Source organism: Giraffa tippelskirchi, chromosome 4, assembly GCF_054371585.1.
Source record: "Giraffa tippelskirchi isolate mGirTip1 chromosome 4, T2T-mGirTip1v1.2.pri, whole genome shotgun sequence".
Classification (NCBI taxonomy): Eukaryota; Metazoa; Chordata; class Mammalia; order Artiodactyla; family Giraffidae; genus Giraffa; species Giraffa tippelskirchi.
Window position 1 is genome coordinate 185,805,714 of NC_137278.1, and position 1,153,433 is coordinate 186,959,146.

At 38.4% G+C, this 1,153,433-nt stretch overlaps 4 protein-coding genes, 1 long non-coding RNA gene and 4 pseudogenes across 55 annotated transcripts; 5 read left to right on the top strand and 4 right to left on the bottom strand.

The window, feature by feature from the left end:
• Positions 1–69,462: 69,462 nt before the first annotated feature.
• On the bottom strand, positions 69,463–70,227 carry LOC145545707 (MORF4 family-associated protein 1-like; annotated as a pseudogene).
• A 45,773-nt stretch (positions 70,228–116,000) lies between these two features.
• On the top strand, positions 116,001–463,938 carry PLCZ1 (phospholipase C zeta 1). Of its 46 annotated transcripts, none has more exons than XM_081592321.1 (16): positions 116,001–116,057; positions 152,404–152,491; positions 203,973–204,011; positions 224,415–224,468; positions 302,549–302,634; positions 421,187–421,421; positions 425,624–425,825; positions 428,641–428,785; positions 433,042–433,191; positions 433,749–433,985; positions 435,257–435,404; positions 441,153–441,269; positions 442,387–442,559; positions 446,242–446,365; positions 450,172–450,321; positions 451,478–451,624. In XM_081592321.1, exons 6-16 carry the CDS (start codon positions 421,343–421,345, stop codon positions 451,561–451,563), a joined length of 1,611 nt encoding a protein of 536 aa, XP_081448447.1. In that variant the 5' UTR covers positions 116,001–116,057; positions 152,404–152,491; positions 203,973–204,011; positions 224,415–224,468; positions 302,549–302,634; positions 421,187–421,342; the 3' UTR covers positions 451,564–451,624. The 46 variants fall into 46 exon arrangements, with proteins under 46 accessions (XP_081448447.1, XP_081448419.1, XP_081448421.1 ...); XM_081592293.1 differs by lacking the exon at positions 302,549–302,634 and adding an exon at positions 355,320–355,417 and having other exon boundaries at positions 421,190–421,421; XM_081592295.1 differs by lacking the exons at positions 152,404–152,491; positions 302,549–302,634 and adding exons at positions 239,586–239,656; positions 355,320–355,417 and having other exon boundaries at positions 421,190–421,421.
• Positions 156,860–162,253, top strand: LOC145546720 (uncharacterized). The gene is made up of 2 exons (XR_014083167.1): positions 156,860–157,304; positions 159,459–162,253. It is a non-coding gene; the product is annotated as an uncharacterized LOC145546720 (long non-coding RNA).
• On the bottom strand, positions 407,875–408,881 carry CAPZA3 (capping actin protein of muscle Z-line subunit alpha 3). Its single transcript, XM_081592335.1, has one exon. The coding sequence runs from the start codon at positions 408,789–408,791 to the stop codon at positions 407,892–407,894; it is 900 nt and encodes a 299-aa protein (XP_081448461.1). The 5' UTR covers positions 408,792–408,881; the 3' UTR covers positions 407,875–407,891.
• Positions 453,668–455,223, bottom strand: LOC145544591 (ADP-sugar pyrophosphatase pseudogene; annotated as a pseudogene).
• Positions 463,939–469,847: 5,909 nt separating the features above from the next.
• Positions 469,848–857,374, bottom strand: PIK3C2G (phosphatidylinositol-4-phosphate 3-kinase catalytic subunit type 2 gamma). 2 transcript variants are annotated; one of them, XM_081592336.1, is made up of 32 exons: positions 856,625–857,374; positions 852,246–852,328; positions 847,222–847,379; positions 841,601–841,715; positions 817,363–817,465; positions 812,460–812,530; positions 809,157–809,220; positions 796,429–796,551; positions 791,237–791,270; positions 784,276–784,474; positions 774,332–774,454; positions 766,621–766,749; positions 756,873–756,987; positions 746,872–747,002; positions 730,351–730,539; positions 708,607–708,700; positions 704,809–704,903; positions 635,262–635,442; positions 632,345–632,452; positions 617,802–617,894; positions 616,240–616,369; positions 612,141–612,277; positions 609,544–609,713; positions 581,042–581,198; positions 571,920–572,029; positions 551,885–552,074; positions 551,253–551,374; positions 546,554–546,662; positions 519,200–519,275; positions 502,205–502,299; positions 480,625–480,750; positions 469,848–470,249 (listed from the first exon to the last, which is right to left on the bottom strand). In XM_081592336.1, exons 1-32 carry the CDS (start codon positions 857,303–857,305, stop codon positions 470,097–470,099), a joined length of 4,464 nt encoding a protein of 1,487 aa, XP_081448462.1. In that variant the 5' UTR covers positions 857,306–857,374; the 3' UTR covers positions 469,848–470,096. The 2 variants fall into 2 exon arrangements, with proteins under 2 accessions (XP_081448462.1, XP_081448463.1); XM_081592337.1 differs by lacking the exon at positions 774,332–774,454.
• LOC145546195 (dnaJ homolog subfamily C member 21-like) lies at positions 511,852–513,481 on the top strand (annotated as a pseudogene).
• A 121,300-nt stretch (positions 857,375–978,674) lies between the features above and the next one.
• On the top strand, positions 978,675–1,023,579 carry RERGL (RERG like). 5 transcript variants are annotated; one of them, XM_081483344.1, is made up of 8 exons: positions 978,675–978,752; positions 994,865–994,994; positions 1,008,881–1,008,924; positions 1,013,848–1,013,946; positions 1,015,574–1,015,630; positions 1,018,140–1,018,213; positions 1,019,138–1,019,286; positions 1,022,032–1,023,579. In XM_081483344.1, the coding sequence occupies exons 4-8, from the start codon at positions 1,013,895–1,013,897 to the stop codon at positions 1,022,312–1,022,314; spliced, it is 615 nt and encodes a 204-aa protein (XP_081339470.1). In that variant the 5' UTR covers positions 978,675–978,752; positions 994,865–994,994; positions 1,008,881–1,008,924; positions 1,013,848–1,013,894; the 3' UTR covers positions 1,022,315–1,023,579. The 5 variants fall into 5 exon arrangements, with proteins under 5 accessions (XP_081339470.1, XP_081339469.1, XP_081339472.1 ...); XM_081483343.1 differs by lacking the exon at positions 1,008,881–1,008,924; XM_081483346.1 differs by lacking the exon at positions 1,008,881–1,008,924 and having other exon boundaries at positions 994,870–994,994.
• A 49,182-nt stretch (positions 1,023,580–1,072,761) lies between these two features.
• Positions 1,072,762–1,072,877, top strand: LOC145504096 (5S ribosomal RNA; annotated as a pseudogene).
• The last annotated feature ends 80,556 nt before the right edge of the window (positions 1,072,878–1,153,433 follow it).

The following is a 1,153,433-nucleotide window of genomic DNA, read 5'->3' on the forward strand; positions in this document are numbered from 1 at the left end:
GATTTACAAGATTCATGAATGCAAGGCATATTTCAGAAAGTGTTAGAGATTCACTTAATAAAAATGTGTATCTTACAAAATCGCATTTGCAGTGCTTAAATAGTAACCTAAAATGTTATGTACAATTCCCTATGTCTCAAAATTTAGGAAAGGCAGTAAATAAAGTTAGTGACAATATACAAAATGAGGCGTATACAAAATGCTCCTGATTTGGAAATGTAATAGTCCCCGTGGCTTCAGGGAAGCAATTAAAAGCGGCTTCGTACATTAGAATGTGAAGCACTCTGGATAATTTTCACCCTTAATGAGTAAAGCTATATTCTTTAAATTTTCCTTGAATGTCCTTTCTCTGCAGCTTTATTGCCTTACCCAGGTCTGCTTTACTTTCCAGTTGTGTGTACATGTAGGAAGCGAAGAATCATGTCTTCTCCATCACTGAATCCTTCCCAACCTTGAGTCAGTTCTCAGATGGTTATTGGATTTCATTTTCTTCTCAGTGCTTTGACCTCCCAGCAGAGTTAGTTTCCAGTAACACATCCCCTTTTTATCACTCTGTACCTCTTCAATAACTGACTCAGATCTAAATTCCTATCTAACCTCTGCTTTTTACTTTTTTTATACTTCCATCTTATGAAACCATTCCATTTCATACATTATGATCTACCTTTTTGAGGAGTATCAGCCTATGACTGTTGCAGCTTCTCTGGAAAAGAAGTTTAAAAGTGCTGAGCACTAAAAGTAAACATCACTCTGTCTATAAATAGAGGGCAATCCTTGTCCTAAAGAGCTTCCAGTTCAAATATAACAGAAAAATACACACTGTGACAAGAAAAATCAGAGGAAAGTTTCTTAAAATATTTAAAAGAGAACAAAGTGGCATCTTAGAAAACAGCAAATCAATTTTTCCCCCTTTTAATGGAAATGATAAAAGCATGAGCTCTGGAAAGTAGACAAAGAGGCTCTAGAGAGAGAAATTTCTTTTTTACTATCAAGAACCATCTCTTATTCATGCACATTGTTATTGTTCAGTCGCTCAGTCATGTCCAACTCTTTGCCACCCCATGGACTGCAGTACTCCAGGCTTCCCTGTCCTTCACTACCTCCACGAGGTTGCTGAAACTCATGTCCATTGAGTCAGTGATGCCATCCAACTATCTCATCCTCTGTCGCCCCCTTCTCCTCCTGCCCTCAATCTTTCCATTTACCAACAAAGTTTCGTGACTTTGATTAGGTTGTATTTCTAACTATGTTTGTGTTACCTTATATGTTTTGTTACTTTATTCATTCACAGAGTAAAGATTATTGTAAACAGTTTCTTTAATTACTCAACTATAGCATGTTTTGTTGTTGTTTAGTTGCTAAGTCATGTCCGACTCTTGTGACCTCATGGTCTGTAGCCCACCAAGCTCCTCTGTCCATATGATTTCCCAGGTATCAAACCCGTGTCTCCTGCCTTGGCAAGCAGATTCTTTACCACTGAGCAACCAGGGAAAGTGAAAGTGAAAGTTGCTCAGTTGTGTCTGACTCTGTGACCCCACGGTCTATAAAGTCCATGGAATTCTTCAGGCCAGAATACTAGAGTGGGTAGCCATTCCCTTCTCCAGGGGATCTTCCCAAACCAGGGATCAAACCCAGGTCTTCTGCACTGCAGGCAGATTCTTTACCAGCTGAGCAACCAGGGAAACCTCTATATATCAAGAAACGTTGTGAGGAGGGGCAAATGGAGGATGCAATTCGCTTATTGAAAATCCAGAGAGAAAAGGTGGAAATTTAGGATTTAAAAGAAGACAAATAATATTTCAAAGTCAATGTTTTAGAGATTCTTTTTCTGTTAAAGAATAAACTGATCAAAGAGTTATAGTTGAAATTATTTCCCTCATTCATTCAATGACCATATATAGAATCCCTACTGTATATGAGGTGCCCGCTGGGTGAGAGGAATCAGAAATCTTGGCCTTCTCTTGGAGGCTTAGAAAGAAAGAAGGAGATGTAAATATTGAAGTACAGTTTAGAAGAAGCATCTCTACCCTTCCCATAGAAATAAACCACAGCGGTTGCTTTCTAAGGGTGTCTTGTGAGCCCTCAAGGCTTATCTCAAACTACAGTCTTTTCATGTTGATGTTTTGGAGAGCTCTTCAATTCTAAATGGGGATAATCGAAAGAAATATGTAGTAGCACTAGTAACCCTACTACTGGCTGATCCATCTACCACAGCTGGGGTTCTAGGCTAAGTTGGCATCTGCTTGGAGGCTTGAAGACTCACAGGGATAGATATCAAAAATGTCTTCAAGGAACTTATCTGTGAATCTCTGAATTTGTTCAAATTAAACACCTCTTCCTTTATCCCAGTCATCAAAGCTTCAGTCATCTGCTTTTTTCTTTGCTGCAAAAGGACTTCCACCAGGGAAATCCTTACCACTTCTTTTAATTCTCCACCATTTGCATTTTGGTCTTTCTCTGGTGGCTCAGTCAGTAAACAGTCTACCTGCAATGCGGGAGACCTGGGTTCAATCCCAGGATGGGGAAGATCCCCTGGAAAAAGAAATGGCAACCCACTCCAGTATTTTTGCCTGGAGAATTCCATGGACAGAGGAGCATGGCGGGCTACAGTCCATAGGGTCACAAAGAGTCAGACGCGATTGAGTGACAGACACTTTCATTTTCACTTTTGGTGGTTAAGACTCCGTGCTTTCACTCCAAGGGGCACAAGTTCGATCTCTGGTTGAGGAAGATCCCACATGCTGCAACAAAAAAGAAGTATTCTATGATGCACGGGCAAGAGGCTGGATACAGTGAGTCATGAGTCTGGCTGAATTTCCTGACCTTGCCATGAATCAGCGTGTGACTTTGAACGAGTCATTTAACCTCCATTCCAGTCTCAGACCTCTGGATTCTCATCTGTCAAGTAAGGGCATTGGTCTATTTAGTACGTCACCCATGATTCTCTTTGGCTCTGAAGTTCTCTGCTTTCATGGGGTGAGCATTCCAGTAGCTGAAGCTGGGGATGTTTCGTCACTGTGAACAGACACCAGTAAGACACCTGCTGTATAAAACTGTTTAGGATTTTCTGCTGCTCAGATGGTTTATTATAGAAAACTTTGGAAGAGTAATTTAGAAAGTTCTTTCACATGCAGTGTCATATTTAACTTGTGCATAGGTATTATTAAGGTATTATTAATGTATTATAAACAAGAATATTGGCTCCACAAAGAGATTATGTAATCTAGCCAGTAAGTGGCAAACTTAGGGCCTGAGCCTGGTCGATTTCGATGAGCCTTAGGGTTTTGACGCTCGATTTCAAATTCTGTCCATAAGGGATTCCCCTCCTAGTCAAGCTCCATTCTTTCACACTCTTCCTTACCTGTAATCACTGTCTCCCTACTGAAGCCAGTGTCTGCTCTCACCACATCACTGCACCTGCTCTTCTGAGTCACCAGGTCCCTCCTGAAGGCTGCCGAGTCCAGTAGATGCTTTCAGCTCCAAGCGTTCTTGATCTCCCTTCTGTAATCCATATGTCACCACTTCCACTCCTTGAAACTTTCCATTTTGGAGCTTCTTGACATCACTTCCTTGTGGTTCTCCTCCTGCTCTTTGCTCTAAACCATCTGCAGCATAGTCACCTGGTAGCTTATCTCAGTGTTGATTCCTGGGTCTCCCCCAGATCCATTCAACCAGAACCTCTGAGGATTAGACCAAGGAATCCACATCTAACTATCACTTCAGTGATTTTTGTATACATTAATGTCTTAGAACCACCGCCCGATGTGATGATAATTCCTAGCTTATTTCCAGCCTAGACCTCTCTCCTGAGTTCTAGACCATATATCAAATTTCCTTCTAGACATATTTCTTTTGGAATATCCCTTCTGGGTGGTCCTCAAGAACTCAAATTCAGCATTCCCAAACAAGTCATTTTCCTCCAAATACTTGCTCCACCCTGTGTGCTCCCCTCTTATTGACTGATTTGTTGTTGTTGTTGTTGAGTCACTAAGTCATGTCCAACTCTTTGCAACCCCATGGACTGCAGCACACCAGGCTCCTCTGTCCTCCACTATCTCCTAGAGTTTGCTCAAATTCATGTCCATTGAGTCAGTGAATGGCACCAGCATCCAAACAAACATCCACACCAGAAACTTCAGAATCATCCTCCTATAACCAGTTAATGCATTGTATTAATTATTCATTAAATATATCACAAAGCTATCCCCTTCCTCACTTCTCAGGTCCTGATATGAGCATTTGTCACCACTACCAGAAGGATTATTTTTTAAAATGCAAATCTGATTATATTTCTTTCTTGCAGAAAATCTTCTCAAGTCTCAAAAAACAGAAGGCAAATCCTAAGCCCATTGCCTGGTATTCAAGACCCTTCTTGATCTGAGCCCTGCCCACCCACTGGTCACCATGAGTTCCCTGGGTGTGTGCTCAGTCACTTCAGCATCTCCAACTCTTTCCACCCTATAGACTACAGTCCACCAGGCTCCTCTGTCCATGGGATTCTCCAGGCAAGGATACTGAACTGGGTTGCCATACCCTCATCCAGGGAATCTTCCCAACCCAGGGATTGAACCTGCATCTCCTGTGTCTCCTGCATTGCAGGCAAATTCTTTACAGCTGAGCCACCAGGGAAGCCCAAGCTTACTGTTCTCTAATCGAGCCAGGCTCTTTCAGGTCACCATACATGCTCCTCTCTCTCCCTACAATGTCCTCTTCCCTGTTGACCTAACTAACTCCTCCTTATGTTTACATTCATAGCTCAAGACTTCCACTAAGAAACCATCTCTGGGGGACTTACCTGGTAGTCCAGTGGTTAAGACTCTGCACTCCACTGCAAGGGCACAGATTCGATTCCTGGTCAGGGAAGTAGGATCCTGCATGCCTGATGGGGTGGCCAAAGAGAGAAACCATCCTTGATTCCTTTGGGTCAACAAGCTACTCCTTCTGCCATATTCCCATACCTTCTCTACTGAATTGCTCTTATAGTCTACATCTCTTTCTCCATCCTAATTCCCTAAATGAAAACATTTTATTTACTTATCTTTATCACCTAACATTCAATAAACGTTGTTTATATGAATCAATAATAGTACTGATATTTACATACTGCACCGTATTTTATGAAGCACTTCTTATTTGATACTTATTTCTGTTTTTATTACTGCAAGTTGCCAGTGAGTCACGCTTTTTTCCTTTCTTAGATTTAACATTCTGTTTAGCTTTTTATAGAATATCCCATATAGAAGAGAAAAAAAAAAATGGCATGAGCCCAAGACCAGCATAGCAGTATATGAAAATAGCTGCTTTCTGTATAACTGTCTACCTGGCTTAAAGAATAGTAAGATTTGTAGTTCTATTGAGTGAGATATTGAAGGACAGAAAGGATTAAGCATTGTCTGTAATTTGCTAAAGGGCCTTATGGAGTCTTCTTTTGAATATAAGTTCTTCCTAGAAAAAGCAATATTGATAAAAATAATATGTAGTACCTAGAAAATCTGATACTATAGCTGAATGAACTGGAGGAAAAAACAAACTTACAATCACGAATTATGTGTGTAGCTGTAAGAGATAAAGGTTATCAGATCTCGTGCCCTAAGCCCAAGGAATAAATGAAAGAAAGAAAGGGAGTCATTTTCTCCCTCATTGTTAGTGTTTTGGGCATCCCAGGTGGCTCAGTGGGTAAAGAATCCACCTGCCAAAATTTAGGAGATGCAGGTTTGATCCCTGGGTCCGGAAGATCCCCTGGAGGAGGGCATGGCAACCCACTCCAGTATTTTTGCCTGGAGGATTTCATGGACAGAGGAGTCTGACGGGCTACAGTCCCCAGGGTCACAAAGAGTGGGACACGATTGAAGTGACTAAGCATGTATGTTACTGTTTTACTTTCTCAATAGATAATTTTTCTTTAATATTTTGAGTCACTATTTGCTGAAAGCAAGAGATTTTCCCAACTCATCTTATTATAGAAAACTATGCGCATGTACATGTATGCATATATTTCTAGTTTTGTCATTCTGAGCCCAACTTTATCATTTGTATAGAGTAGGTAGAAATAGCTCTTTATCTGGCTTTTTTGTTTGTTTTAGTATTTATTTATTTATTTGGCTACGTCAGTTCTTAGCTGTGGCATGCAGGATCTTTGTTACATCACGTGAGATCTTTCACTGTGGTGCATGGACTTCCTATTATTAGCTGTGGTCCACAGTACTCGGGCTTAGCTGGTCTGTGGCACATGGGATCTCAGTTCCCTGACCAGGGATCAAATCCACATCCTCTGCATTGCAAAGCAGATTCTTAACAACTGGACTGCAAGGGAAACCCCTGTGCATATTTTTTACTAGAGTATTTTAAGAAAGTTTCTTGGGTAAGCAATCTTCATAATAGGGTGATTTTAACATTTTTATAACTGTCATAACATTCATCATAAGCAAAATGTAATGAATTATGAATTTGTCAGCAATATTTATCATGTTCAGAAGATTAGATGATGTTCTAAATATTGATGAAAATAAAAGAATCCCTTCTGTTCATAAGTAAAAAGTTTGGTGCTAAGTATTTTGATAGCTGGAGAAATTATCTTTGTACTATTACCCTGTGGTAACTAGCTTTATTATGATTAGAGATTCTTTATCTGCAGTGTATTTATCCAATTTAAGTAATAAACACTTTTCATGAACCTAGGAATACGTTTCATCCTAGGCTAGGGAAACGGGATAAAAAGAAATACGAATGCAGGTTATGGCCCTCGAGGCATCGCAGTCCTCAAGTTGAGGTGGGAGGGAGTGGAGAAGAGATAAAAACTGTTATATTGGTAATAGACGATATGATAGATGGTGCACAAGGTGGAAGAAAGCTTGTAAAGAAGACATCCATCTTGCAACCATGGCAGGGGGAGGGTAGGGGGGTCTTTCTGGGAGAAAGCATTACCTGAGTTGTATCGTTAATCAACAGTATGTCTGCAAGGATTTATTTTTTTAAATCATTTATTTTATTAAAGTATAGCTCATTTACAATGTTGTATTAATTACTGCTGTACAGCAAAGTGAGTCGGTTTTTCATATACATATGAAAGTTGAAAGTGTTAGTAGCTCAGTCGTGTCTGACTCTTTGTGACCCTAAGGACTATAGCCTGCCAGGCTCTTCTGTCCATGGAATTCTCCAGACAAGAATACTGGAGTGGGTAGACATTCCCTTCTCCAGGAGACTTTCCTGACCCAAGGATTAAACCCAGGTCTCCTGCATTGCAAGCAGATCTTCACTGTCTGAACCACCAGGGAAGCCCATATACATATACTCTTTTCCATATTCTTTTCCATTATGATTTAGCAAAGGATTTGAATATGGTTCCCTGTGCTATATAATAGGGCCTTATTGTTTATCCATGCTGTTGCTAATCCCAAACTCCCAATCCATCCCTCTCCCATCCCCTTCTGTCTTGGCAACCTCCAGTCTATTCTCTATGTCCATGGTTCTGTTTATGTTTCATCACTGGGGTCATTTGTGTCACATTTTAGATTCCACATGTAAGTGGTATTTGTCTTTCTGACTTCTTCACTTAGGATGATAATTTCTCATTGCATCCATGTTGTGACAAATGGCATTATTTTGTTCTTTTCTATGGCTGAATAGTGTTCCATTGTATATATATATACCACATCTTCTTTATCCATTCATCTGTTGATAGACACTTAGGTTGTGTTCATGAATTGGTATTGTGAATAGTGCTACTATGAACAAAGGGATACATGTATCTTTCTTATTTATTATTTCGTTTGGATATATGCCAAGGAATGGGATGGCTGGATCATATGGTAATTATATTTTTTTGTTTTCTAAGGAATCTCTATACTGTTTTTCACTGTGGCTGCACTAAGTTATATACCTACATACATTCATGTACATACTACACACCTAGTATGTACATACTACATACAGTTACATACTAACTTACATATCTATATACATAACTTACACACCTAACTTACATTTCCTACAAAGTGTAGGAAATTTCCCTTTTCTCCAAACCTTCTCCAGCATTTGTTATTTGTAAATGTTTAATGATGGCCATTCTGATCAGCATGAGGTGGTACCTCACTGTAGTTTTCATTTGCATTTCTCTAAAAATTAGCAATGTTGAGCATCTTTTCATGTGCCTACTGGCCATCTGTATTTCTTCTTTGGAGAAATACCTCTTTAGGTCTTCTTCCCATTTTTCAACTGGGTTGTTTGTTTTTCTGGTGTTGAATTGTATGAGCTGTGGGTATATTTTGAAAATTAAGCCCTTGTCAGTTGCATTTTTTGCAAATTTTTCCTCCCTTTCTGTTGTTGTTATTGTTCAGTCACCCAGTCGTGTCTGACTCTTTGTGACCCCATGGATGGCAGCACGCCAGGCTTCCCTGTCCTTCACCATCTCCCGGAGTTTGCTCAAACTCATGTCTATTGAGTCAGTGATGCCATCCAACCATCTCTTCCTATGTCATCCCCTTTTCCTCCTGCCTGCAATCTTTCCCAGCATCAGGGTGTTTCCCAAGGTGTCAGTTCTTCACATCAGGTGGCCAAAGTATTGGAGTTTCAGCTTCAGCATCAGTCCTTCCAATGAATATTCAAGATTGATTTTCTTGAGGACTGACTGGTTTGAACTCCTTGCTGTCCAAGGGACTCTCAAGAGTCTTCTGCAACACCACAGTTCGAAAACATCAGTTCTTTGACACTCAGCCTTCTTTATGGTCCAGCTCTCATATCCATACATGACTACTGGAAAAACCAAGGTTTGACTCGATGGACTTTTGTTGACAAAGTAATGTCTCTGCTTTTTAATATGCTGTCTAGGTTTATCATAGCTTTTCTTCCAATGAGCAAGCTTTTTTTAATTTCATGGCTGCAGTCACCATCTGCAGTGATTTTAGAGCCCCCCAAAATAAAGTCTGTCACTGTTTTCATTGTTTCCCCATCTATTTGCCATGTTTGTTTTGCTTATGGTTTTCTTTGCTATGCAAAAGGCTTGTAAATTTGATGAGGTTCCATTTGTTTATTTTTGTTTTTATTTCTATTGCCTTGGGAGTATTTCTTGAAACTGGTAAATTGCAGCATCAGCAGATGCGTCCCCCATTCGTCCCTGCTATAGCTCTGTTAGAATATTAGGTAAGGGGTTTGGGGCCATGAGAGGCATAAACTGATGATTTACCCATCATATTCTCTTCCCTCTTAAAGCCCCCTTAGTTTTGTTGTTGTTGTTGCTGCTGTTGGATGCATGGATGCATGAACTAAAGACATATCTCCCAGGCATGCTTTAACTTAGATATTAGCTCTTCAATTGGGTTTTGCTGCGTGGGATGTAAACAGAGAAATGTATGGCAGATTATGGGACATTTCCTTAAAAGATGGTTAGCAAATATTTGGTTCTGCTTATTTCCTCTTCTTTGAATTGTTGCTTGAGATGTGAATTGGATGACTGTACCTCCTCCAATACTTGATGCCACCTGATGCGAAGAGCCAACTCATTGGAAAAGACCCTGATGTTGGGAAAGATTGAGGGCAGGAGGAGAAGGGGGTGACAGAGGACAAGATGGTTGGATGGCATCATTGATTCAATGGACATAAGATTGAGTAAATTCAGGGAGATAGTGACGGACAGAGAGGCCTGGCGTGCTGCAGTGCATGGGATCACAAAGAGTCAGACGTGACAGAGCGACTGAACAACAGCCACCACCTCCGTCTGGGCTGAAGAAGACAAAGACTGCACCCTAGGGATGCAGAGCAGACACCTGGTTACATCCTGGGTCTCTTAGGACTTCCGGCAGCAGCACCAACATAGCAACTCTAAAGTGCTTTCTTCAGAACTACAAGTGAGGGAGAAATTAAATTCCATCTTGATTAAGCTAATGCTGTTTGGGGAAATCAGGATGATCTTTTGCTGCTCTCAGCTCAACCTAATCTTATGTATCACATTGATCTTACTCCCCAGCACTCCACACACACATCAAAATTACTTAACCAAACTTTGCCTTATGCTTCAATAACTCCTAATTTTTTTTTGATTAATTCGGTAGTCTTATGGTGTACCGTGTTATTTCCTGCAGGTGGGGCAGGCTGCTTTAATACATTCTGGGAATTGGACAATTTCTTTGATATCTTAATTTGAACTATAGCAGGCAAAAGTTAGTTGACTGCCCAAATAGTCATACTACTTTATTGTGACTATACATTGCCAATGTGCTATCATATTATTGCAAACAAAAAGCAAAACAGACAGAAAACTTGGATCAAAATAGACATCTTTGCCAACTATGCACTATTGGATATGTGTTGTACTGTTCTTGTCTTCTGTCTACCCAGGTCTCAGAGAGAGGGTTTGAATACCAGGTATGCCAGTATCATCAACTTTCTCCCAACTACACGTTTTGTAGAAAAGCACTGCTTATTAGGGGCAAGACACAGTTTTCAAGAAGACTTATATTATCTTGTTTGTTCTATATACAATGAAGTCTAAAGAGTAAACATCTTAGAAAACATTAAAAAAAAAAAAACCTTCTAAATGGTTCCAGTTCATTCATAGGAGTGCATTTTATTAAACATTTTGAGATGCAGAAAAGAGCATTAGACTCAGAGAGCTCAGCCTCATGTCACTTTGGTGTCAGTTGTTTTCAATTTCCATCTCTGTAAAATGGCAGAATAGTTACCCAGCACGTTTCATTATGTGTGTTGAAACAGATAACATCTTGAAATAGCTTGAACTGCTCAGATATAAATGTTTTAAAGCAAACATGGCATTTGTCTAAAGTAGAGAAAAAAGGAAGGTCATTTAAATTAGTAGTAATTTGCATGCTCTCTCCATCTCTGGGCAGCTTGCTGTGATTTTTTTTCCTCTAAAGATCATCATTTATTTTCAAAATGACTACTCCAAAATAAAACTAGAACAGCAGCTTTTGTTTTGAAATAGTTGTAGAGGAGAATTTTCCTCCATGAAATTATACTTAATTCAGGGATGGAAACGAATTGCTTTTAGAAACAGAAGAGAGGATGGAAGGAAAGGAGGGAGGAGAGAAGAAAAGGAAGAAAGAAAGAAAAGAAGGCAGAGGGAAGAAAGAAAGAGAAAAGAACCATACTATTCCATGACTCTGATTGTCTACAAGTTAAAGCTTGTGCTTAGTTGCTCAGTCGTGTCTGACTCTTTGCGACTCCATGGATTGCAACCCGCCAGGCCCTTCTGTCCATGGGGATTCTCTAGGCAAGAATACCAGAGTGGGTTGCCATGCCTTCCTCCAGGGGATCTTCCCAACTCAGGGATCAAACCCAGGTCTCCCACATTGCAAGAGGTTTCTTTACTGTCTGAGCCACCAGGGAAGCCCAGGTTAAAGCTTAGAAGCTCAAATTGATTTTTCAAAATTTTTCTTTTTGTTTCTGCTCAATCCCCTCCTTATAGAAAATTATACTGGGTATTTCTTTCTTTTTGGACCATAAGAATTTATCATCATGAATAGCTTTCTCTTTTCCAGTTCCTTCATACCAAAAAATTAATGGTGGCAACACTGCAGGAGTAAATACAATCCAATCCAATGATGAAGCTAATTGAGAACGGAGAGGTTGGAGGAGACTATTTAAGGAGATGGGTTAGAGAAAAGGGCTGAGCAATTCACAGAATGGAGGCTCTCCATCAAACAATTAGAATGACTCTCAAAATTGTTTCAAGATATTTATGTACCAAACAGTAGCCTCATGTATTCAGGAAGAACTCGTTGAATCAAAATTGTTGTAACTTAAACAGGCCTAATTTTCTTTTATTATGTTTTACAGATGAGGAAGTAGAGTCAAAACCAGCTGTATAGTTTGCATAAATGAAAATGTCGGGCTCCTTGTTCAAAAATTATTAGGCAGGTCTTCCTTGGTGGTCCAGGTGTTAAGAATCTGCCTGCCAATGCAGGGGACACAAGTTCAATCCTTGGTCTGAGAAGATCCCACATGCCGTGGGGCAACTAAGTTGGTGCTCCACAACAAGAGAAGCCACCTCAAAGAGAAGCCCAAGCGCCACAGCTAGCAAGTCACCCTCACTTGTTGGAACTAGAGAAAGCCTGCATATAACAATGATGCAGCCGAGACAAAAATAATAAGTAAATAAACTGCTAAGAGTCAGACACGACTGAGTGACTGAACTGACTAACTGAAACTGCTAGTTGCTCAGTCTTTGAGATCCCATGGACTGTATGGAATTCTCCAGGCAAGAATACTGGAATGGGTTACCATTTCTTCTCCAGGGGATCTTCCCAACCCAGGGATCAAACCCACATCTCTTACGTTTCCTGCATTGGCAGGTGGGTTCTTTACCACCAGCGCTATCTGGGAAGCCCCAAAAGGAGGTCAGTTCAGTTCAGTCGCTCAGTTGTGTCCGACTCTCTGCTACCCCATGGACTGCAGCACGCCAGGCTTCCCTATCCATCACCAATTCCCTGAACTTACTCAAATTCATGTCCATTGAATCGGTGATGCCATCCAACCATCTCTTCCTCTGTTGTCCCCTTCTCCTCCTGCCTTCAATCTTCCCCAGCAACAGGGTCTCTTCAAATGAGTCAGTTCTTTGCATCAGGTGGCCAAAGTATTAGAGTTTCAGCTTCAGCATCAGTCCTTCCAATGAATATTCAGGACTGATTTCCTTTAGGATGGACTGGTTGGATCTTCTTGCAGTCCAAGGGACTCTCAAGAGTCGTCTCCAAACACTACAGTTCGAAAGCATCAATTCTTCAGCGTTCAGCTTTCTTTATAGTCCAACTCTCACATCCATACATGACTACTGGAAAAACCAAAGCTTTGACTAGATGGACCTTTGTTGGCAGCGTAATGTCTCTGCTTTTTAATACGCTGTCTAGGTTGGTCATAGTTTTTCTTCCAAGGAGCAAGCGTCTTTTAATTTCATGGCTGCAATCACCATCTGCAGTGATTTTGGAGCCTAAAAAAAATAAAGTCTGTCACTGTTTCCATTGTTTCCCCATCTATTTGCCATGAAGTGATGGGACCGGATGCCATGATCTTAGTTTTCTAAATGTTGAGTTTTAAGCCAACTTTTTCACTCTCCTTTTTCACTTTCAGAGAAGGCAATGGCACCCCACTCCAGTGTTCTTGCCTGGAAAATCCCATGGATGGAGGATTTTCTGTCCATGGGGTCGCTAAGGGTCGGACATGACTGAGCAACTTCACTTTCACTTTTCATTTTCATGCATTGTAGAAGGAAATGGCAACCCACTCCAGTGTTCTTGCCTGGAAAATCTCAGGGACAGGGGAGCCTTGTGGGCTTCTGTCTATGGGGTCGCACAGAGTCGGACACGGCTGAAGCGACTTGCCAGCAGCAGCAGCTTTCACTTTCATCAAGAGGCTCTTTAGTTCTTCTTCGAGTTCTGCCATAAGTGTGATGTTAACTGCATATCTGAAATTATTGATATTTCCCCTGGCAATCTTGATTCCAGCTTGTGCTTCATCCAGTCCAGCATTTCTCATGATGTACTCTGCATATAAGTTAAATAAGCAGGGTGACAATATACAGTCTTGATGTTCTCCTTTCCCGATTTGGAACCAGTCTGTTGTTCCATGTCCAGTTCTAACTGTTGCTTCTTGACCTACATACAGATTTCTGAGGAGGCAGGTCAGGTGATCTGATAGTCCCATCTCTTAAAGAATTTTCCACAGTTTATTGTGATCCACACAGTCAAAGGCTTTGGCATAGTCAATAAAGCAGAAGTAGATGGTTTTCTGGAACTCTCTCGCTTTTTCGATGATCCAATGGATGTTGGCAATTTAATCTCTGGTTCCTCTGCCTTTTCTAAATTCAGCTGGAACATCCGAAAGTTCATGGTTCACATAGTTTTGAAGCTGCCTTGGAGAATTTTGAGCATTACTTTGCTAGCGTGTGAAATGAGTGCAATTGTGCGGTAGTCAGACAGGTTAAATTACTTGCCTGATGTGATGAAACTGGTTAGGAGAGCTAGCCTCCTAATTCTTTGTCTGGTTTTTCTTTTTTTCTCCACATTCTATTATTTTTCCATATTCACCTGATGTTTCACTTGGAATAAGTATATATTCATTCATCTTTAATTTAATAAATAAATTTAATGAATACAGACTATATGGCAGGCACTATATTAAGAATCAAATAAATAAGACAATGCCTTTCCTTAAGTACTGTTTAACACTGGGTGCAGAAAAAAGATTTAAGGGGAGAAAATCCATTTCTACAGAGGTTATACGGAAGGTGAAACTCTTATATTCTACCACTGAGAGTTAAAGAGTGAAGTGAAAAAAAAAAAAAAAAGAAGTGAAAGTATTAGTTGTTAAGTCATGTCTGACTCTTTGTGACCCCAAGAATGTAGCCTGCAAGGCTCCTTTGTCTATGGGATTCTCCAGGCAAGAATACTAGAGTGGGTAGCCATTCCCTTCTCCAGGAGATCTTCCCTACCCAGGGATTGAATCCAGGTCTCCTGTACTGTAGGCAGATTCTTTACCATATGCACCATCAGGGAAGTCCCAGTTGAGAGTTAGATAGGTATTAATTTTCTGGAGGTCACCTTGGCCATATTTGATAAATGTTTTAAAATGGGTATACCCTTTGGCCCAGAAATAATACTTCTTGGAATTTATCCTAAGGCAATAATAAAAAACGTGGCAAAGTTATATGCAGAGTTGTTCATCACAGTGACTTTTTTTCTCATAAAGACTCAAGAATTTGGGTTTTTTAGGCACATTTTTGTATATCTATGCTTGTTAACACATGGCCATTAAAAATGTGGTTTTAGGAGACTATTAACAGGGGGAAATATAATTGGCTGCTTATGACTAGAAAAGCAGGGGAGGACACATACCTAAATCTTGCAGTGACTAACTTAGTTTTTTTATTTAGAAACTCATCATATTTTCTAATAGTTCTTTATGAAGTATATTTTATTTTCATTATAAAATAAATTTCATTTCACCTGTATTTAACTATGAAAATCTACATTTTCTAAAATTCCTAGAGAAGGTTAGCAATTCTATATTTTACCATTGGGAAAAATTAATAAAGTTTCATGTATAAAGCCTCATGATAGACTAAACTAAATGTCCATCATAAACTTGGGTGAATTGAAATATTTCCCTTATGGTTGAAAGAATTATACAGGTCATATAAGCTAAATCTCTGTAGAAATTGACTCTACAATACCCTTGATAAATTTTATCTAAACCTACTGAGTTTAGAGACAGATTCATTTTATTCATGAGAAGCTGAATTTTTAGATAAATTGTAACAAATAGAAGCCAATTTGGAATCAGAATACCAATATCCTGTAACTACCCTATAGATAATTGTGTTTGGTAAAAGAAAAAGGGAGTGGGTGTATTACTGGATAGATGTTTTTTAAAAAATTCATCCAAATTGAATAATTTACTTTTGGCTACTGTATATGATTTACTGTATGTTTAGCGTCACTATTCACCAGAGATTCTCTTTTTTAATGTCTGGATATGAAAGTCAGAAGCACTTCACCCAGAACACTCTCATAGGGACTGACCTACCAGACTCTATCCATAAAAATACCCAGGACAAGGGTTCATTTAGAACCTCACCCAGTAACATTTTATATTTGCAATTCTATAGGAAAAGCTGTTTTTATAATCATTACATTAATATTTTGTAAAGTGAAAAGGCAACTTTCAAAAATTATTATGAACTGATAGAAACCAGAAATGCATACACAATAATAATATAAACAAAAGTTGAACTCATAGAAACAGAGACTGAAAAGTGGTTGTAGGGGGCTGGGGTAAGGGAGAGGAAGGGATAGGAAGAAGCTGGTAAAAGGGCATAAACTTTCAGTTATAACACCAATGAATGAATAAGTTCTGAGGATCAAATATATTGCATAGTAACTATAATTGACAACACTGCACTGTATAGTTAAATTTGCTGAGAGTGAAACATATATGTTTTTACCAAAAAAAGAAAAAAAACAAAACCAGTGAGGTGATAGATGTGTTCATGAACCTGATGGGAGAATCTTTTCATAAGGTCTATTTTGGACCCTTTAAATATCTTACAGTTTTGATGATTTAATTCAATAAAGCTGAAAAAATAGTATTAATAGTCTGGTGCCATTTTAAAATCCAAATTTTATTAGGAAAAATACATGCAGAGAAAGATGTCTAGTGGATTAAAAGAAAATATTAATAGTAATTATTTTTGGGGAAAAGCTTATAATTTCAGAATAACAAAACTCTGAGAGGAAAATTCCTTTAGAACAATACTGGAGGCAACACACTACTGGAAAGAGTTGGGTAAGTCACAAGAATGTGCTGACTTAAAAGGCTATTGCATTGGATTCAATCATTCCTTTACTCTAAAATCCCATTTTCTATCTTTTTGGTTTTTGCTTGTAAATATCTAAATATTTTGTACTAGTGGATCTTAACAATTTTTTTTTTTACTTTCAAAAGTTGTCATTCATAATTTTCATACTTTTAGTGTCCACTGACTAGAGGGAAATATGTATATAATTCTTTTATCCCAGTTGTCATACCTTTTCTGTGCCCTAGATTTCTAAGGAAAATAGTTTAGGAACTACTATTCTATATCTTGGTATTTGATACATAAAGTTGGTCCAGCACACTCTTCAAAGAAAAAGATGATGGTAAAATTAATTTTCCTTAAGAATGACAATCACGAAAACAATCACAAAAGCCTATGCTCTATAGCTTAGAGCATGCTTTCTTATTCCAGAAAATATTTTAAAAAAATTTTGTTCAGTCCTAGTCTTCTGTGAATTCTTTGAAACCCACAACAATTCTTATAGCATTTGTTATAATCACTTACTTGACCAGTTTTGTTACAATGCAGTTAGGTTGAGTTTATGAGTTAAGAATTACAGCTATGATAGTTTCTCCTCTTAATTTTTCCTGCCTGCTTGGCAAAACACAAACCAAGGTGTTACTTAACACCTAAGATCCCTTTTTTAGTATCACTGCATCCTTCTTCTCTATCCACTTCACAGCTCTCAGAGCTCATGATCCTTTTTTACCTTAGTGTAGTTTTACCTCTTCTCCCAGCCTACCTCCTTCTGAGCTCCTCCTTGGCCCCCATGTAATCCAGAGGACTACTGGTGAATTTTGCCAAGTCTATCTTGTTAAAATATGAAAGTGGAGCACATGGGAGAAGCAAAGTTTGTTTTAAAACATGTTGCTTTTTGGTTTGGGGAATTGCAGCTTAGAGAATACCCATTAAAGTTAGTGTTATTTTTTTTCATCTTAAAAGAACAAATGCAAAGAGAAACTTTTCAGGGATAAATAATGGTATCATAAAGTAGGGGGAGATGGTAAGCAGAAAAAGAACTTGTTACATACAAGGAAACCCCCAGGAGACTATCAGCTGGCTTTTGAGCAGAAAGTTTGCAAATCAGAGTGGAATGCTATATTCAAAGTGCTAGAAGGAAAAACACACACAGGTAGAGACTGAACAACAGGCATACTGATTCACTGCATTCGCAAATTCCAATGGAACTTTTCAGAGAACTAGAACAAATGATTTAAAAATTTGTATGGAGAGACTTCCCTGATGGTCCAGTGGTTGAGAACCCGCCTGCCAATGCAGGGGACATGGGTTCAATCCCTGGTCTGGGAGGACCCCACATGCTGTGAAGCAACTTAGCCCATGTGCCACAACTACTGAAGCCCAAGTACCCCTGTGCACTGCAATGAATAGTAGCCCCCCCACACACACAATTAGAGAAAGCCCAAGCACAGCAACGAAGTCCCAGCCAAAAAAAAAAAAAAAATTATATGAAACCACAAAAGACCCCAAACAACCAAAGCAATCTTGAGAAAGACAAACAAAACAGTGGTTTTCGACTATATTGCAAACCTATAACCTATAACAATCAGTGCGTGCTCAGTCGTGTCTGACTCTTTGCGACCCCATGGAATGTAGCCCACCAGGCTCCTCTGTCCATGGAATCTTCCAGGCAAAAATGCTAGAGTGGGTTACCATTTCCTTCTCCAGGGGATGTTCCTGACTCAGGGATCAAACTCATCTCTCTGGCATCTCCTGCATTGGCAAGTGGATTCTCTACCATTGAGCCATTGGGGAAGGTATTAAATTATTTATCTGACTCCAGAGTAAAGGTAACAAAAGCAAAAACAGACAAATTGTACCACATCAAATTAAAAAGCTTTTGCACAGCAAAGGAAGCCATTAACAAAATGAAAAGGCAACCTACTAAATGAGAGAAAATATTTGAAATAAAATTTCCAATAAGGGGTTCATATCCAAATTACATACACAGAGCAAACAACTCAATAGCAAAAAAAACCAACACTTTCCCCCCCAACTGCCTACCCCCCCACCCCCCCCAGTTTGTGGGATCTTAGTTCCCTGACCAAGGATTGAATCTAGGCCCATGGCAGTTAGAGCTTGGAGTTCTAACCACTGGACTGCTGGGAAATTCTCCAAACAGGACAATTAAAACATGGACAGATAATCTAAACAGACATTTTTTCAAAGAAAATGTGCGCACATGCGTGCTAAGTCACTTCAGTCGTGTCCAATTCTTTGCAACCCCATGGAGTGTAGCCCGCCAGGCTCCTCTGTCCATGGAATTCTCCAGAAAACTGGGGTGGTTAGCCATTCCCTCTTCCAGGGGATCTTCCTGATCCAGGGGTCAAACCTGAGTCTCTTACATCTCCTGTGTTGACAGATGGGTTCTTTACCACTGGTGCCACTTAGGAAGCCCAATATAATGTTATATACAATGTTTATCTTTTTTAAAAGAACTAATCCAAGGAGAGATTTTTCATGAATAAATAATGTTCATAAAGTGGAGGAAGATGGTAAGCAGAAAAGGGTTGTATAGAGGGATGAAATCTGTCCAGTCATACCAAAAATTCTAGAAACTTTTATTTCAGATCTCATTATTATTTTTAAAAATATTTATTTGACTGCTCCAGGTCTTAGTTGTGGCCCATGGGATCTTACATCTTCGTTGCAGCATGCAAAATCTTTAGTTGCAGCATGTGGGATCTAGTTGCCTGACCAAGGATCCTGCCTGGGCCCCCTTCATTGGGAGCTCAAAGTCAGCCATTGGACCATCAGGACCTGAAATCTCATTGTTAATGGAAGGATGTGCAGGATTGAGAGGTGTCAGTAAGATTTTTAAGAAACAATTAGCTTATGTGGAAATGTTAACTAATGAAATAAAGACTATAACAACAATTTTTTGGGAGTGAGAGGATGAAACTTTGAAGATGTAAATATTCAAGGAAATGATTAGTTTTGCCTTATCCTTGGGTAGGTAAGAAGCAAGCAATAGTCATCAAAAGGGAAAAGGGAGGACATTTGGACCACATGGTTGCATGCCAAATTGAGACATAGACACTGAGGATTGGTTTTGCATTGACCCAATGGCTGAAGTTGGGAGAAAGTGGAGCAGAAGGAACAAATGTATTTTTGTTAATACTGTCCTTGTTACAGGGCTTCCCTGGTAGCTCAGCTGGTAAAGAATCCTCCTGCAATGTGAGAGACGTGGGTTCGATCCCTGAGTTGGAAAAGTCCCCTGGAGAAGGGAATGGCTACCCACTCCAGTATTCTGGCCTGGAGAATTCCATGGACTGTATAAGTCAGTACAAAGAGTCGAACGCGACTAATCGATATTCTGATTGTAATGCTACTTGATTAACCAGTTACCTTCTACCACATCTCAAGAATGTTCTTTAGCCCTAAATATTGTGAAGAATTGCTTTTTCCTGCATAATATTCCATAAAATATTATGATTAAAATTCCTACTAAGTATTATATTCTGATAGTATAAACTCCTGCATAACATAGCAAAATCTACACTTCATTAACTTAACAATTAAGAAAAATATTCAGTCACATAAAAAATAAAAACATGAGTTCCTCAAGAAGTTAAAAAATACTCTAGTTCCTCAAAAAGAATATCATATGATCCAGCAATTCCACTTCTATGTATATTACGAAAGAATTGAGACAGGGTCTCAAACAGATACCTATACACCAGTGTTCTTACCAGCATTATTTACAATAGCCAAAAGGTGGAAGTAATTCAAATGTCCATCAATGGGTGAATGGATAAACAAATGTGGTATAAACATACAATGGAATGTATGTATATTCAGTCTAAGAAAATAAAAGGAATGAAATTCTGATTCATCTTGCTACACAGGTGAACCTTGATAACATAAAGCTAAGTAAAATAAGCCAGACAAGAGAACATAAATTTTATGATTCATTTTAAATAAGGTACCTAGAATAGGCAAATTAATAGAGACAAAAAGCATAACAGAGTTTACCAGGGGCTGGAGGAAGAAGATAATGCAGCTATTGTTTAATGGGTATAAAGTTTCTGTTTGGGATGAGAATAAAGTTTTGGAAATGGATAATGATAAAGGTTGCATAACATAGCCACTGAATTGTAACTTGAAAATGGTTGAAATAGTAAACTTTATGCTATATATATTTTATCACAATCAAAATACATTAAAAATAAATATTTAAACAGCATTTAACTACCACAGAAACTTTGAGAAATGCCACAGCTTCATACCAGAAATGGCCCTTGTTTTTGAATGTGCATTGTATTTAATCTTTCAAGCATATAATTCAACTTTAATTTTATGTGTTTTTCAAACTTTGAGATTATTCATTTCTTCAAATTTCTCAGTCAGAGCCAGACGACTGAACACTCTACAGAGGAAAAACGTTCCGTGCTATTAACCAAACAAAGCTAAACAGAGTCCTTAATAAGCTAATGCTCATTTCTTAAAATCTCCATGGTCTAGTTTGCTGCCTTTTTCAAATGCAAATGATTACAAACCTTTCAACATGTCCCTGACCCAGGCTTCTCTGGGACATGATTTGGAGGATATTGATAACGTACTCTTGCCTGGAAAATCCCATGGACGGAGGAGCCTGGTGGGCTGCAGTCCATGGGGTCGCTAAGAGTCAGACACGACTGAGCAACTTCACTTTCACTTTTCACTTTCATGCAATGGAGAAGGAAATGGCAACCCACTCCAGTATTCTTGCCTGGAGAGTCCCAGGGACGGGGGAGCCTGGTGGGCTGCCATCTGTGGGGTCGCACAGAGTCGGACACGACTGAAGCAACTTAGCAGCAGCAGCAGCAGCAGATAACATATTACCTACATGGTGCAGTTTATGAACTGACTGACCGCCACAATTGATTGATCCATTTCCTTCCTTTTCATTCTTTCATTATTTTATTCTGTCATTCTTGGATCAATTCAACACTTATTAGAAGGATCCTTCACGCTACAGAGCAACTGAGACTGCTATCCACAACTACTGAGCCCACATGCTCTAGAGCCCGTGCTCTGCAACAAGAGGAGCCACTGCAATGAGAAGCCCACACGACCCTATAGAGCAGCTCCCACTTGCCAAGACTAGAGAAAGCCTGCGTGCACCAATGAAGACCCAGGGCAGCCAACAATACACACATACATACATACATTAATTAATTAAAAAAAAGAATTGCCCAGTTTCATGTGGACCCATCTCACTTTATTATATGGAAATGACAGAAGAGGAGCTTTGCATTGGAAATTGGCCACAGTTTAGGATATGAAAGGAGGATCTTCACCTCCTATCCAAGGATCTTTTCTCCTTTGCCCTCAAACTACAGTGGGTTTGCTTTCTCCTTCAACCCTGCAGGTTGACATCATCTGCCCATCTCCACTTCGGCATCTTTACTTTTCATGTAACTGGATCTGTGGTTCCCAGGCCAGAAACACAGGATTCAGTATCTTTTAGGACTCCTCTCCCTCTGCAATTCTGTTTTCCCAAAGGAGGAATCTCCTTGCCCTTCAAGTGCCAGAGGCTTGTTCATTTATTCATCAGAAATATACTGAGTATCTTCTTGCCTGTATTTTGCCAGGCACTATGGATCCAAAAATGAATAAAATTTGTGTCTTGACTAGAGAAACTGGACTCACGCAAATCTAACAAAATGTGATGGGCTAAGTGATATACTATCCTCCTTACAGAAATTCCAAATATCTACTGAATGCTCATTTCCTACGTAACATTGTTTTAAGTGTTTACTGTGTATTAACCTGCCATATATCCATAACAAACTTATGAGGTTGTTACTTACATTACTCTCATTTTATAGATAAAGGAACAGGCCCACAATTATGCAGATAAATCTGATAAATGGCAGATATGGAATTTGAACACTGCAGTTTGACTTCAGAGTTGGAACTGTTAGTCACTATTCTATGGTGCTTCTCTAAGTCTTATATAAGGAAGGAGACAAGAAGCCTCTCCTGGGAAAAAATCACAATGGAAGTACTAATGAGCTGGGTCTTGATGGATGAGTTGCATTTTACAGAGCACCACGTTGAAGTGTGTATGTGTGAAGGCGGGCAGGAGAGCAGGGTTAGAAGGACCACCCCAAAGATTGTAGCACTCCAGGCTCCTCTGTCCTTGGGATTATCCAGGCAAGAATACTGGAGTGGGTTGCCATTTCCTCCTCCAGGGGTCTTCCCAACCCAGGGATTGAACCTGCATCTCCTGCACTGACAGGTAGATTCTTTACCGAGTCACCTGAATCCACTTTTCACATTCCCCTAGGAAAGTCATCTCCAGCCCTAACTCAATCCCAGCTTGGCTAGATTGAAGCAGAGCACGATGTTTTTCTTGAACATTCAGTATGATCTGCCCCAATCCATTAACTAATATTATTTAACATAAACTCCACATTACGTAGAGTTGTCACTCTCAGCAAGCCCAGAAGTATTCCTGGCTTCCCTCTCTTAAGGTCTTTTTATCTTTAATGCAAATACTCCAAGTGTGAATAATGCTTTTGACTAATTTACACTGAGGTGTTAGGGATTTTTTTTTTTTTTTGATGGCCCTTTTTTCCTCAGTAGGGAGGGAAGTTAGAGAATAGGGGAGGGAGGATATACAAAGGAAAAGAGAAAAGGAAAGAGGCAAGAAAAGGGAAGAGGTGGAATAAGCATAATTGAAACTGATAATACCTGATGGCTTCATCATTTAACTACTTTACAGTTTTTACTTTTGGCACAATGATTTAGAAAAATATCTTAAGGAAGCACATCAAATGAGTTTATTGACACTTTTTTTAACACTTTTTTTTTTAACTTGATGTATAGTTGCTGTACAATATTGTATGTTACAGGTGTACAATATAGTGGTTTACAATTTTAAAAGTTATGTTCCATTTATGGGCATCCCAGGTGGCGCTCTTGGTGAAGAAGCCCCTGCCAATGCAATGCGGGTTCGATCCCTGGGTCAGGAAAATTTCCTGCAGGAGGACGTGGAAATCCACCCCAGTATTTTTGCCTGGAGAATCCCATGGACAGAGGAGCCTGATGTGCTACAGTCCACAGGGTCGCAGAATCAGATGCGACTGAAGTGACTTAACACACGCACACACGTACTCCATTTATAGTTATTGTAGAATATTGAGTGTATTCCTTGTATTGTATAATATATCCTTGTAGCTCATTTTATTTTTCATTTATTTTTAATTGGAGTATAATTGCTTCGCAGTGTGGTGTTAGTTCCACAACACCATGAATCAGCTATACGTATCCATATATCCCCTCCTCTTGAGCTCCCTCCCACCCGCTAACCCCACTTGGACTTCTAAGGAGCCCAAGAAGACCTCTTGTGAATAAGTTTCCAAATATAGAATTTTTTTAAGTATTGATTCAGACCTTTCATGATATATATTGCAGAGAGACAAGATTTCCTACTCTTGATAAATAAGAAACAAGTTTCCCTTTCACATATCTTATGGACCATGTGAATTCTTTGAAGTCTGTGAGAAAATAAAAACTTTCCCTCAAAGTGTGAGAACATTATATTACATGCCTTAGGACATATTTGATATAAGGAACAGATTTCCTCTGAGCTAATTAAAGAAAAGAAGAATCTTTTATAAAGAGGCAAGGTATCTCAGAGAACTCAAGGGCAAGAAATACAATCAGATCTCCTGAGGGAGTGGAGTTGAGGGCTGAAAAGTTGTCAGTGACCAAGGCAACATTTGGTGTGCTTCTTCTTTTCCCTCCTTATTCCCACCCCTACTGCACATTCACTCTAGTCTTTTTTAAAAAATTTCCTTTTATTTATGTATTTAGTCCTTTCGCTGAACTGCTTGGCGTGCAGAATCTTAGTCCCCGACCAGGGATTGAACCTGTGCCCCAGGCAGTGGAAGCGTGGAGTCCAAACCCCTGGGCCACCAGGGAAGTCCCTCACCATATTCTTTAACTTTGCTTATTGCTATGTTTTTACTCTCTTTTTACAGAGCAGCATTTTTCACTTTACATGGCATATGTGTTGAGTTGCCAGATTTAGCAAATTAAAATCTAAGATGCCTGTATTTTACCTGGCAACCCTAATATCATGCCTAGTCAATCCACTGCCCTCATTTACTGGGTGTCCCTGACCCGTGTGTGTGTGTGTGTGTGTGTGTGTGTGTGTGTTAGTCACTCAGGCGTGTCCGACTCTTTGCAACTCCATGGACTGTAGCCTATCCGACTCCTCTGACTGTGGGATTCTCCAGGCAAGAATACTGGAGTAGGTTGCCATGCCCTCCTCCAGGGGATCTTCCCAACCCAGGGACTGAACTCAGGTCTCTCACATTGCAGGCAGATTCTTTACCATCTGAGTCACCAGGAAAACCCATACCTGACCCATGCCAGAGAAAATTTTCAGGCCTCTGTGTCCTCATGCAAAATTCAGTAGGGAGAATTTAATTAATTCAACTTGGGCCAGTGACCAGTCCTGGTGGCTAAGGTAATCTTAGGGCCCTTCTCTATAGGTGGGAAGCATTGTCAGAAAAGGAGTAAGTGCTGATGAATCAGCCCAAAATATTACCTGCTAAATATCAACTGAGATTATGAGTAAATTTTGCTGCTCATCGGGAAGTCTCTCTTGCAAACTTCTTGAATTCATAGACTAAGTTCAACTGGTCTTTGTCTTTCCTGGTGTCTGGCTTCTGGTACTTCATACATACTGGTAAATTAAGTTAAACAAGAAAAATTTCAGAAATTATTCTATTTATCTATTATCTTGAATATCCAAAAATATGGGAAGAGGACTTCCCTAGTGGTTCAGTGGTTAAGACTGCATGCTTCCAATGCAAGGGATGTCGGTTTGATCCCTGGTTGGGGGAAGTTCATGTGAGGGACCGTGCAGCCAAAAAAATAAAATGTGGAGAGAAAACAAAATAACCATCCAGAAGTGGTGTTCTAAGTTACTACTGTGTTGCCTTTAAAGAATAGTATAATAAGGGATCAAATGGAAATCGATGTGGACCTAATGAAGACAAGAGTCACTGAAAGGCTCAGTGATTTAAAGATAGCTTAAATATTTTCTCTACAGCAAGTTTTATCATGTAGATTTTTTTTTAAGTACACAAATTACCCCAGGAAGACTAATATATTAACCAATCACTAAGAGGGGGATTTATTCTTTTGTAACGTTTAGATGAAATGCTCTTCTCCTAGTAAACAATTTTTAAAAAACCTGTTGTAATGGACCATTGCTCTTTTATTTTCTTGCTTCTTTTTTCGGTCATTCATAATACTCTTTCCATGATGATTTTTTAATTTAATTTAAAAAATTTTATTTATTTTTGGCTGTGCTGGGTCTTTGTTGCTGCGTGAGCTTTTCTCTAGTTGCAGCAAGCAGAGGGTACTCTTTATTGCATTGAGCAGGCAATGGCTACTCTTTATTGCAGTGGCTTCTTTTGTTGTGGAGCACAGGCCTGAGGGCACCAAGCTTCAGTAGTTGTGGCATGTGGGCTCTAGAGCACAGGCTCAATAGTTGTGGCCAACAGGCTGAGTTGCTCTAGGGCAGGTGGGGTCTTCTTGGATCAGGGATCGAACTTGAGTCTCCTGCATTGGTGGGCGGATTCTTTACCACTGAGCCACCAGGGAAGCCCCCCATGATGATTTAATATTATTTTTCATGTTCCTTTATGCACTGTGGGAGCTAGCGACTTTTAATTTATTACCTGTCTCTTTTATTATGCTAAGTAAACATGGGGTAAAATCATCTCTATTATCAACATCTACAACACTGGTGGCTAAAAGTCATGACACTGATCAATCCACTCGGAGTCATAAGACAGGAGGTAAAATTTGGAGGAGAGGAAATTGAACCTGGATTACATGACCTGGGTGTGAAGAAACGTGGTCTAGGTTTAAAACCTACTGCTCCCTACTATATACTATGATGCCTCAGGCGAATTTCATAACCTCTCAAAGTTTCAGTTTCTTTAGAGCAGGGATAAATGTGTCTGCCCTGGCCATCTGCCAGGTTGTTAATCAAATGAGATAATGTATGTGAAGGTATTTGTAAACTATAAAACACTTCACAAACATAAGATTCTTCTTATTTTTGTTATCTGGTAAAAGATGCTTATAAATCACATTCATAGTCTAAGAAAATACCAAAGAAAAATGTCATTGCTCTATTGATGCTTACTATGAGCTAGAAGTATAAGCTATAAAGATAGAATCAAAGAAAAATAATCATCCTGAAATGAATATTACTTTATGTGCCATCTTTAAGAACAAAGCTATTCTCAGTATTTATTATTATTGTTAATGTATAATTTAAGATGAATGGAAAACACAAGGCCTGGGAGAAATATGAGCCACAACCTAAAGTAACATGGATAACAAAGCATTCATGGTGACCACAATGTGCTTTTCTTTTATATGAAGTATTTTTGCTTATTTTTAAAAATAATTTTATTTGTTTATTGAGGCTACCCTGGGTTTTTGTTGCTTCCATGGGATTTCTCTCATTGCAGTGAGCAAGGGCTACTCTCCAGCTGAGGTGTTGGGGCTTCTCACTGCCAAGGCTTCTCTTATTGTGAGGCACTGGCTCTAGGCCACGCAGGCTCAGTAGTCGTGAGGAACCTGGCAAGTGGGATCTTAGCTCCCAGACCAGGGATCGAACCTTGGTCCGACACATTGCAGGGTGGATTCTTAAGCACTGGGCCACCCGGGAAGTCAGTCTGCCCACATTGTTAAAAGGTAGCATCTTTGAGGCTCCCCTGTTTGATTCCCATTCCATGCCACCATCTCCCTTGTCCTTATTTGGTTGGAATCCCCAGAGAGAAGGAAGACCCTAGCTGCCAGTAAATCCCCTGCCCCACAAAGAAACTTTAACATTGTATCTGTTCTCTTCTTGTTCTATTTTCCTCCATGATCTTAAGCCATGATACAGTAAAATGAGAAATGGCAAAAAGCAGACTTGTGTGAAAGCAAAGGTCTCTCTGCTGCAGTAAGCTCCTTTTTCCTTGTAATGAGTTTGGAACATATTGATCTTGTCTACGGTGATTTTCAATTCATCATTAGGGCTTCCCAGGTGGCTCAGTGGTCAAGAATCTGCTTGCCAATGCAGGAGTCTCAGGAGATGCAGGTTCAATCCCTCGGTCAGGAAGATCCCCTGAAGGAGGAAATGTCAGCCTACTCCTGTATTCTTGCCTGGAAAATCTCATGGACAGAGAAGCCTGGTAGGCTATAGTTCATGGGGCCACAAAGAGTTGGACACAACTGAGCAACTGAGTGCACGCACACGCACACACACACACACACAGGGATGATTTTCAGGCCCTAGCTGGGGGTTCCATATACATAGGTCCTCAATAAATGACTATCAAAAGGATTGATAGTAGCCTGGCTAAATGATTATTGTCTTTTAAAAGATTTATTTATTGATTTGGCCGAGCAGGGTCTTTGTTGCAGCACACGGGATCTTCATTATGTCATGCAGAATCCTGCAGCTCATGGGCTCTCTAGTTGTGGTGTGTGGGCTCAGTAGCTGTGTTGTGTGTGCTCCAGAGGTTCGGACTTCAGTAGTTGCAACACATGGGCTCTCTATTTGTGACACACGTGCTCCAGAGCTGGGGCTCAGTAGTTGGCTGTGTGTGCGCTTAGTTGCTCCAAGGCTTATGGAATCTTAGCTCCCTGAGCAGGGATCGAACCCGCAGCCCCTGCATTGCAAGATGGATTCTTAACCACTGGACCACTGGGGAAGTCCCTTGGCTAAATTATCATATTCTCAAGAAGGAAGATAAATATCTTTTTGTTAATTAATCCATTTAACTATATAAAAATATTACAAAATATTTGGCCCTGAGATTGTCTATGGATTTAATTCCCCAATATAAAGCAGCTGTAGAACAGATTGCTAAATCAAACTATTAAATACTGTTAAATCAAACCCTTGCAGCTTGTTTTATTAGGGAATAAACAAATTTGCAAAAATCCATTTTAAATGTTGATGAAACAGTCTGCCTATGTTCTTTTGTATTAATAATTTTTATTATTTCTTATCATTTAAAATTTTAAAGTCAACTGAATTCGTGTCTAACCAGACTGAACTGAATTTCAAGTTCATGTTGTTAACTTGGAAATGATTAACATTTACAAAGGAAAAACAAACAGGCTATTTCCAGGCAAATTTTATGTTTACAAGTTGTAGAAAGATTGCTTATTTTAACCAGTGAGATCGGTCTGGAGTGTCGAACTATTAAAACAGGATGGACTATGACCAATTTGACCTAGAGACATAGAAAATGAGTTATGAAAACAAAACAGGCAGGATAGAGTTACATTGAGGGGCTGTTTTTGATATGGGATTTAAGCACTGGTTATTATTCTATTTCTTTTGCTAGATTCATAAATCCCGATCATTGTAACATTTCAACTAGCTAATGTATCATGTTGCTCATGTGCTTACTGCAGAGTCAGTAACTGCTTGTCATATCATGATGTTTTATTTGTTTCATGCTGCTGTTCCCCATCAACATCCAGGCTCATCAAATTCTGCCCCTTGTTTACACTGTCAGTTTTCTGTCCTTATGCCCCGAAAAAATTATCTTCACTTTGTTGCTTTCCTTTGTGACTTGTCTCTTACTTAGGTCCCAAGTTTCTGCCTAACTGGTTGGAGAAATACTTCTGGGCTTGCCACTGTAATTTGTTTAATCAGGTCCAGGTCATGGGAACAGCGCAATGATTCTGAGAATGGTTTGCCCTCAGCTGAGGTCTGGCCACCCCAGAGAATAGAGTTAACATTATGGGAGCCACAGCATCCTGTCTCAAAGCAGGGGACAGCGAGCCCTGAGAAATCATTCTGGGGAAAAAATATTTGGAAATTAACCTGAAAATAGGAGAAACTAGTGGGTAGTCCAGGACAGAATATCTGTCATGCCTGTATGGCAGTTGCAGTGGTCATATACTTGGGCTCAACTGTTTTGTCTTTAGTTAAAATGAATGTAATATACTTTTTGCTTCTATTTCATAAGCAATCACATTTGTATATCAGTCAAAGCTATCCTTTTGCATACCACCAAACTTTTTCTGTAAAAATTTACCAAAGAGTTTTCAGTTGCAGTCATTAATTCATTGATCAAAGCAGTATTTTTCTAGGAAAGAAATAGATACAACCTTAAAAAAAAATCATACATGATAATAAAGGGAATATTTTTATATTCTCTAAAGATGATTCTGGATGTTGAAAATGAAGACAAAACTAATGTTATAGCAACAAAATAACTCTATCTTCATGATTGCACACATAAACAATAGACTTAGTAATTGCATAAATGTCTTTTGCCTCCCATACTTCAACACGCCACTGAGGTTATGTAAAATTGCATCTAAGAGCCACTTTTGTCCAATTTGAAGCAGAAAAAAAAATGTCCCATAGAGGGTAATTAAAGTTTTTCTTTTTTGCCCACAAACTTTTTCTTAGAAAATGACTTATTCACCCCAGAAGGACTGTGGGGGGACAATACAAGTTAATTGCTAATAACAGACACTATGGAGCTTGCAAATAAAACCAAACTGCTGAGGTCTGATTCACTTTTTTATTTTTCGCCACACTCTATGGCATGTGGGACCTTATTTCTCCAACCAGGGATTGAACCCATGCCTCCTGCAATGTAAGGTGGAGTCTTAACCACTAGATGACCAGGAAAGTCCTGAGATATGATTCTTTGGATATTATCATTTTAAATATGTTTGCTTATATTCAGTTCAAAATATTATGAAGACAAACCTTGCTATATGCACATGATTCCTAATGACTGATTTGTGATTGCTGTAAGCTCAGCTAAAACATAATATTTGGAAAATCTGGCCTTTATTGGGCAATACAGTCAACGGTTGGGGCTGGTGTGGTAAGACATGAAGTTCTCATAACATTCTCATGAAAGCTCAGTGGCCAGAGGGAAAAAAATAAGTCTTTTGTGTCCTTATCATGTTTGTGCAACATTAAAAAAAATTACTGCTTTAAAAATTGTGCAATAGAAAGTAGTCATACTTGGAGCTTTATAAGATTGCAATACACGGGCCACAGATGTCATTTAATTATGTACTGATTTACCTGTTTAAACATGTCTTTGCTGTCCCTGGGTATTCAGCAAAAGTTCAGGTACAATTATAATTAAGATTTTAAGCACTTAGTAATGTACATATATAGCATTTGTGTAATTACTGCTGTTTGGTAAAAACTAAACCATAAGTTTTGTTTTAAAGACATGAGTACAAAACATACCATTTCCCAAGGTTACACTTCCTCAGTGTTAATTTTTAGCTGAAAGAAAGAAATTAACTTTGCCAGTAAAAATTAATTTTTTCCTACTAGTACTGAAATTTAAAATATGTTATGGCATCAAATTTTCTCTGAAAATGTAGGCCTATCAATTTTGTTTAACTTAGTGTTACATATAAACTGTTAGGCAGAATTTTAAATATGATAAACTTGTTGACATGGTATGCAAACCTTTTTGCCTTCATTTGAAGATATTTCAAGAAACACCATATGTATATATCTGATATATATATATATATACATATATGTATGTGTATATATACATATATATATACATATTCAGTTTCTTCTCCTCTTTCAACTCTTATGAAATTAAAGTTCCTGATATTGGAGTAGTTACAGTACTCAAAAAAGGTAAACACAAAAATTGAATACTACCCCTGTACTGCAGAAACAACCAGAATTCAAGATAAGGGTAGTGAAACTGCCAGGAGCCTTCTTTCTAGCTAAACCGACCACACCCATCGCAATATGACAAAGTTCAGTGGGTGAAGTGTAAGCTTTCCTCAAAGCAGTGGGTCACAGATTTTTTTTTTCAAATGACACTTTCGTCAACAAAATGCCACATACTCTGTTCCCTTCTTCCTTGTAAAAAGTGCTTTTCTGAAGTTTACTTCTTAAGTGGTTCATAAGTCAGTCCCTTCCTAATTTAATACCTCCTAAAGCAAACAACACATTTGTGTGCTAAGAATACAAATATGAAGGTTCTTAGGAATTATCCAGTAAGTTTCATTGTGATAGGATAGTGCTTAAATATAAGAAAAGGAGGGGGTATGGATACAAATCTGTAAAGCTCTTCTGCATACACAAGGAAAAAATCATATAGAAATAACTAGACTTGGGACTTCCCTGGGGGTCCAGTGGTTAAGACTCCCTACTTCCACTGCAGGGGGCACAGGTTCGATCCCTGGTTGGGGAACTAAGATCCCACATGCCACATGGTCTGGCCAAAAAACAAATTAGAATATCAGTATATCATTAAAAAAAAAAAAAGAATGAAAAAAAAAAAAAAAAAAAAGAAAAGAAATAACTAGACTTAAGGAAAAAAAGAGTTCATAATACTATTGTGGCAGTAGTCTAGGACCATAGATCCTGATAGTTCTAAGTTGCTGATGGTTGGAAGAGGGAATAAAAAGTTTTATACCACCAAGCATTCTTACCTGCAGTTCCTTCATAAATGATAAAAAGTGGATTTGTTTTAGGGTATCATCCTCCTTTGTTTTGGAAGAACTCATACTTCACGAGTTAGATATTTTCAAATTAAGTAAATAATCTTTCTTTCAGTTGAGTATTTGTAAATGAAGTATCTGCCACTACCTTTCAGGAAGCCCATTGATATAGTCCTCCAAAAATAGATCTCTAAGTCTACTGACTTCTTTAGGGAGATATATACCTCTCACAGAAGAGATTTTTGATTATATGACCTGGCTCTTCTTCCTTCGGCTGAGTCTGAGACCGTGTTTAGGGATATGGTACTAGGGAAAGAAATGAGATCAAAAACAGAAGGCCAGAGGAGATGAAGTTGATTCTGTAAACACACAAGTAGACTGGGTCCCAAAGAGACAATCCACTAAGGGATTGCCTGTGAAGAGGCATGTTAATAAACTTTAGGCTTTAGGATGAACATCTCACATCAATGTTCAGATTTCTCTTTTCCTTTCTTTTTTGATTATTTTATTTTCTTTTTGTTAATTGTCATTGTTTTTTTCTTTATTATAATCTCTTAGATCATCTTCAAGCCCTAGTGAAATATCCTAAAATGTGTTAACTATGCTTTTTTTCTAAATTCAATGTGTATATGTGTCGGGGGGAATCCATTTCTGTACTTTGGGAGAAAAGTGTGTCTATACTTCGGGGATGTTAAGGAGCCTGGAGAGCTTCAGTCAGGTGAGAACAGTGGAGAAATCTGAAGCGGCAGCCCAGAGGGAGTTGACACAAAACACTCAGGTTGGATTTGTGAAACATGTGAGAGCTTCCTGTGTGACTTCACAAAGTCTGGGGGAGGGACTGGACTCTCTGCATTCCTTGGAGGGAGTCTCTGATCCTTTTTCTTCAGATGCCAAAGAGAAGAGTAATGTTGGGAAGCTAGAGAAGCTGTGTTAAAGAATTCATGCCACAAGAGTATGTGATGAAAACCCAGTCACACCGATACACTAGTATCTGGCAGTAAAGTAGCAAGATCGTGCCAGCTGTTGAAGAAAAATTAACCAGTCCATCTAAAAAAGGATTGGAAATTTTTATTTGAGCCAGATTTGACGATTATAGCTCAGAGTATCTCAGGAAGCTCTGAGAACTGCTCCATCCATTAGAAATCAAGGCACAGTTTATGTAAGTTTTTTGAAACAGAAGAGTGTACAGTAAATGACATATTATTGACAGTTAACATAATCCAGATTTAAGCGCCAACATGATGGGTCATGTGACCTATTACATGATCCAGAAAGAATGTTATCTTTTAAGGAGTTGTTTTATTGATGCTGGGAAATGTTGCTGTTTATGGTTAGTGGGTATTCCTGCTGATGGGGGGAGGTCTGGTTAATGCATAAAGTGGGTACACAACGCACAGTAGGGGGAAGCGGAGCAGTCAATAGGAGACGTTTTATGTTTAAATTTTTCTTTTCTTGCCGTACATATGAATTTTATTTTATAGAGGCAGTTTCAGAATAACTTGGAAGGTAAAGAGAGGAAGCTTTAAATAGAAAAATTTTTTACTTCTCTACTAAACATGACACCTCTACTGTTGCCTAAGGACATATAGGAAAAAATACATAGGCATGCAAAGAGAAGAATCTTAAATGTGGACTAACAAAAATTATAAAAGGTCTACTGTTCACTCATCGTGGTGAGAAACGCAAAAATGTTTGAAAACACATTCTTGCCTTTGAGAAGTTTCCCAATTTGCATACAAATAGAAAGATATATCCTAGAGACCAAAGAAAGCCTGTGCAGAAGCCCTCACCTCTCTTCCCAGACAGGACACGCCTCCCTAGACAACAATGTCTGGAAGACATAGGATGTGGTGGCTCCTCTTGGACCAGATTTGGGATGTGGGAACCAAGAGAGCTGTGGTACTTCTACCAAACAAGTGTCTAGAATCAGTGGGGTGCAACTGGCCATCTTGTTTGCCAGATTTCAGCAGAAGGGTGTCTCATTGCTACTCTTCAGCAAGGAGAGGAGTTGAGCAGTGCTATAAGAGAGGGCCCATGCAGTCCAGAAGTCCAGAGTAAGAATTCTAGAGTCACCTGAGTTCTAACTTAGACAATCCGCTTCTTTTTCTTGAGAAGTCACCTTGTTTTCAGCCCACAAGAATCAATTTAGATGAGTCACTAAAGAGGTAATGTTTTAAGACTTGATTTGAATATTTCCATCCAGGCTTAGATGAGGTCTTACATGATCATTCTGGATGACAATTGGTTTCTGCCTACTCTGGATTCCTTTTGGAAGTAAAAGTGATTCTTGGTTAAGAACAATGGAATTATGTCCAATGGATTCCTTCCCCTATAATCGAGGTTAGGTCTGTTACATTTTGGGGGGCTTCCAGGTGGCTCAGTGGTAAAGAATACGCCTGCAATGCCGGAGACATGGGTCTTTCCTGAGTCTGGAAGATCCCCTGGAGAAGGAAATTGCAACCCATTCCAGTGTTCTTGCCTGGGAAATCCCATGGACAGAGGAGCCAGGTGGGCTATAGTCCATGGGGATGTGAAGAGTCAGACACGACTTGATGACTAAAACAACAACTGTTACATTTTAAATTTAGGGTGCAGATGAGCTTGATGGGTTTTGGGCCATCTTTATGACAATTAGCAGTGAAAACATTGGTTATGGATTAGCAGTGGCATTAGAAGAGTTTCTGTAGTCATCATAGATTTTCTGCTACAGTCTACCACCTGGTGATATGGTAGTCTTATAGAGTAAAGGAAGCAATGATTGAAAAAAAAGTCAATAGATAGTTCTTTGCTGATAGGTATAATGCATAAACTGTGTTGTCTGGTTAGTTGAGAGGCTCTGTAGAAATATAATGGTGTAATAATACCCCTAACAGCAGTATTCTATAAAACTAAATAAATTCCTGTTTTATTAAAAAACTCCCTTTTTAGAACAGACTTTTGGACTCAGTGGGAGAAGGGGAGAGTAGGATGATATGAGAGAATAGCACTGAAACTTATACACTACCATAGGTAAAATAGATAGCCAGCGGGAGTTTGATGTATGATGCAGGGAACCCAAAGCCAGTACTCTGTGACAACCTGGAGGGGTAGGGTGGGAAGGGAGGTGTGAGAGGGGCTCAGGAGGGAGGGGACATATGTATGCTTATGGCCGATTCATGTTGAGGTACGACAAAAACCATCACAATATTGTAAAGTAATTGTCCCCCAATTAAAATTTTTAAAAAACTCCCTTTTAAAAAAAATGATGTTCTGTCAAAAATTGTAGCATTTACATTGCATTTAATGTCTTCCTTTAAAAAAGAAAAAGTGTTATGATGGTAAAATTTTTTTGTACTACACGTACTTAAACAATAGTTGGTTTTTTCCGTATGCACTGTACTACTCTGTGCTGGCATTAAAATATGAACTAAAGTTCAGGGAAAGAAAGCCAGGAGAACAACACTACAATCAGAAACAGACTACACTACACAGGAAGGGGCTACTTATAGGAAAAGCACATGTCACGAGATCTCCAAGTACCTTTTAAAAAATTATTTATTCATTTATTTTTAAACTTTTTATTTTGTAGTGAGGTGTAGCCAATTAACAATGTTGTGACAGTTTCAGGTGAACAGTAAAGGGACTCAGCCATACATATACATGTATCCATTCTCCTCCAAACTCCCCTGCCATCCAGGCTGACACATAACAGTGAGCAGAGTTTCCTGTGCTATACTGTAGGTAGATCCTCCAAGCACTTTTTTGAAAGTATAGTTCTTATACCGATACAGAGAGTTCAAGACCTACTATGGCTCAACTTTCAATTTTTTTGACTTGACCATGGGGCAGAAGTGACAAGCATTTGGTAGAAGCCATACTTTGAATTCGGATCTTTTCTGGGGCTACTGATGATGTAGTAAGACATTCTCTCATGACCCTGCGCAGTGGCAACCACGACAGCTCCCAGTCAGTCAGGAAGTCAGGAGGGTAAACAACTGATACACTTACAACCATTCTGCATCCAGACTAGCACTATCTTTTATTCACTTTCAGTATAGTCATCAATAAGCTACATAAGCTAGTCAATGTTTTATTATAAACAGGCTTTGTGTTAGATGATGCTGCCCAACTGTAGGCAAATGTGTTTTGAGCACATTTAAGGTAGACTAGGCTAAGCTACGATGTTTGGTAGATTGGGTGTGATAAATGCATTTGACATGACATTTTCCATTTTTGATGGGTTGATAAGAATGTAAGCCACTTGTAAGGCTTCTTGAGTGGTGCAGTGGTAAAGAATCCGCCTGCCAGTTCAGGAGACTCAGGAGATGCAGATTCAATCCCTGGGGTGGGAAGATCATCTGGAGAAGGAAATGATAACTCACTCCAGTATTTTTGCTGGGAAATCTCATGGACAGAGGAGCCTGGAGGGCTACAGTCCATGGAGTCGCAGAGAGTCAGACATGACTGAGCAACTAAGCACAACCCATTAGTACTTAGAATATTTCAGGTTAGAGTTCTAGGTAATGTCCAGCTACTGTACAAATCGTCAACTGCCATTGTTCAAATTTTCTTGAAGTTAAACCTATCCTTAGTTTTATAGATGGATAATATAAACCAAGAAGTAAGAAAAAAAAAAAAAAGCAAAGAAACACAGCCACATCTGCTAACTCTCAATTTCTGCTGGAGCCAAGAAGATATACTTCCACCATTCTTATCTAAAAAGTTTAAAATATCTGAAATGTTCATTCCAGAATCTTAATGGTGAGAAGCCTCTCCGAAGTTACTTTTAGCATTATGCATTTACCATGGCTAGGGTAAAAAACCTGCTTTTACATTCTGCCTTTTTTTTTCTTCTATTTGAGATCAGCAAGTAAGACATTGCAAAATTCAGAAATTTGCAGTTTCATCACCTGGTCTCATTTGAAGGGTCTTTCCTTCTCACACACTATACTCAAAACTTCTTAATTTTCATTTTTCCTTTGTGTTCATCAGAATAAAGAAATACGTCTGCTGAGAAGTTTCTCCCTCATACATAATTACCATGTCGAGAGTCAGCTTGAGGTCCTGCCGAGACTTAAACCCATGCCCAAGTCACATGAGATTAAGATCTGACTCTGCACTGCTCCCTCCCTCCACAGCCCCAGTGCTGAATGGACTCTGGAGCAGCAGGTTCCTAAATCTGGCAGCAAATCATTAATTTAGGGTCATCCTAATGCTCAGGGCACACAGAGTACTCCTCTGTCTAATTTAGTCTCAGACCTGGCTGGGAAACAAAGTAAAAACACCAAAACTTGTTACACCCCTTAATGTCTCAGAGGCTTGTGCACCCAGGCTCTTTCTCCTTAGATGTTTTCCTGGCCCGCATAAGGAAAGCTGTGTCTATGTAGTACATTGTAGCAGTCTGTATACTGTGGCTGCCATTATCCTTGCTAAAACCCACCTGCCTGGTTTACAAGACGAACATTCCTGGCTCCCATAAACTCCCATACACTTTCAAGCTGAATACAGGGTTCAGCAGTCCCTGCCTTTCGCTCTGTGGTCAAAGTGTCTAAGAGGTGTTTGCCTGGAAGCTGCACTTAAGTAGAGCGCCCTCTGCCCAGCAGCACCCCTCTCCACCGCCCACAAGCAGCCCTTGTCTCTTAGAAACAGCTGTTCATCCCTGGATAAAGCTGCCATAAATTGTAGTCACCATTCTGTATGACCCTAAACTCAAAGCTCACTCCCAGACTAGCCGTCTGCCCATCTGTTCGGTCAGCTTGGCTAATAGGTGCCTCCGCAAACCATTCAGGTCAAAATGTTCTGCCCGTACACTAAAGTCTAAAGCCCTTTGCCACCTGTTCTGACCCCATCAAAAGCCACTCTAGTGTATATATATTTTTTCTATCCCCTCATTCCACTTCCTTTGTTTTATTTCTCAATGTTAATAGCTCATCCAAATTAGGGGTCTTGGTGAAAAGTCACCAAATAGTGCCTTTCTTCCTCATCTGGATTCTGAACAGATTGGAAATATAAAGTAAAAGAATAAGACAGCTGGAACGTCCAAACAGCACCATTGCTACCAATAAAGGTTTTATTCAAGAGCCAAATGGACTTTTTCATACTGAATCCCATGATGAAAGTCACAGCTGGACCCCTACAAGAAGTGTTTTAATTTGCCACACTTAATCGAGGTGAAGAGAAGGCAGGGGAACCAGCTCTTCTCAGAAATGTCAGATTAGCTCTGTCATTTTACACTATCTCATAATTCAGAGAAGCCTCAGTTGGTCCAGTAATCTGTAATTTATCAGGAATTCGACAGTCCCACTTGTCTAGAAAAAGAAATAAATCTATGGAACCTGTCTTTTACCTTTCTTGTGAAGATTAGGGTGTAACAACTGCCTTCTATTCATTACAGCAGCTTTGTTTCATTTTTCCAGAAACACTGGTTAGGTCTGTTGTACATCAGCAGCCAATCAGCCTAGCTACTCCCGGTAAACAAGGACTTGTTCTGCTCTGGCTCTGCTTAGACTTCCAGAGGCTGTGGCGCAGCTTTTCAGCCTGGAAGATCTAGTTTTTATAGTTGCTGTTTTTGTTGTAGTTGTGGTGGTGGTGGTGGTGGTGGTGTGTGTGTGTGTAGGTGGGAGCGGTGAAGAGGGAAGACGTTTATGGGAAATATTCTTGTTTTAAAAAAATTAGTGAAAATATGTCATATGGAAATGTGCCTTTGGCTAGCAAACATGTGAGATAAAATTAAATGCACACTGGCTGAAGGTTTACCGGGGAAATGGAAAGAATAAGAATAATTGGAGGAAAATAATACACTGAAATAGAAAAATGAATATAGAAAAACAAATGTCCAACACTGAAAATTTGTGATTTGCTAAGAGAATGTGCCCTGATCTTTTCTAAACAGACAGAAAAGGAATTTAGAAAGAGCAGAGATTTAGAAGCATAGCATCACATTTAAGAAAAAAGTCTACAGATAGGGCATTAAAAGCAGTATTCATCTTACATAAATTCTGAATTAGATTTTTTTCTCATGATGAATGGCCTAAGGGATTTTTTTGTACAACCGTGTGATTTAAAAAGACAGCTTTTTTCTTTGACTTGCAAAAAAATTATGGTAGAGCATTTAAAGCTTGTTATTATTATTTTTATTTTCAAGAATGAAGATTTTTCTATCCAGATGGAAGACTTTATCTTAAGTGAAGTCACAGTCATTTGCAATAAATAATTATGCCTAATAATAGAAAAACATATGGACTAAATGCAGCTAACTTATAATATGTTCTTCTAAAAAGCTATTCTTTAAGTTGATTTTAGAATTAAAGGAAGATTATAGAGGAAAGGCAAAAAAAGAAAGAAAATTTCCAAGTTTGAAATCTATTGAAAGTTTTCACTTTCAATGATAACACTTTTACAAAGAACTATATTTAGAAAACTATTGGCAATTTGAACAAATATTTGATGTTGTGGTAATTCATTTAGTATGCAGTTTAACATTTTTGACTTTTCTAAAAACATGGTCACTATAGTCTGAAGTATCTGTGAGAAATAAATGATATTGATTGAAATTATAGGTTATCAAAACTAACAATTTTATTCTTCTTCCTTACAATATCTTTTAAAAAACAACAAAAAATTATTGTAATACCTTATTTCTCATTCTGTAGGATTGAAATGAAATTAAAAGAGATAATAATAGTTTTGGCCTGAGTGTTTTTTTCAAACTGATGGTGTTTTACTAAAAAAAAAAAATTAGGGTTAAATAAATTGAGGAAACTCTGAGTAAAATTAAACAGATTTTAAAATATTGTAGAGATTCTGATATGCTAATAAACATTAAATGAATATCCAAGTGAAAGTGAAACGTTAGTTTTTCAGTCATGTTCAACTCTGTGTGATCCCATGAACTGTAGCCTGCCAGACTTCACCACTGGAATTCTCCAGGCAAGAATGTTGGAGTGGGTTGCCATTCCCTTCTGTAGGGGATCTTCCCAAACCAGAGATCGAACCCACATCTCCTGCATTGCGGGCAGATTCTTTACCATCTGAGCGACCAGGGAATATCCAAGAAGTAAACCTATTTCTCAACAGGTTTTATGTTGATTACAGAATATTTATTCTTAGAATATCTGTCAAATCATGCTTTCAGTATGTAGCTGTTATGTTATTTTTATTTGGATGTCTGTGAAAAAGAAGAAAGGGACCCAGGTATCATGCAAGCTAAATAATCAGTGTCAAGAGTGGTAGTCCTTGGCGCCACTTACCAATATTTGGTTCTCCTCTCCTTTCTGGCTTCCCTGATAGCTCAGTTGGCAAAGAATCTTCCTGCGATGCAGGAGACCATGGTTCGATTCCTGGGTCGGGAAGATCCCCTGGAGAAGGGATAGGCTACCCACACCAGTATTCTTGGGCTTCCCTTGTGGCTCAGCTGATAAAGAATCTGCCTGCAATGCAGGAGACCTGGATTTGATCCCTGGGTTGGGAAGATTCCCTGGAGAAGGGAAAGGCTACCCACTCTAGTATTCTGGCCTGGAGAATTCCATGGGCTGTATAGTCCATGGTGTCACAAAGAGTCGGACATGACTGAGCAACTTTCACTCACTCACTCACTCCTTCCTGGCAAATCAAATACTGAGCTTTCCAGTCAATGAGTTTTGTGGAAGTGATGCAAGTCACTTCTAGTTTGAAGCATTCACATATCAAAGCAGGCTGCTGTCTTTCTCTTTATAACAGTAACTCTTGGCTATATTCCAGATGGTGCCTACATGTAGACCTGGATCCCAGAATAAGGAAAGCAGAAAGTACGACAGAAGACTGAGAGCAGACGACCTCCTGTCCCACCTGCCAACTGACTTTTAATGGACATACAGCAAAAGAAAGAAAATAAATCTTGGTTGTTTTAAGCTGTTAAGATTTGGAGTTGTTTGTTATCATCGCATAACTTAACTGACAGCTATGCCAAATAAGGAGACCCACATTTGATCTCTGGGTTTGAAAGACCACCTGGAGAAGGGAATGGAAATCCACTCGTGTTCTTGCCTGGAGAATCCCTTGGACAGAGAAGCCTGGCAGGCTATACTCCGTGGTGTCACAAAGAGTCGGACACGACTGAGCAACTAGCAACATGTCAAATGATCAAGAGTAAGTTGTATTTTTTAAAAATTTTATTTTAGTAGGGTATAGTTGATTTACAATGTTGTGTTAGTTTCAGGTGTACAGCAAAGTGAATCAGTTATACATATACATATATCTACACTTTTTAAAGATTATTTTCCCATATAGGTCATTACAGAGTATTGAGTAGAGTTCCCCCGGCTTCCCAGGTAGCTCAGTGGTAAAGAATCCGCCTGCCAGTGCAGGAGATGTGGGTTCAATCCCTGAGTTGGGAAGATCTCTTGGAGAAGGGAATAGCCACCCACTTCAGTATTCTTGCCTGGGAAATCCCATGGACAGAGGAACCTGGCAGGCTATAGTCCATGGAGTCGCAAAAGAGTCAGACACAACTTAGCATCTAAACAACAATAACCCTGTGATATCCAGTAGGTTCAAATAGATAATTGGTAAGCTGTATTTTTTTAAACTAGGAAATAAAATCTTCACCGTTTAGTGGAAAGAAAACTAGGTCAAAGCTTACTTAGTAAGTGGCTAGACAGGCCAGAGGAAACAGGGATCCAGAGAATGGCTAGATTCACCAAGTTGGAACAGACAATCAGGGGAGGTGCCATCTATAGAATGAACCACCCAGAAAGTCACGAAACAGTCTTAGTCAGAGAGACTTAAAGCTGCCAAAGAAGCCTAACGTGACCTGGCTTTGGGGGACAGGCCCCCAAACTGAGATTGGTCATAAAGAACAAAAAGAGAGCCTGTTTACTAGAACAATGCTTAACCATTTTCCAAGATGAGTAGATGATTAGCCTACTGTTATTAAATATCCTCTGACTAGGAATATCTTTAATTTCAGAGCCTGAGTGGGGCTGAGTCTACAGATGAAAAATGAATGACTTAAAATTAGAAGAAGAGCAGATAGAGTCAAGTGAGTTATTATAAGTGAAAGATTTTGTGAATGGCTCTAGGACATGGAAGAAAAGGATTCTTGAAGCAGATATTAGGAAAGTGACTATTTATTGATTTTCTACCTAACTCTCTAAGATGGAAAATATTTGGTGACGTGGTCATGGTGTTTTCTTAAATTTTAGGGTATCTGGTCGAATATTGTGGTTTGAGGGCCCCTCATGGACTTCTTAGGTGCACTTTTAGTACCTTGCATGAATTTGGACTGACTTGACAAAATGAAGCCATTTATTGGTTTGCTAGGTGTATACTTACAGCTCAGACTATAAAGAATCTGCCTACAATGTGGGAGACCTAGGTTCGATCCCTGGGTTGGGAAGATCCCCTAGAGGAGGGCATGGCAACCCACTCCAGTATTCTTGCTGGAGAATTTCATGGACAGAGGAGAGGAGCCTGGCGGGCTACAGTCCATGGGGTCACAAAGAGTCGGACACGACTGAGTGACTAAGCAGAGCAGAGGAGTGCCATACCAAGTACTATAAACTAAGTGGTTTAAACAACAGAAATGTACTATCTTAGTTTTGGAGGGCAGAAATTTGAGATCAAGGTGTTAGCAGGGTTGGTTCCTTCTGAGGTCTGTGAGAGAGTCTGTTCCATGCCTCTCCCCTACCTCCTGGTGGCAATCTTTGACATTCCTTGGCTTGTGGTGGTCGTTTAGTCACTAAGTCATGTCCGACTCTTTGCGACTCCATGGACTGTAGCCTGCCAGGCTCCTCTGTCCATGGAATTATCCAGGCAAGAATACTGGAGCGAGTTGCCATTTCCTTCTTCAGAGGATCTTCCGGACTCAGAGATCGAACCTATGTCTCTTAGGTCTCTTGCATTGGCAGCTGGGTTCTTTACCACTAGCGCCACCTGGGAAGCCCACACACTGAGGTACTGGGGGTGTCAGATGTTACCATATGAATTGTGGGAAGGACATAATTCAACTCAACAGTACATATCAAAGGAGAAGATTGTTTCTCCCATCACACCTGCTTGTCCCTGTTTTCCTGTCTTTTGTGTGGCCTTTTACAGAAGTGTTTACATGTCATCCACCCCCCACCAGACACTGAGCTTCTTAAGATCAGAGGCTACGACTTCCCTGGTGGTCCAGTGGTTAGGAATCTGCCTGGCAATGCAGGGGACATAGGTTCAATCCTTGGTCCTAGAAGATTCCACATGCTGCTGGGCAACTAAGCCCATGCACCACAACTACTGAGCCTTCACTCCAGAGCCTGTGCTCCACAATAAGAGAAGCCACCAGAACAAGAAGCCCATTCACCATGACTAGAGAGTAGCCACTGCTCATTGCAGCTGGAGAAAACTTGTGTCCTGCAACAAATAAAGTTTTAAATATATATATATATAAAGATCAGAGACTACATGATTTTAACCTGTTCAGCTTCTGGCACAGAACCTGTCATCAAGCAGAGTAGTCCTATCTCCCTTGAACTAATAACTGCAATAGCCTTCTAATTTTACTCCCTGCTTCCTCCACTTTTGGTTGAGCCATTCTGATTCATCTTGCACAAAGCTGCTCGCTCATTAAAGAATGCCCTTGGCCAAGTGGTCTATCTGGCAAACTCCCATTCACCCTGCATATCTCAGATCAAACACTCTCATCTCCAATACCTCTGTGACATTCCTGGGTGAAGTTAAGTAGTTAATTCCTCTTTACTTCCATAAAACATTGTGCATACCTATGGTGGGCATTTGATACTCAGTAAATGTTTGAATGTATATTTGAATTAACTAAATGAGTGATTTATAAAGCAAATCCTATAAAGTAGTTTCTATTCTAAAAATTTTAGGGAATATTTTCCTACTTCTGTTTGTACTCTCACACATGTATCATTAAAAACTTATTTTTAAAATTGACATCACTTTTTTGGTACACTTTATTTTTATTTTTATGAAAGTATAGTTGCTTCACAATGTTGTGTTAGTTTTTGCTGTACAGCAAAGTGAATAAGCTATATGTATACATATCCCCTCTTTTTTGTATTTCCCTCCCATTTAGATTACCACAGAGCATTGAGTAGAGTTCCCTGTGCTATACAATACGTTCTCTTTTGTTTTCTATTTTATACAGAGGAGTGTATATATGTCAATCCTAATCTCCCAGTTCATCCCACCCTCTTCCCCCCAACCGTGGTATCCATATGTCCGTTCTCTGCATCTGTGTCTCTATTTCTATTTTGCAAATAAGTCTATCTGTATCATTTTTCTAGATTCCACATATAAGCAATATTATACAACATTTGTTTTTCTTTTTCTGACTTACTTTGTATGACAGTCTCCAGGTTCATCCGTGTCTCTGCAAATTGCACAATTTTGTTCTCTTACATCATGTTTAACTCCAAAGAACTACCTATAAATATCACAAAGAATGTAGCTCAAAAACAACACAGTATCAATGTATGATTTACAACTTTTTATCCAAGTTAAAAAAAAGTCCCATAGGGCCCTCAAATCTTCTTTTGAATAAAGATCGATATTCATAAAAGAGCCCAAAGAATGGCATACCATTATTAAGGTAACTACCCAGAAATATCATTAACATCACTTGACAAATCAGAAAACTTCATCTGGAATAGAAAGCCCTGGCATGTATCACTCCTTAGCTATCTGGGCCACGAAGATCAGGTGCCAACTGTTTGGGTAGGGCACATGAAATAAATGACAAACAGGTTAACAAAGAGGGCTAAGACAGTAAGTGGAGTAATTCAAGCAAGTGCTGAAAGCAATTCGAAAAGCTCCATGTATCATCATTAGGGACAAATAGGAAGCTACTGTGGCTCTCAGAGCTAATTTGTATACCTTGGGTTTAAATTGCATGAAAAAGTAGACTATCTCACCCATAAGAAAATGCTCACAGCAAAATCCAGGGACTGCCAAACCATCCACCCTCCATCTGCCACCCAGTCTCTTGTCATCACTTCATATGGATCCTTCTCCAAAATGTCCTCTCCAATTTTGGTCCACATCTTCAATTCTCCTTCGTGTTCTCTCAGTGCACTTCAATCTGGTTTTTACCATTGGGCTTCCCTAGTGGCTCAGTGGTAAAGACTTTGCCTACAATGCAAGAGCCATAGGAGGCATGGGTTCGATCCCTGGGTTGGGAAGCGATATTCTTGCCTGGAGAATTCCATGGACAGAGGAGCCTGGTGGGCTACAGTCCATGGGGGTCACACAGAGTCCAGACATGACTGAAGTGACTTTGCATGCACTCAAGGGACATGAAGCTATTTTTCTTTTTTGAAATGTTGTTTTCTTATTGTTTGACTCTTTAGCTCTTGTATGAGTGCCTTTTTTTTTAATTGTAAAAAACATATAACATGAAAGCTACCCTCTGACACGGTTTCAAGTGTATAATACAGGATTATTAAGTGTATGCCCATTGTTGTACAGCAGATCTCTAGAATTTTTTCTTCTTTAAAAAAGTTTATTAGCACCTAGAATTTTTCATATTTATTAAGTGAGCTCTTTTTTTTTTTAATTTTTACTTTGGCCATACTGGCTCTTCACTGTGGCATGCAGGCTTCTCTAGTTGCAGCACACAGGCTCTAGTGTGTGTGGTCTTAGTAGCTGTGGCGCTGTGGACCTCTCTATTTGCAACGCCTGGGCTTAGTTGCCACGAAGCATGTGGGATCTTGGCTCCTGACCAAGGATTGAACTTGAGTCCCCTGAATTAGAAGGCAGATTCTTAACCGCTGGACCATCAGGGAAGTCCCTGTAGAACTTTTTCATCTTGCAGGACTGAAACTCTACACATTGAACAACAACTGCCCATTTCCTCCTCCTCCCAGCTCCTGGCAAACCATTTTACTTTCTGAAGCCATTTTTCTGGATTGCCAGTGACCTCTTAAGTGCAAAAACCTACCAAGCTTTTCTGTCTTTATCTCACTGGGTCTTCTACTGCATTCCACACTGATGAAAAAGCTTTTCTTCTTGAAACCTTTTTCCTTCCATTTTCCTTCTCAATTTTCCTTCCAGTTCTTTGTGTTAGTCACTCAGGCATGTCCGACCCTCCGTGACCCCAGGGACTGTAGCCCGCCAAGCTCCTCTGTCCATGGAAAGTTCCAGGCAAGAATACTGGAGTCTCCAGGGGGTTGCAGGCCATTTCCTGACCCAGGGTTCGAACCCAGGTCTGCTGCATTGCAGGCTGATTTTCTACCGTCTGAGCCACCAGGGAAGTCCATTTCTTTACCATGCTCTATTTCCATCAGTGACTCTTGCCCTTTCACCCACCCAGTAAATGCTGGTGGCCTCCAAAACCCAGTGGTCTTCTCACTCTCACTCTCCTAGAACTTCCCTAAGTGGTTATATCAGAACTGATTTCTGCTATTCTGTCTGCCCGTGTCTGCTCCAATCCTTGGCAATGTATATTCTAATGGCCATCTTTACCCAAAGATCCCACAGGCAATCCGTAACTACACTTGTTGAAAACGAAACTCTGTATTTTCGGCTATTATTTCCTTCAGCTGGTAACACTAAAAGTCTTACAATAACCCACAGCAAAGATGTCAGACTCATCTAGAACAACTCCTTTTTTCATGCTCTCTACATCATTCATTCATCAATTCAACCCATTTCAAACTTTCTTGCCTTTGTCCATCCCTCACTATGTCTGCCATCACTGACTCAGTTCAGGCCTTCATCCTTTCTGATCTGAAATTCCGAAAAGTCTTTTAATCTCTCTCCTTGTTTGTAGTGTTTTTAAAAATTTTTTAAAGATAAGCTTGGAAATTTTTGTTATATTTTCTTAAAATCCTTCTTTTCTTTGGAATTTAATATAGCTTCTACTTCACATTACGTGTCGATTTTAAGGATTTTTGTTTGTTTTATGTGGGCCATTTCTAAGTTTTTACTGAATTTGCTATACTCCTGCTTCTGTTTTACATTTTGGTTTAGAGGAGAGAACAGCAGACTTGAAATAAGGAGATCTAGGATCTATCCCAGGCTCACCAGTCATTGAGTTAAATTACTGATTTGTCTCTTTATGTCTTAAACCATAAATTGATCATCACTATAATACAATCCTACCCCCTCCAGTGTTGCTTTGAGAATTAAACAAGTGTGTACGTGCAAAGGCTTCCCAGGTGGCGCTGGTGGTAAAGAATCACCTGCCAAAGCAGGAGACACAAGAGACGCAGGTTTGATCCCTGGGTTGGGAAGATTCCCTGCAGTAGGAAATGGCAACTCAGTCCAGTACTACTGCCTGGAGAATTCAATGGACAGAGGAGTCTGGTGGGTTACTGTCCATGGGGCTGCAGAGAGTTGGACATGACTGGACGATTAAGCACACATGTGTGTGCGTGCACACACACACACACACACACACGAAAAGTGCATTGTAATTTGCAATACAAATGTTATTTCTTTAAAATTATGAACTCTTTGATGGTAAGAACGATATCTTATTTATTTCCGAGGTTCACCATCTCATCTCCTCATCACAATAGTGGGCAAGCAATGTGCGTTTATTAATAAAATAGAAAAAATTGTGGAGAAAGCAGAATAAAACCCTGCCTTATGCCCCTGGAAATTATTTGGCTATTCAAATTTTGTTAAATTACTAAAATATCAGGTTTCTGAGTATCCAAACAACTTGTCTGCCTGTAGTATCAAACAATAATAAAAAGTAAAAAAAAAACCCACAAAACTCTGTAACTTGTGTTACACTGAGGTTGGAAGATCCCTTCAGGGGTGACAGGGAGCAGTCCCAACCCAAGAAGGGACTTGCCCAGGCTGAGGTCAGCTTTCTCCTCCTGTAAAAATGGAAATGAGACAACTCAGTGTGCAGTTTAAGTAGTAAGATGATATAAAAGATTTCAAAATAGTGGCTTTTTTCCCCCCCTGAATATAAAATTAAAAATTTTTATTGTAGAAAATAAATATTGGATTATATAGAAAAGAAGAAAATTAAATTCATCCAGTATTTGGCTATTTAGAGATAGCAATTTTTAATATTTTGGTGATTGTCTTACAAGGGGGTTTTCTTCAGTGTAAGAATGAATTTGGCATCATAATACATATATACTATTTTATAACCCTTAGTCTCAGTTGATTAAAGGTTCTTCTGTAAAATGATGTTTAATGACTCCCAAACAATTCACTAAACCAATAATAATATTAGTTGCTATGATCTACTGAGCATGCACTATATACTACAGCTAGATATACTTTAAATACTTACTTAATCTTCACAAGAACTCTGCAAGGCTATTTCAACCGAGGAAGCTTAGCCTTAGAAAATTTAAATAACTTTCTCACTGTCACACTGGTAGGATGTGACTTGAACCCAGGTTTGTATCATTCCACATACTAAGATCTCAGTCACTGTTGACTACTGGCTCATTCATGGACGTAACACTTGATCAATTAACCAGTTTTGTATTATTTTGCATTTCCATATATATTTAATCAGTTTTATATTCTTGGTGTTTAGGTTATTGCTAATTTGATGATATGAAAAAACTGTGATTAGCATATTTATAGGAAAATTTATAAACATAGGGAGATTATTGCTTTGAGTTAAATTGCTAGAAGTAAAATTGCTCAAAGGGACTGCACAATTTTAAAGTGGCTTTTTAATACTTACTGCCCAATTGCCCTCTAGAAATACTGAAGGAATTTATAGTACCTAGTTTCCTAAAATCTTCTCAACACTAGGTATTGTCTTTTCTTCAGATGTTGGCATAAAATATTCAAGGAGTGCCCAGGAAATTAAAAATTCTATAGTTTTGAGGGAGTAGATGATTTTCTTTTTGGAAAATTTGGCAGGCTAGATTTCTGTCCTATTAAGATGATATTGTATCTGAGCAATTAAATCGATAAATAATTTGGTGAAGATTGGAGCCTTAAGATAATAATAGACTCCGACAGTTTATGTTAGCTGGAGCTCTTCACCCTGAGTTATTTAATTTAAGAACTTAAAGTAAATGGAAGCTAAAAAGAGGATTTATTTTGTCATGGCCTAAGGGGATCATTAAATGCTTCTTCTTTGTGATATATTACATTATATACATCTACACAAACTTGATAGGAAGAGTGATTTTTCAATGTCATTTTTAGTTCTTGGACATATGAATTATGGTGTTTTTGTGTGATCTGAACAAAACTTCTCTTTCCAAACTTCTTTAAATATTTGAGGTCAAAGCACATGGAAGAACCAATGTTAGATAAAAATCAGAGCTAAAGGCCAGTAGTGTAGTAAGATGGCGGACTGGGAGTCTCTTGACCTGGATTTTTGTCCTACTTCCTTTATCTGTGAGCAAGAGTCTTAACTTCTTTGGGCTATGTTTTATGTGTATTATGAAAATACTTTTCAACCAAATCAATGGTTTTCAAACTGCTACAGGCATTCTAAGAAATATGACTCAAGTTTCACTTTGAAGTGAAAGTCACTTGGTCGTGTCCAACTCTTTGTGACCCATGGACTGTACAGTCCATGGAATTCTCCAGGCCAGAATACTGGAATGGGTAGCCTTTCCCTTTTCCAGGGGATCTTCCCAACCCAGGAATCAAACCCTGGTCTCCTGCATTGCAAGCGGATCCTTTATCAGGTAAGCTATTAGGGAAGCCTTTAAAAGGTAATTTTTGACCATTAAAAAGTCAGTTAGTACAAACTGAAGGTTGTTAAGTCCCCAGTTTTAATGTATTTGAGACCACTTACACACTGGGCTTCCGGGGTGGCTTAGAGGGTAAAGAGTCTGCCTGCAATACCTGGGTTCCATCCCTGGGTTGGGAAGATCCCCTGGAGAAGGGAATGGCAACCCACTCCAGTATTCTTGCCTGGAGAACCCCATGGAGAGAGGAGATAATCCATGGGATTGCATAGAGTCGGACATGACTGAGCGACTAGCACTTTCCCACACTGTTGTATCAACCTCTTTTTTTGAGGTCAATCCTGGTGTAAGGATCCCTGTACTTATATTTGACTGCCATGAAAATGTGTCCTTGACCCAGATGGATACAGTTTTTCTAGGAAATTCTGCAAATTTCCTGTAAATTCAGGCCCAGGTGTTCTCAAATACAACTATACACGTGAATACTAAGTCAGGTGTCAAAGAAACGACAATGTAAGGACTTTCATGGCAGTCCAATGGTTAAGACTCTGAACTTCCACTACAGGGGGCACAGGTTCAATCCCTAGTTGGGGAACTAGGATCCCACGTGCTGTTTAGTGTGTCCAAAAAGAAAGAAAAGACAAGTCAGAAGCACATACATCTGCCTGGCCTCCTTCCACTCACCATCTAATCATTAGTGGGACAGTCCGGGGTGACTGCTTTCTATATCTTTGCTTGAGAATGCAACTGGCCGTGTGTTTAAATGCTTACTTTTCATTTTGGGCGCTTGCTATCTGATCTTAGTGCTAACGTAGTTACACGTTTTGAGTGTTTTGTGGATTTGTTTTTGTTTGTTTATTTTAAGTGAGGTGGAATAATTCCCCTGCAGCTAGAAACAGATTGCTGGTTAAAAGTAGGACATTTGAAAAGCAAATGTGATAAATGTTCATATCGACTAGGCTCACATTTTAGGATAGATATGCAATATTGATTAGGCTAAGAATAAAATAAGTCATACTGTTAAGAACTGAATGCATCTTACAGTTTTATCGACCAGACTGACAGCAGTATACAAAATGAAAGTGATATGCAGAGTACTCTCTTCAAAGTCACTGTGATACAAGTTTATATCTATTTGGCCGTTCGGGGTCTTAATGAACTATAGCTACAGATTGAAGTATCAGTAAAAAAAAAAGAAAGAAAATCTGAAAACACTATTTTTTTGTTTGTTTTTACCATTATTTATCACTGAGACTTCCCTCTGAGATAATATGCATGCCCGAAGCTTCAATATGAAGATTTGCAAGATATATAGTAAAGTTTTGCAAGATACTTTTATGTTCTAACAATCAAATTACATCATCATTCTGAAGTGCAATTTCGTGAAGTAAACATAAGGATTCAAAATCCTTTCAGAGGTGGAATCTATTTTTTGACCCCTTGAATCTAAACTTGCCTCTTGACTTGTTTTCTACTTTGGCTGTGCTGGGTCTTCACTGCAGTGAGTGGGTTTTCTCTAGTTGTGGTCTGTGAGCTCTGTTGCCCTGAGGCATGTGGGATCTTAGTTCCCTCACTGGGGATCGAACCCTCGTCCCCTGCACTGGAAGCTGGATTCTTAATGACTGGAGCACCAGGGAAGTCCCTTGACTAGCTTTTACTAATAGAATGTTGTTGAGGTTATACTGTGCAGAGGCTAGACCTCCAAAGCCTTGGAGCACTTGTCTCTCCCTCTTAGAATGCTCTGGTCATCTCATCAAGAAGTCTAGCGACTGACTGATGAGAAACCACACAGAAAGAGCGCTCTAGCTAATAGCCAGAACCAAGGCCCAGGACGTGAGTGGGATCATCTTGGACCCTCGGGCCCAAGGCAAGTCACATTATCAATACGACTGCAGGAGTGAACACAGGCAAGACTAGCAGAAGAGCCAACTAGTTAATTTATAGAATTGTGAAAAATAATATTGTTTTTTTAAGCCACTAATCTCTGGAGTGGTTTGTTACATAGCAACAAATAACTGATGCAACATAGTAACAAATACGGGAGCAGATCTGTAACATTATCTGATAACATATTCCAGAAAGGATTTCAGAGTGTATCTACTGAAGGTGAAACATTAGTAAGGAAGCTGAGATGATACAAATTCTTTACAGTTCAACTGACAATGCTGCAAACACTGTGAATTTTTCATTTTTGCTTGATTTATCATATGTCCTGGCATGCATATAAGAAGATGATTTAAGGCTCTGTCAAACACATGATTCATAGGAACCAGAAAGAAATGGTAAGAGTTAAAATCATTTTTCAAATATTGAATATTACTAATGTAGGAATGTTTTCAGTGAGTATGTAAGAGCAGTGGTGGGGGAAAACAGCACCAAGGGATTGGTGGCTCAGAGAAAATTTATTGCCAAAATGTACTTAGTCATCATATGTTACATAAGAGAAACACTAGCTATTAAGAGGATTCTAGCATCTTTGTATGCAGTGTCAGATAGTGCCATGTGCTCTGCTTTGTTGAGCAGTCATGTCCAACTCTTTGCAACCCCATGGACTGTAACCTGCCAGGCTCCTCTGTCCATGGGGATTCTCCAGGCAAGTATGCTGGAGTGGGTTGCCATGCCCTCCTCCAGGGGATCTTCCCAATCCAGGTATCAAACCCAGCTCTCCCTCATTGCAGGCAGATAATTTACCATCTGAGCCATGAGGGAAGCCCAAGAATACTAGAGTGGGTAGCCTATCCCTTCTCTAGGGGATCTTCCTGACTCACGAATCGAACCGGGGCCTCCTGCATTGCAGGTGGATTCTTTACCAGCTGAGCTACCAGGGAAGCCATAGATAGTGCCATACTAATTTCATCAACTCTTAAATTTTCAGCAGCAAGTTTTTCAGGATTATTTGCACCAATATGGGTAGTAAGTTATAAAACGTAAACAAGCTCATGTTTATTTGGCAATTCAAGATTCCCATGAGTTGCAGCTACAGATTAAAGTGTCAGTAAAGAAATGAAAAGACTTGATATACAAAATAACACAATCTGATTATTTTTCACATTTCAAGAAATAGCTGACAAAACTGTCCTAGTACCTGAAGTTTTAAAAGATACTACTGAACATGTCATAATTTAACAATATATGTTTGAAAATTATTTTTCCACCAATAACAGTCTGAAGAATGCATTCATTGATTCTCTCCACATTGAACATTTATCAGTTAAGAAATGTTTGTAGATATTGTTACTTTATTAGGGCTTCCCTGATAGCTCAGTTGGTAAAGAATCTGCCTGCATCGCAGGAGACCTGGATTCAATCCCTGGGTCAGGAAGATCCCCTGGAGAAGGGAAAAGCTACCCATTCCAGTATTCTGGCCTGGAGAATTCTATGGACTGAATAGTCCAGGGGGTTGCAAAGAGTTGGACATGACTGAGCAACTTTCACACACATTATTACTCAACAGATATTAAAATTTTGCTCTTAATTTAAATGCCTGGATTGGTGTTTCCTGAATGTGGTAGCTTGTTTCTAAAAGGGCCACCATCCATTCCTTCAGCTTTTTGAATGCATATGCCATTCCTCCATTAAGAGTCTATTCTTCCCTCCCCTTGAACTTGGGCAGGCCTTAGTGACTTGTTTGTTCAATAGAATGTATTGAAAAGGATGCTTTAAAATTCTGAAGTGAGCTCACAAGAAGACGTGCAACTTCTGCCCAAGCCTCTTGGAACTCTCACTCTTGGATCCCTAAGCTATCATGAAAGAAATCTGACGACCTAGCTGGAGTGCCACATGGAGAGGTCCTGAGTTTGCAGGGAGGCGTAAGGGCTCAACTGAGCCCTCCTATCAGCTGTGTCAACCAAAGAATCAGATGTGTGAGTGAAATAATTTTGATGATTCCAGAAGAGGTCATCTTTCAGCTGAGTACCATTGAAGAATGATCTCAGCTGAAACCACATGAAGCAGAAGAACCAACCATCTGAGTTCTGCCTAAATTCTGAAATTGCTATGATTTTCTAAGCCACTGCATTTTAGGATGGTTTATTACATGCAGTAGATAATTAGAATATTGAAGAATAATCTGATAACAAGATAAACTATTAGAAAGTTATGACCACTTCCACTTATTTATCTTGAGCAACAGAAATGGAAAATGCAAAATATAGAAATAAATTAGGACATCTTGTCTGATTTAAGACCACGTGTCTGATTTAAGGGACTTCCCTGGTAGCTCAGATGGTAAAGAATCTGCCTGCAATGCAGGAGACCTGGGTTTGATCCTTGGGTCGGGTTTGATCCCTGGGTCGGGAAATCCCCTGGAGAAGTGAATGGCTACCCACTCCAGTATTTTTGCCTGAGAAAAATCCCATGGACAGAGGAACCTGCCTGCCTACAATCCATGGGGGTCACAGTCTGATTTAAGACTACAGTTAACACCAGTAACCTTTAGTTTTCAATATCTTGGCATTTGCAAAACTGCTTTGCAATTTTCATTGGTTGCTCCTTTAAATAACAGCTTATTATAAATTTGAGTTAAAAATAAAATTTTGCTAGCATAATACCCCCTTTATCTCTTGGGGGTCTATTAATATTCTTTTTGGAATATTATACCTGGGAAATATTTTCTGAACTTAAAGCTGTTTGAAACCACTGGAGAAATGGTATCTCTTTCTAGTTCTAATATTTATAAAATGTGTCACAGTGGGCAATGGTGGATTTCAAATGGATTTTGATTTGAGTCACAATTTCACTTGGTCAGGGGTATTGAAAAATTCTTCTTGGTGCTTGGACAGGATATTTTTCTTTAAAAAAAGAACAACAGAGTCTCTTGAAAATAGCATCTGCCTTAATAGTGGTGAAATAACTTCCATTTTATGTGGTTATGTTCATGTTATAAATCTCAATGCACAGGTGAAAGTATGTAAAAATATACCTCTATTTTTCAAATTTAATTTCTCTTTGAACACCCATTCCTCTAGAATGGTAGAAACTTAATGGTGGTTAAAGTGGTCACTTTCCCTATACTTCTATTTCCCTTTTACTTAGGTTGCATTTAAGACCAGAAGAACTTACTTAGGTCTAAGCCCTTAGGGCTAAAGAGGATGTTTGATGCCACATGCATCCCTGAGACACCCCCGTGGCCCATCCTGTCCTCATATCTCATCATGCGTGCGTTCTTCATTTCTGTCTGGAAGAGGCCTTCGGTTCTGGCATTGGTCTCAGCTACATTCCCACCTTTCTAGGGCTTTTGAAAATCATATTACTACTCCAGGTCATACTGGCATTTGTAAAACTCTATGGGGGCTGGGAAGACCCTCTTTTGCCAATACTTAGAGGACTCGTCCTAAAATAGGGCTCATGTTTCCTCTCCTCTAAGATTCCAGAAAGTTATCTGGGAGTCCTACGACCTTACAGCAGTTTGGTTCTCGGACAGAAGTGCTGGGTCCTGATTACCCCCCCTCCCTGTACCAAGGAGACCTGTAATAGTCAGGGGCTTGCTCCTACTCTTTATGTTTTCTCCTAAATTGTTCCTATGCCACGAGCGCTTTCTAATCTACAGAAGTTCCCCACCTTCCTAGGTTTATGGTGTCCTTAGTGTGTTGATAGTTTTTTTCATGGCACCCGTAGGCCTAAACAAACAAACAAAATATAAACAATGAGCAAATGAACAAATCAAATACCAGAGTCTTAACAGTTTGATTCATTAAACAGTTAGGTCCAAACAACTTAATAGCAGTACTTCGTGCACAGACGGCTCAAAAATTTAAATATGCCACTGTGGCCCTATACATTCACGGTAAAACTATGGCTATTGAAACACAAAATCCAAGAAGACTCACTCTTTGATTTTATATGTTTTTGTATGCACAGGAGCTCAAAAAGGACAATTTGATCAACAGTAGTGAGCAGTGGGGTTCTGGCAAAGGAACAGGACATAAAAGAAAGGAATTGCTATAAAAACAAATGGGTTCCACAGTGATAAGAGAACAGAATCTGTATGATTTCAGTATCTTTAGATCATGAAATTTTTACACCTGTTTTATGTCCTGGATATGTTCCAATGTCTCCTAGTTTACAATCTATGGGAACTTGAATAGAATTTGTATCCTACTGTTATGTGAAAATTCTATAAATCTTAATTATGTTGAATAGATTTAGAGTGCTTTCAGGTCTACTATATCCTTCTACTTCTCCGTATATTCATTCTATCAATTTTTGGGAGTTTGATATTGAAGCTTCAACTAAAGATCTTAATTTACTTAAAAATAATTGTAATATATAGTAGAACTATATATAACCTTGTTCTGTATTTTCCAAGTCTCCTGTAAATGTGTTATCATACTTAATAATTAAAAAAAATAAAAATTAAAAAAAAAGCCAAATGAGTTTCTCCTACATTGTTGATGGAAATGTAAATTGGTGCTGCCATTACAGAGGACAGCATGGTGATTCCTCAAAAAACTAAAAATAGAGCTACCATATGATCCAGCAACCCCACTCCTGCACATATAATTTGAAAAGACACATACACCCAATGTTTACAATAGCCAAGACATGGAAGCCACCTAAATGTCCACCAACAGATGAATGGATAAAGAAGATGCGGTATATACAATGGAATACCACTCAATTTCTAAAAAGATTGAAATCATGCCCTTTGGAGCAACATGAATGAACCTATAGATTATCATAGAAAGTGAAGCAAGTCAGACAAAGGCAAATATATAACATCATTTATATGTGGAATAAAAAAAATGATACAAAGGAACTTATTCACAGAACAGAAATAAACTCACAGACGTGGAAAACAAACTTATGGTCACCAAAGGCGATAGAGAAGGGTGGGAGGGAAATAAATTAGGAGTTGGGGATTAACATATACACACTATTATATATTAATATAATATAGGTAAGCAGTAAAGACCTACTAGATAGCACAGGGAATTGTACTCAATATCTTGTAATAAGCTATAAGGGAAAAGATAGAAAAGATTCTGAAAAAGAATACATACGTATACCTGAATCACATCTGATTCACTTTGCTGTACACTTGAAACTAACACAGCATTGTAAAGTAACTATACTTCAATTGAAAAACAAATAAACAAACAAATCCCCCAAATGGGTTCAATCAGTAAATTCCTGACTACATGGACATGAGTTTGAGCAAACTCCGGGAGGAAGTGAAGGACAGAGAAACCTGGCATGCTGCAGTCCATGGGGTCACAAAGAGTCGGACACAGCTGAACAACAACCACATAAGTAGTATTCTAACAAGAGATTTATAACAGAAAAGGGAAGGAAGAAATGAGAGAAGAATCACTAACCAATTTATCATATGAGGGAAAAGTCAAGGACAGCAGGAAAACCCAAAGAAGCCAAGCATATAGATAACAAAGGATGAGCTCATAGGGAAGTTTGTGGAAAAACTGTTAGCCCTGTGGGTTCACAGTCAAGTGTCTGGAGTCACTGTTGGTAAATTGGGACTCTGGAGGGAAAAAAAATATCCACATGTATTCAGTGATGGTGGTCAGGGAGAACTAGGAGAGTTGAACAAATAAAGAAAAATTTTATTTAAGAAGATCAGGATTGGATAGCTTCCTCAGGTATCTGAGCAAATAGCCTCCCAAAGAGAAAAAAAGACCACATTAGATTCTGGGGGATGGAAAGTTTTACAGACGGATAATAAAACTAAATAAGCTCTCTTGAGCTGAATTACCTATCTTGCAATAATTTGCACTTTTCTTATTGTCATTAACTGTAGTAAAGTAGTTATTAATGTCCTCACCAAGAATGATTGTTGTGTCAGTTGCTAAGAATGAGAGAAATCAGAAAATAAATGGTGTGAGGTGATTTCAGTTTCCAAGTTTATAAATACAAGAGGAAACCTTCAAACGCTCTGGTGGTCACAGCAAAGGCAGTTGGTTACTAAACTGTCACATTTCCAGACAAACCTGGTCTGTGAGTTCTAGTTGAAACTGTCAGAGTTGTAAAAGCCAATGGGCATAGAAAGGACTTGCCATCCCATTGAACTCAATTCTGAATTTAATTATATGGGGGGAGGTCTATAGCGTAAATACGAATTAAATATTCATCTCTTTAAGTCACTTTACTGGTAATAAAAGGCTGGTAATCTGCTGGTCTAATGAATTGTAATGATGATTTTTGGGTGGTTGAAAACCAGAGTGCAGTTCTTAATGCATAAAATCCTGACAAATTTGAGCAGGAGAAGAAGTACATTAGTCCATTAATGCTGAGTGACAATCACAAAACTCAGGGGCATAAAAGAGCAAGCATTTATTTCTTGTTTACCCATTTGGTGTCATCTGGAGTTCAGCTGCTCCAAGCTTTAGCTGAGGGTTGGGCTTAGGTCTCTTACATGAGTATTCATTTTAAGACTGGGGTCAAAGGGGTAATGGCCATCCAGTGGAAATTCGTCCCGGGGCAGCGAGGAGTGCAAGAGGGCAAGTCCAACCACACAGGCACAGGTCAAGCCTTTACGAATCTTATCGCCCAAAGCAACTCACATGGTCAAATCCAACATCAATGGGATATGAAAGCGTATGCCTCCAATGGAAAAGGGAAGGGTGACTATTCCTTTAGAATTTACTATAAGTTGCTTTATGGGCTTCCCTGATGGCTCAGACGGTAAAGAATCTGTCTGCAATGCAGGAGACCTGGGTTCAATCCCTGGATCAGAAAAATCTCCTGAAGAAGGGAATGGCAACTCACTCCAGTATTCTTGACTGAAAAATCCCATGGACAGAGGAGCCTGGCAGGCTACAGTCCATAGTGTCGCAAAGAGTTGGACACAACTGAGCAACTAACATTGATTCTTAGTTGCTTATTAATAAGATGTTTTACATATTATTAATAAGATGATTAATTATTTTTGTTAATAAGATGCTTTATATATTGCTTTCTATTATACCTCAAATTTTAAATTACTCCAGTTCAGATTCAATTTTTTACATTTAAAATATTTACATATATACACGGGCTTCCCTGGTGGCTCAAACAGTAAAAAATCTGCCTGCAATGCAGGCAACCCAAGTTTGATCCCTGGGTTGGGAAGATCCCCTGGAGAAGAGAATGGCAACCCACTCCATATGTATATATATATATTTATGGCTGCACTGGGTCTTCGTTGCTGTGCACAGGCTTTCTCTGGTTGCGGACAGTGGGGGCTACTCTCTGTTGTGGTGCACTGGCTTCTTATTGCAGTGGTTTCTCTCATTGTGGAGCACGGGCTCTGGGCACTCTGGCTTTAGTAGTTGTGGACATGGGCTTAGTTGCTCTGAGACGTGGAGGATCTTCCTGGACCCGGGATGGAACCTGTATCGCCTTCATTACAGGGTGGATTCCTAATCACTGGACCATCAGGGTAGTCCCCAGATTAAATTTTTAGTGATAGAAACTGCTAGATAACAGTAGATTACAAATTGCTAGATAACAATATAGAATTTTTTTGTACCTGTAAATGAAGTTCACAGGAAAGCAATCCAAAGCGACACGGTATCTTCATAATCTTCTGGAGCCCAGTGCCTTCTCTTTAGATCTGTTACTGTTTCTAGGTCACTTCCTGGTCCAAGATGCTAATCAAACTGCTCAGCCATCAAGTCCACATTCCAGGCAGCAAGACCGGAAATGGGATGGAGAAAATCCCATCTCCTGTCTTCCCAGAGATTGCACACAATTTTTTGGCTTACATTTATTGGTCAGAAATTATTCACATAATTCTACAAGCAAGGGAAGATGAAAATTTACACTTTATTTTTGAAAGTCTCCAGGTGGCCATGCTTCCTGTGAAAAACAATAGGTTTTATGATGTTAATATACTATTAGCGAAGAATGGCTGTTAGTGTAAACAACTGGGTGAGTTTGCCACAAAATTACAAAGAAGCCATTTGTATTCTCACTCAGCATTGCTGAGGCTGTGTTCAGTTGCTCTTCAACTCTTTGCAACCCCATGGACTGCGGCCCGCCAGGCTCCTCTGCCCATTGGCTTCTCCAGGCAAGAATACTGGAGTGGGTTGCTACTTTCTCCTCCTGGTGATCTTCCCAACCCAGGGATCAAACCCACATCTCCTGAGTCGGCAGGTGGATTCTTTATATATATTCCCCACCACTGAGCCACTGGGGAAGTCCATCAGTACCAAGCTTTTACATCAGATATTTAATTTCTTCTAAATTTTTACAACAAAAATATGATTGTTAACAGTAAAGACACCATAGATAACATTCCTTAAATTAACTTTCTGAATTATTTTTAGTTATAGCTGGCAAACTGCTAAGAAAAAGGTGGAAGGAAGGAGGTTTCTAACATGCACGTTTGTTCTCAGTGGAGTTTATTCTCAGTGGTATCTCTACTATCTTTCATTCTGAAAATGAATTACAAGGAAAACCATACTTTATCTTTTCCACCATAATATGCTAATTTCAGTACATGAGTTCTTGAGAGATTTTGGAGGAGAAAACATTTCCTGTTATGAATAAATGGTTAAGATTTGAATTATCCCATAGACATTGATGGAACACTGCTTTTTATCATGATCGTTAGCCTCTAATCAATGTCATCCAAGATCTGTTCCCAATATACCTTTCTAGGTTTATCTCACACAACTCTTTTTCATGTATCTTTTAAAAATTTATGACATGTTGCAACATGTGAAGTATTATATGACTTTCTCAAACAAATTAGATCCGTTGTGCCACCCAAATATATCCTGCATCTTTGTTTCCCTATGCTTGAGCCATCTTAGTAGAGTAACTCCCATCACAGAACTATAAACTTATTGCAGATTATACCCTGGTGGTACAATGCTTAAGATTTTGCCTTTCAGGTGCAGGGGATTCATGTTCAATCCCTGGTCGGGGAACTAAGATCTCACATGCTGTGGGGCAACCAACCCCATGTGCTGCTAATTGAGAAGCACCCAGGCATCACAACTAGAGAAGCTCTCATACCACAACGAAGACCCAGTGTAGCCAAAAAACAAACAAAAAACTTATTCCTTCATTTAAGACTTAAAACAAAAATTTACTTCCTTACAAAAGCCTCTCTAGAATTCCCACAATCAGAAATGACTCCTTTCTATATCCAAATATAACTATTTTTGTGTGCTAAGTCACTTCAGTCGTGTTCGATTCTTTGCAAACCTGTGGACTGTAGCCTGCCAGGCTTCTCTGTCCATGGGATTCTCCAGGCAAGAATACTGGAGTGGGTTGCCATTTCCTTCTCCAGGGGATCTTCCCAACTCAGGGATCAAACCTGCATCTCTTATGTCTCCGGCATTGGCAGGTGGGTTCTTTACCACTAGTGACACCTGGGAAGTCCAAATATAACTATATTATATTCAATATTTCCTATACTATTTTACAGTTGATTTTATTGAACACCCACTGTGCAATCTCTGTGCTAGATTTCATTCATAGCATTTACAGTCTAGTGAGGGACATTAAACAAACAATATTTTCTTATGCACATTCTACAAACTGTCTCAGGTTTTACTTCTGTTCATCTTGCTTACCTCTACAAGGTAAAAAAAAAAAAAAAAGGAAAAACTGTCTCATCATCTGTATACCCTCTTGACATGTAGTACTGCGCCTTGCACTGTTGCTTACATATTCAGCAAAAATATATGATGAGTGAATATTCTTTGTTTGTTTCATTTACTGCTTTCCCCCAACTCCAGGAGAGGCAATAAAAAGTATGTTACCATTATGTTAACTGCTATAGAAAAATTCGTTTAAAATCAAAGCACACATTTAAAAAAATATATGTGTCAACTGAAAAACAGCATAATCTAAAAGTTGAGAATTATGCTTTATTTGGTGGACTTGCTGAGGACTTAAGTCTGGGAGGAAGCCTCGCAGATACCTCTGAGGGACTGCTTGGAAGAGTAAAGGAGGGGTCAGGATACATAGGAGTTTTGCAAAAACAAACCAGATAGTTGAGCATCAAAAGATTTCTTCTAATTAAAGGAAAAACAAAAATCGCAAATTAATGAACTTAGCATTTTTCTGTGTATGCGAAGATGCAAGAGTCCAGGCTCATTGAAATTATTCCTTTGTTTTGCATTAACTGTCCAGGGCCAGTATCCCATTTTTATCTATCCTGAATCCTCTCAGGGTGTACATTGTGGTGGGGATTTGATGGTCACAACATCCTTTGTTTATTGATATGGCAGGTGACATTGCCCATCCACATGCATGTATCTTCATTATAGGAATGGTGGAGATGGGGAAGAACCTACAAAATGAAAATTCAGCCTTTACCTTATTAGACTACAAAGTGTCCCCGTGTAAGATTACATGAATTTCAGGAGAAGACTACATATCAGATGTCCAGTGTCCAGACTTGCAAAAACCACACTGCTGAGTCACTTCAGTCGTGTCCGACTCTGTGTGACCCCATAGACGGCAGCCCACCAGGCTCCTCCATCCCTGGGATTCTCCAGGCAAGAACACTGGAGTGGGTTGCCATTTCCTTCTCCAATGCATGCATGCATGCTAAGTCGCTTCAGTCGTGTCCGACTCTGTGCGACCCCATGGACAGCAGCCCACCAGGCTCCTCCACCCACAGGATTCTCCAGGCAAGAATACTGGAGTGGGGTGCCATTTCCTTCTCCACAAAAACCACACAGATGAAAGTAAATTCTGTCTAATCTTTGTCTGCTTTCTGTGATTAAAAGACAGAAAGAACACACCATAAAGAAGTGATCTTCAGGCATTTTGGGGGATACTTACATCCTGCTAAAACTACTGTGTATCATGATGTTTTCTCAGCAGCATTTTCCTTGTTTTCTCTTTATCCAGTCTTCAGATCTGCGGAATGGATCACAATTAGGAATCCAGTCATTCTTTCGCCAGCTCAGATTCAATTAGCCATATGTTACAGGCAGCAAACACAGTGGCTGTCAGACTTCAGCAATTACCAAGGGGAAAGAAGGTTGTAGGGTCAAAATTGCGGACTTAAAAAAAACTCATAAAGTAGAGGCAAACTCCTAATTATAGAGCATTAATCAGAATTTTTGTCTGATCATTCATCAGTCATCTCCACGGACCAGCTCTATCCGCGTGGGACAGAGAGTGGAGCTCCTAGAGCAAAGGTATCAGAAAAGGAAATGAGTAAATATGCAATTCTGTTTACTTTCTCCATCTCAACAATGAGGAAAAATCAATAGGCTTACAGAATATGGCAATTGTATTTTCCAATGAAGGCTCTTTAGAAGGTAGGATTTTGTTGTTGTTGTTTGTTTTGTTGTTTTTTTTAACTTACAAAGGCTGATTCTAAACAAGTGGTTTTCTCACGGTGGGACACTTTATGCTTAATTAGGGCTGTGCTGGGTCAGCCCTGCTGTGGGAAGGGCTTAGCGTGGAGGATCACCATTAAATTCATTTTACTCAAAAAAGGTGAAGTTAAATTTAAAAATTTCACATTGAAAGCTGTGTGAGTTCTGAACTTGTCTTCTCTGTTACACGCTGATTTGTTAGAGAAAGGGAGTTGGAAGTCCTAAGGGGCACATAACATTAAAAAAAAAAATAGTTAAAAGAAAATGAGTATTGAGGCATGGAGTTCTTGAGGAAAAACACACATAATAGGAAGGTTTGGTGAAGAAATCTACCACTTTATAAAACCTATTAATTTTTGGCTAACCCACCCATTCATGTTCTTCTCCAAAGAAGGAATAGAGTTACAATACAGCCACACTCCATTAAAAATAAAATTTATTCCACAGCAGGTCTGCCTCCTGGGCTAGCTTCATCTTAGAAAAGGCCTATTATAAATCCCAGTAATTTCCCCATGAGTTCTACAAAGAGTGTTTCTTCGTGGTGGGTTTGAGTATTTTATCCACTATAATTTAAATGTCTCAAAGGATGTCACTTCAAGTCATTTCCCTCAGGAAAGTTGCTCCAGCCTGAAAAATATCTTCATTAAGAGATTTCTCTAGTATTTAACCTGGGAATTTTCCATTCTGTTTTATCTGGCATCAGAAGTATGTCCTTTTCTCCCTAGCTTGACCACTGAACTTTGTTTGAGGAGCCAGTATGCTGGCATGAGAAGGGTGGTTGCCTTTTCTTCATAAAATAAGTGACTTTGAGCTCAATTTTACTGAGCCCATGAAAATCCCCATTTGCTTTCATCCGCTCTACGTATGTATTGGAGATGCCAGTTTTGAGAATTTGGTCAAGGAGAAACTGAGCTTCGTTTAGAGGAGGATGAAGGCCAGTGGAGAGAATTTTTAAATGTAAATTTTAATTACTTCATACAAATAAAGCTTTTTTTTTTTTTTAAGAAAACATTGAGAAGTTAAACTTTAATCTGGCAAAATGGAAATTGAGGAAACCAAAGAAGTTACAAGACATATGTGTGAAGTTTCAGAACTGTTTCCTTTTGAGGTAAAAAACAAATAAATGAAAAACTGGGAAAGCATTTTGCTAAGTAGTCAAGGCACAGATTTCTGATCCCTTTATGAACTTCTACCAAAACTCTTTAGCTTTAAACAATTCTACTTTAATTTTAATAACTTAATTGAAATGACAAAGGAGGAAACGGTTGTGGAAGCCAATATATTAAAAGACTGTCAAGGAAGGCCTGAGAGCCCTATGGTACCGATAATTCACTCAGCTCTACGGGGATGTGGATTTTTGTCACTGGAGTTCTTGGACTTTTCAATATGTGTGCACGCTGACAGTTCTATAGGAAGCAGAGCACTTCAACGGAGATCCTAGAGGGTCCATAGATGGAATGGTGCAAGAAAATACACACACACACACACACACACACACATATAAGCTACACATAGTTCAAAATGGTTGCTTCTGACAACCTTGTAATTCAACTTTTGTAAAAAGAAAACTCTAGGGACTTCCCTGGTGGTCCAGGTGTTAAGAATCCACTTTGCAATGCAGGGGACATGGGTTTAATCCCTGATTGGGGAACTAAGATCCCATATGCAACTACTGAAGCCCGGGCCACAAGTAGAGAGTCCCTGTACTGCAGTGAAATATCCTGCATGATGCAGCTAAGACCCAAGATAGCCAAATAATAAATAAAAAGTAATATTTAAAACAAACAAAGAAAACTCCAAACTCCTTCATTTAAATCAGTGTCATGATGGCTTCAGTAAGGATTGCTGTGTTGGGCTGTCATATAGGATTATTCAAGTCACCATACAAAGGCCAGGCCTGAATTTAACAGGCCACTGGTTGCAACTAGCCAGTGTCATTGGACACCACCCACTGGTTTATGTTGAAGCTTTCCTTAAGCTTTTAAATTCTGAAATTAAGAGTTTAAGAAATACAAGGGTTTATTGCAGCAATGTTTACAATTGCCAACACATGGAAGCAACCTAACTTGCTTCTGCTGACAGATGAATGGATAAAGAAGATGTGGTATATATATACAATGGAATACCACTCAGCCATAAAAAGTAGGGAGTCATGTCACCTGCAGCAACATGGATGGAACTAGAGATGATCAGGCTAAATGAAGAAAGTCAAAGAGAAATATCATAACATATTGCTTACGTGTGAAATCTAAAAAACTAATACATATTAGCTTGCATACAAAACAGAAATAGACCCACAGAAAACAAACTTACGGTTACCAAAAGAGAATGGGGGGAGGGATAAATTAGGAGTTTAGGATTAACATATACACATTGCTATTTATAAAACAGAAAATCAACAAAGGTCTACCACATAGCACAGTGAACTATACTCAATATTTTGTAATAATCTATAAGGGAAAAGAATCTGAAAAAGAATGCCAAGAATATATGTATATATATAACTGAATCACTTTCCTGCACACCTGAAACTAACACAATATTATAAATCAATTAAACTTTGATTTAAAAAATTAAAAACGAGTACAAGGCGATCCTGCTATTTGCAACAACATGAATGGAACTTGAAGGCATTATGCTAAGTGGAATACAGCAGATCAGTCAGTCAGTCAGTCGGTTATGTCCAACTCTTTGCGACCACATGGATTGTAGCCCACCAGGCTCCTCTGTCCATGGGATTCTCCAAGCAAGAATACTGGAGTAGGTTGCCATTTCCTCCTCTCGGGGATCCTCCCAACCCAAGGATTGAATCCACCTCTCCTGCATTGGCAGGCTGATTCTTTACCACTGTGAAACTCTGAAATGCATCAGATAGGGAAGGACAAATACTGCATGATATTCACTTATATGTGAGTGAATTTTTTGAAAAAAGGCAAACTGGTAGATACAAAGGAAGATTGGTGGTGCCAGAGGTAGTGGTGGGTGGGTGGGTGGCTGAGGGATGGCGAAATTGGTAAAGGTGGTCCAAAGGTACAAGCTTCCAGTTTTAAGATAAATAAGTCCCAGGGATGTAATGTACAGTATAGTATCTTCCCAACCAAGAGATCCAACTCAGATCTCCTGCATTGCAGGCAGATTCTTTCTGTCTGAGCCACCAGGGAAGCCCAACTATGTGGGGTGATGGATGTTAACTAAATCTTGCTTGCAACATATACATGTATCATATCATTATCAGTACACCTAAAGCTAATACAATATTATATATCAGTTACATCTCAGTTAAAAAAAAACCCCATTATCACTAAATTGATTAAATTTCCAAAGACTATTTGAAGAAAAATAAATAAAGATATATAAAAAGGCATGAAATAAAAATGTGTGCCCTAATGATTTATCACAAAGCAAGTCTTCTTGCAACTACCACTCAGATCAAGAAATAGAATCTGGCCAGCGTTCCTAAAACCCGTGGCACATCCCCTTCACCTCCTCCTGGAAATTACGGTAATCACTTCCCGCTTGCTTTACAGTTCCAATGTATCCCAAACTCTATAGTCCTGCCTCTTTTAAATTTTATGGTAAATGGAATCCTACAGAATAAATGCTTTCATGACAGACTTTTTTTTCTCAATACATTTGTGAAATTTACCCAGGATCTGATCACAGCTGTAGTTAGTTCATTTTCACTCTTTTATAATCTTCAACTGTATATATATAAAATTTATCTATTTTACTCCCTTTTTTTCAGGAAAAGAAAAGATTTATTATTTGCAGCAAATAAGAACACTGGGGATCTTTCCCAAAATAGTGTCTCCTATTTATCTATTCTACTCATAATGTGCGTTTGGATATTTCCAATTTGAGATAAGAATAATACCATTAAGAGCGTTCTTCTGTCTCTTGGTGCACATGTATACACATTTCTCTCTCTTCCTAGGAGTGGAAATGCTGGGTCCTGGGGCATGCTTGTATTCAACTCTGCTGCTAGTGCCAATCTCTTTTCTAAGGAGGTTGTACTAATATACTTGCCAAGCAGCAGTGAGTAAGAGTTCCTGCTGCTCGCTACTTGCCTCAATGACTGGTATTATCAGTCTTTTAAATTTTGGCCATTTTGATGGGTTTTGTAGTCAAAGGAGAATTCACTCTCCACACAACTCTTCTGACAACAAATGTGTGGGCTTTTCAAACCAAGAAATTCTCTAATCCTCTGTTGGCACCCTCTGGATGTTACATGATTTTATTCAATTCTGACCCACTACCTCGAGTTAGTATAGACCCTACAGCTTAAAGGCTCAGTCCCACAACGCTGCCCCCACCTCAGATGCTAATTGCAAGTATTAACAGAAGGTTCCAGGTTACCCACACTTCTGTCTTACTCGACTAAAAATTGAGGGTTCTCTTAACCCCCTTAATGTGAGGTTTGAAAATTTGCTATAATGGTTCACAGAACCTAGGCAAACACTTTATTATCATCAGTTTATTTTAAAGAATGTTATTGTTGTTGTTGTTCAGTCACTCAGTCATGTCCAACTCTTTGAGAACCCATGGACTGCAGCACAGCAGGCTTCCCTGTCCTTCATCTCCTGGAGTTTGCTCAAACTCATGTCCACTGAGTCGGTGATGTTATCCAACCATCTCATCCTCTGCTGCCCCCTTCTTCTCTTGCCCTCAATCTTCCCAGCATCAGGGTCTTTTCCAATGAAAAGAATGTTATAGGGCTGCATTAAACAGCCAGATGAAGAGATACATGGTGCAAGGTGTGGGAAAGGGGTGTGGACCTTCCATGTATTCTCTGGTTGTGCCAACTTCTCAGCACCTCCATTTGTTCACTGACCTGCACTCTGCTCTTTAGGGTTTTTATGGAAGTTTACTATCAATACATAGGCATGGTTGATTAAATGACTAGCCATTGGTGATTAATGCAACTCTAGTCTCTCATGCTTTCCTGGACATTGGTGGACATGGGGCTGAAATTTCTAAGTTTCCGATTATGCCTTGATTTTTCTGGGAATTAGCCCTCATCATGAAACTATCCAGGGATCCTGGTGACCAGTCATCTCATCAGCTTGTGATGAAACACGCCTATCACTCTGGAGATCCCAAGCATCTCAGAAACTCTTATGTCAGGAACCAGGGACTTAGACTAAATATTATAACAAAAATGCTCCTGTTATTCCTGTCATTCAGGAAATTACAAGGGTTTTAGGAGTTCTGAGTCAGGAACTAAGGGCAGAGGCCAAATATAATATTTCTTGTCACAGCAGTGTTATCTCACTTAGTGTTTGTTTACATTTCCCCCGACTTTACATTAGTGAAAGTGAAGTTGCTCAGTTGTGTCCAACTGTTTGTGACCCCATGGACTGTAGACTACAAGGCTCCTCTGTCCATGGGACTTTCCAGGCAAGAGTACTGGAGTGGGTTGCCATTTCCTTCTCCAGGGGATCTTCCTAACCCAGGAATTGCACCCAGGTCTCCTACATTGCAGGCAGAGGCTTTACCGTCTGAGCTACCAAGGAAGAGTTATTCAACTCATATGCTCATATATTCACTGGCTATTAACTATCATATTTTGTGAAGTGGCTGTTCAAATTTCTTCCCCATCTTCCCTTTGATTGCTAGAATTTATTATTATTATTATTTTAAAATTTATTTTATTTTTGACGGTACCATATGGCACTTAAGATCTTAGTTCCCTGACCAGGGGTCAAACCTGTGCCCTCTGCATTGGAAGCACAGAGTCTTAACCAATGGATCACCAAGGAAGTCCCAGATTTTATTATTATTGTTATTGATTTGCAGAATTGTTTAGGTGATTCAAAATACTTTGTCTCTCACTCTTTGGCTTACTTTGTACTTACAGTGTCTTAATGAACTTGAAGTAGCAAAATTTATAAATCTTTCCTTTATGATGATACTTTTGGTGTCTTGTTATAAAGTCTTTGCCTACCCTAGATCATGAATATATTCATCTATCTTATCTTCTAAAAGCTTCAGAGTTCTGTATTTCACATTTAAATCTGCAATCCATCTGGAGCTGCTGTTTCTGAATTGTATGTAATTGAATTCAAGTCCATTTCCCCCTGCTTCCATCCCCAGCAACCCCCAAAGGGGATAACCAATATTCTTAACAACATTTATTGTAAAGTTTTGCTTTTCCTGAGGTTCAGAAGTGTTATCTTAGTCATTCAGGAATCTATAAATGCACAGTCTTGATTTTATCTCGTTATTTTGCCTATCCTTTCATTAATATGCTACTGTCTTCATTACAGCCACATGAGGAAAACTACCAGTGTCTTGTAGAGTAAGTTCTCCCACCATGAATTTCTTTAAGGGTACCCTCACTATTCTTAGTCCATTGGCTTTCCATTGATTGCCATTTTGTAATCTAGCTAGTCCACTGAATTTTAATATATTTTCTAGAATCTCTTCGAATTCTATAAAAGCAACAATAAACCAAGTACATAAACATAAACATCAACATACACTTAAAACAATCTGGTCACATGGGTGACAGCCACTGTTGGGCCTTGCCCAACATTTAAAAAACACAACAAAGTAACAAAATAAATCTGACCACTGAAACAGCTATTTATTAAGCCCCATATCCCCTACTAGAGTATTTCTCAAACAAAAGTTATTTTTTAAGAACCAAATGTATTTGACAATCTAAACCTCTAAGGAGGTCACCCACCACGGACCCTAAGGGAGACTGTTACATGGGGGGTGAAAAACATACAAAAACAAAATAGAGAAAATAACAAGCTGCGTCAGTTTCCTCGAGGTGTCAGCCCAATCTTACCAGTTGACCAGAGTCCATCACCTGTGAACCTGTGACCCTCCTTCCGGGTGATTCACTTTCCTCCATGCGCCAGACCAGTTCCGTTGACATCTCTGCCTCTTTCTCCATCTCCTTGGCTTTTCCCTTGGCTTTCTCGCACAACTCGGATACTCTGTCGTCAGCCTCCCCATAGGGAGGCCGAATGCGATTCAAGGTGCCCTGCTCCGAGGCCTCCACCTGCGTTTTCATCTGGATGAGCGGATGTTCCATCTCCCACCACTTGCTCCTGGTCCTCAGACATGCACTCCTGGGTTCTCAGGTGAGCGCTTTGATGTCCTCCCGCAGGCAGTTGATGCCTAGGGGCAGAAATTGCTCGAAATCTATCTAGGGCTCCAGCACACCCACCTCCTCCAGAGCTTCCATTTGGTCCAGGTCCGAGGTCCCCACTTTTTCTGCCGCTGCTTCAGATCCACAGCCCCGGGACTGTTACTGCTCAACAATCTCTGCGGCAGTCGATGTGACCCACACTCCAGGTCAACAGTATTCCCGAATTATCTTTTAAAAATTTCCCTTTACTCCTCCCACTTCCCAGCTGATCTGGAAAGAAACGCCTCACAGGCATACAGCGGAGCCCTCAACTCACTGGTGTTACCGATTCTTTCACAACACAGCCAGTCCTGTGTATCTTATGTTAGGTTAGATGTTCGCTAATTGGGTGTTTTTAGTTTTGTTGTATAAATGGTCTAAACTCTTTATTTTCTGACTGTTCATCGCTGATATACAGAAATACGTTTGTGTCTAGTTGAAGCCTCTAGAAGATAACAGAGGAGGAGACTTAAGACCTGTCATGCAAAAAGAAATGCTTTTGTGTATTTTATATAGCAACTCGTTGAACTCTCTTGTTAGTGCCAAATATCGGTAATTCTTATGGAGTTTCTTCTCCCTCACCCCAGCTTTACTGGGATATAATTGACATACAGTGTTGTGTAAATTTAAGGTGTACAATTTGATGATTATATATAGTAAAATAACTAGCACAAGTAGGTAACATAACCATCGGGCTTCCCTGGTGGCTCAGTGGTAAAGAACGTGCCTGCCAATGCAGGCAATGTGGGTTCAATCCCTGGCTGGCTAAGATCTCCTGGAGAAGGAAATGGCAACCTCTCTAGTAGTCTTCCCAGGGAAATGCCATGGACAAAGGAGCCTAACTAGTTATAGTTCATAGGGTTGCAAAGAGTTGGACATGACTGAGTGACTCACACTTACACTTTCATAATTAATATACAATATTATATTAGTTTCAGATAAAATAGATAACTAATAAAAACCTCAGGAAGCAACAGTTAGAACTGGACATGGAACAACAGACTGGTTCCAAATAGGAAAAGGAGTACATCAAGGCTGTATATTGTCACCCTGCTTATTTAACTTCTATGCAGAGTACATCATGAGAAACGCTGGGCTGGAAGAAACACAAGCTGGAATCAAGATTGCCGGGAGAAATATCAATAACCTCAGATATGCAGTGACACCACCCTTATGGCGGAAAGTGAAGAAGAACTAAAGAGCCTCTTAATGAAAGTGAAAGAGGAGAGTGAAGAAGTTGGCTTAAAGCTCAACGTTCAGAAAACTAAGATCATGGCATCTGGTCACATCACTTCATGGGAAATAGATGGGTAAACAGTGGAAACAGTGGCTGACTTTATTTTTTTGGGCTCCAAAATCACTGCTGATGGTGATTGCAGCCATGAAATTAAAAGACGCTTACTCCTTGGAAGGAAGGTTATGGCCAACCTAGATAGCATATTTAAAAGCAGAGACATTACTTTGCCAACAAAAGTCTGTCCAGTCGAGGCTATGGTTTTTCCAGTGGTCATGTATGGATGTGAGAGTTGGACGGTAAAGAAAGCTGAGCGCCGAAGAATTGATGCTTTTGAACTGTGGTGTTGGAGAAGACTCTTGAGAGTCCCTTGGACTGAAAGGAGATCCAATCAATCCATCTTAAAGGAGATCAATCCTGGGTGTTCATTGGAAGGACTGATGTTGAAGCTGAAACTCCAATACTTTGGCCACCTCATGTGAAGAGTTGACTCATTGGAAAAGACCCTAATGCTGGGAAGGATTGGGGGCAGGAGGAGAAGGGGACAACAGAGGATGAGATGGTTGGATGGCATAACTGACTCGATGGACATGGGTTTGGGTAGACTCCAGGAGTTGGTGATGGACAGAGAGGCCTGGCGTGCTGCAATTCATGGGGTCGCAAAGAGTCGGACACGACTGAGCGACTGAACTGAACTGAATAAAAACTTACTGTATAGCACAGGGAACTCAACTTACTATTCTGCAGGTATCTCTTTGAGATAGTTATTTAGTTTCCTTCAGATAAACACTCAGAACTGGAATTTGCTAGATGATATGGTAGTTCTATTGGTGTGTATTTAATTATTTTCCTCCATATTATTTTCCAAAATGGCTGCCCCATTTACATTCCTGCTTTGGAATGTCTGTGAACACACACATGTACCATCTGTGAATAATGAGAAAGTGTTATTTTTTATTTCTTCCATTCCAATTGTCTCTCTCTCTCCTATAATAGCTATGTTCCCTCTTTGCACTGTCTCGGACCTTCAGTTCAGTGTTGAATGGAATAGTGATAGCAGACATGCTTGTCTTGTTCCAGGTCTCAGTAGGAACGCTTTTATCATTTCACAACTAACCTTAATGCTTGCTGTGTATTTCTTGTTGATACTGTTTTTGAAATAGAGAAATTCCATTCTCTTCCTCTTTTGCTAAAAATATTATAAACAGTGAATTTTATCACAGTATTTTCTCCATTTATTAAGATATTCATGTGGTTTTTCTCTTCTTCCATTAATGTGATAAATTACATTGATTGATTTTTGGCTGTTCAATCAATTTTGTATTCCTGGAATAAACCCAAATTTTTATATTTTGCTAAATTTGATTTGTTAATATTTTACTTGGACTTTTCTCAATCTGTGAGTGACATTGGCTTGGAATTTTTCTTTCTCATGATGTTTTTGTCATGTTTTGATATCAAGGTTATTAAGCTCCCTTAAAAATGATGGGAAGTAGTCCCTGGTTTACTGTCCTCTAGAAAAGTCTGTTTAAATGTTTGATAGAATTCACCAGCAAAGCCATCTGGGCCTGTGGTTATTCTCTGTGGGAAGGAATTATATTACCAATCCAGTTTCTTCAATAGTTATAAAACAATTTAGGCTTTCTATTCTTGTATTCGTTTGTAGCTTGTGTTTTTGTCTGTGTTATCTGAATTTTTTAGTTTATTGGCATGAAGTTTTTCATAATATCTTCTTATGATCATTTTACTGTCTGTATGATCTATAGCAGGAGTCAGAAAACCAAAGCTCTCAGGCCAAATCTGACCCATGGCCTGTTTTGTTTGGCTCAGTGAGCTAAGAATAATTTTTATATTTTTAAAGGATTTTCAAAAGCAAATGAAAACAAAACAAGAGCAAACACACACACACAAGAATATGAACAGAGACCTTAATTCCTGTTCTTATCTTTATATTCTCTTCATTTTCTTTATTTTTAAAAATTTTATTGAGGTATATTTGATTACACTGTTGTGTTAATTTCTGCTATACAGCAAAATGATCCAGTTGTACATATATATTATTTTTCATATTTGTTTCCATTATGGTTTATCACAGGATATTGAATATAGTTCCTTGTACTGTACAATAGGGACTTGTTATTTATCCATTTAGTATATAATAGTTTGCATCTGTTAATCCCAAACTCCCAATCCTTCCTTCCCCCACCCAACCCCCTTGATGACCACAAATTTGTTCTCTATGTCTGTGAGACTGTTTCTATTTTGTAGATATATTCATTTGTGTCATATTTTAGAGTCCGTGTGTAAGTGATATCATATGGCATTTGTCTTTCTCTTTCTGACTTACTTTACTTAGTATGATAATCTCTAGATTCATCCATGTTTCTGGGAATGGCATTATTTAATCCTTTTTTATGACTGATTGACATTCCATTGTATATATTTGCCAAATCTTCTTTATTCATTCATCTGTCAATGGACACTTAGGTTGCTTACATGTCTTGGCTATTATAAATAGTGCTGCTTTGAACATCAGGGTGAATGCATCCTTTCAAATTATAGTTTTGTCTGAATATATGGCCAGGAATAGGATTGCTGGGTCATATGGCAACTCTATTTTTGGTTTTCTAAGGAACCTCCATACAGCTTTCTACAGTGGCTACACCAATTTATATTCCCACCAACCATGTAGGAGGGATCCCTTTTTTCCACACCCCCTCTAACATTCGTTATTTATCGACGTTTAAGTGACGGCCATTCTGACTGGTGTGAGGTGGTACCTCATTGCAGTTTTGATGTGCATTTCTTTAATAATTAGTGATAATGAACATCTTTTCATGTGCCTAATGGCCATCTGTATATCTTCTTTAGGTTGGTTTTTTTGTTGATGTTGCTCTTGAGTTGTGTGAGCTGTTTGTATATTTTGGAGATTAAGCCCTTATCAGTCATATCATTTGCAAATATTTTCTCTCAATCTGTAGGTTGTCTTTTCATTTTGTTTATATTTTCCTTTACTGTAACATTATAAGCAAACAAAAGCTTATAAGTTTGATTAGGTCCCATCTGTTTATTTTTTATTTTATTTCTAATGCCTTGGGAAACTGGCCTAAGAAAACATTGGTACGATTTATGTCAGAGAATGTTTTGTCTATGTTCTCTTCTAGGAGTTTTATGGTGTCCTATCTTATACTTAAGTCTTTAAGCCATATTGAGTTTATTTTTGTGTATTATATGAGGGTATGTTCTAACTTCATTGATTTGCATGCAGCTGTCCAGCTTTACTTCATTTTAAATTATTTTACTTAATTTCCTATTCTCAGCTGTATTCTTGAGAGACTAATTTTTGTAAACAATCCATGTGTATTTGAAAAATTCAAGTTTGCTATAATGTTATTTGATTCTTCTATATCCTTCCTGAATTCCTGTCTTCTTACTCTAGTAAGTTAGTGAGAGTTGCATAAAGAACTCTTTTATTGTGGATTTGAATACTTACCCTTGTAATTCTGATAAAGTTTTGCTATACATATTTTGAGATGATATTATTAGAATAATAATAAAATAAATAAGGAATAATAAAGGAATACTATGAACAACTTTATGTGCACATATTTGATAACCTGTTGAAACTAGCCAATTCTTTTAAAGATACAATTTGCCAAAACTCACACAAGAAGAAATAGGCCATCTGAATAGGTCTAAATATGTTAAAGGAATTGAATTAACTACTTTCTAAACAGTACGCCCCAAGTCCAAAGAGGTTCACTGGTGATTTCAATGAAACATCTTAGGAAGAAATTATACCAATTCTCTACAATGTCTTCCAGAAGATATAGACAGAGGAAAAACTTTATAATTCATTCTATGAAGTCAGCATTATCCTAATACCAAAACCAGACAAAGACATTGCAAGAAAACTACAGACATATCTCCCATGAAAATGATGTAAAAATCATAAACAAAATATTAGCAAATCAAATCCAACAATATATAAAAAGACTTATAAACCACAACCAAGTGCAACTTATCCTAGGTGTGCAAGACTGGTTCAATATTTTAAAATCAATTAATGTAATTCATTATAATATCAGGTTAAAATAAAAAAAACACATGATCTTATCATAGATGCAGGAAAGCATTTGATAAAATCCAAAACTCATTTTAATTAAAGACTCCTTTTTGATAGATGGGAACTTTTCCAACTTGATAAAGAAAAAAAACCCTCAAGCTAACACTATATTTAATAGTGAGAAACTTGAAGCTTTCCCAGTTATACCAAGTACAAGGAAAGGATGTCCCCTCTTACAACTCCTTTTCAGTATTATACTGGAAGTTACAGCTCAAGATGGATCATAGACCTAAATGTAAAACATAAAACTATGAAACTACTAGACGATAACATAGGAGAAAAACTAGATGACATTGATATGTGATGAATTTTTAGATACCCAGAGGAATGATCCATTAAAAAAATGATTGATAGGCTAGACTTCATTAAAATTAAAAATACGTCCCTGCAAAAGGCACTGTCAAGAGAATAAGAAGACAAGCCACAGACTGGGAGAAAATACCTGCAAACACATCTCATAAAGGACCGTTATCCAAAACATACAAAGAGCTTGTAAAAGTCAAAAATAAGAAAACAAACAACTAGATTTCAAAAAGGCCAAAGGCCTGAATAGAGACCTCACCAAAGAAGGTATATGGATGGCAAACAAGCAGAGGATAAGATGCTTGACATCATATGTTACTAGGGAACTTCAAACTAAAACAGTGAGCTTCCATCACCTAGCTATTAGGACAACCAAAACCTAAAGCACCGTCAACACCAACTGCTAACAAACATGTGGAAAAGTAGGAACTCTTGTTCATTGCTGGTGGGAACACAAAATGGTATAAGCACTTTAAAGCAGTTTCATGTTTATTTTTTTTAATGAAATCAAGCATTTTGATCATGTGATACAGCAATTGCACTCCTTGGTATTACCCAAAGGAGTGGGAAAATATGTCCACAAAAAACCTACACATGAATGTTTATAAAAGCTTTATTCAAGATTGTCAAAACTTGAAAGCAACCAAGATGTCTTTCAGTAGATGAAAGCATAAAAAAGCTCTGGTACATTTTGACAAGGGAGCATTATGCAGAACTAAAAAGAAAGTAGCTATCAAGCCATGAAAATACGTGGAGGAAACTTGAATGTGTATTGCTAAGTGAAAGAAGCCAATCTTAAAGTGTATGGTGTCCTGGAAAAGGAAAAACTATGGACCTAGTAAAATCAGTGATCAGCAATGAGTGTTTGCCAGGGTTGAGGAAGTGAATAGGCTGATTACAAAGGATATTTAGGGCAGTGAAAATACTCTATATGATACCATAATGAAAGATTGTTGTTGAATCACTAAGTCATGTCAGGCTCTTTGCAACCCCATGGACTGTTGCCAGCAAGGCTCCTCTGTCCATGGGGTTTTTCCAGACAAGAATATTGGAGTGGGTTGCCATTTCCTTCTCTAGGGGATATTCCAGACCCAAGGATCGAACCCCTGTCTCCTGGATTGGCAGGTGGGTTCTTTACCACTGAGCCACCAGGGAAGTCCTTAATGAAAGATACTGGTCATTATATATTTGTCTAAACCCATAGAATGAATACCACGAAGAGTGAACTGTAATGTAAGCTATGGACTTTGGGTGCTTATGATGTGCCAGTGTAGGTTCATCAGCTGTAACAAATGTACCACTCTGGTGAGGGATGTTGATAACAGGGGAGGCTACACATGTGTTGGAGCAGGGAATATATGGGAAATCTCTGTACCATTCCCCTAATTTTGCTGTAAAACTTTAACTGCCCTTAAAGAGCAGTTTTTAAAATAATAATAATAACAATAAAGAGTAAAATATGGGATGAGGAGAAATTGGCGGAGTGTGATCAAAAAGTGCAAACTTCTAATTAAGAGATTAAATAAGTACTAGAAATGTAATGTACAACATGATGACTCTGGTTAACACTGTTTTCCTATGATATATAGGAAAGTTGTTAACAGAGTGACTGTTAATAGAACTCCTAAGAGTTCTCATCACAAGGTGATTTTTTTTTCTTGTATCTATGTGAGAAGATGGGTATTAACTAAACCTATTGTGACAATCATTTCATAATATATGTAAATCAAGCCATCATGCTTTAAACATATACAGTGATATATGTCAATTATTTCCAAAAAAAGCCCAAAACTAGAAAAAATCGGTGGGGACTTTATTTTGGTTTTCTTTAAGTGTCAGGGGAAGGCGTTTGCAAATAAGCCATTGCAATTTTTTTTCTTGTTGTGCTTCCCAGAATGTGGGAGCCTTTTTCCCCAGCCGGAAATGGAACTCGAATGCCCTGCATTGAAAGTGTGGAGTCTTAACCACTGGACCACCGGGGAAGTCTTCCATACCAAATTTCTGAATGTCATTTTTCTGACCTAAATTCAAGCTGTTCATAATCATAAACAGTATGAAAGACTATGATTTAAAGCTTTAGACATCTTTTCATAACTTTACCCAGAATAAATGATCTTAATCATTTATTCTTAAACATTCAGTTTTAATAATTATTCTACCATCTCATTTCATTTTTCTCAAGAAACAAGCGAGGTAGATTTTTATAAGCAAAAAGAACAAATGAGTGCTCATTTGTTATCCCTATGTGAAAATACTCATGTTGAAAGTGAAAGTCGCTCAGTCGTTTCTGACTCTTTGTGACCCCATGGACTATACACAGTCCATGGAGTTCTCCAGGCCAGAATATTGGAGTGCATAGCCTTCCCCTTCTCCAGGGGATCTTCCCAACCCAGTGATCAAACCCAGGTCTCCCTCATTGCAGGCGGATTCTTTACCAGCTGAGCCACAAGGGAAGCCCAGGAATACTGGAGTGGGTAGTCTATCCCGCCTCCAGTGGATCTTTTCCACCCGGGAATAGAACCGGGGTCTCCTGCATCACAGGTGGATTCTTTAACAACTGAGCTATCAGGGAAGCCCACTCATGTTGGGTGTTCCTTTATTTTCCTTTGAATGGTGACCTTCGAGATAAAAATAACTGGAGAGACAAAGTGAAAGTCTGGCCTCGGAGTTGGCTCAGTGCCAGAGCTCTGTATGTGCCAAATTGTGCCTTGAAGACTGGCTGCCAGGTGATTCTGGTCTGGTGGCGGAGATGCACCAAGGTTAAGATTCAGGACCCATTCAACCGTGGCAGAGCTGCAGAGGGACTTACTCAACAAACACCAGGTTGAAGCCAGCACAAGGAGGATGTAATGGGAGGGGCAGCAGGGGAGAGCTCTCAGGGCTTTATAGAGACACTCATCTAATCAACAGAAAGCTGCTCTGAACTTTAGACCAGCCTCGATTCCCACCTTACCTAACAGCCACCAAATCTACAGCAACCATATCTTCAATGACTCGTTGTCTACTAAACTGTTCATTCTGATTTCCCTGAACCCCACTTTCCCATCTTTCCATCTGTTGACACTGAGGGTTCAGAAAAAGACAATTCTCTGCTGGCATGGGACTCTGGTACCCTTACCTGACAAGAGAGGTATCTAGTACACGACCAGTTCCATGCCTTACTTGACAATTCACAGGTGGTGAGACCATAGATAAATTGTTTTATCTGTCTCTGCTCTCTTTCCTGTATCTGTAACCTGAAGATAACAGAATTATACCTCCTCCTTACACACTTAACTGACACACCTGTAAAAATAAGTGGAGGCTGAATTGTAATGTAATAAACTCCCAAGCGTTCTACGAATAAGGACTATGTATAAATAAAAATGTATTAGGAATGAAGAGTGAAAGTGAAACTTGCTCAGTCATGTTCAACTTTTTGCAACCCCATGGACTATACAGTCCATGGAATTCTCTAGGCCAGAATACTGGAGTGGGTAGCCTTTCCCTTCTCCAGGGGATCTTCCCGACCTAGAGATCAAACCCAGGTCTCCTGCATTGTAGGTGAATTCTTTACCAGCTGAGCCACAAGGGAAGGAAGGCCAAGAATACTGGAGTGGGTAGCCTATCCCATCTCCAGCGGATCTTCCTGACCCAGGAATTGAACTGGGGTCTCCTGCATTGCAGGTGGATTCTTTACCAACTGAGCTAGCAGGGAAGCCCGCATTATGAATGTCTGCATATTAATCAAGACTTTTATATTTTACCCTCAAGGTACACTGGGAAGTCATAACTGTTGAATATCAAACAGATCTTTTCACCCCCCACCTCCCAATAACACTTCTAAACTCTCCAAGTTAGTCCCTGGAAAATAACCATAAAGAAGATAAAACTTGTCTCTGTACTCCCAGTTCCCCTTTTTCCTCTTACCCACACCACCACTGCAAATGGGTTCAGGGCTTGCATGGACTTTCCATTAAAACGCATTCAACACAGAGGAGTTCATAAATCTTCATAAGTTGAGGTAAGAATGACTGATGAAGCTATTATACTATCTTTTATAAAGTATTTTTAAAATTTTTAAATAGTACACAATCTTTGTGAATGTGTGTTCAGTCACTTAGTCTTGTGGACTGTAGCTCACCAGGCTCCTTTGTCCATCAGATTTCTCAGGCAAGAATACTGAAGTTGGTTGGCATTTCTTCCTCCAGGTGGTCTTCCTGACCCAGGGATGGAACCCACGTCTCCTGCATTGCAGGTAGATTCTTTACTACTGAACTATCAGGGAAGCCCACACAATCTTTAGTGAAATGATTTAATCTAAAAAGGGGTTTTCAGATTTTCTTTTGAGTATCAGTGAGGTTTTTTTTTCTCCCTTCTGGTGGTGGTAGAGTTGAGAAAAGAAGGGAAATAGCAAGTCGGAGCTTCTGAAATCTTACTACATATGTCCAGGTATTAAACAATAACTCTAGTATCAAACACTTTTTATATCACTGACTGTGAAGTGAAAGTCACTCAGTTGTGTCCAACTCTTTGTGACCCATGGACTGTAGCCTGCCAGGCTCCTCTGTCCACGGGTTTCTCCAGGCAAGAATACTGGAGTGGGTTGCCATTCCCTTCCCCAGATCACCGACTGTCCAATTCAACTAAACTGTCCAATTAAACGCTATCCAATTCAACCCTCACGGAAGGAGATCATACAGCATTTGTCTTTAAAAACAAAAAAAACAGATGAGAGTACTGAAGCTTGAAGAGACTGAATAACTGTCTGAGGTCACACACCCAGAAAAGAGCTGAGCTGAGCTCAAATTTGAACCCAAGTGTGTTTGTCTCCAAAGTGCTTTTCTTGCCATGTACAATAATTTAAAAAATCATAATTTGTAGATCTGCCCCTACAACTGACTTTGGATTTATCTCTTTTTGTTTCATTCTTGCTAGTCAAGCACACATCTTTTGTGTGTGTGTAATTTTTTATTTTATATTGGAGTATAGACAATTAATGACGTTCTGATAGTCTCAGGTGGACAGCAAAGGGACTCAGCCATACAAGTACATGTATCCATTCTCCTACAAACTCCCCTCCCATCCAGGCTACCACTTAACTATTGAGCAGAGTTCTCTGTGTGATATAGTAGGTCCTTGCTGGTTGTCTATTTTAAATGTAGCAGTGTGTGCATATCCATCCCAAACTCCCTATCTTCTCCCTCCTTTATCCTCGGTGCAAGCACACATATTCTGATGCTAATAGGGCTTCAAGTCCCTAGCTCTGTAATTGTAGCCACTGAAATAGACATGAATATATTCAGCCTGCTCTCTGAAATAATTACGTGGTGGTGAAACATCATCAATAGATCTACAGCATCTTCTAAATGCCCTTCAGTGTTTCATCAAATTTAACAATTGATGTATTTTCATTAAAAATCAGAAAAAAGAATGCCGTGCTAAAACACATATGGATGACCCAATCCAAAGACCTTTTCTTTATCAGCAATTTTCTTGACATAAGTATAGCATTTTTCTTGAATCTATTTGTACACTGTAGTACATGTAGTTCTCTTGCTCCTTCTTCAGTCAGTTCTGTTATTTTTTCCAGCTCTTCTTTCTCTTTAACAGAGCTCTTATATAAGTATTCTGTTACGTTTTTCTTTTCTATAACCCCTTAAGCATTTGCAATCTTCACGTTGGCTTTTATTTCTTTCCAGTATGAATCTTGATTCAGGCTTGAATTTTCCTCCGTTCTTCCCATCTTGCTTTTCTGTACACTTACGCTTGTATTCTTACCACACACACACACACACACACACACACACCAGCACTCCATTCACTGCAAGCTCTGTGTTGTCCACACTATGGTAAATCACTATGTCACAGAATTCACAATTTTTGAGGTTTTTCCAATAACATTCGAGAAAATTAGAGACAGATTATCAAGGTAAATTCCTAATAAAATTAGTGATCAATACTGAAGTTTCTCAGTAAAATTAATAACTAGTATTAACCAAGTGGAGCCATTATCACATTTTGTCTGAGGGTGTGAAATCTTTTGTTTTCTTATGTGATCTTTGCTTGTCCATAGGTTTCTCTCAACTCATTCACAGTTCTTTGCTCACTGTCATTTCATGACTCAGCTGCCTGTCAACATAAGTATTAATTGGGGCCCTTGATGACATATCCTCTTGTCACATCCACTCACTCCATTACCATTACACTGACCATTCAGGCTTTCATCTCGAACTCTCCCTAACCTAGAAAAACTTTAGAATGTGTCAGACTTCACAACAAGTCAAGTTAAAACCCCTATTTTTTTTTGTCTATGAATATCCTTCTCACTAACTCTTTCCTGAAGCACAGAAACACTCTCACGTCAATAACTGCTCCCCTTTCTCTTAAAATTTGGCTCATATTTCCCCAGAAAGGCCTGAAAGTATTTAAATATGAGAATAGTTTAAAAAATATGTTTTTAATTAGTCATGTGTTCTGTTTCTCCACGTGGCAGAGAAATACCCTTTTGAATTTTCCTCTCACATGCAGTTTCACTGAAATCAGAAAGAGCTTGTAAATTATTTTTTGAAGTTCCCTTTTATCTCTAGGGTAATCTATCAGTTTCTCTAATTATGATCAATACGAACTGACTGCTATTAACTTAAAAGAGAATTTACTTAAGACTATGATGGCGATGGATACGGTGTTTGTGTACGCAGGAATAACAGGTAAGGAGGCTGTGAGGATAAGCTTGGAACCAAAGAGAAGCAAAGAGAGCTTTAGAGGACCAGGAAGAACAACGACCACCCATGGCAAAAGACACCTCCTTAGCGGCCACTGAAATGAAATCTTCTCCTTAATGTTTGCTTCATTGTTGCATCACATTCTCAAGATTCCCAGTCCCAGGAGAGAAAAACTGGTTGGCTGAGGTTGTCAAATGTCTGACCCTTGGGTTTACCACATAAAGGACCTGGGTCCCTTGGTCTCCAAAGCCATATAATTACCTTTCCACCGTAACAACATACAATAGGGAAGAGGTAGTTTCTTGAAAGAAAATCAGGGAACGGTGAATAGACTGCAGCCAATAAAGACCAATATCTGTGAAAAAACAAACATTTTGGATTGAGCTGCTCATCAGCTATAGGGAAACTGAGTCTAAATACAACTTCATGAAACCATCAAATATTATCAGTTATGTACTTATCTATTATAGGAAATAGTCCTAGATAATACAAATGTATTTGCCTTCTAAGAACTTAGAATAGTATACACAAACAAGTAATTCCCAAATGGGCACAAGAGATGGTCTCTGTCTTTTCATTGTTTTTACATTATATGTTGTTGTTATTCAGATGCTAAGTTGTGTCCAACTCTTTGCAACCCCACGGGCTTCAGCACACCAGGTTTTCCTGTCTTGCACTATCTTCCTGAGTTTGCTCAAACTCATGTCCATTGAATTGGTGATGTCATCCAACCATCTCATCCTCTATCTGCCTTCTCCTTTTGCCCTCAACCTTTCCCAGCATCAGGGTCTTTTCAGTGAGTCAGCTCCTTGCATCAGGTGGCCAAAGTATTGGAGCTTTAGCTTCAGCATCAGTCCTTCCAATGAATGTTCAGGGTTGATTTCCCTTAGGATTGACTTGTTTGATTTCCTTGCTTTCCAAGGGACTCTCAAGAGTCTTCTCCCACATCACAATTCAAAAGCATCAATTTTTCAGTGCAATTTTCTTTATGGTCCAACTCTCACATCTGTACATGACTACTAGAAAAACCATAGCTTTGTCTATATGGACATTATCTGTTGGGCTTCTGCTGAAATGTTATAGAAAAGAAGGAGAGAAGAGAAAGAATAAATCTGAATGAAGGATAAAGACAAGAGAGGCTACATGGGGAATAGATATGAGTGGGTCAGCATTTTACATACATCATTTGCAGATCTACTTATTTGTGGAAACTTGGAACTGATTTTTCAAGATCTTGGGGAACCTGCTTTCCTTTTTTTTTCTATTCAACTTCTTCCATTCTAAAAGGTAGAGTTTTCTACACAGTGGATAAAGCATTTGAGCCACAGGTATTTATTATCCACTTTTCTCTGTGGCAATTTCTCTCCTGGTTTTATGCATGCTGCTTATGGTATAATAAGTAGTAATAAAGTTTCATTTTTCAGGAGGGAGCATAGATAGTAAAAGAATTGTAAAACCATTCAGCATCCTTCATTCTTCTTGTAATTAGCAAGGAATGGGTTGAAGGCAAGATAAAGTGGATATAGTTCTGACTTCCTTTTTGTTTTCCTTTTTTTTTTTTGGTAGATGACAAGGCAAATTGGGCTATTTCTTGTCTAATTTGACAACATGACTATTGTCAGCCAGATGTCTTCATTAAGTCTATGAAGGAAGAGAGAAGAGGATCAAAGAGAAAAAGTGTTGAGCTTTCTTTCTGATCCTCTGGATAGAGTATCTTATAAGAATAGGATGATCTAAGAGAATAAGAGTAGTTTATAGTATTTTGTGTAAAATGGTCATTTTTTTAGGATTAAGATCACCTGTAGCAAGCATTTGTTGGGTCCCAACACCCCATTTTATAGTTTTGGGATATTTGGTGTTATGACTCATTTCAGGGAACAATAACAATTGAAACAGACTTTCATTTTTAGGTATTTAGGTTATGAAGAGAAGTGTATGGCAACTAGGTGAGGTTAATCCAAGGTGGAGAAGACTGGAAATGAGCTGGATTAACATCCCCACCTATAGTGAAGCTTACCAGTAGAATCATTTTAAACAATAATTTTATTTATTTATGTATTGGCTGTGCTGGGTCTTTGTTGCTGTGTGCAGGCTTTTTCTAGTTTTGGCAAGTGGAAAGCTACTCCCTAGCTGTGGTGTGAGGGCTTCTCATTGGCCTGGCTTCTGGGCATGGGAGCTTCCGTAGTTGTGGCTCCCAGGCTCTAGAGCACAGGCTAAGTAGTTGTGGAGCTTGGGTTAAGTTGCTCCTTCACATGTGGGATCTTCCCGGATCAGGAATTGAACCCGTGTCTCCTGCACTGTCAGGCAGGTTCTTTACCACTGAGCCACCGGGGAAGCCCCCAGTTGAATCATTTTTGTCAGCAGTATCTATTTAATTTCATTCCTATACATCTCAAGTTAAGGAAATAACTACCCACATGTTAGTCCTTTTTCTAGTTCATAATCCTCATTTGCTTTCTTTTTCCTCCACTCCCAACTGGAGGATCAAAATAATCTACCCTCTAGAATTTCTTAGATTTTCTTCTTCTTTGACCCCAAAAGCGTGTCAAATACCCTTTCTCAGGATTTATCCTTGTTTTTAATTCTTTGACTCTTCAAGTTACCTTATGTTCTTCACAATGGTTATAGAATAATGTTTTTTGTAAGCAGCAAAGAGTCTCAACCATTCCTGAGGCAGCTTTCTTTTTGTAAGTAACGAGGTTACCTCAGCGGGACGGAGTAAGAAAATGGTGTCACAGCAAGAAGCTTGTATTGTGCTAGTTAAGTGTGGGGAGTGACCAGCGGTCTACAATCAGAGCCTGGAGACTAAACAACAGTGGCAGCCATCCTGGACAGATTCCTGCTCTATTAATTCAGTTATGCATTGTGATAACTACTATGCATCCTTAACAATAAACTGCAGGTGATCAAATTCTGCCTTTCAATCATCATGATAATGTAGAGGGGCATTATAAGAGCAGCAGCTCTCAAATGCTATGTACTTAGTAACCAAAAAACCAGGGTTAAGAAACAGTGCTGCCAGGAAGAGTCATTTTTCTTTTGTTTTCTCTTTTTCTCTACCTTTCAAAATTACTGGTTCCTTCCCAAACCACTAGGAAAATGTCAACCATACATTTTAGCACTAGGTCTTATCCTTCTTCCCCTTGTCAGCTAGTACAAATCTTGAGAAACAAAGTAGAGAAAAAAGTCTAATACTCTGGATGTATGATCAGGTAGTATTGTTTATGTTTGAAATTAAATGGACTAATGTGATAGCAATGAGGGAAGGAAAGAATGGATGATGACAAGTCACTTAAAAAAAATAGCCCATAACATATGGAACAAAGTAAGTTTAATGTAAAAGCTCTCACTTCAATTGCTTCTATTAGGTCAGAAACCTTTACCAATTTATAGATGTCAAGAATAAGATTAAAGACAATGTGATTATGATATTTATGCCCCCAATCAATAAGAATTTATTGCATGCCCAATTGCCAGGTACTGTTCCAATTGTTGAAGAATACAGAAGTGAACAAAGTCCTTGCTCTCATGGAGCTTAAATTCTAGTGGTGGTGAGAAAATAGGACAAAACTAAGCAAGTAAATATACAACATGGTGGATGGTGAAGAGTACCACAAAAAAGGATAGAGGAATGGGAGTAGTAGTGAAGAACTAGCTATTTTACGTGAGTTTATCCAATAGACTCTCCAATTAGAAGATGACATTTGAACGTAGACCTGTAGGAAGTAAGGAAGTCATCACTGTGGATATTTGAACAGAGTTTCCAGGTAGCAAGTGCAAAAATCTCTGAAGAAGGAGCATGCTTAATGTGTGTGAGGAAAAGCAAGGAAATAACATGATTGGAACTGAGGACTAACGACAGTAGTAGAAGATGAAGTTAGAGAGATAGGTGTGAGGGGTTGGGAACAGCAGGTCAGATTATGTAAGTACACCTGTAGGACTTAAAGCTTGGAAAGACATCTTGCTGTTATGTTGAGAATACATTGTTGGGGTTGGGCTCAGGGCAGCCACAGGGAGACCAGTTACGGCATGTCTTATAGTTTGTGTTGCTATTACAAAGCACCTTGGATTGGGTGGCTTATAAACAACAGAAAGAGGAAGGTTCTCATCAGACTCTGACCATGCTGGCACTGAGACCTCAGATCTCCAGACTTCCAGTCTCATTGTATCCTCAAAGGGCAGAAGGAGGGAGAGAGGGCTCTCTGGGGTCCTTTTTATAAAAGCACTAATCCCATTCACGAGGGTTCCATCCTTTTAACCTAATTGCCTTTCAAAGGTCCCACCTCTAAGTACCATCTGGGTACTAACTGGGTGTTAGGATTTCAACATATGAATTTTGGGCGACACAAACACTGAGTTATTACAGGGGTTATTACAGGGGTTATTACAATAATTAAAGCTAGAAATAATGTGACTTGGATTAGATTTTGTGTCAGTGGATGTAGTGGAAAGTGGTTGGCTATTACAAATGAAAGTTCTATGAACATTTATGTATGTACAAATCTTTGTTTGGATGTACGCTTACGTTTCTCTTGGGTAAATAAATACCTTGGAGTGGAATGACTTGGTCACACGATAAGTGTATGTTTAACATTCTGAGAAACTGCCAAACTGTCTTCCAAAGTGGTTGGTCCATTTTACATTCCCTCAGTACTGTTTGAGACCTCCAGGTGCTCCACGGTTTTGCTAACAATTTTTACACTCTTTAATTTAGCCGTTCTAATAGGTAGGTAGTGAGAGGTATCTCACAGTGATTTTCATAGGCATTTCTCTCATAACTAGTAATGGTGAGTGTCTTTTTCATGGTGCTTATTTGCCATCCATATATCTTTTTCCACGAAGTGTCAGTTCTAACCTTTTGCCAACTTTAAAAAACTGGACTGTTTGTTGTCTTACTAGCTTTTTAAAAATTTATTTCATTTTGTAATTTTGGCTGCGCTGGGTCTTTGTTGTGGTGCTTGGGCTTAGTTGCCCTGCAGCATGTGGGATCTTAGTTCCCCAACCAGGGACTGGACCCATGTCCCCTGTATTGGAAGGCAAATTCTTAACCACTGGATCACCAGATAATCCCTGTCATCTCATTGTTGAGTCTTGAGAGTTCTTCATATAACCTGGATGCAAGTTGTTTATCAAGTATGATTTCCCAGTGGAGAAAATATTTTCTTAACAATATCTTTTGAGGAACTGAAGTTCTTAATTTCAAAAGAAAAGAGTAAAAAGGAAAGGAAAAGAAAGAAATGAGGTCCGGTGTTTAATCCAACATCATTCGTTGCACTTGTCATATCTCTTCCGTCTCATTTAATCTGGAAAAGATCTTCAGACTGCTTTTGCTGATCATTTCCTTGAGATAATTGAAGAATGCAGATAATTGAATACAATACAGTTATTGTCATAGAATGTTTCTCAGTTTGGATTTTTCTGATGTTTCCTTGTGATTAGTTTGAGGTTATACATTTTGGGGGAGAAGGCAATGGCACCCCACTCCAGTACTCTTGCCTTGGAAACCCCATGGACGGAGGAGCCTGGTAGGCTGCAGCCCATGGGGTCGTGAAGAGTCGGTCGCGACTGAGCGACTTCACTTTCACTTTTCACTTTCATACATTGGAGAAGGGAATGGCAACCCACTCCAGTGTTCTTGCCTGGAGAATCCCAGGGACGGAGGAGCCTAGTGGGCTGCCGTCTATGGGGTCGCACAGAGTCGGACACGACTGACGCGACTTAGCAGCAGCAGCAGCAGCAGCATACATTTTAGGCAGGGATACCACAAAGGTGATGCTGTATGCTCCTCAGGGCCGTGTATCTGGGTCACATGTTGATTTGTCTTAATACTCGATGTGATGTTAACTTTGATCATTTGGTTAGTTTTCTCTGTTGTAAAGTTGCTACTTTTCTCCTTTCAATTAGCAAGTATTTTCTGGGAAGATAATATTTTGTAAGGTACACAGGTCTCTCGATTCATCACCAAATTTACACTCAGTAGTTTGATTGATGATTTTTGCCTAATTCAATTATATTTGTCATAGAAAAGCTTTTTATCTTTCCATTCATTTATTCATGTTTTCTTTTTTTCTGTTTCTGCTTTTAAATAAATTTTAATATCTTCCACTTAGTCTTTTTTCCTATTTCATTCATATGTTTTCTATATTAGCATAAATTCATGAATTCTCATTTCCTTGAATGGAATTTAATCTGTTAGTGTATATATTTTCCTAAAAATAATAATAATTATTTTAATCTGCTAATATAATAATTTTTACATTTGGCCAGGTAAGAACTTTTTCAAGATGATTCCTGTGTTTTATTGCCATCCCTAACATTTGTGAAACCTTTTCTTACATTTTGGCACAATAAGATATTCACAGTTCCTCTTATACTTTTTCTGCCCCAGGCTGGAATCAGCCGTTTCTCTAAAGAGACTTGATTCCTTTAGTACAAAATATATTTAGAAGTCAAAATTTGGTCATTAATTGTACTCTCTGCTATTGGGGAGTGATTACTTCAAACACATATAGACATTCATATACGCATATCCCTTAGCTATTTCTTGACCTCTTTCCTTCTTTTATGGGCTTCCCTGATGGCTCAGCAGGTAAAGAATCTGCCAGCAATGTGGGAGACCATGGTTTGATCCCTGGGTTGGGAAGATCCCCTGAAGAAGGGAACTGCTACCCACTCTCAAAAATCATATGTTTAATATCTACTAATGGTTCTTTCTCTTTAGAATGAAGATATAGTATTAAAATGCTGTGTTCAAATGTTACTTGAACCTGTAACTAGTATAAGGTTCTATGTCAATTAAATCTCAATTTCAAAAAAGTTACTTGAGGACTTCCCTGGTGGTCCAGTGGTTAAGAATCCGTCTGTCAGTGCAGGGGACACAGGTTGGATCCCTGGAGATCTTTGGTCTGGGAAGATCCCACATGCCCTGGAGCAACTAAGCCCATGTACCAAAACTACTGAGCCTGTGCTCTAGAGCCAGTGCTCTGCAACAAGAAAAGCCGCTGCAATAAATCCGGGCACCACAACCAAAGAGTAGCCACCCTTGCCACAGGTAGAGAAAGCCCACACACAGCAATGAAGACCCAGTGCAGTGCCCCCACCAAAAATAAATAAATAAACAATTTAAAAGTTACTTAAATAGCTTTTCTTGGTCCACCACCACCCCCAACTTCCCCACCTCAAGTATGGTTATATCATCCTTTTGGAATACAATAATGTTCATTTGCTTTATTTGTTTTTTCATTTGCTTTGTATTCCCTTTTAAGAATAAGATATATTCATTAATTACTCTATGAGTTAAAACATTAACATGGCTCAAAGTCAAAGTGATAAAAAAATGATATCATTAGAGAAGTATCACTCCTCCCAACTTTTCTATATTCTATCTCAGAATTATTATTATTTTTAAAATTTGACAGTGCTCTTTAAAACCTTTTAGTCACTTACTGTCCTATGTCTGGGAAGGCCCTTCATGATCCAGCTTTCTTCCTAATTTTTAGCTTCATCCTGTGATAATCCTTGCTTACTATGTTCCAGGCACAGGAGCTGTCTTTAGTCCTCTGAGTAATTATACTCCTTGGTTTCCTAAGACCCTCCCACACATCATGCCCTCTACTAGCAATACTCTTTTCTGTGTCTTTGCTGTTCAGCTGCTCAGTCCTGTCTGACTTTTTTCAACCCCCTGGACAGTAGCACGCCAGGCTTCTCTGTCCTTCACAATCTTGCAGATTTTGCTCAAACTCATGTGCATTGAGTTGATGATGCCATTCAACCATCTCATCCGTTGTCTCCCCCTTCTCCTCCTACACTTTCTGTCTCTTAAACTTGTTTATTAGTCTTTAAACTCCAAGCCTAAGCCGAATGCCATTTCCTCAGGGAAGCCTTCTCCATCCCCTATGCCACCTCCCCACCCTCTCCAAGATGTTAGTCAGATCTTCCTATTATTATATCCTCCTAACATTTCCTTTATGGCACTGATTGCTCAGTTCAGTTCAGTTCAGTCAATCAGTCGTGTCCCTCTGTGCGACCCCATGGACTGCAGCACACCAGGCTTCCCTATCCATCACCAACTCCTGGAGCTTGCTTAAACTCATGTCCATCAAGTCGGTGATGCCATCCAACCATCTCATCCTCTGTCGTCCCCTTCTCCTCCTGCCTTCAATCTTTCCCAGCATCAGGGGCTTTTTCAATGAGTCAGCTGTTCGCATCAGGTGGCCAAAGTATTAGAGCTTCAGCATTAGTCCTTCCAATGAATATTCAGGACTGATTTCCTTTAGGATGGACTGGTTGGATCTCCTTGCAGTCCAAGGGGCTCTCAAGAGTCTTCTCCAACACCACAGTTCAAAAGCATCAATTCTTTGGTGCTCAGCCTTCTTTATGGTGCAACTCTCACATCCATACACTACTGGAAAGACCATAGCTTTGACTAGACAGAACTTTTGGTGGTAAAATAATGTCTCTGCTTTTTAACATGCTGTCTAGGTTGGTCATAGTTTTTCTTCTAAGGAGCAAGTGTCTTTATATTCACGGCTGCAGGCACCATCTGCAGTGATTTTGGAGCCCAAGAAAATAAACTCTGTCACTGTTTGCATTGTTTCCCCATCTATTTGCCATGAAGTGATGAGACTGGATGCCATTATCTTCCTTTTTTGAATGTTGAGTTTTAAGCCAGATTTTTCACTCTCCTCTGTCACTTTCATCAAGAAGCTCTTTAGTTCCTCTTCGCTTTCTGCCTTAAGTGTGGTATCATCTGCATATCTGAGGTTATTGATATTTCTCCCTACAATCTTGATTCCAGCTTGTGCTGATCACTATTTGCTGTTAAAATAAATATTTAATTGTTTGCTTATTTGAACCTGTGGCCCACCATCCCCCAAGTTCCAAGGACAGAAATTCTTGTTGAATTAACTTAAAAAATGAAGTGTAAGTTGGTATGTAGTATCAAAATAAATGCCATCTTATATGTAACTATTTTAGCTGAGTCATAGTTATTTTAGTTTTGTTCACAAATTCTTGTTTATTTGCCCAACTAAAGTTAATGTAAAATATAGATCTGGCCATGGCTAATTGAAAGTAGTTCTTTTGGGAAATACAACCTCATACTTTTAAATAACTAAACTATAGAAAAGAAAGGATTTTAAGGAAAGGAGAGTGGATAAGTGAAATAACTGCTGTATTTCTTGTTGCTAAGTGTAGGAAGCAGATGGAGTGAAGAGGGAGATAAAGAGAGTCATTCTTCAACAAACAAAAGACAGCTATTTTGGTATCTGACTGAAAGCCCTTTTCATTATTTTTGTTATGTTTTCCGATATGATTGCAAATATGCTTACAGACCTTAATGCAGAGCAAATGCTTTCATTTTCCATGGTCGATAAATATAATTTTATCTACAACAATTGCAGGCAATTATTATTTTTTAAGACTATTAATTTTATATTTTTATTTTTAATAGACTTTATATTTCAGAGAAGTTTTAGACTTATAGCAAAACTGAGCAGAAGATACACAAATTTTCATGTGATGCCTTCTCCAGACATCCATAGTCTTTCCTCTTACCAACAATCTCTGATAGAGTAGATTATTCGTAACTACTTATGAACATACTTTGACATATCCTTATCATTGGAAATCTATTTTTTTTATATTAGGGTTAATTCTTAATGTTGTACGTTCAGTGGGTTTGGACAATTTCCTAATGGCATGTATGCATGATTTTGATATCACATAAAGCAGTTTCATTGCTCTTTCTCTAGCTGTTTACCTCTAAAAATTCTCCTTTCTCTAGCTGTTTATCTCTTCTTCTCACCAGTGCCCAGGTATCCACCGTCTGCATAGTTTTGCCTTTTCCTGACTGTCTTATAGTTGGAATCATACAGTATGTAGCATTTTTTGGTTGACATCTCTCATATAGTAACATGTATTTGAGGTTCCTCCACGTCTTTCCATGGACTGATAGCTCTTTTTTTTTAGCGTTGAAAAATATTCCCTCTTAGCATATCAATTATTCTTCTTTTAAAACTTTTTGTTTAGTGGTTGCCCTAGAGTTTGTAATACACATTTACAACTAATTCAAGACCATTTTCAAATAACCCTAAATGGGTAGTTCAAGTACCTTATAATAACAAAATATTCCTAGTAATATGAATGTGTCCTATAGAACCAGGCACTGAGGTATGTGGACAGTGAAAGAGAAAAAGGGTGTTTAAAAACAGGAAGCTAGTCTGTAGAAAATTCTTCTAAGCATTAGAAGTATAGAGCTGTAAGCAAAGCATCTCCTTCTCATTATCACCTAATTAAAATGATTGTTATCTCCTATCAGTAACACACAATAATGCAGAATGTACAATAATAAATGCACCATATTTTTTTTTTTTTTGGATGAGAATCACAAAAATAAAATTTATCCAATAACTCTTGTGTTTATAGGTCACAAACTTTAGGAATATTACAAACAGTGAATAAGTCTCTTGACAGGCTGTGCATTTCATTCTAATATGTCAGATCCCTTCTTGTAGTATCTGACATATTTTATCCTTGGAAAGTTGAGCAGTTCCTGATGAAATTGTACATGAAGAAATACAGACTGAAAAAATAAGTGCTCCAATGACAAGCTATCTATACACATTCATCAACTTAGTTAATGTATGTAGTGTAAGAATAATTTGATTACATATTGATGTAGCTCGATATAATGTAGCAACAATTTAAAACTATATTTTAATTCCACTTGTGTTGCTGTTCATTTTGTATATATATTTCAGAGTATGAAGCCAAAAAAATAGAACTATGGGGACTTGTCTGGCGGTTCAGTGGCTAAGACGCCACACTCCCAATGCAGGGGACTTGGGTTCAATCCCTGGCTGGGCAACTGGATCCCACGTGCTGCATCTTAGAGTTTAAACATCACAACTAAAGAATCTGAAAGCACAGCAAAGGTCTAAGATCCCATGTGACGCACCTAAGACCCGGCACAGCCAAATAAATAAATACTAAAAAATAGAAATGTGTATCAGAGAGTCTTATCAGGCAATTAATTAATAAAATAGCTGTTTTGTGTATTGTGTGATGCTTAATGTATTTGTCTAAGTTGTGTTTCATTGTGATTTATGTTTCCTTCCACACATATATTCACATTTGTTCCTAATATTTTATTTGTAGTTTTGTGTTCTTTTTCTTAAAGAGTAACCCCTTAAGCTGAAAGGACTTATGCAGACTTAATCTTCATTTGGTTAGATGAACTAAAGATGTTCGTGTCCTTTGAAAGTGTTTTTCTGTTAATCACGGAGATAATTAAACACATACACGTACTGCTCTTCCTCAACTATATTCTCCAACATTTATGAGATAATTGTTCAGCTTTCGTTTAAGTTATGTTTGGATTAGGAATTCACAGAAATTGGGTCCTTAGAGAACTTTTAACCCTTCCTCCTTCAGAGATGGGTCTATTTTTTCTTGGCAAAGACAGGCAGCATCTTACCAGGAAGATGAGTCAGCGGTTTGAGCCAGCACAGAATAACAGAGGGAGCTGGGGCTGGATGGAGAACTAATTAAAAAAATAAGTTCACATAGCTAAAATCTTACTGTTGGTGTTAAAAATATAGCCAGATGATATCAGATGCCTAGGAATAAGCTACTAAATGCAAAGAAACCAAAAAAGTCACTGAGTTGGAATCTGAAAAAAAAAAAAAGGTTATTATGGGATTGTGGGTTTCCCTCATAGCTCAGTTGGTAGAGAATCTGCTTGCAATGCAGGAGACCCGGGTTTGATTCCTGGGTCTGGAAGATTCTCTGGAGAAGGAAATGGCAACCCACTCCAGTATTCTAGCCTGGAGAATCACATGCACAGAGGAGCTTGGCAGACTATAGTCCACGGGCTTGCAAGAGCCAGACATGACTTAGCAACTAAACCACTGTCATGGGATTGCATGAAATCATGTATGTGAAACTTCAGAAAATTATAAAGCACTATAGAATCTAAAGAATCTTTCATTCAACTAAAAATAAGTAAACTGAAAAAACAATTTTACTATTTAATTCTTCTAGCTATAAAATATGGAAAAATGAAAATTATCAAATTTACATATAAGCTGTTTATTTTATAATTATGTATTATTTAAGATATAAATTATTTATTTATGATTATATATAAATATATACATAATTCCATCTGTATAGTTTTCCTTCAAGTTGAAAGACTTTTTTTCCATTTGTTATGGTTAGGTTTGTTTGTGCCAACTTTTTTGTTTTGTTTTCATTTATCTGAAATGGCTATAGTCACCTTTGTTCCTGAAGAATACTTATGCTGGATGCAGAATTTTGTCTTGGCAGAATTTTTTAAACCTCTTTGACGTTGTCTTTTCACCTCCATATTTTCTGATAGGAAATCAACAAGATTCAAACTGTGTGCTCCTTTATGTACAACTGCCATTTTTGTCTATCTGCTTTCAAGTTTTTTTTTCTCTTTGGTTTTTAGCCTATTATGTGCCTTTGGATGTTTCTGCTCATATTTATTCTTCTTGAGATTTATTTGTTGTTGTTGTTCAGTCACTAAGTTGTGTCTGACTCTTTGAGACCCCCATGCACTGTAACCCTCCAGCCTCCTCTGTCCTCCAGTATTTCCTGGAGTTTTCTCAAATTCATGCCTATTGAGTTGGTGATGCTATCTAATCATCTTATCCTATACTGCCCCCTTCTCATTTTGCCTTCAGTCTTTCCCAGCATCGGGATTTACCGGATTTTGTAAATCTGAAAATTAATTTCATTCATTAAATTGTGAAAGTCTTTGGTTAGTTAAAGAAAAGTCACTGAGTTGGAGTTTGAGAAATGTTGAAGCCAGAGGCTAAGCATCAATGTAAACAAAACAAAACAGGCCCCCAAAATATCCCAAAGGAAATAAAGGGAATGGAAGACAAAAGACTAACTGAATGGAGGGTGTGGTGCAAGCTAGGAAGATCTCTTGGAAGTTATTTGAAAAGAACTGCCTCTCTCCTGACCAATTTTGATATAAGTCAAAGCCTCTGCTTCTTGTTTTTGTCCAGCCTCAGATTTTGGTCTCCCTCGCACTGTGGTCACATATCTAGTGAGCAGAAATGACATTATTCTTCCATATTTCCCACAGAGGATTTGCCACTGGATCTTTCTGGCTCCTACTCACCTTTCCTTTGGGGCTTGTTTCTGCTTAGGTGGAGCTGGAAGTTGCAATTTCTAATTGGCAGCTCAAGTGGCTAACACTCTTTGATGTTTCATCATTGCAGAAAAAGTAAACTAACCTACAGGTTATAAAATATTTGCTAGCAGAGTACATGGGAGGAAGGATAAAGAAAATCCCAAGGGCTTTCCTGGTGGTCCAGTGGTTAAGACTTCACCTTCCCACGCAGCGTGTGTGAGTTCCATCGCTGGTGGGGGAACTAAGATCCCACCTGCTGTGAGGCCAAAAAACTAAAACGTAAAGCAGTAACAGTACTGTAACGAATTCAATAAAGACTTTAAAAAAATGGTTCACATTAAAGGAAAAATCTTAAAAAAAAAAAGAAAATCCCAAATTTGAGAACAGATCACAAAGTGTTGAATTAGATAAGTTAATAGTATGGTTGGGGAGTCTACAACCACACAAAAACCTATTAAGTCAAAACATCTGAAGCTTTGTCATTCATTCTTATACATTTTTTTTTTTTTTTTGGCCATTCCTTCTGTCTTAAAGTACAATAAGATTTGTTATAATTTTTGACAGTAATCTGCTTATCAGAAGAAAATGCAAAACATACATGTACAATTGTACAGACACAACTTAGTGACTGAACAACAATAACAAATAAATCTCAAGAAGAATAAATATGAGTAGAAACATCCAAAGGCACATAACAGGCTAAAAACCAAAGAAAAAAAAAAAACTTGAAAGCAGACAAAAAAATGGAGAATTCTGAGCTGCACTAAGAAAAAAAGGGTCAAATTTTAGCAAAACATCCTCAAGCCTCTGCACAACAAATTACCTCCTCTGGAGAGCTGTAATAATATGACTCAATCTGCTGAGTGTCACATGATGCTTGTTTTGAAAATACTTTGCATTTCTTAGCTGAAGGGCACGCTCTAACACTTCAGATCACAATACTGTGGACTTACATTTCAGCTACTTTAATTCACATCAATCTCACAATACAGCAGAAACATTTTTCACCCAGCCTGCATTTGAGAATGCAGAGAATTCTGTTTTTAGAACAAGGTGTTTAGTATGGAACCACAAGCACAGATGTAGAAAGATGTTATTCTGAAACTTATGGATATGTTTCCGATATCAGACTTAGGAAATGAGATACTAGTTAATTTCTATGGATGATCCTGTCTTGCCTGGACTGGAAAAGGAAAAGAGGAAACAAAAGAAAAAGAAATAAATCCTTAGCAAGCTCAGGGAAAACTTTCTGCCTCTAAAATTGTTTTCTTTCAAGGGTAGAGAAAGTGTAAGGGTAGAGAATCATTTGTCATATCCTGCTCTGATTATATTTCATGTTTTGGTTTAAATTTTGCTCATGTACTTCAAGGACTCTTCATGAAGAAGGAAAAAAAAAAAAAACCCTCCCAGAAATGCTTATTAAATCCAACAGCACACCTGCGACAGATTAAATGCCAGTCTCTCTTTGACTCTCTTCACATCTGGACATCTCTCTTCACTGAGTTGTATCATTTTTAACTGCAGAAAATTCTGAGAAACATGGGAGTTAGACATGCAAGCCAGTTAAAAAGGAATAGACCTAAACAATTAAACACATTTGAGGAAAAAATCTTCGTCCAAAGCGTATGATATTTACTACTGTAAAACATGTTCCTCATTCTTTTGATAAACATCAGTGCTTCATCCACAATGGAATGTTTCGTGGAACTGTTAACAAATAATTAATCTTACTTTGCTATCTCAGAAGGATAAGAAATAAGAAAGCTGTCTTCTAAAGGGAAGTCCTTCTAGATAGGTAATCCGCCGTTGTGTGTTATTTATTGTAGTTCATTTTTAATCATTTCACAAGTTTCACCTCAGAGGCACTTCAGGGGAGAGGAGGGGCCAGGTGAGGACCTTGACCTAAGGCAGAGCTGAAACCAGGGAGGGAATCAACAGCCGAGGTGGAAGCAGCTGGTAGAACAGATTTGTATCTGGAAGACAGTACTTTTCTAAGAGGCCAGCCCAACGTGTGATGAAAGACTGCAGAATGTAGGGACTGGTGAAGCCAGATAGTAGTTCAGGGGTGAAGAATCTGCCTGCCAATGCAGGAGACAAAGGAGATGTGGGTTCCACTTCTGGATCAGGAAGATCTCCTAGAGGAGGAAATGGCAACCCACTCCAGTATTCTTGCCTGGGAAATCCCATGGACAGTGGAGACTGGCAGGCCACAGTCCAGGATTCTTTTTTCTTGCAAAAGAATCGGACATGACTTAGTGACTGAGTGCGCATGAGCATAATTATCAGATTTTTTTTATTTTTATGGACTTCTCCAACTTTTTTGTTGAAAAATTGATTGGAATGAGACAGAAATGGATTTAGGGAGACCATGTAGGTGGCTCTTGTCAGAAACTTCACCAAATTTTTCAGCTTCAGACCCTGAATGCCAGCAACTTGAGTTCTGGGAATAATTTTAACCAGAGCAGCGTGTACATAGAGCTAGGTTCAGATACACTAGCTGCAGAATCTACCTGGTTGCTGAGTGTGATGTCTTGTTCCCAGCTTGTCCTATGCCATGAGGCTGCAGCCTCTGCCACTATAGCTCTATGGGCCTGGGTCACCTGCCAGCCACTGTTTCAGGTTTCCTTCTTCTTTCATTTGGTACATGTGGCTGAAACCTGTTCCTAAAACCTGCCCCTGACCTCTCCCTGGCTTCCCTCTGATCCCTGTGAGTGCGTGTTCAGTTGTATCTGACTCTTTGCAATCCCATGGACTGTAGCCCGCCAGCCTCCTTTGTCCTCTGTCCATGGGATATCCTGGGGAAGAATTCTGGAGTGCATTGCCATTTCCTTCTCCAGGGAATCTTCCCCACCCAGGGATCGAACCTGCATCTCCTGCATTGCAAGCGGATTCTTTACCGACTGAGTCACAAAGGAAGCCCATGATACTATGCCAAATAGTATAACATAACAATAACAATAAAATGAACCATATCTATGGCTTACTTTATTTACTACTAAGTCCACTTTTTTTCAAATTCCTTTTTTTGGGGCTGGAAAAACTTTACTTAGAGAAAATGAAAGAGAAGAAAAGAGACAACAAAATACCATAATCAGTATTCTGGAATGGATAAATCAAATAAACCCTCTGTATTGGTGACTTTTTCTGTTTGTCTGTAAACCAGTAAATGTACTATTGTTTTCCAAAGTCATATCAGTCTACAAACTGTAATACATTCAACACCCAGACTTTAGTGTGTTGCCAGAGGCTTTTATCTCACTGCCCTGTGTAATACATTGGAGTTGAAGTGAAACCTTGATATTACATCAGTTCACCACAGGAAAGGTAAAGTGTGTACCATTCCTGCCTGCTCGGTCCAAATACTGTCAAAATCTGCTCCATGTGTAATAGGACTTGTGAAAGGCTGTTCATTCAATTTCTAAAATGTCTCTAAAATCCGTTCCCTCTTCCTGTTTCTGTTCACACTTCTACTATTACTACAGTGATTTGGACCCTTTGTCATCCCTCGTACGAGTTATTTTTAACAGTCTCATGGTTTTTCTGCCACTTATATCTCCTTTCTCTACTCTTTCCTCCTGGCCTGCAACCAGAATTAGCTATCTGAAATGTAAATATGGTCATTTAACTTCCCTAATTAAAGATCTTTTGTGACTTTCATTTGCTTATATGAGCAATTTTATAACCTAAAAATAACAGCAGGGTTCTACTTCCAAATTAGAAATATAAAAGAGATATATTAAAAAGATATCAACTGGGGTGGGGTCGAGTGGTGGGGGTCAGAGCTTTGATCTGTTGTGCTCCCATTAGGGGACCTCTTTGGGACCTACGGGCTCATTGGATGACCGGGATGACCTCATCAAGGCCAGTCTCTTCAGAAAAGCATTCATCAGTCTTTACAACCTGAGCACTCTTTACCCTCTTTCATAGCCTTGCTAGTCCACCCACATACTTTCTAACCCCTGAACTTGTCACTGTTTCCAACACTTTCATTTTGCCTTGGCATCTTCTATTAGTGCTGATTAGAAAGGCTGCTGGTGAAATTTAGGACCCAGCTTGAATCTCACAACTTCTGAAAGGCTTTTCAGACGCTTACAATCAGAGCCAGGCTCTTTCCACCCCCAACACTGGTTTTGCACTCAACCCCATCACAGCACTTAGCACATTATATGATTTGTTTCCTTATTTGACATTAGAAAATATTTTGTTCATCTTGGTGAAACTAGTGCTTTCCTAACATTGATAGTTAGGTGTTTGCTGAATGCAAGATGGTTCTACTTCCCTCTGGAAGTAAAATTCCTGGGGTAGGGGGCGAATTCAACATAACTTTTGCATCATCACTACTTTCCTCCCTGCCACTGTATACCCTGCTATGGACTGAATGTTACCCTCTGCCCCCAACACACCGATTTATATCTTGGAGTCCTAATTCCCAATGCGATGCTATTTGGAGGTGGGACTTTTATGAGGTAATTAGGTCATGAGTGTTGAGCCCCAAACCTTGGGGTTAGTGCCATTATAAGAAGAGACGTGAGAAAGACACTCCCTCTCCGCCATATGAGGATAAAGTGAGAAGGTGGCTGTCTATGAGCCAAAAGCAGGCTCTTGTGAATCGAAAGTGAAAGCTCAGTCGTGTCCTACTCTGCGACCCCATGGACTGTAGCCTGCCAGTCTCCTCTGTCCATGGGATCTCCCAGGCAAGAATACTGGAGTGGGTTGCCATTTTCCTCCTGCAGGGGATCTTCCTAACCCAGGGATTGAACCACGTGTATCTCTTGAGTCTCTTGCATTAGCAGGTGGATTCTTCATCACTAGTAAAGAAGCCTAAGTGGGCTCTTGCCAGACACCAAGGTGTCTGCTAATACCTTGACCTTGGGCTTCCCAGCCTTCAGAACCATAAAAAATAAATGTCTGCTGTGTAGACCGTCTAATCTATGGTATTTGTTACAGAAGCACAAGTTGACTAAGACACATACCTACAGATTTAAGATGCTGACTTTCTCTTCTGCCTGATTTGAACAGACGTTTCAACAAGACATGACTATCCTTTTCTTGGGCTTTGAACCAGACTTTGGATTACAAAGAAGACTCCAAGAGGATCATAGGATCCCTCCTGAAGAGCTACTAGAGGAGAAAATGCAAGAGAGTTGCCAAGCCTTAAAATACAAGATCTTGGAGAGAAAAACTGAGAGAGCCCCAGAATTGTTTTTCCTTGTGTTGCAAATAGTGAGTATGAATTTCTCAAAATCCAAAATTCAGATGGGCAAGAAAAGAACATTTTTAGATTTTTTTTTCTTAATTTCAATGCAATATCTATTGAAAGACTCTATTCTTCCTGATGGCAGTAATCATAATTTTAGTCATTTCCTGGCAAATTCAGCCCCTTCAAGTTTTAATGCAGGCAATTCCCTGACTGCATTTGAGTAGCCTTTTGGCTCCAGGGAAGGAGGAAGTATCCGGTCCTTGGTAAGTAGTTGTCCCTGCTCTCATTTGTTGAGGTCATTGTGTATGGTTTCCAGATGTAGTAGTCACTATTCTATAGTAGCTTCTATTGAGATGTTCATGTTCCTTGTAATTCCTGGTGCTACCATCCAAGCTTCCAAAGAAAGCTACAGTGTTTTTTTGTTATGACTACAAATTTCATTCAGGGCTCTTCGCTGTCTGTCAACTAACTCTGTAAACCTAAGCCAGTTTGGTCATAACAACTTTAGGTTATTTTAGTAAATAATAGCAACCACCATAAAATTGACTTACTCCCCATAAACTATGCCACAAATACAGACTTTGTTAAAAAAAAAACCATTCACTGGCAAGCAGACTCAAAAACATATATGCAAACTGTTTTGTAAGATCGATGAAGTCCAGGTTCTCTATTCTTTTGAACAGCTCCAACTACCTCTTTACAGGAAATGTTTACTTGAAGCAGATGCAAAAATATCCAGAGGCAGACTCCTGTGCTGTTGAGTCACATGAAGCTACCAGAAGTCCTCTGACTCAACAATTGGACACAGGTTCACTTGTGGGTCAAGCCTTCGGCATTATCCTTAAGGGTACAGGCTACAGTCAATCCTGGGTGTGCCTGGTAGTTCAGACAGTAAAGCATCCACCTGCAATGCAGGAAACCCAGGTTTGATATTTGGGTTGGGAAGATCCCCTGGAGAAAGGAATGGCAACCCACTCCAGTATTCTTGCCTGGAGTATTCATGGACAGAGGAGCCTGGAGGGCTACAATCCACGGGGTCACAAAGAGTCAGACACAACTGAGTGACTTATACTCACTACAGTCAAAACAACAACAACAGCCTACAGGCCCCGGTGGACTTTCTGTTCATTGAACAACATACCTCAAATTCCACTCATTTCCACTATGAGACCTTGTTTCTAACATTCATGATGCTAATTAGAAAAGCTAGTATTGATGGAGATGCGGATAACAGAAGGCTTATATTCCTATCAGCTATCTCTGGAGTGTGAGTTCCTGATCTGCATGCCAGCTGGGCCCTCCTGGGAACTCAATTCCTGATTTGGGTAACAGTTCAGCCTGCAATCACAAAAATACCACAGGCTGGGTGATTGAAACAATGAATATTTATTTCTCTCAGTTTTAGAGGCTGGGAATTCCAATATCAAGGCATGAGCATATCCAGTGTCTGGTGAGAACCCTCTTCCTGGCTTGTAGATGGACATCTTATTTCCTCCAATGATGGAGAACAGAGAAAAAGGGAAGCTCTCTTTCTCTTTTTATAAGGACATTAATTCCATCATGGAGGCACCATCATCATGATCTAATTATCCCCCAGATGCCCCACCTTCAAATTTCATCAATTAGGTCTTCAACATATGAATTTTTTCTTGTTTAGTTGCTAAATCATGCCTGATTCTTTTGCAACCCCATGGACTGTAGCCTGCCAGGCTCCTCTGTCCATGGGAATTTCCCAGGCAAGAATACTGGAGTGGGTAGCCATTTCCTTCTCCAGGGGATCTTTCCAACCCAGGAATTGAACCTTCACATCTTTTGAGTCTCCTACATTGGCAGGTGTATTATTTAACACTGAGCCATCAGGGAAGGCCAATATGAAATTTGGAGGGACACAAACATTCAGTCGGTAACTGGAAACTAAACCTTGAAAATGAGGAGCCAGTGGCTGGCCGTCGGAAGTTGACAATGACCGACTGAGAGCATCACTGAAGCTGATCCTCTTACGACTACACAAGAAGTTGCCCAAGAACTCAGCATCAACCATTCCACAGTCGTTTGACATTTGAAGCAAATTGGAAAAATGAAAAAACTCAGTAAGTGGGTTTCTCGTGAGCTGACTGCAAATAAAAAAAAAATCATTGTTTTGAAGTGCCATCTTCTCATATTGTACACCACAACAATGAACCATTTCTCAATTGGATTGTGATGTATGATGAAAAGTGGATTTTATATGACAACCGATGATGACCAGCTCAGTTGTTGTTTAGTCGCTCAGTCGTGTCTGACTTTTTGCAACCCAGGGACTGTAGCCCACCAGGCTCCTCTGTCCATGGTATTCTCCAGGCAATGGAGTGGGTTGCCATTTCCTTCTCCAACCAGCTCAGTGGTTGGACCGAAAAGAAGCTCCAAAGCCCTTCCCAAAGCAAAACTTGCACCAAAAAAAGTCATGGTTACTGTTCAGTGATCTGCTGTTGGTCCGATCCACTACAGCTTTCAAATCGCGGCAAAACCGTTACATCTGAGAAGTATGCTCAGAAAATTGATCAGATGCACTGAAAACTGCAATGCCTGCAGCCAGCATTGGTCTACAGAAAGGGCCTAATTCTTCTGCATGACAATGTCTGACCACATGTCACTTCAAAAGTAGAACAAATCGGGCTACAAAGTTTTGCCTCATCTGCCACATTCACCTGACCTCTCTTGTCAACTGACTACCACTTCTTCAAGCATCTTGACAATTTTTTTGCAGGGAAAATGCTTCCACAATCTGCAGGAGGCAGAAAATGCTTTCCAAGAGATCACTGAACACTGGAGCATGGATTTTTATGCTACAGGAATAAACAAACTTATTTCTCGTTGGCAAAAATGTGTTGATTGTAATGGTTTCTATTTTGATTAATAAAGATGCGTTTGAGCATAGTTATAATAATTTAAAATTCATGATCTGAAACCGCAGTTACTTTTGTACCAACCTAATATTACTCTGGTTATGCTGACGGATTTTAAATTTGTCCTGTTTGCACTCTGGTTCTGCCATTATAACTATCTTTTTGGACAACAGTGGACTTATGTTAAATTGCCTGAATTTGAAGTGGGAGTGGAGTGGGATGAAGTCAGGATACATGGATCAGTACTTCAAAATACTATCCTACTCTGTAAATGTACTTTTCTCTTTTGAGAGGAAATGCAGAAGTCATTTGCTCATAAACCATCAGCAGGAAGTGGATAACCCTTTTAGATAAATGTTAACATTTTTATTTTTTTGTGACAACAGAGCCCACTGACATGTTGGGTAAGAGAAAATTTAAACTGACCTGATCTAAATTTAGAAAGTGAATCTTGGAGCTTTTCTTAAGACAATCCAGTTTATCTTTATTTTAATTAATCATTACATCACAGTAGGTTGCCTTTTGTAATTAATACACAGAAAGGCAGGGATTATAAAGAACCTTGAAATGTCTTAAATCCTTAAGTATGGAAACCATGCATAGAGGAAAAATAATTTTAAGAAACTTAATAGCAAGAATCTGTCACACAGTAAGGCCTCATTAAACACTTGTTTTTGAATGAATGAATGAAAACATGATACCAAGAAGTTCATGGGGATGTTATTTAAACATAGGCATTGGCATGGCAACCTTATGCCTGGTAGAAACTTCGAGATGATTGAGAGAGTTTGTTTCTGCAGACATGAGCATAGAAAAAAACAACACTGTCAGATTCTTGTGGGACAATTAGGGTGAGGAATCCCCAGTGACTTTGAACTTGAAGCTCAGAGTCTCAGAGTCTGAGGTTTTCTGACGGGGACAGAGAAGGATTATGGGAACAAGGAGGACGCCTCAAGAAGGCTTTTGTTCCTCTTTGAGTGTCAGAAAACAGAGCAGGGCAGAAATTACCTGTCAGAAGAAATTTAGAAACAGTCATTAAACTTTGACTCCTACACTGTAGGAAATTTATTTTCTTAACTTGATTTTATTTTTTATCAAATTATGCAGGAGTGATATAAAAGGTTAAATAGTTGTATAAGGTTTATAACAAAACAAGAAGTCTTCTTTCTTTTTTTTATTTCTACATCCCACTACTTAAAAAAAAATTTGTTTTGCCCTTGCTGAGCATTATGCAGCATCTTGGTTCCTTGCACTCTCGACCCCTGCATTGGAAGCGAGGAGTTTTAATCACTGAACCACCAGGGAAGTCCCCCCAAGTCTCCTCTCCTACCTCTCTTTACTCTTGATCCTTCTGCTAAAGTGGCAACTAATTTTAACTCTTTTAGTTATTATCATGTTTATACTTTTATCTTGTATTTTTTTTTCAGTTTTAGACATTAACTATTCACTTCCTACGGAGAAGGCAATGGCACCCCACTCCAGTACTCTTGCCTGGAAAATCCCATGGATGGAGGAGCCTGGTAGGAGCCTGGTAGGCTACAGTCCATGGGGTCGCTAAGAGTCAGACATGACTGAGCGACTTCACTTTCACTTTTCCCTTTCATGCACTGGAGAAGGAAATGGCAACCCACTCCAGTATTCTTGCCTGGAGAATCCTAGGGACAGGGGAGCCTGGTGGGCTGCCGTCCATGGGATCGCACAGAGTCGGACATGACTGAAGCGACTTAGCAGCAGCAGCAGCATTCACTTCCTAATACGGAGGATGAGAAGTTAGCTTGTGTACCCCCTCTGCGCCCTTCCCGTTTTGTCTTGGCCGAGACACCTGTAATAAGAGACCGATTGACAAGAGACAAGCCCGTGAGGTGTATACCTCACGAGTTCATGAGCGAGACCCAGGGGAAAACAGGTAACTCCCCCAGGTGGCACAGCATTCACACTTAAATTGCCTTCCTAATAGGGAAAAGGGGAGGGAGGACAGACACCTCTTAGGTAAATGATTGACAAATGGGCCCTTAGAAGGATAGGTGGGAGGGATGATAGTTTGTGACAAAGTTTGTCTGGGGAAGATGTCCATTTCTAGTCTCCTCTTCTGTAATAAGAATCAACCTTCCCTGATTATGAAACTCCTGGGAAGGGGTTTATGACCATTGAGTTCCTTACAGGGCACTGAATCTGTCTTCAGACAGATAACAGGAGCTCAGAGAAGGCCTCTTAATGTACCCAAACTGCATATTTTGGGGCGGCCGGTCCTGAATTTCTGTAGTCATATTTTGGGAGTGGCATAGTCTGCTACTGTCCACATTTTGCTACTTATACTCCTAATGTAATGAATCATAATTTTTGTTAAATCATCATTCAGTGTTTATTCTCATAGGACCACGTGAATATCCATCACGTAGCATGATTACATTTTCTTTCTGGTTCAATCCTTTTTTCCCTGGAATATTTGCCTCAGTGTTGTTTTTCAGGTTTCCTCTGTATCTATTTATCTTCAAAGTCTTCCACAGAGGTGTAGTATCTCAATATATTTAAAAACACCAGGCATTTCCTGGTTTTTATGGCTTGTGCAGCCTATGTTATAATTAAGAGTATTTGAAAGTGAAAAGTGTTCATTGCTCAGTTGTGTTCGACTCTTTGCAACCCCATGGATTATAACCCACTAGGCTCCTCTGTCCATGGGATTCTCCAGGCAAGAATACTGGAGTGGGATGCCATTCTCTTCTCCAGGGGATCCAGGGCTTGAACCCAGGTCTCCTGCATTGCGGGCAGATTGTTTACCATCTGAGCCACCAGGGAAGCCCAAGAATACTGAAGTGAGCAGCCTATCCCTTCTCCAGGGGATCTTCCCGACCCAGGAATTGAACTGGGGTCTCCTACATTGCCGGCAGATTCTTTACCATCTGAACCACTGTGTCCTGGATTTCGACTTCTTGGGATGAGATTCTTTGCTGGCTCAGAAGTAAAGAATGTGCCTGCACTGTAGGCAGACCGGGGTTTGATCCCTGGGTTGGGAAGATCCCCTGGAGAAGGGAATGGCTACCCATTCCAATGTTCTCATCTGGAGAATTCCATGGACAGAGGAGCCTGGTAGGCTACAGTCCATGGGGTCGCAAAGAGTCAGACATGACTGAGCTACTAACACTTTCACACTTTTCATAAGGCTTAAGAGGATGTTGGGATGATTTGAACATAAGAAATGGTTAACTTTTAGAACAATAACAGATGTATTGTAAACATTAATCTGTAATAGCCCTCCTGTAGCCTCTGTTCTTCTGCTCTGGAGTATTTGTGATGTGTGTCTTGGGGCTTAAGTTTCCTCTTCCTTGGTTCGTTCCTTATTTTGGAAGGAGTACATCCACTGGTAAAGTGCTTCTCAGGCTTTGGCTTGCAATCAAAGTTCGATAGGATACAGGTTGTAACCTCTCCTCTCCCACCCTTTCTTTCCTACCCCTCCACTCCCATGCCAGCCCCTGAGTTTCTACTTCAGTAGAGTTGGGGCGAAATCTCAGAACTTGTATTTCTAAACAAATCTCTAAAAGATGCTGATGTTGCTTTGGGGATCATAGCTTTAGAAGCTCCCTGAGAAAGAAATTTTAAGAAGGCAAACTTCTGAGACCTTGCTTTAATCTGTAATCATGCATGGTTGATAATGCGAATGGGTTAGGACTCCAAGGTGCAAATCCTTTTCCTCTATAATTTTGACTGTTTTGCAACTTCCAGGAATTCTTGAACAGCCAGTATAATTTTCATTCCTGATAACTTTGTATGTGATCTGCTTTTCTCTCTGAAAGTGAAAGTGTTAGTCACTTAGTCATGTTGGACTCTTTGTGACCCTATGGACTGTAGCCTGCCGGGCTCCTCTGTCCATAGGATTCTCCAGGCAGGAATGCTGAATGGGTTGCCATTCCCTTCTCTAACAGAAGTGTTTAGGGCTTTCTTATTCCTAATATCTTGAAGTTTTTCTATAATATTCTTGGTGTATATATGTATGCTTTAATCGGGCCAGTGCTCAGTGGGGCCCTCGGCTCCTTCTACCTTAAAACTCACCTCCTTAAGTTCTGGGAACTTTTCTTGGTGTTTTCTTCTCTTTTTTTTAATTAATTATTTTTTTAATTGAAGGATAATTGCTTTACAGAACTTTGTTGTTTTCTGTCAAACCTCAACATGAATCAGCCTTGGTGTTTTCTTTTTGACAATTTCTGCTTCTCCATTGCTCTGTTCTTTCATTCTGGAGCTTCTGCCACCTGAATGTTCAACTTTCTTGTTGGTTTTGTTTTTCTCAACTTCTTTTCATGCATATATTTTTTTACTTACAGATGGTTTTATTGCCTTTTGGACAGCTTCAACTTTATCTTCCAACACTTTTATTGACATGTTTATTTCTACTATTTTTTAGTTCTAAGAGTGCTTGTTCTCTAAGGATTTTTTTTTTTTTAAAGCGTCGTGTTTTTATTTAATGGATGTAACAGTTTCTTTTCTCTTCCTGGGAACACTGGGTTTGATTTCTCTTGCTTCTTGTGTTGTAGGTCATCTCTTTTCTTTTTACCTGTTTGCCTTCTACTTTCATATTAAAAGCTTTCTTCATGCTCAGTGATCCTTGGCAGTGCTTTTAGGTTTAACTGTAAGGCAGTAAAAAGCTGATTGAAATTTCTGTGTGCACCTGAGAGGCGTGTCAAATGTTGGCTTCATTGCTGGATAATTAGCCTGGAACCTGTGTCTTTCAGTGGGAATCTCCAGCTATCTGCCCCTGTGGGTCTTCTCCTGGGTTGATCAGAGTTTATCTCTTGCTTGAGGCTTATTGTTGAACCTGCTGCATCCTGGGAACAAATGGGGAAAAGGCATTGGAGACTTGACTATTCAGACTGCAGATTTTTCACTTAATCCTGGTTTTCATGATTACACACATCTTTTGCTCCCAGCTCTGTCTATTGTCCTCAAGTCCATATTCCTTTATTTAAAAAAAATATTTATTTATTTTTAATTGATTGATGATTGCTTTACAATATTGGTTTGATTTCTGTCATACATCAACATGAATTAACTATAGGTGTACATATATCCCCTCCCTCTTGAATCTCGCTCCCACCTCCTGCCCATTCCCACACCTCTAGGTTATTACAGAGCCCCAGTTTGAGTTCCCTGAGTCATTCAGCAAACTCCCATTGGCTATCTATTTACATATGTTAGTGTATATGCTTCCATGCTACTCTCTCCATTCATCTCACCCTCTCTCTCTTCTCCCCAACCCTTGTCCATAAGTCTGTTCTCCATGTCTGTGTCTCCATTGCTGCTCTGCAAACAGATTGGTCAGTACTATCTTTCTAGATTCCACATATATGTGTTAATATACAATATTAACTTACTTTATTCTGTATAATAGGCTCTAGGTTCATCCACCTCATTAGAACTGACTCAAATACATTTCTTTTTATGGCTGATTAGTATTCCATTGTATATATGTACCACAGCTTCTTTATCCAATCTGTCAATAAGTCCATATTCCTTTTGCTTCATTTTCTCCAAAGAGAAAACCTCTGGTCTTCTGCTGGAGTTTGTGACAGGTAGACACCTAGTTGCAGGGAGCTGGGGAGTTGATTTAAGTATTTAATTGATTTTTACTTTAGACTTTCTGCTCCCCTCGAACACCTCCCATCTCTTTTCAGAAGCATCTTATGTCACTAATTTCTGGGTTCTTCTGGGATTTTGTGGGGGTGAATTTAATTTCTTGATTTTCTGATTACCTGTGATTTGTCACTCAGCTACTTAATTTTGGTTTTCAAAATTTTGTCACTATTTCTCTCAGTTATAGTTTCTTTTTTTAAAAAATGGACTACAATGTTTATTTATTTTTATTAAACATTTTTTTTTTGGCTGCAATGCACGGCATGTGGGATCACAGTTCCCCAACCAGGGATCAACCTTGTGTCCCTACAATAGAAGTTCAGAGGTTTAAGCACTAGATCTCCAGGGAAGTCTTTGTTATGGTTTCTCATGTATTCTTGTTCTTATGTGTTTATACATTTTGTTTGGGTAAGTTAGGGGCAAAAAAGTGTATCCAAATTACCAGATTTCACCAGAAGTTAAGTAAATGCATTTTTCAAAGTACAGTGTGTATCCTCACACATGAAATTTGATTGATGAAATGTCTTTTGCAACTGTAATGATTCTTAGAGTAACTGATGATGCAGTTTGTAATAAGAAAAAAATGCAAATGGTAAATACAGGCATCAGGAGGCAGAAGAAACTTGTTCTTGCTATAGAAAAAGAAAAGAAACTAAAACAAAAATGTATTCTTGGAGATTACTAGCCATCTAATTTTTTTTTTTGTTTTTCTCTACATATTTGTTCAAAATAACAATCTTAATTTCATCCTTACAATGTGCTCTTTTACATCTTCATGTTCAATTTTCCCCTAAATTTTATTTTTCTCTGTCCCCATTACTCTGAGCTTAGTCCAGACAGTATACCATCTCTCATGCATACTACATAGCCTCTATGTACACTAATGGGCTTCCCAGGTGGCATTAGTGGTAAAGAACACACCTGCCAATGTAGGAGTAATAGGAGACACAGGTGTGATCCCTGGTTGGGAAGAACCCCTGGAGTAGAAAATGGCAACATACTTCAGTATTCTCGCCTGGAAAATTCCATGGACAGAGGAGACTGGTGGTCTATAGTCCATAGGGCTGCAAAGAGTCAGACACAACTGAGTGACTGAATACACATACACAAATAGCCTCTGTGATGCTTGATTTTATGTGTTAACTTGGCTGGGCCACTGGTACCCAAATATTTGGCCACACATTATTTTGAATGTTTCTGGGAGGGTGCTTTTTTAAAAAAAGTTATTTTATTTATTTTAATTGGAGGATAATTACAGTATTTCAATGGTTTTTGCTATACATCGACATGAATCAGCCACAGGTATACATGTGTCCCCCCCACTCTGAACCCCCCCTCCCACCTCCCTCCCCACCTAAAATTAACATTTAAATGAGCAGACTTTGAGTAAAGCAGATTGCTCTTTATAATTTGGTGGGCCTTGTCCAATCAGTTGAAGGCCTGAAGAGAACAAAGAGACTCACTTCCCCTGAACAAGACAGAATTCTCAGCACCCTGCCTTTGGACCTTCACCGCAACACTGAATGAGTCTTCTGAGTGCTAGAGCACACAGCCTTCAGCTAGAACTGTGGCATTGGCTCTCTCAGATCTCAGCCTACCAGCCCAACTGGCAGGTTTTAGATTTGCAATCTTCTATGAGTCAATTCCTTAAAAGAAACCTCTTTCTATATAAATACATATACACCTCCTTTTGGTTCTGTTTCTTTGAAGAACACTAAAACAGCTTCCTTACTTCAATTTCACTCTTACTCTGCTTTTGGCTGCACTTGCGGCATGTGGGATCTTAGTTCCCTGACCAGGGATCGTGACCAGGAATCGAATCTGCACCCCCTGCAGTGGCAGCACAGAATCTTTTATTTTTTTGTAATAAATTAATTTATTTTAATTGGAGGGTAATTACTTTATAACATTGTGGTGGTTTTTGCCATACACTGACATGAATCAGCCATAGGTGTACTCCCATCCTGAACCCCTCTCCAATTTCCCTCCCTACCCCATCCCTCTGGGTTGTCCTAGAGCATCGGCTTTGAGTGCCCTGCTTCATGCATCAAACTAGCACTGGTCATCTATTTTACATATGGTAATATACATGTTTCAACGCTATTCTCTCAAATCAGCCCACCCTCGCCTTCTCCCACAGAGTTCAAAAGGTCTGTTCTTTACTTCTGGGTAGCACAACATCTTAACCACTGGACCGCCCGGGAAGTCCTTCAGTCTTACTCCTATCCACTCTCCAAATTGCAATATGCAATTGTCTTCTAAAACTGAAATAGGAAAGTTTCACTTACTGGTTGAAAAGCTTTTCAGTGTCTTCTGTATAGTTGTTCGAGATTCCAGGCTATCTTTCCACTTTATCCCCAGGCCCCCAATTGTGAAAACTTTCTGAACACACTGTGATCTTTCCTCCTCCATCCACTCCTTCTTTGGGGACTGTCCTTCTTCCTCTTTTCCATTTGGAAAGCTGGTCTTCTTTTAAGTCCCTGTCAATATGTCACTCCTATGAAGTGCTGATAATACTTTTCCTGTCTTGCCCAACCAAGTGAAGGCTTCCTTTTCCTAGCCTCTCAAAACCTCTCCCATAGCCATATATGGAAAGAAACACAACCCAAACTGATCATACTACATGGAGATTATTTGGTTTTGTTTCTACTTCTCATTAGACTTCAAGACTCTTTAACGGATCTAGTACATAGGAGATATGTCATTAATATTTAATTACTATATCTGGGACTGTATTTAAAATTTTTTCATCATTTCTTATTGCAGCTGGAAAAGGACAGGAAAAAAATGAACCAAACTCACTGCAACTGAACTTAAATTTTACTTCTGTATGTCACAGCTGACACAGCAAAGAAGACTATTTCTATATTTTCTGGTACAAATTTTTCCCCCTCCCTGTCTGTGAGATCCTGCGGTCTTGTTCTTTGACTGCTGGTGTAATGCTCTAATTGTTTTCGTGTCTTCATAGTTTCTATTGTATGCATGCTTCAACCTTTTCTGTAGATTGACAGTCTAGAAATAATAAATAGCCTAAACCAGCATATTGCTTATTTTCCCAGGAGGCTTTCCTTGTAAATGCACAGTTGCCTTTTCTTTTGTGAACCTTTACAGATTGTTAAAAAAATAAAGGATGAGAAAAATATCTAAAATGAAGGAGATGTAAATAAGTTACTACCTTCTTCTATTTTTCCTGAACCCTACCTCTCTCCATGACAGAGACAGATTTTGAGGCAGATTCTAGAAGTGAGAAGAAGCACTATCAGGCAAGCTCTTTCTTGACATTATCCTTCACTTGGCCCCAGCTTTTCATAGCGAGAGCCAAACTGATCTCTAAATTCTGAACTCTGAATAAGTTGATTCCTTTTCTGTTCCACCATCTCGGGCAATGGGTTTCTCCCTGCTGTTGTGATCATCACTCTGATAAGTGGCAGTGTGGGGTTAGGAACTTCCAGAACTCAGTCTCTGGGCCTCTACCAGACTCAGGTTTCCTGTTTCCTTTGAGCTCCCAGGAAACTGACACTTTAGAAAATTCTTCTTACTGACCTCACGAAGTTCTTGTTTCTCTTGACTTCCCTGATATTTGTGCTTCTGTTCTGTCAGTTGATTTTTTTTTTCTTTCAAATTCAAGTTAAAGTTTCAGCCTTTTGTTCAGTTCTTTGGGCAACAGCTGCGCAAACGAGCCCTTTCCTTTGTTGCTAGTGGCTGAGCCTGGAAAAGAGGGAGAGAAGCTGTCAACTACTTTATTAAGGCAGATCCCTGTTTGTTTATTTTAGAAACCACTCTGTCTCTCTTAATGCTTGATTTTTTTCTTTCTTTTAAAGTTCTTCTTGGGTTATTGGATTCAGTGAGCTTTCAAATTCTTCTTTAATCCCATCATCTTTTTTTCTAATCGCTTCGAAAAGTTTGTTATAAGTGATAGGTCACCTGAGAAACCAAGAATGAATATAAACCTACGGCCTGCACCTCTACAGAATAATTCTTTTGTATAAGGATTCTAAGACCCTTTTCTTTGCTAATAGGTATGCAGGATAAAGCTCTTCTCTTAAGAACCTGACTGAAGGGAAGCAATACAAAGCATCTAGCACAGCAAAACTGCAGCAACAAAAGAGATTTCTTTTTATAGTTTCCAGAAAAAATGAAGTAGAAACTTCCAGAAGAATATGGGAGCCTGTTATTTTACATATGCTGTGGTTACTGTTGAGAGCAACCAGTTTCTCTCCCTAAAATGGGATGCTGTTGTTTGTTGTTGTTGTTATGCCAGGCTCCTCTGTCCATGGGATTTCCCAGGGAAGAATACTGCAGTGGGTTGCCATTTCCTTCTCCACGGAATTTTCTTGACCCAGAGATCAAGTCCGCATCTCCTGCATTGGCAGGTAGATTCTTTACCCCTGAGCCACCAGGGAAGCCCAGAGTGGATTGTACAATATCTCTATTCAGGATCACCCTAAGAAGCAATGAGAAGTGGCTTTGTGGCCAGGGAGAATAATAATCCAAGGAAACTTGATATTTACTGTTTTTTGATTAATTATTACTCTAAAATGAAACATGCAGTGACGGTTTCCATCTAAGTTTGGTTTTCCTCACCACCCTGCCTTGAACATTTCCCTGTCTGGTGCTGCTGGTATCATTTCATGGGAGGCTTCTCTCGGTATCAGTTTTTCCTGTGAGCTGAAATTTAAGTCTTTATTTACAGAGAAGAAAGCAATCAACTTCATGCAACACCCTGTAAATGGAAATTTTACTGGATGTAAGTGAAGTTGGTAAATAGTTTCATGCCCCTTTTATTGTTAGGTACTTAAAAAAAATGTTTTGGTTCAGACTCTGGAAATCTTTTCTTTCTTCTACTCAAAGGGAAACTCAATAGGTGGAGAAACAAAAGCCTTGCAGGTGGCTCCATGCAGGGCCAAGCCAAATGGAGATCAGCAGGCAGAAATCAGACAAAAGCAGTGGAGGTGGCAGTGATCTGAGAGCAAGGGGGGATCCTCGAAGGTCAGGTGAAAGGAGGCAGCTGTTTTCTAGTCAGGCATTTTGTTCCCTTCTATCTTATTCTTCTAAAAAAAAAAAAAAGAGGAGAGAGACTGCCACATGTATATGTAAAATGAAAAGTTCATGCATATTACAAAAACTCGTTACTTTCCCTCAGAATCAGAACAATGTCACCAGGTAGAATAAATTTTTCCTTTCACTCTTGTAAAATAAAATAATTATTACCATCGAATGGATATGTACTGCATGCCTGGTGCAATGCTGGGCATAGTGTGTGCAGTGTCTGATTTAATCACCATCATTAATATTAGTCCAATTTTCTTTTTATTTTTTCCAATCTGGTACTTTGATTTTTGTGTGTTGTCCATGCTAAGTTGCATCCGACTGTTTGTGTTCTGTGGACTGCAGCCCACCAGGCTCCTCTGTCCATGGGATTCTCCAGGCAAGAATATTGGAGTGGGTTGCCATGCCCTCCTCCAGATACCTTGAATGCAGCTCTGTGTTGCCATTATTACCTGTGCTTCCTCTTTCCCAGACACTAAAGTCAGGTACATGGTAAATGTCTTGTACACAAAATAAAAATTTCTGAATTAAAGAGACTTCATCAACGTTATGGGCTTCCCTGGTGGCTCAGTGGTAAAGAATCTGCCTACCAATGCAAGAGACTCAGGTTCAATCCCTGAGTTGGTAAGATCCCCTGGAGTAGGATATGGCAACCCACTCCAGTATACTTGCCTGAAAAATCCCATGGACAGAGAAGTCTGACAGGCTACAGTTCATGGGTTCACAAAAGAGTTGGATAGGACTTAGCAACTCGACAACAACATCAGTGTTATATATAATCTGGAGTCCTGAGAAAATCATTGTCACCAGGTAAAGGAGATAAAGTGACACTACACTTATTTGAAGATGACCATATTCATAGCAGAGGATCTCATACACTGTGTGTACATTGAAAATGGAGTAAAGATACATTGTGGTTCATGGATCCTGCTTAAACTGCTGGACGTTATTGACTTGATGCATACAGTACCAAAGCAACGGACCCAGCAACGGTCACGATCTTTTTGGCAGCAGGGGCAGATTTCCTGGAAGACAACTTTTTCAGGGACCTGAGGTGAAGGAAATGGTTTACGAGATGATTCAAGTGCATTTCATTTATTGTGCACTTTACTTATTTCTAGTCTAATACTGCCCCTGATCTGATAGGAGGTACTGAGATGCAGCCCTGAGGGTGGGGATCCTTGCAGCAGAGAATTCCTAGCATACATTTTACATCCGAGAGATTCAATTCGAGTGATGGTGGATCTTGGCCTTCTGACCATCACCGCATGTTTTAGTGGCATTGAGACCTGTGGCCTTTGATTCAGCAGCAGCGTTCCTTGACAATTGTGTAACAGTCATCCAATTTATCCCACAGGGTTTCATGATCAGGTCTCCGAACGTTAAAGCTTTCAAGAAGTTCACAGACTGCATCAAGTGAGCTGGCCACTTCAAATTGTTGACTCTCATCATAAGCCTCGCAGGCTAAACTGGAGAAATTTTCAAAACTGAGCGTTTGGTCAAGGCTCTTCACCCCAAGACTTTCCAACTCACTTCGGCCAGGAGCCTCGCCTTAGCGCATCAATTCCACCAGGCAAGCTCCACCCCTGGCCTTCCCTGGTGGCTCTAGTTTTAAAGAATCCGCGGATGCTAGAGATGAGGGTTCTCTTCCTGGGTCAGGAAGATCCCTTGGAGGAAGAGATGGCAACCCACTCTAGTATTCTTACCTGGAGAATTCCATGGACAGAAGAGACTGACGGGCTAGAGGCCCCTGACCGCAATGAGTCGGCAGGCCAGAGCGCAAGCACGCACACACACAAGCTCCGCCCCAGCCGGCCCAACTCCGCCAGCCCCGCCCTCTGCAGGCCCCGCCCCAAGCGGCAGTGCCGGGAGACACCCCTATCGGAAATTATCGCGAGGGCTGGCTGCGGCCTGCTGAGCATCCAGGAAGACAGTGAACTCCAAGAGGTAAGAAAACTTGTCCAATGGTTGCAGCTAATTAGAGGTGTCCACATCCCATTGACGTATTTTGTAGGTAGAAACACTCCTTTGTAGGAACTCAGTAATTTAAAAATCAATTTTGTATCCACTTTTTTTGAGAATCAGTTGTTTAAAAGAGCAGGTATTTTAAACCAAGGAATATATGCAAGCTTTGTTTCAGGTCAGCCATCCTTTCAATTCAGTAATTGTTCGTTGAGTATCTACTACGTCGTGCTCTGTTAAACAAGTGCTGGAGAGAATGCCGTTAACAATAGCCGAACAATTGTACAGTTTTGTCACGTAGAGCTACAAGATTATTATATTTTGAACAACACATAGAGAGGAACTTCCAAATGTCCTCGACTCAGTTTCATTTCTTATTACATACCGAATCCACAGTATTTAAGAAAGGACCCGGAACATCTGAGAAAAACGTTGGAATATGTCCAACTCAGGTTACGTCCTCATTTCCACAAGATTTCTTCTTGTGGACATTAGCATTAGCCCCTCAAAGTAAGAACATGTGAAATCGGTTTCTTTTAAAAAGTAAAAGCATGTATCAGTGTAATTATTGCCTTGTAGGAACTGCTTTTGTTAATCTTCTTTGTAAAGGATTTTCAAAAGCAGATGAGTACTTATTTATCAGCAAATTTAGTCTAATGACAGGTACATTTCTGTTTTGCCTTGTAATGATACATAAGGTTTTAAGCTTAAATGAAAAAAAAGTTGCAGTGAATTCTTTAGGGCTTAGTGCTCTTCTCCTTTGTTGGTACCACTATAACAAAAAAGATGACCTTTTCCCTTTTCTTGCATCAGCGAGAAACACCAAGGCTTCTGGAAGTGAGATTGTTTTTAATATGTAAAAGATTGTTGAATTACTTCAAAGTTAAAGGCCTGGAGCAGAGAGAAGTTCTTAATTGATAATGTCCCCAGTGGGGAGCTTGTGCATTTAAGTAGAACTTTTCAGAAGCCACTAGGGGAAGAGGTGATTTGGGAGAGGAAAGAATACTTTTGAAACTCTGAGTACTTAGGTGAAAAATGATGACATAAATTTGGCTGTATGTCTCATGTCTCTTCTTGGAACTTTTTAAAAAGGGAAGAATGTGAAATGTATATACCTGGAGTGGCTTAGCTTATGTAAGAATGTGGGAGAAGTGAAATCCCAGTAAACTTGACTTCTTGAAAAAAAAAAAAAAAGGGAAGAATGGACAGTAAAGATTTGGAATAATTTCACAACGTATTAAGTTTGCACATAAAATACAGAGGAGATGCAGGGAATTAAAACCATAAAGGCTCATTTTTTGCTAGGATAGGTAACTTCTCCAAAATGTATTTGAAAATCATTAAGAACTCAACTGAGACAGTGAATTCAATGATCCAGTGAATCAGAGAGCCTGAAGTGATTACTCTTAACTGATTCTTTATTTAGATTAAGTTGAACAAACAGCCTTCCTAGGCAGTTTGATATTGGACTATTTTTTCACTAGAGGAACCTAGACTAATCAGTAACTCTTGTTTATGTTATTAGGCCTACTTGAGAAATTTAAATAAGAAGAGAAAGACCTTTGGAATTTGAGGAGCTGTTTCACTAACAGCAGGCATACATGTAATTGTTCAGTTAGCAAAGCATATCACATGTCTGCTACCTTTGGGAACAACCTTTAAGGGGTAACTTACTATGTCTGACATAGAGTAGTATGTAGTTGATCGTGATTAGTTTGTTCTTTTAAACACTCTTGGTCAATCTTCCATATCTTCCTATGTCTGCTGCTGCTGCTGCTGCTGCTAAGTCGCTTTAGTCGTGTCCGACTCTGTGCGACCCCATAGACGGCAGCCCACCAGGCTCCGTCCATGGGGTTTCCCAGGCAAGAGTACTGGAGTGGGGTGCCATTGCCTTCTCCGTCTTCCTATGTCTACATTTCCAATAAAGGAGTGTATTACTGACTTAAAGGCCGTTTGAATCAAATGGTAGAACATTATATCATTTTAAGCTGCTTTCAAAAAGCCCCAGCAATACCACAAAAACTCATATATTGACATATATTATTTAGTCCAAAATAAGTGTGTCTTTTGTAATGTTCCATTGCTAGGTGAATAGAAAGTATTTTGTTCATTTCAGGAACTGAAACAGAATTCTTTTCCTGTATGACATAGAAAAAGAAGAGTAAAATTGAGCATTTGATGCTTCCGGCGTTCATAGATTAATGAGAATATGAATACTGGCAAGAGAGCTGTGTTTAATATTAACTCTGATATTTGAAGATGATGCTTACAGGGTGACTGTGATATAAAAAACTCAAAAATTTCTTGTTTGCAGGGGTTGTTTTTATTCATGAGAGTACTGACGAAATGGCTGTAAGTAGTAGACTTGAAAATAAAAGATGGCAAACTAGAAGGAAGCTTATTTCTCTCTTTCCTAATAGTCCAAAAGTAGGTGAGCTGACCAGGGCAAGTCGACAGCTTTGTTCCACAAAATCATGTAGGCACCCAGGTTCCTCCCATCTCAGCTTATACCTTCCCTGAGGGTGACTCATCACCACCACATTGAAGCTCCAACTCCTAACAGGCCAAAGAGGAAGTACAGATTCCTCTTAAGAGTATGACCATGTCAAACTTGACCAGAGCCCTGGGATTCTGGAAACCAGTGATGGTTAAAGAAATCCCTCCTTGTCTTTCTGTTCTGAGAAACAGCTTACTGCAAAGAAGCCCCCTTACCCATGGTTTAGGTAAGAACTCAAGGAGGCCTCTCTTGTTTGTGAGACACTGACTAGCCACATTTCCATTCTTTGCTTCCTAACTGATTAACTGAACTGTTTTGTCTCCACTGATCACTGGGAACAAAATATTTATTAACCAAGCTTTGGTTAAGATTTTCTCCTTTCCTTGTGCCCCTTGAAATTTGATCTGCCTTCAGCCTGAACTCGGGTACAATTCCTCCTTAAATGTTTCCCAAAAAACAGGCTGGACTCAGAGTGAAACATTCTTTGATCTACTGTCTGACTTTGCCAACCTTTCATCCACTATCCTATGCCTGGTTGTTTTTAGCCTAGATTTCCTTCTCTTGGTGGAAGAAACCTGTTTTGCTTGACACGTGCAGTTCATGCAGTCAGAATGCTCTCCCTGTTGTAGTAGTTCTCTTTCCTCCCGTTGCAGTCATCCCTCCCCAGCACTTTCGGAATAATCCTTTTGACTAAAATCCAGTTTGTTTTTAATTCGACAGATGTCAACTGAAAATTCCATTGTTTGGAAGCTAGCTGTTAAGGAGGCTGGGAAAGTATCTAGCCGAGCAGCCAAACCTAGCTAAAACTAGGGGGAGTTTGAGTTTGAGTGCCAGTCGCTTAGTCGTGTCTGACTCTTTGTGACCCCACGGACTGTAGCCTGCCAGGCTTCTCTGTCCATGGGATTGTACGGGCACGAGTACTGGAGTGTGTAGCCATTCCCTTCTCCAGGGGATCTACCCAATCCAGGGATTGAACCTGGGTCTCCTGCCTTGCTGGCAGATTCCTTACTGTCTGAGTCAACAATGAAGTCCCTAAAACTATGGGGTTCTGTTCCTGAAAGAAAGAAGTGGGATGGATATTAGAGGACCACTGACAGCATCTGGCACACTCTTCATAAAGCCAGCCACCATGTGTAGTTCTGCAGCCTCTTTTCTCTGTCTGGTCCTTTTGCTCAAAATAAATCACTCAAGGCTTCCCTCATGGCTCAGCGGTAAAGAATCTATTTGACAGTGCAGGAGACACGGGTTCAGTCCCTGATCCAGGAAGATCCCACGTGCGGCGAAGCAACTAAACCCGTGCGCCTGAGCCATGACTGTTGAGTCTGGCCTCTAGAGCCCTGGAACCACAACTACTGAGCCCATGTGCCACAACTATTGAAGCCTATGTGCCCTAGAGTCCGTGCTCCACAACAAGAGAAGTCGCAGCAGTGAGAAAGCCACGCACTGCAGCTACATAGTAGCCTCCCATTCACCACAAATAGAGAAAAGTCTGAACAGCAATGAAGATCCAGCATGGCCAAACTAAATAAGTAAATAAAAATTTTAATGTATCACCCAGAATCTAGACTATATATATATTTAAATCTATATTTTAAAAATATTTTTTAAATAAATATATTTAAATATTTTTTAAATCCCAGGGAGTCACCTTGGTCTCCCTGTCAAGGTTTCCCAGAACTACTCTGCCATATTTCTGAAAATGTGTCAGTATGGTCTTCCTTCCATGAAAATGCTTGCGTCTTCTCAAATTCACCTTAGGGCTTCAGCTTTGAGCTTAGGGCTCAGTGTTTAAAACTTAATCAAAGTCTTCCCTGGTGGCTCAGTGATAAAGAGTCCACCTGCTGGTGTAGGAGACACAGGTTCGATCCCTGATCCAGGAAGATCCCATATGCCATGGAGCAAATGAGCCTGTGCTCTAGAGCCAGGGAGCTGTAACTACTGAAGGTGGCGTGCCCTATAGCTTGTGTTCTAGCACAAGAGAAGCCACCACAACGGGAAGCCTGAGCACTGCAATGAAGAGTAGCCCCTACTTGCCGTAAGTAGATAAAAGCGTCCTTAGCACCAAAGACCCAGGACAGCCAAAAATAAATACATAAAATTATTAAGAAAAACTTAAACTTTTTGTGGAAAGAGTTGGGCTTTAACCGGGCCATTGTATACAGCTGTGTAGGTTGAACAAGCCTATCAGGCAGCCAGAGGGATAGGTGTAATATCAAGTCCTGGCACTGCAGGATTGTTAAGAAAGAAAGAAAGTAGAAGGAAAGAAAGTGAAATGGCTCAGTCGTGTCCAACTCTTTGCAACCCCATGGACTGTAGCCTACCAGGCTTCTCCATCCATGGGATTTTCCAGGCAAGGGTACTGGAGTGGGTTGCCATTTCCTTCTTCTGGAGATCTCCGTGACCCAGGAATCGAACCTGGGTCTCCTGTATTGCAGGCGGACGCTTTACCCTCTGAGCCACCAGGGAAGCCCTCAGGATTGTTAAGTGAAAGTGTTAGTTCCTTAGTTAAGTTAGTCCCTTAACTCCCTGAGATTTAAAAAATATTTAAATATATTAAAAAAAATATTCTCCAGGCAAGAATACTGGAGTATGTAGCCATTCCCTTCTCCAGGGGATCTTTCCGACCCAGGGATTCTTTACTATCAGCCACCAGGGAAACCCTTATAGGAATGTTAAGCCTGGTATATAGCCTTCTGAAGATTTGATTCCTTATCAAAAAATGAGAGACCTGCTTCGTAGCATTACTGCAAGAATTAGAGATAAGATTCATGAAGTGTCTAGTTCAGTGCCTGGCCCTTGGCATGTGCTCGATAACTGGTGGATGCCATTTTAATTATTAGATAAAACTTTTCTTTGGAATTCTGGAATTCTCCCATTCCGTCTTCTCTTCAAATGCTTCATCATTCTGTATTGCTGCCCTTAGTCTGGTTCCACACCCACATCTCATCTTTCCAGACAACACTCTGTGCTTTCTTCAGTGTTTTTATTTTCTCTTCTCTGCTATCAAAATTGCCTAATCTGGGCTGAATTACTTCAAGGCTCAGTTTTCTGATTTTAGATATAAAATTTTCTTCAAAAAGGTAATTCTGGGGCTATAACAGATAGGATGAATTGTCTCTTTGGTTGTTCCAAACTGCAACCTGCTGAGTGATGGGACATTGAAATGACCCTGTGATATTTTCTCAAGTATCCTCTTATTAAGGGCTTCCCAGATGGTGCCAGTGGTAAAGAATCCACCTGCCAGTGCAGGAGATGCAAGAGATGAAGGTTTGATCCCTGGGTTAGAAAGATCCCCTGGAGAAGGAAATGGCAACCCACTCTAATATTCTTGCCTGGAAAATTCCAAGGACAGAGGAGCCTGGTGCGCTACACTCCATTGTGCAGCAAAAAGTTGGATGTGACTGAACACACACAGAACACATCCTTCTGTTCACTGTTTTCTGGACATAGGAGGAGGAGTAGAATTGCCTTGCTCCCACTTGTTGAGAAAAGTCTCATTCAGTTCAGTTCAGTCCAGTCGCTCAGTCATGTCCGACTCTTTGTGACCCCATGGACTGCAGCACACCAGGCCTCCCTGTCCATTGCCAACTCCCAGAGTTTACTCAAACTCATGTCCATTGATTCGGTGATACCATCCAGCCATCTTGTCCTCTGTCGTCCCCTTCTCCTCCTGCCTTCAATCTTTCCCAGCATCACGGTCTTTTCAAACAAGTCAGTTCTTTGCATCAGGTAGCCAAAGTATTGGAGTTTCAGCTTCAGCATCAGTCCTTCCAATGAATATTCAGGACTGATTTCTTTTAGGACGGACTAGGTGGATCTCCTTGCAGTCCAAGGGACTCAAGAGTCTTTTCCAACACCACAGTTCAAAAGCATCACAGTTAAAAATCCCATTAGAATATTTCAATAGCCAGAAACATGTTACATAACTTGTCGGCCTGCATTTTGATGGAATATACATCCAATGGTGATTGAGATTAGTTTCAGAATCGAATCCCTGACAGGCAGAAAGATGAGGTCACTCACCTCTTTTATGGTGTCGAGATAGCGTTTGTGTGTGAATGTACGCGGGTTCTTGTTTCAGGTGTATATGGTTTTAAACTCAGATCTGCAAGTCACTTGGGGTGCTTCCTTAGGTGTTATTCTGATGTAAATCATTAAACGCTTTACAGTCCTGGCAGTGGATTGCTTGTTTTGCTAAGAATAACTTTAATCTTGGAGTTCTCACCAAATTCAGGCTTCATTATTCTGCAACCAAATATTCTATACCATCTGTTGGTGTTGTTTACAAGGGAATGAAAGTAGGCATGTATAAATTTGAAGCAAATTAAGTCATGTAGAGAATCCTTAAGGCTTCCAGGTAAACCAAAAAACAAAGTTCATATAGGGAAGGCTCAGTAATTTTTCTTGCATTAGATGATATGAAAACAATGCTTCACAGATTACCAGCATCTGAGCTTGGTGCTGTAAAGTTTTCATTGTGATGAAGCATTTTTACTCTTCCCTCAGTCTTACTGCAGGATTTGGAGAGTACTGATGTAAATGGGAAAATGTGTTGAGTAATCTTTTGACAACATTGCTAGAGAATAACTGAATAATTGTAAGAAAATATTTAATGTGCACATCTAAAATTATTATTCTGCAACCTCTCCTTTTGGAAGCCTAAAGGCTGGCTGGTGATAGTTATAGGACTAAAACAAACAAGAAGAAATTAAAGTCAGCCACAACACCTCCCTCCTCCAGTCAATATCATGGTGAGGTTTGATTTTACTGGCACTTTGGCACCTTATGCACCTAAGCCTAAGTCACCATCATCTCCTTCCTGGACTATTCCAACAGCTTCCTAACTTGTCCCCATCCACTTCGTTTGCATTTTTCCAAATGATCATATGATAACCAGTGTAATTTCCTAAAAACAGAAATCAGATCATGCCACTCTCCTCCTTAAAACTTCTCAGTGGTTGTTCATTTGCTATGTCGTGTCCAACTCTTTGCAACCCTATGAACTGTAGCCCGCCAGGCTCCTCTGTCGGTAGGATTTCCCAGGCAAGAATACTGGAGTGGGTTGCCATTTCCTTCTCCAGGGGATCTTCCCAACCCAGAGATTGAGCCTGTGTCTCCTGCATTGGCAGGCGAATTTCTTACCGCTTAGCCACCCAGGAATGCCTGTGGTTCAGTGGTTAAAAATCTGTCTTGCAATGCAGGGGACGCGGTTTTGATCTTTGGTCAGGAACTAAGATCCCACATGCCACAGGGCAACTAAGCCTTCTCACCACAACTGCTGAGCCAACAGGCAGCAGCTAGAGAGTCCGTGTGCTACAACAAACGATCCTGAGTGACCCAGTGAAGATTTCACGTGCTACAACTAATATCCAGTGCAGCCAAATAAATAATAAAAATAAAATTAAACTTTGTGTATTAAGTTAAAAAAAAAAAACCTTCTCAGTGTTTCCCATTGAACTTAGAGTAAAAGCCAAGTTTCTTCTAATGTCCTACAAGATTCTGCATTTTCTGGCTTCTAAAAATCTTTCAGTCTGGTCAGCACTTCTTAATAAACATGCTCGAGACCCACAGTCTACTTAATAGTGCTTTCCCACTCAGCCTCTTGTCTTCTGCCTTTTCCCACCCTTCACTGGGTATTTTCCTCATCTTTCAGGTCACAGTTTAACGATAACTTTATCCAGGAAGCCCTTCCTGATTACCCCCTCCCTCTTTCTCTGGTGACCTCTGTTACAGCACCTGTTTTCCTCTCAGGCCTTTGTTGTTTGTATTGAATAACTAGATACTGATTTGTTTATTGTGCTTCTCTCCCACTAACGTGTAAGTTGCATGGGGTACAAAGACCATGTCTCTTTTATTCACCACTCATTACTCAACCTTTGGAGGATGCCAGGAACATAGTAAGTACTCAGAAAATAGTTGATGAGTGAATGAAATGAACAGTGATTACAAAAACAAACATCTCTTAGACCCTTCCTTTGTGTTAGACAGCTGTCCTGCCATGATCCTAACAAGAAACATTTAAGATAGGTACTAACATCTCTGGCTTATGGATGAAGAACCCAAGGTTTAGAGTCTAAATAGCTTGTCCAAAGTTTGACAGCTAATAGATCATGAAGCTAGGACTCCGACTTAATTCAAACTTAAAGATCATGCTGTTAACCACTGTGCTGTATTGATGTCTATCTATTTATCCTGCAAATGTTCAGTAAGGATATAAAGTGAATAGAACTATTAGGAAACAAGGAGCAATAGTAGTAGTGGTGCTTTGTTTTGAATTTATAAACGACTGGCATTTGAAGCATATTTATGGATGAAATTACCAGATGATGTTTGTAAGGCAGACTGGAATCCAGCACAGTATTGAAGTGTCCTGTCCAGAGGGATTACAGGGCAGAGATAATTGAGAATGAGCAGTGATTGATGGGAGTTGGCTCTGCCGTGAGGAACGTGATGGGCGAGACTGGAAGAAGCCTCTGGTTGAGCTTGTTCTGCTACTAGAGAGGAGACCATGGAGATCGTAACAAATGACAAGGCTGTGTCTAGGGTGGTAGGAGCAGAGCCGAAGAAATCAGGTTTTCAGTCTGCTTTTGAGGAAACAAATGGTAATGTTTACTTTATAAATGTTTGTTGCCTCCATGGAGAAAATGCCCCTTCAAGCCATTTGAAAATGTTCCATAGTTTTGTGTTGTTATGGTGATGCGATAGAGCTGCTGTAGAATGAGATTTGTAAAGGAAAAAAAGAATCTTAAGCCTCAATGCTTATAGCCTGTCTTATCAGTCGAATTTATTTCTCTTTGAAAACATGGAGGGGTTCTTGGGGAGTTAGAAAGTGTGCAGCCATCAAGAGATTGTTCTAGCTTTTGGATATCCAGCAGGTTGAATATTCTAACACACAATTACATTAAAGCACGAAGGTCCCTTCTAGGTTTATCGGTATTAAAGTAGCAACTTTAGAGGTTGTCTTTAAAAAGGAATCATGAACTAATTAAACAGGAGGAGGTTTTACTTGAGCAAAAGGTCAAGATGCTTAAAATTATACATTCCCATATATTTTGAAAAATCTCAGAAAAAAATTATTATTGTTTTGTCAATCATTTGGTTATTTGCTTTTAAATTCCAATTATTACATTTATGCTGAGAAGTACTTTGTACAAAAGTGCATTTCAATTAAATATTTTAATACCTCCAGTTAGGTGTTTATTTGTAGACAGAAATACGACATTTCAGACACTGATTGGACTGATTAATGGTGCTCATCAGGAAGAACCAAGGGATCGTAATTAAACACCAAACCTACATGGTCTGTTGGTTTTATGTTATATAAATTATGTATGAGTTTGGCATTTATATTTCACGGAAAAATTACAGTGCTGTTTCCTCAATGCATTTTCTACATAAAGAATATTATATGTGTGTGAATGTGAATACGAATTTTCAGAACCTGATGTATTACCTTTTTTTTAATAAGCAAAAATTTCAAACAAAGATTCATGAGTTTCTGCTTGAGGATGCAGGAGGCTCTACTTCTGGTTGTTCTATACTATTGCCTCTTACAAAATAGTCAATTGTTTAAGGTAAAAAGCAATCTAGATGTTGTCACCTTTTGAGTCAGTTGTTCCTAGACTTGTATATTTCACAGAACATAAGAAGATACCCCAAAGTCAGATGAAAGTAGTTTCGGGGGTGCAGTAGAGTTGCTCCCTTTTGATTTTTCTAGGTAAAGACATTGAAAATAAAACCAACTACCATCACTATTATTTCACAAAAAACTAATAAGGACACAGTTATAAAATTCAAAATCAAATGAATTTATTAACAGTTCTCTACATTGTCCTGTTTTTCTTGACGCACCTCCAGGCACTAAAATTTATTATTCATGGCATGGCATGAACCTGCAGACCACATTTTGGAAATTATTTGCTTCATAGGTCATTAATTTGTATTTCCTAGGTAGTATTTGCACATTGTTGGCAATTGGTAACATTATGGCTATAGTAACGTATGCCTAGCCTCTCAGGATAGGCGTTCTATGCTAGCTATTCTAAAAAAGGCATATATCTTAGTCTCTTATTGTATGCCCCACCTGCTTGCTGATTAGACCACAGCAGCCTTCTTTCAGCTCTTAAGAATATACAAGTCTTCCCCTTCAGTCTCATACTGCTTTTCCTCCATCCATAACAATCTGTCGAGCATTCTTCACCTGCCTAATACCCCCTTGTTATGTTTTTTGGACTCAGTTTAAATGTTTATCAGAGAAACTCTCTCAGACCATGCATTCCAATAAGGTTTCCTTGATAGACCTGTGTGTTAAACTTGTGGGCTTCCCTGGTGGCTCAGATGGTAAAGAATCTGCCTGCAATTTGGGAGACCCAGGTTCTTTCTCTGGGTGGAGAAGATCCCCTGGAGAAGGGAATGGCAACCCACTCCAGGATTCTTGCCTGGAGAATCCCATGGACAGAGGAGCCTGGCTGGTTACAGTCCATGGGATTGCAAAGAGTCAGACACGACTGAGCAACTATCACTTTCACTTTCACTAAACCTGTAGCTTTCCTCTGATGAACTTAATGCAGTTAATAGAGCATAAGATCTCAGAAAGTACAGAGTAGGGATATGCTTATCTTTGTATTCTTGCCACCCATCATATGCTTGTTACATAGCTGATGCTCCAAAAACAGTTGAATGATTACTAATAATACAAAATGATAAAAACAGTATTACCATTTGTTGAGTGCAGACTTTGTTTCTGGTACTTTATGTGTAATAGTTGTCTCTGCTCTTCACAATGAACTTGGGAGGTAGTTCTTTCAGTGCTTGCTGTGTGAAAGAAGAAACTTAAGTTCACAGATTGGTTTTTTGGTCTATGATTATCTAGCTAGTAAATGACAGAGTCAAAGTTTTAATTCAAATGTGGCTTGTTTCAGAGCTTGTGATCTTGGCTCTGTAATGCTAAAGTTTTTTTTTTTTTTTTTTTTACTAAAGAACATGGAAATTACTAATATACAAAATAATTTCTTACTTTTAATTTTCAACTACCTCCCATATAAAAGCATTTATTGTTTCAATTATCACCCCAAACCCTTAGTGTCTTAAAACAACAAGAGTCATTTTATTTGCGTATAACTCTGAAATTTGAACAGGACCTGATGGGACAGTTCCTTTCTGCTTCACATGACATCAGTTCTGGCAGCTTAATTATGGCTGAAAGATCCAGTTCCAAGAATCCGCATTTGTATGCTGGCAAATTGATGCTTGCTAGGAACTCACTTGGAGCTATCAGCCAAGGTCTTGATGGCCCTCCACATGGCCTCTCCACAAGGCTAGGTTGGGCTTCTCACCACATGGTCACTGGGTTATGTGAGAGAGTCTCCTGAGGGCAAACACTCCAAGTGGACAGACTCCATGTGCAAACATGTGTTTTCATCATGCCCATTAGTGTGCGTGCGTGCTCAGTCATATCCGACTCTTTGCTACCCAATGGACTGTAGCCTGCAGGCGCCTCTGTCCATGGGATTTCCCAGGCAAGAATACTGAAGTGGGTTGCCGTTTTCTACTCTAGGGATCTTCCCAACCCAGGGATCAAACCCATGCTCTTGCGTTTCCTGCATTGGCAGGCAGATTCTTTAACATTAAGCCACCTGGAAGCCACCTGTTAGTATACTGTTGGCCAAAGCCCGTCAAATAGTGAATCCCAAAGTCAGGGTTGAAGCGGTCTACACCAGGCCTACCCAAGGAGGCATGGTTCACTGGAGGCCACCAAAGAAATCATCTGTTGACTTGCTGTTCAATGCAGAGTCCTAGGAGTAAGATTCTTGGTCTCATTTGTTTTTAGCCTTTTTTTTCTTAAAACTGTGAAGTGATGGCTGACTCATAGGTACTTGTTTTTCTGGTGACTACTCTTCTGAGAAAAAGTACAGTCATCTCTGTATTGGTCAGGATAAGCTAGGTTTCTAGCAGGAATAACAGACAACCCCCACATTTAATGAAGTCAGTGCAACAAAGCTTCCTTTTTTTTTTTCTTTTTAAAAATTTATTTTTAATTGGAGGATAATTGCTTTACGATGTTGTTTACAACAAAGTGAATCAGCCATAAATATACATATGTTGCCTCCCTCTTAAACCTCCCTCTCACCCCCCGCCCCCTCTAGGTTGTAAAGAGCTTTCTCCTGAGGGCAAAAGCTTATTTCTTGTTCTTGCTGCATTCCCAATGCCAGTCAGAAAGGAGGCTCTGCTTGTCACAGTTCTTCAGTGACATTGACTAGTGGAGGATTGATTTTGATATGTACCTTGACATGACCTGAGCCAGAGGGGAGACAATGCCCTGAATCACACACTGGCCTTTAAAACTTCATCTGGAAATGGCACACATCACTTTCATTCACATTTTATTGGCCAAAGCACAGCATATGGCCACACATAACTTCAAAGAGGCTGAAGAAATACAATTCTACATGGGCTCAGAAGGGAGCTGGCTGGAAGCATTTGGTGACCAGCACCGTTATGAGTTGTATTATGTGGTACCCGCAGATTCACGTGTCGAAGTCTTAACCCCTACTATCTCAGAAAATGACCTTATTTGGAAGTAGGGTCATTACAAAGATAATTAGTTTAGATGAGGTCATAGGATGAACCCCCTACTCCCACTTGACTGGTTTTCTTATGAAAATGGGGAATGTGGACATAGGCATGCACAAAGAGAGAACACTATATGAAGATAAAGGCAGAGATTGGCATGATGCAGCAGAAGCCAAAAGGAACACCAAAGGTTGCTGGTAAACCACTAGAAGCTGAGACAGAGGCATGGAACAAATGGTCGCTTATAGCCTGCAAGGGACCAACCCTGTGGACACTTTGAACTCAGACTGGTAGCCTTCATATCTCTGAGATGATGCTTCTGTGTTGTTCTAAGCCCCCCATTTTCTGATGCTTATGGCAACTTTAGCAAACTAATGCAAGCAGTAAGGACCACCACCATCTCTAACCCTGTCCTATTTTCCCTTTAAAATACTAACTTTCTCTTCTTAGTTTTCCTTTCTGTTCTCCTTCACATATTGTGCACTTGGGTGTTAGTATTAAAGAATAACCCATTTTTCCAATTTAAGACTTTGAAGTTATTTGCAACTCTTTTTTTTGTTTGTTTGTTTTTGTTTTTGCATCTAATTGGAGTCAGTTTCTGATCGACAGTACTTCTTGCATGTTTTTATCTTTCTTTTAGCCTAAACCTTGTTGCCTCTTGCATGTCAAGGTGATAGGTTTTCACCTCACTTCTTTGTCTCAAGTCATGCGCTACTTCTATTCACTTCATGTATAGTTTTCAGAATTGCCTACTTTCAACACTAAATGTCTATATTATTTCTCTAGTTGGTCTAATGTGTCCTGTTATTTCCTAGTCAAGTTTTTACATCTCTGGACTTATTACATCTCACTCTCTCTTCCTCCATAGCTTCTTTCTCAATTTTCATTATGAATAGGTATCACCTGTCTAACCCAGCAGAATAAACCTGCTTGTTACCCATTACTATATTCATCTTGGTAATTTTACCTCAGTGCTTTTGTCTGACATTTTTCCGTATGGAATGTTCTCCCTAATAACTCATGTCTTTCTTTAATGCTTTTCTCAGAAATCACCTCTCTAGGGAAACTTAATGGATAATACCATCAATACTACTCTTAACCTCCTCAACAGTTATTTAGGGTACATTATTATTATTACTTTGATCTGGGCATTGTGCTAAATGGTCTGTATGAATTATTTAATATAATTTTCTTGCCAGTACAGTAGATAGTATCATTCATATCTTCTAGACAAAGTTTCAATGAGGTTAAAACCCACTGAATCTTTTATAATAGTGAAAGTGGTCAGGATGAAAAAAAATCACTTTAGGCTCAGGTCTGATTTCTATCACTGTTGGCTAGTTTTGCTTTTTCTAGAACAGCGTGTAAATGGAAGCATGCTGTATATTAACTTTGGTTTTTGGCTTCTTTTGCTCAGCATTATGATTTTAAGATTCATTCATGTTGTGTGTGCATTAGTAGTTCTTTTCTTTTAATGCTGAGTAACATTCCATTATGGGCTTCACTGGTGGCTCAGTGGTAAAGAATCCACCTGCCAGTGCAGGAGGCATGGGTTGGATCCTTGGGTCGGGAAGATCCCCTGGAGAAAGAAATGGTAACCCACTCTAGTATTCTTGTCTGGGAAATCCCATGGACAGAGGAGACTGGTGGGTACAGTCCATGGATTTGCTACGACTAAACAACAACATTCCATTACACCACATGCCACAATTTCTTTACCCATTCATCAGTTGTTAGGCTTTGGTTTCCATTTTTGACTATTTTGAACATAGTTGCTATGAAAATTTTTGTTGAAGTTTCTGTGTTCACATATATTTTTCTTTTGGGGAAATATCTTTGAGTAGAAATGCTGGATCATATGATCAGTATACATTGAACTTGAGAAAGTACCAAACTCCTTTCAAAGTGGTTATAGCATTTCACATTCCCACCAACAATATATCAGAGTTGTAGTTGTTTTACATGCTCGTCAACACTTGGTATTGCCAGTATTTTGAATGTTCATCATCATGTAGTGAGTATGTAGTGATATCTCATTATAGTTTTATTTCTCATTTTCCTGCTGTCTAATGATGTAGGGAATATCTTTATGTGCTTCTTGACGATTTATCTTGTTTTGAGAAATTTCTGTTTAAATATTTGGCTTGTTAAAAACTAAGTTATTTGACTTCAAATAGTTGGAAGAGTTCTTTATATATTGTGGGTACAAGTGCTTTGTAAGACATATCAGTTATGAATATTTTCTCTCAGCCTGTGACTTACCTGTTCATTTTCTCCATATTTTTGAAGGAGCAAAAGCTTTAATTTTGTTCAAGTCTGATTTAATTATTGCCCTCTTATAGATGGTATTTTCAGTGTCCTGCCTAAGAAAAATATGCCTTCCCCAGTGTCATGAAGAGGTCTGGTAAATTGTGTCTCTCAAGAAATTTGTTGATTTCATCTAAGTTTGTTGGCGTAAGTTTGCTGAAAACACATTCTTAATATTTTTAAGAACTGTGAAAAGCTAAGATTTTACTCTATTTGTAAGTTATTGAGCTGCCAGCTACAGTTTCATGGATGCTGGTAGAAGACACAAGAGTCTTGGGTCAGAGGTGAAGGATAGTTTATTAGTTTATTACTCATAGCAATAACAGTAATTAGAGTGTTACTGTTTCTTTATCAGTTCCCAAAATCTAGTTCCCATAGGGTGGCATAAAGAAGGCCAGATGACACTTGCGCATGCAGTGAGTTGTATTATACGAATTGCACGCTAAGTTTAGGAAATCCAAAAACTTTTTCTTGAGTGGTAATCATGCCTGCCCTTTGTTATAGAGGGAATCATTCTATCTTCCAAGGCTGTAAGCAAGTCCTAACCCTTATGCTAACCCTTCATTAGAAAGTTCATTAATTAACCTAAAGATGCCAATTTAATATATTTAACAAGTATTCATCTGGCTCTTATTATTTGACAGTCATTGATCTTAGCACTTTGGAAACATCAACTCATTTAATTCTCTTAATGACCCTACAAGGTAGGCATAATTAGCACTCCTATTTTATAGACAAAGGATAAGAGGTACAGAGAACTTAAATAACTTGCTCAAGGTTATGTGGCTAGTAAATGGCAGAGCCAGATTTGAAACCAGGCAATCTGCCTCCAGAGCCTGCATCCTCTAAGATTATACTGTGCTGCCTGTTGGAAATAATTTTTTCTTGGTGAAATAAGTGGTATTTTAAGATATCGTTTGTTGACCAGAAGTAATATTCAGATACCTCTGTAAATGTTACATAATGATATTATATCATAATATTATGCATTAATAAGAATTAGGGAGCCCATCAGCCTAAAACTCTTTGAAAAAGGACTCAGTACATTTAGTTCAGCACTCTACCACTTAATCGAACATTCTGTTGTCTGCTCTAAGTAGAAGATTCATTGATTCTGTTGCTAAAATATTTTTATGTCTGCCATGCTTGTGAGATACATGTTTGAGTGTCTAAAGGACTTCCCCCAGGCTCTGAGATTGTGTGGCATTTTTAGTGCCTGCCTACTAATAAGTATTGTACATGTCACAATATTTGGCCTAGGGTTTGCTTTCCTGGTGGCTCAGATGGTTAGTATCCGCCTGCAATGCAGGAGACCTGGGTTTGATCCCTGGATCAGGAAGATCCCCTGGAGAAGGAAATGGCAACCCACTCCAGTATTCTTGCCTGGAGAATCCCATGGACAGAGGAGCCTGATGGGCTACAATCCATGGGTTCACAAAGAGTCAGACATAACTGAGAGACTAACACTTGCTTTCATTATAATATCCTACCTGTTCATAAGACTGTAGGTAGAGTTCTCTGTTGGAAAAAGACCTTGACACTGGGAAAGATTGAGGGCAAGAGGAGAAGGGAATGACAGATGAGATGCTTGGATGGCACCACTGATTCAATGGACATGAGTTTGAGCAAACTCCAGGAGATAGTGAAGGACAGGGAAGCCTGGCATGCTATAGTCCATGGGGGTCATGAAGAGCTGGACGTGGCTTAGTGACTGAACAACAACAGAATTCTCATCTACTATTAATTTCCAGAGATTGCAGACATCTACCAAGAAGAACCAGATAATTTGGAAAGTCTTTTTGGCTTAGATCTGTTAGCAATGCCAGGTTTGTCTGAGTCCAGAATGCTTTTGTACAGATTATAGCTAGCTTATAACCCTTCATTCTGTACTTCCTTTAGAAAAAGACAACTCATTTATTTTGTTTTTGAAAGGGTAATACAAACACATGGCAAAAAAAGTCAAAGTGTGTAAATAACTGAGAGCGAAGTGAAGCTGTCCCCACCATGGCTATCTTTCACTCCTCCTCTGCAGAGGAAACCACGGTGTTTGTGTATTGTCCAGAAGTATTCTGTGTGCATGTTAGAAGATATTCTTGATTGCTTCTTAGTTGTTCTTTATGTGTCATTTCATATCCCCAAATATCGTTCGTGTTCATTAATGGAAGACTATTTGTTAAAAAATTTTTTTCCACACTGCTCAATGTAGTTTCTTAAAAGAAAAAGAGAAACTCTCAATAAATACGTATTTTTGTTTTATATTTGGGTAAAATGAATAATCAAGAGAAAGGAGAATTGGATTAAGTTAAGGGGTATATTCTGGTATCCAAATAGCTGAAAACTTTAGACTCATAAGTGAAATAATACACACATACACGTGCGCCTACTAGAATGGTTAACTTTTTTTTTTGGCCTATCAGTTCAAGTAAAGAAAATCCTCTTTTTGTCTTATATTCCTCATACCAGGGAGGATCCATGGATACTGTAGGATACTGCTTTCTTTCCTTCTGTAAACACAGAATGGTTAACTTTGAATAAGAAGAATATCAATTTACACATTATGACTGTAGACCACATATTCCCAAACTTCAGTGGTTTTGGTTCCAAATGAGGCTGTGTTTGCTTGTATATTTATTTTGTTAGCCAGTTGACTCCCACCTGCACAACCTATGAAACTCCCCAGTCGTTCTCAGATTCCCATGTGTGCCTAGCATCCCTCTGGTGCTCTTCCATCTAACTCTTCCTGTTGAGATCTGCTGGCTGCAGGCTGCTTTTCAGCAGCCTCTGGGAAGTCTGCTTCTCTACCCACCATGCTTTCGTACAGAGCTCCCAAAGCTGCAGCCTCTCTAAACTGCCAAATGTGACTGAATTCCTCTCCAATTTCAGGGCCACATCAGAGCCATGCTGTGTTATTTACAGAAATGATAAAATGTCCTTTCCACAGCTCTGCCTGGGACATTGTTAACCTGGCACCAAGCTCATGACATGCCATCTGCAAACAGCCACTTCAACTTTTTTCTTCAGCCCTGTTCTCTAGGATAGTTCAGACCAAGTCTTGGGGGCAGGCTGTCAAAAGGACTAGATGTTATCCCTTGTCTTTGTTCCTCTCTGGACCCGGGAATCCACATATAAAACCATTCTTCTCTATCCCCATATTCCATCTGGCTCCCACAAGTGGATGCTGAAGCTGGGAGGCGTAGGGATGGGTGTTGCCAACCAGACACATCCGATCTCAGCTATGTTAACATTTATTCTAGTTATTCAGTGGAAATATGGAACGTGGTTTACCAAAATGTCTGTTGGCTTCACATCCTGTTTAATGACATTTAGAACTCTCTATTTTGGGATATCTCTCTAACATCAGTGTTTTTCTTATTTTTTTCAAGTGAAAGATCTTTGCACACTGGATTGTAAATAATGTGTTTGTGTAGTTCACATTTTAACTGTTGTGCTGAAATCAGTGGAGACATACTCTGAATACTGATTTGATAGAAATGCCTCACTGATTTTACTAGCACTGGGCCAAATTCATTAACAGTCTGGATTCATTAGGAAGGCACCATTAATTCAAGGAAAATTAAAAAAAAAGATTATATTCTTTTATTATATTTTATAAAGCATTACACATTAATCAGAATTTAGTACATTTGGTTTTAAGACTACCTCCATTTCATCTATGAATTTTTACAGAGAATACATTTATTAGTTTGCTTACCAAATATTTATTTGTGCTGGTCTCTATGTTGAGTTTTGTTGAGCTATGTGAATTGCAGGATGGGGTTTTAAAATCCTCACCCTTTCATAGGTTAAGTTCTTAATGTCCCCTCCTGGGGCTTCTGGCTTATGCAAAACTAGAATAATATGACTTGGTAAAAATGGGAAAAAAGACAGAAATTCTTTAGAATCAGAGCTATGCAGTGAGATGAAGATACTTCCTCTGGTTCTTAGAGAGAGGTACTTTCCCTTTGTTCCTTCTCTCTGCACATAAGACCAGGCTTAGGGGATGCAGTGAAATTAGAGAAGAGGCAGGTAAATAATCATGGGAGGAAGAAAGGAGGGGAGAAGGAGGCAAGTAAGAGAGACTTCCTGACATTCTTCTGAGCTGGACTCAGTAGGGACTGGCTCTGACTCCGGGGAAATGTAAAAGTCTCATTTCTCCATATCTAGAAGCTGGGTTTATTCCTCCTCGTTCCTTAGTACAGGGCTTCCCTTGTGGCTCAGCTGGTAAAGAATCCGCCTGCAATGTGGGAGACCTGGGTTTGATCCCTGAGTTGGGAAGATCCCCTGGAGAAGGGAAGAGCTAGCCACTCCAGTATTCTGGCCTGGAGAATTCCATGGACTGTATAGTCCATGGGGTTGCAAAGAGTCGGACACGACTGAGCGACTTGCACTGCACTGCACTGTACTTCCTTAGTACAGCTTATTTTGGGGCACTGTGCTTATCAGCTGAGGCAGTGCTAAGGGGATTTTAGGGGTCTTTAGAGCCATCAACATCTCCATCAGAATCCCAAAGCCACCTAAGCAGCCTAGGTGAAAACAGTTTGCTGACCAAGCAAATGCCTCTTCCAGCCAAGTCTCCCATGTCCTCCCTGCCTCCACAGCCAGATTTCTAAACCCCTTCTTGATAGGAATTCTGGAGCCTACTGATTCTTGTCCTTCCAAAATTTAATGGCATAGCTAAAGGATTCTTCTGTGTGAATAAAACACAGCCCCTTCCTTTCGGGAACAAACAATTTAGACGAAAGTAGTGACATTATACCAACAGCTGAAGTAAAATCAGAAAATAACCTGTGTTAACTTCTGTTATGTCCTTCCCAGGTGGCACAGTGGTAAAGAATCTGCCTGCCAATGCAGGAGACACTAGAGACGTGGGTTCGACCCCTGGGTCAGGAAGATCCCTCGGAGAATGAAATAGTATCCCACTCCAGTATTCTTACCTGGAAAATTCCATGGACAGGGTAGCCTGGCAGGCAGCAGTCCATGGGGTCGCAAAGAGTTAGGCATGACTAAGCACAGTTCATGTGCCTAACTTTTGTTACATGCTAGGAAGGGTGTTGACAAAGAAGGTAGAGATTTGAAAGATTTCAGCATGACTGATTTGAAGTATGGATCAAGGGGAAGCAAGGATTAAAGCAACTTTAAAGTTTTCTGTCAGGTTGATCTGAATGTTAGTGATGTTGTTAATAGTGAGTTGTCTCAGGGGAGGATAAGAGGATCTCCAGTAGAGAAATGTTGAGTTGAAGGAATGAAGAGATAGATTGGAGGAGATACAGGAGGACATCTAATGTTTGATTCTGGAGATCAAAAGAGTGTTCTGAACTAGAGGCATGGATTTGGTGTCACTGAATATGGTGAAACCTGAACTCTGATTAGGATAAAGTGGATGCTGTTCCTGCAGAGAAGAGGCTGACCATTAAAATGCATGTTTAGTAGCAGTTAGAGGAGGAAGAAAAGACAGAAATGAAACACAAAAAAACAAGTAACATTTTCCCAAATGCAAATGAGAAAAGAGAAAGAAGAGGGGAAAGAATCCATTGTGTGAACAGCTGAGAAGTAAAAGGGATGAGGGTTGAGGAAACTCCATTAGACTTGATGACAGCTTATTGGTTTGGAAGAGTGGGTTGGAAAATGGAACCAGAGTGGGTTGGAATAAGGAATGATGACTAGAGAGGAAGTAGGAGTGAGTGCAGATTTCACCACCACCACCACTGATGAGTACATGCAGAACATTAAAAAAAAATGAGGCAATGGTGTCTTGATTCCGTATGTACCTTATCTGAATTGCTCTGAGATCTCAAATGTATGTATTATATCTTTAGGGGAAAGTAATCTTATATTATAACAGGAATAAAAAGGTAGTTTTGATTTCCAGTTGCTTAATCTCAAATCAGCTAACTAAGTTATTCATTTTCCAGTATCATATTATAGAGAGTAGGTTTCCAAGGTTGTAACACTTATTAAGAAATAGATTTTGGTATAAATGAGATTTTTTTTTTCTAGCTACCTTAGATTTCTAGAAACAATTAGAAGACTAATGTAAAAGAAACTTAATTAGGAAAGAAGTCCTAAATGTTTAGCTGCTCTTCTGGGTCTTCCAGTTGAATTGCAGATATAACTTGATGAGAAGAATCTAATTTTTCATAATTAGTTATAAGACACTTAACATAGCTTTAGGAAAAATATAAACTAATTTAAAATGTAGGAACACCTATCAACCTCATGTATAGGGAATCTTGATTTTAGTGAACTAGTTTTGATGTCTTTAAAATCCTCCTTGGGAGTTCCAATACTTCAGTTTAGGAAGATGTCAACAGTTGCAGGGACAAGACTCTTTTTTTAAGACTGACATCACAAGGAGTGAGAACCTAGCTGGAAACAGTCTGACAATTCTTTAAGAACAATTTTAAAGCAAAATTAGTATCACCCTTGAACTTTGTTTAGCATGAAAGAAAGCTATAGTACTCATCTTAATCTTTTCTTATCTCTAAGGAGTAATTCAGAGTACTAAATAGGTATGAAAAGTGTCATTCTCCATGAATTTACAGTCTAAAATCTACAGGACTTTTGAGTATACTCAATTCAGAAACATTTGCATTGCTCTGTCACACATAGATGACAGATACCTTAAAATATCAATCACTTACTTATTTTTACAGGGAGGCAAGGATTGGGTTTCTCCTTCAGTACACTACACGGGGGCAGGAAATTGTCAGTGAGGTCACCAGGTGCCCTCTTTACCACCGTGTGACCTGGCAAGATTCTTTTTCGACCATGAGTTTCTGCCTGTAAAAAAAATGTGAAAGCATGCATCTCACAGAATGGTTGTGAAGATTGAATGAGACAACAGATGTGTGAGTCGTTACTCAAAGCACACCATTTTGTTGCTTTTCCATGCATTTATTTCCTTTTAAAGTGCATAACTGAAAACAGAAATGCTATATATAACTTCACTTAGAAGAAGTTTTAATTAAACAGTCTACTTGTTCATGGATTTCCGTTCCTGATGTGTCCCATTGCTACAGAGTCCAAACTTTGTTTTTCACATAAAAATAGAGACCTCCCAGCTATTAGGTTGAACAATATGAAATTGCTAATGTTGAACCCTTTTGACCTGTACAAACTCGACAGCTTCATGTGATTCATCTAATAATTTTACTCAAACTATAAAGTCCAGCTCAGATCCCAGCTTCTAGTTTGAGACTGGAGATGGAAATCCTCTGAAACACAGCATCCTTTCCTGCCACATTTCCTGTACCATTTATTTGGACACTTCTTGTGTACTGTTTTGTGTTGTTGGCAATACTTTCATATGAATGAGTCTTGCTTTCACAGCTGTTTTGTATATTCCTTGAAGGTGTTCACTGTCTCTATTATGGGAAAATTTTTTTATGATGTTAATAATAATATTTCATAACTATTGACCTGACTGCTCTGAGGATAAAAAATTCATCCTGTACTTTCTCCCAACATTTAACCTTTTCCTCCATGTGTCTCACATCCAAGAAGGAAAATTCTTTGGTTTGGAGGTGTCTTCTAGTGATAATATAGGTAATATAATGATAATGCTATCCCTGATACACAAAGATAACTGCTGCTGATCAGTTCAGCACAAGTCTTAGACTCTTTTCCCACTAAAGGTCTTGGAGTCCTGTTAATCATTATGGTTTCCCCATAGGTTCCACTTGGTTGGAGAGCTTGGAGAAGTAAGATGTTATCTAAGGTGATGAGGAGCCAAGTTAAATTAAGTGGTCCACGTGGGGACTGATCCCTTGTTCTTCTTATCTTATGAGTTATGTTGTACTTTAATCAACAGTCCACGCCAATATTCTTGCCTGGAGAATTCCATGGGTAGAGGAGCTTGGTGGGCTACAGTCCATTGGGGTCACAAAAAGTCAGACACAACTGAAGCAACTAACACTTTAACCAGTAAAGGTGAGCACCAAATAAAGCTTATTTTAGAAGCAGAAATGATGTATTTTTAGGGGGGATTCTAATCTCATATTTCCAGCAAGAAATAGGGAGGGAGAATTATGGTCGTGGTATATCCCATAGGACAGGAGCTGACAAAAGATTCTCCCTTATGTAGAGTTGGGTTTGATAAAAATGAGGAAGAAGGCTCAAAGCAAGAGCTGAGCTTCAAAGTTAAATAAAAAGGTCTAAGTGAGTCACCAGCATGAGGAGAAGGGCTTAAGCCAGGGCAGTGTTGAAGTTTGAGGGGGTCAGTGAATCACATACCTTTCTACTCTGGGTTCAGTTTTACTAGGAAATATGAACTTGAACGGCGCGTGTGCTCAAGGTCTAAGTAGCTTCCTGCTCTTTCTTCCAGTGAATCAGACTGGTTTGGCTTAGGGTGGACAGAGCAGCTGGGCACCAACCTGTCTTCGCGGCAGATTAGCAACCCCTGTGCTTCATGCCACCTGGGAACAGGCTGATTTATATGAGAGAACAAGAAGCACCGAGGGAGGATAGGCCGCCTACTTTCCTAGAACACTTCCTCTCGCAATCCGAGCCACTAGTCGCTTTTCTTCCTATGTGGAGAAGCTAATGAGAGCTAGAGAGAAGGAAAAAGTTTCTTCTTAAAATTCAGGCAATGTAACAGCTCCCAGTTTCAAGGCTGGCAAAATTTTTCAACTAGGGGGAGAAACTGCCTTCCCCTCCTCCTAATCCAGTAAGAATGAACTTGAAGGATTGAGGAGAGAGGTTAAATGTCAAACTGGCAGGCAGACTGGACAAATGCCAGAGTGAGGGGCTCAGCTGAAGCCAGCACTTATGGGCCTCCTGAGGAATGGATGTGGGTAGCTGGCCTCATCATAAGGGTCTGAGGCAAAGCAGATGTCAGAAGTGGATTGAATTTTCACTTTGTTGTTTCAGTATCCCCTTATGGCTAATGTCTTTAGTTTTCTGCTTCTGGCTGTGATGAAGTTGTTGGTACAAGGATAGCCTCATGCCACACACTGTCATGAAACTGGACAAGATGTACATGGCAATGCTTTTTAGCCTTTGGACAACAGGTTAGTGCAAGACCGTAATCGCTGAAAGAGGGGACACTCACAAGATGAGTCCCATGCTTGACCTGAATGTCAACCTGGGAAACATTTCCCAGTCACAGCAGAAGATGCTAAAGAGATAAAGATAAGAGTTCAAGATAGCATAGCAGGTAGAATATTTGGGTACTGGAGAGGAAAATATGAACCTCAGATATATGTATGGAAGTTCCCGATACCTACCTTGGCTGAGGAGTGGGCTTCATATGTCCCAGGTGAGACTACTCAAGCTTACCAGCTCAGACTTGCACCTGTGGGGCATGAGAGTGGAACAGAGATGCTGGAGGTTGAAAAGTGCTGCGGACATGGGCGTTCTAGCTCAGTAATAGAGAGAAATCTATTAATAGTTAACATCTCACGAATATTTATTATGATAAAATCCAGTTAAGACATCAGAAAGACTGCTAAGAACCACATCCTTAGTAAAACCTGGAGGAGAAAAAGTTTTGCAGGTGAATTTTGCCAATTTAGAGGAGCTTGGAAAACACCTTGTGCTTTCTACCAATCCTTCCTAATGAAGCATAAACCCAAGCACACCAGGTTTTCAGACAAGGTTCAAGACAATCGTTAAGTAATTGAGCTGCCTAAGAAAACAAGTCAACTCTTCAAGGGAAAGATAATAGAATTCAGAGTCTTTATAGTGATTTGTCCACAATATTGAGTGCAAAAAACCCTCCATTATTATAAATTTAAAAAAATACCCAGGAAAATATGGTCCATAACCAAGAAAAAAGTTTAATGAAAGCCAACTCTGAGATGACTCATGTATTGAATTTAATAGACAAAGACTTTGAATTGACTATTATGAATATATTCAAAGAAAAAAGGGGAAGTATTACCTTATTAAGGGCAGGTAGAAAATCTTAGGAGAGAATTTTAAACTTTAAAGAAGAACCAAAGCAACAGTTAGAACTGGGCATGGAACAACAGACTGGTTCCAAATAGGAAAAGGAGTACGTCAAGGCTGTATATTGTCACCCTGCTTATTTAACTTATATGCAGAGTACATCATGAGAACAGCTGGGCTGGAAGAAACACAAGCTGGAATCAAGATTGCCAGAAGAAATATCAATAACCTCAGATATGCAGATGACACCACCCTTATGGCAGAAAGTGAAGAACTAAAGAGCCTCTTGATGAAAGTGAAAGTGGAGAGTGAAAAAGTTGGCTTAAAGCTCAACATTCAGAAAACTAAGATCGTGGCATCTGGTCCCATCACTCCATGGGAAATAGATGGGGAAACAGTGAAAACAGTGTCAGACTTCATTTTTGGGGGCTCCAAAATCACTGCAGATGGTGATTGCAGCCATGAAATTAAAAGACACTTACTCCTTGGAAGGAAGGTTATGACCAACCTAGATAGCATATTTAAAAGCAGAGACATTACTTTGCCAACAAAGGTCCGTCTAGTCAAGGCTATGGTTTTTCCTGTGGTCATGTATGGATGTGAGAGTTGGACGGTGAAGAAAGCTGAGCGCCGAAGAATTGATGCTTTTGAACTGTGGTGTTGGAGAAGACTCTTGAGAGTCCCTTGGACTGCAAGAAAATCCAACCAGTCCATCCTAAAGGAGATCAGTCCTGGTTGTTCATTGGAAGGACTGATGTTGAAGCTGAAACTCCACTACTTTGGCCACCTCATGTGAAGGGTTGACTCATTGGAAAAGACCCTAATGCTGGGAAGGATTGTGGGCAGGAGGAGAAGGGGACGACAGAGGATGAGATGGTTGGATGGCATCACCGACTCGATGGACATCGGTTTGGGTACACTCTGGGAGTTGGTGATGGACAGGGAGGCCTGGCGTGCTGCGATTCATGGGGTCGCAAAGAGTCGGACACGACTGAGCTACTGAACTGAACTGAAATGGAAATTCTTGAACTGAAAATGAAATGTTCAGTGGAAAATTCATTGGGTGGTTTTAACAGCAGATTGGAAATGGCAGAAAAAAGTTTATAGAGTCTTCAGAATGAAAATTCACCCAAACCAGGCTTGGTCTAAATTTCCTCATTGATCTCTGCTGAAAGATTTGGAATCATTTTGGAGGTAATTTACTTGTTTTTATTTGTTGTGCTCAGTCAGTCTCTAGGGCCTGTTGATCTTATCTTTAAAATACTTTTCATATAGGAACTTTTTATTTCTATTTCTACTTCCCTGGTTCCAAGATGTCATTCTCTTGTGCCTTGATTACTGCTATAGCCAACATCCTGGTCTTTAATCCTTTTAGTCCAATTTTCATTCCATCTAGTCTTACTGCTTTAATTATTTATTCATTGAACAGATATTTATAAATCACCTAATCTGTTTCTGATACACATTGCTATTCTGTTTTGAAATCTTCAATTGTTCCGATTTTCCTTCAGTAGGACGCTAAATTCTTTTGTCTGACTTTCAAGTCCTCTATATTCACTTCTTCATCCTCCATTAATTATTCCAGTCATATTTCTACTTGTCATAAACACTATAGTAGACTTATGGCCAGCCACTAATGTAATGCCAACCACTAATGGAACCACTTAACTATGGGAATCCCCTGCCTTATGAAGCAGAACTACACCCCTATTGTAGAAACTGCAGATACCAGATAGTCACTTTTCCTGCCTCCCCTGTGGCATCATCATCTGTCATAGCATGTAATCTAGGTTCTCTCTTTTGGACATACTTCTCCTAGACTCTGAATCGTAAGATAGAGATACAGAGGGATACGGCCCTCACAGAATGCTCTGTAATATGCGGTGGTAGTGGCAACACCCATCCAGTTTCCAGAGGCATCAGTGATGGTATCTGGGGTCAACAGTGCATCCTAAGGTATCTGTGTCCATCAGTGGCTACATTAGAAATCTTCTAGGCCGGTCTTGCATTACATTTTTGGTCACTGACTCTGGCTGCTTAACCTCTAAACCTAGTTCTGTGTTTCTCCTGTGAGTTTTGTGATCTCTCTGAATCCTTAAATTAGCCAGAGTTGTTTTCTTATTGGGTGTGGCTAAGAATTTTGACTGAACACATGCACACACGTCCTACCCTAGACAGGTTAATCTTCTCATCCCAAGAGCATGCCAAACTCATCCTGGTCTGCGTGCTTGGCTGAGGTTGTTGTAAACACTAGGAATTCCTCCATTTTCTGTGTCTCTGTTTGAATCCTGCATACCTCCAAGCTCCAGTGCTTCAAAGAGATCTTTTTCCCTGACTGTTCCTAGACGTGAATAATCACTGTCTTCTCTGTCATTCACGTCTTAACCCTAAGTTACATACAATTTTCTGTTCTTCATGAATTTTAAATATATAATAATTTTCATTGTTTATAAAAGAGACTACAGTGCATGCCCTAGATGCTCATATCCCTCATCTTGCTTAGCACTGTGTTCAGAACATTACAGTCATTCACTGTGCCTTAAAAGGAGGATGAATTTTATGAAGGATTTTGCTTTTAGTAGTATTTTGTAAGTACCAATAATATCCAGGATGATGGTAAAACATGACAGCCTTTGTGTAGGAAGACGGCACTGTTGACTGGTTGAAACCATCTGACATGAGTGCATTCAGTTTCTTACATTCCCATCACAATATTTCCCAAGGGCCCTAATCTTTCTTTTTCTTCTTGTCTCAGAGGAAGAAGTACGACTGTTTATACCTTGACCCTCTTCCAACTCTTTTGATATATTATTCTGTTAATCTTTTCCCCATCCATATTCTTTCTTCCATGGGACTGCTTCCCTGTACTAAAACAACAACAAAAGCTCTCATAATCTAGTTCTCTTTTCTATTACCTTTCAAGTTGCTGAATCCTTTCCATCTTTTCATGACCATATTTACTGACACAATGATCTTGCTGAATATGTCACTTTTTCCCATCCTGTCACTTCTTGGCACCTCACAAGACAGATTTTTTTTCCTCACCACTTTGTGAAGCTGCTTTCTTGAGGGTTCCCCCAAATCCTGCGCTGTCAGTTACTTAAAACCACAAAGATTAGCCTCTCAACGTGTGTTACACAGATGACCGCCGCAATGTTGGGAGAGGCCTGGGGATGCTGCCTCATGACAGCATCACTCTCAGATCCAGGCTGATGCAGTAGCCCATATCTGGAATGTTGCAGGTTGCTTTGGCAAAAGAAAAGAGAATTCCTCAGGGTTTTGTACTCGCAAATTACATTTTTCTCACCTGGAAATGAGACATGTCACTTTTGCTAAAACTCATTGGCCAGAACTAGTCACATGGCCCCATCTAATTAAAGGGGTCCACTGAGGAAGTACAAGCTCTCTGTGCTCAGAAGGAAGAAAAATGGAAATATATTCAGGGAACCACCAGGTCTCCTTATTATCAAATAGATTTTTCTCTCTTCATTCTCCTTTATCTTCTGCAGCATTCGATATTATTGACTTACCCCTTCTTACAACTACAGATCTTCCTTGACTTATGAAGGGATTACCTCCCGATAAGTTCCTTGTAAATTGAAATTATCTTATGTTGAAGATGCTTTTTAATACTCTTAATCTACCGGGCATTATAACATAGCCAGCCTACCTTAAATGTGCTCAGCATTTATATTAGCCTACAGTTGGACAAAATCATCTAACAAAGCACATTTGATAATAAAGTGTTGGATATTTCGTGTAATTTATTGAGTACTGTACTAGAAGTGAAAAGCAAATTGAGCGGGTACAGAAGGGTTATAAGTGTATTGAGTGTTTACCCTTGTAGTCACGTGACTAACTGGGAGCTGTGGATTGCTGCCACTGCCCGACAACAGGAGACGGTATCACACTGCCTGTCGCTAGCCTGGGAAAAGATCAGTATTGAAAATTCAAAGTACTCTCTTTACTGATGCAAACTGCTTCTGCACCATCGTAAAGTAGAAAAAAAATCGTAAGTTGGGGGCATCTTTAAAGCCTGTTTGTGAATCCGGTTTGAGTATTTAGCCAGTACTTCAAACTCGCTGTATATAAACACAAATTCATCATCACCATTTACCTTTCTGACTCCTCCTGGCTCATTCCATCCCTTTTATTTCTAGTCTTCATTTCTGCTTATGGTACTACCATTACCCCTATCACTGGATTTTGAATCCTGATATATTTTTAATTTCCCTTCCTTCAATACTGTCTTCCACCTGATCCACTGCCAAATCTTGGCGATTTCCATTTTCCCAGTATTTTCTGAATCTGTTTCTGTTCGCATATCTTAGTGCGAACCTCCAGGATCTTACTTGGATATAGCTATTGGGAAGCCTCATTTTCTCTGCGTTTGTCCCGAGCCCCTCCCTCCATGGTGTGCCATGCCACAGTCAGTGTAGTCACTGAACTCTACTCAGGGTGTTGCTGTATTAAAAATTTCTACTAATTCTCTGTTTCCTTTTTTTTTGTAAGTTGTTTTTTTTTTTTTTTGATGTGGACCATTTTAAAAATCTTTTTTGTATTTGTTACATTATTGCTTCTGTTTTATGTTTCGGTATTTTGGCCATAAGGTGTGTGGGGTCTTCGCTCCCTGACCAGGAATCGAAGCTGCAGCTCCCACTTTGGAAGGTGAAGTGTTAACCCCTGGGCACCAGGGAAGTTCTTACTAATTCTCTGTTTCTTAAAAGATAAAGTTTATTTATTTAGTATTCAAGGCCTCCTGTTATTTAGTTTTTACCTATTTTCTAGAATTTTCTCTCAATTTTTCCCATAAGCCCCAGACCAAAATTCTTTTTTTCCATTAAGTCACTTTTGATCACACTAGCTGAATATGCACTCTCTGTCCTTTGTAAGACTGGAGCTTTTAAAATTTCATGGTTTATCATAAACCCTATTTTAGGACTTCCCTGGTGGTTCAGATGGTAAAGAATCCACCTGCAGTGCAAGAGACTGAGTTTGATTCCTGGGTTGGGCAGATGCCCTGGAGAAGTGAATGGCTGCCCACTCTTCTTCCATTCTTCTTGCCTGGAGAATTCCATGGACAGAGGAGCCTGGTGCACTGCAGTCCATGGGATTGAAGAGAGTCGGACACGACTAAGAAACTAACACTCACTTTTGCTTTTCATCATGCCTATTAATTTCTCCTGGCTTGTATTGTAGTTTCTTTTTTATATGTCTTGGCCTTAATATTTGACTTTAATTCTTTGTTGGACAAGACTGCTCCTGAAGTCAAATGGCAGATCGAAACTGCTCTGCTCACCTTAGTTTTCTTCCGATCTGCCACTGACCTGACGTATTACATTGCACGGGGCGGATGTGGGATATTAATTGCTGAGTGAATGACCCACTAATTTCCCTCCATTCTCTAAACAATGATGGAGACCTTCCTTGAGCTACCCACACTCTTTCTCTAAATATTCTCTTGAGCTCACTGGCATGTGTTTTTTCACATGGCTGACTGGGTTTAGAAGTTTAATCTGCATCTGTGGAATGATGGTTTTGTGTAAGTGAAGTTAATTGGCTCATGTGGAGATTGAATCCACAGCCTTGGCCTCATTAGCACCTTGTTCTAATCGGTTGAGCTTTCTGGCCTAGTGCTATAAAATATCCACAAAAGACATAAATATAGGTAAGTTTTAACTGGGCTCATGCTTTTCCCTGTGTACTGTGGCAGGGGTGAAAATTAGTTGCCTGTGAAGCTTAGACAATTGGTTTAAATTGAATCATGGAACTCAATTTTGAATGAATGAATGAATGAATTTAATTGAGTCCGAATAGGCTAATTAAAAGCGATGGAGCAGATTGAGCCTTTGAAATACAGAAGAAAGACACTTTTGTGTGATGTTTTGCACTTTGTGCACTTCAAAAATGCTAGACAACTACTCAGTGGGACTTGAAAATTTTTGAAGAAACTGCCTACATGCCCCAAAGTGGTCTGGCACCACAAGAAACTTCTCTAAAGCCCAAACTTGCAAGATTTTTTTGAACAAAACTTGAAAGCAGCTGCAGGTTGGTCATGTTGACTTGGGCGGAGTGGGGGGTGGGGGGTGGGGGCACAGTCTTGAGCCACAGCTGTGAAGAGCGGCTTTGATGAGGGGCTTTGGAACAGTGTTAACATGGCAGTGCTTTAAAGTTAACAGGCTCATGCTCTGGGCTAGGAAGGTACCTGATGGGGAGGGAGAGCCATGGCTGACTTGTCTATAATCTATTGCTTTGTCTAGTCATGGCAGACAGTCTAGGGCAGTCAAAGGGCCAGATCATAACTTACCTCCAAAACTCAGAGGGTAGAAACCGACATGAGGGACCTGGCACCTGGTCTGAGTTAAATGGATTTTAAGAAAGCCTACTGTTATTTATTTGTCTGCTGTGTAGGCAAATTTCAAACTATATTTATTTCATTGTCCTCATTAACTTACATCCTAAGTTGAAATTTTAAATATTTATCATGGATACATTAATTTGTTTGTTTATACGCCACCTCGTTACTGATTTAGTATGGAGCTGGAAATATATGTCTAAATTTGACATAGCTGTAATTTTGCTCCAGGATAATAATTGCCAATTTTTTCCCCCTCACATACTTGAAATATTGAGAACTGATGTATTTGAAGTAATTATGTTCTGAATGTGGCACTCCGAGGGCATCATCACTGTCTCTGAAAGGTGAACTTGTGTATTTGAGGGCCCTCTGAACAGGTCTGAGAAGTTTGTGATATGAAAATGTTCATTAAGCTCAGGCCTTGGGGAAAAAGGTCAGTCTAGGCTTTTGAGAGAAAAAATTTGAAAGGGTTGGGAGTTGGGTAATCTCCATGAAATAAAAATAATTGGCAGAAAGTATTCTTGAAAAGAAGTTTTGGTGAAAATTTTGAGATATAGCAAGGAAGATGAATTTCTTTGTTTCCTGTAAGGAGGAGTTTAACTGAGAAGAGTTTGATAACCACACTGCCTCAAATATAATTTCTTTGTTATTAGTTTATTTTTCCTGGTTATGAAAGTAATCAATGTTCATTGTGGAAAAATGAGAAGTTGCTAACCTAATTTCAAACAAAAGGCTGAAATAAGCTTAAGAGGAAAATGAAATCAGACAAAACTTAATAGCTTTTAATACTGTATCTTTTATACTAAGTGCATCAAAAGAGTATTAGAAAGAAAGCTTATGTTGATCAAAATTTGACCACAACAGACCTTCTTTCCTGAAATCTCTACTGGCTGGTATTGATTCTGTTTCTAAATGGGAGATGACAACCACAGGTAGGTGGGCTTGGGAACAAATTTGTGGACAGCAGCTTTCTGTCTGCATGTGATTCTGACAAGAACCTCTTCTTCCCCCTTTGATTGTCACTAGACTGTTCCTTCCAGGCAGAGACCACAGAACTCTGTTTTCACAGCAGAGCTCCCTGTTAAGAGACTGCAGAATCACCCATTCCGTGGGCACTTCAGTGTTCTCTCTCGAAAGGACCAAGCAGTCGTTACATTCACAGCCGGGCCTGTCGCTCTGTGAGCACAAAACAGGATGCTTTTCTTCTGAGCTGTGCTGTTTGAGTCACCAATTTTATTTTAAAATCTACCCAGTGGACTAGATGCTACAAAGAAGAAGCAAAGTGTTTTCTATCCAAGAAACTTATATATAAGTACATAGCAACAGATGAACAAAATTTACTTTCATTGAACTATATATATTTATATATACATACATATACACACACACATATATATATATGTATATATAGTAGTAAGTCTTGTGAAGGACTAGAACTAGGTGGAGGGTTTTATTTTTATTTTATTTTGATTGATTTATTTTTTATTGGAATATAATTGCTTTCCAGTGTTGTATTAGTTTCCGCTGTACAACAAAGTGAGTCAGCTATATGTACACATATATTCCCTCCGTTTTGGATCTCCTTCCCACCTTCCCCCATCTCACCTGTCTAGGTCATCACAGAGCACTGAGCTGAGCACCCTGTGATACCCAGCAGCTTGTCACTAGCTATCTGATTTACACATGGTAGTATATATATGTTAGCATTACTCTTCCAGTTCGTGCCACCTTCCCCCATCTCACCTCTCTAGGTCATCACAGAGCACTGAGCTGAGCACCCTGTGATACCCAGCAGCTTGTCACTAGCTATCTGATTTACACATGGTAGTATATATATATGTTAGCATTACTCTTCCAGTTCGTGCCACCCTCCCCTTATCCTTCTACGTCCCATGTCCATTCTCTACATCCATGTCTCTATTCCTGCTCTGCAAATAGGTTCATCAGTACCATTTTTCTAGATGGTGGAAGGTTTTTAAATGCTATCTATTTAAGACTGGTAGATATTTGGTTGAAGTCTTTCTCTCTGACACGTAATCTAATTATGAATTAATTGAAACAAATGATTTTCAGTCTAAAAGAGCTTGGAGTAAAAGCCTTTGACCAAACAGTAGTTTTCACTGAAAATAGTGAGGTCTTTGTCTTTCCTTAGAGCTCATTTCTCAATTGCAGTGAAACACTGCTAATACACCTGTATTTGCAGTGAGATGTTATAGCTCAGTGTCAGAAGAGTAAGATAAGAGAATAGTTCTTTGGGTAACGTGTGCAAATGAACGAGTTTATTACCTAATGAATGTTTTTTAAGAGAATGTCAGAAGTGGATTGTTTCTGTGACTTCAATGGTAATTCATCTTTGAGGTGCTTTCAAGTAGTGAAACTATGACTTCTTTGTTTTGTGATCAAAATAAAACCAAAATTTGCAGGTGCAATAGGGTATGTCATTAGACTTTGCTTCTGAGCATTTTCTCTTCTCCTTAAGGTAGCTCTTATATTGAAAGTTTAGAATAAAACAGTCTTGTGATAAAGTAGGAGCGATTTATATGAGGAAAATGTTGGTTCCCGAGTTCTTCTATTAGCAAGACTTTCACATAGTGAGAAACGCTTAAACTGGAGCCTGGGTCCTGCTGTGTCTAAACGTGATTAAAACTATCCCAGAATACACCTTAAAAGGCTGGCTCAGTTGTGGTTGATGATTTACCTTCTTTTAAATAAATGTTGAGCAAATATCATTTGATCTGAAGACCAAGACTGGTCAGATTCCCAGCATATAGCCAGATTGTAATCAATTTCCGGCTCTTGTGTTAAGGAAGAAGCTTTGATATTTTTGTTTACCTAAGTAGCTGCTTCCTGCTTATAGAAGTCAATTTTTTTTTAAGCCATAAATTGTATCTGGCTAAAATCTATTTGGGTGAAAAACAATGTGTGTACATAATGAGTAATCTGTATGACACAAACAAGATAATTGGTGTCAGATGATTAACCCCCAAATCGATTTTTATAAATGCAGTAACAGAGTAACTTTGGACTGCTGAGCATAAACAGGCACACAAAACAACAAAGATAAAAACAATTAAAAGCCTATAAAACAGAGAGCAAGCAGGTCCTGAGTGTAATAAGCTGCAGAGCGATGGCTTACGGCATAATTATCTGATGGTCATATTTGTCAAGTTTCTAGTGAGAAATATCTCACTCTAAAACAGCTTATACAATTTGGCTGAAATATACAGGAATTTCAGAAAAGGTTCAGTTCAGTTCAGTTCAGTTGCTCAGTCATATCTGATTCTTTGTGACCCCATGGACTGCAGCACACCAGGCTTCCCTGTCCTTCACCAACTCCCAGAGCTTACTCAAACTCATGTCCATGAAGTCACTGATGCCATACAACCATCTCATCCTCTGTCATCCCCTTCTCCTCCTGCTTTCAACCTTTCCTAGCATCAGGGTCTTTTCCAATGAGTTAGTTCTTCACATCAGGAGGCCAAAGTATTGGAGCATCAGCTTCAGCTTAAGCATCAGCCCTTCCAGCGAATATTCAGGACTGATTTCCTTTAGGATGGACTGGTTGGATCTCTTTGCAGTCCAAGGGATTCTCAAGACTCTTCTCCAACACCACAGTTCAAAAGCATCAATTCTTCTGCACTCAGCTTTCTTTATAGTCCAACTCTCACATCCATACGTGACTACTGGAAAAACCATAGCTTTGACCAGACAGACCTTTGTTGGCAAAGTAATGTCTCTGCTTTATAATATGCTGTCTAGGTTGGTCATAGATTTTCTTCCAAGGAGCAAGCATCTTTTGATTTCATGGCTGCAGTCACCATCTGCAGTGATTTTGGAGCCCCAAAAAACAGTCTGCCACTGTTTCCATTGTTTGCCCATCTATTTGCCGGGATGGGACCGGATGCCATGATCTATGTTTTCTGAATGTTGAGTTTTAAGCCAACTTTTTCACTCTCCTCTTTCACTTTCATCAAGAGGCTCTTTAGTTCTTCTTAACTTTCTGCCATAAGGGAGGTGTCATCTGCATATCTGAGGTTATTGATATTTCTTTTGGAAATCTTGATTCCAGCTTGTGCTTCATCCAGCCCAGCGTTTCTCATGATGTACTCTGCATCTAAGTTAAATAAGCAGGGTGACAATATACAGCCTTGACGTACTCCTTTTCTTATTTGGAACCAGTCAGTTGTTCCATGTCCAGTTCTAACTGTTGCTTCTTGACCTGTATATAGATTTCTCAGGAGGCAGGTAAGGTGGTCTGGTATGCCCATCTCCTTAAGAATTTTCCACAGTTTGTTTGATATGCATAGTCGAAGGCTTTGGCGTAATCAGTAAAGCATAAAAGGTGATACTATGCAATTAGCTCATTGTCCGCCCTGGTGATAAACTCTTCAAAATGGTCCCATGAGATCTACTCTGCTAGGATGAGGTTTTAAACTATTCTGCACAACCAAAAAGGCTCTGCATGACTTGGCCTCTGCCTTTTGATTCTGGCTGTGTTTTTTCAAGGGGCTTCCCCTAAGCTTGTTTCTTGGCCTAGGTAAGTCCTACATTTTGCTTAAGAATCATTTCAGAAACCTACTTCTCTGGGAAACTTCTCTTGCCTTTTTTTTGCCAACATGGCACCATTCAGCCATAGTGATTATTTCTGCAATTTCTGTATAGTAGGTACATTACGTTGGGGTCATAAACTGCTTATTTATTCCTTCCAGGGTGTGCATGTCAGCTGGAGAGTTAAGATTACAACTCTATACTCAGTTTTCTGGTATTTTTTCTCAGAAGAAAGACATTCGAGAGAGGGTAAGTGGAAGCAACATCTCATAAGCAGTCTTGTTGTCTGTGTAGCCCAAAGAAGGAGATTTTGGGAGAAGAGTAAAGACAAGCTAACCTTCATTTTAGAGTTTCTTTTAGAGTGGTATTTTAGACACTTTGTTGATCCAGCTTTTTCCCTTAGTAATATCAACAGCATTTAATGAAAACTTGACTAGGTGGTGAAAAACTGCTAGATGATGGTGTTTTTCCCCTAGGTACGGAGCATTTAACTTTGTGATCTCATTTTTTCCTTTCATTTCTTTGGAGAATTCATAGATTTCCGTAGGTCTTCTTAATGTTAAATCATTTTTCTAATACCGTAGAATTCTTCTTAAACCCTCCTGAGTACAGTTGCTTGCACTGTACCTGTTTGACCATTAGAGACTCACATAGGAAAAAGCCTCTGGATTAATACTTGAATATTCATTCAGTTAGTTCATGAGACAATATATGTCCATATCCTTCTTATCTGCATTTAGCTATTTAGCTGTAGTCTTGGCAGCATCAAAAAATGAAACACTGATTTCCCCCTCCCCCGTATTTTGGAAGGAGTTGGAGGTTGAAGGAGGGAGGAAGCAAGTAGAATTTTGGTACAGGTTCAATCAGTGAAGTCTTTCAGGGAGCAAGTCTTTTCCTATATGCTTGAAAGGCTTCTCGTATAATGTCCTAGTACTCCCTCTGAGAGGAGAGGAAAGAGATGATTTGAAATTCTGTTAAATTCTGCATGGAAGCTAGTGCTGCTGCTGCTGCTGCTGCTACTGCTGCTAAGTCGCTTCAGTCGTGTCTGACTCTGTGCGACCCCATAGATGGCAGCCCACCAGGCTCCGCTGTCCCTGGGATTTTCCAGGCAAGAATACTGGAGTGGGTTGCCATTTTCTTCTCCAGTGCATGAAAGGGAAAAGTAAAAGTGAAGTCGCTCAGTCATGTCCGACTCTTAGCGACCTCATGGACTATAGCCTACCAGGCTCCTCCATCCATGGGATTTTCCAGGCAAGAGTACTGGAGTGGGGGGCCATTGCCTTCTCCGATGGAAGCTAGTGGACAGGGCCAAAAAGAAAAAATGCAGGCTTCTTTTCTTTATGGTCTTTAACACTATAAAAAAATGACAACAATATCATATACTGTGTTTACAGGGCTGGTTTTTTACAAAGCACTTTGTCTCACCTTATCTCATCTGACAGGGAAGAGATGTCAGGTCTAAAAGTAAAGCTCTCAAAATGTTTATTTGTTTTTCATAAGAGTTTAAGAACTATTATGTAATTTGCCTCCCTAATGGCTCTGTAGATAAAGAATCTGCCTGCCAAGGCAGGAGACGCAGGAGATGCTGGTTCCTGGGTCAGGAAGATCCCTTGGAAGAGGAACTGGCAAACCGTTCCAGTATTCTTTCCTGGGAAATCCCATGGACAGAGGAGCCTGGCGGGCTACAGTCCAAAGGGTCATGAAGAATCAGGCATGACTGAGCAACTGAGCATATAGTTTGCAGTTATGAGAAAACACAGGTCACTTGTCCCAAAGTATGCATTCACTGGAAATAAGAAATATCCCCATGACAGTTTTTTCTTTTTTTTCTGTCTTCAAAGAACTTAAAATTCTAACAAATAATGACTTATATTCAAAGACTATTGTAGAAAGAAACTGAAGCAGTTGCTTTGTAGGGAAATTTGTAGGAAAGGTCAGCCACATAGGGTTGGATCCCTAGGTCAGAAGATCCCCTGGAGGAGGGCATAGCAACCCACTATAGTATTCTTGCTTGGAGATTCCTATGGAAAGAGGAACCTGGTAGGCTGTTTGGTCTGTAGGGCCGCAAAGAGTTGGACATGACTGAAGCGACTTAGCACACACACTCACGCACATAGTGGGAGCTAGACATCTTACTTTACTTCATTTATTCATTAGTTGCACGTGGACGGACTAGTGCTTTCTAAGCACTGTGTCACTAAGGCTTGAGACCCAGTTTTTGCTGTTAGGGATCTTAGAGGCTAACATGGAGAAACCAACAGACATCTGTGATGATGTTATTTTGAAATGTTTCATTACTGTTCTTTGCTGTGCATTATAAGGAGAAATTGTGAAAAACCTTTGCTGCTGCTGCTAAGTCGCTTCAGTTGTGTCCGACTCTGTGCAATCCCATAGACGGCAGCCCACCAGGCTCCCCTCTCCCTGAGATTCTCCAGGCAAGAACACTATGGGCAAATATTGTGTGTCTACTTGCTACAAAATGTGCTGTTATCTTCACATAGTCAATTTATTTAGAATTTGACAGTTTGCTCTTTAGAACTTCAGAATTTTCCATCCATCCATCCATTCATTTAATCAGCAAATATTTATTCAGTACCTGGCTAAGTCACTTCAGTCGTGTCCAACTCTGTGTGACCCCATAGACAGCAGCCCACCAGGCTCCCCTGTCCCTGGGATTCTCCAGGCAAGAACACTGGAGTGGGTTGCCATTTCCTTCTACAATGCATGAAAGTGAAAAGTGAAAGTGAAGTCGCTCAGTTGTGTCCGACTCCTAGCGACCCCATGGACTGCAGCCTACCAGGCTCCTCTGTTCATGGGATTTTCCAGGCAAGAGTACTGGAGTAGGTTGCCATTGCCTTCTCCGTTATTCAGTATCTTCCATGTACTAAATAATGTTCTGGGCCCTAATGATACAAGTAGTGAATAAAATAGAAAAAGCCCTGCTCCGGTGGTGCTCACGTTCTGGTGACTAAGTCCTTAAAAAAATGTGCATATGTAAAATATATAAATATTAGATAGTTATATATGTAAGGAGAAAAAAAACTTACAAGGAATGAGGTTAGGAAGTGTGTGTGTGTTTAGGTGGAGAGTGGTGGTTGAGATGTTTTGATAATGTGACTAGAAAAAGCCTCACCTAGAAGGTGATCTTGAATTACCTTTAGGTTTTAGATCCCTTCTGGTCCTCCCTCCTCTGTTTATCACTTCTGCACATCATACATATTCCTTTGGAGATAGTTCTTCTGTGGGTACTCATTTCATCAAATAGGGGCTCAGCTCAGAATTCTGCAGGAAATGACTTTCACATCTTTTAAAAAGATTTTGCTGTTTCACAATTCTTGTTGTGTGTTGAAATGTTGTTTTGACACCTTTGAAAGGGTACTAGTCATCTCTTAATGAAACCGGATCACTGTAGCTGGACCTCAACCTCAACTTTTTTTTTTTTTCTTGAGCTGAAAAAACCCTGCCAAACTCAAAGGCTCAGAGCTTTCTAGGGGCAATTTGAATTCAGCTTTGAGGGTAAACTGCTCTTTTGTTTTAAGAAAATGTCTCGACTAAGGCTTTTAGATATGCAAATGAAAGGCTTCTTTCAAGAACCTTTGTTTTTCCTCCCCCATTAGAGTTGGGGAAGGCCTGAAGGTGGTGCAGTAACTGGAAGCAGTTGTTTCAGAGGCAGATGCTGAGAGTTCTGTGTAGTCATAAAAATCAAAGAGTGTCCTTTATGTTTTCTTTGGAGAATTTTTTTCCCCCCTCTACATATAGACCCCCTAGTCTCTGAAAATTATTGTTTTTTCTTGTGGGGACTGAGTGTATATTATTACTTGTGGCTTTGTCTAAGCACTTGCCAATGATTGTGTGCTGAGTTGCTTCACTTGTGTCTGACTCTCTGTGACCCTATGAATTGTAGCCCTCCAGGCCCCTCTGTCCATGGGATTTTCCAGGTAAGAATACTGGGGTGCGTTGCCATATCCTCCTCCAGGGGATCTTCCCAAGCCAGGGATTGAACCCATGTATCTTGCATCTCTTGCATTGGCAGGCAGGTTCTTTTACCACTAGCACCATCTGCCAAAGATTAGAGGAAAGATATTATTACAGGAAAAAGGATGCAAATAGACACCACAAACTTGGGGGAGGGGTACCTTAAAAATGAATTGACTGAAGTTGTTGAAGCTTACTATTCTGGATTGTTCCGTTGAAGCCCCACAAAGGATGTTATTAAAAAATTTAACAGCTTTAGGGCTTCCCTGGTGACTCAGTGGTAAAGAATCCACCTGTCAATGCAGGAGACACAGGTTCCATCCCTGATCCAGGAAGATCCCACCCACATGCCTCCGAGCAGCTAAGCCCACGCATCACAGCTATTGAGCCTGTGCTCTGGAGACCGGGAACCGCAACTGCGGAAGCATGTGCACCCTAGAGCCCGTGTTCTGAAACAAGAGAAGCCACTGCAATGAAAAGCCTGCACACCGCGACTAGAGTAGCCCCCCACCCCCTCGCCGAAGTTAGAGAAAAGCCGGTACAGCAACAGAGGTCCAGCACAGCCAAAACTTAATAACATAAATTTAAAAATATATTTTGAACAGCTTTAGACTTTAGAAAATATGCAATTATTGAGTTGTCATGGATTGTTGTGTTACAACCCTTAGGGCAAGAATAACCCCCAGTGGGTTGAAAATGGTATGTGTGTGTGTGTTGTGTGTGTACTTGGTTGTATCTGACTCTTTGTGGTCGCATGGACTATAGCCCACCAGGCTCCTCTGCCCATGGAATTTTCTAGGCAAGAATACTGGAGTGGGGTGCCGTTTCCTTCTCTAGGGGATCTTCTTGACCCAGGGATCAAACATGTGTCTCTTAATGTCTACCTGCTTTAGACGTAAGTAGGTAGGTAGATTCTTTACAACTAGCACCACCTGGGAAGCCCTGGAGATGGTATATCCCTTATAATTTACTGTGGGAAGAGGCCAATTCTAGCGCAGAGAAATAAAAATTCTTGGAGTTAAATTTTAGATTCCTATTCTCTCTGAGTCAAGTAACAGTTTTGCTTGGACTGGGGGTTATCAGCAGAGTTCTTAAACCTCCCCCCTGGTGGAAGGGGTGAACTGACATCTGTTACCTGGAGAAATCATGTAGACTAGGCAAGAGGTTCTGAAAATGAATTTGTATTTTTAGTTTCAGAAGAAGAGTGGTTACTTCTGGTAGCATTTAAGCCACTCTTTGTTTTCTTAGTCCCTTAATTATTCTTTGCCTCCATTAAATATGTTGGGCTGATTCTGAGTTGTGGAGAACTGGGGACTGGACAGACTCTCCTGTTCTTAAGAAGCAGGGACAGCAGTGTCATGGCGGTCACCATGGGGTCAGGTGTGCCCAGCAGAGCAGCCTTGTCATGAAGGAATTGGCACCTACAGTTGAACCAAATGTGGTGAGAATTTAATTTCTGAAAATGAAACTGGTGGGAGCATGAGCTCTTATTACTTGACATTGAAAAACATGACCTGCTTTTGGTGTTCTGTGTCTCTGAGGCCTATGACATATTTACTTATTCAGCAAACATTTATTGAACTCCTGATCTGTGCCAGGTGCTGTTTATGTGCCTGAGATATACCCATGAAGAAAGCAGGCACAGTGACTGAGCTTATGAGACAGACAGTAAATAAGTAAATTATGTAGTAGAGTTGGAATGTAATGGATGCTACAAGAAAAAGGTAGAGTAGGTGAGGTAAGGTGGAGGTAAAGGGAATCAGGAATGCAGGGGTGAGGAGTTGTTAACTGTTTTATTTTTATTTTGTTTTATTTATCTTATTTTTTGGCCGTGCCATGCAGCTTGTGGGGTGTTAGTTCCTTGACAAGGGACCGAACCCAGGCCGTGGCAGTGAAAGCGTCAGTTTCTAACCACTGATGCGTGCATGGTAAGTCGCTTTAGTTGTGCCTGACTCTTTGTGACCCTGGACCGTAGCCCACCAGGCTCCTCTGTCCATGGGATTTTCCAGGCAAGAATACTGGAGTGGGTTGCCATTTCCTTCTTCAGGGGATCTTCCTGACCCAGGGATCGAACCCATGTCTCTTAGTCTCCTGCATTGGCAGGCAGGTTCTTTACCACTAGTGCCACCTGGGAAGCCCCTCTAACCTCTGGACCTCCAGGGAATTCCCTGTTTTATTTTAAGTAGGATATTCTTTGTTGGCTTTTTGAGAAGGTGGCACCTGAGAAGAAATATGAAGGGGATAATGGGATCAGCCAAGTAATTAATCTAGAAGAAGAGTGTTCCATGCAGGGACAGTAGCCAGAGCAAAAGCCCTGAGGTCAGTATGGTAGGCTGAATTATGTACCGCACACCCCAAATATGTTCATGTCATAATGCCCACAATCTGTGAATGCTATCTTATATGGCAAAAGGGACTTTGTGGATGTGATTAAATTAAGGATCATAAAATGGGGAACTTATCCAGATTATTAAAATGGACCAAGTGTAATCACAACCCTTCTTATAAGTAGCACACTGAGAAGTCTGAGTCAGAGGCGACATGATGATGGGAACAGAGGTTGGAGTGATGCATCTTAAAGTTGGAGAAAGGGCCACAAGCCAAGAAGCTCAAGTAGCCACTTAGAAGCTGAAAAAGGCAAGAAAATGCTTTTCCCTGAAAGCCTCTGGAAGGAACCAGGACTGCTGACCACTTGGCTTTAGCCCAGTGAAGCTGATTTCGAACTTTTGACCTCTAGACTGTCAGAGAATGAATTTGTATTGTTTCAAGCCACTGTGTTTGTGGTAATTTGTTGTAGTGGCAAGAGGAGATTAATATAGTCTGAGTGTGTCAAAGATTGTTCAAGCAACAGATAGGTCAGTGTGGAGGGAGAGAGGAAAGGCAAGAGAGATAGCAGTGGTGGGGCTGCTCTTATGAGTTTCCTTGAGGTTTTGTGCAGAGGAGTGAAGTGATATGACTTTTACAATAGACTCTGTGTGTCTGTGTGTTTTGGAAGAAGGCTGGGGAGCCTAAGGTGGTAGAAGCTTTGGTGGTGCAGTGGTAAAGAATTCACCTGCCAATGCAGGAGATGCAAGAGACGTGGGTTTGATTCCTGGGTCAGAAAGATCCCCTGGAGAAGAAAATGGCAGCCCACTCCAGTATTGTTGCCTGGAGAACCCTGTGAATAGAGGAGCCTGGCAGGCTACAGACCATGGGATTGCAGAGTCGGACACGACTTAGTGACTGACATACAAGGTGGTAGTTCAGTAATCAAACAGAGATGATGCTGGATCAGACCAGGGAGGTAGCAGTGGAAGTGGTGAGATTTGCTTTAAAGATAAATCCAACAATATGTCCTGACAGATTGGATGTGGGATATGAGTGAGAAGGGGGCGGGGCAGGTCAATGGTGGCTCCAAGAGATCTGGCCTGAGAAACTGGGATAGAATTACCAGTCAGCTATACAGAGGATGCCACAGGTAGAATATGGATCTAATGTTTGAAAGTTTGAGTTTGGATTAGACATCCAAGTGAAAATACTGAGTGGGCACTCAGTTAGACAAGTTTGGAGTTCAGAGGATGATCTGGGATGGAGTTACAAATTTGGGAGTTGTTGGAAATGTAAATACTATTTAAGTGATGGGATTAGATGAGATCACTGATGGGGTTATTGCAGACAGGGAAGAGAAGTGTTAAGGTCTGAAGCATGCCAATGTTCAGAGAAGAGGAGGGACAGGGAAGAAAAGGAAGAGCAGTGGGTGAGATAGGAGGAAAAGAAAACATTTTCTTATCCAAAAGACAATAAACTCTATTTATTAATTTTTTTTTTTTATGGCTGTGCTGGGTCTTCATTGTTGTCCACTTTCTCTAGTTGTGGCGAGTGGGGGCTACTCTCTAGTTGTGGTGCATGGACTTCTCATTGTGGTGGCTTCTCTCGTGGTTTGTGGGCTCTGGAGCATGCAGGCTCAGTAGTTGTGGTGCATGGGCTTATTTGTCCCATGGTTGTGGAATCTTCCTGGACCAGGGATTGAACCCATGTCCCCTGCATTGGCAGGAAGATTCTTAATCACTGGACCACCAGGGAAGTCCACCGTAAAGTCTTGTACTTAAAAGGAAAACACACATCACTCCAGAACCCAAGAAGAGAGGCTACTGTTGGGGATGTTTCTCCATAAGACTTTTGTTTCTGCACAGTTTGTCTTTAGTCCAGGCTGTCTTTGTAAAGATTTTTGTATAGTGAACAGCTTTGGAAGATAGAGATAATATCTCCCTCTAGAGCAGAGAACAGTTTTATTTACTGTCCAGCGTAACAAGGACGGGGCTGTGTCCCTTCCCTGTTGTTTGACCTGAGGCTAAACTATGGTAGAGGTAATGAAGATAATGGGTTTCCTTGGTGGTACAGAAGATAAAGCGTCTACTTGCAATGTGGGAGACCAGGGTTTGATCCCCGGGTCGGGAAGATCCCCTGGAGAAGGAAATGGCAACCCACTCCAGTCCTCTTGCCTGGAAAATTCCATGGACGGAGGAGCCTGGTAGGCTATACAGTCCATGGGATAGCAAAGAGTCGCACACGACTGAGCAACTTCACTTCCTTCAAAAGGTCCCATGCACACACTGCCTCACTCAGTGCCCCCAACCCTGCACCAGGCCACCGCCGACCCACACCTCCACCGGAGACTCCTGGACACTCATGGGCAAGTCTGGGTCAGTCTCCTGTGGGGTCACTGCTCCTTTCTCCTAGGTCCTGGTATGCACGAGGTTTTGTTTGTGCCCTCCAAGAGTCTGTTTCCCCACACTCATGATCATGGTGGAGACTTCTGACAAAACATGGACCACTGGAGAAGGGGATGGCAAACCAGTATTCTTGCCTTGAGAACCCCATGAGCAGTATGAAAAGCAAAAAGTTAGGACACTGAAAGATGAACTCCCCAGGTCGGTAGGTGCCCAATATGCTACTGGAGATCAGTGGAGAAATAACTCTAGAAAGAATGAAGAGACAGAGCCAAAGCAAAAACAACACCCAGTTATGGATGTGACTGGTGATGGAAGTAAAGTCTGATGCTGTAAAGAACAGTATTGGGTAGGAACCTGAAAGGTTAGATCTGTGAATCAAGGTAAATTGGAAGTGGTCAAACAGGAGATGGCAAGAGTGAATATCAACATTTTAGGAATCAGCAAACTGGAATGGGTGAATTTAACTCATGACCATTATATCTACTACTGTGGGCAAGAGTCCCTTAGAAGAAATGGAGTAGCCCTCATAGTCAACAAAAGAGTTCAAAATGCAGTTCTTGGGTGCAATCTCAAAAAACAACAGAATGATCTCTGTTCGTTTCCAAGGCAAACCATTCAATATCACAGTAATCCAAGTCTATGTCCTAACCAGTAATGCTGAAGAAGCTGAAATTGAGTGGTTCTATGAAGACCTACAAGATCTTCTAGAACTAACACCCAAAAAAAGATGTCCTTTTCATTATAGGGGACTGGAATGCAAAAGTAGGAAGTCAAGAGACACCTGGAGTAACAGGCAAATTTGGCCTTGGAGTGCAGAATGAAGTAGGGCAAAGGCTAACAGAGTTTTGCCAAGAGAACGCACTGGTCATAGCAAACACCCTCTTCCAACAACACAAGAGAAGACTATACACACAGACATTACCAGATGGTCAATACTGAAATCATATCGATTATATTCTTTGCAGCCAAAGATGGAAAAGCTCTATACAGTCAGCAAAAACAATACCAGGAACTGACTGTGGCTCAGATCATGAACTCCTTATTGCCAAATTCACACTTAAATTGAAGAAAGTAGGGAAAACCACTAGACCATTCAGGTATGACTTAAATCCCTTACAACTGTACAGTGGAAACGAGACATAGATTTAAGGGACTAGATCTGATAGACAGAGTGCCTGAAGAACTATGCACGGAGGTTCATGATATTGTACAGGAAGCAGTGATCAAGACCATCCCCAAGAAAAAGAAATTGAAAAAGGCAAAATGGTTGTCTGAGGAGGCCTTACATATAGATGAGAAGAGAAGCTAAAGGCAAAAGAGAAAAGGAAAGATATACCCATTTGAATGCAGAGTTCCAAAGAAAAGCAAGGAGAGATAGGAAAGCCTTCCTTAGTGATCAATGCAAGAAATAGAGGAAAACAATAGAATGGGAAAGACTAGGGATCTCTTCAAGAAAATTAAAGATACCAAGGGAACATTTCATGCAAAGATGGGCTTGATAAAGGACAGAAATGTTATGGACTTAACAGAAGCATAACATATTAAGAAGAGGTGGCAAGAATATACAGAAGAACTATACAAAAAAGATCTTCATGACCCAGATAATCACGATGGTGTGATCAGTCACCTAGAGCCAGACATCCTGGAATGCAAAATCAAGTGGGCCTTAGGAAGCATCACTACGAACAAAGCTAGTAGAGGTGATGGAATTCCAGTGGAGCTATTTCAAATCCGAAAAGATGATGCTGTGAAAGTACTGCACTCAGTTCAGTTAAATTGCTCAGTCATGTCCGACTCTTTGCGACCCCATGAACCGCAGCACGCCAGGCCTCCCTGTCCATCACCAACTCCCTGATCCACACAAAGCCATGTCCATCGAGTTGGTGATGCTGTCCAGCCATCTCATCCTCTGTCGTCCGCTTCTCCTCCTGCCCTCAATCTTTCCCAGCATCAGGGTCTTTTCCAGTGAGTCAGCTCTTTGCATCAGGTGGCCAAAGTTTTGGAGTTTCAACTTCAATATCAGTCCTTCCAATGGACACCCAGGACAGATATCCTTTAGGATGAACTGGTTGGATCTCCTTGCAGTCCAAGGGACTCTCAAGAGTCTTCTCCAATACCACAGTTCAAAAGCATCAATTCTTCGGCGCTCAGCTTTGTTTATAGTCCAACTCTCACATCCATACATGACCACTGGAAAAACCATAGCCTTGACTAGATGGACCTTTGTTGGCAAAGTAATGTCTCTGCTTTTTAATATGCTGTCTAGGTTGGTCATAACTTTCCTTCCAAGCAGTAAGCGTCATTTAATTTCATGGCTGCAGTCACCATCTGCAGTGATTTTGGAGCCCAGAAAAATAAAGTCAGCCACTGTTTCCACTGTGTCCCCATCTATCTGCCATGAAGTGATGGGACCGGATGCCATGATCTTAGTTTTCTGAATGTTGAGCTTTGAGCCAGCTTTTTCACTCTCCTCTTTCACGTTCATCAAGAGGCTCTTTAGTTCTTCTTCACTTTCTGCCATAAGGGTGGTGTCATGTGCATATCGAAGGTTATTGATATTTTTCCCAGCAATCTTGACTCCAGTTTGTGCTTCCTCCAGCCCAGCATTTCTCATGATGTGCTCTGCATATAAGTTAAATAAGCAGGGTGACAATATACAGCCTTGACATACTCCTTTTCCTATTTGGAACCAGTCTGTTGTTCCATGTCCAGTTCTAACTGTTGCTTCCTGACCTGCATACAGGTTTCTCAAGAGACAGTATGGTAGCAAATTTGGAAAACTCAGCAGTGGCCACAGGACTGGAAAAGGTCAGTTTTTATTCCAATCCCAAAGAAAGGTAGTGCCAAAGAATGCTCAAACTACTGCACAATTACACTCATCTCACATTCTGGAAAAGTAATGCTCAAAATTCTCCAAGCCAGGCTTCAACAGTACTTGAACCATGAACTTCCAGATGTTCAAGCTGGTTTTAGAAAAGGCAGAGGAATCAGAGATGAAGTTGCAAACATCCGTTGGATCATCAAAAAAGCAAGAGAGTTCCAGGAATACATCTACTTCTGCTTTATTGACTATGCCAAAGCCTTTGACTATGTGGATCACAATAAACTGTGGAAAATTCTTTAAGAGATGGGACTACCAGACCCCCTGACCTGCCTCCTGAGAAACCTGTATGCAGGTCAGGAAGCAATAGTTAGAACTGGACATGGAACAACAGACTGGTTCTAAATTGGGAAAGGAGTACGTCAGGGTGTATATTGTCACCTTGCTTATTTAACTTATATGCAGAGTACATCGTGTGACATGCCGGCTGGATGAAGCACAAGCTGGAATCAAGATTGCCGGGAGAAATATCAATAACCTCTGATATTCAGATGACACCACCCTCATGGCAGAAAGTGAATAAGAACTAAAGAGCCTCTTGATGAACGTGAAAGAGGAGAGTGAAAAAGCTGGCTCAAAGCTCAACATTCAGAAAACTAAGATAATGGCATCCGGTCCCATCACTTCATGGCAGATAGATGGGGATACAATGCAAACAGTGAGAGACTTTTTTTTGGCTCCAAAATCACTGCAGATAGCTGCAGCCATGAAATTAAAAGATGCTTACTCCTTGGAAGGAAAGTTATGACCAACCCAGACAGCATATAAAAAAGCAGAGACATTATGTTGCCAACAAAGGTCCATCTAGTCAAAGCTTTGGTTTTTTCAGTAGTCATGTATGGATGTGAGAATTGGACTATAAAGAAAGCTGAATGCTGAAGAATTGATGCTTTTGAACTGTGGTGTTGGAGAAGACTCTTGAGAGTCCCTTGGACTGCAAGGAGATCCAGCCAGTGCATCCTAAAGAAAATCAGTCCTGAATATTCACTGGAAGGACTGGTGCTGAAGCTGAAGATCCAATTCTTTGGCCCCGTGATGTGAAGAACTGACTCATTGGAAAAGACCCTGATGCTGGGAAAGGTTGAAGGCCGGAGCAGAAGGGGACAACAGAGGATGAGATGGTTGTATGGCATCACCGACTTGATGAACATGAGTTTGAGTAAGCCCCGGGAGTTGGTGAAGGACAGGGAAGCCTGGAGTTCTGCAATCTTTTGGGTCACGAAGAGTCAGACATGACTGAGTGACTGAACTTAACTGAAATGAACTGTAACATAGACCGTGTCTCCTCCTTCCAGAGCTAAATTCAGTTCAGTTTGCTAACTCTCCTTATAAAAGATTGGGGGTTCCTAGGCTTAACTTTGTTCAACAGTGGTAGAGACTCATCTTGGCTCCTCTGCCCAACCCTTGAGGAACTTGGGATGGAAGTAAGTTGCACAGATAAGAAGCTCATGCTTCCTGCTGTGCTGTGACTAACAAGTTCTTTTTCGCTGGCCCAGAAATCTCTGGTCTTCTGCCAGCATGAAATTGTAGCAGTTGCAACTAGGCTGAAAAGTCGGGCCCTCCACAGTTTGTGACAGTCACAGTTCTTCCATTATCTGGATGTCCTGATAGTTATCCTGTTGCACATTAAGATTACAAAAAATAAAAACTATTTTTATATTAACAGTTTTCAAGGATAACCATTCTCAAATTGATCACATCCTTTCCCACTTTCTAAAAGAGGAAGGTTCTGAAATCATCTTTGCCTTTTGGGGGCTTGGTGTGTGGTTCGGCCCTGAGGGCCTACTGAGTTATGTAGGGCTGTCTGCGTCTACATCTGTGATTCTCAAACTGCCCTTTAGGAAAGAATCACCCTGTACGCTTGTGAACATTGGACTTTCCCACACCCCCAAGGATACTAATACAGGGCTCAGTACCTTACTAGTTTAACAAATCCCCAGATGATTTTGATGTGCATGCTTTGCACTTTAAGAAACTTGTGAAATGACTCTGGATTAGCCAGGGTTTGACCTCTTAAGACAGCTTTTTATAGTTGTGTATCTTTCCCCCTTACTGTCATTGCAAATTATTGTTGTTAACAATGTGACTGCTTCTATTCTAGCAGCTTTTCACTCCTGCTTCATATCTTCTGTGCCCCAAGGAACGTGATAACCAAATTTGTTAGCATTGTGTCTACATGAATTAAAGCAAGCTTTAAGTGAAGGACAGAGTCATTCTTCTGGTGCAACCTGTATGGTCTTTGCTGCAGAGCTTTTGTAATGTTTAGAGTTGTTGGTTTTTTTTTTATTTTGTCTTTGATGATCAGAACTGTGTTTTATAGCAGCGTTCCCCAATCTTTTCGGCACTGGAAACTGGTTTCATGGAAACCAGTTTTTCCATGGACCTGGACAGGGGATGGTTTTGGGATGATTCAAGTGCATTACATTTATTGTGCTCTTTATTTGTAATCTAATGCAGCCACTGATCTGACAGGAGGTACCCATCCCTGGCCTAGAGGTTGGGAACCCCTGTTTGAGAGAGTCAGTGTTGCCATGTATGTACTCTCTGGATAATTTAATTTACTGATTCCAGTCTTTCCCCCCAAAGAATCTGAAGTGGCTTTTGCAATGTTAATAAAAAGATAATTAAATAGAAATTCAGAACTATGGAAAAATGGAGATTTCAAAATGATGCCCTATGGGAGTCTGGGATAGAGCACATTGCTCTATCTTAAATGGATAATGAGCAAGGACCTACTGTATAACAGAGGGAACTGTGCTCAATGTTATGTGGCAGCCTGGATGAGAGGAGAGTTTGGGGAGAACGGATACATGTATATGTATGGCTGTGTCCCTTCTCTGTTCACCTGAGGCTGTCACAGCATTGTTAAGCGACTAGACACCAATACAAAATAAAAAGCTTAAGAAAACCCCAAACAACAGAAAAACCAAAGTGATGCCCTATGGATTAACTTATTGCCATATTGAACTTCAAACTTACTTGTGGGATTCCTGGCAGTCAGTGTGAAAGGAGAAATAAAAGAAACTGCTTGTTTCTTCTTATTTAAAAGGAAGAAGCCCAGGTCTTAGAAAACATAAAGTTTTTCTGGCAGCAATTTCTGGAATAAATTTTGTCCAGGGACTTTTCTTTATAGAAGACATTGTGATAGGTTCAATAACCTACCCGATTATTTTTTTAAATAGCAGATGCAAAGACAGATTTCTTTTGAATGTTTCTTATAACAACATTTCATAGATGCTGAAGGCAGCATTAAAGCATATCTCAGTCAAAGCAGTGCTGGGAGGTGCTGAATTGCTGTGGCCCAAATATATATCTTTTTCGTAACGTGATAAAGTAAGGTATAACTAAGTTTAATTTTTCAGGAAAAAATGCTTGCAGAGAAAATGTGCCCATTCATCTTCTGGAATGAATGGCTGATGTGATATCTCTCAATGAGATCAGGGTTAAATTATCCCTGATCTGTAACTGCCCTGATCCACCCATTCATTTTATACATCCCATATTTTGTTGCCTTTCTTACCTAAAGCTCTGTAAAGACTGTATATGGATCCTGGCTGGTTGTGGCTTTTGATTTCTAGATTATTGTTCTGCTCACTACATGGATTAAATAGCCACCTACTTTTATCTCAAACCTTTGAAACTTTTGGGTACTCTTGCACTATGATCATTTGTGCTTGTGCTGTATGCTTTGAACACGTCATTCCTCACAGAGTTCTCTGGGGCACTGCATAAAAATTACCACCTTGACTCTAAGACATTATGTTACCCAACTGTGACTAAAAAAGATGTTTAGATACTAGCTGTCAGCGTGGTTGGAAACTCCCACCTAAAGATGGAAATTGTAGCAACAGCAAAAGATTCAACATGCCTCTAAACAGTGGCTGTCAATATTAGTTAGAACGACTTGAGAAGGGGAAGGACCAGTGAACAGAAATTTGCAGTTAAGTGAGACAAAAAGGTAGGCATTTGTCTTTGTAAGTATCCTGTTTAAGTTGGAAATAGACAACTGGTTGCATGGACTTTTATGACGTGTCACAGCAAGATCAAATTTCTGCTGTGGGTAGAGCTCAGTGCTTCTGCAAGTAGTAGACACTTTTGCTTTTGTTGTTCAATGCAGTATTCTTTATACTTTCCTATGGTTCTCTCAATTCGCATCAGTCAACGTCCTTCTTAGGATGTGGTGGAGGTGGTTTATTTGCTAAGTTGTGTCCGATTCTTGTGACCCCACGAACTATAGCTCGCCAGGCTCCTCTGTCCATAGGATTTTCCAAGCAAGGATACTGGAGTGGGTAACCATTTCCTTCTCCAGGGAATCCTCACCACCTAGGGATTGAACTCGGGTCTCCTGTACTGCAGGCAGATTCTTGACTGAGCTACCAGAGAAGCCTTCTTAGGGTATGGGGGATTTTTCCCAGCTAGAATAATATTTGTGTTTTTAATTGGAGGACTGGCATAAAATATCTAGCATTTCTACTCGAGCAAGGTTTTGATGTCATCTTGAGATGCTCTGTGCCATTCTCCAGCAAGAAGCATAGCAACCAAGATAATTATATAAACATTCCATGTAAAAATATTCTATCTAAATCTGTGTAATTATATAATAACATAATATGGTAAGCTATATATTCAGACCACCTTGCATGGAGAATTACAAAGCTCTCATACAGACATGCTCTGGGATATATAGGAGCCTGCAGGCAAGGAAGGATTTTAAAATGGGAAGCAAAGTGGAAAACAGTTTATGTTTCCAGGTTCCACAGTGCCTTGAATCTTAAAATGTTATAGCAATAAAAAATTATTTTCTACATCTCAAGAAAATTTTATCTATTTCCTCTAATGATAATCTGAATCAAATGGTTCAACATTCTGGTTGTAAACTGTTACCCTCTGAGTGAGCTGGTTAGATATTTTTCAGAATGCTTGATGGGGCATTGAAGAACCTTTCGGAGCTGTCATGGTGGGTAAATAGGGAGTCTACAGTGGTGGTGAGCTTGGATTCCAGTAGTTTAATGCATCTACTCCCCCTCCCCGCAGAGGAGTCCTTGCTACTTCTTGCAAGCCAGGACATTTGGAAAAGAGTCCAAGCAGGCTAGAGAAAACAGAAGGATGTGTGTGTTAGTCCCTCAGTTGTGTCTGACTCTTTGCCACTCCCTGGGCTGTAGCCCTCCATGCTCCTCTGTCCATGGAATTCTCTAGGCCGGAATACTGGAGTGGGTCGCCATTCCCTTCTCCAGGGGATCTTCCTGACCCAGGGATCGAACCTGAGTCTCCCTTATTGCAGGCAGATTCTTTACCATCTGAGCCACCAGGGAAGCCCACAGAAGGCAGTGCCCGTGCCGGCTAAGTCGCTCAGTCCTGTCCGACTCTTTGCAACCCTATGGACTGTAGCCCACCAGGCTCCTCTGTCCATAGGATTCTCCAGGCAAGAATACTGGAGTGGGTTGCCATGGCCTCCTCCAGGGAATCTTCCTGAGTCAGGGATCAAACCCTGAGTCTCTTATGTCTCCTGCATTGGCAGGTGAGTTCTTTACCAATGGTGCCACCTGGGAAGCCCCAGAGAAGGCAGAGGATCAAAGTAATTAGTAAGGTAAGCAAAATGGCTTTTAGGTGACTATGACTGAGTGATAAAAAGCAATACAGAAAAAGCCATGTGTTTTTCTCTCTTTAGTTTTGGGAATTTGTTGATCCTGTCATTAGTTTGTGATTTATGGACTAAGAAAAGAAGGAAATTTGGGCGGGGGGGAAGCCCTTACTATTTAAATAGGAGGTTAAATTAAGAAGAGTAATGACTCAGTGATTTTCCTTCCTTTGACAGCTTTGTTGTTAACTTTCTTTTTCCCTGTTGGTTTTGTATGAAAGTAAATAGGGTTCTTTAAAGCCAAATTGTATTTTAAAATAAGTAAAACTACTACTTATGAAGCATTACTGTATTTTTTTTGTTTTTAAGAATAAGACCTCTTTTTTGTTTTTTTTTAAGTCTATTGAATTTGTTACAGTATTGCCTGTGTTTTACTTTTTGGCTCTGGTCGCAGGCCTGTGGGATCTTAGCTCCCAGACCAGGTCTTGAACCTGCACCCCCTGCATTGGAAGGCGGAGTCCCAACCACTGAACCACCAAGGAAGCCCCTACTCTGTTTTTTAATGGGAGCAATGTCACACATTGTCTTGAAATTACACTTGAGCGATTTTTTTCTATGAAACCTGGATATGCTTTTCATCATTCATAAAAAGTAAAAATATTTTTAAAATGTCATATGAAAGTAAAGTACTAAGCAAAAGCATTCATTCTGCTCTGTATTCCATTATCAATCATTGTAGGGTGGGCATTATACTCTGTCCTGTTACAGATTTACAGGTTAACAAAATTGAGGATAAGTGGGTTTAAGGAATTCACTCAAGGTTATGTGGTTATTAAATGTATTGTGGGGATTATACCCATTTGTCTAAATGTGAATTTAAACCCAGGTTTATGTAATTCCAAGGCTGACATTCTTTCCATGAACTTCCTAAATAATAAGCTCACACAGCTTTAGCTTGATTGATTATATTGGTATCAGCTAAGCTGAATGACTTTTACTACAGAACACTTCTAAAAAGAAAAGTAATCCTAGAGACTTGCTTCATCAGAGGTGTTCAGAAGAAAGCAGGTTTACTCCAGGGAAAAGTTCAAAGGGTTCAAAAGTTCAAAGACCCATAGCTCGGAGGCTATCCTTCAAAAGGAAGGATTTACTTCGAGGACAAATGTTGCTGTAGGGCAATGTGGTCTAAACTTCCCTTATTAGAAGGCTCACTTGTGATGCTTGTTAAAAAGTATAGACTGTTAGCCCTCCCCTTTAGAGACTCTGATTCAGGAGGGTTTATGTGCTGGAACCCAGCAATCTGTATTTTAACAGATTTTAACTCCTCCCAAGAGTTTATGATTAGGGAAGTTTAGAAAACATTGCTTAAAAAGGATGGGTCATTATTCAGAACTCCCAGAATCTAACAGAGACATGTATTTTAAACAGATGTTAGAAAAAGAGTATCACAAAAAAATCGTCAAGGAGATTTTGTCTGAAGATAGCTGTAAATAGACTGTGTGAAAAAAATAAATCAGAGTAATTGAAGTTCAAATAAAATACAGTAAGGTCCCCTACATACCAGCCTTCAAGTTTTGAACTTTCAAAGTTGCACAGTGTGTTCGCACGTCCAGTCATGTGAGTTAGTTCCCGAGGCTGGCGTACACTGTCAGTGCGTGCCTCCTCTGCAAGTGGCTGTGCAGCTTGCCCTCCGTCTCCTGCTGCTCATGACCCTTTAGGTTTACCGTCTCCACCTCCTCTCCCTCCTCCAGTCAGTAATTCTTGCCTGTTTACTCAGTGGCAGCCCCTGTATGCCGGCTGTTGTACTGTATTACTGTACTGTACTTCAAGGTACTGTACTGTAAGATTTTGGTGCTGGAGAAGACTCTTGAGTATCCCTTGGACTGCAAGAAGATCAAACCAGTCAATCTTAAAGGAAATCAACTCTGAATACTCATTGGAAGGTGATGCTAAAGCTGAAGCTCTAATACTTTGGGCACCTGATGCAATCAGCCAACTCATTGGAAAAGATCCTGGTGCTGGGAAAGATTGAAGGCAGAAGGATGAGATAGTTGGATGGCATCACTGATTCAATGGACGTGAACTTGGGCAAACTCCGGGAGATGGTGAAGGACAGGGAAGCCTGGTGTGCTGCAGTCTGCGGGGTTGCAAAGAGTCAGACATGATTTGGCAGTTGAACAACACTGTAAGATTTAAAATGTTTTCTGTATTTTTTTTGTTTTTGCTTTCTTAATGTATTATTTGTGTGGAAAGTATTATAAGCCTATTACAGTACAGTACTACATAGCCAATTGTGTTAGGTGGGTAGGTGGGTACCTAGGCTAACTTTGTTGGACTTATGAACAAATTGGACTTTTGAACGTGCTCTCGGAACAGAACTTGTTTCTAAGTAGGGGACTTACTGTAAAGGATAGTGCACATACTATTTAGAACTTGTTCAGGAACATGTGACCAGCTCACACTAGTTTAAGCAAAATAGTTTGGGGACTGGGATCTACTGGTTTACAAATAGTGGAAAGATCCAAGGGTTTAAATAATGTGTGGGTTCTGCTTCCCTGATGCTGCTTCATTCTCAGGGAAAGCTGTGATTGGCCATGTGAGTCACATGCCTGCCCCTGTGGTGATAGTTTATGGTCAGTGATTGACAGTCACGTGTACCTCCTGAAGAGGAGAGGCAGGGTTCTACAAAGAAAAGCGTGGTGGTATAAGAGAAGGGCGTGGGGAGAGAGATCTAGGGTTGGGGAGAAAGTGATTTAGGTCAGTCATTATTCTACCATCACACACTTGTCATTATTATTTTCCCATTATTTTGTGCCATATGTAAGAATTTCCTTACATCATATAAGCTGCTTAAAGTATTACAAATAAAATTGAGTATTGTAATTAAAAACGTATACACAATCCTGGTGGTGAAGGTGGCATTTTCTTGGAAATTTCCTATAAACCAGCACCTTAAAATCAAAGCTCTAATTGATCATGCTGCTTATTTTTCACTGCAGTTGAACAGAAAAAGGACATGACTTCCAGGGCAGCTAACAAACCTCTTTTTTTTTTTTAATGTGAAGTATAGTTGACTAATAATATGTTAGTTTCAGGTGTACAGTATAGTGATTCAATATTTTATAGATTATGCACCATACAAAGTTATTATATTATTAACTATATTCCCTGTTGTACAGTACATCCCTGTAAATTCTTTATTTTATATCTGGTAGTCTAATGTGCCTGTTTAGGGCTTGCTCCACTCCCAAATAATGAGTACATCATTGTTCCATTTACTTCTATATCTAGTACTTCCTTAAAGTACCTATTTGAATTCATAAATTCTCTTCAGAAATTGATTGTTTTTCCAAAATTAAAAGCATCAATTTTACTAGAGTTTTCCAGAAATATTTACAGTAAAAATTCTGAGACTTTACTTTGTTGACTATGCATTAACCTTACGAAAAAAGGCTTTGTTCTCAGTAGTTGCAAAGATAGAGCGATAAGATAATATTTGAGTACCTTTTACTGAAAAGTTGTGAAGCTTTTAAAATATTTTTAGCAGACTAAAAATACTGGTTATATTAGCAACTTTTTAAAGCAGGATGTCCTTTAAGACCAAAAACAAAGTGACAATGAAAGAGAAGCTCTTCGTTCATTGAACAGATCTTAAATACAAAAGCTTACTGTGTGTCACGTCACAGTAAATAGTTTGGGAGTTTTGGTGTGGGTTATTTGTTATCTGGATAAGTGTTTCTAGAATATTAGTTCTTTAAGTCTCTCAGAAATCTGTTGCATAACAGCTTTTGCTCAATAAAAATTGGAAATTTGGGGCTTCCTTGGTAGCTCAGTGGTAAAGAATCCGCCTGCCAATGTGGGAGGTGTGGATTTGATCTTTGGTCCAGGAGGATCCCATCTGGCTTGGGGCAACTAAGCCCGTGTGCCAGAACTACTGAGCCTGTGTGCTCTGGAGCCCATATGTCCGAGAGCCTATGCTCCACAACAAGAGAAGCCACCGTAGTGAGAAACCCATGTACCGCAACTAGAGAGTAGCCCCCATTCACCCCAGCTAGAGAAAAGCCGGCACAGCAATGAAGACTCAGTACAACTACCATTCCCCATCCCCCCCAAAAAGAGGAGATTCATGGTTGTGGCCATCACCAGAAACACAGGGAGGCAGAGCTTGTCCTCACTACCTGCTTGGTTCCCTTCTGGGACTCCTCGCTTTCCTTCTGTTCCTTCTCCCTCTGGTCAAGTTTCTGCACAGCCCATTCCTGAGTGCTGACTCTCTGGGGCTCCAAAGGGTCTCATTACTGGCTCCCTGCCTAGCTCTCCTCTCTTACAGTGTGCCATCTTCCAGAATTACCGCTCGTACCAGTTATGATAAGTATTAGTTGGTGTTAAGATGATATTATGGTTGTTGGTGTTTAGTTGTGTCTGACTCTTTTATGACCCCATGGACTATAGCCCGCCAGACTCCTCTGCCCGTGGGATTTCCCAGGCAAGAATACTGGAGTGGGTTGCCATTTCCTTCTCCAGGGGATCTTCCTGACCCAGGGATTGAGTCTGTGTCTCTTGCATTGTCAGGCAGATTCTTGACTACTGAGCCACCTGGGAAGCCCAGTATTACAGTTCTTAGGAACACAGTAATACTTGAATCCTGCCAGTCTTTCAGGTACCCCCTTTCTCCAAGTTCCCAAGGGGGATGCAAGCATCTCAAAGTGAAGATGCTTTTCTCCTTGTATTGGGAGAGAAAACCTTGAATCTTCCTGCTATATGCCAAAGGCCCATCTGACATACTCACCAGCTCTGAGAGGATTAAGCCAGAAAGACAGAGCCTCATAGGAGGCTCCGGCCCTGCTGCCTTGTGGGGCAGCAAATCCTTCAATATGTCTTTAAGATCTGTCTTCCTTCCAAGAGCAGTTGTTTTAGAAATGGTTTTGAATAGTGAGCTTTTCCTAATGTTGAGTTGGTTTATTTTTCTCCCTCGGTTCTTGTCTCGTCATAACAAAGATTTGGAATGATGGTCTAATTACCACTCAAGCAGGTAGGATTTCTCAGCTCCTGTCTTGTTGTAGCAAGGATTCAAAACTGGTTACAGCTCAGTTACAGCTCAAGTAGACAGATCTTTTATTAAACAAACGGGATAGTACACTCCTGACACAAATGAGTGAGTCGACCCTGAAGGAGTGGCAGTGATCTCTCTTGGCTTCCCTTTTTATATTCCCTGTCTCCCCCTCTTGGTTCTGCCCTATGCAGAATAGGGCTTGTACCCATCACCAATCAGGAAAGGGAATGCAAATGGGCATATGCTCAAGTCTGATCGACAGCTGCAAGTTATATAACAACACATTGTGCACATCTTTCCCATAATTCAGTCTGTTATAATCAGATGTCTGTATGGATAGAAAATTTATGAACCCTTAATGAGCTCCTGATATGCAGATGATACCACCCTTATGGCAGAAAGTGAAGAACTCAAGAGCCTCTTGATGAAAGTGAAAGAGGAGAGTGAAAAAGTTGGCTTAAAGCTCAACATTCAGAAAACTAAGATCATGGCATCTGGTCCCATCACTTCATGGCAAATAGATGGGGAAACAGTGGCAGATTTTATTTTTTGGGCTCCAAAATCACTTTAGATGGTGACTGCAGCCATGAAATTAAAAGACGCTTACTCCTTGGAAGGATAGTTATGACCAACCTAGACAGCAAAATATTAAAAAGCAGAGACATTACTTTGCCAACAAAAGTCCATCTAGTCAAAGCTATGGTTTTTCCAGTAGTCATGTTTGGATGTGCGAGTTGGACTATAAAGAAAGCTGAGTGCCAAGGAATTGATGCTTTTGAACTGTGGACTCTTGAGATTCCCTTGGACTGCAAGGGGATCCAACCAGTTCATCCTAAAGGAGATCAGTCCTGAGTGTTCATTGGAAGGACTGATGTTGAAGCTGAAACTCCAATACTTTGGCCACCTGAAGCGAAGAGCTGACTCACTGGAAAAGACCCTGATGCTGGGAAAGATTGAGGGCAGGAGGAGAAGGGGATGACAGAGGATGAGATGGTTAGATGGCATCACTGACTCAATGGACATGAGTTTGAGTAAACTCTGGGAGTTGGTGATGGACAGGGAGGCCTGGCGTGCTGCAGTCCATGGGGTCGCAAAGAGTCAGACACGACTGAGCAACTGAACTGAACTGAATGAGCTCCTGAGAGTCCTTTGGATAGGAAGGAGCTCAAACCAGTCAATCCTAAAGGAAAGCAAATCAGAATATTCATTGGAAGGACTGATGCTGAAGATCCAATACTTTGGCCACTTGATGTGAACAACTAACTCACTGGAAAAAGACCCTGATGCTTGGAAAGATTGAAGGCAGAAGAAGAGGGAGACAGAAGATGAGATGGCTGGAGGGCATCACTGAGTCAATGGACATGATGAACTTGGGGTAAACTCCAGGAGATGGTGAGGGACAGGGAGACCTGGCATGCTGCAGCCCTTAGAGTTGCAAAGAGTCGGACACTACATGGCAACTGAACAACAACAACAACAACAACAACAACAACGGGCTCCTGGCTGCCTAAGTTTGCTTGAGGACACAGCTGAGCATCAAGGGCACGTGTGCTGGAGTTGGAGAATCCCCTGTGGTTGGTTTGTATCCACTGTGTACCTAGGGCACATGTGCAAGAGTTGAAAGAGTCTCTGGTTATTTTTGTAGCATATCTGTGGGCTCTCCTGGGTGTGTTTGGGAAGGGGTTTAGAGATCAGCTTGCATCCTTTTCGGCTAGGCCACCCCTCCTTGCTCATGCCTAACTTCCTGCTTAACACTGTGAATTGTTGTATACCAGCTTTTCCCTTACACTCTGCACAAAGTGGTATTAGTGGATTAGACCTTACTTCTGAAATGCTGGTTGTCGGTATTTATGTGACCTTCTTATCTAAGGCCCTAGGGTGACTGCAGAGAGGATGAAGCTGAAAAGCAGGCAACTTGCTCCCCTTCTGCTGCTTGCTGCCCCTCGACTTTAGGCAATTCACTTGACTTCTCTGAGCCTCAGTTGCCTGATCCATAATCTCGGATAATGACTGCCTTTGATATTTTTCTGAAGGCAAGATAAGCTCTTGACATATCTGCCACCTCCCAGTTCCTAAACCTCTTATTTAGGCTTTGGAGGGGCCCCAAAGTGTGAGGATTTTCTTTTTTTCATATTCATTTATTTACTTAAAAGGAAATGAAAATGAAGGTGGAAGCCTCAACTGCTTTTGTGATGTCAGAATAGGTTGTCCAAATGGCTTGCTTGCATCCAAGTCTCCAGGCCTCCTGGGAGAACAGATACAGAGAGCTGGGAGGCCTGATGGCCTGGTCTTGGGAGTAGCAGGATGGAAATGTTCTAGGAGAAGGAACTCCCCGTAGCCCCAGCATCTGGCAGTGCCTCCAGTGGCAGGACACTGCAAGGAGCCAGGTGCTCAGTGGCAGCCTCCAGTTCGTGACTGGCAAGAGTAGAGTTTCTGAGAACCATGAAGCGTTTCTCAGGAGATGAAAGGCAAACACATGAACAACAGTAGAATAAATTCCTTCCCGATTGAAAAGTCCACCTGACATAAAATTCTAGAATATGTAAACCCATTTCTGAATACCTTTCTGATAACCTTGGGGACTTGTTGGGAGCATGGAGAGTTGAAAACCCTAGCTCATAATGATCATCTAATATTTGGAGAAAAGGAGTATGCAGAAGAAAAAGTATGATCTAAAAATGAACTCTGGGTTTCTTTTTGGCTGTGCCACTTGGCATGGGGGATCTTAGTTCCTCGACCAGGAATTGAACCCACACCCCCTGCGGTAGAAGCACAGTCTTAACCACTGGACCCCAGGGAAGCCCTGAGAATGAGCTCTTACTTAGAGTCTCATTAGTTTCTTGGTTTTCTCTTTATATCTATTTTTATGATAATAATTTATATCCTTTCCCTCTTAAGCCTCCCTACCCCCTGCAATCCCATCATTCGTCATAGAGTGCCAGGCTGGGCTCCCTGTGTTATACAGCAGGTTTCTACTAATTATCTATTTTATACATGATAGTGTATATTTGCGGAGAAGGCAATGGCACCCCACTCCAGTACTCTTGCCTGGAAAACCCCATGGATGGAGGAGCCTGGTGGGCTGCAGTCTGTGGGGTCGCTAGGAGTCGGAGACGACTGAGCGACTTCACTTTCACTTTTCACTTTCATGCATTGGAGAAGGAAATGGCAACCCACTCCAGTGTTCTTGCCTGGAGAATCCCAGGGGCGGGGGAGCCTGTTGGGCTGCCGTCTATGGGGTCACGCAGAGTCGGACACGACTGAAGCGACTTAGCAGCAGTGTATATTTGTCCTACCCTCTCCTTCTCTTGCTGTGTTCACAAGAGCAGAGGGCAGCCAGCCCTGTCTTTACAGATGCACTGGACCTGTGTACCCTGGGCCTCTCCATCTGTGCACACGGATGGGCTCAGGCTGGTGGTCATGTCCGTGGTTCTCTGACTGTTGCCTTCACCTGGCCACAGCCAGCTCTCTGATGCTCCTCAACTTCTTGTCTACTTATTACTAGCCATATCTGGTATGTATCTGTTGTGCTTAGGAGCAATTCTGTTGGCTAAAGATGCTGCTAAATCTGCCATGTTCTTCTTTCTCTCTTTGGTCCTTTTGCTCTTTGTGACCACTCTCAGGGGTGGTCGCTGCTGCCTGCTGCTGTGGCTAGGATCAGCAGGGGTGCTCCAGGCATGGTCAGTGAGGGGCATTCAGTGCTCTCAGAGGACCACCTCTGAAGTCTCTCCAAGCAGCAAGGTGAGAAGCAAGGGGGAGGCTACTGTCCCCTCCTCTGAGTCACATTGTTACGCAGTGTTACCTATTACTTGGATACAAATGGAGCATCACCTCTACTGGGTGATTTGTAGAGTCTCTCATTCAGCCTGAGGCCCATTCAGTTCAGTTCAGTTCAGTTGCTCAGTCGTGTCCGACTCTTTGCGACCCCATGAATCGCAGCACGCCAGGCCTCCCTGTCCATCACCAACTCCTGTAGTTTACACAAACCCATGTCCATCGAGTCGGTGATGCCATCCAACCATCTCATCCTCTGTCATCCCCTTCTCCTCCTGCCCCCAATCCTTCCTAGCATCAGGGTCTTTTCCAATGAGTCAACTCTTCGCATGAGGTGGCCACAGTATTGGAGTTTCAGCTTCAACATCAGTCCTTCCAATGAACACCCAGGATTGATCTCCTTTAGGATGGACTGGTTGGATCTTCTTGCAGTCCAAGGGACTCTCGAGAGTCTTCTCCAACACCACAGTTCAAAAGCATCAATTCTTCGGCACTCAGCTTTCTTCACTGTCCAACTCTCGCATCCATACATGACTCCTGGCAAAACCATAGCCTTGACTAGATGGACCTTTGTTGGCAAAGTAATGTCTCTACTTTTAAATATGCTGTCTAGGTTGATCATAACCTTCCTTCCAAGGAGTAAGCGTCTTTTAATTTCATGGCTGAAATCACCATCTGCAGTGATTTTGGAGCCCCCCAAAATAAAGTCTGACACTGTTTCCACTGTTTCCCCATCTATTTCCCATGAAGTGATGGGACCAGATGCCATAATCTTAGTTTTCTGAACGTTGAGCTTTAAGCCAACTTTTTCACTCTCCTCTTTCACTTTCATCAAGAGGCTGTTTAATTCCTCTTCACTTTCTGCCATAAGGGTGGTGTCATCTGCATATCTGAGGTTATTGATATTTCTTCCGGCAATCTTGATTCCAGCTTGTGTTTCTTCCAGCCCAGTGTTTCTCATGATGTACTCTGCATAGAAGTTAAATAAGCAGGGTGACAATATACAGCCTTGACGTACTCCTTTTCCTATTTGGAACCAGTCTGTTGTTCCATGTCCAGTTCTAACTGTTGCTTCCTGACCTGCATACAGGTTTCTCAAGAGACAGGTCAGATGGTCTGGTATTCCCATCTCTTTCAGAATTTTCCACAGTTTATTGTGATCCACACAGTCAAAGGCTTTGGCATAGTCAATAAAGCAGAAATAGATGTTTTTCTGGAACTCTCTTGCCTTTACGATTATCCAGCAGATGTTGGCAATTTGATCTCTGATTCCTCTGCCTTTTCTAAAACCAGCTTGAACATCTGGAAGTTCACAGTTCACATATTGCTGAAGCCTGGTTTGGAGAATTTTGAACATTACTTTACTAGCATGTGAGATGAGTGCAATTGTGCGGTAGTTCGAGCATTCTTTGGCATTGCTTTTCTTTGGGATTGGAATAAAAACTGACCTTTTCCAGTCCTGTGGCCACTGCTGAGTTTTCCAGATTTGCTGGCATATTGAGTGCAGCACTTTCACAGCATCATCTTTCAGGATTTGAAATAGCTCAACTGGAATTCCATCACCTCCACTAGCTTTGTTCGTAGTGATGCTTTCTAAGGCCCACTTGACTTCACATTCCAGGATGTCTGGCTCTAGGTGAGCCCTGTAGTCAGTCTCTATAAAATGGCTCAGCATGAGTCTCTGGGCCCAGGCCTGGGAATCCCACAGGTGACAGGTGCTGTGTGTGTCTCCTTTCTCCCTCCCGCCTTCTCTTTTCTCCCTCCCTCCTTCTCCTTTCCCCATCTTCTTCTCCCTCTAAGCATGAAAATCAATGCTGAGCATTGATTTAAAGTATTCAAAGCATGTCTCTCCCCCTCATGTAAATCAGTTCTTGCAAATAGATGCTTGCTGACCACCTGCCTTTTTGTTTCATGTAGTATGTCTTGACCAGTAAAAGTTTAGCATTTGAGATCCTTACTATACTAACAATGTGTGTCATTGGTATGTTCATTCAAGTATGCTGTCTATATATAGAGTTCCAAATAAAATACAGGATGCCCAGTTAAATTAAAATGAATACTGAATAAAATTTAAAGTATAGGAGCTTCCCTGGTGGTCCAGTGGTTAAGACTTTGCCTTTTTCAATGCAGGGGGTGTAGGTTCGATCCCTGGTCAGGGAGGTAAGATCCCACATGTGTTGCTGCCAAAAAAACCAAAACATATAACAGAAGCAGTGTTGTAAAAAATTCAATGAAGACTTTAAAAATAGCCTACATTAAAAAAAAAAAACCTTAAAAAAATGTAAACTGTAAGTATGTTCCAGATATTGCATGGGACATTCTTATACTAAAAAAAGTATTTGTCGTCCATTTGAAATTCAGATTGAACTAGGTGTTCTGTATTTTTATTTGCTAGATCTGGCAACTCTAGTCTGTTACTTTATTTTTGTGATTATAAAATATTTAAGAAGCTTTTTATGATCATTCTGGATGTTAGTCCAGTTTTTTTCTTTGTAAGGTTTCCTTCAGCCAAAATCTCTTTACAGAAGTCTTTTAGAAACCCAAACTTCAGAAGTTGGAATGTTGGCTGTCATAATCAATTTCTTCCCTAAAGCTGAGAACCCAGCATTGGAAAGCAGAAATGAAGGAGACGGTAGGCTAGGGCTGGGAGACCTAACTTCAGCGGAAGGAGGGTGGTCTGGGGAGTTTGGAGATCTTGAACATTTTTCAATAGAACTTTGAGAACAGAGATCCCTGGGATATTGCTCATGAGCTTGGTTATTGCTCAAAACACGTGTGACCTGTTTAAGGAAGATTTACCCAAAGTTAGCACTAACAAAAAAGGAAATGTATGAGAGGAGCATCCAAGCAGTTCTGATGTTAACAGTTATGTCTCCTGAGTTCTCATATTCCATGTTGAAAAATTCCAAGCTAAGACTCTGTGGATTTATACAAAATGACAGAAAATATTTTTCCTGTAGATAGATATGAACATAGAAATAGTGCCTTGAAAACTTTAGCCTTAGAAATATAGTCTCTATCGATCTGAATTGCTAATGCAAAAATATTATGTTTTTATTTTTAAATCTATATGCCTCTGCCTTAAATTTTTCATAAATATTGTAGCAGAATATTAGCTTTCATTATTTATGAATCTGTTGAACTTTGCAAGGATTTGCTGACAGTTAAAAGATTACAGTTTTAAGGATAGTTCATTTTACATCATAAATAACCTGAAAGGTCATTCAGTATTTTACAGTAACATCCAAAGTGCAGATATTGAGAGTCTTAGAAGTAGAAACATTGATGATTACTTTTACAAAGATCCATTGATTAAAAGAATTTGGAAATAAAAAAAATAGAAGTTCAATGAGGGTTAATATATGTATTTGCAAAGTGATTGTTTTTGTTTATGTCTTTTCTGAAAGTCCTGTTACTTTGTTAGTGTTTTCCTATGTTTGAGCTTGTTGTTTTCTGGTTTGTGGGCATTAATTAAGCTATAGGCTAGGCTGCTCTAACAAATGGACACAAAATGAATGTGGCTTAAGCAAAATAAAGATCTCCCTCTTTCTCTCACACAGACATAGACACTGCAGACACACATAGACAATCATACATACTGACACACGTTTGCTTGCCGTGCGTGCTCAGTCGCTTCAGTTGTGTCCGACTCTGTGAGGCCTTATGGATTGTAACCCACCAACCTCTTCTGTCCATAGGATTCTCCAGGCAAGAATACTGGAGTGGGTTGCCAGGCCCTCTTCCTGGAGATCTTCCCAACCCAGGGATCGAACCCATAGCTTCTTCTGTGTCTTTTGCATCACAGGCAATTCTTCACTGCAGAGCTACCCAGGAATAGAGGCCTAAATGTTCTGGAACTAGCGAGCACTCTTCCTTTTCTCAACCTATAGCCTTCATGTTTGAGTCCAAGCTGGCTGTCTCTGTCAATAATGGAAAGGTGCAAAGGAACCAGGGGATTTATGTTCAAATGTGTTGAGACCAAGACCCAGAAGTAACACAAATTATTTTTGCTGACATTCCACTGAACAAAACAAGTAGCCACATGAAACAGTGGGAAGTATCTGGGGCCCTCTCCCAGTGCTATTTGCTGATTTATTTTGCTAACAGCTGTTGACAAAATAAGCAGTGAAATTTTTGTTAGACAGAAACTCTTTTTTTAAGTATGTCTTTTAGTTTCTAATAAAATAATCTTAGTTAACTTCCATTTAAGATAATAATAAGTTAATTCTTATTATGTAACTTTATAATAGTATCTGTTCATCACAATATTTTGTAATAATTATTAACTCCATGTAGGATGTGATTGTGTGAGTGTGTTAGTCACTCAGTCGTGTCTAACTCTGTTTTATTCTATTTTGTCCGCATGTCTATGCATATTTTTTTAAAAACTAATAATCCTTTTAAAAGATACTATTGTGTGGGTAGTGAGATATAGTACATTCAAAATGTAATAATATTTCCAAACTTGAAATGGAGTCAAACCTCTTTAATAACAAATTTGTTGCTTATACTTCTATTTTAATTCTTTAAGACTACTGTTGTTGTTAGTCACTCGGTCGTGTCTTGACTCTTTGCGACCCCATGGCCTGTAGCCCTCCAGGCGTCTCTATCCATGGAACTCTCCAGGCAAACATACTGGAGTGGGTTGCCATGCCCTCCTTCAGGGGATCTTCCTGACCGAGGGATCAAACCCATACCTCCTGTATAGCAGGCAGATTCTTTACTGTCTGAGCCATGAGGGAAGCCCAGGATGTGATTAATAAAGTATAATTGTTACCGTAAATGAAAAATAAGCTAATATCTAGATTTAATCCTAGATGGGGGTTTTACATGCTTATGTTTCTGTTGGATTTACAATTCAGTGTGGGATTTTTTGTTTTCAGAAGTCTGGTGTACTGAAAGTGGTTTTCAAATATTATGCCAACTAAAGCATTTGTTTTGATTTTCTACTCCAAAAACACTTTTGGAGACTTAATGGAAACAACTCTAATGGAACACGGTTCCCTTCTATGCTGCTTAATTGTATAATTTAGTTTAAATTGTAGATGTTCTGTTACTTGGTGACATGTAAGCTGTGCTGCTGAGAGTGGTGATGATATGAAGGGCTCTCAATGCTTTTAGAAGCTTGGTGACAAGGTACCACTCAGGCCAGTGCGTAGGACCTGCCACCCCATTGGTTAGAGCCCAAGAGGTTTGGAGAATTATGAAAAAGGACCTAAACTGTACTGTTTCCCTAGCCTCTTGGAAAATAAAACTCTCCTGAGGGCACTTATTCAATATTTAACTTTCCAGGCCCCTTACGTGGAGATTCTGATTCAGTGGTTCAAGGTAGGGCTTGGGTGTTTGTGTGTCTGTCAACTGCTTCCGGTAGTTCTTATCATCTGCTGTGCTGAAGGGCAAGGCAGCATCTTCCTTCAGGGGGTCTTGTGCTCCAAGTGCTAGGTGGGTGGCTGCCAGTCACCACCCAGTAGCTTCTTTGGCTCTTTCTCTGCCATGGAAAAGCCGAGATGACTGTGGCCACTGTCCACTGTTGGTACCTTGCGGTGCACACCTTTGTTATTTGACAGGGAGTCGAAAGATAGCATAAAATATTATCTCTCTGGTCCGAGACTCACTACCTGATGGCAACTACTTTTGTCACCAACAAGGGTTCTTGGACTTCCCACATCAATAGAAATTGACTTGAGACCGGACAAGAAATTCAGGCAAAGGCTTTACTGCGGCCCCTGCTGCAGCATGGGGGAGTGAGAACAAGCAACAGGTTCCCTTCCTCACTTGCTTCCCAAGGTGGGGCAAGCTTGTTCCTTATATGGGATGAGGGTAGGGGCGAGGGTTGGGCTGGAGGGGTGGCTTAGATGTTTTGCTCACCCTTTAGGTGGTGGTGTGTACAAGGGGGCATTCACAGTACCCAGCTTTTGTTCTAGGCTCTTCAGATGTGGCAGTTGGGTTTTTTGGTCTCTTTGTATCTTTTATCCAGAATTTGCCCCTAGTGCAAATGCATGTGGTTATTTTTAGTCCCATATAGTTTCTTTGTATTTTGTTGCTCAAGGAGAGGTGTGTCCAGGTGCAGGCATTGTAGCACTGCAGCAAGGGATCGGGGGTCCCAGCCTGTCTCACTTTCTACAGAGAGGAAATCCTTCTATGACTATGGACGCTGCCCTCGGTAGGTGTCCATCCTCATGCTCCAGTTCCGAAGCAGAGTTGACAGTGTATGTGCTTAGTCGCTCAGTCATGTCCAACTCGGCGACCCCATGGGGTATAACCCATAGACTCCTCTGTCCATGGAGATTCTCCAGGCAAGAATACTGGAGTGGGTTGTCATGCTCTCTTCCAGGGGATCTTCCTGACTCAGGGATTGAACCCCTGTCTCCTGTGTCTCTTGCAGTTTGGGCAGATTCTTTACCCAATGAGCCATCCGGGAATCTCACACTACCTCAGAATTGTGGATTCCTCAGTCTACCAACAATGGCTGTTTTACTTTTTACAATCCTTTCATCTCTAGATTCTTGGTGCCAGAACATTTTCCTCTTCTTTCTTTTTCACTCGTGGGAGCAGGAAAAGTAATGGTCTATGTACTGAAGCTCTCTAACCTTTCTCTGGCTTCGACTAGTTCAGGTTATGGCCAGAGTCCACAATAGGATAAAAATAGCCAGGGCCTATGCTTAGCAGACATGTGGAGACTTTCTTTATCAAACATCTGAACTGAAAACCTCTTCTTCTACGATTCGGTATCCTTGGTCCTCCAAATGGGGCACTATTTAGAATCTGATTCTAAGCAGGGGTTTTTACACAAGTGTTTCCATCTTTGCTCTCCAAGATCCAGTGCATCTGTGCTCCGCAGAGTGGGGTGACCATTGACTTTGAGTTAATTCTAAGTGAAATTGTGCTGCTGTACCATGAATAAAGAGCCTTGAGTCAATAGCGAGATTTTTTTTTTTTTAAAGCAGCATCCTTTAGTTCGGTATGCAGTTGTTTTGAATAGTTAGTAGGCAAGAACTTTTCTTTTCTGATGTGGGATGACAAGTGCTCTAAAAACACACCTCTATTTCTTAGAGTGTCTCCTTGAGGGAAACCAAATGGGGCAGTTTCCATTCTGTGTGGGTAAGTACTGTTTTGATGAGATGGCTCACTAAATTTTAGAAGGCACAGAAAGAATCATTTTGAAACCCTCTTACAGTCCTAAGCAGGCACTCATAGATAGTAAAATAGGGATGCACCAAGTATGTTTTTACAAACAGCATAATGAACAACCATAAGACGCACCTTCTGGAGCACTGAAAATTATCATCATTTGTGGTAATGCGGATGATATCTTTCTTTCTGGAGAAATAGTGGCCATTCAGTAAGCATGGAGCGGCAGTCTTTCTTTGTTTTTCTTTTCCTCTTTGACATTCCTCAAACGTGACTGTCTTCTCATTTTTATTGTAAACAAAGGGAAAGTGTTAGCAGAGAAGAGTCTGGAGGCCCCCTCCTCCTCTGGGCCTTGGTTCTTTGTAAGGATACCAAGAAGAATCTAAGGTCTTACCCACTGTGAGAAAGTTTATTGAAGACAATGAAAGAAAGAATATAGAGAACACTTCAAAAGAGAGGTGGGTCACACCAAGGGAGGCAATGGCCCAGGAAGGCTGGGGTGCAGAATTTTTAAGGCAAGGTCATAAGCTAGGAGGTCATTGATTGATAGTCTTGGTTGACAGCTGCCGGTTATATAACAAGATGCTCTGCTGTGCATGTCCTTCTCCTAATTCAGTCTGTTATAATCAGATGTAAGTATGGTCTTCCCAGGCTTCCTTGGTGGCTCAGATGGTAAAGAATCAACCTGCAGTGTGGGAGACCTGGGTTTTATCCCTGGGTTAAAGGCTCAAAGAATCTTCAAATTGTGGTGCTAGAGAAGACACCTGAAAGTCCCTTGGACAGCAAGGAGATCAAACCAGTGAATCTTAAGGGAAATCAATCCTGAATACGCATTGGAAGGATAAATGCTAAAACTGAAGCTCCAGTATTTTTGGTCATCTAATGTGAACAACTGACTTATTGGAAAAGTCCCTGATGTTGGGAAAGATTGAAGACAGAAGAGGAGAGGGCATCTCAGGATGAGATGGCTGAATGGCATCACTGATGCAATGGATATGAACTGGGGCAAACTTTGGGAGATGGTGAAGGACAGGGAGGCCTGGCATGCTGCAGTCCATGGGATTGCAAAGAGTTGGACAAGACTGGGCAACTGAACAACAACAACAACAACAACAACACGGGCTTCCCGGGTAGCGCTAGTGATAAAGAATGGCTTGCCAGTGCCATTCAGAAGGCCAATGCAGGAGGTGCCAAAGACTCAGGTTTGATCCCTGGGTGGGGAAGAGACCCTGGAGGAGGGCATGGCAACCCACTCCAGTATTCTTGCCTGGAGAATCCCATGGACAGAGGAGCCTGGTGGGCTGTTGTCCATAAGGTTGCAAAGAGTCAGACATGACTGAGTGACTAAGCACACACACAATGAGTCTGATGACCACCAAAGGTTACTTTAGTACATGTAGTGTGAGATCTGTGCATGTGCCAGAGTAGGGAAAGTTCCCCCAGTCAGCCGGTGGGGGATTTTTCTGACCGCCTGATTATTTTGGAGTACTGATGGGGGCATATTTGGGGCAGGGCTGGTAAATTGCTTGGTGGGATTAGGTGGCTATTGGATGGTTAGCTTTAAAGAAGGGACCACCTCTTTAAAGTTAGCCACCTCTCAGCTAACTTCCTGCCTAACAAAAGAAATAATAGAATCTAGGCTCTCATGGGCTTGAAAGAATATTAATGGTTGTTTAGTTGTCCAACCATCTCTTTAATGCTGGGGAAACTCTTGCATCTCACCAAACTGCCCTGTTCATTTTTATCTTGCTCCAGGGAACTAGAAGCAGCTTCCCATTCTTGAGACAATTCATTCTTCTTGTGAATGACTCAGACTGTTGATAGCTTTTCTCTCAACTGAGCTGAAAGCTGTTTCTAAGTTCTACCTATTCTTTCTCTCTCCCACGTGGCCACGCTTCACATGTTTGCTGCCACAATTGATAACTTCGCATGAGTCTTTCAATAATAATAATAACAACTGCCAGTTAGGGCCTTCCCTGGAGGTTCAGTGGTAAAGAATCTGCCTGCCAATGCAGGAGACATGGGTTCAATCCCTGGTTCAGGAAGATCCCCCAGGAAATGGCAATCCACTCAAGTATTTGTGTCTGGGAAATCCCATGGACAGAGGAGCCTGGTGGGCTACAGTCCATGGTGTCGCAAAAGTGTCAGACACGACTTAGCAACTAAACAACAACAACAAGAAGACTTTGTGGTTAGCACTTTATAGGCATCATCTTGCTTAACTATCACAATAAACCTGCGTGTCAGGTGCTGCTATGATCTTCATGTCATAGATAAAACCCTGAGGCTTAGAGTGTTTAAGTGATTAGAGTTAAGAAGCCACAGAACTGAGACTTGAACATGGCTATATTGGGGTTTGAATTTGGGTCAGCTTTACAGTGAATTTCCCATTATTTGTTTAAGAAGCTCAAGTTGCTCTCTGCTACTGGTGGCTACAATTGACCTAACAAATGTACTTGCTAGTCTGTTCTTTGCAGGATCCAGCTTAGATTTAGAAAAAATGTCAATTTTTGGTTTTCTGTCTCCAGTCTTACAGTCTTTCCTCCTCCTTCCTGGATTTGTCAAGATCACTGGATGTGCTTTGAACTGCTTCTAATAGGAATGAACTATGTCTACAGAGCCTGCCTGCCTATTAAGTTGCTTCAGTTGTGTCTGACTATGCGACCCTATGGACTGAAGCCCACCAGGTTCCTCTGTCCTTGGGATTCTGCAGGCAGGAATACTGGAGTGGTTTGCTGTGCCCTCCTTCAGGGGATCTTTCCAACCTAGAGATCTAACCTGCATCTCCTTACTTTGGCAGGCAGGTTCTTTACCACTAGTGCCACCTGGGAAGTCCTGTCTACAGAGCAGGACAAGTAGGTTCCCACTCTGCCAGGCTGCTGGGCACTGTTCATGGGTGGCCCACGTCTGCTACTCGACCTCCTCCTCCTTTCACTATGTGCAAAATGGGTATGTCACCCAGCAGGGAAAGGGAGAATGGTTGGAAAGTTGAGAAAAGGAATACATCTCTGTCTTGTTTTGTCCTCTCATTTGAATACATTCCCTGTGGTTTGTAAACAGAATAAGACTTATGAGATACTCAGTTTTCTGAGCAATTTTTAATATTTTTTAAAGCCATTGTTTGAGTATTTTACATCTCTGGGTTAACTTAATCTAGACAGATCACCCCAGCCTTTTATCAGAGAGAGCATTGTACCCCACCTGACTACTGATACATGAAGAGATTTCCTAAAAATATGGGAAGCATAAGTGACTGTAGAGGTAGGAAAGGGGCTTCCCTGGTGGCTCAGTCATAAAGAACCCGCCTGCCAATGCAGGAGATGAGGGTTCAGTCCCTGGGTCAGGAAGTTCTCCTAAAGGAGGGAATGGCAACCCACTTCAGTCTTCTTGCCTAGAGAATCCCATGGACTGAGGAGTCTGGTGGGCTACAGTCCATAGAGTCTCAAAGAGTCAGACATGACTGTGCACTAGAGGAGGGAAAAGAGGAAACACATTTGGCCATGAAAGTAAAAACGTCGAACACGTAGGTACACAATATCCGTAATTCCTCTTTCATACAATTTCTTGGGAGTAATATCTTTGAGTGATCTTAAGGGTAATTAATATTTCTGTGCTTCTTATCCACTCAGATCCACTCCTGGTGTGGCTCATGCATACTCCGGTTCAAGTCCTCTATGCTTTCATGTGCTGTGTAATCTGTTTCCTTAGTTTTTGCATTGGCTGCTGTCAGTAATGTAGGATGCAGAAGTCCTGGCTGCCCACCACGCTGGACGAGGTGCACTGGCCTTCGCTACTAGGGCCTGACATCCAGAGAACTAATACTGCTCTGGGCCCCCATGGTGGCTCTGCCACCCCCCAGGCAGGCCAAATGTTTGAATCCTATCATAAAACACGGCGTAGACTCAAGTTTGGAAAACGCCCTTCCCCACTGCAGAGCATTATTCATTTATTTTTTTATAAGTGCTAGTGAGATTTAGGCAGCTCTCGTTACAGCAGTGGAGAACAGTCTCATTTGTAACATGTTGATTTTGATCCTCTCATTACTGCCATTTTATCATTTATCTACTTAATATTTTATCATGTTCACCAACGAGTTAGCATGGTCAGGAGGGGAAATCAGAAATCCAGTTAATTTGATTAGCAAATTTTGTGGAATGTTTGGTGAAGTTCTGAAAAGGTAGTGCTAGCTACAAAGATTTTAGGATTATTCATGGGCTTTGCTTATCTATGCCCTTCCGGTCATGCACCACCGCAGATAATTGGAAAAGTGCCGTGTATGCGTTACCATGTCAGGACGCTGCGTGATGACACAGTGTGAAATGGCAGATTGGGTGATGACAGTAGCTTGGTCTAAAGCAGCATGATAAAATCAGCGAAAAACACATTTAGAAACAAAAAGACAAAGTTACTGAACAAAACAATGCAAAATTAGTTTGAAACTGTAACAGTTGAAAATCCATGTGTTTAATATTAAGTGTATGGACCCGTAAAAAGTCAATTAAAGGTTTAAAATTTCAGTGCCGATCCATATGTCACCGCATGTTTCCTTAAGCCCTGGTGCAGAAATGAATATTTCCAAGAATAATCCTTTCCTCATGAGGTCCTTTAGGCCTGCCGTGCTCACGAGTTGGAGTCTGTCGGTCTAGTGAGAAGAACTGTTTGTAAAATTATAATAGTCCTTCAGATCTGAGAAATGCAACAGGAAAATGTATTGTAGCCAGCACAGTTGATATTATTTTCAGCTTTAAACAATTATCGATTTTCTTTTTACCATCGTTTGTTTGTAGCCTCCTGAGATAGTAACCTGTAGTTTTATTCATTAGTTTTTACCCCTCCCAAAGGGAAAAAAAAAGAAGTTAACTGCCAGGGAGCTGATATGATAAAGATGGCAGGGAGGTAAGAGAGTTCTGAATTCAGAAAGTCTCTGCAGGAAGCAGTGCTTCATTAAGAAGGTACACACAAAATTATTTCCACTCTAATTTCAGATTCTGTCTTAAAAGAAAAAAGTAATTTGATTTTATTATTGCTTCCCTTCCCTTGGGGCTAGAGGTCTGATGACTTTAACACAGTGAAATCCATGCAATGAAAGTAGAGCTCAAAGTCTCTATACCCTACCCACCACCCACCCCTGCCACAGGGATGTGCCCAGGTAGGCAGGAACTGTCCTAAGAGCTGACACCCTTGAAAACTCACTTCTGCTGTCCCATTCTGTGCCTATCCTGGCTGTGTGTCAGGACAGAAGAGCCAGCAGGAGTGACTATGCTGTTACTTGATTCCTCAAAAATTCAAATGTGATTTCCAAGACACACAGGCCCCTGTCTTGACCCTGGCCCTTTGCCTTCTCAGCATGATAGAGGAGAAAGAGGAGAGGCAGCAATGCCACTTGAAGTCATCCCCTGATACTGGAATGTGGACAAGACGGAGAGAGGCTTCCGAGCATCAGTGATGGAGTCATCTCTTAGGAGATCTGCAGTCATTATTTTAATAAGGAGAGAAGGGTGGTAGGACTCAGAGGGAGACCTGCGTGGGATGCTGAGGGATGGAGGAAGCCAAGTGAAGTCAGCTCGAAGGATTATAGAATGATAGGGTTGGAAAGACGGGGGGAAACATCTCTATGATCTGTTTTTGACAGATGAAAGAACTGGGATGCATGGAGGCTGTGACTATTCCAAGGTTTCAGAAAAGTAAGATTGACTTTTTTATGGGTGGGTTTTGATGTTATGATAGCAGGTTCCAGCACTTCTGTCTCTAGTCTGTGCTGCAGACAGGTGTAAGCGCTGACAGGTGAAGGGGGGGAGCGGGTGTGTTGAGGGTCTTCATAAGAGACTCCACTCTTTTATTGTGTCTCCAGTCGGGGCATTGTTCTGAGCCTAGATCTTATCCAGACAATAAGCTCTCTGCTATTTTGAGCTTTAATTTCAGAACGGAGTAACAGGAAGCTATCTGAGCTTCTGTTTCAATTTGCATTAGTGCTACTGTAGATGCGAGTGACACGCATACCATGGAGAGCAGAGGCCGCCACCTCCCATACAGTAAGAAAACCCTTCTTCCCCAGGCACGGCTGGGAGTGGGGTGGTACTGAAGGTATTCAGCATCCATCTTTTCAAAATGCCAGTTTTCTCTTGGTCCCATGATTCTTCGTATAATTGGAAGAGTTCCTGGAGCAAACCAAAGCTGTGGTGGTAACTCAGTCATCCCTGAATTGGATTAGTCAGACCATTACCGATGTCTGTCGTGCTGAGATTACAAACCTCCAGGGCATAGGCTAGGTCTTCTCTTGTGTTTTATATTATTTCAAACTCAATATTGGCTCTTGAGAAACACTGATTGGTGATTTAGTATATGATTTAATATACAATATGATCTAATCTAGTATATGATTTAGTGTTTAGTGTTTAGTGTTTAGTCAACCACTGTATATAAAAAAGGAAAAATTTAAGAATTCTAGTTAACTCTGTGATTGAATGTCAAATCGAAACAGAAAACTAAAACCTCTTGTGAACCCCTTGTTTTAAATTAATGTGACATTCCAGTAGACTACTGCTTAGCTCAGTATAATATGTGACAGTAGCTTCTAGAATTGGACCAACACCTATCATTTGACACCTATGTCCAATTAGTTTTCAACACCTGAAGCTTCCTACATAGTATTGCTGGCATCTACTTCTTATCTATATGGGGTGATAAATGTTCACTAAACTTCTTGTGATTATCATTTCATGATATATGGAAGTTAAGCCATTATGCTGTTCATCTTAAACTTATACAGTGCTGTATGTCAATTATATTTCAATAAAACTGCAAGGAAAAAAATAACCAGTCATAATTACCTAGTTCTAGATTCTAGTATCTGGCAGTTACAGACTTTCATAACATCATTTAAAATTATACAGTAAATTAAAAGTTTTAATATTATATTGATTATGCTAAATAGAACTGACAACTGTCTTTATCATTCATTCACTTATCCTTTTCTATATGAAACTTGTGTTTTCTCTACATCACATTGTGATATGAAGTGTTTCCAGGAACACAGTGCTTTTTTTTTTTAAGTTGCTGCATGCAAACTCTTAGTTGTGGCATGTGGGATCTAGTTCCCTGACCAGGGATGAAACCTGGCCTTCCTCTGCATTGGGAGTGTAGACTATTAGCCATGGGACCATCAGGGAAGTCCCGAACATAACACTTTTAATTATAGTTAGAGGCAGTGTTAACCTTTATGCTTGCTTTTCAGGTTGTGTTGGAAGCTCTGAAGTTTCTTGTGACTTTAGGGAGATCCACTGGGCTCCAAAGCAACCAGATAGGAATGCTTGTCCATCACCATCCTTTGATCCTCACATTTCATTGTCTCCTTGTTCTTAGTCTTCCATAAAGACAATTAACCGCCCCTCCCCTACTCTCCTTAGCTACTTCCTCTTTCTTTCGCTTGACTCCTTTTCTTCCTGTGTCCAACTGGAGCCGTTCATTAACTCTTTTGTAAATGCTTCATTAACGACCATGCTTAATCACAGCAATTTCCCTCCATGATGCTAAACTTCCTCTGTCCTTGGACAGTGTGTGTGTCTTGACCCAATTCTTGATGAGCTTGGGACGCTATTCTTTTTTGAAGGTCTTGACTAGTTAATTCCAGTGTATGCCTCTGGTTTGGGCAAAGTCACAGCTGTCACAGTGTATATTTGTACAGAGCCAGGACCAGCACCTGGCGGGTAGTAAGTGCCGTGTAGTTTCTAAATGCATAAATAAATAAATCATGCCCTATATGGACTTGGTTTCCCAGCCCAGACGTTGGTTTGCTTCCATTCCTTTTCGCCCTCAGTAAGTTCCCTGTTGGGGGCTGTAGTCAGTGGTGTGCTAAAGCGGGCTTGCACTGGGTTACCAGTAATGTGTTACATTTTCAGTTTTGTGAACTGGTGGTTAAACAAGGACATAATTAAAAATTAACTTAAAATTAAATAATTTATTTTTACAACAGAGGTAATACACAAGACCCATCACTTCCTAGTGATATTTCTGCAATTTAATATCATCTGTATGTTGAGACTGGGCTTTCCTGGTGACTCAGTCAGTAAAGAATCCGCCTGCCAATGCAGGAGACCTGGGTTTGATCCCTGGGTTGGGAAGATCCCCTGAAGGAGGGCATAGCAACCCATTCTAGTATTCTTGCCTGGAAAATCCCATGGACAGAGGAGCCTGGCTACAGTCCACGGGGTCGCAAAATTGGGGCATGACTTAGTGACTAAACCACCACCACCGCTGCCATGTGTTGAGGTTATTTATGTCTGTCGTGTCTACCATAGGTAGCTCCCAGCCACGCGACAGCACATGGCCATGGTTGCTTTCTTCAGTGGCTGTTCTTTGTCAATGGATAGAAGGGCATGTCTTATACTTTTTCATACATCACTCTATACCAGAGATTGGCTTCCAGCCAATTCTAGTGAAATCTTTTTCTTTCAAAGAAAATATTTAATGTGATATACATTCCAGCAAGTACATAAACATAAATGTGTCATTTAATAATGAATTTGCAGGAAATACCCATGAAACCACTACCGAGGTCAAGAAATGGGACATGATCAGCACCTTAGAAACCCCTAGATGCCTCTCCACACATCGAGGACACCTCTCACCTGACTTGATAACTGTTTACTCACCTTTCTATAGAGTTTCACCATTTAATTCTGCATCACTGTTTGTTTCTGATTTAGAATTTTATATCACCGAAATCATGCAGGATGTATATGTTTGGGTTTTTCTTTTCAATATTATTGTTATGTGCTTCAGACATGCTGTCATGTTTGTTCAAAAAATTTTAATGCTTGTAACTCTTGTGACAAGTGGGCATTTGGTCCATTTTAATGGACTTACCCCACTAAATAAATAGATGGGGAGACAGTGGAAACAGTGATAGATTATTTTTGGGGGCTCCAAAATCACTGCAGATGGTGACTGCAGCCATGAAATTAAAAGATGCTTGCTCCTTGGAAGAAAAGTTATGACCAACCTATACAACTTATTAAAAAGCAGAGACATTACTTTGTCAACAAAGGTCCGTCTAGTCAAAGCTAGGGTTTTTCCAGTAGTCATGTATGGATGTGAGAGTTGGACTATGAAGAAAGCTGAGCACCAAAAAATTGATGCTTCTGAACTGTGGTGTTGGAGAAGACTTTTGAGAGTCCCTTGGACTGCATGGAGATCCAAATAGTCCATCCTAAAGGAGATCAGTCCTGAATATTCATTAGAAGGACTGATGCTGAAGCTGAAACTCCAATAATTTGGCCACCTGATGCAAAGAACTGACTCATTAGAAAAGACCCTGATGCTAGGAAAGATTGAAGGCGGGAGGAGAAGGGGATGACAGAGGATGAGATGGTTAGATGGCATCACTGACTCAATGGACATGAGTTTGAATAAACTCCAGGAGTTGGTGATGGACAGGGAGGCCTGGCGTGCTGCAGTACATGGGGTCTCAAAGAGTCGGACACGACTGAGCAACTGAACTGAACTGAACTGAACTGATACCACTAAATGAAGGTGAAATTTAACTGAGGTGCTGAAAAGGGGAACCTTCGTGCATTCCAAGTGTTTCCAAACTGCCCTTGGACTCCTTCCATTTAGGCCAGGCCATCAGAACCAAAGCACCTAGCCATTTTGTGCAAAATGGCCTCATTACCTACATTTTTCTCTCTCCTCCTCTCCCCCGTGCTCTCAGAACCAAAGTCTATAGAGGTGTAGACCCCATGACAGTCATCTAACGGCAACACCTGGCTGGTGGCAGTTGGTCATAACCTTGGAGGCCAAGGTGGGCACTTTTCATTTAACTAAAGGATGCCAGTATTGCTACCAAGGAAGCCTCCTTTCCACCCCGTTTTGGGGGGGGGGCGGGTCAGGTCTGCTCCAGTTGGAGCAAGTCAGAACCATAGTGAGTGGTGGCAGGTCAGCATGCTGGTCACTGCCAAAGTGCCTTTCTTGTGGTGCCAAGCTTGAACTCCTTGGGGCTGGGGAGAGGGCATGGTACAGCCAAAGTCAGGCTTCTGCAGTCCTTGGAAAGAATCTGTGTGCAGAAAGTGGAAATGTGGGGTGCCGATGTGCACAGGCACTCAGTAATCAAAAAGAAATTCTCTTTTAGCACTAGAATAGAGTTCTGGAGTCCCTCTGGAGTTCCAGAAATAACTCTTTTGCTTCTGAATTGAGAGAAGTCATGATATTCCTGGGGCAGCTTCAGGAATGCTGACATAATACATAACCCTCAAAGGAGTTGTGGCAGTGGTCTTTACCAGTGATTAAGGAGGTTACTTGGTCTTTTAATCGCTACAACCTTATTGGAGTGCAGTGGCCATAACAGCCCTGGGTATGTGTGCGGTAGGGAAAAGAATCTCTTCTCCAAGGACCCTTAATTCTTCCTGCTGGCTTTCAAAAAAATACATCTCTCCAGTTATGAAGCCAAAAATTCAAAACAAAACAAATTCTCTGGACTCTATTGTAGTCTCTAGCTACCATTGTTGTTTTCAACCAAGATTCACAGCAAAAGTCTCCAATGAAGGATCTGTACAGTAGCCTTAGCTTTCTTACCAATCTTCTTAGTCCCCTTTAATATGATTACTTCTCCAGAGACAATAAGACTCTGAAACTAAGAATAGCCTACTTTAGGAAAGGAACTGTTAAAGAAGGGAGTTTTTGGTAATTAAAAATATGGGTTTTGATTAGCAACAATTTAAGACAAATGAAGAATCTACCCATGAACTCCAACAAACATCTAATGAAAGTTTTAAAAATAGAAAATTGAGGGAAAAAAGGAAGAAATACAAAATAAGTATTTCTCAGGATAGATGAAATATATAAGTGATCAAATTGAAAGGCCTGTGAAATTCCATACTGAATAATACTTTGTAACATCTTATGTGAAGTGTATCCCTGATAAATTTCAGAAGACTAAATTTATTCAGATGAATAAAATGAAGACTGAAAATTGTTCAGAGGAAAAGCTACTTACCTACAAAAGAAAGGGAATTACATTGGCCTCAGACTTTTTATCAATAGCACTAGATGCAGGAAGATAACGGTTCAATAACTTTAAGTCTGAAGGGAGAGATTTTTATTCTAGAACTCTCAGTTCAGTTCAGTTGCTCAGTAGTGTCTGACTCTTTGCAACCCCATGAACCGCAGCACGCCAGGCTTCCCTGTCCATCACCAACTCCCGGAGTTCACCTAAACTCATGTCCATTGAGTTGGTGATGCCATCCAACCATCTCATCCTCTGTCGTCCCCTTCTCCTCCTGCCCTCAATCTTTCCCAGCATCAGGGTCTTTTCTAATGAGTCAGCTCTTCACATCAGGTGGCCAAAGTATTGGAGTTTCAGCTTCAACATCAGTCCTTCCAATGAACACCCAGGACTGATCTCCTTTAGGATGGACTGGTTGGATCTCCTTGCAGTCCAAGGGATTCTCAAGAGTCTTCTGCAACACCACAGTTCAAAAGCATCAGTTCTTCGGTGCTCAGCTTTCTTCACCGTCCAACTCTCACATCCATACATAACTACTGGAAAAACCACAGCCTTGACTAGACGGACCTTTGTTAGCAGAGTAATATCTCTGCTTTTAAATATGCTATCTAGGTTGGTCATAACCTTCCTTCCAAGGAGTAAGCATCTTTTAATTTCATGGCTGCAATCACCATCAGCAGTGATTTTATCAAGAGATTGTATCATTTTGTTGATAAGATTTTGATTTGTTTTACCAATCACAAGAAAGAAAGGCAGGACAATTAGGAACTCTGGGCAAAGGAAGTTTTTTTTTTTAATCGTAATCCAAATGTTGAGCAAACTAAAATGTGTCATGGCTTTGAGTAATTGATGAATTGTAAAAAAAAAAAAAAAAAAATCGTTACTTTATTTGACCCTAATATTTGGAATGTTTTCCTTCCACACAGGGTTAGCTGAGATTTGGGGTTTGTTGAGAAATTTAAATGTGATAACATTGGAATGTAACCATCATACAGTAATACACCCACTATGCAACATCTGTTGTATAGTAATTTCTCAAATATTACTTCCTTCATTATTCCTACCCCAACTTCTAGTATTTCTAACTGTGTATGCACAGTTGCTCACTTGTGTCTGACTCTTTGTGGCCCCATGGACTGTAGCCCACCAGGCTCCTCTGCCCATAGGATTTTCCAGGCAAGAATACTGGAATGGGATGTCATTTCCTACTCTAGGGGATCTTCCTGACCCAGGGATTGAACTCATGTCTGTTGCATCTCTTGCATTGGCAGGTGGATTCTTTATTACTAGCATATAACACTTCCCAGTTGTATAGATGAAATTTCAGTCATTTAAAAAAAATGTTAAATTTCCCTTTGGGAAGAAATGAAAGCAGCTTGACCAAATATGTAATCAAATGATTGCATTGGGTTGACTAGAAGGTTCTAAAGCAGAAATAATATTTAGAGAGAAGATTATTATTTTTTTTGATGTGGATTGTTAATGCTCTGAATACCTTAAAGGAATAATGTAGTAGCTGAAAAGACAATATTAGAACACAAGTACCTGTTCTCTCTAAAGGAAAAGCAGTATATCATGACAGACCAAAGTGATACATTTCTGATCGCTTTACTCTTTTTCTTTCTTTATAGCAAAGCATCTGTTCCCACTGCTCTGTAACTGTAGATCTTTCAAGGAGATTGGTGTGTTTCAATAGGTTTCCTGTCCTTCCTTCAAAAGAAACAGAGTGTATGAAAAATCCTAGGCAGATCATTAAAATTGTAATAATACCCCAGTGTGGAAGATGAAAGGGAAGAACTCTCCCTCATGCTGGATTTATTTTTAGTACTCAGTGGTGTGTTTTTTGTATGGTCCTTGGATCAGGTCATGCAGACGGAAAGGATCATATTAACATTGGTGTTTGCAGTGAGATAGAATATTATTTAGTAGGGCTGTAGCCTTTGAAACCCAGATGAAAATGAATGGAGATGATGCTGCATCCAGTCCCATTTATTGAAACCGGTTATTCTGGCCAGTGACATGCCTGACAATTCAATGTAAACTCATCTCTCTCTCTCTCTCTTTTTGACAATTTATTACCCAATTTCAGATAGCAATCTATTGCCTGATACATGGCAGACCACATTCAAAGTATCAGTCACGTTCGCCTGAGAGTCTTAGAGTCATAATTTATTTGCTTCCACATCAATAGAACCCTAATCACTCCTCAGAATTTTCTAAAAATGCATAGTCAATAGGGTTGGATATCCTATCCGCTGAGAAGAGGTGGCTCAGTTATTGATGGCTACTTGAGTTTAAGTGAATCCTGTAGCAACTGCCTTTCCTCTTTGTTTCTGCCTAACTTTTCTAGCTCTGCCCTTGCAGGAGGGCCTCAGTAGAGTGAGATCTGAGGAATACGAATCTGCCCGCAATGCAGAAGCCCGGGTTCGATCTCTGGGTTGGCAAGATTCCCCCGGGGAGGAAATGGCTACCCACTCCAGTATTTTTGCCCTGAGAATCTCATGGACAAAGGAGCCTGGTGGGCTACAGCCTGTGGGGTCGCAAAGAGTTGGACAAGATTGAGTGACTAACACTTTCACTTACACTTTCATAGGTAGCCAAAGGAAGGCAGGCTAATTTTATTATATGGGGAGTTTTGGAAAAAGTTGATGAAGAGGAGGTTTTAGAAATGATCTGGAGACGAGAAATTTACTTATGATTTGTCTACCATTAGCATTGCAGGATTAGCTTTGAATGTTCACTTAAGAACAGTATTTTTCAGAATGACACATTTAAAAAATCACATTACTCAAAAATGTTAATAGACAATGTTCTTTTTGCTAACTTTGTGATTCTGGCAAGATACTTAACTCACTCGGTTTTGTTGTTTAGTTGCTAAGTTGTGTCTGACTCTTTTGCAACCCCCATGGATTGTAGCCTGCCATGGTCTTCTGTCCATGGGATTTCCCAGGCTAGAATACTGGAGTGAGTTGCCATTTCCTACTCCAGGGAATCTTCCCAACCCAGGGATCGAACCTGGTTCTCCTGTATTGGCAGATGAATTCTTTACCACTCCTCATTTATAAATATAGCAAAAATAGCACATACTTCATAGGATGGTGGGGAAGATGAACTGGGCTATAAAACATGCTTCTGGTGGTACTTGTGCATATTAAATATAAATACAATTACATGATTAAAATATTTACAGGGTTAGATTAATAAAGTATGATCTTTAAAATAAATAAACATGTGCTGAATTTTTCTGCTGTTAGATTATAATTTACAGATTTGTTAAATGCTCCCAAGTTTCAGGTCTATATGTAATTTAAAATTTTAGTAGGAGACAGAGTTTCACCAGATTTCTTTCTAGGCATAAAAAAGTGCTAATTATGCTTCAATTTCATTTATTTTCCTTTCTCTTTCCTATAACCACAATAACCAATCTGCTCTCCTCTTCCTTTATTGATGGGGGTCCCCTGTAGATTTTGACTGAGAATTTGAAATCAATCACAAATTTACACAACTGATTTCTGCCCTCAGGAATGCCAATTTTATTTAATCTAAAAATACTAGAATTCTATTAGAAAAGCAGAAACTAAACATTGTAAAGCAACTATACTCCAATTAAAAAAATAGAATTCTATTAGATAATTTTTATATTCAACATTGTGAATCATAGAAAATGATATCTGAAAAAATGTAAAATGTTTCTCAGCTGAAGTATTGCATGCTTAAAGCTTTAAAGCATGTGACTGTGTATCAATATTAACACATTTTTTTCAAAGACTTTTATTTTTAGGGCCCATTTCACTAGATTGTTTTCTAGCTCAGTCACATTTTTTTCTTATTTCCTAGTCGCTTCTTCTGTAATTTTAATTAGAACTATGTTATTCCTTATTATTTGGTTTTCCATATGTCTAATATCTGCATGTTTTGCATCCTTCTGTCTTCTCTGCTTCATTCTGGGTAATTTCTTTGTGTGCGTACGTGCCTGTGTCTGTGTGTGTATTAGTCATTAATTCTCTTTTCAGCTGTGTTTTATTTTCAGTTTAGCCCATTGATTGAGATTTTTGACTTCAACAGTGTATGTTTCTGTACATTTTAATGCAAATGTATCTGTTGTTCTTAGTAATCTTGTTCTGGTAGTCGATCTCTGATTTTATCCTCTATTTCATTAATCATTTTGTATGTCATTCTTCTGTATCCTGTAGCAACAGCCCCTGGACCTGTTGTTTACCCTTTCTCTGAATGGTGGCTTTCTTTCAAGTATGTTTCACATCAAATATTGTGAGTTTGTTGTTTAATCCTTTATGCCTTAATTGAAAATTTGAGAAATTGCTTTGTAGCGAATTTTTTTTTTCCTGCTGACTATTTTTGTTCAGTTGCTCAGTCATGTCTGACTCTTTGAGACCCCAAGAACTGCAGCATGCCAGGCTGCCCTGTCCTTCTCCATCTCCCAGAGTTTGCTCAAATTCACGTCCGTTGAGTCAGTGGTGCCATTCAACAATCTGATCCTCTGCTGCTCCCTTCTCCTCCTACCTTCAGGCTTTCCCAGCATCAGAATCTTTTCCAATGAGTTGGCTCTTTGCATCAGGTGGACAAAGTATTGGGCCTTCAGCTTAAGCATCAGTCCTTCTGATGAATATTCAGGGTTGATTTCCTTTAGGATTGACTGGTTTGATCTTACTGTCCAAGGGACTCTCAAGAGTCTTCTCCAGCACCACAGATAGGAAGCATCAGTTCTGAAGCTACCTAAGCTCTGCATGTGAGATCCAGGTCCTTGTTCTGAAACTCATCCTGGCCCAAGGCTGGCTTGAGGCTGAACTTCCTGACAGTAGCTACTACAGTAGCTGCCTTCTGGGAACTCTGCTCCTCCTGGATGTCTACTACCAGTCTGGCCTGAGTGATGTCTTAAGAAAAAGAATATGTCCTTAGGAAGGACTTCCCTGGTAGCTCAGTGGTAAAGAACCTGCCTGCCAGTGGAGGAGACGCAGATTTGATCCCTGGATCTGGAAGATCCCTTGGAGAAGGAAATGGTAACCCACTTCGGTATTCTTGCTTGGGAAATCCCATGGATAGAGAAGCCTGGGAGGCTACAGTCCATGGGGTTGAAAAGAGTTGGACACAACTTAGCAACTAAACCACCATCACCATGTCTTTGGAAAGTGTTCCTGTTCTTTGAGGTTAGCAATAATTTTCATATATTTATTTGTTCACAAACTTCAATTGTTCAGTAGAGGGATGTTTCCTTGAATCTTCTAGTCAGGCATATTGTTGGAAGTAGAAATCTATCCTATGTCGTATATATACACACCTCACATGCAACCTGAGCATGTTTTGCCTTGTCATTCATATTTGTAGGTGTTTGAATGAGTATATGTTAAATAGATGACATCTCTATCTATCTATCACCTCTCTCACTGTTTTATTAAGCTTTTAAAAATCTTTTATTTGAATTTGTTTATATATTTGACTGCATGTGGTCTTAGTTGTGGCATGTGGAATCTTTTCTTTTTAGTTGCTTGTGGCATGAGGGATCTAGTTCCCTGACCAGTGATCCAGCCTGAGCCCCCTGCATAGCAGCGTCTTAGCCACCAAACCACCAGGGAAGTTCCTAACATTTTCAGTAATATTATCTGTTAAATTTGAAATAGTCAGGTTTTAAAAGTAAATATTCAATATTTGTTTTTGTTATTTTGTTTTATAACTTACTTATATTCTTTGGTATATAACAGATAGTTCATTTATCTAAAAAAATTGGGTATATAGGTTGGGTATGTTCTTGCCTGGAGAATCCCATGGATGGAGGGGTCTAGTGGGCTGTGGTCTATGGGGTTGCAAAGAGTCGGACACGACTAAGCAACTAACACACACAACACACACATATAGGATTGAAAGTAGATGTAGAAAGAATTATCAGTCACCTCACAGAAAATTTTAACATGCTCAGCCTGATTGTTCACAACTAGTTTGTGGTGGTTTGGGTGAGCACATAAAATGACACCAAGGGGGAAGAGAACATTTGGAAATAGGATGATAAGATTATTTGATAAAACTGAGAATTACACAAAGGCTTGGGTTACATCTATAAAAAGAAGAAAATGAAAAAAAGAAAACCAGCTATGTTTCCAAGGTATTGAGCCACCCAACAAACTGGGTAAGTTCAAGAATATAGATTAGCTCTGAGGCCAACTTGAGTGAATGGGCAGTGTCTTCAGAGATGATCCAGGGCTCACTTGACTGAATGAATACACAATAGACTTCTTTCCGGGAATCAAGCCAGCTCACATCAAATGGCAGACTTCAAACTTCAGTAGAAGTACTAAAGTATTTTATATTTGAATATTTACAGTATCATCAGTTCTTGTAAAAGAATCATCTCCATAAGGCTTTAAAATAAAAACTTTTTTCTACCGAAATTGACGTTCCTATTTTATTCCACAATTACTGTGCTTTGCTTCAGGGTGGCATAAGCTTATACTCTGAGAAACCTGACTTTTATTTTTCATTATGTAAAAATCCCAATGAAATCATGCATTTGTGTCAAAAGAGAAGGCTCATGATCTAGAAGTCTATCTTTCACCAAAAACAAAGTCTCAAACTATATTGAGGTCTTAGTTCATGGGAAGGATCATGGCACAGTTTGCCAGAAGTAGTCTTTCCAAAGTGCTGATCATCATTGTACAATTGGTTTTTAAATTTTAATGGGCCTGATTTTTATTTGACAGTAACAGTTGTATAACAACCCTGTTATAAGGTCCTGAGGAATGCCAAGGCAAATAAGACACAGGTTGTCTATGTTTTGTTTGCTTACAATTTGGCAAATTGCAAAGAAACATGTAAGCTGCAAATTTTATGACACATTAGGGGCAAGGAAAATGATTTGTGATTTGCATTTGTGAATTTGACACGGTAAGACCCAGTTAATAAACATATGTGTGGCATTAGAAAGCCTACATTTTAATAAAGTTGGAAAGAATGTAAAAAAATGTGAACTGATTATTTCTGGGTGGTGGAATTATCATGCATGAATTTTACTTTCTTTTGTCTCTTTAAAACAAATTTTCTGTAATGAACATAAATTACTGTTAATAATCATTGAAATGGATTATTATTATTTGCTGACTCATTGGAAAAGACCCTGATGCTGCGAAAGATTGAGGGCAAGAGGAAAAGGGGGCAACAGAGGATGAGATCGTTGAATGGAATCACTGACTCAATAGACAAGAGTTTGAGCAAACTCCGATAGATAGTGAAGGACAGGGAAGCCTAATGTGCTTCGGTTCATAGGGTCACAAAGAGTCAGACAGGACTTAGTGACTGAACAACAACAGCAACACCAACAAAGTATTCCACAAGCAGACAATGGGCTTTTTAGGTAGGGTTGTCTTTAAATTGTGGCCCTAAAACAGACCACATGCTGCTTGCTGTGGATACAAAGCTAGGTTCTACCTTCATGGGGTCTAAGGGTCCAGTGGACAAGGCAGTTAAATGGACAGTTCCAAATGTGGCAAGTACTGGACTGTAATAGGAAATGTACAGATTTTATGGAGTTAATGACAATGATAACAGCCATGTGCCAGGTATTTAAAGATGTAAACCCCTCAGTAACTCTATTAAGAGTGTCTAATTATCACTCCTTTTCCAGGTTTCACTTATGGAGGAACCAGAGCTTATGGAGGTTGAAGTAAGTTGCTCAAGATTACATAGTTTATGTGCCAAAGTGTCATGAGGTCTGCAGCCTCTTTTCAGATGGTTTGGCCGCAGGGCAGTGGGTGTCTGTGTGCATGTATCTGTATCCCTCTTTCTATACAGTAATAGTATGGCAGGCTATTAACTGTGCTGCTCATCGTACTTTTCTTTCAAATTTAAAGAAAGTATCGAAATAAAAAATTTCAAAATTAAAAGGAAGGTCATACAACTGAAAAGAGTTAGGAATCAAATACAACCCAAACTCATATACTTAAGCACTCAGCTACTGCCATCTTGTTGTATGTAATCTCTCCATTCTTGGGCTTATGTATCATTTTGTACGAGGAATCAGGAACGACATGTTATAATATGTAAACTGACTGAAAAGTCTGGATTCTCTTATAGTCTCAATTGAGTATTTTTAAAGATTATATTCAGTTTGGACATTGAAAGAGCTGAGTTGTAAACCTGTTTTGTACATGCTTTCCAATATGTGCTCAGTTTGACTGATTTGTCATTCAGTGAGTGTTTGTTAATCACCTAGTATATACTCAGCTCTGTGGTAGAGGTAGCTAGTACAGAAAAGTTCAAGAGTTCAAATTATCTATCTTTTAAAGAGTTTACAGTCTGGTTAGGGCTTCCCAGGTGGCGGTAGTGGTAAAGAACCCACCCACCAGTGCAGGAGATACAAGAGACGCGGGTTCATTCCCTGGGTTGGGAAGATCTCCTGGAGGAGGGTGTGGCAATCCAGTCCAGTATTCTTGCCTGGAGAATCCCATGGACAAAGGAGCCTGGTGGGCTATAGTCCATAGAGTCACACAGAGTTGGACATGACCGAAGTGGCTTTGCACGAACATGTGCAGAGTCTGGTTAAGTAGACATGATAATACATGCCAAACAAGAGTGACTGGCGCCAACACAAATATATCAGCAGGATTTTGATGCCGACCCTAAGTGCTCTAAAAAGTAAAAAGACAAAAATCAGTGTGATCTGGGATCACTAGGGAATGCTTCATGAAGAAGGCAATCTCACAATCTCTTTGAAAGATGGTTAAGATTAGAAGGTTTAGAAAAGAACTTTCCAGATGGAGACAATACAAGTATTGTACGCAAGTATTTTGTGTTGATGGAGCAATGATGCAGTGTGATAGAAAGGATTAATTAGTAGAGAGAGGGTATATAATGGTGGGGAAGGTGGATTGGAAGATAGTTTTCTAAGGTGAGTAGTTAATTCTTGTTATCACCAGAAAAAATAAACTATTAAATAAGGTTGTATTTTTCAGAGGTGCTCCTGTTGAAGCTTTCTTTTTGAAAATCTTTATGCTCTGCTTTTTTGGTTGTTGAGGCCTCTGTCAGAATGGCTTTCAGTGAACTGGGTTTTTTGTGTCACCATCAGTTTCCAGTAAGACATACCATATACAAATCAGTCTTAGAAGATGCTGTATATATATATATTTTTTTCTTGCTTGTTTTTGTACTGTATTCACTGCAGGGAAGTTGTCAAATGTCTTGTCTGCCACGTCCCTCAGGGACCCTGATTTTGGGGAACAAGAAACTTTTCTCCAATGTTCTCAATTCCACATGGAGGAAGCTGCAAACTCTGAATGTCTTTGCCCTTCATTTGCTCCTCCTTTGGGGAGGTGTGAACTAATGGGTGATTTTGGAAGAACTGGGTAAGGGTAGCTCATCCCTTCTCTCTGTTCTTTTTTGGTAGTGAGTCTGTCCACAGAGTGTGCCCTCGACTGCCCTCTGCTCTTCCGAAAGCTGCGTGGTAAAGCGATGGGGGGGGGGGGCGGTGCTGTCTCCAGGGGGCCATGGGCAGGGACTGGCAAGAGGGAGTTGACCTAATCCTTCGTTCAGTGTGTAAGAGTGTAAGCCCATTCGTCTGCAGATGCAAGTTGTATTCTCAAACTGCAGCTTTATCAGTGGTAATCTTGTTATTTCACTGCGTATTCCTTTCTTTTAATTTTTCAGTTAATAGAAAACCTGGGTAAGAGAGAGGGTTGCTATTTGTCAAGCTTTTTCCACACCCCAATAGCTTACAAAAGCAATATTCATTTTTGGACATTGAGAAACGATGAATGGATAATATTTCTTCATCAAATTGTTGAAAACTAACTTTTTACTGAATTAGAACACTTGTAAATGCCTTTATAATCTACATATCTATGCTTCATTTCTCTGATATTGTATTTGTATTCTAATTTATACTTTCTATAGTTCTGATTTTTTAAATTTATGATCAACTATTTTACGTGCTTTCTTTCTATATGCCACTTCAAATATTTCTGTGGAATTAGGCCAAGTTTAAATCATATAATACTTCCATGGTATATTGACAGACCTGAAAGATGGCTAGCTGTAGAAAATGAAGGAGAGAAATTAATTAGAAATGTGTCAAAGTCTCATCTAAATGACTCTAAGAAGGTGGCATCGCTCTGAGACGTCAGTGTCTCACAGATCGAAGGTGATGGTTTTCAAGTGAACAAGGGACATCTGAGTGAAATAACCAGAAGATGAGGCATTAGAGAGCAGCTCAGGTAAATGAAAGAATGAGAACAAATTGATAGAAGAGTGAATAGGGAGAGGGAGTGGGGGAGAGAGAAAATAACCGTATGCTTTGGAGGAATGTCCATAGTTGATGTAAATAAAGAGGAAGCATGACTAGAGAATAAAGTTAGCAGGACAGAGAAAGTTACATTTCTGAAACTTTGGGAGTGATCAGGTAATGTCAACTGCAAACGGAAGTTTTAGGAGAATGATGCTTGTAAGCCCATTGCTAGGCAACAGTCTCTTTGAGGGATTTATTTTATCTTTCATTAATTTGTTTATCCCATTTCAGAAATGTTTATACAGTACCCAGCATAATGCTATATCATTTGTGCTTGGATGGGATAAGAACTAACTACAGCATTCGATGAATGAATCTAGCTAGCTGGTGTGTTCTGTAGGGCGGTTCTTCCTACATGACTCTTCTCTTACATTGGATGGATGGCTGTGTGCATACAGTACGTGGGTACATACAGCTGGAGTGTGTGTATATAGCCAAAGAAGGAAGTATATAGCCAAGCTGGCCCCTCTCCTGGACGATTAAATAAGAAGCACCTCATTCTGTGGTATCTCATCCACACTAGGAACCCTGCCCTTTGCAGGCATATTGTGCAATTTGTTTAGAGACTGTTTCTTTGATTTTAGTCTATGGCAAAATATTGCTGCCACCAGTCACTTTGCACATGTGGGAGTGGTGGTGGGTGGTGGAGGATGGGCTGCTGGTACAGCTGTTCTAGATCCTGTACTTTGATTACCTGACTTCTGCCCCCTTCCCACTCTAATTCAAGCTTTGGGGCTTCTCTGGAGCCGACCTGGAAAGAATATCTTCTCCGTGTTTTTTTTTTTTTAATTTTATTATTGGAGTATACCTGCTTTACAATGTTGTTGGATTCTGCTGTACAACCAAGTGAATCAGCTGTATGTATACATATCCTCTGTTCTTTTCGTTTTGTTTTGTTTCCTCTGTATATTCTGGGCCACAGTCTGTCTGCCCCAGCTCCTTCTTTTCCATCTACATAATTCCACCTGCTTTCTATTTTTCAGAAATCATTCAAATCCATTAATGTCACACTCTTAGAGCTGCTATGAATTTGCTCTCTTTTTGGTATAAACTATCATTTCAATTAGATCTTTGCAGGAAGAGATGATAAATATATGATGTGTTCAATCTGCCATCTTGAACTGGCAGTCAGTTCTCAATTTAAAAATATATTGCCAAGACTCTCACTTTTTAAAAATTATTTTCCTTATGGACATTTGAAGGATCTTTATTTCTCAAATTGTGTTTATGATAATGAATTAATCGTGATGATAAAAACATATTCTTTTCCCTTAAAAATAATTATTTCTAAGGTCCAAACAGACCTTACAATCAGCAAATGTAAACTATGACATCAGACTGAATTGATGCAATTTCAGGCAAGAACAAGAAGTTTGATATTTCTGTTTTCTAATGTAGCTATTGTGATGGAAAATAAATTATTAATATCAAGAGCTGATTCAGATGTTCCAAACATTTATAAAAAAATAGTTACGTGTTAGGTCCTCTGCTAGACCCTGAGTGTATTGGTGAATAAAATAGACGTCTGCCCCAAGGCATTTGTGGACTAGTGATAGAGGAAGACATTAAATACACGCAAGTAGAAATAAAATTGTGTAAGTCTTTTAAAGGAAAAATGTAGTTTGCTATAAGGAAGTGTGTTAGGAGGAACCTAACTTAGTTTGGAGCCTCAGGAAAAATCCTCTTTGGAAAGTGACATTTAAGGAGAAGCCTAAGAATAGCATTTAAGCAGAATAGCATGGGGAAAACTGAAGGTGATGGGACAGATCAGATCCCCAGTGAGCTAGGAATGGGCCAAAATGGGGAAGAGAGGCCCAAGATAAGGCAGACAAGGAGAGAGACCCAAACAAAATCCTGCAAAGTCTTGGATTATATTGTAAAATCTGTCAAAAGATTCTACCCTTGGTATTGGCTTGATCTGGTCTGTACTTTTAAGGGTTTACTCTCTCTTAACCTTGTGAAGAGCAGTTTGGTAAGATGGTACTACCATTATAGTACAGATGAGAGATGATGGTGGCATGGCCAAAAAATGCCATGAAAGAGGTAGCTAAAATTGGAGACACACACATATACACAAATACACATGTGTTGAATTGATAGAACGTAGTGATGGTTGTGGTAATTTTAGGAATGAAAGTTGAATGATTTCTAGGTTTTTGATTTCGGCAACTGGTAAGGTTGAAGTTTACTGCGATGACAGGTATAGAATAAAGATGAATTTGGGGGACAAAAATGAAGAATTTAGCTTTTGATTTTTCCTTGGAAGGGAGACAGATCTAAGTAGAAATGCTAAGAAGGCAGTTGGGTATGTGAATCTGATCTCAGAAAAGAGATTTGGCTAGAGATATAAATTTGGGAATTATCATCACATCTATAATTATTTAATGCTGCAGGAATGGAAGATATCAGGGAGAAAGTGAAAATGAGAAACCACATGACTAAACCCCAAGGAGCGTCAACACTCAGAGGTTGGATAGAGAGGAGAAGCTGCTCTGAGAAGTTGAAAAGAGCCAGAGAAGTTGAAGAAAAACTAAATGAGTTGATGTCAAAGTTTCCAAGAGAATATTTTCAGAAGGAAGAAATACATGATAAACCCTTTAAAATACTGCTAACAGACCTTCTGTGTTCAAGGATCCATATTGTCTTTCTCCTATAAAAATTTCAGACTGAGATGAAACCATCTTCTTTTTCTTTTTAAATTTAAATTTATTTATTTAATTGGAGGATAATAGCTTTACAATATTGTGTTGGTTTCTGCCATATAGGAACATGAACCCACGTTCTAAAGTTAGGGAGAGATTCTGGGAGTGGAGCTGGGTAGGTGGTCTTGGTGGTGTGTGTCAGCGGTTAATGGGAGACCAAGCAAAGAGATGTGTGTCAGGGGTCTGGCTTATCTCGTGTCTCCCCTTCCTCCACCTGACTTCCCACCTCAAACATCTTTGCACCACAATCTCAACAACTAGTATGCTAACATAAAAATTGTTGTGAAGACAATACTACTAGAGAATTTCTCAAAGAGAGAGATTTCTGCTCCTATTACTGTCTAATATGGTGCTCTGCACCAAGTTGAGGACAACTGAAGTAGTTAATACAGGTGGTTTGGGGGAAAAGAACACTCATTTTTAACTCAGGTTTTCGGAAAGATTGCACTATGTGAACCAGGTAAGTCTTTGACCGTGTTCATCTGAACGCTGGCCTTCCTTGGTGGCTCAGCCAGTAAAGGATCCACCTGCAATGAAAGAGACCAGGATTTGATCACTGGTCAGGAAGATCCCCTGGAGAAGGAAATGGCTACCCACTCCAATATTCTTGCCTGGAGAATACCATGGACAGAGAAGCCTGGTGGGCTTTAGTCCATGGAATCGCAAAGTGTCAGACATGACTGAGTGACTAACACTTTCACTTTCTTTTCACTTTCATCTGAACATTAGTTGAAAGTTGAATATCAACTTCTGTTGAGTCCTTCTTCCCCTGGCTAGCTTACCATACTTTATGCAGATGAGATTATAAAGTATTGCATGTAGTTTTTTTTTGCATGTAGTTTTCCAAATCAGAATAATGACCAAATATTACCTTTCTGAGTGTTTTGTAGTTATGCAAATATAAGAGAAAATACTAGGTGAAATTATATGAAATTGTCATTTGATGAAAAAATGGCCAAATATGGGGAATTTTTTGTAGTTCAACCTAATACTTGACATGTGTCTAGCAGTTTATTCCAGAAATGACTCTTTGTTTTTGTTGTTCAAATAATTTCTCTTAGTTATGGTGAGCTATGGTAATTTAACTTGTGCTAAATTTAATTCTATTTTATAGTACTGGACATAATATTTTGAATTTTTATCTCCTTATATACTTTCTTTGTTAAGTGGTTTCAGGCAGCACTAAGGAAGGAACTTCATCCAGACTATAGTGAAAAGTTTTCAGGTTTACTCATTCTTTTCTAGTCCTTTCCTTATGTCTGTGATGTAAATGGATGAGATTTCATAGGAGCTCATCCTGTGCCTCACAGCTGTATTCTGGAATGTTCTTGAGGAGTAAAGGCAACAGCTCAGATAGATTCCTTTGGCTGTCTTGCAGGATAGTAGATATTTTATTGTTCTTCTCCTACAAGATGATCTTTAGCTATTTTATGAGAAATTTCATAAGAGAGCAAATTTCCGGTGCATAATCTTGTTCTACAATAGATGTTTCATTCTTGGCCAGAATCAGCTCTCATACCATTGAATTTATCTTTAAATTTTTTAATTTTTCAGTTTTTAAATCTTTTATTGAAGTATAGTTGATTTACAATATTGTGTTAATTTCTGCTGCACAGCAGACTGAGTCATTTGTACATATATGTGCTAAGTCACTTCAGTCATGTCCAACTCTTTGCAATGCTATGGACTGTAGAACACCAGACTCTTTTGTCCGTGGGATTTCCCAAGCAAGAATACTGGAGTGGGTTACCATGCCCTCCTCCAAGGGATTTTCCCAATCCAAAGATTGAACCTGTGTCTCTTAGGTCTCCTGCATTGGCAGGCAGGTTCTTTACTGCTAGTGCCACCTGGAAAGCCCTATACATACATATATAAATATATATATTCTTTTTCGTATTGTTTTCCTATATGGTTTATTACAGGATATTGAATACAGTTCCCTGTGCTATACGGAAGGACCTTGTTGTCTATCCATTCTGTGTGTAAAAGGTTACCTCTGCTAACCCCAAATTCCCAATCTGTCCCTCCCTACTCCCCCAGCAACCACAAGTCTGTGTTCTACCTCTGTGAGTCTGTTTTTGTTTTTTATGCTTTGTAGATTGGTTTATTTTTGTCATGTATTACAGTCCACCTATAAATTTAACTGAAGCTGGAATTGTTTTTTGGCTGCCAGATTAGTAATTTAAAAAATTGTGAATAGATTCAGTACTTGGTAAGATTGTACATTGATTTTATATATGAACCGAACACATAAATAAGGAATGTCAAGTTTTGTTATAGTTATAATGGGTAAGTAGTGTTCTAATTCACAGAGTTTGAGTTATATTTACTTGAGTGAACATGTTTTAAATTTGAAACACTGTCATTGGGAAATACATTGAAATTGAAGTTAGCAAGGACCTGTTAGTTCCTTGCTTCTAATATAGACAGATCATTTGAAAAAATGTAGAGTCCACAATCTGTGGACTCTAAAATGATACACACAGTTGCATTTTCTTGTGATATGTACATGTAGTATCTTTCAGAAGATTAGGAAAACAGAGAAATTTAATACTAAGAAATAAAACCTATTAATGTTGTGGTGTGTTTTGTTTACACATATGTAGCAGAATGTGACCACTTAGACTCTGCTAATGTATTTTTCTATACTGCAAATGAAAGATAGCATACAAATATTTCTTCTTATCTTTTGGAAGGAGTTAAAGATAAAACTTCCTCTACACTCAAGATAAGGGAAGCTACTATTAAATATTGTTAAATAACTTTTCAGTGTCCTACTGTTTCGCATTTTCATACTGTTCATGGGGTTCTCAAGGCAAGAATACTGAAATGGCTTGCCATTCGCTTCTCCAGTGGACCACATTTTGTCATCTCCACTTCAGTATTCTTGCCTTGAGAACCCCATGAACAGTATGAAAAGGCAAAAAGTTAGGACACTGAAAGATGAACTCCCCAGGTCGGTAGGTGCCCAATATGCTACTGGAGATCAGTGTAGACATAACTCCAGAAAGAATGAAGAGACAGAGCCAAAGCAAAAACGACATGCAGTTGTGGATGTGACTGGTGATGGAAGCAAGGTCCAATACTATAAAGAGCAATATTGCATAGGAACCTAGAATGAATCAAGGCAAATTGGAGGTGGTCAAATAGGAGATGGCAAGAGTGAACGTTGATGTTTTAGGAATCAGTGAACTAAAATGGACTGGAATGGGTGAATTTAACTCAGATGACCATTATATCTAGTACTGTGGGCAAGAATCCCTGAGAAGAAATGGAGTAGCCATTATAGTCAACAAAAGAGTCTGAAATGCAGTATTTGGGTGCAGTCTCATAAACGACAGAATGATCTCTGTTCGTTTCCAAGGCAAACCATTCAATATCACAGTAATCCAAGTCTGTGCCCCAACCAGTAATGTCGAAGAAGCTGAAGTTGAACAGTTCTGTGAAGACCTACAAGACCTTCTAGAACTAACACCCAAAAAAATATATCCTTTTCATTATAGGGGGCTGAATGCAAAAGTAGGGAGTCAAGAAACACCTGGAGTAACAGGGAAGTTTGGCCTTGGAGTACAGAATGAAGCAGGGCAAGGGCTAATAGAGTTTTGCCAAGAGAACTCACAGATCATAGCAAACACCCTCTTCCAACAACACAAGAGAAGACTCTACACATGGACATCACCAGATGGTCAATACTGAAATCAAATTGATTATATTCTTTGCAGCCAAAGATGGAGAAACTACACAGTCAGTAAAAACAAGACTGGGAGCGGACTGTGGCTCAGATCATGAACTCCTTATTGCCAAATTCAGACCTAAATTGAAGAAAGTAGGGAAAACCACTAGACCATTCAGGTATGACCTAAATCAAATCCCTTACGATTATACAGTGGAAGTGAGAAATAGATTTAAGGGACTAGATCTGATATATAGAGTGCCTGATAAACTATGGATGGAGGTTCATGACACTGTACAGGAGACAGGGATCAAGACCATCCTGAAGAAAAAAAAATGCAAAAAAGCAAAATGGCTGTCTGAGGAGGCCTTACAGATAGCTGTGAAAAGAAGAGAAGCAAAAAGCAAAGAAGAAAAGGAAAGATATACCCATTTGAATGCAGAGTTCCAAAGAATACCAAGGAGAGATAAGAAAGCCTTCCTCAGCAATCAATGCAAAGAAATAGAGGAAAACAACAGAATGGAAAGACTAGAGATGTCTTCAAGAAAATTAGAGCTCCCAAGGGAACATTTCATGCAAAGATGGGCTCAATAAAGGACAGAAATGGTATGGACCTAACAGAAGCAGAAGATATTAAGAAGAGGTGGCAAGAATACACAGAAGAACTGTACAGAAAAGATTTTCATGACCCAGATAATCACGCGGGTATGATCACTCACCTAGAGCCAAACATCCTGGCATATGAAGTCAAGTGGGCCTTAGGAAGTATCACTATGAACAAAGCTATTGGAGGTGATGGAATTCCAGTTGAGCTATTTCAAATCCTGAAAGATGATGCTGTGAAAGTGCTGCACTCAAGATGCCAGCAAATTTGGAAAACTCAGCAGTGGCCACAGGACTGGAAAAGGTTAGTTTTCATTCCAATCCCTAAGAAAGGCAATGCCAAAGAATGCTCAAACTACCACACAATTGCACTCATCTCACACACTAGTAAAGTAATGCTCAAAATTCTCCAAGCCAGGCTTCAGCAATACATGAACCATGAGCTTCCAGATGTTCAAGCTGGTTTTAGAAAAGGCAGAGGAGCCAGAGATCAAATTGCAATATCTGCTGGATCATCGAAAAAGGAAGAGAGTTCCAGAAAATCATCTATTTCTGCTTTATTGACTATGCCAAAACCTTTGACTGTTTGAATCACAATAAACTGTGGAAAATTCTGAAAGAGATGGGAATACCAGACCACCTGACCTGCCTCTTGAGAAACCTGTATGCAGGTCAGGAAGCAACAGTTAGAACTGGACATGGAACAACAGACTGGTTCCAAATAGGAAAAGGAGTACGTCAAGGCTGTAGATTGTCACCCTGCTTATTTAACTTATATGCAGAGTACATCATGTGAAATGCTGGGCTGGAGGAACCACAAGCTGGAATCAAGATTGCTGGGAGAAATATCAATAACCTTAGATATGCAGATGACACCACCATTATGGCAAAAAGCGAAGAAGAACTGAAGAGCCTCTTGATGAAAGTGAAAGAGGAGAGTGAAAAAGTTGGCTTAAAGCTCAACGTTCAGAAAACTAAGATTATGGCATCTGGTCCCATCAGTTCATGGCAACTTGATGGGGACACAGTGGAAACAGTGGCTGACTTTATTTTTTTGGGCCCCAAAATCACTGCAGATGTGAAATTAAAAGACACTTACTCCTTGGAAGGAAAGTTATGACCAACCTAGACAGCACATTAAAAAGCAGAGACATTACTTTGCCAACAAAGGTCCATCTAGTCAAGGCTGTGGTTTTTCCAGTGGTTATGTATGGATGTGAGAGTTGGACTATAAAGTAAGCTGAGTGCCGAAGAATTTGTGCTTTTGAACTGTGGTTTTGGAGAAGACTCTTGAGAGTCCCTTGGACTGCAAGGAGATACAACCAGTCCATCCTAAAGGAGATCAATCCTGAGTGTTCATTGGAAGGACTGATGTTGAAGCTGAAACTTCAAAACTTTCGCCACCTGATGTGAAGAGCTGACTCATTTGAAAAGACCCTGATGCTGGGAAAGATTGAAGGCAGAAGAAGGGGTCGACAGAGGGTGAGATGGTTGGATGGCATCACGGGCTCAATGGATGTGAGTTTGGGTAGACTCCGAGAGTTGGTGATGGACAGGGACGCCTGGCATGCTGTAGTCCATGGGGTCACAGAGAGTGAGAAACGACTGAGCGACTGAACTGAACTGAAATAACTTTTAATTGTTTAATTTTGTTTCATTTCTTGATAGTTAAAGGTATAGATGGAAGGTTTAATGGGGCTTCTGGGTCTGTTATAAAAGAGAAGAGGAGTGTAAGTTTTGAGGAGGGATGAAGTGTCACTCAAGGAAGCCTGAAGAGAGCCGGGCTGTAGGAGCACGTGGTATGGAATGGTAGTGGGACATGAAGAGTAATAGAGCGGTATCTGTTCAGGTGGGAAATTTTTTCCCAGGAACGAGAGGCCCTGATTTCTGGGAAGTCTCAGAGGAGTGAACCTGACAAATGAGGTGCTGTAAGTTATTGAAGCTTCCAGGACGTACATTGGACCTAAGTCCCTGCCCTCTAATAACTTAGCCTCTGGTGACATCCTGTAGCATCCCACTGTCCATGACAGGGGCTATTACCCTTTTACTCTTTCCAGCAGAACCAAAGAAGCATTTGTATTATGTTTGTAGCTAGTATTATCACTCACTGACTGCCCAGCAGAAGTCATCCTGTCCATGACAGAAGACTTTGCTCAGTCCCTGTTTGAGTATCCCATGTGGGCATCCCTCCATCATAGACTGGGGAGTCTTTATTAGTTCGGTTTCTTCTAGAAGTAAATCCTGAGATGAAGACTGGACTGCAAGTAATTTATATGAGGGTGATTCCAGGAAACCCTGGTAACAGAGTGGGAAGGTAAAGGGCTTCCCTGAGAGCTCAGTGGTACAGAATCTGCCTACCAATGCAGGAAACATGGGTTCAGTTCCTGGGCCGGGAAGATCCCCTGGAGAAGGAAATGGCAACCCACTCCAATATTCTTACCTGGGAAATCCTGGTGGGCTATAGTACATGGGATCACAAAGAGTCAAACACAACTGAGTGACTAAACACACACGCACAACAGCCAATAAAGAGATTGTAGTCAAGCAAGTTACCTGTAGATAACTGGAACTCACTGAGGAACTCTGGGAAACTGCAGAATGTGTGCTTGAATTATCCTCCCTTCACATGAAAGGAACCGTGGCATTTATACCCAGTTCCCTCCAGTCCCTGGTTGTATGCTGCTCCTGGTGTGTGTTAATTCTCTGACACTTCAGCCTGCCCTGTGTGTGGACAGTGAGGCTTTGACCACCGGACAGAGTCATTGCACAGTTGGAAGTCAGCTTTATGCCCTACAGTGGTACAGTTTGAGGGTGTATGATGGTACACAGACAATCTCTGCTACAGTCTGCCCCTTGCACTGCTCAGGTACACTCCTGCTTCATGATGAATTCATTCTGTTCTGTCATTCATTCTTCAAGATGGTGGCTAGTTACAAATTCTTAAGAGCTTTCTTTTTCAACAGGTGCCCTCTAAATCCCTTGAGTCTGAAACATACGTAAGCCCTTTGTCCATTTTGTAGAAGAAATTCTAGTTCCTCATGAGAGTTGGTCACTCTTGCTAGTATAATAACTCACTTTGTATGCTGACCTGATGTTGTTCAGTCACTCAGTTGTGTCCGACTCTTTGTGACCCCATAGACTGCAGCATGCCAGGCTTCCCTGTCCTTCACGATCTCCCAGAGTTTTCTCTAACTCATGTCCATTGAGTCAATGATGCCATCCAACCATCTCTTCTCCTCCTGCCCTCAATCTTTCCCAGCATCAGGGTCTTTTCTAGTGAGTCAGCTCTTCACACCAGGTGGCTATTAGCATGAACGATGAAAATGACTGTGAGGGAGTCATAACTTTAGGCTTAGTGGACCCTTACTTTGTCCTTGTATTTCCATTCACCCAGGAACCAGGATCTTCTGTCCAGTTGACCTTAAAGTTGGAGGAGCGGTAGGCACAAACTCCTTGGATAATTTACTGGGACTGATGGCGAGAAGGGCCACTCTTATTTTCATTCTTTGGTACCCATTTAAATTCTAGCTGTTGACACAGAGCAGCAGATGATGGCCATTGGTTCAAAATATGTACTGCATCCTAACCTCATGGGGTATCATCTTATAGTTGGCACTTCAGCTGTGCCTTTAAGATGCTGTTCAAACATCCTAAAAGACTAATAGCTTTTGGCATGAAAGCATATGATGGGAACGAATGTAAGCTGCTGTCTAATCCAAGCAAATGCAAACTACTTCAGATCCTCTTTCCTGGAGGGAATTGAAGAGAATTCCTTCAAATCTGTAGCTTCATTCTAGAGTCTGCTAATTTCTTCTAGTAAAGATACTATTTCTGGCACTGCTATAGTGATTAAGATTGCCCTTTAGTTCAGTTTGTGTATATGCTCAGTAGTGCCCAACTCTGCGACCCAATGAACTGCAGCTCACCAAGCTTCTCTGTCCATGGGAGTCTTTAGACAAGAATACTGACGTGGGTAAGCATTCCCTTCTCCAGGGGATCTTCCCAACCCAGTGATCGAACCTGGGTCCCTTGCATTGCAGGCATATTCCTTACCATTTGAGCCACCAAAGAAGGCCAGAAGATGTTCACTGTTGGTCATTTCCACCCTGTCCCAGGTGCAGGCAGAGCAGATTCTGAATGCCAGAGAAAACCCTAAGGCAGTTGGAAGCCAAGCAGGGTACCCTGCCTTGTAAGACCTGAGAAAAAGTGCTGGGGTGCTGACAGTGTCTACTCTGGGACCCAGAGACTCAGCAGAGAACCCTGGACACTTTGTGGGTCACATACATATTTCGAGGTGTCTGAACTCAGTAGGCTTGAGATCCCCAAGTTGGGGGGTGGCTAGATGCTGTCATATACATATACATGCTACATGTCCAATTTTATACCTTTTTATCACTTAACTTTGTATGATGAGTATGGTTGGGCTTCCCAGGTGGCATTAGTCTTAAAGAACCTGCCTGCCAATGCAGGAGACAGAAGAGACGCTGGTTCGATCCCTGGGTCAGAAAGATCCCTTGGAGGAGGGCATAGCAACCCACTCCAGTATTTTTGCCTGGAGAACCCATTGGCAATGGAGCCTGGCGGACTACAGTCCACGGGGTCTCAAAGAGTTGGACACAACTAAAGTGACTTAGCGTGCATACACACACACACACACACACACACACACACACACAATGAGTATGCTCATATTACCTGAAACATTATTAAAAAACCATTTTAGGTGCCATCAGGAGGAGTTTCATCTGCAAATGAGAAGGCAAGTTATACTCCTTTACTGATAATTCTTGGAATTTGAAAAGCATGACAGAATGTCAACAGACATCTATTTATGGCTATAGACAGGTAGAGTTTTGAATCTGTTAACTTAGAGTATGTCCCATATTTAAAAAACACAGCATGCACACCGAAGTCCAGATGTAGTTTGAGTTGTACTTCATCATGGGGAGGGTTACGTTCCCTTTCTGCCCGGGCTCCCTGCCCGCTCGCTCATGGCTGCAGAGGCGCCATCTGTGTGAGAGCTCCTGAGAGACAAATTGCTTCCTATCCTGGCCCTCCATCACTTGCCTGGAGTAGTGCTTAAGAAATAATTGCTTCAGGGATCTCAGAGTACTCTGACCTGATGAGTTCTTCTGGCAGCTTCTTGAGGAGTCACAGGACTTGCGACTGAGGCCCCCAAAGATTGATTTGAAACATAGCAAGCAAAGATGTGATGTCTAGGGTAGAAGACGTTTTGTGATGCCTATTCCAAAATACCGAGTTATATATGAATACTCCTCAGGTGTTGGAAGAGGAAATGGCAACCCACTCCACTTTTCTTACCTGGAGAATCCCATGGACAGAGGAGCCTGGCAGCCTATAATCCAGAGAGTTGCAAAGAGTCAGACATGACTGAGTGACTAACACACATGCACACACACTCCTCAGGTGTACAAGGCTAGGAGGTGCTAGTTTCCTGTAAGTGGAGCTGAGATGGGGTAGGGTGGCCAGATAGAGAAGAGCAAGGGGAGGGAGGGCTGTAGGGAAAACAGTGCATACCAGATGTGACAGGGAAGACCTTTAGAAACTTAATTCCCCTAAAGAGTAGGCCAAGGAAGAGGGCATTCCATAATACCCTCTTGAGGCAACATTGAGTTTATATAAGTTACCCGAGGGGATGAGCTGGATTCAGAGGAGCTGAAAAGCATAAGATAATTTTGACTTGTTTCAGAAATGCCTCTTACACAGGCTCGGTGACTCTTCCCTCTCCCTAGTTCTCGTATGACATTTCAAGCAGGTTTCATAGTTTTAAAACTACTTTGATTTGAATCAGTGATCCCCTTGTTTTAGTGTTAAAAGCCCAGATCGGTCTCATAATCAGATAATTCCTGTCTAGTCCACTGTTGTATAAAAAGAAAAAGTAAGTCCAGTGTAGTTCAAATTCACTTACTCAGCTCCAGCCTGCTTCAGGCTTGTCAGCCCGCCGTGGGAGAGTGGCTGTAATCATCTTCAGGCTCTTGATGCATTTTTTTCTCCCTGGAAAGTAACTGCTTGACCCCTTCCAGAGTTGGCCCAGCCAGAGAGTAGATAGGGAGCAAAGGGGGTGTTTCATGCAGAAACACAAATAGCTCTTCTTCAGAAAAACCTACCCCTTTGCTACATTAGTAGCAGAACAGTTCACTCCTGATACATCCCCCTTTCTTCAAGCCGCCATCTTTAGTTTTGCCCAGTGTGAATGAGTGTTTATTTTGCAAAGTTGAAGGGACACGCATCAGGCTTTTCCAGTGTCCTGTGATGTTCCTCTCTTTGGCTTGAGGCAATGGGGACTTGGGCTTCCCTGGTGGTTCAGTGGTAAAAAAAAATTTGCCTATAGTGCACGAGGCATGAGTTCGATTCCTAGGTCGGGAAGATTCCCTGGAGAAGGGAATGACTACTCACTCCAGTATTCTTTCCTGGGAAATCCTATGGACAGAGGAGCCTGGCAGGCTACAGTCCATGGGATCACAGAGTCAGATACAACTTAACGACTGAAAAACAACAACAAAATAGGGACTCATCCTCCTCCTCATTCCCAGGGTAAAGAGAGGAGAGGGACCATGGTAACCCAGCAAGTCTCTCTAAAAGAAGCATTTTCTTTAATGTCCTCACTCTTTAAACCCTCGAGGTATGAGGTAGGCTAAGGTTGACAGAACTGGTTTTCTACTTTCCCAGCATGCCGCACGCTTATTGGTGCTCTGGAATGTCACTTAAGGGTTGGGGCAGTGCTTGCCACTTGTATTATCCTTGGTCTTTGGAAACTCCACTGAAACAGTTGTTGTTTAGTTGCTCAGTTGTGTCCAACTCTTGTGACCCCATGGACAGTAGCCCACAGTCTCCTCTGTCTATGGGATTTCCCAGGCAAGAATGCTGGAGTGGGTAGCCATTTCCTTCTCCAAGGGATCTTCCTGACTCATGGATGAAACCCAAGTCTCTTGCATTGGCAGACGGATTCTTTACCACTGAGCCACCAGGGAAGCCAGCTGAAACTGAGACCTGTGTAATTTTACCACCCGTCTCCTGTGCTTTGGTGTCAGATGGGTGTAGGTTTGAGTGGGGGCTCTCCTGCTTGTAACTGAGTCACCTTGGGCAAGTCACTTAATTTCTTTCAGCTTCAGTTCTTACTTCTGTAAAAAGGGGAAGATAATATTTCTCAGCAATAGGTTTGTGATGAGGAATGTACATTTATGAACTGAGGATGTGGGGCTCCTCAGGTGATGAATGTAATGAAGGCATTGGCTGGGTTTCCTTAGGTTCTTGACTGTCTTCCCACCACCATCTACTAAAGAGAAAGCTGCAGCCAATGATGAGATGTCCTGCCTGTGATAATTCCCCCAGCCCTCTACTCTTAGAGTGGTGGAAATGCCTGGGTAGTGGCAGGGTGGCACTCCAGTAGAGTCTTGGAAAGAGATGAAAAGAAGTAAGAGATGGTCACAGTCCATTATTCTTTGCTCTTGTTATTCCTATCATGTACCCATGGGCAGTGTTGGTCGCCTCCCTGGACATTCTTTCTCTCACCAGCCTCCCTTACCAATCAGGAAGGGGATTCATGGAAACCCTGGCTGGTGGCAGGATGCCAGGCAGTCTCTGCTTGCTGGAAAATTTGATGTGGCAGCTGTAGCTTATTGTCCTTGTAGCTACCCTGCAAATGCCAGAGAAAAGAGTGTTGTAAATAAGTGCGAGGAGCTGATAGCAAAAATTTGAGCCTGCACTGCAGTGCTTCGAACACCATTACAGGGCACTGATTTAGTGCCAGCTCACAGAAGGGCAGGCTACCTTGAGTACTGAATTAGCATGTCCCCAGGGCGTTCTTTGGCATTCTACCCAGGCCGCTAACCAAGTCTTCCACGCTTCATTTATGGAATCTGACACTATCACAGACTCCAGCAGTATAGCTGCAGGCTCTAGTAAACTCCTAAATTAAAAGTCAGCCTAGTCAAGGATATTTTGATGTCCAGGGCTTTGTGTACAGCTCCTGTGAGGATTAGTGCCCAAGTAACTTCTGACTTATTGAAATAACTGCAGACCCTCCTATCCTCGCTTTATGTTTTTGCACAGGAATTTTTTAGGGCTGAGATGAAAATTTTCATGTAGGTCAATCACTTTAAGAATGCTTCGTTTGGGGACAGGAGGCATATTACATATGTAAGGCACTATTCTGCAGAAAGGATAAAAATACATTTCCTGAAAATAAACTCTTTCTTTAGTTTTTGGGTTTTATAGTCCACATTCTAATGAATTCCACCTAACGTAGAGCCATTGAGGAAAAGGGAGAGGGAAAAACCTGTTAATGGAACAATCTTGAATAGCGTGGAGGTTGCCAGAGAGAAGCTCTCTCAGCTTCTTAATTTGTGGATCTAGATGGTATATGGGCTTCTCAGGTGGCACTAGTGGTAAAGAACTCGCCTGCCAATGCAGGAGACATAAGAGATGCCAGTTTGATCCCTGGGTCTGGGAGATCCCCTGAAGCAGGGCATGGCAACCCACTCCAGTATTCTTGCCTGGAGAAGCCCACGGACAGAGAAGTCTGGCGGGCTACAGTCCATAGGGTCACAAAGATTCAAACACGACTGAAGTGACTTAGCACGCACAGGTGGTTCATAGATCAGGTGGTTCATCAGAAGCCACCAAACACTTAACTGCAGTACAACGTAAGTGTCACAGACTGATCCTGTGCCAGCTTGTTGGCAAGATAGAAAAAAAATAATGTACCTTTCAGAGCAATGCAGCCAACTAAAGTTTTTATTGCTTCCTTTTTTCACCCTCGTCCATGACACACAATTTAGAGTATTGTCCCAGTTACTCAGTGGTGATGTGTAATCAATGCACTCAGTGGCCATGCAGGCATGTGTGAGAGAACTGCATTTAGAGGCTTTGATTTTGCAGAGTCTGGTCAGCTAGCAATTTACAGATACAGTAAAAAGAAAAAGAGAAGCAAAAACAAAAATAGTAGCAGACCTTCTGAAGCTTTTGTTGTTTGTTGATACTTTTTGGGTGCCAGATCTTTCACTTATACTATGTTGGAAGCAGGAGATTTGGGTTCGATCCCTGGGTCAGGAAGATCCCCTGGAGGAGGAAGTGGCAACCCACTCCACTATTCTTGCCTGGAAAATTCCATGGACAGAGGAACCTGGTGGGCTACAGTCCATGGGGGTCGCAGAGAGTTGGACACGACTGAGTCATTAAACGCTCTGAGCTTGTTTCTGTCTCGGGGCTTCTTCATGTTGCATTTAGAAAAGTTAAATGGCTTAGAAAATAGGACTCCATGGAAATTCTGTTGTATAAATTTTGATCTGTAGGGGAAATAAGTGATTTCTTTTCGATCTTCTCCCCTACTGCAAATTAGGACAGATGATTCGAAAAATTCCATTGACCAAAGAGTTCATTTGGTTTTTTGTAAGATGGCACTAATAGCATCTAGTTGTCTTTTAACTTCATTTGAAACAATTTTGTTAGATTGTATTTTGACAGCTGTGCTATCAGCATGCATTAAAAAAAAAACGAAAATTGGTGAATTTTTGTGTAGATATTGAAGGTGAAATTGAAGGTGAAAAAAAGCAGCACTTTTGGCATATTATGCCTTATTATTACAAGAAAAGTAAAATTGCAACTGAAATGCAAATAAAGATTTGTGCAGTCTATGGAGAAGGTGCTGTGACTGATCAAATGCATCAAAAATGGCTTGTGAAGTTTCTAGATGGAGATTTCTCACTGGATGATGCTCCATGGTTGGTAGACCAGTTGAAGTTGATTGTACTCGAATTGAGACATTAACTGAGAACCATCAGCGTTTATAGCACATGAGAGATAGCTGACCTACTCAAAATATCCAAATCAAGTGTTGAAAATCATTTGCACCTCAGTTATGTTCATTCCTTTGATTTGGGGGTTCCACATAAGTTAAACCAAAAAAATCTTCCTGATCATATTTCTGCCTGCGATTCTTCACTTAAATGTAACAAAATTGTTCTCTTTTTAAAACATTGTGACAGACTATGAAAAGTGGATGCTGTGCAATCAAGTGGGGGTATGAAAAGTGGGTACTGTACAATCATGTGGAACAGAAGAGATCATGGGGCAGGTGAAATGAACCACTACCAACCACACCAAAGACCAGTCTTCATCCAAAGAAGGTGATGTTGTGTATATGGTGGGATTGGGAGTCCTCTATTATGAGCTTCTTCCAGAAAACTGAACAGTTAATTCCAACAAGTACTGCCCTCAGTTTGACCAACTGAAAGCAGCACTTGACAAAAAGCATCCAGAATTAGTCAATAGAAATAGCATAATTTTCCATCAGGATAACACAAGACTGCCTGTTTCTTTGATGACCAGGCAAAAACTATTACTGCTTGGTTGGGAAGTTCTGATTCATCTGCCATATTCACCAGACATTGCAACTTTAGATTTCCATTTACAAAATTCTCTCAATGGAAAAAAAAATTTCAATTCCCTGGAAGACTGTAAAAGACACCTAGAACAGTTCTTTGCTTAAAACGGTAAGTTTTGGGATGGTGGAATTACGAAGTTGCCTGAAAAATGGCAAAAGGTAGTGGAACAAAGGGGTGAATATGTTACTTAATAAAGTTCTTAGTGAAAATAAAAAATGTGTCTTTTATATTTATTTAAAAGCTGAAGGAACAAAGCAAGCGTTTTTATGAAAAATGAGCATACTGCTAATTAAAACACTCAAAAAGAGGTTTGATATTGAACTGAAAATTTTAGAACTGGAAGGTATCTTAGAGAACATGTATGTAAAACTTTTTCTCCTTATTTTTGTCCCCATTCTGTCAGGAAGAAAACTAAAACCCTAAGAGATGTGGTTGCTGTCCCAGTTCACAGCACAAGGTAAGAGACCATTGTCTGAGGCTTATGGCTTTCTGATTCATTATATCTAATCGGAGGATTTTAGGACTGTGATTAGACAAACCAGTATGGAAATATTTGGGAGGGGGGCAAGGTGGACAGAAGACTGTTTCTAAAGTTCTTCTGCAGCACCAAGTAGAATTGTCAAGAAAACGCTCTGAAAGAAGAACAGTGATGGGGGTGGAGAAAGATAGGGAAGAATTAACCCTGCCAAGATGTTAAAATATGTTATAAAGCTTTATTAATTAAAAGATTAGTTGCTTATTTGTGTCCGACTCTTCGCAACCCTATGGACTGTAGCCTGCCAGGCTTTTCTGTTCCTGGGATTCTCCAGGCTAGAATACTAGAGTGGATTGCCATGCCTTCCTCCAGACGATCTTCCCAACCCAGGGATCGAACCTAGGTCTTCCACATTGCAGGTGGATTCTTTGACGTCTGAGCCACCAGGGAAGCCCAATTAAAAGATGTGATACTGGTTCATAGAAATATAAACCAATGGAACACACTAAATCATATATATATAGAAATTCAGTATATGACAAAGGCATCTCTGGTAAGTAGGGAAAAAGTAGCCTAATTTAATATATAATCTTGTGACAGCTTGTCAGTCATCTGAAAAATAATAAAGAGTTAAATGTAAAAATGAGAAACCTTGAACATTCTATAGAAAAAAAATAGTGAATGCCTTTAGAACCTTGGTGTGGAGAAGGCCTTTTTGAGTATAACACAAAATATGGAGGCCATAAAAAGAAAAGACTGGTAAATCAAAATACATAAAAATAAATTCTTTATGGTGAGACCATCGAGAAGGCCAAAAGACAAAAAAGATGGTGAAAATATTAGCATTCCTGTATTATATATAGAGTAACCTCCTTAATATCTACGAACTCTTCGATGATACAAAAAGACCAACTTGACTGAAAACTAGTCCAAAGATATACACAGAGCTTATTTTTCTTTTTTAATAAATTTATTTATTTTAGTTGGGGGCTAATTATTTTACAATATTGTGGTGGTTTTTGCCATACATTGCCATGAATCAGCCATGGGTTTACATGTGTTCCCCATCCTGAACCCCCCTCCCTCCTCCTTCCCCATCCCATCCCTTTGGGTCATCCCATTGCCCCAGCCCTGAGCATTTGTCTCATGCATCAAACCTGAAATGGTGTTCTGTTTCACATATGATAATATACATGTTTGAATGCTATTCTCTCAGGACGTCCCTCACCTTCTCCCTCAGAGTCCATAAGACTGTTCTATGCATCTGTGTCTCTTATTCTGTCTCGAATATAGGGTTATCATTACCATCTTCCAAATTCCATACATATGCATTAGTATACTGTATTGGTGTTTTTCTTTCTGGCTTACTTCACTCTGTATAATGGGCTCCAGTTTCATCCATCTCAATAGAACTGATTCAAATGTATTCTTTTTAATGGCTGAGTAATATTCCATTGTGTATATGTACCACAGCTGCCTTATCCATACATCTGCTGATGGACATCTAGGTTGCTTCCATGTCCTGGCTATTATAAACAGTGCTGCGATGAACATTGGGGTACACGTGTCTCTTTCAATTCTGGTTTCCTTGGTGATACACAGAGCTTATACAGCAAAGGAAGTAAAAAGAACTCAAACATATAGCTCTTGTTTTTGCTACCCTTTGTTATACATTCTCTCCGTTGGCTATTAAGTTAATACTAAAAAGATATTCTATGTCACTCTGATTAAGAAATATAAATATATATCCACTAAAACATGCTTTTGTAATTTATTGAATTGGCACAAATGCCAAAGATAAATGACACACTTGTATAGCTGAGACTATGGAAAAACAAACACTTTCTAAAGAAATACTTTCTTCACCTATAGTAGGACATTTAGGACAATTTAGGAAAGTTTCTCAAAATTGAAAATGCACGTACTCTCTGACATTTTAAGTAATTCCCCTTGTATGTTGTTCTACTCTTGCTCAAAGTATGCAATGATTATACAGACATAAGTCATTATATACAGTTCTTTCTATCCATCTATTTATATTTTTAAATGTTTTAAAGGATATTCCCTTGTGAATAATAGCAAACATGTTGAAATAAGCTGAATGTTCACCAATAGGTGACTGGTTAAAGAAATCATGGTATGGACATGCAATAGAATATAAGTGAAAAAAGTATAAAGATGTTCTCTGCATACTGAAATGGAAAAAGCTTTCAGAAATATTAAGAAAAAAAGACAGAGTACAGGACATTGTAAAGAGTAAGCTACCTTTTTTTCTTTTTTTTTTGGCAAATTGGTGGGGATTAGAGGAGATGTATATCTGTATTTATTTGCTTATATATAAAAATATAGAATTATTCACAAAGAAAAATAATAGTGGTTACATGTGACAGATGGTAGGCTTAGAACTTGGAAGATGGGAAAGGGAGTTGGAAGAAATCTTATCACTGTGTACTTTTATATAAATAAAAGGAACAGAGGAATGTATTACCTTCTCAGTAAAGTAAACGTCAAAAAGAGAGAAAATATTGGAAGACAAAAATACTGCTGACCCCCTGTAGCAGTCAGAGTTCCAACAGAGAAATAGAACTATAGAATATTTATAGAAGATTTTATTGTAAGAAATTGGCTTTTGTGACTGAGAGCTGGTTAGGCAACTTCAAAATCCATACATCAGGCTGTCAGGAAGGACCAGCTGGAAACTCGGGTAGGATCTGATGCTGGGGAAGTTCTGCTTCCTCAAGGAAACGGGAGTTCTCTTCTCAAAACCTTTCAACTGATTGGATCAGGTCAACCCAGATTATGGAGGATAATCTCCTTAAAATCTGTTGATGGAGGATGTTAACCTCTTATCTAAAGAACACCTTTACAGCAATACCTGGATTAGTGTTTGAATAACTGGAAACTAGATTCCAGGCAACTTGACACAATAAAACTGACCATTACACTCTCCCTCTTAAATCCAGTTTGGGTTTAGAGAATTGCAAGGTTTGAACCTGCGTATTGAACATGACAGAAAATCAGATTGCTTTTCCTGAATTTTCTGGGATAATCCTGGGGTCAGATTGATCAAATCTAAGATGCTATTGATTGTAAGGCACACCGTTACTTTTTGTACCACAAATCAAGAAAAAAAGCGCTATTGGTTAAACCCACATGTTACTGATTACAAGACATATTCTTATCCTTATTTCGGTGATGTTAGAATAATAAAACTATGTGTCTATTAGCATTGATAAAAATATTCTGTGCTTTTTTTTCAAAATTTGTATTTTATTTGCTTTAACTTTAAGTTTTTTATTTTGTATTGGGGTATAGCTGATTAACCATGTTGTGGTAGTTTATTCTGCACTCTTGTTTGACTGTGCACTGCTTGACCAATGTGTCTGACCAGTATGTTTCCATTTTGATTCAGAAAATATAATTATATTATCCATAACTCATGTTTTTGAATTGTCTGCCCTGCTTTCTGGCTCAAGAACAGAAAATGAGCTCTGTCTAGAGTCTACAGATGTGTCTCCAAAGGTGGAGCAGTGTTGGGAAGATTTTTAGATGGAGTGTGAAGGATGGGAGAGAGTCCTTTGCAGATTCTTTCCTGTCCTCCTTTCTCCACCCCCATCCTAAGCTGGGAGGAGGACCACAGCAGTTTGGGGCACTGTTTGCCACATGCTGAGACTAGTTCTAGCTAATCACTGGTGTTTGGCTTGTCCCACTTTCTTTTCTTCCTCTCTGATAGCCAGAGAGTGCAGGGAGAGGCCAACCTGAGGTGTCTCACATTTGCTGCTGCTGTTGTTTAGTTGCTAAGTCATGTCCAACTCTTTGCAGCCTCATGGATTGTAGCCTCCCAGTGAACTGTCCATGGGATTTCCCAGTCAAGAATACTGGAGTGGGTTGCCATTTCCTCCTCCAGGGAATTTTCCCAACCCAGGGATTGAACTCACATCTCCTGCATTGCAGGCAGATTCTTTACCACTGAGCAATCAGGAAAGCCCAAATATTAAAACATTGCTCTAAATCATCATATAGATATTTGTTGTTACTCAGTCACTCAGTCGTGTCCAACGCTTTGCAACCCCATGAACTGCAGCACGCCAGGCTTCCCTGTCCTTCACTACTTCCCAGAGTTCGCTCAGAATCATGTCCATTGAGTCAGAGGTGCCATCCAACTATCTTATCCTCTGTCGCCCCCTTTTCCTCTTGCCTTCAGTCTTTCCCAGCATCAGGGTCTTTTCCAGGGAGTTGGCTCTTCGCATCAGGTGGCCAAAGTATTGGAGCTTCAACTTCAGCAAGAGTCCTTCCAAGGAATATTCAGGGTTGATTTCCTTTAGGATGGACTTGTTTGATCTCCTTGCTGTCCACGGGACTCTCAAGAGTCTTTTCCAGCACCACAGTTCGAAGGCATCAATTCTTTGGCGCTCAGCCTTCTTTATGGTCCAGCTGTCATATTTGTACATGATTACTGGAAAAACCATAGCTTTGATTAGATGGACCTTTGTTGGCAGAGTGATGTCTCTGCTTTTTAATACACTGTTTAGGTTTGTCATAGCTTTTCTCCAATGAGCAAATGTCTTTTAATTTCGTGGCTGCAGTCACCATCTGCAGTGATTTTGGAGCCCCCCAAAATAAAATCTGTCACTGTATCCACTTTTGCCTCATCTGTTTGCCATGAAGTGATAGGACTGGATGCCATGATTTTAGTTTTATGGATGCTGAGTTTTAAGCTAGCTTTTTCACTCTCCTCTTTTATTCTCATCAAGAGGTTCTTTAGTTCTTCTTCGCTTTCTGCCATTAGAGTGGTATTCTCTGCATATCTCTGTGTGTGTGTGTGTGTGTGTGTGTGTGTGTGTGTTAGTTGCTTAGTCGTGTTCACCTCTTTGCAACCCCCTAGACTGCAGCCCACCAGGCCCCTCCGTCCACGGGATTCTCCAGGCAAGAACACTGGAGTGGGTTACCATTTCCTTCTCCAAAAGGAACTATAGAAAGAAAGAAAGGAATGTCGCTCAGTCGTGTCTGACTCCTTGTGACCCCATGGACTGTAGCCTACCAGGCTCCTCCATCCATGGAATTTTCCAGGCAAGAGTACTAGAGTGGGTTGCCATTTCCTTCTCCATCTGCATATCTGAGGTTATTGCTATTTCTCCTGGCAATCCAGATTCCAGCTTATGAGTCTTCCAGCCCAGCACTTCGCATGATGTACTCTGCATGTAATTTAAATAAGCAGGGTGACAATATACAGTCTTGACGTACTCCTTTCCCAATTTGGAACCAGTCTGTTGTTCCACGTCCAGTTCTAACTCTTGCTTCTTGGCCTGCATACAGGTTTCTGAGGAGAAAGGTAAGGTGGTCTGGTATTCCCATCTCTTTAAGAATTTTCCACAGTTTGTTGTGATCTACACAGTCAAAGACTTTAGCATAGTCAATGAAGCAGAAGTAGATTTTTTAATTTTTTTGAATTCCCTTGCTTTTCCTATGGATCCAGTGAATGTTGGCAATTTGATCTCTGGTTCCTCTGCCTTTTCTAAATCCAGTTGTACATCTGGAAGTTCTCAGTTCATGTACAGTTGAAGCTAGCTTGAAAGATTTTGAGTATTACCTTGCTTGCTTGTGAAATGAGTACAATTATATGGTTGTTTGAACATTCTTTGGCATTGCCTTTCTTTCGGGTTGAAATGAAAACTGATCTTTTCCAGTCCTGTGGCCACAACTGTGTTTTCCTAATTTTTGCATTTTGTGTGCAGCACTTTCATAGCACCATCTTTTAGGATTTGAAATAGCTCAGCTGAAACTCCATTATCTCCACTCGCTTTGTTTGTAGTAAAACTTCCTTAGCTCACTTGACTTCATACTCCAGGATGTCTGGCTCTAGGTAAGTGATCACTCCTTTGTGGTTATCCAGGTCATTAAGACCTTTTAAATATAATTCTTCTGTCTATTCTTGCCACTTCTTCTTAATCTCTTCTGCTTCTATTAGGTCTTTGGCTTCTCTGTTCTTTATTGTGCCCATATTTGTGTGAATGTTCCTCTGGTATCTCCAGTTTTCTTGAAGAGGTCTCTAGTCTTTTCCATTCTATTGTTTTCCTCTATTTCTTTGCATTGTTCACTTAAGAAGGCTTCTTATCTCTCCTTGATATTCTCTGGAACTCTGCATTCAGTTGGGTATATCTTTCCCTTCTCCTTTACCTTTCACTTCTCTTCTTTTCTTAGATACTTGTAAGGCCTGCTCAGATAACCACTTTGCCTTCTTGCATTTATTTTTCTTGGGAATGGGTTTTGGTCACTGCCTCCATTACAGTGTTATGAACCTCTGTCCATAGTTCTTCAAGCACTCTGTCTACCAGACTTAGTCCCTTGAATTGATTTGTCACCTGTATTATATATAATCATAAGGGATATGATTTAGGTCATACTTGAATGGCCTAGTGGTTTTCCCTACTTTCTTCAATTTAAGCCTGAATTTTGCAACAAAAAGTTCACGATCTGAGCCATAGTCAACTACAGGTCTTGTTTTTGCTGACTGTATAGAGCTTCTCCATCTTTGGCTGCAAAAAATATTATCGATCTGATTTCGGTATTGAATATCTGGTAATGTCTGTGTGTTATATAAATATATATATTTATATCTCTTGTATGATATAAATATAGAAATGTGCAAATTTCACTTAATGGTTATGAAGTACATTAGCTCCTACTTGGGGCTGGGCAGAGGAGCCTGGAGGACTATAGTCTATGGGATCGCAAAAGTGTCAGACACAACTTAGTGACCAAACAACAACAACAGCAACAACAATAGCAAGCTCCTAATTAGTTTAACTTTAGAACAGAAGGGTGACGAAGGCCCCATGCAATTTAATTTAGAGTTATAGAAAAAAAAGTTGGGTGCCATGATTCTAGCCAGAGGGGAGAAATGACATCGGAAAGCCACCTGAGTGCTCATAATCAGTTACGGTGACCTACAAGCCCAAAGGAGTGGGTGGCTGGTCCTTCTATTTGCCAGGGCCAAATTTATCACCACTATGATGAATTGGAGCTCTTACATGTTGCAGATGTTTGAATATTATCTCATTGAGGATAGCCTACTGTTTGTAGAAAACTGGATCTGATTGCTAACTTCAAAAGGGCCAAAAAGATTGCTAACTTTAAAGGCATATCAGAATCATGCCTAGTTCAGCTTTACTCACCAACCTTCCTGTACCTCATTTTTACTCAGTTTTGTGGAGTCCACAAAGGCATGTTGTTTTTAACACAGTGGGTTCAACAAAGTAAGCCATGATACCGACTACTTTTAATGCTCAATTAGTAGGACTACAGAGCTCAAAAAAGATCAACTTACTTTTATTCAAACTGATAGTAAAAATACAATGAAGAGATAAAAACACAAAAACAGCTGAGTCACTTATAGACCCTTATTTCTGAAGAGCTCGGTAACAATTTAGGATGAACTTGTGCTGTTTAAAAAGGTGACATTGTAAGCTCTCTGTGTTTTGAAATGTGCTTCTTTTCTTTATTGGTTTTCTTCTTCTGAAAAACAAACTGACAATGATTTGAATGCTGAATTTCTTCCCTAACTTAACAACAACTGGAGGTATTATTGTAGATACAGCGTCAAAAGAAGAAAACAAAATCCTGTTAAGAAGTAGGAATAAGTACCCCTCAAACAATGAGTGCTTCTGAGAACCACTGTTAATATCTATTGTGTTGAAAATCTACTTAAAATGTACAGGTGTGTATAATAGTGTCATAGGAGCCTGGGGAGCTCTTTTGTGTCTAGCATATAAGTCTTCTGAATGCATCAGGAACAGTATTGTGCCTCAGAAGTATATTTTATATTAAAGGTATTTGAAGACAAAAAAGAAAAAAAATGACAGTGAAGGGCCAAGTCTCTCCTATACAAAACAGAAAAAAGTCATGAGAGGAGAGAACTGAGAAACTGATGACCTTTGGCACTTATTTTCATTATTTTTGACAATAGCCTCCCATTAAACTTCTGATTCTACTGTGAAATCTAATTTTTACCCATACCTTTGAACATGTGGTTCTGAAATGTGTTCAACATAAGAAATAAAATTTTGAGTAGGCTCGTTAAGTGAATCTTTTACCTGAAAAGGCAGAGTGTGTATTCATTGAAAACACTTACTGAGCATCTTCTATGTATAAGATCCTGATTCTGGGATGTGGAAGATGCAAAGATGAGTAAGACACAGTTGCTGCCTTTGTGAAGCTTGCAGAAGATGAAGGAGAGAAAACTGTAAAAATAATTACCTGTTGTGCTGAAAATAAGTCGTACAGATAAATGCAATGGGTATAGTACTTTCTTACAAATTCAGCCTCTGTTTAGACTTGAAAGCTGGTTGCAAATGTTATCTCCTCACTTTCCCTTCTTGTACTGTGAATGCAATGTTCTTCATTTTGTTGTTATTTAGTCGCTAGGTTGTGTCCGATTCTTTGCGACCTCGTGGACTGTAGCCCTGGCTGCTTTGTCCATAGTATTTTTCCAGGAAGAACACTGTAGTGGGTAGCCATTTCCTCCTCCAGGGGATTTTCCCAACCCAGGGATTGAGTCCACGTCTCCTGCATTGGCAGGTGGATTCTTTATCACTGAGCCACCAGGGGAGTCCCGTTCTTTGTTTTGGAGTCCTCCATTTGCAGAGTCTGAATTCTAAGTAACACTTGCTTGTTTCCCCCAGTTTCCAGCAGTGCTTTGAAAATGAATGCATGAACTTCTAACTAAATGACTGTGTAAGAAAGGATCTTTTTCTTTTCTTTCCATTTAAGTATGCTTTCCAACAAAAGCTAGCAGTGCTGTCTTCTTCTTTTCTATTCAGAATTGATGCCAATACATGGCATGAGTTGCAATTTGACTATTTTCTGCACTTGTAGAGGCCACATTAGGTTTTGATTCTAGGCATCCTTTAAAAATGGCTTCCCAGCTGGCACTAGTGGTAAAGAAACTGCCTGCCAGTACAGGAGATGTAAGAGACGAGGGTTCAATCCCTGGGTCGGGAAGATCTGCTGGAGGAGGGCGTGGCTACCCACTGAAGTATTCTTGCCTGGAGAATCCCATGGACAGAGGAGACTGGTGGGCTACAGACCATTGGATCACAGAGAGTCATATACGACTAAAGCGACTTATCACACACGCATCCTTTGAAAAAATAAAAATCCTGAAAAAGAGATGGGTAAATGATTTCTCAGAATTGCTAGTTTTCTTTTATTGGTTGATGGAATCAGACCTAAGATGGCTATGTTGATCTGAAAACTGGAGGAATGCTGCTACACTGAGAACAGGAGAGAGAGGAGTGCGGGATGGGGGAGGGAGGAGGGTAAGGATGAGGGAGAGGAAGGAGGGCAGGACTGGGAGGGAGGAGGGCCAGAAGGCATGGGGCAGCACAGGGTTCACTTTCCTGCAGGTTGCGTCATGGCATCGTGGGGAGAGTGCAGATTCTGGAGTCAGCACACTGAACTTGAGGCTTGAGTAATAGCTGTGCCTCCTTGAACACCTAGGTTCTTTAAGCCTCAGTTCCCTAATATGTAAAATTGGTATAGTACCTCATAGTTGTCTAGAGTGTTGAGACAGCAAGTGATTTAGCGTGGGTTACCTGTTTATTTCATGGTGTCTAGTGCATAGTGAGTACTCAGTAAATGTTTGTTTCTCTCCCAGGGCAGAGGGGAAATACTGGAAAGAAAAATGATGAAGGGAATGCTAAGAGAAAAGGGAAGAAAGGATTGGAAGATGAAGTTCATAAAGTAACTGGAGGTGGCATTAATTTTGAGTATCTGGTAACTATAGAAACCTGGGACTGTCTAGGAAAATACTTATCCTTTTTCCAGGCTCACAGGTAGATGGGTTGAAAGACCACTGGATTGGGGTTTAGGAGCCTTGGGTTTTATGATTGACTCTTCACTAAGTAGCATGGCCTTGGTCAAATCCCTGAACCCCACTGAGTCTCCGATCCACTGTTTATTAAGTGAAGAGTTTATTTAGATGATCTCTTCTGTTCCTAAAATTCTTAATGAAATATTTAAGATGAAAATAACTGAGAATCTACCTATGTTCTTCATCTCAATCTAAGTAGTGACGTTGTAAAAGTCAGGAATGAGTTTAAGTAGTTTTATTTATAAAGAAGCTATTTGCCACAGTGTAGTGCTCATACTGGGACTTCCCTGCTGGCTCAGGGGTAAAGAATCCACCTGCTAATGCAAGAGACTCAGGTTCAGTCCCTAGGTTGGGAAGATCCCCTGGAGAAGGAAATGGCAATCCACTCCCATATTCTTGCCTGGGAAATCCCATGGACAGAGGAGCCTAGCAGGCTTCAGTCCAGAGGGTCAGACACTGAGCACAAAAGCCCTGAAATGCTGGTAGTATTAAAGAGCTATGAAACATATGATCATTAGTCTGATCCAAGAGCCAATGATACATAAAATACATCTAGATGTTATATAAAGGATACAGATTCTACCTGTGTTGAAAGTTCCACTCAAATTGTCTTAGAGAGGGCAGATATTTTGCCTCTGGCAAAGTAAGTTTTATTTTGATGCTCCGTATCGTCAAGGCATTTTTGGTTATTTTCAGAGAAAATAAATAATTGCCAGTAATTGAGGGCTGTCTATGCACCAGACATTGTAAGTATACTTCACACATGAAGTGAGATAAAAATTATGCCAGTTTCTTCTAGATTCTAAGAGGGGTCTGGAAAGACTCTTTGGGCAGATTCTTCTTACTAAGTGAAACATTGGAAATATAAGACCTGTGCTGTCTCTAGCTATGGGAGGGAGAATAAAAGAAAAATTTACCTAGGGATCCCAGCGGACTTTCTTGGAAGAAGGTGTATGAGAACTCTTCTTTCAGAGATTTGAAATTTAGGAAATGGGTCTTCAAGCTTTGCTATCAAGAAGAATCTGTAGGGACTTTCCTGGTGGTACAGTGGGTGTGAGTCTGCCTGCCAATAAAGGAGGGACAGGTTCAATCCTTGATCCAGGAGGATTCCGGATGCTGTGGAGCAACCGAGCCTGGGCACCACAGCTACTGAAGCCCGTGCTCTAGAGCCCACGCTCTATGACAAAAGAAGTCACTGCGATGAGAAGTCTGTGCACCTCAACGAAATGTAGCCCCAGATCACTGAAACTAGAGAAAGCCCGTGTGCAGCCACGAAGAGACAGTGCAACTAAAAATAAGTAATTACGTAAATTATTTTTAAAAAAGGAGAATCTTGTAGTGGATTGAATAGTGTTCCCCCATATTCATGTCCACTGGAGCCCAAGAATGTGATCTTTGAAATAGAGTCTTTGCAGGTATCTGGATGCTTGAGTTATTAACTCTGAATGAAAAGAGACTTGGCTGTGTGTTTATCCTGAGTTGGTGGAGCTGACTATGCTGCTTATACCTTTATAACTTCTGGGATAGGTGAGATATATTTATCATGTTTAGATTGTTTTGGTGACTTGGAGAGATAAGGTAACTGGTTTACTGTCACGGAGTCTAGTTGTGAATTCAGATCTGAATTCAGGGCTTGAGATTTTAGTTACTGTATGTTCCTTCCCCCGAAACCCACTGGAATGCTACTGGTTCTCCACTGTCTTATATAGAAATATGTCTAGCCAACCAGTATTGGAATTGGGTGAGAGGGAGTGGTCTACACCTTAGCTTGAAGTAGGGTCCTGAATGTGGGCCTGAGTGTGGTGGAAGCTAAGAGGGGTTAAAGGGAACTGGGAAGCAGACTTGGGCTGGGCAGAATGGAATACTGCCTCAGAGATGGTGACACCACGAGGCGGGGTTTCCTGGGTAAATCCAGATGTAGCAGCCAGCTAGCAAACGTGGCTCCAACAGGACTGGGTTGTCATGGAAACAGAGAGAGATCCAAAGGCCAGAGCCTGGAACCCAGCCAGGTCAGAGTGAGATGGTAACTGAAGCCACAGCTGGAGCAGAAAGGGAGCACACACAGGCCGGGGCCCACAGATGTCCTCCATGTACCCGCCTGCTGCTCTGATGTCTCTGGTCCCTGCTTACTGCCCTGGAGAGTCCTCTGGCCCTGAGGTGCCTTAAAGGCATGCTCATACTTCTGGTAGTGCAGTAAAGAATCTACCTTCAACGCAGGAGACCCAGGTTCAATCCCTGTGTTGGGAAGATCCCCTGGAGAAGTCAGTGGCAACCCACTCCAGTACTGCCTGGAGAATCCCGTGGACAGAGGAGCCTGATGGGCTACAGTCCATGGGGTCACATGACTGAGTGACTAACATACCATGCTTCTGACAAACAAAAAACTCTCTATCACCTCTCTGTAACTGGTTTACTGGTTCTTGCTCAAATATATTCAGCAACAAGCTTCTGAGTTAATGGTTCTATCTTTAAACAGTTTGTGATACAGTTTTATTATGTGGCACTGAAATCTGCTCCTGAATCAACAGAGAGTATTTTCTTTTTCTCCTGGGGGCCAGCTCTTAAACTGTTAGTCACAGAGACTGGCTGGAGGAATCTTCAAATTCTCAAGGCTTAAGCAGCAGAAATTTGGATTCACAAAGTCAGAGACAGGGCCAGAGAGAGTCTGTGTTTTTGAAAAACTCCCAAGATGTCTGCCTTGTGCAACTAGAGTTGGAAACCACTCATGTAGTTTCCCTCATTAAAACCAACCAAGTAGTGAACATTACAAAAAAGAAGCAGACTAATGCGTGTAGAGAGCAAACTAGTGGTTACCAGTTGGGCAGGGAGGGGCAATTTTGGAGTCGGGGAGAGGAGGTACAAATGACTGGGTGTAAAATACAGCTCAGGATGTATTGTGCAACACTGGTAATACAGCCAATATTTTGTAATAATATACATGGGAAGTAACCTCTAAAAATTATATAAAAATTTTTAAAATCTTGTTAATTATACCTCCCAAATATTTCCACAAACAGCTGGCAAATCTTGCCCTCTTTACCGCGTGTGCCATGTTAGTGCCAGCTCTCATCACTGCCTACCTGTGTTACTACACAGACTTCTCACTGGTCTTCCCATTTCCTGTTTTTCATCCTAATTTTAATCCATCCTTCTCACAGTTGCCAAAGTGATCTCTTACAACTGCACATATGAGCATGACACTTCTAATCCTGTGCTCACTGACCATGGCAATGATGAGGGAAATAAAATGAGGTGGATGAACTTAGAACTTATTATACAGAGTGAAGTGAGTCAGAAAGATAAATACCACATTCTAACGCATATATATGGAATTTAGAAAAATGGTACTGAAAAAATTATTTATAGGGCAACAATGGAGAAACAGACATAGAGAACAGACTTAAAGACATGGGGAGAGGAAGGAGAGGGTGAGATGTATGGAGAGAGTAACATGGAAACTTACATTACCATATGTAAAATAGATAACCAACCAGAATTTGCTGTATGGCTCAGGAAACTCAAACAGGGGCTCTGTATCAACCTAGAGGGGTGGAATGGGGAGAGAGATGGGAGGGAGGTTCAAAAGGGAGGGGATATATGTATATCTACGGCTGATTCATGTTTTGTTTGACAGAGAACACCAAATTTTTTAACGCAATTATCCTTCAATAAAAAAATAAATTTTAAAAAAATAAATAAAAAGAAAAATAAGGAAAATAAATAGACAACCAATGACATATTAGACCTCTGTCTGTTTCCATTCACCTCTGCCACCCTGGTCATGCCATATCATTTAAAATACTCTGATGCTTCCTCCTTTGTCAGGATCATACCTTTGTGTTCTTGCTTCTGCCAAGAATGTTCCTTTCCTTGCCTAATTAACTTCCTATTTGTCCTTTTACATTTAGCTTTGGCATGGCCTTCATAAATAGGTTAATCCAAGACTCTTCCTGCACTACATCGTTTGTTGTGAGATATTTTGACTTGGCTATTTCGGTAAATTTTACCCTGAGGATACTTTGATTCCAGGAACATTTTTATATACCATCATTTGACTTGAGTTCACTTTGATGGAGCCTAAAAAAGGGAACCACTAAATTCTTGACTTCAAAAAATCCTGAGGAAAAACATTTATTCTTACCCTATTACTGACTTTTACAACATTGCTGACCCTCCACTCTGGGGGTGGGAGAGCGAGGGGATTTGATTTAGGGATGGTGTGAAGATGAGAGTGAGGACTGGAGTGGAGTCTGAGATGGAGGAAGGGTCCATGATGAAGGGAGGATTGGAGTCAGAGGTCCCTGCTAATGTGGGAGTATAACTTTTGTTACAGCTTCTGTTTGCTGCTGCTGCTGCTAAGTCACGTCAGTGGTTTCCGACTCTTCGCGACCCCATGGACTGTAGCCCACCAGGCTCCCCCATCCATGCGGTTTTCCAGGCAAGAGTACTGGAGTGGTTTGCCATTGCCTTCTCCCCAGGACTTGTGAATTTCACCTTATTTGGAAATAGAGTCTTTGCAGATGAGCAAGTCAAGATGGGGCTTCCCTGGTGACTCAGATGGTAGAGAATCTGCCTGCAATGCAGGAGACATGGGTTCAATCCCTGGGTTGAGAAGATCCGCTGGAGAAGGGAATGGCTACCCACTCCAGTATTTGTGCCTGTACAATCCCATGGACAGAGGAGCCTGGCGAGCTACAGTCCACGGGGTTGCAAAGAGTCAGATGTGACTGAGAAACTAACACACATATGCACAAGTCAAGATGAGGTCATTAGGGTGGGCCCAAATCCAAAATGACTGTGTCCTTATGAAAAAGGGAAATTTGGCTAAAGAGACATACATAAAGGAGAGACTACGTGAAGAGACACAGGGAGAACACCATGTGAAGATGAAAACAGAGATCAGGGTAATGTATTTACAAGCCAAGCAACACAGCTACTGCTAAGTCACTTCAGTCGTGTCCGACTCTGTGCGCCCCATAGACGGCAGCCCACCAGGCTCCACCGTCCCTGAGATTCTCCAGGCAAGAATACTGGAGTGGGGTGCCATTGCCTTCTCTGAATTGCCAGCAAATCACCAGCAGATAAGAGATTCATGGACCAGATTGTCCTTTTCATCCAGAGAATCAGTCCTATGGACATGTTGATCTTGGACATCTAGCTTCCAGAACTGTGAGACAAAAAATTCCTGTTGTTTTCACTGCCCAGTTTGTGGTTCTTCATTAAAACAGCTCCAGGAAACTTAATATAGCATGAAAAACAACCGTATCGAGAAGACCTGGTCAAAATGTCCTGTTTCAGGGTGAGTTGTCTGTCCTCTGAACTCTCAGAGGATCATTATTTTATATGTTAATGGACTGAAAATTGTCTATTTTGGGCACCAGACTGTTAGCTCTCTAAGATCAAAAGCTTGCTTTTATTCTGTTTTTGGTACCTGACTATTGAGCCTAGATAATTTAAGAATAAGCAGACCATATGAGCTGAGGATCCTGGGAGGTTGAGATGAAATGGTTGCCCTGGTTCTCAGAGTGTTAGGGCTAGGATAGAATTCTGACTTGGTCTCTAGACCGTGTACTTTCCATTATACCATGAAGAGTGCTAGCAAATTTACCTCTAGTGTTTTCCTCTTCAGACTAAATTTCCTGTTTCTCTAGCTTTACCTTATGTGCACAGATCTTCAAAGCCTTCATGTACTGGTTACTGTATTCCAGATAGACTTTAAAAAAATAATTTTAGACATAAAAGACATGGGTTCAATCCTTGGGTCAGGAAGATCCCCTGGAGAAGGAAATGGCAACCTACTCCAGTATTCTTGGCTGGAAAATCGCATGGACAGAGGAGCCTGGTGGGCTACAGCCCACAGGGTTGCACAGAATTGGACATGACTGAAGTGACTTAGCACTCACGCATATATTATTTTTGGTTCTGCTGGGTCTTCATTGTTGTGTGGGCTTCTCTCTAGTTGTGAACAGGGCTACTCTCTAGTTACGGTGTGCTGGCTTCTCGTTGAGGTGGCTTCCCTTATTACAGAGCACAGAGCACTGGCTCAGTAGTCATGGTGCTCGGGCTTAGTTGCGCCACAACATTTGGACCAGGGATCAAACCTGTGTCCCCCATATTGGCAGGCAGATTCTTTACCACTGAGCTGCCAGGGGAGTCCTGGATAGACTTGATTTTAAATAGTGGCATGTAAACTGAACACAACTTTCCATCTCCATTACCTCCTTTGATACAGACTCTGGGCTAGTCCTCATTTACTTAAGTCTGTTGGCTCATTCTGGCGTATTATGGGCTGCAGCCTACCTTCCTTGCAGTGCTTTTTCACATAGAAAGTTTATCTACGCCTTCCTCACTCTCTTTCCAACTTCTGCAAGTTTTGAACTCAAATACACAACTTTATAATTAACTCTGTTAAAGTTTGCTGTTTTTTCCTAGTGTTCTGATTTGTTAACATAATTTTACATCACAGTACAGTATCTTAATTATATTAGCTCTCTCGTTCAGTTTGGGCCATCTGAAAATACAGTAGGGATCTTATTTATTAATATGTTTTCAGATCACTGCTAAACATGGATGGTTGGATGTTTACCCACTACAGAATAGCTGGTTAATCGTCAACTCTCAGCTTTTTTTTTCCCTGTGTAGTCTGGGCTCAAATCAGCACAGAACTGGAAAGCAGAGCAAAGCCTTTTGGATATGATGTGAAGGAGGCAACTACACGCACGCAGTTGAGCAGTGGACAGTGAGATTTTGTGACCTACGGCTTTTTCTCTCATACAACTGTTCTTCCAGTCTCAGCTTGGATTGTCTGGTTCCAGCAGTCTGGCAAGAGCTCCCTCCATACCCAGCTGTGCCAGTACAACCTGGCAGAACGATGGCTCTCCATTCTCCAATTTTCCAGTTGTAGAAAATTTTGCCTGAACTTCCCATTTGCTTTCTTACCTTCGGTCAAAACTACGGTTGATGGGATCTTAAGTAGTAAATTGGTCAACTCTTTGCAAACTCTGTTATCATCGCAGGTGCCAACTAATTGGTAGGGTGTTTAGTTAACTTGAGATATAACATAATCTAATGAAGAGTGGGAATTACAGAATTTATTTGGGGTACAATTTCAGTTCTGCTAGTGAACTCTGTGGCCCTAGCTAAGTTATATAGCCTCTCAGTGCTTCTGTGTTCCCATCTGTGACAAGAGGCTATGAATATCTGTTAGTGTTAATGAGTTTTAAATTGAATTAGGTGGGGTAGGTAAGTGCTTATTGCAGGGGTTGGCACACAGGAGACATTTAATCATCATTATGAACATCATTATTATTTAAGCATAAAGCGTTTACATCTTTTAAAAACACTAAGACTGAGGGAACTATACATGAAATACTTAAATTTTCCTTTACCATTACTAACATAAGAGCTTAATGCCCCTGTTAATCTTTGCATAAACATTAGCTTATTGAAACTATTTCACACATTTAAGGAATGCCTTCAAATAAGTGAAATGGTTCACCTAATTACTGAAGCCCTTTCATTCTGAGCAGAACTGATTGACTCTTCTAGTATGCCTTGGAGGTCTGTGAAATCCAAAAAAAAAAAAAAAAGGGTGAGGTGGGGTGGGGTAGGCATTCTCAAAGCGGCCCAAACCTTCTAAGACAGAAACTAAAAAAAAAACTGTCTACAGAGTCCTGAAAAGAATGAAGACTGGCTCTGATGAGATCCATCATGCACTATTAACTAAATAGGAATGTTTCTTTAACATCTGTATTTTGTACCCGTGCACTTATTAAGGACAGTAAGAAAATTGTTCTTCCATAGAACTGACTTTTATAGTCCAGTTTTTTATTGTCTTACCTGCCTACTTGACTTTCCTTTTTTTTTTTTCTGCAAAATCTGAGTTTTATTGTCAGATTAAGAAAGAGTAGCAGTATAGGTTGGTAAACTCATATTTGCCCTATGATGTGAAGATCACTGTAATAATGGCTGAAGTCAGCAGTCAAAATTCAGTTTGAATGAGTGAGCATTTACCATATCCTTTTTTATATGCAGATGCCACATTAGAGCCTCGAGGAGGTACAGGGCTGACTAAGAGTTGGTTTCTGTCCTCAAAGCAATTACGAATGAAGAGGGACAATTCCAGGAGAAATTGCATGAGCAAAAGCATAAGGGAGGCAATGAGGATTTGCAAGATGTTCAGAGAATAGAGCTGGAGGAAATGATTTGTTTTGGGAAGAATGAAGTTGCAGAAGGAAGGCTGGGGACCTGACTGTGAGGGCTTGGCTATAATTATTTTGCATGCTATTTTCTATTTGATAATTGATCTAATACACCAAGTGTCAGTTTTCATTGAACAAAACACTGAAATAGTGGTGCTCAAATGAGATGAAGTTAGTGTTAAATAGCTTTTGGTATGTGTGTCTGTTAGTTATCTTGGTATTAAATTTACTTGTCTGACATATCATTATTTGTTAATTAGTGATGAAAGCATTCTAAAACTTCTAATGAAAAGCTTCACAGATTGACAATTCAAAACTCAGGCCTCTCTCTGTCTCTAAATTTAAACTGCTTTTCCCCCTTGTAACATTTGCTTCACATCTGTAAATCTTTAACCAACTCAAAGTAGATGGGTTACGTCATTGTATTTCCATTGCATAGGATTTGAAAGAAATGATTTTGACCACAGACAGTTTGTAAAGACAACATGGAGCTCTGGCTTTCAGGAATAATATTTAGCCTTTGATAGTTACTAAGAGGGCTTCCCTGGTGGCTCAGTTGTAAAGAAACTGCCTGCCAATGCAGGACATGTGGGTTTGGTCCCTGATGGGGAAGATCCCCTGGAGAAGGAAATGGCAACCCACTCCAGTATTCTTGCCTGGGAAGTCCCATGGACAGAGGAGCCTGGCGAGCTACAGTCCGTGAGGTTGCAAGAGAGTCGGACACAACTTAGTGACTAAACAGCAACAACAACAACAACAAATTACTAAGAATTTCTGAGATGACCAGTCCATAGGCAAAATAAAATCTTTATTAAAAAGGTAACATGAATGTTAAACTCCTAGAGAAAATGTGGTAGGTCACATACTGATTCCAAGGTCCAACCCAGGGCATCCTTTGTTATTCAACTGTTTGCTTTCCTGTCTTTGTTCTCCCTGAGATGGTGATCCCTGTTTTCTGGGCTCTCTAGTGATTTGGATCATCGAAAAAGCAAGAGAGTACCAGAAAAACAACTATTTCTGCTTTGTTGACTATGCCAAAGCCTTTGACTGTGTGGATCACAGTAAACTGTGGAAAATTCTGAAAGAGATGGGAATACCAGACCACCTGACCTGTCTCTTGAGAAACCTGTATGCAGGTCAGGAAGCAACAGTTAGAACTGGACATGGAACAACAGACTGGTTCCAAATAGGAAAAGGAGTACGTCAAGGCTGTATATTGTCACCCTGCTTATTTAACTTATATGCAGAGTACATCATGAGAAACGCTGGGCTGGAAGAAACACAAGCTGGAATCAAGATTGCCGGGAGAAATATCAATAACCTCAGATACGCAAATGACACCACCCTTATGGCAGAAAGTGAAGAAGAACTAAAGAGCCTCTTGATGAAAGTGAAAGAGGAGAGTGAAAAAGTTGGCTTAAAGCTCAACGTTCAGAAAACTAAGATCATGGCATCTGGTCCCATCACTCCATGGGAAATAGATGGGGAAACAGTGGAAACAGTGTCAGACTTTGTTTTTTTGGGCTCCAAGATCACTTCTGATGGTGATTGCAGCCATGAAATTAAAAGACGCTTACTCCTTGGAAGGAAGTTTATGGCCAACCTAGATAGCATATTTAAAAGCAGAGACATTACTTTGCCAACAAAGGTCCGTCTAGTAAAGGCTATGGTTTTTCCAGTGGTCATGTATGGATGTGAGAGTTGGACGGTGAAGAAAGCTGAGCGTGGCAGAATTGATGCTTTTGAACTGTGGTTTTGGAGAAGACTCTTGAGAGTCCCTTAGACTGCAAGGAGATCCAATCAATCCATCCTAAAGGAGATCAATCCTGGGTGTTCATTGGAAGGACTGATGTTGAAGCTGAAACTCCAATACTTTGGCCACCTCATGCGAAGAGTTGACTCATTGGAAAAGACCCTAATGCTGGGTAGGATTGGGGGCAGGAGGAGAAGGGGACGACAGAGGATGAGATGGTTGGATGGCATCACCAACTCGATGGACATGGGTTTGGGTAGACTCTGGGAGTTGGTGGTGGACAGAGAGGCCTGGCGTGCTGCACTTCATGGGGTCCCAAAGAGTCGGACATGACTGAGCGACTGAACTGAACTGAACTGAGTGATTTGGATAGAACCCCTGGCAGCTTTGGAGTTAGGTAGCCCTCAGGCTTTAGGTATTTTTTTAGACACTTATGCTAAGATCAGAACTAACATCATAATATCTATGAGAAGTCCCTGTTCACCATTAAAAAAAAAAAATCTCAAGTTAGGCAAAACTATATGGGGAGGAGTCGAATGAGCTCTCATTTGCTGATGGCTTCATAAATCTGGTCCAGGTCATAATCTGTCCTTTTAGAGTACAGGTTTTCATCTATATGCTCTACTGTATAAGAATGGACCCATTTCTTTCCCCCTTTTCTAAAAACTGTTTTTATTTATTTTTGGCTGTGCTGTGTCTTCATTGCAGCATGGGGGCTTTCTCTAGTTGCAGCAAGCAGGGGCTACTGTTCGTTGCAGTGCATGGGTTTCTCATTGAGGTGGCTTCTCTTGTGTACCACAGGCTCTGGGCACTTGGGCTTCAGTAGTTGCAGCACTCGGGCTCAGTAGTTGTGGCACATGGGCTTAGTTGCCCCTTGGCATGTGGAATCTTCCTGGCCTAGGGATCAAACCCATATCCCCTGCATTGGCAGGTAGATTCTTACTCACTGTACCACCAGTAACATTCTCTTTTACCCTTACATCAACTCAGATCTGCCTTTGAGCTCCCATCCTGTCGGGACTGGTGGCACATTTGATCTTTAGTGTTGTCTGCCCTCTACTCCACCAGATTGTACACAACTCCGGGGCATTTATGGCTTCACCAGAATGTCAGGGAAGCTCCTCCAGTCTCGCTGATAACCCCTGTGATGCCTGGTGTCCACGATCCTTCCAAGACGAACAACTGTGCTACTTTTGTTTCAAACCTGGGGACGTGAAAATCATTACTTTTGACTTAGGGCTCAGTGTCCTTGAGTGACTGCATAGCAGTGGCCTGAGTTTAGATGCCTTCTCCAGTCACTGCTGTAGAGCCAGCCTATCCCTTGTCCTCTTAAGACCCTGATGTGATATCTTCAATGAAGTCACTCCTTTGCTGTCTGCACAACAAAACACTTGAATTCAGCAATCTAAAGTAGGTGTCCCCAGTCCTTGGGCCATGGACTGGTATTGATCTGTGACTGGTTAGGAGCTGGGCCATACAGCAGGAGGTGAGCAGTGGGCGAGCGAGTGAAGTTTCATCTGTGTTTATAACTGCTCCCCATCGCTTGCATTTCCCCCATCCATGGAAAAATTGTCTTCCACAAAACTGGTCCCCTGGTGCCCAAAAGGTTAAGGCCTGCTGATCTAAAGGATCTGGCTACCTGCTTGGTAACATGGAAAGAAAATGGAAGGGAGGTGTGATATGGTTAAATATAGGTAAAATATCTTGCCTCATTGTCATTGAAGGAAGTAGGATTCTTAGTGAGACCCACTTTCTCTTCTAAATTCTTTCTTTACTAGGTTGCCTTACCTTCAGTGTTTTTATAGATCCTCAGTGTTTTCTACATCTTAAAGCTACTTCAGATCTCTACTAAAAACATTTGCCATTTCTTCCCCTTATTCTTTTTGAATAATGATAATCACTAATGGCACTATATTAGTTTAACTCTTCTGTTATGTGTATGCTCATGCAGTGTATTTCTAGAGAGGAAACAATTTTACAGTAGTTGGTCATAAACATATGTTTCCCAGATGAGGCGAGTGAGGGTGAGCAACCATTTTACTTCTTTGCTTTTCCTGTTGAGTTGCCACTTCTGAGTTAAAATTATTGCAGATTCTTTCTCCCTGTTCTCTTCTGTTCTACACAAGTCCCAGTGCTGCTGGCGCACAGAAAAACCAAGGTCATGATCACTTTTGTTTTGGACTGGAATATTTGCTGTCAATTCTTATGCTTGCTTGGTAGTCATTAGAGTTGTTTCATCTCAATACTGGCAGGTGGTAGGATTACACTATCTTGATTTTGTAGTTAGGCATGGCCATGACTTGTTTTGACTAATGAAATGTGAGCTAAAGTGATGTGTGTCACTTCCAGGGGTAACTTTACCAGCTGGTGCATGATAATTTTTGTTGCCCCACATCATTCTGTGGATCACCAAGGAAACCTGTATCAAGATGGATCTCCCTTTCATCTCATCCTTGAGTGATTAGAATGAGCAGAATTCCAATGTCAATTCACACTGGCCATGAAAGAGGGAGTGAGAAACAGATTTGTGCTGTGTTTAGTCACTGTGATTTTAGTGTATTAGTTGCTCAGTCATGTCTGACTCTTTGTGACCCCATGGACTGTAGCCTGCCAGGCTCCTTTGTCCATGAGATTCTCCAGGCAAGAATACTGGGGTGGATTGCCATTCCCTTCTCCAGGGGATCTTCCCCACCCACGAATCGAACCCACATCTCTTGCATCTCCTGCATTGGCAGGCAGTTTCTTTATCATCTGAATCAGCAGACAGTGAGATTTTGGGGTGGATTTTTACTGAAGCATAACCTGGCTCATACTGACTGACACAATCTTCTTTAACAGTGAATTAGCTGTCCTAGATTGTTTAGAGTGGAACATCTAAGAGAGATAAAATAACATCTTGTCTTACTAATATCCACACACTCTTCAGTTTGAAAGAAAACAAACAAAAAAAACTTACAGTGTCTTTGTCTCTTTCCTTGGTCTTTCAAAGATTCCCTTTCCATCTGAATGAGTGTGGATGGCATGAAAACAGATTGAGTGGGGTGGACTGTCCCTCTGTGCCACGATGGGTCTGGGTGCCCGTAGTCTCCATTTTCCCTGAAACTTCATATTTCTCAAATGATCCATAGACTTTAAACACATGTACTTTATTTCTCTCTTTTGATAAGTCTTTTGGTGATTCCAAGATTTTAATCTCAGGAATGCCAGTGATCTGAGATCAAAACCAAAGCATTTCGAACATGGGTGCTCTATCTGTGTTAAACAGAAACTTCAGGTATAGAATGGCACACACTGCATGCTCCTCACTCAGCCTTCAGTTCAATCAGTACAGTTGCTCAGTCGAGTCCGACTCTTTGTGACCCCATGGACCGCAGCATGCCAGGCCTCCCTGTCCATCACCAACTCCCAGAGCTTACTCAAACTCATGTCCATTGAGTCAGTGATGCCATCCAACCGTCTCATCCTCTGTTGTCCCCTTCTCTTCCTGCCTTCAATCTTTCCCAGCATCAGGGTCTTTTCAAATGAGTCAGTTCTTCACATCGGGTGGTGAAAGTATTGGAGTTTCAGCTTCAACGTCAGTCCTTCCAATGAATATTCAGGACTAATTTCCTTTAGGAGGGACTGGTTGGATCTCCTTGCAGTCCAAGGGACTCTCGAGAGTCTTCTCCAACACCACAGTTCACAAGCATCAATTCTTCGGCGCCCAGCTTTCTTATAGTCCAACTCACATCCATACATGACTACTGGAAAAACCATAGCTTCGACTAGATGGACCTTTGTTGGCAAAGTAATGTCTCTGCTTTTTAATAAGCTGTCTAGGTTGGTCATAACTTTCCTTCCAAGGAGCAAGTGTCTTTTAATTTCATGGCTGCAGTCACCATTTGCAGTGATTTTGGAGCCCCCCCAAATTAAGTCTGTCACTGTTTCCATTGTTCCCTATCTATTTGCCTTGAAGTGATGGGATCAGATGCCATGATCTTAGTTTTCTGAATGTAGAGCTTTAAGCCAACTTTTTCACTCTCCTCTTTCACTTTCCTCAAGAGGCTCTTTAGTTCTTCTTCACTTTCTGCCATAATGGTGGTGTCATCTGCATATCTGAGGTTATTGATATTTCTCCCAGCAATCTTGATTCTAGCTTATCCTCCATCCAGCCCAGCATTTCTCATGATGTACTCTGCATATAAGTTAAATAAGCAGGGTGACAATATACAGCCAATATACATTCAATCTTATAAACTTATTAATGGCCTAATATGTACTAGTGTCATGTGTGTGTGTGTGTGTGTGTGTGTGTGAAAGTCTCACACTTGTGTCCAACTCTTTGGACTGTAGCCCAGCAGGCTCTTCTGTCCATGGGATTCTCCAGGCAAGAATACTTCGGAGGGTAGCCATTCCCTTCTCCAAGGGATCTTCCCAATCCAGGAATTGAACTCAGTCCTCCCACACTGCAGGCAGATTCTTTACCATCTGAGCCACGCGGGAAGCCCTATAGCTGCTGAATCAGCTGGGGTTATCTTTATAGAAGCCAGAGAAAGGGCAGGGAAATTGTCTCCAATATGCTTAGTCGTCTGTGGCTTGCGTTGATGTGAAAGCAAAGTATTGGTCCTGGGATAGGTTTTGTGTTATCTGAATTTATTGGACCAAGGCTAAGACATATAATAGTAAACCTTGTCTTTTTAATATATTCCCCAGGGACAGGCTATAATCCTAAAATATTGATTCACTAACCAGACTAATCAGGGACTTTACATAGTTGCAAGCAGAAAATATGTTCAGATATGGATCAGTAGTACAGTTTCCAGAAGAAGGCCATAAGTTTATTTTTTCCAGCTTTATTGAGGTGTATTTGACACATAATATCATCTGACTTCTAAGGTGTATAATATAAGAATTTGATACATGTGTATATTGTGAAAGGGTCACCACAATAACTTATATCACCTCATATAGTTAACATATCACCACATATTGTTAGAATTTTTATTTTTGCTTATGATAAGAACTTTAAAGATATAGTCTTTTAGCAACTTTCAAATATACAATACCATATTGTTGTCTGAATCAGGCCACTACTTCATATTAAACTATATCGCCCAGGACGCATACAAACTCTCCTTGATGTTTTGGTAGCAGCTGAATCATAGTTTAAAATAGTCTGAACTTAACCTCTGAGCTTTTATGGTAGGAAGCAATTCAGCATTGGCAGGAAGCTGAATTGAATGCCCTATAGATCATTTCCACATACGAGTTTCCGTTGTTCCAAACAAATCCATATTCATTCCAATGATTTCCCCTTCATTCATTGCAAATTCCTGAGCAGAAAAGATTAGATTCAAGTTTCCTCTCATAAATTACACAGTTTTAACTCAGTAAATTTGCATAAGCCTCGAATACCAAAGTTCCTACTACTGGTTGAAAAAGACATAGATAGCATTTATGTATCGCATTATCTATTCATAGATTTTCAAATTATGAATTATCTGACTTTTGTAGAATATAACTATGAGGAAGGTCAGCTTCAATTCCCACAGCAGAGATAGAGCCAGAAGGGTTATTCTACTTAACGAGCCTGAGACTCATGAATTAGAGCCCAAAGAAGAACAAGGAGAGCCGAGGAACAGAACAGTATCCCGGTGGAGCCAAATTTAAAACAAAATAATCCTTTGGAGGAGTGTCTGGACATGAAGCCTTGTGTCAAGCACAGGATCCAAGCCATACACTCATGTTCACTTCATACCAAGCCTGATATTTGATATCCTGAATTGATGATAAATTCCTCTAGGGGACTCTGGGGAGCCTTGCCTGAAGATGGGCCAGACTCAGGGCACATGGTTGTGTGTGCCCGGCGGAGTGCTGACAGGCTTATAGTTCCCGTCCTCTTATCTTCACCTTACTGTGCTTCACTCTTGGTGCTTCTGCCCATCAGGTGTTCTCGTTCCTCTCTTCCTTGTGCCTCTCATTTCCCCCATCAAATGTAAATTAATGGCTTTCTTGTCTTTATTCCGTCAACTTCTGTCTTCTGAAATAATGTCTCTCATCTTCTAATCAGACCGTATCAATCCTTCTTAGACCTTCCTGAATTCTCTCTCCTTCAAAAAACCTATTATGACTGCCATTCAGCCTGCCCCTGCTTTCCCTTTTCTCTGAATATCTATTGTTCTTATAATCAAAGCACAAAACTTCCTGCCTAACTGTTCTGAATTTTTTATTTATTTATTTATTTATTTATTTATTTAACTTTACAATATTGTATTTGTTTTGCCATACATTGACATGAATCCACCATGGGTGTGCATGTAAAATGAGGTCTGTTGTATCTCTTAAACGAGCTATAAGCTTTCTTAAGACAGAGTCCTTGTCATAGACATTTTTCTCTTGTTGAGCAGACTTCAGGTGGGCATGAAACAGGTACTAAAAACCTATTGACTAATTGTATTGTTTTCTTTTCTTCTTGTCAGGATTGTGTTGTATGAGTTGAGGTTTTTAGTTCAGCTGCTTTTGGGAAAATTTTACTATTATAGCATGGGTCTTGACAAATGCATTAAAATAAAACACTGTGCAAATGAATTTTAGTAATAATGACAAGTGACTTTTTAGTTTTCTCCATCACCAGTTTCCTGAGTATTCATTGCACTTACGTTAAATCACACCATTTTCTAAAATAATAACTAATAATTATATATATTTCAGGGTACAGGTGATTTTCATGTCTATTTTAAAGTGCAGCTTAGGGTCACTTATGTAATCTATTCCAAGTGGAGGAATATCTTAGATTTACAAAAAATTTATCTTTAATAAAAAGAAGTTAAAGAAGATAAATCCTTAAATCTGTAACATATTTAGATTTTAGTGTATATCCACAGTGATTACTAAGTTAATAATTTCTATTAATCTGTTTCAACATTTATTCTCTCCAGCTCATATTGGTAATTTCCATGAATTATTGATTTGCTAGGCAAAATATTGCTCTGTTGACCATTGAGAGGAAAATTATATTTCTCTAAAATTCCTGATGAAATGAATTTAAGGATATGAAAAATGTGAAATTAATTTGGTCCTTTAAATAGGAAGACAGATGTTTGGTTACTTGGAATGCTCTAAAACTTATTTTCAAAGTAATGTGTGTTCATGTAGAAAATTTAAAAATATCCCCCCAAAAATGATCAATTCGCGTAATCTCTGAGATAACGATTATTAACATTTTAGTGTCCCTAGTTTTTTTAAACTAGCATTTTATCATAAAGTACAGTTGATATTTTTGTCCTTAGTATACATGGAAATAAAGATAAATGCAAATATTTATAAAATTTTTTAAGATTGTAAAAATATGAGCATATTTTATTAGCTTTTTAAGTTTTTACTCTGATGTGTTATAATACAAAGCATAGCTTCTTGAGTTGCAGAGTTTTAACTTTTACTATTATGTCTAGATGGAAAGTTGCTGATTCTGACCTTGAGGGCGATTAATTTTTTAAAAATATCTTGAAGCCTTCTGGTTAAATTAGCTAGAAAATATGCCGCAGTTAGAATTAGAGACACAGTGAATTTTCTCCTTCAAATTTTCAATGAATTTTAAGTGTTTGTAAAATATGCCAGATTGACAGATTATGTTAACTCAAAGATATCATAAACACTGATAAGTACAGAGGAAACCTCTCTGCTTTGAACACACCCAGAAATCACAGCAAGAACTTTTATAAAGCACAAGACACAAATGGGAGAAGTGTATGAGGAAAAGATATTGACAAACAACAAAGAATTAAGGTTAGTCAATTATATAAAAATTATGGTATAGCAGATTATCGGTAATTCTTGCTTTTGTTCTTGGAATGATCATGTGTACAGTTTTGAGGAATGCTTATTTCTGGAAATCCATGCATATGTTGGAGATGGTTTAGAAACAAATATTCACATCACCAGGAAAATTAGATGTAAGGCTCAAACTACAAATTCATTTAGATTGATGTGTACATGTCTACAGCATTTTGCCATGTAAGGAAACTGCATGAGTAAAGGTGACTCAAAATCCAAGCCATAGACTTTCTTGATGGCACAGTGGATAAGAATCCGCCTGCCAACGCAGGGAACTTGGGTTCGATCCTTGGTCTGGGAAGATCCCATGCGCAGTGAAGCAACTAAGCCTGTGCACCACAACTGCTGAACCCACACTTTAGAGCCTGTGTTCTGCAACAAGAGAAGCCACCACAATGAGAAGCCCATACATTGCAACTAGAGAGTAGCTGCCATTTGCTGCAACTAGAGAAAGCCCACATGTAGCAACAAAGACCCAGTGCTACCAAAAAGTTAATGAATTAAAAATATTTAAAAAACAAAATAAAAAAATTCAAATCATGTTGCTATTATAAAGTGAGTCTCCAGAATCATCTTTGTAGAACACCTCCTTCAACTATGTGCAACTAGTATATTATAATAAGACATTTTGCAGAAGTACATTTCTAAGGTTTTCTTGTTTCCTTGATGCTAGTTCTCTGTGATAGACCCAGTTGATAGATGCATGTTGGTTCCAGAACTAAGGGGAGAAATTTACCCTCTCACTCACCCCATATTTCTGAAACAATTTATTCAACAAGTATGACTGAATGAATGAATTAACAAGGAAAGTAAACCCTTTAGATTATGGCAGAATCACGCATGTGAAGGGGAAAGCTGTGTACAACCAGAAATGAAGCTTTGGTTGCAAAAGATATGGCTCTCCTTAAGAATTGTCCAAAAGTTATTCTTGAGAAAATTTTAAAGACACCTGGGCAGATTAGTCAGAAACACAATACAGAGAGCAGTTGTGTAGAGGGAAATGAGTGGGATAATTTGATAAGCTTTAATTATATCCCAGCTCAGAGAAAAAGGTCTTTCACAACACAGATTACAAGAAGAGCAGAGGCAGAGCGTAGAGTCTCATTTTTGCAACCCTGATGCAATTCACCCTTCATTTAGATCAAAATTTGCTTGCCCTCTACATAAAACCCAGCTGTGTCTCCACCCACTGGGGGAAGAGGGGAGTCAAGATAATTATGTTGCTAATCTCTCTAAAATGGACAAAATTGCAGAAATGGTTTTCTCATTTCCCCCTGAATTATCCAGATAGGGGGTCCAGCATAATTAAGTTTCTGAGGGCATCTCTCTCTCCTCTTCATGTTTGCCTCTGTACATGCAGGCTCTTTCCCCCATCTCTGCAACTGACATTTGCCAACTGCTAAATCCTTTGAATTCTGTACCCTCACAGTTTGGCCATGAGGTCACTGTATATATGTAGATCTGAGAAATTCCATAGCTCAAACACATGCACACACACACTCATGAATTGGAGATCCAGTCCCATCATAATTGTACTTTGATATACTCCATGTTGTAAAGGTGCCAGATGAAGAGCACAAGCTTATATAAAATAGCCCAAGGTTTAGCGGAAGCTTAATGTAATCTTGTTTTTCTAAGTACGTTCTCTGCTCTTTGACAGGAAGGACCATGTTGTATATTTCTCATTGTACCCTCCATTAACACTTAACACATATCTAGTCATATAGCTGTATTTTAATAAAGTAGTTTTGAAATTGAAATCTCAGTTTGAGTGCATGCTGAGTCACTTCATTCGTGTCTGACTCTTTGCAATCCTATTGACTATAGCCCACCAGGCCTCTCTGTTCATGGGATTCTCCAGGCAGAAAGCTGGAGTGAGTTGCCATCCTCTCCTCCAGGGGATCTTCCCAACCCAAGGATCAAACCCAGGTCTCCTATGTTGTAGGCAGATTCTTTACCCACTGAGCCAACTGGGAAGCCCAAAATCTCAGTTTTGTGCTTATTACTGTGGTATAAGTCTTTAAGCAGAATCTTTAACATGTTTTAAGCTCAGGTAAGAATGATCATATGCTGTCTTAGTCCATTTCACCTGCTATAATAAAATCTCAGGGCTTCCCTGGTGGCGCAAGAAATCTGCCTGCCATTTCAGGAGATGTGGGTTTGATCCCTAGGTCGGGAAGATCCTCTGAAGAAGGAAATGGCAACCCACTCCAGTATTCTTAACCTGGAGAACCCCATAAACAGAGGAACCTGGTGTGCCACAGTCCATGGAGTAGCAAAGAGTCAGACAAAACTCAGTGACTGAACAACCACCACCACCACCAAATACCACAGCCTGGGTGGCTTATGAACAGCAGAAATTTATTTCTCATAATTCCAGATGCTGAAAATCCAAGATCAGGGTGTCAGCATGGTAGGGTTCTGGTGAGAATCCCCTTCCTGGTTACAGACTGCCTACTTCTCACTGTGTTGTCACATGGTGGAAAGAGCAAGGAAGTTCTCAGGAGTTTCTCTTACAAGGGCACTAATCCCTTTACAGGGGCTACACCCTCTCCTAATGTCATCATTTTAGGGATTAGGCTTATGACATGTGAATTTTGGGGGAGTGCCCAAACATTGAATCTGTAGCACATGGTTTTTAGAGAACTACTTCAGTTCAGTTCAGTCACTCAGTCATGTCCGACTCTTTGCGACCCCATGAATCGCAGCACGCCAGGCCTCTCTGTCCATCACCAACTCCCAGAGTCTACCCAAACCCATGTCCATCGAGTTGGTGATGCCATCCAACCATCTCATCCTCTGTCGTCCCCTTCTCCTCCTGCCCCCAATCCTACCCAGCATTAGGGTCTTTTCCAATGAGTCAACTCTTCGCATGAGGTGGCCAAAGTATTGGAGTTTCAGCTTCAACATCAGTCCTTCCAATGAACACCCAGGATTGATCTCTTTTAGGATGGATTGATTGGATCTCCTTACAGTCCAAGGGACTCTCCAGAGTCTTCTCCAACACCACAGTTCAAAAGCATCAACTCTGCGGCGCTCAGCTTTCTTCACTGTCCAACTCTCACATCCATACATGACCACTGGAAAAACCACAGCCTTGACTAGACAGACTTTTGTTGGCAAAGTAATGTCTCTGCTTTTAAATATGCTATCTAGGTTGGCCATAACCTTCCTTCCAAGGAGTAAGCGTCTTTTAATTTCATGGCTGCAATCACCATCAGCAGTGATTTTGGAGCCCAGAAAAATAAAGTCTGACACTGTTTCCACTGTTTCCCCATCTATTTCCCATGAAGTGATGGGACCAGATGCCATGATCTTAGTTTTCTGAACGTTGAGCTTTAAGCCAACTTTTTCACTCTCCTCTTTCACTTTCATCAAGAGGCTCTTTAGTTCTTCTTCACTTTCTGCCAGAAGGGTGGTGTCATCTCCATATCTGAGGTTACTGATATTTCTCCCGGCAATCTTGATTCCAGCTTGTGTTTCTTCCAGCCCAGCGTTTCTCATGATGTACTCTGCATAGAAGTTAAATAAGCAGGGTGACAATATACAGCCTTGACGTACTCCTTTTCCTATTTGGAACCAGTCTGTTGTCCCATGTCCAGTTCTTAGCCTAGCTTAATCTCTTCATGCTGTGGGGAGGGCAGCAGAAGAGATTGGATGGTTGTAATAATGTAGTGATTTTTAAAATTACGATTCTGTGACTATTCCTTTAACTTTTATTTTGAGAAGTAACTGAATAAGATGTGAGAGGAGGATACAGAAAGAGAACCAGTTGTCGCAGTTCTCAGCTTTTCTAAAATAATCCCCAGAAAGTCAGTTTTGGCTTGAAACTCACATTCCCCTCTTAGCAAAAAAAAAAAAACAAAAAAAACCCAAACCTAAAAAACCCTGAGGTCAATCAGACGTAGTCTCCTTGGAAGGGAGGCAGGGTTAGCAGGCTGTTACGAATGTCTAACCTTCTCTAACCTCCCACCTTCTGAGTTTATTCTTTCTGTCTATAACCAGTTGGCTTTGAGAAGAGTCAAGATAAAAACAAATTTCCTCACCTCATTCCTGTCCAGTGACATGTAATGACTTCATAAGTGGTTACTATGTACAGTTGCCTGGCCTGGGAACCAGCTTAGGGCAAAATTTGTGATGTGAAAAGTTTGGATCAAGAGTTTGGCTTCAGGACATGGCTGAGCCACACACTACAGTGTAATTGAAATATCCTGGAATCTATCTCAGTCCCTTCTAACCTTTGCAGATGACTTTTTGAAGGCATCCAAGAGTACGTCAAGGCTGTATATTGTTACCCTGCTTATTTAACTTATATGCGGAGTACATCATGAGAAACGCTGGGCTGGAAGAAACACAAGCTGAAAAAAAAAAAAAAAAGAAACACAAGCTGGAATCAAGATTGCCGGGAGAAATATCAATAACTTCAGATATGCAAATGACACCACCCTTATGGCAGAAAGTGAAGAAGAACTAAAGAGTCTCTTGATGAAAGTGAAAGAGGAGAGTGAAAAAAGTTGGCTTAAAGCTCAACGTTCAGAAAACTAAGATCATGGCATCTGGTCCCATCACTTCATGGGAAATAGATGGGGAAACAGTGGAAACAGTGTCAGACTTTATTTTTTTGGGCTCCAAAATCACTTCTGATGGTGATTGCAGCCATGAAATTAAAAGACGCTTACTCCTTGGAAGGAAGGTTATGGCCAACCTAGATAGCATATTTAAAAGCAGAGACATTACTTTGCCAACAAAAGTCTGTCTAGTCAAGGCTGTGGTTTTTCCAGTGGTCATGTATGGATGTGAGAGTTGGTCGGTAAAGAAAGCTGAGCGCCGCAGAGTTGATGCTTTTGAACTGTGGTGTTGGAGAAGACTCTTTAGAGTCCCTTGGACTGCAAGGAGTTCCAATCAATCCATCCTAAAGGAGATCAATCCTGGGTGTTCATTGGAAGGACTGATGTTGAAGCTGAAACTCCAATACTTTGGCCACCTCATGCGAAGAGTTGACTCATTGGAAAAGACCCTAATGCTTGGTAGGATTGGGGGCAGGAGGAGAAGGGGATGACAGAGGATGAGATGGTTGGATGGCATCACCAATTCGATGGACATGGGTTTGGGTAGACTCCGGGAGTTGGTGATGGACAGAGAGGCCTGGCATGCTGCAATTCATGGGGTCGCAAAGAGTCGGACACGACTGAGCGGCTGAACTGAACTGAATTCAGAGATGAAAAAATCGAAACTGCTTGGATTGTAATTATTTTCTTCTTTCTTTCTGAGTTCTGCCTGAGAAAAGACAGACTTATAGATAGTTTGTATTCCAGACACTGTCCACAATGAATGTGGCTGAAGAAGCTGTGTCCTAGGACTTCTGAAGGTTAACTTCTCAGCAACAGGTAATCAGAAACTACCCAGCAAAAAGCCACAAAGTTGCACTCCCTGATGGCTCGGAGAGTCAAGAATCTGCCTGCAATGCAGGAGACCTGGGTTTGATCCTGAGTTGGGAATATCCCCTGAAGAAGGGAATGGCTACCCACTCCAGTATTCTTGTCTGGAGAATTCCATGGACAGAGGAGCCTGGTGGGCTACAGTCCATGGAGTTGCAAAGTCGGGCACGACTGAGCTACTACACTTTCTCTTTTCTTTCTTCTTTATAAAATTTTACCTTGTTAATCCTTAATCATAATTCTTCTATTAAAATGTATTGGTCTGAATCTACATTAGCCTCCCCTGGGACTTAGAAGCAATTACATTTAAAAATGGAATTTTAGTCCACACATAAACAGGAATGATCTTTAAAGCAAATTAAACAAAGGCTCTAATTACAAATCCATTTAATTTACAGACAGAGAGAATTAACCTTTGGTTCACTGGTGTAAACTGATATGCAGAGAAACAATAATCCACAATTTGATAACACAAACAAAGTATTTTTTATAAGCTGCAGGGCTGATATTTGATCATAGTTTTCCATATCATTTCACCTTTTGAATTTTGAAGAGAAATTAGTCTGAGGAGAGAAGAAAATGAGTTCTAAGTTAGTTTCTAGTTACTCTTCCTTTTTTTATTATGTCTGGAGATTATTTATATATAAAAGACCTCTTTATGATAAAGCATGTTTACAATGGGCCACCAGTCCTGACTTGTAACATTCATCCTATCTGGCTAAACTATGAAGCTGTTCACATGAAATAGGTTCTGTGGCCAAAGATTTTAAGAGTATATCAATCAGAATGTTGCTGGGAAAACAGAGTGACCAAAAGTGGTGTTATGGCCTAAATTGTGTTGCCCCCAGATTCATATGTTGAAGCTTGAACCCCCAGTACCTCAGAATGTGACTGTATTTAGAGATGCGTTTTTAAAGAGCTGGTTGTTTTTCAGTCACTAAGTCATGTCTAACTCTTTTTGATCCCACAGACTGCAGCATGCCAGGCTTCTGTGTCCTTTACTATCTCCCAGAGTTTGCTCAAACTCATGTCCATTGGTTCAGTAATGCTGTTTAACTATCGCATCCTCTGCTGCTCCCATTTTGTCTTGCCTTCAACCTTTCCCAGCTTCAGGGTCTTTTCCAATGAGTCAGGTCTGCATCAGGTGACCAAAGTGTTGGAATTTCAACTTCAGCATTAGTCCTTCCAACAAATATTCAGGCTTGACTTCCTTTAGGTTTGACTGGTTTGATCTCCTTGCTGTCGCAGGGACTTTCAAGAGTCTTCTCCAGCACCACAGTTTGAAAACATCAATTCTTCAGCACTCAGCCTTCCTTATGGTCCAACTCTCACATCTGAAGGTGTTATGGTGGGTTATGAATCCCATTGAATGAATCCAATATGCCTGGTGTTCTTAAAAAAAGAGAAAATTCGGACATACAGGGAAAACCTCAGAGACGTGCGTACACAGAGAGGCAGCAAAAGGGTGGCCATTTACAGGCCGAGGAGAGAAGGCTCAGAAGAAATGTGCCCTGCTGGCATCTTTGTTTTTTTGTTTTGGCTGTTCTGGGACTTTGTTGCTGTGCACAGCTTTCTCTAGTTGTGGCGAGGCGGTGCTACTCTCTAGTTGTGGAGCAGGGGCTTCTCACTGTGGTGGCTTCTCTTGTTGCAGAGCACGGGCTCTAGAGTGTGGGCTCAGTAGTTGTGGGGCACAGGCTTAGTTGCTCTGCTGTGTGTGGCATCTTCCAGGACCAGGGGTTGAGCCTGTGTGCCCTGCATTGGCAGATGGCTTCGTAACCACTGAACCACCAGGGAAATCCTACTACGAGTGTCTTGATCTTGGATTTCCAGCCTCCAAAACTGGGAGAAAATAAATTCTATTTAAGTCACCCCATCTGTGATATTTTGTTAAGGCAGCCCTAGCAAATTAGTTAAAGTATTAAGGGAAGAAAAAGTTTTCTGTATAAGTTGGAGCTTACACAAATGTGAGTCAGGGAGAGGAGTGAAGACCTGAAGAGAATCAGAGGATCAGGAAGTCACTAATCACAATGGCGCATAATGGGGGTTCTCAGAGTGCTGTCTGGGCACATGCTGGCAATCCCAAGACCTTCTCAGGGGTCTCAAAGACACCTTTCAAGAAGTCTGTGCATGCGTGCTCAGTCGCTTCAGTTGTGTCTGACTCTTTGTGACCCTATGGACTGTAGCCTGCCAGGCTCCTCTCTCCATGGGATTCTCTAGGCCAGAATACTGGAGTGGGTTGCCATGTCTTCCTCTAGGGGATCTTCTTGACCCAGGAATTGAACCTGCATCTGTCTCCTGTGTTGACAGGTGGATTCCTTACCACTAGTACCACGTGGGAAGACTCAGGAAGTCTACCAGATCAAAATATCTTCATAATGCTGCTGAGATATATTTTCCTTTTCCTCTTTCAAGTCTCTTGTGAGGGTATGGTAGGGAATTTCAGAGGTTATGTGACTTGAGATCATATTGACATGGAATGTGTGTGTGTGTGTGTGTTTTGTGTTTTATTAATAAAAATGCCTCTTTTTTTTAATATTTATAGATATATAACTCATGGATAGTAAAACTCTTTGGGGGTCTTCATTTGTTTTTAAGAGTATAAAAGAACAAAGTTCTGAGACCAAACAGTTTGGAACCTCAGACATTGAGCTTTGGTGAAAATGTGCAAGTTGGAGTTTGTAGGAGAATCCTAAAAGCTGTGTGTCAGGTTGTGCTTAGTCGTTCAGTTATGTCTGACTCTTTATGACCCCATAGACTGTAGCCCACCAGGCTCCTTTGTCCATGGGGATTCTCCAGGCAAGAATACTAGAGTGGGTTGCCATGCCCTCCTCCAGGGGATCTTCCCAACCCAGGGATCGAACTCTGGTCTCCCACATTGAAGGCAGATTCTTTACCGTCTGAGCCACCTCCGGTTACTGGAATGGAATTGCATTACTGGAAGGGGTGTTCATAGAGAAGGGCGTGGAAGCTGCTGCCTCACTGGGAATTGCAGTCAAGCATTTGGTGGTTGGCTTGGGACCCCCATCAGTGGGCAGGTCAGGAGCCAGGAAGACCAGAGAAATCTAGACCTCTCTGTACGTCTCCATGTCTCTCTGTCACTGTGTTTCACCCCCATCACTTGTTGAAAGTAATGGCCCCTGATTCACTTCTGCCTACTGAACTTCTTACAAATTTCCCTCTTGGTCAACTCCAATCCAGACCGTACTTAGTTTCAAGGCATAGACAGGAGATAAATAAACTAATAGACAAAACATGGTTTAGCATAGTCTTTGCCCACAAAGGTCCATATAGTCAAAGCTATGGTTTTGCCATTAGTCATGTATGAATGTGAGAGTTGGACCATAAAAAAGTCTGAGTGCTGAAGAATTGATGTTTTGAACTGTGGTGTTAAGAGAAGACTCGTGAGAGTTCCTTAGACTGCCAGGAGATCTAACCAGTCAATCCTAAAGAAAATCAACCCTGAATATTCATTGGAAGGACTGATGCTGAAGCTGAAGCTCCAATACTTTGGCCACCTGATGCGAAGAGCTGACTAATTAGAAAAGACCCTGATGCTGGGAAAGACTGAAGGCAGAAGGAAAAGGGGATGACAGAGGACGAGATGGTTGGATAGCATTACTGACTCAACAGACATGAGTTTGAGCAAGTTCCAGGAGATGGTGAAGGACAAGGAAGCCTGGCGTGCTGCAGTCCATGGGATTGCAAAGTGTTGGACATGACTGAGCGACTGAACAATAGCAAATTCCTTTTTCAATGTAGCATTCTGCATACATATTTAACTTCAAATAAAATAATTTTATTTTAGACGCGTAGAAGAATCATGCTTTTGTAGTATGTGATGAAACTATCCTTTGTACAAACAGAAACAAGCTAATGCTGCCCTCAAAAGAGAAAAGTCTCATATACTATTTTATCCATCTTTTGGGAATGTTAATTCCTCTTCTAGCTACGTCATACTTCCCATTTGACAGACTGTCATTAAATCCTGATACAGACGCAAGTCATTGTCAGTGCTTTGAATTAGCTAGTACATTAATGAGGGAGGAAAATCTTTGTTCATATTTATTTGAATATATTCATATGAAAGTAAGGAAGAAATATTTACAACCATTACAGTTCTAGTTTCTGCTACTAGTAACGTGGTGAAGCTGGTCTTTACTTTAAAAAAAATACTTATTTATTTATTTGGCTGCATTGGGTTTTAGTTGTGGCATGTGGGATCTTTTGTTGTAGAACACTAGCTCTTTAGTTTTGGCATGTGAGATTAGTTCTTCCACAGCATGTGGGATCCTAGCTCCCTAACCAGGTATCCAACCGGCATTCTCTGCGTTGCAAGGCAGATTCTTAAGCACTATAGCAACTGGGAAGCTGATATTTAAAAGTTCCCTCTTCTGCTCCTCATTTCATATTCTCTTTGCCTTAGAGAGAACCTGAACTGCTCATGTTTCTCCATGATCCAATGCATTAATCCCTAGTGGTCTCTGATGTCAACAGTCTTGCTTGTATAGGGTTATTGTGGACCTGGAACTTTTACCACAGCATGTGTGATGCTAAATGGCACTAGAGAGAATTTTCCAGGTCCCAAACATACTCCTCCTTGCCTACATAGTAGTAGGAGAAATCCATTTCCTCCTTAATAGTCAGAATCGACCACCCCAACCAGTGTGGTAAACATCCTCCTTTGCCTTTTATTTCAGTAGAATAAGGAGCCTATGGTATCCAGGCAGTTGTCACAACTTCCTGTTCAGGGGAGCTATGGCTGTGTCCCTGGACGGAAGCAATCCTTCCTTGGGAACTAAGACTTCTAAATCAGCATAGCCCAAAGTTGTAGTTCAGTTCAGTCACTCAGTCGTGTCTGACTCTTTGTGACCCCATGGACTGCAGCATGCCAGGCCTCCCTGTCCATCACCAACTCTCGGAGTTTACCCAAACTCATGTCCATTGAGTCAGTGATGCCTTCCAACCATCTCATTTTCTGTCGTCCTCTTCTCTTCCTGCATTCATTCTTTCCCAGCATCAGGGTCTTTTCAAATGAGTCAGTTCTTTGCATCAGGTGGCCAAACTATTGGAGTTTCAGCTTCAACATCAGTCCTTACAATGAATTTTCAGGACTGATCTCCTTTAGGATGGACTGGTTGTATCTCCTTGCAGTCCAAGGGACTCTCAAGAGTCTTCTCCAACACCACAGTTCAAAAGCATCAATTCTTCGGCACTCAGCTTTCTTTATAGTCCAACTCTCACATCCATACATGACTACTGGAAAAACCATAGCCTTGACTAGATGGACCTTTGTTGGCAAAGTAATGTCTCTGCTTTTTAATAATGCTGTCTAGGTTGGTCATAACTTTCCTTCCAAGGAATAAGCGTCTTTTAATTTCATGGTTGCAGTCACCATCAGCAGTGATTTTGGAGCCCCAAAAAATAAAGTCTGCCATTGTTTCCACTGTTTCCCCATCTGTTTGCCTTGAAGTGATGGGACTGGATGCCATGATCTTAGTTTTCTGAATGTTGAGCTTTAAGACAACTTTTTTACTCTCCTCTTTCACTTTCATCAAGAGACTCTTTAGTTCTTCTTCACTTTCTGCCATAAGGGTGGTGTCATCTGCATATCTGAGGTTATCGATATTTCTCCCGGCAATCTTGATTCCAGCTTGTGTTCCTCCAGCCGAGCATTTCTCATGATGTACTCTGCATATAAGTTAAATAAGCAGGGTGACAATATATAGCCTTGACGTATTCCTTTTCCTATTTGGAACCAGTCTGTTGTTCCATGTCCAGTTCTAACTGTTGCTTCTGGACCTGCATACAGGTTTCTCAAGAAGCAGGTCAGGTTGTTTGGTATTCCCATTTCTTTCAGAATTTTCCACAGTTTATTGTGATCCACACAGTCAAAGGCTTTGGTATAGTCAATAAAGCAGAAATAGATGTTTTTTCTGGTACTCTCTTGCTTTTTGGATGATCCAGCAGATGTTGGCAATTTGATCTCTGGTTCCTCTGTCTTTTCTAAAACCAGCTTGAATGTCTGGAAGTTCACGGTTCATGTATTATTGAAGCTTGGCTTGGAGAATTTTGAGCATTACTTTACTAGCTTATGAGATAGTTGTGCAGTAGTTTAAGCATTCCTTGGCATTGCCTTTCTTAGGGATTGGAATGAAAACAGCTTTTCCAGTCCCATGGCCACTGCTGAGTTTTTCAAATTTTCTGGCATATTTTGTGCAGCATTTTCACAGCATCATCTTTTGGGATTTGAAATAGCTCAACTGAAATTCCATTACTCCCACTAGCTTTGTTCATAGTTATGCTTCCTAAGGCCCACTTGACTTCACATTCCAGGATGTCTGGCTCTAGGTGAGTGATCACACTATGGTGATTATCTGGAATGTGAAGATCTTTTTTGTACAGTTCTTCTGTGTATTCTTGCCACCTCTTCTTAATATCTTCTGCTTTGTTAGGTCCATACCATTTCTGTCCTTTATTGTGCCCATCTTTGCATGAAATGTTCCCTTGGGAGCTCTAATTTTCTTGAAGAAATTTCTATTCCTTCCCATTCTGTTGTTTTCCTCTATTTGTTTGCATTGATCTCTGAGGAAGGCTTTCTTATCTCTCCTTGCTATTCTTTGAATCTCTACACTCAAATGGCTATATCTTTCCTTTTCTCCTTTGCTTTTGGCTTCTCTTCTTTTCACAGCTATTTGTACTCCACCTCTTTTGCCTTTTTGGCCTTTGTTTTTCTTGGGGATGGTCTTGATCCCTTTCTCCTGTACAGTGTCACGAACCTCTGTCCATAGTTCATCAGGCACTCTGTCTATCAGATCTAGTCCCTTAAATCTATTTCTCACTTCCACTGTATAATGGTAAGGGTTTTGATTTAGGTCATACCTGATGGTCTAGTGGTTTTCCCTACTTTCTTCAATTTAAGTCTGAATTTGGCAATAAGGAGTTCATATCTGAGCCATAGTCAGCTCCCGGTCTTGTTTTTGCTGACTATATAGAGCTTCTCCATCTTTGGCTTCAAAGAATATAATCAATCTGATTTCGGTATTGAGCATCTGGTGATGTCCATGTGTAGATTCTTCTCTTGTGTTGTTGGAAGAGAGTGTTTATTATGACCAGTGCATTCTCTTGGCAAAACTCTATTAGCCTTTGCCCTGCTTCATTCTGTACTCCAAGGCCAAATTTTCCTGTTACTCCAGGTGTTTCTTGAATTCCTACTTTTGCATTTCAGTGCCCTATAATGAAAAGGACATCTTTTTTGGGTGTTAGTTCTAGAAGGTCTTGTAGGTCTTCATAGAACCGTTCAACTTCAGCTTCTTCAGCATTACTGGTTGGGGCATATACTTGAATTACTGTGATATTGAATGGTTTGCCTTGGAAATGAACAGAGATCATTCTGTCATTTTTGAGATTGCATCCAAGTACTGCATTTTGGACTCTTGTTGATTATGATGACTACTCCTTTTCTTGTAAGGGATTCTTGCCCATAGTAGTAAATATAATGGTCATGTGAGTTAAATTCACCCATACCAGTCCACTTTAGTTTGCTGATTCCTGAAACATTGATGTTCACTCTTGCCATCTCCTTTTGATCACTTCCAATTTGTCTTTATTCATGGACCTAACATTCTAGGTTCCTATGCAATATTTCTCTTTATAGTATCGGACCTTGCTTCCATCACTAGTCACATCCACAACTGGGTGCTCTTTTTGTTTTGGCTCTGTCTCTTCATTTGTGAAGTTATTTCTACACTGATCTCCATGTGCCATGAGAAAGTAAAATTTTTGCTAATGGATCATTAAGCTGAGAGGAATCACTCACATTTGTGTTTCTTGATTCCAAGGCTTTGAATCCTGGCTATAGTAGAAATAGTATTGTATTTTGTTTGCTGAATCAGGGCATATATTGACTCCTGAAAGCAATATCCGAGCTCTAAAAGCTGGCATGATAACTGAGTCTTCAGGCCACTCCTCTATTCTATCAAGCCAATCTCTTCAGAGTGATGGAGAACATGATGAAAGCAGGGAATCCTCTGATCAGGAGCCTAATGCCACATTTCATTCACCTGATGGTAAGCTCTTTGGTCAGAAGTAATTTGGGTTGAAATACCGTGAGGGTGAATAAAAGATCTATAATAACCTGGAAACTAGTTTTGTCAGAAGTATGTAAGGCAAGGCAAATCCACATGAAGAAATGAAACAGATTGATGTTTCTTCTGTGATGGATCTCAATCAGTTAATCAGTGTACCTTCAGTTCTTCTTAGTTGCCACATTGGGAGCTCCGTGTTGGTTCCTGCTGATGACAGGTCGTGGTTGCAGGTTGACTTGACCTTTCTGAGCAAAAGCCCGTGTTGCTGAACTCTTATATAAATATCTCCGTTCCTGTTGCTCTTGTCATTCTGTGCAGGAGCCCATATGGCAATGACAGAAGTGGGTGGAGAATAAGTGACTGACCTTCCCAATTCAGTCGTGTTTTCTGTTTGATTCATAAGAGCCTTCTCTGCTCAAATTACAGTGAGCATTTACATGAGGGACAGATATCCTCACATGATTTGCCAATTCTGAGAGGTCTGTCCAGATAACTCTTCCCCTGACCTTGTCATTAGTGTTACAGTTGTGCTCTTTCCAAGTCTCCAATCACCTAGAGAAATGGTTAGCCACTGCTCGTGAATAAGTATAGATCTGTACCTCTGGAAATCATTCCTTCCAGTCAAAATGAATATATCCAGTTCTCTGCCCAAAGATGTGCCTGCTGGGATGGTTTCCTTTCACTACTGTCCATCCCTGAATGGACTACAGTGCCCCAACGAGCCACTTATAGGTTGTATCAGTATTTATACAAAACCATCTGTAGAACAGGCTCACATTTTTCATTTATCAGCTAACTGGCCCCTATTTTCACAAACTTGGTGGTTTAGAAAATACTAGCTCATGATTGGTGGCTCAGATAAATTGCTAGTTCATGTTCAAGCATTCAGTTTGTATTAGGTCCCATGAGCAAGCTAGGGAGGATAGTTAAATGGAGAATAATTGTATATAGAAGTTGAAGTAAAGATTAATGGCTTCAAAATACCAAAGGCCTATATTGTGATTCACCTTTAATGACCACAGGCTTCCTACTGCATCTCTTTAAGCACCCTTGGATCCCTGGGTCATATGGACCAAACAGTAGGGTAGCTTGCATGATAAGCTGCATCTGGTGCACAGCCTTCTCTTCCTGTGACTCTCACTCAAAACAGATAATTTTATAGATTACTTGGTGGATGGGTCAGAGCAGCCTGTGCAAGTGACATGTGTATTGTTGTATCTGTTTTTTAGTAACAGCAGGTACAAGGTCAGCAACACATCCATTTTAGAGGGGCTGTCTCAACGTGGCCCAGCCTTTGAACCCCTGGAAATAATAATAAGAATTCAGGTCTGTGTTTATTTGCTCCAGCTAGAAAAAAAAATACATCTGGACCAGCAGTTGCGATTGAAGCTGAAACCTGAATTATTGTTATTCCTTAAGAGCTATTTATTTTCTCACAGCCGAGAGAGGTGGATTAAATGGGGATTTGGTAGGAATTGGACTTCCCTGGTGGCTCAGATAGTAAAGAATCTACCTGCAATGCAGGAGACCTGGGTTTGATCCCTGGATTGGGAAGATCCCCCGGAGAAGGCAGTGGCTACCCACTCCAGTATTCTCACTGGGAGAATTCCGTGGACAGAGGAGCTGGTCAGACTACAGTTCATGGAGTTGCAGAGAGTTGGACTTGACTGAGTGACTAACACTTTCACTTTTCTTTTTCACTTGGTAGGAATAATAATACTTCATCTTTCAAGTCCTTTATGGTAGCACTAATTTTTGCAGTCCTTACAGAAATGTGCTTTACTCTTTTTGTAGGTAAAAGTTATAGAAGATTAAAAAAAAAAAATCCGTGTGTGCTTAATTGCTCAGTCATGTCCGACTCTTTGTGACCCATGGAGTGTAGCCCACCACCCTCTTCTGTTCATTGGGTTTCCCAGGCAAGAATACTGGAGTGGGTTGCCATGCCCTCCTCCATGGGATCTTGCTGACCCAGGGATCAAATGTGTCTCTTGTGTTTCCTGCATTGCAGGCAGATTCTTTATCCACTGAGCCATTGGGAAGTCCCTTTAAAAAAAATTTTTTTTTGTTTATTTATTTATTTCTTATTGTTAGTGGTACTGGGTTTTCATTGCTGTTCAGTCTTTCTCTAGTTGTGGTGAGTGGGGCTGTTCTTTGCTGTGGTGTGCAGGCTTCTCATTGTGGTGGCTTCTCTTGTTGTGGAGCATGGGCTTTAGGGCACTCAGGCTTCAGTAGTTGCTCCCATGCTCTGGAGCACAGGCTTGATAGTTGTGACACACAGCCTTAGTTGCTCTGAGGCATGTGAGAGTCTTCCCAGATCAGGGATTGAACCCTTGTCTTCTGCATTGGCAGGTGGATTCTCATCCACTGAGCCATCATGGAAAACATGTTACAGAAGTTTTTGCTTGCTCTTTTCCTTAATATTCCTTAGGGGATCATTTTGGTATTAGTCTATTAGACATACCATAACCTAATACCACAGACTAGGTGACTTAAACAGTAGGAATTTATTTTCTCACAGTTCTGGAGGCTGGATGTCCAATATCAAAGTGTTGGCTTTAGTTTCTTCTGAGGGCTCTCTCTTCTTGAGCTGAAGATGGCCCCTTTCTTACTCTGTCCTCACATAGCTTTTCTGTGTGCACATCATCTCTGCTGTCTCTCTGCATGTCCTAATCCCCTCTTCTTATAAAGATATCAGTCAGACTGGAGGAGGACCCTCTATAATGGCTTCATTTTAATCTAATCACCTCTTTAGAGGCCTGTCTCCAAATACAGTCACATTTTGAGATGCAGGGGCTTAGGGCTTCAATATAGGAATTTTGGGGAGATACAGTTCAGTTCATAAGATTAGTCTGTTAATTACATTCTGTGATTGGGGAAGTAGCCATGGAGAATCATTGAGATTCCTTTGGGAGGAATCCAAGCCAAAATTCCCACCTGATTTCTCTAATTCTGTGCTGACTAGTAGACCACGTTTGAGTTTGGGTCCCTAGGAATTCATGTTGGATGTGAGCTGCTAAACAGAAATCTCTGAAAAATGTGGGTAATTACTTTACCCAATGTTCAGTACTCTGGAAAATGGTTAATTGAGGAAATGGCTGTTGGTCACGTTGTTGTTATTTTAGTGTCTAAGTTGTGTCTGACTCTTTGTGACCCCATGGAGTGTAGCCTGCCAGGCTCCTCTGTCCGTGGGATTTCCTAGGCAAGAATACTGGAGGCAGTTGACATTTCCTTCTCCACGGAATCTTTCCAACCCAGGGATTGAACCCATGTCTCTTATATGTCTCCAGCAGTGGCAGGCAGATTCTTTACTACTGAGCCACTAGGGAAACCTGTTGGTCTCTTTAATAAAGTGTGAAAGGAAGATGTATAGTACACATTTTAAAAGGATAGCAAGGATCTTCTTCATGGGGACCTGGCCTTTTCTTCATCAGTGGACTCTGGGTCTGGGAACACTCTAAAGTCTGGAAATAAGTTGAGGACCCACAACTCTATGGAGGTTATTGAAATCACACTTTTGCTCATCAGAACAAGACAAATCAAATTAAACTTTTGTCATCTTCCCGTTCGTTCTCGTCCTAGTGACAGCATGATCCATTAGCCAACATGGAAAAACTCGGGGCTGGGGAGTACTTTCTGATGGCTTAGCTTTGCTGCCATTACAATAAAATTCATTTCCATACATATTTTTATTCCCCAGGTTTCCATCACTGTAAACTGGAAAAACCTGATATTTTGGCATGTGTGGGACCTCTTACTGGGCCATGCTTTGTCCTCAGTCCCATAGGTCCTACTAGGATCTGAGGCTAGTTATAAGTGTAGAAGCAATGAGAGGTCATGGAGATGGGTCTTGAAAGAGGATCGTCATTCCCCTGCAAGGTCACTTACATCAGCAAAGATCACTGCAGTATCTTCAGATAAGGGAAAGCTGCTCTCTTTGCTCTCTTTGGAGGGAAGATGAAGAGCTATTTCTGTTAGAAGAGAGAGTTCAGCAGAATTCAGGTGTCCAAGGCCCGCAGCTCCTTTCTATCTGCCCAAGTTTTCAGGACCCCATTATTTTCCCAGTCAATATCTTAACTTTAACATAAGAGATCTCTTAAAGCTATGAATTTAATTTGCATTGTAATTCAGTCACCTACAGATTCAGATTTGGGGTTTCGTTTTCAGAAATAAAAACCCTGCATGAAGAGGAGAGGAGGATTTCCTGCAGAAACATTATAAATGTGTTTTGCCTTCTTACCTGAGTCACGATGAGAATTTTAAACTCAGAGATGATCGTTTTCTTTCTCAGAGCTCCACTGGTAGACAAAGAACTCCATAGTCTTTATTCTCTTTCTTTCTGTGATGATGTTTGATGGATGGCAGCAATTTGGTCACCCAAGCCTTGACTTTGATAGGCCTGCAATTGTGGGTGACTGCAGGTGATAGTTTAAGTGACTTTTGCCATTGGATATCATGGAGTACTATTGTCTCGTTTACTAACAGCAACAAGGTCACTCATGCATTTCTTTATATCTAATCAAAATAGAGGGGATACACTTTAGATTAGTATATATCACTTGTATGTGGAATCTACAAAAATGGTACAGATGAACTTATTTGCAAAGCAAAAATACAAGCACAGACATAGAGAATAAACTTATGGTTACCCAGAGAGGAAGGTGGGATAGGATGAATTGAGAGATTGGCATTGACATATATACACTACTATGTATAAAATAGAGAACTCATGGTAATAGACTATATGGCACAGGGAACTCTGCTCCATGCTCTGTGGTGACCTAAATAGAAAGGAAATCCAAAGAACAGGGAATACATTTATACGTGTAACCGATTCACTTTGCTGCCCAGCAGAAACTAACACACCATTGTAAAGCAACCATAATCCAATAAATAGCTAATTAAAAAAAGTCAGAGTCCCCTCCCTATGATCTTGTTTTTCTGAAACCACATTCAGTACTAAACTGGAACCAGCAGTAGTCACTCAGTAAACCAGCCACTAAAATACCATGGGATTTACCATAGAAATTAGAGCTTACATACTTTCAGTAGGAACCAGGAAAGTGACGATCCAGATGAGCAGAATCAGAATCAGAAAAAAACCACTAACACAAAAGCCAGAAGCTTTAGTGTTAATGTGTGGGTCAAAACTCATGGGAAAAATCCCCCAAGTGGAAAATCCTCCAAAGTGTCTGTTTTAAGCAGCATTGCAAAGATGAATTACACTGAAAGGGAATGTGAAGGGGGAGCTGGTGGAGAGGTTTGTAGAAGCTGCCACCTCTGTGGGAAATGCAGTCTAGGATTTGGTGGTGGACTTGGGTTACTCTTGACTGACATAGCCAGAAGCTGGGAAAAGAGCATAAAGCTGAAGCCTTCAGGCACTTTTACCACCTCTGTCACTGTGGCTGGCTGGCTTTAACCCTAAAATTTATGGGAAGGATATCCTGGGAGATGTCATTCCCAGCCTCAGGGGAAGTGATAACACCACTTTGACAAAACACAAGCCAGCATTTAGGCAGTAGAATGTGGGTACTCTGTGTCATCTGTTTACAAATTAACAAGCAATTTAATATAATAGACACAGTGTAATATTTATTTTGTTCCCATTCATCAGAGTTGTCAAGAAGGGTGATACCAACTGCAATTTGGACTCCTCACTCCATTACAGGAACCTAGAGATTTTACTCAGTTCTAAGACACTTTACCCTGTTCTTGAAAAAGAGATACCCACTGTGGTCAGTTGTGTGGCTGCTCTCAGGGCAGGGTCTAGGTTTTTCAGAGACAGGCACCTCTCGGTGCGAAGTTTTACCATGGGGACATTCATCTTCCTGGTGGCTATATTTAGGAACCCTACACTTTTTTGATGAAAGTGAAAGAGGAGAGTGAAAAAGTTGGCTTAAAGCTCAACATTCAGAAAACTAAGATCATGGCATCTGGCCCCATCACTTCATGGCAAATAGATGGGAAACAGTGGAAACAGTGGCTGACTTTATTTTGTTGGGCTCCAAAGTCACTGCAGATGCTGACTGCAGCCATGAAATTAAAAGATGCTTATTCCTTGGAAGGAAAGTTATGACCAACCTAAACAGCATTATTAAAAAGCAGAGACATTACTTTGCCAACAAAGGTCCGTCTAGTCAAGGCTGTGGTTTTTCCAGTAGTCATGTATGGATGTGAGAGTTGGACTGTAAAGAAAGCTGAGCACTGCAGAATTGATGCTTTTGAACTGTGGTGTTGGAGAAGACTCTTGAGAGTCCCTTGGACTGCAAGGAGATCCAACCAGTCCATCCTAAAGGAGATCAGTCCTGGGTGTTCATTGGAAGGACTGATGTTGAAGCTGAAACTGCAATACTTTGGCCACCTCATGCGAAGAGCTGACTCATTTGAAAAGACCCTGATGCTGGGAAAGATTGAGGGCAGGAGGAGAAGGGGACGACAGAGGATGAGATGGCTGAATGGCATCACCAACTCAATGGACATGCGTTTGGGTGGACTCCGGCAGTTGGTGATGGACAGGGAAGCCTGGCGTGCTGCAGTCCATGGGGTTGCAAAGAGTTGGACACAACTGAGCGACTGAACTGAACTGAACTGAACACTTTTTTCCTACGTGAGTAACTGGGGCCATGCTTAGGAGGAGTTCTGTGCTTTCTGTTACAGGGAGTCTATACTTCTCTTCCCCAAACTTGTTTATGTCAAGAAGCTTCCTTCTTTAATCATAGAACTTTATAGCATCCAAAATGTCTTCTTTTCGGTGAAATTCAGCCTCATTCTTTTGAGAGACTTGACTTTCCAAAACCAAAGAATATATACAACTGTCTTTATAGTCATCCCCTCCTTCTGTCAACAACTCTCCTGATTCCCCATAATTGGAAGGTTATCTTTCTCATCTGTTATTTTTTTTTAAATAAAACATAAGTGAATTTCCTAATCACTCTTCTTTTAGTAGATGGAAATAAATATCTTATCTGTTGACTAAACTGAGAAGGTTATTGTTTCAGCTAGGTTTCTTAAGAGTTTCTGTATTTGTTTTTTTGCATACTAACCTCGGAAAAATTTGACGGACCTTGATAAAGTTTGGAACACTTTTAAAGGTTATAGGAAAAACATTTAAGTTTGATGTATGGTTTGATGGGTCTTCCCTGATGGCTCAGTGATAAAAGAATCTACCTGCTAACTCAGGAGACATGAGTTCAATTCCTGTGTTGGGAAGATCCCCTGGAGAAGGAAATGGCAACTGACTTCAGTATTCTCACTTGGGAAATCCCACGAACAGGGAAGCATGATGGGCTACAGTCCATGGGATCACAAAAGAATTGGACATGACTTAGTGACTAAACAATAAGCAACAAGCAGTGGTTTGATCTTTGAGGATGAATTTTCAAACTAGCTTATATTTTGTAATGTGAAATGGATTTCAAAGATACTTGATATGTAGGCAGATATTATGATATTAAATGATTGGGTTGTGAAGACTTCTAGTTTGTGATTTGAAATCATACAGACTCTTTTTTTTTTTTTTAGTTTTTAAGCTGTGATGAACTCTTCTTTTTTAAAAAAGTATTTATTTAATTTTGGCTGTGCTGGTTCTTCCTTGCTGTGTGTGGGTTTTCCTCTAGTTGCAGCAGGCAGGGCTTGCTTCACTGTGGTGAGTGGGCTTCTCATTGCAGTGGCTTCTCTTACTGCAGAGCATGGGCTCTAGGGTGTGCAAACATCAGTAGTCATCGTGCAGGGGTTTAGTTGTTCTGTTTATGTGAGATCTTCCTGGACCAGTGATCAAACCCGTGTCCTCTGCATTGGCAGGCGGATTCTTAACCCCTGGACAACCAGGGAAATCCAGACTCTTAGGAGATACTATGTATGTAATCGTGTGGTGTTTGTGTGTGTGTGTGTGTGTGTGTGTGTGTGTGTATTTACCTTGGTGGTTACTCATATCAGTATAAGGGAAATTACCTGTCATGATACAGCACTAAATCCACTCCTTACAGTCTGGTTCAGCACAGAGCAATCTTGTATTTTGTCAGTATTACCACAAAAGACTCTGCAGATTTGATGTCACCATTGGGGAGTTTTGTATCCTGAGGCTCTGAACAAAGTGATAAATAAAAGAAGAGAATGACAGATGGAGGACACAGTATCATCGTCAATATTGACAGTGGCTTAGAGGATGTGGCTCCAATTCTGGTTAGCAAAGTGACCTTACTAGTTCTGAACCCCAGAATTAGACAGGCTGATGCCAACAGAGTCATGCAGTGTTGGACCAAGCCAGACACATTGTCTCCACCCCTACCTACCTCCACCCCCACCATAAAGTACAGGACTCTAGACTATCTCAGGACAAGCTGTCTGCTAAAAAGGAAGAAAGAGAGAACTGGGCTTAGCATACCCAGATTATTACTCCCAAATTCACCAAGAAGTTGAAGCTTTCCAGCTCCCTTAAGGTGGAGTGATTATCAATGAAGCTAGCAGGAACACTGAGTTGTCCTCTTAGCCAAGAAACCTAAAGACCAGGGAATAAATTTTATCTCCTAATACTATCAGATTGAGAGGATTGTAAAGATAGTGAGAGACTTAATTCTTAGGTAGGTTGATAAGGGGTCAGGAGCCCTCAAAGAGGAAGGGGTCCAGGGCCCTTGAGAAGAAAGGGACAGACTTTTTTTTACATTGCTTTGTCTTAGTCATGTAAGACATTTTTCTTAAATTCTGAGTTGTTAGGACAACAGCAGTCTTTAAGACTAACTTTCTTTAAGCCCAGGGCTAATGATTACACAACAAAACAACTCATCTTGCTCAAGGGTATGTTTGTCCTTAAGCTCTGTAAAATTAGAGATACCAAGGGAACATTTCATGCAAAGATGGGCTCAGTAAAGGACAGAAATGGTAGGGACCTAATGGAAGCAGAAGATATTAAGAAGAAGTGGCAAGAATACACAGAAGAACTGTACAAAAAAGATCTTCACGACCCAGATAATCGCGATGGTATGATCACTCACCTAGAGCCAGACATCCTGGAATGTGAAGTCAAGTGGGCCTTAGGAAGCATCACTATGAACAAAACTAGTGGAGGTGATGGAATTCCAGTTGAACTATTTCAAATCCTAAAAGCTGATGCTGTGAAAGTGCTGCACTCAATATGCCAGGAAATGTGGAAAACTCAGCAGTGGCCACAGGACTGGAAAAGGTCAGTTTTCATTCCAATCCCTAAGAAAGGCAATTGCAAAGAGTGCTCAAACTACTGCACAGTCGCACTCATCTCACACACTAGTAAAGTAATACTCAAAATTCTCCAAGCCAGGCTTCAACAATACATGAACTGTGAACTTCCAGATCTTCAAGCTGGATTTAGAAAAAGCAGAGGAACCAGAGATCAAATTGCGAACATCCCCTGGATTATCGAAAAAGCAAGAGAGTTCCAGAAAACCATCTATTTCTGCTTTATTGACTATGCCAAAGCCTTTGACTGTGTGGATCAAAGTAAACTGTGGAAAATTCTGAAAGAGATGGGAATACCAGACCATCTGACCTGTGTCTTGAGAAACCTGTATGCAGGTCAGGAAGCAACAGTTAGAACAGGACATGGAACAACAGACTGGTTCCAAGGAGTATGTCAAGGCTGTATATTGTCATCCTGCTCATTTAACTTATATGCAGAGTACATCATGAGAAACACTGGGCTGGAAGAAGCACAAGCTGGAATCAAGATTGCCGAGAGAAATATCAATAACCTCAGATATGCAGATGATACCACCCTTATGGCAGAAAGCGAAGAACTAAAGAGCCTCTTGATGAAAGTGAAGAGGAGAGTGAAAGAGTTGGCTTAAAGCTCAGCATTCAGAAAACTAAGATCATGTCATCTGGTCCCATCACTTCATGGCAAATAGATGGGGAGACAGTGCAAACAGTGGCAGACTTTATTTTGGGGGGCTCCAAAATCACTGCAGAGGTGACTTCAGCCATGAAATTAAAAGATGCTTACTCCTTGGAGGAAAAGTTATGACCAACCTAAACAGCATATTAAAAAGCAGAGACATTACTTTGCCAACAAAAGTCCATCTAGTCAAGGCTATGGTTTTTCCAGTAGTCATGTATGGATGTGAGAGTTGGACTATAAAGAAAGCTGAGCAGGTGTGTATGCAGGTCAGGAAGCAACAGTTAGAACTGGACTTGGAACAACAGACTGGTTCCAAATCAGGAAAGGAGTACTTCAAGGCTGTATATTGTCACTGTGCTTATTTAACTTATATGCAGAGTACATCATGAGAAACACTGGACTGGATGAAGCAGAAGCTGGGATCAAGATTGCTGGGAGAAATATCAATAACCTCAGATATGCAGATGACACCATCCCTATGGCGGAAAGTGAAGAAGAACTAAAGAGAAGACCTTCCTATTGTTGATAACCAAATGAAAAGGTATATAAAGCCTTGATAAGACTAGTGAGTGGGGCACTCTCTGTCCCCCTTCTGACATTTATGTCAGAAGCTTTCTCTGTCCTTTTTAACTGTAATAAAACTTCTGCCATACAAAAGCTCTGAGTGATCAAGCCAGGTCCCTGATCCTGAAGCTAAATCTTCTTCAGAAATCACGAATCTGACATCATTCACTGTAAGCTATCAGTAGCTGGTTGTTATTCAGTTGCTAAGTTGTGTCCGACTCTTTGCAACCCCATGGACTGCAGCACGCCAGGCTTCCCTGTCCATCACTATCTCCCAGAGTTTGCTCAAATTCATGTCCATTGGGTCGATGATGCCATCCTACCATCTCATTCTTGGTCACCCCCTCCTCCTGCCCTCAATCTTTCTCATCATCAGGATCTTTTCCAATGAGTTGGCTCTTTGCATCAGGTGGCCAAAGTTTTGGAGCTGCAGCTTCAACATCAGTCCTTCCAATGAACATTCAGGGTTGATTTCCTTTACAATTGAATGATTTGGTCTCCTTGTTCTCCAAACATATCTTTGTTGTTGTTCAGTCGCTCGATTGTGTCCAATACTTTGCGATTCCATGGACTGCAACACGCCAGGCTTCCCTGTCCTTCACTATCTTCCAGAGTTTGCTCAAACTCATGTCCATTGAGTCAGTGATGCCATCCAACCATCTCGTCCTCGTCCAAAGGTAACCGTGACTCGTCAGATTGCTTCATTCTACTCTTTTGTCTGATTCTTTTAGTCCCTGAGACTCTATTGGCTGCTAACCTGTTACGAAAATTCAGTGGGGGTTGGGTGTAGTAGGCATGTGTGTGTTGGAAAAAGTGTCTGAATCTAAAATATTCCCTCATCTACGTTCTGTTACAAACTACTGAGTTAAATTGCAAATATGCCAGTTTATATTCCCCTATTGCTTTCATGAATCTTCAACTTCTGTTGCTCATCTGATTCTGACTCAGCTCTTCATGGACCCTGCAGGTTTGCATATGTTCTACTTTTCTGGTCCTGGAGTTTCACCCTGGCCTCAAGCACACTGCTGTCCCTATGACAACCAAGCCTGAGGAGGATGGACATGAGGCATGGACACACTTATGAGAGAGAGTCACTGCCTTCACGGCCGGCACTGATTGGAAACAGAACAGTTGGTGGCTATAACACTCCAACTTCAGGTCAGCACCTTGAAGCCCTGAGCTGCCACCAAACCAAAGGACCTATCTGGATGGGGTTGGAGGAAACCAAAGAGGAAAGGATGAGATATCACAGGACATATGGGAAGGACATCTGTTTAGTGAACGTTTGAATGTGTAGCAAAGAGTGTCTTGTTCAGGGCTCATGAACTGGCTGATGCATTGGGAAAAGAATCGAATTTGATGCCTTTTATGACTTAGACTCTCTAGTTTGGTCCTGTCACTCTCCTCCTTTTGCCGTTTCTTTTTAAACTAAGCTGCAGTCCATGGTAATGTTACCTGTTCTGACTAAAAACCATTTGAGTTTGTTGCCCCAGGTCTACTGTGAACTTGAGATTTTTTTAAATAATCCAAACTCTTGATCTCCATCTGCAGCCATCTTTGGCTTCCTTGGGGAAAGATCTTTAATTTCTCATTGCTTAGTTCCTCTCTAAACCTCAGTATAATCTTAAAATGCCTTGGCAGTGAGGAGTCAGTCAGTTACCAATTAGGATGACACTGCAGTTTTTATTTTATTTTTAAAATCTTCTTTCTTTATTGCTTTTAAAAATATTTATTTATTTTTGGTTGTATCAGGTCTTAGTTGTGGTGTGCAGGCTCTGTAGTTGTGATGCGTGGGCTTTTTTGCCCTGTAGCATGTGGATTCTTAGTTCGTCGACCAGGGATCAAACCTGTGTTGCCTGCATTGGAAGGCAGATTCTTAACCACTGGACCACCAGGGAAGTCCATGAAACCATGGTTTTTTAAATTCAAAGAACATAGTATGCTCTCATGTTATGGGCTGAACTGTGTGTGTTCCCTGCACCACCCCCCGCCCCCCTGTCCAAGCCCCCATCCCCTTGATCTGTCTATCAAAGTCCTAACCCTCAGTAACTCAGAATGTGAGTATATTTGGAGACTTTAAACAGGTCCTAAGTTAAAATGTGGCTGTTAGGCTGGGCCCTAATCCAATCTTACTGGTGTCCTTGTAAGAAGAGGAAATGTGGACGTGTGAAGCAGGGGCGGGGGCAGGAGCGAGGCGGTGCGTGGTGTTCCCAGGTGGCTCAGTGGTAAGAATCCACTTGCCAAAGCAGGAGACACAGGTTCAATTCCTAGGTTGAAAAGATCTCGTGGAGAGGGAAATGGCAACCCACTCCAGTATTCTTGCCTGGAAAATCCCATGAACAGAGGAGCCTAGTGGGCTATACAGTTCATGGAGTTGCAAAGAGTTGTACACGGTAAGAAGGCCACCATCTGCTAGCCAAGGGGAGAGGCCTCAGAAGAAACCAACAGGGCTGGCACTTTGACCTTGAACTTCTAGCACCAAGAATGTGAAAAAATAATTTTCTGTTGTTTAAATCACCCAGTCTGTGATATTTTGTTATAGCAGTCCTAGCATACTAATACAAACCATTTTATGTAGGAACATGCCATTCTGCTTGTATCCTAGTGGAAGGAGAAGAGGAAGATTCTAGAATTTTTTTTTTTCTTTTATCCACAAAAAGCCTTATGTAACAGTGTCGCCATTTGTGCCAAACATCCTGTCTTCTTTTTTTAGCACATGTCACTAAGCAGACCATATTCCAAGTCCCACTCTCCAGAGCCTCTTTTTTTGTTTTTTTTTAAAAGGACTATTTGCTATGATATATAACTGCTAGTTAAAAACAATCTAGTACATTCTTTGGTCTGCCTGTCACTCAAATTGAATGGCCCAGATACAGTGCAAGCCTGAGGGACCCCAGAGATAATCTAGGTAAAAAGTAATCTAGGTCATCCTGCCTCATGATTTTATTTCCCTTTTTCCCTATAGGTTCCTCTGCCCATATTGTATCCAAAATGAAGTAGAGGGATAAATATAGTCACATGGAATCTGTGGAAGCTAAGCATGTACAGGGAGATGCAGGAGGAAGCTGAGCAAACAGATAATAACTTTGATTGACTTGCACAGTTATCTGGGCACCTTGGGTAAAACACTTCTGTGTGCTGTTTACAGCATCCTGGTAGATTTTTAGTCAAAAATAATATAATTGTTGATTTCAAAAAGAAAACTGCATCTCCTATTCCAACATAACATTCATCTTCAGACATTCCTGTCATTAAGATTATTAATTTATTCCCTTAGCAAACACTTTGAAAGCCTTATGTGATTTTTGACATTGAAGATTAGAAAAATGTATGAGACCTATGACCTGCCCTCAAGAACTTACAGTCTGGACAGAGGAGACACATATATAAACAGATAACTGATGTGTGTAAGGTCGCTTCAGCATACACAGATGATTCTGCATTAGCAGCTGCCAAAGAAAAACCACGGGCATTCTTTGTAGAGAGTATTGTTGATATCCTCAATATAAAGATCATTCTAGATGAAGGAAATCATCCCTGAATATTCATTGGAAGGACTGATGATGAAGCTGAAGCTCCAATACTTTGGCCACCTTATCCAAAGAGCCGATTCGTTGGCAAAGACCCTGATGCTGGGAAAGATTGAAGGCAAGAGGAGAATGGGGTGACAGATGATGAGATGGTTGGATGGCATCACTGACTCAATGGATATGAGTTTGAGCAAGCTCTGGGAGATGGTGAAGGATGGGAAAGCCTGGCGTGCTGCAGTCCATGGGTTGCAGAGTTGGACATAACTGAGCAACTGAACAACAACTATATGAAGATCTAAGGAGACCTTCCTCTGACGAACCATGATGAGTTCAACTCCCTCTTTCACTTTGATGGAAAGGAAATCCAGAACAAAATTTGTAACGCAATTTTAGTAGATTTAGAGTGTGGATTGGTAGCTGAGAAACCCTCTCCCCTTTTCACCATCCCCCAAACACACACATACAGGCACTAGGAAGAAAGAACTTGGACTAGGCTTTCTTCATTGTGAGAACTGTGTGAGAGGACAAGATGTGTGGGATAGGATGGGAGAAGTAAGTGAGGAACACTGGGTGGAGAAGAGGTTGACGGGAGGGAGAGTTAAGGAGTTAGAACCTTGGAAAATCTGCTTTCTCATGTAGGATGAGAGAACTGGAAAGTTGGGCCAAGGGCTTAATTTCTGACTCAAGGGCTCGTCCCTTGCCGCTCACTCAGATACAGTCTCTAAAGCTTTGGGGGGTACTTCCCTGATGGCTCAGCAGTGAAAGAATGTACCTGTAATGCAGGAGACACAAGAGACACAGGTGTGATCCTTGGGTTGGGAAGATCCCTTGAAGAAGGAAATGACAACGCATTCCAGTCTTCTTCCCTGAAAAAATCCCATGGACAAGGTCGCAAAGAGTCAGACACAAATGAGTGCCTAAACAGACAGAAACAGAAGATTTGTGACCTTTGGAGTTCAGTTTAGTTCAGTGCAGTCGCTCAGTCGTGTCCAACTCTTTGCAACACCCCATGAACCGCAGCACGCCAGGCCTCCCTGTCCATCACCAACTGCCGGAGTCTACCCAAACCCATGTCCATTGAGTCCGTGATGCCATCCAACCATCTCATCCTCTGTCGTCCCCTTCTCCTCCTGCCCTCAATCTTTCCCAGCATCAGGGTCTTTTCAAATGATTCAGCTCTTCGCATCAGGTGGCCAAAGTATTGGGGTTTCAGCTTCGTCCTTCCAATGAACATCAAGGACTGATCTGCTTTAGAATGGACTGGTTGGATCTCCTTGCAGTCCAAGGGACTCTCAAGAGTCCTCCAACACCACAATTCAAAAGTATCAATTCTTCGGCGCTCACCTTTCTTTATAGTCCAACTCTCACATCCATACGTGACTACTGGAAAAACCATAGCCTTGACTAGACGGACTTTGAGGACAAAGTAATGTCTCTGCTTTTTAATATGCTATCTAGGTTGGTCATAACTTTCCTTCCAAGGAGTAAGCGTCTTTTAATTTCACCATCTGCAGTGATTTTGGAGCTCTCCAAAATAAAGTCTGCCACTTTTTGCATTGTTTCCCCATCTATTTGCCATGAAGAGATGGGACCGGATGCCATGATCTTAGTTTTCTGAATGTTGAGCTTTAAGCCAACTTTTTCACTCTCCTCTTTCATTTTCATCAAGAGGCTCTTTAGTTGTTCTTTGCTTTCTGCCATAAGGGCGGTGTCATCTGCATACCTGAGGAGGTTATTGATATTTCTCCCGGCAATCTTGATTCCAGCTTGTGCTTCTTCCAGCCCAGCATTTCTCATGATGTACTCTGCATATAAGTTAAATAAGCAGGGTGACAATATACAGCCTTGATGTACTCCTTTTCCTATTTGGAACCAGTCTGTTGTTCCATGTCCAGTTCTAGCTGTTGCTTCCTGACCTGCATACAAGTTTCTCAAGAGGCAGGTCAGGTGGTCTGGTATTCCCATCTCCTTCAGAATTTTCCACAGTTTATTGTGATCCAGACAGTCAAAGGCTTTGGCATATTCAGTAAAGCTGAAATAGATGTTTTTCTGAAACTCTCTCGCTTTTTCGATGATCCAGGGGATGTTCGCAATTTGATCTCTGGTTCCTCTGCCTTTTCTAAATCCAGCTTGAACATCTGGAAGTTCATGGTTCATGTATTGTTGAAGCCTGCCTTGGAGAATTTTGAGCATTACTTTACCTTTGCAGGGGCCCCTTCTATAAAGAGCTGTTTACGTTGGTGAGTCTAGAGTATTTCCTTTGGGAAAGACAAGAGCTGTGGCTTTCATTCTGGTGGAGAAGGGATATCCTTTCAGTTCAGTGATGAGTGGCAGCTTCCTCTTGGCGATTCGCAGGCCGAGAAGAACATCTTCCCAGAGTCCATACACAGCTGAGTAAACGAGGTCTGTCAATCCATAAAAATAGTTCTCAGCAAACTTTGTGGGATAGGAAAACCAAAGGTACTTCTTTCCTGGGCCAGGACCTTAGGGCTTGACTGGAAACAGAAATCTGCTCATGATACTAGCTTCTCGTTATGTGTCCCCCAAATCCATCTCCCATGTACCAGTTTCACATTTTTGCCCATTTTACATTGAATACTTGTGCTGTTGTTTTTTTTTTGAGCAGTGCAAGTATTCAATTTTTACATACTGTTTCTGTGAATAAACTCATTTTGAAATTCTAAAAAAAAATTAACTTTGTTCTAAGTAACTAGTACTTGTGAAACCATAGATTTTATGTGCTGTATTTTTTATTATTGTTTTATTATTATTTACTATTATTATTATATTATTACTACTATTAATATCTTACTATTAATAAAATACTTAAAATTATTATGCACAGGCCTTTCTCTAGTTGCAGCGAGCCGGGGCTACTCTTGCTTGTGGTGCTCATGTGGGCTTCAGTAGTTGCAGCTCCCAGGTTCTAGAGCATAGGCTCTGTAGCTGTGGTACACAAGCCCAGTTGCCCCAGGACATGTGGGATCCTCCCGGACCAGGGATTGAACCCACATCCCCGGCACTGGCAGGCAGACTCCTGTCCGCTGCACCACCAGGGAAGTCCTGTGCTGTATATTTTAAAAAGTACATAAAATATAAGTAAAATTTCAAAAAAACTGAATTTACATATCACTTAAAATCTCATGTACCAATTTGAGTAACACTATCATAATGTATTTATTTAAAATTTTTTTTGGTTATAAATTTAAGAAATGTATTTTAGTAAGCTACCTTAGTTCCTGTGTGGTGGGTGCTGATGAGAGTGCATATAGGAAGGAAATATGGGTACCAGTATGATGCTGTCAGGATGGCATTGGGGGTCTTGGGGTAAGTCTTGTTGTCTTCCCACCAATAGAAGCCGTTTCTGGAGTTGGAGGTCCAGTCTCATTTAATGATGACTCTTGTGCTCCTGATTCTCATGGCCACCCTCACCGCCCCCCCCAAGGTTATTTGGGGAATTCTGCCACAGTGGAACTTGTCCAAGGAGCTCATCTTTGATTTTTCTGACACTTAAGTGAAAACCCACAAATGTGTCACGTTATCTGGAAGAACACCCAGGTTGGCATTTCTAGGTACCAGGGCTGCCAGATTGCCAGGTTTACATTTTCTATATTTTTATGAAATTTTGGCCTACTTTTGACTATTATTATTTCAGGCCTGCCTAGCAGAACTCATGCATAAATAGACAGGCTTGTTTTTGCCCGAATCACTATGGTGATTGAAAAACCTTTTCTCAGCTTTGGCTGGAGACTCGGGGTAAGAAGGGGGAGGTTCAGAGTCTGCCTGAGTCAATCCCTGTACCTCTTTCCATCCCTCAGGCCCCCTCTGGCAGGACCCTCACCTTTGGTTTCTTTACCTGTGCCAGCCAACTTGCTTACAAAGTGACAGAGCGGCTTCTAGGAGTGAAGTTTTTTTCAAAAAGCTTTCAGAAGCAAAAATAGCCCATTTCTTTTCTGTGAGGACCCAGATTAATCGCCGATCTCTCTTTTTTTTCCATTTGCAAAGTTCAATTGCACCTTTCCTCGCAAATGTGGTCTGAACGTGCACAGCTTGGGGTGGCCTAGAATTGTCACATATGGAAAATAAACTTGAAAGGAAGTTGGTTTAAGAAATTGAGAAGAAGCAACGGGCAGTTCATTTTAGGACCATAATTGGAATGTTCCCTCCCAATGTGTAGCGGTGAGTTTTACTGTTGTACAGCAAAACCCACGGATACATTTCCCAGGCGATTTCTTAGAGATATTCCATGACCGCCTTGCCAGCTAAATATGATGCACACTGAGAGCTGGCTGTTTAAGAAAGCCCAAGATTTTGTACAGTAAGATTAAGAACTGTAACATTTTCTGTGAGCCAAACAATGGGAGGCTTTCCTTTTGGAGGAAGCACACTTTAATGGCAGAAGAGGAAGAATAACCCTGCATGTTTATTTTTTCAACAGTCAACCTGAACAGATTCAATTCAGCTAAAAAGCATTTGCCTTCCATTTGCATTAAGACTTTTCTGTTCTCCACTGTGAATTGGCCATACCCCTCTGCATCACTTTCTTAAACCGACTTCATCGGCTGATGCTCTGGGATATCACATGCTGTCAGAGAAGTAGAGAGATGGAGCTCTTAATTCTGTATACAGCTGGGGCCTAACTCAGAAGGGGATGATGCTTTCCCTGCACACCTTGACCTGCTGATCTCAGGGGAAATGAAGTTGGCATCCTCTGTGGTCTGGGTTAGAATTTTAGCCTCCATCTTGGAGTGCCTCTGCAGCAGCCTAGTGCTTGTTCTGTGGGTTCTGAATCATTGGGTCATGTAACACAGTCCCTAGAACAATCTGAAACAGTGAGCAGTATCATTCTTGGTTTTTTTTTTTCAGATTATGGTTAGCATTTTTAGCAATAAAGCATTTGTTAAAAATTCATTCTATTTATTTATTTATTCTCTTTGGCTGCGCTGGGTCTTTGTTGCTGTGTGCGGGCTTTCTCCAGTTGTGACGAGTTGAGTGAATGAAGTTGCTCAGTCGTTTCTGACTCTTTGTGACCCCATGGGCTGTAGCCTGCCAGGCTCCTCTGTCCATGGGATTTTCTAGGCAAGAATACTGGAGTGGTTTGCCATTTCCTTCTCCAGGGGATCTTCCTGAGCCAGAGAACAAACCCGGGGCTCCTGCACTGCAGGCAGACTCTTTACCGTCTGAGCAACCACGGAAACCCTGTGACAAGCAAGAGCTGCTCTCTAGTTGTGGTGCTTCTCGTTGCAGTAGCCTCTCTTGCTGTGAAGCACGGGCTCTGGGGGGGGCGCAGCTTCAGTAGTTGCAGCACGTGGGCTCAGTCGTTCTGTGGCATGCGGAAGCTTCTCAGACCAGGGATGGAACCCATATCCCCTGCGTTGGCAGGTGGATTCTTAACCCCTGGACCACCAGTGAAGTACTCATCCTTGTTTCTTTTCTAACAAGGAAAGCAAAGCATAGATAGGTTAAGCAACTTGCTCAAAGTATCACAGCTTAGAAATACCTGGCTCTGAAACCTGTTTTCCTTGCACACTGTTGCAAGCATTGGTGGAAGTAGATGGTAATTTCAAACATGGTGTTCAAAGTACCCCGGCCCCTAGATGTCTCTTCCTGTGCAAACTGACCAGAAACTCTCCTTTAATCAGAAGAAAGGCTTTGTCTAAAATGAAAATACATTCATAGATACAGAGAACAAATGAGTGGTTGCCGGAATGGAGGGGTGTGGGGGCCAAATAGGTTAAAAGATTAAGAAGTACACATCTCCAGTTATGAAATAAGTCACCAGTATGTAATATATAGAATAATACATATAATATTGTACATATAATAATACAATAATATTATAATAACTTTTTGTATGGGGACAGGTGGTTACTAGACTTACCATGATGATCCTTTCATAATGTATGCAGATGTCAAATTGTTGTGTAGTACAATTGAAATGAACATAGTATTGTACACAACTATATTTCAGTAGAAAAATAAAAGAAATTGTGGGAAGGAGAGAGGTATATGGAAACTTTCTGTGCTATCTACTCATGTTTTTCCTATAAATCTGAAACTGTTTCAAAAGATAAAGTATTTTTTATTGAAATATAGTTGACTGACAATGTGGTGTTAGTTTCAGGTGTACAGTAAAGTGATTCAGTTACACACACACACACACACACACACACACACACACACACACATTGTGTGTTAGTCACTTAGTCGTGTCCAACTCTTTGCGACCCCATTGTTTGTAACCCACCAGGCTCCTCTGTCCATGGGATTATCCAGGCAAGAATACTGGGTGGGTTGGGTTGCCATTCCCTTCTCTAGGGGATCTTCCCAACCCAGGGATCAAACCTGCATCTCCTGAATTGCAGGCAGATTACTTACCGTCTAAGCCACTAGGGAAGCCTATGTATGTATATATGTATATGTGTATATATATATATATACATATATATATATATACACACACATATATATATATTCTTTTTCAGATTCTTTTCCTTTATAGGTTATTACAAAATATTGAATATAGTTCCCTGTGCTTTACACTAGGTCCTTGCTGGTTATCTATTTTATATAAAGTAGTGAATATATGTTAACCCTAAACTCCGAATTTATCCCTCCTCCCTTTCCCCTTTGGTAACCATGAGTTTGTTTTCTATGTCTGTGAGTCTATTTCTGTTTTGTAGCTAAGTTCATTTGTATCTTTTTTTTTTCTTAGATTCCATGTATAAGTGATATCATATGATGTTTGTCTTTCTCTGACATACTTCACTTAGTATGCTCATCTCTAGGTGCCATCCATGTGGCTGCAAATGGCATTATTTCCTTCCTTTTTAGGGCTGAGTAATAGTCCTTTGAATGTATATTTATAAAACACATCTTTTTTTATCCGTTCATCTGTTAGTGGGCATTTAGATTGCTTCCATAGTTTGGCTGTTGTAAATAGTATTGCAGAGAGCACTGGAGTGCATGTATCTTTTCAAATTAAAGTTTTCTCTGGAAGTGTGTGCAGGAGTGGGATTGCAGGATCGTATGGTATTTCAAAAAATTAAAGTCGAATATTTTTTAAAAAGGGTTTGTCTTTAGCTGGTTCCTGAAGGCTGTCTGCTTTATTCACATCTACTTCTTCTTTATTGATTATGCCAAAGCCTTTGACTGTGTGGGTCACACGAACTGTGGAAAATTCTTCAAGAGATGAGAATACTAGACCACCTGACCTGCCTCCTGAGAAATCTATGTGCAGGTCAGGAAGCAACAGTTAGAACTGGACATGGAACAACAGACTGGTTCCAAATTGGGAAAGGAGTATGTCAAGGCTGTATATTGTCACTCTGCTTATTTAACTTAAATGCAGAGTACATCATGAGAAATGCTGGACTGGATGAAGCACAAGCTGGAATCAAGATTGCCGGGAGAAATATCAATAACCTCAGATATGCAGATGACACCACCCTTATGGCAGAAAGCGAAGAAGAACTAAAGAGCCTCTTGAGGAAAGTGAAAGAGGAGAGTGAAAAAGTTGGCTTAAGGCTCAACATTCAGAAAACAAAGATCATGGCATCGGGTCCTATCACTTCATGGGAAATAGATGGGGAAACAGCGGAAACAGTGTCAGACTGTATTTTTTGGGGCTCCAAAATCACTGCAGATGGTGACTGCAGCCATGAAATTAAAAGACGCTTGCTCCTTGGAAGAAAAGTTGTAACCAACCTAGACAACATATTAAAAAGTAGAGAAATTACTTTGCCAATAAAGGCCCAGCTAGTAAAAGCTGTGGTTTTTCCAGTAGTCATGTATGGATGTGAGAGTTGGACTATAAAGAAAGCTGAGCGCCGAAGAATTGATGCTTTGGAACTGTGGCGTTGGAGAAGACTCTTGAGAGTCCCTTGGATTGCAAGGAGATCCAACCAGTCCATCCTAAAGCAGATAAGTCCTGAATATTCATTGGAAGGACTGATGTTGAAGCTGAAACTCCAGTACTTTGGCCACCTGATGCGAAGAGCTGACTCATTTGAAAAGACCCTGATGCTGGGAAAGATTGAGGCAGGAAGAGAAGGGGATGACAGAGGATGAGATGGTTGGATGGCATCACGGACTCAATGGACATGTGTTTGGGTAAACTCTGGCAGTTGGTGGTGGACAGGGAGGCCTGGCATGCTGCACCTCATGGGGTCGCAAAGAGTCTGACATGACTGAGCAACTGAACTGACCTAAACTGAGCTGAAGGCTGTTGAAGACTCTTATTTATGCCCAATGTTTGTGGTTAGATTTATGATGGTTCTCAAGCTTGTTCTGGATGCAGACATCTAAAAGTCATGGTGCTTTTCTTGTGTAATACAATGAAATATGGTTATGTTAGTTTTCCAACTCTGAAATAATTAGTTTTTGAGAAATGAGGGAAATAGAAATTAAGTATTAATTACCAGTGTGGGAGGGAGGGAACTGTTTGGAAAACAGAGATGAAAATGTGACTTATCTGAACTTATTTTATGATTTTGTCTTTGAAAATATATATATATATATATTTTTACTATTCTTAAGTTATTTTAGTCTATACTTTTAAAAGAATGGTTGAAAAGTGAAAGTCACTCAGTCATGTCCAGCTCTTTGCGACCCCAAAGACTACACAGTCTGTGAAATTCTCCAGGCCAGAATACTGGAGTGGATAGCCTTTCCCTTCTCCAGGGGATCTTCCCCACCCAGGAATCAAACTGGGGTCTCCTGCATTGCAGGTGGATTCTTTACCATGTGAGCTATTATTATATATTAATTTAATTAATAAAATATAAGCCAAAAAACTTACAAGCTTTTACTAAAAAATATTCTTGATTTATAGGCAGCTCTAAGTATGTTTCCACTATCCTCTTGAGATGCATGTCAGTGTTAATGTCTTTGTACATTAAACCCCAGCAAGATGGAAGGTTTAATAAAGAAGTCCAGATACCTATTTTTGCCAAGTTTTCATGTCATACTGTCTTTGTCCCTTATGGTTTTTAAAAACAGCTTTGTTTAGATATAACTCATGCACCATATTTTCTACCCCCTTAAAGGGTACAATTGAATGATTTTTAATATATTCACAGGACTGTGCAGTCATGACCACAAAAATCTATATTAACTGTGTATAACACTTCTAGGATCATTTTTCTTGTTCACAAAATACATAACTTGAAAGTTCCTTTGGTGAAAGTCTGTTGGTGGTAAGCTTCCTCAGTTTTTGTTCCTTTGAAAATATCTTCATTTTACTCCCATTTTGAAGTGATAAGTTTGCTAGATTTACAATTTTGGATTGACAGGTATATTCTGTCAGGCTCTGAAGTTAGTAATGCTCAGTCTTTGGCTTCCACTGCTGCCAATGAGGGGTGGGTTATGGGTATAATTATCATTCCTGATAAATGACCTGTCTTTTCTCTCCATCTGCTTCCATGTTTCTTTACTTGTTTTCAGTATTCTGTAGCCTTTTAAAAAGTGCCCCAATGTGTATCTCACGGTCTCTCCTGTTTGGTTTATGTGCAACTTCCTATTCATGTGTGTGTGTGTGTTTGTGTGTGTGTGTGTATACAGTGTATATACACTTTATCAATTCTGAAAATTTTTACACTGATTGTATCTTCAAACCTATCCTTTCTGTGTTTTTTCCATTTTGTTTTTAAAAATCATTCAGAAGCATTGTTTAGTCATGTTCTCATCAAAACAAAACTTGCAGAAAAGTTCACAAATCATACATCTTGGCAAATTATCACTTTGTTATCCATTTTATTCATTTATTTATGTAAATTTTTTTAAATTTATTTTTAATTGGAGGATAATTGCTTTACAATATTGTGTTAGTTTCTGCCATACATTAACATGAGTCAGCCGTAGGTATACATATGTCCTTCCCCTCTTGAACCTCCTTCTCACCTCCCACCCCATCCCATGCCTCTAGATTGTTACAGAGTACCAGTTTTGAGCTCCCTGCATCATACAGCAGTCACACTGGCTGTCTATTTTATGTATGATGATGTGTATGTTTCCATGCTATTCTCAATTCGTCCTTCCCTCTCCTTCCCTTCCTGTGTCCACAAGTCTGTTCTCTATGTCTGTGTCTCCATTCCTGCCCTGCAAATAGGTTCATCAGTCCCTTTTGCATTTAAAATGTTCTCTTCTTCTGGGACTCAATTGGATGCATGATAGAATCTCTCATTTCTCTGTTCTTTCATACCGTTCTTGTTTTCTTTCTGTGCAGTACTCTAGGTAATGTTTTCATACCTTTATCCAGTTTACCAACTTGATCTGTTCTGATGCCTCACCCATTCACTGAGACTCCATCTTTACCCTGTTTGTATTTTATTTCTAAATGTTGATTCTCCCTTAATCCCTTGTAGTGTTTTCTGGTCATTACTTCCTTAATCGTATTTTGCCCCAAGTACTTTAAAAGATTGTAACGTTTTATACATGTTCATTTATGCTGTTGTTGTTTTTCAGTCATTGAGTCTTGTCCGACTCTTTGTGACCCCATGGACTGCAGCACCCCAGGCTTCCCTATCCTTCACCATCTTCCGGAGCTTGCTCAAACTCATGTGCATTGCGTCTGTGATGCCATCCAGCCATCTCATCCTCTGTCTCCCCCTTCTCTTACTATTCTAAATCTTCCCAGCATCAGGGCCTTTTCCAGTGAGTCAGCTGTTCTCATCTGGTGGCCAAAGTATTGTTTATGCTTTGTATCTAATAATTATAAAAGCCAAGTCTTTGATGTCCTAAAACCGTTGTCTGTCTTTTCTGCTCATACTCACAGTGGGTTGTATGGCCTCTATTTTGGCCATCTCTGATTCTGAAGTCTCATTAGTTTGAACTTAAATTAGATCCTAAATCAGGGATATATTTCTGGATTTTTTAAAATTTATGTGTCTTATAGCCTGTATTCCTTGACAGGAATATTAGCTCCCCAAGATCAGGAACCCTATCTTATTCACACTGTATTTTCAGTATCCTGAACAAGACCTGATAAATAGAAATTACTCCTTTGTGTATTTTCTCATCCCATCTCTCCCCCTACCCAACACACATACACATGCTCCTGCTTTGTCATGAGCTACCATTGATTCTGCTTCCCAGGTGGCTTAGTGGTAAAGAATCCGCTTGCCAATGCAGGAGATGCACGTTTAATCCCTGGGTTGGGAAGATCCCCTGGAGAAGGAAATGGCAACCTACTCCAGTATTCATTGTTCATGCCTAGGAAATCCCATGGACAGAGAGGCCTGGCAGGCTGCACTCCATGGGGTTGCAAAAGAGTTGGACACAACTTAGTGACTAAACAGCAGCAACCATTGATTGTAATTCAATAATGCTGCTCTAAATTCACTTGTTTGGTCGTATACATATAGTGCACTCAGCTTCTAAGATGGGAAAAAATGTGCCAAGTATTTTCAGGTCATATTTCCTTATATTTTTTCAATTTATGCCTCTGAGATGCGTGCTTTTAAACACAAGTTACTATTGATTTTGGATCAATAAGTGCTTGAAATTGCAAGCTAAAGACATTTGCCCTCATGGCTGAAAGGGTAAATATAGTTGAGAATTCCTTACTTAATCCTGAAAATAATTTCATGTGTTTTCTGGAGAGACTTTTCTAAGTCACAGTAAGTTGTTAAGATCCTCAGCGTAAATGAGGTAAGGAACAAACATTGCCTTATTAAGCTTGGAATAATTTAAAATATAAAGATTGAATCCTGCAGTCTTGAAAAAATGTTTGTGATTAAGTGGACTGCTTAAGGAGCACAGAGGATATATAACCAAATCAATAATGGATTTATGAAACTGATATTTACCCAGGAATTTTTGTATTTAATCTCTTAAATAAGAGATTTGAAACAGTCTTATCAGGCTCACGCTTAACTTGGAATTGAAAATTATAAACTATTTCTCATTCTGAAGTCTGAACTTTGTATGTTACATCTTCTTTAGGCATTTATAAAATGTCTATGCAGAGTAGTAAGTTCAGTTCAGTCACTCAGTTGTGTCCACAACTCTTTGCGAACCCATGGATTATAGCACACGAGGCTTCCCTGTCCATCACCAACACCAGGAGCTTGCTCAAACTCATGTCCATCGAGTCGGTGATATCATCCAACCATCTCATCCTCTGTTGTTCCCTTTTCCTCTTGCCTTATCTTTCCCAGCATCAGGGTCTTTTATAGTGAGTCGGCTCTTCGCATCAGGTTGCCAAAGTATTGGAGCTTCAGCTTCAGCACCAGTTCTTCCAACGAATATTCAAGACTGATTTCCTTTAGGATGGACTGGTTTGGTCTCCTTGCTGTCCAGGGGACTCTCAGTCTTCTCCAACACACAGTTCAAAAGCATCAATTCTTTGCTGCTTGGCTTTCTTTGTGGTCCAACTCTTACATCCATACATGACTACTGGGAAAACCATAGCTTTGACTATATAGACCTTTGTCGGCAAAGTAATAAGTTGAGTCTCAGAAATTAAGCATTTTTCTCAGTTTAATTGCTTGCATACATAGGGCACTTGACAATAACCTCCACACTATAAAGTAGGCACTAATATTCATTAAGGTCATAAAAGATAACAATAATAAGAACCCTGGAATGAATCCCTTAAGAAAAATCGTTAGGCCACTAGGGAAGTGGATTTAGGGAAATAATTTTGGGAACTAAGTGCTATGTGCGCTGTTAATGAGTTGTATGGTAGTGGTGGCAGTTTAGTCGCTCAATCGTATCCAACTCTTGTGACTCCATGGACTGTAGTTCACCAGGCTACTCTGCCCATGGGATTTCCCAGGCAAGAATACTGGAGTGGGTTGCCATTTGCTCCTCCAGATTATCTTCCTGAGCCAAGGGTCGAACCTGTGTCTCTTGCATTGGCAGGTGAATTCTTTACCACTGAGCCACCAGGGAAGCCCAGTGAATTGCATACTTACCTTCAAAGTATCACTCATGAACTTGTAACCTGTTATCAGAAGCAGTGTTTACTTGGAACATAAATAGGTTTATAAAACATTTTGAAGACCCTATGAAGATCACAAATGACTTAAGTGTTTCTACCTTTTTCTTCCCTGAAAAATGTAAGGCCATTGGAAATTCTACTTCTTCACTAACAACTGTGTGTTCTCTGCATTTCATCCAATGAGAATGATTTTATGCAACCACTTTTAAAACAAGAATTTTCAAGCCTTTGGAAAACTTCCAGATCCTTTGGGTACTTAACAGGAAGGGAGTCAGTGGCTGAATTATCTGTGTCAGTGCTTCAGTGCTCTCTCATCCTCATTTTTCAGTCTCAGCTTCTAACACCCTTTCTCCTGTTTCTTCCTTTGTGCTTTATTCTTCCTGACACCTAGAGGATACAGGTGATAAGGATAGATCGAAAGTTTCTTCAACTCACACCAGGTGAACAGTGTTTGAAGTAGTCTGCAAGAAGACGTTAGGCATTTCTGAAAATATCAAGATTCTTGGGAGAAGTTTCAGCCTTGGAATAGTAGAGTAGGGAATCATATTATGTTTGGTTTCATGAGTAATGACATGCTTAAGATACTAGTAAAAATTCAGGAAATGCTTATTGAATGAAAGACTTATTTTAAAAAATTTATTTATTTTTAATTGGAGGATGATTGCTTTATAATATTGTGTTTGTTTCTGCCATATATCAACATGAATCAGCCTGAAAAATGTATTGAACGAAGTTATTTCATGTGGAAAACAGGATGTGGATGTAACTGGCTACCTTGATGCCAGATATACAGTAAAGCAAGTGGTTTTTTTGCAGTTAAAGTACCTGAATTTTCTTCCAGAATTTTATTCAGAGATTAAATCTTTAAACCAGAAGTTGTAAATGAATGAAAAAAATTTTGCAAACTGAAACAAGGAGCCAGTGTAGGTTGGCTTAAAAAATAAATATACACCGAGTGAGTATCAAGTTTGTAGCTCTACAAATGACTAATGAAATCACTGCCACAATAACACAGAACTGAGCCTGGAGAATATCCAGGTAGACTTGATTACATTACATTTCCTTTATATAATTCTCCAAACCCAGCTTGGCTTCCTTTCTATTCAGATATTTCCCTCTGGATGGGATTCAGTTGTGCTTTTTTGAGTTGTCACATTTGCCTGTTAGAGTCCCTTAAAGGACCAAGGTCTCTTTCTTCAACATTTTCAGGCAAATGAACCTTTTATAAGTTATTAGACTGCTGATAAAGTCTCCTCTACCCCTCTTTCTTTTGTGTTGAATGTACTGAGGTTTTTCACTCTCTCCCTCTAAGTTCTTTCCCTTCCTTCTAAGGCACATAGAAATATGATATAGGCCTATTACCTTCCAGCCAAATGTACTGGAAGAAATTGTTCAAAGCAAAATGTGCATGAAAGGAAGGATCATTATGAGTACTGACATCTACCTCCCATGCTTGGTGAACAAAGAGATGGAATTCATAAGTAAAAAAAATAAAGTTTTTTGATGTGGCACTTCAGTGGCAGCTTCATTGGTAATTATGGGACATTAAAGGGTTCAATAATTATCACCATTATTAATAATAATGCCACCTGAACACCCAGTCACTCTAACCCAGTCATCTGGAAGAATCATGGCAGCCTCTTATCTAATTATCACTTCGAGCTTTTATCCACAATACACATTAATCTGAATTTATCGACTTTTTGGTTTTAGGGCATGCAAGATGGCAGCTTCAGCATCACAAATTTTGTAGAAGATTAAAACTGCTAAACCTTTTCCTCAATAACTAAAATAAAATTATTTTGTAACTAACGCTATATCTCCGTCATTAATGAAACATTGCTCAGAATTTGGGATGATAAAATAGTAATGATAACAACAACAACAATAATAGCAGCTCTGTTTGATGAATGCTTCATGTGTGTCAAGCACAAGGTTAAATGATTTACATGCATTGTCTCATTTGTTTTTCTACTTACAAGCCCTCAAAGTAGGTATTATCTCCATTTTACAGGTGAAAATTGAAGCTTAGTGAATTTAACTTGCCCAAGGCCACTTAGCTAATACATAGAAGAACAGAAACCTCAGTTTGGATCTGATGACACAGTCTAGTCTTTTGGCCACATTGGTGTTCTCTGTGTGTGTGTGTGTGTGTGTGTGCGCGCGCACATGTGTGTGTGCACACATGGAGGGATTGTCCATATACCCAACTCAACTGATCACGAAATACAATAAACATTTGTTACCATTGGGACACTTGCCATGGCTGGAACAGGTTTAAATCTAAAAGACACAGCTTTGGTTACTGTGTAATTTCTTACGGGCACCATGTCTCTGCTTTGGAAGATGTCATCAACCACTTGATGATGCTGACTGGGATAACCAGTTATCACTAATTAGGACCTTTCCTCAGGCATCCCTCTTTGAGAATTTTAGAGATACAGACATATAATTCAGCAGTTATGTTATAGAGGTATGAAGAAGCTTAACTCTTCCATCCGTATATTTATGGTTTGTCATTTTCTGTATGCAGGTGTTTCAGTTTCTAAGAACTATTGTTTTGTTTCACTGATGAAAAATCTGATGTATAGGCAGTTTAAGCAAGTTACCCTAAAGTGTACAGATTATAACTGGCAGAGCTGGGGTTGTAATCAGACCAGTATACCACAGAGCACATGACCTATTACGGGGGAATCAGTGGTGAGAAGAACTCTCTAACCCTTAGGAATGTAGAAGAGAAAGATATAAATAGCAGTTCTCCGCTTTAGTCCATAAATACGAGTGAATTAATTTTCCAAATCAGAGCTTCGTTGTGCAATAGAAACTTCTAATAGGTTTTGAGGAAACTTTGTTCCTTGTGATAATTTGCTTATTGGTAAAGTCTTGGGGCTTCCCAGGTGGCTCAGTGAGTAAAGAATCTGCTTGCAGCGCAGGAGACACAGGTTTCATCCCTGGGTTGGGAAGATCCCCAGGGTACTGCAACCCATTGTAGTATTCTTGCCTGGAGAATCCCATGGACAGAGGAGTCTGGCAGGCTATAGTCTATAGGGTCAAAAGAGCCAGACATGACTGAAATGGCTTAGCATACACGCAGAGTGTTGAACTACTAAAGGTGAGGCTGACAGTAGTGCCTGCTGAATTCCTACCTTTAAGCTTAACATAGCTTGAAATACTACACCTGGATAAATCGTGTCAAAACAAGTACTTTCAAGCCAGAATTTCCCAGATATTTAGCTTAGAGTAGTGGCCAATAAATATTTACTTTGTGCTGCTATTTTCCCAAATCCATTCTTCACTTATGTGAGTGTAGATGGTTTGCATAATCCTGATAAAACAAAGCTTGTATGTCTTCAAATGATATCTTTCAATCAAATACTCTCATGAGATATCTTAGTGTGTTTGGGCTGCTATAAAAAAGTGCCATAGACAAGGTGCTTATAAACAAGGGAAATTTATTTCTAATGGGTCTGGAGACTGAGAAGTCCAAGATCAAGGTGTTGACAGATCTGGTGTCTGATGAGAGCCTGCTTCCAGGTCCATGTGTCCTTACTTGGCAGAAGAGGTGAAGGATTCTCTGGACTCTCTTTACCAGGGCACTAACTCCATCATAAAGGCTCCATCCTCATGACCTCGTGACCTCCCAAAGGCCTTGCCTCCAAATACCATCACATTGTGAATTTTTTTCAACATACGAATTTTGAGGGGACACAAACATTCCGTTTACAATGTGAGGTCAAATTATAAATAAGGCACTGAAGATGAAAAAAAAAAAAACAAAAAAAACCCAAAAACCAGGAGTGAAAAGCCAGAATAGAGATCAAGACATATTAGTTTTGATAATTGGGTAAAGACAGAGTTTATTACTTCATTTATTTATTTCCAAACTCAAATTGTCCCACAAAGGATTTGAAGTGGCTTATACATGGAGAAGGCAATGGCACCCCACTCCAGTACTCTTGCCTGGAAAGTCCTATGGACGGAGGAGCCTGGTAGGCTCCAGTCCATGGGGTCGCTAAGAGTCTGACACGACTGAGCGACTTCACTTTCACTTTTCACTTTCATGCATTGGAGAAGGAAATGGCAACCCACTCCAGTGTTCTTGCCTGGAGAATCCCAGGGACAGGGGAGCCTGGTGGGCTTCCGTCTATGGGGTCGCACAGAGTCGGACACAACTGAGGTGACTTAGCAGCAGCAGCATGCAAAATGCATAAAAAACCATGTTAAAAACAACAAGAATTTTTAAATAAAAATATCAAGTAAATATACATTAGAAGATCAAGGCAAAATTATAGGCAGGATTAAGAGTTTGAGGTAATGATACATCTGAGTCAGTTTTTAAATTGCTATATATGAAAAGGTAAGAATTTACACTCCTGAATTAACTACATTAGGTATCTCTACCAGCTAATTTGTCTGGGTAGATGCAGGCTTCATTGGGCATTCCAGTATAATTTTTAGTACATGTGTGTGTTACAACATTGCTCTGAAAAGCACAAGCCTACTCATTCACAGAGCAAAAGCTGGACAGACATAAAATCAAGAGATGATGTCACAATCTTAGTTAAAACATCCATTCAGCCTTATTTATTTATTTATTTATTTTACTTTTGTTGACTGGGAATTTTCCATTGGAAACTGCATTGTGATTGAGAGTGCAGTAGCAACACGGACTTAATTAGCTACTGTGCATTTGCCTGCATTAGACATTGTCAGAAGGATTGGCAGTGGAATGATTCAAGCGGATGCTTCCTGGGAACCACCCACTCTCCCCCACCTACCTCACTGTGGCCATCAGTTCCACCACCAGGCTGGTGGGACTTGAGGAGCCACCAGTGATCACTAATGGAAAGTACTTTGTGTTCCTGCAGTACAGTCAGCAGACAACTGTTTATTACTGTTGTTGTTATCTTTATCATTATCATTATTTTTGAATGGAGTCAGGAAGGAGGAGGAGATGAGGAGGAGAACAGGGATAGGATGACGATGGTAGATGTCACACAGGAGAACAAAGAGGAGGAAAATAACAGCTCAAGGGAGGAAGCGCTGATCAAAGGAGAATAGAAAGGGAAAGAGAAAAACCAAGAATGAGATCGAAACTGATGGGAAAGAAACAGATTTGAGGGGGAGAACCAGAGACAGAATCAGTTTGACATGTCTATTTGTCCCGGTATGATCCTACTAATTCCTGTGGATGCCAGCTTGTTCATCTCTGGGATAATGGGGGAGGATAAGCAATGAGACCTCAGAGGTCACTGCCTCGGTCACTGTTCGGTAACTCCAGCCTCTAGGAACCTGTAGGCAGCTGTGACCACTGTGGGAACAGAGTGCGGGGGAGGAGGAAAAGTCTCAGTTTATTGGTGACTCATTCTGGCACCGACTTGGCCTTCTGAAAGTAATTTAACTCCACTGGGCTGAACCTCGTCATAATTAATAACAGGATACCTGTTTATAGAGCAGGTCCAGTATTATCAACAAAGCGCTGCCGCAGGCAGAGGCTGGCAAGAAGAAACAATGGCAGCAGAAAAAGAAGAAACGAGAAGGGAGAGAGGACAGCAATAGCTTCCAACATTCTTTGGGTTGTAGGGGCCTTGCAGGGGGGGAAGTTGTGGGTTCATATGTATAGTGCAGTTGAGATTTTATGGAATTAATACTTCACTGCCTGTTGGGTACCAGACAGAGTGCTGAATGCTTTTTCTATGTAACTTGTGTAATCTCTTTAACAGTCCTGGGCAGTCGCTGTTTTTATACTTCTTCAACTGAGGCTAGGAAAATAGCTTGCTTGATATAACAGGTTTGAACTCAGGTCTACAGGGCTTGCATAAATGCTTTGAACTTGAAAATAATTGTACAATCTAGACTATACTTAAAGAGACATAGCATATATATATATATATATATATATATATATATTTATTTATTTAAAAGCAAGCAGATTTTCTGCTGGAGTCATTGCCTCTTCTTTCTAGTGTCTAACTTTGTCTTAAAATCCCAGTGTGTCAATCTGTCCTTCAGCCTTAGAAAATACTCAAGGATTCTGGGGTGGGAAGAAAATGGAAGGAAATGAACTTTGAAGTTAGAAATCTGGCCTTGGATTTTATTCTCACAGTTAGGTGTCGTGTGTATGTGTGGGTGTGTACTTAGTCGTGTCTGACTCGGTGGCCCCATGGACTGTAGCCTGCCAGGCTCCTCTGTCCATGGAAATTTCCAGGCAAGAATACTGGAGTGGGTTGCCATTTCCTTCTCCAGGGGATTTTCCTAACCCAGGGATCGAACTTGTGTCTCTTGCATTGGCAGGTGGATTCTTAACCCTGCACCACTTGGGAAGCCCTAGGTGATCTTTGGAATCTATAAAATAGGATTACTATTAGGTTGTTTCTTCTAAGGATGAATGAGTTATGGGGACATACCTAGCATGGTGCTTTTCACTTATGGGGCACTAAATTATTGGCTTCCTTTCTTGAAATTTTAGATAGGATTCATTTGTTTCATGATTTCCCAAATTATGCTTTGCCAAAGGTTAGGAGTTGTGAGAGATGTTACTAATATTCATCATTAAACCATTTTTAATGGTCGGCTATTTGGCATTAAGTAAATTATTCTTTTTCCTTTATTCTTACCACCCCTCCCCCCAAATATTCTACCACGTAGGGCTCATTGTATTAAGAAGCTAAATGTAAAAACTAAAAAATAAAACCATTTAGAAAAAAACATATAAAAATATTTATATGATCTTTTGATAGGGAGGATTTCTTTAAAAAGACAAAACTCCAAAACGTGGAGGAGAGAATTTTGACTGTATTAAACTTCTGTATGACAAAAGACACTATTAAAATATATACCAGCGATAGACTGTAAGAAGACATTCAAATGTATTTTACCCACAAAGGATTAGTATCTGAACATATAAGCATTCTTAGGTATTAGTAAGAAAAAGGCAAACAATGTGATAGAAAAATAAGCAAAGGGTATAAATTGACAGTTCACAAAAGGATATGTCACATGGCCAAGAACGTAAAAAAAGAATAACTTCACTGATAATTGAGGAAGTGCCAACTAATATAAAAATACTTTACACTGATGAAATTCACAAAAATTGAAAAGATTGACAATACATACCTTTTTATTGTTAGTTATTAATATTATTTCTACTATATTTGTGTGTTTTACTAGCAGTATAGTAACATACCTCAACAGCATAGTAACATACCTTGACACACAAACACATGCAAATGAGATAGATTGCATAAGGATTGGGAAAGAAGACACAAAACTTATTATTTATAAAGAGTGGAATATCTACCAAGAAAATCCAACAGAAAGTCCAGACGAACTGTTAAAACCAATAAGATAGTTTAGCAAGTTGATAACGTTTAAGGTGAAGTTTTTTTTTTTTTTTAATTCGATTTTGGGGACTTCCCTGGCAGTCTACTGGTTATGACTCCAATGCAGTGGGCATGGGTTCGATCCCTGATTGGGGAACTAAAATCCCATGTGCCGAGTGGCGTGGCCGAAAAAAAGTTCAGTTTGTATAAACTGTACAGTAGTAACTACAAGAGCCTTTAATGCTGTTCAGTAAATAATTTTGGTTCTGTCTTAGCACATGGCAGGGTTTTACTTTTTTATCCCTTTAAAGTTAGCCTTGATCAGATGACTGTCTCTGACCAATGAAATGTAATCAGAAGTGACACCTGTCACTTCCAGGTGAAAGCATTGGGAACTAGTATTGATACATGACTGGCAGCACTTTTTCATTGTTTCTCAGAACATGGCAGTCTGCTGGCTAATAGCTATTTTGTCAGTTGGGCCCTGGGGTGAGAAAAAATAGAGCAGTGGCCCACCTAATGCATGTTAGACATGCAGCATAAACAAGAAGTAAACTTTGTTGCTTTCAGTCACTGAGATTTTAGAGTTAAAACTTCTGTGAGTCCATAAGAATGAAATCTGTGAGGGTTGACGCAGGAATAGATAAGCCAGTGGAATAGAAAAGGAAATTTAGAGCCAAATCTGTTTATTTGAGGAGTGTGGTAATAAAATTTGGCAGAAACAAGATGCATTATTCAATAAATGATATTATGACAAAAATTGATACAGAAAAAGTTTATATCTGTTCATTTATACAAAGTGAATTCCAGATGAACTAAAAGCCTAAATTTAAAAAGTAAAATAATAAAATATAGAGAAGAAACATGGGAAAATATAATTTTAGTTATATCAGGTCAAGATTCCTTAACGTAGAAGCACAGACTAATAAGGAAAATATTAATAAATCTAACTACATAATCACTTCTGTAATATACCATGAACAATGTGAAAAAAGAAGATAAAAACTGCCAGAAATTTTTAATGTATATAACCATTTAAGTATTAGTATCCAGAATATGTAAAGAGCTTCTGCAAATTAATGATAGAAAGCAAACCAACCCAATAGAAAGATAGGCAAAGGCCCTGATGGGCAATTCACAGAGGAAAGTGAATGCAAATGAAATTTTGAAAAGGTTTCAACATTGTTAGTATTCAATTAAAAGTCATGACATGCTATATCAAGCTTATATAATGAATACAATGTAATAACTCTGGTGACACCTGCTGGAGAGATTATGTATTAACAATGGTGTTATAAATGTGAAAAGAGATGGAGACAGCAGAGGATGAGATATTTGGATAGTATCACCAACTCAAAGGACATGAATTTGAGCGAACTCCGAGAGGTAGCGGAGGACAGAGGAGCCTGGCATGCTACAGTCTATGGGGTCCCAAAGAGTAAAACACGACTTAGCAACTGAACAACAACAAATAAATATGAGGGTACTTGTGTGCTGTGACCCAGCAATTATACATTTAGGGAGAAATTCATGTATATAAGCAGACACATTATATAATTATTTTTCAACACTGTGTTATAGAGCCAAACAAATAAACAAATTTGAACTGCAGGTGCCAGCATAGATCAATGTCAGAAATATGATTTTTAGGGACTCCCTTGATAGTCCAGTGACTGAGACTCCCCACTTCCAATGCAGGGGGCCTGGGTTCCATCCCTGGTCAGGGAACTATATCCCACAAGGAGAAACTAAAAAAAAGATCCAATGTGCCACCACTAACACCTGGCACACTCCAATAAATAAATAGATATTAAAAAAATAAATATACTTTAAAAAATAGATTTATCAGAGGGAAACGGTTAAAAGGGTATGTTTAGTATGTATGTAAAGTTTTAAAGTACACTAATATTAGTACATTTTGTTTATGTAGTTAAATGTCTCAAAACTTGTATGGAAAACATACACAACAATTTCAGCAAAGTGATTGTTTGAGAGGAAGAAGAGAGGAAAACAAGGGAGGTAGGTCTTTAACTTTAGCTGCAACATTTTATTTTTTCACAAGGAAAAGTTGGAACATATACTGGGAAACATTAACATCTGTTCATATTAGAGGTCTGTTAATAGGTCACTGTTACCGTATTTCTGCACTTTTCATGTTTGAAGTATTTCATGATTAAAATTTAAACTTGAAATATCCTTGGATGGTATATTTGTATTGTAAAACAATTGTTCTTAAATCTTACAGCTAAGCAAAGGAGGAGGAAATGGCAACCCACTCCAGTATTTTTGCCTAGAGAATCCCATGGGCAGAGCAGCCTGGCGGCTACAGTCCATGGAGTCACAAAAAGTCGGACACGACTGAGTGACTAATACTTTATAGTCGGTCCTTTGTTTATCATAAATAAGACAGTTTTTCCTCAGGTGTGTGTTTTTTTATCCATGTTTTAAAACAGGTGGCTTAATTATTTCTGGGATCTTTAGCAACAATTATGTATATTCTTAAACCCCACCCCCTGAGTTTATATGTCAAAGCCTGTTATCCCCATGTAATGGTCAGTTGGAGATTTGGCCTTTGAGAGAGAATTCAATTTAGATGAGGTCTTAAGGGTGAGAACCTTGTGATGGGTTAGTGTCCTTATAAGAAGAGAAAGAGATACAAGAGTTCTCTTTGTCATACAGGGGCACAAGAACATGGCCATCTGCAAGCCAGGAAGAGAACCTGACCATTCTAGCACTCTGATCTCAGCCTTTTAGCCTCCAGAACTGTAAGAAATAAATTTCTGTTGCTTATGTTAAAAAAAAAAATTGTAAGGTCCTCAAGCTTAATTTGAAGATGTTCGCTTGATTGTCACACATTCCTCAGGAAGTAGATGCTATAATCTCTTTTTATTTTAAAGATTTTTTTTTTTTTTGGATGTGGACCATTTAAAAAATCTGTATTGGATTTGTTACAATATTGCTTCTGTTTTATATTTTGGTTTTTTGGAGGCACGTGGGATCTTAGCTCCCTGACCAGGGATCAAACATGCAGCCCCTGTATTGGAAGGTGAAGTGTTAACCATTGGACCGCCAGGGACATCCCCACCAGAATCTGACATGAAGATCATGGGACTGGGACAGATTGCCTCCGGTCTTCTATTGAAAAGCAGCAAGGCTATTCCTTGTACTTGGGATTTCATCCCTTAAATCAAATCATTCTTTTCTGCCTTCAACTGTCATCATTTTTTTGTTTTCCTTTCGTGCACAGTGGGGTCCATACTGGGCAAAGGTGACCTAGAAATAACAACTCTTTGGCCGTGGTCTCAGCGATCTCCTTTTTGTTGCATATTCTAATTTGCCTTCAATGTATAGGACTGTTAATGATTTTAAGTCCTAGCATGAAAAAGCAGACTAGAAACATTTCAAAGGAAATTTTTTAGGCAAGCATTATGAATTCTGAGCGAATAAGATATCCTTAAGGTAACAGGTATCTGCAGGAAGAAATGAGAAAGTAAGAGTGAAATGAACCAGGGAGAGGAGGAGAGCAAGATGATGGAAGGAGAGAAAAGAGAGAGAAGAGGAACAGGATCTAGGATGATAAAGTGCTGCTGACAAGGGCCTCATGGGCTCTTCAGTGGCCCGCAGGCTCCTTCGCGTCTGCTGTCATCCATCCTTTCTGGTCATGCAGGGTTTTCCAGGTGGGAACCTGACATTTAGGAACGAGGCTTGCAATCCAGTCTGCTGCGGCCCATGCACTGACTTGTGTGTAATGCTGGCAATTGGCATTGTTGAAAGTGGAAGCAGACAAAATATTAAAGGGTGAGGAAAGGAGAAAAACTTGGACACATGGGAGCTGCAAGAGAAGAGTCACTGAAGGGTGTGACATGTAGGTCTTCTCTCTGCCAGGCAGAGTTCATTAAGTGGCCAGTGTCTGCCGCTTCCAGCTCACAAACAGAAAGATGGCAATGACAGCTCAGTTGTCACTAATAGATCAGACAACTCTTTCTTGACACTATTCCTCCAATTAAAGAGAGTATCAAATCCTACATTGGAAGTAATATAATTAACGTGTAAGATCAGCAAACTTTCTATGTAAATTGCACTTAAAAATATCAGACGTGAAGACCCTTTAGCTCGGTTCTAAGCTGAAATTTGTATAGAAAAAGGCAGAAACAAGCTTAGTGGGGGTATTTTTCATAAATTTGTGTGTATGGATGAAATTTTAAATACAGATAGATTTTTAAATACTGCACTGTTGAGCAATGCAGATTCTAAGAAAAGTAAGGAGAAATAAAATAAATATGAATGAAAGAATCCCTGTGGTATTGTTTACCAAAACACCTGTCTTGCTATATGAGAGAGGTGAATTTAATAATTGAATAATTTTTTTATTTGTTAAAATTTATGTATTAATCTCATCTATTGAGGGTCTGTTCTGTGCTTGGCATTGTTTTAGGTGTTTGGGATGTGTAAGTAAATCAAAGCCACAAAATCCCTGCTCATGTATGCCCTACATTTTACTAAAAGTAATAAATAAGCAAATTATATAATACTTTAGAAAGCAGTAAGTCATATAAAAATCCAGCCTAGAGGAGGCCAGGGAGCATGTGAGTTTGGGAGAAGGTCTGTGCTATACAGTTTTATACTAGGTAAGACCTCATGAGGAGCTGATACTTGAGCAAAGACATATAAGGAGGGGGAAAGGCTGTTTCACGCAGAGAGAACAGCTAGTACAGAGCCCTCAGGTTGGAGCATGCCTGGTGTGCTCAAGGACCAGCATGGAGGCCAGTGATGACTGGTACAGAGGGAGCAAGATGGCAGGTAGAGGATGGTATCATCAAGGTAGCAGGGGCTAGAGCACAGGGAACCCAGAGGCTGCTACGTTGCTTCAGTCGTGTCCGACTCTGGAACTCTGTGATCTGCAGCCCCTAAGGCTCCTCTGTCCATGTTATTCTCCAGGCAAGAATATTGGAGTGGGTTGCCATGCCCTCCTCCAGGGGATCTTCCCGACCCAGGGATTGAACCCGAGGAGTCTCCTATGTCTCCTGCATTAGCAGGTAAGGTTCTTTACCACTAGTGCCACCTGGGAAGCCCCATGTAGAAGCTAGCGTAAGGCTTTTGTCTTCAGGGGGCCTTTGGGGTATTTTGAGAAGAGTGACATGATCAAACTTTGATTTTAGAAGGATCACTGTTGAGAATCGACTGTGGAATGGTGAGTATGAAAGTACATGGATCAATAAGCATTCCAGTGCAGTAATCCAGGTCGAAGATGATGGTTGGAGCAAGGACAGCAGTGGATCTTGGAGCCAACACATTTCTCTGATAGAATGGATAGAAAGAATGTGGAGTGAAAGAGAAAGACAGAAAATCAGAATGACCCTTGAGGTTTTTGACAAAAGCACCTGCCAGGGTGGGATTATGGTCAGATGAGTTAGGAATCTACAGGTTTAGAGTGAAAGATTAGGAGTTTGCTTTTAGACTTGTTTAAATTTGAGACAGCTATTAAATATACGGGACTTCCCTTGTGGCTCAAGGGTAAAGAATCTGCCTGCCAGCGTGGGGGACACGAGTTTGATCCTTGGGTGGGGAAGATGCCCTGGAGGAGGAAATGGTGACCCTCTCTAGTATTCTTGCCTGGGAATTCCAATGAATGGAGGAGCCTGGCAGGCTACAGTCCATGGGGTCACTAAAGAGTCAGACACGACTGAGCAACTAAACAGTGAAAACATTAGGTACACAAATCGAGGTTGTATCAGTTCAGTTCAGTGGCTCAGTCATGTTTGACTCTTTGTGACCCCATGGACTGCAGCATGCCAGGCCTCCCTGTCCATCACCAACTCCTAGAGTCCACTCAAACTCATGTCCATCGAGTCGGTGATGCCATCCAACCATCTCATCCTCTGTCATCCCCTTCTCCTCCTGCCCTCAATCTTTCTCAGCATCAGGGTCTTTTCAAATGAGTAAGCTCTTTGCATCAGTTGGCCAAAATATTGGAGTTTCAGCTTCAACACCTGTCCTTCCAATGAACATTCAGGACTGATTTCCTTTAAGATGGATTGATTGGATCTCCTTGCAGTCCAACGGACTCTCAAGAGTCTTCTCCAACACCACAGTTCAAAAACGTCAATTCCTCGGCGCTCAGCTTTCTTTATTATCCAACTCTCACATCCATACATGACCACTGGAAAAACCATAGCCTTGACTAGACGGACTTTTGTTGGCAAAGTAATGTCTCTGCTTTTTAATATGCTATCTAGGTTGGTCATAACTTTTCTTCCAAGGAGTAAGCGTCTTTTAATTTCATGGCTGCAGTCAGCATCTGTAGTGATTTTGGAGCCCCCCAAAATAAAGTCTGCCACTGTTTCCACGGTTTTTCCATCTATTTGCCATGAAGTGATGGGACTGGATGCCATGCTCTTAGTTTTCTGAATGTTGAACTTTAAGCCAACTTTTTCACTCTCCTCTTTCACCTTCATCAAGAGGCTCTTTAGTTCTTCTTCACTTTCTGCCATAAGGGTGGTGTCATCTGCATATCTGAGGTTATTGATATTTCTCCCGGCAATCTTGATTCCAGCTTGTGTTTCATCCAAAATCACTGCAGATGGTGATTGCAGCCATGAAATTAAAAGACACTTACTCCTTGGAAGGAAAGTTATGACCAACCTAGATAGCATATTAAAAAACAGAGACATTACTTTGCCAACAAAGGTCCATCTAGTCAAGGCTATGGTTTTTCCAGTGGTCATGTATGGATGTGAGAGTTGGACGGTGAAGAAAGCTGAGCACCGAAGAATTGATGCTTTTGAACTGTGGTGTTGCAGAAGACTCTTGAGAGTCCCTTGGACTGCAAGGAGATCCAACCAGTCCATCCTAAAGGAGATCAGTCCTGGTTGTTCATTGGAAAGACTGATGCTGAAGCTGAAACTCCAGTACTTTGGCCCCCTCATGTGAAGAGTTGACTCACCGGGAGAGACCCTAATGCTGAGAAGGATTGGGGGCAGGAGGAGAAGGGGATGACAGAAGATGAGATGGCTAGGTGGCATCACCTACTCGATGGATATGAGTTTGGGTAAACTCCGGGAGTTGGTGATGGACAGGGAGGTGTGGCGTGCTGCATTCATGGGGTCGCAAAGAGTCGGACAGGACTGAGTGACTGAACTGAACTGAACCACTTGTACTTCATCCAGCCCAGCGTTTCTCATCATGTACTCTGCATATAAGTTAAATTAGCAGGGTGACATTATACACCCTTGACATCCTCCTTTCCCGATTTGGAACCAGTCTGTTGTTCCATGTCCAGTTCTAACTGTTGCTTCCTGACCTGCATATAGATTTCTAAGAGGTGGGTCAAGTGTTCTGGTATTCCCATTTCTTTCAGAATTTTCCAGTTTATTGTGATCCACAGAGTCAAAGGCTTTGGCATAGTCAATAAAGCAGAAGTAGGTATTTTTCTGAAACTGTCTTGCTTTTTCGATGATCCAGCAGATGTTGGACCGGAATCTGATCACATGGACCACAGCCTTGTCTAACTCAATGAAACTATGAGCCATGCCGTGTTGGGCCATCTAAGACGGATGGGTCATGGTGGAGAGTTCTGACAAAATGTGGTCCACCGGAGAAGGGAATGGCAAACCACTTCAGTATTCCTGGCTTGAGAACCCCATGAACAGTATGAAAAGGCAAAAAGAGGTTATATAGTTAGCACCTGCATAGAAGAAGCTGGATTTTAGAAGAGAAGTCTGGGTTGGAGACATAGAAATCATCCCATGATCCAAAGTGATAGGATGAGATAAGATTTCCTGGAAAATAAACATGGATGGATAAAGGAAAGAAGCCCAAGGACCAAGACCCAGGGTTCTCCAGTATTAAAAGGTGGAGAGAAGAGGAGAAACTAGCAGTAGAGACTGAGAAGGAAACCTTGGTAAATAGGAGGAAAATCAAGGAAATATAGTATTGGCAAAAGACATGGGAAGAAAGTGTGTTAAAGAGGAATGGGGGATCAGGTATGTTAAGTGCTGATGAAGTTTAGCAATGGGGAGGTCATTGGTGACATCACTGGTGACATTGTGGAGTCATGAGAGCAGAAGGCTTGTGGGAGCAGATTGTTAACAGCTCTTATATTTTGCAAACCGTTTTTCAAAGCTCTATTAAAAAATTACAAGCTTGTCATTTAAAGTCATTAGACTTTAAAACATGAACTTACATTCATTTGTCCAATCATCCCCTTTTTTCCTCTTACCACTTCGTTTTGTTTGTGATACAACCAGGAATACACAATACCCAGACTATGTCAGAATGATATTGTTTGTGATTGTACTGTATCGTTGAGTTATTTTCTTATTTGCATTTTTCTTCACAGCACTAACTATGGTAATTTGGGGACAATGTGTAATACTCAGAATTTTCCAACATAGATTGATACATTAATTGAAAAATTGTTGCTTTAACTACACCAAGCACCTTGGCTGGAAGCTTACTCCCAATATGAGAACATGTGTTGAAATACTTCATCCCAAGATGTTGGTTTACTGTGATGAAACAGTATCTATCTGTAACTTTATTTACTAGGGAAAAGTTCATTGACAGTGATCAGTTATTCACCCCTCCGTAAGTCTACATCTTTGCAGTGCCCTTCCACCATGGTTGGAGGGATCTGTCCCCCTCTTTGGCAACGGGTTCAGCCACGTGGCTTGCTTTGGTCAATGGATGTTCACAGATATAAGAAAAGGCTTGAAGTGGGCTTGTATGTTGGGGTTTGCTCTTCTTAGCCTCTGCCGTCACCACGGGAAGTTGTGGTGCTCAAGTTCCTCAAGTTTTCCTGCTAGGGCATGTTGAACCAAACCATGTCACCCCAGTAGTCATCACTGTCTGGGTGATCCAACTACCAGCTGGCTCCCAGACATGTCAGTGAGAAAAACTCACAAAAGCCACTGAAATTTTGGGGTAATAAATAACTGACGCTCTACCTTTTTCTACCCTTTTCTCAGTATACTCATGTCATTGAAAGTGGATAATTGACTTAGAGGCAATGCAGCTTAGAAAATTTTATATTTTTCTATATTGATACATTTCCAACTTAAGACCACTTACTTGTCTGTGAGCCTAGAGTTAAAACCCTGCTCGCATTCCAAGCAAGTGACTTCTACTTTTCTGAAAAAATTAAATTAATTTGCATGAGCTCTTTTAATTTCTTTCCTGACAATGCCTTAATTTGCCTTTCGACTATTATCTTTTTTTTATTTTTTGCCTTCTGTCAAGTTTGGCAGAAGAAACACATCCTTTTCATGGCTGCTGCTGCTGCTGCTAAGTTGCTTCAGTCATGTCCGACTCTGTGCGACCCCATAGACGGCAGCCCACCAGGCTCCCCCGTCCCTAGGATTCTCCAGGCAAGAACACTGGAGTGGGTTGCCATTTCCTTTTCCAATGCATGAAAGTGAAAAGTGAAAGTGAAGTTGCTCAGTCATGTCTGACTCTTAGCGACCCCATGGACTGCAGCCTACCAGGCTCCTCCGTCCATGGGATTTTCCAGGCAAGAGTACTGGAGTGGGGTGCCATTGCCTTCTCCTTTTCATGGCTAACCCTACCAAATTGTTCTCTTGACTCATCCCTTTACCCTCTCCCTGACTTTGCTCCATCAAGTATTCTTTTTACTTTCTTTTTTTGGCAGGGGTTGATTTTTTATGTTTATTTTTTTCATATATTTTTAATTAATTGTTATTGGAATATAGTTGCTTTATAATGTTGTGTTAGTTTCTGTTGTATAGCAAAGTGAATCAGCTGTATGTTTACATATATTCCCTTTTATACACTATTGATACTATGTATAAAATAGATACGTTTTATACATAGGTTTTCATTAGTTTTAATGAAAACCTACTGTATAGCACTGAGGACTCTACTCAATGCTCTCTGGAGACCTTTATGGGTCCAAGTGTTTGGGAAGTCCAAGTATTATTTTTATTTTCTATCCTCACTCTATTTTGCTCCATTTGCTCCTTCCCTTCAGCATAAAGATTAACTTATATTTCTTCTAAGAACAGAACCTCACGTTTTTCCATGTTACCCATGCCCTGAAGTTACCATTAGAACTCTCTGCATAATTTTACTTTTATCATGTCTACTTTCTCAGTTCTTACTTATTTTTTCACTTGGAGCTATGTAAATCCTGCCAACTGAAACTGCGCTTTTAAAGACCACCATTGATCCTCTCCAGCCTTATAATAGGTAGCTCCTTAAGATCATGTAATGCTATTGACCACTTTACTTCTTCTATGAAACTCTCTGTTATAGATTCTTGAGATACAGCACTCAGCCGTTTCTTTCCCCACCTTCTTTCTGGTTTTCTTTTCCTTTTCTAATCACTTACCTTTAAATACTCCCCAAAGCTCACCTTTTAGCTTTTCTCTTCTCTTCTCCTTCCCCTCCTTTCCTCTTGAGAAATCTCACAGGCTCTCGTGTTTCAACTATAATCTCTATGCCTAGGGCTTGTAAAACTACCTGATTCCAGATGTGTTCAGTAAGTCCCCTATAAATGAATGAGTTCTGTTCCAAGAGCATTTTCCTAGTCCAGTTTGTTTGTCAGTCCAACAAAGTTAGCCTAGCTACCCAACTAACACAATTGGCTATATAGTACTATACTATAATAGGTTTATAATAGTTTTCATGCAAATAATACATAAAAAGCAACCACAAAAAATAAAATATTTTTTATCGTACAGTATAGTACCTTAAAAATTGCAGTAGTACAGTACAACAGCTGGCATACAGGGACTGGCATCAGGTGAACAGGCAAGAAGAGTTACTGACTGGAGTGGGGAGAGGAGGAGGAAGATGGTAGAGCTGAAGGAGCGATAGCAACAGGAGAGAGAGGGCAAGCTGTAATGTCACTCACACCTGATGCTGATGGAATGCACGTTTGCATCTGAAAACTAGCAACTTGTAGGTTTGTATGTAGGGGATTTAACTGTATTCCCAGTTGCTCACAGGATAACTCTAGTATTTCAAACTCACGTGTTGATAATCAAATAAGTTATTTTCTCTATTTTCATGGGTTTGTGCTACAGTATTACAAACAGCATCATTATTTTCTTAAAATGGTAACTTCAGATACATCTTCAATTCTTCCATTTAGTTTATATTCAATCTCTAAGCTTTCACTGGATACTGTGTGTGTTAGTTGCTAAGTCATGTCCGACTCTTTCCGACCCTATGGATTGTAGCCCACCAGGCTCCTCTGTCCATGGGATTCTCCAGGCAAGAATACTGGAGTGGGTTGCCATTTCCTTCTCCAGAGGATCTTCCCCACCCAGGGATTGATTCAGCATCTCTCTTCCTTTTCTGACCTTCCAGCCATTATCTTGTTTTAACTCTCATTACCTTTCAACTGCATTATTGCAGTAATTCTCTAGTCTTTTCCTCATCTAATCTGCCTCGTTTAAATTCTAGAAGAATCTTTCTAAAGCAAAATTCTGATTAGATTATTCCTCTACTTCGAAACCTCTATTGTTTCCTCATCAGTTACACACTAGTGTTTACACACTAGGGTTTCTCAAAACATCCTAATACAGATATAGAACAGATTAAGCTGAAATAATTGTGGAAATGCAGATTTTGGGGCGCATCCTCAAGCCCCCTGAATCAGACTCTGGACACAGGGACCTGGAGTGGGCAACAGCCTGCTCTTTGAATGACTGAATATACTAAAGTTTGCAATTCTCTAGCTTAAATTTGCCTGCATGTTAAATTTGATACATGGATTAGTTCCTCAAATCAAGGTTGGTTTGTAATTCCACATGGACTTCTTGTTATTCAGATCTACTTGGATTTTTCATATATTTTGAAAAATAATAAAATTGTTCTTACTTTATATGTCAAATTTCTATTTATGTTTTTATATCTAAGATGATTATATTCAAGAATAAGCACTTTCTGTTATGTTTTTACAGAAGATGGTCCTTATTTTTTTTGCATCTGAGGGAGCAAAGTGTCCTCCAATGACTGGGACAAGCTGTGTCTTTCCGTCCTTTTTGGAGGGATGCTGCTCTTCTTTTGGGCTCTGGGTCATTTCTTTTTCACTCCCTCTTCAGTCTTCCAGGGAAAAAGAAGGACAGTAGCTATCTTAGACTAATAGCTGGTGGGCTGGCCTGAGTGAATGTCAGCATAGGCCAAGGTGTTCTTTAAGAGTGGATGGAAAGGGCTGAGATTCACATAAAGTGGTGGAGTAAGAGGACCTGAACCATCTTTCATTTCCAGGTATTAAAAATTCTTGATAAAACTTGACACGAAACTCTCTTAAGTACATAACTGAGTTCACAACATAGAGAGAACTTTACAAGTGATAGATACAAAACTGAAAATGGAAAGGAGCAAAGTGCCATGACTGCTAAAAAGTAGTCCAGTGGGGCAAGGACATTGCTTAAATTTGAATCTGTGCGAGTCTTTGCTTACAGTTTTCATTAAAGAAAGTGCCTTCTTCAGCATTTAATGACACAAAAGGAGATGATTTCCAAGTTATTTGATACTTAACCAGAAAGCTTTACTTGATTTACCAGAGAGTGTGACTTTTATGTGACAAAACCCACCATGAATGAAGTGAAAATATATACCACAATCAAGTAAAAAATAATTACAATGCATGTAAAGAACAAAGGGTTAGTGTCTAGAATATATAAAGATCTCAAACAAATCATCATAATAATCATCAACCTAACAGGAAAATGTACAAATTATATGAACAGGCAGTTCATAGAGGAGAAAACTACTAATAAAAAAACTAAAATATGCCAGCCTGCGTCGCCTGTATTTCCTACATTTCAGGTGGATTCTTGACCCACTGAGCCACCTGGGAAGCCCTATGCTCCACTTCACTAGTAATCTAAGAAATTCAGACTGAATAAGAGTCAGATACCACTTCACATCCATCTGCTTGACAAATGTTTGTAGGACTAATGTTAGTATGTATTTGTGAGAATGTACACAGAAATAAATTGCTGTGGGAGAGTAAAATTTGTTCAAAGTTCTTTGGAAAGCAGTTTCCAACACCTGATAAAGTTTAAGATGCTTATGCCGTGTGATGTAGCATTTCACTTCTGACTGTTTTAGAAAAACTCTTATGTAAATTTACAAAGAGTTAATTCAAGAGTATTCACTACAGAGAAATAATAGTGAAACATTAAAAACAAACTAAATTTTCCTTATTAGTAGAAGGGAGAAATAAACTAGTATTAATTTATTCAATGTAATACTATATAGCCATTGAAAAGGAGTGAACTGTATATATATATATATATATATATACACACATATATATATACACATACACACACACACCCCTGTATGAATAAACCTTAAAATATAATGTTAAAGATATGGTACTATTTATGTAAAATTTTAGGTATACATACTTAATTATCTACTTATCTACCTACCTATTTACCTGTCTTTCTCCTCTGCCTAATTACCTTTTTACATTACATTTGAACTAGAATCTGTTAGAAGCACCTGTCTTATAAAAAATTAAAGCATTTTTTCTGTCATTAGGTAAATCTAAACCCAAGGTGTCTGAATCTTCCTGAGGAGCAAGAGAAACTACTCTTATATATATATATGGTACTGGTTTAATAAATACAAAATATGTGAGGACATTTATAGCTTAGATGGCCAAATTTTAATTCTTATTACAAGTATATTGTTTGGTTGAACAGTTTCCTAAAACAAAATTTGGAGTTTTCATATGCCTTCACATTCTTTGAATTTTGTAGTTAAATGTTGGCTAATGTGGGGATTTACTTTCTCCTCACTGAGCACTGAAGAAAGTCATTTACTTTAGTGAAAATAATAAGCAAAATTTGCACAGGTTTAGATTTAAGTAATATTATTATCTCGCTTAGCCAGTGTCATAGCAATTTCTTCATTGGCTTCCAGGGGTTGTTGAATATTAATATTTTCTAATCATGTCCTTCTTTTCCTGAAGCAGGTAATGACCAGTACAATGGTTTGACTTTGCAAAGTACCTCTTTCAACAATGTTTGTTCAATCCAAGGTTTCTCTCAAATACCACTGTGACATAGATTTTTCTCTTAATTTTATCCAATGCTGAGTTAACATTTTTAGATTTACTAGATTTATTAGCATTTCCACCATTGTTGTTCAGATGCTCAGTCATGTCTGATTCTTTGCGACCCATGGACTGCAGCACACCAGGCTTCCCTGTCCTTCACCATTCCACCATAGTACAAGAAAGACAGGCGTGAGACTGAGACACCCTGACCTCACAGAGTGACGATCCTGGGGGAGTAGAGTTAAGAGAAAATGTTTGGAGGGTGTCTTTTGCTCATATGTACCAGTTTATCTCTTTAAAGAAGATCAGTCATCAGAGCAATTATAGCAAAATATTAACATCTGCTTAATCTCTGTAGAGGCTACACGTGATTGAATTATTTTCTGTTTGAAAAATTTTATAATTAGACATTCAAAAGGGAGGGAGTGGAGGAGGAGAAATTGCACTTAGATAGGATAATCCTGATTCCAGGATTATCTACCTACCTCAGAGTCTATCTACCTCAGATTAAGCACATATTAAATCCAAGATCTCTAGGTGATTAAACATTTTTTCTTTTCTTTTCTTTTTTTTTTTAGTTTTTATAGGTAAACTGATGGAACTTTGTACCCTCTTTAAGCTTGCTTGTCAGTGGGCAGGCTATATGCTTATTGCCTTAGGACCATGCTCCTGCATTTTGCCAGCACCTGGATCCATACACCTATAGCTCCCAATCTTATTCTTGGCCAAGCTCTTGCTTCAGCTCCTGCATCAGTCCAGGCCCACAGTGAGCTTTACAACCACTTGCTCATGACCCCAGATTGCTTGATATTAACATTGTCTCCAACTTTTAGGGTTTCTGGGTTGAATCAGTCTACTTAGTTACTAGCTCTATGTTACCTGGGTTGATGTCAGCTAGTTCTCAGCATGGCTCTTATATACACAGTCTTAGGCAGTTTGGTCAACACTTCCCCAGACTTTTTGTGAGTAGTTCCACTCACAGCCTTTTCTGCAGCTTCTGTCTCAAATTTGCCTAATCCTTAAAAGCAGCTCTTTGGTGAGCACTGGAGATTAGTGACCACAGTTTGTAAAAGACTGGGAATGGAAACAAAGACTTGAGAATTATCAAGATATAGCCAATGGAAAATGTAATGGGAATGAATGAAATTATCCTGGAAGAGAGCTTAGAAATGCAAAAAGAGAAAACAAAGACTGAACTCTGGAATAACTCAAAATGTATGGCCCAAGGCAGTGGGAGAGGATTCAGTGAAGAAAACAAACCAAGTCAAGTGAGAAGAAAGAACCTGGAGGGAATGCTACCTTGGAAGCCAAGAAATAGAAAGTTCTAAGAAAGAGTGGTAAAAATGGTCATTGTTTTAGGATAGTAAATTAGAATAATGGCATTGGAGCTGAAAATTAAGATGTCATTGGATATTTCAACAAGAGAAGAACAGATAGGGCAGTAGAAGCCAGATTGACATGAATCAAATATGAAGTGAGGAAGTGGAAGTGAGAATAGACCATACCACTAATGTTCTAATGTGCATCGAAATCATTTGGATGGCATGCTGAAGCTGTTAAAAAATGGAGATGTCAGGCTCTCACTCTCAGAAGTTTAATTTAGTCTTAGCAAGGGCCAGAAATTTGCCATTTTAAAAACTTCCCAGTTTTAATAAAGACTGGACTGTAGTTTTAAAAACTGGCAATGAAACAGAAGGATTATATGGGGAAGAAGTCTAAATGCTAGTGAGGGTGACGAATACCTTATAATTTTAAACTTGCTTCTCCCACCCCAAAAACTTTCCTCCAGGGCAATTATGTGTTGTCCAGCCAAGATAAAGAACAGCCAGCTTAACAGTTATGCTTTTCATGGTAAATTATTTAATTGATTTTTGGTTTGAATCAATTTGGGCATCATGACCTAATATATCCTAGGGCCTGATGGCCCTTGGATAAACTGAATGTTGGTTTTTTAAGCCTTCAAAAAACATTTATTGTTTGATTTTTAGCTCTGCAGTCCCGAGAAACCAAGTACTTGAGGATTAAAAAAAAATTCTGAATTCTTTCCCGACCATCATTTTTTCAGCCTCCATTCTTGTTTGCCAAGAACAAAGATTACTAGTGATAACCTTCCAGGCAATCTTTGCAAGAAAAGCCGTTTACTGTTTTCAATCTTTACAAAAAACCTTTTATTATTTTCAGAGTTCTCGAGAGCTTGCTCTTTTCAAACCCTTGCCATCTGAATTCTACCCTTCCTATTCTGCTTAAATTTTACCATTTAAAGTTACTCAGTGATGTAAAAATTCACATTAAATTTGTTTTGTTTTTAATTTTTGACTATTCTGAAGCATTAGAGATTGTTAATATGACTTTTCTAATATTAACCTATTCTTTGGATGTTTCTTATTCTCCATGCTGCTGCTGCTGCTGCTGCTAAGTCGCTTCAGTCGTGTCCAATTCTGTGTGATCCCATAGACGGTAGCCCACCAGGCTCCTCGGCCCATGGGATTCTCCAGGCAAGAGTACTGGACTGGGTTGCCGTTGCCTTCTCCCTTATTCTCCATATTGCAGCGTAATTGTGGATGGCCACAAAATACCTGATTTCCAACTTTTATGTAGTGGTCTCATCTACTCCTAAAAATACAAATGTAAATTATGTGCTGTTTATTTACAGAATTCTAATTTTCAGTCCTGCCTTTCTTTTTTAGTTACTTTCTTTCTCACTGCTTTTCAGGCTTTTAAACTTGATTGGCCTGACCACTGTTGTGTGTCTTAAATATAGTGGTCAATGTTGAAATAAACATTCATATCCTTTTAATTCTTTTCCAGATATTTTGTTGTCAGTGCAACTGATTTCTATGTGTTCATTTTGTCTTTCAACTTTACTAAATTTGTTTTAATTCTGACTTTTTTTTTTTTGGTGGAATTATTAGGATTTTTTTGTATGTAAGATCACATCATCTGCAAACAGAGACAATTTTACTTCTTCGCTTCCAAGTTGAATGGATTTTTCTTGCCTAATTGCTCTGGCTAGGACTACTATGTTGAATATGAGTCATGAGAGTGGGCACCTTGTCTTGTCCCTGATCTTAGAGGAAAAGCTTTCAGTCTTTCACCAAGTATGATGTTAACTGTAGGCTTATCATGTGCGCATATATGCTCAGTCATGTCTGACTCTTTGCATCCCCATGGACTGTAGCCCGCCAGGCTCCTCTGTCCATGGGATTTTCCAGGCAAAAATACTGGAGTGGGTCGCTATTTCCTTCTCCAGGGGATCTTCCTGACCCAGGGATTGAACCCTTGTCTCCTGCATTGGTAGATGATGCTTTACCACTGCACCACTTGGGAAGCCCAGGCTTGTCATATATGACCTTTATTATGTTGAAGTACATTCTTTTTATATCTACTTTGTGGAGAGTTTTTATCAGGAAGGAATGTTAAACTTTGTCAAATGCTTTTTCTGTGTATATTGAGATAATTATATGATTTTAATCTTTCATTCTATTAATGTGATATATCATATTTATTGATTTGTTTATGTTAAACTGTCCTTGCATGCTACAGATAAATCCCGCTTGATCATGGTGTATGAATTAACGTGTTGCTGAATTTGGTTTGCTATACTTTGTTGGGAGATTTTGTATCTATTCTCGTCAAGTATGTTGGCATTTAGTTTTCTTTTCTTGTAGTAACCTTTATCTGGCTTTGTTATCAGGGTAATTCTGGCGTTAAATGAATTTCCTGCTCTTCAGTTTTTTGAAGGAGTTTGAGAAGGATTGGCATGAGTTCTTCTTTACTTGTTTGGTAGAATTTGCCAGTGAAACTCTCCAGTTCTGGGCTCTTCTTTGTTAGGAGGTTTTCAGTTACTGGTTTGATCTCCTTATGTGTTATTGGTTTGTTCAGATTTTCTGTTTCTTCATAATTCAGTTGAAGTACATTGTGTGTTTCTAGGAGTTCATCCCTTTCTTCTAGGTTGTCCAATTTGTTGGAGTAACAACTGTTTGTAGTAGTCTCTTATGATCTTTTGTATTTTTGTGGTATCTTTTGTAATGTGTCTTTCATTTCTGACTTTATTTCAGTCTTGTCTCTTTTCTTAGTCTAGCTAAAGTTTTGTCAATTTTGTCTATCTTTTTAGAAAATCAGCTCTGAATTTTGTTGCCCATGTCTGTTTTTTCTGGTCTTTATTCCATTAATTTTCTTCTCATCTTTCTTATCTCCTTCCTTCTGGTAACCTCAGGCTCAGTGTGTTTTTCTTATTCTAGTTCCTGAAAAAGAAATAAGGAAAATAATCTAATTTACAATATCATTAAAAATGATACAATATTTGGAAATAAATGTAATCAAGGAGGTGAAAAGTTTGTACACTAAAAGCGATAATATTTTGATGAAAGAAATTGAAGAAGACACAAATAAATGGAAAGATATCCCATGTTCATGAATCAGAAGAACTGATATTTCTAGAATGCTCGTACTATCCAGAGCCATCTATAGGTTCAGTGCAATCTTCATTGAATTCCAATGACAGTTTTCATAATAATAAAAAGAAACCCTGAATAGCCCAGGCAATTTTGACAGAGCTGGAGGCATCACACTTCTTGATTTCAAACTATATTACAAAGCTATGGTAATCAAAATATTATGGTACTTTATGAATACTCAGTGGGAATAAAGGATAGACGCTTCAATAAATGGTGTTGGCAAAACTGGATGATCATATATAAAAGAATGAAAGTGAAAATAATTTATTACATCATTCACAGAAATTAGCTCAAATGAATTAAAAACTAAAATGTAAGACCTGAGAAGTGGGAATGTAATACTGGTATATCCACTATGGAAACCAGTATGGAAGTTTCTTAAAAAATTAAAAATAGAACTACCATATGCTGTTACTAGTCGCTCAGTCATGTCCGACTCTTTGCAACCCCAAGGACTGCAGCCCACCAGTCTCCTCTGTCCATGGGATTCTCTAGGGAAGAATACTACAGTGGGTTGCCATGCCTTCCTCCAGGGGATTTTCCCAGTCCAGGGATCAAACCAGGGTCTCCTGCATTGCAGGCCAATTCTTTACCAGCTGAGCTACCAGGGAAGCCCAAAGAACTACCATGTGATCTAGCAATTCCACTCCTGCATATTTATCCAAAGTAAACAAAATCCCTATCCCAAAGAGACATCTGCACGGTCATGTTCATTGCAGCATTATTTATAGTAATCAAGACATGGGAACAATCTTAGTTCATCCACTGTTGGATGAATGGATAAAGAAAGTGTGGTAGGTATATACAATGGAATATTATTCAGCCACAAAGAGAAGGAAATTCTGTTATTTGTGACAACATGGGTGGTCCTTGAAGACATTGTGACAACATGGGTGGGCCTTGAAGACATTGTGACAACATGGGTGGACCTTGAAGATATAGAAAATTACTGTAAAGTCTCACTTATATGTGGAATCTAAATAATTGAGGCTCACAGATACAGAGAGTAGAATGGGGTTACCAGAAGCTGAGGGTGTGGGAGAAATGAGACACTTGTCAAAGAAAATAAACTTTCAGATATAAGTTGAATAAATTTGGGGAATCTAATGAACAGCACTGTAGCTATAGTCAGTAACACCATATTATATATTTGAAAGTTGCGTAGAGAGTATATCTTAAATGTTTTCACAATAAAAGCAAAATGGTAATTATATGAGATAACGAAAATATTCACTAACCCTATGTGACATTTATTTTATAATATATACATATTCAGATCTTCATCTTGCACCTTCAACTTTATGTCAGTTACATCTTATTAATTCTGAAGATAAAAATCCCAAACCACTTCCTTTTCTTGGATTCTTTATTTATTTATTTATTTTTAGTGATTCCACCATGCTTTCAGAAGAAAGTTACTCCTTTGATTTTATATGCAGTTAGTTGCTGACATCTATCATTTATTCCTTTTTGATGTATTTAGAATCAGTCTCAATTTCTAGTCACACTACCATCAGATTTAATTTGGATATTTTTTATAGGGTTCAGTTCAGTTCAGTTCAGTTGCTCAGTTGTGTCCAACTCTTTGCAACCCCAAGAACTGCAGCACGCCAGGCCTCCCTGTCCATATAAGTTTATCTGAGTGTAATTACATATTATAAAATTCACTCTTTTTGAGTGTATATTTTAATAAATTTTGGCAAATGTATATAGTTGTGTAATCACTGCTACAATCAAGACATAGAACATTTGCATCATCCGAAAATGTGGCAATCAGCATGTAGAGTCAGTTCCTTCGCCACCCCCCTGATCTCTAGCCCTTGGCAACTGCTGATCTGTTTTTCTGTTCTTCTGATTTTGCCTTTTTTATAAAGTCACATGAATTAGTTATTCAGTATGTAAAATTTTTAATGAGGTTACTTGCACTTAGAATGCTTTTGGGATTAATTCATGTCACATGTATTATTGTAATTCTTTCCTTTTTTATTGCTGAATAATATTCCACATATGGTTGCCCTGCAATGTGTTTATTGACTAGTTGATGGTTACTTGGACATTTCAGTTTTCTGGCTATAATGAAAAAACCTGCTGCAAATATTTGCATGCAAATCTTTGTTTGGATATATGTTGTCATTGTAATAACACTTCAGTCATTTCCCAGCATATAGTTTCTTAAGTTCATGCTGCATGCATGCGTGTGTGCTAAGTCGCTTCAGTCACGTCTGACTCTTTGTGACCATATGGACTCAGTTCAGTTCAGTCGCTCAGTCGTGTTCGACTCTTTGCAACCCCATGGACTCTAGCACGCCAGGCCCCCCAGTCCATCACCAACTCCCGGAGTCTACCCAAACTCATGTCCATTGAGTCCGTGATGCCATCCAACCATCTCATCCTCTGTCGTCCCCTTCTCTTCCTGCTCTCAATCTTTCCTAGCATCAGGGTCTTTTCCAGTGAGTCAGTTCTTTGCATCAGGTGGCCAAAGCATTGGAGTTTCAGCTTCAGCATCAGTCCTTTCAATGAATATTCAGGACTGATTTCCTTTAGGATGGACTGGTTGGATCTCCTTGCAGTCCAACGGACTCTCAAGACTCTTCTCCAACACCACAGTTCAAAAGCATCGATTCTTTGGCTTTCGCTTTATCAATTCTTTATAGTCCAACTTTCACATCCATACATGACTACTGGAAAAACCATAGCTTTGACTAGATGGACCTTTGTTGGCAAAGTAATGTCTCTGCTTTATAATAATGCTGTCTAGGTTGATCATAACTTTTCTTCCAAAGAGCAGGCATCTTTTAATTTCATGGCTGCAGTCACCATCTACAGTGATTTTTGAGCTCCCCAAAATAAAGTTTGCCACTGTTTCCACTGTGTCCCCATCTGTTTGCCTTGAAGTGATGGGACCAGATGCCATGATCTTACTTTACTGAATGTTGAGCTTTAAGTCAGCTTTTTCACTCTCCTCTTTCATTTTCATCAAGAGGCTCTTTAGTTCTTCTTCACTTTCTGCCATAAGGGTGGTGTCATCTGCATATCTGAGGTTATTGATATTTCTCCTGGCAATCTTGATTCCAGCTTGTGCTTCCTCCAGCCCAGCATTTCTCATGATATACTCTGCATATAAGTTAAGTAAGCAGGGTGACAATATACAGCCTTGACATACTCCTTTTCCTATTTGGATCCAGTCTTTTGTTCCATGTCCAGTTCTAACTGTTGTTTCCTGACCTGCATACAGATTTCTAAGAGGCAGGTCAAGTGGTCTGGTATTCCCATCTCTTGAGGAATTTTCCACGGTTTGTTGTGATCCACACAGTCAAAGGCTTTGGCATAGTCAATAAAGCAGAAATAGATGTTTTTCTGGAACTCTCTTGCTTTTTCGATGATCCAGCAGATGGTGGCAATTTGATTTCTGGTTCCTCTGCCTTTTATAAATCCAACTTGAACATCTGGAGGTTCACAGTTCATGTATTGTTGAAGCCTGGCTTGTAGAATTTTGAGCATTACTTTGCTAGTGTGTGACATGAGTGCAATTGTGTGGTAGTTTGAGCATTCTTTCGCATTACTTTTCTTTGGGATTGGAATGAAAACTGACCTTTTCCAGTCCTGTGGCCACTGCTGAGTTTTCCAAATTTGCTGGCATATCGAGTGCAGCACTTTGACAGCATCATCTTTTAGGATTTGAAATAGCTCCACTGGAATTCCATCACCTCCACTAGCTTTATTCATACTGATGCTTCCTAAGGCCCACTTGACTTTGACATTCCAGGATGTCTGGCTCTAGGTGAGTGATCACACCATCGTGATTATCTGGGATGTGAAGATCTTTTTTGTATAGTTCTTCTGTGTATTTTTGCCACCTCTTAATATCTTCTGCTTCTGGTAGGTTCATACTATTTCTGTCCTTTATTGAGCCCACCTTTGCATGAAATGTTCCCTTAGTATCTCTAATTTTCTTGAAGAGATCTCTAGTCTTTCCCATTCTATTGTTTTCCACTATTTCTTTGTATTGATCGCTGAGGAAGGCTTTCTTATCTCTCCTTGCTCTTCCTTGGAACTCTGCATTCAAGTGGATATATCTTTCCTTTTCTCCTTTGCCTTTCATTTCTCTTGTTTTCACAGCTATTTGTAAGGCCTCCTCAGACAACCATTTTGCCTTTTTGCATTTCTTTTTCTTGGGGATGGTCTTGATCCCTGTGTCCTATACAGTGTCACGAACCTCCATCCATAGTTCATCAGGCACTCTGTCTATCAGATCTAATCCCTTGTATCTATTTGTCACTTCCACTGATCATAAGGGATTTGATTTAGGTCATACCTGAATGGTCTAGTGGTTTTCTGTACTTTCTTCAATTTAAGTCTGAATTTGGCAATAAGGAGTTCATGATCTGAGCCACAGTCAGTTCCCAGTATTGTTTTTGCTGACTGTATAGAGCTTCTCCATCTTTGGCTGCAAAGAATATAATCAATCTGATTTTGGTATTGATCATCTGGTGATGTCCATGTGTAGAGTCTTCTCTTGTGTTGTTGGAAGAGGGTGTTTGCTATGACCAGTGCATTCTCTTGGCAAAACTCTATTAGCCTTTGCCCTGCTTCATTCTGTATTCCAAGGCCAAATTTGCCTGTTACTCCAGGTGTTTCTTGACTTCTACTTTTGCATTCCAGTCCCCTATAATGAAAAGGACATCTTTTTTGGGTGTTAGTTCTAGAAGGTCTTGTAGGTCTTCATAGAACCATTCAACTTCAGCTTCTTCAGCTTTACTGGTCGGGGCATAGACTTGGATTACTGTGATATTGAATGGTTTGCCTTGGAAATGAACAGAAATCATTCTGTCGTTTTTGGGATTGCATCCATGTACTGCATTTCAGACTCTTTTGCTTACTGTGGACTGTAGGGTACCAACAGAAAAAGAGTAATAGCTGTGACTGTGCTTTGCATTTACACCAAAACTTTTAGTGGTTTTTCCATTACATTAGATTAGACAAAATTTATTCATTAGATAACATTATTAGATAAACATCAAACCACTTGTTTTTGCATTAAAGACTTCCATAGCTGATCTCAATCCACGTTTTCAGGTATATTACTTACTGTATGCTCCTCTGTGCTTCTGGATTATTTATCATTCCCAGCATGAGTTATTATTTAATACTTTCTCTGCTTCCACCATTAATTTAAATAGAATTTAGCTAAGTAAACATTCATTGATTACCTAGTATGTATAAGTTGAAATGTTTTGTAGATACTAGTATTCCTTGCTAGTCACGTCTTATCGGTTCTTGGGTTTCTGAGAGCAAATGATGAGAATTCAGCTAATGAAAGATACTGGCTCCATCTTAAACATTTGTGTATTTAAAGAAAAGCTTTTTATTTTGTATTGGGGTGTAGCAGACAGCAATATTGTGATAGTTTCAGGTGAACAGCAAAGGGATTCAGCCATACATATACATGTATTCATTCTTTACTAAACTCCCCTCCTATCCAGGCTGCCACATTACATTTAGCAGAGTTTCATGTTTTACAGTAGGACTTGTTGGTTATAAGACATACAAGGTTGAAATGTATAGGATTAGCATATGTGGATTTGGTCAGTAATTCCTGTCTTCATGATGGCAACAAAAAGCCTACGTGTGATATGCATGAGTGCTAAGTCATATGTTATATGACTTCAGTTTGGTCATATTTTATACAGCCATATGGTATACAGTAGGACTTGTTGGTTATTCAGTTAAAATATAGCAGTGTGTACATGTCCATCCCAAACTCCCTAACTATCCCTTTCCTCCATCCTTCCCCCCTTGCTGCCGGCAACTGTAAGTTTGTTCTCTAAGTCTGTAAGTCTCTTTCTGTTTTGTAAGTAAGTTCATTTTATCATTTCTTTTTAGATTCTGCATAAAAGGAATGTCATATGATATTTCTCCTTCTCTAACTTCACTCAGTTTGACAATCTCTAGGTCCATCTATTTGAGTATTTTTGAGTTCAGATAGTGACAGGAGAGTCTCTAGCCCATGGCAAGTCTCTTGTATACAATGGTTGTTTAGTAACTGCTTGTTGAATTAAATATTATTCATGTCAGTGGTATGAGCTTTGGAGTAGATTTCAGGTGAGTAGGGTGAGTTTATTTTTAGACACACTGAGACAGAGGCATCATGAAAACGTGGGATAGGACTAAAGAGAGATCTCATTTAAAGACATCGCTTGAAGCAGCAGTTACAAAGATGTAGTTGATGCTGAGGGAGTAAGGTCCCTGAGGGAAAAGGTAAAGGAAGAGGAAAGACAGAGCTGAGAAAGCTTTAGGGAATGCAGGCATTTCATGCCTGTTTGCTGGAGTGGGACTGAGATAATTAAAGAGTGAGTGAAACAGCAGCAGTGGAGTAGACACGCATATGCAGGAAATGGGCAAGGTGGTGGAGAAGGGAAGGCCTGGTGAAAGGCTTGAACATTTATTGAATGACTATTATATGTCTGATAACGATTAATTGGCAATTTACATAGCTTGCCTCATTTAACCATAATAATATTTCTCATGAAATAGTATTATTCTCCTTTTATTGGTGAGCAAGATTACACCCAGACAATTTAGTAGGTTTTCTCATGCTGATATGGCTGGGAAATGCTATAGCTGGGTTAAATATTAAGCACAGTGAGGGCATGGTGTTTCATGTCTGTCTTTACCATTGATCCCCCAGAACCTAGTTTAGTCCCTGGCACAGACTGTGCATTCTGTAAACACTTATTGATTGCATTAAATCAAATTTAGGTTCATTTGACTTCAAGGCCCATGGTCTTTGCACAGTACCTCGTTGAATGATCACAGAAACCAAGGAAAGTGAAAGTTTGAATATAAAAGCAAACATTAAATCATGTAGAAATGTTGAGTCATCACAAAGACTTAGAAAAGTGCGTTTAATTTTTCAGCATGGAAAGTAGTCATTGGCAGCTTTTAAAAGAGCATTATTCTATAGAGGAGACCTAGAAACCAGAAGATAATAGGCTGGAAAATGCCTTGCCCCAATAAACACTGGGATTTCACACTGATCCCTACATATAGCAACAGCACGCCAGTGCTCTTAAGATAACTGCAGCTTACCAGCCTATTTCTATCTCCTCATCTTGGTGGCAGTTAGATTCCAGCCAGCTGTGCTCCTCCCAGCTTCAGGGCTCACATGCTGAGTTTCAGGAGCAGACTCACTGATGCTCCCTCATGAGGCCTGAGAGCTTCCCCACCCCCATGGAAGTTGTGACTCCAAGCACAGTCTTAGAAACACTCAGAAAGTCCATCTCCTATCTCTATTTTTCATTTTTTAAAATACCCTTGATGTGGCAGAGGGATTCAGGCATTGTTTCTAATGAACTATTTTTAAGTTATTTTTAAATTAATTAATTTACTTTTAAAGCATTTTATTTTGTATTGGAGTGTAGCTGATTAATAGTGCTGTGATAGTTTCAGGTGGACAGCACAGTGACTCAGCCCTGCACATACATGTATCCATTCTCCCCCAAACTCCCCTTCCATTCAGGCTGCTGCATCACACTGAGCCGAGTTCCCTGTGCTGTATAGTAGGACTTTGTTGATTATCCATTTTAAATAAATCAGTGTGTACATGACGATCTCCAGTGAACTATTTTTAAAATTCTCTAAGTGGTCTGGGTAGATTCCCCGGTGGCTCTGTGGTAAAGAATTCACCTGCCACTGCAGGACATCAATCCCTGGGTCAGGAAGATCCCCTGGAGGAAGAAATGGCAACCTACTGCAGTATTCTTGCCTGAGAAATCCCATGGACAGGGGAGCCTGGCAGACTACAGTCCATGGAGTCACAAAAGAGTTGGACACAATTTAACGACTAAACAGCAATAACAACAAATAAATGGTCTAGTACTTCCTTTGGAATGTAACATCTATTGTGTTGGTGTCTCCATTGAAACTTACAATTTAACATCCTGTTATATCAGCAAATATTTGCAATACAGTGTAATGTGTATTATATAAGAGATATGAAAAGGCATGGGGCAAAGGAAAGAGTGTTCAAATCTCCCCTGGCGTGGGGATATGATCAGGCAGGACTTGACAGGAAATGTGATGTTTGACTTGGGTTTTGAAGGATGGCAGCATGTGGGTGGCATAGGGCTTTGACAGTGGATGGCAAATAGTGTTCTTCTTGTATCTTTCCCTCACTGGCCTCTTTCCAAACTCTTTTGGTTCAGGTGATAAACTACATGTGCATAGCGTTGCATTTTTTGAAATAATTTTGTCCTTTTTTTCCCCTTTAAGTTTATATAAGAAATGGTTCTGCTGCTGCTGGCATGCTCACATGCAATAGATGGAAAATAAAAAGAAAAATGACTTAAAACTCAGAGGAAGCAAAATTGGGTTTTTAAAAAAGGCTGGAGAAGCCAGAGAAGAAAGGTTTTTATGAACCAGTTATGGGAAGGGTGACGATTAAAGAAATGGGATGACTATCTTGAATGTCATTTTGCCTACTGAATTGCTTTATATAGGCAAGTTGAATCATAGACATAATTTAATGTGTTGAAATAAATTCTCACAGATTGAACCAAATAGATAGCATTAATATTAACGTGGTAATAGAATAATATATTAAGTCAAATATCAGGCCATGCAGATAGAAGGAAAGACCTCCCTGGTGACTCAGTGGTAAAGAATCTACCTGCAATGCAGGAGACCCCCTGCAATGCCAGAGATGTAGGTTCGACCCCTGGACCAGGAAGATCCCCTGGAGAAGGAAATGGCAAGCCACTTCAGTATTCTTGCCTGGGAAATCTTATGGACAAAGGAGCCTGGTGGGCTGAAGTCCACGGGGTCACAAGAGTCAGACATTACTTAGCGACTGAACCACCAGATAGAAGAAAAAGAGTATTGAGGATACTTGTCATTCAGTGATCACAAAGAAGTTCTTTCTGAAGTGATTGAGGGTGGGGAGAAAATCAGGGTCATGGAGTGTAGACCTGCATGCAAAGTCCAGTTGTGCTAATTTCTGTGTCTTGACTTCAGGAAAACTTCTCCTTTAAAACTTCAGTTTTCTCATGTCTAAAATGCAAATGATGACCTCTTTGATGTTAGTTATGTGCTCGATAAAGGACAGAAATGGTATGGACCTAACAGAAGCAGAAGATATTAAGAAGAGGTGGCAAGAATACACAGAAGAACTGTACAAAAAAGATCTTCACGACACAGATAATCACGATGGTGTGATCACTCACCTAGAGCCAGACATCTTGGAATGTGAAGTCAAGTGGGCCTTAGAAAGCATCACTACGAACAAAGCTAGTGGAGGTGATGGAATTCCAGTTGAGCTATTTCAAATCCTCAAAGGTGATGCTGTGAAAATGCTGCACTCGATAGGCCAGCAAATTTGGAAAACTCAGCAGTGGCCACAGGACTGGGAGAGGTCAGTCTTCGTTCCAATCCCAAAGAAAGGCAATGCCAAAGAATGCTCAAACTACCGCACAATTGCACTCATCTCACATGCTAGTAAAGTAATACTCAAAATTCTCCAAGCCAGGCTTCAGCAATACGTGAACCGTGAACTTCCACATGTTCAAGCTGGTTTTAGAAAAGGCAGAGGAACCAGAGATCAAATTGCCAATATCCGCTGGATCATCGAAAAAGCAAGAGAGTTCCAGAAAAACATCTATTTCTGCTTTATTGACTATGCCAAAGCCTTTGACTATGTGGATCACAATAAACTGTGGAAAATTCTGAAAGAGATGGGAATACCAGACCACCTGACCTGTCTCTTGAGAAACCTGTATGCAGGTCAGGAAGCAACAGTTAGAACTGGACATGGAACAACAGACTGGTTCCAAATAGAAAAAGGAGTACGTCAAGGCTGTATATTGACACCCTACTTATTTAACTTATATGCAGAGTACATCATGAGAAACGCTGGGCTGGAAGAAACACAAGCTGGAATCAAGATTGCTGGGAGAAATATCAATAACCTCAGATATACGGATGACACCACCCTTATGGCAGAAGGTGAAGAAGAACTAAAGAGCCTCTTGATGAAAGTGAAAGAGGAGAGTGAAAAAGTTGGCTTAAAGCTCAACATTCAGAAAACTAAGATCATGGCATCTGGTCCCATCACTTCATGGCAAATGGATGGGGAAACAATGGAAACAGTGAGAGACTTATTATGGGGGGCTCCAAAGTCACTGCAGATGGTGATTGCAACCATGAAATCAAAAGACGCTTACTCCTTGGACGGAAGGTTATGACCAACCTAGACAGCATATTAAAAAGCAGAGACATTACTTTGCTGACAAAGGTCCATCTAGTCAAGGCTATGGTTTTTCCAGTGGTCATGTATGGATGTGAGAGTTGGACAGTGAAGAAAGCTGAGCGCCGAAGAATTGATGTTTTTGAACTGTGGTGTTGGAGAAAACTCTTGAGAGTCCCTTGGACTGCAAGGAGATCCAAGCAGTCCATCCTAAAGGAGATCAATCCTGGGTGTTCATTGGAAGGTCTGATGTTGAAGCTGAAACTCCAATACTTTGGCCACCTTATGCAACGAACTGACTCATTTGAAAAGACCATGATGTTTGGAAAGATTGAAGGCAGGAGGAGAAGGGGACGACAGAGGATGAGATGATTGGATGGCATCACTGACTCAATGCACATGAGTTTGGATGGGCTCCGGGAGTTGCTGTTGGACAGGGAGGCCTGGTGTACTGCACCTCATGGGATTGCAAAGAGTCAGACATGACTGAGCGACTGACCTGAACTGAACTGAATTTCTCCCTTCTCTTGTTTTCTTTTCCATCCTTCCCCTGTTTATCTCCTCATGTTGTCCTTTCGTCTTCTCTTAAAAATGGGAATGAGAAGCTATGGTGTATTTAAGGAAAGTCTCGGTAATCATTAAAGAGTCAAGAATTGAGAGTCAGGACTTATATAAAAGAATGATGGCATGGTAGATGTCATGTTGAAGATTATCACTTTCATCTTACATATAAGGGAACTAAGCTTTGGAGAGATTAAGTAATTTGCCAAGCTTAGTCCACAATACAATTCAGATCTGGGACTTATCCTTCCACCTTTTTGACTCTAAAGAGCAAGTCCCTAATCACAGTTCACACTATTGACTGATGGTAAGCTCGCCATGAACTTGACTGAATTCTTCAGTTCTCATTTCACCTGCTGCCTTAAGCCACAACTCCCCCAGCCTGTGCTTGAATAGCAAGGCTCTTTTCTTTTCTTTTTCTTGTTGTTGTTGTATTGACCTTACATTTATTCTTATTAAATTCCATCTTGTCAGGTTTGGCCCATCTCTCTAGCCTGTCAAGATCTCTTTGGCTCATGATACTGGCATACTGTCATCCAACCTATTCCTTATCCTTCCAAGTTTTGTATCCTCTGCAAATATAATACACATATATTTTCTGTCTTCATTCAAATCATTGATAAAATCATTGAACAAGACAGGGCTGAAGGTAGAGGCCACAGACTGTGACATCATCTCATTAATCAGTATCCTCAAGAAATGACTTTCAATTTGTTTCAAGTCCGTCCAGTTGTATTAGCTTTCAATCACATTGTCTCTTTCACAAGGGTATTAAAAAAAGCTTTCTCAAGCCTTTTGGCCTTGATAGTCTAGATACATGATGTCTTCTGCATTTTCCTGATGTATAAGTGAAGTAACCCTGTCAAAAGGGGAACTCTTCAATTTTCAACATAGTATGCGTTACATATTGTTTGCTAAATATCTCCTTTCAAAAGAGGATCAAATTCTATTTAATATATATATTTTTTCAGCTACCTAGTTAAAATAGAGCTTAAATCTGCAGTCCTGATTGTAACTGTCTTTGTACAAAGGTTCTCACTTATGCCTTTTCTAAATACCATAGGCTCATAGTTCATTCTCTTCGGCATGAAGTTAAATATAAATATATATACCTTCTATTAATTTTTATAATTCACACATTCTCAATAGGGTGTACTTAAAGCTTCTTATTTTCCCTAGATAAAGAATTTGAAGGTCATTCCCAGGAAGCTGACAAAAATCACAGAATTCTGTATTAAAAGTAACTGACACAATGGTGCAAGGCAAAATCAAAAATATTTAAAATCTAAAGTCTATGTGATTGTATTTTCATTATACCAGGAATATTAAGAAGTGATGCCGTGATGATGGAGTAGGAGACTGTCCCACAAAGATCAATGTCCCCCCACCAAGACCAATCATTAGACAGTGATCTGCCAATCAAAACAGCTCTGGGTGATCTCAGGAGTTCACTTATGAAACTTCAGGAGCACAGTAGAACAAAACCCCTGGGAATAAGAACAAACAAAGGGAAGGAAGAGCAGCTTCAGTTTTGCACTGCACCATTCCATTCCCCAGATGCCAATGCTCCATGCAAAGAGGGAACTTCCAGTTAGAGAGAGTTCCCCTGGCCAGGAAAGAAAGAGTAGGGTGAGCCACTGGCTTCCCCAGCCTTTCAGGGACCACAAGAAAGACCTGCTTCAGTTTCATCTCAGCAGAGACCAGCTGAGCTGAGACGTAGTGACAACTAGGAGCAAGGAAGAAAGGCTGTTAGCCATGCAGCAGGAGTTCCTGGGGTTCCCAGTGACCTTCTCTGCAGAGGGAACCCCAGCAGCTTTAGCCACCAAAGAAACCAGCACAGCCACTGCAGACCCTTTGCAGATTTTATTGGGCTTTGTCCCACAGAGTTTTTTTGTGTGTTCACAGGTGCTAGCACAAGGTGTCAGCCTAGACCCCTGCAACTGACCCCCACACCCACCACGAGATATAACTGACATACAATATTGTGCCATTTTATCGTCTAAAATGTGATGATTTGATAAACATACGTATTGCAGAACAGTTAGCACAATTATGTTAGTTAACACTTCATCTCAAATGATTCCCTTTTTTTGGTTGCTGTCATGGGAAGAACATTTAAGATGTATTCTCGTAGCAACTTTTTTTTAAATGTGGACCATTTTTTAAGAAGTCTTAATTGACTTTATTACAATATTGCTTCTGTTTTAAGTTTTGGTTTTTTGGCTGCAAGGCATCTGGAATCTTAGCTCGCTGAACAGGGATTGATTTTGCACCCCCTTGCATTGGAAGGCAAAGTCTTTTTTTTTTTTTTGACTCCTACAATCTTTATTATTATTAATATTTTTAGCTCTTAACTTTTAAATAACTGTAGATTTAAAGAAAGTTCAAAATAGTACAGATAGGTCCTGAGTACCCTTCTGGGACATTAGTGGATTCTTACAACCATCACTGCAATCAAAATTCATAACTATTCCAGCACAGCCAGAAGCCCCTCCCCTCCATGTACACCCACTCCTGCCCGTCTCAACATTCTTTTTTTTTTTTTTTAATTTTAATTGGAGGCTAATTACTTTACAATATTGTAGTGGTTTTTGCCATACATTGACATGAATCAGCCATAGGTGTACCTGTGTTCCCCATCCTGAACCCCCCTCCCACCTCCCTCCCCATCCAGGGAAGTCCCTCTTAGCAACATTTAAATGTACAATGCAGTATTGTTAACTGTAGTCACCATAGTGTACATTAGATCCCCAGATTTTATCCTAGAGATGGAAGGTTGTATCATTTGACCTATGTCTCAACATTTCCCCAGCCTCTGTGTCGCCCCTGGTAATCACTACTCTCTGTTTCTATAAATTCAGCTTTTCTGGATTCCACAAATAAGTGAGATTATACAACCTTTGCCTTTCTTTGCTGATTTATTTCATGTACCATAATGCCCTCAAGGTCCATCTATGTTGTCACAAATAGCAGGGCTTCTTTCTTTTTATGGGTGAATAACGCTTTTAGAGTAATGGGGGCTTCCCTTGTGGCTCAGGCGGTAGAGCATCTGCCCACAATACAGGAGATCCAGGTTCAATTCCTGGGTTGGGAAGATCCCTTGGAGAAGGAAAGGGCAATCCATTCCAGTATTCTTGGCTAGAGAATTACATGGACAGAGGAGCCTAGCGGGCTGCATTCCATGGGGTCACAAAGAGTCAGACACGACTGAGTGACAACACTTTCACTTTCAGTGCTTAGAGGGATACCACCAAACTCAAGTTGTTTTAAGAGGCAAAGAAGATGAAAGAGATGCTTCTGCTGGTTAATCCAGGAAGATAGGCATGGCTTTTTAAAGAATTCTTTTAAAAGAATTTTTATGTGCAATACTTTGCTTGACTTTATCTGTTTCATAAAATATTTTTTTATAGCATTTTAAAGCAATATTAGCACCCAGGAAGATATGGAATAAGCACTTATGAAATTCTGAAATTTGCAGTAACCTATTGGGACTTCCCGGTGGCTTAGTGGTAAAGAATCTGCCTGCCAGTGCCAGAGATGTGGGCTCGATCCCTGGTTCAGGAAGATCCCTTGGAGAAGGAAATGGCACTCCAGTATTCTTGCCTGGGAAATCTCATGGACAGAAGAGCTTGGTGGACTACAATCCATGGGATCGTAAAAAATCATGGACATGATTTAGCGACTCAAAAACAACAGTATATACATACGCATATGTATATATGTATATATCACATTCATCTTATTCATTTATCCATAGATGGACATTTATGTTGTTTCCATGTCTTGGCTGTTATAAGTAATACTGCTGTGAATATGGGGTTCAGATATCTGGCCAACTTTTACTTAGGGAGTACTGTATGAGAAATCTCTGGCTCACTACATGAGGTAGAATCCTATGAATCTTCATTTTTAAAGTCAAATAGTTGAATATTGGCAATCTCATAGTTTTCACTAATAATTATTTGAAATTTGAGAGAGAAAATTGATTGAAGCAATGTCTTTGCAACTGGTTAATAGCAGGAAGCAACTAGTTTGTGGACGGATTTCTGAGGTAACAGAACCGTTACCATCTTGCAGCTTAATCTTCTAATTGACACTGAATAAATCTCCCATATTATGAAGAGGAATGAATGCTCATACGATGCCAGAGAAGAAAATATACAGCATTCAAATGCCAAAATAGAATCTTTATAGTGATGAAACAAACAATAAGTGAGGTGCTCGCCAAAGTGAATAATCGCTGTTGAAAAAAAAGTGAAGCCAGAGCAGTGTTTTGCTTCTGAAGACAATGAGCAGATGGCCTGTTCTCATGATTAGAATGATGCTGGATCACTTATTTGAGTTAGTGACTGTGATTCATTGGTCTTACATCACATGTTGGGAAACAAGATTAGTTATAGGAATGTTTGGATGGCTTTCCTTGTCAGCTTCTTTTGACTACACTTAAAATATTTAAAAACCTGACATAAAACAAGTGAGATGAAAATATTGGATGAATTATGTTGCATTCATTTATAGAACCTGATATTGATCCCAACCATGATTTCGTAGGCAACATAGAGTGAGACAGGCCGCATGGTTGTAAACCTTAGCATTAATCTATATTATAAAAAGTTGGTGCCTTTTCCAAAGTAGCACTTTGTCCTTGAAATTTCTTTTTGTACTTTCTTTTTCTTAACCTATTAAGTGGACCCTTTCTTTCAGTTAAATGCATCCTGAAATCTCATCTTTTTCTGTTTGGATTATAATGCTTTGCTCCATCTTTCTTCAGTTTTGAAATTCACTGGATTTCTACCTTGCTTTTCATGTGTGTCTTACTTAGAACTTTTTATTCTGTTGCTATTCATGGACCTTTGTCGCTTTAATGACAAAAGGCCTTCAATGAGCAGGCCATCTGCTCATTGTCTTCAGAAGCAAAACACTGCTCTGGCTTCACTTTTTTTTCAACAGTGATTATTCACTTTGGCGAGCACCTCACTTATTGTTTGTGAGATACATCCTATCTCTATATGCATAACTATAGCAGTGTACATAAACCAAATGAAATGTGTGTGAATCACTTTTTGAATTGTGAAATAACATGTAAATGATTATTGTTAGCCTATGTCTGTTGAATTATAAAATCCCACAGGGTGGCGTTAAGCTGTGTTTATGAAATTCTTTGTTTTATCACTATACAAGGCCAGTGATGGTGTTGACATGTGTTAGGATGTATTGATGGTGTTTTGAAAGGAGGAAGAATCAGAACCGGCCAAGCTTTTATGTGTTCTTGGTTCAGTCTGAGCACAAAAGATAAAAAGTAACAGTTATTGTACAGTTCTACAAACGGTTCTGTATCATTGGGTTAAGAGCTTTGTGTTGTTTGTCAGGGATCTCCCAGTGCTTAGTGCAATAGAAGTTAATGACTTTGTTAATGAATGAATGAAATGTAACTGTTTAGTAGATGAAGGTTATTTTTGAGTATTATCTATTTGTTACTTACTGGGTTTGGGTAAACTCAGGGAGTAGGTGATGGACAGGGAGGCCTGGCGTGCTGAGATTCATGGAGTTGCAAAGAGTTGGACACGACTGAGCAACTGAACTGAACTGAACTGAATAGCTTTTTTCTCTTTCTTTTCTTCCATGCTCTCCTTCCAAATACATATCTTGTCTATTTAGAATTTTAGTAGCTATTTAGAACCTTAATTTTTAGTACATTTTATCTTCTGATTTGATCTACTTGAGTTAGTGGTCAATTAAGAGTCAGGCACAACTGAGCGACTTCACTTTCACTTTTCACTTAAATGTATTGGAGAAGGAAATGGCAACTCACTCCAGTGTTCTTGCCTGGAGAATCCCAGGGATGGAGGAGCCCGGTGGGCTGCTGTCTCTGGGGTCGCACAGAGTCAGACAAGACTGAAGCGACTTAGCAGCAGCAGCAGCAGCAGCAACATAGACACATGAGAAGGTAACCATTTACTAATTGAAGAAACATAATGAGTTAACTCACCCCAAATTATAATTAACATCTGTGGCACTGTAAACCTCTCTTCTCTCTCTCTCTCTCTCTATATATATATATATATATGTGTGTGTGTGTGTGCATGTGCGTATACATACACACGTGTATATATATATGAACATGGTGAAGGAAATGACAACCCACCCCAGTATTCTTGCCTGGGAAATCCCATGGACAGAAGAGCCTGATGGGCTACAGTCCATGGGTTGCAAAGAGTCAGACACAACTTAGTGACTAAACCAGCATATATAAGAATGCTAGAAAATTTTGTTTCTTTATAGTGTTCAGGTCTTACTCATTCTTATTACCTACTGAACCAAACTTTTTCTACGTTTGCACTTCTCCAGTATTTAGCCTTTAAAGGAAGACTGTGTTGATGTATTTTTCAAGAATTTAGCTGTGAATATTTGAGAATATAGACTATATATGTATGTGGGCTTCAGTTATAATATTACACATATTTAAAGTAGTAACTAACAGTAATAGAGTCAAAATGGTTTTTTAGCCGTCATACCACTGTAAAATGAGAGGCAATAATTTCTAAAGCAGTTTGAGATGGCTCAGATTGGTAATTTTTCACAATAGTGCTATCATTTGTATTCTAGGAATAAATTTAATTTATTTTTATACTAAACTATAACAGTCACTTTCCCCTACATTTTATTTAAAATGCTTTTCTACTATAAATTCTCACAAATTATAGAAATAAAATGCAAACTGAAGTATAATCACACATCAAACTAAAATAGCACATCATGTTTTATTTATAACTAGCTACTAAGTATAATGCAGAGAATAAAAATAAAAGTAAAACTCATGTGCACCAAGCTCTGTAGCTATTGTGTGCAAAAGTCTTGTATCTGTGTCCTGGGAGATGAAAAAGATTTTGAATTTAACTACAATAGACTTAGAGCTTAATTCTTCCTTTCTTCTGCCAAAAACAATTTAAAGATCAAAGAATGTAATGACAAAACAAATGATTTCTCCTATATCCAATCCTGAAAACATTCGACCCTGGCCAGTTAGAAATAGGATCATATTTGCTTTAGCCTTAGGAATAAGACCCATTTATCTACATTTTTGCAACTCTAGTCCCTGTCATTAGGAAACTTATGTAGGACATTTGCACATGCTCATGTGTCTTTCCTTCTTTTTGTACTTGGGTAACTGCTAGTCATCCTTCTCATTTCAATACAAGAATGAGTTTCTTGGGAAAGCTGTTTCTGAGTATGTTACATTTCCTTATTATAAGCTCTTACATTACTATATCCTCATCTTACAGCAGTTATCATAAGTTGATAACTTCTATAACTTCTTTGTGGTTATTTGATTGTCTTTCCTGCCCCCATTCCACCTGTAATCTTTGAGATTAAGGACTGCTTTTGTTTTTGCTGATGATTTTTTTTTGTCCCTGAGTATAGAGGCCAATTCACTTTGGGGCATTAAATATATAGCAGTTGAATGAATGAATGAGTATGATAAATTGTACTCAATAAAGTTATAGGAGATAACATAAAAGAAGAAGAGAAAATAAGTGAAATAATGTTCACTTAATAGTAGGGAATGATGGGATGAGTGGTAAAATATTATCCTCAAGTTGAGGGTTAGTGCAAATAAATCTTTATGTCCCAATGCAGTTCACTACATTGCTTAATTTGAAGTAACCTGAATGATAACTGTAATGAGTGTAACAACATTCTAGCCAAGGTTGTTTTTTTTTTTAAATAGCCTTTGCAGGCCTAATTACAGCATAACGTTCTTTGTCATGGTTTTATGGAACCCAATTAAAGAAAGCTATTGGAATGACAACCATTACTAAGTTTTGTCTACTCTTAATTTCTTTAATCTGTTGTTTCTTAGCCAAAGAACATACAGGACATGAAGAAAAGAAACTATAGAAGAAGCTAGTTATTATACACTTCCACATTACATTCTTAGATAACTTAGGAAGCAATGATCTATCATTCTAATGACTTACCCAAAGAATTACTTACTTTATTTTTAAAAATTTTGTTTATCTATTTGGCTAAATCAGGTCCTAGTTGCAGCACATGGACTCTTCTTTGTGGCATGCAGGATTTTCCATGGTGGTGTAAGGGTTTCTCTTGTGGCTCGAGTGTTTAGCTGCCCCACAGCCTGTGGGACCTTAGTTCCCTGACCAGGGATCAAACCTGTGTCCCCTGTATTGAAAGATGATTCTTAACCTCTGGGCCACGAGGTAACTCCCCAAAGAATTCTTTGAAATACTTCAGCTAATATGGCAAGAGACAAGACATAAGAAAGTTCGAATTTGACATCTTAATTCTACTGCATAGAAATGGTCTTTGTTTTGGCTGTTTTATTAGAGGTCTTTGAAATGGTCAAACTTGACATAAGGCTGATCCCTGTAACAAGCAAGATATGTTCCTGATTCACCCTTGCTGTTTATTTTCATGTATGTTTTGTGTACAGGCAATTCCAATCCTGTTTTTCTCCCTAGAAGTTATTAGGAAAAACATTTGTATTGATAAGTGACACCAGTAATTCTGATGTAAAAATCTATGCTATGAAACACAAAAGTAGCCCCAAACAAATTCTGTTGGTGGTTTGTGCTGTTTGTTTTACTGCCTCCTGTGTTTCTATCTTTAAACAAATTTTTTTTTTCTTTTTTCATGAAGCAGGCTCAGAAACCAACTCCCTGGTGTTTTTACAACTATGGATAATGCAGACAGAATATCTCTCTAGAGAACCATCGAAATCTGCTAAGGTGCTGTTGACAGTCTCCTTTATCTGCTGCAACATAATAAGCTTTGTCCTTTAAGAAGGTTCTGCTTAGACGTAGTTAGCTCAGTTGGCTAGGTTACTAATGAGGCCAGGATCAAGGAACAGAACCTTAGCAAAGTTAATCAGCTTTGTATCATTCTGTAGTCATCCACTGTTCCTAATAGACCCTATACAGTTGTTTTATAAATTTATTCTGTCATTCACAACAGGAACCTGGCAAGAGAGAAAATGGATCAGGAACAGTTTACCACTACTGGTAAATAAACAGCCAAAAAAACCCCAGAAAACAAACAAACAAACAAAAAGTTAACTAATAATGATTTTGCATATGAAGTTCAACATATCATTACTATGGTAAATTATTTCTCCAAAAACTTGTGATTTTTCTCATGGATCATTTGTCTATTGACTTCTCCCACTCTCTGATTCTCTTTTACACACAGATGCTCAAACTTCACTCAGGAATGATTGCCACATTAACAAATGCAGAATAGTGCTCCACATACAATAGGCTGTTTGTGTTTCTTCAAGTTTCGAATGCCAGAAAGAACCAAAAGAAATTTGCTTGTTTTTAAACTTGCATTGTCTTCTGATTTTAAAAGCAAATAGTTTTTGGTCTTACATTTAGGTCTTTAATCCATTTTGAGTATATCTTTGTGTATGGTGTTAGGAAGTATTCTGATTTCATTCTTTTACATGTAGCTGTCCAGTTTTCCCAGCATCATTTATTGAAGAGGCTGTCTTTGCCCCATTGTATATTCTTGCCTCCTTTGTCAAAAATAAGGTACCCATAGGTGCATGGGTTTATTCTGGGCTTTCTATCCTGTTCCATTGGTCTATATTTCTGTTTTTGTGCCAGTGCCATACTGTCTTGATGACTATAGCTTTGTAGTATAATCTGAAGTCAAGAAGGTTGATTCCTCCAGCTCCATTCTTCTTTCTCAAGACTGCTTTGGCTATTCTGGTTCCTTTGTGTTTCCATATGAACTGTGAAATTTTTGTTATAAGTTCTGTGAAAAATGCCATTGGTAATTTGATTGGGATTGCATTGAATCTGTAGACTGTGTTGGTAGTATAGTCATTTTCACAATATTGATTCTTCCTACCTTGAAACATGGAATATTACTCCATTTGTTTATGTTGTCTTTGATTTTTTTCATCGGTGTCGTATAATTTTCTGTGTACAGTCCTTTTGTCTCCTTAGGTAAGTTTATTCCTAGATATTTAATTCTTTTTGTTGCAGTGGTGAATGGGGTTGATTCCTTAATTTCTCTTTCTGATTTTTCATTGTTAATATATAGAAATGCAAGTGATTTCTATATATTGATTTTGTCTCCTGCAACTTTGCTAAATTCACTGATTAGATCTAATAATTTTCTGTTACTATCTTTAGGGTTTTCTATGTACAGTATCATGTCATCTGCAAACAGTGAGCACTTTACTTCTTCTTTTCTTATCTGGATTCCTTTTATTTCTTTTTCTTCTCTGATTGCTGAGCTAGGACTTCCAGAACTATATTGAATAATAGTGGTGAAAGTGGATACCCTTTTCTTGTTCCTGATCTTAGGGTGAAAAATGGTACTGAAGAATTTATTTTCAGGGCAACAATGGAGAAACAGGCATAGAGAATAGACTTACGGACATGGGGAGAGGGGAGGAGAGGGTGTTATGTGTGGAAAGAGTAACATGGAAACTTACATTACCATATGTAAAATAGATAGCCAACGGGAATTTGCTGTATGGGTCAGGAAACTCAAACAGGGGCTCTGTATCAACCTAGAGGGGTGGGATGGGGAGGGAGATGGGAGGGAGGTTCCAAAAGGGAGAGGATACATGTATACCTATGGCTGATTCATGTTGAGGTTTGACAGAAAACAGCAAAATTCTTTAAAGCAATTATCCTTCAATAAAAAAATAAATTAATTAAAAAAAGCAGATAGTAATTATATTATTGAATTGCAACAGAATACATAGTTCCAGATATTTTATTAATTGTGGGTAGACACATAAACATTTTTCTTTGACTTTTCACTTGTCTTCTGAGCACTTGTGCTTTATTTTCAACTACCTCCTGGCTATTTCCAACTAGATGTCCTAATCATCAGTGAGAAGAGTGTTTGAGAAAGATGATGGACACAGGATCACAATGTGTAAAAATCCTATCTGGTCACTGCAGTATCTTGTGAAGTCTCCAAGAGAAATATGCACACAAAGAAAATGTCATACTCCTATCAGTAACTGGGGATCTGTATGAAATCCCAGTATAGTTCCCTGCTGGAAGTGGAGGATGCCTTTTACTTTTAAATAGCGGAGTTCATCCTGGCCCAAGGTGTGCATTGGTAGGTAGCCAAAAGTCATTTCCCAGATTGCATAGAAATATGGAGCTAAGTGAGTATCATAGAAACTGTTCTGAAACCAGTGAAATTTAAAGACTTCAGCAGCAGAAATTATAGAGTTGATCCATATGGGTAAAACTCTATAATCTAGGACACATGCGACTATATATGAAAATCATCATAAATAATGCAATGGGATAAAGCCAGCAGACAAAACAAATGTGAATATTGATACCTGAGGGGAATAAGACCTATCTAAGAAAAGCTCTGAAAGAAGTATGTCTAAAATGTTCAGTTATCTTTTGAGAAATAAAGTAATTGACAAAATAAGGATCCTGCATTGAATAACAACAGGCATATTGAAAATAACCCTCCAAACATTATAGAAATAGAAAATAAAGTTATTGAAATAAAATATTTACAGATGAATTAACAGTAGACTCAACAAAATTAAAGAGAGAATTATTTAATTGGACAACAGCTCTGAGGAAATCATCCAGAATATAGTATAGTGAGATAAAAATAGGAAATATTTAAGAGAAGTTTAAAGATGTGAAAGATAGATCTAAAAGCTCCAGCATGTGTTTGATGGGGAGGGAGGTGGGAGGGGGGTTCAGGATGGGGAACACATGTACACCCATGGCTGATTCATGTCAATGTATTTATTTAATATAATTTTAAAAAAAGAAATGCAATGCATAAGAGAAAATAAAGAAGTGAATTAAAAGACATAATAGCCAAAAATTCTTAAAATTGAAGAAAAATTTGAGCAGTCAGATAGAAAAAGCACACAGTTGTGAGAAAGGTAAAATAAATTCATAGTTAGTTTATTCTTTCATTCATTTAGCAAAAAAAAAATTTTTTTTAATACCTGTTATGTACCAGATACTGTTTGGGGCCCAGCGAATTGATCACAGCAGGCATACTTTATCCCTCATGGAGCTGACATTGTAGTGTGTGGCACTTGTATGCAAATCGCAAGTGAAGAAGAGAGGAGGTATCCAGCATAACTGGGGAACAGCAAGGGTCCATTGTGGCTGGAATGGAGAAATAACCTGAAGTCAGGGATTGATAAATCAAACTATGCTAATATTAAGTTCCCTTCCCCAGAAGATGTCATTTGGTGAATGAAAAGGCAAGGTGCAGAGTGGAGAACATATTTGCAATATGTTTTTCCAATGAAAAGACTGTTGTCCTATGTGTGTGTGTGTGTGTGTGTATGTGTGTGTAAGCTGGAAAAGGAAATGGCAACCTACTTCAGTATTTTTTGCCTGGGAAATCCCATGGGTAAAGAGCCTGGTGGGTTCACGAAGAGTCTGACATGACTGAGCAACCAAACAACAATATATATGTAAGCACAGTAGTAAGGAAAAAGCAGAAAACAATTGAAAAGGACAAAAATATTTGAACCAGCTTTCAGAAAGTAAACATTCAAAAGGCTTGTGAGCATATGAAAAGATGCTCAACTCAATCATTAGGGATTATATTAATCCTTAATTGCATATGCAATTTGAAACCACATTTGATGCCATATTACATCTAGAAGATGGAAAAAAAAAAAAAAGATAATACCATTTAGTGGTGACGATATGGAGCAATAGAATTCTCATACATTGCTGGTGGGAATGTACATTGGTAAAAAACCTCTTTGCAAAGCTGGGAGTACCTAATAAAGTTGTCATCATATTCCATGGCCCTGTAGGTATAGCTATATAATCAGCTGAAGTGCTTTTTGGCTGCTCTAACACAATACTACAGACTAGGTAGTTTGCAAAACAGAGAAATTTGTTTCTTATAGTTCCGGGCATTGAAAGTATGAGATAAGGGTGATAGCATGCCAGAATGAGGGCCCTTTTTGGGTCTCAGACTTGTCATTGGATCCCTATGTGGTGAAAGGGGCAAGGGACCTCTCTGGGGTCTTTTATAAAAGCACTAATCCCACTCACTAGAGTTTCACTTTCATGACACAGGCACCACACAAAGGCCCATCTTCTAATATTATCACACTGAGGATTTCAATATACAAACTGGGGGTAGGGGCATAAAAGTTCAGACCAGAGTGAATGTATACATTTGATTACCATATTTTATGTATAGGAATGTTCACGGTATCACTGTAGCAGCCAAAACCAAAAACTAACCAAGATGTGGTAGAATTGATAGAAATGTGTGCTTTGTTTATACAGTGGAATACTATACAGCAGTATAGTATTGGAAATGACTGAACTACTGCTACATGAAATAACACATGTGTATCTCACAACCATAATATTGAGCACCCTAAGCCAGATACAAAAGGGTACAATAGACACTACATAGAATACGTTCCTAACCATGTGTAGTTCAGCAAAATAATTCTGTTGTTTAAATCACTCTGTTAAGATCCGTGAAAACTGAAGTCTAATACAAGTTCTGGATCTCCTCTGTTTATAGCCCAATAAGAAAGGAAAAGCTTTTTGTTTTCCATGCTTAGTCTGCTCTAGAGAATTCTCACATAGCCAAAATGAATTTGAAATTTTAGTTTCTATCAGTACCAAAGCTTGCTTTTTAATCAATTCTTCATTTTTTCTTGGTTTTACTGGTCATCTTGAGAACTTTCAGGGGAAGTCATAAAGCTTGATGTATAAATGTGATGGGCTTATTTTGAGAGGAGAGATTTGTTTTTTTTTTAGACAGTAGAGATGCTTTAAACTGAAGGGAAACTAGTTTTCTTTCCATTTCCTTTCCTATGGTATATGCTTCCCTGGTGGCTCAGCTGGTAAAGAATCTGCCTGCAATGTGTGGGAGCTGGGTTCAATCCCTGGGTTGGGAAGATCCTATGGAGATGGGAATAGCTACCCACTCCAGTATTCTGGCCTGGAGAATTCCATGGACTATTCCATGGGGTTACGAAGAGTCGGACAAAAGAGTAGTTTTCTTTCCATTTCCTTTCCTATGGTATATAAGTCAGAGTAGCTTGTTGGCAAAACATGCTGTTCAGTGTGGAGGTAGGGGATGGAGAGTGAGATTTTCAATTTGATTATGAAAACACTCCCTTCTGAACAAGTTAGGATGTTTTCCTTTACAAGGGGAGGTAAAAAAATTTTTAATGAGCTGGTAAATTACTTCATACAGAACTGAAAACCAAGAAAATCGTTAGGCCAATCCCCAAATGCTCATGGTGGAGCAGTTATGGAGAATCTAAGGAGATTTGATGGTACTAATTATTTTTGAAATCATCAGAGACTTGGGGACTCTTTTGATTGGGGGGGGGACTTCTTGTCTTAATTTTAAAGTGTAATAATTTTATTTTATAAAAAAATTTAGTACCAACCCCCATAAATATAGTCATGTACTTAAAGGTGCTGTAAAAACCAACTGAATAATAATAATGTTTATTATTAATGTTATATTAATAATGTTATATTAATATATATTAATGTTATATTAATAATGTTCCCCACGTATTTCTGTTTGTTTGTGGGAAAGGTCAGGTAGGAGTGAGATTGAAGGGAAGTATGTGTTTAACCTTGTTTGGTGTCTTGTTTTATTCTTTGCTTTTCTACAAGCTGTGATCTGCAAGCTGGAGTTTTTAGCCTCCATAAAAGAAGTGGTAGGCTTGGTAGTAATATGACTGAAATATGAAATGAATCAGTGTACTGGAAACCACCTTAATTTGGTTTATGCTAACAGGGCATTCACTGGCAAGATACTTGGTTTTATTTGATGAGGGAACTTACAAGAGGAGCAAAGAGACATTGCTTTTCCCTGAATCTTTTAATTTTTAGTCTGTGTCTTCATGACAGTCAATATTGAATTATTTCAGCTTATCTGAGTATAGTGCTTATCAGTTCCGGATCATTAATTCAGTTCCCATATGGGCCAGTTTGGCTTTGTTCAGTTCCTTGGTCACACGTTAGCTCTGAACTGTCATCTCATAAGTGGGTGCTATTGATCACTGAAGATAGAACCAGAGATTATGAATGAATAAGCTCAAATCCATCACCATTGCCAGAAAGGAACTCAAAACACAAGCTCACCATGGCAAATTAGTGTCATCTTCTGTATACAAAAGGAAATAATGACTTTTGTTGATACTCAAGGTCTACACACCATCCGGCCGCATGGACTGTAGCCTATCAGGCTCCTCCGTCCATGGGATTTTCCAGGCAAGAGTACTGGACTGGGTTGCCATTTCCTTCTCCAGGGATCTTCCCCACCCAGGGATTGAACCTGGGTCTCCCGCATTGTAGGTAGACACTTTTACCGTCTGAGCCACTAGGGAAGCCTGTCCTGAAATTAAGCTCACAGCAACTCATTGAGGTAGACTTTTATCTCACTTATGGGAAAATGAGACTCAATGAGGTTAAATATGGCCAAAGGGGAAGATGGTATGCTTTGAATTCATATAAAGTTGAGTTTGGGCTTTCCAGGTGACTCAGTGGTTAATAATCTGCTTGTAACACAGGAGACGTGATAGGAGCCATGGGTTTGATCCCTGGGTCAGGAAGATACTCTGGAGGAGCAAATGGCAACACACTCCAGTATTCTTGTCTGGGAAATCCCATGGACAGAAGTGCCTGGTGGGCTACAGTCCATGGAGTCACAAAGAGTCAGACAAAACTTAGTGACTGAGCATGCAAAGTTGAGTTTGAAATCTAGCTTTGATAACATATAAATGTAAAGTGGGAAAACATATCTATTTTCTTACTAAGATAGGATTAAAAATATGTGCCTTGTATTATCAAGGTTAAAAGAAATGATGCATATAAATCACTTACCACTAAGCCTGGCATGCGTTATTTTTATGAAGGGATCTGCCTGGGATCATACAATTCATGGCAGAACTAGGGTTTGCTTGCACATGGATCCTCTGACTCTTAAGTTGAGTGCCCTTCCTTCTGTATGACAGCTGAGATTATGTGAAATGAAGGGTAGAGGTGGGAAGTCACCATCACTTTCCTCTATATAGCAGTTCCCAAACCTTCCTGTGCATTTAAAAGAGGGAATTGAGAAGTATGATTAAGTGCTTGGATTTCCACGTCATCCTAGACCCATGACTGTCCAGCTACAGACTGTGTTTCCCAATCAAATGACTAAGTTCTCATTGAGCAATTGAGAGACTTAGTGTTATGGGCAACTTCTACCCTGCTGCTGATAAAGAAATCATTTGGCTTGAATGTCTACTCTTTACCTTCCCAAAGTTGAAAAGTGAATTTGACAGTGACCTCACTTTGACCCAAGAGTCAAGGCAAGACTTCAGCCGTTAAGTTTGCAAAAAGTGTTGTTTAATACAGTTAATATAAATGGAATGTATCCTTTAAAAATTGTGAATCACTGTGTTGTGCAACTGAAGCTTACATAATATTGTACATCAACTCTACTTTGATAAAAAAAAATTACTTTTTGTTTGTAAGCTGGTTATATGGATGAGCAAGAAGGAAGAAAACTGGAGTCTTCAGTGATTAGATGGAGCCCAGCTACTCTGTCTATCTGGACTACTCATTGTCAGGACTGTTGAGAAAGAACTACATGTCTATCTTAAATTATGTTGCTGTGTTCTGGGGAGGGAGACGCTCTTTGCTTCAGAAGTTTAGTCTTTAAGCTACTTAGGAGGTCTTAAAAATGTAAACAGTCAAACTCTAGGAGACTTTAAAATTACAATCTTTGTGAGTGAGCTCAGGAGTCGACGTTAGTAGACTGTACTGATAGCTAGACTTGAGAACCACTGTTCTGTGTAACAAAAGTCCCTTTCTCTGAAAGTCTTCACTTTTTGTAGAACAAGAAAGATTAGGAGGAGAGGGAGGGAAAACTAGAGAGAAGAATAAAGCACATGAACAGAGAGAAGCTAAGACAAGACTGGAGTTTCCTAATGTTTCTCGTGGTTTTCATACTTTTGGATCCAATCCCTTTTCAAGACTGACTTAGCATTCCTGCTCTTGATATAGTTGTGTGTGTGTTCATTTGCTTAGTTGTGTCAGACTCCTTATGGCCCCATGGACTGTAGCCCACTAGGCTCCTCTGTCCATGAGATTCTCCAGGGAAGAATACTGGAGTGGGTTGACATGTCCTCCTCCAGGTGATCTTCCCAACCCAGGGATCGAACCTGTGTCTCTTGCATCTTGCATTGGGCAGGTGGATTCTTTACCACTAGTGCCATCTGGGAAGCCCCCTTGAGAGAGGTGCATATCCTTAAAGCTGTGAAAAGAAAAAGTATTTATTATTTAGAGTTTTCCCTTCCTTCCAAGGAGATGGGTACTTCACTGCATTGGTGAAACACAACAGGCTGGGGAGTTAAGAGACCTCAATTGTTCTGCATAAGAAAAGGGACTTAAGTTTCAGTCTTAGAGCTGTGTTGGAAATGCAGGCACTGCAGAACTTGTAGTTCAGAAGAGAGAGACTGCTGCATTGGGAGAGAATGTTTGGGGAGATGATGGAAGTTTGACCATGTAGTATGGAGTAGAAGCCCTCTTTTCCATCTCCCCACAAAACTTTCAACAACACATCTTTTTGTGTGTGTAGCTAGTATGTTGATGAGCTGGATATATATTTTTTTAAAAATTATTTATTTCTGATTTTTTTTTTTTTTTTTGGCTGCACTAGGTCTTCACTGCTGTACGTGAGCTTTCTCTAGTAGCAGCGAGCGGGGACTACTTTGTAGTTATGGTGTATGGGTTTCTCATTGCAGTGGCTTCTCTTGTTGAGGAGCATGGGGTCTGGGCATATGGGCTTCAGTAGTTATGTCATGTGGACTCAGTTGTAGCTCACGGGCCCTAGAGCACAGGCTATGTAGTTGTGGTACATGGGGTTCATTGCCCTGCAGCATGTGGGATCTTCCTGGACCAGGGATCAAACCTGTGTCCCCTGCAGTGGCCAGTAGATTCTTAACCACAGGACCACTGGGGAAGTCTGAGCTGGATATATCTTGATGTCCAGAGTTTTTCCAAGTACTAAATTCAGCTTCCAGGTTGATATGAAATGAGATGAGCATTCTTTCCATGGGATCTAACCAGTATCACTTAAAATAGTTGGTTTTTTGTAATTAACAACCAAAAAAAAATAACCCACCAGTTAGGACTATTTGTTCTGTGTGGACAGCTTCCCTGGTGGCTCAGATGGTGAAGTGTCTGCCTACAGTGCAGGAGACCTGGGTTCAGTCCCTGGGTCAGAAAGATCTCCTGGAGAAGGAAATGGCAACCCACTCCAGTATTCTTGCCTGGAGAATCCCATGGGCAGAGGAGCCTGGTCGGCTACAATCCATGGGGTCGCAGAGTCAGACACGACTGAACGACTTCACTTCAGAGGGCTTCCCAGGTGGTGCCAGTGGTAAAAGAATCTGCTGGCCAGTGTAGGTGATGCCAGAGACGCAGGTTTGATCCCTGAGTCAGGAAGATCCCCTGGAGTGGGAAATGGCAGCCCACTCCAGTGTTCTTACCTGGAGAACCCCGTGGACTGAGGAGCCTGGCGGGCTACAGCCTGTAGGGTTGCAAAGGGTCGGATATGAGAGCACACATGCACTGCACTGCACCATTCGGTATAGATGCAAACTTAGCCCTTCTGTATAATCCTGATGCTAACTTCTATATACCTATTCAATTTTTGACACCTTGTGCTTTTCAATAATGGCCCTTGAATGTTTATTCCCTCTATACCTGACACTTATATGTGAGATATCAAATTGAGTTTGGGAAGAGGAAAATGATGCCAGCACAGTCAGTAGTCATCTTTATCTTCCTGTTTTAGACTGCTGCTTGTATGATGAACAGCCTCGTTTCACTCCGTAACAGCTGCATTTTATTGATGTGCCTTGCTATGTTTGTAAAGAGTCCATAGGTTACAAGTCGGCTCAAGTGCAAAGTGTTCTGATTAATGATCATCTTCAAAATGACAAGTGATAAAGCACTTGAGGATTCTGGGAGTGAAGAGACAACCTTGCTGCGTTATTGGAGGCTCCTAAATTTCTAGTGACTGTAAAAATATCTCTTTAGAGATGGGCTAACACCCACATCCTCTAATAAATTAAAATTTTGGATACACACCTCTGTCTTTTTTTTGCCAAGTACTACTACGCTTTAGTCAGATAAAAGGCAGAGTGTGTGCTTGGTATTTGATCACTTTAGAAGACTTTATAGTGTAACACGGGCTTCTCAGGTGGTGCAGTGGTAAAGAATCTACCTGCCAATGTAGGAGATGCTGGAGACTTGGGTTCATTCCCTGGGTGAAGACGATTCCCCTGGAGAAGGAAATGGCAACCCACTCCAGTCTATGGGGTTGCAAAAAGTCAGACATGACTGACCACAACAACAGCAGCAACAGTAGTGTAACACACTACTGTTTTTATCCTTTGCATTTAGATTATAACCTAATAAAATCGAGGATTTCCTTTTATAATCAAAAGACAGGATGTTCAGAATTTCAGGACTATCCCAGAAATACCATTAGAGAGCCTGTGCTGGGAGGGTTGATTTATTTGTGATCTGTTTCGCTGTTCTTCTTTTGTTTGGCTTTGTTTTTATAACTTTTCAGAATAAGAGAGTGATTGCATCTACTGCTGTAGCATTTTCCCAGAACACCCATATGGGGCATATTTTAGATGAAACAGAGTCTCTGGTTGTCAGTAGCTCCCTTTCATTTCACTCTATTATTAAGAGTCATTTCTCAAACCGTTTTTTAAATTTACATCTGGAATAGAAAAATAGAGGACTCTAAAGATGTCTTTGAAAATTAATTCTGTAGTAAGTCTTCTCACCATCTAGAGAATTGAAACTTAGCTGCAGATTTTCTTTAAGTGGGCTCTCCGGATGCAGAGCAGGATTCAGTTAGTGGATAAGAGGAAGGGTGTATTGAAAACAAGGGAATGTTAGTGATGGCAATCAGCACACATTAAATGGTGCATTTTTTTTTTTAAATGAGCTCTGAATCAGAAGTCATAATCACTCAGTCACCTGCTAGGTTCATTTACCCTTCAGAAATGAGGACATCTCAAAGTGTAGAGCATTTTAATAGAATAGTGCCAGACAGGCTTGTTATATAGAATTTTATTTGACAGGCTGGAACTTGTTTCCAATATTCTTTTTTCCAAATTACATGAAAAACTGTATTCCACGGTGCATTGTGAAAGGATAAATGGTAGATGACATCAAAATAAAGCATAGTGATCTTTTTTCCTCCATTCCTTTACCAATATTGTATTCCTGTCGCTGTGACTACCAGATCCCACGATAAGGCAATTAAATAGTTCATGTAATAGTCTTACTCCAATGACAGCCTGGGACAGTAAAATAATGCAAATAGATGTACCATTTGAGCATGTAGTTCCATAAAATAAACTTGATAGAGGCATTACAGTGAAAATAGTAAGGCATTGCAACCAATTTTTTTTCCTTTGTAAACTCTTTGTAAAGACCTTCATACAAATTGGCTTTCCAGTCTTGTCTTCTACCAGCATTAATGTGGTTATTATTCATTTTTATCTTTGTTGAAGATTTTGGACACATTTACTATTTCTGATAAGAGAGGGTTCATGATCCTGCTGACTTTAAGTCCATGTTCATGAATATATAAAACTGACACTTCATACATACACGATTTGACCTACAGTTCACAAAAGCAAAGCAGACTGAATTGGATGGGAAATGATGAGGACCCCTCTTTCATAATCTATTCTTTGTCTAGTTGGCAATAGCGTGTATCATGATGATATCCAAATAGTCCATTTTAGGGGACCCTGGGTCCTCCAAACATTATCCAGCCTTGTTTCTCTGGCTGTGCATTCTCAACAGTATTTCCTCCATCCCTTTCATAAGTCTCACACATCAGATCTTACACTTTCGTAATTCTTACTGTATCACTTTGTTAATTGTAGAAAATTTTGAAAAGATGAAAATAAGAATCCCATGACTCTGTGTCCAGACATAACTAATATTAACATCTCAGTTTCTTTTCTTTTTTTCTACCCTCCACTCCTCTTCCTATTGTTTTCCCCTCCTTCCTACTTTCCCTGTCAGATTAAATCAAATTATAAAGAGGACAGTCTTCCTCATAATGCTTTAAAGCAGAAGCCCCTAACCTTTTTGTTACCAAGGGTCAGTTTCGTGGAAGACAATTTTTCCCTGCTCAGGTGGGGGATGGTTTCAAGACGATTCAAGCACATTGCATTTATTGTGCACTTTATTTCTATTATTATTACCACATCAGCTCCCCCCTCAGATCTTCAGGCATTAGGTCCTGGAGGTTGGGGACCCCTGCTTTAGAGAATTCATCATTTGTAAGTGGAATCTCTACCAGGCTATTTTGATCCATTAGTTCCTCAGGTAGGTAGTAGATGTGCACATACAAAAATACTTCCCCATGTTTAGGATCCTGCTTGCTTATGAGCCCTCTCATAAGAGAGAGCCTTTTCATAGAGTCTTATCTGTAACATGTAACATCAGCATTAGAGGCTGTATTGAAGTGACTGCTGTTATGAGAGAGTATGTTACCTGGCTTAAGTGAAGGCTCAGTGTATGGAGAGGAGAGTTGCAGTGTTTATTTTATTTTTTCATTTCCAGCCTCGTTAAGAGCCACACAAGGGGTATGAGCTAATTATAAATAATGTAATAATAAAATGCCAAGTTCTTAAGTCAGGCAGTCTTGGCCATGATGACCTTAGAGAAATCTTTCATATTATCCAAGCTTCTATGTCCTCATCTAAACAATATAGACAATAATAGGGTGTTGCTTATAGGGTTCTTGTGAGCACCCCTCTCTCTCTCATCTGCTCCCTTGTTATAATGTGTGTGTGTTCAGTTGTCTGACTCTTTGTGACCCCATGGACTGTAGCCCACCAGGCTTCTCTGTCCATGGGATTTCTCAGGCAACAATACTGGAGTAGATTGCCATTTCCTCTTCCAGGGATCTTCCCGACCTAAGGATCGAACCCACATCTCTTGTGTCTCCTGCACTGGCAGGCAAATTCTTTACCACTGTGCCACCTGGCAGTCCTCAGTAATTACAGGCCCCAATATTCATGTCCTTGTGTAATCTCTGCCTGCCCTGATCCTGGACTTGACTCTGTGATTTTTCTTTGACAATGAAACTTGCTTGGTTAATGGGACATTAGCAATCATGACACAAAGCACTGTCCAGTGAGACTTGGTTTCTTCTGCAAACCAATTACTATGAAGAATCCCAAATTACCCTATTGATGACATAGGGTCCAATCAACAGCCAACACCAACTGTCAGATACATATGTAAAGACATCTTAGATTATCTAGTCTCAGCTAAATTGTTAATTAAGTCCAGGAAAGATCTGCAGAAGAATCACACCAAATAGTAAATTAAGTGGTAATTGTTTTATGTTACTGAGTTTTGGGGTTGTTTTTAATGGAATGATAGACAACCAACATAACACCCTTTGTGATATGACTTTGTATTTTCTTTTACTAAAAGGCAGAGTTCATTTTACCATCTCTTGATTCTGAGTTTGGTCATAGGACTTGCTTTGAGCAATGGGATACTAAGCAGAAATGATACAGGTAGAAGCTTGTAAAAGCACTTTCCTTTTTTGTTTTCTCGCTTGCTCCTCTGCCTTTGCCTTGAGAAAGCCTGGCTTGGTAGAGAAGAGACTCAGTTCAGAACTGATCAGTTTTAACTGAGGCTGTTTAAGGTCAGTGACTGGGTGGCAACTGTCAGACGTGTGAGTGAGCGCAGCTAAGGCCAGAATTGTGAAGCCCAAATTGCCAGCCTTCATTGATGACTCACAGGCTTGTGACCAAAGGAATGCCTATTGTTTTAAGCTGCTAGTCTTAGGGTAATTTGTTGTGCAGCGTTATTGTGAATAGATAACTAATGCGTCCCCCTTGTCTAAATGTTGTGCATTCACAGCAGCTGCTAAAACATTGTCTTATCTGTCCAGATCTTTCCATGTGATTCTCTCAGTGCCCTAATTTTCTCAGTGTGGATTCTATCCTCTTGCGTCAAGCCCATCTTGTTGACTCAGGTCTGGACTTTATTTTTTGGTCCTGTTCCCAAAAGACCTCTTGTATCACCTCAGACCTGATGAGCCTCATAACTCTGAGAATATAATGCAGCCCCTACTTTTATGGTAAAACTCAGGATTCTTGAATACTTGATACATCAAAATCACATTCATCGAGACTGACCCAATCAATTCTGATGCTCAAGGCTTAGCTTTACTTTTCCTGGATAGCTGGTGCACTGCAGATGTCCCTCTAATAGAAACACAAAAATGGAACATTTCTGCCCATTTTGATGTTTGGTTATGAATTCCACATCCAAATCCTCACTACTTTTCAATCTGCTATAGAAACTTTCCAGGGCAGAGAAACAATCTACCAAGGACATGGAAAGCCCAGTGCTTTGGACTCCTGGAATAAACTCAGATACTGAGTCCTGTGCACGCTCAGGCTTCCCAGGTGGTGTGGTGGTAAAGAATCCACCTGCCAGTGCAGGAGACGCAGGTTTGATCCCTGGGTCAAGAAGATCCCCTGGAGAAGGAAATGGAAACCCACTCTACTATTCTTGCCCAGGAAATCACATGGACACAGGAGTCTGGCAGGCTACAGTCCGTGGGGTTGCAAAAGGGACATGACTGAGCACACCTGCACTCACGCACACTCTCACTTAATCCTTTAGCCATATCAGTCCCTCAGCACTTTCAGCGGCGTGTGCTAATCATGACTCAGAGGACTCCTGTTGAGATGGTGCTGTCTGGAAATTTCTCTACTCATGGTGTTGGTGTTGCCTGTATTGGTACAGAGGCCCCTTAGACCAATGGGAAGACCCACAGCTGCCTCCAAAGTCTCCAGGCGATCTAGTTATTAAAAAAGACACACAAATTTGAACTATTCCAAGCATGGCTGATCAGTCTCTTCTAAAAATTAATTCTTATTTCTAAAATATAATGGATATTCATTGAAATGCGGTTAAACACTAATACCCAGTGTGTAATTTTGTCAGTAAACTTTCTCTGCTTTCTCATTTTAGTAAATTCATATAATGCTATTTGATTCTGGTTTCCACTCAGAACATTCATTCTTGAACCACATTTTCAACTTAAGCTGTTGTTTCAATCTCAGCAAGATCTTTTCAATGCACACTCTGGTTTACCACTGTTATTCCAAGAATAACAATGACTCAGGTCTGCTTGAGTGTGAGACCTTTCATATACTTTTTCAGCAGACTATTAGGCATATTGAAAATGAGCTCATAAAAGTAAGATTTTGAAATGACTTCAGCAACCTAGGGAACTTTCCTAAGTCTCAATTTCTTCATCTCTAAAATGGGATTAGTAGTAAATTAGGAATACTATTATAATAGTAATGTACAATCACGATGTTATGAGAATTATATCATCTCTGTAAAGCACTTTAGGACCATGACTAGCATGTGATATCTCTATACATGTTCATTGTAATTATTAAAAGGACCTGTGAAAAAGTGTCTATTGTTTTAGCCATAGTTTATAGTTTAGGAGATGATGAACATGACCGAAAGCCATATTTAACCCAAATGACATGACAGATTCTCACTTAATTCATTTCTTGAATAGGTGTTTGTTGTGCACATACCATATATGGGGAACACTACATGAATCCTGCCCTCATCAAGCATATATTTAAAAGGATAGATAGGTACTAAACACATATTGTGTAATCTATTCGCTAAGTCATGTCCAACTCTTTTGTAATCCCATGAACTGTAGCCCACCAGGCTCCTCTGTCCATGGAATTCCCCAAGCAAGAATGCTGGAGTGGGTTGCCATTTCCATCTCCAGGGGATCTTTCCCACCAAGAGATTGAACCTGCATCCTTAATTCTTTAAGGTACAAGTAACATGTTATTAAAATAGGCACGATTATTATTCACTTGACAAAGAAATACTCTATTACAATTCTCTTAACAAAATATAAGATTGGTTCCGTCATAAACAGTATTGAAAGGGGCTGTAAGGTTAAAGTGTAGGACACTGATACTGCAGTGTCCTACAGACATTTTAAAGAATCTTGTTCTGATTCTTGCTAATGAAGTGTACTTTATGGGTGGTGTTTAATGACCCAGAAATAGCAGGATTTAAAAATATATATATTTATTATATATATATATATATATATTTATTTATATATTGGGCTTTCCTGTGTCTCAGCTGGTAAAGAATCTACCTGTAATGCGGGAGACCTGGGTTCAATCCCTGGGTTGGGAAGATCCTGTGGAGAAGGGAAAGGCTACCCATTCCAGTATTCTGGCCTGGAGAATTCCATGGACTGTATAGTTCATGGGGTCACAAAGAGTCGGACACGACTGAGCGACTTTCACTTTTGCTTTTCAGTGTGCCTTTCATTATTTAAGGTGAACTGAACTGTGATATCTTAGAAAAGGATATTTTGTTATGCCTAAATGGTGGGGTTTGTACTAAGTGCAATGTAACTGTAATTTTCTACTGATTATCACATGTTGTTCTAACTTCTTTGTCTCTTATGACTGACCTTAATTTGGCATTGCTGCTTAAGCCACTTCCCTTACAAGAAGTCTGTGTGTGTATGCGTGTGTGTGTGTGTGTGTGTCTGTTAGTTTCTCAGTCGTGTCTGACTCTTTGCCACCCCATTGACTGTAGCCCGCCTAGCTCCTCTGTCCATGGAATTCTCCTGGCGAGAATACTGGAGTGGGTTACCATTCCCTTCTCTAGGGGATCTTTCCAAGTCAGGGATCCAGCCTGGGTCTCCGCATTGTGGGCAAATTCTTTATCACTCTGAGCCACCAGAGTCTGAGGAATCAGTGAATAAACACTTAAATGGACTAAGGGAGTAGCTTTTTTAAAGAAGTCCTTTTGAAATTCAAATAATCACCCCCTAATGTTGTGTAAGGCTTTTTCACAGGGAAGCTTGTTCTTCTGCTAGCTGTACTCTGTTGCATGCGGTAAGATTTCTTTAAAAGATAATGTGAACATATGTTTTAAAGCATACTGCATGGTTTGAAGTAAATAGTATGTAGAGGGAAAAATAATAAAATCTGAAGAAGTGAACCCAGAGACTTTAATAATGCTGAAGGGTTTCTAATGAGATGTCAATTTATAGCATGTCAGTTTAACAAGAGGGAGAACAAGTCTGCGGGGGAGAAGAAAAAAATCAAATCGACGTAAACAAGAAGAAAGAGCACGATGTTCACCAACAGGGTGAGTTGAATATTTTTTAAAAATCAAGTAAAAGCAAGAAGGTAGGATTTCCTAAGGTATTCTTGAGTTTCTTTTCTTAATAACTTTGCCTCTCCTCTCCCAAGGGGGCTGCACCTTATACACTTATATTAAATGTCAAGTGTTGCAACAAACGGTGATGCTCTTTCATTACTCTCGTCACCGATTTCTGCTGAGCATATAGAAGGCTTCCCTGATTAGAAATCATTGACAGGGAAGCTCAACGGGGTTTCTTTTGAACAGAGTAGTTGAAGTAGTTGAAGACTTGTATGCATCACATTATAACTCCTAATAGTTGCCAAGCAGAAAAAACATCCTCTTCTGTAACTTAAAAATATACTTAGTCATGTATTCAAATATAACATATATTCAGATTCTGAGTGATCAGACTAAAATCTCTTTCAATGAATATTGTGTTTAATATTTAAACCCATTGGAACTTGAGTAGAATTTGTATCCTACTGTTGTATGAAGATTGTGTAAATCTTAATTATGTTGACTTGGTTCATAGTGCTTTTCAGGCCTACTATATTCTACTTTTCTGTATGTTCATTCTATTACTTTTTGAGAGTTTGATGTTGAAACTCTAACTAAAGATCTCAATTGATTTACTTAAAAAATATTTGTAATATATAATGGAACTATATGTAACTTTGTTCTGTATTTTCCAAGTCTCCTGTAAATGTGTTATCATATTTACATAATTAAAAAAATGTTAAAACCTATTAACTCAGATGCTTACAGGATCAAATGTCCTTTCTGGTTATCTTTGGAGGTGCCATTTCTTTCAGGTTACTTTAGAAGACTCACAGCATCATAACATCTCACAACTGGAAGGACCTCCAACTCTGTTTTGCTTTGCCCAAGTTAGTGGCAGAGCTCCTGCTAGAACTAAGTCTACCACATCCATCTCCCATGATCTTTCTGCAGTAATTCTACTCCATGTCCATGGATACTTATTTTAATACAAATATCCTCCAATGGAGATATAGACTATCATTTATTTTATTATTTTCTCAATGGATGCAAGGATTGAAGTTTTTTTGGCTCTGCCTTTTACCAGCTGTGAAACTTAATCAAGTTTTTAATCTTCAGTCGGCCTTAGTTTTTTTCATTAAAATGATCAAGAAATTAGATTAATTTCTAAGGTCTCTTCAAATATCCAGCTTCTGATTTTTTTTTAAAATTGAGGATAATTGCTTTACAATGTTGTCTTGGTTTCTGCCATACAACAATGTGAATCTGCCATAATTATATATCCTTCTTGAGTCTCCTTCCCCACTCCCTTCGCACCCCTCTAGGTTGTCACAGAGTGCCAGGCTGGGCTCTCTGTGTTATATAGCAGCTTCCTACTAGCTACCTGTTTTACACATGATAATGTATATACGTCAATGCTACCTTCTCAGTTTGTCCTATCCTCTCCTTCCTCCTCTATGTCCATAAGTCTGTTCTTTATGTCTGTATTTCCATTCCTTTCCTTCAAATAGGTTCATCAGTATTATTTTTCTAGATTCCATATATATATATATATATATATATATATATATATATATATATATATATATGTGGTAAGTAAGTAAAAGTTGCTCAGTTGTGTCCAACTCTTTGCGACCGCATGGACTATACAGTCAGAATTCTGGAGTGGGTTGCCTTTCCCTTCTCCAGGGGGATCTTCCCAGCCCAGGGATCGAACCCAGGTCTCCTGCATTGCAGGCATATTCTTTACCAGCTGAGCCACAAGGGAAACTGCAATGAACATTGAGACCAGATGCTGATTTTATGCTGTGCTTTCCACTACCAAACATTTCACAACAAATATGCTGCAGTCCATGGGGTCGTGAAGAGGTGACTGAACAACATGGATTTATCAGATTTATCAGACATATTAGTGTGTGATGAAGAAGTCAGTCTTCATAACTCACAGAGTGGGTCAAATCTCTAATGCCAAAACGATCCATAGTGATTCCTTTGGGCAAAAACCCTGGACGTTTATAGATGTTCAGTGTCTTTGGGGACAGTTAGGATAACCTCTTCTACCTATTTGCCGACATGTGACCAGTCTTTTCTCTTCTGTTCAGTAGCATTAGGATTTCTCCTGCTACCTGAATGTCACAAACACCCTATTGCCCAGTTGACATCATGACAGTGGGAGGGTGAAAGTTTGTGATTCAAATGCATTAAGGAACTGGGTTGAGTTGGTCCCCAGGCTCTAGTGTGTGTATACTTCGCTTCTCATTCTCTGACATTTATTTTTAATATGTGAGTCTTGATTGTAATTCTGAGTCTGTGGTCTTCCTCCCCGCCCCCAGCCAACATGTGTAAATGCTTTCAGAAAAGGAAAGGGATGATTTTTGTCTTTGAGAACCCCAAATCTAAATTATTATAGTTTGTAGAGAAGTACGATGTTGCAGTTTAACTCTTTTCGACAAAAGGAGAGGGACATTGACAACATTCAATCCCATAAAGGAGAGAAAGCCATCAAGTTCTGATATTTGGTGAGGACAGGGAGCAGATAAAAGGGAGTGAAATTTTAGGGAAAAATAATATGGGTTTTTTGAGCATTTAAAAAAATTTATTTTATTGAAGTACAGTTGCTTTAGTGGAAAATAATGTTGAAAAAGTGATTGCCTAAGTAGGCAACCATCCAAACATTTGTAGTGCTAGCTGATTTCTCCATTCTTATAAATGAAGAACCAGGTTCAAGGAAGTTAAGTAATTTATCCCAAGTCACATAATTAGTGATTAGCAGCAGATCCAGGTTTTAAATTCATGTCCACATAATTTCACAAGATGTTATTTTCTGATTCTTTATCCACATCCCTTGATGCCAGATGTATTTTGAATATCAGAATTTAGAAGGTAATACAGTGTAAATATCATGTGTTATATAAACAGTCCCAGCAAGGTCTAAGGCTCCCTGTAATCAAAACAGATTCATATGCTGGCAGAAAAGCATGAATATTCACCTACGATGTGATAAATGAAGTCTATAAATAGCCTCATACCAGTTCAGGTCAGATTTTGCAGCCAAATAATTCAGGTCAGTTCAGTTTTGTGGCCAGAAAAACTGGGCGTTAGAACTTTCTGAATATCACAGCTGGGAACTTAAGGATTGTGGACTTGATTACCAGCCTGCCTGAGTCTATTGAGGGAGTTCTGAGTGGGCCCTGGGTTTTCTGATTGAGGAAATAGTCTCTATGTCAGGCTTCTGAGCAGTCCTGTCAGAACTGGTGATCAGTGATCAGGGTCAGGGGCTGTGACTGTCTCTGTGGGGGGGTGCCAGACCCAGGGGTTCTGACTGAGCAGCCAAATCCAAGGGTAGTTAGAGCCAGGCAGTGCGCAATACCGAGGGGAACTGCTGTTGGCCATGTTTTTGCTGCCCCTTGAGCCCTTTTCCAGGTGGCTCAGTGGTACAGAATTCGCCTCCCAACACAGGAGACTTTGGTGTGATCCCTGGTTTGATCCCTTTGGGGATCCCTGGAAGATCCCCTGGAGAAGGAAATGGCAACCCCCTCCAGTGTTCTTGCCTGGGGAGTCCCATGGACAGAGGAGCCTGGCGGGCTATAGCCATGGGGTCTCAAAGAGTCAGACATGACTGAGCACGCACCCATTAAACTTTTTCATGCCAGAAGTTTCTAGAGTGAACTTTTTCAGTGATATCACATGTTCTATATTTGGGAAGTCATTGAAAAATAGAGGACTTGTTCTATATAGATTCACATTGCAGTCAAATTCAATGAAGCATAGACTATTTGAAAAGTGATGGATATCCATCATTAATGAGCTAAAGCTGTGTTATGGTAAGGTTATTTGAAAATAAAGGCAGATGAGAAGTGGAAGTGACAGTGTTTGTTTTCTCCACAGGTCAGGCTACTGAGACAGGGAAAAGCTAACATGTACCTGAAATCTTTCAAAAACTAATATATAATCATTTTTTTTTCCACATAGTATTTAAAATAGAACTGGCTTTGTTGTTGTTCTGTAGCCCTTCTTGGTTCCACATCTTAACATGAGATAATCATTAATAATTTCAAAATTGTGGTTGAATATGAAGTTACTGTTATGAGAACATTAAGAATTCATGCCATGCCAGTAGTCAGCATTGCGGAGGTATGTTGTGTTGTATCCAAAATAAATTTGACCTTGGTGCTCCACATGCATTAATCACTTTCTTCTGGGCACAATAGCAGAACACTAACTGGATATGAATAATGGATGCCAAAATTTGAGATTAATTTTTAGCATACTAGTCTTTGTATGAACGCAAAATGAGGTTAAATTAGGATTCTGGTTGTCTCTCAACTGTTCAAATTGCCAGATTTTTAAAATTTATTAAGCTTGAAGGTTTTTCCCCTGCCATTAACTAAGTAACTGCTACAATAAAGACAGACAGTGTCCTGTAGATGTAATGTCCTTCCCTTATCTCTATAATCAAATTCATATTGACCAGCTGAGATGATAAAAACTGCTCTGGATTCCAACAAAGCACCAAGGATAAAACAGTACATCCAGACAATGGTAGGTGATAGTAAATTTCTGTAGATAAGAATCATCAAAGACGTATCTAACCTGATTGTAAAGTTTTAAAATCAAATTAAGCCTTTCCCATAAATTGACTAAGAAGTATTAATGTATGTACTAAGTGTTAGTACTATCTTTTGGCTGAAAAAAGGTCTCTAACTTAAAAACTAGAAACCAAGACACTGGTCTTTACCTATTATGTTCTAAAACTTAGAACATACTCTGATTTAATTTAAACTTAGATGTACTCAAGATTAGTAAATTAATTTTGTTTAATAAACCTGTATAGTCCCAAATATAGAATCTAAACTACCTCGAAGTGAAAGTTGCTCAGTAATGTCTGACTCTTTGCAACCCCGTGGACTATACAGTCCATGGAATTCTCTAGGCCAGAATATTGGAGTGAGTAGCCTTTCCCTTCTCCAGGGGATCTTCCTAACCCAGGGATCAAACCCACGTCTCCCACATTGCAGGTGGATTCTTTACCAGCTGAGCCACCAGGGAAGTCCAAGATAATTCCCTTCTCCAGGGGATCTTCCTAACCCAGGGATTGAACCCAGGTCTCCCTGACTGCAGGTGGATTCTTTACCAGCTGAGCCACAAGGGAACCCCAAGAATACCAACTGAGCTATGAGAGAAGCCCAAATGTTCTATAAATTATATCCAGCAGTTTTTTCATCTGCCTGAAAATTGTAGAATGAGGTAGTGTTCGTTGCTCAGTCGTGTCCAACTCTTTGCCACTTCCTGGACTGTAGCGTGTCGACTCTTTGCCAATTACTGGACTGTAGCCTGCCAGGCTCTTCTGTCCAGAGAATTCTCCAGGCAAGAATACTGGAGTGGGTAGCCATTCCCTTTTCCAGGGGATCTTCCCAACCTGGGGGTCGAACCCAGGTCTCCTGCCTTGAAGGCAGATTCTTTACTGTCTGAGCCACCAGGGAAGTCCTGGCAAAGAGAGATGAGTATAAGTAAAGGAGTAAAAACCAAAGAGCTAAGTCTGTTTCTGTGACTAAAAACTAATGCATCCATATTTCTTTTGCATTTGGAATAATATTCAGGAGTTCAGTTATTATTGGGGCACAACTTTTACTACTGAAGAGAAGTTTGATTATGCAGACACATTCATAGGATGTTTACACATAAATATATTTTGTTCCTGTTACCAAGATATCTATTTTTAAAATCTTCTTAAAGTTCTTTTTGGCTGCATCTTTATTCTTTATGGGGGTTATTTCTGCTAAAATAAAATCATCATTAGATAAATCTTCAATAATAAATAAATAAGCAACTAAATATTGTATTTTGCTTTAAAATTAGAGCCTAGAGCTAGCTAAGAATTGTTTTTTAATTAGGTGATGTTTCAGTTTTCTCAAATACATTTAATCCTGGAGGAAGAGTATTCCCTGAGGATGGTTTCAGTATGGTGCTGTTAGCTAGTGTTTATGCAAGTCTAAACAGAAATTGTTTTTTCTTAATCATTGTGGAAAGAGAGTAGTATGTGTTCCAGTGTTGCTTTAAATTTGGGACTACACATCATGATTTTTGTGACATGCATTAAATTCCATGTAGTAAGTTAAATATTGATATTTCCTAATTTGATTATTCAAAAATAATAAAGGATATAGTACCTGATAACATTTCTGGTGAACACATTATTCTTTCCTGGAAGAGAATAGTTTTGGTAAGGGTATTTTATTGGTATCATTAGCAGATGAAACACAATTTTAATCCTTTCTTTGAGGTGATACACTATACAGAATGGGAAAATTAATGTAGCAGCAGAGGCTGAGCTATCAAGAGTAACTGATACATGGCTGTTTTATTTAGTTTTATTAAAATGTAGTTGATATACCATCTTATGCTAGTCTCAGGTGTACTACAGAGTGATTTGATATTTGCATGCATTATGAAAGGAACACCATGATAAGTATAGTACCCGTCTGTCCTTGGACAAAATTATTACAGTATTATTGCCCATATTCCTTATGTTGGATATTACATCTCCATGGCTTAATCTTCTTCACCTACTTCACATACCGCCTCCCAAATCCCCCTACCCTGTGGTAACTTTCTGTTTATTATCTCTGCCTATGTCTGTTTTCATTTTGTTTTGTTCTTTAGATTCCACGTATAAGTAAAATCATATGGTATTTGTCTCTTTCTGTCTGACTTATTTATCATAATACCCTCTGGTACTAATGCATTCTAACTACCTGGCATTTTTACTCCTCCCTCCAATATTTTTTTGACGTCATATTTTAATTTTTGTTTTGTGTGAATATAGATGATTTTACTACATTTGCTTTTACCTTTCCTTCTAGCTTTCAAAGTGGTTGATCACTACATTTATTATATATTTGCCTTTAAATGTGGCATTTTTCCTTTTTTGATTTTCATATTTATAGTTGTGACTTTTTCTTTTCCACTTCAAGGAGTCCCTTTAACATTTCTTTGTAAAGCTGGTTTAGTGGTGTTGAGCGTATTTTTTAGTTTTTGTTCCTCTGTAAAACTCATGATCTCTCCTTCAAATCTGAATGATAAGTTTGATGGGTAGAGTGTTTTTGCTTCTACATTTTCCCCTTCCATCAACCTGCATATACTGTGCCACCCTCTTCTGACCTGCAGAGTTTCACCTGAAAAGTCATTTGATAGTCCTATGGGAGTTCCCTTGTATGTAACTGTTGCTTATCTCTTGCTGCTTTTGAGATCCTATCTTTATATTTAATGTTTGCTATTTTAATGTTAATGTGTCTTGGTGTGAACCTCTTTGGATTCACCTTGTGCTTCTTGTGTGTAGTCACCTTGTGACTCTCTGTGCTTCTTGGACTTGGATGTCTGTTTCCTTCCCCAGGTTAGGGAAGTTTGCAGCTATTTATTTCTTCAAACAAGTTCTTTGACACTTTTTCTCTCTCTTCTTTTTCTAACACTCATATAATGCAAGTGTTATTACACTTCATGTTGCCTCAGAAGTCTCATAAACTATCCTCATTTTAAAAATTATTTTTTCTTTTTTCCGGTCAGCTCTGTTCAGACAGAGATTTCCACTTACTCTGTCTTCCAGATCACTGATCAGTTCCTCTGTATCATTAGTAATCTACTGTTGGTTCCTTCTAGTGTATCATTTATTTCAGTTATTTTATTATTCAGCTCAGTTTAGTTCTTCTTTATATTTTTCTAACTCTGTTGAAATTCTCACTGTGTATATCCATTCTTCTCCTGAGTTCCCCAATCATCTTTAGGATGATTGCCTTGAAACCTTTATTAGGTAGATTGGGTATCTTCACTTCATTTAACTTTTCTTCTCAAGTTTTGTTTTGTTCCACCATTTGGAACATATTATTCTCTCTCCAGATTTTGTCTAATTCTCTGTGGTTATGTCTCTGTATTAGGTAGATTGGTTACATGTCCTGATGGGGCTGAGCAGTATGCTCCCCTCTGGTCACCAGAGCTCCATGTTCTAGGGGTGCCCATATATGGGCTGTGTGCACCCCTCTCTTATGGTGGAACTGACTATTGTGGACATGCTGATAGATGGGGCTGGCCCCTGGCCAGGTTGGCTGTGATGCTGTGCCTCATGTGGTGAGCGCAGGCCTACTGGAAGGCAGGGTAGGCTTCCCACATGGGTGGCTGCACGTCCTGGGCTGGTGCTGGCTCACTGGAAGGTGGGAGATCACCTACTAAAAAATAGGATAAAGTACACTCTATATCCATCCAGATGAGACCAGAATACTACAGTCCTTGAGGGGAAGCAAACTGGTGTTTGCCAGAGTGGACCATCCACAGTTCTATCAGGAGAACCAAAGAATGAAAAAAATCTTTATTCAATGTAAGCTTCTCTGTCAGCTGAGCTTAAATAAAAGAATTGTCTGTGTTCAAGTAGAAAGAGATCTGGGGTTGGCTAGATTCAGGGAAGTATTCCTTGGGTCATTAAATTGAAAGCAGTAAATGGGCTCAGTTGTGACAATCATGCCATGGGTAAATACATTCCAGAATCTAGTCTCATTCCCAGTTATAATTGTCAAACCCAGATCCTTATAATAGAATGCTAAGAAGGTTGTAGCATGATTTAAATTACATAGAATTTAAGGTACTTTCTGAGTTTTTTTTTTTGACCACCCCGCATGGCGTGCAGGATCTCAGTTCCTGCTCAGGGATCGAACCTGTGCCCTCTGCAGTGGAAGTCTGCAGTCTTAAACTCTGGACAATTTGCTTTCCAATGTTCCTATCCAACTAACAGGGTGAGCCTCGTATATACTCAAACACGTTTATTTTTTCAATCAATACATACTTCTTAAACACAAACTATGTGTTCAGTTCTATTCTAGAAATAGTTCCCACCCTCATGGATCTTACATGAGCCATGGGGGAAAGGTCATATAAATAAAAAAAGTACATATATAGTATATTAAATTCTATGAAGGAAGTTCATAAAGAATATAAAGCAATTCTATGAAGGAATATAAAGTAAGTTCTGTGAAGGAATATAAAGCAGTATGGAGGACAGGGAATATACACAGGCATGGTGGTGGAAGAATTTTATATGAAGTGGCCAAGAAGGGTCTCTTTCATGGAGTAACCCCTGTGGCTATCTGGGGGAAGGGCAGCCAGCTAGCAGGGACAAGTGTATATTTTTAGTGTCTGAAACCAAAGACCAGTGTGGCAAATTGAAAACTGAGGAAGAATAGAGGGTATGAGTTCAGAGAGATAACAGAGCGCCAGATTATGTGGTTCATTGTAAGGATTTGGGAAGACATGTTGAATGATTTGGGAAACCGCTGGAGGACTTTGGGAAAAGGAGTGACCTCATCTAATTTGTGTCTCAGAATGATCAATTGTATATGTATGAAAAGCCTACAGCTAATATCATATTTAATTGTGAAGACTAAACGCTGTCCCCCTAAGCTCAAGAACAAGGCAAAGATGTCTGCTGTAGTTATTTCTATTTAACATTATACTGGAAGGCCACACTAAGACAGTAAGTTAAGGAAAAGAAATAGAAGGCTCAAGACTGGATCAAAAGATCAAAATTATTTATTTTCTGATGACTTTTTTTTAAATGGAGAAAATCCTAAGGAATCTAACAACTACTAGAATGAATAAGTAAATTTAGCAAAGCTAAATTGACCTAGTTTACTAGGTCAATATATGTAAATATATTATGGTTTTATATATTAGCAACAGAGAATTGGAAAGTGAAGTAAAATATAGTTTATAATAGTGTATTAAAATATAAAATATTTAGTGATAAATTTAATACAAGTTGTAAAACCTCTATGCAGAAAACTACAAAATGTTGTTTGACTGACATTAAAGAAGACCAATAAATTGGAGAGATATATCACGTTCAAGGATTATAAGACAATATTAACAAGGCAGGTCTCTGTGAAACAACAGCCAATTTGGTGAAATTAGGACTTGAACTCAGAAAAAACAAATCCCCATTTAGTAAGCCATGGCACTTGGGAAGTTTCCCTGGGATTTACAGATCCCTGGGTGATAGTCCTTAGTTAGAATTTTTCTTTCCAGAAAGAAAAACAAAAGGTTTACAATTGTTTATAGGGAGTGATAAGTTTTTACAAAACTCTAGTCTTTAGCAAACATACAATATTTAACTCCGTTACAAAGACCAGTACCTAGGAAGGTTTTCCTTTTGAAACTCAATCAATATATTTGAAGTAAAACCAAAAATAATTTTTTTTTTCTTTTATTGAAGCTGAACTTTAGAATACCTCATGTTAAAAAGGCAATTTGCTAGCTTCTTCAAATTATAGTTCTATTAATTTGTGGCATATTCCTTCTTAGTCTGCTACTTGCTTAAAAGTCTGGAATTCTTAGGTCAATAGTTAATGTAGCCGTTACATTTTATGTGTGGCTACTGCACACCTAGTAAATCAGGGACGATAATAGACAATTTGTGGCTTTTATTGGTTCTCATTTAGAATCATTATACATCTGTGGGATTTAGAGGGATCAGTGACCACTCCCGGATAGAGAAGCTAGAAACTGCTAACATGTGGTACCTTTGACCTGCTTCTCATTACTTCTCTGCATCCTCCCTGTTTCGATTTATAGTTTCATCTTCTAGTTCCACTTTTGGATGAGCGTGATGCCTATGCTTGCTAGGGGAGACAAAAAGATAATCTTTCAAAAATAACTATGTATTTATATTTGTCCGTACTGGGTCTTTGCTGCAGCACACGGGGCTCTTCAGTGCTGTGTGAGGGCTTTCTCTAGTTGCAGAGAGCAAGGGCTACTCTCTTGTGGTGGTGGCAGGCTTCTCATTATGGTGGCTTCTCTTGTGACAAAGCATCAGCTCTAGAGGGCACAGGCTCAGTAGTTGTGGTGCACAGGCTTAGTTACCCTGCGGCATGTGGGATCTTAGTTTCTGGACTAGGAACTGTGTCCTCTGCATTGGCAGGTGGATTTGTAACCACTGGGCCACCAGGGAAATTCCCCGAAAAGATAATTTTTGTTTAATGTGTGAACCGCATGAGTTTACTAGTTAATTATTGCCAAAATAAAATTTATTTCCTTTGCTAAAACTAAGGTTACTTATTTGTTTGTTTGGTATCTATTTCCTAACTTTCAACTGAGCAACAAATAGCAAATCGGCCGGCAGCGTGGGAGACCTGGGTTCAACCCCTGGGTTGGGCAGATTTCCTGGAGGAGGGCATGGCAACCCACTCCAGTATTCTTGCCTGGAGAATTCCCAAGGACAGAGGAATGTGTGGGCTGCAGATACGGTTGTAAAGAGTCAGACACGACTGAGCGATTAAGCACATACAACATAAAACCGACTGCTTACTCTGTTATATTTTGGCTAGTAGTTTATCCTGGAAGGAATCCGAGGAAATAGTGTCATTCAAATCTAAGCATTCTGAGATTGCCTGGTTGTGAGTTTGTTTTGTCAAGGCAGGATTCTGGTTTGAATTGCCTTTATGATTTTTCTGGCTGAAAGTATCTTGATCATACTCTTTAGAAGAGAACTTTAAAACTTCTTCATTTATTTTTGTCCTGGAGAACATTCAGAGTAATTTTCTGAGAAGAATTCCAGCTCTGCCCAAGGGTGTTCCCTCTGCTCAGAGCAAAGGTAATATAAGTCAGGCTTTTGATTCATATCTTTTTTTTTTCTTTGCAAGGAACAGAAACTCACTCAAATTAGGTAATGGCAAAGGGGTTTATTGTAAAGTTAGGGGCGTTATATTAGTTTGCCAGGGCTACCATAACAAAGGACCACAAACTGGGAGCTTTCCTGGTGATCCAATGGTTAAGACTCCACGCTTCCAATGCAGGGGGCACAGGTTTGATCCCTGAATGGGGAACTAAGATCCCACATGCCATGTAGCATGACCAAAAATAAAAAAAAATTAATTAAAATAATTTTTAAAAAGGTACCACAAGCTGAGGGCTTCCCTGGTAGCTCTGGTAAAGAATCCACTTGCAATACAGGAGCTGTAGGTGACATGGGTTTGGTCCCTGGGTTGGGAAGATCCCCTGGAGATGAGCATGGGAACCCACTCCAGTATTCTTGCCTGGAGAATCCCGTAGACAGAGGAACCTGGTGGGCTACAATCCATGGAGTCTCAAAGAGTCGGACATGACTGAAGCGACTTAGCACGTAACACAAGTTGAATGGCTGAAACAGTAAGAATTTGTGGCCGCATGGTTCTGGAAGCTAGAAATCTAAAGACAGGTTCTCTTCATGGTTGGCTCCTTCTGAAGGCTGTGAGGAAGAGATTTCTGTTCCCTGTCTCTTCCTTAACTTCTGGTGGTTTGCTGGCAAGCTTTGGTATTCTTGGTCTGTGGAAGCATCACCCACTGCTTTTATTTTCACATGATATTCTCCCTGTGTGTGTGTGTGTGTGTGTGTGTGTGTGTGTGTGTCCAGATTCTCTCATTTTATAATGACATGATCATATTGAAATAGGGGCCCGCTCTACTTCAGAGTGGGCTTCCCTGGTGGCTCAGAGGGTAAAGAATCCTCCTGCAATGCAGGAGACACAGGAGATGAGGTTTCGATCCCTGAGTTGGGAAGATCCCCTGGAGGAGGAAATGGCCACCCACTTATTCTTGCCTAGAGAGTCCCATGGACAGAGAAGCCTGGAGGGCTACAGTCCATTGGGTCACAAAGACTTGGATGTGACTGAGCGACTAAGAACACACACACACATTTGTCGCAAAGAGTTGGACACGACTGAGCGACTAAGTGCGCACACACACACACACGTTGACTATAGACAAATATTTCTTTTATCCTTGATTTCCTTGTCTGTAAAGAGATTAGAATAGATATATCTCATAGGATTAGCAATTAAGCAGAAACATGAAACAAAAGCCCTTTCTGTAATAACCACCACATAGTAAGCAATAAATGCTATTTATTACTGTTATTAATTTATTAAATATAATAGCTATGGAGTATTGACATCTTTTCTACATTAATACTCCCAACCAGTATCCTAATATATTGCTACAACTCTTCTTGTCTGTTTCTGTTACGCTATTTAAAAAAAAAACCCTTATGACCTAAATTAAATGAATTGTCTAGTCTTTAAATATGTTGACCTCTATTATCAGTGAAACTTATTCTGTTTCTGAATTATTCTAATCAGGTGTCATTTTTACAAAGAGATGCCATTAAGTTTAGTGGATTTATCCCGTAGTCTGGAGCCTTGCTGGGTTATTGTCTCCGGTAATAGTTTCATTCGTTTTTTTCCTTTTGGCTTTCTGGATATGTATTCATGCCATCTGCAAATGTGGTTCATTGATATCATCATTTTAACGTTTGTACCCTGATTTCTTTTCCTCCTTGGATAGTAATTGCCAATATTATTAATACATGAATTCCGAGTCTTATTGATATACTCAGTAGAAGTGCTAAAAGAAAGACATTCTCTGTCTTTTTACTTAAAGAAATAACTCCGATGAATTTGTATTAAATATATAAACACATTACTTGAAATGGACATACTCTTTGGTGGTTAAGAAATTCCCAATGACTTTAGCCTTAGACTTAAAATTTAGAACAAATACTGGATTTTGTCAAATGTATTCTTGGCATTTACTGAGAAACTTAGAAGATTTTAGTTTTTTCCTGCCTTGTTAATATGAAGAGCCAAGTTGATTATTTTATTTGTGGTCCGTCAGTTTAAAATCCCAGGATAAATCACTGAGAGTTTTTATAATACTTGAATATTTGTGTATCATTTAAGAGTTGAAATTGGCTTAGTAAACCTTTCTTTGGTATTTCCTTTTTGATTTTGGAATCCAACAGTTTTTGCCTGATAGAATTATTTGACCTAGTTTTAATTTTGAATATTTCTGAATAGTTATTGTTATCTATATTTATAGTTTTGAAAATTTTACATGTTTTATTAATACAGTGAGTTTGTCACTATGGGATACTCTTATATTTTTGTCTCATTGATTGTATTAATGTGGGTCTTTATTATGTTTCTCTGAATATGTTCTATTTTTGTAAATAGTTTTCAGTGCTATTTGTCCTCTAGTTGAATGTTTTAGTTGAGAATATTTGTCACAGGTTAAATAATCTTTTAATATAGAATTTATTAAAATTTTAAAAATGAAGCCCAGTGGTTGATCAGTGTTGTTAGGTTTTATTCTGTTGCTTAATGAGCTACCAACAAACAGGGTTGAATTGAAAAGTCAGACCCACATTGATCAGAAATCTTACCTCGTACCAAACTTCACAAATTAGATCAAGGCCATAGGCAGTTAAAAGACTCAGATGCCACAGAGAGAGATCCTTCCTGTGTCCAGCGTGCCCCTTTGACCAGGGGCAGATAGGTCTCTTTGTGATGTTGACAGGAGCACAGCACATGGTAGAAGCATTTCAATTATGAAACATCTCTATTTTTATACCCTGGGTGAATAGCCTGCATTGACATTCTCTAAGGAGCCATGCCCCTGTCATCTTTGATTCTATTTACTCTAGGTAGTCTTTAGCCAGAGATTTCCTCTTCAAGTCATTTCAGAAATAAGTTGTCTCCTTTCTAGCAGATATCTCTAGTCTATTTACTGGGAGATCCAGGTTGACAAGGGGGTCAACCTGCTTTTTCCCTTGGGGATCTCTTCACCCCATGAAAGAAAGCCAGTTGTCTTACCTACTCCTTCCCAGTTAATTATTGTTTCTAGTGATCGATTTTTACTGATTTTTGTCTTCCTTTTCCCAAGCACGCTTGTTTCTGCTGTTAGTTGCATCATTTCTCTTTCCCACTTTTATTTGGCTTACTAATCTGTTTCTTTTCCAAGTCTTAGGTGGCTGGTGTCCAATAACATTTAATTCAGAAAAATGTATTCTCTTTAAAGTATTAATTTGGTAATGTCTTATGAATTTGAATGTTTTTAACTGTTTTTATCATTCAAGTCTTTTGATACCTTATCTTTACCTTAAGTAAGATTTTGAAATATTGGGTTGACCAGAAAGTTCATTTGGGTTTTTCCTAAAAACCCAAATTAACTTTTTGTTTAACCCAATGGTATTTTTAATTTTTTTATTATTGGGTAACTTAATTTTTGTCTAATTTTGCTATGAATATTGCAAATGTAGCACAAGTTTCTGCCTTTTGATATCTTTCATGTAAATACTTGAGTTTCGGAATAACATGTCTTTAGAGTGTCTGCAAACATTTACAAGCTCTTCAAATGTGCCAAGTACTACTAAAATGGGAGAAGTATTCTTGAATGCTATTTTCTTTTATTTCTTAAGGATTTTGCTATCATATCATTTATCTGGCATCATCATCTTCCCTTTCTACTAGATTTACAGTATCTCTCATCTTAAAATGAGACAGAGGGAATTTGAGGGACTTGGTGTGTGTGTCTTAATTCCTAAAACCTGTGTATCTGTTACCTTACTTGACCAAAGGGACTTTGCAGATACTTATGTGTGCTCAGTCACTCCAGTTGTATCCAACTCTTTGTGACCCCATGGACTGTACCCCACCAAGTTCCTCTGTCCCTGGGATTCTCCAGGCAAGAATACTGGTGTGGGTTGCCTGGCCCTCCTCCAGGGAATCTTTCCTACCCAGGGATCAAACTCAGGTCTCCTGAATCTTCTGCATCACAGGCAGATTCTTTACCATTGAGCCACCAGGGAAGCCCCTTGCAGATGTGATGAAGTATCTAAAAGTGGAGAGATTATCCTGGGTTATCTGGTGGGCTCAGTGTAATCACAAGGGTCCTTACAAGAGGTAATTAGGAAGAGCCAAAGCCAGAGGAGCTATGATGATGGAGCAATGATGTGGATTCATGAGACAAGGAAAGCAGGTGGCCTCTGGAAAAGGCTAGGGAATAGGTTCTTTCATAGAGCCTTTAGAAGAAACCTTGTGAGCCTATTTTAGACATCTGACCTCCAGAACTGTAAGATAATAAATGTATGTTGTTTTATGGAAACAAGGTTGTGGTAATTCGTTACAGCAACAATAGGAAACTAATACACTTGGAATATTTTACTCCCAATTAGAGAGTGCTGTTTTATGTCCCATCTGGTAGCCATCTCTGTGCAATCAAGTTCCAATATCTTTGTCCTTGTAGCCACTTGATATAAGTTTAACTGTCTTCTGATATCTTTTTATCAATTACCATTCTGTTGTTACGCGTATGTAGATAAAATGTTAGGAAACTGCTCTGTAGTCACAAAGAAGTGATTCAGAGACTATAACCAAACATTCAGGTTGCTAATATTTTTGAATCTAGGTGTAACTTAGATAAGCAATGGCTTGTTGTCATTTTTAAATTTAATTAAGGTCAATTTTGCTTTACAGAAAAACAGCTTCCGTACTTATAATTTTTTGCTTCATTCAATTGTGTTATTCATCATCAGTTCATAAATATTTAATATGCCATATTTTGACTTCCTCTTTTTATTTACATAATACCTCAATGCACATTAAACTTCTCAAACACTGCATTTTGTTTTACACCATTTTTGGGAGACTTCAGGGTAAAACATTGATATTAGAATATACATCCTTATCTCCAAAATTCCCACTGCAATGATCATTTTAAAAAATTTCAGATTTCATATAAGGAGATAAAAATCAAATTGTCCTTAGAATATTTTTCCTATGGAAGTGACTATTATAAGATAATGGAGGAAACTTATAAACTTCTGGGTGAAAACTGTTTGAAATAGATAATATTATGACCAGGCAAATTTTTATTCATGGTGAAGACACAGAAAATCCTCCCTGCATATGCAAGGGAAAATAAGTCAAAGACAAGATCTTTGCTATGATGAAATAGCAATTGAAAAGAACTAGTGACCACTGAACCCAAATTATTTCTTCATCTACTCATTCACTTGACAGATATTTACTGAATAATTATTATGTCTTGATTACTATTCTAGATGCTAGAGAGACAGCTGTCAGCCAAACATGCCCTGGAGGTAGGACAGGAGTGAAGGGAGTATTATCATTCTAAATATGATAGTTAGGGCTGAGAAGATGACGTTTGCATAAAAGCATGAAGAAGGTGTAGACCAAGATAAGTTTCAATAATTATTTAAATACAATAAAAATCAGGAAATTCCCTGGCAGTCCAGTGGTTAGGATTTCACCTTCCATTGCAGGGTGTGTGGGTTCAATCCTTGATTGGGGAAACTAAGATCCCACATGCCTCAAGGCCAAAAAATCAGAACGTAAACAAGAGAACCAATATTGTAACAAATTCAATAAAGACTTTAAAATGGTCCACATCAAAAAAAATAATCTTTAAAAAAATCAGATCCACTGTTTCTCTTTTGAAGTTATAATTTATACAATTAGACAAAATATTAAATGTCAGAGAAATTTAATGTAGTAGCTAGATGTTTACGCTTTAACTCCAGAGTTTCTGAGTTCAAAGTCCAGATTCACCACACACACAAATTCTGTGACCTATGACCTTCTCAGCCACACAGTTTTCCTACCTGTAATTTTGGACAAGAGCAGTGTTCATAGGGTTGGAGTAAGGATGAAATGAATTAATATAAAAAGTGCTTAAAATAGTGACTGGCGCATGGTAAGTACTCAGTAAACATTAGCTATTATTACTGTGATCATTATTATTATTTCATCAAAACTACATGGGTTGGAAAGAGATGTAGATCAAGATTAGGACTTGTTATAATAGCTATAAATGGATTATAACCTTTAACAATTGCGAGTCACTATGTTGTACCCCTGAAATTTATGTTATACTGTGTATCAACTATACCCCAAGTTAAAAAACAGCAGGAACCCTTACTGTCCATAAAAGGAAGTAAAATAATATTGCGCTATTATTGAATTTAGTAGTTTATTTAATATGAAAGTAAAAGTGTTAGTTGCTCAGTTGTGTCCAACTCTTTGCACTCCCATGGGCTGTAGCCTCAGACTCCTCTGTTCATGGAATTCTCCAGGCAAGAATAATGGGATGGATAGCCTTTCCCTTCTCCAGGAGATCTTCCCAACCCAGGGATCAAATCTGGGTCTCCTACATTGTGAGCAGATTCTTTACTATCTAAGCTACCAGGGAAGCTCTAATTTAATATAGATCATTGCAAAACTTCCTGAGATTCACAAGTAGAACAAATGATTCTTTCTCTTTAGAATTTTTCGAGAGAATAATAACAAATATTAGCAGGATAATGAAGAAAATTATGAATAGAATGGATGGAATAAGTGTACTAAGCCAAAGCAAAGTTAACAATTATGACATTTAATGTAAATAGGTAAGATCTCATATTAATCAATAAATTCCATTAAATTCCATCTGATGGCTTTTTTTTTTTTTTTGCAAAGGGGAGGCTTTACATTATAGCATACTGTTATAAAATGAAACAGGATCAAAGAGATCTTTATTAGGCAAAAATGTTTAAAATTTTTAAAAAGGAGGGTGGCATTATTCATATCAAACAGAAATAAAGAGAAAACAGTTTAAACAAGACAATTATTTCTTAAAAAGTCAGCTACTTAATAATGTTCAAAGTTACAATACCAAATTGGGATAAAAAAATCTTGAAATAATAAGATTTTGTAATTTATAGACCAAGATCTATTAGAAGTATAAAATGAAATCTACAAAAATACAGTGGAAAATTTTAATACTTCTCCATATATTTATACTAGAGCAAGAAGACAGAAAACACATTATAATACTTGAACAATATGGTTAATAATTTTGAATTAATAGTTAAGTATCCTATTTTATAAGTGACAAACAGAAAATATTTTGAAATTTTCAAATGACAAGGGAGCATTTATTAACATTAGATCTTAACTAGCTCTATTCCCCGCCCACCCCTGGAAAAAAAACTCAATAAATTTTAAAAGTAGAAAGTATACAGAGATTGTTGCGATCAATTTGGAACATAATTTGGGATCTCTTTCTAGGTTGAAGATGTGCATAATCTGTCATTAGACAGTTACAGTCCTAAGTACCCTACAAAAATTCTTCCTCATGTGCGCAAAAAGATCCACACAAAAATGTTTCTGATACCAATTTTCATCCTCCCAAAAAACTGGAATGAATTTAACTGTCCATCTATAGAAGAAAAGATGCATGTACTGTGGATTATACATGCAATATAAAGTTCTATGAGGAGTTCAGATGAATAACCTATGAACCTAAGCAACCATGGGTGGATCTAAAAAACACAAAATTTAGCTAAAAAGGAATCTGTTTTAAAAGGATACAGTATGATACCTATTTGTATAAACTAAAAACATATAACAATATATTTTGTAAATGTGAACACAGAAAGTACGTCATAAAATTAAAAAAAATAGAAACAGCAAATATTAAGTGCAATATTAATGGTTACATTCTGTCTGGAAGGTAGGGACCGTGTGGACCACTTTCTTTGGTTACCTAAAATAAAATTTGAATTAATAACAGAATTTTGATAAAAATTCTTTGATCTCTTGAATATTTGAAACATTCTTAGAAATTACCATAGGATCAAAGAGCAAATTGGCTTCCCAGGTGGCTCAGTGGTAAAGAATCTTCCTCCCAATGCAGGAGACACCAGAGATGTGGGTTCAAGCCCTGCGTCGGAAGATCCCTGGAGGAGGAATTGGCAACCCATTCTGGTATTTTTTGCCTGGAGAATCCCAGCCAAAAACTCCTCTTCCATACAGAGGAGCCTGGCAGGCTACAGTCTGTAAGGTTGCAGAGTCAGACACCACTGAGCAACTGAGCACTCATGCAAAGAACAAATAAAAATTCAGCAGTTTAGCAAAGAAAAAGTAAAGTCATAAAAACTTTCATGATTTGGCCAAAAATATATTCAGAACTAAACACTTTGACATGTTTTGAAAATTTAAGAAAGAAAAGAAATGAATCAAGCATTCAATTCAAAAAGAGGGAAATAAAATAAAAATTAGTTTAAGGAATCCAAGTGGAAAGAGATTTATATGTTTGTTGTCGTTCAGTCACTCAGTTGTGTTGGACTCTGCAACCCCATGGACTGCAGCACACCAGGCTTCCCTGTCCTTCACTCTCTCCTGGAGTTTGCTCTAACTCATGTCCATTGAGTTGGTGATGCCATCTAACCATCTCACCTTCTATTGTCCCCTTCTCCTCCTGCCTTAAATTTTCCCCAGCATCAGGGTCTTTTCCAGTGAGTTGGCTCTTCACATTAGGTGGCCAAAATATTGGAACTTCAGCTTCAGCATCAGTCCTTCCAATGAATATTTAGGGTGATTTCCTTTAGGATTGACTGGTTTGATCTCCTTGCTGTCCAAGGGACGCTCAAGAGTCTTCTTGAGAACCACAGTTTGAAAGCATCAATTCTTTGGCACTTAGCCTTCTTTATGGTCCCAGCTGTTACATCCGTACATGACTAATGGAAAAATGGCAGCTTTGACTATATAAACCTTTGTCATCAAGGAGATGTCTCTGCGTTTTAATATGCTGTCTAGGTTTTTTTTTTCTATAAAATAGATAATTAAAAATAGGACAGAAATTGAAAAGGAATGACAACAACTGGTATTTTCAAATAAGTCAAGTCGGTGGAAAACCTAAAAAAAAAATATACAAATTCAGTTTGAAATGAGAGGATTTAATTATAAATGAAAAGGAGATAAAATCATAGGAGAATTTATGCTTATTAGAGCTTTTTAAAAAACTATTTAAATTAGTTATTTAAATTAACTCAAGATGTAGAAAACTTTTCTAGCATAATCATTAGAAAAAAGTTTAGAAACACTCCAATTATCTAAAATTATATACTCCAGAGTCACAGTCTTATAAATCATCTATTTAAAATTTCAAGGAAGAGTTCCTTTCAGAAGTCTATTTTTCACTCCAGAGCATTGAAAGCCTGTGCTGTGTGTCCTTCATATGCCTCTCTGGGTCAACTCTCCATCTCTACCCTACCCTCTGTAACATCCATGTCCTCTGCTTTTACACTGGGCTTAGCCAAACGGGAAAGCCAGCAGGAGACAGGAAGGAGGGAGGAAAGGGAGGGTGTAGTATTTATTCCCTTGACTCCCTTCCCAAGTAGTTACCTGTTTGAGCACCCAATTGAAGATCACAAGTTTTCTCAAGGTGACCGTTTTCAAGTTATTCTCTCATTTCAGGTCTGGTATCTACTTCTACCTGTGAACTAGGTGTGTTAGATCTGTTCCATCAGATCTAAGTGTTAGCAGCCCTAATGTACTGCAGTATAGTTTGTGGTTTCTCTACTCCCTGCTCACCTGTCTGTACATTGTAACTTTATTAATCTTTGGAATTATCTTAATTGTGCCATATGGTGTTTGTTTCTTCCTGGTACTCTGATTGAAACAATAAGTAAATCATTTAATAAAGTATCACATATTTTATTAAAACCTGAAAAAGAGACTGCACAACAGAATTACAAACTAATTTCACCCTTCATTAAGAAGGAAATTCTATTCAAATGTATTTTTTTAATGGCTGAGTAATATTCCATTGTGTATATGTACCACAGCTTCCTTATTGAGATGGATGAAACTGGAGCCCATTATACAGAGTGAAGTAAGCCAGAAAGAAAAACACCAATACAGTATACTAATGCATATATATGGAATTTGAAAAATGGTAACAATAACCCTATATGTGAGACAGAATAAGAGACACAGATGCATAGAACAGTCTTATGGACTCTGAGGGAGAAGGTGAGGGTGGAACGTTCTGGGACAATAGCATTGAAACATGTATATTATCATATGTGAAACAGAACACCATTCCATGTTCGATGCATGAGACAAATGCTCAGGGCTGGGGCAATGGGATGACCCAGAGGGATGGGATGGGGAGGGATGTGGGAGGGGGGTTCAGGATGGGGAACACATGTAAACCCATGGCTGATTCATGTCAACGTATGGCAAAAACCACTACAATATTTGAAAGTAATTAGCCCCCAACTAAAATAAATAAATTTATTTAAAAAAAAAAATAAATAAAAAAGAAGGAAATTCTAAATGAGATATTAATAAATTGAAATACTCTATAATGGCATAAAACACTTCACAATGAGTAAGTAGTTTGTATTTTAAAAATACAACGATGGTGTGATATTAATCCATTTATTTCATATAAATGGATTAAATAAGGAAAATAATATTGACAAATATTCAAAAAGTATTTGATAAAATCTAATGGAAGAAACACAAGCTGGAATCAAGATTGCTGGAGAAATATCAATAACCCCAGATATGCAGATGACACCACCCTTATGGCAGAAAGTGAAGAAGAACTAAAGAGCCTCTTGATGAAAGTGAAAGAGGAGAGTGAAAAAGTTGGCTTAAAGCTCAACGTTCAGAAAACTAAGATCATGGCATCTGGTCCCATCACTTCATGGGAAATAGATGGGGAAACAGTGGAAACAGTGTCAGACTTTATTTTGGGGGGCTCCAAAATCACTGCTGATGGTGATTGCAGCCGTGAAATTAAAAGACGCTTACTCCTTGGAAGGAAGGTTATGGCCAACCTAGATAGCATATTGTAAAGCGGAGACGTTACTTTGCCAACAAAAGTCCGTCTAGTCAAGGCTGTGGTTTTTCCAGTGGTCATGTATGGATGTGAGAGTTGGTCGGTAAAGAAAGCTGAGCGCCACAGAATTGATGCTTTTGAACTGTGGTGTTGGAGAAGACTCTTGAGAGTCCCTTGGACTGCGAGGAGATCCAATCAATCCATCCTAAAGAGATCAATCCTGGGTGTTCATTGGAAGGACTGATGTTGAAGCTGAAACTCCAATACTTTGGGCACCTCATGCGAAGGGTTGACTCATTGGAAAAGACCCTAATGCTGGGAAGGATTGGGGGCAGGAGGAGCAGGGGACGACAGAGGATGAGATGGTTGGATGGCATCACCAATTCGATGGACATGGGTTTGGGTAGACTCCGGGAGTTGGTGATGGACAGAGAGGCCTGGCGTGCTGCAATTCATGGGGTCGCAAAGAGTCAGACACGACTGAGCAACTGAATTGAACTGAATGTATTCATAATAAAAGTAATCAATACTTTAAAATTAATTAATAAAAAATTTTCTCAAACTAAGAGTTATATATAAAAAAAGACCTTTTCTTATCATTAAATTATTTTTTGCACCATATTATTTGACAGTATTACAGGTCAATGTAGTTAGACAAGAAACAGTAAAGACCAGAATATTTTGAAAGACTGGGACCAATTATCATTGTTTGCTGATGACATAATTTTTTAGAAGTTACCATCTCAGAATTAAGAAATCTCACTGAAGTGACTGGATTCAAGAACAGTGTACAAAACAATAATTGTTAATGATATAATGACCATTTAAATGAAACAGCAAGGAATTTCATTCACAATTGCAGTATAACAAATAATACTAGTAGGAATTAACTTAAGAAATGTAAAGAAATATAAAGAAAACCATCATATTTTACTGCTATATATGTAAGAATTCTTGAATAGATGGAGGGACATATAACACTCAATGAGAAAAGTATCATTTCAGTTCAGTCACTGTCATGTCCGACTCTTCGCAGCCCCATGGACTGCATCACGCCAGGTGTCCCTGTCCATCACCAACTCCCGGAGCTTATTCAGACTCATGTCCATCAAGTCGGTGATGCCGTCCAACCATCTCATACTCTGTCATCCCCTTCCCCTCCTGCCCTCAATCTTTCCCAGTATCAGTGTCTTTTCTAATGAGTCAGTTCTTTGCATCAGGTCGCCAAAGTATTGGAGCTTCAGCTTCAGCATCAATCCTTCCACTGAATATTCAGGACTGATTCCCTTTAGGATGGGCTGGTTTGATCTCACAAGAGTCTTCTCCAACACCACATTCAAAAGCATCAATTCTTCAGTGCTCAGCTTTCTTTATGGTCCAACTCTCACATCTGTACATGACTACTGGAAAAACCATAGCTTTGACTGCTGCTGCTAAGTTGCTTCAGTCGTGTCCAACTCTCTGCGACCCCATAGACGGCAGCCCACCAGGCTCCCCCGTCTCTGGGATTCTCCAGGCAAGAGTACTGGAGTGGGTTGCCATTGCCTTCTCCATAGCTTTGACTAGACAGACCTTTGTTGGCAAAGTAATGTCTCTGCTTTTTAATATGCTGTCTGGGTTTGTCATAGCTTTTCTTCCAAGGAGCAAGTGTCTTTTAATTTCATGACTGCAGTCCCCATCTGCAGTGTTTTTGGAGCCTAAGAAAATAAAGTCTCTCACTGTTTCCATTGTTTCTCCATCTATCTGCCATGAAGTGATGGGACCGGGTGCCATGATCTTCGTTTTTTGAATGTTGAGTTTGAAGCCAACTTTTTCACTCTCCTCTTTCATTTTCATCAAGAGGCTTTTCAGTTCGTCTTCACTTTCTGCCAAAAGGGTGGTGTCATCTGCGTATCTGAGGTTATTGATATTCTCCTAGCAATCTTGATTCCAGCTTGTGCGTCATCCAGCCTGGAATTTTGCATGGTATACTCTGCATATATTGTGATACAGTTATTGAGAAGAATGTATCTTGATACAGTTAACATCGTGGATTTGGATTCAAACTGGCCCAAGCTTGGATTCTGATTCCTCCACTTAGTAGCTGCCTAGAATTTCCAAGATTCAGTTACACTCGCTGTAATTTAGGAATAGCAATGATACTTCCTAAGGGTCTTATCAGTGTGTGCATTCATGCTCAGTCGCTTCAGTTGCGTTTGACTCTTTGCAACCCTATGGACTGTAGCCCCCAGGCTCCTCTTTCCATGAGATTCTCCGGGCAAGAATACTGGAGGAGGATCCCTCCTCCAAGGGATTGTCCCTACCCAAGGATTGAACTCGCATCTCCTGCGGCTCTTGCATTGCAGGTAGTTTCTTTACTGCTGAGCCATTGGGGAACCCCAGGTTTAACAGACTTACAGTTAAATTAGAGAGTAATTTTTTAGGAGCAACTTGACAAAAATTCTGATGTTAATCTAGAGGAAAAAATAATGAGGTAAGAATTGTCAAAACCCTTTTTGACAAAGAAGAGATATGTCCTAAAGTGACATGTTTAAAAATATGGAATAGAGGACTTAATGGGAAAAAAACAGAAAAATGGACACATGCATAAATACATGTGAGCATTTACTATCTCATAAAGGATGTCCACCAGTTAATGGAATAGAGAGGAATATTCATCCAAGTGGCATCAGCTGTTGGCAGAGAAAAAAAATCAGTTTAGTAATGATTTCACACAAACTGGCAAAACAAAATCCAGGTAGTTTTAAAAGTTTAAAGATGTATTGTCACACCATCAAATCATAGGGGAAAATATGTGTAATTTGAATTTAAATTCCTATTGAAGTGTATGCTGCTGCATGTTGAATAATAAGTGTACATTAACTTTATTGATGGATTATTTAGGTTCTCCAGGTCTTAAGAAAAAACCCTTCTTTATCTTTAGAAAGCAAATTTGTTTGCTTGGGCACTTCCTGTGATTCCTCATTCCATTTTCAAAGTTTAATTTAAATTTGGATACATTCCACTCCAAATTTTCTACAATAACTGCATATTCACATGTTAAGTCACTTTAGTATTTTGTGTTTTAGAGCAGTTACCCCCGTTTTTCCAGGCAGATAATAAGATCCGGCTGTGATTCACATATAAAATCTTTTCATTAGGACTTAAAAGTATGTACTCATGTAAAACACAAGTTTGGTTAATTAGAGGATTTTTTCCCATCTCTTTATCTCACAGACTTTAACATTGGACTTTGTAACTGTTTTTCTCCCATTCTTAGTCTACTTATTTAAGGATGGTCCCTTTTCTTCCCCATAAAGAGACTCTCTCATAAGCATTAAACAGGAGGTTTTTCCTCCCTTGAGGAAATGGTCTGCTGTTTCGTTCACACTTCGTAGATTGGGTGCATTTTCTGCAGAACAACTAGGTCTTCCTACAAAGCTTTGCTAGGATGCAACAGTCCATTTCTCTGTCTAGAATGCTCCATTTCCCTTTCACTAAGGCTTTCATTTTCCTGGTTCTGAGGTGAAATTTCATAGCCTTTGCCCTTTTAATTCTTAAAGGGGCAGAAGCTTGGGGATAAGCCAAAGAGTAGCATCTGACACTTTCATTTCTCCCATAAAATGATAATGAAATGCTTGACCAAAAATATAACTATAATACATGGGGCACTATATGGGGCATGGTCCTATTGAACTCAGTACTGGTCAAAATACATCAATCGTGTTTATGTGATATTTGACTTTGGTTACCTTTGGTTTGTAGGAAACTTAAAAAGTTGCAATGTCAGTGGAAGAAATGAGGATAATGAAATGTTTAAAGAGGATAGAACCCTAAGTAAAAAGGATAAAAACAGAGCTTCTGGGGTTTAATCAGAGACAAAGTCCTCGGGCCCTATCCCCAAGGTCTCCTTCCTCTCCACCTGGCAAAGTTTCCTCTTAAGTAGCAGTGTAGACACTTCCATGGACCTCCTTTATGGAGAACACAGAGTAAATCCACAGGAAAACTGGATTAAAGACGAACATCAACTTTGTAGGCTGAATTACTTGAAACTGCTGATTTTGCACCTCCCCAATGGTCAAATATTAACAATTTCATGTCATTCCTCCTGACAGAGAGATTGTGTGAGGTTAGAAGTGTCCTTTTTCTGATCTTTGTGTCTGTCCCTTAAATCTTGGGGCCTGCCTAGTTGCTTGTTGTAGGAAAAGAAGAATTGCAAAAACCTTTTATCCTTCATTAAAAAAATCTTATTCCCACTTAAGGTGGGAAAAATTCACCTTGTGATAGCAGTGGGGAAAATGTATATTTATAGTAGTGAGTCTGCTGTAATGTCCATGAGTATAACAAACTTTCTTTAATTGGCTTGTAATAAATTGAGAACTTTTCACAGTAGGAAATATTTTAAACCCTTAAGGAAAGTTTTTCATAGATTTCTGAATACAGAAACAGATCCTAATAATATTCAATACTAACAAAAATATCTGTATATATGCATTTTACTTTGTATATAATTTAATCAATTTCATAGCAGGACATTTACAATTAAGAAATATCCAAAGCATCTTCAAAAATACTGATGTTTATATTAATATCAATGGTTGGGTTCTTTCAAATCTGTCTCTTTAGGAATATTTTTGTTTTTTCTATTTTACTTTTTTTAAATTTAAGTATAATTGACTTACAATATTATGTTAGTTTCAGGTATACAACATAGTGATTCAGTATTTTTATAATCTTGAATTGAAATCTGTTTTAAATAGATTAAGTAATGCAAACTAAATTCCAGAGGATAAAGTAGCATCTTGTTTCATGAAAAGTCTACAGGTTAGAACAGTTAATATTGTTGATATGGCTTCAAACCAGCCTTCTGATGAAGAGAAAAATGTTGACAGAAATTGTAATATGCTTAAATGAAAATGAACTTTAAATAGAATCCTAATTATTAAAATAACTGGACTGAAAAAGACTGTTAGCTGAAACAGTAGTTAATTTTTCAGAAAGTACCATGGAATAAATTTACATTCACAAGTTAGGCAGACAAAATAATAGCACCAAATATATGAAGCCCTCTTGGTTTTAATGTATTACTTTCCGAACATGTAGATAGATGAGCAGGAAGGTGACTTTAATATAGATGCACTTGAAGCTTTAATTCATTAGTAATCCAAGAAGGAATTATAAATACTTCAAATAAGCTGTACTTTTCATATCTGCTCTCTAATGAAATTTTAATTAACTATAGAACCAATTATAAGATTTTGTATGAAATGTTGCAAGATTAATTTTTAAAATGGAAATTGAAGCACTGAAGCAGTTTTCCTACTAGGCCTCCTTTAGAAAGATGTTCCTTCCGTTTTATCATAATAAATATGAATATGTAAGTATTTAGGTTTGAAAAACAAGCCTCTTTTTTATTTGTATGATATATAAATATATAGTCTCTCTTTCTATATATATATAATAATCTGGGGGAACTCCCTTGTTAATTCATTGGTTGAGACTTTGATGGACCTAGAGATTATCATAGTGAAATAAGTCAGACAAATGTCTTGTGATATCACTTATATGTGAAATCTGAAAAAATGGTACAAATGAACCTATTTACAAAACAGAGATAGGGTCACAGATGTAGAAAACAAACATGATTACCAAGGAAGAAAGGAGAGAGGGATAACTTGGGAAATTGGGATTGACATTTGCACACTGCTATATATAAAATAAATAACTTATAAAAACCTACTGTATAGCACAGGGAACTCGACTCAGTACTCTGTAATGACCTATATGGGAATAGAATTGAAAAAAGAATGGATGTATGCATATGTATAACTGATTGACTTTGCTGTACAGCAGAAAATGACACATTGTAAATCAAGTGTACTCCAATAAAAATTAATTAAAAAAAAGAGAGTGAGAGAAGAGCATGGCTCCTTTATGAGCAGAGGTCTTGAACTGACAAATCTTTAAAATCCTCAAGATAATTTTGGGAAACTGTATATACTGTTGTACATTTACAAGTTATCCTTAAGATTTTTCATAAAATTTAAATTGTTCCTTGTAATTTCATTCATAAATATTTACATCTTGAAATAAAATATTCCACATCAAAAAATCTTTAAAAAGCATAAAATTATGTATCACATAATTTAGATAATTTAGATAAATTTTTAGCCAAAGAGGGACTTTCTTCTGCTTCGTAGGCCCTAACCAAATTAATGGCTTTGTTTATTTGGCAGTCAGTGAAATACTCAGAAGTTTAGGAAACAGTTGTTGTTCAGTCTCTCAATCATGTCTGATTCTTTGCAACCCCTTGAACTGTAGCATGCCAGGCTTCCCTGTCCTTCACCATCTCCCAGAATTTACTCACACTCATGTCCATTGAATTGGTGGTGCCATCCAACCATCTCATCCTGTCATCCCCTTCTTCTCTTGCCTTCAGTCCTTCCCAGCATCAGGGTCATTTCCATTGAGTCAGCTCTTCGGATCAGGTGGTCAAAGTATTGGAGCTTCAGCTTCAGCATCAGTCCTTCCAATGAATATTCAGGGTTGATTTCCTTTAGGATTGACTGGTTTGATCTCCTTGAAGCAGACAGCAACCTAAAGAATTTTTTAATAAAGTGCCTTTTACTCTCCTATCATAGATATTAAGTTATAAACAGCTACTGCTTGTACTGGCTTTTCAGTTCTTCAGTGGGGCAGTTTACTTTCCTGGAGCTCTCCCAAATGATTGAACAGTGAAGATACTCCCTCTGCTCTGCTCCTGTGGCCTCACCTTTATCCCATCCCCCACTCCATCACATCCCTATCTTAGGAAGCAACCTCTGTGAAATGGATTGGTCATTTCTTACCTGGAAGTGATGGGACCCTTTTTATTTACACCTGAGATGGTTGACAATAATGATGGCCCTCAATTACAACTTTTTTGTTGTTGTTTGTGACATAAAGAAGTGAACTCTTTCTATTCTTTCATAGAAATACTATGAAGAAGCAAGTGTGCAGAATCACTTGTGACACAGAGTAGGGCATGAACGCTTTGCAAGTTATCTCATGTTTTTTTTTATTTCCGTATTATTAGTTATCTATTTCTAGTAGTCTGAAACTAGATTGCACAAACCTCAGGATGACAGTCTTCCAACTGGGCTGTTCTTACCTTTGGGAGTTTGCAAAGAAAGTTAAGGGAATTATTTTCTGGATTCTCAATTTCCATATATACTTTTCCTAAAATGTATCTACTGAGAACTCTCCTGCATGATCAAGCAGATTCTCTGTTGCCGCCTGTCTTTTCTTAATAGTTTTACCTCTACTCTGTAAAACAAAGGCACATCCCTGGCTCAGATCTTGCTATGGGACATTTTCCCTGGGTATAAAAAGTTCTAGGACAATAAGCAGAAAGACATTTGAATATTGGTTGAGGGTTGTTATATTCTCAATTCAGGTACGTTGTGGAGCTGAATGATGGGAGTGACCTTGCCTCTTCTGTTGCCTCCAGTGTTGTAGGCATATGCATTTATCTGGAGAGAATGTCCTGAGAGCAGGTTTTCCACTTAAAGATAATTGATTCTTCTCAGCCATTTCTGATAGTCATCCTCAAGTCATGCCATTAGCTGAAAATGAAGAACCAAAGGATTAAAATTCTTTCACCTCTAACCGGAAATCATTTTAACATTATCAAATTTCTTAAGACATAGGATGATAACTGTAAATGGACATTTTATGTGATTTCTTTCAGATTGGAGTTCATTATTTGCTAATGTAGTTAAACTTACTTTCTCAAGTCATTTCCTAAAATATTTTTTCTGATTTCAATCAGCCTAATCTTTCTTATCTATAAAATATTTAATATTTTCTGCTTTCTATTAGCAAGAAATACAACTGTGTGCTTTGGACTAAGTAATTTTTAGCATTGCATATCATTTCTTTCACAAAATATATAGGGCATTTTTATTCTGGATTTATTATATTTTAAACACAGTTCTTATTTAATTCTATACTAAAGCTGGACATCAGAGTTTAAAACATACAAGTTACATGTTTACCGAAGGAGTACTGTGCTGATACACTCCACACTTCATAAATAACTTGTAATTTTACATACAACAGTCTTGCAAATGAAGAAATAAAGATGGCATTTTATTATGCTTTTGACTTTATTAGAATATGTATAAATTAGATAGTAAAAATTTTAGTCTTAATGACTGCCTTTAGTAATTTGTGCTACAAGGCCTGATTTCTGATTTGTTTCCCAGTGATTTTTATATTTCTGAAACTATGTATTAACACTTTTATTGAAAGTGAAAACTTGAAGTTCAGTGTTTTTCTGATGTGGGTTAGTTTTGCTAATTAGGTTGTATGGTGAAGGTTTTCCACTAATTACAGGAGTTAACTCTGAATATCCTAGACCTTCATAAGATAAAAACTGACAGGTGAAAAGATTTTTACCTTATCAAAGGTGTACTGAATTTAATACTTTGTTTTCCTTCTCCCTGTCTAAGAATATTGGATAAATAAAATGCCTCTAAGTGACAGAGTTGCAGGCACAAGGCAAGTCATTGGCTGAGTCTTGGTAAAGCCTTTGTGCTCTTCCAAGAAACTGAGAATGTCAGGGCCTAGTATAGTAAAGAGAAGGTGTTAGTCACTCAGTCGTGTCAGACTCTTTGTGACCCCATGGATTGTAGCCCACAAGGCCCCTCTGTCCATGGGATTATCTAGGCAAGAGTACTGGAGCAGGTTGCCATGCCCTCCTCCAAGGGATCTTCTCGACCCAGGGATCGAACCCTGATCTCCCCCATTGCAAGCCGACTCTTTACCATCTACGCCACCAGAGAAACCCATTATAATAAAGCCCTTTGCAAATAAGTTGGTTTCTAATTTTTTGCTTTCAATACAATAAAAGGCCTACCTAACAAGTTTGTGAATTGATACATCATTAGCAATAATTTTTGATAATAGATTATGGTGTGATTTTTAGTATACAATTCAGAAGAATTTAAAGAACAGAGTGACATTGCTATTAGAAAACTTTTTATTCCTGTCCACTTATTTATCAATGAGCAAATGAGTTTGCTCATTTCTTATATCTGTGAAATAAGAAGAAAAATATATTTGATGCTGAATCCTTTCTCTTCAGCAATTAATAATATTTATTCACAGATATATAAATTAAGTGAAAATCAGTTAGCTTGAGCCATACATTATAAGGTATATCTTCAATAAGTTTTATATTTAATAACCAGTCACCAAATTTTTAATGTATTTATGTTGTGCTGAATAAATGTTTATAGGAGAAAAACTACTTTTAAACTAAGCCTCTACAGACAATGGGAAAAAATCACATACAGATTTTTGAGCAAAGATGTATTATATTTTCTAGCATAAAAGACTTTTACTTCTAGTAAAAACCTTTCCAGCATAAAGATATATGACATTAGCATAAAATATGTTGGTGAAATGAAGTAGAAAAGTTCAAAGAGATAAAGGAACTATATAAAATAAAGTGTTCACTTATTTTTTATATAGATAAATCTAGGATATTTAGATTCTGTTGGCTGCTTTTTAAAACCTGATATAAAAAGAAAAAACTTGATATGTGTATTTTATTTCAAGATGTAAATATTTACAGTATTCCTGAATTACCTGAAATAATTTAAGCTTTTTATGAAAATCCTTAAGGGTAACTTATAAATGTACAAGTGTATGTATAGTTCCCAAAATTATTTTGAGGACTTTAAGGATGTGTCAGTTGAAGACCTCTGCTCATCAAGGGACCAGGCTCTGTCTCGCTTTCTCTTTTCTTTAAATTACTTTTTATTGGCATGCAGTTGATTTACAATGTTGTGTGATTTTCTGCTGTATGGCAAAATGAATCAGTTATGCATATACATATATCCATTCTTTTTCAGATTCTATTCTCATATAGGTCTTTGCAGAGTATTGAGTAGTATTGAGTTCCCTGTGCTACACAATAGGTTCTTATAAGTGATCTATTTTATATATAGTAGTATGTATATGGCAATCCCAATCTCCCCATTTATCCTTCTCCCTTTTCCCCCTTCACAATTCTAAGTTTGTTTTCTATATCTGTGACTCTATTTCTGTTTTGTAAATAGGTTTGTTTGTACCTTTTTTTTTTTTTTACATTTCACGTATAAACAATATCATATGAAATTTGTCTGACTTAGTATGACAATCTCTAGGTCCATCCAGGTCACTGCAAATGGCATTATTTCATTCTTTTTTATGGCTGAGTAATATTCCATTGTATATATGTGCCACATCTTTATCCATTCCTCTGTGGGTGGACATTTAGGATGCTTCTTTTTGTCCATTGCAGAATTTAGGCTCCCTTGGCTAGTCACCAAGCCCCTTTACCTCCATGAGGGGATTGTACAAAGGCCTCAGGAATTTTTCTGCAACAAGGATCCAGTGCTTGGTTTAACGTATGAGGTGATTCACTCTACCCTCACTGGCATTCACTCAGACTCCAGCCACAACTCTAGATTCCTGCCACATCAGACTTCCTCTTGTCTCTTTGACAATATCAGATCCTTTCATGCCTTAGTGCCTGTGTATATTATGTTTCTTTTGCCCATGGTCATCTCACTTTCAAAAGCAAAACACCCAGAACAGGTAATGAAATTGAATTTATTCCAAATATTGCAATAGGGGGAACAACCCAGATCGAGGATAGGAGTGTCTCAGCAGGGTGGTTTGCTAGGTTGTATAGGGAAGAATCTTGAAGCTGTAGGTGGAGTGATTTTACACTTGGGATTGGTTTTTGTCATCAGAGGGAGCCTCAGTCTGTTAGAAGAACAGGAACAGTTTATTTCCTTGTCTAGCTAGTTTTTGGGGGACAGATGGTTCAGCCAATCATTAATGAGACAAAGAATGGCAATTTTGAGGGGTGGTGTCTGGCCTTATATGTAAACAAGGGGGTCATCTAAGAGTCTCATGGGAGTTAGGAGAGAGTAGAGGGTGATCTGAGTTGTATGGGGAGATGGTTCTTCACAGGAAGCCCTTTCCTGGAACGCAATAGGGTGGGAGTTTTTGGAAAACTGGTTTGGAGCAGCAGTCGCCAACCTTTTTGGCACTAGGCATGAGTTTCATGGAAATCAATTTTTCCACGGACCAGGGCAGGGGATGGTTTTAGGATGATTCAAGCGCATTTATTGTGCACTTTATTTCTATTATTATTACATCAAGTCCACCTTAGATCATCAGGCATTAGATCTCAGAGGTTGCGGACCCCTGGTTTGGAGCATTAATTGTTTCTATTTTCTAGGACTATAGAGCTTGGGTAAAATCAATGTGTCACCACTTTTCCCAACAAATTCTTGTTAAACCTCTCAGTCTGAGTTCTCCCTTTGTTAAGCTGTCATAATCAGCTCTGAGACAAAGATTTGCTTGCAGTATTTTTGTTGGGGTGTCCTCTTGAAATTAACAGGAGCAGAAAAGGAAAGCAGTTATGGTTGGAGCAGTCTCTGCAAACCAAACTGGGCCCACAGCCTGTCTGTTTGTGGCCCCAAGATAAGTAAGAATTGTTCTTACATTTTTAAAGGGTTAAAAAAATATATAGATAGATAGAGGTTGACCTTCTATTACCTGCAAAGCCTAAAAAATATGTGATCCAACGTTTTCAGAAAAAGTTTGCCTACTCCTGGATTAGGAAGGGAAGTGGACTGCTGATGCTGTCACAACAAAGGCCCTACCTGGCCCATCTTACTCAGAAGCTGGAAGAGTGTGCACTTGTTTAGTTGCTAAGTCATTTCCTATTCTTTGCGACCCCATGGACTGCAGCACGCCAGACTTCCCTGTCCTTCACTGTCTCCCAGAGTTTGCTCAAATCATGTCCATTGAACTGATGATTCATTCAACCATCTCATCCTCTGTGGCCCCCTTCTCCTCCTGCCTTCAATCTTGCCTAATATCAGGGTCCTTTCCAGTGAATCGGCTTTTCGTATCAGGTGGCCAAAGTATGGAGCTTCAGCTTCAGCATCAGTCCTTCCAATGAATATTCAGGATTGATTTCCTTTAGGATTGACTAGTTTGATCTCCTTGCTGACCGAGGGACTCTCAAGAGTCTTCTCCAGTCTTCTCCACAATTTGAAAGCATCAATTCTTTGGCGCTCAGCCTTCTTTATCGTCCTGCTCTCACATCTGTTATGTGACTACTGGAAAAACCATAGCTTTGACTATACAGACTTTTGTTCTGTAGACCTTTGGAAAGAGTTTACTGTGGCATCATTAAAAGCTTCTCTATGATCACTTTCCCAGGAGAAATCTAATAGGGTGGGAATGCAGACAAAGGGGCATAGTTTTATTAGATGGATAGAATATTAGATGAATATTTAGATGGATATTTTATTAGATGAATAGAATTCTCAGGGTTGCCTGAGAATCTCTTGCTGATTCCATAAGGTATTGTCTCACTATATCCCTTCCAAACACCTTTTGGCATCTGTACATAATTTATAACCATATTTTAATAATGTAATTAAAAAGTTATTGTATATATTTTGAGTTGGGCTATAGGGATGCCCAAAATATTTTCCATAGCTACAGTGTTAACTGTAAAAATGCACTGTATTCCTCTGACTCTCATTTCCTGGGGTTGATATAAATTGACGGTCTAGTGTCAAGTCTTGTGCTATCTGTTCTTTGTGCCATAAATTCCAGGACATCTTGAGAATACATGTGATTGTATGGTGAGGGCATCAAAGCCCCTCTGGTACTTATTTGAAAAGTATCAACTCATTTTTCCCAGAAAAATATCACGAATAATTTTACAGCTAAATTCCTTCAAATGCAGTACTCTGCTTAAAGATAAATAGATTTTATCTTTTGTGTTTTTGCTTTTTCTGACACATGCACTGAATTCTAATAAGTAAAAATTTAAAAATGAATAGTTCCAGAAACTTCTCTCTGCTAATGTTCTTCACCATCAGGAAGCTAGCTGAGGCAACAAGATAGAGGAGAACAAAATTGAGGATCAGAAGGAGGGAAACTGGAGAAGCAGGTAATTTATGTCCTCAACAAAGCACTTTTATTACATGGAAAATTGTTACAATTTTGTGCCAGTCATAGTAAAGCTATGCTCTGTCTTTATGATCAGACTTTTATAATTTTTTGACCTGGCAAGAAATATGCTGCCTTTCCAATTTTCCACAAGTCCAGGTCTCTTTTGGTCTCTCCTAGACAGTGGTACCCGTGACAGTCTGTGGAGCCAAACTCACCCTTTCCAGTCACCCCCTTGAGAAAAATAGGGATGGACTTTCTTTTCCAGCCACAGTTCATGCTTATCTTGAGGAAGTCAACCTCAGACCCGTGAGTGACATTCCTGACTTCTTTCAGGGCACAGCCTTCTCTTGTCCTTGGCCTCAATCTCACTACTGCGGACTTTTCGCAGCTACAGGAGCTGGAGATGAAGTGTGGTGCCTTCTAAACCACGGGAAGTGAGGGATGGTGAGGGAAATGTTGGGGGGAGAGGTATTTCTGCTCATCTTTGGGGGCTTTAAGTTCACACTGCTTCTAACCAAGTAAAGCTCTTTTTTACTTCGTTTCTCTTTCCTTTATTCTTGTGCTTACAATTGTTTCTTTATTTTTTAAAGTTTCTTTTTTTGGGGGTAATTTTATTTATTTATTTATCCCTTTTTGACTGTGATGGATCTTTGCTGCTGTGTGGGCTTTCCTCTAGTTGTGGGGAGTGGGGGCTTCTCTCTAGTTGCAGTGTGCAGGCTCCTAATTGCAGTGGCTTCTCTTGTTGAGGAGCACAGGTTCTAGGGTCTGTATGCTTCAGTAGTTACGACCCTTGCGCTCTAGAGCTCATTATTTGTGCCACACGAGCTCAGTTGCTCCTCAGCATATGGGATCTTCCGGGATCAGGGATCGAATCCATATCTTCTAAACTGGAAGGTGAATTCTCTACTACTGAGTTGCCAGAGAAGCCTAAAATTTAATTTTAATTGGATGATAATTGCTTATACAATGTCGTGTCGCTTTCTGCCATACAACAGCATGAATCAGCCATAAGTATACGTATATCCCCTCCCTCCTGAACCTCCCTCCCACCCCCACCCACCATCTCACTCCTCTAGGTTGTCACAGAGCACTAGGTTGAGCTCCCTGTGTTATATAGCAACTTCCCACTAGCTATTTTACAGGTGTGTTAATTATTAGTACTTTTCAATTTGTTTATAGGAAACCATTCTAATGCATTTAATGTATGTTTTAAAATATACGTTCTTAAAACGTGTGCTTTATTTGGAGTATCTATGTTTAATCTCTGCATTTGTTTTCGTGATACAAATCATATTGTATCTTACTTGGTTTTATCCAGCAGTGTGCTTGTACCATCCACCAAGAAGGATATGGCAACCCACGCCAGTATTCTTGCCTGGAAAATCCCATGAACAGAGGAGCCTGGTGGGCTACAGTCCATGGGGTCGCAGAGTCAGAGATGACTGAAGTGATTTAGCTTACATATACTGTTCTGTGTACATTTGCTCTATTCTTCCAGCCATTCATGATATTCCTTGGTGTGCATTTACCGTGTTTAACATTTAAAAAACTTATTCTTTACTTTTTGGCTGCACCATGCAGCATGTGGTATCTTAGTTCCCTGACCAGGAATCAAACCCGTGTGCCCCCTGCAGCGGAAGCGTAGAGTTCCAACCGATAGACCGCCAGGAAAGTCCTACCATATTTGACTTTTAATCCATCATTGGTGAACTTCTAAACCGAGATTAGCTTCCTGCTGCAACAAACAACACTGCAATGAACATCCTTGTACATGGTTCCTTCCGGAGACATGTGAGAAGTTTGGAAGGAAATATACCCAGGAATGAAATTGCTAGGACATAGGATCTGCATACAGTTAATTTGACTAAATAGTGCCAGATTGCTCCTGAGAGCAGGAACTTTTGTTTAATTTCCCAGAAAGAATGTATGAGAGTTCACACACACACACACACACACACGCACGCACGCACGCACGCACATACACACACATGCAAGCATATGGAAACATGTACAGGGACTTGTACATATACACAAATACACGTTGTTACCATAATTTACTTAAGTCAGCTTCTAATTTTTTGCCTTTTTAAATTAAAACCACTAATGGTGGTTTTAATTTGCATTTCTTTGATTATTGCACATGTTTTTCTTAATTGTTTTGGATTATCTTGGTTCAGTCAGTAAAGAATCTACCTGGAAGGCAGGAGATGCAGGTTTGATTCTTAGGTGGGGAAGATCCCCTGGAGGAGGAGATGGCAACCCACTCCAGTATCCTTACCTGGGAAATCCCATGGACAGAGGAGCCTGGCAGGCTACAGTCCATGGAGTCACAAGAGTTGGACATGACTTAGCATCTAAACCACCACCAGATTGCCTGTTTCTATACTTCACCCATTTTAAAATTAGGATTGCTGTCTTCTTCTGTCTAATTTAAGCAGCTTCTTATGTCAAATTGAGTGTATTAACAGAAGAAGGATAAGATTTACTTCCCTTCTTTATAGCTTCCCGCTCAAGACCTGTGTAATTTCACCATTCATCAACCACATGAAGAGCATTTAAAAAAATCTGTTAAAATTATGAGCATTAGTGTTACCTCAATTTACTAAGAAATTGTAGAGTCTTTTTTCTTTTTTTTGAGGGGAGGAGTATAGTATCCACTTGTAGGCAAGTTGGTAGTATAAATGGGAATGGAGCTGTTAGGATTTTCTTTGTTAGGACAAGTTCCTCCAGTTATCAAAAGATAATTATCAAAAGGGGAAATAAATGAGTATCTGATTCTACTTAGGTCATAATGAACAGCTAGCTAATCAACTGCTGCACTGTAATAGAAATGGAAATGCATCTTTCCAGGCATCCTCTCTGAAATTAGGTGTTGCTCAACATTGTCCTTTGGATCCAGTCCCCCATACATGGGCTTCCCTGATGGCTCAGTGGTAAAGAATCAGCCTGCCAATCCAGGAGACGCAAGAGACATCCATTTGATCCCTGCGTGGGTCAGAAAGATTCCCTGGAGGAGGAAATGGCAGCCCACTCCAATATTCTTGCCTGGAAAATCTCATGGACAGAGGAGCCTGGCAGGCTACAGTCCATGGGGCCGCAGAGAGTTGGACATGACACACACCCCATATATACTCCTTCTAATTTCTGTCTTGTGAACTTAGAAATAATATGGAAAATAGAACAAAATGTGAAAATAACTTGGACCCAGGACTATAGTGTTAATTAAAGCTGCATGGTTTTGAAAAAAGTACTCAAATTTTCGGGGCCTTATTTCAATTTCCCAGTCTCTAAAAGAAGAAATAAAGCTGTATGATGGTTAGTCGTTTAGTCCAAAAAAGAACCAAAAATGCTATAAAACTCTTACTATTTCCAAACTTAGAAGGGTTTACCAGCAGAAGACTTTAACATCAATTTTTTAAGACAAGGATGGAATCAGTTATAAGGAAACATCCAAAGCAAGAGAGAATTATTTGTAGAAATTAGGACATATAATGGCTAATTAAAATGTATTAACACAGTAGATAAATAAAGGATTTCCCAGGTGTGTGTGTGTGTGTGTGTGTGTGTGTGTGTGTGTGTGTGTGTGCGCCTGTGCCTGCTCAGTCGTGTCCGATTCTTTTCAACTCCATGTACTGTAGCCCACCAGGCTCCTTTGTCCATGGGATTCTCCAGGCAAGAATACTGGAGTGGGTTGCCATGCCCTCCTCCAGGGGATCTTCCTGACCCAGGTACTGAACCCACATCTTTTGCATTGGCAAGTTGATTGTTTCTGCTGAGCAACCAGGGAAGAATCAACCTGCCAAAGCAGGAGACAAAAGAAGTGTGGGTTTGATCCTTGGCTTGGAAAGATCCCCTGGAGGAGGAAATGGCAACCCACTTCAGTATTCTTGCCTGGGAAATTCCATGGACAGAGGAACCTGGTGGCTAGAGTCCATGGGGTCAAAAAGAGTTGGCCATGGCTGAGCACACACTCCCACACATCTAATACATTTGAAATTAGCTGTAATGGATTTTTGAGCACATATATAATATTTTATGTCAGAATTATAAAGCTCATTATATATGAATAGAAATTCTTAACTCCTTGAAGATATGCCTCAACCTCTTATGTAAAGTGATAACTTTTCAGCCTATGCTCAACTTTCTGTGGTCTGTGGAACATTAGTAAGTTTTACTTCAAAGAGTATCCCCTAAATAAACATATTCAGTGAATATTTATTCCCTACCATGTGTCAGGTATTATTTAGGTGCTAAGGATATTCTGGTAAATAAACAAGGTTGCTACCCCCATAGGGTTGGTATTCTAATGTAAGAAATCAGAATTTAAAAAATTTTAGTGGTGATGAGTGCTTCCCAGGTGGTGCCAATGGTAAAGAACCCATCTGCCAATGCAAGAGACATAAAGAGACCCTAGTTGGATCCCTGGGTCAGGAAGATTCACTGGAGAAGGACATGGCAATCTACTCCAGTATTCTTGCCTGGAGAATCCCATGGACAGAGGAGCCTGGCGGGCTACAGTCCATGGGGTCACAAACAGTTGGACACAACTGAAGCAACTGGGCATACAAGCACGCACTATGATATAAATAAAGTTGGTGATGTGGGGAGAACTGGTAAGGGCCAGTGCTTTAGAGGAGGTTCAGGTAGAAGATGCTTGAGCTGAGGTTTAAAGAATGAAGAGAGTTAATCATAAGAAGAGCTGAAGGGTATGTTTTCAGGCAGAGGAAATTCCAAGTACAAAGTCCCTCATGTCGGAAGGGGTTTGGCAGGGAAAAGGCAGAGGACGGAGCCTAGTGGACAAAAGAGTGGTGGGCAAGGAATAGTGGTTGATAAGGTTTGAGAGTGAGGTTCTGGCTAAAGGTCAAAAGGCTCTGCAGGCCTATTTATGAAGATTGTACTTTAAGAACATTTAACTCGTTGATATGCAGGGAATCATATTTTTGAAAGCTTATTTTGGCTTCATTGTTGGAATGGTTATGGGTCTAAGAGTGGATGCAGAGATGTCAATTGGGAAGCAATTGCAGTACTCCTGAGAGACATGATGGGGCCATAGTCTACAGTAATAGCAGCTGTGGTAGAGAGAAGGAGACACATATTCTTTGAGAGGCCAAACTCATAGACCTTACAGATAGGTTAGATGTGGATGGTGAGGGGAAAAAGGAGGAAACAAAAATGATTCCGGAAAGTACTCAACTAAAAAAATTTTTTTAGTGGCAGACTACCTCTGAGCTTTCAATGTAGATCAAGACTCTCCAAGCAGGGGTATATGCTGCTTGGGATCTCAGGCACATCCTTTGTCCCTGCATTTTCAGCATCATCTCTTGATGCTTTGAAGATTAAAATATTTAGTAGAGAAGTTATCTATTTAAAGGAGACAGTGTTTATTTTCTCCCTTCAATGTATTCATTCATTTGACCATCCATCTACACATTCCACAAATATCTTAGGATGAATTGAGAAGTTAGCATTGACATACTTTACCCTATCATATGTAAAATAGATAATTATCAGGAAGCAGCTATATAATCCGGGAATCTGAGCCTGGTGCTCTGTGATAACCTAGAGGGATGGGATGGGATGGGAGAGGGAGGCTCATGAGGGAGAGAATATATGCATAAAATTCTGACTGGTTCACATTTTTGTATGGCAGAAACCAACACAACATTGTAAAGCAATTGTCCTCAAAAAAAAAAAAAAAATCTACTAAACACTCATTATATTCCACACTCTGTAATGGACTCATCAAAGTCAGTAAGTCCTTTTTCTTGAGGCATACATCTATAAAGGCCTATTTTTTTTTTTTTTTTAAATAAAGACCTATTTTTTGAAGATTAATTTAAAAGAAGGAATTGAGTGATGGGAATGTAAAAATGAAGCAGGGTTAGTAATAAGTCCATGAAAATATTTTGCAGAAGAATTTTGGAGTTAAATAAATTTGCAGTAACATAAGAGAGGATCTTGGGATTTTAGTCTCTTAAAAAGGAAGAAGATGAGACACATATGGATGAGTTGGGCCAGGTCAGATTGTTCTGCAAAGTCCAGAAGGGTTTGGTATGAGGTTTTCTTGGGTGAATGAATATAGTGTGACTATGGGTGTTGGTAGCTGGTTAGAAGTACATCCTGAAACCAACACAATATTGTAAAGCAGTTTTCCTCCAATTAAAAAATAAAAGTATACCCTAGGCCAAGCTAAGTCAATGCAGCTTAACTCAAATTTTCTAGTCAAATTCCCTATGAATAGATGTGTACTGAGAGTCAATGGCCAACAAAGTGTATTGAATGGTTCCATGCGACTATAAATAGCCACTGTCAACATATTTTCTTCTGTATCATGAGGTCTTGTCATTAGAAATCATGACACACTACAAGAATTTCTAGAAATTCTGAAGAGGTCAGTTTGACTAATGAATTTCAGTGCTAGACTTGGTGAATTTAATTCCAGACAAATACCTCAGACCCTTCTTGAACTTTGGGCATTTGTTATGCTATAATAATAGTCTGGCAAAAGAGTCTTGATTTTTCTTTTTTTTTTGTTATTTTCTAATAAATTTGAAAGCATTTGAGCTGTTGAAGATTGTTTAATCCAAGTATGAGGTATAAAAGGAAGTACTGAAGTGAACATAGTAAATATCTTTTAGAAACATTGGGATACTGTTCAGGTATCTCTACTAAAAAAATCTGATGTTTATGGAATCTTTGCCTTACTTCATTGTCTCTTGCCTTGACTATCTCTGAACTGAGGGCTGCGTTTGCATACTGTTAGGGTCACAGATCACATTCCTGGGGAATGAAAAAAAAGAATCTGTCCAATTAGTAAATCCTATCCACACCATGAATTCTTATTTATTCATATGAGTTTGGAGTGTAGACATGGTGCTTGCAAAGTGCAGGTACTTTTCTAAAGTAAGAATAAAATGTGACTAGGGAAGTAAGAATAGTATGATAAGCATTATATTTATGTAATAAAATTAATTCAGGAAAGCTGTTGCATTTATAACCTAGAAGAGGTTGTCCTTTTCAGGGGAGTTAAAATGGACTGAAGTATATAGAAAAATTATTTGAAATCCTTCCAAACACATCTTTTATGTAGCTTTACAAAATATATTTATTTGTTCAAAATAATGACATTTTTAAGTGAACAAAAGGATGAAATGTACTAAGAAAATGCCAGATGTTCGTCATGCTAAAACAAAAGACCTGCCTGGTATCAGAAATCATATTCAGATGAATGAATGTGTTTCTGGTATCTTCCATTTGCCCCTCCAAATCCATCTTCTTCCTTTCACCTCCCCTGCCCCCCCAACTATTGGCCTTGGAAGACAGATGTGCATGGACTGTTCATGGACTCCCTTGCCCTCTCATTTTTGATTGGGTTTGCCAAAGGGGACCTCTGACAGAAGCCAGAGAAGGGAGAAGTATACTGATGCCCTTGGCTGTCTTCCTGAAGGGTCTCCTTGAGCTGGAGTGTTCCTCCACAGACGGTTACAGCCCTTCTTCTGTTGACCCATTATATTGACTCCTTCCACATTCTACTGGTCACTCCCTGACCCTGATCTAAAGAGGTAAACTGCTCTCCCGTTATTCTGCTGTCCCTTGTGTTCCCACATCTTTGTGGATAATCCCTTCATTATACTTTCTTTGAAGTATCCTATCTGTATTTGTCATCTGTTTCCTATTGGGACATAGGTTGATGAATTTTTTATTATTCATTTGTTTATTTTTGGCTGTGCTGAGTCTTCAGTGCTGCTGTGCGGCCTTTTCTCTAGTTGCAGCAAGTGAGGGCTACTCTCTAGTTGCTATGCACGGGCTTCTCATTGCAGTGGCTTCTCTTGTGGAGCATAGGCTCTAGGGCTCGTGGGTTTCGATAGCTGTGACTTCCAGCTCGAGAGCACAAACTCCATAGTTGTGGCCCACAGCCTTCATTGTTCTGTGACATGTTGTATCTTCCTGAACCAGGGAAGATTGAACCCGTCTCCTGCATTGGCAGGTGGATTCTTTACCACTGAGCTGCCAGGGAAGCCTGATTGATTAAATTTGAAAGCAAATCTTATCCCTGGAGCTTCCTTAAGGGATCTATTTTCATTTGGCATATAATAAGATATGAAGAATTTATTGCCAGGAAAATATAGCATGGGAATTATATTTTTATCTTGTGCCAGACACTATGAAAGATCTTTAAAATATTAATCTGTATTTCCAAATCAGAGATACTGGTAGATAACAATTCCCAGAAGACAGAGAGCTTTGGTTGAATTGAGGAATGATGCTCTCAGATCCTTTCTTTTATCTTTAGGAAATACTGCTTGTGAAGCTCTGGCCAACCTGAGAGACTTACAGGAAGCTCTCCTATCTGGGACATTTACGCTAACCATTTATTGCTCACACATTGTATGTAAAACATCATGCATTTAACAAATGGAACAATTGGTATCAAAGAAATCATACATTTTAACCTTGTGTTTTGTCACAAAAGAGGTGATTGGTAGAATCAGAACTCAAATTTAGATATTCTGACTCAAAATTTCATAGATTTCCACTACATTGTGTATGAATGAAGCAAAATCCCTCCTTAGTGTATTAAGAGGAATAGGACAAACACAGATGTCTAATATTCAAATTAGGATGGGAAAGTTTCATGGCAAAATTAGAGAAAGAAGGTGTTTACATGTAGGAAATGAAGAGAGCATTTGTGATGAAGCTTCTCATAGGTTTTTTGGAAAAGGTGTTTAAGTCCAATCCTAAAGTCCAGTTTAGCCATATTAAATCCATGGAAGATACAGGGGCACTTGGGTCTTGGGGGACCTTGGAATGCTAAGCCAGGAAATTTAAAATGTAGCCCCTAGTCAGTAGATATCTTCTAAAAGTATTTGATTAAGATTGTAACACCAGTGAATAATCAGTTAATGTTTATGAAAATTAATTTGGCAGAGTCTCAGAGAAGAGATTTAAAAATGAAAATAAAAGAAGACTAGTTAGAAAACATGATATATGAGAAGTAACAAAATTTATTGATAGATGATAAAGGGGAAAAATAAGAAAAATACTTGAAAGAATAGAAATAAAAAGATACAATGACTAATTGGATTTTAGGAAATAGGAAGGAAGTTAAAGATGCCTGAAGTTTTGACCTTGAATTAATGGTGAGACAGAGATTCTAAAGCAGGAAAAAATCATATTCTTGAAGAGGAGAGAGGCAGGAAAGAATAAAAACTTAATTCTGAAATTGCTGGCTTTGACACATTAAAAGTAGGACTTCTAGGTAATACTGGAATGTAGAAGTGAGGCACAGTCAAGTTGATTGGGGTCATCTCTAAGATTATTTAGTAGATGTCTTGGTTTTGTTTGTAGAACATAGGTGGCCAGGGTTGGAGGGATGGTGGGATGGAGTGTGGGTCAAGGGGGAGCTGTGTCAAGACAGGATGTTCTTGAAGGTCAGGTCTAACTGGGAGATGTGTTCATGCGAAGCTACCCTGGCAGATGTGGTCATGGTTGTATCTTAGTGCTTAGCGACAAGTTCAATAATAAAATAAAACTGAAAAAATAAGCAACAAGTTTGAAAGCCAAGAGCAAAGAGAAGACACATATGCTATAAAAAATACTGTTTTGAAGAGCTACTTAATCATAGGTGTGGATAGTGAGTATCCAGTACTGTTGTAGCTGAATATTATGATGAATACTGTGAATAAAAGGGTGGTTGCTGAAAACCTTGGTGCGATAGGGTGATCATGTAAGAGGAAGAGAACAGAGAGCTAAAGTTTGGAGGATGTCTGTGTCTGATTGAGTGTGGGGTACAGTGGAAGAGGAAAAATGAAAAGGCTTAGAGGAGGAGGAGACTAGGATGCAGTTAGAACTGAGGAAAGAAAAGCTTTTCAGGATAAAGAAATAGTCAAGTTCCCATGATGATGACTGTGGGGAGATCATTGGAACGAAGAATGATGATATTGAAAACTTGCAAGAATAGATTTTCAGTATACTCCTGGACCAGAAGCCACAGAGTCAAGGGCAGGAGTTTTGAAGTGTGACATACCTAAATTGGAGTTCCAGTTCTGTCACTTACCAGCTGTGTCAATTTGGCTAAATTTCTTAAGAATATTCCTAGTTTTCTAAAGTGTAAAAAATAATTCCCTTTTGCATGATTCTTATACGAATTCAGTGAGGCAGGTGAAATTGCTTGGTAGAATGCCTAGAACATAGCACAGTCTTAATTAAACCTATTCCTTTAAGAAAATAATAAGTGGTAAGAAAACAGAAAAAAAGCTAAGAATTGGATAATCTTTTGAAAAGTTTCACAGTGAGAGGATCTGAGAAATTTATAGTGAAGATTTTTTTTTTTTTAGGATAATTGGAACTGAGTATGTTTGCTTATGGGCTTCCCTGGTGGCTCAGATGGTAAAGAATATGCCTGCAATGCAGGAGACCCAGGTTTAATCCCTGGGTCAGGAAGATCCCCTGGAGAAGGGATGGCTACCCACTCCAATATTCTTGTCTGGAGAATCCCATGGACAGAGGAGCCTGCTGAGCTACAGTCCATGGGGTCACAAAGAGTTGGACATGAATGAGCGACTAACACACACACACATTTGCTTATGGAGGAGAGAAGCTAAGAGAGGGTAGAGAACGTGAAGAGTCAAGAAAAAAAAATAACCGATGAATCAAGAGCCTGGATGACAAAAGGTCAAGAATTTAGGATCAGGTGCGCAAGAAGAATGGGCCTCAAAAGGAACATGCATGACTCTTAGGAAGGAGAAGGAAATAAGTATATTTTTAAGTGCAGAGGAGAGAAGCTGTTGGAGCTATTTTTGAAAGCATGTGTCTTGCTAGTAAAGGAACAAAGTTGTTTAGTTTAGGAATGATGTAACATTAGAAAAAAAATACTGTACATCATTTTTGGAGAACTTGATTTTCTTAAATATATTGGAGGAAACAATCTCTCTCCATTGGGAGTGGGAAAAGAGCAAACGTTTTCATCAGAGCTTGAGTCAGCTTCAGAAAGCAATCAACTGCCTTAGTATGAAGAGTCCCAGTGTCAGTCTTGGTAATAGGCAGAGGAATGCATGGCTCCTAAAGGGACAGCAGTGATTCACGGTTTACAAAATAAACCTCAAGCCTGATGAAGTCCACCATGCTTCCTGTGTCTGTTATCCTGCTTTGTTCATTCATTCATTCATTGAGTACCTATCTTAAGACAGACAATTATAAATTAGATACATGGGATAAACAAGGTCCATGTTCTTACAGAGCTAACAGTCCAGCTGGAAATAGGATTGAGAAGGAGAAAATACTAGAATATTAAGAAAAATACCACACTGAGTCTTCAGAATCTGAAGCATTTTGTGTGTCTGTGTGCATATGCCTGTGTGCATGCATGCTAAATTGCTTCAGTCAGTCATGTCTGACTCTTTGCGACCCTTTGACTTTAGCCCACCAGGCTCCTCTGTCCGTGGGATTCTCCAGGCAAGAATACTGGAGTGGTTTCCCATGCCCTCCTCCTGGGGATCTTCCCAACTTGGGGATCAAACCTGCATCTCTTACATCTCCTGCATTGACAGGCAATTTCTTTACTACTAGTGCCACCTGGGAAACCCATGTATATGCCTATGCATACGTACATGTGTATGTATCCATATCCAGCTTTAAATGTAAATGTATTTGTGTATGTGTGTGATAAATATTCAGAGAAGAGGTAGTAACTGTAGATTTTCCTGACTGTGCCAGCCTTCGTATAAAGAAACTAACTACTAAATAATATCACTGTGGGAATGCTTTTAGGTAGAGGGCAGCAAAAGTTAGAAGGAGTACAGAATGAAGCAGGGCAAAAGCTAATAGAGTTTTACCAAGAGAACACACTGGTCATAGCAAACACCCTCTTCCAACAACACAAGAGAAGACTCTACACATGGACATCACCAGATGGTTAATACTGAAATCAGATTGATTATATTCTTTGCAGCCAAAGATGGAGAAGCTCTATACAGTCAACAAAAACAAGACTGGGAGCTGACTTTGGCTCAGATCATGAACTCCTTATTGCCAAATTCAGACTTAAAAAGAAGAAAGTAGGGAAAACTGCTAGACCATTCAGGTATGACCCAAATCAAATCCCTTATGATTATACAGTGGAAGTGACAAACAGATTCAAGTGATTAGATCTGATAGAGTGCCTGAAGAACTTTGGATGGAGGTTCGTGACATTGTACAGAAGGCAGGGATCAAGACCATCCCCAAGAAAAAGAAATGCAAAAAGGCAAAACGGTTGTATGAGGAGGCCTTACAAATAGCTGCGAAAAGAAGAGAAGCCAAAAGCAAAGGAGGAAAGGAAAGATATACCCATTTGAATGCAGAGTTCCAAAGAATAGGAAGGAAAGATAAGAAAGCCTTCCTCAGTGATCAGTGCAAAGAAATAGAGGAAGACAATAGAACGGGAAAGACTAGAGATCTCTTCAAGAATATTAGAGATACCAAGGGAACATTTCATGCAAAGATGGGCCCGATAAAGGACAGAAATGGTATGGACCTAACAGAAGTAGAAGATATTAAGAAGAGGTGGCAAGAATACATGGAAGAACCATACAAAAAAGTTCTTCATGACCCAGATAATCATGATGGTGTGATCACCAACCTAGCGCCAGACATTTTGGAATGCGAAGTTAAGTGGGCCTTAGGAAGCATCACTATGAATAAAGCTAGTGGAGGTGATGGAATTCCAGTTGAGCTACTTCAAATCCTAAAAGATGATGCTGTGAAAGTGTTGCACTCAATATATCAGCAAATTTGGAAAACTCAGCAGTGGCCACAGGACTGGAAAACATCAGTTTTCATTCCAATCCCAAAGAAAGGTAAAGCCAAAGAATGCTCAAACTACCACACAATTGCACTCATCTCACACGTGAGTAAAGTAATGCCCAATATTCTCCAACTCAGTCTTCAACAGTATGTGAACTGTAAACTTCCAGATGTTCAAGCTGGATTTAGAAGAGGTAGAGGAACCAGAGATTCAACATCCGTTGGATCATCAAAAAAGCACGAGAGTTCCAGGAAAACATCTGCTTTATTGACTATGCCAAAGCCTTTGATTGTGTGGATCACAACAAACTGTGGAAAATTCTGAAAGAGATGGGAATACCAGACCACCTGACCTGCCTCTTGAGAAGTCTGTATGCAAGTCAGAAAGCAACAGTTAGAACTGGACATGGAACAACAGGCTGGTTCCAAATAGGAAAAGGAGTACGTCAAGGCTGTGTATTGTCACCCTGCTTTAACTTATATGCAGAGTACATCATGAGAAATGCTGGACTGGATGAAGCACAAGCTGGAATAAAGATTGCTGGGGGAAATATCAGTAACCTCAGATATGCAGATGACACCATACTTATGGCAGAAAGCGAAGAAGAACTAAAGAGCCTCTTGATGAACGTGAAAGAGGAGAGTGAAAAAGTTGGCTTAAAGCTCAACATTCTGAAAACGAAGATCATGGCATCTAGTCCCATCACTTCATGGCAAATAGATGGGGAAACAGTGAGAGACTTTATTTTCTTGGGCTCCAAAATCACTGCATATGGTGACTGCAGCCATGAAATTAAAAGTTGCTTGCTCCTTGGAAGAAAAGTTATGACCAACCTAGACAGTTATTAAAAAACAGAGACATTACTTTGCCAACAAAGGTCCATCTAGACAAACCTATGGTTTTTCCAGTTGTCATGTATGGATATGAGAGTTGGACTGTAAAGAATGCTGATCGCGGAAGAATTCATGCTTTTGAGCTGTGGTGTTGGAGAAGACTCTTAAGAGTCCCTTGGACTGCAAGGAGATCCAGCCAGTCTTTCCTAAAAGAAATAGTCCTGAATATTCATTGGAAGAACTAATGCTGAAGCTGAAACTCAATACCTTGGCCACCTAATGCGAAGAGCTGAGTCATTGGAAAAGACGCTGATGCTGGGAAAGATTGAAGGCTGGAGGAGAAGGGGCCAACAGAAGATGAGATGGTTGGATGGCATCACCGACTCAATGGACATGAGTTTGTGTAAACTCCAGGAGTTGGTGATGGACAGGGAGGCCTCGTGTGCTGCAGTCCATGGGGTGTTAAAAGAGTCGGACATGACTGAGCAACTGAACTGAACTAAACTGAGCATAAATTAGTGCAATATCTTTTATACTTGTTTTACTTTAAAGTATGTTGTCTTTCAAAGAAAAAATTTGAGATTCAGTATTGCCAAGATTTTAGCGAGGCACTCTTATGCTACTGATGGGAGTATAAATTGTTAAATCTGTCTGGAAAGCAATTTGGCAATATGTACTAAGAGCATTAATATGTTCATATCTTTTCCATATGTGATTTTAGGGAATTTATCTTAAGGGAAATAATGTAGAATGTGGGCAAAGCTCTATACACAGAGATACTATAGCCTAATTTATAACAGAAATAAAATGCTAAAAATTTAAATTATGTATCAATAGAGAAATGGTTGTCTTGTTATTGCACATGAAAATATGAATGTCATGTAAATAATTAAAATTATTTACTCAAGGAGTTTTAATGACATGGGACTATATGATACAGGAAATTATATAGAAAGAACAGGATGCAAATTTTTATATATTGTATATCGTTAATATTTAAAGCAATTCCATAAAATTGGATGCAAGGAAATAGGCCAATATGCTTTACACTTTAAGCATTTTTATGATTTGTACATGTGCCTTTTATATTCAGAAATAGCCATAAATATTATTTTAAATAGCGTGTTAATAGATAGCTAGTGGGAAGCTGCTGTATAGCACAGGGAGCTCAGCTTGGTGCTCTATCATGATCTGGGTGGGGGATGGGGGATGGGGAGAGGCTCAAGAGGGAGGGGATATGTGTATACATAAAATAAAAATAAAAACCCCTGTGTTAGAGTGGGCATTAAATGTTTCTGTGATTGTCCCATGAAACATTAAATCTTACGCTGGACCAATCTGGAATATCAATACTTCCATATATAACCATAATATCAATTCAGATTTTTGTGAAAGAATTTGTGAGATGGGTATATTTTAGTGCAATGAGAGAGTTTTCTTTGCTGCTTTTCTTTAGTTTTTTTCCTTAAATTTTTAACATGGCAAATGAAGGCAAACATGTCTTTGGTCTGTGTGTGGTGAATCCAGTGAAGGAGTAGAAGTAACCTTCAATGGACAGTAGTTTTATAGGAAATGATTTCAATTAAGTAAATGGAAAGCAGAGATGTATTACTTTAAGAGTAGAGCAATATATCTTAAAATGTGATCCTTATAGTCCCTTGTATGGGAATCATCACTATAATTGCTCAAGATGTAGATTTGCTGACCTACTAAGTCAGAATCTGAGGATGGGTACTGGGAAGTTGTTTTAAAGCTATATCCTGGATCACCCTCCTGAGATTCTCTAACGTCTACCACCAGTTAAGAGAGATATGAAATTTAGACATTTTTGCAGAGGAACCTTAAACATTGGCTCCAATGTTCATTAAACACAATTTGACCTTTTTTTTAAGTTGCGTGGATCCAAACTGTAAAGCACTTTGCTTACCACATAAGTTGGATGTGGGGCTGTGACCCAGCTACTGCTTGACTGCAATCTTAGTAGAGAGGTTTAGATTTGGAATTCTTGAAGAACAGACAAAGTGGTCAGTAACATTGCTGGGACAAGCGATAGGGGACTGCTTGGCTATAAAACAGCGACCCATCAGTTCTAGTTCCCTTGGGAGTGGTATCCTTTGGGTGGAATGCTTACCCGAGTCATTGCAGAGTAGAGTTCACAACTTTTAATGAAACTGGCTTCCGCGGAGAGCTGCAATGCTTTAGAGCAGCGGAGTCCAACCTTTTTGGCACCAGGCACCAGTTTCATGGAAGATTTTTTCCACAGATCAGGGATGGGAGGTGGTTTCAGGATGATTCGAGCACATTACATTTTTTATGCACTTTATTTCTATTGTTATTACATCAGCTCCACCTCAGATCATCAGAGATTAGATCCTGGAGACTGGGGACCCTGCCCTAGAGGTTAAGAGTGCTAGGGGTCAGTAACACTCATCACTCACCATGTGCCTGGATGAATTAAGTGACTCAATTTTTAGATTCTTCTCATATAAAATGGGGTTACCACTAGTAGCAGCCTAATGACAAAAAATTTGTTGTAAATCATCTAGCACAGGGTTTAGCATGAAATTCTTGTATAAACGACTTCACAAGAGCTAGACTATATAAGCTTGGGAGTCAAGATTTTCTACTTGATTCTTTGAAGAAAAGCCTGGAGATTAGAGTAATTCCAGATTCTTGTGAGGGGTTAGGGTACGAGGGGGAGTGGCCATGGGTCCAGTAGTCCTTCATATGAGATAGATTTTTGATATTTGTTGGTTTCATTGAACATCCAACCTTACTGTCACTGATTGAAATCTACCCCCTTGTTGGTGAGTTGACTTAGGTGAATTATCATTTGCAGAACGACTTTTGTTTGCATGCCTTCTCCAGTTACAAAGAAAGTCAAAAATAATTCCTACACATACTCACACAGCCTTAACCCTGGCCACCTATATTAATACTTCTGGGATGCCACGTTCTACAAAGTCATTTTAGGTTCTAATAAATGTTTCTGGCTTTATGATTGTCACTACCATGAAACACATTACCATCACACTTTCCTTAAGTTACTGGTAAATATTTCTTGAATAAAATGATTTGGAAGTCTTGTCCCTAATTTAAACTTGCATCTGAAATTCCTTGGCAGTCCAGTGGTCAAGACTGATTTCAACTGCTGAAGGCTTGGGTTCAGTCCTAGGCTGGGGAACCAAGTTCCTACAAACTGTGTGATGTGCCCTCCCCCCCAAGAAAAGTAAAACCAAAAATTGCCCCAAAATTTATATCTGCCAAGTGATGGACATGTCTAGTGGCTTCTCAACTTTAGGCGAATAACCTCAGCACCCGCCCCCCCCAGCCGCCCCCAGAAACACAGCTGAATCAGATCAAGACAGTTAGCAGGAGCAATCCTTTATATTATCCAGTTGCATAGCACACTTCTTGAATAAATGACATACCCTAACTTAGGATACATCACCAGATTCAAGTCAGAGAGTATCCTCTGCCAGTCAATATGAGTACGGGTCACTGGAAGATCTCTTCGTAGAATTCTTCTCAGAGCTTCATTCGATAACTCCTGTAGTTCTTCTAACACTGCAGCTTGAAATTTATTCTCTTGCTCTTCCACAAGCCTCGCGAAACTTAGAGCCAGTTGAGCTTGGTTCACCACCTCCAAGCTTTCTTTCAGGTCCTTGGAGATTTTGACATGTAGGTTGACACACCTGAAGTAGTGAGCTTGCACAAAAATTGTCCCTGTTACCTGGGTTAGAAATGGATTGACTTGGAAAATCCATTTTGATTTCCAAAGGCCATTCCAGTAGTCTGCTGTTTCATAGCTGTGGTCTTCGATGCAGGCGATCAAGAACTCCTTATTTTTCACTGTTTTTCTCAGCACATTGCAGTTTCCCTTTGGGTAGTGGTCATTCACATACAGCTTCAAGGCGCACAGAACTACAGTCCTCAGGTACTCCGTCTCATTCCGAATGATTCCATGACTCTGGATGTCTTTTAACTGATTTTGAAGCAGGTCAAATTTGAAAGAAAGTTTGCTCTGGTAGTCGAAAAACCTGTAGTCACCCACGACATTGTGGTGAGACAGGAGGACAGCATTCCCATCAATGCTGAGTGGGACAGAATATTTTTGGCAGTGTTGGTGGCCCGCACACTCCCCTTGATGGTGCATGAGTTTTTCATCACGGATAAGAAGACAGAGATCATCAAAGGCATTTACAAATTCCCCTGGAGGAGCCTGTATCAATAGTCTGCGAATTACTTTTTCTTTCTCTTTCCTACTCAGAGTGCTACGTGACATGTTTGGTTGCAGCAGAAGCAGAGCTTCTGGAATAAACAGTGTTCAGAGGATGAGAGAACATTCCATGGGGCACCTTTCCCATCAAGGTGTTAAACATTCAAGCTGAAGATTACCATGTCTGACCATACAAAAAACAGGTTGTCTGGCCAGCTCTGAGTCTCCTGATGAAGTCATAAAGGAGCTTGCTCTGTGAAGTATGGAACTTTCGATGAGATCACAACCGGCGTTCAGACCCAAAGGAAAACATGACAGTCACCTGACAGCGTGGTGCCCAGCCAACCAGCTATACGAATTTTGAAGATTTTTTTAAGAACTTAGCCTCCAGAACAGCCTTCTTCATAAAATGGTGTGTCTCTGTGTTTATCGCATAGGTGATCATAGATCTAAGAGAAGCAACCCAGAGTTTCTAGGGAGTATTTGGAAGCTCTTTGACCCTTTGGGGACCACACAATGGCAGTGATTTGTAATCAGGCCCTCAGAATAACTGTCCCCAACCCAGTGGAAGCATGTTATCCTGAAAGGTTTGAAGGGTTTAAACAAAAGAGTAAAAATAAAATGAGAGGCGATGGCTGTTCATGGGAAAATGCCAGACGGCAAGGGTTGCCTCTCTTATAAACATTGTGGGTTTGGAAATGGTCAGAACAGAAGCAAGAAGCCAGAAAAATTTTAAGGGCAGAGACCACAAACCTCCATACAGTCTCTGGGGGATTTAAGTGTTACGCTAAGTGCAAAGAACAAAGGCAACAAACCACTGTGTTTTCTCCTTCTCTCTAGAAAAGGGGCAGTGGCAACACTGGATGAGTTTCAAGGAATCCCTTTCTTGCCAAGGGGCAGAGTTAATTATATTTGGAACCTGTGACAGCTCATAATGGGGAGAAGCTTCTAAGTGAGGAGAAACGAAACTTCAGATCATGAAACTATGGAGAACAAATATCCACTCAGAAGTCCTTTCTGCTCCTCTCTGCTTTCTCTTGATTTATCCCCTTTGAAGACTCCTGAGCTTGTTTCTCTCATTTAAGTGTAAACTGCTTCCTTCTTTTTCCATCCTGAATTTTTTTTTTTTTTAATTTCCCTAGCTTCCTGTATCTTTTTCTTAAAACACGAGCTTTGCCATATTAAGTCACAGCCATTCAATTGAAGGGCTTCCCATTAGTTCTAACAATCTGAAATTGAGTGTATTGGTGAACAGTTTTTACTGGTACTTTTCATGATTTTACAGACTGTCATATTAATCCTTCTCAATCTAATTTTTTCAGTTTGAAGTGTCCTAAATTTTGTTGTTTCTCTGTAGATAAAGCAAGCTTGATTATTTTTGTTTTCTCCTTCATACTAATTAGACACTCATCATGGCATTTAAAAAAAAAAAAAACCTCTTTCTGATGGTCCTTAAAATGTTGCTTTTGGAGGCATGTGAGTAGCTGGACATTTGGCTAATATAATGGTAATCATATCAGACATGGTTACTATTTATTGAATTCTCAGTAACAGAAACTATGTTAAATGATATATTATGAGCTCATTTAATGCCCCTACCTTCCTGAAGTATTAATTTGACCACTTTTCAGAAAATAGACTGTATTTCCCAAGTAATAGCTGGATTTCTCAAATGTTAATTTTTTTTATTCATTTCCTATAATTCTTATTTTATTATGTCCTTTCACACCTTTAGCACTGAATAGTACCTACTTTGGAGAAGGCGATGGCACCCCACTCCAGTACTCTTGCCTGGAAAATCCCATGGACGGAGGAGCCTGGTAGGCTGCAGTCCATGCGGTTGCGAAGAATCAGACACAACTGAGCGACTTCACTTTCACTTTTCACTTTCATGCATTGGAGAAGGAAATGGCAACCCACTCTGGTGTTCTTGCCTGGAGAATCCCAGAAACGGGGGAGCCTGGTGGGCTGCTGTCTATGGGGTCGCACAGAGTCGGACACGACTGAAGTGACTTAGCAGCAGCAGCAGCAGCAGTACCTACTTAATTTTGTTTTAAATATTACTTATCATAAAATTATTTTCTTACTTAAGCATGAGATAGACTATCCTCTGAAAAGAAAAAGAAAAACATTGAATTGAAGAGAGACAAAATATTCTTTAGTCATTTTAAGTACTTAATGACTTTCTGTGAGAATTTCCTTAACTTCTTTTTTTGGTGTGTCTCCTACATGGTTTTTGTTGATGGTTCGCGATGACTTCAAAGGTGGAAAAATTACCCTAGAAAGAGCTCTGAAATTACTTCAAAAATTAGATATTCAGTGCAATGCTATTCATGTGAAGTATATTTTTAAGGTGAGATAATATCCATCCCCTGCATATCCCACCCTAGGAAGGACTTCATCCAATATAGGGAAATGTGGATAGCTACTTGTATGTTTTCTGCAGAAAATACATATGAAAGATTAGTCTCTTAGAAATTAAAGCATTAATTATGTTAGATATATTTATAATCAAAATGGAAAGAATTTAGGTAAGAGGAAAAATGAGTTGTTGATAAAATTTGAAATAATACCAGATTATCTGCTTAGAACAATCTGCTGAGAATGCACAGATGTTCACATCAGATTAGGATTAGTCATCTGATTAGATCAAATCATATAAATGATGAAATGGTAACTGGATTGGATGTTAGTGATTTATAGAAGGCATGGACAATCTTGAGAAAAATCGTATTTTACTCATCTTCAAGGAATTATACCGTAAGCTCCCCTGGAGAAGGGAAAGGGTGCTACCAACTCCAGTATTCTGGCCTGGAGAATTCCGTGGACTGTATAGTCCATGGGGTCGCAAAGAGTCAGACACGACAGAGTGACTTTCACTTCCCTTTGTTTAAAGAAGAATTAGTAGGAAGGGAACCTGGCTCAATTCTGTCACTAGAGGACAAAGGGAAAGATCATGAAAAAAAGAAAAAGCTGCTTGTTAGAGCTGAGTTTTTTTACTAGGAAGATGGCAGATTTCTTGGTGAATCAGGAAGGTAGACATCCTGAGTATGATTTTGTTTCTTGGAACTGGACAGCCAGATTACAATCTATGGTGAAATTGTTACCAACTAACCTAAACTGGGAAGCCTGTGTTACTTTGAAAGTGAAAGTGTTAGTCGCTCAGTCTTGTACAACTTTTTGCAACCCCATGGACTGTAATCCTCTAGTCTCCTCTGTCCGTGGGATTCTCCAGGCAAGAATTATGGAGTGGGTAGCCTTCTCCAGGGGATCTTCCTGACCCAGGGATCAAACCCAGGTCTTCTGCATTGCAGGCAGATTGTTTACCGTCTGAACCACCAGGGAAACCCCTGGTGTTACTTCACACGTGGTCTAACCAGTGAGCCTCATAGAGTTCCAGAAATGCTTGCAGAGGCAGGTTCCAGTTCAGAGAAAAAAGACAGCTTGGTACTCCCAAATATACCAGTTGCCAAGTTATCACCATTTTGCTGCCATTTCTCCTAGCCCTGTTCCCAAAGTGATATGAGGAGGGCCCACTGACATGTGCACATACAGTGGGTGTATTACCTGAGAGGGACCTCCAGCTTAAGAAACCCAGAGCTTTTATTACGGGCAATAAGCCTCTCTGATCTTTGCCCCAGAGGGTGTTGTTATTAATGTTATTATCCTGGACAGTAAACAAACCTGCTTTTTCCTCTGGAATGAAGTACTATCTCTTCATCATGTAAATATCCTTGAAGAGCTAGTCCTGAAGAAAGGCAGTTGGTGACTCTGCTTAGAAAATAAGCAGAAACACAGGAGCAAGCATTTCTCTCAGTCAGATTTAGTCCTCAGGTTTACTAACCAAAAGAGGAGGTTCAGAAAAGAAAAACTGAATTTCTCAGGAGACTGCTGTAAAAGACAAAGAATTCAGAGTTGCTTCTATGGATCCAAGTAGCTTGTGCTGCCATAAGCGATAAGAATTTTGATTAATTTCTAATAGCACACCTGAAAAACATAAATTTCTGTGAAAGGCCTTTACACACAGAATTTCCCCCCATGGTATTTCCCAAAGGGAGAAACAGCTGTGTGCTCTCTGGTTTAATAAAATTCACATTCAACACAATATAGAGGTAGTAATATGTTAAATCTGTATTTAATGTGAAATATTGTAAATCTCATTGATTTTCAAGTTGCTTTGAATTAGCTGCAAGGTAGAGATAGGTCTTTGAAATGCACTGGAGTAAAATGCATGCTGTATCAAAAAGCATTATGTAGAATGTTCAACAGGTATAACAAGTAAATAAATAGCTCATTAATTGGAATTTGTGATTATTTGGACATAGCTGGGCTGAAGGTCTATTTTGTTTAGCAAAACCTTTTTAAAGTAGCTATGAAAACAATGTTAATTATAAAAATTAGAGGAGCAGAGATTGCTTGGAATACTTAAAAAACCCCTTTAAAATGACCTCAGATACTTCAGAATCATGAATTATGTGTAAACAAGGATGATGATTGTGGTAAACCATTATCTTCTATTTAAATGATTCTCCTAATAGAAAATGCTTTGTTGCCTTAGGTGATATTGCTGTATATGGATTAAAATGTTGATTAAGTAGTATGCCTAGGGAAAGTATATTGGTTAACTGAATTTTCTAGATAGCTCAAGATTAAGCTTAAACATCCAGCTCTTTTGCTTTAGCTTATGTTGCTGATCTTTCCACTCGGCAATGATACACCTATTAGCCAGAGCAAATAAAATGAATCACGGTGAATCTTTTTTTTTTTTTGTTATCCACACAAACACAAAGACGCTCAGAGCTGTTATTGTTAGCAAGCTTATTGGGTGTAGAGATTCTTCAGTCTGTTAGAACCTAGTTGTGCAGTACTTGATTGACAAGTTAGAAATCTCTGAGCAAATGTCTTAATCTGCAGGATGGGGATACTAATATATTTATTTTGCAGGATGGTTCTAAATATTGAATGTTATCATTTGTGAATGTATCTAGTATCAGGCTCAGCATAAAGTAGGCACCAAGTAAATTTTAGTTGAAGCTCATCATGATTGCTCAAAAAAATAGAGAAAATTACATTATATTTGTTGATTTCCTAAGTGTTAATAGTTGACATAAATTCTGACATGAATTTACTTTTTGACAAGGTGAAATTTTATTATAAAATTTGAGTAAAGCATGTATAACTTCATGACCCTGGTAAAATATTCTAAACTTCTTTTTCCAAAATTAATTACTGAGTCTTGACTTGAGCAGTAGTTCTCTAAGTTTTTTTTAAATCCCTTTATTAAATTAAAAAAATTGTTTTTAATCATTATTTTTAATTTGGAGCAGGAAAGATCTCCTGGAGGAGGGTATGGCAACCCACTCCAATATTCTTGCCTGGAGAATCCCCATGGACAGATTAGCCTGGAGGGCTACAGTCCAGGGGGTCACAAAGAGTCTGACACAACTGATAGACTAAGCATAACATAACACAGCACAAGCTAATTTTAGGAAATATCACTTGTCATTTCAATACACATAGCTAGTCTTAGATTACAGTCTTGATTGTTGGCTGAATATGAAATAGTATCCTTTTCAATTTCAAGAACTTATATTTCTCTGTATTTGCCATGGTTCTGCCAAACCCAGAAACATAAGCCTCACTGTCTATCAGAGCCAGTGTGTCCTCTGGACAAGGAGTGTGTCCTCTGGACAAGAGGTGTAACCTCTGGAGAAGAAGTGTGTCCTCTGCACAGCAGCTTGTGTGTCCAAGCTCCCTTCTTCAGGCTAGACTCCAAGATATGCACAAAGGCCTTCTTCAGAAAAGACTGAGTCTTAAGTGGTTCTGATTACTGTATCTACATTAGGTCTTCCCAGGTGGTGCTAGTGGTAAAGAACCTGCCTGCCCGTGCTGGAGACCCAGCTTCAATCCCTGAAGATCCCCTGGAGGAGGGCATGGCATCCCACTCCAGTGTTATTGCCTGGAGAATCCCATGGACAGAGGAGCCTGGCAGGCTACAGTGCATGGGCTTGCAAAGAGTTGGACAAGACTGAAGTGACTTAGCACGCATAGCATGCATGCATGCATTAGGGACAGAAGGAAACAGAGAATAAGAAAAGGGGAAAGAACAAGTTGCCTGCTAGTTTAAACTAGTGTGTCAGTTCAGTTCAGTCGCTCAGTCGTTTCCAACTCTTTAAGAGCCCATGGAAGAAAAGTATGTCTGAGTTTGAGGAAAAAGTTGCAACTCATAAGATTTCCTAGACTATATTTTGAATGCATAGTTTTTAGGGTAATTTCAGAGAGAATTTAAAAATGCTACATTTTATGTTAGAAGTTCTGGCTTTGATAGCTCAGCTTTCTCATCAGATAGATCAGCTTTCTTATAATGTTGTTTATTAAGTAACATTTCATCGTTTTACTTGGAGAAGGCAATGGCACCCCACTCCAGTACTCTTGCCTGGAAAATCCCATGGACAGAGGAGCCTGGTAGGCTGCAGTCCATGGGGTCGCTAAGAGTTGGACACAACTGAGCAACTTCACTTTCACTTTTCACTTGCACGCATTGGAGAAGGAAATGGCAACCCACTCCAGTGTTCTTGCCTGGAGAATCCCAGGGATGGCGGAGCCTGGTGGGCTGCCGTCTATGGGGTCGCACAGAGTCGGACACAATTGAAGCGACTTAGCAGCAGCAGCAGCATCTTTTTACTAGCAAACTGAGCAATGGAAAATGGTAACAATGTGAAAAACCTTAATTCTGTTTTCTAAAGTGTACTATCAGAATGAGTAACAATAGAATTATTTTAATATGTTCTTTTATCTTCCTGGATTCAATCATTCATTTAAACATATGATCACTAGGCTCCTAATTTAGGGTGTGCTCAGTTGCTCAGTTATGTCTGACTCTTTGCAGCCCCATGTGGACCCTTGGACCATAGCCTGCCAGGCTCCCCTGTCCATGGAATTTCCCAGACAAGAATACTGGAGAGGGTTCCCATTTCCATCTTCCAGTAATAGGCTTTGGGAATAAAAAAAGAATAAAGTATCTACCTTCATGGGGGTCATAGGCTTAAGATAAAAGATATATTTTATTTTTTTCTTAAATTAAAAAAATTATTCAAACCTTTCATTTTTATTTATTTATTTAGTTATTATTGGCTGCACTGCATGACGTATGGGTTTAATTCTCTTACTAGGGATCAAACCCTGGCTGCCTGCATTGGAAGCATGGTGTCTTAGCCACTGGACTGCCATGGAAGTCCCCAAAAGATATATTTTAAAATTATACATAAATTGTTTGGGAAAGTTCTTTTAGTAATGCCTTGCAAAGAATAACCACTTAATGAGCTTTTATTTTTTTGTAAACTGGAGAAAGATGATTTCATTACTCTTTTTTTTTTTTAATGTTGTAAACTATAAATGATTAATATGTAACATTTTGAAAAGCTGTAGTATTCCCTGCAGTGGGCCCTGAGATTTTGCATATTTTCTGTAATATGTTTTAAAAGACATCTTTTCCTGCTCTCCCTAGTTTTAGGGAGATATTTAGTTCTTTTTTCCAATTAAATGAACATATTTCATCAGAATCAAGTTCTGAAGGCCTCAGTCAGACACTCTTATACGTAATAAGTGTTAGTCACTCAGTCATGTTTGATTCTTTGTGACCCCATGGGCTGTAGCCCGCCAAGCTCCTCTGTCCATGAAACTCTCCAGGAAAGAATACTGGAGTGGGTTGCCATTTCTTACTTCAGGGGATCTTCCCGACCTTGAGATCGAACCCAGGTCTCCTACATTACAGGGAAATTATTTACCATCTGAGCCAACAGGGAAGCCCTATATGTACTAAGGATATGGGAAACAAATGACAGACTTTGCATCTGAGACAATTCTAGAAGGGATGTGTAAAGGTTTTATTCCAGTATAATAAACCCCAGTAGAGAAGCAGGTATAGAATCTTCTAGGAATCCTAGGTAGGGCTCTCTAACATGACCTGGGGAGGAGACACAGAGGGACATAGGGAAGACTTCGAGGGAAGGACAGTTTTTTGAAGATTAGTAGAAATTCACGCTCATGCTCACTGGGTCACGTCTGACTCTTTATGACCCCATGGGCTGCAGTCCATTAGGCTCCTCTGTCCATGGAATTTTCCAGGCAAGAATACTGGAGTGTGTGGCCATTTCCTACTCCAGGGGCTCTTCCCAACCAACTTAAATAAAAAAGAAAACAATATTCCAGACAGAAGAAACAGCCTTTACAATAGCAAGAGGTAGCTTGGTATTTATATTGTAACTGATTCAGAGCACAGTACAGTGTGAAGTGCATGGAAGAGGTGGGGGGGGGGCAGAAACCATGTCTTTGAGGGTCTTGGATGCCAATAGTTTGGATTTTGTCTTGAAAACAGAGGAGAAACACTGAGAGATTTAAGAGAGTTAGAGAGATCAGACTTGTATTTGACATTAATTTATTTCTTCACATATACTCTTGTCAACTGAATCAATGCATACAACCTAAAAGTTGAGAGTTATGTTCTGTTTGATGGGAATTTTTAGGATTTTGACTCTGGGCAGTAGCATCTAAAGTAATCCTGGGAGAATTGCTCTGAGGAGGCAAGGGGGGACCCAGGTTACATAGAAATTTTACAAAGGGTAGGTAGTCTGAATGTCAAAAGATAATTGTAAATTAAAGAAAACCAGATATCTTAAGGAGTTTAGTGCTTTTCTAAGTATAGGAAGATGTCAGAGTCTGGGCTCACTGAAATCATTCCTTTGATATGCACCTCAGCTATCTGGGGTCATTATTCTGTGTTTTCATATCCTCCTCAGGGCTCAACATGGGGAGTGGCTGCAGTCTGATGGCAGGTCTTCTTTCCTTCCTGAGTTCCCTAGTGGTCACCAGCTCACATTGAAAGAAAATGAAAGTGACAGTCGTTCAGTCCTGTCCAACTCTTTGCGACCCCATGGACTTTGCAGTCCATGGGATTCTCCAGGCCAGAATACTGTAGTGAGTAGCCTTTCCCTTCTCCAGGGGATCTTCTCAACCCAGGGATCAAACCCCGGTCTCCCACATTGCAGGCAGATTCTTTACCAGCTGAGCCCCAAGGGAAGCCCAAGAATACTGGAGTGGGTAGCCTATCCCTTCTCCAGCAGATCTTCCTGACCCAGGAATTGAACTGGGGTCTCCTGGATTGCAGGTGATTCTTTACCAACTGAGCTATCAGGGAAGCCCCCCACCAGCTCACATTGGAGGGCTGCAATCACTGATGCTATGATATCCTTTGTTTATTGGTATGGCAGGAAATATTCCATGTCTCACTTTAAGTACAGGCAATAGTGTACTGTTTTTCTTTCCTTTCTTGGAGTTAGTTCAAGTCCTGGTCTACCATGGCTCTGGGACTGGTGACAGTTGACATGTAAGGCTTTTGATATTCAGTTTTATCCTACAGGGGAGATATTAATACATTGATACCCTATATTAATATTGAGGTGGCTGTTAAGAGGCTCAGAACTCAGATTTGAACCTTCCTTGCTTATCACTTTTCTTCTTCCCCCTTTTCTTCTGCTGACACTGTGTTCCCCAGGCCTCATCTTTCTTCTCCTTACTACTTACCCCTTTGTGCTTTCCTTTTCCTTCTCTACCAAAATTATAACTTCCCATCTTCAATGATAGGTTTCCCTGGTAGCTCAGCTGGTAAAATATCTGCCTGCAGTGTAGGAGACCCCAGTTCGATTCCTGAATCAGGAAGATCCCCTGCAGAAGGAAATGGCAACCCACTCCAGTATTCTTACCTTAAAAATCCCATGGATAGAGGAACTGGTGGGCGACAGTCTATGAGGTTGCAAAAAAGTTGGACATGACTGAGCACACATAAGTACCTCATGGGATGGTGTATGTCATCACCACAGTGAGGACAAGGTTTGAGGCAAATCCAGATGGTTCAGGGACATCCTCAGTCTTGAAGAATCTCTAGTATTAATACCTCAGCCTGAAGTTGGGCAAGTCTTTCTGGGAAGAGAGCTACTTTTGGGCTGCAATTCTCCTGAGGAACAGGGTTTGCCTCTTTACTTAAACTGGGCAGCCCAGGCCACCAGGTTTTTTTGGTTTTTTAAATTTGTATTGAGGTATGGTTGCTTTAAAATAGTGTATTAGTTTCTACTGTACAGCAAAGGGGATCAGCGATAAGTATACATATATCCCCTCTTTCAGATTTCCTTTTCACTTTAGGTTCACAGCAGAGCATTGAATAGAGTTCCCTGTGCTATACAGTATGTTCTCATTCAGTTCAGTCGCTCAGTTGTGTCTGACTCTTTAAGACCGCATGGACTGCAGCACACCAGGCCTCCCTGGCCATCACCAACTCCCGAAGTTTACTCAAACTCATGTCCATTGAGTCAGTGATGCCATCCAACCATCTCATCTTCTGTCGTCCCCTTCTCTTCCCACCTTCAATCTTTCCCAGCATCAGGGTCCTTTCCAGTGAGTCAGCTCTTCACATCAGGTGGCCAAAGTTTTGGAGATCCAGCTTCAGCATTAGTCCTTCCAGTGAATATTTAGGACTGATTTCCTTTAGGAGGGACTGGTTGGATCTCCTTGCAATCCAAGGAACTCTCAAGAGTCTTCTCCAACACCACAATTCAAAAGCATCAATTCTTTGGTGGTCAGCTTTCTTTATAGTCCAACTCTCACATCCATACATGACCACTGGGAAAACCATAGCTTTGACTAGATGGACCTTTGTTGGCAAAGTAACGTCTCTTCTTTTTAACATGGTGTTTAGGTTGGTCATAATTTTTCTTCCAAGGAGCAAGCGTCTTTTAATTTCATGACTACAATCACCATCTGCAGTGATTTTGGAGCCCCCCAAAATAGTCTGTCACTGTTTCCACTCTTTCTCCATCTATTTGCCATGAAGAGATGGGACCAGATGCCATGATCTTAGTTTTCTGAATGTTGAATTTTAAGCCAACTTTTTCACTCTCCTCTTTCACTTTCTTCAAGAGGCTCTTTAGTTCTTCTTCACTTTCTGCCGTAAGGGTGGTGTCATCCGCATATCTGAGATTATTGATATTTCTCCTGGCAATCTTGATCCCGGCTTGTGCTTCATCCAGCCCAGCATTTCTCATGATGTACTCTGCATATAAGTTAAATAAACAGGGTGACAGTATATAACCTTGACATACTCCTTTCCCTATTTGGAGCCAGTCTGTTGTTCCATGTTCATTTCTAACTGTTGCTTCCTGATCTGCATACAGATTTCTCAAGAGGCAGGTCAGGTGGTCTGGTATTCCCATTTCTTTAAGAATTTTCCACAGTTTGTTATGATCCACACAGTCAAAGGCTTTGGCATAGTCAATAAAGCAGAAATAGATGTTTTTCTGGAACTCTCTTGCTTTTTCGATGATCCAGCAGATGTTGGCAATTTGATCTCTGATTCCTCTGCCTTTTCTAAATTAAGCTTGAACATCTGGAAGTTCACAGTTCATGTACTGTTGAAACCTGGCTTGGAGAGTTTTGAGCATTACTTTACTAGCGTGTGAGATGAGTGCAATTGTGCAGTAGTTTGAGCATTCTTTAGCATTGCCTTTCTTTGGGAGTGGAATGAAAACTGACCTTTTCCAGTCCTGTGGCCACTGCTGAATTTTCCAAATTTTCTGGCATATTGAATGCAGCACTTTGACAGCATCATCTTTTAGGATTTGAAACAGTTCAACTGGAATTCCATCACCTCCACTAGCTTTGTTTTTAGTGATGCTTCCTAAGGCCCACTTAACTTCACACTCCAGGATGTCTGGCTCTAGGTGAGTGATCATATCATCATGATTATCTGGGTCGTGAAGATCTTTTTTGTATAGTTCTTCTGTGTATTCTTACCACTTCTTCTTAATATCTTCTGCTTCTGTTAGGTCCATACCCTTTCTGCCCTTTATTGTACCTATCTTTGCATGAAATTTTCCCTTGGTGTCTGAAATGTTCTTGAAGAGATCTCTAGTTTTTTGCTTTCTGTTGTTTTCCTCTATTTCTTTGCATTGATCACTGAGGAAAGCTTTCTTATCTGTCCTTGCTGTTCTTTGGAACTCTCCATTCAAATGGGTATATGTTCTTGTTAGTTACCTATTTTATACATTCAAAAGGAATGGAATTGGGTCATTTGTAGAGATGTGGTTGGACCTAGAGACTGTCATACAGAGTAAAGTAAGAAAGAGAAAAACAAATATCGTATATTAACACATATATGTGAAATCTAACCTGTTTGCAAAGCAGAAGTCATAATAGAGAAACGGGCCACCAGGTTTTAAGTGGTGATTATCCACTAGTCATTCCCAAACTTTGGCATCATTTAATGTAGTTTTATATATTTATCTAAAATAAGAATCCAATGTAACTTCTTTTCAGGATAAGTTGATATATATGTTATACAACTACTCTAACATTTTTGTTTTGTGTATTTTTTACATTTGAAATGTGAGCCCACCAGTAAATTTTTTTAGTAGGATAATGACAGGCTGCAACAAGGAAGAATCACCATAGAAGAATTTAGAGCAATTTATCGAATTATTACATACAGAGAAGAAATTATTGAGATTTTCAACACGTATTCTGAAAACCGGAAAATTCTTTTAGAAAAGAACCTGGTCGAATTTTTGATGCAAGAGCAGTATACACTTGACTTCAGTAAAAGTATTGCTTCTGAGATCATTCAGAAATATGAGCCTATTGAAGAAGGTATGCTTGTACTTCAAAGTTTTATCAAATATTTATGTGCAAACTTTTTTATTAATAGCAGTTATCAAATTCAAACTTGATTGGGTCAAATTTCTTCTGGGTAATATTACATATTGACAGTTTTAATTTTTTAACTTACAGACAGTGTACATATCTTTTAGAAAGCTATGTTGTATAACCACGACTTTCTTTCATTGTCTAGCTCCTTCCTTTTAAATGTTTCTGTATCTCTCAAGTGTTTAGAGATGAACTTAGGCAGGGAAAACAAGATGAAGATCGTATTATAATAAATACCATCATGGAAGAAAGGGTCCTGATATTCATTAATAAGATAAAAAGCCAGGTGTAGGCAGTTTTCCATTTTTATGTATTATTGACAAAGTATAGAATATTAAATTAGCTAAATGAAAACAGTTCTAGGGAAGAGATAAAACATTGTAAAATCACTCATTTCTCTGTTGTTTACACTTAATTGTCTACAACATTTCATAAACATTAAAACATTTTTGCTTTTCTTTCATTTTCCTATGCAATCATCTGGTTTAAGTCCAATGACCGTTTTGGCTAGTGATCTCTTGTATAGTTTTTAATCTTTGTCTCATCTTTAATGGGTAAAGCACTTCAATTTTTTCCATTTATACTTGTTTTTAAATAAAATAATAAAGACATAATATAAACAATATTCATATAGTTGCAGAAAAAGCGCTATTAAAGCATGCTATTTAACCCTCCAGAGATTAATAGAATAGCTCAGAATATTTATTTAACAAGGGATATATGAAAGCGCAGGGCTTCTCAGGAGGCACTACTAGTAAAGAACTCACCTGCCAATGCAGGAGACATGAGATGTGAGTTCAATCCCTGGGTCGGGAAGATCCCCTGGAGGAGAGCATGGCAACCCACCCCAGTATTCTTGCCTGGAGAATCCCATGGACAGTCTGGCAGTCTACAGTCCATGGGGTCACCCAGAGTCAAACAAGATGAAGCGACTTAGCAGGCATGCACGCATGTGAAAGCCTGAGTTCTGCCTTTGCAAACTGGTTTATGGCTACCAGTGCTTAACATATGATGATATGGGTTCTAACCACAGAAAGCATTCCTTCATGGACTTATACATTCCTGATTTACTGAAGTATTTATTGGTGGCAACCAAGCATGGTTCTAGGGGCTGAGGATATAGTGGAGAACAAGGCAAACTAGGTCTTATATTCCTGATAAGGGTTGGAATGAGACTGACAATAAATAATTAAACATACAAATAGATAGTTTCAGAGAGTACTATGTACTGTGAAAAAAAATAAAATAGAGAGTAGACAACCCACAAGGTCTAGCTCAGGTGAATGTTTAGGAGAGTCCTTCATGGGGAATGTAACATTTGAGCTGAGACAAAAATGATGAGAAAGAATTAGTCATGTGACAAAATGGGAGAAGGGTCTGAGGTCTAGGCAAGGGAAGTGTTGGCCCTGAGGTGGAGAAGCAAGGAACAGGAGGAAGACAGTGTGGTTCAAACCTGGAAAGACAGGCAGGGATCAGATCATGTTGGTCTCATTGGTCATAAGCTAGATTTTGACTCATGACTCAGTACCACATAAAGACTTTGGATGCTCCTAAGCATCGTTGTGGTAAGACTGAAGATAGTCCTAGTAAGAGTTTGATCTCCATTAAAACTTGCAAGTTTGCAGCAAGATAAAGAGCTTGTATCAGAACGTAAAACAAGTACATCTCTAAGCACATCTGACGAGTCCAGATGCTGAGTCTTTCCTTTCAATTGCAAAGACTTTCCCTAAGAAAGTAGTGAATTGATTTACGTTTTGGTTCAAGCTCTTTATATCATTGCCACCTGGAAACAACCAGTTTCACAGACATGCACTTTATGGCCCTGTTCCAGTGAAGATTTTTAAAACACTTACTTTGGAATTGTTACCTGCAGGTGGTAAATTAAATGATTGTTGTTTAGTCGCTAAATTGTGTCTGACTCTTTTGTGACCCCATGGACTATAGCCCACCAGGCACCTTTGTTCATGGGATTTCCCAGGCAAGAATACTGGAGTGGGTTGCCATTTCCTTCTCCAGGAGATCTTCCCAACCAGGGATCGAACCCATGTCTCCTGCACTGCAGGCGGATTCTTCACAGTTTAAGCCACCAGGGAAGCCCAACTTAAAAGGTACAAATGCATGGTGGGATGGTGCCACTGACATTTTGGAATTGTGTTTACATTTTAACTATAATATTATACTGTTTATCCATTTCATCTTTTGAGTCTTCCTCTGCTTCCATTCAGATAGTTTTACACACAGGCAAGACCACTCATTTCATTTACATGGCTACTGATCACTTTAGAGACTTATTGGGGCCAATTTGAATTATGGACTTATAGTCCCAAATGCTGCTAGGTTTCTCAAGCTTGTCCCATAGTTATATGTGACATGTACCAAATGAGGAGACTCTCATTTTATTTTAAATATAAAAATCCATCAGATTAACTATCATCTCAGTCTGGTAGTTTTTAAGGGCATAACATGAGTTTGTTTTCTAGTCCATTACCAAAGATATTTACTTAGTTAATAGTTCAAAGAGCTATAAGCCAATCACTGGTAATTGCACTGGGAAAGAGAATAAATTCATGCAAATCATGACAATTACTATATATGAAGCATTTGCCCCATACACTTGCATGTTTCTAATTTGCATAGCTTTGAAACAGAGAGTTTAGTTTGCATCACTATAAACATTTAATGTATTTTCTTCTAGCTTTCATTTTTTTAAAGTAAGATTGTAATAGCATTTTGAATGCTGGCTTTTTTGTTTTTATGATATCATAAACATTTACTCAATGTCACTATGTATTTTTTTCTGATACATTATTCGTAATGGCTGCTTAGTATTATATCATATTTTGAGATTTAATCTCTTTCCTCTACTCTCCCCATTTATTTCCTTTTATAAATAATGCTAGTGTGAGCATTCTTGCACATCAAGCTTTGTCTGAGTCTCAATTTCTGTAGTTTAAATTCCCAGAAATAAAATTCTTTGCCAAGGACCACTCTCTAAAGAGAATACTCACACCACCTTTTAACATGAGGCAACCTGAGTTATCAGCAACAAAAGCAACAGTAACTAACCTTTATAGATCTAATATACAGTGCTAGTATGCATGAATGAATGTTATGATTACCATCATTCCTAAGACAGGGAGAGGTTAACAGGCTCGTCATATAACAAATAAATGAATTTAACCCAAGCTGTCTTATTCCAGAGCCAGTATTCTGCTTAAATAGATAATTTTGGTATATATGATACTGAGCAAAAAATTTCACAGATCATTTGCTAAAAATAATAATATGCATGCAATAATAATAAATGACTCAATGATTCCATTCATAAGAATGCACGCAATAGAAACATGTACATATTTGCACCAAAAGATATATACTGGTTATTTATAGCAGTATAGTTTTGTAAATAGCCCCAAACTGGAAATTATCTAAATGCTCATCAAGAATAGAATTGATAAATTGTGGTATATTCACACAATGGAGAGCTATACAAAAATAGGAATAAAAAATATCTGTGTGCCACTATAAGAATAAATCTTATAAACAATGTTGAGCAAAACAAACCAGTCACAAAAAATACATATTGTGTGAGTTCATTTATGTAAAACACAAAAACTAAAGAAAACTAATCTATGCTTCTGGAAGCCATACCATTGAATATACTTGGCAGTTGGGGGTTGGGGTATGGAGGAAGACTAGAAAGTTAGCAGGCGGCAGTCTTCTGGGATGCTGTCATATTCTGTTCTTTGACCTTGGTGTTGGTTACATGGATGGTTAACTTGTGGAAATTCATGAATCTGTGACACATGTCCTTGTATGTATTTCTTGTATGTATTTTAATTATTTTAAAAAATGTTTTTAACAGTAGGTCCTAGTTGGTTATCTATTTTAAATATAGTAGTCTTGTATATATTTTTTAAACATTAAAAAACAGAGATGATTAAGTAATATTTAATCTCATTAAATGTTGATATGAAAGAACTAAAAATAAAAACCTTAGAAAAATTTGTTTCCAAAGAAACTTAGAATAGATTAGTGTTAATTCTAAATGAATACTTTAGAAACATGCTCTACTACTAAGTTTAAAGTGAAATGTAATTTTTATACTATTTATGGTATTTCTGCATTCTTTTTATTTTTTATAGTTAAACAAGCACACCAGATGTCATTTGAAGGTTTTAGAAGATTCATGGATTCATCTGAATGTCTGCTATTTAATAATAAGTGTGATTATGTTTACCAAGATATGACTCATCCATTGACTGATTATTTTATTTCAAGTTCACATAATACGTACTTGGTATCTGACCAGTTATGGGGACCAAGTGACCTTTGGGGATATGTAAGGTATTTCTTTTGATTTTTGAATCCATTACATTTTTAAAATGTTTGAAAGTTCTTAGTGGTTTCTACCCTAGTAGGCTGTAATTCCCAGTAAAGGAAGGCAATGCATGTTACAAAAACTGTAGGGTGGAGAAATTTTGATTGGTGCATATCTTGAATATCCAACCTTTGGGTGGTTGTATACTTTATTCAGTGTATGTTATCATGCATGTGTGCATGCATGCTAAGTTGCTTCAGTCATGTCTGACTTTGTGTGACGCTATCGACTGCAGCCCACCAGGCTCCTCTGTCCATGGGATTCTGCAGGCGAGAATACTGGAGTGCATTGCCTTGCCCTCCTCTAGGGGATCTTCCTGACTCAGGGATCAAACCTGTGTCTCTTACATCTCCTGCATTGGCAGGTGGGTTCTTCACCATCAGTGCCACCTGGGAAGCCCTTATCATGCACTGCCCTTCTAATCCTGTCTGCCAACCTCCTCTCCCTCGTTATTGGCCCTCTGAAATTTCCTGAACAATTTGGATATTTTGTGTGGGAAAAATGTGAAGAAGGCTTTTAAAATCTTATTTAGCTATTCAGAGCATCCTGTACTTTAAAGAAAAATATGGTCAAAATTAATTCTCAGCTATCTCCATGCCAAAAGAAAAAAAGTAGCATTTATAGATAATAGTACATATGTTTATGTGTCAGCCGACTTACATAGATTAAAGGCAGTCTATGCTGCACCTTTAATTTTGTTTTCTACAATGTATCATACTGTTCATACCAATTTAGCCTTCAGCTTTAGTTTAGTCAGTCAGCTGAAGATACAGTGGTGAGCAAGATTTTCAAAGTGGTTACACTCATTTGTTCATGAGAATAGATAGATAATAAAGAGGGAAACAAATCAGTATTTCCAGGGACTGAATCATATGAACTAGGGTAATGTGATAGAAGGTAATTGTGGGGTAAGGGATGCTTCTTTAATTGAAGGTTCAGGAAAGGCTTCTCAAGAGAGTATAGCTGTGGTCTGACTGAAAATAAAGAAGAAGTTTCAGATTAGTAGGAAGGGAAGAAGTAATAATGCTTGGCATGTTTACAAGAGAGAAAGACAGCAAGTATGGGTATAAATGAATGAATGGAGAAGGAAGAGAGGTGAATTAGAGGAAATAGACAAGTTTATGAGGATCTTGAAGACCATGGAAGGGAGAATGGATTTTTTCTGGTTGCATAGGGAAGTCATTGGAGGGGTTTTCCTTAGGAAAATATCATAATTTGATTTATTCTTTACTGTGGAGGAAAGACTGATGGTGAAAGAATGGGGGTAGAAGATGCTTTGGGAAAATATTGTAGCAGTCCAGGGATGATGGTGATCTAAATGGTTAATTCATGAGGCAGCATTTGAGATACATGGTTGAATTTGAAATATTTTAGGGAGACAGAGCCAACAAGGTGATTTACCAGGCAATTTGAAGAGAAGTATGAGGGAAAGGGGATATCAGGATTTTGGACCTGATAACCTAGAATGTGATGACATTATGGGCAGGGATGGGGAAGCCATTGTAGGGTGTGATTCAAAAGCAAAAGTTCCCTGTTGTCCATGTTCAGTTTGAGATATCAATTAGTTATCAAAGGGTTAGGCTAGATAGTCAGTTGGATATATGTGTCTGGGGTTTAGAAGAAGTATCCAGGTTGGAAAAATAAGCTTGGAAGCCCTTGGCATATAGATGGCATTCAAAGCTATGTGATTAGGTGATATTACTTAGGAAAAATCATAGAAAAGATATCTTATAATCCAATGATAACATCAAACTTACAAATTAATATTGCTTCTATAATTCAAAATCTAAGTAAATACATAAATCCACAAATTCAGAAATATACCCCCTTAAAATCCTGTAAGGATAAGCCCATTCATAGCTCTACAGAAATTTCTATTCATACCTCATTATATTTTTTTGAGAGAAAATGCACCTTTTCAACAGGTTGATTTAGAAATACAGAAAGTTAATTTTTAATTCTGAGAAAAGGTTCTACCCTTGTGAAAATTTAAAGTTAATTTAATTATATTTCTTCCTCTATTTCCTTACCCACTTATGAGAGATACAGTTTGATACAAGTCTTTCAAAATTCCTCTACTCGTGAGAGGTGGTGTAGAGTGATGTTTACCTATTAATATTTAAGTTTCTGATGCTGGTCTTTCCCCCCAGTCCCTCATTTGTTAATTACCTGATGGGTATAACATTTTTTATGTCTCAGTTTCCTCCTCTTTAAAAGAGAAAAGCCAATATTAACTGCATTAAAGATTTTAATTCATGAAACCCCCCTTAGATTTATTTAAGTGGAGAATTTCTTTATTGAGCGAGAAATTTTTCATGATTCATTCCCACATTTCATTATTCACTCATTTCACTCAGTGTGAAATAGTGAAAAGTGGCCTCCACACCGCCACTGAGAGATAGCAAGCTTTCTCTTACAAGCTTCTGAGTAAAGGGTTTGGCGTGACACAGTGCAAACCCCTCATTTTTTGCTGGGGACCAAAATAAGTAGCTAAAGATTGGCTTGATCATGGATAGAATTAAACCTATCTAGAGATGTAGCAAGAAGCAATATTTTTAAGGTTGTCCTCCATGAAAAAAATTTTTTCTATAAAACCACAGAGGGTTTTGATCTACTAGTAGGCAATAAAACCCAGGTAGTATATGGTTAAAAGTGAAAGTGAAAGTCACTCAGTTGTGTTCGACTCTTTGCTACCCCGTGGACTGTATAGTCCATGGAATATGGTTAAAGGTATAACCTATAATCCAGGAGTGACAATTTATTGTGTTTAAATTTTACTAGTGCCCTTGTGAAAGGATGCCGCTGTCTGGAAATTGACTGCTGGGATGGATCACAAAATGAACCTGTTGTGTATCATGGCTATACGTTCACCAGCAAGCTTCTGTTTAAAACTGTCATCCAAGCGATACACAAATACGCATTCCTAGTATGTGCATGCCTTTGTTAAATCACAGTTATTTAAACATAAGATAATTTAATTCTTTCAAAATCCTATAATGCTTGGCCTTAGTTTAGATCAGTGACATTTCAACTGTCAGTTATGATCCATTAGTTGGCAGCAAAATCCATGTAGTACGTATCATTATGTGTGTATGCTCAGTCATATCCGACTCTTTGTGACCCCATGGACTGTAGCCCATCAGGCTTCTCTGTTGATGGGATTTTTCAGGCAAGAATGCTGGAGTGGGTTACCATTCCCTTCTCCAGGGAGTATATCATTAAAAGTAGATTTATTAAAACAGATCTCAGGTAGGAAGGTACATGTAGTTTCATGGAACTTTTTGTTTAATTATGTAATTATATTACATGTGTGTATATGTATGCATGCATGTGTATTGTATCATAATGTAAATTATATTTCTTACCACGAGTTGTGGCCAAAAAGTTTGAGAAATACTATTCTATTTAATAGTAAATATTTTACCAACATTCAGATATTTTACTTTTAAGACACAAATGTCAAAAATATATTATCTCAACTTTTGGCATATTTTATGCTATGATGGCAGTTATTTATACAGAAAAGAATGTTGAACAGTTTACTTTGGATTTCAAAATTATTATTAAATTTATTAAGTTAAAGATTCAAAGATCTAATTCTTTCTTTCTAAAGCTTCTAATTCAGTTTAAAAATACTCATCTGTAAATTGAGCAGATTTTAATAGTCACTGAATTTTGAATAATACTTGATCCCATTGACAAGCTTGGTTAATTGAGTACCTTCAGACATTTTAAATTGTGTTTTTAAACTTAGTATAGTATATTTGATTTATTTCTTAAGTACTTCAATTGTAGTGTAATTGAAGAGATTTAACAAAATCTAAGTACTTAATGTCTATTTAATAAATTAAACTTACAAAGTTGAAAAACCTAAGGTTTTTTTAGCTTGGTCAATGTATTATATGTAAACAGAAGCCTAACTTAAAATCACATACTTAGATTAATTGTTCCATTATATATTAGAGTATAAAATACTAAATATTCATAAAATATTTTAAAATTTATCATAATATAAAACCTTAATATATGGCATTGATTCTCTTAGACATCTAATTTCTGATTTTTAAATTTATCCAAACTTCTCCTTTGAATTTTACACCAATGTAGACAACGTCCTACTTGACATTTCCACTTGTATGTTTAATAGCTACAGTTAACATATTTCAGCTTGAGCTCCAGATCATATCCCTCTTTTTCCTAGTCCCACTTTTCCTATGGCCTTTTCCATCTCAGTTAATGACAACTGTGTTTGGCCTAAATCATTATTGTCCACTTTAATGTTCCCTTCTTTTCTCTCTAAACCCTCTATATGTTCTACAGCAAATCCTCCTGGCTCTACTTTCAAAACATACACTGAATTTAATCCCTTTCCCCCATTCTCACTGTCACTCTCCTAGTCAAGCACCATCACCTCTGACTTGCATTATTGCAATGGCTTCTTATCAAGGGTCTCTGCTTGTCTCCCTCCTCTTCTGCAGTTTCATCTTAATATAGCAGAGTGACTTTTTGATAAGTCAAATCATGGCATTCCACTTTTCAAACTCTTTAATTCCACTCAAAATAAAAGTTAAGGTCTGTACCATGACTCCCAAGGCCCCACATGACCTGTTCACCATTACCTCCCTGACGTCTTCTACTCCTCTCTCCCCTGTTCATGTGGCCATTTTGGCCTCCTTACCTCTTTTCAGACCCATCTCAAAGCCTTTGCACTTGCTGTTCCCTTCATCTGAACTACTCTTCCCAAATGTTTTTGTATCAAACTCTCCCACTTCATTCAGGGTGGATAACTGAGGGAATAAAAGGAAATAGAGACAGTCTGAAAATTCAAAGGCCGTGCAAGGATGGACAGACATCTACAACTTCTAAGACTCCAAAGAGTATGTGATGGAATGAAAAAAAAAAGGCTTTGAAGAGACTCAATTAAACTTCTCAGTTGGACACAGTGACAGTTTTTCAGCAAAGATTAGACTGAAGTTTAGACTTTCTACTCAACATAGTTGCCATTAACTTGGGGATAAGAGAGTGATGAAATAAAATACACTTGATATCTATGGCCCAGAAAGAACTTTGAGTATAGGTACCAGCACATGTGATTTACTAGAAACAAGCATATATGAAATTGTGGTTTTTGAGGGCAATTGCTAAAAACAAAAGATAAGTCTGACTTGTTAGGGGAACCTTAAAACCACCCTTAGTCAGAAAGCGAGCTGCAAAAGTTGTTTGGCTTTAAGAAAAGCCGGCTCCTCGGTTCACACTTCAGATATGGCCAAGGAGGATAAAGACAAGATGATCTTTGCAGAGGATGGAACAAAAAGCACAGAAGACAATGAGCTCTTTCCAGTGAGTGAAGTCAGGGCCTAATTGAGAAATCCATTTGCTAGGCCTTCACTTTGCCTAAACTCAAAATCACTTATTATATTTGGGAAAAAATATTTACACTCTTCTCTTGATATTAGACTTAAGCTTATATATGTATAAATGAAAGTGAAAGTATTAGTTGCTTAGTTGTATCCAACTCTTTGTGACCCCATGGACTGTAGCCCAGCAGGCTCCTCTGTTCAAGGAATTCTCCAGGCAAGAATACTGGAATGAGTTGCCATTCCTTTCTCCAGGGAATCTTCCTGACCCAGGGATTGAACTTGGGTCTCCACAGGCAGATTCTTTACTGTCTGAGCCACCAGAGAATCCCTATATATATGTGGGCATTTACAAGAAGATCATTTTGTAGGCTGAATAAGCCCCAAAGATACTAGATTCTAATTCCTGGAACCTGTAACTGTTACTTTATTTCTTAAAAGGATCTTTGCAGATGTGATAAGTTAAGAATCTTGAGATGAGACACCACCCTGAATTATCTGGATGGGTCCTAAATGCCAGTATCATATCCTTATTCGTGGGAGGCAGAGGGAGATTTGACACACAACAGAGGAAGAGGCAGTGCGAAGACACTGGAGTGATATGAGCACAAGCCAAGAAATGTTGGCCACCACCAGAAGCTAGAAGAGGCAGGGACCAGAACCTGCTGTCCCTAGAACCTGCTGACATCTTCATTTTAGCCTGTGAAACTGATTTCAAAATCTCGGCCTCTGCAATTGTGAAAAGATAAATATCTGTTGTTTCATGAAACCTAATTTATGGTAATTTGTTACAGCAGCCGTAAGAAATTAATAGCCTCAGACTTAATATGGTATGTTATATGCAATATGACATATGACATATATATCAAAGGTCTATAATAATTCAGCAGACCTTGCAATTCCTTTTCTTGTTACTGTAAATTGGCAAATGTGCCCTGAAAAGTATATGTGGAAAGAAAGAAAATAATTTTGAATAAGATCTCCAAATGAGTGGTATTCACTATTTTGTGACAAATTTAAAAGTTACAGTGGTGACTAAAGGCAGAAAATACTTTTGTAGAGTCACTTTTAACCCACTCCAGTATTCTTGCCTAGAGATTCCCATGAACAGAGGAGCCTGGTGGGCTACAGTCCATAGGGTCACAAAGAGTAGACATGACTGAAGTGACTTAGCATACACACACACACACACACACACACACAGAAAGTTGCTTTTACTTACTAGATATTCTTTCTTATTAAAACCTGGAAATATCTTTGTTTCTAATTATAATGCAGTCAATTTTGATTATAGAGTTTAAAATAGAAAAAAGTAGAAAATTAACATTTTATCTAACATATCAGTGTTAAAGTTTTTCCTAAAAATATCAAAACATATATATGTACTTTATAAAGTAAAAATATAGAATCTTACTTTTTGGCAACTTGTTTTTCTTCATAAGACTAGATCATAGATACCTTATTTCTATAGCAGTATATATATAGCTCTACTTCCTTTGTGACAGATCTTTATCATTCCTTTATGTGAATATGCTATAATTTATTTTTTAAAAAATGGGAGTTTTAACAAATTTATTTAAACTGTTAGGAGTTTCAGTTTTTTCCCTATATTTTAAGTACAACTAGAACTAGTTTACCTTTTTATACAGATTTAATGTTCCTGTTTTGTCAGACTCAAAAGTATTTTCAGTTTAAAGAATAGGTAATTATTTTGCTAAGGTACTTAACATTAGAAGTTAGTTTTAAATCAGTTAAGTGCTTATATTAATTGCATTAAAGTTATTGAGCAGTTTTGATTAATTGTGGTAATGGTTAATTTTTTTAGGCATCTGAGTACCCAGTGGTGCTCTCTTTGGAAAATCACTGCTCCCCTTCCCAACAAGAAGTGATGGCCGACAGTTTGCTCGCTACTTTTGGGGATGCCTTGCTGTCATATACGCTTGATAAATTTTCAGACAGACTACCTTCACCAGAGGTAATATTTTGTCTGAGAAGCTCAGGCTAAGAAAAAGCCTGCTGCTATTATACTGGCCAATGAAACTGAGCTAGAGATCAATGAAAAATGCTTAGTTTTAATTATAGTGGTGTATCTTTGCAATGTGTTTCCTAGGAAATAGCCCGTGAGCATTTAGGTGAATATATTTTGATAAAAAGGATAGTCTAGTGTAGTGTTAGTTGCTCAGTTGTGTCTGACTCTTTGCAACCCTATGGACTGTAGCCCACCAGGCTCCTCTGTCCATGGGATTCTCCAGATAAGAATACTGGAGTGGATAGCCATTCCCTTCTGCAGGGAATCTGCCTGAACCAGAGTTCAAACCCAGGTCTCCTGCATTGCAGGCAGATTCTTTACCATCTGAGCTACCAGGTAGATCCCTTGGTTTCTATTAGGTTTTTAGGAATATGGAAAAAGGAGTTACATATATTACTACTGTGGGCAAATTGAAAATATGATGAAAGACTTTTCAATGACCATGACAAGTGCAAATTTACCTGTCCATGTATAATTGTATCTCTTTCAAATTGTTTCTGTAGGCATTAAAATTCAAAATATTAGTTAGAAACAAGAAAATAGGAACCTTACGTGAAACCCTTGAAAGGAGAGGTTCTGATGTGCATGGGCAGGTAGAGGAGTTTGAAGAAGAGGAGGAGGTAGAACAAGAGGAGGATGGAAGTGGTGCCAAACAACCAGTGAGTGTTTTTCGAGATGATTTGGAAGAGGAAGAACAGTCGAAACGGGTGGTTGGAATCCCACTCTTCAGGAAAAAGAAGGTGAGGCAATGTTTTGTGAAAATCTTACAAGTGATTGAAAAGTTGTTTTATTTTTTTGTTAGTTGAGAATTTTAAAAACTTTTTGGAGGAAAACATCTTTTTCCTACTTGTCATCACTTTAGTCTATCATTTAAAATTTATTTGGGAAAAATTAGCAGTGGAAAAGAAATTTTAGAAGTTGTTATCTCTTTCCCTGTGTTAGCTGTTCGTAAATTCTTTCTCTCTACAGCCAACAAATATTAGGCCTTCTTATATATTAGACATTGTGCAGTGTACATAAGATAGTGTCTCTGCCCTGAAGGAGAGCTTACTGTCAGAGACAAGAAAATCACTGTTTATATTATATAGTATTTTAAGTATACAAGTTAACATGACAAAGGAAGGTATACAAGGTGGCAAGCAATACAAAACTAATTCAGCTGGTTTAAGTAAAATATGAATTAATTCAGCTGGTCCATAGAACTGAAACATTCAGGAAAGGGAATCTAATTTCAGGAATGATTGGTTAAAGTGTATTAAGCAAAGTCCACAGAATTTTCTTTTTGCCAACTTTGGCCCCACCTTCCTGATATGGGTGCAAGCCTTTGCAAAGCTTCAGTTTTACATGCTTTCAGATTCATATCTGAAAGTTCTGTCTATCTTTCAGCTGACCAAGCCGACTCCTTTTGGATCACAGTACGCTGGCTGTGATCCAAGCATGCACACATGCCTAAGTTGGTTACTGTTGCCAGGGGAATGCACTCTGCTTAGCCATACCCACTCCACATGATCGACACTTAAGCACATGGATTGAGCATGGACGGGCAATGTTTTCCTGAAAAAAAAAAAACACTTTGGAAGAGGCTAACAGAAGTGCAGAGAATACAGATTCTGGGCTGGAAAAGTGTACAATAGTGTACTATACAGCAGAAGTTATTCCAAAATGTTAGATCACATTGGAAATAGTATAAAATTCCTGAGCTTGTAAAATTCATGAGACTAAACTAAGACCTTTGGGAAAAGGAAATAGAAATAATTGCCACCTTTAGTACTTACTTCATGAATTGGGATTTTAGGTTTAAATTGCCTGGTAAGTAACATCAAATGCTATTATAATAGAACATATTTACATCGACCCAATCCAAATAGTTTTTGAGGATATAATCTTATGAAAAAACTAAAATCATTGAATTGGAAGAGTATTTTCTTTATTGGAAAAAGAATTTTTCAAATGATTAGTGCAAAATTGTGAAATTATTGTTTTGTTTTGTTTTTTTTTTTGCACCACAAAGATAAAAATATCTATGGCCCTATCTGATCTTGTTATTTATACTAAAATTGAGAAGTTCAAAAGTTTTCATCATTCAAATCTATATCAACAATTTAATGAAAGCAACTCTATTGGGGAGTCCCAAGCCCGAAAACTTACAAAGCTGGCAGGTAAATTCTTATAATTCAAATAGATGAGGTGTTTAAACAAGTTATATTCACTTTTAAGATGTCAAAATTTGTCAATGATGTTCATAAAACTATGTTCCAATCCAATTTCAACATATTTAACAGATTTTAAAAAGGGTTATATGCCTCAGGTCACTTTACATTTTATTTCACAGAACTGAACCATTAATTTACTTCTCTAAGTCACGCAAGTTTGCTTGAGAATGTCCAGTATGGACACTTTGTTGGGAGGAGCTGTGGTGAGCAGTTTATATGAGAGAGTAGTGAGTGACAAGATTGCAGAGGTAGGCAAAGCTAAATTACAAGAAACTTGAACTTTGTAAGTGAGCAGAAGATTGAAATCTCAGGAGTTACATGATCCCTTGTATGTTTCTGAAAGATGCCTCTGTTAGCAGCATAAGAGTGATGCTGGCTGTAAGGAGGAGATGATAAATGCTTGTTGTTTTTCAGTCACCCATTTGTGTCGGACTCTTTTGAGACCTCATGAACTGCAGCATGCCAGGCCTCCCTGTCCTTCACCATCTCCCGAAGTTGGCCCAAGTTCATGTCCATTGCATTGGTGATGCCATCCAGCCATCTCATTCTCTGATGCCCTCTTCTCCTTCTGCCCTCAATCTTTCCCAGCATCAGGGGCTTTTCCAATGAGTCAGCTGTTCACGTCAGATGACCAAAATACTGGAGCTTCAGCTTCAGCATCAGTCCTTCCAGCGAGTAATCAGGGTTGATTTCCCTTAAGATTGATTGGCTTATGGCAGTGAAATTGAAGCCAGGGTGAACTTTGTGGACATCTATGAATGAATGAATGCCTAGTCACTCAGCCGTGTCTGACACTTTGCGACTGTAGCCTGCCAGGCTCCTCTTTCTGTGGAATTTTCCGGCCAAGAATACTGGAGCAGGATCCTACTCCAGGGGATCTTCCCAACCTAGGTATCAAACCCATGTCTCTTCGGTCTCCTGCGCTGGCAGGATTCTTTACCACTAGCAGAAGTGGGCATCTATGAAGTAGAGATAAATAGACTGGAAGCTGCATCTCTAAAGTGAAGAAGAAAGTAAAAATGGTACCCAGACCAGGCTGCCAGATGGCTGTGTACCTACAGAGGAACCATTTGTCTCTGAATCTTGCTTTCATTGTCTCCAGACTCTAAATCTGAGGTGGGTTACTCTACGTGGTACAGCCTGAGATACAACTGTTAGGCCTGGGAAAAAGAATGGGAAGTGGACTCTACCTTGTTCTCAGACTTACATAGTGGGGAACATCATCAACTTGGAGCTTCCTTGGTGGCTCAGTCGTAAAGAATACAGCTACCAAAGGAGGAGACTCAGGTTTGATCCCTGGGTCAGGAGAATCCCCTGGAGAAGAAAATGGCAACCTACTCCAGTTCTTTCCTGGAAAATCCCACAGACAGAGGAGCCTGGTGGCTACAGTCCATGGGGTCACAAAAGAATCGGACACGACTTAGTGACTAAACAACAGTTATCAACTTAAAAAGGAATGGTCTGTTGGTAGGGGAAATTTTTTCTCTCTTACCCCTCTTGAGTTCTTGTGACTGGACTAGTAATAAAAGTGATGCCAGACATATTGACAGGAGAAAAAGAAACAAAATTTAATTCATAGAAATGAGACCCTAAGAAGTGACCAAAGTAGGCAGCTTTTATGCTTTCCAGACAAAGAAACAAATGTGTGAGAAACTGACAGGAAATTAGTGAAGAATCTCAACAGTTTGAGTTTGGGGTAGTAATTAAACAAGGCACCAGGTTTATTTTTATAGGCTTCTCAGCTCTGAATTCCCTATCATTGGTGGAAAGGATGTCCTACCTTCAGATACAGGGAGTGTACCTTTCACATGAGAGATTTATTTACTGTTTTGAAAGAGAAAGAAAAGAGGGAGAGTGTCCCTCTTGCACCGGCCATTGCTTAACTTTAATCCAAAATAATCGATATGCCACTGAGGCACATTTTGAGGCAGCCTATGCTGGGCCTCCACAGTCAATGAGAATAAGGTGACTTGCCATATCCTTTTTAAAAACTACAATCTACTATCTCATGTAGAAGCAGAAAAATCAGCACCTGCAAATCTGCAAATGAAAACTTGAGAAAAGCTCCTGGCTATTTGGGAATGCAGATTCTAATATATATGGTGGTTAACCTCATTGGGCTGGCCACCGGTGCTTTAGGGTTTTGAGGATGCTTTAACTCATCTCCTCAAAATGCCTGTTAGAAACACGCTGGATATTTTAGGGCTTTTCGGTTTTTGTTCTAAACTGAGGCTTGTGACCAAAAATCAATTCAGTAGCTCTACATGGCAGTTAATAGAATAGAATAGAATGAAATGGAATGGAATAAAATGGAATGGAATAGAATTAAATAATAGAATAGAGAAGAGTATATTGTATGCAGGAAACACAAATATTATTTTATAAAACTCTTGTGTGTGTGTGTGGTGTTGGATTGTGATATAAAGTATATTTTTACTGTGAAATATTGTGAATGGAGTTTGCATTTGACCTACTTTACTGGAGTCCATCATTTCAAACTATTGGGTGGTTTTTGTTGTTGTTCATGTGGTTGGGACTTCTGGGCACAGAAAAAGTGGTTATAATTCTCTCATTCTCATCATATTAAACACTTGCTCAGCATTTGAAAAGGGACTGAGTAGAGTCATAAAAGGTAACATCACCATTTCTTTGGAAAGAGTATAGAAGACTTTTCTTGAACTAAAAGTCAGTTCAGTTCAGTTCAGCCACTCAGTCATGTCCGACTTTTGTGACCACCTGGACTGAAGCATGCCAGGCCTTCCTGTCCATCACCAACTCCCAGAGCTTGCTCAAACCCATATTCATCAAGTTGGTGAGGCCATCCAACCATCTTATCTTCTGTTGTCCCCTTCTCCTCCTGCCTTCAATCTTTCCCTGCATCAGGGTCTTTTCCAGTGAGTCAGTTCTTCACATCAGGTGGCCAAAGTATTGGAGTTTTAGCTTCAGCATCAGTCCTCCCAGTGAATATTCAGGGTTGATTTACTTAAGGATTGACTGGTTGGATCTCCTTGCTGTCCAAGGGACTCTCAAGGGTCTTCTCCAACACCACAGTTCAAAAGCATCAATTCTTTGGTGCTCAACTTTCTTTATAGTCCAACTCTCACATCCGTACATGACTACTGGAAAAACCATAGCTTTGTCCAGACAGACCTTTGTTGGCAAAGTGACGTCTCTGCTTTTTGATATGCTGTCTAGGTTGGTCATAGCTTTTCTTCTAAGGAGCAAGCGTCTTTTAATTTCATGGCTGCAGCCACCATCTGCAGTGATTTTGGAGCCCAAGAAAATAAAGTCTCTCACTGTTTCCACTGTTTCCCCATCTATTTGCCATGAAGTAATGAGACAAGATGCCATGATCTTCATTTTCTGAATGTTGAGTTTTAAGCCAACTTTTTCATTCTCCTCTTTCACTTTCATCAAGAGGCTCTTTAGTTCTTCTTCACTTTCTACCATAAGGGTGGTGTCATCTGCATATCTGAGGTTATTGATATTTCTCCTGGCAATCTTGATTCCAGCTTGTGCTTCATCCAGCCCAGTGTTTCTCATGATGTACTCTGCATATAAGTTAAATAAGCAGAGTGACAATATACAGCCTTGACGTACTCCTTTCCCGATTTGTAATCAGTCTGTTGTTCCATGTCTGGTTCTAACTGTTGCTTCTTGACCTGCATGCAGATTTCTCAGGAGACAGGTAAGGTGGTCTGGATTCCCATCTCTTTCAGAATTTGCCACAGTTTGTTGTGGTCCACACAGTCAGAGGCTCTGGCATAGTCAATAAAGCAGAAGTAGATGTTTTTCTGGTATTCTCTTGCTTTTATGATGATCCAGTAGATGTTGGCAATTTGATCTCTGGTTCCTCTGCCTTTTCTAAATCCAGCTTGAACATCCGGAAGTTCATGGTTCACATACTGTTGAAGCCTGGCTTGGAGAGTTTTGAGCATTACTTTGCTAATGTGTAAGATGAGTGCAATTGTATTGTAGTTTGAACATTCTTTGGCACTGCCTTTCTTTGGGATTGGAATGAAAACCGACCTTTTCCAGTCCTGTGGCCACTGCTGAGTTTTCCAGATTTTCTGGCATCTTGAGTGCAGCACTTTCACAGCATCATCTTTTAGGATTTGAAATAGCTCAACTGGAATTCTATCACCTCCACTAGCTTTGTTTGATGCTTCCTAAGGCCCACTCGATTTCACATTCCAGGATGCCTGGCTCTAGTATATAATTAATGATTGGTCAAAGATGTACTGCAAGGAGGTTCATCATTGTTAAAATATAATAAACATCATTAATTTTATTATAAGGAAAAATCAGAAACAAGTTTTTATGTATGTGAATGCTTTTCAGTCATCTAAAAATAATATCATAGGTGAATATTATTGAAATGGAATGATTTTCATATTATCTTAGTGTTGGGGTCCTTTAATGGACTGGGATCTGGTGGTCTGGAGTCGACGATAAAATGAAAGACAGAAAGAAAGAGAGAGAGAGAAAGAAAGACACGGGTACCCAAGCCTCTGGTGGAGGAAGGGAAGGGTACCTTAATGATCTTTCTATGATTATATATATGCTGTGGTACAAGAAATTTCTTTTGACATTGATAAAGGTTAGAAAACCAAACGTACAGCAACTGTTACCAGGGAACAAGGGAATAATAATAGTCACAAGGTCAGGAGACAAACCATATCTTAAGAAAGAGGATCGAGACTAACTAGCTTTGTTGTAAGGAGAATGTTTACTGAAGGAGACCCGAGCCTGTCTCATTCCATGACCTCAGCCCTGGGAGTGGTGTTCCGTTCCACTGATAAGGGACAGAGGTTTTATGAGAAGCAGCACGTAGGAATCCTCCTGTTAAACATTCCCTGACAATTTGAGGATTCGTGAGAAACAGCATGTAGAAATCCTCCTGTTAAACATCTCCTGATATCTTACTAAGTCAAAAATGGAAGTTTATAAAAGAGAGTAAACAATAAGATTCAACTGAAGCATAAGTATATACCTATGTCAGAAGAATGGAACTATATATCCCAAGAGGTTATCAGGGTTATTAATAGAGTGATGAGATTATATATTGTTTTCTTATATTTTCTATTTGATTTTCTCATTTATCTAAAATAAATGTAAATTGCATTTGTGAAAACATAGCATGTTTAACTTTTAAGTCTCAGAAGTAACAAAATCAGGTTGAGGATATTTAGTGATCATTCATGTTTATCACTTTGTAGATGAAAAAAATTAAGACCCTGAAGAGTCCATGTTTCATCAAAAGGTAGACATCTAATGTAGGACTAGATAAGGAATCGTAACAGTTGGACACACAAAACACATTTGTTTATTTATTCTATTTAAATCACTTAAGATTCAAAACTAATTTATACTATTTACCATTATGGATGGTATTTTATTTTGGAATTTTATATGCTCTATGTCAAAGTGAAATTAACTTGAATGTGAGAAAAAGAAACATGTTATTCAGTTGTTTCTTTCTTCAAGTGAATGATTACATAAAATTGTATAATAATTATTTTCAATAATAGTGAATTACACCGTGAAACAAAAGCATGAATTTATTTTGATTTCCATGAATTGCAAATACTTTTGCCAAGACAGTAGACATCAAAATTGTAGAATTAAATAAATATATAGACATAGTAGTTTATTTGAAATATTTTGCAGTATTTTAATAAATTTGTTTTTCAGCCAGGGAATTTATTCTTCACACCAGGAGGTTCATTACCAGAGTATATCCCAAAGCAACAAGAGCTGACTCTTCTAATTTTAATCCTCAAGAATTTTGGAATGTAGGTTGTCAAATGGGTATGTTATATAGAATATTGAGGTTTTGGGGTTTTTTGTTTGTTTGTTTTTTTGCAAAAATAAGACAAAATAAGGTCATTTTGTGAACTAATAAAATATTAATGAAAAGAGCTTCCTTTGAAAAATTTTTGACCCTGGATGTTTTGGAGTCAAGCAATGATGAATCATTGATTTCAAGAGTTGAGTTTATTCTTAAATGGGTTTCGTAGGATAAATCTAGGTGAGGGTATAGACATGGAGGTTAAATTCATGAAGAGTTTGCATGGGAAGTGTAGGAAGGGGAAAAAGAAACTGAAAATGAATGTAAGAGGACAGTGAAGATCAAGTGCTTTGCATGAAAGATTTGATAAGGGCCTCTTCAAACCAAGTGACCTGAGCTTTTTGTACTTTAATCACTTCTGAATTCATAGTATTGAAAAATAAGTAATGAACTCTGTTATTTATCCTTGTCAGACCCTCCTTATTCCAAACTGATCAACTGGTATACCACTGGGACTAACCAATGAGAAAGTGCCAAGTGTTAACTCTTCTGTTACTGAACTGTGGCAAGGCCCATAGGTTTGCAGAGAGGGAACAATTGGGACCAGGATGGTAGAGTGGGCAGTGGGGGTCAGATGGTGGTACTGAATACCACCGGTGTCTGTTTACCAGGCTATATGAAGTTGTCTTTATATTTTAACAACAATTATCGCTCTGCCTGTTCCCTGCTTTCTCAAACTCAAGTGATAACAGTACCCCTTTAGACTTGAAAGTTCATGATACATTGGTGTCAACCCTTCCAGCATTTAATGTAGTGATTTTCTTTCCTGAATGTCATCTGACATGTTATCTGACATGTACATTGCTATTCTATAATCTGTGCTATGTGCCATTTTGATTTTTTAACTTAAAAGCTATAGAATAATTTACAGATTAAGTTTTGAAACTCACCTTCATCTGTTAATGTAGGCATGGCAACAGCAAATGTTTAAACATCATGAGTCATTTGGTGAACACTTGCTCTTAAAATGTTCAAAGATATATAATCCACGATTAGGTTTCACTCAACTGTTTAACTATGTTTCTTTAGATATTCCCTCATTTCCTGACAAGGTCAAAATACTCTTTTCCCTTACAGTGGCCTTAAATTTCCAGACCCCTGGTCTCCCTATGGATCTTCAAAATGGGAAATTTTTGGATAATGGTTGTTCTGGATATGTTTTAAAACCAAGCTTCCTAAGAGATAAAAAAACAAAGTTTAATCCACATAAAGTACCAATAGACAGTAATCCGCTCACACTTACAATAAGGGTAAGATTACTTTTACTTTTTTTTTCAGTTATGATATAAGCTAGATAGTACCCATTAATATTTTTAGTTCCATTGATTTTCCTTAATACCTTTTAAATTTCTGTTACTCTTTTAAGGTACTGTAGGTGGATGGTATTGCAGCATCTTGCCATATCTTTTTGTTGCCTTTTTGCATAAATGAAAAAATTCAAAAAGTTGCATTGTTCTAATTAGAGGAACGTGTCTAGTTCTTCTAGGGAGTAGCTGGGATGAAGCAGCCACTTTTTCAGACCCCTTCCTAATCCACACAAATCTCATTGATGTGCTTCTGTGTGTTTCCTCTTTCCTTTTTCAATCTACCTCCAAGCAATTCTTTCTCACTTTCATTTGTGGGTTCCTCTTTTGTTGTTATTTAGTCACTAAATCATGTCTTAACTGTTTTGAAGCCCCATGGACTGTAGCCCACCAGGCTTCTCTGTCCATGGGATTTCCCAGATAAGAATACTGGGGTGGGTTTCCGTTACCTTCTCCAGGGGATCTTCCCAACCCAGGGATTGCACCCACAGCTCCTGATTGACAGGTGTTTTCTTTACTACTGAGCCACCTGAGAAGCCCCCGAATGCTTAGTCGCTCAGTCAGTCAGTTCAGTCGCTCAGTCGTGTCCAACTCTTTGCAACCCCATGAATTGCAGCACACCAGGCCTCTCTGTCCATCACCAACTCCTGGAGTCTACCCAAACCCATGTCCATTGAGTCAGTGATGCCATCCAACCATCTCTAATTCTTTTCGATCCCATGCACTGGAGCCTAGCAGGCTCCTCTGACTATGGGATTCTCCAGGCAAGGATACTGGAGTGGGTAGCCAGTCTCTTCTCCAGGGTAGCCCCTATCTGCCCATAAAATATTCATGTTGCCTAAGGCTTTTTGTTAATCCTCATCTCAAACTAAACATTCTCTTTGTGTTCTTTTATACGCTTTCATGGTTTCAACCACAAACATGCTCACATTGCTAATCTGACTTCATTTTTTGACTCTAAAGGCTTATTTTTAATAGCCCACCTAGCATCCCTACCAGTGTACTGTCAGACTTAAAATATTAAAGCTGAACATCCCTTCCTAGTTAAATCTCTTCTATTTTATTTAAATCTCAGTGAATTGAGTCAAATTCATTTATTCAGTTGACTCAGGCCAGAAAATTGGGAGCTATTCTTCTCTTCCACATCTCCTTTATGTCCCATGTCTTATCGGTCTCTAACTTCTGTAGATCTTAACTTTAACTGTCTTTCTTATTCATTCCCTTGATCTGATGTCATTTGCTACTGTCCTTTTTTTTTTTTTAAGGAATTTGTTACCTGTAATCACCTCTGTTCCTTTGGCTTCTTAAGGAGTTTTCAGGTAGCCTGTCTCAGTCATCCTGATCCATCTTCTACAAGTCAACAAGAGAGATTTTGCTGAGGCTAATCTGATCATATCTACTTAATTATTTGTGTCTCCTGATTGTTTTCTTAGTCTGGCTTTGTCCCACTCCTCTAGCCTCATCTCTCACCACTTCCAGCTTTTTCAATTCAGTTCAGTCACTCAGTCGTGTCCAACTCTTTGCGACCCCGTGAATCGCAGCACGCCAGGCCTCCCTGTCCATCACCAACTGCCGGAGTTTACCCAAACCCATGTCCATCGAGTCGGTGATGCCATCTAACCATCTCATCCTCTGTCGTCCCCTTCTCCTCCTGCCCCCAATCCTTCCCAGCATCAGGGCCTTTTCCAGTGAGTCAGCTCTTTGCATCAGGTGGCCAAATTATTGGAGTTTCAGCTTCAACATCAGTCCTTCCAATGAACACCCAGGACTGATCTCCTTTAGGATGGACTGGTTGGATCTCCTTGCAGTCCAAGGGACTCTAAAGAGTCTTCTCCAACACCACAATTCAAAAGCATCAATTCTTCCACGCTCAGCTTTCCTTATAGTCCAACTCTCACATCCATACATGACTACTGGAAAAAGCACAGCTTTGTCTAGATGGACCTTTGTTGGCAAAGTAATATCTCTGCTTTTTAATATGCTGTCTAGGTTTGTCATAACTTTTCTTCCAAGGAGTAAGCGTCTTTTAATTTCATGGCTGCAGTCACCGTCTGCAGTGATTTTGGAGTACAAGAAAATAAAGTCTCTCACTGTTTCCCCATCTATTTCCCATGAAGTGACAAGACCAGATGCCATGATCTTCGTTTTCTGAATGTTGAGTTTTAAGCCAACTTTTTCACTCTCCTCTTTCACTTTCATCAAGAGGCTCTTCAATACTTCTTCACTTTCTGCCATAAGCATTGTGTTATTTGCATATCTGAGGTTATTGATATTTCTCCCAGCAATCTTGATTTTAGCTTGTGCTTCATCCAGTCCAGCATTTCTCATGATGTAGTCTGCATATAAGGTAGATAAGCAGTGTGACAATATACAGCCTTGACGTACCCCTTTCCCTATTTGGAAAGAGTCTGTTGTTCCATGTCCAGTTCTAACTGTTGCTTCCTGACCTGCATACAGATTTCTCAAGAGGCAAGTCAGGTGGTCTGGTATTCCCATCTCTTTCAGAATTTTCCACAGTTTGTTGTGATCCACACAGTCAAAGGCTTTGGCATAGTCAATAAAGCAGAAATAAATGTTTCTCTGGAACTCTCTTGCTTTTTCGATGTTCCAACAGATGTTGGCAATTTGATCTCTGGTTCCTCTGCCTTTTCTAAATCCAGCTTGAACATCTCGAGATTCACGATTCACATACTATTGAAGCCTGGCTTGGAGAGTTTTGAGGACTACTTTGCTAGCATGTGAGATGTGTGCAGTTTTGCGGTAGTTTGAACATTCTTTGGCATTTCCTTTCTTTGGGATTGGAATGAAAACTGACCATTTGCAGTCCTGTGGCCACTGCTGAGTTTTCCAGATTTGCTGGCATATTGACTGCCGTGCTTTCACAGCATCATTTCCTTTGTTCCTTAAAGTAAAACAAATCTGTGCTTCTACAATTAGCTTGACTAATAGAAGGTGAAATAAAACTATTATTAATTACTTTGTTAAACATTTTTCTGCTATTTAATCCCGAGGATATGTATATATGAAATAATTGATTTTTCAAACTCAGGTGACTTATGATAATATAGGCAACAATGGATAAGGTAAAAGTTCATGATAATTTATCCAAACATATAAACTATATTGTCAGAAAATGCTATCATAGGAAATTATGTGGTGCTTTTTTGTACACTTCAGAAGTCATATTTATAGTTTCCATTTTTTCTGTTGTTTATATACTATATAGATTTGAAAATAGTTCAAGTTATCAGAGTGCTCAGTCTGTATTATAGCAGAAGGGGTGTCATAATATTTTTAAACATTGCTTTATAACAATCATAACAAATGCTGTTAGAATAAAATTATTTGTTGGAGCATAAATATTGGAGAATGTATATTTTACTATAATCACATCTGGGTCAAATGGAATAATTTGATAATCACCTTTTGATACTTAAGTTGAAATTTAACTCAAAAAGGAGGTAAAATTTAAAAGGGCTAAAATTTAAAATTTACACTCTTTTTTACTTTCAGTTTTTTGGTGGGACTTGACTTAGTTCATCATAATTTTTGGAGAACATTTTATTTTGAAAGTAAGCAGTGATACAGTTTGTTCTGCTAAATCTTGAATTTACTTATTTTTGTGTAGCTCATCAGTGGTATCCAGTTGCCTCCCAGTTATCAAAACAAAGCTGATACCCTAGTGATTGTAGAAATTTTTGGGGTTCCAAATGATCAAATGAAGCAGCAGAGTCGTGTAATTAAAAAAAATGGTGAGCCTCTAATATATTTTATTGATCAGTCTATTAGACTTCATGTTTGAAAGCTTCAAGATTATGTATTGATAGAGTTTTGATACATATTTATTTTTCATAAGGCAAAGCTTTTGCATTATGTTCAAGATGACCAAAGTATTATATGCAGCAAAAAATTTGATAATGACTTAATGTTGGTTAGATATCGTTTCAATTACAGATACAAAAATGTATCTTACCTGAAGAAGTAGTGTTTTTTCCATTTTTACTTCCTCTTTATGTTTCCTTGTTTGACTGATTAAGAGAGAGATTTTGATGGCCTCAAATCTATCTAGCTGCCAGCTTCTGTGTAAAATAAAGAGCTTAAGATTTCTCTAATACAGTGTGTTGCATAGTTTTACTTGACAGCTTGAATTATTTTAGATCAAAGTTCTGTGGCTTCTGACTCAGTATGCCATAGAAACATGCTCATAACAGTATTTGGATTCATAAATCAGTCATTTTTGCCAGAAGGGAAATGTAGGAATGAAAGAAGTGACTTTGGTGAGATTTTCAGTGTGCCAGCATCTCATGACAGTTTACATAATACAATACTAACACTATTATTTATTCTCTGAAGTTGAAATCATTAAGAACATTAGAAAAGTATAAATTCTTGGGGTTGACTGTTAAGTCAGATAGTCAGAATCACCCAGGAAGAGAACTTGCAGCTGATCCTTTGAGAGTAGAATCTTCTTTGAGTGAATATTCCCAAAGTATAGTGGACTTCATTTCAGAGTCTAGAAATATGCTCCAGGTTGAATGGCATGGGCAGAGAAGCAGGTGCAGTTTGAGCCATCTTTTTCTTCTTTTGTGATAATTCCCTCCAAATCCAATGTTTGCCTCCTCCCAAACCCCAAATATTCCTCCACCTCAGCCCCTAGGAACAAAGGAGAGAGAAAAGATTTGGAAAGTTTTATTACCTCATCCTGTGTTATCGTTGGGAAGGGATATTAGTAGTGACTCACTCACTGTCTTATGTGGCTCCCCTTAGAGTTGAAATGGCTGTGTCAGGAAATGGTAACTGCTAACATCAGGAAGCTTCTAGTAACCTATCCCTTGCTCTCTCCATTCCCCTTACTTGAGTCTTCATGACTAAATGCACAGAACATTAATTTATTCCATGCACCCCTTATGTAATACTGTGATTTTCGCTCCCATTAGAAATTTGATTGCATCCCTGGTTTTATGGGAATATACCTACAAAAATTCAGTGTGGTTCACCAGACATTACTGAGCCTGTCATGTTAAAAGCCTGATTCTAGTATCAAAAACCTTAAAACCTCTATTAACTGCATTCTTATATATGCCCCAACTAATTCTATTATAGATAGTTTATAGTTCAGTATGGAATATGAGATGTAAGTGAAACTGTTACGAAAGAGTCATTAGTGCTTTAAAGAAAGTACAAAGAATTGTGTGGAAGGGGCAAATTTGAAGATGGTTCTTGGCAAATGAGTAGGACTTTTTTAATAGAGATTGAGGATAAAGGAATTTTCTTTCTTTCTTTCTTTTTTCTCCATTTTTGGCCACACTTTGAGACTTGTGGGATCTTAGTTCTCTGACCAGGGATTGAACCCAGGCAATGGCAGAGAAAGTGCTGAATCCTAACCACTGTTCCTCTAGGGAATTCCCCAGGATAAGGGAATTTACGGCAAAAGTAGTAATATGTGTGCTAAAACATGGAGAAAACAAAATTCAAACATGTTAGCAGAAAGTACAATTGTTCAAGTACAGTATACTTAAGAAAGATTAGTTGTGAGATAAAATGAGAAATTTACTTTGGGGATGGCTATGGAAAATCGTGAAAGCCGTGACACAGTATTAGAAACTTTCTTTTCTGTATAAAATGAATAAAATTAAAACTTTTAAACAGGGCCATAAAGCACTAAGAACTGAGTCTTAACAGAGATCGTTTCTACAGAGTAGAGAGGGAAAAGTGTGAGAGAAAGAGATGAGAAATACAGGAGAGTCAGGATGTGGTTTCATAGTGATAGGATGCAGAAGTCAAGTCTTAAAGAAGGGCTGCACCATCAGAAAAGGAATGGAGGACGCACACGAGGAAGACCAGCAGGACTGAAAGTGTTGATAACCGGGCAAGAAGGGTGCTGAGATCGCTCAGCTACTAGGGTGATGGAAGTGCGTTGAAAGACATGAGAGTCTGGGAGGAAAACAATCACGTTTGTGTACAATAGGGAAGTGATTTTTTTAGAAACATTTATTCATTTGGTTGCATCAGGTATTAGTTGCAGCATGGAGTATCTTCCTTGCGTCATGTGGGATCTTCCCTTGTGGTGCTGGACTCTCTAGTCGTGGCACAGGCTCTGGGATGTACAGGCTGCAGTAGCTGCAGCACTTGGTGTTTCTAGCTGTGGTGGGTAGGCTTCGTTGCTCCAAAGCATGTGGGATCTTAGTACCCTGACCAGGGATTGAACCTGGGTCTCCTGTATTGTAAGGTAGATTCTTAACCACTGGACCACCAGGGAAGTCCTGTGATTTTTAACTATATTTGTAATTATCAAATTAGTTGTTTTTTTTTTATACTTTGACAACTGAAAGGACTTTCACATATATCTATGTATGATCTTGTGTGTGTATAAAGAGAGAGTATGGTCAAGCAGGGTTAGAAGACAGAGAATAAGTCAGTATAAGAATTTTGTGCAGGCATTTTGCAGTGTCTATAAAGATTTCACTCTTAAACTTGTTTCCTGTACTTCACTGAATTATTTCTCTGTTAGGGCAAGGTAAGATGATCATTATTGCAATGTGAGTCAATTCGTTTAATATTTTCACTAGCATTGACTGCATCCTGAATTCCTACCTAGTAAATGTGCGTTTGTGACCACAGATACATCATAGAAAACATAGATATGGTATAATTAGTCACAGATGCTTCAATATGTGCTGAAATATGACACAAAGGACAAATCTATTGAGGTAGTAGGTATAAGATTGCCTTTGTACATGAAAAACAATGCACTATTTTTCCCTGAACATTTTTTTATTAAAGTAAGAGCATTTATTTGATCTGGATGAGAATTACTTGGTTCCATAAAATTATGCTTAATTTTTATCTGATTTGGGTCACATTGTGATGCAATTTGGATTTCTTGTTTGGCAGGAGAGTATTTGGGATGATCTGTTTCGCTGGGGACATAGATTACTCATCAATTTTGGATTTGAAAATAAGCATTTAATCAAAAGAAGGATCAAGAGCTGACTTTAGAGCAAACATTAGTGAGCTCTCAGTCCAGCCACTGTCTGTAGAGTTCTTCCCAGATGTCCTGATCTAGAAAAATGATGTTATATAACTTCCTGTTGTTTCAAGTTCTTTGTTGATAAAATGCTTGAACATAGCAGTCATATTGTATAACAGTTACATGTTTCGGCTGTGAAATCAGACACCATTTGTTTGATTTCCTGCCCCACTACTTAATGGCTATTTCTGTGAAACCTTTTGGAGGTTATGAAACATCTTTGTGACTCAGTTTTCCCATCTGTAAATGTGGATAGAGATAACCCTGGTTGTGAGGATTAAGTGAGATTATCTCCTTAAAGTTTTTAGAATATTGCCCAGCACTTGTAAACACCTAATAAGTAGTATTATTGCCAGTATTATTTCTTTCTCATTGGGTACATTAAAGATTTAAGTCCTCTAAACCATCAGCTTTCATTATTACTATTAAAGTGTTAAAAATAAGAATTTTAGAGAACAGATATTAAGCATTTTCCCCTAGGAACAGTGTTTGATTTTTTTTTATTCTACCTTTTCCTTTATATTTCAGCTTTTAATCCAAGATGGAATGAAACATTCACATTTGTTATTCAGGTGCCAGAATTAGCATTGATTCGTTTTGTTGCTGCAAATCAAGGTTTAATAGCTGGAAATGAATTTCTTGGACAATATACTTTACCAGTTCTATGCATGAACAGAGGTAATATTCTGAAAAGTAAGATGACTGTGCTAATATTTATGTATAACTTGAGTTTAGCAAACAGACTCTTTGATATACCAAACAGCTCTCTTCATGACAGTCAGATATGTGAAGGGAAAAAAAAAATATATATATATATATTGATATAGTTCTTCCTAGTGGAATTATGGAAATATGTTCTGATACAGAAGGTGGGAATGGGGACTGGGAATGCTAGGAAGACTAATTAGACAAACTAAACTTATATGAAAGTTTCTCTGCGTGGGTTATAGCTCTTTTGTTTCAGTTAAGAGTAGGCATGACTACCATGAAGAAATGAAGGATGGGAACCATTCAGAAGGGAGAAGCAGTGACTCTTTTTTTCCACCTGAGAAGAGACAGGGAGCCCAAGACTCTTATCTTGACTCTTTTCAGAGCTGCCTTGCAGTCACCTCTCTGGGGTGATTTACAGTGTGCTCTCGATTTTACCTTATATTTACTTTTCTAGTACCATCTGAGATGTACCTAGGAAACAGCCTTTCTGAAGCAGAAGGGTGATGGCTAATTTTGGAGATGCTGCATTTTCAGGGAGGGGGGGAAGTATGAGCTGTGTGGTGCTTAGTATGAAGTTGGGGTAGAAACTTCAAGTATTTTATTTTGGAGGAAAATGAATATACATAATGAAATATAGCTGCATAGTCCTAGTTTTTATATGTACTTACTTTATTATTTCTTGCTGGGAAAGATTGAAGGCAAAAGGAGAAGGGGGACGCAGAGGATGAGATGGTTAGATAGCATCACCGACTCAATGGACATGAATTTCTGTCACAAACAACAGACACCACAAGACTTGACATGAGACAGTCAATTTATATCTACCCCAAGTATGAGATTCAGGAGAATACAGTGCATTTTTATAGTTAACACTGTAACAGTGGAAAATATTTTGGGCATCCCTATAGCCCAACTCATGGACATGAATTTGAGCAAACTCCAGGAGATAGTGGTGGACAAAGGAGCCTGGCATGCTGTATAGTCCATGGGGTTGCAAAGAGTCAGACACAAGTTAGCGACTGAACAACAAACAACAAAGTATGTTATTTCTCAGGAGCCCTATTGGGGCCCCTGCTGATGAATATATTTTTATTGTGTTAATCAGATGTGATTCCTTTTGCAGGTTACCGTCGTGTTCCTCTGTTGTCCAAAATGGGTGAGAGTCTTGAGCCCGCTTCCCTTTTTATTTATGTCTGGTACATCAGATAGCAACTCGTGGTACTTAACATAGCATTAGCTTACACATTGCAATAAAACAGTTTAGAATGAATGTCTAGATATTTTTTCTTTTAACATAAAGAAAAATAATTATTTTGAAGTACTGAGCAAATTCACTTTTAAATATGCAAACTAGAGCAGTGGAAACAAAACAGAAGCTTCAGCAGGTCCTGACTCAGTGTGACATCCTTGTCAGCCAATTTCTCTTGCCCCTCTGCTCCTGAGGCTGCTCTTTCAACTTGCTTGTATCATGTTTAATTAGTAGCATTTACACATTTCTAAAATATGTCTGAGTGAATAAGATACGTTGGCAAATATTTGGAGGTATAAAAGAAATGTGAAATCTAAGAGTGTTTTAACTTCTAGACACCCACTAGTGCATATTGTAGTGGGAAGGAATTGGATTCCAGGTGCTTAGTACCTTTTTACATCCTGGAGAGTAATTTGCCCTTACGCTCTCAGACTAGTTTGCGGATGCTGTGCATTGGGTACCCTGTGATTGGGTACCCTGTAATTATACAGACATTTTTATGAGTGCATATGATTTTGATTTGCATTCAAACTGCCTTCCAGACTCTGTATCTTTAAAAGTGATCTGCTACGGTGGCTATGGAGAAGGCAATGGCACCCCACTCCAGTACTCTTGCCTGGAAAATCCCATGGACGGAGGAGCCTGGTAGGCTGCAGTCCATGGGGTCGCTAAGAGTCGGACACGACTGAGCGACTTCACTTTCACTTTTCCCTTTCATGCACTGGAGAAAGAAATGGCAACTCACTCCAGTGTTCTTGCCTGGAGAATCCCAGGGACGGTGGAGCCTGGTGGGCTGCCGTCTATGGGGTCGCACAGAGTCGGACACAACTGAAGTGACTTGGCAGCTCGGTGGCTTACATGCTCAGATCTCGGAATGAATTTGCATTGTGTCTGAATCTGCTTCCCTTGTGGCTCAGCTGGTAAAGAATCTGCCTGCAATGTGGGAGACCTGGGTTTGATCCCTGGGTTGGGAAGATCCCCTGGAGAAGGAAAAGGCTACCCACTCCAGTATTCTGGCCTGGAGAATTTCATGGACCATATAGTCCCTGGGGTCGCAAAGAGTTGGATGCAACTGAGTGACTTTCACTTGCCTTCTGAATCTGCACTAAATGTACATTGAATTTCTTCTCTTGGTCAGATTTGAAATTCCTGTGCTATTTCATATACTGGGCTTCTCACCATCAGCATGGTTTTGCTTTACTAAATGTCATATGTAGAAGAATATGGTTCAATATTAACTGTTTTTCAAAAAACCAAGCATACTAATACTGATTCTACCACATTGTTGCATGGCAATGAGGTGAAATCACCCAGTAAAATTTTTGACAACACAGAGGGCCGTTATAGGTATTTGTTGAAATTAAATCTGACTTTATAATTAAAACAACAAAAATGCTCTTTGTTTATGATTGTTAATGCATTATCACTTGATAGCCAGAATAATACACAAAAAAGTCATCTACCATGTTTTCCTACTATCATGGTTTAGCCCCAGAACTAAATATTTAAAATAAACGTGCCACTGGGAATTGAAATACCCAGGCCCACAAGGAGTCGGGTATCCCAGATTGCTCAGTGTATAATCATCCAGATCCTCCTTCATGGGCTGTCAGGAGTTAAGACCAAGAGACAGTCTTCTCACTGGGCTTCCCCAGTGGAGCGGTGCCTGTAGTACAGGGGACTCCAGAGATGCGGGTTCGATCCTTGGATTGGGAAGATCCACTGGAGTAGGAAAGCACTGGAAAAAACTGATGGGCTGAGGAGCCTGGCAAGCTGTAGCCTATGGACTCACACCAGAGTTGGGCACAACTGAGCACATGAGCCCAGTGTTCCCAGGGGGAATATGAACAGCCAGTTCTCACAGGAATGCTTCTCTTTTGCCAGGTTACAGAAGGATTTTATATTTATTTATTTATTTATAATGCTTTTATTTTATGAAAAAGCTAATTTCAAATCTCCCTGAAAACTAAGCCGGATACAAAGTCTTAGTGAAGGAGGCCTGGTGGATCTGTGTGCAAAAACGTGGCTGCTGTCCTTTGGCATTCCAGATTCAGGAAGAGCCCTTCAGAAGGCCTCATGTGTGCATGTATTAGTAACCTGAGCACAGAAATAGACTCTGGCATCTACTCTCAGATACCCTTCAGCTACCAGAGCATCCTGTCTCTTCAGCAGGTCATTCTTTCGTAAGGAAATTACTTCCACAAATTCTCCATCTCCTGACTTTGGCTTAGGCCTTACATTTTCATTATCATCTCCACTGAGAGTTATGGTAGAGATGTGGGTGTTGCAACTAATTTGGCAAACCCAGATCCATACTATGGCTGAAGAACATGCAGCGTTACCCTTATAACCAGTTTTCTTCCTCAAGCTCCCGAAGAGCAGCTGCTTCTGGGCTTTCTCTGTCATCCATGAGACCCGGGGGAATTCTTGGCAGTAGCCTCCCATTGGTGGTTGGAACTGCTTCACTAGAATGATGCTTTCCTAACAAAGGGTTCTTTGAGGCTCTGGGGTAACTGCCACTTCCATCACCCGACTATCCTCTGGTTGTATACTTTTGCTGTTTCACAAGTTCTTGTGTGACCAGTAGGATCCCTGTAAGTTGTTTTTTCAAGCATGATCCATTCCAGAAGGATCTTATTTAAATCATTTACTATTCAACCTAATAGCAAGTGGCCTGTTTTGCCCATTAATGCAAGGCTTTCGCCTTCTGTAAACTCCTAAAGCCTTTTGAAGATTTGGAATTCCACGAGAGTTCAAAGGCTTTCATCAGGTGAATATTGTAAGAGTTCCTTAATTCTTGAAGCAGAAAGAACTTATTTCTCATTTATACTGAAAAGATTTAAAATAAGGAAGAAAAAAGGATCTTTCCTTTTCTCACTTTACTTCAGGTACCACTCAAACTCAGCTCACTAACTTTGAAGACAAAATCTTTAATATCCCACAGTACGTTAGAAATGCAATTTTGAAAGGAAAACATTAGATTATTTTATTTCCCTTCCAGTAATCTTGGAATGTCTTTAGGCATGTTTGTTTTCATTTTATGTGCATTATTTATCATTTATATTACCCTTTAAGTTAAACTGGTACCATTATTATTATTATTACTATAATTATTTTCTCACAAGAGCTTTTAACAGATACTACCCATAGAAACTCCACTGCCAGGGATGTTCTTACATTAGAGAAGACTGGAAATGGTGTGAAAAGCCAGCTTTGACTTATTTCTAAGCCTAAGTCACTTGTAGAAAAATAATAGTGTTGGTGAGGGGAAGGAAACAAGAAACAGCTAGAATGAACCTCTAGGCTGTGCTAACAGAAGATCTTTTAGCTTTTAAACTCTAGTTTAAGTGTCACTTCCTCAGGGTGGCCATCCGTGACCTCCTAGATTAGGTTACATTCCTCGGTTTATGTCTCTACGCACCTGAGTAAAGTGACAGCTAGGAAGTGACTGCTCTGTCAGAGAGGCCTCGGTGTTGCTAGGAGCTGGCCTGATACTCACAGTCAGGCTACGGTGTTCGTCTGCCAAACGTGAACAATTTCACATCAACACCCACCAGGGCCACTGTGTGACCACGATGGATAAGGAGAAAAACAAGACCAGTCTGTAAGTCTGTAACCATGGCGGAGCACCTGACAGAAGCATGAATACTGTCCAAACACAGAAGTGCCAAACACTCCTGGGGAAACGTAAATGACTCTTGGATTCTTCACCTCCTTCCTTGAGCCTTCTCTCAAATCATCTAACACAAGCCTGAATCCAATAGTAAGTCCTTTGCTGAGACACTCCATGGCTCTTCCTTTGTGTATCTCCCTTGTTGCAATGAGGAGTCAACCCACTGAATGTGTTTCTTGTGGTCTTTGGCTAGAGGTCATTCACATAAACCTGGGCTCTTCCTTTTGTTACTCTCATTACCTTGTAGTGATCAGCGACAGGAAAGTTTTGTTATGGCATTAATTTTGACCTTTATTTTTTTTCCCTTGCTTCTGGTTGTTTGGAACTTCAAATAGAAAACATGCAGATCACAGTCTAGACTTACCTTGACTTTTGTTTGGGGGATGGTGGCCACTGGAGGCCACTGATACTGGTTGCTCTTAAGTTGCCCTATTTTTGAAAGAAGTGTGGAAGAACTGCCTAGAGCTGTAAAAAGGAGGTCTTTACTTAAATTTTGGGTAGGGAGGAGTATATGGTGTCTTGAAGGATGCAGACACGTGAATCCCAGATTCCACTTGAAAACTTAATGCAAATTTCAGGGGTTATTTGGGAGCCACAAAGGCAGGAAGCTCATGTTGTGGACTAGGATTGAGAAAATGGATTTGCTTACTTTTAGTGAAGCCCTCCTGGGCTTGAACAATGAACATTTTATTGAGAGACTATATGAATTAGATTCTATTTTCAGGAGTTATTGAAATTCCTTGTTTTTTGGTAGTATCTAAACATTTGCTGAATTACATTTCTTTCAAGGTAACAACAACCCTCTAGAAATATTTGTACCAACAAAGCTTTCTTGTGATGCATTCTGGATTCTTAGGCCATAAAGTTTGAGTCCCCTGTAGTATTTGGAGGTAAGCTATTTTTACCAGCCACTAGAAATTTCCATTTAAAACATCAAAGGGGTGGATTAAAGTGGAATTTGAGCTTATGAGAGATTGGTCTTCTGTGTGTCTTGCATTCTTACACATCAGCTAAGCACGTGGTAGTGGTGGAAGTTGGTGTTAGATTCCTTAAAAACCTACATATTTGCAGGGACCAGTGCTCTCTGTCTATTTTCCATTTCATTTGTATACAATTTAACCCTTAAAAAAATTATTTGTTTATTTGACTGTGCCAGGTCTTGGTTGCGGCATATGGGAACTGGTTTCCTGACCAGGTATCAAACCTGAGGGCCCTGCATTGAGAGTGCACCGTCTTAGCCACTAAACCACCAGGGAACTCCCTACAATTTAACTTTCACACTTGGTGTCACTAATCCTATTATTCTCCCAGGACAACCCCTTTTCTAATGTGATAGTTACATCTCTGTGATATTAGCAGTGCCTACGATGTATCTGATATTAAATAGAAATTAGGGACTTCCCTGGTTGTCTAGTGGTTAGGACTCCCTACCTTCACTGCCAAGGGCCTGGATTCAATCCTGAGTCAGAGAACTAAAATCCCACAAGTCAGGTGATGCAGCCTAAATGAATAAATACAGAAACAAACAAACAGGAATTAACTTAAATCCTTGCAGCGATCTTAAATTTTGTTGTTAACAAAACAAGCTCAGAAACATTGAATTGCCTAAGGTCTATAGTGAATGACAGAACCACGGTAATTAATGCAAGGTAATCTGGAAAAAAAAGTTGTTAAGTCATACAGTATACAAAAATTAGCTCAAGTGGATATCAGACTTAAGATAGTTTTTTTACCAGTTTATTTGCCGTTTTTGTTTTTTTTTTTTTTTGTGGAAAAATGGATCTTTGGGGTTTCCTAGTCCATCATTTTTGCTGATGTCATTCTTCACCAGTAGTATTAACATATTCAATTGGTATAATGATTTTATTACAAGTTAATGAACCAATATTGGCACTAAGACATTATTGTTAACTGAAGTCCATATTTTATTCAAATTTCCTTAGTTTTTACCTAATACCACTTTTCTGTTTCTCGGTCCCATCTATGATTCACATTATATTTACTAGTCTTATTTCCTGAGGCTCCTCTCGGTTGTGACAGATTCTCAGTCTTCTGTTTGTAATGAACTTGCCTGTTTCAAGAATGACTAGTCATGTATTTGGTAGAATGTGTGTCAATTGGGTTTGAATAATGCTTTTTCATGATTAGATGGAGGCTACAATTTTTGGAAGGAAGACCTCAGAAGTAAAGTGCCTCTTTCATAAAATCTTATCAAAGGTACCTTCTCCACATGACTTTTCACTGTTGATATTGACCTTTATTACCTGATTGAAGTAGAGTTTGTCAGGTTCTCCTCTGTAAAGTTCTGTTTCCCCTGCTTTTCATGCCATAGTCTTTGGGAGGAAGTCACTGTGTACAGCCCACAACTAAAGAGTGGGAAGTTAGTTATGTTTCACTGTCTAGAAGGCAAAGTGTCTACATACATTGTTTGGAATTCTTCTACAGGGGAGATTCATTTCCCTCCTCCCGCAATTATTTATTTGTTCAGTCATTTATATCAGTATGGGCTCATGTTATTGTTGTTCAGTTACTAAGTCGTGTCCAACTCTTTGCAATCCCATGGACTGCAGCACCCCAGGACTCCCTGCCCCTCACTACCTCTTGGAATTTGCCCAAGTTCATGCCCATTGAGTCGGTGATGCCATTCAACCATCTTATCCTCTGCTGCCCCCTTCTCCTTTTGCCTTCAATCTCTCAGGGTCTTTTCCAATGAGTTGGCTCTTCACATCAGGTGGCCGAAGTATTGGAGCTTCAGCTTCAGCATCAGTCATTCCAATGAGTATTCAGTGTTGATTTCCTTTAGAATTGACTGGTTTGATCTCCTTGTAGTCTAAGGGTCTCTCAAGAGTCTTCTCTAGCACCACAGTTAGAAAACATCAGTTCTTTGGTGGCTCAGCCTTCCATATGGTCCAGCTCTCACATCCATGCATGACTACTGGAAAGACCATAGCTTTGACTACATGGACCTTCATCAGTAAAGGGATGTCTCTACTTTTTAATATGCTGTCTAGGTTTGTCATAGCTTTGTCATTGTATGGGCTCACTGTTAACTATTTTATACTTTGAATTATAATCTTAAATATCTTAAATATTACTTGCCCAACTTGGTCTAGTTTTGATCACTGAGAGCCCTTCACTTGGCACCTGTGTCCTAGGAAATATTTTTCACCCCCATCATTTCATTTGTTTTACCTGGGGGATCACTGGTAGCAGATTCCTTAACTGAAGTTGAAATAGATATATGTGAACAGTAAGAGTCTAATGATAATTAATATTTTTGCCATCTGATCTTCAAAACACTTTCATATCTCATTTTTAAAACTTCCCGTCTTGAGAAGTATTTTTTTCAGTAAAGTCCTTTTTTTTTTTAAGATTTCTTTTTTGATATGGACCATCTTTAAGATATTTATTGAATTTGTTCCAATATTGCTTTTGTTTTATGTTTTTGGTTTTTTGACCTAGAGGGATGTGGGATCTTACCTCCCCAACCAGGGATCAAATCCACACCCCCTGCATTGGATGGTGAAGTCTTAACCACTGTCCCTAAAGTTCTTTTTCTGATGACATGAGGAAAACTTGGTATTTTCCTCCTCTTATTGTTTTCATATTCTTTTCAGATAGTTTGAGCTGGATTTATAACATTTTTTTCAGCTTCATCTTTTGGTCTCTTTATTTCTGTAGTTCATATAAGGATAACAGTGTTTCCTGGACCCGAGTGCCGTGTTTACTTTTCCTATACCTTTGCTCTGTGGCCTAAGCATTTGTTTTTCTTTCTACTCTCAAAGTTTTATCTTGAGAGAGATGAAGTCAGTGAATTCCATCTTTGTTCCACATCCCTTGTTCACATGAGTCTTGACCATCTTGATCCTCTGGAGTAGGTTGTGTTGTCATTGTTTAGTTGCAAGTCATGTCTGACTCCTTTGTGACCCCATAGATTGTAGGCCGCCAGGCTCCTCTGTCCATGGAATTTTACAGGCAAGGATACTGGAGTGGGTTGCCATTTCCTTCTTCAGGGGATCTTCCTGACCCAGGGATCAAACTCTCATCTCCTGCACTGGCAGGCGATTCTTTACCACTGAGCCACCAAGGAAGTGGTTAGTCTCAACTAAAAGATACTGTTCCTTTCAGACCAACATCTGCTCCAGAGCAAGTCTTGATCTGTAACCATCCTGTCTGATTTCCCTTCAGTAAGTCCTCTGTTTGCTTCATTTTCCCTTAGAGTACCAGTTCTAGAGATTTTCCGAATATGTTCCCCTAGGCCAATAAATCCCCTTGCCAATAAATCTTTTCCTTTGAAAGTCACATAATAATTCTTGGAATCCTTTACACCTGTCTTCCTGGGTTTCCTCTCAAATATGACCAGATTTGCTTATCACTTAATTACTCTGTCTCAGCTTTTGAGGGATGGTTTCCCAGTTGTTCTTACAAAATGCTGCTGCTGCTTTATGAGAAATCTTTTTAAAGTTTTTCTAATTTTAGCTCTTTCTAGGATGTCATGATAGCTGCTCTCCAAGGCCTTTCCTCTTTTTATCTGATTGACTTTTTTTAGGTACTGTTCCTCCCTATTGAACCAGTAATGACTGAAATATATTGCCCTTTTCTGTTACTTTTTCAAGAGAAACTGGGTTTGAATCAGTCACCTTTTTCACTTTGTAGTTCTCTCTCCTGGCTCTTAGCATCTCATTTCCCGTTCATATCTGCACAGTTTATGTTTTTAAGACCCCAGTATTTCTTTCAAGGAATATCATTCTCATTACTACTCTGTTTGATGCCTTCTATTTTGTTTTCCTTCTATGTTTGTTCTGAAGGTAAGAAATTCCAGTTCCTTCTTGATTCCTGGGGTAAATCAGAATTTCAGAGCCAGAGGCTAACAGGCACAGACTTTTAAATTGCTTTTTCAGTTTTGGGGCATTTAATAATCTCAGTCAGTTATTTTTTGACCTCAGCCTAGGGAGAGGGCATATTCTCTTTATGAAAAGAATACCCATTCTTTCTGATTTAAATATTAATAAAATCTACTTCCCTTCTGTGATTGGAGACATGGTTGGAATCTCTGAACTCTAATAATTAGAGTTTCTTTAATTATCAAATGCAGTACCTCCTTGAGACTGTGTTGTTTCAGTGACTGAAGACTGTGGATATGACACACGAATTCAGGTTTGGTCTCATCTCTTCCACAGCTGTTATCCTAAAGTCACTTCAAAATAACACACACATGCACACACACACACACACAAAAGAACACAGTTTGGGGAAGTTGATACAGTAGGCAAACATATCTGTCTCTGGAGCTAAGAATTTTAAGCTCTAACTTTATTAGAGCTTGTAGCACACTTTAAATTCAGCTAATGTTCAAATTTCTGGCCTAGTTATTTTGAGATATGGCTGAGAAATCCATTAAAGAAAGTAGCTGATGTTCTTTTATCACCTAATGCTTAAAAAGCTTAAGAAAATTTTAAAAGGGTTATCTTTCTCTTATAGTCTATTTTGTTCTAAAGACTAAATCTTACATGGTCTGTACTCATTAATGCCTAAAGGTTTAATGCTACATCCCTTTAATGATAAAAACCAGTCATTTGATACAATCTAAGCCATTACAAACTACCAAGGTTAATAAATCCACATGGCCCGTGCTTACCAAAGCCTAAAGTCCAAGCAGTGTCTCTTGGTCCACTGAAACTTGTGCTGATGCTATGTTTACTCCAACATTAAAAAAAAAATTTTTTTTTAATTTATTTTGGCTATGTTGGGTCTTCATTCTTGTGTGGGCTTTTCTCTAGTTGCAGCGAGCAGGGTCTACAGTTCATTATAGTGCGTGGGCTTCTCATTGCAGTGGCTTCTCTTGTTGCTGAGCACAGGCTCTAGGGCTCATGGGTTTCAGGAGTTTCAGCATGTGAGTTTTAGTAGTTGTGGCTCCTGGGCTCTAAAGCACAGGCTCAGCATTGTGGTACATGGGCTTAGTTGATCTGCAGCATGTGGGATCTTTCCAGACCAAGGATCAAACCCATGTCTCTTGCATTGGCAGGTGGATTCTCCACCACTGAGCCAACAGGGAAGCCCTCCAATATTTTTTTTTTGAAGAAAAAGTGTTAGGTTTAATATGTTTATCTAAATTGTATTGAGAACATTCTGGATCCCGTGCTAAGAAATAAAGTATATCTTAATTTGTGACACTTGTGTTAACAATATGAGGGTTAAGGTTGCTGGGCAGTTTAGTTGCTAGAATTTCTCTCATGTGGTATTAAATCTTCACTTTGGGCCTAGATAATATGTCAATCATGATAGCTCTTCAATAATCCATTAATTTTTGGGAATCAAGTCCTGATCTTGAGCTGTATTTGCTAGAAATGAGTCTGTTACTATAACCGCTTAATTGTTTGATATCAGTAGCCATGGCATATCTGTGAGCCTCAGTTTCTTTTAGCCTGCTCATTTTGAGATGTCCTAGTTTTCTGGGGAAGTTTCTCAGGGATTTTGAAGATGAGAATGCAGGGGTCAGGGTTCATGGGATGGGCAGTCTTCCAGTGCTTCCAGTCCCTCACATCCAGGTAACTTAAAAATCCGCCCTTCCTCCATTGTGTATGTATACATTACATTCAAGAATTCATTTGAGTGGAAAGTTTACCCTATAAGACATTTGAATATTATTAGTTTCTAAAACTACAATAATCTCTTCCTTCCCCATCTCATTGGGCTTCCCTGGTAGCTCAGTTGGTAAAGAATCCACCTGCAATGCAGGAGACCTCAGTTTGATTCCTGGGTCAGGAAAATTCACTGGAAAAGGGATAGGCTACCCATGCCAGTATTCTTGGGCTTCCCTTTTGGATCAGCTGGTAAAGAATCCTCCTGCAATGTGTGAGACCTGGGTTTGATCCCTGGGTTGGAAAGATGCCCTGGAGAAGGGAAAGGCCACCCACTGCAGTATTCTGGCCTGGAGAATTCCATGGAGTGTATAGCCCATGAGGTCACGAAGAGTTGGACACAACTGAGCGGCTTTCACTTCCCCATCTCATTCAGTTCAGTTCAGTTCAGTTGCTCAGTCATGTCCGACTCTCTGCGACCCCATGAATTGCAGCACGCCAGGCCTCTCTGTCCATCACCAACTCCCGGAGTCCACCCAAAACCATGTTCATCGAGTCGGTGATGCCATCCAACCATCTCATCCTCTGTCGTCCCCTTCTCCTCCCGCCCCCAATCCTACCCAGCATTAGGGTCTTTTCCAATGAGTCAACCCTTCGCATGAGGTGGCCAAAGTATTGGAGCTTCAGCTTCAACATCAGACCTTCCAATGAACACCCAGGATTGATCTCTTTTAGGATGGATTGATTGGATCTCCTTGCAGTCCAAGGGACTCTCAAGAGTCTTCTCCAACACCACAGTTCAAAAGCATCAATTCTGCGGTGCTCAGCTTTCTTCACCGTCCAACTCTCACATCCATACATGACCACTGGAAAAACCATAGCCTTGACTAGACGGACTTTTGTTGGCAAAGTAATGTCTCTGCTTTTAAATATGCTATCTAGGTTGGCCATAACCTTCCTTCCAAGGAGTAAGCGTCTTTTAATTTTATGGCTGCAGTCACCATCAGCAGTGATTCTGGAGCCCAAAAAAGTAAAGTCTGACACTGTTTCCACTGTTTCCCCATCTATTTCCCATGGAGTGATGGGACCAGATGCCATGATCTTAGTTTTCTGAACGTTCGTTGAGCTTTAAGCCAACTTTTTCACTCTCCTCCTTCACCTTCATCAAGAGGCTCTTTAGTTCTTCTTCACTTTCTGCCATAAGGGTGGTGTCATCCGCATATCTGAGGTTATTGATATTTCTCCAGGCAATCTTGATTCCAGCTTGTGTTTCTTCCAGCCCAGCGTTTCTCATGATGTACTCTGCATAGAAGTTAAATAAGCAGGGGGACAATATACAGCCTTGACGTACTCCTTTTCCTATTTGGAACCAGTCTGTTGTTCCATGTCCAGTTCTAACTGTTGCTTCCTGACCTGCATACAGGTTTCTCAAGAGACAGGTCAGATGGTCTGGTATTCCCCATCTCATTAGACTTCTTGTAAGAGGCAAATAAAATACAGATATAAAAAGGCTAAAAGAGCTGTAAAGCATGATATGAATGAGACTTAAGATGAGGAACCTTGTTTTTCTCATTCCCTGGTGTGTCGTTCAGTCATTTGTTCTGGCATTTAATTTATAAAGACTTACTAAGCATCTACTACATGCCAGGTTTTTGTGGGGGCTAGAACAGCAAAACAAATGAAGACTCAATGTTAGATTCATTTGTTAGAGTTGCCATAAAAAATTATACCAACTTAGTGACTTAAACAACAGAAATGTTTTTGTCTCACACTTCTGGGAGATAGAAGCCTGAAGTTAAGGGGGTGGCAGGGTTGGTTCCTTCTGACAATCTGTTCCACATATCTCTCCTAGCTCAGGTAGTTTGTTGCTATTCCTTGGCTTATACATGCATCACTCCAGTCTCTACTTCGTGTTTTCATATGGCATTCTCTCTGGTTGCAGGTCCATGTCCAGATTTCCTCCTTTTGTAAGGACGCCAGTCTTATTGGATTACAGGCCCACTCTACTCTAGGATGACCTCTTCTTAGCTAGTTACATCTGCAGTGACCCCATTTCCAAATAAAATTGCATTTTGAGGTTACTGGTGGTTACTGTGCTTTGTCGTGCTCAGTTGTGTCCAAATCTTCTGTGACCCCACGGACTGTAACCCACCAGCCTCCTCTGTCTATGGGATTTCCCAGGCAAGAATACTGGAGTGGGTTGACATTTCCTTCTCTAAGAGATCTTCCCAAACCAGGGATTGAACCCACATTTCCTTTATTGGCAGGCAGGTTCTATATCATTGAGCCACCTGGGAAGCCCTTCTGGTGGTTAAGACATCAATTTTGAGGAGACACAATTCAGTTCATAACACCTACATACCATCTGTCTAAATATTCGAACCCAGCTCTCCCTCATTGCAGGCAGACGCTCTACCGTCTGAGCTACCAGGGAAGCCCTCACATACCATCTGTCTAAATATAAAAGTTATAAATAAAGCCAAGAAGCCATTAAGTACAACATGCTTTGTCCTCCTCTATAAACACCTGAAAAGACAGCTTTTAATTGGGAATTCTTGGATATCTTGGAGATCTGTGTTGGATTACGGTGACCTGAAGAGGTCTGGCTCATCTCCTAGAGCTGGCTCTCCTTCTGTATGTCCTGCTTTTGCCTCCTGGCTCCATCCTGTACTGTCAGTGGCCTCGTGCACATTTGTGGACACTCCAGCTGGTACATTTAAGCTGCATCCATATACATGGTAAGTAGCCTGCCCATGGCCACCACTGGAGCCTAGGCATTGCTCACCCTGATGGTGGTGTCTGACTTCGGGTGAATGGACCCTTAGAAGGCTGGCAAAGGCTGTTTGGGCAGGGAATTCTGGAGTCATGTGTATCTAGAATTTTGTCTAGAATGAGGCTTGTGGGTATAGTTGAGTCATGGTGAGGGCGCCAGAGCAAGGATTCTTCTTGCCTGGGTCTATAGCTGTACTGTCAGTGACCAAAACTTCTTGAGAGTCTTGTGTTTTAGTGAAAGGATACAAAACATAAATAATGAACAAAATAAATAAGTAAATTGTATAGAATGTTCAAAGGTGATAAGGATATAAGAAAAAAAGTTGAGCTGAGTGGGAGGGATCTGGTGTGTATTTGAGGACAGAGCAGGTTTCAGTACGACACAGACAGGTGGAGATGGAAACATATGACCAAGACTTGAAAGAGGTGAGAGAACAGGTGGGTGGATATATGGGACAAAAACACATTTTGGAGCAAAGGAGCTGCGTGATAAAGATTCCAGGGAAGAAGCATATGCCTAGAGCACTCAGGGAACAGAAAGGAGGCGTGTGTTTCGTGAGTGTGTTGAGGATAGGAGGATGTAATGGGAGTTAAAATCAGAGAGACGACCAATGGGAGGCCAGATCACTTTGGGCTTTTTAGGTGATTTTGAAGGTTTGTGCTTTTACTCTGAGATTAGAAGGCTACACAGGGTTTTGAGCAGAAGAACGACAGGAAGGCTCCGATTGCTGTGTTGAGAACACACTGTAAGGACTTCCCTGTAACTCAAACAGTAGAGAATCTGCTTGCTGCGCAGGAGACCTGGGTTTGATTCCTGGGTGGGGAAGATCCTCTGGAGAAGGAAATGGCAACCCACACCAGTATTCTTGCCTGGAGAATCCCATGGACAGAGGATCCTGGCAGGCTACAGTCTGTCGGGTCGCAAAGAGTCTGACATGACGGAGCGACTAAAACTATTACTATTACCATAAGGGCAGGCAGGGTAAACATAGAAACTAAGAAGACAGTTTAGAAGAAGGCAGTGGTAGTAATTTGGGACAAAGTTGATAGGATTGCCTTGAACAGGAGAGGAAACAGATGGAGAGGGGTAAGTGGTTGGATCTGGGAAAAGTTGCTTATACTTTGTGTGTCCATTCCTCCTATTTATCTTGTGTGATTCCTTCTTCTTATCTCCAGTTGTAGAAATTTTCTACTAGTCTTCAGATTATTCTCATTTACAGTTGCTCTGTTGTTCAGTAGCTAAGTTGTATCCGACATGGACTGCAGCACGCCAGGCTCCTCTCTCCTCCACTATTGCCCAGAGTTTGTGCAAATTCATGTCCACTGAGTGGCTGTCTCTACAAATAGCTGAGTTGCTTTGTAATTGGTTATTATTTTGGTGTGCCTGTGGGAGGAGGTGAATTCAGAGTCTTCCTGCTCCACCATCCTGGCCATTCTTTGGGCTAGAGTTGTAAAACTGGGAATACATAAGAGATGAGGGTTCAATTCCTGGGTTGGGAAGATCCCCTGGAGGAGGATGTGGCAACCCACTCCAGTATTCTTGCCTGAAGAATCCTATGGACAGAGGAGGCTGTTGGGCTACAGTTCATGGGTCACAAAGAGTCAGACATGACTGAAGCAACTTAGCACGCATGCAGCATATGATATTTAAAGCCATCAGAATAGATGAGATCACTAGGGAGTGGAAGTTGATGGAGAAGAGGACCAAGGACTGGGCCCTGGACACTTCAACACTGCAGACTGTGGAGATGCTCCTGCACGGAAGACTGAGAAGGAGGGACCAGTGTTAGAGAAGGAAAGCTCAAGGGGGTGTTGTGTTCTGGAAGCCAAAGGAAGAGCTTTGAGAAAGAGGGTTATTGACTGTATTTCAATGCTGCCAATAGGTAAGTTTGGATCAGGGCTGGAAACTGACCTTTGGATTTAGTTATGTGGAGGTCAGTAGGTTCCATGACAAAAGCAGTTTTGTTAAAGTGTTTGGGACAAACATCTCCTTGGAATGGTCTGAGAGAAAATGAGAAGAGAAAAAACTGGAGGCAGAGATTAGAGACAACCATTTTGAAAAGTTCTGCTGCAGAAAAAAGCCAGTCAATTAGGTGAATATTTGGAAGGAACACAGAAGTGCTGAGATATTTGTTTTTAGAATGGTTGTTCCATCATGTAACCATGTATGCTGAAGAGAATTATCGAGAAGAGAATAAAGAAATGATGCTTTTGCATAAAGGAGAATTCCAGGACTGTTTGTGAGCAGGTAAGAGGTTGTTGTTCAGTCGCTCAGTCATGTCCGACTCTTTGCGACCCCATGGACCGCATCACGCCAGGCTTCGCTGTCCATCATCATCTCCCAGCCTGCTCACACTCCCGTCCATCGAGTCGGTGATGCCATCCAGCCATCTTGTGCTCTGTCCTTCCCTTCTCCTCCTGCCTTCTATCTTTCCCAGCATCAGGGTCTTTTCCAGTGAGTTGGCACTCTGCATCAGGTGGCCAAAGTATTGGAGCTTCAGCTTCAGCATCTGTCTTCCAGTGAATATTCAGGGTTGATTCCTTTAGGACTGACTGGTTTGATCTCCTTGTAGTCCAAGGGACTCTCAAGAGTCTTCTCCAATACCACAATTCAAAAGCATCAGTTCTTTCGTGCTCAGCCTTCTTTATAGTCTAACTCTCACATCCACACATGACTACTGGAAAAACCATAGCTTTGACTAGATGGACTTTTGTTGGCAAAATAATGTCTTTGCTTTTTAATACACTGTCTAGGTTTTTCATAGCTTTTCTTCCAAGGAGCCAACATCTTTTAATTTCATGGCTGCAGTCACTGTCCACAGTGTTTTTGGAACCCAAGAAAACAAAGTCTTTCACTGTTTCCATTGTTTCCCCTTCTATATGCCATGAAGTGATGGGACCAGATGCCATGATCTTAGTTTTCTGAATGTTGAGTTTTAGGCCAGCTCTTTCACTCTCCTCTTCCACCTTTGTCAAGAGGCTCTTTGGTTCCTTTTCGCTTTCTGCCATTAGGATGGTGTCATCTGCATATCTGAGGTTATTGATATTTCTCCCAGCAGTCTTGATTCCAGCTTGTGATTCGTCCAGCCCAGCATTTCATGTGATGTACTCTGTATATAAGTTAAATAAGCAGGGTGAAAATACACAGCCTTGACATATTCCTCCCCAATTTGGAGCCAATGTGTTGTTCCAGATTTGGTCCTAACTGTTGCTTCTTGACGTGCATACAGGTTTCTCAGGAGGCAGATAAGGTAGTCTGGTATTCCCATCTCTTTAAGAATTTTCTACAGTTGTGATCCACGCAGTCAAGGGCTTTAGCATAGTCAGTGAAACAGAAGTATATGTTTTTCTGGAATTCTCTTGCTTTTTCTATGATCCAAGAGCTTCCCAGGTGGCACTATTGGTAAAGAACCACTTGCCAATGCATGAACTAAGAGGGCCTGGAGTCAAATGTACAAGCTGAGAGATTGGTTTTGGGTAGGAGCTGGGGTCGTTTTTCTATGATAATAGGTAGAAAGGTGGAATGTAGAATGTGCTGAGTGGGTAGATGTGCTAGTGGACTGATTCCAATTTCTAAGTGAAGTAGGAAACACAGTCATCAACTGAGAGTGAGGATTATGGTAGAGGGTTCTGGGGTTTCATCAGAGAAAAGGATATGGAATCACTCTATTAGAAAGGGAGAGGGAATGGACCTGAAACACACAGTCCCTGCCCAGAGCATTATGGCTGACTTGACTCACATGATCATGTGTTAAGAGCGAGACCATATCAGCCCACACTAGGCACACATATATTTTCAATGAATAAATGTACAGTCTTTTACATATTTATGCTGATGACTGTATAAAAAGAGCTTAAATTGCTTTTTTAATACATACACGGGAGAACACTGAGTAAAGCCAGGGTTTTAACAATTTAATTGGCAGGAATTTTTTAAAAACAATTTAATTCTCTTAAAAAATATGATAAAGTGCCTTGATTTATACCTACTTTGCAGGTAGAAATCTGCAGGATTTTTAAAAAATTAATTTATGGCTGCACTGGGTCTTTGTTGCTGTGTAAGGGCTTTCTCTATTTGCAGTAAGCAAGGGTTACTCTCTGGTGGTGGTGCATAGGTTTCTTATTGCGATGGCTTCTCTTGTGGAGCACAGCTCTAGGGCTCCCAGGCCCCATAGTAAGGCACTAGGGCTTAGTTGCCCTGTGGCACGTGGGATATTTGTTCCCTGACCAGGGATCGAACCTGTGTCCCCTGCATTGCAAGGTAGATTCTTAACCACTGAATCACCAAGGAAGTCCCTCCAGGATTGTTTACTCAGGTCATGATGGGTATGAAAGTAGGTTCAGAAGTAAGAAAACTTTTGTTGTACAGAGAAGAGGTTTTGATCAGAGGGGAGAGTTTCAGAGTTTGAGATCTTTGAATTAAGGTATAACAAAGTTTAAAATGTGATAATGCCTCTGATTGGGTGAAATCCAGTGATGATGAGTATTGAAAAGGGTGAAAAACTACAAAAATTCTTCCAAAAATTGGATTTAAGAATTTCAGGCATTTATGCTTGGTTTTTCTGTTAGAAAATAACTATAGTATTCTGCCAGAGCTTACTAAGGACTTCAATAAATATAAGATTATAAGTGGATGTGTAGGTATATATATTTAATTCAAATTTTAAAAACTTGTTTCAGATATACATAGGTCTTGAAGTGATGAGATTTATTTACTTGTCTTTTCTGAAAACTACATTAAAAGTATTGCTTTTAACTATAGGCACATAATTATAAAGTGAACACATGTTTTTCCAGTAGTCATGTATGGATGTGAGAGTTGGACTATAAAGAAAGCTGAGCGCCGAAGAAGTGATGCTTTTGAACTGTGGTATTGGAGAAGACTCTTGAGAGTCCCTTGGACTGCAAGGAGATCCAACCAGTTCATCCTAAAGGAGATCAGTCCTGGGTGTTCATTGGAAGGACTGATGTTGAAGCTGAAACTCCAATATTTTGGCCACCTGATGTGAAGAGCTGACTCATTTGAGAAGACCCTGATGCTGGGAAAGATTGAGGGCAGGAGGAGAAGGGGAAGACAGAGGATGAGATGGTTGGATGGCATCACTGACTCAATGGACATGGGTTTGGGTGGACTCTGGCAGTTGGTGATGGACAGGGAGGCCTGGCATGCTGCGGTTCATGGGGTCGCAAAGAGTCAGACACGACTGAGTGACTGAGCTGAACTGAAAATGTCCTTTTATTATTTTACATATTGAATTTACACAATCAATTGGAGAAATGGTTCTAAGAAAATAGTGAAATACACATAGAGAATAAATAGCTAAAAACATTGATTCTGATTTTTCTTCTATGTCCTTAGTATACCACACTACCTTTGATTTAAAAAATATCCTGATCTTGTGATAGAGAGGCCCCAAAGTGAAAAAAAATATGAGTAGTTAATGAATCTGTGTGTTTAAAGCAATGCTCAGATTATACTGTTACCTAGTGGATACCATTTTTCTTCATTGAGCGTGACACTGCTGAGTTGGATGTTAATTGCTCCTACAAATGTAGTTTTGCTCTTTACAATAAGCATTAAGACATGTCCTTGGAGTTCTGTGACTTCATCATATACTACCTGAAAAGGGAGAGAATTTTGAAAATATAAATCAGATATGCTTAAATGCATCTTTTAAAAATATTGCTTTTAACAAAATAGTTGCATCTCATATTTTGTACCTTGGAATGGACAGGTTAATGTTGTTAGAATCTTTCATTTCTAACTCTTAATTCTGAAGAGCTAAAGATTCTGCTAACATGAAGGAGTTTAATGACAAAGTATTTCTTAAGAACCTTAAAATTTACTCTGATTCCATTAATAATTGTCTACCCCAAATTTAATAAGACTGCAATCATTCTCTAGGAAGAAATTTAAATACTTACCACCTTTTAACTGTCCTTGAATTTATGTGCAGCATGGAGCCTTGAACACTATTTTTCTTTGTTGAAGGCTAATGAGGAAATCAGACCAACCTCCGTGATTTCCTTGTGTTAATTTAATGTAGTCCAACAATATTTCCTTCTCCATGTAAAGCAGTCATACTGTGGTTAATTTATTTAAAATTGTTTAATTTTTAGTTATGAAAATATATGCTCATTAAGTAAAATATGGGGATGAAACAGAAACAAATATAAAAGAAAGGACATTTTTATATTTCTACCATTAGGAGATAATTATAGTTAACATTTTGATGTGCTTTTTGTTTTCTATATATAATCACTTTTTAGACTCTGAGCTATAATTATGCTGTGTGTACAGTTTTGTGTCTTTCTTGTTTTCATTTACTAGTCATGTAACTATTTTTAAAGAGAGAGAGCTATTCAACTGCGATTTATAATATCCAAGAAGTAAGTCACAGGCATTATCACTGGGTGCCTGCAGTGGTAAAGAAACTTTAAAAAGTGCAGGATCAAGAAGTTAGTTGTACATCATAAAAGGAGGAGATTACAGTGTATAAACCCAATGTGGTTGCCAAGGAAACTCCTTATAACACATTTAGAGGAGTTTCATATGATGCTACAAATGTGCTTGCTTTTTATAGTGAAGCTACAACATAGAAAGAAGTGCTTTCTGTATATGCAAAGAAGAATCAGAGGAAACAAATTGAGAAGAAAGCCTTGAATCTTCTAGGAAGCCTGCTCAGCGTGTATGGATGTGATTTCTGGCCATCTTAAGTTATCAGTGAAATTCCACTAAAGATGAATCTGCTAGCTGCTCTGAACAGTTATTTACTTATCAAAAATAATAATAATAATTCAATTAAGGAACATGAGATACAATACAGGATATTGAGCCAGTCTATATTATTTCTTATGACAGCTCCTGGCTACCTACTCTTCTAGTATCTTGCTCCTATTCCAGGCAGAAGATTACCTTTTAAATGCTTGTGTGTGTGTGCTAAGTCACTTTAGCTGTGTCTGACTCTTTCTGACCCCATGGACTGTAGCCTGCCAGACTCCTCTGTCCATGGGATTCTCAGGGCAGAACTGCTTATTCAAGTTATTCCACTTAATTTCTTGAGTTCCCCTGGCTAGCAAAGAATTTTAAGGGATGCCTTAAAAATTTCAAAGTCTTACCAGGGTAATTCATCTTTAATGGCAAAGAGAAGTCTAACATGGACTCTGAATCACTCTTATCTCCTGAACACTTATCTTTCCAGGACTTCAGAGTAAGCTCCTTTTCCTCTTCTCTATGGTGGTTATTTTGAACTGTCTAAATTATCCTCCATTTTCCTCCCCACAACATATTCGGCAGATACACTCATCTCCTATTTTACAGAGGAAATAGACGAAGGGGCCTTCAAAGTGTATAAAGAAAAATGGAATAGCTCTGACCATTAGGCCTTTGGAAAATCTGGTTTCAGAACACTGGGAATCTTATAAATTAGTGCTAAAGATGTAAATTTCTAAGAAACATATCAATGATACATATTTATTTAGATCTGTTGTCAACTAGAGTTCTTCCTCCATTTACAATGGGGTTACATCCTGATGGGCTTATAAACCCATGGTAAACTGAACAGGTGGCGCTAGTGGTAGAACTTGCCTGCCCATGCAAGAGATGTAAGAGACCCGGGTTCGATCCCTGGGTTAGGAAGATCCCCTGGAGGAGGGCATGGCAACCCACTCCAGTATTCTTGCCTGGGGAAATTCCATGGACAGAGGAGCCTGGTGGGCTACAGTCCATGGGGTTGCAAAGAGTTGGAGACAACTGAGCAACTGAGCACACACATACTTAACCCATCGAACGTCATAGCTTAGCCTCATCTACCTTAAATTCATTCAGGATACTTACATCAGCCTACAGTTAAGCAAAATCATCTAACACAAAGCCTCTTCTATAACAAAGTGTGTATGTCTCATGTAATTTATTGAGTATAGTACTGAAAGTGAAAAGCGGAATGGCTGGCTGGGTACAAAATGATTGTGAGTGTATTGGTTTACTCTCATGATTGCATGACTGACTGAGAGCTGTGGCTCGCTGCCACTGCCCAGCATCAGGAGAGAATAACCTACCATGTACTGATAACCTGGGAGAAGATCAGAATTTGAAGTACAGGTTCTACTGAATGCATACTGCTTTTGCACCACTGTAAGTTCAAAAAATTTCAGGTTGAACCATCCCAAGTTGGGGGCCATCTGAATGCACTTTCTTATTTGAATATGGTGATAGTATTTACCTTTTAGCATTGTGAGAAAGAATAAAATGAGATAATGAATATAATAAGCCTTGGTGCAAAACCTGGTACATAGTAAACACTAATGAATTATAACCAAAAAAGATCCATCAAATACACAAAAAAAGAACACTCATTTCTTGGTATTTTTGCCTTGAAAAGTGAAACTGTTAGTTGCTCAGTCATGGTTGACTCTTTGTGACCCCATGGACTGTAGCCCACCAGGCTCCTCTGTCCATGGAATTCTCCAGGCAAGAATACTGGAGTGGGGGCCATTCCCTTCTCCAGGGGATCTTCCCAACCAGGGATCAAACCTGGGTCTCCCTCATTGCAGGCAGATTCTATACCAGCTGAGCCACCAGGGAAGCCCATTTTACCTTAGCTGACTGGAAATAACAGTGGGAGACAAAATTGAGTCTTCAGCTATTTAGCAAGCTGAATTTCTCTAATACACGATGCTAGAAATTAATTGCCTTCCTGGTTAACATACAAACATTTGAACTCCAAAGTTTATATTACTATGGATTTTCTCCCTGTGCTTCATTATGTAAAGGCTGTTTTTCTTGAAAGTGACTGTTTTATAACGTGTAATCATTGCACATCATAGATGATATGTACATATATTCTAATTGCTTTACTTCATCCATAACGTTATTTAAAAAATAAGCACTTTTTTCTTCAATGCAATGAATAATTAGTGTGTAATGCTAGAGATGTACACAGATGACTATATTGTTTGAGACTTTTCACCAAATGATTTAATATGTATTCTGCCTTAATATAAACAACCAAAAATGCACAGTTCTTTTAATTTCCCTTTGTAATACTTTTTACCCATAGGCATGTGTCAAGTCTTCACTGCCTTCTGACAAACACTGAATGTGTAAGTTTGAAACTGTTATATCAAGTGGAAGAACACTGTTTAGGGTAATTTAATATCTATTAACTTATAGGCAAGCATTCACTGTGCCATTTGACACCAAGTTCTAGTAAATAATTCTAACGAGTATTTGAATGATTGCAAGGGGAGGAAAATAGTATGGAAACTGAATTGTGCTTAGGGCTGGTGAGAGAAGGAGTGAAGAGGCAGCACTGTGAAAGGGAGAGTTCAAAGCCAGAACTCTGTGGGTAGAGCAAGGGAGGGACAGCACAGAAAGTCTAGTGGGGTCAGTCAGAGCTTTGGAATCAGGCACTTCTGGACTTGAAATTTAGTTAGCTAACTCTGATCAAAATATCTACCTCAGGGCCTCAGGGTCTTCCTCTACAAACAGAATTATCATTACTTTATGAGTATGGAATGAGAGGATGTTACAGACAACAATGACCATTGCTTACTGAGTGTACCATAGACCTCGTTCTATGCTAGATATTCATGCACATGCTGAATATTTTAAGGCACGTAAACTACATAGAACATTCTTATTCTGTCCTTTTTAATATCTCCTCTATAGTAGGATAATGTCTAAGAAAGGAATATAATGTCAGTTACTAGATACAGGGTGGATAAACCACAAGGCCTTACTGTATAGCATAGAGAACAATATTCAATATCCTGTCATAACCAGAATGAGAAAGACTATAAAAAAGAATATCTATGTATGTATAAATGAGTCACTTCAGAGATTGGCACAACACTGTAAATCAATTATACTTCAATTAAAAGGAATACAATGTGCAAAATACATGCACTATAACAATATAATTCATTTTTAAAATTGAATCTATTTCTAATGAGTCATTAAAAAAATGATGGTTCTTAACCAGATAACAAAGAGAGTAGAGTAGAAAGATCAGTGGCAGCGGAGTTAGCAGCCCACTCTGCTTCTGAAAGACTTGGAGGGCAGTTCTGGGGGCACTCAGACCACTAACCCCACCCCGGCCTGAGCCCAGTCATGTCCACCACGGGGCTCTGTATGTGAGAAGGGTTTTCAGGAAGGCTGCAGGCAGTCCTGTTGGGAACCACTCTGGAGAGCATCAAGGTGACAAAATTGGCCTTGTATCAGAGTTTTAGTATCTGAAGGGTAGATGCTGAAGGGACACTTGGCAGTGGTCCTTACCCAGCCTCTCTCAGGTCTGAGTGTTAGGGAGAAAGATGGTTGTGAATAACACCTGGAAGAACTATTTTCCTGAAAAGCTTTTTGAAGTGATGCAATATGATATTCCCTTTGAATTCCTCTAAGAGGTTTATATAAGAAGGGGAGTGAAGTCGTTCTCTCCCATTCCCGGGACCTCTGCCTGGCTTTGGCAGTTTGAGAAATCCCAAAGTCCCTGATGTAGCAGCCCTCAGGAAGCAAACGGGAGAAGTTAAGTACAAGGTAGATGCCATGTGATAATTACCAGGCTCCTCAGAAAACACATACGGTTGGCCCTCTGTAGCCATGAGCTCTGCAGTCATGGACTCAATCAACCACATATCAAAAATATTCCGGGAAATAAAATTCCGAAGTTCTAGAATGCAAATTTGAATCGGTTGCATACCAGCCACTATTTACATAGCATATACATTGTATCAACTGTTGTGTCACCTAGAGAGTTTAATGTAAATTGGAGGGTGTGTATAAGTTATATGCAAATATGCCATTTTATAGAAAGAACTTGGGCACCCAAGAATTTTGGTACGCTCGGGAGTCCTGGAGCTAACCTCCCCTGCAGATATGAAGGGATGAGGATGTAAGGTGTTGCTAAGAATGCACAGAAATAATAGAGGGGACTTGGCCCAGAGATGGGGGCCTATATCATAGCTGAAGGGGAGAGAAAGTAAAACCACAGTTGAAACCAGTGCCCTTTATGGGGGTATTTCTTAGAAATATTCTTGTATTGATACAGACACAGCATAATGGGAAAAAAAAATTAAAATACTGTAGTCTTACATGCTTACTGAATAAAGCAGGTAACAAATTAATAGGTACAGTATGATCCCATTTTTGTTAGAGAATGTGTCTGTTGAGAGAAAGAGACATAATTCAGAAAGAATACTTATTAAAATATTAACAAGGGCTCCTAAAAAAGATAGTCCGTTTCTTCTCATGGCTTTCTAAATTCAACCACTTCCCTGCCAAATTTGTTTATATGATGATCGTTACTATTAAGGCAGTCACTTACCCATACATGAATTCATCTTCCTGCTCATTTGGATTATGTATGAGTTGGAGTTTGCTATGCACAGACTTATGGGCTTCCCAGGTGGTGGTAGTGGTAAAGAAGCCACCTGCCAATGCAGGAGACTTAAGAGATGTGGGTTCGATCCCTGGGGTCAGGAAGATGCCCTGGAGGAGGGCATGGTAACCCTCTCCAGTATGCTTGCCTGGAGAATCCCATGGACAGAGGAGCCTGGCAGGCTACGGCCCATAGGGTTGCAGACAGTGGGACGCAATTGAGCATGTACACCTGTCTCTAGTGGTTGACATCATGGCAAAGAATAAAACGTCAAAGTATCTTTTCTTACTAAATTATACATATAGTTGAATATATGTAAATGTTTGCTAGTTTTACATTTTTCCACATACACAACAAGTGTCACTTATGGAATTACCCCAACTATTTAATTCCACAAATCTTTTTAGAAGTAGTTAAGTTTCAGAGATACTAAGAAAGATAAGACGTTTTCCTTGTCCTCAAGAAGTTTTCAGTGTACTAAAAGAAAACAATAACTGTGTAGGACTGAGCAAGAGATGGTAAGTGTGGTGTAAGAGTCAGGGAGGAAAGAATGGTTCACAGAGTCCATATTTGAGGGGAACCTCAAAGTTGGCAGGGAAGGGCATGAGGGTAAACAGCCTCATGAGCTCAGTCACAGAGGTCACAGATTATTCAGGGCATGACAAGCTGTCTGATGTGACTGGAGAATATGACCAAGCATGGGGCAATGGAAGGGCATGAGCAAGCAAATGTTCCTGACTTATTTCTGTCAAAGGTGAAAAAGACATTAAATGTAGGAAGAATTGCTTTTTCAATAGATGGTGCTGGAATAATTGGCATTCATAGGCAAAAAAAAGTGAGCCTTAACCTAAACCTCACACTTTATTCAAAAGTCAACTCAAAATGAATAATGGATTTAGATGTAAAATATAAAACTATAAAATATTTAGAAAAAATACAGGAGAAAATCTTTGGAAAGTGCTAGGTGAAGCGTTCTTAGACTTGCCACCAAATATGCAGTCTATAAAAGAAAAACAATTGATGAACCAGACCTCATCAAGATTAAAAACTTTTACTTGTGAAAGACCCTGAGAAAAGGATGGGAAGACAAGCTACAGACTGGGAGAAAATATTTGCACGTATCTGACAAACGTTATTAATAATATACAAAGAATCTCAAAAGTCAATAGTAAACATAAGTAAAAATGCAGACTCTCTAATTAGAAAATGAACAAAGACACAAAGACATATTTCACCAAAGAGGATATGCAAATGGTAAATAAGCACATGAAAAGAAATTTGCATCATTAGCTACTAGATACATGCAAATTAAAACCACAGTGAGCTATCCCTCATTACCTTTCAAATGAACTAAAATTAAAAATAGTGATATTTTTATTTGATAAAATAAAAATGATACCAAATGCTGACAGAATGCAGTGAAACTAGCACAAATATTGCATTGGGAGTGTAGAATGGTGTAGAAAAAGAGTATGACAATTTCTTGAAAAACTATATATGGCATTACCATAATACCCCAGTAATTATATCTTGAGCATCTCTCTTAGAGAAATTACAACTTATATTTACACAAAAATGTATACATCAGTGTTCAGAATAGCTTTGTATTGCAGTAACCCCCAGCCAGAAATAACCCAAATGTCCTTTAATTGGTAAATAGTTAAACTTTCGTACCTCCCTGCCATGACTACTACTCAGCAGTGAAAACAAACTATTGACACATGCAGCTACTTGGATGGATCCCTCGTGAGATGTATAGAAAAAGAAAAAAGCCAACCTCAAAATGTTACAAACTGTATGATTCCATTTATATGACATTTGAAATGACAAAATTATAGAGATAGTGAGTATATTAAGAGTTGCCAGAGTTGGGCGTGGAGTGTTAGAGTGGGAAGAGTGACTGTGGCTTTAATAGGAAAGCACCAGGAATCATTTTGATGGAATGGCCTATGCCTTGATTGATTGTGGTGATCACACAAACCTATACATGTGATATAAATGCACAGAACTAAATACACACTTACATAAGAACACAGGTAAAATGAGAAATCCTAATAAGGTCAGTAGATTGTACCAGTGTTAATTTCCTGATTATGATATTGTCAATAGGCAAAGTGTTACTATTTTAGGAAAAGTGGTTGAAAGGTATGTGAATTCTCTCTATATTATTTCTTCCAACTGCTTGTGAATCTACAATTATCTCAAAACAAATTTTTTTCAAAGGTATATAAGAATGATACTGCTCCAGAGACAACTTTCGAAAATTACTGAGTTAAATTTGAAGGGCTGTGAATGCCACACTTAGGATTTTGGATATTACCCAGTAGGCAGTAAGGAACATTTGAAAAAACGTTATGTAGGAGAGTAATAAAAATGAGTAGTTTTTGACACTTTAGATAGAAATTTGAATGATTTAATTGAAGAGCACAAGATAAGGGGCAGATAGGAAGCTATTATATTAGCCAAAGTTATGAGGCCTTTCACCAGAGAAACAGTGATGGGACACAGAGGAGAAGGTGGATTGAAGAGGCAGATGACTGCTCAAGTAAAACTGACAAAACTTGGGGATTAACTGGGCTTGTGAGTGAGGAAGACAGTGATATCATTAGTATCTTCCGAGATGACAGTGGAGGGAAACCTGGTTTAAAAGGGCCTAGGAGGCATCCTAAAGGGGGTCTTTCTTTTTTAATTGGAGTATAATTGCTTTGGGCTTCCCTGGTGGCTCAGAAAGTACTGTGGCATCTTTGTCTCTGTCTTGGGTCACTTGCTGTTAGGGAAGCCAGCACCGTGTGGTAAAGAACATCAACCACACATGTGGCTAACACCTGAGACCTCCTCCAACAGCCAGAGAAGAAGTGAGGCCAGGTGAGCATCTGAGTCAACTCAGAAAGGACTCTTGCAGCCCCAGTCAATCCCTGGGTCAGAAAGATCCTCTGGAGAAAGGAATGGCTATCCACTCCACTACTTTTGCCTGGAGAATTCCATGGACACAGGAGCCTGGTGGGCTACAGTCTATGGGGTTGCAAAGAGTCGGTCACAACTGAGTCACTAACTAACTTACTTTTGTAATTGCTTTACAATGTTGTGTTGATTTCTGCCATACAATGGGAATTCAGCTATAAGTATACATATATCCCCTTCATCTTCAGCTTCCCTCCCAACCTCCCTGACATCTCAGGGGCTCTTCAATAATCAGGTAAAAGTATGGGTTTAATGGTCTTCCCTGGTAGCTCAGTGATAAAGAATCTGCCTGCCATCTGGAGACCTGGGTTCAATCTCTGGGTTGGGAAGATCTCCTGTAGGAGAGCATGGCAAACCACTCCACTGTTCTTTCCTGGAGAATTCTCATGGACAGAACAGCCTGGTGGGCTACAGTCCAGGGGTCACAAAGAGTCGGACATGACTGAGCATGCATGCACAGGTTTAAAGCTTAGGAGAGAAGCCAGAGTTTGAGGAAATAATTGAGATGCAACCTTCAAGTAGGTGATAAATGAAAATCTGTAGATCCATAAGGTCATTTTGAGTGTATATATCAAGAAGAGACGAGGTCACATCATGATTCCAGTAAATAAATATTTTCAGGGGAAGAATAGCAATGAAGGAAAATGAGAGAGTGATTAGAGAAAACAGAAGGGAGTTAAGAAAGGGCAGAACTCAAGAAGCAAAAGGGAGGTGTCAAGAAAGAGGAAGCAGTTAAGTTAAATAGAGTTGCTGTCTAACTGCTCAGCAGAGGACAGCCCAGTGGATCACTGGACTGAACAATTAGGAGTCTTCTGGTGCCCTTTGAACAAAGCAGCATTGGTCAAGGTAGAATCCATATTGCAAAGGATTAAAGGGTGAGAAGGAAGTGATGAACAGAGAGCAGGAAATATGCCAAGTTTGCTGAAGTGTGGAGGTGATAGCAAGAGAAAAAAAAATTTGATGCTTTAGAAAGGCTGAGTTGAAGACTTTTTTTCTTTTTTTAAGATTTCAGAGTTGAGGATCCAGTGGGTAGGTAAGACAACTCACTGGAAAGGTAAGCAAAGAATCAAGTGAGCAAGGTACAGAGGAGATGGGAAAGAATGGAATCAAGAGAAAAATATAGGGTTTGCCTTAGAAAGAATGAGAGGATTGGATTGTATACTACAAAGGAATTAGAGAGCTATATATAATATAAATTAATATAATTTGTGCTTTGTACTTGTTTATTTTTTCATAATTTGTGCCTTGTTTATTTTTTCAGTTTTTCAAAGGAGATTTTATAACGTTTATTGCTGTACGAAAGATTAGACTATGATAACGTTATCAGGTAAGGAAAATGAGGGAAAGAAAAGCTTGTTAGAGAAAATAAGATAGAGTCAGGGATAATGTTAGGAGGTGAAACAAATGCCATAAAGTCTTGAGCTCTTGCTGTAAGCTAGCCACAATTTGAAAATTGGTTCGTAAGCACTTTGAAAGCTGTATTTTCCTATTCCTATAGCATTAAGTACAGTGAGTGGCACACAGTGGCTATTTTGGGAAACATCTTCCCTTTATGAAATAATGTTGCCAATTACTACAGATTTTCCATATCTCGTTGTGAAGCTGGAAAATGGTAAGAAAGAACACAAAGTGGCTGGACAAGAGATGAATCATACTTACAATCTCATTGTAAGTGGGGTCGGTACATTTTGGAACAGATTTTGTTTTCCTCCTCCGGGCTTCACTGGGATACGGTAAAAGATAAAATTCAACATGTGCACTGGGCACGGAGCCATCTGGGAGATGCTGCAAAGGAAAATGGTTATAAATATTAATGTGTGTGGCTATCAAAGAAAACAAATACATGGCTACTAAATATCTAGACCAAAGACAGGATCAAGATTTATTACAGTCACTGTTTACCAGAAAAGAAGAGAACAATCAAAAGAAATACATCATGGCTCAAAAGGAATCCCAAAATACAGTTTAAAGGAGTAAAACAGTCCATCTTAAATTAAGCACTGTGTCAGAGAGCTACATTTAAAACTCCAGCAAGTATGAGTTACTTTAGTTTTTTGTAGTAAAAACGAAATTTGCATTTTTGACAGAAATGGCCAAGAGATGAATATAAGCCACTGGCTGAGGCAGGATCTGAGTGCCTCAGGGGACTGTACACCACTTGAAAATAAAAAAAAAGAAAAAAATGCAAGTTTAACACCTAAAATAAGATGTAGCATTTAATGACATGTAAATGTATATTGCATAATATCACATTTTCAGATAAAATTTAATTAAAATATCAATTAGACCTATTTACAAGATTTTAAGGTAGTTATAAAAATTTTAGTATCTGAGTCAGGGGTCCCCAACCTCTGAGATCTAATGCCTGATGATCTGAGGTAGAGCTGATGTAATAATAATGGAAATAAAGTCCACAATAAATGTAATGTGCATGAATCATTCTGAAACCATCCCCCACTCCAGTTCGTGGAAAAATTGTCCTCCACAAAACCAGTCCTTGGTGCCAAAAATGTTGGGGAGCACTGATCTAAATTATCCTAAAATATATTAGATGATCCTTTTAAAATTGTGTTCTGTGGTGCTCCCAAAGTTGTGTGAGTTCTAGCCTATTAATTGGTGGATCAATGATGCTAAATCTATAGCTCTCTGGACCCCCTCTCTCTAGCTTAGCCTAACAGCTTTCCTCCCCCTGAACTTCCCCAACTGGTTTTAGAATGTCTCCCTTTTTCAACCTTTTTTCTTATGAATATTTTTATTTCTTAATAAATTTGAAGATAGAGTATACTCTTAAAAGTTTGGAAGCAACTGTACTTCAGAGAAATGGGTTCTATCTTTGTGACCAAATGGAAAGAAAATTGTACTAAAAGCTGTGCATATCTCACTTGATAAAATGAGAAATGTTTGTGTAATTTACATTTAAAGTGGATGATTTGAAAGTCACAATTGAGTTTAAATGCTTATCTTGGTGAATACATCCTAACTACTATATCAGTAGTTTTCAACAAATTCTGTGAATGACAGTGACATTCACACATGAACATCCAGTGCCATCCCCAAGGTCATTAGCTTGAATTTTACATCATTCTTTGGCAGTTAGAAAAGCATATTGGAAAGGAAGGAGAGTAAGGAAATGTGATATACATTATTATAGGACTAACTTCTGTTCTAATTTACATAGTAAAAATCATGTCATTAGGAGAATCTGGGTCTTTATTATTATTCACAAATTAGATAAAATACATCTGGACACGTGCACATATCAAAATGCTAAGATCATCAAAACGGCGGCTTTGGATGGTGCTCAAGATACCTTGCTCCACTCAAAACCCTCCCCCAGGAGGAGCTCTGAAATTTGTCAATGACACAATGGAATTTTCTGTGACACAGAAAAACATTGCTATTAATATTTGACATGGGCTCCAAAATTATTGCAGATGGTGACTGCAGCCATGAAATTAAAAGACGCTTACTCCTTGGAAGGAAAGTTATGACCAACTTAGATAGCATATTAAAAAGCAGAGACATTACTTTGCCAACAAAGGTCCATCTAGTCAAGATTATGGTTTTTCCAGTGGTCATGTATGAATGTGAGAGTTGGACTATAAAGAAAGCTGAGCACCGAAGAATTGATGCTTTTGAACTGTGGTGTTGGAGAAGATTCTTGAGAGTCCCCTGGACTGCAAGGAGATCCAACCAGTCCATCTAAAGGAGATCAGTCCTGGGTGTTCATTGGAAGGACTGATGTTGAAGCTGAAACTCCAATACTTTGGCCACCTGATGCAAAGAGCTGACTCATTGGAAAAGACCCTGATGCTGGGAAAGATTGAGGGCGGGAGGAGAAGGGGACAGCAGAGGATGAGATGGCTGGATGGCATCTCCAACTCGATGGACATGGGTTTGGGTGGACTCAGGGAGTTGGTGATGGACAGGGAGGCCTGGTGTGCTGCGATTCACGGGTTCGCAAAGAGCCGGACACAACTGAGCAATTGAACTGAATATTTGAGAGAGCTGATTTTGTGTGTGTGTGTGAGAGAGAGAGAGAGAAATGAAGGCAGTCAAGTGTTTCTGCTCTGTGTAATTGTCTCTCTTTTCTACCACTGGGCTTGAGCATTCCATATCTATAATCACTGTATGTGTTATCTTAGTGGTGACATCTTAGAATTGTGGTTCTGGGAGAGGCTTTTTGGTTGCAGTCTGGGCCCCCAAATTTCTCAGCCATGTGGCTTTTGGTAGATAACTTCTCTGTGGATCAGTTTCCTAACCTCTTAAATGGGGATAAAGGTGATGTCAATCTCAAAGCATTCAAAAGATTAAATAAAATAAACCATGTAATGTGAGTATAGTGCCTGAAATAGAGTAAGATCCAATAATTGCTTCCTACTATTTTTATTATCTATAAGTTGAATAAGAATACACTATATGCACTGATTGGACTAGATAGCCCTAATGTACTCTGACATTTGAGAGCAGAATTTCTCAACATTGGCACTATTGGCATTTGGGGCCAAGTGAGTCTTTGTTGTAGGGAGCTGTTCAGCAGCACTGACCTCTACCTACCAGGCTGCAGCAATACCATCCTCCTAGTTGTGACAGCAAAGATGTCCCCAGACATTGTTAAATGACCCCTGGGGGGCAAAGCTGACCCCAAGTGAGAACCACTGATATTGATGACTCCCAAATTGGAATCTGTAATTCAGCCCTCAGATTCCAGTTTAGTGACCTATGAAGAGCTCTACAAGTAGGTTACACGCTAACCAAAATCCATCTTCACTTTCCTTATTACTACTCCAAAACTGATTTTCTTTCAGCCTGTTGAAATTGTATTAAATGATATAGTTTTATTTCTCCAACATCTCCCTTGTCACTGATTTTCAAATCCAAGTATGTACCAAGATCAACATCCTCCCTTTTTGTCTTAGTTCATCTGCCACCATAGATCTTTAGTCCCTAACTTATAATTAGATTTTAATTACTTTTTTGTGTCCCAGTCTTCCCACTTCATTCCCTCATTTATTCTGTTTATCACTGTTGTATTTAACCTTCCTGGAAACTGTTTTGACTGTGTCACTTTCCTTCTCAGAACATTTCAAGGATTCCCCAGAGAGGGATAAGCTCCCGATCACAGAACAGAAAAAGTATTTTGTATACCAGCTTTCACCAGGCATTTAGTAATTAAAGGTTTGGGCTTCTGTTTCCAATTAGTGTCTTCGACAAGATCCTTGAATATCCTATTGTTTTCAGAATAATAGAACAATTTAAATCATGGATGCATTTGATCTGAGCAGCACAGTTAGTCTGTCCTTAGCAGCTGTAAATGCCAACATGGATTTCTCAAGTCTTTAAGAGAATCCTTTTTCCCCCTAAAGAATACGCCTAGAATGCAGCAGACCCTGGTTTGATTCCTGGATAGGGAAGATCTGCTCAAGAAGGGATAGGCCCCCCACTCCAGTATTTTTGGGCTTCCCTTGTGGCTCAGCTGGTAAAGAATCCACCTGCAATGTGGGAGACCTGGGTTCCATCCATGGGTTGGGAAGATCCTCTGGAGAAGGGAAAGGCTACTCACTCCAGTATTCTGGCCTGGAGAATTCCACGGACTGTATAGTCCATGGGGTTGCAAAAAGTCGGACATGACTGAGCGACTTTCACTTTTACTTTTTTTTCCCGTAGCAGCTGTCTTATCAACAATTTTCTCCTGCTCCTCTTACTGGGACTGTAATCTGCCCCTTAAAGATATCATCTGATATATTAAAGGAATCACTAGGTGTCTTTTCATCAACACTTCTCATTTCACCCTTATGTTTATGTGAACTAAATGTTTATTTTAAAATGACTAAATAACTCCTATTTGTCTAACTGTCTTACCCCAGGATTGTTACTCTGGTTGTGTTTTAGACCTTCACAAAGACTTAACACTTTGAAGAGTGATAAGGCTTGGGGTTACAGAGTTCTTAGTCTGAGGTTCAGTCTAAACAATGAGAAGTTTCCATGTATCACCCAGAGGACGTTCTTATTCATGATGGACTGAGGTCAAGGAGCACTACCACAGTCTTCTAGAATTCTGCCTGATGTTTTTACTGTGCTCAGAAGATGATGTGAAGTCATCCAAATTTCATTTTGTTGCCTAGACTAACTGTGAATTTTTTATAGTCTAGATTTCCTGTTAAACTGCTTATTATTTTTCAAAGTTGCAATAAATAGTTTTATAAGTGTGTTAGTTTCCCTATGAGATAAGAAATTATTTAAAAGGAAAATCCATGTCTTGTTGTTCCTCTCCTCCCCTACCCCTACATTTGCTTTGGGTTTTGCTCCATTGGTTCCTTTATCCTGCTAACCTAACCCCACCCTCATTTCCTTCTTGTAAGCATTCAGTATGTTTCTGAATCGCCAATTAAAAATTTTAAATCCTCACTTGAGATTGGGCTTTTCTTTACCTTATTCGTTTCTTTCTTTTCACAGCTGTCTTCCTCAATAGCATTCCTTTCCTTCATAGAAGCTCTAACCCTAACACAATACTTGGCATTTAGTGAATACTCAAGAAATGAAGCAAAGTGAAGTGAAAGTCACTCAGTCGTGTGTGATGCTTTGTGACCCCATGGACTCTACAGTCCACGTTATTCTACAGGCCAGAATACTGGAGTGGGTAGCTGTTCCTTTCTCCAGGGGATTTTCTGAACTCAGGGATCAAACCCAGGTCTCCCGCATTGCAGGCAGATTCTTTACCGGCTGAGCCGCCAAATACTCAAGAAGCAGCTATCAAATGACTGAATAAATGAGCTATATATTTATAGTGCTTAGTTCTTTGAAAGTACTTCATTAAGTATTTGCTGAATCATTATTTATAATGCAATATGAAAACCAGTTTGTTCCACAGTTTGTTGTGATCCACACAAAGGCTTTTGCGTAATCAAGGAAACAGAAATAGATTTTTTCTGGAATTCCTTTCTCTATGATCCAACGAATGTTGGCAATTTGCTCTCCGATTCCTCTGCCTTTTCTAAGCCCACCTTGTATATCTGGAAGCTCTTGACTCAAGTATTGCTGAAGCCTAGCTTGAAGGATTTGGAGCATAACCTTACTAGGATGGGAAGTGAGTACAACTGCCTGGTAGTTTGAACATTCTTTAGGACTGCCCTTTTTTGGAATTGGGATGAAAACTGACCTTTTCCAGAGGATGAGATCATTGGATAGCGTCAATGATTCAATGGACATGAACTTGGGTGAACTCCGGAAGATGGTGAGGAACAGGGAGGTCTGGCATGCTGCAGTCCAGGGAGTTGGACACGACTTAGCAACTGAACAACAACATAAAAACCAGAAGCGTTCCTAACTTCCTAAGATTTAAGTAGTTTCTGTTACCTATTGCAACATTTCTTACTGTAACCAAGCAATAAAAAGCCCACTGGATGGACTTAAGAGTCTGTCATGAACAGCGAAATAAGTCAGAAAAAGGAAAACAAATATTGTATATTAACATGTGTGCATGTGTGTGGAATCTAGAAAAATGGTATGGATGAACCTATTTGGAAGGCAGAGATAGAGACACAGACGTAGGGAATGGATATGTAGACACAAGGGACGAGGTGGTGGGATGAATTGGAAGACTGGGATTGACATAGGTGTGCTGCCAAGTGTGAAACAGATAGCTAGTGGGAAGCAGCTATATAGCATAGGGAGCTCCGCTCCACGCTCTGTGATGACCTAGAGGGGTGGGGTGGGGTGGGGGGTTGGGAGGGAGGGCCAATAGGGAGGGGATATGTGTGTATTTATAGCTTTCTTGAGAGTCCCTTGAACTGCAAGGAGATCAAACTAGTCAATCCTAAAGGAAATCAATCCTGAATATTCATTGGAGGGACTGATGGCTGAGGCTGAAGCTCCAATCTTTTGGCCACCTGATGTGAAGAGCCAACTCATTAGAAAAGACCTCGATGCTGAGAGAGACTGAAGGCGGGAGGAGAAGGGGCCGACAGAGGATGAGATGGTTGGACGGCATCACTGACTCAATGGGCATGAGTTTGAGCAAGCTCCAGGAAGCCTGGCACGCTGCCGTCCTTGGGGTCGCAAAGAGTTGGACATGACTGAGTGACTGAACAACATAGCTGATTCACTTGGTTGTTCAGAAACTAACACAACACTGTAAAGAAACTATATCCCAATTAAAATAAGAGAAAAAAAAGCCGACTGCAGGGTAAAATAGATGTATCTTGGGGTCTGCTTCCAAGGTCTGTCCTAGGTGTTTATCCTTAACACAAAGCTGTCTGAAGGCATCTCTCTGCTAGAGCTGATCTTTTCATGCACACCACTGCATCAGGAATGTACGTGTTAAGGTCTGTTTGTTATGTTCACTATCTTAATGTATCCGCTCAGTCGGCTACATCCTGACCCAGGGATGGAACCCAGGTCTCCCGCATTGCAGGCAGATTCTTTACCGTCTGAACAGTATCTTAATGCTTCACTTCAAAAACTTTGACTTTATCTCATCTCATCTCTCAGATCCTGTTAGGCAATTAGATCCTTACAACCCTGTCTTACTCCTTTGTTTGCTGCAACTGAAGCTAGACTGTACTTGTAACATAACTACTTGCGCTCTGTCTCAGAATGAATCCTTGGGCACCATTCTTCTCACCCGGAGACTTGATCTCTAATTGCTGTCCTTTTCCTGAGACCTTGTTTACTCTTCTGTGATTGTCCTCTCAAGCCTCTGGACTTCACTAACTCATTAAAAATCTCCTTGACAATAAGCACAGCAGGTTATTTAAGTCTGCTTCTAGGAGCTAATGATTATCTAACAATTTCTTGGGGGCCTAATAGATGGTGGAGTGTGAACTAAAGTCATATTTTTGCGCTACATTCCTATGCCCTCTCGCAACCACCAATAAGTTTTCCTCTCCATGTCCTGCTGTGTGGAGTACATGGAGGAAACAGAAAGAGGTATATTCAGTTTAACTGGAGAAGTGCCTTATGGGGGACTTTGTGTGGGGGCAGGGAGATGGCCCCACATTAGCAGCAAGCACTCCCTGCAGAGGAAATAAATATGTGTCACATGTATTTACTATTTTTTCAAATATATGTAGGTGCTTTTGTTAACACAATTTTATTATTTAAAAGCACTGCTGCATTTATAGTAGTTTTAAACATTTTTTTGTATTTCTTAGACAGCAAAAGGACTTCAATGGCATCTGAGAAATCAAGAACTGTTTTGCTTGTTTAAAAAGAGGCTCCTTTAGTTGAAAAGATGAGAAACAAAAGTCTTAGGATATTCTTAGCATTCACTGGTGGAAGAGACTTCCTTCTCAACTGAAGAGTGAAATATAGGGGATTCTTAGCTTGGTTATTATTTTAAATCAGAAAAATTAATATATATATATATATATATATAAACATATATATTGGTAAATCTTTATTCACAATGTGTGCTTAGTTGCTCAGTCATGTCCGACTCTTTGAAGCCCCATGGACAGAAGCCCGTCAGGCTTCTCTCTCCATGGGGATTCTCCAGGCAAGAATAGTGGAGTGGGTTGCCATGCCCTCCTCCAGGTAATCTTCCCAACCCAGGGATTGAACCCAGGTCTCCCACATTGCAGGCGGATTCTTTACCATCTGAGCCACCAGGGAAGCCCAGTGCCACTGGAGTAGCCCTGTTAATAGTTAAATATGCCAAATTTCTGTCTTCGTTTCTTGCCTCAGGTTGCACACACCCTTTCAAATGGTTTTCAATGTTACTTTTGTATTTTTTGTGATCAGTAGATGAAAGTATCTTGAAAATATAATTTGTCAAAATTGAAAAAATAGTAAGAAGTAGTATGTTGGTGTAAAAAGAAAACAAAATATAAACTGTTTGTAAAGTAAATAAAACCATCTTCACATTGTAGGGTGTGCCAGCAACTCTTCATATGAGTATATGAAAAAAGACTTTTATCTTTCATACACAGTAATAATAATAAGAGCTACCACATAGTGGATGTTTAATTTAAAGCACTCTCTTAAAATAATCCTTGAGCTGGTACTGTCTTTATTTTATTCAAGAGGTTTCAATGTAAAGCCTATGCTTTTATCCACTACCCTGTAAGGTCTCTCTACAAAGAATGCAAAGGAAACTGACAGATTCAAATTAAGAGCACTTCTAGATCAAATTTTCTTAGTTATGTGATGAAGGTACATGGTTTAAAAATATCAGACACTTTGGAAATGTCTGTAGATTAATTCAAAGTTTAATTGTATTTAATAGGTTATTATCTTTTTGATGAATAATTTATGAGAATTTTCCATCAAGTTTTTTTTTTTAACTTAAATGTTTCCAATCATAGGGTAATATAGGCGTTGGTAGAAATCAACTGACGATGATTAAAACAAGATAGGACTATCAAAACCTGAGGTCTATGCCAGAAACAAAACAATGTAATAAAAAAGCATTTCCCTCATTTATGTGCCTGCCAAATGGCAATTTTGAAACTCAGGCTGGCCACCATGAAGAGAGTGTTTTTATAAAATGACAGTGTACAATAAAAGTACAAGAGTACAATAAAATTGCTTGTGATGTATGGTTTGCTGTATGCCTCCAAGAAATGGTGGAGTGGTTTTTCCAGTCTTTGTGTTGATTTGTATAGAATGGGATGATTTCAGGTCTTTGTGAATTCAATTAGGATGGTCTTCTGCTTCATTTCACATCAATTTAAGCCTTTAATTGAACTTATCATCAATAGGTGATTTCCAATAATTTTTTTTAAAATCAAACTACCTTATGTCTAGCACTTTGGATGTTCTGAGAGAGGACACAGAAAAGTGATCAAAACAGTTTCTGCCTTCAAAGCAATAACAAACTCATTGGCATGATCATCTTGTATCATATATTTATTTATTTATTTATTTATGTATATATATATTTAAATTTTTAATCCTCTACTTAATATAGTTAGCAACCAGACAGAAGTCACCATATAGTAGAAAGAAATTCTTTTCTGACTCAGTACATATGGATTGAATTGCTTCTAAAAGTTCAGAATTCTAACTAGGGCTCCAGACTTTCACTGAAGTATCTTGTGAAGTTCGAAAAGTCTTTCCATTTCTCAGTCTTAATAACATGTAACAAGTAAGGCATTAAACCTCATTTACTTTTTACAATCTACTCAGTAGAAAATACTGAAGAACTGTTTGAGTTAACTGGTAATTAAAACAATTTTTTTGCAGTTGCATTGAACAACTGTAGATGATTTCCAGTTTCCAAAGCCTTAGCTTCTATCCACAGTGCTGAGAAAACTAAATACAAGTCAGAGACAGACTGTGTTTTGTTAGCGATTGCTGAGGAATTGTGATGGACAGATAAATACTGGAAGGTCAGCTTTATGATGTTATATTTGATGGGATGGGAATCAAAGATGAATTATAAAAAGCAGAAACTAGTAATTTAGAGGTAAAATGTGACAGTTCTTTTTAACCCATATACCTCAAATATTTGCCTTGATCATGCCCAACTAAACAGTTTTATCATGATTTGAATAAAGATAGAGATATATGATGTACAGGTGTCAATAATCTGAGTATTATGGCCAATATACTAGATCAGATTATCAGGACTGAGTTATGAGGGGCTGGAATGATGAACTATATCTAACAAAGTTAAAAACAATAGACTGAATGTCAAGTTCTTCTTTTAGGCCTGGAAAACTCATTCTGAAAATCCAGGGTATGAAATTCTTTTTGCTTTCCTTCATTGGAACAGGTATTTTTCTTTTGTTGCTTAAAGGTGTATGCCATCTGCAGGATTCTAAATTGACATTCTTTTTTATTTTCCAATTCTTTAACATGTTCCCCTGTTTTCTAGCTTTGGTTATTTCTTGCCTACATTGTTTCATTGTTCTCCTACATGCCCAGTGTTGTTTTTCTCTAGCTCTTTCACATTTTTTTTCCCACTGTCTTTGGTTTTTAGCAGTTTGAGAACAATATATAAATGCATGCTTTTGTTTGAGCTTTTCCTTTTGGTACTCAATAAGGTACTTAAATTTATAAATGTATGCCTTTCACTAAACTTTTTTTTCACTAAAGTTTTTGGCAATTATTTTTTCAAATATTTTTCTGCCTCAAACTTACTTCTGTCTTTGGAGTCCAGAAGCAAATGTGACCTAATGTTAGATCTTTGAGTATTTTCCCACAGACCTCTAAAATTCTATTCTTATTTTCTAATCTTTTTTCTCCATGTTCTTTAAATTGGATAATTTCCCTTGATCTATCTTCTGGTTCACTGACTCTCCCATCATCTCCATTCTTCTCTTGAGTGCAAGATTTTTGATTTTAGATATTTTATATTTAAGTCCTTAAATTTATACTATTACTTTAAAAATGAAGCTTATAATTAATAGACCAGTAATAGAACAATGTCAATATGACATTATATTAATTTTAGGAGTACAACATAATTTGATTATAAGGTCTAGTGTATACTCATCACCACACAGAGTTAAATATTTTTCTTATGATGGCAAGAACTTTTAAAATCTACTCTCACCAACTTTCAAATATACAATACAGTATTATTAACTATAGTCAGCATGCTGTACACTGTATCCTCAATGATTTATGTGTTTTATAAGTGATAGATTACCCTTTTTGATTCCCTTTATCCATTTCTACCCTTCCCTGACCTCTGGCAGTCACCAGTCTGTTCTCTGTATCTATAAGCTTGGTTTCATTTTGTCTAGATTCCACATACAAATGAAATGTGGTGGTATTTGTCTTTCTCTGCCTGACTTGTTTTGCTAAGCATGGTGCCCTTAAAGTCCATCCATGATGTCACCAAAGACAAGATTTTCTTCTTTTTGTGGGTGCATAATATTCCATTGTATGACTATACACATTCTTTATTCATTCATCCATTGATGGACACTTAGGTTGCCTCCACATCTTGTCTACAGCCAATAATGCTGCAATAAACATGGAGGTACACATATCGTTTTGAATTAGCATTTTCATTTTCTTTGAATAAATATTCAGAAGTAAAATTGCTAGATCATATAGTAGTTCTATTTTTAAGTTCTTCAGGAAACTTCATATATTTTTCATAATGGCAATAACAATTTACATTTCATGAGGGTCCCCTTTTCTCCACATCCTTGCCAACACCTGTTATTTCTTGTCTTTTTTTTTTTTTTTGATAATAGCCATTCTATATGTGAAGTGATATCTTACCATGGTTTTGATTAGTATTTTCCTGATGATTAGTGATGTGGAATACCTTTTCAAGTACCTATTGGCCATCTGTATGTTTTCTTTGGGAAAATGTCTTTTCAGATCATCTGTCCAGTTTTTAATTTGCTTGTTTGGTTTTCTCGCTGAATTATATGAGGTCTGTGTATATTTTAGATATTAGTCTTTTACTAGATATCTGGTTTGTTAATCATATATCTTACTCCCATTCAGTAAGCTGCCTTCTCGTTTTGTTGATGGTTTTCTTTGGTGTGTAGAAGCTTTGTAAATTGATATAGTCCCATTTGTTTATTTTTCCTTTTGTTGCCTTTATTTTTGGTGTCAAATCCAAAAATCATCACTAAGATCAATGTCAGGGAGCCTTTTTCCAGTGTTTTTCCCCCCCCTAGGTGTTTTATGGTTTCAAGCCTTACATTCAAGTCCTTAATCCATTTTGACTTAATATTTGTGTATGGCATAAGATGGGCTTCCCTCAGGTAAAGAATCCACCTGCCAACAGAGGAGACTCAGGTTTGATCCCTGGGTTGTGAAGATTCCCTGGAGAAGGAAATGGCAATCCACTCCACTATTCTTGCCTGCACAGAGGAGTCTGGCAGGCTCCGGCCCATGGGGTCACAGAAGAGTCAGACACAACTTAGCAACTAAATAACAACAACAAGTATAAGATAGTGAAGACAGCATTCAGCGTTTTTTGGAGGGCAACAATCTGTTAACAGCAGCAGTCTCATTGCTCAAGGTAGCATGAACCCTGAGCAGTAAGACTGCCGCTGCCAAGCTCGTTCCCCAGGAGCTACGCTCAGTGCTTCAGTGTCAGGCCGCCGGAGCTCTGAACCGGCTGTGAGCATGCGTGCTTTATCTTGATTTATTCTGTGAATTTGTTAGCAAGAGGCAGCCTGAGTTAATTGCTCTTTCATTTTCGCCATTTTGGCTTGCTAAAGATTTCATAGGAATGCCCTATTTTGGGATAGGGAGGGAAATGTAGTGTCGTATCCTGCAGTTTTACTGAATTCATTTATTCTAATAACTCTTTGAGAAGTGGTCAGGGTTTTCTATATGTAATATCATGTCATCTATAAACAGGGACGTTTTTACACCTTCCTTTCCAATGTGGATGCCTTTAATTTCTTTTTCTTACCTAACTGAATAAAAGTGGTGAGAGTGGGTATCCTTGTCTTGTTCCTGGTTTTTTGAGGAAAAGCTCTAAGATTTTTACCATTGAGTACAATGTTAGCCACCCTCCCCCCACCCCCACCCCCCACAGTCCCTTTCATGGATCACAGCCTTGTTGTGGTGAACGGGCTTGTGCAACTCAATGAAGCTATGAGCCACGCCGTGCAGAGCCACCCAAGATGGACAGGTCATAGTGAAGAATTCTGACAAAATGTGGTCCACTGGAGGAAGAAACGGTAAGCCACTCTCATATTCTTGCCATGAGAACCCTGTGAACAGTATGAAAAGGCAAAAAGATATGACACTGAAAATTGAGGCCCCAGGGTGGAAGGTGTCCAATATGCTACTGGGAAGGAACGGAGGGCAATTACTAATGAAGAGGCCGAGCCAAAGTGGAAACAAGGGCCAGCTGTGGATGTATCTCGTGGTGAAAATCAAGTCCAATGATGTTAAGAACTGTATTGCATAGAAACGTGGAATATTAGGTCCATGAATCAAGGTAAGTTGGATGTGGGAGATGGCAAGAGTGAATACTGACATCCTAGGAATCAGTAAACTTGAAGGGAAAGGAATGGGTGAATTTAATTCAGATGACCCTTATATCTACTACTGTGGGTAAGAATGCCTTAGAAGAAATGGAGTAGCCCTCAGTGTCAACAAAACAGCCCGAAATGCAGTACTTGGGTGCAATCTCAAAAACCACGGCATGATCTCAGTTCATTTCCAAGGCAAACCATTCAAAATCACAGTAGTCCAAGTCTATGACCCAACCACTGATGCTGAAGAAGCTGAAGTTGAATGGTTCTATGAAGACCTAAAAGGCTTTCTAGAAGTAACACCCAAAAAAGATGTCCTTTTCAGCATAGGGCATTGGAATGCAAAAGTCAAGAGATACCTGGAGTTATAAGCAAGTGGGCTTTGGGGTACAAAATGAAGCAGGGCAAAGGCTAACAGTTTTGTCAAGAGAATACACTGATCATAGCAAACACCCTTTTCCAACAACACAATAGACAACTCTACACATGGCCACCACCAAATGCTCAATACTGAAATCAGATTGATTATACTCTTTGCAGCCAAAGATGGAGAGGCTCTATACAGTCAGCAAAAACAAGCCCTGGAGCTGACTGTGGCTCAGATCATACACTCTGCACTGTAAAATTTAGGCTTAAATTGAAGAAAGTAGGGAAAACTATGAGGCCATTCAGGTATGAATGCCATTCAGCAAATTTGGAAAACTCAGCAGTGGTTACAGGACTGGAAAAGGTCAGTTTTCATTCCAATCTCAAAGAAGGGCAATGCCAAAGAATGTTCAGACTACCACAGAATTACACTCATTTCACATGCTAGCAAGGTAATGCTCAAAATCCTTCAAGCTAGGCTTCAACAGTATGTGAACTGAGAACTTCCAGATTTACAAGCTGGTTTCAGAAAAGGCAGAGGAACCAGAGATCAAATTGCCAACATCCACTGGATCATGGAAAAAGCAAGAGAGTTCCAGAAAAAAACATCTACTTCTGCTTCACTGATTATGCTACAGCCTTTGACTGTGTGGATCACAGCAAACTGAATAATTCTCAAAGAGAAGGGAATACCAGACCACCTTGCCTGTCTCCTGAGAAACCTGTAAGCAGGTCAAGAAGCAACAGTTATAACTGGACATGGAACAACAGACTGGTTCCAAATCGGGAAAGGAGTACATCAAGGCTGTATATTGTCAACCTGCTTATTTAACTTCTGTGCAGAGTACATCATGAGAAATGCCAGGCTGGATGAAGTGCAAGCTGGACTCAAGATTGCAGGGAGAAATATCAATAACCTCAGATATGCAGATGACACCACCCTTATGGCAGAAAGCAAAGAGAAACTAAAGAGCCTCTTGATGAAAGTGAAAGAGGAGAGTGAAAAAGCTGGCTTAAAACTCAACATTCAAAAAACTAAGATCATGGCATCCAATCCCATCTCTTCATAGCAAATAGATGGGGAAAAAAATGAAAACAGTGACAGACTTTATTTTCTTGGGCTCCAAAATCACTGTAGATGGTGACTGCAGCCATGAAATTAAAAGGCGCTTGCTCCTTAGAAGAAAAGCTATGACAAACCTAGACAGTGTATTAAAAAGCAGAGATATCACTTTGCAGAGAAAAGTCCATCTAGTCAAAGCTATGGTTTTTCCAGTAGTCATGTACAGATGTGAGAAGTGGACCATAAAGGAGGCTGAGCACTGAAGAATTGATGCTTTCAAACTGTGATGTTGGAGAAGACTCTTGAGAGTCCCTTGGACAATAAGGAGCTCAAAGGAGTCAATCCTAAAGGAAATCAACCCTGAATATTCATTGGAAGGACTGATTGTGAAGCTGAAACTCCATTACTTTGGCCACCTGTTTCAAAGAGTTGACTCATTGGAAAAGACTCTGATGCCACCAGAAAAGACTGAGGACAGGAGGAGTAGTGGGGGACAGAGGATGAAATGGTTGGATGGCATCATCAACTCAATAGATGTGAGTTTGAGCAAACTCAGGGAGATAGTGAAGGACAGGGAAGCCTGGCCTGCTGCATCCATGAGGTTGGAAAGAGTTGGCCATGTCTTAGCAACTAAACTACAACATAGTTTGTTTCCTTAAGAAACAATTGGTAATCTTTGAGGGTCAATTTTTTGGTTAAAAAGTCCTGAAACCCAGTAAGTTATGTATATCTGGGCTGGGTACTCTTCACTTCTCTCTCTTCTGTTGATTTCATAAAGTAAGGATTTTCTGCCATTTTGTGTCTTATGAAAGGACTAAAGGGCACTCCAGTTGAGATATACCCCATTTTCCCGGTCATTACTTGCTCTTCATATGAAATGACTTATTATTCTGTTACAGACTAAGGAGACTCTCCTAGTGTGAGCATATTCCGTATCAGAAGGGAGTTTGGCATCCTTACTGATTAAGAGGTTTCTGCAATGTGATTAGGAGAAGGCAATGGCACCCCACTCCAGTACTCTTGCCTAGAAAATCCCATGGATGGAGGAGCCTGGTAGGCTACAGTCCATGGGGTCGCTACGAGTCGGACACAACTGAGCAACTTCACTTTCACTTTTCCCTTTCATGCACTGGAGAAGGAGATGGCAACCCACTCCAGTATTCTTGCCTGGAGAATCCTAGGGATGGCGGAGCCTGGTGAGCTGCCGTCCATGGGGTCGCACAGAGTCAGACACGACTGAAGCGACTTAGCAGCAGCAGCAGCAGCAATGTGATTACTCAGGAGCAGATAGAAGAAAACAGTCTAGAAATGACACAAAACTAGAGGAATCCACAAGAACAGGAGACGCACAGCAATGCAAAGAGAGATTGCAGAATTCAATGGAATAGAGCATTTTAATGTGGGCTACATGGGAAAACACAAGAAAGATTTAAAAACATATTTCAAATCTAAATCATTTTTCTGTTTCTCAGTTATACAAACTGAACTATTATTTTTAAAAATCTTGGTCAGTTCTAAATAACTGCACTACTTTGTGAGTCTCTGTTCACTAGGATAAATCATATTGTGTGGCTTTGAAAGGGAAAATTTTTAGCAATTTTGTTTTAGCTTGTGAATTCACAGGAGGGAAGTAGTTCTGAGAGCAAAGCTTCAAAGATTTAATATAAGATAAACAATTCTTTTCATCATGCTTACTATCAAATATAACAGAACTGCAGGCAGAATAATTCATTTTAATATTAAAATAAAATCAAGCACAGCTTCTTTAGTCTGATTACTAAAGCATGTGAAAATACTGAAGGCTAAAAAAATAAGTAACAATTAGTTACAACTTGAAAAGAGCAAAGAAAATGTGTTGAGAATTTATAGATAGATTTTTCTGTCATTTACATTATAATGTTATCTCAGTCTTTGGATAAGTCAAAGAAATAAAATAGTCATTTAAAAGAAACTTTGAAAAATGCAAAGCATGAGAACTTTGTTATGATGATTTTGGGAAGGTGAGAAAGATCTTAGTTCTTAGTTGTCCACATTAGAAATAACTTAACATTCTTTCATTTAACAAAGTATTCATTGAGCACCTGATATACTTGACCCTGCTTTAGGCCCTGGAGTTATAGCACTGATACAGGGCAGTGGGGAAAGGAAGTTTGGAAGTGCCAACCAACAGGAGTGGTTTTGCAGTTTTATATATGGGAGTAGGAGAGGACCTCATGGGGAAAGGTGACAGTAAAGACATAGCTGTTTGGAATATGTGAGATTGAACCATTGGGGAATTTGAACCATGGGCCTGGGGAAGAGCAGTCCAGGTATGCTGAGTAGCAGGTACAAATGCCCTGGGGAAGAAACATGCTTCAGTATTCAAGGTATAGAAAGAAAATCATTGCAGCTGGAATGGAGTGATTTAGGGAGTCTGCCTGGGAAATCCCATGGACAGAGGAGCCTGGCAGGCTACAGTCCATAGGGTTGTAGAAGAGTCCAACACGACTTAGGGACTGATTACAACAGGCATGAGGTGAAGCTGGAGAGGTCAAGGGTGGTACTTGGCTATCATTGTAAGTAGAATGAGATTCCTTCTCCAGAGGGATATGAGAGAGGAATGATAGGATCTGACTTTTATTCTCAAAGGACTATTTTGGATGCCAGGTTAGAAAAAGACTAAAGAGATATAAAGCAGCAGTCCCCAACCTTTTTGGCACCAGTGTCTGGTTTCGTGAAGACAGTTTTTTCATGGATTAGGAGGTGAAGGGATGGTTTTGGAATGATTCAAGAACATTACATTTATTGTGCACTTTATTTCTATTATTATTACATCAGCTCCACTGCAGATTGTCAGGCATTGGATCCTGGAGGTTGGGGGCTCCTGATATAAAGGTAAAATGAAGGAGACCTACTGAGAGGCAACAGCAGAAATTCAAGTGAGAAAAGATGGTAGCTTGATCCAGTGGTGGTAGTGGTGGTGGTAAAACACAATGGGATCCTGGATTCATTTTGCAAGATGAAACTGACAGAATTTATTGATAAATTGGGATGTAGTTTGTGAGAGCAGTCAAAAGAACTCTAAAGATTTTAACCTGAGCAACTAATAGGATGCAGGTGTTATTTAGAGGTGAGACAGACTGCCAAAGAAGCAGGTTTAGGGGGACAATAATCAGAAGTTTGACTGGATGTATGTTAAGTCGTGATGCCTATTGAATTTCTACTAGAGTTGTTGAGTAATCAGTTGTACATATTACTGGATTTTAGGGAGACTTTCAAGTTGTATTATAAATACAGAAGGAAATGACATGTAAAGGGTATTTAAAGCTACAGGCCTGGCAATAAAAAGAGAAGAGGGACTGCCCTGGTGGTCCAGTGGTTAAGACTCTGTACTTCCAATGCAAGGGGCAAGGGTTTGAACCTGGGTTGGGGAGCTAAGATCCCACATCTGTGAGGTGAGGCAAAGAAAATATTCTTGAAAAAAGAGAAAGAGATGAGTTCCAGGGCAATGTTAAGAGATTAGGGGGCAGAGAACAACCAGGAGGAGACATGACTTCATTATTAACAACTTTCCTTTCAAGGGCATTGGCAACATACAGGCCCTAGTGGCCCTAACATGTAGTCACTCAATTGTGTCCGACTCTTTGTGACCCCAGGGACTGTAACCTGCCAGCCTCCTCTGTCCATGGAATTCTCCAGGCAAGAATACTGGAGTGGGTAGCCATTTCCTTCCAGGGGATCTTCCCCACCTAGGGATTGAACCCCGGTCTCCTGTGTTGCAGGCAGATTCTTTACTGTCTGAGCCACCGAGGAATTCCAAGCAGTTTTCAAATTTTGAAAGGATTCACTTTCTCATTTTCCATTTACTCATAACTTGGTCCAAATCTTCAACCCTTACTCTTACTCACTCCCCTGCTTTATGCTTTCATCACACTCATTTTGAATGTACTTATTGGTAGTACAACTTCATTGGAGTGTAAAATGCATTTTTGAAAACTGTCAAAAGTAATTTGGGGGTTTAGCTAATGAATAAAATGGGTGACCAGGTTGGTTAATACTGTTTTTGATCAAACATTAGGCATGACCGTTGAATAATATCAACAAGTTTATTGTGTGGTTTATCTGCAGATCTAAAAGCAGTGTCGACAGGCAAGTTCTTAAAATGTCTTCAGCAATGACGTTACTGAAATATATGTATAGTTTCCAAGAGGACTATTTCCAATTGTCCATTATATGTCATACATATATATAAATTCTGTTAAATTGATTAACATTTTTTCTTAAATACACTTTATCATGTATATTTATATAGATTCTTAAAGTCCATGAACACACATATCGCTATAAATAATATCTAACCTAATTTTCATTTCCCAGCCTAAGACTGTCTTAAACAACTGCTATTCTCAGTTAAGTGGATTAACTTACTAAAGCAATTGAAAATAATTATTTTTAATGAGTAAAAGTTCTACAAAGTGCATTTAATAATATTTGCCCAGTTCTTATAAAAATTGCTGATTGCAAACAACACAGATTTACAGACAAGCATCTTTGGATGTCTGGCTAATACTAAATTTATCAAGGATGTATTCCTTGAAAATTATGCCAAATATTTTTCAGTGAACAAATATTTATCAAATGCTAGTATGTTCCAGATGCACATCATGTTGAGAAGAGTTTGCTCCTTTTAGTCCTTCCAAGCGCATCCTTAGAGATTTATATGCACAAAGGAGAGAGCCGAAGTAGTGCTTCTGACTTTTGCCACTTCAGTGGATTCTCTGGGGAGTTTCGCCATGTGGAGGACTATTCATTTTACTAGGCTAGTGGAAGACCAGAGAAGCTAGTGAGGCTTAGTGTTACCCTTGCCACTTACTGCATCCAGATTCAGACCTTTAATCATTAAGGGTGACTCAGATATTCAAGCTGGATTTAGAAAAGTCAGAGGAACCAGAGATCAAATTGTCAACATCTGTTGGATCATAGAAAAAGCAAGAGAGTTCCAGAAGAACATCTACTTCTGCTTCATTGACTATGCTAAAGCCTTCGATTGTGTGGATCACAACAAACTGTGGGAAATTCTTAGAGATGGGAATACCAGACCACCTGACCTGCCTCCTGAGAAATCTGTAGGCAGGTCAGGAAGCAACAGTTAGAACCAGACATGAAACAATGGACTAGTTCTAAATTGGGAAAGGAGTACGTCAAAGTTGTATATTGTCACCCTGCTTATTTAACTTCTATGCAAAGTACATCATGAGAAATGCTGGGCTGGGATGAAGCACAAGCTGGAATCAAGATTGCTGGGAGAAATGTCAATAACCTCAGATATGCAGATGACACCACCCTTATGGCAGAAAGTGAAGAGGAACTAAATAGCTTCTTGATGAAAGTGAAAGAGGAGAGTGAAAAAGTTGACTTAAAATTCAACATTCAAAAAACTAAGATCATGACATCCAGTCCCATCACTTCATGGCAAATAGATGGGGAAACAATGGAAACAATGAGAAACTATTTTCTTGGGCTCCCATATCACTGCGGATGGTGACTGCAGCCATGAAATTAAAAAGTGCTTGCTCCTTGGAAGAAAAGCTATCACAAACCTAGACAGCATATTAAAAAGCAGAGACGTTACTTTGCCAACAAAGATCCATCTAGACAAACCTATGGTTTTTCCAGTAGTCATGTATGGGTGTGAGAGTTGGGTGATAAAGAAAGCTGAGCACCGAAGAATTGATGCTTTTGAACTGTGGTGTAGGAGAAGACTCTTGAGAGTCCCTTGAACTGCAAGGAAATCCAACCAGTCCATCCTAAAGGAGATCAGTCCTGAATATTCATTGGAAGGACTGATGGTAAATCTCCAATCCTTTGGCCACCTGATGCGAAGAACTGACTCACTGGAAAAGACCCTGCTGCTGGGAAAGATTGAAGGCAGGAGGAGAAGGGGATGACAGAGGATGAGATGGTTGGATGGCATCACTGACTCAATGGATATGAGTTTGAGCAAGCTCCAGGAGTTGGTAATGGACAGGGAAGCCTGGCGTGCTTCAGTCCATAGGGTTGCAAAGAGTCAGGCACGACTGAGAGAGTAAACTAACTGTGACACAGAAAGCTCCCTCTCCTAATGACATGGTCCAACTGCCATCCTTGGAGAAGGAAATAGCAACCCACTCCAGTATTCTTGCCTGGAATAATCCTGTGGACAGAGGAACCTGGTGGGCTGCCGTCCATGGGGTTGCACAGAGTCGGACACTACTGATGCGACTTAGCAGCAGCAGTTGCCATCCTCGTCTCTCTGATTTGACCCATCTTCAGGAAGTAACAGGGTATAAGAGAGCAGTTTTTGGTTTTCCTTAGAGGCTAACTACCATTCTTGGTTCTGGAGGTGCAAAGAGGGGATGTCCCTGTTATTGGAAAAATTATTACTTTTTGAGGGAAGAAAAGTATCTTTGAGCAATTACATCAGAATATGATAAGTGTTAAAAGTACTGAGTGGGAATCTGTGAGAAAATTACTTCTCTGGCTTCACAGAGAAGGTGTTGGCACTATTCAAAGAGATGAGTCAGCCTTCTACGAAGCTTAGCTTGATGAGACAGATGTAAACTGTTGGGACATAGCTTTTTTTTTTTTTTTTTTTGGTTCTCAATACTCTAGCTATGCCGGACTTGACTTGTCCTGACACTTCACTTTGAATATAGTCTGACTTTCATTCTAGGACTTTACCTGTGAAATATGTTCTAGCCTTTCCACCGAGGATCACCATTATACTGTACACTGAACATACTGAATACTGCAATTGGCTCATTGTTCCTCACTGATGCTTGGTGGCTGGCCCCATTCCTCTCACAAGTGTTGACATTAATTGCTTAAAGGAAGAAAGTTATTTCTAAATTTAGGTTTACATGTTTCTTATTAGATAAGAGAAACTCACGATGTTTTTCATGTGCTTCACAAGTATGGTCAGCTTCGTGTCTTCATAGGATATGACTAACTGCACTTTAGGCTTCTTGTCAGCAAACTTCTCACCTGATGAGACAATAGAATTTCAGTGAGTTAAATTGGAAGTGGCTGATCATGGGATGGGGGCTTCCCAGGTGGCTCAGTGGTAACGAATCCGCCTGCTTACACAGGAGACGTGGGTTTGATCCCTGGGTGGGGAAGATCCCCTGGAAGAGGAAATGGGAACCCACTCCAGTATTCTTGCCTGAGAAATCTCATGTACAGAGGAGCCTGGTGGTCTACAGTCCATGAGGTTGCAAAGAGTTGTACATGATTGAGCATGACCACATGATACACTGAACATTCAAAGACTAAAACTAAAATACACTCCATGTATTTACCTCATCTCTTCCTTTCCAGTTCCACGGCACCTAGTTCAGATGCATATGCATCTTTTGCCTAAATTGCTAGAACACTCTCTTCCCCATCCCCAGAAGCCAAATGTAACCCATATTGTACACAATTACCAGTATAATCTTCCTAGGGCAACTTTTATAAAATTACTCTTTCAATCAAAGTACTGTTCATAGCTTTCCATTGCTTATGAAAAAAATTCTGAATTTCCCGGCTTCATGTTATTGCTTCTTATTGAGTCCCTGTTTGTTTTATTTCCCGTTAATATTATTTCATACTGCAGTCCATATGCTCAATTCTAGAGACATGCTCTGCTATTTCCTTCCAGACAGCGCTCATATTATTCCCTTTATTTGAAATGATCTCTTTCCACTGTTTCTGCCTGTTGAATTTTTACCTTTCTATAAAGCCGAATTAAAATGCAAAATAGTTTCTGTGGTCACCTCCCTCTGAACTTCACTAGCACATCCCTTATCACTTATTATTTATATCTTAATTATTACCTTACCTGTCTCAATTTGCTTAGTGGATTACAATCTCCCTTAAGGCTTACTTTTTTCCCCTCTCTCCCCAAAGGATATGTAAATCAGTGCTTGCTCCATAATGTTGCACTAAACGTCTATTTAATGACAAAAGTAAACCTCAATTTTCTTTTCAAGTTATATAATAGCATTCCAACATTAAAATGAAGGCTTCAGTTTTTTAATTAAAAATTTCCAGTTTATAGCCCAAGGATTAAACATAATTCACAGTTTTCTAATATTTCCCTTGGTAATCGCTGGTTGTATGTTCTCTGAGGGAATTCAGAGAGAAGAAATTTATTAATAATAAGTAATTTGGCAGTGTCTTGTTGTGGGCTCATTGGGGTCTAGCCCTAACGTTTGAATATTAAAGCTAAGTGGTATGTTTCCTCTCCCAAAGCCTTTTACATGTTTATTAGAATCACTTACACATTGTAAACAGGTAATATTAATTATTAATAGTTTTCATGTTAATGTGGATTATTGACATTGAAATAATTAAAATTGACATCGAGTGTTTCTTACCACTAAGATGACAATTATGTAGATAAATAAAGAATTCTTCCTAAGAATATCTTGATTACAGTGGTTGAGTGACACGGTGAGTCTGCGATACTATGAGGTGATTCTGACTGTATTACCTGGGTAAACTGCATTTCATAATTAAAAAAGGTCGTTGAACTTTTGGTATGAGGACGCTAAAAAATGCTGATACTTTCTGATGAACAGTGAACATTATTTTTGAATTAAAGAGTGAAAGGATTATTAGACACATTAATTAGAAACTTAATGTGTTGAATTAGAGGAGCATTAATTCAATGATAGATTAGCATGAATTTATGGATGAGTGTCTAAATGATAACCATACAACTGTTACTTGAATTGACAAGAGGATCAGTTCAGTTCAGTTCAGTTGCTCAGTTATGCCTAACTCTGTGACTCCATGGACTGCAGCACGCCAGGTTTCCCTGTCCATCACCAACTCCCAGAATGTATTCAAATTTATGTCCATCGAGTTGGTGATGCCATCCAACCATCTCATGCAAGATTAGTAACCAGAGTATCCATCAAAACACGTCAGAGTTTAGAACCCACTGGAAATGCCAGCCACTAGGAAGTCACTGACTCAATGGACATGAGTTTGAGCAAACCCAAGAAGATAGTGAAGGACGGGGAAGCCTGGCGTGCAGCAGTCCGTGGGGTTGCAAAGAGTCAGATACGACTTAGCGACTAAACAACTGCAACACAGGAAGTCTCTGTAGTCAATGTAATAATAGTAGAGGTGCTTAGTATTTCTAGAATTCTTATCGTATGCCAATGTTGGGCTCAGAGTTTCACATACATAACTCACTAAATCCTCACAGCAAATCTCTAAAGTTTGTGTTTACTTCCATTTTACACATGAGGAAATTAAAGTGTTTGGTCCAAGCTTATGCAGACAATTAATGGTACCAGGTCAAATGATCTCTACAGCCTGTTTTTGAATATCATGCAGTAAAGGGTAGATGAAGAGTCTGTAACCTAAGGGGAAAGACTTTAAATGAAGAGCCCAAAGAGGGAGGTTTTTTTTTTTTTTTTCTTTTTATCTTTTTTTGACTACAGGGCATAGAAGATCTTAGTTCTCCTACCAGGGATCCAACCTGGGCCCCTGGCATTGGAAGCTCAGAGTCCTAACCACTGGACCATCAGGAATCCTGAGGGAGACTTGAGAATAGCTTCAGATGGACAAGAAGATGCCAGAATATTTTGATTTTTCTGTTTCAAGTTATTCTGGGGGAATCTCATCATGCTTAATCTAACCATTTATATTAACCCCAAGAACTGTTAAAATAATGTCGATCCAAAGAATGACCATGTTGAAATGCTTGAATACATGCCATACAGCAGATAATACAGGGCTTATTATGTGTAATGTGTCCATTAATGTTAAAAAATGGCGTTTTAAAATTTAACTTCCTTTCAGCTGATAATATATTCATATGATTCAAAAGTGAAAATACATTTTCAAAGTACACAGTAAAAAGTCTTCCTCGCATTCCTAATACCTATCCAGCCAGTTATCCCATTATTATTTTATTAGTTTTGCAAGTATTCCTCCAGAGGGACACATATTCTTCCAGAATTTCTCCATTTAAGTAAATATGAATAAGTATTTTTATTCTTCCCTCTTTTCCTCAGAAAGAATAGCATATTTACTATTCTGCACAACCATCTTGGAGATACTTTCATATTAATAATACAAAGCTTCTTTATTTTTTATATATACTTTCAGAATATTCCATCGTAAGGAAATACCATAATTTATTTAACAATTTACCCACTGATGGGCAAGTCGGTTGTTTCCAATGCTTTCCAGCTGTTACAAACCATGCTGCATTAAATAGCTTTGTGTGTGTCTCATTTTGTATCCCTGTACAAGTATTATAGGATAAATTTCAACAACAGAATTTCAGGGTCAACGGGTATTGGCATTTGTAATTTTGGTAAATATCGCCAAACTGCATTCCATGAAGTTTGTACCAATTTGCATTACCACCAACAGTGTATGAGTGCTTGCTGATTCATAACCAAGCTTGTTACTTAAATTTTTGAATTTTTGCTGACCTGATGAGTTAAAAAAGGATCACTGTAGTTGTAATTTGCATTTTTCTTATGAGTGACATTGAGGATTCTTTCATTTCGTTAAGAGCCACTTGCATTTTGTTTTTGTTTTCTGGAGGTTTAGATTTATTTATTTATTTGTTATTGTATTCTTTACACTGTTTTATATTTGGTCATTTTTTTAAACTAATTCATAGGAGATGGTAGCATGTTAAATACTTGCAAATATTTCACCCATTTTGTCACTTATCTTCACTTTTTTGAACTTTGCTACAGTGTTTTATATCATGCAGAATTGTTAATGGCTTCTGAACTTGTTGTTGTTCAGTTGCTCAGTCGTGTCTGACTCTTTGCGACCTCATGGACTGCAGTACGCTAGGCTTCCTGTCCTTCAGCATCTCCTGGAGCTTGCTCAAATCATGTCCATTGAGTTGGTGATGCCATCCAACCATCTCGTTCTCTATCATCCCCTTCTCCTCCTGCCTTCAATCTTTCCCCGTATCAGAGTCTTTTCTAATGAGTCGGCTCTTTGCATCAGGTAGCCAAAGTAATGGAGCTTCAGCTTCAGTATCAGTCCTTCCAATTAATATTCAGGATTGATTTCCTTCAGGATTGTCTGGTTTGATCTTTGTGCAGTCCAAGGGACTCTTAAGAGTCTTCTCCAACACCACAGTTCAAAAGCATCCATTCATTGGCACTCAGCTGTCATAGCTATAGCAGCTCATACCAAGATTAAAAAGAATTTTTTCATGTTTTCTTTGTCACATATATGATTTAATTATTTAAAAAAAATTTTTTTTAAATTTTTTTTTATTTTTTATAAATTTATTTATTTTAGTTGGGGGCTAATTACTTTGCAATATTGTAATAGTTTTTGCCATACATTGACATGAATCAGCCATGGGTTTACATGTGTTCCCCTTCCTGGATTTAAAGTCTTTCATTCACTTGGTATTTATCCTGGCATATGGTATGAAGTATACTATGCCAACATTCTTTGTTGTTTTCTCTTACTGGTTTGGGCACCTATTAAATTCCTGAATATATTTGACTCTATTTATGGACATTCTATTATGTTTTACTTGCTCCTGTACTTATGCACTGACATCACACCATTTTAATTATTGAGACTCTGTAATGTGTTTTTATATCAGATAAGGCAACCTTACCTCTTTGTTTTGCTAAGTTTTCCTGATTTTTCTTTGTTTATTTTTGTTTATAAACTATAGAATTAGCCCATGTTGTTAAAAATAAATCTTCTGGAGATCAATCAAGATGGTGGGGTAAGGGGATGTAGAGCTTACCTCCCCTCAAGAACATATCAGAAAATACATCTAAATGTGGAACAAATTTCACTAGAAATTGGCAGAAGGACTCCTATACAATCAAGGCTGTAAAAAAGATATACATGTAATCAGATAGGAAGGAAAGAAAAGAGATTGAGTTGGGATCTTTACTCCTGGGAGAGACTCAGAGGAAAAGGGAGAATTCATTGGCAGAGACCTGCCCTGGGAAGTGAGCAGTGAGAGCTATGGATTGGGCACCCCAGTCTTGGGAGAAGTACCCGCTTGGCTGGTTGGGGGACCACTGGCACTAACAGGGGGGCTGTGAGAAGCCTGGAGTCTGCTCCTGAGGAGCACATGCGCACTGGCTTGCCCCCAGGATGGGCAGAAGGAGGTGGTCAAGTGGCTGCTGGGTTTCCCACAGCCACCTCGGTGCATGTCCCAGCCCCAGTCGAGTGAATATTCCAGCCCCATTCACTCTTCACATCACGGTGTGGTGTTGGATCTAGGGCGGCTACTACTGAGGAGAAGACATAACTTAGGGATCCAGAGACTACCCAGACCCAGGGCAAGTCTGGTGGGGTGGCAGTGGCCATGGTTGGTGCTTACTCAAGCCGTGCATCAGAAGCAGCCCAGAGCTCTGAGAGCAGCACTTCCACCCCAGCTCACGCCCCAGTACATGCTGAGTGGCCATGTGGGGCCCTGCCTGCCCTGTGGTGTGGCTCCACAGTGGAAAGGAGGGTGGTGGAGGCTGGGGGCAGTGACTGACTGTGAAGGATGAAGAATACTTGGACCTCAGGCTGCAACTGAGCTAAGGGACACAATTGCAGGTGCTTGCACAGGCAGTGTGGTGCAGAAAGCTTGGACCTCTGCTATGGCTGACACAAGCTCATAGCTTGCATGGGTCCCCTTGCTTCAACACTCCCCAACTCTGGGGCAAAGGTTTCAGTGTGGGGATAGGGGAAAACCCACACTTAAAGGCACCTGTGGGTTTTCCTTGGTGGCTCAATGGTAAAGAATCTGCCTGCTAATGCAGCAGACACTGGTTTGATCTCTGATCCAGGAAGATCCCACATGCCTCGGAGCAACTAAGCCCATGCACAACTACTGAGCCTGTGTGCTGCAACTACTGAGGCCTTTGCACCCTAAAGCCTGTGCTCCACAAGAGAAGCCACTGCAAAGAGAAGCCCGCATGCCACAACAAGAGAGTAACCCTGCTTGCCGTGACTAGAGAAAAGCCTGAGTAGCAAGGAAGACCCAGAAAAGGCAAAAATAAATAAATAAGTAAAACTATTTTAAAAAGGCACCTGCCATTTTTTAGCACTTGACTCCAGCTCCAGCCCTTCCATTTCCAGTTTCACCCCCTACCAAGGGGGTGGCTGTCATCACACCCTGACTAAAGATGTGATTTGCACCCATGTCAAATCCAGCTCTCCCATTAAAGCACTGAGTGTGTGCAGTCTGAATAGGGATGTTCCCACATAAGAACACCCCTTCAAGACTGCAACAGGCAACTGTTTCACACTAAATTGCCTGCGAAAAATTTACAAAGAACTAGAAAATATAAAAAAGACTCAATCAGAAATGAAGAATTCAATAGCCTAAATTAAAAACACACTAGAAGGAATTGATAGCAGATTGATAACAGAAGAAAGCATGAGTGATCAATGAAACCAAGAGTTTTTTGAAAAAATAAAACTGATAAACATTTTTCCAGGTTCACCAAGAAGAAAAGAAAGAGGACCCAAATAAACAAAATAAGAACTGAAAGAGGAGATACCATAGAAATACATACTGATACCATAGAGATACAAAAAAATCATAAGAAAATACTACCAAGAGTCAGATGCCAATCAATTGAATAACTTAAAAGAAATGGACAATTTCTAGAAACATACAACATGTCAAGATTGAGTCAAGAAAAATAGATAATTTGAACAAACCAATCACCAGTGGTGAAACTGCATTTGTAATTTAAAAACTCCCAGCGAACAAAAGTCCAGGACCGGATGACTACATAGGGGAATTTTACAAAACATAAAAAGAAGGACTAATGCTTATCTTTCTCAAACTATTCCAAAAAATTGAAGAGGACAAAAAACTCCCAAGTTCATTCTACTAGGCCACCATTAACCCTGATACCAAAACCAGACAAACACACTACAATAAAAGAAAATTACAGGCTAATTTCTTTGATGACTATAGATGTAAAAATCCTTAATAACATACTAGAAAAGTGAATTCAACAATATATAAAAAGGATCATACACCACGATCAAGTTGAATTTATTCCAGGGACACAAGGATGGTTCAACATTGACAAATCCATCAGTGTGATATACCACATTAACAAAAGGAAGAAAGGATAATAATTACATGAGCATCTTAATAGATGCAGAAAAAACATTTCACAAAATTCAACATTTATTCATGATAAAAACTTTGATCAAAGTGAGTACACAGGGAACATATCTCAACATATCTTCTTGCTCAGTTGCTCAGTCGTGTTTGACTCTTCGAGACCCCGTGGACTGTAGCCTGCCAGGCTCCTCTGTCCATGGGATTTCCCAGACAAGAATACTGAAGTGGATTGCCATTTTCTTCTCCAGAGGATATTCCTGACCCAGGAAGTGAACCCTCTCTTGCATCTCCTGCATTGGCAGATGGATTCTTTACAAAGTGCACCACCTGGGAAGCCCACGTATCTTCTTAGACATAATAAAATTCATTTAGGACATGCTGACAACTAATATCATATTCAACGGTGAAAAGCTGTGTTCTAACTTCATGGCAAATAGATGGGGAAACAGTAGCTGACTTTACTTTTTTGGGCTCCAAAATCACTGCAGATGGCGATTGCAGCCATGAAATTAAAAAACGCTTACTCCTTGGAAGGAAAGTTATGACCAACCTAGACAGCATAATAAAAAGCAGAGACATTACTTTGCCAACAAAGGTCTGTCTAGTCAAGGATATGGTTTTCCCAGTAGTCATGTATGGATGTGAGAGTTGGACTATAAAGAAAGCTGAGCGCCATAGAATTGATGCTTTTGAATTGTGATGTTGGAGAAGACTCTTGAGAGTCCCTTGGACTGCAAGGAGATCCTACCAGTCCATCCTAAAGGAAATCAGTCCTGGGTGTTCATTGGAAGGACTGATGTTGAAGCTGAAACTCCAATACTTTGGCCACCTGATGTGAAGAGCTGACTCATTTGAAAAGACCCTGCTGCTGGGAAAGATTGAGGGCAGGAGGAGAAGGGGACGACAGAGGATGAGATGGTTGGATGGCATCACCGACTCAATGGACATGGGTTTGGGTGGACTCCGGCAGTTGGTGATGGACAGGGAGTCCTGGCATGCTGCGGTTCATGGAGTTGCAAAGAGTCGGACAGGACTGAGCGACTGAACTGAACTGAACTCATATATTTACTTTTACCTTTATCCATTTTTTTTTTCTTTTTGTCTTCCTTTGGTTTGTTTTGTGGCTCTTATTCTAATTATTCCAATTTCCCTCTGAGCATTGCTTTATCTTTCTCTTGTAGTTTTCTGAGATGTGCTTTTTCATTATTGCTATTCTTTGTAAGTTTTGTAAGTTTGATTTGTAAGTCCTTTTGACCCGAAAGTTGTTCAAGAGAACTTACTTTTTTAAACATTCAAACTTAAGTATCTTTTAGCTTTATGAATTTGTCCATGGGTGTCTCACTGTATTATCTCATGATTAAGGAATATGTCTTATGCGATTTCTACCTCTGAGCATTTATTGAAATTAATTTCCTTTGTGACCTAATATATAGTCTATTTTCATGAATATTCCATGGGCTCTTGAAAAGAAGATATATTCTCTATTTTCAGAATAAGAGTTTGATATAAATTACAGTTTGCCTCATTAATGTTACTATTTAGTTTTTCTATGTATTGCTTATTTTTTTCTACTCAATCTTTCAAAAATCAAGAGAAGTAAATTAGAATATCCTATTACCAGTTTGTTTTTGTGTGTTTTTCCTTGTATGTTCCATAATTTTTATTTTATACATGTTGCAGCAGTTGCTTATATCTTTATTGAGAATTATACTTGTTATAGTCTAAAGTTCCATTCCTGTTTAATTCAAGTTTTCTGGGACTAAATTGCATTTGTTTTTATATATTACTGTGACTTTTGATTTTCATGTTCTTTCATTGCTTAATATGTGTGTGCTCAGTTGCTCAGTTGTGTTCAATTCTTTGGTGACTCCATGGACTACAGCCCACCAGCTCCTCAGTCCATGGAATTTTCCAGGCAGGAAGACTGGAGTGCGTTGACATTTCCTACTCAGAGGATCTTCCTCACTCAGGGATTGAACCCATGTTTACTTGTCTCCTGTAGTGGCAGGAGGGTTCTTTACCACTGAGCCACCTAGGAAGCCCCATTGCCTAATATACCTATGCCTATATTTTAATTTTCAGTCTTCTAAAATCATTTTGCTTTAGGTGTATTTTTACATTAAACATAGTTAGAATTTTCCCTGTCACTCCTACAGGAATTTTCTTAATAGATGAGTTATATTTATTGATATAGTAGATATATGTATATTTATTGATATATATTTTTTCTCTTCATTTTTATTTTTATTTATTGATATAATAGATATATTTTCTCTTTGTTCTTATTAGATTATTAAAGAAATAGCCTGCGCCGCGGTCACCACCGCTGCTGCGCTTGCTGGCTGGCCCGGTGAGGGCGCCTGGCTCCCGCCGCAGGAGAGGACCACCAGGGCCACCACCACCACTTCGGCCCTGGCCCGGGCCACGGCCCCGGCCCAAGCCCCCTGCCCTGTCGGGCGATGAAGTATCACCACGAAGCGCTGGGGGTGCGGCGCGACGCCAGCGAGGAGGAGCTGCAGAAGGCCTTTCCAAAGCTGGCCCAGAAATGGCACCCGGGTAAAAATCTGGATAATGCCGCAGAAGCAGCTGAACAATTTAAACTAATCCAAGTGGCGTATGATGTGTTGAGTGACCCTCAGGAAAAAGCGTGGTATGATAATCATAGAGCAGCTCTGGTTAAAGGTGGACGTGATGGAGAATATCAAGATGACAGCTTAGATTTGCTTCACTATTTCACTGTGACCTGCTACTCTGGTTATGGCGATGATGAAAAGGGCTTTTATACGGTGTACTGTAATGTTTTTGAAATGATTGCAAAGGAAGAACTAGCATCTGCTTTAGAAGAGGACATGGAAGATTTCCCAACTTTTGGAGACTCCCAGAGTGACTATGATACGGTAGTCCACCACTCTACGCTTACCAGCAGAGCTTCTGCACTCAGAGAACTTTGCTTGGAAAGAAGAATATGATACACTGCAGGCTTCAACCCGCTGGGAGAAAGGAGCCATGGAAAAAGAAAACAGAAAGATTTGAGACAAAGCGAGGAAAGAGAATGAGCTTGTCCGTCAGCTGGTTGCTTTCATCCGTAAAAGGGATAGAAGAGTGCAGGCTCATCGAAAGCTTGTGGAAGAACAAAATGCAGAGAAAGCGAGGAAAGCCGAAGTGATGAGCCGGCGGCATAAGCTAAAACAGGCCAGGCTGGCAGAGCAGTACAGGAGCACAGCTGGATGGCAGTGGCTGACTTGAAGAAGGAGCTCAGGGAGATGGAGGCGCAGTATGAAAAGCAATTTGGAGATGGATCAGGAGGCGCAGTATGAAAAGCAATTTGGAGATGGATCAGGTGAAGATGAAGCGGAAGAACCTTAGTTCAGAGAAAGACAGGGTGGTAAAGACAGCGACGAGGCCGAGGAAGCAGAACTTTATGATGGCCTTTACTGCCCCGCGTGGGATGTCTTTCAAGACCGAAAAGGCTCCGAGGAATCATGAAAAATCAAAGAAGCATCAGGAAATGGCTGCCTTGTTAAAACAACAGTTGGAGGAGGAGGAAGCAAATTTTTCAGGACCTCAAACTGGTGAAAACAGTCTGAATGCCAATTCCGAGGAGGAAATGGAGGATGCGCCAAAACAAAAGCTTTCTAAAAAACAAAAGAAAAAGAATCAGAAGCCAGCACAGAACTGTGATGATAATTTCAATGAAAATGGAACTGGAGAAGGAGTAAAGGTTGACCCAGAAGATACCAACCTAAATGAAAACGGTGCCAAAGAATTGGAAGATAGTCTCCAAGAAAATGTTGGGGTCACAGAGACTGTGGAACTGTGCAATGACCCCAAATTGAAGCTAAAAGTGTTTCTAAACCCAAAGGAAAGAAAGCCAAAGATACTAAAATGTCTGTCAGAGTACCTGCTGAAGCACAGACAATGAGTGATGTGCTTATCAGCTGTACAACCTGCCACAGTGAATTTCCATCCCTGAATAAACTTTTTGATCATCTAAAGGCCACTGGTCATGCAAGAGCACCTTCATCCTTAACATCTTTAAACAGTGTAACAAATAGTTGAAACAAAAAAGAGAAACCTAAAAATAGATAGAAATTCTGCCAATACTTTTTCCTTTCAATTGTGTCTAGATTTTGAAACCAAAAACTGAAGTGAAATCATCTAAAGAGTTGAAATTTCAGTGATTTGCAATTTATTGTGTTGTGAAAGATTATTTTTTATCTTGTAAAAGCATTTTTTTTGTTTACTATATATATTTTTAAACATGTCATTAGTGACTGAATTCTACTTTTGCCATCTGAAATTGACTTGAATGTCTCAAAACAGGTAAATATTGTAAAGTATGCATTCTTGACTTTTGTTGGCTCATGGGGACAGAAATATACAAGGAGAATTAACTTATTTTAACACATAAAAAAAGAAATCTAACTTTTAATACTGATTTTAAAGAAAGTCTTTCACAAAGTAATTTGCTTTATGTACTTATGATATTTATAGAAGTTTTAATTTTTGTTCTAGTGGTTATTTTATTTAATATTCTTGGACTTTTATCTCTTTTGACAATATTTCTTTCCTAATAGGAGCAAAGATAAAATTAGTGTGATGATCTTTCTCATCTACTTTGATCTACCACCCAATTACATTCAATGTTGTGATCTTTCTCAGTGTTTTTCTAACACTAATATTACATAAGCTAAGATTTTTTATTGCTTGATTTGTTACACTTTAAGTGATATCTTTTGACACAGAGCTATTAGAAACGTGAGGTAATTAGAGAAAGTCTTTTCTCATCTTGTTTTCATCTTTTCCTTCCTATATCAGCCACAAGCAAGTCTAAAATAATCTTCTAATTACATGAGATTATATGAGATGCTATAGCAAAGTGTATATTTTAAAACTTTCCAACCCCATGAACTGTAGGTGGCCAAGCTCCTCTGTCCATGGGATTCTCCAGGCAAGAATACTGAAGTGGGTTGCCATTTCCTTCTGCAGGGGATCAAACCCAGGTCTCCCATACTATAGGCAGATTCTTGACTGAACCACCCTCCCACCAGGGAAGCCTAATCTAAAATAATCTTCTGATTAAAAACATGAGATTATATGATATATTGTAGCAAAATGTATATTTTAAAGCTTTCAGTGGAAAATTTCAAAAACAATACAAGTATTTATTTACAAGCAATCCTAACTCTTCACCTCTTGTCCTTCCACATCAATAAAATTTAAATTCAAAACCTGGGTAACATGGACTTCTCCAGTGGCTCAGTAGTAAAGAGTCCAGCTGCCAATAGTGTAGACTTGGGTTTGATCCCCAGGTTGAGATCTCCTGGAATAGGAAATGGCAAACCACTCCAGTATTCTTGCCTGGGAAACCCCACGGACTGAGGAGCCTGGCGGGCTACAGTCCAGGGAGGTCACAAAAAGTTGGCTGTGACTGACTGACTGAGCATACTTGCATGAGTAACATACTTCAACCTGTATACAATTGGTCTGGGCTTTGCCAGAAGGAGCAGCTAGAACATTAACCAGAGAGACCTTGCCATGGAGACTGTGTGGCTTCAAGCTTTCTTTTAAATTAACATCTCAAAGGAAAAGTAGTGATGTAAGGTAATGATTGAAAGTTCCTCTTTGTAATCATTTATAATTATCAATGGCATCTAAACATGCTCATTAATTCATCCTCTTAACTCTGGCAACTGTTGTCTTTGATCATGTTCTAGTCCATTACCTACATTGTTATTTCTGTATTGTGACAAAAATCTATCTTCTGTGTATCAGAGCTGTGTACTGGTGGAAGGTGGTTAATTTTTATTTTTGTAGAAGTATTATTTGGCATGGTGGCTGTATTAATTTGTGGAGAGTACAGAGAGTCTGTCATTAGAGAATTAAAGAATACACAAGATAAAATTCAGCAACTTTCTGGTTAGTGCCTTGGTTGAGTCTGGTATCTGTAATATTAAACATGATAATTTACAGATTTTTTTTTTCTCCCAGGTGATACTTCAAGAGAATTCTAGTGGTTGGGAAGCTTTGAATTCCCTGTGCTGGGATTTTTCCACAGAAAATGGTGAGTGTGAGAGAAGGAGCATAAATTTGGATTTTAGTTTCTTCTCTCTTGTCCTTTTTATAAAAATGGCAAGCTACCTTGGCACAGAATATTAACATAACTTTCATTATTTTTTTTATTGTCGGTTATGTATTCAGGAATTCTTTTTGGAGTATCTAGAGGAGGCTAGGCACTTTGCTCAGCACTGGGTTTACAATGGTAAGCCAGATACACATGGCTTATGTCTTCATGGATTTTTTGTCTACAAAGAAGCACATAGCATCGTTATCATTGCAATATGTGTTTTGAGGGAAAAAAACATTATATAGGACTATATAGTAAAGGCAACTGAGGTGAGATCTGAAAGATGCAAATAATGATGGGGAATGTGGAACAGGAATCAAGAAATCTAGGCGGAGAAAATTGCATCTATGAGGTACTGAGGGTCTTGTCTTAGTTGAAGAATTGGAAAAAGACAAGAGTCAAGATTGGGAAGGACCTGATATTCGGCTGGAAAGGGAAACTGGTGAGTACTAGATTTGCTGGGATGCAGCAGAAGAATTCTGGTCTTTTTCCAAAGAACTGGGCCAGCCACATACATAATTTGTGGGACTCAGTGGAATAAAAATGCAAGGTGAAAATTCACACTCCTTTTCTACAAAAAACTTTTTATTAAGAATTTCAAGACACTGACAACAGAATATTAAACCAAGTATAGGATTGTTCTAAGCACTGTGCTTTGTATGACTGCATAGGTTACAAACCCAGGAAGTTGGCTCTGCCTAAAGGCAATGAAAAACCAAGGAAAAGGGTTAAGTAGAGGAGAGAGATGCTTGGTTGGCACTTTCTGTTGTTCTACCAAGGCGTGTTTAGTTAGTGAGGAACTGCAGAGGTAGGACTACAAATGATTACTAATGTGATCTTTACAAGTCTTGTGCCTAGATACATAGGTGTCCAGATGTGCTGTGCTAAGTCACTTCAATCTACTCTCAATTCATTAGTAGGGGTAGTAAAATGGTAAAGTCTGGGATTTTTGCTTCAGGTCATCCTATTTAACCATTACTTCAATACACTGAATAAATTTATCCTCTAATTATTTAACAACTCAAAGTTTCAAATGACTACCAAGAAGTGTCCTTAATAGTGTGCTTCTTTTTTGGAATCAACTGATATTCTGTGACAAAAGTATTCAGAATTCAGAATAAGAAAGAGGAAATAATTTAAAGGATACAAAAAGGAACAACTTCCTGCAAATCCTTCTTTGTTTCAATTATTTGCATATCCTGCTTAGATTATGCAGTCCTGCTGCTGTAACATAATAGGCAGCTTGTCTTTAAAAATACTGAGAATCAAAACTTTTGTCCATTATCACTGACAAAACAAGTCTTGAGTATTATATGATGTAGTAAGAAGTAAGCAAACCAGAAAAAAAAAAAATTCTGAAACAACCATTTTAGTTTTTACAATAAGAACCCTAATTTTTTTGTGTGTATGTACTTTGCCAACAAAGGTCCGTCTATTCAAGGCTATGGTTTTTCCAGTGGTCATGTATGGATGTGAGAGTTGGATGGTGAAGAAAGCTGAGCGCCGAAGAATTGATGCTTTTGAACTGTGGTGTTGGAGAAGACTCTTGAGAGTCCCTTGGACTGCAAGGAGATCCAATCACTCCATCCTAAGGGAGATCAATCCTGGGTGTTCATTGAAAGGACTGATGTTGAAGCTGAAACTCCAATACTTTGGCCACCACATGCGAAGAGTTGACTCGTTGGAAAAGACCCTAATGCTGGGAAGGATTGGGGGCAGGAGGAGAAGGGGACGACAGAGGATGAGATGGCTGGATGGCATCACCGACTCGATGGACACGAGTTTGGGTAAACCCCGGGAGTTGGTGACGGACATGGAGGCCTGGCGTGCTGCGATTCATGGGGTCACAAAGAGTCGGACATGACTGAGCAACTGAACTGAACTGAACTGAAACTACGGTGGAGGTAATGAAGATAACGATGACCTCCTTCAAAAGATACCATGGAAGTACTGCTACACTCAGTGCTCCCAGCCCTGCAGCAGGCTACCACAGACCCACGCCACTACTGGACACTCCTGGACACTCACAGGCAAGTCTGGGTTAGTCTCTTGTGGTGTCACTGCTCCTTTCTCCTGCATCCTGGTGCACAAGCTTCTGTTTGTGCCCTCTATGAGTCTATTTCCCATTCCTGTGTAAGTTCTGGCAGTTCTGTGGTGGGGTTAATGGCGACTTCCTCCAAGAGGGATTATGCCATACCCAAGTCTTCTGTACCCAGAGCCTCTGTCCCAGTGGCAGTCCACTGCTGACCCACACCTCCACAGGAGATGCTCAAACACAGTTCTGCCTCAGTCTCTAAAAATATTTTATTTTGTGGACATCATTCTTCTTTAGATACATGCTATGAAATGTAAGAAATTACCGTATTCAATACTGTTTGTGGTTTGACTATAAAAGCAAAGCATCCTAGAGGGTAATGTTACTTACATGAGTAAAATGTGGGCCAATGAAAGTGATTTAATTATCATATATTAATTTAGGATTTGTTAGTGTAGAGCAGTGCATAATGGGGAAGTGAGTGCTTGAATGAAAGTTACTTTCAGTGTAACAAGAGAAACAAGGCAGACACAAAAATAAATATGTAATAGTAAACAGTCACACTATAAGACCTGATCTGGCTATAGAGAACTGTACACATGAGGGGTAAGTAACTAGGATATCAGATACAGAGAGAGGTGATGAGCAGATGGGCCTAATCTTAAAGGTAGAGAACACTAAGGTGGATGTGGACAAAAGGAAGACTGGGAGTTGCAAAGGAAAGTTTGGGGTGGGAGGTGAGGCCTAGCCAATTATGAATTTGTAAATCTTGTGTGAGATAAAAACCAGTATCAGTATTAGATGGCCACTGGCAATGGAATTACATTAAGGAATGCTTTAGATTGATAGGATATTTAAAAAGTCTGCCAATCTAGGTGAGATGACAGAAAAATTAATTAAAATTAACACACATTTGGCAGAGAATAGGGTAGATAATTGTGCTGGGCTAGTTTAGGATTCTGATAATAAAATAAGACTTCATGAAGGAGGTGGAATAATTATTGAGCTTTAAAAGATAAGTATGAAACTGCTAGATAATTCATAGTCATTATTATTGCCCAATATTTATTTTTGTTGCTTTCTAAGTTGTTGAGTAAACTGTAAGATTTATATGCAGGGGAAACCAGGACCTCTCTCTCTGAAATGCAATTCCACCTCAAAGCACAATTAACTGAAATGAGTTAATAGTGCGATAGCATGGAATTATTTAAGTTAGACAAACACACCTGGGTTTAATTTAACTTGATAAACATATTCTAAGGGGTTAAAAAGCTTTGAAAATGGCTTGAAAAGACTATGAAAGCCTTATTGTTAAAAATATTTTAATTTGAAAATTAAAAAAAATATAGTTCTGATTTTTTTATGCAATTGAAACTCAATAATTGTACATACATGCTCAGTTGTGTCTGACTCTGTGACCTCATGGACTGTAGCCCACCAGACTCCTCTGTCCATAGGGATTCTCCAGGCAAAAATACTGAAGTGGGTTGCCATTTCCTCCTCCAGGGGATCTTCCCAGTCCAGGAATTGAACCTGGGTCTCCTGTATTGGCAGGTAGATTCTTTACCACTGAGCCACTGGGGAAGCCTCACAATTATATTGAAACTCAATAATTGTACATGGTAATAATGATAAAATTACTTGCCTAGGTCCACAGCTGATGATTCTTTCACTGCTTGTTCCACAGGCTCAGAGAGGAAAAAGCTAAGTACACAATCACTCTGAAAAATAAGACAAAATATATTTTTTTCATTTCATACATTTATTTATCATTCCTGTTTCTTAGTCTCTGAAAACACTGACCCAAATATAGAATATTTATAGATACCTGTTTTATTTATAGATTTATCTATATTTATAGATTCCATAAATAGGCAAAATATACTAGGAAGTTTATTAAGGCAGTGCTATAATTTTTCACTAAATTAAGCTAATCTCTCACAAGATTAGAATCTGGCTATTTTATATTTCTGTAAGAGGCTCAGATGTACACTGCTTTTAGAGCTCACCACAATGTTTACATTCTTGAACTTTACAATTATGCATCAATCTCACATGTTCTTTTTCTAGAAAATGTGTACTGTTGGACAAAGCTTTTGGAGAAAAATTACTCTCAGTAGGACACAGACACTCAGTGAAAAACCATTGCTCTTCAGGGTTCAGTTCTAGAAATGCTCACTAAGCTCTAAGCATTTTGGAATGTTAGGGGATATTTAGAAAGAGAAAGATGCAAAAGGTGACCTCTGTATTAGAACACAATCTGATTAGTGGAGGAAACAGATTGTATTGAATGCTTCAGCAGAAATTCTACTTCTGTGTAATTTAACTATAAAGAAGTGAGTGTGCTTCTCTTTTAAACTGAGATGATCACAAACAAACTGACATTTAACCTGGACTCCAAATAAATGGGCTAACTGATGAATCAGAATAACTTGTCTTTAGTGACATTGACAGGCATTTTGTTTTAAGCCATTATATTGACACACATTTTGTTTTAAGCAAAGCAGCCTTTCCTAAATTTTTTATCTGAAGGGCACCACTACATAACTGATTATTGCTTTTGACTATCATAAGCTGATCCCATATTAGCTGCAAAGCTGCCTGACATTCTCCATTCTCCCCAGCTAGCTTTGTTCTGTGCAGCGGCTCTTTCAACCTTTTCCAGAAACTTAAACTTCCAACTCTAACTCCTTTCCTGATGATTTTGTCTCCACTCTAGAGAAAAACAAAAGGCAGATGGAGATTCCTGATTTCCCGCCGAAAAATGCACTAATCTACAGATGCACAAAGTCATGTTTTCTCTTTTCTTCCTTCTCCAAGGGAAGAACTGTCTCTCTTCCCATCTATTCTAAATTGAATTGCACTCTCCCCCAAAATGTTGAAATCCTAATCCACAGTAGCTCAGAATGTGAACTTCTTTGGAAATAGGGTAACTGTAGATATAATTAGTTAAGTTAGGATAAGGTCATATGGTGGAGGGTGGACCTCTCATCTGGTATGGTGTCTTTATAAAAAGGGGAAATTTAGACACATTTCATGCCACAAAGATGGTGTGGAGAGACAGGGAGGAGATGGCCATCTATCATCTACAATCCATGGTGAGAGCCTGGGATAGATTCTTCCTTCACACCTGTCAGAAGAAATCAACCCTGTGACACCTTGATTTCAGGTGTTCATTCACAGCTTCGAGAACTGTGATGCAATGCATTTCTGTTGTTTTAAGTCACCCAGTGTATGGTACTTTGTTATGGCAGCCCTTGCAAACTAAAACACTGTTGAATGCTGCTCATGTCCTTCAGTGTCCCAGATTCTATACCTTTCTTCTCAAGAACCTTGTAGAATATCCCAGTCTATAGTCTTTTTCTTCCTTCCTCACTTCCCTCCCTCCTTCCCTCTCATTCTTGCTTTCTTCCTTCCCCTTCCTTTCCTCCCTCTTTCTTTCTCTCCCTCAAGAATCAAGTATGGGCATTTCTCTTCACTTTACAACCATATTTCTTTTTTTATGATGTTTACATTTCTGTCCATTTTATTACTAGCATCTTATTTAAAAGTAACTGCAAGGGTAGCCACAGTATACATAAAGCATGAAAAGACTATAGCCCTAACAGTTATTGCTAGAGAATTTTTCCTTCACCATTTCCATTCTTTCCAAGTTTTATTCCAGAAAGAGAGAGAAGGACGATTAATATGTCCATAAGGAGTAATTGCCATCACAATATTAACTTGGACAGAAACAATAAGGACCTGATTTAGCTGGTACCATCTTATTTTTCCAGGGCTTCCCTTGTGGTTCAGCTGGTGAAGAATCCACCTGCAATGCAGGAGACCTGGGTTCAATCCCTGGGTTGGGAAGAACCCCTGGAGAAGGGAAAGGCTACCCACTCCAGTATTCTGTACTGGAGAATTCCATGGACTGTACAGTCCATGGGGTCACAAAGAGTCGGACACGACTGAGCGACTTTCAGTTTCAGTTTTCAGTATCCTGTTTTCCCACTAGACAAGTTTTAAAAAAAGTCAAAGTTTTCTCAGTGTGGAAGAGTAGGACAGCTTTTACACTGACAAGGTACCCCAGATGAGTAGTAAAATTCCTCCAACCTCGCAAAGTATACTCACACGAAAACAATGTCTTGTCATTAATGTCCCTTTCAAGTCCTGTTATTTTTCTTCTCTTTGACACAAACTTACAGGAAGAGCTGTCAGTACACTGATTCCACTTCTTCAATGTCCTCTCACTTTATGATCTACCTGCCACACTCAGGTTTCTGTCATTAATCGAACTTTGAAAATGCCCTTACCATCATTTCTCTTGTTTAAGGTCTTTCCCCCGCTAAATCCAATGGAGATTTTCTTGGCCTTTTATATATATAGCTACTCCATTTTTAGTGAAAAATTCTCTTTCACTTGCTTTCTTGTTCTCCCAGTTTTTCTTCCATTTGTTCTGCCATGTCTTCTTACACTTTTTTTCAGGCTCCTTTTCTTTTTGCTTATGACTTCAGTTCTAGTGTCCTTCACTTCTAGGCTCATTTTTCTCATTGTTCTACCGTGTTCTTTCTGGGTAGTGTTATCCCCTTTGGTGGCTTCTATGTTCCCTGGTGGTTTAGGGGTAAGACTCTGAACTCCCGATGCAGGGAATCCAGGTTTGATAACTGGTCAAGGAGCTAGATCCCACATGGTACAGCTGAGAGTTCACATGCCACAACTAAGACCCAGAGTAGCTAAATAAATAAATGAATAAATACATAAATATTTTTTTAAGATAGACATTATCATGATCACAAATCTACGGTTTTATCTCCATTCTATCTCTTGAGCCTCAGCCCTCTACTTCACTACACCAAAATATCTTTTTATCGGCTTCCTTGACTGTTCTAAAGATAATTAAAACCCCCAAAGTACACAACTAAATGCATTTTCTTTTCCCTTGATTTGCTACTTCTTCCTGTGCATGCACGCTCAGTCACTAAGTAGTGTCTGACTCTTTGAAACCCTATGGACTGTAGCCCACCGGGTTCCTCTGTCCATGGGATTTTCCAGGCAAGAATACCAGAGTGAGTTGCCATTTCCTCCTCCAGGGGATCTTCCTGACCCAGGGATCAAGCCCACGGCTCCCCTATCTCCTGCATTGCAGGTGGATGCTTTAGCACTGCACCACCACTATACTGAACTGTATTTCCTCATGCTCTCTCACCTCTGCTTTTCTACATGTTCCTTTCTCTATCCTTTCCACCTCTGTCCACCCACTTGCCCAAGTTTTATCACATTCTCTCTTCTCTACTCATTTAGGCTAGTCAGTGTGATATCAAGAGCAGAGATCATTTATTCACTCATATCTAATAGAGTAGTTTTACTCAATAAATATTTATTAATAAAAACTGAGATCTGACTTCAGATATAGAATACATTGGTCTTCTAATGGAAATATTGGACTTCAGATATAGAATACATTGGTCTTCTAATGGAAATGTTGGTCTTCTAATGGAAATATTTTTATCTGTGTAGTAGTTTTATGCATCATTATAAACTAGTTGATTAGCAATTTTGATCTCTACATGTTGATCTCTTGTGAACTTGTTTAATAATCTATCTTCAAGAAATATATCCATATTCAGAGAGCTGACCAAATCAAGTTGTTTAGCTGGAGAGTCTGATGTCAAATTTCAGGCCGTGCAGAATTTGTGGAAGGAAATCTGACCTTCATTGGTTTACCAACCAGTCAGTTATTCTTCTCATTTTGGCAACATTTTGGCTTCACCTCCTAATGGTTATTAAACTTCAGTAGTAGGCAGAATATCTCCCCAATTAGCGTCTGAAATGTCACCGCTAGCTAATTATTCCCTTGTGTTTACACTGTCATATCCTTGAAAGGCTTATTTGTAATTCCAGGTGTGGGTGACATGCTTAATGCTAATTTCTTCTTGTGGCAAGATGGTTTTCACTCAATGAGAAACATGATCCAGTGTCAATGGAAGGAAAAATAATCAATAAAAATGATGATAGGATAGGAAAATTAATATTGCTGGATTTCAAAATAATCAATTAATTTTTTCCTCACATTTGGCTTTACTTGTGTACATGTATCCCACAGCTTTTTTTTTTAGCACATTGCACTACTGGAGAGTTTGGAGAATGACCGAAATGTTAGTGTTACGATTGCTTTCACTGATATCCTGAACCAGTATTTTCAGGTGAGTTTGTACTGCCCACCAGGCAGTGTGGCTGTCTTTAGTCATGTAGACAGTATACTGAGCAACTCTATGGGTACCTTGTTTTCATTGACTATAGATATACCCCTAGTCTGCAGGGCTCTCCAAATGTAGAGCTGCCAGATATAATAAATAAAAACAGATGATGCTCGGGACTGCCTTGGTGGTCCAGTGGCTAAGTCTCTGCTCCCAATTCAGGGGAGCTGGATGCTATCCCTGGTCAAGGAATTAGATCCCACATGCTGCAATTAAAAGATTCCTGCATGCCACAATGAAAATTGAAGATGCTGCATGCTGCAACTAGGACCTGGCACAGCCAGATAAATCAATCAATATTTTTTTTAATATATATGTTTTAAAAAAAAGATGATATCCATGCAATATTTGCAATGTGAAAAGTGAAAATGTTAGTCACTCAGCTATGTCCAACTCTTTGCAATCCCCTGGATTGCAGCCGGCCATACTCCTCTATCCATTGTATTGTCCAGACAAGAACACTGGAGTGGGTTGCCATGCCCTTCCCCAAGGGATCTTCCTGACCCAGGGATAGAACCTGGGTCTCCCACATTGCAGGCAGATTCTTTACCATCTGAGCCAGAAGTTTATTTATCTCATATTCAGATTTAACTGGGCAGCTTGCATTTTATCTAGCTACCCTACAGTGTGAGATGCTTAAAGATGTATGGGCACACTTTTGGTTGTCTCAATGACTAGAGAGTACAATTGGCAATTAATGAATAAGGCTACTTATTCTAAATATCCTGACAAACGCACAATATTCTCCCATCATAAAGAATGTTACTTTTCTGTTTAATTCTTCAAATGGTAATAGTTTCCCAGAGGAAAAACTCTACTTCATTCTAGAAATGAGAAAACTGAATATCAGTATTCATAAGGGGTTGACTGATTGAAATTAGTATAAAAAAGAATGTAGAGTATAATCGGTATGGCCAGGCGCGACTGTGTTACCACTGCCAATGACCTATACACATGAAGAATACCTAGGGGGACAGGTGTGCCTGCAGAGAGTTTTGCAGGAATACTCAATTCAGTTCAGTTCAGTTCAGTCGCTCAGTCGTGTCCGACTCTCTGCGACCCCATGAATTGCAGCACGCCAGGCCTCTCTGTCCATCACCAACTCCCGGAGTCTACCCAAACCCATGTTCATCGAGTCGGTGATGCCATCCAACCATCTCATCCTCTGTCGTCCCCTTCTCCTCCCGACCCCAATCCTACCCAGCATTAGGGTCTTTTCCAATAAGTCAACCCTTCGCATGAGGTGGCCAAAGTATTGGAGCTTCAGCTTCAACATCAGACCTTCCGATGAACACCCAGGATTGATCTCTTTTAGGATGGATTGATTGGATCTCCTTCAGTCCAAGGGACTCTCAAGAGTCTTCTCCAACACCACAGTTCAAAAGCATCAATTCTTCGGCGCTCAGCTTTCTTCACCGTCCAACTCTCACATCCATACATGACCACTGGAAAAACCATAGCCTTGACTAGATGGACTTTTGTTGGCAAAGTAATGTCTCTGCTTTTAAACATGCTATCTAGGTTGGCCATAACCTTCCTTCCAAGGAGTAAGCGTCTTTTAATTTCATGGCTGCAGTCACCATCAGCAGTGATTCTAGAGCCCAAAAAAGTAAAGTCTGACACTGTTTCCACTGTTTCCCCATCTATTTCCCATGGAGTGATGGGACCAGATGCCATGATCTTAGTTTTCTGAACGTTGAGCTTTAAGCCAACTTTTTCACTCTCCTCCTTCACCTTCATCAAGAGGCTCTTTAGTTCTTCTTCACTTTCTGCCATAAGGGTGGTGTCATCCGCATATCTGAGGTTATTGATATTTCTCCCGGCAGTCTTGATTCCAGCTTGTGTTTCTTCCAGCCCAGCGTTTCTCATGATGTACTCTGCATATAAGTTAAATAAGCAGGGTGACAATATACAGCCTTGATGTACTCCTTTTCCTATTTGGAACCAGTCTGTTGTTCCATGTCCAGTTCTGACTGTTGCTTCCTGACCTGCATACAGGTTTCTCAAGAGACAGGTCAGATGGTCTGGTATTCCCATCTTTTTCAGAATTTCCCACAGTTTATTGTGATCCACACAGTCAAAGGCTTTGGCATAGTCAATAAAGCAGAAATAGATGTTTTTCTGGAACTCTCTTGCTTTTTCGATGATCGAGCGGATATTGGCAATTTGATCTCTGGTTCCTCTGCCTTTTCTAAAACCAGCTTGAACATCTGGAAGTTCACGGTTCACGTATTGCTGAAGCCTGGCTTGGAGAATTTTGAGCATTACTTTACTAGCATGTGAGATGAGTGCAGTTGTGCGGTAGTTTGAGCATTCTTTGGCATTGCCTAAACAGGAGATGTCAAGAGTGAACGTTGACATTCTAGGAATCAGCCAACTAAGATGGACTGGAATGGGTGAATTTAACTCAGATGACCATTATATCTACTACTGTGGGCAAGAATCCCTTAGAAGAAATGGAGTAGCCATCATGGTCAACAAAAGAGTCCGAAATGCAGTACTTGGATGCAATCTCAAAAACGACAGAATGATCTCTGTTCGTTTCCAAGGCAAACCATTCAATATCACGGTAATCCAAGTCTATGCCCCGACCAGTAACGCCGAAGAAGCTGAAGTTGAACGGTTCTATGAAGACCTACAAGACCTTCTAGAACTAACACCCAAAAAAGATGTCCTTTTCATTATAGGGGACTGGAATGCAAAAGTAGGAAGTCAAGAAACACCTGGTGTAACAGGCAAGTTTGGCCTTGGAGTACAGAATGAAGCAGGGCAAAGGCTAATAGAGTTTTGCCACGAGAACGCACTGGTAATAGCAAACACCCTATTCCAACAACACAAGAGAAGACTCTACATGTGGACATCACCAGATGGTCAACACCGAAATCAGATTGATTATATTCTTTGCAGCCAAAGATGGAGAAGCTCTATACAGTCAGCAAAAACAAGACCAGGAGCAGACTGTGGCTCAGATCATGAACTGCTTATTGCCAAATTCAGACTTAAATTGAAGAAAGTAGGGAAAACCACTAGACCATTCAGGTATGACCTAGATCAAATCCCTTATGAGTATACAGTGGAAGTGGCAAATAGATTTAAGGGACTAGACCTCATAGACAGAGTGCCTGATGAACTATGGACAGAGGTTCGTGACATTGTACAGGAGACAGGGATCAAGAAAATCCCCATGGAAAAGAAATGCAAAAAAGCAAAATGGCTGTCTGAGGAGGCCTTACAGATAGCTGGGAAGAGAAGAGAAGTGAAAAGCAAAGGAGAAAAGGAAAGATATTCTCATCTGAATGCAGAGTTCCAAAGAATAGCAAGGAGAGATAAGAAAGCCTTCCTCAGTGATCAGTGCAAGCAAATAGAGGAAAACAACAGATTGGAAAGACTAGAGACCTCTTCAAGAAAATTAGAGATACCAAAGGAACATTTCATGCAAAGATAGGCTCGATAAAGGACAGAAATGGTATGGACCTAACAGAAGCAGAAGATATTAAGAAGAGGTGGCAAGAATACACAGAAGAATTGTACAAAAAAGATCTTCACGACCCAGATAATCACAATGGTGTGATCACTCACCTAGAGCCAGACATCCTGGAATGTGAAGTCAAGTGGGCCTTAGAAAGCATCACTACGAACAAAGCTAGTGGAGGTGTTGGAATTCCAGTTGAGCTATTTCAAATCCTGAAAGGTGATGCTGTGAAAGTGCTGCACTCGATATGCCAGCAAATTTGGAAAAAACTCAGCAGTGGCCACAGGACTGGAAAAGGTCAGTTTTCATTCCAGTCCCAAAGAAAGGCAGGAATACTAGGGCACTCTATTCTTCTGCACAAGCATAAAGCAACTGGGACATATTGATGAGTTATAAACAGAAAAATATGATATTTTACACTTGTATACTATATATTCTGGATAAGGGAATGGCAACCCACTCCAGTATTCCTGTCTGGAAAATTCCATGGACAGAGGAGCCTGGCGAGCTACAGTCAACAGAGTTGCAAAGAGTCGGACATGATTGAGCAACTAACACACACAATACTTATATGCCATAAGTATATTTCTAAGATATTTCTTAGAAAGTTTACAGTGCAGCATTGTGGAGGAAAGGAAAAACAGAAGCCAGACTTAGAGAATGTCATCAGCAAAATCCCTTGTAAGCTCAACATATTCTATTCTCCAAGTATTCCATTCTGCTTTCCTTGTAAGTTTCTGAAATGATGGTAGTGCTGTCTCACATTTCCCTTTATAACCCTGGTCCTGGTGATGGGATAGGTCTTCTCTTTGCATCTCCTTGCTCTTCTAATCACCACACTTGCTTCCTATCTAAAAATGGCCTGCTTTGAATATCCATGTCTACTACACAGCCCTCTCCCTCTTGTTTCACTTGTCTACTGACCTCTAGGTCACTGGCCTTTATTCCAAGAACATTTGAAATCCTGGAACATTGTCATTTTCTTCAATAGTACCAGTCACAATTCACACTTATTTTTTTTCTTTCTTTCTTTACAATTACTTTACAATATTGTAGTGGTTTTTGCCGTACGTTTACATGAATCAGCCAATTATTTTAATATTGACACAAAAGATACTTTTTTAAAAAAATTCATTTCATCCAGTCATCTTATCCTGCATCTCACTCCATCAGTCACTTTTGTTCTCTTGATCTTCTCTTGATCAATGACTGAAGCTCTTCCATTGTCTTGAGTTCTAGCCTCTGAGGCTACAAGCACCCACTCCCTCCTTTTCAGCTCACTTCCTCTAGTTATATAACTCGAACAATCTGTTGACCTTTACACTGAACTTAACCCCTCTCATATTCTCACATCCTTCCTTGGCCAATGTGGATCTCATGGTCGATACTTTTAATAACTCTCTTGCATACTCCTTCCAACTCCTTTGACCCTTTCTCCCTTTACGTTATTATTCACTTGCAAAAAACAAAAACAAAATAACTCTGGTTACTCTCTGCCAACTCTGCAACTGTAACAGGCCTGAAGAATGTCGCTGAAGAAAATCACTCACCATGCTTACTGATCTTACTGTCACCTCATGCCCACTACCATCGAATTGACATTCAAGATTTTCTGGCAGTTTTACACATATCACCATCCCATTTACTTTTCCATTCACCTGTAGGACTATTTAATGTCTTAACCTCACTCCTCAAAATGCGAACATGCTTGCTTCCTCTTTCAATTTTCTTGTTGATAGAAAAAACAGCAGCAGAGAAGAATTTTTATAAGCTCCCAACATCTATCATCTTACCACACCTCTGCCATTTTGTCTGCTACGTAGGTGGACTGCCTGTGCTCTAATTTGAGACTGATTTGGGCACCAGATAGCATGCCTTCTTGTCTACTTTAGGTCATCACTCTGGTATTTGGCTAAGTGCATCACCAATTTTTGATTCTTTAGTGGATTTTCCTACCAGCTTATACATATCATTCATTTCATTAAAAAAAATTCTTGACTTACATTTCCCTGCACACTATTTCCCCCCTCCTCCTTTGCCCCCCCCCACCATTCATCCTTAGAGCAAAGATTCTGCAAGGATTGTTTTCTTTTTTTTACCCCAAATTTCTCTCTCACATTCTCTTTTGAGCCCATTTTAATCAGGTTTTTGTTCCCAAGACTCTCATCAAACTGTCATGGTACATTCACCAAAGATATCCATTTTGCTAATCCAGTGGTCAGTTCTCAATTTTTGACCCATCAGTAGTATCTGAAACAGCATGTCATTCCTTCTTCTTTGAAATATTTCCTTCTCTTGGATTCCAGGCACCAGATTCTTTCAGTTTCCAACAGATTGCTTTTTCTCAGTTTCTTAGATTGATTCTCTTCCATCATCTCAAATTTTAAAATTGGTGTGCTACATGGTCTCATCCTCAGACCTCTTCTCTTTAATATTTACATTTTCACCCTAAGTAATATCCAGTCTCATGGCAAGAAAAACCAATTATTAGCTGAAACTCCAATATTTATATTTTCAGTCTCTCTTTCCCCTCAACTCAAAACAGTCAATTTTCCACTGGACATCTCCACTTAGAAGCCTCATAGGCAACTCAGTATTTTTGATCTAAACTCCTGAAAACCCTCACTCCCTACTGCTCCTCCTGTAGTTTTATCCATTGCAGCAAATATTCAACCAATGCAAGCTTGTATGGCCATAAATGTGGGTTGTTGGCTTGCATTTATCCTGATTAATCAGTTTGTGTACCCTAACAATTGTTAAGTATTTGGAACATCCCTCCTATGTAAAACATTATATACTTGGTGAATAAATTAATACATGGTTGGTGTTTATCTTAAATAATTTTAAAGTTATTGAATTTTGATATCAGTGATCCAAGTAAATGCACTAAGCTATATTAAATACTCTATGAGGTTATACATATTTTTTCTTTGCTAAAATAGATGTTTATTTAACTAATATAGGATTCTTAATATCTAATAATGTGTTTTTAAATTAGAAATTCACTCAGTAAAAAGTAAATCTAAAAGCCAACTGAACAATTTTAAACCAAAATCTGCATCAGCTTATATTTCAAACTCAGAGTTCATATTAATAGTTTGTTTACCAATTATATTATTAAGTCATTTGTAATTTACAATAATTGATTTTGAGAGAGTTGATCAATTCAAAGTCATCTAAAACCTAAGTGTTTTTCTAATATCATATGAATATATTCTTGTTCTCAAACACGACAGTTAAATCCTTGCAAAGATCAGAAGTAATGTAATATGACACTGAGATCAATTTTTTCTTTCTTTAAAATAACACATTAAGAATTCCCATTTATTAACTGGCCAGCCAACATCTAGAACTGACTGCAAGATTTAGTTTCAGCAAGTTAAAACAGTAAGCTAAATCTATCTCTCTCAAACGCCGTGAAGCGCTGTAAAAATATGAATTTAAAAATGAATTCCCTTAAGAGTTTTAAATCAAAGTTGAACAGTAATTATATTTTATTGCTTTTTTCATAGAGCAGCTTGTCAGAATGTCCAGTCTTTAATGTAGTTCAACCCACTATATTTGTATTGGAGTTACATGGAAGAATGGCACTATGAAAAATAGTGAACTTCTAAGGAATCTTTTATAATCCTGGCTCTGAAATGTCATCAGCATTTTTCCAGACTCTGAAAAATAATCTTGGTTTTACTGATGATACACATATGACATTTATCCTGCCTGCATCGTAATCTCAGCCAGCTTCAAATAGGAAAAGAGCAATATAGTGATAAATGCAGTAATTAACATCTGGGTTTAGCAAGCAGAGAACAAGAAACATATGTTCACTATTAAGACAGGATTTACCCATTTGGATTTATTTTGACGTTTGATTTCTGCTTAAAAAAATAATATTGCTTATGCCGTAAGTGATAGCATTCCTTATTTTAAGGGACTACTGGAAATAAGCAATAAGACTGGGAAGAGCTAAAAATCACAGTGAATATGGTTTTTAAAAGTTTTCAGACAACAGCTGTATGGTTTATCTCAGCTAAACTCCAATGTGGGAACACATTTGTTTAGGTACTGCAATCGTTTACTGTAACTTTTATTACATGTTTATATTGCCCTTTATAAAGATCTTACTTAGTTTACAACATAATTTAAGCAAAACAGAGCAAAATTTAAAGAAACAAAAGGAATCCCTATTATCACGATTATTATTTACTTGTGGAATGAAACTACACACATTGAAAGAACAAAAGAAGTTTCAGTCAGTTTGAGAGACGGGAGTCAAGCTAAACAAGCAAACAAAACCCAAGTAGATAGAGGGCTAGGATGTCTAAATTGGTGCTTGCAGCCTCATTAAAAGAGAGTGGAATAGTGTTTAACTGTAGTCCTCATTTATGTCTGTTTTATCAACCAATTTGTGTGTGGAGAAGGGGAGTGGAGAGAAGAGAGAAGGAGAGGAGAGAACGACAGTCTCGGGGATTCATAGTCATCCCTCTATTTGAGTTGCTCTTGGTTTTACTGATGACACACATATGTGTATCACTGGTAATTGATACACATATGATACACATATATCTTAGGTTCAGATAAAACCTCCAGAGACATCTCTCCCATCTAACTTTGATACTTGAGACTGGACTTCAAAAGCAATCTTTTCATCTCATTTCCTTGACAAGAAAATAAGACTGCTTATAATTGAGTATGTCCTTGAAAGGGTGTATAATATTTTATTTTAGTAAGTTAAGGTTGTCCAGTTTCATATTCAAGATGCACCTACTACTTTCTTTTCTCCTCTTTTTCCACTCACTGCCACCTATTATTTATATGTTCATGTCTGTAATTATCACCATATTATAAATTCATTGAGAGTAAAGAATATATTGAATTATTTTAATCTTTCCAATTTGTTCTCTACAACCAATTTAATATTTTTAATCTAGAGTGTTATACATAGTAAGTGATCAGTAAAAATTTCAAAGCCTTTACAGAGTTACATACAGTGATATAAAATATTTTTAAATAGTTACAAATAAATGCTTCACATAACTAAAGAAGACTGCAATGTTTAATGTATAGATATAATAGAATTATTTGTCTTTCCTACATTACCATATATGATAAGCAGCTATTGAAGAAGAAAAGTATTTTTATGAGGATTTTTGCAGGGTCAGAAATGAGGATAATCCTATCACAGGAGTATTTGGCAGAGATATTATAAGTTTATTTTATAAATATTATAAATTAACTGTCTTATTAGAAGAGGAAAAAATATGTGTATGTAAATAAGTCCTCTAAGTTGTCCATATCACTTAAAATAATTACAATATTTATGTTACATCCCTGACTTTATAGATTTTAGTGTTTATGCATATGTTAAAACATATGAGAGAAGGTAAGAAATGCATCAATAATACAAAGTTTTTTAAAAATCTCAAAATAACATGATTTACTTTGGAGTTATTTATGTGATTTTTAGGCCAATAATGTTTATTTAGCTGCTCTTAAAATAAGTTTTCATTCCTTGGATATAAACAAGTGGAATCAGGGAAGCATACACCAGCATATGGAGACACTTAAGCTTTCACTGTGGTTAATCTATTTGAAGATAATTGAAAATTGACATTATACATCACGGAGAATCTGGGTGGTCAGTCAGGTCACACTGCTTATTAAGGCTAGTCAGCATCTGCTGATGTCCCTGTCAAATTATTAGTGTTCTATCACTGTATGATATGTATAACGAGTAATGGATCAGATGCATAAAGTTTGTTGTTGTTTAGTCGCTAAGTAATGTCTGATTCTTTGTGACCTGTGGACTGTGGCCCTCCAAGCTCCTCTGTCCATGGGCTTTTCCAGGCAAGAATACTGGAGTGGGTTGCCATTTCCTTCTCCAGAGTAATCTTCCCAACCCGGGGATTGAACCTGCGTCTCCTGCATTGCAGGTGGATTCTTTACCACTGAGCCACCAGGAAAACCTCCATAAAGTTCCTTAGCAATAAAGGAAAGAAAACCCCCATGTGTGAAATTGTGAAAGTCTTTATGAAGCCCCAGAACATATCAACATAGACAGAATACGGACAAGGGTTGTAATTTTCTTAGAGCAGTGTACATAGCTGATTCAGCTTTTGAATTTCTAGAGCAGAATTTCCCAAACCTGGTGGTATATCAGAAGCGTGTGTGTGTGCTCAGTCGCTTCAGCTGTGTCTGACTCTTGGAGACCCTATGGACTTATAGCCCATCAGGCTCCTCTGTCCATGGGATTCTCTAGGCAAGAATACTGGAGTGGGTTGCCATGCCCTCCTCCAGGGATCTTCCCAACCCAGGGAGTAAACCCATGTCTCTTATGTCTCCTGCATTGGTAGGCAGGTTCTTTACCACTAGCACTACCTGGGAAGCCCATGTAAGAAACAGGTTCTTATAAAACCACACAGATACCTAGCTAGATACAGTCATACCTTGGATATATTGTAGGTTCAGTTTCAGAACACCATAATAAAGTGAATATAGCAATAAAGTGCATCACACAAACTTTTTGGTTTCCCGGTGCATATAAAAGTGATGTTTATAATATACTGTAGTCTATTAAGTGAGCCATAGCAATATGTCTTTAAAAAACATACATAACTTGTTTAAAAATACTTGATTGCTAAAAGAATGCTAACTATCATCTGAGCCTTCAGGAAATTGTAATCTTTTCAGTGGTGGAGGGTCTTACCCTGCTGTTGATGGTTGCTGACTAATCAGGCTGAAGGTTGGGCTGGTTGCAGCAACTTCTTCAAATAAGATTACATGATGCCTCTTTGACAAATGATTTCTCTGTAGCAGGCAAGCTGTTTGATAGCGTTTATCCACAGCAGAATGTTTTTTAAAATTGCAGTCAATCTGCTCGAGCTGCGCTGTTGTTTTATCGACTAAGTTTATGTAATATTTAAAAGTTTTTGTTGTCATTTCAACAGTCTTGGCATCTTTACCAAGAGTGGATTCCACCTCAAGAAACAAGTTGATTTGCTTATCCATAAGAAGCAACTCCTCTTCATCTGTTAAGTTTCATCATAAGATTATAGCAATTCAGTCCCATCTTCAGTCTCCACGTCCAAATCTAACTCTCTTGCTATTTATATCATACCAGTAGTTACTTACCCCACTGAAGTCTTGAACCTCTCAAAGTCATCCATGAGGGCTAGAATCAACTTCTTCTAAACTGTGAATGTTGATATCTTGACCTCTTCCCATGAGTCATGAAATGTTCTTAATGGCATCTAGAATGGTGAATCCTTTCCAGGAGAGCTTCAATTGACTTTGCCAAGATCATCAGAGGACTCACTATCTATAGCAACTATAGCCTTAAAAAATATTTTTCTTAAATATTAACGTTGGTGCAAATGTAATTGCAGTTTTTGCATTGTGGAAATTTGCCATTTGATATTGGAATGCATTCTTAATGCGAACATGTTATACATCATTTTAATGTGCATTTCTTGGTTTATATTTTTTGCTAATGACTTATTACTGGCTGTTTATTTGATATTTATCTTAGAGTATGGAAATGATTTTAAGACCAAAAGCAAATCTGAGCAATTTTCTTCTTTGAATTCAAAATGGGTTGTAAAGCAGTGGAGACAACTTGCAACATGAACACATTTGGCCCAGGAACTGCTAACGAATATACAGTGTAGTGATGGTTCAAGAAGTTTTGCAAAGGAGATGAGAGCCTTGCAGACGAGGAGCACAGTGGCCAGCCATCGGAAGGTGACAATGACCAACTGAGAGCATCATTGGAGCTGATCCTCTTAAAACTACATGAGAAGTTGCCAAAGAACTCAGCGTTGACCATTCTATGGTTGTTCGGCATTTGAAGCAAGTGGGAAAGGGGAAAAGGTCAATAACTGGGTGCCTCATGAGCTGACTGAAAATCAAAAACATCGTCATTTTTAAGTGTTGTCTTCTCTTATTCTACACAACAACAATGAACCATTTTTCAATTGGATTGTGATGTGCGATGAAAAGTGGATTTTATATGACAACCAGCGGTGACCAGCTCAGTGGCTAGACCAAGACGAAGCTCCAAAGAACTTCCCAAAGCCAAACTTGCACCAATAAAAGATTATGATCACTGTTTGGTGATCTGCTGCCAGTCTGATCCACTAGAGTTTTCTGAATTCTGGCAAAACCATTACATCTGAGAGGTATGCTCAGCAAATCAATGAGATGCATGGAAAACCACAACATCTACAGTTGGCATTTGTCAACAGAAAGGGCCCAGGTCTTCTCCACAACAACACCCAACTGCACGTCACACAACCAATGCTTCAAAAATTGAATGAATTGGGCTACGAAGTTTTGCCTCATCCACCATATTCACCTGAGCTCTTGCCAACCAACTACCACTTCTTCAAGCATCTTGACAACTTTTTGTAGGGAAAATGCTTCTACAACCAGCAGGAGGCAGAAAATGCTTTCCAAGAATTCATCAAATCCTGAAGCACAGATTTTTGTGCTACAGGAATAAGCAAACTTCTCGTTGTCAAAAATGTATTACTTGTAATGGTTCCTATTTTGATTAATAAAGATGTGTTCAAGTCTGGTTATGATGATTCATGGTCTGAAACCACAGTTACTTTTGCATCAACCTAATAATAAGACTTGAAAGTCAAAATTGCTCCCTGATCCATGGGCTGCACAATGGATGTTGTATCAGCAGGCATGAACAACATTAATCTTGTTGTCCGTATCCATTTAGTGCACTGTGAGTGAACAGTAATATTTTAAAAAGAATCCTTTTTTAAAATTTTCTCAGCAATAGCTCTTCAACAATGGGCTTAAAATATCCAGTAAACCATGTTGTAAACAGATGTGTAGACAGATGTCATCCAGGCTTTGTTGTTTCATTTACAGACCAGAGGGCACAATAGATTGAGCATACTGTTTGAGGGCCCTAGGTTTTTTGGAATTGCAAATGAACACTGGTTTCAACTTAAACACCAGCTGTATTAGTATAATTACTGTCCCTTACAAGAGAGTCAGCTTGAGCTTTGAAATTCTAAAGCTATGCATTGACTTCTCTTTATCTGTGTAAGTCCTGCACAGCATCTTCATCCAAAGGAAGGGTGTTTTGTTTAAACCAAAAATCTGTTGTTTAGTATGGCCACCTTCATCAATTCCCCTAGCTAGATCTTTTGGATAACCTGCTGGGGCTTCTGTATCAGCAGTTGGTGCTTCACCTTGCACTTTGAGTTTATAGAGACAACTTCTTTCCTTAAACCTCATGAAACAACCTCTGCTAGGTTCAGACTTTTCTTCTGCAGCTTCCTCACCTCTCTTAACCTTCATATAACTGAAGAGAGTTAAAGTCTTGCTCTTTGTTTTAAGGGAATATGTGGCTGGTTTGATTTTCTATCCAGACCATGAAAACTTTCTCTTATCAGCAGGAAGTCTGTTTCTATTTCTTGTGATTCATGTGTTCACTGGACTAGTCCTTTTAATTTCCCTCAAGAACTTTTGCTTTGCATTCACAACTTGACTGAGTATTTGGTGCAAGAGGCCTAGCTTTCAGACCATCTCACCTTTCAGTATGCCTTTCTCACTGAGCTTGATCATTTCTAGCTTTTGATTTAAAGTGTGAGATATGCAACTCTTCTTTCCATTTGAACATTTAGAGGCCATCGTAGGGTTACTCATTGGCCTAATTTCAATATTTTTGTGTCTCAGAGAATATATGGAGGCCCAAGGATGGTGGTGGTGAGAGAGAGAGAGAGATGAAGGCAAGGCTAATCAGCAATGTGGACCAGTCAGAGCACACCAAGGTTCAGAGTCTTATATGGGTCCAGTTTGTGGCACCCTCCCAAAACAATTACAATAGTAATATCAAAGATCACTTGTCTCAGATCACCAAAGCAAATATAATAATAGAAAGATTGAAACATTTTGAGAATTACCACAATGTGACACAAAGACACAAACTGAGCATATTCTGTTGGGAAAATGGCACCAATAGATTTGTTTAAAGTAGGGTTGCCACTAAAAAAACATAATACCTGTGAATGGCGAATAAAGCGAAGTGTAATAAAATGGAGTATACCTGTATCTCCCTTTGCCTGTGTGACCAGCATCTCTAAAGACTGGCCTCAGAACATACTTTTTAAAACCTCCCCATGAAACTCTTGATCAGTAGGTACTATTTTGGTTTCTTGGTCAGAAAGTATACAATGTAGGCAATCAATAAACATTTGTTGAGTGACAGAGACAGTAGATTTTGAAAGTATTAATAGTCTTTATTATTCCAGTCCTCAGATTTAATTTTTATTGATTTTATCTTTGTTAATCTAGCACCATTTTATTTTGTTATATAGAAAGGACAACTAAGAAGCAGATGTAGTATTTACATCTTAGAAAGTTATTTTCTTGTACTTCAAATACTCATTTTACAAAATTCAATTAAATTATTAGCAGGGTGTTACTTTGTGAGAAACAAAGCCATCATATCAGCTTCCTTTTGCTTGATACCATTATGGCACAAAATAGGATTGCTCTCTTTGAAAGTCCAGGGATAGAAAGTGGTTGACATAGTCTTACTTGGAGCATTTCTGGGATCTGTGATTTCACAGTAGTATCTCATATTTGATGATACAAATATCTTTTCTTTTTTCTTCTCCTCCTTTTTTTTTCTCATTCAAATCCTAGATCTTAATTCCTCCAAAACAAAAATAAGGCTTGAAATTTTTTTAGCCTTGTTTTCCCGAAATATTGGCTGATAGAATTTAAGAATAGCACAAAACAAAATAAAAACATCTCTTCTTGGGGCCTCTTCAGTAGCACTTTAACTTAGCACAGTAGTAAATGTGAATGTGATGAAAACTGAGGTCCTCTGGTAGTTCTGTTCAGCTGTCTCAATGCAGCTGTAATCATGATGAGCTGTAACACTGTTCATTAAACCTTGTGTTGATAAACTTCACTTTGCAAGTCTTCTCTACCTGTATAGTCTGACTCCTTTACTTTTCCCCTCTCATGACAGTCCCCTGCTAACAGTTCTCTGTGAACCCATCCTCTAGGCAGGTATACTTAGGAAATCTCTGTTGTTGCCATACCAAGACAGATCTCACTATTTACTCTATTCATACCAGGACCAGAAATCAGAAACCTCTTCACTTTGCACTCACTTGCCTCTGCTTAAATATGCCAAAACCTGACATTTTCAATGGTTACTAGATGTTTTGTCAATTACCCTGAAAAGTCTTTAAAACAGTCTTTAAAACTATTTAATCTGTAAAGCAGCCCTCAGCTTGAAAGATGACAATCTCATTCACGGTCCTCTCAGCATGATCCCTTACAGACAGTTATCATATCCATGTGTCCTTCATTATGACAAAGTGAATGGACATGACCTTCAGAGAATGTCAGAGTTAGTAAGAACATTAAGATTTCAACACACTACATTCTTGAATACACAAAAAGCATTTGAAGTCCAATGACATAAATTCAGTTGCCTTGATCCTATATAACAGAAGCCTCTCTATAACTTATTCCCATTACTCATTGATTTGAGATCTAAATACTAAATATATTCAAAAGATATAATATATAATTTATATTGAGTATGCTAGTATAATATTGGGCTGGCCAAAAACATTCTTTCAGCTTTTCTATAAGATTTACAGAAAAGTCCTAATGAATGTTTTGGCCATCTCAAACAGTTAAATTCATGCACATGCAAGATATCTACATATATCATTTAGCGTAGTGTAGCTTTTCTATTGTTTAGTGTTGTTTCAACAATCATTTTACATCTTTATTTTCAGTTAGCCTATTATGTGGTTCTGTTCCCATGATGAACAGATACTGTTCACTTCTTTCTCTTTGTTCATAGCAGATATATTACAGATGTGCTCTGAGTGATCTTTCTGAAGGATAAAATCATGACCCAGTGCACCAGTAATGCTCATCATTTAAAGCATGGCCAAGCAGTGTTTCTGGCTTTAGCACTAGGTAACCAAGGAATTGTCCTCAAGCTGGCAGCTAGCAAGATTCTCCAGACCATTCTTTACCAAGCCAGAGGTGTCTGGTCACAGGATTCATGTGGGATTATACAGTAGGGTGAGAAAAAATCAAAATTGCATTCATATTTATTTAAAATATCATCCAAAATTTCCCCCAAATTTTGCATTATTTTCTACAAATTTTAAAGCCTGTATCACTTACTAGCATGGTAGTTTATATATTAAAAATAAATTATATATTTTGGGAGCATGCACTAAATTAAAACTGGTAAGAATAAGTTAGGAGACTGCTGGTACTTTTCAGATGCAAAGTTTCAGTCCCCTAGGTTTTACAAAACAACATAAATCCTATAGGTTAATATATGCTAATAATTCTGTTATTTTTCATTTAAAGTATTTGTTAAATATTGATGAGATTATAAGTGTGCTGTCCATGAATAAAAATTAAGTGAATATAGTCATTGATTTCTTTAAGCTTCCAAACAAGAGAAAAACATGTAACCATAATGGATGCTTTGTCCTTGCAATTCCCCTTGTCTAGCACAACTTTTTCCCAGTTTCTATTTACTAACTTCTGTTATGTTTGCCCTTTAACAACAACCTGAATGCCATACTCCCTGGGATGCCTTCTTTACCTCACTGGGAACTGGGTTAAGTATACCTCCTTAAGTGCTCAGGCACTTGTCCTTTGATACAAACAGCATCTCCAGCTGAGCTACCAGCCTGGAAACAATATTGCAGCACAATATTCTTGAGTCCAGATTTGCTAAAAATCAATAATATAGTAGGGTACCTTAATATCTACTACATTGGAAACCAAATATCTGACCATGTCCAAACTGGAAAAAAAAAAGAGGAAAGATGACTAGACTATGAAATATGGTTCTCAAATATGTCATGGGGACTTTCCTCGTGATGCAGTACATAAAAAAAATCTGTCTACCAACACAGGGGGCACAGGTTCGATCCCAGGCCCAGGAAGATTTCACGTGCTGCAGAAAAACTAAGCCCATGCATTTCAACTACTGAGCCTGAGCTCCAGAGCCTGTGAGTGGTGGCAACTACTGAGTCCACTGTCACAATGACTGAACTCTTAGTGGCTAGAGCCTGTGCTTCCCAACAAGAGAAGCCACCTCAGTGAGAAGCCCTTGTGCTACAATGAATAGTAGCCCCTGCTCATCAAAACTAGAGAAAGCCAGAGCAAAGCAATGAGGACCCAGCAGAGCCAACAGCAATGCTGTCATGGATCAGAACACCCTGAAGGGCTCATTAAAACACATTGCTGTACCTCATCCCCAAAGTTTCTGATTTAGATTCTTATTGAGGATGAGGCTGATATTTTGCTGTCTTATAAATTTTCAGGTGATATCCCAAGCACAGTCCAGAAACTGAGCTTTGAGAACCACTAGTCTTAGAACCACTGGTGATAGGGATTTAAAATTTTCTCTTCTTGATCCTGACTACATGCACTCTAATACAATTATTATTGACAACTGTGTTTGTTTGTTTTTTTTCTAATAGACTTAGGATGCTTTAATCTGAATTGTGGGATTTTTTAGAAGTGGCTCTATTCATCAGAAAACCAAAATATTACCCAACTAGGAGGTATAGCAATAAGCCAACATCCTGAATCAGCAAACCTACAGTAAGGAAACAATTCTGAACATGTTCATTAATATATTTTATTTTTAAATTTCAGTAAGGTTACCTTGATATATACTGACTTAATCTGCTATACAACATGTAACTAAAACAATTCACACTCTGACTGGAAAGTAGTCTCATCTAATGTCTTTCCCAAGCTCCACATGGAGAAGAAAAGTTGTTGAATTGACAGCTGAGAAAAATAGGATTCTTTGGCGCTTTATTAAGTCCCAGTTATGGGGTCAGTTGTGGGAAGATTCCCTGGAGAAAAGAACAGCTACCCATTCCAGTATTCTTGCCTGGAGAATTCCATGGACAGAGGAGCCTGGCAGGCTACAGTCCATGGGGTCACAAAGAGTCGGATACAACTGAGTGACTTTCCCTTTTATAGGGTTAGTTGTAGTCCTCTTGTTACAATACCTTTAACTTACTGAAGTTCACACTTTGCATATTGTACGTTTGTTAGATCAAAGATACGAAACTGCTGCTAGGATTTAATCAAGAGTGCAGAAAAATTATCAAATCACTATGCTGTATACCTGAAACTAATATAATATTGCAAGTCAACTATACTTCAATAAAAGGAAAAGACACTAGAATCCAGGAGTGCTCTGTTAATGTCCTAATTGGATGGCATCACCGACTCCATGGACAGGAGTTTGAGTAAGCTCTGGGAGTTGGTGATGGACAGGGAAGCCTGGCTTGCTGCAGTCCATGGGGTCACAAAGAGTCAGACACAACTGAGCGACTGAACTGAACTGAAAGGCTTCACTATCAGGGTGCCTGGATAGAGGAGAATGAAATAGGAGGTTCTCATTGTTTTAATCAAGAAATTCATGCTAGAAACAGTCAATGTAAGTGCTTCTTTTATATACTCACAACTCGATCAACAATAGACAGCTTACAAATGCTATTTACTGATGTAATTAAAAGCACTCTAAAATTTGGGGGAGAGGATGAAGAAGAAGAGGTAGAGCTATTATATGTTCATCTTATGACATTTATAAATTTAAAAATTGCTTTTTTCTCTTCTCTTTATTGTATCTATAGGAGATGGTAGATGTTAACTAAACCTATTGTAACCATTTCACAATATATGTAACTCAAGCCATCATGCTGAAAACATTGAAAAAATGGACATTATTAATTAGCACACTGAATGTCAAAGATGAGATTTTGTTCATAAAAGTGGTAGCTTGTTGACTAGCGTGATTAATGTTAGAAATGGTCTCTCATTGGGACACTAAAGTTATTCCAGATATGTGGATTAGCTAAAGATATTCCTTAAGTAGCCTCCATTCCTCTCTTTCATCAAAAGGAAAAAAGCTTAATAGACCTTGTATCTTTTACCCTTGGGCTTCTCCGGTCATTCAGCAGTAAAGAATCTGTCTATAATGCAGGAGATGTGGGTTTGATCCCTAGGTTGGGAAGATCCCTTAGAGAAGGAAACGGCTACTCACTCCAGTATTCTTGCCTGGGAAATCCCAAGGACAAAACTGGTGGGGTACAGTCTGTGGGATCACAAAGAATTGGACACAGCTTAGCAACTAAACAACAACAACAATAACCTTTTATCCTTAGGGATGATGTTCTAGATAAATCCCTAAAAGGTCCTATGTCTAGCCAATAACCCTAGAGGATTCTATTAGCTTGGTACCTGCCTCTGTAACTTGTGCTTATCTTATAGTAACTTTTCATGCAAGATGATGATAAGGATTTAATAGTAAAGGGAGCAAGTGCTCCCTTGAATCCTCAGAAGGACCTATATCTTCCGTGTGCACGTGTACATTTTATGTATGTGTATATAGGGAGGGATCTTAAGAGTCCCTTTTTTTGATGCATATGACAGAAGGGAGCAAAACTGGGAAGTGGCATATCTTTTCAATTTTCCAGCCTGCTCAGAATCACTGGTGAAGAGTACCAAAATCTCACCAAGAAATTCTTAAATACTTTTTCATATGGGAAGTGACCACAAACTTAGATCCTCTGAAACAGCTCCCTATGAGAGACGAGGTTCGTTAGAACACAGGATGGAGGTGAGGAGGTAGAATGGCAGATATCTCTGGAAGGGGAGGGATTGAGTGGGTGATGACTGCTGCTCTAAACTCCCATTTTTAGTGACAGTAGATTCAGTCATTTACTCTAGACCTCCTAGTGAGAATAACTTGGATAATTAGACAATTTGTTTTCAAGCTGCTTGAAAGCATCAGATAGCTAACAAGATAGTGAGGAATTACCAGACTAAAATCTGGGGCAAGACAATTTTGGGGATGTGAACTTGGGTTTTGGCACAATTTTCTGTTGTAGGTGTGTGTTGATGTAGGTTGTAGGTTGCAGCAGTGGAAGGCTGAGACATAGAATAGCACTTTTGATCACCTGGCAGAGTTAAGAGGAAAGGGAATAGAATCCAGAGCTGCCACATAATTTTTTTGGTGAATCTGTCTCAACTTGGGTTTAGATCCACAGTGACTGCATCTAAGGAATAGGGTGAACCAGTAATAGTCCTGCACCAGAGCTACCATTCAGGTTCAAATACTCTGAATCCCTGCAACTGAATTTCTGCAACCCTAAATTGTTAATGTACTCACATATTATAATTCTCTAGATTAGAATGATAGTAACATAGGTGTCCAATTTATACAAAGGATATTACAGTATAATATGTGGTCGCTATAAAAAGGAAAAAGAAACAGGGTCACAACAGAATAAGACTACGTGATTTAAAACTAGCAGAAACTTTAGAACATAGAAATATACATGCAGTGGGTCCCAATATTGGGGTTTTTAGGAAGATTTTAAATGACTATGGTTACCATTTTCAAACAAATAATAAAAGGGACAGATTTTTAGCAAAGAACTAGGAACCGGAAAAAAAAAATTCTAAATCTGAAGAACATAATAATTGAAATTAAGAACTCAAAGAATGGACTCCACAGTATGTTGAACACAGGTCAGTAGATAAGTTAGAGGAAACTATTCAGAAACTAAGTCACAGAGGACAAAGAATAAAACATACAGGAGTAAAGGCATGAGACATAGAGGGTACAGTGAGAAGGATTAACATATATGTGATTAAAGTCCCAGCAAAGGAGGAGAAAGGAAATGGTATGAACAATACGTGAAGTGATCATGACTGAGGACTTTCCCAAGGTGATGAAAGACATCACGGCACAAATTCAAAAAGTGCTGAATCTCAAGCATCATCAGTAGAAACAAAGTCGTATCTGAGCAAATGAAAATAAAACTGCAGAAAACCAACAGTAAAAAGAACAATATTATAAAGAATAAAAACAACTTTTCAAAGAAACAACAATTATAACAGATGGATTCGCAATAGACTCGATGAAAGCTAAACGACAATGAAATGATAGCTTTAAAGTTTTTCAGAATAAAAATCACTGCTATCCAAGTACCGTAGTCAGCAAAAGTATCCTTCAAGAATGTAGATAAAATAAAAACTTTTCAGACATATGCAAATACAGGGTTTTTGTTTTTTTTTAGCAGCAACTTCATATTCAGGGGAATAGTAGACAATGTTCTTCAGGTAGAGGGGAAAAACATTCCAAGGTGGAAATCCAGAGTTTACAGGAAGCAATGGAAATGATATATCTGAGTAATATTAAAGAGATATTGATTGCATAAAGCAACAATAATAAGTATTTATTAAGTTTATGGATATAGTATTTTTTTGGCACAGCACATAAAACTCCAGTGGGTTAAAAAGACTTAATCCAGGGGTCTAGGAAAATTCACAGTGAAAATTTTATAAATATTTTGGAAGAATGATAAAGAAAATATAACACTGAATATAAAAGCTTATGGGGTGCTATTAAAACTTGATTAGAAGAAAGGATTTAGAATTTTAAATAGGTAAGTGAGGATAGGTTGAAAATAAACAATTAGCTATGTGAGGATGTTATTAGTAGAAAGGAAGCAAAAGAAGGAAATAATAAAGATAAAAAATAAATGGAATAGTGAAATAATATGATAGAGAGGGTCAATAAATTCAAGTTTCATTTTTTGCAAAGACTGGTAAAATTCATAATCCTCAGCAGTACTGATCAGGAAATGATATGTGTGAGAAATCAAAGAGTGAATATCTGTTCAGATCCTATAAATGTTTAAAAGATTATAATATGCTATTATGAATAACTTTATGCCAGTAGATTAGCACAAACTCCTAGAGGAATGTAACTTAACAAATAGAACCAAGAAGAAATAGAAAATATGAAATGACTTACAACTCAAACAAATTGAATCTCCAGACCTACATGACTTTACACATTGAAGAAATAAAACCAGTTTTATACAAACTCTTCCAGAGTGTGTGTGTGTGTGGGGGGAAGCTGTAACTCTTTGCAACTAATATTATGAGGCCAGCATGTTCTTGATTGTGAAACCTGGTAATGACTTTGTAAGAAGGCAAAACTTCAGGCCAGTCTCTATCATAAACAAAGATGTAAACAAATGCTAAAGAAAAAAATGTTAAATCTAATAATACATAAAAAAGGATAATACATACAACCATGTGGAGTTTATTTTAGTAGAGCAAACTTGTTTAAAATTAGAAAGTTCAGCAGTGTAATTCACCACATTAACACAGTAAAGGAGAAAACAAGGATTATTGGATGATGATTGATTAGCCCGATAGATTCAGGAAAAAAAAACTGATAAATTCAAGCTTCACTGTAAAAACTATTACAATCTAGGAATAAAAGGAAACAAAATAATAAAGGGTACCTATAAAAATGTACATACTTGAAAGTGGAAGTCACTCAGCCGTGTCCGAGTCTTTGTGACCCCATGGACTATACAGTTCATGGAATTCTCCAGGCCAGAATACTGGAGTGGGTTGCCTTTCCCTTCTCCAGGGTATCTTCCCAACCCAGGGATCGAACCCAGGTCTCCCGCATTGCAGGTGAATACTTTACCAGTTGAGCCATAAGGGAAACCCAAGAATACTGGAGTGAGTAGCCTATCCCTTCTCCAGTGGGTCTTCCTGACCCAGGAATCCAACCGGGGTCCAATCCCTGTATCAGGAAGATCTCCTGGAGAAGGAAATGGCAACCCACTCCAGTATTCTTGCCTGGAGAATTCCATGGACAGAGGAGCCTGACGGGATACAGCCCATGGGATCAAAAAGTGATGGATATGACTGAGCGACTAACACTTTTAACTTGTTCCATTAATATATAAATAAAAAACCTCTTGTTATCTGCAGATGATATGACCATAAATTGAAAATTCAGAAACAACATGGATGATTACACAGATGATTATTAGAATTAAAAGTTGGGTAAGATGTCAAAATATAAAATCAGTTCTATCTAAATACTGGTGAAAAAGGATTTTTAAAAAGTACCATATCTGGTATAACAAGGTATTTTTAAGACCTCTATGCATAGAACAATAAACTATTATTGGGAGAACATTTTAAAAATACTTAAATGGGTATATGACAATGGATTGAAAGATATTAAGATACAATTTCAACTAAAACCCCGGTTGGTTTTTGCACGAATTGACAAGATAACTTTAGTTTGCACATGTGTTGAGTAAATGTAGGACTAAAGATGGTATAAAGTATTTAAAAATATTCCCAGTAATGATATATAAAACAGTCCATATGTTATGTAAAAATATAAAAGTAAATTGTAACATACGTTTGCAACTTCATACGGTCCATTTAATATCTGTTCCATGTAATGATTTAGATCTCTGAACCTTTTGTGATCTGAATTTGTAAAAGGTAAGTGCCACCAATGAGGAAACCTGTTTTAAAAGAAACAAGGTATATTTTCATTAGTTTGAAAATTGGTGTCTGTATCTTAGAACCGTTCATGGAGTTACAGCTGCATCAGATGGAAGAGCCAATGAAAACATTTTTTATAAAACCACAGAATGCATGATTAATTCTGAGAGCTTTATTAACATGGCTGTGGACATGTGCTTTTTAAACCATCATTAATATTAACACTAATTTAATTTAGCACACTAAACTAATGTATATTTTCCCTCTTACTGTATTTATGGCAGACCACACATTTTGTCTTTTAATACATGTGGGGGTTAATAAATACTTTCTGAAATTTAATGATTCATAATTTTCCCAAAAAGTCAGATGATATTGTTGCTTCTGGGTTCACTAGAGACACTGCTACACTAGCTAAGTTAAACATTTCACCAAGTGACATATGCTTCCATCTGGTCTTAGTCTTTTGGAACAAGTATCACTTTCCTCAGAGGTCTGACTTGCAGAATTTCCTCTTGGCTATCTGATGATTCATCTTGATGGGTTGGACACTGATTACGACCAATTATTGGGTGGCATGACCTGTTAAAGGCAACAGGTTTTGCTGCTTAAGGGCTTCCCTGGTAGCTCAGATGGCAAGGAATCTGCTTACAATACAGGAGACTCAGGTTTGCGTCTTGGGTCGGGAAGATCCCCTGGAGAAGGCAATAGCTACCCACTCCAGTATTCTTGCCTGGAGAATTCCATGGACAGAGGAGCCTTGGCTGACTACAGTCCATGGGTCACAAAGGGTTGGACACAACTGAGTGACTAACACTTTAACTTTTCTGGTTAAATGCGTTGTTTTAGGAACTATCTAGCAGCTTCCTCTGACTGCAGTCTTGCTGTTGCCTCCTTCATCTTCTGCTTCTTTGGTCTAGACCTTTCCCTGGGCAAAGGAGCATGGGGGATGGTAAAGGGTTGTCAGCAAACACACCGAAGTATGTGACAACTGCAGGACATCCTATCCATTGCTTCTTGTCAGAAACGTCAGGGAAATCCAAAGTAATATGTCTGTGTCTTTAAATAATTGATATTTTACTTTTTTACTTTTGCAGTTCTAAGGCTTAAAGTATTAAAAGTTTTCATCCAGATTTAGTTATCATAAAAACTAGTATCGTATATAATTAACCAAAGCACAGAAATACATTTGGTAAGTAGATAGATTTTGCTGGTTTTAAATATTAATTTGTTTATTTGTGGATGAATTTTCTTTATTGCTAGAATAAAATGGAGTTCAACATTAGTTCTATTCCATTTTTATAGATGGATGTACTAAAAAATATTGCATGTAAATAAATATGTGAGAATTAAGGAATTCAGCTCCAGTAATGTGCTTCAATTATTTGAAACGCTTTTGAGTTATATGTCAAATATAACATAGTAATAGTTCTTGAAAATGATTTTTTAGGATATTTTATCTGATGGTGCTGACAAGTCCTCTCTCAATTCTGTTCACACCACAGACTAAGAAAAACCTGACCTGCCGACAGATTTGATATCCACTTATTAGAATAATTCATTTTCTCAGTACCAATACCGCTATTTTGATTTGCCCTTTATTTGAGCCTCAGAGACTTTGTACTCCCCGGGACAGTGTATCAATCCTCGATGGCTGGGAGAAGAGTGATGGTGAAAGTAAGCGAGGAAAAGGAAATCAACCTTTCCCAAGTAGATGAGTTTTATTTTTATTTTATAATTTTATTCATTTGTTTTTTGCTGCGCTGGGTCTTGGTTGCTGCGTGGGTTTTTCCTCTAGTTGTTGTGAGTGGGGCTCCTCTCTAGTGAGTGGGGCTCCTCTCTAGCTGCAGTGTGAGGGCTTCTCATTGCGGTGGCTCCTCTATATTGCAGAGCACAGGCTCTAGGGCCTGCGTGCTTGAGCTGTTGCTGCTCCCAGGCTCCAGAAAGTGAAATGAAGTCGCTCAGTCGTGTCTGACTCTTTGCTACCCCATGGGCTGTAGCCCACCAAGCTCCTCCATCCATGGAATTTTCTAGGCAAGAGTACTGGAGTGGGTTGCCATTTCCTTCTCCAGGGGATCTTCCCGACCCGGGGATCGAACCCGGGTCTCCCGCATTTCGGGCAAACGCCCTACCTTCTGAGCCACCAGTGAATCCAGGTTCCAGACCACAGGCTAAATACTTGTGGTGCACAAGCTTAGTTGCTCTGCGGCATGTGGGATCTCCCTGGACCAGGGATCAAACCTGTGCCTCCTGCATTGGCAGGTGGATTCTTTACCATTAAGCCACCAGGGAAGCCCTCAAGCAGATGACTTTAAAGAAGATGATTAATTTCAAGGAAGATTCCTATGTCTGTGTATTCTCAGAAGGTACCAAGAAGTACAAACGGCCTGATTTGAAGACCACTGTTTTACAATATGTCTAATTTGAACTTTCTGATCATACTTTCTAGATTGGATTTACATAATTTGCATAGAGCTTCTCTTAGTAAATTTAGGAGTCAGAGGAAATCTTGCCCTCCTCCTTCATCTATATGCATTGCTATAAACCTGAGCTCCTTTGGGACTGTCAGCATACAAATATTGTTCAGGGCTCAAAGGACTAAATATTCCTCCCTTCCACATGTTGCTTGAACGGTTTTAAAACCAATTTAGGTCCCATTACCTGGCAGGGGTTGTTGAGCAAGGCAGAATGCTAACTAAAGCTGAAAATGGAGATGAGGCACATGGAAAGAGATTACTGACACTTTTAAGTTTTACAGGTTATACTAATAGGTATTGGGGAGAGAAAAGTGTAGAACAGAGACATTTTTGAAACCTAAAGGAACAGCCATTTAACAGAAATGAACAAACACATTTCTAAATCATTAATAAGTAAGATACAATGGAAACTACTAATGTTGAATTCAGTATTTGTAGTTGGACTTTAATTTTTTTCGCCAGTATTTCCTTTTCCTCAGTTACCATATTAGATGTTTTTCAATAATTCTTAAAGCTGATGTTGTCTTTAAGTTTTCACAATGACATTCCTTCCCGGTCAGTCTCTTACTCTGATGACTTTCTGATTTTTAAAGCATTTGTATTTCAAAATTTCTGAGATATCTGATTTTTAAAGCATTTGTATTTCAAAATTTCTGAGATATCTGCAAGTATAGAGTTTCATGAATGTAAACTACTCAGTCTTCAATAATGCCCACTATCTTTCCATCCACTGGTGATGTTGCTTAGATTTATACTTTGGTAAGTGACTAAACCCTGAAAGTCTAATGAAAATCCACATGTACCAAGTATGTTAGGTGAGGTATGAACATTCCTATTGTTAGAGGACCATTTACTCAAGAAAAGTCCTGGTACATTTGGCTCTCCCTATCTGCAGGTTCGTTGATTAACTGAGGATCGAACTATTAGGATAAAATAATCCAGCAAGTTCCAAAAAGCAAAATTTGAATTTTCTGCATGCCAGAAAATATTTACATAGACATAGCATTTACATTGTATTTACAACTGTTTACATAGCATTTACATTGTATTATATATTATAAGAAATCTAGAGGTGATTTAAAGAGGAGACTTTAGGAGGAGACTGTGGGTAGGTTATTTGTAAACACTATGCCATCTTATGTGTAGGACTTGAGCATGCAAGGATTTTGGTGTCCACAGGAGGGGGGTCCTAGAACCAGTCCCTTGTGGATACCAATAAACTACTCTATAGATAACATTTGATATGCCTAAGTGCAAATATCATAATTTCTAAGAAGTTCCTTTTTAAAAAGTCAAGATGTTCCACATACTCAAGTCTATAATATAAATTTGGCTAGTTCTAAATGATGAATTTTAGAAGATTTATTTGATCAGAAGTTATTTGAATTATACCCTTTGTTTATGCTTAATATGTTTTTGTTATAACATGAACTGAAGCAATGGTTCTCAAGACTGCAAAAGGAAGGTAATAACAAGTTAAATTTAGATAACCCAAGTTCAAGTTAATGTGTGTGCTTTGTGCTTAGCCGTGTCCGACTCTTGCAACCCCATAGACTGTAGCCTGCCAGGCTCCTCTGTTCATGGGATTCTCCAGACAAGAATACTGGAATGGTTGCCATTTCCTTCTCCAGGGGATCAAGGTAATAATTAATAACAAAAATGAATTGATGTGAATAAATTTTACTTGTATACTAATTGATATTGATAAATTTTTCTTGTACAGCAAATAAATATATCAGAGCTTTTTGTCGCCATTGTTTGCTGAAAGAGAAGATATATCCAATTTCGTTCTGCATTTTCAATTTTATTTTAACAGAAAATTCTAGAAAAATATTAAATTTAAAAAACAAGCAAGAAAACAAGTTTACTGATAATTGATGAAAAATGAAATTGGTTATGATTTTTTTGTCTACAACACCAATGCCTGAAAGCAGACAAAATTAAAAACCTTTTTCTGCTTTGTGAGACAAAAGGTTCTTTACTCTGAGAGGAATAGAGTCTGCTTGGATAGGTTCAGTGGAACTAGAATCAGAATGCTATATTATTCACAAATAGAAAACCCCATAACCATAATTTCTCCTTACGTTCAAGGGCAAGTACTAAATGCAAAACCCTAGGGAGGACAATCCTTACTCTGGGAGGGTCAGTGATGCAAACTGCTTCTGAAGTTGGCTGTGAAGTTTTGCAAACTGGTCAAATGACTTTTCTGTCAGGCTTGTTTCGTTGTTACTGTGAGTCACCTGGATTAGATACAGCTGCAGAAAATAAATAGACAAAATCAAAAGACGTCAGTATCAACCTTCAATACATTCTAAAATCTGGCTCCGTGTAAACTAAACAAAGCAAGAATTTCTCTGCAAAAAAAAAAAAAAAATCATCACAAAAGATAAGAGGTGCATTTTGTAAAGGCAGAATTACCTATAAACACCCAGTACAGAAAGATATCATAATCTCAGGTGCTGGGAACAGACTGCCTAATTTCTGCTCTTCTTTCCTTGTGGACATTTTAATTAGTTCTTGATTTATAGTCTACCACAGGGCAGGAACTGTTCTCTTTGATGATTCTCTACTAATAGCTCTGGTTGTTATGATTTCTCCTTGGAACATCCTCCTTAATGGCACTTCTACTCAAACTGTAACTGATTTTTCATATGCATAGTAAAAAAAAAAAATAAGCATGGTATCAGGAAGAATGTGTATAGTGAAGGAAAGTGGGAAATGTAGTCAAATGATACTCAAGTCAAGATGACAGTCTTGAAACTTACATGGCTGGTTTTCTTGCTGAACCCTAAGATTGTTGCTCTTTGGATTGACCTGCTTGCACTTGGCATACAGGATTCCTGGGAAAACGTCTGTGAAGTCGATTTGGCAGGGCTTATGGCTGTCATTTGTGCAAGTGTGTGGATCAAGTTATTCAATTTCACAGGGAAGCACTCCAGACTTTCCTTTATTTTCCTAGAGAAATGAAAAAAGATAAGATAGTGAGTGATGTTCCCCCTGAGCTGACCCATTTCACTTGAGCCATTTCCTTGTGTTAGATGTGGGTGGAAAAATCAAGGACCATGCCTATTGATTTGGAGCAGAACAATTAATAGTAAACATTATTTTTATCAACTTCAAATTCACATCTTGAGCTGTTAGCCAATATGAGAGAAACTTTCATGGTGAAATATAAAACTAATTGCAATATTTCTATTTTGACTTCTTTAAATTTTTTTAAAATAGAAATTCTTTAAATTTCTATTTTTGTTTATGTTCAGTACTATGTCGTGTCCAACTCTTTGCAACCCCATGGACTGTAGCACACCAGGCTCCTCTGTCCTCTACTAACTCTTGGAATTTGCTCAAACTCATGTCCATTGAGTCCGTGATGCCATCCAACCAGCTCGTCCTCTGTTGTCCCCTTCTCCTCCTGCCCTCAATCTTTGCTAGCATCAGGGTCTTTTCCAGTGAATCAGCTCCTCCCAAGAGGTGGCCAAAGTATTGGAGCTTCAGCTTCACCGTCAGTCCTTCCAGTGAATATTCAGGGTTGATTTCCTTTAGGATTGACTGTCTTGATCTCCTTTCAGTCCAAGGGACTCTCAAGAGTTTTCTTCAAAACCACAGTTTAAAAGCATCGGTACTTCAATACTCAGCCTACTTTATGGTCCAACTCTCACATGCATACATGACTACTGGGAAAACCATAACTTTGACTAGGTGGACCTTTGTCAGCAAAGTAATGTCTCTGCTTTTTAATACACTGTCTAGGATTGTCATAGCTTTTCTTCCAAGAAGCAAGCGTCTTCTATTTTCGTGGCTGCGGTTACCATCTGCAGAGATTTGAGAGCCCAAGAAAATAAAGTCTGTCACTGTTTCCATTTTTTTCCCCTTCTATTTGCCATGAAGTGAAGGGATGGGATGCCATGATCCAGTTTTTTGAATGTTGAGTTTTAAACCACATTTTTCATGCTCCTCTTTCACTGTCATCAACAGACTCTTTAATTCCTCTTTCAGTTCAGTTCAGTTCAGTCACTCAGTCATGTCTGACTCTTTGCGACCCCATGAGTCCCAGCATGCCAGGCCTCCCTGTCCATCACCAACTCCCAGAGTTTACCCAAACTCATGTCCATCGAGTCGGTGATGCCATCCAGCCATCTCATCCTCTGTCAGCCCCTTCTCCTGCCCCCAATCCTTCCCAGCATCAGGGTCTTTGCAATGAGTCAACTCTTCGCATCAGGTGGCCAAAGTATTGGAGTTTCAGCTTCAACATCAGTTCTTCCAATGAACACCCAGGACTGATCTCCTTTAGGATGGACTGGTTGGATCTCCTTGCAGTCCAAGGGACTCTCAAGAGTCTTCTTCAACACCACAGTTCTAAAACATCAGTTCTTCAGTGCTCAGCTTTCTTCACAGTCCAACTCTCACATCCAGACATGACTACTGGAAAAACAATAGCCTTGACTAGATGGACCACTGTTGGCAAAGTAAGTGAAGTTGCTCAGTCGTGTCCGACTCTGCCATCCCATGGGCTGTAGCCTACCAGGCTCCTCTGTCCATTGGATTTTCCAGGCAAGAGTATTGGAGTGGTTTGCCATTTCCTTCTCCAGAGGATTTTCCTGACCCAGGGATCGAACCCAGGTCTCCCACATTGTAGGCAGACACTTTACTGTCTGAGCCACCAGGGAAGTCCTATGGCAAAGTAATGTCTCTGCTTTTTAATATGCTGTCGATCTTGTTCATAACTTTCCTTCCAAGGAGTAAGCATCTTTTAATTTCATGGCTGCAGTCACCATCTGCAGTGATTTTGGAGCCCAAATAAATAAAGTCTGACACTGTTTCCACTGTTTCCTCATCTATTTGCCATGAAGTGATGGGACCGGATGCCATGATCTTAGTTTTCTGAATGTTGAGCTTTAAGCCAACTCTTTCACTCTCCTCTCTCATCTCCATCAAGAGGCCTTTTAGTTCCTCTTCACTTTCTGCCATAAGGGTGATGTCATCTGCATATCTGAGGTTATTGATATTTCTCCCTGCAATCTTGATTCCAGCTTGTGCTTCCAGCCCAGCGTTTCTCATGATGTATACTGCATATAAGTTAGATAAGCAGGGTGACAATATACAGCCTTGACGTACTCCTTTTCCTATTTGGAACCAGTCAGTAGTTCCATGTCCAGTTCTAACTGTTGCTTCCTGACCTCATACAGGTTTCTCAAGAGGCAGGTCAGGTGGTCTGGTATTCCAATCTCTTGAAGAATTTTCACAGTTTATTGTGATCCACACAGTCAAAGGCTTTGGCATAGTCAATAAAGCAGAAATAGATGTTTTTCTGGTACTCTCTTGCTTTTTCAATGATCCATCGGATGTTGGCAATTTGATCTCTGGTTTCTCTGCCTTTTCTAAAACCAGCTTGAACATCTGGAAGTTCATGGTTCACATATTGCTGAAGACTGGCTTGGAGAATTTTGAGCATTACTTTACTAGCATGTGAGATGAGTGCAATTGTGCGGTAGTTTGAGCATTCTTTGGCATTTCCTTTCTTTGGGATTGGGATGAAAACTGACCTTTTCCAGTCCTGTGGCCACTGCTGAGTTTTCCAAATTTGGTGGCATATCGAGTGCAGCACTTTCACAGCATCATCTTTCAGGATTTGAAATAGCTCAACTGGAATTCCATCACCTCCACTAGCTTTGTTAGTAGTGATGCTTTCTAAGGCCCATTTGACTTCACATTCCAGGATGTCTGGCTCTAGGTGAGTGATCACACCATCGTGATTATCTGGGTCGTGAAGATCTTTTTTGTACAGTTCTTCTGTGTATTCTTGCCACCTCTTCTGAATATCTTCTGCTTCTGTTAGGTCCATACCATTTCTGTCCTTTATTGAGCCCATCTTTGCATGAAATATTCCCTTGGTATCTCTAATTTTCTTGAAGAGATCTCTAGTCTTTCCCAATCTGTTGTTTTCCTCTATTCCTTTGCAGTGATCGCTGAGGAAGGCTTTCGTATCTCTCCTTGCTATTCTTTGGAACTCGGCATTCAGATGGGAATATCTTTCCCTTTCTCCTTTGCTTTTTGCTTCTCTTCTCTTTCCAGCTATCTGTAAGGCCTCCTCAGACAGCCATTTTGCTTTTTTGCATGTTTTGCATTTCTTTTCCATGGGGATGGTCTTGATCCCTGTCTCCTGTACAATGTCACGAACCTCTGTCCATAGTTCATCAGGCACTCTGTCTATTAGATCCAGTCCCTTAAATCTTTTGTCACTTCTACTGCATACTCATAAGGGATTTGATTTAGGTCATACCTGAATGGACTAGTGGTTTTCCCTACTTTCTTCAATTGAAGTCTGAATTTGGCAATAAGGAGTTCATGATCTGAGCCACAGTCTGCTCCTGGTCTTGTTTTTGCTGACTGTATAGAGCTTCTCCATCTTTGGCTGCAAAGAATATAATCAATCTGATTTCGGTGTTGACCATCTGGTGATGTCCACGTGTAGAGTCTTCTCTTGCGTTGGTGGAAGAGGGTTTTTGCTATGACCAGTGTGTTCTCTTGGCAAAACTCTATTAGCCTTTGCCCTGCTTCATTCTGTACTCCAAGGCCAAATTTGCCTGTTATGCCAGGTGTTTCCTGACTTCCTACTTTTGCATTCCAGTCCCCTATAATGAAAAGGACATCTTTTTTGGGTGATAGTTCTAAAAGGTCTTGTAGGTCTTCATAGAATGGTTCAACTTCAGCTTCTTCAGCATTACTGATCTTCTTTAGGTGTTTTTTTTTTTTTTCCTTGATTTTAGGTCCTTTGACCTCCTGAATATATTTTAGAATTAGCTTATCACGCTTCTGTTGCTGTTCAGTCGCCCAGTCATGTTTGACTCTTTGGGACCCCACGGACTGCAGCACGCCAGGCTCCCCTGTCCTTCACCATCTTCTGGAGTTCGACCAATTCATGTCCAATGAGTCGGTGATGCCATCCAACCATCTCATCATCTGACATCCTCTTCTCCTTCTGCCCTCAATCTTTCCCTGTATCAGGGACTTTTCCAATGAGTTGGCTGTTCCCATCAGATGACCAAAATACAGGAGCTTCAGCTTCAGCATCAGTCCTTCCAATGAGTATTCAGGGTTGATTTCCCTTAAGATTGACTGGTTTGATCTCTTTGCTGTCCAAGAGACTTTCAAGAGTCTTCTCCAGCACCATAGTTCAAAGGCATCAATTCTTTGGTGCTCAGCCTTCTTTACAGTCCAGCTCTCACAACCATACATGACCACTGGTAAGACCATTGCATTGACTGTATGGACTTTTGTGGTTTGTCATAGCTTTTCTGCCAAGAAGCAATTGTTTTCTGATTTTATGGCTGCAGTCACCATCCACAGTGATTTTAGAGCCCAGAAAGAGGAAATCTGTCACTGCTTCCACCTTTTCCCCTTCTATTTGTCATGCAGTAATGGGGCCATGATCTTAGTTTATTTTAATATTTAGTTTTAAGCCAGCTCTTTCACTCTCCTCCTTCACCCTCATCAAGAGACTCTTTGGTTCTTCCTCTTTTCTTTCTGCCATCAGAGTGGTATCATCCGCATATCTGAGGTTGTTGATATTTCTCCCACCTATCTTGATTCCAGCTTGTAAGTCATCCAGCCCAGCATTTCTCATGATGTGCTCAGCTTGATGTGCTTATCCAGCTTACCCAGACACAAAACAAATGAACAATTATTTGAGTGGCATTCATCAAACTATAAATTAATTTGGGGAGAATCAACATCCTCACAGTATTGAAACATACAACCACTAAACATGGCATACTTCTCCACTTAATTGAGTCTCATTTTACATCCTTCTGTACAATTTTAGAATTTTTTTCCTGTGGATGTTTTGTATATCTTTTGTTAGATTTTTCATAACTTGTAAATTCTAGTTTTTTTCTAAATTTTAGCTAATAACTGTTAATATATGAGTAGATTTTAAGTCATTATTTCTAACAATATACTGTATATTCTTTTGAAATTTGAATGGACACAGTCATGTTACATGAAAACAATGACAGGGTTTTCTGTTACCTTTTACATTACTAAGATTTCTAGTTCAATGTTAAATGAAAATAGTAATAGCACGCATTTTTGGTTTCTTTCATTATAGGGAAAAGCTTTTAATGTTTTACCACTAAGCACAATGTTTTCTATAGTTTTTAGCTACAGATTAAGGACACTTCTTTTTATTTTTAGAGAGTTAAAAAAACTGATTCTAAATTTTAATAACTGTATTTTCTGTATCTATTTAGGCGATCATATAAAGTTCTCCCTCTATTTTTTTTCACTACTGACTCTTTAATGTTTATCTTATAACTACTTACTGTACTAAATTCTCATTATTTCAAAAATTAAAAGAAAATTATCTGGAATTGCTTTATTTGTTTTCTTATTCAAGTGGAAAATAACAATATAACAAATATTAAATATAGAGCTTTACTATAAAGATAGAGGCATTATTATATTTTTCCTGACATTAATGACATTAATGCTTATAATTTTTCACTTTAAAATACATGTTTATCTAAGTTTCCTTCTATTCTGAGCTTACTAAAGTTTTCCAAGAGGAATAGATGTCGAATGTAATCAAAGACTGGTTTTCTAGGTTGGCATCTATCAAAGTTATCATGCAGTGATTTCTTTATGAAGAAGCAGCCATGTCCTTGATGTTAAAAATATAAATCAATAATGTTTAATAATTTCCCCCTCATTTTTTATAAAACTTCAAGCCCATTTATCTTGTTCTGGTATTAGGTTTTTTAAAAAAAATCCAGATTTTTCCATTATTATATATCAATCTTGGCCAAAATTTGCTAAGAAAGTTAAAATATGACCCTGCTCATTATTCATTTCCACAGTTTTCATTATTTCTAAAGATGTCCTTTGACTTTATGAATTTATGGGTAGGTAGTACAGGATAAAACATTCATTTCTTTCCTCATCAGCAGTTTAAAGACATGAAGACAATAATAATAGTAAGAGTATAATACTAATCATGATTTGTGGAGACCTTACAATTTATTCACTCATTCAACAAATATTTACGGAGCACATTTTATGTATTGGTATGGAAAGCTTTATGGTAACAGCATGTACTCACTTCTCATGAAGGTAGGACTATGAACCATAAATTTTGAGTTCTGATGTACTCATGCTCACATAATCTCAACCACATCCAGGCCTTAGTCTTACATTTCCCAACAGTCAAGATACAAGAGGACTAGTGGTGAAGGATGAACTCTTATGATAAACCTAGAATTTAAGGCAACTTTCACCTAAATCCATCTCCAGTTTCTCAAGTGGCAGATTTAACAGGTCAGATAAACTAGTGTTGTTAAATATGATGCAGTTTAGGACTGGGGACCTCAGAGCAGAATTGGACATGACTGAGCAACTGCTGCCATGAAATTAAAAGATGCTTGCTCCTTGGAAGAAAAGTTATGACCAACCTAGACAGCATATTATAAAGCAGAGACATTACTTTGCCAACAAAGGTCCATCTAGTCAAGGCTATGGTTTTTCCAGTAGTCATGTATGGATGTGAGAGTTGGATGGTGAAGAAAGCTGAGCGCCGAAGAATTGATGCTTTTGAACTGTGGTGTTGGAGAAGACTCTTGAGAGTCCCCTGTACTGCAAGGAGATCCAACCAGTCCATCCTAAAGGAAATCAGTCCCTAATATTCATTGAAAGGACTAATGCTGAAGCTGAAAGTCCAATACTTTGGCCACCTGATGTGAAGAACTGACTCATTGGAAAAGACCCTGATGCTTGGAAAGATTGAAGATGGGAGGAGAAGGGGACGACAGAGGATGAGATGGCTGGATACCATCAATGACTCGATGGACATGAGTTTGAGTCAACTCTGGGAGTTGGTGATGGACAGGGAGGCCCTTTGTGCTGCAGTCCATGGGGTCGCAAAGAGTCGGACACGACTGAGTTACTGAACTGAACTGAACTGAACTGAGCAACTGAACACAAGCCAATAGATTAGTATGGAATTCCTGGGTGGGATAAAAGCACTAAAACAATGCCCCTTTAGTTTTTATATAAAAATACACTTAGAAAAATAATTTAGTATTTCTTGGATCTAGGGAACATAGTCCAAAGGGACATAAAATAGGATAAAATTTCTTAAGCCATAGGTTCCATCTTAAACATATGTACAAATTCTTTTCTACTTCAGAACAGATGTACCTTTTTATGTAAGTATCTTAAATTGCTTATCATCAGAAACAACTGCTACTAATAGGTTTCCTAGCTATGTGTGACTAGGCAATTGAGTTTATCAGTCTCAGAAAACTGTCAAATTCAGGTCTAATCTTTCATGTCAGGTGCTTTTTTTTTTTTCTTCTCAGGTTAAATACTGTATTTTTTGAGCTCATATTTTTACTAATATAAATTTATATTAATAAATAAAATGGCAAAAGTTTCTAATTGCTTCATAAACTACAGTGGAGTAACCATTGAAGCATGCGTGTGTGTTTCGTCGCTCAGTCATGTCCAACTCTTTGTGACCCCATGAACTGTGACCCGCCAGGCTCCTCTGTCCATGGGATTCTCCAGGCAAGAATACTAGAGTGGATTGCCATTTCCTTCTCCAGGGTACCTTCCCCACCCAGGGATTGAACCCAGGTCTCCTGCATTGCAGGTGGAGGTTTTACCATCTGAGCTACTAGGGAGGGCCAGCCATTGAAGGCCTAAAGGTGTAGTTTAGGCGACTGAGTGAAGGTTCTCGGGCAACACTTGATGGGAATTTCAAAAAACGCATATTTCTACTGCTGAAGTTTGATATCATTTTGCTGTTTGATAGAACACTGATCTATTTTACTGGTCAATCTCTTTAGTAATCTCAGGGAAAACTTCTCAAATGACTTTTCTGTGAAGGAATTTGCATGAGAATGTTCTTATTTTGCCGTCAACACTGTAATTTTATCATATGTAAACAGTTTCAACTCACATTCTCCATGAACAAATTTCTTCATATAACTCTCAATAAAATATGCTATCATGATAATTCCTATTTCATTACAAATTTATATTGGACCAATAAGTATTCAAAAGTATTCAAAATATTTTTAACCAAAAAATTACCATTCTAAATGAATTTAATGAATAATCATTGCTGATGCAGTCTTTAAAAAAAATTCCTATGTACTTTTATTTAAAAAAATTCAGGATTATCTGATATTAAAGAGAGCACTAAATGATTTTGTGGTATGTAACATGTATGTACATTTGTGTGAAGATAGAAATTTAAGCTTCATTGTCTAACCTTAAAAAATTAGATGCTAAAAATGGACATCTCATGTTAATCTCATATAGTTTTGATAGCATGGTACCCTAATTTGAGAAACACAGCTATAAACATTTAGGTTTTTTCCTCTATGTTCTTTCAACTAATCCAAAGACACTACAGTTAAAGCACATCCATATTATCTGAGACTATCAGTTTCCTATGTAGTTTTTTTCCCACATAATTTTGTTAAGAGTCCTGGGAAGAGCACCTATTATGCTAGAAATCAGTTTTGTTCTCTTTTGAACTCACTTATCACTTCTGCCTGTAATCTCAAGAAAGATAGTTAGCTTTCACGAGACTCAATTGTTACCATCTAGAAATATAGTTGATGACTAAACCATGCCATCCCCTGGAACTATTGACAGAATCAAATGAAGTAACATATAAAAAGTTATTAGAAATAGAATGTGTATGTGCTAAGTAGCTTCAGTCTTATCTGACTCTTTGCCACTCCGTGGACTGTAGCCTGCCAGGCTCCTCTGTCCATGGGATTTTCCAGCAAGAATATTGGAGTGGGTTGCCATGTCCTCCTCCAGAGGATCTTCCCTACCAGTGATCGAACCTGTGTCTCTTATGTCTCCTGCACTGGCAGGCAGGTTCTTTATCACTAGTGCCACCAGGGAAGCCTTATAAATTTTATTTAAGAAATCTTACTACTAAATAAGTAAAAAAAATGAATATATATGAGCCCAAAAGGCAGTAAACTAGTAAGATAGATACAAGGGAAAACAAATGTACAGATTTATGGTTCTGTGGAAACTGACTTATGTTAGACTCTTGAAATCCTACAAAAGAGATGTTAGATAGGGATTAAAACAAGAGGCAACTTTAGAGTTTCTCATCTTTTCCTCTTTTCTCCTACCTCATAGTTTAGAACTTGGCTCTAAGAATGAAAAACTGTTCTCCTCCAAGTCCAAGCTTCAGATCTTCAGAATTCATCTACAAGTGTTATGCAAATTTCATCAAAGGCACCCAATTGCATACAAACAAGAATTCCAGGCTCCATGGCTTTTAATACAATAAGTAATTCTTGCATTTTCTTATGGAGGCTTCTTACAAAATTTAGCCAAATTAGAGCAAATGGAATTTAAAAAAATAGGGAAATACTGATGGACTAGTCTTTTGTATAAGTACTATGCCAGCAAAATGTCATTCTGGGTTTCGATCCCCACCTTCCCCTAAACGCCAGCTTTTTTTTTGTTGTTTTGTTTTATTGTAAAAGCTATCATGTGTCTTTTCAGTCACTCAGTTATATCTAATTCTTTTTGACCCCTTGGGCTGTAGCCCGCCAGGCTCTTCTGTCCATGGGATATTCCAGGCAAAAATACTTGAATGGGTTCCATTTCCTACTCCAGGGGATTTTTCCTGACTCAGGAATCAAACCTGAGTCTCCAGCATTGGCAGGCCGATTCTTTACCACTATGCCACTCGGGAAGCCCCTCTAAAAGCTGTCCTATCTGCAGTTAAAAAAATAGTAGTTTTAAAAATCAATTTAGTTCAGATTAGTTCTTAAAATTACATTTTTTTTTAAATGAAAGACTTTTTTTGGGAAATGCCAGTTTAATTTGCATTTCCCTTTGAATCTGCTTTCCTAATTTAAAGAAAGTTGGAGGTCATAACTGTTAGTTCCTCTAACTCCTGTTTTTTATTTGGTTTTTCTTCTGAGCATTCATTTCTGAAAGTATCAACAGTTAAGCTAAGGCAAAAGAAAAATTTGACCCATATTTGTGGAATTCAGCAATCCAGGAGATGACACCTGCTACGAAGAGCCGACTCATTGGAAAAGACCCTGGTGCTGGCAAAAATTGAGGGCAGGAGGAGAAGGGGACAACAAAGGATGAGATGGTTGGATGGCATCACCAACTCACTGGACATGAGTTTGAGCAAACTCCAGAAGATAGGGAAGGACAGGGAACCCTGGCGTGCTGCAGTCCATGGTCACAAAGAGTTGGACACGACTGAGCAACTGAACAATGAGATGACAATTTGCAAAGTCCTAAAAAAATAAAATCAAGAAACTTTAATGATAAAAACGCCCAGGGATCTGCATTCCTGTCCCATACTCTGCTTCTCAGTTTTGAGGAGAAACCAGGTAGAAAGCTATTGAACTATGTTTTGAGACATTTGAGCATAAGGAATCTTGTCTCACCTTATTAGGTTAGGTGTGCATGCTCAGTTGTGTTAGTCTCTTTACAACCCCATGGACTGTAGCCCACAAGGCTCCTCTGTCCATGGGATTCTCTAGGCAAGAATACTGGAGTGGGTTGCCATTTCCTACTCTGGGGGGTCTTCCCAACTCAGGGATTAAACCTGCATCTCCTGCATTAACAGGCGGATTCTTATCATTGGTGCCACCTGGGAAGCCTATAGCCATGAAAAATAAACAAGAAGGAATGCTGGGGACACGGGATTTCTGGCACTGTGTCTGCATACTTTGTCAGCTAAGGGACTCTGACTCTTGTGTTTGTGATGTGAGGCCTGGGAGCACTCTTTCGGGATGTCATCAACATTTTCAGCAGCTTCATGCTTGTACTTGTTGGGACAGTCATTGTGCCTGTACTCCCCAGTGACCCCTCATTATTAAGATTGTTCCTTCTAAAGCCCAAAGTTCAGAGAAGAAGCTCCAGGCTGTTCTCTGTGAAGGGCTGGCCCATGGTGAGAACAAGAATGGACAACCGAATCCATGATGGCTTTGCATGAAGGACCCTGTCCAGTAGGAATAAAGTTAAGTCAATTAGACAGTCTCCCTCTGGAATTTATATGAGAGAATACAGGCCAACAGGCAAAGAGAAGTAGTATTTGCTGGGTAGAGATAAGCAAAAGAGAAGGCCTTCGTATTCAATAGAACTGGTCAGGCATATCGGTTCCTGGAGTTTGTTAGGTGACAGTGTGTGTCCATGTATATACTCTTCTCCCCAAAGATACCAGATAGAATCTATTTCTTGCTATCAAAATACCCCACTGATGCAAATAATTGGTTATTTTGAAGTCTGGGGTTCTGTTTTGCTTCAAGCTGCCTTCAGTTTTTGCTGAAGAGCAGGAGATCTTATACTTACTAAACCAAAAAATCTGTGAGGCAGGCCAAATGGATTATCTGGGAAGACATGGAAAATGTCTTCTCATATTTCTGCAGGAGGAAATGGGTAAACTGAAAAGCAGGATCTGCCTGTAGGAGGGAAGGTAGGCTGGGAAATTTATGCTTGATGATCCTGGTCTGGCTTGTGAAATAGGTTGCCTGTTTCTAAAGGACAGCTCGCCTGAGGTTTGAGAGTGACTGAAAATTCTGAAATAACCCATTTGGATGGCACTTTAATGGATGGTTGCCTTTGTTGCCTAGCAGTGGGCTCGGCAGAGATATTACATGAGAGTATCAATTTGCAGGGACTGAGTCGTGATACTTTGCTGATTCTATTCAACAGAACGCAGCTGTAAGGGGAGTAAAACAAAAAAAAGTAAGCGAAGCAGAGAGAGGAGTTGGCAATGAGGTAAAAAACCTTTGTGGTGGTAAACCAATTTTATTTTCATTTTTCTCTAAATGCCATTCGTTGTAATATGATTTTTTAATGTCACACATCCTCTGAAGCTCTTGTGATCATTTCTTAACCCAGAATGTGAATACCCAAGAGTGAAGCAGGATCCTGTGTTGTTCGTGAATAGAGTACTCCCTGAGAGACACAGGAAAAGCCATTTCTTTCTTTCAAGTCTCGAAGAGGGTCAAGAGGGGCAACCTCTTAATGCTAATCCTGTGGTCAGAATGAGGGCACTTAAGGTATCCGCACATGCTGTGTCTCAGATGGCTTAGTCCTCATTCATGACCCAGATCTCTGAGTTTTGTAGTGATGATGGGAGAGGGTTGATTTTCATTTTAGTTTTATCTGTATCTTAGTAGAGATATCAGAATAAAAAGTGGCATTAAATACTTCTAGCTTGTTAGAAGAAAGAGAACAAGGAGTTTAAATATACCAGGGCTCTCATAAGTATACACAAGTTAATAACATTCATTGAGGCACCAAGACCATTGCTGGATCCATTACTGAAATTGGTTTCCTTTTTGGTAAATTATGTGCTCTGTCATCAACACTTCAATTTTTTCCTTAAGGTTTGATATTCATATAATGTCAGAAAATATAGCTTAAGATAACAGTATTATTTATGCAGACAAGTAAACAAGCACACAGAATTTTTTAAGGCTTCCTTATTGTTTTCAATTCACCAGCCTGCTTTTATAAATTCACTCTATATATTAAGCAGTAACAGAAGAATATTGTATAATTTCTTTTAAAATTTTAAATGTCTAAATAATAGAGAGTTTAAGTAACTTTTTAACTGGTAAAGAATCATAGTCACATTCAATTCAAGGCTTCTTGAACCTTGATAATAGGTTCCTCAAAGTGCTGGATGGAAAGTGTGATAGGAAAGACCCTAAGCATTTGATCTACAGATACTGACCAAGGACTTAAAGGAGAATTGAAAAGATAATCTCAAAGCATATTAAATCATATGTAAAAAAATAAAGGTACATAATTGAGATTTTAGGACAAAAGATACTACTGAGACAGGCTCTTGGAAATTAATGGGAGGGTGAGTCTCCTGGAGATTTCTCTGAGAAGTAGAAAAAAATAGAGGTTCAAGGCTTCTGATAATGTGCCAAAAGTGAGAAGGCAGGTGGTGGTCTTAGCATTGGTAGTCAAGTTATCCCGTGGGGATCTCCCAGGCTAACCACTGTATCAGCATGTGTGTGTACTTTAGTCATGCCTGACTCTTTGTGACCCCATGGACTGTAGTCCGCCAGGCTCCTCTGTCCGTGGGATTTTCCAGGCAAGAGTCCTGGAGTGGGTTGCCATTCCTTTCTCCAGGGGATCTTCTCAACCCAGGGATCAAACTGGCATTTCTTATGCCTCTGGCATGGGCAGGTGGGTTCTTTACCACTAGCGCCACCATCCTGAACCAAATAGCTGGAGGATGCCTGATGGTGGCACAGTACAGAGCTAGAATAATAACTCTGGGGAGGACCTCGCTCCACCAAGGCTCGGGGTATTCAGGAATGAAGATAGGTGCCCAGGAAAGCTTACAATATCATCCTGCAGCCAGCATGGGCTCCGGCAAACCTCAAGAAAACTGTGGTCTGAATTATGAAGCAGCGTGACTCCAGGAGCCCTCACATGCGAGGGGAGCATCTGAGCACAGTAGAACTTAAGACCCCGCACTATGGGGTATGAGCCCCTGGATTTGAATTGTGGCTTTGTCTCCTGTTGGCTGTATCCTTTGCCAAATCATTTTCTTTCTCTGGGGTCTCAATTTTCTGATCTAAAAATGTAGAGAAAAGTGATACTGCCTCATGGACTTGTCATGGTGATTAAGCAAGTTACTGTAGGAAAAGTACTTAGAACAAGGTTTGACAGGTAAGAAACACTGTATTAAATATTAGCCATTATTATATGAGTTTTATACACTTGATGTTTCATGTTAAAATTGTATTTTCTGTGAAGTTAAACCTTTTAATATATTTTAAAGGACTAGAGCGCGTTTCACATTCAGATACTTTTGGAAGTATCTGCTTTACTTGGGAGAAATTGATTAAACCAACCAGCAGATTAACTTAGGTGATATACTAGATAGTATATAATTCAGTAATAAATTAGACATATCATGAAATAATACATGTTCTGTAGAGTTATAGAAGAGTAGTCGGTATTAAAATAATCTGAAAAGACTTTGTGGATGATGTCCAGAGTCTCAAGGGATGGATAGGACTAAAAGTTAGACCAGACACCCTCCTCTTTTCTAGTAATTTTCTGATTCTTAGGGAGCCATTTTTGATGAGGCTGTACACGCAAGTTAAAAAGACAAAGCAGGAATGAATACGTGCATGCTCAGTTGTATCCGACTCTTTGTGACTCCGTGGACTGTAGCCTGCCAGGCTCCTCTGTTCATGGGATTTCCCAGGCAAGAGTACTGGAATGGGTTGCCATGCCCTCCTCCAGGAATCTTCCCAACCCAGGGGAAGACTGAACTGACATCTTCTGCATCTCCTGCATTGGCAGGTGGATTCTTTATCACTGAACCACCAGGGAAGACCTGCAGGGCTGAATGTATATTGACAAATTGATCTACCATGACAAGAATTCATTTGGGAATAACAGAGGTGGTGTGGATGAACCTCAATAAAGACAATCAAGTTTATAAGATCCTCAAAAGGAAGAGGTAGGAAGTGGCAAGTCAAAGACAATTACTGAACAGAGTAATGATGTGCTCTGGTTTAGATGACCAGATGTGTTTTAAGTCTATCAAGGAGAACAAGTTCTTGACTATAAAGTTGTAGAAAAAAGTTTAATTAACCGAATGTACCACATAACATCTGAAAGTGAGAAAATTACCCCGGCGGAGAGATGCAGGCAGATAATGAGATCTAGCTCACTGCCAGAAATCTACTGGCTTCAGATCCACTTCCTTTGTTTGTTCAGGTCCTCTCAACGGGATGGGGAGATGAGTCGACATAGGCAAGCTCTCCCATCTCTACAATTCCATTCCTCACAGATCTGAGGTGTGTCAGATGAAGTTGGAGGATGTGGACGGATGAGACTCTGGCAGATAAAGCCTATTTACCTTTTTTCTATGGCCTCGTCCTGAAAGAACTTTCCTCATCTAATATATAGTTTTTCCCTTTGTTCTAAATGTTAGCAGGGACTGTCTGTGAACTGCAGCCTATAAGTGCTTTGTTCAAGCATGACACGTCAAATGCAGGTTGGAGCACAATCATGTTTTTAACCTCCACCTTTTCTGGCCCTCTCTCTGTTCCTCCCCCATCCTACCCTGTCTCACTGACATGCCAATCATTGTGCCTGCCCTGTTGCAGCCCACTTTAAAGAAGGGCATCCCAGTCAGATCCTGACGGAATAGCCTGAGGGGACTATTTTTGATACCAGGTGAACCCTTACACCTTGGATGGAGTTAACTGTAGCAAGGTCAGCAGCTCAAGTGAAAGGCTGATTCCTATTCATGAGGTCCTCAGAGCTGCCCTCAACACAAATCTGGAAGGATCTTCCAGGCCCTGTGATAGACCTTCTGTTCTTCCTGAGGTGGCAGTTAGCCAGTCCTTCCTTGGAACTCATTAGTCCCTTGTCCCCACTAATCGAGGCAACTTGAGAGTCCCTCAGCCTTGAAACTGAGGATCTGAAACTCCTCTTTCAGTCTTCAAGCTTGTGTCTTTGGCCACAGTCAATTGTCAACCAATATTTGTAGTTTTCTAAGTGGCACTTAGAAGTGAACTCCTTATTGCCAAATTCAGACTTGAATTGAAGAAAGTGGGGAAAACCACTAAACCATTCAGGTATGACCTAAATCAAATCCCTTATGATTATACAGTGGAAGTGAGAAATAGATTTAAGGACTAGATCTGATAGAGTACCTGATGAACTACGGACAGAGGTTTGTGACACTGCATAGGAGAGAGGGAGCAAGACCATCCCCAAGAAAAAGAAATGCAAAAAGCAACATGGCTGTCTGAGGAGGCCTTACAAATAGCTGTGAGAAGAAGAGAAATGAAAAGCAAAGAAAAAAAGGAAAGATATACCCATTTGAATGCAGAGTTCCAAAGAATAGCAAGGAGAGATAAGAAAACCTTCCTCCAATCAATGCAAAGAAATAGAGGAAAACAATAGAATGGGAAAGACTAGAGATCTCTTAAAGAATATTAGAGACACCAAGGTAACATTTCATGCAAAGATGGGCACAATAAAGGACAGAAATGGTAAGGACCTGACAGAAGCAGAAGATATTAAGAAGAGGTGGCAAGAACACACGAAAGAACTGTACAAAAAAGATCTTCACGACCCAGTTATTAACGATGGTGTGATCACTCTCCTAGAGCCAGACATTCTGGAATGGGAAGTCGAGTGGGCCTTAGGAAGCATCACTATGAACAAAGCTAGTGGAGGTGATGGAATCTCAGTTGAGCTATTTCAAATCCTAAAAGATGATGCCATGAAAGTGCTGCACTCAATATGTCAGCAAATTTGGAAAACTCAGCAGTGGCCACAGGACTGGAAAAGGTCAGTTTTCATTTCAATCCCAAAGAAAGGAAATGCCAAAGAATGCTCAAACTACTGCACAATTGCACTCATCTCACATGCTAGTAAAGTAATGCTCAAAATTCTCCAAGCCAGGCTTCAGCAATATGTGAACTGTGAACTTCCAGATGTTCAAGGTGGTTTTAGAAAAGGCAGAGGAACCAGAGATCAAATTGCCAACATCCGATGGATCATCGAAAAAGCAAGAGAGTTCCAGAAAAAACATCTATTTCTGCTTTATTGACTATGCCAAAGCCTTTGACTGTGTGGATCACAATAAACTGTGGAAAATTCTTCAAGAGATGGGAATACCAGACCACCTGACCTGCCTCTTGAGAAACCTATATGCAGGCAGGAAGCAGCAGTAAGAACAGGACATGGAACAACAGACTTTTCCAAATAGGAAAATGAGTACATCAAGGCTGTATTTGTCACCATGCTTATTTAACTTATATGCAGAGTACATCATGAGAAACGCTGGGCTGGATGAAGCACAAGCTGGAATCAAGATTGCCAGGAGAAATATCAATAACCTCAGATATGCAGATGACATCACCCTTATGGCAGAAAGTGAAGAAGAACTAAACAGCCTCTTGATGAGAGTGAAAGAGGAGAGTGATAAACTTGGCTTAAAGCTCAACATTCAGAAAACTAAGATATGGCATCCGGTCCCATCACTTCATGGCAAATAGATGGGGAAACAGTGGAAACAGTGGCTGACTCTTTTTTGTGGGGGGGCTCCAAAATCACTGCAGATGGTGATTGCAGCCATGAAATTAAAAGACGCTTACTCCTTGGAAGGAAAGTTATGACCAACCTAGACAGCATATTAAAAAGCAGAGACATTGCTTTGCCAACAAAGGTCCGTCTAGTCAAGGCTATGGTTTTTCCAGTGGTCATGTATGGATATGAGAGTTGGACTATACAAAAGCTGAGTGCTGAAGAACTGATGCTTTTGAACTGTGGTGTTGGAGAAGACTCTTGAGAGTCCCTTGGACTGCAAAGAGAGCCTACCAGTCATCCTAAAGGAGACCAGTCCTGGGTGTTCATTGGAAGGACTGATTTTGAAGCTGAAACTCCAATACTTTGGCCACCTGATGCGAAGAGCTGACTCATTTGAAAAGACCCTGATGCTGGGAAAGATTGATGGCAGGAGGAGAAGGGGATGACAGAGGATAAGATGGTTAGATGGCATCACCGACTCAATGGACATGAGTTTGTGTAGGCTTTGGGAGTTGATGATGGACAGGGTGGCCTGACGTGCTGCGGTTGATGGGGTCGCAAAGAGTTGGACACGACTGAGCGACTGAACTGAATTGAACTGAGGTGTCACTAGTGGTGGAGAACTCAACTGCCAGTGCTGGAGACATATGAATTGTGGGTTCAATCCCTCGGTCTGGAAGATACCCCGGAGGAAGGCATGGCAACCCACTCTAGTATTCTTGCCTGGAGAATCTCATGGACAGAGGAGCCAGGTGGGCTACAGTCTATAGGGTTTCTAAGAGTCCGACACGACTGAAGCAACTTAGCATGCAAGTAGATATAAACCATTGCTTCTTTCAGAGGTAATTTTACTATTAAAGGGCATTTTTGTTGTTGTTCAGTTACTCAGTCGTATCCGACTCTTTGCAACCCCATGGACTGCAGCAGGCCCGGCCTCCCTATCCTTCACTATCTCCTAGAGTTTGCTCAAACTCATGTCCATTGAGTCGGTGATGCCATCCAACCATCTCATCCTCTTTTGTCCCCTTCTTCTTTTGCCTTCAATCCTTATCAACATCAGGGTCTTTTCCAAGGAGCTGACTCTTCACATTAGGTCGCCAAATTATCAGAGGTTCAACTTCAGCATCAGTCCTTCCAATGAATATTCAGGGTTAAGACTCAAAAAACAGACCTACATAAAGAATCACTAATGGTAGAATTTCAGAAACAAACCAGATAGCAGGAAGGTATATTTTTGACATGGCCTCTGCCTGGAGTTCCTTAATCATATCATATAGTTTCCAATGTTGAATGCTGAAAAAACCCTAGAGCATGGGATCAAAGTCTTGGCTTTGGGCCCTAGACCTAGCTCTATTTCTTGCTACTTCTTTTAATCATGAACAAGCCCTTAATTCTTTGGATCTCAGTTTTCTCATTTGCATATTTATTGTCAGAATAAATAAACAAATAAACTATAAGGTCTCATCCAGCTCTAATATTATGTCATGTTTCTACCACTCAACCACAAGAGCAGCCTATTCATTAAAGTTCATGAAACAGAGATTCCTTGCAAAAGTGAAATTCTCTGAGTGTTTAGGGCATACATTCCCGTGAATTCCCCCTAATCCCTTGGAATGGAGAGTGATTCTACACTATACATTTGGGAAAAGGAGAGAAAAATAATACCTGTGTAAGAAAGATTTTACTATCAGTAGTGTTGTCTTTAAAAAGACAGAGCATACATCCATTAAAAAAGTATAATTTGTATTTACTAATTGCCAGTTGAAAATATTAGAATGGTTAAAAATTAGACTTAAATAAGATTCCGTATTTGGCTTCCCAGGTAGTTCACTGGTAAAGGATCTCTCTGCCAATGCAGGGAACACAGGAGATGCAGGTTTGATCCCTGGGTTGGGAAGAACCCTTGGAGGAGGAAATGGCAACCCACTCCAGTTTTCTTTCAGAGAAAAATCTCATGGACAGAGGAGACTGGTGGGCTATACAGTCCAAGGGATTGCAAGGAGTTGGATACAACAGAGTGACTGAATGTACACACAAGATTCAATATTAAGAAATTACAGGAAAGAGCACTGTATTTCTCTACTTAAAATGTTTACTAGGATAATGATTATAGCTAACATTTATGGAGCATCTAAAATGTGCTAGCAGTTTTGCTATCCTTTCAAAAATTAAAGTTCAAAAGATTTTTGTATTATAAAATGAACCACCCATTTAAGACTTTGAATCTAACTGATAATCAGTATATTGTACCCAGACTCTTACCTTGTTGTTCACTAGCGCTTTCCCAGACTTGCTTAATAAAAACTAGATTAACAACAGAAGATAGTCACCAAATATTCCAACATTTGTATTGTCTTAGAGATGAAAGTAGTGAGTCTATATCTCATCATAAATCTTTTTCCAAATTGTTTTTCAGGACATAGTTCAAGTAGAAGAACCAATTTATTTCTGTCAGCTCTCTGACCTCTTTATTGAGTAATGTGCTACATGAAGAGGCTGGTTAGCAAACAATAGCTTTTGCTACAGAAACGCTGACTAAGGCCTCCTGCTAGACAGTCTGCATTGCTGCTTTTCTGTCCCTGGGATAAAAGACACAAGCTTGTTGTGGAAATGACAGCTTTACACCTAGACTGTTCACCCTAAGATCATCTCAAATGTGAGATGTGTCTGTACACAAGAATACATGCACACTCATACATTCACAGCTAGTCTTACTTGGTAAAATGACTTGTTGCTTCCAGGTCTGTATCTTGTGGACGAAGGTTATTATACACGTATTTCAGGTCTTGGATTCCACTTAGCTCGGGCAATCCTGCATGTAACATCTTAGCAAAACAAAACACACAAACAAAACAAACCAAAAAAATCTCAATAAATGTAAATGAAATCTCCCTTCTTGTCTTCTGTAGAAGAGGCATGTTCAGCAAGAGACAATAGAAATAATAAGAGCTCTAGTGTCCGAATTTTTGGATCCATGATTTAAAATCTAAATGATCTTGAAAAACGCTCTTAACCTCTTTGAATTTCCATTTTCTCCTTTTTAAAGTGGATATAAAAATACCCAACATGTTCTGGGAGAATCAACTAGTAATGATTAAGAAAGAGCTATACATATAAACTATAACACAAAAATTATATCACAATACCTATTTTTAAGAAGAAAAACTTAATCCCTCCAAACATGTAGTGAAGCATCCAGGTCAAATGGTGTGTAAAGAAAGAAAAAAACTCATCTTTCTGTTGCTTAATCTTATGCCCCATTCCTTTGCTTTTTAATCTTATGTTCTTTCATGAGTCAATGACTCTTACTATAAGAACACATTTTTCCCTAGTTAAGTTGTGACTGAATTTATTAAAAAAATATATTAAAACAATGAAACAAAGATTAAACCATACAAAGTTTCAGGTATTTTCTTTGCCAAACTTTGGAAAAATGCTTTGTTTAAATTATAGCATAGATTGAAGGGGTAATACTCTCTTTAGTTATAGGCAAACATCTTAGAAAAAAGTAGATCCTTGAGATAAATGTGAGCTCTGAGAAAAAAAGAATGTCATCAGTATCTCATGACTAAAATAAATTGCTTCCTGCTCTGGAATAGAGGAAGGGAAGTTAAGAACAGTTGTGGGAAATTAAGAACAATGCTGTTGATCCTAAAAATAAAGAAAAAACTGAGGAACTTCCTTGAAGATCCAGTGGTTAAGGCTTTGCCTTCCAATGAAGGTGGTGCAGGTTTGATCGCTGGTTAGGAAGATAATATCCCATACGCCTCGTGGCCAAAATAACAAAACATAAAATAGGAACAATATTGTAACACATTCAATAAAGACTTTAAAAGGGGTCCACATCAAAAAAAAAAATCTTAAAAAGAATAAACTGAGAATGTGGCTATGGAGGATGGCTGAAGTTGTGACTGACTTGATGAAGTTCAAGTGAAAAAAAATGGATTTGAAACTATTTTCCCTTCCTACTCTTTCCACACAGGCTGAGGGACCAGCATAAATAGATGGAGAGAGGAGAGCAAGATATCTTCCATTTGTTCACAAACAGAGATCCAAGATAGATTTCAGGAACATTGGGTATCCTGTTGGTGAGTGACAAGAGATGGGGCTGAAAAGGCAAGGAATGTGGGATGTTTTAGCAATAGGAAATATTCTGTACTTTACCCTAAAGGCAAGGAAAGCTCCTTTCATGTTTATATATGAGCGTAAAAAGAATGAATTGTGTTTGAGAAAGATCCTCATGGTTACATGTGAAAAATAAAGTGGGGCCAAATAAGAGGCTAGATTGGAGACTGTTGTGGAATGAAGAAAAGTTACTAGAGTTTAAATATACTTAGGGGATAGAATTGAGAAAACTCGGTGATTGACTGGATATATTTGGCGGACTGGGCGGGACCTAAAGCATAAATACAGATTTGGGGCTTATTAGCATACGGGCTGCCGTCTATGGGGTCGCACAGAGTCGGACATGACTGAAGTGACCTAGCAGCAGCAGCAGCAGCAGCATACAGATAGTAATTGAAACCATGGGAATGGATTAGGTTGTCCTGGGAAGTTGTTAGCTGTCTTTCCCCGTGGATGATCTGGCATCTTAAATTCATGATATCTAAAGTTGAGCAAGTTTTCTTCTCCTATAAACTCTTTCTCCTGTTTCTTATTTCATATCTCACTGCCACCATTGTCCAAATAACAAGAAGTGAATGTGTTAGTCACTCAGTTGAGTCTCTCTGCAACTCAATGGACTGTAGCCCATCAGGCTCCTCTGTCCATGGCATTCTCCAGGAGAGAATACTGGAGTGGGAAGCCCCCTCCAGGGGGTCTTCCTGACCCAGGGCTCAAACTCAGGTCTCCAACATTGCAGGCAGATTCTTTACTGTCTGAGACACCAGGGAAGCCCACAGTAACAAGAAATTCATATCTTATTTGAGTTTCTCTTCTTCCTGATTCCCAATGACAATCCGCCATTGCAATTATTGTTCCAGCTCAGCTCCCCATCTTCATTTGCTTAGGTAACTTGAATAGCTTTTTTTCTGGCTCTTCAATCCTTATCTCTCTAATCACATAATGTCTAAGTTATCTGTCTAAAATCCAAGCTACATGGATTTTAGTATGATGGTACTTCCTTCATCAAAAACAAAGAAACTTCTAGGTTCTCAGATGGCTATATCTCAGGTGGCTATATAAGTCCAAAATTTTCACCCTGGTCATGAATGACTTTCTTAAGCTAAGTGTGATCTAACACTTCAACCTTACTGTCTACCTAGGCCTCCACCTGCGCCACAGACTGGGTGCACTTGATTACTTCCATTTCTAACACATGTCATGCCCACGGTCTTTAAGCCTTCACACATACTTATGATTTTCTTTCAGTCAGGATTCCTTTCCTCTCTTCCCTTGTCTATTGAAATTCTTTTTGAAGGCTCATCTCAAATATTTCTTCCTCCTTGAAAGCACCACAGATGCTCTTGATAAGATTTCATAATTTGCTTTCTTTGTACAGTAATCCTATTTTGCTTGCAACTCTTTCAAAGAACTTATTGCTGCCTAGCTTTAAGTACGTTTTGTTTGAGTGTCTGTTTGTCACATTAGATTTTTAAGTTCTTTGAGAATAAAAATTAAGTTTTTAGTCCACGTTGAATTGTCTATATTGCTTAACATGGTGCTTTGTAGTTAGAACTTAATGAATGTCTGAATTAATGAATGCATGAGTGAATGAAAAAATATCTGACCCTGTGAGGCATTGAAAACCTACAGATAGAATTTCAGTCCCAACTAATAAACTTAAAATCAACCATAGGGAGATACATTGCCAAGAGCAACTAAGGCCTAGATTAGGTTCTATCAGTTCTGTACTTAAGAGTTCCAGAGACATATGTGCACTTATTGTGACAGTGTCCCCCTTTAACACACTATGACTGTCTGCTATGAACACCTAGATCTGAATTCCTTTCTAGTTTCTCTGAATATTCTGAATTCACACATGCTCATGTAGGACTCTGTCAAACATTTCCTTGGGAAGTAGACCTTATACTTACCCTTTCCTACACACGCACGCGCACACACACAGACCACACCAGTGGTCTGCCAAGTGCAGATGGCTTCAGATCCAAATTCTCTCCCTTTCACGTGGCTGATTAAAGGAAGCAAGTGCTAACTTTGCCCTTGTTGATGGGCTTCATTCCTTAGAAAGAGGGCTTTTAGTGTTGCAACTCTGCACATGAGAGTAAGGACGGTCTCAAACTTGGGTCTACTTAGCCAGGTCTGTTCACTGACCCATAGAGATGTGATTCAAGTGCCTGCCAGCTTAGATTACACAGGTCAAAACTTTAGCTGGGCTTCTCTGGTGGGCTCAGTGGTAAAGAATCCGCCTACAATGCAGAAGATGTGGGTTAGATCCCAGGGTTGGGACGATCCCCTGGAGCAAGAAATGGCAACCCGCTCCAGTATTCTTGCCTGGGAAATCCCACGGAAAGAAGAACCTGGCAGGCTAAAGTTAATGGGGCCAAAAGAATTGGACATGACTTAGTGACTAAATCACCAACAATAACCTTAACTGGGGCAATAACAAAGAGAAAGGGTGGCTAGTACAGATAAACAGATAAGTTCCTTCTTAAAACATAGGAACATTAAAATTTTTTTTTAAATTCTGTTTTTCTCCCACTGAGTCCAAACCTATCTTGATAGTTACGCTTCAGAAAGCAGACACTCTTTGCCACCACGTAGAGAAGTTAGAAAGATTTCTGCTGGGAAATATTGGATATAAAAATGGGTGTGATAAACATTTTAAACTGGGTGAATGGTCCCTGTGTTCTTTGGGAGCCTTCCATAATGACTGCTATTGATTTTTTAATAAGAGAAAAGCTGATGAAATACAGGCTTTTATGTTAGTGAATTCAGCCAGCAACACTCTTGAGTCTCTACAGATGTTTTGCTTTTAAGCAAGATGGGAATTTCATGGATTATTTTTCCCCAGCTTTTCCCAGGAGTAAACAAAAAGGACTGTGAATATCTGGAAACGGGCTGTTCTCTACCAAGGATGAGCAATGAACTCCACAGCAGACACCAAATGTTTGTGTCTCATGATTCTTTGTTATTGACCATTCATGGAGGGCAGAATTTATGACCCATGTCAAGTACTTCTCAAGTCGTAACTAGGTTATGGCACAGTAGATTAAGTTCTTTTTGAGTATGTTAACACAGAAAGAGTCGTTTGAGAGAGAGTTGAGGGAAGTATAGATTACACACAGAGGTAGAAAGTAACCCAAAAGGAGTCCATGTGTAGGCCAGAATTGGAATGGAAAAAAAAATAGCTTGGGGTGAAGAGAATGGGATTGATATATACACACTACTATATATAAAAGAGATAACTAATAAGAACGTACTGTATAGCAAAGGGAACTCAATACTCTGTTGTGACCTAGATGGGAAGGAAATCCAAAAAAGAGTGAAAAGTCAGTGTTAGTCGTTCAGCTGTGTCCGACTCTTTGCGACCCCATGGACTACAGCCCACTAGGTTCCTCTGTCCATGAGATTCTCCAGGCAAGAATACTGGAGTGAGTTCAATTCCCTTCTCCAGGGATCTTCTCGACCCAGAGATAGAACCCCAGTCTCCCATATTGCAGGCACATTCTTTACCATTGGAGCCACCAGGGACACCCTCCAAAAATGTCAACAGAGTGTATATATGAATATAGATAGCTAATTCACTTTGCTGTACAGCAGAAACTAATACAACATTGTTAATCAAGTATACTACAATTAAAAAACAAACAAAAAAACCCCAGAGCTTGGCACTGGTACTGCAGTTCTTCTGACAATGGATACTTCTTTTTCCAATAGACTGTAAACTCCATGGGGACAGAAATTCTGTTCATCCCTTTACAGATATATCTCCAGGGGCTAGCACAGTGACATAGATGCAGCCAATCTTCATCAAATATTTGTTGAGTGATAGAATAAATAACAAAGTGCTATAAAACAGTCTTCTGTAAATTTAAATTTGGTCTTTATTTTATAAGAAGCTCTACCAGATAAGATATGGTCTTGAAACCTTTACTGATGCTTTGTTTATCTACAAAGTCCCATAAGAAAGAAATGTGAAGAGCAGAGAATCAAGAGGTAAGTAATCAGAAACAGAGATATAACATTGCTGTTTTACACATGTATGTGGGGTCACAAAAGAGCCGGAGATGACTTAGTGACTAAATAACAACAACGTTCATATGTCTAATTGATCCGTTTCTCAAGTGGGGCTCAGTGGTAAAGAATCAGCCTGCCGATGCAGGAGATGTGGGCTAGATCCCTGAGTCAGGAAGATCCCCTGGAGCAGGAAGTGGAAACCCACTCCAGTATTCTTCCCTGTAAAATTCCATGAACACGGTAGCCTGGCACCAGTGCTACCGTCCATGGGGTCGCAGAGTCTAACATGGCTGAGCACACAGGCACACACTAATTGGTCCACATTGCATCTGATCTCTGTTTCAATTCCTGTAAAAGTCTAAACCTAAGATTATAAAATTAATCTGAATTAGTATTATTCACTGCCAACTTTTCTTCCTTAGCCTAAAAGTCACACTTGAATAAGTAAAACAGGGGAATTTTTTGCAAATACTATTTACCAGAATACTTCAATGTCTGATTTTAATGTTATTTTATGAAAAAGTATTTGACTACTTGAATAAAATATCACATATTTACTTCTTTAGATGAAATAACATTGTATATACTCTTTAATGACTGATATATTATGACTCACATGCTAAAATTTTTCTTTTTAGGTAAGTGGAAATGTTTATTAAACAAAAGAAAAAGGCCCACCAATACCTTTTAGAATCTTTTTTTTTTTCTTCAAAAGGCTGTTCTTTCACATTATTTTAACATGCTTGTCATTCAGCATAATTTTACTGTCACCTGAGAAACAGTATAAAATGATATTTGTCCTTTTCTCCTTTGGGTTTATTTTTGAAATGTCTGTGACTGGTGGAAGCAGTTGTTAGAATATGGTACTCAGTCTTAGTAGGCAGTTACTTACAGCATTTTAGACATTTAGAAACTCTGGGTATCTAATTTGCTTGTGTACATGAATTTTGTCTTCCTTATTAAATTGAAAATTTTAAGACTGACAAGATCTCATATGTTAAGGTATTCTCCACAGTTTCTGGCATATAGTAAGTACTCAAGAGTTTATGGATTCATGAGTTAGACCCCATTAGAGTACAAATGTTGATATCATCTGGATATTTACTATGAAATGGAGTCAAGGTCATAGACTCAGTCCTTGTAGAGTTTTATCTGCGGCTTGAATACAATGAACTATAAACCATCTCATGATTGTAATATGACCTAATAGAATTGGGAGATAGAATAAAGTTCTCCCAGTATGAATCACTGGCTATTACAGGAAAGTCAGCTTGACTCTGGAGATGGATAGAACTGTATATATCCGGTTTACATGTGAAATAACCAAAATGTCTTTCTATATGAAGGGTTACATGTTTATAGAATATTTAGAAATCCATGTTTTCAAGACAGATAGGAAAGAAATAAGGTCCATATGTTGTTTAAAACGTGAAACAGGAATCAAAATCCAATCTTCACTGCAAGAAGGTCAACATTTATTTAGTACTATACAATAGAACTTTTCTGTTATGATGGAAATGTTTTATATTTGTGCTGCTCAATATGGTACCACTAGCTAGATGTGGCTGGTGAGTGAAATGTGAAATTTCAAGTGAAATGTGGTTAGTGAGACTAAGGAGCTGAATTTTAAATTTTATTCAATGCTAATTAAATTTAAATAACCAAGTGATTAGGGGATACTGTATGGACAATGCTCTTATAGGTTAACAAGAATCTAGTGTAATAATTGGATCCTACTGTAGAACAGGTACTGTGCTGTTTATATTAATTATCTAATAGGACTATTATGAAATATAAATCAATTAGTACACATAAGGCACTTAGCATAAACGCTCATGCAAAATATTCAGCATTAGGTCATTTATTTATCAGTCCTACAAGATAGATGCTATTACCTTTATTTAATAGATGAGGAAACTGGAGTGAGTAACATATGCTGAGGAATATAGCCAGTAAGAGGCCAACTTAGAATTCAAACCTACCCTTAACAGCATCTAGTAGAACTGTCATCTAATGGCTCTAAACCAGTTTTTTTTTTAATTTATTTATTTTTAATTGAAGGATGAGGAAACAATGGAAACAGTAAGAGACTTTGTTTTTTTGGGCTCCAGAATCACTGCAGATGGTAACTGCAGCCATGAAATTAAAAGATGCTTGCTCCTTGAGAGAAAAACTATGACCAACCTTGACAGCTTATTAAATAGCAGAGACGTTATTTTGCAAACAAAGGTTCATCTAGTCAAAGCTATGGTTTTTCCAGTAGTCATATATGGATGTGAGAGTTGGACTATAAAGAAAGCTGAGCGCCGAAGAATAGATGCTTTTGAACTGTGGTGTTGGAGAAGACTCTTGAGAGTCCCCTGGACTGCAAGGAGATCCAACCAGTCAATTCTAAAGGAAATCAGTCCTGAATATTCATTGGAAGGACTGATGCTGAAGCTGAAGCTCCAACACATTGGCCACCTGATGCAAAGAGCTGATTCATTAAGAAATACCCTGATGCTGGGAAAAATTGAAAGTGGGAGGAGAAGGGGGCGACAGAGGATGAGATAGTTGGATGGCATCCAACTCAATGGACATGAGTTTGAGTGAGCTCCGGGAGTTGGTGATGGACAGGGGAGCCTGGCGTGCTGCAGTCCATGGAATCGCAGAGTCAGACATGACTGAGTGACTGAACTGAACTGAACTGAACTGAATTGAAAGATAATTGCTTTACAGAATTTTGTTGCTTTCTGCCAAACCTCAACATGAATCAGTCACAGGTATACATATATCCCCTCCCTTTTGAACCTTCCTCTCATCTCTCTCCCCATCCCACCCCTCTAGGTTGATACAGAGCCTGGTTTGAGTTTCCTGAGACATATAGCAAATTCCCGTTGGCTATCTATTTTACACATGGTAATGTAAGTTTCCATGTTACTCTCTCCATAAAGCTCTCCCTAAACCAGTTATTTTTGATGACTGTACTGATTCCAACACCATGCTGATTTATAAAAGATGTATGTATCTCCTACAATTTGCTGCAGTTATTAGCGTTTATGTATGTGCCCATAGGAATCACCACATTTCCCTTCCAGGAGATATTTCTATCAGATCCCTCTCCTCTCACCCTGACATTTGGTTGGTCCACTGAACAGTGGAATGAAACATTAAAAATTCCTCTGTTGGTCAACAGAGAGCACCCAGGACTATGATGCATAGACTCAAATAGAGTCGAGTTGCTAGCAAGTCATCTTACATTTTTGACATTCAATTTCTTCAGTTGGAAAATAAGCAAGTGATCAAAGGGATTGGGAGGGAAACCAGGAAAAATCCTTGCTTGTTCTACATCATTGGGTTGCCATAATGTGCGAATGAGATAGTATTTTTTAAATACTTTTGAAAAAATCCTAAAGCACTATGCAGCTGATATAGTATTCTAAATTACTGTCCTTGATCTTTAATCAAAATATACTGAGATAACCCCTGAATATATCAATATTATTGTGAAGAGAAAGGTTTGAGACAATGACTGTGAACTAATGTTATGAATTATTAAGAAATGTATTAGTAAGCTGTACAATGGTACTTTTAGTTTGTTCATTCCATTCCATTTTGAATAGCTCTTTGGGGAACTCCAAACCATTAGCAAAGATAGACGACTGAAAGAGAGAAATAAGTGAAGCTTATTATTTCTGTTAATTCCCCAAGGGACTTACCATTTCTAGCAGGTTCAAGAGCAGCCGGCTATGTCTTCTGACAATATTATAAGCTCGACAGCAAAGCTCCACAAAATCTTGGAAATGCTGTGGGTTTTTCCCACCCTCTGTAATAAAGTACTCCATCTCTGAAGTAAAAATAAAAGGGGCTCGGTCCCTATAAGCAAAAAAAGAAAAAGAAAAGCAAGAACAACCATAAGCAGGAAGAGAAATGGTTGGAAGAGTCAAATCAGGCAGTTACAACAACATATTTCCACTTGAAATTTTTTGTTATTTTTCTCTCCACTCTAATGGATGAATCTGCTACATTGTAGGATGGTTAGAGAAACTTGCTAATTATAGGCTTTCAATAATGTAACTGAGCTGTAACAGAGAAGGAAGGGCAAGTTATTTTACAAAGTTGACCTATACTGTCTCAAATAGTAATTTCAAGTTATTTTTGATGTGACTATTATCCATTAAAGCAAATATAGGAAACGTGATTTTACAGAAAATATATTTATTGCTAAAGTATGAAATGATAGAACAGATCATGTTTTTAACCTCATGGTACTTTTTCTTTTTCTTTTTTTTAATGGTCTTCCCTGATGGCTCAGGTGGTAAAGAATCTGTCTGCAATGAGAGAGACTCAGGATCAATCCCTGGATTGGGAAGATACCCTGGAGAAGGAAATGGCAACCCACTCCAGTGTTCTTGCCTGGAAAATTCCAGGGACAGAGGAGCCTGGCGGGCTATAGCCTATGGGAAGACTGAGTGACTAACACTTTCTTTCACTTTCAACAAATTGAGGAGCATTATTTACAACAGCCAAGATATGGAAGCAACCTAAGTGTCCATCAATATAAAAATGGATAAAGAAGATGTGACATATATATATATACACACATATATATGTGTATATATATATATTTATGATATATATATATGATGAAATGTTATTCAGCCATAAAAAAGAATGAAATCTTGCCATTTGCAACAACATGGATGGATCTAGAAGGCATTATCCTAAATGAAATGAGTCAGAGAAAGACACATACTATATGATTTTATTCACATGTAGATTCTAAAAAACAAACACAGCAAAACATGAACAGACTCATAGAATCAGAGAACAAACTAGGGTTGCCAGAGGGGAAGGAGATGGAGGAGTTAGTAAAATAGGTGGAGGAGACTAAGAGTTAGAAACTTTTTGTTATAAAATAAATAAGTCATAGGGATGTAATGTACAGCATAGGGAATATAGTCAATAATACTGTAATAAATTTGTATGGACACAGATGGTAACTGGACTTATTGTGCTGATAATTTTGTAATGCATAAAAATATTGAATCACTATGTTCTACAGCTAAAATGAATGATGATATTGTAAGTCAACTATAGTTCAGAAAAAAAAAGCTAAGATATGCATGACAAATTCTTTCAGAAGGTAATCTGTGAAAAAGATGTTATCAGTTCATTGTGATATGCTTAGTAAGGGAAAAAGAGGTATCTATATTTCATTTTATACTAGGTATAATAAAAATATTGGTCAGAAAGGAGAAAATATGACCAGACACTGTTAGTGTGGGGTCGCGAAAAGTCAGACATGATTTGGCGACTGAACAATGATACCTAGCTCTTAGAATTGCTGTGAGAACTAAGAACATATACACAAAGGCACAACACAGAGAGAGCTACACATTTGTGAACCGCTATAAGAGGTTCATGCAGAGGGCACAGACTGTAGCCTTGCCAGCTAGGCTTCCAGTCATATTCAACCACTTACTAGTTCTGCAATCCTGAACAAGTCACTTGGCCTCTGAGTGTCTCAGTCTCTTCCTCTGTAAAATGGGAACAAGAGCACTTGACTCCTTGGATAGTTGAAAGGATTAAATGAGTGAAAGTACTTAAAACATAGCCTGGCATATAGTAAACACTCAATAATTTTAAATACTGTTCTTAGCCTCCAAACTAATAAAATTATTCCTGGAGCTGAACCTAGTCTTAGCTAAATCTCTCTTTCTCTTCAAAAATTCCATCTGTGAGGTCCCATCTATCCTTCAATGTTTAATTTACTTCCAGCTTCTCCATGTGATCTCTTTGGCTGCATAAGCGCTTAAGTGGACATTTGAATTTGGCAGCATTTTTTATAAATCATTCAACCATGGGGTCATCACTACAGGTAACATTTTAGTGAGTTTTAGCAATATCTTAGACTTCTATAATCAGAAAAACACTTAATTTTATATATAAAAGTCTTCTAATTCTTTCTTCTTACTCCCTATAGTATATTTACTATATTGAGTGAAGTTTTTGAAATAATTTTGAAAGACTCTCAAACTTTACAACTTCATGAAATTTTCTTTTTTAGTGTGATAGATATGCTTTTCTCTTTGATAGAGAAAAATATGTCTGACCAAACTGTTTTCTCTTGGAAAGTTTTTTAGTTATGCTTAAGTTCATATGATACCATATTTCAAATACGTAAAACAAACATATACAAATTAGAGAAAATATATAAACTAAAAGAAAGAACTGAAAGTGAACTGAAAGATGAACTCCCCAAGTTTGTAGGGACGGAGGAGCCTGGTAGGCTACAGTCCATGCGGTCGCGAATAGTCGGACACGACTGAGCGACTTCACTTTCACTTTTCCCTTTCATGCACTGAAGAAGGAAATGGCAACCCACTCCAGTATTCTTGCCTGGAGAATCCCAGGGATGGCGGAGCCCGGTGGGCTGCCGTCTATGGGGTCTCACAGAGTCGGACACGACTGAAGCGCTTAGCAGCAGCAGCAATATGCTACTGGAGATCAGCGGAGAAATAACTCCAGAAAGAATGAAGGGATGGAGCCAAAGCAAAAACAACACCCAGTTGTGGATGGGACTGGTGATAGAACCAAGGTCCGATGCTGTAAAGAGCGATATTGCATAGGAACCTGGAATGTTAGGTCCATGAATCAAGGCAAATTGGAAGTGGTCAAACAGGAGATGGCAAGAGTGAACGTCGACGTTCTAGGAATCAGCGAACTAACATGGACTAGAATGGGTGAATTTAACACAGATAACCATTATATCTGCTACTGTGGGCAGGAATCCCTTAGAAGAATGGAGTAGCCATCATAGTCAAGAAAAGAGTCCAAAATGCAGTACTTGGATGCAATCTCAAAAATGACAGAATAATCTCTGTTTGTTTCCAAGGCAAGCCATTCAATATCTTGGTAATCCAAGTCTATGCCCTGACCAGGAATGCTGAAGAAGCTGAAGTTGAACGGTTCTATGAAGACCTACAAGACCTTTTAGAACTAACACCCAAAAAAGATGTCCTTTTCATTATAGGGGACTGGAATGCAAAAGTAGAAGTCAAGAAACACCTGGAGTAACAGGCAAATTTGGCCTTGGAATACAGAATGAAGCAGGGCAAAGGCTAATAGAGTTTTGCCAAGAGAATGCACTGGTCATAGCAAACACCCTCTTCCAACAACACAAGAGAAGACTCTACATATGGACATCACCAGATGATCAATACCGAAATCAGATGGATTATATTATTTGCAGCCAAAGATGAAGAAGCTCTGTAGAGTCAGCAAAAACAAGACAGGGAGCTGAGTGTGGCTTAGATCATGAACTGCTTATTGCCAAATTCAGACTTAAATTGAAGAAAGTAGGGAAAACCACTGGACCATTCAGGTATGACCTAAATTAAATCCCTTACAATTATACAGTGGAAGTTACAAATAGATTCAAAGGATTAGATCTGATAGACAGAGTGCCTGAAGAGCTATGGACAGAGGTTCATGACATTGTACAGGAGGCAAGGATCAAGACCATGCCCAAGAAAAGAAATGCAAAAAGGCAAAATGGTTGTCCGAGGAGGCCTTACAAATAGCTGAAAAAGAAAAGATGTGAAAGGCAAAGGAAAAAAGGAAAAATATACCTATTTGAATGCAGAGTTCCAAAGAATAGCAAGGAGAGATAAGAAGGCCTTCCTCAGTGATCAGTGCAAAGAAATAGAGGAAAACAGTAGAATGGGAAAGACTAGAGATCCCTTCAAGAAAATTAGAGATACCAAGGGAACATTTCATGAAAAGATGGGCACAGTAAAGGACAGAAATGGTATGGACCTTGCAGAAGCAGAAGATATTTAGAAGAGGTGGCAAGAATACACAGAAGAACTATACTAAAAAGATCTTCAAGACTCAGATAAGCATGATGGTGTGATCACTCACCTAGAGCCACACTTCATGGAATGCGTAGTCAAGTGGGCCTTAGGAAGCATCACTATGAACAAAGCTAGTGGGGGTGATGGAATTCCAGTTGAGCTATTTCAAATCCTAAAAGATGATGATGTGAAAGTGCTGCACTCAATATGTCAGCAAATTTGCAAAACTCAGCAGTGGCCACAGGACTAGAAAAGGTCAGTTTTCATTCCAATCCCAGAGAAAGGCAATGCCAAAGAATGCTCAAATTACCACACAGTTGCGCTCATCTCACATGGTAGCAAAGTAATGCTCAAAATTCTCCAAGCCCATCTTCAGCAGTATGTGAACCGTGAAATTCCGGATGTTCAAGCTGGTTTTAGGAAAGGCTGAGGAACCAGAGATCAAATTGCCAATATCTGTTGGATCATTTAAAAAGCAAGAGAGTTCCAGAAAAACATCTACTGCTGTTTTATTGACTACGCCAAAGCCTTTGACTGTGTGGATCACAACAAACTGTGGAAAATTCTTGGAGATGGGAATACCAGACCACCTGACCTGCCTCCTGAGAAATCTGTATGCAGGTCAAGAAGCAACAGTTAGAACTGGACAGGGAACAATGGACTGTTTCCAAATCGGGAAAAGAGTACTTCAAGGGTGTATACTGTCACCCTGTTTATTTAACTTATATGCAGAGTACATCATGAGAAACGCTGGGCTGGATGAAGCACAAGCTGGAATCAAGATTGCTGGGAGAAATATTAATAACCTCAGATATGCAGATGATAGCACCCTTATGGCAGAAAGTGAAGAACTAAAAAGCCTCTTGAGGAAAGTTAAAGAGGAGAGTGAAAAACTTGGCTTAATACTCAACATGCAGAAAACTAAGATCATGGCATCTGGTCCCATCACTTCATGGCAAATGGATGAAGAAACAATGGGAACAGTGACAGACTTTTTCTTTTTGGGCTCCAAATTCACTGCAGATGATGACTGCAGCCATGTAATTAAAAGACACTTGCTCCTTGGAAGAAAAGTTATGACCAACCAAGACAGCATATTAAAAAGCAGAGACATCACTTTGCCAACAAAAGTCTGTCTAGAGAAAGCTATGGTTTTCCCGTAGTCATGTATGCATGTGAGAGTTGGACTATAAAGAAAGCTGAGTGCCAAAGAATTAATGCTTTTGAACTGGGGTTTTGGAGAAGACTCTTGAGAGTCCCTTGGACTGCAAGGGGATCCAACCAGTCTGTTCTTAAGGAAATCAGTCCTGAATGTTCTTTGGAAGGTCTGATGCTGAAGCTGAAACTTCAGTACTTTGGCCACCTGATGTGAAGAACTGACTCACTGGAAAAGACCCTCATGTTGGGAAAGATTGAGGGCAGGAGGAGAAGGAGATGACAGAGGATGACATGGTTGAATGGCATCACCAACTCAATGGACATGAGTTTGGGTGAACTCCAGGAGTTGGTGATGGACAGGAAAGCCTGGCCTGCTGCAGTCCATGGGGTCACAAAGAGTTGGACATGATTGAACGACTGAACTGAACTGATATAAACTAAAAATAATATTGAAGAACCTAATTTTAGCTATATTTAAATATTATGATAGTCTAAACTGTGGCCTCTTTTCTATATGATTTTCATGGCTCACTTCTGAGCTATTTTTAAAAATAATGCAGAATTTGACTAAGATTTTTCTATAAACAACAGGAAGCCTCACATATGAAACAGAATGCTATCCCACCCGACAAGCTGTAGGTATTGTAGCTAGACTGTGATTTATCAGTCTACTCAAATGTGACCATAATCCCAGGTTGCAGAATTAATGTATAAGAGCCTGTGTCTGAAGTTAAAGCAATACTTACAAGTCTGAGATATAAACTGGTTGTGGCAAGAGGGAAGATTGGAAACTATTTGATCTCTTAAGAGTCTATACTGTACTGCATTCTGAATCATATGTTGAAATCTCTCACTTACAGCTGTACAAATAAACCAGAAATTCCTGTGACTATCCCTTTTTTTTTTCTTTTCCAGATAAGTGCTTTTACTATTACCTGCCTAAGCCCTAACTATTTGTGCTTCTGTACCTTTTACTTGTATAGTTTGTCATTTCTGGATATGTTTCTCTTTCTGTCTTAATATCCTTATACTACGATATCAAGATCAAAAGTTTTTTTAATGAGTTTTCACTAATTAACCTTTCCCTTGCTGATTTCTCCTTACTCTGCCTTATCCTTTTGCTTAGTCCTGCAGCTAATATATTTTATTTTTATAGTCTCTGGTAATATCATGAATTTCCCCCAATGATCTGTATGATTTTCAAGGGGACATGAAGTATTTTATTTTCCCTTTATATTTTTTAATATCTCAAACAATATTTTGTTGCGAATGCAACAGTAAATAAATACAAGCTCACACAGTGAAGAGCTTAGATGATTTAACATTTATGTGGGAAGATGGTGTGAACAAACTTATTGTTATGATTCTGTCATTTTGTTGTCAAATTTAATCTTTTTATTAACTTATGATCAGTCTTTCCCTGAAATTATTATTCTGTAAAAATGCTGGGAGTATTTTGTATAAATTTTCAATATAGGTAGGAAGTAAGTAGTAGTTTAAAAATGTATATATACTTGGGAAATTTAAGGATATTTCTCTTATAAATAAATACTAATTACCGAGACAAATTTGCTTGGTATGCGAAACAGCAGGACAATTAATAATTTGCTTTTTGTTATTACTTATGCATAAGCTTCCCTTTTATCTGTACTGTAGATATAAGCTGCTTGTATCAGGTCACTAGAATACCAAGGTCATCATCATTAACTATATACAGATTCTTACTGCACTGAGGGTACACAGAGATTTAGGAAATATCTCTGCCCCGCGGGCTCCCAGGTGGCTCAGTGGTAAAGAATCCACCTGCCAATGCAGGAGACGCAAGTTCGATCCCTGGGTTGGGAAGAACCTCTGGAGAAGGAAATGGCAACCTGCTCCAGTATTGCTGCCTGGAGAATTCCATAGACAAAGGAGCCTGGTGGGCTACAGTTCATGGGGTCTCAAAGAGTTGGACATGACTTAGCAACTGAGCACCCCTGCACACTCTGCTCCTTAGGTGACTTCAATCTAGCTAGAGAGACATGCATCTAAAATGTTAGTATACTATAGGTATTTATCAACAAATATTTAATAGGCATCTGTAACAGATATATGGAAGGCTAATAGGTAGGTGGAGGTTAAAGATTTTAAAAACTGATACCCTAAAAGCAATGAAAATTGACTGAATAATAACAATAGTTTCTGAAAAGATCTTTCCAGCTGTAATATGGAAAAGAATGTAAAACAGGGAGGGTGTATGTGGGCAGATCAGGTAAGAGGTGTTTGCAGAAGGTTTTGATTAGATGTGAGAGTTGTTTAGATTAGAATTGTGGCATGCAGATACAGAGAAGTGTGTGTGTGTGTGTGTGTGTGTGTGTGTGTGTGTGTGTGTGTGTGCGCGCTTAGTCATGTCCAACTCTTTGTGACTCCATGGACTGTAGCCCGCCAGTCTCCTCTGCCCGTGGAATTCTCCAGGCAAGAATACTGGAGTGGGTTGCCACTCCCTTCTCCAGGGGGTCTTCCTGACCCAGGGACTGAATGCAGGTCTCTGGCATTGCAGGCGGATTCTTTACCATCTCAGCCACCAGGGAAATACCTAGATATAGTGAAGTGGAAAGAATTAAAAACTACTTTGAAGAAAAAAATCAAGAGGACTTCATGATGGTTAAAATGGAAATGAAAAGAAGAGCCAAGAAGAACTTTATGTTTTTGGCTTGTGTACCAGGAAGGTGACAGAGCAACATTCAGAGTGGGCTCAGCTTTGAGCAAGTTACCTTTGAGACTTACAAGAACAGAGGATAATGAGGTATTGGCAACACTTACTTCTGGACCACAAAGAAAGGATATGAGCTGGAAGTAAAATTTTGTGACTTTTGGGAAGACTGAATAGGCATATTTTTCCTTATTCCTCCCACTAAGTACACAAAACCCCTTGGAAATTATATATAAAACAAACATAAGAAAACTCTTAAAGGATATAGAGGAGAGGAGAGACTTAATAGGGGCCTCAGACCTCAAGAAACAACATGTGTTTCTGCCTCACATATCCCAGACATAGAGCTCAAGAAGCCAGCAATATGGAAATGCCAGTGGATGTAGGCAAAAATATGACCAAAAGAAGGCCTGCTCTCTCTAGCCAAAGACCAGGAAAGGATAGCTTGAAAGACAGAAAATGTTTAAACAATAACCACTCTACTCCAGCCAAATATCACAGAAAAGACTGTGACTATACTCCCCTACCACACTAGAAGAGATGAATAGTGGGGAGCTTAAACTTCCATGCTCACAAGGCTGTATTGAGGCACCTCAGTTCCCTCTCCAGAGGGTATCAGAGACAGGTGAGTAAGGAGCTCAGTATTGGTGGAGGAAGAGATACATAGGTCAGTGGAAAAGGATAAATAACACAGAAATACTCATTTGTATAGCCAAAGCTATGGTTTTTCCTGTAGTCATGTACAGATGTTAGAGTTGGACCGTAAGGAAGACTGAGCACTGAAGAGTTGATGCTTTTGAATTGTGGTGCTTGAGAAGACCTTTGAGAATCCCCTGGACAGCAAGGAGATCAAACAGTCCATCTTAAAGGGAATCAACCCTGAATATTCATTGGAAAGACTGATGCTGAAGCTGAAGCTCCAATACTTTGGCCACCTGACTCAAAGAGCTGCCCTACTGGAAAAGACCCTGATACTGGGAAAGACTGAGAGCAGGATGAGAAGAGGGTGACAGAGGATGAGATGGTTGAATGGCATCGACTTGATAGACATGAATTTGAGCAAACTCTAAGAGACAGTGAAGGACAGGGAAGCCTGGCATGCTGCAGTCCATGGCATCACAAAGAGTTGGATACAACTGAGTGACTAAACAACAACAGGCTCAAATAAATATGCCCAACTGATTTTTTGAAAAAGGGGCAAAGACAATTTAATGGAAAAAGGTTTCAATCTTTTGACCAGATGACACTGTAACAATCAGACATCCGTAAGAAAAATATAAACTTTGATCTAAATCTCATACCTAATATAAAAATTAACTTAAATGGATTACAGACTTAAGTATAAAATGTAAAGGCAAAATTTCTTGGAAGAGAACACAAAAGAAAAAGTTTTTAAGAGGATGAAAAGAGAAGCTATACACTGAGAGATAATATTTGCAAATCCCATAGCCAGCAGAGGAGCAGTGTCTAAATATGTAAAGAACTCTCAAACTTCAACAGTAAAAAAACAAACAATATAATTAGAAAATGGGCAAAAGACATGAAATGTTTCATGGAAGAAGATATGCAATAAATAAGCACATAAAGAATGGTTGACATCATTAGTTATTGTGTGTGTGTGTGTGGGTGGGTACTCAGTGATGTGTGTGCTCAGTAGTGTCCGAATCTTTGTGACCCCATGGACTATAGCCCGCCAGGCTCATTTGTCCATGGGATTCTCCAGGAAAGAATACTGGAGTGGGTTGCCATGCCCTCCTCCAGGGGATCTTCCCGACCCAGGGATTGAACTCATGTCTCCTGCATTGGCAGGTCGATTCGTTACCACCGAGTCACCTGAGAATCCCCATTAGTTATTAGGGAAAAGCAAATTAAAGCCACAATGACATGCCCATAAGAATGACTAAAATATATAGTGAATGACAATGCCAAATACTGGTAAGAACATGGAGAAAATGGATAACTTATACACTGATGGTGAAAATAAAACTAGTACAGCCACTCTGGAAAACCACTTGTTAGCAACAACATGAACTATCATACAATCCAGCAATTATACTTTTGGGCTTTTGTCTCAGAGAAATGAAAACATATTCACATAGAAACCTGTATGTGAATGTATAAAGCAGCTTTCCTTGTAATAGCTAGAAACTGGAAATAACACAAATGTTCTTCAATGGGTGAATAATTAAACTATGGTATATCTACACCATGGAATATTATTTGCCAATAAAAGGAACAGAGTAGTGAAACACACAGCAGTTTGGATGACTCTCCAGTAAATTATGCTATGTGAAAAAGGCCAGTCCCCAAAGTTACATTATTGTATGACTTCATTTATATAATACTCTTGAAATGACAAAATTATCGAAGTGGAGAACAAATTAGTAGTTGCCCGGGGCTAAGGATGGAGAGAGATAGGGGGTTAGAGGGAAGTGGGGAAACATGGAGGCTCTGGGGGTTCTGTACCTGGATGGTATCAATATTAAGAAGCTGGTCATGATATTGTACTGTAATTTGATAAGATGCTACCAGGAGGGAAACTGGTAAAGGGCACATGGGATCTCTTTACATTATGTCTTAAAACTACATGTGAATCTGCAAGTATCTCAAAATAAAATGTTCAGTTAAACTTTGTTGAGTCATCTGGATATAAATATTGATAGAGGCCTTGGATGTAGCTGGAGCAGTGTGCTGGAGACAGGACTGTGAGAAGAGAAAGAAAAGGGCTAAGATAAATCTCCCGGAATCTGACATCTAGTGGCTTGGGAAAAGGAAATCACCCTGCATTGGACACTGCCTGGGGGAGAAAACTAGAAGGGAAGCAAAGATCGTCACTATTCTGAAGATGGAATAATTAATGCTGCTGAAATCTGAAGGTAAATTAGGTAAAATGAGGAATAAATAATGTTGTGCATGCTAAGTCATTTTAGTTGTGTCTGACTTTTTGTGACTCTATGAACTGTGGCCCACCAGGCTTCTCTGTGCGTGGAATTCTCCAGGCAAGAATGGTGGAGTAGGTTGCTATTTCCTTCTCCAGGGGATCTTCCCAACCCAGGATTGGAACCTGGGTCTCATATGTCTCCTGCATTGGCAGAAGGGTTCTTAACCACTAGCACCACCTGGGAAGCCCAAATAATGTTGGGTTTAGCACAATGAAGGTCACTGATTTTATCAAGTAATGAAGAATAAAACCAGGTTGAAGTGGGGAATCAGAGGTAAGAAATGTAGATCAGGAGTTTAGATACCTCTTTCATGAAATTTGTGAAGGTGAGCAAAATGCATGGAAATGGGAGATTTGAGGCAAGGTCATTTAAACTTTGGAGAAATAAGCATATTTAACAGTATTATTTAAAAGGGAGAGGGAATTCTGTGGAGGTCCAAAGGTTAGGACCTTATGCTTTCACTGCAGTGAAGTGTGAAAGTGTTAATTACTCAATTGTGTCTGACATTTTATGACCCCATGGACTATAGCTCATCAGGCTCCTCTGTCCATGGACTTCTCCAGGCTAGAATATAGGTGTGGGTTGCTATGCCCTCCTCCAAGGGATCTTCCTGACCCAGGGATCAAACCCACATCTCCTGCTTTGCAGGTGGATTCTTTACTGTCTGAGCCCCCAGGGAAGCGACGGCACAGGTTCAATTCCTGGTTGGGGAACTAAGATACTGTAAGTCGCACAGTATGGCCAATAAATAAATAGACATATAGGAGAGGAATGTAGGGAAGTATGAATTCTTGGTAGTATAATGCAGCAGTCCCCAGCCTTTTTGGTACCAGGGACCGGTTTCGTAGATGACAATTTTTCCATGGATGGGGGTGGAGATGGTTTTGGGATGATTCAAGTGCGTTACATTTGTTGTGCACTTTATTTCTACTGTTACATCAGCTCCACCTCAGATCATCAGGCATTAGGTACAGTATAATGTATGTAAGAAGGTGAGAAGGAGATGGCTCCAAAGCACAGATGGAGGGACTGGCTTTGGAAAGGAAAAACCAATTGTCTATTATCACAACAAGAAAGAAGTTTTGATGCAGATATAAGTTGCTGAGTTTTGTATTGAGTACAAAAGCAGGCTCTGTTCTGTTTCCCTTTTTCTTTTTTTTCCACAATAAAGTAGGAGGTGTGGCTGTCTGTGTAAAATAAGGAGTAGTAAACAGCGGGCTGGAGAGACTGGAGGTTTATCCTGCAAGGATAAGTATGGTAGGATTGCTGGGCCATGTGGATGGCCCACTGGAAACCAAGAACATCTGCCCTGTTGTGCTGAGGCTTTCCTGTAGTGCAAAACTGCCGAGTGTCAGTAGTCCTGGCAGTGGAGACCACCCTGTTCTGAAATACAGTATTAATGAAATGGACCAAGCATGCCAACTGCAATGGCTGTGCCCTGAAACGGCTGTGGTGCAGTCTCCTTAAAATGAGCATTCTTCCATTTATTGAAATGTTCCTTAAATAAATAGGTACATATTTTAAAGCATCAAGCACATAACCTATTTGAGGACATAATAATTCACAGAAGCAACTTCCTCGGATGTGAATTATGCAATCTAAATACTAATGGTACCACTGGGCTTCATCCCAGTGGTTCAGAGTGGTCTTTGGCCATACCAAGTTCAACAAAACAGTCCCTGCTGAGCTCGGAAAATTAGAGTCACATCCCTTGAGCACTTAATTTCTATTAGATTAATGACCCTGTTAGATTTTTTTAAATGTAAGAAAAAAAAAAGGGTGAGCAACTGTGCCCGAGTTTTCATTCATAGAAGAGCATGTTGCCCATAGAGGAGAGAGTGGCCCTGCTGCTGTCACACTTGGTCCTAGGGTTTGAATGCCTCTTACCATACAACCATCTTGTAACACATTTGATCATAGTTGTTAAGGACATGAATTTAATATATGTAATGGCCATAAATGCAGGATAACTATGTCATCTAGTACTAACTAAAGAAACAGCCAACTTTCCCAGTGCTGAAGAGGAAACAGTGTGTTGGAATTACAGAGAAACGGAATTACCAGATTCCTTCACGGCACCCTCCCAAGGGTACCACCACTCACGGCCTAGGACTCTGGACAAATTATAATGACGAAGACGTCTATCTTAGTTCTTGATTCATAAATTAGAGAAAATAACAGTAACTTCCTCAAAGACTTTTGTAAGAATTAATTAAGCTAATGCATATCAAGTACTGACAAGTCTTTAAAGGGTAATTTTGAATCTCTCCTTTAGAATCTGCTCCTTACTACTGGATGACATAGCACCACACTGAGAAGCAATGCTTTCTACTACTCCCAGTGATATTTCACAGCAATTTGAGAAAAGCTATGTGTTTCAGTATTGATGATGGAGGCAGGGAATATGAAGTGTGGGTTGGAAAGACAGAGAACTGAAGCAAGGATTCATAGTGGTAGAATTTGTCTGCTATACTCTGTGGACATACTTTTAATTTCCTTTTATAGGATGAAAGTGTGAAAGTGTTAGTCACTCAGTCATATCTGACTCTTTGCAGCCCCTTGGACTGTAGCCCACCAGGCTCCTCTGTCCATGGAATACTCTAGGCAAGAATACTGTGGTGGGTAGCCATTCCCTTCTGCAGGGGATCTGCCTGACCCGGGGATCAAACTGGGGTCTTCTGCATTGCAGGTAGATTCTTTACCATCTGAGCTACCGGGGAAGCCCTTTTATAGGATAGTTCATCTAGTATTTACTTGAGCAACTTATAAAGCCAGTAAATGGATACATACAAGAGGACACATACAAGTTTGAAAGGCTCCAGTACTGAACACATGTTTGTACACTGCACTGAAATGTGGGACTCAGTAATGGAACACATTTTATTTCTATTACTGAAATTATTATTACTAATTTCATGAATTAAAAATGTTTTTGTCCCCAGGAAGTATCATTGTCACATTAAAATATGTTGTTTTAAAGATTTTTAAAAGCTCCAGACTGCCATCATGGTGGATGGTGATCTTAGCACACAAATAAGTGGGGAATGTTTCAGCCTACACTTTCCCTGATATCATAGCGACCTACATTTCAGAGAGCACATTCTGCTGTCCAACACAAAGAACAGAAGTCTCTTGTCTCATATCCATGAGTTAATTGAGAAGGCAGATTTGGCATCTCCATTGGAAAGGAGAGCACCTTGTATAATTAGACAGCACAAGAAACCTCATCTGTGCAATATAATAAGAACATAAGGGTACATGTACTATCACAAAAAGAACATTTAAAATCTTGGGAGATCTCTAAGTTCTCAGCACTTATTAACTAAGGAGACCCTCACCAATAATCTCTTAAGTGTAAAACAAAGTTTTCCCTCCACTAACCTCTTTTATAACTCACTGTGGGTCCTAAGTTAGACTCTGGGAAGTCCCTGATCTTTAATTGCTTAATAACTTTAGATACTGACTCTGGAGTTCCTCCCAGGCTCAAACACTCCATCTCACTTCTTTGAAAATGGTAATTAAAACAGCTACCTCTTCCAATTATCAATCCTACTTTCCTAAGTATGATATTTTGGGAGTGAGTTTACAGTAGATTGGGATTATATGGGGCTTCCCAGGTGGCACTAGTTGTAAAGAACCCACCTGCCAATACAGGAGACCAAAAGACGTGGGTTCAATTCCTGGGGTGGGAAGATCCCCTGGAGGAGGGCATGGCAACTCACTCCAGTATTCTTGCCTAGAGAATCCCCATGGACAGAGCAACCTGGTGGACTATAGTCCATGGGGTTACACAGTGTCAGACATGACTGAAGCGACGTAGCACACGTGCAGGATTTTATGAGAATGGGAAGAAAATGGTCAGCTTATCCAAATTCCCACATTTTGCCCCCTTGAGCTTGAGTTCAAGGTAAAGTGCACAGTTATGCTTTACATGGAATTCCAGTGTCTGCTTGAATAGAAATCAGTCTGGATATTAAAAAAAGATGATTTATACTATGATTCTTGGGTGACAATGATCCAATTATGTTTAAAAATCAGGTTAAAGGCAAAAATCAAGAATAGCCCAAATTAACTCTGAAAACATTTCAGTCACTCCTAAAGTTGCCATATGCATAATCAAAATTTAGGTATCAAGCTTGAAATGGACCTTTTACATCTTACTAAAGAGTTTAACACCAGGAGCATCTCCCCGAGCACAGAAGCAGGTACAATTTCTTCATTTGGGTATCAGATAAAGTTCTAATACCTGGCTCAAATTTAGGAGATATATTTAGTCTTTCTTTAAAAACTAGACTCAGACTCAAGACTCTGAGATGTTTTTATTGACAAGCACATTGTACCTTGGATCAGCTGAGGAATCAGCACCCATGTCTTCCATCTTAAACGTGCTTTGTTCTCATTGGTGCAGGAAGGCAGGATCCTTACAGTATTTATTCTCTCTCTCCCCTTCTCTCCTCCCCTCTTTCATTTCATTTCTCCTTTCCCTCTGTCACAAACTTTTCTTCCTTTCTCAAGCACTCTTCACTTTTATCATCTGACAATCTACAAGTTTCTCTTTGACAAAAACTCATAGTTGGTAGGTTTGGTTTTGGCTTTTTTTTTTTTTTGCTTAAGTTATTTTATTTTTTATTCTTTTATTTTCTTCTTTTTAATTTATTTTTTTATTGAAGGATAATTGCTTTACAGAATTTTGCTGTTTTCTGTCAAACCTCAACGTGAATCAGCCATAGGTATACATATATCACCTCCCTTTTGAAACTCTCTCCCATCTCCCTCCCCATCTCTAGGTTGATACAGAACCCCTATTTGAGTTTCCTGAGACATGTAGCAAATTCCCGTTGGCTATCTATTTTACACATGGTAATGTAAGTTTCCTGGAGAAGGAAATGGCAACCCACTCCAGTACTCTTGCCTGGAAAGTCCCATGGACAGAGGAGCCTGGTAGGCTACAGTCCATGGGGTCGAGAAGAGTCGGACACGCCTGAGCGACATCACTTTCACTTTTCACTTTCATGCATTGAAGAAGGAAATGGCAATCAACTCCAGTGTTCTTGCCTAGAGAATCCCAGGGACGGGAGAGCCTGGTGGGCTGCTGTCTATGGGGTCGCACAGAGTTGGGCATGACTGAAGTGACTTAGCAGCAGCAGCAGCAATGTAAGTTTCCATGTTACTATTTCCATACATCTCACCCTCTCTGCCCCTCTCCCCATGTCCATAAGTCTATTCTCTATGTCTGCTTCTCCACAGCTGCCCTGTAAATAAATTCTTCAGCACCATTTTTCTAGATTCTGTATATGTACATTAGAATACGATCTTTCTCTTCTCTTTCTGACTCACTTCACTCTGTATAATAGGTTCTAGGTTCTTCCACCTCATCAGAACTGACTCAAATGCGTTCCTTTTTAAGGCTGAGTAATATTCCATTGTGTATATGTACCACAACTTCTTTATCCATTCATCTGTTGATGGATATCTAAGTTGCTTCCATGTTCTAGCTATTGTAAATAGTGATGCAATGAAAAATGGGATACATGTGTATTTTTCAATTTTGGTTTCCTCAGGGTATATGCCTAGGAGTGGGATTGCTGAGTCATATGGTGGTTTTATTCCTAGTTTTTTAAGGAATCTCCATACTGTCTTCCATAGTGGCTGTATCAATTTACATTCCTACCAATAGTGCAAGAGTGTTCCCTTTTCTCCATATCCTCTCCAGAATTTATTGTTTGTAAACTTTTTGATGATGGCCATTCTGACTAGTGTAAGGTGATACCTCATTATGGTTTTGATTTGCATTTCTCTAATAATGAGCAATGTTGAGCATCTTTTCATGTGTTTGTTAGCCATCTGTATGTCTTCTTTGGAGAAATGTCTGTTTAGGTCTTTTTCCCACTTTTTGATTGGGTTGTTTGTTTTTCTGGCATTGAGTTGTATGAGCTGCTTACACTTTTTGGAAATTAATCCTTTGTCAGTTGTTTCATTTGCTATTATTTTCTCCCATTCTGAGGGTTTTCTTTTTACCTTGCTTATAGTTTCCCTTCCTGTGCAAAAGCTTGTTGTTTTTATTTCCATTACTCTAGGAGGTGGGTCATAGAGGATCTTGCTTTGATTGATGTCATTACTGAATTCTTTTGCTAAAATTTTGTTGAGGATTTTTGCATCTATGTTCATCAGTGACATTGGCCAGTAGTTTTCTTGTTTGTGTGTTGTCTTTGTCTGGTTTTGGTATCAGGGTAATGGTGGTCTTGTAGAACTAGTTTGGCAGTGTTCCTTCCTCTGCAATTTTTTGAAAGAGTTTTAGAAAGATAGGCATTAGCTCTTCTCTAGATGTTTGATAGAATTCTCCTGTGAAGCCACCTGGTCCTGGGCTTTTGTTTTTTGGGAGATTTTTGATCACAGCTTCAAATTTCATTGCTTGTACTTGGGTTGTTCATAATTTCTATTTCTTCCTGGTTCAGTCTTGGAAGACTAAACTTTTCTGAGAAGCTGTCCATTTCTTTCAGGTTATCCATTTTATTGCCATATAGTTGTTCATAATAGTCTCCTATAATCCTTTGTATTTCTGCATTGTCTGTTGTAACCTCTCCTTTTTCATTTCTAATTTTGTTGATTTGATTCTTCTTTTTTTTCATGATGAGTCTGGCTAAAGGTTTGTCAATTTTGTTTATCTTCTCAAAGAACCAGCTTTTAGTTTTATTAATCTTTACTGTTGTTTCTTTCATTTCTTTTTCATTTCTGTTTTCTCAGATCTTTTTGATTTCTTTCCTTCTACTGATTGTGGGGGGTTTTTTTGTTCTCCTTTTTCCAGTTTTTCTAGGTGTAAAGTTAGGTTGTCTATTCAATGTTTTTCTTGTTTCTTGAGATAAGATTGTATTTCTATATACTTCCTTCCTAGGACTGCTTTTGCTGCATCCCATAGGTTTTGAGTTGTCATGTTCTCATTGTCATTTGTTTCTAGAAATTTTTTGATTTCCCTTTTGATTTCTTCAGTAACCTGTGGTTATTTAGAAATGTGTTGTTTAATCTCCATGTGTTTGTGTTTCTTACAGTTTTTTTCTTGTAATTGATATCTAGTCTGATAGCATTGTAGTCAAAGAAGATGCCTGATATGATTTCAATTTTCTTAAATTTACTGAGGTTTGATTTGTGACTCAAGATGTGATCTATCCTGGTTAATGTTCCATGTGCACTTGAGAAGAAGGTGTATTCTTCTGCATTTGGATGGAATGTCCTAAAAATATCAATGAGATCCATCTCATCTAATGTATCATTTAAGACTTGTGTTTCCTTATTAATTTTCTGCTTTGATGATCTGTTCATTGGTGTGAATGGGGTGTTAAAGTTTCCTAGTATTATTGTGTTACTGTCAATTTCTCCTTTTATGTCTGTTAGTGTTTTTCTTATGTATTGAGGTGCTCCTATGCTGGGTGCATAGGTATTCACAATTGTTATGTCTTCCTCTTGGATTGATTCCTTGGTCATTAAGTAGTGTCCTTCCTTATCTCTTATAATCTTTACTTTAAGGTCTATTTTGTCTGATATGAGGATTGCTACTCCAGCTTTCTTTTGCTTCCCATTGGCATGGAATATATTTTTCCCTCCTCTCACTGTCAGTTTATATGTGTCTGTAGGTCTGAAATGGGTTTCTTGTAGACAGCATATATATGGGTTTTGTTTTTGTATCCATTCAGCCAGTCTGTGTCTTTTGGTTTTAGCATTTAATCCATTTACATCTAAAGTAATTATTGATATATATGTTCCTATTGCCATTTTCTAATTGTTTGGGGATGATTTTGTAGATCTTTTATCTTCTCTTGTATTTCTTGACTATATAAGTCTGTTTAACATTTGCTGTAAAACTGGTTTGGTGGTACTGAATTCTCTTAACTTTTTCTTGTCTGAAAAGTTTTTATTTCTCCATCAATTTTGAATGAGATCCTTGCCAGGTACAGTAATCTTGGTTGTAGATATTTCCCATTCAGTACTTTAAATATATCCTGCCATTCCCTTCTGGCCTGCAGAGTTTCTGCTGAGAGATCAGCTGTTAAGCATATGGGGTTTCCCTTATATGTTACTTGTTGCTTCTCCCTTGCTGCTTTTAATATTCTTTCTTTGTGTTAGTCTTTGTTAGTTTGATTAGTGTGTTTCTTCTTGGGTTTATCCTGTATGGGACTCTTTGTGCTTCTTGAACTTGATTGACTATTTCCTTTTCCACGTTGGGGAAATTTTCAACTATAATCCCTTCAAAAAATTTCTCATACTCTTTCTTTTTCTTTTCTTCTTCTGGGACCCCTATAATTTGAATATTGGTGTGTTTGATATTGTCCCAGAGGTCTCTGAGACTATCCTCAGTTCTTTTCATTCTTTTTACTTTATTCTGGTCTTCAGAAGTTATTTCTACATTTTTATCTTCCAGCTCACTGATTTGTTCTTCTGCTTCAGATATTCTGCTATGATTCCTTTTAGAGTATTTTTAATTTCAGTAATTGTGTTTGTCTCTGCATGTTTATTCTTTAATTCTTCTAGGTCTTTCATAATTGATTCTTGCATTTTCTCCATTTTGTTTTCAAGGTTTTCGATCATCTTTACTATCATTATTCTGAATTCTTTTTCAGGTACTTTGCCTATTTCCTCTTCATTTATTTCGACTTCTGTGTTTCTAGTTTGTGCCTTCATTTGTGCAGTATTTCTCTGCCTTTTCATTTTTTTTTAACTTACTGTGTTTGAGGTCTCCTTTTCCCAGGCTTCAGGGTTGAATTCCTTCTTCCTTTTGCTTTTTGCCCTCCTAAGGTTGGTCCAGTGGCTTGTGGGAGCTTCATATAGGGTGAGATTTGTGCTGAGTTTTTGTTTGTTTATTTGTTTTTCCTCTGATGGGCAAGGCTGAGTGAGGTGGTACTCCTGTCTGCTGATGATTTGGTTTGTATTTTTGTTTTGTTTATTGTTTAGATGAGGCGTCTTGCATAGGGTACTACTGGTGGTTGGGTGATGCCAGGTCTTGTATTCCAGTGGTTTTCTTTGTGTGAGTTCTCACTATTTGATGCCCCCTAGAGTTAGTTCTCTTGTAGTCTAGGGTCTTAGAGTCAGTGCTCCCATTCCAAAGGCTCAGGGGTTGATCTTGAGTTTTGCGTGGGTCTATATATTCTTTTGCACTGGTCAGGTATTGCTGTCTGCTCTCAGCTGTTGTTCTGCATGCACTTCTGTGTATGAAGATGTATTCTTGATGTATCCATGGAGAGAGATGTACTCCATCCACCTACTCCTCCACCATCTTGTTCTCTCTCTTTATTTTTAATTTGAGTATAATAGCTTTACAGTGTTGTGTTGGTTTGTCATAACAACAATGTGAATCAGCCATAGGTATACGTATGTTCCCTTCCTCTTAAATCTCCCTCCCACCTCCCACTCCACTCCACCCCTCTAGGTTGCCGCAGAGCACTGGCTTGAGTTCCCTGTGTTATACAGCAAGTTCCCACTAGCTATCTATTTTACACATGGTAAAGTATATGTTTCAATGCTACTCTCAATTCGTCCCACCTTCTCCTTCCCTTGCTGTGCCCACAAATCTGTTGTCTATCCGCATCTCTATTCCTGCCCTGCAAATAGTTTCATCAGCACAATTGTAGATTTTAGGATGACGCCCATTCTGATTGGTATGAGGTGATACCTTCTAGTTTTGATTTGAATTTCTGTAATAAAGAGCAATATTGAGCATTTTTTCATAAGAATGATTTTTTACTCATCATGGGAGGGAGGTAAATAAAAGGAATTTACTCAGATGAAAGCCATTGATGAAACACAGTGGAAAGATAAAGTGAAGTAAAAGAGGGAGAATCAGCTGTGAGATGATGAGAGTGACAAAACAAACTTAATTTCTTAAAATAGTGAGAGAGCTGTGAAGAATCCAAAGGTCTATTCAAATGCTAGGTGGAGTTTACCTTGGATTAGTTTTTGGCTAGGTAAGGCTTTTGTCAAACTTACAGTTTACCAATTTTTTTTGCAGTTATTTTACTGTGGTAAAATGCACACAACATAAAATATACAATCTTATCCATTGTTAAGTGTACAGTTCAGTGGTATTAAGGATATTCCTAATGTTGTATGACCATCAACACCATTCACCTCCACAGTTCTTTTCATCTCTTAAAAGTGCAACTCTATACCCTTTAAACAATAACTCCTCATTTACCCTCCCCACAGCTCCTGGCTGTGGGGCTCCTGGCCACCATTGCCTTACTTTCTGTATGTATGAATCTATGATCTGAACTACTCTAAGTACATCATGAAAGTGGAATCATACACTCACTTGTGTGTTATTTTTTAATTTTAAATTTATTTATTTTTTACTTGAAGGATAATTGCTTTACAGAATTGTGTTGGTTTCTGTCTGGCTCACTTGTGACTTTGAGAGCGGCTTATTTCTCTCAGCATAATGTCTTCAGGACTCATCCATGTTGTAGCATGTGTCAGAATTTTCTCTTTAAAGAACTCCATATTCTGCTTATCCATTCATCTGTTGATGGACATTTGGATTGCTTCCACATTTCAGTTATTGTGAATAATGCTGTTATAAACATGGTTGTACAAATATCTCTTTGCTGCTCTGCTTTCAGTTCTTTGGGTATATTCCCAGAAGTGGAATTGCTGGATCATATGGTAATTCCATTTTTAATTTTATGAGGAACAGCCAGAAGGTTTTCTACAGTAGTTGCACTGTTTTACATTCTCACTGACATTTCGCCACATCCTTGTCAAGAGCTTATTTTCTGTTTTTTGATAGTAGCCGTTCTAAGTGGACAATCCCATGGACAGAGGAGCCTGGTAGGCTGCGGTCCATGGGGTCGCTAAGAGTCAGACACGACTGAGCGTCTTCACTTTCACTTTTCACTTTCATGCATTGGAGAAGGAAATGGCAACCCACTCCAGTGTTCTTGCCTGGAGAATCCCAGGGATGGCGGAGCCTGGTGGGCTGCCATCTATGGGGTCGCAGAGAGTTGGACACGACTGAAGTGACAGCAGCAGCAGCAGCATCCTAAGTGGGTATGAGGTAGTATGTATAAAATTTTGAGTCTCATCACTTAGACTCCCACATGGAAAGTGATTATCAGGTAAAATCCCTTGGTAAATTTCCAGTTGGAATAAGAGAATATGGCAAGTTCTTCACAATTTTATCTTCAGAAAAAGTATAGTTGCTCAGGTCAAGGAAAGTAAAATGTATGGCATTTTTGCAGTGATCCTTCAGTTAACCAAAACTGAGCCTCTGTAAATGTCAGGCATTAGCTAGGTGCTTAAGAGACAAAAGTGTTCTCATGGCACTTACAGTTGGAGAGGTATTGGAAAGTGTGTTTTTCTTCTTAAAAGTTCAGGTGAAATTGAAACCTGCTTTGAGTTAAAGGAATCAGAGTCTTTCTTAATAAACAATTTTGTGAATAACAGAGCAGTGAAACTCACCTAATTTCAAAGAACGCTAAGATGGTAATTAAAGCATGCAGGAGATCATTAATATCCATATAGCATGTGGATTACTGTGAATATTGTACTAAACCAGAAAGACTGGAGTAAGACAAAAATTAATCTTTTAATCTGCTCAGGGAGTTTTTTCCCCTAAAGATAGTTAAATTGAGGATATTTAGAATATAAATAATATAATACTCAAATTAGAACTGAGACATTAAACATTTTAAAATTTAGTGGTAATTAAATATTGAAGATAATGTCAAAATGATTATAGGTACAGATAATTTTTATGACTAATATTGAGAGAAAATTCTGAGATCAATTATATTAAGTGATTGCTGATCTGCTAGGATAAAACTTGAAAACTGGGTCTAAATCATGTTGTAAAAAGACATATATATATATATATTTTGATCACCCAAGTGTATATATTTTAATAGGAAAAAAAACAGAATTTGACTTTTGTTGAGTTTGCAAATGATTTTTCATTTAATAGATGATTTATGTCCTAGAGTGTGGTGGTAAATATTTAATAACCTGCTCACTCACTTTTTCTAAGGAAAAAAAAAAGCTCTGATTTGTGACATTTGCCAAATTTCCATGATATATATTCTCCCACCATGGCTGATTTCAGGCTACCAGTGGAATGTCATTAAAATGTGGCGTTGAGAAGAAATAACACATAGTAGGCTCTTCAAAGCCAGTATGAGCCAGTTCCCACACACCTCAGCTCATGTCTTAAATTACATCAGATGTCAAGAGTGACTTGGTGAAAAACATCATAAGCTGAATAAACCTGACAAATAGTGTAATCTATTCTTTCAGGCAAAAAGCTTCAAAGTCAGAGAACTAAAAGAACTAACAGTTCAATTTATGAATTTCAAACACATCCTTTAAAGAGTACCAAATAAGATATTTAGCTTCTTAATGGCTCAATTGGTAAAGAGTCTGCCTGCAACGTGGGAGACCCAGGTTTGATCCCTGGATGGGGAAGATGCACTGGAAAAGGAAATGGCAACCCATTCCAGTATTCTTGCCTGGAGAATTCCATGGACAGAGGAGCCTGGTGGGCTGCAGTCCATGGGTCACAAAGAGTCGGACATGACTGAGTAACTAACACATATTCACGATATTTAGGTAAGTTTAAACAAAAAGAAACAATAATTGCCTAAAGATGCAACCTAATTTCTTGTCACTTCATTTGTAATATTTACATTATTATTAATTCCAACAAAGATTTATAGAGGCCTTGCTCAGTTTGAGGAACTCATCTAAACACTTTACATATATCAATTAATTTAATCTTCAAACTTAATCTGTTTTATAGCTGATTCAACTGAGGCACAGAGAAGCCATGTGTTTAAGATCAGATCATTAGTAAACGATAAGATTGTTTTTTTTTTTAAAGCAAAACCTATCTTCAGGGTATGAGACTAACTACTGCTCACATGGCCTCTTAAAATTATCTAGAAATAAGACTTCAAGAGGTTTTCCCAGGTGGTACTAGTGGTAAAGAATCCGTCTGCCAATGCAGAAGACTTAAGAGACATGGGTTCGATCCCTGGGTCAGGAAGATCCCCTGAAGGCAGGCAACACACTCCAGTATTCTTGCCTGGAGAACCCCAGTGACAGAGGAGTCTGGTGGGTAGCCTCCACAGCGTCTCAAAGATTTGGACACAACTGAAGTAACTTAGCATACATGCATAAGGCTGCAAGAAAGACTTCATGCAAGTCCAGCATTACCAAAGTAAAAGATCATATGGACTGGAAATAATAGTCTAAAAAAAATAAAAGCATGAAACAGTGAATTAGGAGAACAATAAACATCGCCAATAAAGGCCTTCCTTAATCTCCCCTCCTCTGTAAGAGAGTCACCATCAAGAAATCATTGAGTGGAAATTTAGAGTTTATTACAATACTATTTTTATGTAATGGAAAAATTACTATATAGAAATAATCGTTACACAGCAACTTTGAAAAATTGTGGATGCATAATTTGTTAAACATTTTAATTTGAATCTTTGTGAGAGGAAATACAGAAATGAACAAAATAAGTACGCAATACTTCAAAAGAAAAACCAACTGGTTTCAGAAAGTTGGTGAAATCTCATTGTTTTCATTGTGGGGATTTAGTCATTTTTTTCTCCCAGAATCATTAAGTAATGCTGGGGCTAACCTGTCCTATGATTTAATCTGCTGGTGTAAATCCTCTTTATCTAATCTCATAATTAAAACCAACACTAAAGAACTGCTTTTTTATGTACAGGATGTGAAATTCTTCAAATTCATAACTGAGCTGTAAGGTTTTTTTCTTTCTTTATAGTTAGAAAATCTACAGGAACCTCAGATTTGGCCTATTGAAGATAGGTTTTCCAGATTTCTGGAAAACTGAATTCAGAACAGTGGTTCAGGGACACCTAAGGAGTGTTGCTGGGCTGACTCACATAATTCAAGAATCAGAAGAGCCTGATGTTTATAAACATTTCTTAAACAGAATCACACAGATGATTAGGCTCTGGAATGATGATGTAAGCATGAGTATTAAAGGGCAATGGCACAGCAAGAAATCCCTTTATTTCTTGAGACTTCTCTGGTGGTCCAGTGGTTGAGACTCTGTGCCCTTGGGCACAGGTTCAATTCCTGGTTGGAGAACTAAGGTCCTGCATGCTTCAGGGCATGGTAAAAACAACAACAAAAAAGTCCTTTATTTTTCAAGATTGTATTTTTACAGAGAATGTCACTTCATTACTGTTTCCTTTTAAGGAAACCAAGGGAAAATCTCTCCCCAGCTTCAATTCATTTGCGTCTGCTTTGTTGGACTGTTAATTTCCATTATTAAGTTCTGTATCCTTGGCTAAGGGTTAAATCTGCAACATAGAGAAGGATTTTATGTGATTTCTTTTTGTCAACTCCATTCCCATTCACAACTGGAAACTGTACTCTTTTATGTGAGGTTAAGCAACTGTCTTATGAAGTAAAATCAGTTAATGTATGGGGTTAGTGACATTGTGTAAACCATAAAAAGTCACACGAATACTTTCCTTCTCCATGTTTTTAAGGAGGAGACAAATAAGAGAAACATGCATTCTGGGATACATATGCTCTTTTTTCCCTGTGGGTACAGCATTTTATGTAAAGGAGTATGATTCTGGCTTATTGCTGGTTATTACTGGGACATTTATATGGCCTTGCTAGGCTACAAGAGATTAGGATAGTCATAGAGCATGATTTACAAACCTGGCTTTGTACATTAGAGGATGTTTATTAATATGTCTAGTATGTGTATAGAAGAAGCTAGGTGTAGTTAGGTTTTGCTCTAGAGATCAGTTATATAATGTAATAATGAACACCTGTATCTCAGGGGGATTCATAGGCCTTTTATATAAGAGACGTTTGTTCACCTAGCAACCAAGAACAACCAATGGACTTAGGATTGAAGAAGTTGGTTGCTTAATGAAACAAGATTCAAATGAACTCCAGAAACAACTGAAAGAGATGTGGAAGGAAATTATGGGATGTTGCCTATGATTCAGGGCTTCCCAGATGGCTCAGTCATAAAGAATCTTCTTGCCAAGCAGGAGATGCGGGTTCTATTCCTGGGTTGGGAAGATCCCCTGGAGAAGGAAATGGCAACCAACTCCAGTTCTTGCCTGGAAAATCCCATGGACAGTTTTTGCCTGGAAAATCCCCATTGTGGGCTACTGTGGGGTCACTAAAGAATCAGACATGACTTAGTGGCTAAGCAGCAGCAGCAGTAGCAGCTATAATTCAAAATATTAATCTATACAGAGTAATAGTGAGTAGGCATAGTTCAGTTTAATCATTAAAGAAACTCAAGGCATATATTAATACTTCCCTGGTGGTCCAGTTAAGAATCAACTGGTGGTTAAGAATCCACCTGCCAGTGCAGAGGACATGAGTCCAGTCTCTGCTTGGGGAAGATTCCACGTGCCTCAGAGCCACTAAGCCCCTGCATCACAACCCTTGGGGTTGCAAAGAGTCAGACACAACTGAGCGTCTTTCACTTCACTTCACTTCACAGTATTCTAAAGACAGAGTAAGTACCACTGAGGTGGTAACTATATATTATTCATCTTTGTATCCCCAAGGTTTATCATAGTCCTTCACACATAGACCATACCAAAAGATGTTTAAGGAATGAATGAGTATGTGGTGAATTTTCCTGAGCTTATTAATTATAGAAGGCAATGTTTTGAAAGTAATAAAAAGTGAAACAACTCCATTTGTAGGCCTTCAGAAAATAGAAGCTATCAGTTTGTAAGAATTGAACCTTATTATGTAGTTTATATTGGCATTTTACTACCAGATTATGACCATCTGGTGAAAATTCATCTTGTAATATTGTAGGAGACATTTTTATGTCCTCTGTTGAAGAGCTATTTTTAGCTAAAAGTGACTGATGGGTCTTTGGAATGATTTGACACCATTTCTACTTTAATATGAAGTTATCTTTTTAAAGCAAGGGACTTTTAGTCTTAGACTTCTGGTTCCCTTGTCTCCAGCTCAAATAAAATAAAACAAAAACCTGTTGATTCACCAGTCCTTTCCATTTCAGTAAATGATATAATTATTTTCAAAGAACAAAAAGCCAAGAGTCATCCTTGAATGCTTTCCTTACTTATTCTACCCACTAGGCCTGTTTTCCCCTCCTGTTAATGACTGACAATGCCCAGTCAATTAGTAGATCTTGTGGCTCAGATTCCAAAATATGTTCAGAATCTTCTTTACCATTAATGTCTTTCCTTAACTATTGTAATAGTCTGCTAACTACTTCCATTATTTCACAGGACAGCAGCAGAGAGCTTTGAATTCCACTGAGATCCGTCAATGGTTGCCTCTGAACATTAAGTAAAAACCATGCTCTACACCATGTCTTCAATGCCCTACTTGATCTGGCCTCCACCAAACTCTTCATCTTTCTTCCCTACAGCTCACCTCTCTTTATCCCATCTCCAGGCACCAAGGCCTTCTTCTTGTCATTAGAATGCACCGTGCTTAGTCTGTGCTCATGGCTGTTATTTTGGTGTTCTCTCTTCCAGGAATTCTCTTCTCATGGATCTCCATAAGGGGATCACTCACCATACAGCTGTCTCTCATTTCTTCCAGGAAGCCTCTCTAAAATATTGGATTGGCCAAAAAGTTCACTCAGGTTTCTTACAATGTTATGGAAAAACCTGAGCGAACTTTTTGGCCAACACAAATAGCGTTCCTCATGCAGTTACTTTCTATCCCAATTCTCAGCTTTTGTTTCTTAGTAAGAAATGAAACCCCTCATTTCCTCCTGTTATCTTCTTTGATGTCTGTTATCCCTACTAGAAAGAAGTCAGGGTTTGTATTTGCTTCATCCACTATTGTATCCTCAGAGTCTTGAATAGTAGTTGCTTACTGAATATTTTTGGAATGATTCAAGCCTAATTTAGTCAGGAAGTGTGCTCATTTTAAGTGTGCTCATGTAGACCATGGTGGTGATTGCTATGGGCAAGATACCAGCTGTATTGAAACCATGAACTCTGTCCTCACTGTCCATTCAAAGCTTATAAGAAAGTGAAAATACCATGTTTCAAACAATTCAGACCAAAACAGGAATAGGATCCTGTGAGAGAAGGCCAATTTAATTCACTAACAATTTGAAGAAACCTAATTTGTTCCACTAGGGCTTTCCAGGTGGCTCCGTAGAAAAGAATCTACCTACAAATGCAGGAGACACAGGAGGCAAGGCTTTGATCCCTGGGTCAGGAAGATCTCCTAGAGTAGGAAATGGCAACCTGCTCCAGTATTCTTGCCTGGAAAATTCCATGGACAGAGGAGCCTGGAGGGCTACAGTCCTTGGGGTCACAAAGAGTTGGACACGACTGAGCAAATGAGTGTGTGCACGCACACACGCACACACACACACACAAACACAATTTGTTCCATTAATAATCTATCGAGAAAACTCTTCCCTTCAATATTATTAGCTATATAATCATGTTTATGTTATCTTAGGGGATTTGAGAGATGCAGAGCAACTCATCTGCTGGGTTTCTATGCTGATACATGTTATAGATCACTTCAGGAGACTGCTTAATTACTACAATAAACATGATTTGAGCACTGACCTTTTTATCCCTCCAAATGTTTGTGCATGGCCCAGGAATTTTCCAAAGTCAATATGAAACATGTGGCCTGACTTTGTCAGCATGATATTGTCATTGTGTCGGTCGCAGACTCCCAGGATGAATGTTACCACACACCAGCCAGCACAGGAATAGAAAAAGTTCCTTAAGACCTAATCAGTTGAAAAACAGTAACACAAAAGTAATATAAACACAAATGAGCAAACGCAGAGGTAATGGTAAAAGTATGATAAAAAACAGAATTATATCATCTGTAACCAATTCTATATCTCAGTTGAGAAGATATGATTAAATGGTTGGTTCTTGATATGCTACAGAAGAAGGTGAAGCAGCCTGTTCTTTGGCTTAATGAATGTTTTTGTTGAAATGGGAAAAAATATCTTTCATTCAATTAAATCCAATTTTCATAGTTTATTCATAATGTGATTTTTTTTAATGTTACAGTTGCACAAAGGCGGATGACTTTTTTCAAGGTAAAAGAAGAAGGAATAATATGGCTCAATATTGCCTAGTCCTATAGAAATTTAAAATATCAAATTTTGAATATTTGAAGTCTTTATACACAAAATAAACTATATTGAGATGTCTGATCCCTTAAATATATATCATCCAGTTAATTCCCCAAAGGGTTTGGTACAGTATATACCTGTGCGGGTGGAAGAAGTTTCCATTAAGTCAGTTGTGGCTTATGTTTCTTTAATGAACACAGGTTTCTTGCCAAAATTCCTTTTTCTACAAAAAAATTGTCTCCTGGGTATACACCATTTTGATGGATGATGCGACAGTGAGTGTAACCATGGTGCAACCATGAGTGACAGGCTGAGCCACAGGTATGGACCTCCTCAGCTAGTGTGGCTGACCCTTGGGAAGGGAAGTCTATGTGGCTGGACTACATGCTGGGTCAGTTCCAGGTATCCCAAGTGCCTTAATTTGTCTGTCTCGATTTTCTTTACTTATAAAGATAAAAAATATGTCTTTCACATGGTACTTACGAACATTAAATGTAGGTGGAAACACCTCAAACAATACAATCTAGGGTTTGTGCCTAACTCAAGTTTCAATTTTGGGAATGGGTAAAAAATAGATTCAAGATAATTTCATCTAATTCTTTGTTATTTGGACTCCCAAACCTGTATTTTGCTGTGTTCCATGGCTCAGCTGGTAAAGAATCTGCCTGCAATGCAGGAGACCTGGGTTCGATCCCTGGGTTGGGAAGATTCCCTGGAGAAGGGAAAGGCTACCCACTCCAGTATTCTGGCCTGGAGAATTCCATAGACTGTATAGTCCATGGGGTTGCAAAGAGTCGGACAAGATTGAGCGACTTTCACTGACACGCTCCATCTCATAGAAGTCTAGAGTGGATTAAATCTTGGGTCTCTCTTTTCTGTCCCAGGCCAACTAGGGTGACCAAGCCTCCCAGTTTGCCCAGGACTGAGGAGTTTCATAGAATGAGGGATGTTTAGGGCTCAAGATGTTTCTGAGAAAATCTGATGCTGGCCCATATTGCATCTTTGTGTGAATCAGCATAAAGGTGTCCCTACCTCAGCATAGGTGTCCCTATGCTGATACCCTTATCAGCATAAAAGTGTCCTTAGAGGACCTAGCTGTACCAGTTCATGCTTTGGCAAGTGGGGCAAGGTCTGGCTCTAATCAATGCATCCTTTCATCTGGGAGCCCTGGTTGAAGACAGAATCTGAGCACTGTACACTGCAGGTTAGATGCCAGAGTAAAGTGGGAAAAATGTTTGCAGTCAAATGGAATATTACATTTTGTAAATTCTGAGATATAAAAAATGAGAACTCTATTATGCATTCTGAAAACATTAAAAGAATCAGGCATGAGAAAAGAGAACTTGGCAGAAGAAAATACATTGCAAAGGAAGGAGGGGGATTTATATAAATTATAGATTGTGGACAAATAGGCAGAGGTAACTTAGAGAAGGTAGTTTCAAGAAGCATCATCTCTGAGATTGCTGTAAGGGAGGCAGATAAGTCTCTATTGATAGCCCAGACTTTCCACCCAGAGGAAAAACCAAACACAGAAATTTTTACCAAGTTAATATACCAGTCCCTTTGACTGCAGGAAGATCAAACCAGTCAATCCTAAAGGAAATCAACCCTGAATATTCATTGGTAGGACTGATGCTGAAGCTGAAGGTCCAAATCTTTGGCCACCTAATGCAAAGAGCTGCCTCATTGGAAAAGACCCTGGTGCTGGGAAAGATTGAAGTCAGGAGGAGAAGGGTGTGGCAGAGGATGAAATGGCTAGATAGTATCACCAATTCAATGGACAGGAATTTGAGCAAACTCCAGGAGACAGTGAAGGACAGGGAAGTCTAGCATATGGCAGTCTATAGGGTCAGAAAGAGTCAGACACGACTTAATGATTGAATAACAACAACAATATACCATTTAAACTGTGTCATTATTACTAGGCTGATGACTGAGTGAATTAGAGCTCAAGAGAACTCAAGAACTCAAGAGAACTCAATTTATTTTTTCATAAATCAGAAAATCTAATGAGCCAGTGTATATCCTTATTTAAGTACATCATTTAAAATTAGCTACAGAAGGACAAACCTTTTCATAATCCACCTTTAAAGGGTTGTGCTGACTGAACCATTTTTTGATTGTATTTTCTTTCAGGGGTCCTATCGGTCCAAAACAGCGATGGATTTTTGCTAGGGTTACAGCATCAGGCACCATCTGCACCAAGCCTGGGTGATAAAAAAGAGATTACAGAAACAGCTCTTTCTCTGCAGGATGAAGGATACTTAGGAAACGCATCTTGATCTAGGTAACGACAACAACAGTTGCTAGCATGACTTGGATTACCCCCTCACCCTGCTTTTTTTCTTTTTTCAAATTTTCTTTCCTGAAGGAGTCTTACCTAGATGGTATTCCTTCTAATTTTTCCTAAATCCTGGGGAGTGATGAGGCTACTCATGTTTGGTCAGATGTATCAGAAGCATCTATTTCTACTAGATGCTTAGATGTTCCATTAAAACAATAGTACAGAGTCCATCTAGATGGTCTCCCAGAAACCTCACTCAGTCAACAGAGTAGTGAATTAATTAATGTATGGCTTGTGCATTCATTTACAGTTTAAAGGAAGACATTTAAACTTGTATAGCAAGCACATTTTTGATATAAGTGAATCAAATATAATCTACATGACAAATATTTCAAATATATTATAAAATCAATGTTCAGGTTAATAAAAGCTTCACTTACCAGTTTCACTTCTAGGAGTGAACAGAGTAACTCTGCAGTAAACATGTACAGAGCCACCTGCTCCTTCCTTCTCAGTCAATATTAAAGGGAAGCTATGATAAGTTTTTAAGGGAACATACATTGACTGAACTTCAATAGGACCTTTGACCCACTAACCATCAAGGCTTCTCTTCACTGTGTTCCTAAGGCTATTGGAATGTAAATATTTTCAAGCCTTCCGATTTTTATTCTGTACAGAACAGCAATTTAAACCCAGTATTTAAAATTCTCCTAGGAATAATGCCCCCCAAAAAACAACCTGTTAGCTACAGTTCTGTAAATAAAGTCATTGAAAGAAATTAAGAGTTGAGAATTTCTGACTTCCACAATCTTTGACAGCTGCAAGAGTTGCAAACAAAAATGCCCAAAGGGATCAGGGACATAAATGTAACCACATGAAAAGAGAGACAGTTAAGTTTTAAAAATTGACTGTTTCATGTCTACCTTAAAAATATTCAAATTAAACAGCAAACGAGTAGATCACAGTAATGGTAGGCAGAACACTTCTCTGTGTTGGATTTAGGCAGTGGCAGCTGGTTATAGCCTTCATCTCCCTTTCTCTCTCTTTTTTTTTTTTTTTTCAGCCTTACTCTCTTAACTTTCAATAGCCCAGCCCAGGGGTGACCATTAGGCATCTACATTGCTGGATCAGAGAGAAATTTAAAACATGGAGAGTGGGAATAGAACGCTGCAAAAAATAACATATTAAAATTAATTTGTTGAAAACAAAAAAGAAGGAAATGTAACACCCCAGAGATAAATCCTGGTCATATCTTTAATATCTTTCTCCCTACCTGCCTAACAGTATTTGGCTCTTGCACAGGTATTCCCTTGCTTATAGAGATAGTGAACGTAAAACTTAACATTCGGTAGTAATATAATTACTTTGGAAACAGTAATATAATTCCTTTTTCTGACTCTGAAATTTTCCTTCATTCTCCCAATTCCTCCATTTAACACTTTCTGACAGAAAACCATGGCACCTGGTTCCATGGTGCTTCATCGCCACCTCTCATTTGTTGTTGTTCAGTCACTGAGTCATGTCTGACTCTTTGCGACCCCATGGACTGTAGCCCACCAGGCTCCTCTGTCCATGGGATTTCCCAGGCAAGAATACTAGAGTGGGTTACAATTTCCTTCTGCAGGGGATCTTCCTGACCTAGGAATCAAACCCGCATCTCCTGCATTGGCAGGCAGTTCTTTAACACTGAGCCACCAGGGAAGGCCCTGTGCATCTGACCACATCCCAGTCTAGGACGTAGATTAGTGCACTCCTTGGCTATGGTACTGTAGCAAAGTCCATTATGCTTCAGACCTCATTTGTCTTCAGGGAGTTAATCATTGCTAAATCTCAAGTCATTTATCATAAGTCTTTCATTGCTGACTATCCGGAAAACTTTGTACCTCATTTATAATAATCATGGTGGCTAAATCCTGCCCATTAATTAAAACCATAATTTACATTTTTATACATTTTAAGCTACTGTGTATTATACACCTTTTTAACACTTCTAGCATAATTCTGTGCACATTGGGTAACATGTGTGGCTCCAATCCCATAGTTCTGTAATATAGCATTTCTCAAAATGTAATGCCCCATATGTATTGCCTGAGAATCTTGTCAAAATGTAGGTTATGGTTCAGTAGGGTGGAGGGAGGGCCCAAGATTCTGAATTTCTAACAAGTTCGCATGTGATGTCATGTTGCTGGTCCATAGGTCACACTTTAAGTAGCAAGATTCTTAGGGAGAAAGCTTTTTAAGATGGCATCATACAAGGTGTGCATGCACATTTAGTCACTAAATTGTGTCTGACTCTTTGCAACCCTATGGACTGTAGCCTGCCAGGTTCCTCTGTCCATGGGATTTCCCAGGCAATAATACTGGAGTGGGTTTCCATTTCCTTCTCCAGGGGATCTTCCTGATCTAGGAATCAAACCCACATCTCCTGCATTGGTAGATGGATTCTTTACCACTGAGCCAGCAGAGAAGCCCCCATCATACAAGGTAGTGGTTCTCAAAAAAAAAAGTGCCTGAGAAACACCAGAGCAGCTTTTTATAATCATTGAGACTGAGCCTCTCCCTTCCATCCCACCCCCCCCAGCCCCCCGCCCCCTCGCCCAGTGGAGAGCTTGCTTTAGTAACCTGGCTGGATCCTAGATGTAACTGCTCCAATTTTCCTAAGTAATTTTTATCCCATCAAATCTGGAGCAAACTTGGAGTAATGAAATAAATCTTAAAGAAATTTTATCTGCTCTGATAATCTCTCCCAAAGTTCCTACAACACCATATCCCAAGTGGTCATGGGAATTAACAACAATGTTGATAAAGTTATATTAACTTGTGGCCTGGAGTATACTCTCCTTAAGACCAACAGCCCTGTTTAGGTCGTTTTAGTATTCCCTGTCTTACTTTGTGACAGGTGTCCCCAGTGGTCCAGCAGTAAAGAATCCAACTGCAATGCAGGAGACGCAGGAGACATGGGTTCGATCCCTGTGTCAGGAAGATCCCCCGGAGAAGGGGATGGCAACCTACTCCAGTATTCTTGCTTAGAGAATGCCATGGACAGAGGAGCCTGGCAGGCTAAGTTCAAAGTCTGCATATAGATCATCTTTGATTGTTGATATCGTACTTTACTCAAAAGCCTTTCAGAAACTAAGTGCATGTTTATAACTTATTTAGAATTTTCAGAACTCCTTTAAGCGTTTGAAACTTTGTAAATTTTGTCTTAATTGGAAACAGTTGTAATTTTTATGAATAAGCAGAGCTTTCTATTATCAGCTTAAAAAGAGAAAAAATATAAATTATTAATGTAAATAATCCTTAAAGACACTCAGAAGAATATTACAGTTAACACTTGAGTTGTCAGAGTTCTGATTAATATTTAGAATGACATTATGCTTTATATAAATCATCTTTGTTTATTGTTTTTGAAACTAATTCTTTTTTTTTTTTTTAAAAAAGAAGAATGACTATGTTTGGGGCTTCCCAGGTGGTGCTAGTGGTAAAGAACCCACCTGTCAAAGCAGAAGACATAAGAGACGCAGGTTCGATCCCTGGGTTGGGAAGATCTCTGGAGGAGGCAACCCGCTCCAGTATCCTTGCTTGGAGAATCCCAGGGACAGAGAAGTGTAGCCGGCTACAGCCCATAGGATCACAAAGAGTCAGACATGACTAAAGTGACTTTAGTCCCTTGATGATATTAAATCATCTTGGCTTATTGTTTTTGAAACTAATTCTTTGTAAAAAAAAAAAAAAAGAAAGAAAAAAGAAGAATGACTATGTTTAGTTCTTTGGAGTTTAAAATTTGTCATCTAAAATGAAAGTTGTAGAAAGTCTGAGGGCATATTACCGATAAATGTATGAGATAAGTAATGTAAGTCAGCCAGCTTTCTAATCTATACTGACCTTGGCCTTTTCCCGTGGATAGACATCTATAAATGATCATTTGCATATCCAGGCCCTCCTGCAGCCAAATATTGTCCATCACTTGAATAATCTGCAGAACAAGCATATCCTGACGGAGATCATCTCCAGCCTGTTAGAAACAAAATTAGAGACTCTGGGTTTCTCCTTGAATTCCATTGAAAGTTTTCAACAACAGTATATGTCATTTCCTTCCCTGAATAACTTTCCAGCCTGACTTAGGGTGGTTTCAGTTGTTCTGTTAGCACTAAGAGTACCCTGTGTTTCTGATAGAAGATCAAAGAAAATAAGAACTTTCTTTTAAATGATTATAGAAGCTTTAGCCATCAAATTAGAGGTGTCTTGGAATGTTGTTCCCTGATAACAATCTTTCAATTTACTATCCATGTGCAGCCTCTTAACCTCAAAGTCTGGTGAAGAGAGGCTAGACAAACGTTCATGCAAATTTCAAACTCAGCCAAGTGACATCTCTTTCAAAGGGAAACATATTTGATGTGCTACAAGTTTATACACTGATATACAGTTAGATTACCTGGAGCTTCTTGACTGGGAGTATAAATAGCACATATATGATTCATCAGACTTTGACTCATTGGCTTCTCTTACTTTGAAGGCAGTTACAAAGTTTTCAGAATAAATGGCCTTTGATAACAAGAAATCATAAAGGGCTGATTTTCTAGCATAGGTGAAGGAAATGGAAAATGTCCAAAGGGGAAGGACAGTTCTATGCTGTTAACTACTAAGAGGCTCAGTTTTGAAAATGCTTTCTAAATTATATGCAGAAGACTGTGTGCCACGATGAGATTTTTGTGTGGTTCTTTTTCCTTCACCAAAAATGCAGTGCTGGGGGAGCTCTTAATGCTTGAGGTTACACAGATCACAGCAAAACAATGGGTGTACTAAGTGTGATCCTTAAACTAGTCAGAATTGAACACAAATTCCACTCTGAGACCTTGTTTTCTGCTTTGGCTAAGTCATTTAACACGTTAATCGAATGACTGGCAAATGTTTCCTTTATTCCTACTGAACTGTTTGTAACTTTTTACTCTGCTGTCCCATGGGATTCATGATAAAGACTGATATGGCCCATATTTATGTTTTATTTAAAAAGAAGACAACAACCCAAATTACTAAAATAAGCAAGTGCTCACTAAGAAGAATTTTATGTTAAATCATATCATTTGAGTTGCAGCTGATTTTGATTCAGATTTAATATGGAGGCCAAAGGAAGACTCTCCCCCTAGAAACTTACCACAGTTCTGCTTTCTGTACTACTCAAAAGTGATCATATCATTTCATTTATTGAAACATACCTCCCGAAGTTTTGCACTGAAGATTTATTGGCTTTGAGCCAGTAATGTTGGACTTATTGCCAATCATAGTTTGGCATGTACTATAATTCTGTGAAAATGCGGAATCGAAAATAACTGGCATCTTCTGTGCTGTTGCCAGAGGAATAGAGCTATACTAATTTATTTTTCTGAGTAATAAATCAATAGTCCTATATATGAGATCAATTTGATGTTTCAGGAGAGCTACTGTACCTTAAAAATGACACTGATATTTTTGCCCATTGGATTGGCATTAATGAAAGTAATCTTCAACGGCAAAGCATTAGATGTGAAATATGAACATGCCTACAGGACAAAAGCAAGAGAAATATGGTGAGCAAAATAAAGCAAAAAGAACAGTTTCTTTGAAATCATGGCCCCAGCAGAATCTGTTATATGAGCAAATGTAACACATATGAATAATTTTTACACTCTGAAACAAAGAAACATATTTATTAAAAAAAAGACTTTAGTCTACCAACCAAAGCCTTCATTTGTAAACTAAAAAGCCAGCTTTTCAGCAGGTTGTAAATCTTCAAGAACATATTTTCCTCACTGAGCAGTGATGGTGTGTAGGGGCTTTAAATAAACTAAGTAGTATGTAGGTATTTTGCTTTTGCTGGTTGGTTAATATCTAAAAGATGAAATTGCTATTTAAAAAATATATTTCCTTTTCATTCTTTCTGCCCAACAGCATATTTTAAGGAAACATGGATACACAGTTAAGAAAGACCTGAATAAAAATTTAGACTCTGATACAGAGGGAAGTGGGCTTCCCAGGTGGCTCTAGTGGTAAAGAACCTGCCTGCCAATGAAGGAGACATAAAAGATGTGGGTTTGATCCCTGGGTTGGGAAGATCCCCTGGAGGAGGGCATGGCAACCCACTCCAGTATTCTTGCCTGGAGAATCCTTTGGAGAGAGGAGCCTGGCAGGCTACAATCCATATGGTTGCAGAGTCAGACATGATTGGAACGACTTAGCATGCACGCACAGTGTGAAGTAAGCCATAAAGAAAAACAAATATTTTGTATTAACACATATACTTGGAATCTAGCCAATCCAGCCAGTCCATCCTAAAGGAAATCAGTCCTGAATATTCACTGGAAGGACTGATGTTGAAGCTGAAACTCCAATACTTTGGCCACCTCATGCGAAGAACTGACTCATTTGAAATGACCCTGATGCTGGGAAAGATTGAAGGCGGGAGGAGCAGGGGACAACAGAGGATGAGATGGTTGGATGGCATCACCAACTCAATGGACATGAGTTTGAGCAAGGTTCAGGAGTTGGTGATGGACAGGGAAGCCTGGCGTGCTGCAGTCCATGGAGTCACAGTCAGACACAACTGAGTGACTGAACTGAACTGATGGAATCTAGAAAAATGGTACTGATGAACCTTTTGGCAGGGAAGGAATAGAGATGTAGTTGTTGAGAATGGACCTGCGGATGCAGTGGAGGAGGAAGAGGGTGAGACAAAAGGAAAGAGTAGCACTGATATATACACTACTACATGTAAAATAGATAGCTAGTGGGAAGTTTCTGTATAACAGAGAAGAGAGCTTGGCATAGTGCTCTGTGACAACATAGAAGGTGGGATGGGGAGGTGGGAGGGAGGTTCAACAACAATATGTATGTTGTTGTTGTTGTTTAGTCTCTGAGTCATGTCAAACTTTTGTGACCCCATGGACTGTAGCCCTCCAGGCTCCTTTATTCATGGGATTTTCGAGTCAGGAATACTGGAGTAGGTTGCCATTTCCTTCTGTAGGCAATCTACCTGATCCAGGGATCAAACCTGTGTCTCCTGCTTGGCAGGCAAATTCTTTAGTACTCAGCCAACTTGGAAGCCTGAATACACATACACACACACACACACACACACACGCACACACACATCAGTTCAGTTTAGTCACTCAGTCGTGTCCAACACTTTGTGACCCCATGGACTGTAGCGTGCCAGGCCCCCTTGTCCATCACCAACTCCCAGAGTTTACTCAAACTCATGTCCATTGAGTTGGTGATGCCATCCAACCATCTCATCCTCTGTCATCCCTTTCTCCTCCTGCCTTCAACCTTTCCCAGTTGACTTCGTATTCCAGGATGTCTGGCTCTAGGTGAGTGATCACACCATCATGGTTATCTGGGTCATAAAGATCTTTTTTTGTTCTTCTGTGTATTTTTACCACCTCTTCTTAATATCTTCTGCTTCTGTTATGTCCATATCATTTCTGTTCTTTATTGTGCCCATTTTTGCATGAAATGTTCCCTTGGTAACTGTAATTTTCTTGAAGAGATCTCTAGTCTTTCCCATTCCATTATTTTTCTATATTAATTTATTTTTTATTGAAGGATAATTGCTTTACAGAATTTTTCTGTTTTCTGTCAAACCTCAAAGTGAATCAGCCATTGGTATACATATATACTCTCCCTTTTGAAACTTTCTCCGATTGCCCTCCCCACCCTACCCCTCTAGGTTGATACAGAGCCCCTGTTTGAGTTTCCTGAGCCATAACGAATTCCCGTTGGCTGTCTATTTTACACATGGTAATGTAAGTTTCCATTTTACTCTCCATACATCTCACCCTCTCCTCCCCTCTCCCCATGTCCATAAGTCTATTCACTATGTCTGTTTCTCCATGTTGCCCTGTAAATAAATTCTTCAGTACCATTTTTCTAGATTCCATATATATGTGTTAGAATACAGTATTTATCTTTCTCTTTCAGACTCACTTCACTCTATGTAATAGGTTCTAGGTTCATCCACCTCATTAGAACTGGCTCAAATTTGTTTCTTTTTATGGCTGAGTAATATTCCATTGTGTATATATACCACAATTTCTTTATCCATTCATCTGTTGATGGGCATCTAGGTTGCTTCCATGTTCTACCTATTGTAAATAGTGCTGCAATGAATAATGGGATACATATGTCTTTTTCAATTTTGGTTTCCTCAGGGTATATGCCTAGGAGTAGGATTACTGAGTCATATGGTGGTTTTTTTTCCTAGCTTTTTAAGGAATCTCCATACAATCTTCCATAGTGGCTGTATCAATTTACATTCCCACCAACAGTGCAAGAGTGTTCCCTTTTCTCCACACCCTCTCCAGCATTTATTGTTTGTAGACTTTTTGATGATCGCCATTCTGATCAGTGTGAAGTGATATCTCATTGTAGTTTTGATTTGCATTTCTCCAACAATGAGTGATGTTGAGCATCATTTCATGTGTTTGTTAGCCATCTGTATGTCTTCTTTGGTGAAATGTCTGTTTAGGCCTTTTTCCCACTTTTTGATTGGGTTGATTGTTGTTCTGGCATTGAGTTGTATGAGTTGCTTATATATTTTGGAAATTAATCCTTTGTCAGCTGTTTCATTTGCTATTATTTTCTCCATTCTGAGGGTTTTCTTTTCATCCTGATTATAGTTTCCTTTGCTGTGCAAAAGCTTTTAAATTTAATCAGGTCCCACTTGTTTACTTTTGTTTTTATTTCCATTACTCTATGAGGTGGGTCATAGAGGATCTTGCTTTGATTTATGTCATCGAGTGTTCTACCTATGTTTTCCTCTAAGAGTTTTATAGTTTCTGGTCTTACATTTAGGTCTTTAACCCATTTTGAGTTTATCTTTGTGTATGGTGTTAGGAAGTATTCTAATTTCATTCTTTTACATGTAGCTATCCAGTTATCCCAGCACCATTTACTGAAGATTTCTTTGCCCCATTGTATATTCTTGCCTCCTTTGTCAAAAAAAAGGTACCCATAGGTTTATGGGTTTATTTCTGGGCTTTCTATCTTGTTCCATTGGTCTACATTTCTGTTTTTGTGCCAGTACCATACTGTCTTGATGACTGTAGCTTTGTAGTATAACCTGAAGTCAGGAAGGTTGATTCCTCCAGCTGTATTCTTCTATCTCAAGAATACTTCGGCTATTCAGGGTCTTTTGTGTTTCCATATGAACTGTGGAATTTTTTGTTCTAGTTTTGTGAAAAATGCCATTGGTAGTTTGATAGAGATTGCATTTAATCTGTAGATTGCATTTGATAGTATAGTCATTTTTCACAATATTGATTCTTCCTACCCAGGAACATGAAATATCTCTCCATCTGTTTATGTCATCTTTGAATTCTTTCATTAGTGTCTTATAATTTTCTGTGTACAATTCTTTCTTCTCCTTAGGCAAGTTTATTCCTAGATATTTAATTCTCTCTGTTGCAATGGTGAATGGGGTTGATTCCTTAATTGCTCTTTCTGATTTTTCATAGTTAGCATATAGAAATGCAAGTGATTTCTGTGTACTGATTTTTGTATCCTGCAACTTTGCTAAATTCACTGATTAGCTCTAGTAATTTTCTGATACTATCCTTAGGGTTGTCTATGTATAGTATCATGTCATCTGCAAACAGTGAGAGCTTTACTTCTTCTTTTCTGATCTGGATTCCTTTTATTTCTTTTTCTTCTCTGTTTGCTGTAGCTGGGACCTCCAGAAATATGTCAAATAACAGTGGTGAAAGTGGACGCCCTTGTCTTGTTCCTGATCTTAGGGGGAATGCTTTCAGTTTGCTGAGGCTTGAGAATAATGTTTGCTGTAGGCTTATCATATATGGCCTTTACTATGTTGAGGTAGGTTCCTTCTATGCCCATTTTTTGAAGAGTTTTAATCATAAATAGGTGCTGAATTTTGTCAAAGTATTTTGCTGCATCTATTGAGATGATCATATGGTTTTTATCTTTCAATTTGTTAATATGGTGTATCACATTGATTGATTTCCACGTATTGAAGAATCCTTGCATCTCTGAAATAAACCCAACTTGATCACGGTGTATGAGCTTTTTGATGTGTTGCTGAATTCTGTTTGCTAAAATTTTGTTGAGGACATTTGCATCTATGTTCATCAGTGATATTGACCTGTAGTATTCTTTTCTTGTGTTGTCTTTGTCTGGTTTTGGTATCAGGGTGATTTTGGCCTCATAGAATGAATTGGGAAGTGTTCCTTTCTCTGCAATTTTTTGAAAGAGCTTTAAAAGCATAGGCATTAGCTCTTCTGTAAATGTTTGATAGAATTCTCCTGTGAAGCCATCTGGTCCTGGGCTTTTGTTTTTTGGGAGATTTTTGATCATAGCTTCAATATCAGTGCTTGAAATTGGGTTGTTCAAAATTTCTATTTCTTCCTGATTCAGTTTTGAAAGACTGAACTTTTCTAAGAATCTGTCCATTTCTTCCAGGTTATCTATTTTATTACCATGTAGTTGTTCATAATAGTCTCTTATAAGCCTTTGTATTTCTGCATTGTCTGTTGCAACCTCTCCTTTTTCATTTCTAATTTTGTTGATTTGATTCTTCTCTCTTTTTTCCTTGATGAGTCTGGCTAAAGGTTTATCAATTTTATTTATCTTCTCAAAGAACCAGCTTTTAGTTTTATTACTCTCTTACTATTGTTTCTTTCATTTCTTTTTCATTTATTTCTTCTCAGATCTTTATGATTTCTTTCCTTCTACTAATTTTGGGTTTTTTTTTTCTTCTTCTTTTTCCAGTTGCTTTAGGTATAAAGTTAGGTTGTCTATTTAATGTTTTTCTTATTTCTCGAGGTAGGATTGTATTGCAATAAACTTCCCTCTTAGAACTACTTTTGCTGCATCCCATAGGTTTTGAGTTGTCGGGTTCTCATTTTCATTTGTTTCTAGAAGTTTTTTGATTTCCCTTGTGATTACTGCATTAACCTGTGGTTATTTAGAAATGTGTTGTTTAATCTCCATGTGTTTGTGTTTCTTACTTTTTTTTCCTTCTAATTAATATCTAGCCTCATAGTGTGGTGGTTGGAGAAGATGCTTGATATGATTTCAATTTTCTTAAATTCCTGAGGTTTGATTTGTGACCCAAGATGTGGTGTATCCTGGAGAATGTTCCATGTGCACTTGAAAAGAAAGTGTATTCTTTTGCATTTGGATGGAATGTCCTAAAGATATCAATGAGATCCATTTCATCTAATGTATCATTGAAGACTTGTGTTTCCTTACTAATTTTCTGTTTTGATGATCTGTCCATTGGTGTGAGTAGGGTGTTAAAGTCTCCTACTATTATTGTGTTACTGTCAATTTCTCCTTTTATGTCTGTTAGTGTTTGTCTTATGTATTGAGGTGCTCCTATGTTGGGTGCATAGATATTTACAACTGTTATGTCTTCCTCTTGGATTGATCCCTTGATCATTATGTACTGTCCTTCCTTATCTCTTATCAGTTCAGTTCAGTCGCTCAGTCGTGTCCGACTCTCTGAGACCCCATGAATTGCAGCACGCCAGGCCTCTCTGTCCATCACCAACTCCCGGAGTCTACCCAAACCCATGTTCATCGAGTCGGTGATGCCATCCAACCATCTCATCCTCTGTCGTCCCCTTCTCCTCCCGCCCCGAATCCTACCCAGCATTAGGGTCTTTTCCAATGAGTCAACCCATCGCATGAGGTGGCCAAAGTATTGGAGCTTCAGCTTTAACATCAGACCTTCCAATGAACACCCAGGATTGATCTCTTTTAGGATGGATTGATTGGATCTCCTTGCAGTCCAAGAAACTCTCAAGAGTCTTCTCCAACACCACAGTTCAAAAGCATCAATTCTGCGGTGCTCAGCTTTCTTCACCGTCCAACTCTCACATCCATACATGACCACTGGAAAAACCATAGTCTTGACTAGACAGACTTTTGTTGGCAAAGTAATGTCTCTGCTTTTAAACATGCTATCTAGGTTGGCCATAAACTTCCTTCCAAGGAGTAAGCGTCTTTTAATTTCATGGCTGCAGTCACCATCAGCAGTGATTCTGGAGCCCAAAAAAGCAAAGTCTGACACTGTTTCCACTGTTTCCCCATCTATTTCCCATGGAGTGATGGGACCAGATGCCATGATCTTAGTTTTCTGAACGTTGAGCTTTAAGCCAACTTTTTCACTCTCCTCCTTCACCTTCATCAAGAGGCTCTTTAGTTCTTCTTCACTTTCTGCCATAAGGGTGTTGTCATCCGCATATCTGAGGTTATTGATATTTCTCCCGGCAATCTTGATTCCAGCTTGTGTTTCTTCCAGCCCAGCGTTTCTCATGATGTACTCTGCATAGAAGTTAAATAAGCAGGGTGACAATATACAGCCTTGACGTACTCCTTTTCCTATTTGGAACCAGTCTGTTGTTCCATGTCCAGTTCTAACTCTTGCTTCCTGACCTGCATACAGGTTTCTCAAGAGACAGGTATATCTCTTATAACCATCTTTATTTTAAGGTTTATTTTGTCTGGCATGAGGACTGCTAGTCCAGCTTTCTTTTGCTTCCCATTTGCATGTAATATATTTTTCCATCCTCTCACTTCCAGTCTATATGTGTCTTTAGGTCTGAAGTGGGTTTCTTGTAGACAGCATATATATGGGTCTTGTTTTTGTATCCATTCAGCCACTTTGTGTATTTTTGTTTTAGCATTTAATCCATTTACATTTAAAGTAATTATTGATATATATATGCTCCTATTGCCATTTTCTAATTGTTCAGGGTTGATTTTGTAGATCTTCTTCCTTCTCGTTTATTTCTTGACTATATAAGTCTGTTTAACGTTTGTTGCAAAGCTGGTTTGTTGGTATTGAATTCTCTTAACTTTTTCTTGTCTGAAAGGCTTTTTATTTCTCCATCAATTTTCAGTGAGATCCTTGGTGGGTACAGTAATCTTAGCTGTAGATTTTTCCCTTTCATTACTTTAAATATATCCTGCCATTTCCTTCTGGCCTGCAGAGTTTCTGCTGAAAGATCAGCTGTTAAGCACATGGGGTTTCCCTTATATGTTACTTGTTGCTTCTCCCTTGCTGCTTTTAATATTCTTTCTTTGTGTTTAGTCTTTCTTAGTTTTATTAATATGTTTCTTGGTGTGTTTCATCTTGGGTTTATCCTGTATGGGACTCTTTATTCCTCTTGGAGTTGATTGGCTATTTCCTTTTGAATGTTGGGGAAATTTTCAATTATAATCTCTTCAAAAAGTTTCTCTTACCCTTTCTTTCTCTCTTCTTCTGGGACCCCTATAATTTGAATGTTGGTGTATTTGATATGGCCCCAGAGGTCTCTGAGACTATCCTCAGTTCTTTTCATTCCTTTTACTTTATTCTAGTCTTCAGAAGTTATTTCAACCATTTTTTCTTCCAGCTCACTGATTTGTTCTTCTGCTTCAGATATTCTGCTATTGATTCCTTTTAGAGTATTTTTTAATTTCAGTAATTTTGTTGTTTGCCTCTGTATGCTTATTCTTTCATTCTTCTAGGCTTTTGTTAATTGATTCTTACATTTTCTCTGTTTTGTTTTCAAGGTTTTTGATCATCTTTACTGTCATTATTCTGAATTCTTTTTCAGGTATTTTTCCCATTTCCTCTTCATTTATTTGGACTTCTGTGTTTCTAGTTTGTGCCTTCATTTGTGCAGTATTTGTCTGCCTTTTCAGTTTCTTTCTTTTTTTTTTTAAAGTTATTGTATTTGAGGTTTCCTTTTCCCAGGCCTCAAGAAAAGTTGTATTCTTTCCTTGAAAAAGGTTGAATTATTTCTTCCTTCCTTTTGATTTCTGCCCTCCTAAGGTTGGTCCAGTGGCTTGTGGGAGCTTCATATAGGCTGAGATTTGTGCTGAGTTTTTGTTTGCTTGTGTGTTTTCCTCCAATAGGCAAGGCTGAGTGAGGTGCTAATCCTGTCTGCTGATGATTGGGTTTATATTTTTGTTTTGTTTGTTGTTTAGATGAGGCATCCTGCACGGGGTGCTACTGGTGGTTGGGTGATGCCAGGTCTTATATTCCAGTGGTTTCCTTTGTGTGAGTTCTCACTATTTGATACTCCCCTAGGGTTAGTTCTTCTGGTGGTCTAGGGTCTTGGAGTCAATGTTCCCACTCCAAAGGCTGAGGGTTTGATCTCTGTTGTGGCACATCTCATTTATGTGATGAGTTGCCTATGCCTGTTAGTGGCTCAACAACCTGGTTATTAAGTTATTTTAGAGCTCTCAGTCCGCCTCCTTGATTTATTGCCCTGGAAAATAGCAATACATTCCAAGATCAGAGAAATATCTCTATATGTATCTGACTGTGAGGCCCTGCCTGTGGTTCTGCACAACTTTGGGCACTGTGCGCATTTCCCCCTGATTTCAGAACACAGCTCCCATGTATTTTCCTCTATTTCTTTGCATTGATCACTGAGGAAGGCTTTCTTATCTCTCCTTGCTATTTTTTGGAACTCTGCCTTCAAATGGGTATATCTTTCCATTTCTCCTTTGCCTTTAGCTTCTCTTCTCTTTTCAGCTATTTCTAAGGCCTCCTCAGACAACCATTTTGTCTTTTTGCATTTCTTTTTCTTGGGCATGGTCTTGATCACTGCCTCTTGTACAATGTCACGAACCTCCATCCATAGTTCTACAGGCACTCTATCAGATCTAATCCTTTGAATCTATTTGTCACTTCCACTGTATAATCATAATGGATTTGATTTAGGTCATACCTGGAAAGTCTACTGGTGTTCCCTATTTTCTTCAATTTAAGTCTGAATTTGGCAATAAGGAGTTCACGATCTGAGCCACAGCCAGCTCCTGGTCTTTTGTTTTTGTATGTATGTGTATTTATGGCTGATTCACATTGCTTTATGGCAGAAACCAACACAATGTTGCAAAGGAATTATCCTCTAGCTAAAAATAAATTTTAAAATATTTGGACTCTGTCACTTAACAACTGTATCACCTTGGACAAATTACTTAAATGTCTTTGCATGTGTGTTAGTTCCTCAGCTGTGTCTGACTCATTATCCCTATTTCACATTGGGATAAATGTTTGTATCCTAATGTAATATAGGGATAAAAATCCTACCTCACACAATTTTGTAATAGGTATATGAACTAACGGATATAAAATAGCTTTTACAATGTCTGATACTAATCAGGTACTTCAAAAAGATTAATGCATTTTCTTCCCTTTTTGTTAATGAACATTTTCTTATCTTTACAAACAACAGTACAACATACATTTCCTGTTCTCATATTTTTCAATTATACTTTACATTTCTATCTTCAGCTAAAGCTGAACGATATCATAAACGATATCAACTGCTTTCCATTATTTTCCTTTTATGTGCTTACAATTGTTCTAGTGCTAAGGGCTATATGTTTTTAGGTTATTAGAGAGTTCATGTTGACAGTGAAGAATTAAATCAATACTAAAAGGAAAAGGATTTGATACTTTCAACTTATCAACTTAATAAAAATATGACATCAATACATTTTGAAGGATTGGTTTGAATGTCATTATTTCTGAGAAGTCTGAAATCAGTAGAAGAGAGGAAAGGATCTATTTCTTAATCTATCGATGTAAATCTAACATAATCCCCAAGCAAACAGAAGCCCTTGTTTACTGAATCAATTTGAATTTTACAGTGAAAGGATGAGGCTGCTTGTTAAGTAATGAATTCTTGCTGCAAGAATCAGTCAATCAGGGAACATATGACCTTCTGTCATGGTATTCAATTAGGAAACCCTGTACTGGGCCACAGTCTAGGTCAGTGGTTTTCAAATTCTCCTCATTCAATTCTGGAGGTGAGCAGGGTGCTGTTGCTGCTAAGCAGCTTCAGTCGTGTCCGACTCTGTACGACCCCATAGACAGCAGCCCACCAGGCTCTGCTGTCCCTGGGATTCTCCAGGCAAGAACACTGGAGTGGGTTGCCATTTCCTTCTCCAACGCACGAATGTGAAAAGTGAAAGTGAAGTTGCTCAGTCGTGTCCATCTCTTCGTGACCCCATGGACTTCAGCCTAACAGGCTCCTCCATCCATGGGATTTTCCAGGCAAGAGTACTGGAGTGGGTTGCCATTGCCTTCTCTGGAGAGGGTGGGGGGAGGTGATGAAGTCTTTGAGGCATGCTAAGTCTAGGGAAGAGACAAAGGGCTAAGAGAGACTGAGCCCCTCTTTGTAATTACATCACTGAGAGTGATTTGCTTTCATTGTTTCATATTTTGGTTTTCAGATGCAGTCTGTTTTTTGAGAGTCACAACAAAAATACCATACACTTGAAAACTAGTATGCATAAACCACTATCTATATGCAAATAGAAGGAGGCACCATGTCTACCTCTGAAAGAGCCTGCAAAAAGTTGGTATGAAAGTATACACACATGCATTAAGTCAAAAATAATTTACAAGGCAATGTAACATAGTTGAATGAGGAAGCATTTGAAGAAGAGAGTATTTCAGAGATGAGCTGAATTTGAAGACTGTGAAAGACATAGATTAGTAAACAGGTGAAAGAAAAGGTTTGCTAGATAGGAAAAGGCAAACAAAGACACCTCAGAGTAGAAGTTAAAAGTGGATTGGGAAGGCCATAACCAAGAGACTGGAAAGAATAAATCAAACTCTTGGAGGATAGTTTATAAAAATGATGAGACAATGGAGCTGGAATAGAGAAAGATAAGAAAGGTTAGAATAGGGAAAGGATGATATGACTTCTCTTGTTGTAAAGTAAACACTGCTGAAATAGATTTAAAACAGATTTTTAAAAGGAAAAGAAACCTATTAGTAAATGAAAAGTCTGGTCCTTACTTTCCCAGGAATAGAGAAGGATTGCATTAAGTTATTCCCACTCTCTCATTCTATCCATCCCTTAGTGAAACAGGAAATGGTCCGTTGTGATTAGTGGTCCGAACGAGAGGTAGGGGTGAGAATTCTTATTATAAAGAAAGCTTAGCCAAACCTAAGAAGAATTTTGCTCTCTGTCTTGAAGGGCCATGTTTTAAGAAATGGATTGAGCCAGGCCTGAGTGCTTCTCCCTAGTGTAGTTAGCTGATGTTGATTAAACTAGAATGCTGACTATGTATGCAGGCTTTCCCATGCTCTCTCATTCATGAGACTTCTCTCCAGAGTGACTTCTGACACACGATAAGCTCAGTATTGACTTTTCCACCATCACTGCATGTATCAGCTTTGTCCCCAGATGGGTTCTCTGATGTCCTAGAGGACTGCTGGTATAACCAAAGGCCTTCCTATGCTCATTATTACATCCATAGGACTTCCAACCTGTGTGAATTCTGTGATATATAATGAGGTGTGAGTCTCAACTGCGTATTTTCCATATTTATTGTTCTTTTGCTGGTGTGAAGTCTGTAACATAAAGTAAGATATTTACTAGACAAAACGTCATGCCGTGCCACATTCAAAAGACTTTTCTCTGGTGTGAATTTGCTCATAATCAACAAGTTTAGAGGTCTGACTGAAGGCTTTTCTACACTGCCGACACATACGTGCTTGCTCCCTGGCGTGGGGAACCCAGTATCAAGTAAGACTGGCACTGACTGTCTTACTTCACAGTGGATTTACTCTGACTGAAGGCCTTACTACAGTCCTTACACTTGTAAGTCTTCTCCCCAATGTGAACTTTCTGGTGGTAAGTAAGATTTCTGTCAGAACAGAGAGCCTTCCCACATTCATTTCAACATAACATTTGTCACCCGTGTGAAGTGCCTGGTGCTGTAAAAAGATTCTACTCTGAATGAAGGCCTCCCACACTCATGATATTCTGAATACTTCTCCCCAGTAAGGGCTGTCTGATGTGCCTCTGAGGGAATGAGGAGTGAAGGCTTTTCATGTTCGTCACCCTGATGAGGTTTCTCCCTGTCTAGCATTTATTGAGACAGGAGGAGGGGTGACAAATCTCCTCACACTCACATTCATAGAATCTGTCCCCTCAGTGGGTGCTCAGATGAACCACTGTCTGAGAGGTTTCTCTAAAGCTCTTAACATACTCATTACATTCCCAGATGTTCTTACAAGTATGGATTCCCTGATGGTCAACCAGATGTGGGTTCTGACTAGACTTTTGCTGCATTGATGGCACCTTCAGAGGTGATCTGTGTCCCTTCAGACCTCCTCATTGTTCAGTAGGACTGAGAACAGACTAAAATGTCCTGCAGGTGAGAGCTTCGCCGGCCACATTTGCCCTGATCATTGCTGTACGCACAGCACAGCTGACCAGAACATATGAGGAAAGAGATGGCTCCACATGGGGCACTTCCCAGCCTCAGGGAAAGTGCTGATGGCTGCGGGTTGCTGTAGTGGAGGAGCATGGTTCCAGCCACAGCACTTTGGGTGCTGACTGTTGGGCTAGTGGGGACGTTGGCCTGGCCAACTCACCTGGACACTCCCACAGCCCCCCAGTAAAGCCAGTGCTCCACATCCCCAAAGCCTGCACAAGCCATAACTGCCATAACTGATATGTAATTTTAATTGAAAAAAAATCTTTCTACTCCTTAAACAATAACAACAAATCAAGAAGGCAGAAATAAAAAATAACATATGACTTCCACAAGCTCCATTGTTCTTTCTATGTATTGCTCATGTGGCTGCTCAAATGACCTAGCTATTTATGTAAAAAACTTCCTTTTCATTTCAAAAACTGTTGACTGGACCTAACTGCTTTTTGATTGTAGTGCTAGAAAGATATATTAATACTAATTACCAAAAAAAAAAAATACACTGTCTTTGAAATATCGAGTTTCCATGTATTTAGCATTAATCAGTGTATATGCTTATAATAAAAATGTTACAGATTTTTTAAACAATCAGTGATGATTTGGATTTTAGCTTTGATAGACATCTCAGCTTATGGAATTGATGCCTTGTTTTGTTTTTGTTCAAAATACATCTGTGAAGTATATTAGGAAAGTTTGTAGGGTGTCTTTGTAGCAGAAAAGTTGTCAAGATGACAGCATTAAGTTCTTAACAAAATGTTTTCTATTCATGCATTGTGTGGGTGTGTGTGTGCTCAGTCATGTTCAATTCTTTGAGACCCCATGGACTGTATCTCTCCAGGTTCCTCTGTCCATGGGATTTCCCAGGCAAGAATGCTGGAGTGGGTTGCCATTTCCTTCTCCAGGGGATCTTCCCGGCTCAGGGATCAAACCTGAGTCTCTTGCATCTCCTGCTTGGCAGGCAGATTCTTCACCACTGTGCTACCTTGGAAGCCCTCTTCTATTCATACTAATGGTCTAATTTTTCCCTTAATTATTAAATTTGTTTCCTTGACTGTACTAAGACTTCAGTTATGTAACATTTACTGTACATGTATGAAAGTTTAATCTCTTTACTTCTAAATGTCACTTATCAATCCTTTTTAATAGAGTCTTCTAGTCTTGGACTTTGGAGAAAGAAAATAATAAAGCTCATGGAGAAAGAATGATTCTAAGTCAGACAAGAGTGACTGATAGAGACTTGGCAGAGAAGAGGTTTGTGAGTTCAGTGATGCTGAGAAGGGCTTTCCGGGCATGAGTAAAATCACAAAATATATCACATAGCATCATGACTCATGAACATCAATGAATTTTAAATTGAATCAAAACTGAGATGTTATAGCTAATGATATATTCGTGTCCTATGCAAGGGTGCACACGTAATCTAAATAAGCATGAAATTAAACCAGCCTGCATGGGGTCACCAAACCAACCAGTTTTGATTAAGTCAAGAAATCAATTTAAGTAAGGAGTATCTTCATTTTTTTCACTGAACTGAAAATCTGCTTCTATTAATAAACCAACGAAATAGCTGATGTGGTTAATGTGATCCCAACTGGTCACAGTGCATCAAATAGAGCACGCAGTTTGGATGAGATTCAATTAATTTTTCTTAAATAACTATAATAACAATTGACAAATTGTTTTTGCCATTTCAAGACCATCCAGTGAACTAAACAATACAAAATAAAAATACTCAACTTATCTACTGAATACATCGACTTACATCACCATCAATCCCCTGTACGCATAGGGCAGGGTTCAGAGGGAGGTGACAGGTCTTTGTACACCAAAAGAATTCTTCTAGTCTGCCAAGCTCCTTCTTCAGGACCTCCTGTGAAAAATCATTAGAAAAAGCATTTTTGAAACTGTAAAGAACTTGACTTTCCCTTCAAGTTATACATTTCTTCTATTGATTATATAAACTCATTAATTTAGGGGTTACATATTTGGATGCTTTGGATTGGTGGGTGATGTAGCTGCATATGAGGAGGCAACAGGCTAAAGACAAGAGGGAGTTCTAGGAAAAATGAGGGAGTAAAGATCGAATGCCCTTTCTGAAGCACCTTAAATTAAAAACAAAAGCAAAACAAAGTACTGTTCTGTTTGAACAAAACATGATGCATTGGGCTTGACCTGTGACCCAGCAATTTGCAACCCCTGCTTTAAGGAATTATTAACATGATCCATTTATCATAATTCCTTGAAATCTTAGTTTGTAACTCTTAAGATTTACACTTGATACTAATAGTACATTTTAGAAAAAAAATTTACATAGAGTAGGAGCAATAATGACAAAAAAGATAATTATGGACAATTGATAAATGTCAGAAGCGGTAACATATATGAACAAATAGTTTACTAAATGCCAGTGAGTGTATTTCTGATACTTGACTTACTCCCTTCCACAGTCCTCCGCACACGTGGAAGGTCAGAGACCAAACAACGCCTTTAGAATTGTATATCCCCTGAGAGGTAGAGAAAAAACTTACAGATATCAAGGGGAGCTGAGGGGATAGGATGAATTGGGAGATTGAGATTGACATGCATACACTATTATGTATAAAACAGAAAACCAATGAGAACCTACTGAACCTACAGCACAGGGAACTCTACTCAGTGCTCCTATACGGGAAGGATCTCCAAAAAAGAGGGAACACATGTGTACATGTAATTGATTCACTTTGCTATACAGAAAAAACTAACACAGCATTGTAAAGCAACCACACTCCAGTAAAAATTTAAAAAAAAATTTGAATTTTGTATTCCCTGTCAAAAAGAGGGAAAAACAATGATAATCAAAAAAAAAAAAGACCAAACAACTTTTGGCCTACTTTGAAAACTCTTTTAAGTCCATTTCTACAAATGAGGATATCTGATTAATGATGCTTGACTAACTCTCAAAAGTTTCTCAACTCTGACTCCTGGCTCATGGTCAAATAACAGAATCGACTGCCTCCAGAATCCAGAAAAACAAGGAAGAGAAACGGGGCAAAGTTCCACAATGGAATTCTTTTTGTCTGTCCTCTTTGTCTTTTCTATACCTGGATTTGCCTGAAGAGCATCACAGAGGGGAACCTCTGCTCTCTTTAACTAAGATCTCTTCACTGGGTATAGTTAGGTTTAATTGGGCTTTAAAAAAAATAGAAAAAAAAATCTTATAGTAACTTGTGAGAAATTATAAATTTTTCTCCCACCTCCTTCTTTTTTCTCTTCCTATTTTCATGTCAAGAGGTGTTCTCACAAGAGCAGCCAGTCAAGGTGAGAGAAATGCATTTATATGAGAGGATGATGTCAGTATCACTTCGGAACTTGATGCAATTGGTTAAAAAAGGCACTCTACTGACTGTAGTATGCATCTTCAATACACGAGGGACTTTAAAATGTAAGAAATAAAGACCAAACCTATACACAAAGTTTGTAAACTTTAAACCAAATTTATTTTACTTGTGCTCCACTCTTTGTTTACCATTAGACAATAACTAATGGGTTTGCAATAACATGGAGAAGTCATAGAAATATATTTTGCATTGCTTATCATGTTATGTGCCCTAAGGCTCTTCTCTGCATCCAGAGATTATATGCCTCCCATTTAAAAATAAATTCCATGCTTCTGCTTTTTATTTTCCATTTTTTCCTATGTAGGTGAAGTAGCATAGCTTCTGGCATTACTACCAAATGAAGTGATTTCCAGTAAGAAAAATCTTGTGCTGGGAAAGAGTTCTGGGACACTTTGCCTCCTACTATTTTCATATCATTTTGTCAAAAACTATGTTGATTTTAAACAGTGGGTGGAGAGACACCATGAGCTCTCTTGAGGACAAGATTCATAGTTTAGTCATCTTTCTATCCTTAACTCCTAGACCATAGTAAGTACTTGTTTTTGAATGATATTCTTAATCCAGTGAATGGAAGTTTACTATCTCTCTACATCTAGAATGTGAACTTAAGACAATCTACTTAATGGTCTCTAACAGTGAAGGGAACATCACTAAAGAAGGGAACTAGTAATGCAGACAATTAAAAAGAGCAAGTGTTCTTCCATTAGATCAAGAAAAAGAACAGCCAGGTCCTTTATTATAATCAGTGATGAAAGAGGTACAATATTTTGACTACCATCCATGGATGTTAGTATGAAATTCTTACTATCCACACCACTATTGATTTGTTTCATGTATTTCATTTTATTTGTTGTGGCAAAAAAAATTGCCTTCAAAAATGTAACTTTGATTAGTGCAGAGTTAGAAAAATTTAGACCAAAGTTTTGTCCCTTGGACAAGGGTGTTTAAAAAGTCCCATTTGTGTACTTATGCTGTAAGTCTGAATTGTGCTTCCGTTCTGAGGAAATTACTTCATCTGGTCATTTTAGTCAAATTGCCTTGAAATTGGTCCCTTGTCAGGTACTGTTTGTGCAACAGGGCTATTTAAGTTAAAAAACCATGTCCTGGTGATAGATATTATCATTAACATTAGGATAGTAAATTGACAAAAAAAAAACTTAATCAAAAGAATCGATTGAAGTGTCTTATGACTAAGTGGCAGTCAAGGAATGTACTTGCAGTGTTATGAAATTCAAACTTAATTGAACCATAATGAAAAAGAAAACAAAACTTCATTACATGAAGATTGATGTCCCAACAAACCTGTCTTTGAGGGTCACTAGCCATCTTGACTTTTTCCCCAATGTCTCCCAGAATCTTGATAAGTTTCTGCTCCTTGGAAAACTCATCCCGCAGGGCTTTTCCTGCACAGAATTGGAGTGCAGCCAATAGCTTCTGATACCAGCTTTTAAAATAAGCTTCATTCTGTGCATCCTTTAGCAGCCTGAAGGAAAGGGAGAAAAAGAATTCTTGTATCTAAAGCTGATTTATTAAAACACCTCCAGCAGGAACAATAAGTGCATTTCAGACTAATCTGTGTGATGGCTTTGGGCAGTTTAACAGCCTAGAATGGGGAAAATGTTGTTTATTTGTTGCCAGTCATCAAGTTTCATCTGATAGTTAATGAGATTCTGAGAGTGAAAAATCAATAAGAGACCCACTATTCCTCATTTCAGTTCACGATGCACTTTTTCTTCTTTCAGGCTTCTTAAGTTCTACAACAAATAACTTATCGTAAGAGCATATTTTTGACTTATTAAAATACAAAGTTTGTTAAATTGTATTTAATAGTCACTATACTTAATGGCGACTCAACCATCAACCCCATGTTTTTCTGTTTTTCTTCAATAGATGATGTCCTCACACTGTCGTGTATCTATGTATTTCTCTTTGTTCCATCACTTCCCCTTGATTACCTGGAGGAAGATACCACAAAGGCAAGAACATGGTGCTTTTTTGTTGTTTCGTTTTGCTTTCAGGTATTTCTGGATTCAAATATCAGCCGTACAACTTCCAAGTAACTTAGACTACTTACTTAAGCTGGTTGAGGTTAAAAAAAAAAAAAGTAATATCTTTGAACCTATAGAATTATATAGAATATAGAAAAAGTTAATGTGATTCTAATTCAAAAGGGCTTAGCTCCAAGTATGAACCAGTCAGTAAAAAAAACATTAGTTCAGCTGTATCTTGCAGTCTCCCCAAGCCAACTTCTATCACTGGCAGTCTACTTGTATCATGAACACAGGAGGCACAGAACAAAACAAGGGAAGGATGATTCTCTAGAAAATGGAACAATGACAATTACTGCATTACTCTTTCTGCCATGTGACAATTTCTATTTCCTTGAAACTAATTCCAATATGCTTCAACTTTACTTTTTATTATGCCCCAAAACACTGAAGTAAAAAAGACTGAGTCCTTTAAATGTTAACCTCTCTTTGATTGATTCTTTAATTCTTAACTTGTCTCTAGTCTTCTTCTCTTCTGAAAAAAAAAATACCATTCAAGGAACTAGAAGAAAATCATGAGAATGGAATGCTGAAAAAAAGGACTAAATGCCTAGAAGCCAAAATATTAATATATATAGGTGAGTTTCATTTTGCATTCCTAATTTTGCATCTCTGCCCACCATGTATTGTGCTATAGAGATTCTAAGAAACACATTATTTTCATTTGTTGTATGTTCTCTGTTCCTACACATTTAAGTTAAAAAATTAACTGAATGAATCTGCTTTTTTTTTAGGAAAGGGCTTGCTCCCTTGTCATTTTTACGAAGCCAACTTATCTTCTCGCACCTCTTTTACTTTTGCAAAGGAAACATAAACCGAGTGGAATAATAGTTCTTATTTATGAAAAGCATTAAAAAAAACCTCAAGGGGCTAAAGATGTATTGTGAAAATATAACCTAATGATACTTATAATTTCAGTGTAAGGAGAATAACAGACAATGAAAAAGTTTCCTACCTACTCCTTCAGTGAGATTTTGAGATGTTAGACATAATAAATGATTCATGTCATAATCTGGAAGCTCTAGGAAAATGAGAGTTGTATGAATGTGAATTGGAAAGCCTCAAATGAAAGCATCCACATTTAAAACTTCAAGATATTTTTTGCAGAGTGTATACCTCAGAGGGGCTTCTCCAGTGGCTCAGTGGTAAAGAATCTACCTTCAATGCAGGAGACACAAGAGACACAGGTTCTATCCCTATGTGGGGTAGATTCCCTGCAGGAGGGCATGGGACCCCAGTATTCTTGCCTGAAGAATCCTATGGACAGAGGAGCCTGGTGGGCTATAGTCCATGGGGTTGCAAAGAGTTGGAAATGACTGAAGCGACTGAGCATGTACCCATGTATACCTCAGAGATTTTCACAGTAATTTGAGGACTTCAGTAATATACAGTTGTATAGGCTACTTAGTTTTCAATGAGGTAAGGAAGCGATGGGTAGAATATTTCTATATCCCAATGCTTGCCAACACTTCCATACATTTTAAATACTGAGTTACTTGTTTTTAAAGATATTATTATTTAAAACTTTTAGAACATAAATATAACTCTATTATCACCTGACTGTTACATACATGATGAAAGGTTATTCTGCACAGATGAAGTCAACTTTTTACTAAAATAATTAAAGAGAAGATATATTTTAGGAATGGGAGTGTGGTCATAAGAATTGTCAAAATTGTATTGCTTGTATCCAAAATACTCTTAACTGACTTGATGGACATGAGTTTGAGTAAGCTCTGGGAGTTGGTGATGGACAGGGAAGCCTGGCATGCTGCAGTCCCCGGGGTTGCAAAGAGTTGGACACGACTGAGCGACTGAACTGAACTGAATTCTTATTCTATTAGAAGTCTATTTGCTTCTCTCATAAGTGCTGGTTCAAAGAGGGGAAAAAAATCAGTCTAACTCCTTGTTCGAAATAAAGCAGAGCAGGGACTTCCCTAGCAGCCCAGTGGTGAAGACTTTGCCTTCCACTGCAGGGTGTGTGGGTTCAATTACTAGTTGGGAAACTAAGATCCCACTTGCTTCATGGAGAACAACTAAAAAACATAAAGCAGAAGCAATACTGTAACAAATTCAATAAAGACTTAAAAAATGGTCCACATCAAAAAAATCCTTAAAAAATAAATAAAAAAATAAAACAGAGCAGGGGAGATTTGTAGAGAGATTATGTGACTGTGCTTTAAAATTTTTTAAGTGAAGAAAATTCAGTGTATTTCATTGTGATTAGTTTCCTTATAGAACATGTCTCATTAAAGCTTTCATTTCTCCCATGATGACATGGTCTCCTGGTTAAAGCTCTATGGGTTTTTACTCAACTTGTTTTTTTACTCATTGCAGAATTGAAATGATAGTGTGTTGTATAATGATCCTGAGAGGTCAGTTAGTCTATCCAAGTGTTGTCAGGGACAATCATTTTAACCGAGGAGAGAAATTAACATGTACTTTAATTTTAATCTATTCAGAGAAAGCTGGACTATTCAATTTTGAGTGGAGGGTTACATAATTCTGTGTCAATGAGCTTCACCAGCAAGAAGTGGCAAACCCATCATGTGGTAATTTTTACCTGCTGCTTCTGTTTGTAAGACTAGAAAACAACTGGTCACTTTCCCCTGAGAATTACAGAAACTCTTTTCACAAGATACTGTCACTGGGAAAAGCAGAATTGCTTATGCCAAATTAAAAAAAAATAATTTTTTAAAGTTCAGGTCAAGGGATTGAGAAATAGGAAATAAGACTTGGTGCTGAAAGACTGGGCTTTTAAGATGCAGGCAATGTGACCACAAACAAACTATGAGGTAAATCTCAAAATGTCAGAGACCTGTTTATCCCAGTGCAGGCGAGATACAGAAGTAGTTCAACTTGATATTGCTTTTTACGTGTGTCTTATGGACTATAAGTAAGGATAACATTAAAATGAGAATACATGCATAAAATCCAGCTGATTAAAGGTTTTGGTAGTGTTGAGAATGAGAGGCAAAAAACAGGAAGAGGAGCAAACATAACCCAGGTGACGGAGCATACTTGATCTGGGATGTCATAAAGGCATTTGCCTAAGTTAAGGGGATAGTGGTGGACTCAGATGCACAAACCCCAGCAGCATGAAATGGAGATTTCCCTTGGAAATTAGAGCTTTTCTCCATTTCTTCATGCACATCATGCTTCTGATCACATGGTGAGTGACTTGCTGGAGGTCCAGGAAAAAGACAGCTAGTTCTCATTTCATCAGTCTACCAGCAGAACAGGCTAATCACATCAATCCAGCTCTCCTTGCCTCATGACTCCCTTCGGTGTACGTCTTAATTTTAGTTCTCAATAGCATGATATCCTAATCAGATGGTAAAGAATCTGCCTGCAATGCAGGAGACTCAGGTTTGATCCCTGGGTCAGGAAGATCTCCTGGAAAAGCGAATGGCAATACACTCCAGTATTCTTGCTTGGAGAATTCCATGGATAGAGGAGCCTGGTAGGCTACAGTCCATGGGGTCACAAGGAGTCAGACACGAATGAATGTATGAAATACACACCCACATGTGTATTTCCTGTGAGGGAAGAGAGGAAACAACATTCAGAAGAAAACTGAGCTATACAATGAAGATGAGTGATTTCAGGTCACTCCAGGACCTCCCCTTCCCATTGCCTCTATTGGTTTTTACTTTAGGTGGGGGTCAGGGGTGTGCTCCTAGACTGGGTTTAAGTGAGCATGGTTGGAGTTTAGAATGTGTATTCTTCAAGTATATTTATAACCTTGGGACATATAAAGGCTGAAATCCAATATTTGATATGGAATTATTAACTATAAGTTTTCAACAGTTTGTTAAAAAGTAAAAAGTAATGTACCTCTTTAGTCTTTATAACTTTATTTTACTTCTCATTGGTTGAGAGATTTATTTAATATTTCCCTAAACTGAGGTACTTGACACATTTTATTGTCTTGCAAACATAACTGTTTCCTGTGACTAGCTCATTTCTAGAATATTGATTCACTCTTTCAGAAATATAGCACTGAACTCTTTTTGAATTTTGCACATAGGGAGCATTACATGGTCCAAGTCTGCTGAAATGTAATTTCTAATCAATAGTTATTTTGCAACATACATTTGTCTATAAGCCACTTTGAAACAGCAAGAATATAATACTATTAAAATGGAATAAATTCAGAAGATAATGGAATCCATACTCTGGAGATTGTATACATTTTTAGAACACTTAAATATATGAGAAGAGCCCCTAAGGTATGAACTGACTTAATTTTACCCCCATATTGCAATTTATGTACCGAATACTTATTACCACCTCCAAAGCAGTGTGTTCAGAGTGCCATATGTTCATACTTATAATCTTTCCACTGTGTTCACACTGTGTGGTAGATTTGATTATTTTTCCCAATGCCATGCTTTCTTCTCTGAAGCTTACACAACTACACTCTTTGCTCTGTGACTCCCAGTGTCTTCCCGGAGGCAACATCTACTTTTCCACCCCATGTCAGGATTGGTCTTGTGACTTGCTTAAGCCAGTAGGCTATGGATGGATAAAATGTATGCCCAAGTCCATGTGGACACTTTAAATGTACTATCATGGATTGGTTTGCCATCTTGTACTTCTGCTTTCTGCCATGAGAACAGCATGTCCCTGCTGGGGTTGGGGGTGAGGGATGGGGGTGTTCCTTCAGTGCTGGAATGAGAAGACAATGCTGAGTGGAGCTGAGCACTGCTGTGTGGAGTCCAGGGCAGCCTAGCAGAGCTATAGCAAGTCGGCAGCCTGTGTGGTACATAAGTGAGAAATAAATCTGTTGCTATAAGCCACTGAAACTGTGGGGCTATTTGTTGATATGGTGAAAACTAATGAATATGCCAATTTTATACTCTTTCTTTTCCCCTTTTCTTTGCTTTGTTTTCATTTGTTTGTTTGTATTGCCTTTAGAATGTGGAGCATATATTTTTTTAAAATCTCTCCAATGTTAGCCCTGAGGATACTCTGGGGGCAAATCTAATTAATGAAAATAAACAAAGGAGGCAAGTCTGATGAAATAGATGGGTAATCAATTTGAGTATACTATTTTAGATTAAAAAATTATAAAAGTTATAAAAATGACTTTTTTTTATGGATCATTCAGTCAGTTCAGTCACTCAGTCGTGTCTGATTCTTTGTGACCCCCCTGGACTGCAGCACGCCAGGCTTCCCTGTCCATCGCCAACTCCCAGAGCTTGCTCAAACTCATGTCCATCAAGTCGGTGATGCCATCCAACCATCTCATCTCTGTCATCCCTTTCTCCTCCTGCCTTCAATCTTTCCCAGCATCAGGGTCTTTTCTAATGAGTCAATTCTTCGATCAGGTGGCCAAAGTATTGGAGCATCAGCTTCAGCATCAGTCATCAGTGAATATTCAGGACTGATTTCCTTTAGAATTGACTGGTTTGATTTTATGGATCATAAAAAGCCCAAAAGAGTATTTCAAAAATGATTTGATATGGTTCATTTGGACATGTGTATTCTGTTATATTGCTAGAATTTTATTGTTATTTTATTACTACTAACATACTTTTTGACTCATTTAGAGTATGAACAGGCCTAGGTACCATCTGCTGTTTTGTCCAGCACAAGTGTCTGAGTATCTAATAGGAGATTCTCTCTAAGTACAAATGCACTAATGAGTGCAACAGGGCAATGACAAAATCTTCTGACTTACATAACACAGGACTAGAGAAACCTAACACACTTCTAGATGAAGGGTCTGATGGTTGAGGCCAGTGAGGGAGGCAGTACACCTAGCTGCTTGAGAATCTGAGCTCTGCTAATGGTGATGGCTGGAAGAAAGCAATGGCTGAATAGGGAGGGTTTTGGAGGAGAAACCATCTGTCTATATTAGCATCCTTAGTGGAACTTCCTTTATTGCTCTGGAGTTGGTGATCAAGACCTAAGATTAAAGGAAAGAGACAACAGTTATCCTATGCTTTAACAATAGCCAAAGAAGTGACTGGAAGTCAGAGAACTCTACAGGGTTTATTGGGAGAAGGCCAAAATGGCTATGACACACCAAGTGCCATCTCCCCTACTGGGCTTTATATTTTCAAGTGGGGTTAAAGGAAAGGGGCTGTTTGAGAGTCATGAGTCATCAGCTTAGTGAAGGATAGAGTGGATCTGCTATTCCCACTCATCCCTGCAAAGTCTAGTGAGGAGGGAAGTTCAAGGACAGCCATTTATTCAGATATGTGAAAGAATGGGAGACTACTGCCTCATTCCCAGGTTAAATGTCTGTGCTAAAAGAGGGTGTGCTGATTTTCCCTGGGGATGTCAATAGGGAAGAGAGTGCAATGCCAGGATGGAAAAACAAGATAGCAAAGGAGCAGCCTGTACTCCTGCACCCTAACTGGCAAAGCAAGGATGTGTGAATTTCTCAAGGTTCAGATAAACACATGGTAGGTAATTAAATGTGATCCCACTCTTGGTTTTGGTTCCTCAGTCATGTCTGGCTCTTTGCGACCCCATGGACTGTAGCCTACCAGGCTCCTCTGTCCATGGAATTCTCCGGGCAAGAATACTGGAATGGGTAGCCATTCCCTTCTCCAGGGAATCTTGCCCATCCAGGGATTGAACCTGAGTCTCCCACATTGCAGGCAGATTCTTTACCATTTGAGCCACCAAAGGCTCAGCCACAGGAAAATCTCCTAATGGGAAATCCTGCAAGGCAGGAACTCAGTCACATGAGGGAGCCGGCTTTGACACTGAATCCACAGTGGGCCTTGATGGAGAATCAGAGGCCACAGACAGAAACTGTACTTTCTTGCCTCAATGAGTGTGAGGGTCACTCTTTCTCTTTTCCCCCCATTCCAAATCAAGAAAAGCGAGAACTAGAAGACAGAGAGAAGAGAAGTGAAACAGCAGGTAATATTCTCCACCCACCACAAGTCCCCCAAGCTAAAACTTGGGGGTGCTAGAGAATGAGGAGTGTATGCCAAATTGGAGAAGAAAATTAAGTTTTAAATTGGACAAAACTGGTGAAGAGTTTCTTTTTTGCTATCTAAAAGTGACCTAGGAAACTGTGGAATCTACCCTGGCTTTAATTAAGAAATGTGAAAGGGAAGAGTAGTATTTTCAAAATAATAAAAATGGAGACCTACCAATACCAGGCTCAGCCAGTTTAAAGAAAACTAGGCAAGACAGTTAAACATCTATGAGTCAGTGCAAAAAGAAATATAGCTTCAGGAAATGCACTGACTACACTGCATGAGAGAAAAAGTCTCAAAATGGAGAGTAAAAACTGGGGAGTCTTGTTTCCTAATTTTCAGAGATTTGGTTGGGATTTCTCTCTTTGCCTTTCTTCATCCCCTTGTAGCCACTGACTGCTCTTTTAGGGCACTGCTGATTTTAGCTTCCTTTGTGGATGACTGTTGTGAAGCACAGAATTGTATTCAAGAAATCAAAGTTGTTTCGTCAAGAAATAGGATATTAATACTTCATATATGTATACATATAGGTTATATTTACTACTATAATTGATATTTTATCATCATATCAAAATCTTTTAACAGTTATGACCAGTTGCATAGTTAATTATAAGCTTAAATGGTATTTTTCTGTACAAAAATTAGCCATAAAGGGTACCCAGTTTATGTACACACTTGTAATCAGGATGACATTTACACAGCAGTGTTGCTCTCTTAGGATCATCCGGAAGCTATGAAGGAAAGAAAAAAAACAAAAACAAAAAACTATGCTGAGCAGGTAATTTCCCCCTAGTAGATTCTTGAATCTATAATTAGAAATCAGAGCCCTTTCCGCTTATCTTGCTGAGGGACATGGTCAACTTGGGAGATGTTATTGCTGCTGTTTAGTAGCTAAGTAGTGTCTGACTCTTTGTGTCTGACTCTTTGACCCCAAGGCTTATAGTCCGCCAGGTTCCTCTCTCCATGGGACTTCCCATGCAAGAATACTGGAGGGGGTTGCTATTTCTTTCTCCAGGGCATCTTCCCAACCTAGGGATGGAGCCCATGTTTCCCGCTTGGCAGGTGGATTCTTTATCACTGAGCCACCTGGAAAGCCCAACTTGGGAGATTAAGGTAAATAAATAAAACTCTTTCCAATCCACTTAGGTATTCCTAAGTTCACATGTTTAACATACTGAATGTTGTGATGTCAGAGAGCAGAAACTCTGTCATCCTTCTCTCATTCCAACACACTTTCTGCTTTAGTGTTATTTTATTCAAATCACTTTCCTTAATTGATCACCAAGCTGTGAATGGCTATCAGTGACCTCTCTTGGTCCCCACTGTTATACTCCATATGTGATTACTAATCCTAAAACAAAACAGGCAGAATTTTGGCCCTGGGCACACTTTAGAATACTAGCTAGCCTTCAATGAGGCCCTGCTGCACTACATTTCCCTTTTTTCTCATTCTGATTTTCTCCCGTCCCTGACCCCCAAGATTCGTACAGCTTCTGCTGCTCTTCCTTTGCCAGAAATTACCTAGCCCTGCTCTCCCCTGTTGTGTCCTGGGGTCCCAATTACTCCTTGTTTTTCTTGCTCCAAACATATATCTCTCACTGCAAATTACACTCATATTTTTAGAGAATAATATCACATTAGTGTAGAGCGGAACTGCACTTTGAGATAATCCCTCCCACCCATCACATTTATTGGGTGAGGAAAAGGGGAGATTAAGGGACTTGCCTAAGATCCTCATGATGAGAACACTGTGTTCTTAACAGGCTCTTTCCACAGCACCACAGTTTGTGTCTGTTATGGACCAGATGTTTGTGTCTCCCCAAAATTTGTATATTTAAGCTCTAACTCTAAATGGGATGATACTGGAGGTGGGACCTTTGGGAGGTGATTAAGCTTAGATAAGGTCATGAGAGTAGAGTAATATAATTAGATTACTGCCTTTATAAGAAGAGGAGACTGGAGCTCTGCCACATGAGGACACTGAGAAGGCGTCCAGTGTTCATCCAAGAGCCAGGAAGAGGACACTTATGGGGGACTGAAATTGGCCAGCACCTCAATCTTGGACTTCCCAGCCTCCAGACTGTGAGAAATAAATTCATGTTGTTTAAGGCACACAGTCTGTGTTATTTTTTAACTGCAGCCTGAACTGATTAACACAGTGTCCTAAAAACCATTAAAAAACAACTTGGAAGATGATTTTATGCTTGCGTCACCTCTGGCAAGAAACTTAATGCTTTAGCTCTTCACTTTCCTACTCTGTAAAATGTTGGAGTTTGTGAGGTTCTGTTAAGATACCTTCCAGCTCTAGGGCTCCATGACGTTAATACTTAATGAACTTACCCAACATCTACACCAGGCATTTCCGGTAGCTCTGTTAGGTAATATTCACAAGCGCTCCAGGTAACGTGATTCCCTCCATTTTGCAGAGGATATTACAGTTTACAAACATCCAATAACTTGCCCAAAGTTATTGGATAACTGAGTGACAATGCCCAAAGTCACCCAATCTGTAGATGAGGGATTCAAATATAAGGGTATCAGACTCCAGAGCCCTTGCTCTTTATCATCATCTTGTACCACCTCATGATATCCTAACACAGGTACCAGCTGATGATTTACTCTGAGACTAATAACAATGGCTCAGCAGGTGAAGAATCCACATGCAATGCAGGAAACACAGTAGGTGCAGGTTCGATCCCCAGGTTGGGAAGATTCCCTGGAGGAGGAAATGGCAACCCACTCCAGTATTCTTGCCTTAAGAAAAATCCCATGGAGAGAGGAGCCTGGTGAGCTACAGTCTATGGGATTGCAGAGAGTCAGACACGACTAAGCACAGGCACGGAACACACAATCGAGGAATTCTCTTCTTGCTGCTTTCTAATTATGTTTTCTTTAACATCTTTCTCTTACTTACTGTTTTGTAACCCTCAGAAGTCTCATGCTCTCCAGGTTGACTTCTTTCTTTCCAAAGTTCCTCATTAATTTCTCCTGCTATGTGTAAGCTCCCTGCCAAAAACCACCAAACGATGTTAATAATATTTTCCTTTCTGCTTCTATTAATAACTTTTGAACTGTTAAAGAAGAGCTGTTAACCTAAACATATTTTCATGTGAAATACTTACAAGCAGGAATACTTTTCTCTCCCCTACCTAGTCAGTAAAAAGAATAGGATATGTGGGTCTACTCTGATAATGCAAGTAATACACTCACCTATGCTCTAGCCTTCCTCACTTGAGAAAGTGAGACCAACACCACCATTTCAAAGGATTTGGACTTTCGTGGTTTATTTATACAAGTGGTGGTGCTGGGTGAGGCTAGCTAGGAGAGTGGAGGGAAAAGATGCTGAATTGAAAATAATACTCTTTGCACTTGGGAACCTAAAAATCCTGATGAATTGTGTGGACACAACCCGTGTGCCTTGAGCTACCCACCTTAACTGGGCCCGTGGTTCCAAATAAATGCCAAGCTGTGGCAGAAGAGAAATGGGGAGTCATTACCGACAGCACATGTGCCAAAATAAAATAAATTCTACTTGACATATAATTAGTGTTCAAATCCATACCTGTTTAGTTTTAAACTAGTCCAACAGATGTCTACATTTCCCCTTACTTATATTTTAAAATATGATTCTGATCTGAGTTCCTAAACTCAGCCTTTTTGTTTTCTTTTTCTATACATATACATATATTTTTTTTTCTGAATACATGTACAGTTAATTTAAAGGCCATGTAAGCATCTTTTTCATAAAGCTTCCTTCACAAAAATTTTTTAACGGCAAAGCAATTTCTTTGCTATATGAATGTTTCATAAGAACAGCAACCTAATAATAAAAATCCTCTTTACCACTCAGCCTTTTGTTCTTGCATAGCCCTCTGGTGAAAGTTGGATAATCATTACATTGTGCAGTGAGCAAGTCATGTGTTTGAACACAGCCGGAGGGGCCGGTTTACAAGGCTAAAGGCAAAGCTGGCTTTGAAATACCCTGCTTCCCCAGAACCCAAACGCATCAGAACCCCAGTTTCAAGTCACAGCCAGGGCGGTTGCTTCACCCTTCATCCTTCAGAGGAACAAATAGTGTGGTTTATTCTGTGAGGGTACTAAAGGTTCCCTGGGAGGCTATCTATAAGATGTGGAGCTGTGTTTGATGTCCTGAGAAAATTTCTGGGGTATTCTTGCTCAGCATCATGAAAGAGCGTGTTCCCTGAAGTCGGCAAGCACCGTTTAATCCTGTTCCTTTTGGAAATTCAATAAAGCCTTAGAGATGTTCCAGGAGGTGTCCACAACCTACCTGGTTAATTTTCTGTTGATTTGGGTGATGTTTTTTGTTGCTGTGGTTCAGGTTGTACTTGCCAGGCAGGGATAACTGTCCTGTCCACCATACTGTATGATTGTGGGAAGAATACTAAGTCTATTCCATCCCTCATGCTCTCTGTATGCACAAGTAACTTAGAGGTTCTAACCTTAGTCTTCCCATTTTTAAAATGATAATAATGAGCGTCCTGTCATCAGATCATGTGTCTGTTACAGACTGAATTGTGTTCCCTGAATTCTTATGTGGAAGCCCTAACTCTCAATGTCACTGTCTTTGGAGACAGGCCTTTAAGGAAGTAACTAAGATTAAATGGGGTCATAAGAGTGTGGACTTAATTCAGTAGGACTAGGGTTTGTATAAGAAGAGGAAGAGACACCAGGTAAGTGTTCACACAGAAAAATGGCCATGTGAGGACCCGATGAGAAGGTGGGCTGTCTGGAAGCCAGAAAGTCTGTTTTTAGCTCTTAACAGTAACCAACACTTAAGCACCTTGATCTTGGACTTCCAGCCTCCAGAACTGGGAGAAACTTGATTTTTAATGTTCTAGCCACCTAGTCTCTGGTAATTCTGATTTGGCAGCCCTAGCAGACTGTAAGGCAGTTTCCAATCTAGAAGTCATTTTTCCAATTCAGACCTATATGTTCATCTGTCTACAAGATATGATTCTCAAATTTTCTTAAGGCATCTTAACATTGAGGGTGAAGAAATCAAGAAGTGATAGTCACTCAGTTGTATCTGACTCTTTGCAACACCCTGAACTGCAGCCCACCAGGATCCTCTGTCCATGTTCTCCAGGCAAGAATACTAGAGTGGATTGCCATACCCTCCTCCAGGGGATCTTCCCAACCCAGGGATCGAACGGGGGTCTCCTGCAGTGAAGGCAGATTTTTTACTGTCTTAACCATTACATGACTAATTTCATCATTATTCCTCCCAATGCCTACTTCTTTACATGAATTACTTATCTCCACAAAGAGAACGGCCAGCTGTCCATCACCCGAACTAAAAATGAGACATGATTCTCTCTCACCCTCATCCCAACATCAAATCTGTTACCATGTTTCATTATGTTTACCACTTAAATAGCTCTCAAATCTAATTCCTTCTCTCTGCCCTGACTGACAGCATTTAATTGAGGTCTTAATTTCTTGAATGTATTACCTTAATCTACTGGTACTTGATTTTCCTACCACCTGCATTTTTACTTTTTTTCTACCTCAAATTAGTTCTCTTTACTTAGTCTAATAAGTCCTGTTCTAAAAGTCCTGTGATTAAAAGCCATATAGCCTCAGGATAAAATATAAAATCCTTAGTATGAACAGACAGGGTACTTGATAGTTTAGCTCCTCCACATCTTAAAGGCTTGTCTCTGATTCCCATTCATGTTTTTCCATTCCCAAACACAAAGTGCTACTTATAATAAGCTGAATCTTCTGTTTTCAAAGGTTAGAATGCTTTTGCATTGCACCATCCCCTGTGTTGGTTGTTGCAAGGAGATCCAACCGGCCCATCCTAAAGGAGAGCAGTCCTGGCTGTTCATTGGAAGGACTGATGTTTAGGCTGAAACTCCAGTACCACCTGATTCGAAGAGGTGACTCATTTGAAAAGATCCTGATGCTGGGAAAGATTGAGGGCAGGAGGAGAAGGGGATGATAGAGGATGAGATGGTTGGATGGCATCACCGACTCAATGGACACGAGTTTGGGTAAACTCTGGGAGTTGGTGATGGACAGGGAGGCCAGGTGTGCTGCGGTTCCTGGGGTTGCAAAGAGTCGGACACAACTGAGTGACTAAACTGAACTGAAGAAAAAATTACCGTACATTTGTGAGGAAGAATTTGTCTGTGTGGGAGGAGTAATCAGAGCATTTATTTCCAAAGAATTTTCAAAAGCTTGTTGTATGATACTTAAATCTCATGCTAAAAAAGAAAAAATGTTGGTGCAAAAAAAAAGTCAGACTTTAAAATTTAGTCTTAAGAATGTGAGTAGTTATAATAATTAAAAAAATGTTTATCTACCCAAGTTAATGTGGCCTGTAACAACCTAAGGGTGGTTTTTATTCCTACTGTTATTCTTCAGGGGGCCTCCAAATCTTTTCTACTTTGGACCACCAAATCGTCTAGTCCTCTATAGGACTGTCCGTTCATAATTTATCCTTGAAGAAAAGCTTCAGGAGCTTGCTTTAATGAGACTCTTTAGTTACCTCAGAAATCAACAGTGGAGTTTGGATGATAGTGCTCAAAGGGCAGATAACAGAGATTGCTTTAGACAAAAGTGGTTGAGAACTTTCTTCTTTTCAATGACACACACATTAAAAAAAAAAGAATAAGTGGTTTACTGTTCACATTTCTTAGGGAATGACATTTACTCTTAGCTAGGATTTAAAAGTTAATTCATTTGAATTATGAATCAAATATTTACATACTCTACTTTTGGAGGTGTTCTTCCCTAAAACAGTATTTTATGTTAGCTAAATCCAATAATGCTCAATTTCTTATTTTTCCTTTGTTAATGCTTAACTTTTTTCTGTTTCCCTCTATTTCAATTAGCAGCAGCAGAACAAAATAACTTATTTATTTTAATGCTTTTTCTGTTTATAGTGTAATGATTTCTATTTTCACAAATGAGGAAAACATGCTGATAAGAGGGTAAGTTGATAATGAATTTGTGCTCATTTCTTTTCCTAAGAATTTTGGAAAAGTATAAATGGACAAAGAATTCAGCAAGAGAAAGTCTATTATTTTTGCATAAATTCTGCCTCAGAGAACATTCATGGTCTCATCCCTTTGTTGGATTGGTGATACCATTGGTAATCAATTAAGAAGTGGTATTTTTAGTTTAAGGCTTTGAAATATAGGTAAAACAATAGGCCAAGGAGTCAGACATAACTGATAGTGTAACACAGTCGGACCATTTAATTGCTGTGTGACTTTTGGTCTCTGATTTAAACTCTCTGAGCTTCCACAGTATCTAATGAGGACTGCTATGAGGACTAAATGATAAAATTCAGGAAAGTACTTAGTGAAAATCTGTCATTACTATCATCTCAATCAGAACGGTAGTCATTGTTCTTGCTATCCCTAGAAATATGCAGTTTTAATTCCAGCTTGCATTTTTCTAGACTTCATAAATGTTTTTGGTTACAGTGTGGTTCATTTTACAACAAATGTTTTTCTAAACATGACCTAATGGAAAACTTGAACTTTCCTCAATCGAAATAGCTGCTGAGTTAAATATATTTCTTATTTGAATGCTATTTAGACAACACTCTCTGTTTAATAAAAAGACAGGAAGAATGGTAGAAATCTTTCTCTGCTGTTCAAGGCAATTCTGGTTCTAAGGATATGCAAGTTAAGTATCTTCAGTTCATTTTACATCACTACCAAAAATACTGGCAAAACAACCACTAGAATAACAAAGAGAATAAACATATAATAACAACAATCACTGAAGTCGAGGCACCAAGTGTAAGAAAAATACTGTAATTTATTCAGCAGGCACGCTAAAGTTGACCATTGTTACTGATAAGAGTGAATATATGAGTATTTTTCTGAGTTTTTAAACATACGCTGACATATTGCTCTAGACATATTACTTCTACTTGACCCGCATTGCAGGGCTTGTTTTCGATATTTGATTTGAATTGGTTTAGCATGCAAGGAAGTAGCAGTCAAGCATAAGACAGAAATCAACTTTGGAAACTGCCCCAATATATAAATGTGGCCAGATACACAAGGGCATTTTGTCTTTTCATTAGACAAATGTGCAATCATTTGTAGGCTAACATTTGCACAGTAGTGGAGAGAATAATTATTTCCTTTAGTGTTTGCCCAATAATAAGCTATAAAATGGGACTTGGACTATAGGAAGTTTTATGGAAATAATTTTATTCGGAAGTTTTTTAAATTTGTTTTGTAAAAGCAGCATACATTTTTAAACAAAGTCTTATTTAGAACTATCTTCTTCCTCCCACCTCTCCCTTATTAGAAAAATAGATAAAAAGAGATTTGCTCAATTGAGAATGAGGTCAACAGCTGCCTAGACCAATGGTCTGTTTTGGTGTCCTCTTTCACCTTCAGTAAAATACTTCTCCATCACTGTGTTGTTGAAGAAAACTCTGAAGAGTTCCTTAGGCTCTTCGGCAAGGAGATCAAACCAGTCAATCCTAAAGGAAATCAGTCCTGAATATTCATTCGAAGGACTGATGCTGAAGCTGAATCTCCAATATTTTGGCCACCTGATGTGAAGAACTGACTCCTTGGAAAAGACCCTGATGCTGGGAAAGGTTGAAGGCAGGAAGAGAAGGGGATGACAGAGGATGAGATTGGATGGCATGACCGACTTGATGGACATGAGTTTGAGCAAGCTGCAGGAGTTGGTGATGGACAGGGAAGCCTGGCGTGCTGCATTCCATGAAGTCACAAAGAGTTGGACATGACTGAGTGACTGAACTGACTGACTTCCCACTCAGAGATAGCTCTGGGAAATTTGTGGTTTGAAAGAACACATGTTTAAAACATACTGGAATAGGTGAACATTTATATTTTTAGAGATGCAATGCTTGAGGCCAAGAGAGAAATAGTGACTTGTTCTAGTTTGTTGTTATTCAGTTTCTTAGTCGTGTCTGACTCTTGCAACCCCATGGATTGCAGCACGCCAGGTTTCTCTGTCCTCCAATATCTAGTTTATACAACTACTTTATTTATAATATTTTATTCAAAAGATATATACTAAGCATCTACACATACTCTGATAATACAGTTAGCCAGACAGTCAGTTCAGTTACTCAGTCGACTGAACTGTAAAAGACTAGGGTCTTTTAGAATGAGTCAGGTCTTCGCCTCAGGTGACCAAAGTATTGGAGCTTCACCTTCAGCATCAGTCCTTCCAATGAATATTCAGGACTGATTTCCTTTAGGATGGACTGGTTGGTTCTCCTTGCAGTCCAAGGGACTCTCAAGAGTCTTCTCCAACACCACATTTCAAAAGCATCAATTCTTTTGCACTCAACTTTCTTTATAGTCCAACATTCACATCCATACATGACTACTGGAAAAATCATAGCTTTGACTAGACAGACCTTTGTCGGCAAAATAATGTCTCTGCTTTTTAATATGGTATCTAGGTTAATCATAGCTTTTCTTCCAAGGAGCAAGCATTTTTTAATTTCATGGCTTCAGTCCCCATCTGCAGTGATTTTGGAGCCCAAGAAAATAAAGTCTCTCACTGTTTCCATTGTTTCCTCATCTATTTGCCATGAATTGATGGGACTGGATGCCATGATCTTAGTTTTTTAAATGTTGAGTTTTAAGCCAACTTTTTCACTCTCCTCTTTCACTTTCATCAAGAGGCTCTTTAGTTCTTCTTCACTTTCTGCCATTAAGGGTGGTGTCATCTGCATATCTGAGGTTATTGATATTTCTCCCGGCAATCTTGATTTCAGTTTGTAATTCATCCAGCCCAGCGTTTCTCATGATGTACTCTGCATATAAGTTAAATAAGCAGGGTGACAATATACAGCCTTGACGTACTCCTTTCCCAATTTGTAACCAGTCTGTTGTTCCACGTCTGTTTCTAACTGTTGCTTCTTGACCTGCATATAGATTTCTCAGAAGGCAGGTAAGGTGGTCTGGTATTCCTATCTCTTTACGAATACAACAGTTACCAAAACATGGAAGTGCAACAGTGACTAAGACATAGTATTGATTGTGATGACCAAAATTCTTATGCCCTTGGAGTTTACATTATAGTGTAGAAAAACAGATGTTAAGCAAATATGAAAATGGATTAGCAAGATAATTTTAAGATGTCATTAAAGTGACCAGAATGCAGACCTTTACATAGCTGTTTAGTACAGCCAGTAAAAGAACATCTTTAGACACAAATCCAGAATACAAAAAAATACAATTAAAATATCTGCAGATGTTTAACTTTTAAGATGGGGGCACATTTTAAAGAAAGATGCTTTAAGCAAAAGTGAAAGAATTACAAACATTTAATTACAAACAATTCTTAAATAAATTAACTGCTTGATCTGTTTCATATTTTTATACATTTGAATATACTTTTGAATCAAGAAGTGCAGAATGTTCTTTCAGATTTGAAAGTACGGGAAGGTTGAACTAGTTCCTATTTGGAATAAGTTAGTGACTGGGGAAAGTTCACTCTAGTAGTATAGACCGATAGAGTCATATTTCTCATAGCTTTTTAAGTATATGCCATTTTGATTTTTGTGAGTCAGCTTTGAATTTGACATAAATAGACTCATGGATTTAGAGACCTTGCATAATAAATTAATATCCAAATATTTTTAATTCCTGGACACAGGTGAGATATTTTATTAGGTACTGTCAGAAAGCCATTCAAGTATAAGAATCCCTTGCCCAAGAAGCACATCTAGCTTAATTGGAATTAAGGGAATTAAGATACACTTAAAAATACAAGATCTAGCATTATGTGAATCAAATGTGTGCTAAGTTACTTCAGTCATGTCCAACTCTGTGTGACCCCATGGACTGTAGCCTGCCAGGCTCCTCTGTTCATGGGATTCTCCAGGCAATGATCCCGGAGTGGGTTTCCATGCCTTCCTCCAGGGGGTCTTCTTGACCCAGGGATTGAACCCGAGTCTCTAATGACTCCTGCATTGGCAGGCAGGTTCTTTGCCACTAGCACCACCCGGGAAGCCCGAGGATCAAATATCAGCACACAAATTTTTGGTACAGAAAACTGACTAGAAAAAAAATTCTTGTTCAGAATGACTGCAGAAAGGTCAGATGTAAATTAAACCATGAAAAATAAGTAACACATGGATGGGATGTGTTAGAAAGGTAGGAAGTTTCCAGAGATGAGTCATATATAAGCAATGTGATGAGATGAAGCAAAGTTTATTCAGGCACTAGTAACCTCAAAAATCTGATAAAAGCAGAAAGTTTATGCAGGGGACTAGTGGAAGCAAAGTTGTAAAGATATTAATAGATTTGTGATAGATTATGAGCGCGTGCTCAGTTGTGTCTGACTCTTTGAAACTCCATGGACTGCAGCCCACCAGGATCCTCTGTCCATGGTATTCTCCAGGAGAGAATACTGGAGTGGGTTGCCATCCCCTTCTCCATGGGATCTTCCTGACCCAGGGATCAAACCCAGGTCTCGTGCATTGCAGGCAGATTCTTTACCATCTGAGCCACCAGGGATCTTAAATACCAAGCAAAGAAGGTGGGAGTTTTCTATAAATAACGTGAGACAGGAGTACATGCAGTCAAGATTTATGAGTAGGGAAGAGATGTTACATTCATACAGGTTAAGATTTGTCTCCTCCTGTGTACTCATTTTGTAGATGAGAAGACCTAATTCCATAGGGTGTAACTGTTTTGCCTGATGTCAAACAACTGGTTCTTTTGCAGCAGTCGCTTGGCTGCATTTTTATAGGTTTTAAATATGAGGAGAAGTTTTTGTTTATTTCCTTTCGGATAATTGCATGGCTGAGAGTGGCTATGGTACACTAGAGGGCAAAGAAACAGATTAGACAAACTCGGACATAATGCTTGAGCCCTCATAAAGGTGTTTCTTGATTTCTTAAAACCTATTCTTTCTTTTGATGAATAAAACCAATCTCAAGCCTTCCTTCAATCCTTTTTGGAAATTTTGAAATCAAGTAAATTATTTTCATGATGAGCAATTAAATACAAAGAGAAGAGAGTTGTAGACACAGTGGGGGAAGGAGGAGGGGGGCACGAATTGAGAGAGTAGCACTGAAACATACATATTACCATATGTAAAATTACATAGCCAGTGGAAATTTGCTGTATGATGCAGGGAGCTCAGATCTGGTGCTCTGTGACAACGCTGAGGGGTGGGATAGGGTAGGAAGTGGTAGGGAAGTTCAAGAGGGAGGGGACATATGTGTATCTATGGCTGATTCTTGTTGCTATTGGGCAGAAACTAACACAATATTGTAAAGCAATTATCCTCCAATTAAAAATAAATAAATAAATAAACAAAAAAGTACAGAGTTAAATTTGAGTTTTGAAATTATACAAAATCCTGTTGATAGGAGCTATGTCTCTCTCTCGGGCTTCCCTGGTGGCTCAGACAGTAAGGAATCTGCCTGTGATTCAGGAGACCCGGTTTTGATCCTTGGGTCAGGAAGATGCCCTAAGAAGGAAATGGCTACCCACTCCAGTATTCTTGCCTGGAGAATTCCATGGACAGAGGAGCCTGGCAGGCTATCGTCCATGGGGCTGCAAAGAGTTGGACAGGACTGAAGCAACTTAGCACATACTAATCGGCAACTTTGACAAATATCTTGCCCTTGACTAACTCCTACCCCAAATGCTAGTCTGGTTCCATGTCTATTATGATTTTAACTGCCCTCCTGATAGTCACCTACCTTTACTCATGCTTATATTATTATAATTAATAATTTCTCAGCCTATAATGTTATTATAAATAATAAAACAGTATTATAAATAATCTTTCAAATTGCTTTCTACTCTGTGTGTGTGTTAGTTGCTCAGTTGTGCCCAATTCTTTGTGACCCCATGGACTGTAGCCCAACAGGTTCCTCTGTCCATGGTATTCTCCAGGCAAGAATACTGGAGTGGGTTGCCATGCCCTCCTTGGGAGGATCTTCCCAACCCAGGAATGGAACCAGATTTTCTTACATCTTCTGCATTGGCAAGTAGGTTCTTTACCACTAGTGCCACTCGGGAAGCCCATGTTGGGCTATAACTCAGGTCAACTCTATATGGCTCCAAATCTTCTAAGTTGATAGTGCTAGGTCTCATAAAGTCTACAGGAAGAAAAATAGTAATAGCAGATTGCTACCCTTCATTTTTCTACACTTAAAAAGTTTTAAGCATATAGGGAAGATAGGTAAGAGGTAAAAGTGCTGATATTTAATATTACAGTAACCAGTTTATGCAGATGACACCACCCTTATGGCAGAAAGTGAAGAAGAACTAAAGAGCCTCTTGAAGAAAGTGAAAGAGGAGAGTGAAAAAGTTGGCTTAAAACTCAATATTCAGAAAACTAAGATCATGGCATCCGGTCCCATCACTTCATGGCAAACAGGTGGGGAAACAATGGAAACAGTGACAGACTTTATTTTTTGGGGCTCCAAAATCACTGCAGATGGGGACTACAGCCATGAAATTAAAAGATGCTTGCTCCTTGGAAGAAAAGCTATGAAAAACCTAGACAGCACGTTAAAAAGCAGAGACATTACTTTGCCAACAAAGAACCATCTAGTCAAAGCTATGGTTTTTCCAGTTGTCATGTATGGATCTGAGAGTTGGACTATAAAGAAAGCTGAGCGTTGAAGAATTGATGCTTTTGAAGTGTGGTGTTGGAGAAGACTCTTGAGAGTCCCTTGGATTGCAAGGAGATCCAACCAGTCCATCCTAAAGGAAATCAGTCCTAAATATTCATTGGAAGGACTGATGCTGAAGCTGAAGCTCCCTTCAATACTTTGGCCACCTGATTCGAAGAACTGACTCGCTGGAACAGACCCTGATGCTGGGAAAGATTGAAGGCAGGAGGAGAAGGGGATGACAGAGGATGAGATGGTTGGATGGCAACACTGACTCAAAGGACATGAGTTTGAGTAAACTCCGGGAGTTGGTGATGGACAGGGAGGCCTGGTGTGCTGCAGTCCATGGGGTTGCAAGAATCAGACATGACTGAACCACTGAACTCAACTGAGCCAGTTTATCTAGTAAGCTTATTAAAAAAGAAACTCCATAGGTGAATTAAGCATGCATGCATATTTTTAAAGAAAATATAAAATGAAATATCAGAAAGTAATATGATAAACCAAACATGGAAAGGAGAAAGAGATAGAGGGAAAAGAGAGAGAGAGAAAGAGAATGATTTGGCAGGTAAAGGAAATTTGGGGGGAAATGGATTATTAAAAAGAATTTAAAGGGGTCAAGGGGTTAAATTGGAGAAGGAAATGGCAACCCACACCAGTATTCTTGCCTGAGGAATCCCATGGGCAGAGGAGCCTGATGGGCTACAGTTCATGGGGTCACAGAGAGTAGGACATGACTTAGCAACTAAAACAACAAAAACAAGGGGTTAAATAAGAGATGCTCTTCCATAGGATAAAAGTCAGAGTAATATATATAATAGCTTGTTTAAATAAAACCTCAACTACAATCTGAAATGTGATTATAAATAGGTATAGTAGAATTTGAGCATATTCAGCATGTCTTTGAAAAGGTCATGGTTAAAATAAGCAATTTGTTGCCATTAATTACCAAGTTTATGAAAGTATTTCCAAGAAAACTTCCCTTTCTCTCCTTCCCCTGTGGGTTTTTTTCCTTTATTTCCCATAAGAAATTATTATTTCCATTTTATGCAGAGTCAAAAGCATCACTGCACTGATATCAAAGAAGCTATACACTACTTTGTAGGTAAGAGCTTCCTTATCAGAAATGAACCTCTGAGGCAGCTCCAATTTAAGACCAGTAGTTTAGGGACTGAGAGGGACAGCAGACCGTCTGGTCACATTTTCACACGAAGCACATTTAATTCTGATTTGGGAAGGAAGTTCGAAAGTACAACACAAAGGCTTTATCTGAATAGTTGATTGAAACAATATGGATATATGATCAAAGAACATACTCAACAGTTTTCAGAGTCCTTTTTGCTGAAAAGATGGATTACAGGTTTAGTATGTTATAGTTTCAGGGAAATGAAGCCATGTTGGCTTTTTTCTCTCCCTAAGATACATTTTAGTCATTGGTTTATTTTGTGCATTATTTACCTTTAACCAATGAAATTAAGCCCCTCAGTTTCACATCAATACATTAATTCATGTTCTGGTTGTTAAGTATATGGCTTTTTTTGTTCACAGCAACATGGGTGCGATTAAAGTATATCTTAAAAAAGTAATTCACAGAAGCACTTATATTCATTATTTTTTATGAAACTCAGTCCTTGAGAAACCAATTGTGAATCACAAAAGTTTGGAAATTCTTTTTAATCACAGAATATTACTGCTCAAAGATCATAAGGTACGACAATTAATCACAGTGTATTACTTACAGTCAATAAAGGCAGAAGATGTCACAGGAACTATTTGTTCCCTGTAGTCTCATAATCCATGACCTCATTCTGTTCAGACTGTCTGCTTTGCTTGACATAGTTGAGAATTTTTTGAAAACTTATGAACTTTTAAAACAAATGAACTTTATAAAACAAATAGTATTTTAAGGCTCTGGCTGGGGAGAGCATTCCAGAATCAACAAGGAAGCCAATCAAGGATAAAATTTTGAAATAAGAAATAGTGCTCCCTTGGTCCCATGCTTCTTGGTTTTAGAAGTCAGCACTTTGTGTGTTGGATTTCCTACCAGAATAATAGAATGATGCAAGGAAAAGATCCTAAGAATAGGAGTAGAATCAATTATCTGAAGCAGCGTCTCTGTATTTGAAATCTATTTGCCAACTTTGAGCAAACTGACATAGCCATAACTTGTGTGACTGAACTGGTGAATCAGTGAATAACTGGGCAGTTCAGTTTATAATATCAAGTCATTTTTATATGGCTTCCCATCTTTCAGCATTTCAAAAATAGGACACTATGAATGACAATATAAGGTCATTTAGTACTTGTTCTTCTCTAACATGGTAAGCTCCAAAAGTGACTCAGTAAAAATAGTAATGAAAGGTAAAAATGAAGAGTTCTGTTGATTGTGTTTTCTTTTTGAGAACTGTGTTCTTGCATTATTGTATTACTTCTATTAAATCAGGAACATACAAAATGAAAAAAGAGGTTATTAATTCTATTTGTGTCAAATGTTAATACTTTATTCATGTGTGATTGAATTAGAAGTTTGCAACAGATGAAGGTTAGGGAAGGGTAATGTTGATTATCTGACTCTGGGGTCATTTTAACAGAGCTTTCTCCTTTCTGTGTCGGAGTAAAGTGGTTTGCTATTGACTTTTCCCCATGTGCTAGTTCTTGAACATTTCAAGCTTCTCTAAATAAATTCATCCATCCATTCAGTCATCATGTCAGCCAATAAATGTTTAAGCTTCATGAAGGCACTAGCATTTTTCTATTCTCTCCATAAAATAGCTTTCTATTAGTTAACTGATTAAATTTATTGCAAGTGTTACAAGCTTGGATTTATGTAAAACATTTATAGAAATAAAATACAGCCAGTACAACGATGTATTCTCCTGGTGGCTCAGATGTTAAAGAATCCACTTGCAATGTGGAAGACCTGAGTTTGATCCCTGGGTTAGGAATATACCCTGGAGGAGGGCATGGCACCCACTTCAGTATTCTTGCCTAGAGAATCCCCATGGACAGAGGAGCCTGGCGGGCTACAGTCCGTGGGGTCGCAAAGGAGTCAGACAGGACTGAGGGACTAAGCACAGCACAGTACATCTATGTATTTTAGGTATTGCGGTATGGCATAATAGTTCACTTATAAAATAAGCTTGAAATAAGCTTATTTTCTACAAATAAGCTTGAAACCAATACCTTGATATCAGCCCTGAAGATAATTGGTGTGGGAAGCAGAAATTAAAATATTTCAAGATGGAATGTAATAATGTTTGAGAATATTAGTCCTGTCTTTATTAACAGTTTTGTTTTTAAAGAAGTTCATTAAGCCCACTATTTCTCTGCCTAATTCCACTGTTTATGAGAAAATTTCACTTGGTCTCATGTTCACAAGAGAAGTCCACAATAATAAATTGTGTTGTTTCTACCCTTAATGTGCATCTGAAATATGATCACTTTCATCACTATTACCTCAATCCAAATTTGGACTATTTGAACTGTTCCACCTGTTTTCATCTTTGCATCTCCTCTGCTTTCTCCAACCACAATGCATGTGCACACATTTACACATAAACACCTACAAAATCTATTCACCACACAATAGCCATGAAGCTTTTAAACTGAACCAGTTTATATCCTTCCCTGTTCAAAACCCATCAAGGGAGTTCAACCTTATCCATGATAAAATCCAAAATTCTTGCCATGGCTTATGATGATTTGACCTCTACTGAGCACTGTTGGCTCACTTCCAACTACCTGCTCACTCCACTGGACCACTTGGCCTTCTCCAGCACAACACATGTAGTCCCAACCCTCATTCCTAAGGGTCCTCCTCAGGCATTCAAATGGATCCCGCCTTCATTTCATTCAGATGTTTATGAAATATCTTACTATCCTTACCAGCAATATCTTGAACACTGTTCTATTTGTCCTAATAACAGTTGTCACCACTTGACATCATATAACATCACATATTTATTTGTATTTTTTTTTCCTTCTAGAATGGACACCCCCAAAGGCATAAATTTCATTCTGTTCACTGACACACTGAAGAGACTAGGAAGTATTCAATAAAGATTAAATGAATGAATAGATAACTAAATGAATGTGCATGCCCATTCTCTTATCTTGCTTATGTGGACTAACTCCAAAGTAAGCCATAGAAATAATGCTTACTTACTATTTTACATTATTTAATCCTGGACTATCTTCACAACTCCCACATGGTGATTTTCTCAATATGTTAATTCAAGGTTAAAGCAATTAGACTTCAAAATTTTATAAACATTGATCCTTCCAAGATTATTTTCAGTCTAATTCTATGACAAGTGATTTTTAAATTGTATAATTCTTCAAAGACAGTCTATGATAAATTTCATGCAGCAACAATACTTATCATAATTTATCCTGGGTGGCCCTTCCATTCTTTTGGTTTATTTTACAAAGAGACAATAGTCATAGGAGTGTTTGGAATCACACTGTTCAAATCCCAGGTTCAACAGTTAGTAGCTGAATAACTCTGGGCAAGTCACTTAGTTTCTCTAAGACAAATTTTCTTTATCTGGAAGGAGAGGATATTAATATAGTCTGTTTTATAGTAGCATGTATGTTTGTAATGTGAATTACTCATGTAAGATTGGAGAAGCAAATGGCAACCCACTCCAGTGCTCCTGCTTGGAGAATCCCAGGGATGAGTGAGCCTGGTGGGCTGCTGTCTATGGGGTCACACAGAGTCGGACACGACTGAAGCAACTTAGCAGCAGCAGCAGCAGCAGCAGCATGTAAGATTAGCATATGGGGGAATGATGTTAGCATAATGCAGAAATTACACTGGTTCATAAGCTATTTTTTCCAGCATATTAATAATATTTTGTGTCACTAAGAAGCAGCAACTGAATGTCATGTACAACAAAAGAGTTGAAAACAATAAACCAAGGAGAGTGCTTTTGGGCATATACTGGACAAATGGGATATGGATAAATGGATACTGGATATAACTGTAAGCCTATGACTGACTATGCTATTTTAACAGGGTGGGACCCAATACATGTTAGAATCAGAGGAGCAATGGCCCCTGAATAGCCCAATCAACTATTATGCAATCTCACAGTTAGAAGTGTTTTGCAAAAGAGCAGGGAAAAGAGATGAGATACCGCAGGTAGAAACATTTATGCTATTTCATCAGGAGAAAAAGGAGTCAGAGGACTACCGCCTTATGGTGCGGAGATCTGAGAGAAAACCCAATGGGATACCTAGACAGAAGAGCTTGAACAAAATTCAGGAGATAAAACAAAAACCAATTGAGGATCCATCAGTTTATAGAAAGAATTTATCAAGTTTATAGGTGCTACACAGATACAGACCCTGAGCACCCTGAGAATGTAAGGATGATAAATATGACCTTCATCAGGCAAAGTGCCCCAGAGATTAACAGCAGGGAACAACGATAGAAGTAAGGAGGTGAGAAACAGAATTCAGCTTTTCTGGTAGCAGCTTGGAAGGCCAGTAACTTAAATGAGGGCTTAGGCTCAGTGGTAAAGAATTCGCCTGCCAATGTAGATCCCCGGGTCAGGAATATCCCCTGGACTGTAGCCCACCAGGCTCCTCTGTCCATGGAATTTTCCAGGCAAGAATACTGGAGTGGGTTGCTATTTCCTTCTGGGGATCTTCCCATGGACAATGGAGCCTGGTGGGCTACAGTCCAGGGAGCCGCAAAGAGTAGGATACGACCGAGCACACACGCAATTATACTTTGCATTTCTTTATGTGTTAGGAATCTAACATCTTTTCAAACTGACCTGGTATTTATTACTAAGATTGTTATTGTTTTGCCTAGTTCTCTAACAATAATGTTCACAGAAATGTTGAATAGTCAGCCTCAACACTTTTTCCCATAATCCCTACTTCCCTTCAGTAGATGATTCTGCAGAATGTGAATTTTCTTTAGGAATACATATGGCCGTGGTGAGGATTACATGAGATAATCCATATGAAATTTACTAGAGTGTCTGGCACCTACTAAATATTTAAAAAAGAATGCCTGTTGCACACTCTTAATGTGTATGTATGTGTGTGATGGGGTGTATAAATCTTGTTGAGAGACTACTAAATTCTTAAACTGGAGATGCACAGATAAGTAATGATTTATAGTGTGCATACTGCTTCTAGTAACAGTATTAAAAATATATTTTAAAATTGATCACTGACTTCCGTTTTGGGTAATGCAGCAGTTTAAGTATCCTGACCAAGTTTATTGCAAAAGAAAATCCCAAATGCTAGATTATAATTAAAATATTTATTTTAAAATGTATTACATGCACAGATGAGCCAGCAGGAAGGTAAAGATTCCTCAGATGCCAAAAAAATAAGAGAAAGCAGAAATGTGGAGACATAAATAGGACTCAGAAGCCAGATTTTTCCTGGCATTTGCTGAACTTAAGCAACAAGGACTTTTATTTTTCATATGGGGTGATAAGGAACAAAGATTGTACCCTGAGAAGAGGGATTTAATAAGTGATTTACCCATAAATCTTGGAGCTCAGAGGGATAGGCCTTTATTGTAGGAGTGAACTGAAATCAATTAGATATTTCCAAAGCACTTCAAGGAAAATTAACTTTCTGAAAACGTGGTGCTAGGTGGAGAATTCTTTTGGCTCCTATTTGGGTTTATATCTCATACATATAGTACCCTAGTGTTCAAAAACTCCTTCAGCAAATAATTTAGTTGATATCATTCTGAATTGACAGAGCTCTCAGGCACACAACAGAAGCAAATGCAAATCTTCTTTGAAGGAACCTACATTCATCCAGGCAGGGCTTCCATGGTGGCTCAGATGGTAAAGAATTTGCCTGCAATGTAGGAGACCTGGGTTCGATCCCTGGGTTGGGAAGATCCCCTGAAGAAGGGCATGGGAATCTGCTCCAGTATTCTTGCCTGGAGAATTTCATGTACAGAGGAGTCTGGCAGGCTACAGTCTATGGGGTGGCAAAGAGTTGGACAAGACTGAGGGACTAACCCTTTCACTTTCACTCTCACCTTCATCCAGGTAGGCCTCATACCAATGGATAAAAATTCCTATAGATAAGTTTCCAGAAAATATGAGCTCTCAATCAAATACTCTAGGGGCTTCCCAAGTGGTGCTAATGGTAAAGAACCCGCCTATCAATGCAGGAGACACAAGGGATGCTGGTTTGATTCCCTAGGTGGGGAAGATCCCTTGGAGAAGGGAATGGCAACCCACTCCAGTATTCTTGCCTGGAGAATCCCATGGACAGAGGAACCTGGTGGGCTACAGCCCATGGGGTCACACAGAGTCAGACATGACTGAAGTGAGTTAGCACACACACATGATTAAATACCTCAATATACGTAAGGAAACAGGACACTATGAATCAGAGTCAGCAGCAATAAATACAAAAATTAGACCCATACTGTCAGATAATTTTTCACTCCACAGTTTCACAGTCTATGATTTGTTAATGCAAATAATTCTGGGGAAGTTAATAATGGAACTGAGTACACAGCTAAGTGTCAAGTTCTGAGATCAGACCTGTGACTGACTCTGACATGAGGAAGAAGGAGGAAGTGGGACCAGGTAAAGGGCAGAGCAGAGAGGCTGGAGCAGCAAAGAGCCCTTATGATCATCATCAACTTGCATATTGTCAGCTCTGAGACCATCAGTAAACTCATTCAGGGCTAACACAGAGGGGTTTGAGGAAGGAAGACATTGAGTCTCTCTGGGTTTCAGATTTGTCACTTGTAGAATGAGAGACTAGGTCATAAAGACATCTAAGGTCTTCTCATTTCTCACATTCTACGCTTCTGTGATTCCACAAACACAAAAACTGTCTTAATTGCCTTGGTTTGCACCAAAGAACAAAAGCTGCTAGACTACCTGTACTCATTAAATACCATTCAAATTATGAACACCTGCATCAGAAGCACAACCAACATATAATCTCCAGTGCAGTCCACGGGTGACTAATTAGGGAGCATTCATCCCCTCTGGTAAACATTTAGCAAGAATCCTCTCTGTTGCCTGTGCCAAATTTATCTGTAAGAGGAGAAACCTGGACTGAAATATTAAAGAGAAAATATTTTATTATGGGGCAGCGGTGGTGAAAAAAAATTTTTTGCAGCATTTTATTCAAATACTGGGCTGTCATTGTAAGAAAGATACTGCTTTGGTTTCTTGCTGCCTTATGTTTGATTTCCCTTAGATATAGTGGTCTTCCTTGGTGGCTCATACAGTAAAGAATCTGCTTGCAATGTAGGAGTCCCAAGTTCAATCCCTGGGCTGGGAAGATCCCCTGGAGAAGGGAATGGCAACCCACTCCAGTATTCTTGCCTGGAGAATTCCATGGACAGAGGAGACCAGTGGGCTACAGTCCATGGGGTTGTACAGAGTCAGACAAGACTGAGCCATATGCTATTAAAAACTGTTGTGCACTACTATAAGTATGCTTGAAAACCACGTGATGAAAGAAATTATTCTGAATCTCATCAAATTTGGATATGTAAGGTATACCATGAAAATGAATAGGTAAAGCAAATCTTAGGATTCTAAAAGAATGATAGAAATCAGACCACAGGAATAAATGTTGATGATGGTGACTATTAACAATAATTAAATTGAGTCAAAATCTAATATATCCTTATCAATTACTGAATTTTTCTATGTTGATTGGAAAAACTATATCTTTAAGCACAGTTGATAAAGGCTGTGGTATTCTTGTACATGTAATGATTCTATGCCAAAAGAACATTTTATAAATGATAGTATTTATTTATTCTTTTAAAAGCTGTTTCCAAATCATTGAAAATAATGTGATGCTGGATAATTTAGTCTTATTGGTAAAGAGAATAGATTTTATTGTTGGTAAGCAAGTTGGTCTTTAGAAAACAGCCAATATCATGTGTTGAAATGAGGCCAATTTAATCAGTGAGAGGAAATTCCTAAGCCAGAAATTCAACTTGCAAAAAAAAAATAAATGACATTACTTGGGGGGAAAAACACATACAGAAGATCCACATTTGTGACTTCTCTTGTAAATTTTGTTAAGTTTTTAGATTTTCTCACAGCTTAAAAAAGAAATTCAGTTGTTTCATTCAGCTTTCCCAAGGGTACTGGTTTAGATTTCAGAATTATCAGTTCCTTTTGACTTATCCTCTGTCGGTGATCTATAAGACAGGCCTAAATTATAGTGGAGACAAGGTGAGCAGAAGGGAATGAGAGGGAAAAGGACTGCTTACTTGATTTCACTCTAGTTTATTCCAGTATCGGTTATAATATGCATGCCATATCTCTAAGGGAAAGCCACATTTGTTGTTGTTGTTGTATCATAGTTTTCCACAGTATGTTATTTACCTTTTGCAAAAGGGCTGTGTTTTCATTTGAATACTGTCTCTGAGTGGCCAATATTCTGTAGACCGTTTATGAAGTTTAATATTAGAATTACATCTCTTCGGCCTTTTCTAAGGATTCTCTAATGTACTGTGGGTTGAACTAAAGGCTATGCAGGGAGGACATTAAGGTAATTCCCTATGGTAAGCTGAATAATATACTCCTTTCCCACATTATATCTGTGTCCTTTATCCCCAGAAACTGTGAATGTGTTACCTTAATTGGTAAAAGAGACTTATGATTAAAGATTTTGAGATGGAGAGGTTATTCTGGATTATCTGGCTGGACTCACTGTAATCAGAGGGTCTTTACAAAAGGGAGGTTGGAGGGTCAGAGTGAAGAGAAGGAGATATGATGGAAACAGAGGTCAGAGTGAGGTCACTGCTAGAAAAGACTCCCGAGTCAAGCAAAGTGGGCAGCCTCTAGAAGCTGGAAAAGGCGAGGAGATAGTTCCTCCCCTAGAGCCTCTTGAAGAAACAGAGCTCTGCTAATACCTTGATTTTAGCCTGATAAGACCCATTTTCTGATGTTAATGTCCAGAACTAAGTTGATGGTAATTTGCTACAGCAGCAGTAGTAAACTAATGTATTTGCTACAGGGCCTTACTGAGAAATGGAATTCTTGCAATGCAAGTTGTATAAGGTCCCTTGTAAAATAAATATACCATTCAAAAAATTAACAGATACTAAATAAAATGAACAGAAAACCATACCCAACTTCCTTTAGAATGTGATCACCTCAATAGTTAGACTTTATTATCAAACCAGTTGACTTTATTATCAAACAGAGTGCAAGTATATGGAACATGTATATTATCATATGTGAAACAGAACACCATTCCATGTTCGATGCATGTGACAAGGGCTCAGGGCCGGGGCAATGGGATGATCCAGAAGGATGGGATGGGGAGGGAGGTGGGTGGGGGGTCCAGGAAGGGGAACACATGTAAACCCATGGCTGATTCATGTCAATGTATGGCAAAAACTATTACAATATTGTAAAGTAATTAGCCCCCAACTAAAATAAATAAATTTATATAAAAAAAAAAAAAGAGTGCAAGTATAGGTGAGGATCCAGGAAACAGCGATTTTTGTGTACTGCTGGCGAATGTGTAGCACACAAAAATGGCTGTTGCCTGGATCTTCACCTATACTTGCACTCTGGTTTGATAATAAAGTCAACTGGTTTGATAATCAAGTCTATTCCTGGGTCGGAAAAATCCGCTGGAGAAGGGATAGGCTACTCACTCCAGTATTCCTGGGCTTCTCTTGTGGCTCGGCTGGTAAAGAATCCGCCTGCAATGTGGGACTTGGGTTCAATCCCCGAGTGGGGAAGATCCCCTGGAGAAAGGAAAAGCGATCCACTCCAGTATTCTGGCCTGGAGAATTTCATGGACTGTATAGTCCATGGGGTCGCAAAGAGTTGGACACGACTGAGCGACTTTCACTTCACTCACAGTGAATGTGGAAGTTTCCACAATCTTACTTAATAGAGGGCATTTGGCAATGGAGATCAAAAGAAGCATAAACACTTAACAATTTCTATTCCAACAATTCAACTCTCGAAAAGCAGTCCAGTGAAATAACCAAGGCCCTATGCAATTACTTAAGCACAAGGAAATCTATCTAAATGTGACTAGGTAAATATAGGAAACAATCTGAATTTCTGATCAGTTCAGTTCAATTCCGTTCAGTCACTCAGTTGTGTCCGACTCTTTGTGATCCCACGAACTGCAGCATGCCAGGCCTCCCTGTCCATCACCAGCTCCCAGAGTTTACCCAAACTCATGTCCATTGAGTCGGTGATGCCATCTAACCATCTCATCCTCTGTCATCCCCTTCTCCTCCTGCCCTCAATCTTTCCCAGCATCATGGTTTTTTCAAATGAGTCAGCTCTTCACATCAGGCGGCCAAAGTACTGGAGTTTCAGCTTCAACATCAGTCCTTCCAATGAACAACCAGGACTGATTTCCTTTAGGATGAACTGGTTGGATCTCCTTGCAGTCCAAGGAACTCTCAGGAGTCTTCTCCAACACCACAGTTCAAAAGCATCATTTCTTCTGCGCTCAAACTTCTTTACAGTCCAACTCTCACATTCATACATGACTACTGGAAAAACCATACCCTTGACTAGATGGACCTTTGTTGGCAAAGTAATGTCTCTGCTTTTTAATATGCTGTCTAGGTTGTCATAACTTTCCTTCCAAAGAGTAAGCGTCTTTTAATTTCATGGCTGCAGTCACCATCTGCAGTGATTTTGGAGCACAGAAAAATAAAGTCAGCCACTGTTTCCAATGTTTCCCCATCTATTTGCCATGAAGTGATGGGACCGGATGCCATGATCTTAGTTTTCTGAATGTTGAGCTTTAAGCCAACTTTTTGACTCTCCTCTTTCACTTTAATCAAGAGGCTCTTTAGTTTTTCTTCACTTTCTGCCATAAGGGTGGTGTCATCTGCATATTTGAGGTTATTGATATTTCTCCCAGCAATCCTGATTCCAGCTTGCGTTTCTTCCAGCCCAGGGTTTCTCATGATGTACTCTGCATATAAGTTAAATAAGCAGGGTGACAATATACAGTCTTGACATATTCCTTTCCCTATTTGGAACCAGTCTGTTGTTCCATGTCCAGTTCTAACTGTTGCTTCCTGATCTGCATACAGGTTTCTCAAAAGGCAGGTCAGGTGGTCTGGTATTCCCATCTCTTTCAGAATTTTCCACAGTTTATTGTGATTCACACAGTCCAAGGCTTTGGCATAGGCAATAAAGCAGAAATAGATATTTTTCTGGAACTCTCTTGCTTTTTCAATGATCCAGCAGATGTTGGCAATTTGATCTCTGTTTCCTCTGCCTTTTCTAAAACCAGCTTGAACATCTGGAAGTTCAGGGTTCATGTATTGCTGAAGCCTGGCTTGGAGAATTTTGAGCATTACTTTGCTAGTGTGTGAGATGAGTGCAATTGTGCAGTAGTTTGAGCATTCTTTGGCATTGCCTTTCTTTGAGATTGGAATGAAAACTAACCTTTTCCAGTCCTGTGGCCACTGCTGAGTTTTCTAAATTTGCTGACATATTGAGTGCAACACTTTCACAGCACCATCTTTTAGGATTTGAAATAGCTCAACTGGAATTCCATCACCTCCACTAGCTTTGTTCGTAGTGATGCTTCCTAAGGCCCACTTGACTTCACATTCCAGGATGTCTGGCTCTAGGTGAGTGATCACACCATCGTGATTATCTGGGTCGTGAAGATCTTTTTTGTGCAGTTCTTTCGTGTATTCTTGCCATCTGATAATAGGTGGTTAACTAACTATATCATAATAATTGATGATTTTAAAATAAATAAATGGTATTAATTAACAACAGAATACTTTTCAGCTGTAAAAATAACATCGTGAAAGTGTAATTATTTTTGGAAAGATGCTCAGGGCAAGTTGTATTTTTAAAATAACACTATGGACAACACAATATCTATAATATAATATCATTTTTAAAGTATATATAATACACACCGATTATGCACATACATACACATAAACACACAGTTTAGGAGAGTATCTGCCAGCAAGGCCTACTGATAGCTGACACTTACATATCACAACTGATTTGCAGCATCTATTCTAGGCATTCTACATAACTCAGTTGATCCTCACACCAAACCTAGAGAGTAAGTGCTATTATTAGTCTCTCTTTTACACCTGAGGAAATCAAGGTTAAGAAGGTTCAATTTGTTCAAAGTGATGTAAATAGTGAGTGGGAGATCTGGTAATCAGTGTACAGGCTTTCCTGGTGGCTCAGTGGTAAAGAATCCTCCTGCCAAGCAGGAGATGCAGGTTTGATCCCTGGGTAGGGAAGATCCCCTGGAGAAGAAAATGGCAACCCACTCCAGTATTCTTGCTTGGACAGAATCACATGAACAGAGGAGCCTGGCAGGCTACAGTCCATGGAATCACAAAGAGTCAGACACGATTCAGCAACTAAAACAACAACAATGTACAGAATTTATGCACCTTACCAACAGGGGCCAGCCTTAAAATGCTGGGATTAGTGACATTTGAAAAAGTATTTTTGCTGATCTAGATTTTGTAGTTTTGATATAACAACAACAAAAACAGTAACAAAGATTAAGATATATTGAGTGCTTTAATTATCCCAGGCATTGTGCTAAATGCTTTATATGCATGATCTCAATTAATCCTAACTAACAACTTACAAGGCAATATTTCTAATCATCCTGTTTTGCATAGTAAGTAACTGAATCTCAGAGAGGTGAAGGTACATTTTCACAATCACACAACTACTGAGTGTCAGATGGAAGTTCACATTTACTTGAACTCAAGGCCACTGTTTTTAACTACCATGTCATGCTGCCTGAATGAACTTAACACTGTAGAAAAATTCATTGAAAGAAAAGAAACCCTCCCTTTCTGGCCTTGGGTTCAGAGAACTTCAACATACCCTCTGATGTGACTTAATAATAGCAATTTTCTACACATTATAGACTTAGTTATATTGAGTATATTTCATTAAAGAGTTCAATTTAGGCACAGGTTAAATACTCAAAGGACTGGAAATGAATCTCAATATAACTAACGTATTTCCAATATAAAATCCAAGTAGTGAGATTTGAATTTAATTGTTTCTAACAGTAAAGATACCCACTACATAATATAAAGGAGTGAAGCAGTCTACACATTCATAGGGATCAATATCTAAACAATAGAAATTAACCTTTCACACTTTCCCATGAACATTTCCTTGAAGCTTCTGCTGTAGTAAAAGGAAGTTTTCAACAAAATGACTGCTTCCTAACATAGGTTACAGGCTTTCCTAGGGGCTCAGATGGTAAAGAATTTTCCTGCAGTGCAGGAGACCCAGATTTGATCCTTGCATCAGGAATATCCCCTGGAGAAAGGAATGGCTACCCACTCCAGTATTCTTACCTGGAGAATGCCATGGACATTAGATGACAATGGACAGAGGAGCCTGGCGGGCTACAGTCCATGGGGTCAAAAAAGTTGGATACGAATGAGCGACTAACACTTTCAATGTAGGCTACTCCATTAGTTAGTTCCTCATGTAGGTTGGTCTCTTTTCCTTTTTCTAAATGCCTTAGAATTAGGTGAGTGGCTAAAACAACTCATATTGGACTGACTTGTGCCAAACAAACACGTCAACAAACCCAGGAATTGAACTGAGGTCTGCTGCACTGCAGGCAGATTCTTTACCAACTGAGCTATCAGAGAAGCCCGATATAATTATTTATGGGGATCTATATTACAAATTTTAAGGATTGTCTGAAATGTAGTTATATATTTTTTAAAAAAAAGACTAGCTGAGGGTTTTCAGGTGATAAACTTCAAACTCTTTCACTGAGGATTCTTTTTCTCAGATTTTAATGAGAATGACAGTTGATAGGCTACAAACAGTGTATTAAAACAATGACCATATATTAGCTATGGATAATGACTCTGAGCATGGTGTGACTGGGTAGTCTGTTCGGGATATCACAAAGCTGAAATCAATGTATTGGCCAGATTAAATACTCTTCCGTAGGCTCTGGAGAAAAATTTGGTTCCAGGCTCATTCAGATTTCCATTTCCTCACTGGCTCTCAGCTGGGTGTCACTCCTTGAATGTAGAGGTCATTATCACTTCCTGGCACATAGTCTCCTGCCATCTTCAAAGTCAGCTACCGAGCATCTCCTCACATCCACTCCCTCTCACACTTGGAATAGCTGTAGTAGCTTTATCTTCTGCCAGCGAAAGGAAACTCTGCTTATGAGGGTTCAACTGACTAATCAGGCCCACACAGGGTAATTTCTCTAGCCATATACAGACAGACCTCATTTTATTCAGCTTTGCCTTATAGTGCTTCCCCAATACTGCATTTTCTTTTTTTTTTTTTTTTAACAAATCAAAGATTTGTGGCAACCTGGCTTTAACTAAATCTTGGTGCCATTTCTACAACAGCATTTACCCACTTTGTATCTGTGTCACATTTTGGTAATTCTCATAATATTTCAAACTTCTTCATTTCATAATTTTACCATGAATATCACTATTTTCATTCTTATTGAAAGTCTCAAATAAAAAATCTGGCTTTTCATTAAAAAAATTTGATACACCTTATTGTTATTTTATAGATATTGAAAACTTTGAGAGTCAACACAGATAAACACATTACAAAGAAGGCACATCTGGGACCCTATGCTTGTGACTTAAAGAATTGGGGAAATTTTTTGGAACAGTATGAAGATACATAAATTTTCTAAAATCAATGATGTATGTGGTTTAGACAGGTAGGAACAGGCTCACACAGAAATGAGGCCAATGATAGCAGTGCTGAAGAATGAGCTATGTTAGTAGTGTACATAACAGCATAATTTCCTGATGGCCACTAAAGCAGAATTGTTAAATTATTTTTCTGTATTGACATGATAATATGAGCCTACATTGCATTCATATTTGTTTTTTATATTGCTTCAGTTACCATCATAAATAAAAGTAAATTCAGAAAGAAAGAAAGAGGTAATATGTAATGCTGCAGAATCAAGCAAAAGCATTTAACTATTCTCTGTTGATACTAATCTTTCTTACTTTCACATTTATCTAATAACTTCCTATGCACAAGCCACAAAGGAAAATATAATATGCATATCTTCATCCTATCCATTTTTCAAGGCTCCATTTTTGTCTTATCTCCTTTCAGCCAATTTCTCTACTCCAATCCACCCTGATTGCTCCTTTTCCTTGGTTTCAATTTTATTCTCATTTCACATTGAAATGCTTTGGAAGTAACCACTTTTCGATGGCTTCAAGGATGTTGGTTTTGTCTCTCAGGAATACAAAGCCTTAAAAATGGAAAATGGCTGTGCAAAGAGGATGGACTGTAAAATAAGAGAGGTACAGGTATACAGGCTCAAAACCAGCTCTGCCTCACTAGCAGCATGGCCTTGAACAAATGATTTAACCTTTTAAAAGCTTCATTTCATCCTAAACTTGCATCTAGCTTTCTTTAAATCTCTGACTAGTAAACAATGGCCTGTGTTGAGTTTTTCTTGAGGACAAAGCCTCTGTGTAACTGCCCTGTAACTCAATGACGGGCACATCTGAAACCTCAAGGGCTTCCCTGGGTGCTTAGCAGTAAAGAATCTGCCTACAATGCAGGAGACCCAGGTTCAATCCCTGGGTTGGGAAGATCTCCTTGAGGCATGGCAACCCACCCCAGTATTCTTGCCTGGAGAATCCCATGGACAGAGGAGCCTGGTGGGCTACAGTCCATGAGGTCGCAAAGAGTCAGAGATGACTGAAGTGACTGAGCATGCACGCATGCTGAAACCTCATCAAGATTTCTGGGCCACTTCTGGGAACTCCAGAATGGTTTAAAAAAATGGTGAAGAAAAAATGGCATAAGGCAAATGTCTCTGACATATTATGAACAGAGGCGTAAAGTCCTTAAATAAAAAAGGTATCATGAAGATTTTGAACTTGAAATTGATTGCAATTCAAACTCAGCAATTCAAGAAAAAAAATGACCTATTCACTGTTGTTTACATTGAAGCCATTCCTGGTTCTTCCCCATCCTCTCATACCTCAGGGGGGGAGGCATCTTCTGATGTGGTTCCCAATGATGCCCTTCTCCTGGTGTCCATGACCCTGGGGAATCCTCCCCTTGAGCATTGGCTGAAGCTAGTGACTTGCTCCCAACTGATAGAATATGGCAAAGGTGACAGGATGTCACTTCTGTGGTTACATTATAAAACTCTGACTTTTTGTTGCTGGTATTTTCTCTGGCTATTCTTGTATTCTTGCTCTGATGAAGAGGGTCTCCTGGTCAGGAACCAAATCTTGTCAAATATTAGTTTGAGTCAACATGGAAGTCAATTCTGTTCCAGCTAAATCTTGAGATGACTGTGGATCTCAGGTTGACACCTTGTTACAGCCTCTTGAGAAAGAAATCTTGAAGCAAAATAAATAGCTAAGCTCTGCCTGAATTCCTGATCCACAGAAAAAGTGAGATGATAAACATGTTTTTTTTTCAGCCAGTAAGTTGTTGGGGGTAATTTGTTACCTAGTCCCTGATGCTGGGAAAGATTGCGGGCAGAAAGAGAATAGGGTCTCAGAGGATGAGATGGCTGGATGCCATCACCGATGCAATGGACATGAACTTGGGTGAGCTCTGGGAGATGGTGAGGGACAAGGAGGCCTGGTGTGCTACAGTCCATGGGGTTACAAACAGCTGGACACAACTGGGTGACTGAACAATGACATCAGATAATGAATTCATCAGTAAATTGTATCGGCTATATGTTCACATTTAGAATAGAAAATTCTGTTAATAAAATTTCCTGAATTCTAAATTCAAAATTAGAATATAACCTTACCAATTTACTGGTACCACCTTCATCTAATACAATTTCTCACCTGATTACTGCAGTAACATCTTAAGAACATGTGATTTTTCTGCTTTCGCCTTTTTCCCCTTATTTTATTTCAAAACAGCAGGCACAATGATCCTGTTAATGGAGTCTACTCTAAGTCAGATACTCAACCACCTTACAGAGACCTGTATAGGTTTGCCTGGTTTGTTTCTTCTTCCTGGGCACACCTGGCACAATCACACCAGCTTCTCAAACTTCCCTACCATGCCATTATCACACTCTGATACTCGCCATCAGATTTTGAAGCCCCTGCATTTTGCTTTCTCAGCATAGAATGTGCTGCACCCAACAACTTCATGGCTGGTTCTCTCAAATATCTTACTCTACTGTCTTCTTCTCAGAGAGGTCTCCCCTGGACACCCTAGTAAAACTGCAACCTCTCAACATAGTTCCTGGTTTTATTTCCATTTTAGTATTTATCACAATAGAATATTTTATACACTTTATTAATCTTTATTATCTGTCTCCACTAGCATATAAGCCCCATGAGGGCAGAGAGTTTTAATATGTTTAATATTATTTCCAGCATGTGAAATAGTGCTTAATATATAGTAGGCATTCATTAAATGAATGAATGAATATTATCAATTTGTACTAGCTAGAAGAAATTAGTACAAAAACTGTTTTGAAGAGAGGATGTGTATTATGTAAGTATGCAATGACATTTTTGTGGTACTTAAGACCACAAGGAGCTTTACATTAATAAGCTAAGCAGTGGAGTGGAATTAAGCCAACTTTTGGTTCTTCCTAACAAACAGGAATAAACCTTGGCATGGAATACTCCAAACCACAGACAACTGACAACATTCAAATTAGGCACTGAGTCAGAACACTAATTAAAATTTACATTTAAAAGCTAATTGAGTGGTGTTTACTTGCAAAAATTATTTCAATAGTAAATTACTTCCTCTTTATTTTTTTAATTAAAGAGAATAAAACAAGGATGACAGAAAGTTGCTCTTTGTGGCTTCACAGTTATTCTTCAGAAACAACACCTGAAAGAAAATTCCTAAAGGCACTTTCCAATTTTCAATATTGCCATTAACTCAAGATAAGAGTGTCACTTTGAACTATTATGTTAAACTTTAGACCCAACTCCAACACTCAGGACCTATAGGCAAGTATTAAAACCACAGGTCTCAAAACTTTTTCATCATTCAATTCTCATATAGAAAAAATTGTAGAGCTGCTCTCAGAATATATATATTCATTTAAGAGTTACCTGCATATTCTTCCATATAAATATGTTATATTATAAAACATAAAAGATATATTAGAATAAAATAAATTAGTATTTAAAATTAATTTTAATTCCATCACATATATTAACTAAAATGCATTTTTTGCTCTTTATAAACACAGTAACTTACACTACTTGGTGACAGTTATATTAGTAAACATTCTACATTATATTTTAAGGTCTTGGCTTATCACTTTATGCTACCAAGGTCTGGGTTCAATATTTGGTTTACTTGGTTTCATTACTGGGAAAAGCCCATCACAAAGATGCATAGATCCAAGTAGGAGAAAGATCTCAGAGTCTGCCCTGTCATAGGTGTATTTAATAATAATATTTTTTAATAATACTATCTAACAGCTAAGCAAACATTTTTAAAACTTTGCTAGAAATTTTTATTATTACCTACTAGTTGTTCTTAAAAACTAGTGGAAGTTTTTGCACTTTCATACTTTTAACTTCTTTATTTGGAAGATTTTAATACAAGTTAGAATTTTCTATCCCCAAGTTTTAAAAGTACACAGATATGAGAGATTTTGCAGGTCATCCTTTTACATAATTTTTGGCAACAAATCCACTTAATTATGAAAACATACCCTAACCAACATAACATTTTCAAAATATTCCCTCTTAGCACATTAACAAAAATGACATTTGCTTTTCCATTACTTAAAAAATTACCTTTATCTTGAAGGAGCACATGAATTTCAGTGTATGTATGTATGTTTATGTGTGTGTGTGTGTGTGTTTACTTTAAGAAAATATCTGCCAAGTAGCATACTAGACATCACATAAAAAGCTGCAAATTTGGAACTCATAGTTTATAAATGAAGTTACATAACTCATTTTTATGTTTGCCAACTTTTAAAAGTGTTCTATCACGAAATAGCCACTGTCTGTCTGGACCATCTGTCTAGACTAAAACTCTTCATGGTTACTTCCTGTATTATTACAAAGAATTGTAATGATAGGATTCTGCCTTTCAAAATAACATACATCTACTTAGCCAGACACAAGCAAAAAGTGCCACGGGCCATTGCTGTACGTTGCGGAATTCACTCTTCTTTTATGACGTCGTAAGAGAAAATGAATCACCTGACACGTGAGTCAAATGAGGGTACCAATGAGTACCCTCATATTAAGTGTAACAATTACTGCAATATGTGGTTCAATATCTGTTATTTAATCACTGGAAAAAGGTGGAACACCATGGAGCCTTGGGAAGAAACTGAAGAAATTTAAGATCCCTACCTACAAGGAGATATTAATATAGTTTACATGTCTTCTAAATAAAACAATTTCATTCAACTCCATCTGCTGTTTATTCCATGTATACTATTAAATAGTAAAAACATCTAGCAATCAAATGAAAAAAAGAAGAGACAAGAGAAGGAAAACAAGGTCTTTGGACCCAGTAGACTAAAAATAGTGTACTTTCACTGTTATATTTATAATGGATAACCAACAAAACCCTGCTGTATAGCACAGGGAACTCTGCTCAATGTTACGTGGCAGACTAGATGGCAGGGGAGTCTTGGCGAGAACGGATACATGTATATGTATGGCTGAGTTCCTTCACTGTTCACTTGAAACTATCGCAACACTGGTAATCAGCTAAACTTCAATAAAAAATAAAAAGTTTAAAATAAAATTAAGAAATAGAGTATACTTTATTTTGAATAAAGACTATCTTAATACATATAGTCTCTGGAAGTTAACATAAACCTTCTGACTAAAATGATTTATGGTATAGGGTTCATGATAACAATTAAATATTTACTTTTGCTCATTCCAATATTAATTGAAACAAAACAACACCAAAACCTTGCTCCTTCACTGTAACAGTCAGGGTCCAAATGGGGAACAATGTCCATCTAAATAATTTGAGGAATGTGTTATGAAGAAGATATGGGAGGGATGATGAGAAACCACCTTGAACAGCTAATAAGTGGGGCCACTAACAGTGGGATTGTTAACAGTCTAAGGCCTGAGGTATGGGAACAGTTATGGGACCTCGGGAGAGAGTCAGTGACCATACAAGGAAGTCAGTGAAGACATGGCCAGCTGAAGGAGAGCTTCACAGGGAATAAATATATACCCAGACTACACTTCCTTCTTTTCCTGTAATATCCTGCTGAGTCTGCTCACTGGCTATTGTCAGCCAAAGGCAAAAGAGACTGGAAGCTGACCATGAAAGTTAGCCTTCTAGGGCAGAGAGCAGGGTGAAGAGTGGAGAGTGGATCTGAAGAGGCAAACACAAGACACAAGGCCAGATCTTTTTCAATTTTATTCCCTTCTGTAAGATAAAATAGTTAAATGACAGACTGGCACTAAATTCTATTTTTTAAAAAGTGTATGTAAAAAAAATATGAGATCAATTAAAAAAATATGGAGAGATTATACAGTCTGTTGCTGTGGCCCTAAAACATGATTAATTATAGGCTTTTAAAAAATTACTTCTTTTACCATTTTGAATAGGTAATGTTTCTATGTTACAAAATTCAAAATTGTAAATGGGACTAGAGTGAAGACTGTCTACAATTCTCCTTTCCTTGTGCTCATTTTCCCCCCTTACACAAAACCATGGCTCCTAGTTTCTTTTCTGTACTTAACAGAGATTTTCCATGTGCTTGCAATCAAGAGTAAGTATATAATTATATATTTCTTACTTTTTACAAGTATCGTAGCATATTATATACACAGAATGTACATTCCTTTTGAAATGCAGTAATACATCGTTAGACAGTTTTAAATCAATACATGGAGTGTTTTCTATAGTGTGTGTGTGCGTGCTAAGGCGCTTCAGTCATGTCCGACTCTTTGCTACCCCATGGACTGTAGCCCACTTGGCTCCTCTGTCCTTGGGATTCTCCAGGCAAGAATACTGGAGTGGGTTTCCATGCTCTCCTCCAGAGGATCTTCCTGACCCAGGGACTGAACCTGCATCTCTTGTGTCACAGGCAGATTTTTTACTGCTGAACCACCAAGGAAGCCCCGTTTTCTATAATATATAAGAATTTGTTTGCATGAATGGAACAGAACCGCCTTTATTAGTTTTCTATTGATGAGTATATGTTTCTGCTTTTTTTCCTACAACAAAATCTACAGTGAATATTATCATATATACATCATTTTTACATCTTCTACTATATTTATAACAGGACTTAAAAGCAAAATTGCTTTGTTAAAAGGTTAGCGTATTCAAAATTTTAAATTATACTGATAAATAAATCTCCATAAAAGGCATAACCATTAAACTTCCAGCTGCAGTTTGAGAGTCTGTTTTTCTACACTTTCACCAGCTGAGTGCCACCAAATTTTTTGTTGTTACTAATTTGACAGGTTAAATGATGAATGATTTAATTTTAATTTCTACTATTATGACTTAGGTTGGACAATGATCCATTGTCCAACTAGGGACCAAATATATTAATTTTTTTTATTGGATTACTTGTTTATATACTTTAACCATTTTGATGGATTGGGAAGGGCTCTATATTCATTAAGAAAATAAGTTATTTGCCACTGAAAAGAGTGGGTTTATAAAACACTTTGATTTATTAAAAAGTGTTTTTATACTTAAAAGAAATTCTATATTTTGTTATAGAAATTTTATGGTCTCTCTCTTTTTTACTCTGTTTCTCTTTGCCTTATAAATCTTTGATGTACTCAGAATTTATTTCAGGGAATTGTATAAGTTATGGATACAGCTTTTTATCATACAGTTGGTTATCCAAGCACTATTTACTGAATGATCTATCTTTCCTTCACTGATCTAAAATTCTTTTTATTAAAAAGAAATCTACTAAATTATTAAAGACAATTTGGTATACATCTGGACATTCAAATCTCTTTCACTAATCTTTTTTTATGGCAATCTCTGGTTTTTTGGTTTTGGCAGTACTATACGGTTTTTATTATGGATTCATTTTGATCATAAATGTACCAAAATGATAAAAAAAAAATCCACTGTGCTGAAGAGTGTTCATGAATATATCAAACCTAGAACATAACTTGAATGTGTTCTTTGGATTTTGGATGAAACAAGTAGAATCAGAGAAGTACTTTGAATAAAAATAAAAAAATAAAAACATTGTGTGGGATGAAAGGTCAAATCAATTCAGGCACACTGAAAATAATAAAAGAAAAATTAGTCATCATTTGTCACTATCACCAGCAGTGGCAATAGAAATATCCCTGTATTGACTATTATATGGAGGACCTGGCCATCATTATACCCATTCTACATTGTGAAAATTGAGGTCAGGAGAATTTAAGATTTGGCAGCTAGGAAATACCGGAACCACCACACCACCACAATTAAAATACTGATGAGCATTTGCTGCATGTATTAGGCTAAGCGTAAGTATTCATAAGATGCAGGCCTATATACAAGACTAAAACATAAATTATCAAATGATTGATAAAGACAAAATGTGATATAGGATTTCAGCAGAGTTAGAAATTCTCGAGATTGGGGTTGTTCAAGTATGACAATATGTTTATATTAATAGGTGGAACTGTTAAAGAGGATGACTCAGGAAGTAAAGATCATGACTCAAGAGGTCATTCCAGGGAGTGGAATTGAAGCTCAAACATAATGTTATAGAAGGAAGATGGCTCATAATGTATTTGGAGAATAGGTGTATAGATTTTATCAAAATGGGAGAGCTTTTACATCCATTACTTTATTTATGTATTCATTTTGTAAGAGCATAGTGCTTTGGTACTTTCTGATGGACAAGATGATAACTGGTATTTGTTTCTTATCAAAGGAAAAACATTCAAAAACATATGAGAGTTAGGAATAGGAGTCAAGCCTGGTGTGAATATCTGCATAGTTATATAATGTTTCATGAACTAGGAATGCGGAAGTGGCAACTGTGCAAATAAACAGCTCTTGGGTGGCCAGGGGAGGTCATTACATTCTAAAATGTTTTCCATCCAAACTTTGCTGTCCTATTTTAAAACAATCCTTGAATCTTTCTTATGCCTGTGCAGGCATGCCTGTGTACTCAGTCGCTCAGTCGTGTCTGATTCTTTGTGATTCCATGGACTGTAGCCTGCCAGACTCCTCTGTCCATGGAATTTTCCAGGCAAGAATACTGGAGTGCTTTGCCATGCCCTTCTCCAGGGGATCTTCCCAACCCAGGGACTGAACCTGTGTCTTAGGTACCTCCTGAACTGGCAGGCAGATTCCTTACCACTGAGCCATCTTTCTTATGCATAAATGATTAGAAATGACTGTACAGTTATTGTAATTATTGGATAGTAAGAGATTCAAAATAGACTTTAGTAGTTATGCATTTTGATTTAGCAATTCTTCATTGTCTTATTATAATCATTATACAATGCAATTCACTTTTGCCATGAAATGATTTTCTGTTCATTCCGCCTCTGATTTTATTCTTTCCTTGTCTTTAACCAAAATTTCAACTTTTTACAATAGCATTTCTACTCCAACATACAGAAGAATTTTCTAGTGCTTATGGAAACAAAAGGGTAAACAGGTTCTTCAGAGGCTCCTTTAATTAAATTAAAAAAGAAACAGTCCAATAAATATTTTCTTTATTTCCTATGTGCTGTGTAATGAACAGAAATGCTTTTCCAAACCATAACAGCACATAAAATAAAAGGAAAATATATTTATATAACATTGAACAAAGACAAAAATATTAAATATGTAAGTATGTGCTCTGCTTAGTCGCTCAGACATGTCTGGCTCTTTGTGACCCCGTGGACTGTAGCCTGTCAGGCTCCTCTATCCATGGGGATTCTCCAGGCAGGAATACTGGAGTGGGTTGCCATGCCCTCCTCCAGGGGATCTTCCCAACCCAGGGATAGAACCCAGGTCTTCCACATTGCAGGTGGATTCTGTACTGTCTGAGCCGTAAGTATACATTTCCTTTTATTCGGGCTTCCCAGGTGGTACGCGCCTGAGAATGAATCCACCTGCCAATGGCAAGAAACACAGGAGACAGGGTTCCATCCCTGGATTGGGAAGATCCCCTGGAGTAGGAAATGGCAACATACTCCAGTATTTGTGCCTGGAAAATTCCATGAACAGAGGAGTCTGGAGGGCTTCAGTCATGGGGTAGCACAGAGTCAGACCCAACTGAGCATGCACACACACGGGGAATACACACACACATATGCAAACATACACTCATACACTCAGAGGTAGCACAACACACAGTAATTACCCTATTGATTTCTGTATACTAATTCTATTTCTTAAATTGTGAGATCAGCTTGCAGGAACTCATTCCAAACTAAAAGTTAACACATTGACCATAGAGAGAAACTTGTAGCTTGTTTTATTGAGTTCTAACTCCTATTTGAAAATTGTAGGTACAAAAGAACATAGCTTTTCTTGTTATTTTAAAAGAAGTACTCCTAGATAATTTAATCAGTTGTGAGCTGAAGAATTATAATGCAGTAACTTGGTACTCTTTCTTTCTTTCCTAAAATGAGCCCAGTTTCAGAAATTTAATCTGGCCACTTTTTTTCATTTCAGCCTGTGTCTTTCTATGAGGTTCTTGGAATCTACTCAGATTATCCTTATCCATAGCCTCTTTGAAACAGTGTCAAGACTGTACTTTTAAGAATTCATTTTAACTAAGCTTGCTTAATCCTGAAGACTTTTTTATTTTCCATTCCCTTAATAGTTATTGTGGTTATCTTACAATTATTGTGATATTCCTTTATAAATGTTCTTATATTGTTTCAGATTAAATTGCTTGTTTATGCTTATTATTTTAAGAAAGAATGTAAACTTTTCGAGGACAGGTACTTATTACATTTTTTTAAGTTGATCCACTGCATATTTTAACAGTGCTCCACACTCAGTATCATTAAACTTAAACCATTTTTTAAGTTAGCCCACTGCATATTTTAACAGTGCTCCACACTCAGTATCATTAAATGCTTCATTTGAATAATAAAATGCACAGACAGAAGTAGGAGATTAAAAGAAAACAAAGCTTAAAGAACAGTTAAGTCAGGAGTTGAAGTAGAGCGATCTGTATTGCTATACTTGGCACTCACATCTATAGTGAGATGAAAACAGTTGTTTCTCACAGTCTGGGGGTTAATACTGTCATTTAAATCAAAGCAATCATAACCATTCATTTTAATATAGTTTTTATTTAAATGTTATTATGCTAAAATGTGGCTCAGTGGTAAAAGAATCCCCTTGTCAATGCAGGAGACTCAGGAGATGCAAGTTCCATCTCTTAGGATGGGAAGATCCCCTGGAGGAGGGAATGGCTACCCACTCCAGTATTCTTGCCTGGGAACTCCCATGGACAGAGGAACCTGGAGGGCTACAGTTCATGGGTTGGCAAAAAGAGTTGAACAAGACTTAGCGACAGAGCACACACACACATGCTAAAATGTATCACACCTTAAATCCTAATTTGATGTTTCTAAATTGGTAGAGTACAAACCTTAAATGCTGCTGATAGGTGGTCAAAAATTTTTTTTGCTCCTCAATGGAACCTGGTATTCAGTGCCACTACTGAATTAAATTTTTGTTTACTTAAAGTTTTACATTTTTATTGCTTCATTTGAATAATAAAATGCACAGACAGAAGTAGGAGATTAAAAGAAAACAAAGCTTAAAGAACAGTTAAGTCAGGAGTTGAAGTAGAGCAATCTGTATTGCTATACTTGGCACTCACATCTATAGAAAGTACATCTGTCTTTAGCACACTGTTCTCATACCTTTTGTCATCATCATCTGTTCTACTAGTTTGTCCTTTGCTGTATCATTGGAAAATCTTGGACTTCTCTTATTATTATACATGATTTTAGAGTTTGTGGCATAGAAAAAATAAATAGGCCCAGAGACAGTATTTTTGCAAATGAGTAGTTGAATGAATGAACAAGCCAACTAAGCATTCTGGGAAATCAGAATTTTGAATTCTAGTCCTAGATAATAGGTAGTTATTTAACATAGATCAGAAATTCAATAAACAATAGTGTAATTGGAGGAGTGAAGGTTCATATATTAACTGAAATAAATGTATCAACTAGCCATTCATGACCCCACCACAAACCTTTTTATCTTTGAATAAGTTATTTAGCTTTTTGGAGGCTTAATTTTTTCATATATAAAAGTAACACCTACTTTGCAGATAGACTAGCCATAGAGTTGTCAGGTTTAGCAAATGAGGGTACAAGATGACCAGTTAAATTTATTGAATTTCAGATAAATATTTTTCAGCATAAATATTTTTCAGTATGTCATAAATATAGCATGACATACATGTACTAAAGGCTACTTATTGTTTATTTGAAATTCAAATTTAACTGTATATTTTGCATGACCTCTGGTAATCCTACTTGTTGATGACATGTTGAGTACTTGGTACTTGGTACATACCATGTGCAGGGTAAAAAGCAGTGAAGGTACTGGATGATCACACTTCTGTGATTGTGAAAGACAATGCAGTTTAATTAGTATTAAGAGTGGCAGCTCTGCAGTCAGACTGCCTGATTCAAACCTCCTTCTCCAACTTAACAGTTCAGCCTATAACTTAACATTTCAATTTTCTTATCTGTAAAATGGGGATAATAATAGTATCCCATGGTGGAGCTGTTGTGTGGATTAAATGAGTTAAATATTTAACATAGTGCAAAGACTTAGTGACTGAACTGCAACAGATACCATCAATATAAGCCCTGGATACATGCTAGTTATGTCTGTGGTTTCGGGCAAACCACAGACCCACTTTGCCTAGAACTGAGGGGTTTTCTGGAACATGAGACTTCGACTGCAAAAACCCAGACAATTCAGGACAAACAGAGAAATTTAATTTATGGTTTTAGCCAGGGAAACAGAACTCACAAATATGAGACTACATAGAAGTTAAATAATAATAATAATAACAATAACAGATAAAATATCGTCATCATCAAAAATAATAACAGCAATTCATGTGTTAAGGACACTGATTATATTTTATATTTACCAGCTCTTGACTAAAATAATTCAAGGAAATCATGTTGAACTGGTTACTTTTAGGAGTGATTAAGCCTTTGCCTTCAAGGAGCTATCAGAAAGACAGACTTTATACAGACTTTAACAATTAATTTCCAGACAACTTGATAAGTAACATAAACAGGAGGTCTTTGGGAATCCAGAGAAAGGCTTAACCGACTCCAGCAAAGGATGGAGAAAATTTAGAGAAGATATTTAAACTGTGTATTGAGAAATGCCAAGGAGTTTTCCAGGCAAAAAAGCGAAGAAAAGCATTTTAGTATCTTCAGACAGTAAAGAGATGTGAAGGTAGTGATCTCTCCAGGCAGCAGCAAGCATGCTGGCATGGTCCGACCATCAGAGCATAGAATAAATAGTAGAAAATGAGATGAAAAAGATGCAAGTGAAGGACCAAATGTAAAGGGCTTATGTGCTTTTCTCTTTATGTATCAGCTACATATGTCTACAGTATAAAATGAAAATTTAAATTAAATATGATGCAAAGGAAAAGTACAGATAGGAAAGATGGACCTGGAGTGAAGTTAGTATTAGAATTCAGGCTACAAGCTCATGCTTAAAGGTCAGCCCCAAGTTGTGTATACAGTCAAAGGGGAGTAATGACATCTAATGAGTGTTTACTATGTGCCAAGCACTATTCTTAATAATATCAGACTTTCTGGTGTCTTCAAACAGTTTTCAGTCTAGAAAAGATCATTCAAAAATTATTTTAGCTGTACAAATTAATATTTATTTTATTAACTTTTAATTTTAAAGAGTCCATTTTCCTTAAGGTTTTAAGGTCAGTTTATATATCTTATACTATTTATAAATGTCATTAATTTTAACAATCACTTTTGGTGGGGAGTGGGGGGTGTATCTTTGATTAATGTTTTCCCAGTTAGAAACTTAATGCTCTCAAACATTTTGAACTTCATGTATAAATTTAGTATATTTAATGTTTTTTTAATAGCTCAGCAATCTGTCTTGAGAAAGAAAATGTTCTCAATATAGCTTATACATAATATCATAAATATGGTGCACTGTTTACTCAAATATTTCATATTATTTATATAGTACCATTTCAACCTAAAAATCACAAGCCTATTTGATTACTTGGCTAATCTATTACTCTAAAGGCCACATTCTCTTATTTAAAAAAATTACAGTGGCATACATATGCATGTAATAATAGTTATTACAGTATAATTCTCTCAAATATTTTCACATCTAATCATAAATCTAAGGATTAAATGATGCTTTCTGTTTTTCTGGCTGCACCACATGGTTTGTGGAATCTTAGTTCCCCAACTAAGTCACTCAGTCCTCAGTCCTGAGCATTGTTCTGCTCAGGCTCCTCTGTTCACAAGATTTTCTAAGCAAGGTACCGGAGTGGATCGCCATTTCCTACTCTAAGTTCTCCAGCCAGATAAAGATTGATTCCTGTCCCTTGGCAGTGAAAGCTAGGAGTCCTCCTAACTACTGGGCCACCAGGGAATTCCTGGTGTTTTCTTAAATGTACCAAAATCTTGATAATTGTTGAAAACTGGTGACAGTGTATGTGTGTGTGGGTAGATTATAGTACTATTTTCTCTATTTTTGTAAGTATTTGAACACTTTTAAAACAAAAAAAATTAAAATGCTTTGTCATTAAAGATGCAAACATGTTATTCCAAACAATCTTGGAATACCTTTTCAAACAATTTTTGTGTTGCTTTCTCAGCTTGATGAGATTTCCTAACTACCAGAGTGGCTTCTTGGTAGAACACTGGCCAGTTGATGCTTAGTTTGTAATTTCTAGGTCAACACCTTCCAACTGAGGGAGTCTTTCAACCCATGTTCCTTAGGTTCACATTAGAAATTACATCATTTTTCAGACTGACATTGGCATTCTACTACATCGTCTCATACCTGCCCCTTCCTGCCCTCCCAGAACCCTATCCAACCTTCACCTTGGCTCCCACAAGCTGCTCTGTCACTTAAATAAATTTTGCTTTTCTCTGGCCTTTAAAATATTTAAAGGACTTTCCTTCTGGCTCCAATGACGGCTACTGATGAAACCAAGCAGGGCCCTTTAGGGCCCTCCAGGGTACAAAAGTCTTTCTGAGAGTCCCCTGTTTCTTGTTTGTAGGAAGAAGGCTTCAGGCTCCTAGACCTTCCCTGAGTTTCAAATGGCAGGTTCAAACAGTTACTACTCGGGGAAGGGAGGGAATACAGAAACAAAGGAGGAACAGGCAAGAAACAATTGTGCCGCAGGGTCTTGGTTCCTCCTTGGGATATAAGTAACAACATATCTCTGAGTTCTTCTGCAGGAACTAAAGCCCCCATGCAGGTAGAGGACAGTGACTTCTGGCTGAGCACAAAATTCCTGGAGCACCATACTGTTGTTGTTGTTTAGTTGTGTCTGACTCTTTTGCAATCCCATGGACTGTAACCTGCCAGGCTCCTCTGTCCATGGGATCCTCCAGGCAAGAATACTGGAGTGCGTTACCATGCCTCCTCCAGGGGATCCTCCTGACCCAGGGATTGAACCCGCGTCCCTTATATCTCCTGCAGTGGGCCGGTTCTTTACCACTAGCACCACCTGGAAAGCCCTGAATATGCACATGTGTGTGTGTGTTAGTCACTTAGTCATGTCCGACTCTGTGCGACCCCACGGACTATAGCCCAACAGGCTCCTCTGTCCATGGAATTCTCCAGGCAAGGATACTGGAGTAGTTTGCCATTTCCTCCTCCAGAATATGCACATACCCTTAGCTTAAAACTTCCCCAACTCTGCTGTTCAAGAAGACACTGCTTTGGGAAAGATCCCTGGTGTTCTTGCTTGCTGCAAATAATAATAAATTCTTCCTTCTCTTGATCTCTGGATTGGTTGTGTCTTTTGGCTTGACACCCACCAAGAGGTGAACCCAGTTTTTGGGTAATGTTCTGTTGCATAAATCTTCCATTTCCTTGCCTCTCTCTCTCTTTTTTTTTTTTTTTGGCCGCACTGCCCAGCATGCAGGATCATTGTTCCCAGACCAGGGATGGAACCCACATCCCCTGTGTTGGGCCAGAGGAGTCTAAACAACTGGACCCCTAGGGAAATCCCTTCTTGCCTCTCTTGCTTGATGATATGTTCTGATAAACAATATTTCTAGTTAAATCTAAATCTCCACATATTTCTTGGACAGGGAGAAAAACACACAAGCATGCCTATTGTTCTTTTGAATTAAAAACAGTAATTTCAAGTGATCTCACTCTTCATATCTCCAACACCAGCTGTCCCATTCAAAGATGTTCTTGTTCCTTCATTTTATAAGCAAGTATCACTGCATCTAGCCCCCTATCTGTTCCCATCTACTTTTCATTTATTTTTCTGTTACTTTGTATGAACTCAGTGTATTAATCCTTTTGTGCAGTAGATTCTGCTCCTTATCATTACTCACTGACGATGCATCAGAAAGTTTACCACTTTTGTCTCATTAATGTTGCTCTATTAGTTTCTCCCATCAGTATGTAAAAAAGTGGTCTTCCAAAGGTGGCAGTAGTGGTAAAGAACATGACTGCCAATGCAGGAGACATAAGAGATGCAGGTTGGATCCCTGGATTGGGAAGATCTCCTGGAAGAGGGCATGGCAACCCACTTCAGTATTCTTGCCTGGAGAATCCCATGGACAGAGGAGCCTGGTGGGCTATAGTCCATGGGGTCACAAAGAGTTGAACATGACTGAAGCGACAATATATACACATATAAAAAGGCTGCTATTTCTCACATTCTAAAAACAAACCCAGTGCTGATTTTCATGATCCTACTTCTCTTTCCCTTCCCAGTAAAACACCTAAAATCATTATCTTTGATGCCTGCAAGGGTCCATCTAGTCAAAGCTATGGTTTTTCCAGTAGTCATGTATGGATGTGAAAGTTGGACTATAAAGAAAGATGAGTGCCAAAGAATTGATGCTTTTGAACAGTGGTGTTGAAGAAGACTCTTGACAGTCCCTTGGACTGCAAGGAAATCCAAGCAGTCCATCCTAAAGGAAATCAGCCCTGAATATTCGTTGGAAGGACTGATGTTGAAACTGAAACTCCAATACTTTGGCCACCTGATGCGAAGAACTGACTCACTTGGAAAGACCCTGATGCTGGGAAAGATTGAAGGAGGGAGGAGAAGGGAACAACAGAGGACAAGATGGTTGGATGGCATCACCAACTCGATGGACATGAGTTTGAGTAAGCTGCAGGAGTTGGTGATGGACAGGGAAGCCTTGGCTTTCTGCAGTCCATGGGGTCGCAAAGAGTCAGACAACTGAGAGACTGAACTGACTGATCTCCCCTTCCATTATCTCTTGAAGCTATTGCTATTTATCTATCTATTCCTATTCCTATTCCTATTTTATCTCCACTGTACTGCAAATTGCTTTTTCAGTGACCTGCAGTGACCTCCATGGTACTACTCTGATCTCAGAGCTACTTAACCTATTAGCAGTCCTTGACAAAGTTGATCATACCAGTTTTATTTCTATACTTTCTTTATTTAGAAATAACGTTGCAGGATTCCATGCTCACTTGGCTTATCTTTTACATCTCTGCTTCTGGTTCTTTCTAGTCTTTATTTCTGCTTCTGCCTTATCTTTTTGACTTTTAAATGTTGGCTTGACTATGAAATATTTGGACTTTGCCTTTCTATCTGTTCTCATTCTACCACCACATCATCTGTGCTAATAGTTTTAAACCTCATCTTTTGTGTTGATAAATCCATTTTTTATCTGTAGTACAGATAAAGATGTCCAATAGTTATTTCAGATTTTAATAGGTCCAGATTGATGTTTCGATGTCTATTTCCTACCCTTAGAAATAAACACTCCAAAAGCTCTTCTTTCAGCTGTTATGACAACATAACCCAGCTCATGGAAGGTGCTTGTGTGCTTAGTCACTCAGTTGTGTCCAGCTCTTTGCTACCCAAGGTCTATATCCTGCCAGGCTCCTCTTTCTGTCCATGGGGATTCTCCAGGCTAGAATACTGGAGTGGGTTGCCTTGCTCTCCTCCAGCAGATCATCCCAACCCAGGGATCAAACACAGGTCTCCTCATTCCAGACAGATTCTTTACCATCTGAGCCACCAGGGAAGCCCAAGAATACTGGAGTATCTGACTTCTACGTTTAAAACTTCAGATGAAGTGCCATTCTTGTGATGGCAAGATTAAATATGTAGCCATGGAAAGGAGTTACTGAAGTGTGAAGGTGCACCTTCCATGAGCTGGGTTATGTTGTCATCTTCAGGGATACAGCAGTGGATAAAACATACAAAAATCCCTGCCCTTCCTTATGTAGCATTTGAGAGAAATAAGATACATAGTTATAGGATGTTGATATGATTTAGGGAGAAAAATGAAACAATCAGTAGATACAGGAATACAAAAGTCAAAGGAGTTGCAATTTTAAGATAGAGCAGCCGGAATGGCCTATCCCTTTTCAAGAGGAACTTCCTGACCCAGGAATTGAACCAGGGTCTCCAGCATTGCAGGTGTTTCTTTACCAGCTTAACTACCCAGGAAGCCCATGGAATGTGCTTAATAAATACCTATTTAATGAATAAATCTTCCTATGGGATAGGATAACATCTCTTATAGATATAAGCCTGACACTGGTTGGATTTTCTGTATCACAGAGCTCTCTATCTCTTTCATCCCAAATCTGATCTCACAACAACCCTCTGAAAGTAAATGATATTCTCACTTGTAATGCCTGAGAAAAACTGGTCTCATAAAATTTAAGTACCTTGCTGGAAGTCAGATACCTAGTAAATAGTAGAACCAAGTTTTGCATCCAGGTATAGTGATGTAGATCCTAAAATATTAACGGTTACCCTGTGAGTTAAGAGAACCTACATTTTTATATGCTAAAAACAAACTGCATGTCTTGGAGAAGCACAAGCTTTCCTGCTATAGATAATAAAATTAAATTTATCTTGTGGGTCATTCTATATAGTATAGGATAAATGAATTTGATCTGTGTCTTACAGACACTGCTGAATCATTGAATTGGGTAGATGAAATAATAAACAACAGCATTATTGGTAGGGAAATGACGATGTTCTAAGTTAAGGGTTTAATGGAGATGGAGAAGGTACTGATTCATATTTCTTAAGTTAACTTGGTAGATATAGTGGGTGATGGAAAAAATTAACCCAGATATAGAAATGAGTGGCTAAAAAAAAGTGATAAGAAAGTAAGTCAACTCTGAGTGGTTTGATGAGACTGAAGAACCAGTGAAGGTCAGGAGTGGAGTTTCTATTGACACTGAACTCTGAGTTTAGTATTTGTGGTAAAGTCAAAATGTAAAAAGATTAATACATTAGACTTCTACGTTTAAAACTTCAGATGAAGTGCCATTCTTAGTGATGACAAGATTAAATATGTAGCCATGGAAAGGAGTTACTAAAGTGTGAAGGTGCTAAATTTTACTGGTGAAAAAGGAGGTCAAGGGCTCTTGACACTTGGAGATTCTAGCTGAATCATTCATTTAGAAAGGAAATATTCCAGAATGGTGATAAAATGCAGGATGGAGAGAAACACGAGGAATGGTGTTCCAGCAGTTTTCCCAGGTACGTAGCTTTCCCATTCATACTTAGGTTAAACATGCATGAATTAGACCACAGCGTTACAGATATATGTCCACTTATCTAATGAAATACTTTGGTTGGGGAGTGCTATATTCCAACAAATAAAATATCATTTGATTAAAAAATAATAAAAAAAGAAAGGGAAAGAAGGAAAAGCATAAGAAAAAATAACTGTCATGTCTAGGAGCTGTATGAGGCATATTGCATAATCTTATGTTATTCCACCTTCAAAAAAATCTCAATTCTTTCAATGATTGACTGATTCAACACATATATATGGAGTAGATACAGGTGTCAGGGCCTGTGCGAGGTACTTACGGTAAGTATGTTATTCTTCTTTTGCAAATGAGGAAATGGAGGCTCAGATGTTAAGTCAATTGCCCAGGACCAAAAAGGCATGGTGTGTCATAGCAAAGATCACTGGGTGCTTCAAACTAAAGCTCCAAAAGTGACAGATACAGTGTCCCCTAGAAGTTGGAGCAGGAGTTGGACCTAACTTTAATATGAAAAAAAAGAAAGGGAAGCCGCTCAGTCCTGTCCAACTCTTTGTGACCCCATGGACTGTAGCCTACCAGGCTCCTCTGTCCATGGGATTCTCCAGGCAAGAATACTGGAGTGGGTTGCCATTTTCTTCTCCAGGGGATCTTCCTGACCCAGGGGTTAAACCCAGGTCTCCTGCATTGCAGGCAGATGCTTTACCCTCTGAGCCACCAGGGAAGCCCATCTTCATATGTACAGAAATAAAAATAATTTCTTCAAGATAGTAATTGCTAAGGCTTCTGGGTAAAGGAAAGAGAAAAGAGCAATATTCAGTCTTCACTTGTCATTAATCCACGGCCAAATTGGAAGGAACTGCCAACTATGACCCTGAAAGTGAACCCTGCATAACTGATGTTACTTTACCTTAAGAACGAACTATCTCATTTTAGTCACAAGCTCAGTAACAAAGTTTATTACAGACATTTTATACCAAATGAATAAGTCATTCAAGGTTTGAAAATCTGACTAAATTATGAAAAAGTCCATGATGACCACCAATCACATTTTCTTCCCCATTTCATGAGATGTTCCAGTGATTTCTTATCTTTTCTCAGATAGCCTACAATTCTTTCCTAGTGTAGTAGGTTTAGCAATGCTTTAGTGATCCATTCTCTTGCTGTTGTAAGAGATTCTTTAGTTCTTTGCCTTTGACGTTCCCAACTTCTTGAGTGAGTACAATTTGCATTTGCACTTGACAGTCATAACACTTTAAAATAAATGAAACATTGTTGGAAATTTTTACTTGTATCTTTTCCTTCTGAATTGTGCTAGCAGGCAGTGGAATGATGTGAGTGATATAGAGGTTGGCTGTTGAAATGTAAAAACAAGTATCAACAGGCAATCTGTGAATGTTGTTAGATTCCTTTGTCTGTTAAATTTCTCTGAAACTACACAATGCACATATTCCCAACTTTTTCTGACACCGAGAATGTTTCAAGATACTTTTCTCAACAGGTCTTTAAACTAATTTGTATACACATTGATTTTCCTGGTCCCACATCCAAATTCTATTATTAAACTACAAGTATAAACTTGAATTGGAAAAAAAAAACCCAAAGAACAATGGTAGGAGTGAGGAGTCAAATGTCAATAATCCAAGATCTAAATTCAACACAATTATTAATTAGCGATATAAACTTGGGAACTGTAATTTTATGTTTCTAAATGAATTCCTATGTTTTTTAAATGACTCAAAAATACATCTTAGATGTGCTAAATACACATCTTGATATATATGATCTCAATCCATTTTAACAACTATTAGGTATAACAATATTTATTTTTACAGATTATGAAAAAGATCAGGGAAATTAAGTAATTTTTCTGAGAGCATTTAGCTAGTAGAGACCGAGTTGGAATTTCTATTATGTTTTCTTCCAAATCTTGTTCTCTTACTATTACATTATTCTGCCTTTTATTGTTATTATCTCTTATAATATTTACATGGCTTGGTGGATCATAATGGATGAGACTCAGGGTCAATTTCTGGCTCTTCCACTTGGTAGCTTTGCATATTTTGCCTTTTGAGAACTGTTTTTCATTTGAGAAGTGGAGATAACAGGGTTCTCTGAATTGATGAAAGAGTATTTGAAATGACTAGTATATTATCTAGTGTTAATCATACTATGTCTACCAGAAGGCAATGCTGTCCTGACAAGAAAGAATATTGAAAACAGAGAGTTGGATGATTAGAATTTTTAGCAATACTCTTCAAGTCAGAGCCATACCAGAGCTGATAAGCTTTAGTATTCTAGTCTTCATAGCAGAGAAGGGATAGTAAAATATTCCTAAAGATTATCCAAGACACCATCTCATCACTAATTAAGTTCATGAAATTCCTTGTTCACTGGACACTTGACACAACTATTCCCAAGCACAAGTAATTGCACATGAACACACTGAATTTGGTTTCATAATTCAATCAGAGGGCTTAAAAATCATTGAATAAAATGTTTATAATTATTCTGTTGATACAACAGAGTTGAAAAATAAACTCTAGCATCTGTAGTAACTGCTTGGATTAGCTAAGAGGGAAGCTAATGGTTGAAGAAAACACATTACTTAAACTATGTTTGTTATAATTTGTTTATATTTTCTATTCCTTTCACAAAATAGCTAAAATTATGTATATAATAGACACTCAATAAAAACTTGGGGAACAGATATATGAATGAAAGAATGGATGACTAACATAACACTCTTTTTCTCAATAGACTTCTTATGCATTTTTCTATCTCTGTTCCCTGAAGTCCACTGGTCCACTTTTTCAGCTGCCACCATGACAACTAGAAAGTAAAACTCTAGACTGAATTCTGTGATATTTGCAGAGTTCTGAACCAATTTTTGTTGACATAAAAAATTGAGACTCTCTAAAAGTAATGGTAAGTTTTACTTGGAAGAAAGTAATAGAAATTTCATCATTTTGGCAACTGAATGACATTTACAGTATCTTAGTAAACATATATACACAGTGCCCAATATAAAAAGGAAAGCGATGCATACATTAGGATTCCTCCATTTAACAATTTCAGATGACTAAACTCAAGTTAAAATAGACCAATAATTTGACATTCTGTCAAGAGTGGTTAGTGTATCAGGCAGACCGTCATATCTGAAGACAAACACTATTTGTGCAAGCTGTTCACTCATCTTTGGTCAAAAGTGAATCACACATGCCAAAACAAGAACAAGAATTCTAAGTTATTAAACATGACAAATATTTGATTGAAATACCCAGGTCTAGATTTTGTTGCAAATAAAAGCAACACATACGAAGCTCTTTAAAGGAAAATAACGTACATGCCTTTCTGTTGTAACTACAATAATTGTACAAAGATGAAGTAGAAAACTGAGCTAGAAAAAAAGCAAAAAAAAAGAAAACTCCATTCAACCTTTTCAAAGAGTGATCTTTTGATGAGCAAAGATAGAAAGTAAAATAGGGCCTGAAAAGAAAGGACTTATTCAGTAACTGATACAAAACAAAAAGAACTTAGAATCTTCACAGCCCCGAAAAAAGAACAAAAAATTGGAGAATACAGGAGTCAGGCAAAAGTCATAAACTCTTCAATAATTCCCTAAAGCTCACAGAAAGTCTCAATACAGAAGATTATATTTTAAAAGATAGTAATCAGCTATTTGGCAAGGTTTGCCCCTAAAACACTTCTTGCCAAATCACTAGATATAACCTTTCATTTTCAATCAGGGCTTTAAGAAACAGCATAGTTAAAGTCATTAAAAGCACCTCACACTGTGGACTCAATCAGTATTAACACCTGATACCTCTTCAAAAAATTTATTCCAGACTACCATAATTTTCTGTAAGTCATTTAACTCAACAAATATGATTATTTAGAATACCAATGGCCAACTCTATACATTTAGTATAACATGATTTGTGCGGATTGCCTGCTGTTGTAAGTATAGTAGTTAAGATAATCTGTTGGCAGCATCAATGTATGGGTGTGATTATTTTTAAAATTCATTCAACAAGTATTTATTAAGCAGCAATGATTCTACCTTCTGCCATAAGGTGGTGTCATCTAGATACACAGATGACACCACCCTTATGGCAGAAAGCGAAGAAGAACTAAAGAGCCTCTTGATGAAAGTGAAAGAGGAGAGTTGAAAAAGCTGGCTTAAAACTCAACATTCAAAAAACGAAGATCATGACATCCAGTCCCATCACTTCATGGCAAAGAGAAGGGGAAAAAAATGGAAACAGTGAGAGACTTTACTTTCCTGGGCTCCAAAATCACTGCAGATGGGGACTGCAGCCATGAAATTAAAAGGCGCTTGCTCCTTGGAAGAAAAGCTATGACAAACCTAGGCAGCATATTAAAAAGCAGAGACATTACTTTGCCTACAAAGGTTTGTCTAGTCAAAGCTATGGTTTATCCTGTAGTCATGTATGGATGTGAGAACTGGGCCAAAAAAAAAGCTGAATGCTGAAGGATTGATGCTTTTGAACTGTGGTGTTGGAGAAGACTCTTGAGAGTCCCTTGGACTACAAGGAGATCTAACCAGTCAATCCTAAAGGAGATCAGTCCTGAATATTCAGTGGAAGGATTGATGCTGAAGCTGAAGTTCCAATGCTTTGGCCACCTGATGTGAAGAACTGACTCATTAGAAAAGCCCCTGATGCTGGGAAAGATTGAAGGCAGGAGGAGAAGGGGATGACAGAGGATGAGATGGCTGAATGGCATCACTAATTCGATGGACATGAGTTTGAGTAAGATCCAGGAGTTGATGATGGACAGGCAGGTCTGTTGTGCTGCAGTCCATGGGGTTGCAAAGAGTCGGACATGACTGAGCAACTGAAATGAATGATTCTACTATGTGCAATGTTCTGTGTTAGGAGAGATGTTCAAGATAGAGCCTCGAAGTACAGAAAGGGAACAGAGGGTTTTATCTACACCAAATCTATTTCCCTCTTTATATCTGAGTAAAGAATCTGATTTTGTTCAGATATAAAAATCTTCAGGAGAGATGAACAGTTTGGGGATAGATTCTCAATATTCTAAATCAACCGGGTAAGTCAGCTCATTGAATTGCCGTCTAATTAGGTAACTGGTTCAGGATGACATGCAACCCAATTCTGGCAAATGATATAGGAAGTTAACTCTGCTATGAATTTTACAGCAAACTTTTCTTGTTGGAGAAAGATCGGTCCTTTTCCTTTGCTGCATGGTGCCATGTATGCATGTGATACCAACTCAGGCAGTCTTCTTGTAACTGTGATATGAAATGGACTAGAGATCAGTCAACACGCTAAGGATGACAGAGCAGAAAGATCAAAGAAACTGAGTTTATGACAAAATCAGTGAGCTTCTGCAATGATAAACTCCAGAACCACCCGACAAGCAAACTGTGAGATAATTAATTTTTCACATCATTTCAAGCATTTGAATCAAGATTTTCTGTTACTTGTGGCCTGAAGTGTCTTAAAGAAAAAGGAAATAATGAAGTAAATGAAAGTATGCATGCTTCCCAGGTGGCTCAGTGGTAAAGAATCCGCCTGCCAGTTCAGGAGACACAGGAGATTCGGGTTCAATCCCTGGATTGGAAGATCCCCTGGAGTGGGAAATAGCAACTTGATCTAGTATTCTTGCCTGGAAAATTCCATGGACAGAGGAGTCTGATGGGCTACAGTCTGTAGGATCGCACAGAGTCACACATGACTGAGGCGAATGAGCATGCATGTACATAGATATACACCCAGTCTGCTTTCCTACACTAGCTGACAGTAGGCAGGGCCTTCTTATTGACTTCTCATGTATGCAATATAATCCAGAGTGTATGTGCTACTTCTAGACCTGGCATCTAAAAATATCTGACGTGATGCTCTGATTCTCTCTTTCTTTTTCTGGGTCCAATGCCATCAACGCGATGATATGTTCCTATTCCCTGTCACTAATTCAGATATTTTTTCTGATCTTCATTAAAAACCAACAAAAATCAAGCAGTATAATGCTCTTTTTCAAGGTCTTAACCCAAATCTCCAGCATGAACTATGACAGAGAGGGGCTAATATTATTATAAGGGAACCAAATGACTATCTCAGGAAGTAATGATGTAATTGCATGTAGTTATAATGAAAAATTGCAAGAGACTGGATTAGAAAGTTTAGTTCCCAAAGGTCAGATGTCTGAGTTCCAATAATTGAGGTCAGTACGTATATACAAAATGTTCCTTTTTACAACTCTTCACTTATTTAACAAAATAGAAGAATATCAAGGAAAAATAATTTAAACTAGGAATAAATTTAAGATGGAGCTCTGTGCCTGTTTTTGTTTTGATCTATGGTAGACCTTTGTATCGGGCTTCTCTTGTCGCTCAGGTGGTGAAGAATCTGCCTACAATGTGGGAGATCCGGGTCCGACCCCTGGGTCGGGAAGATCCCATGGAGAAGGGACTGGCAACCCACTCCAGTATTCTTGCCGGAAAAATTCCATGACAGAGGAGCCTAGTGGGCTACAGTCCAGGGGGTCACATCTGATTCTATTTTCATATATATTTAAGAGGAGTAATAAGACAAATTATATTAGAAAATAACTTAAAATTTATATTATGCTTTTAAATAAATCTTTTTATTAAAGGAACTACATATAACCTTTATCATATAAAACAGACAAAAAACAATTGTTCTTATTTTTGACCTCAACTAGAAAACAGTGCTAATGAATTTTACAGATTATTATGTAAAGTGTAAACCTTTTCACAAATAACTGTCGCTTTTCTCCAGGTTGGTTAGTTTGGTGAATTGCTGATTATAGGGATTTTATCTGGTGTGTACTTTTCTGTGAATGACAGGGTGAAAGACAATTATAACAGATCAATATTAAATGACAAGATATATCTTCCTCTTACTAAAGAGTGAAGCAACAATTTATTATTTATTACACTGTAAAGGTAAAACGGTAAATTAGTGGCAATATAATGATTCTAGAAGGTAAAGGATTGAGGCTTTAAAACCTCCTATTGATTCTATATCATGCGTGCTCTATTATACCACGATAACGCCCTAAAGTGCAGCTCTTCAATCTCACTTTAGGGAGTGTTCCAGACCTCGAAGGAGACAGAGCATGTACCTCCTCTGCGTATAATTTGTATGCCTTTATCAATATTGAAGTCTGACAGAATGGAAGTGATTTTTATTTACTTGATGGCTAGCCTTGCCTCTCTGCTTTGTGCTTACATTATATTTGGAACAGGTCATGGGCAAAACTGTAAAATGGACAGAATCTGCTGTCAGCTCTCTCTTTCTACTCTGTCCCTGCCACACAGCCCATAGGCTTTTTTCCCTGCCCGCTGGATGCTAATGAGAGTTAGCCTGTGAGTTTCTTTAGGCAAGCACCATTCTAGTCTATCCTTAGTAGTTCACCAGTATCTAACATCTTAACATCTGTCATATAAATAGACAAATGAGGACTTCGCTGGTGGTCCAGTGGTTAAGAATCCCCTTGCCAATGTAGGGGACATGGGTTCAATCCTTGGTTGGGGAAGATACCACATGCCTCGAGGCAACTAAGCCAGTGTGCCAGCATGCCCTACTGAAGACCGCATACCCTAGAGCCCGTACTCTGCAAAAAGAGAAGCCATCACAAGAAGCCCACGCACAGCAACTGGAGAGTAACCCTGCTCATCACAGAGAAAGCCCACTTGCAACAACAAAGATCCAGCACAGCCAAAAATAAAATAATTAAATATGAACAAATGATAAATTAATTCCTTATAAGCATTATGTATATACATATATATCGGAGAAGGCAATGGCACCCCACTCCAGTACTCTTGCCTGGAAAATACCATGGACGGAGGAGCCTGGTAGGCTACAGTCCATGGGGTCACTAAGAGTCGGACACGATTGAGCAACTTCACTTTCACTTTCCCCTTTCATGCATTGGAGAAGCAAACGGCAACCCACTCCAGTATTCTTGCCTGGAGAATCCCAGGGACGGCGGAGCCTGATGGGCTGCCGCCTATGGGGTCGCACAGAGTTGGACACGACTGAAGCGACTTAGCAGCATATATATATATATATATATATATATAAAATATGAGGAGAGTACTTCTGAGAGGGAACATTATTTAACCAAAAGGAGTGGTTGCTAATGAGAGAATTTCAAGTATTGGTGAGACAAATTTAGGAGAGGGGTAAGGGGGACATGTGACTTCAGATCACATGATGCGAAATTTCCACATTATTTTGCTTTATTTAGAGTAGTCCCTGATTTGAGAAATTGCCCCAAAATTCTAGATAAGAAAAGTTTAGGGGAGATTGTTAAGAAAATGACTGGTCAGTTTTCAAATCATCTCAATTTTATGCGTACTACATTAGAGCTCATATAGTACTTTGATACCATGGGCCACCCTGGAAAGTCCTCGTGGTCCCAGAGAGTCCAGTGCCTTAGTTCACTGCGGCGTTCTCCCGGCTCAGGGGCCAATCACCTGATACTGTTCTAGCCTTGCCAGCATTGTTTGGCATCAAGACCGAATGACTGCTCAAGCAGCTCTCTTCTGCCCCCTTCTGTCACAAGTTTGCATGTACCCAGCTGGGCTTGGGGCAACTTTGTCCTATTCATCCCTTCAGTAGCAATTTATTGAGTATTTGTCAGGTGCCAAGTACTGTCCTTGATAGTACTTGATACATATGATATATTTGATAAATATATATTATATACTTGATAGTACTTGATAAATATGATATTATTTATCAGTGAATATAACAGAAAAATATTGTTGTACTTGGAGAGTCTGCCAATGGGCATTTCATCTCAGGTTATCCCCACACTTTGAAGAGAACACTTTCAGAGTTTTGTAGGATATGACTTAAAAAAAACAATTAATACAGATTTTTATTCAAAATGGCTCCCTTGGAGCTCATTCAGCCAGACTTATTAATACTATTAGGAATATAAAAGACTGCAATATTGCTGTTCCACTTATGATATGTGTCTAGCATACCAATACTCCAATTTTTTTTAGAGCAAATATTTAAATTAGTTTTCTTTGATAAAGAAATGTTTATCTTAGCTAAGCTTCCCTAGAACAGATTATAACACAGGAATTAAGGTGTATGTGATTTACTGAAAAAGTATTCTTCAGGAAAAAATTCTTTCAGGGAGTGAGAAACACCGTAGGGGAGGCAAGGAGTTAACCAGGAGATCAAGGTCTAATCTAGCTTGAGTTATCTCAGTGGAGGCTTGGAATGAAAGTGGTACCTTAACGATTTCCCACTCCCCAGACTAGGTAGCTACGTTAGCAGAGACCAGTTCTGCAGGGAAGAGGCAGCTGTCAACTGGCGGTCAATATTCACAGAAGCTGAGAGATGGGTCCACCAGCTGGTAGAGGAGATCTGCCAAGGTCACTGACAGTACCTTTGAGAGTGCACTGAATTCCCTGCATGTGAAACTATTGCTGGCCTTAAAGAAATTTCTCTGGTTTCCTGACTTAAAAAACGTTTTTTTGCCAGTATCTCCTGAGTTTCAGGCTTTGGTATGATTAGTACGTTGATGAGCGTGACATGATAGCTATCGTGAGTTACTATAAGGACTAGGAGGGGAAGCAGACAGGGGAACAGAAGTGTTAAGGCAATGTGACATGACACCTGTGGAGTCATATAGGGTATACTCTGGGAGACAGCATGTGAGCAGTACTCATGCTGGACAGTGGCTGCGGAAAGAGTCAGGAGAAGCTTCCTGTGTGATGCGTCATCAGAGCCAGTCTAGTCAGGGCCCTTCCTAAAGTCCTGTCCTTACTGTGTACTTCCTGTGGCTGCCATAATAGATTAACACAAACTGAACAATCGAGATTAATCTCATAGCCCTGGAGACCAGAAGTTTGAAATCAAGATCGGGCTGAGCTCCCAAGGCTCAGGGGGAGAATCTTCCCTTTCCTCTTCCAGCTTCTGGTGATTCTGGACATTCCTTGGCTTTGGGCTGTATCACTCCCATCAATGATGCCATCTCCACATGGCCTTTTCTGTATGTGTGTGTCTTCTCTTCTCTTTCTTACAAGGACAGTTGTCATTGGATTTAGGACCCACCCTGATAAAAACCCACACTGGGTTTCCCAGGTGGCTCAGTGGTAAAGAATCTGCCTGCCAATGCAGGAGACACCAGAGACTTGGGTTCGATCCCTGGGTCGGGGAGATCCCCTGGAGAAGGGCATGGCAACCCGCTCCAGTATTCTTGCCTGGAAAATCCCTTGGACACAGGAGCCTGGAGGGTTATGGTCCATGGGGTCTCACAGAGTTGAACATGACTGAAGCAACTTAGCACTCACATACTGATAAAACAGGACAATCTAATCTCAAGATTTTAAATTTAATTGTATCTTCAAAGACCCTTTTTCCAAATAAGCTCAGAGTCACAGGTTCCTGGAGTTAAGATGTAAATACATTTTTTGGGACATCCCATTCAATCCAGTATCTCACTATCAGCTAGTGATGGCTGTTTATTTCTTATTCAAAATGGAAAGGGTCTGAGCTTAAATTTCTATAATTGCTATATGATGGGAGAGGGGCCCCCAAGTATGAACTCCAAATGCTACCCTACCAATTTACAGTCACCTTTTAGGGTGCAAACTGTGACTGAGAGCTTTTAAACTTTCCCAATCCAAAGCTTATTGTTAGCTCGCTTTCCATGAAAAATTGGGGATATTCATCCTATGTCACCCTTGCAATAGAGGAGACTTGCAGTAACTCCAAGTCAACTTCCCTTTTCAGGAAGGCTGCCTGCAGTGATGGCAAGTAGTCAAGAAGGTTTCTGTGAAAGCCTGTTTATTCACAACTCAATATCTGAGGAGTTAACCTTCTGATCAGTGGCAGGTGGAAGCAACTGTTTAGGGGAGACCTATCTGAGAGGTATACGATTACAGGGCTTGTTAAACAACTGAGCATATTAGTGAGAAACAGGGAGGGTCCAGAAAAGCTTCCAAGACCTGAGTGAGCAGCGTAAGTCCTTTGAGTTCAGTGCTGAATATGCTGAATATGAAGAAGCAGGAGCTCACCCAAGTGGAAAAAATTCATTAAACTGATGTTTGATGGAACTCTACCTTTTAAAAAAGTTATCAGATATTGGTTTTTATTGTTGCTTTGTTTTCTAAGGAAAGATAAAATGAGAATTTTTTCAAGTGTATCATGAGGAGTCTGGGCTGCATCTTTGAAGTTTAAACTCAGCATTCTACATACTGCTGCTAAGTCGCTTCAGTCGTGTCCGACTCTGTGCGACCCCATAGACGGCAGCCCACCAGGCTCCTTCGTCTCTGGGATTCTTCAGGCAAGCATGTTGGAGTGGGTTGCCATTTCCTTCTCCAGTGCATGAAAGTGAAAAGTGAAAGTGAAGTCGCTCAGTCGTGTCTGACTCTTCGCGACCCCATGGGCTGCAGCCTACCAGGCTCCTCCGTCCATGGGGTTTCCCAGGCAAGAGTACTGGAGTGGGGTGCCATTGCCTTCTCCGATTCTACATACAAATGTCCCCTAAATATGATGCTCATTCTCAGTCGCTCAGTCGTGTCTGACTCTTTGCGACCCCATGGACTGTAGCCCACCAGGCTCCTCTGTCCATGGGATTCTCCAGGTAAGAATACTGGAGTGGGTTGCCATTTTTTTCTCCAAGGTATTCGCCCAACCCAGGGATCAAACTTGCAAATCCTGCGTCTCCTGCACTGCAGGTGGATTCTTTACCACCAAGCCACCTGGGAAGCCCCAAATACGATGCTAGGCAGCAGCTTTTTTTTTTTTAACTCCAAGATATATTTTAAATATACGTAATGTTATTTGATGCTTAGAATGTTTTGCCTGATTCTTAATTCTTATGTTTTAAAATGAGATGGGTATTTTAAAATTTCTCTCCATGTTGTCTTGTTCCTTTTTCATATCTTCATAAATTAAGCATTCAGAAACAAGCAGTCCATTTATAGCTTACATCTTTTTCTAATCCCTCTATCTTACTCTCTTCTTAAATCAGTGAGAAGGGAAATGGGCTTTGTTACTCTTTCTTCTCTTTTTCATAAGGGTGAGTTATATACTGAGAAAGTCTTTCCTCCCATCTTCTTTGACAAAGTGACATTATTGTATTTATTGTGAACCTGCAAGTATGGCATTGATTGACAGCTCTGTCTGTACTCACTGTTTTCCTATCAAATGACCCCACTTTTTGCACCCTTAGCAGATGAAGAACTTACTAAGATGGCTCTAGTACTAGTATTATAATAATCAATGTAAGTCCTCAATATTTTATTCTAGTTTTTTTTAAATGATCTTTTTATTTTCTCTTCTACTTTATATATTTTATATTATGTTTTGGTTCAAATATTTAAATCAAGACTGTTATGTGGCCATGTTACTTTTTAATATGTCTTCATTTTAGTAAACATGTTTTAAAAAAGTGAAAAGTGCAAAAAAGTGAAGTTTTAAGGGAAATAAACATTGAGGGTAATGGAGTTCTAGCTTTAATATGAAGTGAAATACCCACAAATATATCCACTTAACTTCCCTTATCATCAAAGTAGCTGTTGGAAAAATGTAAGAGACTAAGGCTTAATTCAGAGTCTGATGAAGAGAGTTTACTTAGTGGAAGGCCTACTGTTGGCCAATGTATCTGATGCCTAATTATACTGACATACTAGAGGAAAATGATCTGGATTTTCTATTAGACACTTGAAATGGAAGTCTGCATCTAATCAAACATTAGTGCTTGACAATTCCTTGTATTTCTATTTTTATATGAAGTCCTTGAGTCATTTTCATGGGAAGAGTGATGTCAACAAGAGCAATGTTTTTTGAAGTAGAAAAACATGATATTCAAAAATTATATTGACTTCCTTTTTTCCCATTATTTAAAGTTCTTCACTTGCAATTGAAGCCAATAAATGATGCTTATCATACATATGGGAGGGCAAAAGATACATTCAATTACATCCTTAGGTTACTGACACTTGTAATCACTAAATTTTTTGTGCGAATTTAGTAATAACAGTAGGGAGAACAGCATCCAAAGAACACCTTGTTTAGTAGGATCAGGAGCAGGCAGTGATGGGAGAAATCCTGATATATCTTAAATAAGTCTAACTTCTTCACTAATAGTATTCAAATTTAATGTTTTCGGAAAACTTTAGTGCTCCAGGAATTTTAAGCTTAAGACAGTATATATTGGCCTCAATCCCACTGTTTATAACTGATATTGTTACAGAAATTACTTTACAAGCTTACATTGTTCCAAAACATACATAGTCTTATAATTAGATTTTATACTGAAATATTCAACAAGTAGATGTGACCACATGTAGACCTTGTGATTTAAAGCTATCGGAAAAGGATCACCTAGATTTAAAATTCCAGTTGGATTTAAAGAGCAGCAACAGTACAAAAGGAAGATTTTGAAGACAATGATAGTTAAATTATACTCGTAAATAAAAATAACCCTGATAAAGACTCACATTTGGCTGAATTTTAAGTGGAAGTTTGTATCAGTTTTATAAGGAAAAGCTGCCCCACAAAAAGAAGTTGACAATAAAAAAAGGGCATCCTGCCCTACTTTGGTTAATCTTACCAGTAAAGACGATGGGCAATCTGGACGCTTTGTAGTGAGCGGTGTAACAGAAGTTGCACTAGAGGACTCTCAAGGTTCCATTCAAACTTGACAGCCTGAAATAAGAGATGCAATTACTTTACCTTTTTTTTTCTCAGTAACAAAATTATAGCAGAATACAGAGGTACTTAAGAGGCTTGAGAAAGGGAAAACAGTATAAACAGTTTGACAAAATACTTATATTTGATAGCTTTATCAGTTGGTGTGTAACTAATAACAGAGCATATACACATCACACAATTTGGTGTAGTAGAGTCTGCCTCTGTTTCTTTTTCGGCTTTTAGTATCACAGAATGAATAAGAGCAGGTGGTTGGTGGAGTTCAACAATGCCTAGGGAGAGAATCCTGGCACACAGAAAATATATCATAAACAGTGTCTTGGATATAAAAAATGGCATTATTAAACAATAGATGTTTCTCTTCTTTTGGTTTGAAAAAGTGAAAGTCATTCAGTTGTGTCCGACTCTTTGTGACCCCATGGATCCATGGAATTCTATAGGCCAAAATACTGGAGTGGGTAGCCTGGATCGAACCCATGTCTCCTGCATTGCAGGCAGATACTTCACTAGTTGAGCCTCTAGGGAAGCCCAAGAATACTGGCGTGGGTAGCCTATCCCTTCTCCAGGGGTTCTTCCTGACCCGAATCGAACCGGGGTATCCTGCATTGCACGCAGATTCTTTACCAACTGAGCTATCAGGGAAGCCCCACACACTCAAAGCCTTAACTGAAATTACCTACTGAATATTAACCTGCAGACTTTGAAGCTTTACTTTTAAGTGTGAAAGCTACTTTTTGGTGGACAGATAATCCATCCATCCCCCAATCTCCCATTCCTTCATCTGCACTGTGAACAACTTTCTAACGTTTTCTAGGATATCTAACCTGATGGAAAAACAGACAGCAACAGCAACCTTTGAGACCTAATTTAGACCTCCACACCCACTCTACAGGGACTTCACCATCAGCACTCGGTATCTGGGCCCTCGTCATCATCTTATGAACCACAATAAGCTGTGAAAATGAATGTGAAGTTTTCTTCCTATCTTTCTAAAAGTACTTATTCCTGCTTGAGAAACAAAGCTTCTATGGCTTGTTGCTCCATAAGCCATTTAAGTCACATACACACACAGAGTTAATACCACAGTCCAGAGAGCAAAAAAAATGGGTACAACGTTCATTCAACACACACCTAAAGAAACACCTCAGTATGCTAATTATCCTCCAGGATGGGAATGTTTATGAATTCTTGAAGTGTGAGAACGTCAAAGATGATCTCAGCAAATTTGCATAAACTCGTGATGCTGTCTGAATATATAAAGATCATAACATGTGTTGTCTTAAACTGCAGTTTGCCCTTCTTTAACAAACATGCTAATATTGATTTGACTAGACCATGGGCTGTGTTCATGCCCTTATCGTGAACATATCCTATGAGTACATTAGCAGGAGAGAGATGCCTCAGAGTCTACTTCCGTGCTTATCTTTTAGCTTTCTTTTAAGATTTCCTTGTGATTTCTTTCTGAATCCAGTAACTACATACTGATCATGAATAGCCTCCATTGCTTCCAATTCACTGCATCACTCTGTCTACTGCTACAATTTCTCCCTACATCCTGTATCATCATATCTAAGAAGGAGACAATATTTTGGATGCATACTTCATTGGCTTCCTAGTTGTCTCAGTGATTAAGAATCTGTGTACCAACACAGGAGAGGTGGGTTCAATCCCTGGGTTGGGAAGATCCCCTAGAGAAGGAAATGGCAACCCACTTCAGTATTCCTGCCTGGGAAATCTCACAGACAGAGGAGCCTGGCAGGATATAGTCCATGAGGTCGCAAAAGAGTTGGATTCAACTAAGGAAACGGAACAAAAACAACAACATTATTTTGAACTCTCTACTTGAAACCTACCTGCATTGTTACAGCCTGTGGTTTGCAGTAACCTCTGGGTCTGTGGCTTATTTGAGCATTAGCTATGAACCATAAGCTTCCCTGGTGGCTCAGACAGTAAAGAATCTGCCTGCAATGCAGGAGACCAGGCTTTGATCCTTGGGTCAGAAAGATCTCCTGGAGAAGGGAATGGCAATCTACTCCAGTATTCTTGTCTGGAGAAGTCCATGGATAGAGGAGCCTGGCAGGCTACAGTCCACATGGTCACAAAGAGCTGGACACTACTGAGCGGCTAACACTTTAAGAACCATACCTTCCGTTTTCATCATGGTCTTCAAGTACCTTCATATTGCTCTTTAATATAGCCTGAACAGTTCTAGTAAAATAGTGCATAAAAAATAACTTGATTCCAGAAAATAATCATCAGGGTAGGAATTTTTTTTTATGTCTTGGAAAGTCAGGGTGGAGCATCGAAGTTTTAAGGGCAAATTCCACAATGAATGTTTTGAAAATTCTTCCCACTTGTTATTAATTTTCCAGTCACATTATACATTTCTTTCCATCTCATATGATTTTATAATTATCATTTTTAATTAGGGAATATTTGCAACTTTACCTATCTTTACCTCTGTTCATTTGCAATGCTGGATCCTGGGTGCGACTTGTCTTATAAATGAATTTATACGCATTTACAGGCGTATGTCTCTCAGCCATATTCCTAATGTCAAGTGTTATTGACTCAGATTCTGGCTTTCAAATAGATTTAATTTACATATACTATTGTAGAAATTTCCTTTTTTTGAGTTGGGTTAGATATAGCATGTTGCCCATACTCAAGAGGCATGAGATAAATAGTGTTTCTGCAAGTTGAATTAATTTTTATTTTCACTACACACTCCTGCAAGGCTAGGGAAACCATAACTGTAAGGAGTGGTAGTGGTAACTCTATGGTACATATGCTTCTAGATCAGCTCTCTCTTTAAGGCCTTCGGAGAAGTGCATGTTCTGTTTGTAAAGTAACATGGAATTCAATTCTATTATTAGAGACTCCTCACTTTAGTCTCAGAGTCCCTGTCTTAAATTCAAAACCTGAGGCACCTGGCATTTAAAATAGCTTGTGACTATGACCTGATCTTTCAGATAAGAAAACACCTGAGTTAAAAGCAAAGCAAAAGAAAAACATACAGACCCCGATTTTAGACCTATTCAGCATTCAGTATCCAGTTAACTTAGAAAAAAATCATTGTTTATATTTTGGATATTCAATCATATACATGACTATTTGTGCAATTGTTTATATGGTAACATATTCAAACTAAATCAGTCCATGATCAGATTTCTAGATAAGTTTATAGTATTTTCCAAAATTACTCCAATATCATGATATATGATGTCACAAAACTATTATCTGGCAGCAGAATTTTTTTATTAGAAACTACTGTTTTAAAAATCTATAATTAATATTAGAATATGGGAAAAGCAAGAAAAATATTATGAGAAGATGCCTAGTAAATGACTATTTTCTACATAATGTTTATTTGGTTACTTTTTTATAGTTTTATATATAAGTTGGATACCAATTTTTCATCACAAGTATTATTTTTTCCTATTTTAATTAATAAGTGAAGGTTTTTTTTTAAAAAAAAATTTTCCCTTTTGGTGTTTATACACCATTTTTGTAACCATACCAATTTTGGGTAGAGAATTTCTGCGGTACCCAAGTTGACATATGAGCTATATTTTTAGCCCCTTGGCTAGCCAAACTGAAATGATCACTTTTTATGTAAGCTACTGTTGAGTCACAGGGACTGTTTTAGAGAATTATTGGTTAAAATCCTGGAAACCCTTGGCAACTTTGCTGTCCTTACCTGAACTAGCTGTGGGAGATATTCTAGCAGTTCATCATTCAAGAGGTTGTCTAACTGCTGAACCGCCACGTTACGAATTTCTTGATCTGGAAAACTAATACAAAGTAAATATACTTACTAAGCTGTTAATAGCATACAATAATGGATGAGAAATACCAAGAAAACAGAGAATTAATGCATTAGATTAAATAATCTCACAATCATTTAAGATAATCATTAGCATCAAATAATCATTCTTTTTTTTTTCATATTCTGTGCTCTCCTGTAAACTGCAATCGAAAGTTCTTTTGACTCAATTTTGGAAGCCTGAGTTTAAGTCAGATCCCTGCCAACTTTTCTGCCTATAAAATGTGGATTATAGGATATCTAAGACTTTTTTAAAATACATGAAAATCTTTGCTTATTATTTAGCCATGTGTTTAAGTAAATAATTACTAGCTGGAGATCTGATGGCTTATATGATTAAAAATGGGATAAAATATATTTAAATGAGTCTTGCCAGATGATAATAAAAACCAAGAAATCTAAAGTATCTTACAATAAATAAACACAAATAATTTAACACAGCTAAATCTTACTAGGCTGTTAAGTTCCTGAATGTAACTATGCCTTACTCATTTTGAACTGCATATGCCTGTTGTAAGATTTAGCACCAACTAAACACAATAAAAGCTTGCTACTAAACTAAATTTATGAAGGTAGTTCACATCTGAAACCCTACAGTCACCCTCCATATTGGAGGGTTCTCATCTGTGGGTAAATAGGGTGGACTGTACTATGCCCTTTTATATAAGGGACTTGAGCTTCTAGATTTTGGTTTCTGCAGGGGTGCTGGAACTAATGATGCTGATGGATGACTGTGCTCCTCATAACAACTAACACTGCTCCATCAGTAGAACTGTGTGTGTGAGTGTGCACACACGTGCTCAGTCGTGTCCGACTCTTTTGTGACCCCATGGACTGTAACCCGCCAGGCTTCTCTCTCTATGGGATTCTCCAGGGAAGAATACTGGAGCAGGTTGCCATTCCCTTCTTTAGGGGATCTTCCTGATTCGGGGATTGAACTCAAGTCTCTTGCGTCTCCTACATTGCCACTGCTCCTGGAAAGTGCCTAGATATAAATTTGACACCACACTGGTTTGACATCATAAGTAAATATAACAAGAGTTTTGGTGAGAGCAACACCCTTATTTATTATTTTAAATAAACAAATCTTAAAAAATTAATATGCACAATTTAAAACTCAAAGGAACTGTTTAGAGCAATTCACTTAGAAACAAAGAAAAGAATAAATAAGACTCTCGAATCTTTTTGCATGGGAACTAAGTGAATGCTTTTCAGGTGAGATCTCTAAAGACTGTGGAGGTCAGAAAACTTAGTCTCTAATGCCCAGTCTCTTTTCAGCATGTCCAGTTACTGAAGGGTGAAAGGAATACATGCAGCTATAGTGTAAAGGACAAAAATAACACTACTCAGTATCTTCCCACCTGTCCTTGACGGCAGCTTGAAATGTGGTGCTTAAACAGGTTACATATTTTCTCTTCATTCATTTAAACTGAGCATTTTAATTGCAACAAGAATTTCACTTCCAAGGTTGGTCATTCAAAACCCTTACTTCTGACCTACATATACTTTTCCAATAATTTTTTTCCCTACGAATATTCTAGCAATAAGACCTACTGAGACTGTAGTCCAGGCACATCTCATGAAGTACCACTAAGGTCAGAAGATTTCAGCATAGCATCACGCACAGATGGAAAGAAGAAAGAGTGTAATAAAAATGCAAAGCTGGAAGAAGGTCAGCTTGTTTTAGCACACTAAGACTTTATTTTCTCCTAACTAAATGCGATTGACTCTAATTTATTGCTCTCAATTACTAAACCATTTGTCCGAGGCTTGTAGACATTAAGGTCAGTTTGAGGACACTTTGAAGTCTTGGGGGAATAGTTACTTGGTACATTTTGTTGCCTAAGTGATGACTTAGGTCAGATACTAGTCTTCCTTGCTTTCCTGTGTGCCTATTTCATCTTACTGATGTGAATGATAGCAAAGGAGGAAAAACAGAAAACAAACATCACAACAAAAGAAAACTCTTTGGTAAACACTATATCTCTAATCATGTGCTTATTTCCAAACACTAGAATGTGAAGTCCTTGAAAGCAGAAAAATTTTGCCTGTGTTGTTCACTTACCTATCTCCATTATCTGTAGATTGGTGGACACTCTCTACATATTTAAGAAATGTCTAAATTGAATTAGTTATCTTTCTATCTAAAGCATCACTACTGCCAGACTTCTGTCTCACAGTCTGTGTTATCATCTTTCTCCAGTCACGTAGGTCTGAAATTTTAATGATTATGTTTTCTCCCTCTTTGCTAAAGACTCGTCACTTAATTCCCCCCTTTCTATCTGGTGAAATTCAATTCATCCTTGAAGAAAAGTTCTGGCATCAATTTACTGGTGAAGCTGTTTCAGCCACTTTCTAGAATCCCTCCTTTTTCTATGGGATTCTAAACACATGGTTGAGGGTAGGCTCATTCATTTATATCCCTAGTTCAAGCATAACTGAATAAAAGTTTGTGGAATTTCTAGTAGTCTCTTATCTTTATATCTGATCAGTTGCCAAGTTCTGTTGATTTTTCTATCCCAATGGCTTTTGCATCAATGTTGTTCTTTAGTCACCAAGTTGTGTCCAATTCTTTTGTGACACCATGGACTGTAGCCTGCCAGGTTCTTCTGTTTATGGGATTTCCCAGGCAAGAATACTGGAGTGGGTTGCCATTTCCTCCTCCAGGGCATCTTCCCCACCCAGGGATTGAACCCATGTCTTCCGCATCTCCTGCATTGGCAGGTGGATTCCTTTACCCCGAGCCACCAGGGCAGTACTCTATGCTTGCTTTCAGTGTCTTCTGCAATTATCTATGCTAGGCTATACTTGGCTCACACTGGTATTAGCATTTTTCATAGTAATACCTTATAAAACTTCCTGAATTATTTTGTAAATTCATTTCCCATAAAACAGTAAATGGTTTTCTATTTTCAAAGAAACTTTCAGGCCCATACTATTTATTTATATATTAAAAGCTAGCTGAACACTCCAGCTTTTCATACTACTGTAATCCTGAGGAAACTGCCTTGGCTCATTGTATGCTATTTTTACTTTGAATATGCTATGTTCATTCTCACCTTTGTAAGCACTGTAACCTCTGCTTGGAACACCCTCCCCTCTCTTCTTAAACTTCTAGTTCTCCTTCAAACTGTGGATCATGTTCTTGAAGGCCACTACGCCAGTCTTTAGCAATCACTTTTCTCAACTCCCAGGGCATTGAGTGGTTTCCTCCACTGGGCAATTGGGTATGACAGCGCATGAAAAAATGTATCATTTTATTAATATGTATCCTCATTCCTCAACTAGTGAATATACTGTAGCTAAGGATTATTCTATCCGTTTTTTTATTTCCAGAATTCAGGACCACTCTCTATACGTGTTGGGTGATTAATAAAAATACACTGATCACAGGAATTCCCTGGCAGTCCAGTGGTTATGACTCCATGCTTCCACTGCTGGGGGGTGAGGGCGAGGTGGGGGGGGTCATGGATTCGATCCCTGGTCAGGGAGGTAAGATCCCACATGCCATGTGGCATGGCCGAAAAAATAAAAGCATTGGTTACAATAATAATAATGAGGAAAACCATACTATGCTTCTTGTGCTCTGAGATAATTTATATATTGGTAGGAAGAAGTTCAATTCCACAAACAGCTCTCATACAAACACCAGATTTTTTCCCCTCACAGTCAAAACAGTAAGACAAAAACAAATCCAATGGTGATGGAAGAGAAAGATTTTTTTTCAGGCTCTTTAAGAACAGGAGAACAAAAAACTCGTGATATCTTTATAGAACAGTCCAAAAGGAATATTATGTATTTGTATTAATACACACAAATGTAGGGAAGAATGTTTTTTCATTTTCATAGAAAGGGGTGTCTCTTTTTATTCATTACTGGTGCTTTAAGTTCAGGAAGAAATTGGAAGAGAAACTGCCAAGAAACCACATGACATCCTGAGATGTGACTAAGGCCTAACGACATTAAAGCATATCCAAATATAACCTGAATCTGACTATTTTAGGAAGAGTTGGCTACATTAAAAGAGATGCTGGAAGTGTTGGTGAAGTTCCTGGAAAATGGGGCTCTTTTATACATTGCTGGCAATATATAGCAACATGTATAAAAAGAATCTTTAAATGTGCTTATTCTTTGATCAAGCAATTCTACTTTAGGAATTTATTCTACAGAAATAATCAAAGATGTGTGTGAGGATATATGTATGCAATAAAACTGGAAATAATGTAAATATCTAAAAATAAGCAGTTAAGTTAAATGTGCTATGACTCTATGGTAAAATACATGCTGTCATTAAAATACTAAAATAATATTTAATAATATGAGAATATTATGAAATGTGTGAATTTTTCCACATGCTTAACAAAAAAGATGGAAAGGAAGGATCAAAATATGAATACCAAATTTCTAGATGGAAATGTCATGGGTGACTTTAGTTTTCTTTTTTAAAACTTAGTTTTTAAAGATTTTTAAATTTTCTATATGATAGTTTTATTTGTTACTAAAAAACAGTAATTTTAAAAGTAAGTCTCATTCAATTAATTATGAAAATACATTAATAATTTCAAATTTTAAAATAAAATAAATTGAAAATAAATAACTGCAAATTTATTACCACTAGAACAAAGATCCAAATCATGTGTCCTTTTAAGAGTACATATTGTAGAATGAAAGAACAAGCCTCATATTTTGTACTTGATTTAGAATATTCTTGTAACTAATAGGACCAAATAGGGAATAGAGAATTTGTGCTTAATATCTTTTCAGGGCCATGAACTCAGCCACAGATCAATGGACAAATACGTTCCACAAATCCTGGCCTTTCTTCCCTGTGATATTGTCTGAAACTATTTAAACATTCTTTGCGGATATATCTATTGGCATTTCATGCTCAGTAACTTGCTCTTCAATGAGGTGAGGGCTACTCATGTTAGTTTTCTGACTGTGGTGTGATATTTACACACTGAAATGTCATATGTATCAGAAGAACTGCAATCTATTTTGAATTTTCCACAAGTCAGGTTATTGTAATTTCCAGTGACCTAGTTTCCTTGAAAAATAAGTATAATTTTTGCTGATAATAAACTAGAGCCACTCTCTAGTGATCCTGCTAACCTTGGGATTACTAATTTCTGTAGGCATGGACATAACACCTTGAGTCTGGGGAATAAAGAAAAGTCTCAGTAGAAGGATTCATCAGGCTGATGTCAATTAGGTCCTCGTTCATTTATATTTATCAGAAACTTCCTTATAATCTTGTGGCTCAGAGGATAAAGCATCTGCTTGCAATGTGGGAGATCCAGATTCGATCCCTGTGTTGGGAAGATCCCCTGGAGAAGGAGATGGCAACCCACTCCAGTGCCCTTGCTTGAAAAATCCCATGGATGGAGAAGCCTGATAGGCTACAGGCCATGGGGTCACAAAGAGTTGGACACGACTGAGCAATTTCACTCTCCTTTCCTTATAATCAATCAGAAAATAGATAATTCAAAATGTAATAAATGGAGATCTATCTCTTTTAAGGTATTAAAAAGATGTAAGATCAGTAAAATTCATTACTTGTTGGGGAGAAGACCGGTAAGTGAAACAAATTTTCATTTATTATGAAATTTTTAAAAATTAGAAATAAAAAGAGTCCATGTGAAATAATCACTTATTTAAGGTTATTCATAATTTTTAAATGTCCATTTAATTAACTTTATGCTATCTAATTTAGCTTCCCAAGTATGTCTGAAGAGAAGAGCAAAAAAAAAAAAAAGAAAAAACACCCTACAGTTACGATCAAAAGCAAAAACATTAAGACTGGCTTACTATTCAGTTTTATATGAGTTTCCTGAACAGTGATTCTATATATTCATGGTTTAGTTGCTTTTGAACTGAGCTAGCAATTACATCTTTAGGATTTCTAGAAGGACAAGATACCATACCTAAGATAAATATAAAACTCGCTACAGTAATTGTTAAGGGATTTTACCTAAAAATAGCTTGTTGTCCAATGAGGACATTTGGACACAAAGAAAAAAATACTTCTTGCAGACTGACTGTAAAAGTTGATAAAAGGAATCTAAGAAATATGGCTAAAAACCTCAAAATGTGAAAGCATTAAGTAAAATGAAAGCAATTTCAAGACAAACATTTTTCAAAGAAACTTCAGTGAGATATCAGTTCTATATTTTGCCAATATGTAGGGTAAACACAAAGTTGAAAGTCAAGCAGAAAATTAAGTTGACATTGCAATCTTTACATGGGCAGGAAAGGAAGCGTATCAAGTATTCATGTAATTCTTTGGCTCAAGGGAGAAGCAGAAACTGACGAGTGGTTAGAATCTGCTGTACAGTAGAAGTTCTTCAAATTCTTTTGGACCCTTTTAGATCCTTAAAAATTATAGATGATTCCAAAGAGTTTTTGTTTATGTGGGTTATGCAGGCAGGTGTTCATGCTTAGTCATGTCTGACTCTTTGTGACTGCATGGACTGTAGCTCGCCAGGTTCTTCTGTCCATTGGATGTCCCAGGCAAGAACACTGGAGTGGATTGCCATTTCCTTCTCCAGGGGATTGTCCCCACTCAGGGATCGAACCTGCATCTCCTGGGTTTTGGCGGGAAGATTCTTTACCAGGGAGTCACCTGGAAAGCCTCTATCTATCAATAATTATCAATTAAAAATACAACCAAGACATTAAGAAATATTTATCAATTCATTTTAAGTGACATTAATAAATTCATTACATGTTAACATAAACAATATGTTTCTAAAAAATATAGCTGCGTTTTCACGAAGAAAATAGTGAGAAGAATTATACCATTTAAACTTTTTGTCTCTAATGTCTGGCTTAACAGAAAACAGCTGAATTCTCCTATGTGCTTCGACATTAACTCTGTTGTAATACTGCATATCATGCAGTCTCTGGAAAACCCCACTCTACACTCATGAGTAAATGAGTATGACAAAAAGAAATTACGTCTGGAACTATTATGGAAACAATTTTGACCTTGTGACATCGCTGTAAACATCTTCAGGACTGTAGACCTCTAGGACTGTAGACTGTAGACTTTGAAAACTTCAGATGTACAACATAGTTTTGGTCAAAGAATCAGCACCTGTGTCCTGTTTCTAAGACAGCAGCACATCAACCTATGTCTCCCATGAATGAAAAATTGGCTTCGAAGTCACCTGACCAACATCAGACTTGGGAATTGTCATTTCTCTTCAAACATGTATAATTCCTCTCATCTCAGAGGGCTATAGGAATATCACAATGGATTCAGACAAGCTTCAATAGGACCATTGCAATTATGAAGTGAAATTTCAACAGAAAAATACATCTTTCAACTTCTTCCCATTTGGCTTGTTACTTTGTCATTTCTACTTCTTTCTTACTTTCTTTTTCTCTTCTTTTTCTAGTTTGAAAAATGATATAGGGTCAATAGCTTACTTCAAAAACTTCTGAAGTGATGGGTGAAAGCCAAATGCAATGTAACAAATGTTGACCTTTAAAAAAAAGCAACTTGGAGTCAACTGAAAAGCAAAGAAATCTGAGATCAAATTTAACTGTAACAGAAATGTCAGATTTCAGAAAACACAGTAAGAATTCATGCAGAATGCCATGAGGCTATTCAGCTTAAAAGCACCAATGTCAGGTTGGAATTAGAAAACCATCAGAAGTACAGAACTGTTTTTCCAACAGGTTTTGAGTCTGATGACACACTCAGCATCAGCTTGGAAGGAAAATGTCAATATGAACATCCTTGCTATTTTTCTAACACTAAAAACAATCAGACATGACAGAAGAAATTTTTTTCTAGGAAAAGAGGTGAATAAGGCTTCTTTAAGATGATTGTCAACCTCTATCTACTGAATAATTCATGGTCTTTCAAAATTGTTCACATGATTATAGAATATTAGAAATCAAGGAAACCTGGAGATCTGGTTCAACCTCCTGACTGTATAAATGAAGAAACTGAAATTCAGAGAGTTTGGGCTATTTTCCTGAGGTCATTCACTGGTTGATACCGAAACTAGATTCTAAATATCCAGAATACTAGGCCAATATTTCTATCAAGGCCTTCTAATCTTTTGGCTAGTTATTATCATCTATGCTTATATAACATGCACAAGACTTATTTGGGTGTGTTTTTTATTTTATTTCATTTTAAATAGGTCAATAGAGACATATAATAGTGAGTAGTGTAATTTATTTATCTGGGTTGGGGCACTGGTTCAGCCATGAACCAAAAGGAATAAGAATGAGTCCTAGGCCCAAACAGACAAAGGAACTGTTCAGATGTTTCCTGATGGATAGTTATGGACTTGCACAACGATACTGGGAAAATGACTATATAGTCATGTGTGCGTATGTACTTAGTTGCTCAGTTGTGTCTGACTCTCTGCGACCCTCTGGACTGTAGCCTGCCAGGCTCTTCTGTTAACGGGATTTTTCAGGCAAGAATACTGGAGTGGGTTGCCATTTTCTCCTCCAAGGGATATTCCTGACCCAGGGATCAAATCCATGTCTCCTGTGTCTTCTGCACTGCAGGTGGATTCTTTACCCACTGAGCCATTGGGTAAGCCATATAGTCATGGTATTAATTAATTACTTAATTAAAATTATCATTTATAATTAAAGTGTAGTTATTGGTTTTGTTCCTTTTTATGATTGCATTTTGATTTTTACTTAGACAAGCTTAGAAAGGCACTACCTAAATAGCAAATGGTATATTGAAAGCATAATAGAGAGATTTTGTGTTTGGATACATTAAACATTACAAGCAAAAGCAGTATGACATTAAGAAAAAGAATAAGGGGTTTTGATGTTTGCGTCTCTATTTCTGCTTTGTAAATAAGTTCATCTGTATCATTGTTTAAGATTCCACATATAAGTGATATCTATGATATATTTCTCTTTCTGAGAATGGACATATAGACACCATGGAGGGAAGGGGGGTGGGATGAATTGGGAGACTGGCGTATATACACCAACATGTATAAAGTAAATAACTAATGAGAACCTACTGTATAGCACAGGGAATTCTAACAAGTGCTCTGTCACCACCTAAATGAGAGGGAAATCCAAAAAAGAGGGGACGTATGTATACATATAACTGATTCACTTTGCTGCACAGCAGAAACTAACACAATATCATACAGCAACTATACTCTAATAAAAAGTATTTTAAAATTCTTAGAGTTTTATAGTTCTAGTTAATAGGCACCTGACTGAAAAAAATAATAATGTGTACTTACAACTCCAAAGTATAACCCCAAAATACTCATTGAGAATAAAGTTATTCATTATCTTGTGGGAAACAAAAAGAATAAGGGATTTTTGAGTCTAAATATGAAGGGTTCTAAAAAATAAATAAATAAATATGAAGGGTTCTTTCCTTATCTTAAGACCTCTCCCTAAACAAATTTATTTGTATCCTTGATTTAATTCCCATCCTTCACTGGATGATGTCCACGTTGGGGTCTCCAGCTTAGATACCTTTCTTGAACACCTTTGGTCATCTCAAGCACACCTCAGAGCCAAAATACAAAGTCTGAACTGCAGAGTTCTTGTTCTTCTATTGTTTATGAGTCACCCAGTGTGCCCCATCTTAGGGAATGTTACCTTTACCCCTTACTTACGAAAGACAGAGAACTAGGAGTAATCCTCGATACTCATCTTCTTCACTACTCCTTCCCATTCCGTCCTGTCATTTTTATGCCTAAATGTTCTGATTCTCTTCATTTCATTACATTACCACTCACCTTCTAGGGCTTTCCTGGTGGCTCAGCAGTAAAGAATCTGCCTGTGACATGGCTTTGGTCCCTGGGCGGGGAAGATCCCCTGGAGAACAGAATGGTAACCCACTTCAGTATTCTTGCCTGGAGAACGCCATGGACAGAGGACCTTGGTGGGCTATAATCTACGGTTTCACAAAGAGTCAGACATGACTGGGCAGTGAAACCACCACCACCACCACCTTCTAAGGCTGACTTGCCATTCTCTGATCCTTGAACTACTTCCATAACTTATCTCATCTTCTCTCATCTACTTTTGCTTCCTTCACAAAATTCATGCTTCACTTAGAAACCAGAGTAATCTCTGCAAGATGCAAGTCAATTCAAAATGTTCTCTTACCAAGAATCATTTATGCCTTCCTGTTGCTATCAGAATAAAAATGAAGTTGCTTAACATGGCCCTGTTTAGAAGACCTTAACATGATCTAGTTCCATCTGAAGGTATCTGTTCATCACACACTCACCCTTGGACTCCAGGCACACTGGCTCTCTTCAGTACAGTTCAGTTGCTCAGTCCTGTACGACTCTTTGTGACCCCATGGACTGCAGCACGCCAAGCTTCCCTGTCCATCACCAACTCTGGAAGTTTACTCAAACTCATGTCCATTGAGTCGGTGATGCCATCCAACCATCTCGTCTTCTGTTGCCCCCTTCTCCTCCCACCTTCAAATTTTCCCAGCATCAGGGTCTTTTCCAATGAGTCAGTTCTTCACATCAGGTAGCCAAAGTATTGGAGTTTCAGCTTAAACATCAGTCCTTCCAATGAATATTCAGGACTGATTTCCTTTAGGACAGACTGGTAGGATCTCCTTGCAGTCCAAGGGACTCTTGAGAGTCTTCTCCAACACCACAGTTCAAAAGCATCAATTCTTCAGCACTCAGCTTTCTTTATACTCCAACTCTCAGATCCATACATGACAATTGGAAAAACTATAGCTTTCACTCAATGGAACTTTGTTGGAAAAGTAATGTCTCTGCTTTTTAATATGCTGTCTAGGTTGGTCATAACTTTTCTTCCAAAGAGAAAGTGTCTCTTAATTTCATGGATGAAGTCACCATCTGCAGTGACTTTGGAGCCCCCCAAAATAAAGTCTGCCACTGTTTCCCCATCTATTTGCCATGAAGTGATGGGACTGGATGCCATGATCTTCGTTTTCTGAACGTTGAGTTTTAAGCCAACTTTTTCATTCTCCTCTTTCATTTCATCAAGAGGCTCTTTAGTTCTGCTTTATTTTCTGCCATAAGGGTGGTGTCATCTGCATATCTGAGGTTATTGATATTTCTCCCAGCAATCTCGATTCTAGCTTGTGCTTCATCCAGCCCGGCATTTCTCATGATGTACTCTGCATATAAGTTAAATAAACAGGGTGACAATATACAGCCTCGACGTACTCCTTTCCCTATTTAGAACCAATCTGTTGTTCCCTGTCCAGTTCTTATTGTTGCTTCCTGACCTGCATACAGATTTCTCAAGAAGCAGATCAGGTGGCATGGAATTCCCATCTTTTGAAGAATTTTCCACAGTTTATTGTGATCCACACAGTCAAAGACTTTGGCATAGTCAATCAAGCAGAAATAGATGTTTTTCTGAAACTCTCTCACTTTTTCGATGATCCAGCGGATGTTGACAATTTGATCTCTGGTTCCTCTGCCTTTTCTAAATCCAGCTTGAACATCTGGAAGTTCATGGTTCACATACTGTGGAAGCCTGGCTAGGAGAATTTTGAGCATTACTTTACTAGCTTGTGCTGCTGCTACTGCTAAGTTGCTTCAGTTGTGTCTGACTTTGTGCAACCCCATAGACGGCAACCCACAAGGCTCCTCTGTTCCTGGGATTCTCTGGCATAAATACTGGAGTGGGTTGCTATTTCCTTCTCCAATGCATGCATGCATGCTCAGTCGCTTCAGTCGTGTCCGACTCTGTGAGACCCTATGGACAGCAGCCCACCAGGCACCTCTGTCCATGGGATTCTCTAGGCAAGAATACTGGAGTGGGTTGCGTGTGAGATGAGTGCAATTCTGCGGTAGTTTAAGCATTCTTTGGCATTGCCCTTCTTTGGGATTGGAATGAAAACTGATCTTTTCCAGTCCTGAGGCCACTGCTGACTTTTCCAAATTTGCTGGCATATGGAGTGCAGCACTTTCACAGCATCATTTTTTAGGACTTGAAATAGCTCAACTGGAATTCCACTGCCTCCATTAGCTTTGTTCGTAGTGATGGTTTGTAAGGCCCATTTGACTTCACAATCCAGGATGTCTGGTTCTAGGTGAGTGATCATGCCATCATGAATATCTGGGTTGTGAAGATCTTTTTTGTACAGTTCTTCTGTGTATTCTTGCCACCTCTTCTTAATATCTTCTGCTTCTGTTAGGTCCATCCCATTTCTGTCCTTCATTGAGCCCATCTTTGCATAAAATATTCCCTTGGTATCTCTAATTTTCTTGAAGAGACCTCGAGTCTTTCCCATTCTATTGTTTCCCTCTATTTCTTTGCATTGATCGCTGAGGAAGGCTTTCTTATCTCTTCTTGCTATTCTTTGGAACTCTGCACTCAAATGGATATATCTTTCATTTTCTCCTTTGCCTTTTGCTTCTCTTCTTTTCACAGCTATTTGTAAGGCATCCTCAGACAACCATTTTGTCTCTTTGCATTTCTTTTTTTGGAGGATGGTCTTGATCCCTGCCTCCTGTACAAATGTCACAAACCTCTGTCCATAGTTCTTCAGGCACTCTGTCTATCAGATCTAATCCTTGAATCTATTTGTCACTTCCACTGAATAATTGTAAGGGATCTGATGCAGGTCATACCTGAATGGTCTAGTGATTTTTCCTACTTTCTTCAATTTAAGTCTGAATTTGCCAATAAGGAGTTCATGATCTTTGCCACAGTCACCTCCTGGTCTTGTTATGCTGACTGTATAGAGCTTCTCCATCTTTGGCTGCAAAGAATATAATCGATCTGACTTTGGTATTGACCATTTGGTGATGTCCATGTGTAGAGTCTTCTCTTGTGTTGTTGGAAGAGGGTGTTTGCTATGACCAGTGCATTCTGTTGGCAAAATTCTGTTAGCCTTTGCCCTGCTTCATTCTGTACTTCAAGGCCAAATTTGCCTGTTACTCCAGGTATTTCTTGATTTCCTACTTTTGCATTCCAGTCCCCTATAATGAAAAGGACAACTTTTTTGGGAGTTAGTTCTAGAAGGTCTTGTAGGTCTTCATGGAACCATTCAACTTCAGGTTCTTCAGAATTTCTGGTTGGGGCGTGGATTTGGATTACTCTGATATTGAATGGTTTACGTTGGAAACGAACAGAGATCATTCTGTTGTTTTTGAGATTGCATCTAGGTATTGCATTTTGGACTCTTTTGTTGATTATGAGGGCTACTCCATTTCTTCTAAGGAATTCTTGCCCACAGTAGGCTCTCTTCTCACTTCCTAAATGCAGTTTCTGTATTTCCTAGCTCCCGGCATCCCACGGAAGAGCTCTTCTCTTATCTGCCCTTTCACCAGTTCATTTTCACTCATCTTAGATATGAAACCAAACATATAACTTCCTCAGGGAAGACTTTTCCCACTCTGGAGAAAGATTTGGGTCCTTCATTTTATGTTATCATGGAACCATGCACTTCTCTCAGAGCTGTTATGACACCAGTTATTGTACATTTATAATTTGCTAAGGGCCTATTTCTTCCCACCTCCAGTGGACTACAACTCCATAAAGGCAGGGCTATGTTTCTTTTTGCTTAACATGCTAGCTTCAGGGCCTAAAGAAGTGTCTAACATGAACAGGCCATCAGTAAGTATCTACTGAGTGGATGAATAGACAAACTGGATATCAATTTCTTATCTATAAAGTGGAAATCAGTAAAATGAGGGAAACTGTACATGATGGTGACAATATTAAAGAGACTGTTTTGTAGGTCAATCACATAATATTTTGAAAGTGCTTAATAAGTAAGCTATAAGTCACTATTAAATTTTGAAATATAAATTTGCTCTCTTACCATATACATTTTGACAAGTGAATTTAAGCTTAGTGAAGCTTACTAGAAATGAAATTGTTCCCATGAATTTATGATATTTACAATTTAGCATTGAAAAAAATCTGAAAACTCTAAACCCTCTTAAAAATATAGATACCAGGAAGAGGATGATGTTGACAACACTGACTGGTAGCATTTACTGAAAGTTCTCATAAGTATTTTATCCTGTAAGGTACAATGCAGGATACTTATTACTCCAATTGGCAGGTAAGAAAACTTGACTGAAGTGATTCAGGTAATAAGTAACAGAGACATATATGTCTGATTTCAAAGCTTATATTGTCAACTGTGAAATTTGGAAGCAACTCCATAAACTTTTCAAAAATACACAAAGGTAAGATTCATATCTTTGGTTTATGCAATTCTAAGTTCTTCATTCTCAGTATATCATTTTGTCTCTCTCTTCATGTGGAATACTGAAACCTTCACATTTTTCTCTTCCATATCCATTTGTTGTTGTTTTTCAGTCGCTAAATCATGTCCAACCCTTTGAGACACCAGGGACTGCAGCACACCAGGCCTCCCTGTCCTTCACCATTTCCCGGAGTTTGCCCAAGTTCATGTCCACTGAATCAGTTATGCCATCCAACCATCTCATCCTCCATTGCCCTCTTCTTCTGCCTTCAAACTTTCCCAGCATTAGGGTCTTTTCCAGTGAGTTGGCTCTTTGCATCGTGTGGCTAAAGCATTGGAGCTTCAGCTTCGGCATCAGTCCTTCCAACGAGTATTCATGGTTTATTCCCTTTAGGATTGACTGGTTTTATTTCTTTACTGTCCAAGGTACTCTCAAGAGTCTTCTCCAGCACCACAGTTCGAAAGCATTAATTTTTCAGTGTTCTTCCTTCTTTATGATCCAACTCTCACATCCACACATGACTACTGGAAAGACCAAAGCTTTGACTATATGGACCTTTGTCAGCAAAATGATGTCTTTGCTTTTTAATACACTGCTTACGTTTGTCATAGCTTTCCTTTCAAGAAACAATCATCTTCTGATTTTATGGTTGCAGTCACCATCTGCAGTGATTTTAGAGCCCAAGAAGAGAAAATCTGTCACTGCTTCCACATTTTCCCCTTCTATTTGCCATGAAGTGATGGGACCGGATGCCATGATCGTAATTTTTTTAATACTGAGTTTTAAGCCAGCCTTTTCACTCTCCTCTTTCACCTTCATCAAGAATCTTTTTGCTTTCAGGCATTAGAGTGGTATCATCTGCATATGGTTGTTGATATTTCTCCCTGCAATTGATTCCTGCTTGTAACTCATCTAGTCCAACATTTTGCATGATGTGCTCTGCATATAAGTTAAATAAACAGGGTAGCAATATACAGCCTTGTTGTACTCCTTTCTCCATATCCATCGTTACCTATAATTCTATTCATATATTTCCTTCCCTCCCAACTGAGAGGAACAAGTTACTCTCTTTCCTTGATAACAGCTCTATTTTAATTTTTGGTCCAGTCTGTTGGGTATTGGTGTCATCTCATTTTGTCACTTCACCCATCCCTGTTTTCTGAGCTTCCCTTCATGCATCTTTCATCTCAGTTTGTACACATGCTTGGAGCTCTTTTATCTAAACAAATGAAGCCCAAACATCAAAATCTTTCTCTTACCTCCTTCAACTTTAGTGATCTTCTTGCCTTTATGATCAATCTTATTCCAAGAGGCACAAATTATTTTTCTTCATTTCCTCTTTGAGGCCTTGAAGAAGGCGTTCAACTTCAATACCCAAATTTGTTCTTTCATCCACAACTCTTGTCTTGGTTAATGATGTAATTATCTATCATTTCAGTTCAGTTCAGTTCAGTCACTCAGTCGTGTCCAACTCTTTGCAACCCCATGAACCACAGCACGCTAGGCCTCCCTGTCCATCACCAACTCCTGGAGTCCACCCAAACCCATGTCCATTGAGTCGGTGATGCCATCCAACCATCTCATCCTCTGTCGTCCCCTTCTCCTCCCGCCCTCAATCTTTCCCAGCATCAGGGTCTTTTCAAATGAGTCAGCTCTTCGCATCAGGTGGCCAAAGTACTGGAGTTTCAGCTTCAGCATCAGAACTTCCAATGAACATTCAGGACTGATCTCCTTTAGGATGGACTGGTTGGATCTCCTTGCAGTCCAAGGGACTCTCAAGAGTCTTCTCCAACACCACAGTTCAAAAGCATCAATTCTTCAGCGCTCAGCTTTCTTTATAGTCCAACTCTCACATTCAGACATGATCACTGGAAAAACCATAGCCTTGACTAGATGGACTTTTGTTGACAAAGTAATGTCTCTGCTTTTCAATATGCTGTCTAGGTTTGTCATAACTTTCCTTCCAAGGAGTAAGCGTCTTTTAATTTCATGGCTGCAATCACCATATGCAGTGATTGTGGAGCCTAGAAAAATAAAGTCAGCCACTGTTTCCACTGTTTCCCCATCTATTTCCCATGAAATGATGGAACCAAATGCCATTATCTTAGTTTTCTGAATGTTGAGCTTTAAGCCAACTTTTTCATTCTCTTCTTTCACTTTCATCAAGAGGCTCTTTAGTTCTTCTTTACTTTCTGCCATCTATCATTTACCTAAATCAAAAAGTTCAAAGTCTTCCTTATTTCCTCTCTTGTTCACTTTCCTCTGAAATGTTTATCCAGTCTGTTCTGCAAATTTCTACTGATGCCTAGAGCAGGCCCAGACCACTTTTCAAGTAGACTATTTCTATACCTGCATCTAATATCCTTGCTGTTATTCTTTTTTACAGTCCACACTTTACATTAATGCACAGAATTATCCTTGTTCAAAATAAATCAGACTGCATGAATCCCATTTTTAAGATTCCATGGGCTGCAATAAAGTTAGTTATAAGTAATTGCCTGACTTATAGAGTCCCAAATGATCCAAACTGAACCAACCTTTTCAACCTTGTCTCCCAGTACCATTCCCTTCTAATATTATAGTAAATCTCTCATTATTCTCTGAACTTCCATAACTTTGACCATATAGTCTTTCTTTCTGGAATTCCATCTCCTCTCTTCTCCACTCAGGAAATGCCTATGAATGTTTCAAGTCAGAATTCAATTCCTTTCCAAAACTTTTCTTACGTTCTTTGAGAGAATCTGCCTCTCTCTTCCTTAGGGGCATACAGCACTCAACGCTTTGATTATAGTCTAGAGAACATTGTGTGGTGATCTTCAGTTTGAGTCTTTCCCTCTGAATTGTATGTTTTTTAAACACAGTTGCCATGTCCTATTCTGCTTCTTTGATTCATTTTCCATGTACACATATTTTTGCTCAAAAAATAAGTGGAAAGGATACATCATCATCTATCAGTTGATTGTTTAGTCAAATGTGGAAGTTATAGCTGTCTACCTTTTCCATATTCTCTTTGGCCTGCTTACAGTGTTAGTTAAGAATGACTTTAGTACATTAATCTCTACAATAAAGAATACAGTGGTTTGATGCAAACATTTTTGTGGGACATTTTTCAGGGAAACTGATTTTGAAAGATAGAATGGGAAGTTCTAGTACCTTGTCAAATTTTTATTTAAGCTTCTGATGTAATCCTCTGATGCTAATTCAGAGTTGCTATTTTTAAATGAATGCTTTCCTGGAACTGCCTTCTAATTCCTTGGGTAATTTCTGCTTATTATTATTAGTGGAATAGTTGTGTCTGTGCACCAGGGTTCAAGAAAATAGCAACCATCTGCCAAGAACTACAGACTTTAGCCCTTGGTCTCTGGTATTCTGACAGCCCTGCCTTCTCTAATGGAAGTATCAGTACCCGGTGAACACACTGTTAACACTCAGCTGTGGAAATATTAACACCCTATGGCCCACAAGAGCTAAATCAAATCTCAACATGTCTCTTGCTAAAAAGAAGCCAGCAGGAGGTGGTGAATCTTCAAACAGGATTAAGTAATCAGCAATATTAAAAATTATCTGAGCTAGAAATGGAGCATGCTGGTTCTCAGGAGGTTAAGCCACTGGGGAAAAAAATAGATTATTCAACGGAGACAAAATATAGACCTCTGAAGAACTCACTCTGACAACTCACTTAACAAGCACATACTGTTTGTTCTCAGAGAAGTCAGCTTTTGAATTTAGAGAAGTTGAAAGGTTCATTTCTCGAAACAACCTGTCCTCAAGTTTTTTAACAGTTCTGTTAAACTGGGAATGGGAGTCAGAGGATGAGCACAGTGGAAACACTTCAACCTTTTCAGTGACCTTTTCTGATGCATGATAAGGAATTGTTCAATGTGCAAATAAATCAAGTTTCTACTAAGTTCCTTGAATGATGCTTACTAAACACCACTCTTCTCTGAAACCAGTCCTCATAACATCTAAAACTCTGATTATTAAGAAAAAAAGAAATTACACAGTAAAGTAGAAACATCCAAGCATAAGTACTGCTATTTACTGTAATCAAACTACTTTAGGATAGTTTTATTTACATATTTAGTACATAAACAAACAGTATGTATTTATGTAGGAATGGTGTGAATTATAGGGTGAGGATGTCAAGCTCCAAATCTCTGGATTTAACTCTAGCTCCTTAACTTAGAAGTGCCATTTGGGCAATTTAAGCCTTGTAAGCCTCAGTTTCCTCAAAGGTAAAACTGGGTTAATAATAGTATTTGTTTTATAGGGTTATTATAGATAATAAAATGAGGCAGTGTTAAGGAGCACTAAATGAAAATCTCAACTTTATACTTAAAACATTAAGAGAATCAAATAGATGTTCAACATCTCTTCAGGTAGAGAAGCTTAGTTATCAGGAATCAGAGTCCATCTAGTGAATCCTCTTTATCTATAAGCAAGAAAACTAAGCAGGCTTCATGCTGACAAAGATTTTTGTAAAAAATATTCCATGAACTTTACAAGAAAATATTAGTTAATACATTTAAACGTCTTTAAAATAGACCAAAGTACATCTTAATGGAACAATAAGCTATCAAAAAAAAAAAAAGGCCACAGTTAATGCTTTAGAAACTTTAAAAAGTTATCCCATAAGAAAACTAGGCTTTAGCGATACAGAGTCATATGAATAGTTTTTGCCTTTACAATCATTCTTTAAGTATTTTTAACAGTTTTATAGAGATGTAACAAATACCATACAGTTCACTCGGTGTACAATTTAATGACTTTTAGCTTCCTCCCAGAGTTACTGAATCATAACTACAAAAGAAACCTTGTAACGACTGGCTCTCATTCCCTATGTTGCTCCAAACTCCTCTGGCCCTAGGTGATCACTGATTTACTTTCCATCTCCATCCATTTGCCTATCTCTGGGCATCATAAAGCATGTGGTCTTTTGTGACTAGGTTTGTTTGCTTAACATGTTTTCAAGGTTCATTCATGTTGTAACATACATTAATATTCACTTATTATTATTGAATACTCTAACATTGCATGGAAAGATCACATTTTATCTATCCATTCATTATTTGATGGTCATTTGAGTTGTTTTTACTTTTTGGCTATTGTAAATAATGCTGGTCTGAACATCCATGGAGGGATTTTTGAGGGACTCTATTTTTCATTCATCTTGAGTATATACCTAAGAGAGGAATTGTTGGGTCATATGTTAACTTGGTGTTTAGTATTTAAGAAACTGACCAACTGTTCTCCAAAGTGGCTGCCCCATTTTACATTCCCATGAGCAATATACGAGATTTCCAATTTCTTCACATCCTTGCCAAAGCTAATTGTCTTTATGATTATAGCCATCCTAGTTAGTGTCAAGTGATATCTCAATGTGGTTTTTCATTTATGTTTCCCTAGTGATTAATGATGCTGAGCATCTTTCCACATGCTTATTGGACATTTCTATATTTTCTTTGAGGAAATGTTAGACCCTCTGACTATTTTTTTTAAAATTAGGTTATTTATTGTCTAGTTATTGAGTCATAAGAGTATATATTCTGAATTAAATTCCTTTATTAGATATAGGATTTGCTAATACCTTCTCTTATTCTGTGAATTGTTACCTTCACACTTTTTTTAACATTTACAATTTGAACCAATTTTCTATGAGCTAATCAGTTCAGGAATAACTGCTACTTTTCTAAGTCTTACTTGAGCTAAAAACAATTAGGATTTAGCAAAAAAATTTTGTAGATGTTGGCTACTCTTATCTAAATCAGAAAAAGAGGTTAAGAGTAAGGTGAAAGTGGGAACTCATTTCTTCCAGAACTTTCTTGAAATATAAGTATGAACCGTAAGTAATTCCAATGAAACCAATTGTTAATTGATTTTCTTATATAATTATTTCATTAATTCAACTGTATAAGGAGATGTAAGAAACAAAGAAAATTGATGATTCTTTCAAATAATATAGTTTAAATATTATTTTAAAATAAGGTATAAATAATCATAATGAATTTTTGAGAGTGATTGATTCAATATTGAGTAATTACTATGTCTCAGGTATTATTAAGCTTGTGGGAAACAAAAACACTATGATGAACTATTTGGGCTTAACTAGCTCTCCTTCTAATGTGGGTAAATTACATGTTTCACATGTTGTGTGTAAACACATTGCAATATAATGTAATTCATAAAGAAACAAAGCACTGTAGTAGGAAGATGTGGTCAGTTTTACTTAGTGAGGTCAAAGAAGGATCCACGTAGAAGAAGCCTTATAAAAAGGGGGAAAGTTGCAAGCTCAACTAAAAGACAAATTCTATCTATGTATCTATCTATGTTCTATCATTTGTCAAGGAAGGTGGGTGTATGGGGGCACAGTAATCGATGAAAGACATCAGAAAACAGAAATATTCAATGTACGAGGCACAAAATCATAGGATTTTAAGATAATTTGTAAATTTTGAACTTGGAAGATTGAGAGGAAGCTTTTAGTAACTCCTATGAATAATAGAAAAAAATTCCTTTCTCCTCCTTTCACATGCTAGAAGTTTTATAAAAGACACGAATTTATCTGTGTCTCTTTTGATGTCTCGCATACAGGGTTATCTTTACCGATTGACTAAATACCATATATATGTGCACCAAAATAAATTGTTTGACAAGTCCTTTGTGTCACTTTCTCTCCCTCCTTTCTCCTTCATCAGGATCTTGAGAGGGAATTCAGAACAGAACTGAGTGTCACAGTTCTTCTCTGACTCTAGAGATTGCAGACTTTCTTCATGGCGTCAGTGCTGATGCCATGAAGACAGACTTAAAATATCTCTTCTTGGCTTTGAATGTGAAGCAGAAGCCAAGTAAGAGCTGCTTCCCCAAGCCAGAACCAGCCATCACACTTGTTCCCACATGCTACCTCTTAACTAGACGATGACATCATTATCCGCCAGATTCTCAACCACCATGCATCTTATTCTGGGAAAGATACAGAGAATACACAAGGGATAGGTTTTTTTCCTTTTGTTCTTATCATTATCATTGTCTTACTAACTGGACACCTACTATAAACAGGGTATTTTGCCAGGCTTTGCATATTTCAATAGTAAAAGATACTGTTCCCATTTTTAAGGACTCTTTTCTTTTGAGAGAGGGACAAGAGAGAAATTTATTTTTCCCTATTCAATTTTTTTTGGTTGTTATTTCTCTAAGAGCAACTAGACTCCCTATTTAAGAAACTCTGGCCATTAATTTTATTTCAAGTTTAGTTTAGAAGACACAATTACAGTTTAGATTGTTTCAAATTTATATTCACAGCTTACATTTATCTAAATTTAATATCCACAGCTACTGAAATTGGAAATAAACAGAATTGGTATTGAATTACTCATAGAGTCTTACAGTTTTTCTCTTCAAAATTTTCACATTAGTAATATCATGCCTGTCATGCAATTCTTACCTGGAAGTCAAAAGTCCAAGTGCCTCCAAAGGGTGAGAGAATTTCCATCTTCTTAAAATGGTATGCATTTCTGAAACAGTTCTTTCATCCCATCCAGGGGCACTTCCCAAGACCAAAGGAAGGGAGCAATTTTCATTGTTGCAGTAGAAGCGATAAAACCATAAGTATCTTCTCTTTTCCTCAGAGAGGCTGCAAAACCAGATTGGAAAACGATAATTTACTGGAGTTTGCGATACTAACGTTTGCTATGCAATGTCAGCACAAAATATTAGGTCTAGTTCTTTGATTTTTAGTTTTCTTTCGGAAAATAAGTCCTTTATCTTCTTAGGACAGTTTGATAGGTTATTTCATCAGATTATTTCCCCCTAACTTTAATCTTTTATAGAAAAATTAAATAACATGTACTTCAGTTCAGATAATTCACATGTATTTTTCCTTGCTCTTATCTTTGCCACTTTTTAAAAAAAAAAATGTCATTCTGGTTAGCAAAGTTTCTGTCTCCTTTAAGGCAGACCAAGTTTATCAGTTCTGCCACATGTACTACTTAGAACAAAGATTCTCAACCATTTACTTTCTTACTGTATTTGGAAATTAACTTAGGTCCAAGTGGGCCTGTGGGGAAATGGCACATTTTAAAGATGATATTCCTTCATTTTGAAGCAAGTTTCATCAGAGGTCAGAAAACTCTTTACTCTAAACTTCAGAAACAAAGATCTCATTTCATCCCTGGATTCCGGCTTTAAATTCTCAGTTTGCTGGAAGTTTGGAGTCAAAATGCCAGTGAATAGGACTTTCTCACATGCACAAGTGTGTCCCTCAGAAGATCTAGATCAGGATAAGGGCCACTGATTCACTGACAGTTTACCATGTTTTGCTTACACTCCAGGAAAAGCATTCAAGACCACAGTTGAACTGAATGATAGCATTTCTCACATGACAATGACAGCTATTCAACACTGTCTCCTCCAAACTGACACTCTGTCGCTCAGCTTACATTAACTAAAATCCCAAGAAGAGATAGCAAGAATTATTAACAGATTTTAAATATCATTATTTCTCTATAATATCTTCTGAAATCCTCTCCTTCTGCAAAATGAAAGAAATGAATTACAGAGGATGGTTTTGAGGTACATTTGGGCTGTTTTTCTCTTGTCACTACCTTCTTCACCAGAAACCCCCCAGTAGAAAAATATTCCATAATAAAATTATTACTATGCTACTCCACTAATTATTTTGCTTTAACTGAATTCACTTTTCAATATTGCACACTGCCTTTTTCTCTTTTATTGAAGCATAATTTATATAAAAGAGAATGTATGGATTCAGTTAATTAAATTTTGACAAATGCATATATCAAGTATAATAAAATCCACACTCTTTTCAAAATATAAAACAGTTTCTTATGCTACCAGAGGCAAGCACTAGTATGACTTCTTTCACTTTAGACAAATAATATCTATTTTCAAACTTCATATAAACAGAATCTGAATATTCTTTTATTTATAGCTTCTTTCACTAAGTATAATTTTTTGAAATTATCCATACTGTTGAGTATATCAGTAGATTATTTCTTTTAGTTAATGAGTATTACTCCTTTGTATGAACATACCATAATTTGCTTATCCTTTCTCCTATCTGATGGATACTGGGAGTGTTTACTGTTTTGGAATGTTATGAATAAAGCTGCTGTGAACATTTGTGTGCATGTGTTTGTACAGGTGTATTTGCATTTCTCCTAGGAAGTACCATGGAGGGAAATGACTTGGTTGTATGTCATGTGTTTACCTTTTGAAGAAACTGCTTTCTGAAGCTGTTGTTGCAATTCACATGATCAGGTGTAGGGTGTGACAGAACCAGTTGTATAGCATTCTTGCCATTCTTTAATTTTGCCCATTAAAAAATATTATCCAAGTCACTGGAGTTTAATTAAAAGCATACTGATCATTTGAAAAAAATTATACTTTCTAACAGATTATAATTGTATTTTTATCCCTAATTTTGGAATAACTAGAACTGTCATCTTAACAGTAATGGTTTTTCTAATCAATGACATGATATATCTTTCCATTTACTGAGGTTTTCTTTAATTTCTCCTAGCAAAGTTTTGCATTTTTTAAGTATGTGTGTGTTAGTCACTCAGTCATGTCTCATTCTTTGCAACCCCATGGACTCTAGCCCTTCAGGCTCCTCTGTCCATGGAATTCTCCAGGCAAGAGTACTGAAGTGGGTTGCCATTCTCTTCTGCAGGGGATAGAGATGTTGATATTATAAATATTGATAGAATTTAGAAAAATGAAATTTATTTTCTATTTTTTACTGGAATATAGTTGCATTTTATATATTAATCTCAAATGCTATGATCTTACATAATCATCCATCTGAAAATAGAGTCAGTTTTATTTCTTTCTGACTTTTACACATTTAAAACTTTTTTTTTTTCTGCGATAGTGCACTGGTTAGGATGGACAGTACAACACCGAAGAGGAATATTTAGGCAAGCATCTTTGTTCCCAACCTTAGGGGGAAAACATTTATTCTTGCATTATTTAATATAATGCTAAATCTCACTTTTCCTATAGATCCAGATTCAACTCAGGAGTTGAAGGTTGAGGAAGTTCCACTTTATTCCCAGTTTGAGAGTTTTAATCATGAATTGGTGCTGAATTTTGTCAAATTTTTTCCCCAAATATATAAAGATGGTATGATTTTCCTTGTATATCTTTTTCAATTCTTTTAATTTTAATCTAGCTGAATTGTTGTATTTAAAATATGCATCTGTAAACAACATAAAGTTGGATATTACTTTTGCAATGTAGGCTAACAATTTCTTCTTTTTAACTGGGGTTTTTATTTATATTTAATGGAATATTGATATGATTTGGTTTACTTTTTTTTTCTTTTTTAAAAAATTTATTTATTTATTTTTAAATAAATTTATTTATTTTAGTTGGGGGCTAATTACTTTACAATATTGTAGTAGTTTTTGCCATACATTGACATGAATCAGCCATGGGTTTACATGTGTTCCCCTTTCTGGACCCCCCTCCCACCTCCCTCCCCATCCCATCCCTCTGGGTCATCCCATTGCCCCAGCCCTGAGCATTTGTCTCATGCATCGAACATGGAATGGTGTTCTGTTTCACATATGATAATATACATGTTTCAATGCTATTCTCCCAGAACGTCCCACCCTCCCCTTCTCCCTCAGAGTCCATAAGACTGTTCTATGCATCTGTGTCTCTTATTCTGTCTCGCATATAGGGTTATCGTTACCATCTTTCAAATTCCATATATATGCATTAGTATACTGTATTTGTGTTTTTCTTTCTGGCTTACTTCACTCTGTATAATGGGCTCCAGTTTCATCCATCTCAATAGAACCGATTCAAATGTATTTTTTTTTAATGGCTGAGTAATATTCCATTGTGTATATGTACCACAGCTTCCTTATCCATTCACCTGCTGATGGACATCTAGGTTGCTTCCATGTCCTGGCTATTGTAAACAGTGCTGCGATGAACATTGGGGTACACACGTCTCTTTCAATTCTGGTTTCCTCGGTGTATATGCCCAGCAGTGGGATTGCTGGGTCATATGGCAGTTCTATTCCCAGTTTTTTAATGAATCTCCACACTGTTCTCCATAGAGGCTGTACTAGTTTGCATTCCCACCAACAGTGTAAGAGGGTTCCCTTTTCTCCACACCCTCTCCAGCATTTATTGCTTGTAGACTTTTGGATAGCAGCCATTCTGACTGGTGTGAAATGGTACCTCATTGTGGTTTTGATTTGCATTTCTCTAATAATGAGTGATGTTGAGCATCTTTTCATGTGTTTGTTAGCCATCTGTATGTCTTCTTTGGAGAAATGTCTGTTTAGTTCTTTGGTCCATTTTTTGATTGGGTCATTTATTTTTCTGGAATTCAGCTGCAGGAGTTGCTTGTATATTTTTGAGATTAATTGTTTGTCTGTTGCTTCATTTGCTATTATTTTCTCCCATTCTGAAGGCTGTCTTTTCACCTTGCTTATAGTTTCCTTTGTTGTGCAAAAGCTTTTAATTTTAATTAGGTCCCATTTGTTTATTTTTGCTTTTATTTCTGATATTCTGGGAGGTGGGTCATGGAGGATCCTGCTGTGATTTATGTTGGAGAGTGTTTTGCCTATGTTTTCCTCTAGGAGTTTTATAGTTTCTGGTCTTACGTTTAGATCTTTAATTCATTTTGAGTTTATTTTTGTGTACGGTGTTAGGAAGTGTTCTAGTTTCATTCTTTTACGAGTGGTTGACCAGTTTTCCCGGCACCACTTGTTAAAGAGATTATCTTTTCTCCATTGTATATTCTTGCCTCCTTTGTCGAAGATAAGGTGTCCATAGGTGCGTGGGTTTATCTCTGGGCTTTCTATTTTGTTCCATTGATCTATATTTCTATCTTTGTGCCAGTACCATACTGTCTTGATGACTGTGGCTTTGTAGTAGAGCCTGAAGTCAGGCAGGTTGATTCCTCCAGTTCCATTCTTTTTTCTCAAGATTGCTTTGGCTATTTGAGGTTTCTTATATTTCCATACAAATTGTGAAATGATTTGTTCTAGTTCTGTGAAAAATACCATTGGTAGCTTGATAGGGATTGCATTGAATCTATAGATTGCTTTGGGTAGTATACTCATTTTCACTATATTAATTCTTCCAATCCATCGGTATATTTCTCCATCTGTTTGTGTCCTCTTTGATTTCTTTCATCAGTGTTTTATAGTTTTCTATATATAAGTCTTTTGTTTCTTTAGGTAGATATATTCCTAAGTATTTTATTCTTTTTGTTGCAATGGTGAATGGTATTGTTTCCTTAATTTCTCTTTCTGTTTCCTCATTATTGGAGTATAGGAATGCAAGAGATTTCTGTGTGTTAATTTTATATCCTGCAACTTTACTATATACATTGATTAGCTCTAGTAATTTTCTGGTAGAATCTTTAGGGTTTTCTATGTAGAGGATCATGTCGTCTGCAAACAGTGAGAGTTTTGCTTCTTCTTTTCCTATCTGTATTCCTTTTATTTCTTTATCAGCTCTGATTGCTGTGGCCAAAACTTCCAAAACTATGTTGAATAGTAGTGGTGAAAGTGGGCATCCTTGCCTTGTTCCTGACTTTAGGGGAAATGCTTTCAATTTTTCACCATTGAGGATAATGTTTGCTGTGGGTTTGTCATATATAGCTTTTATTATGTTGAGGTATGTTCCTTCTATTCCTGCTTTCTGGAAGGTTTTTATCATAAGTGGATGTTGAATTTTGTCAAAGGCTTTTTCTGCATCTATTGAGATAATCATATAGTTTTTATCTTTCAGTTTGTTAATGTGGTGTATTACATTGATTGATTTGCGGATGTTAAAGAAACCTTGCATTCCTGGGATAAAGCCCACTTGGTCATGATGTATGATCTTTTTAATATGATGTTGGATTCTGTTTGCTAGAATTTTATTGAAGATTTTTGCATCTATGTTCATCAGTGATATTGGCCTGTAGTTTTCTTTTTTTGTGGCATCTTTGTCTGGTTTTGGAATTAGGGTGATGGTGGCCTCATAGAATGAGTTTGGAAGTTTACCATCTTCTGCAATTTTCTGGAAGAGTTTGAGTAGGATAGGTGTTAGCTCTTCTCTAAATTTTTGGTAGAATTCCGCTGTGAAGCCGTCTGGTCCTGGGCTTTTGTTTGCTGGAAGATTTCTGGTTACAGTTTTGATTTCCGTGCTTGTGATGGGTCTGTTAAGATCTTCTATTTCTTCCTGGTTCAGTTTTGGAAAGTTATACTTTTCTAAGAATTTGTCCATTTCTTCCAAGTTGTCCATTTTATTGGCATATAGCTGTTGGTAGTAGTCTCTTATGATCCTTTGTATTTCTGTGGAGTCTGTTGTGATCTCTCCATTTTCATTTCTAATTTTGTTGATCTGATTCTTCTCCCTTTGTTTCTTGATGAGTCTGGCTAATTGCTTGTCAATTTTGTTTATCTTCTCGAAAAACCAGCTTTTAGTTTTGTTGATTTTTGCTATGGTCTCTTTTGTTTCTTTTGCATTTATTTCTGCCCTAATTTTTAAGATTTCTTTCCTTCTACTGACCCTGGGGTTCTTCATTTCTTCCTTCTCTAGTTGCTTTAGGTGTAGAGTTAGTTTATTTATTTGATTTTTTTCTTGTTTCTTGAGGTACGCCTGTATTGCTATGAACCTTCCCCTTAGCATTGCTTTTACAGTGTCCCATAGGTTTTGGGTTGTTGTGTTTTCATTTTCATTCGTTTCTATGCATAATTTGATTTCTTTTTTGATTTCTTCTGTGACTTGTTGGTTATTCAGAAGCGTGTTGTTTAGCCTCCATATATTGGAATTTTTAATAGTTTTTTTTGCTGTAATTGAGGTCTAATCTTACTGCATTGTGGTCAGAGAAGATGGCTGGGATGATTTCAATTTTTTGGAATTTACCAAGGCTAGATTTATGGCCCAGGATGTGATCTATCCTGGAGAAAGTTCCTTGTGCACTTGAGAAAAAGGTGAAATTGATTGTTTTGGAGTGGAAAGTCCTGTAAATATCAATTAAATCTAATTTGTCTATTGTATCATTTAAAGTTTGTGTTTCCTTGTTAATTTTCTGTTTAGTTGATCTATCCATATGTGTGAGTGGAGTATTAAAGTCTCCCACTATTATTGTGTTATTGTTAATTCCCTCTTCCATACTTGTTAGTATTTGCCTTATGTATTGTGGTGCTCCCACATATTGGGAGCATATATATTTATAATTGTTACATCTTCTTCTTGGATTGATCCTTTGATCATTATGTAGTGTCCTTCTTTGTCCCTTTTCACAACCTTTATTTTTAAGTCTATTTTATCTGAAATGAGTATTGCGACTCCTGCTTTCTTTTGGTCTCCGTTTGCATGAAATATGTTTTTCCATTCCTTCACTTTCAGTCTGTATGTGTCCCTAGTTTTGAGGTGGGTCTCTTGTAGACAGCATATATAGGGGTCTTGTTTTTGTATCCATTCAGCCAGGCTTTGTCTTTTGGTTGGGGCATTCAACTCATTTACATTTAAGGAAATTATTGATAAGTATGATCCCGTTGCCATTTACTTTGTTGTTTTGAGTTCGTGTTTAAACATCCTTTCTGTATTTCCTGTTTAGAGAAGATCCTTTAGCATTTGTTGGAGAGCTGGTTTGGTGGTGCTGAATTCCCTCAGCTCTTGCTTGTCTGTAAAGCTTTTGAATTCTCCTTCATATCTGAATGAGATCCTTGCTGGGTAGAGTAATCTGGGTTGTAGGTTATTCTCTTTCATTACTTTAAGTATGTCCTGCCATTCCCTTCTAGCCTGAAGAGTTTCTATTGAAAGATCAGCTGTTATCCTTATGGGGATCCCCTTGTGTGTTATTTGTTGTTTTTCCCTTGCTGCTTTAAATATTTGTTCTTTGTGTTTGATCTTTGTTAATTTGATTAATATGTGTCTTGGGGTGTTTCACCTTGGGTTTATCCTGTTTGGGACTCTCTGGGTTTCTTGGACTTCTGTGACTATTTCCTTCCTCATTTTAGGGAAATTTTCAACTATTATCTCCTTGAGTATTTTTTCATGGCCTTTCCTTTTATCTTCTTCTTCTGGGACTCCTATGATTCAAATGTTGGGGCGTTTCATATTGTCCCAGAGGTCCCTGAGGTTTTCCTCATTTCTTTTGATTCTTTTTTCTTTTTTCCTCTCTGCTTCATTTATTTCCATCATTCTATCTTCTACCTCACTTATCCTATCTTCTGCCTCCATTATTCTACTGTTGGTTCCCTCCAGAGTGTCTTTTATCTCCTTTATTTCATTATTCATTATATATTGACTCCTTTTTATTTCTTCTAGGTCCTTGATAAACATTTCTTGCATCTTCTCAATCCTTGTCTCCAGGCTATTTATCTGTAACTCCATTTTGCTTTCAAGATTTTCGATCATTTTTATTATCATTATTCTAAATTCTTTTTCAGAGAGATTCCCTATCTCCTCCTCTTTTGTTTGGTTTGGTGGGCATTTCTCATTTTCCTTTGCTTGCTGAGTATTCCTCTGCCTTTTCCTCTTGTTTAGATTGCTGTGTTAGGCGTGGCCTTTCTGTATTCTGGTAGTTTGAGGTTCCTCTTTATTGTGGAGGTTCCTCAATGTGGGTGGGGTTGGACGGGTGGCTTGTCAAGGCTTCCTGGTTGGGGGAGCTTGTGTCGGTATTCTGGTGGGTGGAGCTGGATTTCTTCTCTCTAGAGTGCAATGGAGTGTCCAGTATTGAGTTTTGAGATGTCTATGGATTTGGTGTGCCTCTGGGCAGCCTGTATATTGATGCTCAAGGCTATGTTCCTGCGTTGCTGGAGAATTTGCGTGGTATGTCTTGCTCTGGAACTTATTGGCTCCTGGGTGGAGCTTGGTTTCAGTGTATACGTGGAGGCCATTGGATGATCTCTTATTAATTAATGTTTCCCCTGTCTTTCAGTCTTATTCTTGAAGTAGCCTCAAGACTTCTCCATCCATACAGCATCAATAATAAAACTTTTAGGTTAATGGTGAAAAGATTCTCCACAGTGAGGGATACCCAGAAAGGTTCACTGAGTTACATGGAGAGATGAGGTGGGGGTGGTGAGGTGACCAGGAGGGGAAGAGGGGGACTCAAACGTGGAGAGAGCAGTCTAGCCAGTAAGCACTTCCCTCTGTGCTCTCCACAGTCTGGAACCCTCAGAGCGGTTCACAGAGATACATAGAGAGGGGGGAGGAAGGTAATAGAGGTGAGCATGAGTAGAAAGGGAGGAATCAGGAGGGGAGAGAGAGATCTGGGCAGTATTCTGTTCCCAAAGTGTTCTCCGGTACCCAGAACACCCTCAGAGATTCACAGAATTGGGTTGAGAAGAGAAGGAGGAGGGGAGGAGATAGAGGTTCCCTGGGGGAGAAGAAAGAGCGTCAATAGGGGGAGAGAGTAATCAAGCCAGTAATCACACTCTTGAGTAAAAATGGGCACTAAAGATTGGATTCTTAAATGTACAAAATTGATATCAAATATGTAAAACAAAGATTAAAAATCTAGAGTAGAGGTTAGACTCTTATAAAACATACAATATAAAAAAAGAAAAAAGGAAACAGTGTAAAAAGAAAAAAAACAGTAAAACAGTAAAAAAAAGTAAAACAGGAAAAAAACAGTAAAAAAAAGAAACCACAAAAGGTATAAGATATATATATGCAGTTTGCTTTAAAAATAGGGTTTTTTTTTTTGTTTTGCAAGGTAATAGTGGGTTATGAAAATGAAAGTTAAAGGTGTAATAGAGGACCTAAAGAAAAAAGAAAGAAAAAAAAATTAAAAAAAAATGATAATAGTGAAAATGTATATCCCGGACTTTCTCTGGAGCTGTTGTGAGCAGTGTGGGGTCTGTTCAGTTTCAGATAGATCCTTGTTCCTGCTTATACTTTTCAAGATCTATGGGCCCCTTTCAATGCAGTCAGTGTTAACTACAGGGATTTTAATCTGTTGGCCTGTCACTTCCAACGCGCTTCCCTCTGTTTATTTGGCTTCTGTTTGGAGGTCTCTTCAGTATCTAATTTCCGCCCTGCCACAAAGGGGCGGAGGTGGTCTCTTTAGGTTCGCTTGTTCAGTCATGCTGTGGGGAGGGAGGAACACTGCAGACCTATATCACTGGCATGTGTGTGGTGAGCTCGCAGTGTCTCGGCCGCACTGGGTTCGCCCCCGCTCACGGCGTGTGTGCTTTCCCCGTCTACCCTGCTCAGGCTTCAGGTTACTCGGCTGGGGAGTGGGCCCTGAGATGCGTGCACTTCCCAGATCTAAGCGGCTCAGGTTCAGGCTCCCGGTTACTCCACAAAGGCGCAGACTCGGTTTCGCCCGCGGCTTGTGCCGTTCCCGGTCGGAGCTGCTCAGGCGGCCAGGAGTTTGGTGAGCGCACTCTCCCCTGTTGGGGCGGTGCGGCTTATCACCTCCCTGGTCCCCGCCTCGGTTTACAGGCGCGCCCGGCTCCGGTGTGCTTTGTGTCGGTTCTGGGGAGCTGGTCTCTGGCTGCGACCCTCCCGGCGGCTTGTGACCCTCCGGGATCTCAGGCAGTCTTTGCTTAGAAACTGGGAGCCTGTTTGCAGTTTGGTAGGGGGTGCCCTCTTTGGGGCTGAGTTTGCCCCTTTCCGGCTCTGGCTGGCCCCGCCTGCCTGCTGTGTCCGGCGGGGGATGGGGCGGTCTGCAGCCGGCTAGCTCTCCTCTGGTATCGCTCAGTCCTTTGTTCTGTGAGCGGGCCGGCAGTGCCTTAGAGTTGGGCTTTTCGCAGGATAGTTCTCTCTCTGGCTGTCCCACAGTTTAGGTTACTATCTCACGTTAGCTCCCTCAGATTGCCCTCAGGGCATTCGGGCCCAGTCCTTACCCTAAGCAGTGCCGCCCGCTCCTCTCTGTTCAGCCCCCACTTGCTGGTGGCGGCTGCGAGTGTCTGGGGTTCTTTGCTGGGAGTTGCTTTAGGCAAGTAATCTGTGGGTTTTATTTATCTTTTCTCCCAGTTATGTTGCCCTCCGAGATTCGAAATCTTCCCCCACACCCGCCGGTGAGAGGGTTTCCTGGTGCTTGGAAATTTCTCCTCTTTTACGACTCCCTCCCCGGGACAGGTCTCCGTCCCTAACTCTTTTGTCTCTCTTTTTATCTTTTATAATTTCTCCTACCTCCTTTTGAAGATAATGCGCTGTCTTTGTGGATGCCTGACGTCCTCTGCCATTGTTCAGAAGTAGTTTTATGAAGTTTGCTCAGCGTTCAGATGTTCTTTCTATAAATTTGTGGAGGAGAGAGTGGTCTCCCCGTCCTATTCCTCCGCCATCTTAGCCCCGCTCCATGTTGTTATTAATTATTTTTGCCCAAACTATTTCTTTTGTTTCTTCTTTCTTTTGGATTTTTTAAAATTTAATTTCTGTCATCTTTTTTACTTTTAAATGTACTCTTAAAATCTGAGGGGTATGGTTTCTCTCAAGATTATAATATTCTTCTTTAGCACATCATGGGCTTGCATGAGTGTTCAGTTGCTAAGTGGTATCCAGCTCTTTGTGACCCTGCAGACTGTAGTCTTTTCATTTATTCTATCCTTGGGATTTCCCAAGCAAGAATACTGGAGTGCATTGCCACTTGCTTCTCCAAGGGATCTTGCTGACCTAGGGATCGAGCCTACGTCTCCTGCATTAGGAGGCAGATTCTTTACCACTGAGCCAACCAACCGCAGTTATTACACTGCTTTATGTATAAGAGCCTTAGAACACTATGCTTTTATTTTTCTATTTCTCATTCTTATTGTAGCTGCTATACATTTTATTTTTATTATATGCCCAGTTGTACTTATGATTATTTTAGTTAAATATTAAAAAAATGAATTAATAAACATGAAAAATGTGTATCTTTATTATCTAGCTATTTTCCCTTTGTGGTGCTTTTCATTTACTCTTGTAGATTTGAATGTCCATCTAGTTATCACTTTTTTCAACCTGAAGTATTTTCTTTAAAATTTCTTACAGTACAGATGAACTTATAAGTAACTAACTCAGCTATGTTTAGTTGAAATGTTTTAATTTTGCCTTAATTTTTGAAATGCAATTTTACTTGTTATAGAATTTTTAAGTTGATAGAGTTTCTTTTCCTTTTTCAAAATGCAAGATAACTTATAATGTCTTTTGGTTTCCATAGTTTCTAATGAGAAATATGAAGTTGATGAGAAATCTGTAGAATTACAGTTCATCCCATGAATGTAATTTGCTTTCTCTGAAGCCTTAGAAAAATTTTATATTCATCTTTAGTTTTCAGAAATTTGACTATGGTGTGCTTAGGTGATGTGTATGTGTGTGTATGTGTGTGTGTGTGTGTGTGCGTGCATGTATATGTGTTTAGGATTTGCTAAGTTTCTTATATCTGTAGGTGATTTTTTAAAAATTAAACTTGTAAAATTTTGGCTATTATCTCTTTAAGAATTTTTTTGTTCACCATCTCTCTTCTCTCCTGTGTCCAATACGTACATATTACATTGCTTGATGATTGTCCTATAGGTCACAAGGCTGTATCACTGTTTTCAGATTTTGTTCTTTCTGTACTTCAACATGGATAATTTCTATTGCCCATTCTTTAAACTCACTGTTCTTTTTTTTCATTATGCAATCTATTAAGTTTTTCCAGTGATTTTTAAAAATTAGATACTGTGCTTTTCAGTTCTTAAATTTCCATTTTTCTACTTCATTTGTTCACTCATATGTATCTTTTAATTTAAATCCATAAATACCTTTATAACAGTTGTAAAATATTTGATGGAGGAGGAAATGGCAACCTACTCCATTGTACTTGCCTGGAGAATCCAATAGACAGAGAAGCCTGGCAAGCTATAGTCCATGGGGTTGCAAAGAGTTGGACACAACCAAAGCAACTTAGCATGCACATATGCACGCGTGTGAAATATCTGAAGCTGTTTCTGTTAACTGCCTCCTTCAATCCTGGTCTATGGTTATATATTCCTGACTCTTCCTATGTTTAGGAATTATTGGTTGTACACTAAACATTTAAAATCCTACATTGTTCAGAGTCTGCATTTTGCTATCTTTTGAGTGCTGAATGTTTCCAATTTTTTTTTTTTTAGGAGGCAGTTTAATTACTAGTAGATCAGCTTGATCCTCTTGGGGTCTGTTTTCATGATGTATTAGACTAGGCCAAGCACAGTCCAAAATCTTGAGCTAGAGCACACTTACTCCTAATATGCATCTATCTGATTTCTTTATTGAGTGCTGAGGTGTTCTGTGATCTTTCTGCATCATCACTGGTCAGAAAATTTTTGTCTCCCAGCATTGTGCAACCTCTAGAATCTACATTCGTTTGGTATCTCCCTGTAGCAGTTCTTTTGCTATAAAGTCCCCATGTGCTCATGAGTGGCTCAGTACTCAGCTGAATATATAAGAGGACACCACTACATATTTCTGTAGCTCCTATCCTGTGGATCTCCCTTTCTCCACTATTATTCTCTGGAAATTCTAGCTGTCTCAAAATTATTAAACTCTGTGATCCCTGCCTTATTTATTTTTTTAAATCTCAGGAGGTAAGACCTGCCTGCTCTTCTTTAATTATACCTTCCAGAGCTATGACACAGAAAATGTCTTTGGGTCCGAAGCCCTTTTTACTCATGGGTTCACCTCAAGCCTTCTCTGCTCAATTTCTGAGAGTAGTTGCTTTATATGTATTTCTCTTGGGTCATATCTCTTTAATTCAGAAGGACTGCTGCTGCTGCTGCTAAGTCGCTCCAGTCGTGTCCGACTCTGTGCGACCCCATAGATGGCAGCCCACCAGGCTCAGCCATCCCTGGGATTCTCCAGGCAAGAATACTGGAGTGGGGTGCCATTGCCTTCTCCTCAGAAGAACTAGTTTAGTCATATAATAGGTAACCTTCATGGCTAGAAGTGGAGGCATAATTTCTTTCAAAACATTTGTTTTTACCTCATGTTCTGAGATTTTCCTTTCATTAGATACTTTTCTTTAGAGGTCATCAAGAAGGTATTCTTATTTTTACAAATGTTATAGTACTTTTCACCAAATTTCATTGAGTCTGAACTTCTTGACTGCTTACATTTAACAAATTTGAAAGAAGACAAGTATGTCATCAACTAAATGATAAAATGTGGTATTTGGAAAATGAATTTAATCTGTTTCTAACATAGGTTTTATCACATTGAAGACTGTTCTCCATCTGTTTTCACAGTCCTGAATGAACAGTACTCTACTGAGCATTAATAATTGTATTTGAGTGAGTGAAACAGAAAAATGTTGCTTATTTTACGTATAAGTTATTCACTTAAATAGAAAACTGAAGTATAAAACCAGTTAGAATTCACTGGGGATAATTTAAAAACACAAACTTTTAATATTTAAAGGCAGTTTCTGTGTTTAGTTATCTGTTGGTTTTGACATTTTTTTGTTTGAACATATTTAAAATTTCAGAGGATAGCAACTTTCTCTATTTTAAAAAATCTCTCATATAAATATATCAGTCTCTGATATGTGACATACTTGTTAAATGTAAAGTTTTATATTTTTGACTAAGAACTATCAAAAGATGCTTCATCTAATTAAGATGGCAATAGTCTAGAATAACAATGGATCATTAAAATATGTGTCATAAGGACTATGAGACTCTTTCAACATTTTCAATCCTTAAGGTCATTTTTATACCAAACTCTATGCCAAGGAACTTTATCTTTTATAATGTTTATTTTGCACATATTATTTATCAGGCACAATGTAGAACACTGGAAATGTAGTAATAAACAAGATAGGTTCCTGGTTCTCTTGGTTCTCACAAACAAATGAGAAAAAAAAAACACATTAATGAACAAGATGATACTAGATTGTGTTATGTGTGATAAAAAAGGGAATAGGAGAGATTGTAAAGAGGGAAAAACTTCATTCAATAGGGTCATAAAAGAAGGTCTCTTTGAGAAGATCACAATTAAGTGAAGACCTACAGGTTGAGGGGCTTCTCTGGTGGCTCAGATGGTAAAGAATCTGCCTGCAATGCAGGAGATCTGGGTTCGGTCCCTGGGTCGGCAAGATCCCTTGGAGGAGGAAATGGCTGCCTACTCCAGTGTTCTTGCCTGGAGAATCCCATGGACCTAGGAGCCTCGCGGGCTACAGTCCATGGGGGCGCGAAGAGTCAGACATGATTGAGCGACTAGCATTTTAACACTTTCACTACAAGATGAGATGATTCAGCCATGTGAAGAACTAGGAAGGAGTATTTCATGAAGAGGAAATCCCGGATAAGAAGACACTGAGATGGGAGAGGGAACGGCACATGTGAAATACGTGAAGTAAAGAGATGTCATTGGCTTGAAGTGAATGAGGAAAAGAGGAAGACATGTGGAAATTAGAGCTCAGGGCAGTAACAAGATTACCCCAAACTAAATGCTTAATCACTTTCAACACCCCAGTCTGGAAGCTCTCAAACTAATCCCTCCTCCAGAAAATGACTCTAACATCTGCCCAGTTCAGCAATTTCAAACCTTACACTCCTCAATGAATTACCTTGATTGTTTGGTTTCTCATTTGGCTTCACCCCTATTTACTATTAATCATCAAGTTATGTCTTTCCAACTCCCAGATATGCTCCAAATCTAGCCATTACTATCAATGTCCACTATGTCCACTGCCACTGCCCTAGTTCTAGTGACCATGACCTTCTGCCTAAAATATTACATCAGCGACTTTATTGTACTGCTTTCTTTCCCTCTTCAGCTCAGTTCAGTCACTCAGTCATGTATGACTCCTTGCGACCCCATGAACCACAGCACACCAGGCCTCCCTGTCCATCACCAACTCCCGGAGTTCACCCAAACTCATGTCCATTGAGTCGGTGATGCCATCCAACCATCTCATCCTCTGTTGTACCCTTCTCCTCCTGCCCCCAATCTTTCCCAGCATCAGGGTCTTTTCAAATGAGTCAGCTCTTTGCATCAGGTGGCCAAAATATTGGATTTTCAGCTTCAACATCAGTCCTTCCAAAGAACACTCAGGACTAATCTCCTTTAGGATGGAATGGTTTGATTTCCTTGCAGTCCAAGGGACTCTCAAGAGTCTTCTCCAACACCACAGTTCAAAAGCATCAATCCTTCTGAGGTCAGCTTGCTTTATAGTCCAACTCTCACATCCATACATGACCACTGGAAAAACCAGACTAGGTGGACCTTTTTTGACAAAGTAATGTCTTCCTCTCTTACTTCCTCTCTAAACCATCCTTCAACTTATAGCCAAAAGGATCACTCAAAAAGATTATTCAGATCATATGACTACCCTGTTCAAAACCTTTAAATAATCTCTTATTCTTGGAATAAAATGTTTTATTATATTATATATCTCACATACATGAAGAGTTGCTTTCTTAGTTTTGTGCTTTTCCACGTTGGTAATGAGAGTATCATAAGCTGTGGCTTAGAGATTACCAAATATTAAGTACAAACAGTAAGTACACAGAATTAGTAATCCCTTATAATTCTTCCTGGGATTTCTCTTTCCCAGAGAACTGCTGTTTGACAAAATTTAAGTACTCCTTTAGTTACTAAATTAGTGGTATTAAAACATAAGCTATTTCTATTATTTTTTAATGTAATTATAATTAAATTTTACATTTTCTGGTTTACCAAAACAATTTTCTATCTAACTAAAGAGCAATGGTTTATCACTGTTAAATGCTGATCTGTATCTATCAGTCTCTGCTCTGAACTGAATGTTTTCCAATCTTTTTAATTTTCCTTTGACCAAAGTTAAAGTTTCTGAGTGTCACCAGAAAAAAAAAAAATCTTAAAAAAAAAAACCACACACAATTACTTAGTTCCTAAGTATTAGTGGATCATCCAACAGGTGTGATCGTAGGAAATGAGAGGAGTTATGTGGGAAGGAAGGTTCAGTCTTAACAGATACGAGTGCTTCTAGAATGATTGCTGGTATCATGAAATGCAGGCAGAATTCCCTCCCAAGAACTGGGTCACTTACAGTATGGGAGTCTGTTTCTGTGACAGTCTGGCAATATGTTTTAAACATTCTTTTGGTGGTTCTTCAAGATCACTTCCATTCTCTTCAGAATCAAGTTTCATATACTCCCACTCAGTAGCTGGAAAATCAATCTGAAATAACAAAAAGATGGCTTGTCATGTATCAAATGCCTGAAAAATGCATCATTAATTTAATGATCTCTATCTTAGACTTACAGAAAATAAAGCAAAGGGCAGGAAAGTACCCTATGTTTTCTGTGATGTTTATTTTTTAACAATAATTTTAGAAGAATCATTAGGGTTTGGACTTGGTGTTTAAATATACATGATATTGGATAAATCCTCAATTATTTATATAAATGGTATATAAATATGTAGTCTGTAACTTTATCTGAGAAAAAATAAAATAATATTTATTAACTTTTCATAAAGTTAAATGCTATATTTTTATGTAATGCTGAAATTATACCCTTTCTGTATTTCATTACTAAGTGTCTATTATTAAAGGATGAAAATTATAGATTGTAATCACACTTTTTTCATGTAATCACTTGAGAAAATAAAAAGAGTAAGTTTATGTTGATCTCACTACTTAAAATCTGTAAGTCTGTGAACCACTTTGTAGACATGATAGTGAACTCTTCTCTGGTAAAGATCTGTTTTGCAAGGGAAGGAGGTGGGAGGGGGGTTCTGGAAGGGGAAATCATGTACACCTATGGTGGATACATGTCAATGTATGGCAAAACAAATAAAATATTGTAAAGTTAAAAAATAGATAAATAAACTAATTTAAAATTAAAAAAAAAAAACCAAACAGAATATTCTTGCTGTGGCTCTATAGTTCAGTTTTATAGACAAGGCTAGAACGCAGACCTTCTTTTTTCCTGGCTTACCATGCCTCCCACTGGACCACATTTAAGTGATAACCTGATTCTAGTAAATAACATTTGTCATTGTTGTTGTTTAGTTGCTCAGTCACGTCTGATTCTTTTGTCACCCCATGAACTATAGCCCACCAGGCTCCTCTGTTCATGGGATTTCCTGGGTAAGAATACTAGAGTAGGTTGCTGTTTTCTTCTGCAGGGGATATTCCTGACCAGGGATTGAATCCACTTCTCTGGCATTGGCAGGCAGGTTTTTTACCACTGAGCCACTAGGGAAGCCGAGTAAATAAAATGGTAGTTATCAAAAAATACAGTTTCCAAGTATGTAAGTGAGATAAATATTTTACAGCCCCACATAATGCTTATGGGGGTTTCCCTGGTGGCTCAAATGGTAAAAGAATTTGCCTGCAATGTGGGAGACCCAAGTTTGACCCCTGGGTCAGGAAGATCCCTTTGCCTGAAGAAGTCCATGGACAGAGAAGCCTGGCAGAATACAGTCCATGGGGTCATAGAGTTGGACATGACTGAGAGACTTTCAGTTTTCATAGTACTTAAGAGTATCACTTTTTTTTCACTTTCATATCAGAAAATCTAAAGAATTTATTTTTCTCTGCTGATCTATGTTGGATTGTGATCTCAGAGAAAATGGAATAAAACTATAAAGTAGACTGTGAGTTATGGTTTGAAATACAGTTTAATCTATTTGAAAAGTCTTAGGAATTTTATTCTTTAATCTTTGAAATTTGTTGCAATATTTGTTTTTGGTATAATTTTTTTTATGATATATCATTCATTATTCCAACACACCAAAGCAATATTATAGTAAATTTTGCCTCTTGACAGAAAGACTAATTTTGCCTTGGAAAGAAGTGCCTCCAGTATTAGTATGTTACCCTTAACTCTTAATATATCCAGATATTTTAAACATAGAAAACAAAAATACTAGAAATAGTATTTAATGGGCTAATTCAATTTTATGTTGGTCCTAAGCAAAGGGCAGGGTAGATGAGGAAACTAAAGCTAGTGGATGAGAATACAGAAGTATCCTTATACACAAATCTATAATAAATTCCTTGATATATTTCAGTTATGATTTTTTTTCATTTCTGATACATGCATGAGGTTCTATACAAATTGCATATCTTCATATTTTATGAAGCTAAACAGTTACCGATTCTTCAGTTGCTGACAGAAAATATTAGGGCTTTCCCCAGTTGCCTCTTGGTCTAATTTTTCACAAAAGATGCTTTCCCAAAATATGTGTTAATATACAACATTTTCCCTAGAATTCTTTTGAGTTCTATGCATTATGGAGGAGGAGAAAGGCAAACATTAACAATTAAAATAGGGTTGAATATATACAAAGCACTCCAAGCTATGCTTCAAGTTAATAATGGCAAACATGTGACTCTTCTCCTTCTGTGGTCACGATGCACTAAGCTTGGCCTTAGTCTCATTTTTTTCTTTTCCTAATAGAGCGCTACAGGAGCTCTCTATTAATGTGTTCACTTAATGTGCCATGACACCCACTGTTCCATTCTTGCCTCAAAGAGTTAAGGCTAGACTACTGATTTCAAGCAAAAAAAAAAAAAAAAAAATTATGAGGCTCCTTCTTCCAGGGTGCAGGAAAATATTCAGATTCAATCATCCACACTTATACTTCACACTTCCTTATACACTGAATATTGGCTTCTTGTGTTCCATTTATCTGCTCTGCTTTTACTCTCTCCTTCATCCTTCTCCATTTACACTTGGCCACCATGGTTCCTACTATGGTTTCATGTTTTGGAATTCCTTGAAGGAGCTGCTGTGAATGTTCCTAGTGTTCATGTTCACATAACTATGCCAATAAGATGTTCATGGGCTTGCTCAGGCCCCCGTGATTCTACCACCTTGTTCAAAGAAATGAGCCTGGGCTGTAGGTATAGTTTGGATATAAGGCATATACATATTGGACCATAAGTTCTATGCCGTTCAAGGGAAAGAATGATGTCTACCAACTAGATGGCAATTGCTGTGAGTCTGTGGAAGGAGTTGTAAAAGAGGGGGTGAAGAAAAAGGAACCTATGCTACACTAGGATAAAAATGTACTGTGTTCTAAGAATCATGTACCAATAATATTACTGTTGCCTCACTCTAACATCACTGATAATGAAGGATAAACACGTAATGAAATGTTAGGTAAAGTAAAATATCTTGTATGAATGAGTAGGTAAGAACTATGGTTTAAAGAAGTTCTCAAGAAAGAAATACAATGTTGTAAATGTGTTGACCAAAATCTTCTTGGTTATTATGTGAACATACAGGAAGGGCACTCCAACACTTCTTAGAGTGGAAAGAGGGAAGGGAGTAAGGGAGAAATTCATGGAAGAGGGTTCCATGGATCCTAAAAGGTGAATAAGAATGACAGAAACTAAGCCCGTGGGTGGGTAACAGACAGTTAAGGGAAGATGGTAGACACATTGCAGGCAGTGAACAGAATTCATAAATGCACAAAAGGTAAAAGCAGGACTGCACATCAGAGACGACAACTTTTGAAGCTGCTGGAGCTTGAAGTCAGGGAGTGGCAAGGGAAACAATGGGAGGAGGCTGTGCTTTAGAACTTGCCTGTAATTCTCTAGGTAGTGCTGAGTTACTGAAGAGTATAAGGAGAGTGGCGGGCTCAGATTTATGTTTTAGAAGGATCATGCTTGTGGATTTTGGATTAGAGAATAACAAAACTAAAGACAAGGGGAAAAAGCTGAAATATTGTAACCTAGAAGGGAAATGTTGATCTAGGGCAGACACAGTGGGGATTTGTGAGGACAGACTTGATGAACATAGGAGAGAAGAGTTGACAGGATCTATGGTGGACAGAATATGAGTATTGAGAAAGAGAGATGAGACAAATGCAACAGCTAGCTGTATCTGAGTGCATGAACAGTCATAAATAATTCAGGGAGTGAAAGCAATTCTCAGAGGACGGTGAGCTCAATTTGGGATGTGTTGTATTTGAAGCTGTCTACAGAATATCTCTTGATGAGGGTGAAAGAGGAGAGTAAAAAAGCTGCCTTGAAACAACATTAAAAAAACTAAGACCACGGCATCTGGTCCTATCACTTCATGGAAAATAGAAGGGGAAAAAGTGGAAGCAGTAACAGATTTTATATTCTTGGGCTCCAACATCACTGTAGATGGTAACTGCAGCCGTGAAATTAAAAGACGCTTGCTCCTTGGAAGGAAAGCTATGACCAACCTAGACACTGTATTAAAAAGCAGAGACATCACTTTTCTGACAAAGGTCCATCTAGTCAAAGCTATCATTTTTCCAGTAGTCATGTATGGATATGAGAGTTGGATTATAAAGAAGGCTGAGTGCCAAAGAACTGATGCTTTTGAATTGTGGTGCTGGAGAAGACTCTTGAAAGTCCCTCGGACTGCGAGGAGATCCAACCAGTCCATCCTAAAGGAAGTCAGTCCTGAATATTCTTTGGAAGGACTGATGCTTAAGCTGAAACACAAATACTTTGGCCACCTGATGCAAAGAACTGACTCATTTGAAAAGACCCTGATGCTGGGAAAGATTGAAGGCAGGAGGAGAAGCGGGTGGCAGAGGGTGAGATTGTTAGATGGCATCACTGACTCAATAGACATGAATCTGAACAAACTTTGGGAGATAGAGAAGGACAGGGAAGCCTAGCATGCTACACAGTCCATGGGACTGTAAAGAGTCAGACATGACTGAGCAACTAACACTTCCTTTCCCTGTGGTATAAAAGAGTGTGAACTAAAGACACAGACTTAGGCATGAACCTGCAAGATACTGTAAATCAAACCTTAGGAACAAATGAGACCCAGCAATTCCATTGCTGGGTATACAGCCCAGATAAATGAAAACATAGGTTCACACACAAACTTGTACATGAATGTTCAGAGCAGCTCTGTTCTTAATAGCCAAAAGGAAGCAATCTGAATGCATATCAACTAATGAGTGGTATATCTGTGTTGTTGGGGCTTCCCTGATGGCTCAGCAGGTAAAGAATCTGCCTGCAATGCAGGAGACACAGGAGATGCTGGTTCGATCCCTGAGTCAAGCAGCAACTCACTCCACTATTCTTGCCTGGGAAATCCCATTGACAGAAAAGCCTGGCGGGTTATAGTTCAAAGGGCAGCAAAGAGTCAGATGCAACTGAGCCACTAAGCACATTTCTATATTGTAATACTATTCAACAATAAAAAAAATAAGTGAATACTGATATGTGATACAAAGTGGATGAATTTTGAAACATTATGCTAAATGAAAGAATCCAGGTGAGGGTGGGACGTTCTGGGAGAATAGCATTGAAACATGTATATTATCATATGTGAAAAAGAACACCATTCCATGTTCAATGCATGAGACAAAGGCTCAGGGCCGGGGCAATGGGATGACCCAGAGGGATGGGATGGGAAGGGAAGTGGGTGGGGGGTCCAGGAAGGGGAACACATGTAAACCCATGGCTGATTCATGTCAATGTATGGCAAAAACTATTACAATATTGTAAAGTAATTAGCCCCCAACTAAAATAAATAAATTTATTAAAAATAAAAATAAATAAATAAATAAAAAGAAAGAAAGAATCCAGCCACAACAGAACACATACTGTATGATTCCATTTACAAGAAATGTACATCATAGGTGAATCTATAGAGACAGAAAGTATATTAGTAGTTGCTTAGAGTTTGGGACTGGAAAGCAGTAGCTAAAAGTTATGAGATTTCTTCATAAAAATGAAAATGCTCTAAAACTGGTGTTGGTTGAGATTAGTTGTACGTATCTGTGAGAATACTAGAAAACATTGAATTGTATACTTTAAATGAGAGGATTGTATGGTATGTGACATATCTCAATAAAGCTTTAGAGAAATTCTCTCAAGGAGAATATACATACTGAGAATAGCAATGGGCAGCAGACAGAACCCATGGGAACTGTCAGCAGTGGGGACAAGCAGAAGAAAAGGAGTTGGAGAAGAAAACAGAAAAGGGATAACCAAAGAGAGCGTGAAGAGAAACCTAAGCGGGCAATATCAGCAAAGTCAGAGGAGAAGAGTGTTCTGTAGCGGGGAAGTTGCTGTTTAGTCACTAAGTCATGTTGGTCTCCTTTGTGACCCCATGGACTATAGCCTGCCAGGCTCCTCTGTCCATGGGGATTCTCCAGGCAAGAATACTGGAGTGCGTTGCCACTTCCTCCTCCAGACCCAGGGATGGAACCCACATCTCCTGCGTCTCCTGCATTGGCAGGCGGATTGTTCACCACTGAACTCCCTTGGAAGGCCCGTAATAGGGAAGCTGCTGCTGCTGCTGCTGCTGCTAAGTCGCTTCAATCGTGTCCGACTCTGTGCGACCCCATAGACGGCAGCCCACCAGGCTCCGCCGTCCCTGGGATTCTCCAGGCAAGAACACTGGAGTGGGTCGCCATTTCCTTTTCCAGTGCATGAAAGGGAAAAGTGAAAATGAAGTCGCTCAGTCGTGTCTGACTCTTAGCGACCCCATGGACTGTAGCCTACCAGGCTCCTCCGTCCATGGGATTTTCCAGGCAAGAGTACTGGAGTGGGGTGCCATTGCCTTCTCCGGTAATAGGGAAGAGACAGTGCCAAAAACTGCGCAGAGAGGACTAGAATGAAGAGGTATGAAAACCAGTACTGGGTTTGGCAACTAGAAATTAGGAGGTTATCTGACAGCAGTGTGGTGAGGACAAATAAACCAGAATATAGTGCATTTAGGATGAATGGGGGGGACGTCTCCTTCGGTCCAGTGGTTAAGACCTCACTTTCCAATCAGGGAGTGTGGGTTCAATCCCTGGTTGGGGAGCGAAGATCCAACCTACCTCGTGGACAAAAAAACAAAACATGAAACAAGCAATATCATGAAAAATTCAATAAAGACTTTTAAAATGGTTCACATAAAAAAAACTTTAAAAAAATAGAATGAATGGGAAAATAAGTAAAGAAATATACACTAGAACAAGAGCAACATTAACTAAAACAACTCTGCTCTTAGTGCTTAAATTATGAATCACTGTACTAGATTGTATACAGGGAGAGGGAAGAGGTTGAGGGAGACACACGTTGATCGGATCATATAATAATTTGTCTGCATGTCTTAATTTAGATCTGTGCGTGCATGCTAAGTTGCTTCAATCATGTCTGACTCTGCAACCCTATGGACTGTAGCCCTCCAGGCTTCTCTGTCTGTGAGATTCTCCAGGCAAGAATACTGGAGTGGGTTGCCACGTCCTCCTCCAGGGAATCTTCCTGAGCCAGAGAATGGACCTGCGTTACTTACATCTCCTGCATTGGCAGGAGAAATCTTTACTACTAGTGCCACCTGGGAAGCTCTGAACTCAGATCTACTTCACTCTATTCACTGCTTCCAGTCTGCAGCATAGTGTGAAAAAAAAGGAGGCTGACTGGAAGTAATTAAGTTCTATAACATACTATAAACCTATAATAATTGTCATCTTTTAATAACATAGACAATCAGCAAAGCACAGACCAGAAAGAAGTTGAACAGGCATAGTACAATCCTCTCACTGTATGGAGGTGGAAAGTGACTTGTTCAGAGTCATAAAGTTTACTGTTAAAGAGCTAAGACTAGACTCCAGATCTCCTGACTCTGAGCCTGATGTCTTTCCCTGTGACTCACACTGACTTCTTAACACAAACACTGGTTGCAGAACTTGCTTCTAATTTCCTCACCATCTCATAATCCTTAGGTTGAAAATTCTGCTCTAAATTTAGCTGTGTGTAATTAAAATGAGACTAGTTATTAAGGCTTTTAACTTTATTACCTTAATACCTCTTACTTTATTTTGTATATTTATCATCAATTGAAAAAATTCTGAGACGTTTCCATCTATGTCTATACCATGTGAAATTATTTTGTAAAAGCAGATAATTGAACTTTTTTTCATACTGTTGGATGATTTCCATATCTTCTTTCCTTTTCTTATAAGATAAATTCTGTCATAAGGGCTTCCCAGATGGCTAAGAGGTAAAAAAAAATCCACCTGCCAATGCAGGAGACACAAGTTTGATCCCTGGGCCAGGAAGAACCCCTGGAGAAGGAAACGGCAATCCACTCCAGTATTCTTGCCTGGGAAATCCCATGGACAGAGGAGCCTGGCAGTCTACAGTTCATGGGGTCACAAAGAGTTGACTTAGTGACTGAACATGAGCATGAGGTAATTCTGTCCTGACTGTATGTCTCTACATGGAAATCTATGCTGCTGAATACTTGAAACTTTTCTTCAGCTTCCACTTCCAGGATCTGTGCTCCTAAAGTGGCTGATCCCCTCACTTGAGAGGAATCAAGGAAGGTCTCATCTGATAGTCTCCTTCACGTCTCCTACCCCACCTCAGCCACTAAAGACCCTGATAATCATAAATTTATATCCATAAAGCTCTGGCAATGGTCAGACTTGGAAGGTTTTTGTTAAGCTCAGGTGGTTTGGATCTGCCAAGAAAAAGTCTGCATTCATCCTCTTAAAGAAAGGTAGTTGTCTTGTTACAAGGAAACATCTGCTAATCACTAAGTCATCATCTGTTGAGTGTCTAGGATGCTGTGCCAAGATCCAACCTAATCAACCACTTCTTTGGTGTGTGTGTGCTTTATTTTTTGACAACATCTGGATTTTAGTTTTTATTTTGTATTGAGGTATAGCCAATTAACAATGTTGTGATAGCTTCAGGTGGACAGCAAAGGCACTCAGCCATACATATACATATATTCATTTTCCCCCAAACACCCCTCCATCCAGGCTGCCACATCACATTGAGCAGAGTTCCCTGCACTATACAGGAGGTCCTTGTTGGTTATCCATTTTAAGTATATAATGTGTATGCATCCATCCCAAACTTCCTAACTATCCCATCCCCCATTCCCCACCCTCAATCCCCACAATCAGAATTTCCTTCTCTAAGTCCATAAGTCTCTCTTCTGTAACACTGTTTTATTTTTTTTTTATCACCCCATCCACAGATTAGAAGTGGATCTTCAGCTACTGTCTGGAGGGGGAAGTTCCTCCATCTTGCAAAGTGAAACCTACGTTTTCTTATTAGTGCTGCTTTTCTTTTTCATTTTTAACAGCTTGCTTTCCATGTTGCTAAACTTTGTCCCTCACATCCTTTACCCCAAACCCGGAAATCCTACGAACCTAGAGGGTCTACTAATTTCCTCCAGCATAGTGATTCTCACTTGAGGGCAACTGTATCCCTAGAGACCATTTGACAGTATTTGGAAACATTTTTGGTTATCAGAACTGGGAAGGTACCACTGGTACTTAGTGGGTAAAACCCAAAACACTGTTAAATATCCTACAGTGCACAGGGCACCCCCCACAACAAAGACTCATCCCATCCAACATGTCAATAGTGAGAGGTTGAAAAATCCTGTGCTTTGGAGCACGGCCCAGTTTTTCCCACGCAGATGGAGAGTCCGCATTCCCTGTATTTGCATGTATGGGAGTGGTTAGGCTTCAAGTATCTGATGAACCTGATCACTTACAAGCATGAAAAAAGTGAGGAAAATGAAAAAAAAAAATCCTCTGAGCAGAAAGGATGAAAGCCCCAAATCATTAATCACCTTTCATTCATGATTACAAATCACAGAAAGGAGAGAGCCTTTAAGGAAAAAGGAAGGATTTGGTTTGCTGTTTCTCCCCCTACTATTCAGCTTAATGGCTAGTCATTTAGGAAACATATAACAAAAGAGATTTTAAGGCAATATGACATAATGAAGAGGTAGGTGTGAATAAGGTACCAAGTTAATAATATATACTAATGACTGTTTTTAGACAATGGAAAGAAAAATGAATATGTATAATGAGTAGACTCATGGCAACAGTCCATTCCTTTCCTTCCTGATTGTGTTGGATGGAGAATGGCTTGAAATTGCTGTTACATAAACTAGGAGAAAAGTCCTTTAGAACACTGAATGCAAAATAAAAGCAATAGAGGTTTTACAGATCCCAGCAGGCCGGAGAAAGAGAAGACTATTAAAATGTGTGATCCTGGAAGAAAATTGTTTCTGTAATTGACAATAAGCTATTTATCAAGTAATACTTGCTGTGTGTACTTTAATCTCATAGCCTGACACTTACCTGCAGGGTCACTGAGGATGGCTGACTTACATCCCACACTCCTGGAGCGATCATTTCCATGGGAGGCTCACTTTGTAATGTCATGCTGAATAGCACAGACCCGAGAATGGATCTGCTGCAAAAGACAACACATATGGACAAACAGAAGTCATTTCAAGAGGGAAGCTACTATTATTTACAAATTAAAAAAATATATAAACACAATTAGCTATTTCAGTAGCTTCACTCAGTAGTTAGAAGAGAAATAGGATATTCCACAAGTTTAGATACTGATGAATGGTTCGTTTCTAATAATACCACATGCATAGCTATGTCTGTAGATGCCTCCATTTATTTTCCACAAGAGAAAACTGTTTCCACAATGGTTTCTAACAGGTAGCATTTACTCTTAATTTCCAACAATGCTGATTACAAGATGGGACTAAGAATCTCAAGTTTACATTCCTGGAGTTATGACTGCCTTAAATTAATAAAGATGTTAATAACTCTTAAGAATATTTTTTTGCTTCATAGGGTGACTAAATTCCCTGGGCATCTTTAAAGATATGAGCTCTAAATTTACAGAAAGAAAAGATTTAAATTAGCATATGATTTGCAGATCAAAGTAGTTGTGGGACTTCATGGAGGAAGTGGTTCTTTATGCATAAATAGAAAGATTATTCATATTCTGAATATTTAAACCTATGTTGTAAATTACCATAGTAAATGAGAGTGAATACAGGAAAGACTTTAGACAGGAAGAATTCATGGAGAGTTTTAACAGCTTCAATAACATCCAAATTCACAGAGGCTTATAGGAATTAAAAAACAAGCTATACCTGGCTTGTATATATGAATAAGATTATTGGTTAAAATGTTTTAGTGATCACTGAGAACAGTCTTTGATTAACATACCAAATTAAAACTATAGAACTTAAAGTCAACAAGATTAAAGTTTATATAGAATTTTAATTCATTATGCAAGTCTTTGGAAAATAACATAGAATTCTACCTTGCCATTTAGTGGACAAATATGCAAAGTAAGAGGAAAAAAATCCAAATAAAGTTTTCTAAAACCTTAGTTTCTTGAGGCTTGGCTTCTTTAGCTTTCATATTAAAAGATACTATTAGAAAGTATACAAGGAAGTATAATTTTAAGCATTACTGTGCAGATATTTTATATAACCCAAGAATATTCTTTTAGCAGGATGAATTTCTACTCATTTGTATCCCTTTCTTCTATCCTCACCTCATCTGGAAAAACTTGAGTTTTGGTTTTTTTTGTTTGTTTGGTTTTTGGTATAACAATACCAGGGACCAGTATTAGCCAATACGAGCATTAGCAAAAGTAGTGTCAAAGTGTTAGCTGCTCAGTTGCATCTGACTCTATGTGACCCCATGGACTGTAGCCCTTCAGGCTCCTCTGTCCATGGAATTCTCCAGGCAAGAACACTGGAATGGATAGCCATTCCTTTCTTCAGGGGATCTTCCTGACCCAAAGATGGAACCTGGGTCTCCAGAATTGCAGGCCGATTCTTTACTGTCTGAGGGACGAGGCAAGCCCACAGTATATTAGCAAGCTAAAAGTTAACTCGATGGAGATAAAGATTAGAAAATTATTACTGTGATTTTCTCTTTTACCTTTCAGAATATATAACCTTGCCCCAAATGGTCTGAAGCATCCATCTGCTTGGGAAAAGTTTTGGACTAGTTTCAGCCAGAATGCAAAAGAAGAATGCTATAACTGAGCTTGGAGGGCTCAGATGTTAATGTCCTCCACAGTATTTACAGAAAATACACCTATCCATGGCAGAGTAAACAGAGTGTAGGAAGGTGGATGCGGTATACTGGAAGGAGAATGTGGCAAAAGAAAAAGCTACCACTTCCTGGCAATTTGAGTTGGGGGGAAGCAGAAGACAGAGAAAGAGGGGACAGTGTGATCATGGTATCCCAAGTTCCCCTCTTCTGCCCATAGGAAGGCAGATGGGGAGGAGTGTTAGGTAAGTGAGCACAGCCTAATGCTGAAGGCAGAGGGGGCTCCATTTTATGCTCTGTGCTTCAGATCTGAGAAGAAATCATTTCTTGAGCTGATCTTGTACAGACTTGAAGGGTGACCTTCAACACGGGGCCACATGACATAGAGGCCGAAGGAACTCGTGTTCAGCTTTATTGGGTTTTTGGTTTCTTTACAGAAGAGATGGAATCTAGACAGAGCTGAAGATGTCTGTGTGAGAATGTTTCCATAAAGGGAGTCAGGCGATGGGGACACAGGGCTTCTACAATAGGGCATCTGGTTAGACCATCTGAGCTGAGGTCAGCTTGGAGTCCTGTGTGGGTCTATGGTGCCTGCGAGAGCCCGGGACACCCTGGCAGTGTCAGTCAGCTCTAGCCAAGTTGGGAGAGTACCAATCACAGGCTACAACAGATGGAACAAACAACCACCAGCTTAAAAATGCCTTTGATTTGGATATCGTATGTCACTAGGCCAAATAATCTGTTTCTTTTCTGATCCTTTGTATCCAGATTTCCCAGGTGGCGCAGTGGTAAAGAAGCCACTTGTCAATGCAGGAGATGCGGGTTCTATCCCTGGGTTGGGAAGATCCCCTGGAGAAAGAAATGGCAACACACTTCAGTATTCTTGCCTGGAGAATCCCGCAGACAGAGGAGCCTGGCAGACTACAGTCCTTGGGATAGCAAAAGAGTTAGACACAATTCAGTGACTAAACAACTGTCCTCTTAAGGACTTAGGGTGTCAGGAAGCTGAGTGATTGAGCATTTTATCCAAAGGAGGCTGCATAATTCTAAAAGGACCTATTTAGATGATCAAATTGGCTGTTTTTAGTAGTCAATGAAAAATCTGTCCTCTTCCTTTCTTACAGGGTGGGAGCTCATGAGGAAAAGTGTGATATATTAATTGCACTTTTTCTTCACATCTAAGTTGTGTAGTGAGCTATATTTATGGCCCTACTATATTTATACATCTTGGCCATATTTCACTCTGAAAACCTGTGTGATTTAAGCTGATTCCTACAAATAATGAAGAGACTCAAGAATAACTGAGTTATCTGTCATTTGTCTCCTCAGATGGAGTCTGGATCAATCATCACCCTGGCCTTTACCCTGAGTTGTACAGGGCACAGTGAAGTCAGAACTCTTGATTCAAGTATATGTATGAAAGGATGTATCAAGGGATAGGGCATAGAGAGAATGAACTTCTAGTTGTCCAGTTAAGGTTAATATAACACATACTTTAAGACAATTCTAGGGGAAAGGATGTTTGGCACAATTCTTTGGGTTCTCTGTGTGCAGGAAATTACCTAATTTATATTCTGACAAGGGGCCTTTTTCAATACTGTAAGCATGACTGAAGGACTACATTTCCATAGACTTCTGTGAATAGAAAATATGAGGATGAGGAAGATGATCAGTGGAATCAAGAGGTTTAAAGAATGCATTTTAGTGTTGGTGGTCTCAGAAAAAAAGATGAAAATGGAAATTTTAAACATCCAAGTTGGTGGGATTCACCAGTAGGTTTTACAGTATAATGCCATGCAAAGGTTTATGAAGTCAGTTAAAATTAAGCAAACAAAACAAAAACATGATGAAATCAAAACATACCAGAAACAGTTTCATAATTGTGGAAAGAGCGCCGGATTTATACTAGGACATCTGTATCCTGTCTTCATTAGCAAGCCTTAATTTGCTTAATTTCTTTGAGCTTCTGACACAAAATCAGTAGTTTTTGAGTTTTATATTTGTCTTCATATGGCCTTGTGTTTGGGGGAGTAGACTTTAGAAAGGTGATGTTGTGCTGTGCTGTTCTTAGTCACTCAGTCATGTCTGAGTGACTTTACTACCCCATGGACTGTAGCCCACCAGGATCCTCTGTCCATGGGGATTCTCAAAGCAAGAATACTGGAGTGAGTTGCCATGCCCTCCTCTAGGGGATCTTCCCAACCCAGGGATTGAACTCAAGTCTCATGCATTGCAGGGGGATTCTTTACCATCTGAGCCACCAGGGAAGCAGAAAAGTGCTGAGGAGATGGCAAATTGTTGTCCAGTTGTTAAGTCATTTATGACTCTTTGCTACCCCATGCACTATAGCCTGCCAGGTTCCTCTATCCATAGGATTTCCCAGGCAAGAGTACTGAAGTGGGTTGCCATTTCCTCCTCCAGGGGATCTTCCTGAACCAGGGATCAAATCCATGTCTCCTGCATTGACAGGTGGATTCTTTACCACTGAGCCATCAAGGAAGCCCTGGCAAATAGATAGGAATCTAGAATTTCAAATGCCACCCTACCCACCCCACCAACATGTATATGGACTGTTCACTGATCTTATATGTGGAGATTCTGAATAAGATGTCATTAGCAAAGGACTATGCTGATAAAAACATTTCTATCCTTAGTTTAGTTCAGTTCAGTTCAGTTGCTCAGTTGTTTCTGACTCTGCGACCCCATATACTGCAGCATGCCAGACTTCCCTATCCATCACCAACTCCTGGAGCTTACTCAAACTCATGTCTATCGAGTCAGTGCTGCCATTCAAGCATCTCATCCTCTTTTGTCCCCTTCTCTTCCCACCTTCAATCATTCCCAGCATCAGGGTCTTTTCTAATTAGTTAGTTATTTGCATCAGGTGGCCAAAGTGTTGGCATTTCAGCTTCAGCATCAGTCCTTCCAATGAATATTCAGGACTGAATTCCTTTAGGATGGACTGGTTGGATCTCCTTGCAGTCCAAGGGACTCTCAAGAGTATTCTCCAACATCACAGTTCAAAAGCATCTATTCTTCAGTGCTCAGCTTTCTTTATAGCCCAACTCTCACACCCATACATGACTACTGGAAAAACCATAGCTTTGACTAGACGGATCTTTGTTCGCAAAGTAATGTCTCTGCTTTTTAATATGTTGCCTAGGTTTGTCATAGCTTTCCTTCCAAGGAGCAAGCATCTTTTAATTTCATGGCTGCAGTCACCATCTGCAGTGATTTTGGGGCCCCAATAACTAAACTCTCACTCTTTCCATTGCTTCCCCATCTATTTGCCATGAAATTATGGGACCAGATGCCATGATCTTTGTTTTCTGAATGTTGAGCTTTAAGTCAACTTTTTCACTCTCCTCTTTCACCTTCATCAAGAGGCTCTTTAGTTCTTCACTTTCTACCATAAGGGTGGTGTCATCTGCATATTTGAGGTTATTGATATTTCTCCTGGCAATCTTGGTTCCAGCCTGTGCTTCATCCAACCCAGCTTTTCTCATGATGTACTCTGAATATACATTAAATAAGCAGGGTGATAATATACACCCTTGATGTACTTACTCCTTTCCCTATTTGGATCCAGTCTCTGTTCCATGTCCAGTTCTAACTGTTGCTTATTGACCTGCATACAGATTTCTCAGGAGGCAGGTAAAGTGGTCTGGTATTCCCATCTCTTGAGGAATTTTCCTCAGTTTGTTGTGATCCACACAGTCAAAGGCTTTGACATAGTCAATAAAGCAGAAGTAGATGTTTTTCTGGAACTCTCTTGCTTTTTTGATGATCCAACGGATGTTGGCAATTTGATCTCTAGTTCCTCTGCCTTTTTAAAATCCAGCTTGAACATCTGGAAGTTCTCGGTTCACATATTGTTGAAGCCTGGCTTGGAGAATTTTAAGCATTACTTTGCTAGTGTGTGAGATGAGTGCAATTGTTCGGTACTTTGAGCATTCTTTGGGATTGCCTTTCTTTGGTATTAGAATGAACACTGACCTTTTCCAATCCTGTGGCCACTGCTGAGTTTTCCAAATTTGCCTGCATATTGAGTGCAGCACTTTCACACCATCATCTTTTAGGATTTGAAATAGCTCAACTGGAATTCCATCACCTCCACTAGCTTTGTTCATAGTGATACTTCCTAAGGCCCACTTGATTCGCATTCCAGGATGCCTGGCTCTAGGTGAGCGATCACACCATTGTGGTTATCTGGGTCATGAAGACCTTTTTTATACAGTTCTTCTGTATTGTTGGCACCTCTTCTCAGTATCTTTTGCTTCTGTTAAGTCCACATCATTTCTGCTCCTTTACCTGTTAAGTCCATACCGTTTCTATTGTTAAGTGAAAGTGAAGTCGCTCAGTCGTCTCTGACTCTTTGCGACCCCGTGGACTGTAGCCCACCAGGCTCCTCCGTCCATGAGATTCTCCAGGCAATAATACTGGAGTGGGTTGCCATTTCCTCCTCCAGGGGATCTTCCCGACCCAGGGATCGAACCCAGGTCTCCCACATTGCAGGCAGAAGCTTTAACCTCTGACCCACCTTAAGTGTCCTTTAAATTTCAATATCGTACAAATTCCTATGCCTGCAAAAACCAAACAAAAATCTGTAGCACCAGGAGAATAGATGGGCTAGTTGACCCTCTCTGGCCCCCTGTTTCCTCAGACAATTAAAAAAATGGTTAGAATAAATTAACTACTCCCATTTTTAGGTATAGGATTCTATGCATCCATGGTTTGGCATTCTGGAACCAGCACTTTCAGAAGATTTGATCTTATAAAACTCTTTGAGACTCTGACTCTCGTAGATCTAACAGGTTTCATGGCCAGGAATAGAGACAGGATCCCCTTCTGTGCGGATGAGGTTTCCACAGCTCATTCATGAGGTAGGGAGTGGCATCTAAGGGCAGGAAGGGAGGTGGCTTGAAGTAGGAAGATGTGTGGAGAGAAGTCAACCCTCCATTCTGGTTCTTGTTCTATTCCTAAGTAGCCCAGTGACCTCTAGCCAGTCCCTTAACCTCCCTTCATTATAAAGATCTTCATATATAAATAAAATATTTGAATTGAGCTCTGAAAGTCTTTCTCCTAAAGGATGGAAGAATGATAAGGCGTTTTAATCTACTTGTTTTTATTATTTGATTTTAAGGGTATATCTGAAATGACAATACATAGTAAGGTCAGGGTTGGCTACTCAGACAACAGTCTCAGGAATAAAATTGTATTATGATTTACTTAGGCTTCTTTTTAAATTCTACAAAAGAGATTCTCATTTTCCTGCGTTTAAACTCATCTCAGGAACTCTGGAAATACTGATGCCTGGGCTTCTCCACAGACCAATTAAATTAGAATCTTTCGGAACACCTGGCTTTTGGGTTTAGTTTTAAACTTCCCCAGGAGATTCTATTGTTCACTCAGGGTTGAGCATCTCCGCATTGAAGGAGTTTACTGCAATTTAGAAATGCTAAGTAAGGACCACACTATTTGTTTTGAATTTAAGTAGGGAAGGTAGCTCATAGAAATGACTGAGGTGAGAATAACCCTGTCTTACTGCAGTGGAGGCATTGTGAATACAGATGTGGTATAAGCCCTGTCTGCAAAGGAGAGGATTATAAAACTTATGTGGGTAACATTTTACCTTTGTTTTTGAAACATATCTTTTTAATAGGATTGAAAGTGAGTTTGTGTGCTTGAAAATGTTGAACTTTATTTTTATTTGTACATACTCTTGATGCAGCCATAACCAATACATGTGAGTTTAACCTCAGTTGGTTCTCTGAAACCCACCTCTGGGAACCAAAAAGAGATAGAAAGCCTTTAAGTCTGCATATTTTCAGGTTGTGTGTATCGTGGAGAAAATAAAGACATAAATGCTCATTACAGCTCCACACGACTAGGTATGAGCAATTTGAACTGAAATAAATGACAGAACTGATACCAAATGTTTATGGGCAGGGGTCATTCTGTGAAAGGAAATGAAATTAAGTGAGTTATTTGATGTGATCTTGAAATACCTACGTTACATAAACTGGGTTAGAATCTCTGTAACTCAAAGCAATGAACACAGTGGGAGTTATCACATCTCCCCAACTGGCCACGTGATGGATTTCTGATGTCTTAAAAAGATCTAAATTTCTTTACGTTGTTTAGCCCAGGAGAGAGCAGATTTTCTGATTTTCATAAGAAATGATCTTTCGGAAATGCTTTCACAAATGCTTATTGAAATCCTCTTTGAAGTAAGTTGTGTTTCTGTGATGGATCAGCATCCACAATTTTGCCATTTTCCCTTAGGAAAAGTACTTAGTATCAGTCCCAGATGGCATTCCTCAAAGACACCCATTGTCTCTAATCACTTGCATCTAAAATGTCTACCAAAGTTTAAGTGACAGATGACAAAACACCATGGAGGCAGTATTTCACTATCGCAATAAGCATGTAGAAAAAGGCCTTGAAGATTAGTTTGAAAGACAAAAAATATTCCAGACCTTTAATATATTTAACAAGTTTTTGATTACCTGTTATGGACAAAACAGTGTGTTAGAGGTAATAAAATGGATTTTTTTTTCAGTGAATAGCTACAGATGTATTCTACAAACATTTTAGATGTTACAAATACTGCAGATGAAACTTTAAAGAAACTCACTCAGGAGAAGGAAAGGCACCTGTGCAGCTGCTCCCAGTGAAAAAGTAATGAAAGTTCTTAGCCCACAAATCAGATTTTTGAAATATCTGCTAACAGCAGTTGGTATTCCCGTTAGGGTTGAACTGTTTCTTATAGACTTTTGAGATCTTATTTCATTCTAAATCTCCCATAGAGATTGATTTTCTTCCAATTCAGTTTAATAAACAAACCTGTACTGATGATTGCCTATTTATAAGAGGTACCAAGTTAGATGACAGAAATTACAAAGAAAATACATTCCCTGTGTTCACACATGTGGAAACTGGCTATAACATGAAAACAAATAAAAGAGCAACACATATACACACACAAACATGCACACCATGTCATAATTAATCCAATAGAAATGATTTTTAAGATGTATTACAGAGGGCTTTCCTGTAGACCCAGTAGTTAAGACTTGTGCTCCTACAGCAAGGGGCACAAGTTCGATTCCTGGTTGGGGAACTAAAATCCCACATGCCACAAGGTGTGGCCAAAAGCAAAACAAACAAGCAAACAAAACCAAAATATGTATCACAGTTGCTTTGATGATATTTTATTTATACTGACTAAAAGTGGGAAATAAAACCTGATGAAGAATTAATATTGCCAAATCTTTCTAAAAGAGCAGAGGCAGAAACACTCTTTATAATAATATTAAAATAACAACACAGGTTCTAATTCTTCAAAAGTCCTTTTTTTTATAAACAATTTGATTCTAAAGCAAGTTTTGTCAGGGGGAAGTAACTAAGATGTTTTAAAATATTTTTCTTTAATACAACAGAAAATCACATTACTGACTTTCTCAAATATTCTAAGTATTAATAATTCCAAATCCTTATGGTTAAATTGACAGCTACTTTTTCAGTGGCAACTAGTTCTGACAGAACTCCTATTTGGCTTACTTTACTGAAAAATATCGTCTTAAAGTTGACATATATTTTTTCTTGCCAATAAAAGGTCAGTAAACCAATTACACTGAATAATTTTACTTCAGCCAGAATTTCATGACTTACATTGTTGCTAAATGACAGTACTGATCTAAATCATTTTGCATTAGTAATTTCAGAGAAACTGGCTGGTCAGAGAAGGAAAAGAAATTGAGATTGGTCATGCCGATACCTTTTCATGGTAAATGACCCAGTTGACAAGCTGAGCATGAAGCTTGTTTCTAAAGCCATTTCTACACTTTGCTTTTCAGTCCTGCTTTCAACAGTCATGATTTATATTGAGGTAGCTCAATTTTAGAATAAAATGTCTTCTTGATTTTCTCATTATGCCATATACTGAACATTATCTAGTTCCAAGGAGGTTTTATTGGATGGAAGTTTTATTAATCACAAATGATATACTTACTGTTTTGGAAACAGTGGAAAACAAGTCCAGGCCAATAAATCTGCATTGGTTGCATAGGTAATCCCAAACAATTTTATAGTCAGCATGGATTCTCTTGGAAGTGATTTTATTTCAAGAGGAAAATTGATCCTTAAAATAAAAGAAAAAATTAGGTTGGGCTTCGCTGGTAGCTCAGATGGTAAAAAATTTGCCTGCAATGCAGGAAACCCTGGTTTAATTCCTGGGTCAGGAATATTCTGTGGAGAAGGGAATGGCAATCCAACCAGTATTCTTGTCTAGAGAACTCCATGGACAGAGTATGGGGTCACAAAGAGTCAGACACCACTAAGCAACTAACACCTTCACTTTATTGTGTGTCAAGCACTGTTAACCTTTGATCTCATTAATACTCCCAACAACTCTTGGACACTAGGACCCAATTACAATGATGTTTTCATAAATATTTCCTTCTAATACAGTTCTGTGTGACACAAGTATTTTAACTATTTGAGTTGAGGCATTCTCTTAAGTTTTAATGTTTTATCTTGTAAATGCAGAAATATAGCAGAAGTACTAGAGTAATGATATTGATTACTCTATGGTGATTGTTATGATTTTGATACATAAGCTAATTTTTTGAAAATTACAAAAACTTGAGCATCAAGAGAGAATGATTAACATTGTCTTATGGAATGGAGGGAGGGTAGGAAATAACTCATAATGGGTCTTAAAGAGTAGGTTGGCTACAACCAGGTGAATAGTTGGAAAAGAATATTCCAAAAAAGAAAAAAGTGTACAGACAAGGGCATATATGCATGGAGCTGAGGAATGGTGAGTGGCACATTGTAGCTAGAACAAGAAACGTAGTCAAGTTGGTCTCAACCTGAAAGTTACAAAGGATGCAATTAGAAAGATAGGTGGTTGCCAGAATATCTAAGAACTCCGTATGCCAGGCAAAGGAATTTGTGATTTTTTTCCTAATGGCAAAAGGAAACGTTTAAATGAGAGAGCTAAAAGCATAGAGAGTTGTTTATAATTTTAAATGTGAACTATTCTGGGTGATGATGAGATTCCAGGAAATTGGGAGCTGATTGCTGAGATATAATAGACAGTACAATTCCTGGATATGTCAAGGTGAAGAACATCAAACTCAGACCCTGGATGGATTGTAGATATGGGTAAAAAAAGTGGCTAAGGATAAGCACAAGGCTGTTAAAGGTGGAAAAAATTTGAATTTGGGCATCAAATCCATTAATATATATATATAAGATTGCCTAGAAGGTATAAAGATACTGTAAGACTGGGAGGAATACACCTGGGTGGTCGAAGCATCTAAGAAGAAAGGGCTTTGGACAGGAAGTTGAGAGATCTGAGGTTCCTAATGGTGGACAGGAAGAAGGGTACATTTCTTTCCTTTCAGGAGTCATCTTGGCTACATAGAAATGATACAAGAGTCTCAAGAGAAATACAGTGTTTAGGAGAGATAGATTCATGGGTGGCTAGGAAGCATGTGTGGAGAAAGAAACAGCTACCCACTCCAGTATTCTTGCCTGGAGAATCCCATGGACAGATGAGACTGTCAGGCTACAGTCCATTGGGTCACAAAGAGTTGGGCACAACTGAACGACTTTTACTCACCCATTCAGGAAGCATGTGAGAGTTGGACTATGAAAAAAGCTGAATGTGTAAAAATGGATGCTTTCAAATCATGGTGCTGGAGAAGACAGCAAGGAGATCAAACAAGTCAATCCTAAAGGAAATCAAGCCTGGCTATTCACTGGAAGGACTGTTGCTGAAGCTGAGGCCCCAAAACTTTGGCTACCTGATGTGAAGAGCTGGCTCACTGGAAAAGACCCTGATGCCGGGAAAGACTGAAGGCAAAAGGGGAAGAAGGCGGCTGATGATGAGAGGGTTGGATAGCATCACTGACTCAATGGACATGAATTTGAGCAAGCTCCGGGAGCCTGGGAAATCCTATGGACAGAGGATCCTCATGGGCTACAGTCCATGGGGTTGCAAGAGTCAGGCACAACTTAGCGACTAAATCACCACTGGGAGATAGTAGAGGACAGAGGAGCTTGGTGTGCTGCAGTCCATGGGGTTGCAAAGAGGTGGACACGACTTAGTGACTACACAACAACAGCAGGCAGCATTCAGCCTCAGGAATAAGGAACAGTTAATTCAGACCAGTGACCATAACTGATTCTGAGGAAATACACATCTTTCCCCTCAACATGCTATTCTCTGAGATGGAGAGGTCCAGGTCCAGGTGTAAACTCCCATCTACCAAGCAGAAAGACAGACGAGCTATTTTAGAGGTAAGATGGACAACTAATAACTGACTGACAGCATATTGGTGGAGTAGGACACCGATGAATTGAAGATGAACTTCAGGCTCCTAGATCATGTTAGTGGATCCCTTCAACTGGTAGAAAACACAGATAAGGAATTTGGGGTAGGTGACTTATATGTGGCTTATGGCATAGTCGCTGAGTTAATAATAACTCAGAGATGTCAATATGTAAACTACGTGCGGAGACAAGTCAAAGGTTTTGACTCAAATGTTGGCCCTGTGACTAAACAGGTGTTCTTCTTTGAGTGATGAATTTAACCTTTTTAAGCCTTGTTCATCTATAAAAAGGAAAAAATATTACATAACACAATATGTGATAAATGGTAGATTGTATATCAGCAGTATATTCATTATTCCATCAACAATGTAATAACTTATATTAGCCTTTATAAAACAGATGAAATATAATTCTAGTTAAAAGTAAGGGAGGGGACATACATATACCTGTGGCTGACTCATGTTGATATTAGGCAGAAACCAACAAAATATTGTAAAGCAATTATCCTCCAATAAATAAATTTTTTTAAAAGGAAGGAGAGAAAACGAAAGGCTAAGGAAAATTTATTTTTCAATATTAGCAAAATTTAGACTATTGAAAATTAAATTATCACACGTTTAGTTATCCAAAAGTTGTTCTTATCTTTCATTTTCTTTCACAGTTATAATATTCATTCATTGTAATGTGGACATATTTCTCAGCTTAAAAAGAAGCTCTGAAACTCAACATAAAATGTTGATTTTGTGAAATGCACAGTATTTTCTTGAATATTCTCTTTTACCTGTAATTGACTTTCTATTTAGTTTTCATATTTTTGTGTCAGGATGGAAACTATAATTTCACTTTATTTCTCGCATAATCTAGAATGTTCTTTTTCCCATTGAGTCTCTCTTCTTCATGTGTAACTTCACTTATTAGTGAGCTTTTCAAATCAAGAATGACAAAACATTCGATAAGTTACAGTGGATAGTTACTGCCAACCTCCATTTTGTCATTTTTATTAATAAAAATAAATTCTTCCAGAGTAAGAATACATACTTTATAGTTATTTATTCATTTTCTTGAATACATATGGATTTTTAAGCCAGAATAATCTCATAGTCACTGAGAAATCTTTTTTATTAACTTATACATGGCTATTGAAAAATCAAAGGAATGAACTTTACACAAAAAAGGAAGAAAAATATTTTGAGATAATTCAATAAGTGAAATAAGATTGCTTCTCTATATCTACAAACTTCAAATTTTAACCATATGCTTGCCTTACTCTACTATTTAAAAATGAGTAAAAACTAAAATTTTTCTTAAACATTCTTTGCTTCTATATGAGACAGTTTTTCTAAAATCAGAATAACTTTTTGATAGGAAATTTGGAGATTTAAAAAGTTACACTGTGTAGAATTCCCCTATTAATACTGATATAAAATAATGGACCATTGTAAGGACTTTGACTTTTGTCTGAGTGAAAGAGGGAGCCATTTCAGGATTATAAAACAGCAGAGTGGTGTAGCCTGACTTACATTTTGAAAGAGGTTACTTGAGCTGTTGTATGAGAAGGATTATAAAGGTGCAAGAAAAGTAGGGTGACTATTACAAGGCAGTTGTAGGAATACAGAGGAGATATGATGGTGGCCTAGACAAATGAAAGCGACAAGAAATAACACTCTGGATATATTCTGAGGAGAGAGCCAGTAGGATATCTGAGACATGGGTCTGAGAGAAGGAATTTCAGGCTAAGGATCTGATCTAAACAACCCAAACTGGAAATGATCATCCAGGGTGGCCATCCATGGGTAGGACAAATTTGGAGTGTAAGATCAAGAGTTTAGTTTTAAACATGTTGAGTGAATAAGTATGAAGTTTGTGACAGATGCCTGGGTTGGTGATATAAATTTGGGAGTTGCTGGCATACAGATGGCATTTAAAGCTATTTGACTATAAGAGAAAACTAAGGCTATAAATACAGATACAACAGAGGAAGCTTAAGGGCTAAGACTATGAGCAGCCTGGGAAAAGAAAAGGATACGGAGAAGGAATGTCCAGTGAGGGAGGAGGAAAGTTAAAAGAATGTGGGAAACAGCTCCTAATAGATTATGCAAGATGAAGACAGAGAAACAAACATCAGATTCAGCTCTGCAGGCCACTGGTGACTCTAATGATCAATCCCAGTGGAGAAGAGATGATGAAAGCCTGACTGGAGTATGTTTTAGAGCAGGGGAAAAAGCTGAAGAAAGTGAATACAGACAACTCTTTGGAAGGGTTTTGCTGCAAAGTAGAGAGAAAAATGGCATGGCTGCTGTTGAAACAATAAAGCAGAGTTTCTTTTGTTTTTTTTTTTAAGTTTAAGATTAAGAACTATTTACAGAATATAAATATTCAGCCTAAGATTTTATATGTTGTAAGAAAGTATGAAAATCACAGTAAAAACCTCAGCTTTGGAGTCAGAGTGCAACTGAGCACTAGTTCTGCCATTTGCTGGGTGTGGGACCTGGCCAAGTTAATTAAGCTTCATAAACGTCAATATTCCGATCTATAAAATGGAGATGACAATAGCTCTATGCATTTTTGTTATTAAGTGTAGATGAGATAATATGTTTGGGGGGTAAACTCTGATGACTGGAATGCAATAAGCAGTCAAAATCTATGTCACATATTATTAAACAAAGTTTATGTCCTCAGATTTACAGTATAGTAATAAAATATGCAATTACGTGATCCGTGAACTTCCAGATATTCAAGCTGGTTTTAGAAAAGGCAGAGAAACCAGAGATCAAATTGCCAACATCTGGCGGATCATCAAAAAAGCAAGAGAGTTCCAGAAAAACATCTACTTCTGCTTTATTGACTATGCCAAAGCCTTTGACTGTGTGGATCACAACAAACTGTGGAAAATTCTGGAAGAGATGGGAATACCACACCATCTGACCTGTCTCTTGAGAAACCTGTATGCAGGTCAGGAAGCAACAGTTAGAACTGGACATGGAACAACAGACTGGTTCCAAATAGGAAAAGGAGTACATCAAGGCTGTATATTGTCACCCTGCTTATTTAACTTATATGCAGAGTACATCATGAGAAACGCTGGGCTGGAAGAAACACAAGCTGGAATCAAGATTGCCAGGAGAAATATCAATAACCTCAGATATGCAGATGACACCACCCTTATGGAAGAAAGCGAAAAAGAACTAAAGAGCCTCTTGATGAAAGTGAAAGAGGAGAGTGAAAAAGTTGGCTTAAAGCTCAACATTCAGAAAACTAAGATCATGGCATCTGGTCCCATCACCTCATGGGAAATAGATGGGGAAACAGTGGAAACAGTGTCAGACTTTATTTTTTTGGGCTTCAAAATCACTGCTGATGGTGATTGCAGCCATGAAATTAAAAGACGCTTACTCCTTGGAAGGAAGGTTGTGACCAACCTAGATAGCATATTGAAAAACAGAGACATTACTCTGCCAACAAAAGTCCGTCTAGTCAAGGCTATGGTTTTTCCAGTAGTCACGTATGGATGTGAGAGTTCAAAGGTGAAGAAAGCTGAGCACCGAAGAATTGATGCTTTTGAACTGTGGTGATGGAGAAGACTCTTGAGAGTCCCTTGGACTGCAAGAAGATCCAACCAGTCCATCCTAAAGGAGATCAGCCCTGGGTGTTCATTGGAAGGACTGATGTTGAAGCTGAAACTCCAATACTTTGGCCACCTCATGCGAAGAGTTGACTCATTGGAAAAGATCCTAATGCTGGGAAGGATTGGGGGCAGGAGGAGAAGGGGACGACAGAGGATGAGATGGCTGGATGACATCACCGACTCGATGGACATGGGTTTGGGTAAACTCCGGGAGTTGGTGATGGACAGGGAGGCCTGGCGTGGTGTGATTCATGGGGTCACAAAGAGCTGGACACGACTGAGCGACTGAACTGAACTGAACTAAAGGGTATATGTCAATAAGATATATAAAGGATGCTACAGGCCAGGCACCTAGGAAAATGGTAAATAAATATATTTTTAATGAAATAAAATGAAAATAATTCACATGCACACTACTATATTCAAAATGGATAACCAACAAGGACCTATTGTATAACACATAGAACTCTACTCAATGTTATGTGTCAGCTTGGATGGGGGGTAGTTTGGAGGAGAATGGATACATGTATATGTATGGGTGAATCATTTCACCATTCATCTGAAACTACCACAATATTGTGAATCGGCTATATCCCAATACAAAATAAAAAGTTTAAAGTTTGAAAAAAAATAAAGAGATTTGAAGGACCAAAAAAAAAAAAAAAAAAGAATTCTGGGTTAAAGTAACTAACTCTTGGGGGAATCAGAGAAACTCCACAGGAAGGATAACACTGATGAGCTCTTGAAGGACAAGAAGAAAAGTATACCAATGTAGTTATTCCACTAATACTAATAATTTCCATTTCTTTTGAGATTTTTTCTCTGAAATTGATTTTAGAATTAGGAAATTTTTCTCTTGAATTGTTTAAATGATGGCACATATTTGTCAATTGAAAACAACCATGGATAAATTTTAGTTAAGTCAGAAGAAAAGTGAAAAGTCAAGTGAAAGTCACTCAGTCGTGTCCGACACTTTGTGATCCCATGGACTATACAGTCTATGGAATTCTCCATGCCAGAATACTGGAGTGGGTAGACTTTCCCTTCTCCAGGGGATCTTCCTGACCCAGGAATTGAACCAGGGTCTCCTAATTCTAGTAACTGAGCTGGTTAATATATTTTTGAGGAGTCACTTATTATATAAAATTCATTCACTTGCCAAGCCACATTTACTGGACTCTTACTGTGTCTGATGCTGCTTTAGCTGTTAGGGATAAAATTTGAAAATAAAATAAATAAATAAATAAATAAATAAAGATCTTGGTAGGAGTTGATTATCCCAAATTAGATGACATTTTACACAATGCATAGATAGTTACTGTACAAAAACTTGATTGTTTAAATAAATTTTCGATTGGCTTTTGGGGGAAAATAGAGATTACATATGTCATTAGGTGACATCTTTCTTCTTTGTTAAAACTGCAATCTGTCTCCTTCCAACACCAAATAGAGGGTATTCCTTTTATCCACAGTCTAGAAATGATTAATAATTCTCCTTTCCCCAATTTCCCTCTTTGAGCAGCTCAATAATATAGATTGGATATTTATCTAGATTTTTAAAGGTACCTGTAATCTGTTGAACTGAAGTCAGTTACCTAGTATGCTTAGCATATTTACCACATCTCTGAATCATATCAACTGGCTACATTAAAAAAATTATATCTTTCACTTAAAAAGCAGCAGGGTAGAGGGGAGGTGGAAGGAATTCCGGTCTTTATCAGACAAAAAACCTTTCCAGAATAAAGATTAAACTTACGTTTCATTCCAGTTGACCAAGAAAAAAAACAACTTTTTGACGGGAATATTTCTGCAGTTTCTCACTTGGCACAGCTTCTTTCCAGCATATGTAAGCCAACAGGAGAAAGAAAATGCTTTATAGCTAAAAAGAAACAACATTGATTCAATAAGCTGAACACTGTGAAGGAAGCAGTTTTCTATATGGGTCAGTTATTTTATAGTTAAAAGTCAAATGATAAAGTGTTGTTTGCTTGTACAAAGTGTACTTTAAAAATTACGAAGAATTTATGCTTGGTGGCTTCAGCAAAGCAAAATCGCAGAATGGGAAGTCTGAGACCCTTTTTCCCTTGCTGGAGACACCAATTCAACAACAGTACATGGATCAGTTTCCTTTGCAAGAAATCTATAAACAAGTTAAAAGGCTCTTGCACCCAAGTGCAAAACCAGTCACAAAGAAATCAGTAGGAAAATTCATGGCACTCATTTTGCAGAGCCCTTTCTCTGAGCAGAGTGTCATGTGACCAGGAGAGACCTCCCAACTCCTATCTTCTCCCTGGGGTGGGAAAGAGAAAACTGGAACATATGTCTGACATTCAGACTTTTTAGGAGTTTATCTAAGGTACTGGTTTCTCTCTTGCCTGAATCTGAGTGCTGAACAGGAATCAGTGCCAAGTTGGGGGCCTCTGAAAACAAAGGCAGTGAGTGGTCTAAACTAGCACAAACTAACTCACCTTTTCCCCCAGCTCAGTGCAAAATGAACAGGAGAAAACCCCCAACTCCCAGCTTCTCCCTTGGGAAAAATCTGGATTGTGATTCCAACAGGATATGATATACTCTAGATGCCCAGGGGCCATGGATTTAGGAGAACAAAGAAGAGCTGGGAGGCTTGCTGCTGCTCCAGAGGATTTGTGGGGCCCATAGGCAGAGGCTGATGTAATCTGATGATCTCTGAATTGGCAGGAAGAGAGGGGAGCAGGGAGAGTGCAGTGTGCATCCAACAGTTTGACTTTCTTTAGAGGCTGTGTGAGGGTCTGGTTTATGTCTCATGCACCAGAGCATCTATGGGACAAGGCATACTCTGGATGCTGGCGCTCAACTGAGAACAAAAAAGAGCTGGGCAGCTTATGGAGAACCAGCAGGAAGGACCACACTAGATGAAACAAGAAATTCAAGTTCTTGACAAAAGAAGTAAAACCTCTCTAAGTGTGAATTTACACAGACAAATCCAGGGAGGATGCACCTACAAGAAAGGTTTGAAAATCCCCAAATCTCTAGCTGATTGGTAACATTCATTTAACCACAAATTAGCATTTGTCATGGGTGCTTGCCATCTACCTCTACAAGGATTAAATCACGTGCTACTGCAGTTGCTGACCTCCAACACCCCTTGAAGAAGTTCAGGGTAGACAGCAGAAATGAGACACTCTGTGCTTCTGGAAACTGGCAAGGACGGGTCTTATAGATAGTAAGATATTTTTAGGAACTGATTTTATGAGCCCCATTCTTGATTCTCCTCATATCTAGAAAAGCACCAAAATCCTTCATATCTAGAAAAGCACTAAAACAATCGTTTCTTGTGACTAGCTGAAGCTTCACGAGACCAACAGAAGCTTTCTACAAAAAAATACATGCTTCATTGCATGTACTCCCCATTCACCAAAGTCACATATATGCTGTCCTTCCCCCCTGCCTCTTTGGAGCAGTTTTTCAGAGCTATCTGAGGTGCTGTCTCACAGACTGGAGTCCTCATATTGCCCCAAATAAAACTTAACTCACAACTCTCACGCTGTGCATCTTTTTTTAAAGCAACAATTCTTTCCCTGTATGAAACCAGTCCATAAGGACTGGGAGAGGTAGCTGTTTTTTTCTTTTTTTTTTAATGCTCAAATCTCAATACAAAGTAAAATAAGGTATACAATGAGAGAGGAAAACACGGGCCCAACCAAAGGAACAAGATAAATCTCCAGAAGTGAAGTGAAAGTCGCTCAGTCATGTCCGACTCTTTGCGACCCCATGGACTATACAATCCATGGGATTCTCTAGGCCAAAATACTGAAGTGGGTAGCCTTTCCCTTCTCTAGGGGATCCTCCCAACCCAGGGATCAAACCCAGGTCTCCTGCATGGCAGGCAGATTCTTTATCAACAGAGCCACAAGGGAAGCCATGAGAGTCAAAATGCATTTCTAAATCATTTCTGAGAATGAAAGGATGAAAAAGGAGGTTAGGCTAGATTAACTTACCATCTTCAAAGTCAATAATTTTGTATGAATCTAACTGACATTACAAAGATCCTCTAGTCTTTTCTCTACCAGGTCTCTCAATGAAAGAACAAAATTAGAAACCAAAGAGAAAATGCAAACAACACTCAAGTGTTGTTCACTGCAAAGCCAAGTTTCTTTGAAACATATCAACATAAAATGGTGCCAGGGCTAGAAAGCAAAGACCTTTATAACAGGCGAATTAAAGCAACAAGTGCAGACACAGAACTAACACTCTTTTATTTCCCTCACAAATGGGTAAGTTGTCACATCACCATATTGACCAACTTCATGAAATGTTATGAATACATCAAATTTGTGGAGAGTTGGTTTATGCTAAAAGAAAAATCTCCAGAAATCAATCTTAAAGAAATGGAAGTATATGAACTATCTGACAAAGAATAAAATATATACATATATATACACACACATGCTCAATAAGCTCAGAAAAATAATGCATAAGCAAAATGAGAATATTAAAAAAACATAAAAATATTAAGAAGAAATTTTGGAGCTGAAGAATACAAAAACTGAATTGAAAAAAATCAATAGGTGGGTTCAATAACAGACTGGATCAGGCAGAAGAAAAAAATCAGTGAGCTCAAACATAGGTATTTGAAATTATTCAGAGAAAAAAGAAAAATGAAGAGTGGAGAAAGTCTAAGGGACTTACGGGACACAATCAACAGGACAAACAAACACATAATTTGAGTCCCAGAAGATGACTGAGAGAAAGAGGCAGAAAGCTGATCTGAGGAAATAATGGCTGAAAACTTATTAATTGTTGGAAAGGAAATGGAAATCCAATTTCAAGAAGCCTGGTGGGCTAAACTAGGACGAGCCCAAGGAAGACTATACTAAAACACATTAAAATTAAACTATCGGAAGTCAAACACAAAGAGAGAACTTTGAAAGCAGCAAGAGAAAAGTGATCTGCCACATAAAAGGGATCTCATCAGTTTTTCAGCAGATTTCTCAGCAGAAACCTTGAAGGCCAAAGGGAGTGAGAGGATATATTCAAAGTTCTGAAAGAAAAAAAATATTGTATCTGGCAAAGCTGTCCTTCAAAAATGAAGGAGAAATAAATACTTCCTCAGGTAAAAAGCTTAGGGAGTTCATCAGCACTAGACCTGACTCAACATGAAATGCTAAAGGGAGTCCTTCAAGTGGAAATGAAAGGATGTTAGATAGCAACAGGAGAGCATAAAGGGAAACATATAGAAAATACAGAATACTGTAAGACTGTAATGGTGATACATGAATAACTTTTAACTCTACTATAGAATTTAAAAGGACAAAGTATAGAACACTTTAATGGTAACAATACATAAAATTTAAGAAGATGTAATTTGTGATATTAATAACATAAAGTATGATGGAGGAAGAAGAGTAGAGTTTTTGTATATGACTAAAGTGAAGTTATAACAAAATTTTAAAAAGTGAAGTTATTATCAGCATAAAACAATGTTTTAAGTATAATATGTTTTATGTAAAGCCCATTGAGTTAGACAAGGCTGTGGTCCATGTAATCAGATTGGCTAGTTGTCTGTGATTGTTATTTCAGTCTGTCTGCTCTCTGATGCCCTCTCTCAGTGCCTACCGTCTTACTTGGTTTTCTCTTACCTTGGATGTGGGGTATCTCTTCACGGCTTTAAGGGACTAGATCTGATAGACAGAATGCCTGATGAACTATGGACGGAGGTTCATAACATTGTACAGGAGACAGGGATCAAGACCGTCCCCAAGAAAAAGAAATACAAAAAAGTAAAATGGCTGTCTGAGGAGGCCTTACAAATAGCTGGGAAAAGAAGAGAAGCGAAAAGCAAAGGAGAAAAGGAAAGATATATCCATTTGAATGCAGAGTTCCAAAGAAGAGCAAGGAGAGATAAGAAAGCCTTCCTCAATGATCAATGCAAAGAAATAGAGGAAAACAACAGAATGGGAAAGACTAGAGATCTCTTCAAGAAAATTAGAGATACCAAGGGAATATTTCATGCAAAGATGGGCTCGATAAAGGACAGAAATGGTAGGGACCTAACAGAAGCAGCAGATATTAAGAAGAGGTGGCAAGAATACACAGAAGAACTGTACAAAAAAGATCTTCACGACCCAGATAATCACGATGGTGTGATCGCTCACCTAGAGCCAGACATCCTGGAATGTAAAGTCAAGTGGGGCTTAGAAAGCATCACTACCAACAAAGCTAGTGGAGGTGATGGAATTCCAGTTGAGCTATTTCAAATCCTAAAAGATGATGCTGTGAAAGTGCTGCACTCAATATGCCAGCAAATTTGGAAAACTCAGCAGAGGCCACAGGATTGGAAAAGGTCAGTTTTTATCCCAATCCCAAAGAAAGGCAATGCCAAAGAATGCTCAAACTACCACACAATTGCACTCATCTCACAGGCTAGTAAAGCAATGCTCAAAATTCTCCAAGTCAGGCTTCAGCAATACATGAACCGTGAACTTCCAGATGTTCAAGCTGGTTTTAGAAAAGGCAGAGGAACCAGAGATCAAATTGCCAACATCCGCTGGATCATTGAAAAAACAAGAGAGTTCCAGAAAAACATCTATTTCTGCTTTATTGACTATGCCAAAGCCTTTGACTGTGTGGATAGCAATAAACTGTGGAAAAGTCTGAAAGAGATGGGAATACCAGACCATCTAACCAGCCTCTTGAGAAACTTGTATGCAGGTCAAGAAGCAACAGTTAGAACTGGACATGGAACAACATACTGGTTCCAAATAGGAAAAGGAGTACGTCAAGGCTGTATATTGTCACCCTGCTTATTTAACTTATATGCAGAGTACATCATGAGAAATGCTGGGCTGGATGAAGCACAAGCTGGAATCAAGATTGCTGGGAGAAATATCAATAACCTCAGATATGCAGATGACACCACCCTTAATGCAGAGAGTGAAGAAGAACTAAAGAGCCTCTTGATGAAAGTGAAAGAGGAGTGTGAAAAAGTTGACTTAAAGCTGAACATTCAGAAAACTAAGATCATGGCATCTGGTCCCATCACTTTATGGCAAATAGATGGGGCAACAGTGGCTGATTTTATTTTTCTGGGCTCCGAAATCACTGCAGGTGGTGATTGCAGCCATGAAATGAAAAGACACTTATTCCTTGAAAGGAAAGTTATGACCAACCTAGACAGCATATTAAAAAGCAGAGACATTACTTTGTCCACAGAGGTCTGTCTAGTCAAGACTATGGTTTTTCCAGTGGTCATGTATGGATGTGAGAGTTGGACTCTGAAGAAAGCTGAGTGCCGAAGAATTGATGTTTTTGAACTGTGGTGTTGCAGAAGACTCTTGAGAGTCCTTTGGACTGCAAGGAGATCCAACCAGTCCATCCTAAAGGAGATCAGTCCTGGGTTTTCATTGGAAGGACTGATGTTGAAGCTGAAACTCCAATACTCTGACTACCTGATGCGATGAGCTGACTCATTGGAAAAGACCCTGATGGTGGGAAAGATTGAGGGCAGGAGAAGAAGGTGATGACAGAGGATGAGATGGTTGGATGGCATCACTGACTTAATGGACATGGGTTTGGGTGGACTCCGGGAGTTGGTCATGGACAGGGAGGCCTCACGTGCTGTGGTTCATGGGGTCGCAAAGAGTCGGACATGACTGAGTGACTGAACTGAACTGAAGGCCCATTGTCACCACAAAGAAAGCAACCACGATATAGATGATACACAAAAGAAAATAAGACAGGAATTGAAGCGTATCAGTATAAAAACTCATCAGGACACAAAAGAAAGTGGCAAGACAGGAAAAGAGGGACAAAAATGCTACAAGACAGAAAACAATGCAAAAAATGGCAAAAGTAAGTCCTTCTCTATCATTAATTACATTAGATATAAATTACATTCTACAATGAGAAGAAACAGCATAACTGAATGGATTAGTAAACAAGATCCAGCCATATGCTGTCTACAAGAGATATACTTTAGATTTAAGGACACATCTGAAAGTGATAGGACAGAAAAAGATGTTCCATATATGATAATCAAAAGAGCAGGAGTCGCCATACTTATACAAGACAAAATAGACTTTAAGTTAAAGCTGTCACAACAGACAAAAACATTATATAATGATGAAGAGGTCAATTTACCAAGAGGATACAATAGCTGTAAATATACATGCACCCCAAATTGAAGCAGAAATATTAAGCAAACATTGAAGGGATGAAAAGGAGAACTAGAAAATAGCACAATAATAACAGAAGATCTCAGTACTGGTTACAATGAATAGAACAACCAGACAGAAGCTCAATAAGGAAACAGAGGGTTTTAATAACACTATAGTGCAAATGAACCTAATAGACATTTATAGGACATTCCACCTAACCTCAGGGCGATATGCTTTCTTCTCAAGCTCGATCTTTCTCTAGCAAAGATCACAAAATGGTCAAGGAACGAGTCTTAACAAATTTAAAAAAATTGAAATCATACCAAGTATACTTTCTGACCACAATGGAATACAAATAGAAATCAGTGGCAGAAAAAAAAAACTGTAAAAATTCTCATATTAATGTTAATTAACACTTCTTAGTTTCTGTTTCTTTTTTTATTTTACTGAAATGTAGTTATTGTACAATATTACATTAGTTCCAGGTACTATATAATGATCTGATGTTTGCATACATTATGAAATGATGACCATGATAAGTAACCATCATGATAAGTAACCTCATACAAAGGTATTACAATATTATTGATTCATGTTTCTTATGCTGTATATTATTAATACATCCATGTGACTTATTAGTTATATAACTGGAGATTTATGCCGCTCAATTCTCCTCACCTATTTCACCCCCAACCCACCCCTTTCCTTCTGGCAACCACTTGGTGTTCTCTGAGAGTCTGTTTTCATTTTGCTTTTTAGATTCTATATAAGTGAGATCATGCAGTAGAAATGAGTACTTTTGAACAACCAATGTGTCAAAGAGAAATCAAAAGGGAAATTAGAAAATATCGTAAAATGTGAAAACACATACCATAACAAAACTTATGAGATACAGCAAAATCAGTTCTAAAAAAGAAGTTTAAAGCAATAAATGCTTACATTAAAAGAAGAAAGATCAAATAAAAACTACAATGAGGTACCACTTCATACTGGTCAGAATGGCCATTATCAGACAATCTACAAACAATAAGTGCTGGAGAAGGTGTAGAGGAAAGGGAACTCTCCTACACCGTTGGTGGGAATGTAAATTGGTATTGCCACTATGGAGAACAGTATGTAGGTTCCTTAAAAAACTAAAAATAGAGCTACCATATGATCTAGCAATCCCATTCCTGGGCATATATCTTGAGAAAATCATGCAACACAATGTTCATTGCAGCACTATTTACAATAGCCAGGACATGGATGCAACCTAAATGTCTATCAATAGAGGAATGGATAAAGAAGATGTGATACATATATACAATGGGATATTACTCAGACATAAAAAAGAATAAAATAATGCCATTGGCAGCAACATGAATGAACTTAGACATTTTCATACTGAGTAAAGTTAGATGGAGAAAGACAAAAATTGTGTGATATCACTTAACAGTGGAATCTTAAAAAAAAAAGTACAAATGACCTTATTTGGGCTTTCCAGGTGGCACTATGGTAAAGAACTCACCTGCCTATTCAGGATACGTTAAGAGATATGGGTTCGATCCCTGGATTGGGAAGATCCCCTGGAGAAGGGCAAGGCAACCCACTCCAGTATTCTTGCCTGGAAAAGCCCATGGACAGAGAAGCCTGGCAGGCTACAGTCCAAAGGGTTGCAAAGAGTCAGACGCAACTGAAGTGACTTAACACACACACATGACCTTATTTAAAAAATAGAAAGAGTCACAGATGCAGGAAACAAACTTATGGTTACCAGCCAGGAAAGTGGGGAAGGGAAGGGATAAACTGGGAGATTGGGATTGATATATACACACTGCTAAGTCGCTTCAGTCGTGTCCGACTCTGTGCGATCCCACAGACGGCAGCCCACCAGGCTCCCCCATCCCTGGGATTCCCCAGGCAAGAACACTGGAGTGGGTTGCCATTTCCTCCTCCAGTGCAGGAAAGTGAAAAGTGAAAGTGAAGTCGCCCAGTCATGTCCAACTCTTCGCGACCCCATGGACCACAGCCTACCAGGCTCCTCTGTCCATGGGATTTCCCAGGCGAGAGTACTGGAGTGGGTTGCCATTGCCCTCTCCGATATACACACTACTATATATTTATAAAGTAGATAACTAATAAGAACCTACTGTATAGCACAGGGAAGTCTTTTCAATACTCTGTAATGACTTATATGGGAAAAGAATCTGTAAGAGTGGATACATGTATATGTATAACTGATTCACTTTACTTTACAGCAGAAACTAACACAACATTGTAAATCAACTACGCTGCAATAAAAATTTCAAAAACAGATTTAAAAACTTAAAAATGAAAGAAGTTCACAAATCAACAATCTAAATCTATACTCAAGGAACCAGAAAACAAAGGAAAAACTAAGATAAAAATTAAAAGAAGAAAGAAAATAATAAAGATTAGAAGCAAAATAAATATAATAGAGAAACAACAGAAAAATAAACAAAGCTAAATTTCCCACATACATAAATAGAAGCTCTATGTATATAGCTTTCTCAATATTTATCCGGCTACATAGTTTTTCCAGGGGAATTAGAATCAATAAGGATATACTAAAGGTTTAAAAATTATGAAAACACTTGAGTAGCAGTTTGTTACATTATACATCATCTTCCTAAAATACTTCACAAAATTAAGAAAGAGAAAAAGTGTAAAAGAATCATCCCATGGGTTTTAAAGAATGTTTATGTGAGATGGTCATTTTTCTTTTTCACATACAAAGGTAAAATTTTTGTTATAATTGACTCATAAATTTTGCACAGTTTCCATTTGCAAAAATATAGACCAAGATAAAAGTTATTTCTCTTTTTACTAAAACTGTTTCTTTTAGCCTTTCTTTGAGATTCTAAGTGCAGTGGGTGCAATAAATCCATTAAAAAATTACTATTCTCTTATCACCTTTAATTTGATTTAATCAGTATTCTCTTACAGATTTAATCCATAAGGAATTTAAAATAATTATTATAATATTACTCTAATTATGCTATTCAAGAAAATAGTACATAGCAGAATTAATCTCAAACCTGGCAATGTTCCATGCATAATTGTGGTTAATTTCTATTGTAACTCAAATAACTCTTGGCTAATTTTCACTTTATCAAGGTACTAATTTCACAAAATATTTACCACTCACAACTTGATAGGGATCAAAGTGATTTCTTTCTATTTTTAAATACTCTCCATCTCCTTGTATGTGTGTGTGTGCATTCTCACCCTGTGTTAATTGGCATCAGTCATTTAAACTCAAACATAAAAATGAAAAATTTAGGGCAATCACTATGTGAAGATGGGCATTTTCTGTTTCTGTTATGATATATTGACAACATGCAGTTATTTTTAATAGGAGAATGGGAGAAGACTTGAGGGAAAGGGAATGTGCACTGGACTGGAAATAAAAGTGTGAATGACTTTAAGAACATGGATACATCCATGCCGATTAAATTTCAAGATGAAATACTTGCTTCTGCAAATAAGAACAAGGCAAATTATACTCAATTAGAAGCTACACAAAACTAATTAACCCTTTTGTGGAAAAGGCATCACTACTCACCTGTGCACCCAGGTTTCTGGAATATTGTGAGCTGCATACACTGTGAAGCTAAGGTGGGAATGGAGCCCAAGATTTACACAGGAGACACTACACAGAGGTGCATGTAGAGGCTGGAAATCTGCATAGAAGCTGCTGCAATGGATATCAATTAGCTGACAGATGGATGTGGATAGTTCAGTTGTCACTTTCTCTATCAAACCTGGGGGGACGGCAGGGAGAGGGATAGAAAGCAGGTCATCTGTGAAGGGTCATCTCTATCACAAACCATTCTTTACAGCTTTGAAAATTTTTATAACAAAATTTAAAGAAAACTGAATTAAAACGACCCTCTAACAACTGAAGCCAATTAGCCATCTGTGCCTCTGTATGCAGTGTGGGATAGCTGCTATAGTGTAATTAATAAGCTTTCATTTCTTCAATTGCATAAATTTGGGGAAGTACAGCCTTTAATCACAAATCATAATTCTGGGTTATTAATTTGTCATTCCAATCAACTATAATTCACAAAATTTTTGGTCTAGATTATTATTGTTTGGAATTAATGTTCAGACAAGGGACACGTTTTCTGTGTGGTTTACACCTACTTTAAACAAACTCCATCTAAGGAATTAATTATAATAAGTTTGATTATGCTATGTTTGCCATTAACTGAACACTAATCATACACATTATGCTACCATAAAAAGAGTGCTAGTACATGGCTGGGATCCGAGGTAAGTTTAGAATAAAAGATTTATGACATTTACTATGTTTCTTCAAAATCAAAGCCTTATTTGAGTTTTACCATTAGTTATTTATAGGGAGTCTATTGATTATCCTAAAAGTGACTTGTCATGAAGGAAGAAAAAATTAAGAAATAAATGAAGAAAAATGACTAAGTACAGGGACCAATAGTTTTGAAATGTCTGCTAGATACCATGCCGATTTAGAGCACATGAAAAGCATCCCCTGATCATTAAATTTAAGGTAAATTTTTCTGAGAATGGTCCTCTCCTTAAACTCTCTTTGCTGGACAAACTCCAACCTGAGTGGGAGGAAGCAGAAGAGGCTGATGAAATGGACGAGGCAGAACTGGACTTTGATAGGAATCTGGCGCCATTAGGATGGAGAAAGCTGAGGATGATGAATGTCATTCCCGGGTAGGATTCGCTGTCAGAGCAGGTGAATAACACTCACTGCTGACATTTTGTATGCAGTAGTCAGTGCATCGAGAATCATAAGACACTGGTGACTTGCAATTATTTTTAATATTCAACTATGCTGTTTCATAGTGTAAAAAATTATATTTTAAAAATTATTCCTTTTTTACCTAGAAGAGGAAACTCTTTAATGGACAAAGATTTAAGTGACAAAGGGTTTTAAGAGATGAATGTATAATACGAAGTGTTATGAATTCCGCTGTCCTACTCTGAGTCACTCATGCCTGACTTTGCTGACAAGTCTCGAAGGTTGGGGGTCTCAAGGCTCCTGTGGTCGTGATCAAGACCCCTTGGTACTTCAGGCCTTGTCCAATACCCGCAAAAGGCCTTCTTAAATCCCACAGGCGGGTCTTGGTAGACAAGCGTGAGGCAGAAAACCCTGCGTTCCTCTATCCATCCTTTGCCAGAAATAGGTACGGAAATGAATGGGCCAGAAATATGTACGGAAATGCCGAATTTCAGATATTTCTACTGTTCAGCCGCCTTGTTCTGGAGAAATTAATGAAAAGACAGTGCAGCCAGTGCAGGGAAGACAGAGGGAAGGAGCCGTGTTCTTGGCGGCGGTTCCCACGTGGGGACCGGGCGCCGGGCTGCGGAGGAGAGCCTGCCAGAGGACAGCCGGCCCTCCAGGCGGTACTTGGGAGGGAGACACCTTCCCGGAGGCCTGAAGCCCGTGCTGCTGGGCATCCACAGCAATCCTCGGCCTCTGGGCAGGACCACAGGGAACGTGATGGGGCCCTGGCGGAGGGATGGGCGGAGCCAGCCTGTGTGGGCAAAGGCAGAAGATTCTCTCTCCTTCCTCCTGATGCTTGGCCTCCGCCCGCGGTTGCTGCTCCAGAAGTCAGCCTCCATCTGACTTCGTCTCGGGGTACCGCACAGCCTCCATTTCCTGGAGGAAAAGGGCCGGAGCCGGTCGGCCTCGACTGGCCGCCTTCCCCTAGCAGGGCTGAGCTAACTTTATAGACGCCTGGCAGGTGTTAGCTGACGATGACTGAGGTTTGTGTAGCGCGAGGAATGGACTGATAGACGATTTCCTTCAATTTCAACCCCAAGCTTGCCAGTCGGACACCAGTTAGTTCTGGTTCAACGACTCCAGGGTCAGAGTGCAGGCCTTTTCAAGCAAGGCGTCCACGTGGTACTGGGAGTGTCGATTGCGGAGTACGTGCTGTGTGGCCTTGGCTTTGTAGTGGTCTGGCCTGAACGCCAGTTCTTGCTCTCCAGATTGCTTGTTTTTAGTCCACTGGTTGAGCAGGGCTGGTGGTGCTCTCCTGTCCCAGATGGGATCCCGGATGCCAGGTCCAGGGGGGGCTCCTTCCTCGCCCTCCCTCACCCCGCACCCCTCTCCCTCCCCCTCGGGCGGCTGGGTCACCTGCAGCCGTGAGTCCCCAAGACCACAGCCCAGAAGAGCTAAGTGACCAAGCCCTCGGCAGCTGAGAAGACGTTGACAGAACAACTAAGCGCATCGTTAGATCTTATGTTCTCAAGATCTGCTGTGATTTTTTAAAAAATTATCATAACATTTTATTTTACTTACTGTACCATAGTTTAAAGGCTTTTGTATTTTGAGTTATAGAAAAAGAAATGTCCGTTAAGATTATGAAAGGGGCCAAGTGTGGGGGCGAGGTTCCCGGGTGGTCCAGTAGTTAAGAATCCAGACACTTACACTGTAGTAGGTGAGATTCGAGCTAAGATCCTACCAGCCACGCAGTTCGACCAATAATAATAATAATAATAATAATAATAATAATAATAATGATAAAAAGATGATGAATGGAACAAGTGGAACAGCTCACAAATTTGGCATAAGCGTATTCAGTGTGGAGTCGCATCACACAGTATTGTTGTTTTTTTGAGACACGTGCACTTTCTCATAAGTAGTTTCCAAAACGGAAATTGCTTTTTGGTTCTTGTGTGCTGTGCTTAGTTGCTCAGCCCTATAGGACTCCTTGCAACCCCATGGACTGTAGCCCACCAGATACCTCTGTCCATGGGGATTCTCCAGTCAAGAATACTGGAGTGCGTTGCCGTGCCCTCCTCCAGGGTATCTTTCCCAACCCGGGAATCCAACCGGGGTCTCCTGCATTGCAGGCGGCTTCTTTGGTTCTTAGTTGGTTTGAAAAGAAATTAGCAGAATGAGCTAGACGCTTCCTCCAATAGTATGTGTGCAGTGTTCCATTCCCAGGAAAGAGGCCAGCTTCTGCACGGAGCTTCTTCCCACATCCTGTCCCTCAGTAGCTCTGCCCTTAATTAAACATTTTGTTGTTGTTGTCCAACACGTGCTATTATTCACTTAGTTATTCATAAATTTGTACAAAATTTATGAGATGGCCAAATTCTACTCACTTGCTGTGTTTCTAAAATTGTGCCCTTTGTTGAAACAGCCTGAGGTGACAAGCAGAGTGAAAGAGCTCTAATTAAAATTCTCTGAGAAATCAGCAGTGGCAATTAATGAAACAGAAGAGGAAAGGAGCATAAAAATAGTCTTTAAAGAGGCCTCATCAAACTCTGGAGGCCAACCAACAGGGTTTCTCCTGAACAACAGGAGGCAGAGAATTATAAATTTATAAAAACATCTTGTTTCTCTGGTCCCCAAATTGTCTTCTGAAGCAGGAAGTACAGACTTCTTGTTAATAATTCCCAATCTTGTGCAGATGAATGCATGTTAAAATAAATCATAAAGTTGAGTTAGAGATCTCATTAATTCAAGCCCCAGCACATATTTTAGAGAATCTTAATTATTGGGCTAATTACTCAAACTCCACTTTTTACTTTTTTGCAGAAATACAGGTCTAGGCTAGAATTTGCTTCTTTAAGGTAGTATAGAGATGTATGCTTCTTCCAGAACTCTGGGTGAAGAATGCATTTCAGTTATCATCAGGAATGTATTAAGGACTCAAAGTACTGGGCTTGGTGAAATATGGGAAAATGTTTATTGCACCTGATTTTGCAATGACTAAAGACATGTAGTAACAGGAAATAAGCAATGACAATATATAGGTGATTCAGTTCAGTTCAGTCGCTCAGTCGTGTCCGACTCTCTGCGACCCCATGAATTGCAGCACGCCAGGCCTCTCTGTCCATCACCAACTCCCGGAGTCTACCCAAACCCATGTTCATCGAGTCGGTGATGCCATCCAACCATCTCATCCTCTGTCGTCCCTTTCTCCTCCCGCCCCCAATCCTACCCAGCATTAGGGTCTTTTCCAATGAGTCAACCCTTCACATGAGGTGGCCAAAGTATTGGAGCTTCAGCTTCAACATCAGACCTATATAGGTGATTAAAATGCATTAATTAGAATGTTTTGTTTGCATTTTTATGGAAATGAGGGAGTTAAGAGTACATGACTTTATTCTAGTGTACTTTTGAATGAAAAATAGTCTCTGTGTTGTTGCTGTTTGTCAGTTTCTGTACTTCTCCTGTTCAGTGAAGTCTGTGTTTTCCTTGGAAACATAATCTGTATTAAAATCTGGTTTGTTTTTCATGTTCTAAATAAACTTTGTTTACACAAACAGGCAACATGCCCGATTTTAATGAATGCTGGTGTAGAGCACAGATATGATCAGATCTCTTAGCTTCAAGGTATATTGTGGAGAATCCATAAGAATATTAAGCATGAGAATCAGAATCATCAATAATAGTGGCTTATTGTTAGATCAACATTTTGTTTAAAGAGGGTTCTAGACTTTTATTTCAGAGAACTTAAATAGAAAGCAACTGCATGTATATACTGGCAAATGTTCATTTCATTTTGCTGTCATTTCAGCACTCTTCCTTTCTGCTTTTTAAACTACTGTAAGGTGTTTCTACATAATAAAATACTAGAAAAATATATTTATCTTTTTTTATATTTTTTTAAGTTATTTTATTTTTTTAAAATTAGTTTATTTTCTATTTTTTAACTTAATGATATTGTATTTGTTTTGCCACACATTGTCATGAATCCAACATGGTGTACATGTTTTCCCCTTCCAGAACCCCCCTCCCACCTCCCTCTGTAGAGTAAGAAGTATGATTTATGAAAAGTTTATGAGAGCTGCAGATGGAGAATTTTTAATCCAGAATTAATTCCTTTTCTGTGATGACTGAGCATGGATTATAAGTCCCTGGGAACATTTCTTGCAGTTTTGTGGACTCTCACATCCTGACCCCTGAAGAACATAGGCTGAGAGGAATTTATTCCAACATTCCTAATAGAAAAGAAGAAAAGGCCAGTTTCATATAGGCATACCTCTGGCTTATTCACTCCTCCTTCTTTTACTTGTACTCTGTGCTAGGAATATTGTTAGGGGGTGTCTACCTCTCCCCTTCCTTGGTGGTGCTCTGGAGTTTTATTATGTGAATGCTTGGAATAGGGATTTTTGCACTAGCACAGGTGTTTTGCCCTTACCCTTTGCCATACCATTTTCCTCTGTGATGTGAAGTGGGGGAGTTCTTCCTATGTATTGAATATAGTAAATCCTCTATATATGAATGAGTTCAGTTCTGAGAGTGCATTTGTAAGTCCAGTTTGTTTGTAAGTCCAACAAAGTTGGCCTAGGTATCCAGCTAACACAATCAGCTATATAGTTCTGTACTGTAATAGATTTATAATACTTTTCACATAAATAACATATAAAAAGCAAACAAAAAATAAACATTTTTAATTTGATAGTACAGTACCTTGAAAAGTACAGAAGTACAGTCCAACAGCTGGCGTACAGAGACTGACATCGAGGGAACGGGTGAGAAGAGTTACTGACTGGAGATGGAGAGGAGCAGGTGGGAGATAGTGGAGCTGGAGAGTCCTTAGCAGTAGGAGATGGAGGGCAAGCTGCAGTTTCACTCATGCCTGAACACACGTTCGCATCTTTCAATGTTCACAGCTTGAAGGTTCATATGTAGGGAACTTACTGTATCTTCTGAGTGGTGGGAATTAGAGCTGACGGGGTATCCTGCTATACACAACTTTCTACTGAAAACCACTAAGGGTATGGAGGGCAGGTCAGAGTTATCGTCTGTGCTTCACTGTCACTTTTGACAGTGTTAGTTGAACATCTGTGAGTCAGATCATTTCCTTAAAGATACTCATAAGTGTTCATAAGCCAAATACGATCTGCCTGTGCAAACAAGAGCAATCTTGACCACACCCTGCACTTCACATACTGTCCTATTCTTTATTCATATTAGGAAAACTGAGGATCAGAGAGTTTCATTCTTTACAATCAGAGTCAAAAAAGGGGTCGAGTTGGAATTCAAAACCAGTTCTGCCTGATTCCAGAAGCCAGACTCATTGCTGCACAGCACACTATCTACCCTTTTCAACAGAGGCCCAGTCCTCCTGTGGCTTACAGTTTCGTAGGCTCAGAGCTTCTGCGAGCACTGAAGTATTTCAGAACCAAATCCTCCCGCCTGATACATTAAGTTGGTGTTTCAAATAGAGCTTGATTTTAAAATGGAAATTAATGACCTTGAAGAAAGACATCTGCTACTTTTCTGACTTCTCTTACATCAGAATATCATTAGTTAAATAAAATTCTCTATTTTCTTAGAATGGTTATAAGGGCATTTTCAGAATTCCTTAAAAAAATCTCAAGCTCAAAGGCAGTGGATTTTTATTCACTTGCAGAATAATCACTACCGTCAGTAAAAAGAGTTTTAGCAAAAGTTTTTTCCCTCAAAAATATTTTTTTGTGTGTGTTATCATCATATTTGGAAAAATTAAGTTATTTTTGGTTTTAGAAGTTGTTTATTTAAAAAATATATGGGTGCATATATGTTTTACCTTTTGCTGAAGTGTCTGAATTTTGATGAAGATTCTGAAAAAGAAAAATAGGTCCAAAGATACACTTGTTATTCAGAAAACAAATTTGGAAAACCAAACCAATAATGTCCACAATCTACATACAGAAATTTCTCTGCCATGATAAAAAGAAAATGCATTTCTTGGTATCTTATATCCACATTACTTATTAAACAGGAAATCTAAATTGTAAGATGAAAGAAAAGTCTTCTAACTGTCATAATCAGCAATCTTGGTTATTTGATTCAAGAAAAAAAATTCTAGCATAAGCTCAGCCTTCTTAGTATTATTTGAACAGTTCTGCAGATATTGCCTGGTGGCAAAATAGCTTCCCTAGTGACTCAGACGGTAAAAAAAAAAAATTGGCCTGCAATGCAGGAGACCCAGGTTTGATCCCTGGGTGGGGAAGATCCCCTGGAGGAGGGTATGGCAACCCACTCCAGTTTCTTTCCTGGAGAATCCCGTGGACAAAGGAGCCTGGTTGGCTACAGTCCATAGGATTGCAAAGAGTCAGACACGACTGAAGCAACTCAGCACACACCCACAGATAGTGCCTAAATTCAATCCCCCTTCCACAACAGAGACTGATATTTTAATATAAAATATTTGTCATTTTCGCTGTTTAGTGTGTTCAGTTCTTATTTTAACAGTCATTTAAATACAGGCTTAAAAACATCAGACAGATTCACTGTATAGTTTCATTTCTTTATTTTGTAGGATTCAAAAGAGAAACTGGTAGTCAAACACTTGAGATTGTATCCTGAATTTAAAAAAAATACTATCTGAAATTTTGTGTTTTTCATTATCATTCAAGTTTGTATCCATTAGCATGGTGGTTTTTATTTGCTTGTTTGTTTATGTTTATTGTACAGCTGGAGTTATTTTAGTGGTTTAGAATTTACTGGCTATAACTTCATTATCATGAAAACTATGTAAGGTAGGTGATTCACAGATTCACTAAAAGCTACATTTCAGTCCAAAAGCAAATTCAGTTTTCTAACAAGATCCATTTTAATTGATGCTAAATTTTTTTGAAATTTTGCTTTGACAAGTTTGCTTTGAAGAAAATCCAATTAATGAAAAGCTCAATTTCTCAAACAAACAAACTAGGGGATAATTGTTCTCCTGTAACAGGGAACTTGCTAGAGTATTCCTTTTAGAGAGAAAAGTCTTCTGTCATGTCTAGAATGTAATTAAATGTTTATATAACTTTTCATTGAAGAGTATCATTCACATGAACCTTCTCAGAAGCATTTCTCTTAGGTAAAATAGTTCATCTAAGCATAGATTCAACTATTAAGCTGAACGCATGAGATCTTTACCCCAGCTGTGTGGGTGAGATTGTTAAACACGTTAACATGACTTAACTAGAATTCAGTTTATTCCAGAAATGTAAACTTGTATTTTAAAATCACCATGACACTCACCTACAGCATAATGTGTAAGACTGTATTTTTTATTTGTAGTTTGTTTATTGTGTATTTAATGGAAATATATTATGTGAGCTTCTGGAATATAATTCTAAAGAATGGAAAATTGTTTCCAGTGCTAGGTGGGAGCATGAAGTATAGATGGAGTACCACTGCATTTGTGATATAATTCTTCATTTTGCCAAAACTTTCATTTAGTAAATACTTAATTACTTCCTGGTATGGCAGGAAATAGTGTTTTGCTAGTTGACCTAAAAATGCAGCCAAGAAAAAGGACAGCTTCTGAAATTTGAGTCTGTTGGCACAAGATGTATTTCTCAGTGTTTCTTTAGTCTTAGGTTTATGGTGGGTGGATAGATTGAACTACTTTGGCATTATTAGCCATAGTTGGTTACTACAGAAATTATGTAAAATATACTTACTATTTGTGCTGATTTTCTTATATAGGTGGGCTTATAGTTAAGGTATGTTGAGAAAAGGGATGGACAAAATGTCTGAATGATGTTGAATAAGTTAACTTTCAAAATGTACTTAAGCAGAATCTGTTTACTTGGGGATATTCAACTATTTATTTTGACCCTTGACATATATGAAATAAAACTGGTAAATGTCAACTCTTTTCTCCACTTCTATGCATGAATAGTCACATACAACTTAGTGCTCATAGGTATAGAAGAAATGTGAAATATGATATGAGCTTCTCTCGATTATTATAATTGTCCATATTTTCCTAGGAAATACTTTGTTTCTCCTTGAAGGATTCTTTTGCTTCAGATATGTTTGATATTTTTGAGAAAACTGTCATTTTTGTTTATCTAGGGAGTTTCAGAAAGTGAATGTTTAAAGAAAGCTTTTTCTTTTAAAAGCTTTTTTTTTATTGTTAAAGTGCTATTTTAACAGCATTTGAAGTGCTTCATCCTAAAATTAGATTTTCCTCCTTCTTTGATCATTTGTTTGTTTCTACTGATTTACTGAGAGCAAGACATAAAAACTGAGAACAGCCAAATGGTCTTAACAGATGGGAAGACATGTGTCCACATTCATGTATCTGGTTTCCTACTCTAGCATTTGTCATGAGGTTGGCTATAACCAATGGCCCAGAGATAAGAGAGTACTTAGTGGTACTTGGGTGAATTAAACTCTTCATCTTGGCCTCATGAAGAAGATTCTAATAAACTACCACAGCATCATCTCTACTACTTCCACTAATAATAATGGGTGGTAGTGGTTTACTTGCTAGGTTGTGTCTGACTGTTTGTGACCTCATGGACTGTAGCTGGCTACACTCCTCTGTCCATCAGTTTTCCTAGGCAAGAATGCTGGAGTAGTTTGCCATTTCCTTCTCCAGGGGATCTTCCCAATCCAGGGATTGAACCCTTATCTCCTGCATTGTAGGTGGTCTCCTGCATTGCAGACAGATTCTTTACTGCTGAGCCACTCAAAATACACTATCATTTGGCCCATTTTTTAATGTTATTTCTGATACAAGAACCCTGCAAATTCTGATTTCTTTTTCTGTTTTAGAGATGAGGAGAACTGAAACTTAGAGAAATTAATTAGTTTTCCAAACTATATTCACCTGGAAAGTGGCGGATCTCAAATTCAAATAGTCTCTGCATGACCCTATGTTTTTTGTATTTTGTTATCAGCTCCAGATATTTGTATTATCTCCAAAATGTGGTAATCTAAGAGAAATGAATAACTTGTTGCGAGTTAATTCTCACTTGTTATCTTAAGTTAACTTCAGCTGTTGTAAAATCTTTTGTTGATATGACTCTGTTGCTCCTCAGTCATCACTGTCACTCTTCATGTAATGCAAATAGGGTATGTACAATTCTGAATTTATTACATCTAATTGCAAAAAAACAAAATTGTAGTTATTTATAATAAGACGTAGGGAGAAAAACAAATACATTATAGTAACACGTATGTATGAAATCCAGCTGACTTCCCTGGTAGCTCAGCTGGTAAAGAATCTGCCTGCAATTCAGGAGACCCCAGTTCGATTCCTGGGTTGGGAAGATCCCCGGAGAAGGGATTGGCTACTCACTCCAGTATTCTTGGGCTTCCCTGGTGGCTCAGATGGTAAAGAATCCTCCTGCAATGTGGGAGACCTGGATTCCATCTCTGAGTTGGGAGGATCCCCTGGAAGAAGGCATGGCAACCCACTACAGTATGGCATGGCAACCCACTCCAGTATTCTTGCCTGGAAAATTGCCGCAGTCAGAGCAGCCTGCTGGGCTACAGTCCATGGGGTCGCAAAGAGTCGGACGTGACTGAGCGACTAAGTGCATGGAATCAAGAAAAATGGAATTGATGAACCTATTTGCAGGGCAGGAATAGAGACATAAATGTAGAGAACGGACTTGTGGATTGAGGCAGGGGTGGGTAATTGTGAGGGAGAGGAGGAGATGAATTGAGAGAGTAGCACTGACATATATACACTACCACATGTAAATAAATAGCTAGCGAGAAGCTGCTATATATCATAGGGAGCTCAGCTTGGTGCTCTGTGATGACTTAAAAGGGTGAGATGAGAGAGTAGGAGGGAGACACAAGAGGGAGGAGATATATGTATACATATAGCTGATTCAATGAACATGCACACATATAGCAGATTCACTTCGTTGTACAGCAGAAACTAACACAACACTGTAAAGCAATTGCACTTGAGGGGAAAAAAAAGACATAGGAAGTCCAATAGTTAGAAGTTACTAATTTTTACCAGTCACCTATCTGAAACAATAAGTATGACAATTTATATATATTAGTATAATTGTCAACTTTGTAAATCAGTCTTTTTGAAATTTCAAGACTGGTGCATTCAGGGTAATAGAATCTGTGCTCTTCCTATCCATATAGATAAGGAATACACGCAGTCACTCTCTTTTATGAAGTTTCATAGGTACTGAAGCGAGTTTAGAGGCCTGGGCTCAAATTTCTATTTTGCTGCTTGTTAATCCTCTATACACAGCACTCTAAGCACCAGATTTTAATACTAAAATGAACAGTAAAATACCAGCTTCAAGGTATTGCTGTGAGGATTAACTGAAATAAAATAAAGATTAAATGAAATGAAGTAATATATAAGTGAAGATACTATTGCAATTCACTATCAAGTATTAGTTGTTATCATCAGCAGTATCATATCTTTTGACTTTATCACTTGCTAAACTAGTAACAAGATTGAACAATTCATTGTAACCAGATGTCTTAATCTTTTTCTTAGGCAATAGTCACATATAATCTACACCAGATTTCTGAGATTAAAAAAAAAACATCGAAGCAGTGTGCCTTGCAGATTCAACAAAAAAATACCACAAAAACCGATCTCTTCTTTCCTGCATAAATGCTTGTCCAAGCAAGCATGGGTGCCTACCTCTGCATACACTGGTGTGCATGAGAGCCATTAACAGTCTATACAAACACTTGCCTGTGAATATTATTATATAAGCACATTCATCTAGGTAGGACTGTAGGGTAGATTTCAGTCTCATTTGAAGGTTATATTGTAGTTACACTTCAAAGGTATAAGAAATTTCCTTTTAATTAAATCATTTTAGTATAATAGAATTAGGTTTTCATTGCCCCCAAATGATTGAAATATATATGAACAGCAACACATTCACACACATACACACGCACATACATGTATACCAGTTAGTCAAAAGTCTTTTACTCTCCTTAATTAATTATTTAACTCAGGTTTAAAATAATTGCTGTGTAATAAATGAGTATATTTACCTTTGCTTTTCTCTGAAGAATAAGATTTAGTTCATTTACAGCATCTGTAATTTGTTTGGTCTCCACACATCCCAGAACACTGCATATATTTTTTACTTCTTTGATAACATTATCCACATTTTGCTGTAGATGAAAAGATTGATACCTTTTCGTTTATTGAAATCAAGAGGACACTAATTTATCTTTAAACTACCTCTCTATCTAGGAAGAGGAAACAAGAGTAAAAATTGGTTGTTACCATGTAAAATATTCTCAGGACTGGTTATCCTGTGATCTAAGCGTTATTTGCATTGAGTGAATGCTGAAAACTAGGACTATCAGTCCTAGTTGATATATATCAACTCTAACATTATCTGGTATAAAATGGTAGAGAGAAGAGACAGAGAGAGAGACTGAAAGTCTCTGGTTCCTGCAAAATACTTTGAAAACCAGACAAGTTATAGCAGATCTGTGTAGAGTGCAGAATACATTTATTTTTGTAAGCACTGTACACGAGGGCAAAATTATTAAAAATCAGAGTTCAGAACAAACTTGGGACAATGAAGTTTGGTACTGGGGGAGTTAGGTAATCATTTGATTATACTGTATTTTAAGCTTATGATGTTTCAAAAATAAAATTACTGATGACAAGTACAGTCCACAGAAATGACCAACTATTCTTAAAATCAAAATTGCTGTCTCTGCTTAAGATAGTTATACACAGACTTTGTGTCACAGTTCTAAGAGCTTTTCATTTTTTTTTTTTAATTTTTGAGATTTCACATGTTCTTAAACTTAGCTTTCATTAAAAAAAAAAAATGCCCTATTTTGACCTTATTCTTCTTTGTTTTTTACCAGTAACTGTTGAGAAATCTCTCTTTTTTTCTTTAATCCTTTGCTAATCATCTTTAACTCTATAATATTTTAATATATTTTATCTATATCACTAATAAAGTTGGCTTTTCAGAACACATTATCTCTATCAAGTCTAGAATCACAGTCATTCCAATGGAGAATTTCAGTGGAGTTTATTTCAAGAGAGATGGAAAAATTTTTTTTCACACAAAGATGTGAATTCATAATACAAAAGATTTTAACTCTACTTATTCTAGATCATTTTCTTACCAAAACATTATCAATATAAAGACAAAAAAGTGGGTATTATATTTAAGAATGTCATTTTGTGTCTTTTGTGGAAAAACAAAGCTTTTAAATATATCTCCAGTACCTTTTACAATGATTTTATAAACATTGAAAACAGTTGACAAAAACCTAGAAAGGATGGCTAATTAATACTATGAAAGATACAATCAGGACTCCAAAATTGTCAACAGACTTGATTAATGAGCTAAAAGTAAAACAAAACAAACAAAACAATGAACTTAATTGAGTTAACTTGGATCTTAAGTCTTCACAGATTAAGAAAATATAACTACTCAGTTATAATATGGGAAGAAAAATGTATTAGTAATGCATGTGGGAAAAGCTCAGTTGTTTTATTTGTGTGTGAAATAAATGAGTCCACATTGTGATGTGGCTGCCAGAAGAGCTACTTTATTATTAAATCGGAAGACATGGACACTCCAGAACCAGAAAGTTAGAGCTCAGCAAATGTATGTCATCTGAACCGAGGTTAGTGTTGAGTACATTTGACACTGGACTTAATAAATCAAACTTTCCCCAAAGAGAGCAACCCAACTATTAATATGATATGAATATACTCTTTCTTGTGAAAGAAATAATAAATTCTATTTCCAGCTCTGCAATAAGGTTATGTGTGATACAATCCTGATTCTGTCCCATTCTACCTATGGCCATTATCAAAATTATTTAACTTCCATGGATCTGAATTCCTTCATCTGAAGAATTGGAACAATAATAATTACTTACTATGATTATTAAATAATAATTAATTATTATTATTTGGAGAAGGAAATGGCAACCCACTCCAGTATTCTTGCCTGGAGAATCCCATGGACAAAGGAGCCTGGTGGGGTACAGTCCATGGGTTCGCAAAGAGTCAGACACGACTGAGCAACTAACACACAATACACAATTATTGTTAAGGTTAAATAAGGTAAAATAGGAAAAGTCCCTGGCAAAGAATGTGGGCTAAATTTTAGTTAATTCATTTTTAATAAGTTCATTTTTATCCATTCACACAGATTTTTTGGTTTATAAGAGGAATCAGACACTGTTCATGCCCAGGTAACTAATAAGATGCAAATTAAGAAATATTAAAACTCTGAGAGAGATATGTATCAGCTTCTGAGTGAATGAATTTGTTTTTCATTCATACATTCTTGGTAGATATGTGGTACATGTGAATTTGTTGAAATCCATGAAATATTACTAGTTAAAGTGCAAATGTTGGGTTGACTGGCTCACTCAATAGCTAATTTATTCCATCGGTTATTGTAGTATTGTAGTGCTTCTTGTCTGATCTATTTATCTCATTTGATCTGCATAAAAATTCAGAAAGATAAATATTTCATTTTTGAGTCACCAAAATTACTAGAATATGTTAAGTGAAATGTTGCTATTGTAGAATTAACTTAGTGACTAATTGGATTGAGTGCAACAGGGATATTGGATTGAAGATGTTTTCAAAATTTCATACTTGGAAAACCAAAAGGCAGAGTGCCATGAGTTATGGCAAAATATGAAGTTTTGGTGTAATTGTGATATGTGTATATTTTTGATACACAGAGCTTGAGTTGCCAATGGAAAAACCAAGTAGACTCAGCCTCTAGATATTGGGAAATGCAGTGGAGTTCTAGCTCTTGCAGCTGTTGGACTGAGTAAACATGGACACCTTACACATGCCACACACACACACACACACACACACACATAATGTACACTCAGATAAACATGAGTTGAACCATAAGAAAAAATCTAAATCCAGAGTTTAGCCCAAAACAAAGATAGGATAAATCTGTGGATGACAGAAATTTAATGAGGGAATTTAAAGGCTGAGCATTAGCTTCAACATGGATATGTCAGTAGCCTGGGGAAAATGTCAGTGGTCTTAGATACTGGTGTTTACTGCTTATAATGGGACAAGTGCTGAAATTTTAGACCTAGACCTATTGGTTGAGGTAGGAGAAGGGGCAGACCTGGGGCTGAGATCCCTGACACTGGATTGTCACCTGCAAAAGATGTGGGGAAAAAACAGTGCCTACTGACCAGGAGAACATGTGAGGAATTCTCTGTCAACCTGGGCATTGAGTAAGGAAAATGATTACCTGAGAAACTGTTATGTGTAGCTATGGAGTATTAATTTGCACTATCTTTAGCAGGAATTTATGCTAAAAATAATGCCAGTGTTGTTACTATTTTGGACTCAGGAAGAAGCAAATGCAAAACTTTTCTGACCCCAAACCACAAGGGCTTTGGGTGATCCATCATGAGATATTCTATAGACACAAAAGAATTTGTCCCTGATTTCAAGAGATATCGAAGCTTAGATTTGAGTCTTATTTTCATAGAGGTGATACCTGACCAAGAAATTGGATTTGATTGTCCAGAAGGAAAATATAAATAGAGGAAATAAAAATGGAAATGTAGGTATATGACATTTTGGAACATTTAATATTTAGATAAGGAGGAGGAGGTATGGGTCACAGTTGGAGCGCACACAGTTTTGAGACATAAGCCAGAAGACTACAGTTTAATGGGCATAAAGGAAACATACTAGACGGCACTGGGAAGTTTCAGTTTGGAAAAAAGAAAAAGGAAACACAATCACTTTCAAGTATATGATGACCTTTCAAGTAAAAAGGGGATTAGATTTACTCTAAGTTCTGGAATGATAAATTAGAACAAATGATTGCACATTTAGGGAATTTCATTTTGGCTCAGTGTGAGATACTCATTTTGGCTCGATATCTTGGAAAAATTATTTTTTCCCAAAATGGAGTAGGTTGCCTTGTGAGTAGAGACTTCTTCCACATTATAGGTGTGCAGGCAATCGGGATGTTTAGAGGAAATTTTTGCATTAAATAGGAGTTTGACGTAGACTACTTTACATTCTTTCTAACTCTACGGATTAGTGAAAACTAACAATACTGCTGTGATGTTATTTTATGTGCTATAGTCTAACCTTAGAAATAATTGATGTATCATAGACTCTGAAGGAGCACCAGTCTAATACTTTAGAGATTAAGCATATTTGTAATGTATTTGACACACTGGAGAAGATTGGTGACAAACTTTCCTTCTCATCTTTTTTGAAAACAAAACTGAACTAAGAGCATAAGGTTCACGTCCCCCACCCCATTCCCTTAATTTAGCTCTGAGAGAGACCAAAGTACTAATAGCTTGCTGTTTTCCAGGAGTTTTTAAATAAATCTTAATTAATTTCTATTTCTGTTTACATACTAAAAATTATCAAATTCAATTAATTATCAAGTTAATTGACACCTCCAGTGTCACCTCCTCTTGGACACCTCCAGTTGTTCAGGGGAAATAATGAAGACAGTGCAAGAAACTGAAGGTCCATTCACTGGCCTTCTAGGGGAAATCCTATTTCTGCAGATCTTCCTCTTATAAGAAGCAGAAGCTCTAAGCTAGTGGTTTATGATACTAAAAAAATGATAATACTAGAGGAGACAGATATCCTCGGTGATCCTGAGCCCAGACAAAAATCTCTTGCTTTGGAGGAGGGGAGAAAAAGCAAACAGCCTGCCTCGCAGGGATAGGTGGGACACGGGTTAAGATCCCTTGCTGGTGAGAGAATGGTGGAAGCAAAAAGCTGTTGTTCCTGGGGAAGAGACGGGGGACCCTGTCTGGAGTCCAGGATCCCACATGGATACCAATCCGAAGTCAGGAAACTCTAGGAGGAGGGACAGAAAACTGTCTCCTGTATAAGACTAAGTGCATATATAAGGTACAATTTGGCTGCCGGAAAGTTCCAGTTTTAAGGCAGAAATGCTCAGACAGTTCCAATCCTGAGATTCAAAAACACAGCCTAAGGCTGTTGTTGATCATTACCTCAAAATTCCCTTTACTCGAATACAAAAATGGGTCTATTTTGAATAATAAACAATAGCAGAGTACACTAGGAGAGAGACAACAGTATTGATAGAGATCGTCTCTGTGACCTAGCAAACGGGCTGTTGAAAGCTGAGGAACAGAGAAGAAGACTCTAGTACTGCAGGTGCTCTATGTAAGTATAGGTGATGGTACTAACCATTAGGGGAATTTGAAGCCTGAAGTGCCCTGACTATAATGATAGGAAGAACAAAACACGAAGCTCAAATCCTGACTAGATTTACCAACTCTTGCATACGAATAGCATAACAGAAGAGCACTGCCCATATCCAGGTATGGATACAATTAACCTCAGTCTCTAGGATTGTTCTACACAGGATGTTTAGGACACAATACAAAATTAGGACCTATACCAAAAAAGCAAGATATAATAATCCATTGTCAGTAGTTGAAACAACTAACAAAACCAAACTAATAAATGACCCAGACGTTAGAACAATCAGATGAGGACTTTTAAGTAACTGTGATTAGCATGGAACAGGGCGTAGTGGAAAATATAGATGACAGGCATGAACAGATGGGAATTTCAGCAGAGAGATGAAAACGATGTACAAGAGGCAAGTGGAAATCATAGAAATATAAGAATATACTTGATACTAAAGATGAAGAATTCTTTCACTTGATTGAACATCAATCTGAGCATCAGATTGAACACAGTGAAGTTAAGTATCAGTGAAATTGAAGATAGATCAAGAGAAACCATCCTACCAAAACACAAAGAGGAAAATGAGTGGGAAGAAAAGCCAGTACACACCATCCAAACCTGTCAGAGGCATATATGAATTTGGAGTTCTGGAAAGATAAAAATGGGGGAGAGATATATTTAAAGAGATGATGGCCAACATATCAAAATTCATAGGATGCCACTTAAAGTTTGAGGGAAATTTATGACTTTAAACTTTGAATGATTCTATGTTATTGAGTTAGAAGGAATTGAATTTATAATAAATTCTTCCCATAAGGAAAACTCTATAAACAGATGGTTTTGTTGGTAAATTTCATCAAGCATCTAAGAAAGGAAGAAAACCAAATCTACACAAATTAGTTCAAAATGCAGAGTCAGCCACAGGGAACATTTCTTGACTTATTTTGTAAAGCCAGCATTATTTCAATGTTAAAATCAAGCCACAATATTATAAGAAAAGTATAGACTGATGTCTCTCATGAACACAGATGCAGATAGCCTTAACAAAATATTTGCTAATGGAAGCCAGAAATATGTAGAAAGAGTTCTAAGTCATTACAGTTCAGTTCAGTCGCTCAGTCCTTTCTGGGGTTTTTGCGATCCCATGGAATGCAGCATGCCAGGCTTCCCTGTCCATCTCCAACTCCCGCAGCTTGCTCAAAGCAATCCACTGAGTCAGTGATGCCATCTAACCATCTCATCCTCTGTCGTCCCCTTCTCCTCCCGCCTTCAGTCTTTCCCAGCATCAGGATCTTTTCTAGTGAGTCAATTCTTCGCATCAGGTGGCCAAATATTGGAGCTTCATCTTCAGCATCAGTCCTTCCAATGAAAATTCAGGACATTTCCTTTAGGATTGACTGGTTTGATCACCTTTCAGTCCAAGAGACTCTCAAGAGTCTTCTCTGACACTAAGGTTCAGAAGCGTCATTTCTTCAGAACTCAGCTTTCTTTATAGTCCAACTCTCACATCCATACATGACGATTGGAAAAACTACAGCTTTCAATAGATGGACCATTGTTGGCAAAGTAAAGTCTCTGCTTTTTAATATGCTGTCTAGGTTGGTCATAGCTTTTCTTCCAAGGAGCAAGCATCTTTTAATTTCATGGCTGCAGTCACCATCTGCAGTGATTTTGGAGCCCCCCAAAATAAAGTCTGTCACTATTTCCATTGTTTCCCCATCTGTTTGCCTTGAAGTGATGAGACTGGATGCAATGATCTTAGTTTTTTGAATGTTGAGTTTTAAGCCAGCTTTTTCACTCTCCTCTTTCACTTTCATCAAGAGGCTCTTTAGTTCCTCTTCACTTTCTGCCATAAGAGTGGTGTCATCTGCATATCTGAGGTTATTGATATCTATCCCAGCAATCTTGATTCTAGTTTGTGCTTCATCCAGCCCAGGATTACTCATGATGTGCTCTGCATATAAGTTAAATAAACAGCATGTCAATATACAGCCTTGACGTACTCCTTTCCCAATTTGGAAGAAGTCTCTTGTTCTATCTGGTTCTAACTGTTTCTTTTTGGCCTGCATAGAGATTTTTCAGAAGGCAGGTAAGATGGTCGGGTATTCCCATCTCTTTAAGAATTTTTCACAGTTTGTTGTGATCCACATAGTCAACGGCTTTCAGTTCAGTTCAGTTCAGTCGCTCAGTCGTGTCCGACTCTCTGCGACCCCATGAATTGCAGCACGCCAGGCCTCCCTGTCCATCACCAACTCCCAGAGTCTACCCAAACCCATGTTCATCGAGTTGGTGATGCCATCCAACCATCTCATCCTCTGTTGTCCCCTTCTCCTCCCGCCCCCAATCCTACCCAGCATTAGGGTCTTTTCCAATGAGTCAACTCTTCGCATGAGGTGGCCAAAGTATTGGAGTTTCAGCTTCAACATCAGATCTTCCAATGAACACCCAGGACTGATCTCTTTTAGGATGGACTGGTTGGATCTCCTTGCAGTCCAAGGGACTCTCAAGAGTCTTCTCCAACACCACAGTTCAAAGGCACCAATTCTTCGGCGCTCAGCTTTCTTCACCGTCCAACTCTCACATCCATACATGACCACTGGAAAAACCATAGCCTTGACTAGATGGACTTTTGTTGGCAAAGTAATGTCTCTGCTTTTAAATATGCTATCTAGGTTGGCCATAACCTTCCTTCCAAGGAGTAAGTGTCTTTTAATTTCATGGCTGCAGTCACCATCAGCAGTGATTCTGGAGCCCCAAAAAATAAAGTCTGACACTGTTTCCACTGTTTCCCCATCTATTTCCCATGGAGTGACGGGACCAGATGCCATGATCTTAGTTTTCTGAACGTTGAGCTTTAAGCCAACTTTTTCACTCTCCTCCTTCACCTTCATCAAGAGGCTCTTTAGTTCTTCTTCACTCTCTGCCATAAGGGTGGTGTCATCCGCATATCTGAGGTTATTGATATTTCTCCCAGCAATCTTGATTCCAGCTTGTGTTTCTTCCAGCCCAGCGTTTCTCATGATGTACTCTGCATATAAGTTAAATAAGCAGGGTGACAATATACAGCCTTGACGTACTCCTTTTCCTATTTGGAACCAGTCTGTTGTTCCATGTCCAGTTCTAACTGTTGCTTCCTGACCTGCATACAGGTTTCTCAAGAGACAGGTCAGATGGTCTGGTATGCCCATCTCTTTCAGAATTTTCCACAGTTTATTGTGATCCACACAGTCAAAGGCTTTGGCATAGTCAATAAAGCAGAAATAGATGTTTTTCTGGAACTCTCTTGCTTTTTCGATGATCCAGCGGATATTGGCAATTTGATCTCTGGTTCCTCTGCCTTTTTTAAAACCAGCTTGAACATCTGGAAGTTCATGGTTCACGTATTGCTGAAGCCTGGCTTGGAGAATTTTGAGGATTACTTTACTAGCATGTGAGATGAGTGCAATTGTGCGGTAGTTTGAGCATTCTTTGGCATTGCCTTTCTTTGGGATTGGAACGAAGACTGACCTTTTCCAGTCCTGTGGCCACATAGTCAACAAAATAGAAGTAGGCGTTTCTCTGGAACTCTCTTGCTTTTCAATGACCAACAGATGTTGGCAATTTGATCTCTGGTTCCTGTGCCTTTTGTAAATCCAGCTTGAACATCGGGAATTCTCGGTTCACGTACTGTTGGTGAAATGGCAAAGAAAAGCCACAAAGTGGCTTTTCTTCAAAGAATACCTCTTATGGAGAAGAAAAGAGATATAAAGTGGCATACAGACAGATCTTAAGATACTGGCAATATTTTGTACCAAACTTATTATGTAATAAGATTGCTTATTCAGTTCTTTAATTTGTGTGTGTGTACTCTTCATGTATTACATAACTCACTGCATAGATCTTGGAAGCCTTTAGCTCTTTTTATACCAAGCAGATGTTTCATGAAGCTAACCTACATTTTGAAGCGTGGATAGATTTTTTTTTTCAATCCATATCCATTTGGTCTACAATTAGTTCATCAGTTACTAGATCCCAGTGTAAGTTTGTCCTCAGTGATAGGGATTGCTCACTTTCTCTAAAGGTCCTACTTGGCATTTAAATGAAAATTTTGGAGATGATGCGTTAGAGGCTACTAGGAGAAAGCAACTTTGAATCAGAAGCTGATTCTTCCACCTAGTGGGAAATCTGGCTTTACACTGCTTTGTCCTGGAGATCTCCCACTCTATGTGCTTTATGTGAAATTGCTCTTTCAACTAGATTGTTAGCAACTTCAGAACATGGTTCTGACTTTGATTTCTGTTGATTCCAGTAAGTAAATAGTTTAGTAATTTGTACTAAGTAAGCATTAAGTAACACCTCCGGGGAAAATTCTTTCTCTTTCTTCTGTTCTTAATTTCTCCTAAATGTTAGCAATGAATTCAGAATACAGCATGAATACAGAAAACATTCCTTAATTATTAGTAGAATAGAAGAGAGGGGGAAAAATTGCTGAAAGGAAAAGCTCTATGTAAATTACTTAACAAAATTAGCTGTTTAGCAAGCATAAGTTAGGATGCCCAATCTGAAATGTGTCAAATGTAAAATATGCTAATAGCCATTGCTGATGAAACAAAATATTTGGAAATTTAAGTTATCCATATTATTCAGTAATATTTGTGGCAAATTTATTCAACCTGCTTGTTTTTTTGTCAAATCATATAATAATTCAAGTATGAGAAAGATAAAAACATTATTTTTCAAATTGTTAACTATTTTCACTGTTGATGAAATGCTACTTAATACACTTGTCAAACAAACAGAAAGTGCAATATTGTAAATTGATAATATCACAGTCTGTTCTCACTTCTCAGATATTTAGATATTGATGCTTCATAGGAAGAAATGTCATTTAAAAAATTCATTGGTTTAGAGAGAGTTCCTGTGGAAAGTTGCAGACACTGTGGCCTATTTATAAAATAATTCAGATGTGGTGATAATAACTATTTGCCTGTGATAATATAAAGACAGTATTTCTTTGATGGTTTGCCAACTTTTCAGTCGTATTGGAAAAATTGCTTTCTTTCAAAAAATGATTTCTTTTAAAGTGAAAGTATTGGAGGCCTCATATATAAGTGATATGATCAAATGACTACATTTGAAAATTAAATTAATTATCATGGTTCTGTGATACATGAGCAGTACTGAGACATTTAGGTAATTAAAATTCATCCATAAGTAAGGTATGATAACCCCCACAGCATATCTGTGTATAGTCAAGAGCCATAAATGATATGGAAATATAGCCTTAATATGCCCTGGGTACCTGGTATATTTCAAATTCTACACTAGAACGAATGGCAGTAACAAAGAAGTAGTAATTATGACACTTTTATGAGGTTTAAAACAATATAAATAATTGTGAATTGTTTGCACTTTCCACATTTTAAACTTCCAGATTCAGGGTAAACTCAAGAAAGAAGTGGAATTAGAGTGAGAGGATTGCACTTTGGGAAGGAAGGTGAGTTGTGTATTTGTCATCACTGTATCTTTACTTATTTATGTGGAATTCACGTGTGAGTTTCATATTTACATCAAGAAGTGTAATTTATTACTTTCAGAACTGTTTACTGTTTTTTAATATTGGGGATAGCAGTTTGATATTGCTTAAGATCTGTACCCTTTGTATAGATATCAAGAGTCATTTGTTTAATGGAAAAAGAAGTCTTGACTTGTCTTAAAAACATTCTCTTACCTCACTTTCTGTAATCATACAGTATTTTATCTGTGGAAGACTAATATGTATGCTGAGCACATCAGGAAAAATGCTGGGCTGGATGAGTTACATGCTGGAATCAAGACAGGCAGGAGAAACATCAACGACCTCAGATATGCAGATGATACCACTCTAATGGCAGAAAGTGAGCAGGAACTAAAGAGCCTCTTGAGGGTGAAGGAGGAGAATAAAAAGCCGGCTTAAAACTAAATATTAAAAAAAAAAAAACACTAAGATTGTGGCATCCAGCTCCATTACTTCATGGCAAATAGAGGGGTAAAAGGTGGAAGCAATGACAGATTTCCTTTTCTTGGACTCTAAAATCACAGTAGATTGTTACTGCAGCCATGAAATCAGAAGACAGTTGCTTCTTGGCAGGAAAGCTTTGAAAACCTAGACAGTGTGTTGACAAGCAGAGACATTATTCTGCCGACGAAAGTCTGTAGAGTTAAGGCTATGGTCTTCCCACTGGTCATGTATGGTTGTGAGAGCTGAACTGTAAAGAAGGCAGGACACCAAAGAATTGATGCCTTTGAACTGTGGTGCTGGAGAAAACTCCTGGAAGTCCCTTGGACAGCAAGGAGATCAAACCAATCAATCTTAAGGGAGATCAACCATGAATACTCGTTGGAAGTACTGATGCTGAAGCTGAAATTTCAGTATTTTGGTCATCTGATGTGAAAAGCTGACTGAGTGGAAAGGTCCCTGATGCTGGGAAAGATTGATGGCAGAAGGAGAAGAGGGTGCCAGAGGATGAGATGGCTGGATGACATCACTGATGCAATGGACATGAACTTGATCAAACCTCAGGAGATGGTGAGGGACAGAGAGGCCTGGCTTGCTGCAGTCCATGGGATCACAAGGAGTCAGACATGACTGGGCGACTGAAAAACAACAATCCTTCCCTGGAAGAACACACTGTAAGAAATGATTTGCCTAATGGTGACTACAGGTTGGATGCCCAATAGGCATTAGATCAGACTGAATCCATTACTTTCTCTGCCAAGCTAGCTTCTCCTACCTTCACTGTTTAGTTAATTAATGTCTCCATACGATCAGTCAGCCGCCAGGAATCTGGAGATACTGTAGGCACTGTGTTCTTTTGTTGTTCACAGTTTTTCACCAAATCATGTAAATTGCACATTATCACCTTTTATGAATCTGTCCCTTCCTCTCCATCCCTATATTAGAGCTTTTGTCCATGCCCTCCTCATCTCTTTGGGTTAATGAAATGTCCTGTAGTCACCCATCTGTCATTATGCTGCCCTGCATAATGGCTCTATGTAATCAGATGATAAATTAGAAAATCATTGAATTGTCCACAAAATGTCCTCAAGACCATACATAACTTGGTTCCTGCTTCTCCCATTCATCTCGTCTTTTCCTAGGCTTTCACCTTGAACCTTAATTGTAGCCATTCCAAAGTTGCAATAGCATACAGTTTCTGACTCAAACCAGGCTGTTTGCTACCTGCTCTATCCCTGTTGTTACTTGCTTTAAGTTATCCCCACCTCCGACTTTCCTTCACCACACCCCTCCCCTGGCTGACACACTCATTTTTCAACACTCAGATCAAATAAGTAAAATCGATAACCCTCTTTTGTGTGCCCTGTATACACATAGGTCTGTCACAGTACACATAACACTTATTACACACATCTGGTTCCTTGTCTTTTTGGCATGATAGAATGAAAGCCATTGAAGTGTAGATCCTCTGCTTTATAAATCTTTGTATCTTCAGAAATATGCAAAGTTTTAGAAAAAGAGTAGATAATAAATACTTATTGGATTAATTAAGTAAGTAACAAAAGTTAATACCTGGGTTTTCAATAAGTATTTCAGGTGGGAGTCATATTTTTGGATTACTGTTGAGAGACACTGTCTGGAAAGAAAAAAGAACTTTGTTTAAAATTGAGTGGGAAAACATTAAATTTAGCAAATTTATCACACATCTTGCTTTGCCCATGATTCTATAGCAAATGTGGTTTAAGGATTTCTGTTGATGTAATTTTAAATATCATTTTGAATGTCTGCCTTAAAACCTCTGTATAACTTAATAGGCTACAAGCATATTTAAAAAACTTAGAACTCAGAAGAAATTTTTGACAACTTAACCAAACCTCTCAAAGACTGTTCATTATAAGAAACTACTTTTAATTCAAAATGTCAGTTGCAAAGAGATTCATAAGGAGATAATGACAGATACATCAAGAAATATTAAATATGCAAAAATTTGCAGAGAATTGCTTTCAAAATTAATGACACATTTATCATAGGTGGTGTTGTATTTGATCCCAAACCTCTGTGTTTTCCTGGTATTTTTGCTTTTTCCCCTAAGCTCCTCTTAATGTTTCAGCTTTATCTCTTCTTAGGTGGGATAGATGTGAGTTGAGCAGAGATTCTTCTGGCTTCACTATTCAAAATTATTTTCCCAAACGTTATTGACTTTCCCTTCCTATTTGTCCTGAAAACTCCTGAATTGAATCAAATAATAGATTGTATAACACAAATTCACAATGTTAAAAACACACCAAAATATTTTATAGTAGCAGGTAGCCCTGTTCAATCCCCCACCCAACTCTATGAGTGTCTGCAGCCAACCCTGTCGCTACACAGGCACCTGCAGCTGGCCTTCACAGCTGGGTGTGTGTGTGTACACGACCAGCTCCAGCAGCAGCTGCTGCCTGCCCTGGTCCCTAGCTGGAGGCACCACTGAGGATCACAACAGCCCCTGCAGCACTGCAGACCTCCCACAGCACTTGCCAAGGACCACATGGTTGTGGATGCTGTGGAACCCCGTGACCTGAGCTGAGCAGACTTTGTGTTTCTCCTCCCCTCACGACCTAGAGTTGTCTCACAATTTTGTGCTTGGTGCCTTGCACCACTACACCCAGGGTCACAGCACATTTCAGGGTACCCTCGCCTGTAGGTGAAGGTCTTTCCATACTGAAGCCAGCTCATACTGTCTGGAAGAGGTGACTGCTGCTTCCTGTGTACAGACAGCTATGCAAGGCTGTGTGCAGTGAAAGTGTTAGTTGCTCAGTCATGTCCAACTCTTTGTGACCCCATGGACTGTAGCCATCCAGGTTCCTCTGTCCTCAGGATTCTCCAGGCAAGAATACTGAAGTGAGTTGCCATTCCTTTCTCCGGGGGATCTTCCCCACCCAGGGATATAAGGCTAGAAGATCACAAAAAATCAGGGAAATATGACACCACCCAAAGAATACAGTAGACTTCCAGCAACTGACCCCAAAGAAATGGAGATAAAAGAATTGTCTGATTAAAGCACCCAAAATAATTATTCTAAAGATGCTCAGAGAACTACAAGGGAACACAGGAAAAGAATTTAGTGAATTTAGCATAACAATGCAAGAAACAAAATTAGAAATTCACCAAAGAGAAAACACAAGAATCAAATAGAAAGTTTGAGTTAAAGAATACAAGACTGAGCTGAAGAATTTGATAAACTACCAAGCAGAAGACTCTGTAAACTTAAAGACAGATTTCTTGAAATTACCCAATCAGAGGAACAACAAAAAGAAGAAAGGGAATGAAGAAATGTCTGTCAACTACACTTCAATTAAAAATTACTGACAATGAAAAGTTAGTGAATAAATCCTATGGGTCTCACTCAGTTGTGTCTGACTCTTTGCAACCCCATGGACTGCAGCACGCCAGTCCAGCATGCAGTTGCCATCACCAATTCCTAGCCCTTGCTCAAATTCATGTCCATCGATTGGGTGATGTCATCCAACCATCTCATCCTCTATCGTCCCCTTCTTCTCCTGCCTTCAATCTTTCCCAGCACAGGGTCTTTTCCAAAGAGTCACAGGCTCCTTTTATTTCTCTGTGCCCCAGGGAGCATTCACCGACAAGTCACAGTCCTCCACTAAACAGTTCAGAACAAATCTCTGACTCCCAGGGATTCCAGACTTTTTAAAGAATTTGTCCAATTTAATGTTTCTCTCTGCATTTGTTGATGTGGTAGTTGTTGTCTTATAAATTTATTTTGAAACACAACCTTTGATTTAATACACCATTTTGATGGGGACCTATATGAAGCATGTAATTAGTAATACAATAATAATTTAGATTAAGTGATATCAAAAGTCCTCCTTAGTTTTACCCATTCTATGATTTTATGGTATGAGGCTGAATACCCATTCTATGATTTTATGGTATGAGGGGGGAAAGAGAAAGACATGATATTTTAATGAAAGAATGTAGCCTTTGCAAATTGCAGATAGCATTGATTTCACTCTTTCTACTAACAAACTGAGTGATGGGCCCTAGATAAGTTGTTTAACCTTCCAGAAGTTCAGTTTCTTTGATTTCAAAGTAAGGTACTATGTATTGTTATGGAGTTAAAGGGAGAATTAGATGAGATAATGTATGCAAAATGTACTAGAACTCCAGGAAGTGACAGCTATTATTAATAGTCACTAAAACAATTTTAACTCACTTTTATATCAGGCTGTGCTTTAGAGAATTTATGACACATACCTCCCACACTCCATTTTTTGCTCATTTAGCTCAGAACAACTTTAATTCCTGATAAACTCACCCTGTAGCACCGATACCTTCTCCCAGGTTAGCTTTTTGATATGTCTATTCTTTCAGATAATACATGCATACGTTGAGATATCAGACTCAATTAGTATATGCTCGTTTGCTGTCACTTGAGTTTTCCAATTTGAATTCACTCTCCTTTGTTTATAATGTACCAATTATTTTCAAGGAGTTCCAGAAAGGAATTTAAAGCAGGAGATGGTGACTTTCAAAGTATGGAAATTCGGTGATACAAAGAGCTTAAGTGACATATGCACAATCAGATTTACCAAATGAATGAGGAAAAATAATCCTCGAAAATGTAATAACCGGTAGCAGAGAGATTTTTAAATGAATGTTAGATTGTTCTGGAAGGTGTTAGCAGCTCTTCAAACGTATCTGAATAGCTGTGAAGAATAGATAATTATTAACAGAATTTGCCAAAGGGAGAGTACAATAGCTCCCACAGTACTAGTAAAAGGATAGTTTTTACAATCAACTGAAAAATATTGTGATTTGGCACTTGAGAAATCGGTCAGAAAGTAGTCTTGGAACAGAAATGAAATGTCTTACCTGGATACTTTCCAGATATGCATAAATTCTAGAAGTTGGTTCAGATAAAACTGACTGTGGTCATCTTCATGCTGTAGACAGCAGGATATATTAATATTTATAGAGTGAAGAAGAATGAATCCCAGATAAAAATAGGTCCGTAACTTCCTGCTGTCATTTTATTCAACTCTTTTGATAACCCTCATTTATCATTTTAATATTTTGTTTTAAAGACCTTAGAAGACACTTCTTAACTGTAGAAGCATTCTTTTCAAAAGTAAAGCAGAAAGCTGCTCTTTGGTTGAGCAGCTCTTTGATAAACCCCAAGGACAGTTGAAAAGCATCCTGCCACCACCAAGGTCAAATATGAATTTATCCCAGCAGAAAGGCAATTTTGACACCAGTTCTCCCATGTACGTGTACGTTTTCTTTACATTTAGGCCTTGGATCCATGGCAGCATAAGACTTGACAGCTTGCCACATTGGCCGGCAGACACAGAATGGGAGTCTCCATTTTTCAGATTTTCCGTATCTTGCCACCAAAACGTCAGGGTAGGAGAACTTCCCATCTCATGAACGTTGAGTTATGCTAATGAAAGACAGCTACTGATAGGTATAAATTGCAGAAGTTATCAGATGGCATTGTATTTTTCTCCCAAGATGAGCAGGAACTACTCATCTTAAAATAGAAGCCCCCTGATCCACATTTCTGCATTCACACAGACGCACTCTCATCTTAACTCCTTGATCCACTCTTCTGAAATGGGCACCTATGAAAACCCTGTGCTGGTGTGCAGAGGAAGCAATTATACCCCATCATCTTTGCACTTTTTCATCACCCAGAGCCGTTAAGTTTTACAGCCCAGTGAGTCCCTTAGTGCCTGGGGTGCATATAATCTTGTATGTCAGTATGCACACAATCTAATTTTAAAACTGCCTGTTAGATTTTCTGACAGAAAACATCAGAAGGAAAACCTTTACATGGTGTAAGGTCAACAGTAAATCAGTTTTTATATTGAGTTGTTTTGTGAGGAAGAGGGAGGAAGCTAAGTAACATGGAAAGAATAAGGTCATTGATATGAAAAAGGAAGGCTTTGTATTAATAGAAATGCTAAGGAACTTGGCAACATGAGGCTTACTCTATAGGAATTTACATCCAAGGTCCCTGGTTGATGAAATCTGAAAGTGTGATAGTGGTTGAGACAATTCCTTTTTCTGCAGTAGATAAAGCTAAAGTTCAGGCATGGAAAGAAGAGTAAAAGGGAAAGGAAAATAGAGAAAATAAGAGTCAAAATACAGTAAGATTTGAACTGTAATGTTTGGCATTTGCATTGTTTCAGAGACTTCCCTGGTGGCTCAGTGGTAAAGAATCAACCTGCAATGCAGGAGACACAGGAGATGCGGGTTTGATCCTTGGGTCAGGAAGATCCCCCGGAGGAGGAAATGGCTACCCACTCCAGTATTCTTGCCAGGGAAATCCCATGGACAGAGGAGCCTGGGGAGCTGCAGTCCGTAGGGTTGCAAAGAGTTGGACATGACTGAGCACACATGCACTTATTTCAGAAGTTAAAACCAAAGCAGCATATAAATCATATGACATATTTGCAGCTTTCAGTGTAGCATAATCATATTCATTTAAAAGCTACTTTACTTGGCTTCCAGAGATACTTTTTGGGGCAGGGGAATTGTCCTTTTTCATACAGTCACTTAAAAGAAAAAAAAATTTATCTAAAGGATCTCAAAGAGTTGGAGCAAAGTTTGAGCATGTATCCTTGGAATGTATTGTGCAATTTACTTTTCTCCAAAGCTGAAAGCCATACCTTTGTTTTAGTAAAAACACTAAGGTATTTTTTTTTCCTTTTTTTCATACAGAAATCTTTTGCTTTAAATATTCTGTGAAAGTTTCCTTGAGCTATAAAGAAATCTTAATTTTATGATTAATATCTACAATGTTGGCAATACTTTTGATCAAACCCGAAAGATGTAAAGGAAGAAAATTAAAAAAAAAAAAAGTTTCATTCATTCGTGTCATTTCTAGTCAAGAGAGGAATTTTAAAATTTTGAAATCTAGGATGATTTCTAAAGAAGATCAACCTGTTTTGTGAATAATCTCTTAGAACATGAATTAAATCATCATATATCAATATAATAGGAGTCAGTTTAAAATAAGAAAGCCATCTAAGTTGAATTGAGCTTTGTAATGCTTTTTACAATGAAAAAAACTCTGAAATATCTCCTGATTGGTGTTGGTGTCAGTAAACTTAATAAAATGATAGTGATTATTATAGTTCCAATATTACATAGAAACAATATTGTCAAGCCAATTTTATGTTGTTTAACTAGAAAGAAAATTTAATTATTCATAATGTTTAGCTTACAGCTGAAATTATGAAAATCATAGAGAATTTTAGCATCATTTTAAATAATAGAATTAAGAGAGGAGGCCATTCACCATTCCCTTAGCATAGATTTATAAAAGAAAAAGAATCATGAATCATTTATTTTAAATATAGCCGTTCAGACCATGAAGAAGGGTTGCAAACTTTTAAACTGTCTCAGTTGTATCCAGTTATATTAAATTAATCAACAATTAATCAGCTTATCTAGTCCTGAAAGAAGATTTTATAAAACCAGGCAGGTAGTTTTTATTTTCTTCAACTATAAGGTTTTCAAGTGAAATTATAATCTAACATACTCATTGGGTATTAAAAGTTCATAACAAAAAGTGATATATCAGAGTGCAACATATGCATCATGTTGACATAACACACCAGTGTCCAGACTCTAATATTTTCAATATCATGAGTAAGTTTTTGAAATGTATGAATGTCTTAACTAACGTTAGGTGATCTAGTGGTTAAGACTTTGCCTTCCAATGCAGGGAATGTTGATTTGATCCCTGATTAGAGAGCTAAGAGCCCATAGGCCTTGTGACCAAAAAACTGAAAAAAGTAATGCTCTAACAAATTCAATAAAGTCTAAAAATGGTCCACATCGAAAAAATCTTTAGGACTTTCCTTGTGGCTCAGCGGTAAAGAATCTGCCTGCCAATGTAGGAGATGGAGATTTGATCCCTGAACTGGGAAGATCCCGCACACCACAGAGCAGCTAAGCCCATGCGCCACAACTATTGAGCCTGTGCTCTAGAGCCTGGGAGCCACAACTGCTGACGCCTAATGCGTGAGAGTGCGTGCTCCCCCACAAGGAGAAGCCTGTGCACCAAGCTAGAGAGTAGCCCCCACTGGCTGCAACTAGGGAAAAGCCCACACAGCAGTGAAAACCCAGCACAACCGAAGATAAATAAATAATACTATTTTTAAAAGTTTAAAAAAGACTACAATATCATATAGTCTAATGTCCTATAGTTTTTGCTTTGGAGCTGTTATGAATTAATACATGCAGAGCACTAATAACAGTGCCTGGCACCTAATATATACTTAATGTGGTTAATTATCATTAAATACCCTGTCATGGCCCAGGCTTTGGGATATGTGGATACAGCTGTGGAAAACAAAACAAAGCCAAAAAAACATAAAGGTAGAATCTTGACTAATTGCTCTGACACCCACATCTAAAATGTTTGAGTAGAGTCCATGGATTCTCAGTGGAGACTCACTGACTGGGCTCGATCCAAGTCTCTGTTTACTAGTTCCATGAATGTGACCTGAGAAAGGTCATGAGCTCCTTGGGATTCAGCGTGCTAATTGACACATGGAATTGTTTTAAAGAGTAAATATGTAAATGTTAAAGTTTCACATATAAAATATATGCTCAGTACATTTTATATCAAAGTAGTGGAGTTACAGGCATTTAAGTATAAAGCTTAATTTACATGAAACTGAAATATTAGTGATTTGTAAATTACTACCAGTGACATTTTTTTAAAGCAATTATTCAGCTTCTAAACAAGAGTAGGAGTTAGAATTATACACTTTCTCCTCCCCTTGTTGAAATGAAGCATGATAATTTCAGCTTTTTGATCAACACCGAGGACAATTTGAAGATGCTTAGGTTTATTAATATTGAGGGTATTAGTTACTTTATAATGCTTCTTTGTGGAGATTTCGGATGCATAGCCCTGGAACTGTCAATACCATCTGAGTTGGATACGAGTTCCAAAAGATATTTCTAAACAAATAGAAATTGTTTAGAAAAATTTAGAAAAATTTCTTTCTTTTGGCCTCATTATGTTATGTTCCACATAGATATATTGCAAACTAATGCACTACCTGACACCTTTTATGATGAAGCACCCCAAACTAGAAAAAAAAGTCATGCATTGGAAATCTGTTATCTGAGGTAAATGACAGGGTGATGGGAGTTTTGCTTAAAGCAGGTAACTGAAAGATTCTATAGATAAAAACTGCTAAAATATCAAAGTTTACTGCATACTGTGCAATTTGGGTTTGATGTAACTCAAGACATCACACAGGGAATAAAATGTATATCTAACAGCATGAAGCTGTCATTAAAGCACAGTAATTCCTTTCTAAGGAGTTTTATTATATATATTATAAATATTAATCTGTCCTGGTTTAAACTGTGTTGATACCACCATTGTCTTCAAATAGAGCAAGAGTTGTTTTATTTTTCTTCCTTCAATGGTTTCCCCATCACATTTTCTGTTCCATTCATTTACTAGTGGATTCTTATATGAATATGATAACATTAATAAGTTACTCATAAATGACTTTTCAAGAGACCAGTTGATTTATTATACTGAGGTTTCAGTACGCTGTTCATGTAATTGCTTTAGTCCAAATTGTTAATAGACATATATTTCATTATGTTTCAGTAAATATACTCAAATAAATACGTATTCTATAAGCCATGTAATCCCCAAATGGCAACAATCCATAAGGATGGGAACACTGTCCTTAAAGAACCCATTTGCTAACTGATGCCAATGCTAAGAAAGTCTCACCTTTCTAGATAATGTTCCTGGAGTGTCTCTGATTTTCTGTAGATGAAGTTGAATAACAGATTTATTTTTCTGAAATACTCTGTGGCTTCCCAAATAGTGATCACTGAAAGAGAAAAAAAAAGGAACATAATTATTTTCTCTTACTATTCCCCCAGTGTATGTTTCCCTCCCTGACTCCGTGTCATTATATTTTATTTTTGGAACTTAGTCTGATAAAAGTTTAAATATATCTGTAGTTTTCTGTCTGTCTACCTATCTATCATGGTTTTCCAGGTGGCTCAGTGGTAAAGAATCTGCCTGCCAATGCAGGAGACATGGGTTTGATTCCTGGGTCAGGAAGATCCCTCCTGGAGGAGGAAATGGGAGCCCACTCCAGTATTCTTGCTTGGTAATCCCCAAGACAGAAGAGCCTGGCAGGCTACAGTCCATGGAGTTGCAAGGAGTCGGACACAACTGAACAACTGTACATTGACTATCTGTCTATCTATCTCTAATATGCATGCGTATATAGACATATAGAGATATGTCTCCTCATAGTCAGTTTTAAAGGCAAGATATACTTATTTTCAAATTCATTGTTAGAAAAAATGACTAGATACCTTTAGAATGGATATGATAAAGAATCCATATTCAGAGTTAGTTTTATCCGGCCATCTCAAAGCTGACCACAGCATGCTTCTGGGAGGTCTAATTGATGCCACACAATTTATGTGGGGATCACTGTAACGGTGAAGCAGAGCCATGTGGTAGAAATATCACAACTTTAGAGACAGATGTACTAGCTCCTTGACCTTAGGCCAATTAAACTATCTGAAACACAATATTTTTCCTTTAGAGGTGGGATATTAATGTCTGTGTCAAGGGCTTGACAAGCAGATTAAATAAAAAATATACACATTTCAGACATTTTTAATGGCGTAATTGTATTTTGTTGTCCTCCCTCCCTCCCTTCCTTCCTTCCATCCTTCCTTCCTGTCTCTCTCTCTCTAAATATTTCCTAATCACAGATGAAATAATGAACAAAACAACCTGTTGCTATCCATAGGGCTCTTATATTGTTCCTTGAATTATTTCTATTGTGAATCTAGACATAAGACATGTCCAGTGTATTCCCTGAGTTTCTGGAATCATTGATTTCTGCCTTCTCCAAGGGCTAGTCTCATATTCTATCACATATACTCAGGTTCCTCTTTTCACTACCCCCAACCCCAACTCTTTTTTTTTTCATCCTTAGAGTTCTGAAATTCCTCTGAAGTTCCTCTTCCTATTTTAGGAACCACTTTAAGAGTAGTGACCCATCTTGCTCTCAAAGCTTGCCTTCCTCATTGTGTTGAAGTCTGGACCCTGGATCCCAGTGCAGTGAATTCAGCCTCAGATATGGCTACTGCTTTCTTGAACTTCCTGTTTCACCCACTTGTATGTACGTCCCTCACTAGGGTTGCCAGAGAAAATAAATGACCAAAAAACATGAATTTCAGATAACAATGAATAAACATTTTTAGTGTAAGTATGTTTTTACACTAAGAAAAATGGAAATTTTTGAAATTCAAATTTAACTGAAAATTATGTATATTTATTTGCTAAATGTGTCAGTTCAACTCCCTTCTAAAAGTCAGCCCTAGTTCTTCCCTTATCTTTGCCTCAAGTGTGGTGAGGAAAGGGGTTAGGTCTGGGTAATTTTCAGATTTTGGAAGGAATTTTTTCCCCTATAAATTTTCTTTTTTTAAAAAAAGCTATGTTATAGGAATATATTCTCAGGGAAAACATTTGAATTATACTAAATTGTGCATAATAAAAAAGGTCTTAAAATTGTTCTCTTTCCCTTTGTCCAAAACAACAGTTAACAAGAGTTTGTTGCACTTAAAAAAAAGCAAATAGGCTGAGATAAATGGTCAAGCACACATACATTTATGTTAAAAATAAGATCATTTATATTTTAGCTGTGTCTCTAACTTGTAGCTAAATTTCTTTTAATTTATTTTTGGACACCGGCTTTTTTGTTTCAGGCATGCTGCATGGTGCTCAGGATCTTAATTTCCCAATCTGGGGATCAAGCTCTTGCCCCCCTGCAGTGGAAGCACAGGGTACCAAGCAATGGAATGTCAAGGAATTCCTGAGACTTTGCTTCTTGATCAGAAAATTTAAACTATTATATTAAACATTTGTTTTAACACTTTTTCCTTTATTCTTTGGGATTATTTGTACCCTGAGTCTTTTTCCTCTATCTTTAGAAGCTTAGAAGACACAAACAATTTTAATCTTCTACTGGTTACCTATTTTTTTTAGTAAAACGTATTTTAAATCTTTTCCATTTCAACATCAATTTAACCATTATTTATATCAGATTCTCAAAAAAACTTAGAGCTTAATATGACTTCAGTTCTATTTCATAACACTACAGTTGCTCAAGAAGAGATCATTTCAATTTTTTTTCCAGATTCTTTTGTAATTTACTGGATGCAATAAAAATAGAGTAGATCAGTTGATCCAAAAAGTTAGAAATGGGAATTATAAAAAAGATATATTAACACACTTTATTTTAAAACTAAAAATAGCTAAATAGCCTCTCAATAACCAAAGTCTTGATGTTAGAATACAGTTGTTGATATAGGATGAAGGGTCTGTTGATTACAATTTTGTATCTTCTGGCATAAAGCAAATCTATAATTATCTTTAATTTTCGGCTCCAGCTTCCAACCTGAATGGAGAATTGATTTAGATTCCTGTGCATATTATTCTAATCTTTTGAAGTTGTTTCCTCCACACTTAATTCAGCAGTAGTGGTTTTTAATGATCTATCTGGAATGTATTTGTTGAGTAAAGAGGGATTTACAGCTCCAATTTTAGACTTTTTTTCAATATAATAACAATTTGCCCAAATATTCTTAAATTAACAAGGACATTTTTTTCAACTCTGACCTTTTGTATTTAACACATGAACAATTTTCATAAATATCCGATGTTTCTGGACTCTAAATATTTCATGAATCTATATATTTATTCCTGTCCAGTACCAAATTGCTTCAATTATTTAATTTTCTAGCATATTTTGAAGTTTGGAAATAAATAAAAGTAATCATTTAAAAAAATTATATTATCTTTGCATGATTTCTCTTTCAGAAAAATTTTAAAATTAGTGTGGTAATATTAAAGAGGAACTCTAATATAGTGTTGACTTATATTTTATTTATGGAATTATGTAAGAGGAGTTGGCCTTTTTATAACATTGAATTCTTCCAAGGAAAATATATTTCTACATGTGTTATGATTCTCTTCTATACCCTTGAGTAAAAGGATAGTTTTCTTCAAGTAGATTGTACAAGTATGCCTTTTGCAAGGTATTTTATAGTTTATGTTCTATTACAAATCAAAGATTTTTTTCCATAATATTTATTAGTTGAGTTTATTTGTTGATTTTTCTTATGGAATCCTGTTGTAATACCTGAAAGTTTTTCAGTTGATTTTTTTTGGATTTTCTAAGTAGAAAGCTGTATTCTTTTAAAATAATTGCAATTTTATTACCTTCCAAAAGCAAAAAGCTTCCCTTTGATATTTCATTCTATTGTGATGCCTAGGATGCTTGGCAGACTTTTGAGTAGTAGTAATGAAAATAGATATCCTTCTCTTTTTCTTGACTGTATGGAGAATGCATCAGATGATTAACAGATATGGTATTTGCTGCATTCCTGGTCTAGACTTTTGTTGCCTATTTTGTTAACGATTTTTTTTAATTATGAAAAGGTTCAAATTTTATTTAATGAGTTTTTTGCATTTACTGAGGACATCATATTGAGAGGATCTTTTTTTCCTTGAATGTATTAATATATTAATTGTATCAATAGACTTTTTCTATGTATAATTAACTTTACATTCTTGGGTAGATTTAATTTGCAATTTTTAAAGTTTCTTTTTGTATATAGCAAAATCTAGATTGGCCTATAATCTTAATGTTTGTGTTAATATTTATTTGTTTTAGACATTACAATTAAACTATCTTTATAAAGTGCTTACATCTTATTCTCTGTCCTGGCACAGTTTATGTAATTGAGAATTATCTATTCCACCAAGGTTTGGGGCAATTTGCCTAAAACTACATTTTCTACTCCCACTGCTGTTTGTTCTGTTTCACATTTATACTTCTCCTTTAGCTAATTTTTAAAATTCATGATTCCTTAGGAAATTATCTGTTTTTTATAAAGTTGTCAAACAAATGTCCCAAGTCCCTCCTATTTTAAAAATCTTTTGACATTTACCTGGGAGCTCTACAATCCCCTTGTGATCTTTCTGTCCTTTCCATCTTATCCCTCTTTCTTGTTTACCAGAAGTTTTTTTATTAATATTTTTTTCCTGTCCTTTCATGAGAATTTTGGTGGGCTGCTGGGTAGATTTGCATTTTCAGTCTATTAATCCAGTTCTGAAGATAAATAATTTTCATTTTAATTATGGGAATGATTTTACATGAGAAGAGAGCTCAAAAACTGGAAAGGAAGTACTTTTCTGGTCCAGCTCTTTCATTTGCAAATAAAGACACTGAGTTCAACAATCTAAGATCAGAAATTAGGATATAAATGTTTGGAGTAAATATAGCATGCTTAAAGTTTATTTATGGAGTTAAGCTTTCCTGTTATAGTGTGATATACATGTTTCTTATAAAATGGGATGGGGGAATTAAGGTGTTCTGCAAACTTTGGGCTAAAAATAAAACATCTCATGGGAAAATAGGACTGGAAGAGACCACTCAAATCAATACAGGTCTATGCAGAGTTCATGTGTTTGTGTGCATACACACGCAGACACCTTAGTACAGAACACTAGCATGGTCTTAAAAAGACACACTTAATTTCTAAAATTAAAAATATATATATAGTAAAATAAACCTGGCTTTTAAAAATGTCTTTAACTTTGTGAAAGAGAATATATAGAAAACCTTGATGCTGCTGAATATAGAGATGAGGGCAAAATGTACAAAAATTGTGGAGAATCCTTCAATAAGCATTTTCAAGACTGTGACATCAAGTTGAGAGGGGAAAATGCATGTTTTCTGGGTGAATAGTCACAGTCACTGGTACAGTATTGTCACTCTCAGCAGTTTTATGTATACTTCGCATTCATCTATTGTTACTAGGTGGAACAAAACATTACAAATATGCCCGAAAAATTTTTCAGTATATAAAGATGACTTGTCTGAATAAACTAATTCATGTTACAAAAATATGTCATATTGCTGAAGAATTTGGAGAAGGAAATGGCAACCCACTCCAGTATTCTTGCCTGGAGAATCTGGTGGACAGAGGAGCCTAGTGGGCTGCTGTCCATAGGGTAGAACACGACTGAAGCAACTTAGCATGCACACATTCACTGGAGAAGGCAATGGCAACCCACTCCAGTATTCTTGCCGGGAGAATCCCAAAGACAGAGGAGCCTGGTGGGCTGCTGTGTATGGGGTCGCACAGAGTTGGACATGACTGAAATGACTTAGCAGCAGCAGCAGCTGAAGAACTTGTATTTGGTACTTCTTTTGGGGGTGTCATGTTTAAAGTACTAAATAGTCCTTTTATGTATGTTAACAATAATAAAAACTATTATTGCACTCAGTGGTTGATATAATTTTTACATGTTTCTTTCAATAATGAACGACCTTTATTTAGTATAAGCTCTTTCTTTGGGGAATTGCTTTCAAATGAAGGTATATATAAAGTATTCTCATACTGGGACATTTGTCCTAGACAGTTACTAGCTAGAATCAAATTCAAGTTTGTATATATTATTTTTATTAATTTTTAAACTCAGTAGTGGCCACAGGACTGGAAAAGGTCAGTTTTCATTCCAATCCCAAAGAAAGGCAATGCCAAAGAATGCTCAAACTACCACACAATTGCACTCATCTCACACGCTAGTAAAGTAATGCTCAAAATTCTCCAAACCAGGCTTCAGCAATACATGAACCGTGAACTTCCAGATGTTCAAGATGGTTTTAGAAAAAGTAGAGGAAGCAGAGATCAAATAGCCAACATTTGCTGGATCATCAAAAAAGCAAGAGAATTCCAGAAAAACATCTATTTCTGCTTTATTGACTATGCCAAAGCCTTTGACTGTGTGGATCACAATAAACTGGAAAATTCTGAAAGAGATGGGAATACCAGACCACCTGACCTGCTTCTTGAGAAACCTGTATGCAGGTCAGGAAGCAACAGTTAGAACTGGACATGAAACAACAGACTGGTTCCAAATAGGAAACAGAGTACATCAAGGCTGTATATTGTCACCCTGACTATTTAGCTTATATGCAGAGTACATCATGAGAATCACTGGGCTGGAAGAAACACAAGCTGGAATCAAGATTGCTGGGAGAAATATCAATAACCTCAGATATGCAGATGGCACCACACTCATGGCAGAAAGTGAAGAAGAACTAAAGAGCCTCTTGAAAGTGAAAGAGGAGAGTGATAATGTTGGCTAAAAGCTCAACATTCAGAAAACTAAGATCATGGCATCCGATCCCATCAGTTCAGTTCAGTTCAGTCGCTCAGTCGTGTCCAACTCTTTGCGACCCCATGAATTGCAGCATGCCAGGCCTCCCTGTCCATCACCAACTCCCAGAGTTTACCCAAACCCACGTCCATCGAGTCAGTGATGCCATCCAACCATCTCATCCTCTGTCACCCCCTTCTCCTCTTGCCCCCAATCCTTCCCAGCATTAGAGTCTTTTCCAATGAGTCAACTCTTCGCATGAGGTGGCCAAAGTATTGGAGTTTCAGCTCCAACATCAGTCCATCTGGTCCCATCACTTCATGGCAAATCGGTGGGGAAACAGTGGAAACAGTGGCTGATTTTATTTTGGGGGACTCCAAAATGACTGCAGATGGTGACTGCAGCCATGAAATTAAAAGACACTTACTCCTTGTAAGGAAAGTGATGACCAACCTAGACAGCATATTAAAAAGCAGAGACATTACTTTTTCAACAAAGGTCCGTCTAGTCAAAGCTATGGTTTTTCCAGTAGTCATGTATGGATGTGAGAGTTGAATTATAAAGAAAGCTGAGTGCCGAAAATTGATGCTTTTGAACTGTGGTATTGGAGAAGACTCGAGAGTCCCTTGGACTGCAAGGAGATCCAACCAGTCCATCCTAAGGGAGATCAGTCTGGGTGTTCATTGGAAGGACCGATGTTGACTGATGGCCAATGTTTTGGCCACCTGATACAAAGAGCCGACTCATTTGAAAAGACCCTGATGCTGGGAAAGATTGAGGGCAAGAGAAGAAGGGGACGGCAGAGGATGAGATGGTTGGATGGCATCACTGACTCAATGGGCATGAGTTTGGGTAAACTCCGAGAGTTGGTGATGGACAGGGAGGCCTGGTGTGCTGCAGTTCATGGGGTCGCAAAGAGTCAGACCCGACTGAGCGACTGAACTGAACTGAAGTGTTTATTAAAGATAGCAACCAAAGTTCATATTAAAATGTTTGGAATGGTACTTTGAAGGAGATTCAAAACTAAATAGAAGTAACTCAGAATACTCTTAACGGATGATTTATTGAGAGAACATGTTTTCATTATTTTGTGAGAGCTCTCAAAGTGATGACATGTTCTTTCCATGCTCTGACATGGTTCTGTGATTTTATGAGGAAAGCAAAGTATGTAAAAGAGAAAAGGACTTTAATTAATTAATTAATTTTTTTTGCTCAAAGTATGTCTAGAAAATTAGAATAGACTAAATTATTGTATTATAAGTCTTAGGCTATTCTGAATGTGCTGAAACTAATCAGTTTGTTCAAGTTTCTAAACAAAACCCTTAATTTTATTGAGAATAAAAAGACTCATTTTCTCCCCCAGGAATATAGGCAACTGGGCTTTTACTGCTAATGAGTATAATCTATTACCTTAAACTTTACACACTATTACCTAGTCTTTTTTCCCTGCTAATTAATATTTTGATTTTTATTTGAATTAAAGGCAATTCCAACTTATAATCAAATATTTAAAGAATAAATTAATACTAATTGTAATGCAACTAGGTAAAACATTTTTTAAATAGAAGTTTTCTTAAGATTATTTAAAAATTCTACTTAGATTTAATTTTTGAAGAGGACTTTCTTAATCTCATCAAAGGGATTCAACATTTTGTTTCCTAGGAGAGGTCAGAAGAGAGAAAAGGGACTCCATAGTAGATAACCAGATCAAACTAATGAATCCTAGTGATGAATCAAGAGGTAGATATTATTTCTTAATTTGGCTTAAAACTATGTATGGCAGTTTCAAGGTAAGACTTTTAATTAATTAACATAAGCTTTCTTTTCTTTCCTTATATCTTTTTAGTACTCTGAGTTCTTGAACTCAACAGTCAGTTAAATAGTAAAGAATAGTTTTGCTTTATCTTGTTTAAATCAAGGAGTTAAAACTTGGCCACAACTGCAAGCAGTAGGCCCAAGCACAATTTCAAGGAAGACTGTTCACTTTCTCTTTATGTGGCGCTTGTGGTTCACTATTGACAGTGCAGTCATGATTTATTTAACAGAAACCTTTAGGTGCGGTAAATTTTATTTTTTCACACATAGCTCATAAGGAAAATTGTTTTTAAGTTGAATTAGAAAACAAGACAGGAAGACTTTTGAGAAAAGAAATTGCTCAAATCACAGATTAGGAGTAAGAAACAAAACCCTGCACCCTGCAATTGTCAGGCTTTTAGATAATAAAGGAAAAACGATGAAGTAGCATTATACTTCATACATTATTGAGATATATCCATGTCTCTGTATCTATCTATCTGTCTATCTATCTATCTTATCTATATGTGTATCTAAACTTCATGTGAGTCTAGGTGAAGGTATAACAAGGTTTACTATCTGGAAATAAAGCAGAAACAGAAACACTCTAGGAAACAGTCTTTCTGTCCCTAGGTCTTTTATCTGTGCTGTACCTCACAGAAAAGACAAGATGTTATAGTCCCTGACCTCAGTACTTCCACTGCATAAGTCCCAGAGGTTCTGTCTACTGGATAAGACCACGAGAAATAGGGAAATGAGATTACCAAGACACTCCTACTCTGGTAGTTAACTTGGGGGCTAAAACCAGTAATGTAATGGAAGATGCTAATATTTTTATTATTTTTCTGTTTAATTTATTCTGACTTTAATTAGTTCATTCAGTATCCATACTTCATATTGCTCACAACTTTATTTTACACTACCAACAGCCTATGTTACAAGTGATAAAGTTCCAGTTCTTTCATTTGCTCTTTGTGAGACAGTTTTTGAGGAGTATATGCTACTTGATGCAACTCTCTTTGTTGTTAACTGAAGTACCTGGTAAGAATAGCATGATAGCCACATGTAAGAGGTCAGGAGCTGTCTCATTTTGAGAAGAGTTCTGGAGATGAGTTAGTACAGTAAGTTACTGGATTCTTAAAAGTGTTTCACAGAGAGAAGGAATGCCAGAGCAAGATTCAACAGAGTGAAAATGAAATACTTTAATTGACAGAAAGAGTTTGTCATATACTAGGTTATGATAAGTGGTAAATGGCTGTAAAAATAAGATAGTTGACTTATTAAAATGGGAATTGTGACTTGCTAGGAAAATTATCTTCATTTTTCAATATGTTATGAAGTATAACATTTTGTTCTATTGATTAAATTCAGTATTTGTGCAAGACACTGGTTTTAAAAATGTGTACTTTAGGTGGCGGTCTTAAGATGGCAGAGGGATAGGATGGGGAGACCCCTTTCTCCCCCACAAATTCATCGAAAGATTATTTGAACACTGAGCAAATTTCACAAAACAACATCTGAACGCTAGCAGAGGACACCAGGCACCCGGAAAGGCAGCCCACTGTCTTTGAAAGGAGGTAGGAGAAAATATAAAAGATAAAAAGAGAGACAAAAGAGTTAGGGTTGGAGACCCATCCCGGGGGAGGGAGTCGTGAAGGAGGAGAAGTTTCCAAATACCAGGAAACTCTCTCACTGGCTGGTCTGTAAAGAGTTTTGGGATCTCAGAGGGCAACATAACTGGGAGGGGAAAAAAGCAAAAAATACCCCACAGATTACGCACCTAACTGCAACTCCCAGTGGAGAAGTAGCCCAGACTATCACGTCCGCCACCAGCAAGTGGGGGCTGAACAGGGAGGCGTGGGCTGCATTGCGTAGGGTAAGGACCAGGCCTGAATGCCCTGAGGACAATCTGAGGGAGCTAATGTGAGATAGCAACCCAAACTGTGGGATAGCCAGAGAGAGAGAGAGAGAGAAAAGAGAACTTTCCCCTGAAAAGCTCTAATCTAAGGCACTGCCGGCAGACTCACAGAACACAGGACTGAGCAAATACCAGAAGAGAGCTAGCTGGCTGCAGACCAGCCCATTCCCCAGCAGAGGCAGAGAGGCAAGCAGTGACAGCCAGAGCTGGAAGGCAAGGGGCAATCTCCACCCCAGAGATGACACCCTCTACCAAACTGTGAGCAGGCTCCCAGTTGCTAACCAAGTCTCACTGGGATCCTGGACAGTTGACATCCACCAGGAAGGCCACAGCCAGATATCAGCTCCCCAGAGGAGACACACGGCACACCTGAGAAGGCACTCCTGTTGCGCACCCAGGAAACTGAGCGGCTGGGACCAGGGAGGTTATAAGACGCACCACCCACCTGGGGAGAGTGTGCTGGCCAAGCACCTGGTCACCTGAGCTGCTCAGACCTGGGAAGGGCACAAATTCAGGCCCAACTGAGTCTGTGCTTTTGTTGTAAAGGAACATGATAAATGCCCACCAAACCAAACAAAAGAGGAAGAGATAGGGAGTCTACCTGAAAAATAATTCAGAATAATGACAGTAAAAATGACCCCAAATCTTGAAAACAAAATGGAGTTACAGATAAATAGTCTGGAGACAAGGATTGAGAAGATGCAAGAAAAGTTTAACAAGGACCTAGAAGAAATAAAAAGGGTCAATCAATAATGAATAATGCAATAACTGAGATCAAAAACACTCTGGAGAGAACCAACAGTAGAATAACAGAGGCAGAAGATAGGATAAGTGAGGTGGAAGACAGAATGGTGGAATAAATGAAGCAGAGAGGAAAAAAGAAAAAAGAATTAAAAGAAATGAGGATAAACTCAGAGACCTCTTTGACAATGTCAAATGCCCCAACATTTGAATCATAAGAGTCCCAGAAGAAGAAGACAAAAAGAAAGGCCATGAGAAAATACTTGAGGAGATAATAGTTGAAAACTTCCCTAAAATGGGGAAAGAAATAGCCACCAAAGTCCAAGAAACCTGGAGAGTCCCAAACAGGATAAACCCAAGGCAAAACACCCCAAGACACATATTAATCAAATTAATGAAGATCAAACACAAAGAACAAATATTAAAAGCAGCAAGGGAAAAACAACAAATAACATACAAGGGGAGTCCCATAAGGATAACAGCTGATCTTTCAATAGAAACTCTTCAGGCCAGAAGGGAATGAGAGGACATACTTAAAGTGATGAAAGAGAAAGACCTATAACCCAGACTACTGTACCCAGCAAGGATCTCATTCAAATATGAAGGAGAAATCAAAAGCTTTACAGACAAGCAAAAGCTGAGAAAATTCAGCACCACCAAACCAGCTCTTCAACAAATGCTAAAGGATCTTCTCTAGACAAGAAACACAAAAAAGTGTATAAACTCAAACCGAAAACAACAAAGTAAATGGCAACGGGAGTGTACTTATCAATAACTACCTTAAGTGTAAATGGGTTGAATGTCCCAATCAAAAGACAAAGACTGGCTGAACGGAGACAAAAACAAGTCCCCTATATATGCTGTCCACCTTAAAACAAGGTACATATACAGACTGAAAGTGAAGGGCTGAAAAAAGATATTTCACACAAATGGAGACCAAAAGAAAGCAGGAGTAGCAATACTCATCAGAGAAGGCAATGGCACCCCACTCCAGTACTCTTTTGCCTGGAAAATCCCATGGACAGAGGAGCCTGGTAGGCTTCAGTCCATGGGGTCGCTAAGAGTCGGACAGGACTGAATGACTTCACTTTCACTTTTCACTTTCATGCATTGGAGAAGGAAATGGAAGCCCACTCCAGTGTTCTTGCCTGGAGAATCTCAGGAGCCTGGTGGGCTGCAGTCTATGGGGTCACACAGAGTTGGACATGACTGAAGTGACTTAGCAGCAGCAGCAGCAGCAATACTCATATCAGATAAAATAGACTTTGAAATAAAGGCTGTGAAGAGAGACAAAGAAGGACACCACATAATGATCAAAGGATCAATCCAAGAAGAAGATATAACAATTATAAATATATATGCACCCAACATAGGAGCACCACAATATGTAAGGCAAATGCTAACAAGTATGAAAGGGGAAATTAGCAGTAATACAACAATAGTGGGAGACTTTAATACCCCACTCACACCTACGGACAGATCAAACAGAATATTAATAAGGAAACACAAACTTTAAATGATGTAATGTACCAGTTAGACCTAATTGATATCTATAGGACATTTCACCCCCAAACAATGAATTTCGCCTTTTTCTGAAGTGCACATGGAACCTTCTCCAGAATAGATCACATCCTGGGCTATAAATCTAGCCTTGGTAAATTAAAAAAAAAAAATTGAAATCATTTCAAGCATCTTTTCTGATCACAATGCAGTAAGATTAAATGTCAACTACAGGGAAAAAAAACTATTAAAAATTCAAATATATGGAGGCTAAACAACACGCTTCTGAATAACCAACAAATCACAGAAGAAATCAAAATATGCATAGAAATGAATGAAAATGAAAACAAAACAAAACAACCTATGGGATTCAGTAAAAGCATTGCTAAGGGGAAGGTTCATAGCAATACAAGCTTATCTCAAGAAACAAGAGAAAAGTCAAATAACTAACTTAACTCTACACCTAAAGCAACTAGAAAAAGAAGAAATGAAGAACCCCAGGGTTAGCAGAAAGAAAGAAATCACAAAAATTAGGGCAGAAATAAATGAAAAAGAAACAAAGGAGACCATAGCAAAAGTCAATAAAGCTAAAAGCTGGTTCTTTGAGAAGGTAAATAAAATAGATAAAACATTAGCCAGAGTCATCAAGAAAAAAAGAGGAAAGAATCAAATCAACAAAATTAGAAATGAAAATGGGGAAATCACAACAGACAACACAGAAATGCAAAGGATCATAAGAGACTACTATCAGCAACTATATGCCAATAAAATGGACAACTTGGAAGAATGGAAAAATTCTTAAAAAGTGTAACTTTCCAAAACTGAACCAGGAAGAAATAGAAAATTTGAACAGGCCCATCACAATGACAGAAATCGAAACTTTAATCAGAAATCTTCCAGCAAAAAAAAGCCCAGGACCAGATGGCTTCAAAGCTGAATTCTACCAAAAATTTAGAGAAGAGCTAACACCTATCCTACTCAAATTTTTCCAGAAAATTGCAGAGGAAGGTAAACTCCCAAACTCATTCTATGAGGCCACCATCACCCTAATACCAAAACGAGACAAAGATGTCACAAAAAAGAAAACTACAGGCCAATATCACTGATGAACATAGATGTAAAAATCCTAGCAAAATTCTAGCAAACAGAATCCAACAACATATTAAAAAGATCATACATCATGACCAAGTGGGCTTTATCCCAGGGATGCAAGGATTCTTCAGTATTCACAAATCAATCAATGTGAAACACCACATTAACAAATTGAAAGATAAAAACCATATGATTATCTCAATAGATGCAGAGAAAGCCTTTGACAAAATTCAACATCCGTTTATGATAAAAACCCTCCAGAATGCAGGAATAGAAGGAACATACCTCGACATGTTAAAAGCCATATGTGATAAACCCACAGCAAACATTATCCTCAATGGTGAAAATTTGAAAACAGTTCCCCTAAGATCAGGAACAAGACAAGGGTGCCCTCTCCCACCACTACTATTCAACATAGTTTTGAAAGTTTTAGCCACAGCAATCAGAGAAGAAAAAGAAACAAAAGGAATCCAGATTGGGAAAGAAGAATTAAAACTCTCACTGTTTGCAGATGACATGATCCTCTACATAGAAAACCCTGAAGACTCAACCAGAAAATTACTAGAGCTAATCAACGAATATAGTAAAGTTGCAGGATATAAAATTAACACACAGAAATCCCTTGCATTCCGATACACTAACAATGAGAAAACAGAAAGAGAAATTAAGGAAACAATTCCATTCACCATTGCAACAAAAAGAATAACATACTTAGGAAATAAATCTACCTAAAGAAACAAAAGACCTATCTATAGAAAACTATAAAACACTGGTGAAAGAAATCAAAGATGACACAAATAGATGGAGAAATATACCATGTTCATGGATCAGAAGAATTAATGTAGTGAAAAATGAGTATACTACCCAAAGCAATATATAGATTCAATGCAATCCCTATGAAGCTAACAATGGTATTTTTCAGAGAACTAGAACAAATAATTTCACAATTTGTATGGAAATACGGAAAACCTCAAATAGCCAAAGCAATCTTGAGAAAGAAAAATGGACCTGGAGGAATCAACCTGCCTGACTTGAGGCTATACTACAAAGCTACAGTCAGCAAGACAGTATGGTAGTGGCACAAAGACAGAAACATAGATCAGTGGAACAAAATAGAAAACCCAGAGATAAATCCACGCACCTATGGACACCTTATCTTTGACAAAGGAGGCAAGAATATACAATGGAGAAAAGACAATCTCTTTAACAGGTGGGTCTGGGAAAACTGGTCAACACTTGTAAAAGAATGAAACTAGAACACTTTCTAACACCATACACAAAAATAAACTCAAAATGGATTAAAGATCTAAACATAAGACCAGAAACTATAAAACGCCTAGAGGAAAACATAGGCAAAACACTCTCTGACATAAATCACAGCAGGATCCTCTATGACCCACCTCTCAAAGTAATGGAAATAAAAGCAAAAATAAACAAATGGGACCTAATTAAACTTAAAAGCTTTTGCAGAATGAAGGGAACTATAATCAAGGTGAAAAGACAGCCTTCAGAATGGGAGAAAATAATAGCAAACGAAGCATCTGACAAAGAATTAATCTCAAAAATATACAAGCAGCTCAATTCCAGAAAAGTAAATGACCCAGTCAAAAAATGGGCCAAAAAACTAAACAGACATTTCTCCAAAGAAGACATACAGATGGCTAACAAACACATGAAAAGATGCTCAGCATCACTCATTATCAGAGAAATGCAAATCAAAACCACAATGAAGTACCATCTCATGCCCGTCATAATGGCTGCTATCAAAAAGTCTACAAACAATAAATGCTGGAGAGGGTGCGGAGAAAAGGGAACCATCTTACACTGTTGGTGGGAATGCAAACTAGTACATCCACTATGGAGAACAGTGTGGAGATCCCATAAAAAACTGGAAATAGAACTGCCATATGACCCAGTAATCCCTCTGCTGAGCATACACACCAAGGAAACCAGAACTGACAGAGACACGTGTACCCAAATGTTCATCACAGCACTGTTTACAACAGCTAGGACATGGAAGCAACCTAAATGTCCATTGACAGATGAATGGATAAGAAAGCTGTGGTACATATAGACAATGGAATATTACTCAGCCATTAAAAAGAATATATTTGAATTAGTTCTAATGAGGTGGATGAAACTGGAGCCTATATACAGAGTGAAGTAAGTCAGAAAGAAAAACACCAATACAGTATACTAATGCACATATATGGAATTTAGAAAGATAATAACGATGACTCTATATGCGAGACAGCAAGAGACACAGATGTAAAGAACAGTCTTTGGGACTCTGTAGGAGAAGGCAAGGGTGGGATGATTTGCAAGAATAACATTGAATCGTGTATATTATCATATGTGAAACTGATCGCCAGCCCAAGTTTGATGCATGATACAGGGTGCTCAGGGTTGGTGCACTGGGATGACCCTGAGGAATGGGATGGGGAGGGAGGTGGGAGGGGGTTCCAGATGGGGAACACATGTACACCCATGGCTGATTCATGTCAATGTATGGCAAAACCCACCACAACATTGTAAAGTAATTAGCCTCCAATTAAAATAAATAAATTAATTAAAAATAAATGAATAAATAAATAATAGTTTTAAAAATGTTTACTTTATTTTTCATTGAGTCAAAAGTCTTAGGCCGCTAATATCCCCGGCCTCAAGAGTCCCTTGGACTGCAAGGAGATCCAACCAGTCCGTCCTAAAGGAGATCAGTCCCGGATGTTCATTTGGAAGGACAGATTTTGAAGCTGAAACTCCAATACTTTGGCCACCTCATGCGAAGAGTTGACTCATTTGAAAAGACCCTGATGCTGGGAAGGTTTGGGGGCAGGAGGAGAAGAGGACAACAGAGGATGAGATGGTTGGATGGCATCAACAACTCAATGGACATGAGTTTGGGTAAACTCCGAGAGTTGGTGATGGACAGTGAGGCCTGGCATGCTGCGATTCATGGGGTTGTAAAGAGTCAGACATGACTGAGCAACTGAACTGAAATGAACTGAACTAATATCTTGCAACTTGAAACATAAACCATGAACCATTTAGTGTGAGCATCACCCAGAAGTCTGTTAAAAGTGAAGTCTCTTCCCTTGACCAAGAAATTCAGAATCTGTTTTTAACAACATCCTCAGGTAACTCATGTACACATTGAAGTTTGGGGACAATTTTAATGTATCAATGTAAGGGTAAAATTATGTGCAATTTGTGTCTATCTTATTTATTTACATCCCCCGCCTTTTCAGGATTTTATTTATTACTTTTACTAACTCTGGTAAAGACAAATTAGTTCAATAAAATAGCAAAATATGACTTAAGGAGGAAATGTTAAAAAAAATAATAGATAATCACAAAAATACTATTAGTCAAGTTGGAAAAAAGTATCCTGACCATTGACATTGAATGTTGACCAAAATTTTTAACCAATTTTTGAAAATTTGCTTGGTTCATCAAGTACTTACTTATTGTGACCATTTTAACAGACTGATATTCCATCTGGAAGAAACTAAGAAGTTTAAATTTTGAGAATTTGCCCTTATCTAATCCAAACTAGAAGAGAAACTGCAAAAGTAGCAACTAAGTATAATTTGTCACTATCTTCACAAAGCAGATTAAGAAACATAGATCTGATAACTTAAGGGGAGTTTAAAATGAAAAATCTTTCCATCTCATTTTACAACAGTAATAGTAGGATTTTGGGAGAAGGAATACATTTCTATTTTTCAGTTTATTATATTTTAACAACCATATAATACTTTTAATTTATTTAGACTGTACTTAGAGCTCAAAGCAATCCATATGTAATGAAAGGACTAGTAAAAGCTTAATAAAATTTTATGTTTTGAATTAAAGATTACTAAAATATAATCCAAATAGTAAAAGGAGTACATCAAGGCTGTATATTGTCACCCTGCTTATTTAACTTATATGCAGAGTACATCATGAGAAACGCTGGGCTGGAAGAAACACAAGCTGGAATCAAGATTGCCAGGAGAAATATCAATAACCTCAGATATGCAGATGACACCACCCTTATGGCAGAAAGTGAAGAACTAAAGAGCCTCTTGATGAAAGTGAAAGAGGAGAGTGAAAACGTTGGCTTAAAGCTCAACGTTCAGAAAACTAAGATCATGGCCTCTGGTCCCATCACTCCATGGGAAATAGATGGGGAAACAGTAGAAACAGTGTCAGACTTTATTTTCGGAGGATCCAAAATCACTGCAGATGATGATTGCAGCCATGAAATTAAAAGACACTTACTCCTTGGCAGGAAGGTTATGACTAACCTAGATAGCATATTTAAAAGCAGAGACATTACTTTGCCAACAAAGGTCCATCTAGTCAAGGCTATGGTTTTTCCAGTGGTCATGTGTGGATGTGAAAGTTGGATGGTGAAGAAAGCTGAGCGCCGAAGAATTGATGCTTTTGAACTGTGGTGTTGGAGAAGACTCTTGAGAGCCCCTTGGACTGCAAGGAGATCCAATCAATCCATCCTAAAGGAAATCAATCCTGGGTGTTCATTGGAAGGACTGATGTTGAAGCTAAAACTCCAATACTTTGGCCACCTCATGCGAAGAGTTGACTCATTGGAAAAGACCCTAATGCTGGGTAGGATTGGGGGCAGGAGGAGAAGGGGATGACAGAGGATGAGATGGTTGAATGGCATCACCGACTCGATGGACATGGGTTTGGGTGGACTCTGGGAGTTGGTGATGGACAGAGAGGCCTGGCGTGCTGCAATTCATTGCTCGCAAAGAGTCAGACATGACTGAGGGACTGAACTGAACTGAAAATGTAACCTAAATATATAATCATGTTTAAAGTAGAAAAATATATTAAAAACTCAGTTTTTAAAAGGAAAAAATTGAAGTTAAAGGAGGTTAATTCATTTTGCCAAATCAGGGGTGATAGTTACCAAGAGTGGGAAGGATTTGTTTTCATAATATTTATTTGCTTAAACAGACTCAGGATTCCAAAAAGAGAGTTCATTTTTATCTAATCGGAAATTTGGAAATGACAGTTAAAGTCCACTTTTAGTGATTTTGATTTCCCTTTATTTTAGTCAAAGCATTTCTAAGCAAAGCCTTATTAAAGAAACTGAAATTTTGTGTATATGTCAGAAAATGAGTGTTCTGTAAATTATGTATCTTCTCCTTGAGTTTGACCAAACTACTCTATGTTGAATTATAAACTCATGTATAGTGGGTTGTGTACCACTAGTGCCACCTGGGAAGCCACGTATGATCATTATTCATAATGAGATGTCATCCTATAAGTTTTGTTTTCAAGTGGCCCTTTATCATGAAAGGAAGCTTTGCAATTGAGTGGGAAGACAGGGCTTCAAAGTCAGATAGACCTGTGCCATCCTGACTTTGCTGCTTACGATTTTATGAATTCAGGGAGTCAATTAATTTCTTTTAGCCTCATTTTCCTCACGTTAAAATGGGAATAATCATGCCTTTCTTATATGGGAACAAATGGTATTACATGTGAAAATTTTATTAATTGCTCATAAGAGGCTTTTAAAAATATTCATTTATTTTAAATTTTTGGGTGTGTTGGGTTGTGTGGGCTTTTCTCTAGTTATGGAGAGCAGGGGGCTACTGTCTAGTTGTGGTGCACAGACTTCTCATTATGGTGGCTTCTCTTGTTGTGGAGCACGGACTCTAGGATGCATGGGTTCCACAAGGCACTGCTCATCTTTTCTCTGTCTTCTTTTTCGTGTGTATGATTTTTTTCTTTATTTATTTGTAGTTGAAGGATAATTACAATATTTTGTTGGTTTCTGCCATGCATCGACATGGATCAGCTATAGGTATATTCATCTGTCTTCTTGATCTGTTCCCATGCTCTCGCAACACCTCACAACTGATACATTCTCTGCCTTCAGTGTTTCCCTCTTCATTGGTTCTTTCCCTTCATCTTATGAATATTTTCAGTATCTCTCTTATCCACATTCCCCAAATCTCCAGACTGATTCTCCTCAGCATCTAAAACCCCATTTTTCTCCAGGCTTTTATCACCACACATTACTTCTGAGAGAGTAGTCTGCTTGAGTTTCTTTTTAACATCTTCCTTTCTCCTTAGCTCATTGCAATCTTGCTTTTTTTCTCCTCCATTTTATGAAACTTGTTCTTATTTGAATCAACTAATTTCATGTAATGATTATTTATCAATCCTCATCTAATTTATTTCTAGTATGATGCTGTATTTACTTAATAATTCAAATTTCTCTTTCCTTCTTGTGAAAGGCAAGTTTTCCAAAGTATCGTACAATTTAAATTGCTTTTTTCCAACTTCCTTTTTCTGCTCCTCTTCCTTCTTTCATCTTTCATATATTAATATTCTCAAGCTCCTTTCTTTTGTCACTTTCCTTACATGCTTGCATGTATCTCTAAGACTTCCATTCCCTGTTAGTGCCAATGATTCCTTAATCCATGCCAGATTTCCCTAAATCTGAGCTGTTTTCTCAATATCAGATGCCCCTAGGCACTCACATACTCAGTATATTTCTAATTATTTTATACCCTACAGAATGTCACTCACCATCTGGCTCTACAAGGATTGAGTCACTAGCCACTGCAGTGCTGACCTCCACACCCTGAAAGGAATTCAGGGAAGAGATAGGAAGGAGGCACTCTCTGCTCTAAGAAAACTGGCAGAACTGGCTTTTAGATAGATATTTTCAGGAGAAATTTTATGAACCCAATTTCTTGCATCTTCCCATACGTGCTGCTGCTAAGTCGCTTCAGTCGTGTCCGACTCTGTGCGACCCCATGGACGGCCGCCCACCAGGCTCCGCCGTCCCTGGGATTCTCCAGGCAAGAATACTGGAGTGGGTTGCCATATCCTTCTCCATCTTCCCATACTTAGGTATGTACTGAAGTCTTAAAGATATATCTGTGCCTCCTGAATAGCAGTAGTCTTCCACCAAGATGTGTGTTCGATTGCATGTATCCCTTCTCCAAGATCACATATAAACTAATCTCACCTTAACTCTTCAGAGCAGTTCCTCCAAGCTAGCTGAGAGGCTGCCTATTGGCTATAGTACTCAGTGCTTGTGTACATGCTCAGTCATTCAGTCATGTCTGACTCTTTGGGACTCCATGGAGTGTAGCCCACCATGGAGTTTTCCAGGCAAGAATACTGGACTGGGTTGCTATTCACTTCTCCCGGGGCTCTTCCCGACCCAGAGATCGAATCCATGTCTCCTGCTTGGCAAGCAGATTCTTTACCACTGCACCACCTGGGAAGCCCATAGTCCCCCCCCCCCCAAATACTGTAACTCACAGTTCTCACATTGTGTGTTTGTATTTCAATCATCACACATTTACTTGCCAAGCTCCATTAATTCCACCGTTTTAATACCCTAGGGATTTAATACTTCCTGTTTAGCCCCACTGCTGCTACTTTAGGTTAAACTTTGTCATCTTTCATATGTTCTTCTAACCCCAGTTTCCAATCCTCTTTTAAGCATATGTTATTATTCATATGATCACTTAAATACTTCTCCCACCCTCTAGAATAATTTATTTCTTTAATCTCCTGATAGCAAAAAAGACATGCCTATTGTTGATGTTTTGTAAGTAAAAAAAGAATAAATATTATCTTTATTGTAGTTCTTTTTCAAGGAATAGCTACTCTAGCATTTAGTGTATAAGATCTCATTTATTGTATAGGAGTATGTTTTCATATGTAGGATTTCTATTTATTTTCCAAATAGTAGCATACTTCTTTTAACAAATATTAATATATTAAAATATGGTTTGAAAATATATCTTTTCACCCTTAAAAAGTATGATATGTATGTATGTTAGTCACTCAGTCGTGTAAGATTCTTTGCAACCCCGTGGACTGTAGCTCTCCAGGCTCCTCTGTCCATGGAATTCTCCAGTCAAGAATGCTGGAGTGGATTGCCATTCTCTTTTTCAAGGGATCTCCCCAACCCAGGGATTGAACCTATCTCCCATATTGTGGACAGATTCTTTACCATCTGAGCCATCAGGGATATACATGTTTTCATATCAAGATTTATGATACTGTATTTTCTATTATTTTATAAATTAATATAATGAAATTATTATAATAATGAAACTGTATATAATGAAATTATTTTATCACTACTGTTGAATGCTGATGGAGATTTGTTTTTTTTATTACAATTAGAAATTATTCTATGGTGAATGTAGTATTTTGTAAGTCTTTTTTGTATAATTATGATTGTTTCTTTAGAAATATTTGTAGAAGCAGAATTGCTGGAACACATATATGTTTTTGACACATTTATATAGATGTCTGACACATTTTTGACAAAATTTCCTTTAGAGAGTGCTCTATCTGTTTAAATTCCCAGCAGCTTTTTGGATTTTGTCCATTTTTCTGACTGAATTTCATCATAATAAATATTTTAACAACTTGTTAGGCAAAGATGGCATCTCATTGTTTTAACTGCATGTTTGTCATTAGTTAAACACTTTAAATACTTTCTTGTTCACTGAATTGCCAGTCACATTCTTAGCTCATTTTTTTATCTTGATAATTATTTCTTTAAAAATTTATGCACATTTTATATATTCCAAAGCTGTTATCATTTTGTCATACAGTACTGACTTCTCTCCTCAGTATTTACCCTTTAAATACAAATTACTCATTGACTTTCTTTTGCACCATTTCCTTATTCTTGCTGTTAATCCATCTCTCTTTTTGACCTGCAGGTAGTTGGTATATACAAAAAGTAATACTGCCCTCACAAAAGGACTTTGTAATAACTAATTACATTGTTTTATGAATTCCTTAGTCAAGGAAGAAGGCAAATATTATATTTTAAATCATGTTTGTATCTCAGTGATAAACCAAATCATTTGCACACCTGTGTGCCCAGTAGGTGTTGAATTGGAGTACTGTAGTTCCTGCACACCTATCCTGTAGACCCCTGCAAAACTGCAAATATTTTCCACCCCATGCTCCAGCATGAAGAACCGTTAGCTATTTTCTGGGTCTTACTGAAGAGCTTTTATAGTGTTGTTTTATAGTTAAGAGCCAAGGTTATGCAGGTAGCCAATCCTGAGTTTGAGTTCAGGCTTGATTCTACCAACTTCCTAGTTGTGTAACCTTGATGAAAGCCTCAGATTGCTCATCTGTAAAATGGATCATTATGGTATCTATCTGTTTGATATATTATGACACTTAGATGTTTACCCAGTTTGAGACAGGGGCATAATTAGCACTTGATAAATGATGACTGTTATTTTAATATTATCATTGCAATCAAAATTAGTTAGGTACTTCAGATGAATTGTAATACTGTAACTGTTAGAGTTTGAATTATTACTTATTGCATCATTAACTTATTACATGTTACCTGTGTTCCCTCTACAGAGAAATAAGAACAGATATCCAAGTCTTTAAGGATGGATTTTTAAGATAAATTACATAGGAATACATGAAAAAATTTGAATGAAATACACATTCCTTTAGCTATTAGAAAGAATAGTAATGAATACTCTGCTTATTAAAGTAGTCATATCAATCCTGATAGGCTATTATTCTTAAATAGTAAGCAAATTCCAGATATGTACATATCCTTCAATTTCCATTAGATAGTAACTAACTCTAATTAACCTACACTAATACTCGGCAACATTCCTATCTTAATAAACCCAGGTAAATTAATTTTAATAAAATAGTATAAAAACATTTAAAAAATCTATTATGTTTATATTAACAAAAAAAAAAGAATAAAATGATTTTGTTGTAACTGGGAACAAAGAAAGGAGAATAATCAGTCTTAAAAATCATTCACAGTTAACATTGCAAAATAAAGGAAAATCACCCACAAGATATTTTCAAGCATATTCATGGTGGAATAGCAATGACAGTGACAATGGGTGTCTCAAAAGAAATACATTTTTACTTCCATAAAAAGTAAATCTTATGGATTTACAATCTGTCGTCAATCTTTAGGTACTTAGACACAATGAGGAAATATAAATACCAGGAGAGAAATAATGCAATACCAGGAGAGAAATATTAGTATTTCCTTTCTTAAGGTTGTGTTATATTTTCAAATTTGATCTTTAGGGAATTTTAGGACAATAGTTATTGTGGTACATTAAGAAGAGTTAATTTTTTTTTCTATCAAATAAGTATATGCAGTTGACATACATGAGAATAGACTTTTCTAATTATTTTACCGAGCTCCCTGAATAAAGAATTGAAGAAAATATTTTAAAACTTAGTCTTTTATGAAAATGTTATAATTGTCATACACAAACACTCTGTGATTTTGATATGTATTTAAACAACATGCTAATATTGTTCTGAGTCAAAAAAATTACTTATTGCAAAATAAATTATTGTTTAAATTGTGATCAGTCCTACTAAGCTTTGTCACAAATAAGATAACTTGAGTTGCCCAAGATTTTCTTGATTTCAGAACTGAAAGTCCCATGTCTGGGGAGAGCAGCCTCAGTCTGAACAGACTGAGATAGGTGGTCACCCTAGTTACAGGTCACTTAAATACACGTTGCCATAAATACACAAAATACAAAATCAAACCAAGACTAAGAATGTTAGTATGACACAGAATTTTAAATTCACCTTAAAGTGAACAAAATTGATTATGAATAGAGTATTTGCACAGTCTGATTAAAAGCAAAGAAAGAAATGCTGCTAATATAGATTAACAATGATCAAAATTTACCTTAATAAGATACTTACTTTTGTAAAAATTCTTCATGGCCACATATACTTAAAAGATGATCTCTGGGGAATAACTGGTCATTTGTGCAAAAACGTGGAATTTCTGCAATTAGGTCTTTGACAAGATAATTAGCTAAAAACAAGATTGAATAATAAAATGTTAATAAGAGCTCATTATATATTGGCTAAGTAAAAGATTTTGAGCACAAAAAATGATGCACATATTATGCACTGTTACAACTGTCTAGCTCCATCAAGAGGAATTAAAATGAGATACATCACACTTACTGATCTTATTATATTTGGAGGGTTTTTTTAAAGTATTCTTTGCGTTTTTCTTCAATCACTCTGTGTTCACATAATCTAACAGAGCTAGGTATTTCACTTCTCATTCTGAAACCTTTGGTAATGGTAGCTTCTGCATTAAAAATAAAAAATGTTCTACTGTGGTTATTCTTAGAGATTTGAGAGATGCCAAAGAGATTACAGAGTGAATGCTATATAGCAAGCCAGGAGTCTAACCCAAATATGGCAGCTTCCAAAGCTGGTGCTCTTGATAATTCTGAGTCTTCACACCTGATCTTTCTTCCTTTCCTGTGTAGAATCACCCCAGATTCTGTCTTGGATAGCATTATAATAACCTTGAAGGACATGTGCTCTTTTTCTTCACCTTCCCTAGGACTCAAAAGTCTTAGCATATTATAGGGTAAAAACCCTTTGCCATCTCATATTCACATTCTGCAATATCCCCCCATAATGACACACATATACCGTTTAATTATGTTTGCCTATGAAATATTTTCTATTTATAGATGATAAAGAGGGATTCATTTATTATCATTTATGATAATAGTTAGAAATTATGGACAGAAGAACCTGTTGGGCTGCAATCCATGGGACCGCAGAGAGTTGGACATGACTGAGGGACCAAGCACCCATAGCCAAAAATGCTTTCAATGTAATCTTGAATGAAAGTAGGTACAACAGATTGTGTTGATGATCCTTATTGAAGATTTGAACAGCATACTGCAAATCCTCAATTGCACTTACTCAAGTTGAGTTCTGCTTATAATTATATGTTTACATTGATGTGACTTCTTTTACCGCCAAACCATTGGGAAAGGTTTTTGTCACAGACTGGCTAACAAAATGTAGTATAAGTGGTATTGAACTTGCCATGAAGAAAAAAGGAAGCATATAGTGCTGGATTTAAAAGTGTGCATTTTATGGGAGATCAAGCTGTTATCAATGAAATGGTTAGAGAAACAAATGGTAGTGATCACCAGGGAATTAGAGATTATAGAAGTGCCCTGACATAGGAGAGAGTACCTTATATGTGCTACTGCTTGGTAATATTGACTGAAATATTATGAATTGAAGCTAGAAGAAAATATAGCCACAGGCAAAATCAAGACTGGAAAGGCTTTGAAAAGAAGGGGAGAGCATTGCCAATGTAAAATGGCAGGGAAATATCTCCAAAGACTCCAGTTTATTTTAATTAATTTGACTTTCCCATTTCCAAGACTGTATTGCCTATGCTATTTTGTAGTATGTATGAATTCATTATTTCACTACAGTCAGTTGTTGCAGTTTACATGAAGGACTCCATAAGCTAGTTTCTAGCTGTTACTCCTCTTCTGTGCTTTGGTGTTATGTCTTCTACTACTCATTCATGTTACTCTTTGGATGTCTCATTATCACTTCAAATTCAGCATGTCTGTAAGTTAAACTTTTCATCCACATTGTAAGCCAACAAGTACCATGGTTTATTTTAAGTAGATTTTATACCTGTATCTGCAATTTGGCGGCTAATATAATCCTTTTTCCAGTTTCTCGTGGTTGCCAACTTCATACAACCGTTCTCAATCTGTTGACCGTATTGCCTACTCTATTGAAAAGGTGATTCTTTAAATTATGCTACTTTTCAGCTTAAATCTCGTTTTTATGCACCCTTCTTGATCCCTTTACATCTCTTTTGATATATAAGTATCACTGTTGTTTTGCTTAGTGCTAAGTCATGTCCGATTCTTTGCAACCCCATGGACTGCAGCACACCAGGCTTCCCTGTCCTTCACTATCTCCTGGAATTTGCTCACTCATGTCCATTGAGTCGGTGATGCCATCCAACCATCTTATCCTCTGACATCCCCTTATTCTCCTACCCTCAATCTTTCCAGCATCAAGGTCTTTTCCAGTGAGCTGGAGTATCACTGCTTTTTATTAAATCTAAATTCTTCACATATGATTCTTCCATCACTGGATTCCAGTTCCATCAATTTAAAGCCCCTCTCTTATATATATGTAATATTCCCCACTCTACAGATGCTTTTGTCTTTTCTTTAAAATGTTCTTTTTCTATTTAATATTCCAATAAAATCACTCCTCTTCCATTATATTCCCTTAAGAATAGTATCTTATTTATTTAATTTTTACCTTCTCATTACTGCCAAATTTCTTTAAAGAGTACATAACTTCTGCCAGTAGTTCTCAATTACTCTTTAATCTTTGCAAACTGACTTCTACCACTTTACAGGTCACAAATGACTTCCTAATACAGTTCCAACTATGTGTCATCTAAATCTAGAAAGTAAAGACACTGGCTTTAGAATATCTTTGGAGTTGGAAAAAAGGACAGGGAATCTTCTTCACTGAAGTGATAGCTGAAGATTGTAGAAGCAGAGACAACCTTGTTCAAAACACCCTCCTCCAGAAGGATTCTATTTCCTCACTCTGGGGGAAACAGAATTCTCTTTGGATGAGACCCTCTCACCGTCTCCTCCTCTTTCTGTCTAGATTTCCTTATTCCTTAAGTTTCTAACAACAGCTTCTGTCTTTTATTGGTCACTCTTGAAATGCTCTTCAGACTTTTATTCTTTAGAGTACACTTGTATTATTAGTAAAGCACTAATATAAAGAAGCGAAGGGATCACAGTTTTGGCATAAAAATTACTTTAAAATGAAAACATTTGAAATCTTATCTGTACTTTTCTTATCTGAATAAAGCCAAGTCTCATAATACAAGTGCTATTAATTTCCTTCTGAGAGAGCTTCCTGCAAATTCCAGGAAGGAGACATACCGCCCATCCACTAATATAAACAGATATATAATTATTGTTTTTTCTAGCTGAAGCTTTAAACACCTCCCCCTGCACACATTTTTATATTATGCTGTTATATAAATGTTTACCTCTGAGTTTCAGCAGGTCACTCATTAATGAATAACCCCTGCATGCCCGTGTAAAGAAACCTTGTCTTTTATCCTGTTAATCTGTCTATTGTCAATTATGTCACAGTCCTAATCCCACTTCAAATTTAAATGAGCAGAGGAAAAGTTTTTCTCCTAAGAGTAGCATACACTACTCTGTATGTTTCATAAATGTGTCTTGTCTCCCCCTCTACTTTTTCCTCCTCCTCCTATTCCATCCTTTCCTCCTCCTCCTTCTTAGAAACACTCTTAGTATCTTTGAGGCCACAGACATCTTCTTTACCACTGTACATCTCTAACACTTAACACAATGACCTAATCACTTTACTGAAACTTCTTGTAAAAGTCAAAAATGGCCTCTGGCTTGCCAAATCCAATATTGGAAATTAAATATTATAAACTGGAAGATCAGGAGTGGTCTCCTTAGTTCATAATTCTTTCTTCTTCTCCAGCAACTGAAGTCAACATTACTCAGATACTATTCTGATTGGTGCAAAGTGCAACAGGAAATGGATCTGAAAGCAGCTCTTTTGCCCCTTTTCTCTTTGCCCATTTCTGTTCCCCTGTAACCTTGAAAGAACCTAATTAACCTGTTGATTCTTTTCTAAGATAAAAAGAAGATGAAGAATTAAGTAGTTAAAGAATGATTAGTTCTCTAGAGCAACAACCCCCCTTAAGGATCCTGCAGACGTCCCACAGGCAAGATAACATCTGAAGAGGGAGAGTCAGTCAACCTGCACAGAACAGAGAACAATGCAGAACCCAGCCTTCTGCCTCCATGATTCACTGAGATTCTTCCCCTACTTGTTTCCCTTTAAAAACTGTCAGGGCTGAGCAGAATCTTTGGAGTGGCCTTGGGGCATGAGTCCATCTTCTCCACAGATTGCAGGCTTTTCTGATTAAAGCACCTTCAATAATTCCTCCTGATTATTGGTTTTTAGCAGTGAGCAGCCAAACCTGAGTTTGGTAACAGATCCAACAGATTGAACTTTCTTTAGAGATTGAACTTTCTTAAGGTAGCTGGCCAAATAACATTTAAGCTTGAGCCTGCCTTTCCATGTGTTTCAGAAAAATAAGGGAAATGAGTCAGCAGAAAGTAAGACAAACATAAGAAACAGTTATACAGAGAGGAGACGAGGTGAGAGACATACAGGAATTTTGGACTGCTTGTACATCAGAGTTTTCTCCCCAAATGTTTTCTGAATTCCTATTCCTAAATTCTAAAGAAATTCCTGTAATCCTTAAAAAAAATTTTTTTTAACTTACATCAGCAGGAGTTGGTTTCTGTTAGTTTCAAACCAGATGATCCTACTACTCCTACATAGTATTGTTATGTTTGTAGTCATCTGTACTAACTTGGAGCCTTAGCTACAGTATGAAAGAAAAAAAAAAACAACAAAATCTAATAATCATAATGAAACTACAGTCCATGGGTTTACAAAGAGTCGGACATGACTGAGTGACTAACACTTCTACTTCAATGAAAAAATTGAAATCAACCTTGAATATTCATCGGAAGGACTGATGGTGAAGCTGAAGCTCCAGTAACTTTGGTCATTTGATGTGAAGAGCCAAAAAGACCCTGATGCTGGGAAAGATTGAAGACAGGAGGAGAAAGGGACAACAGAGGATGAGATGGCTGGATGGCATCACTGATTCAATGGATATGAGTTTGAGCAAACTCTAGGAGATAGTGAAGGACAGGGAAGCCTGATGTGTTGCCCTCCATAGGGTCACAAAGAGTCAGACATGACTTAGCAACTGAACAACAACAATTTGTCAAGAACAGCAGTTGATAGGTAGAAACTTAGTAGCAACAAAGGTTGTTTGAAGAACAAAATTGTTTTGCAAAAAGGTTGACTATAACAGTGAAATAAATATTAAACAACTTTAAAGAGATTCTAAAACTTTAGGGAAGTAAGAATCTGGTGAGTTTGATAAGATAGATACCTGTGATCCATCTTCCGAGACTGATTCAGTAGATCTGCTAACTATGCTGGACCGACAGGACTATTACACTTCTTACTCTGAAGATACAGGCTGTATATCAATGTCTATTTCATCTCCCAGTTTATTTACTTTTGAATAAAGCAGTTGTTTCTAAAGGATAAGAACAGCCATTTCCACTTACATGTATCCTTTCTCTAGAATCTTTTTGAAATTTAGCTTTTATTTTTAATATGCTGAAAACTTGCTATACTTGCTCTTTCATAGCAGGAAAATAAGGTGTCCTGGGGTGAGCTATGGAGAGAGTTCTTTGAAACAATAGCTAAACAAATGTTAAAAGATTTCCAGCTGTTTTCCTGTTACTTCACTTCAGGGCAAAATACTAGCTAATACTGCTTCTTTTAATGACTTCAGACTGTGGGCTCAAGGCTAGGCAGCTCGTACCAGCTTTAGGTAGATTTTTATACTTATTTGCAAGATTGCTTACCACATGGGATAAAATGAAGTCCTTGTGTTGAGTTATCAGTAAAAATATTTATATTAAACTTAGTATTAGAAAAGAGCTTATATGGAAACCCTGTAGTCGTGCTCCAAATCTTCCCAGAATTGGAATCCATGTCGGCGGCATTATATGTTTCTCTTATTCTGAAAAATATATGTGAAAAAATACTTAGGACAAGATTTTAAGAAACTTCTTGCAGGGTTTGCAATAGAAGATTTAGTATAGGAAAGTAGCCAGCAGCTGATTCGTGGTACAGTGCTGTTAGCTAGGCTAGATTGGTAAAAATTACAGTTAAACCAAAAAGAACTGTAAATGTCTAGTCTTTTTCTCTGGTGCATCTCATTTGAAGCAATTAGGAATATACTGTCCAGCAAAAACAAGAGAGGAACAGTTGCTATTGCTGCCTTCTCTCCCACAAATGCACACATACACTGTATTGCATTCCTTTTTGTATCCCACCAGACACACACACACACACACACACACACACACACTATGATATATTTATTTTTGTATCCCACCATCACCCAACACAGTCCATGAACATGAAAGGGGTTCCACAAATGCTTCTAAATGCTTTACTGAATGGAAAATTTTTTGCCAGTGCACAACTACACAGACAGCCAAGCAGACTTGGAAAAGGAATTTTCTGACAGCATAGAGAGAAATTTCATTAGACCTGCCTGATGGCTAATGCCTCACAATCCCATGGGGGATAATACCGTTTGCCAGATTTCCAACAGAAAAGATTTTCCTTGCCTGGCAACAACTCAGTCAGTGAGAGACTGTCACAGGTCAGCCAATGAAAAGCTGCTATGCTGGGAAACTCCCTTTGCCTCTGATGGACTTTTGTAATAGCCCCTCCCAACTTCCCCTTCTCCTTTATGAAAGTTTTCTTCTCCTTTGCTTTACTGGGACTTGCCTGTGGTTTTCCATAATTACATGTCCCCAGTTGTTAATTTTTGGCTTCTCCCAAATAAACCTATTTTGCTGATGAAAAAGGAATACATTGTCATTTATAAAATATGAAAATTCACCCTGAAGAGTGACTATTGCTTCACTGACATTTCCTTTGAAGCTTGGACTCATGCCTTTCTCAAGCCAGAAGTCACTCATTTATTATTTATTCCTCTATTGTTGGTTAAATTCTCTTGTTTGTGTCAAATGGGTAAGTACAATTATTGGCAGTTCATTTTCTTTAAAATTTGGATTTTACACAAATATTTGAATTTTACATAAATAATTGAGCCCAGAAGTCATTTGTACATTCTGCACAATTACTTGCTGTGTCAGACTCAGAGAATTGCAAAATAGTTTCTCCTTGGAGCCAGGAGCCTTGAGTTTGAACCCTGACTCTCTTATTCAGTAGTTTTATGGTCAGAGGCAAGTTATTTGACCAGTTTCTTTGTTTGCACAAATGAGGATATTTATGTCTACTTTATAGTTTTATGTGAGAAAAGGCATATAAAAGACTTTGTAGAATGTAAAGCAATATATGCATGTAATGTATCATAATTATCATTATATATCGTTACAGCTGAATCCCTGTAGAGCTATATTTTTATGCCCACATGTAGAGTATAACATAAAATTTGTAACTAGCTATTTAAAATGCTTTTGATGATGAATATGGAATCTTGGATTATTTTTCCTTTTTTGTTAATTTTGCAGAACCCTAAACTTTCTAGTACTTTTCCTGAATGAAAAATTATGCATTCTGTGTAGTATATCAGATATATTACATCCTTGACATTTATCCTAACAATTTATGCAGCATTAAAGTAGTGTAGGCTCATTGAAGTAGCTCCAACTCTGTACCCTTAAACTCTACCAAAGTTTTTGACTCAGTAGGTAAGTGGAGGATTCCCACCCCCACCCCCATTTTTTTCTCCCAGCAGTTTTCCAAATAAGTCAATATTACTACAGTTCAAGAACCACTGCTTAGGATAAACACATAGGCCACTCTTCCTTCTTTTACCCTCCATCAAAGGTTTGGATTCCATTTCTGAATTGAGGAGCTTGATGATCTAGCATTCAACCATATTATAAGATACTACTCAATGCATACATGCATAATTTAACCTTCTACCATTTTGGAGAATTAAATTTAAAATGTAAATTCATGACTCTTTCTTTTCTAAACCTTCACTGAGCATCTACTGTGGGCCCAAAACTTTTTTTGTGTACTATTGCTCTGGTGACTCAGACCGTAAAGAATTCACCTGTAGCGCAGAACTGGGTTCGATCCCTGGGGTGGAAAAGTCCCTGGAGAAGGAAATGACTACCCACTGCAATATTCTGGCCTAGAGAATTCCATGGACAGAGAAGCCTGGCAAGCTACAGTCCATGGGGTTGCAAAGAGCTGGACATGACTGAGCGACTTTGAATATTGCTCTCTGATGGCCTTTTCCTGCAGCAGCTTAAAGCATGGTTTCGGTCCTGGCCAGAGATTGAAGTCAGGCCATGGCAGTGAGAGTGCTGAACCACTAAACCCCCAGTGACCAGTGGCCAGTGACAAGGCCCTGGCCCATCAGATGTGCAGAAGTGAATTTTCGCATAGAGATGGAAAGTAGTGAAACAAGTAAAGTGTTTATTAGGAGGAAAAGAGCACATGTGGGTAGGCACATGGATGGGCTCAGAGAGAGAGTCGTGTCCTCACAGGAGTTTGAATCCTTTTTATGGGGTGTTTCTTCCGGGTTTCCTTTGGCCATTCATCTTGCTTTGCCTGGTTCTGAGTCTGTATTTGGTTTATCTCAGGGTCTTTCCATGGGTGCAGGCGCATCTCTTAGCCAAGATGGATTCTAGCGAATGTGCTATTGGATATTGACATTATCTACTATGCCCTGGCACCGCCTCCCTTTTTGACCTTCAGGGAGTCTTCCTGCACATGTGTAGTTGGGAAGATCTCTTCGATATCGGGAATGAGGAATATGGGGTCTTTTATCTCTTAACTGGGTAGGGCTCAACTCCTCTCTCACTCTTATTTTGGAGTATCTGTCTACAGGGGACAAACTTTGGCTGCATAGCTTGGGACCCATCTGTCTCCTGTCTCACTATGATATTTTATTGTATCATAAAACTATATTTCTTGAGATATATGGCTTAAAAGTATGTCATAATAGGAAACCAAATTCCATAAATTAGAGAGCCTCTTGAAGAGTGTATAACAGGAATGTTAATAGCATTTTTAGGTATGGTTATTTAAGTATTAGGAAAAAACACAAATGAAATTGGATATATAAATCCATTCTACTACGGCTTTCCAGAAAGTTTGGAGACTCTCTTAAGAAACTTGTCTTTCAAATTCAATTTGGTCTTTTTTTGAATGAAACAGCTTTGGATATTTGGATAACTAAATATTTTTGATAGTATTTGGATACCAGCACATAGTAGGCCCTCAAAAAAATTGTTGAGTGAACAGTATGTTTGTGTACAAAATAATTATGCATATATAAATTTATTTTATATGAGTACATGCCAACAAAAATTATTGAAAACCAAAAAAGTAAATGTGTAAATATAATCTTTGTCTTCTTTTTACTACTTTAGTATTTATTATTGTTTGGTTGTCTTTTTTTAGTACTCATGGTTACTTTGAAAGAAACTATTGAGAAAAATTCCATCTAAGAGTTTAAAAATGTACCATGAGCTACTGACAAAACATCCCATAAAATATTTTTATGTCACTATTAAGAAGGTTTCATCAAAGAATACATACTAAATTCTCTTGGGGGAAAAAAGTTATGGGAGAGACTAATAAGTGTTTTTTGATGGAGTTAACCAAGTACCTTGTGATATTAAGAGAGCTATTTCTCATGCTTCGAGAGTAGAAATTATCACATCTTAAATTTTATTAAAGTGTCAAGTTCCTGGCAGTGCTTGTCAGGTTGTTACAGTGGGTAGCTTATTCTTGAAAGAATCAATATTGATATCTTTACAGATCCTAATTTAGGAATCAAAAGTGCCATTTAAAATTTTCTTCTGTGAACTGGAGCAAGAAATTAATTAAAGTTTGAATATGGGTTCATGGATTTGAAATGCTGTTTTTTTGTATGTTTGTGCCCTTTGGTTCTTCCAATATGGTAACAAGGTTTTTTAACTTGACCTTGCTTTTCCGTTTTCTTGCTTGTTCTTCATTTGAATCTCTCTCATGCATGAACTAGTTACTAGGCATTCAGGTAGCTTTTTAAGATAATGATTAAGTAAATGGTTCAAATCTTTAATCCCAAATGATCATTCAGCAGGCAGCAGCTATAGGTGATAAATAAGCTAATGTTTACTTATATGTATCTTTATTACACTTAAAACAGCCAAAAATATAAAAATCAAGATAATTAAAATGAAAGTGCACTAATTTTTCAAAAATTTCAGAAATCTGAGCAAAAGAAGAAATAGCATTATATAAATTTTCATTGATTAATGAGAGATTGGTCTTTAAAAAGGAGACATCTACCTTTATAAGTTCTTTTTTTAGATTAGCAAAAAGGGGATCTGTGATTTCTTGGTAATATCCTCTAGTGATCAAATTTGTTTTTCAGTGGACAAACACCCATGCATTTGTTCAGCATTCTGGCAGCCCATTCAGGGTAAGATTGAGTTATTAAGCAAAAGGTATTCTCATTGTTCTAAATAGTATATTCCAGGTAAGAAGGATAAATTCATGCTAGTTTGGGACAGAGCCACAGAAGTCAGTCACTTATGTGCCAATAAATGAGAAGTTAATTTACTGCAAACCAAGCTATTGGAAAACAGCATGAGCAAGCCCAAAGTTACAAAACATTCATTTTTAGCAGATTTTCAGGGGAAAATTTTATTCAACTGTAAACAACGAAACAATACCAGAAGTTGATTAATGAACTACTGTGTAATAAATGTATAGTTTTAACTATGTTAAAAATTATAGAGCTTTAACATTCTACATGCAAGATTAGTCAGTTCAGGGATGTTGAAATAGACAAATTCATGCACACTCTAGAAATGTCAAAGTTGAATGAAATAGCAGCACTCACTTTTTTACTTTGTTGCAAAAGGATGCCAAACTCATATTACTGCCTTGAGCTACTTCAACCAGCTGAATGGAACAACCTGTCAGCTTAAAATAAAAACTGTTAAAATAGTTTCGTGTGGAGAAAAGGTAAATATAATTCTAAAATTTTTATTTTGTTTTAAAAAGCCATTCTGCTTTGAATTTTATTTTTAAAACTTTACTGAAGCAATAACAATGGAAAAATACATAAATCTTAAATATATTTATATTTGAACTTTGAGGAATATATGCAACTGTGAATATTAATATCCAATCAAAATATACATTTCTATCACTTTAGAAAGTTCCCCCATATCTCCTTCTATCAGTCTCAACATCTATTTGGTAACTGTTAATTCACATTTCTGTCACCATAGATTAAGTGTATGTGCTCTTGTGTTTCTGTCTTCTTTCATTTAAATCATACATATGTTAAAATTTATGTTGTCATACTTTATCAATAGTTTATCATTTTTATTGCATATTAGTAGTATCCTTTTTCATTACTATTCCACAGTTTGTTTACCCATTTTCTTGTCAATGGACAGGTGTGTTGTTTGTAGTTTGGGGGTATTGTAAAGAAAAATATTAATTTTCATATGCAAGTGGTTTTTTTGACATGTGTTTCACTTCTTGTGAATAAGTGCATAAATGACTCAGTCAGAGGGTAGGCATATGATTAACTTTAAAGAAAAATCTTTGCTTTATGTATTTTGAAGCTGTTACTAGGTACATATGCATTTAAATTTATTATGTCTTCCTGACTGACCCTTTTATTATTATGAAATGACCCTTTTTTTTTCTCTAGTAATATCTTGCCTTGAACTGTAATTTTTCTGATATTTGTAGTGACACAAGGCTTTGTTTTGCTGGTTGAATGTTAAATATTTTGATTTTTTTACTTTCAAACTATCTGTACCTATGTTTTTCAAATTTGACTCTTGTAGATAATACTTGTCTTTCTTATCTAGTTTGGAGTGTATTTAGTATATTTCTGGATGTGGTTGGGTTTAAGACTGCCATGTTCACACATGCTTCTATTCATTTCTTCTGTTTTATTTTGTTCTTCTATTTCTCCTTCCCTGACTTTTTCAGTCTATTTGATTTTTTCCTGTTTCATTTAATTCCTCTGTTGGATTTTTAGTTTTTCTTTTTTTTTACTGTTCTTTTAGTGGTTATACTAGCTTAGAAATTACAATATGCATCCTAAATATTTCAGTTTACTTAGAGTTAGTACTGTACTACTGCATTTAAAATGTAAGAACTTTCAAGAGCAAATAACATTTACCCCCTTCATCTTTTATACTTTTGTTGTCTTTTACTTTTTGTTTACATATACAGTAATTCTCATAATGAAATACTATTTTTTTGCCTTATACAGCTGTGTTTCAAAAAAATATGGTTAAAGTAGTTTTTCATATTTACTAACATATTTACCATTTGTTCTGTTCTTTTCTAGATTCCATCTGGTGTAATTTTCTTTGCATATAAAGCACTTTGGTGTTTTTTTTGTGTATGTGAACTAAGTTTTCTCTACATTTGTTTATATTATAATAGTTTCATTTCATTCAAAATGTCAAACATGTACTCAATGAGTACAGAAGTATGAATTCTTTTCTTTTAAATAAAACTTTAAAAATGCCATTCCATTGGCTTCCATTGTTTCTGAAAAGATAATGCTTTAATTCAAATTTTTTCACTTCATGAAATATTTTTTTCCCCTCTCTGATGCCTTTTATGATCTTCTTTTCAAATTTGGTCTTCATATGTTTTAGTATAATTTGTCTACATATGGTTGTCTTTGCATTTATAGTTTGAGATGTATTGATTTTCTTATATCTGTAATTTAATATTTTGTACCCAATTTGATAAAATTCAGAGCATTGTTTCTTGAAATGAATTTTTCCATCTTTCCTCTCCTGTTAGCTTTCCAACTTATCCATATGTTAAACTCTTTATCTCATAAGTTTCTTAGTCCTGCTCACTTTTATAAAGTTCTTTTATTTTCTCTTTTTTAGTTTGGATAATTTCTATTATTTTTCTTTCAATTGTTGTTTTTTCCCTCTGTCATCCTTTATCTGTTTCTAAGCATACCCACTGATTTTTTCTTTGCAGATAAACTTTTATTACTAAATTTTCCATTAGTCTTTATTTTTTCAGTTTCCCTCCTGAGATTTCTCATTTGTCTATTCATTATGTTCACCTTTACTTCATCTACTCGAACATCCTTTTAATAACCTCCTTCGAGTCACTGTCTGCTAATTCCAACATCCGTTCTATCTCGGAATCTATTCACTGAGTTATTTTCTTGAGTATGGTTCAGAATTCCCTATTCTTTACACATATTATGCATTTGTTATTAACTGTTGGATATTGTAGATGACACATTAGGAATTGTTTCTACAAACTACAGTTTTCTCTGGTAGGCAGTTAAGATCCTTTTGGTCTTGTCTGCCTTGATTTTCTTTTTTGTGAGGCCACATCTAATTTGGTATGTAGAGCATTTACTATAGAGCACGACTTTTGCTCTAAAGAGATAGTTTTGTGTGATCTCAATCGAATACCTGAAGTGCTCTGCTCAGGGTCTTCTCTCGTTGGATCAGAACTTGTGGCCTGTGTAACTTCTATTTGTGTGTGGTGAATATGATCTCTTGGCCAACAATCTGCACTATAAATCATGTAGACTTCTGACTCCCATCCATTGTATAGCTCCTTCTGTGGTCTGCTCTGCAAATCACAGCTTCCTTTGCGGCCTAGAACTGCAGTCTCTGCCTCCTCAGTTTAGTGACGCTGTTGTCGTTCAGTTGCTCAGTCGTGTCTAGCTCTTTGCAACCCCATGGACTGCAGGCTTCTCTGTCCTTCACTATCTTCTGGAGTTTGTTTAAACTCATGTCCATTGAGTCGGTGATACCATCCAACTATCTCATCCTCTGTCATCCCCTTCTCTTCCTGCCCTCAATCTTTCTGAGCATCAGGGTCTTTTCCCACGAGTTGGCTCTTTGCAGGAGGTGGCTGAAGTATTGGAGCTTCAGCTTCAGCATCAATTTTTCCAATGAATATTCAGGATGGTTTCCTTTATAATCGACTGATTTGATCTCCTTGCTGTCCAAGGGACTCTCAAGAGTCTTTTCCAACACCACACTTCGAAAACATCAGTTCCTTGGCGCTCAGTCTTCTTTAGGTACTGCAGCTCAAATTAGGCTCCACTAGCCTACCTAGCACCAGGAAAGAGACCTGCAGAAACCAGGATGACCATAACACCACTTGGGTGTTTCCCTTCTCTCAAGGATCCCTGTCTTGACTGGTTCTTCAGTCCTGAAAACAGTAGTTTCATGTATTTTGTCTAATTTCATAGTTGTTTTCAGTGATAAGGGAAAGTTTAGTACTTGTTACACTGTCATGATCAGAAGTAGAGGTTCCTAAAATTCATCCACTTTTAATTCAAATCCCTTGAGGTGTTATTTCTTCTGCAAGTGCCTCAGACACACTTGTGTCTTCTCTAATGAACTCATCCTCTGTGTTATTTTACTGTGTTGCTATTATTCATTTGTACATAAATTTGAACAATATGCTATTCCTAAAATCAGGTATCATGCATTTTTCTTCTTTGTATTTGTTATGCCTAGTATATCATATATACCTTAAGAATATGATAAATAGTTGTCGAATAAATGAAGAATCCTTTTGTCTAACCCTGTAAATTACAGCTGAAATAATGTTTCTTCTTTTTATTGTTTACTTCTGGTTTCCCTTGTGTCTAGATTCAGTATGGCAGAGAAATGTTAAAATATTATGCAAGAACCTTTGTGGTTACTAAAATGATTGGAAAACTACTAATGACCCCATCAGGATGAATTGCACAATGATTACTTAATTTCCTACTCTTGAAATGTTCCCAATAGATGGTTCCTGCCAACAGGGTAATTTAGAAGCCTCTGAGCAAAGGGCCATTTTTCCTACCAATAATGATATGATGTTTTAATTCATGGTAATGTAACTCAAAATACAAATGTAATGAAATGTATTTGTGTTTCTGTGTGTGCATAATAACACAATAAGAATGAAAAATACAATCATATAAACCTCCAACTATGATATTTTTATCTAACAAAATGTAAATACTATACCACACTATTTAATTTTGATGAAACCAGAACTTTAAAAATATTATAAAGACTCTTTCTTTAGAAAAAATCATTAATTCAAGAAAATGGAATTTGTGAATAATAAGCATTTTTTCAAAAGTAGTATTAATACATTCCCCTACTGAAGATTAGTTACTCTTGTTACCAAATTCACCCAGCACATTATTGATTGATTCTTTCAAATTCATATTTTTAGGTTGACAACTATGATACATACCTCAATGTTTTTTGGGCATGTACTTTCCCATGTCCTGGGTAGAGAAGAACCTTTAAAGGGCATCAGAGAAGGCTCCACAATGTTCACATTTCTACTGCTTTTATTTTCTTCTTTTGACATCAAGTTAGTTGACAAGGATGGATATATAGGAAGAACGCTGCTTTCAAATCCTATACGGTAGTTATGATTTTCATTTTCCAGTTGACTCTGTGAATTAATTTTATCCAGACTGGTAGATGATAGAGGCAAAATATTGAATCCATAATCATCAGCACCATGGTATTTTCCTACGGGATTTCCCCAAGAGCTTCCTTTATTGACGTTTTGAGGATTTGGTAGCACAGAATGCCTACTAAAACCAATTACTGGTGTTTCACTAACTTGGTGACAGGAGAGTTCTGAGCTTTTAAAAGTGAATTCATTCAAGGATGTTTGGTGTGTTTCATCTAATGAATGTTTTCCTGAGTCCCAGTGTGGTGCACTGGGCACAAAAAAAGCATTTTCTTCAATTTTTCTCTGACAGAGTGGGATTTTGTTACTGATCTCATCTACTACATTATCAAAACCCAGACTGACTAGGCTAGGAGAAAGAGGTTGATTCAAGGAGGGGAATTCTTGGTGCTCCTGCTGCTTTTCATGTGATTCACTGGAATTTAGATCTGTTTTCCAGTAATATGCCATTCTTTATTTTATGTAACTGAGAGGGTTGACTCTGCTCCAAGTATCTCTTCAAAGATGATAGGAATTTTCCTAGACAAATGATAAAATGAAATAAAAAAAATCTTTGATTAATTAGAAATAAAAGAGCTTGCAAGAAAGAAGCATGTTGAGTAAATACAGACAATTGTTTTGAAGTTTCCCCTTAGCAAATGAGATAAACCCATGAGTTATGTAAAAATCCATCAGGGCTCACAGAATTAAAGTCCAAGGAGGAGTATTGACTTCAGAGACATGCATGAAACTCCTGTAGTAGAAAACAAAAGTCCACTTCAGTCATGACGGTGGTTTCATGAATGAAAGCCGATATTCCCCTTTGGACCCCTTTTGTGCTGAAAATCCACTGGCCCACAGCAGCATTATCTCCTTCTATATTCAATCATCTATCAGCGTGCTAGTATGCTAAAGTATCTTAACAGTCTTTTCATGATCAACAGTGATTCCATTCCTAGATACAGTCTTTTAACTTTTTTCTGCCTTCCAAAACCAGTCATCTTGTAGGTTGGCTAGACCCTTTCATATCCTCTGCAAAACTTCTTTAAATAATTGCAAAGTTCTCTCATCACTTCTCCAAAGCAACTTTTATTAAGTTTACTGATGAGAAAATTCAACTGATGTTTATCAATCTCTATTTTAACTTATCTCTCTGCAAAACTTGAACCCTTTTGTTCACTATACTTATTTAAAATTTTCTTGTTGTGTCTTACATTGACTTTCTGTGACACTGTACTCTCTGAGTTCTGTGTTAGCTCTTTCTCAAGAATTCTCTGCCATATTGTTCATTACCTACTGGACCCCTTGTCAGAGCTTTTCTTCTTGGTCATTCTCTATGTGTAAATTATTTCATACTTCCTATGGCTTAAATTACCATCTACATATCAATAACCCTAACACAGGGCCAGTCTTATTATTGTCTCCACTAGGAATTTTTTTTAACCTCTAAGAGAAAGTCCAAAACTTAAATAAAAATTCACCCAAAAACCTGCTTTTATTCCAATGTCTTCTGTGACAGAAAATGGGAAGGCAGTCCTAAGATGGTGGAGGAATAGGACAGGGAGACAACTTTCTCTCCCACAAATTCACCAAAAGAACATTCAGACGCCAAGCAAATTCCACAAAACAACTTGTGAATGCTGGCAGAGGACATCAGACACACAGAAAGGCAGATTATAGTCTTTGAAAGGAGGTAGGACAAAATATAAAAGATAAAAAGAGAGACAAAAGAGGTAGGGATAGAGTTCCATCCTGGGAAGGGAGTCTTAAAAAAGAGAGAAGTTTCCAAACACCAGGAAACACTCTGGCGGGTTGGTGGCGAGCCTTGGAATCGCAAAGGGCAAAATAACCGGGAGGAAAAATAAATAAATTATTAAACCCCATGGTTTACGTACCTAGCAGCAGATCCCAGCAGGCGCAGGCGTGCAGCCCAGACGCGCACTTCCCCAACTAGCAAGTGGAGACCTGGCAGGGAGGCGCAGGCCGCATTGCTTTGAGTTAGGACTGAGCCTGAATGCCCCGCGGGCAATCTGAGGGAACTAGATTGAGACAGCAACCTAGACCATGGGATAGCTTTCCCGTGAAAAGCCCTAACCTAAGATACCGCCAGGCCCCCTCACAGAAAAAAGGACTGAGCAGAGTAAACCAGCCACAGACCAGCCCATCCCCAGCAGGAGACAGGAAGGGGAGGGCAGCGAGAATCGGAAGGGTGGAAACGCGGCCCCAGCGAGGCATTTTTATACCAAACTTCAAACAGACCTCGCTGCTAACCAGGACTGCTTGGAACTCTGGAGGGTCGATACCCGCCGAGAGGGTCGCAGCCAGAGATCAGCTTCCCAGGGGAGAGCACAGCACACCTGGGAAGCTGCGCCCGTTGTGCACGCAGAAAACCGAGTGGCTGTTGGGGGAAGGGAAAAAGGTGCAGCCCCCGACCACGCTAACCAAAAGCCTGGTCGTCGGCGCTGCTCGGACCTGGGAAGGGCACAAAACTCGGGCTCAACCAAGTCTGCACCTTTGTGAAGTACCCGGGAACCAGAACCTGAGCGGCTTAGACCTGGGAAATACAGGCAACCACAGGGGCCGCTTCAGACAGTTCCCAGCAGTGCAACCTAGAGCCTGAGTAGTGTACACTGGGAAAGCACACACGCTGTGAGCGGAGCAAACCCAGAGTGGCTGAAACATTGTGAGCACACGCCAGTGGGATTTGTTTGCGTTGTTCCACCCCACAGCACGACTGAACAAGTGAGACTAAAAAAAAACAAAAAGTGACCACCACCGCCGCCCTTGTGTCAGGGCAGAAATTAGACACTGAAGAGACCAGCAAACAGAAGAAGCTAAAAGAAACAGAAGGAATCGCTTTGGAAGTGACAGATGCAACAGATTAAAACCCTGTAGTTAGCATCGACTGCATAGGAAGGGGCCTAGAGACCTTGAGAAGTACAAGCTGGACCAAGGAACTATCTAAAAATGAAATGACCCCACACAGTCCATAACAGCTCCAGAGAAATTCCGAGATATATTTTTACTAGTTTCATTTTTTAAATTTTTAAAACTTTTATTATTTTTTTCTTAATTTTTTAAATTTTATTTTATTTTCTTATTTTATTTTTACTTTTAAATCCCCTATTAATCCTTCAATTTTCATTTTTATAACCTACTATAACCTTGCAAAAAAAAGACCCTGTTTTTATTTTTTTATTTTTTTCTTTATGATTTTTAAAGTAAACTTCATATATATATATTTTATAATTTATGTGACTTTGGTGGGGGTTTTTTTCCTGTTTTTTTTCTTTCTTTTTTTCTTTTTTTTCTTCTTCTCTTTCTCCTTTTTTAATACGGTATTTTTGAGAACCTAACCTCTACTCTAGATTTTTAATCTTTGCTTTTTTGTATTTGTTATCAACTTTGTATCTTCAAGAACCCAATCTTCAGCACCCATTTTTACTTGGGAACGAGATCACTGGCTTGATTGTTCTCTCCCCCTTTTAGCTCTCCTTTTTCTCCACCAAGTCACCTCCATCTCCCCACTCCCCCTTTTCTACCCAACTCTGTGAATCTCTTTGTGTGTTCTGGGCTGTGGAGAAAACTTGGAGAACTGATTACTGGCTGGATCTGTCTCTCCTCTTTTGAGTCCCCCTTTTCTCCTCCAGGCCACCTCTGTCTCCTTCCTCCCTCTTCTCTTCCCTGTGTAACTCCATGAATATCTCTGAGAGATCCAGACGGTGGAGAGCACATAGGGAAGTGATTACTGGCTAGCTTGCTCTCTCCCCTTTTTATTCCCCTCTTCTCCTCCTGGCCACCTCTATCTCCCTCCTCCCTCTTCTCTCTTTCATGTAACTCTGTGAACCTCTCCGGGTGTCCCTCACTGCGGAGAAACCTTTCATCATTAACCTAGATGTTTTATCATCAGTGCTGTATAGATGGAGAAGTCTTGAGGCTACTGTAAGAATAAGACTGAAAACCAGAGACAGGAGACTTAAGTCCAAATCTTGAGAACACCAGAGAACTCCTGAACCCAGGAAGCATTAAATGAGAGGAGCTCATCAAACGCCTCCATACCTACACTGAAACCAAGCACCACCCAAGGGCCAACAAGTCCCAGAGTAAGATATACCACGCAAATTCTCCAGCAGTACAAGAACATACCCCTGAACTTCAACATACAGGCTGCTCAAAGTCACACCAAACCCACTGACATCTCAAAACTCATTACTGGACACTTAATTGCATTCCAGAGAGAAGAAATCAAGCTCCACCCACCAGAACACCGACACAAGCTTCCCCAACCAGGAAACCTTGACAAGCCACCCGTCTAACCCCACCCACAGCAAGGAACCTCCACAATAAAGAGGAACCACAAACTGCCAGAAAACAGGCCACCCCAAACACAGCAATATAAACAAGATGAAAAGGCAGAGAAATACCCAGCAAGTAAAGGAACAGGATAAATGCCCTCCAAATCAACTAAAAGAGGAAGAGACAGGGAATCTACCTGATAAAGAATTCCAAATAATGATAGTGAAAATGATCCAAAATCTGGAAAACAAATTGGAGTTACAGATATATAACCTGGAGACAAGGATCAAGAAGATGCAAGAAAGGTTTAACAAGGACTTAGAAGAAAGAAAAAAGAGTAATTATATAATGAATAATGCAATAAATGAGATCAAAAACACTCTGGAGGGAATCAACAGTAGAATAACGGAGGCAGAAGATAGGATAAGTGAGATATAAGATAGAATGATAGAAATAAATGAAACAGAGAGGAAAAAAGAAAAAAGAATTAAAAGAAATGAGGACAACCTCAGAGACCTCTGGGACAATGTTAAACGCACCAGCATACGAATCATAGGAGTCCCAGAAGAAGAAGACAAAAAGAAAGACCATGAGAAAATACTCGAGGAGATAATAGTTGAAAACATCCCTAAAGTGGGGAAGGAAATAATCACCCAAGTCCAAGAAACCCACAGAGTCCCAAACAGGATAAACCCAAGATGAAACACCCCAAGACACATAATAATCAAAGTAGCAAAGATCAAACACAAAGAACAAATATTAAAAGCAGCAAGGGGAAAAAAACAAATAACACACAAGGGGATTCCCATAAGGATAACAGCTGATCTTTCAATAGAAACTCTTCAGGCCAGAAGGGAATGGCAGGACATACTTAAAGTGATGAAAGAAAATAATCTACAGCCCAGATTACTGTATCCTGCAAGAATCTCATTCAAGTATGAAGGAGAAATCAAAAGCTTTACAGACAAGACAAAAGCTCAGAGAATTCAGAACCACCAAACCAGCTCTCTAACAAATGCTAAAGGATCTTCTCTATACAGGAAACAGAGAAAGGGTGTATAATCTCGAACCCAAAACAATACAGTAAATGGCAATGGTATCATACTTTATCAATAATTACCTTAAATGTAAATGGGTTGAATGCCCCAACCAAAAGACAAAGGCTGGCTGAATGGAGACAAAAACAAGACCCCTATATATGTTGTCTACAAGAGACCCACCTCAAAACAAAGGACACATGCAGACTGAAAGTGAAGGGCTGGAAAAAGATATTTCATGCAAGTAGAGACCAAAAGAAAGCAGGAGTAGCAATACTCATATCAGATAAAATAGACTTTAAAACAAAGGCAGTGAAAAGAAACAAAGATGGACACTACATAATGATCAAAGGATCAATCAAAGAAGAAGATATAACAATTATAAATATATATGCACCCAACATAGGAGCATCACAATGTGTAAGGCAAATGCTAACAAATATGAAAGGGGAAATTAACAATAACACAATAATAGTGGGAGACTTTAATACCCCACTCACATCTATGGACAGATCAACTAAACAGAAAATCAACAAGGAAACACAAACTGTAAATGATACAATATACCAGTTAGACCTAATCGATATCTATAGGACATTTCACCCCCAAACAATGAATTTCACCTGTTTCTCAAGTACACACAGAACCTTCTCCAGAATAGATCACATCCTGGGCCATAAATCTAGTCTTGGTAAATTCAAAAAAATTGAAATCATTCCAAGCATCTTTTCTGACCACAATGCAGTAAGATTAGATGTCAATTACAGGAGAAAAACAATTAAAAACTCCAACATATGGATGCTGAACAACACACTGCTGAATGACCAACAAATCACAGAAGAAATAAAAAAGAAATCAAAATATGCATAGAAACGAACGAAAATGAAAACAGAACAACCCAAAACCTATGGGACACGGTAAAAGCAGTGCTAAGGGGAAAATTCATAGCAATACAGGCTCACCTCAAGAAACAAGAAAAAAGCCAAATAAATAACCTAACTCTACACCTAAAGCAACCAGAAAAGGAAGAAATGAAGAACCTCAGGGTTAGTAGAAGGAAAGAAATCTTAAAAATTAGGGCAGAAATAAATGAAAAAGAAACAAAAGAGACTGTAGCAAAAATCAACAAAGCCAAAAGCTGGTTCTTTGAGAAGATAAATAAAATTGACAAGCCATTAGCCAGACTCATCAAGAAACAAGGGAGAAGAATCAAATCAACAAAATGAGAAATGAAAACGGAGAGATCACAACAGCCAACACAGAAATACAAAGGATCATAAGAGACTATTATCAGCAACTATATGCAAATAAAATGGACAACTTGGAAGAAATGGATAAATTCTTAGAAAAGTACGACTTCCCAAAACTGAACCAGGAAGAAATAGAAAATCTCAACAGACCCATCACAAGCACAGAAATTGAAACTGTAATCAGAAATCTTCCAGCAAACAAAAGCCCAGGACCAGATGGCTTCGCAGCTGAATTCTACCAAAATATTAGAGAAGAGCTAACACCTATCCTACTCAAACTCTTCCAGAAAATTGCAGAGGAAGGTAAACTTCCAAACTCATTCTATGAGGCCACCATCACCCTAATACCAAAACCTGACAAAGATGCTACAAAAAAAGAAAACTACAGGCCAATATCACTGATGAACATAGATGCAAAAATCCTTAACAAAATCCTAGCAAACAGAATCCAACAACATATTAAAAAGATCATATATCATGACCAAGTGGGCTTTATCCCAGGGATGCAAGGATTCTTCAATATCTGCTAATCAATCAATGTAATACACCACATAAACAAATTGAAAAATAAAAACCGTATGATTATCTCAATAGATGCAGAGAAAGCCTTTGACAAAATTCAACATCCATTTATGATCAAAACTCTCCAAAAAGCGGGAATAGAAGGAACATACCTCAACATAATAAAAGCTATATATGACAAACCCACAGCAAACATTATTCTAAATGAGGAAAAACTGAAAGCATTTCCCCTAAAATCAGGAACAAGACAAGGGTGCCCACCTCACCACTACTATTCAACATAGTTTTGGAAGTTTTGGCCACAGCAATCAGAGCAGAAAAAGAAATAAAAGGAATCCAGATTGGAAAAGAAGAAGTAAATCTCTCACTGTTTGCAGATGACATGATCCCCTACATAGAAAACCCTAAAGACTCCACCAGAAAATTACTAGAGCTAATCAACAAATATAGTAAAGTTGCAGGATATAAAATTAACACACAGAAATCCCTTGCATTCCGATACACTAACAATGAGAAAACAGAAAGAGAAATTAAGGAAACAATTCCATTCACTATCGCAATGAAAAGAATAAAATACTTAAGAATATATCTAACTAAAGAAACAAAAGACCTATATATAGAAAACTATAAAACACCGGTGAAAGAAATCAAAGAGGACACAAATAGATGGAGAAATATACCGTGTTCATGGATCGGAAGAATCAATATAGCGAAAAAAAAGCAAAGCAATCTATAGATTCAATGCAATCCCTATCAAGCTTCCAATGGTATTCTTCAGAGAATTAGAACAAATAATTTCACAATTTGTATGGAAATACAAAACACCTCGAATAGCGAAAGCAATCTTGAGAAAGAAGAATTGAACTGGAGGAACAACCTGCCTGACTTCAGGCTCTACTACAAAGCCACAGTCATCAAGACAGTATGGTACTGGCACAAGAACAGAAATATAGATCAATGGAACAAAATAGAAAGCCCAGAGATAAATCCACACACCTATGGACACCTTATCTTCGACAAAGGAGGCAAGAATATACAATGGAGAAAAGACAATCTCTTTAACAAGTGGTGCTGGGAAAACTGGTCAACCACTTGTAAAAGAATGAAACTAGAACACTTTCTTACACCATACACAAAAATAAACTCAAAATGGATTAAAGATCTAAACATAAGACCAGAAACTATAAAACTCCTAGAGGAAAACATAGGCAAAACACTCTCTGACATAAATCACAGCAGGATCCTCTATGACCCACCTCCCAGAATATTGGAAATAAAAGCAAAAATAAACAAATGGGACCTAATTAAACTTAAAAGCGTTTGCAAAACAAAGGAAACCATAAGCAAGGTGAAAAGACAGCCTTCGGAATAGGAAAAAATAATAGCAAATGAAGCAACGGACAAACAATTAATTTCAAAAATATACAAGCAACTCCTGCAGCTCAATCCCAGAAAAATAAACGACCCAATCAAAAAGTGGGCCAAAGAACTAAACAGACACTTCTCCAAAGAAGACATACAGATGGCTAACAATCACATGAAAAGATGCTCAACCTCACTCATTATCAGAGAAATGCAAATCAAAACCACAATGAGGTACCATTTCACACCCGTCAGAATGGCTGCTATCCAAAAGATTACAAGCAATAAATGCTGGAGAGGATGTGGAGAAAAGGGAACCCTCTTACTCTGTTGTTGGGAATGCAAACTAGTACAGCCACTATGGAGAACAGTGTGGAGATTCCTCAAAAAACTGGAAATAGAAGTGCCATATGACCCAGCAATCCCACTGCTGGGCATACACACTGAGGAAACCAGACTTGAAAGAGATGCGTGTACCCCAATGTTCATCGCAGCACTGTTTATAATAGTCAGGACATGGAAGCAGCCTAGATGCCCATCAGCAGACGAATGGACAAGGAAGCTGTGGTACATATACACAATAGAATATTACTCAGCCATTAAAAAGAATACATTTGAATCAGTTCTAATGAGGTGGATGAAACTGGAGCCTATCATACAGAGTGAAGTAAGCCAGAAAGAAAAACACCAATACACTATACTAACACATATATATGGTATTTAGTCAATCAGTAAAGATAACCCTGTATGCGAGACATCAAAGGAGACACAGATAAATAGAACAGTGTTATGGACTCTATGGGAGAGGGTGAGGGCAGGATGATATGGGAGAATGGCATGGAAGCATGTAAATTATCATACGTGAAACGAATCGCCAGTCCAGGTTCAATGCATGATACAGGGTGCTCGGGGCTGGTGCACCAGGATGACCTGGAGGAATGGGATGGGGAGGGAGGTGGAAGGGGGGTTCTGGAAGGGGAAAACATGTACACCCACAGTGGATTCATGTCAATGTATGGCAAAACAAATACAATATTGTAAAGTTAAAAAACAGAAAATAAACTAATTAAAATAGAAAAAAAAAAAAGAAAGAAAATGGCCCAACAATTCACTCAGTTTCTTTGACCAGAAACCAGGGTTTTATCTTTGATTCTTCCCACACCTTCATTCTTCTACATCCAGTAAATCACCAATTCCTGTAGGAGATCTTGCTTCCTTTTTTCTTTACCACTGTCACAATCCTAGTCTAAAGTTTTCTAATCCTCTCATCTGCAGTGTTGCATTGTCTCTGAAACTGCTTCCACATTTTCTACAATTCATTCTTGAGTCTTGTAATCCATTTTTTATGCTATAGTGTTATATTTAAGAGACTAACCATATATCACCTCTGTATATAACAGTGGTTTCCTACTGTCTCAGGGTAACATGTATAAATGTTATATATGTAGCATTTTTCTTTCCCATTAAATCATTAGGCCATGTTATAACTCAGTACTTAGTGCTTTGCTTCACTCAGAATAGTTGCTCATTTGCATTTATTGATCAAATTATTTAAAAGTTGGAAAAATTATGGTTGAATTATAAGAAAATGACCCTGAAAAGTATTTGTCTCATTTTGTGGATTTATTTGAAGGAGGAAGTGGCAATCCACTCCAGTATTCTTGTCTGGAGTAACCCATGGACAGCAGAGCTGGACAGGCTACAGTCCATGGGGGTCGCAAAGGGTTGGACATGACTGAGTGACTAAACAACAACAACAACATGGATTTATTAATTGCCTTAACAATTATATGTGTATTAAGGACAAAAAACATTTTAAAAGGTGATTATGATAGTCATTACCTATCAAATACCATTTTCTATCAATGTGTTTTGCAATGGCAAATGATTTTTATTATATTGGCACTAATGGTCTACTTGAAACTCACAACCATCTGAGACATAAATGCGTTAGATTTATTATATTTCACTCAAGAAATTGTACTGATTCAAGAAAGATTTTCAGGAGATATAAATAAAATGGAACTTCAGGAGATATAAATAAAATGTGTATAGAAGGATATGTGAAATAGAAAATTAATCTATAAAATTTATTCCAAACTATTCAAATTGATGGGTCACATAGATACATTATCTAGCCACAATCCCTTTTGCAGAAATTGCCATTTTTTCATTTCCACAGTAGTAGTGAAAGCTATGTTTCATTAAAGCAAATTATACACTAAGAAAAGCAGAAGATATTAAGAAGAGGTGACAAGAATACACAAAAAAACTATACATAAAGATCTTCACAACCCAGATAATCACAATGGTGTGATCATTCACCTAGAGCCAGACATCCTGGAATGTGAAGTCAAGTGGGCCTTAGGAAGCATACTATGAACAAAGCTAGTGGAGGTGATGGAATTCCAATTGAGCTATTTCAACTCCTGAAAGATGATGCTGTGAAAGTGCTGCACTCAATAGGCCTGCAAATTTGGAAAACTCAGCGGTGGCCACGGGACTGGAAAAGGTCAGTTTCCATTCCAATCTCAAAGAAAGGCAATGCCAAAGAATGCTGAAACTACCACACAATTGCACTCATCTCACACGCTAGTAAAGTAATGCTCAAAACTCTCCAAGCCAAGCTTCAACAGTACGTGAACCGTGAACTTCCAGATGTTCAAGCTGGATTTAGAAAAGGTAGAGGAACCAGAGATCAAATTGCCAACATCCACTGGATCATTGAAAAAGCAAGAGAGTTCTGGAAAAATATCTATTTCTGCTTTATTGACTATGCCAAAGCCTTTGACTGTGTGGATCACAATGAACGCTGGAAAATTCTGAAAGAGATAGTGTGGGGAGCTGCGATAGGCATTACTGACAAAATGGAGGCATGGCCCCAACCCCCTCTCCTCATCCCACAGACACGGTCCCGGGATGAAGGAGTTAGGTCTTGTGATTCTGACTTGTCCTTTCCTTCCTCCGGTTGAGTTGGCTGGAAAGAATGTTATAATCCATAAAGTTAACTACTGACATTTGTTCAAGGATCTTTACAAAGAATGCTCCAGGATGAGCACATAGGCTGCAGCTTGAGACCATGGGAAACATTGTTATCTGAAACCTGCCTGTAAGGGGAATGTTTATGGCAAAAGAAGTTTGCTGAGTTTACGGTTAGGAATAATTAAAAATAGTTAGAAGCTAAAAGTTTAAGGTATGTTGTAGTGTTGGCATATTTTACTATAGCTTATGGAAACTAGGTATTGTAGAGATACTAATAGCTAAAAGCCTTTTTAGGAGATGATGAGCTTAAGTTACTAGGGGATAGCAGGATTTAAAGAGATAAGAAATAAACTGAGGAATGTATTATACAGCCCCGAGACAAACTTGAGTTACAATGTTATCACAAGGACACTTAAGAGGGAACTCTGAAGGACAAGAATGATTATGGAGACTGTAAATATGGTGAGGGGAAACTGAAGATGTCATACCTCTGACCTAATGCTTTTGTAAAAGTATAAAAGAAAACCTGATGCTTAAAATAAACATGCAGCCCAGTGCTTTGAGCGAGAGACTGCACCATTTTCTCCGCCGAGATGCAGTCCAAATGAATGGGAGGCTGCATCATTCGCCGACCCCGTTCATCCTTTCAGGGCGATTCCCTGGCTGCTGGAGCTGGACTCCGGCAAGATAGGAATACCAGACCACCTGACCTGCCTCTTGAGAAATCTGTATGCAGGTCAGGAAGCAACAGTTAGAACTGCACATGGGACAACAGACTGTTTCCAAATAGGGAAAGTACGTCAAGGCTTTATATTGTCACCCTGCTGATTTAACTTATATGCAGAGTACATCATGAGGAACACTGGGCTGGAGGAAGCACAAGCTGGGATCAAGATTGCCAGGAGAAATATCAATAACCTCAGATATGCAGATGACACCACTCTTATGGCAGAAGGTGAAGAAGAACTCAAGAGCCTCTTGATGAAAGTGAAAGAGGAGAGTGGAAAAGTTGGCTTAAAACCCAACATTCAGAAAACTAAGATCATGGCATATGGTCCCATCACGTCATAGAAAATAGATGGGGAAACAGTGACAGACTTTATTTTCTTGGGCTCCAGAATCACTGCAGTTGGTGACTGCAGCCATGAAATTAAAAGACGCTTGCTCCTTAGAAGAAAAGTTATGACCAACCTAGACAGCATATTAAAAAGCAGAGACATTACTTTGCCAACTAAGGTCCCTCTAGTCAAAGTATGGTTTTCCCAGTAGTCATGTATGGATGTGAGAGTTGGACTATAAAGAAAGCTGAGTGCCAAAGAATTGATGCTTTTGAACTGTGGTATTGGAGAAGACTCTTGAGAGATCCAACCAGTCCATCGTAAGGGAAATCAGTCCTGAATATTCATTGGAAGGAGTGATGCTGAAGCTGAAACCCCAATACTTTGGCCACCTGATGGGAAGAACTAACTAATTTGAAAATACCCTGATGCTGGGAAAGATTGAAGGCAGGAGGAGAAGGGGACGACAGAGGATGAGATGGTTGGATGGCATCGCCAACTCAATGGACATGAGTGTGAGTGAACTCAGGGAGCTGGCGATGGACAGGGAGATCTGGCATGCTGCAATCCATGGGGTCGCAAAGTCGGGCACAACTGAGCGATGAAGCTGAACTGAACTGATACACTTTCTTCTGTCTCTGTCATGGAACTCAGGATTTTCCACCAAGTGTGACTTTCCTCTGACAACCATAGTTAATATCCTGTTCTAGTCTTCCGTAGTCTAGCCTGCTGTGTCTTGTCTTAGCTTAAATGTGGTAAATATGTCTATATCATGTTGACTTTTTAAATTTGGGGGTATTTCAAATGAACTGAGTGTTTTTTAATTATTTTAAAATTTTTTCTAGAGCCACAGAGGAAGTCTTTAAATGAAGTATCAGTGGTATAATGCTGAAATTAAAGATTCAGATAAGCTGTACCACCTGGTTGTTATTAATAATAATGATTCTGAACATCTTTTGAGCACCCACTCTAAGGCAGTACTCAGTAGACTGCTTTGTTTACCTGAATTAACATATCCTCTCAACCTGTGATATTATTACTGCCATTTAACAAATGAGAAGACTGAGGTACAGAAAGGTGAATCAAGTTACCCAGTGTCTAAGTGTTTGTGTTCATAGATTTGTTTTAAATGGGAATTAAAACGAAACAAGTGAGTGATAATTCCATACTAATATAACATCTAGAGCATGCCTGAATTTAGGCACTGAAAGACAGCATTAACTTAATTCAAACTATCTTTGCTGAAAAGAGTTGGAAACTTAAACATTTTTATTAATAATAATATTTTCCATGCATTTCTCACAGCACTGAAGCTTGAAATGAGTGAGAGGCCCTCTTTGAAAAAAAACAACTCATTATAGTGAGATAAAGGGGAATGATAAATACTTATTCATATTGAAAATGTAATAAAACAGAAACCACATCCAGATCCACTTTCATATTATTAAATTTGGTGATTTTAAGAAATTCCTAACAATTTTATGTCTCCTTTTTACCATTACAGTCCAGAAGATAGACTATATCTTAGTTTAAAAATAAATAAAAATGTGATTGAGTGCCAGCTGGTAAATGTATGCAGTCTGCATTAGGAAGTAATGCATAAAATAACTAAAAGTCATATACCTTGACTTTGAGACAGAATTATACATACTATGTGGTAGCATGCATTCTCAATTGCTCAGTCGTGTCCAATTCTTTGCAACCCCATGGACTGTAGCCTGCCAGGCTCCTCTGTCCATGGGATTTTTGAGGCAAGAATACTGGAGTGGATTGCCATTTCCTATTGCAGGGAATCTTTCTGACCCAGGGATCAAACCCTCATCTCCATGTCAGCAGGTGGATTCTTTACCACTGTGCCACCTGGGAAGCTCTACTATATACATACTACATGGCATCAAATATGTCATAATAGGGACGACATGGCTTTTGGTTCCTGATTTAAATAATGCTCTGTCGAATTATAGGAAAAAGCTCTGTGGTAGGCAAAATAATGCCCCCTCTTCCAATATTCCCATATCTTAATCCCTGGAACCTGTGAATATGTTAGGTTACACAATGAAGAAGAATCAAGGCTCTAAATGGAGTTAAGTTTCCTAGTCATCTGACCTTAAATTAGGAAATTACCTGAATAGGATCACTACAATCACAAGGAGGGCTTACCACATGGTACAGTGGTAAAGAATCTGCCTGCCAATGCTGGAGACCCAGGTTCAATCCCTGGATCAGGAAGATCCCCTGGAGGAGGAAATGGCAACCCACTCCAGTATTCTTGCCTGGGAAATCCCATGGACAGAGAAGCCTGGTGGGCTACAATCCATGGGGTTGCAAAGAGTCAGACATAACTGAAGGACTGAGCGTGCACACACACACACACACACACGCACAGAATCACAAGGATACTTAAAGGTGGAAGAGGTCAGAGTGATACTCAGGAAGGACCCAACCTGATTTTATTGGCTTTGAAGATGGAGTAAGGGGTCCATGAGCCAAGCAATGTGAGCAGCCTCTGAAAGCTAGAAAGGGGAAGGGAATGGATTTTCCCCAGAAGCAGCACATCCCTTATAACACCTTGATTTTTGCAGTGACACTTGCGTTGTATTTCCTACCTATAAAATTGTATGATAATAATTTGTGTTGTTTTAAGTCACTTAAGTTCATGATCATTTGTTACACTGGAAACAGAAAATCGATACAACGTGTAAACTGGAATGTGATTAATGAATGGATTGGAAAATCAGGGACTTGAAGAAGGATAGCAGACAACACAAAAACGTTTCCCGAGTCTTTGTTGACAAGTCCAGCTAAATTCAAACACAGAAGTTCAACAGTGTTAATAATGACAAATTAGTATTCTTCAATAGCTTATAACTTTCTATTCAGTTTGACTCTCAAGAGATCTGTTTTTATTGAAGATTAAATGCTCAATTGCCCTCAAAGAACAAGTAGAGACAAAACCTGGGTACCTCTCAGAGAAAGGGCAGCCCCTGCCAGCTGCTTCTACTCTGTAAATCTCCTAAGATGCCAATATCCTCCAAATAGCCCCAGTGTTCAGAATGGGAACAAAAAGGTGTTTATTTTACAAAAGAACAAAGAACCTTTCTGAAAATTGTCTGTTCTTGATCCAAAAAGTTCTGGCTGCATTACTAAATCACTATATCTGCAGGGACAAGATGAGAAAAGGGTGAAAGGAGTAAATTATGAGATTGAAAAACATGAATTTTGTTTCAGATAACAAGTTGTAACGTGTTGAAATTTTAGCAGTTTTTAAAATATGTATTCATGTCTTGGGAGATAAAGATTGTGCCAACATAAGGCATGTCAAAGCGTAATCAAGCTAAACCATCTGTATTTCAGCAAGGTGGAGGGCAAGTCCACATTATCTATAGCAGCAAACCTGGGTTCTGAGAAAAGTCTGAGTTGGCTACATGGTCTGAAATTCCCATCTCTCCATCTTATGAGCCAATTTTATATGTCATACAGACACTATTTTAGATAGACATAAGTATGATCTTTCTCAGTTCAATTTCCTGAATGAATACAGAGAAAACTATAACTATTTATATATAATTTAATGATATATATAATTAAAGCATATTACATATAAAATTTGCATTACCTTACTTTTTCCATTTCCAATTTGTAATTGAGTGGTAAGGTAAGCATACTACTTTCATGAGCTCTGATTATTTTCCTGTAAGCACAGACAGGAGATGCTTAGGAAAAACATTAATTTCCAAGGAGTCTGTATCAGATGCTTTTTTATGTGAATAATTGGCATTTTCTTAATAATGTATAATCCTATAGAAGACTATAAGAATGCCTCAAGCACTTTTATGTGGAAAATTTGAAGCTGTCACTTATGCTTATTTTTGAGGGATATTGACTTGAAAATATCAATTCATTTATTCACACCTCTATTTACTCATTTGCACATTTATTTATTCAGTATGTGTTTTAAAATACATTCTGTCAAGTACTGTGCAAAGCACTGGGAATATAAAAAGGATAAAGCACAGCTCTTGCCCTTAAGTATTTCACAGACATAAATTTATAATACAGATGTATGAGAATGACTTTAATAGACATAGTGTTCATTTTGCTTGGTGAAATTTCATATAGAACATCATTAAGATTATTTTGCTTTAGAAAGTGCAGAAGTAAAATTCATAAAGGATATATTTAAGGTTTATATATTGGGTATGTTTTGTTCAGGTCACTGAGACCTGGTTTCAAGAATATTTCGATTCCTAAGTATTGTTAAGATTTTAGCCTCAAACATGATAAAGCAGTTGAAGCAGTAATTCATTCAATTCCTCTGAGTGTGTCTTAAGAATAAACATGACAATGGAAAGTCAGCCTCCAGCTCTGAGTAACAGCTTTGCGGGAAATACCTAGTGGGAATGAAGCCTGTTTCAAGGGAGGACCGAGACAGTCAGGGATATGACACCAACCCTGAAGGGAGGAAATATTCAGACCCAATCAGGTTAACTCTTGAAATATGACACTCAGTAGGGGCTCCATAAACACAGCCTAGTGGTATTTGGGAAGGACTAACAGTGTTTTGTCTATTGTTAGACAAATCTATTCTGAAAAATTAGGACTAAGAAATTTTATATGATTGAAGCAGTAGTGGCTGCTGTTTTCTTTGACTACTTTTGCAACTAATACGTAGGTCTCTGTTATTGAGTGTTCGGCCAATGCAAGAGGCACGGGTTTGATCCCTGGGTCAGGAAGATCCTCTGGAGAAGGAAATGGCAACTCACTCCACTTATTCTTGCCTAGGAAATCCCATGAACAGAGGAGCCTGCAGGGCTACAATCCATGGGGTCGCAAAAGAGTCAGACACAACTGAGCGACTAAACAACAACAACAACATTGAGTGTTTTATTAGTAATGAATGAGTAAGTTAGAGGGTTCTATCAATAATTTACTTGGTTTTCAGAGAAATACTTTACATTACACTTTAAGTAACAACAATAGGAAAAGACAATTGCAATTTATCAAAGTGGATTGAGAAAGGTTTCAGGAAGAGATGATTCCTAAACTAGGAGAAAAAAGAAGCAGTTTTCCAGACAGGTTTGGCAAAAGGAAGAGGAGGTCCTTGGTTTTCCAGACAGAGACTATTATTTTTGAAAAGTCAAGGGGAAAAACAGGAAGAAAGAAAAACAAGAATAGGAAAGAGGGGATAAAGAAACTGTGAAATGCAGAAGATGAAGATGGAAAAAAAATGAAGATGTGAAAAGATACTCTGTTGGAATAGAGTACTCAGCTGCTGGGTTAGAGCATGAGAAAGACTAACATAGTCTTGTAACCTAAATGGAAAGAGAATTGTCATCAGGTTTTATGGCAGGAACACCTGTGCCAAGTGGATAATTGACTCATGTTTAAGAGATGCAAGGAAAGAAACTGGGAACAAAAATATGTCTTCACTTAACTGACTTCCAAATTAAAGCTCCTCAAACTGTAATGGCCACATAAGAGCTTAAGGAGTATTGTTTTTAGGGACTATTTATTTATAAGCTACTGAAGAATAAGCTTCAGATTAATCAAAAAGATGGAGATACATCAACACTGAGACTACTGATGAACATTAAATATACACATACTATCTTGAAGAACTCAGATAGATGAGGGACATAGGAGGCAGTTTAATATGGCCACACTGAAAATGTAGATAGAGTTCAACTTTAGTAAAAGATAGGGAAAATGAAGAGAACATGTACACGTTTTTGGAAGAGTTTTTATTAACCATATGGTGACTGTGTTAGAATTGTTATCCTTATAATACTTTGTAATGCTTCGTAAAACAAGCAGTATTCTCAGAAGTATAGAATTATAACTGAAAGAATCAGAATGAACTCATCAGAATTTTTTTTCCAAAAGAAATCACATTTATTTATCTATAGTTTTCTTCATTGGAAAAGTCTAGAAATAAAGCCCATTCTAACAGCAGTGAACATCTCTACCATACAGGCTGTGACATAAAAATACCACTTCCTACGAAAAGAAACAAAGCTATTTGAAGTACCACCTGTCTTTGAGAAAAGGGCAGCTAATGTAACATGAGCCTAGGAAATCCTATCATTCTAGTTAATAAGGAGGTTGTCACAGAATATAAAGAATGCACCAATAGAAGTTGAGAGCCAACTTGAAAAGGCTTACATTGTCCAAAAAGTATAATAAACTGAGGTGGATGAAAGCATATCAAACATGTTAGATGCCTAAATTCATAGTGATACACATTCACACCTACAACTAATTGATTGCCTTTGTATGACACAGGGCTAATAAACTACACAATAAAACATGTTTTGTCCTTTTTTATATGAAATGATCTAAGTAATAATATGAAATGATTTCAAATAATATGAAATGTTATGAATAATATGAAGTGATCTAAGTAATAAATGAAGCAAAGTTTCTCTTTGTACAAGTACTGCAAAAGATAAGTGAAGAAAGAATGGTGAAGTCAGGTTATCAATATTTTGCAATAAGTCATGAATTATAAAATCTAGGCATCTAGCATTGGTGGCTGCTAACGTCATAAAAAGAGGAGCAGCTAGTGTTTTGTGCTTTCTTTAAGAGTTCAAAACTACCATGAAGTCTTGCCAACAAAATCTAATCTTAATCTATCTACGTAAGCTTCTAGATCAAGTCACCATGCACAAGGGTACAGGATAGAACTAAAATCAGGATGGAAACCGATATAGAAAATTAAGCTAGTTTCTTCTGCAAATAAATTGAAGACAAAAAAGAGAGATGAAATACATCAATTGAAAAAGACTATAAAAATCCATTCCTGCACCGCTCCAAAGAAATAAAGAATGTAAAACAAAGCCATACAGTTTAGGGATACACATTTCAATGATGAAACTATATAGAAAACTACAGAAGTGACATCAGAAGAGCTGTTTTTCTTGGGAGAGGAAGGGTATTGTAAGAGGAGTTGGAGAGGTTTTCTGGGTGGCAGAAAATGCTTATTTCTTGACATATAGGGTGGTTACAAGGTTGTTCAATTTATTTATAATAGTATATTAAGCTATACATTTGGTTTATATAGTTGGTAATATCATACATTTTAAAAAAGGAATGGGTAGCCAGATTTATTGGTGATATGAAACTTGAGGACTTGTACAAATCTAAGTGAAGATGCTGAATAAGCATTTGCATATGTAATTCTTCAACTCAGGAGATAAATTTTGTAGCTGGACCCATGAGCCTTGTCTAAGGAGCAGTTGAAGAGTCAGTTCATCAGTTCAGTCGCTCAGTCATGTCCGACTATTTACGACCTCATGAACCGCAGCAAACCAGGCCTCCCTGTCCATCACCAACTCCCGGAGTCCACATAAAAACCCATGTCCATTGAGTCAATGATGCCATCCAGCCACTCATCCTCTGTCGTACCCTTCTCCTCCTGCCCCCAATCTTTCCTAGCATCAGGGTCTTTTCCAATGAGTCAGCTCTTTGCACGAGGTGGCCAAAGTATTGGAATTTCAGCTTCAACATCAATCCTTCAAATGAACACCCAGGACTGATCTCCTTAAGGATGGACTGGATGGATCTCCTTGCAGTCAAAGGGACTCTCAAGAGTCTTCTCCAACACCACAGTTCAAAAGCATCAATTCTTCGGTGCTCAGCGTTCTTTATAGTCCAACTCTCACATCCATACAGGACTGCTGGAAAAACCATATCCTTAACTAGACAGACCTTTGTTGACAAAGTAATGTCTCTGCTTTTAAATATGCTATCTAGGTTGGCCATAACCTTCCTTCCAAGGAGTAAGCATCTTTTAATTTCATGGCTGCAATCACCATCAGCAGTGATTCTGGAGCCCCAAAAAATAAAGTCTGACACTGTTTCCACTGTTTCCCCATCTATTTCCCATGAAGTGATGGGACCAGATGCCATGATCTTAGTTTTCTGAACGTTGAGCGTTAAGCCAACTTTTTCACTCTCCTCTTTCACCTTCATCAAGAGGCTCTTTAGTTCTTCTTCACGTTCTGCCATAAGGATGGTGTCATCCGCATATCTGAGGTTATTGATATTTCTCCCGGCAATCTTGATTCCAGCTTGTGTTTCTTCCAGCCCAGCGTTTCTCACGATGTACTCTGCATATAAGTTAAATAAGCAGGATGACAATATAAAGCCTTGACGTACTCCTTTTCCTATTTGGAACCAGTCTGTTGTACCATGTCCAGTTCTAACTGTTGCTTCCTGACCTGCATACAGCTTTCTCAAGAGACAGGTCAAATGGTCTGGTATTCCCATTTCTTTGAGAATTTTCCAGTTTATTGTGATCCACATAGTCAAAGGCTTTGCCATAGTCAATTAAGCAGAAATAGATGTTTTTCTGGAACTGTCTGGCTTTTTCAGTGATCCAGCAGATGTTGGCAATTTGATCTCTGGTTCCTCTGCCTTTTCTAAAACGAGCTTGAACACCTGGAAGTTCACAGCTCACGTATTGCTGAAGCCTGGCTTGGAGAATCTTAAGCATTACTTTACTAGTGTGTGATATGAGTGCAATTGTGTGGTAGTTTGAGCATTCTTTGGCATTGCCTTTCTTTGGGATTGGGATGAAAACTGACCAGTCCTGTGGCCACTGCTGAGTTTTCCATATTTGCTGGCATATTGAGTATAGCACTTTCACAGCATCATCTTTCAGGAGTTGAAATAGCTCTACTGGAATTCCATCACCTCCACTAGCTTTGTTCATAGTGATGCTTCCTAAGGCCCACTTGACTTCACGTTACAGGATGTCTGGCTCTTGGTGAGTGATCACACCATCGTGATTATCTGGGTCATGAAGATCTTTTTTGTACAGTTCTTCTGTGTATTCTTGCCACCTCTTCTTAATATCTTCTGCTTCTGTTAGGTCCATACCATTTCTGTCCTTTATTGAGCCCATCTTTGCATGAAATATTCCCTTGGTATCTCTAATTTTCTTGAAGAGATCTCTAGTCTTTCCCATTCTGTTGTTTTTCTCTATTTCTCTGCATTGATCGCTGAGGAAGGCTTTCTTATCTCTCCTTGCTATTCTTTGGAACTGTGCATTCAAATGGGTATATCTTTCTTTTTCTCCTTTGCCTTTTGCTTCCTGTCTTTTCACAGCTATTTGTAAGGCCTCCTCAGATAGCCATTTTGCTTTTTTGCATTTCTTTTTCTTGGGGATGGTCTTGATTCTTGTCTCCTGTACAATGTCACGAACCTCCATCTGTAGTTCAGCAGGCGTTCTGTCTATCAGATCCAGTCCTTTAAATCTATTTCTCACTTCCACTGTATAGTCATAAGGCATTTCATTTAGGTCATAACTGAATGGTCTAGTGGTTTTCTTCGCTTTCTTCAATTTCAGTCTGAATTTGGCAATAAGGAGTTCGTTATCTGAACATTCAGCTCCCGGTCTTTTTTTTTGCTGACTGTATAGAGCTTCTCCATCTTTGGCTGCAAAGAATATGATCAATCTGACTTCGCTGTCGACCATCTGGTGATGTCCATGTGTAGAGTCTTCTCTTGTTTTGTTGGAAGAGGGTGTTTGCTATGACCAGTGCATTCTCTTGGCAGAACTCTATTAGCCTTTGCCCTGCTTCATTCTGTACTCCAAGGCCAAATTTGCCTGTTACTTCAAGTGTTTCTTGACTTCCTACTCTTGCATTCCAGTCCCCTATAATGAAAAGGACATCTTTTTTGGGTGCGAGTTCTAAAAGGTCTTGTAGGTCTTCATAGAACCATTCAACTTCAGCTTCTTCAGCATTACTGGTTGGAGCATAGACTTGGATTACCATGATACTGAATGGTTTGCCTTGGAAACGAACAGAGATCATTCTGTCGTTTTTGAGATTGCATCCAAGTACTGCATTTTGGACTCTTGTTGACTTTGATGGCTACTCCATTTCTTCTAAGGGATTCTTGCCCACAGTAGTAGATATAATGGTCATCTGAGTTAAATTCACCCATTCCAGTCCATCTTAGTTCACTGATTCCTAGAATGTCGACGTTAACTCTTGTTATCTCCTGTTTGACCACTTTCAATTTGCCTTGATTCATGGACCTAACATTCCAGGTTCCCATGCAATATTGCTCTTTACAGCATCGAATCTTGCTTATATCACTTTTCCCATTCACAACTGGGTGTTGTTTTTGCTTTGGCTCCATCCCTTCATTCTTTCTGGAGTTATTTCTCCACTGATCTCCAGTAACATATTGGGCACCTACTGACATGGGGAGTTCATCCTTCAGTGTCCTATCTTTTTGCCTTTTCATACTGCTCATGGGGTTCTCAAGGCAAGGATACTGAAGTGGTTTGCCATTCCCTTCTCCAGTGGACCACATTCTCTCAGACCTCTCCACCATGACTTGACTGTCTTGGGTGACCCCATAAGGCATGACTTAGTTTCATTGAGTTAGACAAGGCTGTGGTCCATGTGATCAGATTGGCTAGTTGTCCCTGACTGTAGTTTCAGTCTGTCTACCCGCTGATCCCCTCTCTCAGTGCCTACCTTCTTACCTGGGTTTCTCTTACTCTGGACGTGGGGTCTTTCTTCAGGATTGCTCCAGCAAAGCACAGCCACTGCCACTGACCTCGGGCACGAGGTAGCTCCTCTCAGCTGCTGCCCCTGACTTTCGGCCAGGGGTAGTTCTTCTCAGCTACCACCCCTGACCTCCGGCCCGGGGTAGCTCTTCTCGGCCGCCATAGCTCCTCTCGGCCACTGCCCCTGACCTCCGGCCCGGGGTAGCTCCTCTCGGCCGCTGCCCCTGACCTCCAGCCCGGGGTAGCTCCTCTCGGCCGCCGCCCCTGACCTCCAGCCTGGGGTAGCTCCTCTCGGCTGCGCTCAGTGCGCCGCGGCAGCCGCGGCACTCAGAAGAGTAAAATAGGTATAAATGAATCTGAGAATGGAATCTCATTGTGTGGGAAAACCATTATTTAATAAATGAATCTAAAAAGAAGAGATAAAGAATAATCTGAAAGGTAGGAAGAGGAACCGTAAGCCACTGTCACTACACTTTCTCCACTTTTGATACTGGTAAGAGAGAAAGAAGTGAAAGGCAAGTGACTTCCTTTCGGGAATCTTGTTATGAAGTTGCATGTATCACTTCTGCTCACATTCATTGGCCTGAATATATATCTGCAAGGAAGCTTGGGAACTGCAATTCCTTACTGTATTGCCAGGAGACCAGAAGAAGCACAGATATTCTTTTACTAGAAAGAGAAATGATGGAGGAAATTGAAGTTCTCTGGAGGGCCTGGGGTTAGAATGCCAAATGAAGATGCTGAATCAGGTGCAAATAGGAGCAAAAGTCTTTAACGGATGTTGAAGAACAAGATCAGGGGATGACAGTAAGTAAAAGGGACATTAGTAGGAGAGCAAAATGTTACGGGATCCTGGTTGTACTTGTCTCTTCCTCTTGATACAAGGGCCATGGGAGAATGAACAACTTCCACAGAACTGCAAAGAAGCAGAGTACTTGGAGATCCAGGGTTACTTTTTGGAAAAGGAAGTGAAGAGGCTAAGAAATCAACAGTGCATCTTGCACAAATTAAATCTCAACCAAAGAAATACCTCTTACTACATATTTTATAAGTATGAATTTCTGTTACTCCTCTTACTTTGAGGGCATATGGAATACTAAACATTAGTTAATTTATTCAACTCCCGTTCTTAAAATTTGGCTTTCCTGGTGGTTCAGATGGTAAAGAATCTGCCTGCAGTGCAGGAGACCTGCGTTTGATCCATGGGTTGGGAAGATCCCCTAGAAGAGGGCATGGCAACCCACTCCAGTGCTCTTGCCTTGAAAACCCCCAGGAACAGAGGAGTCTGGCAGGCTACATGGAATCTCAAAGAGTCAGACATGACTGAACAATGAAAAACAGCACAGTTCTTAAAATTATCTGTTTAATTAAATTTTTAAAATTAAACTTTTAATTTTTAAAATCTATTTTTAATTGGAGTATCATGAATATTTGTTTTTTTTTTAATAATGGCAAGTACTGCTATGTTTCTAGTAAAGAACTTGAAGCATGTTGAAGTTACATGTTTAGAATACAAGACCATTCTTTAAAGGGATTTGTATTTATGAAACATTATATATTTTCATCATAAAATACCAATAATAGATTGTTCTCTGTTCTTTCAGACTATTTAGAACTAAAGTATAGATGGTTGTATGAAAGTGAAAGTGTTGGTCGCTCAGTTGTGTCTGACTCTTTGTGACCCCATGGACTATATCCTGCCAGGCTCCTCTGTCCATGGTATTCTCCAGGCAAGAATCCTGGAGTGAGTAGCCATTCCTTTCTCCAGGGGATATTCCTGACACAGGGATCAAACCTGGGTCTCCTACATTGCAGGCAGACTCTTTACAGTCAGAGCCACATCTAAATGAAAAAATGAAACTGAAATATTAGTCACTCAGTCATGTCTGACTCGTTGGGATCCCATGGACTGGGGCTCACCAAGTGCCTCTGTCCATGGGATTCTCCAAGCAAGAATACTGAAGTGAGTTGCCATATCCTTCTCCAGGGGATCTTCCCAACCCAGGGATCAAACCCAGGACTCCTGCATTGCAGGCAGACTCTTTACTGTCAGAGCCACCAGGGAAACTACCTGGGAGCCACATATAATCAGGCCAAATTTCACAGAATCCTGGTCCAAAGTAATTTGGACTACTTTAAGTTTCACCTGACCCAGGAACTTAGTCCTTAAATATTAATATTTTCTTGGAAAACAACAATAGTTCTTAGGGCCATTCTAGGGGCTAAACATGTTCGATGAACCTACAGCAAATAGCTATTCTACTATAACCTCCAATAAATAACTTTTTTTCTATTTTGCCTTTTCCTAAACCTGAATCTAAGTTTTTTAATATCTTAAATATAAACAAGCAAAAATTGTCATATTTGCTGTCTCCTCTAGCTTAAGCTTCATTGTTATATACTAATATAATTTAATTTTTTTTCCATACATGCAAATGGTTTTTCTTTATGTACTGTTTGACTGTGAATGGAAAGTAGCAGAAACAAGTCAATAACAGTTTCGTCTTTGCAGGAACCCTAATAAGGATCTGAAACTGAAGTGGTAAATAGTTTTACCTCATAAATAAAATCTCATCACATGGTAGTGGCTTTTCGGGACATGGTTTGAGAATTGTGAGACTGAACAGAACTCAGGAAGCTATGATGCTCCATTACTGCAGTCTGTGTGGATGCAGCAGAAGGGGAAGGGGAGGGATGCACACCATGTGTTACCCATCACTGTTCTAAAAGCTAGAAACATGTCCGTGTTTTTCAGTGGGTAAATTAAACTTCCAGGTGAATTAAATATTCAAAATATCATAGATATTGAAGAGATTTCTACCTAATGATACTTAGTAATCATTAGCACAAGATGTAAGAAATCTAAATTTTAACTGAATCTTTGAAAAAATTATTGATATGATGAATTTTTGCTTCTGTGGTGGCTCAGACTGTAAAGAACCCACCTACAATGCAGGAGACCTGGGTTCAATCCCTGGGTTGGGAAGATCCCTTGGAGAAGGAAATGGCAACCCACTCAAGTATTCTTGCCTGGAGAATCCCCTGAACAGAGGAGCCTGGTGGGCTATAGCCCATGGGGTTGCAAAGAGTCAGACACGATTGAAAGACTAAGCACAGCACAGCACATGATGAATTTTATTTGAGTAATAGTTAAGAGAAAGATATCAGAAATGTTTTATAAGCCAAGTGTAGGAGAAACCAATAATAATATGTTAATATGAATATATTGTTACATTTAGTGCTTCTAAGGACTGGACTTGTTTATTGTGCCAGCTCATACAGTGAGCTATAACATGAGGCATTCCTCTGAGATATATGGCTAATATATACATATGGTTAAAATAACCATATTTTATTTTAATCATTTAAAACATATATCTATGGTACAGCCTTTATGGAGACCAATATGGAGGTTCCTTAAGAAACTAAAAATTGAGTTACCAGATGATCCAGTCATCCAACTCCTGGACATATATCCAGAAAAAGACAAAAACTCCAACTTGAAAAGTTACAGGCACCCCAGTGTTCATAGCCACACAATTTAAAATAGCCAGTACATGGAAGCAACCTAAGTGTCCATCAAGAGAGGAATGGATCAAGAAAATGTGGTGTGTGTATGCATACATGCATGCAAAGGAATATAGTTGTTTAGTCACTAAATTGTGTCCAACTCTTTGAGACCCTGTGGAATATAGCCCATCAGATCCCTCTGTCCATGAAATTTCCCAAGCAAGAATACCAGAGCGGGTTGTCATTTCCTTCTCCATGGGATCTTCCCAACCAAGGTATCAAACTCGCATCTCCTGCATTGGCAGGCAGATTACTGCTGAATCACCAGGGAAGCCCAAAAGTAATATTACTCAGCAATAAAAAAAGAATAAAATGATACCAGCTCTAACAACATAGATGGATCTAAAGATTATCATACTAAATGAAGTAAGTCAGACAGAAAAAGACAAATCACATGATATCACTTATATATGGAATAAAAAAATTGATACAAATGAATTTATTCACAAAATGGAAACAGACTCACAGATATAGAAAACAAATTTATGGTTACCAAAGGGGCAAGAGGGTGAGGGATAAATTAGGAGTCTGTGATTAACATATACACACACTATATATATATACAAATATATATATATATATATACACACACACAAACTATATATAAAATAGATAAACAAGGACCTACTGTATAGCACAGGGAGCTATATTCAATATCTCATAATAACCTATAATGGAAAAGAACCTAAGCAAGAATGTAGAAATTTAAAAAATCAGTCCAGTTGACTTTCTTTAGAGTGGCATCTGGCTGGTAGTGTGTGACTTAAAAAATTAATCAAATATTTTTTAAACTAAAAAGACAAAGTCTATTCATCGTACAGCATTACCAGCAACAAAGACTGGCAACCATTCACTCGGTTACCCAGATTTTCACCATATGTGAGACCAAGTAGATCAATCTGAAGTAGAAGGGGAAAAAAACTGACTGGCACTTTCTTAATTGTCTTTAGGATATGGCTTGCTTTATTATCTGAAGGAGAATAAATCTACCAGTCTAACCAATAGTAAAGAAATGACCAATTTCCCTAGTGCTGCCTGACTTGGAAATTCAGGGTCTGAACAACTCTCCCCACCATCCAAAAAAGAGTATCTGCACTCAGGACCCCCTTACCATCCTCCTTTCTACATGCTTTCTAAGACTAAAATTTGTAGTAATACAAAATAGTCAGAGTCTACAGTGGCTAAGCATTTGGTTTGCTGAATCTGAAAACATGAGAAAAGAAAGTGTCATAAGAAAGTACAAAGGTAGACCACTTTTGGTATAAGAAGAACTATATATACATTGATTAGAATTACCTAGAAAAATGCTTACCTTCTCAAAGTAGTCAACCAGACCATGATAGCAAGATTGATGAAATCCAGAATTTAGAGAAATCAACTGACTGCCAGAGACCAGTAGTTAAACTAAGTCTGTTCACGTTTACCATTTCTATAGCTGAAAATCTGAGAAACGTGTTCTAACAGCAACCAGGAAAACAATGACAGTAATCAGAAGAGTCTACAAACATTATTTATGAGTAATCAAGGGAGAGAATCTTTATTCCTCAAGGATGAGTAACTGGAAAAAAATCAACGGAGGAGATGTGAAAATATTCTGCAAGAAGTAAAACGACTAACAAACAAGACACTAGAAGATAAGTTATTTTTGAAAAATATATGCTACAATGCCTTGCTGTGCTGTCATTTCAGTCATGTTTGACTCTTTGTGACCCTATGGACCATACACTGCCAGATTCCTCTATCCCTGAGATTCTCCAGGCAAGAATACTGGAGTGGGTTGCCATTTCCTTCTCCAGGGGATCTTCCCAACCCAAGGATCAATAGCCTGCCAGGCTCCTCTATTCCTGGGATTCTCCAGGCAAGAGTACTGGAATGAGTAGCCATTTCCTCAAGAGATTTTCCCAACCTAGGGATCAAACCCACATCTCCTGCATTGGAGGTGGATTTTTGACCACTGAGCCATATGCTATAATATCCCTAAGTGAATTTTATAAAAATGTAAGCTTTTTTGTTTTTTATAAAATTAAGAAATGTGTTAAATGAAATAAGATTAAAAGTAAAATTTTAAATAACACAACAATAAAATGAAGAAGAAAGATATGGAGGAAAATGGAAAAAAGAGATATGTTAAAAACAAAACTTAATGAACTATTGACATGGAAAGAAACTAAATATTCAAACTTTAAAATATTCATTAAAGCACAATGATAAAGAAGAAAATGAAATTTTGAGATAAACATTGAGAACCACTCTATGAATACAGAGGAAAAGGAGCTAGTGATAGAAATGAATGAGAGGTACTCTTGCAATTGCAAAAAGCAGGGAAAAGATATCTAACATCATATTATTGAAATGAAATAGAGGTAACATTGAAGATTGCAAAAAAAAAATCTAACTGAGATGAATAAAGCTCTGAATATGCATATTAAACCTAAATACTTATATGGCACACATACAACCAGGAAAAACTGAGGATATATGTAAAATATTTAAACTTTTTAAAGGACAAGGGGAAGAGGAGGGGGGAAAAGGAAGAGGAGGAGGGAAGACAGTTAATCTGGCCGTTGTTGTTGTTGTTGTTCAGTCACTAAGTCATGTCTGACTCTTTCCAACCCCATGGAAAGCCAACAATGTTCCTTTGTGTTCCACTATCTGCTGGAGTTAGCTCAGATTCGTGTCCAGTGAGTTAGTGATGCTATCTAACCATCCAGACATAGACTTCACTTTTAAACACTAGCTGTCCTAAAACAAGGGAACAGCAGCTACATAGTGTTGAGGGTAAATATGTTTTATGTCATTCAGTTTGCCATTAGATATGAAAATAGTTAAAACATATGTTTGCATGTATGTAAGTTCAAGAAAAACATCTATTTCTGCTTTATTGACTATGCCAAAGCCTTTGACTGTGTAGATCCCAATAAACTGTGGAAAATTCTGAAAGAGATGGGAATACCACACCATCTGACCTGTCTCTTGAGAAACCTGTATGCAGGTCAGCAAGCAACAGTTAGAACTGAACATGAAACAACAGACTGGATCCAAATAGGAAAAGGAGTACGTCAAGGCTGTATATTGTCACCCTGCTTATTTAACTTATATGTAGAGTACATCATGAGAAATGCTGGGCTGGAAGAAACACAAGCTGGAATCAAGATTTCCAGGAGAAATATCAATAACCTCAGGTATGCAGATGACACCACCCTTACGGCAGAAAGCAAAGAGGAACTAAAGAGACTCTTGATGAAAGTGAAAGAGGAGAGTGAAAAAGTTGGCTTAAAGCTTAGCATTCAGAAAACTAAGATCATAGAATCTGGTCCCATCACTTCATGGCAGATAGATGGGGAAACAGTGAGAACAGTGGCAGACTTTATTTTTTGGGCTCCAAAATTACTGCTGATGGTGATTGCAGCCATGAAATTAAAAGATGCTCACTCCTTGGAAGGAAAGTTATGACCAACCTAGATAGCATATTGAAAAGCAGACATTACTCTGCCAACAAAGGTCCATCTAGTCCAGGCTATGGTTTTTCCAGTAGTCATGTATGGATGTGAGAGTTGGACAGTGAAGAAAGCAGAGCGCTGAAGAATTGATACTTTTGAACTGTGGCGTTGGAGAAGACTCTTGAGAGTCCCTTTGATTGCAAGGAGATCCAACCAGTCCATCCTAAAGGTGATCAGTCCTGGGTGTTCATTGGAAGCAGTGATGTTGAAGCTGAAACTCCAATACTTTGGCCACCTCATGCGAAGAGTTGACTCATTGGAAAAGACCCTAATGCTGGGAAGGACTGGGGGCAGGAGGAGAAGGGGACGACAGAGGATGAGATGGCTGGATGGCATCACTGACTCGATGGACTTGGGTTTGGGTAGACTCCGGGAGTTGGTGATGGATAGGGAGCCCTGGTGTGCTGCGATTCATGGAGTCGCAAAGAGTCAGACACGATTGAGCGACTGAACTGAACTGAACTGAAGTGCTCAGAAATCTTTATACACTTCTAATGGAAAAGGTGTACTAGTTGACAAAATTTAATCAAAATAAGAACTCAGGATAAGAGACCTAAGAGCAGATAGTAAAGATCAGTTAATGTTGACTTAGTCTAAATAATTATTATAAACAAAATTTTAAATGAAATAAGGGATTAAATTTTGAAATTTAAATAAATTTCAAAAATTATTTGATATTAATAAGTTAGGTGAGAAATCATAGACTTATTTCAAAACTGAAAGGCATGCTAAACTTTCTGCCTTAAAAGAAGAAAGAAGATTAAAATATGCTATTTTTGTTTCACCAATGATTAAGAAAAAATAAATCCATATACAATTATTTGTACACATATATAATTGTAATGTGTCACACAGAATTATTAGTTGAAGAGCAGTGTGTATAATTTTCAAACCACCAGAAAAATCAAAATTTGATAGCATTTTCATTATAATAATAAGGAAAATAGGAAAAGTATGTATTAAGAATGAAAGCTAGAATGAGGCAAATAAGTTCAGTGGCATTTCTGATAGAAGTATAGATATATGGAATAAAAAAATTATTATTAAAAAATAAATGTATTATCATTAAAAAACAAAACATATTACATTAAAAATATGTAATTTTCAGTTGTGTGGTTTTTGCAACAGAAACAAAAAGTATCAGAGAAATGTTAAAAGTTTTTCCAAGTATGTTGCTCAAACACAGAAATACACAACACACACAAAATGAAGCAGGATAGGAAAATAGAACATAGAGCAAAAATGCATCAAGATGATCTTGTTGCAGTTTCTAAAGACCTTTAAATAAATGTGGACATTTATGCATATATAAAATGTGTTGTGTGTATATTTTTTAAAAGGTGAATTAATAGATAATTCTGGGATTTTGTAACAAACTCAATTTATTAATATTTTCCTGTGCTTAGTCTCTCACACGTGTCTGACTCTTTGTGACCCCATGGACTGTAGCCCACCAGGCTCCTCTCTCCTTGGGATTCTCCAGGCAAGAATACTGGAGTGGGTTGCCATGCCCTCATGCAGGTAATCTTTCCAACCCAGGGATAGAACCCAAATCTCCTGCACCACAGGCAGATTCTCTACTGTCTGAGCCACCAGGGAAGCCTATTAAATCTTGTATTTATATTTTATATGTTTTGCCCTTTTATCTTTCCCAGAATTAATCTTCTAATAAATAGCTAATTAATAAATCATAGCAGAAAAAACTTTTTTGGATTTAATTTCTTTATCCACTCATGATTTTTTAAATGGTGAACTATGAATAAAAAAAACATACTTTAAAAATACAAAAAATACTTTGCACACACTAACAGCCAGATATTTTAAATGAAGAAACACTTAAAAGCTTTCTCTTACAAATCAAGAATAGGATAATTATTCCATCTATCAAATTATTTTAGGAATTCTATTTAATGCAATAAGATCAATGAGGATATAACTGCTAGAAAAGAGAATAGTATTATTATTCATAGATTATGTGTTTATGTATGAAGACTATATTAACTCCTTAGGATATATGAGACATAATATTTCAATATGAGGTTTAAAATTATAAAAATATAAATAAACTTTGGAAGAATTTGTAAATTAATTCAAAACCCTTAATTGGAAAATTGACAAGCTGATTCCATGGTACTTTTGGTACAAGTAAAGCAAAGGATAGAAAAATCATTGGTGAGATTTGAAAAATAATACACCTTTCAAAGACCCAATGATGAAAACAATGCAGAAATTAAACAGTTTTAGACTTATGCATCAAAGAAGCAGAAAGGAAAATGCATGAACAAAACCTAGCATATATCAATTTTAGTTTAACTTAGACATGAAGGAAATGTTGGGTCTCTTATTAGAAGAGGCAGGCACACTTGGTTAGTTACTTGAATAAAAAAGAATCTTAGCACCATTAAGTATGGGTTACAATTATAAAATAAATTCTACAGGGAGTAAAGATCTATAATGTGGAATCATGAGACTATTCTATCTGTGGTTTCAAAACTACTGTGAAGCACACATTTATTCTCTGTGACTCAGGTTTGTCATTTGTTACAAGAAGTTGTCAGAAAAACTGCCCAGATATGTTTGAGAAATGCTATTATGTTAAGGTAGGAATGCTTTTTAAAAAATAAAATTCTTACAGATGTATATAGAGGCTTTACTATACTTTGTGATAGCATAGTATTGGAATAGGGAATGGCAACCCATTACAAGTGAACTGTGAACTTCCAGATGTTCAAGCTGGTTTTAGAAAAGGCAGAAGAACCAGAGATCAAATTGCCAACATCCACTGGATCATTAAAAAAGCAAGAGAGTTGCAGAAAGACAACTATTTCTGCTTTATTGACTATGCCAAAGCCTCTGACTGTGGATCACAATAAACTGTGGAAAATTCTGAAAGAGATGGGAATACCAGACCACCTGATCTGCCTCTTGAGAAACCTGTATGCAGGTCAGGAAGCAACAGTTAAAACTGGACATGGAGCAACAGACTGGTTCCAAATAGGAAAAGGAGTACGTCAAGGCTTTATATTGTCACCCTGCTTATTTAACTTATATGCGGAATACATCATGAGAAACACTGGGCTGGAGGAAGCACAAGCTGAAATCAAGATTGCGAGGAGAAATAACAATAACCTCAGATATGCAGATGACACCACCCTTATGGCAGAAAGTGAAGGGGAACGAAAGAGACTCTTGATGAAAGTGAAAGAGGAGAGTGGAAAAGTTGGCTTAAGGCTCAGCATTCAGAAAACTAAGATCATGGCATCTGGTCCCATCACTTCATGGGAAGTAGATGGGGAAACAGTGGAAACAGTGTCAGATTTTATTTTTGGGGGCTCCAAAATCACTGCAGATGGTGACTGCAGCCAAGAAATTAAAAGACACTTACTCCTTGGAAGGAAGGTTATGACCAACCTAGACAGCATATTAAAAAGCTAAGATATTACTTTGTCAACAAAGGTCCGTTTAGTCAAGGCTATGGTTTTTCCAGTAGTCATGTATGGATGTGAGAGTTGGACTATGAAGAAAGCTGAGCACCAAAGAATTAATGCCTTTGAACTGTGGTGTTGGAGAAGACTCTTGAGAGTCCCTTGGACTGCAAGGAGATCCAACCAGTTCATCCTAAAAGAGATCAGTCCTGGTTGTTCATTGGAAGGACTGATGTTGAAGCTGAAACTCCAATACTTTGGCCACCTCATGCGAAGAGGTGACTCATTGGAAAAGACCCTGATGCTGGGAAGGATTAGGGGCAGGAAGAGAAAGGGACGACAGAGGATGAGATGGCTGGATGGCATCACCGACTCAATGGACATGGGCTTGGGTAAACTCTGGGAGTTGGTGATGGACAGGGAGGCCTAGTGTGCTGCGAGGGTTGCAAAGATCGGACATGACTGAGCGACTGAACTGAACTGAACTGAACCCATTACAGTATTCTTGCCTGGAGAATCCCATGGACAGAGGATCCTGGCAGGCTACAGTCCATGGGGTCACAAAGATTCAGACATGACTGAGCACACACAAGAGCATAGTTTACTTTTTAAAATTTCAGTAAAAGGCTAGAGTTTGCAGTACTTTTAAAACTAATCTACTCAGGATACTTCTCAAGAGCACTTTTGTTCTGGTCAGGATTCTTGGTCACAGGTGGCAAAAGTCAATACAGAAGAGAATGTGATGTGAATTGAGGACAGTCACAACTAAGCCTCTCTTCCTCTCCCTTGGTTCTCTCAGTATATTGGCTTCTGTGTTTTCTAAGCAAATGAACTTTTCCTCCAGGATGGGGAATATGGATAGAGGCTTCCAGGAGACATGTACTTTCTGCATAGCAAATGGCATCTGGTTAAAAATTTGAAGCAGGGATTTGATTGACCAGGCTTGGGTCCTGGTCACAGGGGTCAGAGGTAGACAGAGGATGAAGTACTAGGGTTAGTGCAGACTGGAACACAAACCTAACTTTATGTCCTGTTCACAGAAGGATGAAAACCCAGACATGGCCACACCTCTTCCAGTCACACTCATTAATATTTTCTGGAATATAGTCCTTTAGCATATGTTCCAGGAAATGCTGAATAGGAAGAAAAAATGTAATTTAATAATTACAATTGCAAACATTGATGAATGCTAACTTAGAATGTGTTAGGTATTAGCCTAAGTGCTCTACTTTTAACCCCTTTAATCCTCATACAAACATGAGCCTCATGAGAGTCTTTTGAGTAGGCATTATTATTGTCTTCATTTTAGAGGAAATGGAAGCACAAAGAATGTAAACATCTTGCAGAGTTCCTATATAAATAGAAAGAAAGTGGAAAAAATGGAATACATTTTTTTTCATGAAAAAAGATTATTATATTTAAATCACTCCTATTCAAAGTTGTGCATTTGTAAGAAGTAATCAGAATGATACCTAAGCAAAAATATCACATCAAAACAGGAAGCCAGTATGATCAGGAAAGTAAATCAGATGAGGAATATATGCATGTCTTTCAAGAAATACAGCAAAATAAGATCATGTTTTCCAAAAGGAATGATGAATACAGATTGTAGTAAATATATGGATAATTCTAAACTAACAGTTGGACGCATACATAGTAGTGATTTCTAATACAGAGATCAAAACAGACATAATTAAACACTAGTGTTAGTCACTGAGTCATGTATGACCCTTTGTGACCCCACCTAATGTAGTCTGCCAGGCTCCTCTGACCATGGAATTCTCCAGGCAAGAATACTGGGGTAGATTGCCATTGCCTTCTCCAGGAGATCTTCCTGACCCAGGGATCAAACCTGGGTCCCCTGCATTGCAGGCAGATTCTTTACCATCTGAGCCACCAGTGAAGATCAAAATGGATATAATTAAACACTAGACCACAAGACTGTATAAATTGGGATTGGGTTATCTAAATTTTAAATATTCCTTATAATATCCAGGAAGAAGTACGGATATAGATAATCAGGTTTTTTAAGAAAGCATGTATAACTTTTGAAAAACTGACCATATATTCAGCTACTTTTAACATAACTCAAAGTCAGTATTACATAGACTAATCTTTCTTACTCTGAAGTAGTTAAATATTAGTTAAAAGAAAGATAGTTTACAAAAGAACTCATATTTTTAACTTTAAAAGCATTTCTGAATAACTCAAGAAAAAGAATCACAATAAAGTTGGAAGACATTTAGAAATATGAAATGAAGTTGTCAAGAAAAGAAGCATTTTGTGTAAGAGAATTCAGAGATACACATCACGCTTATTCTGCAATTCTAAATAATTCTTGAAAATATTCCATCCAACAAAAAAAAATCAATGGTAATAACTTGAAATGGAAAAGCGTGTCATAAAAGGACTATCGCTAATGGCTATGTGTGTGCTAAGTTGCTGCAGTTGTGTCTGACTCTGTGCAACCCCATAGACTGTAGCCCACCAGGCTCCTCTGTTCATGGGAATTCTCCAGGCAAGAATACTGGGGTGGGTTGCCATTTCCTTCTCCAGGGGATCTTCCTGACACAGCGCTCGAACCTGCATATCTTAAGTCTCCTGCATTACTAATGGCTGATAACAGTTTTAATTGATTTATGCATAAATAATTACAGTGGTTCGTTTCTGCTATGATTATCTATGTATCATTTTATCAGATTATACATTTAAAGAAAAAGGTAATAATTGTTAGAAATACAATACAGTACTTTTTGAGATAGAAAATGACAATTGCATCGGTTTTTCTAAGCTCCAAGAGAATTATACTGCTTTTTTGTTTCCTTGAAGAGGACTTCCTTATGACCAAAGGATCTCAGATCTGACAGAAAAAAAACCATGAAACTGAAGTTTCACCCTGGCAAAATATGAGCTTGTTCATTCCATCTGTGAACCCACCTACTCACTATGATCCTTTTCTATAGGAAGTGGATGAAGCTATGTCGTTGTGTTTCCAACTCAGTCAGGATGATCTTCTTTCATTATGTTCATTCCACAGACTTGCTATCTATATAGTACAAATGGCAGGTACACATGTATGAAGTTAAGTCACATGCCATGGAAAGAGCTCCTGAGATTGAGTAAGAAAACCTTGATTCTAATCCAAGCTCTTGATATTATTAATGACGTGTGTGTGGCATGTGCATGCTCAATTGTGTCTGACTCTTTGTTACCCTGCGGACTAGAGCCTGCCGGGCTCCTCTGTCTGTGAAATACTGGAGTGGGTTATCATTTCTTTCTCCAGACTAATGACATAGATAATGTTATTTATAATGTAGGCAGCATGCTCTTGAACCTCTCTCTGTTATTTGATATGCAATATTGCAATTGGATAATGCATTTTAACAGTATCACATGTACATTATGATTTTTAAGTGGGATATATCATTTCTATCATCAAACTCAAGTATCAGAAATATACTTGTTTACCAGATAAGAATGTGAAGGAGTAACTTGTTACTATACCCTGTTCATATCAGCCTTCAGTGAGCTACCAATACATAGAGAGACAGAACAGGGCAGGAGCCCAGCATGGAGTGACAGAACAGAAACAAAACAGCTGCTTCCTGCAGCAGGAACTCTTGTTAATTTGGAGCGCATATGTTAAGAATACCCACCCTTCATTAAGAGTTTCTTTATGCAGTCATCATCAGCACACAGTCTATAGACCACAGGCACTGATTCAAGACACTGAAGAAAACATGCACAAGGAAGGAATCTACCAGCAGACGTGACTGAAATTGGCTCAAGACTTTGACAAACATGAAATTGAACAGGTAAGAGATGAGACAAAAGAAATGATATCAATGCCATTATGGGGTCATTCAGAGAGAGGGAGAAAGGGAAGGAGAGAGGGAGAGAAGAGATCATCAAGGTGCAGTTTTTCAGGAAAGATCTATATCTTCTGGAGAATATTTACAAACCTACTCAGAATTGAAACTCATCTACCATTTAATTTCACAATATAATTAAAGAGCTACTTGGCTTTAACAGTACATTTGAATTCAAATATTCTCCTATGTATTCAGTTAACTATAGAAAGTTGATTTGTTTCAGTCTCTTACCTGAAACATATATCTTCCTGAAACGAAACATGAGCTCATTTCTCTCCAAGACTGAAATACACTCATACAAGCTACAACACTCCTATTTCAAGGGAGCATTATGCTTCCACTGGAAGCTTTTATTCCTGTTTGACAAGTTGAACATGTTTAGGAATCTATTTTTCATCAAACCTTGGAGGGTTATGTGGAAAAAAAAAAAAAAAAGGAGCTTACATAATAAATACAGGATTTAAGCCAAACACTTAACAATGAATTAGCTTCTCTGTGCTGAACAGAATTTGTGCCAGAAGACATTGAATGGCAATATGCAAACAAAGTACTTATTTGAGAAAAAAAAGTGTATAAGGTGAACCTACTTCCCCTCAACGTATTTCCCCTCATGTGATCCTGCATTTGAATGTGGGAGTGGTTGGGGACAGGGGCACTGATGGTTTCAATTCCCAGAAGCAGAGTTGAGCCCTTGAAAATGCTACTCTAAGCATTCTATGACTTTAACTTTCAAGTTTTTGTTTTAATTAGGATTTAATATGTTCCTTTTTTTGTTCAACCTCAGGACCCAAAGTAAATTTCCAATGTAAAAATAATTTTATTATCTAATCATGTTTGAAAGAAACAGAAATAGAAAAAAATATTTACAAGGTTAGCCAGAAAACAGATGTGGATAGTTTTTTTTTTTTTTGGAATATTGCTATTGAAAATGAACAATGTGTGGAGATTTTGAGTCAACACATAACATATCTAGTTGGATCCAGGAACTAGGTCCAGTCAGGAGTATGTTTGCTTTATTGAGGAAAGTTTTAGGAACTAAAATATATTATAGGATACTCATCCTTTTCTCTTTTATCCTTTTAATTTTATATTAGTGTTTTTCTAAGATTGATATCTTGAATGGAAGGATAGACAACAGAAAATTAAAAATTACATTCACATTAGAACACTGGATGAAAAGATATTTATAAGAATGAAAGTCACAAAATGGTACATCCCCCTCGCATTCCTTTCCTTATAGAGTAACACAGGTTGTGCGAGGTTAAAGACAGAGTAGAAGCTTAAGTAGAAATAGAGGGTGATGATACAGGGAAATGTTTTCACTTTTACATTTTAATAATAGCCTAGATTGCAATGGTAAACTTTGGGACTCTGGAGAGGTAGAGAGACTTAAAAATCACTTTACATGTAGTGATTTTTACTCAGTACATTTATGCTCAACATTTACATTCTCTTTAAAGTAACTCCTAAAATATACTGCTAAGTTTTAAGAAAATAAATCCTTGAAAAATTGGAAATTTTTATACCTACAAATCTCTTTTTTTATGGTAAACATGCATTTTGGAGGAAAAGCTAGGAGATCTGGACTGATTTGAAAAGTCCAGCTGTTTGGACAGTCTAATCTTGGCAAAACTGAAAGATTAAGGTTAGCACAGTTTGATACTGGTTATTTATTAACAGGAAAAGGGTACCAAAATGTTCCTTGTCCTTTGTTTTCTCTGTGAATATGCCCTTCAACACCATCTATTTCCTTTACATAATGCTAACCCTGTTTAAGTAGAACTTTTAATAAAAAATACAATCAGATGGAAAACCATACTATTTTTACTGTTTATTTTTTCATGACCTTGTTCTGTGCTCACTACATAAACAAGTAAAGCCTCCTCTTCAACATAGTAGTCTACTCATTTTGCAGGCAAAGCATTTAAAACAAAGTGATCAGCCTTCAAAATGGAAGTTACACATCTTTTAGGAAAAAAAGAAAAGCTTTATGGGATCAGTTTATTTCCTTTTCTATGTATTCTGTGTATATTCTGTTAATATTACTGTAAGTTGTTTTGTCTAATCATTATAAGAGACAACATTAAATGAAATTGTCCAGGCCAGAATACTGGAGTGGGTAGCCTTTCCCTTCTCCAGGGGATCTTCCCAACCCAGAGATGGGAGCCCAGATCTCCCACCTTGCAGGCAGATTCTTTACCAACTGAGCTATCAGGGAAGCTCCCTGAAAGGTGTTAGAAACATGTGATTTAAGTGTCTTGGTTAATAGCCTCCTAAAACTTTCCTGCTTGTTGGATTAAGAAATCAATGTCCAAGTGCATATAACTGATTAATTTTTATGTGTTTTTCCCACTCTAAAGATAATTTTTTTTTGTTCAAAATGACTCAATTTTCAGAACACACATTCCAAGGTAAGTTCTGTAAGTGTCCTTGCTAGTCAGCCTGCAATCTTGCCTCAGACCTGAGAAAGAATCTTCAACGGTGACCTTGCCAGTAGGATAAAGTTTAACAGTCATCTTGAAAATTGACTACAAAGAGTTATGATCCAGAACCTTGGGACTGGTTGTGTGTGTTTCATGTATGCTTAGCATTTTCCTTACCCTTCATTATCTTCCTAACATTACTTTTAGAAACTGTTTTAAAAGTGAAAGTCGCTCAGTCATGTCCAACCCTTTGTGACCCCATGGACTGTATAGTCCATGAATTCTCCAGGTCAGAATACTGGAGTGGGTAGCCTTTCCCTTCTCCAGGGGATCTTCCCAACCCAGGGATTGAACCCAGGTCTCCTGCATTGCAGGTGGATTCTTTAGGGCCTTACTTATTAAGTGAAGAATTCTTAAAAGGTTATCTAGTGGGTGCTTCGGAGAAGGCAATGGCACCCCACTCCAGTACTCTTGCCTGGAAAATCCCATGGACGGCGGAGCCTGGTGGGCTGCCGTCTATGGGGTCGCACAGAGTCGGACACGACTGAAGCGACTTAGCAGCAGCAGCAGCAGTGGGTGCTTAGCAGTACTTGGTTCTGGGTCTACTATGATGAATGAGACAGGCAAGGTCCCTGCTATCATGCAGGGGACAGTACAACTTTCTACCCCTGCCTTATTTTCTAGTTGAGTGACCTGAACCTAGTTAGCAACTCTTTGAAAAACAATTAAAGGCAGTTGCAGATAAGATAAAGTTATTTGCATATTCCTATTTCAAATATCAGGAAATTGACAAATAAAGGGAAATATCTTGATCAAGTTATTTTGAAATTAAGTGTTAGCTGTATTGCTACTGTATTAAAAGTAAATTGCTTATTCTTTCATTCACTGTAGCTTGGGAGAAGGAAAAAAGTGAATTAATAGAATATGGAGTCTCGATAGAGACAGAACTTCCAGACCTTTAAAAATAGTATTTGTTTAAAGTCTAATATAGTATAAAGGAGGGAGAAATTGATATTGATATGTCAAAATCTTATACAAACTGAGTTTCTTGACTCTTATTTTGGTAAAGTGAATACAGTTATCTTATTTTAAATGATAATTCAAATACTAAAGCATAAACACAGACAAAAAGTTCATTTAGGGTATTCAGTTGAATAAAATGATACTTCAACAATATCTGCTCTGCTGAGGTGCCTGTTGTTGATTAATAACACTGATGATGCTATAGATTGGCTCATTAAACACCGTTTCAACCTTCTTCTTCCTGTGTGTGTCTGGCTGAAGATTCTGAAAAGCTTAAAGTGACACTTCCTCTATGCCTTTGCAGTAAAGAGTCAGGAAGAGAATTAGACTCTACCAATAAAATATATGTGCACAGACTTTAGAAGGTGGAAGCAAGGAATAGTTGTGTTGCTTTAGATTTTTTTTTTTCCTACTGGCAGGCAAGATCTTGGTTTCTAAAGCAGTATTCCAGTGTATGTTATCCACTTCCTTCCATGTTGAGAGGCAGCTGTTGCAAAAGCAGTGATGACAGCTAGTTCCCAGCTTTCTGATTATGGAATTGCTTTTAAAGTGGAATGTCTGTACTCAGCCATTTCTGTGGTAGCTTCAGTCCCTGGCTGTGTCAGTTCTACAGTGTTGTGTTCAAGTCCAGAGCCCACAACTTTGGCTCTTTCGTCTATTAATTTTGAAAGTTCTTTATTCTCTGTATTAAATCTTTCTTGCTTGCTTTAAATACTTAGATTTGTTTCTGAAAAACACAATAGCGTGTCAGACTGTGAGTTGTCCAATACCTGGTGTTAACCTCTTTCTAATAATAGAGTTTCAACTGGTCACATATCTATATAATGAAAGACTGCCTTGCTCAACCTCTCTTATTGAGAGGTATAACCGTGTGTGTTAAGTTTCAGATAATAGAATTTAAACAGGTATTATATTTGGTATTACTGGGTTTCGTCTTGAAAAGGATGGAGCATACAATACTCTGATACTTTCTAGTTGCTATGTGATAGCAAAGGTTGAATATCTTCCCTGAATCCAGGGACAGAAACCACATAATGAGAGTATAGTGTTCAGTCAATAGTGAACCACCTACACCTGAATTATTTTATGAAAGACACAGTTCTATCCTGTTTTGTGGTTGTTGTTCAGTCACTCAGTCAAGTCCAACTCTTGAGACTCAATGGACTGCAGCATGCCAGGCTTCCCTGTCCTTCACTATCTCCCAGAGTTTGCTCAAACTCATGTCAATTGAATCGGTGATGCCATCCAACCATCTCATCCTCTATCACCTCCTTCTCCTCTTGCCCTCAATTTTTCCCAGCATCAGGGTCACTTCCAATGAGTCAGTTCTTCGCATCAGGTGGCCAAAGGATTGGAGCTTCAGCTTCAACATCAGTCCTTCCAGTGACTATTCAAGATTGTGTTCCTTTAGGATTGACTGGTTTGATCTTGCAGTCCAAGGACTCTCAAGAGTCTTCTCCAAATCCACAGTTCAAAAGCATCTTTACTTCAGCATTCAGCCTTCTTCAATGCTGGATTTTAGACTCTCTCTTGGTTTTGAAAAATAACATCTTTTTCTTAAATAAAACATAATTGGGTTTCCAGAAGTAGAATTCGAACATAATTTTAAAAATGAGGTATGGGTCTAATAGTTGGGTACTGGGTACCAAGAACCCTACTATTGCAGGCTGAAAAGCCAGTGATTCTTCTTATATCATGATAAAACATTTGACGAAACTGTCACTTGTAATCCTAATAAAGATAGACTACTTGCTGAAAGAACATGCAGCCTCTGTGAATTGCTTGGAAAACCTCAGGACATTAAAAAAAACTCATTGTTTATGGGTGTTAGCTCTTTCTTGCCATGCACAGTTCTGTACAAGATGTACTTGGATTGGTTATAAGACGCGATTTTAAAGAAGCAGCTTTCACAGTAAATAACCTCTGGTGTCCTCAAGTGCTTCCATTAAAACCTCTCAGTTAATTGGGGTCCATTCTAGTTTCAAAGGTTAGATTAAGGGTGATGCTTTCTTGCCTTAACTAATATTTTCAGAGAGCATCAAAGTAGACATCATTAAATTGAGGGGAAGCCAAAATGTTCTGAACAAAGAAACCAGAAAATATAAGAGGACAGCCTGCAAGCTTGGAAAGCTTTTCTCGATTAGATCTCCGGTTATGATTATTTGCCTGTGGATCTGACTGTCAGTAGAACAAAAGCATACTGAGTTTTTTAGGGATTGTATCGATCTGCAAAAACCAATGTATGCTTGACCTTTAAAGCAGCTCCTGAAGCCTCCCAACTGGCCTTGAAGAACATAACCCAGAAATTTGTACAGTCTTCAAAGAGAGAATAAAGTCCAATTTTCCCTTAAGGAGGAAATTATAAGGTATTCTGATATTTTCAAGAATGAAAGAGACACATATTTAAAACAAAGAATTCATTCATTCAATATTGATGTGGCACCAGGACAGTCCGTGTAAGTCAGGATGATCACAAGCAAACCAGTCATTATGGTAATGGAAATAATGGACAGAGAACAACATCCCAAAGTAAAGAAACCAGGAACTGTAAATGACAAGGGACAATGAAATTTCTTCTGGATAATATAATCAGAATCTAGTCAAGGAAATTATTTCAGCACCAGAATGGGGAATGTTTATAATTCCTGTGCAGTAGGATTTGATCACTGCTTTGAAAAATGACAGCTGTTCTTTTTCAATTCTTCCATTTTTTGGAAGGCAGCTGTGCTTGCCACTGTATCTCCAACACTGCACTATTCCTTTTTTTTTGAATGGGACTTTATTACATTGGATATACATGTGTGTAGAGGGAGGGTAGATAAGTGGGAAGAAGTGCATACCTGGATTTTTGACTGCAGGCTACAGGTTGTGTCCCAGTGTCTTTTTCCCCTTCTATAGTAATGGCCAGCCAGTCAAAAGCCACGTTTCTAAAACAGAACACCATTCCATGTTCGATGCATGAGACAAATGCTCAGGGCTGGGGCAATGGGATGACCCAGAGGGATGGGATTGGGAGGGAGGTGGGAGGGGGGTTCAGGATGGGGAACACATGTAAACCCATGGCTGATTCATGTCAATGTATGGCAAAAACCACTACAATATTGTAAAGTAATTAGCCCCCAACTAAAATAAATTAATTTAAAAAAATTAATTAATTAAAAAAAAAAAAGCCACATTTCTCAGCCTCCATTTCAATGATATTTGGGCAAGTAACTAGTTAGTTCTACTCAATGAAATGTGAAAAGAAATATGCAATTCTCTTCAGTTGTGCCCTTAAAAGGATGACATGTACACCTTCCTCTCTGCTGCTCCTTTTTCACACACACAGATGCCCACCTGAAAGGTAGCGATGAATAGAGTGGCCACCTTGGATATGGATACCTGGTTCTGACAATGGTAAACCTGAATTGCCCATTATCATTCTTAACTTAGCTATAAAGAAGAGAGAGAAAACACAAGAGAGAACATACTGTCATGTTTATACTGCTGTATTTTGAGTCTTTGTTATAGAGTTTATGTTAAAACCACATTAACTACCACAGTATGCATAGACTGAAATGATTATTTTTCCTAAAATTTTATTCATAATACATTACTTACAAAAATTGAATTGGAGATCCAAACTGGCTATTTCAAGGTGCATGTTTAAATTAAAAATTGTATGAAGTATTCATGTTCCATAAGTTTAGAATAAAAACTTAATTGTTCTCAAACAATTATCTCCAGAGAATATTTACAATGAAAAATTCATCCACTGACTATTGATGCCAATAATCATTAAATTAATGCTGATAAACATTCTACGAAAGGTTTATATATTAGACTCTTACAGCTTTTCACATAGTTTGGTATAAAGCTGAGAAATATGGTCCATACAGGGACTGCTTGAAATGAGAGTTTTATGAAGTCTAACATCCATTCTGGAAAATAACACAACAATAACAATTGAAAAATTATCTTGGCTCATCAAATGTAAAGTTAATATTCAGAGTATGTATAGAGTGCACAAAAACAGTGGATTGATTTTAAAAAGAATTCAGCTTTTTTTCCTGCTTATAATGACATGATGAGAAAATTCCTCTACATTAAAGAAAAAACATGTATTACATATCTATTCCCAAATTTGTCAATTAAAGTAAATTGCTTGTGTTTCTTAATCTAAGACCAAAGAGCTTAATATGCACTTTTCTTTCTTCTTGGGGTTTGTCTCCTTGGAACGTGTGAGAGAGTTCTCACTGCCTTATGGCTTGTGGGGCTGCCAGGGTGAGAACAAAGCTGAGGGGTGAAGCCTGGGGTTGCTGCTAAGTCGCTTCAGTCATGTCCGACTCTGTGTGACCCCATAGATGGGAAGCCCACCAGGCTCCTCCGTCCCTGGGAGTCTCCAGGTAAGAATACTGGAGTGGGTTGCCATTTCCTTCAGGGAGAGGGGACCAAAAGAGAAAATTTGTCGAAACTGTTTTATTTGAAAAGAAAGGAAATTAGTTGAAGTTGTCAGATTGGTTTTGGCTAATTTTACTTACTGATTGTATTTTAGCACAGTGTAGATAACTAGAATTTGAATGTAAGAGATAGTAAGAATCAAACTGAAGTTATACTGTGGATACTTTCAGGTCTTGGAGGATATCATTGTGCTGCAATTACAGAGGACAATGGCCATGGACATCAGGGTGGCTAGTTTCCTTAATGAGTCTCTTTTTACCCATTTGAAGAAGACTCTTGAGAGTTCCTTGGACAGCAAGAAGATCAAACCAGTCAATCCTAAAGGAAATCAACCCAGAATATTCATTGGAAGGACTGAAGCTGAAGCTGAAGCTCCAATACTTTGGCCACCTGATGCAAAGAGCCGACTCATTGGAAAAGACCCTGATGCTGGGAAAGATTGAGGGCGGGAAGAGAAGGGGATGATGGAGGATGAGGTGGTTGGATGGCATCACCAACACAATGGACATGGGTTTGGGTGGACTCTTGGAATTGGTGATGGACAGGGAGGCCTGGCATGCAGCGATTCATGGGGTCACAAAGAGTCAAACACGACTGAGTGACTGAACTGAACTAAACTGAACTGTATGTTAAATTGACTTAAGTAAAAGAAGAGAATCCAGTTCTAAAAAAATAATACAATCTAGAGAATAAAATATACTTATCAGTTTCTCTCAAACTTTTCCAATAAAGTTCCTTATTGACAAAGGGTATCTATACTGGTCTATAGGAAGTGTAAAATTTATTTAACATGTTACATTTTATCTTAAAATGGTGTGTATACAGTGTATAATTATGTTAAACGTAATGAAAATATAACGTCCCTTCCTCACCTCAGTCTTGGAGCAAAACTGAGAGTCAGACTGTGTGCTTCACAATGAGTTCTGTAGCTTCAGTTGTAGCCTATACATAAATAGTTGTACTCTGCTGAGAGAATTGTGATAATGTGTGTCCATATTTGTCTGAAAACTTTGAGTCTACTATTTGGTACACTTAATTCCAAATGCTAATATTTGAATGAGTTGCGTCTCATAGTCTTTTATCTGAATGTTTCTTGCATCCATTTCCTGGGAACAACTCTATTTTAAGGCAAAGTAGAGTTTATCATATTCAGAGATGGGTTATTAGTAGAGTTTTATATATATATATATACATATTTTTTTTTTTTAATTATTGTTTTTACTTTGTTGGCTGTGCTGCATGGCATGTGAGATCTTAGTTCTCCAACCAGGGTTGAACCTACACCCCCTACACTGGAAGGCAGATTCTTAACCAGCAGACCACCAGGGAAGTCCTAGTAAAGATGTTTATGTTGCCAAATATCACATGTAATTTTGGTACCCTCGATCTTCTTCCCTTAAGATAAACTACTGATTTAGTTTGCAGACATCCTCCCACATCTTTACAAGTGAGTGTGGTGTGTATACTTCTATAATGCATTGCGATATTAAGTGATGTACTAAATATATTTTACATGATGTATTTCAAATATGTTTTCTAGTCAGTCTATAGTATGGTCACATACAGCTATGTTAGAGATCCATTTGTGGCTTGTTTAATATAACAACTGGCAAACAACAATACTCAATTAGACAAATAGCTCTCAGGATACAAATGATTATGACTAAAACTTCCAACTCTCTCAGAAAACTTATCAGCTGACATTTTTAATGGTCTTTGACATTCTAAACATAGTTTTCCTTTGATCACTGAATAAATTCTTATTGCTGATAGAAATAAATAAAACTGCTAAAAATATTCATAATCTCTGGCAAGATCACAATGTTCTCAAAGTGTCTCTGAAGAGAAAATGGATCAGTTTCCTGTAGTCAAACTTTATTACTTCTTTGCTGCCACACACATTTTCACGGGGCAAAGATTTCCATAAACTCTGTTTAGAAAACTCAAGAATTAACCTTTCCTGAAGAAATCTTTTTTAATGTCTTTTCTAATTTTTTCACTTTTTTCAGCTTCTCTGTATGCTTATTACAGGCCAAAGATTTTATAATTTCAAGTACATTTTAAGTAATCAATGAGAAATCAAAATTTTCCATAATTGTATAATTTTGCACATATTTTTGTATAACATAATTGTATGGCATCAAATATTATTCAAATACATTTACAAATGAACTTTATTAAAAGTCAAACAGAAACTGGTATACTTTTATGTAAAACTGGCCAAGTTTTCTAACATTGCCTGTTAGATTTTATGTCTACTTTTTCCAGTTTCATTGAGATATAAGTAACCTCTAGCCCCATATAAGTCTGAGATACACAGCATAATGATTTGACTTACGTTCATCATGAAATGGTTATCACAAGTTGAGTGCACATCTGTCATCTCATTTATATACAAATTTGAAGAAATAGACAAAAATTTTTTCTTGAGATGAGAACTCTTAGGATTCACTCTTTTAACAACTTTGACATATAACGTACAGCAGTGTTAATTATATCAGTCATGTTGTACACCACATCCCCGGTACTCACCTATCTTATAACTAGGAAGTTGTACCTTTGGACCGCCTTTATTCAGTTCCCCCTTCCCTACCCGCTGTCTCTGGTAACCACAAATCTGATCTCTTTTTCTATGAATTTGTTTTGTTTTTAAAGTATAATTGACCTATAAAGCTATGTTAGTTCCTGTTATACAACATAATCATTTGATACTTCTGTACATTTCAAACTGATCACCACATCTGTCACCATACATAAGTATCTCATAGTTATTGACTATATTCTCCACCTTGTTCATTTCATACTTGTGACTCATTTACCTCTTGATTTTTCTCACCAATTTCTTTCCCCCTCCAGCTCCCCCTCTCCTTTGGCAACCACTTGTTTTTCCTCTGTATTTGTAACTCTCTTTTGTAATGTTTGTCCTTTCATTTTGTTTAAATGCTGCAATATCTAAACTGTCATGTTGCTAGTTTTCCCAAGAAAATAAATTAGATCATGGACAAAAATATTTGAATTTTTAAATGCTATTAATAAGAGGACAGCAGGACTTTTTGTTTTTTTTTTTGGTTAGAATAGCCACTCTGTGTTTCCAGATTTTCAGTTAGCTTGAATAGTAATTGAATGCGTCTCTGCTTAGTTTCAAACAGAAGCAAACCCGTTTCCAACTATTCTAGAACGCCACCTTCTGGAAATGAAATGCTTCTCTAAATGTCAGGAAGCAGTTCATTGTGACTGTGGTATGTTTAGGACTTGGTACTGAGAAAACTCATGCTTCATGAGGAACATATGTTCCTTTCAACCAAATATTCTCCACCTCCAGCCCTGGGGAATTAAAGAAGACACTGGTGTACAGCAGTTACAGAATAAGTGAAAGTGTTTGATTGCTTATATTAAGAATAAAATTCTGTTGTATTTACTTCTCCCCGCCCCTTTTTAGAACCACAAAGTTGTTCTGCTTCTGTAGTACATGACATTTTTACATCTAATAATAGTACGTAGAAATAAGTAACATCATTGTTCACCCCATTAAGAATGAGCTAAGCCTCCGCAGTTCGTTGATCATTCTGTTCTAAAGGCTAGTTAATGAATATACATTTTGTTTGACATAAGACATGAGACAATCAGGATTTTTCTGACTAATTCTAACTATGTCAAGCTAGTTAAAGTTGTTAGTAGCTAGAGTTCACATTTAAGTATGGGGTAACCCACATTTGCCACCTCTGAGGAACAACTGTTTTCGCTGTGATAGTGTTAGAACTTAAAAAAAAAAAACTATTGGTATTTCTTTGTTGGAAATTTATGGGGTGAAGATGAGGATGTATAAACGGATTTTTTTAACGATAGTTTTATTTCTAAAATGTGAGCTTTGTAAAATATGTTTCCGAGGTTTCACTTTTTAAATAAAAAAAAAATCTGAAGATTTTAAAATTCATAATTTCTGTGTTAATTTTTAATTCTGGTCACTTGAGGACTATGTAGATATATACTAGTCAGTTAATCTTAGTGGTTTCATACAAACATTGGCTATATATGGAAGAGCAAATTTATTGTACTCATGCCCACAGCAGATATTACTAAATGAACTTGCCTCTGTTTTTCTATGAATCCAGGAAGCAGTATATACAATGTTTTACTCCAGTTACCCTCGGTAGAATACCGTTCACTTATGAGATGAAACTTACTGATTATTGAGGCCCTGGAGGAACCAGATGGTGCTAGTGGTAAAGAACCCACCTGCCAATGCAGGAGACACAAGAGATGTGTGTTCTATCCCTGGTTTGGGAAGATCCCCTGGAGGAGGAAATGGCCACCCACTCCAGTACTCTTGCTTGGAGAATCCCATGGACAGAGGAGTCTGGTGGGCTATAGTCCATGGGGTCGCAAAGAGTCAAACATGACTGAAGCGTGCACAGCATGCAGAGGAACCACAAGAAGGATGAAAAGTAAAATGCTTGCAGTTGGGATGGGAGAAAAATATGAGCAAGAGAAATATCAGTTTTAAGGAAAATGTGGAAAGACGGGTCCTTTAATGATACAATTTAAGTAAGCAAATAGTACTAATAGTCTCATACTATCTTCAATTAAATTCCACCATTAGATATTCATTCTTTTGAAAGTAGTTCTTATTCAATAGGAACGACTAACAGAAGGTCAGAAACGTAAAACCATACCAGTCATTAACAGTTTTACTATATTTATTTCTTAAAAGCATCAGTTATCAGAGGACCATCTGTTCTTGGGGCGGGGGAGGAGAAGATAGACTCAATTTTTGAGCACATGTGCAGTCCAAAGAGAGCAAGACACAAAACAAGAGAAAATAGTAGCTTGATTACTTTGTCTAGGAAGAAGTCCAACAATCTTCAAGCCTATTAAGCGCTAGATACTGGTTATGATGCTAAAGATATAGAGAATGTATGCTAGAGTCCTAAAGTACTGTAAAGAGTCAGCAGAGAGACTGACATAAAAGGAGATAGCTGAAGTATTTCATTTGAATTCATTATTATGCCTACATAGACTTCCCTGTAGCTCAAATGGTAAAGAATCTGCCTGCGAGGCAGGAGACCAGGGTTCAACCCCCGGGTTGGGAAGTTCCTCTGGAGAAGGGAATGGCAATCCACTCCAGTATTCTTGCCTGGAGAATTCCATGGACAGAGAAGCCTAGCGGGCTACAGTCTGTGGCGTCGCACCGAGTCGGACACGACAGAAGCGACTTAGCAGCAGCAGCAGCAGCAGCAGCAGAAAATACAATTCCCTTGAGAAATACACTTAAAACCAAGATAACGAATCAGAGAAGAGATAAATCATATCAAAGAGATTAATAACAAGGGCAAGTTGTGCCCCAAAGTATTGTCTTTTATATAATGTTTGACCTTGATATAGATAAAGAATATAACCTTAAGAGTGATTGAGCAGTAATGGAAACATACAAAAAGCAGTCATGGAATCAGAGTAGGAGGAATCTAACCAGATATTGCCCCTGTTAATCAGTAAAGCTAATTTAGGTTGCAGTTTTGGTTTAGAAGGGAGTGAGAGGAAGAAAGGCTTCCCAGGTGGCGCTAGTGGTAAAGAACCCTCTTGCCAATGCAGGAGACATAAGAGACGTGGGTTGGATCGCTGGGTTGGGAAGATCCCCTGGAGAAGCGAATGGCAACTCACTCTAGTATTCTCACCTAAAAAATTCCGTGGGCAGAAGAGCCTGGCAGGCTACAGTTCATGGTGTCACAAAAGAGTTGGACAGGACTGAGCAACTGAGCACAACCTACTACCTCCATAGCTCACAATCCGGGAAGTTAATTTCTGCTTCCTTCCGGTTCTGGCAAATTGAAATCTCACTGATTCTGATTGCCCTGGATCTTCCTCCTTATAGATGCTGGACATGCCACAAAAGAGATGTCCACACATCTGTGAGAAGAAGCTGGAGCCTTTGCCGTATTATAATTCCATAGTCTGAACCTGGGTTTCTTGGATCTCCAATTCTGGGAGATATCAGAGTTCATACTCCACCCCTAGCACCAAAAAACCTCTTATTTGGGAAAATAGGGCTTATGATATTTCCCTCTGAGACATTAATGATGAACACTGGCATGTTGAAAGCTGTGAGAAACCCTACAGGGAGGAAACAACTTTCATTGAGTACACATTGTGTTTTATGGAGCATATCATTTTTCTTTATCAGCCCATTGTGATATGATTTGGAAAGTTTGGGGATAGACAGCATCCAACATGAAAATAAATGATTCTCATCACCTTAGTCTATTGCCATTAAAGATTCAAATTATAATATTCCTCTGCTTCAGAGTCTGCCAAGCAAATAATTGATTATAATCGTAATTTGGGATTCTATATAGGTCAGCCTGTAGGGAGAGAATGTCCTAGTTTTGACCATCAGAGAATTCCAGTCTGCATAACAGTCATATTGCTAATGGTGAATTACTAAATTGGACTCCACTTTCTGCATCAGTTATGTAACAGAACGGAGAAGGCAATGGCAACCCACTCCAGTACTCTTGCCTGGAAAATCCCATGGATGGAGGAGCCTGGTAGGCTGCAGTCCATGGGGTCGCTAGGAGTCGGACACGACTGAGCGACTTCCCTTTCACTTTTCACTTGCGTGCATTGGAGAAAGAAATGGCAACCCACTCCAGTGTTCTTGCCTGGAGAATCCCAGGGACGGGGCGGGGGGGAGCCTGGTGGGCTGCCGTCTACGGGGTCGCACAGAGTCGGACACGACTGAAGCGACTTAGCAGCAGCAGCCCCATGTAACAGAATGCTGCAACAATTTTATGATATGATATTGAAATGTAAGTAAATCTTTCGCTATAGTCCTATGAAGTAGGACTCTTCTCAGTGTTTAATTATATTACACCAGCATCAAAAAGTATAAAATGCTGATGTTAACTTTGAGTTAAAATGTGAATTCATTGGCAATAAGTGATAATAAAATATGAAGAATAAAGCACTGTGCTTGTTAAGTAATAAATACTCCCAAACTTGAACTATATTATAGAATATGCCCTTTTTCTTCCATAAGCTTTTCCCTGTTTTGCGGGGGAGGGGCTCACATTACTTCCTTAATGGAGTACTTTAAAATTCAGATGCCCAATTATTAATATCATGTAGTACAGATCTCATATTTTTAACACTTGATACAAAAATTCTTGAAAGACTCTGGGCATATGAAAATACATTCCTTTTATAGTTCAAAAATTGAGGGCCAGAAGGAATGCAGGACTTCCATGACAGCATATGGGAAAATTATAAATCTTGGAATCTCACCCATATCTTTGATTTCAGAATGAATTTTTGTTATAATATACCTTGCTGTATTAAAAAAGTACTGTGCTTTTTTCCTTCCCAGACATCATCAATAGAATGTATTAATCTATACTACACACTTACACACTTTGAATGTAACTCCATTTGACATACATCATTTCTGAGTTGTTTTTTAAATTAATGTTTGCATTAAAAAGCTATAATAAATGTCCTGAGGATGAGACTGTGTCTTAGCCTTTCTCCACAGCTGCTATTAATGGCATTAGTGCAGTGCTAAAGATGTACCTTACCGAGTCATGATTGGAAATCCTAGTACTCTTCTGGCTTGGTTAACACTTTATTGGTACTTTTAAAATCACTTTAGAAAAATAATTTAAGATATCAGAGAAAATTACATGATTCATGAGTCTCCTGGATTAAGGTAGTTCTCAGAACCCCAGAAATTAAGTATGAAAAAGGCTCTGAATTCCATCAAAAGTAATGTAAAATCTCTGCCTACCAAGTGCTCTGTTTTATTATACTCTTTTAGCAATTCACCAGGAACCTGCAGAATCCCGATTTGTTATATTGCCTAACCACTAGAATCTATAATGTCTCCTTCTGTTAATACAAAGGGCTTGACCAGAGCTGATGATACCAGGAATTATCTTAGGTTTCTTTTATTATACTTTTAGATTCTGTTATTAGCTATCTGATTATATTGTTATTGATACCGATAGGCAGTTAGTTTTCTGCTTTATTACGTATCCTGGAATTTGGGAAAAATGTTCTTTTCTTACAGACATTTTCTTTGGCAGATAAATTATTTTGCTTAATTCTGTAATTTACTAAGATCACTGTGACAGCTAATATTCTATCACTGTTTTCACACTAAATTCTTACAGTAGAGCTTCTTGTCTCATAATTATTAGCTCACAGTATCTTGAACTGTAATTGTCACTTTGTTTTCTCCTCCTGAACATAAGATCTTGAAAGCAAGGATTCAGTCATAATTTTCTCAATTTTTCTTTTGTCTATAGTAATATCTGGCATTAAAAGGACTCAAAATATTACATTAATAAGCTTAGGCGTATGCTGTACATGTTGTTACAATGACAGATTCCGTGTCTGTGTCACATTTAGAGAAAATGCAAGAACTGTAGGAAAAGTGTGTACACATTAAAAATGAAAGCTAGTTTTTTAAGCTAGAAGATAAAAAAAAATCTCAAAATGATAGCTCTGTAATGAGAACTTTATTATCTTGCCACTGGTTTCTTAAGTGTTAAGCACTTTTATTAATATTCTTTAACTGCACACTCTTATTTGTGGCTAAAATATCTAGAGTGATCTGTGTTTCTAAAGTTTCTATTTTACCTCATTTCTTTGAATTTGAATTCCACTTCGTTCTTTGGACCAAGTGGAAATGAACTACTGACCTTGACCATATCATTTAACCTTTCTGGGTTTTAGAGTCTCGTCTCTAAAAGAAGAGTTTCAAACCAAATCCTCAACAATTAAATGGTTAAACAAATTATTCTTGCCATATGCTGCTTTATTTTTACCTGGAAAAAATTATCCCTGAAATTTGAAAACTATATATTGTAGAAAACTTTGCTTATGGGAATTCTAATGCCATTTATGAATTAATCATTTTTGCAGTTATTTAGGCATTTCTACCATTATACAAATACAGATAATATTTTATAACACAATGTACATCAGTATTACTTACCTTATTATTTCTTCTTTATTTTAATTTTATTTCTCTCCTCATTAGAAAGCAAACAGGGTGAGCTCAGAAGCTCATTTCGTGTTTAATGATTCACTACACATTATGAAAGGAGTTTTGTTCACCCTTGATTTTATCTTATCAGTTGCTGTGCAAATAAAATTACATGTTCCCATACTTTGTTTGAGTACCTTCAATGATTGGCACAACCACCATCAAAAATAATTTTCTCCAATCTCTTCCATTAACTCTTACTGTTGACACATTTAATTTATACAATTAAAGAGTTACCAACAACAATCTAGCTATTTAATGCTCCCTCTTTCACTAACTTCCAAGGCCTGGACAGGGGCTCAAGGCCATAAAAGGACTTTTATAAATTTTTAAAGAAATTTTATTTTTCTTTGAGATTCTCACACTCTTTTTCTGTCACCCATATAAAATCTAAAAGTTCTACTGATAATTTAATGGAATTGGAATTAAAAGTGTGTGTTGTAGCTTTGTATTTATATTTCTTCCCTACAAGGAAATTACTGGATTCACTATCTTTTAAAGAACAGAGTTCAGTCTAATGGATTAATTCTCAAAACTTTTTGCTCCCAATAATATTTTATCCTCTTAAGAACTATTGAATAGCTTTTATTCATGTAGTTTATATATACGTATGTATATGTGTATATAAGGACATCATATTAGAAATGATAATTGAGAACTATTTAAAATATATATATATGTATTAATTTTTCTCTGAAGTTCTTTTTTTGTGCCAGATTGAGATGTAGCTGACATGTAACCTCGGGCAGAGTTAAGGTAGGCCACATATTAATTTAATACATATATACTAAAAGACACTTGGTCCTTGGAAGAAAGGTTGTGATCAATCTAGATAGCATATTAAGAAGCAGAGACATTACTTTGCCAACAAAACTCCATCTAGTCAAAGCTATGGTTTTTCCTGAAGTCATGTATGGATGTGAGAGTTGGACTATAAAGAAAGCTGAGCGCCAAAGAATTGATGCTTTTGAATTATGGTGTTGGAGAAGACTCTTAAGAGTCCCTTGGACTGCAAGGAGATCAAACCAGTCCATCCTAAGGGAAATCAGTCCTAAATATTCATTGGAAGGACTGATGCTGAAGCTGAAACGCCAATACTTCGGTCACCTGATGCGAAGAACTGACTCATTGGAAAAGACCCTAATGCTGGGAAAGACTGAAGGCAGGAAGAGAAGGGGATGACAGAGGATGAGATGGTTGGATGGCATCACTAACGTGATGGACACAAGTTTGAGTAAACTCTGGGAGTTGTTGATGGACAGGGAGGCCTGGCGTGCTGTAGTCCTTGGGGTCACAAAGAGTCAGACACCACTGAGTGACTGAATTGAAGTGAACTGATACTGCAAAATGATTACCACCTAGGGTTAGCTAAAACGTGCATCATGTCACCTAATTGCTATTTGTTTTCTGTGGTTAGAATGTTTGAGATTTACTCTCTTAGCTACTTTTAAGTATATAATACAGTATTATAGTTAATAACTATCATGACTTGCTATATATTAGATATCTAGAACATGTATATCTTATGATCAGAGGCATGTACCATATGATCAGTATCTCCCATTCGCTTGTCCTCCCCCTACCCAGAACCTGGTAACCACCACTCTGCTGTCTGTTTTTGTGAGTTCAGCTTTTTTAGATCCCAGATGCAAGTGATATCATACAGTATTTACCTTTCTCTGACTGAATCATTTCATTTAGCATAATGCCCTCAAGGTTTATCTGTGTTGTCACAAATGACAGAATGTGCTTATTCACAGCTGAATAATATTTCACTATATATATATGTATATATATTATATATAATGTACATATGTAATATATACCTATATATATAAACCATGCCTTGTTTCTCTATCCTCCATTGATGGACATGAATGTTGTTTTCCATGTCTTGGCTATTGTGAATAATGCTTTAGTAAACATGTGAATGTATGTATCTCTTTGAGATTTTATTTTCATTTCTTTTGGATATATACCCAGAAGTGGGATTACTGAGTCATATGGTATTTCTCTTTTTAATTTTTTGAGGAACTTCCATACTGTTTTCTATAGTGTCTGTACCAACTTCCATTCTCACCAACAATGCACAAAGATTTCCTTTTATCCACATCCTCACTGACATTTCTTATCCTGTCTTTTGTCAAGTTTTCCCCAAACCATTGTGTATTCTTGGCTTCTTTGTCATAAATTAATTGACCATGTATGTGTGGGTTTATTTCTGTGCTCTCTGTTCTGTGGATCTCTGTCTGTTTTTATAACAGTGTCATATTGTTTTGTTTTGTTTTGTTTCTTTTTTTTAAATTAAATTAGTTTATTTTCTATTTTTTAATTTTACAATATTGTATTTGTTTTGCCATACATTGACGTGAATCCACTATGGGTGTACATGTTTTATCCTTCCATAACCCCCCTTCCACCTCCCTCCCCATCCCATCCCTTTGGGTCATCCCGGTGCACCAGCCCCGAGCACCCTGCATCATGCATTGAACCTGGACTGGTGATTCATTTCACATATGATAATTTACATGCTTCCATGCCATTCTCCCATATCATCCTGCCCTCGCCCTCTCCCATAGAGTCCATAATACTGTTCTATTTATCTGTGTCTCTTTTGATGTCTTGCATACAGGGTTATCTTTACTGATTGACTAAATACCATATATATGTGTTAGTATACTGTATTGGTGTTTTTCTTTCTGGCTTACTTCACTGTGTATAATAAGCTTCAGTTTCGTCCACCTCATTAGAACTGATTTGAATGTATTCTTTTTAATGGCTGAGTAATATTCCATTGTATTGTTTTGATTATTACACCTTTGTCATATATTTTGATAGCAGGATGTGTGATACCTCCCGCTTTTATTTTCTTTCCAAGTTTGCTTAGCTGTGTAGGATCTTTTGTGATTCCACATAGATTTTAGACTTTTTGTTCAATTTCTGTAAAAAAAAATCAAAATTTTGATTGGGATCACATTAAATCTCTAGATTACTTTGATAGTATAGTCATTTTAAAAGTATTAATTCTTCCCGTCAATGAGAATGGAATATCTTTCGATTTATTTATGCATTCTTCAGTTTGTTCATCAGTGTCTTATTGTGTTAAATGTACAGATCTTTTGCCTTCGTGATTAAATATTTTTCCTAAATATTTTGTTCTTTTTGATGTTATTATAAACAGGGTTTTTTAATCTTTTGATAGTTGTTACTGTATAGAAAGGCAACTGGTTTTTGTATATTGATATTTTATTCTGCTAAACTACCTATTTTGTTTATTAGTTCTAGCAGTTTTTGGTATAGTCTTTTCATATAATCCTAATTCATTTTTCTTGCCTAATTGCTCTGAATAGGACTTCTAGCACTATTTTGAACAAAAGTGATAAGAAGGGACATACTTATCTTGTTCCTGAACTTAGAATGAGGCTTTCAGATTTTTTAAACTCTTATCCTCTTAATTTTGGTTGCTTAATTTATGAAATCTATAAAAACTAAAGGGTAAATGGTTTTTCACATCCCTCAGAGTACTAAAAATTGCATGAAATTTAGTGTAGTGTGAGTTTGTTATAGCTACATAGTGTAGCTATTGTAACTTCATATTGTTTCAATATTGTTATTAGAAATGGGATTAAATTAGGGTACAATTCTATATCTCCATTTTTTATTTATTTATAAAATTAGGGAAATTTATCCATAAAATACTTTGAAACCTTCTTTAAAAAGTAGTAATAGCATTTTTGAGCTAATTGAATTATATTCCTAAGTAGGATTTTTTTATTAAAAAAGAATTCTTTTTTTTATTTTAAATTAGTTTATTTATCTATTTTTTAACTTTACAATATTGTGTTTGTTTTGCCATACATTGACATGAATCCACCATGAGTGTACATGTGTTCCCCTTCCAGAACCCCCCTCCCACCTCCCTCCCCATCCCATCCTTCCAGGTCATCCCATTGCACCAGCCCCGAGCACCCTGTATGATATGGGACAATGGCATTGAAGCATGTAAATTATCATATGTGAAACGAATCGCCAGTCCAGGTTCGATGAATGATACAGGGTTCTCGGGGCTGGTGCAAAAGAATTCTTAAAAATTATCTTCGTTGACAATGCGCCTGTACTCTTTCATAGATCTGATTAATAATTAGTTTATTTTCCCTTTTGTAGTATATTATAAAATACACATTGATTCAGAAGCATCATTTCAGGGCTTTTTATCAAGTTAAAAACCTATCCTTTGTTCCTATAAAGAATTGAATGTACTGAATAATATGGATTGCTCATCTGACTTCTTAGAAAAGACAAGAAACCCCCAGTGGTACACTCTGAGAAGGTGCAAAAACTAGGGTTAAAAGCTCTAGAGTTAAGGTGATCCTATGATTACTTTGGGGCGTGAGTTTAAACAGACCTTGGAATAAGAATTGAATCCATAAAAAAATCTCCCTAATGAGATGTACTAGATATACTCTGACTGCCAGTCTTGGGAGAAAAGAAGTTCAAAACTTTTCCCTGTTAGTTAAGGGAAAATGTCTCCTTATGAGAAATCAAGACCTGAGGTCTGTGTCTTAGGTGAAATCAAGTATGATTAAAAGGCACCAACTGTGTGCCAAAGTCCTCAGTCTGAGATTAGCAAAAATATTTGTCCTGGTCCAGAGATACCCTTGTAAACCTGGAACACTGCTCTAGAGCCACCCTCTTATAATGTAAGGCTGGGAGGAATTCAGTAGGGAAAAATTACAATCCTCACTACAAAGCAGCTTTAGATTAAAATAAATCACAACACAAGTGAATGAACAAAGTGTCATGAGCAAAGTATCAGTTCTAGCAAAAATAAGCCAGAATTTTGAGATAACAAGACTAAATGAAAATAACAAAACAAATATGATATGTTTAAAATGATTAAAACAATAAAGTGTAAAACCTGTAAGGATAAAACAAAATATTGTAAGGATAGACAAAATATAATAAAAAATAGAAATTATGCATAGTACACATAATACAGAAAAAACAGATTATGTATATATATATGTACACACTTATCTTTTATACACACACACACATATATATGTATATGTATATATTTGTATTCAAGCCAGTGGCTCAGATGGTAAAGAATCTACCTGCAGTGCGCGAGTCCCAGGTTTGATCCCTGGGATAAGAAGATCCCCTAGGCTACCCACTCCAGACATGAAGTAGAGACTGAACAACAACAGCAAGAAAACAAAGGAAACAGAGACTCTGGTTTAGATTAAAATGGAAAAATGTCCAGTTAAATATAAACTATAAATGACATCATGAAATTCGCTTAACAAGTATGTTTTGAGATCCTATTATGCACCAAGCATTGTTCTAGATATTTCAGTACCTCATTGAGTCAAACATACAAATATTCCTGTGACCATGAAATTCAATTTCTAGTGGGAGAGAGAAAATAAGCAGTAAGTACATTACATAAAAGGTGAAAAATATGAACAATGAACACAGAGAAGTTTTAAACTAAATATTATAAAAGATATATCAGCAGATACTTAGTGAAAGAAAATTGTGATATCTGTATTAGTATGATAAAAATGAAAGCCAGGGGAACAAGATGGCAGAGGAGTAGGTGGATGTGGAGTACATCTCTCTTCATGGATACATCAGGAATACACCTTCAGACACAGAAGTACATGCGGAACACCAGCTGAGAGCAGAAAGGAGTAGTTGACCAGTGGAAAAGAACATATAGAACCACTCAAAACTCAGTAGGACAAAGGAACTAGGGGGAAAAACAGGAGTGTTAGTAGGACTGAACCTGCCCTTGGTGGGTGGGGGAACTGATGCAGGGATTCGATCCCCACATAACGGCAATTGTCTGAGTCAGAGGAGAAATATTTAAGGCTGAGAGTGAAACAGCTGATCTGTGGCAGCCTAAATGGAATGAGAATCAGACAGTCCTTGCCACAGACATACATAATTATTATATGCCTGATTTTGTAACTGCCATTATATGGGGTTCATCTTTGGTTTCTCATTTTTTTGATATTTGTTTTACTCTCCCTTAATGCCATAAAAAATCACTTGCGGAATATTCATTCCTGACCAGAGATCAAACCCTGAACCTTTGGAGTGGGAGCACTGACTCCAAGACTCTAGACTCCCAGAGCACTAACCCTAGGGAATGTCAAATAGTGAGGACTCACAAAAAGGAAACCACTTGAATACAAGATGTGGCATCACCCAACCATCAGTAGCACCCTGTGCAGGATGCCTCATCTAAACAACAAACAAAACAAAAATACAAACCAAATCATCAGCAGGCAGGAGTACCAACTCATTCAGCCTTGCTCATCAGGGGAAAAACAAACAAGCAAAAACTCAGCACAAATCTCACCCTATACGAAGCTCACACAAACCACTGGACCAACCTTTGGAGGGCCGAAACCAAAAGGAAGAAAGATTCAACCTTCTCCAAAAAAAGAATTCAACTTTCATTGAAGCCTGGTAAAAGGAGACCTCAAACACTATAACTTAAAAAAAAAAAAAGAAAGAAAAGGCAGAGAAATACCACACAAAAAAGGAGAAAACTAGAAATATGGAAGTCCAAATAAATGAAGAGGAAATAGGATAATTACCTGAAAAAGAATTCAGAATAATGATAGTAAAGATGATAAACAGCTTGAAAACAAAATGGAGAAAATACAAGAATCAGTTTAAAATGACCTAGAAGAATTAAAGAATAAGCATACAGAGACAAACAACACAATTACTGAAATTAAAAGTACTCTAGTAGGAATCAGTAGCAGAATATCTGAAGGAGAAGAATGAATCAGTGAGCTGAAAGATAAAATGGTGGAAATAACTTCTGAAGAGCAGAATAAAGTAGGGAATCATACTTTGAGCTGAGGACAGTCTCAAAGAACTCTGGGACCATATCAAATGCACCAACATTTGAATTATAAGGGTCCCAGAAGAAGAAGAGAGAAAGAAAGCATATGAGAAAATTTTTGAAGAGATTATAGTTGAAAATTTCCCCAACATGGAAAAAATAGCCAATGAAGTCCAAGAGACACAAAGAGTCCCATACAGGATTACCCAAGGAGAAACATGCCAAGACATATACTAATCAAACTAACAAAGACACAACACACAGAAATAATATTAAAAGCAGCAAGGGAAAAGCAACAAGTAACCAAGGGAAACCCAAGGGAAACAAGTAACAAGGGAAACCCCATATGCTTAACAGCTGATCTTTCAGTAGAAACTCTGCAGGCCAGAAGGGAATGGCAGGGTATATTTAAAGTACTGGAGGAGAAAAATTTACAACCAATATTACTGTAGACGGCAAGGATCTCATTCAAAATTGATGTAGAAATCAAAAGCTTTTCAGACAAGCAAAAGTTAAGAGAATTCAGTACCACCAAACCAGCTTTACAGCAAATGTTAAACAGACTTCTATAGTCATGAAATACAACAGCAGAAAAAAGATGTACAAAATCAACTGCAAACAATCAGAAAATGGCAAAGGAACATATACATCAATAATTACTTTAAATGTAAATGGATTAAATGCTCCAACCAAAAGACACAGACTGGCTGAATACAAAAACAAGACCCATGTATATGCTGTCTACAAGAAACCTACTTCAGACCTCAAGACACATATAGCCTGAAAGTGAGAGGAGGGAAAAATATATTTCATGCAAATGGGAAGCAAAAAAAAGCTGGAGTAGCAATTATCATATCAGACAAAATAGACCTTAAAGAAGATTACAAGATATAAGGGAGGACACTACATAGTGATCAAGGGATCAGTCCAAGAGGAAGATATAACAATTGTAAATATCTATGCATCCAACATAGGAGCACCTCAATACGTAAGACAAACACAAACAGACTTAAAAGGAGAAAGTGACAGTAACACAATAATAGTAGGAGACTTTAACACCCCACTCGCACCAATGGACAGATCATCAAAACAGAAAATTAATAAGGAAACACAAGTCTTAAATGATATATTAGATGAGATGGATCTCATTGATATCTTCAGAATATTCCATCCAAATGCAGAAGAACATCTTCTTTTCAAGTGTACATTGAACATTCTCCAGGATAGACTACATCTTGTGTCACAAATCAAACCTCAGTAAATTTAAGAAAATTGAAATCATATCAAGCATCTTCTCTGACCTCAATGCTATGAGACTAGATATTGATAACAAGAAAAAACTGTAAGAAATGCAAACATGTGGAGATTAAACAACACGTTTTACAGGTTACTGAAAAATGAAAAGGGAAATAAAAAAATTTCTAGAAACAAATGGCAGTGAGAACACAACAACTCAAAACCTATGGGATGCAGCAAAAGCAGTTCTAAGAGGGAAATTTATTGCAATACAATCCTACCTCAAGAAACAAGAAAAGCATCAAATAGACAAAGTAACTTTACACCAAAGTAACTGGAAAAAAAAGAACAAAACCCCTCCAAAATTAGTAGAAGGAAAGAAATCATAAATATCTGAGCAGAAATAAATGAAAAAGAAATGAGAGAAACAAAGTAAAGGTTAATACAACTAAAAGCTGGTTCTTTGAGAAGATACACAAAATTGACAAACCCTTGGCAAGACGCATCAAGGAAAAAAGAAAGAAGAATCAAATCAACAAAATTAGAAATGAAAAATGAGAGGTTACAACAGACAATGCAGAAACACAAATGATTATAAGAGACTATTATGAACAACTATAAAATAGATAACCTGGAAGAAATGGATAGATTCTTAGAAAAGTTCAATCTTCCAAGACTGAACCAGGAAGAAATAGAAATTATGAACATTCCAATTATAAGCACTGAAATTGAAGCTGTGATCAAAAATCTCCCAAAAAACAAAAGCCCAGGACCAGGTGGCTTCACTGGAGAATTCTATTACACATTTAGAGAAGAGCTAATGCTTATCCTTCTAAAGCTCTTTCAAAAAACTGCAGAGGAAGGAACACTGCCAAACTCATTCTACAAGGCCACCTGATACCACCCTGATACCAAAACCAGACAAAGACAACACAAAAAAAGAAAACTACAGGCCAATATCACTGATGAATATAGATGCAAAAATCCTCAACAAAATTTTAGCAAACAGAATTCAGCAACACATGAAAAAGCTCATACATCATGATCAAGTTAGGGTTACTTGAGGGATGCAAGGATTCTTCAATACACAGAAATCAATGTGATACACCGTATTAACCAGTTGAAAGATAAAAAACCACATGATCATCTCAATAGATGCAGAAAAAGCCTTTGACAAAATTTAGCACCTATTTATGATTAAAACTCTTAAAAAATGAGGATAGAAGGAAACTACCTTAACATAGTAAAGGTCATATATGGTAAGCCTACAGCAAACATTACTCTCAATGGTGAAAAACTGAAAGCCTTCCCCCTAAGATCAGGAACTATGTTATTCAACATAGTTTTGGAAGTCCTAGCTACAGCAATCAGAGAAGAAAAAGAAACAAAAGGAATCCAGATCAGAAAAGAGGAAGTAAAGCTCTCACTGTTGGCAGATGACATGATACTGTACACAGAAAACCCTAAGGATAGTATCAGAAAATTACTAAAGCTAATTAGTGAATTTAGCAAAGTTGCAGGAGACAAAATCAATACATAGAAATCACTTGCATTTCTATATACTAACAATGAAAAATCAGAAAGAGAAATTAAAGAATCAATCCCACTCACCACTGCAACAAAAAGAATTAAATATCTAGGAATAAATTTACCTAAGGAGATGAAAGAACTGTACACAGAAAATTATGACACTGATGAAATAAATCAAAAATGACATAAACAGAGAGATATTCCATGTTCCTGGGTAGGAAGACTCAATCCTGTGAAAATGACTATACTACCAAACACAATCCACAGATTCAACACGATCCCTGTCAAATTACCAATGGCATTTTTCACAGAACTAGAACAAAAAATTTCACAATTCATATGGAAACAAAAAAGACCTCGAATAGCCAAAACAGTGTTGAGAAAAAAGAATGGAACTGGAGGAATCAAGCTTCCTGACTTCAGATTATACTACAAAGCTACAGTCATCAAGACAGTATGGTCTTGGCACAAAAACAGAAATATAGACCAATGGAACAAGATAGAAAGTTCAAAAACAAACCCATGCACCTATGGGTACCTTATTTTTGACAAAGGAGGCAAGAGTATACAATGGGGCAAAGACAGCCTCTTCACTAAATGTTGCTGGGAAAACTGGACTGCTACATGTAAAAGAATGAAATTAGAACACTTCCTAACACCATACACAATGATAAACTCAAAATGGATTAAAGACTTAAATGTAAGACCAGAAACTATAAAACTCTTAGATGAAAACATTGGCAGAATACTTGATGACATAAATCAAAGCAAGATCCTCTATGACCCACCTCCTAGAGTAACAGAAATAAAAACAAAAGTAAACAAGTGGGATCTGATTAAACTTAAAAGCTTTTGCACAGCAAAGGAAACTATAAGCAAGGTGAAAAGAAAACCCTCAGAATGGGAGAAAATAATAGCAAATGAAACAACTGACAAAGGATTAATTTCCAAAATATACAAGCAGCTCATACAACTCAATACCAGAAAAACAAACAACCCAGTCAAAAAGTGGGAAAAAGACCTAAACAGACATTTCTCCAAAGAAGATATACAGATGGCTAACAAACACATGAAAAAGTGCTCAACATCACTCATTAATACAGAAATGCAAATCAGAACTACAATGAGATATCACCTCACACCGGTCAAAACGGCCCTCATCAAAAAGTCTACAAACAGTAAATTCTGGAAAGGGTGTGGAGAAAAGGGAACACTCTTGCACTGTTGGTGGGAATGTAAATTGAGACAGCCACTATGGAAGACGATATTGGAGATTCCTTAAAATACTAGGAATAAAACCACCATATGACCCAGCAATCCTACTCCTAGGCATATATCCTGAGGAAACCAAAATTGAAAGAGACACATGAATCCCATTGTTCATTGCAGCACTATTTATAATAGTTAGAAAATGGAAGCAACCTAGATGCCCATTGACAGATGAATGTATAAAGAAGTTGTGGTATATATACACAATGGAATATTGCTCAGCCATAAAAAGGAATGCATTTGAGTCAGTTCTGATGAGGTGGAACCTATTTTACAGAGTGAAGTTAGTCAGAAAGAGAAGGATAAATACTCTGTCCTAAGACATATATAGGGAATCTAAAAAAATGTTACTGAATAATTTATTTATGGGGAAACAACAGAGAAACAGACATAGAAAATAGACTTATGGATATAGGGAGAGGGGAGGAGAGGGTGAAATGTATGGAAAGAGTAACATGGAAACTTACATTACCATATATAAAATGGATAGTGAAACAGGAATTTGCTGTATGGCTCCAGAAACTCAAACAGGAGCTCTGTATCAACCTAGAGGGGTGGGATGGGGAGGGAGATGGGAGGGATTTTCAAAAGGGAGGGGATATATGTATACCTATGGCTGATTCATGTTGAGGTTTGACAGAAAACAGCAAAATTCTGCAAAAGCAATTATCTTTCAATAAAAAAAAATAAATTAATTCAGAAAAAAACAAAAAATTGAAAGCCAAACAATATTAGTGAATAAAGATATTCTGGAGACATTGTTTGTATTTCTTAATTACACATACTGGAATGATATTCATTTATTCTAGAAGCTCAATGTTTTATATTTTAAGGTCTATTGAATATTTTATCTCAGTTATATATTTAATCTGTTCTTTATTATTTTCTGTTAATATCCTTGGATGATAAAAGGGGCTTCATTGTCCTTCGAGACACAGTTGGCTCTAATTTAGTTAATATGTCCCTTCCACTAAAGAAATAGGACAGTCAGGCACAAACAGAATGCCGTGTGAAAACAATTGGCTGTTGACGTTGTAGAACAGATGAGTTTCCCTGATGGCTCAGATGGTAAAGAATCTGCCTGCAATGTGGGGCCCTGGGTTTGATCCCTGGGTCAGGTAGACCCCCTGGAGGAGGGCATGACAATGCACTCCAGTATTCTTGCCTGGAGAATCCCCAAGGTCAAAGGAGCCTGGCGGGCTAATTCTATAGGGTTGCAAAGAGTCAGACATGACTGAGCAACTAAGCAATTGGCTGTTGATGTTATAGAAAAGAGGTCCCAGGAAAGTGATAAAGTATATTTCTTAATAAGAACTAAAGAGCCTCTTGATGAAAGTGAAAGAGGAGGGTGAAAAAGTTGGCTTAAAGCTCAACATTCAGAAAACTAAGATCATGGCATCTGGTCCCATCACTTCATGGCAAATAGATAGGGAAACAGTGGAAACAGTGGCTGACTTTATTTTTGGGGGCTCCAAAATCACTGCAGATGGTGACTGCAGCCATGAAATTAAAAGATGCTTACTTCTTGGAAGGAAGGTTATGACCAACCTAGATAGCATATTTAAAAGCAGAGACATTACTTTGCCAACAAAGGCCCACCTAGTCAAGGCTATGGTTTTTCCAGTAGTCATGTATGGATGTGAGAGTTGGACTATAAAGAAAGCTGAGTGCAGAAGAATTGATGCTTTTGAACTGTGGTGTTGGAGAAGACTCTTGAGAGTCCCTTGGACAGCAAGGAGATCCAACCAGTCCATTCTAAAGGACATCAATCCTGGGTGTTCATTGGAAGGACTGATGTTGAAACTGAAACTCCAATACTTTGGCCACCTGATATGAAGAGCTGACTCATTTGAAAAGACCCTGATGGTGGGAAAGATTGAGGGCAGGAGGAGAAGGGGACAACAGAGGATGAGATGGTTGGATGGCATCACCGACTCATTGGACATGGGTTTGGGTAAACTCCGGCAGTTGGTGATGGACAGGGAGGCCTGGTGTGCTGTGATTCATGGGGTCGCAAAGAGTCAGACAAGACTGAGCGACTGAACTGATACTGATTCCTATTATCTATTTCTTACAGTCATTAGTGTTTTCAACCTTTTCGGTTACAACTGAGAAGGCTGCACCAGTGTCTATGAGAAATTTTATCAAGTGGCCGGCCATTTCAATGACCACCTGAGGCTTGGCATTAGTTATGTAGGTGGCGTCTCTAAGGCAGAGCCACTGTAGGCATTGGGCCTGATCAGTCTTTAGATTGTGAAATCATCAAAGGCAGAGGGGCCCCTGCCAAGCTGGCATCTGAGCCATTCCCTCTGCCAATGACCTGGCTGTTTGCAAAGGGAGTATCAATACAATCTTTACTCCAGTCTCCCTTCTGTCCACACAGGGCACATTGATTTTGCCTGGGTACCCATGGGCCTTGTGGTCTACCGTGGCCAAACTGGCCCAGAAAGCCTGGCCTCTTTGGTGGTCTTTGAGTGGGCAAAGAATTTGTCATCATTTGGGTTTTTTGTTTATCTCTCTGTGTTCATTCCACCTTTTTGGCCATATCCCTATTATTGAAAACCAAATAAGCCAATTGGAACAAATCATTCATAGGGATCTGAGGACATCAGTAGTTTTTTTAATTTTGTGCCTGATGGCTGGAGCAGACTGCACTATGAAACGTATGCTCAAAAGGGTCTGTCCCTTGGACAAGGAGGGATCCACATTTGTGTACTTTTTAAAAGTCTTTATGTGTGCAAAGAGCATGTGCTAGGGACCATTAACTTACCAGGCTCACTGGGCAGGATGTGGGTCTCATGCCACTATTGTGTGAATGTTTTGGGGCATGTCCCGTGCTTCTGTTGCATGGTTTTGTTGCTAATCAAGCCTGCTGGGTTTTCTGGTTAAGCAAAGCTGCTTTCTGAAGTGATCATTAGCCTATATAATATAGCTTAAAAATATATATGTATAGCTATAAAAATATAGCAATATTTTTTTACTTGAAGTCTCCTAGTGAGATTAACTATTTAATCACCCACTTTGTCCTTTTACTCTGTCCCTAGTAATACATGTAGGAACAAATGTAACAAAAGATGGAATCTTTACAGAGAAAGCAGTTAGTACTGAAGAACATAAAACAGCACATAGTAACTGGGGCGTTATCACTGTCATGGCTGTAAACAACTGGCTAATATAATTTCAAAAGTAAGAGCAGTATAAGAAAAACTTAACCCTCTAGGTCTCCAGAATCATTATACATGACAGGAACTTAAAAGATATGCTATTTGAACAGGGTTTAACAAATAAGACAATGGACAGGGAGGCCTGGCGTGCTGCGGTCCATGGGGTCGCAAAGAGTCAGACACAACTGAGTGACTGAACTAAACTGATGTGCATATAGAGGGCTTCCCTGGTGGCACTAGTAGTAAAGAACCGGCCTGCCAATGCAGGAGACATAAGAGACCTGGGATCGATCCCTGGGTTGGGAAGATCCCATGGAGGAGGGCATGGCAACCCACTCCAATGTTCTTGCCTGGAGAAACCCCATGGACAGAGGAGTCTGGTGGGCTAAAGTCCATGGGGTCACAGAGTTGGACAGGACTGAAGTGGCTGAGCACACATGCATGTGCATAAATAATGTAGTGACATTACAAATCCATTTACTTTTGATATGTGTCTTTATACTTAAAGTGAATTTCTTGTCAATAACATACACTGGGTCTTATTTTCTGATTCACTCAATCTGTTTTTTAATTGGTGCGTTTAGATCATTGGGTTTCCCTTGTGGCTCAGCTGGTAAAGAATCTGCCTGCAATGTGGGAGACCTGGATTCGATCCCTGGGTTGGGAAGATCCCCTGGAGAAGGGAAAGGCTACCAACTCCAGTATTCTGGCCTGGAGAATCCCATGGACTGTATAGTCCATGGGGTTGCAAAGAGTCGGACACAACTGAGCGATTCATTAGATCATTGACATTCAATGTAATTATTGACATAGTTGGGTTTATCCACCATGTTTCTTAGTGTTTTCTTTCTGTTGTCCTTGTGCTTTGTTCTTATTTTTGTTTTATTCTCCTTTCTTCTTTTTGTGGTTTCTGGTATTAAATTTTAAGAGAAAAATTTCAACTCTTTATAGCTATTTTAGTAAATTACTGAAAGGAATTTGCTTTCTGATTTGTCTTTTCCTCCAAGATTTCAATTGCAGAAAATAATTATGGTGGTGGCTGACAATGGTGAGTGAGGTAAAAAGCAGTGAAATCATTAAATATGAATTCCCTTTTCCCTGCATTTGCCTCAGTGCCTAGCATAAAATAGTGAATGCAATTTTGATGATAATGACAATAAATAACATGAAATAATCATTATGCATTCTCTAAAATTAAGAAAGTATACATATTTAAATGATAAAAATAAGGCACCTTATTTTTCATTTCCTGTACTTATTACCTGTTTTTAACTTGTTAACATTTTGTGAAGTTAAATGGGGCTTACTATCTATATAACCTAGTGCTTTAGAGTCCCCCATTTCAGTTTGTTTTCAATGATTAATAATGCTTCTTTATAATTTTGCCGCATTTCAGTGATACTAACTTAAGAATATAGCTCTACTTACACTAAATTCTAAAGAATTGCCAAAAGAAATACCAAGAATATAAATACGTAAGTAAAGATTCACATTAAAAAGCATTTGTTTGTTGACATTTTTGTTATGAATATAGTGTTGCTTTTCTGCACTAAATTTAAACTATAAGTATATTTTAATTATCTGGGTAGGATTAATATGTTAATTTACTACAAGTGTGTATTTAAATTCATCATTTTCATGTCCTTTCATTTTCCCTATGCCTTTCAAATTCCTGCGAAGTTCCTCTGGAGGGCAGTATTATCATACCTAATACAATTAGCTCCAGCTGGCTGTGACATGGAAGCACTGCATCTTGGCTGCTTCTTGCTTGCCTATTTCAGATCTTAATGTTCAGCATGACTTTAACTTTTTCACCTCCTTAAGGGAAAACAAAACAAAACAACTCTTCTGTCTATCTCTTTTGAAGATTATAGAAGTTATCACCAGTCACATTATACCCTATTTAAAAGCAAACACCATTTCTGCTCTACTTATTACTTCTTCATAAAACACCCTGGAAAGTGAATGAAGTGCTAGTATGAAGTGTGAGTTCTGCATGGGGAATTTTTTTTCTAACTGCTTTAATAAAATATAAATAGGAGTTTGCATGTGTGTATGTGTTCTCAGTCACTTCAGTCATGTCCAACTCATTGCCACCCTAAGGACTGTAACCTGCCAGGCTCCTCTGTCCATGGGGATTCTCCAGGCAAGAATACTGGAGTGGGTTGCCATGCCCTCCTCCACGGGATCTTCCTGACCCAGGGATCAAACCTCAGTCTTCTGCATTGCCTGTGGATTCTTTACCACTAGCGCCACCTGGAAAGCCCAGGAGTTTGAGTAGCAGTATAGAAATCAGCTAGCATAAGGTCTCATCCAAATTTAATTTTCTTTCACGTAATCTTTTGCTCACTCAATGAGAATTCAAGGTAAAACCAAATTAAAAAAAAACAACAAAACTCTTTAGAGGTCAAAGTCGTTTTCATGTTTTTATGTCTGTAGAGAATACATGTTATTTTAGGAAAATGATGCCACTCAGAAAGCTGTATTTGAGGACTATAACCTTGATAATAAGTTAATTAAATAATTTATGTGATCTCACTCAGAATTCTAATTCTAACTGAAAAGGAATGCATTTCATTGAAAGTCATTTGAGGTAATTACGTATATAAATAACACCTGAGTCTCTGAACTATTTATTTGTACTATTTGCTTTTTAAAAAATATATTTGAATACTCTGTGTTTTTGAATCTTTATCATTTGCTGCCTAAATAAAAACAAAGTTTGAAGATTTCATAAGTTTCTAAATTACAATCAGAAGTTAAGTATTACCTTCTAGATAATGAAAGTTTTCAGACATACTTTCATTTTAATGATGTATTATATAGAAATGTAGCAACTATAATTTTGATGTTAAGAAACAAAGTAATGCATATAGGAAGTAATTTTTTTTTTTGGTCTGCTTATCTATTTTTTAGATTCTATTTTGTGCTTTTAAGATGCTTAGTCAGCAATTTATTGGTTGTTTGGGTTGATAGAATGGTTAAAAAAAAAAGAAAAGAAGAAGGAAATTCAAATCCAGATAGAATCTCCTGGCTAGTACATAATATTAATTTTACATACATAATATTGTTTTAAATCAAAGTTTTAGAATGTGATGATAATAGTGAACTGTTATTAAGGTCCACCCAACTGCCCTCCATACTCCCTTTTGGCGTTATCTCCATTCTCCACTTGTATCATGGGTTCCTGGTGGAAGTTGGGCATCTTCGTAACCCACCCACCTGTCTGGGCATAGAGGTGAGCATGGGCCCCAAGCTGAGCCAGTCCATTCCAGGGTCTAAAAAGTAATTGGGAAAAAAATCTTTATTAATTTTCAAAAAATAGTATATTTTATTTGAGTATATTTCACATCAATTAGTATTCATTTCTGAAGAATAGGAAATATTGATATGTTAATATTTTACAGGAGGGCTTCCTCGGTGGCTCAGTGGTAAAGAATCGCCTGCAATCTCCTGAGGAGACTCAGGAGACCAGAGTTCAATCCCTGGGCGGGGAAGATCCCCTGGAGGAGGGCATGGCAACCCACACTAGTACTCTTATCTGGAGAATCCCATGGACAGAAGAGCCCTACAGAGTTGGGCTACAGAGTCGGACATGGCTGAAGTGACTTAGCTAGCAAGCACGCACGCACTCTATCTGAAGCAAATCATTGCAGTTTGATGACATTGATGACATGTAAATTTTTTTCCTTCAGAGAAAATAACCTTTTTCTTTCCTCAGCAGATTTTACAGTTGTATTGATCAGTGGCAAATCTCATTGTAAGCATTTACTCTAAGATAGTAGCATAAGGGAGTGTGGGCTGTAGGAGCAGATGGACTCTGCTTCCTACCTTTTTCTAATATTGTACTTCTAGCAGAAAGTCATCCTATATAGTGTAAAAATTTTCCAGAGCCTCTTGTTAAGAATTCATGTAATTTTTGCATTGTACTTTATATAATTCCATGTCCAAATTGCTGTGTGATGTTTATCCCTGACATCAGTACTCTTGAGTTCCACTGACAAAATCATATTTGAGAAGCAAGAGAGAGAAAATGCATTTGTAATTAAATATAAGTTCAGATCTTAAGTATATTGCTTACTGGTATTGGCCTTGTACAATTTATTTAATTTCTCTAAATCTCAGTTACTCCTTGTAACATGGAAATCATATTTGACTGAACCAAATGAAACTGCTGTTTATGCAGGTTAAAAATAGTGGAGTACTGAAGATTTTTTCTGATTCAGACTAAAATAGCCTTGCCTTCCCACATATATATAAATTAATTAATTGTATGCAAAGCTCTCAATAAAGTGCTTGATTTGAAGTAATTTTAATTATGCTAGGAAAATTGTTCAGAGCTATGTGCTAACAATGTAAACAAAAACACTGTCTCTATTACAAATAAATATACCCTCTATGTGATACATGAGAAGTCTATACAAGTAGAAATCATAGTTACATTTTTAACCACTTATTAGCTATGAGAGTAAACATTAATATTGTTATTTTTAAGTAACTAATTCATGTAATTGTTAAAATGATCATATATATGAGCATGTCTGTCATGTATTTACTCAATAAAGAAAAAGTAGTACAAATAGGTATTATTTAGAAACAGTACCAGCAAATATGTCAGGTGCTCTTCTAGATGTCAGGCATACAGCAAATAATAAGATAAAATCCATTATCTCTGGAGGAATATATGCTAGTAAGGGGAGACTCATAATAAGCAGGCAGATATATTTAAAAAACCAAATAATAGCATATAAAGATATGAAATAAAAATTAAAATCTTAAAGTAGCTAATCTTAGTAGATACTTTATGTAGATTTTTAAAATTCAAATTTTCTTTAATTATTATATATCCATACCATTAAATCACTGCCCATCATTCCTTTTCTTTGTAGCTTAATATATGTGGGTCCATATATTTGGAGAATTCAAAGAATTCTGAATTACTAGCTTCTTTGGATAGCAAACATCCTGTGGAAAAGCCTCTTTCTTCTTTTTTGTCATTAATGCATCAGCATTAATACTTAGCTCTGGTTAAAGGGTGATAGCACCATAAAATTTTAAGGCTAACTCTAATCTAGGTTAAGAAATACGGTAATTGTTACCAACGTATCTGACTTCTATTTCCCTAAATAACCAGGCTTCCTAAATGAAACATTTTTATTTCACTTTCTCTTTTTATAGCTGCCTCCCCTTGGAATCTTTTATCATTTTATTGCATTTGAAGCGCTTTCTTTTTGGGGGAAAAAAAAGGAGAACTATTTGAACTTTACAAACAGATATAAATGGAAAGAAAGAAGAGGAAGGTCAGATTTTGGGTCTGCTAACCTTGGCAACATCCTTTGAAAGTAGTCCCTGGGTAGCTTTAACTTCTGCCAGCGCACGTGAGCCTGAGATCACCCCCGGGCCCAGCCTGCTTGGCACACTGACAGAGGTCACATTTTCACACAAATGAACAATTTCCCTGATAAAGTGAAACTGGTACTTAAGGACAAGCTCTAATGAGCAGCCCCCATCTTTAGCTCCCACTTTAAAGTATCCCCAAGGTTCCCAGTACAATTTCATTTGACCTTTAGCTAAAGACCGTATTTTACTAGATCACCAATTCCCGCTGATCCCTGGAGTGTTTGCCTGTGTCAGCACTTATGAGAAACCCACTCTGCACACAAGGCGGGTGTTCTCACCCCTCTTTAAGGACAGCTCACCAGACCTCTTATCCCCTCCCTCTGATCTCCTCTCTCTCTTTTCTTGGGATGATGACAAAGTTCACACTATTTCTTCAACTTCTACAAACATGAATTGATGTATTTTGAATTGATATATTTTGGCTGGGAGCAAACCATGATTATGAATTGTCTAAAGTGGTATTACTTTTGGACAAACTTAGGGTGGCTCCAGTGGTAAGGAATCCACCTGCCAGTGCAGGGGACACAAGAGATTTTCAATCACTGGGTCAAGAAGATCCCCTGGAGGAGGAAATGGCAACCCACCCCAGTATTCTTGCCTGGAAAACAATCCATGGACAGAGGAGCCTGGTAGGCTGCAGTCGATGGGGTCACAAAGAGTTGGACATGGCTGAGTGCACATGCACACACACATACACACAAATACGTGTTAATTTTCTTAACATTATAGTGAGCACAGAGTCTTTGTACTATAAGAGCCTCAAATCATTTATGAAACTCCTGTTTTCCTATTTTGTTTCATAATTAGGGTTGTATGACAGAGCAAGTAATTGGTCATATGGATTTTTTTGGTGTTAGTAACTGGGTTTAATCATACAATATTGTTATTACTAAAAAAGACATCCTTTTTTAATCTACTGATATACAAATAATATCTTAGATATTATTAGGGGCAAACACTTATTCACCACTAATTATGTTGCATATATGGTTGGATAGCATCACCAAGACAATGGACATGAACTTGGGCAAACTTTGGGAGATAGTGAGCAACAGGGAGGCCTGGTGTGCTGTAGTCCATGGGATCGCAAAGAGTTGAGCACAACTGAGCAACTGAACAACAGTATATCTGCATAAGAGGGTAGAATTTCCATTCTGCTTCCACGAGGGAAAAGCTTAGACAGGACACCTTCATCTTTCCCATACTTTCTTACTCCTTCCTGCCAAGGAGAGGACAGTGACTTATTAATTCAGTGCCCTGTGGGTCCTGAGGTGATATTGTGATTTGCTTTTCTTGTCATATGATAACCATGATGGGTTGGGTTTTGCCCATGTAATGGTGAAGGCTCCAGTTTGGTAGAGTAAGTGAATTCTAGAATGAAATATTAGGAAGCACATTGTAACCCTACATGAAAGCTATGTACATTGATTCAGTTTTTCTCCAGAAAACTCTATCTTGATCTTCATCTCTATCATTCATGTGTATATATTTCAATCAGTTACAAATGTTTCAGCAAAAGTAAAGGTGGTATTTGCTGTAACAAATACATCTTTTAATCTGTAACATGATACATGTTACTACAATTAACTTTTAAAAAATATTTATTGAAGTATAGTTGATAATACAATGTTGTATTAGTTTCAGCTGTACTGCAAAGTAATTCAGTTAAACATATATATATAGTCACTTTTTAGATTCTTTTCTCATTTAGGCCATTAAAGAGTACTGAGTAGAGTTCCTTGTGCTATACAGCAGGTTCTTATTAGTTATCGATTTTATATGTCAGTTCAGTTCAGTCCCTCAGTCGTGTCCGACTCTTTGCGACCCCATGAATCGCAGCACACCAGGCCTCCCTGTCCATCACCAACTCTCGGAGTTTACCCAAACCCATGTCCATCGAGTTAGTGATACATCCAACCATCTCACCCTCTGTCATCCCCTTCTCCTCCTGCCCCCAATCCTTCCCAGCATTAGAGTCTTTTCCAATGAGTCAACACTTCGCATGAGGTGGCCAAAGTATTGGAGTTTCAGCTTCAACATCAGTCCTTCCAGTGAACACCCAGGACTGATCTCCCTTAGGATGGACTGGTTGGATCTCCCTGCAGTCCAAGGGACTCTCAAGAGTCTTCTCCAACACCACAGTTCAAAAGCATCAATTCTTCGGCGCTCAGCTTTCTTCGTCGTCCAACTCTAACATCCATACATGACCACTGGAAAAACCATAGCCTTGACTAGACGGACCTTTGTTGGCAAAGTAATGTCTCTGCTTTTAAATATGCTATGTAGGTTGGTCATACCCTTCCTTCCAAGGAGTAAGCGTCTTTTAATTTCATGGCTGCAATCACCATCAGCAGTGATTTTGGAGCCCAAAAAATAAAATCTGACACTGTTTCCACTGTTTCCCCATCTATTTCCCATGGAGTGATGGGACCAGATGCCATGATCTCAGTTTTCTGAACATTGACTTTTAAGCCAACTTTTTCACTCTCCTCTTTCACTTTCATCAAGAGGCTCTTTAGCTCCTCTTCACTTTCTGCCATAAGGGTTGTGTCATCTGTATATCTGAGGTTATTGATATTTCTCCCGGCAATCTTGATTCCAGCTTGTGTTTCTTCCAGCCCAGCATTTCTCATGATGTACTCTGCATAGCAGTTAAATAAGCAGGGTGACAATATACAGCCTTGACGTACTCCTTTTCCTATTTGGAACCAGTCTGTTGTTCCATGTCCAGTTCTAACTGTTGCTTCCTGACCTGCATACAGGTTTCTCAAGAGACAGATCAGATGGTCTGGTATTTCCATCTCTTTCAGAATTTTCCACAGTTTATTGTGATCCACACAGTCAAAGGCTTTGGCATAGTCAATAAAGCAGAAATAGATGTTTTTCTGGAACTCTCTTGCTCTTTTGATGATCCAGCGGATGTTGGCAATTTGATCTCTGGTTCCTCTGCCTTTTCTAAAACCAGCTTGAACATCTGGAAGTTCACAGTTCACGTATTGCTGAAGCCTGGCTTGGAGAATTTTGAGCATTACTTTCCTAGCGTGTGAGATGAGTGCAATTGTGCGATAGTTTGCATTGCCTTTCTTTGGGATTGGAATGAAAACTGACCTTTTCCAGTCCTGTGACCACGGCTGAGTTTTCCAGATTTGCTGGCATATTGAGTGCAGCACTTTCACCGCATCATCTTTGAGGATTTGAAATAGTTCAACTGGAATTCCATCACCTCCACTAGCTTTGTTCGTGGTGATGCTTCCTAAGGCCCACTTGACTTCACATTCCAGGATGTCTGGCTCTAGGTGAGTGTCTGGCTCTAGGTTAGTGATCACACCATCGTGATTATCTGGATTGTGAAGATCTTTTTTTGTACAGTTCTTCTGTGTATTCTTGCCACCTCTTCTGAATATCTTCTGCTTCTGTTAGGTCCATACCATTTCTGTCCTTTATTGAGCCCATCTTTGCATGAAATGTTTCTTTGGTATCTCTAATTTTCTTGAAGAAATCTCTAGTCTTTCGCATTCTATTGTTTTCCTCTATTTCTTTGCATTGATCGCTGAGGAAGGCTTTCTTATCTCTCCTTGCTATTCTTTGGAACTCTGCATTCAGATGGGAATATCTTTCCTTTTCTCCTTTGCTTTTTGCTTCTCTTCTCTTCTCAGCTATCTGTAAGGCCTCCTCAGACAGCCATTTTGCTTTTTTGCATTTCTTTTCCATGGGGATGGTCTTGATCCCTGTCTCCTGTACAATGTCATGAAACTCTGTCCATAGTTTTATATGTAGAAGTGTGTATATGTCAATCCGAATCTCCAAATTTATCCCTTACATTTATCCCTTAGTAACCGTAAGTTTGTTTTCTGCATCTGTGCCCCTACTTCTGTTTTGTCAATAAGTTCATTTGTACCTGTTTTAGATTCCACATATAAGCAATATCATATGATATTTGTCTTTCTGTGTCTGACTTACTTCACTCAACATGACAACCTTTGTTCTTTTTTATGGCTGAGTAATATTCCATTGTATATATGTACCACATCTTTATCCATTAAATTGCTTCCATGTCCTGACTATTGTAAATATTGCTGCTATGAACATTGGAGTGCATGTATGTTTTCAAATTATGGTTTTCTCCAGATTATACCCAGGAGTGGAATTGCTGGGTAGTTTTCTATTTTTAGTCTTTTAGAGAACCTTCATACTGTTCTCCAGAGTGGTTATACCAATATATATTCCCACCAACAATATAGGAAGGTTCTGTTTTTTCCATACTCTCTCTAGCATTTAGTGCTTGTTGATTTTTTATGATGGCTATTCTGACTAGTGTAAAGTGATACCTCATTGTAGTACTGATTTGCATTTCTCCAATAATTAGTGATGTTGAGCATCATTTCATGTGGTTTTTGACCATCTGTATGTCTTCTTTGGAGAAATATCTCTTATTTTGGCTACACCACATGACTTGCAGGATCTTAGTTCCCTGACAAAGGATTAGGGATTTTACCCAGACCCCAGCCATGAAAGTACTGAGTTTTAACCACTGGATTACCAGGGAATTCCCCACAATCACCATTGTTATGTTTATTCATTCTAGTGAATAAAAATTTGAAGCACCTAACTTGTTTTTGAATGGAATGAGTTCAAATGCAAAATCAAAATTAAATTTGAATGCCCTTAGATATCTTTTTACTCTCTAGCCTTTCAAGCCCCACTATTCCCAAGAATCAAATTCATGCCAGTGTATAAACCTTGAAACAACGAGGCTTAGTCAGAATTTAAATGTAAATTGTCAGATATTTTAGATCTGACAATATGTAAGTTATGTCTTTAATGACTCAGATATTTGAAATAGACACAGGAATATGAACATAGTGCACATTTTGTGACCTTTTAGTTATATATACCAATCCAGACATTGGAAATACAAATTCACTTAAAATGACTACAAGACTACTGGAATCTATCAAAGATCTGCTGTATGTTATTTATGGTACCAAATGCTTAATTAGTGATATCTGATTTAATTCACAGAAATCTATATAGTTAGATGCTATTTCTATTTCACAGGTGAACGAGCTACAGACATGATAACATTTTGAAGGTTACATTGTTTGTAAGTCTCTAAATTCTCACATATGTCAGGATTATCTCCAGATCTGACTCTTGTGCTATCCTGTCCTCAGAAAAAGGTATGGAAATTTTTCTCTGCCCTTAAACTAAGTTTGACAGGAAAAGATGATTTGTGCTTCAATGCTAGCTTCAGTGTTTCATTAATATTAATATGATGGTACAAATGTTAGTGGGCTTCTCAGGTGGCACTAGTGGTAAAGAATCTGCCTGTGAATGCAGGAGACACAAGAGACATGGGTTTGACCCCCGGGTCAGGAAGATCCCCTGGAGAAGGAAATGGCAACACACTCCAATATTCTTTACCTGGAGAATTCCATGGACAGAGGAGCCTGGCGGGCCACAGTCCATGGGGATGCAAAAAATCATACAACGACTGACTGAGCACACACCCAAATTTTGGCAGCTTGAGTTGAATAGATTAGTTCTCACGGTTTTTTTTTTTTTTTTTTTTTTTTAACAAACTGACATGTGTGAACTATAAATATATATATTTTTTTCTCCAAGAATCTTTTCAACCACCCAACTAATAAACTTATGTCATCAGTAATGGAAAAACATCTAACAATTTGGATACATTATATGAAGTGTTAGGATGCATAGTTTCTTCTCAGTAAAAGCAAAATTTAATTAATATGTAATACACAGTAAAGAAAGAAGAGTTTATGTATGGCTCATATGTCTAGGGGGATTTTAATACATTATTTATTTTGTGAGCAGTGATTGTCAGAGTTCTTATGTAGGAGTGTGACACTATTATTTTTAAAGTATAAGTTGAACACAGCATTGCCAATAATTTGAAAAGCGGAGAGGGCAAGAGAGAGCAGTAGAGATGCTAAGGCTGTTGTCTCCTAAAATCACCTGACTGAGGTCAAGGACAGTGGAGTCGAAGAGAAGGGAGTCAAAGAAACACAGGAGGCAAAATTGAGTACTCTTACTTTGTACATGACTGAGTACAGTGGCCAAGGAGAAGCAAAATACGAGGATGAGTTGAAACCTTCTCGCTTGAATGAATGAATAAAGTATGATTCATTATCAGTGATTTGAAAGTGCAGAGAGTGGAACAGATTTGAACTGGCGAGATATCAGGGAATCAAGTCCTAGTCAGTTTAAATATGCATGTGGTTTTATGTTCTCCAATGAAACTGTGAGTTGGAAAGTTGTTGTTTTTTTAATCACTGTTAAAATTATATCATCAGTCCTGAGGTGAGTGTTCTGGTAGAAATCGTATAAACTTGCTAGAATGAGCATGGCTTTATAACAAATCCAGGTATAGAGGCTGGCAAGTATCAGAGTGGAACTCTGCCAAATAGGCTAATGGTCCTGAAAAACCATTTTTCCCCAAGTTAAAAAAAAACTGTAAGGGATTAACAAGCTAGCAGCCTTACTTTAATTTTAGAGCAAGTCATATTTCATAGTCTTTTGGGATGCTATTTACAGAAGGTTTCATCAGGCTAATTCACCAATATTAAATATTATTTATCTCATATCTACAGAATAGGACATTTTATGACATAATTTGCTAGATATGAAGAAGCTTAGCTCCTTTCCCCCAGGGAGGTTATATTGCAAAAGAGAAATGCCAAAAACCATTATCAGTTATGCATGGCTTTTCAAAATGATAACTTATTAATTTTGACCTACTAAAATTATAGTCCTCCAGTGCTGCACAGGCACACATACCCTGGAGGTCACACACATGACCTCCAGGTCAAAATCACCAGAAAAGACTTCCATAGAGCAAGTGAGTACATAATTCAATTCAAAAAAACATTTATTGTCCATCTCTAGTATGCAAAGCTTTGTTCTAGGTACTGCTTTTTGGAAGTAAAGATTAAGCATATATTTTGTGCTTTAAAAAAGCATGTCATAATTTATCAATACAGAATATGTATGGCATTTTTATACATATTCTCTTACTTGATTTTCACAAGTATTCTCTGAAATAGGTAAGTGAATTATTGTCCCACATTTTATACAAGATGTAGTTGTTTTGTAGTAAGTAATATCATGTCCTTACACTTTGAGATAAAGTTGTTTTTAGTTAGATAAATGAGTCAGTATCACAAATGGCAGATAAAAACTAGGGAAGGATTAAACTGAGGTATTTGCGGTCCGGAGTGAAAGGATTGGATGCCTGTCAGCAATCATACAGCATTTGCCCCAGACTGCCTATTTCCTCAACCACTCCAAGCATCACCAACCAACTCCAGAACTCTATTACACTGGAATTGATCTTAGAACCATTTCTACACAGAACTTCAAACAGCCATTACGGTCCACTGCAAGTGGCATTTCTCATGGAATCTGTTTGTCACTGAATTTAGCAAAGACAAGAAGGCAATTAAAAAGCTAGGAGATATCAGTAAAGGAAAAATGTAAGACATATCCTTTTATTGTATTCCTGTTTTCATAGCAAAGTAAAAAAAGACCCTAAATAAAAAAAGACAAGAAAAAAAAATAGACAATAGAGAAAAGGAAAAGAAAAAACTTAGAAAGTAGAGTTATAGCCCTGGTCTCTTAAACTTATCAACCTGAGGTTGTTGGTTACTGAAGTAATTAAAAGAGTCTTGATTCTTAATTGTGAACAATGGATGAATTTGAAACTGAGACTACTCCATAAAGCTAGGCTCTTTCAGACCTCAGTCATTGAAAAGGACTGTGAGAATAAATCTACCTGCAAACAAAATAAGACTACAAAATTTATCTGTCTTGCCCTAGGTTCTGGGTGAGAGAGAACCACCTGCCCTTTAACATCAAGTCACTCACTAACAGCCACACATTAAAAACACATAGGTATTTCCATCATATTATGATTGGTGATGTAAAAAAGAAGATAGATTTAATAGATACTAAGAAGATTGATATATAAGACCAGTAATGTTTGGGAATGGGGGAGTAAGATTCAGAGATGGGTTCCAAGTTTGTGATGTAGGTGAACAACTGAGAGGTGATGACACTTAAAGAAATAAAATATAGGGTGAAAATCAGAGGAAAGATAATGAATTCAACATCGGACTTTGGAGTAGACACTTTCTCTGCCTCAGTGGAACAAGATGCAGAGGTGTGATCTTGGCTCCAACAATCTCTTGCAGTGGACTTTGATTCTAAAACTGGTGACACAGACTGGTTCACGGTGGGGTTGATCTTTCTCTCCCCCATCACTCTTCCCTCTCTCAAGCAGTAAGAAGTAGTAACAGCAACAGCAGTAACAGCTGTAGTCATCATAAAGGGTAAAAACTGCAGAGTCAGTTGCCTGGCGCAAAAATACCAGCTGGTGTTTAGTGCTCAGCCTGTTGGCGAGGAATCATTCTATACCACAGATTAGTAACAATTTTTAGGTGTTTAGCCTTAATCCAGGCTTCCCTGGTAGCTCAGCTGGTAAAGAATCTGCCTGCAATGCAGGAGACCCTGCTTCGATTCCTGGGTTGGGAAGATCCCCTGGAGAAGGGATAGCTATCCACTCCAGTATTCTTGGGCTTCCCTGGTGGCTCAGACAGTAAAGAATCCGCCCACAATGGGGGAGACCTGGCTTCTATCCCTGGGTTGGGAAGATCCCCTGGAGGAGGGCATGGCAACCCACTGCAGTATTCTTGCCTGGAGAATCCCCAAGGACAGAGGAGCCTGGCGGGCTACAGTCCATGGGGTTGCAAAGAGTTGGACACAACTGAGCGACTAAGCACAGCACAGCACCTTCTTAATCCAGGTTCTTTGGCCCTTTAAAAAAAATAATTGCACATTTAAATGATATAGAGTTTTGCTTCTATGGCTTGCAACTACTGATTCTTGCTTAAATAATTTAAGTTCAGACGACTGTAAGATATACAATTAGGAATGTCAGATTGGAAGTACAGATGCATGGGTATCGGTTCTTGAAAAAAATGCTGAGATGGGGAGTAGATCAGTATTTGACGTTTAAACTACTAGCATTAAGGTCCCTGGGGTAGCAGGTGGCAATGAAATTCCAAACACAGGTGAAGATTGTCCTCATATGAGTTATGGATACTTCATTCTCTAAGACAACAAAAAAATTCTAGAGGCAATAGCAAAAGTTGAGCACCTACCTCCCTATAGAATCCTTAATAACCATGATTGATTTCCTTTCCTCCAACGCTTAGAGTTTTGTAATGACAACAGAACTTGCTCCTACAATCCAGTATTTCAACCCAAAGAATTTTCTTTTAACTCAAGCTTTAAAATATACTCGTTACAGTATCTAGTTCATGTCTAAGTTATATTAACAATTATTTATTCCACAGGTCTTTTTTGATGAGAATATTTGATGTTTTCTTAGGTCCTGAACAACTTTTATGATCAGAGATCTCTGCGTTATTACTGGACCTCACTAATACAGTAATATTGGCAAGGTTAAATAAAATAGAAAAAGATACCTAATATTCAACGATATGCAAGATTTAAAGAAACCCAAAAGTTTCCAACACACTTTTCAATAGTTATTTCTGATAATAATAGGAACAAATTAACTAAGATTGAGATAAGTGTAGATTATTAAATGATGGGTTTCAGTAAACTTTTCTTTCTGGATTTTTATTTTTTCATCAACTATCTAGCTGTGCTATTTATCTTGAGTAACGAACATTGATAGATCTCTAATATTTCAATTCAGTTCAGCTCAGTCACTCAATCATGTCCGACTCGTTGCAACTCCATGAACTGCAGCACTCCAGGTCTCCCTGTCCATAAGCAACTCTCACTCAAACTCATGTCCATTGAGTCAGTGATACCATCCAACCATCTCATGCTCTTTTGTCCCCTTCTCCTCCCGGCTTCAATCTTTCCCAGCATCAGGGTCTTTTCAAATGAGTCAGCTCTTCTCTTCAGGTGGCCAAAGTGTGGGAGTTTCAGCTTCAACATCAGTCCTTCCAATGAACACCCAGGACTGATCTCCTTTAGGATGGATTGGTTGGATCTCCTTGCAGTCTAAGGGACTCTAAAGAGTCTTCTCCAACACCACAGTTCAAAAGCATCAATTCTTCGGCGCTCAGCTTTCCTTATAGTCCAACTCTCACATCCATACATGACCACTGAAAAAACCATAGCTTTGACTAGATGGACCTTTGTTAGCAAAGTAATGTCTCTGCTTTTTAATATGCTGTCTAGGTTGGTCATAACTTTCCCTCCAGGGAGTAAGCGTCGTTTAATTTTGTGGCTGCAGTCACCATCTGCAGTGATTTTGGAGCCCCAAAAAATAAAGTCAGCCACTGTTTCCCCATCTATTTACCATGAAGTAATGGGACCAGATGCCATGATCTTAGTTTTCTGAATGTTGAACTTTAAGCCAACTTTTTCACTCTCCACTTTCACTTTCATCAAGAGGTTCTTTAGTTCTTCTTCACTTTCTACCTTAAGGATGGTGTTATCTGCGTATCTGAGGTTATTGATATTTCTCCTGGCAATCTTGATTACAGCTTGTGCTTTCTTCAGCCCAGCATTTCTCATGATGTACTCTGCATAGAAGTTAAATAAGCAAGGTGACAATGTACAGCCTTGATGTACTCCTTTTCCTATTTGGAACCAGTCTGCTGTTCTATGTCCAGTTCTAACTGTTGCTTCCTGACCTGCATACAGGTTTCTCAAGAGGCAGGTCAGGTGGTCTGGTATTCCCATCTCTTTCAGAATTTTCCACAGTTGATTGTGATCCACACAGTCAAAGGCTTTGGCATAGTTAATAAAGCAGAAATAGATGTTTTTCTGGAACTCGCTTGCTTTTTTGATGATCCAGCGCATGTTGGTAATTTGATCTCTGGTTTCTCTGACTTTTCTAAAACCAGCTTGAACATCTGGGAGTTCACGTTTCACGTATTGTTGAAGCCTGGCTTGGAGAATTTTGAGCATTAATTTCCTAGCGTGTGAGATGAGTGCAATTGGGTGGTAGTTTGAGCATTCTTTGGCATTGCCTTTCTTTGGGATTGGGATGAAAACTGACCTTTTCCAGTCCTGTGGCTACTGCTGAGTTTTCCAGATTTGCTGGTATATTGAGTGCAGCACTTTCACAACATCATCTTTTAGGATTTGAAACAGCTTATTGGAATTCCATCACCTCCACTAGCTTTGTTCATAGTATGCTTTCTAAGGCCCACTTGACTTCACATTCCAGGATGTCTGGCTCTAGGTGAGTGATCACACCATCGTGATTATCTGGGTCATGAAGATCTTTTTTGTACATTTCTTCTGTGTATTCTTGCCACCACTTCTTAATATCTTCTGCTTCTGTTAGGTCCATACCATTTCTGTCCTTTATTGAGCCCATCTTTGCATGAAATGTTCCCTTGGTATGTCTAATTTTCTTGAAGAGATCTCTAGTCTTTCACATTCTATTGTTTTCCTCTATTTCTTTGCATTGATCACTGAGGAAGGCTTTCTTTCTCTTTGCTCTTCTTTGGAACTCTGCATTCAAATGGGTATATCTTTCCTTTTCTCATTTGCTTTTCACTTCTTTTCTTCTCACAGCTATTTGTAAGGCCTCCTCAGACAGCCATTTTGCTTTTTTGCATTTCTTTTCCATGGGGATGGTCTTGATCCCTGTCTCCTGTACAGTGTCACAAACCTCCATCCATAGTTCATCAGGCACTCTGTCTATCAGATCTAGTCCCTTAAATCTATTTCTCACTTCCACTGTTTAATCATAAGGGATTTGATTTAGGTCATACTTGAATGGTCTAGTGGTTTTCCCTACTTTCTTCAATTTCAGTCTGAACTTGGCAATAAGGATTTCATGATCTGAGCCACAGTCAGCTCCTGATCTTGTTTTTGCTGACTGTATAGAGCTTCTCCATCTTTGCCTGCAAAGAATATAATCAATTTGATTTTGGTGTGAGCCATCTGGTGATGTCCATGTGTAGAGTCTTCTCTTGTGGGCTTCTCTTATAGATTAGCTGGTAAAGAATCCGCCTTCAATGCAGGAGACCCTGGTTCAATTTCTGGGTTGGGAAGATCCCCTGGAGAGTGGAAAGGCCACCCACTCCAGTATTCTGCCCTGGAGAATTCTATGGACTGTATAAGTCCATAGGGTCACAAAGAGTCAGAGACGACTGAGTGACCTTCACTTTCACTCTAATATTTAAGAGTTGTATATTTTAAAGATCTGTCTGCTCTTGCGCTAATATATACATATCTTCTGATACAAAAGAAGAGGAATCAACCATTTGGAATGAGGACAAACGTATTATCACTTATCATTTTGGTCTGGTGACTCTGCAGATAATTTCTTTATCACTATTCTAAGATTGTATTTTCATGTTTCTCTCCCCAATATATTTAGTATCCCCTAAAGGAACAAATGAGGGCTTCTTCCCTGGTGGCTCAGTGGAAAGAATCCACCTGCAATGCAGGAGATGCAGGCAATGCAGTTTTGATCCCTGGATTGAGAAGATCCTGTGGAGGAGGGCATGGATGGCATCCCACTCTAGTATTCTTGCCTAGAGAATCCCATGGACAGAGGAGCCTGATGGGTTATGGTCCATGGGTTGCAGAATCGGACACGACTGAAGTGACTGAGCACACAGGCAAGCAAAAGGGCAGGTGACACGCCTTAATGATTTTTGCAAATTCAGATGCTAACATTGGATCTAACATGTAGTAGGTTTTCAATACATATTTGTTGAAGGAAAGATAGAAGGAATCATGAACCAGTCAAGAGAGAGTTTGTACATATGGATGTTAAAAGATGGAGGTGCCGTATATTAAGAAATGTATTTCAGATACAGAATTCATTTTTAATATCACATGTTTATTAAACACCTAAAAATGATAAACATTGTGGATACACAAAACTGATGAACTTTTTTTGTAGCTTACTTATTAGGAAAAGGAACATTTGAGAGATTTTCAGGAAAGTTCAGCATTTACTTTCACAAAAGTTTGAAAACTGTACACCTTTTAAGTATTGTTGTTGTTCAGTCTCTAAGTCATGTATGACTCTTCGTGATCTCATGGACTGCAGCACCCCAGGCCTCCCCGTGCCTCATTATCTCCCAGAGTTTGCTCAAATTTACGTTCATTGAGTCGGTGATGCTATCTAATCATTTCATCCCCTGCTTCCCACTTCTCCTTTTGCCTTCTATCTTTCCCATCATCAGGGTCTTTTCCATTGAGTCGGCTCTTTCGATTAGGTGACCAAAGTATTGGAGCTTCAGCTTCAACATTAGTCCTTCCAATGAATATTTAGGGTTGATTTCCTTTAGGATTGACTGCTTTGACTTCTTTGCAGTCCCAGAGAGTCTTCTCGGGCACCACAATTTGAAAGCATCATTTCTTCGGTGCTCAGCCTTCTTTATGGTCTGTTTTTAGTATAACAAGAGCATTTTATTTAATACTTGTGAGAATGCAATGAGAAGACAGAAAAGAAATGTATTCTGACAAGATTTAGCTAAAGGAGTGCTGTATCAAGCAATCGAAGATGTCAGTCTTTGGAAGTATTCCCAGTCATAAGAACTAAGGCAAATAACATCTGTTTTGCATAGTATTCACCTTCTTTGTGAGTATGAATTCAAAGTAAATAAACCATGATTCTCCTAATTTCTTTTTGAGAAGTAAGGATTATCTCTTTCAGAACTTTGACTGACTCCAAATGTTGTCACAAGGTTCAGTACGAAATAAGGGTTTGTGTAAGGATGCTTTGAAAAATAATTTCTGTTTATAGGGTCTGTTTGCAATTAGCAGATGACACTAGAATGATTAGATGAAAATGCTAATTTTATGATGCTTGTATCCTGCTGTTTAATGGTTGATTCTGACAATGTTGTAATTAATTTTTTGCATCTATTTTGTTAGAGTTTCCAAAGCCAAGGGCATAATTTATACAATTAAATAAAACCTTGGTGTTTTCAATCGAAAAAGAAAAACACTCAAAATAATTTGGATCAGACCTTGTGAAAAAAACAAGTTGCTTGTAAGATAACCACTTCACTCTGAATAGTTAGTATCTCAGCTCTAAATTTCAATTAATGGTACCAATCAAAAGGCTCAGGCTTTGATAATTAGTTTGGACCTGTGTCAAATTCATTTAAGTGAGAAATCAGCTTTCAAAAATAAAACATGCTTTAATTTAGAGGTCAGCTTTGAAATTTTTAAAAGTTTGTCTTTTATTCTGAAAAGTTTCAAAGACTCGGAAAAGCTGAATGAAGAGTGAAACGAATACCTATGCATCATCACCAACTTTGACCAATTACTAAGTTCCTATCTGCTCTATTTTCCCCTTCTCTGTCCAAATGGATGCTGGAAACATCAAGACATTTCACTCCTGACTACTTCAACATGAACCATACAAAACAAGGACATTTCCCTACCAAACCACAATATATTACACTTCAGAAAATTAGCATTAATTCAAAATCATGTTGCAACATGAAAAATTTCCTTGGTTGTAGCCAAAAATGCCTATTAAGGATCTGTTTTACCACTGAGGATTCAGTCAAGTTTGATGAATTATCATTGGTTGTGTCCCTTCCATTTCTCACAGTCTATAACAATCCTCAAGTTTCCTGCCGTTCTTCATATCTGATTCACTGAAGAGTCCAGCCCTTTTGTCTTGCAGAACAACCAAATTCTATGTTAAATAGTGTGTTTATGACTTGATTTAGGTCAAATATTTCTGATAAAACTGCTGCATGAGTGATGCCGGGTACCTCTTACTATACCTTTGGTATAATAAACCTTCACAAATCTCCACTGAAAGCCTGAGGTCTTTATCAGTCTCTTGAACTTCACCTTCTGTCTTCCCAGAACTATAAATCTGCTGAAAACTTCCGCTCAGCTCTCTCTTTAGCATCCCAGCTGCTGCTTTCTGGTATTTTGTGTTTGTCTATTTTTTGAGACATGTCCTTCCCATGAGCAGCTTTTTCATCCAAACCTCTCTAAATAAAATTTCATGCAAATTTTTGGCTTTACTTTTCAGCAGTTTTCTCCCCTTCATTTTCATCTCTTTGGAAATTCTGGATTTCATATCTCTGCTTCCTTAGCTCAGTGAGATCAGGGCTTTCTGTTCATACTGTGTTGTCCTTCACTGACAATTGGCAAATGCCCTCAAGTTTGAAACAAAGGTGAACATAGAACTCGTATCCATGCATTTCCTTTCTCTTGAGGATCACAGACCCCAGAATTCTGTGTTGGTTCTTCTACGAAGCATTCAAATAGGTATTTCATGTATTTTGCATTGTTTTTAGAGTTGTTTTGGAAGGTGGCTTACTTTTACACAATTTATTCTCTAATAACCAGATTTAAAGTCTACTCACTTTTCTTTTAATAATAGTCTAGTTAGGCAGACTCAGCTTCTGTTCCTTGTAACTTAAAATGTCATCCAATAAAAAAGAAAATGAAAGGAAAATGGCTATTAATTTCTTTATTGAACTTGGGCAAACAGAGAAATCTGTGGTTTAAAACGTGTTCTGAGGGACTTCCCTGGTAGTCCGGTGGTTAAGACTCTGCCTTACAATGCAGGGGTGCCGGTTCCATGTTAAGACTCTGCCTTACAATGCAGGGGTGCCGGTTCCATGTTAAGACTCTGCCTTACGATGCAGGGGTGCCGGTTCCATCCCTGGTTGGGGAACTAAGATCCCACATGCTGCACAGTGTGACCAAAAAAATAAGTGTTCTGATTATTCTTCATTTTCCTTTTCCTCCAAACCTGCCATTTTGTGTCATATTCTATGCTCTTAGAGACTATATTCTATGGACTGCATCACCTGGGCTTTTTCTGTTTTAACTTCTAGCTGGGACCAGGCATGGGGGGCTCTGACAGTAGAAAGTGAGTTATTAGGATAGACAGAGTGAGGATTTTTTCTCTTTTCACTATGCTTGTGCTAGGACTCATGGTGATTCTGGCAATGCCTGTGTTTCTCTATGCCTATGCTTATAGTTCCTAGAGGCCTTACCTCCTTTCACAGCATCAGTCCACACTTACTGTTTCTTGAAACAGTTCTCTGTCTTTGTTTCTTCAGACCTCAAACTAGATTTCCCACTATTACTTCTCTTTCCCACTATTACATTCTACTTTGTGAATGGTAAAATGTGTTTACCATTCAGTTTCCTTAGGCATGCCCTCACAGCTGAAAATAGCTGATTGATTAAATACTCTTTAGTTGAAGACTGAATTAAGCCATCAGTTTCTGAGAAACTTTCACTGACACATTATATTAGTAGTTATTGAGAAATACTCCCAGGGCAGGGTGTACAGAAGATCAAGTATATAAAAAAGATTTAAAAGAGAGTAGACAGAGAAATTTGATGTTTATTTCATAGGTTTTTATAAGTCAGGTTTTGTTAACACATACCTAAGTAAAAAGGACAGAAGTGCATTAAAAATTACACATGTTGAGTTTTCATTCATAGAACATGTCCCTGAAAGCAGGATGCAACTATGTCATTACTCTTAATGCATCTGCTTAGAATGTGGCACATGCCACTGCCACTTAAATTCCATTGACCAAAGCAAGTCACATGGGCAAGCCTGATTATAATGTGTAGAGATAAATAACCCTTCATCAAATGTTGTGAATATTTACTACACTAAACACAAAGTATTGCAGAGGAAGGAAATGAGAAAAAGAAGTATTTAAACAGACAACTTAGAATCTTCCAGAATTGAAGGAAATTATGGGTCTCCAAATCAAATGTATACTCTGTGTACTAAGCCAGTTAAACTAATATAAAGCCATGCTCAGCAAATCAGGGTGAAATTATAAAATACTAAAGGTGAAATGAAAATTTTATAATATGTTAAGGAGAAATGACATTTTCTCCGAAAGTATGACAAGTAGATTAAAAAATTGTGTGCCATTAACAACTATAAATACCAGAATACTTTACCAAGATATTGTCTAAGTTCCTTAGAACTTAGCATTTTATGATAGCTAAACTATCATCCATGAGACAGAAAAATAAAGGCATTTGTGAAACCTAGGCAAGCTTTCTGCTCTTAAGATTGTCGCAGAAAGAGCTAGTAAAGGCATTAACTGAGCATGAAGAAAATGAACCCAAGTTGAAGGAAAGAGTAAACAAAAAAGTATTACCCCAAAACCCTGATCCTGTAATATTTATATCAGATAAAAAGATAAAGAAAATGCAATTTAGTAATCAAATGAATGTACAAACAAGATATAGTATGTTGAATTTGCTTGCACCTAATAACTTGGCTTTAACATTTATAAAACAAAGCTGAAAAAAATTAGAGAATATAAGTGAACCAGTGCAGTTCAAACCCATGTTGTTCAAGGGTCAACTGTAGGGATTTTTTTTTTTTTTTACTGTATTTGTTATTCATGCATTTTTCACTGTATATTAGGTTTTAGAGATTAATACATTTCTATTGTCTAATATGCATCTATTTTTAATGAAAAATACATTTATATTTACATAAAAATTTTTACAAAATGAACATGCACTTTTTCACAATCATGTCTCTAGATATTTAAGGCAATACATATTACAGAGATCTCATTTTTTGAAATAATGCAGTTAAGTGAGACATGCATGAATAACAAATGTATAAAAAAAATCCCTATATTTGATCCTTGAACAACATGGGTTTGAACTGCACTGATTCACTTACATACAGATATTTTTTTCAGTAAATATTACATACTGTAATACTACATGGTTCATGGTTGGTTGAATCCACAGAAGCAGAATCACAGGCCAGTTGTAAGGTTATATGCACGTATTCAACTGTGTGCGGGGTTTGTATCCCTACCCCAATGCTGTTCAAGGGTCAACTGCATATGTTGTAAAATTTAAAATGCCTTGAAAAGAAATACCATGCCTTGGACAGAAAAAAAATACCATGCCTTGGACAGAAAAAAAATCAATTGACACTGCAAAATAAAACTGAATGGATGGATATATCAAAGACATGGTAGAATTCTGGAACATTTCCTAACATAATTTCAGTTGTATTTTAAGTCAAGAAAAACTGAAATTTCATGACTTAAGAATCTAATGCAGGACACTTGAAAGGATGAGATAGTAGCTTAAAGAAAATAGGAGTGGGAACATGATAAAGATAGCAGAAATTAATAAAATATAAAATAGTGAAATATATGACGTACATATGAGAATGACCAAAACAAAGCCAAAGCTGATTCTTTAGAGAGGAGAATATTATAGAAATATTAGTAAGATTTTTTCAGGAAAATAGAATGATAACAAAAGATAAATCGTTAATGTATGGAATAAAAAAAGGAGAAATAGCTAGAGATGTAATTAAGATTTAATATATATATATATATCATGAAAATGTTCGTCAGTAATTTTAAAAAATTCTATGCAATGAAGCTTATCATATACTAAAATTAATAACCAAAATTATTTCAAGAAAAGAGATTTAAGATCCCCTAAGCACTAAAACTTTTAATTATTAAGCAAGATAAAATATCTCTCAAAGACACAAGAACCAGACAACTTCATAGGTAAAATATACTAAAGCTTCAAAGAACTGATAATGTCTTCTCTATGCATGCATGTGTGTGCTCAGTCATGTCCAATACTTTGTGACCCCAAGGACTGTAGCTTGCCAGGCTCTTTTGTCCGTGGAATTTTCCAGGCAAGAATACTGGAGTGGGTTACCATGTCCTCCTCCAGCGGATGTTCCAGAACCAGGGATCCAACTCATGTGTCCTGCATTGGCAGGCGGATTGTTTACCACTGAGCCACCTGGGACATCCCATTAAAAATATATATATATTGAAAAATGAGAATGCAAAATTCAAACAAATGAACTTAGTCACAGATTTTACACATTCACAAAAATCAACTCAAGCTAGATTGTAGACCTAAATGTAAAATGCAAAACCAATAAATTTCTAGAAGATGACATAGGAAAATAATTAAGTGACCCGTGATTTGGTGATAATTTTTTAGATACGACACCAGAAGCACTGGCCACAGAAGAAAACATTGACAAGTTAAAAAAAACCTAAAATTAAAAACTTCTGTTCCCTGAAGGACACTGCTAAGAGAATGAAAAAAAGGATGCACAGACTAGGAGAAAATATTTGCAAAACACTTAGCTGTTAAAGTATTGGTATTCAAAATATACAAAGTACTGTCAAAAACACCACAATAACGAAACAAACAACCCAATTAAAAAATGGTCAAGAATCTAAAAAGACTCCTCTTTAAGATATACAGTGGCTCAGTCAGTAAAGAATCTGCCTATAATGCAGAGGACCTGGGTTGGATACCTGGGTTGAGAAGATCCCTTGGAGGACAGCATAGAAATCCACTCCAGTCTTCTTGCCTGGACAATCCAACGAATAGAGGAGTCTGGTGGGCTGTAATCCATGGGTTCACAAAGAATCGGACACTACTGAGCTACTAAGCACACCAAGATACACAGATGGCTTATAGGCATATGAAAAGATGTTTAAAGTTATATGTCATTTAAAGAATTGTTAAGTTAAAACATCGAGATACCACAATACAACACATTTATAAGAATAGCTAAAATTCAAAAAACAAACAGACAAAAAACAAAACAAAACAAAAAACACCAAACCTGAGAAATACTCAATGCTGGCAAGAATGTAAAACCATAGGAATTCTCCTTCATTGCCAGCAGGAATGTAAAATGGTCCAGCCACATCGGAAGATAGTTTGGCTGTTTCTGGGCTTCCCTGATGGCTTAGACAGTAAAGAATCTGCCTGCAATGCGAGCGACCTGGGTTTGATCCCTGGGTTGGGAAGATCCCCTGGAGAAGGGAATGGCAACCCACTTCAGTATTCTGGCCTGGAGAATTCCGTGGACTATATAGTCCATGGGGTCACAAGGGTTGGACACAACTGAGCAGCTTTGACTTGCTCAGTGAATTAAATTAAATGTAGTCATACTATATGATCCAACAGTCAGTCTGCTCGGTATTTATTTGGTTGAACTGAAAACTATGTTGACACAAAAACCTACACAACAATCTCCAAATAGCTTGATTCATAATTGCCCCAAACTGAAAGCAACCAAATTATCCTTCACTAGACGACTAAATAAACACACTGTGTTTTATTTATACATAGAATGTTATTCAGTGATTTTAAAAATTAACTATAAAGCCACACAAAAATAAATGAACCTTAAAGTCATATTGCTAAGTGATAGAGGCCAGTCTATAATGGGTACTGTGAAGTTCCTGCTGTATGGTATTATGAAAAAGAGAAACTCTAGGGACAGTGTTAAAAAGAAAGAAAAAAAAAAGCACTGGTTTCCAGGGGGTTCAGGGATATGGGCATGGATGGAATAGGTGAGGAACTTGGGGGAGAGGGTGTGGGCAGGAGTGAGGGCTGGGGGTTTATAGCAGTGGAACTCTTCTGTATGACACTATAATTGTGGATACATGATATTATTCATTTGTCAAATCCACAGAATATTATAGCACAAGGATGAACCTTAATGCACATGATGGAATTTAGTTACCAATAATATATTAATATTGGGCTCATTAAACATAAAAATATACCTAATATATTAATGTAAAGCATTAATAAATAGGTGAAACTGTATGCAGGGGAGGGCAATATGTGGGAACTCTCTGTACTATACTGTCTAGTAAATTTTCTGTAAATTCAAAACTATTCTAACAAATAAGTCTGCTAAGTGAAAAAAAATCTGATATGCCTTTGTATGAAAAGCATAGAACAGGACAGAGGAAGGTGGAACATGATAGTGGAAGGGCAAATGAAATATATCCAGCATTTGAGAAACGATTTGACATCTAGATATCAAGACATACTATAAAGCTGTATCAAATCAGGTAGGCTGATGTTGGTCTAGGGGAATATTTGCTAGAACAATTTAATTGGTGAAGCCTCAGAAACAGACTTATGGACAAATGGAACTTTGATCCCATGAAATAAGAAGCGCTGCCGATCAGTGCAGAAAGCATGGACTCTTCCATGGTGCAGGGAATGTTTTCCTATGTTAGAAAAGAATGTTAAAATCCTACTCTATGGCAAACATACAAAAAGACCAAATTCCTGATGGATAAAGAAACGAAATGATAAAAACAAAGTTGTAAAATATTTATAAGAAAAATGACCTTCTGGTAGTTAAGCATTTCTTAAATAAGACTCAAAGTCATAAAAGCTAAAATAAACTTTGACTATACTAACAAATGTTTCTAGAAAAGATATCTAGTCCACCTTCAACAATTAATAGAAAAACTGCAGACTTAGAGAAAATAATCGCAACAATTATCTTTGACTAAGGACTAGCAATTGTTGCTTCTAAATTACTCAGAAAAAATTAGCAATAGAATAGAAGAATGAGCAAAATATGTAGTAGAAGATCCTGGTGAACCATATAAATAAGTCATATAAATAAATGTTCAATTGTATCATTTACGTATTTGGGAAAGTGTAAAATTAAACAATAATGAGATACTATTTTATATTTATTAGAATGGAAAAAATAAAATATTTTCTAACATCAAGCTTTTGGTTTGTTGTGGAGAAACAAACATTTCTAAATCATGATAATTGGAGTATAATCAGCGTAACTTGGTAAGTAATTTGGTAATATCTGGTAAATTTGAAAAATATATATTTTTTACTTAGAAATTTTACTCTCATATCAAAAATCAGTATCTGTTTTGTCAATATTACATTCTTGTTAATATGTATGGCTTTGCGTGACTAATGTAGGACCCTAAAAATTCTTTTGGTTGTAAAATTTACATAATGTTTTGACTTTATATCAAGATACCTTTACCAGACAGAGGAAACATTGGTCATTGGAATAAAATAGATATCTCAAAAATTTCCTAATGTCTACTCAGAAATCTATTGAATAGCATTATTATAGTTTCAATATAGTTGAAAATTGTAATTGTCTATTTTAATTTGCTGATGAAGATCAAACTCACTTAGCTCTTATTTTACATAGTTTGTTTTCTTCACCAAAAGAGAAAACAGCTTTGAAAGGCAAGTGATATTTCATTTTTCTGCTTGAGAATTCTGGGTTATAAATAAAAATCCCACTGGCATTCCCATCATTTACCACCTCACTCCTTTCCACATTCTTTTGTATGGGCTTTGACACTAGAATGGTGTTTCCTAGCCTTTTATTCTTAATCTTGAACAGAAACCCTGGTGTGCCTGTCAGAATTTTAAGGGAAAGAATAAAGAAATTGTGCATTATGGTGCCAGTAAATGAGAGACATTGAATAATTTGAAATGGTAGATTTGAAAGAGACTGAATGGAATTTGCTATTCTTAAGAAAGTTTACTAAGGCATTTGGGAGAAAAAGATCTCAATCAATATATTTTTCTAACAGCAGAACCATAAATATAGTTTATTGATTGTTATATTTATCTAGTGATATACGATGCTTTTTACTTCACCTTCAGGCACTGTGGACATTACCAGAAGCAGATTATTTGGTTGTTATAGTGTTTAGCAAAATATACTTATTTTGTCAATATAAAATGTCGTGAGAGTACTAAATTATTCAGGCAGTACAAAAATAAGAAATTCATTCTGACAGTGTCATGAATCTTATGAGTTTTAGGAAAACATTTATAAAAAGTCAATCCAAAATTAATATCTAAATGTAAAATAATGATATTGTATTTCGTTGTGAATTTACTATATGTCAAGCACTCGTAAGTAGTTCACCTGCAGTATCTATTTAACTCTCAAGCAACTCTATGAATCATTAAATATTACTATTATTTCAATTATATGACTGCAGTACTGAATTTTAGATAATATAAGATCCCATAGATAGTAAAACTAGTGAGTGGCCTGACTATTATAGCAATTATTCTTCCCTGTCTATCCATCATGTACTGATTTTCTGCCACTTTGAGCTATTCATTACTAACAGAGATATTTTGAAGAGTCCAACTATAATAGTGTATATTTCTCATTTAAGTTATACTGGTATTTGCTTCACATACTCTTTGATGCCCTGTTGTTAGGTACCTATATATTTAAGATTAATATGTCTTTTTTTAGAATTGACCCCTTTGTCATTATATAATGTTTCTTTTTATCCCGAAGTCTGCTTAGTCTGAAATGAATGTAGTTGCACCAGCTTTATTTTGAGTAGTGATAGCACTGTATATCCTCTCTTTCCCTTTACTTTCAATTTGAGTCTTTTAGTTTGAGTGAATTTCTTGTAGACAATGTATAATTTGGCTCTTAAATCTCTTCTGACATCCTCTACCTTTTAATTGGTGTATTAAACCATTCAAATTTGAAGTGATCATCTATATGGTTAGACTAACATCCACCGTTTTTGCAACTGTTTTCTGAATGCTGCATTAGTTCTTTGTTTCTTTTGAACCTCCTCATATTCTGTCTTTTCTGGTTTTAATTCAGCAATTTGTATTACCTGACTTTATCTCCTCTCATAGTGTATCAGTTTACTTAAAAATATCTAATGGTTGCCTTAGAATGTACAATAAATATTTTAGGCTAGTCTAGTCCACCTTCAAATAACATTGTGCTGCCATCCATGGGAGCAGGTACATTATCCCAGAGTATTCCCAATTTTACCATCCCATTTCTTGTGATATTGCTGTCATGCACTTTATTTTTTCATATGCTATAATCACATACTACATTATTTTTGTTATTATAAAATAGTTATCATTTAAGAATAAGAAAAGCAAAACAGTTTACAGTTTATCTTTACTTATTCATTCTCTGACACTGTTCCATTTTTTATGAGAATCTTATATTATTTCTTTCTTCCTAAAATGCTTCTTTTTTTTTTTTTTTTTTTTTACCATTTGAAAGGCACATCCATGGGCAATGAATATGTCAGTTTTTGTTTGTCTAAGAAAGTCTTTATCTTTCCTTCCCTTTGAACGGTAATTTTCCTGGATATATAATTCTAGGTTGTGGCATTTTACTTTTTCTTTTTCAATATTTTAAATATTTTATGTTACTCTCTTCTTCACTGGTTTCAGCTAAAAGTCCCTGAAGTTCTTATTCTTGTACCTCTAAGGTAGGATGTTTCCTCCTTCCTTGCTGCTGATTTCTTTCAATATTTTCTTCTTTTTCTTTGATTTTCTTCAGTTTGAATCTGATATGACATGATATGGCTATATTTTTTTGTGTTTCTTCTGTTTGGTATTCTGTGAGTTTCATGGATTTGTGGTTTGATGTTGGACATTAATTTTAGAAAATTTTCAACATTGCTATGTTAAGTCTTCTGCTATAATTTTTGATATTCTCCCACACTTGATGTTCTGTTCTTGTGTTCCTTATATATTCTGTTATTTTCCCTTTTTGTGTTCTATAATTTTCAGAATAAATCTCAATGTTTCCATGGGTCTCTGTATCTGGGCTGTTTAACTGGATGATGACACCACCCTTATGGCAGAAAACAAAGAGGAACTGAAGAGCCTCTTGATGAAAGTGAAAGAGGAGGGTGAAAAAGCTGGCTTAAAACTCAACATTCAAAAAACTTAGATCATGGCATCTTGTCCTATCACTTCATGACAAATAGATGGGGAAACAATGGAAACAGTGGCAAACTTTATTTTCTTGGGCTTCAAAATCACTGCAGATAATGACTGCAGTCATGAAATTAAAAGATGCTTGCTCCTTGGAAGAAAAGCTGCGACCAACCTAGACAGCATATTAAAAAGCAGAGACATTACTTTGCTGACAAAGGTCTGTCTAGTCAAAGATATAATTTTTCCAGTAGTCATGTATGGATGTGAGAGTTGGATGGTGAAGAAAGCTGAGCGCCAAAGAATTGATGCTTTTGAACTGTGGTGTTGGAGAAGACTCTTGAGAGTCCCTTGGACTGCAAGGAGATCCAACCAGTCAATCCTAAAGGAGATCAGTCCTGAATATTCATTGGAGAACTGATGCTGAAGCTGAAGCTCCAATATTTTGGCCACTTGACACGAAGAACTGATTCACCGGAAAAGACCCTGAGGATGCTGGGAAAGATTGAGGGCAAGAGGAGAAGGGACTGAAAGAGGATAAAATAGTTGGAGAGCATCACCGACTCGATGGACATGAGTTTGAGCAAACTCCAGGAGTGAAGGACAGAAAATCCTGGAATGCTGTAATCCATGGGGTTGCAGAGTCAGACCCAACTTAGCGGCTGAACAACTATTTTAGGACATTAGCCTTTTACTTTAAATGACTGTTACAAAAGTCTCAATGAGAAATAAGTGATCAGATTTTATTTTAGAGACATAACAAGAACAATATCCAGAATTTATTTTGATATTCTTTTGTTAAAATTTTCTGTTTGCCTTAATATGACAGTCCTGTTAAACAAAACTTCTACTAGCGCCAAGACAGGGAGTTTTTTTCCATGGACTTGAACCAGGGACTGTTCCAAACACTCTACATATGGCTCATCTCATCATTAGATATCTAATATTTCCCACTGGCACAACTTGATTCATTCTTTATTATGTTATCCTGTTCAGTTTTCTATGTGGCATTAGATACTATGTAAAGGATTTTTTTTTTAACTTGTTTAGTGACAAACTTTTTCTGCAAGAATTGTTTTAGTGAAATCCTGTTTGCCATTTTGAGTAGAACTAAGGCTTCATGTTGGAGGGTAATTTAAAATTATTCTTAAAAGTAGTTTAGAGGCAGAAGGAAATGAGCTTTAAATACAAAGGCAAAAAGTATAGACTTCATCCTATGGATAATGAGAATTTATTGAAAGTTTTGATGTGGATGAGTAATATAATAAGTGAAAGAAATGTTTTATGGAGAGTAGTTTGGACTTGCAATTAGAATGTAGATTATACAATAGACATATTAGAAGAATAATTTAATTCTCTATTGCATGCATGTATGGTTCATATGGAAATGAAAAAAGACAGGAATGTAATTGATAGACAATGTTAAATATGGACCTGCCTGAAGGGTTAATTTTGGCAAAGAGGGAAAATATAACACTTAAATCAGTATTTAATCATAAAGTTTTAGAATTTATAATATCAAAGCATACTTGTGTGCTCCAGTGTGCTCCGTCTGTCAATCGTGGTTGATTCTTTGCAGTCACATGCAGTCCCATGGAGTCCCACCAGGCTCTTCTGTCTATGAAATATTCCAGGCAAGAATACTGGAGTGAGTTGCCACTTCCTATTCCAGGGGATCTTCCTGACCCAAGAATCGACCCCACATCTCTCATGTCTCCTGCATTGGCAGGTGGATTCTTTACCACTTGGGAAGCCCAAAGCATACTTACTCCTCCACATAAGTTATTCTAGTATTGAAAATAGACATAACCGATCTTCTAAAGTCTTATATTTGTGTGAAGCTAAATTAATTTTAGTTATGTAAATAGAAATAAATAACTTTTACTCAGAACTGAATTAGATATACTATGATTATTGCACAGTTGCACTCATCTCACATGCCAGCAAAGTAATGCTCAAAATTCTCCAAGCTAGACTTCAACACTATGTAAACCGAGAAATTCCAGATGTTCAAGCTGGATTTAAAAGGCAGAGGAACCAGAGATCAAATTGCCAACATCCGTTTGATCATCAAAAAAGCAAGAGAGTTCCAGAAAAACATCTGTTTCTGTTTCATTGACTACGCCAAAGTCTTTGACTGTGTGGATCACAATAAACTGTGGAAAATTCTTAAAGAGATGGGAATACTAGACCACCTTACCTGCCTCCTGAGAAATCTGTATGCAGGTCAAGAAGCAAAGGTTAGAACAGGACATGGAACAACGGACTGGTTCCAAATTAGGAAGGAATATGTCAAGGCTGTATATTGTAACCCTGTTTATTTCACTTATATGTAGAGTTCATCATGCAAAATGCCGGGCTTGATGAAGCACAAGCTGGAATCAAGGTTGCAGGGAGAAATATCAATAACCTCAGATATGCAGATGACACCACCCTTATGGCAGAAAGTGAAGAGGAACTAAACATCCTCTTGATGAAGGTGAAAAAAGAGAGTGAAAAAGCTAGCTTAAAATTCAGCATTCAAAAAACCAAGATCATGTCATCCGGTCCCATAACTTCATGGCAAATAGATGGAGAAACAATGGAAACAGTGACAGACTTTTTTTTCTTGGGCTCCAAAATCACTGCAGATGGTGACTGCAGCCATGAAATTAAAAGATGCTTGCTCCTTGGAAGAAAAGCTTCTAAAAACAATAGACAGCATATTAAAAAGCAGAGACATTACTTTGCTGACAAAGGTCCATAAAGTCAAAGCTACGGTTTTTCCAGTTGTCATGTGTGGATGTGAGAGTTGGACCATAAAGAAGGCTAAGCACCAAAAAATTGATGCTTTTGAACTGTGGTGTTGGACAGAATTCTTGAGAGCCACTTGGACTGCAAAGAGATCAAACCAGTCAGTCTTAAAGAAATCAATCCTGAATATTCATTGGAGGGACTGATGCTGAGGCTAAAACTCCAATATTTTGGTCACCTGTTGTGAAGACCTGAATCATTGGAAAAGACCCTGATGCTAGGAAAGATTGAAGGCAGGAGGAGAAGGGGAGAACAGAGGATGAGATGGTTGGATGGCATCACCAAGTCAATTGACATGAGTTTGAGCAAACTCCAGGAGTTGGTGAAGGACAGGGAAGCCTGGAGGGCCACATTCCATGCGGTCACAAAGAGTCAGATAAGACTGAGCGACTGAACAGCAACAACATGATTATTGCTCTATCCATCACAGCAGTTACATTTACTGTTTTATTTGCAATAAAATCTCATGAAACAGACTAAAGTCCCCACTTAAGCAGAAGTAAAAGTGAGAGATTATAAAAACTAAATTATATGTTCTCAATTCTCACAGCTGTCTTAGATTTTCACTACCTTTCTATCATCAAAATAAACTCAATAAAATGCTTTATAAGAAATGTGTAAGAGGAAATTTTGATATATGTTATTTCAGTTTAAGAAATATGTTACTATCAGTTAAGTTCTACATTACATAATAATAATTCTTGTCTCCCAATATTTTGTAATAAAGTATAATGTAAACTAGTGATTCTATGAATCAAATTTTTCTTCCTATAAAATACTCCACTAGAATATTTACTTGGAAACTGACAGTATATTTATTAGATTTCCAGAAAATTCAACTAAACATTTCATGAAATTCTTCTAATTCCCACTTGTAAAGAATATGAGCTATATTGACTGAGTGTAATGTTTTACTATATTGACTGTCACTAAGAATGTTGAGAATTGATGGCTCCTTTTTGAAACCCAGCTCACTCAGGACTTAAATAAGCTTTTAATATAAATTTTCAAGAACTCTGCTTAAAAAGTATTGTGTCTTAAGAAAACCAAAACATAGCTAAATTAAATTAAATTTCATGGATAAAATGTCAAATTATTATTAGAATCCCTGGACATTAAGTACTTCCAAACCTTTAATAATTTTTTTTTTTTTGACTTTTTAAAAGTAAAAGTATATTTTAAACTTATATTTCCATTTTATTGTTTTGGATGTTATACATTGCAATTATAGAAGTGGCAAATAAATATAGTTATATTTGTCTCTTTAATTTTTTATACCTTGAAATATTGTTGTTGTTTTAGTCGCTAAGTCATGTTTGACTCTTTGCAATGCCATGTACTGTAGCCTGCCAGGCTCCTCTGTCCATGAGATTTCCCAGGCAAGAATACCTGAGTGGGTTGCCATTTCCTTCTCCAGGGCCTCCTTCCGACCCAGGGATCAAACTTGTGTCTCCTGCATTGCCAGACAGATTCTCTACCACTGAGTCACCTGGGAAGCCCACCTTGAAATACTGCTTTTACATAATTACAGTGATGATTATTCCACAACACTGATAAAAAGTGGTTCTGGAGTACATTCCTGGGTTTTTTTCTGTGTATGTGACACTAATGAGAATGCTACAGTCTTTTCCCATTATGTGTAATACTAGCTTTTGTATTGTATGTATCTACATAATGTATCCAAGAATATAAGCATAGTCATTAGAATCTGATCTTAATTGCTACAACATTCAGACCTTAAATATTTATGGATTAAGCAAAAAAAAAGTTCATTCCTTGATTGTTCATTAAGCAAAATAAAAGTTCATTCCTTGATTGTCTGAAAGTTCTGATGGAATTGACAAGTGTCTTGTTGCACTGTCTTTCCTACAAACCTGCCCTCGCTTCTCTTGTACAAGATGTTTCACAATCACAATCACATCTCAGAAATGTAAGGGGAAGAAAGGTTGCATTGGACTTATTGCTAGCACATCACAAAGACATAATCAAAACTTAGATTTTTCTGACTTTGGAAACCTGCAATGGTTTCCAGATTCCCACACTGAACTGAACTGCTAAGCAATTAGTTCCATTCAGAGAGAAAAGAGGAAGGAAGATAACATTACGGGCAGGGTTTACCATGTAAGCAGTGATTCTTACAATCATATTTTCCAGATCCTGATGACTTCTTATAAATAGATCTCACAGTGTCCTGTACTATTCTGGTTCCAAGGTAGCAAAAAAGCAGAGTGGGAACTTTTGAAGTAGAGAAAAAAACGTTTAAATTAGGCAACTTCATTAAAAAGCATACTGCCCTGAAGCGGTGCTGAATGATAGCACTTGATGCTAGTTTGTGAATCTACCTACTTCCATATTCTAGGTCAGGGACATCTTTCAGCACCTGCTGCATATTTTGTTTTGCCCTTTTATAAAAAAGAAGAAAATGCAAAGCAAAATCATTGAAAGGCTTTCATATCTTTCTAAAGTAAGCCTAACCATCTTTTGAGGGGAGGTGTAATGTAGATATAATGTAGTATTTCTGAAATACCTTAGCATGGTTTGAGGATCAGGAGAGGTTTGGAACCGTGGCATGATTCGGATTTACAACTTAATAACTTCAGTTTCTAGAACTAAGTGGAGTTCTTATTTCTTATTTAAGTTCTTATTTATTTCTCTGAAAACTAGTAATAATTTAAATTCATGACTTCTGTATTATTCATGCAGCCCAATTTAGTATGAACAGTGTTTCTCAGGTTCACTGTCTATAAAGGGTATGTCTGGGGGGTATACCAAACTTTATAACAAGCAGATGCTAAAAGTAACTCCTCATGTGCTGCCCTTATGAATCTGAGCCTGAAATATATTGCATGGTTTTGGTAACCTGATTACAGGAGGAAATGAGAATGTTTTCCTTGAAAAAAAAAAAAAAAACTTTAGGAAGATACATACTTTAAAAGCAAATATATGAAAAAAAATTCTGACAAAAGGATATTTCTCTTTAGGGCAGGAGTCATATTTTAGAATTTGAGACATGTTGTTGGTGATTTCTTCAATATGGGCACTGATACCTTTGTTAATCACAGATAAACAATGTATTATAAATTATTACTAACTGAAGATTCACTAAAAAATTAAAGCTTTTATATGTCATATAATTCAATAGGAAAATATGTCACGTTGTGAGTGCAATTTAAATGCTAACAATTAGATATAATACTAAAATAGTTTATAAAGAACATTGGACATGGGTGGAGGTATTAAATATCTGTTGAATAAAATAAGGAACTCCTTTATAAAATTATGTTTTCAGAATACTTGATGATAATTAGTGATTTTTTTTATTTATAAGAATCTGGCATTTATATCAGCCTTCCAGATGGATAAAATATCACTGTATTAATGACTATCTCATTAAAATTATATAATTTTCACTTTTGCCATATTGTTTCCATCATGTGTTTTAAAGAAGTTAATGAGGGTCTTTGAAGGAACATGATCCTATAATTATTATGGATAGTTACAGTTTTATTTGGAATGTACTAGTAATTATTTTCAAGAGAAAATATTAGTTACTCAACTCTATAAGAATTTTAAAACTATTTTCAAATAGTATTTTGAAAACTCTCTTTAGGTATTCTCAAATTTATCAATTCAAGAATATCTGATGGTTTAAGCTTATGTTCTGACGACTGTGAAAGTAAAGGAGTAAATATAACATTTATTGTATTTTTCCAATAATTTTGATTATAGGTAAAAAAAAAAAAAATGTAGGTAAACCTTGTTGGCCAAAAACCTGTTCTCAAATTCTAATTCTTTTATTTTTTTTCTTTTATTCTATAATGAAGGAGTTTGGTCAAGTTATTTGATGTTTTTTTGAACCCACATCATCAACTTCAAATTGAAGATAATAGTTAATAAATAAGTAAACAATTTTTCATGTAGAGTAAATGAAATAATCTGTGTAAGGCCTTGATTTACAATAAGAATTCAGAAAATGATATTTAACGTGTACCTATAGACTTTCATTTAATTTTTTTTTTCCTCTTTAAAAAGTATGTTATGGTAACAGCAAAAACTCTGTGTTGCAGCACCAGCAGAAAAAGTAATAACTGTCTGAAGACTCTGAATATAAAAGTGAAGAAAAAATAAAGACTAGGCTGACTGTAGAAGGAAGTCAAAATCTGGAGTAATGACCCAAATAGGGGTCACTGATTAAAGAAATTGAATTTGTAGTTTAAACTTTGAACAAAGAAACCTCTGCTCATCTAGAACTTCACTGATGGATTCTTTAAAACATCTGTGTAAACTGGAAAGGACAGAACTCTTTCTAACTTGTTTTACGAGGCCAGCCTTATACCCAAACCAGATAAGAGCGTTGCCAGAAAAGAGAACTAGAACGACAGGCTAATATTCCTCATGAACATAGAGGTAAAAGCTTTCAAAGAAATACTAGGATATCAAATCAGCTAGCAAGCCACACCAGAATTATCTTAAAATGGTAATATATTTGAATTTGGGTTTGGATTTGGCATGAGTTTTTTTACCAAGGGGGTTAGACAGGTTGGCTTATCTGTTGGTTTATATTCCCCTAGTCTTGTATGCAGAGAAGGCAATGGCACCCCACTCCAGTACTCTTGCCTGGAAAATCCCATGGACGGAGGAGCCTGGTAGGCTGCAGTCCATGGGGTCGCTAAGAGTCGCACACGACTGAGCGACTTCACTTTTCCTTTTCACTTTCGTGCATCAGAGAAGGAAATGGCAACCCACTCCAGTGTTCTTGTCTGGAGAATCCCAGGGACGGGGGAGCCTGGTGGGCTGCCGTCTATGGGGTCGCACAGAGTCGGACACGACTGAAGCGACGCCGCAGCAGCAGCAGTCTTGTGTGAGAGTGCATTAATAACTCTCAAACATTTGCAATTGCTTAATCTACAAGTTATAAACTGTGGAAAATTCTGAAAGAGATGGGAATACCAGACCATCTGACCTGTCTCTTGAGAAACCTGTATGCAGGTCAGGAAGCAACAGTTAGAACTGGACATGGAACAACAGACTGGTTCCAAATAGGAAAAGGAGTACATCAAGGCTGTATATTGTCACCCTGCTTATTTAACTTATATGCAGAGTACATCATGAGAAACGCTGAGCTGGAAGAAACACAAGCTGGAATCAAGATTGCCGGGAGAAATATCAATAACCTCAGCTATGCGGATGACACCACCCTTATGGCAGACAGTGAAGAACAACTAAAAAGCCTCTTGATGAAGGTGAAGGAGGAGAGTGAAAAAGTTGGCTTAAAGCTCAACGTTCAGAAAACTAAGATCATGGCATCTGGTCCCGTCACTCCATGGGAAATAGATGGGGAGACAGTGGAAACAGTGTCAGACTTTATTTTTTTGGGCTCCAGAATCACTGCTGATGGTGACTGCAGCCATGAAATTAAAAGACACTTACTCCTTGGCAGGAAGGTTGTGGCCAACCTGGATGGCATGTTTAAAAGCAGAGACATTACTTTGCCAACAAAAGTCCGTCTAGTCAAGGCTATGGTTTTTCCAGTGGTCATGTATGGATGTGAGAGTTGGACGGTGAAGAAAGCTGAGCGCCGCAGAGTTGATGCTTTTGAACTGTGGTGTTGGAGAAGACTCTTGAGAGTCCCTTGGACTGCAAGGAGATCCAATCAATCCATCCTAAGGGAGATCAATCCTGGGTGTTCATTGGGAGGTCTGATGTTGAAGCTGAGACTCCAATACTTTGGCCACCTCATGCGAAGGGTTGACTCATTGGAAAAGACCCTGATGCTGGGTAGGATTGGGGGCGGGAGGAGAAGGGGACGACAGAGGATGAGATGGTTGGATGGCATCACCAACTCGATGAACATGGGTTTGGGTAGACTCCCGGAGTTGGTGATGGACAGGGAGGCCTGGCGTGCTGCAGTTCATGGGGTCACAGAGAGTCGGACACGACTGAGAGACTGAACTGAACTGAATCTACAAGTTGTTCAGAAAATATTAATATCTAAAAGATCACTGTATGAGATCTCCATATAATCAATGAGGGGAAGGCCAAAACAGTCCTTTTATATAATCTCTAGTGAAATATCCCTATTTATTAGAGGGTGAAAGTTGTAACGGAAAAAGGAAGTGGAGACTGAACTGGAAGAGGACTTCTAACGTCAAATGAGTTTGATTTGCATGATCCTGTGTCTTAAGTTTACTCCACTTGGCTGGACTTAATAGTTCTACCCAATGCTTCCATGGTGTTGGTGAGCACTAAAAGTTCAAGAAAAGTCTGAAAATTTCTTTTGGACAGAGTAGCTCTGTCTTCTCTGGATCACCCTGAAATACAGGATATTCAATGCTATTAAGTGTAGGTTCCTCCAAAATAGCCTAGTGAATTGAGATTTTGAGTTTTATAGATACAAGATCACTCTTATTTTTTTTTATTTTTAGATTTTTTTTTTTATAAAATTGGTGACTTTTTATTTAGTTAGTTTTTTGGCCACCATGCAGCATGTGGAATCTTAGTTTCCTGCTCCTTTGCACTGGGCGTGCAGAGTCTTAACCACTGGACTGCCAGGGAAGCCCCAAGATAAGCACTTTTTTAAATGCTAATTGAAATTTCTGAGCATGAATATTTTAACTTAAATTTTTAATATAAATCTTTCTAAAATATTTATGTGCCTCGGACTTCTTAACCCATTCCACATAAAATAATGTAACTTAATATCTGCCTCAAAAATTCAAAGTAAAAAAAAAAGCACACACAGTTTCTAGATAGTGCAGACATACTATTATAGACATTTTTATAATCAGAGCTTTAGATACGGAGAAATAAATCAGCACAGAGGAGGCACTGTAGTCTACTTCATTGGAAAAAATCCTGATATATGTTTTGTTTCAAACATATCTCCCCCCAAATTAGAGTATCTCATGTCTATCACCTCTTCATCCTTCTCCCCACACCACATATCACATATTACAAAAGACTTCAATTATTGATTTGTCTTTATGGTGGAATATTGATTCTTCTAGAGGCTTCTTGCCTTACTTCTGTATGTGACTATTTCTAACTTTTGATTATTCAGTGATGCATCATCTTTTCTTTAATCTCTATTTTTGAGAGCCTTGACAGCTGATGAACCACACTGTTTTTAACTACTACTTCCGCTAAGATCAAATTTAATTTACAGCACCATTTCTATCACCTGATCTCTATTTCTCTTCACTTTTCTCCTTCTCTTGTCTGTTTTTGCCAGTAAAACTTCATCTTTCTATTAGATGATTTAGAAAGTATTTTAAATTTCCAATTAGCAAACATTAAATATTACAATAATAATAACTTTGATTGTTAGTGTTTACTTACCTTTGTAATTTGAGAGTAGCTTTTGATATTTAACATACCTGGGACTTTCCCAAGCACTTACTCATTTATTTAATGAATATTTGTTGAATTCCTGCTATGAACAAAGGACTGTGCTAGATGCTGAAAAAATTTCCAGTAAGATGGAAATGTCTCATCCTTAATGGGATTGTGGTAGAGGTGATGATGTTCATGTTTAATATTATATAATATTTTAGAAATTGCTTAATCTTCCTAAGCTTCAATTTATACCTCTATAATGAGGATAGTAATATGTATCACAAGTTTGTGTTTAAAATTAAATACGGTTATGTATTAAAAGTATTCATTTTAGCTTTTAGTAATTAAGAACTCAGTTATGGTTATTTTTATTATTCTACTGTCATTATTTCACTATGTGTGAAGAAGAACTAAAGAGCCTCTTGATGAAAGTGAAAGAGGAGAGTGAAAAAGTTGGCTTAAAGCTCAACATTCAGAAAACAAAGATCACGGCATCCATCCGGTCCCATCACTTCATGGCAAATAGATGGGGAAACAGTGGAAACAGTGACAGACTTTATTTTTGGAGGGCTCCAAAATCACTGCAGATGGTGGCTGTAGCCATGAAATTAAAAGATGCTTACTTCTTGGAAGAAAAGTTATGACCACCGTAGACAGAATATTGAAAAGCAGAGACATTACTTTGCCAACAAAGGTCTGTCTAGTTAAAGCTATGGTTTTTCCAGTAGTCATGTATGGATGTGAGAGTTGGACTATAAAGAAAGCTGAGCACCGAAGAATTGATGCTTTTGAACTGTGGTGTTGGAGAAGACTCTTGAGAGTCCCTTGGACCAGAAGGAGGTCCAACCAGTCGATCCTAAAGGAAATCAGTCCTGAATGTTCATTGGAAGGAATAATGATGAAGCTGAAACTCCAATACTTTGGCCACCAGATGCAAAAAACTGACTCATTTAAAAAGACCTTGATGCTGGGAAAGATTGGAGGCAGGAGGAGAAAGGGACAACAGAGGATGAGATGGTTGGATGGCATCACCAACTCAATGGACATGAGTTTTAGTAAGCTCAGAGAGTTGATGATGGACAGGGAGATCTGGCGTGCTGCGGTTCATGGGATCTCAAAGACTCGGACACGACCGAGCAACTGAACTGAACTGAACTGTCATTATTTTACCATCTGCTTTTGTATACATATTTCTAAATCTCATGACAGTTCTAAAAGTAAGTACTACAGTCATTTCTTGACAGATAAGGTAAGTGACCAAAGCTCAGATAAGTTGTGTTCTGACCAAGGATCGGGGTCAAAACGTAGTACAGGGTCCTGACTGGGCATGACCTATAGGATGGGACACTACTCTGTCCACAGCCATTCACCCAGCTGTACTCTGTCTCCTGCAAATACACAGGCTCCTCCCTCTGTCCCCAGAACTCAGATCAGCTGTTCTATCATCTGAGAAGGCCTCCTGTCTCCTAAGTAAAGTGAATCTACTTTTATTCTACAGTAACTATATGTACATATTTCACTTGTGCAGTACCTCTATATCTTCAGATGTTATTAGTTAATTTTCCTGTTTTCTTTGCTTGGCAAGGAGCTTTTGTGCTACCCTTAGTCTAACTCTTTATCCGTGTGTCTGCAGTATCTTTCACAATCCCTAGTAAATAATAGTTTTTTAAAATAAATATTCGTTGACTTGAATTGAAAAAAATACATGGCATTTATAGCACTTTATGTATTGATTAAAAGACATTATACATCTTTGTCTTCATGGTGAACAGCAAGTCCCTTTCCATGTTTAGATAGCTATCCTTTTTTCTCTTTATTATGTAGTTGAGGATATCTTGGTTTATTCATAAGTATCGATAGCCTGAAATCCTGACATTTCTTTTTTCCAATATCCGCTCACTCTATCTTTCTGCCTGGTTTAAATTAATAAATCAACATGTCATCTTGTTAAACACTGATAACTAAAGCAAAGAGCTTGTAATTTCATCATGTTGTGCCTTAAGTATTGAGCCCATCCATCAAAATAACTTAAACTCCATGTTGTGAAATTACTTCATAGCATACTGTGAGGATTGCACAATACTTGCTTACTGTGGAAATGTTAATTTCTTAACTTATTGTGTAATAGCTCAGTGTGTAGAGAATCCACCTACCATGCAGGAGACAGAGGAGACAAAATTTCAGTCCCTGGGTCAGGAAGATCCCCTGTAGTGGGAAATAGAAACTCACTCCAGTACTCTTGCCAGGATAATCTAATGGACAGTGGAACCTGGTGAGCAGACAGAGGAGCCTGGCAGGCTATAATCCATGGGGTCACAAAGAGTCAGACATGACTGAGCGCGCACTCATGCACACACACACACACACACACACACACACACACACACACACAGATCTTTTATAGACCATTACAGAGCAAAAACTTTATGAAGTGCTAGCATTTCCATAGACTAGCCTATTTTCCCATATATCAGTAGGGAAACAATCTATGATATATTGATAAGCTATTTCGAGTTTAGAGCCCATTTATCTTTTGAAAAGTACAAGTTTCAAATTTCATACTCTACCTTTCTACCACCCCTTTACAAACAGATATTAAAATAATCATTCTTTCTTAAGATGAAGTTGCCTCCTTTTTCTAAGCCTCTTAAATTGACTGCTTAACAATTTCTTTTAAAATTTCTTGTTAAATTGATGAATGCATTTAAGATTATAAAATTTCCACTAAAAGATCTTTAGCTGCATCTTGGCACATGGTCCCATCACTTCATGGCAAATAGATGGGAAACAGTGGAAACAGTGGCAGACTTTATTTTTGGGGGCTCCAGAATCACTGCAGATGCTGACTGCAGCCACAAAATTAAAAGAAGCTTACTCTTTGGCAGGAAAGTTATGACCAGCCTAGATAGCATATTGAAAAGCAGAGACATTACTTTGCCAACAAAGGTCCATCTAGTCAAAGCTATGGTTTTTCCAGTAGTCATGCATGGATGTGAGAGTTGGACTATAAAGAAAGCTGAGCACCGAAGAATTGATGCTTTTGAATTGTGGTGTTGGAGAAGACTCTTGAGAGTCCCTTGGATTGCAAGGAGATCCAACCAGTCGATTCTAAAAGAAATCAGTCCTGAATGTTCATTGGGGACTGATGCTGAAGCTGAAACTCCAATACCTTAGCCACCTGATGTGAAAAGCTGACTCATTTAAAAAGACCTTGATGCTGGGAAAGATTGAAGGCAGGAGGAGAAGGGGATGACAGAAGATGAGATGGATGGATGGCATCACTGACTCAATGGACATGAGTTTGAGTAAACTCCTGGAGTTGATGATGGACAGGGAGGCCTGGCATGCTGCAATCCATAGGGTCTCAAAGAGTCGGACACTACTGAGGGACTGGACTGAACTGAACTGAGGTTAATTGTTATGCATTATTTTTATTGTCCACAATTCTGAAGATATTGAAAACTGTTATCATATTTCTTTTTGAGTCATTGAGGAATTTATATATATCCATGATATTTTATATATCATGGATATATATATGGGCTCCCCTTGTGGCTCAGTTGGTAAAGAATCTCCTTGCAATGCAGGAGACCTGAGTTCGATACCTGGGTTGGGAAGATCCCCTGGAGAAGGAAAAGGCTACCCACTCCAGTATTGTGGCCTGCAGAATTCCATGGACTGTATAGTCCATGAGGTTGCCAAGAGTCAGACATGACTGAGTGAATGAAGCTTCCCGGGTAGCTCAATTGGTAAAGTATCTGCCTGCAGTGCGGGAGACCTGAGTTCAGTTCTTGGGTCAGGAAGTTCCCCTGGAGAAGGAAATGGCAATCCACTCCAGTATTCTTGCCTGGAGAATCCCATGGACAGAGGAACCTGGCAGGCTACGGTTCATGGGATTGCAGGAGTTGGACATGACTTAGTGACTTAATGCTATACATATATAGTTTTGAAACCCATCAGACTTTGATCTCCTTTGAGATTTTTTTAGTGTTTTATTATAATATATGACATTATGTTGAGAGTATCTATATAATATTGAATTTTTTTGTTTTTTCGATAATTCCTTCAAAACTTATATGGAAAATGCTCGAAGCATACTTAAAAAATTATGTCTATTGTGAGATGTAGGTTCCATTTGTACATGTATATTAGAGTAACTGTGAATTCAGAGTTTCTATAGCCTTATTAAATTTTAAGCTACTGTCAATAACTTTTTCATAGACATGCATAAAAGCCTCTTTGATTCATGTTTTATGAATTATTCTTGAGATTATATCAGTCTTTCCTTTACATATTTCAAAGTTCTATTTTTTAATGTGCTTAGGAAGCCATGATTATTGCTATCTTTGTATTTTTGTGATTTGTAAAATATGATGCAGTAGGAAGAATGCCATAATTTTCTGTGTTAACAAAGATTCATTTCTCTCTCATATAAAATACATTGTGGACCTGTAACATAACTCAGCAATTGCAGGTGAAAGTGGACTCTACATGGCAACTTCACTACGTAAAACTATGCTGTAGGACTCAGAGTGCTTACTGAGCACTTGATATGTGGCTGTCTCATCAGAGATACACTATAAGCATAAGATAATTTCAGTTACTCTTAAAAAATATGAAGTGCTTTTATCCTGATTATATACATTGAAATGGTAACATTTTGCATATATTGGGTTAAATAAAATATTGTTAAAAGCAATTTTACTGGTATCAATTTACTTTTTAAAAATGTGCTAATGGAAAATTTAGAACTATCTATGTGTGTCACACAATATTCCAATTGGAAAGCTCTGATCCAAAACATACATTTTAATGAGTCTGTAAATATACATTTTATTGTGTCTATGGACTATGAACTCTTGTGCTTTTGATGTCTAAAAGTATCTTTGTTTTATTGATAGTCTTAAATAAGGCAGCTAGAAACAGAAATTTCAGTTGAAAGTTATTTTCCTTAGCTACATCATACCATTGTTTTCTGATATTTATGATTGCTGATAGTAAGTATATTTTAAATCTGTTCTCTGTTTTTCTTTTTTTGTGTGTGATCTGACTTTCCATTTGCATTTATGATTGTTTCTCTTTAATTCTTGATAAGCTGTAGTTTCAATGTAATCTGACGTGTGAGTGTGTGTGTACTCAGTCATGTCTAACTCTTTGCAACCCTCTGGACTGTAGCCTGCCAGGCTCCAATGTCTGTGAGATTCTCCAGGCAAGAATACTGAAGTGGGTTGCCATTTCCTTCTCCAAGGGATCTTCCCAACCCAAGAATCGAATCCATGTCTTCTGTGACTCCTGCATTCCAGGCAGATTCTTTACCGCTGAGCCTTCAGGGAAGGGGTCAAACTGACTAGGTGAGAACTTATTCATCCTGTTTGGAACTCAGCCTGCAAATTTTCGCGTAGGATTCCCGTGTTTTCACATTGTTTCTTTAGGTGACTTTTCTGCTATTCCTCTGGGATTCTTGGATTCTAATTGTAGGTGGAGTCTCTCAATGTATGCTTCATTTCTCTTAGTGCTCTTTCATTTTTCTAAATTTTCTGTCTCTCAATACTGCAGTCTGAGTTGATCCCCCATTATCTTCCAGTTTATCAGTACTCTTTGTGTTCGAGTCTCTCCGGTTGGATGTTTTCTTTCTAGAGATAATATTTTGACGTCCCAGATTTTCAATTCATTCACTTTTTAATACATGTATTTGTATAGTTTATGATTTTTCACTTTTGGAGAAAATACTCTGGTGATGCAATTTCTTTCTTTAGCCTTCTAAAGACTGAACATTTTTTAAAATCTTCTCAAAAACTTCAGTTAATTTTATTTCATCTGGAGTGAATCCAACTTTCAGTTGCTAATATTTTGGGCTATCATTCTCATTGGTAGCTTCAAATACCTTGATTCTTTGACTTGCTACTCATTTAATAGGTTATCATGAAATTTTCATGTCATTAAATATTCTTCAAATTTTAATTGTTAATATGAATATTATTGCTCTCTAAGCACTCATATGGGGCTTCCCAAGTGGCACAGTGGTAAAGAATCTGCCTGCCAATGCAGGAGACACAAGAGATGCCTGTCAATCCCTGGATCGGGAAGATCCCCTGGAGGAGAGCATGGCAACCCATTCCAGTATTCTTGCCTGGAGAATCCCATGGACAGAGGAGCCTGGAGGGCTACAGTCTAGGGGGTCTCAAATGGTCAGACACAAGTTAGCAACTAAACAACAACAAGCTCTAATATGTTTTGAAATTTTTATTAATATAGATTCCAATACACATTTTTATGCAAAAAATGTTACAGATAATAATGAATATCTTGCTAATTCATAAAAATAAAAGTTTAAAACATGTTTAGATATACTTTATTGGCCATATTTCCAATTTACCTTGAAAATTGTTTCTGTTTTCTTTTCTATATCACAAATTCTATGCCAAATGATAACAAGATTACAAGACAAAGGATTTTCCTAGAATGACATCAATGTTAGCCTTAGACAATTTTCCATTTAATGGCTAAAGCTAAATTACTAGAGTGAGAGTGAATTTAAGATTACAGAAAAATACAGTGGTAGAGTTATCAGTTATCTCATTAAAATGTATCTGAGTACACAGCGGTTTGACTTTCAATATCAGATCCAATAGACAGTTCTTATATTTTCACTTGACCTCTTTAGCATTATTGCATAATCCATAACTTTTTGTCTTTAATAGCTCTTATTTTCTCTGACTTCTTTCTTCTGGAAATATGTGACTCTTTGTGACCTTAAGAACTGCAGCCTGCCAGGCTTCTCTGTCCATGGAATTCGCCAAGCAATAATAGTAGAGTGGGTAGCCATTCCCTTCTCCAGGGGATCTTTCCAATCCAGAGGTTGAACCTGGGTCTCCCAAATTGCAGGCAGATTCTTTACCATCTTAGCCACCAGGGAAGCCCTGGCTAATATATATATGGGTGTATATATATATATATATATATATATATATATCTTTTTTAAATAAGAAAGATTAAAGAATCAATATTCTGTGAATCCAACTATGGAAGTTGAAAAATAAACAGCAATATATAATCAAAAAAAGCTTAAGGAGGAAAATAATAAAGGTGAGAAGATAAATTAGTGAAATTAAATGAGTAAATTAATGAAATTATTAATGAATTAAATTAATGAAATAGATAATTAGCATAAATGAAAATCAAATAAGACAAAGGAAAACCTTTCCTTGGTTCAAAGGAAAGCTTTTTTAAAAGTAAGCCTCAACTTAAAGTGATCAAAAACTGAGAAAAAGAATTTTAATCAGGAATGTAAAAGGAAACATCACTATTGATAGTTCAGATGTCAAAAAGTGTTAAGAGAATTTTAGACCAAGTTTAGCCTAATATATTTGAAAATCTCAGTGAAATTTACAGATCCCTTTAAATACAAAATTTACCAAAACTGAGAAGAGGTGAGAAATTTTTAGTCAGTTAAAAACTCTTAAGAAAATGAAACCATAATTTAAGGTTTTCAAGTAATAAATTCTAGTCTTTTTCAGTGAATCCCACTGAAAATTTAGGGGAAAATATTCCTATAGAGTAAAACAAGAAAGTTTTTTTTTAATTCACTACAGAAGGCAGCATTTGGTATCAAGCAAGATTTGTTACAAAAACCTAACAAGGACTTTTCAAGAAAGGAGCACTATATGTCAATTATACTTAAGAATATAAATGCAAATATCTGAGAAAAATATTAAAACACTCGATCAAGCTGTGTATAAAAAGCATATGTCATGAGAAAGTTGAGCTTATATGAAGAATTCAAGGATTTTTTGACATTCTTTGATCAAACACGTTCTTTGATTCACCGCATTAGTAGAATAAAGGGAAACTTATTTGATTGTTTGAACAGATGCATAAAAACATTTGAAAAAATGCAATATCTATGCATGGTAAAACTTCCTAGTAAAGTAAGAGCAGAGGGTAACTTCCCTAATATAAAGTGTGCATGTGTGAAAACCTACTTCCCATCTCACAACTGGTGGTGATAATTGATAGCTTTCTCCCTAACATTGTGAATGAATAAAGGAGCCATCACTTCTGTTCCATTGGGCTGGCTTATAAAATAAGGCAGGAAGAAGAAATTTATAAAACAGACATATAAGGATCAGACAAAAATAATATTATCAATCTTTTGAAAAAATTTGCCTTTGTATATAGGCTCTAAAGATGATTTCTTTCTTTTCTGCCACACAGTGTGCCTTGTGGGATCTTAGTTCCCCAATCAGGGATTGAACCTAGGCCACGGTAGTGAAAGTGCTGAGTCCTAACCACTGAACCACCAAGGAATTCACTAAGACTATTTTAATTCATAGGAGTTTCTGGATATCAGAAAAAATTTCAACTCTATTTTCATAGTCCAGCATCATATAATTGGAAAATGCAATTTATTAGAGAAATACTTGCAGTGCCAAAATATACAACTCTGTCTGATATCCAAAAAGGTGCATTCAAAAATTCTCTAATATACGTACCACACATGTGTAGCGTGTGTGCTATGTCGCTTCAGATGTATCCGATTCTTTGGGACCCCTTGGACTGTAGCCCTCCAGGCTTATGTGTCCGTGGGATTTTACAGGCGAACATACTGGAGTAGGTTGCCATGCTCTTCTCCAGGGGGTCTTCCTGACCCAGGGAGTGAAACCACATCTTTTACCTCTCCTGCATTGGCAGCTGGGTTCTTTACCACTAGTGCCACCTGGGAAGCCCTCTGAGAGCATCAGGTTTGGTCAAGTCAGGAAAGCGGTGGCCACTCTATGTATTCCAAGAGATACTAGTTTTAATACAGGGAATTGGAAGTTTATACATCCATTGACATGGACTGGAAGTGAAGGTCTGAAAAAATGCCACTAAAGGTTACAAAATTTACATTGCAGTCAATGATCTCAGCTGCCTACAACCTTCAAATGGGTATTTGCAAAGGATCACTTAGGTATATCAACTTGAATGACATCAGGAAAACTGCCCATTCCACATGCTTATAACTCTGAGACAGATGGTTTTTACAGGATATCATTTTGGAAGTCTCTGCAAACCTCTTCTCTACTGCTTACTTACATTTCTGCTTGCAACTGCCATCAGAAAATAAAGGTTTTTCCTTTTCTTCTGCTTTTCAGATCTCAAGTGAGAATCTCTTATTGTCAGATCTTTAGGTAAGAACACACTGGAAACAGATTCTCCCAGGATTCAGAGAAAATTGTGAGGAGTGTTAAAATGAAGAGTTAACAAGACATCTGATAACCAGGGAAAATAAAAAAATCTGATAAATTCAGAAGACACACATGATTACTTTAGAATGTTTTACTAGTTTAAATTCTTAGCATTTGACACTTATAAATGTAAGCCTGAAACAAGTCATCTCCTTAATATAGTTAAAAGTCATCAATGCAGTCTCTTTTGTTGTCAAGATATTCTAAGTTATTCTGATATATAAAATCATTCTGCAAGTTGTTATCAAGGACAGCCAAGGGAAGTCCAAATGGTGAAATTTCACACACAAAAAAATTGTGTGTAAACATAACAGATGAGCCACAATAATTTTAGGTCAAGAATTTTAAGAGTGAGATATCAATATTTGCCAAAGCTCTAGTTGATTCATTTATTCACACTGCTATTTTAAAATATGTCATAGATTGTAACATATTAACTTGGAAAATCACTCTTTTATGTGATTTCCACAGTTATATATTCTTGGACTCTCACATTTGCTTTTAAAAGACTAAAAAAAAAAGAAAAGCAAGAAGAACATTTGTTTTTGCTTTAGGAAACTCTTGAAGAATGTTTATACTATTGGAACCAAAGATTTATTTTTAAAGAGTAATGTCACCCTCTTGTGGTGTTTTCAGATATTGCTGCTAAAGATAAAGATATTAAAGGGTATTTTTGTATTTATGAATAAGAGGGAGATATTAACACTTTTCAGTTCTTGCCTCTCGGGCATGCGTGCATCCTTAGTCGCTTAGTTGTATCCAACTCTTCGCAATCCTTTGGACTGTAGCCCGCCAGGCTCCTCTGTCCATGGGATTTTTAAAGCAAGAATACTGGGGAGGGTTGTCTTTTGACCCTCTAGGTATTTTCCTGACCCAGGGATAGAACTGCATTGCAGGCTGATTCTTTACCCACTGAGCCATCAGAGAAGCCCTCTCAGTCAAGATGAAATGTATCTAGCCAACAGTTGAGCACTTTTGTTTCAATATTTATGTTAATAACTACTTCAAAGCATTTAAAAATTATTTTGTTTTAGAAAATGCTATTGCATGGAAGACTTTTAACAATAATTTTAATATTACTGAAAACTTGTTTGCTTGTGATTATTGTCTTCTTCTCCCATAAAAATGTAAGCTATATAAAATAGAGACATTGTCTTATTCACAGATTAATCTCCTGAGTCTAGAGAAGTGCACAGTCAGCCAACAAACGCCTGATGAATCAATGAATGCAAATGTGAGTGAATGCATGCTTTCTCTCTTTTGTAAATATAAATCTTTTGTAAAGATAAATCAATTCCAGAATTTTCCTGATTTTTTAACAAACTAAGCAAGTCGGAACTTTGTAAAGTGACCTATTTCAGTAACATATTGAGAACTTGAATTTGATTAATTATATTTTGAAAATATGAATTTATTTGGCTCACCTGGTGATACAATGTAGTGGAAAAAGTGTGGCCTTTGGAGTTGGTAAGACAATTTTCACTTCTAGCTTTGCTGCTACTGTGATTTGGGGTAAGTGATAAACATTCTGAGGCTAGATTATTCTTTTTTGATATTGGAGAGAATAATAACTTCCTTCATAGCATATTGACTGGCTAGAAATATGAGCGTTTATTAATTCAAAATAACTTTTATCAATTTTTATTAATTTTATTAATTTGAATTATTCAAAACCCCCAAGTGAATTAGTCACCAAACATTTAAAGGTGATACATTTTGTCATGTGTCATGGTAGGCCTAAATTGTGGTACTAAGCTGGTAAAGAATCTGCCTGCAATGTGGGAGACCTGGGTTCGATCCCTGGGTTGAGAAGATCCCCTGGAGATCTAAAGTATGTATAGAGCTTCTAAAAATATTCAAAAAAATAAAAAACTCAATTTCCATCAGAGGGCAGACAGAATGAAAACCACAGTCACAGAAAACTAATTAAACTGATGACATTGACCACAGCCTTGTCTAACTCAATGAAACTATGAGCCATGCCATGTAAGACCACCCAAGACAGACGGGTCATGGTGGAGAGTTCTGACAAAACATGGTCCACTGGAGGAGGGAATGGCAAACCACTTCAGTATTCTTGTCTTGAGAATCCCATGAACAGTATGAAAAGGCAAAAAATATGACAGTGAAAGATAAATTCCCCAGGTCGGTATGTGCCCATTATGCTACTGGAGAAAGAGCTGACTCATTGGAAAAGACCCTGATGCTGGGAAAGATTGAAGGCAGGAGAAGACGGGGACGACAGAGGATAAGATGGTTGGATGACATCACCGACTCAATGGACATGAGTTTGAGCAAGCTCCAGGAGTTGGTGATGGACAAGGAAGCCTGGCATGCTGCAGTCCATGGGATCGCAAAGAATCAGACAGAACTGAGCAACTGAACTGAACAAACATACGAGACCTGTTCTTCCTTTTCAAATGCTTATAGTTGAAAAAATAGTTTAAAAACAGCAAATTAATATTATTTATTCTGGATTGAAACTCCAGTTAAGTTCAAGCCTAATATTTATCGAATTAAGTGGTGGCTCAGAGGGTAAAGCGTCTGCCCCCAATGCGGGAAACCCAGGTTTGATCCCTGGGTCGGGAAGATCCCCTGGAGCAGGAAATGACAACCCACTCTGGTACTGTTGCCTGGAAAATCCCATGGACGGAGAAGCTTGGTAGGCTACAGTCCATGGGGTCGCAAATAGTCGGACACAACTGAGCGACTTCACTCACTCACTCACTCACTCAATATAATTTTAGGAAACTTCTGATGAAAGTATTTAATGTTTTAGTATCATATTTTAGAAACAGAAAATGTCATTACTTTTAATGAAGTGAGATATATTTTCAATCACACCAAGTACTTTTCTTTAACCCTTCAAAAATTATGTCATAATCACGCTCAGTCAGCAGAACTCATGACATAATAATATCCCTAGTTTTTTGCCTGCCACACCTTATGCAAAGAGCTGACTCATCGGTAAAGACCCTGATGCTGGGAAAGTTTGAGGACAAGAGGAGAAGGGGGTGACAGAGAATGAGATAGTTGGATGGTGTCACTGACTCAATGGACATGAGTTTGAGCAAATTCTAGGAGATAGTGAAGGACAGGGGAGCCTGGTATGCTCACTTAGACACAACTTTAGCAACTAAACAAAAACAATCCCTTTTAAAGTATTCAGTTGGGGTAAATACTCCTTACTCCTTAGCTTGTATGAAAGCTTTCAGTGGTCCCCTGTGTGTGGTCTGTGTGTGTGTGCGTGTGTGTGTGTTTCTATTTGCTCATAGGTAAGTCTTTCAAGACATTTTAATTTGCAGATGCTATCTTAATTTAGTAGTTGAAAAGTCAAATTCTTTACAAAAATAAAAATATCAAACTTGATTTAGGGTTTGTTTTTCTTGCCTCAGTGCTATTCCAGATTTTCCACAGCTGGTTTACATTTTGGCTTCCATCATGGTCAAGGGAAGAGGGCGGAAGGGGAGGAAATGTGATTGGATAATCTCTGTCCATGGATCCTTCCAGCCTCCCGGCCCTGGCAGCTGGCTTAAGCCAACTCTCTTCAGGACTCTTCGGGGGATTTTTGCTGTCTTTATCCCTTGAAGTTCCCTGTGTATGACTGCTTGTGACACCCAGGGTATCAGGAATTATACCTCTGGCTTCTTTCTGCTCCCCAATTACATGAGACTCCTATCCCTGGAAAACATTTGTGCAACTCATGTCTGAAAACCCTCAGAGTGCAGACCTATCTCATGGCAGTGACGTTCCTTAAACCTGCCCCAAAACAGTCCATCTGCTTTTTCTCTGGTCTCTACATTTTCCAGGTAGGAGTCATACTCCCAGTTCAAAGGCGGTGTTGGCTTTCTCAGATGTTAGTCAGGCCCCATTCACCTGTGTCTACAGAACTGGAGGAATAGTCTCTATCTGAAACCTCCATGGAGGCCTCCTTTTGTGCCTTGAAATGGAGAAAGGACCTCATGCCTCCCCTTTGGCAAGGGGGAAGGCAAAATTTCTCATCAAAGAAAGTTTATTTTGGGATGTTCCATTTGATTATTTTATACTCTCAAAGTAGGAGCAAGGGTTCAAGAATTCTAGAACCAGTTATCTTGTGAAAGATTGTATTTTGGTCTGGCAACTTTTGGTGGAATTTCATATGTCATAGAAGAACTTCTGCTTCAGTGTCAGATCATATTTTAACACTCAGTTCTACATCTTCTGATCTGAAGCATCAAGCTCTGCTGTGGGAAACTTTCATACCCTGGTAAGCAAACAGCTGTTTCAGTGTTACATCTTTTCCAAGATCTGGATAAAACTAAACCCAAGGGACATCATTAATTTCTAGTATCATCTTTTAGTTCTTTTTCTCAACATCAGTGTCTGTACACTTGAAGTTTCATTTTAAGATAAATGACTTTTCACCCTGTGTGATAGATAACTTACATACAAAAAGTCATTTCTGCCCATTTGAAAGAAAAGGTCTGTTATAGAAGGTTAGCAAAGGTCAAGTAGAGAAAACACACTTGATGTTTACAAGAGACTGTCAACTGCACAAGTCGATATTTAATGGTATGTGAATCCAGTAGCAGAAATGAGAAACTATGTGCGAAATGTAATGATATAAACTAAATTACAGAATAAAATGAAAAGAGCTTAATCGGGAACATTTATAAGTACAGTGAGTCATTAAACTGCCAACAGTCTGAAAGAGCCAAGGCTGCAAGGACATCGTTTGCCCTTTTATAGAATTCTCTAGGGACAAATCTTACTGAGATTTTAGAAGAAAAAAGAAATCAATAGACTTTTAAAATTCTGAAGTGCTTATTTGGCTGAATTAATATGGTTGTTTTTTTTTTTTTAAGAATTTAAGGCAAAAGATAAGGCAACTTAATTAAATGATCACAAGTTTTCACAATAATAAATATTAACACATACTGAAATTATCTTTATTGGTCATCATAAGGCCATCTCTCTCCTTTTCTGTGATTTTCCCATATTGATTCAAATGTAATTTAAGGCAGCTAGATAATAAGACAAAATTTGTGCTGGATTTCTTCCATGTGCATTTTTCTGACAATTAGACCCAAAATGAGTTTAAAGGGAGTTGGGTAAGAGGAAATTTTGGACTGAAGTAAGTCATGTTAAGCAGTGTCTCCTTATTTTAACGAAACAAAATCAATTATTTTGTATTCCTTGTTAGTATAAAAAACCCCTAACTAATCCCTTGTTAGTATATAAAAATCTCTCTCTCTCTCTCCATATATATATATATGGAGAGATAGAGTCTATTTGTATAGCATTACTATGAAAGTTGAAATGCAAAATCAAAGTAAAACCGTCAGCATACTCAGTGGTGGTACAAGTGAATTTTGTCTAATCACTTTGTGGGGTCCAACACAGCCTTTCCCCTTAAGACCACTTTGTCCTGTTTGGCCCTGTGCCACAATGCAGCAAACTGAGAAATGGCCTCATGGACAAAGTCAGGCCAATGTGGAGCCCACCTTGTGTATTACCCTTGTTTCAAGAATGACAATAGTCCCTCAGTTCCTGAGTGTGTTGCTTGTTTTCCAGTGGCATCCAGTAGTTTATCCCCCGCCCCCTGCTTTTCCAACTGTTAACAAATTGAGAGTTAGATTAGATTCAAGCTACTGCATCGCACACAGAAGCAGAGGTCCTATCTTTATATCCTGTTCGTTGTACCTTGCTATCATCTAGGTGGCAACTCAGGGTCCCAATATTTTGGAAAGTACACTCAGGACTCATGTTGGAACCAGCACTTGGTTATCTCTGCAATTTCTTTTTTGTTCCTTTTCAAATTATTGCTTTCATTAAGTTAGCAACGTGTTTAAATAATTATTCTTAGTATATGTTATAGGATATTGCAGTTTTATCAATGGAAAGTTGAATAATTCTAATTTGCAGAATTGGTAAATCTATATCCATGCCAGAATTGTGGCTCTGTAAGCAAACATAAGCATATTACTCCCATGTTTAAAATGATCACTTCTCCAGATCCTTCCAAATTCTAAATTCCTGAGCAACTCTTTTTTTCCCCTTGCTTTTTGACAGTGCAAAATCACACATGCTCACATAAAAAGGAATGAAACTTAGTCATTTGTGGATACATGGATGAACCTAAAGACTGTCATACAGAGTGAAATAAATCAGAAAGAGGAAAAAAAATCGCATATTATTGCATAAATGTGAAGTCTAAAAAAAAAACGGTGTGGATAAACCTGTTTGCAGGGCAGGAATAGAGACACAGATGTAGAGATCAGACTCGGAGAGAATAGCACAGCAGGGGATGGGGAGGTTGGAATGAATTGGGAGATTAGGATTGACATATACACACTACCATGTGTAAAACAGAAAGCTAGTGGGAACCTGTTGTATAGCACAGGGAGCTCATCTTGATGCTCTGTGATATCCTAGAGGCCATCTCACCGAGAGGGTGGGAAAAGGTCCAAGAGTGGGGGAATATCTGTGTACATATAGCTGATTCACTTCATTGTACAGCAGAAACTATCACAACATTGTAAAACAACTATACTACAATTAAAAAAAAAAAATCATCTGTGCTCAGACATACCATACTGCCTCAGAGCCAAGAGCCTTTACTTTTGCTGTCTCTTTTTTTTAGGAAAACTTTGCAATTTCACAGTGTCTTTTAGATAAATAAAACCACCCATTCCTAATACCAACTCAAGGAAGTCTTTCCTAGCAACTCTCCAAGATACTCATGTGCGCACGCATCCACACACATCTTGCTATCAGTGTATTCACTATAATTATAGATCCTGGGCCCTGGAATTTCCTGTCATTTTTGAGTCCATATGTTCTTTCTCAAACTACATTTTACATTTTATACATCTTAAAATTTTAGGATGGTCCTTTTACTTCTATTTTGCTATGCATTACAGTTTCATGACACATAAACCAAAATATTATTTTGTTTTATTAATAATAATCACAGCTGGAGAAATAGTGCCTGATATTAATTCAGTCAGTAGATTTTATCTTTTTTAACTCTTTTGCTCATATTGACACAATAAACTGCTTAAACCATTGTATATTAAACTCTCAAAATCATTTTTCATTGAATAAAAATTGAAAAAATAGCACAGCACAATCACCATTGATCATGAGATCAATGTTGGACTGCTCTGGAGGGCAATTAGATATTCAGCGACTTGATTTAAAATAATTTGCAAAATATTCTCCAAGCATGAATGTAATTTAAAAAGAAATATAACCTACATAAGACAATACAGATGATGGCATTTATTAATTTCTTTGTTGTCCTAAAGGAGACTTCAAAAGAGGTGAGTTCATCTATATCAAATAACAGTCTGCTTTATAATCATGCTGAACATATGTTTGCCTTGGTTAGCCCATATTTTCTGTTTTCATAAATTATAAGTAGATATATATTGGGAAACTTATACCATTCTCAGCAGATTTCAAACTGTGTTAGTAGGCTTTGCATTTGACATAAGAAGGGATATTTTTAGGGTTTGGTTTAATCTTCTTATCTGTTCATGTAAATTTTTTTTCCAAATTGTTATTCTCATGTATGTTCTCTATACTTTTTGTTTCTCATATATCTCCCTTGGTGGTGGTAGTGGTTTAGTTGCTAAGTTGTATCCGACCCTTGCAATCCCATGGGCTGTAGCCCACTAGCCTCCTCTGTCCATGGGATTTCCCAGGCAAGAATACTGGAGTGGGTTGCTGTTTCCTTCTCTGGAGGATCTTCCTGAACCAGGGATCAAACCCATGTCTTCTGCATTGGCAGGCAGGTTCTTTACCACTGAGCCACCGGGAAAGCCCTTGCTGCTTCTGCTGCTGCTGCTAAGTCGCTTCAGTCGTGTCCAACTCTGTGCGACCCCATAGACAGCAGCCCATCCGGCTCCGCCGTCCCTGGGACTCTCCAGGCAAGAACACTGGAGTGGGTTGCCATTTCCTTCTCCAATGCATGAAGGTGAAAAGTGAAAGTGAAGTCGCTGAGTCGTGTACGACTCTTAGCGACCCCATGGACTGCAGCTTACCAGGCTGCTCCGTCCATGGGATTTTCCAGGCAAGAGTACTGGAGTGGGTTGCCCGTTGCCTTCTCTGGGGAAAGCCCTTAAGCAATTCTTAAAATAGAGCAAATGTTTTAGAATGTGGTTTGACTGAATTCTCTCAATCATGGCTGCACTTTGTACATTTAATGTTTCTAAAATTTGCCCCAGTATCTTTAGATACATAATGCACAAATATTCTATGCTCCTTCGTGGTGATTACACTCTACTGAACTTTTCTCATGTGATACTTCTAGAGCTTGATCAGTCCTATCTAGTCCTGGCCAGTTTGCTTTTCTTACTAACTTCTGAATGTGCTTGTCTCTCATCAGTATTCTTTATCCATCTTTGTAGTTTTAGTCCCATTTTAGTCCCCCTATTTGACTGCTTCCAATACTCATTAGTATCTAATATCTTCTATTGCTATACATAGTTCTGGCATTTTTACACTTCTGAGAACTTTAAAAACTTATTCTAAGTGATTTTATACTGAAAATGCAACAATACGTAGTTTCTATAAGGAACTATTACTTCTTGTAATTTATAGGCAAACGTTTCACATGTTCGCATTGATAGGGTAGGAAAGGTTAGTGTGTAAGCAAATAACATACATGCCTGTTTAAACTTGGGTTAAAGGTATTAGTGTTTGTATACCTAGGTTTTGAAATTTCTGTAGGTGAGTTTTGTTTTTTCTGCAGCAGTGTCAGGTTCACAGCTCCCATCTTCTCCATACCTCTGCTTGATTATTTCATTAGTCAGTTCAGTCGCTCAGTCATGTCCGACTCTTTGTGACCCCATGGACTACAGCATGCCGTTCCCTGTCCATCACCAACTCCCGGAGCTTACTCAAACTCATGTTCATTGAGTCAGTGAAGCTATCCAACCATCTTATCCTCTGTTGTCCCCTTCTCCTCCGCCTTCAATCTTTCCCAGCATCAGGGTCTTTTCAAATGAGTCAGTTCTTCTCATCAGGTGGCCAAAGTATTGGAGTTTCAGCTTCACCATCAGTCTTTCCAATGAATATTTAGGACCGATTTCCTTTAGGATTGACTGGTTGGATCTCTTCGCAGTCCAAGGGATTCTCAAGAGTCTTCTCCAACACCACAGTTCAAAAACATCTATTCTTTGGTGCTCAGCTTTCTTTATAGTCCAGCTCTCGCATCCATACATGACTGTTGGAAAAACCATAGCTTTGACTAGACGGACCTTTGTCGGCAAAGTAATATCTCTGTTTTTGTGAATACAAAGTAATGGAGGTAGTAAACATGATTATTTTTCACCAAAACTCAATTTCTAAAATGAAAGATGGATATAATTATGTGAAACTTCCAGTAGAGCCATTACTTGATTTTATAGCTACTCTTCGCCTACGTATTTTTTCCCAAGATACTTCATAAAATTAAAATGAAAAGTGTTTCACTCACATATAAAAGGATGCCAATATTTAATTAATTATGGCATTAAGCTTGAAATTTTCAATTTAAAACTTCAACATGATCTAAAGCAAGACAACAAAATTTTGATCTCTCCAAAATAATGCAAGATGTGAAAGTAAAACCAATTAGCTAATTTTCCAAAATGGACTTTAAGTGATATGGCATATATTAATAACAATAAACTAACCATGCACACCAAACAAAAAGTACAACTCAATTAAACTTCTTTGATAAGCAATTTTGAGTAGTACATTGCAATTGAAATTAGAAAGAAATCACTAAAATAAAGGCATAAAATTTGGTATGAACATTTAAAACATCAGTTCTCATAAACGAAGTTATACTGTAGAAATATATGATAAAAAAACAAATAAATCAGGGATATAATAGACACAATGTAAAATATTTAGTGATTGTAGGTACATTTTCAGTGAAATTTGCTGTTAAATATCTCACTAAATGAGCTGAATCTTTCCAGATACATGTTATAAAAGAAGTTCATCTCCAGATAATATAATTTACTTATGGGAAAAGCTCAGCAATGCTCTGTGTGGCATTAGGTGTCTGAAACATATCACAAAAGCAGTTAGATCACACTGGAAACCAGCTGTGTAGTAAATCAATTACTTCTCTCTAAATGATAAAGTCTTGTAATATGGGAACAAGACTGGGTTACAAACTGTAACATTTTAATGAGCAACATAGAGAAGGAATAGAATGAACAAGAGAAACGGCATATTTGCAAGGGACATGTGCAAATGGAGGAAGGGAAAAAAAGGAAATAAGAATACTGAACTGTGATAAAATGGGGACTTCCTCGGTGGCTCAGTGGGTAAAGAATCTGCCTGCAGTGTAGGAGTGCAAGAGACATGGGTTTGATTTCTGAGTGAAGAAGATCCCCTGGAGGAGGGCACCGCAACCCACTCCAGTATTTTTGCCTAGAGAATCCCGTGGACCAGAGGAGCCTGGTGGGCTATGGTACATAAGGTTGCAAAGAGTCAGACGCAACTGAGCATGCATGCATGTGATAAAATGTTCACCAGTTCTGGCTTTTAACCAGAAAACTTTCTACATCATTTTATTAATTTATGTGTATGTGCTCCTCCTCAAAAACGGTTCTATATGAAAAAAAAAATCTGTCATCAGCAGTTGAAATAAAAAGTATTTGTTTTGTTTCATACAAAATAAGTTTGTAAATAGTAAAGATTATGCTTCACCCATCTGAGAAATCATTCATTATATATTATAATGAGAATAAATAAATTTAAAACCATTCAATTATGGTTGGTAAGATTATTAATTATTGAGGCAGAAACATATAAACACCTCAAACTATGCATCAAATTTCAAATGGACTAAGAGTCAAAGGTAAAAAACTCATAAATGATTACATGGGTATCTATGTAACTATATGTCTAATCTTCTGATGGCAAAATATTTTATTGCTGTTAAAATACATGAAAAAAACTGAATTAAAACAACTTTCTGGCCAATTATGATTACAATGAGTAAAAACGAAATAGTTATATTCAATGCATGTGATTGAGAATTGCTTTTTATCAGGATCTCAACTATATAAGATTCTTCTTCCATGAAGTGACCAAAACCTGTGTATTTACATAAACTGAATCCTTGGTGATCATGTTTCTATTAAGTTGTCATGTAAAAATTTCCAATGTACTAGCATTCACTTAAAAGGAATACTAAGCAGTGCCTACAATGCAGGAGACCCAGGTTCAATCCCTGGGTCGGGAAGATCTCCTGGAGAAGGAAATGGCAACCCACTCCAGTATTCTTGGCTGGAGGATCCCATGGATGGAGGAACCTGGTAGGCTATAGTCCATGGGGTCGCAAAGAGTTGGACATGACTGAGCGACTTCACTTTCACTTTCATTTTCAAGCACTACATCAGTGATAATGTCTGATCTTCAATATATTCTCCTTATCCTCATTGAGTAACAGTGGCTCAATTGGCTGTGAGGATTTAGAACCAGTCCCATCAGCCAATATTTTTGTCCCTCCACTAAAACCTCCCAACCAACTGATCAAGTTTACAGATATGGGAAAGTGATATGTTTGCTTCCAGTGAGAGGGGACATTTTCTTTTCTGTTCCTTTGTTAGTGGGTAGATGGCTCTAGAGTAGATGGCACCATATGTGACCTCTGCTTGGAGGAATATACCACATCTCATAGAACAGCATCTCACTTTGTATATCCCAGATTATTTTTATCATTGAGCCTCCAGTAGGTTATCCTTTGCCATGAACTGAATCCCATGATGATGTGTGAAATGTCAAAATGGCAGATAAAGCATGAATGATGGTGCCAACAGAAATGTTTCAGACTAGAAAGGCAAACTCGAGTAGTAATCTGGCATGTGGATCTATTCATCTGAGGGTCGATCACTACTCCTTCCGTAATGCCAGAGGGTGGTAGAAACAACCTGCCACCATGGCTGGTACTGCCAGGATACTGTGCCAGATCAAAGACTCAGAATTTGTTTTTGCGGTTGTCAGCTGTATCCTTAATAGTGATAGACAGAAGATCAGCCTTGGTGAAGGATACTGTACACTTAGAGGGCATGCACTGCCTTTCTCCCTGCTGTCATGGACACTTTATAAACACATAGGCGGGTACCTGACAGAATTTCATAGGATGGGTCATCTTACTTAATTATTAAGAGTCTCCTTTTCATGGGTGCTTTCTGGTCAGCATATTATGGGACACAAATATCCTTATATACTGTGTTCAGTCGCAGAGGTCTATTCATATGCTTCTCCTTAAGATTATTTTCTTGTCCATCTTTCAATCTCGCAAAGATTATATTTGTATATGGGCCTCTTAATGAAAGTAAAAGAGGAGAGTGCAAAAGTTGGCTTAAAATTCAACATTCAGAAAACTAAGATCATGGCATCTGGTCACATCACTTCATGACAAATGGATGGGAAAACAGTGGAAATAGCGACAGACTTTATTTGGGGGGGCTCCAAGATCATTGCAGATGGTGACTGCAGTCATGAAATTAAAAGACGCTTGCTCCTTGGAAGAAAAGTTATGACTAACCTAGACAGCATATTAAAAGCAGAGACATTACTTTGCTAACAAAGGTCCGTCTAGTCAAAGCTATGGTTTTTCCAGTAGTCATGTATAGATGTGAGAGTTGGACTATAAAGAAAGCTGAGTGCCGAAGAATTGATGCTTTTGAACTGTGGTGTTGGAGAAGATTCTTGAGAGTTCCTTGGACAGCAAGGAGATCCAGCCAGTCCATCCTAAAGGAAATCAGTCCTGAATATTCATTGGAAGGACTGATGTTGAAGCTGAGACTCCAATACTTTGGCCACCTAATGTGAAGAACTGACTCATTTGAAAAGACCCTGATGCTGGGAAAGATTGAAGGTGGGAGGAGAAAGGGATGACAGAGGATGAGATGGTTGGATGGCTTCACTGACTCAATGGACATGAGTTTGAGTAAATTCCAGGAGTTGGTGATGGATCGGGAGGCCTGGTGTGCTGCAGTCCACGCGGTAGCAAAGAATCGGACACGACTGAGCAATTGAACTGAACTGATGTACATATATGAACATCTATCTATATATCTATATATATATATATATTCTTTGAACCATATTAATGCAAGACTGTATTTCTTTAGTAGAAGCTTCAGTACATGAAATAAATTCAGAGCAATAGTCAAGGTGGTATGTGATTAATGCTGTAATTGAAGGATGAGCTTTTTTTGAGGTATAATTGATGTGTAACTTTATGAAGTGAAGTGAAAGTCACTCAGTCGTGTCCAACTCTTCGCTAACCCATAGACTGACTACACAGTTCATGGAATTCTCCAGGCCAGAATATTGGAGTGGGTAGGCTTTCCCTTGTCCAGGAAATATTCCCAACCCATACATAGAACACAGGTCTCCTGCATTGCAGGCAGATTCTTTATCAGCTGAGCCACAAGAGAAGCCCAAGAATACTGGAGTGGGTAACGTATCCCTTCTCCAGAAGATCTTCCTGACCCAGGAGTTGAACTGGGGGGTCTCCTGCATCACAGGCAGATTCTTTACTAACTGAGCTATATTAGTTTCAAATGTACAACATAATGATCCAGTATTTGTATATATTGTGTCTAATATCCTGTTAGTCTAATTAATATCCATCCCCATACATATTTGTGTATTTTTTTCTTATGGTGAGGATTTTAAAAATCTACTCTCTTATTACGTTTCAAAAATATAACACATCCCCATGACTTATTTAACTTATAACTGAAAATTTGTCCCTTTGACCCACCCCCACCCATTTTCTTCACCCTCCATCCCTTGTCTCTGGAGCCACCAGTCTGTTCTCTGCATCTATGAGCTTGGTTGTTTTCTGTTGTTGAGATCTTTAGTGGAGGGGAGATTAAATATATCTGGGTGTGTGCATGCATGCTAAGTCACTTTGGTTGTGTCCAACTCTTTGCAACCCTATGGACTCTAGCCTACTAGGCTCCTCTGTCCATGGGGATGCTCTAGGCAGGAATACTGGAGTGCCATGCCCTCCTCCAGGGGTCTTCCCAACCTTGGGATCAAACTTGCATTTTTTATGTCCCTTGCATTGGTAGAAGGGTTCTTTAGAGCCATGTGGGAAGCCCATATCTGGGTGGACCAGGGTGAATATGAAGGACTTGAACTTGATGGGTACTAAAATTTCAACTGAAGAAATATTCTTGCTCTTTTTTAACAAAGAAATGCATATGCTTCACAGTGTTCTTTCAACATATGACGGTTCATGTATATAAATCACTCTTCTTGCACATACATTTTTAGATCTCAACGAAGAATGAGAGACACACATACACAAAACGAATATATAATAGCAATAATAATTTCTAGTTAAACAGTTTTTACCTCACCAGTCTCATATTCCCATAATAGATATTTTGTTTTGGTACTTTTAGAAAAGAACATTCTTTCAACGTTGATTTTCATCATAGCCATGCACCACAGATATAAAATATGAAATATATGGACATCAATCATATTAAACTCAAGGGTGAAAGTGCCTAACTTTTAAAGTCACCAAAAGTCATGTGAATGTCCCTTCAAATCCTGTGCCTGAGAACGGTCAGTCCTGCTCTAAAAGTAGAAACAGTTAAGTCACAAGTAGTTTCAGACTTTTCAACCTCTGTTCTGTCATTAGGGCAGAAATGCTGAGATTTTAAGATGACCTTCTGTTAATACAGTAAGAGCTTCTTCAGGTCAGAGGGCAAGAGTCAGTATTAGAAAGTCAAATCATATAACATTTTTAGATTATGATAAAACATTATGAATTTTAGAATATGCTTTTCTGTATGTGGATTTGTAGCTGTTTTACTTTATTACACATTATTTACATTATTACACATGTCATATATGTAATAACCTATAAGTTATTCTGTGATCTGCCCCGTGTCTATTTGTACGTCATCAAATATAAATTCTCCCTCTTGATTTACTATGTCAAGTAATGTGAGTTCTCAATTCCTCAGACAAACCAAATATGCAGAATGGCCCATCATGCCATCTCTCCCATGCTCACTGTATTAAGTACAACTGAAGAACATCCCACTCCATCAAACAGACACATCACCTTCTGACTACAGAGTACACTTGGACAGACATTACTTTGGGAACTGGCAAGCATATATAAATGGTGGACCCGTCTCTGTTTAAGATGCATTAATTGGATAAATTAGTCTCATTAGGCCACTCTAGTACTCTTGCCTGGAAAATCCCACGAATGGAGGAGCCTGGTAGGCTACAGCCCATGGGGTCGTTAAGAGTCGGACACTACTGAGCGACTTCACTTTCACTTTTCCCTTTCATGCATTGGAGAAGGAAATGAAAACCCACTCCAGTATTCTTGCCTGGAGAATCCCAGTGATGGCGGAGCCTGGTGGGCTGCCGTCTATGGGGTTGCACAGAGTCGGACACGACTGAAGCGACTTAGCAGCAGCAGCAGCAGCAGCAGTCTCATTAGGTCTGCATAAGCATCTCGTTTACTTGGGCCTTCTCAAGGTGTTATAGCACCTTGAGAAATGTCTTCCAGTTATGTTGTAGCCACTACCATCTGCTTCAGGATCACCTAGGGTAGATGTTAAAATGCGTTTGAAGGGATGAGGATAAAGTAGAAAAGAATAGCTTTATTGCTTTGCAAAGAGGACCACAGCAGGCTAGTACCCTTAAAACTGTGTGTCCTAACCCCTGGGGGTAAAATGTGATTCCTAGAGGCCAACCTTCACAGACATTCTTATTGAGTAGGTTGGGTTGTAGCCCTGGGAACTGCACTTTAGCAATGTCTAGGTGCACCTAGGTGGTTGGATCCCTACTTAAGAGAAAATAATTTTTCCAGGTATAATCTTGGCTTGAGATGGTTAATGTACTGCATGGAAATTTATAAGGCCTTTCACCCAAAATCCAGCAAAAGCTGCACTTACTATACCGTCATTGGAATTAGAGGATACAGATGTGTAATCCTTATCTTTTGTCATTTTAAATATATGAGTAGATCCTGCAGAAACACTCAGAATCCAGAACTCAGAGTGAATGTTTGTTTGTTTGTAATTGTGTCTTTCGATATATTTTTGCCCTTAGCTAAAAGACTAGAAGAACAGGAAAATCTCTCAGCCTATCATAGGAAACAGGAGGCTTGGAGAGATCATAAGTTTCCTAAATTAAGAAAAAAGAACTGTGAAATCATAATGAGGTTGCAGTTCTTCAGTGCTTACTTCTATGCATTAATTTATTCCTGAATCTGTCCCCTGACAGAATTAATCTTATTATACCCCTTTTATATGTGAAACTGACACACAAAAAGATTAAGAAACATTTCCAAGTTTATATAATTATAATAGGTAGATGCTGAGAATTACATTTAATCTCTTAACCTCTACGCTTTTTTTGCAGAAAAGAGTTTATTGATTTCTAGTTTATGTTTCATAGTCATGTGATAGAAACTTCAAGAGATATAGTATATACAGGATATTTTTTACTTCCAATTCTTTTTTTTTAATTTTTTATTGATGTGCAGTTGAATTACAATGTTGTGTTAATTACTGCTCTACATCAAAGTGACTCACTTATACATATATGTACATTCTTAACCTCTACACACTTTTGTTGAATCTTCAATTGTCTCAGAGGTCATTTTATGAACCACGGCATACTCCTGAGACTGCCCTGCTTAGAAAAGGTCAACTTTACCAGCGTATTTTTTGTAAACTACTTAAAAAGACATTTTCTACCCATAGATCATATACTCTCTGTAGAACAGACAAGTTGCTCATTTGAAATGACATTAATGGTTTTTATTTGTTTTCCAAGTCTTGTCAATCTACAAAATAGAGGACTTGATAATGTTAGGAATCTGAATCTGCTATACTAAAAGCTGGGAGAGATTTTGGTTCTAAACATGGTGGTCTGTATTCACAGAAGCCACATTAAGAAGAACTCATGAGACTTGCCAACAGCCAAATCTGGAATATGAATTAATTGGGAATTTGGCTCAAATATAAACATGCTCTGAATAGAGAAGGTGAAAACTGGATCAGAAATTACATATATCAGAGCTAAGGCCAGAAGCAGGAGTGTTTTTAAAAAGTCAGCAGTTTACAGGAAAAAGGAAGTGGGAGGCCTGATACAAGATAGACAGGAAACATGGGAAGGTGTAAGTAAGTATTAGAAATGTTTATAATTAGTCTTTAAAACAATGGATTCTGGAATTTATGCATATTCTTTGGCTCTCCTGTGTGTGTGTCAGAAATGTGTGTGTGTGCTCAGTCTTGTCTGACTGCGATCTCATGGACAGTAACCTGCCAGGCTCCTCTGACCATGGAATTTTCTAATCAAGAACACTGGAGTGGGTTGCCATTTCCTCCTCCTGGGGATCTTCCTGACCCAGGGATTGAATCTATATCTCTTGTATCTCCTGCATTGGCAGGCGGATTCTTTTGAATCTGAGCCACCTGGGAAGCCTGTACTAAGCTGGAATGGGGACTTCCCAAGTGGCACTAGTGGTAAAGAATCTGCCTGCCAATGCAGGAGATGCAAGAGACGCAGGTTTGATCTATGGTTGGGAAGAGTTCCTGGAGTAGGGAATAGCAACCCACTCCAGTATTCTTGCCTGGAAAATTCCATGGGTGGAGAAACTTGGCAGGCTACAGACCGTGGGGCCATAAGCAGTTGGACAAGATGGAGCACGATGACAAATGACTCCTGTTAAAAACCATGGACCTTTAGTCCTCTATTCTTACAAAATCAAGTTAAAATACTCAATATAAATTAAACTCTAAAAATTACAAAACATTTGAATAGCAAAATATAAAGACTAATTTACTGGGCTTTAAGTTTTTTTTTAGATCAACTAAATCTAATTAGGATTAGATCTAAATGTATCTAAATCTCTTCATAGATACATTTGAATTATTTGGATATGAGTTAAAATGACTAAGAGAAGAAGGAAAGATAAATTAATTTCCTAAGTCCATATCTTAGGCTTTATGATATGCACTGAAAATATTTAAGGATTACACTTTTAAGCTAGTGTACTGCCACAAACTAGAATTTAAGTCAGAGAATAGAATTAATTATCGTAATTTGGGGATCTGGCATTATTCTAATGGTCTTACATGGAAAAAATATTGAAATACTTTTCTTAACTTTAAATTCAGTCACACACAGAGGTTTTGATGATGATCACAATATGATAATTACAACTGAAGGGATGAATAAAAAATAAAGATGAAGCAAGTGAGTATTAGACTTTCATCTTTCTGCAGAAGAAAATTTGACCACATTCTTTCCAAAGCTGAATGCCTTAATGAGTAAGATTAATATATACTTTACCACAGTACTTTAATGAACCTCTCGATTTCAGTGTTGAGTGACAATCATAGGAATATATCAGATCTCTGTGTGAATGACCAATACATTTCTGAAGAAGCATTCTGCCATAAAATAACAATGGCAGCACTTGTTGACTATTGGCATGATTTCTTGCCTTCTAGCTTTTGGTTGGGTTACACAAAGGGGATCCATTGTCAGTTCAGTCACTCAGTTGTGTCCGACTCTTTGCGACCCCATGGACTGCAGCACGCCAGGCCTCCTGTCCATCACCAGCTCTCGGAGTTTACTCAACCTCATGTCCATTGAGTCAGGGATGCCATCAAACCATCTCATCCTCTGTTATCCTCTTCTCCTCCTGCTTTCAATCTTTCCCTGCATCAGGGTCTTTTCAAATCAGTCAGTTCTTTGCATCAGGTGGCCAAGTATTGGTGTTTCAGTTTCAGCATCAGTCCTTCCAATGAATATTCAGGACTGATTTCCTTTAGGATGGACTGGCTGGATCTCCTTGCTGTCCAAGGAACTTTCAAGAGTCTTCCCAAAACCACAGTTCAAAAGCATCAATTCTTGGGTGCTCAGCTTTCTTTATAGTCCAACTCTCACATCCATACATGACCACTGAAAAAACCATAGCTTTGACCAGATGGACCTATGTTGGCAAAACAGTGTCTCTGCTTTTAATAAGCTGTCTAGGTTGGTCATAACTTACCTTCCAAGGAGTAAGCGTCTTTTAATTTCATGGCTGCAGTCACCATCTGCAGTGATTTTGGAGCCCCAAAAATAAAGTCAGCCACTGTTTCTACTGTTTCTCCATCTATTTGCCATGAAGTGATGGCACCAGATGCCATGATCTTAGTTTTCTGAATGCTGAGCTTTAAGCCAACTTTTTCACTTTTCTCTTTCACTTTCATTAAGAGGCTCATTAGTTCTTTTTGCTTTCTGCTGTAAGGGTGGTGTCATATCTGAGGTTATTGATATTTTTCCTGGCCATCTCGATTCCAGCTTGTGCTTCACCCAGCCCAGCATTTCTCGAGATGTACTCTGAATATAAGTTAAATAAGCAGGCTGACAATATCTAGCCTTGACATACACCTTTCCTGATTTGGAACCAGTCTGTTGTTCCATGTCCAGTTCTAACTGTTGCTTCTTGACCTACATACAGATTTCTCAGGAGTCAGGTCAAGTGGTCTGGTATTTCCATCTCTTGAAGAATTTTCCACAGATTGTTGTGATCCACACAGTCAAAGGCTTTGGCGTAGTCAATAAAGCAGAAGTAGATGTTTTTCTGGAACTCTCTTGCTTTTTCGATGATCCAGCAGATGTTGGCAATTTGATCTCTGGTTCCTCTGCCTTTTCTATATCCAGCTTGAACATTGGGAAGTCCACGGTTCATGTATTGCTTAAAACCTGGCTTGGAGAGTTTTGAGCATTACTTTGCTAGCGTGTGAGATGAGTGCAATTGTGCAGTAGTTTGAACATTCTTTGACATTGCCTTTCTTGGGAGTGGAATGAAAACTCTCCTTTACCAGTCCTGTGGCCACTGCTGAGTTTTCCAAATTTGCTGGCATATTAAGTGCAGCACTTTCACAGCATCATCTTTTAGGATTTGAAATAGCTCAACTGGAATTCCATCACCTCCACTACCTTTGTTCGTAGTGATGCTTCCTAAGGCTCACTTAACTTCGCATTCCAGGATATCCGGCTCTAGGTGAATGATCACAGCATCATGGTTATCTGGGTAGTTTTTGTGTAGTTCTTCTCTGTATTATTGCCACCTCTTCTTAGTATCTTCTGCTTCTGTTAGGTCCATACCATTTCTGTCCTTTATTGTGGCCTTCTTTGCATGAAATGTTCCCTTGGAATCTCTAATTTTCTTGAAGAGACCTCTAGTCTTTTCCATTCTATTGTTTTCCTCTATTTCTTTGCATTGATCACTGAGGAAGGCTTTCTTATCTCTCCTTGTTATTCTTTGGAATTCTGCATTCAAATGAATATATCTTTCCTTTTCTCCTTTGCTTCCAGTGCAGCACTGGACCAACTGTGAAGAGATACCCCACACCTGCTGCTCAGTGCTGGAGCGGCAGCTGCATGGCGCTGGAGCCACTGTGAGGAAATACCCCATGTCCAAAGGCAGAGAAGCTCCAACAAGACGGTAGGAGAGGTGAAATCACATTTAGAATCAAATCCCAAACCCGCCAGAGACACTCAGAGGGCTAAAACATACTTTGTGCACACCGGGACCTAGAGACCCCCACAGAGGCTGAGACAGAACTGTGTTTGGGTGTCCCCTGAGGAGGTACGGGTCAGCAGTGGACTGCTGTGGGGGCAGGGCCTCTGGATGCAGTAGACCTGGTTATGGCAAAAGCCCTCTTGGAGGAGGTTGCCATTGACACACCGTAGAGCTGCCAGAACTGACACACGACTGGGAAAACAAACTCTGACAGGGCACAAACAGAACCTTGTGCATACCAGGACCCAGGAGAAAGGAGCAGTGGCCCCACAAGAGACTGACCTAGACTTGCCTGTGAGTGTCCAGGAGTCTGGCGGAGGTGTGGGTCAGCAGTGGCCTGCTGCAGAGTTGGGGGCACTGAATGTAGCAGTGAGTGCATGGGACCTTTTGAAGTAGGTGGCCATTATCTTCATTACCTCCACCATAGTTTGGCCTCAGATCAAATAACAGGGAGGGAACACAGCCCCGCCTTCAACAGACAATTGAATTAAAGCTTTACTGAGCATGGCCCCACCCATCAGCATAAGACCCAGTTTCCCCCTCCTTAAGTCTCTCCTGTTCAGGAAGCTTCCATAAGCCTCTTATCCTTCTCTATCAGAGGGCAGACAGACAGAAAACCACAATCACAGAAAACTGATTAAACTGATGACATGGACCACAGCCTTGTCTAACTCAATGAAACTATGAGCCATGCCTTGTAGGGCCACCCACGATGGATGGGCCATGGTGGAGAGTTCTGACAAAACGTGGTCCACTGGAGAAGGGAATGGCAAACCACTTCAGTATTCTTGCGTTGAGAACCCCATGAACAGTATGAAAAGGCAAAAAGATAGGGCACTGAAAGATGAACTCCCCAGGTTGGTAGGTGCCCCATGTAGATCAGTGGAGAAATAACTACAGAAAGAATGAAGAGATGGAGCTAAAGCAAAAACAACACACAGTTGTGGATGTGACTGGTGATGGAAGTAAAGTCTGATGCTGTAAAGAGCAATATTGCTTAGGAACCTGGAATGTTAGGTCCATGAATCAAGGCAAATTGGAAGTGGTCAAACAGGAGATGGCAAGAGTGAACACTGACATTTTAGGAATCAGCGAACTAAAATGGACTGGAATGGGTGAATTTAACTCAGATGACCATTATATCTACTACTGTGGGCAAGAATCACTTAGAAGAAATGGAGTAGCCATCATAGTCAACAAAAGAGTCCGAAAGGTAGTACTTGGATGCAGTCTCAAAAATGACAGAATGATCTCTATTCATTTCCAATGCAAACCATTCAATATCACAGTAATCCAAGTCTATGCCCCGACCAATAATGCTGAAGAAGCTGAAGTTGAATGGTTCTATGAAGACCTACAAGACCTTCTAGAACTAACACCCCCAAAAAGATGTCTTTTTAATTATAGGGAACTGGAATGCAAAAGTAGGAAGTCAAGAAACACCTGGAGTAACAGGAAGATTTGGCCTTGGAGTACAGAATGAAGCAGGGCAAAGGCTAATAGAGTTCTGCCAAGAGAACACATTGGTCATAGCAAACACCCTCTTCCAACAACACAAGAGAAGACTCTACACGTGGACATCACCAGATGGTCAATACCGAAATCAGATTGATCATATTCTTTGCAGCCAAAGATGGAGAAGCTCTATACAGTCAGCAAAAACAAGATCGGGAGCAGACTGTGGCTCAGATCATGAACTCCTTATTGCCAAATTCAGACTTAAATTGAAGACAATAGGGAAAACCACTAGACCATTCAGATATGACTTAAATCAAATCCCTTAGGACTATACAGTGGAAGTGACAAATAGATTTAAGGGATTAGATTGGATAGACAGACTGCCTAAAGAACTATGGACAGAAGTTCATGACATTGTACAGGAGGCATTGATCAAGACCATCCCCAAGAAAAATAAATACAAAAAGGCAAAATGGTTGTCTGAAGAGGCCTTACAAACAGCTGTGAAAAGAAGAGAAGCGAAAAGCAAAAGAGAAAAGGAAAGATCCATTGTAGTAAATTATAGTAAATTGGAAGATGACAGTCCAGTGTCACTTTCTGGTGGGTCACTTTGGCTTGGCTTATTATTCCACAAAGATCAGAAATCTTGTTAGGTAGTGCTGTACAAGCAGCTTTCTTGCCAGCTTCTTATGACTGTTCTCTTTTCTTATGCCTTTGGGCTTAGGTGTAGTAACTGTCCCCAGATTTTTTTTTTCCCCTAAGATACTACACCATTCTTTGTTGTTTTCCCTAAATCCTGTAAGTAGTATCTTTACTAATATGTCTTAAGTCATCTATGTTTAATATTGCATATATTTTAATGAATTAGATAAATAGAAGTTGAAAAGAAAATTAGGAAAGTGGAATATAGATCTGAAAGGGCTACATAGAATACTGCATGGTCTGCAAAGATTAAAAAAGAAATACATGAAATGATGGTAAAATGTCATAGTACATCCAAAGAGAATGCTAACACATACCCAGTTGAGTTCTAGAAGAATAAAATAGAAAGTTGAGAGGCTGTAATTAAATAAATATTAGATTGAGGACTTTATATATTTGAACAAAAACACAGAAATCCCAAACAAAAAGAAGTTAAACAAAATACATGCACAAACACATTATCATAAAACTGAAAATAGCAAATGCAAGATAAAGATCCTAGAGGAAAAAAAGTAAAAAATAGAAATTACCTTCAAAGTCTGACAGTAGTGATAGCAACAATGAAAGGCAAAATAAATGGTATCATTTCAGAGGGCAAACTAACCAACATATCACATATTGCATACTAAACCAACATATTCAAAGAAATTTTCTTTCAACAACAAGAGATAAGTAAAGACAATTTCAGACAAAATAAGTATAGAGCTTACTTCCACTAGATTATCACTAAAGGAACTTACAAAGATGTAATTTCAGAAGAAGGAATTTATTCTACCTGGAAAATCTGAAATATAATTGATAACAGTGAATATTTGTATGATGAGGATAAATTAAAAAATAACTTGGACTATAGAAACTGATGATAGTAATACCATGTGATTTTAAAGATTAAGAAAAATAATTATATTACTGATATCATTATTGTGAGGTTTAAAAGATGTAGGATTTGCAAAAGTTCATATTATACTTTTGGGCTTCCCTGGTGGCTCAGATGGTAAAGAGTCTACCTGAATGAGGGAGACTTGAGTTTGATTCTTGGGTTGGGAATATCGCCTAGGGAAGGAAATGGTGACCCACTCCAGTATTCTTGCCTGGAAAATCCCATGGGCAGAGGAGCTTGGTGGGCCACAAAGAGTTGGACAGTTAGACTGAGAGACTAACACATGTTATAGTTTTACCTAACAAAAGTATTTTAAAAGGATATTAGTCCCATAATCAGATTCCTTTCATGATAAGTATATTTGTTTCCCATATGTTTTATTTTTAGCTTGTCTTATAATTTACCTTCAACTTTATTTTTGGTAATGTATTCATTTTCTATTTTGGTTTTCTGTGTGAGATATTTTAGTCCTGGATTTGAACCAATGGAGTGGTTTGAGGATGTAAATCTTGATTTCTTATGTTTGGATGTATTCAAAATGATTGAAACTCATAATCTAATAATGTCTTGTGTCATTTTAAAAATAAAAACTTCACCCCCAAAATAAAATTTGATTACTTAGAAAGGTTTTAAAAACTGGTGATTTGGAGCACAAGTTCAGCTACCGAATTTTAGCTTGTTTTTTCTAACTTTGTGTTTGAGTACCTTTAAAAGGGGGTAGGTATTCACTCCTTAGTTAACCATCACTGGCAGAACCCCCTTTTGCTTTATCTCAGTCTATTTCATGTCATTTCACACATTTGTTTTACTTGCCTGATATTTAATGCATTTGAGTTCTTGATTGGTGACTTACAAGATGGCAACTATCTGAAAAATATGTATTCCAGCTTATGAAATGTTGAAAATTCTATAAATTATGTTCTCTTTTCTAAGAAAATACAAAGTGTAATATTAATGGCAAAATTTGTTGAAAACATATGTTTGCTAAATTTTGAGGTGTGATCAAGGGCTAATTATTTAATCCTTCCCAGAATCTTCTTAGCATGCATAAAATATGCATAATAATAATTGCCCTGTCCGTTTCATATAGCATACTATATAGATTTCTGTTACCAATGTTTTTGCCCTAAAAATGAAATACAGATGTCTGATATGTACATAAGAAGGTTAGAAGTCATCATTCCTAACAAGTAACAAGCCGAACAAACTAAAACATCAACAACATTTCTTAGATCCATCAGAAGAATAACATCACAGGGCAAACCAATGCACCAAAATTAAAGAGACAGGCAAATACAGAGAATCACAACTTATCAGAATGGAAACCAGCAAGCTGAACCTCTGTGGGACCAGCACCTGGATAGAAAAACCTGAACTGTAACTAATGAATTGCGGGAGCTCACTGTGGACAAGTGTGAGAGTGAAAATATCCAGGGGAAGCCAGTCATAAAGAAGCCCCTATACTTTGTGAGTTTTACTCTCAGAAGATCTATCAGATACTTACACTGTATATCCAAGAAAAAAACAAAACTGAAACAAAACTCTATGGCAAGAGGAAAGGACAAGGAAGCATTTGAAACATGCCAGATCATTCTCTTCTTCTTAACAAGGCCTGCCCTTAGAAGAAAACTATTTTACCAGAACCTAACCTGGAAAGGAAAGGACTTCAAGGGATAATAAATAAGAGGTATAGAGGAACTATAAGTGGAACCATTTTGCGTGAACATTTTAGAATAAATATATCATTGAAAAATAAAACATCTCTCCATAGAGACTATCTAAAAAACTATTTCACATTCATATCCAGTCACTCTTGTTTTCCCTTTTTTAATGCTCAGTACTATCACTGAGATCTTATACAATATATTTCTTACTTAATAAATTGAATGGCTATTGAGATAATCAGCTTACTCTCAAAAAGAATATATCTTGAATTTAAATGATCTTTTCTTCTCAGGTTTTCCCATTCCTGTTAACAAGGCAGTTAGTATCCTGGTATTACAGACCTGAAATTTTTTTATTATCCTTAATCCATTCTTTTTCTGCAAACAAATTTTCACAAATATTTCTCAGAATTTCTCATTCATTTTCATTACCATTGATTAGCTCCAGGGTTATTACCATCTATGGTATCCTGAACATCATCTCTGAACATTTTTTTGTTTCCGTATATTAATTAAAGGCTTCCCTGGTAGCTCAGTCAGTAAAGAGTCTGCCTGCAGTGCAGGAGACCTGAGTTCAATCCCTGAGTCAAGAAGATCCATTGGAGAAGGAAATGGCAGCCCACTCCTGTATTCTTGCCTGGAGAAGTCCATGGACAAAGGAGCTAATTCTGTTCAGATTCAACAAGACTTGGTTGAAATATTAAAGCTTACTTGTTATCACTGATAACTGAAAAATAGAAAACCCCAGACTGAGGGCTATGCTTAGGTGGAATGGAGGTGGATATGTGAATCGTAGCCACAGAAACTAGTCCTTGAGAAGCAGCTGGCTTGTTCAGGCCTGCAGTCGACTGGAGAACTACTGCTTAACTTTAATCCTCCAAATGGTCACTATGACAATTTAAAATCTGGGGGAGAGTGAATAGTGAGAACAAATCCGGGCCCTTGGGAACCAGGCTAATGGTAGAAATGGTTTTTTAAAAATGTCTCCATGTAGAGCAGAAAACAAAACAAGGCACTGATAGTGTGTAAAAAACAGTTTCTTGAGAAAGACAGTTGTCAACGTTGTTCCTTATGATTGTATTGTATTTTCAAAAACTCCTATAACAAAATACAGTTCCCTCTGCAGCTTGTATGGAGCATAGCTAAATAATGTCATCATTGAATGAGGAAAACAAGTCCAAGAATAAGGACCATGAGACTGCACAGATTTGCAAAAGGAAATTCTCTTTCAGATTCTCATGGGAAGGTTTCTGTTCTCAGCTGGAGTTCCTTTGGGAAAAACTTAATTATGAGTGACAGAGCACAAATATTTGCTTAGATAAATAAATAATGTCTATCAGAAACAAAGGATCTCTCTGTAATGGAAGTTACAATAAGTTGGCTATGAACATCTCATCTATTAAAGTAAAAGTCCAGCAATTAACCTTGGTTTGATTGTGAACACTCAAAATTGTCAGACAACAAATCAGTGGATGACAAGTGTAAGCCTGATATAGGGTAATGTGCTGTGTGTTATAGGACTATTCTTATTCAGTTGGTAAGTCATGTTCGATTCTTTGCAACCCCATGGATTGCAGCACATCAGGCCTCCCTGTCCCTCACCATCTCCCAGAGTTTGCCCAAATTCATGTCCATTGAATTGGTAATGCCATCCAACCATCTCATCCTCTGCCTCCCTCTTCTCCTTTTGCCTCCAGTCTTTCCCAGCATCAGGGTCTTCTCCAGTGAGTTGGCTGTTTGCATCAGGTGGCCTAAGTACTGTAGGGCTATAATTTGTTTTTAAATTTGATTTCTGTTACATTTTTGGTTTTGTTGCATAGCACTAACAAAACTGATTTTAAAAAAAAAATCAGCTTCACAAATTTTAAGAACAAAAATCATTTAGCTTTGAGATAAAGTATCTTAAAGCCAAGAGATAGCATATTGGAGTAGGAAGAACACTAGGATTATGTATAAAAGAAATGGTATAGCTTAAATTCTAACTTCTACTTACTAAGAATCTTTCTCTGGGTTGCATGCTTACAATCCCCTCTGAGTCTCAGCATCCATGCCTATAAACTGGAAAGAATGTGATCTGTAGTGCCTATTCATGCAGTTGTTAAAATAAGCAGAAATATTTTACTTAACATGTTTTTTAGAATTTCCAAAACCTAAGGCACTTTGGCTTAAGAAACCAACTTAAAAACGAAGTGTGGGTTTGGAGGGAGGCTCAAGAGGAAGGGGATAGGTGTGTACTCATAGCTGATTCACATTGTTGTACAACAGAAACTATCACGACATTGTAAAGCAATATCCTTCAATTAAAAAAAAGAAAAAAACAAGTGTGGAAAATTTTGTGTGAATAGTTTTCTCTCTTCTCCAGAGATCCAAGTGGATGTTTTCTCAAAAAATCTTTCATACATCAATTTGAAATCCCTTTTGTAAGAAAAACACACACAGAAACAAACAACAACAAAAACTTAACTTTGTTCTGAAAATCTATAGATAAGACAAACTGCATGTTCCACCAGCTGTGTCTTCTCTCACTAGCGTTAGACTTGTACAGCCAACTCAGTCCTGGACGGCCCCAAGGGTTTCTTCAACTTAACATGTCTAAAAATGGAAGCCTCTCCTCCTTCAAACTGCTTCTCAGAGTGAAATTTTTTGTTGTTGTTCAGTTGCTAAGTCATGTCTGACTCTTTGCGACCCCATGGACTGTAGCCCGCCAGGCTCCTCTGTCCATGGGATTTCCCAAGGCAAGAATACTGGAGTGAGTTGCCACTTCCTTCTCCAGGGGATCTTCCTGGATTGGGGATTAAACTCATGTTTCCTGCATTAGCAATCAGATTCTTTACCACTGAGCCACTAGGGAAGTCCCATAGTGAAATTAAACAACAAAAACCTGTTAATGACACCACCCTCAATCTAATCATTTAAATCAGAATTTAATACTCATCTAAGGTTTACTCTCCCTTCTTCATACTATCTCTCTAGATCTTCCAATTTTTATTGGCTGTATATTGATATTTCTCAAAACAACATTCCCTTGAGTTCATTGCTACTTTAATTCAGAACTTTTGACAATATAAGATGGTCTTTTAAGAAGTGTTCCTGCTTCTACTTCTTCAGCTTCTCTTACCTCCTTTATTTAGTGTCACCAAACTATTTTATATTACTTTCCAGAGTGGAGTATAAATAATAAAAAATAAATAATAAACAAAAACAAAGAAATAATAGATGATTACTCTCCTACTTAAAAATTCTTGATAACTACGCCTACAGGATAATGTCTTTAGCATACCATATAAAGCCACCCAGAATTCTCCTTGTGTTTTATTTATTTTTTATTGGATTGTAGTTGCTTTACAATGTTGTGTTAGCCTCTGCTGTACAGCAAAGTAAATCAACCATACATGTACATATATCCCTTCTTCCTTGGATCTTGTCCTCATTTAGTTCACCACAGAGCATTGACTAAAGTCTCCTGTGCTACATAGTAGATTCTCATTAGTTATCTATTTTATGTAAGTATCAATACTGTATATACGTCAATCCCAATCTCCCAGTCCATCCCACACCCACTCCTCCTGGTATACATACATTTGTTCTCTGCATTTGTGTCTCTATTTCTGTTTTGCAAATAAGTTCATCTAAACCATTTTTCTAGATTCTTCATATATGCATTAATTTATATCTGTTTTAATCTTTTTGACTTACTTTACTCTATATGACAGTCTATAGGTCCAACCATGTCTCTGCAAAAGTCACTCAGTTGTGTCTGACTCTTTGCAACCCACGTCCATGGAGTTCTCCAGGCCAGAATACTGGAGTAGGTAGCCATTCCCTTCTTCAGGGAACTTTCCCAACCCAGGGATCCAACCCAAGTCTTACACACTGTAGGTGGATTCTTTACCAGCTGAACCACCAGGGAAGCCTTTTATGGCTGAGTAACATTCAATTGTATATAGATGCTACATTTTCTTTATATCCAGGGAAAACCATAAATTCAGAAAGATACATGTACCCCAGTGTTCTTTGCAGCACTATTTACAATAGCCAGATCATGGAAGCAACTAAATGTCTCCATGTCTTTTTTTTTTTAAAAACTATTTTACACTGGAGTATAGCTGATTATGTAAAGAAAGCTGAGTGCCAAAGAATTGATGCTTTCGAACTGTGGTGTTGGAGAAAACTCTTGAGAGTCTCTTGGACTGCAAGGAGATCCAACCGGTCCATCCTAAAGGAAATCAGTCCTGAATATTCATTGGAAGGACTGATGTTGAAGCTGAGACTCCAATATTTTGGCCACCTAATGTAAAGAGCTGGCTCGTTTGAAAAGATCCTGATGCTGGAAAAGATTGAGAGCAGGAGGAGAAGGGGAAGACAGAGGATGAGATGGTTGGATGGCATCCCTGACTCAATGGACATGAGTTTGGGTAAACTCTAGAGGTTGGTGATAGACAGGGAGGCCTGGTGAGCTGCAGTCCATGGGATCACAGAGTTGGACACAACTGAGCAACTAAACTGAACTGAACTGATAGCCAATTAACAATGTTATGATAGTTGCAGGTGACCAGAGAAGGGACTCAGCCATACAAATACATGCATCCATTCTCCTTCAAAGTCCCCTCCCACCTGGACTGCCACAAAACATTGATCTCCGCCTTGTCTCTGAAATGGGCCTCAGCTCCCTCATCTTCACCCACTCTTTGCTCTCAAGTAATGCAGAATTATTTCGGTGCCCAGTATCTCTCATCTGCTTCCTACTTTCATGACCGTACTCAAGCTTTTCTCTGTAATATCTTCTCTACTACTTTCCTACTTGTACTAACTTGTGATTACTAACAATGTTGTGATCCACATATCAAATTTTGAAAGAGATGGGAATACCAGACCACCTGACCTGCCTCTTAAGAAATCTATATGCAGATCAGGAAGCAACAGTTAGAATTGGACATAGAACAACAGACTGGTTCCAAACAGGAAAAGGAGTACGTGAAGCCTTTATATTGTCACCCTGCTTATTTAACTTATATGCAGAGTACATCATGAGAAACGCTGGGCTAGAGGAAGCACAAGCTGGAATCAAGACTGCCGGGAGAAATATCAATAACCTCAGATATGCAGATGACACCACCCTTATGGCAGAAAGTGAAGAAAACTAAAGAGCCTCTTGATGAAAGTGAAAGAGGAGAGTGCAAAAGTTGGCTTAAATCTCAACATTCACAAAGCTAAGATCATGGCATCCAGTCCCATCACTTCATGGCAAATAGATGGAGAAACAGTGGAAATAGTGGCTGACTTTATATTTTTGGGCTCCAAAATCACTGCAGATGGTGACTGCAGCCATGAAATTAAAAGACGCTTACTACTTGGAAGGAAAGTTATGACCAACCTAGACAGCATATTAAAAAGCAGAGACATTACTTTACCAACAAATGTCCATCTAGTCAAGCATATGGTTTTTCCAGTAGTCATGTATGGATGTGAGAGTTGGACTATAAAGAAAGCTGAGTGCCAAAGAATTGATGCTTTTGAACTGTGGTGTTGGAGAAGACTCTTGAGAGTCCCTTGGACAGCAAGGAGATCCAACCAGTCCATCCTAGAGGCGATCAGTACTGAGTGTTCATTGGAAAGACTGATGTTGAAGCTGAAATTTCAATACTTTGGCCACCTGATGCGAAGAGCTGACTCATTTGAAAAGATCCTGATGCTGGGAAGGATTGGGGGCAGGAGGAGAAGGGGATGACAGAGGATGAGATGGTTGGATGGCATCACGACTCGGTGGAGATGAGTTTGAGTAAACTCCAGGAGTTGATGATGGACAGGGAAGCCTGGCGTACTGTGGTCCATGGGGTCGCGAAGAATCGGACACGACTGAGCGATGGAACTGAACTGAACTGAACTGACCAATGTTGTGGCATAAAGCCACATACGTTTATTAATGTTTTCTTACAGTTTCTTAGGTCGGAAGTCCAAAATCAATTTCACTGAGTTGAAATCAAGTTGTCCACAGGGTCCTGTGCCTCAGAGTCACTAGGGGGAAAGTACATTCCTTACTTCTCCAAGCTTTCGGTGGCTGTCAATTTCCTTGGCTTGTGTTTGCCTTATTTCAATTTCTGCTTCCGTGGTCCCATTATCTTCTCCTCTTCTATTGACTATCCCTCTGCCTCATTCTTATAAGGATACTTGTTACTGCATTTAGTGCTCATCTGGTAAAGAATTTGCCTACAGTGCAGGAGATCCCAGTTTTATCCCTGGGTTGGGAAGATCCCCTGGAGAACAAATGACTACCCACTCCAGTATTCTTGCCTAGAGAATTCCATGGACAGAGGAGACTGGTGGGCTACAGTCCATGGGATCGCAAAGAGTCAGACTAAACTGAGCTACTAACACTTTGACTTCTTGACTGATCATCTAGAGTAATATCAAGATTCTTCACTTAATCACAGCTGCAGGTACCCTTTTCCTGTAAAATTTAACATTTACAGGTTCCAGAAGTTAATTAGAACTTGATATCTTTAGAGGCCATTATTCAACCTGTTGAGCTTCCCAGGTGGCTCAATGGTAAAGAATCCGCCTGCCAAAGCAGTAGACACAGGAGTCATGGGTTCAATCCCTGGATCGGGAAGATTCCCTGGAAAAAAAATGACACCCTACTCCAGTATTCTTGCCTGGGAAATCCCATGCACAGAGGAACCTGGCAGGCAATAGTTTATAGGGTAACAAAAGAGTTGAAAATGACTTAGTGACTAAAAAACAACATATACTGTCATACTATAATACTTTAGCTATGTTTCTTTTATCTGTGCACCCAAGGCACCTTATGTTTACTTCAATTTACATTTCATATATTGGGTTGGCCAAAAAGTTCATTTGGGTTTTTCCATAACATATTCTGGAAAAAAATCTGAGAGAATTTTTTGGCCAACTCAATATGAACATTCAGTTCAGTTCAGGCGCTCAGACGTGTCCAAATCTGTGACCCTAAGGACTGCAGCATGCCAGGCTTCCCTGTCCATCACCAACTCCCAGAGCTTGTTCAAACTCCTGTCCATCAAGTTGGTGATGCCATCCAACCATCTCATCCTCTGTTTTCCCCTTCTCCTCCTGCCTTCAATCTTTCCCAGCATCAGGGTCTTTTCTAATATGAACATTAGATCTTGCTTAAGGTGAAAGGAACTTCCCAGTGGCTTAGTGGTAAAGAATCTGCCTGGAATGCTGGAGACACAAATTCGATCCCTGGGTAGGGAAGATACCCTAGAGGAGGGCATGGCACCCCACTCCAGTATTCTTGCCTGGAGAATCCCATGGACAGAGAAGCCTGGTGGGCTATGGTCCATGGGGTTGCAAAGAGTCAGACAAAGTCATTTAGTTAGCGACTAAACAACGTCTATGCATGCTTATCTATTACTGTGAAATGTGATCTTATCACCATTAATACATCAGTCTTAATTCTGAAAATTTTATTTTAATTTGGAATATTTATTTCTAAAGGGTAGTGCAAGGAATTGAGAAAATATGAGCAACGTATCTTTCTCACATTTATATTGTTCAGCAATATTATTTCTGCAGAATATGGACTTGATCTGGCTTTCTGTTGGAACAGCTCTGTTGCAAGATAAAAGCTGTTTTTGAAGACCACAGTCACTTTTGCAACTACCGACCAACTTCAAATGATTAAGAAAGAACTAACTAAAATTTTAGCCTACATACAACTGCTGAGAAAAACTAAAGTAGCTTCAGAGATTTCTTGTGTTTGTGGAAAGAGGACATAATTCCTAGAAGAGACAAAAAGGGTGACTAGCTGAGTCGTAATTACTGTTAGCTATCCTATTTTAACTATTATGAACATCGTGGGAAGCTAAAACCTTATGAAACAATAAACATCTCAAGAATAATTTAAAAGAGTAAAATAAATACTGAACCATTACCTTGAAAAGATAATTGCAATTATAAGTATACATGCTGAGAAAAATTAGCAAAGCCATTCAATTATTTAGTCTCACATATGCTTTGAAAACCCTTGAAAATTGGGGAGGTATTCATCATTTTTCTTTTACCACAAAAGGCCCATGTAATTTAGTTAATTACTACCATTACATATTGAATAAAACATTTCTTTAGTATATGATACCCAAGTGAAAGAGTCTCTCTCAAAGCTTGTTCTAAAAGTGATTTAGAATTAATAAAGGCATAACTGTCATAGGTCAATTATATTAATGATGTCAACTGACTTTTTAAATTGCTTGGGGATATAAAGATGAATATAAACATCTTTACCTAGTTTATATGCAAGTTATATACACACACCTATCATACAGAAAAATTATATATTGTAAATATATTAATATATAAATGCTTATTGTAACATAGGACAATAATGGTTCATAAAGGTAAAGTTTATTATGATGAGGATTATGTTCAGTTGTAAAGTCTACTGTGAAAGTTATCAAACTTTATCTTTTTCTGTAAATTGAAATTAAAGTATCATTAATTACATCATTAATCATTACAATTGTAATCATCATTACAGTATCAACAAACAAAAAAGCACTTTTCTTCATAGTAACCATTATTCACATTAAAATTTTGTATTGATAGTACTGCAGTATCATCATGATTTGTTTAGAGTTAATGTCTGGATTAAATAATTTCTTTGGAAGAGATTTAGAGGATTTGTGATTGCAGAGAAATTGTTTCTGATCTCTGGCTGGGAATGTTATCTGTGTTAATTTTACCATGATGAATTGCATAAAGTGCTTTGAGAAGAGAGAAAAGATAGAGCTTAGCAATCAAATGTTGTTCTGTAAAATTTTCCCTTTAGAGTCCTTACTTAACCCCAGTATAATGTGCAAATTTCCATATACCTCAATGCAGTTGAAATCTGTTAGCTGGTTAAAACATGGACTTTGTGAGATTAGAATATCATTTTCTTCTTCTTAAAATAAACCACTACTCTTCCATGGTGAATTTCCATATTAGCATGTAAAAGTATTCAGGAGTAATTCCATCTTAAAAATATTTGTTTCTTCTAAGACTTTTATTCCTTAAGTAACTTGCATTATAGTTAGAAGTAAGATGAGTACCTTGATTCTGATTTAAAATAATCCATTTGTATACAGATACTTACTGTGCTATGAATAAATCTACAAATGCACTCACCTTGGTAAGTAATCCCATGGGACTAACAGAACTGACACAAAAGTTCAATTACAAAAAATCATTAGATTGGGTTTTTTCTCTTTGGATTTGGATTTGTTTTGTTTTTTGTTTTTTTTGCTTAGGAAGAGTTTCCCTTCTTCAAGATTATTTGTAAGATTCCATATACATGTCAACTTGACGCTTTTCTAGTTTAATTTTCATGCTAAGATTTTTAATATTCATAATTTATTTTTCTGCATATGAGGTACAAACATAATTTATTAGTCAATGGCTTTTCCTAAAAATTTTGATATCTGTACAGTTTAATGATAGCACATATTAAAAACTTTATATTCATAATAAAATATGTATTCAATTTCTACATTTAAAACTTTCTTCTATTAATGAACACATCAATCTAGTCCTAATAAAATAGCATTTAATTATTTTTTGATGTGATTTGGCTCATAAGAGATGTTTTTTATTATTTTGCCTAAAAATTTCCCAATTATTCATGCATATTTCCTTTTCCAAAACAGGTTGTCCACATCCAATTAAACCGTCTTTGTTGGGATTCTAATAGTCATTGTATTTTACTTTCAGATTAATTTGATAGTAATTACACCACTGAGTCTTTCTATTCATATTTGTTTACATATTCAAAACTTGCTTTATATTCTTCAGTAAAGAATGAGAATTCATAGTATAAATATGGTACCTTCCCTTTTAGTTTTATTCTTCTTTGCATCCCCCCCCCCCCATTCTTTCTTTGTGAAAAGGACTGTATTTCTATCGTGTTAGGAGTTATCAATGATACTCACCTCATGAAGTTTCCCAAAGAATTAAATGTTATATACCCGGAAAACACTTTTTAAAATTGCTTGTTATTTTACTGTTTTAAACACATGTTAGCTGCTATTTTTATTGTTTTGAATTATTGCTTTTGTTATGATTATCTTTTATCTGACCACCCTACTGAATGACTTTAATGCATGCTAATAATAGATAGCTTTTGAACTGTGGTGTTGGAGAAGACTCTTGAGAGTCCCTTGGACTGTAAGGAGATCCAATCAATCCATCCTAAAAGAGATCAATCCTGGGTGTTCATTGGAAGGTCAGATGTTGAAGCTGAAACTCCAATACTTTGGCCACCTCATGCGAAGGGTTGACTCATTGGAAAAGACCCTAATGCTGGGTAGGATAGGGGGCAGAAGGAGAAGGGGACGACAGAGGATGAGATGGTTGGATGGCATCACCGACTCGATGGACATGGGTTTGTGTGGACTCCGGGAGTTGGTGATGGACAGAGAGGCCTGGCGTGCTGCAATTCATGGGGTCACAAAGAGTCGGACACGACTGAGCAACTGAACTGAATAATAGATAATAAAACTATAGAAAGCTATCATTTGTAGATAAAAATCATTTTGTCTCCTCTTTCTCATATGTGCTATTTCCTCATTATGTTTGATAGGACTACTGGTTCTGTGCTAAAGAGTAACAGACAGTATCTTCTTTTTAGAGGAAAGTTAGGAGCAATAATTATATAGGCACTTTTTTTATATTTGGATTTTTAAAAATTATAACCTTTATCACTTTGAGAAATCACCTGTTTTTAGATTACAATAGTTGTTTTTTTTTAAAGTAACTGTTAAATTTCATGAGATGCTTTACAAAGCATGTTACACATGCAGTTTTTCTCTTTCATCTTTGTAATGTATTAAAATAGTCTACCAAATGTCCTGGTGTTCACCCTATTCGACATTTTTAGAATATATTCTACTAGCTCATGATGCTTGGCTCTTTAAATAGATTTCTGGATTTGATTTGCTCTTATGCTTAGGACCTGGGATCTGTATTCATAAGTGACATTGGCTATTTCTTAGTTCTTTGTGTGTCTGTGTATACCATTTATGTCTGGTTTAGGTTATGATAGACACAGAAATGGTCTTCCATGGTGGCTCAGTAGGTAAAGAATATTCCTGCAATGCAGGAGATGTGAGAGATGCAGGTTCAGTCCCTGGGTTGGGGAGATTTCCCTGGAGGAGAAAATGGCAACCCACTCCTATATTCTTGCTTGAAAAATCCCATGGACAGAGGAGCCTGGTGAGCTACAGTCCAAGGGGTCACAAAGAGTCAGACACTGCTGAATACACACAACAACAAGACACAGAAATGAGTTGGAAACTATTTCATCTTTTCAAGATCTGGAACAGGATAATGTAGAACAAAGATACTCTCTCTCCTTGGATATTTGTTGTTATTCCATTACTGTGAATTTGAAGCTTTTGATGGAAATTATGCATCTACTCTTAACAGAAACTACAGAGAAATGAGATTAGCTGAGAAGGGCTGGTTAACCTGACTTTAGAGAAACAAATCTAAACAAAAATACAACAACATTCATGAACACCGGATATGTAATTAATTGCTTATTTTAGTGTTAAATATCCATCTCTTATGACCAGAATATGTCAGTACTTTGTTCATTGATAGATTTTTAGTACTGAGAGTAGTGCCAAGCCCACCTTTAATAAATTTATGTTCATTAAATAAATGAATAATAAATGCTTTTTGTTTGGTTGGGAATGGATGTTTCTTTAGGGAGGTTTGAGAAAATTCTAGGTAGTATAATAATCTGTCTTTAAGAATATTTTATTTTTAGCAACCTTTACGTGATGCTGAAAAAAATATATATATATATACATACACACATATATATGTATAGACACTCTGTTTCTTAGAAAAGTTTGTGCATGATTATATTCTCTTTGAGAGTCCCTTGGACTGCAAGGAGATCCAACTAGTCCATCCTAAAGGAGATCAGCCCTGGGTATTCATTGGAAGGACTGATGTTGAAGCTGAAACTCCAATACTTTGGCCACCTGATGCGAAGAGCTGACTCATTTGAAAAGACCCTGATGCTGGGAAAGATTGAGGGCAGGAGGAGAAGGGGACGACAGAGGATGAGATGGTTGGATGGCATCACCAACTCGATGGACATGGGTTTGGATAAACTCCGGGAGTTGGTGATGGACAGGGAGGCCTGGTGTGCTGCAGTTCATGGGGTCACAAAGAGTCGGACACGACTGAGCGCCTGAACTGACTGATATTCTCTTTGTTCAGGTTTATAACTTCACTCTGTTTCAATCCCATACTGCTTTCTTAACTAAATATACTTTGGGATCCAGTGGACATAAGGAAGAACAGGCTACAATGGAAAAATGCCGATAACAACCCTCCACATGTTATTTTCAGTGTCATGCTTGTTATGAAGTTAAGTTGTCCCTTCCTATCACTAAATATATTAAACTTTCTAAAGACATCAATCAGAAATTTCTTAGGAAGACTAGGATTTCTCCCAAAAGAGGAAAATCATTTAATTCTAAAGTATAATAAATCAGCTGATAAGCATCATTAAAAAAATCATTCTTGTTACTTTTAATACAGTGGCATGGATTAAAGAGAGAACAGTGCTTATTTTTAAAAGATTTTATAATTTGTAATAAAAGGAAAAAATCTAAGTTATTCATCTGTTACCTTGTTGATCCCACAAATTGTCGTATTCTATCTTGCCTTTTTTTCTCATGGAGTCTATTTCTTCTTTTGGAATAGATGCATCTCCCTGATCCCCGATCACTTTTTCTTTCCTCTCCAGAGGTCCTGTTCATGTTTCAAACTTTAGCTACTTTTTGAAGACTCTTCTATCTACTGATTTACTTTCTCCAGCTCTTCATCAAACCTCCATTTTAGCAATGATAATATTTATTATAATTCTGTTTCCATTTTTATCTTAGTAGATTGTAGACTCCAACAGGGCAGAAAATTTGTTATTAAATAATTTAATTGTTGATCTATTTAATTAAACTCAATATAACTTTAACAAAGAGTGGCAGTTAATCAATGTTTATTAAATAAATGCATTTTTAAGAAGCATGTATTTCTGCAATAGACCCAGCCTAGAAATGAAACTTCTTTACCTGGGTCTTAAAATGTAGTCCACAAAGTTTGAATCATTCTCTTTTTGTTGTACTCTTTTCTCAACTCTCAAATTTATATATAAACAAATGAGGAGAAAGAAAGAGAAGAAGATATTAATAATTTGGGTTCTTGGAGTGGCAGGGATCATTGGCAAAAAAAAAGGGTAACAGAGTGGTGATTGTGCATATCAGATTTACCCTTTTATTTCATAGCAGGAGTGAATTATGTCAGAACAGCCCTTCCAAATGTTCTTTTTTAAAATTCCTTTTTCCTAATTATAAAGTATTACATAAGGGCTTTCCAGGTGGCACTAGTAGTAAAGAACCTGCCTGCCAGTGCAAGAGGTATAAGATATGTGAGCTCGATCCCTGGGTCAGGAAGAGCTGGTGGAGGAGGACATGGCAACCCACTCCAGTATTCTGGCCTGGAAATTCCCATGGACAGAGGAGCCTGGCGGGCTACAGCCAATAGGGTCGAAAAGAGTCAGACACAACTGAAGCAACTTAGCACCGTACACAACTGAAGCAACTTAGCACACAGGCAGATCTCATCCTGTCTTTCACAGGAGAAATCCAAGAAAATGTCGCCTCAGCTATTAATAGAAAAAACCAAAACTAATCCAGTTATAGGATATTTACATGAATGTTTACCCATCCTCTAAAAACTTTCTTAATGAAGAAAGATTGTTTTTCTAAGTTCTAGGAGAAGGTAGATATTTTAGGTACATGAAAGTTGAATATGAGGAACTCAGTTTCTGTTAAGCTCTTAACTACTGGCTAAAGAAATCTTTGTGAGTCTAAATAGTAAGTAAGTCCACTTATTTTTTTTAAGAGACATGTTCAAAACTAGTTGAAAATATTTTTATAAGTTATTATTGGATGGTAGGAATATGGGGTGGAGTTGGCCTTGGGGGAATTAGAGAAGCAATAATAAAAAGGATGTTGGAAAACACATGCTTGGCTCCACTTAGGATAACTCCAGAAGACAGGACAGACCAAGAAGGAGGAGGAAAGCAAGATGAACGATGTGAAGCTTACTGTTTTGGGAGGTGAAGGAACAGGGAAATCTGGTAATTTTTTTTTTTCTGGTGTAGAGTACATAAAGAATGAGAAATATATTGACATAATATATATATATAAAACATGCATTTATAGACTTGATGTAACTATATATTATTTCTCAGTAGGAGTTTTCATTTTATAAGCAAGTAATGCAATTAACTCTGTATTTATAAAATGTATATACAGGTTGAAGAATATAACTGTTTGAAGTATTAATTTGTATCTTGTTCTACTGATGTTTAAAATAAGTAGGACCAACAGGAAATCCCTCCATCATGATCCCACATACTTCTCACTCTGTCACACCTGCCCCCACACCTGCATGCGTGTGTGCTAAGTCGCTTCAGTCTTGTCAGACTCTCTGCGACCCTAGGGACTGTAGCCCACCTGGCTCCTCTGTCCATGGAATTCTCCAGGCAAGAATACTAGAGTAGGTTGCCATGCCCTCCTCCAGGGGATCTTCCTGACCCAGGGGTTGAACCCACATCTTTTGTGTCTACCTGCATTGGCAGGCAGGTTCTTTACCTCTAGTGCCACCTGAGAAGCCTCAGTGGCCAAGCAGTGGTCTTGAAAAGATTCCTCTGGCCTGAGACTAAGTGTGGAGAGAAATGTGTGAAGGCCTGTGGATTATTTTTAACTTTTAAAAATTTATTTATTTTTAATTGAAGGTTAATTGCTTTACAGAATTTTGTTTTCTGCCAAATATCAAGATGAATCAGCCGTAGGTATACATACGCCACGTTACAGAGGAGGAAAAAATAAACAAGATACTTTGAAGGGAGACGGGGACATGGCTTTTTAAATGCCTGGGAACTGAGCAACACGGTGCCATGACCTTGGAAGCTACGCGTTTGTCTTTGTTACATGGTGGTAGTGAGGATGCTGCCAATAGAGTCACCTGAGCCTAGCGAATCCTAACTGGCCAGATCCAGGAGCTGCAGTAAGATAAACCAACACTAGAGGGCGATCCTCCGTTCCTTGGATTTTTGAAGTCCCTGTTTCCTTAGACAATCGCAAAGGTGTGATACTGTCCTGGCCACTATTATAAACATGTGGCACCTTGGAGCCACAATTAATTCGATGAAATAAAAAGATACCATAGTTCTTGCATCTCAGATTTAATAAGAAATCTGTCTCTGTTGCAAAGCTGAGTTTTCTTACATGTGTTTGCATTAGTGAATTACTTACACAGTGAATTGAGTGGGCAGCACAGTAAGATCACTTTTTTTCTAGCTTCCTAATTTTTACGATTTTACGATGCTAATCTTACTGATTATTATTTAGACCAGAATTTAGTAAAATTTCGAGGTCTTCATTACTACTTGGTAATTTTTAAGCCAAGAGATAAAACCTTACGTGCATGTGTGCTGTGCTTAGTTGCTCAGTCCTGTCTGACTCTTTGAGACCCCATGGAATGTAGCCCGCCAGGCTCCTCTGTCCATGGGATTCTCCAGGCAAGAATGTTGGAGTGGATTGCCATTTCCTCCTCCAGGGGATCTTCCCAACCCAGGGACTGAACCCGAGTCTCCCGCATTGCAGGCGGATTCATTACTGTCTGAGCCACCAGGGAAGCTAAGTTGTTATTTGTGCCTTAAAACTGATAAGACCTTAAATTCAGCTTGTTTTGTTTTGCAGCCCTTATAGTAAGGTTTCTTACCAAGCGCTTCATTGGAGAATATGCTTCTAATTTTGGTAAGTCGCTGCTTTAGACTTTTTCACTCTAAAACTTCAGCTTCATCAATTAACATCAGTGCGTGTGTGCTCAGTTGCTAAGACTCAGCTGACTGTTTGCGACCCCATGGGCTGTATGTAGGTCACCAGGCTTCTCTGTCTATGGGATTTTCGAGGCAAGAATACTGGAGTGGGTTCCATTTTCTTCCTCAAATTAACATCAGAAAAGCATTCTCATAGAATCTTCCATTTTTGCACTTTTAAGCAACTTGTTTAATTCATGGACTCTGATTTTAAAAGCCCAAATAAGTATTTTAATTAAATATTCTTTCATGATAAAATTTATCCAGTTTTATGTTAACTAAGATACATTAGAAATCCAGTTGATTTCAGTCTAGAACTAGAAAAACCTTAAACCTGGGACCCACCCATCTGCACCAACCTTTGCAGAGCATGTGAGTGCGGGGGTTTTGTTAAACTGTGAAGCAGTTTTAAAATTAAAGCAACATCTGCTGAGAGATAAAGACAAATTAATTATAAAAGCACAAGTAACTACAAAATAAACGCTTATGTTTATTTAAAGCATTTAGTTAATAAATGCTTATTTTCACAAGACCATGTGAAAATAACAGGAAAATTATGCTTTGATTAAAGATCATATCATAATTATGTAGGTTGCTTATGTACGTTTCAGAGAAATTATGAAACAGCTGCCAGGGCACCTTGATATAATCTTAGGATCATTTCACTAACTCTACTATAATTTTGTTATTTTTATCAAAATTAGCATGACATATGGGAAATGCCACAGTGGGGAATTAATAAAAAGTGGGGAATTTTGCCAGAAGTTTGAATATATTTTTGGCTCAACCATTAATCTATATAATGCTACTAATATCTTACCTGATTGAAGGCATGGTGGGGAAAGGTTTTTTGTTTTTTTAACAAGAATGAAGATTTTAAGAAATAGAATTGGGAGAAAGGGAAATTTTTTTTTTCATTCAGTAATACTTAGAGTAATAAGTTATGATTGCAAGTGTTTTTCATGAGAAATAACAACAAAAATCTTTAGCATTCATTTATGAGGTAGCATTATTAGAGTATTTTAGAAAACAACCTTGAAGTATTGCATTGTGTTGTCACCTGCATGTAGCCAACATAATATTTTGGTTCAGGTGACGCTGTGAGTGTTTTAGGGCAAGCTCTTGAGAACTGATTATAGAAAGAAAAAATATATAGAAACAAATTCTTATTGTTTCATTTCTCAGGTCAACAACCTCAGTCATAAAGGGCCAGATAACACATAAACTAGGAGTAAGGCATGAGAAAGTGTTCCAAAACTATAAAACAATACACACTTACAAAGAACAATCAACAGCAACAACAAAATTAAATGTCACCTGAATCTTTAATACAATATAGTTATGTAAGCAAATGAAGTATACATATTTCTGGCTATTACTCCTCTATTAAAAAATAAGACCTAGAGACATTTATAAAGACAATCAAGTGAGTTAAAGGTCCACAGCAAGATTAATTAGCCAAAAAATGACCCTATGTGTAAATGAAGGCTACAGGGGGAAATAAGAAAATTCTAAAATGTTAAGAGCTGGTGACCCCTGCTGGCAGTTTTTGAGTGTTGAGAGTAGGTATTTTAAAATGTCTCAGGAGAAAATTATATAGCTCATGGATGTTGTTGTTTAATCTCTCAGTCATGTCTGACTCATTTGCAACCCATGGATTGTAGCCCACCAGGTTCCTCTGTCCATGGGATTCTCCAGGAAAGAATACTGGAGTCTGTTGCTATTTCCTCCTCCAGGGGATCTTCCTCACCCAGGGATTGAACCTGCATCTGCATCTCCTTCATTGCAGGCAGATTCTTTATGGCTGATAGCTCATGGTAGTAAGCTTATAAAGTTTAGAATAAACTGTTTGAAAACATATTTTAAGATTTAATGAAACAGTAACAAATTTCATTCTGTGTAGCCTAGAAGGATCTCAGAATTTACCCCTGGGCTTCCCTGGTGGCTCAGTGGTAAATTATCTGCCTGCCAATGCAGGAGACACAGGTTCAATCTCTGGTCCAGGAAGATCGCACGTGCTGCAGAACAACTAAGTCCATGTGTCAGTATGCAATTCTAGAGAGAGGTAGGTCTTGTATGAAAACACTGGAGGGACAGTTACAGAAATGAAGTCTTTCATTCATTCAAGAAATATTTATTGAACACCTGCCATATGGCATATACTCTTCTAGAGGCTATAATAACGAACAGACTAATATATAGGCACAAAAACATGTCGGTGAATAGGTATAGTGGAGAAGTTCATTTTTAAGAAATATATATACAAGCAAATATAGCAAATACATGTTTTTTTTGACCACTATCAATAAAGAAAAGACACTAAAACTAGAATATGACAGGGTGAATTTATAGGGCTGTATTTATATTTGGCTGATCCAAATATAAATCCATGTTTTAAAATTCTGGAGTTTGTCCATACTGATAATAAGTATATGCATATTTTGCAGAATCTATCTATAACAAGCATTTATGTTTGGAAGGGAAGCAATTGAATCTAGAAATATATGACCCTTGTTCTCAGGTAAGTAAAACAAAATACTTTTATGTTTTCAATCACGATTTGAAAAAAGATAAGATAAGGGTAAATGCACAGTTGCTAGCCTTAATGTTGAAGTTACTTCCCAATTTTAATTATTAAAAATTTAAGAAATTATTTTAGTGTTATATTATCTAGCTTCTCTGTAAAGTTATGACAAAATTATCATGTTACAGATATCTTTAAAATAGCAATATTATTATGCTTTCATAATATATTTTTATCAGGTCACAATGTAACTGTCAAATGCTAATAGTTTAATGGCTTATTAATTCAGTTTATATGTTTGCTAAGTTGCATTTGTTGATAACTAAACCACTGTCGATAAAACCAAAGTAAGAAGGATTTTGAGTACAAACCCCTTTATTCAAACACAAAAAGTTTAAATATAATTATATAAGCAAGAGAAGGGTGGCCAGCTGTTCAAGATTTCAAAACACCTCTGTGGGATAGATTTTGTTGGGTATGGCAAACATCCTTCAAATCTTTTTTGCTAAACCTTAATCACTATTGTTGCTTTACTGATTTAAATCTGGTACCAAAAAATCCATACATATTCTGTTCACTAATATAGAAGATACTGTCTCCTTTCAAAATGTGTGAGGATATTGAGGTTAAAGGCAATTATTAGGGCTCATCAAATTTTCAGAAAAAGAGGTTTTTTTTTTTTTAGAAAAAAAAATTATCAAATGAAATAGATATAACTTTATTATAGTTCTTTATTTTTTTAAAATTTTGATCAGTTTTGATACAAGAAAAGGAGTGATACAGAGAAACTACAGTTTAGAAAATACCAGTATTTGCCTTACTGAATTCTCTTCCAGGTAAAATGGGTCTCCATTAATAAACTGTCTGTGGAAATACAGGGATCCAATCCTACCACTTACAATGTGCTTGATTTATTTTCAGCCACAGAAAGCAAAATTTTCCCTCACAAGTGAGCTGCATTGGGCAGACGGGTTTGTTATTGTGTATGACATCAGTGACAGGTCTTCCTTTGCGTTTGCAAAAGCATTAATCTACAGAATTCGGGAGCCACAGACAAGTCATTGTAAAAGGTGAGGTATTTTTCATTCCTCTCTACTTTCTTTTTAGTAAATCATCATAGAGCTGTAAGCATCATTAGGAAGGGTTTAATACAGGCTTCCAATTACAAAATTTAACAGCCCTGAACAAGCCACCTTCCATTCCACAGGAGTTACACGTGTAGTAAAAGGAATAAGATGAGAATACTTTATATCCTGAGTGACATCAACAGTTACTTGCCCCGAATAAATGACTGTTTTACAAGACAGCTTCTATTGTTAACATGACACTCACTTGCAAAATAATAGTCCTTTGTACACAAGATATTTCCCTTTCCACCTTTCTTTTTCATTCCCACAAAAATGTTAAGGATACTTAATAAATCCAGATATATTACATTTGGCATTCAATTCCTAGTCATTGGGTTTTCCAGTCTATCAAAGCAAAATAGACTGAATAATCAAACCATTACAAATTCTAAGTATGAGACTACATTTTTCTCCATTTCACCTCCTAAAATAAAGAGCCAATCTACAATGCCCTATTGTTAATGTCTTGACACAAGTCATTATGCAGGAAAACAGAACAATGCCTTAGACTATTTTTGCATTAGTAAAACCTATGAATTTTCCATTTTTAGTTTTCCTTTATTTTTAAATTGTTTTATCCTTTCCCTTTAAAATAGTTATTTTTGTTCCACATGCTGATGTAAGGGATTCTTTGTGCTCTTAACCAGATTTGCCCTTCTCTAATACCACGCTAATCTGGGAAGCAAAGAAGCACAATATCATTCCTGAAAATTGGTGTCTGTGATTTTCATACCTCTTTTAAATGCCCATTATCAAGAAATAATCAGATAATAATTGATAAGGGGTGTTCCCTTAGAGTCACTTGATGTAAATTCTTGTTTATATCTGATCGACCTTGGGTAAACCCTTTAATTTCTAGACCTTCTTTTTCTGATTATAGAACTGATGGAAACATGGTAGGAGAAAAGAATATGATTTTACTAAGAAACCTCAGAGCTCTGATTTCCTATAATATTACTGATTTTGAGGGAATTCAATTGTTCCAAGTGTTAAATACTTTATGTTTAAGCACCATAACTTTGGTAAGGGTAAGTAATTAAAATTACTTTGCTATTCTGTCATATCAAAAGAATCACTCAAGAAGAATTAAAAAAAGGTATTTTAAAAAAATCCCTATATTTGACATTTTCAGGCAATCTTCTTAATATATTGATCAAATAATTCTTGGGTATTTCTAGTTTTCAATCTTTAAGTAGAGTCTATTTCCAAATCGCTTATCTATAGACAGAAAGAAAATATGGCATTGTTTTATAAAATTATATCTGCTATTTGTGACTTATACTTCAAAATATTTCATTTATTCTTCCCCATTAATTCTTCACAGTAATTTTCTGACCTATATGTGTGAAAGTCGCTCCATTGTGTCCAACTCTTTGAGACCCCATGGATTGTAGCCTGCCAACCTCCTCTGTCCATGGAGTTCTCCAAGCCAGAATCCTAGAGTGGGTAGTCATTCCCTTCTCTAGAGGATCCTCCCAACCCAGGGACAGAACCCAGGTCTCCCACATTGCAGGCAAATTCTTTACTGTCTAAGCCACCAGGGAAGCCCAAGAATGCTGGAGTGGGTAGCCTATCCCTTCTCCAGTGGATCTTCCTGACCCAGGAATCAAATTGGGATCTCCCGCATGGCAGGCAGATTCTTTACAAGCTGAGCTACCAGTAAAGCCCTATATAAAAGATACTATTAGTATATGCACTATATAAAAAGGTACTATTAGTATCATCAAGAGTCTAGTGTTAGACATGCAATGCTTTTTCCTTGATGGCTCAAACCATCATGTGAATAAAACATACTCTGGTAGTTCTATACAGTGTCTCTTGAGATGGTATTGAAGACTTTTCATTTTCCCATTTCTTCCCTGTAGTAGATATCTTGGCACTATTTCTTGCCATTTAAGGACTAGTAGCCATATCGTATTCATCAAATGAAACTCTGCTTTAGAAATGTTGCACTGTAACCACAGAGATTGTATTGATATTTGCCAAAGACATTACCTTAACAAAGAAATATATTTCTTAAATAAATCAGAAAAGTTGTACAAAGTTACAAGATAGTAAAACTTTCTTTAGAATATGTTATAATGAATATTAACAGGGAACAAACAGTGATGAGTACTGAATAATATTTTTCCTTAAGAAAACTGTATTTAAATTGTTTAATTAGTAAAGAAGCAGTAGCTAGTCCTCTTTCAATTGATAAGAAAATGGAAAAATAATGCTTAGTAAGCATCTTTAATAAAAGATGCTTTCATTATTATTATTATTTTTATTATAGCCTGGCATTGGGGTAGGTTTTTTATATACATCTTCATTCTGGGTGATGAGAACTATTTTACTTTTTTTTTTTTTTTAACATATAAGAGAACTGAAAATGGAAAATGATGTCACACTCATGTCTTGTTAGTAAACAGAGCCATAGTTCCAGGAATAGATTTGTGCCACTTCAAATCTTATGCTTTAAGAGTTTTGTTGGGTCGGTGTCATTTACTACATTTAATCTAAAATCCCTTTTATGAGTAAATGAGGATACACACACACGACTACAAATACACACAAACACAAATAACACACACAATATTTTTTCCTTTTTTGGGGGGTCTATAATTCTTTTTTATACAACCCTACGTAATATATAAAAAAAGAGTTGTTAAAACAGTCTTACCAAAGAATTGTGTATCTGTATTTCAGAGCTGTGGAGTCAGCAGTACTTTTGGTGGGTAACAAACAAGATCTCTGTCATGTGCGAGAGGTTGGCTGGGAAGAAGGGCACAAACTGGCAATGGATAACCGGTGCCAATTCTGTGAACTGTCTGCAGCAGAGCAATCTCTGGAGGTGGAAATGATGTTTATCAGAATTATCAGGGACATCCTGACAAACTTCAAATTCAAAGAAAAGAGAAGATACAGTGGATCTAAATCCATGGCCAAGCTGATCAATAATGTATTTGGAAAGAGAAGGAAATCTGTTTAGTAGACATGTGATCCTGGGGGATTTATTATATCAGAGAGTTTCAAACATTTGTATGGTAATTAAATTTACCTTTTGTGTGCAACTAAAACATTCTCTTAGAGATGTGAAATAATTGACCATGAACCACAACTGTGTTTTCAAATATATAATTTGCCTTTTTGGTTGCTTGTATCTTATACATTTTGCGTCACACTTAACCTTTTCTCTATACACAGAATAATATTAGTATGATCTAACGGTGGATTACTGTAGAGTTTACCTTGCCAAATAAACCCTGCTTATGTAATTTTCTTAAACTACCATTCTTTAGGGCTCAGTTACCTTTATAGGAGAAGGCAACGGCACCCCACTCCAGTACTCTTGCCTGGAAAATCCCATGGATGGAGGAGCCTGGTAGGCTGCAGTCCATGGGGTCGCTAAGAGTCGGACACGACTGAGCGACTTCACTTTCACTTCACTACCTTTATTTTATATATGTCTTTTAAATGAAATATATAGTTATATTCACCTGGTAGCTCAGCTGGTAAAGAATCCACCTGCAATGCAGGAGACCCTGGTTTGATTCCTGGGTCAGGAAGATCCACTGGAGAAGGGATAGGTTACCCAGTCCAGTATTCTTGGGCTTCCCTGGTGGCTCAGCTGGTAAAGAATCTGCCTGCAATGTGGGAGACTTGGGTTCGATCACATGGTTGGGAAGATCCCCTGGAGAAGGGGATGGCTACCCAGTCCATATTCTGGCCTGGAGAATTCCATGGACTATATAGTCCATGGGGTATCGAAGAGACATGACTGCAACTTTCACTTCACTTCTTCAATATATGACAGAGCTTAATTTATCAATTTGTAAAATTCAAGATCTATTTAACAGAAATGCATGGATTTAATTTAGAAAGTGTATTTATAATAAAGCAGTGAGTTATTTAAGATCACACAAGTTTTTTTTTTTTTTTAACAGCTAAGGCCTTAAGAAGTTAAATTCTGGGGAAAGAAGAAAGTCAGATGAATGGAGAAATTAGCATTGGCATATATATGCTACCATATGTAAAATAGATAGCTGGTGAGAAGTTGCTATATAGCACAGGGAGCCCAGCCTGGTGCTCTGTGACGACCTAGAGGGGTAGGGTAGAGGGAGGGGAGGGAGTCTCAATAGGGAGGTGATATATGTATAATTATGGCTGATTTGTATTGTTGTTTTGCAGAAACCAACACAGCATTGTAAAACAATATTCCCCTAATTGAAAAATAAATAAATTTCTTACCCATAAGTACATAGTTTATAGTTGGCTTGATGATGAAAAAGTCTGCCTTTCTTTATTGTATACTATAGTAACAAGGGCAATTTTCATAGAGTAATTAATTATACAGCTAAGATCCTTTTTATATTAAAAGATTAGAGTTTTTTTTTTAATTTAAGTTCATTTGGAAATCTAGATGTCTTAGGGGAAGGAAAAGGTAAAAATTAGTTAGTAAATATATAAGCTTGAAGCCCTTATTGTCCTGAAGCAAGTATTGCATGAGATAAAAACATTTTGGGCCTTCTACCATTACATAGGGTACGATTCCCCCACCCCACCTGCCCCAGAAGTCATCTGTCCACCTCCTGGACTGCAGCGCCCCTTCTGCCATCCTTGGTGAGCCTATCGACTGCTGCATTTCAACTTGCAGGTCGAGGCCTGATTTCAGCCAAATCACTGATAAGTAAGGTTTGATTTCTGAGAAGTTAACCTGGACATACATGCAATGCTGCTAACATTGAGTTATGGAGTTAACACTGAGAAATGGAATATTTCCTATCATATCAGTAAACAAGGATGTCACAGTCATCAGCAGTTGCAGCCCTCCAATGTGAGCTGGTGAGTCCTGAGGAAACTCAGGAAGGAAAAGAATACCTGTCGTCTAGCAGCCACTCTCTGCAGCCATTCTCTGTAGAGGCTCTGCAGGGAGCCCTGGGGGAACTCAGGCTGTGAAAACACAGGATAATGGCCCCAGATAACTGAGGTGCATATGAAAAGAAGGGCTCTTCGAGGAGCCCTGGGGGAACTCAGGCTGTGAAAACACAAGATAATGGCCCCAGATAACTGAGGTGCATATGAAAAGAATGATTTCAGTGAGTCCATATATAGAAAAGTGATAACTTCCTTAACTTGGGAAATCTGGTTTCTCTAATTAATGGTAATCTTTTGATGTTTCTGATGACTATGTGCTCAGAGTCCTGCCCAACTCTTTGTGACCCCATAGACTGTAGCCCACCAGGCTCCTCTGTCCATGGAACTTCCCACGCAAAAATACTGGAGTTGCCATGGCCTCCTCCAGGGGATCGTCCAGACCTAGGGATGGAACCCGTGTCTCTTGAGCCTCCTGCATTGGTAGGCAGAATCTTTTTATCACTGTACCACCCAATGACTACCTGTCTTTTGTTGCAAAAATCCTATATATCCTAGCTCCTCCCCTTGCCTCCTAGGAGCAGGTTCTCAGAGTTATATGAAATGCTTTCTCCTGGGTTGCTGTCCTCATTTTGCCCCAAATAAAACTTAACTGGCAACTCTCATGTTGTGCATTTTTTTTAAAAAAATTCAACATGTATGTGCACTAACCTGGAGACCATGTGAAAGATCTTCAGTAGAGGGTGGTAGATAGGAGTCCAGGAAGGTAATACAAACTATTAGGCTGCACAGGAGAGAATCCATCTCATTGACGTGATCTTGCTCATGGTGAGTCATGAGCCAACATTTAGCTCTCCTGTTCTATAGAAAGCTAACCTGTATGATATACAAGTGGAAATAAGGGAACTTGTATGTGGTAGTTACAAAATAGTTCAGAATGTTCATAAAGATGGGAAAGTTTGAATTGTTATGGAGGGTTGGGACCAAGAACCCATCATCTGATTGTTCTCTGGGATGGTTCAGAGGAACTTCCTTTACTATAAGGAAGTGAGGAACAGAGTGATGAAGAGGCAAAGAGCTTTGACAAGCTTCATAGTGACTGCTCCACAGGGCAGAGCTGACAGTAGAGATGCTGCCATTGAACCACACTCGTCAGTATCAATGCAAATGATAGAATCCTGGGACAGCAGAATCTGGATGCCAGCATTTAACCCAATGGCTATTTAACCTTGAGAGTCCCTTGCACTACAAGGAGATCACACCATTCAATCCTAAAGGAAATCAACCCTGAATATTCATTATAAGAACTGTCGCTGAAGCTGAAGCTCCAATACTTTGGCTACATGATGCAAAGAACCAACTCATTGGAAAAGACTCTAATGCTGGGAAAGATTGAAGGCAAAAGGAGAAGGGGGCAGTAGAGGATGAAATGGTTAGATAGCATCACCGACTCAGTGGACATGAATTTGAGCAAACTCCGGGAAATAGTGAGGGACAGAGGAGCCTGGCATGCTGCAGTCCATGGGTTGCAATGATTTGGACATGACTTAGCAACTGAACAACAACAACAACTGTTTAACCTGTTAGCCTGTTTATCCATTCACTCAGTCCCCAGAGAAACAATGCTGTATCCAGAGTAAGGCTCCATTTTTTATACTGGCTGGTTGGAAACCTAGATGCTTTATTGAGGTAAAGTTCATATTGTGGGCTCCAACATCGCTCCCATCCCTGCCACCAAGGCCATTATTATCCTGAGTCCATTACATATAAGCACAACAGTGGTCAAGAAAAAGTAAGGTTATCTGTAGGGCAGTTCATCCTGTTCATTTGGATGTAAAGTGATTTCTCATTGGTGGATGCTCTACAGTGGGCATTAAAATGATACAGAAAGATCTGTAAATTTTATGCTGTCTCTCAGAGATCCATTCACATACTTTTTCTCCAGTCCTTCTTAGCACTGTTCTTCCAGTCTTACCTCTTACAGATATGTGCCTGCATGCTCAGTCATTTTCGACTCTGCGCTGTAGCCTGCCACACTCCTCTGTCCATGAGATTTTCCAGGCATGAATACTGGAGTGGGTTGCCATTTCCTACTCCAGGGAACCCTTTTCCACCCAGGGATAGAACCCGTGTTTCCTGCATTGGCAGGCAGATTCTTTACCACTGTACTACCTGGGAAGCGCACCTCTTACAGATACCTCTGACCAACTGGCAAAACTACTGATCATGGTCTAAAACTGTACTATATTGCATTACACCTTCCTGTCTTACAGGGTACACAACAAAGTCTGCTGACAAATGTGATAGTTTGCTTTTATCTGTGAACTTCATGGTCACCTCTGGGCAAATTTGTAATGAGAGCCTGTCCTCTTTTGCCTGGCACTATCACATCAAGCTTGAGTGAGGAGTGCTTCTTATCTGCTAAGAATATTCAGATTACATTGCTTTGTAAATGAGAAATAAACTTCTTTTGTGTATTATTCCCATAAATTCAGTAGGACACTTTTTTTGATCAACTATTTATAGGGCTTTTACTAATCTTTTACAATATTAATATTGACTATATATGTATATGAATATATATATCATTTTAAACATTTATACTTTTATCTTTTTGTATTTATTTTGTTCTTACTATTTGTCTGAATAAAAGATTTGGTCTTCATTCTTTAAAATTATTTTCCCAGTTAAAGAGGGTTCTTTGGGGCTGATTTTGCATTAAAAGTAACATACTTATCTGTGTCACATGGAAGAACTCTACTGTCAAAATGGTATGAAATTCTTTCATAGCTTAATCTATGCATATGTATCTGTGATGAATCAGAGTTCAAGATTTTTCTGGTAAGTATACTATTCATATTTGTATATATTAATGTTTCTTTACTGTACCTTGATTTTTTAGCAAGGTGATCTGAGATGACACTTGTTACAAGGAGTCTATGTAACAAAGAGATAAGAACAAGCATTCTTAGCAAAAAGAAAAAAGATAACTATGTGAGGTGATGGGTGTGTTAGTTAAGTTGATTGTGGTAATCATTTCACAACATATGTATGTGCTAAGTCGCTTCAATCATATCCAACTGCTTGCGACCTATGGACTGTAGCCTCCCAATCTCCTCTGTCCATGGGATTCTTCAGGCACGAATACTGGAGTGGATTGCCATTTCCTCCTCTAGGGGATCTTCCTGACCCAGGGATGGAACCCATGTCTCCTGCGTCTCCTGCATTAGCAGGGGGGTTCTTTACCACTAGCGCTACCTGGGAAGCCCTCACAATGTATCTGTGTATGAAATCACTATGTCATACACATTAAATATATTGCAGTTTTTTCAGTTATACCTTAGTAAAGCTGAAAAATGTTTTCCATTGAAAAAAGAATTTCTATTTTAAAAGTAGTTTCCATGAAATAACATAATGAATGAACTGTTGATGAACCATTGATTATTTTTCAGAGTGATATTTAAAGGTACTAGGTTAAAGGTGCTAGGTTTCCCCTTTTATAATGTGATAGTTATAAAACATATTCACACATTTTTTGACACTTCTACCATTGATAGGTTGATTCTAATTTCCTTCCCCTTGATATAGACTATCCTTGCTGACTCTCTTTTAACACATGGGATGAGATGGAAATAGTGGGAAGCACTTATGAGACCAACTTGGAAAAGAGCTCGAGCTCGCATCTCTTCCTGGGACTCTGCCTTGTTCAGAATCTGCGTGGATGAATCTGGCTGCGCTGGAGACACCAGGACAGGAATACCATACTGCTTGGGGTTAGTGGGCACACAATTCTCAAACACATGAGCCAATCCTCAGGTGATTTCAGCCTCTAACAATGAACTACTGCAACCCATGCTATGTGGAGCAGGGATAAGTTACTTCCACTTATAGAATTCTAAGCCCAGAATGTATCCTTGGTTATGTTTTGTTTGTTTTTTTGGTGGGAGGAGTTCTTATGTGGCAATAGGTAATCAGAAAAGATAATTCTTTAAAATTCCCAGTAACTCAGTCAATGTGAAATGTTTGGCTTTCTTATTGGGCAAAAACATAATGAAAAAAAAAGAATCTTCCAAACCAGATTCAAAATTATCTACAATATCCAGTTATCCCCAAATCTCTCTCCTTGTGACTATCACTCATATGTAAAGCAACTTGTGAAAACCTAAAAATAACAAATTGCAGTTTTCCAAAGTGAGAAAAACCACCTCTACTTACAGTGCAGAAACAAATACATCAACATTAGGCCATAGAATGTTGTAGGTTGAGGATAGCAAGTGTGTCTATAAATCTGAAAGATAGTTAAGCTGTAGCACTAGGCTGGGAATTGCCTGTGCTGCTTCTAGTTAAAAAAAAAAAAAAAAAAAGATGCCGTCATTCACTTTGGATGAGCTTCAGTGAGATAACACATAATGAGGGGCAACAGCTGAGGAAGAGAATGCCAAAGGGGAGGGGCCTTTGAAATGGTTTTGATTTAATACAAGGCATGCACTATTAATAAAGAGGTTGAATGATACCTGTATGTTTTATAGGTTTATAAATTGGCTGTAGTAAAATATTTTACATCTTAGATCACTAGGTATTGTTTCAGCTTATTATGGGAGATATCTATCTAGAGTTGACTGAATTGTATTAATCTGAACCTAGTTTAATGATGCCTTAACGTTTTTATGGGGGAATTTAATGTTTGCAATATCCATGTTCCTTACTTGAAAGTGTGACTTATAGGTTTCTCATCTTCCTTAAATTATGAAATCCTTCAGCTAATAAAGGAAAATGATTATAGTTTGCAAAAAAGGCAAAGTCATTTAACAATCCATATAACTGTCTATTGTAGGACTTTGCATAATAATTGTAATTTAGCTATTAGGGATTCTAAAGGCAGTTATCAGTCATACTCCACACTTCTGGGGGAATCAGGCAAAGTCCAGAGTATTGAAAGTATTTTAAATTCCCAAGGAAAAAAAAGCACACTGTAAATTGGGATATACTCCATCATGACAACATATTCCAAGCAAGTAAGAAGTTCATCATAGTTTTCAAATGTATAAACCACCAAATAATATTTTATTTCTTTTGTTAGAGATATAATTTATTATTAAGAATGGAACTATTAGTTCCTGTAAGGAAGGGATTAGCTGATGAAAAGTGTCAGTTGCAATGTGAAATTTGTCCAACATTTTAGTAATCCTGGAAAAACTAAGACATAAAGAATTAAGAAAAAAACAGAAAATTGAAGAAGAGTAAGAAATGGAATTATTTGCCATTATGTGGATGTATGACCATGAGTTACCTCTGTAGTTTTTAGATCACTTTATAAGATTGAGTGTTTAACATCTCAGTTTTAGTTGCTTAGTCAACTCAGCTTTAAAAATGAGTATTAAACAACTTGTTGCCTAAGAGGCACACTCAAAAATTATTTATCTATTTAAATGTAATTTTACATTAAAACATTTCAAAACACATATTAAGTTAAACTGATATTTTTTCCAGATACAGATTTACTTTCATGGTAACAAACTATTTCCGTTTTCAAAATTTGGGGTTATTTCTATACATATTTGGGGTTAAAGTTTTGATGTTGAGTTGAAGACAGAAAGTTTAATTTATTCAGGCAACAATTATAAAGAAAATAACCAGTTGGTTGACATTTATCAGAAAATTTTGAGGCCATAAGAAATAGAAGTCTATATTTTACTTATTGTTATTCTCCACAATAGGAAATGTTTTGAGCAAAACTTGCTCAAAAATAGTTTAAAAATTATGGAATTAGGTCATTCCAAATGCTATTTATTGTTCTCCTAATAACATCTTTTTGAAGATAAACATATTTGTTGGTAGACTAAAACTAACACACACATATGTGTATTTGTGTATATAGGTATGCTATATGGTTATACTATATGTCTATATTTATCTCTCTCTAATGATTTTTTTTACTAAATACATTTAAGCAAACTGAATTCACCTATAAAAAATATAAAACAACACAGCTTTAATGATTTTATCTTTACAGAACCACTAGTGAATAATCATCTATCACAGAACTTTAATATTGGACACATATTGACATGCCTTATTTAATCATGGAGATTTAATTGAAACATTGACTAGTTAAAAGGACCAAATCTACCATTTCACAATTTTCTGTTAAATTTCTATTTTTTAAATTAAATAATGATAGTTTATAATAGCATTGAAATTTCGTATAACGCAGGTCATCTAACAGAATTTCAGTGTTTCACTTACAGAAATGAGAATAGAAATGAAAGATAAAATTGGAGCTATCTTTGTGCTACCTTCTGAGCTAAAAATGCACTTTGCCTATATTAACCTTTTCTTAAGTCCTAGCTTCACACAAGCTTTGCACAACCAGAAAAGAAACCATCTCTCCCTTCCCTCCATGAGAATGATTTTCTGAACCAACACATTATCTTATTACTCAGGAACCACTACCAACATCTATCTTTCTTTAAATAGTCGCAGCTAGAGGAATAAGAGAAGCAACAGTTGCAAACTTTCTTCATCAGTATTGCAACCATGGATAAAGGCAAACACAGATGAGGTCAAGATTTGGTTGTAGGAAGGACATGTTGGAGCAGGGGCTCAAAGGGCTGTGGTTTAGACCTATTCACGTATAGCATTGGTTAAAAATAGAAGAAAAAAAAACAATTTGTGTTGTGTTATCCATTATATCTCCCTTGTAATGAGAAGACAGCAAATTTGGGAACCACCTTCACCTCCATAAAGCATAGCCAAACTAAATAAATTCTGATTATGCATAGAATTTGGGACTTCCCTGTTGGCTCAAGTAGTAAAGAATCTGCCTGTAATGCGGGAGACCTGGGTTCGATCCCTGGGTCAGGAAGATCTTCTGGAGAATGGATTGGCAACCCACTCCAGTATTATTGCCTGGAGAATTTCATGAACAGAGGAGCCTGGTGGGCTACAGTCCATGGAGTTCCAGAGTCGGACACAACTGAGAGACTAACATGCATAGAATTTATGCTGAGATGGATACAACAACCACATTTCAAGTATTTGACTTGAGATAGCTACACTATCCTTTTCTAAAATAATGAGGGTGATGAAGATAAGGATAAAAATGGAAGTATCATATGTTGGCAAACCAGACCATTAAAACTTTCTTCCTTTTGTAAGCATCGAGAAACATAGAACAGAACAGATAAATACCCCCACCATACATATGCATTAATAATAATAATGGACTTCTGAAAATATTACTCAAGTTAAGAATACAGAAATATTAATCTAAACTGGAAAAGTGTATATCCAAAAATAATTTTTTAAATGAAAAATAAGTAGAAAGTCTAGGACAGACTTTAAAACCTTCATTTTAGGCAATGAAGGGTTAAACTGGCATTGGGGAAAATCAATTCAATGATGGTGATGTGAAACACCATGCTTAAAATCCTCCAAGCCAGGCTTCAACAGTACATGAACTGTGAACTTCCAGATGTTCAAGCTGTTTTAGAAAAGGCAGAGGAACCAGAGATCAAATTGCCAACATCCATTGGATCATCGGAAAAGCAAAAGGGTTCCAGAAAAACATCTATTTCTGCTTTATTGACTATGCCAAAGCCTTTGACTGTGTGGATCACAATAAACTGTGGAAAATTCTGAAGGAGATGGGAATACCAGACCACCTGACCTGCCTCTTGAGAAACCTGTATGCAGGTCAGGAAGCAACAGTTAGAACTGGACATGGAACAGCAGACTGGTTCCAAATAGGAAAAGGAGTACGTCAAGGCTGTACATTGTCACCCTGCTTATTTAACTTATATGCAGAGTACATCATGAGAAACGCTGGGCTGGAGGAAGCACAAACTGGAATCAAGATTGCTGGGAGAGACATCAATAATCTCAGATATGCAGATGACAGCACCCTTATGGCAGAAAGTGAAGAAGAACTAAAGAGCCTCTTGATGAAAGTGAAAGAGGAGAGTGAAAAAGTTGGCTTAAAGTTCAACATTCAGAAAACTAAGATCATGGCATCTGGTCCCATCGCTTCATGGGAAATAGATGGGGAAACAGTGGAAACAGTGGCTGACTTGATTTTTCTGGGCTCCAAAATCACTGCAGATGGTGATTGCAGCCATGAAATTAAAAGACCCTTACTCCTTGGAAGGAAAGTTATGACCAACCTAGATAGCATATTGAAAAGCAAAGACATTACTTTGTCAACAAAGGTCCGTCTAGTCAAGGCTATTTTTTTTTCCAGTGGTCATGTATGGATGTGAGAGCTGGACTATAAAGAAAGCTGAGCACCAAAGAATTGATGCTTTTGAACTGTGGTGTTGGAGAAGACTCTTGAGAGTCCCTCGGACTGCAAGGAGATCCAATCAGTCCATCCTAAAGGAGGTTAGTCCTGAATATTCATTGGAAGACTGATGCTGAAGCTGAAACTCCAATACTTTGGCCACCTGATGCAAAGAGGTGACTCATTGGAAAAGCCCCTGATACTGGGAAAGAGAAGTGGACAACAGAGGATGAGATGGTTGGATGGCATCACTGACTCAATGGACATGGGTTTGGGTGGACCGTGGAAGTTGGTGATGGACAGGGAGGCCTGGCGCGCTGTGGTTCCTGGGGTCGCAGCGTCAGACACGACTGAGCGACTGAACTGAACTGAACTGATGTAAAACAAGAGGAGGTTTTTAAGAATTCGAATAACAAAGAAATATAAGAAAAAGCATGTGATGATATTAATAAATATTACAGGCATGAAAATTAGACTCTCACCTTGTAATACATATTCCTTTACTATAAACTCAGAAATATGTAGTAGAACAGTCCCTATCCTTGTAGTACAAGGAGATAGATACAATCCTAAATATCAAATATGATTCAATGTGTTTCAGAAAAAAAAAAAAAAATTGCAGAGTCTCCCAGGAAGAAAAAGAAGGTAAAAATCAGTGGAAAAATTTAGCTTGCCTTAAATTTCTTTGCAACTGTATGATAGTTAGTTATGAGAAGTGAAATGTCTAATGAAGGAAACTTTTGCTAAACTTTAGTTATAAAGACAAAAATTCAGCTTGAATTATGAAGACAACTTCAAATATACAAACACTTGAAAAATACACTCAGTGGTACTGAAAGATTATCAATGTTTCAATTCCAATAAACAGAGAATAATCAAAGGTAAGACTTTAAAACTAGAAGGCTAGTGTTAAGATTAATCATATGCATAGAATGATATGTGTGATATTATTTACCATCAGTGACCCTAAATGGGGAAGTCTAAACATCTAAGCTATCGCTAATCAGAAAAACAAACTATCTCAGATAGACTTCATTAAAACGGAGAAAATTTTAAACAAGAATACTGTCTAAAGAAATGGTTAAAGTAATTATGGTATGTGAACTATACAATCACTTATTGAGTACATGCCAGATGCATAGCAGAGTGCTAGACAATTTAAATATATTTCATATAAATATATAAAAGATCCCTGCAGAGAAGATACTGTTGACTCATTTTACCTAACTTAATCATATCATTTACATACCTCAACATAGACAAAAAGATTAATCTAGATCAAAGGCTAGCTGTTACCTGAACTGGAATTCAGAAATAAACGTAGCTAGGTCTATATTGCTCTCTCTACCACACCACACTCCCTCAACACTACTGAAAAACAGACACACATTTAAAATCATATCTACAAATGATTTTTAATTTGAGGGGCGATACCTGTGTTTTGATGATAAATATAAAAGCAAGATACAAAAGTATAGGTAAGTATAATTTCATTCATGTACAAATGTATCTTTGAAAAATGATTGCAATAGAATGTGCCAAATGATTATGAGCCCTTGATGATTTTTCTGTGATTTCCAAATTTTCTATAAATAAATATTAATTAATTCTGTAATCAAAGGACAGCCAAAGACTATTTCATATTCACAAATATTGAGCCTATTGAGTTGATTTGCATAGTCAAATTTTTGTATGGATTCTAAAAAATCTCCTCAGTTTATCTTTATTTACTAATATCCTTAGATTTTTATTTGTCAATCTAAATCAAGTCCTAAATCTTAATCAGATTTATAAATTTTCTATTTTAAGATAGATCACTACTCTAATTTTCTACAAGACCAGGTGTTATAATTTGGAAAACAAAGGGTATATACTTTTGCATTTTTGATTAAGATAATTTACATACAATAAAATGCACATATTTTAAATGCACAGTTCAGTGAATTTTAACAAATGTATTCACCTGTGTTACTGCTGTCAGATCATGATATAGAACATTTCCATCATTCTGAAAACTGCCCTTACGCCCTTTTTCCAGCAATCTGGAAATGTTTGCCAGATTTTCATAAATGTTTGTGTAACTTCATAAACAATAAAAGTACATGCGATCTTTAGGCAATAAATAGATCCTTATTACATTATTTCACGCTCCAGGAAAGTGGAGTTCTGGTGATTCAATTTCACTACCATCTACCTAGGGTCTTACTACAGTGTCTGGCATATTATTGGAGCCCATAGCATACTTATTGGATAAAACATTTGAATGCTTATTATATGGCAAGCACTGTGCTATTATACCTTGGTGGTTAGTTTTATTATAATATTCTTCAATCATAGAAACACATGCTGTTAATAAGTAGAAAGTGCTTAAAATAAAAGTATGAAGAACAAAAGTGCTCACAGTTCTCACACTATTCTCAATCACTCCCAGAATTGTCAATATCATTAGCTTAGTGTACTTCTTTCATTCTTATCTTTGTACTTACAAACATGAAAAAGTGAAAGTTTTAGTTGCTCAGTTGTGTCAGACTCTTTGCATCCCCATGAACTGTAGCCCACCAGGCTTCTCTGTCCATGGAATTCTCCAGGCAAGAATACTGGAGTGGGCTGCCATTTCCTTCTCCAGTGGATCTTCCTGACCCAGGGATCAAACCCGGGTCTCTTGTATTGCACGCAGATTCTTTACTGTTTGAGCCACCAGAGAAGCCTACTTAAAAACCTAAAAATCATATATTCTTTTAAAAGACAAAATGATATTTATTGGTAGTCTATTATGGGTCAGGCTTTGTTCTTAGCTTTGGAGATACAGCAGCAAACAAAATATATTAAACGTCATGCCTTCATAAAGATTATATTTTAAAGAGAAGAGACAATGATAAACAAAATATGTAAATGCTACAGGATGTCAGGATAACTTTGAGTGCATAAGGACTACAGAGAAAACCTAAGCAGCCAAAAAGACCAGGCATGCCAGGGGAATGGGAGGAAGAGGGATGGCTATTTTAAATTTATGTTAGGTACTGACTTCTTGAGAAGATCTTCAGAGCAAAGGTGGGAAGGCAATAAGGGCAAAACATTCAAGAAAAAAAAATTTTTTTTTTCTAATCCAAAGCCCTGTGGCTCACTGGGAGTTGGGACCAAGTGAGTTGTGATGGAAAAGGGAGCTACCTGTTGCCTTTCAGAGAGATGGCAGGTGGGAGGAAGATAAAGGGATGCAGGGTCCAGGCTTTTGTAGCTCTCCTCTGCACACAACCTTTGACCAGGCCACCTTGGGCCAAAGACTTCACCATGCCCTCAGCCAAGCCCACCTCCAGCTCCGCAGGCAGGGGCTGAGGTGCAACCTCCTCCGTGTCCACCACCACCAAGAGCCTCATCTGATCTTCAGTGACCAGGATCCAGCTTGCACTGCGGTGGGGGACAGCTCTGCATCAGTCATAGGTGGGCCTACTGCATGAACTTGGAGCCACACTCTGTGCACTTGAACTTCCTCCACCCCCTGGGACTGTCTGACACTTCCACACAGCTGGTCCAGCCCTTTAAATGTCTTCCCACACATCTGGCAGAAGTAGACCCTCCTGGTGGTGCCTTTTCCGTGGTGGTTGACCACGTGCTCCTCATCAGGGGCCCTTCTTGGTGTTGCACTGCCTGCAGAACTCATAGTTAGAGGCTTCTGGCTGATGTGGGTGTCCTTGCGTTTGTCCGGGCTGGTTTGGGTGCAGAAAGTCTGTATACTGGTCGGTGTACAGTTCTCAGGTACATGTGAGAATGGCCTTCTGGGTAAACACATGGCTGCAGAACTTGCAGACACATGACCTCTAATTCTTGTGTTTGGCCTTAAGGTACATCTTCAGCCAAAGTCCCCGCACACATATAGACCCTGCGGTGCTTAAAAGCCTGGTGCAGCCACAGTTCCCTTGGGACAGGAAGCACTTCACACAGCTAGGACAGGTATGGGGCTTGGGGATTTGAGAAGCTTGATCCTGTAGCTCTGCCTGAACTGCTTCTTCATGAACTGTTGCAAACAGGAAGAACACTGGGAGGGCGTCTCTTCCTTGTGGAATGCCAAGGGTACCAACGGCCCCATTCAATAGCAGAAGGTCTCCTGACTCTTCCGCCACATGAAGACATGTTCTGATAGGTTCCTGCAACTTCTGGTTTTGTGCTTCAAGAGGTTCCCCTTAGGAAATTAACACTTTCCAAATTTAGGACACTCCAAAGATTTCTCCACAGTGTGTCTCCTGTTGGAACTTTTTGGAAGAAAAAGGACCGTGGGAGTTTTTGTTTCACTTGCTGTTTTAAGTGCCTTGAAGTAAAAATACTCAGTATGCCAAGGTGGCATATTTTGGGTAAGCCATTCTGATTTTCTTCAGATGGATACAGATGCCTTCAAGGATTATAAGGTTGTGTGCTTATTTTTGTGGGAATGGAGTGGGGGAACAGCACTTAGAATGAAATGCATGCCTATGTGCTAAGTCATTTCAGTCATGTCCAGCTCTTTGTGACCCAGTGGACTGAAGCCCACCAGGCTCTTCTGTCCATGGAATTTTTCAGGCAAGATATTTGGAATGGGCTGCCATGTTGTCCTCCAGGGATCTTCCCTATCCAGGGATCAAACCCATGTCTCTTATGTCTCCTGCATTGACAGACAGATTCTTTACCACTAGCACAACCTGGGAAGCCCTAGAATGAAGTATTTCAAGCCTGTCTGAATAAGAAAAATATCCCCTCTATACATGAGATCTGACCTGAGAGTCAGGCTAGGACAGCAATCAGGGGGAAGACGATGTGTAATGTGTGGTATAGGATGTTTGGCCCCCGTAGTTGTGAAAAATATAAAGAAATTCATGAAGTGTACAGGGCATCTGGTTAGAATTACCAAATAAATTTGTCTAACATACTACTTTTAGTTCAGAATCTTATATGTTAACAGTTGTTTCACAAATACCTTGCCATGCAAATTCCTAATCCTTTATCTCATTTTAGGATAAGAGATGTGTGAGCATGCATCTGGAATTATGAAGACAGATGGAGTGAATGCATTTTGCAAAAGCAGGCTCCATCTGACTCACACATGGATGAGAAACCATCTTAGCAGTGTGCACTGGCAGATATGTCTCTAGACTTTGTAATCCTCTTATTTTATTATCATGCTTGTTTTTGTTTTAAACGCTTTAAAATGCCTTGCATTTTTATTTCTAAACATCTAATGTAAAAGTCATATCTCACATTGCTCCTTTAAAATGCAATTAGAAAAGCATTTCTGGGATTATCATTCAATTTATTACATTTCAGTGATATTTTGTTACTTGTGCCATAGGAAGCTAATAGGCCTCATGAACTGTATCTAGAATATGAGTTGTACAGCTAGCATATTCCAACCTCTAAATGCCTTTCATGTCAGCATGAGAGATACGATCAGGCATTTGAAAGCTCCGGCCTATTTATAAAGATACCATCAAAACCTGCCTGATGTAGCTGACTTATGAATCAATTATCTGAACTACACCAAGTGATGTATCTATTCTGAAATTTAGAGTCATATATTTGAAGCTAAACTACAAACAGATAAACTATTCAACAGCCTATCGTGATTCTTATCTTCATGTCTATATCTGTCAAATGTGGGGAGAAAAAAAAGGCAAAATCTTACTGATTTTACTGAGAAGAGTTAAAAAAAAAAAAAATCACACCGATACAAATTCTCTCTTTCTCTTGCTCTATTTCTCTCTCTGTAACACACACACACACACACACACACACACACACACACACACCCCTAGCATCAAATTACTTATGACTTAAAAAATGAACACACAGATCAAAAAGCAAAATTTAAATAAAGTTAAGAGCATGCAAGGGATGACTCATTGTAAAAGGGGGAAAATAATGATTAATATTACTTCTCTTAATTTTGTATCTTACATGAAATGGATGAGTATTTCAGTAAATAGAAATGCCATTGTTATGGCAAAACTTACAAAGCCACTAGTTGCATAGAGATGAGTTATTTTTCATCCCAGATGTTGTTGAAAATAAGCCAAACCTAAGAGATGGGATGAGGGGAGGCATCCCTGGTAGCTCAGATGGGAAAGAATCTGCCTGCAATACAGATGCTGCTGAAGATGCAGGTTCAATCCCTGGGTTGGGGAGATCCTGTGGAGAAAGGCTTGGCAATCCACTCCAGTAATCTTGCTTGGAGAACCCAATGGACAGAAGCCTAATGGGCTACAGTCCATATGGTCACAAAGAGTCAGCCATGACTGAAGTGAGTTAACACAGCACACAGCACACAGCACAAGAGATGGGTGTCCTTTTCTGTTTTGTTTTTGGGTGATACTTCATAAGATATATTCTATTTCAAGACTTGCTCTTCATTTCTGAAATTAATTATCTCAGTTTTACTGCTTTGCCTGGTGTTCAGATTTCAGTTATGTTTTATTCATGCTGATCAGATTCCTGAGAAACATGTGCACCAGGATGACAAAGTATTAATTTAAACTGAGGACATGTAGTAACTTCTAACCACTCAGTGAGTTATCGTCTCAATAGGAAAATCTGTTTTAAGAGACCAAATTAGATTCCATACATATGTATAGAATCTAGAAAGATGGTACAATAAAGCCTGTTTTCAGGGCAGGAATAGAGACACAGACACAGAAAACCAACATGTGGACACAGGGGGAAGGGGAGGGTGAAGAGATAAATTGAGAGAGTAGGACTGACAAATATACACTCCTGCTGCTGCTGCTGCTGCTGCCAAGTCGCTTCAGTCGTGTCCGACTCTGCGACCCCGTAGACGGCAGCCCACCGGGCTCCTCCGTCCCTGGGACTCTCCAGGCAAGAACACTGGAGTGGGTTGCCATTGCCTTCTCCAAAATATACACTACCATATGTAGTACAGATAACTAGTGGGAAGCTGCTGTATAGCACAGGGAGCTCAGCTCAGTGTTCTGTGATGACTCAGAGGGGTGGGATGAGGGAAAGGTGGTGGGAGGGAGGTCCAGGAAGACGGGGATATATGCATACATATAGCTGGTTCACTTTGTTGTACAGCAGAACTTAACATGACATTGTAAAGCAATTGTACTTCAGTAAAAATGAGACACCAAATTAATATCAGAAGTTTGCTATTCTTCATAGAATTAAAATAAACTCAACTTTTTATTGCTTCCTTGGAAAACAATGACTTCTAAGGTGAATTTAAAAAAAAAAAAGAGGAAGTTAGGCAAAAAGTGCTGAAAAGGGCCTTTGTGTAATTAAACACAATCCAAAGTTTCTGAAGTTGTGTTTCCTCATCACAATCTCTTGGGGTTAGGAGAGGTGAAGGAGGTAAAGTTAATTTAAAAATCCAGAGTCCTGAGACCCACCCTGGATTCACTAAATAAATATCTGTGGGTACCTGATAAGAATCAGTTTGAATATACTTTTTAGTAATTCTTGGCACATTCAAGTATATCTTTTAACACATGAGATATTTCTAGTTCATCATGCTGTTTCTGTTTTGTCATGGATATATTCAGATTTTTGTAAATATATGTATGGAAAAATTAATATTTGATAGGTATATTTTTGTTCATAGTAATACTGTGAAGACATAATGGTGCAAAACATTTTACATGCATGGTTTAAGAGCATAAAAGTCAAAGTGAAAGTCCCTCCGTCATGTCCGACTCTCTGCAACCCCATGGACTGCAGCCTGCCAAGCTCCTCTGTCCATTGAATTCTCCAGGCAAGAATACTGGAGTGGGTAGCCATTCCCTTTTCTAGGGGACCTTCCTGACCTAGGGATTGAACCCAAGTCTCCTGCATTGCAGGCAGATTCTTTACCATCTGAGCCACCAAGGAAGCAGGTCAAGTGGAATACTTTTGTAAAACTCTTTGTTGGAGACACATAAAAGAAATGAACAACTACTGTAGTTGCCACAAATAAACTCCGTCAAGCAATAATTTAGCTGTGGTCTTGAAATAAGACTGGTTTTATTATTAATGTATACTGATATATATTATTAATGTGTATTGTTAATGCATATTTCTTAAAGAATTGAGGACTTGGAATTAACAGAACAGATACTCAGAACTCATTTAATATATATATTTACTGAGTTTTAATTAAAATCTTACATACTACTTGCAAAAAAGTACTCTTGTGGTAGCTACTGTATGCATTTTCTAGTTTATGGTTTCATACATACCAGGAACCTAACAGATTCACTAGTCCCTTTAAAAGAATAGCTTGATATAAGGGTCATTAGCTGTACAAGGAGGAAGACATAGTGAGTTACATAAGCAACTGCAAATTCTAGATAAAGAACAGATGACATGCTTGTGTGCAGTTACTCACTTAGGAACAAGAAACCCTGGGCAATCTCTTACATTTCTATTGACCAAGGTCACAGTTGGGTCAGCAAATGGATGTACTTCTGCCTGCAAAAGGGAATTGTGTCACTTATAGTATAGAAGAGAAGGGATAAGGAAAATAGATACCAAAGCATATGACATCTGTTCTTGAGGAATTCACTCTCACTGGAAACACATACAACTAATGCTAACACAATATCCATTCGGATTCTCTAGTTGATGAGCTGTCTTGAAGTCAATTTCAGCATCAACTTACATTCAAAAGAGTCACCAATCTGAAGTATGCAAAGCACTGAAAAGTAATTTACATCTTCACTGTCTCAAATAAATGGCAAAAGAAATTATATCACATGTAAAATCCACTTACCTTTGCTAATCTTCCCAAAGTACTAAATATTACAGAAGTCCTCCCCCTACAGATCTTTGTAATCCCACCTACAAGAAAAGTCTTTTCCCTCTCAAAACAGTAATTCCAACTTGGTAATGTTATCTCCTCTTTCTTTTGCATTATTTTACAGACTGGTTTAATCATCTCCTGACTTCTTCCATTATCAAAAATAATTCAACAGTTTCAGCTACAAATCTCCTTATAAAGTAGAGTTAGGGAAAAAGTTTGCTATTGATCTGGGTTACACTAATGACTTAAAAATTCCTTGGGAGTACAGAGGAGTTTTCTCTTCTCCTCTTCAATTTGTTTGGTTTTTTTCCTTTTCTTTCCTTTCCTAGGGGCTTCCTTGGTGGCTCAGATGGTAAAGAGTCTGCCTACAGTGCAGGAGCCCCCGATTCGATCCCTGGGTAGGGAAGATCCCCTGGAGAAGGAAATGGCTACCCACTCCAGTATTCTTGCCTGGAAAATCCCATGGATGGAGGAGCCTGGCAGGCCATAGTCCATGAAGTCGCAAAGAGACACAATTGAGCGACTTCACTTTCTTTCTTTTCTCTCCTTTTTCTCTTTTTCTTGTTATATCCTCTTTATTTATTTCACAAACTGAAATACAAATGAGTCATTTCTTCAGTACCTTCCTTACACTTAAAGTCAATAATCCTTAATATGATCAGCAATGCTTTCTGTATTACCTGCCTGTGTCAATCTGTTGGACCTCATCTAGTTACAGATAAAAAAATAATAATAATAATTTTATTTGTTTATTTTTGAATGCTCTGGGTCTTCATTGCTGCACCGGCTTGTCTTTAGTTGCGGAGAGCGGGGGCTACTCTCTAGTTGCTGTGCCAAGGTTTCTCATTTTAATGGCTTCTCTTGCTGTGGAGCATGAGGCTCAAGGGTGCACGGTCCTCAGTAACTGAGGTGCCTGGGCTTCAGTTGTTTTGGCTCATGGCCTCAGTAGTTGTGGCTCCCAGCCAGGCTCAAAAACTGGCATGCGGGCTTGTGCAGCATGTGGGATCTTCCACGATCAGGGATCGAACCCGTGTCTCTCGCATTGGCAGGTGGATTCTTTACCACTGAGCCACCAGGGAAACCTCTAAAAAGCACTGAGAAGGACTGCAGTTAATTCTTGGTGTTAATTTGGATGATGGTCTATATTGTAATCATATGAAACGACCAAATATATCTGAAGCACTCTTTCTCTTAATCTCTCTCTTTTTCTTTCTCCTCCTCCTTCTCTTAGGTCACTCCTAACAGATGTTTCTAAGCAATAAAATGGACTATATATGAAATGGATAGAAAAAATGTGAAAAAAATGAAGAGTCAGTGGATTGGGGGATCTATAGCGCTGTCTTACCAGAAGTTTGTGAAGATAATGAAGCTGTTTTTAGGCACCCATTCTCTTCTTCTCCTTTAAAACTTTCCATCTTCTTCTATCTGTTTCTGTTACTTTTACATTTAATATGTATTGGGTGGGAAAATTTAGATACACCTGCTTTTCAAATTAAAGCTTCACACTCAGTGTCAAGACTTATGGGAAGGTACTAACCTTTCAATCTTGCAATTGTCACGTCTTGAAAATGAAAATTAAAATGTCTATTTTATGAAATTGGAGGCATTAAATCAACTAGCATATTTAAAGCACTTAGTGTACTGTACAGCAAGCAAAAACCAGTCAATAAATGTTTTTTACATCTTTGTCTACTTTTCTTTGTTACAATATATTTCCCTGAAAGGGTTTAATATCAGGAAGTTACATGAAAGGGAGTTTTGTTAGTGAATTGCTTGTTCTGAAGGCCTTCACATTTTGAGCTTTGATGCAATAGTAAAGAACCAAATTTATTCTATATTAAAGGGGATTCTAAAATGTTTATGCTGGTAGAATTGAGATAGAGTTTCTTTTAGTAAGTTGTAGTTGTGCTGTACCGTCACTTCAGTCATGTCCGACCTTTTGCCACCCTATGGACTGTAGCCTGCCAGGCTCCTCTGTCAATGGGATTCTCCAGGCAAGAATACTGGAGTGGGTTACCATGCCCTCCTCCAGGGATCTTCCTGACCCAGGGGATGAACCTGCATCTCTGCATTGGCAGGCTGGTTCTTTACCACTAGCACCACCTGGGAAGCCACAAGTCATAGCTGTAGGAGAGGATAATATAGTTGAGTCTTGAACAATGGCAAGGGTTAGAGGTGCTGGTATCTTGTGAAATAAAAAATCCATGTATAATTTTACAGTTGGCCCTCTGCTTCCAAGTTTCCACATCCATGGATTCAACCAACTGTGTTTCTTGTAGTACTGTAGTATGTACACTATTGAAAAAATCTGCATAAAAGTGCACCTGTGCAGTTCAAATCTGTATTGTTCAAGAGTCAACTCTACTTGAATATTCGGCTCTGTTAGTTACAAAACTTCTGTCACTATATTATTGGCAATAAAATCATTTAAAATATAATCATGGAAAAAGTGAAACATTATGATTTCCAAATCCTTAACTGGTTATAAAGTATCAACATGTGAAGATCACAATTTTACCATAAACACAATGATGCTTTATATCCTGTGTTAGATATCATAAGAACCGTTTATCTCTATGTCTAATAAAACTTCATAACTAGTTAAGTGCAGTTGTTAAGTAATTTCTTTTTATAGTAAAAGCTTTACAACTACAAGTGAGACACTGATGCAAGTCATTATCAATTTCTCTGTGATTATTATAGTTTCCATAATAATCTGCACTCTATTAACATAGATTAGGCAGCACTTTAAAGACCAGCCTCATTAACTTTGGTTTCACAAAAAGATGAGAAAAAGCCACATTTAATTTCATGGGGTCTCAGAGTTGCAAAGTAACACCAAAGCTCTCAGACAAAAGATATAAACAGGTAATAATGTTCATAATTTTGAATGTGACTCTTTTCTTGTTCTAAAACTATCTTTGGGAGCTTACTTCATTAATATTTGTTTACAATCATCTATTGTTGGCTCAGTGGTAAAGAATACACCTGCCAATGCAAGAGTCGCAGGTTTGATCCCTGGAGAGTAAAGATCTCCTGAAGGAAATCGCAACCCACTCCAGTACTCTTGCCTGGAAATCCCATGGACAGAGGAATCTGGGGGGCTACAGTCCATGAGGTCGAAAAGAGTTGAACATGACTTAGTGAATAAAACAACAAACAACAATTTTTTTACTTTGATTTCAAAGTTAAATAGAATAGCACCTAGAAACTCAGGTAGTTGCACAGCAGACTTAATTGGTTATGGTTTGTGTTTATTATCCTAGGGATGTACTTATAAGAAACATAAAAATACTCCCAGAAGGAAAGCCCAAGATGCATTAGTGATGCTTCAGATATATCGTAAATGTTGTCAAATTTAGACAAATACTGACAGTTTAAAACAATAACAATAATAGGTCAATTGAATAGATAAAAACTCAAAACATAACTAAACTGCTAGGAAAGAGCATGACTTTTTCAGAAGATTAAAGAAAATAATTAACTTTATACATTGTTAAGTTACAAATGCATTTATACATTTCTACCATGGGAACTTTTAGCTCTGATTGAGATAGAGTAGTTACCAGCAGATGAGCGTTCCCATCTAGCATAGAGAAACATAAAATACATACAATAAAATACACAAAACATAATTAAAATACAGAAAAAAAATCAGAAGGGAATTGAGAGTTCCCAAGGTCAAAAGAACTAAAGAAAACTTGGACATAAAAGATGTCTTCTGCCACACTTATAACCTAGAGGCATTTGCTAAGCCTTTCTCAACAACAAATTCTGAGTTTGACTGGTTTGAAGTAGAAGAAGCATTTATGGCTAAAGTGCCCATCCTTGCCCCTACACTGCAGCTAAGGGTTTTTTGCATACATCAAATGACTCAGCCTAGTCAGAGGCTTAGTCACTTCAGTCGTATCTCTTTTGTGACCTCATGTACTGTAGCCAGCCAGGCTCCTCTGTCCATGGGATTTCCCAGGCAAGAATACTGAAGTGGGTTGTCATTTTCTACTCCAGGGCATCTTTCTGATCCAGGAATCGAACCCACATCTCCTGTGGCTTCTGGATTGGGAAGATTCTTTACGACTGAGCCGCCTGGGAAGCCCCCGCCCTCTGGAAACTCAGAGCCTTAAAGGGGAAATGAACGTTGGAGAAGCAACCGAGAACAACCTATCCGCTCAGAACTTTTCTCCTTCAAGGACACCTTCCAATGTCCTATTGCTGTCATCTTGTTAAGTCAGCGCAACTATCCTTTCCAAGTTTTCTTGTAACCCCAGTACATCATACTTTTATTTCTAGTCACAGTTCTTCAGTAACCAACTGTGTATTTAGAATGCTCTGATACTATGCAGGATAGAAACACCTTGAGAGTAACCACAAATTATCATACTCCCATCTGGATACCAGGGCTTCCCAGGTGGCACTAGTGTTAAAGAACCCACCTGCCAATGCAGGAGACATAAGAGATGTAGGTTCAATCCCTGGGGAGCGAAGATCCTCTGGAGGAGGGCATGGAAACCCACTCCAGTATTCTTGCCTGGAGAATCCCATGGACAGAGGAGCCCGCCAGTCTCATGGGGTTGCAGAGTTAGACATGACTGAAGCGACTTAGCATGCACACAGGCATCTTGATATCAGTTATTGTAACCAAGCATTGATGCAATTAATAGACTCAATAACATTACCTCAATCGGGAGCATTTCTGATACTTCCCAAGAGCATCTTTGTAGGAAAATGATGATTTTCTCTCTTTCCTGGGTTCCAAACTCAGGGACATAACTCACCCTTATTTATCTGGGAAGGGAACACATTAAGTGTCACGTACACTTCAGAAAAGTGACTGACACTCAGGCATGAAAATTAAACTGTAATATATCTCTGGATATATTCACATCTGTGTTCACTCACACTACTTGCATTAAATAATAAATACTAAACTTGCTTTAGTGTTGTAACTTCATTTTATAGGTAAAGACACTGAAGTTCAGAGTTAGTACTCTTGTGATAAGAAAAAAAAATCACTAAATTGTGTTGCAAGTAGTGAAGCAGCAATTAGAACTTCAGTCTTTCTGACTTACGAATCTTCTTGTTGCCTACTTTAGAGGAATTTCACTTATAGCTGTCTTCTTTATCATGTTCCATCAGTGTGATTTTATTTATAGTAATTTCTTGTCTTTAGTTCAGTTCAGTTTGGTCGCTCAGTCATGTCTGACTTTTTGTGACCCCATGGACTGCAGCACGACAGTCTTCCCTGTCCATCACCAACTCCTGGAGCTTGCTCAAACTCATGTCCATTGAGTCGGTGATGCCATCCAACCATCTCATCCTCTGTCGTCCCCTTCTTCTCCCGCCTTCAATCTTTCCTAGCATCAAGATCTTGTCTTACTTGAGCTATAGATACCATTTTGGAAAGTATTTCTTCCAGAGTTTCCCTGACAATGGACACACTCTCATTATCAACTATTTTGTCAAGCTGTCTTTAATATGTCAACAGAACAAATCACAAACTATTTTTTTAACACAAAACTAAATAATTTAAAAAATACTATTGTAGAGAACCTGTCTTAAGTAGCTGTTGGCATCCTTTAATGTGTTAAATGACAGTAAATATCAATCACTAAAAAAATAATTGCAGAGTTTTGCTAATAAGAATTTGAAGTTAATTTCCCTAACTAGCATTTGAAACTAGAGAAATGAATTCCTGGTTTCTAGTCGCAGTTTCCAGCTCTGACATTTTAATACGATGTCTTCGTTCTTGAGGGACCGGAAGACAGATATGGCATTCTCTAGGCATGAATTGCTCTCCTTGGACACAGTTTTAATATCACACTCCATGAGAAAGGCTAATTTTCCTGTTGGGAAGTTAGGAGACAGTATTGAAATAATTTTCTATGTGATAGAAACACATTTTATATGGTTTTATTTGTGCCAATTTTGTATATGATGATTTTGTTGGTGCTTGAATGTGTGTGTGTGTGTGTGTGTGTATGTGTGTGTATGCCAGAGAATTAGAAAACTATTTAAAGTGGAGTGTACTGGTCTCTTCCAACCTGGATCTGGCCTTACATAAGTGTATACTGATACAGGGAAAAACATATGCCCACTGGGTAACGTTTAACTTTAGGGAAAATATTAATGAGATGTTCTGAAATATGCACTTACATCTGTATACCTGTACAGCAGTTATATGTGTGTGTGTGTATGTGTGCATGCATGTGTGTGTTCAGTTGCTCAGTGATGTCCAACTTTTTGAGACTTCATGGACTATAGCCTACCTGTCTCTTTTGTCCATGGAATTTTTGAGGCTAGGATATTAGAGTAGGTTGTCATTTCCTCCTCCAGGGGATTGAACTCGCATCTCTTGTGTCTCCTGCATTGTCAGGCAGATTCTTTACCACCGTGCCACCCGGGAAACCTATACACACATATACATCTATAGAACTGTCTTTCTATACGGCACTCAAATCACTCAAAAACTTTCTATTTAACAACTTCACTAATTCAAAATACAGCTGGAATCAGAAGTACAATGAAAAATTCTTTCAAATACATATTTTAAAAAATCACAAATTCATGAACAGTAAAGTATGCCTTCCCCTTTAAGCACATTATTTAGATGACCTCATTGTTGCTGGTTAGCTGCCAGTACTTTGAAGTACAGGGAGCAAAATATTGCCACCCCAAATGGTGTTTCATTGGCATGAGAATTAATTTAGGTTGGCTCTTTTGAAGGCCCAAAAGACTCAGGAAGAAAATTAGACTTTCCCCTGTAATGGTCAAAAATAATGTATTTCGAAGACACGATCTAGGATGGGAGCTTCACCATACAGCACTATAGCCTGTACTAGGTGTTGAGGAGGAAGTATTTGCAAAGTATGTTAAGATTCCTCTCTGTGGGGCTTATGCCACTAAAATAGTGTCATGATCTGTAGGATTAAAATCAATCTTAAATGTTATCGAAACTTACTATTGAACGCTAGATATTTGTTTAAAAATTTTAGAGATGCTAAATTTTCTTTCTCCTCACATCCAATTAAGGGGCTCAGTGGTAAACAATCTTCCTGCCAATGCAAGAGACACAGGAGACACAGGTTCAATCCCTGGGTCGGGAAGATCCCTTGGAGGAGGGCATGGCAACCCACTCCAGTATTTTTGCCTGAAGAATCCCATGGACAGAGGAGCCTGGCAGGCTAACAGTGCAGGGGGTTGCAAAGAGTCAGACATGACTGAGCCACTGAGCACGCAGACTCACATGCTCATCTGATTAAAATTCAAAAAAATGATTCCTTTTTTTTTTTTTTGCAGTAGTCACTGTGTAAGAATTTGAAGAACTTAGAAAACAAGTTATTTTCCACAGTCTTAAGCTTAACGGGGATATAGCACATTCCAATATTTCTAATTAAATTGACAGAATAGGAGATGATAACATCTGTTTTTTTTTTTTTTTGTAATAAAACCTATTGATGTGGCTGACCTGAATGCTTCTTATCTGTAAAAGACAACAAATGAAGATAAGCAGAGTTAAAAAGGAAGGAAATGGGAAAAGAAGTCACCACCAAATAGCTAAGCCTATAATTCCAATATTAATTATCTTCAACAAATATTTTTCAAAAAAACTTTAATTAATAAGCATTAGTTCAATATGAATTTTCCAGGGTGTTTAAGAGATATTTGAACAAAGATATAAAACTTGCTGCTAAAGTTTCTTTTTCTTTCCAAAATATACTCAGGTAAGATTTTATTCTCTTTAATAAAGCTTAACCCTTAAGTCACAACTAAATGAAAATTTTAAGCCATTTGTACCAATTAGAAATTTTAAAGTTCAGGTGTTTTTTGGTGTCTGTAAAATAAAAATGAAAGCCTCTGTGAATGACTCGACATTTGTCAGTGTTATGTGCAATAAGAACAAAGGAGTTACCTTGTGTTTAATGCTTAAAATGAGACCAATGAAATTACGCTAAAGAAATAAATAAGACTACAGTAAACACCTCCCCCCCCTCCACACACACACACACACACACAAACATGGTTTGCAATGCTTGACATTACAGAAGAGATTTGTGGGATGCAGAAACATATGTTTCTGAGAATGCAGTCTTTCCTCCAGGCAGGGGCTGGGATCCCTAACGGTCTTCAACTTCTGCAGTTTGACTCTAAAATGGCGGCAGTGTCAACAGATGTATGGACACAAAAAACACACTGAAAGCTGGTCCTTTGAAACAGCCCAGAAGTAAATTAAGCATGAACGCTATAATGCTGCTTAACTGGTAATCTGTGACAACCAGAACCAAAAATTACATCCAGGCTGGGCAGGCAACACGTGTGCTTGCTTCTCTGTAATTATGCTGTTTATATCTTATCATTTTTATCTTCTTTTCTGGCTGAAAGAAATGCTCCACTTAGTATTTGTATTCCTTTTATTTCTAGAAGGTCCGCATTTTGTTTGTTTTCCATGATGTTTAATTTGGACATAATATTGTCTCATCTTTTGATCTTTGGGGCGGCTTTTTGCAAGCAAAACAGTGTTAAACAGTGTTTGGTGTGAGTAATTTATGCAAATAATGCGAGGGAAGGTCTGCCACTAGGGGGAGAACAACGCAGTTTTGTGTGAACCAAGGAAAGAGGAAGGGGACTCACATGTTCTGAGAATCTACTCTCCCTGGACCTTAAGACTTGGCATGTGTGTGTATATATATGGACTTCTCTGGTGGCTCAGACAGTAAGGAATCTGCCTGCAACGCAAGAGATCCAGGTTCTATCCTTGGGTTGGGAAGATATCCTGGAGAAGGGAATGGCAACCCACTCCAGTATTCTTGCCTGGAAAATCCGATGGACAGAGGAGCCTGGGGCCTGGTGGGTGGGTCCATATGGTTATAAAGAGTCAGAGATGACTGAGCAACTAACACACACACACACACACACACACACACACACACACACACACACAAAATTATGTAATTCTTACAGTAGCTTTGAAGATAGGATTTCTGTATTTAATGACAGCCTTTCTGATACCCACAAATGTTGGGGTTGGCTCCAGGAGATAGAATTTGCAAGCACTGGAGCCCGAATTTCAACTCAGGTTTATATCTTGGCTCCCCAGTAGGGAGTGCTTATATTTCCTAAGTGTAGAAGCAAGGGGTTGAAAAAAATTATATCAACACTGGAAAGAATTTTTGTTATCCCCAGCACTTTCTGACACTCCCCCTTGTACCCACAAAAACACATAGACATGCAAAGGTCAAAGGTTCTCAGCGTGACAGACCAGAAATCGCCAGAGGTGTGTTCAGGGGATCCACCTGCAAGACTACCTGGCCAGAGGTCTCCTACTGTGGGTGTCTCACTCCAGCTGGAAAAGGAGTAATTATCACTGAAAGTCAGAGTAGGGAGAAGCAGGAGTGGAGATGAAGATACAGTTTCCTTTCTGCTGTTGTGAGAAATGCAGAGATATTTTTTATAATTGAAGACCTGGATGCGTTTAGCTCCCATTACACTGCATGTTTTTTTGTTGTTTGTTTGATAATATTGCCTATAATCTTGCTTTAACAATGTTTATATATGTGTCTATATATGTCTATAGTTTAGGGCTGTTTGAAAAGGCATTTTTCCTGGTTTTCTGGGTGGAATTCAATGTTAAGTGAGGTTGTATATTAAATCGTGTTATCACCTACTAACAAGGCTTATATATAACCCTTACTGTATTAACATACCAAAGAGTTTTCTAAACTATTTTATTCATTTATTTACTTGGCTGAGCTGGATCTTAGTCATGGCACATGGGATCTTCTATCTTCACTGTGGCATGTGGGATCTTATCCCCTGATCAGGGATCAAACCTGGGCCCCCTGCATTGGAGTGAGGAGTCTTAGCCACTGGACCACCTGGGAAATCCCCAAAGACTTTTTCTTTTAATCTTAATGCATGAAAGATATAAGGATGTACTTGGCACCTTATATTTGACATATGATGAATGTCTCAATTACTTACTTATTTTTCCCTATTCTGTACCATGCTGAACTACAAGGGCTTTTCTATACGTTGATTATAACCGGAATTACTTTTATTATGCATAAGTTACGAAGGTAAGGAACTAATTCAAATGCCCTTTCTTTAGAGTTCAAAAGCAGCCTGACACTTAGACCAGCTATCCCAGCATTTCAAACAATGATCAAAAAAAATTATGATCTCTTGTTTTTATAGATTAAAAATAAAACAGCTGTTTTCAGGAAATGTATATGTGATATCACTTTTATAAAGTGTTACCAAGGCAAATGTTTGAAAATATATGTAGCATTTATAATACTTCTTTTAACTTGTAAGGAAAAAGTTTAATTAAATGCAGAAAGAAAAGAAGAATGTTCTGTTTATTCTCTTGTCTTCCTAGACATCTGGAATGTGCATATCAAATACTATTATAAAATGCTAATGAAGTGAAAAACCCCTCTAAAGCAGAGCACACACACACACACACACACACACACACTTGTTGTTGTTGTTGTTAAAAAGGTGAGTCCTAGCAGATTTCAGGCTTTTTTATTTCAAACAAAATTTGACCCAAAATTGATTTCAGTACAGCAAGATATGAGTAATCTCTACTATTCACTGGCTAGGATTCAGTAGGCAAGGCTTTAAGGTTGTATAATAGCCCTGATGCTTAAATACAGGTAACCTTTAAAAAAACATGAATAACCTTTAAATCAAGTTTATTTTGGAGTTTTATTGCTGTTCTTGTGATAACCACATTGTTGTTCTTGTGATAATCGCATCTTAATGGTCATGAAGCCAGGGTTAAATGCTGCTAGATATACTTGGCACTTACAGTAAATTATCTTATCAGCACCTATTCCTCTTCCTGTGTCCTGTCCTGCGTTATGCAGAGGTGAAAACCTAAAAACTACATTTTCAAAACTATCTTGTAGCAAGAGTTCTGGATGTAATCTGGGTTCTACTGATCATGCGCACTCATGTAAGACTTGAGTTCAGAGCTGACCTAAGTGGAAAGAGAGGCCAGGCACCAGTCTGGCTGGAGAAGCAGAGCCTGCAGCCAGCCCTTTGGATGAAGGCTCTTTATTCCTGGATCACAGAAGTTTATGTGTCCCCCAAAACAACAATTACAGAGTAGCTCTCTCACCTCTAGATTCCAGCTAAGGTTTTGTGATCCTGAAGTCAGAATTTGGGAAAGTGGTGTCCTCGTTTCATTTCCTGATTTTGTCACAAGCAGTTTAGTGGTCATTTCTATAATGTGATTTTGGAATTATTCAAGAAGTCCCAAACATTGATTTTGTTAGCATTCAATTCCTTTTAAGTACCTTTTGTGCATGAAATACCTACAGCAGTTTGTGATAGCTGCCAAGTGGACCCCAACTGATAGTGTTTTCACAAAATGATTCAGTGATAAAATGAGAAAAAAAAGTGAGGAATTTTGAAGAACTTTGCAAAAATTACATATTAGGACCAGAGTATCAGTTAGAGAGCAAGAGGGAGAAGGATGAAGCCACTGAGAGAGAATCCTGACACATTGTATCTGGGGATAAGAGTAGAACAAGGGAATTTGTCCCCAGTGGCTCAGAGGTAAAGAATCTGCCTGCAGTGCAGGAGACATGGGTAGACGTGGGTTTGACCCCTGACTCAGGAAGATCCCCTAGAGGAGGGCATGGCTACCCACTCCAGTATTCTTGCCTGGGAAATCCCATGGACAGACGAGCCTGGTGGGCTATAGTCCATAGGGTCACAAAGAGTCAGACATGACTGAGCACACACCCACACAGTAGCAGGAGACAATTCTGAGATGACTCAAAGGCAAGACCAGTTCTGCCTCAGAGGCCTCAGACTCTTTGCCTGCTTATCATTATGCTTTAAAAGGTGGCAAAAGGCTCTGTGATTTTTCCTCTCTACAAAAAAGAGTATTGTTCTAAAGAGTCTTTCATGGTTTTATAAAGAAGCATTTGCAAAAGTGTGACTCAGAATTAATGCTGTTCATCTCAGCATCATAGATTTGGTGAATTCCCTCAGGTGATCTCTGACACCCTGAAACTAAATGTAAAATGTTGTGTATGTAAATATGGAGACTTTTTCAGCAAATGATCTTCCAAGATGGGTGATCTCCAAATTCTCAAAAGATCCCATGATTCAAAGGCTGAGAAACAAAGGATTCTATAAACCACACAGGAAAATCTCTCTTTCTACACTGTAGTTGTGATGTGATGTGTAGATGTGAAAGTTGGACCGTAAAGAAGGCTGTGCCCAGTCGCTCATTCTTGGCCAACTCTTTGCGACCCCATAGACTGTAGCCAGCCAGGCTCCTTGTCCATGGAATTGTCCAGGCAAGAACACTGGAGTGGGTTGCCATGAGCACCAGAGAATTGATACTTTCAAATCGTGGTGCTGGAGAAGACTCTTGAGGGTTCGTTGGCCAGCAAGAAGATCAAACCAGTCAATCCTAAAGGAAGTCTACCTTGAATATTCATTGGAAGGACTGATGCTGAAGCTGAAGCTCCAATATTTTGGCCATCTGATGTGAAGAATTGATTCACTGGAAAAGACCCTGATGCTGGGAAAGACTGAAGGCAAAAGTAATAGGGAGGACCAGAGGATGAGATGGGTAGATAGCATCACCAACTCAACGGACATGAATTTGAGCAAACTGGGACAGAGGAGCCTGGTGTGCTGCATTCCATGGGGTTGCAAAGAGTTGGACTTGACTTAGCGACTGAAGAGCAACAACATTATATTTACACTTTTTATGATAACTCAGTTGGTAAAGAATCTGCCTGCAATGCAGGAGACCCTGGTTTTATTCCTGGATTGGGAAGATACCCTGGAGAAGAGAATGGCTACCCACTCCAGTATTCTGGCCTGGATAATGCCATGGACTGTATAGTCCATGGGGTCACAAAGAGTTGAACACTACTGAGGGACTTTCACTTTCATTTTCATGTGCATGAGAAAATTCCTATGTCCACGTGATATTGTATTTAATTTGTATCATAATTTTGTGTGAAGCACTTATGACTAATTCTTTGGCTTTTGATAATATCCCAATGATGAAAATATTTAATTCTTATTCTATGTTCAGTTTAACGTAGGAAGCCAATGGCTTACATTTAGTGGCTAATCATCAGCTCTGTATTTGAAATAAAGAAAAAAGGTCATTGGTTTACCCAAATTAAAATTTTTCTAAAAATGTTGGATATTTTATATATTACTTCCTAATATTTGCAATAAAGAATTGTGGTTATTTTTTAAAAGTTCAAATCAGTACAGTCATCACATGATGGCAGGACATGGATCAATCTCGTAATGTTGAGTGAAAGCAGAGTATATAGTATAAGATTCCATTTATACAAAATTCAAAAGGAGACAAAAAATCTATGATGTTTCTTTTGGAAAGGAGAGGGGTACTTGTATTTGTCAGGATTTCAAGGGCATTTCCCTGGCATCAGTAATGTTCTAAATCTTTACCTGGCTGTGCTCTTTTTACAGTCTGCACATTAATGATTTATCCACTGTTTCTTTTTGTGTGTTATCCTTCAGTAAAATGTATTTAGCAATTCCTAAAAAATTCACCAAATATTGCATTTGTATTAACTATTTTGTCAAGCTCTATGGATTCTCCTTTTCTTTCACCATATTTTCCTTCCTGCCTTAAACCCTTCTAATATTCTGCCAGGCATCCCCATTTATCTTTAATTATTTTAGAGGTCACATCCAGTCTTCTAAGGGAAGAGGTCCCTTAAGATATTTGCTCTGGGCATTAGCTTAAGGAAGCCTATGGGCTTGCTTGTGGCCAGGTGGGAAGCGGGAGGTAACAGTATTCTCATCTGATCTTTCCTTTATTTGATCTTTTATTTATTTGTCATTTGATCTTTCATTTATTTGGCATCATCCTCTTTACTTCCAAGACTCAAAAAATTCTATGAAATAAATTTCATACTCATCTCTTCTGTATTTTATTTGTTATATATCCTAGATTCAGGAAGAGACCTACTTATTGAATTTAAATCTCAAGTGTTCTATTACTTTATAGACTGAATATGCAAAATTAGAACATCAGATGCTGCATCATTCTAGGCACCAGTACTTACATTTGTGAAAAACTGCTACTTATAACATGGTATTCATTCTTAGAATGAGCTCAGGTCTAAAAACTAAATTTGTTATTTAGCTAAAGTATAGAGCCTGTAAAAATACACATGCTCTTTTCAATAAGCAATGATTTTTAGAAATCTTTTAGATTTAATTAACAATACCTATAAACAATAATTAATTCTAAGAAGAATTTAAAAAGAAATACATATATCTAGGTATTAAAAAATGGGCTTCCCTGGTTGCTCAGATGGTAAAGAATCCACCTGCAATGCAGGAGACCTTGGGAAGATCCCTTGGAGGAGGGCATGGCAACCCACTCCAGTATTCTTGCCTAGAGAATCCCCATGGGCAGAGGAGACTGGTGGGCTACAGTCCATGGGGTCGCACAGAGTTGGATACAACTGAGTGAGTAAGAACACACACAGGTATAAGAAGACTCTTTTAAAGTGAGAAAATAGGCTTCCCAGGAGGCACAGTGGTAAAGAATCTGCATGCCAATGCAGAAGACACAGGAGATGTGGGTTCAATTCCTGGGTCAGGAAGATCCCTAGAAGTGGAAATAGCAACCCACTCTAGAATTCTTGCCTGGAAAATTTATGTGGACAGAGGAGCCTGGCAGGATATATTCCATGGAATTTCAAAGAGTTGAACACAATTGAGCACGTATGCAAAAAATGAGAAAACAGCAACATTCAAAAGAGATCTGATGTCAAATCGACAGATGGAAAAAGAGAGTACGTGGTAAGTATTTAACTACTTACCAGTCAGAGAAAGCAGAAGAGAAAAAAAGGGTGTATTTGAGGACCAGGAGGAACTCCAGTGTATCTGGACACAAATTCAAATTATTAGTGAACAAAACAGACATGACTGCACCTTTGTGGATGATTTTGCCTAGTACAATATTCACCATTTAAATTTCAGAAAACTCATTGATTTGAAAGAATCCCCAGTGAAGCTGCTATATTGCCCTCAGAGTATTAAATTGAAAGGGTAAAATGAGGCAAATTATTGGTAATAAATAATACCTATAAACAATAATTAATTCTAAGAAAAATTTAAAAAGAAATACATATATCTAGGTATAAAAAATGGTCTTCCCTGGTTGCTCAGCTGGTATTCTATTATGAGGAAATTATTGCAGGTGTTGTTTATGACACTCAACTTCTTTCAATGTGTTCTCTCTAAAAGACAAGGATAGTCACAATTGTCCTATCTACTTCATAAGTTTATTGGTAAGTTTGAATTTGATGTTATGTCAAGAACATTTTGCTTAGAAAAGGGTAAGCCACTTGAAATAGTTATTACAAATACCTGATTTTTTTTTCTATACAATGGTTTATGCTCTCATTTCCTTCTAGTCCATTACTATTTCATTGAGGTCTACACCGTTATACTTTTTTCACTTTAAAGATAATCCCTAACAGTCTCTCTTCACCTTACATGATTTAGTAGTTTTTTCATAGCATTTACATATTTACCACCTTCAGTATAATAGAGTGAAGAGAGAAATTCATGTCCAAATCATCATTGCATTATCCTCCATATCTAAAACAGTATAGGGCACAGAGTGAGTAGTCAATAAATCCTTTATTATATGAATGAATTGTAAAAAAAGGTTTAGTTTACAGATCGCCATTAACATCATTGTAAGAACTATTTCTTACATTGTTAGCATATGTTAAAAGACACAAGAAGACAGAATTACTCTCAAAGAAGAAAGCAGACCAGGCAGAAAGAAAAGAAAATAGCCCAGGGGATGCTCTTGCCTCGATTCTCTTTACATGGCATCAGAGCACATCTCCGAATTGTAATTCCTCTCTGTCAACTATACATAATAATACCTTACTTCTAATTCCTCTCTGTCAACTATACACAATAATACCTTACTTCTCTGCTTTACAGATTGGCTAAAGGGAAGGGACTGATAAGGAATATGAAAGCTCTTTGAAATTATCCAGCTTTTACATATAGAATATTGTCATAAAGATAGCTACATTGAAACAAAAAGTAGATACCAAGTGATCTGTGCCAAACAGGAAAAACCAGTCTTTACCAATTCTCTACTTAGAGGGAGCTCCCTGGTAGCCTAGTGGTTAACATGTGCTTCCACTGCAGAGGCCTGGGGTCAATCTCTGGTTGGGGAATCTTCGGGGATGCCAACCAAATTACAAAACAATTCTCTACTTAACCTAAGTTAGCCTCAGCACAATTTAACATCATATGTTGCTAAAGAGAAAAACCAAGCAGAACTACTTTCTAATTGAAACAGTGATCTTATTTTAAAAGTTGTTCAATATATACTGTATTTCAACCCTAATGATTGGATTTTACTCCTTTAATCAAGATAGTATATTAAAAGAATAAGTAGGGTTCTTTTATGCTAAGCGAATTATACTAGTAACAAGTTTGTAATTTGTGATGGTGCATGATTCTGATAGTGAAGAAATTTCATTACAGGTAGGTTGAAAAGTCAGAATGCTTGTGTATTTGCATGTGTGGATGCAGGTAAATAAATAGTAAAGCTCATTGATAACAGAGACCATTATAATTTGAATAAGATTGTATTCTCTCCAGGAGAGATAAAGGGTAATGGAAGACAATTCGGAGCTAGTTTGTTATTACTTCATCAAATACCTCAGCCTCAAGCTGATAAAACTCGTGTGCACGGCTCCCGTGAGACATTAACGACAATGATGCTGCTAACCATTTGTAGTGATTTCTGAAATCATTAATATCACTGTTTAAATGAGTTTGTGATGGAGTGTAACACAAGCTAGAGCCAGAGGTGAAACCGATACATGTGGTTTCATAAAACCAGAAGAGGTGAATTATGGGCGACAATAAAATGAATTGTATTCAACCTAGACAGATGCAATGGAGAGATAATTTCCCAGTGAAACTAACAAGGGGCCTTAATGACATATTAATTATGTTACTTATAAAAACTCAGAATTAAATAATTACTTTATTTGCTTAAGTCCTATTAACCCCACTTAAAAATAAGCACTTCATTTTGAAAATGCTAATTATATTGGTTCTTTACAGGTTATATTCATAGTTGTTGTCTTTATTGTTCCTTAATACATCAATTTATCGTGTGTGATCTTCCCTAACCATAGACCACAGATAGCTATTTCTGAAACAGATGATCTTCAGATTATAGTACAAAAGGTGATTTGGCATTTTGTTTTGGTTTAATGTAGTGTCTGTTCAATGAAAGGGGAGGTCGCATTTTTCCAGCATTTATCTGAGTATGATAGAAAATACTCACAAAGCTTTTAAGGCACATAAATAAATAAAAATAAGTAGTGATGGAACATCCTAGTTTTAATCAGATATCTAAGGTTAGACATAGTATCTTGCATCTGACAGATACTTCACTTTGAAAATTGTTATTTTAAATTCTTAGTGTCATGATAACTTTTTGTATCCGATTTGCTTCCTGTTGAATATTCATTGTGACTGTCACTCAATAGAACACATCATTTTAAAGAGACTATTTTTTGATGAGGAGCAAAATCCCATTTTTTTTTTGAAAAATATGAGAGTTGTTGATGGGAATATCTTTAAGTTAAAATATTCTTTCAGAAGAGAAATTCTTACTGGCATAACTTTTCCCTGAAAAAATTTAGTTCCATGACATTGCACAGAGCTGTTTAACTTTGTACATATGCCACTATAAAATAAAAACTAATTATGAGTTAGAATTCTCCAGATATCTTGTAAAGCATAGACCTTCTCATATAGCTGATGGTGGTTTAGTAGCTAAGTCTTGTTGATTCTTGTGACTCCCAGGCTCCTCTGTCCATCTCATATAGCTACCAATACATATTTTATCATCTCATATTTTTTGTAGTTTTATTTTATAACTGCTCTCATTGCACATAAAAAATTAAATTGCCACAGCACTTGCAAAGCCATCTGTCCTTGCATTGACTGCTCTTAGATGGAGTTGCTTGTGGATCCACTGACAGATCTGTTACGTAGCAGCATTTGACTGTTTGCCTTTGGGGGTGAAATTTACCCTCGCTGAGTGCACACTTAGTTATGCTGTCTTACCTCCACCTGCTTCTTGCCTTGTCATTCTTCCAGCTTCTGTGGTTGGGAGCAGCTTTTCAACTACATATTTGCTGGTTCTATCCACAGATGGTCATCTCTTCTTGACAACTGTGTCAGCGTGGTTCCCAGCCCCAGTAGGCAGTCCTTGACCTTCTTCCTATGTGTGCTTTAGTCTGTTGTATCCTCAATCTGTTTAACTTGTTCTCAACCTTTAGCCTCAATAATAAGTTGTTTACCAGGTTCCAGCTCTGACTTGCTTGTTCTGACACCTGACTCACTGGGCAGCTGATACCTGCAGATTATTGTAGAACTTGGCAGTCAGTCCCTACCACGCCACATATGTTTGGTCCAGACATCCTCCAGATTATTCTATGCCTCTCTCTAGTCTCATAATTCAAAGAGCTAACATTAAAGTTGCTGGGTATTTGTGTCCAAGAAACTCTACCGGGGATTACCTTACAATTACTTCCACATACGTTTCATGCTTTACCTATTTTTGCTGTTCCATCATCAGAGAACATGTCCCATAGTTTCCCCCATCTCCATGTCTTCATTTGCCTCCCAGGTGTCTCAGTGGGAGAGAATCCACCTGCCAATGCAGGAGATAAGTGTTTGAGCCCTGGCTGGGGACGATCCCCTGGAGAAGGAAATGGCAACCCATTCCAGCATTCTTGCCTGGGAAATTCCATGGACAGAGCCTGGCCAGGCTACAGTCTAGGTGGTCCAAAAGAGTCAGACATGTCTTGGCAACTAAAACAACAACAACAATGCTTTCATTTATTTTCATTTATTCGTCTGTATAAGATGAACTGTCTAGTTGTTTTCTCCTTGTTTTTCTCCACCCTTCTCAACTAATGGTTAATTTGCTTCCTGAATACTTACAGAAATTATTTCTTCTCTACAGGCCTATTAACCATTCTCACCACTCGGGGTCGAGTCCTTACTGTTTCTCATTTGGATTGTTTCAGGGTCTCCTTACTAATTTTCCTGGCCTCAGTTTTACTTCTGTGAATGTCATCTTCCAACCAGATGCTAGAATAGCTTTTCTAAATGGTTTATCTGACCTTATTAGTATTTTTTAGTATCTGCCAAAGATTCCTTACTATTTGCAGTAAAAAATAGAAGATAGTATTAAGTTGCAGTGATTTTACAATTTATTGTTCAAATTAGGATACATGTGAGTGGAAGGGAAAGGAGAAGGGGGCATCAGAGGATGAGATGGTTAGATAGCATAACTGACTCAACGGGCGTGAATTTGAGTGAACTTTAGGACAGAGGAGCTGTGTTGACAAAACGAGAAATAATATTCCCTTCCACTCACATGTATCCTAATTTGAACAATAAATTGTAAAGTCACTGTAACTTAATACTATCTCCTATTTTTTTCATGGGATGAGCCAACTCATTAGAAAAGACCCTGAATGATGGAAAAGACTAAATGCAAAAGGAGAAGGGGACCCTAGAGGATGAGGTGGTTAGATAGCATAACTGACTCAATAGACATGAATTTGAGTGAACTTTAGGAGGACAGAGGAAATTGGCATGCTGCAGCCCATGGAGTCACAAAGAGTTGGATGTGACTTAGCCACTGAACAACAACAACAACAGCATAAGTAGGCAAAAATCTGGGCCAATGGCAGTACATGGTTGCTTAGGTTAAGAGGCTGTCTATGGTCTGATATTTTGGAGTTCTCGCTGGAGAAGATGAATGCATGTCCTTCTACTCCAGCATCTTGTTCTTTCAGTCTGGAAAAACAGAGTGGTTCCAAATTGGGAAAGGAGTATGTAAAGGCTGTATATTGTCACCCTGCTTATTTAACTTATATATGGAGTACATAATACAAAATGCCAGGCCAGATGGAGTACAAGCTAGAATCAAGATTGCTGGGAGAAATATCAATAACCTCAGATATTCAGATGACACCACCCTTATGGTAGAAAGCAAAGAAGAGCTAAAGATCTTCCTGATGAAAGTGAAAGAGGAGAGTGAAAAAGTTGGCTTAATACTCAACATTCAGAAAACTAAGATCATGGCATCTGGTCCTATCACTTCATGGAAGATAGATGGGGAAACAATGGAAATACTGAGACACTTTATTTTCTTGGGCTCCAAAATCACTGCAGGTGGTGACTTCAGCCATGAAATTAAAAGATGCTTGCTCTTTTGGAAGAAAAGCTATGACCAACCTAGACAGCATATTGAAAAGCAGATTCATTACTTGGCCAACAAAGGTCCTAGTCAAAGCTATGGTTTTCCCAGTATGTATGGGTGTGAGAGTTGGACTCTAAAGAAAGCTGAGCACCAAAGAATTGATGCTTTTGAACTGTGGTGTTGGAGAAGACTCTTGAGAGTCCCTTGGACTGCAACAAGATTAAACCAGTCAATCCTAAAGGAAATCAGTCCTGAATATTCAATTCAAGGATTGATATTGAAGCTGAAACTCCAATCCTTTGGCAACCTGATGTGAAGAACTGACTCATTGGAAAAGACCCTGATGCTAAGAAAGGTTGAAGGTAGAAGGAGAAGGGGACGACACAGGATGAGATGGTTGGATGGCATCACCAACTCGATGGACATGAGTTTGAGCAAGCTCTGGGAGTTGGCGAAGGACAAGGAAGCCACTCGCAAAGAATTGGACATGACTGAATGACTGTACTGAACTGGAATGGTCTGATATCCAACTTCTGCTATAGTCTCAACTTTTCTGATCCCAATCTCAAAATTTGCATTCAAATTCTATTTCTGCCTCTATTATTCCACATCTCAAAGTGTTTACATGGTGGCCTATCTGCCTGGACTACCCACCATCACTCTTCCTTCACCCGGTTAATACCTAATTCTTTAATACTCAATTTAGGGGTCACTTCCTCTAGGAAGCATTCTATAACACCCTGGCAATGCAGGAGATGGAGGTTTGATAACTGGGTCACAAAGATCCCCTGGAATAGGAAATGAAAACCCACTCCAGGATCCTTGCCTGGAGAATTCTATGGACAGAGGGCTACAGTCCATGGGGTCACAAAAAGTCAGACATGACTTAGAGAGTGAACAACAGCAATTATATATACACAGACACATATATCTGCCAGAGTGCTTATTACATTGCTATCTAATTAGTTTTTTCTGATGAACTGTAGGGAAACTTAAGGAAAGATACTTTATTTTTCATTTCTGCAAACTTAAATAAAAATTAGTAGTAATAGTAGTAGTAGTATTTATGGATATATATATATATAATTATATAAATATTAAAAATACCTTACTTGAAGTTATGAAATCGATAGTCTTTTGGAGCGAAAGATAATAAAACAGTATGTATTAATAGAGAGCATATTCTAAAGAAATTAGGGAAGGTTTATGAAAATAGGAAGAATCTAGACCTTACTGTGAGGTTAAGCAGGCATTTGGTAAGTGGAGTAAGTAGAGGAAGGCATCAGTCTGTGTATCCTTCACTCAAAGGATAAAGAGGAACTTCATTTGACCAAATTATCAGAAATCAACTGGGTCATCAATGAGCTCACACTGCAGATTTTACTCTATGTCGAGTTTCTGAAAAGTACTGAATAATAATGCCTTCTCCTCCCTCAAGAGAAATTTTCTTAAAAAAATAAAAAAAACTTGTCAAAAACTTCAATGAGAAGATTACTGATTCACAAAAAAAATTGTTGACACTTGCAAATTTCAGATGCACTACATTTCCTGTCTTAAAAAATAGGGGGAAAAAAAAAGAGGTGGTGGGAATGGATACAATTTTCTCCCATATGTCTTTTTGGATCCATCATAAGATGTGTGCACAAAGAAGTAGATACACATTTAGATTCTTAGATACTAAAATCAAGTCTGACTTGTCAGAATACCAGATGGCAGTTTGGTCTGTAGATGATTATTCACACATTTGAGATAACTTAAAATTGCATTGTATATATAGAATATTGAGCATATTATGTCTGAAGATATCTGATGTAAGGAATGTGTTTTTTGTTTTTCCTCTGTGTTGTGAATTTTTTGGATCAGTACAAATTATACACCACTGACACTTTAAAACAAAGATCCTAATTGTTATTTCCTTATATACTAGAAACCTGGAGAGTTTATATACTATAAATAAATAGCAAGAATTTTATCAGTTTGGTAGAAGTTTGCAGAAAGAATCACACAATAGGAAAGACACAGACCGAGTTTAAAATATTTAAAAAGAAAGAAATTCACCATCATTTATGAAACCTTTGGAATTTTTGACATGCACAACTCTTGAAATAGAAGAGTGGGAAAAAATATAGACACAAAAATGCCTCACTGAACTTTTGACGTGGCACAGACATGACATTTTATAAATATATTTTAAAGGTTGAAGAAATATTATTGATGCATAAAAATTTTGGTAAATGGGTTTTTTTGAGTTGAGCCTGTGTAGAGATAATATGTATTTATTTTTAGTCATTATTATTATTATATTATGGGCTTGCCTTGTGGCTCAGTGGTTAAGAATCCACCTGCAGGATACCTGGGTTCCATCTAGGGTTGGGAAGATTCCCTGGAAAAGGGAAAGGCTACCCACTACAGTATTCTGGCTTGGAGAATTCCATGGGGTTGCAAAGAAACAGACGTGACCAAGCAACTTTCACTCACTCACTCATAGCAAGAAGCAATACTTTGTGAACAGTTCAGTTCAGTTCAGTTGCTCAGCCATGTCCGACTCTTTGTGACCCCATGGACTGTAGCATGCCTTGCCTCACTGTCCATCACCAACTCTCAGAATTTACTCAAACTCATCTATTGAGTTGGTGATGCCATCCAACAATCTCATTCTCTGCCATCCCCTTTTCCTCCCACCTTCAATGTTTCCAAGCATCAGGGTCTTTTCAAATCAGTCAGTTCTTCACATCAGGTGGCCAAATAATGAAGTTTTAGCTTCAACATTAGTCCTTCCAAATAATATTCAGGACTGATTTCCTTTAGGATGGACTGGTTGGATCTCCTTGCAGTCCAAGGGACTCTCAAGAGTCTTCTCCAACACCAAAGTTCAAAAGCATCAGCTCTTGGGTGCTCAGCTTTCCTTACAGTCCAACTCTCACATGCATACATGACTATTGGAAAAGTCATAGCTTTGATTAAATGGATCTTTGTTGGCAAAGTAATGTCTCTGCTTTTTAATAAGCTGTCTAGGTTGGTCATAACTTTTCTTCCAAGGAGCAAGTGTCTTTTAATTTCATGGCTGCAGTCACCATCTGCAGCGATTTTGGAGCTCCAAAAAAAAGTCAGCCACTGTTTCCACTGTTTCCCCATCTATTTGCCATGAAGTGATTGGACCTGATGCCATGATCTTAGTTTTCTGAGTATTGAGTTTTAAGCCAACTTTTTCACTCTCCTCTTTCATTTCTTCAAGAGGCTCTTTAGTTCTTCGCTTTCTGCCATAAGGGTGGTGCCATCTGCATATTGGAGGTTATTGATGTTTTCCCCCAGAAATCTTGATTCCAGCTTGTGCTTCATCCAGTCCAGCATTTCTCATGATGTACTCTGTGTATAAGTTAAATAAGCAGGGTGAAAATATACAGCCTTGACGTACTCCTTTTCCTATTTGGAACCAGCCTGTTGTTCCATGTCCAGTTCTAACTGTTGCTTCTTGACTTGCATACAGATTTCTCAGGAGGCAGGTCAGGTAGTCTGGTATTCCATCTCTTGAAGAATTTTCCAGAGTTTGTTGTGATCCACACAGTCACTGGATTTGACACAGTCAGTAAAGCAGAAGTAGATATTTTTCTGGAACTCTCTTGCTTTATTGATGATCCAACAGATGTTGGTAATTGGATCTCTGGTTCCTCTGCTTTTTCTAAAACCAGCTTGAACATCTGGAAGTTCACAGTTCACGTACTGTTGAAGCCTGGCTTAGAGAATTTTGAACATTACTTTACTAGCGTGTGAGATGAGTGCAATTGTGCAGTAGTTTGAGCATTCTTTGGCATTTCCTTTCTTTGGGATTGGAATGAAAACTGACCTTTTCCAGTCCTGTAGCCACTGCTGAGTTTTCCAAATTTGCTGGCATATTGAGTGCAGCACTTTCACAGCGTCAACTTTTAGGAGTTGAAATAGCTCAACTGCAATTCCATCACCTCCACTAGCTTTGTTCATAGAGATGCTTCCTAAAGGCCAATTTGACTTCGCATTCCAGGATGTCTTGCTCTAGGTTGGTGACCATTCAGGTATGCCATAGTTCTTCAGGCACTCTGTCTATCAGATCTAATCCCTTGAATCTGTTTGTCACTTCCACTGTAAAGGATTTGATTTAAGTCATACCTGAATGGTCTAGTGGTTTTCCCTACTTTCTTCAATTTAAGTCTGAATTTGACAGTAAGGAGTTCATGATCTGAGCAAAAGTCAGCTCCCTGTCTTGTTTTTACTGGCTGTGTACAGCTTATCCATCTTTGGCTGCAAAGGATATAATTAATTTGATTTCGGTACTGACCATCTGGTGATGTCCATGTGTAGAGTCTTCTCTTGTGTTGTTGGAAGAGGATGTTTGCTATGACCGGTGCGTTCTCTTGGCAAAACTCTCTTAGCCTTTACCCTGCTTCATTCTGTACTCCAAGGCCAAATTTGCCCATTACTGCAGGTATTTCTTGACTTCCTACTTTTGCGTTCCAGTCCCCTATAATGTAAAGGACATCTTTTGGGGGAGTTAGTTCTAGAAGGTTTTGTAGGTCTTCACAGAACCATTCAACTTCAGCTTCTTCAGCATTATTGGTCAGGGCATAGACTTGGATTACTGTGATATTGAATGGTTTGCCTTGAAATTGAACAGAGATCATTCTGTCATTTTTGAGATTGCATTCAGGTTGTTTTTGAGATTGTAATGACTTAATCTAAGTCGTTTTTGAGATTGCAATGTCGACTTGTGAACAGTAGATGATCACATAATCTTTTAAATTTGTATCTAGTCAATTACCTTATTAATTACATGAAAATAAGGTATTTGCTTATTTTAAATTTTATGCCATCTCTCCAGTTGTTTTCTGGCAGAACTGACTGCTGGTTACGGATGGGGTTAGGAATGAGTGGGAAGGGAGAATTATAGTGGGGAACTTTGAGGATAGTTTCATTATCTTGAGAGTGGTAGCAGTTTCTAGGTGTATACATGTGCCAAAATATATCAAAACGTGCACCTTAAATATGTGCAGTTTTATGTTGCTTGCCGAAGAATATGGGTCAAACGAATTGGAGGAAAACAGCAGCCTGTCAGAGATTAATAATTAATTAATAAGAAGCAATACAATTATTTTAAGTTGCATGGCAGCAATTAGTGCTATTTTCAAAGACTTAAAGGAATTAGGTATGATAATCTTATCATGTGGTGATCAGTTGCTCAGTCATGTCCAATTCTTTGCAATTCCATGGACTTTTCCCAGGAAGAATACTGGAGTGGGTTGCTATTTCCTCCTCCAGAGATTGAGTAATCCACAGAGCTATGGGGCAAATAACCTTCCTCTCTTTGTTTGTCCTTTCACACTTGACTGTGATTAAGCTGAGGGTGTGTGCTTCCTCAGTCCATCCAGCTCTTTGGGACCTTATAGACTGTAGTCCACCAGGCTCCTTTGTCCATGGAGTTTTCTAGGCAAGAATACTGGAGTAAACTGGCATTTCCTACTCCAGGGGATCATCTTGACTTAGGGATCGAACCCATGTCTCTTGCGTCACCTGCATTGGCAGGCAGATTCTTTAACACTGCACCACCTAGGAAGCCTAGATGAGGGTATTGGTATACTACAGGGAGGACAACAAATTGAGGGATATAGAAGAACTCCTAATGCAAACATGAAGGCACCTGTAGACATCCTCCATTTGCAAATGTGAAAGCTTGGTTCATAGTGAAGAAACTTCGCATGACTTGCTTCATTTTCTAAAATCACTTGCCTTCAAAGCTGTTTACACAGTAAGAATGCCCAGGACTTTGTAGTAGTTGCCTGGAATCAATTTTATTTCTTATAAACAATCATGGGATAAACAAATACATATTACAGATGCAGATTTACCCTTCCTTAGGCTATCTGCACAAAGACAATTCTTTTGTCTGATTTACCACAGTAAAAGAATAAATTCTCTTTTGCTTTCACAGTAGAATTCTGCTTTACCTAGAGGTCACTTAATTTTAGCCTTTATAACCTGATCTGATAGGATGGGTTGTTAAAACAAAGAGCAGTGAAAATATGTTACCCAAAATAGTTTTTAGGCCTACAGAGTGCTATAGTCCATTGTAATGAATTCAAATGCTGTAAACACATAAACATGTTTTTCTTGATATATAGGTTTAGAATTTTCTCAAAGCACAGTTGTATACCTTCTATACAAATCGATTGGAATATGAGGTAACACAATCTCTTCCAAACTTCCTTAATTACAAACTATGGATAATCTCCTTTTCAGTAACGTCAGCTTTCCGGATTTTATTTATTTAATCAGTGATGTTGAATATCCAAATACTTTGTTTTTACCCACATGGTCTTTGTTCACTGTAGTCTCAATATTTTTTCTCTGGATATTTTGGGTAACTCATATGCAGAGTCCAAGAATAGTTAAAGCATAAGACCAACATTCATAAATCTAACTTCTATCCTTTTCTTGTCACAACTGACAATAACCTTGAAGAAATCACTTAATCTCTTTGTGCCTCCATCACTTCACTATAACTCTTGGGTAATGATACTTATCTCCTGGATAAGAAGGAGATGTTAATGTTTGTAAAGCCCTGGAGATCTTTAGATAAAGTAAACTAGCACAGAATACTAACATAAATAAGTCACTATTGTTATATTCCTTCCTCTAACCATGTCAAGATCTATCTATATCTGTACATATAGGTCTACAAAATATATAAATGTATACATAAATGGATCATTACAAGTACTTCATCCATGCTACTTTATTTAAATTAGTCACTAGAAAATGTAATATACTAAATGCAGAAGGATTTTGGTGTAATGTATATCAATTGCTCCATTGAAATTAATAAACTTCTTTTTTACCTGCCATTCTGTATGGATGAGATTCTCAGACACAATAAATACACTTTTATAGAATGTGCCTTTGTACCTGCTTTACATAGATTGAGGGAATCAAAACTCTGATTTGCTTTTTATTTCTTAATTTCTAGCATCTACAAATGAAAAAAATACTAACTATTGAAATATATGAGCACCTAGAATCTTTGTACTATATGTTTTATATTTTCTCAAATTATCTGTTAATTTTACTCAAGTGACTTTATCTTTTCCAAAAAGGAAGCTGGCAGACTGTTAGAAAAAGAGCTTCAGGAGAGTCGGTGATAAAATGGACAAGGTTGCATGCTCAGCGATCCTACGATTTAGTAAAATACACTGTTGTTCAGTCGCAAGTTGTGTTCAACTCTATGCAACTCCACGGACTTCAGCACACCAGGCTTTCCTTTCTCAGTTTGCCCAAGTTCATGAACATTATGTCAGTGACTCTATATAACCATCTCATCCTCTGCCATCTCCTTCTCCTTTTGCCTTCAATCTTTCCCAGCATCAGGGTCTTTCACAGTGAGTCAGCTCTTTGCATCAGGTGGCCAAAGTACTGGAGCTTCAACTTAAGCATCAGTCCTTCCAATGAATAGTCAGGGTTAATTTCCTTTAGGATTGACTGGTTTGATTTTGCTGTCCAAGGGACTCTCAAGAGTCTTCTCCAGCACCACAATCCAAAAGCATCAATTCTTCGGTGTTCAACCTTTTTTATGGACCATAAAATGGGAAAATACATAACTACCTCTAAAATAGAACCTGAGAAAACCCCTACAAACTAAATATGAGAAAGCATAGATGTGATTCATTCTGGCTGGGGAATCTGAGAAAGCTTTATGACAGAGAAGTGAATTTAACATGAGCATTGAAGGATAGGTGCTTAAGACAGCATTAGGAGGAAAAAAAGTAGGAGATCCAAAGAGGCAATTCTTTGCAGATATAACATTTTGAAAAATAGTATCAGAGTGAAGTAACCCGGAAAGAGCAAAACAAATGTCATATATTAATGCATATATATGGAATCTAAAAAGATGGTACTGATGAACCTATCTGCAGGGCAGGAACAGAGATGCAGACATAGAGAATAGACTTGTGGGGAAAAGAGAGGGAGGGGCAAATTGAAAGAATAACACTGAAACATATACATTACCATATATAAAATAGATAGCCAGTGGGAATTTGCTGTATGAAGCAAGGAGCTCATATCCGGTGCTCTGTGATAACCTAGAGGGGTGGGATGGGGTAGGAGGTGGTAGGGGATTTTCAAGAGGAAGGGGACATATACATACCTATGGCTGATTCTTATTGATGTATGTCAGAAAGTAACACAATATTGTAAAGCAATTATCCTCAATTAAAAATAAATTAAAAAAAAATAAATGTAGTGTCAGTGGGGGTGTCAGAGTTCAAGAACAGCAGGAGCAATGTAGCAGCACATAATTGTCAGCCCCAAAATGAATGAAATTATTGTAATGAGCAACAAGACTAGAATGGCCAGCATGGGATACTGACATATTGAAATACACAATAAGGGGGAATAAACCATTAAGTTATTAAACCTAAGAAAAATGGCAGCCAATGAGGTCATTATTTGATTAAAAATCAAAAACAATGAACAGCGGGAGAGCAGAAGGCTGATGTTAGTCTATGATTTTCACAGTGGAAAATCTTAATCCAGTTTCCATACTTGTGATAGGTCTTCCAAGGGCAGATAAGGGTAAGTCAGTAACTCAAGCAATACCAGGAAACTAAAATACCCTGATGGTCCCTCATCATGGGAGGAGAAGCAGGTCAGGTAATAAATGCATTCCTGGCCTGCATTTGCTTCACAATGGATGCAGTGGGTAAGAACATCAACGAGTGGTTATTTTTCCACTCATGGGTACCTAATGAGGATAAAAACACTTAGCAGCTGATGAAACTTTCACACTGGCTTCCTGTGGAGTAAGAACTAAGACTTTACTGTAGAGAAACTGAAGAGCATGGCTTGGACACTGTACATATATCCTTGGCTCAGTTAGAAAATAAGAAGCAATACAATTATTTTAAGTTGCATGGCAGCAATTAGTGCTATTTTCAAAGACTTAAAGGAATTAGGTATGATAATCTTATCATGTGGTGATCAGTTGCTCAGTCATGTCCAATTCTTTGCAATTCCATGGACTTTTCCCAGGAAGAATACTGGAGTGGGTTGCTATTTCCTCCTCCAGGGAATATTCCCAACCCGGGGATCAAGCCTGTGTCTCCTGTGTTGGCAAGCAGATTCTTTACCACTGTTCAATTCAGTTCAGTTGCTCAGTTGTGTCTGACTCTTTACAACCCCACGGACTGCAGCATGCCAGGCTTCCCTGTCCATCACTAACTCCCAGAGTTTACTCTAACTCATGTCCATTGGGTTGGTGATGCTATCCAGCCATCTCATCCTCTATTGTCCCCTTCTCCTCCCACCTTCAATCATTCCCAGCATCAGTGTTTTTTCCAGTGAGTCAGTTCTTCACATTAGGTGGACAATTGGAATTTCAGCATCAGTCCTTCCAATGAATATTCAGGACTGATTTCCTTTAGGATGGACTGGTTGGATCTCCTTGCAGTCCAAGGGACTTTCAAGAGTCTTCTCCAACACCAGTTCAAAAGCATCAACTCTTCAGCACTCAGCTTTTTTATAGTCCAACTCTCACATCCATACATGACTACTGGAAAAACCACAGCCTTGACTAGATGGACCTTTGTTGACAAAGTAATGTCTCTGCTTTTTAATATGCTCTAGGTAAGTCGTAGCTTTTCTTCCAAGGAGCAAGCATCTTTTAATTTCATGGGTGCAGTCACCATCTGGAGTGATTTTGGAGCCCCCGAAAATAAAGTCTGTCACTGTTCACATTGTTTCTCCATCTATTTTCCATGAAGTAATGGGACCAGATGCCATGACCTTAGTTTTCTGAGTGTTGAATTTTAAGCCAACTTTTTCACTCTCTTCTTTTGCTTTCATCTAGAGGCTCTTTAGTTCTTCTTCACTTTCTGCCATAAGAGTGGAGTTCTGCATATCTGAGGTTATTGATATTTCTCTCAGCAATCTTGATTCCAGCTTGTGGTTCATCTAGTCCGGCATTTCTCATGATGTACTCTGCATATATGTTAAATAAGCAGGGTGACAATATACAGCCTTGATGTACTCATTTCCCAATTTGAAACCAGTCTGTTGTTCTATGTCCGGTTCTAGCTGTTGCTTCTTGACCTGCATACAAATTTCTCAAGAGACAGGTCAGGTAGTTTCGTATTCTGGTCTCATGAAGAATTTTCCACAGTTTGTTGTGATCCACACAGTCAGAGGCTTTGGCATAGTCAATAAAGCAGAAGTAGATGTTTTTCTAGAACCCTCTTGCTTTTTTGATGATGCAATGGATACTGGCAACCACTGAGCCATCTTGAAATCCATACTACATATGTGGCCTTACCATGTCACATTCCATTCATCAAAATATCCTCTGGATTAGCAAATGGCAGAAGATGCTTTTAAGATAACATGAAAATTAAGTGTTTAAAATTGTGTAATAGAATGGATAACACAAAACACAAAGATAATGAAACTTTGGAAATTAGCAGTAATATTTACTTTATATAATACAGTGAAAAAAGCTGAATATATACATATAACAAGATATTCCATCTTTGAGTAGTATAAAATGACATTTTATAGTAATCAGTATTGAATCTGAAGGAAAAGTTGACAGTATGTGTGAATTAAGAACAATATCTTTTAGACTACTTTCCCTAGGGAAAAGATTTTTAAGAAAATTTTTTTCTCTAGTTGTATGCTAACCCTCTTAAAATCATCGCAGATGCAATCAGTTTCTGAAATGTCCTTTATAACTGTCAAAAAAGATAAGATTACAGATTTGTTTGCTCTTCAAAGCGTGATGTCATAAAGTTCCATTTGCTTCAGCAAGAATCATTATTTGTCATTTTTGACAGTGTTTCAACATGATCAGGAAGAGAATCATGGAAATAGTTAAAGGGATAGTTAAGAAATATCCCCGAATTTTCATAAGAAATCTATCCAAATCCAAAACCCAGGCTAAAAGTATGTTTTTAGTTAATGCAATTAGAGTTTATTTTAACCATAAAAACTTTAAAGTTTGATTAGAAATACTAACATTTTGTATTAAGAATATTGAGTGTGAAATCAGTATGACTGCCCTGTAACTATTTGTGCTATCGTGGACAGGTGATTTAAACTTCTTATACTTCTATTGGGCTTCCCTCCTGGCTCAGCTGGTAAAGAATCCACCTGCAATGTGGTAGACCTGTGTTTGATCCCTGGGTTGGGAAGATCCCCTGGAGAAGGGAACAGATATCCACTCTAGTCTATGGCCATACTACCCTGAATGCACTGGATCTAGTCTGATCTTGGAAGCTAAGCAGGATTGGGCCTGTTTAGTACTTGATGGGAGACCGCCTGGCAATACGGTGCTGTAGGCTTTTTGCCTACCCTCTCCTTTGAGCTTTCCTCTTAGCTCAGTCAGTAAAGAATCTGCCTGTAGTACAGGAGACCAGGGTTTGATCCCTGAGTCTGGAAGATCCCCTGGAGAAGGAAATGGCAACTCACTCCAGTATCTTTGCCTGGAAAATCCCATGGACAGAGGAGCCTGCTGGGCTGTAGTCCACGGAGTCACAAAGAATCCAGCACGAATGAGCAACTAACAACACTTTTACCTTCATACTTCAATTTCCTCTTCACTAGAATGAGAATAGAAATATAATAATATTAGTTAACATTTATTGAAATCTTGCTTGAAAAAAATATAAGTAGATATATAGTTCTTACAACTGTAGGAAGAAATTACAATTTTTTCCTTCATCTGAAAATCCTCATTCAGCAAATGAGGAAACTGAGAGAGAGTGGCTTTGTAACTTTCCATGGATAGTCATTTAGTAAGTGTAGCAGCTGGGATTTATAATCTGAAGGTCTAATTCCATAGTCTGCCTTTCTAATGATGAAGAAAAAGCTAAACTTTCTTTTTATGAAAGTTACTAAAATAGGGTAATTGTCCTACCATATCATAACTTACCAAAGTTTGCTTAATACTTTGGTTCTCCTCTATTATTTCCTTTCTCAGCAAATAATATTGCCATATTTCCAGTTGTGTAATCCAAAATTCTGGAAATCATTTTTATCACCCCTTCTCTCTCTTTCTTCATAACTATTCCATCACCGTATCATATTAACTTTAACTGATTTAGAATCATCTTCTGTGCTTCTATATGGATACTTTTCTAGATAAAATTATCGTCATCTCCCACCTACACTACTGCAATCTACTTTTTTTTAACTTTTAAAAATTTAAAAACTTTTTAATTGGAGGATAATTGCTTCACAGTGTTGTATTGGTTTCTTCTGTACAACAACGTGAATCAGCTATAAGCGTATATATATTGTTGCAGAGACCAGTAATTGAGAAACCAAGCACCACACTCAGAGAGTTGGAAAACTCAGGTTTATTATGCCGGCGGGCCCAGAGGAGTTAACACTCCAAGCTCGGAGCCCCAAACAAAGGGGTTGCAGAGTTTTTATAGACAGACTATAGTGGGCAACACTAGCTGCTAATAGGCTGGTTTAAACTAAGGGGTTTTTTGTGCACGGAACAGCAGTCAAGATGGGAAGGGGGATGCCTGACCTTTACATGGACAGGCATGGTTAAGCAGGTTTGCAGGGGCTGGGCATTTGCAAAGAGCAGGGCAAGGGTGAGTGAGATAAGCTCCAGTTCCTAGTACTGTAAGTCCCCACTTTCTGAGACTACGTGACCTACATGATCCAGACTTTGCAAGGAGCAAGCTGAGTTACAGAGGCAGAAGGAGCAGGAGGTTATGTAAAATTTTAACTTTTCCTCTTCAATATTACTGCTTCCCTTGTGACTCAGATGGTAAAGAATCTGCCTGCAATGCAGGAGAGACAGGTTTGAGCCCTGGGTCAGGAACACCTGGAGGAGGAAATGGCAATCCACTCCAGTATTCTTGCCTGGGAAATTCCATGGATAGAGGAGCCTGGTAGGCTTACAATCCATGAGTATGCAGAGTTGGATAAGGCTCAACCACTAACCCTGCCCCCCCCAACACACACACACATACACACCTATATTCCCCTCCTCTTGAGCTTCCCTCCCACCCTTCCCCCCATCTCACCCTCTAGGTCATCACAGAGCACTGAGCTGAGATTCCAGTGTTGTACAGCAAGTTTCCATTAACTATCTATTTTACACATGGTAGTGTATATATATATATATATATATATATATATGTCAATGCCACTTTCAATTTTTTCCCACCCTCTCCTTCCCCTACTGTGTCTACAAGTCCATCCTCTACTTCTGGGTCTCTATTCCTGCCTCTTCTCACCCCTGCTTTCCTTAGCTTCCAAAGTCAGAGTGATCTTTTAGAAATGCAAATGTCGTCATGGCAGATGTTATCTGACAGTAGTGTTCTGGTCCTTTACCATTAATTAGGAGAGAGAATACATGCATATTACGGAACACTGTGAATACAAATGTTGATGTTACTAGAGAAAAGGAGAATTTCTGAAGTTGGGAGAAAGACTATTGACATTTAAACTAAGTTTAACTTCCTAATTTGCCACCAACTAGCTATGTGACCTTGGACAAATCACTAAATACCTCCAGTTTGCTCATCTCTAAAATGTGGGCTTAAAGTAGATAATTTTTAAAGCATAGTATTACCCTGAAATCCTCTGATTATATTATGAAATAGAATAACATAACTTTGCTCCTATAACAAAGCAAAGGTTTGTAACTGTGTTTTGCACAAATGAACTAATTACTTAATTTATGGAATAAGCAAACCTCATATTCTTACAGGAATAAGCATATTGTCTGCATGGGGATTTTGTTACATGTTGAAAAGCCAAATTAATAGACTAAAAACCAGAATCAGAAAAACATCTTTTCAACCTGAATAAGACCAGAATTCAAAAGGTAACTTAATATTAAAAAATCATTTCTTGAGAGTTCACCACTCTCCTTTTATCCAATTTTTGTTCCTTATTGACATTTACAAGGCTAAATACTATTTTTTTCTCCTTCTCTCCTTCAAATAAATGATGGTGACAACAACAAATGTGGGTATTTTTCTATCTGATTTAGAAGATGTAGTCTCTTGGATATTTGTTCCTGACCCTATCTCCAATAAAATTTAATTGACATCATTTACAAGTAGTAGAAGTTGATGGATGTGTTTACCGAAATGTGAGGAATTACTGTGACTGACTCCTGGGAATGTAAGTAGAAATGATGGGACAAAACTGAACCACTGAAATCACAGCTTGGACATCAGGAAAATTTCCCTACCAGTGCTTTGACCTCTTGGGGGAAATTCCAAAAGATCTGCTTGTTTTCAGTACATTGAAAACTTATACGATACGTGGCAACTGAAGTTGGGGTGGAGAAAACAGAGTTCTGAAATTCCTCCTCATATTTGCTGCTTCTCAGTTGAAAGAGAGTTATAATTTTGAAACTAATTTCTACAAAACACACACACACACACACACACACACACACACACACACAAACTTGGCTTTGGCTTTGATGCTTTTAGGCTTGTAAATAGTCTGTCAAAATTTTTTGCTTGCTTATGTCTTTATGTAACTTTCCTTGACTTCCTTTTACTCACTTATTTACTTATTCAATTCTTCAACAAATAGGAAGAAATATTTTCACTAGATACATTTCTTTAATGTCTTAATTTAGCTACTGCAACTTGCTCTATTACTGATCATTTTTTCATTTTTCTATATTACTAGCAGTCACTACAATCCTCGTGCCAAGCTATTGTTATGCTCTTAATTGTAATGGACACAATAATGCTCCCCACCCAAAACAAAGGTGTTCACATCTTAATCCCAGGAAACTGTGACTATTTTACCTTATATGGAAAGGGGATTTTGCAGATATGATGAAGACTAAAGGCCTTGGTATGGGGAGATTGCTCTGGTTTTTCTTATTGTCCAACCAAATCACATAAATCTTTAAAAGCAGAGAAATTTGCAAATCAAGAAAAACTTTATAAAAAATGTAACAATTCACTTTACACACAATACAAAGGCTAGGAAGTTAGTGGAAAATACAGTAATCTCATTAAACATAGTAAGTAAAATCTTCAAGATATGAAAGATTTTCATCTTCTGAACTTCCAGAGCCTTTTGTTTTTGCTTTATGGATTTATAGTCTTGTATTGTAGCATTGCAAATAGATTTCCTAGTTTTCTTCAAAAATCTATGGTTGGAATCTTGGTATCTCTCTGAATTCGAGGACAAGGTAACACATAAAGCAAATACTTAAGATGTATTTGTTGAGTTAATAACTGATCCTCATATTTATTTTAGCAGATATTAGTGTTCAGTTCAGTTCAGTCTTGCTATTCTGTCTGACTCTTTACCACCCTATGGACTGCAGCACACCAGGCTTACCTGTCCATCACCAACAGCTGGAGCTTGCTCAAACTCAAGTCCATCAAGTCAGTGATGCCATCAAACCATCTCATCCTCTGTTGTCCCCTTCTCCTCCTGCCTTCAATCTTTCCCAGCATCAGGGTCTTTTCCAGTGAGTCAGTTCTTCGCATCAGGTGGCCAAAGGATTGGAGCTTCAGCTTCAGCATCAGTCCTTCCAACGAATATTCAGAACTGATTTCCTTTAGGATTGACTGATTTTATCTCCTTGCAGTCCAAGGGGCTCTCAAGAGTCTTCTCCAACACCACAGTTCAAAAGCATCAATTCTTCGTCACTCAGCTTTCAACAGTCCACCTCATATGACTACTGGGAAAACCATAGCTTTGATTAGGCGGACCTTTGTCAGCAAAGTAATGTCTCAGCTTTTTAATATGCTGTCTAGTTTAGTCATAGCTTTTCTTCCAAAGAGGGATCTTTTAACTTCATGGCTGCAGTCACCATCTGCAGTGATTTTGGAGCCAAAAACAAATAAATAAACAAAATCTCTCACTGTTTCCATTGTCACCCCATCTATCTGCCATGAAGTGATAGGACCAGATATCACGATCTTCGTTTTTTGAATGTTGAGTTATAAGCCAGCTTTTTCACTCTCCTCTTTCACTATCATTAAGAGGCTCTTTACTTCCTCTTTACTTTCTTCCATAAGAGGGGTGCTATCTGTGTATCTGAAGTTACTGATATTTCTCCCCGCAGTCTTGATTCTGGCTTGTGCTTCATCCAGTCCGGCATTTCACGTGATGTACTCTGCATATAAGTTAAATAAGCAGGGTGGCAATATACAGCCTTGATGTACTCCTTTCCCAATTTGGATCCGTCTGTTGTTCCATATCTGGTTCTAACTGTTGCTTCTTGACCAGCATACAGGTTTCTCAAGAGGCAGGTAAGGTGCTCTGGTAATCCCATCTTCTTAAGAATTTTCCACAGTTTGTTGTGATCCACACAGTCAAAGGCTTTGGCATAGTCAATAAAGCAGAAGTAGATGTTTTTCTGGAACTCTCTTGCTTTTGCTTTTTCAATGATCCAACGAATGTTGGTAATTTGATCTCTGGTTCCTCTGCCTTTTTTAAATCCATCTTGAACATCTGGAAGTTCTCAGTTCAAGTACTGTTGAAACCTGGCTTGGAAAATTTTGAGCATTATTGCTAGCATGTAAAATGAGTGCAGTTGTGCGCTAGTCTGAACATTCTTTGGCATTGTCTTTCTTTGGTATTGGAACTTATCTTGATTTGGATGTCATTTTTTTTTTGCATATTCTTAAGGATAATTTTGAAGTAAAGCATTAACTTTTGAAAAATAAAGGGAAGCAGAAACTTTCTTAGTTGGGAACAGAGAGAGAAGGGTCTGAGAGATGAGGTATTGCTGGCTTTGAAGATGGAGGAAAGAGATCACAAGCCAGAGTGCAGGTAGCCTCTAGAAGCTGGAAAAGGAAAGGTAACAGATTATCCTCTAGAGTTTATGGAAAGGAATGCAGTCTTGCCTTGACTTTAGCCCATTAGCACTCATGTAAGATTTCTAACCTATAGAGCTGCAAGGTAATACATTCCTAATGTTTAAGCTATTAAGTTTGTGGTAATTTGTTGTGGCAGCAATTAGAATCAAATAGAATATTAGTTCCTCATTGAACCATTTTATTCTTTTTATATGTTATCTACGAAGACATTCTACTTTGCTCCATTCATTTTTGCATCCATTTTTTCCATTTCCTGGTGGCTCAGATGGTAAAGAAGGAAAAGTTGCTCAGTCATGTCCAACTCTTTGCGATCCCATGGACTATACAGTTCATGGAATTCTCCAGGCCAGAATACTGGAGGGGGTAGCCTTTCCCTTCTCTAGGGGATCTTCCCAACCCAGGGATCGAACCCAGGTCTTCCACATTGCAGGAGGATTCTTTACCAGCTGAGCCACAAGTGAAGCCCAAGAACACTGGAATCGGTAAACTATCCCTTCTCCAGCAGATCTTCTCAACCCAGGAATCAAACCGAGGTCTCCTGCATTGCAGTTTACCAACTGAGTTATGAGGGAAGCCAACCTGCCTGCAATGCAGAAGACTCATGTTCCACCCGTGAATTGGGAAGATCCCCTGGAGAAGGAAATGGCAACCCACTCCAGTATTCTTGCCTAGAGAATCCCATGGACAGAGGAGCCTGGTGGGCTACAGTCCGTGGGATCGCAAAGAGTTGAATATGACTGAGCGACTGACACTTCACTTCATATATGTAGCTATATATATATATATATATATATATAAAATATGTATATATATTTTAAAAGCTACATATATCTAGCATTGTGTTAAGTATAAGAACTGTGAAACCAAATAAGATATGGTCCTGTTAAAAAGCTCACATTCAAGTATATAATTAATAATAAAGCAATATTGTGAAAATATATATATAAAATGCAGATGCTACTACTAGAATTCAGAAAAGGTAATTGATTTTACACAGGTATGAAGTGATGAAAGTAGTATAAAAGGAAGCTTCAAAGAAATGAACTTTGAACTCGAATTTAAAGGCTAAGTAGTTTCCACTAAATAGAAAAGTTAGAATATTTGATTTAAATCTAAATTGAACAAGATGATATATGCAAGAGATATGCATGGTTGGGTATAATATGTTAACATAAAATTAGTTGCTTGGCTTTTTTATTTCTATTAGAATGCAATATGTTTATCAAAATGCATACAAGTATGAAGGATGTTTTGTTTACTACTGCATTTCCAGCACCTACAACAGTGCTAGCACACTGTTGGCATTCTATTGGATTAATCATAGGATTATTATCCTATGTTGTATGAGTGAATGCTTTCTTGTTTAAGGTGATTTAAAGAAATTTATTTAAATCCAGAAATATTTTGCATGTAGCTTAACAGATTTGAAACTACACTTAGATTTTCATTCCACAGTAGCTTGGAGGGTTCTGTAGAGTCTAATACACAAAACTTGGTTAATAGTTGGTACATAGGAAATAAAACTTGAAAAATTTGAAAGCTTATATACCAGTAGACATGATATTACAAGACATTTCATGGGCCATACTGTCACATGTCTTAATATAAGCCAAATTTATTTCATTTTTTCTAAATATTGACTTATCTTTAAATAACATCTGTTTTTTGACAGTACATGTAGTACAAAATGAAACTTTTTCCAAGACTGTGGTATCTACCACCAAGCTTAATACATTAAAAATTTTTCAAAGCATCTGATTTTAGATGATCTAAAAAGTGAAGATACACTCTAAAACCACTCCAACTTTATTATAACTAGGAACAGATGTTCAGCAATATAAATTAATGAATTCTACTTTTTATTACCTTGATTAGAATATTTTAAACCTTTTAATAGATAATTAATCTTTAAATATTCTTTAATTTTGGGTTATTATAAAATGTGTATTTGTCCAATTTTATCCTTTTGGATTGCATATTTTAGAAGATTTTTCTAAGCTTAATTTTTTAGTTAAATAAGAGGAAAAAAACTCAAGTATCATTTCAGGTTCAAAAGAGTTTATTTCTTATAGCTGATATGACATTCCAGCTTTTATTCATATCTGAACACTCTTATTAGAGACAGAAACCAAGTCATCCAAGGGCAATTTTTCTGAAATTTCCATTTCAGTTGGAGAACAAAATGCGAAAGGATATATTCTGAGAAAATCAACAATACTCTGCTTTTAAACGCTAGATCCTCTGTAAGGGAATATGGATATTCTCACCTAAAATGATTTTCATTGAAGTTACTAGCTCTAGGTATAGTGGAGTTATAAAGGTGTTTTGGATAAACTGAGTCAAGGGGGTATTTTATTTTGGTGTGTAGAATAATAAACTTTATGAAGAAAGAGGAAAAAAAGCTCAGTTAGTCTTCTTATCAAGGGGTAGATTATTACTTGCTTATGAAAGAGTTATAAAAAAAAAGAAATATGGAGATATTTGTGCTCTCAAAAACATGACAAGTGCTGTTTTCTTTTCTATAAAAGGCCAGAAGACAGTTATAAGATATATTTAGTTTTGTTCTTTTTGTAACATCAATAAAGCCTAAAGCTGAGACTGAAAAATATGATTGGCCTAAACAGTAAATAATTGAGTCCTTGATGCCAAAATTTGACATTTGAAGACCAAGCACTCAACTAATTAGAAAAAAAAAAAAATGCTGAGAGATCAAGATGGTGGAGGAGTAGGTGGAAGTGGATACATCAGGAATACACCTTCAGACACAGAAGCGCATGCAGAACACCAGCTGAGAGCAGACAGCAGTACCTAACTGGCAGAAAAGAATATGTAGAATCACGCAAAACTCGGTAGGAGGAAAGAACTAGGGGGAAAAACAGGAGTGTTAGTAGGACTGGACCTGCCCTTGGTGGGTGGGGGAACTGAAGCAGGAGTTCGATCCCCACATGGGGGCAATTGTCTGAGTCAGAGGAGAAACATGTAAGACTGAGAGTGAAACAGCTGATCTGTGGCAGTCTAAATGGAATGAGAATCAGACAGTGCTTGCTGCAGCCATGCATACCACAGACAGGGACACAGGTCCGCTGGAAGGTGCAGCGGCTGGGAGCTGGAGTTAAGGGATCCTGGAGCAAACCCAAGGTGACAGCTGCTGTTGACTGTGGAGAGATGGAGAGACGGATCAAGGGGATGTGAGGGAAGAGATTGTGGTGGGAACTGCCTGTGGAGGAAAGCCGGGCAGCCATGCAAACATGGCGATATTGCTGAGTCACGAGTAGCGGGTGGAGCCATGACCATAGCCTCTCTCTCCCCACACGCCAGCATCAGCAGCTAAACAATAGAGAGGCTGGCCTATCTAAAGCTTGACACACTGAACTACAGAGTAGGACCCCACCCAGGGTGCCTCTTTAAGTGCCTGACATGCTGATCTACAGAGTAGGACCCCAGCCAGAGGGGCCCCTCTAAGTGCCTGAACGGGTGGAGCTACAGAGAAAAACTGGCCAAAGAGGCTTCTGATCACCAGCTACAAGAGGCTCGCAAAAAGACTCTGATAGGGCCATAACTCCTGCGGCAGAGACAGCCCTTGTCCCTGCATACTTTGCGCTGCCAGGGTCCCCGCAAGCCAAGCAGCTGTGCTACCTTTACACTCAACTCTCACTGGGGCAGAGCTGCCACAGGCAAAAAACATCTTGTGTCTATGCGCACAGGGTTGCTTTGATCGTGTCCAGCTCTTTGCAACCCTGTAGACTGTGGCCTGCCAGGCTCCTCTGTCAGGGAGGGGGGTTCTCCAGGCAAGAGTACTGGACTGTATTGGCCAATACTTGTTGCCATACCCTTCCAGAGCACTATATTTTCTGCTGCCCTAGCTGCCAACTCCCCTGAGTACCTGGTGCTGCCAGAACCCCTGCGACCGAAACAGCTGCACCACCCCCACACCTGGCCCTAACAGCGGCACACCCAAGTCCTCCAGGGCAGCCTCAGGAGCAAACCCCAGTGGATGACTCACATGTAGAGGTGGAAATAAAAACACAATTGAAACTCAGGGGCAGTGTGGCTAAGGAAGAAGACCCAAAACCTTCCCACAAGCTATAGATTAAATCCACATGATCAACTAAGCAGACTCTGTGTCTATGGAATATATAAAAGGACATTGAGAGCTCCCACAAAAGAAAACACACTAGTTCTGGTAGCTGTAGACATTGGAGGCAAGAACACACAGGAATAGGATGAGGTTAGAATCTGACCTGCCCCCACAGCAGGTCTGGAGATCAGCACAGTGTTGGAGGGCATCTTAGGGAAGTGAGGTGGACTGTGACTCCTAGCGAGGGAAAGGACTCTAACAACAGGGACTCAAGAAAAACATTTATCATTCTTATGTTTTTAGTTGTTCTCTAGATTCTTTTGGATTTTTTCTTTTTTTTTTTCTTTTTCCCCCCTCTGTTGTAGTTGTCAATTTTATTGGCACTACAAAATCTAATTAAGCTTTTGAGCTTTTGGTTTCCTTTTCTCAGTCACATTTTTTATTGTTGTTATAAACCTCTGCCTCGCCGTGGACTTTTGCAGTTCTGTGGAGTTTTCCTTTTTTTCTTTTCTCTTTACTTAATTTTAATTTTTTAAACCGATTATTATTTTTTCCACATTTATTCTTTGTTTGCTTTTCCTACTGTTCTTTTCCCCTTGTAGTTAATCTTTAATGTGTATAAATCTTCTTTATCTACCTCTACTTAACTTGCATATCTATTATTTCTTTCTTTGTTTTCTTTCCTTTCCTCTCAACATATTTGTTAGTTTTATTTTCATTGCTTTATTCCCCATTTGTCATCTAGTTTTAGTTTTATTTTCCAGTTTGTGCTTTAGTTAGTTTTGTTCTTAACTGGAAAATATAATTTTTGGCTTCCTTTGTTTGTGGGGTCAATCTACTGTACTTTATTTTTGTTGGACTGTTTTGACTTTGCTTATGGGTGTGTATGTGTATATTCCATTTTACTTATTATTTGCCTGATTATGTAACTGGCATTTGTCTGGGGTTCATCCTTGGTTTCTAGTTTGGGGGTATTTGTTTTAATCTCACTTAATGCCATAATAAACCACTTGTGGAATCTTCGTTCCTGACCAGAAATTGAGCCCTGAGCCTTTGGAGTGGAAGCGCTGACTCCAGGACCCTAGATTACCAGAGAATTAACCCTAGGGAGTATCAAATAGTGAGAATTCACACAAAGGAAACCACTGGAATACAAGACCTGGCATCACCCTGTGCAGTAGCACCCCGTGCAGGACGCCTCATCTAAACAAGAAACAAAACAAAAATACAAACCCAATCATCAGCAGACAGGATTACCACCTCACTCAGTCTTGCCCATCAGAGGAAAAACAAACAAACAAACAAATAAACAAAAATACTCAGCACAAATCTCACCCTATAGGAAGTTTACACAAACCACTGGACCAACCTTAGGAGGGCAGAAACCGAAAGGAAGAAGGAATTGAACCTTGAAGACTGGGAAAAGGAGACCTCAAACACAATAAGTTTAAAAAAAGATAATGAAAAGGCAGCGAAATACTATATAACAGAAAGAACAAACTAGCAACACAGAAGTCCAAATAAATGAGAGGAAATAGGCAAACTACCTGAAATAGAATTCAGAATGATAGTAAGGATGATCAAAAACCTTGAAAACAAAATGGAGAAAATGCAAGAATCAATTAACAAAGACCTAGAAGAATTAAAGAATAAACATGCAGAGACAAACAACACCATTACTGAAATTAAAAATACTCTAGAAGGAATCAATAGTAGAATATCTGAAGCAGAACAAATCAGTAACCTGGAAGATAAAATGGCGGAAATAACTTTTGAAGAACAGAATAAAGTAAAAAGAATGAAAAGAATTGAGGATAGTTTAGAGACCTCTGGGACAATATCAAATGCACCAACATATTTGGGCCCCAGAAGGATTGGGGTCCCGGAAGGAGAAGAGAAAAAGAAAGGGTATGAGAAAATTTTTGAAGAGATTATAGTTGAAAATTTCCCAAACATGGGAAAGGAAATAGTAAATCAAGTCCAAGAGGTGCAGAGTCCCATACAAGATAAACCCAAGGAGAAACACACCAAGACACATACTAACCAAACTAACAAAGACTAAACACAAAGAAAGAATATTAAAAGCAACAAGGGAAAAGCAACAAGTAACATACAAGGGAAACCCCATACGTTTAACAGCTGATCTTTCAGCAGAAACTCTGCAGGCCAGAAGCAGAAACTCTGCAGGCAAGTAGCAGAAACTCTGCAGGCCTACTGTACCTGGCAAGGATCTCATTCAAAATTGATGGAGAAATAAAAAGCTTTTCAGACAAGCGAAAGTTAAGAGAATTCAGTGCCACCAAATCAGCTTTACAACAAATGTTAAAGGGACTTATATAGTCATGAAATACAAGAGAAGAAAAAAGATCTATAAAATCAACCCCAAACAATTAAGAAAATGGCAACAGGAACATATATATCAATAACTACTTTAAATGTAAGTGGATTAAATCCTCCAACCAAAAGACACAGACTGGCAGAATGGATACAAAAATAAGACCCTTATATATGCTGTCTACAAGAAACCCACTTCAAACCTAAAGACACATATAGACTGTAAGTGAGAGGATGGAAAAATGTATTCCATGCAAATGGGAAGCGAAAGAAAGTTGGACTAGCAATCCTCATATCAAACAAAAAAGACCTTAAAATAAAGAATATTACAAGAGATAAGGAAGGACACTACATAATGATCAAGGGATCAATCCAAGAGGAAGGCATACAATTTTAAATATCTATGCACCCAACATAGGAGCACCTCAATACATAAGACAAACATTAACAGACATGAAAAGAGAAATTGACAGTAACACAATGATAATAGGAGACTTTAACACCCCACTCACACAGATGGACAGATCATCAGGACAGAAAATTAATAAGGTAACATGTCTTAAATAGTACATTAGATGAGATGGATCGCATTGATATCTTCAGGACATTCCATCCAAATACAGAAGAATATAATTCCTTCTCAAATACACATGAAACATTCTCCAGGATAGGCCACATCTTGGATCACAAATCAAACCTCAGTAAATTTAGGAAAATTGAAATTGTATGAAGCATCTTCTCAGACCAAAATGCTATGAGACTAGATATCAATTACAAGAAAAAAAACTGTATGAAACACAAAGACATAGAGATTAAACAACACATTTGTAAATAACCAACAGGTTACTGAAGAAATGAAAAGAGAAATAAAAAAAATTCTAGAAACAAATGACAATGAAAACATGACAACTCAAAACCTATGGGATACAGCAAAAACAGTTCTAAGAGAGAAGCTTATAGCAACACAATCCTACCTCAATAAACAACAAAAACATTGAAGAGACAACCTAACTTTACACCTAAAACAACTTGAAAAAGAATAAAAAAAAAACCCAAAATTAGTAGAAGGAAAGAAATCATGAACATCAGAGCAGAAATAAGTGAAAAAGAAAGAAACAATAGTAAAGATTAATAAAACTAAAAGCTGGTTCTTTGAGAAGATAAACAAAATTGACAAACCTTTACCCAGACTCATTAAGAAAAAAAGAAGAATCAAATCAACAAAAATAGAAATGAATAAGGAGAGGTTACAACAGACAATGCAGAAATACAAAGGATTATAAGAAACTATTATGAACAACTATATGGCAATAAAATGGATAATCTGGAAGAAATGGACAGATTCTTAGAAAAGTTCAATCTTCTAAGACTGAACCAGGTAAATATAGAAATTATGAACAACCCAATTACAAGCACTGAAATTGAAGCTGTGATCAAAAATCTCCCCCAAAGCAAAAGCCCAAGACCAGGTGGCTTCACATGAGAATTCTCTCAAAAATTTAGAGAACAGCTAATGCCTATCCTTCTAAAACTCTTTCAAAAAATTGCAGAAGAAGGAACACTTCCAAACTCACTCTATGAGGCCACAATCACCCTGATACCAAAACCAGACAAAGAGTACAAACAAAAACAAAACTACAGGCCAATATCATTGATGAACATAGATGCAAAAATCCTCAACAAAATTTTACAAACAGAATTCAGCAGCCCATCAAAAAGCTCATACACTATCATCAAGTTGGGTTTGTTCCAGGGATACAAGGATTCTTCAATATATGCAATTCAATCAATGTGATACACCATATTAACAAACTGAAAGATAAAAACCATATGATCATCTCAATAGATGCAGAAAAAGCCTTTAACAAAATTCAGAACCCATTTATGATTAAAACTCTTCAAAAAATGGACATAGGAGGAACCTACCCCAACATATATGATAAGCCTTCAGCAAACCTTATTCTCAATGGTGAAAAATTGAAAGCATTCGCCCTAAGATCAGGAACAAGACAAGGGTGTCCACTTTGCCACTATTATTCAGCATAGTTCTGAAGTCCTAGCTACAGTAATCAGAGAAGAAAAAGAAATAAAAGGAATCCAGATCAAAAAAGAAGTAAAGCTCTCACTGCAGATGACGTGATACTGTACATAAAAACCCTAAAGATAGTATCAGAAAATTACTGGAGCTAATCAGTTAATTTGGCAAAGTTGCGGGAGACAAAATCAACACACAGAAATCACTTGCATTTCAATATACTAACAATGTAAAAATCAGAAAGAGAAATTAAGGGATCAATCCCATTCACCATTGCAACAAAAAGAATTAAATATCTAGGAATAAACTTACCTAAGGAGACAAAAGAACTGTACACAGAAAATTATAAGACACTGATGAAAGATATCAAAGATGACATAAACAGAGAGATATTCCATGTTCCTGGGTAGGAAGACTCAATCCTGTGCAAATGCCTATACTACCAAACACAATCTACAGATTCAATGTGATCCCTATCAAATTACCAAAGTCATTTTTCACAGAACTAGAACAAAAATTTTCACAATTCATATGGGAACACAAAAGACCCCGAACAGCCAAAGCAGTCTTGAGAAAGAAGAATGGAACTGGAAAAATCAACCTTCTTGATTTCAGATTATATTACAAAGCTACAGTCATCAAGACAGTATGGTAATGACACAGAAACAGAAATATAGACCAGTTGAACAAGATAGAAAGCTCAGATATAAACCCATGCACCTATGGGTACCTTATTTTTTACAAAGGAGGCAAGAACATACAATAGGGAAAAGACAGCCTCTTCAATAAATGTTGCTGGGAAAACTGGACAGCTACATGTAAAAGAATGAAATTAGAACATTTCCTAACACCATAAGCAAAGATAAAATCAAATGGATTAAAGATCTAAGTGTAAGACCAGAAACTATAAAACTCTTAGATGAAAACATTGGCAGAATACTTGATGACATAAATCAAAGCAAGATCCTCTATGACCCACCTCCTAGAGTAACAGAAATAAAAACAAAAGTAAACAAGTGGGACCTGATTAAGCTTAAAAGCTTTTGCACAGTGATGGAAACTATAAGCAAGGTGAAAAGACAAGCCTCAGAATGGGAGAATATAATAGTATGAAACTGACAAATGATTAAATTCCAAAATATACAAGCAGCTCATACAACTCAATACCAGAAAAATAAAAAACCTCATCAAAAAGTGGGAAAAGATTTAAACAGACATTTCTCCAAAGAAGACATACAGATGGCTAACAAACACATGAAAAGATGCTCAGCATTGCTCATTATTAGGGAAATGCAAATGACAACTACAATGAGAAATCACCTCACACCAGTCAGAATGGCCATCATCAAAAAGTCTACAACAATAAATGCTGGAAAAGGTGTGGAGAAAAGGGAATGCTCTTGCTCTGTTGGTGGGAATGTAAATTGATACAGCCACTATTGAAGATGGTATGGAGAATCCATTAAAAAATTAGGAATAAAACCACCATATGACCAAGCAATCCCACTCCTAGGCAATTACCCCGAGGAAACCAAAATTGAAGAAGACACATGTATCCCATTGTTCATTGCAACACTATTTATAATAGGTAGAACATGGAAGCAACCTAGATGTCCATTGACAGATGAGTAGTTAAAGAAGGTGTGGTACATAATCACAATGTAATATTACTCAGTCATGAAAAGGAACGGATTTGAGTCAGTTCTAAGGAGGTGGATGAACCTAGAACCTTATTAAACAGTGTGAAGTAAGTCAGAAAGTGAAAGATAAATATCGTATTCTAATGCATATATACAGAATGTAGAAAAATGGCACTGAAGATTTTATTTACAGGGCAGCAATGGAGAAACGATAAGTACAATGGTGTGATCACTCACCTAGAGCCAGACATCCTGGAATGCAAAGTCAAGTTGGCCTTAGGAAGCATCACTATGAACAAAGCTAGTGGAGGTGATGGAATTCCAGTTGAGCTATTTCAAATCCTAAAATATGATGCTCAATATGCCAGCAAATTTGGAAAACTCTGCAGTGGCCACAGGACTGGAAAAGGTCAGTTTTCATTCCAATCCCAAAGAAAGGCAATGCCAAAGAATGTTCAAACTACTGCACAATTCCACTCATCTCATATACTAACAAAGTAATGCTCAAAATTCTCCAAGCCAGGCTTCAGCAGTATGTGAACTGTGAACTTCCAGTTGTTCAAGCTGGATTTAGAAAAGGCAGAGGTACCAGAGATCAAATTGCCAACACCCACTGGATCATCAAAAAAGCAAGAGAGTTCCAGAAAAACATCTACTTCTGCTTTGTTGACTACCCCAAAGCCTTTGACTGTGTGGATCACAATAAACTGTGGAAAATTCTTAAAAGATACAAATATCAGACAACCTGACCTGTCTCCTGAGAAATCTGGATGCAGGTCAAGAAGCAACAGTTAGAACTGGACATGGAACAACAGGCTGGTTCCAAATAGGGAAAGGAGTACATCAAGGCTGTATATTGTCACCCTGCTTATTTAAATTATGTGCGGAGTATATCATGAGAAATGCTGGACTGGATGAAATACTAGCTGGAATTAAGATTGCTGGGAGAAATGTCAATAATCTCAGCTATGCGGATGACACCACACTTACGGTGGAAAGTGAAGAACTAAAGAGCCTCTTGATGATAGAGAAAAAAGAGTGAAAAGATTGGCTTTTCAGATAACTAAGATCATGGCATCAGGTCCCATCACTTCATGGCAAATAGATGGGGAAACAGTGACAGACTTTATTTTTGGGGGCTCCAAAATCACTGCAGTCGGTGACTGCACCACAGGCATGAAATCAAGATGCTTTCTCTTTAGAAGAAAAGTTATAACCAACCTAGACAGCATATTAAAATGCAGAGACATTACTTTGCCAACAAAGGTACATCTAGTCAAAACTATGGATTTCCCAGTACGTATGGATATGAGAGTTGGATTATAAAGAATGCTGAGCGCCGAAGAATTGATGCTTTGATCTGTGGTGTTGGAGAAGACTCTTGAGGGTCCCTTGAACAGCAAAGAGATCCAACCAGTTCATGCTAAAGGAAATCAGTCCTGAATATTCATTGGAAAGACTGATGCTGAAGCTGAAACTCCAATACTTTGGCCACCTGATGTGAAGAATTGACTGATTTGAAAAGACTCTGATGTTGGGAAAGATTGAAGGCAGGAGGAGAAGGGGATGACAGAGAATGAGATGGTTGGATGGCATCACCGACTCAATGGACATGAGTCTGAGTAAACTCTGAGAGTTGGTGATGGACAGGGAGACCTGGTGTGCTGCAGTCCACAGGGTCGCAAAGAGTTGGACAGGACTGAGCTACTGAACTGAACTGAACTGAATGGAGAAACAGACATAGAGAATAGACTTATGGACATGCAGAGAGGGGAGGAGAGGGTGAGGTGTATGGAAAGAGTAACATGGAAACCCACATTACCATATATAAAATAGATAGCCATCGGGAATTTGCTGTATGGCTCAGGAAACTCAAACACGGGTTTTGTATCAAACTAGAAGGGTGGGATGAAGAGGAAGATGGGAAGGAAGTTCAAAAGGGCAGGGATATATGTATACCTATGGCTGATTTATGTTGAGGTTTGACAAAAAACAACAAAATTCTATAAAGCAATTGTTTTTTATTAAAAAAATTAATTAATTAAAAAATGCTATTAACTACAAAGGAACAAATTTATAAAAGACACTTTACTATAATGAATCAGTTCTTTTAAAAGTTATTTAAGGCAGAGAAAGACAAGTATTTTATGATCAGTTACATGTGGAATCTAAAAAAATGATACAAATGGATTTATTTACAAAACAAAGACTCAGAAACATAGAAAACAAACTTAAAGTTACCAAAGGAGAAAGGAGGTGGGTAAGGAATAAATTAGGAGGTTGGGATTAACATACACACAGTATAATACATAAAATAAGTAACCAACAAGGACCTACTGTATAGTACAGGGAACTCTATTCAATAATTTGTAATAACTTATAAGGGAAAAGAACATGAATAGGAATATATATAGAGAAAATCAATGAGCTGTGCACCTTAAACTAACACAATATTTTAAGTCAGCCATACTTCAAAAAATTTCCCTGGTGGCTCAGATGGTAAAACCTCTGCCTGCAATTCAGGAGACCCAGGTTCTATCCCTGGGTCAGGAAGATCCCCTGGAGAAGAAAATGGCAACCCACTTCAGTACTCCTGCCTGGAAAATCCCATGGATGGAGGAGGTTGGTAGGCTACAGTCCATGGGTTCCCAAAGAGCTGGATACGGCTGAACAACTTCACTTTCACACTTTAATGAAAATTGAAAATGAAAGTCGCTCAGTCGTGTCTGACTCTTTGCAACCCCATGGACTGTGCAGTCCGTGTAATTCTCCAGGCCAGAATATTGGAGTGGGTAGCCTTTCCCTTCTCCAGGGGATCTTTCCAACCTAAGGATCGAACCCAGGTCTCCCGCATTGCAGGCAGAGTCTTTACTAGCTGAGTCACAAGGGAAGCCCTCATACTTCAATAAAAAGCAATAAAATTAAATTTTTGAAAAATTTATTTAAACATACAGAATTGCATTTAAGTCTATGTGATTGGAACCTAACTAGAGTGACTTAAGCAAGTAACCAATTTGGTGGCATTAAGAAGTTCCTGACACTGTCCTTCCAGTCCTGAAAGATCTAGGCATGCTTCACCTTATTGATCTCTTATTTTTTTTAAAAAACTTTTTGAAGTTATATTTCTCCAGTGTTATAGAGAAATGATTGACACACATCACTGGTAAAAGCGTACAGCCAGATGGTTTGATTGACGGAAATATATCGTGAAACAATTACCACAATAAGTTCAGCTCACATCCATCATCTCCTTTAAGTACAGTAAAAAGAAAAGGAAGAAGCAAAGGGGGGAAAAAAAAACAAACTTGTGATGATTCTCTCTGTTAACTCTTTCATATATCATTGTTACGTTTTAGTTGCTAAGTCGTGTCCAACTCTTTTGCGATTCTATGGACTGTAGTTTGACAGGTTCCCCTGTTCATAGATTTTCCCAGGCAAGAATACTAGTGCGTGTTGTCATTTTCCTCTCTAGGGAATCTTCTCAACCCAAAGGTCAAACCCAACTCTCCTTCATTGGCAGGCAGATTCTTTACCACTGAAACACCTGGAAAGTCCTTCGTATATCATTCAGCAATGTTAACTACTACAGCAATCATGTTATGTATGCATTATATCTCTATTACTTCTTTATCTTATAATTGCAAGTGTGTACTTTTTTGGCTGCTTTCTCCTTCCCCCTGATCTGCTAACTTTAATACAAAGCTGTCCTCTTCTTGTTTATAACAAGATGTTTACTGAAGTTCCCTGCTTTGTGCCCATGTTTTATCTAGAAAAAATGGGGGCATGAGTAAAGGATAAAATACATGTCTCTTGAATCTCTGAAGTTTTTATCAGGATACAAAGCAGTGGATTTTTATAGTTGTAAGGGTAACCAGTCAATCCTAAAGGAATCAACCCTGAATATTCATTGGAAGGACTGAAGATGAAGCTGAAGCTCCAGTCCTTTGGCCACCTGATGCAAAGAGCAGACTCATTGGAAAAGACCCTGATGCTGGGAAAGATTGAGGGCAGGAGGTGAAGGGGGCGACAGAGGATGAGATGACTGGATGGCATCATCGACTCAATGTACACGAGTTTGAGCAAACTCCATGAGTTGGTGATGGACAGGGAAGTCTGGTGTGCTTCAGTCCGTGGGGTTACTAAGAGTGGGACACGACTTAGCATCTGAACGAGAAAAGGGTTCTGGAGAGTGTCTGTAATTATGTATGTTGCTATCCCTCCAAAATTGGAATTCTGCTGGTAAGAAAAAGAAAGTAGGTATTAGACAAGCAATTAGCAGGATCTCCTATTTCATCTTTAAAATTTTTGATTGTCTAATGTTTTTCATCAAATTATTGTAATTAATAATGTATTCAGCAAAAATAATCAACATGGGCCTGAATAAACTGCATGATTAAATCTCTGGAGAAAAAGACTATACCTCGTAACTTGGAGTACAATACTATCCAGTAAATATCATGATGATTTGCTGTCTTTAAATCAATATTACAGTTTTATTTTTTAGGCAGTTAAAATATGGTTTTAAAAAGAACTCTTCTAATAATTAAAATGGTAATTGTATCATTCTTTTGGCCAGTCAAATACACTAAATACAAATAATAGCTATGGCTTCAAGGAGGAGAGAGGAACAGTTTTCATTAGCATAAATATGATTGTGTGTCTAGAAAATTTAAGAGAATCAGCTGAAACATACAAATGAAGTAATATAGTGAGATTAAAATTTTAAAATTCAGTAGTTTTTCTGTATACAAAAATACTCAGAAAGAGTTTAATGGGGGAAACTCTGTGCAATAAAAATGTAAACCAAGTATCAATATAATAAATTACCTTAATAAGAATTAATGGGAAGTTAATGAAGGCGTACACCGGTTTATTTAGAGGTTTATGAAAAGTTTTGGAAAACAGAGCAAGATACTTTGTTGTTCCTAAGCTGGAGGACTAAATGTTTATAAACATGTTGATTCTGCACCAAGTGTATTGAAAATGTATCTGTTAAGAACGGTGTTAAGAACAGCTAGGATCATTTTGAAAGCAGAGTCAGAGAAATGAGTGTAGCTACCTAGGATATAATAGTCTTTTATAATGCAGTATATAAAAACATAGCTTGGTAGACTCAATACATGTAAAAAATTGCCATTAACTTGGACCTACTATACAAATTAATTTATTTTATGATAAGTAAAACATCATGAATCAGAGGGTAAATATCTCTTTATATATGAAAAATTATAGTAAAAATTTAGAATGCCAATATAATGAAAATGTTAAATTTGACTTTAAAATTTTAAACTTTATATCCAGAAGGTGATAACCAAAGTTTAAATTTAGCATCATAAATTATGCTGTAAAAGCAAAATCACAGGGAAAAAATTCCAACATTTATTTAAGTTTTTGAGGCTATAAATAGAAATCATTGACAAAGTTTTATTAAATGCACCCTTATTATAAAATTATTTATGAAAAATAAATTTATTCTGAAATACAATATTTAGTAAATATAACTGAATTTTTTTTAATGTTTTTATTCATTTGCTACTTTGATATCTTTTTGAATGTTTGTGTTATACAATTAGTTTAATTGAAATGACAGAGGTTAAGAAGAAAGGGAATTTGATATTTCACTAAGGCAGTTTGAAATTGAGTGAGGAAGGCATATATGCAAATAACTCTAGAGATTAATGGAGAATTAAGAATACTGGAGTGGGTGCTGTACTGTGCTTAGTCGCTCAGTCGTGTCTGATTCTTTGCGATTCCATGGACTGTAGCGAGTCAGACTACTCTGTCCATGCGTGTTCTCCAGGCAAGAAAACAGGAGTGGGTTGCCACACCCTCCTTCAGGGGAATCTTTCCAACCTGGTATTGAACGCAGGTCTCCCGCATTGCAGGCGGATTCTTTACCAGCTGAGCTATTAGGGAAGCCCACTGGAGAAGGTAGCCATTCCTTTCTCCAGGGGATCTTCCTCACCCAGAGATCGAACCAGGGTGTCCTACATTGCAGGTAGATTCTTTACTGTCTGAAACACCAGGAAAACCCCATTTAAATAATAAAATTAAAATATTTGTGGTTGAGAATGAGTAATCAATAACTATATTTATTTTCAGATTTTCCTCTATTACCCAGATGTAGCTATCATTATTTTTAGAACAAATCTAGTTTCATTTATTTACTTAAAGCCTCTAGTATATAATAGATTTGAGATTCTATATTGTATGCTAGAAAATCAATGAATCCAAATAAAAGTAAATTCACTATTCATTCTATAATTCTTGAATTAAGAAAATTAAAAAATCAAAATAAAAGTAGAGAAATACGTACAGGGCAAATCAGAACCCCAAATACAGAATAAAGTTGTGACCTGCATAGACCAAATATGCATGTAGATTTAATTAATTTAATCAGAATCAATAACAAAATGAGATAAGCAAACAAAAATCACCTCATTGCCTATTTTTTTTTTCATTTAAATATGTAGTTGCTGCTGAATTTCTTTTGTTTTTGTTGGTTTAGAGTCTAAAATCCCTGGACAATTCCTTCCATTTTCAATTCTATAACTTCAGATCAAAATTAATTGTTTGGGTAACTGAATTCAGGTGGCCCAGTGGTAAAGAATCTGCCTGCCAATACAGGAGATGCAAGAGACGCGGGATTGATCCCTGGGTCAGGAAAATCCCCTGATTAGGAAATGGCACACTGCCTTTAGTATTCTTGCCTAGGAAAGTCCATGGACTGAGCGTGGTGGGCTATAGTCCCTGGTGTTGCAAACAGTCAGACATGACTTAGTGACTGAGTACACACACAGATACACACACACAACTTAATTTTATCATTTAAAATATATCTTTTATAACTTTGGTTAATAATATTAATTAAAATGTTTAATAGAAATTGATTTTCCAAGGTTTGTGTATGTTTGTTTTGACAGTAAGGACAAAGAACTGCTATTAAGAAAAGACATTTCATAATTCAGTAAAATAAAAGCCAAGTATATTTATTTAAATCATATATTTTTTGATTTACCATTTAGATAACTATGTCTTCTTACACACACAAAAACAAGGGAAATTAGTTGTTTGGGATCTTTACTGATTTTTACTTCATTATTTTAGGACTTGCTAATAAGTGTAACAGAACAGCAATTTGGATGGCATAAAACTAGTCAAATCAAGGAATACTAATGCTCAAAGTTTAGCAAAATTTTCAAGAAAAAGAAAGGAAATTTTGGCAGCAGTATATAGTCCACAAATTCTGATTGCTTTTTTTCATAGTGAGAAAGTTACTGTCTAAAGTGATTGCTCTCTCTATATGATAATTTCTCTTAAGAGCAAGGCTCTTTTAGAAAATGTTCTATTCCTAGGGTGTAGTTGCATAAGAAAACAAAATGAAGTAGGTCAGTCGTATCCGACTCTTTGCGACCCCATGGACTGTAACCTACCAGGTTCCTCTGTCCATGGGATTTTCCAGGCAAGAGTACTAGAGTAGGTTGCCATTTCCTTCTCTAGGGAATCTTCCTGACCCAGGGATTGAACCTGGGTCTCCCACATTGTATGCAGAGGCTATCCTGTCTGAGCCAAGTGCCTGGAAAATGACTAGTGCTCAAGAACACAAGAATGATTGAATAAATGAATAAAAGATGTAAACAAATGAATAACTCCAGCTAGTCAATGGATTCAAGAAAGAAAAGGAAGAAACTGATATCTTAACACATTAAATAAAATGATAACTTCTTAATGTGTCTGAAAGTTCTGCTTTAAACTTGCTTTAAACTGCCACCCAATATTATTTCTCTAAAGACAGAGCGTTCACAAATGCTGCAAGAGATAATCACTGAGATATAATTTCCTTTCATTAATAAAGGAATATATGGTTTATATGTTAGGTCTTGCCAGGTGACTCAGTGGTAACGAATCCACCTGCCAATGCAGGTTGGATCCCTGGGTCAGAAAGATCCCCTGGTTAAAGATCCCCTGGTTGTAGGAAATGGCTACCCACTCCAGTATTCTTGCCTGGAGAATCCTGTGTACAGAAGAGCCTAGCAGGCTACAGTCCATGGGGTTGCAAAGTGTAGGGTACAACTGAGTATGCACACACACACAGTTAATACAGAACATAAAGCCAAAGAAAAATATGTTCATGGTGTGATCTGAGATCCCATTTTTTATGTAGATGATTTTGTGGCCTTCTACTGGAGCTCCCCCCCCCAAAAAAAAACATAAACTATTTAATTCTGAGTTTTAAAGAGCAAAATAATTTACTATATTGAAACAGCCCATTCATCATATAAAGCATTTGATTCTGTCACCTCAAGTGCTTGTTAAATCACTTCCAGCTGCTACAATCAAGGGCCAGGTACTTCTAAGGTCTGGCACTTTCTGAGCTCTATTATACCTTTAAGTATGATTCTTCAATCCAATTCTAACCTTCATAATAATCAAGTGCCCACTCCAGTTAACTTCAAGGCAACTGGGAACTTGGAATTCTCTGTATGTGTCTGTCTCTGATTTTCAATCAGACCTCTTCATCCAAAACCTGAAAGGTTCTGAATATCTATGAAGTAGTATAGTAACATTTTCACTTAAAGCAGTGTCGAGAGCAGCATCATTGCAGTAAAACTTTGGCAAGGAAACTAAGCCATTAAAGGGATGCCTCTCCAAACCAACAAGGAAGTAACTTAGCGATAGAATGGAGAAGTAATACATTCACATGACTGTACCTACAAGAATCCACTGACTGAATAATTTAACATTAAGGTGGAATTCAGTGACATTTAAATTATATGAAAAAAAGGGAGAATTATGTGTTTAAAAACCTATAGTGAAGAAAGTTTACACACTAGCTTTATCTACATATAAGGTTTGATTTTTTTCAACAAATATTTATTAAGCTTCCACTTGAGAGTACTGGTAATGTGTACATGCATCAATTTAATATAATTCAAACATACCATAAAAGTAACAAAACAGAACTTAATGATTTAAAAATGTGTAGTTCATGCATTTCTCCCTTTTATTAAAAAATTTATAAAAGCATTATTGAGATTTAATTCACATATCCTAAAATTCATCCTGTTCAAGTGTATAGTTCAGTGGTTTTTAGCATATTCACAGAGTTATGCAACCGTCACTACAGAACATTTTCATCATCGCCAAAAAAAAACCCTTAGCAGTCAGAGTTGTAGTACTGTGTTCTCGTGTACCCACACTCAGACTCATATTAATTTCCAAGTATTTGGGTGATTTTCTAGCTATCTTTTCAGCTGTTGTTTTCTGGTTTAATTCCATTGTCATCTGAGGACTTAACTTCGTCTGATTTCAACTGATGGTCTTCATAGCCAACATAGTCTATCTTGGTGAATGTTCTATGTGGTTTGGGAAGGACATGTACTCTGCTGTTGTTGGTTGGAGAAATCTAAATAACAATTGTATGACGTTGATTGATAATATAGTTCAGATCATCTATGTTCATATTGATTTTTTATCTCTATGATCTGTCAATTGCTGTTGGAGGGGTATTGATGTTTTCAACTAAAATGGTGGATTTTTCTATTTCTTCTTTTATTTTTAATGCATTTTGATGCTCTTCTGTTTCAGACATACATGTTTAGGATTGTAATGTGTTATGAGAAGATTGACTCCTTTACTATTATGCCCTTCTTTATCTCTATTAATTTTCCTGTTGTGGATTCTACTCTGTCTGAAATTATTATAGCTACATTGCTTTCTTTTGATTAGTGTTGTTACTGGATGGTTCTCTCTACCCTTTTAATTTTAACCTATAAAATTTAAAGTCTTTAAGTTTAAAATGGGCTTCTTGTATACAACATAATTTTTTTAAATCTTCATTTAATTGGTAAATTTAGACCATTGAAAATTAAAAATATTTTGATATATGTTTCTTAATATCTATCATGTTTATAGCTGGTTTCTATTGATACCTTTTGCATTTGTTCTTTATCTCCTTCATTTAAAATCTTCTCTTATTTTAATTTGGTATTTTATATGATTATCTCTTCTTTTAGAACATCAATTATACTGCTTTCATAATTTCTATAGTACTTGCTCTGGAGTTTAGGATACACATTTTTAAGTAATTTAACTTTACCTTAAATTATAATACAAATAATACTATATGATCTCACATGGAATGTGGTTATCTTATAATCAATTCCTTCCTCCCACCTCTTATAAGAGGTTATCATTGTTATCATTTCCTTATAGACAAGTAATTATATTCACCCATTATATAATTACTATGGAGGGATCTTCCCAACCCAGGGATCAAACCAGCCTCTCTTATGACTCCTGCATTCGCAGACAGATTCTTTAACACTATCACCACCTGGGAAGCCCACTTTAAACAAACAGATATCTTTTAGCAATTAATTGTAATAAATGTAAGGAGTTTAATTTTAAGTTCATTTATTCCTTATCTAAAGCTTTTCCTTTCTTTATATAGATCAAAGTTTCTGCCTATGTTATTTTCCTTCTTTCTAAAGAACTCTTTAACATTTTATGCAGGGCAGGTGTGCTGCTGATGAATTCCTGTTTATGTTTATCTGAGAAAGTTGTTTATTTCTCCTTTACTTTTGAAGGATACTTTTGCTGAATATAGAATCCTAGGTTGGATTTTTTTCAACTTTAAATTTTTTATTTTACTCTTATTAAATGATTTCTGACAAGAATTCCACCATTTCCAGTGGTCATGTGTGGATGCGAGAGTTGGACTATAAAGAAAGCTGAGAGCTGAAGAATTGATGCTTTTCAACTGTGGTGTTGGAGAAGACTCCTGAGACTGCAAGGAGATCCAACCAGTCCATCCTAAAGAAGATCAGTCCTGGGTGTTCATTGGTAGGACTGATTTTGAAGCTGAAACTCCAATACTTTGGCCACCTGATGCGAAGAGCTGACTCATTGGAAAAGACCCTGATGCTGGGAAAGATTGAGGGCAGGAGGAGAAGGGGACAACAGAGGATGAGATGGTTGGATGGCATCACCGACTCAATGGACATGGGTTTGGGTGGACCCCGGGAGTTGGTGATGGACAGGGAGGCCTGGTGTGCTGCGGTTCATGGGGTTGCAAAGAGTCGGGCACGACTGAGCGACTGAACTGAACCGAACTGTATTCTTTTCCTCTATAAATAAGGTGGGTTTTTTCCAAGCTTTTTTAAAGATTTTTTTTCTTTGTCTTTGGATTTCTACTGTTTGAATGTAGTAGCTCTAGTTCTTTTTTTTCTTTTCCCATTAATTTTAGTTGGTGTTCTATGAAGTAGGCTTGTGGTTTGGTGTCAGTCATGAATTTTGTAAAGTTCTCAAATGTTATTACTGCAAATATTTTTTGCTGCTTTATTCTCTCCTTTTGGTATTCTAGTTACACACTGTTAGGCTTCAAAACTGTTTCACAGTTATTGAATGTTTTGTTATGCTTCAATTTTTTTATTCTTTTTTTTTGTCTTTGTATTTCAACTTTGTATGTTGTTTTATTTAGCTGTTCAAATTCACCGATGATTTCCTCAGAAATTTATTTATGTGTTTTCAATAAATATTTATTCTTCATTTCTGTTGTGGCATTTTTTCCTACTCCAGGGGATCTTCCCAACCCAGGGATTGAACTCGCATTTCTTGAGTCTCCTGCATTGATAGGCAGAATCTTTATCACTGTGCAACCTGGGACTTCCTTTAATTTCCAAAACCTGTGTGTTTTTTTTTTTTTTTTCTTTCTTTCTTAAAGCCTCCATCTCCTTGTTTACATAACTCATCTTTCTTGCATGGTGTGTGCCTTTTCCATTAGAGCCCTTAACATATCAATCATGGTTATATTAAATTGCCGGTCTTATAATTTCCATATTGTGATATATCTCAGTCTGGTTCTGATTTGACTTCATTTTCCCTACTGCTTTTTTCTTTTCTCCTTTTGACACTTTTTAATTAAAACAAACAAACAAACAAGAGATGTTGTATTGGATAATGGGTACTGAGATACATAAGCCTTTAGTGTGAGGTTTATACTAATCAGGGTAAGAGGTAGCTTGTATTTTATATTTGTGGTAGCTACTGATGCCAAAAGCTTTAAATTACTCTAGTGTCTGTTTTTTCCTTCTCCTCTTTACTCTGGGTTTCCCTTTGTATTCCTCATGAGAGGGAAAGATTGTGTGTTGCAGTTCTTTCAGCTGTAATCCACTGTTAATATAATAGCGCCCCAATGGTGAGCTGTAATGTGTGGGAAGGGTTATTATTCTACTGTTCTTCTATTGAATTTCTGTTGTAGCGAGTCTGTGTCTCAGGGCTGTGACTTCCACAACTGTTTCTTCAGTGATATACCTTTCTTTAACCCTTGTCCATTACACCCTTATCTGCCTGTTGTGCTCTCATATAGTTCCATGAAGTCCTAATCCAGTTTGACTGCATTTAGTGTTTTTGTTTTCTCCTTTCTCAAGCGAGAGAGGAAAGCTAAAAGTGCCTGGGGTATGAGGGATGAACTTCTTCAATATGGAATTACTCTCTCTTCCTGCAAAATCCATGAGGGAGCATTCTCAGAGCTTCACCCTGAGGGACTGATGAGTTTCCTTGGTGTAAAGTTCATGAAAGTCTGGAGGTCTCCTAAGATTGAAATCCCCAAGAATTTCTCACTTTCATGCTTGTTCATCCTTAGTCTCAGGCACTTCATTAAAATTACCATTTAAGGGTTGCATTAAGTGTTAAGTCATTGATTTTCTGTTTGCCCACCAATTTTTCTTGTTGTAATGACAGAGGTAACAACTTCCAAGGTCAAGGAGGGCTAAAATCAGAAGTCTAAAGAGCAATTTAAAAAATGTTATAGCATGTTTGTGTGACTATGGCAATCTATTAGAGAAAAAAAAGTGGAATGTAAAGAACAGGGAAATTTTCATAAGAAAATGAGCTCCTTGAATAAGTGAGAGGAATTAGGATCAAGTTTATAAGGAGTCAGGCTTCCATGGTGGCTCAGATGGTAAAGGATCTGCCTTCAATGTAAGAGACCTGGGTTCAATCCCTGGGTTGGGAAAATCCTCGGAGAAAGGGAATGACAACCCACTCCAGTATTCTTGCCTGGACACTCCCATGGATAGAGGAGCCTGCTGGGAGTTCATGGAGTTGCAGAGTCAGACAGCGATTGAGAATGCAGTACGATAACCACTTCACAGCCCATTAGTATGGTCATCAAAAACAAAACAAAACAAAGCAAAGAAACAACAAAAAAATGGAAAGTAGCAAGTGTTGGCAAGAATGTGAAGAAATTGGAACCTTTGTGCACTGCTGGTGGGAAAGTAAGAGTGCACCTTCTGTGGAAAATGATGTTAAGATAGAATTCAAAAAATTAAATCACCATATAATTTAGCAACTCCACTTGTATGTATATTCCCAAAAGAATTGAAAGCAGGGACTCATAAAGCTATTGTATGCCCATGTTAATAGCAACATTATTCACAATAGACCAAAAGTGTAAGTAACCCAAGTGTCCCTTGGCAGATGAAGGAATAAACAAAATATACATATGGAGTTGACCAAAATGTTCATTTGGGTTTTTCCACAAGATAATACAGAAAAACCCAAAGAACTTTTTGGCCAACCCAAAGCACACAATAGGATACTGTTCAACTACAAAAAAGAAGGTAATTCTGACACATTCTACAACATGGACAAACCTTGAAGATAACATCCTAAGAGAAACGAACCAGGTACAAATGACAGATACGTATGAGTCCACTAATGTATGGTACCTAAAATAGTCAAATTCATAGAGATAGAAATTAGAATTGTAGCTACCAGGGAAGAGGGATGGGTAATGGAGAGTTTTGGGTAATAGGTATAGATTTTCAGTTTGGAAAAATGAAAGCTGGAGATGAACAGTGGCGATGGTTGCACAACAATGTGAATGTACCTAATGCCACTGAATCATACTCTTAAAACAGGTTAAAATATGTTGCAAGTGTATGGTTAATGTTATAGATATTTAACCATGATAAAGTTGTATGTTATAGATACTTAGCCACAATAAAGAAAAAGAAAAAAATACATATTAAAAAAAACTGAAACCTTTGCTATACAATAAGTCCCCTACATATGAACCTTCATGTTGCTAATGTTCAAAGATGTGAATATGCAACTTGGTTCCAGTAAGGAACCAGAACCCGTGCCATCAATGTCAGATGTGAGTGAAATTGCCGCTTGTCCTCCATCTCCCATTGCTAATGATGCTTCAGCTCTACCATCTTCCACTTCCTCTCCCTCCTCTAGTCAGTACCTCTTCTTCCCTGTTCACCTGATGCCAGCCCCTGTATGCCAACTGTTGGACTATACTATTGTACTTTTCAAGCTATTATAAGATTACAAATATTTTCCTTATTTTTTGTGTTTGTTTTTTTACATATTATTTGTGTGAATAGTATTATAAACCTGTTACAGTCCAGTACTACACAGCCAATTGTGTTAGTTAGCTACCTAGGCTAACTTTGTTGGACTTAAGAATAAACTAGACTCAGGAACTCACTCTCAGAACAGAATCGTTCACATATAGGGGTCTTCCTGTATTAGGGAAGTCTTCAAGGATCCATGTTGTAAGGTATGTATTAAGTCTTTAGGAAGAGCCTTGAGATAGATTCTACATATATTTTCACTCCTTCCTACTGGTGTTTTTAAAAAAATTATTTATTTTTTATTGAAGGATAATTCCTTCACAGTATTGTGTTGGTTTCTTCCAAACATCAACATGAATCAGCCTTAGGAATAGATATGTCCCCTCCCTCCTGAGACCCCCTCCTACCGCCCTCCCCATCCCACACCTCTAACAGAGCCCTGGTTTGAGTTCCCCTAGTCATACAGAAAATTCCCATTGGCTATCTATTTTACATATTGTAATGCAAGTTTCCCTGTTACTGCCTACTGATCTTGATCTAGAAGGTGAATCATTTTTTTTTCACTCCACTGTCATCAGCCTTGGCAATATGACAGTGTTTATTCCCTGAAATATGAGTGAAAGTTGTATGTTCCTCTTCTGGGTAAAAAAATAAGGAAAACCCTGCCTTCAGATAACACTTTTCTTGCTACAGTGAGACTGTCATGATCCAGCAACCTACTTAAACAGAGATCCCACAATGCAGAGAATGTGAAACAGAACTGGGGCTGACCTGAAATGGATACCATCTTGAGCATGAAATATCGTGAAAAGTCACTAAGATTATAGGGCCATTGCTACTGTAGCATAACTGAGATTACACTGAGTAATGCAGTTTAAGATAATCAATTAGTTTAAGAACCTAGTGTATTGTCTTTCTAATCTTTAGGTGACTGTTTTATTATTTGTATCAGAAACTAAATAGGTCTCAGTGAACCAAACTCCATGTTCCAGAATGCTAGGCAGACACAGGAAATGGTGATTATCTTTGAATTTGTTTTCAAATCTGAGATTATTTGGTGATCTAACTCATGTTCAGTGGATATAACTGTTAAAACCCTAGAACAATAGACTGTGATGATGCCATTTTACATGAGCATGGTTGCCAAGCATACATCTCTGTGTATAGGAAGTGGTGTTGCTTCTAGACTGGATGGATACCCAAATATGACTGACTTTATCTCACATGTACCATTTGTACAAAGAAGCAAAATGGAGGAAAATACAGAATCTAAACACACAGGTAGAAATTGATCATGTAAACCTAAATAAGCAAGAGAAACTGAAGACCTCAAATATATTATATTCATATACAACACTAATTAAGAATTTGTGTGTGGTTTAGGAATCACCAACCCTCAATCTCTCATTATCTTTATGTAAATGATAATTCAAAAACACATTGAATCATAAAGAGGGCTAGAGTTCCTCCCCATCAGTTAATATAATCAAGTGTTCTGTTTGATTTTTTACCCCTCTGATAATGGTTTGAGTGAGAGGTTTTGTGAAGATAAAGAGTTTTTTGTGTTTTTTTTGCTGACTTTTTTTTTCAGGCAGACTCTTGCAAATTTCTTTGAAAAAAATGCCTCTTCAACTTGAACTTCTTATAACTAACTTTCTTTTAAAAAAATTTTTTATTGGAGTATAGCTGATTTACAATGTTGTGCTAATTTCAGGTGTACAGCAAAATGAATCAATTATATATCCACTCTTTTTTAGATTCTTTTCCCATATAGACCATTGCAGAGTATTGGGTAGAGTTCCCTGTGCTATGCAGTAGGTCCTTATTAGTTATCTATTTTATATATGATACTGGGTGTGTATGTTAATCTCAATCTCCCAATTTAGTCCTCCCCCTTCCTTACACTTTGGTAACCATAAATTTGTTTTCTACTTCTGTAACTCTATTTATGTTTTGTAGATAAGTTCATTTGGACCTTTTTAAAGACTCCATGTATAAGCAATATCATATATTTGTCTTTCTCTGTCTGACAGTTCACTCAGTATGACAATCTCTAGGTCCATCCATGTAGCTGCAAATGGCACTAGTTTATTCTTTTTTATGGCTGAGTAATATTTCATTGTATATATGTACCACATCTTCTTTATCCATTTCTCTGTTAAAGAACATAAAGAGTTGAGCTTACTTTCTTCAATTGCTAAAAAGCTAATGCCCAGTTTATTGAATATTTACCATTATTTAAAATAAAAAGCTATTTAAAGGTTTATAGATGTTAGATACTTTACTTTGTTGTTGAAACTCTGATACACCATCAGCTTTCTACTAACATTTTAGATAATATTTCATGATAAATCATCAGTGTTGTTCAACAGTACTTCTGTGATGGCAGAAATATTCTTTATTTTCAATGTCCAAACCACTCAACATTTGTAGTTACTGAGTACTTGAAATGTAGCTAGTGTGACTCAAAAGCTGAATTTTAAAATTTGTTGTTGTTAGTGTTTAGTCACTCAGTTGTGTCTAATTCTTTTGTGACCCCATGGACTGTAGTCCACCATGCTCCTCTGCCCATAAGACTTTCCAGACAAGAATAACGGAGTGGGTTGCCATTTTCCTCTCCAAGGGATCTTCCAGACCCAGAGATTGAACCCATATCTCCTGCATTAGCAGGTGGATTCTTTACCACTGAACCACCAAGGAAGCCCTTAAAATTTATTTAATTTTAATTTAAACAGTCATTTAGGGCTAGCAGCTATTACATTAACAAGCACAGATCTGATCTAAATCTAGATAATTCGAAATTATACTTAATTGTTTTGGGAATTCCCTAGTGGTCCAGTGGTTAGGACTCTGGGCTTTCACTGTTGAGGGCGTGGCTTCAAGCCCTGGTTGGGAAACTAAGACCATGCAAGCTGCGTGGCTGAAGGAGTGGTCAAAGTGACACACTAGGCTTGAAAGAAGAGAGAAATGATCATTAATAAATATTTCACAATGTTTCATTTGGTGAAATTAAAGAAACCATGATACAAAAATTAACAACATAAAAAATACTCTGGAAACCTCTGAGTTAGAACCTCAATTTTTAGAGTTATATTAGAAACTATTTTTCTATGTATAACAGAAAGATTGCAACACCTCTCTCCTATATCTAACTAATCATTTTTAAGATCAGAATAAAACTTAGATTTTTCTGATGTTGCAGTCTGTTTATTTCATATATTCAATTTCTGTAACTATATTAGTAATGGCAAAATAAAGTGATAGTCAAAGGCATAAAATGTATTTTATTCTTTACACAGACTTAAAATCTAGTTTTCATAGGATTTGTACTTCCTGCAAATTTTCTTCAGGAGACATGATAATAAAATGTGAAAAGAAAATATTTGGTAAATATACATTAAAATCATGAGTATTTGAGAAGAAATGTATTACTACTACTGTAAAAATAAGTGCAAGAAAGACTATCTTGGGGTCTGTATTCCAGCAAGTAATTGCGGCAAGTCCTTTCATGAATCAAAAATACAAATAAATTTAAATTTTCAGTATTAATGAATCGTACAAAATTAACACACAATCAATTCATAAGTAAAAACAAATGAACAATTTCAAAGACAAACAGTTTCTAAGGTAACACTTTAAATTATTATTGTTGTGCTGTGTTCAGTCGCTCAGTTACGTTCAACTCCTTGTGACCCTATGGACAGTAGTCGTCCAGGCTTCTCTGTCCATGGGATTTTCCCACGCAAGGATACTGGAGTGGGTTTCCATTCCCTCCTCCAGGGTATCTTTTATTTTGTGTATAATGAATAAAGTACGTTTTTTTTTTTTTTCCTTTCGGAAGATCTGTTTGTGAGTATCCTATCTCATGTAAAATGTTAATTTCATTCCTTTTGAAGCCACTTTCTTACTTCAATTAAATCACAAATGTGGTTCACATAGCCAGAAGTGCAGACTTCAAAATCGACAAGTTTGGATCATTTTCCTTCGAAGGCCAAAAGATGGTGCTGCTGTGTAGCTGAGTTATGGTTCCTCAATAATCAATTGCCTTCCACAGTTCAATTCACCTGCTAAAATGGCAGAAATAAATCTGTCATAAGAGCAAGTAAAACAGGTCTGAAAATGCAGTGAAACAAATCAGGTAACAAATTAACTTAGAGTGGGATCCAATGATAATTGGACGTAGTGAAAACTGACAGTTGCCTAGTGGCAAAGAGATTGGTAGCCACTTTTTGTGTAACATGTAGACATTTCTGAGAATTTAGGTTAAACACTTCTTATCAGGAAGTCATAGGTTAAGGGAGGAGAGGGAGAGAGAGAGAGAATTGGAGGGCGGGGCGCGGGGAGAAACTACCTTTAGAGAAACTGGCCATTTTATGAGAACAACCTAATGAGACAAGTACTTTTATTTCCATCCTAATAACTTAGTAACTTTATAATTTCAGAGTAAACCTCAAAATTTATTTTACTTCAAAACTATTAAATTTTGTTATCATTAACATTAAACTATCATGCAATTAATGGTGATCAGTATATTATTTAGAGTTAGACTTTACCCATTTTAATTTTATTCTTCACCACACCTATGTATGCACATACTTATCAGTCATATAGTTTTACCGGGTTTAAATAGAAAAAAAAGAAAACCAAACTTTAACTGCCCTCACACATGAGCAACACCCAATCGCTGCTCCTCAGAGCAGACCCTTTACACAAGTTTAATTCTGGTATTTTATTAATATCTTTTGCCCCTGTGGACCGACAGCCCACCAGTCTCCTCTATCCATGGAATTTTCCATGCAAGAATACTGGAGTGGGTTGCCATTTCTTTCTCCAGGGGCTCTTTCAGACTGAGGGATCAATTCAGGGTGTCCTGCATTGGCAGATGGATTTTTTATCACTGAGCCACCTGGGAAGCCCTCATACACGTGTACTTTACATTTCCAGTATAGTCGTAGCCATAGTCTTTTGCTACAAGGTCAAGCTCGGCATACCTGTGTTGGTGAACTCCACCCTTGAGTTAGAGTAATCAAACCAGTCTGAGGGAAAACCACAAGTGGGAACCAGTGGGTGTAAGCAAATAGGACAACCCAGCCAAGAACTGCATGGCATGGGTGTTTCATGCCCTGCCCATAATGTTTTCAACAGCCCAGTATGACAAAGCCTCACGGCAGCTGACCATGAACTACTGAGAAATGAACAAGGTAGGGCCCCTCCCCTCACCTATACAACTGAGCCCAACATTGCCACCAACTTAGATACCTTGTCCAAGTTTCTAGGAGGATGCTGTGCTGCACTGAACTTAACAAATGTTTTATTTTTCAGTAGTCCCCTGGTCACTGAGTCACTGGACTGGTTTGCCTTCACGTGGAGGAGAACAAGTGCCATTTCAAGTGCTTTGCCAAGGTTACATGCACAACCTCACAAAATATCATAAGAAGGTAGTCAAAGACTGGTGCCTGTCTCCTTCAGCAAAATGGTCTTGTCGATATAATGTTAACATGTGAAGACTGTTCTTTGCTGTAGACCCTATGCAGACTTTGCTGGAAGGAAAGAATGGGCAGAGAACCCACAGAAAATTCAAGGTGGAGACATTTCCCTAAAGTTTTGGGGAGTCCTTTGGTTGAGTAAGATGTGTGTTGTGCCAGAGTTGTGGTTGCTAACATGCAAGCCTGTCCAGTGTAAAAGAAGAGCAAGCTTTATAGGAATCTGGGATTTTAGGAACTTTTACTCCTTACTTGAAGCACTGCCTCCATTCCTTACGAAGTGAAAATGAAAGGTGAAAGTGTTAGTCGCTCAGTCGTGTCCCACTCTTTGTGACCCCTTGGACTGTGGCCCACTAGGCTCCTCTGTCCTTGGAATTCTCCAGGCAAGAATACTGGAGTGGGTTCCCATGCCCTTCTCCAGGAGATCTTCTTGACCCAGGGATTGAGCCTGGGTCCCCTGCTTTGCAGGCAGATTCTTTACCAGCTGAGCCATCAAGAATACCACCTGGTAAAGAGAGGGCGAGTGTGGGACTGGGGATCAGAGCAACTGGTCACCTTTGAGAAGATGAAAATATTAGTGAAGCAGATTAAATCTCTAGGCATCTCCTGAGCAGGGCTACCATCTGAGTTAGCCATGTCTGTGACTCTGGAAAGTACGGCTTGGGCACTGTGGCTGAGACAAAAAAAGAGAGTCCCTCTAGGACTTGAATCTCAGCTCCAGGAGGAAAGAGAAACATGTTATACCCCAGAAAGCCACAGCACCCAATGTGCACAGCATATCTCTACCTGGAGCAGCAGCAATGGAAGGTTGAGAACTTCCCTTCCTATGGAGGAGTGAGATGAGGACATGTTCCATCCACCCACCTCTCTGTGTCTGCTCAGTCATGCCTGACTCTTCTCAACCCCATGGAATGTAGCCCACCAGGCTCCTCTGCCATAGCGATTCTCCAGGCAAGAATACTGGAGTGGGTTGCCATTTCCTTTTCCAGGGGATCTTCCCAACCCAGGGATCCAACCTGAGTCTCCAAACGTCTCCTGCCTTGGCAGGCAGGTTCTTTATTACTGTGCCACCTGAGAAGCCCCCACTCACCTCTTCTGGGCCTTAAACTCCTTCTTTGCCTAAGTGGCATGCTTATTAGCAGCATAGGAGCGCCCTGTCTGCCAGTCTTAAAAATTCAGGTTCTGCTAGGTCCTGTGAGTGTGGATATCCTTCAAATTTGCCCCCCACACCCTGCACCCCATTGCAGCTCCTGGGTGTTGTAGGGAGGGAGAGGGGGAAATTCCATTGATATCTGTGCGTTAGTCACTAAGTTGTGTCTGACTCTTTTTGATCTCATGGCCTGGGGCATGATACTTCATGCCCAGGAGAATGGCACACTGCCAAGAATGCCCAAGTGCCCTTGAAATACAGTGACTTGGTTAATGCAGTGACTGTGTGTCCTGTGTGTTCTAAATGATGCCCAAGGCAAGGGCCAAAGGAGTCTGGGGCCATGCACTGGTGTTCCCAACTAGTGAAAGAAGCTAATATAATCAATTTGTTAATTTTCTTCTTCTAATGTGTATTGTTATAAATTTCCTCTATCTACTGCTGTAGCTTGATACTAAAAATTTTCTTATGCTATGTTTTCATTTTTTTTTCAGTTAAAAAGTTTTGTATGCTGCCTTAATTATTTAATTGATCTGTGGGCTATTTAGAAATGTGTTATTTAAATGGTAATCATTTATAGGTATTTCCAAATATCTTTCAGATATTGCCTTCTAATTTAATTCCATGATGTATAGAAATATGATATGTTTATATTCCCATACTGCCTTGTAAGAAGACAATTTTATCCCCTATATATTGCTTAAACATAATGCTTACATGTTCTCTTTTTTTTTTAACTCTCACTGCATTTCTATTCCAGCCCCTCTACAAAGTCAACTGTTTTTTAGACCAAGAACCAAATTTCATTATGAAATCTTTAGTATTTACCTTGCATTGTCTTTTCTTTCACAGACACTCATCTTTCCCTCAATCTTGTTTACTTCCCAAGCAAGCATTCCCAGTAGATGTGGCTCTTTTTTCATATATTCCTACTAGTGGTAGTGATAAAGTCAGTTTTGTGTCTTCTCTACTGAAGTCCATATCACTTGATTATACCATCCTTTGCCAATACCCAATATTGTTGCTCACCAACATCTAGATTGCTCCCATATTGGCTCACAGTTTTCCTCTTCATTCATCATTGGTAATGGGACAGATGGAACATTGGTGTTAGGGTGAAATCCATTAAGACTGATGTATTTCAATCCCATCTTTCTAGCTCTGATATTTACCTAATAGGCATTATGAGAGATTATTTGCATTGGTAACTCCAATTAATGGCTTTTATTCAAATATTCTTTGCAATATGTCTTTCCAGCTTCTTCCCTCAAGGAAGAAGTCACTTTTCCACCTCAATATTTGCAGGGGATTTGTGAGTTGTTTTGGCAAATAAGATGTGAGGGGATATGAAAGTTGACCAATTTCTAAACTAGGTTTAAGAGACTTCTTTCTCAGAACTCTAATTCTGCTATGATAACAAACTCAGTAAAGGTGATAAATCACAAAGACCAGAGATGAATCATCTTGACTGAGATCATCTTTGACCACCTAGTTCCTAGTCTACCAGTCAGCTAACCACAAATACAAATATAAGCCCAGCTAAAATCTACCAAACTTGAATCAGATCAGCAGGATTTCCTCCAATGACTAGAGCATTATTGTTCATTGATTATGGGGCAATCATTTCTACTCATAGTGCTCTTGAAATATCATATATGCTACCCAAAATGCCTCCTATAATTGTTGGCACATAGTATGTATTTAGTAAAGGTACTCTTCTGGACTTCCCTGATGGCTTAGTGGTGAAGAATTCACCTGCCAGTGCGGGAGACGTGGGTTCAATCCCTGGGTTGGAAAGATACCCTAGAGAAGGAAAAGGCTACCCACTCCAGTATTCTTGCCTGGAAAATTCAATGGATGGAGGAGCCTAGTGGACTACAGTCCACGTGATTTCAACGAGTCAGACACGACCTAGCAACTAAACAACAACAACAAACATACTAATTCTAAGTATTATTACTCACAAAAACTCCAGTGCCAAGTTGATGCTTCTTTCAACAACTTGGTCTAATTGTTTGTGTCTTCAACGCTTCTTAACTGTAATAGCTTCAATGTTCATTCTGTTTCAAGCACTTACCTAAACAATTCTGTACCACGTTATATCACTACTTGAAATATTCCTCCTATGAGACTCAAGATACAAAAATTAAGCTTCTAATTACATATACTTTCATTATGTTGTAAAATGCTATGAAGTCAATAGCGATGATAGACTTTGATCATTTTAATTTTAATATTGAGTTGAATTCAATGAATTGTAGCTTTGTTGGGTTTGCTTTGAATGACCCAAAAAATTTCATCAGAACTGATTTTTAATGGATATTTCTCCACAGAGATTCTGGTATGAATTATTATAATTAGATAAGCTTAAAATAGCAAGACCCTAAGTAGTTATATTAACGACAAAGCCAAATAGATACTGACTAGATAACTGAAAAACTGTGAAAAAAAATGTGGTGCACTAAAATGACCCTTGAACACAGGTGGATTTAGGAAATACTTGTGAGTTTTTTACAAAAAAAATAGAAAGTCCCTGGAGAACTCTTCAAATCAACTCCACATCTCTGTAAATTTAGTAGCCTTGGATCTTTTCTGAGTCTACAAATCAACTTTGGTTCAATAAAAATTACATCTGAAGAAGGCTGTGTATCAATTCCTAATAGACTCAAGAAATCTTCTATCAGGTCTTTCTCTAACAATTGTTAGTTTCAGTGTGCTTTTAATGAATAAAACCTTGAGATGAATATTGCTAATTTACCCTGTATCCTTCATGATATCTAATAGTATAATATATATCATTTGTTTTATTTCATATCATCTTTCCCTCTTTAATATTCACAATGCACATTTTCTTCATTCTAATTACAATTTGCAGATGTTCAACAATTCCCATTTGATCAATCATCAACTTTTTTCTGGAATCATTTGTCACGCCAGGTAGATATTTGATATCATTTGATTTCCTACTTCCTACTACTTTTGGTTAGTCACTTCAAATCCCCCCAATTATTGTCTTACTGTCATCTTACATTTTCTTTCATTCCTCTAAACACACTTCTGCCTCTAATAATATCTGAATTTATTATCACCTCACTTTCTGGTATTTACCCACAAAAATTAATATAAAAGTTTTTATTCCCTCCCATTCCATTTTCTGCAGTTCAAGTTATTTTGTGCCTGATTGCAATCTACCTCTATCCCATTACTGAAATAGTGATGGTCTGTCTCTTTCTCTCGCTTGTCTTTGCACTTATTCTGTTTATCTTTCCTTAACTGAGATATCTGCATAATCATAAATCATTGTTTTGTTCTCCCTTTGACTTTTTTCCATGTTCCACTTTTTTCTTAAAATGTAATTCTTCCTTGGATTCCTTAGGAGACCAAACTTTTAATTTACCTCTTAATGATGTAAGGACTTTCTTGAGATTCTGACAATCTTCATTCAGTAATCCATTAATTTAACAAGATTTTTTGAACACTTGTTATATGCCACAAAGTATCCAAGAAATATATATCCTAGAAATATATAACTGTAAAGAGAAGAGGAAAAGTTCCAGATTTCTTTCATTACATCTTTTTTTCTTTTTAACTTACTTTTTTTTTAATTGAAGGATAATCACTTTACAGAATTTTGTTGTTTTCTGTCAAACCTCAACATGAATAAGCCATAGGTATACATATATCCCCGCCCTTTTGAACCTCCCTCCCATTTCCGGCCCCATCCCACCCCTAGGTTGATACAGAGCCCCTGTTTGAGTTTCCTGAGCCATACAGCAAATTCCCATTGACTATATATTTTACATATGGTATGGTAAGTTTCCATGTTACTCTTTCCATACATCTCACCTTCTCCTCCCCTCTGCCCATGTCCATAAGTCTATTCTCTATGTCTGTTTCTCCGTTGCTGCCCTGTAAATAAATTCTTCAGTGCCATTTTTCTAGATTCTGTATATGGGTATTAGAATACGATATTTATCTTTCTCTTTCTGACACACTTCACTCTGTTTAATAGGTTCTAGGTTTATCCACCTCATCAGAACTGACTCAAATGCATTCCTTTTATGGCTGAGTAATATTCCATTGTGTATATGTACCACAACTTCTTTATACATTCATCTGTAATGAACATCTAGGTTGCTTCCTTGTTCTAGCTATTGTAAATAGTGCTGCAATTACATCTTTTATAAAATACAAAGAAGAAAAATGATGGTAAAGCCATGTGCTAAAGGTTACAATTGGGATTTTACAGTGCACCAGCCACAGAAGTATATGGAGCAAATACATAACTTATGGGCTTCCCAGGTGGCTCAGTGGGTAAAGAATCTACCTGCAATGAAGGAGACACAGACATACATGGGTCTAATCCCCTTTTCAGGAAAAACCCCTAGAGGAGGGCATGGCAATCCACTCCAGTATTCTTGCCTGGAAAATTCCATGGACAGAGAAGCCTGATAGGTTATAGTCCATAGGGTCACAAAGAGTTGGACATGACTGAAGCAACTGAGCATGTAGCACTACACACATAACTTATACTGGAGGGATGAAAACAATCAGAGGAAAGTGTGTTGTGTCATTTAGGGCACTAGCATAACATAAAAACCGGTCATATGGCTAAAATTAAAGAAAATTACTGAGGTGATTGTATATGAAGATGAAGAAAGATTTTAGAGGAATTCAGGTAACAACAGAAAGTGTCATTACACCCATAGGGTTGAAGAAGAAAAGAGGGAAATAGTGTTACTAGAATCCACTGGGAGCTAGAACCTGAAGAAGGGCCAGTTCTTTGGGGAGTTACAGCCCTGAGGGTTACAGTTGAAGTGAGAAAGAAGAAAATATCCCGAGGTCTCTATTTATCTTTCCTTTAATTTCTCACTGGTGCTTGTCATTTGCCAAACTCAACTAAAAGCAAACTGGTGCCCATGGTATCAACCACCTGGAACTCTGAACAGGAAAGAGAATGTATGGGTTAGAGCTGGGGAAGATGGCATAAACTAAACATAAACTACTTCTTTTGCAGTCCACTCAAATGAAGAATTTCTTATTTACAGTGCAGATGAAACATAAACTACCATCAGACTCAATATCATGAGATGATGTCAGATCACTTTATTCTTATCTAGGACCTAAATGATACTAATACATATAATTATTGTTTTTCACACTATTGGCTTAGAAAAGGAGGAAAGGAAATAATCAAAAAAAGATGAGCAAAATTTCTATAGTCCCTGACTCTTTCTGGTCATGAGGTCCATATTAAAAATCATAAGTTTCTTTCACAATTATCTATTTTATGTTCTCCTTATCCTCTACCAACTGCTGGGATTGCTCTATTTGTTGGGTTATCTAACTGACTATTCCAACAGAATCTAGGTCTTAAGTCAGTTCCACCTTTGCTGGTTGTCCTCCTTTTCCATTCATTGTTATTCATGAACTTGAGATCTCTAAGAGTCATACTACTAAATCTCCTAGGTTCCAATATAATGTTCTTGCTTCCAACTGTGAAAGCAGAACCACATTTTCCCCTGGTAATAGGGAAATGTTATTTTAACCAGAACAAAAATCTTCTCAATGCCTGTTGATTTTAAGACATGTAAAACCTAAAATGTCCATAAATAGTCTCAGTTTCCATGAATGAGATCCCTGGTAAAAGCATTTCTGGCTTCTAACCAAGGCCTCAAAAACTGTCATATTATTCTGCTGTTGCTCTGATAACCATGCATAACAGAGAATCCTAAAATCTCTTTGGATTGAAACAAACAGGCTTTTTTCTCACTGATGATTCTTCATCCTACATATTATATTCAGGTCTGCTTTACACCTTTCCTATAAACAGCAACTAACCACAGCGTGCACTTCTCATAGTGGCTGACATAAGACCCATAACTGCATGATCCACATTTTGCATTGGGTCCAGTTAAAGCTAACAGACTTATTGATTACTAAATAAGTGGATCAGAACAGCAGACATCAAACCTAAATAGGCTCACCATCTGTTGTGCCTCCTTCTTCATGGTGAGTGGTGCAAAATGCTGCAAATTGTCACTCATTTTAGAGAAACATCTTGGCATTCCAATACCACTGGACCCCTAAAGCTTCTCTAGCATGGCAGACTTCACATTTGTGTGTATAGCATTTTCTTTTTCTCAGCTTATAACAAAGATGTTAGTTTCTATGACATCTACCATCCATGGTACTTACTACTTCCGTCTTGTAAAGTAGAATGATGTTAACAATGTAACATTCAAGAATTATGCTTTATAGTTCTTAACATGACAGAATGCAGTAGATTTGACCTAACTTGAATTTAAGACAGTAAAGGTGTACATGGGTCCTTGCTAGATAAAGACAAACTATAAATGATTGTTGTAACTACTTGGAATTAAAAAACAGTCTGCTAAGGAATTACATGTACATTGAATATCAGGAACTATGTCAATTTGATATATTTTTAGATTATTATTGTATTCGTGGAAAGGAGTCAACTTTCAGGGCATTTTTCTTCATTTGTCTTGAATCTTTTTTCCCTTCTCCAGGGGATCTTCCTGACTCAGGGATCGAACCCAGATCTCCTGCATTGCAGGCAGATTCTTTACCATCTGAGACACCAGTTGGGAAGATCATACTTTTTAATACTAAAGAAATAGCTATTGAGGCCACTGTGAACTGGACTTGGGATATGATTTCATCTGTCACCTAACTTCTGTAAGCAAATCACACTACTGGTGATTGAATCATGGTGATGTTTTGGTTCCAGGGGAATTAATGCTACTTCCGAGTGTTTAATAATCCCTGGTATTTCCATGTTAGCAGGTATAAACACCATCTAGGGCTCCCCTGGTGGCTCAGACAGTGAAGAATCCTCCTGTAATGCAGGAGACCTGGGTTTGATCCCTGGGTTAGGAAGATCCCCTGGAGGAGGGAATGGCCACCTACTCCAGTATTCTAGCTTGGAGAATCCCATGGACAGAGGAGCCTGGTGGGCTACTGTCCATGGAATCGCAAAGAGTTGGACAAGACTGAATGACTAATGTAGCCAAGTTTCTCTGGCAATGATTTAAAGGAAGATGCAGAATACATGTTTGCATCTCCAGGGCAAGTGGCCTGTTTACAGTGAGCCAGACTTTCCCTCCTTCAGGGGATCTTCCCAACCCAGAGATCAAATCCAGGTCTCCTGCATTGCATGGCAACCCATTCTAGTATTCTTGCCTGGAAATCCCCATGGACAGAGGAGCCTGGTGGTCTTCAGTCTTTTTAGTCACAGAGTTGAACATGACTGAGCAACTAAGCACAGCACACATAGACTTTCCTTACAAATAAAGTCTCCAGTTGTACAAACCAGCTTAGATCTGGAACTCATTGAGACAACAATCTCTAGACACAGAATTTTTTTTCTGAATATAAAGATTAAGCAATATCAGAATGACCACCAACTCCTTTCAGGTATAGCAATTGCATAATCAGTTAACCTTTGCTACAAATCTTGTAGTTAAAATTATTTGAATGTCCCTTTGTCCCTTCAGCCTATTGGGGTAACTGGCTCTCTTTTCTCTAATCCCGAGTATCACCACCACCCAGCCTCTACAACTTTGCATCTTGTATTAACACTGAAACTGGGGAGCCCAATTAAATGGCACAATCTACAATAGTCCTCTTCAACTTAACAGATGGACGCCACCAAAGAGTGTTATAAAAAATGTTTGTACACCACCATAAATGTTTTTCCTTAATACTTTAGTAAAGGGGATATTTTTTTTTTAATAAATTTATTTATTTTAGTTGGGGGCTAATTACTTTACAATATTGTAATAGTTTTTGCCATACATTGACATGAATCAGCCATGGGTTTACATGTGTTCCCCTTCCTGGACCCCCCACCCACCTCCCTCCCCATCCCATCCCTCATTTTAAGAAACGGCAGAGAAAATTGCATACAATATATCCATTCCAATATTTGCATATCCCTCATAGCCTGAAAAGCAAGTTTCATGATCTTAACTGCGTTGTGAGGAAGGCAGTATTGAGTCTGCTGCTGCTGCTGTTTAGTCACTAATTCATGTCTGAATCTGTGCTGTGACTCCATGGACTGTAGCCTCCGAAGTTCCTCCATCCATGGAATTTCCCAGGCAAAAATACTGAAGTAAGGTGCCATTTCTGTCTCCAGGGGATCTTCCCAACCCAGGGATCAAGCCTGTGTCCCCTCCTTGGCAGTCAGATTCTTTACCACTGAGCCACCCATATTGAATTTCTAAGCTCCAAGTAATCAACCAGGGAAACTCTTAGAGCATTCCAAGCGCTTAAACTAAGAGGAGGTGGGGGAGAGAAAGACAGAAAAAAGTAAAGGAAGATGTGTGTCTGCTAACTGTAGGCATTTTACAAGAACTCTATCTTTGGAGCACTCTCTTTATACAGTATTTGTATTGTCAAACCTGTTTGTAAATACAGATGCCTCAATTATGTCTGTGTAGCTGTTTTTCAGCCTGTACTTCCACTTAAAGTCTGATTATTATTATTATTTTTAATCCAACTTCACATTAGCAGTTGCAGGATATTTCTACCTAGATATAACACTGATTTCTGAAACTCAGCATATTTTAAGTGAACTCATTTGTCCTTCTTTGTACTTCTACCCTTTAAAAAAATTTTTTTTTCTTGTACTATTTGAAAGTACTATCATTCTCTAAATTTCTTATCCTTAAAATCTTAGAATCATCTTTCATTTATTCCTCTTTCTTGATTCACCATCACATGCCATCAGATGAATCTTGTCAGATTTCACTTTTTGTAACTCTTATCCCTTCTTTTCTCTGCAGATTTTATCTCTACCATGATTTAAGCCACCATTCTCTCAAATGGACAATTGCAATGTTTTCATAACTGATCTGATTAGATTTTTATTACAACACTTTAGGTAAAATTAGTATTTCCAACACACAGTATTGGTTATGCCATTACTCTGATGCAAAAATTTCAAAATCACCCTGCATAGACCAGTTTAAATTCATATTTGCTATCTTTTTATTACTAATTTTTTTTCCTGTTGACTCACATTGGTTAAAAATTCTTTAAAAATCATCAGATTTACAGTATTGTAAAGCAATTATCCTCCAATAAAAATTTTTAAAAAATCAAATTTATCCTTTAGCTGAAGTAAAAAAAAAAAAAGTCCTAATTCATTTGCTAATCATGTCAAGTCCTTTATGTTAAACCTGTCTAATCAGCTGTAAGTATGAAAATAATTATCTATAGTCAGAAATACAGATTTTCTAAATAATGCATTTTGACATCAACATATATATGTGATATGAGCTACGGTTATGAAGCCATATGGACCATATCAGTAGTTGAATTGGTAAAATTACTTGAAAAGATTGGTTCTGTGCTGCTTTCTCAGACAAAATTTTTCTCAGTTTTTCTCAACAGTAATAGCTTCTTTAAGATAGTACGATTACAAACATGAAGGAATTAATCATAATTGCTTAGTGAGAAAACATTTGACTTTCTGGAAATGAGATTTTTACATCTGTAAATGGGATAATAGCATTTGCCCTACATACTTGACAGAGTTGTTTTGAGGCCAAGAGAGATTTAAGAATGATTTTGAAATACAAATATATAGACATCCTGTTATCTGTAATTTCAAAACCTGAAACACATAAAAGCATGAGGAAATGGCTTGTTTTAATGGAAAGAAAACTACTATTAAATACAAATATTTTCTGAAATTACTGACTGGGATGCTAGACATATTTAAATAATACTTAAACTCATTGAGTCAGTTTTTATATTTGGAAAATTATGTTGATATCTAATACTCAGCTGCATTTGTTGAGTACGATTCTCATTGTTTTAGTATATTCAAATCTCCTTGTAACAGACAAAAAAGCCTAAAACATGTGAAATAAATTCCATGTTGTAAAGCTGAATCAGTAAACTCATAGTTGATGTGTGAGTGCATGTTAAGCGGTTCAGTCGTGTCCAACTCTTGGCGACCCCATAGACTGTAGCCCACCAGCCTCCTCTGTCCATGGAATTCTCCAGGCAAGAATACTGGAATGGGTTGCCATTCTCCTCTCCAGGGAATCGCCTCGACCCAGGGATTGAACCCCAGTCTCTTGTATCTCCTGCATTGGCAGGTGGTTTCTTTACCACTAGCACCACCTGGGAAGCCCCTCATAGTTGATATCCATTAATTACATCTTTATGTTACTCAAATCAATCAATCGAGTTTTCTAGTATCAGTTTCTAGCAAGCTTTTTGCCATAGAGGTTAAAGTGCTAAATAAAGTCAGTTGCCTGGAACAGGTATTATCTAAATCAGAAGAACATAAAACCAATATCAAGTGGTAGAAACAATTTCAAAGTTTGAGGAAGGGGATTCACACTCTTCAAACTGAATTCTTCATACCTTGAGGGTCCTATGGACATACCTAAAGGCCATGCAGGGGTAGAAGCAAGCCATACAACGGAACTCTTGAACCTCCACTTGGCTTCTTCATAGTTTGTTTTCACTTGTTTGATGTCTAGAGGCTTTTCCTCAAATCTTCTTTGGAGGAAATGTTTCTGTTGCCATGTTTTCTCCTCCCTGTCACTTGCCATGGAGACTTCTCTCAAAAAAGAGCTTGAAAAACTCTATGGTATAGGAAGGCGTTTCTTTTTTGCAATGGATATGTTACTCTATTATAGCACATTGAAGTAGTTGATTCAAATTAATGGAGATATGCCATCAAAAAGATTAAATGATATTTATAAAATTATCTATCAGACAGCAACTGAGTATTAGTGATAGGCCCTTCGTGGTCCATGTTTTGGTCTTCAGAATTTATGAATGGTTGGTAATTTGCTGTAGTGGCTTTGGGAAACTAATGTAGTATGTAAAACATCTACATATCTGTGGTTGTGGTGGCAATATGTTTGTCATTATAGCTTCATTCGACAACATTCTCTATGCAAGTTTGTATGAAGTTTCTCTAATTCATTCACACATTTATTTGTTAACTAAATTCATATCATGTATTAGGAGCTGTTTTAGATTTTCAGATAAATAAATTATTGCTCCATAGGTCCAGATCTTGAGAGACTAGAAGTCTAGTTGAAGAGACAATCAAGAAGTAATTATGATAATGTGTTGAATCTTTGTGATGTTGTGATGTATAATAAGAAAAATATATTTGGTCTTTGTTTCCAATCCCTGACACAGGGCTCTTAAACACTTGTAGATTCCTAAATGATGAGAGCATCTTTTGTTCTAATGAGGAGACTCTCTGTAGACTTCTGAAGGGTTCCTGGATGAGGGTAGATTACCAGGGTTTTGAATTTTCAGCTCCTTCTCTTTAAATTCTCTTAAGAAGAGAGAGGGTTTAAATACAGACGATCATGCCAACTGTGATAAAGTCTCCATAAAAATTCCAATAGCATGGGTTTCTGAGAGTTTCCAGGTCAAGGAATCCATGACATCCTTGGTGGGTGACACAGGCAGCTCCATAGGAACAGAAGCTCCTGCCCTTGAGACCCTCCCAGACCTTGCCCTCCATATCTCTTTATCTTGCTGTTCATCTGTATCCTTTATCATGAAGTGAAACTGAAAGTTGCTCAGTTGTGTCTGATTCCTTGAGTCCCCATAGACTGTAGCCATCAGGCATCTCTGCCATGGAATTCTCCAGGCAAGAATACTGGAGTGGGTAGCCATCCCCTTCTTCAGGGGTTGTCTGGACCCAGGGGTTGAACCAAAGTCTCCTGCTTTGTAGGCAGATTCTTTACCATCTGAGCCACCAGGGAAGCCCATCCTTTATTATATCCTTTAATAAATTGGTAAACAGAAGTAAGTGTTTCTTTGAGTTTTGTGGGCTTCTCTGTGTATGTGCTCAGTTGTGTCCAAATCTTTGTGACCCCATGAACTGTAGCACACCAGGCTCCTCTATCCATAGGATATTCCAGGCAAGAATACTGTAGTGGTTTGGTGTTTCCTTCTTCAGGGAGATGCTCTAGAGAATTAATTACATGGGAGGAGAGGGTCATGACAACCTCAGATGTATAGTCGATTGTTCAGAAACATAGGTGAGGGATTTCCCTGGTGCCCCAGTGGTTAAGATTATGCACTTCCAATGCATGGAGCACAAGTTCGATCCCTGATTGGATAACTCAGCAGAAACACGGGTGACAACCTGATGTTTTAAATGGCATCTGAAGTGGGCTGGAAGTAGTCTCATGGGACTGAGTCCTTCACCTGTGGGATCTGATATTTTCTCTAGGTAGAGAGAGTCAGAATTGAGTTAAATTGTAGGACATTTAGCTGATGTTGCAGAGAATTGCTAGTGTAAGCAATACATCCCATACATCTTGTGTCAGAAATATGAGAGTATGGTAACAATGTGAGAATAAGGAAGCCACACAGAGGAAAAGACTTGGGGTTTTCTAACCTAGTCCTATAAAAGAGGCACGCATAAGGGAGAATGTGACAACATTAATGCTGTCAAAACCTGAGGGAGAACTCGACCTTATCTGGGAAAGGTAGAAAGACTTCATAGAAGAGATGATGCTTAGATTAAGCTACAAAGAATCAGAAGAAACTTTCCAGGGACATTAGGTTTAAACAGGAAATTCGAGGCAGAAAAAGAGCAAGTACAAAATATGGCAATATGAAGAATTTTAGTTCCTTCAAACAAGTACAAAATATTGGAATTTGGGAATAGATCCCCAGAAGGATGGCTACATAGATTAATATTAGGCTGATGAAAGCATGCCATGGAATTCTCCCCACCTACTATGTTTCACAAATAATATAAAGATAAGGAAATTATGTCTATTAAGTTATAAATGAAGATGAGTAGAGTGGTGCATTTGTTGTATAAAAGAATAAAACTAAGATTAAAAAAAAATGTATTGTGTTTTCAAGAGGAGCTGATGTCCCTTTCAGCCATATGCTTCCATAATTCTGTAAAAATCTAAATGAAACATTTTTCCTAAGTTTCTACAGATAGAAAAAAAGCTTTTCAACATATTGTAGAAAAAAATACATGTTTGATAGAAAGGTTGTGGTTTTTTTTAATTTTTAAAAAACTTATTATTAGTGTTTTATTTATTAATTTTTTGCATGCCATGGGAAAGGAAAGAATTTTTTCCAATATTTATATGTTACCATGTCCACAAATGTCTGAGTGTTGAAAAGGATTATTTGTTGTTGTGTTTCATTTGTTAGTTTTGTTTTGCATTGCTTTTCATTAGGATGTTCTAGGATTATGCAGCTGTAGTCAAGGTCTTTATTTATTTTGTTCTATTCAAGATGGGCTCTTCCTTTAGCAGTGGTAATTTCACAATCGTCACTCTTTCTCTACCACTCTTTTAGTGAAGTATGAATGTCTATTATTTACCACTGCTGTTACTCCTCTGATGTGAAGGCCACCTGTCATTGAAAAGAGTTACCATGTTCCAGTGAGGCAGACACGATGTTTTTAAATATATTCTAAGATTTATTTAATAGGTTTGACCTTTCCAGAAACTGTCCTTATCCATCATTATAGTACATGATCAATCATTTTATTCTTCATCATCTATAAAGCAAGCATTAACAATAGGGGAAAGAGTTTACATTCCATTTTTCTCTAGAGATTTATATCAAAATAGTGTGGACAGCTCTAGCAATTAAGGATGGGAAACTAAAAGATGTGGACCGATATGACATCCCTTACAACGGTCAGGGTCTTAACTGAACTTTCTCTGAATCTCGATATTCCCTTAGATTTCAGGGACATAAAAAGTGGGTCCAGTGATCTTTCTTTGGTTTATTTCTATGTGACTGGTCTATTTCAATAAATATGCCTTGAATTCTGATTTCCTCATTTATTTGTCTAGTATCTTGGTTAGCCTAAAATTAGGGTAGTATCTATTATTTTTGAAAGATAGAAAATAGTATTACTGGGCTGGTTAGTGAATTACCTTCATTCTCTGACTAGATACTGACAAAATTTAACTGTTTCAATGTTGGCTTTATTATTTTGACTATCACTGCAGTCTTACTCAAAACACTGGACAGACTTTGAAGGTTTACTTAGTGGTCTACATTTAAGATAAATACCATGGAATATGTAACTTTTAACTTGGGTACTTTAGCCAGATAAACCTTTTGCAAACTAAATTTAATTTTCTTAAAAGAAAAAAAGATTACCACATCCTCAAAGCTGCAGGGGCACTTCTTGAGCAAGATCTGATCTCACTTTTCCAATATAATTTATAGCAATGTCGAGTGGAATAAAAATTTCTTTCTATCAGCCAGTGTACTGGCTTCCTAAGCACTGGTTGGATTAATAATGTCAGAAGAAAGTTTAAGGTATCTTATTAGTTGCTTTTATTCTCATTTTGAACTACTAAAAGAACACTAAAGCACCAGTAGTGACAGATTTGTTTTTAAAATAAAAAAGTACAATCAGCAAAAATCAAATCCATATCTTTACTATTCTCTAATCATAAAATCAAATTTAATCACAAAGAAATTAAGGAAAGGACAGTGGTAGTGGTAGAGACAGCTTGTATCTACTCTATCTGGGCTTTTGAAGATGAAATATGCAAAGGTGTTATTTCTAATATTATTAAAAATATGTATATTTAGCAATGTAGGTCATTAAAATTCAAATTTAAAGAGAGAAGCAATTTTTCATTTAATGATAACCATAACCTACATATGATCACAAGTGTATAGCTCAAAGCTGAGCAGACCCCATTCTTCTGAACCTTTGCTAATAAACTTTTTGAGATTTTTAAAAACATACCATGTTTTATATAATGAAATTCCATAAGGTAATAATAATATTTATGTTTTTTTATCAATCTATTAAAATCAAATATTTATTCTTTATATTCATTTGTATAAATCAATAAGCTAAAGATTTTTAATATCCAGTAAGATAAGAATTATCTTTCTGAACTGTGTCTATTTTGATTTATATCTAGATTATCTCTATAGCAAGACTTCCTTGGTGATTCAGACAGTAAAAAACATCCACCTACAATGCAAGAGAACTGGGTTCAATCCCTAGGTCGAGAAGATCCCTTGGGGAAGGGAATGACAACCCACTCCAGTATTCTTGCCTGGAAAATTCCAAGAACAGAGGAGCCTGGTGGGCTACAGTCCATGTGATTATAAAAAATTGGGCATGACTAAGTGACTAACACTTTTACTTTCTATCTCTGTAACATGTTGAAATATTTGGAGGAAAAGTAATAAGGTCAACAGCAACACCCAGAACAGAACCTTACTTGTCCAGATGTTTTCCTGGCATGATAATAAATATTTGAAAACATCTGGTTGAAAATATTTCATTTTTCATATACATATGAAATCAAATCCATAATTAGATGCATTAATTGGTCTATAATTGAGCAAGCTCTGGATTTATTTATTAGATAGGGGAACATCTTAAGTGATCTTGAAAGTCATTACTTTTACAGAAATTCATTGTCTTTGGTCCAAAATGATTTGTCTGGTGAACTTTTGAAATAATGAGGAATAATCAGTTCTAAAATAATCAATTGGAAAAGTATCTCCTAGATCTTCATATTTATTTTCATGTAAAAAAGGTGAGAATTCAGCCTTACTCAATATACTTATACCCATCTCAGGGTTGGACATAAACAGAGACAAAGAATGTGATTGATGCTAACCTGATGAAACAGCTGTGAAATGCAAGCTATCTCAGAGAGATATACCTGAATTCATATCAACCATAAGCTTTCCTTCTATATTTTGGTTATTTGAAAACAAAATTCCTCACTTCAGTAGTTTTTCCATTAGCATCCCATTAAACCATACACTGTTAATTAAGAAGGCTAGTTCTTGATATGCTGAATGTTATAATTTGTGAAGATTTTGTGTATTTAAAATTTAGGCAAGGAATACCATTCTATTTTTAGACAAGTAAAGTAGAGCACAAAGAAGGTCAAATAACTAGCTTGATATCTAGTACCTAGTAGGTCACTTTCCTAAAATTGAACCCAGCTTTTGTTTTGTTTTATGTAGAGATTTGCTCTTTGCACTATATTAAGCAGTCATAAAAAGTAGCTGAATATGTGACCATTTAAAAGAGAATGTTAATAGTGTAAGAATTTAGACTTTAATTAAAATGACAATACAATTTAGAATTGGAAACATGTATCCAAGGAATATGGTCTTCCCTGGTGGCTCAGTCAGTAAAGCGTCTGCCTGCAATATGGGAGACCTGGATTCAGTCCCTGGGTCAGGAAGATCCCCTGGAGAAGGAAATGGCAACCCACTCCAGTATTGTTGCCTAGAGAATTCCATGGACAGAGTTGCCTGGTTGACTACAGTCCATGGGGTCACAAAGAGTTGAACACAACTGAGTGACTAACACTTTCACTTTCTTTCATCCATTGAACAAAGATAATATTTTTATTACTATTGGATGTGAATAAACAGACCAATAGAAGATAACAGGTGCTATCTCTCTATACCCTACTGAGTGTAGAGAGTTGCCCTCCCATAAAACCAGTTACTGAAGTGGAAACACTGAGTGGATACCTTAACGATTTTTAGGCAAGTTTTATAACATGAAAAAAAGCAGAAATAATGTTAGTTTTTTAAACTTAAAACCTTTTAAAATGTTATTTTTGTGTGCATGCTCAGTGGCTAAGTCATGTCTGACTCTTTTGAGACATCACGGATTGTAGCCCGCCAGGCTCCTCTGTCCATAGAATTTCCCAGATAAGAATACTGGAGTGAGATGCTGTTTACTACTCCAGAATGTTACTTTTAATGTTTTAAAAGCCCCAAAGATTTCAAGGAAGAGCCAAACCTCCATATCTTTGAAACTGTTAATCCTGATCTTAAATAAATACATCATTTCTGCTTATTTTATGGATTCCAGTTAGTGATTTCGAGTCCCAACAATACTGTTTCAGATATGAGTGATGTTCTGTATGCCTGACAATGAGACAGATGTTTCAGCTTCAGGCAGCCATTTGGTAAGAGATTAAAACCTAGAGAAGTCGCCAGAAGGTAAGCATGCTGAGGAATATTTTAGAAGTTTCATGGTTCCCCCAAACTAGGGCAAACTGGTAGTCCCAGATTGTCAAAAGTCTGGAAGACAAGAACTTAAGTGGCTAGCAAAGGGTAAACAAATTTTAGATTAAATCAGGGGTCAGAGAATCAGGTAGGAAAAGATAAGGCATCAACAATATAAGAGTAAGATTTACTGAAGATCAAGTTTAATAAACATGAAATTTTAATTGCCTCATAATAGGTGATAGAATAATAAAAAGCATTGGGTTACGATTTAGGGTTCATATGATTCAGGTCAGTTCAGTTCAGTTCAATCGCTCAGTCATGTCCGATTCTTTGCGACCCCATGAATCGCAGCAGGCCAGGCCTCCCTGTCCATCACAACTCCTGGAGTTTACCCAAACTCATGTCCATTAAGTTGGTGATGCTATCCAGCCATCTCATCCTCTGTTGTCCCTTTCTCCTCCTGTCCTCAATCTTTCCCAGCATCAGGGTCTTTTCCAATGAGTCAGCTCTTCACATCAGGTGGCCAAAGTATTGGAGTTTCAGCTTCAACATCAGTCCTTCCAATGAACACCCAGGACTGATCTCCTTTAGGATGGACTGGTTGGATCTCCTAGTGTTTAGGATTAGAGTTACGGTTAGGGTTAAGGTTAGGAGTTACCTCTTTTATGTCTACCTTAGAAATTAGATTTCCCTTTATACCTTTAATATTGATTTATATTGGTTTGTAGATGCTATTTAAAGGTCAAAGAGTCATATGCATTGGTGACGCCAGTAGGTTGTGTTGATGACTTGTTATTTCTAACTGAGGCTAAGGGAAGGACCATTTTGAACCCTGATCACAGAGGTTGATGATACTCTTGAGTGGTTGAATCTTACTCTTCTGTGGCTGAGTAAGAAAAATCTTTGTCAACAAAAGTCCTCATCTCTCCATATAACTAACAGAACTCCTGTAATTTAAACTCCCTTTTTATTTTTTAATGACTAGCTTGATTTCTGTCATCAATATTTCTAATTCATTTTAATCTTTTAAATTAATAACCTCAGATATGCAGATGACACCACTCTTATGGCAGAAAGTGAAGAAGAACTAAGGAGCCTCTTGATGAAAGTGAAAGAGGAGAGTGAAAAAGTTGGCTTAAAGTTCAACATTCAGAAAACTAAGATCATGGCATCTGATCCCATCACTTCATGGCAAATAGATGGAGAAACGGGGAACGGTGGCTGACTATATTTTTGGGCTCCAAAATCACTGCAGATGATGACTGCAGCCATGAAATTAAAAGACACTTACTCCTTGGAAGAAAAGTTATGACCAAACTAGACAGCATATTAAAAAGCAGAGACATTACTTTGCCAACAAAGGTCCATCTAGTCAAGGCTACGGTTTTTCCAATAGTCATGTATGGATGTGAGAGTTGGACTATAAGGAAAGCTGAGTGCCAAAGAACTGATGCTTTTGAACTGTGGTGTTGGCGAAGACTCTTGAGAGTCCCTTGGACTGCAAGAAGATCGAACCAGTCCATCCTAAAGGAGATCAGTCCTGAGTGTTCATTGGAAGGACTCATGTTGAAGCTGAAACTCCAATATTTTGGCCCCCTGATGGAAAGAACTGACTTATTTGAAAAGATCCTGATGCTGGGAAAGATTGAAGGTGGGAGGAGAAGGGGACGACAGAGGATGAATAAGATGGTTGGATGGCATCACCGACTCAATGGACATGAGTTTGGGTAAACTCCAGGAGTTGGTGATGGACAGAGAGGCCCTGAGTGCTGCAGTCCATGGGGTCACAAAGAGTCAGACAATGACTGAGAAACTAAATGAGTTGAACTGAATGTTCCAGATGAGATTGATTACCTGAGATTCAGTGAACATATCCAACCCAGGCAGGCTGTTTCTAAGATGCCAAAACAGTAGCTTGGGGCTGTTCAAAACAGCAAATAGAAAGCAAATCTAAAAGAATCATTGACATATGCTGGAATAATTGGACTGTACTCTCAAATGTGAAATAGAAAGTAGCTATCATTTTGAATGTATGATATTCAGATAAAATATTTGAGAGCTCTGGTGGGAGAGTAGGAACAGTTGAAGCTTGAGTGTTAGGGAGTCCTTGGATAAAAATCTAGACCTATTAACTAGGAACAGTTACATAATCTCTCTGATTCTCAGATGCTTCGTTTTGATCATTTCCCCTTTACAGGACTATTAGAAAGATCAAATTAGATCATTTGCTTAAAACATTTAACAAGCTTTTAGCATAAAACTTTTAGCATAAAGTAGCTATTTTGCCAAGTAATAGAAAGTATAAGTGCTTTTGTGGCTGAATTTAAAGAAATACTTTTCCTGAAATAAGATACAAACTCAAATCTCTAAAATATTCATTTTCATTTCAGATATCCATACCAACTCAATTTATAATAAAGGCATTCCTTAAGATAGAAAGATTTTATTTTTGTATATGGTACAACACTTAAAATAAACAACTTAGAGAAAATGTTCCAGTGCCAAATATAGTAATTTCTTTATTGTTCCAAGAATTCAAATATTTCATTAAAATACATTTGAAAATGGCATATAAGCACTCATACTGTACTTAGTCTTTTTATATCTTAAATCAGAATTTTCAAAACTCTTTTTGCACAAATAGTTCAGTTACACCCACAAATCACTGAATCTATTTAGCATCTTTTGAAGAGGTGTAATTTTTTGAAAAATGTGACATTTGTTTTTGTGCCAGTGCATTTGTCAACATTAGTGTAATTAGCTCAAGTTTCATCAACTAGCTGGTGCAATCTGTTCAGAAAGCAACTTTGAATTTTGAATAGTCTTATATACTCCAGTTAGAGTTTAAGCCTATAGTATTTGAGTTTAGCTTTTATACATGAAAAAAAGAGAATATCTTTTAATAAACTCAGAATGATTTTTTAAAATTTTGATTATACAGTGTAGAAGTGAGCATCAGGATTTTTATAGGGTCAATAGAAATTTTGGGAAAACATTAAAAATATTGTTTTCTGAAATTCTTACCCAGAAAAAGTAATTATTTTGTTACATAGTAAATAACAACATGATGTGCTATCAATGCCTTTATTTTAATTACAAAAGGAGTTCAACTTGGCTTAGCTCAGGAAAAGTAACAAAGATGCTAACAATTATATTGCTTATTGACAGGAATTTGTCTCCATCATGAGGCAGGAAAAGAAAAGACTTAGGAAAACTTTAAACATTAATTTTATAAAATTCCTATTTTGGGGAGGTAGATAAATGTATGCTTTTACTTATTCACATTCTGACACAGATGGTCTTATATTAGTAAGTGGAATTTTAGAAAGCATCAGAGAAAGCCTTATTTTTTTATGCTAGTAAAAATATGCTCAGAGTAAAACCATATTGAGGAACAAAGAATTAAAGGCAGCATCTCTGAAAATGAATAATTTATACTATGATCATATTCAGTCTAATAAATAGGTGATCTCAAGTTCAATGGCTAAATCTAAATAGAACAACAGGAAGTAGAAGATTGAAAAATACTCATTTTTATTCTGAATAATCCATATTAGAGAATTAGAATTTTTAAAAAATCATACAAATACCCAACATATGTTTAATGTCAATTTCCCTGTAAAGACATACACTCACACACCATATACCATAGTCCTTGTTTTCAAGGAGCTTATTCTCAAGTTGTGAAGAAAGATATATGGAGAAAAGAAAAACTTATTTTATTGCCAAGTGAAGTCTAAATAATATTACACAAAATGTAGCATCATCATGAAAGAAAATTCTTGAAGGATAGGCCAATTATTTTAATTGATTGAAATGCATCTTTGGATAAGTATTCCAGATGTAAAACATTAATAAAAAGTATAGAGGTGGGAAATAAAAGAGATCAAACTCTGTAAATTGAATGTACTTGTGGAAGGGAGTTAGAGAAAGATCTTAGTTGTAATCAAATGCTGCTGCTGCTGCTGCTAAGTCGCTTCAGTCGTGTCTGACTCTGTGCGACCCCATAGACGGCAGCCCACCAGGTTCCCCCATCCCTGGGATTCTCCAGGGAAGAACACTGGAGTGGGTTGCCATTTCCTTCTCCAATGCACGAAAGTGAAAAGTGAAAGTGAAGTCGCTCAGTCGTGCCTGACTCTTTGCGACCCCATGGACTGCAGCCCACCAGGCTCTTCCGTCCATGAGATTTTCCAGGCAAGTGTAATCATATATTGATCACTAAATAAATTTGAAGCCCTGCTAGTTTTAGTCCCTATGCTTATTTTAGGTAGTAGAGATGATTGGTGTAGGCTTAGCCTTTGAAATACTAAAAAATTGATTTTAATATAGAAGAAAAAGATAAAAACAATAGTAGTATGTTTCCTAAGATGGTGAAACTGCTTCAACACAGGAGATCATGATGGTGGGGAATTGAGGCTGACTTAAAGATAGGTAGAATTTAGAGATGGGGAGATCAGGACGTGACACAGTAGTTCCCCAATCTATCATTGCTCTCCTGATGGGGTTCTAGTCATCTTTGTTAATTACTTAGCCCTCCATACAAGTATGAGGAAAGAGACATCAATATTGGGGAAATAGAAGTATAAAGAAAGCATTGTACACTGTGTAGTAAGAGTGGCGAATATTGAAGGTAGATTATTGATAAAAGCAGTGAGAATTGATATATTTGCCTTATACCAAATTTTAGAGGGTAAGCAATTTCTCACTAATACTCTAGTACTATAAATTTGTATATATGCTTTTCATCAGGTTGAGAGAATGCCCTTCTATTCCTCATTTGCTGAGAATTTTTATCAGTAACTGAAACTGTATACTGTCATATGCTTTTCTGCGTTTCTTGAGATAACCATGTGTTTCTTTCTTCTAGACTGAATATAGTGCATAATATTAATTGATTTTTGAGTATTGAATCAGCCTTGCTTTCCTGAGATGAACTTTATTTTTTCATGCTATAATATTATTTTTATATATTGCTGGCTTTAATTTGATAATATTCTGTTAAGGATTTTTGTTTCTATGCTTATGAGAGAAATTGACCTGTCACATTTCTGTTTCTTTGTTTTTGTCTATGGGCTTTCCTTGTGGCTCAGCTGGGTTTGATCCCTGGGTTGGGAAGATCCCATGGAGAAGGGAAAGGCTCCCCACACCAGTATTCTTGCTGGAGAATTCCATGGCCATGGGGTTGCAAAGAGTCGGACATGACTGAGCAACTTTCACTTCACTTGGCTTAGGTACCAAAGTGATCACAGCTTTGTTAAATGAGTTGTGAAGTATTTCCTTTCTTTATCTCTTTCTGGAAGAGATGCCAAAGAATTGAATCTATTTATTCTTTAAATATTTTGTAGAATTTATCAGTAAAACTCAGTGTACATGGAGATTTCTTTTGAGATTTCACTGACAAAATCAATTCCTTTAATAGTTATAATGCTCTCCAGATAATCTGTTTTATCTTCAGTGAGTTTTAGTGGTGTATGATTTTGAAGAAATTAGTCTATTTTGTCTAATTTTTCAAATTTGTGGTCATAGAGTTGTTTGTAGTATTTTCATTAACTTTTCAATAAAATTCTGTGTGCTCTTTAATAATATTCTTATCTTTCTAAGAACATCATGTCAAGATCTATAATGACATTTTTTATTCTTGATATTTATACTTTATTACTTCTCTTTTTTGTTGTTAGTATTGTTAGAGTTGCTTATCTGTTTCATTGCTCTTTTCAAAGAACCCTATTTTAATTTTATAATTTTCTTTCATTTTCTGTTTTTGATTTTATTGATGTCTGCTGTTTATTATTTTCTTTCTTCTCGGTTAATTTTAACTTGTCCTTTGTTTTCTAGTTTTAAAAGTTAGATTGTTGTTTTGAAATTGTTTTTATAGTGTAGACATTAGACTCTATAACTTTTCTCTAGGTTGAAATACACAGATTTTGATTTTGTCTTCATTTCCATTTAGTTTAGAAGATTTCCTAACTTTCTTTGAAAGCTCCTAAATTTTATCCATGGATTTTTTTTTTTTTTTGGATTTTGTTATTGAATTTCTAAATAATAGGTGATTTTTCTGTTATTTTCTCTTATTGACATTTAGTTTAATTCTGATATGCCTCAGGAACATATTTTGTATGATTTTAAATCTTTCACTTATGTTAAGGTTTGTTTTATGACTAAGGATACAGTCTGTTAGGTTGAATCTTCTATGTGCACTTGAAATGCATGTGTAACCTGGTGTTGAATTTTCCATCAGTGACAATCAGATCCAGTCAGTTCACAGTGTTGTTTAGCTTTTCTACAAACTTGATTTTTTTCCTACTATTATTGAGAATAGAGTTCGAAAAATTCAAATATAATTGTAGATGTCTATTTTCTCTTTCAGTTTTGTCAGTTTTTGCTTCATGTATTTTGAAACTCTCTTGTCAGTTCAATATCTACTTAGTAATGCTATACCTTTCTAATGAACCGACACTTTCTTCAGTATATAATCTCCCTATTTCTGTCTGCATCTCTGGTAAATTTATTTGCTCTGAAGTCTACTTTTATAATGACATAGTCATCCACCTTTCCTTTGATTAGCATTTGCATAGTGTATCTTTTACCATTATTTTACTTTTAATCTACTCATATCATTATATTTCAAGTAAGTTTTTTCTGAGCGGTATATATTTTGGTCATTTTATTTTTAATCCATTCTGACAATCTCCATCTTTTAATAAGCGTGTTTCAATCATGTATACTTATTAATGTTTGAAATCAGGTCTGTCACTATGTGTTTTGTTTGCTCCCTCTGTTTTTATTTCTCACATTCCCCCTTTCCTGCTTTCTGCTTCTTTTGAGTGATTTGAACATTCTAACATTTCATTTTCAATTTATCACTGTGATTTTAACAGAATCTCTTTTGATAATAGTTTTAAGGGTTGCTTTGGGAATTACAAAATATGTAGTTCCCTTTTGAAAGACTTTTCAGAAATAATATTTTACCACTTCAATTGAACATAGAAATCTTAGTGCCATAGAGGTTCTTTTGTTCTCCTATTAATGCTATACTTACCTTATATTACGTCTGTTGTTCAGTCTCTAAGTCCTGTCCAACTCTTTGCAACCCCATGGACTGCAGCACACCAGGCTTCCCTGTCCTCCATTATCTCCCAGTTTGCCCAAGTTCATGTCCGTTGAGTCTATGAGGCTTGTCTAACCATCTCAGGGCTACCTAACTAATATATTACATCCTACATATATTGAAAAACCAGTGTGATAACATAGTTTTTTTTTTTTTTCAATCATCACATAAAGTTTGAAAATTGAACTTGAGAAGTCTTACTTACCCAGACATTTATAATTTCCATTGCCCCTTGTTTCTGGTGTGTCATATTTCTCTGATATCATTTCTCTTCTTTCCGAAGTGCTTCATTTAACATTTTTTCTTTTAGAGCAAGTCTGCAGAATTCTCTTAGTTTTCTTTCCTCAGAGAATGTCTTGATTTCCTCTTCATTTCTGAAAGATGTGTTTACCACATACATACAGAATTCCGGATTTATAATTACTTTGTTTCAATACTTTAAAAATGTTATGTTAGCTTTACTCGGTTTCAGTGTTCTGATAAATTTGCAGTCATTCTAATTTTTGTTCTCCTGTAGATGCTGTGTTATTTTTTTCTTATTGTTTATAAGGTTAATTTATTAATTTATTTTGCTTTGTCTTTGTTTTTAACAGTTTGATTTCAAATTATCTGGGCATGGGTTTCCTTAGGTTTATTCTATTTAGGATTTACTACCTTCTTGAATCTGTAGGTTTCAGTCTTTTGCCAAATCAGGCAACTTTCATGTCATTGTTCCTTCAAACATTTTTTTCTGAGCTGTAATCAGTATCATCCTTCCTCGGGACTGTAATAAAACCAATGTTAGATCTTCTGGTGTTGCTCTGAAGGTCTTTGACTCTCTGTTGATTCATTTTTTCATCTTTTTTCTGTTGTTCATGCTGGATAGTTTCTATTGATTTATCTATAATTTGCTAATTTTTCCCTTTCATTTCAATTTTACTGTTGACTTCATTCGGTGATTATTTTTATTTCACTTATTGTATATTTCATATCTAAAATATCCATTTGGTTTTTCCTCATATCTCCATTCGCTGATACTTTCCATTTTAAATATTTCTTTCAATAAATGTTTGCAGCTCTTCTTTCAAGGAATTTTGTAGTAGCTGCTTTCATGTCTTTGTCAGATAATTCCAACATGTATGTCATTTTGTCATTGGCCTTCATTGACTGTTTTTTTGTCATGTGACTTGATAGTTGCATAGGTTTTTGTATACTGAGTAACTTTGGATTGTATTGGGCATTTTGAATATTGAGTTATGAGAGGCTGAGCCTTCTTTAGATCCTATGGTGCGTGTTGATATTTTTGTTCTAGTGGGCAGTGGACCTTGTTAGAGTTGGGCTAAAAATTTCATCCTGCATTCTCTGAATCAATACTCTAAGGTTAGTTCAGGTTTCAAAGCTTTGTAGTGCTATTGAGATCTGCCTATTTGTGAGCCACTCAGTGGTCAGTTTGGGACATGGGTGGAGACCTGGCATTAGTTCAGTTCTCAAAATCTTTGATAGGTGACTCTAGGTCAGATTCATAGGTGCAGCCTGAAAGTAGGGAGTGTTTTACTTGGTGGGAAAATCTTAGGACTTCAAGCCCAGGAGACAGAATCTCAGGTAGCCCTGAGAGACTGCTCTAAGTAGGTGGGAAAACAGGGGAGAGGAGGAGGAAGGAGTTTATATAGAAGTTTGTAACAAAGGGGGCAGGCAGTCTGAATATCAAAGACTATTGTAAGTAAAGAAAGCCAGATATCAAGTTAAGGCATTTAGGGTTCTTCTATGTATGAGAAGATGCAAGAGTCTGGAATTATAGAAGCTATTCCTTTCATATGCATCTCAGCTATCTAGGGCCAGCATCCTGCATTTTTTGCAGAGGTATTCTTCTCTTTCTTGAATTCCCTTAGGGCTCACCAGTTCACACCCAAAGACAGTGATTGCTGATAACTGTGACATCCTTAAGTTCTTTGAGTAGGGAGTGGCTTGCTTGTTGGTATGGCTCAGAAATTCACACTTGGAGGTCTGGAATCATGGATACCTGTGATGTTCTTTGCCCACCGATATAGCAGGAAATATTTCATTTCACGGTGGCAGGTTCAGGAGTTTGTATTTTCCTTCGTAGAGGAGCCTTCCCAAGCTTCTCTCTCTCAAGCTTTCTACCAAGTACTTTTTGTTTGCAAAGGTCTCACATGTTGGTGTACTGGCAGCCAATGTTCACTTCTGTGATTGTATTGCACCCACACTCAAGAGACAAAGAGAGCAAGAGTAAGAGAGATAGTGACAGGGAAGGAAAGAGAGAGAATGTCAGCTTTGCCTGTGCTCAAGGGACACCAATTGTACTGAATGAGGAGGAGAGTTTTTATCCCTTAGAGTTATTTTTCTAGGCTCCTGCTGCCAAAGTGCAATTCCTTGGGAGTTAGAGCATGAAGGAAAGGAGACAAAGGATTAAAAAAAAAAAAAGGGATTTTTTCCTTACTCAGTTGTAGGATAGTACACTCTTGTATCTAAAGAGTATACTCTTGTATAGTGTACAAGATAGTACACTCTTGTATCTCTCTCTTTGTCCTGTGTTACTTTTGAGTTCTTAACTGAGATGGCTTCAGGTTGGGAGATGCTGGAGGGAAAAAAAAAAAGGTAAACTCAACACAGATTTGGTAGCACACTGGATCCTTGGATGCTGGTCTTCTTCCTCAAATTTCCTGTTGCTCTTTTGCCTTTACAGTCCTCAAATAGCTAGGCTCTGCATTCTGTACAGGTTTTAAAATAGTTTTCAGTGAAGAGAAAGGTAAGTATATGTTTACTCCACCTTACCTAGAACTGGAACCACCCAATGAGAGTGTGAAAATTTTGGCATTAACAAAAAGCTCTGAGACTTAAATTTCATACTTAATACTTTATATAACTGATAAAGTCCTTTTCCATAACATCTAAGATTGATTCAGCTATTTATTCATTTTCTGTTTATTCCTAGCTGTGAGTAACTTTGTTTTGTTTTGGCTAATTTGATAGTAACTTTCTTCATTACCATCTCATTATTTCACCCAAGATGAAGTGTTTCCAAGCTGCCACTGTAACAGGGCTTTGATGAAAACTTTGTAATCATAGGCTTTCACCCACTTCATATGCTAGTTGGAGCCTTTTTAGCTAAGCCCATTTATAAACACCAAAAAGCCTGAAACAATAACCTACCTCTCATGTATGTACGGTGTATTAGCAATGAAATTTGGGGCATTATTGAGATCAGGACTTAATTACATATGTTGAGGAGTTAACATTTACCTGGGAATTTCAAGCCTATCAGTTTGAGAGGAAGGACTGTGTATCTGAGGGGCAGGACTCAAACATACTGATATGTGAATTGGAAGCAGCAAGAAATTTGGTTTGCCTTGTTAAGAAACTGAATGGAAAGATAAGGTGAAGTAAAAGTTACGGAATATCTTTAGTGTCAGAGTCTGGACTTTTTGAGAGACTAACTGTAGAAAGCCTTTGAAGTTGTCTTAAACAGTTCAGTGTTTAAATATTATATCTAAGTAACTAAAAATGATTTGTTATACAAAGCAGGATGCAGTAGCAATTCTTATGGCTGAAGGATGTAATAAAGCACTAAGCAACTTTATGATATGTTGGTAGAGTACCAAGGCATTGATCTAAACTTCATTTACACATTCAAATAAATAAAAAGAAAGACTTTGTAGGTATAACCAACTTTAGAAATCAATTAGTTTAAATGTTTTAGTTGGTAGTATTTTTTTCATGTGTTTCTGGTAGATAGCAAGATATTAGTCACCTGGGGAAAACTATAAGCTAATATTCAGCTTGCTTATCTTCAGTCAAGAACACTTGACATCTATGAATCTACTGATTCTCACAGCAAACTTAAAAGCAGACACAATTACCCCACTGAAAACCAACACGCAAGAATATGAAAGAGATGCCTAGCAACTATACATTTCAAAAGGAACACATTATCTTCAATATGTTTGGCATAGTAGTTATTTACATACTTCGAAGCAAATGTGTAGTCTAAGAAATTCATGAGAAAGTGAAATATAAACAGTTTGCCAACCAATTGTACTAAACACTCAGAAGATGATACATACATTTACATATATGGAAAAAAATCCCTTTATATTTGGGATAGACAAACACACAGAAATTGAAATGAAGAAATTGCCTGCAATTCCAAGAGAAAATATATAATCATCTGAAAAGAATTTAGAGACAAAAATTTAAGATATAGGACACTATGTATACCTAGTCAGATTCCCAGAGAAAACAGGAAACCTAGCTAGCTGTTGTGCAAGTTATCTGATTTGATATCCAGTGAGAAACTACTAAATGATGTCTACAAACACTAGTCAAATTACCTTATTGATAAAAAAAAAATATTTTATTTGTTGCCAAATGTGCACCTGTGTGGCAATTATATCTGGAGATATACTTTTATAATTTTTAGATGAATAAAAATAATTTAGACTATGTAGGCAAGAAGGCCATTGTAATCTTCAATTTGAAAAGAATATGAATAAAAAGACTTCTGATCAAATGTCAATATCCCATTCAAGTGTTCTTTGACATCTTTGATTTCCACAATTATAATAATGTTTTTTAACTTTTTCCTTCTGAATGTCATTTATGGCTATCTCTATTAGGCATATATGTCCTTACATGAACAAAGAAACATTCAATTTCTGCATCAGTCTTTACTGTGCTCTGAGTGAATTTAATCATTTATCTTTTGCTGCTGACAATAACTACAATTGTTGCTTTTATAAAAAGCGTCAATATTTTTCAAATGCAAAATGACCTAAATTTTTTAAAATTAAAGTACAGTTGATTTAGAATGTTGTGTTAGTTTCAGGTGTTCAACAATTGTACAACTGTTGCTTTCTTCTGATCTGTAGTCAGATGAATTATACATTGTACCACTGGCCTCCTTTGCAATTGCTTCTTAAATATCAGACATAACAAGTGAAATCTGAAATAAAAATACGCAGCACCATTTATATGTGCACACAAAATATGAAACACAAGTTTAATTGTATCAGAATGTGCACAAAAACTATATGAAGAGAACCACAAAATTCTGATTACAAAAGATCAAAGAAAATATAAGTAAATGGAGAAATAGTCCATGTCCATGGATAGGAAGACTCAGTATTGTTAAGATGTCAATTCTTCCCAATTTGATGTATAGATTCAAAGCAATCCAAATTAAAATCTCAACAGATTATTTTTTTGAGATATGGAAAGTCAAAAGACCCAGAATTAATGAACACAATACTGAAAGGAAAAAAAAAAATCCCTCGGGGTATTGATGCTCATTGGAGAAGACCCTGATGCTGGGAAAAATTGAAGGCAGGAGGAGAAGGGGATGACAGAGGGTGAGATGGTTGGATGGCATCACCGACTCAATGGACATGAATTTGAGCAAGATCCAGGAGTTCGTGATGGACAGGGAAGCCTGGCATGCTGCGATCCATGGCGTCACAAAGAGTCAGACACGACTGAGCGACTGAACTGAATTGAACTGAATTTAACACTTATTATAAATCTATAGTGATCGTAAGGTGGTATTGGAAAAAGAATAGAAGGATTTCTCAGTGAAACAGAAAAGAGAGCCCAGAAATAGACCCACACAAACATAATCAACTTATCTTTGACAAAGATACAAAGATAATTCAATGGAAAAATGGATTCTTTTTTTCAACAAATGGTGTTGGAACAACTAGGTGTCAATGTGCAAAGAAATGATGCTAGACACAGACCTTACACCTTTCACAAAAAATGACTCAATATTGATCATGGATATAAATGTATAACATGAATTATAACATTTTTAGAGGATAATATATGTGATTTATCTGACCTTTGACTTAGTAATGAGTTTTAAGTATGCACATCAAATAGACAATGCATGGAAAAAAATGATTAGTTGGACTCATTAAAATTAAAAACTTGTACTCTGGAGAGTCACAGTTAAAAGACTGGAAAGACAAGCCATAAACTGGAAGACAACAAAAGCAAAATATATATGTGATAATGGTTTTGTATTCAAAATAAGCAAAAAAAAACAAACAAACCCTCTTAAAACACAAGAGGAAAGCACACAACCCAAAGATATGAACAGACATCAGCAAAGGAAATAAACAGATGGCCAATAAGCATATGAAAAGGTGTGTAACAATTTCATTAGAGAATTGAAAATTAAAATCAGGAGATACCTCTACACATGTATTAGAATGCCAAAAATGCTGAAGTTGCCAAATACTGACAAAAATCTGAAGTAAGAACTATTGTTCCTTGCTGGTGGCAATGGAAAAACAGCAGAACCTTTTTGAAAGAGTTTGGCAACTGCTTATAAACAGTGTATTATCTTATGATGAGAAACCATGTTCCTTGCTATTTATCCAAATGATTGAAAACGTATGTTAATACAATAACCTGTGCATGAATATATGTAACAACCCTATTCATAATTGCCCCAAACTGGAAGCAATCCAGATGTCCTTCAATAGATTAATGAACATAAATTGTGGTATATCCATACAGTGGAATAGCATTGAAAAATAAAAAAGAAATGAACACAGGCCACTAAAAGACATGAACTCAAATGCATATTGCTGAATCAAAGAAGACAGTTTGAAAAGGCTGCATTGTATATATTTCAAATGCATGTCATTCTGGAATAGGCAAAACTAAAGATACAATGAAAAGATCAATGGTTTCCAGTAGTTTGTGGAGAGACAGAAACAGGTGTAATGCAGGCGACATTTAGGATGGTGAAACTATTCTATATGATACTGTAATGGTACCTACTTGACATGCATTTTTCAAAAGCCATAGAACTATTCACAAAGGATGAACCCTAACTGCAGTCTTTAGTTAGTGATGTACCATTATGATTCATAATTTGTAACAAATATGCCAGATTTAATTATGGAAAATGACAGATTTAATTATGGAAAAAAATTACTGAAGAGGGGTACAGAGGAGAATGCAGGAACTCTTCTGCACTTTCTATTCAACTTTTCTGTAGACCTAAAAGTGCACCAAAATAAAGTAAATTAAAATACAGAAGTTGGGCTTTCCTGGTGGTCCAGTGGTTAAGAATCTGCCTGCCAATGTAGGGAACACAAGTTTCATCCCTGGTCTGGGAAGAGTCCATATGCTACCAGACAACTAAGCTCATTTGCCACAACTACTGAGCCTGCATGCCCTAGAGTCAGGAGCCGTGATAAGAGAAGTGACCTCAATGAGAAACGGGGGCACTGCTGTGAAGAGTAGCTCCCACTTTTTGCAGCTAGAGAAAGCCCGCGTGCAAAAAATGACGACCCAGTGTAACCAAAAATAAATAAATAAAAAAAAATGTATAAAAAATGCAAAAGTTGTGAAACATCTAATACATAAAATTTTATATATGTATGTAAACAAAAATACATGTGTGTGCTTATGTAGATATGTGTGTACATGTGTGTGATTATAAAATAATAACTATTGGCCTAACACATTTGCTGTTTCCCATTCTTCACATATTCAGGTTTTGTTGGTCTATTTTTCAGTTTATAGCAATTACACACACATAAACACATTTAATATGTGTATACATATATACATATCTATTACAAAACTTTATGGTATGTGTGTGTGTGTGTGTGTGTGTGTGTGTGTGTGTATATATATGTACTTATTATAATGTATACACACATATATAATGTTCAGAATATATATGTGTACGTAGGCATGCTTAGTTGCTCAGTCGTGTCGGACTCTTTGCAACCCCGTGGACTGTAGCCGGCCAAGCTCCTCTGTCCATGAGACTTCCCAAGCAAGAATACTGGAGTGGGTTGCCGTTTCCTTCTCTAAGGGATCTTCCCAGCCCAGGAATCAAACTTGTGTCTCCCATATTGACAGGTAGATTCTTTACCATCAAGCCATCAGAGAAGAACTTGGTCACATTTAATTAACCTTATTCTATGCCTTTTGGAGTTTTTGTTAGGAATGGATGATGAATTTTATCTTAGCCTACTTGAGGTCCCCCAGTTTGCCTGGTGAGTGGAGTCAATGTATCTGCTAAGTGGTCTCAGCAGTGACAGCAGGAGCAGAATGTTTCTGCCTGGGTTAATTGCTTCTAAAATATTTCTATTTTATGAAGCCTACCAGGTGTCATTGTTACTTTATTCAGCATCGGGTATGTCCCAACCAATCCAACACTCTGAAAATTCAAACCTATGCTTTAGAAATTCAGTCTAATAAACATGCGTTAATTTAGGAATAGTACTGGTGACTATTTTAAAATAATTTTACTACTCAGTACTGGAAGGATATACACATTTTGATTCTAGAATTTTCTAAAGTTTTCTCAATTGTGTGAGAAGTTTTCTCAATTGGGTGGTGGTGAGAAGTTGTCAGTTTGGTCAGGGAAAGGAAATTCAAAGCATCATACAAAAAATAGTATAGGAAAAGATAGAGGAGGGGGGTTTTATACTGGCTGGAGAAGAATGATAATGTTGATGTAAGGCTTGTTAGATTCAACTGGCCATAGGATTAGAAAAATAATTAACCACAGAAGTTTCATATTTGTAGGTATACCTTAATCTGTAAATGCTGAGGATAGTATAAGTGTCTGAATTTTTTTTTTTCCAACTATGAGAGGTGATGTGAGTCTGACCAAGAAATAAAGCTGAGTTAGGATAATGGAAAGAGAAAGAAAGGGACAAAGGCATGAAGCACAGAGGAAGCAGGCTAAACAGAAGGACCATGAGCACTCAACCATATAATAATACCCTGTTACGTTCTTGAAATATCCCAGTGTTTATAATTTTTAAAAAGTGTACATGGAGGCTTAGGTACTAAAGTTATCCAGTGATGCCCAGCAATGGTGTATAGTGATTTACCTCTGAAATTTTCTTTTTCCCTTTTTTAGCTGTGCTGGGTCTTTGTTGCAATGCATGGACTCTATTGTGGTACACAGGCTTCTCTAGTTGGGGCTTGCAGGCTTAGTTGCCCTGTGGCATATGGGATCTTAATTCCCCAACCAGAGATTGAACCTGCATTCCCTGAATTGGAAGGCGGATTCTTAACCACTGGACCATCAGAGAAGTCCCCCAGTGTTTATCAATAGTTACTGGTCCCCTTAATTAATGCCTATATAATCTTTAGTAAGAAAGTTTCTTTTCACCATAAATAAAGAACACAAATGTATTTTAGTGCATTTTCTTAATAATGATTCTAATTGTGCTAAATTCTTTGAAGAATCTTGACTTTTATTATTCTCTTCTAGTGGAAGCAATATTATATTTCCTGCTCTAAACCATTATCTACAAAGTTTTATGTACATGAACAGGTCTGTTGAAATATTTTGAGGTTTAGATATTTTTCCCCTGTCCATTCCAAACTGTGAAGGTAGATGTTAAAAGTGTGGTATCATGTTAAATCTGTGAATGTGAAGTCAGAAAGAGTTAAGTTTTAAATGACAGTTATAGAACTTACTAGTTTTATGACATCTACCAAGTTGCCTCTCTGAATCTTGCTGTCACGTTTGGCCCTTTATTAAATGTGACCTCAAATTACCCACTTATGAGTACAGCATCTCTATCCCTCCAGGGACTTTTTCCCTATGTGACTATAATAAATTTTAAAAACCTGCAAAATGTCACTGTTATTTCTAGAAACATTCTAAATACTGGTTTGTTTGTTTTTTTTGTCTATTACACCTGTGAGTTAGGAAAAGCATATTGTAGAAGCCATGAATTTACATATTTTCACACATTAACATTGCATGTAATGATTTCTGAGTCCAATGATGTGATGTTGTGTGCTACATATATCCTTGGTGGCTTTCATCAGAGATTCAAAAGTGTGTTTGCTCCTTCCTGATTATGCTATGCATGTTGTATAGATTATTTACCCTAAGGGTGAACTGAAAGCATGAAAAAAAAAAATCTCGGATTTTCACTGAATTATTAAATTATAGTTGAATTATTATGATAGCTGAACATGCCTAAATTATTAACTAATAGCTAGGAGATGAACGACTACTTTATTGGCTTAGCTATCGACTGGGAGATCAAGAGATGTTTTTAATGTAAAGGCTATAATTTTAAAGAAAAGGGCTATTTTGTGATAACTCTAAAACTCTAATTTTACTACAGCTTTCTTTTCTCCCCTCCACTCCTTTGGTAATTTCACTGTTCTAATACTTTAAATTCTATTTCTAAGCTTACCACTCCCACGGATTTCAGACCAGTGCAGCCTACTGCCTACTCAGTATTTCAGGGTAAATCTCTAAGATTTTGAATATCAGAGTAACACTCCTTGTATTATCTCCAAAAAATGTTATTTATAATATCATTAAATGAGAACTCCATCTTTCTACAAAAAAATCCATTTTCCTCTATTTTTAAAATATCTAGGACTTCCCTGGCTGTTCAGTGGTTAAGACTCCGTGTTTCCAATGCAAAGGTTACTGGTTCAATTCCAACAGTAGAGGAACTAAGATCCCATATGCCATGCGCCCCTACCGCTGTCAAAAAAAAAAAAAAGCCCACTAAAAAATAAAACCTCTTCTCACTACCTTCAATGTAACATATCCCTGGACCAATCTCTTTTTCTAGATTTTCACTACAACTTTTGACTAGTCTTCCTACTTCCTTCCAAGCTTGCTTCTGTCTATTCTAAACACAACACAGGCAGTAATTGTTGTCTTTGAGTTGGATCATGCCACTTCTTTTCCCCTCAAAGCCCTGCAGTGGCTTCCCAACTTGCTTTGAGTGGGTGATGAACTTGAATGACCTGTTCTCTTGTGAATATTTTTGACCTTGTCTCTTATGATTTATCCCTTTACTCACTCACCTCCACCACTCTTGTCTTCCTTGATGTTCTTGAACTTGTCAGGCATGTTTCTGTGGTAGAACCTTTGCACATCCTCCTTCTACATCCAGGATGGCTCTTCTCTGAATATTTAGAGGGCTTTATGGCTTGTTGTTTCACCCAACTTTTACTCACATTAACTCAATGTATTCCCTGCTGACCATCTTTTAGGAAAAAAAAATGCAACATTCTTTATCCTCCTCATTTACTATACCTCTCTTTATATTATCTTTACTTTTCATAGTTTTTTATCACACCATCTTGCATACTATATAGTTTACCATCACCTTACTTCAAAAAAAACCCCCAAAACTCTCTGTTTTTCCCTGTAAGACACTCTCAGACTATATGATCCATGTCAGGAGGAATTAGTGTCTAGAAGTATGTCCTATGTCCTAAGTCATTTCTGTCAAGTCCAAGTCTTTATGACTCAAAGAACCATAGCCTGCCAGGCTTCTCTGTCCATGAGATTCTCCAAGCAAGAATACTAGAGTGAGTTGCCATTCCCTTCTCTCGAGGATGTTCCCTATCAAGGGATCAAACCTGCGTCTCTTATGTCTCCTGTATTGGCAGGCTGGCTCTTTATCAGAGCAGCACCTGGAAAGCATCTGGAAGGATACTTGGCACTTATCAGAAACTTAATAAATATTTGCTCAATAAGTAATATAGAACATCAATTCAAAAACTAATAATAAATAACAACCTCAGCCTTTCCTGTTTACTTCTAAACCATTTACCTTCTGATTCCCAGTAATTTTCTACAATCTAAACTTTAATTCCAATTTTTGAAATAATACTATCTTTTGTAGGTATTAGTAACGATCTTGTTATTCTTAGGCTTGATACAATTATCATAGCTCTGAGGTCATTGACCTTGTAATTCTTAACACTGATTAATAGTAAATGTCTAGACTTCCCTATTTGGGAGAATTAGATCTGCCTGTAATTCTGATAATTAATTATTTATGCTGGATTTCTGTAGTCAAAATTAAGGGTGATTCATCTACTACAAGTATAAGAATATTCCTGCCTCTGATGGTTTTTATCACTTCATAAATACAATCACGCATTTTGAAATAGTAGGGTAAAACTCATCTAGAAAAACAGGTTTTCCAGCTCCCCAATCAAGACTGAAAATACAAAATTACACCAAGTTGTTTTGGTTTGCATAGAGGTTCAGAAAATTTTCTGATTTATTCAATGTTTATATAGTGGTATGAATTCTGTAACTTAAGTGTTTCTTCCACCAATCTTTTTAAAAGAAATATAGGGAATAATATCCAAATATGGCAATTACCAGTTCTTGGCATATTCATTTATTTACAGAATTAATTTACTCACAATTGTTAGTTTGTTGGATTTCATTAGCTTTACCGATTTCTTTATGAGATCTAATGCTCCTATAATTTTAAAGTTTTAAAAGTGCCTCCTAGGACATTTCATATAGTTATAAATTAAGGAGATACTTTGTGATGAGAAAACAGCATCTGGGTACATACTATTAGCACATATTGTCCATCACAAGGTCAAGCTCAACAACTATGTATTTTCTCCATAACACAAATACCAAAATGATGCAGAAATAGCTTTCTGCCTATCTGGATAAGATAGAGAATAAATGAGAACTGGAAAAGTTCTTATAAATCACCTAGCTCAATCTTCTTCTGTCATATGGGAGGAAAATGAGGCCCAGATATAAAAATATATTTAATTTATTGAAAGCAAGACTCCATCATGTTATTACTAAGTCAAGATAATTTACACATAAAATAACTCAGAAAATATTTGTGTAGTTAACTATACAAAATCACCAGTTGACAATCTGGTAGAACTCTGAAACTACCTTTCAAAGACACATTTAAGGCTTCAGCTTGAGGCCTTAACATTCTGCCGTCCTTCAAGATACACTATATATTAAAAACACAAATAAACAAAATCCCCCAAAGCCTGGTTCAGTGTTTCTGATAGCTGGACTACATAGGCCCAGGAACCAAGTGTTGGAGGTAAGAGTGACCACTCTCACAACCCTTCCCTATGTTCCACCTACAGAATATGTGCTTCCCACTCCAAGCATCTTAGGATCCATGTGATTAAATAGTTTGCTTCTTGGAGGTTAGGGAACATTTCTATTATAGTTACAACACAGACTAAACCTATGGCCACTATTTGGAATTCTCCTGTCAGAAGACTAATGGGAAAAAAAAGAGATGTAGATTTACTGGAAGCAATAATTGATCTTTATTATCATGAGACTATAAGACTGAAACTACGTAATAGCCCAGTAAACAGTTGTGTTGAACACACAAATTCACTGGGATGCCTCTTGATGTTCTTGCCCTAGCAATAGCCTTGAAAGGACAATTGAAACAGTCAAATCTAGACAAGGACATGGTAATAAGATCTCAGTCTCTTCAGTAATGAAGGTCTGATGTAATCCACTTGTCAAGCAAGCAAATTACTACCTGGAGAACCAACTGTAATAGTAGGGATCCATAACTTTCCCAGCAACATTCTTGTTTTAACAATGCATTTATCTATTTATTAATAGAAATTATGATGGACTTCCCTGGTGGTCCAATGGCTAAGGATCCACCTGCCAATGCAGGGGACCTGGGTTTGATTCCTGTTCCCAGAAGATTCCACATGGCACAGGGCAACTAAGCCCATGTGCCACTACCGCCGAAGCTTGAGTGCCCTTGAATCCCCAAGCCACAACAAGAGAAGTCCCTGTAGTGAGAAGCCTGTGCACCACAACTAGTGAAAGCACACCCGCAGCAACAAAGACCCAGCACAGCCCCCAATACAAACATACATACATTATGACTAACCATGACCTTAAAGAATCAGTGATAGATAGAATGAATGAACTTAATAGGGTAATGAGTAGATGTGAGTTGTGCAAAAGGTCTACTGTAGTGAACAGTATCTGTAGCAAGCTCTTTTCTTGTATGCTCAGATCTAATGGCTTCTTGCTGCAAACACTTTCAACAAAATGCCTGAGGGCTTTCTATAGCTGCCTGATATATTCTGCAATTCTGCATATGCCCATAGAAAGAAAGAACTGCCTTAAGTGAATTGACAGTTAAATACACCAGTTTTCTCATAGTTCATGTAAGACAACGCAGGTCTTTTCTCTAAGAGTGTCCATATGTTCCCATGACAATTGAGCTCTAGTTAACCACAGCTGTAACCTACTCTTTAAAGTATCCTGTATTGGCATTCTTCTTCTTCCAGCTTCATTTCTCTATTCCTCTACTGGTACTTTCTGGGATTACTCACCTAATAAACCACTACTTGCAATAAAATTCTTGTCTCAATATCTGTCATGGGTGAAATTTAACCTGATACCTCTAGTATGGGTATGCATGCCTGCTCAGTTGCTCAGTTGTGTCTGACTCTTTGCAACCCTATGGACTGTAGCCCTCCAGGCTTCTCTGTCCATGGGATTTTCCAGGCAAGAATACTGGGATGGGTTGCCATTTCCTCCTCCAGGGGATCTTCCCCACCCAGGGACTGAACCTGCATCTCCTGCATCTCTTGCACTGCAGGCAGATTCTTTACCTCTTGAGCTATTGGGAAAGCACTTCTAGTATGTCAGATAAATATTAAGGAAAAGATATCAGGACTGAATAAGTAGAAGTGTTGGAAGCATTGTGGAGCCTTGCAATTTTAAATAATTTTCTTAAGGAATGCCTAATTGAGATGCTGATTTATTTTTAAGATATTTTTTTCCTGTGGACCATTTTTAAAGCCTTTAAAGAATTTGTTGCAATATTGCTTCTGCTTTATGTTTTAGTTTTTTTGGCCATGAGGCATGTGGGATCTTAGCTCCCTGACCAGGGATCGAACCTGCACCCCCTGTACTGGAAGGCAAAGTCTTAACCACTGGACCGCTAGGGAAGTGCCAAAATTCTGATACTTTAGCAAAGATCAGAAGGAGGTGAGGGAAGCTGTCAATATCTGCAGGAAGAATATGCTAGGTAGTTTTTGTTGTTTAGTTGCTGTCATGTCCGAATCTTTTGCGACCCCTTGGACTATAGCCTGCCAGGTTCCTCTGTCCACAGAATTTCCCATGCAAGAATACTGGAGTGGGTTGTCATTTCTTTCTCCAGAAGATCTTTCCCAACCCAGAGATCAAACTCACATCTCCTGCATTGGCGGGTGGATTCTTTAGCACTGAGCCACCAGGGAAGCCCATGCTAGGTAGAGGATATAGCAAAAATTATGAGATTGTCACATTTCTGACACACTTTTGAAGTAATGGGATAGCCATGGATTCCAGAGTAGAAAGAGAAGGGGAGAGTTGTAGGACATGAAATGAAAGGGAGGTGACAATGACAGGGTTGGGTGTGGCAATACTGGGTCTCATAGGTCACTGGAAGATCTTTGCTTTTTATTCTGAAAGGAAAGAGACACCCTAGGATGGTTATGAATACCCATCTTTGGTTTTTAAAGGATCCTTTGGATTTTTTAGGGAAAAAACAAACAAACAGACTTGGTTGGGCAAAGGCAAACTGGAAAGATCAGTGACGAGGTTGTAACACAGGTTCAGGAGAAAATCATGTTAGTTGTACCAAGATGGTAACAATGAGAGTGGTGATAGTGTGTAGGTTCTGGACACCTTTTGAAGGTGAATTCAACTAAATTTGCCTGGGAATTACAAATAATATAAGAGAGAGAAATCAAAGACAACCACGTCAGCACTTTCAACCTAAAGAACTAAATGGAGATAGAGAAGATAGCAGATATTGAAAATAAGAGGTTTGGAGTCTTGTTTTGGATTTGTTAAATTCAAAATGCCCGTGGGACATACAAGAGGAGATGTCAAGTAGACAGTTGACTAGGAGTCTAAATTTCCAGAGAAACATCTGGGTTGAGAATATCAGGGCTTCCCTGATAGTTCAGTTGGTAAATAATCCACCTGCAATGCAAGAGATCCTGGTTCAGTTCCTGGGTTGGGAGATCTGCTGGGGAAGGGATAGGCTACCCACTCCAGTATTCTTGGGCTTCCCTTGTGGCTCAGCTGGAGACCAGAGTTCTATCCCTGGGTTGGAAAGATCTCCTGGAGAAGGGAAAAACTCCCCACTCCAGGATTCTGGCCTGGAGAATTCCATGGACTGTTACAGTCCATGGGCTTGCAAAGAGTCGGACATGACAGAGTGACTTTCACTTTTGAGAATATTACTTTGAAGTTAATGGCAAATAGCCATCAGAACACATTTTATGTGTATTCTTTCTAAGTGTCAAATGTCAACTAGTACAATGTCTATGAAGGCTCTGATTAGAACTGAAGCACTCCCTGATCCATTTTTCACTCTTCTCTTCTTCGTCCTAGTGTTGAGTAATAGAAGAGAAAAAAATGGATCAGGGAGTGCTTCAGTTCTAATCATAGCCTTCATAGACATTCTATTAGTTAACACTTGATACTTAGAAAGAACACACATAAAATGTTTTCTGATGGCTATTTGCCATTAACTTCAAAGTAATATTCTCAACCCAGTTATTAGTGATTGGGATCTCAAGGAGTTAAATAAAGGATAAAATCAATCACTTTTAGTTGACACAAATTAGTATCATCATCAGAATAATAAGAGATAAGTTAATTAAACTGTTTAACTTTGGAAGGAGTTGTAATTCTTATTAGCTAAAAATGAATAAGCAGACAAGTAAGGGACAACTGAAAATGGCATGATGTGTTTTGCCAAAGTAAATGTTATCTGAATTAGTGACAAGATTGCCAAAGGAAAACCCAAAACAATATCAGCAGCACTGCCTAATAACCACAGAATTCCAATGGGAGTTTTCTGTGTTATTCTGTCAAATGAACAGATTCTTATTGTATTTGTAATGGCCCTTAAAGAGGAGAGTGAAAAAGTTGGCTTAAAGCTCAACATTCAGAAAACTAAGATCTTGGCATCTGGTCCCATTACTTCATGGGAAATAGATGGGGAAACAGTGGAAACAGTGTCAGACTTTATTTTTTTGGGCTCCAAAATTACTGCAGATGGTGATTGCAGCCATGAAATTAAAAGATGCTTACTCCTTGGAAGGAAATTTATGACCAACCTAGATAGCATATTTAAAAGCAGAGACATTACTTTGCCAACAAAGGTCCATCTAGTCAAGGCTATGGTTTTTCCAGTGGTCATGTATGGATGTGAGAGTTGGACTATAAAGAAAGCTGAGTGCTGAAGAATTGATGCTTTTGAACTGTGGTGTTGGAGAAGACTCTTGAGAGTCCCTTGGACTGCAAGGAGATCCAACCAGTCCATCCTAAAGGAGATCAGTCCTGGGTGTTCATTGGAAAGACTGATGTTGAAACTGAAACTCCAATACTTTGGCCACATGATGCACAGAGCTGACTCATTTGAAAAGACCCTGATGCTGGGAAAGATTGAGAGCAGGAGGGGAAGGGGACGACAGAAGATGAGATGGTTGGATGGCATCACCCACTCGATGGACATGGGTTTGGGTGGACTCACGGAGTTGGTGATGGACAGGGAGGCCTGACATGCTGTGGTTCATGGGGTCGCAAAGCGTCGGACACGACTGAGAGACTAAACTGAACTGAACTGAATGGCCCTTAGCCCTGTGGCTTCAAGTTCTTGTAAAGGGATACTCTTACAGTGATCTACATATATGAAAAGATCCCATACATCCATGAAGGAGTAAGAGTTTGTTACGTAAGAACATATTGGGGATTTATGTAATTTAATTAAATATTTCTGTCCAACCTACTCACTGGACATAGTATGTCTAGTGTTAAGTAGAACTGATCTCAAGTCTTTAAAATGATTCAAGCTGTGGATTATCCCAGCATGTGAGGAGCAACTTTTCCATGGTATGGCCTCATTGGCGCTGTCCTCTGAACCACAGGATTCTGTTGTCTGACCCAGATGACTGAGGCTACTCCTGACCCATCAGCTCCTCTGAAGTCTAAGAATTGATTCATAAGAGACTTCTAAATTTGGAATAACCTCATATTCATTTGTATCAACCTCATAGAAACTACACAATAAGAAACTAACAGCAATATCAGACTTTGATCAGAAGAGTTGCTTAAATACATACCTTGAATGTGCTTGCTGTGTGACTCCAAGATACTGATCTCTGGCTCCTTAGTCTATGAAAGTGTAAGTCTCTCAGTCCTATCTGACTCTTTGTGACCCGATGGACTGTAGCCCACCAGACTCCTCTGTGAAGGAATTATCCAGGCAAGAATATTGGAGTGGAGAGCCATTTCCTTCTCCAGGGGATCTTCCTGACCCAAGGATCAAACCCAGGTCTCCTGCATTGCAGGCAGATTCTTTATCATCTGAAAGCAGGAGATAAATCCTGCAAGCAGAGGGGAGGTATGTGGACATGATTATTCATGTTGTTTTACTGTTACTTTTCTTATACCTTATTTATGAATGAAATTATGGAATAAGGCACAGAAGGTTTCTGTGAACCATCCTGGCCCTTTAGGTACACTCTCTCTTTTTTTTTAAGATTTTTTGATATGGACCATTTTTTGAAGTCTTTATTGAATTAGTTGCAATGTTGCTGCTGTTCATGTTTTTTTGGCTGAGAAGCTTGTGGGAACCTAGCTCCCTGAGGAGGGAATGAACTCATACTCCCACACGGGAAGGCAAAGTCAACTACTGGACCACCAGAGAAGTCCCATAGGCCTGTTCTCAAAGTTAGGTTTTAGTTCCATTTTTCTCTATTTGGAGCTTCCCTGGTAGCTCAGAGGGTAAAGCATCTGCCTGCAATGCAGGGGACCTGGGTTCGATCCCTGGGTCAGGAATATCCCCCTGGAGAAGGCAATGGCAACCCACTCCAGTACTCTTGCCTGGAAAATCCTATGGACGGAGGAGCCTGGTGGGCTACAGTCCATGGGGTTGCACAGAGTCGGACACGACTGAGCAACTTCACTTCACTTTTCTCTATTTGACCATCACAGTGACTCCATGTAGGTATGTTCTCTGTCTGCTGCTAACTTACAGGGTAGAGACATGGATGGACTTCCCAGGTAGCTCAGTGGTAAAAGTGGAGAAGGCAATGGCAACCCACCCCAGTACTCTTGCCTGGAAAATCCCATGGACGGAGGGCCTGGTAGGCTGCAGTCCATGGGGTCTCTAGGAGTCAGACACGACTGAGCGGCTTCACTTTCACTTTTCACTTTCATGCATTGGAGAAGGAAATGGCAACCCACTCCAGTACTCTTGCCTGGAGAATCCCAGGGACAGGGGAGCCTGGTGGGCTGCCGTCTCTGGGGTCGCCCAGAGTCGGACACAACTGAAGCGACTTAGCAGCAGCAGAAGCAGCAGCAGCAGCAGCAGCAGTAAAAGAATTCTCCTGCCAATGAAGGAGATGCAGGAGTCGCTGATTTGATTTCTAGGTAGGGAAGATACCCTGGAGGAGGTAATGGCAACCCACTCTAGTATTCTTGCCTGGAGAATTCCACGCACAGAGGAGCCTGGCAGGCTGCTGTTCATGGTGTTGCGAAGAGTTTGACATGCCTGAGTACACATGCACCTCAGAGACATGGATAGATTTTCTACCAAATATTTCTGTGTTTTACCATCTAGTGAAGATGAGGTTGTTCTACTATATACATTTGGGGGATAATTGTTCATATTAGATAATGCATTATCTCCATCTCATGGACCTCCAAATTCCCCACTGAGCAGTGATTCTCTTATTTTCAGTAGGCAGAACATCAATAGAACTGCCACCAGTCATGGGGTATGCCAAGGACGTAAATGAATGACTATGTTACCACAAACTGTCCTTATGTTCAAGTAAATAGCAAAGGTCTTCATAGAGAAGTGTCAAGAAAGCCTACTTTTCATGGGATTTTACTTTGTGATGCTTGAGCTAAATGATTTAATAAAAAATTACTTCTGTATTATTTAGAAAGTTTAACTGAAGTTTAAAACTGAAGTTTTAAAACTCACTGAGAAAAGGGTGCCAACTTATCATTTTCATTGATTCTGCCTGACATTTAGGTAAAAGGTCTTAATATTTTAATATGAGGAAGTACG

Coding starts and splice junctions, on each gene's coding strand:
- CAPZA3 (XM_081592335.1), bottom strand. CDS start 408,791: ATGTCACGTAGCACTCTGAGTAGGAAAGAGAAAGAAAAAGTAATTCGC.
- PLCZ1 (XM_081592288.1), top strand. CDS start 410,138: ATGGCATTTAAAAAAAAAAAAAACCTCTTTCTGATGGTCCTTAAAATG. Junction 410,202..410,989: donor AATGTTGCTTTTGGAGGCAT/GTGAGTAGCTGG, acceptor ATGACTTCAAAG/GTGGAAAAATTACCCTAGAA. Junction 442,560..446,241: donor CGCTCACACTTACAATAAGG/GTAAGATTACTT, acceptor ATTTTTGTGTAG/CTCATCAGTGGTATCCAGTT.
- PIK3C2G (XM_081592336.1), bottom strand. CDS start 857,305: ATGGCATATTACTGGAAAACAGATCTAAATTCCAGTGAATCACATGAA. Junction 766,750..774,331: donor TTGGTCAACTGGAATGAAAC/GTAAGTTTAATC, acceptor TTTTATTTTAAG/GATCAATTTTCCTCTTGAAA. Junction 730,540..746,871: donor CAGAAACAGACTCCCATACT/GTAAGTGACCCA, acceptor CTGGTTTTGCAG/CCTCTCTGAGGAAAAGAGAA.
- RERGL (XM_081483344.1), top strand. CDS start 1,013,895: ATGAACGATGTGAAGCTTACTGTTTTGGGAGGTGAAGGAACAGGGAAA. Junction 1,015,631..1,018,139: donor AGAATATGCTTCTAATTTTG/GTAAGTCGCTGC, acceptor CATATTTTGCAG/AATCTATCTATAACAAGCAT. Junction 1,019,287..1,022,031: donor CAGACAAGTCATTGTAAAAG/GTGAGGTATTTT, acceptor TCTGTATTTCAG/AGCTGTGGAGTCAGCAGTAC.